This window comes from Maniola jurtina, chromosome 16 (assembly GCF_905333055.1).
Source record: "Maniola jurtina chromosome 16, ilManJurt1.1, whole genome shotgun sequence".
Lineage (NCBI taxonomy): Eukaryota > Metazoa > Arthropoda > Insecta > Lepidoptera > Nymphalidae > Maniola > Maniola jurtina.
The window spans coordinates 2,971,513-4,124,945 of NC_060044.1; the positions used below are offsets into that span (position 1 = coordinate 2,971,513).

General features: G+C 37.0%; 15 protein-coding genes, 5 long non-coding RNA genes and 1 other non-coding gene across 39 annotated transcripts; 11 read left to right on the plus strand and 10 right to left on the minus strand.

The window, feature by feature from the left end:
* The first annotated feature begins 4,724 nt into the window (after positions 1-4,724).
* Positions 4,725-24,959, plus strand: LOC123872921 (indole-3-acetaldehyde oxidase-like). Its single transcript, XM_045917522.1, has 16 exons — positions 4,725-4,780; positions 9,449-9,618; positions 10,247-10,407; positions 11,463-11,845; positions 12,769-12,992; positions 14,336-14,438; positions 17,379-17,506; positions 18,009-18,299; positions 19,057-19,341; positions 19,846-20,336; positions 20,763-20,946; positions 21,318-21,513; positions 21,988-22,757; positions 23,321-23,513; positions 24,314-24,427; positions 24,790-24,959. The coding sequence occupies exons 1-16, from the start codon at positions 4,738-4,740 to the stop codon at positions 24,858-24,860; spliced, it is 3,807 nt and encodes a 1,268-aa protein (XP_045773478.1). The 5' UTR covers positions 4,725-4,737; the 3' UTR covers positions 24,861-24,959.
* Positions 24,960-30,535: 5,576 nt separating this feature from the next.
* On the minus strand, positions 30,536-416,845 carry LOC123873151 (uncharacterized protein CG43867). Of its 9 annotated transcripts, none has more exons than XM_045917862.1 (29): positions 416,440-416,845; positions 319,461-319,836; positions 318,174-318,333; positions 100,899-100,961; positions 57,810-57,905; positions 55,131-55,319; positions 54,783-54,899; positions 53,278-53,457; positions 52,666-52,765; positions 51,797-51,948; positions 51,053-51,178; positions 50,721-50,838; positions 50,144-50,380; positions 48,022-48,187; positions 47,459-47,666; positions 46,809-46,970; positions 46,408-46,536; positions 45,818-45,962; positions 44,649-44,761; positions 43,634-43,807; positions 39,475-39,594; positions 36,676-36,833; positions 35,576-35,753; positions 34,962-35,117; positions 34,295-34,469; positions 33,569-33,740; positions 32,849-32,978; positions 32,558-32,770; positions 30,536-31,895 (listed from the first exon to the last, which is right to left on the minus strand). In XM_045917862.1, exons 2-29 carry the CDS (start codon positions 319,610-319,612, stop codon positions 31,494-31,496), a joined length of 4,491 nt encoding a protein of 1,496 aa, XP_045773818.1. In that variant the 5' UTR covers positions 319,613-319,836; positions 416,440-416,845; the 3' UTR covers positions 30,536-31,493. The 9 variants fall into 9 exon arrangements, with proteins under 9 accessions (XP_045773818.1, XP_045773823.1, XP_045773817.1 ...); XM_045917867.1 differs by having other exon boundaries at positions 43,610-43,807; positions 54,783-54,902; XM_045917861.1 differs by having other exon boundaries at positions 46,399-46,536; positions 416,440-416,844.
* LOC123873159 lies at positions 62,642-65,836 on the plus strand. The gene is made up of 2 exons (XM_045917879.1): positions 62,642-63,016; positions 63,561-65,836. Exon 2 carries the CDS (start codon positions 63,592-63,594, stop codon positions 64,900-64,902), a length of 1,311 nt encoding a protein of 436 aa, XP_045773835.1. The 5' UTR covers positions 62,642-63,016; positions 63,561-63,591; the 3' UTR covers positions 64,903-65,836.
* LOC123873164 lies at positions 205,868-229,066 on the plus strand. Its single transcript, XR_006797619.1, has 3 exons — positions 205,868-206,250; positions 227,662-227,665; positions 229,055-229,066. It is a non-coding gene; the product is annotated as an uncharacterized LOC123873164 (long non-coding RNA).
* LOC123873166 lies at positions 400,299-407,778 on the plus strand. The gene is made up of 3 exons (XR_006797621.1): positions 400,299-400,473; positions 406,117-406,304; positions 407,697-407,778. It is a non-coding gene; the product is annotated as an uncharacterized LOC123873166 (long non-coding RNA).
* Positions 414,007-415,175, minus strand: LOC123873162. The gene has a single exon (XM_045917882.1). The coding sequence runs from the start codon at positions 414,745-414,747 to the stop codon at positions 414,136-414,138; it is 612 nt and encodes a 203-aa protein (XP_045773838.1). The 5' UTR covers positions 414,748-415,175; the 3' UTR covers positions 414,007-414,135.
* A 444-nt stretch (positions 416,846-417,289) lies between the features above and the next one.
* Positions 417,290-417,361, minus strand: Trnah-gug. Its single transcript has one exon. It is a non-coding gene; the product is annotated as a tRNA-His (tRNA).
* A 2,448-nt stretch (positions 417,362-419,809) lies between these two features.
* On the minus strand, positions 419,810-682,681 carry LOC123873157 (serine/threonine-protein kinase minibrain-like). Of its 6 annotated transcripts, XR_006797615.1 has the most exons (13): positions 682,239-682,681; positions 644,369-644,547; positions 641,520-641,621; positions 438,647-438,835; positions 437,388-437,535; positions 435,266-435,439; positions 434,089-434,201; positions 430,840-431,049; positions 429,583-429,668; positions 428,855-428,984; positions 428,623-428,758; positions 425,769-425,854; positions 423,839-423,942 (listed from the first exon to the last, which is right to left on the minus strand). XR_006797615.1 is itself a non-coding variant. In XM_045917874.1 (12 exons), the coding sequence occupies exons 1-12, from the start codon at positions 682,300-682,302 to the stop codon at positions 423,824-423,826; spliced, it is 1,593 nt and encodes a 530-aa protein (XP_045773830.1). In that variant the 5' UTR covers positions 682,303-682,681; the 3' UTR covers positions 419,810-423,823. The 6 variants fall into 6 exon arrangements, 5 of the variants coding, with proteins under 5 accessions (XP_045773830.1, XP_045773827.1, XP_045773831.1 ...); XM_045917874.1 differs by lacking the exon at positions 425,769-425,854 and having other exon boundaries at positions 419,810-423,942; positions 644,426-644,547; XM_045917871.1 differs by lacking the exon at positions 425,769-425,854 and having other exon boundaries at positions 419,810-423,942.
* Positions 550,281-555,253, minus strand: LOC123873154. Its single transcript, XM_045917869.1, has 3 exons — positions 554,178-555,253; positions 553,440-553,643; positions 550,281-552,421 (listed from the first exon to the last, which is right to left on the minus strand). Exons 1-3 carry the CDS (start codon positions 554,295-554,297, stop codon positions 550,403-550,405), a joined length of 2,343 nt encoding a protein of 780 aa, XP_045773825.1. The 5' UTR covers positions 554,298-555,253; the 3' UTR covers positions 550,281-550,402.
* LOC123873167 lies at positions 593,224-610,140 on the plus strand. Its single transcript, XR_006797622.1, has 4 exons — positions 593,224-593,346; positions 594,292-594,297; positions 594,740-594,742; positions 610,129-610,140. It is a non-coding gene; the product is annotated as an uncharacterized LOC123873167 (long non-coding RNA).
* Positions 676,362-677,502, minus strand: LOC123873165. The gene is made up of 2 exons (XR_006797620.1): positions 677,445-677,502; positions 676,362-676,503 (listed from the first exon to the last, which is right to left on the minus strand). It is a non-coding gene; the product is annotated as an uncharacterized LOC123873165 (long non-coding RNA).
* Positions 682,682-686,028: 3,347 nt separating the features above from the next.
* Positions 686,029-694,666, plus strand: LOC123873156 (nuclear RNA export factor 1). The gene is made up of 10 exons (XM_045917870.1): positions 686,029-686,289; positions 686,453-687,052; positions 687,386-687,576; positions 688,339-688,448; positions 689,786-689,822; positions 690,280-690,527; positions 691,546-691,714; positions 692,191-692,355; positions 693,145-693,314; positions 694,005-694,666. The coding sequence occupies exons 1-10, from the start codon at positions 686,238-686,240 to the stop codon at positions 694,102-694,104; spliced, it is 1,842 nt and encodes a 613-aa protein (XP_045773826.1). The 5' UTR covers positions 686,029-686,237; the 3' UTR covers positions 694,105-694,666.
* A 63-nt stretch (positions 694,667-694,729) lies between these two features.
* On the minus strand, positions 694,730-706,759 carry LOC123873163. Its single transcript, XR_006797618.1, has 3 exons — positions 706,749-706,759; positions 706,264-706,266; positions 694,730-696,775 (listed from the first exon to the last, which is right to left on the minus strand). It is a non-coding gene; the product is annotated as an uncharacterized LOC123873163 (long non-coding RNA).
* LOC123873160 lies at positions 701,431-750,372 on the plus strand. 4 transcript variants are annotated; one of them, XR_006797617.1, is made up of 4 exons: positions 701,432-701,677; positions 735,724-736,438; positions 746,845-748,389; positions 748,541-750,372. XR_006797617.1 is itself a non-coding variant. In XM_045917881.1 (3 exons), exons 2-3 carry the CDS (start codon positions 735,728-735,730, stop codon positions 746,860-746,862), a joined length of 729 nt encoding a protein of 242 aa, XP_045773837.1. In that variant the 5' UTR covers positions 701,431-701,677; position 735,727; the 3' UTR covers positions 746,863-750,372. The 4 variants fall into 4 exon arrangements, 2 of the variants coding, with proteins under 2 accessions (XP_045773837.1, XP_045773836.1); XR_006797616.1 differs by having other exon boundaries at positions 746,845-746,964; positions 747,027-750,372; XM_045917881.1 differs by having other exon boundaries at positions 701,431-701,677; positions 735,727-736,438; positions 746,845-750,372.
* A 34,197-nt stretch (positions 750,373-784,569) lies between these two features.
* Positions 784,570-845,391, plus strand: LOC123873158 (inositol-trisphosphate 3-kinase B). 2 transcript variants are annotated; one of them, XM_045917878.1, is made up of 6 exons: positions 784,570-785,141; positions 836,336-836,515; positions 839,992-840,064; positions 840,737-840,864; positions 842,626-842,877; positions 843,954-845,391. In XM_045917878.1, exons 1-6 carry the CDS (start codon positions 784,701-784,703, stop codon positions 844,296-844,298), a joined length of 1,419 nt encoding a protein of 472 aa, XP_045773834.1. In that variant the 5' UTR covers positions 784,570-784,700; the 3' UTR covers positions 844,299-845,391. The 2 variants fall into 2 exon arrangements, with proteins under 2 accessions (XP_045773834.1, XP_045773833.1); XM_045917877.1 differs by lacking the exon at positions 784,570-785,141 and adding an exon at positions 794,435-795,110.
* LOC123873153 lies at positions 845,253-868,975 on the minus strand. The gene is made up of 6 exons (XM_045917868.1): positions 868,127-868,975; positions 849,663-849,842; positions 848,988-849,109; positions 848,559-848,799; positions 847,991-848,253; positions 845,253-847,896 (listed from the first exon to the last, which is right to left on the minus strand). Exons 1-6 carry the CDS (start codon positions 868,269-868,271, stop codon positions 845,809-845,811), a joined length of 3,039 nt encoding a protein of 1,012 aa, XP_045773824.1. The 5' UTR covers positions 868,272-868,975; the 3' UTR covers positions 845,253-845,808.
* Positions 868,976-875,573: 6,598 nt separating this feature from the next.
* On the plus strand, positions 875,574-896,689 carry LOC123872986 (putative ATP-dependent RNA helicase DHX57). 2 transcript variants are annotated; one of them, XM_045917621.1, is made up of 19 exons: positions 875,574-875,755; positions 876,505-876,661; positions 877,272-877,420; positions 877,775-878,744; positions 879,736-879,945; positions 880,563-880,842; positions 881,559-881,660; positions 882,199-882,383; positions 882,796-882,950; positions 883,880-884,062; positions 888,836-889,086; positions 889,414-889,661; positions 889,962-890,036; positions 890,929-890,941; positions 891,408-891,601; positions 894,176-894,250; positions 894,845-895,091; positions 895,607-895,695; positions 896,200-896,689. In XM_045917621.1, exons 1-19 carry the CDS (start codon positions 875,688-875,690, stop codon positions 896,341-896,343), a joined length of 3,795 nt encoding a protein of 1,264 aa, XP_045773577.1. In that variant the 5' UTR covers positions 875,574-875,687; the 3' UTR covers positions 896,344-896,689. The 2 variants fall into 2 exon arrangements, with proteins under 2 accessions (XP_045773577.1, XP_045773576.1); XM_045917620.1 differs by lacking the exon at positions 891,408-891,601 and having other exon boundaries at positions 890,929-891,135.
* Positions 885,087-887,785, plus strand: LOC123872987. Its single transcript, XM_045917622.1, has 2 exons — positions 885,087-885,156; positions 885,369-887,785. Exon 2 carries the CDS (start codon positions 885,380-885,382, stop codon positions 887,645-887,647), a length of 2,268 nt encoding a protein of 755 aa, XP_045773578.1. The 5' UTR covers positions 885,087-885,156; positions 885,369-885,379; the 3' UTR covers positions 887,648-887,785.
* Positions 896,690-1,027,745: 131,056 nt separating the features above from the next.
* LOC123873025 (B-cell lymphoma/leukemia 11B) lies at positions 1,027,746-1,091,884 on the minus strand. Its single transcript, XM_045917678.1, has 5 exons — positions 1,091,062-1,091,884; positions 1,049,779-1,049,955; positions 1,048,677-1,048,880; positions 1,048,029-1,048,214; positions 1,027,746-1,032,482 (listed from the first exon to the last, which is right to left on the minus strand). Exons 1-5 carry the CDS (start codon positions 1,091,096-1,091,098, stop codon positions 1,030,489-1,030,491), a joined length of 2,598 nt encoding a protein of 865 aa, XP_045773634.1. The 5' UTR covers positions 1,091,099-1,091,884; the 3' UTR covers positions 1,027,746-1,030,488.
* Positions 1,091,885-1,115,041: 23,157 nt separating this feature from the next.
* LOC123873026 (protein ALP1-like) lies at positions 1,115,042-1,117,591 on the plus strand. Its single transcript, XM_045917679.1, has 2 exons — positions 1,115,042-1,115,337; positions 1,116,637-1,117,591. Exons 1-2 carry the CDS (start codon positions 1,115,042-1,115,044, stop codon positions 1,117,523-1,117,525), a joined length of 1,185 nt encoding a protein of 394 aa, XP_045773635.1. The 3' UTR covers positions 1,117,526-1,117,591.
* Positions 1,115,334-1,118,003, minus strand: LOC123873027. Its single transcript, XM_045917680.1, has 2 exons — positions 1,117,593-1,118,003; positions 1,115,334-1,116,171 (listed from the first exon to the last, which is right to left on the minus strand). The coding sequence occupies exons 1-2, from the start codon at positions 1,117,774-1,117,776 to the stop codon at positions 1,115,429-1,115,431; spliced, it is 927 nt and encodes a 308-aa protein (XP_045773636.1). The 5' UTR covers positions 1,117,777-1,118,003; the 3' UTR covers positions 1,115,334-1,115,428.
* Between the last annotated feature and the right edge of the window lie 35,430 nt (positions 1,118,004-1,153,433).

Here is a 1,153,433-nt window from a genome sequence, read left to right on the forward strand (position 1 = left end):
GTCACTAAGTATTACAAGTCAATAATAAGTTTGACCAAAAATTGTGGTGTCGTAAATGTTTTATAGATACAAAAATAAGTATGCATCTTATTCAATATCCTTCAACTTAGACTTTATTATCTCAGCCAAAAGTTGAACACGTGCAAAGCAAAATTTCATACCTACTTTTTGTAATAAAGCTAGTCCAATTTACAAGAAATAAAAGATCCTATTGTGTTTGCCTTTGTCAATACAAAGGATCTTAATGGCTTTTGTGTTCTCACTCACTTAGACTAACACTGATATATCGGTGTTAAAATATTTGTTGTAAAACTTACCTTATGCAGTTACTTTTAAAGTATACATCAAATTGTTATTAAGATGAGAGTTACTTCGTTTTGGAATGTCAAATTAGTGTATCTATTTTTCTGACAGATTTTATTGTTTTGAATCGAAATGTAAGAAAATTAATAAAATCTAACTACTGAAATCGTTTGTTCATAGCTTTCATTAGTCCGTGAGAAGTTTTATTGTACGATAATTTGGTCAATTCCAGATCCAATGTCTCAAAATCCTGTCTTAGTACGTTCTACGTTATAGAGAGAATCTATTGCACCTTTTCAAACTTCAAAATCACCACCAGGCTCAGACTCTGCATTGTATTAGTAAGTCGCAGTACTATTTTTGACCGAGCGAAGTAAGGTCTTCAAGCCTACCTACGGGGTAGGCTTGAAGAGGGTAGCTCAAAGCTTCTGAATTAGAGAACATAATTACTACAAATTTAAATTTTTTAAATGTAAATCAATGGCCCGAATCTAAAAATAACAAAAGAGCTGTAAAATATTATGATCTCATTGTTGACTTACGTAAGGTAACCATATTGAATAAACGAAAACGAGGATTATAAACAAAACAGCTTTTTATACAAACGAAATATTTTATAATGTTATCCTGTTATGGCTGCAGGTGCATATAATACCTTTCAGGTGTTTTTGCACCCCTAAAGCTTGTAAAATATTTTTTTACTGTAAATGTTTTGATAATATAGAACAATAGGATTTTACGACCCCGGTCATTAGCGAAATGTAATAAACAGTAACTTGTATGATATCGGTGCTAACTATAGTTTCATTGAATTACTCATTACTTCCAGGACTTGATTTGTACATGATGATTGTGGAAAGAGTTATTGAGATATAAAAATAAGATATAGAATTAAATTTACCTATAAGATGTAAGTAAATATGAATGATGGTATTATTATTATCAACTAGTAACAATTTAAGAAACTTGGACTTGTCCGTACTATATATAATCTTTCATCCTTATGAAGTATCTTTTTCAAGGCCAAGTTTAATGGTCACCACATTAATGGTCAAATCTGGCAGATAGGTTTATATTGAGAACGTTAACGTGAAATAGACCTTAGCAGCCTTGTTTTATAGCTCAAGTTAATCCATTCACGTATAGCCATCCAGACAGAACCAAAAATTAAAATCAGTGTTATTGAATTTGGAACCTTAAATTAAGGTTGTTTAGGTTCATTTTAATCTGATGTTACTGTGTTTAGACGATCTAATTCTACGAAATTTGATAAAATGTTTCACTGCGGTTTTAGCAGGTAGGTAATTATGCTCCGAGTCTCGTTATGTATTGTACAAGTTTTTACAACGTTGATAGAATGGTATTGGACCTAAACAGCCTTATTTTAAAGCTCAATTTCGTCCATACATCTACAGCCAGTGGTGTGAACGGAAACATTGAAATTTCAAATTCATCCGCGTGTATTTAGGTTTTTAAAGATCCCGTGGGAACTGTTTGATTTTCTGAGATAAAAAGTTGCCTATGTCAATTAGAGGAATGCAAGCTACCTCAGTACCAAATTTCACACAAATCGATTTAGCGCATGGGTTTTTAGGAATCCCGTGGGAACTCTTTGATTTTCCGGGATAAAAAGTAGCCTATGTCCGTCCACGGGATATAAGCTAATCCTGTACCAAATTTCATCAGAATCGGTTTGTTCGGCCGTGAAAAGGTAGCAGACAGACAGACAGACATACGTTCGCATTTATAATATTAGTATGGATTAGTATGGAAGTATGGATTTCGGTGCTAAGTAATTTAGGTATAACCGAACCAGAAAGTAAAATCGGTGATATTGAATTTGTGACCTTAAATCAAGGACATTTAAGTCCATTTTAATCTGAAGTAAACCCCTATACACACACATACGTAAAACACGCAGGTTGTAAAAGATACCTGATATCATGATTGTAAAGAGATGAATCTAAACTAAAAACAATAGGCATTAGCTATTTCTTGTTAGGTAAGTGTACAAAGCAATAAAAGTATTTAAACTATTGATAGTAAATAATATTCAAATCATTTTAATCAGTAACTAGGGAACACTGTTCACTGTTTACTATTTAATGCCAAGTGGCATCAGTGTGGATTAAAAAAGTATATAAAACAACATTTTAGTTGTAAAAATAATTTTACGTACATGCAATCTTAACGCGTGTGAACATGAACTTAGCGAAGTCGAATGCAGTCGATTCTGATGTTATATGTAAATACTGCAGTAAAGTACGTAGATAAAAATGCAGAAGCGATGCGATACTGATTAATCTACACTGTGGCGATTCGCAACCGGTTCAGGGGCGTCTAAGAGAGATGCCGATACAATGTGTATCGCCATCTCTAGATTTGAAATTATACCTGGTATACCTAGGGCCCTTAAGATTATACTATAATGTCAAAAATCAAAATATATTGTTTTAGGAAGCCTATGAAGCGATAATTCAAAATAGGAGTAGATAATAAATATAAAAGTAGTCGTGGAATTTGTTACAGGACAACCTCTGTTGGCGTCCACATCGAATAGTTTGTAAGCCGTGACTAAAACAAACGACCACTTTTTGGGGTGTTCTTTCACGGTTTATTGCGATGTTTTAGCTCGGAAAAGAAATATTTCATACACCCTCAAATATTATGATGTTCATAATTATTATATACGAAACCCTAAAAGAGCGACGCCCGAGTCGCACATGACCGGTTTTGTGTTTATTATTTTAAAACAATAATAGGCTTGCTTCTGAAAGAGATAAGACAAATACCTAACTAGATGTACTAGTACACGTGAACTAGAAATAAGAAATAACAGGCGAAGAAAATCTTCATTATTAAACATGCCACTGATGAAGCATTCATAATATTAAAACATAATAATTATTATTTTATTTTATTTTATTTTTTGTAAACATTATTTTAAAAATATGATTGTAATGAGTGTATTGTAGATAAATGAAAGAATCTATAGCTATAAACATGTATGCACCTACTTAAATATATTTTCATAGCTACAATTTATAAATTATATAGTCTGAGACGGACTAAAAGATTAAGGTATTTAGCGTTTCCTGCAATAGGTAGATGTAACTAGTTATGTAATAATTTATATGAGATTCAGCTCTACATCATTCTTTTCAAGGGTAAGGTTTGGTTCATTTACAGTGTTTAACCCTACTTCAGTACTCTTCACTGGCATTGAAACCTCAGCAGGTGAACGGTCAAGGACTAAAAGCGATTGCAGTGTTATAAAATTTACAAGATACGCATAGTTGACGGCACTGTCCTACAGATGACAGTGATTGGAGGCGATAGATGATAGGTATTATATTGTTTAGTAACAGAAAATATTAGTGCATTATGGTACAAGTGTGTAATGTTGGTGATTACCGCTGAGGCGCCAAGATAGCCGAGGACGGTAATCATAAATACACACGTGTATCATTTGACGTTTTTCAACACACTTGTGAAGAAAATAATACTAAAATAAGATATTTACCCTTAGAGTTTTCAGGTAGTGAACTTTCCATAATGTTTTAGGGCTTCACATCTTATATGGTGGTGAGGTAATGAGGTTTTTTTTTTGACTTTTCGCGGACAGCCTTTTAGCCACGTACAAAATGGGGAATTTCAAGTTTTCTTTATTACTTACAGAAAAAACAAAAGTTATATTTGAGTAAAAGTTTTATTTATTAAACACGTATAAGTTGAAATTATCTATTTAAATACGAAAATGCATGAAATGAACAAGCAATAGGTACATTAATTTATTTGTGCTTGAACTTGATCTTTTTTGTATCGAAACTTTTTAAAGAAAAAAGCAACTCAACCAATAAAATAAAATAAAAACTCTATAACTTACTTGTGAATAATAGCAATGAAAAAGTCACAGTTTGATTATACGTGTTATTATGTGCCTGATTGCGGTGAAATTAAAGCCACTTTATGAGCAATTGTGTTGAAAAATATATCATATTTTTTTAACTAATCCGTTGTAAGGCGATTTTAATTAATCAAGTTCATATACTTAGTAAATTTTTAAAAAATGTCTCATATTGAAATTATTAAATAAAATTTGATTATTAAAATTATTTTAAACTGAGGGATGGAATTTATCAACTAAAATCAGCTAAAAATCAGTTTGCATCCTTGACACGAACTGATATTTTTTATCCCGAGAAAACAAAGGGTTAGTGCTAGTTGTAAAAAAATCACGTGCAAAAATTTGCAGCTGTATGTAACAGCTGCAAATTTCTGATACCATCCAGTCACAATTTAGATCATTGCGTCAACAACTTTGAGGCTTTAAAATGGCATACTTACCGTTAGGTAGTATGCATGTTACGAAGTTATAAATAATGATATCTTAAAGAAGCAAGGCTTTAGTTTCGTACTCGAGTGCATATCGTTATGACCTACGTAAAGTTTACTGTGAATGGGAAAAGATGTACAGGTATTTATCGAGATAACTTTCCACCTTTGATTGTTTAGTAATGTACCTAAATTTAAACGACTTTCTGAAGACCATACAATCTGGAGCCACTTTTTTCTTATCGATCAACAAAAATAATTACACGTTTTGTTGTTGTTGTTAGAGCAGTGTTAGAGTAACACATACCTACTGAACGTGTTTCATTTAAAATTTCATGATATTAACATGCTAGTGTCTAAAAAATTACCAAAGTATGTACGAGTATAATCTACATTTTAGATTCTATTTCATATTAATTAATATTAGAACTCTGTAATAATATTATGGGTACGATTTGCCTAAAATAAAGAACAAATGTTCTTATTTCTTTTTAAATAAAAATAATATTATTAAATAGTTATTTTATTTATTATTTATTTAATATCTCTTATTTATTTATTATTTCATTATTACACTATTTTTTAAAAATGTTTACAAAAATAAAATAACAGAAATAACAAAAAATTAAATAATAGAAACAACAAATAATGTACTAAAATTGTTATCGCCGTCGCTTGAATAGTGCATGGATAGAAATACATACATTAGTCGGTAAGTGAACCGTGGCTTAGCGGTAAAGGCGATACCCAGGAGAGACTCAGTTTAATTCTACTGGTTACGAATTTTTTGACGTTTTTAAAATAATTTCTAATCACCTGCTTAAATTCAAGTAGGTACTTTTTTCATCTGAACGTGAGATAATGTAAGTTGAAGAGCATAAAAAAATTATAACAAGAACAACATAAAATATACTTAACAAAAATAAAATATAACAAGATTAATAACAAGAAGATTAATTACAATCATTTTCTCCATTGATCTTGGAACTTGTATCGCGGAAACCTTAATACAAAAAATGTAAAGAAAAATAAAAAATATAGTATAATTTTTGATATGCATTGAATAATTTACTTATTTTGAAAAATTATTTAAAACAAAAAATTTGGAGCAATAATTATTTTTATTTTATTTTTATCTTCGAAATTAAAAAAAATCTGGGGCCACCAAAGTTGTAAGTTTAGAGTTTTAGACCATATTTGTGAAGAGGGCTGTCTCAAAACTAAACGAGTTAGGAATATGAAGTTCCAGTATTTTACCATTTTTAAACAACAAATACTGAAAACAACATTTAGGAAACAGTTTGTAAGCTGTGACCAAAACCAACGAACATTTTTTTTTTTTTTTTCACAGTCGTTGTTGCGATGTTCTAGCTTGGAAAAGAAATATTTCATACACCCCACACATGATGTTTATAATAAAATTATGTACGGAACACTAAAAGAGCGAGGTCCGGTTCGCACTTGACTGGTTTTTTATTCTGTGCCTGGCGTGCAATGTTCTTACCTGTAGAATTTCTGTCTGCCCTTGTTGAAAACGAAATCTTGTCCTCATTTAACGAAATAGATATTAAAGGATATTAGGTAGGTACATTAATATTTTTATTCCAAGGTGGATCTACCAATCCTGCAATCAGTTGTAAAGCTAATTACTGAATGATCGCTTTAATTAAAACGTACAGTGGCTATGGATTAAAAAGTAATAAAAAACCGACTTACAATCTTCAACTACCTAAGTATATTACTAACGTAAGCATAGATGATACTTCTACTAAGTTTTTATTACAACATTATACATTTATCAATACTTAATATGTTACGGGTGATTATCTATTCTATAAATTTCCTATAAAACATCTGCAAACTTTTTTCATAGAAATGCAACCTGCTAACTAATAAATTATTGGAACAAGTGAAGATAATTTCTTATTATTATACAAAGATAGTGTTTTTAAAAGGTTAAAAATAAATACATACTCGTACCGGGACAAAAAATATCTTGTCTGTCTAGACTCTAAACTGTAGGTCACTGTGCTCGTAAAAATCTGGCTTTGATCTTATTCATTAAAAATTCATTAGTCTCCATCTTTATACCTAAATAACGTGCGTTCGTATACAGGTACAGGTAAAATTATTTCATTTTAATGATACATTTTTTAAATGCTTTAATCAAGCAATTTGGATAGGAGTTCCTTTTTGCCTTACCTATAGTTTGCACTCCAACGATCCTTTGTATTATTTTCGTGGAGAAATCCTTCATGGATACCACTGCGCCCGGGTCGGAATGGGGGTCAAGTCGGTCTCTTACCGACTAAAACCCCACGGTACCCCACGTATTGCCTGGTGACGGGGCCACAGAGAAGACTCATGTGGTTGGGCTGCGGGGCCGGACTTCGTTTGCGGAGCCCTGCAACCAAAGACGTTTGCCGAGATAGACCTCCGGCACCAATGAAATCCCCCTAGACAGTAGGTACACACAAACTGAGGCGCCCGAGGAACGCAATGGTGCACCTCCCGACTCGAGGACTATTCTCCTATTGTGCGACATAATCCCCGTATCTGGCACCCGCCTGCACTAACCGCTGAAAAACCTATGAAAGATTAAACCATGCTAAGTAAAATCGTGGTCATTTTTAACCACGATTGACCATAGGGATAGTTACCCAATTAAGTGTTATATAAAAACAAAAGTTTAAAACTTGCTAAGAAGTACGAATAAGATAACCTCACCACAAAACAAAATACGAAATACATTACGTGATTACCTACGTAGTATTTTTTGTCCACTTGAAAATAATAATAATAATAATATGCATACTGGCGTCTTTTGCCGTGATTACCGTAATTTGTCGCGGTAATCATCTTAAGAGTCCGTACACACTGAGATGCAAAATATTTTTTATGGAAAAGGTTTTAAAAACGCCGTTACCAAAATTAATAAAAATTAAAATGCTTAGTTATAATAAATTATTAGTGCCTTATGTTTTCTACCTAAGTATTTTGGTTGGTGAACATGTAATTACTAATTATTACTAATTGGTTTTACGCACGACCAATTTTCCTTTATTTTTATGTAATGCAACTACGCGTTTACTGAGGTATACCTAGATAAATAAATGAGCATCGTAGTCAGTGGTACCTACTCGTAGGTACATATCCATACTATCCATACTAATATTATAATTATGCGAAAGTGTGTCTGTCTGTCTGTCTGCTACCTTCTCACGGCCCAACAGTTTAACCGATTCTGACGAAATTTGGTACAGAGTTAGCTTATATCCCGGGGACGGACATAAGCTACTTTTTATCCCGGAAAATCAAAGAGTTCCCACAGGATTCCTAAAGACCCATTCGCTCAACCGATTTGTATGAAATTTGGTACCGAGGCAGCTTGCGTCCATGTTTTTGACATAGATAACTTTTTATCCCGGAAAACCAAACAATTCCCACGGAATCTTCAAAAACCTAAATCCACGCGGACGAAGTTAGTTTAAGCATCCCGGCTTCGCTCGTTCAGAGTTCCTGAAAATGTCTTTAGTGGGGGTCTAGATTATATAACTACTAGCTGATGCCCGCGATTTCGTTCGCGTGGATGTGAGTTTTTTTTAATTCCCGTGGGAACTCTTTGATTTTCCGGGATAAAAAGTAGCCTATGTGCTAATCCAGGGTAAAATCTATCTCCATTTCAGCCCAATCCGTCCAGTAGTTTTTGCGTAAAGGAATAACAAACATACACACACACACACACACACACACACACACACACACACACACACACACACACACACACACACACACACACATATAAACGTTCTCTTTTAAGTGTGATACAGTATAATTATATACTAGTATAGTCTATATACTACATAGAGGTACCTTTACATATCTACCAACTACCAACCTACTTTGCTTAGGTATCTATATCCAAAATCTCAAGCTCTCAAGCGGTTTTAACATAAAAACTTTAACATAAAAACCAGTCACTTCTTATTTTGTTTAATGATTTTGAGTAGTGCCACACCAGCACAATGCACTTCGTCAATGTCACGTAGAAACCAGTCACTCCATCTTTTTAATTTACATATGTGCAATAATTGTGCATCAGGTAAAAATATCGAAGCTTTTATGTAGGTATAGATAAGATAGGTAGGAGAGCTATAATTAAATATGTAGGTACCTCTCTGGTACAGTGGTGAGCGCTGTGGTCTAAGTGGGAAGTTCCGGGTTCGATTCCCGGCACGGCAATTTGGGAATTTATATTTTCTAAATTGTCTTTGGTCTCATCTGGTGGGAGGCTTCGGCCGTGACTAGGTACCCTACCGGCAAAGTCGTGCCGCCAAGCGATTTAGCATTCCGGTGTGATACCGTGTAGAAACCGATTTAAGGGGTAAGGGTGTAAAAGAATTGCCATAACCCTTCCAACTTAGCCGGCTTCCATCTTAGACTGCATCATCGCTTACCGTTACCATTAGGTGAGATTGCAGTCAAGGGCTAATTTGTATATAAAACAAGTGTAAATTAAAAATTCATAACACCCCCGACAAGTGAAGGTTACAGTAACTAGAAAAGAGCTGATAACTTTCAAACGGCTGAACCGATTTTCTTGGATTTTAGCTAAGAACACTCTCGATCAAGCCACCTTTCAAACAAAAAAAAACTAAATTAAAATCGGTTCATTCGTTTAGGCGCTACGATGCCACAGACAGATGTATAGATACACAGATACACAGATACACACATCAAACTTATAACACCCCTTCTTTTTGGGTTGGGGGTTAATGAAATAAATCTGAATAAAAATTTATCCTTTCAGTGACCTGCGATGTCCATCGGGAGACATCCCTGTACACCTACCTCACATACCACCTGGGCCTCCCGGGAACAAAGGCTATGTGCAGGCAGGGAGTGTGCGGAGCGTGTATTGTGAAGGTGACTGCGCACAGAGAGACCAGTGGCACCGTGGAGACTTTCTCCGTTAATTCTGTAAGTTTCTCTTTCTCTCCCCTGGGTTGTATTTTCCTTCGCTAACCAAGAAACCCCCTACCTTTATTCAGATAGTGATGACGGTTCTCTTGTAGTAATAATATGATAGAATCCCAGATTCTCTTCCACACAACTAATACCTATTAAGAGAGTACATTGAATACCTTGGAATATAACTAAGTAATATAAGAGGCTTTCTCGTGAAAAAAGCTCTAAGTAGATACCTAAGTACTACGAGTATGACTAAAGACATAATAATATGTCGAGTCAAAAGTTAAAACTCGAATTGATAAACTTAAGTCTAGACTGTAATGATAGTTTTAAGTTGTTCAAATATTTTGAAAAAACTTCTATGTTTAATGATTTCTTTAGTACTGGGTCTTCTTCCTACTTTAAGCAAGGCAAAGTAATTATAAGCTTGTTGAACTTAGACTTTTAATCCACGAATAGTTTGTCTCTACCTATGATAGGTACCTACCTATAATTCAACATAATATTTTTTTTGTAATAAGTGCAGTTACAAGAATTTAGAATTTTTGTAATCAAAGAAACAGATCTTGAGAACAAAAAAAAACTTGTTACGAAGGACTAATATCCATCTTAAAGGTTTTCAAATGATTTCCCGCAGTGCCTGGTGCTTGTAGTCTCCTGCAACGGATGGGATATCACCACCGTAGAGGGCGTCGGCAACAGACTGAAGGGCTACAGTGAAGTACAGAAACGCATAGCCGCTTTTAACGGCACCCAGTGCGGATTCTGCACTCCTGGATGGGTGATGCATTTAACTAGGTAAGATTTACTTTCATGCGTCCTTAACTAGACCTTAAAAGCCTCAGATATCAAACTCAGGGACCAAAGTCAATATCGGTGGATGACGAAGAGTTTTTAGTCCAACTTAACTATTAGCTTATATTGTTGTACACCTGGGCAAAGACCTCCCTCTGATTTCTCCACAACTGTCTATTCTGTGACTCTTCGGGCTACGAGTATCTCATCCCGCCATCGACACCTCGACCTGTCATCACAGCATTTGGGAATCCAGAAAGAAGCAGATTTTGCCCCAAAGTCATCTGGCATACGACACACATGGCCTACCCAGTTCTAAATCTAAGTTCCGGAAAAAATCGTACATCTTTTGTGCAGGGTGCGGATGAGGTTGTCTTTGTAAAAAATAGCGGAAAATCGGTTATTTTTAGTGAGATATAAGCTAAATCGTTACTCTGATAAATACTTGACGACCAAGGTTCCTAGAGAACAATAATTTTATAGTTGTACTCACAATAAACTTACGTCAAGGTTAGGGCTGTAGGCTTCGTAATAGCAGCAAGTAAGTAAATATATGTTTGAACAGCTATTCTATTCAACATAAGTACATAATTTCAAAATTTAGTTATTTGCTTTCACGCGGTGACAAATAACTTTTAATGGTGCTACGTCGGAGGATGGTAGAAATTTAAATAAATATACACAATACCTACTTTTCTCGTATTTTGTTTCATGTGATAAAATTTTAAGTTTCGGCTAAATCGAAATGGATAATCAAATATGAATTTCGTCTCCATGATATTTACGAAATTATCTGAAAGGGAAGTTCTACTCCCCAATAATGTACGCGTTAGCTGTTGTGAATTAATAATAGGGAGGATATTATCAAGTATCGACTTTGGTTCTCATTGAATTCTGGGATTCAACTCCTCAATCATCATAATTTTTGGCGTTGGTAGAATCCTTGTATTGATCGAATTTATTTATGTAGTTATGAATAGGTAACTTGAAAATTGATACGGATTTTCTGACTGACCTATTGTCGCTGAAAAGATGTTAATAATGTTTTAAACTTGCAGTCTTTTAAACAAGGGCCTCAATATGGCTGAATTGGAGAACTCGTTTGGCTGCAACACTTGTCGATGTACAGGATATAGGCCAATCCTAGACACTATCAAATCGTTCGCTGTGGATGCCAGTCCTGCGCTATCCAAACAAGTTGAAGACATAGAAGAACTTTCTACCTGCTTCAATGACCAAACCAAGATTTGTGACAGAAAGTGTTCTACATGCAGCGATGGAGATTGGAGCTTAGTAGACGCTTTGAGCGATCGTAAACCAATCATACTAAACTACGGAAAAACTAACTTTATTAAAGTTTATACCGAAGACCAGATATTTACTATACTTAATTCTTATGGAGCGAGAGATTATATGTTTATTGATGGAAATACTGGAAAAGGTATGTCTAGTCTAAATTGATATGCTTTAGTGCTTTTAATGTTATTATCAATGATATAAGTTTCATTATCTACTTGGAAGTTGCTCTAAATAAAAATACTGTGGGTATTAGTGCTGTACAAATTTTAGATTATCACACTATCACACTAATATTATAAAGGAGAAAGTTTGTATGTGTGTGTGTGTGTGTGTGTGTGTGTTTGTTACTCCTTCACGCAAAAACTACTGGACGGATTGGGCTGAAATTTAGAATGGAGATAGATAATATCCTGGATTAGCACATAGGCTACTTTTTATTCCGGAAAATCAAAGAGTTCCCACGGGACTTCGAAAAACCTAAATCCACGCGAGCGAAGTCGCGGGCATCGGCTAGTATGTACATATTTGGCTGAATTAAACAATAAACGAATAGGTATCCCTGCGTAGGAGACTGAGGGGTGTCAGAGCTGATAAGTGTTGTGAAGTAAACACAATAAACGTATACGCGACAGATATCAGCGAATCCAGATCTCAAGACCAGCTGCATAATATAAATATCTGGCTGTCATAGAACTTTCTGGTCCTGCCAGTTCTCTGATACTGAAGTCTGATAGTTTGCGGGGTCTAGTACAAGATGTAAGGAGAAAGTGCCTTTTGAAGTGCTGATCTTACAATTTCTCATGTCAGCATCAGCACCAGAAGCGGCCGTATGATCCGGCAAATTTCTAATAAGTCTTCGGTGTCTAGAACAAACTGTATAAGTAGAGAATTCTTACAATACGTATGCAGCCAGCTAAATAATACCCTCGGGATGATGTTGAAGGCTGTAGGTGTCCTCTGACTCTTAGCCAAATATTCAACCAACCCCCACATTCAAATTTTATATATATATAAATTCATATATATATATATATATATATATATATATTAATCCTGTTTTCACAGCTACAATCGAGGATTTTGAGTATCCAGCTACTCTGATCGACATCAGTGAAGTGACTTCCTTGAAGGTGTACCGCTTCGATCAGAACCTTGTCCTAGGTGCCAACATATCACTTGAGGACACGCTGGCATTATTCAAGAGTACCGCAGTAGCTATGGAGGAATTTGGATATTTAGGAGAGTTCGCGAAGCATTTTGATTTGATAGCTCAGATTCCAGTGCGAAAGGTGAGTGATCATTAAATTCATTTTTTTTCTTCTGGGGAGGAAAACATCCCTTCGGACTTCTGCCGGCTGGCAGGGTGTGTCTGACTCGTATCGTAGGGACTAAAATAACCTCCCCATGTCGTCCAAGGTGAGAATGGAACTGCGTGGCATTACTTCGTGCTGACCTTCTAAATATCGATCTCCTTCTTTCTCTCTCTCTCTTCTCTTCTAATCATTATAGCCCTCAGCATTTGGCTATATCATTGCCAGGCGTCTAAATTAAACTATATTCATACTTATATATTATACATATGTTTGGGCTGCCTGCTAGCTTTAACAGCCCATCCGTTGTAGGTGAATTAATGTAAATATTAATTGTATTATTTGAAGTAAAATTGGCCATTTAGCAAGGGTATAGAATTAATTTCGTATATCAAAACATTATTAGTAGTCTACGTGCGTCATTTGTAGAGTTATGGTTATTGTACAAAAAAGAACTTAGATAATATTAGGTACCATATTACATGTACGTAGGTATCTAAAGTGTAACGATCTGAAACTAGTCTTTTATTGGTTCATATTTTACATTTTTAGAGTACGTAGGTAGATATGAGATACTAGGTAGGCTATACTTATCAGTTATCTCTTCTACTCTTAAATGCGGTTTTATCTTGTCTCTCTCATTACCGAGCACAAATCTCTGAATCTTAATAATGGCCCTTTAGGAAAATCAGTTTGACACCCCTGATATAGGTTCATCTGAACTAACTCAGAAAAGTCAAAGTAAGATAGTATACCTAGATCTCAGCCTAAGTAAAGTGTTTTAGAGTCCAAGAAGAATATTTATTGGGTGTGTATTTATTGTTGGTGAATCTATACATATAATAAAATTGTAGAAAAGTGGTGTCTGTACAATGGAAACATATAAAAAAAAAAGTAGCAGGGGTTGTTATTATATCGATGCCGAACCCGAAATTGTAATTAATTTTTTTTTGTCTGTTTGTCTGTTTGTCTGATTGTCTGTTTGTCTGTGTGTTTGTGCACGCTAATATCAGAAACGGCTTATTCGATTTAGATACGGTTTTCACTAATATATTGTAGTAATGTATTGTAGTAAGTAAGTAGTAATATATTGTAGTATTGTAGTATTGTAGTTGTAGTAAGTAATATGTTGTAGTATATTGTTAAGTGTAACATTTAGTGTTTATTTCATGTCAATCGGTTCATAAATAAAAAAGTTATGTCAATTTAAAGAATCACGGCGAACATTTTTAACGTACATGCTGCCCGAAAAGTCACTATTCCACGCGAACGAAGTCGCGGGCACAGCTAGTCTAAAATAAAAACCATGTTTTCACATTCAGTTGGACTCACTGGCGGGAAACATAATGCTGAAGTACAGAGACCCATTCTATCCATCTGACGTGTTTGTACTGTTTGAAGCAATCGGAGCCACTATCACCATACGTAAGTTTTTTCACTGCCTATCTAATCTACTTCTTCTTCTTCTTCAAGTGCCATCTCCTATCGGAGGTTGGCAATCATTAAGGCTAGCTGGATTCTGTTCACCGCTGCTCTAAACAGTGACCTTGTACTCATGTTAAACCACTGGCGAAGGTTCTTAAGCCAGGATGTTCGTCTACGGCCAGGTCTACGTTTGCCCTTTATTTTGCCTTGTATTATCAGCTGCAGCAGGTCCCAGATATTCGAGCTTTTTCCTTTGCACACATTTGAGTAACTCAGTAGACTTCCCCACATTTATCTCGGTCTCTATCGATCTAATCTACAGTGAACGCAAAAGTAAGAACGCAGACCCGCTAGGTGATTCGCTAACTCAGTGTCTTACACTGAATGATAGGCACCGAGGTTGGTTGGTTCTACATTGCTGCTTCATTGAGTGATATTAAAATATTTGTTCTTAGAAAACCTTCAATTGTTTAAAAATGAGCTCGGTGACTATCATTCACTGTTAGGTAGACACTGAGTTAGCTAATCACCCCGCAGGGCGCGTTTGGAACCCTCGTAGCTTTAGTTTTAAGTTTACGTAATTAATTGTCACTACAGATATTATATTATAAATCAAAAGGAGTACCTACTAAACTTATTTTGAATGATTTGAATTTGAGTTTAATTATGGAACCGGCAGGATTCAAATCTGTTGCATCTCCCTGGTTATCCCGACCGCAGCGCCTTTGACCGCTTGAATACTGAATCCTACATATCTTAAACTTGGGAGTGAGTGAACCGTGGCCTAATAAGGTCATTAGATATTGGTATACATAATCATATGGTATAGAGGGTGTTAAGATACCCAGGTGGACGCAGGTTTGACTTCTGCTGGTTCCATAATTTTTGATATACCCTATTTATTTAATAAAAAACCGGCCAAGTGCGAGTCAGACTCGCGCACTGAGGGTTCCGTACTCGGGTATTTTTCTAACATTTTGCACGATAAATCAAAAACTGTTATGCTTAAAAATAAATAAAAATCTGTTTTAGAATGTACAAGTAAAGCCCTTTCATATGATACCCCACTTGGTATAGTTATCTTACTTTGAAAATTAAAAAACATTTTTTTTTCTGTGATGTAACCACAAATTCACGGTTTTCGGATTTATTCCTTTACTTGTTCTATAAGACCTACCTATCTACCAAATTCATGATTCTAGGTCAACGGGAAGTACCCTATAGGTTTTCTTGACAGACACGACGGACGGACGGACTGACAGACAGACAGACAGACAACAAAGTGATCCTATAAGGGTTCCGCTTTCCTTTTGAGGTACGGAATCCTAAAAATTATTTATCTTGAAGTGTAGGTAGGAAAAGACCACTAGCTATTAAAGTATTATAGAAATTATAAATTCAGCACCTTCGCTGCTACGGTTACGTAGGGGAACTGTGCGCAACCTACAAGCATTAAAATCGTAGGCCTTAAAAACCACCGTAGATTGACTGCTACAGTATGACGATCTTAGAATATTAGACGTAATAAGTAATAACTTTACCTTAGCTAAAACTTATCTTGTAACGTAGTCCTATAAAGTGTAATAAATAATAATATTTCCATATTACTTACTAAGGGCCGATTTTTCAATTAACAATTAATGACTTTTATTTAAAGAATAAAGACGTTTTAACAGATTTCCTATACAAAAAGTGACAAAACCTCAAAATTCAATATTAATTTATTCAATTTATTGAATAACAGTTTTAAAAGATAAAAGTTATTTGACAATTGAAAAATCAGCCCTAAATTAGTAATTTTAATTATTATTCACTCGTTGATGCCTGCGACTTCGTACGCGAAGATTTAGTTTCTGAAATCCCGTAAAATTTTCCGCGATAAAAAATAAACTCCAGGTCTTTAAAGAAATCCATACAAAAATCACGCTGGTCCGTTGCTCCGTTGTGGCATAATTGAAGAACAAACCCCACACTATCACATTTATATTATGGGTAGTGATGTTTATGCACGTCACCATAACTATTTTCTTTTTTAAACCGGTTTGATCAGCTTAGTTACATTTCGATAGAATTTGCAATTACCTAGGTATAGGTAGGTATATCATCGAACCGGAATTCGGTAACGATATCCTCAATCTTTTAAATAAGGACATTGAACTTGTTTTCGCCATCAATTATACATTGAATAGGTAGGTAGGTATACACGTAACCGTAAACTCGTAATTACATTCTTATCTGTCTAAGCACCCATTACTTCACCTCTGTCCTAATTATCGGGGGTCCTAATAAAATGTAATATTATATAGCGAATAGTTAATTTATTTGACTTTCTTTGGCTAATTCTTATTTTATTTTCTCTATCATAGTCTCTATCTATACTTATTGGACGTAATTTCTGAAAAACGTTCCAACCACCCAAAATTGAGATACCTACCAAGAAAAAACTGATTACAGCTGGACTATTACGGTAAAATGATATCTCATTGCAAAAAAAAAATGTCCAGGATATACCTACTTAATCAGGATATGTCTTCGTAATCGCCCAGCTATAGATAAAAATCAGTTTTTTTCAAAATAGGTAAGTATGTCCATTGTCCATCTAGGTTTGTGGGTTGGAATGATTTTCAGGAAACATGCCCAAATTATTATTACCTGTTAGTAGGTGTATGATAGGAGTTTTCTTCAAATTCTGATAGAGAAAGATAAAATGCTCTTCTGTCCACTTCAGTTTTTCCTTCTTTTTAATCGATTTAAAAAAAGGGGGTAGGTATGTGTACGAACTGTTTACCTATGTGTATGTCCGTGATTATTATCTCAAAATCTAATGAACCAATTTTTGTTTTGGTCCGAATAAATCAAATAATGCGTGGGTCCCAGACCTTTCCACTATTTTTCATGTGCATTCTTCTTATATCTCTATCGCATTTATAATTTCAACAGGTGACGCCAATAACGTTAGAACTTCATATTCTATGGAAGATTTTCTACAAACCGACATGCGTGGTAAATTGATCGTGAGTTTCCAATTGCCACCACGCGGTTCCAATCATTTGTTTAGGAGTTATAAGGTGAGTAAGAAATAATAATTGTATTAAAATCTTCTAACATTTCCTCAAAGTGACTTGTGAGCAGCCTAAAATACGAAAAACAAATTTTGAATATGATTATTTGAAGCCAAAGCATTGTCAATCGCAACATTTGCTGCACCAGAGAAATTGCATGCGTTATCAGCTTTTTAGTGTCCGATTTGTTGATCCGCTCCTTGAATAAACCCTCGTTGAAATCTGTTACACCGCAGAAGAAAATCAAGTTCCACAATTTGCATGTGTGTGCAAAAAAAGATCTGACACAATGGGTGGTTGAAGTTACAACCACAGGCACCTAGGTGAAATTGCCTGTAGGTATGTACCCGATAAGGATACGAAACTGCAGATTTTTATTATGTATTCAATAAAATCGGTTCCACTATAAACGTAGTTAACATTGATGAACTTAAATAACCCCTTTTGGGTTAGGACAGCTTTCTCTATGACCATGTAGGTATAAAATTGGAAATTATGTTTGATTCAGATAATGCCGAGAAGTCAAAACGCTTTGGCCATCGTTAACGTGGCATTTAGCGTCAAACTGGACACCAGTTGCAGTTCTATAGACTCGATACGTATCGTGTATGGCAACATTGCACCCGATTTCATACACGCCAGCCGCACGGAGGCATATTTGAAAGGAAAGAATCTATTTAACAGCACTGTGGTGCAAGGAGCTATTGAGGTGTTAAATAAGGAACTGGTGCCAGTGGAGAAGCCTCCGGCACAATCTGCGTGGACAAGGAAGAAGATGGCAATAGGACTATTTTACAAGGTAAGTAATTAATAAAGCCATGTTTGAAAAATAACTCAATATATAAAAAAACTCCCGACACAAAAACCTCTATAAAAAAACTAGAAAAGAACTGATAACTTTCAAACGGCTGAACCGATTTTCTTCAATTATAGCTAAGAACACTCTCGATCAAGCCACCTTTCAAACAAAAAAAAAACTAAATTAAAATCGGTTCATTAGTTTAGGAGCTACGATGCCACAGACAGATACACAGATACGTCATGTCAAACTTATAACACTCCTCTTTGTGGGTCGGGGGTTAAAAAAGAGCAACTAAACTAAACTAAACACTAACAATCCTTACTACTGTAAGTAAATCATTCGACAACATCGGTCAACAAAACAAAATCTTTAATTACTTAGGTGTCTATTTGAGGAAAGAAAGTTAGGGGGCCATCCATAGGGTAGAGAAAAAGTACCCACATTAAAAGATTTTTGAAACTATTTGAAAAATTTGTAATACGGACCGACGATAATTCCAGTCAAAGGATTATTTCATAGCATATCCTAGGGTTAGCTATCTACAATATAGCGCTCGGGGAGAGTGTAGCAATTTATTAATGAACAAGAAATTCCAGTAGCTACGTTTTTTACTTACAAACTACAAAATAACTTATACATTACCAACCTATAAATTGACAAACATTGAACGGAAGGAAAAACAAAAACCAAGCAATAGGTACAGATTTTCCTAATTTAAAAGATTCTCAAATTCATAGTTTACGATTTTTTTCAGTTCGTCCTTAATTTAACTCCAGAGGGAATAGTCTCTCCACGATACCTATCTGGCGGTCAACTAATCGTCCGACCCGTATCCAGCGGCACGCAGGTGTTCCAAACAGACCCCACGCTGTACCCCCTCAATCAGCCCGTCATGAAGCTGGAAGCTATCATACAAAGTTCCGGTGAAGCCCAATACGTAAATGGTATACCACCATTGCCTTATGAAGTTCACGGGGCTTTTGTGTTGTCTACAGTCCACAATGGCGCTGTAGATAACGTTGATGTTGCAAATGCGTTGGTAAGCTTTAACGTTTAAAAAACAAATAAATTATTTCATTTAAAATCGTTTCATTCTAGCTTCAAAGCATTTCATTTCAATCATTGCTAAATTTTTTTATTCGATGACAAGTAGCTCATGACTACGATCTGATTTGGTGTGATCATCAATTTAAGATAGGAGCGGACTAAGCTGAATGGAATTTGGTAGTTTTCAACCAGTCCGTGATGAAACTGAAAGCTATGCTACAAAGTTTGGCGAGGCTCAATATGTAAATGGCATACCACCAGTGACGCCAAAGCGAGTTATCCTGGGTGGAGTATAGATTTCCACGTGCACTTGTACCGAACAGTTTAAAAGTTTGGCGGCATGGTTATGTATTAATGGTGGTAACCACAGACCAAAGATATCTCGAATTGATCCAGCCAGGATTAGTACCGGGGACATCCCAGCTATAAAACTAACTACAAGTACATTGTATTTTTTGATGATGCTGAAAGCATGTAAACTAATTCGTATTTTCAGGATTTAGAAGGCGTCTTGGCTGTGTATACGGCTAAAGATATACCAGGAAAAAATTCTTTCACCTTCCCCGGTATACAACTTCAAACGGAAGACGAGCCAATTCTGGCAGATGAAAGTATAAAATACTACGGACAACCAGTAGCAATAGTGGTAGCAAAAAGTCACCAGTTAGCCATAGACGCAGCTAGAAAAGTCAAAGTTACATACAAGAATCTTGTGAATACGGTTCCAATTTTAACTATTAATCAAGCTAAGAAATTCAGTGATAGTATCCTATCGGGTCCGACAATCGAACCAACAGGTAGAGGACAAGATGTTAAAAAAGTTGTTAAAGGCGTGTTCGACTTGCAAGCTCAGTATCATTATTATTTGGAGCCGTTGGCATGTGTTGCGATCCCGCTTGACAAAGCCATGGAGGTGTATGATACAACACAATGGATGGATTTGACGCAAATTGCAGTAGCACAGTGCTTGCGAATGCAGGAAAGCGAGTGAGTTCATGAGATCATATACAGTCTGTACTGGTGGTATTCTATAGTGAAAGTTTAAAACCCAAACTTCTGTTGATTTTAATTTTACAACTAAAGCACAAAGAAAGAGGTTGCGATCCACGCTCTGAGGCCTACCTGGTCCAAAGGTTGTCCATCGCCATTCAGCGGGGCAATGCTGCCAGCTTGATGGGCACTTTTGGTCCAGGGGCAACCAGGGGTGGTCTTTTTGACGATTCGATACGATAGGAATTCTATTTATAATTATTAATTTTTAATTTTTAATTACTTAAAGCACAAAACACTACGTTATAGTTACCCAAGTTTATTTTCTGAGTATTTTTTTTAATGGTTCATTTTCTTTGTGGATGTCTCAACCAAAAAGTTTGTTGGTAAGGTATCAAGTAACCAAAAACATTTTACTTTCAGTATCCATGTTAAAGTTCGTCGCTTGGGGGGAGGTTTTGGTGGGAAAATCAGCCGTAACGTGCAAGTAGCGTGCGCTAGCGCAATTGTTGCGAAGAGAATGGATCGCCCTTGCAGATTCGTTTTACCATTACCGACCAATATTACTATAGCTGGAAGAAGATTGCCTTGCCAGTGTGAATATGAGGTTTTGTAAACATTTCTTTATTCTTTGATTTTAGTTAGTTCTTAGCTGCGATTTAAGTTTTTAAAGATCTCGTAGGAACTGTTTGATTTTCCGAGATAAAAAGTTGCCATATGTAACATGGACGCAAGCCACTCGTACCTCGATACCTTTCATACAAATCGGTTAAGCGGATGGGTATTTAAGAATCCCATGAGAATTCCTGATTTTCCGGGTTAAAAAGTAGCCCGTAGCGTTCGTCCTCGGGATATAATCTAAATAATTAAGTAACTGCTGGGCCGTGAAAAGGTAGCAGACAGAGAGACAAACGCACTTTCGCATTTATAATATTATTGTAGTACGGATTGGTTTTGATATTTGAAGATTTATTTTAGGTCGGAGTAGATGACAACGGGAAGATTCAGTACTTGAACGCAACAATCACAGAGGATGATGGCTTTACTCACAACGAAAATATTTTGGACTTCGTCATCGGTGGCTTTCCACACTGTTACAATACTGAATACTTTAATTTTAAGACGTACGCTGTCCTTACTGATTTGCCTGGCAACACTTTTGCTAGAGCCCCTGGTGAGTTCAATTTAAAATAAAATCGTAATTTAATAATTTAATAGGAAATTAAAGAAAACCCGGTCAAGTGCGAGGCGGACTCACACACGACGGGTTCCGTACCATCGTACAAGAAATTTCAAACCAGTGGGATAAAAATTTATTCCTCCAACAAGAGTATAGCACTGCACTGCAAGTTAATGACAGACAGCGCCATCTTAATGTGATTTAGTAAACTGATTATTTGGTTATGTCACACTAATTTTAAATATTTTTTTGGAATGTAACCACAAAATCACGATTAGCGGATTTTTTTCTTTACTTGTTTTATGACTTTGCTACCTGCTATATTTTATGATTCTAGGTCAACGGAAACTACCGTATAGGTTTTTGGCAGACAAGACAGACAGACAGAAAGACAACGAAGTGATCTTTTGAGATATGCAACTGTAAAAATGAAACAAAATAATAATCGTTTAAATTTAATATCTATAGGAACACTTGAGGGCATCGTGAGCATGGAAAACATTATGGAACATATAGCCGTTGCTGTAAAAAAAGATCCGACCGATGTTCGTTTAATTAACATGAGAACTGAAGACAACGATTTACCCCAGCTCATAACTAACTTAAAAGCTAAAGCTGACTATGAAAAGAGGCTAAGAGATGTCAAAGAATTTAACAAAAACAATAGGTGGATGAAGAAAGCTATCAAAATCAACGTTATGCTGTTCCCCGTGCTATTTTATGGAAACTACACAGCTATGGTATCCATCTATCGTGGTGATGGTACAGTAACGGTTACAACAGGTGGCATTGAAATGGGTCAAGGTGTTAATACTAAAGCTGCTCAGGTGTGCGCTTATGAATTGGGAATACCACTCAAAACAGTATCAGTCATTCCCCACTACTCTTTCGTAGCAGCGAATAATGTTTTTTCAGGCTCCAGCATTGTAAGCGAATGCGTTTGTTACTCAATAATGAAAGCATGCAACATTCTGAAGGCGCGACTAAATCCTATAAGAAATCAGATGAACAGTCCAACATGGTTAGAGTTGATAACAAAAGCTGGGGCGGATCTAGTAGATTTGACTGCATCGTACACGATGACTGACCAAGAGCCGGATTTGCAGAACTACAGTGCGTTTGCAGTTTCAATTTTGGAGGTACAACTGGATGTACTATCGGGCAAGTTTCAACTGAACAGATGTGACATATTGGAAGATGTTGGGTTGAGTGCCAATCCGAATATTGATGTTGGTCAGGTAAATTATGTTTGCAATATTACAACCGTACGTATATATGTATAATGATTGAGATCATTAATCATAATAATATTATAGTCGGGTTTTCCTTAGTTTTCTTTGAAGATAAACAATTAGCAGAAACCGAAGACGCGTTTCTAACAACGTGATTTGCTTTAGACTTTCTGGAGTTAGGTTTTTCATATGTTTCATGGTCAGTTTGTGGCAACAATGTCGTATGGGACGCATAGTAGTGCGCCTTTTGCATTTCAGGGAGAGGCTACTTCGGTGAAACGTTACTCGTGTTTACCTTTTTAAATACCGATTTCACCAACGTGGAGTAAAGTTTCACCGAGGAATAACAGTTTGGACATAATGACAGTTTCTGTATTGAAAACCTGCCAAAATATCTTTACTCTCGAATAAAACTTATTTTACGTTGGTGAAATCAGCCCTAAGTACCTAAACTAAGGAAACCTAAGGTATAGAATTGTGATATTTGAAAAAGGGCCTAAATGATCTTTTTATTATTTAATTTAAAACCGTCACTTTGTTTTATTTAAGGATAAACCTTTTTTTTTCAGGTTGAAGGTGCTTATGTGCAAGGCTTGAGCTATTTGACATGTGAAAAATTTGTTTACGATAAAAACACAGGCAAGTTGCTGTCGAATGATGCGCTTGAGTACGAAGTGTACCTGGCTAAGGATATTCCAGTTGACTTCAGGGTCTACTTGAGATACAATTCCAGGAATCCTAAAGGCGTTATGGGGTCTAAAGGTAAAAAGATTTATTAGGTAGGTACTTTATAACCCGAGTAGGTGCCTATGCGCCTAAGAGTTTAGTAATGTTTGCCTCATAATTGCCAAAAAATATGTTTTGTCACGATAAGATTTAAATAAGGTTTAAAAATTTATTTGAATTTTTTTGAATATTACTAATTTATTTATTGAAGGTAGTTTAATAAAATCTATATTTGACTCATTCATTGTCATACGATCTGTCGCAAGGAGACCATCTTGGTAGAATTTCTATAAATGCGGGTGTTTTGATGGTCTTTATGACAGTCTGCGTCTGAAAATTAACTATTTAAGCCGACTGGATTATTGAATAGATATATTTACCTTCAGTGTTTAGATCATAAACTGGGCAAATAGATGTTCGCTTCGCCCGTGGCTAGTTACCACCCTACTGGTACGATGCCGTGTAGAAACTAAAGGAGTATGGGCTTAATGAAAACTGCGGGCTAACCAGGAAGGGCTTCCAGGTTAGCCCGCTTCCATCTTAGATTGCATCATAACTTACCACCAGGTGAAATTGCAGTCAAGGGCTAACTTGTATCTAAATACTTTTATATTTTATATTTTACTGTACAACTTATGTTTATGTTAATGCACGCTGTGACTGCCCGTAAGTGGAGTTGCATAAGAGCCATAGAATGTAAGGAACAACATGTATAATTTAAATGTGTAACTCTGTGGGCGGTACTATAGTAAATAAATAAATAAATAAAAAGAAAACATAACACATCCAATATTATGGCAGCAATGTACCTACTTTAGAAATATATTAATTTGCAGCCGTAGGAGAGATGGGGGTGGTGTCGTCGCACGGTGTGATCTATGCGTTGAGACAATGTATCATGGAGTCCCGCAAGGATTCTGGATACGATCCTCATGAATGGATTGATCTTGGTAAGGCTACCTTCAAATTAACGCTGCGCCATACAACCACACCGCGCCGTCCACGTGGCGTGGTGTTACTTCAGAGGCGGTCCCATTTTAGTTTGGTGAAGATCTGATAACCATCTTCGGAGATAGAGAACAGAACTCCTCAACTCCTAATATTGGTACTTTCAATTGTATTTTAAACAAACCTTTGAGCATTTCGGCAATGAAAGTGTATGAATTTGTTAGTGATTCTCTCAAATTGTTGTAGTTTTAGGTTTAACTAGTTTAATTTTAATTTAGTTTGTACCGATGAGGCTGGCATACCTATAGGTCACCTTAAAAATATTAGAATAAAAATTAAAAAATCTTTTTTCTTTGCTTTCCAGAATTACCCCTTACAGCGCAGTCAATTTTGAAAGCGTTGGATGTTAAACTTACCGAGATGGAGTTGGCTTAATTCAGAAGAATTCAAAGGCTTATTAGGGATTTCAGACGTGTCTGGTTGTGTGTTGCTTTTACAATGTTACTTAGGATAATTTATAAATAAGTACGTGCAATCTCAGTGGTTTTTGGTTGTTAAAATTTTTTCGTTATTGTTTTAATGAAATTATTTTTGTTGAAAATTAAAACTTAATGTTAATGTTATCGTTTTAATCGAATAAGGATGCCTTCAACTTGAAGCTGTTTTGTATTGATTTGACACATCGCGCATCACCCAATTCCAATCGTAATTTAAAGGCATCCTTGTAAATAACCTATCCAAAAGTCGATCCATATCATAAATACGAAACTGTGTTTGCTTGCCCCTCAATCGACGTAATTTTTGAATTGATATACCTACCTAGTTAAAGACGGAGTTACCTAGTTAGAGACGGATACACTACTTTTTATTCCGGACAATCAGAGTCCCACGGGATTTTTATGAACCAAAATCCACACAGGTTAAGTCGTGGGCATCAGCTAGTTTAGTAGCTATTTTTTTCCATTCCATTCAATCAGTCTGTATATGCGTCTACTGCTTGACATAGGCCTTTCCAAGACCGCTCCAACAAACACGGTCCTCCGCCTTCCTCATCCACCCGCTCCCCGCTACTTTCTTTAGGTAAGTATATTGGGATTTTAAAAGGTCCATGTTGAATCAAGAATAAAAACAAAACTATTCGCATCGATAATACACGTTTATTGTTGCATCATAAAAAACTCATCCAAATTCCAAATTCAATCAATCATACAAAAAACTTAGGCCCTCACAATATCACATCGAAGTAGGCCTCTAACAAAATAATAGAAAAAAATATAGAAGTACCATAAAACCAATTTCTAATATAATTATTATACAACCAAAATACATTACTAATAAAAATTACATTATAAAAACAAATAAATACCTAAAAATAAATTATATTGATCATACAACCAAATTTCACTTAAAACAATTTCCTACATAATAACAAAAAAAAAGAGAAGTTTCTACATAATATTACAAAAAAGTCCTATAAAAACATACATACATAATAATTAGTTGTAATAATATATTCTAAACACATTAATATCAACAGTTTATTATTTTTTTGTGTTATGCAAAAAGTGCAATCGAAATATTTTATCACCTGCGAGCTTATTATAATAATACTACGTAAAATCTGATTTTATAAAAAATTGTATGTAAATCCTGTATTTTTATGCCTAGTTTCTTGCTGGTTTTTCATTCAGAAAAAACTTTTCTATTTCTAAAAATAAAATTTCATGAAAGCACTATAATTTATAGCAAGATTATATTATTTAAGAATTGAATTGTAGAATTGGCAACTTTTATAAAATCAGATCTTATACGAACTGATAGTGACAAATACGCGATTTTAGACCTTATTTAGTAACACATTAGGATGCCTATCAACACTAATATTGCGAGTTCATTAAATATCCACGTTCTAAAATGGTTTATGGTCCATGTTCTACACAAATAAAATAATATGTTATGCTTAATATTTAAATGAAAAACCTAAGTCATTTCAAAAGATAAGTGAAAGCTTGAAGGATGGAACTGCAAAAAACTAGCCCTTTAATTAACTCGCAATATAAAATATGTAATAGGTTTTGATAGGTTTAGCAGAGTTTCCCAAACTATAATAACCATGCTCTCATTGAGCGCCCATTTCATACCAAAATTATCCATTATCATAATAATTAAGTTCTAATCAAAATTTTATATTTACAACCTTTTACTAATACCCCATTTTACCAACTTTGCGCTCGGGAATGGTATTGCAGTTTGGGAACCACTATCCAAAAATGTTGATAGTACCTAGCATACTGCATTACAATCAATGTAGGTTCAATTTTGACAGTCGATTCCAATCGTCAATTTGGAAATTGTCAGATTCAACTGTCAAAAGCAGTCCTATACCAGAAAACAGTCCTAGGTATAAACAACAGTGGAATTTGCAATTATAGGTACTCAAGATATAAACTGTAAGAAAACAAACTTATATGATTCATGACAAATCTATAAAAAGCCAGATTTGACACGTTTGTTCACTTAAGTTCCACTCAAGAGTCAAAATATTCTATTCTACAATATTTCACATACATCAAGCTACAATCGCATATTAAATACACATTTAGTTCGGCCTATGAAGCGATTTGGTCGAAATGGTTCATGCTTTTCTCTATATGGACAATGTATTCTATAATTTAGAAAACTACATCTAATTAGTCGCCATTTTGTTTCATAGCTCTTTACAATTAGCCCGTTTTGATGCTATTCTAACAATATACCATGTAGAAAGTATAATTTTGCCTTGGATGAGACGTAAATGTCATTTTGGTTAACGAGGGCCCATTTTGTGACGTATAACTTTTCATATTAGATCTATACTTCTAGTGTAACTGTCAAATTATTATGGAAATTGTAACATTAGTCCATATAAAATAACAAAACCTCAAACAAATGTTTGATGACTTAAAATCTTACACTCGGGGCCCAGTCAAGTTACACGGCAAAAAATTAGTTATTAATAATAATATTGCGAGTTTATTGTATTGTCAAAAAATATAATAATAACTTCACCCTAATTAGATATTCATACATATACATACCTACATATTCGATAGTTGAACGCCTCATACAAACTAACCGGTAACTTATAAAGGGCATTTATATAACTTTTACAAAGTCTTTGGTTCAAGTGACACAGAGTAGGTTAGATACAGAGGCGGTCTTTCGACCGCCTCTGTATCAATAGGGTCAACACAGATCATTAAATTGTAATTATGTATTTATAGTCTATACATTTCTTTGAATACCTAACTCAGCCATCGTCATCGCATTGTATTGTGCAAAAGAATTACAGAATTATATTCACATAGTAAGCTGGTAACATGATTATTTATTAATATAAAAAAATCACTTAATTTTTTACAGTAGCTTTATGTAAATTTTTACTCCTATGCATGATGCGTAGTATATTTTTAATTTCTTTGCAAGCTGCTTATAATGGTTTATAAACACTGGTAAATATAAATAAATTAAATCAATATAATTAATTGAATGAAAGTTGTATTATGAAACTAAGCGCAGACTATAAGCGGGATGCTTCGCAACGTAAAACCAATGTTCATTTTTATATGTACATAATTACATGATTCGTCATACAAATAGTATACGCAAATATTAGCGAGTTGTTTGACAGACATTCTATAAATAACACAGACCCTCATCTATACACTTTTTTAAATCTTGCGTTACGTTCCCGTCTAAATAGGCACGAGCCTTAAAATTTACAGTCAGCGTTATAACGTTTGGTATGACAATTTCAAAAACTTACGATTTCCAGTAATATGCAATAAATGTATACAATTCGAGTATAAGAGATTCGTTGCAGATCTTAGGATGTTAATTGCTATCAGTCGATATTAATTGTAATGTTCTTTAAGGCCTAAGTATTCAACTAGATAGTCTATTCCCTATGACTTTCAAATCGCCCGTTAGGCCTGATGTAATATCGATTATTAAGACGATTTTACGATATTTCCAAACAATGATAAAACAAAATTCGTTAGTCAGCCCTTAGTCAATTCAATATATATTCTAATGTGTTATGGATACGATGTTTATAAGACGGGCTATAAAAATACCGTTATGATTTTAAATCCAAAAAAAAGCATGATGCTAATTCGGACACAACCGATCTTACCACAAAAACTTTAGGCGAGGTAAAACACTTTTATCCTTTACCACGCACGTGTTTGAAATTTTCGTGATACGAGTAAGACAGAACTTGTCTTATAAGAAATAAGACAAGTTCTGTCTTTTACCACAAAAACTTTGACCATAGACAAGTTTATCCTTTACCACGCACGTTTTTACACGCACGTATTTAAGATTACGCCTAAATTTTTTGTGATAAGTTTGATGACAGAACGTGTCATCACTCTTACAAAAAAATCTTTGGTCGCAGTTAAAACGGACGGTGAAAACGTGCATGGTAAGGGATGAACGAGTTCAACGTCTGTTTACGGATAAGAAGTGATATTCTTTTCACAAAGTTCTAGATTCTAGAATATTAAAAATAAGTTTTTTGTCTAAGCATTGTGTACGAACGAATTAGCACCAAAGTAAAGTCCATAGGTACACTTTAAAAATCCTAGCTCATTGAATGCTTCCTATATCGTGATGCTAATACTCGGATTACTACTCGATTCTATATCATATACTACTGCTACTCGTCCTCTACATAGCACATATTTATTATACCCTGCACATATGTATATAGAAGATCTATCAGGCCAATATATTCAAATTGGCCATAAAATGTTGATGGTAACGTAAGCACGAGTCAGATTCTGAAAGCGCGTAGTTCAATCGTGTAGTTTAAAATTTATAAAGGCTCAAAGATTTACATACAAAATGCAAAATTGTGCTAAAATAAAGAAGTTATTTGCGTACTTATTTTTCTTTAACTTCGTATTCGTGTTTTTTTGCATACAAAAAAACACGAATACGAACCATTCGGTCCGAAATTCGTGTTAAAAAAAATCAAATTTGTTTTTTTAAACGAACGTATTTTGCTTAAGTATATAAAAACACGAATACGAACCGAATAAGATTGAGTGCACAAACGCCCTAACGTTAAAGAAAAATGAGTACGCAAATAACGTTTTTATGTAAGTTTAATTTGCATTTTGTATGTAAATCTTTGAGCCTTTGTAACTTTGAAACTACATATTTTTACGTAAATCTGGCAAACAATAGACACAGATATCAGTTTTTAGAACGTCGTGCCTACATTCACTACAGAATCAAACTTTCTTTGTATTTAGCTCGTTCCGAAATACATTTTTCTTACGATTTCCTATAATCAAGATATTTACTAACAAATTAATCGTTGAATTCACAAATTAATCCAAGGATTATACATTTCAATCTACGTAATCTTGAAATGTCGGTTAGACAAAAGGAAACACGATTTCTAATTGTTAAATAATGATGTGTTATTATTTGTTTCAACTGGGTATATTACTTTTATGACCAATTTTAATATAATCGCTTGATAATTCATTTTCGTATATATTAGCTACACAATTACCTAAATAGGCTATCGGACTGCGTTAGAAAAACATTCGTTTATAAATATAAGCACTTGAAGCATTAGCAACCGTTTTTACTTGCTAAGAACATTTTTACTTTCCGGTTACCCGTAATGCTTGATGCACGGTTGATGGCGAATCACTATACATATTTTAAGGGGTTCCGTACCTCAAAAGGAAAAACGGAACCCTTATAGGACCACTTTGTTGTCTATCTGTCTGTCTATCGTGTCTGTCAAGTAAACTTATAGGGTACTTCTTGATGACCTAGAATCATGAAATTTGTTAGGTAGGTAGGTCTTATAGCACAAGTAAAGGAAAAAAATCCGAAAACCGTGAATTTGTGGTTACATCACAAACCAAAACTAAAATGTATGAACAAATAATAATTAGTATTTTCAATTTTCGAAGTGAAATAACTATACCAAGTAGGAAAGGGCTCCTGTACATTCTAAAACAGATTTTTATATATTTTTATGTATAATAGTTATTGATTTATCGTGCAAAATGTCGGAAAACATACCCGAGTACGGAACCCTCGGTGTTCGCGTCTGACTCGCACTTGGTCGTTTTTTAGAGTTCCGTACCTCAAAAGGAAAAACGGAACCCTTATATTTTGTTGGTTTATTGGTTTGTAGCAGTTCAATCGCACTCGGTAAAACGGGCGGCTGGCATTACGGGTAACCACATTGTATGAACACTTATACTTGTAAGTATTTAGAAAACAAAGTATAAACTAATAAAAGCCAAATATATAAAAAGGCTGAATCATTAGCTACAAAATATGAGGTATATTCAAAATTATCGTTTTTTACATCGCACAGGAATGGTGATTTTTTTTTTCGATTTTCATAACACTACTGTTTCAAATGTTAATTAATTAATATCATTATTTATTGATAAAAATCATAGTTATTTATACTAAATAAAAAAATTATAAGTATCAAACAAAAGAAAATGTAAAACTCTTGATTAATAGTAATTAAAATGATTCAAATCACCTAAATAATGTCAGTTGTAGACAGAAAAATGCAACTTTTAACCTAGAAATAATCAAAAGCGTCAAAGTTCCTATTCAATCAAAAATAAAATGAACAAATTGAAATTAACTCATAAAACACTTTTATAAGTTTATATATAAAATAAAATGCAATAAATTGGTCTATTTTTGGGGCTAAAGTCACATAAATCCCAATATTCGTCATATTTGGATAATTGTATGTCTATTATTTCTATAGTCCATATTGCATAGTAAAAATAAAACAAACAAATTAATACATAAAATAAATAAACTGATCCAACTTCGTCAGTAATCTCCATAAAAACGCGGCCCTATACCCCTCTTTTTCACATCTTTTGTATTTAAGTTCCACTTTTTTTTTTACACACGAACGCAATAATCAAAAAACTTATTTTAATCAACATTTTAAACAGCCGTGTTACACTCACTAACACTTAAAACATTTAAAGTCACTTCACACGTCGCAACTTAAAACCTGAATCACGCCACCCCACTGTCTTGTGTGTGACTGCGTTTCTTTTCACTCCTATGATGGTCCGGAGTGGATTTTAATATGTCGGGCTGCCCGTGGGAATGTGCCCTCGCTTCTAAATGTTGGTTAAACGTTGAAGTGTGGGAACTTAGAGTTAATGTTGCATTTCTATCAGACCCTAAAGTCATTGTTGTGGCATGTGAGTTTAAAGTGTTGTGATGATGGTGATGTGATGTTGTTAAGGGGTGCGGGAGGGTGGATGGTGTGGAGTGAGGGAGGGTGGAAGGAGGTTTTCTGACGCTCCGATGGCTTCCGTTTCTTGTGAGGGAGTTCATTTGAGGAGTCCCGGTGCCTCCGGTGCGTATAAGCGCGTTTTTATAGTCCGCTATAAGATGGGTTAGCTCTACCATCTGTGGACAAAAGGTTTTATTCATTGAACTAAATGCACAGATACTATATAGAACAAGTCGCTAGATAAGGTGTACCATATAAAGTGACGGTTATTTTTTGTGCCGATTCAAGCGCCCCAATTAAAATTGATATCTGTGCCAAATGCTTTTATGTTGATAGATGTCTCATCACTAACATCCAGTTTCAAATACGCTCAGTGCTGCTATCAACGTCAAAATGAAGATGATCAAGATGCTTGAACAAGTTGGCAATAGCAAGTCTAGCGTATTAGTAGAGATCAGTGCTTAAATGTACGGCTAAAGCACGGGTATAGTGTACGGTTATTTCGAACAAAAATCGCGTTCCACAAAGCTGACCAACCAACATGACATGGCCATTAAATTATTAGAAAAGAGTATAATTAAGAAAACCAAGAATATTATGAATAAAGAAACCTGCATATCAACTAAGAACAATTTTAGGGATATGTCCTGTTGTTTTAGTGAAAGGTGGGAATTTTCTTTATTGCTCTTATTTAGGTGAAAATACATTAAACTGACGCTGCTATCGGACACTTTATATTATGGAGACGTGCACCTTGGTGCTGTTATATTGACACTAGAGACGTGTTCCGATTGGTCAATCGTCGTGCCAGAATGCGTGTTTGTGTGCGTGTACTCACTTTAGGTTTGTTGAGGCTGATCAGCATCTTGTGGACGGGACTTGTGGCATCCTCCGCGTCAATTAGCATCATCAGATCATCCTGAAGACCTCCAAAAAGGCCTATAGAGTTGAGCGCGTATCGACCTATAACGGCCATGGACGCGAGCTCCAAAACAGTCACTCCGTCTTCAGATACTGCTAGCCAGGCCATTGAGAGATCCGGTTGTTTTATCTGGAAGGTAAAGAAAAACTCAATCAGCTGCCTTCAATCAAACTTTATTTATATATTTTTCTTTATTTTATATCTTACCCTAGCTTGGAACAGTGTGGCTCCGAAAAACGGCCATTTCCTGGTGCAATTTAGGTATATCCTAACACAGTCAACCGTGCTTCGTCCTTTCAGCGCTACCCACTTCGACCGGAGCTTCTCCTCAACATCTCTGTAAAGGAGACTTTGTTTAGTAAACTAACAGTTCGAGCCTGCGTAGACAACGCACTATTGTCCGCGGAGGACAAAAATGGATTAAAAAAACTGCACATAACGCAAACGATGGACTGCGAAACGCCGTAGTGAAAGACGAGGGACTTTTGTCATCCACGGATAATAGTCCCTCGTATGCGCATGCCCTTGACAACAAAACTAAATTAGATGTGTGTCAAATATGCGAGTGGTAAAAAGATTTTTTTTAAATGCCGCTTTGATAGAGAAGTCAAAACGTCAAACATTTTTGGCAACCTTGATTTAGTTGTTCTGATATTTTGATCAGTAAGAAAACAATATTAAATTTCAAACTAAGTTACAAAAAGAAATGTTTTAACTTATAAGGGAGCATATTATTTTAACTTATCGTTCCACTGCGCCAATTTGTAATAATGGTACAACAGTGCCACAAATTGTACGATTCGTGTAAAAAAAATGTTGAAAATTAATTGAAATGCGTGTACGTACTTCGTGCGTGAATGAGTGAGCATGCCTGCGTATATGCACATGCGTGTGTGCTTGTTTGGTTGTAGGTTTTTAAGGTCTTACCTAAGTTCTTCGTTGCTGAGGCCGGCTCGGTACCGGTAGGGGTAGAATCTGTGCGCTAACGGTTGGTTGTGTTGCGTGTTGGAGGCCGAATAGTCGCCCATATCTAGCTGCGCCATAAGTGCACCTAACTCCGCCGCCAGTTCCCGCGTTACGGGAAATCTTCCCGCAACCACTGAAAACCATTTTGCTGATTAGAATTTAGGAAAAAAAGTATAAAAAATTTACGAAAACGATAAGACAAAATCAAGTTGTGTTGTAATAAGTCATGTGCAGTTTAAGTAACGAAATATCCCTTTAACGGATTCGTTCTCATTCTGAGAGAAGACCCGTTGCCACTCAGGTTGAAATCTATAGACCGCACTTTGACTTTGCTTAGGCTCAAGTTTCAGTGAAAACGAGACAGATTTATTTATACCAGCGGTATAATAGTGTCTTAAGTCTGAGCAAAGGGCGCTCTGTAGATCTTAGCTTCAGAATGATTAAACAGTGAAATTGAATGTGCCCTTTGCCATTACCTTGGATAATAAGTTACCCCATCTTTAGTCAGCATTTTCACTAACATCATTTTCGTAATAAAATGAACAGAATGAAAAGTACATATTGTACATCCATTTTGATAATTTTTACTGTTTAAAAGTTCATAAATTTATCGCTAACATCACCAAATTCTTGAAAAATAATACGTGAGAGCCTAGCTAGGTGTTTAAAGAAAAATATCTTCCTTACCTTGCTGGTTAACTTGATAGCAAAGTAATAATCTCTCCTTGTCGGTTTCAGTCCGGATGGAATTCTTGAAATACAACCGGTTGCGGAACGTCAACCGTATCACTCGGGAGTTCTCGAACTTCCCTGAACCCTTCTCTCTTAACGCCGTTTCCCATTTTGATATTACGTCACATAACTGAAATGAAGGAAAAATTAAACTTATATACTGAAACCACTTATCACATAAAAATCCTATCCCTAGAGTGGAAGACGAAGTTAGTTCCATGTCTCTTTTATTTATTAGCTTCGTTTAACAGCAGTAGGCTGGTTTGAAGTTTGATGGCTTAGTTCACAATTGCACTAATTATGCAATTGTCGATTTTACAGGCGAGCTTTTTAAAGTTTAGCATCTGTCTACAACATAAAATAAATCCAGATACTAAACTGCATTTAAATGATCTATTTTTGTGCTAGTCATATCTGGACTTTAAACAGCTCTCCTATAGTGCATTAAATACTGATAATTGAACACTTTTGCCAAGTACAATGTAATAATTCTTCTTTTTTATTAACAACTTAATTTTTTTTAGAAAAGTTGTATTATTTTCATTCGTGCCAATTTGACTGCGAGCAATCTTGTTCTATTTTTAAGTGGAAGAAAAATCTATAAATAAGCCTTTGACTTTACCTTTTTGTCTGGTTTGATGTGGTGTTCCAAGTCCTTTTCAATGGGATCGTCACTGAATAACGCGAAGCCCGATGCAGCTGATTCTCTGCAGCCCAGTTCTGTGCTCAGCGTCGATAGAAATTCCTCAACTGTAGTTGATCCGTCAAAGCTTATGACCTGCGAAAGAAATTAACTTTTACTTTTCTATAATATAGATAACGTATAAAAATAATGGAAGATCTTGGAGTTCAAAGTGAGAAACGCATGCTGTGTACAATACATTACGAGGGGAACGATTGATGCACAATAGTGCAAAGCAAGCTTGAGTATCGGAGGCCAAGATTCGAGAAAAATTGGTCAAGCGCGAGGTGGACTCGCACACGAAGGGTTCCGTACCATATTACAAGAAATTACACTTTTAATTTTTTTTTTAATTTTCATGGCGGCCGTTTTGAAAATTTTATTATTTGTTAATAAGGCAATAGAAATACACATTCTATGAATATTTCAACTCGCTACCTATTTCGATTCACGAGATACAGCCCGCTGATAGACAGACGGACGTACAGCGGAGGCTTAGTAATAGTGTCCCTTTAACACCCTTAACCCTAAAAAGTAAGTTAGGAAGTACATACCTGGTAAGTGTTATTGAGCATATGTACGGGAATGGCGTGAGGTAGACAGTGGTGGTAGGGGTTCTTGAGCAGTATAGATAGCACTTCCATTCGAGAAGGCTTGTCGGTTCGGCCGCCGTTGCGTATTGTACGCTCCAATGCGCGCGAGCAGTACGCTGCGTATTTCCCACATTCAGTCCTAAAACGTATAAGGATTTTTAAGGATCTTTATTAAATAGTACTGAGCGCTTCAATCTTATAAGCGGTAGGTTCCGAGTTCGTTTCCTAGCAGGGGCATTTCAGGAATTTATAATTTCTCATTTAACTCTGTTATGGTCTGGTGGAAGGCTTCGCCTTAAATTAGCTACCACCTTAACGGCAAAGTCCTGCCGTGCGTAGAAACCGATAAGGGATATGGGTTTAATAAAAATGCCATATCCCTTCCATGTTAGCCCGCTTCCATCACAGAACTGCATCATTACTTACCACCAGGTGAGATCGCAGGTCAAGTTAATCAAATAAAATCAAAAGTTAATCAAGTTAACTTGTAAGAGAATAAAAAAAGTTTAAAAGTGTTGGTGGCCTGATTGTAGCAAATGCTGCAATGTATCTCAGTCAATTGCATCAGGTACAAGTATATTCTATAACTGTATGGAAATCCAAAAAAATTGCTTTCCGTATTATCTGAACTGCCGAAATTTGTGGATTCGGCCGAAAAGAAAACGATTTGGACGAAAATGTTTGACTTTACAAGTTTATTTAAAATAGGTGTTATCCCTAAATTACTCAGAGAATTCCACAACTTTGATTTTTAAGTTTTTTTTTTTATTACAGCATAAGCATGAATTTGACGATAATCACGGCTTAAAGAAAGCAAAGATGATGTCTAAGTTGGAGCGCGCTTGCCTACAAGATGCTTTTTCACTCTTCCTTTGAATGATCATAAACTATTATGCGTGGCAGAAAACACAACCGCCAGAACGGCGTTCCAAACCGTAGGTAAGCTGTTGTTAGATAAATTGGGCATATTATCTCTGCCTAATCGTGGTATTAATATCAGATAGATTTGAAATATAAGAGGTAAATCAGGAACATTCCTCGCAACTCTTCGTATAACTTACTTAGAATCAGCATGCCTGCTCAGATGCAGTTTGAGATACCACAAGAGCCTGTTATTACGTGGCACAAACAAACTGACAGCCAGCGCTAATAATTGCCAGCCTTGAACGAAACTGTAGGTCGGTGGGTTACTCTTACAGTCCACTGAGAGTAAGGGGGCCTGAAATGTTCCCACACATTATACATTATGCTTATAACATAGGTACAACTCACGTCGAATTAATATTTGTTTCAATTGTCAAATAACTTTTATCTAAGTAATAAATTTGAGGCTTTAACAGTTATTGTATAGGAAATCTGTCGACACATCAAATTAATTCATGAGACTTACAGCGATCCAAAAATCATCTCTTATAACCTGATTTTCAATAAAGATGTGCGACAAATTCGCGGCCAGGGGTGTGTAACTTGTCTATTTGGCTGATCTTTTTATTTCCATAGCTTTTTGGTATTATAATTAATCAGAGATCGCTCCAATTTCAAATGAAACGATCTCTTATAGATATGTTTCACAGCCATCGCTTCGCATTGTCACGCATTTCAGGTAGTAAGACAACTTTAGGGAGTGTTTACACTGATGTGGAGCGGGGCGAATACGTGTTCAATAGGCCAATCAAGTTGTGAGTCAATAATGCATTAGTTGAAAACACACGTCTCCTCTCGCTCTGTTTCAGTGGAAACGCACCCTTAGACTACTATGAATTTTGCTAATGCTTACTCGATAGCGTCTGTGTAAAATAGTATTGCTGGACTCTTTTAAACGAAATCCTATCGAAGAACGAGTTTTAAAGATGACCCAGTGTTATTTTACTAGATACCATCCTTGGCTACCCGGATTTTCAAGTTATGACAATATTATGAAGTCAGTCATTCTAGTCTAAAATAAAGAAAAATCGGTCTTAATCTTGGGTTCTCACCGAAAATTGCCATACGTTACATGATTATCCGATTAAAATCTGATCGATGGCCGTTAGAGGGGCAGTTTCGCCAAACATACTTTATACAGACGCTAACGAGAAAACGTGCAAAAATTCATAACAGTCCTTCAAAAGAAATAGAAAACAAGCTTTTCGAAATAGCACACGTCATTAATATCTGTTGTAAATCTTCTTATCTTCCAGTTGATCTATTGACCTGTAAATTATAAACCGTACACTAGGAACACCTTGTTACGTCAAAATTTTATAATACGGTTATTGTTTTGCCTTTCTCATATGATTTAATGGAAATTCGTGTTTTTACAATATAAAAAGTGAACTATCATTCATTGGCTTCTAAGTTATTTGGAATCTAAAAATCTTAGGAAAAAGTCTATAAAATTCTTAAACATTAGGCGGTAAATAGGGTAGTTTTTATATAAAGTTTTACAATAGTATTATGTTACGGGCACACGTAATACGCCATCCAACCCAGAACATGCTGCGTTTGAGATTTAATTATTTTAGTCATAAAAATATAATGATTGACTCAACAATCGATAGATAGGCCCTCGTAGATAAAACTCTGCTCATACAATCAATTTGATTTACTTTTTTTTAAATAAAAATAGCAACCAAGGCGGGTCACCTGATGTTAAGTGATTACCGCCGCCCATGAACATTTGCAGCACCAAAGGAACCGCCGATGCGTTGCCGACCTCTCAGGAATTTGTTGGTTCGCCCCTTCAATGACCCCATGTTGTATAGATTTATTTGGTCGACAAAGATTTCAAAAGATGGACGTTTATTTGAGCGCAATATTTAAGCGCATTTTGGGTGGAAGCGTTTTTTATTAGCGAACAGGCCTATTTAAATCCATCGATGCTCAATACGCTTGGGGAGGCGTCGGGTTCGATGGCGTTTTATACGTGTGTTTCTGGCATTTGTCAAGGTGTAAGTAAGTATGAAGCAGTGTTAAGGATTTGTGCAACAGAGTGTCTGTGACGCACTTTCCAAGAACACATCTTCCGATTTCTATTTTTGGTCCTCTGTTTACTTATTTGTAGCATTCAGGACTCCCACGCTCCAATAGGATTGAGTAAAGGCAAAGACAGATTCATCCCACGTACGCAAAGCGCGTTTAGTGCCGTACGTATCTACACATTCTATTAGATTCTGATGACGTACTATCTAGAAACACAACAAAATCACACTGGTCATACACGTGGGATATCGTATGAACTTCTCCACTTTTTAACGCCGTACTGGACATCACAGATCAACATCGTATGGAACGGGTTGCATACAATATGTTTTCTATTATGTTTTCATATCAAATGTAGTGTTCAGATGGTACAATAGTTGCATACGTGGGTACAATCTGCCTTTGACTTAACAGTTCGAACTTCGAGGTGTTCCGAACAAGGTCGATTGTTCGCTGACAATGTTTTTAGTTTAGAAGCTACAAATTCGTAAACTAAAGGCATACGTAACGTGTTTTTTCTTCGTGTCGGATTTAACGGGAAGAGATCTTGATATCCTTGCATATAAAAATATAGCGACAAAATATACGGGGCGGTAACTACGTCCCGTCCCGTCCGTTTTCTCGTCACGTATATTTTGTCGTTATACTTTTACATGCAACGATTTCAAGAAATCGTCCCGTTCCGGCCGACACGAAGAAAAACACGTTACGTACGCTATGACCTTTAGAATATAACCAGCATCATATGTCTAAATTAACCTTTTTTTTTCAATTTATTGTTGTAGTATCGGGCAAAGGTGGCCTTTTTGCACACATTATATTAAAGCGATCATCAAACGACCCGACAAAGTGCCTCACGGACACTCGTGACCCGACAGACGGATACGACTGTCGCATACCTGTATCGAGCTTGGCGATCCGGCAGAGTTCTGCGGGAGGTCACTCTTGTTGTCGCCGCCGACTGAGGACGCGCCCGTGTCGCAAGTGAACAACGACTGGGTCGCGCACAGTAGCAGTTGCTGTACAAATGAAATGTTGGTGTCGGATCGTCAGTGGGAGGCTTTATAACTACGAGGGTTGTGATGTTTGCTTCTTTTGTTGTAAGTATATAATGTCTATATTAATAGTATGTAGTAGTTTAGTAGTGTGTATATAGATAGATATGATATTTCGTAGAGAATAACTAGGTTAAAGAGTCTTATGTCAGCAAGTGCAATCTTTTCACGACTTATTCTCTTTTGAATTGAGTTTTGCACAGAGTTAGCATCATATTATTTATAATAGTACCTTTTAGGACCCCGGAAACGGGCATAGGCTAATTTATATCCAGGAAAATAAAACAGTTCCTACGGGCTTTTCAAAAACTTTAATCTACGCGGACCAAGTCGTTTGTTTAATTATAAAAATGTAGCAAAAAGAAGCGAGTGTGATATTTTTAGATATCTTTACAAGGTGATATTAGAACTAAATCCCTTTTTCGCCGTTAGAAGTGTCCCGGAATTACAGCACACCCATGAATTCGAAGACCGTATACCTACTAATTAGTGTTAAGTTGATTCATCATATCGTGATTCGGACTATGTTTTTGTACTATGTACTGATAAGGTTGCATTACTTTACAATTGAAATAAAATACTTTAGTCTTCATTAAGCCCCGATTTTTCAAACACTGAATAATGTTTAGCTGAGGAATAAAGCCATGATAGCCTAGTGGTTAAACGTCTGCCTCTTACTTGGCAGGTCAAAGGTTTGATCCTGAGAAAGAAGTACGCACCCGTTCTCAGTAGTGGGCCGGCGATGGGTTGATTATAATGAAGAATAAAAACGTTCTAGTTTTGTATTGGAAATCAGTTCAAACCATTCAATCATCAGCCAACGTTTATTTGGTGACTGAAAAATCAATCCAAAATATTTTAACACCTCAAAAATAATAAGTTTATGTTGGGCAAAGACACTTTTGCCCAAAAGTATTGAAGCTATGCAAACCCTCAACTTTCTACTAGTGCACACTATAATGTATTATTTATTTACAAAACAATGTATTATATGGATATGTATGAGTTATTGATGTGTGATGTTTTTCTTGATATACTGTATAATAAAATGTGTTGTGTACCCAAACCAATTGTGTTCAGTGACTGTGCTTTTTATAGTCCTAAAAGTGTGCTTTTAAGAGAAAACCCTATGTACAAGAATAGTTATTATTACAGAGTGGAGCAAGTAATTACATTACATTGTAATATGATTCTATATAAATTATAGTACACCTGCATAATGTAGCAATTTTTGTTTACATATAAAAGTACCACAATACATAATTTATTTATTACAAACCAATATAAAATTGCGGGCCAGAACTAGTTTTTAAAAGTTTAAAAATCTTTTTTTTTTAATTCAGCGGAAACTCTTTGATTTACCGCGGTAAAAGTAGTCTTTGTGCATTTCCATGATGCAAGCTATCTCTGCGCTAAAAAATTTCATCAAAATCAATTAAGGGATAGGCCGTGAAAAGACAGACAGACATACTTTTGCATTTATAATATTTGTATGGAAGTATAGATTTCCGTCAAGTTTCAGACATGGAGGACAAAACTCCTGATCAGTAGTTCCCATATTCATTTATGTACTTTCATTTTTTTTTAAAGAATATTTAACTTTTTAGCATGACTCATATTCCCACTTCCCCTCCAACTAAGCTTAAAGCTTGTGATAGAAGTAGATACTACAATAGTGTAACAGGTGAGGTTTGAACCGCCGACTCAGTTCGCTCTTTAACCGTTGAGCTGTTGGGGCTCTATTATTGATTATTCAAAGTTGCAAATAAATGTTTGTAGGTACTTACTTAAAAACATGTCTTCATATTATCTTAATATTTACTAACATTATGCAGTTATACAAATCTTAAACGTAAAGGTCTCCAAAACTTACCATTTCTAAACTAAATCCATACCAGTTTAATGAACTTTCTAGAACAAACTTGCAACGTCAACCTTTTCTGACAAAGGAGATCGTTAAGTGCTAACGGAGCTAGCTATGAGTATATATGAATGATATATAAAATAGATAAAAAACATTCCCTAAAACTATTGGAAAAGAGGGCAAACATTCTTGGATAAAAGGGGTAAAATAAAAAATAAAATAGGGAAAATTTACACCAACATTCCATTTGAAAAATTGCGACAAGAATAACATAACCGCTTTTTTGTCATGGCAACATTTTAATGACAATCACAAAGCTCAAAAAAGATAGAACCCAGAGCTGTGAAGTCAAATAAAAACATTCTGACACATTAAGTTATGTGTCATTTTGCTTTATTTTAATTTTGGTTTGAGTTTAATAAATAATGGTGATAATATCAGATGGTTCATTTTTCGTTCATTCTGCATCTTTCACTTGAAATGAAATGTCTGAACACAAAATGAATCAAAGTGACAAACAAAATAAGACAACCACTGGAGTGAACATTCACTCTGAAATTGAACCATGTGATATTATCATAACCGAATTATTAATATTCAATGTTGCCAGAACTTGGAGATCAAGTTGGAATACGACCTTCTTTCGTGAATTGTTTAAATTTTTTTGAAGTCATAGTAAAATACAAGATGTAACAGTAGTTTTAGAAGCCAATAAAAGATTACAATATACACAAATTCCAAATTGATCAACCACGTAACACGAAGCCTTTAATTTTACAGCGACACACAAAGCTGTACATAATCTATGGTTTGTTAGTGTATATTTAAATTTCGAAAGCAAAATAACTTTTTTTTTCTAAGCAGTTTCGTGTTTATAAAAATGTGCTCAGTACATCGCATTCTTCCTTGTCTATGATTATATGGAGCATAGATATGTATATTAAATGGACTGCGCGATTTGTATCCCGAGCATACGTCAAAACGAATGAGATAGCATTAGATTTAAGCAAAAAAATTAAAAGACCAATATGAAAAATGGCAGTTCTAAAAATAGTCCCATCCTTTTCACAATATTTTCGGTGGAAAAAGAAAGCAACATTTTTTAGTAATTCTTCTAAGAGTTTTCTTTTCTTTTTCTTTTCTTCTTAGAGTTCTTAGTTAAAGCATCACACAATCCATTTTATATTAATTATCTAAGGCAAAAACTACATAGCAGGAAGAGATTTATACACTTAGCCGACACCAAAAACTATAAAATTCTTTAATTCCTTCTATAGTACCACTAAAGTGCTAAAGTATAATATAACAACACCCGTGTACAAATGAGTGGTAAATGAGTATAATATAGACATATGAGAAAAGCATTGCTTTAAGCTTAGCCGGCAAATAGAAGCCAATTCTAAACCGCACATTCGAATGTCAACTTTAAGTTTACATCATTTAGATCTACTTTCGTGTAGCCGCTTTATAGTACCGTGTTCTAGCGAAATCGTCTAGAATTATTATAAATGTACCATCGAAAGCCATGCTACGTGTTTTTTTTTTTACTTGTGTTGTTTTAGCAAGCGGTACCTGAAATTTCATATTTTAATAAAACTCTGCAGCATATCTCCTGATCTTAGCCGTAGTGGGTTTGCAAATACAATTATTAATTCATAAATAATGACTTTCGTTCATATCCTAAAGAATGTGACAAGGCAATTATTACCAGTCGAATTGATATTCTAAAAAAAAGTCGTTGAATGGCGCGTCCGGCGCGGCCTGCTTTTACAGCGCGGACGCTAGCTCATCTTAGATCTCACTACTCATTTCTCTGTCAGTCAGTAGGTTATGAGAGTTGTAAAAGAAAAAAGCAACGAATATACGTAACAGTAACGATTGGGCCGTGACAACAACCATTTGGTATATGTAACAAACAATCACCTCGCGTAACAATAATACTTCGGATTGTGTAACAAAAACCGTAACATTAGACGCGCTTAATAGACTATACAATTCTTTTTTTATATTGAAAAATAGCTAAAAAACGTCTCTGACACTACGTCAGAGGATTTAAAAAAAGACGCGCTTAATACAGCGTGTAATACAGTGTAGCTAGGCAAGCGGGGCACTCACGCGGTGTCGGGAGCGCGCGCGTACCTGCACGCCGTGCTTGGAGGGCGCGTGCGGCGCGGTCTGCTTGCACAGCGCGGACGCCAGCTCGTCCTGCAGCTCGCCCACTTCGAGGCACTGCTGCAGCGCGTTCTGCGCCAGCACCACGTGGTAGTCGATGCCTGCGTGCTCCACCGCCACGGACATGAATAGTTGTACGCACTGGAACATTGCAGCACAATTTTTTTTTATTTTTTTATTTCTCGTTTAAAGAGCTGGGTCACTAGTGTGACCATGTGGCTCTGGTAGGTCCATACTCCATACTATCCTATTTATTACTGTCTATACTCTCCACGGAGAGAAGTTAGTACAGGAGAGGTTAGTACAATGAGACAAAGACAAGAAGAGACAAAGACAAAAGCTCAGTCAGCGTTAAACATTTTGAGTCATCAACCACAGATGAAACTGTGTTTTCAAATTTTTCGAATGTTTTTTAAAAATGTTTTCAAATTGAATTTCGAATGTTTTAATCAACTGCGGTGAAGCCTAAAGGAGGGTTATTTGAAAACATGTTTGCGATTGGTTGGCCACTCAAAATGGTTTTTTTCGCCACTGAGATTTTTGTGTGTCATTTGTATGGGATTACGTAACAGAGAGAGCCCTATACTTCCCCTATCCCTATACTATATAGCTTCTCGTTATAGATGGGGTTTAGATGATGCCGAATCCTGGGCAGTGGCTCGCAGCGGCGGCTCCTAAATTCCTCAGTGCTTGGAGACCGACGTCTTCGAACAGAGTGTTGCTAGCTACAGTTGTGATGGCAATACATGGATCCGAGAAGGATCGCTAATTATGAGTTTCATAAGAAAGCTCAGAGTCACTCAGTGGGTGATGGAGAGAGCTAAGCTTGGAATTCCTCTTCTATATGATCAAAATATTTAAAATGTGGAGATCCGTAGGCGAATCGAGGCCTCAACGAGTTGCTAATATGAGGTGAAAATGGGCAGGATTGAGGGCACATGTCGAATTTTTAGTCTTATTTTTTTTTTATTAGAGTAAATACCTTAAATAACTTTAGAGCTTCGGCTTGTAACGCTTCGGAATTCAATGATGTGAGCGGGGTTGTGATATTTTCCTTCGAATATAGTAAAGTTGGATGCCTCCACAGCACACAATCTGAAAATGAAAAGATTATCCTGTGTAATTTACGACGATAATGTAGATGTAGATGATGTAGATTGTAAGTATAAGCTGTGATAGCCTAGTGGTTAGAACATCCGTCTACTAATCGGAGGTCGGGGGTTCGATCCCGGGCACGCACCACTAACTTTTCAGTTATGTGCGTTTTAAGCAATTAAATCACTTGCTTTAACAGTGAAGGAAAACATCGTGAAGAAACCTGCATGCCTGAGAGTTCTCCATGTTCTCAAAGGTGTGTGAAGTCTGCCAATCCGCATTGGGCCAGCGTGGCAGACTATGGCCTAAACCCTTCTCATTCTGAGAGGAGACCCGTACTCAGTGGTGGGGCGGAAATGGGTTGATCATGATGATAAGTTGTTACGGCTATACTCAACTAACCTATACCTACTTATAATGGAAATCACTCATGATAGTTTAAACGTTAAACTAGTATCGTAAATTTTGAACTTGTTGATCTGCAAGAGGCAAAACGTAGACGCAAAATGGATTGACAAAGCTACTTTGCTGGTCCGTTTACCACCACCACCAAATGCCACTGTGCCACCAAAGGCCACCGTGGGGTGGCCCACGAAATATTATAATGAATCACTATGAAAAGAAAGAATGTTTTTTTTTCTCATAAAAATAAAGCCGTCATCATTAGAATGCTAAACGGAATACAGATTGTCTGTCCAATTTATTGATCCAACTTTTTTTAACCCAAGAGTACCTACTAATTTTTGCTAGTAGATAAGCATATCGAGCGGGATATCTTTTTTTTCTTTTTTATTCAGATACAAGTTAGCCCTTGACTGCAATCTCACCTGATAGTAAGTGATGATGCAGTCTAAGATGGAAACGGGCTAACCTGGCAAGGGTATGGCGTTTGCTCTAAGTAATAATAATAATAATCGCATCGTACCGGAACGCTATATTGCTTGGCAGCACAGCATCTTTTTTAATATACGTTGACTTTTTATAACAAGTGGTAGGTGGATTATTAAGTTTACAATATTATGACTACACAAAACTATAAAGTTAAACAATACTTACTGGGATCTCCATCAGTCTCCATAAGCTTTTGGACGAGTTGCTCGTAGTGCGTGCCCTGGCTGAGCCCGCCTCCGCTCACTACGGTCAAATGGTAAAGCCAGGAGTCTTTGTCGGCTTTGCTTTCGAAGAGGAGGTAAGTTGGACCCTGAGACGAAAAAAATGATTCAAGCCAGGATAGACTTAAGAGCATTGCATACGTAACCTTTGTCAGATATAAGATAGGAAGATTTCTTGAACTACTATTGCATAACTAGAACGTCCCCTCCCGTCAAATAAAACACTCATTCTTATTTTAATCTTCAGAGTCAAGAGCTTTTAGAGAATAATGTACCAAAATAAATAGAAGGAGCTTTACTAACCCCAGTTACCTGGTGTTGCGTGTAAATCGCAACAGGGAAGTTTCTCCCGTCATCATACTCTTCCGAGTCAAGGTCTAAACCTTTAGAGCATAGTGTACCAAAATAAATAGAAGAAACAACACCAGCCCCAGTTACAGTGAAGTTCCTGCCACCGTCATTCTTCTCTTCAGGGTCAGGGTTAGAGCACAATGTACCAAAATAAATAGAAGAAGCTTCACTAACCCCAGTTACCTGGTGCTGCGGATATATCGCAACAGTGAGGTTCCTGCCATCATCGTTCTTCTCTTCGGAGTCAGAGTCTGACACGTGTTCAACGTCCTCGACGCGTGCGTCTCGCATATTGATCTGACCAGTTGGGTTCTGGAAAATTTACGAAAAAAAAAGAGTTTAATTATGACAGAACACACTTTTGTAACGCTTTTGGGTATGTGACCGTATAAAAAATTCTGAAATAATTAATTCAAGTTTAATAATTCAAACTTAGGGACATTATTGTATGGATAAAACTTTTCCAAGTGTTTCCATTTCCTACAGTATCAAAAATACAAACCAAATAATAAACTAACCCCGACAGATTAATCAACCAGTTAGTCAGTTTTTGACGCTTTTTGATTATCCAAAGGTGTACCTACCTGATCTCCAGGCGATTTGAAGTACAGGAACATTTTGCCGAGTAGAACACACCAGCTCTTCTTGGCGTGTCCGTTCTTCACTTTGGTGAGCCAACCCTGGATTGTGGGCTTGTTGTCTTCTTTGCTTAGGAGGAGTTTTGTTGCATTTCGCCTTTGGACGTTCTGAAAACACGGAGCGGAAATTGTCCAAAATCAATGGCTAAAGTAATTTTTTCTCTAAACACGCTCTGAAAAGTTTAGTCCAAAGGCAAAATCGTGAATTATGCGTTTGGACAACAAAAATTTAGCAATGAAGGAACGACCGTCGATCGGTGACAGTATGAACCAAAAAATTATAGGCAAGCACTATAGGCACCACAATCACACCTGATGGAAAGTGATGATGGGGCGCGTTTACCTAGATGATGCCTATTCACTCTTGTTTAAAGATACCCGATTGGTAGGAAGCACAAATCACGAAAGAGTATTCCAAACCTTAGCCATGCGTATGGATGAATGATGACGCAAAAATATGAGCCGATCGATACTTTGTATCTGACCGGGGGGCTGGGCACAACTTTTCCGTTTGGCGAAAGACAGAAAATTGTATGACAAGATGACGGCCAACCTCCAATAGTGGAAAGACACAAAAAGAAGGTTTTCAAACTTACCTGTAATACCCTAATCCAGTCCTCCATAGTGGCAGTGCTGTCAGCGGTGAGGTAATAGGTTCGACTCCCGGTGAAGATCTCGAAGGTAGCGGCACCTTCATTGCGAGATATCTTGCAGGCTTCGCCCAAACCGATCTGACCTTGAGGTTTTCGGTTCACTTCTGATTGGGACTTCCAATATGATAGTGTGCCATTTTTTAGGACAAACCTGTAAAAGAGTTTTTTTTAAATATTATTTTAAACCTCTAACTACAGTTTATTAGGATTGATCCCCAGTTTAAAATGAAGATTTTTATAAAATTTTAAATATCTAATTAGTTTTTATCTGACTGGATTTAAACGCAACTTGACAGACATATAGTTGATACTCTTGATCATATATAGGATAGTTTTTATCCCGAAAAACAATAGGGATCGTTTGGGATAGGGAATGATAGTTTTTGTAGTTAGAACTCCATAAATCTGTTAAATTTTAACCAATATTGACAGTTATTTTTTTTACAATGGCTGTACTGTCATGTAGGTTTAATGTTAGTAAAGAAAAATTAAACTTAACAACTCACCATCTCTTCCTCCAAGTTTTAAGTTTCCCCCCCAATTTGGCAAGATGTCCACTCTTTTCCAACGCGTCATGTCTTCTGGGAGAATCCCTCGCGCCACTGCCCTCACAGGAAACCGCGTCAGGAGGTATCGCGTAGTCATCCGACATGCCCGATTCGAAAGATGTGTCTGCGGCAAGAAATTTTTGGTTCACAGTATGTATTATTTCGTGTTTAGAAACGGTTTTCGAACAAACAGATCCGACAATTAGAGTCTCCTGTACCTGGGATCGTCCGAGTCTGTTAGTATTCCAGTTTCTACCAGAACCATGACAGGGCGAAGATTAGTTTTTTTAAATAGCGAGCAAACGAGCAGGCAATCTACCTGATGTTAAGTGATTACTGCTGCCACCCGTGAACATTTGCAGTACCAACGGAACGGCTAATGCTTTACCGGTCTTTCGGGAATTCGTTGATCCGCCCCTTGAATAAACCTATGTTGAAATTTAGTGGGAACACTACCGCAGGGAGTCGGTTCTACAGTTTGCATGTGCGTGGAGAAACTTCTAGTCTCATCTCTGGATGGACTGCTCGCGCTGAAACTGGTGTCGGATGAACTGCATGCCTTTGCATTGTTCAGTACAAGCGGGAACCTAGCCTAACCTCTAGTCTTGCTCTGTTTGCTGGGGGAGCCGCTGCTGGATCGCTTGGCGGGGCTCAGGCTTGAGCTGGTCTTGACGCTTTTGGATGGACTGCTGGCGCTGAGACTGGTGTCGGACGAGCTGCATGCCTGCATTGTTCAGTACAAGCGGGAACCTAGCCTAACCTCTAGTCTTGCTCTGTTTGCTGGGGGAGCCGCTGCTGGATCGCTTGGCGGGGCTCAGGCTTGAGCTGGTCTTGACGCTTTTGGATGGACTGCTGGCGCTGAGACTGGTGTCGGATGAACTGCATGCCTTTGCATTGTTCAGTACAAGCGGGAACCTAGCCTAACCTCTAGTCTTGCTCTGTTTGCTGGGGGAGCCGCTGCTGAATCGCTTGGCGGGGCTCAGGCTTGAGCTGGTCTTGACGCTTTTGGATGGACTGCTGGCGCTGAGACTGGTGTCGGATGAACTGCATGCCTTTGCATTGTTCAGTACAAGCGGGAACCTAGCCTAACCTCTAGTCTTGCTCTGTTTGCTGGGGGAGCCGCTGCTGGATCGCTTGGCGGGGCTCAGGCTTGAGCTGGTCTTGACGCTTTTGGATGGACTGCTGGCGCTGAGACTGGTGTCGGATGAACTGCATGCCTTTGCATTGTTCAGTACAAGCGGGAACCTAGCCTAACCTCTAGTCTTGCTCTGTTTGCTGGGGGAGCCGCTGCTGGATCGCTTGGCGGGGCTCAGGCTTGAGCTGGTCTTGACGCTTTTGGATGGACTGCTGGCGCTGAGACTGGTGTCGGATGAACTGCATGCCTTTGCATTGTTCAGTACAAGCGGGAACCTAGCCTAACCTCTAGTCTTGCTCTGTTTGCTGGGGGAGCCGCTGCTGGATCGCTTGGCGGGGCTCAGGCTTGAGCTGGTCTTGACGCTTTTGGATGGACTGCTGGCGCTGAGACTGGTGTCGGATGAACTGCATGCCTTTGCATTGTTCAGTACAAGCGGGAACCTAGCCTAACCTCTAGTCTTGCTCTGTTTGCTGGGGGAGCCGCTGCTGGATCGCTTGGCGGGGCTCAGGCTTGAGCTGGTCTTGACGCTTTTGGATGGACTGCTCGCGCTGAGACTGGTGTCGGATGAACTGCATGCCTTTGCATTGTTCAGTACAAGCGGGAACCTAGCCTAACCTCTAGTCTTGCTCTGTTTGCTGGGGGAGCCGCTGCTGGATCGCTTGGCGGGGCTCAGGCTTGAGCTGGTCTTGACGCTTTTGGATGGACTGCTCGCGCTGAGACTGGTGTCGGATGAACTGCATGCCTTTGCATTGTTCAGTACAAGCGGGAACCTAGCCTAACCTCTAGTCTTGCTCTGTTTGCTGGGGGAGCCGCTGCTGGATCGCTTGGCGGGGCTCAGGCTTGAGCTGGTCTTGACGCTTTTGGATGGACTGCTGGCGCTGAGACTGGTGTCGGATGAACTGCATGCCTTTGCATTGTTCAGTACAAGCGGGAACCTAGCCTAACCTCTAGTCTTGCTCTGTTTGCTGGGGGAGCCGCTGCTGGATCGCTTGGCGGGGCTCAGGCTTGAGCTGGTCTTGACGCTTTTGGATGGACTGCTGGCGCTGAGACTGGTGTCGGACGAGCTGCACTGCCCGTTAGCGTTGTTCAGCACAAGTCCGTGCGGCCCGGACGGTTGTTGCATCGAAGCAGGAAGAATACTTGTTAGGTTGATGTTGTTGATTGGCATTTGTGAGGACTGACCTGTAGACGAAAACGAAATTATTTAAAACTAGATGATGCCCGCGTGGATTTAGTTTTTTAAAAATCAGTTTCCGGGTTGAGAGTTTGATCCTGGCTCTTACTTTTCGGAGTTATGTGTATTTTAAGCGATTAAATATCACTTGCTTTAACGGTGAAGGAAAAGATCGTGAAGAAATATGCCTGGCTGAGAGTTCTCCATAATGTTCTCAAAGGTGTGTGAATTCTGCCAATCTGCACTTGGCCAGCGTGGTAAACTATGCCTAAACCCTTCAAATTTCTGAGAGAAGACACGTGTTCAGCAGTGAGCCAGCGATGGGTTGATGACGATGAGTAAACTCACCGTAAACGGGATTGTGATGTGGCGTATTGTGTACAGTGACACCCATAGACTCCTCGCCATCGGATGAATCGTCCGACGAGTCGCCCGTGAAAGGCATCGATCGGATTTGACTAGCGCGCTGCAACAAACATGTACTTTAATAAGATATCTTGCGAATATGGCCTTAAAATCATTAGCGTATGAAATCACTAAACTGTAAAAAATGGAAGTCACCGCCCAAGGAAAAGACGAAAAATGAATATCATTGATTTTTTATACGAAAACATTGAAAAAGTTCCATTGATTTATTGAGTAGTGTTGCATATAATAGAAGACACATAGTAATAACTTACCCCTTTAACGGTAGCATATACAGGCACCGAAATGTCCTGGTAACTAGTGGACTCATGCATTGTCCGCGGACATGGCGGTGGACTTAGCTCCTCCTCTACAGATTGTTGAAGACCATCGTCTGCCACCTAAAATAATAATAATAAATAGGCTTTATTGCTTTCTTATTGCTAGTGAGTAGTGACATAAACATATTGTGTTATAAGTACATTAAATCTATAAAATCTAACTAATCTAAATCTAAAACAAAACCAAAGAGTTGAATCTAGTTAATTTTGAATTTCGAAAGGGGTACTTCCAAGTTAGCCCGCATTATCATTTACCACTAGGAATTATTGCAGTTAAGAACTAACTTGCAATCGAATCAAAAAGAGCATATCTAGTATACCTACAAACAGTTTCACACCAATCACGGCACTTAAGTGTGCTCTGTATTCGGTATACGGGGCGTTAGAGGCTGGAGCGTGCCATTTCAATCAACATTTGCGGGCAGGGCATACGTATGTCGTATACGTTATTATTTTGCAATACTAATACATACAAAACAATTTGCTCTAAAATAGAGATGTTTGAATATCATGATTTTTAAAATAAATATAACTTTACTATGTAGTTGTTAGGCATAGAAAACGGAACTCGGATAATAATCGAACGATATTATGTGGCATAGTTTTAAATCTAGAACACCAAAAAATTAAGTAAACATTTGTATGCAGAAACGATCAGAAGTGTAACCTGTAATTTACCTGGTAAATCTTAGCCTCCCAACTCGGAAATCGATGTAAGGGTGGCGTGGGAGGTCTCGGTTGTTCAGAGGTAGAGCTGTCTCCGGTAGAGGAACCGCCTCGACTGTTTCCTTGGACGACTACGTTGACACCTTGCCACGCCGGCGTCCGTTCTGGTGACAAAATTATCAATTAATGCACCCATCATTTCATTGCTTTGGGCAGTGGTCGGCCACAGGCGGACCGCGGTCGGTATACCATATCCATATGACTAGCTATGCATTAGTCAGTTTTGGTTCGTTTTTGTTTTTGCCTTGTAATGTGTTGTAAGTAAAAAAAAAGTGAAAAGTAAAAAGAGTGAAAGGTATTCACTCTTTTTTTTCTCTTCATTTTTGTACCTACGCGCATTTTTATACCCGATTATTTGGTTTTGTACATGAATTGTGCAATGGGTGTGAACATTTCTTTGGAGACATTTTGCCTATTATTATTTTACTTATGTACACACAGTGTGTCTATATTATATAAGTAAAATAAAAAATATTGTTTTGAATGCTAGAGATGTGAGCTTTCGAGTTATTTCTATTCTAGCAAGCGTCGTCCGCGTAGATTTAGATTTTAAATCCCGTGGGAACTCATTGATTTTCCGGGATAGAAAGTAGCCTATGTCACTCAGATCTTTAACTATGTATCCATGCAAAAAAATCATGCTCCGTTGTGGCACGCCACAACGGAGCATGATTTTTTTTGGCTCAATCACGATTGAGCCAAAAAACAAACACACCTTCACATTTATCATATGGGTAGTGATAGTTAAAATCGCTAACACCTTCGCTGTCCAGGTGATAGAGAACACATCATTTAAGATTCGGCAGTGTATGAAAACTTACCTCTGCTTGGAGTGTAAATTTCAGCATAGTCGTGCGTTGTATCGCCGTCTGTCGATGTATTTGGGGTTGTCGGTATCACCACTAAATTTTCTACTGCAGCCTAGAAATAGAAAAAGATATTGACAATTTTCACATTCATATCAGCAGTTATTTTGGAGTGGCTGTCTCTTGGCAGAGGAGAAAATTTCAAAAAAAAAATATTTCAAAATACCATTTTTATTCAATTAGACTTTTACAAGTAAGTACTTTTGAAACGTCAAATGCATCTACTACTGGTTCGGAATGTTTTTCTACCGAGAAGAACCAGCAAGAAACTCGGCGGTTGCTCTTTTCAAAGATTTGATATACAATATTATGCCATGTAAAAAAGAACTCTAGGCATATGATATCTCTTTTGTCTTTGAAAGGTTGCCTGGTAGAGATTGCTCCAAGCAAAAAGGCCGCCTTTGCACACAATTGTTTTCTTTTTCTGTTTTCTTCTTACTGTGTTGTTATCCTTTACATGTGTTTTTGTGTGCAATAAAGAGTTTCTATCTATCTATCTATCTATCTATCTATCTCTTTAGAACGCGTGGCTTTTGTGGATCGTAAAATTAAAAGCTAGCAACTTACAGCTAAATCATCAGCGAGCAAACTAGCTGTGGTCCTCTCGTCCATGGTTCTATTCATGGTGTTAAGTTGGCTGTTAACGTTGCTCGGAGTGGTTTGGGTGAGGTTGGTGGTGCCAATGGAAAGATTTCTTCTATGCCGCACTGGGGTACTGTAGTGTGGCTCTGATGATACTACTGGTAACTGGAATGAAATTATATTAAGTATAAAGTGTTTCTGATAAAGATAAGTGCAATGTTTAAGCAGTGGAATTCTGTGTAAACTTAAAAATATTTTTTTACTCTTTGAAAAGTATTGGACTATTTGAAAAAGTCAATAAAGGTTTTATAATCTAGCTAATTAATTATTGATTACTTATTAATTATTGTTTTCGAGATTTTATTTTGGTTAAATACGCTAAATTGAAACAATTTCACAGTGCAGAAGTATTGCTTACAATAAGTATGGATTATAACTTATAATGTGCAACCAATGTTTTTTTTTTTAATAAAGAATATTAGCCATGCTAATCATGACTAATACTCCCCTTTCCCCTCCAATTAAGCGTAAAGCTTGTGCCAGGAGTGGGTATGACAATAGTGCAACAGGTGGGGTTTGAACCGCCGACCTTTCAGAATTCAGTCCGCTCCTCAACCGTTGAGCTATTGAGGCTCTGATGTTGATGCACATATATTTTTTTTCTGGCGGAACTTCAAGGAAAACTATTGTTGTAAAGAGCCAGCAAAACAAGCAGTCCAATCTGAAGTTGCAACATGTACGTTTGCGCAGATCAGGTTTTTTTTTTGCATAAACTATAAGGATTAAATATATAACCGGCTGAGATTTCTTTTTGTACAAAGGCAGTCATATGCTTCGTGTTCATACTGGACCACTGGTTTTGAATGCACTATTTCATGCATAATATAATGGAATTCCACAAAAAAAATATGCCGGCCAATTGCAAAATGGAATCTACGTCTATTAATCTGATTTTTAAGTCAGTGTTAGAAGTTGATATTTTACAAACACAAACACTGTTTTCTTTTCGTTGGTTAATAGTGTTTTGTGCTATATTCTACCAGTGTTTCAACTAAAATACTGAAGTAAATTAACAAGAAAAATTATTATAAGTAAAAGATGGTAATATTAAGATACTTGCTGTTTAAAGTTTTGGTCAAGAAAATTGAGCTACTTGTATTAAGAAAATATTCTAAGGTGCAACACTTACAGAATGGAGCTTTTTGATGACAAATAAAACTTAGCTTTATTTACTTTAACATGTGTGATTGGAATTGATATAGAAATATTGAAGAATGCTGCTATGAGTCAGTAATAAAGCTGAGTTTGGGAACTTATCAAAAAAAGACACTACTTCACTCCATCATGTAAACATGTGTTGCGCTTTAAAAGTGCAATATATAAAATTTAAAGTACAGAAATATCTGAAATACAAAAAAGTGTGCTCAAACAAAATAACATCCCATACAATATCTAACATCACATTGACACAATTTCTAACATTAATCTACCTGGGGGCCTTCGAGGCTCTCAGAGCGTCGCCGATTGTTTGCCAAAAGGCTGGAGGAGGCGCGAGGGCCGTCCTCCGACCTCACCTCGAGAGACAGGCTTCCCCGAGAGGGTAGGAACTGCTGATGAAGTAATGGAGATGATAAAAGCTTAATTCTTAGCTGTTTGCATCAGGATTGATGAGCTAAATCATTTCAAGCAAGTAGATTAGATGTCAAATTTCTTGATCACATAAGGATGCCAACATATACAGTTTCTCTTGGTTTTATTGTTTATAAATGTAGTAAGTAATGTATAAAGAGCTCAATACATATAAAAATATAGATTATTTAGTTTTATTCTATACTTACAGCACAGTTTCTGCTCCCCTGCGTAGCAATATGGTTTCTGAGCAGTTCTAGCTGTTGGTTGCAGCGGTCGTTTTGTTCCCGAAGTAACTGGTTCTGCTGTTCTAGCTCCCGCAGTTTATTGGTCACCCACTCCTTGATCCGGGCGGCTTTAGCTTCTACCTGTTTCGCGTCCTGAAGTCGCAGCTGCTTCTGGAAGCAAGGTGAAGGCTATAAATCATCATCATCACTCATCAGCCTGTGGAGGTTCACTATTGGACATAGGCCTTCCCTATAGAGCGTCACCACACCCGGTCCTCAGCCTTCCTATAAATACTTAAATATAATTAGTTTCATTTAATGACTAGCCGATTCACCCAGGTTGCCTGCTAGGCTTTTAGAATGCGGCTTAAATGGTCGGAGTGACAGGACTTCTCACACACAAAACACAGATAGCGTAATAACACATTTAAGTGTGGGAACCAGCTCAGAACCAATAGATGCCAAGACTAAAAAATGATTGTAGCAAATGTAGCACCAAAAGTTATAATTGATCTGCCCTGACTTCACTCAGGTGGAATATCTGATATGTCTTTCCTAAAAAAAACAAATACCTATGCAAGTCAAAAGTGTCTATGTCCAGCTGTTAAGGCTGAAGGTACATCTATACTAATAAATAAAATTGGAGTGTCTGTCTGTAATTTCGAAATAACTACCTCATATTAAGCTCATATGGTTATTTGAACGATACCATAACTGAATCACACGTTTTTAAAATTTTTGTCTGTCTGTCTGTCTGTCTGTCTGTCTGTCTGTCTGTCTGTCTGTCTGTCTGTCTGTCTGTCTGTTTGAAAAGGCTATTCTTTGGAACGGCTGAACCGATTTTGACGGGACTTTCACAGGCAAGTAGAGGATTGACCAGGGCGTAAAATAGGCTACTTTTTTAACCGACTTTTAAAAAGGGAGTTGTGTTTTTCTACCTATGTACACCGAAATCTCCGAGATTTCTGAACCGATTTGCGTCATTTCTTTTTTAATCGATAGAGGAACTTTGCGACATTGTTTCATAAAAAATTTGGAGTCCAACTCCTCAATCCTGATGCTGCAGGGGATCTGACCAATCCACGCGGGCGAAGCTGCGGGCATCAGCTAGTTGATAATAAGACAGTCAATCCTTAATATGCACATAATGTCTACAACAAGACATAGCTATTAGCTTGGTAGGTACAAGTTACAATCACTTCACAAACTACAAACTTTTTAAAAGTTGTGATAATATTAGGTATGTAAAAAAATTAAAATCACTCGTTTCCTCATAGAACTCTCGCCCTGTATCCAGATTACTACTACTTTATTAGTTAAATCAAACTTTATATGCATTTTGATACTTATTGCAGTATAACTAGTACCTTCATTTTACGATGCTACTTTCTGTTCTGAATCAGTATTTTTTACTTGAATTTCACATAAATTATAGAAGGAGAACAGCTTTTATGAAACACTGCGTCATAGTGAACATGAAAATAAAACATTTTCATTCAGGATTTTGAGTAAATTTTAAAAATAATAAAATTCCAATTTGTAAACAATAACAACGCCAACTGCTGCCAAGCTTTTTGTACGTCACATGGTCACAGTGTGACGTATGAAAAAAAGTTTTATTAGCTATGGTCTATGATATCGGATATGACGTCAATAACTTTTTGGATGCGTTCCAAATTGAGTAAAAGTTCGATTTTGCAGCCAACGTGGGTAACATTAGAGCAAAAAAATGCAAAGAACATGAAACCACATACTTAGTAAGATTGAAGCGTAACACTTTTTTAGTTCTACAAACATAGAAATGACATATTAAATAGACATAAATAACATAACCTCACCCACAGCTTTCAGCACAACATATTTTCAACATAATAAGTAGGTACCTAATAATCTTTAAGTTTAAACTAAAATCTTTTTAACTTATTCAATTATACCTATCTACAAAAAGTTGCTCTTTACAACAACAATATAACCTTGGAGCGAGCTTTCAAATATAAGTTAAGTAAATGGTTCCCCAAAGGGCTCTAAAACTGAACGTCCTTAACCTATTAAGGACGTTCAGTTTTATTTGTTGCGTAACTTCAGCTAAATGAGTTGGGTTCCTATTCGAATTAATCTAACTGGTAACTGGTTCGTTATTATTTAAGCCTCAGTAGATTCTCTCTCTAAAAAAAATAAGCATAAAGTCGCTCCGCCGCGTCAGTTTGTCTGCTCGCTAATCTCAAAAATCTATCACAAGGATTTTCGTTCGGATCTCACGAATATTTTTTAGTGTAAATTGGCCGAATTAAGAGTTGGTGAAACTCCATAACTCCAACTACCTGACGTTTAAATAGACGTTGTTTAAGTTTCAAAATAAGCCACAGGAAATTAAACCTGTGATACTTGGTGCAATCTATGCGAAGCCGGAGGGCATCAATCAATTTTGGGTAAAGGTACAGATAAATTGCAATCCGGACAAGAATATACCTAACTTATTATTCTAAAAAAATAACTTTGATTTTTAACGGAATTGAAAAAATCCAAATTCATGCGGACGACGTCGCAACGCGGGTATCATCTAGTAAAATAATCAAAATCAAAGATATATTTTCATTTAAGAAAATAATAACAGTGTCTCTTATGCTGCATCTGTAACTCTACCATCTAATGTTTTAGTACCTGTTCTTCAATTTGGCCCTCGAGCCGCGTAATGGCTTTGGGTGCACCCTCAGCACCCGCCGGCCACTCGCACAGCCGCTGCTCCATGGCGCGGACCTGAAATGAAACAGAAAAGTTTCATCAAAATCGTTTACTATCAAAGTGATGACTGAGGATGCTCCGGTGTCGGGGCGAAACGTGCGTCGAGTGGTGTTGGGATTTGTGTGGTGCTACGTGGTGGTGGTGCGTGTGGCTTGCTTGGTGGCTGGCTTTTCCTGCATGTTTATCAGTGGGAGGGTGGGCGGCGCATGTCGCATGCTGCATGTTGCGCCATACAGATTTCTTTGCTTTGGCGGATTATAGCAAATTAAGCTTTTGGTTCCTTGTATATCATAGACTTCCGCAAAATAACGCCTGCTTCTATACTACATTTAAATACAATTATCATCATCACAATGAGAAGGATTTGGCTATTGTCTATCATGCTGGTCAAGTACGAATTAGCAGACTTCACACTCCTTTGACTCTCAGGCATGTAGGGTTGATTTTCACGATGTTTTTCTTCACCGTTAAAGCAAAAAAAAAAATTCAGGATTGACTCTACCTACTACATCAGAACAGAAACAATCAAAAATAACTATATGACTCAAAATATATTTTGAATTAAAATGTTTTATAACTCCTAGGTATCAATAGAACATGACCATGTTGTGGAAAAATTACCTACTGATAGCTACTAATAGTAGTTGATAGACATGGCGTTCTCTTTCATCTATCCAGTTGATTATGTTAACGTTATTATAAAATTACTTGACATCAAAAAAGCCGCATAAACTGATATGTTTCAGTGTATAATATAACTGTTAATTATAAGATACTGTATGTCAGATGTTGTGGTTCATGATTACATGTACAGTCAACCGCAATCTGACATTGATAAAGAGATCATAGCCTCATTATATCATAATCATTAACGACCATCTTACAGATGCAGCGTTATGTGAATATTAATTATATTTTAACTTTAAGACTCTATTAATCATTACAGGTGCTACAGATATAGAAATAATTAGATACACAGTAAATCGAAATATGAGACAATAAGTAGGTATGACATAAATATAATTTTATTGCCTAAAAAAATTTTTTTGATCCCTAAGAAAGTAAAATACATACAAGGTTACATATTTATGGCAATTGCACCATTTTCGAATGTGTTTTTTTTTCTTTTTAGTTCGTTTTTTGGCAGGGCATTAGTGTTTTTAAATTTTTTTGCTGAGCACAACTTGTATAGGTAATGCGTAATGTCCTACCTAATGCGTAAAATTTGAAATATCATGGCATTCAAAAGTACGGTTTAGTACCTACGGTCAACTGCATCTATTTTTACAGTTGATACATAATATAGAGAAAATATGGCCAGTTCTTTCTCAAAATGTATGCATTATACACAATATGATCCGTATGACCGTCTTGTCATCACATTCGATATACTTACATCTGCCCGCATTGGCGTGTACGAACAACATTTTGACGGCTTCACGCGCCACGTCTCGACGCTGAATCATCGGCACATTTCAGTTTATAATCCACAGTTAATCCATTTTACACATCACTCGTCATAAGTTTATTATACACTACACTTGCACTAGTTGCACCCCTACTTATTTATCATAGTCAGATATCTTCTAAAAATATAAATAGGTATAAGAAAGGATGTTTGAAAATTCAACCCCTAAGGGGGTGAAACAGAGAATTACCTAAATCAATTCGGTGGTTTTGGCTTTTTACTAAAGAGTCAACGTTAAATATTGAAATCGTCGTACATTTAAACTTTACTGTATTCATACATTAAAGTTCAAATTTACTAATCAAATGCTAAGTGCTTAAAGCTCTAGCCATTAAGTAGGTATATATTATGATTTCTTGGTTAGGTGCTATAAAATTTACACTCAAACGTAGGACGGAAATATATCTTTCTTCGTATATTCACATAGTCTGTCAATGACAAGTGACAGTGTAACAATTAAAACATATACTTAGCAATATAGGCAAGGAACAATGAAAGTTAACGATGAAGGAATACCCAGGAATAGATCGCATTAATCACAAACGCCGTAATTTGCCTGACTCACGACACGAGGGGGACCACGCCGTGAATATCCAGAACTTTCTATATCGGGTAACAGTAACACTTACACGGCGAAGTAAAATAAATAGACGCGTCGAGGAAACTCTAAAGTGGACGATAAAATACGCATGAATCAAAAGATGGCTAAACCTGGTGAAGTTATCGCTCTAAAGTAGGTAGTACTAGTACTTAAACTTGAAGAATAGGGCTAAAAAAGATTCGGGCAAAACTGAGAATCATTGGATAGTCTTTATGAAGAGGTTTTTTCATATTTTTTCTTTAAAACACTTGCATTTTTTTAACTGAATCAGTGTCTAATAAAGCTCAGTCACGAGTCAGGTACCTAGGTAGTTTAATTTCTTCGAATAATCCTCAACGAAAACCTGATCAATCTTATATATCTTTTACAGACATGTAATTTATTTCTCGAACAAAATTTTATTAAAAAAAAATTACAACTGAAGATTTTAAGAAAATTAAAGTTAATGAGGATATCAAAACCTCATCATCATCAACACCAGCTGCGTTAGTAGCGTACCTAATTAAATTTGATCCGGAGAAAGCTTTGAAATTTAATCCATTAATTTTAATTTGCGGTCAAGTGTAAACAGCGAGGAAGCACACAACTTGGTTCATTACTAAGCTCTGTCTAATTAAACCGTTGGCAGCAATGAATTGTTCAGTTAGAGGCTTCCTTATTTATTCCATGGGCCGACAGTAGTTAATTTTGTGATGGAAGTAAGTTGTAAAGATGAGCTGTTTGTTATATTTACCTTTACAACCTCTAAACAAAATTTAAGCCGCCGAAAGGAGACAAAACTTATTTTGATTAACTTATAAATTTCGTTCTGGTGCTTAGACAAAACATAATATTATTATAATCTAATGTTTAAAAAAACACTTCTGAAAAATTACAGTAACAATTATTTCATTCTACCGACGACTGCCAAACAAAGTTACCCCAATACGTAAAAAAGTTAGGAGAAAATTACAATAAACTAAAATTGAACGCATCGTAAATTAAACCGGATGTTAAAAAAAATACTTAGTCTCTTGATCGCTCCTGATCGAAATTCGAATTATTCATTTTTAAAACTAATTAAAATTAATAATATTAGAAAGCATTTTTTTTTGTTAGATCAATTTTACTAGTGTTGACTGTTGAGTCATTGTTGAATGCACAGATGAATGTTTTATACTATCTCTATGATTGAATGTATTTGTTAATTCACAAACTCATCTTTACCTACAGCCGTCAATTCTTAGTTCAAATATGTACTTACTTCAAATCTTTATCAAGGAAAAGATAAATTCACTTAGCCCTTCGCAAATTCGATAAGCAATTCAGTATTTGCATGCGTGTTATGTAATGGACAGACAATAGATATAAACATTGTACGTGCGCGCAATACAAATAAAAGTCCAAATAAAGTGATGCGACCCAAAAGTGCCGGATGCGACCATCAGAGGCACAGAGGCATTCCCGATTGCGATTCGTGTTAAACTTTGATCTATTCTTACATGCCAAATGGCTCGTGTCACTTTTAAAGAGATTTGTTGCGTTAACAAACCAATAAACAACAGTTGGATTAAGCAGTGACCACGTATTACGATCGCATCTTCTTCGTCCAGGGATGTTACTCATGTTTGTAATCTGTATGTATATCTGTCTGTCTGTCCGTCTGTGGTGTCCGTCAAGTCACTCAATACCAGTCGAGGGAATCAAAACCTATAGCGTACTTCCCGTTGATCTCATTACATTTGGAAGATAGCAATGTCTTATAGGGCAAGTAAAGGAAAAAATTCGTGAATTTATGGTTACATCACAATAAAAGAGTATTATTACGATAGTACGGAACTCTTCGCGTGAGAGTCCGGCTCGCACTTGACGGGGTTTTTAATTGGCTTCACGGCTCTGGGTTCTAGCACTTCTAGCCTTTATTGACAGCTTTTTTTATCATCGTTGGGAAATGCCTTTACGCATCCCTCCCGAGAGACGGGAAACCAGGTTTAATGAGCAATTGCCTAATCCAATAAACGAATCAGGTCAGGAATATTTTTGTCCGCTGTTGCGTGATTATTATTTATTTATTGACCGTTAATTATTAGACCCAGAACCCAGAATAGAAAAGAAAAATAAAAATTAATCTGTTATGTGATTCGCTATTCTAATCTGCTTTGTCATACATTTGAGTAAGAACCTCTCGATGTATATGGTATAGTATAAAAGAACTGTAATGCAAGTCCACGACTGCTGTATCATTGTAATTATTATGAGTTATATGACGTCATAATGTACTAAATGACTCTGCGTTCATAGTGTACTTACTTAGTGCACTTGGGCTCAAAAGGGCTGGAACTTAGTCGTAAAGCCAAAATACCTACTGCACTTACAGAAGGTTTTATTTAATGTTGACCTCTGGGTATGAAACGCTACTTTTCCCAACAATCTAGTATATATGCGTTGTTCCTTTCCAACGACCTTTAGTCCTTTAGTAGTTTAGAATGTAGTAGGAACATACCTATTACTTGGCTCTCCATTTACCTAACTCACGCCACGCATAAGCGTGCATTTATTTTAAATAAATGCACGCTTTAGCGCTAAATTTTTGCCAGCTTTCTGGTTACAACCGGTATAAAGACCGCTTTATAGGTATCAGCCTATCAATTTTTGTTTGTCATTAAAAACAGCTTTCACAAAGTGTTGGGAGGAGGACAAATTTGCAAGAAGCCAGAGCGGCTGTTTCTTTCTAATTAAAAAAAAAAAAAAAAAAACTGTAACGTATTGTAACCAAGGAACATTTATACTTTTTTTTTGTGTAACTGACATGTAGAATAAAAGACTTGTCGCCAAACCGTTTCTTAATTCTTTTATTGTATAGAATTTTCCAACTTACGTGTTTGTACCTGGTGTAAAACAAATAATCAAAGTAAAAGTTGTAAGAGCCCCAGCTGCTGCAAGGACCTGTGGGCCGAGGACACCCATTCCTGATGGAACAGAGGCCCTTAGAGCCCACCGAATTTGTACATGGCCCTTCAGAACCGGATTGGATGGCTCAATGAACCAGATCGCAGCAGCTCTTGGCAAAATTTAAGTGTAACCTTTGTTTAATTTATTGACAATTTAGTGAATTTTAACGGTTTTGTCGGTTATACATGCAGTTGTAATAGTTTTTTTTTGTCATTGTTTGATATGATTTTACATTAATTTGACTTATTTTACATTAATTTGACTGATTTTATATGTTATTGAATAGTGTTGACATGTATGTATGATTAATGAAATAATTTGATGATAAAGTAATGAAATTAATGAATATTGATGACATAATGATTGTTTTTGATACTAAGAGACATTATTTTATATGAATAATAATGCTATCTCTGTAAATTAATGAATTTGTTGATTTGACTTTAAAGTCTTTCACGGTAGCCTTTTGACTGTAATTTAATATAAGAATTTGACTTTAATTTGTTTAATAGTAACTGTTTGGTGGCACTAGACATTGTTTTGTTGTTAAATTTAACCATTGGACTTGTATAATTGAATTAGAAAAAGGTATAATTTAGATTGTTTCAGGGGCAGACTTACTGCATATTTTGTTAATAGAATTAAAGCGTACTTACTGTATCAATTTCAGGCCTACTCGTGCTTCCCAGAGGAACATTAAAATGAGTGAGAAAACAGAGAAAGAACTAATCAAAACTCGAGCTAGCTTCAAGGGGCGTTTGACAGCGTTCTGTAATCACCTCAAGAGTATAGGAGACTCATTGAACCCGGTGCAGGTAACTGAACTGCAGCTGCGTCTTGGTAAGTTAGATAATTTATATCAACAATTTGACGAGGTGCAGTTGAGGATAGAATGTTTGGTCGATGACATAGATACCGTGTTACCCGAGCGAATTGAATTTGAATCTACCTATTTTAAAGTCCTTGCGAGAGCACAAGATCTTATCGCTCAGAATACTGAGACAGCTAATGAGGGTTTATGTAGTGAAAAGGGCTCGTCAAAGCGTGGCAGCCAATTAGTTAAGTTACCTACCATTGCTTTACCAAAGTTCAGCGGCTCTTTTAATAATTGGTTAGAATTTCGTGACACATTCTCTAGCCTTGTGCACTCGAACGAGGACATCAGTGATATTAATAAATTTCATTATCTCCGGGCATCGCTAGAAGGGACTGCGGCTATTGTCATTCAGTCTATTGAACTAAGTGCGGCCAATTACTCTGTGGCATGGAGTTTACTATGTGAGCGGTTTGATAACAAGCGCCTTCTAATTCAAAACCATGTGAGTGCTCTTTTTAACATTGAATCAGTAAGTCAAGAATCTTCAGAAAACTTAAAGCGTTTAATAGACTCGGTGAATAAGAATATTAGGGCATTGGAATCGTTGGGTGAGCCAACATTACATTGGGATACCCTACTTATTCACATGTTAAGTAAGAAACTTGACTCAAAAACGTTCCGTGAGTGGGAAGAATTTAAAGGTAGGTTACCGAAGGATACTTACATTAAGTTGGATTCATTGTTAGAATTTCTGCGGAACCGTGCAGATTTACTTCAAAATATTGAAACGTCCCGTGTGAAACACAGTCCTAATAAACCTAAGTCCAATTTTACAAAACATAAGAGTTTAGTGTCTAGTGTGGAACCGAAATCTGAAAACAGTGTGCAGTCAAGGTCCTGTCCTAAATGTCAAGGCGATCATTTTCTGCAGAATTGCAGACAATTTCAGGCTCTGAGTGAGCAAGAACGACGGAAGATATTACCACAGTTTAAAATTTGCTTCTGCTGTTTCAGGCCCGGGCACCTGTCAACTCGGTGCTGGGGCCAGCGCTGCAGGAAGTGTGGACGCCGTCATAACATCATGATTTGTACAGCTGGAAGTCAGAGGACTCCGAGTGGCTCACATAGTCAAGATGATAAGAGTCCAACCGGAGCTATGCCTAATGTTGAGGTGCGGAGCAACCCACCATTATGACTACTGTCATCTCATGATGAGAGCATAAAGAAAGACAACTCAAGGCATGATGTATTTTTATCAACGGCACTCGTGAAGATTTATGATATCCGGGGTTGTGATCGGATAGTGCGAGTGCTACTTGACCCTGGGAGTACAACTTCTTATATGACAGAGAAACTGTGCAGCTTACTTAATCTGCCTTTTTTAAGTGTGAATGAGCCTATATTTGGGATAAATAATTCAATGTCTCTGTCATCCAAGTTGTGTCGAGTATCCGTCAAGTCTCTTAATGAGAGTTTTTCTACGGATTTGGTTTGCTATGTTCTGCCTGCTATTACAGATAATGTACCTGGTCGTGAGATAGATATTTCTAGTCTGAGGATTCCAAGTGATATCTTGCTAGCAGATCCCCACTTTTATAAACCTGCGGGTGTGGACCTTTGTATAGGTTCCGATGTTTTTTGGGATTTGTTAGGTTCAAGAAGTTATAGGCAAGGTTATGATAAACCTGTTCTTTGGGAATCCAGATTAGGCTGGTTAGTTGGTGGACGACTTGTAAATAGGCATAACTCAAATAATCGATTTAACAAGGTATGTTGCTTATCTACAGATGTTTCCGGGATGTCAACTTCTCTCAATGATGACATCAATGCAGCTTTGTGTCGGTTTTGGCAACTTGAGGAAGTTAGCTGTCAGTCATCATATTCTGCGGAAGAGAGAGTGGCCGAGGAACACTTTGTGAGGAATATGTCGCGTTTGAAAGATGGTCGGTTTTGCGTCAGAATTCCTTTGAAAAAATCACGTGACATGCTTGGTGACTCTTTCGAACGCGCCAAACGTTCTCTCTTTGCTATAGAGCGAAAGTTTAGAGTTCAACCATTGTTTAAGCAACGTTACATCGATTTCATGTCTGAGTACCTTTCGCTTGGTCACATGACAGAGTGTGACTTTAGCCAGGCTCAGTCGGGGAACTTTATACCCCACCATGGTGTTATGCGTGAAACTAGTTGCACAACTAAGTTAAGGGTTGTTTTCAATGCCAGCAGCCCCACGACGTCCGGCGTGTCCCTGAATGATCTTCAGATGGTAGGACCGACGGTTCAGGATGATCTTTTGTCAATTTTGTTGAGATTTCGAACTCATAAAATTGTATTAGCAGCAGATGTTGAGAAAATGTACCGGCAAATTGTTGTACACCCAGAGGATAGAAACCTGCAATTGATTGTATGGCGGACGAGTCCCTCGGAGCCTATTAAGACGTACCAGTTGAACACAGTCACATATGGAACAGCTAGTGCGCCATTTCTGGCGACTAGGTGTCTCAAGCAAATTGGCCTGGAATGCAATGATGCTGAGGCAAGAGAGATTATTCTCCACGACTTTTATGTAGATGACCTTCTAACTGGTGCGAACTCATTAGAAGAAGTTATGGAAATACGAAAAAAGGTTTCTGAAGCCCTTTCTTTGGCTGGAATGCCTTTACGAAAATGGAAGTCAAATGACGCTCGTGTTGTTTCATCCCAAAATGAAGAACCACCAGTTTGTCTGAACATGGGAGACTCAGAAGTCAGCAAGACGTTAGGTCTCAATTGGCAGGCTAGGTCTGATGATCTTCGTTTCTCAATCGATTCTGCACCGTCGAATGTGCTTACGAAACGGGGATTGCTTTCAGTCATCGCACAGATATTTGATCCATTAGGGCTTTTGTCTCCATGTGTTATTACCATGAAAATGTTGTTGCAAAAACTGTGGTTGCATAAGCTTGCTTGGGATGATCAGTTGCCATTAGATATTGCTAAGACATGGTGTGAGATTCTTGAAACCTTACCAGTGCTAAACACTATAAGGATCCCTCGTCTCATTCTTGGCCATTCATATACGAGCGTAGATCTGCATATATTTTCGGATGCCTCAGAAGGTGCTTATGGTGCTTGCTTATACGTGAGAAGTATCGACGCGGAGAATAATACCTGTGTTCGTTTGTTAGCAGCGAAGAGCAAAGTCGCTCCATTGAAGCCGAAAACCATACCACAACTTGAGCTCTGTGGCGCTTTAGTGGGAGTGCGGCTTTATGAAAAGGTGAAATCGTCTCTGAGAGTTAAGATAAGGCATTCAACATTCTGGACAGATTCTACAATTGTTTTAGGCTGGCTTAAAATGCTGCCCAGCAGACTTACCACCTTTGTTCGCAATCGCGTGGGCGAGATTTTGGAAAGGACTCAAGACTGCTCATGGAGGCATGTTCCGACAGACAAGAATCCAGCAGATCATTTGTCGCGTGGTGTCAAAAATACATCCATTCCCTCGCTTGAGTTATGGTGGTCAGGTCCAAGTTTCTTGAGACAGGATATGTCACAATGGCCTTCACAAATTGTAACAGTCGAATCTTTGCCGGAAGTGCGATCCGAAATATCATTGCTTTCAACTGTAAATGTGAAAGGTGACACGGATTTTATACGTTTCGATCGCTTTTCGAATTTTCTTAGATTGCAACGTTGTATGGTGTACGTGATACGGTTCATTAAGGCTTGTAAAAGGCAAGCAAATAATGATTTTATTTCAGAGGATGAACTCCAAAATGCCTTGAATGTGATGATTAGGATATCTCAAAAGGAATCATTTTCAGAATATGACGTATTGATGCGAAAGCAAAAACTACCTTCTAAGAGTCAGCTTCTGAAGCTTAACGTTTTTATGGACGATCAAAACATAATGCGTGTTGGCGGTCGGTTAGAAAATTCTTCATTTGCTTACGAAAAGAAACATCCTATTTTACTACAGTCCACACATAAATTTACAAAACTTTTGTTTGATTTTGAGCATAAAAAATTAATGCATGCCGGGCCGCAGTTACTTTTAGAGTCTATTCGAGAGAATTATTGGCCAATTGGGGGACGTAATTTAGCTAGGTTGTGCTACCATCAGTGCATACTGTGTAAACGCATGCAAGGCAAAGTGATTGCGCCTCTTATGGGTAACTTACCATCATCGCGGTTGCTTCCTGGGGGTTATCCGTTCGAGTGTACAGGGGTAGATTATGCGGGTCCTATTATGTGCGCTAATCGTCAAGGTAGAGGATGTCGCCTCGTTAAAGTGTACATTGCGATTTTTGTTTGTTTTACAACCAAGGCACTTCACGTGGAGCTGGTAGGTGACTTATCGAGTGCTAATTTTTTGTCCGCGCTGCGCAGATTTATTTCTCGCAGGGGAAAACCAAAGCACATCTACTCTGACAACGGCACCTCGTTTGTTGGCGCCTATAAAGAAATAGGCAAATTTTTAAAGGACAGCTGCATTTCGGTATCCGAATCCGTTGCCAATGAAGGTATTGCATTTCACTTCATACCTCCTTATTCTCCTCATTTTGGCGGTCTTTGGGAAGCAGGAGTAAAGTCTGTTAAGTATCATTTGCGCCGCGTCTTAGGTAATAGTAATTTTACGTATGAACAGTTAAATACAGTGTTAGTGCAAATTGAAGGCTTATTAAATTCGCGTCCTCTTACGCCGCTATCGTCTGATCCCAACGACTTGCAACCCTTGACACCGGCACACTTTCTCATTGGGCGACCACTCACTGCTCTTCCTGTACCCAATTATGAAAATCAACCAGTGAATCGTTTAAATAGATATCAACGTATTGAACAAGTACGCCAGCATTTCTGGACCAGATGGAGTAAAGAATACATTAGTGAGCTGCAACACAGATCGAAATGGCAAGTACCTACCTCTTCACTAAACCTAGGTGATCTTGTTGCTATCAAAGAAGATGGACTTCCGCCATTGAAATGGAAATTAGGAAGAGTTGTAGCTGTGTATCCAGGTTCTGATGGAATAGCTCGAGTGGCGGATATCAGGACAGCCAGTGGAGTGGTCAGCAGATCGTTTAGTAAAATTTGCCCACTTCGAGAAGAATCTTCTGGTTGAAAGACAAGCTTTCAACGCGCGGGGGCATGTTGGGAGGAGGACAAATTTGCAAGAAGCCAGAGCGGCTGTTTCTTTCTAATTAAAAAAAAAAAAAAAAACTGTAACGTATTGTAACCAAGGAACATTTATACTTTTTTTTGTGTAACTGACATGTAGAATAAAAGACTTGTCGCCAAACCGTTTCTTAATTCTTTTATTGTATAGAATTTTCCAACTTACGTGTTTGTACCTGGTGTAAAACAAATAATCAAAGTAAAAGTTGTAAGAGCCCCAGCTGCTGCAAGGACCTGTGGGCCGAGGACACCCATTCCTGATGGAACAGAGGCCCTTAGAGCCCACCGAATTTGTACACAAAGCCAATCGATAGTTTTAAACAGCTATAATTTTTTACGCGCGTTGCGGCGAAACTTTTCTCATTACGAGCCCTGGCGACCGCGGGCCGTGCCACTGTCCGACACTCGTTAAACATAAAAGATTGATTAAATCAAACTGTAATTACAAACAAAGTATTAACGAGTTTCAAACTAGCGGCTTTAACACTTAGACGAGACCGGCTGACTCGCCCCAGCTTCGCTGAGTGAAATTTTTGAAAATCTGACAGAAGTTAGAATTTTCTGAGAAAATCCTGAAACACATATCTCTTCGGTTTTGACTGAAAACCTAAATACCAATTTTTATGAATATATACCTAACTTGAAGCAGGTCATATAAAGGGAGGAAAATCTTCATACAAACTTTCTATCACTTTAAATTTTCCATAATCCTTCCTCTTTTAGTGAGTGAATACTTACGAGTACGTTATAATTGTATAAAAGAGATCTGTTAAAATTTCAAGTATCTAATATCTAACCCTAGCGGTTTAGACTGTGCGTTGCTAAATCAGTCAGTCAGTCAAGAAAAGTTTATATTTTACTAGCTGCGACTTCGTTCGCGTGGATGTAGGTTTTTTAAAATTCCCGTGGGAACTCTTTGATTTTCCGGGATAAAAAGTAGCCTATGTGCTAATCCAGGGTATAATCTATCTCCATTCTAAATTTCAGCCCAATCCGTCCAGTAGTTTTTGCGTGAAGGAGTAACAAACATACACACACACACACACACACACACACACACACATACAAACTTTCTCCTTTATAATATTAGTGTGATTGCGCGGTAGGCTTGCGCTTGATGGCAATCATTATAACATAATAATTCAATGTTAAAATATCACCTTCTTGAAGCCTCTTGCTCATAATTTTGTAACCTGAGCACAAACACAGGTTAACATTAGCACTGATTTATTACCTAAGTAGGTGGTCTTAACTCTTACCGTCTCTGAGGCAAAGTTAATTAGAACTTGAGATCTAATTACCTACCTATCTCCTTACGATAAGATAGTATACCTAATATGTACCTACTTAGTGAACGAGAAAAGTTGAATGTGACTGGGAAATTCAATTAAGTGACATAAGAAGTAAGCTAGGCTCCGTGTACCTACTTTTGTTACCATTCATTCATTTTTTTAGAGGGTTCCATACCCGAAGGATGCCGATTGCCAACGGATGCCATAGGATGCCTATTACTAAGTCTCCGCTGTCCGTCAGTCTGTCTGTCAGCGGGCTGTATCTCGTGAACCGTAACAGGTAGACAGTAAAAAAATTCACAGAACGTGTATTTCTATTGCCACTATAAAAACAAATAATAAAAATTTCAAAATGGCCGCCATGAAAATTAAAAAAAAACACTGTAATTTCTTGCACGATGCTACGAACCCCTCGGTGTACGAGTCTGACTCGAACTTGACCGATTTTTTTTCTATATGCCATAAGTATCATGCGATACCTAAGTCTACCGAGTATGAATAGTAATTGTATGATTTCCCTTATTTTCTAACTAGTTCCCTCTTGAAAAGTTTAATGAGAATGGATCTGGATTAAGGTCTATCCAGGTCTAAAATGTTTTTTTCTATTTAGACAACTCAGTCTGGAACAGTGAGTTGGATTGCCAGCTGTTTGGGGTGGTGCATTATTCACTTGTTTGGCGTTTGTGTACTTTTTCTTTCACGTTTTAATATTATCTAACATTTAAATAAAAACCTTATTTTAATCAACCAAGAATAAATTCGATTTAAAACTATTTCAATTAAATCGGGCCACATTAATTCCGCCATTCCGTCCGCAACTCATTACGTATTCGGAATAATTACGATACGGAACGAAGTTGTTTCCGATAATCGAATACGGTAGGTAGAGGATGTGAATTGTTGAGCTCAAATGGCGCTTAATTTATTAATCCTTGACGTATTAATTGCAACAATTATTATTTATATTATAATAATTCACGTATTAGCATTATCGTATTACGGATTACGTAAGTAAGTTAAGTACCTATTACAATTCAAGTAAATAGATAGGTAGTATTGGTTGCTCAAAACTAGCTCACAAAAATATGACATTTGTTTGGAATACCGTCAATATACCTACCTACTGACATCTGAAGAAGCCATTGTGGCAGATCAAAATGCTAGAATCCGGATGCTATGAAAAGCAGCAGCTACCTACTTATTAAAAAAAAGAAATACCTACTCTTAAATAGTGGATTTTAGATATGCTGGTTTGTGCAAGAAAAATATTTCTGAATCAAGGAATGTGAGAAAAAAAAACAGAAAAAACAGATATTGGCCGATTGGTTCCGTTGGTTCGAAGTAGAAAAAAAATGGTGTTTATTATTGTTTAGGAGCTGAAGTTTAATAAGCATTGAATAAAGTCTGTGCTTAGGAGATGAATTTATGATCTATGAGAAAGCTTTCTTGAAATTAAAGAAAAATATTAAGTTAAGTACCTATGTTATTTAAATAGGTACCTTAAAATTAGTCAACACACAAATTATCGCCTAATTAAGCCTACCTAAATAACTTTCTACTGCCCAATGTTTTGAAGGCTTGAGTAAAAATGGCTTCGGTATCAAATATTGGATGTACAGTTACAGAGGTAAACTAAACACCTAATTAACCAAATTAATTTAAAGTCCAGATGTGTATGTATGTACCTAATATAATCATAATCAAAATCTTATTTATATTTTATAATATGTATTATCTTCAAATGGCTTACGAAGGAATTGTGTAGAAATAATGTGCGCTTTACTTAAAACCACAAACAAGATAAAGTGAGCAATTAAAAAGAAAGAGCCAGGAAAGAGCATAGTTATTAATGTAAAGTCGCGTTCACATTCACTTAAACGAACAAACCCTTTTCACATTCCAAGCAACTTGAACTTGCAATCGCGACTCGCGAGGTTAATTTTAAATTTCGAATATAGTAGGTATGCGTCGTATGCGTCTGCCATGGATTTGGATCGTATAGAATTAATAATCAAGTAGATTATAAAATTGTAAAATAAATTAACAGTATAAATTAATCACATCAAAAATAGCACGTGATAACTTCATTGGCGCTCTTTTTAAAAAACATTTCAAATCACAGACAATAAGACAGCGCACGCTATGATTAAAAAAATATGCACATAAAGTCGAGTTTACACGAACGTTTCCAACCGACTTGAACTTGTAGTCGGGGTTAATTTTAAATTTCGAACACGGCATGCGACGTATGCGCCCGCTGCGGCGCGGAAGTGAACTAACCGAGCAGAGCCAGCGATATCCTACAGGACGTTCCGCCGCGCTACATTTTATGGATCGATATTTACATAGTACTTTTAATATTCTACCGTTGACTTGTTTATTTTTATCTTTATGGCTAAGATTGCTTGAAAGATATGCCTTTTAAGATTGAGTGGCGAGTGCTGTCAAATGGGAATGATGGAGCAGTTTGTTTTATTTCCCAACAGCGGAAGAGTAAAGATCACGGAGTGTTTAATCTTTGAAATAAAATTGACTTTCTCAGATTTAAGTTTTGATAGGTCCGTGGAACTTTCTAACAAAGCGATAATTAAAGTACTGGGTTCGAATCGTCATGAGAAAACGATAAGTAGTTATCCAAAAGGAGATATCCTAAATTGGAAATCTAGATTAAAAAGATTAGGTGTAGGTACGTAGTAGAAAATATGAAGGAAGCTTTATTTTGTGTTTGTAGAAAGAATTGTTATTGAATATTAAATTAGCGAATTATTAAAAAAAAACAAGTTTTTTATAAAAATGATCAACAGATTTGCTATAACTTTTTATTGGATTTATACAATAGAATAAAAAAATCAAATCCAATGACCCGAAAAAGTACAAATCGTAAAAATAAATTGATGCATCTCCTATTTAATATTGTCTATGGAACAATGAACGAATGAATGAATGGAATGATAATAATTAAGTTCCGAAGCTAGTCCTTCGCATAACAATGATAACTTGCGGTCGCTGAAGATGGTAGTGCTATTGGAATTCTAATTATTATCACTGCAATACCCACTGGAATTCCAGATATTATAGTGTATATGATACACGCGGCTTCATCCAAGTGAATTTAGGTTTTTTTAAATACCGTGAGAAAACTTTGATTTTCAAGGATAAAATGTCATTCTTCAGGTTTTTAACTATACTATGAAAGAAATCATGCGGATCCGTAACTCTGTTGTGATGTGATTGAAGTACAAACCTACAAACAAACACACTTTCGCATTTATAATTTAGTATGATATAAGACGCGTTGATTTTTTATTTTGGTTTACTTACAAATTCCTGTAAGAAATCTATTATAATATCTTTTTGGTAGAGAATAATCGTATTAATTTAGTGCTCTAGCCCCAAGCATTGAACTTTGAACGTTTATATATTAAGAGTTATATAGGAATTTCTCTCTCTTGGCTGTTTTCTGGTATAGTATTGAAGCAATACCAGCAAACAACCAAGAGTTCAATGATCACTATAATATCTGAGCTCCATTGAATATCACTGTGATATTTAGAATTCTAACAGCACGATCATCTTCCGTGAGGCATCATTGCTATGCGAGGCAAAGCGTCGAGCTTGATTATTGTCATTCCCTTCCTTCATTGTTTCATGCATAATAGGAGATGCGTCGATTTCTTTTTATTTATTTATACTTTTCTGGGTTTATTTCCTTTATATTATACGAATGTTATAATACTTAATATTCTAGATAACATTAATTAATCCATAGTAACATTAAATGTGAAAGTGTTTCTTCTATCTGCTAGCTTTTCACGGCCCATCCGTTGCATGATTTCTACGAAATTTGGTACAAGGATACTACTTCGTGTTATGTCGGGGATATGCTACTTTAGTCTTGTGAAATCAAAGAGTTCCCACGGGATTTTAAAAAACCTAAATCATTGGGGACAAAGCAACGAGCATCAACTTTCTTGTCTCCGAAATCATAAGCATAAACGATATTTCATTAACTTTTTGTGGTAAGGTTTGACGTAAACACGTACAAATAATAATTTCATAAATATTCATAACAACCAAATGGGAGTGTACAAAACGACATTTTTAGTTACGCATGAGTTGCGCTCATTTTGTATGCAAATTTCTTCAGCTACACCTCTGTGCCAGAAAGGCGCTAGACAAGAGAAATGTTTTTTCGTACTTTCTATTTTTTGTGTCAAATAAAAAACAAATATTTTTGGAAATTATGTAGTGTGTACAGTGCTTTATGCAAATTAATATTTTAGAGTTTTGGTTAGGGGCTACTTTGTCTTAACATGACAATTTGGACCTCAGGGCCGTAAAGCCAGTTAAAAAGATACTAAATGATTTCTCTACCATACTTATTATACGAGTAAAGCCCAGAGAGAAGTTCTGATATTGTCTAGATGAAAAGAAAAAACGTAGCTTTGAGAAAACAGCGAAAGAAGCGCGAGACAGAAATAAACTTGACAATACGGAAAAGAGTCGTAAAATAATGCTAGTAGACTAATTCTCAAGAGATATGCTCTCACAACAGACCCATAAGTCACACGGAGGAATCACAATAAGTTACCTAAAAAAGTGTACAAAAGTGCAGTTTTATTGCGCTGGGTCGCGACGCATTCTGATTTCTGAACGAGGATCATTTTCCAGTTTTTTTTAACCCCCCGACCCAAAGGGGGGGGGGGGGTTATAAATTTGACGTGTGTATCTGGGTATCTGTCTGTGGCATCGTAGTTCCTAAACGAATGAACCGATTTTAATTTAGTTTTTTTTTTGTTTGAAAGGTAGCTTGATCGAGAGTGTTCTAAGCTATAATCGAAGAAAATCGATTCAGCCGTTTGAAAGTTATCAGCTTTTTTCTAGTTTTCTTATAGAGGTTTTTGTTTCGGGGGTTTTTAAATTTTGAGTTTTCCGTCTCCAGCTTGTAGTCCTGAAGCTGTTAGTACCTAAATTATGTAGGATATAAATAAGTTGGTATCACTATCTAGTACATATAGACTAGAAGCTTCTATTGAGATAGTAGGTATATGATTCATCTTTGCGTCAGCTAGGGTCGGGAAGCGTAGGTATGTTAAGGAGCAGGAGCAAGTTCCCAGCATGGTGGACTAGCAAACCTTTCTCATTTTGAAAAGAGACCCGTGCTTAGCAGTGGTCCAGCGCTGGATTGCAATGTTGATGATAAAGAAGTTCCCTGGTCTTGGCCAACGCAAAGGCACGCGTGCTTTTCTACACTCATTTTTTCACTGCTTTACCGGCTCTGAGTTCTAGCCCTTTTGAGTTTCTACACTCATACCCTTGCCGGCTCGATAGCTTAATGTTTAAAGGAGCGGACTGAAAACCGAAAGATCGCCGGTTCAAACCCCACCCGTTACACTATTGTCGTGCTTCTCCTAGCACAAGCTTTAGGTTTAGTTGGAGGGGAAAGGGGAATATTAGTCAGCATAATAAACTTGGCTAATATTCTTTTAAAAAAAAATGAACAATCAAAGACAACATGGCTGACGTTTGCCCCGAGTCTGAACGCACCATTAGATTTTAGATATCAGATGAATTGAACTGAATTGTTGCCAGCTTTCAGTAATAACAATTTTCTTGACTAGAGGTACTAAATAAAAATATTAAGTATGGCAAACCCAAGGTCAATGTTGGCTACAACTGGATCCTGGCCAAATGACATAATCAATATAACCACGACCTATTTAAAAGGTTTCTCGGATCTGATTACATAATATTTGGGGCATAATATCGATCAATTTTATAGTTTTTGAAGAGAGGGCCCATTTTAGGGTTTCCACATTGAAAAAATTAATTCACAATTTAAAACAATATACCTACCTACGTTTATATAGTAATATTATTGACTAGATAATAATTTAAGCTAATTTCAACTAGCTGTTGCCTGCGACTTCATCCGCGTGGATTTAGGTTTTTAAAAATTCCGTGGGGACTCTTCGAATTTTCGGGATAAAAAGTAATAATATGCCACTTTACAGGTCTTCAATTAAAAACACCATTAACATAACAACTTTGCCATGCCAAAAATCACGTCGATTCGTTAGTCCGTTGCGACGCAATTGAAGGACAAATAAACAAACACAATTTCGCATTTTTAATATTTCTAGTTAAGTATATATACAATACATAACTAAGATATTAAAACTAACTAACTAACCTATGTAGAAAACCGTAAAAACCAATTGCAATTAGTAAAATGTTTCGTTAAATTAGTCTAATGAGACGTGAAACTTAACGTGTCAACCCTAATTTGAGACCCCCGAGTCTGCCTCACTGACTTAGTTAGGGGTCGCATTATTGTAACTATTGGTTGCATGCTAATATCAACCCTACGTCACTGAGATACGAGCTAATTAGTCCACGTCATGAATTAATATGAGAGGGCAAACCGGGCAAATATTTGTCCATTAGGATGATGAAAACAGTTTTCCCTCCAACTCGTGGGTACAACACCATCGATGTATAATACGTATAAATAAATAAATAACTATTTTTTCGAAGTAGTAATTTTTTTTATCTCCTCTCCTCTCCTATTTGGGGCGTTCGGGGGGTGATCTCGGGCACCTCTAACTTTTAGGAGACTTTAATAGGGAAGGAAGCAAAGTTCGTGCACGAGATTGAAGTCCGGAAGTCGAAGTTTTAACCATTTAACTATCATAAGCGGTGATGGCTTATCACCGCTTATCACTATCACTACCGATTATAAATGCGAAAGTGCGTTTGTTTGTTGGTTTGTTGATCGATCCGTTGCTCCGTGTCACAATAGAGCAACGAATCGACGTGATTTTTGTATGGGTATAGTTAAAGACCTGGAACGTGACATACTCGTAGGCTACTTTGTATCCCGGAAAATCAAAGATTTCGGGATAATTAAAAACCTAAACCCACGCAGTGAAGTCGTGGGCATCAGCCAGTTATTTTAATAAAGCTTAGAATTCTCTTTGGCATCTTGAGTATACATTCAAACTGTAAAAGGCATTTCCTCGCCCACCTTACGTCTATAACGTCGGTCTTGGCGCCGGCTAGGCGATAGACGAGTCATAAGATACCCAGCTATTGTTGTATAAGCACTAACTTATATTCTAAGTTATGTGATTACTCTCCAAGCGAATGTTTAGTTGGAGCCAAATATCTTTGAAATAAAAAATAATACAAGAAGACACGAGTATGGCAGCCAGCACACTACCAACGCTAACTTATTCGTGGTCTCCACTCTAGAACTTTCCTGCTCTACCGGCTAGCTCCTATGGCAAGGTATGGCCTGCCCATTGCAACTTAAACTCTCTGCTTCAACTTGCTGATAGGAAGAGGGCTCTCTCCGTCACTCGTTTCCACTCCTTTCATACAATCGTAGTTCCAATTTCATTTGAATATTAAGCAACCAAAGTCCATGAAATTTTGCACATAATATATTCTAGAAACTAATATCTATGTCTGTGGTTTTCCAGATTTCTGTTAAAATATTCGGTTTCAAAGTTACGCGGTTTTAAAATTTTCATACAAATCTTTGAGCCCCTGTAATTTTAAAAATACATATTTTTAGAAAAATCTAAAACACCACAGACACAGATATTAGTTTCTAGAATATGTCTGCAAAATTTCATGGACTTTGGTTGCTTAACATTCAAATGAAATTGGAACTACGATTGTATGAAACGAGTGGAAACGAGTGACGGAGAGAGCCCTGTATCAGCTCGCACGTGAGGCGTTTGCGAGCTGAGTCTTTGTGGAAAAACACCCCGGATGAGTTCGAAATTAGTCGAGCTTACGCTAACTAACCACGTGAGTACAACCGGAAGACTCTACAGTACCCGGCAGAAAATATCGAACTTTAGAAAGAGATTTCGGCTTCGTAGATCGTTGTCTCTGTCACTCATACATGTGTGATGTGATTGTATATTTATAACTATTGGGCTCGGTATATTAGTGACCTTCATTCTCCTGCGGACCCTTAGCACCCCTTGTTCCCTGCGGATTTTGAACCTTATCCTGCTAGAAAGACTCATAGCCCCCTACATAGCTAGCTGAGCGGCTTTCTACAACTGACTAGTTTAGTACTAAAATAAAATACTAAAAGTGAAAATAATTGCAATTTAAAGCGAAGTGAGAACGTACCAAATCCTATGGCGCTTTTAAAGAGCTTTAAAGCGGTTATCGCTTCAAAGGAGGCGTCATTGAATGCGAATCGCCGAGCAAATGCTTTTATTCTACGCGAAATAAAATGTTATTTTAAAAGGTAAAATATTTTAAAAGCTATCTTTTATACATTGGCTTTTAGAGACAGAAATTGATGAAACTTTAAAAAATATTATAGAGCTCTTTACCCTTCACTTTACTTTATTTAAAGTTAAACAAAATACCAGTCAAGTGCGAATCGGACTCGCACACGTACCCTCTTGCAAAAAATAACAATTGTTTTTTGTGATGTAAGACGGTTTTCGGATTTTACCCTTGTGATATAATTAATAATACACACACAAGGTCCACAGGATGTACCCTATAGGTTTCTTGATAGACACGACAGACAGCAAAGTGATCACATTATAAGGGCCCCTTTTTCCTTGAACTTTACAAATTCACATGATAGCAATATATCATCGTATTACGAAAATCAACTATGGCGTTACGGCTCTACTGTCGGCGTTTGGCAAATGATTCGAGTTCAGGCTAAGAAAATAATTCAGCTTTCGGCAAATCAAGTGGTCATAATATTCGGGATACGGAATGATATTATTATTTTTATTATAATATAACTTACTCTCACGCCCGGTTACAAAATAGATATACATATATAAAAGCCAAAGGTTATATATAAGATACTTACACACATAAAAATAAATAAACCTATATATTATACGTTACATAAATACATATTTGTACCGGGCGGAGGATTACACCCCGGCAGGGGAGACCAAACGGCCGGGGGTCAGGGCGATAGGTTGAGAAACCGGCGGACTATCCTAGCCGAGTCTAGCAAGACCGCTTTTTGCATCCTGGCTGCGAGCGAACTGCCATGGAACCCCAGTCGCCTCAGATGGCGAGCGAGGCTGACTGGGATCAACCCGTTCGCAGATATTATTATTATATTATTATAATTGAAGAATTGTACTAACGATTTCGATGTGCAAAGGAACTGTGAGCAAAATCGATGTCTCAATCGATCAAGCGATTGTCGTCGTGTCAATTGTCGGGAGCAGCTGCTTGTCGCGCTCTGATTGCGACCGATTGTTCATTTGTCCACGCGATTGGGAACGAGGAATACGAGTGTGTATGAGCTTTGTTAATAATATTGTGTATAGGTATAAATTAATATTAAAAGGTAAAGTTTTAAAGGGAAAGCCATTTTCACTAGATATTATTACTTAAGTAAAATTAAACATCACTCCCTATTCATTAATAAAATCAAACCATGAACGCACGAGGGGGTTTATTATAGAAACGATGAGTTACGCATTAGCATGGCTTGTTTACACGAGTAATCATAAGTAATTAATTGAGTGGAGACTTAATTTATATCGGCATGGTGCACATGAGTTAACGCCGTTGGGTTTTGTACTGCCACGACCATAAGGCTTAGTTAAAAAGTTAGTAAATATATTCGATTCGTCGTAAGGGTCCGGGTGACATAGGCTACATTTTATACGAAAAAAATTGACCTAACGGATATCACATGAGAAAAGTGGGGGTCTCCAAAATTTTTTTTTGCTATTGTATCGAGTAGGGTGTCAAATGATAGAGGGGAAAATTCTGTGTTCATAAATATAAATGTGCTACAACATTAAAATATACCAAGCGACAGAAAAACAATTTTACTATAATATTACAGCGTTTATTAAGACGATCGCAGTCGGGTTTTAGTTTTCAACTATGTAGGTATGTTTAGATTGAAAGTGTGTTTAGATTTTTATGTTTAGATATCTTCTTGATTTAGTAGTGAAATTGTAAATTTTGTTATTACAGAAAACGTTCTATTTCTTCTTTTTCTTCTTAACTTTATTGGTGGCCTTCTATTTCTTATAGAGTTCACTTATGGCAGTGTCAAAGATAGCCTTTTCAATTTCCCACTTGAAGGCGAAAATTGACATTCCACCGCCAATATTTTTATTTTTTTCTTCCCACATGCTTTTGTATTTTTTTTTTTTTTTTTTCTTCGGGGGAGGAAAAAATCCCTACGGACATCTGCCTGCTGGCAGGGTGTGTCCGACTTGCACGGACTAAAATAACCTCCCCATGTCTGCCAAGGTGAGCACGGAACTGCGTGGCATTACATCATGCTGACCTCCTAAATCTCTATCTTCTTCTTTTCTTCTTTTTCTTTCTCCTCCCTTCGCATCATGGTAGCCCTCAGCATTTGGCTATATCTTAGCCAGGCGTCTTCGCTCGACAGCATGCGCGCCATAAGATTTCCGGCATTCACGTCCTCCGCGTCGGTCGATCGAAGCGCTTTTGCCCTTAGGTCGGCACTACCTGGGCATTCGAATATTGCGTGTCTCGGGGTGTCTTCCTCTCCGCAAAAGTAGCAGCCTTCGCTCGGTGCTTTCCCAATTGCGAAGAGGTAGGTGTTAAACACCCCGTGACCGCTGAGCGCTTGTGTCAGCCAGCGGTCTACTTCCCCATGCTTCCTAGTGTGCCATTTTTTCAAGTCGGTGATGAGTTCTCTGGTCCAGCTCCCTTTTCCTGCTCCCGACCATTCGTTTGCCCACTCCTTCAAGGTGTCCTCTCGCACTTCTATAAGTGTTTGCTCCTTGCTATCGAACAGCTTAGCGCGTTCGCTTACCAGTTTCGCTATAGGGATAAGCCCAGCTATCACCAGCACGGCTTCAGTGGAGACTGTTCGATATGCTCCACAAATACCTATAGCCAGTCGTCTTTGGACTCCTTCCAATTTCTTCTTGTACAGTTCCATCTTCATAGCTTCCCTGAATATTGGTGCCCCGTAAAGAATTATGGAGTGGGCCACAGATGCCAACACCCTCCTCTTGCTCGCTCTAGGCCCTCCTTTTGTAGGCATAAGCCTATATAGTGCCTCTGTCAGCTTCTGGGCTTTATTAGCTACCTCTTCTATATGTTTTTTGTAGTTAAGACTCTTATCCAGCCATATTCCCAAATATTTAATGTGCTCTTTTGGTGTCACTCTAGCACCTTGGATCAAAAAATTAATGGGATTTAGCCTTCGCCTTCCACTAAACACTATCGCTTCAGTTTTTTCCGGCGCTAGGGAGAGTTGCTTTCCTTTCATCCAGGTGTTTATTCGGTCAAGTGCTGTGTTTGCCCGTGTCATGAGGGTAGCTTCAGTTTTGGCCACGACTAACAGAGCCAAATCGTCAGCGAACCCCACCAGTTCTGTGCCTTCTTCCTGCGTTATTTGGAAAACGCCATCATATAGAATGTTCCACAGTGTTGGGCCAAGTATGGATCCTTGTGGAACTCCGCTACTAACTTGGATCCTCTCCTCCAAACCCTTACTATCCTTCACTTCAATGTATCGGTTCTCCAGGTAGCTACTAAGCAGGTTTTGAATGTAGCCTGGGAAACCTCTCATCCGTATCTCTAAAAGGATCTCCCTCCACGAAGCTGAATTGAAAGCGTTTCTCACGTCAAGGCAGATCAGTGCACATAGCTTTCTGGTTTTCTTTGTGCCTTGCCTTGCCTTCATGGCGGTTTCCGTTACTCTCCTTACAGCCATGAGCGTGGACCGACCCTGTCTAAAGCCATATTGATGGTCGGAGAGGCCGCCGTGGTCTGGCAGTAGTTTTTCAATCCTGTTGAGAAGCAGTCTTTCCATCAGTTTGCCATAACAGGCGAGCAGGCAGACTGGTCTGTATCCTGTTGGGTCATCTGCTGGTTTTTTGGCCTTCCTAAGTAAGACCAGACTCGCTATCTTCCAGGCTGCCGGAAATGTTCCTGAGGCAAAGGACATTTGCATCACCCTTTTGATTTTCTCGGGTATCATCTGCACCGCTAATTTAACGATCTCTGGACACAAAAGATCAGGTCCTGGGGCCTTTTTTGGCTTAAGCCCTTCTGCTGCCTTTCTTATCTCTTCTTCTGTTAATTCCGCCATTTCGGAGGCATCTGCCATAATCCGGCCGAAGTTTCCGTGAGATGGGAATAAGACTCTGACCACAGATTTAATGAGGTCCATGTCCAAGTGAGGTGGGGTTTGTCACAGTTTTTTCGTGACGATTCTGTACCCTAGTCCCCAGGTATCCTGGTCTACCTCGTCGCAGAGCACTTTCCACTTCTCGGCCTTTGACTTGGTAATGGCAAGTTGGAGAGCTATTTTCGCTGTCTTATACTCGTCTTTCATTTGTTGAATACTTTCTGCGTTAGTCTCATCCTCCTTTGAATCTTCCTTACCCTTTTTCCGTCTTTCACGGGTGTATATTCTGCGGCGTCTTGTGCATTGATCTCTCTTTTGCTTTATCGCTGCATTCCACCAGTAAACAGGTGTTTTCCTAGGTAGCCCCTTTTTTGGCATTGCTCTATCACAAGCTTTCGTGGTTGCCATCACTAGCTCCTCAGGTGTGCTGATCTCCTTTTCCTTCAAGACGCTCTCCAGTATTTTCTGGTCTAACTTATCCAGTCTCCATCCTACCCGCTGCTGCTTTGGCGGTTTCCATTCATCCCGGGATATGTGGAATTTTATGTATCGATGACCACTAAGGCTATCCTCGTCTAGGACCTGCCATTCGGTTATTCTCTGCGCCAGACCTGAACTAGCAAATGTTATGTCTGGCGTGGAATTCTTTGCACCTCGTTGAAATGTCGGGGCAACCCCCACGTTTACCGTTACCATATCTACACTAGCAAGCATTTCCATAATATGGCGTCCTCTAGCATTTTCAGCCTTGCTTGACCAGACTCTTGACGCCGCGTTAAAATCTCCGGCTACTAGAATATCACCACGTTGTGACACAATACTTTCGAAAAGCTCATTTAAATCATGCTCAAATTCCTCCAAGCTTGAATTTGGTGAGAAGTAGCAACTATATAAAGTGAGCCCTGAGAGTTTTACTGCAATGAAACCATCTCCCCGAGCCACTTCCTTTATTTGGGTCTGTTTATTGTACACCACTATAGTTGCATCACCTCTCCGGTCAGTTACCCACTCTCGGGCTTGCGCTATTTTTCTGTTTGGCTCCGCCACGATAGCTACGTCTATGTTATATTCTTTTGCCGTCACTTCGAGCAGGTCATGGGCAGCTCGCGTTCTGTCCAGGTTTATTTGCAGGACCTTTATCTGCGAGCCTATTGCACCATTTCCTGCTCCTAGACCCCGTTTTTTGGCTCTTTGATCTTTCCGCCAGGCACCTTTTCATTCCAAGACGGGCAACTTTTAGAGCCCATTCGATGTCTTGTGTTACTCTGGCCTTTATTCAGACAGATAGCGCATGCTGTTTCCCTCTCACAGTATATGGCCTTATGTCCCTCGTTGCCACAGTTGTAACACTTTTTGCTTCGGTCCTGGCCTGGGCACCCCATTGAAATATGCCCGTATTCAAGACACCTGTAGCATCTTTTCCTTTCTATTGAGAGCCTGATTGGGACCCTCATCCATCCTATCTTTATCTTTTTCTGTTCTGCAAGTTTTTGAGCTTCCTCCTTCGGGAGCTCAACTAGGGCTGTCTTACTACCGTATCGGTTCTCCCAAAAACTCTTAATGTAGAACTCCTTCACCTTTTGTTTTAGTGCCTCTTCCACTTCTTCTTTTTCCACTGTGACATCCAGTCCCCTAATTATAACGTCGGCAGACTCCTTTAACGCTCTAAGCGTTAAATTTGGGCACAGTTCCCCTACTTTCTCTTTGATTTGCAAGGCGCTTCCATCTTGGCCTTTCTCTAGCTCAAGGAGTATATCGCCCTTTCTGGTCTTCCTTACTTTTGAAAATACTACTTCTTCACTTGCTAGTCCCGACTTTACCTCTTTAAGTACGCTGGCATAGTCACGATCTTTTACCTCAACTAGCAGTGCTTCGGGCTTTGCGAACTGTTTTCTACCAGTTGGCTTTTTCCCTAGCTTATTTTTTCCTTTCTTCTTAGCTGTCTGATTTGGGGTCTTTTCCTCTTATGCTTTTGTATAAAATTTATGAAAAATGCCTCCCATCAAATCAATAATATCTGTATGTAACTAGTACGTATATAGTAAAGAGGTAAATAACAATATTTCTATGAAAGAAAGACCGTTTCAAACACTTGCGGTGCTGCCTGTACCTGCTTATTATTTGAGTAAAAATAGCTCCTGTGTCCTAAAACAAGTTCAAAAGGAAAGATATCGCTTTACTTTCAACACTACATTATCGCTGCATCACTATATTATATAATGAAATAGGCACAAACACACTTTAATTTTTTTTTAATGATGAAACTACAAATTCGCGGTTTTCGGATTTATTCCTTAACTTGTGCTATAAGACCTACCAACCTGCCTTCCATAATTCTAGGTCAACGGAAAGTTGCTTCACAGACACTATGGACGGACGGACGGACAGACAGACAGACACACAGACAGACAGACAGACAAAAAAGTGATCCTATAAGGGTTTCATTTTTCCTTTTGAGGTACGGAACCCTAATTTACTTTCTTACTAACCACAAGAAGTACGTTCATTATAGTAGAGGCTGAAGAGACCTAATATTGATCAAATCATTTAAATTACAAAGGCTGTTTTTTTTTACTTACTTTAAGCTCAACTGAAAATCTAATATTGGCTTCAGAATTGTCATATTCCATCAAATCAGTAAACCTGACTCATAAAGTTTCAAACGAGCAATAAAAGTATGACTGCACACGTTTCTAGCAAATTGGAGTGGCACAGGTCGTTAAAAAGACATTGATTTTGTGCTAATACCGATGATCTACCGAGTAAGCTAAAGATAAACCACACTATAGACTTTTTGTACCTATAGCAACATAAGTAAATAGGCATCTTCTAGGAAAACGCATCCCATAGTAGGCCACATCATCACTTTCCATCAGTTGTGATTGTGGTCAAGCGCTTGCCTATATTTTTTTTTTTTAGTTTTGGATTATCATTGGTCATCTGTTCGGAAGGCTTTGAGATTTTTTTGATGATGAACAAGATTAGCTTACGGACGTCAATAAGTGCCCGCGAAAATGACTGGGCGTACCATAGATCGCCTGCGTGAATAGAGGTTTTCAAATGACGTGGGAACTCTTTGATTTTCCGGAATAAAAAGTAACCTATGTATTAATATAAATCGTGTATAAACTATCTCCATTACAAGCAGCCAAATATATCCAGTAGTTTTTACGTGAAAGAGTAACAAACATGCACACAGACACCCACACTATATACTACTAGCTGACGCCCGCGACTTCGTCCGCGTAGATTTAGGTTTTTCGACATCCCGTGGGAACTCTTTGATTTTCCGGGATAAAAAGTAGCCTATGTGCTAATCCAGGATATTATCTATCTCCATTCTGAGTTTCAGCTAAATCCGTCCAGTGGTTTGTGCGTGAAGGAGTAACAAACATACACACACAAACACACACACACACATACAAACTTTCGCCTTTATAATATTAGTGTGATGTGATACAAACTAGAGCCTCGGTAGCTCAACGGTTGAGAAGCGGACTGAATTCCGAAAGGTTGGCGGTTCAAACCCCACCCGTTACACTATTGTCGTATCCACTCCTGGCACAAGCTTTACGCTTAATTGGAGGGGAAAATAGTCAATGGCTAATATTCTTTTGTTTGCTAACTTTTGGTTTTATTGTATAAATAAGTATAGTAAAGTTGTAAGGTACCATAAAAGGCAGCATTTTGTCAAGCGACAGTCGCAAGTGTGATCTTCAGTAACGAGAGTAAAAAGCCCGCCGGAGCCACGGTCTGGCGCGTGTCCAAAAACAGAACATGCTGTATACTGCCACGAACATAACAAATAAATAACACGCTTACATTATGTACGCAGAAATATAGCCTTTGCTGCGTTAGTATAAAGGTTTTATTGCTTTAATGGATTTTCTGTTCTAAGCACATGAAGTGGTACACAAAGCTACATAGGTATACACGTGTATGTAACATCTAATAACTGATTTGATGTGTGTATTGCTTAGGTTATAAAGGTGACACTCTAAAGGTACACATTATACACATCTTATTCTCTTATCTCTCGAGCACGAATTTAGTAGACGTAGGTTCCTTAAAGGTTTATGGAAAAATTATCATATCTTCTTTAATTAGATTACATACATCTAATTAAAGATATGAAAATTTTTCATAAACCTTTAAGGAACCTACGTCTATTATTCGTGCTCGTTTGAAAGCTCAAGTTTCTGTTAGTATTATATTACCTACTTAATTTCTACCAATAGTTCGAAATGTAGATTCTATAGAGAAGCCTGCAATTATTTTTCATCTTATCTACACATTAGCAGGAATACCTTATCATAATTTAAAACGCTCAAACTTTCCTCGATATAAGAAGTGTGTTGTCTCATTCGTATGGTCATGTAGCATGTTTTTGTAACATAGAATGTGGGTATAAATTGCGAAAGAATCCCAAACATTGAAAACAGTATAGAGTTACCTTTAGCTACCTACTGATCAAAATGAATCGTGCAAAATGTTACAGAAGCTTTCCAATCGTTCCTTCCACACTTATTTCACTTTAAAGTGTCCAACATGGACACTACACTTTACACGATCGTGAACTATAATACTTAGTACGAGTGCACATATCGAAAACTTTAATAGATTTCGAGAATCGGGACAATATTGTGATATTAAAGTAAAATGGACCTAAAGTTGTTTTAGGCTGAGTTTGTCTGTACCTACATCTGTACTCTATAGCCAGTGGAAATTTTGAAATTAAATCGGTATAATCGAAAATACAACTTTTACACAAGATACTTTAGATTCATTACACTTTCCATAAAGTCAATAAAGGGGTTAAAAAAAAACTATATACACGCGGACGAAGTTGCGGCCATCATCTAGTAATTTATAAGTGTTTAAATAACTGCTCAAAATGAATGAATGCATATACTTTTGCTGTGCACTACACAATTATTACAGAAAAAACACAAAGCTAAACTAAAATATAGCTACAATTTGGCAAACAAAATGGTGCAAAGGACATAATATCTATAATAGTACCTAGAGGCAGGCTGTGCAAGGCTATGCATTAATAGTTTATAATATTAAAATTTATAAACTACATATTATTATATCATCACACTAATATTATAAAGGAGAAAGTTTGTATGTGTGTGTGTGTGTATGTTTGTTACTCCTTCACGCAAAAACTACTGGACGGATTGGGCTGAAATGAAGATAGATTATACCCTGGATTAGCACATAGGCTACTTTTTATCCCGGAAAATCAAAGAGTTCTCACGGGAATTTTGAAAACCTACATCCACGCGAACGAAGTCGCGGGTATCAGCTAGTAAACTATATATCTATCAACGTTCTTCTCTCTGGGGCTAGTTTCCGCACTTAAATGTTTCCGTCTGTTGTGCGTATCAACGTTATCGAGTTTAATAACACGTACTAAGGGAATTGAAAGCCCGTTGCTTCGCCCCGGTACACTTTGCACTACTTTTTACCACATTTTACGGCCACACCACGACCTCGTTTCTGTGGAAAACTTTTCTCATCACGCGAGAAAATCCAAGCTTCGATTTTATACTGAAAAGTGTAAACGCTTTGTAATCTTCTTAGTAAATAATTTGAATAAATGTTTAAGTATACTTAATAATTTTAAAAATCATTTTTATTCATCACAAAGACCTTGACTTTACATTCTTTATGGAAGGGCCCTGTACTGAGGTACATCCGAAAAAAGGGAACCCTTAGAGGATCCTTAATGTGGTGATACTACATGACTAATAATTATAATAGCTACCTTTTGTCAACCTGCATTTAGAGCAAATAAATAATTGATTGATTAAAATGACATGGTAAATCTCTCAATATCTTGCATACAAACTTACATATTCATCGTATGGAACCCTGGCCTCTCCACGGAAGTTCAACTCGCGCTTGACCTGTTTTTAGGGTTCCGCACCTCAAAAGGAAAAACGGAACCCTTATAGGATCACTTTGTTGTCTGTCCGTCCGTCCATCCGTCCATCCGTCCGTCCGTCCGTCCCTCCGTCCGTCTGTCCGTCCGTCCGTCTGTCCGTCCGTTAGGTAGGGTACTTCCCGATGACCTAGAATAATGAAAGGCAGGCAGGTAGGCCTTATAGGACAAGCAAAATAAATAAAATATTGTACCTATGCAGTTATGGTTCACATAACATTTTATATGTAGTTCATAAATAATTGTGCATATTACATGAAGAAGTATGATGAAGTATGACGCATTGCGCATTTACCAATGATTTACATAGAATCCCGATGCACCCCGTGGCAAATGGGAATCGGACGCAGCTGCGGTGAATAAAACACTAATACAACCGCTTTTGTATTGAATATCGCTTTTATATGTCCATTTTACAAATCCCTAATGTCTTTTGGTGCAAGAATTTCAAGTTGTATTTTCCTTTTTGTGGCTGAAAGTTTTTGCTCTTAGTGAGAAATCGGCAAGTGTAAAGTTTTAAAAGCATTTTCATTTAGAGAATATTGTGTCCGAATCGCACCTTATGTTTTTTGAGGCAGAAAAAGATAAACATAATAATCCAAAGATTTCTTTGGAAGTCGGATTTTATTTATTTGTGTGTTCCAAAAAAGAGAAAGTTTTCATTTCGGTGCGTCCAATCCAACGTGTGGATATGTGCCATATCTATACTAATAAATAAAATTGGAGTGTCTGTCTGTAATTTCGAAATAACTACCTCATATTAAGCTCATATGGTTATTTGAACGATACCAACACTGAATCACACGTTTTTAAAATTTTTGTCTGTCTGTCTGTCTGTCTGTTTGAAAAGGCTAATCTTTGGAACGGCTGAACCGATTTTGACGGGATTTTCACAGACAAGTAGAGGATTGACCAGGGTGTAACATAGGCTACTTTTTTAACCGACTTTCAAAAAGGGAGTTGTGTTTTTCTACCTATGTACACCGAAATCTCCGAGATTTCTGAACCGATTTGCGTCGTTTCTTTTTTAATCGATAGAGGAACTTTGCGACATTGTTTTATAAAAAATTTGGATTCCAACTCCTCAATCCTGATGCTGCAAGGGATCTGACCAATCCACGCGGGCGAAGCTGCGGGCATCAGCTAGTTCTTAATAATCCATACTTCCATACTAGTGAAAGACTAAACTTGTGTTTGTTTCGGGGACGATCTTGGCAAAATTTGACACAGAGACAGCTTAATTACATCCTGAAATCCTGCTTACATCTTGTGCATCTTACATACTTAAGGTCGGACATAGGATAAATAACACAAATGATTCAAAGAGGAGATATCCATGGGATAAAAACACAACAAATTAATCATGGTATATACTTACCTACCCGTTATTTACAATATAAAATATCCATGGGATATTTAACACACTTAATCTAAGCGGTCAAAGTTACCAGCTATAGTCTCTATGCCCTGACGTGGCGTCAGATGTCTTACACTGATAGGTATACATGATGAAAGCGAAAGGAATCGAATTCGGGATCTATGCGCCAGACAGGTCATCACATAAACAAAAAACCGGTTAAGTGTTAGTCGGATTCGCATACAAAAGGTTCCGTATCATCATTCTCGAAATAACACTTCATATTTTTTGTGATGTAACCACAAATTAACAGTTTACTATACGACATACCTACCTGCTATCTGCCTTTCATGATTCTAGGTCTGGAAGTGGTAATGGAAGTTTCACTAAACCCTCTTTGGTTTCTACACGGCATCGTACCGGAACGCTAAATCGCTTTGCGCCATAGCTTTGTCGGTGGTAACTAGCCACGGCCGAAGCCTCCCACCAGACCAAAATTTTTCTTCGAAGTTACAGAACCCTAAAACACAATTCAATCCACGAATACGTCACTTCGTCTAAGAAATTCCAAACAGGAAATCACGTCCAAAATTGTCACAGCTCACAGGAAACGTCGAGTGTCCGCGCAATATCAACAAGTTATCTATATTCGTCTTACGTCGCCGTCCGTCCGTCACGAGCGTAATTACTGGTAAATTTGTCACGAGCATTGAAGACGAGCTCGAGCTGCTTCAGAATAAGTAATTTTAGTTGATTTTTTTCTGTAAACAATGGATAGAGAAGCTTAAAATAATATAAAGTTAAGTAAGGCTTTAATCAGTACCTAGTTGGCCAGCGCGGTAGACTGTGGCCTAAACTCCTCTGAGAGTAGACCCGTAGTAGAACTTGATGATGATGAAGGCTTTAGGAGTATCATAAGTCGTACTTACCTACACAACAATATTATTACGGCCATGACATGCTATGTTACGAGTATGTGCCTATCCATTGGATATGTGATAATGATAAAGTAATTAATTAAGAGTTCTGTGCTTTGCGGGCCATGTTATTTATTTTATTTCTTCAAGATGTGACATAAAACAGAAATAAAATAGATACAGAGTAGCAATGGAGAGAAAGGATACGCGGGATGCAGGAGCGTGCACGACGCGAATCTATACCTACGTGCAGGTGTATTGGTTGTGGATTGTGTGCATGGCGCCGGCCGCCGCGCGGCTGATGTTCCCGCTTCGCAGTCGCTTAGGTCACTTAAGGTTGGATGATGAAAAGATGCTGATGAAGAGAGCACAAAGATTCTGGCAGGGAGTTTCTCTGCCCACTAGAAATCTTGCTATTGTGATGTAAAAAAACAAAATACTACAATCTCAAAGTAAGTACCTAAAGTAGTAAGTTACTGTAGCAAGTATAATAATTGTATTAAAAACCTCCCCCTTTCCAAAGTCCGGTTAAAATTTATTTTTCCATCCTCCTTTTGGGGAAAACACGTTTTCCAGTGCCAGAAAGCAGAAAACGTTGCATTTTTTATTGAAAACATTTTGCTCGTTGGTTTTTTAGTCCATAAAGCTTTTGAGTGGAAAGTAAACAATAGATCCGAAAAACGTGGATATCTAAATCCCCGGCTTTCAATCCCTCCGTCTGTTTATTGCAGCGATTAATCCGTCGACTGATCGGTCTGTCTGTAGACACAGACTATAAAAGCATACTAACTAGTGTAAGGAAACTCTCGGCATGTCCGTTTGTTTGTAAAGAATATTAGCCATGCTAATCATGACTAACAGTCCCCTTTCCCCTCCAATTAAGCGTAAAGCTTGTGCCAGGAGTGGATACGACAATAGTGCAACGGGTGGGGTTTGAATGCTCCTCAACGGTTGAGCTATCGAGGTCCGTTAATTCGACATCTGTTATATTAGGCTAGGGATGACGTATAATCAAAGACCTAGTCGTTTCATAGCCTACTAGCCCCATGATCTAGCCTATAACTATAGAACGCGACATATCGAGATGGCAATCGGTGTATGAGCCGGGGGGCCGGTCCGCACACGAGGACGTCACCCGCACTATCTCGCAGCGGTTTAGCGCTGGTTGTTTCTCCGAAAATTCAATTTACAATTTTTTAATTCAATTTACAATTTAAAAATTCAATTTCAATTTTTTATGCCACATAAAATTGCAGTTCCGCGAATTACTAGAGTTAAGTGCGAGTCAAATCCACGCTTTTTAAACATTTTCATAACATTCGCTAGTTTAATAGTTTTTTTTAAAAACTTGTAAAGGCAAGTCTGAAATTGTCTGTGGAATTTTATTATTAAACATTTCGCGCGTTATTGCGAATAAAGGTGCCTAGAGTCATTTTTATTAAGTTAGTATGCGAGAGCTACGTCCATAATTTTCTCTATTCTGTGTACGTAGTAGATAGTATGATGGTTTAGGGTAGGTTATTGCACTATGACTCACCATAGAGACAACATTGATTCTACGATGTGTGGAAGTAGGACTAATAATAAAGTGGGGAATCTTATGATGAAAGTGAATCGTTTAATAAGAGAAAATGCAAAAACGTATGTACCTACTACTATTTTTGTTGTGTAATATTTTACTTTTTATCCCGGGAAATCAAAATTTTCCGGGATAAAAGTAAAATGTACCTCCATTCTAAATTTCAGTCAAATCCATCCTGTAATTTTGCCTGAAAGAGTGATAAACATACACACATATTACAACACATACATACCTACACAGTGCACACAGACTTTCGCCGTTATTATATTAGTGTGAAGTGTGATTACAATTATTTACAATTATCCCAACTCCTTGCTGGTCCATTACTGAGCACTGTCTCTTCTTAGCATAACAAGGGTTTAGGCCATAATCAGCCAGACTGGCGCTAAAATTGGATTAAAAGCTTAGATTAAAGATTGGTCTCATTGATTGGTCTGGACCGCAGCGGAGACTAAGCCTAAAAGTAATAAGTAATTACATTGTTAGTAGTAAGTGGTGAGATATACCCTGGCCTTGTACAGATAAGACTACATTTTACAATCGGGTCCTAGCCTAGCCAGTCAATCACCTTTGTTCCTCGGCGCGCCATGGCGGGAAAGCTCCGCGCATGCGCACAGGACAACAGCTGGCGACGCCATGTTGGTCATGTGTTACTAAATACTACTAGATACACTACTACCACAGCCTGAATACATACAGTGAACTGTGAGATGATGCTTAGCCCTTGCTTTACGGTCACCTAGTACGATTTGCCTCCTCGATTCTAATTCGGACCGCTAGGATATGCAACGCCTTTCTGGCATCAGATTTCCTCTCCACTTTTAATACCTCCAAGTCAAGAGTGAATATAGGCATCTTAGGCAAGCGCGCTCTATCTTAGGCTGCATCATCACTTGCCAGTAGATCTGATGCAGCTAAGCGCTAGTCTATAAATAAAATAAAAAAGACTGATCCATTATCAAGCAAATTAAATGTTCTAATGACTTCAGTCAGTCGGTACAATCTCTCTTGTTTAACGCTCATGCAACGCTCAGCTCCTCACTGGTAGGTAGTTCGCGGTCTCTCCTCTAGGACTTTTCGGCTCCTGCCGACTGTGCACTGCCACTTTAGCTTGCTCATGGTTTAGGTTAGCAGCACTGACCACTTATACACAGTGGACTTGCTATTGCTGTTTTTGAAGCAATTTGAATTGAAAATGAGACAACTGTCAACATAGGGTCAGCACAAAGACTATTTGGCACAAACGTTCGGGCACGATTGGTCCAATTCTCATTTAGTCCAAGTGACCTTTTCGCAGTTAGTTCGATTCGCGTTTGGACCAAATCGCGATCAAATTGTCCATTTGGATTCCTGGTGCACTCGGTAAGGCGCTTCGAACCAACAAAAAATAACTGTCATTCCGTAACGTAATACTTCTTCCAGTGTATCTACTTGTTCATTTTATGTCAATTTCAGTGGTCAGCACTAATGTTACCAATATCAAAACCACAAGTAAAATCTACCGTTTAACATAAATAATGAATTCATAGCGCAGGTATGAACTATAAACTAACATTATGCCAGTAATAGCTGACATTTATAAATGCCCTTTTGGATTATTCATATTTCCTTAGCACGTCCTACTTTTCCGGCTAACTAGTAGTTTAGCTAGGTCTTCTTATTATTCTAACCTAGCTTTGGCACACACCACAAGATTAATGACGATATAATTTTTAGATTATTGTAAGTATTTTACGGTCGAAGATTGAAAGGTCTCTTTAAAGAAAAGCGTTTTATGTTTTTTTTTTGTCATTTTGCTGTAGGTACCTATGGAGGAAATGGCATCAAGTCTTAATCAAAAAAATTAAAAAACACCGATTACTGCCCGGTAAAAAAACGATCTACTTAATAAGCAAAATTTTTCACATTTGAAAATGGTTCCATACAGGCGCCATACTGAACTTTTTTCAAAAAAATTATAGCCAATCACTCGCGATGATATACAATAAGTATACATACATACATACATGAACACTGAAACAATACACTCCCATTGTTGGGCAGTCGATAGTTAAAATCGGCTGCAAGTAGGTACCTATGTGAGTATGGTTGATGCTTGCTTAATCTTACTAAAAAACACTTAGTCATAGCTAGAGGTGTGGTGGTCCATAAAAAAATAAGAACGTAGATTGCCAACAAATCGGTGATTCTAGAAGAGCGAAGAATCAAAAACAAAATCTTTTAAAATGCTTAAAGTTCATATACACATTAAGTACATGCATCTGTGAAGGAAAACTTCGTGAAAAAACTTAGATACATAATATAAGTCGAAAGATGTTTTAGAACATGCGTAAACTGCATTACCTATTGGTGAAACATGACGGTTTATATACCATTAAACATAATGATAGCGCTGGCTAAAAGGCATATCTGTCTAAACTAGAGCTTAGATGGATGATCTCTGATAATTTTCAGGTTTGCCCTTTACCTAACAAACACCTATGTCAAATGGCATCTAATCGAGTTTACACAGCTTCTTAAATATGGAAAACTGGAGGATGCCCGCGACTTCGTCCGCGTGGATTTCGGTTTTTAAAGATCCCATGGGAACTATTTGATTTTCCGGGATTTAAAGTTGCCTATGTCAATAATTGCAGGGACGCAAGCTACCTCGCTTCCAAGCATGCAAATCATCAAGCGGATGGGTATTTAGGACTCCCGTGGGAACTCTTTGATTTTCTGGGATAAAAGTAGCCAATGTCCATCCCCGGGATATAAGCTAACTCTGTACCAAACGTCAAAATCGGATAAACTGTTGGGCCGTGAAAAGGTAGCAGACATACAGACAGACAGACACACTTTCGCATTTATAATATTACTATTTAAGTATGGATAAAACTAAGCAAACTTTGGTTATTAAAACATTGCTGAACATAATTTGATATCACGGACTGGTACATAATATTAGTGCCGTTTTAAGCACACCCTAACATAACCTAAATCTAGGTTAATGCCCCACATTAAGTATAACCAAAACATGTAAAGACATCTAACAAATAAAATTTTCAATAACACATTGCTAAGGAAAACAATTTAGGTGCAAACTATAATAACTAGAGGTTACTGTTTTACGTTGCCACATTTTCAATATTTATGTTTAGGTAACCCTACATAGTCGTGTATAATATGTATAGAATAGAGTGTATTGATTAGGCTTCTTCCACATGTATAGAGTAAAGAAATGTCACGGAAAGAGACGTAAAACCCAATAAACGTTTGATTACTTAAGTACTCACAGGCGACTGCTATATGCCCGATGGATCAGTTTTCTTCATCTGTTGACTTCTCTTTTCAGCAAACTCCGCACTCAAACGGTGTGCTTTCAATGACTTCGACATTATCAACACTAAAACTGACTGACTATTTAACACTTAGAAGCAAATTAGCAAAAATTCGTTGTACTGTAAAGTCTTAGGCCCTTATTACGTATTTATTATTAACACGGAACCGACGCTAACACAAATAATTAAAGAGAATCCTATCGATCTCTATTATTCTCCTTAAGCGCCCGTGCGATTATAAAGAACTCTTTTCTAAACAGTTTTTCATATAATAAATGAGGTTTTTTTATTTAAGACGGATTGTATGGATGCGTTGTATTTTATTTAAGAGGTAAATTAAAGAATATATACAGTTTAGGCGTGAAGTTATCGCGTATGAAGCTTGGTTTCTTATAACAACGTGAAGTTGGTTTGCGCGCATGCGTTGAAGGGGTGGCTACTCAGCTACTAGGGGTGATTTCTGTTGGCAAAGAGTTTTGATAAAAAACCCATCAAGTGCGAGTCGGACTCACACACGAAGGGTTCCATTCCATCGTACAAAACACTATGTACCATGGCGGCCATTACTAATTTCGCCATCTTGATTTTTTAAAACCACCGCCACCCAAAAAGAGGGGTGTTATAAGTTTGACGTGTGTATCTGTGTATCTGTCTGTGGCATCGTAGCTCCTAAACTAATGAACCGATTTTAATTTAGTTTTTTTTTTTTTTTTGTTTGAAAGGTGACTTGATCGAGAGTGTTCTTAGCTAAAATCTAAGAAAATCGGTTCAGCCGTTTAAAAGTTATCTTATATATATAGCTCTTTTCTAGTTATTACTGTAACCTTCACTTGTCGGGGGTGTTATAAATTTTAATTTACACTTGTTATCATTTGTTGTTATTGTGGCAATAGAAAATGTACGTTGTGAAAATTTCAACTCTCATTCTACAATTGCTGTTTGAGATATAGCCTGGATGGACAGACGAACGGACAGAAAGACGGACAGACGGATGAAGAGACGGACATACAGCGGAGGCTTGGTAATAGAGTCCCGTTGGTACACTTCGGGTACGGAACCCTAAAAAAATCGCCTGTCTATGAAAGGGATTTCGGGATTTATTTGCATATAAATATACGCTAGAGTCGTGTGTAGATATTGGTAGGTTGTTTATTTGTGTCAAGGCGAATGGAGGGTAGATAACTGTAGGGGCATTACATGAATGATCATGTTTCGTAATATCAGATTTTATTTTGATCACATAATGTTGGATGACTTGCAGGTTGTTATTGGCTGACTACAATCTTACAATCTTACTTGCGGTTAAAATAATGATAAGTAAACCTAGAAATGTGCAAGTGTCCTAGAAAAATATCGTTTTTAGGGTCCGTACCTCATAAGGAAAAACGGAACCCTTATAGGATCACTTTGTTGTCTGTCTGTCTGTCCGTCTGCCTGTCTGACCACGACTTCGTGGATTAACGTTTTTTTAGGTTTTTCAAAATCGCGTTTGGACTCTTTGCTTTTCCACGATAGAAAATATGGCCTATGCGGTCTATATGCCACTCATATGCTCCCAAATACTAACTAAGCAATCTTCTAAATTGAATGGACGGAGAAACAAATCTAGGTCCATATTCTAGAAAGAAATTGAGATAGTTTAAGAGCTTAAGAGCTTTAAAGCTCGAAACTAGGTCAAGAGTCAAGACGTTTGAAGAAGAAAATTCTCAGGAGTCAGGTTTTAAGTTTTTACAACTAAATTTAGACTACTGTGGCTTTAGAGTACCTACGCCTGTTGTTCTAGACAAGGTCTAGGTTACAAATCCAAAACAAACACTTTAATTGGGTCAAGTTGTGACGTAGGTGTATCTAACACAAGTTTTGAAAAGAAAATTCAAAGCAAACAAATAACAAAGTTAGAATAAAAGTGAAGGATTTTCAGAGGTATTGTGAATGAATCGTGATAGAATATTTTAATATCAATCAAGTTGGTTGCACTGGTCAAGTAATGGTTGCATTGATCCAAGCCTGTAACTGGATGGTGACCGACTTTGGAGGACGAATTTGGTTTTTCCGTTCCCTCGTTGCGCGTTGAGCCACTGTGCGCTGGTCCCGGTAGTTATCAGTGTATCCGATAAGTAATAATTTTACTGTACGCATATATGTACAAAGAAGTCCATATACAAAGTTAGAATTAGGATTTTTACCAAGAGTAATTCTTAAAGTTATGTAAGTAGTCCATGAAAAGTCCATGAAATTTTGCAGACATATTCTAGAAACTAATATCTGTGTCTGTGGTGTTTTAGATTTTTCTAAAAATATGTAGTTTTAAAATTACAGGGGCTTAAAGATTTGTATGAAAATTTTAAGACCGCGTAACTTTGAAACCGAATATTTTAACAGAAATCTGGAAAACCACAGACATAGATATTAGTTTCTAGAATATATGTGCAAAATTTCATGGACTTTGGTTGCTTAATATTCAAATGAAATTGGAACTACGATTGTATGAAACGAGTGGAAACGAGTGACGGAGAGAGCCCTCTTAAGTGCTTATGTTGGCAACAATATTTTTAAAAGTTTAATCTCTCTAACATAATTTTTGAGTGAGTCATAGTTGTGCAATCGGAAAATCAATAGACGCGATCCCGGAGAGCATCGGCGCTGCTGTGTGCATAGCATAGCTCTCCTGACGTAGCGTTAGCAAATAAAACGGAAAAACAAAAAATGTTAAAATATTGCGTCGAGATAATGAATCGGCGTTCATTTGATTAGATCTGAAAAACCAATGGCAGCTTTAGAGAAAGAAATGAAAATAAAACTAGCTATGCTTCTTTTTAGAGTTCCGTACCTCAACATGAAATAAGGATCTGTGTAATCGTTGTCTGTCGGTCTGCCCGTCTGTCCGTCTGTCATGTCTGTTACGAAAACCTATAGAATACTTCCCGTTTTTTTTTATTTATCGTGCAAAATGTCGGAAAAATACCCGAGTAGGTTCGGAACCCTTGGTGCGCGAGTGTGACTCGCCCTTGGCCGGTTTTTTTTCGATAATTAATTCGATTAATAATTTAGTAGTTAATAGTAGGAATTGTGAATTGACTTATTTTTGACTTTTCTTATTTTGTTGTTTAAAAAATCGTTCAATACCTAGGATCAGGTAATTTTTCGTAAAAGTCATTGAGTTGTCTAGGGACTAATATATTTTATATGATAAAGTATCTAAGTTCCTATTTGTTTATACTACTTAGGTATACTATATTTCTATTTATTCAGCATACCTTAAATTTTTGAAAACCAAATTAAGATTAAGTTTTGTAACATTTTGACCCAACCGTAAATTCATAACGCAAATTAATTTATGCTGCAATTCGTACACCAAAATTGTGACCCCTCTCAAATAATAATCCCCAAACGGACCCCCAGCCGTTGTCGCGAGCGTTAACAACTGCTACCCATGAGGGGTGACCTTTTTGCTAACCAAAGTGCTAACTGTTTCAATAAATATTGTATCAATTTTCTTTAAATGTTGGCTTCGATTTTTTTATTGGAGTCATTTTTTGTAACTCTCTCTAAACTTAAGAGAAACTTGGTTTTACAAGGGTAAATTAAAAATTTATAGCACCCCCGACAAGTGAAGGTTACAGTAATACTAGAAAGGAGCTGATAAGTAACTTTCAAACGGCTGAACCGATTTTCTTGGATTAAAGCTAAGAACACTCTTGATCAAGCCACCTTTCAAACAAAAAAAAAACTAAATTAAAATCGGTTCATTAGTTTAGGAGCTACAATGCCACAGACAGAAACACAGATACACAGATAAACAGATACACAGACACACACGTCAAACTTATAACACCCCTCTTTTTGGGTCGGGGGTTAAAAATACGTTAAGTTGATACACGATACCTAAGTAAGTATAGTAGTTTCTAACTTATCTACTTATATAGTTTTATAGTAAAGAGTGGTTCCGCCATCAATGGTGAGGTATACCTCTTAGCATCAGATATTTATAAACTGAAGTCTAAAAACATTTGTAACTTTAATAAATAATTACGAACTTCCAAACTTTACTACCCGTTAAGAGGACGAATTTTCAAAAATTATCTCTTAGTTTTTATCGTGTATTTGATAAATAGATATTCCTTCATTTTGCAAAGAACATAATATTATACAATAATAAGCATTGAAGTTTTAGAGAAGAGAACAAAAAAGCTCTGGCAGTTCATTGACGAAGGTTCGCAGAACTTTTAGGGTCACGATTAACAGTGTAGATTATAAAGGTTTTGCCGACCCTCCTGACTTGCATCTATTGTAGTTCTGAAGGATTTCTAGAGCCTTTTCATGCCGGGCTTTGTGAAATTGTTGAGATTTACAATAAAAAACTGGCAAGTCCGAGTCGGACTCGCACACGAAAAGTTCCGTACCATCGTACAAGTAATTACACTTTTTTTTCATTTCGGCCATTTTGAAATTTTTATTGCTGTTATAACGGCAATAGAAATACACATTCTGTGAAAATTTCAACTGTCTACCTTTTACGGTTCACGAGGTACAGCCCGCTGACAGATAGACAGATGGACAGGCGGACAGCGAAGGCTTCACGTATCTGATAGGGTCCCGCAGGGACCCTTCGTGTACGGAACCCTATAAAGCATGATGCGTCATTATGATTCTGCTATATATTTTATTAAGTAATGTGTGATGCATGAATTGCGTAACTGCCCTTTTTTTGTTTGGTTTTGATTTATTGCTGTTCGTACAAAGTTTAATTTTATATCTACGTGAAATATAGCTGAAAACGTTCCCATAATAAGTACCCTAAAATGCAGCTTTATATTTTTTGGAACAAAAACACTAAGTTTCAAAACAGAATAGAACTAATTTTATTACCATTCCTCTGAGTCTGGATAATCGACAATTATTCTAAGCTACCTTCAGCGAACGTACCATTTTTTTATTTGAATTATAGTAAGTACCTACTCGTCATGGCGTGTCGTGTTTGGCTGAGCGAAGCGAAAATTGGTATGTCTATGTGTTTGGCAATTGTTTGTGATTAGTGCCAAAATTCTTTGATGTTTGTATGAAAACCTGCAAAACTAAGCAGGCCGGCTAGTACTTACTGGCCACACGCGGCAAATGTAGTCAAGTGGCCCAGTAAGAATAAGTCCGCACTGCGAATTTTCGCCGCGAGCGCATTGGCTAACGTGTATAAGTAGCTACATATTATGTAGAACCTATTCCATCCACGTTGGTAACTATTTTCCGTAACCAGCTACAAAATAAAATCAATATTTCGTGACTTGTAAGTGGTTAATACGAAACGACGTAATTTTAACTTTACTCCGTTACGAATCCGGATAAAATATTCTTGAATAACCTGACGAACAGACGAAGTAAGTATAATTAAGCCTATTAATTTTATTTCGAAGCTGGCTACGCAAAAGTTAGTTACCAACGCGGATGAACCGAATATTAGTAAGAATTTTAGCAACCAATCTTACCTTATCTTCCGCTTCTTCTGCCCGTCCTTCAGCCTCCAGAACCCGTTGCTCGAGCTCTGAGAGCTGAAACAAAGAAAATAATATTTAAAAAATCTTTTTTAATTAGTGCTTAGTTATCTAACATAGTTGAATAATTTAATAATATAAAAGTAGACAGTTATTTATTTTGTATGTACCTAATCCACTGCAGAATGTCGAGAATGCAGATGAAAATTGCATTCTTGGTCAGCTAACCGCAAGAAATGAAAATCTTAGCTCTAGGTTGGCTCTAGGATTCATAAAAGTTCCACTTTACATTCTGTTACGTAGCTTGTGCTGCCATCTATTCGTAATGTAAAGCTGCAACATGAAACAGAGTGCGCTGAAACTGCAACTTCTTCAAAAACCAGGCGGTTGTTTTCAGCGTGCAACGTGGTTCTAGCACCACCCGCTAGATGGCGCTGAAAAGCCCGCGCATATTTTATTGAACCACGTGGTCTGCTGCGTAGCCATATACATTATACATATAACAATGTATAGAAAGTACATCTATTTGTCAGGGAGGCTGTAGGAATAGTATTATTGTTATGTAAGAGAGAGTATTTGTGCGGTTGTAGAGGCATGGGGAGGCGAATCGACGAAAGGGTGGTTGTACCATAGTGATATACGTATGCAAAGCAAGGCATTAGGCTGTGTTTAAAGGTTTTATTTGGCGGGTGAGGATAATATAATATGTAAGGCGAGGATGTACAAGATTTCACTCAATTGAAATAAAGGGGCACCGAAGCTTTTATGACCCTGGTACTTGAATTTATACAAAGTTTTCACATGAAAAAATTTACAATTTCTAAATATAGAAAATCTTTAGATTATTAACCAATCTATTGATTGTATGGAGATTGGTAAAGAATTGGTAAAGGTAGGTTTGTTCAAGAATATGTGGAAAATTTATCATATTTTTTTTAATGATACTTAATTATTATTTGATGCACCAAAAATTATTATTTTCTTTTTTGTGCATCAAGTAAGTATAAAGCTAAATTATAGCAAATTAAACGAAGTTACATAGAATTAGCTTGTACTTGTTGTTTTTTCGAGCGATTTTTTTTTTGTTCCACAGGAATCTTATATTTTCTAGGATTAAAAAATATCTAAGTCCTTACTAGTAAGGATCTACAGAAGTAAAGTCTCCAGTTTCTTTATCCAGTGGTTTGAGCTATAGGTACGTTGATAACACGTCCCATACGTTTCTCCTAAATCAATGGTCAGTCTTCATTCAGTCAGTCAGTTTCTACTTTTATAAAATAGAACAAATTTTATTCAAATGAACTATCAAATATCCAACTTTTATTCAAATTCGAGTAAAAATTTCTCCAAGCATCGAAACACGATATGAAATCAAATAGAAATACAAAAGAAAGTTTCCACGTAAAAATCATAGGAATCCGCCAAACATAACATTCGATCCTGGATTTGCCGAACGTCTGTTCCCTTCCCAGCTAACGAATTCACAAATAAAAATCCAACGTTTCAACTTTCAAATGCATCGTGCGTCAAAGCAAAGTAAAAGTACGAACGAATACGGTAGATAATATAACGTATTTTTGTGGTAAAATGTATAATTTATCTAGGAAACGTAGGTACGAGTATAATGCGTGCGAAATAAGAATAGGAATTTCATCTTGTTGTGCTTAGCTAGAAATACTTGTAGGTATTTTGATTCAATATATTTTCAATGGATTTTGTAGGACTAAGGTTGAGGTATAAAGGGCACTTTTGGAATTTGCTCAGACGTATCTGTCAATTACCACTTTAGAAACAGTTAAAACGTGTGTAGTTCACCATACTTAGCTGTTATGATCATCCCCTCAAAATTTTCTACCGGCACTCAGGCTGTCATTACCGCCCATTGCACTGTCATATACAGCCAATACGCTTCAATAAAGTGACAGTCCGATGTGTCAGGGTCTCGCCTAAATGCCCATGTCCATCCCTGCAATGCAAGCTATCTCTATACCAAAGGCAAAATTGGTTAAACAGATCGGCCGTGAAAAGTTAGCAGACACACTTTCTCGTTTTTTAATAATGTTACGTACATAAATAAGTATGATATTATCGTCAATTAAGAGGAATTACACTATTTACGGCGCAAGAAAGATAGGTTGAGTCAAAGAGTTAACATACAATATTTAGCTCTTGTACTCCCATCAAATTTCCTACCGGCTCTCGGGCTAGAACGAATGTAGGTGGAAATAAACAGATTTGGAATATCATTCCCGCCCATAAGCACTGTCATATACAGCCAATACGCTCCAATAAAGTGACGGCCCGATGTGTCAGGGTCTCGCCTAAATGCCCTTAATGTTTGTTATTGGACTATAAATACGAAAGAACCAGTGTTACTTGAACTCTTGAATTCAGACGATTGCCTTGAACTTTTTATTACCCGTCTATATTTAGTCGACCTTCCTGACGGATTAGTAAAAGCTCAGGTTCAGTTCCCAGCGATTAAAGAATTTAATAATTTCTATGTACGCGATAAAAATACCCTATAATCTGTCTCTAGGATGCAAGCTAGGTATCTCAGTACCAAAAAGATGATGCCCAGCAACTTTTACGTTTTAACGTTTAAGTTTTATAAATCCTGTAGAAACTCCTGTAGAAATAATTTTCCGGTACAAAAAGCAGCCAACGCCCTTTCCCGAATTCAAGCTGTCTCTCTACCATATTGTGTCAAAATCGTTCAAATAGATGAGCCGTGACAAGCTAGAAGACAGACACACTCTCGCATTTATAATGATGTCTGTGATTTTGCCCGCGCAGAATGTTTTTTTTTAAATCTCGTGACTTAAATTGCATCATCACTTACCACCTGGTGAGATCGAAGTCAAAAGCTAAATTAAAAAAAAAAAAACGAAAAACAAAAAGAGTATAAAAAGTATCTTGAACTCAGACCTATTGATCAGGACCCTAAGTGGAAACATGATACCGCTGTTAGATTATCCTGCTATTATGGAGGTGTCAAAAACTTACCCTCCAGCTCCATACCACGGTAATATTCCGTGTCCATACTAAATGAAAAATACGATGAATGAATGAAGTATGTTGATCCGCCAAGTTTGAGAGGAAATCGAGTGCGTAAGCTAGTCTTTTGACTTTCATTAATAGATGTAACTTCAAGTTCGAACACCAGTGTCATTGACGGATCAGAATTTATAGTCATACTGAATCCGCAGTTTCCTCGACCTTACAGCGACCCGTACCAAGTCTAAGAGGGTATCTACCATAACCTAAAACCATACAGGAATTTCGCCTTTAATGCAGTAGTATATAAGAAAAACATTCCTTTGTATCGGAGTGATGTAGTACATACATGTTTTAGTTGTTTAGACGTCATAAACACATGTCGACAGCGGTTCGGGCAGGCTGATGGAATGGCCGGCGATCTGGTAAATTAATGTTTGTAATTAAGCTTTAATTAGTTTAGCCATCGCCCAGCGCGATGACTGGACAAGATTGCATAAACTTTGGGATGAAACCGTCATACCCGTACGTGCCATTAGGTATGGTAGGACCATTCAATGAGATTCAAAGAGGTTTGACTTTTTCTATGGAGGCTCGTAATACGATAATGATACGGATTTTTTTTAAGTCTCACAATGAAATATTTGGATTTGGAATATAATACCATGATCGACCCATCGCCGGCTCAGTACTAAGCACGGGTCTCCTCTCAGAATGGGTACGGCCATAGTCTACCACGCTACCCATGTATGAACTGGCAGACTTCACACACCTTTGAGAACATTATGGAGAACTGTTAGGCATACAGGTTTCCTCACGATGTTTTCCTACACAGTTAAAGCGAGTTATATTTAATTGCTTAAAACGCGCGTAATTACGAAAAGTTAGGGGTGAGTTATCAACTGAATACTAAAATTTATAACAACAAAATTTTGAGAATCGAAGGATAAGCATGCTCTCTCATAAAACTGTAGGATTTTTTGTGAGGCGAGCGTAGAGCCATATTATTCAAATAGCCTGGAAGCCTAAATTATCCTTTTTCACGGTTTTATGTTAATTAAAGCCGTGTTTTTACTGTACTTGTTTCGTTAACGATACTTTTCTTTTTACTACGTCTACGTTTAGGATTAGCCAATTGCTTGTTTACTATTTAGAGTGAAATCACATTGGATCTTTTGTTTTAAAACTTTTTGTGCCATATAACCTATGTACTTTCAACATGGCTTCGTAAAATTCAAAAATAAATTAATGTGAATAAAATCATAACCCTTCCTTTTGGCTTTGCCGTAGTCGGGTAAAAAGAAGATGTCAGGATTCGATACTTAGGTAATTTACCTATCAATATATTCTGAGAAAAGGTGAATCACTGACCATATTTATTATTATAAATGCGAAAGTGTGTTTGTTTGTCCTTCAATTACGCTGTAACGGAGCAACGGATCGAAACGTTACTTTACATGGATTTAGTTCAAGATCTGAAGACTCACATACGCTAATTTTTATCCTGGAAAATCATAGAGTTCTTTCTCATTAGATTTTTCAAGACTTAAATCCACGCGGACGAAATCGCGAATACCAGGTAGTAAGGTATATAAGAAAAACCAGGAATTAAAAACCAAAAACTTAGGTATTTGTTTTTATTCCTAGAACCTAGTGCCCAACGATCTCTTTTAGGTAATTGTCTCGAGAATAATAGCCATTTAAGATGCTATTTTCTTATAGCTCTACAACGAGCTACCATACAACGAGCTATATTATGGTATATAACCATAATATAGCTCGTTGTATGGCTGCATCAAAGTTGCCGAGTAAAGCCAAAGCTGTTCAATTTTCTGCATCGCGGCCACGACCGAAGATTGGAACTATGAATCGTCGTTTTCTACCGGACTTAGGGCTTCGTCTAACTTGGGACTTTTTGTCTCACAATTTTCACGTCTTCTTTGATGAACGTTCGGTGTTAAAGCCTCAGAGAAATATTTACCACATAGCTTACTACGTTTTTATGCCCATCACTTCGCCCGCGTGGATTATACAAATTTCAAACCCCTAGTTTTACTCATATAGGGGTTGAATTTTGTAAAATCCTTTCTTAATGGATGTTTACGTCATAAGAGCAATCGACATAGCAAATACCAACTAGATCCGTCCAGTAGTTTGAGCTGTACGTTGATGGTCAGTCAGTCTATCAGTCAGTCATTTTACGCCATTTTACTCCGCATGCCTGAGAGAGTTCTCCTTAATGTTCTCAAAGGTGAAGTCTGCCAATCCGCACTTGGCAAGCGTGGCAGACTATGGGCAAATCATTTACATTCTGAGATGAGACCCGTGCTGGCTCACTACTGAGTAAGCCGGCGATGCGATGATGATAATGATACATTTAGTCGCGTGACGTGTCTTGTGCTATTACCCTTAGTATTGGTTGTAAATATCAACCTCAGTTACTTTGCCGTCCTTTCGTACGGAAAGTAACTGTGGTTAGTAGAGCAGAATTAAGCTACCTACTACGAAAACAGGGACATTTACAAAATGCGTTTGAGTGAAGAATTGTTTATTTCGCATCGCTGCATTTTGAAAATTACCCGTGCTAGTCGATTGACCGATTTATTCGTTCACATTCTGGCTATTTATAAAAGCATCGATATAATTAATGTGTTCAAATAAATACCCATAATAAGCCAGAATCTAATTAGTTCCTCGAAAAATAGGCTACCGAGTAGGCAGTAGTAATAAATTAATTATACGCCTCTGAGCAATTAGTATACTCGTAGATCAATCATAATACCTCGTCAGGGCGTGTTAGCATTCATCGCAATTACGTGATTGAATGTTTGTTTATTGGTTGTTAAATGTTAGTTTGATTACTCCATAACCGAATGTTATGGAGGTCATGATCATCATCACGCACGGTTCTCGTCTCAGATTATTTCGTATGCAGTACGCATGCATAAGTAACGTTGATTGCCTAGTGGTTAAAATGTTGGATTCCTATTTAGGAGATCTGGGATTCGAACTCGGGCACGCACTTCAGTTATGTGTCTTTAAGCAAATAAATATCACATGCTTTAACGGTGAAGGGAAACATCGTGAAGAAACCTGCATTAATGAGAGTTCTCTATACCTAATAGATGTTCTTATAAGAGGTGTGAACTGTGAAGTCTGCCAATCCACACTTGGCTAGCGTAGAAGCTATGGTCTAAATCCTTCTTATCCTGCCAGGCGACCCGTTTTTAGTAGTGAGCCGGTATGGGTTGATCATGGTGACGATGATGCAGTTGACAGATTAAAATTCCACAAGGGAATAAAAAAAAACTCTACATAGTAGTCTTATCTTTCATAAACAGACATACATTCAACTCATTTGCATTGTACAGAGCTTTTTAATTCACAAAGGATTACGAGACTGAAGAACATTGTACTAGACTAGGGTGGTGACGTCATGACCTAATAATCTTTTTTCCAATGACCTATTTTTACTTAACCTTTCAGCATGGAAAACGGAAGCTTTATACAAGGATGTTATAAATGAATGACCTTATACAGAGTGTACGCGACAGGTTGTGTTGGCAATCGGGGAGGGAACGCCCCGCACACCCGCACAGTCCCCGCGCTAACCCGATGCAGGCGAGCGCGGGTGACGTGCGGGTGTGCGTCCTTGTGACCGCGAACTGACGATCAATTGAATGAATGAATGAAAAAAAAATCATGATACGAGTGAAATCCTAACTCCAGAAGGTCTAAAGCGCCGGGCAAAGGCTGAAATCTATGGCATACTTTGACTTTGCTCAGACTTTACTGAAAGTTAAAACGAGACATAAGTAGGTATTTATGTCTCTAACATTTTTTTAATTTAATTTTATTTTATTCGGATACAAGTTAGCCCTTGACTGCAATCTAACCTGGTGGTAAGTGATGATGCAGTCTAGGGTGGAAGCGGGCTGACCTGGAATGGGTATGGCAGTTTGTATTAAACCTGTAACCCTTTAGTTTCTATATGGCATTGTATCGTACAATGACTTTCTAAGCAAGGACATCGCACTGGCGCGCATAACAAGGGACCAAGTAAGTGTGCTTATACTCGGTGTAAGCACACTTTCTTCATTAGTCGCATGTTGACTGCAAAGCTGTCAAGACGCCTAAATGCGCGATCAAAAAGTGCCAAAATAATACGTTAACGACGCAGAAAAGAGATGGTGTGACTTACCACCGGTAAGTTAATTTTATTTACGTAAGATAACATGCGAAAAAGTGTAAAATATTTAGTAAAACCATTGAAAACACTAGAAATATCTAAAATTATTTACAATGTTCCCATTCCTTTCTCTCACGCACATCGGAAAGAGACAGATGGAAGGGCGCGTCACGAATGTCGGAAAAACAAAACTGTGGAGTAGCTTTTTTTTGTTCAATGTAAAATCTATTGGCCATTATTGTATCACATTTATTTTATTACTAGCTGTGCCCGCGACTTCGTTCGCGTGGAATAGCTCTCAGCGCGCTTTATATAGCCACGGACGCTCAGGCGCGAGGCGTGTATCTGTACGTTAAAAATGTTCGCCGTGATTCTTTAAATTGACATAACTTTTTTATTTATGAACCGATTGACATGAAATAAACACTAAATGTTAAGTGAAGCTTACTACAATATATTAGTGACAACCGTATCTAAATCGAATAAGCCGTTTCTGATTTAGCGTGCACAAACACACAGACAAACAGACAAAAAAAAATTAATTACAATTTCGGGTTCGGCATCGATAAAAAAAAAGTAGCAGGGGTTGTTATTATTAACAACCCCTGCTACTTTTTTATATATTTCCATTGTACAGACACCACTTTTCTACAATTTTATTATATGTATAGATAGATCTTTTGACGACCTCCAGTGCGCAGTGGTAACGCGGTGGAATTGTATGACGAGGGTCCCGGGTTCGATTCCCGGCTGGGCCGATTGAGATTTTCTTAATTGGTTTAGGTCGGCTGGTGGGAGGCCTTTGGCCATCTTGATTCAAGGCCCATCTTGAATCCGCCATTTTGGTTTTATTTTTCAGCTCCCTGTCAATTGGATGAAGTTCTGAGTGACATTTGTTCGAGCACCCCCCACCTATCTTCAATACCCTGGCCGTGCTCCTCACCGAAATCCTCAATCATCAGCTCTATCCATATTTTTCCTCCGAATCATTTTTTGTCCTCTATACGAAACCATCGGTAAAAAAAAACATACAAAATTTTACAGAAGAGGTGATCAAATGAGTCAGTCAGTCAGTCAGTCAGTCAGTCAGTCAGTCAGTGAATCAGCACGAGCAGAATAGTATATAGTATAGATATAGTATAATAGTTTCATATTTACAAAAACGAAAAATCTCTCAAAGAAATAACAAAAATTAATAGTGCTACACTACTCCATTCCATTTTTTGTTCAAGTTTGCTTCTAAAATCACCTTATTCAGCTTCGAGTGCAATAATCGATTTACATTGCGGCTTAATCACTGAGGTTAGTTTACAGGACTTGAATGTTAGCGGGAATGTATAAATGGAGCAGTTGAAGCTACATAGGGTGAATTTAGAAACGTGTGCCATGTTTGGGCTCTTGTGTTGTATGCCACGATGTGTCCATGCTTAGAAAGTCATTGGTATCGTAACGCTCAATCGCTTGGCGGCACGACTTTGCCGGTGTGGTGGTAACTAGCCACGGCCGACTGTGCCAGGGAGGTCGTCGAGATGATGTCAAATTCAAATTCAAATTCAAATTATTTTTATTCAATTAAACTTTTACAAGTGCTTTTGAATCGTCAAAATAATCTACCACTGGTTCGGAATGCTGTTCCTACCGAGAAGAACCAGCAAGAAACTCGGCGGTTGCTCTTTTCAAATGTACAATTTACAATAATATGCCATACTGTATACAAGCAATTGCAGCGCCGTATATTGCTGGAGCGAATCAAATCCAAGCTTTTTTGTCATTTACATAATCTTCGATTGTATAATAAGCTTTTTCCAGGAGCATACTTTTAATAGATTTTTTAAACTTGTGTAAAGGCAAGTCTAAAATTGATTGTGGAATTTTATTATAAAATATTACACTCATTCCCACAAACGATTTTCCCACTTTCCTGAGGCGGAGCGTAGGATATGCGAGCCTATTACGGTTTCTAGTTTGCCGGTCGTGGAAATCACCGATTTTTTTGTAACATAGTTCGATGTCTCTAACATAGTTCGGTCTCGTCGTAACTCTTTGTCTTAGCAAAGTGAAAAAATGCTCTATGAAATGTACTTAGCCCTTTATTTAGGCTACTCATACCTACATGACTTTAGTCATAATATGTAACAAAAAGTCCCTGACGACAAAGACATGCAAAACCTATTCGTTAATGAATATACATTATCTAGAATCCGTTCACTGTGACAAAGTAATTAGTTGTTGTTGATAAGATCTTGATAACATGACAGAAATAATATTATGCAAATTAAAACTGAGTAATTTGTTAATTAGTAAACATGATTAATGTAACTGGGTCGAAATATTCATTTTTAATGTAGAATGAAACCAAATTACACTATTCAATTTACTCAATGCTTATTTTATAAGCATCCTATGTTACAAACTTATTTCAAAATTATGCCTAATACTAATTATTGCTATTAATATTTAGACAGTGTTCCTACTCTAATCTTAGTCTTGTTCTAAAACAATAAATGATTACGGCACTCGTAGACGTATGTCCCTTCTCGGCACTGGGCGATGAATGACCTTTCAGTATGAGAGCGACAAGACTGTTCAAATATTAACAAACTACCCGTCGTCGGCAATAAGCATTTCGTTACAGCCTTTGTTCTCGTATCTGTTTTTGATTTGTGGCTACTATAAAATGTGTATTTCATTTCTAGGTCTTGTTCTAGGTATACTTTTTACGTCTAGAAAAATAATAATAAATTTTGTTTGTGTTGCCACTAAAAGGATTTTTTCTTTTCTTCCTCTCAAAACGAACCCTGATTCTAAGAAAAATATCTGTTTATGTGCTGTTTATTTGGTAACAATGAAGTTCATTTTATGAGGTATTAGATGATGCCCTGACTTCATCTGCTTGGATTTACATTTTAAAAATCCTGCGGGAACTCTTTGATTTCCCGGGATGTAGCCTATGTACGTCCTCGGGATGCGAGGTACCAAATGTCAAACTCGGTCTAACGAATGCCAACGAAAAGTTAGCAAACAGACAGACAAGCACACTTTCGCATTTATAATATTATTTGTATGAATGTATGGATCTAATCCAGAAACTTGAGTTTTACTTGTAGGTTTTCTCTATATCTACCGTAGGTTACAGGAAGGATTTTCCTAGAAACTCCAGCCAAGAGAAGCTAGGACGATATCCCGTCGAAGCATACGTACATCATGTATGAGTACGTAAGTATTTTAATTTGATCTCCTTTGTAACGGTAAATAATATTTGTGACCACATTCTGGGCCGTTGGCAGGGAATTTAATATTCCCCATTCTAGCACATACGCCTTGCAGGCCCAATGATTTAGACCTGCAGTAAAATATCCTTTAATATCAAGAGCCTTGGATCTGCGCCAGGTAGCTCGCTTATTAACGTATGTGCCTCGGAGAACATAATACACCTAACTACCTCACGAATAATACCTGCTCTCAAATTAATGCTGAATGCTTTAAGATCCAATTTCGTTACATCTATCACTACCCATATTTTACCTCCTTAGGGGTTGAATTTTCAAAAAACCTTTCTTAGCATAATGTTCGCGTTTTAATGGCTATACGGATGCCTTTCAACCCGATCCGTCCAGCAGATTGAACAGTGCGTTGATAGATCAATCATACAGTCAGTCAGTTAAACCTTTTATATACGAACGAAAAACGAAGCAACGAATCGACGTGTTTTTTGCATAGATATTCAAAGACGGAGAGTGACTGAGACTACTTTTTACCCCCGAAAATCAAGTAGTTTCCACGGGATTTTTATAAAGAATCAAAACTTCGCAGACAAAGCCGCGGGCATCGTCTACTAGTACTAGTAAAATAAGTTGATGTTTTATTCAACTATTCATACTTAAGCTTCATAAATATTCAAAGATAAATTAAACTAGGTCACAAACCCCGAATGCTACCTTTAGCGTGACATTATTCTAATGAAATGAGCTAAGAGACCATCCAGAATCCAGATAGCATTTTGGATTTTGGCAATACGCCGAGAGTACGGGCTCGGAACAACAACGATGTCGTTATAAGCTGAACGTCCACGGGGTATTAGCATTTTGATATTGTATGCATTGATATCGGATTGCTCCCTTATTTGAAACAATACACCTCGATACCTCAGTTCCTGAGTGTATCTGTTACCGGCAATGTATACATTCAGTCATTCTATATTTTACCTAGTCATTCCATGAAACAACAGTCGCGAGCATCATCTAGCAATTTTTGGGATCCGTACCTCAAAAGGAAAAACGGAACCCTTTCTATAGGATCACTTTGTTGTCTGTCTGTCTGTCCATCCGTCCGTCCGTCCGTCATGTCTGTCAAGAAAACCTATAGGGTTCTTCCCGTTGAGGTAGAATATAGGAACCCTCGGTGTCGCACTTGGCCGACTAGCGCTTGGCTGCAATCAGACTTGCTAGCAAGTGACGATGCAGCCTAAGATGGAGCGCGCTTGCCTAGAAGTTGCATATTCACTCTTGACTTGACGGTACACATATTAAAAGTGAAAAGGAAAACTGATGCCGGATGGGCGTTCCATATTCTAGCGGTTCGGATTAGAAACGAGGAAGCAAATCGCTTCATATGTGTCGGAGGGATTTCACGGATGTAGGCCTTGTTATTTATTTATATTAATTGATTAATTCATAATCCCTTTAAAGTTTAAAATGATAAGCTCAATCTATCAAGGGCTTTTCACTTTGATGATAAATGAACGAGCGATGTGTAATTTTAATTGCTTTTTCGAGACAACGAAAACTTCGCATCAAAATTGGGATACGAAGCAGACATGTTGATGGATTGCCACCACTCTCCTGATTGGCGGTTGGGCTCTAACTTTTTTTATGCACTCGACGCAACGGCTAAGGTTACCCAGCCATTTTTCAACTAGTTTTGTTCTTTTATGTTAAAGCCTTTCTGCCTTCCTTTATTCTAGGTTTATATAACACAAATAGCTTTTGATCTTTTGATTTGATTTAGACTAGATCTAATTTTATAGCTTATATCACTCGGAGATAATGTAGCTAGGAATGTAGATCTTTATATTAATCCTGATAATAATTGACTAGTCCGAAGACAACCCCCAACATACAAAGTCACAAACTAAGTACTTTTTATAATATTATTTATTTATTATTAGTAGTTGGTATAAACTAGCTGACTCGCCCCAGTTTTGCTCGTATTTTTGAAAATCCTTTCTTAGCTGTTACAAAATGTTATAGTGATGTAGAAGGAATCTAAGGTTTAAAATCTACATCATTTTAACAACCTACATACATAATTTACAGTTCATTCATCTTTTTGTAATAATTATGTAAAAAATGATAATATAAAGTAACTATGTATTCATGTAGCTATAACTATCTACTACATAGGTAAAAAATACAACGAATTTTTCAGCTAAAACATTGGTAAAAATATCAGAATTTCAGTATTTTCAGTACTTTTTATGAATACGGGTAGCGGGGCTTTGCAATTTGCAAATTCCCACTATTACAGACTCAATGCAATGCTTTTAAACGATTTAAACGGACTAAAGCTCCAAAGTGGAAATATTACGAGGAATAAAAGGGGATCACGCGTATTACATAAAAGTTTGGCCTGCGTCTTCGTCTGCATAGAATAAGTACAGATCTTGTGCGATGGTACAGAACCTTTCATGTGCGAGTCCAACTCGCACTTGACCGATTTTTATTATTTTAGTGCAGAACCCTAAATAGAGTCCGCAAACGCAAAGGATATGAGGTCGCCCGCAAGAGGGAGTATAAATTTTTGAGGTCGTTTCAAGTAACATTTGTATGCTAAGATGGTACAGATTCAATTATCTACTCTGTAGATTTAAAAGTCGGGAGAGAAATCTTGGAAAAGTAGAGATTTTTCACAATTTATCAAACTTATTATCATGTATTTTTATTTTATTTTTTATACAAATAAAAAATAAAATAAAATTTATACTTTTTAAAATGGTTGAGTGATACACAATTTTTTTTCAGAACTGTACCTACCATCAATTAAATTCGACGAATGCATTTATGCATATTTCAACTAAGAAATTAATAAACAAAGTACTTTGTAATGCGCATTTTTATCGAATTTCCAACTGAGTACCGCCAGCTTTTTTTTAAAATTCAGATACAAGTTAGCCCTCTCCCCCGGTTAGCAATCTCACCCGGTGGTAAGTGATGATGCAGTTTAACGTGGAAGCGAGCTAACCTAGAAGGGGTATCGCATTTTACATTAAATCCATACTCCTTTAGTTTCTACACGGCATCGTACCGGAACGCTAAATCGTCTGACGTGCACGGCTTTGTCGGTAGGGTGGTAACTAGCCACGGCCGAAGCCTCTCAAACCAGACCAGGGCTTTTTGGCAAAAATCATCATGGATTTTCAAAAGTTCCTCTCAAGTGAAGCAAGGAGATCAGCTAGTTTTTATAAAACGTAAGTCGTAAGCTAACTCCATCATACCCCGCAAGCTACAAAGTACCAAAGTACATATCGCAAACCACAGGGCGCAGAATGGGCACAGACTAACAATTCACCTCACATTTTTCGATAACCACTGTCCGTTCCGCCTATATTGTTTTGAATTTTTTGTTGCGGTTACATCTAGGGTTGTCAACATTGTTTTAGCAAGAGATACATAAATGTTTTACTATGAGTAAAACCCGGTCAAGAGCGAGATGGACCCACACTTGAAGGTAACAAAGCGGGATTAATTAATGTATTAATTTTCAAATTGTGCGATTATTCACAGGCCACTTTAAGTTTCTAAGATAGGCTAGGATATAAAAAGGCTTTTCGAGTGATTTTTCATAAATCTTAATGCTACCTGTGAAATGGAGTAGGTGATGTAGAAGTCTTAAGCCGAGTCCACATTACTAAACATTGAGTGTCAAACGTTACTCAAAAGAAATTGTAACTTCTTTACAAAAGTAAATTGGTAACCCTAGTAACAACCAAGATAAACAGCCCATACTATGAATAATGAATCCTATGGAGAGGGAAATAAAGGTCTGGTCTTCACTGGTCTAAGGTTGAGTACAGACAATTTATTTACTGGGACAGATAGGCCACCCTAGCTTTTTTAGCTGGAGGCAGTGCTTAAATAATATTGTCAATTTTCTTTTGTTTTAAGATCATTGCGTGTTTGACTGTCTGGTACCACCTTCTAATCTTTGTGTCAGATTCCTCATTGCTGAGGATCATGATTCTTTCCATTAATCACATAAGATAGTTTCATTATCGGTCTGTTTGTCTGTGAGTCGTGTCTGTCAAGGCTAAAGGAATCTAAGCCTATAGGATACTTCCTGTTGACCTAGAATCATGAAATTTGATTACCCAAGTAAAGGGAAAAACCCAAAAATTGTGAATTTGTGGTAACCTCACAAAAATTAGTGTTTTTTTTTCTGGTACGATGGTACGGAATCCTTCGTATGCAACTTCAACTCGCACTTGACCGGTTTATATTATAGTTCCGTACATCAAAAGGAAAAATGAACCTGTGCAGGATCACTTTGTTGTCTGTCTGTCCGTCTGCCTGTCGTGTCTGACGTCTGTCAAGAAAACCTGTAGGGTAGGTACTTTCCGTTGACCTAGAATCATCAAACTTGGCATTTGGCAAGTAGGTAGGTCTTATAGCACAAGTAAAACAAAAAATCGAAAAACCGGGAATCGGTGGTAACGTCACAAAAAGTTATAATGTGTTCGGGAAAAAAAAAATTACTAAATAACATAAGACGGCGCAGTCCGTGCTTAACTTGCAGTGTTCTACATAAAAGTGTGATGTATACCCTGTACGATGGTACGGAATCCTTCATGTACGGGTCCCACTCGCACTTGACCGGTTTTTTATTTGTTCCAAGCTGGGTAGTGAACTGTGCTACAGCGCTTATCACTGTGCCAGGGATCCGGGAGGTCGTCAGAAGCTGTTTGCCCCTAATATGCGTTTAACGACACTATTTGGTTCAATCACACAGCTGGGCGGACATCTGAGCGTTGCAATTAAGATCCGTTTGATGTTGCTACTAGGCTATTAGTTCTATGATATGGGCTTTATATTGGATTTATCTCTACTATAATAATATGGTATCAGTTCATTTGACTGAATATATAAAAGGGGAAGGTGACTGATTGTCTTACTGACAGATCTATCAACGCACAGCTCAAACTACTGGACGGATCTAGACTGGTCGGACTGGACTAAAGAGATAGTAGGTAGATAGATAAATAGATAGATAGATGAAGAGGTTCAGTTAGGAGCTTAAAGTTTGTATGAAAGTCGTAATTTTTCAAGTTATATCCATGAAAATTGATATTTGGGCTTTCGTTTATAAATGAAAAGTTTTTTGGATAGGTATTCTATCCCTTCACCGATTTTGAAAATTTCCACTCAGCTAGGATCAATAAATATAGAATATGTATGCATTTCCACAAAAACTATCTACTTTCGAATGCTCGAAGCTCCTTTCCTATCATAAATCCTAAAACTTTTTACCTAGCGTGAACAACTAGCTTCAACACGTTCTATAGTTATGGTAGTTCAGAATAACACTGAATACTTACAAGTTTCCTAGATGTGTGAAGTAAGTAATAAGTGTGAAATATGATGGTTGACAATGAATATACTGTTGGTCTGGGTGATTTAATAGTAGGGAATATCAGCCAAACAGCTGAAGCAGAGTGAATAACTTAGAGGAAGGGAACTCTCGGTTTGATTCCGATCCTATGATTGGGTACCAGTAACGATTGGCGTCAGCTTAGCTTCACTGTTATTCTCACACCGAAGAAGATTGTAACTTTCCGAAAATATTCCTTCCCTCCAGGGATATGCAAGGATCCATGATGAAGCTGCGTTGAATGTATGAAACCCCACAAAACCAATTAAAACAGGGCTTACCACTAAAGTTTTAAGGTGCAACGTGATGATCACTTCAGCTGATTGGTTGACATACCGTGCCATTGAATCACCTGGACCAACAGCAGGTAAATTGCAGTTAAGTAGGCACCTTGTGACGAAACTTCAAGGCTTCCACGTCACGGGTAGGCGTCAAATGTTCCTACATTTGACGCTATGTCAATGGCTATTTTTCTTTGATTTCACGTCACCCATAGCGTAATATTTGACATAATATATCGTCATTTAGGATCAAACTGTAAGTTTCGTCACTCTAGCTCACTCTGACAGTATGGCGACATTTTTGCACTGTGTCGATGTAAAAATTTGCAGTGGGCGATGGCCCTAAAACTAAAAAGGCAAATTGCTGTTAGCTGACGGGCATTTTTATGGTTTTCAGTGAGCTAGATTAAATTTTCGCGGTATTCAAATTGAAACTACCCCTGTTTGTGATGTCTGCGCTTTGTCGTCCATTTGAAATGTTTGATTTTTAGCTCACACGTTCGACCAACGAATAACATAGCTTCAACATAATATGTACATATTGAAAATTGTGAAACATGGCTAAGTTTGTGTTTTAGTTCTAAAGGGGTTCTAAATGCAATAAATAATAAATAATAATAGATCTGTGAACAAGTCTGTGAAATAAATAAAAACACTTGAAGTATATAATTATACGCAGTTAATAATGTTAGTAAAGGTTAGGATGGAAAAGTTTGGAGTTATAAATAAGTACGTTCAAATTCCTTTACTTTGTTTCGCCCTTAGACGGGAAACGAGTTATACAAAATAGATATTTTTCTAAAAATATACCCTCCATGCAATGAAATAAATTTTTAACCAACACGATTTCCTTTAGGAGGGTTCAGGGCCCTTTACCTCCTTTGATGTTATGATTAAGTTTATTTTGTATAATGATAACAGAAATATGCATTTTGAGTCCCCAAAGGGCCTAAGAAAATGGAGGGATACGATCAAAGCTTTAAGGTATTTTGTCACTGAATTAAGTCTGTGTCACAGTTATGGAGATTTGATGGTATGGATGCACGAAGTATGAGGGGTGAAAATAAAAACATTTGCTCAATGTTATAAGTTTAAAAAACTGGAGCTTTTATCATGTAAACTTTAAAGTTATACAGTTAATTATCTTAAGCACCTTAAGCTAACCGCCCACCTGTATAGAGAAGCGAAGTCTTTTTTTGATAAACGCAACGTAAGTACCTACTTACTTTGTAAATTTCTTTAACTAAATAACTTATCTATATTAGTGAGACAAAAAATTTAAATTTTGTAATTGTGTCCACAGTAGTACAGAAAACAAAACTAAACCACAAGTAGGTAAGTACTGAAATCTTAAATAATATCCTAAATATTTTAAGTATCTTAAATATTTGTGTTCATTTGATGTGACATTGGGAAAGTGAACTAGAGTGAGAGAACACTCGGTTTGTTTCTGAATCAACGATATGTCAAATATGAGGCTATTAGGCTAATTTTTTTTTAATGCTGTCACTTTTTGGCAGCCATGTTATGGCTTTTGCAAAAAGTGAAAATCAGTTTGACTGTTCCCGTGCAAGTGGGCCTCGACCTTAACAATTAACTGTCATTTTCACAGATTTAATGCAGACTCATAGAACATTATGTACACACTTTACTAGACTAAAGCTGTAGGTTAGTATTATACCAGTAGAGGCACTGTTTACAAATGCTCGTAAATCTTAAAAGAATCTCAGCGGATGCTATGTAAAATTCATCGGCGAATAATCTCGCATTCCGCCCGGGTATCGGCTCTAGCTTTGTTGGCGGTACACAGTTGTATGATTTACTATGAAATGTATAGCAAATAGCGCTTTTACTGCTATGGTATGTGACCTAGTTTCTAAGACTCAATAGCTCAACGTCTCTTAGGTGGATTGAAATTGGAAAGGTCGCAGGTTCAAACCCCGTTTGTAGCAGTATATTAAATTGCCGTACATACCTACCTACTCCAAGAACAAACTAGTTGAATGAAAAACGAAAAAGCTATCTATAATCAGGACCATCAATTTTTTTAATAGGTAGGTAAATTTAATGGGATTAGGAAAGCAACGTGAAAGGAAAATAAAGATATATGATTTATCTTCCAAAGCCCCCATGATCCAAACTTCATAGTTGGTGATCGTGTCTCTCTGTATTAGAGACAATACGTAGAGAAACTTTCAGCTTTTATAAAATAACGAAGGCCTGGCACTCGTTGGCTCTCTCTATAAAGCTTCTATAACCTTCCACCAAGAATAGCCCATCCAAAACTGAGCAGTGAACACGTATGACACATAAATCTGTATGGTTTTCTTACATTTGTTCTCTATGATGTACCTACGGTAGGCGAAACTTACGAAATCTGGAACTAATATCGACCTTATTTCGATAAAAAAAAGAGTTATCTGTGAAGTACCATGTGGTCGACTGTATATTAATGGATTTTTTTGAGGTTTGCTGAGTCTGTGGATAAAATATTTTATTTAACTAACCCTTGGCAAGGGGCATTAGTGCGGTGGCATCTTGAAAGAATTGCCTGCGATTTGGTTTTAAACCTATCGCATTTATATTCTTTAGGTAGGTCTCTATTTCTCCTTGAAAACGGTATGGATTATGTAACACCTTTTCTTTTTGCATTTTCTTTTAAATACCTTATCTTTAAAAGAAAAGAATACGTATTACTTTCGTTAAGGTTGAAAAGGAACGTTTACTCTTTATACAAAATTGAGTTATACCTAACTAGCGACTCAGCCCGGCTTTGTACGGGTGCAACGTAGATACATACTAATATTGTGTCAGTGTGAAGTGATTTCTGTAGTCTTGATTATTGCGACATCATGTTGGACAATTATCGTCATATTTCAACAAATTAACACAATAGTTACGTTCCTGTTGAATCACTTTATATATTTTAAAAGATTTAAGCGTACAGACGGTGGGAAGAGATATTGTTCTTCTACTGTGTAGGTAGAGATGATTTTTAACTATCAATAGTTGTATGAGAACTCTAAAAATGTATTAAGAAACCGAATGCACTAACTTACTTTAGCCCGTGCAAGCCATACAAATTTTTAGGAACTCAAACGATTTAGAAACATGTTATTATGTATCTGTAAAACTGATTTTACCGCTCGTTATGAAAATTGGGTCCTGAAAACTCAAGCATTTGCAACAAGTCTCTAAGAGCTACTTAAAAATACAGCAAAACCTCAATATAATGAAACACGAATAAGTTTGTTGCTTATGATATTTTTTGGACTGAAAATTTATTAGAAAACTTCCAGTGGCAATATTTTTTTACTACTAAAAACCTTCATAAAAAGTATAATACCCGTATTTGAGTTTGCTTTCCTCGGCACGTCATATGAAGAGGTTTACAGGCGGTTTTTACCGTTGGCCGTTTATTATAAACTTTATGGTGGTATAAAGCATAAAATAATGGAGTATTTTTACAACCCGATGCCATAAAACACCTTTTATGATTGTGATAACATCGGTATTGGATATTTGCCGGGTCTGTGGCGTTTTAGGTGCCCGCGGGATTTTTTAATTATTATTATTGTATGTTGTCTAAAAAGTTTTGATGTTTTGATGATATTTATATTTGTAGCCTGACCTAATTGTAAAAGTATTCCCAATCATACTGTAAATTATTCGGTTCTGGTATAGCTTTCTGTGATCTAATAACAAAGAAAAACTGACCAAATGCGTGTTGCATAGTGCCAATTTCTAAAAACATTAGCGATAAATATTTTCTAAAAGATGGTTTGTTTTAAACTGTCTAAGTAATCTAATATTGTTTTCAAAATACGTATTTAACGAGGCATCACTCAAGGGTTCACCTGGTTTTTTTTATATTTTCATAGATTATCTATAAGTTAATTATGTTTGCTTAGCTACATTAGTTTTTAGTTCTGACTCCCAATTACCGCAAGCTCTTATAAGAAATCCATTAACTTCAAATGGAATAGAAATTCAATTTAACAGAAAATGAAAGAAAAACACAATAAACTTTGCTAGATTTCAGACTAATGCAATCAGCTCCGCCACAAATGTATTTGATCGATTCGCTAACTAAAACTAAATCAACTTGCTAGTTTTTAAACAATTTCAGAGACAATGGACCTAAGTGCTTTTACATGGTGTAGACTCACTCTTTTTAGTGATTTTCATAAAGATTTTTATAATCGTTGTAAATTTTGAGTTTTTTCAGTACGTGGGTAATGGGTAAGGATATGTTGGGTGTTTCTCTAAGGGAAAAAATCCGTAACGAGGAAATCCATATGAGAACCAAAGTAACCGACTTAGCTCGACGAATTACCCAGCTGAAGTGGCAGTGGGCAAGCCATGTCTGTCGGAGAACCACTCTTAAGAAGGCCTATGTCCAACAGTGGACGCAAACAGACTGATTGATTAAGTGTTTTGCTGTCATTATTCTGATTTTCACTGTATTTCAATGCAAATTTGGCTAGTTGTTAAAAAATACTTTCCTCGACTCTGTTAGTGTGCGTTGGGTGTAAGGACCATCACTTGACTTGACCAATACTTAATATTGCAGCCGCGGGCATTTCTGATGCGTCCTGCGAGTCAAATCCACGCTCTTGTATCATTTAAATTTATTTAATTTTTACAATTTTAAGTAATACCAGCTTCCCACGGTGCGTGATATTGCGGACCAGTCCGCACCGACGCACCATGGGGGAGTATAGTCCGTGGTAGCGCAGACACGCCGTCGTTGTCGTCCGAGCCATGTGGGCGGTGCGTGGCTGTCCGTAGTCGTCGGCCGTGCGTGATAATCCGCAGAATCAACCGTGGGAAGTAAGCATTATATGCTGTTTTCAAGAGCAAACTTTGAATAGATTTTTTAAACTTATGCAAAGGCTCTCAATTATTGTGTTTCGAAGCTCGAATACTATCGACGTTGGTAAGATGTAAAATCTTGTACTAAGCTTACGGATCTCAAATGACAGGCTGCATAGGAAATTGGAACGGAAATTGACCACGTGACTGGACCGGACGTGACGTCATCGAACGCGATATGAACTAGCCAATCAGCGTGAATTCAATTATAGGACACGACGCGACGTACGAAAACTGCAGCTACGGGTATATTAGATTTTCTCTGATCAAGTCAGTTAGTCGAAACTTTCGTTACAAGTTACTATTTCCTAACGTTAAAATGCGGCCATGGCCTAGTAGTTAGGACTTCGGCATCTTATTCGATGGGCTGGGGTTCGATACCGGGCTCACACCTTTAATATTCGGAGTAATGTCCATTTTAAGCAATAAAATATCACTTGCTTTACCGATAAGGGAAAAAAACGTGAGCAAACTTGCATATCACTTAACATCAGACTCCCTTCCGGCACCTTCCGACATCAGTTTCACTTCTGCTTTTAATAAAGGTACCTTCAAAACAAGAGTGAATAGGCATCTTCTAGGAAAGCGCGTTCCAACTTAGTTTATTATCACTTGCCAGCAGACCTAATTGCAGCCAAGCTCTAGTCTGTAAATGAAAAAAAAAACCTCCAATTTAAATCAGTGAAAATCATTGTCATCAAATTTTCGTCTAATCAAGTCGCCAGGGCATACAGGTTTCCTTTAGAATTTCCCTGTGTCAATTTCACTCGTGGTTGCTTTTCAAACACAGTTAATTTCGCAAAATCGTTCACCAATGTTATTTGTCTTGGGTCTTGAAAGAAAATTTATTTTCACGAAACGGGTGAAATTTTCGAGTCGATCGTGGTGCGGATAGAATTCTCAATCGTCTTCATTGTTTATTGGCTAAGTTTAGTCCTTAGATAGGACCTAGGAGGCTAGGAAACTCACTTTGACTTCCATTGTGAACTTTAACTTAACGATGCGATGTTTTGTTTTGTATTTGATACGTACAATCATTGAGTTAAATTAGCACCTACCAGGAAAAGGGTTGTTTCAAACAAAAGTCGTGTTCTATGCACGGAATTAGGAAGTACCATTGATAAGTACTAGTGGGATTAAAGTAGATTTACTCTAGAGTAAGATCCCACTACCGCCAGACCTTCCTTATTTTCTGAGAAACAAAATGTGTGTTTTGTTTCTCAGAAAATAAGGAAGAGCTGGCGGCAGTGGGATCTTGGACCACTAGTACATTCGTATTCCATCGTTCTATGAAGCTATCAAAATTAGTATGATACCTACTGAATGTCAAATAAAACGTTAACAGGGCTCTATCCGTCACTTACTCCATACAATCGTAGTTCCCATTTCATTTGAATATTAAGCAACCAAAGTCCATGAAATTTTGCAGACATAGTCTAGAAACTAATATCTGTGTCTGTGGTGTTTTAGATTTTTCTAAAAATATGTAGTTTTAAAATTACAGGGGTTCAAAGATTTGTATTTTTCTTTAAAAAAAGGCCCAACTTTGTGCTCGTTTTTCTAGACAACGAAGCAATTTAATGAAATTTGGAAAAACCACAGACCTAGAAAATTTAATGAATATCATGCAGTAAAAAAATTATCGTTATATATTTTATATTGTTATAATTACGTTGGAACTACGAAAACCAGAAATTACACCCAGAAATCTTGAAAATTTCGTGCTGTCTCGATTTCTGCAAGAGGGGTGGTGAGGTGCGGGGGACGACCAACCCCCGACGGTGACGAGGGGCGGAAACTGACAGTCTAAACTGGTCTAAACACACGGGCCACATTTAAACTACACCCGACTCTAAACTTTTCGATAGGTCTAACTAAATACACTGGTACATTTCAACTTGCGTTAGACGTATGCGTTACCTACTCAGACGTTGCCTGTAGATAAAAATATGTCTCATGTTTGCTGGCAATAGCGGATGCATCAAACCCTGCAAGTTGCACCTATTCCTCACGCAATACGCAATTCCTCACGCAATACGCACAGCTTTAATATTATAATTTTTGACAATGTATACTATATGTAATGGTCACAGGTCACTCTCTGATTTATTGCTAACAATTTACTTCCAAATCAATTCCAAATGCAAAGAAATCTAAGTGTGTTCATTCACACTGCCCAATACCAGGACCTTAAATGACATAAATTCATTGATTAATAATCATATTGAAAATAAAGGAGAACCCCGTGTTTCTCGGTATAACGTTAGATGCAAAGCTTCTATGGAACACCCACATATCAACACTTGATGGTAAACTCAACTCTGCTGCTTACACTGTTAGAAAAATTCGACAGGTACTGACATGGAAACTGCAAAAATTGTATATTTTGCCTATATTCACTGTATTATGTCTTACGGACTCTTGCTATGAGATAAAGCGATAGATATTGAGAAAAAAATGTATTACAGAAAAGGACAGGACGTGCAATTTATAATTTAAAACCGCGCGCTGCCATACAATAAAAATATAAGGAAATAGTACCTTATTTATTATCTTATAGTAGCTTTTAAATATATTTACAACTAGCTAATGCCCGCAGCTTCGCTCGCGTGGATTTAGGTTATTAAAAATCCCGATCCTTTCATTTCCCAGAACAAAAGTTGCCTCTCCGTAATAGCCCGTCCCCGGGATGCAACTTGTTTCTGTATCACGTAAGAACATTTAAACGGATGATCCTTTTCAAATCCCGAGGGATCACCAGGATTTAGGAATGCAATTTCTTACAGCATCAGGGTTGAGGTCAACGACAAAGTATTTACTTGGTATAGATACCTTCAATATCAATTAATAATTGACACTTTTTAAATCCCATTAGCTTTAGTAGTCAGGTCCCCTGCAACATCAGGATTGAGGAGTTAGAATCCAAATTTTTTATTGAACTATGTCGCAAACTTTCTTTATCGATTAAAAAAACTAGCCAAAATTACGCAGTTAGGTTACCTGCCAAATTTCATGGTTTTGAGTCAACGGGAAGTACCCTAGAGGTTTTCTTGACACACTCGACAGACAGAGAGATAGACAACAAAGTGATCCTATAAGAGTTCTGTTTTTCGTTTTGAGGTACGAAACCCTAGAAACGTAGGAACGGCATTCCGAACCAGTGGTAAATTTTTCTGACCATTCAAAAACACTTTGAAGTTTACCTAAAAGTTTACAGGAATAAAAATTGATCATTGTATTCCATTCCATTTCATTCTATTCCATTCTGTTCAAAGATAAATAGATTATAAAAATATTTGTCACCGAAACAATAATTTACGATACATCAACCAATATCAATTTTACTGATGACAATCTGACTATTACCAAAGTGAACGACTACTATAATATCTATTATATACGACTAACATAATATGTATTATAAATTGTGTGCCGTTTGCATTCTCACTAGGTTCTCATTAAGTTTGTTTTATTTGGTTAAACTTTCTGGCATTTATATTGTTATGACGTTTAATTGGCAAACAGTCTGTTTATTGGCTGAAACTCAAAAATTCAGCCAATCACAACAAATAAAATATTTTAATAATGATTGATGCAGCTTTCTGTAATTGAAAACAAAATATTTGACATTAACTTGAATGTGACAGTGATTTCCGAGTAGGGTTGCCAGAGGCCCCGTATTTTACTGGTTACTGGTTGGTATTTCAGGATACAGAAACCCGTAATTATGAAAATAAAATATGGAGCAAATAAAACTAAATATTTTTAGGGTTCCGTACCTCAAAAGCAAAAAGGAAATAGGATCAATTCGCTGTCTGTCTGTCTGTCCGTCTGTCTGTCCGTCTGTCTGTCTTTCCGTCTGTCCGTCTGTCTGTCTGTCCATCTGTCCGTCTGTCCGTCTCTTCGTCTGTCATGTGTTCATGAACAAATATTAGTATTTTCAATTTTCAAAGTAACTAAATATTAAATCAAGTGGGTTATTATATGAAAGGACTTTACCAGTACATTCTAAGACAGATTTTTATTTATTTTTATGCATATTTTTTTTAATGCATAACAGTTTTGATTTCTTGTGTAAAATGTCGAAAAAAAATACCCGAATACGGAACCCTCGGTGCGTGAGTCTGACTCGCACTTGGCCGGTTTTTTACAAATTCAGCCGGGCTGGCTTGCGAAACCAAACGCTGACGTTATGTCCAGTAGAAAGAATACATATTTTCCTTGTGCGACAATGCGTAGAATAATACCTGCGTAGCCGAAACCCACTCGATTTTGATCATGGCCGTAGCCAAAGAGGCGGAGGTTGGTTTTAGGATCTAAGCCTTTTTTTATACAAGTTAGCCCTTGACTTTAATCTCTCCTAGTGGTAATAGTGCAGTCTAATTTCTTGGCCGGTAGGGCCATGCTAAACATATAACTAGCCATGACCCAAGCCTCCCACCAGACCAGAAATTTAGAAATGGCCACTGCGTCTGGGAGACCGTCAAAAACCTAAACCTAAAATAATACTTACACTATTTCTTGCATTTGCTTACCAATTTTTTTTTGGAAATATATCAAACATTTCGCGCTCGCTTCACTCGCGTTTTGAATTTGTATTACTTGGTGTATGCCCCGCAATTTCGTCTGCATGAATTTAGGTTTTTAAAAATTCCGTGGGGGATTTTCCGGGATAAAAAGCTTATGTTCGTTTCTGGGGTGCAAGTTACCTCTGAATAGTAAGTATCAAAATTTTGGTAAAGAAGTATCTTGCTATGGCTAAACTCGTTTCCCTTTCACTTATTTTTTTCTGTATTGAACCAAAAACACTTACGCTTACTGCGCTGCGCTTTTTCATTGTTGTATTTTATTCCACTATCAAATTGAAAGGCAAAATTCAACTAACCAGGTAATTAGCCCATAAAGTTGAGCGAACGTATTTTTCCTCATGACAGGATTCAGTTCCGGCCCTGATAAAACCTCTCCCGAAATCAATTCCTGGCTACGGCCATGGTATTGATACTTTGAAGGTGGAATTACAAGTTAAATGTAATTTTAAGTTAACATGCAAAGATTGTATGCATGAAATGTATAACATTTTGTTTTACAAAATGAAGAGTTTTTAAAAGCTATTGAAATAAATAAATAATCTTTTATTTAAAACCACATTGCAAACACAGTTCACCGATCAAAACCCGGCAACATACAGAGAAAAAATACAAAACATACAAATAAACTGAAATATCTAAATAAGCTTTCAGAGAGAACCACCGCCTATTTCTTCAAATACAATAATAAACAATACAATAATACAACAATATATAAGAAACAATGTCTCCCGTAAACAAATCTAAACCCCGTATTTTTGATGGTGGTAGCCTGTAAATCTAAAAGAGGCAGGTGGCAACCCTACACCTACCCTACACATAGACAGAATGAAAAATTTGTTTTCATTACTCGGCAGGCCTACTGCCAAAGTTTGACAGAAAGTGTGGCGGTAGTTGTGACCTCTGATTGGCCGACTCTCTTTCACTATTTGCTAAAATTGATGATTGCAACAACAATTTTTGCTTTTTTGTAATCGAAAATAGAACACGGACGTCAAACAGGTTGACTAATTGCAATCATTTCTGACCGGCTAACATTGTTCCGCTAGTGGCTCAAACTCACTGTCGCAGCAAGAACATGGTAAATTCAGCCAATCACAGCAATTTGAATTGGTTATCACAATCTACACTACTTATCTACACGATCTAGGAACCGAGAATGCACGAACCAGGGCAAATAGAGATAAGAACAATAATATCATACGTAGGAAATCGACGGGGGCTCGTTGACAAGTATCCTCTTAACAGAGCTCTCTCCGTCACTTACTCCATACAATCGTAGTTCCCATTTCATTTGAATATTAAGCAACCAAAGTCCATGAAATTTTGCAGACATAGTCTAGAAACTAATATCTGTGTCTGTGGTGTTTTAGATTTTTCTAAAAATATGTAGTTTTAAAATTACAGGGGCTCAAAGATTTGTATTTTTCTTTAAAAAAAGGCCCAACTTTGTGCTCGTTTTTCTAGACAACGAAGCAATTTAATGAAATTTGGAAAAACCACAGACCTAGAAAATTTAATGAATATTATGTAGTAAAAAAATTATCGTTATATATTTTATATTGTTATAATTATGTGGGAACTACGAAAACCAGAAATTACACCCAGAAATCTTGAAAATTTCGTGCTGTCTCGATTTGTGCAAGAGGGTTGGTGAAGTGCGGGGGACGACACGTGAAACTGACAGAAACTGACAGTCTAAACACACGGGCCACATTTAGACTGCACCCAACTCCAAACTTGTCGATAGGTCTAACTAAATACACTGGTACATTTCAACTTGCGTTAGACGTATGCGTTACCTACCGTTATGCGTAGACGTTGCCTGTAGATAAAAATATGTCTCATGTTTGCTGGCAATAGCGCATGCATCAAACCCTGCAAGTTGCAACTCTCTTGCAACCTATTCCTCACGCAATACGCACAGCTTTAATATTATAATTTTTGACAATGTATACTATATGTAATGCCATATCACAGGTCACTCTCTGATTTATTGCTAACAATTTACTTCCAAATGCAAAGAAATCTAAGTGTGTTGAATTCACACTGCCCAATACCAGGACCTTAAATGACATAAATTCATTGATAAATAATCATATGTTGAAAATAAAGGAGAACCCCGTGTTTCTCGGTATAATGTTAGATGCAAAGCTTCTATGGAACACCCACATATCAACACTTGATGGTAAACTCAGCTCTGCTGCTTACACTGTTAGAAAAATTCGACAGGTACTGACGTGGAAACTGCAAAAATTGTATATTTTGCTTATTTTCACTATATTATGTCTTACGGACTCTTGCTATGAGATAAAGCGGTAGATATTGAGAAAAAAATGTATTACAGAAAAGGACAGGACGTGCAATTTATAATTTAAAACCGCGCGCTGCCATACAATAAAAATATAAGGAAATAAGTACCTTATCTATTATCTTATAGTAGCTTCTAAATATATTTACAACTAGCTAATGCCCACAGCTTCGCTCGCGTGGATTTAGGTTTTTAAAAATCCCGATCCTTTTATTTCCCAGAACAAAAGTTGCCTCTCCGTAATAGCCCGTCCCCGGGATGCAACTTGTTTCTGTATCACGTAAGAATATTTAAACGGATGATCCTTTTCAAATCCCGAGGGATCACCAGGATTTAGGAATGCAATTTCTTACAGCACCAGGGTTGAGGTCAACGACAAAGTGTTTACTTGGTATAGATACCTTCAATATCAATTAATAATCGACACTTTTTAAATCCCATTAGCTTTAGTAGTCAGGTCCCCTGCAACATCAGGGTTGAGGAGTTGGAATCCAAATTTTTTATTGAACAATGTCGCAAACTTTCTTTATCGATTAAAAAAACTACCCAAAATTACGCAGTTAGGTTACCTGCCAAATTTCATGGTTTTGAGTCAACGGGAAGTACCCTAGAGGTTTTCTTGACACACACGACAGACAGAGAGATAGACAACAAAGTGATCCTATAAGAGTTCCGTTTTTCATTTTGAGGTACGAAACCCTAGAAAACGTGGGATCGGCATTCCGAACCAGTGGTAAATTTTTCTGACCATCCAAAAACACTTTGAAGTTTACCTAAAAGTTTACAGGAATAAGAATTTATCATTGTATTCCATTCCATTTCATTCTATTCCATTCTGTTCAAAGATAAATAGATAATAAAAATATTTGTCACCGAAACAATAATTTACGATACATCGACCAATATCAATTTTACTGATGACAATCTGACTATTACCAAAGTGAACGACTACTATAATTATTTTATTTTATACTATACAGGGTGGTCAAAAAGTCGTGGATCAAACGAAATAGGGAGATAGAGGAGGTCATTTCCAGCAAAAAATATTTCTACAGCATGGCCTTATTTAAATTGCCCTAAGAGTTATGAATATTTTTGAGATTTTTAACAAAATACCAGATTCTCTTACAATTAGACTAATTTTAAAAAAATGAGATAAAAGATAATAAAACAAACGATGCTGTGTCATTACTAGATAATGTATCAGCACTACAAACCTTCTATTGAGGCTCTGGGTGCCAAATTACAAGAGCAATTAATTTTTTTCCAAAACTTTTAAAGCGTTACCAAAAATTTAATGTCACTTTAAAAGCGCACTGTGAAAAAAAAATGTACTACGGAAAAGTGACCCTGTATCAGAAAAACTTGCTGATTTAATGCCAATTTAAATGAGGTATAACACATTACTCTTTGTTTCGTAATTCTGGTATTATAATTGTTTTTTCATATCAAGGTGCAAATTTCAGTAGATTAGTTTAATTCAAAATAATTTTGAAGATTATCATGCTGCTAGTTAAACTGCTAGTTTTTTGTATGTTGGAATGCTAGAAACATCACTGTGCTTGTCACACTTAAAATTTGTGAAAAGAATAGAAACTCTTTACTACCACCTCGTGCCAGAACCACCCAGAACTACCCAGAACGCCCGTCTTGCAAGTAGTTCATCTTTTCTAGGAAACAAAAGGATAAAGAAACTATGCCTCTCGTTCACACTAATCATCATTTCTATTTGCATTGTTGGAATAAGGAAGGATGTGAAAGAGAGGCATAGTTTTTTTATCCTTTTGTTTCCTAGAAAAGAGGGCGTTCTGGGTAGTTCTGGCACGTGGTGGTAGTGAACAGTTTCTGTTCTTTTCACAAATTTTAAGTGTGACAAGCACAGTGATGTTTCTAGCATTCCAACGTACAAAAAACTAGCAGTTTAACTAGCAGCATGATAATCTTCAAAATTATTTTGAATTAAACTAATCTACTGAAATTTGCACCTTGATATGAAAAAACAATTATAATACCAGAATTACGAAACAAAGAGTAATGTGTTATACCTCATTTAAATTGGCATTAAATCAGCAAGTTTTTCTGATACAGGGTCACTTTTCCGTAGTACATTTTTTTTTCACAGTGCGCTTTTAAAGTGACATTAAATTTTTGGTAACGCTTTAAAAGTTTTGGAAAAAAATTAATTGCTCTTGTAATTTGGCACCCAGAGCCTCAATAGAAGGTTTGTAGTGCTGATACATTATCTAGTAATGACACAGCATCGTTTGTTTTATTATTTTTTATCTCATTTTTTTTAAATTAGTCTAATTGTAAGAGAATCTGGTATTTTGTTAAAAATCTCAAAAATATTCATAACTCTTAGGGCAATTTAAATAAGGCCATGCTGTAGAAATATTTTTTGCTGGAAATGTTCTCCTCTATCTCCCTATTGCGTTTGATCCACGACTTTTTGACCACCCTGTATATAGCTCGATTACCACTGACTCACTGACTGACTCATTGACATAATTGTTCTCCTAGAAAGAGACGGAAAATGATATAATGATGTAGGGGAATTGTGTTCGGTTTCGGGAACCCTCTGGGGAAAAATTATGACATTTCAGAAAAACAAGATGGCGGCCGAGATGATTTTTGCAGCTCCGTTGTTTTCCAACCGATTTCGTTGAGTTTTGCAATCTTTAAATAAAGTAGTAAACGGTTAATAGAAAATGTAGAAAAAATTGGAAAAACAAGATGGCGGCCGAGCCGCAGCGTTTTGAAAATTTTGATTTTTCGACCCCGAACCGAGGCGCCACAGATCCGAGACGGGGTAATCGAGGATAATATTTTTTTTTGGTTTCGCCGACGATTATCCTCTATTTTGACAAAATGGGAGTAATTTTTAAAAATTCAAGATGGCGGCTGTCGTGGCGGCCATTATGTTAGAGGTACGAAAAAACGCAATTTTAAAAGTTAAATATCTCAAAGTTGGCAACATCGGACCGTTTTGGTTTCCATGAAGCGATTGTACGTATAGGCTCGAGGTATAGATTGGAGGAAAAAAATTACCCCATTTTTAGGGAAATTTCAAGATTTTCGGGAAATTGTAAAAAATCGAAATACGGACTTTTCGCAAAATCCGAGTATGAGCGATTATGTGTTTTGCTCGTGCAAATGACATTTAGGTACTTTTGTTACCAGAGACTGGCAACACTGGAATTTATCAAAGTAAAAGTGATTTTCGACACGGTCTTTTTCACGGTATCCCCTTTCGCGTGGGTGCGAGCGAGAGGCAAGATTGAAACGTCATCGGGAGCGGTATATCCTGTAGTTAATAGGAAAATTATGAAACCGTGTAAAATCTTTCTGTGAAACGAGCTGGCGGCCATTTTGTATTTTTTTTAACTTTTCGAAATTTTGATCAAGTTTTTGAGGCAGTTGGCAACATTTTGGAAAGTCAATATGTATGAATCGATTGTGTATCTCGGCTGGCAGTATAGAGATATGCAACCGGTGTTGCCAGTTTTGGGGAGATTTTCGAGATTTTCAACTAAGAAACTCCTGTAAAATTTTGTATGAAAATTTTTTTTTTCACTGATGGTGTCGTATAGAAAACAAAAAGTTAGTAAGCCAAAATTATGGAGACAGCTGATGATTGAGGATTTCGGAGACGGGTGAAGGGTCCGCTTAAGGTATTGAAGATAGGTGGGGGGTGCTCGAGCAAATGTCATTCTTGACGTCATCCAATTGCCAAAAAGCTGAAAAAAAATTCAAAATGGCGAAAAAAAGATGGCCGCCATACAAATTTCGCCGGCGTCCAGCTCGGAGGGTATAAAAGATAGAGGTGCGGTTTCGTGGCAAAAGAGGATCAGGATCCAAAGGTTTACTCGATGAATAGAAAAAAAATTCAAAATGGCGGAATTTAATTTTCCATACATTTTGTATGGTGAATATTGAATACCTCATTCTCCTAGAAAGAGACAGAAAACGATACATTGATGTATGGGAGATATGTTCGGGTGCGCGATATGAGTAGGGAAAAATTATGACATTTCAGAAAAACAAGATGGCGACCGACGTGATTTTTGCATTTCTTTTGTTTTCCAACCGATTTCGTTGAAACTCGCAATCTTTGAAGAATGTAGTAAACAATTAATAGAAAAAGTGGAAAATTTTGGAAAAACAAGATGGCCGCCGTACAAATTTCGTCGGTGTCTATCTCGGAGGCTATAAAAGATGGAAGAGTGGTTTCTTGGCAAAAGATGATCAGGGTCCGAAGGTCTACTCGGTGGAACAAACTCTGCATGCTCGCGGACCACTTTAGTGGTCCGCGCACCCACGCACCCTACTTTATTAACCTCAACTACCCCGTTTTTACAAAAAATGATATGGATGTCGTTTTCAGAGTTTTCCAGGGTGCTGATTTTGATAACGACATTTATTTTGAAATCCAAGATGGCGGACATGCATTTTTTAAGAAAAAAATCGATGTGGGTGCCGTTTTATGGTGTTTTCGGGGTGAATTTTGTATCTTAATAAATCAATTTAGTTTTATATAATAAAATTAACCTTACCACGTCACGCGAGCTGCTTTAGCAGCTCGCGCACCGAGCAAAACACTAGTTATACTATATATAGCTCGATTACCACTGACTCACTGACTGACTCATTGACATAATTGTTCTCCTAGAAGGAGACGGAAAATGATATAGTGATGTAGGGGAGTTGTGTTCGGATTCGGGAGTCCTCTGGGGAAAAATTATGACATTTCAGAAAAACAAGATGGCGGCCGAGGAGATTTTTGCAGCTCCGTTGTTTTCCAACCGATTTCGTTGAATTTTGCAATCTTTGAAGAAAATAGTAAACGATTAATGGGAAATGTGGAAAAAATTGGAAAAACAAGATGGCGGTTGAGCCGTAGCGTTTTAAAATTTTTGATTTTTCGACCCCGAACCGCGGCGCCACAGATCCGAAACGGGGTAATCGAGGATAATTATTTTTTCTGGTTTCGCCCACGATTATCCTGTATTTTGACAGAACTGGAGTGGTTTTTAAAAATTCAAGATGGCGGCTGTCATGGCGGCCGTTTTGTTCGAGGTACGAAAAAACGCAATTTTAAAATTCGAATATCTCAAAGTTGTCAACATCGGAGCGATTCGGCTTCTATCAAGCGATTGTACGTATAGGCTCGAGGTATAGATTGGAGGAAAAAAATTACCCCATTTTTCGGGAAATTTCGAGATTTTCGGGAAATTGTAAAAAATCGAAATACGCACTTTTCGCAAAATCCCAGTATGAGCGATTACGTGTTTTGCTCGTACAAATGACATTTTGGTATTTTTGTCGCCAGAGACTGGCAACACTGGAATTTATCAAAGAAAAAGTGATTTTCGACATGGTCTTTTTTAGGGGCGATCGGTTCGCCTGGGTGCGAGCGAGATGAGAGATTGAAACGTCATCGGGAGCGGTATATCCTGTAGTTATTGGAAAAGTTGTACAACGATGTAATTTATTTTTGCAAAACGAGTTGGCGGCCATTTTGTAATTTTTTGAATTTTTCGAAATTTTGATCACGTTTTTGAGGCAGTTGGCAACATTTTGGAAAGTCAATATGTGTGAATCGATTGTGTATCTCGGCTGGCAGTATGAAGATATGCAACCGGTGTTGCCACTTTTGGGGAGATTTTCGAGATTTTCAACTAAGAAACTCCTGTAAAATTTTGTATGAAAAATTTTTTTTTCACTGATGGTGTCGTATAGAAAACAAAAAGTTAGTAAGCCAAAATTATGGAGAGAGCTGATGATTGAGGATATCTGAGACGGGTGAAGGGCCCGCTTAAGGTATTGCAGATAGGTGGGGGGTGCTCGAGCAAATGTCATTCATGACGTCATCCAATTGCCAAAAAGCTGAAAAAAATTTCGAAATGGCGAAAAAAAGATGGCCGCCATACAAATTTCGCTGGTGTCAAGCTCGGAGGGTATAAAAGATGGAAGTGAGGTTTCTTGGCAAGAGATGATCAGGATCCGAAGGTCTACTCGATGAATAGAAAAAAAATTCAAAATGGCGGAATTTATTTTTCCATACATTTTGTATGGCGATTATGAATGTCTCATTCTCCTAGAAAGAGACGGAAAACGATACATTGATGTATAGAAGATATGTTCGGATGCGCGATATAAGTAGGGGAAAATTATGACATTTCAGAAAAACAAGATGGCGGCCTATATGATTTTTGCAACTCTATTGTTTTTCGACCGATTTCGTTGAAACTCGCAATCTTGGAAGAAAGTAATAAACGATTAATGGAAATAGTGGAAAAATTTGGAAAAACAAGATGGCCGCCACACAAACTTCGTCGGTGTCTATCTCGGAGGGTATAAAAGATGGAAGAGTGGTTTCTCGGCAAAAGATGATCAGGATCCGAAGGTCTACTCGGTGGAACAAATTCTGCATGCTCGCGGACCACTTTAGTGGTCCGCGCACCCACGCACCCCTACTTTATTAACCTCAACTACCCCGTTTTTACAAAAAATGATATGGATGTCGTTTTCAGAGTTTTCCGGCGTGCTGATTTCGATAACGACAATTATTTTGAAATCCAAGATGGCGGACATGCACTTTTTAAGAAAAAAAATTATATGGGTGTCGTTTTGTGGGTTTTTGTGGAGAATTGTGTATCTCAATAAATAAATTTGGTTAAATATTATAAAGTTAACATAACCACGTCACGCGAGCTGCTTTAGCAGCTCGCGCACCGAGCGAAACACTAGTTATTATACTATATATAGCTCAATTACCACTGACTCACTCACTCATTGACATAATTGTTCTCCTAGAAGGAGACGGAAAATGATATAGTGATGTAGGGGAGATGTGTTCGGATTCGGGAACCCTCTGGGGAAAAATTATGACATTTCGGAAAAACAAGATGGCGGCCGACGTGATTTTTGCAGCTCCGTTGTTTTCCAACCGATTTCGTTGAATTTTGCAATCTTTGAAGAAAGTAGTAAACGGTTAATAGAAAATGCAAAAAAAATTGGAAAAACAAGATGGCGGCCGAGCTGTAGCGTTTTCAAAATTTTGATTTTTTGACCCCGAACCGCGGCGCCACAGATCCGAGACGGGGTAGTCGAGGAAAATTATTTTTTCCTATTTCGCCCACGATTATCCTGTATTTTGACAGAACGGGAGTGGTTTCTCAAAATTCAAGATGGCGGCTGTCATGGCGGTCGTTTTGTTCGAGGTACGATAAAACGCAATTTTAAAATTCGAATATGTCAAAGTTGGCGACATCGGAGCGATTCGGCTTCTATGAAGCGGTTGTACGCATAGACTCGAGGTATAGATTGGTGGGGAAAAATTACCCCATTTTTCGGGAAATTTCAAGGTTTTTGGGAAAATGTAAAAAATCGAAATACGGACTTTTTGCAAAATCCGAGTATGAACGATTACGTGTTTTGCTCGTACAAATGACATTTGAGTGTTTTCGTCACCAAGGACTGGCAACACTGGAAGTTATCGAAGCAAAAGTGATTTTCGACATTGTCTTTTTTCAGGGACGATCATTTCGCGTGGATGCAAGCGAGATGAGAGATTGAACCGTTATCGGGAGCGGTATATCCTGTAGTTAATGGGAAAGTTGTAAAATTATCTAATTTGCTTCTGCAAAAAGAGTTGGTGGCCATTTTGTATTTTCTTTAAATTTTCCGATATTTTGATCATGTTTTTGTGGCAGTTGGCAACATTTTGGAAAGTCGACATGTATCAATCGATTGTGTGACTCAACCAGCAGTATCGAAATATGTAAACAGTGTTGCCACATTTGGGGAAATTTTCGAGATTTTCCCCAAAAACTCCTCCTGTAAAATTTTGTATGAAATTATTTTTTTTCACTGATGGTTTCATATAGAAAACAAAAAAAAAATCGAGGAAAAATTTGGAAATAGCTGATGATCGAGGATGTCGGAGACGGGTGAAGGGTCCGCTCAAGGTATTGAAGATAGGTGGGGGGTGCTCGACCAAATGTCATTCATGACGTCATCCAATTGCCAAAAAGCTGAAAAAAAATTCAAAATGGCGAAGAAAAAATGGCCGCCATACAAATTTCACCGGTGTCCAGCTCGGAGGGTATAAAAGATGGAAGTGTGGTTTCTTGGCAAAAGAGAATCAAGATCCGAAGGTCTACTCGATGAATAGAAAAAAAATTCAAAATGGCGGAATTTATTTTTCCATACATTTTGTATGGCGATTATGAATGTCTCATTCTCCTAGAAAGAGACGGAAAACGATACATTGATGTTTGGGAGATATGTTCGGATGCGCGATATGAGTAGGGGAAAATTATGAAATTTCAGAAAAACAAGATGGCGACCGACGTGATTTTTGCAACACTTTTGTTTTTCAACCGATTTCGCTGAAACTCACTATCTTTGAAGAAAGTACCAAACGATTAATAGAAAAAGTGGAAAATTTTGGAAAAACAAGATGGCCGTCGTACAAATTTCGTCGGTGTCGATCTCGGAAGGTATAAAAGATGGAAGTCTGATTTCTCGGCAAAAGATGATCAGGATCCGAAGGTCTACTCGGTGGAACAAACTCTGCATGCTCGCGGACCACTTTAGTGGTCCGCGCACCCACGCACCCTACTATATTACCCTCAACTACCCCGTTTTTACAAAAAAATGATATGGATGTCGTTTTCAGAGTTTTCCAGGGGCTGATTTTGATAACGACATTTATTTTGAAATCCAAGATGGCGGACATGCCTTTTTAAGAAAAAAATCGATATGGGTGTCTTTTTATGGTGAATTTGTTGAGTTTTGCAAACTTTGTAGAAAGTAGTAAATGATTAAGAAAAAATGTGGAAAAAATTGGAAAAACAAGATGGCGGCCGAGCCGTAGCGTTTTCAAAATTTTCATTTTTCGACCCCGAACCGCGGCGCCACAGATCCGAAACGGGGTAATCGAGGATAATTATTTTTCTTGGTTTCTCCCACGATTATCCTGTATTTTGACAGAACGGGAGTGGTTTTTAAAAATTCAAGATGGCGGCTGTCATGGCGGCCGTTTTGTTAGAGGTACGAAAAAACGCAATTTTAAAAGTCAAATATCTCAAAGTTGGCAACATCGGAGCGATTCGGCTTCTATGAAGCGGTTGTACGTATAGGCTCGAGGTATAGATCGGTGGGAAAAAATTACCCCATTTTTAGGGAAATTTCAAGATTTTCGGGAAATTGTAAAAAATCGAAATACGCACTTTTAGCAAAATCCGAGTATGAGTGATTACGTGTTTTGCTCGTACAAATGACATTTGGGTATTTTTGTCACCGGAGACTGGCAACACTGGAATTTATCAAAGTAAAAGTGATTTTCGACACGGTCTTTTTCACGGTATCCCCTTTCGCGTGGGTGCGAGCGAGAGGAAAGATTGAAACGTCATCGGGCGCGGTATATCCTGTAGTTAATAGGAAAATTATGAAACCGTGTAAAATCTTTCTGTGAAACGAGTTGGCGGCCATTTTGTATTTTTTTTAATTTTTCGAAATTTTGATCACGTTTTTGAGGCAGTTGGCAACATTTTGGAAAGTCGACATGTATGAATCGATTGTGTGACTCAACCGGCAGTATCGAAATATGTAAACAGTGTTGCCACATTTGGGGAGATTTTCGAGATTTTCCCCAAAAACTCCTCCTGTAAAATTTTGTATGAAATTATTTTTTTTCACTGATGGTTTCGTATAGAAAACAAAAAAAAAATCGAGGAAAAATTTGGAAATAGCTGATCATCGAGGATGTCGGAGACGGGTGAAGGGTCCGCTCAAGGTATTGAAGATAGGTAGGGGGTGCTCGACCAAATGTCATTCATGACGTCATCCAATTGCCAAAAAGCTGAAAAAAAATTCAAAATGGCGAAGAAAAGATGGCCGCCATACAAATTTCGCCGGTGTCCAGCTTGGAGGGTATAAAAGATGGAAGTGTGGTTTCTTGGCAAGAGATGATCAGGGTCCGAAGGTCTACTCGATGAATAGAAAAAAAATTCAAAATGGCGGATTTTTTTTCCCCATAGAAAATGTATGGCGAATATTGAATGTCACATTCTCCTAGAAAGAGACGGAAAACGATACATTGATGTATGGGAGATATGTTTAAATGCGTGATATGAGTAGGGGAAAATTATGACATTTCAGAAAAACAAGATGGCGGCCTATATGATTTTTGCAACTCTTTTGTTTTCCAACCGATTTCGTTGAAACTCGCAATCTTTGAAGAATGTAGTAAACGATTAATAGGAAAAGTGGAAAATTTTGAAAAAACAAGATGGCCGCCGTACAAATTTCGTCAGTGTATATCTCGGAGGATATAAAAGTTGGAAGAGTGGTTTCTTGGCAAAAGATGATCAGGGTCCGAAGGTCTACTCGGTGAAACAAACACTGCATGCTCGCGGACCACTTTAGTGGTCCGCGCACCCACGCACCCTACTAAATTATTATCCTAATTTACAAAAAATAATATGGATATCGTTTTCAGGGTTTCCAGGGTGCTGATTTTGATAATGACATTTATTTTCAAATCCAAGATGGCGGACTTACATTTTCTACAAAAAATAGAAATGCCTGTCATTTTATGGGGTTTTTCGGGGTGAATTATCTTAATAAATCAATTTGGTTTTATATAATAAAGTTAACCTTACCACGTCACGTGAGCTGCTTTAGCAGCTCGCGCACCGAGCAAAAACTAGTTATTATATTATACTATATATAGCTCGATTACCACTGACTCACTGACTGACTCATTGACATAATTGTTCTCCTAGAAAGAGACGGAAAATGATATAATGATGTAGGGGAATTGTGTTCGGTTTGGGGAACCCTCTGGGGAAAAATTATGACATTTCAGAAAAACAAGATGGCGGCCGAGGTGATTTTTGCAGCTCCGTTGTTTTCCAACCGATTTTGTTGAGTTTTGCAATCTTTAAAGAAAGTAGTAAACGGTTAATAGAAAATGTAGAAAAAATTGGAAAAACAAGATGGCGGCCGAGCCGCAGCGTTTTGAAAATTTTGATTTTTCGACCCCGAACCGCGGCGCCACAGATCCGAGACGGGGTAATCGAGGATAATATTTTTTTTTTGGTTTCGCCGACGATTATCCTCTATTTTGACAAAATGGGAGTGATTTTTAAAAATTCAAGATGGCGGCTGTCGTGGCGGCCATTATGTTAGAGGTACGAAAAAACGCAATTTTAAAAGTTAAATATCTCAAAGTTGGCAACATCGGAGCGATTCGGCTTCTATGAAGCGATTGTACGTGTAGGCTCGGGGTATAGATCGGTGGGAAAAAATTACCCCATATTTAGGGAAATTTCAAGATTTTCGGGAAATTGTAAAAAATCGAAATACGGACTTTTCGCAAAATACGAGTATGAGCGATTATGTGTTTTGCTCGTACAAATGACATTTGGGTATTTTTGTCGCCGGAGACTGGCAACACTGGAATTTATCAAAGTAAAAGTGATTTTCGACACGGTCTTTTTCACGGTATCCCCTTTCGCGTGGGTGCGAGCGAGAGGAAAGATTGAAACGTCATCGGAAGCGGTATATCCTGTAGTTAATAGGAAAATTATGAAACCGTGTCAAATCTTTCTGTGAAACGAGTTGGCGGCCATTTTGTATTTTTCTTTACTTTTCGAAATTTTGATCACGTTTTTGAGGCAGTTGGCAACATTTTGGAAAGTCAGAATGTATGAATCGATTGTGTATCTCGGCTGGCAGTATGAAGATATGCAACCGGTGTTGCCACTTTTGGGGAGATTTTCGAGATTTTCAACTAAGAAACTCCTGTAAAATTTTGTATGAAAATTTTTTTTTTCACTGATGTTGTCAGATAGAAAACAAAAACTTAGTAAGCCAAAATTATGGAGAGAGCTGATGATTGAGGATATCGGAAACGGGTGAAGGGCCTGCTTAAGGTATTGAAGATAGGTGGGGGGTGCTCGAGCAAATGTCATTCATGACGTCATCCAATTGCCAAAAAGCTGGAAAAAAATTCAAAATGGCGAAGAAAAGATGGCCGCCATACAAATTTCGCCGGTGTCCAGCTTGGAGGGTATAAAAGATGGAAGTATGGTTTCTTGGCAAGAGATGATCAGGGTCCGAAGGTCTACTCGATGAATAGAAAAAAAATTCAAAATGGCGGAATTTATTTTTACATACATTTTGTATGGCGAATATTGAATGTCTCATTCTCCTAGAAAGAGACAGAAAACGATACATTGATGTATGGGAGATATGTTTTGGAGCGCGATATAAGTAGGGAAAAATTATGACATTTCAGAAAAACAAGATGGCGGCCTATATGACTTTTGCAACTCTTTTGTTTTCCAACCGATTTCGTTGAAACTCGCAATCTTTAAAGAATGTAGTAAACGATTAATAGAAAAAGTGGAAAATTTTGGAAAAACAAGATGGCCGCCGTACAAATTTCGTCAGTGTCTATCTCGGAGGCTATAAAAGATGGAAGAGTGGTTTCTTGGCAAAAGATGATCAGGGTCCGAAGGTCTACTCGGTGGAAAACAGTCTGCATGCTCGCGGACCACTTTAGTGGTCCGCGCACCCACGCACCCTACTTTATTAACCTCAACTACCCCGTTTTTACAAAAAATGATATGGATGTCGTTTTCAGGGTTTTCCAGGGTGCTGATTATGATAACGACATTTATTTTGAAATCCAAGATGGCGGACATGCATATTTTAAGAAAAATTTCGATATGGGTGTCCTTTTGTGGGTTTTTGTGGTGAATTTTGTATCTTAATAAATAAATTCGTTTTAATACTTATCAACCTAACCACGTCACGCGAGCTGCTTTAGCAGCTCGCGCACCGAGCAAAACACTAGTTTTATACTATATATAGCTCGATTACCACTCACTGACTGACTCATTGACATAATTGTTCTCCTAGAAAGAGACGGAAAATGATATAATGATGTAGGGGAGATGTGTTTGGATTCGGGAACCCTCTGGGGAAAAATTATGACATTTCAGAAAAACAAGATGGCGGCCGAGGTGATTTTTGCAGCTCCGTTGTTTTCCAACCGATTTTGTTGAGTTTTGCAAACTTTGTAGAAAGTAGTAAATGATTAAGAAAAAATGTGGAAAAAATTGGAAAAACAAGATGGCGGCCGAGCCGTAGCGTTTTCAAAATTTTGATTTTTCGACCCCGAACCGCGGCGCCACAGATCCGAAACGGGAAATTGAAACTAATATTTTTTTTCTGGTTTCGTCTACGATTATCCCGTATTTTGACAGAATGGGAGTGGTTTTTCAAAATTCAAGATGGCGGCTGTCATGGCGGTCGTTTTGTTCGAAGTACGAAAAAACGCAATTTTAAAAGTTAAATATCTCAAAGCTGGCAACATCGGAGCGATTCGGCTTCTATGAAGCGGTTGTACGTATAGACTCGGGGTAAAGATCGAAGGGAAAAAATTACCCCATTTTCAGGGAAATTTTGAGATTTTCGGGAAATTGTAAAAAATCGAAATACGCACTTTTAGCAAAATCCGAGTATGAGCGATTACGTGTTTTGCTCGTAAAAATGACATTTGGGTATTTTTGTCACCGGAGACTGGCAACACTGGAATTTATCAAATTAAAAGTGATTTTCGACACGGTCTTTTTCACGGTATCCTCTTTCGCGTGGGTGCGAGCGAGAGGAAAGATTGAAACGTCATCGGGAGCGGTATATCCTGTAGTTAATAGGAAAATTATGAAACCGTGTAAAATCTTTCTGTGAAACGAGTTGGCGGCCATTTTGTTTTTTTTTAAATTTTTCGAAATTTTGATCACGTTTTTGACGCAGTTGGCAACATTTTGGAAAGTCGATATGTATGAATCGATTGTGTGACTCAACCAGCAGTATCGAAATATGTGAACAGTGTTGCCACATTTGGGGAGATTTTCGAGATTCTCCCCAAAAACTCCTCCTGTAAAATTTAGTATGAAAAATTTTTTTTTCACTGATGGTTTCGTATAGAAAACAAAAAAAAAATCGAGGAAAAATTTGGAAATAGCTGATGATGAAGGATGTTGGAGACGGGTGAAGGGTCCGCTCAAGGTATTGAAGATAGGTGGGGGGTGCTCGACCAAATGTCATTCATGACGTCATCCAATTGCCAAAAAGCTGAAAAAAAATTCAAAATGGCGAAGAAAAGATGGCCGCCATACAAATTTCGCCGGTGTCCAGCTCGGAGGGTATAAAAGATGGAAGTGTGGTTTCTTGGCAAGAGATGATCAGGGTCCGAAGGTCTACTCGATGAATAGAAAAAAAATTCAAAATGGCGGATTTTTTTCCCCATAGAAAATGTATGGCGAATATTGAATGTCACATTCTCCTAGAAAGAGACAGAAAACGATACATTGATGTATGGGAGATATGTTTAAATGCGTGATATGAGTAGGGAAAAATTATGACATTTCAGAAAAACAAGATGGCGGCCTATATGATTTTTGCAACTCTTTTGTTTTCCAACCGATTTCGTTGAAACTCGCAATCTTTGAAGAATGTAGTAAACAATTAATAGAAAAAGTGGAAAATTTTGGAAAAACAAGATGGCCGCCGTACAAATTTCGTCGTTGTCTATCTCGGAGGCTATAAAAGATGGAAGAATGGTTTCTTGGCAAAAGATGATCAGGGTCCGAAGGTCTACTCGGTGGAACAAACTCTGCATGCTCGCGGACCACTTTAGTGGTCCGCGCACCCACGCACCCTACTTTATTAATCTCGACTACCCCGTTTTTACAAAAAATGATATGGATGTCGTTTTCAGAGTTTTCCAGGGTGCTGATTTTGATAACGACATTTATTTTGAAATCCAAGATGGCGGACATGCACTTTTAAAGAAAAAAATGGATATGGGTGTCGATTTCAGGGTTTTCCAGAGCGCTGATTTTGATGACGACGTTCATTTTCAAATCCAAAATGGCGGACTTATACTTTTTATTAAAAATAAACACTCTGCTTGCTCGCGGACCACTTTAGTGGTCCGCGCACCCACGCACCCTACTAAATTATTATCCTCAACTACCCCGTTTTTACAAAAAATGATATGGATGTCGTTTGCAGGGGTTTCCAGGATGTTGATTTTAATACTAACATTCATTTTAAAATCAAAGATGGCGGACTTACGCTTTTCACCAAAAATCGATATGGATATCGTTTTCAGGGTTTCCCAGGGTGCTGATTTTGAAAATGTCATTTATTTTGAAATCCGAGATGGCAGACATACACTTTTTTAGTAAAAAATTGATATGGGTGTCGTTTTATGGTGTTTTCGGGGTGTATTATGTATCTTAATAAATAAATTTGTTTTATTGAGGCTATAAAAGATGGAAGAGTGGTTTCTTGGCAAAAGATGATCAGGGTCCGAAGGTCTACTCAATGGAACAAACTCTGCATGCTCGCGGACCACTTTAGTGGTCCGCGCACCCACGCACCCTACTTTATTAACCTCAACTACCCCGTTTTTACAAAAAATGATATGGATGTCGTTTTCTGGGGTTTCCAGGGTGCTGATTATGATAACGACATTTATTTTGAAATCAAAGATGGCGGACATGCATTTTTTAAGAAAAAAATCGATATGGGTGTCGTTTTATGGTGTTTTCGCGGTGAATTTTGTATCTTAATAAATAAATTTGGTTTAGTATAATAAAGTTAACCCAACCACGTCACGCGAGCTGCTTTAGCAGCTCGCGCACCGAGCAAAACACTAGTTATACTATATATAGCTCGATTACCACTCACTCACTGACTCACTCATTGACATAATTGTTCTCCTAGAAAGAGACGGAAAATGATATAATGATGTAGGGGAGTTGTGTTCGGTTTCGAGAACCCTCTGGGGAAAAATTATGACATTTTAGAAAAACAAGATGGCGGCCGACGTGATTTTTGCAGCTCCGTTGTTTTCCAACCGATTTCATCGAATTTTACAATCTTTAAAGAAAGTAGTAAACGGTTAATAAAAAATGTGAAAAAAATTGGAAAAACAAGATGGCGGCTGAGATGGAGCGTTTTAAAAATTTTCATTTTTCGACCCCGAACCGCGGCGCCACAGATCCGAAACGGGGTAATCGAGGATAATTATTTTTTTTGATTTCGCCCACGACTATCCTGTATTTTAACAGAACGGGAGTGGTTTTTAAAAATTCAAGATGGCGGCTGTCGTGGCGGCCGTTTTGTTCGAGGTACGAAAAAATGCAATTTTAAAAGTTAAATATCTCAAAGTTGGCAACATCGGAGTGATTCGGCTTCTATGAAGCGATTGTACGTGTAGGCTCGGGGTATAGATCGGTGGGAAAAAATTACCCCATTTTTAGGGAAATTTCAAGATTTTCGGGAAATTGTAAAAAATCGAAATACGGACTTTTCGCAAAATACGAGTATGAGCGATTATGTGTTTTGCTTGTACAAATGACATTTGGGTATTTTTGTCGCCGGAGACTGGCAACACTGGAATTTATCAAAGTAAAAGTGATTTTCGACACGGTCTTTTTCACGGTATCCCCTTTCGCGTGGGTGCGAGCGAGAGGAAAGATTGAAACGTCATCGGAAGCGGTATATCCTGTAGTTAATAGGAAAATTATGAAACCGTGTAAAATCTTTCTGTGAAACGAGTTGGCGGCCATTTTGTATTTTTCTTTACTTTTCGAAATTTTGATCACGTTTTTGAGGCAGTTGGCAACATTTTGGAAAGTCAGAATGTATGAATCGATTGTGTATCTCGGCTGGCAGTATGAAGATATGCAACCGGTGTTGCCACTTTTGGGGAGATTTTCGAGATTTTCAACTAAGAAACTCCTGTAAAATTTTGTATGAAAAATTTTTTTTTCACTGATGGTGTCGTATAGAAAACAAAAACTTAGTAAGCCAAAATTATGGAGAGAGCTAATGATTGAGGATATCGGAGACGGGTGAAGGGCCCGCTTAAGGTATTGAAAATAGGTGGGGGGTGCTCGAGCAAATGTCATTCATGACATCATCCAATTGCCAAAAAGCTGAAAAAAATTTCAAAATGGCGAAGAAAAGATGGCCGCCATACAAATTTCGCCGGTGTCCAGCTCGGAGGGTATAAAAGATGGAAGTGTGGTTTCTGGGAAGAAGATGATCAGGATCTGAAGGTCTACTCGATGAATAGAAAAAAAAATCAAAATGGCGGATTTTTTTTTCCCATAGAAAATGTATGGCGAATATTGAATGTCTCATTCTCCTAGAAAGAGCCGGAAAACGATACGATAATGTAGGGGAGATGTGTTCGGGTGGGGAAGGCGAGTAGGGAAAAATTATGACATTTCAGAAAAACAAGATGGCGACCGACGTGATTTTTGCATTTCTTTTGTTTTCCAACCGATTTTGTTGAAACTCGCATTCTTTGAAGAATGTAGTAAACGATTAATAGAAAAAGTGGAAAATTTTGGACAAACAAGATGGCCGCCGTATAAACTTCGTCGATGTCTATCTCGGAGGCTATAAAAGATGGAAGAGTGGTTTCTTGGCAAAAGATGATCAGGGTCCGAAGGTCTACTCGGTGGAACAAACTTTGTATGCTCGCGGACCACTTTAGTGGTCCGCGCACCCACGCACCCTACTTTATTAACCTCAACTACCCCGTTTTTACAAAAAATGATATGGATATCGTTTTCAGAGTTTTCCAGCGTGCTGATTTTGATAATGACATTTATTTTGAAATCCAAGATGGCGGGCGTGCACTTTTTAAGAAAAAAATTGATATAGGTGTCGTTTTATGGGGTTTTCGGGGTAATTTGTGTATCTTAATAAAAAAAATCGGTTTAATACAACTCATAAACCTAACCACGTCACGAGAGCTGCTTTAGCAGCTCGCGCACCGAGCAAAACACTAGTTATACTATATATAGCTCGATTACCACTCACTCACTGACTCATTGACATAATTGTTCTCCTAGAAAGAGAAGGAAAATGATATAGTGATGTAGGGGAAATGTGTTCGAGTGGGGGAGTCGACTGGGGAAAAATTATGACATTTCGGAAAAACAAGATGGCGGCCGACGTGATTTTTGCAGCTCCTTTGTTTTTTAAGGGACTCCGTTCAAACTCGCAACTATTGAAGAATGTAGTAAATGATTATCAGAAAATGTGGAAAAAATTGGAAAAACAAGATGGCGGCCGAGCCGTAGCGTTTTCAAATTTTTGATTTTTCGACCCCGAACCGCGGCGCCACAGATCCAAGACGGGGTAGTCTAGGATAGTTATTTTTTCGTGTTTCGCACACGATTATCCTGTATTTTGACAGAACGGGAGTGGTTTTTAAAAATTCAAGATGGCGGCTGTCATGGCGGCCGTTTTGTTCGAGGTACGAAAAAACGCAATTTTAAAAGTTAAATATCTCAAAGTTGGCAACATCGGAGCGATTCGGCTTCTATGAAGCGGTTGTACGTATAGACTCGAGGTATAGATCGGTGGGAAAAAATTACCCCATTTTTAGGGAAATTTCAAGATTTTCGGGAAATTGTAAAAAATCGAAATATGCACTTTTAGCAAAATCCGAGTATGAGCGATTACGTGTTTTGCTCGTGCAAATGATATTTTGGTACTTTTGTCGCCGGGGACTGGCAACACTAGAATTTATCAAAGTAAAAGTGATTTTCGACATGATCTTTTTTAGGGGCGATCGGTTCGCCTGGGTGCGAGCGAGATGAGAGATTGAAACGTCATCGGGAGCGGTATATCCTGTAATTAATAGGAAAATTATGAAACCGTGTAAAATCTTTCTGTGAAAAGAGTTGGCGGCCATTTTGTATTTTTTTTAATTTTTCGAAATTTTGATCACGTTTTTGAGGCAGTTGGCAACATTTTGGAAAGTCAATATGTATGAATCGATTGTGTATCTCGGCTGGCAGTATGGAGATATGCAACCGGTGTTGCCACTTTTGGGGAGATTTTCGAGATTTTCAACTAAGAAACTCCTGTAAAATTTTGTATGAAAAATTTTTTTTCCACTGATGGTGTCGTATAGAGAACAAAAACTTAGTAAGCCAAAATTATGGAGAGAGCTGATGATTGAGGGTTTTGGAGACGGGTGGAGGGCCCGCTTAAGGTATTGAAGATAGGCGGGGGGTGCTCGAGCAAATGTCATTCATGACGTCATCCAATTGCCAAAAAGCTGAAAAAATATTCAAAATGGCGAAGAAAAGATGGCCGCCATGCAAATTTCGCCGGTGTCCAGCTCGGAGGGTATAAAAGATGGAAGTGAGGCTTCTTGGCAAGAGATGATCAGGATCCGAAGGTCTACTCGATGAATAGAAAAAAAATCCAAAATGGCGGATTTTTTTTCCCATACATTTTGTATGGCGAATATTGAATGCCTCATTCTCCTAGAAAGAGACAGAAAACGATACATTGATGTATGGGAGATATGTTCGGATGCGCGATATGAGTAGGGGAAAATTATGACATTTCAGAAAAACAAGATGGCGGCCTATATGATTTTTGCAACTCTTTTGTTTTCCAACCGATTTCGTTGAAACTCGCAATCTTTGAAGAATATAGTAAACGATTAATATAAAAAGTGGAAAATTTTGGAAAAACAAGATGGCCGCCGTACAAATTTCGTCGGTGTCTATCTCGGAGGCTATAAAAGATGGAAGAGTGGTTTCTTGGCAAAAGATGATCAGGGTCCGAAGGTCTACTCGGTGAAAGAAACTCTGCATGCTCGCGGACCACTTTAGTGGTCCGCGCACCCACGCACCCTACTAAATTATTATCCTAATTTACAAAAAATAATATGGACATCGTTTTCAGGGTTTTCCAGGGTGCTGATTTTGATAATGACATTTATTTTCAAATCCAAGATGGCGGACTTACATTTTCTACAAAAAATAGAAATGCCTGTCATTTTATGGGGTTTTTAGGGGTGAATTATGTATCTTATTAAATCAATTTGGTTTTATATAATAAAGTTTACCTTACCACGTCACGTGAGCTGCTTTAGCAGCTCGCGCACCGAGCAAAAACTAGTTATTATATTATACTATATATAGCTCGATTACCACTCACTCACTCACTCACTCATTGACATAATTGTTCTCCTAGAAAGAGACGGAAAATGATATAATGATGTAGGGGAGATGTGTTCGGTTTCGGGAACCCTCTGGGGAAAAATTATGACATTTCAAAAAAACAAGATGGCGGCCGAGGTGATTTTTGCAGCTCCGTTGTTTTCCAACCGATTTCGTCGAATTTTGGAAACTTTGAACAAAGTAGTAAACGATTAATGGGAAATGTCGAAAAAATTGAAAAAACAAAATGGCGGCTGAGATGGAACGTTTTCAAAATTTTCATTTTTCGACCCCGAACCGCGGCGCCACAGATCCAAGACGGGGTAGTCGAGGATAACTATTTTTGCGTGTTTCGCCCACGATTATCCTGTATTTTGACAGAACGGGAGTGGTTATAAAAAATTCAAGATGGCGGCTGTCATGGCGGCCGTTTTGTTCGAGGTACGAAAAAACGCAATTTTAAAAGTTAAATATCTCAAAGTTGGCAACATCGGAGCGATTCGGCTTCTATGAAGCGGTTGTACGTATAGGCTCGAGGTATAGATCGGTGGGAAAAAATTACCCCATTTTTAGGGAAATTTTAAGATTTTCGGGAAATTGTAAAAAATCGAAATACGCATTTTTAGCAAAATCCGAGTATGAGTGGTTACGTGTTTTGCTCGTACAAATGACATTTGGGTATTTTTGTCACCGGAGACTGGCAACACTGGAATTTATCAAAGTAAAAGTGATTTTCGACACGGTCTTTTTCACGGTATCCCCTTTCGCGTGGGTGCGAGCGAGAGGAAAGATTGAAACGTCATCGGGCGCGGTATATCCTGTAGTTAATAGGAAAATTATGAAACCGTGTAAAATCTTTCTGTGAAACGAGTTGGCGGCCATTTTGTATTTTTTTTAATTTTTCGAAATTTTGATCACGTTTTTGAGGCAGTTGGCAACATTTTGGAAAAACAGTATGTATGAATCGATTGTGTATCTCGGCTGGCAGTATGGAGATATGCAACCGGTGTTGCCAGTTTTGGGGAGATTTTCGAGATTTTCAACTAAGAAACTCCTGTAAAATTTTGTATGAAAAATTTTTTTTTCACTGATGGTGTTATATAGAAAACAAAAACTTAGTAAGCCAAAATTATGGAGAGAGCTGATGATTGAGGATATCGGAGACGGGTGAAGGGCCCGCTTAAGGTATTGAAGATAGGTGGGGGGTGCTCGAGCAAATGTCATTCATGACGTCATCCAATTGCCAAAAAGCTGAAAAAAAATTCAAAATGGCGAAGAAAAGATGGCCGCCATACAAATTTCACCGGTGTCCAGCTCGGAGGGTATAAAAGATGGAAGTGTGGTTTCTTGGCAAAAGAGAATCAAGATCCGAAGGTCTACTCGATGAATAGAAAAAAAATTCAAAATGGCGGAATTTATTTTTCCATACATTTTGTATGGCGATTATGAATGTCTCATTCTCCTAGAAAGAGACGGAAAACGATACATTGATGTTTGGGAGATATGTTCGGATGCGCGATATGAGTAGGGGAAAATTATGAAATTTCAGAAAAACAAGATGGCGACCGACGTGATTTTTGCAACTCTTTTGTTTTCCAACCGATTTCGTTGAAACTCGCAATCTTTGAAGAATGTACTAAACGATTAATAGAAAAAGTGGAAAATTTTGGAAAAACAAAATGGCCGCCGTACAAATTTCGTCGGTGTCTATCTCGGAGGCTATAAAAGATGGAAGAGTGGTTTCTTGGCAAAAGATGATCAGAGTCCGAAGGTCTACTCGGTGGAACAAACGCTGCATGCTCGCGGACCACTTTAGTGGTCCGCGCACCCACGCACCCTACTTTATTAACCTCAACTACCCCGTTTTTACAAAAAATGATATGGATGTCTTTTTCAGAGTTTTCTAGGGTGCTGATTTTGATAACGACATTTATTTTGAAATCCAAGATGGCGAGCGTGCACTTTTTAAGAAAAAAATTGATATAGGTGTCGTTTTATGGGGTTTTCGGGGTAATTTGTGTATCTTAATAAAAAAAATCGGTTTAATACAACTCATAAACCTAACCACGTCACGTGAGCTGCTTTAGCAGCTCGCGCACCGAGCAAAACACTAGTTATTATACTATATATAGCTCGATTACCACTCACTCATTGACATAATTGTTCTCCTAGAAAGAGACGGAAAATGATATAATGATGTAGGGGAGATGTGGTCGGATTCGGGAGTCCTCTGGGGAAAAATTATGACATTTCGGAAAAACAAGATGGCGGCCGAGGTGATTTTTGCAGCTCCGTTCTTTTCCAACCGATTTTTTTGAATTTTGCAAACTTTGTAGAAAGTAGTAAACGGTTACCAGAAAATGTAGAAAAAATTGGAAAAACAAAATGGCGGCCGAGATGGAGCGTTTTCAAAATTTTCATTTTTCGACCCCTAACCGCAGCGCCACAGATCCGAGACGGGGTAATCGAGGATAATTATTTTTTCTGGTTTCGCCCACGATTATCCTGTATTTTGACAGAACGGGAGTGGTTTTTAAAAATTCAAGATGGCGGCTGTCGTGGCAACCATTATGTTACAGGTACGAAAAAACGCAATTTTAAAATTCAAATATCTCAAAGTTGGCAACATCAGAGCGATTCGGCTTCTATGAAGCGATTGTACGTACAGGCTCGAGGTATAGTTTGCAGGAAAAAAATTACCCAATTTTTAGGGAAATTTCAAGATTTTCGGGAAATTGTAAAAAATCGAAATACGCACTTTTAGCAAAATCCGAGTATGAGCGATTATGTGTTTTGCTCGTGCAAATGACATTTAGGTACTTTTGTTACCAGAGACTGGCAACACTGGAATTTATCAAAGTAAAAGTGATTTTCGACACGGTCTTTTTCACGGTATCTCCTTTCGCGTGGGTGCGAGCGAGAGGCAAGATTGAAACGTCATCGGGAGCGGTATATCCTGTAGTTAATAGGAAAATTATGAAACCGTGTAAAATCTTTCTGTGAAACGAGCTGGCGGCCATTTTGTATTTTTTTTAATTTTTCGAAATTTTGATCACGTTTTTGAGGCAGTTGGCAACATTTTGGAAAGTCAATATGTATGAATCGATTGTGTATCTCGGCTGGCAGTATAGAGATATGCAACCGGTGTTGCCAGTTTTGGGGAGATTTTCGAGATTTTCAACTAAGAAACTCCTGTAAAATTTTGTATGAAAATTTTTTTTTTCACTGATGGTGTCGTATAGAAAACAAAAAGTTAGTAAGCCAAAATTATGGAGAGAGCTGATGATTGAGGGTTTCGGAGACGCGTGGAGGGCCCGCTTAAGGTATTGAAGATAGGTGGGGGGTGCTCGAGCAAATGTCATTCATGACGTCATCCAATTGCCAAAAAGCTGAAAAAAAATTCAAAATGGCGAAGAAAAGATGGCCGCCATACAAATTTCGCTGGTGTCCAGCTCGGAGGGTATAAAAGATGGAAGTGAGGTTTCTTGGCAAGAGATGATCAGGATCCGAAGGTCTACTCGATGAATAGAAAAAAAATCCAAAATGGCGGAATTTTTTTTTCCATACATTTTGTATGGCGAATATTGAATGCCTCATTCTCCTAGAAAGAGACAGAAAACGATACATTGATGTATGGGAGATATGTTCGGATGCGCGATATGAGTAGGGGAAAATTATGATATTTCAGAAAAACAAGATGGCGGCCTATATGATTTTTGCAACTCTATTGTTTTTCGACCGATTTCGTTGAAACTCGCAATCTTGGAAGAAAGTAGTAAACGATTAATGGAAATAGTGGAAAAATTTGGAAAAACAAGATGGCCGCCACACAAACTTCGTCGGTGTCTATCTCGGAGGGTATAAAAGATGGAAGACTGGTTTCTCGGCAAAAGATGATCAGGATCCGAAGGTCTACTCGGTGGAACAAACTCTGCATGCTCGCGGACCACTTTAGTGGTCCGCGCACCCACGCACCCTACTTTATTAACCTCAACTACCCCGTTTTTACAAAAAATGATATGGATGTCGTTTTCAGAGTTTTCCGGCGTGCTGATTTTGATAACGACATTTATTTTGAAATCCAAGATGGCGGACATGCACTTTTTAAGAAAAAAATTGATATGGGTGTCGTTTTGTGGGTTTTTGTGGTGAATTGTGTATCTTTAATAAATAAATTTGGTTAAATATAATAAAGTTAACATAACCACGTCACGTGAGCTGCTTTAGCAGCTCGCGCACCGAGCAAAACACTAGTTATTATACTATATATAGCTCAATTACCACTCACTGACTCATTGACATAATTGTTCTCCTAGAAAGAGACGGAAAATGATATAATGATGTAGGGGAAATGTGTTCGGATGCGGGATTCGACTGGGGAAAAATTATGACATTTCGGAAAAACAAGATGGCGGCCGTCGTGATTTTTGCAGCTCCTTTGTTTTTTAAGGGACTCCGTTCAAACTCGCAACTATTAAAGAATGTAGTAAACGGTTAACAAAAAATGTGAAAAAAATTGGAAAATCAAGATGGCGGCCGAGCCGTAGCGTTTTTAAAATTTTGATTTTTCGACCCCGAACCGCGGCGCCACAGATCCGAAACGGGGTAATCGAGGATAATTATTTTTTCTGGTTTCGCCCACGATTATCCTGTATTTTGACAGAACGGGAGTGGTTTTTAAAAATTCAAGATGGTGGCTGTCATGGCGGCCGTTAAGTTAGAGGTACCAAAAATCCCAATTTTAAAATTAAATTTTTTCCCAGTCGACGACGTCGGACCGTTTTGGTTTCTATGAAGCGGTTGTACGTATAGACTCGAGGTATATATCGGTGGGAAAAAATTACCCCATTTTTAGGGAAATTTCAAGATTTTCGGGAAATTGTAAAAAATCGAAATAAGGACTTTGTGCAAAATCCGAGTATGAGCGATTATGTGTTTTGCTGGTACAAATGACATTTGGGTATTTTTGTCGCCGGAGACTGGCAACACTGGAATTCATCAAAGAAAAAGTGATTTTCGACATGGTCTTTTTTCAGGGACGATAGGTTCGCATGGGTGCGAGCGAGATGAGAGATTGAAACGTTATCCGGAGCGGTATATCCTTTAGTTAATGGGAAAGTTGTAAAATAATCTAATTTGCTTCTGCAAAAAGAGTTGGTGGCCATTTTGTATTTTCCTTAAATTTTCCGAAATTTTGATCACGTTTTTGAGGCAGTTGGCAACATTTTGGAAAGTCGACATGTATGAATCGATTGTGTGACTCAACCAGCAGTATCGAAATATTTAAACAGTGTTGCCACATTTAGGGAGATTTTCGAGATTTTCCCCAAAAACTCCTCCTGTAAAATTTTGTATGAAATTTTTTTTTTTCACTGATGGTTTCGTATAGAAAACAAAAAAAAAATCGAGGAAAAATTTGGAAATAGCTGATGATCGAGGATGTCGGAGACGGGTGAAGGGTCCGCTCAAGGTATTGAAGATAGGTGGGGGTTGCTCGACCAAATGTCATTCATGACATCATCCAATTGCCAAAAAGCTGAAAAAAAATTCAAAATGGCGAAGAAAAGATGGCCGCCATACAAATTTCGCCGGCGTCCAGCTCGGAGGGTATAAAAGATGGAGGTGCGGTTTCTTGGCAAAAGAGGATCAGGATCGAAAGGTCTACTCGATGAATAGAAAAAAAATTCAAAATGGCGGAATTTATTTTCCCATACATTTTGTATGGCGAGTATTGAATGTCTCATTCTCCTAGAAAGAGACGGAAAACGATACGATAATGTAGAGGAGATATGTTCGGGTGGGGGAGGCAAGTAGGGAAAAATTATGACATTTCAGAAAAACAAGATGGCGACCGACGTGATTTTTGCAACTCTTTTGTTTTCCAACCGATTTCGTTGAAACTCACAATCTTTGAAGAAAGTAGTAAACGATTAATAGAAAAAGTGGAAAATTTTGGAAAAACAAGATGGCCGCCATACAAACTTTGTCGGTGTCTATCTCGGAAAGTATAAAAGATGGAAGAGTGGTTTCTTGGCAAAAGATGATCAGGGTCCGAAGGTCTACTCGGTGGAACAAACTCTGCATGCTCGCGGACCACTTTAGTGGTCCGCGCACGCACGCACCCTACCTTATTAACCTCAACTACCCCGTTTTTACAAAAAATGATATGGATGTCGTTTTCAGGGTTTTCCAGGGTGCTGATTTTGATAACGACATTTATTTTGAAATCCAAGATGGCGGACATGCACTTTTTAAGAAAAAAATCGATATGGGTGTCGTTTTGTGGATTTTTGTGGTGAATTGCGTATCTTAATAAATAAATTCGTTTTAATACTTGTCAACCTAACCACGTCACGCGAGCTGCTTTAGCAGCTCGCGCACCGAGCAAAACACTAGTTATACTATATATAGCTCAATTACCACTGACTCACTCATTGACATAATTGTTCTCCTAGAAGGAGACGGAAAATGATATAATGATGTAGGGGAGTTGTGTTCGGTTTCGGGAACCTTCTGGGGAAAAATTATGACATTTCGGAAAAACAAGATGGCGGCCGTCGTCATTTTTGCAGCTCCTTTGTTTTTTAAGGGACTCCGTTCAAACTCGCAACTATTAAAGAATGTAGTAAACGGTTACCAGAAAATGTGAAAAAAATTGGAAAAACAAGATGGCGGCCGAGCCGTAGCGTTTTCAAAATTTTCATTTTTCGACCCCGAACCGCGGCGCCACAGATCCGAAACGGGGTAATCGAGGATAATTATTTTTCTTGGTTTCTCCCACGATTATCCTGTATTTTGACAGAACGGGAGTGGTTTTTAAAAATTCAAGATGGCGGCTGTCATGGCGGCCGTTTTGTTAGAGGTACGAAAAAACGCAATTTTAAAAGTCAAATATCTCAAAGTTGGCAACATCGGAGCGATTCGGCTTCTATGAAGCGGTTGTACGTATAGGCTCGAGGTATAGATCGGTGGGAAAAAATTACCCCATTTTTAGGGAAATTTCAAGATTTTCGGGAAATTGTAAAAAATCGAAATACGCACTTTTAGCAAAATCCGAGTATGAGTGATTACGTGTTTTGCTCGTACAAATGACATTTGGGTATTTTTGTCACCGGAGACTGGCAACACTGGAATTTATCAAAGTAAAAGTGATTTTCGACACGGTCTTTTTCACGGTATCCCCTTTCGCGTGGGTGCGAGCGAGAGGAAAGATTGAAACGTCATCGGGCGCGGTATATCCTGTAGTTAATAGGAAAATTATGAAACCGTGTAAAATCTTTCTGTGAAACGAGTTGGCGGCCATTTTGTATTTTTTTTAATTTTTCGAAATTTTGATCACGTTTTTGAGGCAGTTGGCAACATTTTGGAAAGTCGACATGTATGAATCGATTGTGTGACTCAACCGGCAGTATCGAAATATGTAAACAGTGTTGCCACATTTGGGGAGATTTTCGAGATTTTCCCCAAAAACTCCTCCTGTAAAATTTTGTATGAAATTATTTTTTTTCACTGATGGTTTCGTATAGAAAACAAAAAAAAAATCGAGGAAAAATTTGGAAATAGCTGATGATCGAGGATGTCGGAGACGGGTGAAGGGTCCGCTCAAGGTATTGAAGATAGGTAGGGGATGCTCGACCAAATGTCATTCATGACGTCATCCAATTGCCAAAAAGCTGAAAAAAATTCAAAATGGCGAAGAAAAGATGGCCGCCATACAAATTTCGCCGGCGTCCAGCTCGGAGGGTATAAAAGATGGAGGTGCGGTTTTGTGGCAAAAGAGGATCAAGATCCAAAGGTCTACTCGATGAATAGAAAAAAAATTCAAAATGGCGGAATTTATTTTCCCATACATTTTGTATGGCGAATATTGAATGTCTCATTCTCCTAGAAAGAGACGGAAAACGATACGATAATGTAGGGGAGATGTGTTCGGGTGGGAGAGGCGAGTAGGGAAAAATTATGACATTTCAGAAAAACAAGATGGCGACCGACATGATTTTTGCAACTCTTTTGTTTTCCAACCGATTTCGTTGAAACTCGCAATCTTTGAAGAAAGTAGTAAACGATTAACAGAAAAAGTGGAAAATTTTGGAAAAACAAGATGGCCGCCGTACAAATTTCGTCGGTGTCTATCTCGGAGGCTATAAAAGATGGAAGAATGGTTTCTTGGCAAAAGATGATCAGGGTCCGAAGGTCTACTCGGTGGAACAAACTCTGCATGCTCGCGGACCACTTTAGTGGTCCGCGCACCCACGCACCCTACTAACTTATTAACCTAATTTACAAAAAATAATATGGATATCGTTTTCAGGGTTTCCAGGGTGCTGATTTTGATAATGACATTTATTTTCAAATCCAAGATGGCGGACTTACATTTTCTACAAAAAATAGAAATGCCTGTCATTTTATGGGGTTTTTCGGGGTGAATTATCTTAATAAATCAATTTGGTTTTATATAATAAAAGTTAACCTTACCACGTCACGTGAGCTGCTTTAGCAGCTCGCGCACCGAGCAAAAACTAGTTATTATACTATATATAGCTCAATTACCACTCACTCACTCATTGACATAATTGTTCTCCTAGAAAGAGAAGGAAAATGATATAATAATGTAGGGGAGATGTGTTTGGGTGGGGGAGTCGACTGGGGAAAAATTATGACATTTCGGAAAAACAAGATGGCAGCTGCCGTGATTTTTGCGGCTCCTTTATTTTTTAAGGGATTCCGTTCAAACTCGCAACTATTAAAGAATGTAGTAAATGGTTAACAAAAAATGTGGAAAAAATTGTAAAAACAAGATGGCGGCCGAGCCGTAGCGTTTTGAAAATTTTGATTTTTCGACCCCGAACCGCGGCGCCACAGATCCGAAACGGGGTAATCGAGGATAATTTTTTTTTTTGATTTCGCCCACGATTATCCTGTATTTTGACATAACGCGAGTGGTTTCAAAAAATTCAAGATGGCGGCTGTCGTGGCGGCCGTTTTGTTCGAGGTACGAAAAAACGCAATTTTAAAAGTTAAATATCTCAAAGTTGGCAACATCGGATTGATTCGGCTTCTATGAAGCGGTTGTACGTATAGACTCGAGGTATAGATCGGTGGGAAAAAATTACCCCATTTTAAGGGAAATTTCAAGATTTTCGGGAAATTGTAAAAAATCGAAATACGCACTTTTAGCAAAATCCGAGTATGAGTGATTACGTGTTTTGCTCGTACAAATGACATTTGGGTATTTTTGTCACCGGAGACTGGCAACACTGGAATTTATCAAAGTAAAAGTGATTTTCGACACGGTCTTTTTCACGGTATCCCCTTTCGCGTGGGTGCGAGCGAGAGGAAATATTGAAAAGTTATCGGGAGCGGTATATTCTGTAGTTAATAGGAAAATTATGAAACCGTGTAAAATCTTTCTGTGAAACGAGTTGGCGGCCATTTTGTATTTTTTTTAATTTTTCGAAATTTTGATCACGTTTTTGAGGCAGTTGGCAACATTTTGGAAAGTCAATATGTATGAATCGATTGTGTGACTCAGCCGGCAATATCGAAATATAGAAACAGTGTTGCCACTTTTGGGGAGATTTACGAGATTTTCAACTAAGAAACTCCTGTAAAATTTTGTATGAAAAATTTTTTTTTCACTGATGGTGTTATATAGAAAACAAAAACTTAGTAAGCCAAAATTATGGAGAGAGCTGATGATTGAGGATATCGGAGACGGGTGAAGGGCCCGCTTAAGGTATTGAAGATAGGTGGGGGGTGCTCGAGCAAATGTCATTCATGACGTCATCCAATTGCCAAAAAGCTGAAAAAAAATTCAAAATGGCGAAGAAAAGATGGCCGCCATACATATTTCGCCGGTGTCCAGCTCGGAGGGTATAAAAGATGGAAGTGTGGTTTCTTGGCAAAAGAGGATCAGGATCTGAAGGTCTACTCGATGAACAAAAAAAAAAATTCAAAATGGCGGAATTTATTTTTCCATACATTTTGTATGGCGAATATTGAATGTCTCATTCTCCTAGAAAGAGACAGAAAACGATACATTGATGTATGGGAGATAGGTTCGGATGCGCGATATGAGTAGGGGAAAATTATGACATTTCAGAAAAACAAGATGGCGGCCTATATGATTTTTGCAACTCTTTTGTTTTCCAACCGATTTCGTTGAAACTCGCAATCTTTGAAGAATGTAGTAAACGATTAATAAAAAAAGTGGAAAATTTTGGAAAAATAAGATGGCCGCCGTACAAATTTCGTCGGTGTCTATCTCGGAGGCTATAAAAGATGGAAGAGTGGTTTCTTGGCAAAAAATGATCGGGATCTGAAGGTCTAATTGCGAAACAATCTCTGCATGCTCGCGGACCACTTTAGTGGTCCGCGCACCCACGCACCCTACTTTATTAACCTCAACTACCCCGTTTTTACAAAAAATGATATGGATGTCGTTTTCAGAGTTTTCCAGTGTGCTGGTTTTGATAACAATATTCATTTTCAAATCCAAGATGGTGGACATGCACTTTTTAAGAAAAAAATTGATATGGGTGTCGTTTTGTGGGTTTTTTGAGGTGAATCGTGTATCTTAATAAATAAATTTGGTTTAGTATAATAAAGTTAACCCAACCACGTCACGTGAGCTGCTTTAGCAGCTCGCGCACCGAGCAAAACACTAGTTTTATTATACTATATATAGCTCAATTACCACTCACTGACTCATTGACATAATTGTTCTCCTAGAAAGAGACGGAAAATGATATAATGATGTAGGGGAAATGTGTTCGGATGCGGGATTCGACTGGGGAAAAATTATGACATTTCGGAAAAACAAGATGGCGGCCGTCGTGATTTTTGCAGCTCCTTTGTTTTTTAAGGGACTCCGTTCAAACTCGCAACTATTAAAGAATGTAGTAAACGGTTAACAAAAAATGTGAAAAAAATTGGAAAATCAAGATGGCGGCCGAGCCGTAGCGTTTTTAAAATTTTGATTTTTCGACCCCGAACCGCGGCGCCACAGATCCGAAACGGGGTAATCGAGGATAATTATTTTTTCTGGTTTCGCCCACAATTATCCTGTATTTTGACAGAACGGGAGTGGTTTTTAAAAATTCAAGATGGCGGCTGTCATGGCGGCCGTTAAGTTAGAGGTACCAAAAATCCCAATTTTAAAATTAAATTTTTTCCCAGTCGACGACGTCGGACCGTTTTGGTTTCTATGAAGCGGTTGTACGTATAGACTCGAGGTATATATCGGTGGGAAAAAATTACCCCATTTTTAGGGAAATTTCAAGATTTTCGGGAAATTGTAAAAAATCGAAATAAGGACTTTGTGCAAAATCCGAGTATGAGCGATTATGTGTTTTGCTGGTACAAATGACATTTGGGTATTTTTGTCGCCGGAGACTGGCAACACTGGAATTCATCAAAGAAAAAGTGATTTTCGACATGGTCTTTTTTCAGGGACGATAGGTTCGCATGGGTGCGAGCGAGATGAGAGATTGAAACGTTATCCGGAGCGGTATACCCTTTAGTTAATGGGAAAGTTGTAAAATAATCTAATTTGCTTCTGCAAAAAGAGTTGGTGGCCATTTTGTATTTTCCTTAAATTTTCCGAAATTTTGATCACGTTTTTGAGGCAGTTGGCAACATTTTGGAAAGTCGACATGTATGAATCGATTGTGTGACTCAACCAGCAGTATCGAAATATTTAAACAGTGTTGCCACATTTAGGGAGATTTTCGAGATTTTCCCCAAAAACTCCTCCTGTAAAATTTTGTATGAAATTTTTTTTTTTCACTGATGGTTTCGTATAGAAAACAAAAAAAAAATCGAGGAAAAATTTGGAAATAGCTGATGATCGAGGATGTCGGAGACGGGTGAAGGGTCCGCTCAAGGTATTGAAGATAGGTGGGGGTTGCTCGACCAAATGTCATTCATGACATCATCCAATTGCCAAAAAGCTGAAAAAAAATTCAAAATGGCGAAGAAAAGATGGCCGCCATACAAATTTCGCCGGCGTCCAGCTCGGAGGGTATAAAAGATGGAGGTGCGGTTTCGTGGCAAAAGAGGATCAGGATCGAAAGGTCTACTCGATGAATAGAAAAAAAATTCAAAATGGCGGAATTTATTTTCCCATACATTTTGTATGGCGAGTATTGAATGTCTCATTCTCCTAGAAAGAGACGGAAAACGATACGATAATGTAGAGGAGATATGTTCGGGTGGGGGAGGCAAGTAGGGAAAAATTATGACTTTTCGGAAAAACAAGATGGCGGCCGACGTGATTTTTGCAGCTCCGTTGTTTTCGAACCGATTTCGTTGAATTTTGCAATCTTTGAAGAAAATAGTAAACGATTAATGGGAAATGTCGAAAAAATTGAAAAAACAAGATGGCGGCCGAACCGTAGCGTTTTCAAAATTTTGATTTTTCGACCCCGAACCGCGGCGCCACAGATCCGAAACGGGAAATCGATAATAATTATTTTTTTCTGGTTTCGTCTACGATTATCCTGAATTTTGACGGAATGGGAGTGGTTTTTAAAAATTCAAGATGGCGGCTGTCGTGGCGGCCATTATGTTAGAGGTACGAAAAAACGCAATTTTAAAAGTTAAATATCTCAAAGTTGGCAACATCGGAGCGATTCGGCTTCTATGAAGCGATTGTACGTATAGGCACGAGGTATAGATTGGAGGAAAAAAATTACCCCATTTTTTGGGGAAATTTCAAGATTTTCGGGAAATTGAAAAAAATCGAAATACGGACTTTTCGCAAAATCCGAGTATGAGCGATTACGTGTTTTGATCATACAAACGACATTTGGGTATTTTTGTTGCCGGAGACTGGCAACACTGGAATTTATCAAAGAAAAAGTGATTTTCGACCCGGTCTTTTTTACGGTATCCCCTTTCGCGTGGGTGCAAGCGAGAGGAAAGATTGAAACGTCATCGGGAGCGGTACATCCTTTAGTTAATAGGAAAATTATGAAACCGTGTAAAATCTTTCTGTGAAACGAGTTGACGGCCATTTTGTATTTTTTTTAATTTTTCGAAATTTTGACCACGTTTTTGAGGCAGTTGGCAACATTTTGGAAAGTCAATATGTATGAATCGATTGTGTATCTCGGCGGGCAGTATGGAGATATGCAACCGGTGTTGCCACTTTTGGGGAGGTTTTCGAGATTTTCAACTAAGCAACTCCTGTAAAATTTTGTATGAAAAATTTTTTTTTCACTGATGGTATCGTATAGAAAACAAAAACTTAGTAAGCCAAAATTATGGAGAGAGCTGATGATTGAGGATATCGGAAACGGGTGAAAGGCCCGCTTAAGGTATTGAAGATAGGTGGGGGGTGCTCGAGCAAATGTCATTCATGACGTCATCCAATTGCCAAAAAGCTGGAAAAAAATTCAAAATGGCGAAGAAAAGATGGCCGCCATACAAATTTCGCCGGTGTCCAGCTTGGAGGGTATAAAAGATGGAAGTGTGGTTTCGTGGCAAGAGATGATCAGGGTCCAAAGGTCTACTCGATGAATAGAAAAAAAATTCAAAATGGCGGATTTTTTTTTCCCATAGAAAATGTATGGCGAATATTGAATGTCTCATTCTCCTAGAAAGAGTCAGAAGACGATACATTGATGTATGAGAGATATGTTCGGATGCGCGATATAAGTAGGGGAAAATTATGACATTTCAGAAAAACAAGATGGCGGCCTATATGATTTTTGCAACTCTTTTGTTTTCCAACCGATGTCGTTGAAACTCGCAACCCTTGAAGAATGTAGTAAACGCTTAATAGAAAAAGTGGAAAATTTTGGAAAAACAAGATGGCCGCCGTACAAATTTCGTCGGTGTCTATCTCGGAGGCTATAAAAGATGGAAGAGTGGTTTCTTGGAAAAAGATGATCAGGGACCGAAGGTCTACTCGGTGGAACAAACTCTGCATGCTCGCGGACCACTTTAGTGGTCCGCGCACCCACGCACCCTACTTTATTAACCTCAACTACCCCATTTTTACAAAAAACTATTTGGATGTCGTTTTCAGGGTTCTCTAGGGTGCTGATTTTGATAACGACATTTATTTTGAAATCCAAGATGGTGGACATGCACTTTTTAAGAAAAAAATGGTATGGGTGTCGTATCATGGGGTTTTCGGGGTGAATTGTGTGTCTTAATAAATAAATTTGGTTTAATGTAATAAAGTTAACCTAACCACGTCACGCGAGCTGCTTTAGCAGCTCGCGCACCGAGCGAAATACTAGTTTTATACTATATATAGCTCAATTACCACTGACTCACTCATTGACATAATTGTTCTCCTAGAAAGAGACGGAAAATGATATAGTGATGAAGGGGAGTTGTGTTCGGATGGGGGATTCGACTGGGGAAAAATTATGACTTTTCGGAAAAACAAGATGGCGGCCGATGTGATTTTTGCAGCTCCGTTGTTTTTCAACCGATTTCGTTGAATTTTGCAAACTTTGAAGAATGTAGTAAACGGTTAACAGAAAATGTGGAAAAAATTGGAAAAACAAAATGGCGGCCGAGCCGTAGCGTTTTGAAAATTTTGATTTTTCGACCCCGAACCACGGCGCCACAGATCCGAAACGGGGTAGTCGAGGATAACTATTTTTTCGTTTTTCGCCCACGATTATCCTGTATTTTGACAGAACGGGAGTGGTTTTAAAAAATTCAAGATGGCGGCTGTCATGGCGGCCGTTTTGTTCGAGGTACGAAAAAACGCAGTTTTAAAAGTTAAATATCTCAAAGTTGGCAACATCGGAGCGATTCGGCTTCTATGAAGCGGTTGTACGTATAGACTCGAGGTATAGATCGGTGGGAAAAAATTACCCCATTTTTAGGGAAATTTCAAGATTTTCGGGAAATTGTAAAAAATCGAAATACGCACTTTTAGCAAAATCCGAGTATGAGTGATTACGTGTTTTGCTCGTACAAATGACATTTGGGTATTTTTGTCACCGGAGACTGGCAACACTGGAATTTATCAAAGTAAAAGTGATTTTCGACACGGTCTTTTTCACGGTATCCCCTTTCGCGTGGGTGCGAGCGAGAGGAAAGATTGAAACGTCATCGGGCGCGGTATATCCTGTAGTTAATAGGAAAATTATGAAACCGTGTAAAATCTTTCTGTGAAACGAGTTGGCGGCCATTTTGTATTTTTTTTTATTTTTCGAAATTTTGACCACGTTTTTGAGGCAGTTGGCAACATTTTGGAAAGTCGACATATATCAATCGATTGTGTGACTCAACCAGCAGTATCAAAATATGTAAACAGTGTTGCCACATTTGGGGAGATTTTCGAGATTCTCCCCAAAAACTCCTCCTGTAAAATTTTGTATGAAAATTTTTTTTTCCACTGATGGTTTCGTATAGAAAACAAAAAAAAAATCGAGGAAAAATTTGGAAATAGCTGATGATCGAGGATGTCGGAGACGGGTGAAGGGTCCGCTCAAGGTATTGAAGATAGGTGGGGGGTGCTCGACCAAATGTCATTCATGACGTCATCCAATTGCCAAAAAGCTGAAAAAAAATTCAAAATGGCGAAAAAAAGATGGCCGCCATACAAATTTTGCCGGCGTCCAGCTCGGAGAGTATAAAAGATGGAAGTGTTGTTTCTTGGCAAAAGAGGATCAGAATCCAAAGGTCTACTCGATGAATAGAAAAAAAATTCAAAATGGCGGAATTTATTTTCCCATACATTTTGTATGGCGAATATAGAATGTCTCATTCTCCTAGAAAGAGACAGAAAACGATACATTAATGTATGGGAGATATGTTCGGATGCGAAACATGAGTAGGGGAAAATTATGACATTTCAGAAAAACAAGATGGCGGCCTATACGATTTTTGCAACTCTTTTGTTTTCCAACCGATTTCGTTGAAACTCGCAATCTTTGAAGAATGTAGTAAACGATTAATAGAAAAAGTGGAAAATTTTGGAAAAACAAGATGGCCGCCGTACAAATTTCGTCGGTGTCTATCTCGGAGAATATAAAAGATGGAAGTGTGGTTTCTTGGCAAAAGATGATCAGGGTCCGAAGGTCTACTCGGTGGAACAAACTCTGCATGCTCGCGGACCACTTTAGTGGTCCGCGCACCCACGCACCCTACTAAATTATTATCCTAATTTACAAAAAAAATAATATGGATATCGTTTTCAGGGTTTACCAGGGTGCTGATTTTGATGATGACATTTATTTTCAAATCCAAGATGGCGGACTTACATTTTCTACAAAAAATAGAAATGCCTGTCATTTTATGGGGTTGTTCGGGGTGAATTATGTATCTTAATAAATCAATTTGGTTTTATATAATAAAGTTAACCTTACCACGTCACGTGAGCTGCTTTAGCAGCTCGCGCACCGAGCAAAAACTAGTTATACTATATATAGCTCGATTACCACTCACTGACTCACTCACTCATTGACATAATTGTTCTCCTAGAAAGAGACGGAAAATGATATAGTGATGTAAGGGAGATGTGTTCGGATTCGGGAACCCTCTGGGGAAAAATTATGACATTTCGGAAAAACAAGATGGCGGCCGACGTGATTTTTGCAACTCTTTTGTTTTCCAACCGATTTCGTTGAAACTCGCAATCTTTGAAGAATGTAGTAAACGGTTAACAGAAAATGTAGAAAAAATTGGAAAAACAAGATGGCGGCCGAGTCGTAGCGTTTCAAAATTTTTGATTTTTCGACCCCGAACCGCGGCGCCACAGATCCGAAACGGGGTAATCGAGGATAATTATTTTTTCTGGTTTCGCCCACGATTATCCTGTATTTTGACAGAACGGGAGTGGTTTTTAAAAATTCAAGATGGCGGCTGTCGTGGCGGCTGTTATGTTAGAGGTACGAAAAAACGCAGTTTTAAAAGTTAAATATCCCAAAGCTGGCAACATTGGAGCGATTCGGCTTCTATGAAGCGATTGTACGTATAGGCTCGAGGTATAGATTGGAGGAAAAAAATTACCCCATTTTTGGGGAAATTTCAAGATTTTCGGGAAATTGTAAAAAATCGAAATACGGGCTTTTTGAAAAATCTGAGTATGAGTGATTACGTGTTTTGCTCGTACAAATGACATTTGGGTATTTTTGTCGCCGAATACTGGCAACACTGGAATTTATCAAGAAAAAGTGATTTTCGACGTGGTGTTTTTTCAGGGGCGATCGTTTCACGTGGGTGCGAGCGAGAGGAGAGATTGCAACGTCATCGGGAGCGGTATATCCTGTAGTTATTGGAAAAGTTGTACAACGTTGTAATTTATTTTTGCAAAACGAGTTGGCGGCCATTTTGTAATTTTTTGAATTTTTCGAAATTTTGATCACGTTTTTGAGGCAGTTGGCAACATTTTGGAAAGTCAATATGTATGAATCGATTGTATATCTCGGCTGGCAGTATCGAGATGTGCAACCGGTGTTGCCACTTTTGGGGAGATTTTCGAGATTTTCAACTAAGAAACTCCTGTAAAATTTTGTATGAAAAATTTTTTTTTCACTGATGGTGTCGTATAGAAAACAAAAAGTTAGTAAGCCAAAATTATGGAGAGAGCTGATGATTGAGGATATCTGAGACGGGTGAAGGGCCCGCTTAAGGTATTGCAGATAGGTGGGGGGTGCTCGAGCAAATGTCATTCATGACGTCATCCAATTGCCAAAAAGCTGAAAAAAAATTCGAAATGGCGAGGAAAAGATGGCCGCCATACAAATTTTGCCGGTGTCCAGCTCTAAGGGTATAAAAGATGGAAGTGGGGTTTCGTGGAAGAAGATGATCAGGATCCGAAGGTCTACTCGATGAATAGAAAAAAAAATCAAAATGGCGGAATTTATTTTTCCATACATTTTGTATGGCGAATATTGAATGCCTCATTCTCCTAGAAAGAGACAAGAAACGATACGATGATGTTCGGGAGATATGTTCAAGTGCACGACATGAGTAGGGAAAAATTATGACATTTCAGAAAAACAAGATGGCGGCCTATATGATTTTTATAACTCTTTTGTTTTCCAACCGATTTCGTTGAAACTCGCAATCTTTGAAGAATGTAGTAAATGATTAATAGAAAAAGTGGAAAATTTTGGAAAAACAAGATGGCCGCCGTATAAATTTCGTCGATGTCTATCTCGGAGAATATAAAAGATGGAAGAGTGGTTTCTTGGCAAAAGATGATCAGGGTCCGAAGGTCTACTCGGTGGAACAAACTCTGCATGCTCGCGGACCACTTTAGTGGTCCGCGCACCCACGCACCCTACTTTATTAACCTCAACTACCCCGTTTTTACAAAAAATGATATGGATGTAGTTTTCAGAGCTTTCCGGGGTGCTGATTTTGGTAACAACATTTATTTTGAAATTCAAAATGGCGAACATGCACTTTTTAAGAAAAAATTGACATGGGTGTCGTTTCATGGGTTTTTCGGGGTGGATTGTCTATCTCAATAAAAAAATAACATTGCCACGTCACGCGAGCTGCTTTAGCAGCTCGCGCACCGAGCGAAACACTAGTTATACTATATATAGCTCGATTACCACTCACTCACTCATTGACATAATTGTTCTCCTAGAAAGAGACGGAAAATGATATAATGATGTAGGGGAGTTGTGTTTGGTTTCGGGAACCTTCTGGGGAAAAATTATGACATTTCGGAAAAACAAGATGGCGGCCGTCGTCATTTTTGCAGCTCCTTTGTTTTTTAAGGGACTCTGTTCAAACTCGCAATTATTAAAGAATGTAGTAAACGGTTAACAGAAAATGTAGAAAAAATTGGAAAAACAAGATGGCGGCCGAGTCGTAGCGTTTCAAAATTTTTGATTTTTCGACCCCGAACCGCGGCGCCACAGATCCGAAACGGGGTAATCGAGGATAATTATTTTTTTTGGTTTCGCCCACGATTATCCTGTATTTTGACAGAACGGGAGTAGTTTTTAAAAATTCAAGATGGCGGCTGTCGTGGCGGCCATTATGTTAGAGGTACGAAAAATCGCAATTTTCAAAGTTAAATATCTCAAAGTTGGCAACATCGGAGCGATTCGGCTTTTATCAAGCGATTGTACGTACAGGCTCGAGGTGTAGATTGGAGTAAAAAAAATTACCCCATTTCAGGGAAATTTCAAGATTTTCGGGAAATTGTAAAAAATCGAAATACGCACTTTTAGCAAAATCCGAGTATGAGTGATAACGTGTTTTGCTCGTACAAATGACATTTGGGTATTTTTGTCACCGGAGATTGGCAACACTGGAATTTATCAAAGTAAAAGTGATTTTCGACACGGTCTTTTTCACGGTATCCCCTTTCGCGTGGGTGCGAGCGAGAGGAAAGATTGAAACGTCATCGGGAGCGGTATATCCTGTAGTTAATAGGAAAAATATGAAACCGTGTAAAATCTTTCTGTGAAACAAGTTGGCGGCCATTTTGTATTTTTTTTAACTTTTCGAAATTTTGATCACGTTTTTGAGGCAGTTGGCAACATTTTGGAAAGTCAATATGTATGAATCGATTGTGTATCTAGGCTGGCAGTATGGAGATATGCAACCGGTGTTGCCACTTTTGGGGAGATTTTCGAGATTTTCAACTAAGAAACTCCTGTAAAATTTTGTATGAAAAATTTTTTTTTCACTGATTGTGTCGTATAGAAAACAAAAACTTAGTAAGCCAAAATTATGGAGAGAGCTGATGATTGAGGATTTCGGAGACGGGTGGAGGGCCCGCTTAAGGTATTGAAGATAGGCGGGGGGTGCTCGAGCAAATGTCATTCATGACGTCATCCAATTGCCAAAAAGCTGAAAAAAAATTCAAAATGGCGAAGAAAAGATGGCCGCCATACAAATTTCGCTGGTGTCCAGCTCGGAAGGTATAAAAGATGGAAGTGAGGTTTCTTGGCAAGAGATGATCAGAATCCGAAGGTCTACTCGATGAATAGAAAAAAAATCCAAAATGGCGGAACTTTTTTTTTCCATACATTTTATATGGCGAATATTGAATGCCTCATTCTCTTAGAAAGAGACAGAAAACGATACATTGATGTATGGGAGATGTGTTTGGATGGGGGAGGCGAGTAGGGGAAAATTATGACATTTCAGAAAAACAAGATGGCGGCCTATATGATTTTTGCAACTCTTTTGTTTTCCAACCGATTTCGTTGAAACTCGCAATCTTTGAAGAATGTAGTAAACGATTAATAGAAAAAGTGAAAAATTTTGGAAAAACAAGATGGCCGCCGTACAAATTTCGTCGGTGTCTATCTCGGAGGCTATAAAAGATGGAAGTGTGGTTTCGTGGCAAAAGATGATCAGGGTCCGAAGGTCTACTCGGTGGAACAAACTCTGCATGCTCGCGGACCACTTTAGTGGTCCGCGCACCCACGCACCCTACTAAATTATTATCCTAATTTACAATTTACAAAAAAATAATATGGATATCGTTTTCAGGGTTTTTCAGGGTGCTGATTTTGATGATGACATTTATTTTCAAATCCAAGATGGCGGACTTACATTTTCTACAAAAAATAGAAATGCCTGTCATTTTATGGGGTTTTTCGGGGTGAATTATGTATCTTAATAAATCAATTTGGTTTCATATAATAAAGTTAACCTTACCACGTCACGTGAGCTGCTTTAGCAGCTCGCGCACCGAGCAAAAACTAGTTATACTATATATAGCTCGATTACCACTCACTGACTGACTCACTCATTGACATAATTGTTCTCCTAGAAAGAGACGGAAAATGATATAATGATGTAGGGGAGATGTGTTCGGTTTTGGGAACCCTCTGGGGAAAAATTATGACATTTCAGAAAAACAAGATGGCGGCCGAGGTGATTTTTGCAGCTCTTTTGTTTTCCAACCGATTTTGTTTAAACTCGCAACTATTTAGGAAAGTAGTAAACGGTTAATAGAAAAGGTAGAAAAAATTGGTAAAACAAAATGGCGGCCGAGCTGGAGAGTTTTCAAAATTTTGATTTTTCGACCCCGAACCGCGGCGCCACAGATCCGAAACGCGAAATCGAAAATAATAATTTTTTTCTTGTTTTGCTCGCAATGATCCTGAATTTTGACAGAACGGAAAGAATTTTTAAAAATTCAAGATGGCGGCTGTCATGGCGGCCGTTTTGTTCGAGGTACGAAAAAACGCAATTTTAAAAGTTAAATATCTCAAAGTTGGCAACATCGGAGCGATTCGGCTTCTATGAAGCGGTTGTACGTATAGACTCGAGGTATAGATCGGTGGGAAAAAATTACACCATTTTTAGGGAAATTTCAAGATTTTCGGGAAATTGTAAAAAATCGAAATACGCACTTTTAGCAAAATCCGAGTATGAGTAATTACGTGTTTTGCTCGTACAAATGACATTTGGGTATTTTTGTCACCGGAGACTGGCAACACTGGTATTTATCAAAGTAAAAGTGATTTTCGACACGGTCTTTTTCACGGTATCCCCTTTCGCGTGGGTGCGAGCGAGAGGAAAGATTGAAACGTCATCGGGCGCGGTATATCCTGTAGTTAATAGGAAAATTATGAAACCGTGTAAAATCTTTCTGTGAAACGAGTTGGCGGCCATTTTGTATTTTTTTTTATTTTTCGAAATTTTGACCACGTTTTTGAGGCAGTTGGCAACATTTTGGAAAGTCAGTATGTATGAATCGATTGTGTATCTCGGCTGGCAGTATGGAGATATGTAACCGGTGTTGCCACTTTAGGGGAGATTTTCGAGATTTTCAACTAAAAAACTCCTGTAAAATTTTGTATGAAAATATTTTTTTTCACTGATGGTGTCAGATAGAAAACAAAAACTTAGTAAGCCAAAATTATGGAGAGAGCTGATGATTGAGGATATCGGAAACGGGTGAAGGGCCCGCTTAAGGTATTGAAGATAGGTGGGGGGTGCTCGAGCAAATGTCATTCATGACGTCATCCAATTGCCAAAAAGCTGGAAAAAAATTCAAAATGGCGAAGAAAAGATGGCCGCCATACAAATTTCGCCGGTGTCCAGCTCGGAGGGTATAAAAGATGGAAGTGTGGTTTCAAGGCAAGAGATGATCAGGGTCCGAAGGTCTACTCGATGAATAGAAAAAAAATTCAAAATGGCGGATTTTTTTTCCCCATAGAAAATGTATGGCGAATATTGAATGTCTCATTCTCCTAGAAAGAGACGGAAAACGATACGATAATGTAGGGGAGATGTGTTTGAGTGGGGGAGGCGAGTAGGGAAAAATTATGACATTTCAGAAAAACAAGATGGCGACCGACGTGATTTTTGCACCTCTTTTGTTTTCCAACCGATTTCGTTGAAACTCGCAATCTTTGAAGAATGTAGTAAACGATTAATAGAAAAAGTGGAAAATTTTGGAAAAACAAGATGGCCGCCGTACGAATTTCGTCGGTGTCTATCTCGGAGGCTATAAAAGATGGAAGAGCGGTTTCTTGGCAAAAGATGATCAGGGTCCGAAGGTCTACTCGGTGGAACAAACTTTGCATGCTCGCGGACCACCTTAGTGGTCCGCGCACCCACGCACCCTACTTTATTAACCTCAACTACCCCGTTTTTACAAAAAATGATATGGATGTCGTTTTCAGAGTTTTCCAGGGTGCTGATTTTGATAACGACATTTATTTTTAAATCCAAGATGGCGGACATGCACTTTTTAAGAAAAAAATCGATATGGGTGTCGTTTTACGGGGTTTTCGGGGTGAATTGTGTATCTTAATAAATAAATTCAACCTAACCACGTCACGCGAGCTGCTTTAGCAGCTCGCGCACCGAGCAAAACACTAGTATCTATTATATACGACTAACATAATATGTATTATAAATTGTGTGCCGTTTGCATTCTCACTAGGTTCTCATTAAGTTTGTTTTATTTGGTTAAACTTTCTGGCATTTATATTGTTATGACGTTTAATTGGCGAATAGTCTGTTTATTGGCTGAAACTCAAAAATTCAGCCAATCACAACAAAGAAAATATTGTAATAATGATTGATGCAGCTTTCTGTAATTGAAAACAAAATATTTGACATTAACTTGAATGTGACAGTGTTTTCCGAATAGGGTTGTCAGAGGCCCCGTATTTTACTGGTTACCCCGTATTTCAGGATACAGAAACCTGTAATTATGAAAATAAAATACGGGGCAAATAAAACTAAATATTTTTAGGGTTCCGTAACTCAAAAGCAAAAAAGAACTCTTATAGGATCACTTCGTTGTCTGTCAGTCTGTCAGTCTTTCCGTCTGTCCGTCTGTCCATTTGTCCTTCTATCCGTCTGTCATGTGTTCATGAACAAATATTAGTATTTTCAATTTTCAAAGTAAGATAACTACATATATCAAGTGGGTTATCATATGAAAGGGCTTTACCTGTTCATTCTAAAACAGATTTTTATTTATTTTTATGCATATTTTTTTAATGCATAACAGTTTTTGATTTCTCGAGTAAAATGTCGGAAAAAATACCCGAATACGGAACCCTCGGTGCGTGGGTCTGACTCGCACTTGGCCGGTTTTTCACAAATTCAGCAGGAGCTGGCTGGCGAAATCAAACACTGACGTTATGTCCAGTAGAAAGAATATTTTCCTTTTGCGGCAATGCGTAGCCGAAACCCACTCGATATTGATCATGGTCGTAGCCAAGGCGGCGGGGCTTGGTTTGAGGATGTAAGCCTTTTTTTATACAAGTTAGCCTGTGACTTTAATCTTTTCTAGTGGTAAGTGATGATGCAGTCTAATTTCTTGGCCGTTAGGGCCATACTAACCATATAACTAGCCATGACCGAAGCCTCCCACCAGACCAGAAATTTCGAAATGGCGACTGCGCCTGGGAAGCCGTCAAAAACCTAAGCCTAAAATAATACTTACACTATTTCTTGCATTTGCTTACCAATTTTTTTTTGGAAATATATCAAACATTTCGCGCTCACTTCACTCGCGCTTTGAATTTCTATTACTTGGTGTAAACCCCGCAATTTCGTTTGCATGAATTTAGATTTTTAAAAATTCCGTGGGGGATTTTCCGGGCTAAAAAGCCGCCTAAAAAAATGTCTGGGATGCAAGTTACCTCTGAATAGTAAGTACCAAAATTTTGGTAAAGAAGAAGGGCCGTGAAAGGGTAACAAATAGATAGGCAAATAGATATACTGTCGTATTCGTAATATTAGTATGGATAGGAAGCTTTAAAAATAAAATCTTGCTATGGCTACACTCGTTTCCCTTTCATTTTAATTTTTTCTGTATTGAACCAAAAACAATTCACTCACTGCGCTCGCGCTTTTTTATTGTTGTATTTTATCTCACTGTCAAATTGAAAGGCGAAATTCCACTAACCAGGTAATTAGCCCATAAAGTTGAGCGAATGTTTTTTTCCTCATGACAGGATTCAGTTCCGGCCCTAATAAAACCTCTCCCGCAATCGATTCCTGGCTACGGCCATAGTATTGATACTGTGAAGGTGGAATTACAAATTAAATGTAATTTTAAGTTGAAATGAGAAGATTGTATGCATGAAATGTATAACATTTTGCTTTACAACACTAAGAGTTTTTAAAAGCTATTTAAATAAATAAATCTTTTATTTAAAACCACATTGCAAACACAGTTCACCAATCAAGATACGGCAACATACAGAGAAAAAATACAAAACTTATAAATAAACTGAAATATCTAAATAGGCTTTCCATGCATTTCAGAGAGAACCACCGCCTATATATATATTCTTCAAATACTTCAAAATTTCAAATTTCTTCAAATCTAAACCCCGTATTTTTGATGGTGGTAGCCTGTAAATCAAAAAGAGCCAGGTGGCAACCCTACTTCGACCTAGACAGAATGAAAAATTGTTTTCATTACTCGGTATGCCTACTGCCATAGTGTGACAGAAAGTGTGACGGTAGTTGTGACCTCTGATTGGCCGACTCTCTTTCACTATTTGCTAAAATTGATGATTGCAACAACAATTTTTTCTTTTTTGTAATCGAAAACAGAACACGGACGTCAAACAGGTTGACTAATTGCAATCATTTCTGACCGGCTAACATTGTTCCGCTAGTGGCTCAAACTCACTGTCGCAGCAAGAACATGGTAAATTCAGCCAATCACAGCAGTTTGAAATTTGGTTATCACAAATGTACCGATCTAGGAACCGAGAATGCACGAACCAGGGCAGATAGAGATAAGAACAATAATATCATACGTAGGAAATCGACGGGGGATCGTTGGCAAGGATAGCCTTAAGATCAAGAAACTTGCAGTTCTCAGAAGGTTCCGTACCATCGTATCTACAAGAAATCATTTTTTAATTTTTATCGCGGCCATTTTGAGTTTTTTATTATTCCTTTAATAGCGGCAATAGAAATATATCTACGAGTACATATTTTGGGGGAATTTCAACTCTCTACCCATAGCGGTTCCAGAGATAGAGCTCGTTGACAGACAGACGGACGGACGGACGACGAGCGAAGGCAGGGTTCCACTGCTACCCTTTGGGTACGGAATCCTAAAGAACCATCGAATTCAACTAATACTTTCTCTTGCTAGCAGGTATAAGTACATAATGTTCCTACATTTTTCTTTATTTTTTATTTCCTTTGACAAGCCACACGGAAAATTTGGCGCGACCCCGCAAGATATAAAGTAGCTGGAGTCCCAACAAGCTTAGTTACGATGATTGAGTTAAGGCGAATGATTCCGGTTCACTGGCTTTCGAATTTTGAAGAATTAAGCTTTTGGATGTTGATATAAAATAGAAAGAAAATAAATCCTATTTGTTCTGTATGCCAGGATCAGACCTACTTACTTTGAAATCAACGTATCAAAGGTAAAAATTGGCTTTCCTTTGTCCTTTGTGTAAAAGCGCCTTGGTTCAATTCTATGGGGCAAAGTGGTAATCTTTTTTGTCTATGGTTAGGTATACTATTCTTTGTCAACTTACAACATATTTTAAAATTAATATGGAAGCATGGAAGAACGATGATCGCCCAGAGGTCTTAACGTCGGCATCTTATTCGGGTGGTCAGGGGTTAGATCCTGGGCATGCACTTCAACTTTTAAAATTTTAGATTTTTAAAAATTAAAATCCACGCGGACAAAGTCACGGGCATTATCCAGTCTAGTGAGAAATAAAGGCATTCTTCTTTTAAAGCATGTCAATTGTTGCTATAGTTCTTCCCGCAATTGTTGGGAACAGCGCTCATATAACGCAATTAGCGCAATTTTCATAAGCAGTCTGGCTAAAAGCTGTGCTACACTTGGCTAATGTATCGTCTACCCTAAGTGTCCAAGTCTTACAGTGTTTTGATGTTTTAAATACACAAAAGATGGGGCATTATCTAGTCTAGAGACAAATAAAGATCAATTATTATCATAGCCACAACTCTCCCTGCAATACTAGGAAATAAAAAGCATTAAAAGCATTAAAACCCAACAGCTTCTCGCCAGATAACGCAGTTAGCGCAATTTTCACTAGCAGTCTGGTTAAAAGCTGCGCTATATTTGACTAATGTATCGTCTACCCTACGTGTCCAAATCTTACTGTATTTTGATGTTTTAAATACATAAAAGATGGGGTATTATCTAGTCTAGAGACAAATAAAGACTTTCTTTTTTTTAAACATGTCAATTATTATAGCTATAATTCTCCCCGCAATACTTACTTGGAAACAGAAAGCATTAAAAGCATTAAATCCAAACAGCTTCTCGCCAGATAACGCAATTAGCGCAATTTTCACAAGCAGCCTGGCTAAAAGCTGCGCTATACTTGGCTAATGTATCGTACTTCCTTAAGTGGCGTGCTGTGTTTTGATGTTTGGACTTTTAATAGATGAAAGCTGAATGAAACCCCTCAAATCCCCAACAAACACGAATGTATCAGGTATCCACTTGCAATCAGATATCTAGGTATATTTTTAAATATGATCACGTATTTAATATCGATTATTGAACTGTGTGTGGTGTTGCACGGTCGAAGAGACCACATGCAATAACCAGTGACTCGTACACAAATGCAAATCAACCCGTACACGGCCGATAGCTATATAAAATGTTTTCATGGTACAATTTTATCCATAGTAATAATAGGTATGCTCCGTAACCTTTTAGTAGCAATTCAACTGAAGAGTAGGTATTTTCATTAAAAGCTAATAATCGGAAACTTTTTATAATTATTTTTCACATTGATACCTACCACAATTAATATCAGTAAACAAACTGAAATACTTCTATTCTATAGCTGGAAGAGACCTCCATTTTCCATAGTTGATATTATAAATGTGAAAGTGTGTTTGTCTGTCTGCTAGCTTTTCACGGCCCATCCGACGATTTTTTCCGTTTGGTACAAAGATACCTCGCATCCCTGGGACTGATATAGGCTACTTTTTATCCGAGAACTCAACTAGTCATGGTATTTATCACGGGATTTTTTAACATAATTCACGGAGTCGAAGTCACGGATATCATCTAGTTTTTACATAAATAGCGAGCAAACGAGCAGGTAGGTCATTTGATGAAATGGTTGATGAATAGTTTGGTAATTATGAGCGAACATATAAACTGTCACACATACGAAAAACTGTTAATCCTCCTGGAGCCGGATAAAAACGAACAATTACGTAGTACCTATGTCGTAAATCAAAGGAGGAGATTAACCGGGCATACGTTCGACGAGGCGAGAATACATTAGCGAATAACCGGATATCCGTGAACACCCTGATACGATTATCGCCGTTCTTTCGCTTTTGAATTTGAAATTCTGTTTGTTTCTAATCTTAACGGGGGTGCAAGATGTACGTAATGTGAGAACTTTGCAATTTTAAGCTGCTTTTTGCTTTGAGACTATAATAAGCTTACAGAGTTTTTGGTAATTACACCTTTATTGCATCGACGTATTTGCACGTGGTATGCTATAGGAATACAGGCCTTAGGTAATAGTTTTGCTATCGAGTGCGAGTATGTCGGTATGCTAAAGGCGTTAGTCTAAAATCTTTTTTTTATTCAATATAGGCAAGCACTTGACCACCATCGAAATTAATAATAATGTTTATAAAATAAATATCTAGTTTAAATAAATTATTAACCTTTAATAATGCGGACATCTGGTTTTCAGATACGCTTTTTATTGATTTCTAAAAGCCGTATCTTTCTTTTTAGCTGTCGTAAGATTCTAAATAGGTACACGAAAGAAATAATTATTAAAAAAACTGCTTTTCATAAAATGATTTGTTGTTTGTATTTTAAAATTTCATCCATTCAAAAGTCATTTTTTTATTCGATACAAATCATCCCTTGATTGCAATGCAACCATCACCAAGTGATGATGCAGTCTATGATGGCAGTTTGTACTAAACCCATACCTCTTTGATTTCTACACTGCATCGAATCGGAAACGTCAAATCGCTTGCCGCCACGGTCGTGCCGGTAGGGTGGTAACTAGCCATGGCCGAAGCCTCCGACCAGATCAGAGATTTAGAAATTATAAAATTCCAATCCCTGCCCGGAATTGAACCCGGGACTTCCCATTAAGAGGTCCAGAGCGGTTACAACAGTCTCCCTTAGATTTTTTGTGAATTTTGTTGTGAAAATTTTTCAAATTCGAGCAATAGCAGATAAACAGTCAGTGCATTGGGAGTAAATAAAGAATCAATTGGCATCGGAGGTGAAGACGCAATAACAATCGCATCGGGACCGTGTCAGCGCTTCGTAATGCCAGATCCGTGTTTCGACTTCGTAGGTACCTACCTACTTGTCTACTGTGGAGAAAAGATGTTTAGGTATAGTGCTCGGCAAATAGCTTGAACATTAAGCGGCGTTGTAATGGAATATTTACTTAAAAACTTATTTATACTGAAAAAAAAAAACGATGTGTCCGTTCTCAGCGAGGCCTGGGCTAGTAATAGTTCCTAGTTCAATTTGGTAGATACTCCATGTTCGCGCAGTACCTATTAGTGTTTCAAGCTTTATTTATTGAAACAAATAATAATTATTAATTTTAGATTTTTTTCTCTATATATTGCAAATATGTTCTAATGAAGAAAATAATCCACCAAAATGACAGTTTTATATGTCAGTAATTTTGTGAAATTATAACTTTTTTGTTTGGATTTTCATAATGTAAAAAACACCAAATCAAAGACTTTTGTCTTCCATTTTAGTAGTTCAGGACTTTAACTTAGGAAATATATCATTTTTTGTAAATTGAAAGAGTAACTTTTGATGTATTCAGCTTCAAAGATTACACAAAACTCTAAATTCAATAATCGTCTTTGGTATTTTAGGCAATAAGAAATAAATTATCAATAAATTGCAAAATGTTGTCTTCCAATTTAATAAAACAGAAATTTTTCTATAATGTAGCATAAATAAGTTTTTAAGTAAATGCAGGGATTAACAAAATTTAAGGGGTCAAAATTGCTCAAAAATGGCTCAGGGGGTATGAATCCTCTTAATATAAAATACGTCATATCACTAGACATAGTAGGCGGGTTCACAGTCTCTCATAATGGAAGCATTACTAATTCAGAGCATTTGTGCTTTCCGGATGTACCTACCTAGCTATTGATTAATAAATAATTTAAGAGTTTTGAGATAACGGATCTTCTCCATTTTCTGCAAAATGTTTTTATTATTTCTCTTTAATTCGTTTAAAACAACAGCGATGGTTTAGTTAAACCAAGAAGAATGGATTCAATTTAATTTAAGTTAACGTAATTAATATTTATCACCACTACATCATTGTTTATCTATTAGAAAGTGTACAATAGTACAAGTATAGTTAATTACAATCAAGATGAAACAATTTGAATAAATGACTTTATCTTTGACTTTGACTCAATGGTTTGTATAATTTATTACTCTCTCTCTCTCTGTCTATCAGACTATGAAAGCAATTTAAATACTAATTTCATAAATTTTAATTTTATAGACAAAGCAAAAGCGAAGGAGATTAGTCGCACTAGTTGTGTTTGGATTGCTGATAATTTAAGTATCTCGTAAATTACAAAATATATTTACTATGACAAAGTAATACAAATAGGTAGACTAGTGTTGCACAGTTCTAATAATTGTGTTACTGCACTTCTCTCCGCAAATCACTTGCAGGAGCCAATTTACTCTGAGCAAACTTAATAACTTTACCTCGTTTCACTCAATGTGGTTTCTTTTATGGAACCGGTACTAGTAGGTATGTTTTTAATTACTAATGAAGTAATAAATACAATAGATAATTTTTTTGACATTTGAAAATGGGGCCATATAACCACCATATTACATTAGCCAATGACACCCGGGATAGTGTAAAGATTCAAATTATATGCCATACATCTAAATCTATTTAGGAATTCAGAAATTATGGTGGAATAAAGAAATTCAAATACATACCAATGAATCCTGAAAACATTACACTTCTTTTTCATCAGTCGTGTAAAAAAACTTCGTGTTGTTCTTTGATCAAACGGTTTTTTGACTATACAGAGATTAGCGATCCTTTCAACCGGAAATCTGCCAGTGAAATTTAAAGTGAATAATCTATAATCTAATTACCGGCGCAATCTTTATATTCTAAAAGCTGTCGGGAATTTCCAACCGAATTAATAAAGTTCCATGAATGGATCTCAATCAATTTCCGCGTCGACGCCGAAGGCATGATGTGGCTTAAGGGGCTTAAACAATGAAGTTTAAAACGAATCACAGGACAAAGGCAACCGTGATTACCTTATAGATGAGAACATTCGCACTCACCAAAGGCAGCTGTCTGCTCCAGTAAAGGCCCCTAACTTGAGACACGCTGTATCACGAAGCACGCTGTATCATGAAGCACGCCGTATCATAAGGCACATCGTATCATGAAGCACGCTGTATCATAAGGCACATCGTATCATGAAGCACGCCGTATCATAAGGCACATCGTATCATGAAGCACGCTGTATCATAAGGCACATCGTATCATGAAGCACGCCGTATCATAAGGCACATCGTATCATGAAGCATGCCGTATCATAAGGCACACCGTATCATTAGACTTTCAATCATCCATATTTCGAACTGTGTTTATAGATCTCAATCAATTTCAGCGTTGAAGCCATGATGTGGCATAAGGGGCTTAAACAATGAAGTTTACAACGAATCACAGTGCAAAGGGAACCATGATTATTGATTATCTTATAGATGAAAACTTCGCATCCACTAGAGGCAGCCGTGTGATTAAGTAGTGTCTCTACTCAAGATACGCCGTGTCAAGAGGCAGTCACCATTTATTTCGAACTGTGTGTTTAATAAAGACGGAATAACAGATAATATGTATCCAAATCCATTTGAATAGCCTCAGTTTGTTTTATGCTAGCCTAGTTTTGTCGGCGCAGAATTGATCACGCTGGTAAGCAAGTTTGATCCAGGTAGATGGGCTGGGTGATCGACATTCGAAGTCCTACCAAACAATGATGCGGCGAGAGATATATAAAATACTATAGTATACATACATAGTTTGCCTCATATGTAGGCTGGCCCGAGACCTCTTTTTATTATATTTGATACCTCAAAATTTAAAAACCCCTGACACAAAAACCTCTATAAGAAAACTAGAAAAGAGCTGATAACTTTCAAACGGCTGAACCGATTTTCTTCGATTATAGCTAAGAACACTCTCGATCAAGCCATCTTTCAATCAAAAAAAAAAAGTTCGTTTAAGAGCTACGATGCCACAGACAGATACACAGATACACACGTCAAACTTATAACACTTTTTGGGTCGGGGGTTAATAAAAGATGTCATCGTTGGCAGGATAAGTACATCAATAATTTTCATATAAGTAACAGCTATTGATAGAACATATCCAAAGAATTAGAGGAAGCTGTCGCTACAAAGAGTGGCTTTCTTCGTCCTTTCTACAGTCGACATTTTCTTTGAAGTTAGTAAATTGTAGGTGCGCTTGAATGGACGGCAACAAATTCTAAATCGCTGGACTTATTTGCGCTGCAGTTGCGACTGTGAAGAGAGTGTTAATGGATAAAGTAGGTAAGTCTTTGTGGGTTTTGTGCGATCCACTTTTCACGAGTATTAAAAGCTTTAAGGACTGGCCTGGTATTAGGGGTTTCTAAAAGATATAATGCTATAGGCTAGTATAGTGGCTAAGGTTGAAACCTATAGAGCGTACTTCGACTTTGGTTAGACTTAAGTTTCAGTTAAAATGATACAGATTTATGCCAGCGGTATATCGCTGTCTTGTTTTAACAAGCAAAGTCAAAATACGCTCTATAGCCTAAGTCTTCGGTTTCCTATTTAGGGGATTTGGGGTTTTATTCCGGGTATGCTTTTGCATGCATCATTTACTTTATTAACGGTGAACGAAGATATAATACATGCTTGAGAGTTTTCTCATCATAATGTTCTCAAAGAATACATCATCGCTTACCATCTAGCAAAATTTCAGTCACCCGTAAAAACCATAAATAAAGCAAAAATCTTTCGTCCAACAATACAGCCTCCAAGCTATCGTAGATTAATACCAGCACATAAAAACCGAATACCTTCGGCCCTCCAGGCGTTTTATTGCGCGTCCCTTTGATCGCGACAATGGCGCTTGTAATAAAATTTCAAAAAAAAGAAATCGTTACCTTCCATTGTACAAAAGCGCCCTCGAGCGAGAATTACTCGAACTGCGTTTGTTTCCGTGAAAACGTAACGCTATCGCGTCCCTACATAATACCGGTATATACCAGTCAGTAGGTATAACCGGTATATCTAGTAACGGTTACCGATTTGATATCGGATCACGTAAAATGAACAGATATATATGCATTTTATTGTAGCACTTATAGAAAACAAGTTTTGAAATTGACGTGAAATAAATGCATTGAAAATTAGTCCCAATAGAAGAAAGTTTTCGAACAACAAGTGTAAATTAAAAATTTATAACACCCCCGACAAGGGAAGGTTACAGTAACTAGAAAATAGTTGATAACTTTCAAACGGCTGAACCGATTTTCTTTGATTATAGCTAAGAACACTCTCGATCAAGCCATCTTTCAAATAAAAAAAACTAAATTAAAATCGGTTCATTCGTTTAGGCGCTACGATACCACAGACAGATACACAGATACACAGACACACAGATACACACGTCAAACTTATAACACCCCGCTTTTTGGGTCGGGGGTTAAAAATAGTGTTCTATGAAGCTGTCAAAATTTCTAAAAATTGAATTCATTTTCCGTTCTCGAATATCGGATATCAATTCAATACCAGTTGAAAGTCCAATACGTATCGATATAATGGTTTCATAAATCGGTGCGTCTATTAACTTTTTACGGTCTGGCGTAACCTTTTACAGAATCTCGTGTTAAGCCAAAACGGAATTGCGACGATTCGGTGTTTAATAGCTTATTTGTAGCCTTCGGCGCTAGGAGCTATGTGGGTGCTGGGACCATCGAACATCGAGATTCATTTCAAGTATATTAGATACTTCTTGTTTGGTGAGATACATTCATTTGGTAGGAATTCAAACACTATTTTCTAATAATGCAAAATTATTGTTGAATTTCTAGTTTTGATTCCTTTTTAGCCAAAATACGCCTTTGACTTTGCTCAGGCTTAAGTTTTAGTTAAAACGAGACAGAATACCATTACTGACCGCGGAGTTCTTCTCAGAATACAAATAGCTTATGCCATAGTTAACGACGACGCTGGCTTTGCAGGTCGGTAGATTTCACTCATCTTTGAGAACATTACGGACAACTCTCAGGCATGCATGCCTGGCCATGCCATGCCATAGCCTGAGAAAAGTAACTAGATTTCCTAAAGGTGCCTGTGCGTTCAGCAGATCAATCAGATTATAAAAACATAATATGATGAAACTAAAATGTCATTATTTTACAGGAGTTATATGATTTAAAACAAAAACGGTTTAAATTATTAGGGTTGGTCAGTAGGTACTTAATTATTTTGTTGAGGATATACAGCGACTAATTAAAAACAGTTCAAAACAAACCGCAAAAGCAGTAACGGACGGGGTATCATAAACCCTCAAATGGTCGCGTGGAACAGTCCGCGTATATTAATCCTTATCAGGGCCCGTCGGACCGCCGTAAACACGGCTTGGATGCTATCCAAATGATCGATTCAGAAATAAAATTGAATATTCTTTAACCCTTAAAAAGTTTACTATTATATCACAGTGTATTGGTTTTACTTTGGGTGTGTTACGCAGTAGCGAAAGGTTTCAAGTAAACATTTATAAACATTACATGACGCCCGCGACGTGGTACCTACGCGTGAATTTAGGTTTTGAAAACCCCGTGGGAACTAGTTGATTTTTCGCGATTAAACTAACCTATAAAGTAGCATCTCCAAATCTGTAACAATAAGTACCAATGCAAAAAAAAAACACGTCAATATGTTGCGCCGTGATTGAAGGACAAACGAATAAAAAAGCACACTTTCGCATTTAGCGCAATACCTGTGACTTTCTTGTTTCCACCAGAGTTTTAGCCAAGACGCATAGCAGTAGATGACTGTGAAAACAACGGATAGCATTTTTGAAAATTCTTCCCCTGAAAAAAAGAACCTCTAGGTCCATTTTTGAAGTTAGAAATATGGAAATTGATGTTTAGGCTTCTATTTATAAATAAGTAGGTACTATCTAACTCCCTTAGGGGCCGAATTTCTTTGCAAAATTACAATCTCCCTAACTCACCGGTAAGTTATGTTGCCTGGCAGTCAGTATAGAGGGCTCTCTTCGTCACTCGTTTCATACAATCGTAGTTCCAATTTCATTTGAATATTAAGCAACCAAAGTCCATGAAATTTTGCAGACATATTCTAGAAACTAATATCTATGTCTGTGGTTTTCCAGATTTCTGTTAAAATATTCGGTTTCAAAGTTACACGGTCTTAAAAATTTAAATACAAATCTTTGAGCCCCTGTAATTTTAAAACTACATATTTTTAGAAAAATCTAAAACACCACGGACACTGATATTACTTTCTAGAATATGTCTGCAAAATTTCATGGACTTTGGTTGCTTAATATTCAAATGAAATTGGAACTACGATTGTATGAAACGAGTGACGGAGAGAGCCCTGTTAACTTCGTCAATGTAAAATTACGAAACTTCGCCAAGTTCGAACAACGGAATTATTCAGAAATACGAAATCCGTGCCTGAAATTACGTCAATAATAACCGAAACTTGTAAAACTCGGCTGTCGGGTAAGTGGAGCATTTTTCCCCTAACTGCACAGTTGCGTGTGCAAACCACATTAATCGGTATTAACGCCAACTACCCTCTCTGCCGATATATGCGAGCTTTTGAACTGCATTGCAGACAACGAACAATACGCATCGCGGAACAATACTCTGTATTACAATGTTACATGAGCTACAATTGCGTGGATCGACGACAGAAGTATGAATATTCCTATGGGTGAATGCTCTGAACGCGAACGATACGATTTAATTCACTTTGTCGGTTTGAAAGAGACTAATTTAAAATGTCGTTTAGTTAGAAAAAATCATACACAATGTAGTTTATTTTTGTGTAAACACTATAGTAACTAGCGTAGTTCTAAATTAATGACCAAGCTTATTGTTATAAACTAGCTGATACCCGCGACTTCGTTCGCGTGGATGTAGGTTTTTTTACATTCCCGTGAGAACTCTTTGATTTTCCGGGATAAAAAGTAGCCTATGTGCTAATCCAGGGTATAATCTATCTCCATTCTAAATTTCAGCCCAATCCGTTCAGTACTTTTTGCGTGAAGGAGTAACAAACATACACACACACACACACACACACACACACACACATACAAACTTTCTCCTTTATAATATTAGTGTAATGTAAAAGGTGTCTGTCTGACTGTCTGTCTGCTAGCTTTTCACGGTCCATCCATTCAAGATCCGCCTTTAAAATATTTTCCTAAAACAAATAATTTTGAATTTTAAAAACACTTCGGTAAGTTTAAAATAGTAGGAATATCTAAATATGTAAAAAGAAAAGCTGACTGACTGACTGGCTGATATATCAATGCACAGCTCAAACTATTGGATGGATCTGGCTGCAGATATTATGACGAATTCTACTGTAGTTCAACTCCAAAAATTCAACTTCAAAGGGGGTAAATAGGGGTTTCAAATTTGTGTAGTCAATGGGACGAAGTCGTGGGCATGAGCTAGTTGTAAGGATAAAACACGTAATTTAAAAAGGCTTATTTAAAATGCCGTTGCGTTAGAAAATAGGGTTCGGAGATAAGGACGGGCATTAACATACTGTTACAAAGTGGCCACCGCGGACCATGTAAGAACTTTCTTTATGATAGTAACTTACTTTATTTCATGGAGGAAAGAAGGCTGAAATTAAATATTTTTACAAAGTAAAAAACGTAGAATCCATGCGTCTATATCTACAAATATTATGAACGCGAACGTCTGTCTGTCTGTCTATTAGTTTATTATTAATGGACCGTGGTGCATCTGTTTTTTGATGAAATTTGGTACAGAGCTTGCATCTCAAGGACGGACATAGACTACTTTTTGTCCTGGAAAATCAAAAAAAACCTGCGGGAGTCTTGAAACCCTAAAACCACGCCGACGAAGTCCTGAGAATCATCTACTTGGCACAGAGATAGCTTGCATCCTGAAGACAAATAGGTATTGATTATTTTTTATTTTGAAAATCAAAGAGTAAGTATGGATTATAATTATTAGGTCCCGAAAATATTTTTCGATGTTATATTCTTTCGTCTCTATGATGAGGGAGAGGTTAACCAGCTGTTACAAGCAATGTTTGGTATTGGTTGATAAAAAACTAACAGCTGTAAACATCGATCCACATACTTTAATCGTATCATAACCAAATCGAATAAAGGATAACAAAATTTGATTATGACCGCATCATAATGTTGGCCGTCCGCAAAACCGTCGTCAGACGTCCGCAAAACCGTCTGCCGCTACGGTTTAAAATGAATAAATAATCGAGTTTCTGATTTTAGGGCAAATCTTCTTAGCGAGTAGGCCAATAAGTGATGATGTAAGGATTCTTACGATAGCAAACACATCTAACTACGTCCAAATCTGTTCAAACATTTAAAGGTTATAGTGGAATAAAAAAACTCACATAAATATGTAGATGAACATCCTGAAAACACTATGTATTACATGACGAATTAGTTGTGTACAAATTCTGTAAACATCGAGCTACAAAGTAATAATTTAATGGAATCATAACAAAATCGAATAAAGCATAACAAAATTCGATTACGACCGCATCATAACGTCGGCCGTCCGCAAAACCGTCTGCCGCTACGGTTTAAAATGAATAAATAATCGAGTTTCCGAATTTAGGGCAAATCTTCCTAACGAGTTGAAAACAAATAAAGGCCGGGGAAGTTATTATGCCAGGCAATAAATAATAAAGCGAGCGGCCCCGGTGGGGTTCAAGTTTTAATACGAATGCTGTGTTGACGCGGCTAGTGACTCTGCCTACGGGTAAACACCGAACACCTTTGCCGAAAACATGCTTAGTGTATGTTACGGGTGACGTTCGATAAATCAAAATGAAACCCGGCAATCGAGCCAGAATCGCGCACCGAGGGTTCTGTAGCTCGGTTTACAACAAACACCTCTATGTGCTACGCATTAGATGGGTCTTTAAGAACAATTGCGGGCTTTAACTCGTTTTTGCTTATAGCTTTTATCGCCTTAACCCCTTAGGGATTCGATTTTCAAAAATTCTTTCGTAGTGAATGTCTACCTCATAATATAGATATCTGCATGCCAAACAGCCCGATTTGTCCGGTATGTTGATCTGTGCGTAGATTGGTCAGCCAATCAGTCAGTCAGCTTTTTATTTTATTTTACTTATTTCTTATTTAAATGTCCATGCCGTACTAATTTTAACAGCTTTACACGGGACGATTTTTGTTCAAAATGACCTATTACTACACAACGTCTATGTGCGTTGTACAGACGGGCATAGTGCTCCTTTTAACTATTTTAGTACGGAACGCTAAAAAATAAAATAGACGATTTAATTTCAAACGCATTTCAACGGTGTTCGAAATAGTTAAGCTTCATTATAATACAGTAAAATCATTTTCATGAAAATCCGCGGTGACTTTTAATGACCGCCTCCGTAACAAATATGACCATAAATACATGGAAATTATATCGATGCCCATTTACAATCAAACCTCATACATGTTCATTCGACAATAATAATCCATATTGAGTAGGTAATATCGATAATTACGAATCGATGATTTTCCGGTATCGATACCTGACGGCGATAGTCGACGCCCAAATCAACATTGAGTTATGATGAAAATCACCTGATTATAAATTAAAGTTCATTAGCATTCGGTACGCGGTAATATTCATTCGCGTCGGATGATTATAATCGATTCACGCGTCCGAATGACCAATTTGCAATAATTAAAAACAAATTCGGCCGTAGAATAAATTGAATATTTTAATTGCAAAGCGGGAGCTCGTTTAAGCTGAAAATCGATTTTGGTAGATACCAAAGGATTATTCTATGAAACGTATTGTATTAGTAAAAATTGAAAACTGGCACGTACAAAGTGACGTTTTAACTGTGGTTTCGAGGAAATAGATTGGAATTTTTCGGCGGTTTAAATTTTTATATTCATCCAATTGTTTTTCACTTGGTTTGCAAATAATCAAATTCTTTTAAAATTGAAAGTTACAATTTGAAGCTTAATACATGTCTATTTACTGTAGCTATGAATCATGCCCGCGTGGATTGGTGCCGATTTTTGCGCAAGACAGCCAGCCTGATTCTTTGTGCAAAAAATGAGCCAGCTCTTTTGTCATAGATGAGTCAATTACTCACGATGAAATGTCTTGTAATTTTTTTTTTAACAATAAGACTCCATGTATATAATTTTTATAGTAGAATTATTTAATTATAAAATTTGGAAGTAGCTTTAATGCATTTTAACAAGGCCTACGAGTAGTTTTAACAGTTTCAAAAATTAAGTAGATCATAGGGTCATTTAGACTTAAAACACACAAAACGGAAAACTTCTACATTGGTCGATTTAATTAAGATATTAAAAAAATTACAATTATATTACTATAAAACGCGTGTCCAAGCACGATATCGAAACGATATAACAAATTCGACACAAAATAACGCAATTAACATTCAAAGGGTGATCCGAGTCTTCCGCGCGGATATTTACATGAATATTCCCTACCGCTCTCTTCCCCCCATTTCAGGATCCAGTCCCATGGCTACGTTCACACAAAAAGCTACGCGGTCCCCTCAAGGGAAGAAGTTACATGTTCTCCTTTAGCTTTACCAAACTAACGGACCAATGGGTCCAAAAATGTGTACAATATAGATGGGTGCGTGAATTGTTTGCGTTATTTTCTATGTGTTAAGACACATTTTGTCTCGCGTCTTTTACTTTAATGTGATAAAACTTTAACAGAAATTGACGAAAAGAACAGCTGAAGTCTAAATCTAATTCAACACTTTTCAGATACAAATATTTCAGTTTAGCATTTTACAAATGGTTGTATGGATGGGGTGGGGTCCCTTCTAATGACTAAGTTATTATTTTCTATGGCAATAAAGTGGTGTTGTGGTTGCATAAAATCTGTACGGCCACTTTAGAGAAGAAATAGTTTAGACTTTGAAACTCGATTTGACCAGCTAAATCTGGGGCCAAACCTAGTCTAGACGAAGATCTTTCATCGAGGTGGTCGAGCACATAATACATACTCCCGTTTCCAGAAAGCGGACAAGAAGGCAATAAAATAAGAAAAAAAGAAAATGCATTTGTTTGTTCTTGGTGTCACAGATAAAAACAAAGTATACATAAAACTATCAACTACAAAACCGCGAGTATTTTGCGCCGCGAATCTCGAAAAATTTCGCATTCGCAAAGCGTCACTTTCGCACACGGTTGTTTTTAGTTCGGTGTACGTCTACTCCTCGGCGCATTGCTCATCGGACCACGTTCATACGTTAACGCGCACCGCTATTAATTTTTAATTTTGCTTTTACGAGTTTTTTGTACTTTGTTTTTATTTCGCGTTTAAATTGACCAGTTTATTGAGCCCTCTTTTCACCCGTGACTGCCTTTCAGTGGCGTATCAATATATACCACTCGATATTAAAGGCTATTTCGTATTAATTTGTAGAGCTTTCATTTATTCGTACTCTTTGTTGAACAGAGAAAATAAGTTAACACTTTAATTACTTTTTCAAAATGTATAACTAACCTAACCAACCTCGGTAACTTATTTTTAACCCCCGACCCAAAAAGAGGGGTGTTATAAGTTTGACGTGTGTATCTGTGTATCTGTGTGTCTGTGTATCTGTGTATCTGTGTATCTGTGTATCTGTCTGTGGCATCGTAGCGCCTAAACGAATAAACCGATTTTAATTTACTTTTTTTGTTTGAAAGATGGCTTGATCGAGAGTGTTCTTAGCTATAATCCAAAAAAATTGGTTCAGCCGTTTAAAAGTTATCAGCTATTTTCTAGTTTTCTTGTAGAAAAGAAGGTTAGATAACCCTTAGGTTCATAATATTCAAGTGTCAATTGACAATTAATGTCAAGCTGTCAAGATGGACGTTGCCTAGATATACATAATTATTTATTTGAAAATGATTTGTCGGGGGTGTTGAAAATTTTTAATTTACACTTGTTAGACTCATTAGTAAAGAATTAGCTTAAATAATTTTTTTCCTTCCCTTTTTAAATAAGTAGATAAAATATTCGGGTCATTTTGGAGTGGTTCGCTGACCAAAACTTACTAGAGGTAGAAAGAAGTAAGCAAGGACAAGCGGTAAGAATTTTGGTCTAAGAAGCTACGTCGTTTATTAAACCACCATTTTACCACCGAATCGAAAGACGTCAGGCGTGTTTTCATCCTTAGTCGTTGACATTCCATCTACACGCGTGAAACGTTTTGTGTCATCATTCCTCATGCGCATGGGCTAAGGTTTGGAATACTCTTCCGCAATCTGTGTTTCCTACCAATTACAACAAGAGTGAATAGGCACCTTTTAGGTAAACGCGTCCCATCTTAGGCCACATCATCACTTTCCATCAAGTGTGATTGTGGTCTAACGCGTGCCTATATTGAATTTTATAAAAACCAGCTGCTGTTAAAGTCTTACCAGCAGCTTGTTTACTAAAGATATGCCCTTAAGGTGCATACTCATATGCCGCTATGGGTAAGTTCCATTTGAGCCTGCAGATGCCACAATATCGTGTGGTGTAGGTACGTAGGAGAGGAATTTGTTTGTCAATCATAATAGGCAGTGCAGTTTAATTGTATAAAGAAACGCAAAACACCGAAATTCAACAGTTGTGAGCTGCCAAATGTCGCAAACAAAGCCGGCGGCCTGCCTGACTGCCAGGCAGGTGTGGATGACAGATTATGCTGGCTCCACACGTTAACCGACCTCAACAAACTTTGGCTTCAACGAAACCAAACAGCAAACGAGGAAGCCAACAAGACATTTTGGTTTTACGAGAATATTATGTAATATACGAGTATGAGTATGTTTCAGTCTAGATACACGAGTATAAGTATATCTCAAAACTGAAACGGCTCGTGGAGGTACGGGTTGCGGGAGGGTAACGGTTAGCCACAGTTAGCGCACCAGCAGTCTCAATGAAAAGGTATAAATATGTAGTATATAGACATGTACTTGTAGCTTGGACTTGCCGAGCGCAGCGTACAAGTCGCACGCGGCACTGGAAGCGTGTGGCGCTGCCTTTACAAAAAGTTTTCCTTTTCTGCATTTTTCACTTTCCCTAATTAGCAATAATAATACCCGTGAACACAGCCGGTGCATTTAGCTGATGAGCATTCTTTTGTTTTTCCCCCGTTTTGTTATGTTAGTTTAGAACAATAATGGATTACTTTTTTTACATGTACAAGTATTTCTTGAAACAACTTTATAATCATAATAGCATTAATAAGTAAAGAAATACCGACTGTTTGCATAAGTTAATCAAATACAGATAAGAGCGTTTTTATCAAAATTAAGCTAAGCTTGCCTTTCTGAGTTAAACGTTGGAACAAAAAGAATATTCCAGTGGGCGTATAGAAGAATCTACTGTTGCGGTGAAAGCGGTGATAGCCTAGTGGTTAAGTCGTCGGCTTCCCATTTGGAGGATTTGGGGTTCGATCCCAGGCACGCAGGTTTCCTCACGATGTTTTCCTTCACCGTTAAAGCAAGTGGTGTTTAATTGCTTACAACGCAAATAACACTGAAAGTTAGAGATGCGTGCTCGAGACCGAACCCCCGACCTCTTAATTAAGACGTCTTAACCATTACGTCATTACGGCTGACGGCTACATTTGCATCAAAAATACCTAATAAACATAAGTTGACCTAATTGTAGCTAATGCAATTGTTATAACTTCAGCCCATCTGGTAACGTATGGAATTTTAATTATTTCTGTATATTTTTTACCGCACGTCTATTTTATTTTTAATCGTCAGACTTTTCATCAACCTTTTCGCAATTCATATTAATATAAAATACAATCTGTCCGTGCAGACGGTGCGGTGACAGACACAACAAAACTAAAAAACGCACCGGTTTCAAGCAATATCATATTTTTTGCTCGACAATGCGAGGTGCAATTTTAACGATCTTGAGATGTCGCGAAAGATTTAATAAAATGCATCTGCAAGCACTGAACAAACTTGCTGTTCTATATCTAAGAGTAAAAAAAGATATGTAGTTTATGAGTTTTCGCCAACAAGTATGTGATTTAAAAAAGTTTGCTGCGTAGAAACAAAAAATAATTGAAACTAGTAAAACTTGGTTCATATATCAATATTTTTCAGAAACCCCAGTTTTTGAAAATTCCACCACTTTCTGGCATTAATTCAAAAACTATTTTTTGCAGTTGACGGCTTTATAGTTGTGGGACGGCAGCAAATATAAGCTAATACCCTGGTAGTCTGCAAGTGATAGTTTTATATGAACTGTATTTTTAAACAGAAGTTTTTATTTTTCTAAATATCTAAATTATCTCAAGTCCTTTTTTTTATAAAGAATATTAGCCATGCTAATCATGACTAATATTCCCTTTCCCCTCCAACTAAGCGTAAAGCTTGTGCCAGGAGTGGGTACGACAATAGTGCAACGGATGGGGTTTGAACCGCCGACCTTTCAGAATTCAGTCCGCTCCTCAACCGTTGAGCTATCGAGGCTCTGGTCAAATGGTTAGCATCCGCTACGACTAGTTATCTGAATAGCTAGTTTTTATCCCAGAAAATAAAGGAGCGGTACAACATTTTCAGTAAACCTAAATCCAAAATTGCAGAATATTATCTATATCTATACTAATAAATAAAATTGGAGTGTCTGTCTGTAATTTCGAAATAACTACCTCATATTAAGCTCATATGGTTATTTGAACGATACCAACACTGAATAACACGTTTTTAAAATTTTTGTCTGTCTGTCTGTCTGTCTGTCTGTCTGTTTGAAAAGGCTAATCTCCGGAACGGCTGAACCGATTTTGACGGGATTTTCACAGACAAGTTGAGGATTGACCAGGGCGTAACATAGGCTTCTTTTTTAACCGACTTTCAAAAAGGGAGTTGTGTTTTTCTACCTATGTACACCGAAATCTCCGAGATTTCTGAACCGATTTGCGTAATTTTTTTTTTAATCGATAGAGAAACTTTGCGACATTGTTTCATAAAAAATTTGGAGTCCAACTCCTCAATCCTGATGCTGCAGAGGATCTGACCAATCCACGCGGGCGAAGCTGCGGGCATCAGCTAGTAAAAAATAAATTAAAAACATTAAACATGATTAAGTACAATGTTAATTACTTAATATTAAGGTAGTTTACATAAATCACATTTTATTAAACACTTCAGCACCCCCTCATGCACTGAGTGCATTAATTACCCCTTACATCTTACTTAAGAGAGCAGAATATTGTTATATTATGGGGTAATAGTCAAAGAACCAGCGGAATTTTTTGATGAAAACTCGAAGTTTGCTGTAACATACAGGTAGGTATAGCTGTGTAGGCAGAGGGAGGTTTATTAGCATCGAATTCATGAAAGTAAGAAAATTGACAGAATCTTGGCATATTAGTCATTATCATCATCTCAATCAACCCATCACCAGCGCACTACTTAGTGTGGGATTTTATTTCAGAATGACAAGAGTTTAGTCACACACTTGAAAACATTATGGAGAACTCTCAGGCATGTAGGTTTCCTCACGATTACCTAAAGCGAGTAACATAAGAGAATACTTAAATTGACTTGAGTTTAGAAAGTCAATACCACCACCCCTAAGAAAGGGGCTTAAGACATCGCAATGAATTTTCAGAAAAACCTAAATTCGTACGTTTGAAGTCGGGCGAACAGGCTACGGCTTTAATATGAGTATTTACAATTTTACAACCAACTATTTCTTCATCCTAGCATTAATCCCGGCTTATTCCAAAATTCGATCGCAAAACCTGCTGGTGATATTAGTCTTGCATATGGAGACAACCTAAAAATTCATAATAAGGTAGGAGTAGTACAAACATATTTTAAGGATTTTTCAAGAACTTTGAGAAAATTTCCCACCAGTTCTTCAGCTACAACTCGTTCTTCCCGGGGAGCTAAATAAATTATGCGCTCAGCAAGAGATACGTGCTCCTAGCTCAGGCTAGCACCTTTAAACCCTAGGGCACCTAGTTCAGGCTAATTAGCTAAGTGTAAAATAAGTGAAGCTTAGAATTACCTAGCTATTATTATAAACCTTTCTTTTATGACTTGTACAAAAAAATTATAACTTATACTAATGATAGATTAACGAAGCGGTGATAGCCTATTGGTTAAGACATCGCCCTTTTTACGGGCGTTCGGGGATTCGATCCCAGGTACGTACCTCTAACTTTTCGGAGTTAAGTGCGTTTTAAGCAACTAAATATCAGTTGCTTTCATAGTGAAGGAAAATGTCTCCATTCTCAAATGTATGTGGAATTTGCCCATCCGCACTTGGCATCATGGCACCAGCATGGTGGACTATGGCTGAAACCCTTTTCATTCTGAGAGGAGACCCAGGCTCGGTGGTTGACCGGTAATAATGACGACCCGCCCAGCTTCACTCAGGTAGAATTTCAGTTTTTTTTTACTAGTGGGGCATAGCTTTAGAACGTCGACTATTTCAGATAAGTAGGTATAACGAAAAGTACTAACTAAATATCCAAGTTTTTTGTTAATGTGTTAGTCAGTCAGTTTATTCTTGTTAGTATGTAGTAAAATAAAGTGAAATTATTTCGAGTAAAAAAAAAATTATTGACTTTTCGTTAATAAGTTACAGCAGTAATCATTGACGAGAGTACTTTTTTAGCAGAATTTTAAGCCAAAAAAGTTGCTAAGTTGATACGAATAGTTGAACGTACATACCTACTCGTAATTTTCAATTAATAAGAGCTTTAGAGTAGATTTTGACTTTAATCCTTATAACAACAGCTAGTAGGTACTTACCCAAATAATTTTTAAGGTACCAACTCACTAAATCTAGTTTGCATTCTGTGCATTATCTTAAGTAAGCAAGCCTTAAATCTCATTTAAGATTCAGATATTAAGACGCTAGGTGCTAAATAAATTTAACGCTGCTATAGAGTCCAGACCTTTAAGCTCAGGAGTCTGGGCACAGTCCAGGGTAATTAGCCAAATATAAAGTATGTGCTTGTAGTGGAGTGGCCATTATATAGAACGACCCTTTTTAATTTTTATGTTATGCTTGGGTATGGCTGCTTCAATTTAGTTATTAATAAATAATTAATTATGTTATAAAATTTAGTTACGGTAAAATAGTTATTTTTGTTGCTAAAAATGTATCGCAACAAAAATCGACTGGAATATATGTATAATATTCTTAAAAAGGCTCTCGGACGTTTTAATCATAAATATAAGTTAGAATAGAACATAATATTATATTAATTGCATGATGTTGTATTTAATTGATACAAAAACATATTATTTTTGCAGACTTCAAAATAGCGGTAGGCAGGTTTACTAAGTCGGTTTTAAAAACACATATACATTGTAGTATTGTAGATATTACTATGGACAATTTCGTAGCTCAGCTACTACAATTTTATTGTATCTGTAAAGTCGATCGCATACTACCACAAGATATACAGAAGCCGCAAGAAGCGCAAAACCGAACGCAATGCAGTTTTACTAAAAAACATGCAAATGATGGAAAAAAAGTCAGCCGCATAGGTCCACGCTGAAAAATTTGGGTAACTGCAACAATATTTCATATTTTAAATTTTGAGAAATGCATAACGAGCGGCTTTTGCGACTCTAAGGCTGGGATTTGTAGAGCGTACTTTGACTTAAGACAAAGTTAAAACGAGACAGATTTATGTCTCTCACATAAGCCTAATTAAGATCTGAACAAAGTCAAATTCCGCCCTATAAATCTAAGCCTTACACTTCCTGCAGCTCTTGCATTTTTGCGGCTGTTGCGCCTCCTGCAGGTCGTCTCATAGTATGCGGTCAGCTTAAATTTTTAAACACATGTAAATAACATTATGTAGATATGCCCAGCTAATTAATTCGCCGTAGGTGACGCGTCACTTTAGGTCGTTGCTACGAATATGACATATGACAGATGGTAGGTATGGCAGTACGGTTACAAATACATTAATTATTTCCATACATTTATTACACTGCATTTTGTATGTGGATTGTGGATCGTTACGGTGGAAATGATTTATGCATGAAGTGCTCGTAAATCGTTTAGATTAATAGTTTTAGTGCTTTTATTTGTATTTTTGTGTTGTACAGAAAACTATTTTGTTATTATTCGTTTTGTCAGTTCTTTTGTCTATCGATTTGCGTCTGATTTACGTAGATCTAACAGTCTATCTGTTGCTTTTGTTTAGTTCATGATTTCGATTTATTTAGCGGCAAAGCGTAACAAACACTATTTTTTTTACAAAACAAGTACTTAAATTTTTCTATAAATAAAAATATTTTATAGATCTATAACGGTCTAGTTAAGAATAATGGTGCGAGTGTAGCAAGCAAACCATTTTAAAATCATATTGAACTAACTACCTTTGTAGTTATAGATAATTTGGAAGTGAGTAAATACTCTAAATAAATAAAGCATCATCCAGTTCATTCATGAAAGTCTGCACCTGATGCGAAACAGGGAGCGCAGCGAGCGTGTTTTTAAACTTAAAATGGAGTTTTCTTTTTGCTTACCTTCCGCAGCATTTCCTCGAGCGAGTCCATGTCGGCTGCCGCGGGGAAGGCCGCGCCTCCGTTCAGTCCGTTATTGTTATTCGTCATAGGTGAGCCGCGCCCCGCCGCGCCGCAACCTCACACATTGGCACTCCACTTTACACCAACACTTACATCATTCGAACTTGTTTTATTTAAATTGCACAAATTCGACGCATATGAACCGCACTTTTAGTTTATACAGGATTGTTTGGAACCTATCCAAATTGATATTGGTCACTATTGATGTATTTTATTGTATTCATGTAGTTAGGTATAGTCTACTGTAATTTACAAAAATTATAACTTTGGTGTTGTAAATAAAAATTTACATTGAAATTCATGTTTGGTAAAAGAAAGAATAGACATACCCACTCACTTTCTTATAAAACTCATAAATATATGTATCATAATATATTTGACATTTATACCTACAAAACGAGACGTCTTATTTATGCGAGGTATTTTGTAATTGCAAGAACTAATCTAAATCATAAGAAATTTATGAGTACAACTAACTATACAACTAAACATTTATATAGTTAGATTACGTTTATTTAAGTTAACTACTTAGATAAAAGTAAATACTATAGCAATACAATGGCATTTTCAGGGCTACGCAACGGGAGATTTGTAGGTAGGTACCTACATAACGGCAGGTGTCCCATTTGTGCCTCCTATTTCACGTTAATCCTATTCCCAGACAGACACCTGGCACTAATAATGTTAGTTTGTCAAACCTGATCTATTATGCAGAATTCCGGCATATTAATACCTACTAATGGACTAAGAGCCAGCGCGTGTCAGACCTTCGTTATTTTATAAAAGCTGAAAGTTTCTCTGCGTTTTGACCTCAACACAGGGAGGAACGATCAGCGACTAGAACTTTGGATCATGGTGGCTTTGGGAGATAACAGATAATAAAGGTGTAAAAAATGTTACAAAGTATAGTCTAATTTTTTTACATTTTCTTGGGAATAGTATTAGAAATCACGTCATGCGTTGCCAGACAATTAGTGTAGTGTACCTATTCTACTCCTTTTACAGCCTCTCGCACTGGTATGGGTCACTGGTAGAATTCTCTTAAGGAGATAACAGCTTCCCTCTTCACTTTTTCCCTCTTTTTCTCTTTGTTGTTACAACTTTCTGGCACAAATTAAAAAAAAAAAAAATCGTGCACCTGTAGTAGACGACCTATTCATGATGGGTTTCCTTCCTATTAGTAGATCGCCTTCAAATTATTCAACTCCTCAAAATACTTAGATTATCTCCACATAGCAGTTTTCCTCACGGTGCTAACTGAATCGGGCTTTAGCAAGGTAGGTATTTTGTACCCCCATGTCGCGCGATAAGCTTATGCTGAACAAACAAAGATAGTAGAGACGTGACTTTGCATATGTTAAGGGTTAAGCTCTGTTACTGCACCTTCACAAATACAGGTTTTCGGGGGTAAAGGATACCTACTAAATTTAGGGTTCAGTTTACTCACAAAATACATTTGTAGACTTTACCTACATACAGAGTCCATACATGTAATGCAAAGCAGCATAGCAGCTAATTCCATACATGCATGTAGACTGTAGAGACTGCCTAAACTTTAAATTTTGCTTTCCATATAAAACAGTACCGTGACTAAATGACTGACAAGACAGTCCAAACCGGTAGACGTAGAGGAAACATCACTAAACACGGCCCTCTGTCTTTCTCATCCACTCTCTCTTAGCTAACTTCTTCAGGTTCAGGTCATCAGTCCAGCGGAACTAACTCAGTCATGCGGAGCAAACAGCAGAACGGTCAACAGTCTATAGAGTAGAGGTCGTCCTAAACTTCGCTAATCTATACGCGGTCTCCAGTCTCCACCTCAGAACAGCAGGTGATTCTCAGTGTTCAACGATGAATAGCTACCTTGCTCATTTGACATTCATTTTTAATCCATTGAAGGTTTTCTACGAAAAATTATTTTAATAGCAATCAGGGAAGCAGCAATGTAGAACCAACCAATGTCAAATGAGCTCAGTGGCTATCATTCATCGTTGAACAATGAGTTAGCGAATCAGCATGCCGGTCTGACGATGTAACCTGCCCATTGTCACTTGCTAATCCTTTGAGCTATGTTCACTTTTTATGTTCTGTGAGTTTTAATAAGGTAAATAAAAGTACAATATAACACATCATTTAGCTCGCAATAAAGGCAACTATCGTGAAACAGGAGCGAGCTTCACTGCAATGTTATCTCCTCAACGTCTGATAAACATTCAGTAAATACCATTTACCCGTTCGTTAAATGGATCCTAGTTTAGGGTGACCATCATCTACTACAATATGCGGACTGGGACTAATCGATTTTGGAAATCAACTGGCAAATAACCGATCACATTTCATCAAACCATAAAAATATTGTCCAAGCAAAGCGAAAGGCACTCTACCAAGCAAACAAAATTTAAATAATTATATATTTTTCAGAAAAGAAAGCGAAAGAAAGTTATTAGGTGTGTTTCCCAAAAATAGACAATAGTCAGCATTTGTTATCCATCTGTTGATAATGTTAATACCTATGAGAAACTAGTTTCACGTGAAGTATTTTGCAAGTGCACCATACATTGCAAGAACTAAAACCTAATTCAATCAAAGTGCTGGGAGCATAGATACAGCGCTGAAGCCACAATTAAAACTTACTAATTCAGTCTTGACAGGTTCCAAATATTTTTTAATGGTAAATAACTATTAAAATACTTATTAAAAAAAACTTATTTGGCAACTACCCAGGTTGTAAAAGTCATTGTTCTCAGGCCTGTTTAACAGCAATTGCAAGTGGAAAACAATCACAAAACCGAAGGAAAGAGCAAAATTGATTATAATAATCAGGACTTGTCCCACTAAAATTAGTCAGCATGGAGATCCTATCGTACGTGTGCCCCATTGTTCTCGAACTGTACGAGTTTAAAATGAATGTTCGACACAAACTGAAAATTTAAATTAAATTTTCAGCGAGAGATAGTTTGTGAGCGAGCGACGTGGATTGATGAGCTGTATGATGAATTGTCGACGTGATTAGCGACCTACAAAATAGCCTTAGAATTAGTTTTAAATAATATTAGCTACGTTAAAGATCTGCACTATCCAATGACTTTTGAAAGTATGTTTGTCCTTCAATCACGTCGCAATTAAGATCAACTTTTAAAACACGGATATATGTAGTTAAATAGATAGGGGTGTAATGTCGTACCTGTCTAAGCTATCTGCTGACTCAAAATTTTAATTAAAATTTTTATTGAAAGATAGTTTGTGAGCGAGCGACGTGAACATGATTGCTGTATGATGGATTGACGTCGTGGTTAGTGAGCTACAAAATAGCCTTAGAAATTAGTTTAACGGGCTTTGAATTTTCGTTCCGAGCTTTTTAATAGAAAACGAATTATGTCAGCAATATTAGCGTTAAAGCTTGGGTGATAAATTGAATATGATATCAAATTTTTTTAAAAGTGATAAAATCCTATATGAAGACCTCTGAAAAAAGTAACAGCTGAGTTTTTGCTGGCTGGTTTCTGTAGAAACTGCGTCTTGCATCGGTGCTAAAATTTTGACTCAAGGAATATATGAACTTTGTCTTGACTTTACATGTAGGCTACGTGACATTTTTTTTATTTCAATTCTTTAAATTAGATACCTAATACTATAAGAATGAAGCTTTTACCTAATAAATAGATAAGTATATAAAGGTAAAAGCTAACTGACTGATCTATCTAAAATCTAATTCGGAATGCACATAGCTATTATGATGTAGGCATCCGCTAAGAAAGGATTGTTGACAATTCAACCTCCAAGAGGATAAAATAGAGGTTATGTAGAAAACTTGCCAAGAAGTGGTAGGGAGTAAGTATTAATGTTCTTTATTTTCTGAAGTTCGAAATAACTATAATACAACTTGACACCCGCACCCACTTAGCTCTCCTTTCTTTTATCGATGCCAAGACTTACTTGTTGACCCCTTTCCACTATTTTTAACGCCCGAACCAAAAAGTGGGGTGTTATAAGTTTGACGTGTGTATCTGTGTATCTGTCTGCGGCATTGTAGCTCCTAAACGAATGAATCGATTTTAACTTATTTCTTTGTTTGAAAGGTGATTTGATCGAGAGTGTTCTTGGCTATAATCGAAGAAAATCGGTTCAGCCGTTTGAAAGTTATCAGCTCTTTTCTAGTTTTCTTATAGAGGTTTTGTGTCGGGGGTTTTTTAAATTTTGAGTTATTCCGTATAGTAATAATAGTAATGAAATCGTTAAATTGGCAGATAATGGCCTTGTAGTAAAGGCCTCGACGTCCGTATTTGGGGGATCGGCGTTTCGTTCCTGGGTCTTCAACTTTTCAGAGTTTTCAGGTATAACCTAAATACTTACAAGGCAAGAGTGAATAGGCATATCTCTTAGGTAAGCGCGCTCGAATCTAGACCTCACCATTGCTTTTTATTAAGCATGATTGTCGTTAAGCGTAATCCTAACTCTCAATAAAAAAGTGCATGCTAAGCAATCGAATATCACCTGCCGAAAGTTTGCAAGTGGTAAGTACCTATAAAATGTAATGCCCCGCTTTGACACTTGGGTATCTCTCACACTATGACAGCACGAGAAACTTGGTCAAGCTAAGGGTGTTGTACATGGTCAAACTTGGTGCAAATAAAATAATAACATTTTCGTTAAAAACACTTATAAATATTTTGTTTCAGTAGGTAAGCATTACCATAAAAACAGGCGATTAAACTAACAGTATAATAGCGCGAAGTTTTCAGTTTTCACCGATTCAAGAGGCGCTTGACACTGATTGCTTCAAGAGCGTTCGCTTTTGAATTGAGCGAGCGGATGAAATATAAAATGCTGAACATAAGCACTCACTTGAATAAATACGAAATAATGAAGTGCATGAAATAAATCTAAGCTTACTGAACTTGAAATTGTATCTACGATCTTCTTTTTCATCGTCATTGGATTGGATATTATAAACTAGATAATAACCGCGACTTCGTCCGCATGGATTTAGGTTTTATAAGGAACTCTACGATTTTCCAGGAGAAAAAGTAACCTATATCCAGTTTCGAATACAAACTATGATGGGCTATTAATGGTTGGGCTATCTCCTAAGAGACACAATAACAATAAATACACATACCTCTCTGCTTGTTAAAAATACAAGTGATACTTAATAAATAATTTTAATCTGTAGACACTTTGAATAACTGTGCTAAGTAAAAAGTAAGTTTTGTGATGTTAACCACTTTATTCACGATTTTCCTCCTAACCTACCTACCTACCTATCAAATTTCATGTAGATAAACGGAATGTACCCTATAGCTTTTCTTGACAGAGACGATAGACGAACAGACCGATGGACAGACAGACAACGAAGTGACCCTAAAAGGGTTGCTTTTGAGATACGGAACCCTAATTTTTTTTAAATGGTTTAATTTCTGAAATATAAACCTAACATCCAAACAGCAAATAAAAATTAAACTTAGACGTAACTACCTCGCAAATTTTCGCTTATATGTACACAATTCAAACTGAATGTACACAACTGTTCATTTCTCCTCTCGCCATAGTTCTACAGCATTCGTGCCAAGAGTCGACGACCTCTGCAACAATAGCGATACAAACGCACAAACCTACAACTATGCACTGTACTACTATGTATACACAGGCTGTAAATATAACGTCCTTTGTATGAGTTAAAAGGGGTTTACATTGTACGCGCGATTGTTTGCGGTAGGTGCCTATTTTTCCAATTCTACTATCCTAAAGGATTTAAATGACAATAATACATAAAATACTTTTTGAAACAATTTTTTACTAAATGACTTTGCATGACCACTTCTACTAAGCCTTGGTGTAATCAATGCTATACCACCTATTCTTCAAGCATTATTTTGTTTGCTATAAATATATAAAAAATCTTTAATAAGAGACCAATCTTGCTAAATTCAACAAAACATTGATCCAAAATATTAAAAGGACCTAAATTCATGTAAGTGTGACTTGTAGAAACAATGAAACCACTAACGGCCAGAATTAATATCCAATCCTATAGTTAATCTGTTGATAGATTACTTAGCAACGTTCTTGTTTGTCGAAAATTGAATGGTCTTTATTGACAATTAACAACGTGACTAACGGCCAAAATTAAAATCAATCTATCTGTAATCTGTCGATAAGTTACGTAGCAATGTTGTTATTCGTCAGTCTTTTTGTCAAATAACAGCGTTGCTGAGTAACTTATCGACAAGTTAAATATAGATTGAGCATTAATTTTGGCCATAAGTAAGTAACTACTAAATTGGTAACCAGTAAAGTAAGTGAAACTACTAGGCGCCCATAAGTTGAGTAAGAACTCCTATTATGTATCATAGAAAACATTGTTCAATGCCGTGACATCAACCCACGTCCACATTCCAACCTTTTCCAGTGTGAATGTCAAGCGTTAAAGAGGAAACGTGTAACATGACACTGATAGAGATACTGTGAATAACTGTAACCTTTTTGTGCACGACGAACCGCGCTCCGATGCAAGACCGGTGAAATAGCTACAGGAGCGAGCAGAAAGGCGCTCTTGACCAATCAGGAGCGAGCATTCTAAGATTGAAAATTATGTGCACGACGGAGCCGCGTTCCGCTGCAAGACTGGCGAAGTAACTACATGAGCGAGCAGAAAAGCGCTCTCGACCAATCAGGAGCGAGCATTCTAGGGTGAAAATTAGTTTTAACTTATGTTTTTATCTTATAAGAATTTGGCAAATTAATAAAGAATACATTGATTTAAAGTATAAGTATAGGTAGATAACTAAGAAAACTATGTAAAACCAATAATAAATAGAATCTAGGTCTAGTATTTGCGGGAATATAACTCGATATAGTTATTAAGGAAAAATGTAAATAACTTAGAAAGTATTGAATAATTGTAAATGTTTTTTGTTTATACGAATAAAGATTAGCGCGATCCCTAATCTGGGAAAAAACAGTACACCTAGGTTTTAGGCAAAAGGCTAAAACCTAGGGCTTAAGGTTATACAATTTCTTTAATCCATTACCCATAGATTAAATAGGAAACAGGAAAATAATATGTTGTAAACGATTCATTTGATCAAGATCTAGCCTTTTAAAACCAAAGTCTGCAAATATAAGAAGTAAAGACCTAGGAAATCTAGATCCAAACACTAGAATTAATTTATGTAATTATTTAGTAAAGTAACATATGTAGAACATTTATTATAGGTAGTCTAGATAAATCTAGACGTCTAGCATACCAAATTGTACTTGTAACATGCATACTTTCGCTGCAACGGCGTCTCGCGAAATGAATGCGGGGACCTGGCGCGGGTGATATTTATAGCCTCGGTGGTGCGGGGCAGGGTCATATAAATATGCAAAATCCGAAATTCCGCCGTTATAAGGATTGGCTACAGTCGTCCACTGCGCACGCACCCCACTACGCTCCGCAAGAAAACTGAAGACTTTTTTTGAGAAAAAGTTCCAGCAGTTTTCGCCCGTGCGCTCTGTCTGCGCGGAGGAGAAGCCCGAACCCCGGAGATGCCCGATCTCACCAGCCGGTGATCGATTGGGTGGCGTGACGACTGCTCCCACGCGCCGCTAGAGCCGCGCGAGGATGGACAACCGTCCATCCACCTCCAAAGGCCCTTTTCAGGGCCGCCACCAACGACATGCTCGCGATCCGCGATCGCGCGCCGCACCCGCGAGTGCGCTCGACGTCGCAGCCCCGACCGGCTCCGTCACGCGCGACCTCGCGCCGTACGCCGCGCCTCCAGCCGCGCCCGCACCACGCGCCGCACCCGCATCACGCGCCGCACCCGCGAGTGCGCCAGACGTTGTAGCCCCGTATGGCTCCGTCACGCGCGCTCTCGCGCCGTACGCCGCGCCACCGGCCCCGCACGTCTCGCGCGCCGCACCCGCGCCCGCCGCGTTAACCGCCGCGCCGCGCCCGCTGTCGATGCCCTTGCTCGACGACGACAGTGTGGCGGACAGCGAGACAACGGTCCAGCCTACACTTCGGCAGGATGACGCCTACTACGCCGCCATCCTGGCCCTGGAAGGCCCAGATCGCCGTGCGCTCCCCAGCCGGAGGCAGCGCACCGACTCCGAGGAGGACGCGCCCGCTGAGGCGAAACGGGTTGCGAAGACGACCCCTCCCTCCCGCCACGAGATGCCCCGACGCACAGCCGAAGCTTCAGGGACGGACGACACCGGAGCGACCCGAGCTCCGACGCCGGCCCCACGCTCCTACGCCGACCGCGCGAGAGCAACGCCACCGCCGAAGCCCGCCGCCGCCGCCCCTTCCGGCGGCGCGCCACCGAGCGGCCCAGCTCCCAAAACGAAGAAGCTACGCTACCCGCCACTCATCGTGGAAAATCTGCCCAACTGGACGCACCACATCAAGCAGATTAAGCTCCAGTTGGGTAGAAACCCAGCAGCTCGCCCTTACGGAAAGGGCATCCGATTCACGCCTCAGGAGGACCAGGAATTCCGCCTCGTCCAGCGATATCTCACCGCCCTGGAGAAGACGGAGGGCGTGTCCTGGTTCTCCTACTCACTGCCGGCTGAGAGGAGTCTGAAGGTCGCAATCCGCGGCCTTCCTTTCAACACCGAGCCGGCAGAAATAGAAGACGAACTCCGCCAGCTGGGGTTCGAGCCGGAGTACGTGCGCCAGATCAGGGCGAGGAAGGGCAGACCAGGTTGCCTCTTCTTCGCCATGCTCCGCCGCACCCCACACACGATTCCAGCAGTGTACGAAGTCACCGAGCTGCTCTGCATGGGGGGAGTCCGCATAGAGGCATGGAGAGGGAAGAAGGGTCCCGCTCAGTGCCACAGATGCCAGGGTTTCCGCCATGCCTCAACGCACTGCCACAGGCGCCAGGCCTGTGTGATCTGCTCACAGGAGCACAGCGCACGGGACTGCCCTAGACCACGGGAAGACCCAGCGACCTGCGCCAACTGCGGAGGTAGCCACCCCGCAAACCACGTGGGCTGTCCCGTGTTCCGCAAGGAGGCACGGAACAGACGCGCGGGCACCGTCGCGGCCACAGTCCCAAGACCGCCGCCGCGCACCGAGACCACCGGCTCCAGGGTACGGACGCCTGCAAACGACCCGAAGCCACGAGAGGCCACGGAGAGAGCTCCTGCCAGGAAGAGGAGAGGTCGTCGCCGCAGGAAGGCGACATCGCCAACCCGCGCACCCTCGCCGCCGCCTGCGCAGAAACCCAGACCTGCCGAGGGGATCCCGCCCCAGCCCAAAAGGACCGCCGAACCAAGCGTCGCGGCCATCAAAGCCGTGGCGTTTGAGACACTAGAAGACGTTTTCCACGCCATTAAAAATGGCGGGGAAGACCCACTCCTGCGCATCCTGGAGGGACTGCGACGACTCGCCGCCTTTTCCGGTGAGGCCCAGCCTACCAAGGACGCCAGACAGGAGGAAGTAGAGAACCGCGCCACATAGATGCCTCGGAGCGCGTCCTCCGCACACGTCGACCACCCAGCCAGCTGGAAGCCCAGGCTTCCCACAAGCGGGTTCCACCCGGCTAGGTCGGATCACGACGGCGTGAGGACCGCTCTCAACTCTCTCTTCCTCACTGAGGAGGAAAGCCCGTAGGCCCATGGGCCAACCCAAGGACCCTGGCGTAGTCACGCCAGGCGGAAGATCCCGCATGCAGGAGGCCATTGCCTCGGACGTGCCTCTCCCGCGCCCTTGCGGGCGCGCGAGCTCACATACCGGAATCCGCCGTTATTCGGAAAATAGATGTCGCAGAGTAAGCATGCATGATTCTAGGTATTGTAAATAAACTAGACTAAGTATTAGTTAAGGAATCAACATAATATGTAAATAGAAAATGGGAAAAATAAAGTCTTAACCACAGAGGGGGTGAGGCAGCGAATATTCTAGATAATTGGGCAAAAATATATATAAACGCGGGGGTGTCTCGACTGGACATTCCACTGATCACCGAACAAGAGTCAGCGACAAGAAAATCGGAAAACTGGGAAAATCGCTGCCTCACTACGCCTGGCTGGAGACTGCAGAACGACATAGCGCATTTTTATTGCACCTCGGGGTTGGGGGCGAGGTTCGATACCCGGGGAAAGCTACCCCCCACACTTTTGTAGGATCTCATATCAATATAAATGACTAAAATTTCGAAAAATCTAGGCTTATTTCTTTGCTGTTTTGTACAAGTGTAAATTAAAAATTTATAACACCCCCGACAAGTGAAGGTTACAGTATCTAGAAAAGAGCTGATAACTTTCAAACGGCTGAACAGATTTTTTTCGATTATAGCTAAGAACACTCTCGATCAAGCCACCTTTCAAACAAAAACTAAATTAAAATCGGTTCATTAGTTTAGGAGCTATGATGCCACAGACAGATACACAGATACACACGTCAAACTTAAAATACCCCTTTTTGTGGGTCGGGGCTTAAAAAGAACCTCTGTGCAAAATTTCTGTTGTCTAGATCAAAAAGCGACATAATATAGATCTCACAATAGAAAGGTTCATAATCTTTCGACAGTTTACAATATCACGAGAATGATTCTATTAGATTATAATCTAACTGTATTTACAATTTCACGGTGATATCGATTCGTTAAGTGATTTCGATTGTAAAACATACAGCATTGAAGCACGTGTTAAATTACACATTCAAAACGTGTCTAAAAATACATTTGTCTGAACTGGCTCTTTTCAACTAAAAACGTCATACGTGATGCGTAACAATCACTGCTGACCACTGTATGGAAAACTTTTAGACTGTACGACATAATTGCACAGATTACAGAACACAGAACCTTTATTGCAATATTATCAATGCAATACAATCGAATGAATGAATCTATCAATATGATCGCAATGTCTCTTAATAATTATTATCAACCCTTTCTCACCAGTAAGAGTCTTGAACTAGCTAAAAGATCCATTTTCCATAATCAGGAATTGCAGTATAGTCATGATGACTCTATTGCATCACTTCAGCGTTTATGATACGCCTTGTGTAAAATTTCGTATGATTTTGGGCAAGAACTCTTATTCAGAGCCCTAACCAAAATTTTTGTAGGTAATGGTAAATTAATAATCCATACTAATCTTATGAATGTGAAAGTGGGTCTGTATGTCGTCTGCAAGCTTTTCAAGACCTATTCGTTTAACCGATTTTGATGAAAGGTACTAAGTTGCACCGCGGGGACTAATGGGTTTTTGCATCGTTGAGTTAAAAGATCATGATGACGTCTATAATACCTATTGCAGTCGCATCGTTATACAGCCCTCTATTATAAAGAGAAGAAATCAATTTAATTTGAGTGGACACCATGGCCACCAACCAGACAGTTCGTGACTCGTGATGTCGCAACCATCGACTCTCATTATTGACTCAGACTAATCGTAGTCGTATCGTTGAAATCGCGACTAAAGAGATGTGCAATCAGTGTAATGCAAATGTTGGAGTGGACACCAGTGGGCAGTAGACAGGATGTGATGTCGCAACCGTCTCGCATTATTGATTCAACCGCGTGCAGCTCGGCATTGGCCTTGCTTACAATAAAATTGAAGGTCACTGTAGGTTTCCAAAATAACACAGTTATAAACCTTAAACTAAATTAGTACCTATAAAAGAGGGCGGAAAGTGGGATGTGGGAGGTCTCGGGTACGATTCCCGGCAAAAATTTTATAATTTCTAAATTTTTGGTCTTGTTTGATAGGAGGCTTCGGCCGTAGCTAGTAACCACCCTACCGGCTAAGCCGTGCTGCCAGGCGATTTAGCGTTCCAGTACAATGACGTGTAGATACCAAAGGAGTATGAGTTTAATGAAAACTACCATAGCCCTTCCAGGTTAGCCCGCTTCCATCTTAGACTGCTACATCACTTACCACCAAGTGAGATTGCAGTCAGTGGCTAACTTAGTTCTCCACAAGCAATCCGTGCAAAGACGAATCAGGTCGCTTGTGTGAAATAAATGTGTATGATTAGCCTGCTTCTATGAGCACCTACTATGTAGTTTGGCGAAACACACAAAACTAAGTATATCTTATTTATAACGCTTTAGTAGTAAACTTTATCCCTTCACTTCCGATCCATTCACAAATCGCAGCCGACGCGCGTAGGCGTATGAATGGAAGGCGAACGACTCTGACGCATGCTACAGATTTGCATAGTGCGTAGATGGGTTCCTTGACCTACTGGCTTAGTAGGTTCCTGTCTGGCTCAACTATGGAGATTCTATTGCGCACTCGTAGCTTTTAAAGTTCATCTAAATATATAAAATGCCAAGGGTCACTTGTAGAGATCTCTTATAGAGATAAGTGCTTCCCTGTCCACTTTTTCTTTCCTTTTATCAGGGGGCACGGCAGTGCCCCCGCCAAGACGAGCCAAACGGCGGCCGGGGCGCTACGTACCTTTTTCTCGAAGTGTTTCGCCGTATTTTCGACCCGTCATAACTTCGGTCTGGATGACGCTAGAAAGCTGAAATTTTCAGTATAAGGTGTCCTCAGCAAATTTACCAAATATACCAAGTATCAAATATCTAGCTTTTATGGTTACAGATTTATTGATACCTAAAATACGCCGATTTCGTCCCTCACTGATGATCATCAAAACCTCTACTCAAAACCTCTAAGGTACTTCCCGAAGTCCTAGAAGACTGAAATTTGGTATGTAGACTAGAAATTGACTACAAACTACAGGAAAATTAAGAAATTGGAAATGCCCCCCCTCTACGCCTCTTACGGGTGAAGCAAATCTGTAAAATCTGTCGCTAGAAAGCTGATATTTTCAGGATAAGATGTCCTGGGCAGATTTATTAAACGCATTGAGTATCAATTGTCTAGCTTTTATAGTTTCAGATTTATTGACAGTCAAAACTTCTAGTCTGTAATTCTAGGGTACTTCCCGAAGTCCTAGAAGACTGAAATTTGGTGTGTACACTAGAAATTGCATACAAACTACAGGAAAATTAAGAAATTTAAAAATTTCCCCCTCCACTCCCACGTATGGGGGAAGCAAATTATTTGTAAAGTCTATCGCTAGAATGCTGATATTTTCAGGATAATATGTCCTTGACAGACTTATCAAACGTGCCAAGTATCAATTGTCTACCTGTTATGGTTTCAGATTTATTGCCATTCAAAACCCCTCTAGTCAAAAGTTCTAAAATACTTCCCTAAGTCCTAGAAGACTGAAATTTGGTATGTAGGCTAGGGATTTCATTAAAACAACAGGAAAATAAACTTTTCCCAGTCTGTACATTTAAAAAATGTGTTTCCTGAAGTCCTAAAAGACTGAAATTTGATATATCTGCTTTAAAATTGAGTTGCAAGATTCCACCCAAACAAACATAGTTACATACATTGCAAGAATAAAAGCTTTTAAAAAAAGAGGTAACGATAGAGAGCGGGCCATGAAAATGATGTAGGTACCTACAAAAAATAGATCCAAAAAAAAAATCTAGGGCACCTGCCAAAAAGAAATGAAATCCCACCAAAAACATTTCATGTAAAATGTTGCCAAGACTCACAAGTTCATAATGCTTTCACTGTTAAAAAGTGATGAGATCTCTAGTAGAGCCAAGCCCCTAGCTGAGCTTAGAATTGCGCTGCCCATGGGACCTATCCCAAGTCCAAAGTATATAGCTCTTAAATGCTCTTGAGTATATCACATTTATAACAATAAAGAACAAATAACTCTACTTACAAGCTCTGATTTTACAAACCCTAAATCTTGATTAAAAAAGTACGGCTTGGCCGTTTAATGTTCGTGAAAGCATTATATGGCATAACATATTATATTAAGGTCATAAGGAATAGTTTGTTCGACAGTTACTAATTTTTATTATACTTCATGATTGTCGCACAAGCTATTCCGGGCTTAAATGTCATATCAGATAAAAGTACCACGAACATTAAACGGCCAAGCCGTCCTTTTTTAACCAAGATTTAGGGTTTGTAAAATCAGAGCTTGTAAGTAGAGTTATTTGTTCTTTATTGTTATAAATGTGATATACTCAAGAGCATTTAAGAGCTATATACTTTGGACTTGGGATAGGTCCCATGGGCAGCGCAATTCTAAGCTCAGCTAGGGGCTTGGCTCTACTAGAGATCTCATCACTTTTTAACAGTGAAAGCATTATGAACTTGTGAGTCTTGGCAACATTTTACATGAAATGTTTTTGGTGGGATTTAAATTGTTACAACTTTCTGGTACAAATAAAAAATAAAATAAATAAATAAAAGGAAAAGATGACTGATTGAATGACTGATCTATCAATGCACAGCTTAAACTACTGAACGGATTGGGCTGAAATTTGGTATGCAGATAGCTATTATGACGTAGACATCCTTTAAGATAGGGTTGTTGAAAATTCAACGCCTTACGCGGACGAAGTCGCGGGCGTAAGCTGGTGCTGTTTTAAATACTTAGGATTTACTTTTTTTTTGGATTTGCTTGGTTCTTCTTTCCTTCGCGTTTTATAAACTTTCTAGAGACCTTAGATAAAGTTTGTCAAATACTTAGTAGAGTAGGCATTAAAATTCTCCTAACACGAGTACCCATATAACATTAAAGCGAACTGTTAAAACAAACTTAAACATCCAAGTTGCAGCAAATACGCAATAAACTCGGATGCAACTAAAAGTTTGTTGCAACTTGCAATGTTAGTTGCATTGCAATTAATGTTAGCAGGTTGCGAGGGGCGAAGTTTCTAGGCTCTTTCCTTACCTGCTTTTAAAGGGGAAATTAAGATATTCTTACGGCTTGATGCGGTTTCAAAGTTTTCTACTTGTTATTACTTAAGGCTCGTGTACATTACTTGAGCGTCTCAAATTAAATCTTAGTTCTTACCTATGGTTTACCATTATATAGATACAAGCTGATGTCCGCGACTTCATCCGCTGAATATAGGTTATTCAATTTTCCTGGATAAAGATATCCATATATCTTTCTTTATGATAAATTTCGTCAAGATCGGTTCACCGGTTGAACCATGAAAAGGTGACAGACAGCCAGACATAATATTATATACTTTTATAATTTTACATTTGTAATTTTAGTATTGATGTTTAAGTTTAACTACGATACAAACAATTAGAATGGTGAACTTTTTTAACAGGCGAGTGGTCTCCTGAAAAAAACATTACTGAAGCAAACAAAATAGCGACCTAATTGTAGCTTCGAGGTAAATCTAAGTATATGTTATATCTATGTAATGAAAACCTACATTATATTTTGTATGCAGGTCTTTAAGGTTAAACAAGTGTAAATTAAAAATTTATAACACCCCCGACAAGTGAAGGTTACAGTAACTAGAAAAGAGCTGATAACTTTCAAACGGCTGAACCGATTTTCTTGGATTACAGCTAAGAACACTCTCGATCAAGCCACTTTTCAAAAAAAAAACTAAATTAAAAACGGTTCATTAGTTTAGGCGCTACGGTGCCACAGACAGATACACAGATACACAGACACACAGATACACAGCTACACACGTCAAACTTATAACACCCCTCTTTATGGGTCGGGGGTTAATAAAAAAAGTTTTTCAGACTCTCAGACGAAGCTGTCATAACCAAATGTCCATGTGCAAATTGTAATACAAATCTCGAGTGCCCCGTTTTTGAGCGAGTCGAAAACGGACGCGATAATTAAAAGGGGTTCACCAACTTTCCTATAATGTAACTACAAGTACCGCACTAACAGCAAAGTTTTAATAACCACTAATTCTACCGCCCGCGAAACTTTGTATTAATTCATTTGAAGTTCTCATAAAAACTATTATGAAAATTATAGAGTTGTATTTGGTTAGGGATTGACTACATACTCACTGACCACCAGGTGAGATCGCAGTCAAGGGCTTAACTTGCCATCGTTTAGAAAAATACTTAATCGGCTATGCCTCACTTATAAGATTATGAATGCGAAAGTTTGTCTGTCTGTCTGCTAGTTTTCGACGGCACATGTACACACAGCTTGTATCCCGGGGATGGGCATAGGTAGCTTTTTGACCCAGTAAATTTCATGGGATTTTTGAAAGAACTAAATCCTTGCAGGCGAAGCCGCTGGTAACATCTAATCATTTCAAAAATGTAAAAAAAATCATACGAGATGACTAAAATGATACTGGAAAGAAAATGTTTTCAAGCATTGTTTTTTATGTATTAAACATAAGTAAACTTATAAAACTTATTTTCCATTGTATCTACAAATGAAATTAAAAACAAACAAACCGAACAGCTTTAGAATAAGTTTTTAATAAACACAATGCAGTTGTTCAATGGTTCCTTAATTTGAAAAGAAAACCGAAGACGGTCATTCAAAGGAAAAACTCGAAGAAAAACTTGCGAAGAGAAAACAAAACCAAACTAAACCAACCCCTTGTTTATTGATAACTTTCCAAGACCTCTTTCTAAAAGTTTTAAGTAATGAAAAATTATTTAGTTAATTAATATACCTAAGTTTTTTTTCGATGCAAATTAGCCCGTAACTGGAACTTCGCCTGGTGTTAAGTGACAATGCAGTCTAAGATGGAAACGAACATACTTAGAAGGGGTATGACGGTATTTAAATAAACCCATAGTCCCATACCTACCCCTAATCAGTTTCAAAGAGGCACCATACGTCTTTGCCGGTAAGGTGGTATCTACCACAGCCTTTTTTCCAACTTACCTAATATTATAAACGCGACAGTTTGTATGTATGGATGTATGGATGTTTGTTACTCTTTCACGCAAAAACTACAGGATGGATTGCTGAAAATTTGGAATGGAGATAGATTATACCCTGGATTAAAACATAAGCTACTATTTATCCCGGAAAATCAATGAGTTCTCACGGGATTTTTAAAAACTTATATCCACGCGAAGTCGCGGGCTCCAGCTTGTTACAGGTAAGCTGAATATTGAATTTGCAGCTGAACTTTACCCTTTCTACTTGTCATCATCTCAACCCATCGCAGGCCCACTACTGAGTATGGTTCTCGTCTCAGAATGAAAAGGTTTTAGGTCATAGTCCACCAAGCTGATCAATTGCGAATTAGCAGATTCATTCACCACCGAGAATAGTATGGAGAACTCTCACGTTGCATACGTGAGAGGTTTGGTGACGATATTTTCCTTCAAAGTTAAATCGTGTGATATTTGAATTGCTTAAAATGCTCATTACTCCGAAAATTAGAAATACCTATCCGGGATCCGAACTCCAGGCTCTCTGGATAGTAAAAAAAATCTTAACTACTAGGCTATCACAGCTTTCATCCTACTTTATCAAAAATAGAAAAGTACTACGGCAAGTCAAAGAAAGAGCACTAAGCAATCACAGTTGAAAAGTAGAGAAAAGTAAAATACCGCAAACGTACGTACGGACAAAGCCGTCCATTGTGAATAGGCACACAAGCGAAAATCAAACCGTAGACCGAAGGAACTTTCAATTCCAAATTCACTGAATGTAAATGTCTCAATGGGTTCAAAGTCTTTCATTCTTTGAAGGCTGAGCTCCGTTTGGAATAGGCGAAGAGCATGGGAACTCTAAGCTTACTTTGCATGTGAGGCTTTACACTTTCACAAAATAAAACACTAGGTTTTTGGCTGCGACTCCGAGGACAGGTCGTGGATTCAGATTTTTTGATTCTATAGGAGTTTTTTCTTTTCTCGGGAGAAAAGGTATCATAATAATATTATGTATTATTCTACAAAGTATTTGGTTTGGAACTTTTGTACGTGAATTGAGCCTCTACAAGCTCTACAAATTCATACATCAACCTTTCTATCATTTATCGCGGAAAATGAAAGTTTATTGTTTTTTCCGGATAAAAAATACTCGTAATCTATGGCTGTCCCTGATATGCAAGGTATGTTTATACAAATAGTCAAAATCGGTTAAATATGGCAGGCAGACACAGTTCCACATTTATAATATGAAAATATATACTAAGTAAAATTACGTTATAAAATGTGATTGCTTGCATAACATTAGCGGAAAAATCGTCAGCTCTTATTCCATAAGCCTTCAACGAAATTGCAAGTTATTGTGCTGGTGGCTTTTTGTCTTAATATAAGGAGCTTAATATGATTGGGTTGTCTGTTTTGTTGTATTAGCCAGAAACAATTATATCGAGAAGTCCTGTCTTTTACCTTTTTTTTACCAATTATTAACTTTTGCCCACGTCTTCGTCAGCGTGGATTTAGGTTTGTTTCAAAATCTTGCACAAATTCTGTGTTTTCCTGAAATAAACTAGGTCATTCCTTGTATATTCGTTAAACTGCCTGTGAAAATTCTGAATTCATTCTGAATTCTGAATTTCATGATAGAAATAATATAATATATAGAAATAAGAAACAGAAATAGGGAAAAGGAACGGGGGCCTATATGCAACTTTTAAAAGGCAACCTTTTGTGAGAGGACTTGAAGATAGACGTAAAGAAGTGGCAGTTATTTTGAAATCATAGACAGCCAAGATTGCAGTCAAGCTGCAAAGATGTGTAGAAGTCTAGTGATGTGGTTATAGCATATGTGTGAAATGCGAAAGGCGCACACAATACGCGTCTGCAGTTGACGTCTCTCCACTTCATTGTTACGGGAATTACGTGCTGCAAAGTGGCTATTGATTTACTCGTTCACGTACACACTCGTCCGTTGCCTTAGAGCTTAGAAGTTCGCTAGGCAAATTCGCTGAGCGTTTGTCGACGTGGCTGACTTTTGGCCAGTTGCACACCAGGCAGTTAAGGTTACGTTCAACGACCTCTATGCAATACTAACACAGTCAATACGAACAACAAAAATTTGCGAGCTGCAACTCATGTTTACTTACAACTTGATGTCCAGTGTCATACTAATGTACTTATATGTACATATATACTTGCTGTACGAAGATTTGCTAACAACGCCGCTGGAAGGGATGGCATGGCAATCTGTGGTGGCTTCCATAGTGTCTTAGCATAATGTTTATGTCAATAGATTTTGTGAATAAAAATGTCAAATTAGGTCTAATAATTTATAATAATTAGATAAGGTTCACAGCTATTTATTATGAAGGTTGTAGGATATAAGATTATTTTGTAGGACGTAAGTACATCATGTTTTACACTAGCGGATTAGGAACTATCCTGTAATGCTAGAATCTAGAATATGTAAGTGTTAAAAATAAAAATAAAGATTTAAACAGCTTTTTTTTAAAAAGAATATTAGCCATGCTAATCATGACTAATACTCCCCTTTCTCCTCCAATTAAGCGTAAAGCTTATGCCAGGAGTGGGTACGACAATAGTCCAACGGGTAGGGTTTGAACCGCCGACCTTTCGGAAGTCAATCCGCTCCTCAACCGTTGAGCTATCGAGGCTCTTATGGCGCATGATTTTTGTGTGAAGTAGCCCTTCTGTACTAATTAATTATTTATTTATGTGTAGTAGGCAAGGCAGTAATATATTTTTTTTTCAATGTTTCGGTGGCTTAATAGGCTTCCACAAACTACCTACATAAAAAATTAGCCTACTCTTCAGTCAAGAAGAGAAGAAAAAGAAGAGAAAGCTTATCAGTATGCAACATAACCGCACTAATACATCCACAGTGTCAGTTTAAGTGAAAACGGCGATCAAGTAAATGGCCTGGAGTTATGCGCGAAAGCCTTTCGTAGCTTGAAGAAGAGCGGTCATTGAACTTAACGCACAATGGGCCAGCACTTAGCGAGTGCAAAAATACGTCCGCGATGAAAAGGGTAGCGAGTTACCGAAATTAACCAAAACGCAAAAGGTAAGTAAGTTAGGATATAAAAAACTAGCTGTTCCGCCTGGCTTTGCTCGTTAAAAATCAATGAAAGGGTGGAATTTTCAAAAATTCTGAAATATATTCTTCTTTACTTGTGCTTGAAAGCCCAAATACCAATTTTTATAGATATAACTTAAAAAATGACTATTATTATTATTACGAAATATAGTTTCAATAAAATTTTGAAATACTTTGGTTTTGATAAAATGGAAATAATATTTAAATTAAATCAAAACATAAACTTCTACAGTTAAATTAATATGTAATACTTAAAGGTTTTTTTGGAAAATATTTTTACGTTCGGATCGACAGAATTATAATAAGTAATACTTAAAAGTTTTTTTGGAAAATATTTTTACGTTCGGATCGACAGAATTATAATAAGTAATACTTAAAAGTTTTTTTGGAAAATATTTTTACGTTCGGATCGACAGAATTATAATAAGTAATACTTAAAAGTTTTTTTGGAAAATATTTTTACATTCAGAATATTTTTAGATCAGAATTAAAGTATCAAAAACGTTAAAATTTCATTTTTTCGTAAAATAGGTTAGGTATATCAATTCTCTGAAATGTGTCAAATTATTTTAGAACAGCTGTAAAAGTCGGTTCTGTAATTATTTATTTCGGGCAGCATAAAGTAATTAAAGTTTACTGGAAAAGGGTTCCATTAAACTAGTTACTAAAATTCACCAAAACTTTTGCGAACAATGTGGAAGAGCTAAAATGTAATGTAGAATTATTAATTTTGAAAGAATGACTAACTAAAAGAACTTTAGTCAAAAAATCTACATTTGGAATTCATATTTACCTCTTTTTCCATAAATAGTCCCTCATGATTTAGGATGCAAATCATCATGATGAGTAGTTATTTACCGACTTCTAAAATAGGAGAAGGGTTGTGATTCAATGCTAATTTTTTGTTGTGTTAATACATCAGTCTCAGCTTTAATTACGTATTAAATTGAACTGATTTGGTAACCAAAGTGATGACATATTTTGTTAGTTCTTCGTTTGGATGGACAAATTGCTAACTGTTACAATAAAGTGAGTGGGTATATTCGATTATACATCATTAACTTTTCTATTCTATATATCGATGGCTCAAGGCGCATTTTCACTAGGCGACATGTCGCAGATACTTGTCGCTCGACATTCACGTAGTTGTCTCTGTAAAATTTGTGGGACAATGTCCCGCGACATATGACTCGTTCTCATTGGCCAGTCGTGATCAGTATGTCGCCCGAGGAAGGAGTGTTGTTCAGTGCAGTGGAACACAAAGCGACACACGTTCTCACCACTCAAAGCCTGTCCGGCAATTGTCGAGGGACACGAAGGTCGCGCGCGTCGACGCTCGCAGACCATCGACTCGCGACAAGTTGCGCGACACGTAAATGTCCCAAGCGACGTCGGACGACGTCGGGCGACATGGCGCGGGACACGTGAATTTCGTGTCGAGCGACAGAGTCGCGCAACAAATGTCCCCTAATGAAAATGCGGCTTTAGTTCACAATTATTTTACCACTCTGTCGAATCGTAACTAAAGCCATTAACTGCAAAAATATAAAATAAGTTAAAGACAAAAAACGTAGGAATTTCCAAAAACTAGTATGCATGTTTTTAAAAATAATGTTATGTAGAACCAAGGTCTTAAGTTTATTTTTAGTTTGGTCCTACATAGCATTTTTTTAAATCCAACGTTTTTGTCGATAATACTTTTGAAGTTAACGGTTTTTTAACTAAAGAACGGCAGATTTTTCTGCAATAGAGTCTAGAACTGTAGTAATAAAATGATGTGGTATTTTGTATAACGGTAGTTTATGGGGCTAGAATTCATTATCAAAGAGAAGGATTAAACAAAAATCATGGTTTTTATTTGTTTTTAACCCTGTAGATTGGTTTGAAAGTTAAACGACCCGGACAGTATTATAAATGTCCAGAAAAGTAACTATGACAAGTTTGAATTTGGAATAATCTTTCTTCCTGAACATCTTGTATTAATATTCATTTTTTTTTCTTTAACTCATAGTTTGGATTCGGAACTTTGGATTCAGCGCTCATAACACAGCACCGTTATTCGTATCGTTATTTTTACAGCGCTGCGAGCGCTGTAAGCGTCATTCGGAGCAAAAATTTAAAAAGTTCGAATTGACTGTTCGTTTTAAATTTTTTATCAAACAAGTTACCTTCTAGATAAAATGAGTTCAAGTAAGGATAGTATGGAATTTCATCGCACACCTCTAACTAGAGAGCGGAGACCAAATTAGCAAAATGTATAATTCCTAAATAATTTACTTGTTTCATTTTTTTAATATGCCTTGGCTGGTAGTGTTTTCCTTCTCTCACTTCTTTCTAGAGAAAACGCTTACTTTCCGGTCTCGTGCAGTAAAGTACTAGTAAGCAGCATGTTAGTTATGTAAATTAAGATACTTTTCATAAACAGTCTAAGACCCTATTGTGAACCAAGTCATCGACATAGAACATACTCATTTACAAACAAGCCTAAAACTAAATATTTAATTTTAAAGCGTTTAAATATACACACGCAAACTTTTGCAAAAGCGTGTATCAAGTACTAGAATCCACCTCCCAATCAACACAAAACACACATACAAGTTTCCCGGCAAAAATCAAACACACTTTACACACACGTGCGCAAAGCCATCACGGTACCATCTTTAGATTCTCATTAATTAAAATACGGCTTTTCAAAGGGATTATTTGGTAACACTCGGTAACATTTGGTGATGCTTGGTAACACGCGGTTACGGCAACGGTAACGCGTAGCACGGTGTGCACGTCTACGCCAACCGGGCCCGTCGAGCCGACTGAGGTTAGGTTACTATAGCACCCGCCGCTACGCCGTAGCTGGCTGCTACGTATGTGGTGTAAACGCATTACAACCTTTTATGACGGAGCGTTTGTGTAAATAAACAATGTTTTGCAGTCGGCTTCTATTATTTGGTAGCACGTGTGAGGTAACATTATTACATTGCTCTTTACCTAGAAACCTGTTAAGCACCTGTTAAGCTATTGAGTTTGTATGAGACACATCGCGGTGTCATTTCGTAGAAAGTGGAAGCTTTTGTTTCGGTGGGGACTGCTGTGTGATTTTAATACTTTGCGCGTGCTTTTTAATTCTTTCATGAATTTTAATGTAGGAATAGAAATAATTATTATTTAGTAATATTTGTTTGTTATAAAATTCTGAAGTAAAGGGAGTATGCTTAAAAAGATTTCGGGAAAATGATGTTTTTTTACCCATCGCCCAATACTGAGCACGGATCTCGTCTCAGAATGAGAAGGGTTTAGGCCATAGTCCACCAGGCCAGCCCAGTGCGGATTGGCAGACTTTACACACCTTTGAGAACATTATGGGGAGCTCTTAGGCATGCAGGCCTCCACAAGATGTTTTCATTCACCTAGGTATCATCTAGTTATAAATAAATCTAAATAGTATAAATATATAAAACGGAAAACTGACTGACTGATTATCAACGCACATCTCAAACTATTGGAAGAATCGAATTTGGTATGCAGATAGTTATGGCGTAGACATCTGCTACGAAAGGATTGATAAAATTTCAACCCTTAAGGGTGTAAAATAGAGATTTGGAATTTATGTAGTCCACGCGGACAAAATCGCGGGCACAAGCTAGTTATTAATAAATCTAATCACGCAATTTCTCATAAATTAATATAAATCCTTCAGCACAGCCATTTAAGTTGCCTGAGACGGTCTAAGCCTTCACTAACGATTACTAATGACGCCTAATAAAGGTCATCGACCTACCCCGAGGTGGGATTACGTTACCTTAAACCCTCCTTCATTGATCTTGACTCATGACAAATTGCCTCTGAATTGCCTATTGCCTGTAATATCATGTAAGCGATGACTATGATTATAGATTATTATTGAACTAGTGAATAGGCTAATTTAGGACAATTTATACAGTTAATATAGTAGCGGTTATAGCATAGTGGTTAAGACATCGACACCTCCTGTTCGGGAAGTCCGGGGTTCGATGAATGAATGAATGAATAAAGTTTTATTGTACGCCGCAAAATTATCGATAACGGGCATGCATCTCTAACTTTTGGGAGCTATGGGCGTTTTAAGATATTTACCTATCATAACTTGATTTAATGGTGAAGGAAAACATCATGAGGAAACCTGCATGACTGAGAGTTCGCCATAATGTTCTCAAAGTTATGCAAAGTGTACCAGTCCTCACTTGGCGAGCGTAGACTAGGTATAGCCTAAACCCCTTCTTTTTCTGAGCCGAGACCCGTGCTTAGTGGTTGACCAGCGATTAATCCAAAATTGACCCAACTAAGAATCGAACCGAAGACCTTTTCTTGTGGGTGACTGAGCTCAAAGCCGTCACGGGTCATTAACTTTATCTAAGATTTAATTCCACCAAAGAATCTTATCTTAGCTCTCAAACAGAAGTTTGGTAGCTCGCGTCGAGTTATGAAATTTCAACATGAAGTGATAGTACTTTGAGTTGATGGATATTGCTTCAAAGGAGCCCTCATAATATGAGCTCTGCGAGTCTGTGAGAGGAAAATACTAAGCACCAGTTGAATTCTCCACGACTATTGGGCGTTCAGTAATATTAATTCTGTAGATCATTTCGTTTGACTGTTGATTATAATTTGCCAACTATTTATCATTTTAAACTAGTAAGTAGTAGATTCATCGAGAGTATCAATGGACCATACCGAATTAAAAAAGAGCAACTGCTGAGATTCTTGCCGGCTCTTCTCATTAGAAGCTGCTTTCTGAACCGGTGACAGTCTTGAATATTGTACGTAGCACAGGCTGTCCTACACAAAATAATTGAATTCATTTCTTTATAAACATTCCCTTGAAAATTTGAAAAACCACTTGCCATAGATTTTCAAAATTAAATAATTTTCTTTAGTGGGATTTTACCTTACCGCATGGTGAAACTTTCAGTAGGTAAGTATAGCTGCTATTACCTGTAAACAATAAAAACATTTGTTTAAAAATTGCGCATGTAAGCGCACCATTAGCCATAAAGGCGTTGAGTGTTTCACTACCGCGTGCGAATGAGTTGGTATGCTAAAAGCGTAAGATACTACTAAAACTTCGTATAGCTTGTCTATTTTAAAATGACGTGCCCCACTACTGCAATTTACACCTCTAAATCAACAAAAAATATGTAGTTAAGTAGCTGAAATAACGAGCAGTTATTTCAGCTTAATCAAGCTTTACCTATGTTTGAGAACATAAGCACTAGAACATACTAAGACTATATTCACCTTTGAGCCATTGCAGCTTCGTTTCATTAATTAATTATTCTATGAACTTGAGGAATTCTATCGGCATTCCACTTCATACCGGCAGCATAATATTGTAGAGCACTTATGATACGAGAACTCCTACAAGTCAATATCTATACCGCTGGAGATATTGAAATTTCATAACCTGTCTGTTCAAATGAATATATTAGGTCCTTACTCCGTTGTATGATTTACTTCTTTGTCTATAGATTAACATCAACAAAGTGCTCGTGTATTTTCTATACCTACCATCTACAAAAGGTCTTTCTATTGATTAAGTATATGAATGTTGCTTAAGCAATTGAGTACTAATATGGTATACTGTTGCATTGAGACGGTTGGTGAGATAGCCTGTGTGGGCGAGTGACAATTGACGTAAAAATTAAGGGATTCAGCGTCAATGTCACCCCACAGCGAAAAATTGAGGTCTTCTTCTTGTCCTTTATCCCACGCTAAGTGGGGTCGGAAAAACTGTCTTTTTCTTCCACTTACTTCTGTCATACGTCAATACATTTTCCATCCCTCTTACACACGTATCCTCTTTCCACGCAATCCATCCACATTTTCTTTGGGCTTCCTCTCCTCACAGCGAAACATGTAGGTATTTGTCATTAAACTATCTTTAAAAAGAAGTACAGTTCAATATAATTAGCAGAACCTAGTACACAACTATGTAGGCAGACGCTTAATAAACAGTGGTTCGCAACATTAACATTTTTGCACTATTTTATTTTTGCAGCAAATTGCAGCCTAGTCGCAGATGTCGCAACCTCGGCGATACTTTTTCACGCTAATTGCCACAGGCTGCGAAAACCATACATATAGGTTTGGTGGGCGGCCAACCATTGTCCGTATACCAACCTCCATTTGCATTTGTAACAACTCGTATTGCTGTGCAATAAAGGACATATTTGTCTGTCAGAGTTGTAATAAAAATACCAGTTACTCTTTACCGTCAGAATGGTTCATACAGTGATGTAAAATAACGGTATTAATTAAATTAATGGACTGAGTGCTGGGAACCGCAGCATATGCGTTTTCCGCGCCACCATACTTTGGGAATAATTCGATATATGGCGGGACCGCAGAAGCCTGTTTTTAGTATGATTCGTCATGAGTGTAATCCTCATTTATTTGCAACGCAGGATATTTTTTCAACGAAATTGTATTAATTAATATGTGTATTTATTTTTCAGTAATTTTGTAATCCTATTGGCTTATTCCAATGGGACACACCTGTATTATTTGGATTCCACAACCAACCTACATCGATGATTACCTACCTAAAGGGGTGATAATGATACCTACTCTTGTGTACTAAAACTCCTGATTTAAATTTAAAAAAAAAACAGCGAGTAAACAACCGGGCGGGTCACCTGATATTAAGTAATTACTGCCACCCATGAACATTTGCAGTACCAGAGGAACCGCCAATGCGGTGCCCGCCTTTCAGTAATTTGTTGATGCACCCCTTGAATAACCCCCATGTTGAAATCTAGTGGGAGCACCGCCAAAGGGAGTTGGTTCCACAGTTTGCTTATTTGGGAAAAGACGAATGATTAAGGTCTAGCACAGACTGAGCGCGTCACGTGACGGCACCGACGCTTCTCCTCCTGTGGGCGTTGCGCCTAAGGCATGATAAAGGTGAACACACACTTATCCGAGCCGAAAGCATCGGACGAGTCGAACGAATCGAATTTTAGAATTCTGTATATAAAATCTCATGAAACCTCACACACGTCCGCGCGTCGAAGATTCAGACGTTTCCAGTTTCCACGTAGGGAAGTGTGCGAGGTCAAAAATTAGTTTCGTTCTATGTGTTTGGCTTGGATAAGTTAGCAATATAAAATTACCCATATTCACTCTGAAGTAGAATAAGAATACCTATCATAAAGAGTCACACGTTAAGGATTGCGGTCACTATGCGAAATTTACGGACAATTACCTAACTACTGTAGTATCGCCCACGAAGCTATTATTCAATAGAATACCAATTTTAAAATTTAACTGTACTCACCGTGACTACACTCACCAATTTGGACTTTAAATCTTGGAGTTAAAATTCCATTTCAAATGTCCTTAATGTTTTATTAAGACGAATGGTATGTTTGTATCAATTAGACACCTACGGAAACGATAAGTGACGGAGACCTTGAGCAAATCAGATATTTATGTCGGGGCTTTAGTAAGACTACAAAGTAAATATTCTAAAAGAGTAAAACTGTGAAAAGTACGTAAATCTGCCTGCCTGAGAGTTCACCATTCGCAAAGCTGTGTGAAGTTTGCCTTTGGTCCTCTTATAATGTACCTATAGAAGATCAACAAGTGTAAATTACAAAATAACACCCCCGACAATTGAAGGTTACAGTAATAACTAGAAAAGAGCTGATAACTTTCAAACGGCTGAACCGATTTTCTTGGATTATAGCTAAGATTAAGCCACCTTTCAAACAAAAAAATTAAATCAAAAGCGGTTCATTAGTGTAGGAGCTACGATGCCACAGATAGATACATAGATACACAGATGCACACGGCAAACTTACAACACCCCTCTTTTTGGGTCGGGGGTTAAAAAGCGAAGATCTTCTCTCTCTTCTCTGTTTTAGCTTAGTTAATTAATATCCCAAAACAAAAAGTACAATAAAAAAGAAAAGCAATATTGATGAAAAGAAAAGATAACTGACCAATTTATTTTCCGAGTTTAACACAATCGTTCGGCAATATAATAATTTATTTTATAAAATAAAGTTACCAACAACCAGAGAGTTTTCAAATTACTAGAGGCAGTGATACTCATGTTCTGGTGTTTTTAATCTAACTGGTCAAAGTCAAAGTCAAGTCATTTATTCAAATTGCGTGTACTAGGGAATCAGTCGTGTTATATGCCATTCAATAAAATGGCGCTGGACCTGCAATCAATAATATATTGCTACCACTGTCATGTGACGCAACTTCTATGGTAATGCAAAAACATCGTAATAGATTATACCCTTCAAGCTTAAACTTAGAAAGGGTAATTTGGACCATTAGGGTCTTTGAACACGGCGACTTTTCCACGTGCAGTTAGATTCATCTATAGGGGGTTTCAGCGAACACGATACACTATACCTGTTAATCACTATCGACGTGTGTTCGTAAAACGCACTTTGATTACGCGTGAAAATGTCATTTATATATAACTAGCTGATGCCCGAGACTTAAAATCCCGTGGGAACTCATTGATTTTCCGGGATAAAAGTAGCCTATGTATTATCCAGGGTATAATTTATCTCCATTCCGAATTTCAGCCAAATCCGGTCAATGGTTTTTGCGTGAAAGAGTAACAAACATCCATACATCCATACATACAAAGTTTCGAGTTTATAATATTAGTAGGATGGCATTGATATACCTACGTTTGCTCCTCCATGGCCTATTGAACTCGTGCTATGCGCCGCTTATGAGAGACTCCGAAACCCCGTGAAACCTGTCTCCTGGCAACGGCACGCCTCGGGAAAATTTTCTAATTTCACCCTTTTGCCATGGCTTACTGAATAACCAACGTAACAAGACCCCAAATACTGGCGGCGACGGAAAAGACGTTAACGTTAAAATTATCTGCTAATAGGGGGATGCGTTAACAGTCTAATGTGCGTGGTCTTTTTTTTTGTATATGGCTTTCCAATAGCTTTTACATTTGAATGTAGGTAAGGTAGGTAGGTATCTTTTATGTACGTCTGTGACTCTACCACTGGGTTCTCGGAAACTCAGCAGTTGTTTTTTTTATAATCATAAAAGTTTTAAATTCACTATAGGCAAGCGCTTAACCACAATCACACCTGATGGAAAGTGATGATGTGGCCTAAGATGGGACGCGCTTACCTAGAAGATGCCTATTCACTCTTGCACAATTATGTTACAATACACTAACTATACCATCTTGTGGGCAACTAAAAGCTCAGCCGATTGCTTCCATGCATCTTTGTCATGGAGGAATTCATCAATTGTATTGATAGAATTGTTTGTGGCAAATCTAAAAAATCTTAAATATAAAAATGACATGGTTTCGTTATAAAAGCAAGTACTCATAGCTTAGTCGCACGACTCTATCGGCAAAGTAGCATCAAACCACGGCCGACGCCTGCCACTAGACGAAATAGTTGCCTATACAACGATATAGTCGTCTTATTCTAGTAATTTAAAATTCCCACACAAAACCAACGAGTTTTCAGAAAACTAAGGTGCTTACGTAATTTATCAGCGACGAAGGAAAACCTGAACAGATCTATCCCCCGAGACATGTTCAAAGTGGAATAGCAATAGAACTTTACATTTATCTAAAATGCTGTTGAGATTTGATCAACTATTCCTTAGTGTTTGATGTGTACTTACCCTAGGTGGCTCTTTCAAAATCAATGGTACTTACACTAATTTTAACATTAATTAATTTATTTATACATTCATAATAATATTGTAAACAGAAAATGCCGAATGTCTGTCTGCCTGTTATCTTTTTACGGCTCATCCCACTAAAATTGACTTATATAAGTACGCTTATCGTTCCCGGAAAAAAAGCGTTTTTAAAACACCCGGCCTTTATTGGCTTGGCAGACTTCATACAGCTTTCAGAACATTATTTAGAACTCTCAGGCATGCAGATGTTTTCCTAGTTGTCAAAGCAAGTGATATTTTAGTGATAATTAAAAGATTCCGAAAAATTAGAGATGCGTGCCCGGGATCGAACCCCCGACCTCCCGAAAAAAAGGCTGAAGTCTTAACCACTAGGCCATCACCACTTCAATTGTGTATTAGTTAAAATTTAGATTCACAATTCGTTAAGAGTCGTACAGCTCTTTTACCCCTTTACCTACATTTTCTCTGAAAGTTCTACGTATTTTGGTAGAACTTGGTGAGGCGACATACAGCGATTTTAATCCCCAGGTAATACGAATATGAGGCGAAAATATAAGGGCCATGTATTCTTATGCTCTCGCGAATTATCTCACGTGAACATGTGCTAAATGGTCTAAGTTTGAATTTACTACGGCTATATACGAGGAAAGTAATTTCTACAAGAATCTTGGTGAATGCTATTTCTGTATGAAATTCAGGTCTATGGAATTTTGCTTACATGAAAGTAAAATAATTAGGTTCTTGTAATGTCTACACTAGACATTGTTTTTTGATTCCTAAGATATACAACTTTACTTTAGTTTTACTTAATGCACACTATGAAAAAAGTTAGTTTAGTTAGATAAACGCAAAACCTTGAAAATCTTCAGGACTTGATTTTTCGTTTCAATTTTAAACTCGATACTTGATTGCTCAAAACACACATAATTCCGAAAAGTTAGAGATGCGTGACCGGGATCGAACCTCGGACCTTTAGATAGGATGCCGACGTCTTAACCACTAGGCTATCGCCCTTGTGGAGACATGTATCGCCATAATATATCCAAAATGCCAGCGGCCGTCCAATTTCCGGGGTAAAAATAACGGCACCTGTTCTGGCGGGGGTAATGGAGTAATGGAGCGGAGATTTATCCCCTATTACACGAAATTTTAATGTTACCCCCTCGGACTAATGTACAGCGTGTGTGGGTTTTCTTTTTTATTCGGATGCAAATTAGCCCTTGACTGGAATCTCTCTTGGTGGTAAGTGATGATGCAGTCTAAGATGGCAGCGGGCTAACCTGGAAGGGGTAAGGCAGTTTTCATTAAGCCCATGTCCCTTTGGTTTTTACACGCCATCGTACACGACACGGCTTTACCGGTACGGTGTTAACTAGCCACGGCCGAAGCCTCCCACCAAACCAGACTTAGTTTACTTTATTATTTAGTTAGCGAAGAAGTGTTGGAATACTTCATCTTTGCTAAGCTAAACATTGGAATCATCCAATTTAACAAGACCTATTCCATTCGATTTTCCCTCGCAAATGACAGTAGCTATAGAGCTCTTAATATTCTGGTTACATTGGCCAGTGGTTCGGAAACTCGTGATAACGAAACTGAACTGTAGATCATTTTCAGATGACTTTTCTTACTATTAATATTAATTTCTGTGGACGGATGTGAATTTCTAGGGGTTAAGGTTTACGCTCATTAGGGAAATTAGGCAAAAAGCTAACGAAGGCTTAGCAGAGTGGAAAGGACGGTCAGAGAAGTTGAAAGGTTTTAGTCTGTAGATCACCAAGAGTATCGCAGCACCTCCAAACTACATACAATTTGGTAAAATAAATAATTATGAGTTATTTATTTAAAAGTAGCTTAGTCCGTTCCCAAGATACAACCTATATCTGTAGCAAATTTCGTCAAAATCGGTTTAATAGATGGGCCGAGATTAACAGACAGGCACAGCGTTTACATTCTCGTAGTTACTTTCAACGGTTCTGATTTGTAATAAAAGCGCAAGATATCAAGAAATCACGTGAAATAGCGCTGCTTCAGGTCGCGATTACTTATCACAATCTTGACACAGTTCAGTCTGTGTAGTAGGTGAATACCTTTAATGGTTTGTTAATAGATTCTATATTCGCTCAAGCAGTTCTAAGGGTGTTTCGTGCAGCACGCTAAGGCTAAGGTCATTCAGTGCAAGCGATTCTCGCTCTAATGGCTAAACGCAATTGTTTTAAATGCTTATGAGCTTTTTTTAGCTTCGTCTTATCTTGCAGGATATTAGGCTTCTTTGTTACGGCTATTACAAGGAATACTATGCAGAACCCGCAATTTTAATTTAAAACTTAATTGGAATCTGCATTCTTGCTTTAGATTAGAATAAGTAAATATGGGTAAGAAAAGTTTAAAATGCTTCTAGGAGAATAGCGCAAGTTAATTTCCTTTAAAGTAAGCAACCCTGTAGCCTTTTTTCGTCTTTTCTTTTTGCTCTGTGCGTGAAAGAATGCTATTCTATAATTTCTGATATCTATATCAAAAAAGCGGTTGCTACGAAAAGTATAGTTTTTGAGTCATCGGCCAAAAACGTGTGAATTTTCCAAAACTGATGATGCTACGTAGGACCAAACTAGAAACTAACTAAAAACCTTGATCCAAGTTCAATCTAAAATTTTATTAAGTTAATAAATCAATTTTTTTAAGTTTTTGCATGAATTTACCTTACTCTAAAAATAGAGATGTGGGGAAAAGGGGGTTTTGTTTTCTTACTTTTAAAACACGTCGTAATTACAAGATTTTTGGTTACTAGGGATCCATTGATGTCCAAGATCAATACTATAAGACTACATCTTGGACGCCTTAATTTTTTTTTAAATAGATAAACTTTCAAAAGTGTTTTGATTTCTTCATGTCCGGCAAAAAATCTATAGTTGAATATCAAAGAAGAATTTATTGTGAGCTTGAGGCAAGATTATCCTAAGCCTATATATCTATATTTATCTTTATACGTGAGAAATTCCCAAAAAGCCTTCATATCCCGCCCGTTTGTCGGATAACCGGAAAGGCCGAATTTCCATAACTCTCAATTAAAGTCGGATTTAAAACGGCCAGGGCACGTGCTGAAAATAGGAATAAAAGTACACACCTACCTATATATTTTGAATTTTTGACTAACGACAGCTGTTACAGAGGGTTAAAATATTTCTACACAAATTGGTCACGTCCGTGAACCCAATATTTTTTTTACAACAAAAGAAATTACATCTGAAAATTTTCAGTTAGCGCGGTGATTGATCTAGGGTTAAAAAGAAGCTGTTATAAAAGTTTGGTGTGACTTCATTACCATCATCGTCATCAACCCACCAGTCCACTACTGAGCACAAGTCTCTCCTCAGAATGGAAATGGAAACCATAGTCTACCACGATGGCCAAATAGAGATGGCAGACTTCAAACACCTTTTCAATTATGGAAAACTGAGGCAAGCAGAGTTGTTAATTTACTTAAGAGATGTAGATAGAAATGAATAAAGAACTCTAATCATAAGTTAGAATATAGAGAATAAAGGAGAATTATAAACCAACAAACAGACATTCTTTCGGATTTATAATAACAATACGTAGTAGGTACGTAGGGTGTAAAATGATTAAAATATTACAGCGTCGGTCCACTTTGCATAAATGAAATTCAGGCAACTGAGACACTAGGCATTGAATATTGCCATAAATTCAAATTTACGCCTACCGTTCATTAATTAATTAATTTCCTCGTCACAAAGCCTTAATTATCATACTAGTATTAGATAGTATTAGCTTCGACGTATCAGTAAATTGTGTGGTGTTGGTAATAGTTTAGATTAATATCACTAACCAGTGTGCGTCCGTATGGAACTGAGAATTATTCAGGTTGGTTAAGACTGCGATTGTGATTGGAACATGGAACTAATCTGGTAGCACTATGATAATTATAATTCATGGAGTTAGTGCTACACAAATGGATGTATAATAATGTCTCATGACATAACAGTGATCAGATTACGAATAGCTGTGGAAACTAGCTTTTAAATGGACGAACAGACGGACAGCGAAGGCTTTAATTGGGTCCAATTGGGTATTTTCCTACTTTTCAATTTAATAAATATTATTACTTTATTATAAACTAGGATAAAAATAATGACGTACGCTGAAAAAAATATTAAAATCCAACAAAGATTTACAAAGTTACAGGCATTTTAATTTTGGAGTGGGAGGGTCTTCTATCCCTTTCTCGCAAAACGAAAATTTATATGAAACCGCACGAAGCTACTATAGCATTATAGTGATGGAGTGATGTCAAAATGCTATTATCGCTATCTCTGTCTAATCTGAAATATTTAAATGCTTATAACTTTTTTGTTATTTGATCGATTTAATTTAGTTTTTTCAGTTTACGTCATTATTTTTATCGTAGTTTATAATAAAGTAATAAAAAAATTAGAGTAAAATACCCTATTGGCATCATTCGGGTACGGAACCCTGAAAAAAATTTCTAGTTAATAGAAGAACTAATAAAAAAAATTCAAAAGAAAAATAAAACCGACTTTAAAAACCAAAAACACTAAAAAGTAGAAAATAATTTTTGTTTAGCTACACAATGTAATGTACCTAGGTATGAAGTCGAGCGAGCATATTAAAACAAAATTTGAAATCCAAGAGTGAAGCTCGCCCGACTTCATACCTAGGTACATTACATGTGTAGCTAAACAAAAATTATTTTCTACTTTTTAGTGTTTTTGGTTTTTGAAGTCGGTTTTATTTTTCTTTTGAATTTTTTTTATTTCACAATTTTTAGTGGCCCCACTGTACTATAATATGCTATACCCAGTTAAAACCCTACTGTTTACTAAGCTATTACAGTGATCGCGAGCAATTTGCTCTTATCCATTGAGGAGTTCTGTTCTCCATCTCCGAAGATATTCATCAGATCTTCACCAAATTTATATGGGACCACCTGCACAGTATACCCTTTCAAACAAAAAAAAAATTCCAAATCGGTCCAGGGGTCTTTGAGTAATCGGGGAACATACATAAAAAATAAAAAAATAAAAAAAAGATCCCGACGAATTGAGAACCTCCTCCTTTTTTGGAAGTCGGTTAAAAAGTAATTCTACCTTGGCAATTTTTTTCACCCTTTATCCATTTCAGCAAATCAATATGCAGCAACAGCAGTAGTATTGCGAACGCCTGTGTGGCACAATAAACACGGGGCAAGCGCTAAGGGCGGGTTAAGCGAATTAGCATATTGATTGTTTACAGATGCCTGCAGACTTGCCCGGTGCGCCTTGCCTCCAGTCCAGTGCTTGCATCTTGTTGACAACTCAAATAGAAGGAGGGACCTATGCATGTATTGTGTGTATGTGTGTATGTTTGTTACTCTTTCACGCATAAACTATTGAACGGATTATAGACCTATCTCCACACACCTAGTTTCTCCTTTCACCACAGGTTGCCTGGTGGAGATTGCTTTAAGCAATAAGGCCTCCTTTGCATACAATTGTTTTTAATTTTTTTTTGTTTGGTCTTGGTTAATTCATGTTTTGTGTACAAGAAAGTTTTTTCCGATCTATCTGTCTATCTATCTATCTCCAGTAGTGGAGGTTTATCGGTTAGTACCTAATGATAATGATGATGGGAATTCACGAGTAGATATATTCAAAATTTTGTATCGATTGACAATATATGACAGAAATAGTTCACACATCTATTTATCTATTTTACCCTAACAACAAAGATCGCAGGTGCGTATCGGGTCAGATATACATCACACACCCTTTAGGACACCCCGAACTTTTCCCATCCTCTAAATAATCGTGTCACTTCATCAAATTGATGTTTTGAACTATTGTATTTTTATGGGGGTCTTGTTAGAGCAATTGAGAAAGAAATCCTATGACAGTTACATTATTATTAGATATACTTAAATACGAGTGTTTGTATCTGTTACCTTTTCAAGGCCCATTTATTTAACCCATTTTGATGAAGACAGTTTGCATCCCGGAGACGGACATGACTACTTTTTACGAAGTCGCTGGTATCATCTAATTTTAATAAAAATAGTACCTACTCAAACTCAAGAGTTGTACTTAACCAAACTGGACACTGTCACAAAATTTCATTGAGTTTGATTGGTAGTACCTATTCAAATCAGAGCCAAACGTTTTTTAGAAGCACAATACGAATAAACTCTTTTTAAATTATACACGATGGCTTTTTTTTACTGCCTACTATACTTATTTTTACTGCATATTATACTTATGAGATCAAATCTTTCAAAGATTGACAGCAAAAATAATCGGATAACGATATTCGAGACGGTAATATGATACTTCCATTAGAGAAGCGACTTCTAATAGACGGCACTTAAACTGACGCAGGAGCTAATAGCGCCTACACTGGAGCACCTCAAAAATCGCCCCAGTCTGCATTTTGATGGAGCGATGCTATTATTTATGGGGGAAACTTTCTGGATTAGCCTAAAGGGTGGATGATGAAAATTGGTGCTGTGCGCACCTGATGTTGTTGGTCCTTTGTTGTTCAGGATAACTACATTACGATGAGTGATACCTACTCACTCCTCTTCTTCTACTTAAATAGCTTTAGTACAATTATGGCATGATTTATGTTCTCGTTTTGTCACCGCGCACTGAGTAATAAGATCCAGTTGTCATAACAAAATACATAATATTATTATCATTTATAAAGTAAGTACTAATCTGATACTAGAATCTAGTACTTACGAGGTATAAGTACATGAGAGATCTAAATGCCGATCGGGGTACGAGGGGGGGCGGGGGGAAGGAAAGGCACACCCGCACGTCATTAGTCACCTATTAACGCGGAGGCTGTGGAATGCGACGCGTCCCCACCACGATTGCCATGTAGACCTGTCGCGTAGGTACAAGGGAATTTCGGGGATTAAAAGTAGCATGGATGCAAGCAGAGAAATATCTCTGCCTAATTTCGTCAAAATCAGTAAAGAGGAAAGTCCGTGAAAAGGTTACAGAAAGATAGATAAACGGACGAACGGACAGTACAAACGGTTTGCAGCACTCTATCAAAAAACAGGGTAGGAACTTTGAGCTATGAAGAATGCGCCACTCAGTTTAGCGGTAATTACTAAACAGCCATTCCTGCAGAACTATACAGCCGCCGTGGGAACAGGCCCTTATTTCGTACAGAGCGTTATTCCACTTTACTCTACTCTACTATGTCCACAAATAATGTATCCCAGACCTTACTGAACGTACCCCCATGCAAGTCATAATTCGCTCAGTCGCTGAAGTGCAATTAGCTGGCTAGGTGATAACACCCGCCCTTATACGTCACACAATGTCAGACACAATAAATTAAATCTTTGTTAGCACCAGACAAACATGCAATTAAAACAGATTGGTGTATTTGATGGCCAAATCATTGTACTTGCCTTATTAGAGTAGACTCTAGGCATTCCGAACCAGTGGTAAATTATTTTGACAATTCAAAAGCACTTGTAAAAGTTTATTTTGATAATAATCTATTCTATTCTACATATGAGAGATACATATATATGAGATACAGCCCGCTGACAGACAGTTGGACGGACAGCGCAGGCTTAGTAACAGGGTTCCGTTGGCATCTTTCGGGTATGGAAAATAATAATAAATGACCAGTACATCATTAATCAACGTGGAACTTAAAAACTTTCGACCATCCTCTATGGCTAAATCAACGGCTAAAAGCTAACTCACGATACTGCGGCAGGGCCGATTTGCAACAGTCTAACGGCCAAAATTATTAATGCTCAATCTATCTTTAACTTGTCGATAAGTTACTTAGCAACGCAGTTATTAGTCAAAAAGACTTTTGACGAATAACAAAATTGCTAAGTAACTTATCGACAGATTACAGATAGATTGATTATTAATTTCGGCCGTAAGAGAATAGGATACATAGGGAATAGGCTCCTGCCAGCCGATCTAGGACCCGACACGATATGTTTAGGAGGCAGTCTAGGATCCTTCCCACTTTTCACCCTAAATCGGCTCTGCTGCTGAGTCGTGAGTAGAGGGCGTAAGATAATTAATTTAAAAAACTCCCGACACAAAAACCTCTATAAGAAAACTAGAAAAGAGCTGATAACTTTCAAACGGCTGAACCGATTTTCTTCGATTATAGCTAAGAACACTCTCGATCAAGCCACCTTTCAAACAAAAAAACTAAATTAAAATCGGCTCGTTTAGGAGCTACGATGCCACAGGCAGTTACACAGATACACAGATACCTACACACGTCAAACTTATAACACCCCTCTTTTTGGGTCGGGAGTTAATAAACAAATTGCTACCACAGACTAACATTAAAAACGTTGATTACAGTTTAATAATAAAGCGCAAAAAGTGGTCTAGTATCTCGCAGCACCTGCAGTGTTTACATAAACGCCGCTTTTGCGGATCCCTAACGATGCAATATTTTGTGCATTCCAAATTGCGGCCTTATCGCCTGACGCGATCAAATGCGAAAGCTGTGATTTATTCGTTGCCTGTATTTTCTTCACACAGACAGACTTCAACACAACCTTACAGTATAAATATAGATCATCCCGGCTATACTCAAACTCAAATCATTTATTGAAAGTAAGTAGGTACTATTGTAGTCCTTTTGATGGTCAGAATTGTTAGATTTGTAATATGATATAGTGGTGATAATTATTATTATTTACGTAAACTTAAAACTAAAGCTAGGATGGTTCCAAACGCGCCCAGGGTTACTTACGTTATTAGTCGACGTAAGCCCGTCTATTTTAGATTCGAACCCATCTGGGGTTCTTTTTCACAAGGGTTCAGCTCGCGTCACAGCACGGTTCAAAACAACTCAAAAAGGACCCCAGATGGGTTCGAAACTAGTCGGGCTTACGTCGACTAACCACATGAGTATTGCCGAGATCATCTGTAGGTATTTGTAATGGAAATCACTCACGATAGTTTAAACACTAAAACAACCTCACAGTTTAAAATATAGATGCATTTCTTCCTTCCTTCCTTCTATTACCTTCTTCACGCTACTCCTTAGGCTGCATCATCGCCTATTATTTGTTGTGATTGCAGTCACAGAGGTGATTGCAGTCAAGCGCATGTCCACGTCTATTTAGTTAAGAGGGCTCTCTCCGTCACTCGTTTCATACAATCGTAGTTCCAATTTCATTTGAATATTAAGCAACCAAAGTCCATGAAATTTTGCGAACATATTCTAGAAACTAATATCTATGTCTGTGGTTTTCCAGATTTCTGTTAAAATATTCGGTTTCAAAGTTACGTGGTCTTAAAAATTTCCATACAAATCTTTGAGCCCCTGTAATTTTAAAACTACATATTTTAAAAAAATCTATAACACCACAGACATAGATATTAGTTTCTAGAATATGTCTGCAAAATTTCATGGACTTTGGTTGCTTAATATTCAAATGAAATTGGAACTACGATTGTATGAAACAAGTGACGGAGAGAGCCCTGTTAAGATCCTTATTCATGCCTAATAGGAGCTCCATATTATCCGGTTCCTCATAACATTTACAACAAAAAGGCTCTACTATCTTAACAATAGATTTAATAATTAATATCGCTTACATCACGAGCAAATATTGTTCAATACGAATTATTTGTAGCCTACTAATAAAAGGTCTCATGATGCTGAAAGCTTCAATGTTTAATGTACCTTTGTACTAATAAACTTACAGTTTAGTTTGGAATAAGGAGGGGGATTGTAAGCCTACCTTTGTTACACACAATACTGTATTGAGGAAGTACGCACGGGTAGATTTCAATTGATAGTAAGCGCCTATTTATAGTTTGCGGTTTGCTACGGGACTCTATGCTTTATTGATGCTACTAAATAATGGGCAAGACACATAAAAATAAATAAAATTACTTTTTAGCATTTTTTGGTACCTATATCCTGGGTATAAACAATTCTAAGATTTCATTATTCTTGTGACGTCAAGTGGTCAGTGTCATGTGTTATGGTGGTGTCGTTTCTGGGCTATGAAATTATGAATATAGCGCATAGATAATAGTAGCGCTACTATTATCTCCTACTACTTAAACACACACCAATATCAATAACCATTATTTTGCCTTATACTTGTAGTTTTAGTATTGTTCAACCCCGCAATGTATAGCGTACAAAACTCGGGATCGATGCCCCGCCTACGACCCGATACTGACCCCGCGGAACCTATCTACGCAACGTTCGTTGACCTTCAGCGTCTTTTATTTGCAATATATTGAACTTAAAAAAAAAACAGGATTTTTTTATTTCTTTTCCGCGTCTTTTTTTGTCTTATCAGCTAGTATAATCAACATTATCACCTGTCTTCATTTTGCTAGCGTTCTAATTTTTCATGGGTATGAAAAAATCAAAGGTTCCATTTGTTCTTGTGGCGTTAGAAGTAGCGTGTTACACAGTGTGTCCGACCCATAATGTTGACGTTACTTATTGTCGTGTGCGCTTTGTTCGATATTGTTTATGCGGTGAGAGGGAATGAAACACCTGTTATACAATGGTTACGGTTAAATACGGTTGCATTGTCTGCAGCCAGTGTACCAGCGGTTCGTGTTGCATTCTGATTTACGTGCCTTGGTTGCGTTTATCTTCTTAGTACCTGTCTACGGGGACTTTTACTGCTCTTTATTTCGTGTTTTCATTTACGCTACCTTTTGGGAATTTACCACGAATAACATTCCATATCGGTACCGGTAAGATGTAAATTGTACATTTGAAAAGAGCAACCGCCGAGTTTCTTGCTGGTTCTTCTCGGTAGGCATTCCGAACCAGTGGTAGATTGTTTTGACGATTCAAAAAGTAAAAGTTTAATTGAATAAAAATAATTTGAATTTGAAATAATTTGAATTTGAATTTGAAAAGAGTTGCGGGAAAGAAAGAACTGGGACCTTACTGCGGCAGTTGGCAACTACTGTGCAGTGTGACGATCGCAATCACCTCTTATTGACTGATGTGGCTTACTATTGGTTAAATTGCATTGTTGCAGAAAGAATGCCATAAATTCAGCCAATCATAACAGATGAGATTGTGACAATTTCCGTAATCAACCAGCGAGATGAAGGTTTTTTGGAAGTGTCACAGAACACGGTCTTATGCCGATTGTTCTTAGCTAGTAGGTACACGTTTGAGAGCATCCGTCCACCTTGTGGGTGGTCTTCTAACGCTGCGTTTTTCGGATGCAAGGGAACGCTGTTTGGGGACCACCCTTCTATAGTTGACTAATAAAATATGCCCTAATATTAACAGCACAGTACGAGTACATAGTCATCTTAATACTAAGTAAACCAATAGATTAAGGATAATATCAGCAAGCATAGAAAACTTTTACTTGATTGGGTTAGACCACTCAATTTTTTTTTTGTTCTTAAAGTCGACTACAAAGTTAGTGCATGATTAAATTTCAAATCCATCCTTTTTACGTTTCACTTCCACTATGCTATTCTGTTCACTTCAAACTCCATTCAAGCAGACTACATTGTTACAAAACTACCCGTTACCTTGTATAAATACACTTTCATACAAAGGTACGTAAGTAATTCAAAGAGGTGAGTAACAACGTTCTACGACGGTCAACGTATACTGACGGAGTGGAGAAGAGACTTTTTGATAACAACTTACAACAGCTTTATATGCGTATAAATAACTACACTAATTTCAATCATAAGTTAGTTAGTAGTTAAAACAAAACATAGAGGAGCACTTGTAAAAGTCAACTTAAATAAAAATCTTTTCTATTCTAAGTTAAAATTAACACTTTGTTTCAAATGATCGTCATGTTCATAGATGATTCAGCATCATCACTAACATTTAGTTCCTGCTACAGCTATGGCGAAAATCGAGTATCTTCAAAAACACGTAGACAGTCGCCGTTCCAGAGTAGCTGCAGTACATACGCATATGTATATAAATGGTACTATCATATATCAGCGAGCTTTACACAAACGAAAATACATGATCAAATACAAGTCCTTCCCCGTTTTCACGCCGAATTTATATCATTAACATAAAAGAAGTTGAGAAAGGCTTATTCGTATTTTTCCGTCTCATTAAGCGTCGAGACGCGCTGTTAGTCTCGCGAAAGTGCAAGATCCTTTGAAAATGGGAACTTGAGAAATGTTCCTTTGAACATTACTTTCTTGTGTGAATGTATGAAACTTCTCGCTACTTTCTCGCTCTACCTACTGAATAATTTGTACTATTGTAAAAAGCGGTCAATTTCTGAGTGAGTAGGTACGCCAACTCTTTTCTTTTTACACAGGTATACAGAAAATTGAGATTAAACTCCACTTTTTGTTCCTAAATTGGGACCTCCCTTCCACACGGTAACCTGCAGGTTGTGTAATATGTGTAAGCTGAACAAATAGCTCCCGTGCTGCTATAACAATATGTTTGGGGGCAGGTGCGCCACTACTTGTCTTCACTCGAGAGTGGAGACAAAAACAACAAGCATTATACTAGAAAATATTATTACTATAGGTTACACCTTGATCCGTAACTCCAAAATCTGGTATCTAGACTGACGTCCGGGATATTTTCGGTATAGTGTCGGGTCAGTTTGGCTCTAGGATCTCTAGCCAAATCAGAAAATCACACACAGATGGCATCTAACAAGCCTCAGAGGGCCGGGTTGGATTCAGGCAGTGCAAAACCGCAGCATGTGGAAGTCCCTACAAGAGACCTATATCCAGTACGATTATTGAAGATATAAATTTGATAATGATGATGATGTTCAATGAAAATACATAGATAAACATGTTAGGTGATATCCAGGCTCCAGTCTTAATCCAAGAAATTTAATTTTCAAAGCGCGTTCGCGACCCCTATTCGCAATCAATCATATCGGGATCAATAGCGAAGTCCACGTCTAAATAAAGTATTAAAATCCCATTAAGAAGGAAACTTTCATATCACTCCTCAGTTACTGTACCCCCTTCAAAAAGCAACAAGCGCGGCTTCACCTCTTGAGCGTGGGTGTTATACACAAAGTTTTGGTTTGTCAAAGTTGCGGACCACTTGGTCAAAAAAAAAGTAGGTGTGTTTCATGACGTTGCATAGTGGCAGCTGTGATAAAACATTTTTTGTTAGAATATAAGTTGCTATCGATCTCCCGGAAAACCAGAACATTTAAAAATTCTGATCAGGTTTTCGACATACCGTATCGTCGTCTAAATGCGTCAAAATTATGCAAGGAGTGAGTACGACTGTAGTTCAACAAAATGGTGTTTGAACCTATTCATTAATTAATTATCGTTCTAATTTACGTAAGCTTTATACTAGAATTTTTCGTAGGCGTATGACTCGATGACTCCTGCACACGTTCCTGGTCTAAAGCTTAGCGCGTAAGCACACAAAAACCTCTAAGCAGAAGTAACGACTCGAGTTCGTGTATTGAAAATTTATTCTCAGTACGAGGTTTGATGGTTAGTTATTATAGAGTTCTGCTGACATCGCACCACTTTACGTTGATCTTTTACTGCCAAAAACATTCGTAACATTTACTTTGTGATATAAGAGGTGAAAAGGGGAGGTGGCTCAGTATAAAATGGCAATACTTTAGGGACGAGTGCGAAAGAGCATGGAAAAATATGTATTGTACGAGTTATTTTTTCTGTTTTGTAAACAAGAGTTTATTTTTATCCCTTTGTAAAAGATAAACGCATATTTTTTTGTTAAAATACTCACGGATGCTGCATTTTTATGAGCTTGATAAAAAAGTGAACTTTATTTTAGACCTAATATAATTTACAGAGGAATTTTCAGTGACCATACAAACCAATATATGTATAGTAAAAAAATATATAACTTTAAATTGTTGGACAGAATTACAGTTTACGTTCTTCCTATTAAACCTTATATGAATAGTGTCGCTTTTTGATGGATTTCAGTGCGATTTTCACCATGATTCTGAACATGAAAAGACCAATTTTAATAACCTTCTTCGCGGTTGGGTAAAAACTAAATACTAAATCATTTATGATACACAAGCTAGGAATAAGGAAGGAAGGTTCGCCTACCTATTGTATAAAATTACATTCACGTTTAGTCTATACATAGTCTATAGCCCACTCGTGCGAAGTCAGGGTGAATCATCTAGTGCAGTATTTATCTAGGAAGTTTTAAAGCACTAGTACAGTTTACGGTTATGGCAGTTCTGAAGATGGTATGGAATTTGTAACTTTTAAAACCCGGTTGAAGTTTTTTGCTTCGTAAAACTATGTTTTTAAAAGTCAGCGGTTTAAAGTTTTCCAATATTTTAGATTGATAATGGTGCTAGCTAGTGCAAAATGTACACTTTTTTGTACTTCTTTTCCGTTTTGCTTAGTCGAGCATGAATACCTGATAGCAATCGCTATATTTTTTAAAAATTGTATGTTATATAAATTATTTTCTTTTTCCCTTTAAACTTTAACAATTTATCAAAGCTTAAGAGTGCCTTGGTAGGGGGTGGCCACGATACTAAGTGTTTAGCAATGCATGACATGATTCCTTACACTATTCCGAAGAAAACATTAAAAAATTACTCTTTACACTGTGACGAAAGATTTTATACATCTTTGTTACCTGTTATCTGTCAAAGTAACGATGATCCAAACTTCATAGTCGCTGATCATTCCTCCCTGTGTTGGGGGCAATGCGCATCGAAACTTTCAGTTTTTATAAAATGGCCTATCTCTTACAGACTCATTCTTTATTACTTTTTCTTCTAAATACAATATTTGATGTGTAATGTTGTCTGGCCTAAACTTGTAGGCATTTAGGCTGCAGGGACTTCAATGTTCGGAATTATTGGAACTATTGGCCATTTACCTACCAAATATACTTAGTAAGTAAGTTCATTTAAATCACATACTAGTCAGTGGTATTTGATTTGAATAAATAGTCTTTTAATTATATTCTATGGATTTATTTTATAATCTGAAAAAGACTGAAAAAGATCGAAAACTTGAAATTCTGGCCATTCAATTTGAACGCATTCCACTGCCTTTGATTTATGATGAAATTCCGAAGGTCCTCTTTTGACCGGTGACATATTTTTCGCATTACGCGACTTGCTAAAAATACCCGAAAATGTGTGGAAATAATTTTTTGACCGACTCTGAAAAAGGAGATTCTGTGAAAATATATTTCTGTATGTGATTATTTGATTGGTTACGTTTGTAAAGTTTGCCTTAATGGAATTTTAAAATGGGATATTCAGGGCACATAATATTTTGTAGAACCATAGATAGCCGATGGACTCGGCGAATGGAGACCACGTTATATGGCATTGGGAAGAGAAATGTGAGATGTTGGTTCGAGGACATAGTTTTTCTTAAATTTAAGTGCGACATTGAGGCATGCTTCAGGGCTGTATGCTACAATAATTTAGAATGTATGTAGAATCGTCAGTAGACTGTCGTAGCATATTCTACAGCACGATAGTGGCTCGACATAACTGACTACCGCACGCTACTTAAGAGGGCTCTCTCCGTCACTCGTTTCATAAAATCGTAGATCCAATTTCATTTGAATATTAAGCAACCAAAGTCCATGAAATTTTGCAGACATATTCTGGAAACTAATATCTATGTCTGTGGTTTTCCAGATTTCTGTTAAAATATTCGGTTTCAAAGTTACGCGGTCTTAAAAAATTTCATACAAATCTTTGAGCCCTTGTAATTTTAAAACTACATATTTTTAGAAAAATTTAAAACACCACAGACACAGATATTAGTTTCTAGAATAAGTCTGCAAAATTTCATGGACTTTGGTTGCTTAATATTCAAATGAAATTGGAACTACGATTGTATGAAACGAGTGACGGAGAGAGCCCTGTTAAAGCCGCAAAATGAATGTTTGCATTTCTAGCATGCTGGATTGTCGCATGCTGTAGCTTCGGTATACAGCCGAATACCATACATGGGTCGCCCAATCCTGGCACAAAACATGTCAAGTAAAGTTGAAAACGTAGTAAATACACTGATTTTTTCTGGCATAATAAGTTCTGCTAGTAAAAACCTTAACGGCCGATTTACACCAAGCACGTACACGTGACACGTGCGTAGTGCCGCGCGTAAACTCCTAACACACTGGGTTAAGCATACGTCCACGCTTTATGCAAGCGGTGTACCATGTTTCATACAGTTCCATACATTGCAACGCAATGGTACGCGCTACGTCTACGCTTACGCAGCCTGTGTAAACGAGCTATTAATATAAATCCAATATATTTCCTGATAACGGGGGCACAAAATACTTTATTTTGTGACGGGGGTCTTATAATTTCTATGTCAAAGTCAGGCCGGTCCCTCGGAAATGCCTTCTGTCGCGGTAATAATTAAATTTGTGACATTTCGTTAGTTACCCGGGTTGAAATTAGGTAAGCGAAATTGTTATGAAGAATTTTTGCGTTCAAGGAATTTCAATATTGATATTGGACATTTTTAATACAAGTAGAGACTGAACTTAGTGAAGGTTTTATGAAATTTTGCCCTACTTTTAAGAATTTTGATATAAATTTTAATATGAGCTGTAAGCTGGTAGGTACTTAGGCTAAGGTGTAACCAAACCTACATAGTGGACACCAATAAACAAAATCATACCTACAGATCTTCTTTCCTGATCTTTTTTCCTGAGGTCAACATTTTTGAATAAGTTATATCATATAAGCACTGGTATACCGGAAACGCGCGAGTTTTAATAGTATAAAAAGTTATTTTTATTTTGTACTGTATTATTATGCCACAAATGTCTGGATAATTGATCGCTAACGACGACTTTAACAAAAAAATTGATCTGTATTTCGAAGACGTTTCTTTATATAAAAAAAACCTAATAAGTACGTGCTTCCTATTTATATAAAAAGAACACACCAATTATGTAACATCAGGTGTTTGCGTTGAAAATGCGGAGGCGGCGTCCGGAAAATTCCATGAAATAGGAAAACGTTCTTTCACGCATCATTAGGTAATGTTCTTAGTGAACAAACAGAACACGAAAGAAATGGCAATATAAAAGCTAAAAGCTCTTCAAATTCCATTTGATGTAGAGCATAATATAACATCATACTATACTTACGTAACTATAATATCTTAACACCCATTTAACAAGCAAAACTATTTTTTACATGACATATTCCTTTATTAACCCCTGACCACCCCCGACCCAAAAAGAGGGGTGTTATAAGTTTGACGTGTGTATCTGTGTATCTGTGAATCTGTCTGTGGCATCGTAGCTCCTAAACCAATGAACCGATTTTAATTTAGTTTTTTTTGTTTGAAAGGTGGCTTGATCGAGAGTGTTCTTAGCTATAATCCAAGTAAATTGGTTCAGCCGTTTAAAAGTTATCAGCTCTTTTCTAGTTACTGTAACCTTCACTTGTCGGGGGTGTTATAAATTTTTAATTTACATTTGTTTTTATTTTAAAATGCGAAAATGTGTTTTGTTGTTGGTTTATTCTTCAATCACGCCGCAACGGAGCAACGGGTGGACGTGATTTTATTACATAAGAGTAGATAATTATTATATGTAGTTGAAGACCTGGAGATTGAGATATATTTTATCCCTGAAAACTAAAGAGTTCCCACGGGATTTTCGAATAACCTTTATCATCCGATAGAGATATTCTGACCTATCTTTTAAAGGTAACTTTAAAAACTTAAGCTAACTTTAATTTTAACAACTTCCTGGTAAATAAATTTCAATTAGGCTTTGATGGTTGCCAACACTGAATAGGTAAATAAGGTTTTAATTTAATAAGGTTTTATTTACCTGTTCAGTGGTTGCCAACCTCCAATTAAAGCATACAACCTTTTTAAATAATTTTATTCCTCTTTCTATTGGTGGAAACTGTACGAAAAAGCAGACAGTAGTTTCTGAGACTAGGCCTAACAAACACGAACGCAGCGTGGCGGGGGACTTTAATTTATAATATTATGTAGGGATGATGTACAGACGTATACTTCTAAATAAAATAAGATATCGTTTATCGTCGCAGCTAAGCAGAATTATTACTTGCATGCTCCGTAACAGAATATTGAATATTAAAAGTTGGAGTAACTATAGAACTAAGTTGGTATTAAGTAAGTTGGGTAAATAAGTCAACTTATCCTCCAGTCGACTCTCAGACGGTAGCAACGGGAAAAGTAAACGGACAAGTTATAACAAGCAAGTGTTACCGGAGTCAGTTAGGTCCGTTCAAACTTAGTAATGAGTTATCCCCTCAGCCGGATTTGCTGTTTATATAAACATGCCCCAACACTTCTTTTTATTTCCGGTTCAAAGATCTTTCCGTAATTTTTGACAATATTAACTTCTTCTTTTATCGGTGGTGATATTCTAGAGGTTAAAACGTTGGCTTTCAATTCGGGCAGACTGGGATTCAATCCCAGGCAAGATACCTCTAAATTTTCGGAGTTATGTGCGTTTTAAGCAAGTAAATATCACTTGGCTGATATTTACTAATATCACGCTGAAGGTGTAAAGGAAGGTTGAATACATCGTGAGGTAACCAGCATGCCTAAGACTTCTCCATAATGTTGTCAAAGGTATGTGAAGGCTGTCAATTTACACTTAGCCACCGAGGTGGTCTCCTAACCCTTTTTATTTTGACAGGTGATCCGTGCTTAGTAGTGATAATTGTTAGAGATACTTGCATGGTATCGTACCCTCAACCTTCTGGCTGGGAAGCCGAATTATTTAGCAACTAGATTATCACCGCTTTTTGCACATCGGAGTAACTAACCTAACGAAATATACATCAAAAACCTACCCAAAACTCTAGTCCCTTCCTTTTGAAGCGGACTTTCAGGAAGATTATTTTACAGATATTTTAAACAGTTTCAGCTTTGTATTATTCAGGCCCGTCGACGATTGTCGGTTAGAGACAGTCCGGGCCGGGTCCCGGTCGCGTTGAGGAGGGTCCCGCGTGTTGAGATAAAAATAAAGCGCGATAAGATCCGTTCAAAAGACAAAGTTCATTGCAAAAAGAAAAGCATTTTATTTTCTATTAAAAAAGTTTGGCTGAAGGTTTAATTATGCAATCAGTGACTTACCAGCTTGATCATTCTATAAGGGTTTTACATTTACTAACTCCATGGGGGCTAGCACGATAGTTGTGATTATCACTTGCCAAACTAGTATGTCGATATACGAATAAAAGGAACAACAGCTAAAATGAACCGTGCTCTTGCACTGTTCATTTTCTCATCCCGGAAATAATATTGACAGTAAACTTACTTTAACTTTAGTGGAAAATTTTCACCCATTATCATACGGTTCAAAATTTGCCTTGCATAATTTACCCTTCCCGTTAACCATAGGGCCTTGACAAAACAAATATAATAAATATTCATTAGACCCCACATACCTCCTTAACTAATTTTCTTTGAGCATGTTGAGGGCTTGGAAACTTACGAAGCGCATCAGTAGACGGTCGTATCGCAATATTCCAAATCTTCAGCACGTCATTGCCTTGGCATAAAATGGACTGCCGGTACTTAAGGTCACAAAATGAATGAAGCATCGCACATTGGCGCACGCTATGCAAAAAGTCGTTGTACAACGCTGCGCATTCTGTGTGACCAATCCTTAAATGTAAGATGTAAGTAAAGTTCCTTAATGTCTTCAATAGAAACCCTAGTTAGTTGGAGTTCTAACTTAGCCATAATGGTTCCATGAGGAGCAGTTTTAATTTAAGACCGTTCTGAGAAAACTTGACAATGGCCGTTGGTCCCCTTGCTAATGCATCTTGCAGAAATGTCTACTTTATCACGGGGTTCGGAACTCTACAGGGGGTTCCACTTCAGAGAAAAGCAAACAAAAATGCTTCCTAATGAAAGGCTATGTAAAGTTATTATGTTTAGAGAAGGTAGTTTCTGATAATAGTAGCTGTGGTATGATAGTTATTGAAATAGTAAATTGAATATTTGACAAAATGTGGGACCACCTGCACAGTATATATACCCTTTCAAACAAAAAAATAAATCCAAATCGGTCCAGGCGTCTTTGAGTAATCGGGGAGTGCTCCTTTTTTGAAGTCGGTTAAAAAGAGCAACCGCCGAGTCCAACCAAGAACAACCAGTAAAATTGCTAGTTCTTCTCGGTTTTAAGAATATTTTGAACCAGTGGTGGTAGATTCTGTGACAATTCAAATGCTCTTGTAAAACTTTATTTGAATAAAAATCTTTCTCGTAGCTTTAGTTTTAAGTTTGCGTACCTAATTAATTAATGGACGACATCAGGCGAATCGCAGGGAGCTGCTAAATTCAGGCGGCGTAAGACCGTGGCGTGTGGAAGTTAATAAAAGCTACCATATCCCTTCCAGGTTAGCTCGTTTCCACCTTAGCATCATCACTTACCACCAAGTGAGCACTCAACCGCACGTCAGAAGCGGTCACTTACAGCGATTAGCGCGGGGGTTGTGCAGGTGTGCGAGGCGTACCCCGGTTGCCATCTCATCCTGTCGCGCACTATACCTACTATTAATATTAATAACTAGATCGAGATAAACCATCCTTTGACAAGCGAAGTGAAGTAAAGTAGGTTTGACGCCATAAGGAGATAGTAGGTTACACAAAGGAAAACTTTCCTAAGCCGCCTCGGGCTAAACTAAGATAAATCGCTTCTGTTTTCATCTCTCAAGTGTCAAAACAAAACCTTTGCGTACACATCGCGGGATAATGGGCCGACCTCTGGCGAAAGGGTTGCGAAATAATAAAAAACCGGGCAAGTGCGAGTCAGACTAGCGCACCGAGTGTTCCGTACTCGGGTATTTTTTCCGACATTTTGCACGATACCTAAATCAATAATTTTTGTGCATTAAAATAAATAACAATCTGTTTTAGGTAATGTAAAGGTAAAGCCCTTTCATATGATACTACACTTGGTACAGTCATCTTACTCTGAAAATTGAAATCTAATAAATTATTTGTACATGACATTTTAATTTTTTTTTGTGATGTAACTATAAATTCTCGGTTTTCGGATTATTTCTTTTACTTGTGCTATAAGATCTACCTAACTGCCAAATTTCATGATTCTAGGTCAATGGGAAGAATCCTATAGGTTTTCTTGACAGATACGACAGACGGACATGCAGACAACGAAGTGATCCTATAAGGGTTCCTTTTATCCTTTTTAGGTATGGAACCCTAAAAATTCTCAGAACGTTAATAGTTACCTCCTCCTCAGTTAAAAGTTATTTATCGCCCTTCGTCTGTGTTGGTGTTAGCTGGCGTGCGTTCTCTGCTTTTTGGAATGTTTTTTTTTTGTTAAAACTGGCTGGAAAGCGCTCTAAGGAGGTGCCGTGCGTATGTCGGCGAGCGCTGGAACAGTCGGGTTCCATACTTGTATAGTTTAACTAACTTGTTACAAATAACTACAAACTTGACATTGGCTAGTCTTTGTAAAGCCAGACGAGAGAGAAAAAAAAGGTAATTTATCAGCCCTGAATGTAATAAATATTACTTACGCAATCACAGAATTCATATCAAACGCAATAAACACGAAGTGGCGAAAGTATCAACGTAGCGTACATTATGGCCCACATTTACGCTGTGTCCGGTGTTGGAACGAGTTTGTAACACCATTTATCATAGCGAAAATATCAATATCTAACTCGGCGCGGGTCGACAGTAACTAATGATGGCACGGCTTCCGTACGTACGCGGTACAACGCCGTATCTGTGCGTGACCTTTATGAGCTTTGAAAGCTTATGTGAGCCTGGTAGAAAAATATCTGGGTAAGTACCTATCCATCGAGGTGTAACCCCCCGTCCACACACTGCCCGTGTGGCATGGGAAGAAGCGAGGAACGGAGGCAGAGACGTAGTGTGGCCGCGTTACTCACATGTTCCTCGTTCATGCCCACCGCTCCCTATTTTGTCGGTAAGTATGCAATAGCGCGCTCGCTGTCACAGTTTCGACGTCCATCGTGTTGCAAAGGCAAGCGACCTAGTGCGGCGGCGTTGCGATTAATTGCGCGAGTAGAGCAGTGTGTGGACGGGGGGTTACAGTGGGCTGAACACGTGCAGTGTATGGACACAGGCTTGTGCCTCTGTCACACCAACGCTATCGCATATACAGGGTGAAACCAGAACGCTAGCAAAAACGAAGACAAGTTATAGTACCTATTGATAAAACCTTAAATAAAACTACGAAAAAAATGAAAAATCTTGTATTTTTTGAAAATTCACAATATATTTCAAATAAAACATCTGACTGACGCTAAAGGTCAACGAACGTTGCGTAAGTAGGTCACCCGTAGTCAATGCCACGTCGCAGGTGGGGCATTGACCCGAGTTTTGCACGCTATTCAAAGCGGGTTTGAAAAATACTAAATCACTAAAACTACAAGATAAGGCAAATGGTTATTGCCATTGATTGTGCTAAGGTAGTAGGTATAATAATAATGCTAAGTTTTTGCTAGCGTTCTGGTACTTCATCTGCGTGGATATGAAACCTCGACTACGTGGGCTATACTCAAACTTTAGCGGTAGAATTTTCAAAAATTCTTTCTTAGCGCATATCTAAGTTTTAATATCTATCTACATGCCAATTTCCAGCCTGATCCGTCGAATAGTTTGAGATGTGCGTTTATAGATAAGTCAGTTAGTCAGTAAGTCAATCAGTCAGCTTTTCGTTTTTAGTATAAATTTAGATTTGAATTTAAGTAATGAATATTTAAATACTTCGAATTCATGTGGTTTTGACATCAAAGCAAAGTCCAATCCGTAGTTTGTGGAAGTTTCGCCGAATTCACATCCAACTTTGAGCTCAGCTAGGTTCAAAAGCTAACGATATGTTACTATTTTGGCTAGTTCTCACTCGCCGCCGACCGCTACGTAAAACAAACAGCGTTCCAGTAACATTTAACTTTCATAATATTTAGATAGCGCTCGTGGACGTAGTTTAAGTTTAGTGATAATAATTTGGCTGTAGGCAAACACTAGGTCTTTATATATTACTAGCCCATGCCCGCGCCTTCATCCGCGTGGATTACACAAATTGCAACCCCTATTTTACCCCCTCAGGGGATGATTTTTCAAAAATCATGCGCATGCCTCAGCCCGATCTGTCCAGTAGTTTGAGCTGTGCGTTGATAGATCAGTCAGTCAGCTTTTTTTTTCATCAACCCCCGACCCAAAAAGAGGGTTGTTATAAGTTTGACGTGTGTATCAGTGTATCTGTCTGTGGCATCGTAGCTCCTAAACTAATGAACCGATTTTAATTTAGTTTTTTTTTTGTTTCAAAGGTGGCTTAACAGAGTGTTCTTAGCTATAATCCAAGAAAATCGGTTCAGCTGTTTGAAAGTTATTATCAGCTCTTTTCTAGTTACTGTAATCTTCACTTGTCGCGGGTGTTATAAATTTTTAATTTACTCTTGTATGCATACACAAAAAGATGCTCGTAATATTATTATTAGACGGAATTATTTTTCGACTAGGTAATGCTCGCGACTTCGTTCGCATGGGTTTAGGTGTTCAAAAAAAATCCATAAGAATAGCTTAATAGCAAAGAATACTTGCATATTGTTTTACACTCACATAGCAACTTGCATTGAGGCATTTTTTCGGAACTATATAGTAGAAAAAAATGTTTTAGTTAGTTAGTTCGGAATACTTAAGAGGGCTCTCTCCGTCACTCGTTTCATACAAACGTAGTTCCAATTTCATTTGAATATTAAGCAACCAAAGTCCATGAAATTTTGCAGACATATTCTAGAAACTAATATCTGTGTATGAAACGAGTGACAGAGAGAGCCCTGTTAATCTAAGTTTTGAGTTTCGTTAAAACATTTTTTTCTATTTTTGTTAGGTAGGTAGGTATATTGTATTTTCGTGCCTATAATAAAACATTATACAAAGTTGTATCGTATCAAACTATGCGTAAAAACGCCACAAGCATAATTAATAAAGTCCCTAACTATACTCTTGTTTGCTCGTATTACTCATGCTGCAATGGGTTGAAAGTTCGCTCGCACACAAAGGTCTGTCGCAAACATTGTCGCCAACATTGTCAGACTAAATTGTAATTGTGTTATGCGCTAATGATTCTGACTTGCAGACCATTTGCCTATCCTTTATCCGAACATTATAGGTACTTAGTTAACTAAACGGCTTGTTGGTTGGTTCGCTCTTTGAATGTAAGTAGTATCAACTGTGCTACATATTATAGCCGCGACAGCTTGAGATGGCAATCGAGGTATGAGGCGGCGAACGCCTCTCACACGCACGTCCATCCGCGTTCGCCCGTATCGGGTTAGCACGGGGGCTGTGCGGGTGTGCGGTCCCCTTCCCGATTGCCATTTTAACACCTGTGGCGTAGTATAATGTGTGATGTGGATGTGCCTGACTGAGTTCGTGAGTTAGAATGCGGTTTACTGGAGGATGACAGCGACGTTGAGAACCTTGATTTTTACATCAACTGTCACTCCCATACATCACGACCCTACGTGACCTTAACGAGTCGTTTTATTAAAAAGGGAAGTATTTAATTAAAGACTATATTAAAAATTGTTGCTGTGGAACACTCCCGCTACGTAGAACTTGAGATGTAAAAAAAAAGATCCCGACGAATTGAGAACTTCCTCCTTTTTTTGAAGTCGGTTAAAAATAGCAGACAGGCAGACAGACAGCCCGACAAACCAGCAAACACACACGATAAGTTTTGCACGTATAATATACATTATAGATAGTAGGTATGGATTCTGTCAATTCTCTTTCGTTAGTTTCAACTCTCAATTAAATAGATCAACGGCTGAAATCAAAGATAGTTGTTGAACTATTGACCTACGGATCTTCACCTAATACAGTCATTACTCTTATTGTAATCGTAATTCAATACATATCTTAGAAAAATGAGAAAAAAAATATGTTTTATGCTCAGAGAATAGGTAAACAAAATAATAACCATAAAACGATAACGGAACTATTACGTTTATAGTGGGTACTACTAGTACCAGCAATATTATTATGTGCATACAATATTCAACGACCACTGAATACATTTACAGCCGCATACAATTGTAAAATAATCTGCACGTTTTCAAAAATTTGAATTCAAACTGCTCTCGAGGGCACGTTTATGCAATAAAAATAAATAAAAGAGTCCACAATGGACTTCTGGTCATTCTCAACTCTACAGGAATTCTGATAGTTTCATACTTTTAAAAGAAAGCACATTACCGCAAGACCACCAAAGCCGTCAGCAGCGCAAAAGGTGCACTTTTAATAACGTCAAATTGGACTTCGAGTCGTTCTCAACTCTATGGCTATTCTAACAATAGGAATCACACTAAACTTACCTTGGTACTGCTAAACTGTTGTAAAAGAAGATACCTTCTAAACGTGAAATCGGTTTCAAACATAAATGTGAAATGTTGAAATCAAAGTTAAAATTTGAAAATGTTACAATATGGTTACAATAAAATTCTCTTGTATACACTAAAATTTTAGCCTCAATAGCTCAACGGTTATAGGAGCGGACTGAAATCCGAAAGGTCGGCGGTTCAAACCCCACCCGTCGCACTATTGTCGTACCCACTCCTAGCACAAGCTTAACGCTTAGTTGTACGGGAAAGGGGAATGTTAGTCATGATTAAAAATGGCTAATATTCTTTTTTAAAAACAAAAAAACAAAAAAAAAATCTTTTCATTGATGCTACACTGTGAGAATGCAGTCTAAAACGAATATATATTATGAGAATATTTTAAGACCCATACTTACCACCTTTATAGCTGGATTTATTTCTATAAGGCAGTTCCTCGCTGCAGTGGAATTCTTGTAGCTAATACAACAAATATGCAAATGTCACCTAATATAACAAATATATCTATCCTGAGTGATCTAACTGGAAGTTGAACGTATACCTTTCTAAAAAAGGCCCTGAAGTGTTCACTGATCACCCAAAAATAAAATCATCAAAACCTTTTGTACTTATATAATACGTTAAAAAAGAAACAAATTTCAGCTGGTAATAAAAACATATCCAATTATAATTTTAATTAGATTAAATTACGATCATAATCTCATGACCCCGAAAATAAAGTTAGTAAACTGTATTAAAATACAACGTACAAAGAAGTAAATCACGAAACCAGCGTAATTAATTATCCTAATCATATTTAATCCTATACAAGGACGTAAACACGACGAATAAGTCATGTTCGTTTATGTTATGAAGATACTTGCATAGAACATTTTGTTGCTTCGAAACGAAGTAGGTAAATAGCTTAGTGAGTATTTAACGGCTTCAAATTATTATTAAAAGTACAATCAATCTATCTGTAATCTGTAGATGAGTTATTATATTTTGTAACGTTGTTATATTTTGGTATATTTAGTGATTTTGGCATAATTAGGCACAACCTAATTATGCCAAAATCAGTTTAGTGGCTTAGCCTTAGATAGAAGAAATTCAAAGAGTTTAAGAGTAGATACTTAAATCTTAGTATTTTTTAGGGTATGAGTTTAAACTAAGGAACAACAATTTCCGTGTCTATCCTTATTAGATAAGTGCCTACCTAAAACCACTAGTCTTGGATTAATTTACTTAACTAATGAAACATTGTTTGATGTATGTTGTAGCAACAAAGCCACGCTATCATCATTAGGTACAAATGGATTAAGATAAGAGGCATTTTTATCTCGGAGCCGTTCGTGTGCGACTCCGACTCGCACTTGACCGATTTTCAATACCCTTTACGAAACGGGTTACCCACATTAAAAAGTTGTAATTTTGATATTTGCGCATTAGCGTGCCGGTCGCCTCCACAAATAACGTCCTTAACTTTTCTTTGACGAAGTTTTTATAGACGCCTAGATTTTATTCTATCCGTAAACTAAAATTTAATAAGGAGATCGCACACAGCTGCTAAAGGCGCAAAAGACAAACAAAATAAATAGATAAAGAAAACGAATAGATAAAGAATACAGAACATAAAAAGATACAGAAAATGAATAGTGTACATTTAGTGACATATAAAAATAAAACTTGGCAAAGTGCTATGCTCTTTTCGAAAACTCAATCAGCAAAATGTGAATATAATGTAAGTAGGTACATAAATAATTGCAGTCCAGTGAAACTAAAGCAAGTCAAATTCTAGATCAGGCCATCAACAATGGTCTCCAGAGTTAACCCATCCAGGTTAGCCGGCTTCTGTCTCAGACTGCATCGTCAGTTTTCGTGGAGAAATCTTCATGCATACCACCGCGCCTGGGCATGGAAGTTATGTCGGACTCTTGGCGACTAAAACCCCACGGTGTTCCACGCATCACCTGATGGGTGGGCTACGGGGCGAACGTTCAACGGCAGGTTTGCAGGCAAAGGCTAATTTGTCATCGAAAAAAAATACATAAATGTTATACTTTTAGATTTAATCCCATTTCTGACACCATGTTATACTTTTAGATTTAATTAAAAGTTAAAGATAGCAAATAAAACACGTCGTCGTCCATTGGACTGCCATAGAGAAGGGCTTTCTTTTATTTTTAGTTTTACTATAGACTAATATTAGCATAGACAAGTTTACGACACATAATGTTACAATAAATATGTTGCATATAAGCCTTATGCTGCTCTGATGACACGTGTACAGCTTTTGCGTTTAGGGCGGGTCGTCTTGTGGTATGCGATCATCTTTAGTAACAGTTTGCTTCCTGCAGGGTCGCATGCGACACGCTAGTCGAGTTTCAGCGAAATTCTTAGTAAAATGTAAAATGCGACGTAATAATAATGTCACATTAAATATTTGACTCGATATTTCAAGAAAAGGCATTTTGGACCGGAAAGTTTTAGGCTTAATTGGGCAAAAACCAGTCTCGTAACAAGCTTAGGTTAAAACTATGCAAAACATTTGGTACTGTATTAGTGGAGCAGAGTTTTAACCACTATAAATTAGATTTTACCTACTTGACAAAATACAAACAAAACATCATAATTGCGGATCTAAGCGCTGCCACGCTGTGTTCTTAAAAAGTGGGAGGGTTCCGAGGTAGAGGGGTCCAAGCAAGGGGCTTCGAATGTGGCCAGTTACCCTATTATTGCTTTTACCCTATTATACTTTTGTATAAAATCTCAATACTCTTCTTATTTTCTTCACTAGTAGATACAACCAGTGCGAAGCTGAAGGTCACCAGTTTACCAGTAAAGACGAAAACTTTGCTAATTCATAAACGCTAAACGGTCCAAAAACAGTTAACATTTCTCAAAATTGTATCCCAAGTAAAGCACAATACTCCGTGCAAATATTTACACAATTTGCTAAAACAACACCGGGAGAGAAATCCCGGCTTGCACTCGAGTGTACAGGGTGCTCCATTCTTCCGAGACGACAATTATTGGAGCATGATGTATAATAACAGAGACGACGTCGCTTTGTGAACGAAATTAAAGCCAAGACGTCGGAGCGGGATAAGGTTTAGCGACAAGACAAAGGTATACCTAACTTTGTACCTTAGAGGAGTTTATTCGCTCCAAATATTTCCCTCTTTTTTAATAATTATCTGATTCAGTGATGTACTTTTGCAGCACAAGCTATAGGTCCCAAGTTCGATTCCTGATTGATTTAATGCAGTGAGGGGCTCCGATCGTGATATTAACTATCCAACCATTAAAGTATAACGATTGGTCGATTGAACCTTTCTGTATGATATTGCGTAGAAATTATTTAGGGGCATGGGTTTTAAAAAATTCACGTACCTGTAAGTACCTCTTTCTAGCTAGATATAAAATTTCATTACATGATATCGTCCATAAAATATTAGACAGTTGTTAAATTATTCTAAACAAGATATATTATCAACTAAATTGGTTCTGTTCGTTTTCAAAATAAAATGCGCCGAATTCCTTTAGTTACTAAGTCCTAAAGAACTTGAAATACTAAGTGTAAGCAGTTTTGGAACAAACGCTCTTGTAACTTGTTTGTCTAAAACGGTGAAATTTCAACATTCGAGAACTTACCAACAGAAATTCTGGACAATGGGTACATTTTCACATTTTCTTACCTGAAACAAAGGACGGTTTTGTAAAACTTTAAAGTTAACAACATATTTTCTGTAAAATAGAGTTTTTAAGCTCTGTTTTTTATCCCTACCGAAATATTTTATTTTATTTAAACAAAATATACAATAATTGTATAAAAAAACTAAGATTCTGACGTCAAAATTAGTTCATTTACTTGTACTCTAGTACAATACCGGGTTTATATTTTGTACGTTGTAAAATGCGCATTGAATTGAGAAACTTTTAGATTTTTTTAAATAATATAGAATAGAATTTTAATGTAACTAATGCTAGAAATACGATTACAATAATATTATTACAGATACAAGTTAGACCTTGACTGCAATCTCACCTGATGGTAAGTGATGATGCAGTCTAAGTTTAAAGCGGGCTATTCTTGAAGGGGACGGCACTTTTAATAGTTTATTTTAATAACATGTTGTATTAATAAAACCCTTAGCGTATTAGAAGTCAAAAAATTAATCTCTAGGTAGGTTATTTATCGAAAATATGTTGTGAGTAAGTATCTGCTAATTTTTTTTTAATCAAATGGAGAACAAACACAATTTTAAGATTATAGAAGAACTCCCCAATGGTAACCTAAATCCAATCACCGCTCGAGTTATTTACAAAGCCTTCAAAGACAATTTGTCGGCGGCTCCCGAGGACTGCAAACGTGCTTTATCTCCCTATCAAGCACATCTCTACAGAATGGTCTACCACTGCTTTCAATTAGTGGCTGCACGGAAAAATGAATGTAGAAAGAAATACACATACTGCACTCCAAATTGATCTTAAAGAAACGTGTCATAATGCTCAAAACAGCTTGAGATCATTTGAAAGGAGGAAATTGAATGATAGAAAATAGCAAGTACCTAATCATCAGAAGTATACGCTCAATATAATATTTTTGTCAAATATATGTTCAAGTTGAGAAGAGGAACACACAGACAGAAACAGAAAAAGACTATTATTTTTAAGTGGTGTTTGAACATGCTGTTGGTGTACCGTAAAATATTAAATAAATAAACAATGATTTAGTAGCACTTACACTGCCCGTTTAGTACAAAATGACCAATTATTTGATTGATTCAGCTTTTTTATAGTATACAATATAAAAAAATCACCAAATATAACAACCATCATTAGTCTCTTTAATTGGTAATCGCGCAATTGAAAAAAGTTCATTTTGGAAAATTTCGAAGCTCGCGCCGGCTCGCGCCACAGCGTATAGCTATAAAATTCAATAGTGCTAACCACTCTCAAAGAACAACTTTTTAACAAGAATTTTATGGTTTACAGAAATAAAATATAACGCAATTACGTAGTAAACTTTGAAGAATTTCAAAGCGTTGTTGGTTGCTGCAGAAGAAGTTGAGCATTATAAAACAAATTAGTTTACTTGGACGCTTTAACGAATTTTTCTACAGCTTACACAGCGAAACTGGGCAAAGTCATTTTTATGAAAAGTGAAAATTTAGTAAAATGGTCGTAAAATTTAGTTCGGTTCTTGAACTTTTCACATCTTTTGCATATTTTGCCGTTGAAATTTCGGCAAGTTACTCCATTCAGTTTTTATTACCAACCTATCCAAAAATCTACGAATTAGGTTTTCATATCAAATATTTAGCAAGGATTAGCCTTTATAGTCGTCAGAGCAAGAGAAGGATTGATGATGCTGAGAAATTTTATATAAGAAAAATATTTTAATAGCAAAGTAGTCGGGTTTTATCTATTTGTTATTATTATAGCTATTTGTATTGGTTTACTCACTTTTTGAAACAACTTAATCTCTGTAGGGATATGTTTGCTAGGTACAAACAGTGGGTACTCCAAATACGTGTCAAACATAAAACATTACACAGTACCCGTCGCTACCCCTCGTGGATTGTCGCTGGGAATATTTGCAGTGCGCACTACTGTCATTCCTGCCTTAATTTAACTTTGTGCCACGATATAGGCATTTCTAGATGTGCTCTGTTGAGTTGGGAACTGTTATTTGTAGAGTTCAAAGGAGTCAAAAAAGCTCAATGTAGCCAAAGACTCAAATTGAAATTGTTGGACGACAAGGGGGTGGGCAGCCACCCCACACCCTTGTCTTTAAATAGAAAAGCTTTTCGGATGATGATCGCCAAACTTCGTTTCGAAGGCACGCGATGATGATGATTTGTAGAGTTAGAACGGTTACGCACTCATCCAATCCGAGTCCGTAAAAATACGTTCCGAATTAGTCATAGAACTATTAGTATGGTAGCTTTTGCACTACATCCGATTTCTTTCCGTCATCCGTGAGAATATCTCGGATCACGGATGTGACTCGGATTCAAATCGAACATATGACGTAGATATGTCAAAGATGTCAAAGAGATCGGATTAGTGGGTAAGCAATATCCGAGTTCGGTCCGAGTTTTTTATATCCGTATTTTCACGGGTTTGGATCGGATGAGTAAGTACGTAATCGCTCTTTATGTGTGAGCATTTGAATATCGACATCTATGATACAAGTTTTTTTTGTATCCTATGACAATTTATATTTCAAAACTATATTAGATATGTCACTATAGAAATACTTTTTGTGGATATCACACAGCCTCACTTGCAGGAGGTACATAGTCTACTCTGTACTGTACTAGAGTAGACTAAAGGTGGACTCTTTCACAGGTAGCGTATGAAAATCACCTGAAAAGCCTTTTCAGATTACTAGCTTATTAGAAAAGGCTTATGAAAAGGCTTTTCAGATTACTAGCTTATTAGAATAAGCATGTGAAAAATCACGAAGTAAAATTTTACAGTTTGAAAATTACCAGATATATTTCTGGGATAAAAAGTAGCCTATGCCACTCTCCAGGTCTTAACTATAACCATGCAAAAACATCACGTCGATCCGTTGCTCCGTTGCGATGTGATTGAAGGACTAACCAACAATCAAACACATTTTCGCATTTATTATATTAATATGATATTTAATCCTTTATTATTAAAATTTCGCGTGCGGACGGCCATCGAGCTCACTAAGAGCATAGCCGAGTGAAAAACTGCACGTAAAAAACTCTTCCAGTCATCCTAAGCCCCAATATGTTAGCGTGCTTGGGGCATATTTTTCTCGTCGGATGTGCTCGGCGTTTTGACGGATAAAATTGCATGTATTCCTCCTCCCCGGGAATGCAAACACTTGGAGGGTATTTGAGCCCGTCACTGATTACAATGGAGAGGTGGATAATAGAATCTCTTGAGGAATGACTGTGTTTGGTAACTTATGGTTATTACATGTAACAGAGGATTTGAGAGACGAGACACCTAGGTCAACAATACCTACTTGTGCTATAAGTCTTACAACTTTCTTTGTCTCACATTGATTTTTTTTAGGGTCCTGTATTCGATGGATGCTAACGGGGCCCTCTTAATAAGCCTCCGCTCCGTCCGTCCGTCCGTTTGTCTGTCAGCGGACTGTATCTTGTGAACCCGTAATAGGTATTTAAAGCTGAAATACAAAATGTGTATTTCTATTGCTGCTTTCTTTTTCAGTAAGTGTATCTGTTCCTACCTATTTATCAGAAACCGGTTTATTCGCAGGTAGTAAGTGCTTTGGGTATTAATTAACGTCATACTTCATGCCCCGCTAGCAGAGTGTGAACTGTGCCGCTAGGCTGCGCTGTCATAAATGGCAATATGGCGACAGTTCCGGTACATCTGGCGTTTGACGCTTCCGGTGCGCGGTGCTTCCTCTCAAATTATACATATTTCACTACAGCAGATATTAAATTATTAAACATACCTACAAAATATTTATGTGTCAGTTAAGCTTCATTATTTAATACTTGATGATGCCCGCGACTTCGTCCGCGTGGATTTAAGATTTTAAAATCCCGTGGGAACTCTTTGATTTTTCAGGATGAAAGTTGCCTAGGTAAATTTCCGGTATGCAAGCTACCTCTGTATAAATTTCTTATAAATCGGTTAAACGGATGGGGCTTTAAGAATCCCGTGGGAACTCTTTGATTTTCCGGGATAAAAGTAGCCTATGTCCTTCCCCGGGATGTAAGCTAACTCTGTACCAAACATTAAAATCGGTTGAACAGTTAGGCAGTGAAAAGCTAGCACACATATATAGGTAAATAGACAGACAGACTATATTAATTCCATATTAATATGGAAGTATGGATTGGACCTACTTATCTATACATCCTCCGCCTTCTTGAAACGCTCCCTCATTACTGAAAATCGTGGCTCCTTTCTGATAACACTCTCTTGACAATGTTTTTCCAACGAACCCTGTTCTTCAGCGTGAGAAAAGTACAGTACATACTCTAAATATAAAAGGACTGACTGATTGATATAATCTATTATTAATTATTATTATCAACGCACAGTTTAAACTGGATCTAAAACTTGAGGTTTTGATTAGAAACTATCTAAGAAAGGATTTTTCAGAAATTCTAGCTTCAAGTCGAGCTGGTCAGCTAGTCGTTGATAACTCAAAAAAACATACGATTCATTAAAATTATATCATTATTGTTACGGCAAAAGTTACTTTGAGATGCTGTCATAAAAGATTTAAGAAAGATGTATTTTCACATCCGTCTTGTGTTTGCTTAACAAGGCTTCAATTATTCCTTCTACTATGTCTGAGTTACATGCATTGGTTGCGCCTTCAGTTTGTTCAGTTAGCATTGTCAGGATTGCAGTGTGGTGGTTATAGCAATGTAAGTACATTCATAGGCGGAACCGACATAAACGGAGAAAGAATTCAAGCCTTTTACAGAATTTCCATCAAACGATTTTATGATGTAGAAAATTTGTCGTATGTCCGTAGTAATTCAAATAATTAAAACTAACCCCCCATGTTTGAGTTTAATTATTTTAATTCCAACAATGATTAAATAGTCCCATTTAACGAACAAACGTCTATGTAATCCCACGATTCATTAACCCCGCATCATTAAGATGTCAACACATCAGGAGGCACCTCTCGAGAATTTGAATAAAGCCTCCGGGTTTTTCATTATGTAGTGGATGCTTTTGAATATTTATGTGATGTTCCTCATTTCCTCTTTATTTGCCCTCTCGTTCTCGAGTTGGGTGGTTCACGAATGAAAGATATAAATGAACTAAATCATCTTTACAATTTATATCTTTCGTTCACGCTAGCACTAAACGATTTAGCGTCGTCGTGTCATCATTTACTAATCAGAGGTACTGGTTCAGTTCTGACTAACTATTTGTTTTTTGAATTTTTTACAAAGATTACTAACTCTCCTAAGACTAACATTTTCCCTACCTTCCAGTTATATGTATTAAATTGTTTTGGTGGAGGATTCAACTAATCGAACGTATGAGATTTGAATCTTTCGTATAAACACTAAACTGATTTTAGAATGATTTAAGAATTCGTATACACATCCTAAACAATAACATGTTTAGGAAAAATCAGATAGACATGACTGGTAAGCCATTTAATGTAGTAAGATCAGTCTTTTTAGTTTGAAATTTGATTATTTTATCATTCACTCTACTATACGATTGAACTAAAAGAGTGACACAGTTCTTTGATCTAAACGATATGAATCTATTTTCGTTTCAGAGCTATTTTGAAAACTCTAGTTCCATCAAATCCACCTCTCCATCTAATATAAGCCTATGAAAGTCAATTTTCATGAAGTCTTTTGTTTTTAAGGCTCAGTAAGTGACTAGGGACGCGCATAATTTTATGTGCTGTCCCAAAATAGAAAGTAAAATAGGACGGGAGGCGATTTTTCCTCAAGCGTTGAGTTGAGGTGGTGACTTATTAGTTATTTTGTGATGTCGGGCAATATTTCCTAGGCTTAAGGGACCTAGAGTACTTCAAAAAATATCAAAGGTCAAATTGTAAACGTCACGCCGACTGGCTTTTGCAAAATTTAGGTTACGTAAATAGCCTTGGGTAACTCTTTGGAGACACACAAAGGCATGAACGTATGTAAAAGTCATGTTCATGAATATAATACCTAAAACTATTGAGTAAAACTATTTTATCCTAAGCTTATACATTAACCTATCGATGACTAGTTGATGTCTTTAATTTCGTTCGTGTGGATTTAGCTTTTTAAATATCCCGAGGGAACACTTGGACTTTTCGGGATGAAAAGTAGTCTATGTCACTCCAGATCATTAATTATCGTATCCATGCAAAAATCACGTCGACGATGACGACGTGTTACTCTGTTGCGGCGTGATTGAAGGACCAATCAACAAATTAACACATTATCGGATTGATACCTAATATGGGTGTGATATTATAACTAAGTATAAAGAATCATTGACTTAAATATTTTAGTTTCTATCATAAATTATTTCTAATGATCATTATCTCAAGTCCCAACCCATCATTGGTCTTCTACTGAGGATGGGTTTTCACTCAGAATGGTTTAGCACTTTACCCCGTAATCCACCATGCAGGCCAAGTGCAGATGGGTGAACTTAACATAACATTGAAAACATTACGGAAAACTCTGAGGCATGCAGATTTTTTCACGATGATTTTCTACGCCGAAAAGCAAGTGATATTTCATTGCTTAAAACGCACGTAACTCTGAAAATTAAGAGGTGCGTATTTGGGAGGCCCAGGAACAGGCGCCGGGTCTCTAAAACACGAGGCCCATAAAATAAATAAATACGGCGGCGGTTCAAACCTCACCCGTTGGGCTATTGTCATACCCACTCTTAGCGCAAGCTTTCACTTAGTTGGAGGGAAAAGGGGAATATTAATCACTAGCCGATGCCCGCGACTTCGCCCGCGTGGATTTAGGTTTTTCGAAATCCCGTGGGAACTCTTTGATTTTCCGGGATAAAAAGTAGCCTATGTGCTAATCCAGGATATTATCTATCTCCATTCCAAATTTCAGCCAAATCCGTTCAGTAGTTTTTGCGTGAAGGAGTAACAAACATACACACACACACACACACACACACACACACATACAAACTTTCGCCTTTATAATATTAGTGTGATGATTAACATGGCTGATATTATTTTTAAAAACCTCTTCAATGTCCTGAGTACCTATTTACTACGACACTAAACAAAAAGGTAAGAAGGTATAATCCCAGCTGTAGAGAAGTCTAAGAGCTAGAAGTATCAAGTAACGCGAGTCGAGTGCGTTTGAAATGTAAATACGCTGCCGCCGCGCCGAGCGAGTGGTACTAATTGAGTCAACATGGCCCCTAACAGCCTAGCTTTGCCGAGAAACATGCTCAAAGTGCCCATACAGGCACAATAAATAATACGCATAATTACACCCTTGAAATTGTCAACCGACAATGTTTCATGCACATGGTAGCAGTTAAGGGAGCGAACAGAAATCAAATGGCTTCTTCTAGCACAAAGTACTGTTATTGTATTCAAACAGAATTTACATGGAAAATCCTAACGTTCTTGACCCAGTGACTTAAACTGTACGTTGATATTATGTCAGTCAGTTTCTCCGTTTAAGACACTACCCACATTATAAACGCGCAAGTGTTTTGTTTGTTGATTTGCTGGTTTGTCCTTCAATCACCTCACAATGGAACAACAGATTGATGTGAGTTTTTGCATGATTACAGTTAAAGACCTGGAGAGTGGCATCTGCTACTTTTTTATAGCTTTTTTTCAATAGTTGATAAGTATTTAAACATTTTCACCTTTCAAAAGATATATATTACATAGAATCCTCCTACATCAATGGTAAGTATATACTACACAAGTTTATTAAAGCTAACCACACAATAATTTACACAATATTTGCAGTAATTAATAATTCAGATGAACTGTAAACCATTTAAGCATACCAAGCACATTGTAATTACAATTCTAAAACGCACATGCTAACTAAATAATGTTTAACAGTCGTTTGCGGTTGATTTAGACGTAGCTAGCACATGGGGCCTGATTTACATAAACTATTTACACATTGTGAACTAGTTTTATTACATGAATCGAACCATACATGGACTAGTAAAAAAGGGCGGACGGATTGTCGCTGGACCACCATCGAAGCACTCAAAAAAGCCAGCCTCGCGTAAAGGTACAAGAGGTCTGGTGCATATTCATTATTCACATTAAATAAGTCGATCGGCCGCCATTAGTTTTGTTTATTGCACTCACACATACTTGCACCACCGCCACTGCAGTGCTTCATTTCGTAGCAACAAGTAGTCTGCCCTCTTTTATTCGTCCATGGAACCATACGCGTCAACAAACCCTTACACGAAAACTAGGCATCAATTTTAGTTTATAGACAAACGAATGCCTCGCTGTAACTAGACCAGCCGATAAGTGATAATACAGCCTAAGATGGAGCGTGCTTGGATGCCAATTTACTCTTGACTTAAAGGTACCTACCTAAAAATGGTTAAAATGGACGGGACTAGTAGAAGAAGAGGTACAAACTGTAATTTGTAACTCTTAGTTAGTCTTAGATTTGAGTTTATAATCATTTCCATGAAAATGAAAATTTATTGTTAAGATATGAACGCCCACAATAATAGGATTTTTAGTCAGAAGTCTAAAAATAGCTTAACTAAAACTGAAATTCCTGACTTATAATAATTCTAATGACTCTAAACAAAATAATATAGTTAGCTTGGTTCCTCAAAAAAATTTACACAGCATTTTAGTTAAAAAGGCAACACTGACTGACTAACAGACAATGTACAATCTCGACCAGAGTCGGTCTAGACTAGAAGCAATAAATTTCGCGCAGGAGTAAGAAAGATTTTTGAAAATTCAACCATTCATTCAAAATGTCATATACCAGCTCTTTTATGTCGAGGGTTATTAAAATACGATGATAAATGTGGAGTGAAAAGTATAATAGACAGTAAGAAAACCCGACGAAGCAACTATCTCGAAAAATAACAGAACAAAGAACTTCAAGACTTTATCATTCCAACAATGGAGAAAAAAGTCAACGCTCCGTTCTGAATACTGAAAACAAACCTCAAAGGGAGGCAAGTTGGCCCACTTTGAATACGCGAGAAATCACATACCTACCTACTAGTTCAAAACGGGGTTATCTTAAAATACCAGCTATGAGAAATATTGGATCTGTCAGTGATATTAAAGGAAAATCTGGAGCGTTTGCCAAAAAAGTCTAGATAAAATGGAAAAGTAATATTTTCAGATCATTTCAAAAATAACCCAAAAACTTATGATACTTTATGAAATGATATTAAAACAGTTACATGATTTTGTACTTTACCTTGGGATATGATTTGAAATACGCTTATAGCTACGAATTTCGTTTAAGGTATTTTTATGTAATTAGATGTTAGCAGTCAAATATATTTTGTATACCTACTTAAATAAAATGAAAAAAAAAAATCTTTAGGTAAGGGCGACACAAGAATTTTTGTACTTTTTAGAGCCGAGACCAGATATAGATATAGAAATTTGGAATAGCTAAATCTAGATAGACTGAAGCTCCATAAAAACATATTTCTGAACCCAAATCCCTCGTGGAAATTGTGAAATGTTTACAAATATGGAGTCATAAAATTTCACGTTACAAGAATTTGGTACAAAAATTCTGAATTTATCCATAATCCCACAACTTATACTAAATTTTAACCAGCCATAAAGTTTTGTGCAATCTCATCCACGAGTATTGTAATGTAAAACAGAAAAGAGATCGTACAATTCGCTGGCAAACTCGCCAAAATATCTCCTGTACTGAACAGTTGAAATACTTTTAATCCATTATCTAGAATTGTTTACTTTCCCCGTTTCATAGCAAGATTGTTTCGGTCTAGACTGCTGGCAGGGAGTAATGAGTCGATATGTATTCATGCGTCGGATCGCGGCACCCTGTAGATCAAATTTATTGAGGTGTCCGTGAAAATCTTGAATTGCTTTTACTTTCGTTTTCATTCTATAGAATGTTGAATTTTTAGGGCTAGATTTTAGGTGGCCATTAGAAACCCTCGTAATAAGGAGATTGGGGTCCAAAGGTATAAAGCATCTACAGTCTATCCATACTACTATTACAATTTACAATTGCAATCATGTAAACCAATGGGGGTTTTTTAGGTGTGTCAAAAGCAGACTTGCTAAACATTCCCTATTTTGATACATAATTTAAAAAAAAATTGCAAAAGTATTCTATCAGTCCGTTTAATTCGTGAATCAAACTTGACGAAACGAAACTTTTATTATGAAATTCAAAGAGTCGTCTTAGTATTTTAAATTCATAAGCCCACGTGGCGGGCAGATGACATACGAGGTGCAGAGAGAGCCTCTGAATTCCGGCGGCGCAATACCTTGGCTTGTGGAAGTCCCTACAAGGAACCATGTGGGATACCGATGATGATGAAACCCACATTAAACACATGAAATATTTTAGACAAACTATGAAAGTTATGTCCATTTGAGAATCCTGAAATATCAACAATAGAATATTAAAAATCGGCTCCGACAAGTATAAATTTCGCTGTTCAGGTTTAATAAAATAAAGGAAAATATGTTCGCGGGTCAAGATACAAATAAGATTACGATATCTTTATTAACGTTTTTACCAAGTTTTTACGAGTCTACCGCAATAATTGTTCAAAAAGGCTCCATAACAATGGAAATATGGCCGCGGACGTTGCTTATCAACAGCTGAAAATCGTACACGTGCGGACGGTGTACATTAATTCTATGAGTATAGTAAAAACGGCATAATCACCAATTTGAGCACGACCGCACCAAATATACGGGCCGCATTAAACAAGCGCTATATTCCACCGAAACATTTTGTTATTGCGTTGTAGATAAATTGAACGAACGGAATGAATCGGTTTGCGTCTGTAAGATCTATTTGAACCTGAAGTCATAGTGTTGTGTATACTGAACTAAAGTGATAGCATACCACGCGTGACGCGACTTAGAGACAGCGTCTTGATAGCTTACGACAGTAGAGGAACTTCTAACAAAACATCACTGGCTTCGACGTCACTAGCAGGCGTCAAATGTTAGTGTAGGTTTGACGCAGGTAGCCCTAAAGTAGCCCTATTTTCTTTGATTTTACGCCATCATGGCCTAATATTTTACATATCGTCGATTCAGGCTCAAAGCGAGAGTTGCCTCACTCTAGTTCACTCTGCCAATGTTGTGTCGGTACTCTCTCTTCATGGTATACAAACAACGTACACTCAATAGGTTGTTCTAAGCTTATAGTACTGATACATATTATTATTATTTACCAAATGGAATTATTTAAAAAGGAATGTCTCCAACAGCATAGCGTTGTATTCCAAACAATAAAAATGCCGTTTCACCTTAATTAGTGCGAGGCTCTAAAAATGACAAACAGCCTAAAGTCACACTCGTGCGTGTGGGTTCTCCATAAATTCAGTAAAAATTGTCGGCTCTGGGTGTAACGTAAGTTTTACTCGAGTTTTACCGGACTGAATGTTGTCGCTTTCTCATTATCGTCTTTAAATTAAGTTTGCGTGAATTCCAAGCATACGGCTTAATGAAAATTTCACCTCATTTTAAAAACTTTTTGGAAAGTTTCTAAAAACATTCTTAACGTTACATTAATCAGTCGGAACTGCAAAATAGGAGGTCCCGGGTTAAATTCCTGGCAGGGGCAATTTGAGAATTGAATTGTCACTGGTCTGGTGGGAGACTTCGGCTGAGCGATTTAGCGTTCCAGTACGATGGCGCGAAGAAAATGTATCTGTATGAGATCTTTTTGGAACTAAACCGCTAAATCTTGGCGCCAAATTGATCTTGATAATATAAGCGCATACCATTCTCTAGACAAGCAAAAGGTATTTTTGGTGCCTATGATAACAAACCAATTTGAACGTTAAACCATAGCAAAACTTCGGTAAATCTAAGATCTAAAATTTCAATAAATAGTTAGTAGGTAGGTACAACAAAAACCGATGAATGTAAGGTCTAAAAAGCAAAATAATAAAAACTCGTCACTACAATGTGAAAACTTAATTTCTTTCAAAGACAAGTTAAACACTCTTTATGAAACGACTAACTTCGCTCTTTATAGATGTTTCTAGAAATAGTGCCATTCTCTTTTAAAAGCCGGAAGTTTCGAGAGCGCCGTCGAATCTTTGTTCACAATGTAAAGTAGCTTCTATTTACCTTACTTTTCACATTTGACTTTGTGAGAGTACGCTCAAGTTTATATGTACCTTTACTTCAGGTACATTTACTTGCATTTAATTACGAATTTGTATGTTTAAGAATCGAACGATTCTAACTGCAGAGGGACTGGATGAAATTAAGCTAGTGCTTGTAAATTTTAAGTTAATACTGTATAAGTCAAAATATGCTCATAAAACCTCAAAACTGAACAAATTTTTTCGGGCTATACAATAAAATTTTAAAAAAGTGTTAAAAAAACTGCTAGTTCAGAAGGTTACTGTATATGCAAAATTGCTGGCTTTGAGAAACTTAAAAATAGAATTAGGGGACACAATATAAACTGCCATGCTCTTTCTGGGTAAGCCCGCTTCCGTCTTATTAAATTGCATCAACCCTTAACACCAGGTGAGATCACAGTCAATCGCTGACTCTTATCTGATTCTGAATAATCAAAAAAAAAAATTCTAAAATAGATCATTCACTTTTTTCGTACCTTATTTATTTTAGACTTGGTCAAGATTTCCAAACAATCTGAAGAATTTGACAATATAAAAATGAATAACCAAAAATTACACTCCCAGTTCTCTGTACCTACTCAGTTTCAAAACCAACACCTATCCCAATATCCATCCAATAATGGTCTTTATTTCAATAATTACAACATACAAAGCCAGCAATTCCGTAAACTTACGACATCAGAGCAAAACTTGATACAAGTTTCAAATTGATTTACTTCGTGTCAAACACGTACAATCCAATGTCAGATTTAAGTTCAAGGAAGTAGAGTTAAAATTCCTTTGGAAATGAAGACCGAGGTCTAACCGCCCTTTAGCATTATTGAGCAAGATGTTAGAGGTGCGCATAACGACTCACTAAAAAGGAAAGATAGATACATATCTTCTAGAATTCACTTCAATGCTTTTGCAGAAATGATTTGTATCATTTAGTTCTCTACGTATATTATTCTACGAACGACTGATAAAAAGTTCCGTAGGTCTGTGCACCCACTGAACAGCAACCCCCTCGATACTTAACGGTACTAGTGTAAAGGTCATAATTACCACCACGGAATATATCATCACATACTAAGTTCTGCATACAGGAGTTGAATTCCTTTGATCTTGACCAAAAATCAGCTTTAAATAATATAAGTAAAAAAATATTATTTTATTTGGGACCATAGCAAAAACAATACACAGTACAAAACACCGAAACATAGGTACAGAAAAAATAACACAAATACTTAGTCGTAAATACGGCTTTCATATAATAACATGCTACCACTTTGAAATTTTGGCCTTGATCGAAGAGCGAAAAGAACGAACTCGCACTAGTACCATTGTATGATACGGTGAGCCGGTGAGCGAAAGATATACTAACAGAAAGTGATATAGTTCATTTGTCTCCTTCGTTGCAAACTTCTCAAGTTAATAAGACCTTGCTTGTCCCAAGATTTTGTGAAGTACCACGTCTAGTATAACATGATCTCTCATACCTTTGAATCTTGTAAAGAAAGTCGATCATTTTACGACATTTTAAGAGGTCAAACATGAGAAGTGATAATATGTCTACATAGCCTTAGATATCCCAGTGGGACGTTTAACAGGGAATTCGGGTCTTAACGCTTAGCCTCTAGTAATTACAGGGGTTTGTGTTTATACCTACTATGGGTGAAGTAAAATAAAATGTACGAGTGTAGAGTTTATAGGTGCGGTTACATAGCACAGATAAAATAAACTTCCCAGCTCTACTATGTTAATACCCGTAGCTACTGTAAATTAAATTTAATTAAAAACACTTGAAATAGGTTACGTTACATTCTAGATTTAGGTGAGTATATTTTTTCTGTTCTTAAATTTTCGAGTTAGTTCTAGACATTCAGAGCTAGTAGCAGTAGAGGTTCAGATAAGTGAAGGATTCAATCCGAAATAAGGAATCCGCAGTAGAACTAAAGTCACTGAAATTGCCCAAACCATCGTCAAGCTACAGTGCTGCGTTACAATGAGCAGGCCATGCTTGTCAAAGGGGCGATGGCCGTTGGAGCCGAACAGTCTGAAATAGGGACAGCGAACCAATAAGCGTAGCGTGAGGTAACGATGGACTGACGATATAAAGAGAATGGTGGGAAGCGGCTGGATGAGAAAGGTTGAAGGTGTGATGGCGCTCACTAGGAAAGATCTACTATGTGCAACAGTGGATGTCCTCAGGCTGATACGATGAAGCATTAGTCATCGCAAGATGGAAGGTTACCCGTCAGTCATAGAAATGAATACGGCATTACTTAGAGCAACCGCCATACCCTTGCCAGGTTAGCCCGCTTCCATCTTAGTCTGCATCATCACTTGCCACCAGGTGAGATTGCAGTCTAACTTGTATCTGAATAAAAAAAAGAGCAAAACCTACTCATATATCTAATGATCGAATAGGAATTTATTTGAACTCAACAAAATCCCATCGGACGTGTCTCACCGGAATACCTTACATGTAGTTGAATTAAAATACCTAGTGGTCCTTTTTCATTAGGAAGAGATATCTACGCACTGAATATTTATAATATGAGGTTTAGGTAGGAGCAGAAATGAGATCTTATTCTTCCCCGACTAGGTTAAAGCTAAAAGAGAATATGTGTTCGTAATTTTTTTTGCGTCGTTACTCAAAATTAATGAATTTTAATGAGTAGGTAGTGAAATGTAATTTGTTTTTGTCATAGTAAGTACCTATTATAAGTAACTAGCTGATGCCCGTGACTTCGTTCGCGTGGATTTAGGTTTTTTAAAATTCCCGTGGGAACTCTTTGCTTTTCCGGGATAAATAGTAGCCTATGTGCTAATCCAGGGTAGGTATAATCTATCTCCATTCTAAATTTCAGCCCAATCCGGCCAGTAGTTTTTGCGTGAAGGAGTAACAAACATACACATACACACAAACTTTCGCCTTTATAATATTTGTGTGATTTTGGTTGTCTATGTCATCATCATCATTCCATCAGGGTCCCAAGGTACTAGAATTCCAACCACGCAGTGGAAAGCGCTGTCTATGTATGTATCTAAGTCTATTTGTCACCTCGTAACTACTAAACTACGCTTCATATTGAGCTTACTTTGCTTTCTTCAAGTAAGAACAGCAGCTAGCCTCTTAAGACTTGGACCAAATTCTTAAAAGGTAGGACGGCATTTGATTTTTCTTATACATTTTCATGAGGTAACAGTGTACGGGTCTCTGGCTAGAGATTCGGTTGAACGTATTAGCCTCATACAGTCCCAATGAACTGACAATGTTACATACTGATTTTTCCTCGTCTTACTTTCATTGGTTTTTGTTTGGGTACATTCATCGCTGGGTATTTTGAAAAATGAGGGCCTTACCACAAAACCGCATAAGACGCGTGTTTATTTTAAGGCTGATTCACACTCATTGCGTACACGTGACACGTGCGTAGTGACGCGCGTAAACCTCTAACACCCCGGGTTATGCATAGTACGTTCACGCTTTACGCAAGCGGTGTGATATGTTTCATACAGTTCCATACATTATAACGCAATGGTACGCGCTACGTCTACGCTTACGCAACGCTTCCGCAGCCTGAGTAAACAAGCCATTAAACCTGACAGATTTTCTTATTTCTATACAAAAACTGTCAACAATTCATCACTGGCATCAACTGGTATCAATTAAATAAACTCAAGTAAATAAGTAAAAACTCTTTATTTTTATTTCATTTTCTTATTGGTAAGACGGTAAGTTTCAAATAAAGCCGTAGGAGATTACGAATAGAATTGAAGGGTATTAGCTGGGTTTTTATTCTAAGGGTGTCAGGAACTAAGTGGCCGTTTTGAATTTTTTTATTATTTGTCGTTATAGCGGCAACAAAAATATACACTCAGTGAAAATCTTAATTCTCTATCCGATTCATGAGATACAGCCCACTGACAGACAGACGGGCGGACGGACAGCGGGGGCTAAGTAATAGGGTCACGATGGCATCCTTCGGGTACGGAACTCTAAAAATTATTAATCTTTAATCACGACCTGGAAAACATTGATGGGTGAACCAACATCACTAAAGTATCAATAGGAGTCCACCTTTCGTCAAGTTAGTCTGTAATTCGAGTTAGGAGCAAGTTTAGCTTAACTGTTAGGGGGAGCTGTTTGTATCCAATATCGCATGAGGTTTACTCGCCAGTTGCTACTCGCTGCTTGCTTTGTTAACACACAACTTATTACTGAACTTTGTAGGTGATGTTTATTTTCTTTAGTCACCGTAATATTCATACGACTAAAGAAAATCGTCAAAAGTGACCCAGCGAGGGCCAGACATTCATTATTTTACAAAAGCTGAAAGTTTCTTTGCGTATTTGGATGACTTCGGGAGATAAGAGGTAAACAAGGTCTAAAAATCTTACGTCAAAGTACAAAGTGTAATTTTTTTCTTTGGATTAGTATTAGAAATTACGTCATATATAACCAGACGCTTATACGCGCAGACGCCCCTTAAGTTCAAAAGTTTACAACATATCTTCGCCTACTAACATATTTTCGCCTTTTAGAAATAGCTAATACCTATCAAGCGAAGTCTATATTAGGTTAGACTGTCGAATGAAAGCCAACTGCTCCAGATTTTACTCGAATATCGCCGACAGATCTTATATTTCACGTAGCCGATGCTTTAAGATCTCCTCCATTCGAACTAGTGCTTAGACCATGAGCTGGTGAAAGATTTATTGAAAGTACTTAAATTGGATATTCATGAAAATCAACAACCTGGAAAAGCCTCCAAAAACGTGATACAGAATGTGTTAATTAATATTTCAGCAGGCAAGTGATGGAAAACTATTGTTCTTGAGACCGAATTTCTGGCGATTGACCTGTAGTTGATCATTTTTAACGTGATGTCTGCATTCGGATTCGAGTCGCTCGCCGCACACTCTACGTTACATTTTTAACAGGATTCGACGTAACGTAAGTCAAATAATAAGCTCGTTGTGACTTGCGAATGTTACGAGCGACGGTATAATTTTAGGTCATTCGATGCTTAAGACTTTGAAAATCAAAGTCTATAATAGATTGTGATTTTAAAAATGAACTTGATACGATTTTTACGATTATTTCAGACTAGCTGACGCCCGCGACTTCGTCCGCGTGGATTTAGGTTTTTCGAAATCCCGTGGGAACTCTTTGGTTTTCCGGGATAAAAAGTAGCCTATGTGCTAATCCAGGATATTATCTATCTCTATTCCGAATTTCAGCCAAATCCATCCAGTAGTTTTTGCGTGAAGGAGTAACAAACATACACACACACACACACACACACACACACACACACACACACACACACACACACACACACACACAAACTTTCGCCTTTATAATATTAGTGTGATGTTAGGGACAATAACTAGACCAAGAGCTTAACGTGCTTTCCAAAGCAAGGAGAAAAAGGAAAGTTTAAAGGTCTCGAAAGTAGTTTACCCATCCAATTATTACCTATTGTCGCTTATACCTCCATCTATGTCTAGTCCAGCTCTTTGTCTATGCAGGATTTTTCGCACATTCTGAGTGGGCCAACTTTTCTCGCTTGGCTATATTTTAGAGTTCAAACGGGGCGTTGACTTTCTCCTATTGTTAGATAAGAACTTCGGTTTCTTTGTTCTATTTCTTTTAAAATACCTACAGGTTTTTAGGGAAACAAAAAAAGGCCGTGGCCTTTTTTTTGTGTCAGAACTATTGATGCCAAGTTTCATTATTATTTCGCGAGGTAAACAAATCCGAAAAGATTTGTTTGTTTCTTTATTTGTTATTGATAAACTCTGAAACTATTAAACCGATTTTAATCATTCTTTCTTTATACAAAAGTTCCATAGGCTATAAATATATATGTACCGCGGGCGAAGTAGTAGGTACTATTTTTAACCCCCGACCCAAAAAGAGGGGTGTTATAAATTTGACGTGTGTATCTGTGTATCTGTCTGTGGCATCGAAGCTTGTAAACTAATGAACCGATTTTAATCTAGTTTCTTTTTGTTTGAGAAGAAGCTTGATCGAGAGTGCTCTTAGCCATAATCCAAGAAAATCGGTTCAGCCGTTTAAAAGTTATCACCTCTTTCTAGTTACTGTAACCTTCACTTGTCGTGGGTGTTATAAATTTTAAATTTACACTTGTTTATATATTATTGGTAGGTACGTATACAGATTACAAATAAAACCCCATAGGTAGGTTGCGTCTTAAAGTATTCTATCTAGGTCAAATTCAGTTTGAAATCTGAGAGGCGTAATATGAAAAGTTTGATATTAGGACCGGAATTGCGCCCGCTGGAAAACTTCTAGAAAATATTACTTTTCATTTCCTAGATGAAAACTTAAGATGGTTTAAATAAAGTTCGTGATAACTCTTTAAATCCCCGATTTGTTTTTTCAACGTTCAATATTTTATAGTTGACTTTGGCTGTGTTGTTAAATTTAAGTTTTTATAACTCAGGAGTTATAAAAACTTAAATTAAATAAATAGCATTATTTTCCCGCATAAAAGTATCTCTCGTTTTTTCGTAGTGATTTGTGCTTCATTTCTTTGAAATTGGTTAAGTATTTGAGGCTTCGCGAGAAAAATTTAGTATGTGTGTGCGTGTGTGTGTGTGTATGTACAATTATGTACATAGTGTATGTATAATGTATATATACATATATTTATACATACATAGTGTATGTACAATTGTACATACATGTATATACAATGTTGCTGTCCATCACAAGAGAATAGTCTGAACCAATGTTTGCATCGACTCTAAAAGCAATTCGACTATTTATTTAAGGTATTTTAAGGTATTTAGCTCGCAGAATCGTATGGCATGCAAAATCCCTGAACAACGGCACTGACTCAATGAGATTCGTCGCTGCTAATCGGCTTTCCTGCTGGCTTTACACCTATTGTTTAAATTTTTAATCCTAATCCTGCTTTCATTCATTCATTTATTTCAGTCATTTCTCTCTATTTTATTTCCAAATTATTCTTCAAGTGGCAGATTAACGGACAATTAAACGTCAACCTGAAAAGTTGCACTAGAGCCTTTTTTTATTCGGTTATAGGCACACGATTGACACATCTAGTGGAAAGTGATGATTTTTCTAACATGGGATGCATTACCTAGAAGATGCCGGTTCACTCTTAAGAACTTTATTTTAAAGATACCCAGATTACATTTAATAAAAAAAAAAAATTGGTAGGGAACAGAGCTCGCGGTAGAGTCGGTATTTCACACCTTAGCCATGCGTATGATTTATGAAGAACTAGCCAATGCCCGCGGCTTCACCCGCGTGGATTTAGGTTTTTCGAAATCCCGTGGAAACGCTTTGATTTTCCGGGATAAAAAGTAGCCTATGTGCTAATCCAGGATATTATCTATCTCCATTCCAAATTTCAGCCAAATCCGTCCGGTAGTTTTTGCGTGAAGGAGTAACAAACACACACACACACACACACACATACATACAAACTTTCGGCTTTATAATATTAGTGTGATGTGATTACTCAAAACGTTTTGCCTTAGTCCTCAGGTGGTGTAGCTATTTGTTACAATCAGAACTCTCATTCAGTAAAACTACTTGAAAGTATGACATAATCTATGCATATTAAAGGATAAACCCACTGACTGGCATATTCACTGCACGGCTCAAACCGCTGGGTTTTGAGGCTTGAGATTTTGTAAGTTTCTGATCAGCAATAAGGATTTTTAGAAATTGTACCCCAACAATTTGGGGGTGCCAGCTAGTTTAGTTAAGTATAACAAGTTTTGAGCTACTATGTATGATATTTTGGTCCTCACACCTCCAAGGGCTTTAAAAATACGATCCAATTAATAGTTGCCTTAGCAAAAAAAATTGGTCAAAATAAAAATTCTGGATATTCTTAGATTGTTAGTAACAGTATTCAGACTATTTGGGCTAATAAGTTTAACCCAATCCCCAGCCAAGACCCGTATAAGGTTACCTCATGAAAATGTATCAGAAAAAATCAAGTGGCGTCTCTCGTTTAAGAATTTGGTCCAAGTCTAAAGAGCAAAGTTTCTTTGGATTTTTTATTTTTCCGTACATATGAGCACAAGATGTGGTTAAAAATAATTAGCAATTAATTAGTCTCAACCTATACATATATACCAGGATATTAGAATACCTATATGTGAAAGACTTTTTATACATTTTTATCGCATGTTTTTTATTATTAGAACTGACTGAAAGTTGTGTCTTTTTCAGATCTTACTAAAAACAAGCGTTTACTGATGTTGTGACGTAATTAAAGTACCTATCGTAATAAAGGTGGTGAAAACAGGTATTTATATGAATGACGGACGAAAACTAAAGTTCACGTTTAGTGAAAAAACAGCAGAAGACTTTTAAGCTTAGATAATATTGATAGATTGTCCGGTCTGTTTAGGTTACAGAGAGAATTTTAAACTCAATCCGCAGTACCCCTAAAAAATAAAACCGCTCGTATTTAAAGACCTGGACCCAAGTACATAAATATTCAGTGCGGAGCGAAGATCTCTTATTAATGAAAAAGGGTCACAAGGTATTTTAATTCAACTACGTGTTAAGGATTTTGGTAGAAGGCACGTGCGTGAGTTAGGTAAGGGATTTTGTTGCGGTCAAGTAGGTACTCTTAGGAATAGAATACATGAACGAATTTCACGCTCAAACCCCTAGAGGCCAAAAGTGCTGGATAAGCAATAAGTAAAAGCTTTATTGGTCTTAGTCTTACATTATGGTATTTCTTGAGGATATTTGATATAAACTAATCATCACAAACCACGGGTTTGATAGATTTTTTGGATGATTTGGTTTTATTTGAGATGATGATTCATATAAAAATCCTTGCTCAATCACTCGATTAAGACAAAATTAAGACAGAACGAATAAAATGGTATTAAGAAGAATCTATGTTTGCTATACCTGCTACACTCGCATTAAAAGAGCACGTTATGCTACATGTTAGATTAGCGATTAGCATAAGTATTAGAATGGCCACTGAAAAAATAAAACAGCTGTGACAGTAAAACGCCGAAAAAATCCGTTTTAAAATAATTAATTCTAAATATTTTTTATAAGCACATAATTATCAAAAATTTAATTGTTGAAATATTTTGTTTTTCGTAACGTAAAAAACGCAGCTGAAAATTCACTGTTTTAAACCTCACTTAAAAGTATTGTGTAAGTAATGCGCTGAGAAGAGATACACAGATAAAATGGTAGTTGTGGGAATGGCTGCATTTTGGGGAGCAATTTATTTTGAGAATGCTCACGGAAGGCGAATAAAGGTAGCGTTTATGTGGTATGAAAATGCATGCGGAGAGTAGTTTTAGTTTTAGGGGCGGTATTTCGATTTACCTTTGAGGGATTATGAAAACTAAAAAGGCCTTTTGCATTATTATTTCTATAATGCAAAAGATTTTAGTAGTGAATTCTAATTTCTATCTCCTAATTTCTGGAATATCATAGATGCGGATTTTTTGACAAAATTACATTTTTTAAAGATATATTTATTGATATTTTCGACAAAAGTTTGGCACTTCGGTCACTTCGGCTTCACAAACACTCTTAAAACTATTTGTTTTTATCATAGCTTAGAATTAAAAAAAAAACTAAATAATTAATGAAAGTATAAGTACATAAAAGTTGAACTTATTAGCCTTTGATTCCTCAGAATATGGTTGATTTTACATAATAACTTTAGTGGTCAAAATCTTGTGTGGTGTGACTTCAATATGTCATAGATCAGTGAGAGGTACCAGAAATCAAATTAGGCTGGCCTCTGAAGAACTTCACGATATCTTGGGATATTTAAAGCCTTATTCAAATAATGCTAAAGGACTTTAAAACGACCTTTTCTAAACTCAAAGCAATTCTTTCTCTATTCCTTTGTTGTTAAAATTGATATTACATTGTAAGAGTGTAGCACGAACTTAATTCAATTTGGAACTTGTATTGAGTTTATGGCTGACTTCGGGAAGTCCTCAGCATTGTTTGCATATATTTGGTAATAATTGAAACAACTGTTATAATACTTGGAATGGTAAGGAAGTGAATTAGAATAGCTTGGGAAAACAAGAAATTCGACCACTGCTTATGAATAAATTTTGCAAGGATTTATACCGCAAAATAAAACTACAATTTTGGGGCTTCTAATAGAATGATAAAGAGACTCTTATAAACTCGGCAATGCATTGCAAGGTCCTATACTGCCGCAATACATAATTTCATGGGCGGGCACTTTTAAAATCAGGTGATCCGCCTGCTCATTGCTTACTTTATCAATACTCGAGCAACCGCCGAGTTTCTTGCTGGTTCTTTCCAGTAGAAAAGGCATTCCAAACCAGTGGTAGATGAACTTGACGCTTCAAAAGTACTTGTAAAAGTTTAACTGAGTAAAATTATTTTGAATTTTGATTTGTTTTGAACTCAAATTATAAATGTGGAAGTGTATTGGTTTATAGTTTTTTTTTGAATCAAGCTGCAACGGAGCAACGAATCGATGTGATTTTTGCATGGTTTTAGTTAATAAGGACCTGTAGTGACCAGGCTACTTTTTATCCCGGAGAATCAAAGAGTTCCCACGGGATTTTTTAAAACCAAAATCCACGCTAGCCAAGTCGCAGGCATCTGCCAATATATTATAAAACCTTGTTATATGTTACTATGTCAGTATATCGACAGACAAACATTCACTGGTAGTCATAGGTATCTTGCAAAGATTTACACAAACCACGAGTCAGCAGATCTTTGCGATTCCCTCGACTGGATTTCTTACTATACATGGCAATGAATAATTCTAAACGATAGATCTAGGGTACAGTCTACATATAAGTTTGATTATTCAACATGTATCCATGAATGTTTTATTCCCATCCGATGATCATGAAATGTTATTTACCTACCCAAAAAGTTAGCGAGGTTTCTGAGTCCTAATTGAATTAAGTCAGGGTTTGAATAACTGAGTATTGAATGTGTAGAGTGCAGACCTCCATACATTAGGAGATATCGTACACAATAACGATAAACCGCCCGAGGGGACGGCGAGATTTAAGAACATAGAAATACCTGTTAAAGAAGGGGAAATGTGGGGTTTATTTTGAGTGAAGAAAAGGAGTTATCATCATCATTATCATTATGAACCGATAGATAGATGAGGCTGGACAGAGGTCTCTTGTAGAGTCTTTCACAACCTACGGTCTTGCACCGTCTGAATTCAGCGGCTTTCTGCGCCTCGCTTGATGTCGTCAAACAAGGGGAGTCTTCCAACACTGAGATTTCTGTTGCAGGGTAGCCATTGCAGCACCTTGGGACTTCAATATCTATAGGTTTTTTGAACTATGTGTACTTTCCATTGCCGCTTTAGCTTCGCAACCCGCTGAGCTATGACTTTTACTCTAGCGATATTAACTTTTACTATTCAAATTTTATTAAAAAGCAAAGCTAAATTTTCAAAGATTCATACATTTTACTACAAATATTTGAAAAGGATAAAAATCAGATTTACCGTAGCGCCTTTTCGAATATTACTATTAGATAAAGAAAATCATAGACAAAACAAAACGTCAAAAAGCAATATCGGAAATATCTCTAGCATTTCCAGCGTTTCGCTTTTATCGAAACATGAATATTCATGTTGCTCTCAAACTTTATCCTTTACATATTCCTTTTTAACCCCCGACCCAAAAAGAGGGGTGTTATAAGTTTGACGTGTGTATCTGTGTATCTGTGTGTCTGTGTATCTGTGTATCTGTGTATCTGTGTATCTGTGTATCTGTGTATCTGTGTATCTGTCTGTGGCATCGTAGCGCCTAAACGAATGGACCGATTTTAATTTAGTTTTTTTTGTTTGAAAGGTGGCTTGATCGAGAGTGTTCTTAGCTATAATCCAAGAAAATAGGTTCAGCCGTTTAAGAGTTATCAGCTCTTTTCTAGTTTTCTTGTAGAAAAGAAGGTTAGATAACCGTTAGGTTCATAATATTATGTCAATAGACAAATGTCAAGCTGTCAAGATGGACATTGCCTAAATACATAATTATTTATTTGAAAATGATGTTTTGGAAAACTCAAATACTTTGGATCGTCGGGGGTGTTATAAATTTTTAATTTACACTTGTCTAATGAAACAGCCATGTTTTCAATGCAGATCCGATTAAGGCTAACGTCCTATAGGTATTTTGCTTTCGTACGGATACGTATCAGCTACAAAAATTTACCTGTCTTGTAAATGGGCTAAAAAAAATCTTCTTGATGAAAAATCATCATGGCGAAAAGCAAGAAATTAAAAAAAATGCATGATATAGCCAGCTATTCCTTGGCTACACACTTGCGTCTAGAAATTGCCAAGGCTAGAATATAGCTTGTTGTGCGCCTTAAGACCCTTAAACGTTCTATTTCAGCTGCAACCCTGGTAATCCTCTACATCTATTCGAGGGATCACAGTGTCTATTCGTCTTTGTCACTCACGGCTGGTGCAGCGCTGCCTCTATTAATAAAGATTTTCTTAGCGACGGTCCCCATAAGCTTTGAAACCCTGCGATGCCGGCCTTATCTAATACACAGAGAGCCAGTGACAGATTTACATAAAGTATTTACTCATAAAACAAGCATCATATTATCGTGAAAAGCGAAAACCATAATATTACAAGTGTAAATTAATTTACACTTGTTTATAACACCCTTGAAAAGTGAAGTTTACAGTAACTAGAAAAGAGCTGATAACTTTCAAACGGCTGAACCAATTTTTTTGGATTATAGCTAAGAACACTCTCGATCAAGCCACCTTTCAAACAAAAAAAACTAAATTAAAATCGGTTCATTCGTTTAGGCGCTACGATGCCACAGACAGATACACAGATACACAGATACACAGATACACAGACACACAGATACACAGATACACACGTCAAACTTATAACACCCCTCTTTTTCTGTAAAAACGATTTTGATGCCTGGTTGTTTGACACCAGGACAGTAGAACACACTTGGAAAGAATCATTCGCCTACTCCTAGACTATAATGATTGTCGCTGTCATGTTATTTACTATACGGTTTCAGATGGGGAACTACAATGGTCCTTGTTGAAACTGTTATTTATTATACAAAACTCCGAGTTGCGAAGACTTTAAATCTAGTAGATCCTTGAAATAGCTTCGGAAGATCCCGAATATGTTATATAGATGTAATTTGAAGGGGTGACAAATCCGAAATCTTCACAATCTTTGAGCTTTCATAATATTAAGGTGGTATCAAGGGAGACGCTGGGTTCAGGCGACGCTACGTAAGACTGGCGTCTGAAAGTCAATACAAAAGACCTATCTATGTCCAGCGGTGGGCGTTTATTGGGTGACAATGATGATGATGATCAGTCGATTGCGCTGGTTAAGCAACGTTGACCCCAGTTGTTAACTGGATGGTGATCGACTTTGATGGTCTGAATTTGGATTTCATCCATGCCTCGGAAAGCATATAAAGCCATCGGTTTACAATCGCTAACTCTTGATAATAATTATTATAAATAGTCCAAATTTTCATCATGCCCAACCCACTTCTGAGCACGGGTCTGCTCTCAAGATGAGAAGGGTTTGGCCATAGTTCATTATGCTGACCAAGCTCACAGCCTTTGAGAATGCATATTATGGAGAACTCTCAGGCATACAGGTTTCCCATGATGTTTTCCGTCACCGTTGAAGAAAGTGGTATTTAAATGTTTAAAAGGCACACAGTTCCGAAAAGTTAATGGTGTGTGCCCGAGATCGAACCCACGACCTCCCGAATAACGGGCGGACGTCTTAGCTACTAGACTATCACTACCTATGTTCAAATCTTAATTCACTCTTATTCGAGTCGTATGCGGGTGAAAGCCCACCTTTACCATGATATTTAACCATTTTATTAGAGTAATTGGAAGAGGTTACGACTCTTATTAATGAGGATTGCAATGCAAAGAGAATGGAGGTTTTCTTATTTACAAAAGCGGTAATATCATTGTGCTGTCCGTCTATTAAGTTATTAAGGACGTCTGAGAGACGTTATTGTGTGACCTTTGGATATTTTCTTTACGTTTCTCATATTTTATAAATAATGTTGAAGGATATTTGGCTAACACTCGGAGGTCGAACTTTTTCAGTTTAAGAACTAAATACGTACATTATTTATAGCAAGCCTAATTGCTGCAGATATGTTATATAATATAATATATAATAGTTCTAAGAATAATATATAATAAGGGGGGATCATAAGGTTTCCTGGACTTTATCTCGTTTCTGAAAACAGATTACAGAATTTGATCCTAGACCTTTGAGGGGGTCTAACAATAGGTATTTTGAAGTTGTATCAATCTTAGTAAGTATACAAAATGCTAGAAAATAAACTAAAAATGAGCTACGGGCTGGTGACTTATATAAGAGCTAATAAAATCTTTCCTAATAATATATTATAGGGACATAATTCTCATCTATAAATAAGTCATCTATATAAAGCTCGTAAATGTGAAAAAGTAAACAATTTAAATGGTGTATTTCAGCCGCAAATATAATAAAGTGCGCGAACAAAGAAAGAAGTACCTCTTAAGCTTCCCATAAAACTGAGTGTCTTCATACTTTGTATCGGGACATTGAAGAGAAAACTGCTTTTTGAGAAGAATAAGGATTGGAGTATGGAGGTTTTGTATGGACGAAGACAAAAATCTTGTTTCTTTCGGAAGATATCTTTAATATATTTTATTGCTTTAATGCTTTCTTTATGAAGACTTTATTAATATTTTTTTTCTATAACCACAGAAAAACGAAAAAATATAGGTAAGTAGGTAGGAGAGGATATAGTCTGTGCGGAAAAATAACCGTCGCTTCGCATCATTGTGCCCAACTTTTGACGACCGCCCTGGCGCACTGGTGAGCACTGTGGTCTTATAAGTGGGTAGTCGCGGATTCGAGTCTCAGCAAGTGAAATTTGGAAATTTTTAATTTTTGAATTATCTCTGGTCTGATCTGCTAGGAGGTTACGGCCGTGGCTGGTTACCACCTTGCCAGCAAAGCCGCAAATGTGTGAACGAAAGGGCAACCATTACCTCCTATTAAGCTCGCCCGTCAAGCACAACATAATGCTCCCGTACATAGACTTATTAGTCACTAGGTGATGCCCGCGACTTCGTCTGCGTGGATTTAGGTTTTTTTAAATCCCGTAGGAACTGTTTGCGTTTCCGGGATATAAAGTTGCCTATGTTAATTTCCGGGACGCAAACTACCTATGTACCAAATTTCATATAAATTGGATAAACGGATGAGCCTTTACGAATTCCTTGGGAACTGTTTGATTTTGAGGGATAAAAGCCTATGTCCGTCCCTGGGATGTAAGCTAACGCTGTACCAAATTTCATCCAAATTGGCCGTGCAAAGCTACCAGACAGACAGACACACTTTCACATTTATAATATTAAGTGGATAGTGTGGATTTACGTACAACTCTAGGCACCCAAGTAGATATTGATTTACTTTCTGTCCAGAACCTCTAAAATAAATATTAGGCAGCTTAAAGCTGAACTACTTACTTAGACTATGAAGTTTTAAGATAGCAAGTATTATTGAAACTCTAGACAGCAATGTAGGTAGATATCTATAGTAACTCCGCTTAAGCTCTTAACCCATATTTTATGCAGAGAGTCGACCTAGCCTTCTTCCATCCATTATCGAGAACACTCGAAGTCCATTAATGTTAAATTCTAAAGATTCTAATAGTGGAAAAAAACTAAAATCACAAAATGTTTAAATGTTAAGATCTTCAGAGCCATCATCACGATCCTGGTTGGCTGGCTCCTCTTAGAATGAGAAGGGTTAGGCGGTCTACCAGTGCGGATTGGCAGACTTCCACATCCTTGTGAACTTTATGCAGTACTCTCAGGTATGCAGGTTTCCTCACGCTGTTTTATTATATGACTCTGAAAAGTTAGGAGTGCGTGGCCGTCTTCGAACCCCGCACCCTCCGACTAGGACTTACTATCTACTACAAATAGTACTTTTACTTACTATCTTTAAAAATGTACCTTTCTAAATTATTTAGGTATAGTCTCTAAAGCTATTTAGTTAGACAATTTCACTTAACCTAGATAAGACATGTAACAAGAATCACTAGGAACTGCCAGATGAGGGGCGAAATCGAACCCTATTAGCATAATGAAGTCCGACCTTATAAAACTCCAGCTCCTTGAACACAGGCAGTTAAATTATCTAGAAAGGTCTCTCTACACTAATATTATAAGCAGGTAAATATAAGTTTAGATGTAGAGGTACCTAATCTCCGGAACTACTGATCCGATTCTGAAAATTCTTTCACTGATAAATCGCTACACTATTCGCTTTTTTATGTCGTATGTTTGTTTGTTGATTTGTTGGTATATCTTCAGCCACGCCGCTAAAAGGGGCTTTGTATTGATATATCCATGAATGAAAGTGTCATATAGGCTTTTTATCTCGGGAAATAAGTTTGAGAGCGCATTTTGACACTCAGACTTAAGACACTGCGTTATATCGCCAACATAAATCTATTTCGTTTTAATAGAAACTTAAGTCTAAGCGAAATCAAAGTACGCTCTATAGATCTAAGGCAGAATAGCCTTTTACAGGATCATCTAGTATTCTTATAATGAGAGAAATCTTATCGCTTCCAGTGCATAGCGACTTTAGCTTCGTCGTCCAAAGTGTACAGTAAAGTTTGATTGGTAGATGATGGCGGCACTGACAACTTTGATGGCTCTGGAATGGGATTTTTTAATGGCGTCTCGATAACTGCGTCGAGTTTCACTTTATCGAGAAAATCGAGTTTTGGAGGCATGCTATATAACGATATTATAAACTTTGATTTGTGCATATAATTATATAATTTCAGGTGTTTATACTCATTGGTAATTTCGATAGCCTTCCTGGCGCAGTGGTAAGAGTGTAGTCTTATGAGTGAGAGGTTCTGGGATCGATATCCGGCAAGGGTAATTTGGAAATTGATGATAAATCCAACTACACTGGTGCGCTTTCAACTCGCGTTAGACACATATTATGATAATAACCCAGACGTATGCTTGTACGCATACCTTTTGTACTTTTTGTATGTCAGGAATTCCTGACTGGATGTGTTGGCTCAACTCTTGTTTACACCTTGTCATCCCATATTCAAACAAACACTTTTTTTTTCATATCATTTCATGTTCGCTAACAGCGAGACTATTGGTATAAGGATCAAACTCAATTTTCGAGTTTCATGTCGTTACTATCAGATAGCCTCGGATAGCTAGACTTATTTTAAACTTCGATATCCCTCCTAGGACAGAGTGATATCGACTTCTTAGTCCTTTGCCATCGGTACACAATACATCGGTTGGCAATAGGATTGAACTCAACTCTAAGTAAGTTTCATTGTAATAACTTATTCGAGTCTCTATCTGAAAAGTAATAAACATGCTGCATCCTAACGCAGTCGGGTGAAAACACAAAGGGAATATGTTCATAAAAAAACCTCCCCGTCTTAAATATGTGGCCATAAAACGCAGCAGCGGTCGTTACTATCACATAGCCTCGGATAGCTAGACTTATTTTAAACTTCGATATCCCTCCTAGGACAGAGTGATATCGACTTCTTAGTCCTTTGCCATCGGTACACAGTACATCGGTTGGCAATAGGATCGAACTCAACTCTAAGTAAGTTCCATTGTAATAACTTATTCGAGTCTCTATCTGAAAAGTAATAAACATGCTGCATCCTAACGCAGTCGGGTGAAAACACAAAGGGAATATGTTCATAAAAAAACCTCCCCGTCTTAAATATGTGGCCATAAAACGCAGCAGCGGTCGTTAGTAGCAGATAGCTTCGTAGCCGGCGTACAATAGCTAACTGCGGCCAAATATTTAATGCCAGGCGAATATTTCACTTCGCAAATGAAATTATTTTACCATTGAAATAATAGTGCACCGTTGTTATTTAGGTGCTCTTGGTAAAGTTAATTACTTATGAAAAAACTTGTTTGTTGTTGAAGATTTTTTAGTTATAAGACTACTTTTTATCACGAAAAATCAAAGAAGTCTCATGGGATTTTTGAGAACCTAAATCCATGAGATTCAAGTCCATAATGATAATGAATGAGTTTTTTAACAGCTCTGATAGTTCTAATAAGTTAAGTAATTTTTGTGAAGTGGTGATAGTAAAAAGAATATCCGGCTGAGCTTGTTGTGGGCTCTTCTTAGACCTAGGCTCGTTTGGAACCCTCATAGCTTTAGTTTTAAGTTTACGTAATTAGTTATCATCACGATATCGTCTTACAAATCTTACAATTCTGGCCATCAAAAGGTGTTACCTACTTTGAATAAATGATTTTGAGTTGCAGTTAGAGTTTAATAAATCTGTCTGTCTTGTCGATTTTCTTTTCACAGCTTATCTGTTTAGCTAATTTTGATGAAACGCACAGATACAGCTTGCATCCCGGTGGCGGACATTGCTTACTTTTTATTTAGGAAAATCAAAGCGTTCCTACGGGATTTTCTGTTCAGGCATTTAAAAGTTACGGTGGAATAAAGTAAGTTATATATATGAACCCTGAAAACATTATACACGGGTAGTTAAATAATGAATTCTCGTCATTTTTCACTGGCTAAAAAAAGTAAATAGAATTCCACTAAACAAGTTGCATGAGTCGGGAACGTGTAAAATAGGACATGTACATAAGTGAAAATAAAAGGAACAAAATGTAAACAATGAGCCAGTTCCGACGGGTCCCCGGGGCGCTGTCTATTTGTTCTGTATCGCTTCAAATTGACAATGTTTTGTACGAGCACAGCTAGATGCGAAGTGCGACGAGCTATGCAATGCTAAAATCTAGCTAAAACCCAATATTTTTTTCGCTGACGACACTTTTGCAAACGCCTCAAAGTCAAAACAAACAATTAATAGCAAAATATGTCAATAATTCAATTTGTTTGTTATTAGTTCAGTTTTTTGCCTGTCTTGTAAAAAACAGTTAAGAGGGCTCTCTCCGTCACTCGTTTCCACTCGTTTCATACAATCGTAGTTCCAATTTCATTTGAATATTAAGCAACCAAAGTCCATGAAATTTTGCAGACATATTCTAGAAACTAATATCTATGTCTGTGGTTTTCCAGATTTCTGTTAAAATATTCGGTTTCAAAGTTACGCGGTCTTGAAAATTTCATACAAATCTTTGAGCCCCTGTAATTTTAAAACTACATATTTTTAGAAAAATCTAAAACACCACAGACACAGATATTAGTTTCTAGAATATGTCTGCAAAATTTCATGGACTTTGGTTGCTTAATATTCAAATGAAATTGGAACTACGATTGTATGAAACGAGTGACGGAGAGAGTCCTGTTAACAGGACTAGTCTAGTTTTGTTCGCCAGCTCCCCAAATATAAGCGTCGGCGTCGGTCAGAAAAAGCAAGTATTTTCCTAGATAAATCCTTTTTCCACGCTCATGCAAACTGTGGAATCAACTTCTTCAGTGGTGTTCCCATTACATTACAACATGAGGTTATTCAAGGGGCGGACCCACAAATTCCTGAAAGGCCGGCAGCGCATTAGTGGTTCCTTTGACACTACAAATATTCATGGGCGCTGGTAATCACTTAACGTCAGGAGACCCACCTGCTCGTTTGCTCGCTATTTTTATTTAAAAAAAACCTGCTCGCCAAGATATAGAGGAAACGAAAAATTTTAAATACGGACCTTCACGGTCGGTCACCCATCTAATTCCTGACTTGGATCAACATTGCTTAGCATCGCAATAGTGTGAAATACACTGTTACAAATGGATTCAGCTTCACTAAAGTTGTACGAAATTTTATGTGTGTTAATTGGCTTTCTTATGATCGAAAAAAATATTAGGCAAAGAAGTATATACTATCGTAGAGTTAGAGAATGGGTTAATTAATACCGGTACCCTCCATAATTAAGGGTTTCTCATATTATAATAGAAAATAAACACGCCGAATTCATATTCAACGTTTAACATTTACCGATTTGGCTAACCACATCTCATACTAGTAATATTATATGTATATATGGCGTTATTAACAAAGAGCGCTGCCTCCTGGGACTACGCAAACAAGGCCTTTATTGAATGCAAACAAGAGATTTCCTTTTGAAATATACTTTGACGAAATGTTAAATAAATACTCTTTAGATATTCAACTCTGTGTTCATGGACCTATAAATACTCTTTTGTGTAACAATAATAAATATTAAATTGGACGAATTTCAACGAATACCTATAATTCTGTCGTAGCTAAATATTAAAGCTATTTTCTCAGTATAATATTATAATTTGGTCATTGCTTAAATAATAATTTTCCAAGGGTCTATGTATTTGTATATGTACCTAGTTATCTAATATATAAATACATAGACCCTAATACGAAAATCTATTAATGTAAGTAGACATTGAAAATAAATATTTTAATTAAACTAATACATTTAACGTTATTCTAATTTCTTTAATAAAACATTAACCAACGATTTCCTATTGACTAAATTACAAAACCAGCAGAATAATCGTTGGATATTTACAAATTAGGTTGCCATAAGAACAATTTAACTAAATAATTGACAGAATCATCAAATACCTAATGCATAAGAAAATCAAATATTGATCTGATTGATCATACTCGTAGATTGCTAATGCATCGAGTTTGTTGTGGGCTTTTTCTCAGACGGCACGTTCGGAACCCTAAGTTTGCGAAATTAATTATCATCATTATATCATTAGCTTACGAATTCAACAATAGACAGTCAAAAAGTGCACCCATTTTTAATAAATGCTTTGAGGTAGAGTTTCGAGTGATTAAATACAACTGGAATGGTTAACAGTTAATTTAAGTTGCGTATCAAGCTGAATTGGCGGAAAATAAGATACTGGTACGACTAGGATGTGTACTAGTATTATTGTAGGAGAACAAAGACTTGGTTATTTTATGGTTAACAACGGAATAGCTATGGAGGATCGCTTGGAGCAAGATTTGATGTTGTTTGCTTTCAATAAGGGGCGCTTGTTTGCGCAGCGGCGTGGGAAACTGCGCTTTGTTTGCGCCACACTTGCTTGGGATTCAGCGGCCCGTGGAAAAACGTATTATGTATTATAATCTTGTTGATAGAAGCTGGCGTTACTTCGCAAAGTTCCTTGATATAGTAGAGTAGAGACACACTCCTGACACTCCATACAAGTGAACTGACTCTGTCTCTATAAGGTGACCATTGAGCGTTGTCATTAACAAACAACAAGTAAACCGGTCGGTTTCAATAATATAATCAATCTGTAATCTGTCGATATAAAAAACACCCTTCATTCAATCACTAATAGTGTGACCAAGATGAGGAAAAAGTCCGAAGTTCATTTTGTGAAAGAAAATATTTTCCTCCTGCCTCTAAGATACAATGTATTTTCCAAGAAAATATACTCCAAGCAACACTTAATTGTAGTTTTCCCGAACGCATGCCTCAGTGGGTGAAGTACTTAATATAAATCAATGGCATTCCCCTTAAGAGCAACGTTTATAGGCCATTACTTTATTTGCTTTTACTACCGACACAACTGTACCTCACCTTAAGTTTTAAGCGTTTATAAATCGTAAACTCGATTGCGAATTTAAAGGACCTCAAGGGAACTATACAACCCTTGAATAGGGATGCCATATATGAAACTAATATGGGATAATCGGCACAGGTCGCCAATAAAGTTATGGCGATCGTTTTACAAGTTTCTTTAGTTTACCTATAGTGAAGTGTTACAGCAATGAAAATTAAAAAGTAATATAATCTCTAAAGTAAATAAAAAATTCTATAATTTAACTATGATTCAGAAGTCATAGTACAAATTGTAGAGATTTTAAATACATAATAATATAAAATTTACTTTATTTAGATTTCACCGGTTTAATAAGTAGATAATTCTAGTCGTCTATCTAATTCTACTTTATTGTAAAATATGCAAAGGCGTGGATGACGTGGAATCCTGAAAAGTGCGGGTGCTTCATTCGGATGTTGTTAAGTTCATACGGTTGGGTCGGACAAGTACTCTAGAGATCTAAGGACGCATCCCATGAAAATCCGAATAATGGGGTCTTTACTATTAGGCAATTTGGAATTAAACTTTAGCAGAAGCCAATGATTTGAGTTGGCAATATGTTGTTTCGCTTGGCTAAATCCGCGGAAGGGGAAAGTTGCTTTGATTAATTTGATTTTCATGGCGATTCGGAAACTCGATGCTAAATCACATAATGAATCGAATTATATTTTCGTTGAGTTAACTTTCCCTAAACTTTTCTCAAATCTACCATTTGAATGTCAGAATAATTTATTCGGTAAAGGCCGAAATTAATAATATCTGTCTTTACATAAGTTACTTGGCAACGTTATTATTTGTGCAGATTACAAAAAGATTGATAATTATCTCTTGGGCGATAAATTAAATTACTTTTTAATAACGTAATTAATATCAAAGTGCTTAATATTTTTACGGGATATTTCATCGCGGTTGATTGCCTCGTGAGTCACGTCAAATAACGAAGGCATTTTTGTTGTGCAAAGGATCAACCTGGCTGGGTAGCATTGAATTCTAGCTAGTATTTTTTGACACCCCTACCTACTACGTGATCATGTTTTGTACTGCAATTAGAATATACTTAATACTTAGATAGATTAATAAGGTTTTCCATGTTTAAATAAGCTGCAAGAGGTACAAGAAATAATAAACTTTTACTACATAGGTACGCACGGTTAGTTCAAAACTTCTTCGACAGTTACCAACTCATATTAGCATGTTGTAACAAAAAATAAAAGCTAAGTTTTTATTTTTTAATCAAGAGTCTAGCTCTTCTCGAAAGTTCGAAAGTCTCGTGCTGCGAGAGATGCCTAATCAAAATTTCACATCTCATCTACTTAGCTTCGAAGCTTTTACATAGCTTTTGCATCGCAAAGAGCGTAAAATAAGATGATTTTTCTGCACTTCTAAGATTGCAAGTCTTACTTTATAAAGTGTGGATAAGAAGTTATAATATTCTCTCTTATTCCTTAGAAATATATTCTAGTCCAGAGGAAATGTAAATGAAAAGAAAGTACAAACTAAATTATTGTGAAATGGAATATGGAATGCGTTATATGCAACTAATGTTAGTCACAAGTAGGACATATTACATATTATATTTAGTGTTTATCCAAATATCTAATACTGTGTATTTTATTAGTAGTAACATTGAAAAGTTTCAGATCTTAATTTTGAACGTAATGTGAACTGGTGCATACCTATGGCTTAGCGGCAAATTCAATGCAAGCGAGTAAACTTTTTAGATGATGTCATATAACATGCAGGTCAACTATACACTTTTTGGGGCTTTGACTGTACACCCCAAAGTAGCCCTAAAATCCATACTAATATTACATATGCGAAAGTGTGTCTGTCTGTCGGCTCGTATCTATTTGGTGTAAAGATAGCTTGTATCCTGGAGACGAGCTTAGGTTACTTTTAATCTTGAAATCCAGGTGGATGAAGTCGCGGGCATCATCTTGTAGCAAACCCTTAAAACGACTTCTTTTATCATTTTTGTATTTTTCACTTACCTTTGATTAAATTACCTTTGAAAGGACCTTTACAAAAACCAAATATTCATCATCATTGTATCACACTTAACATTATAAAGGCGAAAGTTTGTATGTGTGTGTGTGTATGTTTGTTACTTCTTCACGCAAAAATCACTAGACGGATTTGGCTGAAATTCAGAATGGAGATAGATAATATCCTGGATTAGGACATAGGCTACTTTTTATTCCGGAAAATCAAAGAGTTCCTACGGGATTTCGAAAAACCTAAATCCACGCGGACGAAGTCGCTGGTGTCAGCTAGTAATTCAATAAATTCATTGAGGTTCGTCGCCATTTTATGAGCGCTATTCGACTTATTCACGAGGTACCTACTGTCAGCTATTGCATGCTGTCGCGCACAAAAAGCTTCCTTTGAAGGGCACGTGATTGGGCCTTTATTGCGATTTCAGCACGTAGGTACTCCATACGGAATATGTTCGGATAGAGTCACCATACAATCGAAATATTTAGGACCATTCTGGAATCCAGATTTTCAATTCCTTCAAATAAATGAACTTTTACGAATTTCAGTTCAACAAAACGTAATTAAACGTATCGAACCCCTATGGTTTTTTTGTTTGAAATAAAATTACTATTACCAAATCATCATTAAAATATCGTAATTCAGGTAAAAATCTTCGGACAGGAATATAAAGATTAGATTAAGTAAATAGAAAACATTGTAGAGCAAGCTAAAGTGATAGCCTGGTGCGTAAAGACTAGCCTCCTATTTGGGGGTCCAAGGCTCGATCCCGAGCACACCCTTCAAACTTTTTGGTGATGTGTGCATACTACGCAATTATCACTTGCTTTAACGGTGAAGGAAACTATAGTGAGGAAACTTGTATTCCTCAGAGCTTTCCATTATGTTCTCAAAGTGGTGTAAAGTCTGTCAATCTGCACTTGGCCAGCGTTGTGGACTATGGTCTAACCCTTCTCATTCTGACAGGAAGTCTCCTCTCATTCTCTGTAGTGGGCCGGCAAGGGCTTGAGATGTTGACGATGATGATCCATCATTCTATCAGGTACCGAATATCCAAAGTATTTGTTTTTTTTTTTAAGTTTTAAATTTGAAATTTAAAAGAGATGTCCCAGGAATACCTTGACTCATAGCAACGTCCATACGGTAGACATGTTCGCGGAATAATTTGATGCATTGTACATCTTATACGTAGCGCCATAAGGACCGGAGTGTAAAGATGAGTGGTCCATTGTGCCCTCACTTCCCGGTAAAAGCTGATGGAAAATTGAATTCTTATCCTCAGTAAAGCTGCAGCCTTAAAGCCGGCAGTTGCTATATTAAATTCGGAATCATTTTCAAGGAACAGTTGATCCTTAAACAAGACTGCACAAAGACATATCTTAATCGAGGTACAAGTAGAATTATAACACCGCTCTTTTTGGGTCGGGGGTTAAAAATCAATTAAATGATTAGCATATGCGAGCAACGTGTAAAAGGTATGCATATCAATCGTTACTCTGGTGGGAAGCTTCGGCTATGGATAGTTATCACCCTACCGACAATGCCACTAAGTGATTTAGCGTTCCGGTACGATGCCCTGTAAAACCGATAAAAAGTATTTTTAACCCCCGACCCAAAAAGAGGGGTGTTATAAGTTTGTACGTGTACGTGTGTATCTGTGTATCTGTCTGTGGCATCGTAGCTCCTAAACTAATGAACCGATTTTAATTTAGTTTTTTTTTTTGTTTGAAAGGTGGCTTGACCGAAAGTGTTCTTAGCTATAATCCAAGAAAATCGGTTCAGCCGTTTGAAAGTTATCAGCTTTTCTAGTTACTGTAACCTTCACTTGTCAGGGGTGTTATAAATTTTTAATTTACACTTCTTAAATTAATAACAGCACAAACAGTTATAATTTAAAAAAAAAAAAGTTATAGTTACAAATCTTGATAGGTACGTATGTAAAAGATATTATGTAGATTCGTCATCCCTATAAGCAGTAGGTACTAGGTAGCAAGTATTAGCACTAAGCATTTAACAGCCCTTACCACACTTTACAGGCTTGCTTGCACTGAATCACCACGATGTCACACTAAACATGCGGTGTACGCGTAACTCCACGAAATATAGTGTGGCCTAGGCCCAACCTAAGGTCCGACATTGTGGACACGTGCTATATTACGTTGGACTACATAGAATGACTAGCTAAATAGCCACAATTTCTTAACTTGATCAAGCAATAAAAAAATATTAATATAGAATAACTTTTAACCCTAATAACTTTTCGGAGTTATGGGGGCTTTGATCAGTTAAATATCACTTGTTTTAATGGTGAAGGAAAACCTCGTGAAGAAACTTACATGTCTGAGAGTTCTCCATAATGTTCTCAACGGTAAAGTCTGAAAATCCGCACTTGGCCAGCATAGTAGACGATGGACAAACCCTTTTTATTCTCAGAGGAGACTCGTGCTCCATAATGAGACGACGCGCGATGGGTTTATGATGATGATGATGAAATCACACTTCACACTAATAATATTATAAAGGAGAAAGTTTGTATGTGTGTGTGTGTGTGTATGTTTGTTACTCCTTCACGCAAAAACTACTGGACGGATTGGGCTGAAATTTAGAATGGAGATAGATTATAGCCTAGGTTAGCACATAGGCTACTTTTTGTCCCGGAAAATCAAAGAGTTCCCACGGGAATTTTAAAAACCTACATCCACGCGAATGAAGTCGCGGGTATCAGCTAGTCCGAAATAATTTTTTGTCCATATCTGTAACCGAAACCGATTTATTACACTCATATAACAACCCTACTTTAAACATAAAAATTTCACTGTCAATAAATCTAGTCTCACTCATTTCTTTGTTTCATTTTGCACGTAGATTTCACATCTCCCCAACCACAAAACTATTACGCTGCAAAAAAAAACCGTCCCCTCGGCAATTGGCAATGTCTACTTAGAGGGGGATGCCTCAATGCATTAGTTTATTAGGTGCAAGGGAAAGATCCGTCAAAGTCAATGTATGGGGAGCGTTAGGTCCCATTTTACCGCTATTTGCAGTTGTCCCCACTGGTTGGTACAAGTGAAAATTGAGTAGCGGTCGGCGTTCCTATAGGTATATTCAGTTATCACATTATTTTGTTAAAGATATATTTCAGTAAAATTAAATGCATTTTTGCGTACCTACTGTTAGATCTAGATATTTTTTAAAAGATATATACCCACCTACAAAAATTTTCAGTTCAAAAACAATAAGATTTTATTAACTATGCATTCTTTTTGAACGACCTCCATGACACAATGGTAAGCGTTGTGGACTCATTAGTGGAAGGTCCTGGGTTCTATTCCCGGCAGGTATTTGGAATTTTATAATTTCTAAATCTCTGGTCTGGTCTGGCCTGGTCTTCGGCTTCGGCCGTGGCTAGTTACCGCCCTACCGGCAAAGCCGTGCCGCCACGCGATTGAGCATTCCGGTACGACGCCGGGTAGCCTTCCAGGTTAGCCCGTTTGCATCTTGGACTGCATCATCACTTACCAACAGGTGAGATTACAGTCAAGGGTTAATTTGTATCGAATAAAAAAAAATGTAGGATTAATAACTTATGACGTCCATCGATCGTCAGTCGACACACAAACAGTATCAGGGTCCTATAACTTTTACTTAGAAATTCGATATCCACTATCAGATTCCTCGCTATATTTTTTTCTCTTGTACCACAATGTGAGATGCACTTTCTTAGGGCTACGTAGCATGTCCCCTGAGCACGGTGCCGCAGCTCGGTGCGGTTTGTACGGTGATTTGTTTCCATTCCCCGTAACGATTAAGATATTGTCCTGCGGTAGTCGATAATCTGACGGAGTAGAGGGACATCAGCCCTTATTACGGAACCTGTGATTGATGCATTGCGATTATAAGATCTACTTGATAGGTACCTATTATCTCTTTGCAATCATTGCAATTGTTGCTATTTTTTGAGTTTAAGGTACATTTACTAAAAGTCAGTGTTCCATCACTTCAGCATGGCATTTAGTTTATTGGTAGAGTCAAAAATTTAAATATCCTGAATTAATCTACGCGAGCCGCTCTTGACAGGAAAAAAGCATTTATCACACTATTTAAAAAAATTATGACAAATTTTCTTGAATTTTTTTAAGTCAATAGTGCAATAGTTGTCACCCATTATACAAGCTGGCGTGGATAGTGTTAGCCATATTAAGCAATCCTGTAAGCCAATAGCGATAATTGCGACAATCGCATCAATTGTATCAAAGATTCGTAATAAAGGGACAGGGTGCAAATGAAATGAGTGATTACTATTCATTCCTTAAAGACAAGGGGGACTAACTTGTTTTAAGTTGTTGGATTGAATCAAAAAGTTTAAAGTTACACCGTGAAACGAAATGAAGACATTTTAAAGATAAAATTTGTAAGCTACTATGGAGAACTGTTTTGTTCAGGATCTCTTGTTAATTGTATTGGAAGTTTGTTGACACTTTAGTACAATACTATCTCACTTGATACTGAATGATGATGCAGTCTGAAATAAACACCATAATACACCTACATACATACATTACATAGAATGCTAAAATCATAACTCACCCTTTTGGCTTTGACGTAGTCGGGTAAAGACATGCTCTAAAGTCTATACAAAAAGTCTCTACCCTCCAACTCTTTCAGAGCAATTGCACCGATTGTAGGGTGCCTATTATGAAAATGTACCGCAAACGTTTCTTTATGATAGCCAATAAATCCGAGTCGCTCCCAAATTGCATCTGCCATCAATCTAAACGCGTTACGTAGTTACGCACCCTCTCTTGTCTTTCGAAATGTGGCCCCAGTAAAAGCGGAAATAGCTCGCATTCTTTAGCGAATCTGAATTATCAAGAAAAAAATTTTTCTTAAGAGCTTTACATTCATCAAAGACAGCTTATTAAGGCTTATCTAAAATACTCATAAATATAACAATCACTCATTCGCCAATTACTCTTCCTAAAAAATCTTATGCCTGAAAACGATGGTTAGGAAAAGCTTTATGGAAATTATAAATATCTGTCAGTCATCTGTTAACTTTTCACTGATTTTGTCACTTGGTTCAGATAAAATTATGAATCAAACAAAATCAATAAAAGATCATTCCAGACATGGACATAGGCTACATTTATCCCCAAAAATGGTAGAGTTCGCAAGTGATTTTTAAAAACTAAAAACACGCGGATGAAGTCAGAACTTTGTCTACTTGGTTAAAACGCTATCATTAGGGTCATATCTCGGAAATTCCTCCCCATGCTAAAAACTCCCGATGTTTACGTAGTTATTTCTCTTCGTTAGACAACGATTTGTCATGAATACTTTAGCGATATTGTTTTTAGATTGAGTACAGTCTATGAATCCGCTGTTACAAGGGAGAGGGTGTTAAAGCAATCGGTAAAAAGATTCACCGCGTTTGAGGCTTGAATAACCGTAACTAATGTTTTTCAGTGAGTAACGTGGATGCCATAGAGATTATGTCGTACATGGAAAATTGGGGAAATCTTGCCTATTAGACATAGCCTAGTTGCTTAACTTATCATAAAAAACAAGTTTAAAATTTTTGGCCACATAATATAATACGTGACAGTTCGCGATGGCAATCGGGGTATAAGGTGGGGGGACGCCCCGCACATCCGCACGACATTCGTGCTATCCCGTACCCGATTAGCGAGAGGGCTATGGGGATGTGCGGGGCGTTCCCACCCCGGTCGCCATGTCAACCTGTCGCGAACTATACATACTCCATGTTCAGTCTATAGGTACCTATCGCTTGTATACCCCACAAAGAATACTAACAACCTCATAGAAATATTTATACCTAGACATGCTATAGCTATTGTCAAACGTTTGTTTATCTGAGACAGTTCCTGAAGTAGCTGTGCAGTGACAGAGTGGTGAAAACCGTTACCCATGTTGCACATGTAGCTACATGGAAGGAAAAAACTCAGAAACCATTTCAGTTAATCATAGTTCTCAATAGTTCTCGTTCGAGGTTTATAGAAAGAAGTGTAAATGTACGTAATAATGAAAAGAAAATAAAGAGAAAGCTGCCGAAATAAACTTTTAAGATCAAAACCAAGTTACTGGTTTGCAGAACCAGAAAAATGAATGTAAAATCTCCACGGACCGTAATGTCATCTATTGAAACAAAACTGCTCCCGAGCTTACCTTTAAAATGCCAAGTTGAAGGAAAACGATGACATTTATCTTCTACGTTTCTAAGCCGCCTTGTTTAGGCTACAGCCACATCTGCGCGTCATGAACGCAGGATGAGGAGCGCGATGCGAAAGCGTTCACGATGCGAATCTATACGTGCATGCATACCTACGTGAATACATGCGGATCGCGAACCTTTGTCTGTTGGTATTCTACAGGACATTGCAGAGAGTGTGCTAAAGAACTATTCAAACCAAATCCCCCTTCGTCATTTTACTATTGAACCTTGAGGCATCGCCAAAGTCTGCACCCCTACATGGTTGAAATACCACGGACTCGTACAAAGCAATTTACTTCCTCGTTTCTAATTTGCACTGCTAGAATTGCTGCCCCTCCGGCTTCCGTTTTTCTCCGTAAGCTCCAAAAGCTTCAAAAGAAGAGTGAATAGGCACCTTCTAGGCAGGCTTGCTCCACCATAAGCTGCATCATTTCCTACTGTTTGGTGTGATTGCATTCAAATGCAAACCTACATTGTTTAAAAAAACATATTTATTAGTCCATTGATGCTGATTAGATCACTAGACGCTTGCGTCCCACTCTGCAGACTTGTAGTCACGTACAATACGCGACAGGTCGAGATGGCAATCGGGGTGTGAGATGGAAGGATGCCCCGCATAACCGCACGTCACCAACGCTATCCCGCACTGGGTTAGTGGGAGGGCTGTCCCCATTTCATTGCCATCTCGACATGTCGCGTACTATAGATGTTCACTGTGCACGGCGCCATTATCGTGGGAGATGACCATTGAATTATTACGTACTAAGGCGATCGCCACATGGCTGGCGTTCCCACTTCGAAGTTGCTTTGATCGCGCAGGTTTGGATGATGCTTTAGGCCGCAATAAAAGTGGGCTTGTATTCACAGGCACGTGTCACAAATAAACGCGCAATAAAACTGAAGTGCATTAGTATCGCCCGCGTACGTTTAACACTCTCTTGTGTGTATTAGCGGAAGTTTACATTTTGTTATTTTATCTTTTCAATCAATTGACAATGTGGTTAATTCTGTTCAACTTCCCATAGAATTCCTCATGAAAACTTGAGTTGTTTGAAAATTATAACAGAGTACAGTAAACAAAATCAATCACAAAAACGTCCGAATAAAACAACTAGTGGCTAAATAAAAAATTAAAAAACTATTACCATACATCAAGAGGGGTATTTTGGAATGCAATCGAAAGTACCAGAGGATTTACGCGGTGCCCCGTGACGTATGGGCCCTATTAGCGCCATCCATCTCCTATTGAATTATTTAGTGTTGCTGCACTTAGGTGCACTGGGGTCACATTGTAGTGATCGCGGCTTGGGAGCCATTTTTAACCCCCGACCCAAAAAGAGGGGTGTTATAAGTTTGACGTGTGTATCTGTGTATCTGTGTGTCTGTGTATCTGTGTATCTGTCTGTGGCATCGTAGCGCCTAAACGAATGAACCGATTTTAATTTAGTTTTTTTTGTTTGAAAGGTGGCTTGATCGAGAGTGTTCTTAGCTATAATCTAAAAAAATTGGTTCAGCCGTTTAAGAGTTATCAGCTCTTTTCTAGTTTTCTTGTAGAAAAGAAGGTTAGATAACCGTTAGGTTCATAATATTATTATGTCAATAGAAAAATGTCAAGCTGTCAAGATGGACGTTGCCTAAATACATAATTATTTATTTGAAAATGATGTTTTGGAAAACTCAAATACTTTGGATCGTCGGGGGTGTTATAAATTTTTAATTTACACTTGTTACAACGTGTTAATATTGATTTGGATTTAGCGAGATTAATCGTTGCCATTCTATAATTTTAGGGGGCATTTAAAAAAACTGTGACGTAAAGGTCTTTCAGTCTTTTTCATTGATAGTAGTTAAAAACAGTACTGATAGGTAAGGTTCTACTATCGTACCGCAATGTCCTCGGACACGTACGAAGCGATTTGCTTCCTTGTTTCTAATCCGAACCGGTAGAATATGGGACACACTTTCAGCATCAGTTTTCCCCTCTACTTATAATATGGGTACCATCAAGTCAAAAGCCAGCAAGTCTGATTGCAGTCAAGCGCTAGTCTATAAATTAAAAAATAAACCGTAGTCACACTAATATTATAAAGGGTAAAAATTGTGTGTGTGTGTATGTTTGTTACTCTTTCACGAAAAAACTACTGAACGGATTGGGCTGAAATTAAGAATGGAGATAGATTATCCTCTGGATTAGCACATAGGCTACTTTTTATCCCGGAAAATTAAAGTGTTCCCACGAGATTTTTAAAAAACCTACATCCACGCTAACGAAGTCGCGGGCATCAGCTAGTAAAAAATAAATTGAGTGTAATAAGTTAGTAGTACTAAGCAGTTACTTGGCAGAATGTACCAGGCTGCCAGGTATGTAATAATAAGGTTGAAAGAGTCGGAGTATTACAAAAATGTGCACACTGAAATTCCGAGACGCGCGGAATTCAATAAAGGATTGCGCCTTAGGATAAGTCAAGGAAATACCTTAAAAGGACTTCCTTTATCTTGTAAGAGTTTGAATGTTAATATTGTTTTCCAGTTTCGCCATTCTTTTGTGATTAAATTGTTGTACTTTTCATGTTTTCTTTTATTTCACTGAGCGATAGGTATATATGGATATGGATCCGAGAAATAGTCGATAGCTTTAAGCCTCATAAGAAAGCTCAGAGTAATTCAGCAGTTGATGGAGAGAGTTACTTAAGCTTGGAGTTTTTCTACGTGATCAAATCAGAAGGAGATCCGTAGGAAAACCAGAGTAACAGATATAACTCAACGGGCTGCGAAAGCTGTGTCAATCAAGAGCATGGCATATAGTTCAAAAAGCAGATACTTGGATGTTGCTAAGTAACTTATCGACAGATTACAGATAGATTGATTGTTATTATTCGTTTCGGCTTTCTAGTACCTACGTGGCATCATACCAAACTTTCTATCGCTATAACTTGGTGGCATGACTTTGCCAGCGAGGTAGTACCTGTAGCTATTGTAAAAAAATACCAGATTATACTTACCAGGGGCCATTTAGAAATCATACAAATTGGAATCGAATCCTGACCTTCCACTCATAATATTACAAAGCTCACCTCTGCGCTATTGAGTTAGTCATTCTTTTGTAATTAAATTTTTTGTACTGTTATGTTTACAAAATACGAGGTTACTGGATAAATTAAATTTATTGTTTGTTCTTTTAAACGAAAATATTGGATGTATAAATACAATTGGATTGCAGCTCTTGTATAAAGTAAACGTTGCAGTAGGTACTTCATTTTGTTGAAGAGAAAATCCCGTAATGTTCTCGCAATCCGAATAGCTTTAATTTTTAATGGTTGATGCCGATTGTCGTATCGAAAATTAAACAATTCATATTGAAAATACGCAATACATTATTTACACGATGGACTTAAAGAGGATTGCAATGTTTTCAGGGCTCATTACACTAATATTATAAAGGCGAAAGTTTGTGTGTGTATGTGTGTGTGTGTGTGTGTGTGTGTGTGTGTGTGTGTGTGTGTGTTTGTGTGTGTATGTTTGTTACTCCTTCACGCAAAAACTACTGGACGGATTAGGCAGAAATTTAGAATTCAGATAGATTATACCCTGAATTAGCACATAGGCTACTTTTTATCCCGAAAAATCAAAGAGTACCCACGGGATTTTTAAGAAACCTACATCCACGCGAACGAAGTCGCGGGCATAAGCTAGTATTTTATGTATGCAAGTTTCTTTATTCCACCTAACTTTTAAATGCCTGAACAGATTAATTAGTATTATAGAAGAATGACATAGACTACTTTTATCCCGGAAAATCAGAGCGTTCCCACGGGATTAGTATATAGAAAAAGTATAGGCCTATGAGGTAAGATTCTATGAAGTGAAAGCATTGTCTCTTCACTTCAAAGATTCTTCAACAGAGCAACATCAAAAGAGCACAGTTGCACATTAATAATGTAACTTATGTAAGTACACATAAGGTTTCTAATTCTCTACATACGTTTGTACTATATTAACCGCTAAGCCCAAGACAAGATGAAATCGGTAGCTAATTCATAATCGATCCCTCGCGATCTGTTTTTGTCATGTCAATTAGGGGGGGTTCCGAAGATAATGCCTTTTTAATTGAATTCCATCTATTACACAATAATAATACAAGATTGGAATTGGGTGATTTATTTTGGAGAAATCACGGATTTGGGCTTAATATAATATAATATATATACATGACGAGAAATTGTATATCAACTCTGATGGTATGCTTTATGATAGTTTCATATCACAGTTGTTTACGCCCATTTGTCTTATCTACTGCACCTATAACTTACTCGGTACTAACTTAAGCATAAGTTACAGTAACGACACATCAACACCTATCTGAATCAACTTATCACCCAGGATATGAAGATATGAAGATGTCTTCAACTACAGTCATAGTAACACTTCAACAACTATTTCCATCTAGGATCCATCACGCACAGTCGACTAGCCGCCCAGCGATTCAGTCGACGGCGACCGTTAGAATCTGTAATTTATATGTAAGGGGTTTTGACGACCTTCCTGGCACAGTGGTAAGCTAGTGGCGCTGTGGTCATTAGTGGAAGGTCCCGCATTCGGTTACTATGCACTATACTATACTAGGAATTTTATTATTTCTAAACTGTCTGGTCTAGTGGGAAGCTTTGGCCGTGGCTAGTTAGCACCCAATCGGCAAAGCCGTGCCACCAAGCAATTTAGCATTCCGGTACGATACCGTGTAGAAACCAAATGTTCAATAAAAAATACTGCCATACCTCTTCCAGGTTAGCCCGCTTCGATCTTAGACTGCATCATCATTTGCCACCAGGTGAGATTGCAAGGGTTAACTTGTAACAGTTTAAAAATAAATTAAGTCTCGTCGTGAGCATGCGCATGTAGTCGCCGCGACTCCTTTCGCGTACAAACGACGACTTCCATATAAAATACAGATTCTAACGGACGCCGCCAACTGAGTCGCCGGGCGACTAGTCGACCGTGCGTAATGGCTCTAATGTTATCTCCCAGAACATGTAGATGTCTTAAACTATAGACATGGTAATAACTCCTGAACAATTCAAATAAAACAAGCAGTCGGCATATCATCACGTCTCCCCAGCAATAAACCATTAAATGTGGCATGACCGTGCATTAATGAGGCGGTAATCTCCAGATATTAAACCGTGGAGGGTGCTCAACCGCGCCCCGCCTCGAGGACTCGCTAACCCTTCACAGTTAAAGTTGACATGCAAACAAGGTGCAATATTAAAGCCCTTGGCTTCACGTGGCCTTGTTATCTTTGCTTTACTAACTACTTCATGCCTATACTTCAGTTTTAGCGATCCGTAGTAAAACAAAGAACCTTAAGGTTACTGCCGGATGGTCTTACATACTAGGTATACACTAAAACTATACATTTTTACGGAAATCTGACAAACCACACCACAGGCACAGCCTATATACATTTTGTTTCTAGAGCGTGTCTACAATATTTATTGATAAAAACCAAATTACGTTTGTATGGAATGCGCTGGGGAGCGCCTTCATACTTATTCGTATCATCATCATCATGATCAACCCATCATGAACCCACTACTGAGTACAATATCCTATCAGACCACGCCACGCTGACCAAGTGCGGTTGGTAGGCTGCACACACCTTTGAGAACATTATGGAAACTCTCTGGCTTTCAGGTTTTCTCACCATGTTTTCCTTCACCGTTAAAGCAAGTGACATTCAATTGATTAAATCGCACATACTTAACTCCGAATAGTCAGAAGTGCGTGCCTCCTGCCCCGAACTCTCGACTTTCTTAGCCATTAGACTGTCATGACTTTTTCATACTCGTATATCCATCCATTACCAATCCGACAAGCATCGATAAATAATTTTTGGTTGAGTTTCATACATGCCGTACGTTCCAAAGTTTAGCATACAAAATTGAATTCCAGTCAACGTTCCTCGCGTAAACTATCTACAAGACGGGGCTGAAAGGGTTCGAGGATCGAGTTCCGTATGTCGATGGTAATGAGTGGCGGTCCTTCGTGTTTTAGAAATATGCTCATGCTATCGTTTTATCGATAAAATTTAAAAACGGTTTACATATATTTTATCGATATAGAAGCTTACTTCAACATCCTGTTGTACCTACTCTATCTAGGTGCTGTTTTGACCTAAAACTTAATTCTTCACGCTCTGTTGTCTCAAACTCATGTCCTTTGTAAAGATCCTTGTCTTGGTAACTTCCATGACCTATAATCACATTAGTATCACTTGAAACTTTGTCATTTTATTTAAAGAATATTCAGAAAAATATTAATAGACCATATTAAGTAGGAGATGAAGATAGTGGGATGATGATCGAAGTTTGAACTATGTTTATGCATTATTAGAACTCATTCGCAGCCATCGGGTTGTCAGATCGCAGACATATCCTCGGGCGGTGAGATAACGAACTTGCACACGCCTTCAGTGTCGTGTTTTATACATCTAACTTAGTCTTCGATTTCTCCTAGGTTCCAGTTTTAACAGAGTAGGTATCTTTTTTTAACCCCCGACCCAAAAAAAGGGGTGTCATAAGTTTGACGTGTGTATCTGTGTATCTGTGTATCTGTCTGTGGCATCGTAGCTCCTAAACTATTGAACCGATTTTAATTTAGTTTTTTTGTTTGAAAGGTGGCTTGATCGAGAGTGTTCTTAGCTATAATTCAAGAAAAACGGTTCAGCCGTTTAAATGTTATCAGCTCTTTTCTAGTTACTGTAACCTTCACTTGTCGGGGGTGTTATAAATTTTTAATTTACACTTGTTAAATTAATAAACTACCGCTTGGCTGCAATCAAGACTGTTAGCAGGTGATGATGCAGCGTAAGATGGATGGAGCGCGCTTGCCTAGAAGACGCCTATTCACTCTTAAGTTAAAGTTACCCATATTTAAGTTACTCATATTAAGATTGGTAATATTTAGTTCCTTGGGTTTCAAGATAGGTGATTTTAAATAAAAACTTAATACGATAAAAGTTAGAATAGAACATGCAACTCAGTTTGACTGCAGCTGAGGGCTATAATATTATTCTATGTAGAATATGATATGAATAACGTTTACAAAACTTGAAGAGCTTCAACGCGGTGATCGGATTGTTAAATCGCAGACGTATCCGCGGGCGATGAGATAATGAACTTGCATACACTTCGTATTGAGCGTTGCTACCAAACCTTTTAACTCTAGAACTTAGCATATCTTCATACTGCATCTGTCTATATCTGATAGACTGGTGATACTGCTTATTGAGACCTCAGAGTTCACGACAGTTAGCAAACTTGTAATAAAACTTCAGGACTTCACCTACACTGCCAGGCGTCAAATGTTACCTACCTACCATTAATATACCTAGAAGTATACGCATACCTACACATAACATAAATGTTACCCCTTTTTTTTATATTATATAGACTAGCGCTTGGCTGCAATCAGACCTGCTAGCAAGTGATGATGCAGCCTAAGATGGAGCGCGCTTGCCTCGAAGTTGCCTATTCACTCTTGACTTGAAGGTACCCATATTATAGGTGGAAGGGAAAACTGATGCCGGAAGGGCGTTCCATATCCTAGCGGTTCGAATCAGGAAAGAGGAAGCAAATCGTTTCGTACGTGTTCGAGGAATTTCGATTACGTACGGATGCAGATTACATAGGTAGACTATGAAATAACCATGAAATGACTATAGTGCGCGACAGGTTGAGATGGCAACCGGAGTGGGAACAAACACCCCGCACACCCGCACCGCCCCCGCGTTAACCCAGTGCGGCTGAGGTATGCGGAGCGTCCCCTCGCCTCATACCCTGATTGGCATCTCAATTCTCAACCCGTCGCGTACTAAGTTATCTTTGATTTCACATCACCCCTAGCCTAATATTTGATAGATGTCGATTCAAGAACAAAACCAAGAGTTATCTCACTCTAGTTCACTTTGCTTACGTTGCCTGGAACATCATCTGTGTTGAACAATTGCTAAACAAGGCTTCATTAGCTAGGTATAACATTACCTTTAGAATTCTGTTTTATACACGTTACTCGATTGTGAATTAACCTGACTATTTATATCTGTTTCATGCTTGAAAGCTGTTGTATAATAGTTTGTCACATATCAAAGCAAGGCGTAGTTAAATGTGTTCATACGTCGTCGTCGCCCGCAGTAACATCTGTGTTCAACAACCACTACGGATGGAGGCTTCCGCAGTTACGTTGTAACGTTACCCTTAACGATTCACTGTTGTGATTTAGTGTATCATATACGCGTTACTTGACTGTGATTTAACCTGACTATTAATATTTGCTTCATGTGTCAAAGCTTTTCCTGTACAAATAGTCTGTTACACATCAAAACAAGGCGTAGTTAAATGTGTTCATACGTCGTCGTCGCCCGCAGTAACATCTGTGTTCAACAACCACTACGGATGGTGGCTTCCGTAGTTACGTTGTAACGTTACCCTTAACGATTCGCCGTTGTGATTTAGTGTATCATCTACGCGTTACTTGACTATGATTTAACCTGACTATTAATATTTGCTTCATGTGTGAAAGCTTTTCCTGTACAAATAGTCTGTTACACATCAAAACAAGGCATAGTTAAATGTGTTCATACGTCGTCGTCGCCCACAGTAACATCTGTGTTCAACAACCACTACGAATGAAGGTTTCCGTAGTTACGTTGTAACGTTACCCTTAACGATTCACTGTTGTGATTTGGTGTATCATATACGCGTTACTTGACTGTGATTTAGCCTGACTATTAATGTTTGCTTCATGTGTGAAAGCTTTTCCTGTACAAATAGTCTGTTACACATCAAAACAAGGCGTAGTTAAATGTGTTCATACGTCGTCGTCGCCCGCAGTAGCATCTGTGTCTAACAACCACTACGGATGAAGGCTTCCGTAGTTACGCTGTAACGTTAGCCTTAACGATTCACTATTGTGATTTACGTGTGTTGTATGTACGTTACTTCACTATGTTAACGGTGAAATAAGCGAAGATAACCTAGTGATTAGGACGGTAGCCTTTTAGTCTGGGATTCCGGGGTTTAATACCAAACACGCACCTCTAATTTTCGGATTTTCACTTCTTTTAATGGTGAAGGAAAACATCGTGTGGAAACTTGCATACCTACCTGAGAGTAATTTATAATGTTTCCAAAAGTGTGTGAAGTCTGCCAATTCACACTTGACCAGTGTGGTAAACAATGGTCAAACCCTTCTTGTTCTGAAAGGAGGAGGTTGATCTGGTTTCTAGTTTAATGGTTGATGATCATGATGGTGATAACTTGACTATGAATGTGTATGACATCTCATCTCAAATTGTATATTACGAGGAATTACACTAATTGCAATATATTAAACTAAAGACTAATAAAGAACTCCATTTCTTATATCATCATGAAATTCACACCGGAAATCAGGCAAAAAGGTTGCTTACAACCCTCACAACCCTAGCACGCTCCGTAGAACATTGAAGTGTCATCTTTGTACATTATAGACACAAATAAACCTTGACTCCGAGGGTGAGGGTACATCTCCTGCAGAGAGGACTCGTGTCGGAATTTTTAATTCAATTATGATAGCGATCTTGTTTAATGACCGTCCTCTTGCAGGACGTTTTATGCTACCCCCGCTCGCTTCGTAGCCCCTAAATGTTTATGTGACATGGTTGCCAATTCCTCTTCATAGCTACTTTTTTCAGTATTCGCTACAAAGCTAAATGAGGCCACGAACTTTTAGTAATTAGTAGCACTGATATTTTTATAAACAACCAAGTTTTCCGTAGAATAACTAGTGTACTAATTTCGAAGCTGAAGTGGCAATTGACACACCCTCTACTAGGAGGATAGACGACATTGTCCTGGCTGACTGATTGACTGACTGATCTATCAATGCAATAGATTAGTTAGCCAATCAGTCAGCCAGGACAAGTCTTTAGATTATTAGGTTGATACTAAAACTGAATCCCTTTAATAGATAGGCACCTCAAATGAGCAAACATTCGAATTTTTCAATGCAATAATTAAATAAAAAGACCGTCGTATTTCAAATGTAGGTAACCCGTAACAGAAACTCGAATTTGTGCAAATTGGAAACGGAAAAAACGAAATCCCAATAAACGAAATTAAATTCGGGAGTCAAACTTGCTTTTTACGGTGGATTGGTGAAAAAATTTCATGGCGATAAATTTGTCAGCCGGGGCCGAAAAGTTTCATGTTAATTCAATCAAAAGACCGGCCTGGCTTATGTTTGATGAAGGAAAATCTCTGCCTCTTTCTTTAAATAATTTCACAAGATCCATGTTTTAGAAACACTGTTCCTATTTAGAGTTAAATAACGGGTTAAGAACACGAGGTTTTTAATCGAAACAGAAGGCCTTTTTGAGATATGAAATCTTGATAAAAGTTTCATGTTAATTCAATCTAAAGACCAGCCTAGCTTATATTTGATGAAGGAAAATCTCTGCCCCACTTTTTTTTAAATAATTTCACAAGATCCATGTTTTTATTGCTCCTATTTAGGGTTAAGTAACTCGAAGCTTTTAATGAAAAGGGAAGGCTTTTTAGGAGCATTTCATAACAAAAGGATATTTTGTAATTTTAAAAGATCGCTGCTTTTCATACAAGCATTCTTTGTCATAATTTATATGCCTCATATTTTATCGTAAGAATTGTGTGCGTAGTATACCTACCTACTTGTAAGTAGCCAATGCATCATCAACTCTAGTTTTCATATTATGGAATGAATTTTAAAGCAAAACATGTATTCTGAGACAAAACTTTTATACTTAGGCGCGTTGGGTGATTTTTTATGGTTAAAAACGCTGAGTTTGAAGCTAATATAAAAAAAACTAAACTCTACTCGACTTCATCTGTTTGCGCTGGCCTTTAGAATATGACGAACACATTTGAAAAAGTTCGTGCATAGTAAATTATAATACGAAAGTGCGTCTATCTGTCTGTTTGTTAGCTTTTCCCGGCATATGCATTTAATAGATTTTGACGAAATTTAGTAGTACAGAGACAGCTTGCAATCCGAAAAAGGACATAGACTATATTTTACCCCGGAAAATCAAAAAGTTTTCACATATTATAAACAAAGGAAAGTTTCAAAAATGAAAAAACTCCGATCGTTGCTTATCGTAATCGTAACTGTAACATACTTGTCCTAAAAAATCAATAACAATACAAAAAAAAACATCATCACAAACAATTTTTTTTAATATAACGCAAAATACTTTATGCAGATGACTATGCACCAACTTTACTATAGGTACACTGGCATAGACCAAAATATTTTACCCTGAAGCCGGGGACAAAAAAGGCATTGTTGAATTCCGCCATTTCTGACGGTTAATTTGCACATTAACGGTTAAAAAAAGTTTTGTCCGAATAAATGAGTGTTGTGAACAAAGGCCTCTTTCCTGTGTTTCGAGAGATGAATGTGCCTGTAGTAATGACATTCTTTTAAAGGGGCGTTTTATGTCCCATTTAACTTTTGCTGTTTTTCCGTCTACGACGCTGACCTAAATATAAATAAATAAGGGAAAAATCCGAACATTCGTTGTTTGTTTACAAATGTAAATGAAGATATCGCCTTTCATACTCGTCATCAGAATCTCACAACAACTGAAGAAACTTTTTAGTGTTCAAACTGTAGAACTAGGTACTACTTCAGTTTTAACGTGAAGTCTAAATAAATAAATTCTGCAACCCTACCTAGAAAATTAGTTTTGGAAAAAATACGCATATCACTTTTAAAACAAATTTTCATTCTTTATTCTACTAGATCGACAGTCGTTAGACAAAATATGACTAGGTCACCTAGCTATAGTTGCCAGGCGCTTTATTATTTTCAACAACTGTCATACCTTTGTATCTGTATACCTATCTATTATTTCTTCTTCTGGCTCCATTAGACGATTGGTTTGAACTTAGAAATCATGCCTTTCTTTTAGCTTTTGAGCACATCCACACTTGTATATGCATCTCTCACACGTTTAGGGTAAGCCCACACTACAAATTTTCACCGCACGATCTTATTCGTTATAATATTGAATGTGCTCCATTCGTGCATCCACGAAAAAAATACGCGCGAACGACTTCATACAATCCCCGTGTTATAGAATTCTGCGGAAAAAATCGCGTGGTGAAATTTCGCAGTGCAGACTAACCTACTCTTCATGTTAATTGGGATATAACATTATCTTCCAGTTTAAAGTTAAAATTAGTCTTTATGAATTTTACTCTCAGAATCCAACGGAAGCTGGGAAGTTCTGCTAGTTTAACCCATAAAGAGGTAACGCTTCGGTACGAGACCTATCACCTAATGCAGACGAAATTACCTGTCTGCTACGATATTTTTCCTGGTAAAGTGACATAGCGTTCATAGGACGCTTCAATTTTGACGTGTAATGAATAGAGGATGAGAAGCGAAATATTACGAAAGCAGTCTCGTGTTTGATACGAGAAAAGTTAAAATGACTAAAATAAAACAACTGATACCAAATATCTTTCCAAAGGTTGCCTGGTGGAGATCGCTCTGAGCAATAAGGCCGCCTTTGCATACATTTGTTTTTAGTTTTTAATTTCTTTGTATGGTTTTGTCTTGGTCATTTCATGTTTCGTGTGCAACAAAGTTTTCTGTCTATCTTTTTGCTTAGAAAATAATAAATACCAAAGCTCTTACTATTCGGAGTTATGTGCGTTTAAAGCAGTTAATTGTATCTCTTACTTTATAATGACATCGTGAAATCTTTAGAAAACATCGTGAGTAAACCTGTTCTCAAAGATGTGTGAAGTCTGTCAATCCGCACTAAGCCAACAACGTGGTAGACTATAACCAAATACTTCTTATTATAAGAGGAGACTCGTACTCAGTAGTGACACAGCGATGGGTTGATGACGATGATAATGATGAAGTAAGAAATTTGTACAAATTCATGAGGCTGACATAATCTTGGTCAAAGGCCCCAAATAGAAAAAAAATAAGTCGTCAAAAATATTTTACTATTTTATAAAAATATTTTACTATTTTTACTAAAACACTAAGTAAAAGATGACACCTGTTGTGTTTGGCGATCTTTTTAACCCCCGACCCAAAAAGAGGGGTGTTATAAGTTTGACGTGTGTATCTGTGTGTCTGTGTATCTGTGTATCTGTGTATCTGTGTATCTGTCTGTGGCATCGTAGCGCCTAAACGAATGAACCGATTTTAATTTACTTTTTTTTGTTTGGAAGGTGGCTTGATCGAGAGTGTTCTTAGCTATAATCCAAAAAAATTGGTTCAGCCGTTTAAAAGTTATCAGCTATTTTCTAGTTTTCTTGTAGAAAAGAAGGTTAGATAATCCTTAGGTTCATAATATTCAAGTTGTTTATATACTATCTCTATGTATTCAAGTGTCAATTGACAAATGTCAAGCTGTCAAGATGGACGTTGCCCTAGATATACATAATTATTTATTTGAAAATGATTGGTCGGGGGTGTTGAAAATTTTTAATTTACACTTGTTAAGATAACAAAACGACGACAACTATTTCTGGCTGGAAAAGATCTGAATTAAGTACTCTTAAGTCACCTAAAAAAGTTCTACTTCAAAAGATTTCAAGACAAAGTATCCCTCATAACTATTTCATAACATGGGAGGTCTAGGCACACCTAACCCAGATAAGTAGCTTAGTGCCATCACTTACATGACGTGGAGGCTAATGCAGCCGAGATTGCCTGTCTGCGGGATATTTTACTGGCTCTAATGACACTAACTTGGAGAGGAGCGCTTTTCGTGAAACCTCCATTTTGAAGTTCAATGAATATAGGATGACAAAGTGAAATTTTAAATTTTAAACACGACGTTTGCACAAACATGCGACTTTACCTAAGTTTTCTCTACTATGACATCGTTTTAAATCATAAAACTGAACCTTTGGAATCGAATTCATAGAGTTATATTTCCTTTTCTGTCAAATCTATCCGAGAAAAGAGTTGGAAATTAGTGAGACTTCATCTGTATTTCACTTTTTGATGTTCCTTTATTTAAGAATTAACCGAAAGAATAGCAAGAGGTTGAAATGAAAATTTCCAACCCACAGTTTAGCCAAATAAACATTGAAAATATCATTTCAATTTCATTTAATTCAATCCAAATGCAACTATATAGTATTGTTGAGTTGACATACGTTACCGAAGACGATGGTAAGATCTATTCTATGAGTTTGCTTCAATTTAGCGTACCTAATCTGATACTAGAGAAATCTTTCATCTTTTGATATCTATCATTTAAGTTTGTTCAAGATAACAAAAGATCCGTATGAGATTGGAAGGAAAATTTCCGACTCACTTCTCAACAAAATAAGCGATGAAAATATTATTTCAATTTCATTTACTTCAATTTCAGTTGCAGCCATCGAGTGTTGTTGAGTTGATTTCGCAAATAAATAAAATGCAACAGATTATATATTTCCTCTTTATTCGCGCTGCAGTTTCTGCTCGAACGCTTTCAGCTCTCGATTGCAGGCGAGTATGAAATCACTGCCAATATAGTGAAAGATACTGCAAATGGAATGGAGAGCGTGTCCATCGTTTCATATAACTGCCGAGTATGGGTTTCTGTTGCAGGACTTGGGGCATATCGAGCGTAAAGTTACTGATTATTGCTTTATCTCTTATATAATAATTAGTTATGTTAATAATATCCTGATTTCGATACCTGGCATGTCTCTAACTTTTAGGAGCTAGGTCCGTTTTAATAAATTAAATACCACTTGCTATGGCGCCACGGTGAAGGGAAACATCGTGAAGAAACCAGAATTTTCTGTCATATTCTCAAAGGTGAGAATTCATCGTCATCAGGGACTACATTTCAACAAATAAGAATTAATTTTATTAAAAGATGGAATAATTACATTTTAGTGTCAATATAATTTAATTTTGAATGATTTTTATACCTATAGGTAGTTTAAAGTTGAAAAAATTATGTAACTTTTTTATGTGTTTGTGGCAAACAAATAAAAGGACTTTTTTGTATCTTTATGGCAAACAAATAAAAGGATTTACAGAAAAAATATCAACTAAAAACATGTCAGAACAATTAGTGTATTTATTATAATCACATACTCATCTTTTTAAAAAATATAACATACAACTGATTTTTTTTTTTATATAACAAAAGAATAGAATATTAGGAATTGATTTGGTACTATTATCTATCGCAATGAACAAAACACAGAAGACAAAACTTTACTCGAGAAGTTTCTGTTTGCTTTTGTCATGTTCAGTGCTTTGTTAACTTCTGAACATGTTCAAAGCGAAACTCGGTGTACGCGAAACTTTACGCCATTGGCTCGGACTAGTTTCCGGTGGAATCGTCAGAATCGTTCGAACACGGTAACTGTTACAATAACTGCGTACTATTTATATAGTACCTGGCTAATATTCAATTTCAATGTACCTGCCATACTAATTTCTGTCTACCTACCAGCCAATCCACGACGTTCACTTAAAATAACAAGTACAATTTGACTAGACTAGACTCGTGCGAATGAGGCCTAAAACTCTTTGTCGTGGCTTGCGTGCGGTTTTTGTATCGACAAAAGCGATTCAACGTTGGGCTTGGGCTGTAGTTCTAGAATCTAGAGTCTAGACAGTAATTAATTAACAGGGCTCTCTCCGTCACTCGTTTCATACAATAGTAGTTCCAATTTCATTTGAATATTAAGCAACCAAAGTCCATGAAATTTTGCAGACATATTCTAGAAACTAATATCTGTGTCTGTGGTGTTTTAGATTTTTCTAAAAATATGTAGTTTTAAAATTACAGGGGCTGAAAGATTTGTATGAAAATTTTTAAGACCGCGTAACTTTGAAACCGAATATTTTAACAGAAATCTGGAAAACCACAGACATAGATATTAGTTTCTAGAATATGTCTGCAAAATTTCATGAACTTTGGTTGCTTAATATTCAAATGAAATTGGAACTACTACGATTGTATGAAACGAGTGACGGAGAGAGCCCTCTTAAAGACGATTCGAGTAACTAGTATTATTTTATGACTAACTATCATCGATCTATAAAGTAATGGTCGTACTGTTTTATTCGAGTTTAGATTAAAATATTTGTAGTAGTCGGCAACTATTTAGGGTCGATTGATTTATCGGCACCGAGAACGCCTGTAGCGAAGTGATGTATGGGCCTTTTGAGATTAGCACAGAGTAACTACGTGCAAGAGCAAGCAAAAAAGTTTGCTTGAAAAATAAAAATCAACTCACAACTTTACACTAACTTACGCCCGCGATTTCCCTCTCATGGAGTGGCGCGTATGTGGCGCTACACAAATTTCAAACCCCTATTTTTACCGCTTTTGGGGTTGAATTTTCAAAAATCCTTTGTTAGCGAATGTCTACGTCATAATAATTATTTGCGTGTCATATTTCAGCCCGGTGCGTTCAGTAGTTTAAGGTGTGCGTTGATAGATTACCCAGTCAGTCACCTTATCTTTTTCTATATTATTTAAACTAGCTGATCCGCCCGGTATTGCTCCGGTGGAATTTGATACATTATGTACATAATTACCTACCTATCTCCGTCTTAAATAATGTACCTTACAAATAATGAAAGATTTTACAAATAGGTGCAGTGGTTCCGGAGATTACCCACCACATACACACAAATGCACATATTCTTTATAATATTAGTATACGCATATATCATAAACGCATGTATGACTGACAGACAAACATTATGTTTTTATAATAAGGTTACATCAAAAACGTTAATTTATTTAATTTAGATGCATTGACAAATGAAAAAATAACTAGATTCTATCTTTTATGAACTTCAAGGTTACATTAAGACTAAATATACTAAGTAATCAAGAATTTTAAAATGTAAGAATATAAAATAAACAGCGAAAAATAAAACCACTTGTATGAATTAGGTATTTGACCAAGAAAAATCTCGTTCGCTCGTTGTAAATGTTGCTCAGAACTCCAGCATTGCTCTGTGGAAACGTGCACAGTTCCAAAGGTGCGATTTGTAAAAGCCAAAGCTACACAAATTCGATGCACCCGGAAGCGCCGTACGGACAGACATGAATTTTGACTAATACACCCTGTATATTATGTTATATATTATATTATGTTATGTATATATGTATGCATTTTATGTTAAAAGCTTTGTGGGAAATTGGATTTTAATGGTCTTACACTTGTATGAAGTGAAGCGAAGGATTATGAAAGAATACGAAATAAGGAAAAGTTGGTGCTATGGTTATGAAATTGTAAAATAAGTTATCTCAGCTAATTCATATCGCTTTCTATACTAATATTATAAAAGCAAAAGTGTGTCTGTCTGTCTGCTAATTTTCCACGGCCCATTATTTTAACCGATTTGGCCGAAATATGGTACAGAGATAGCTTGCATAGGCTACTTTTTATCCCGGAAAATCAGAGTTCCCGCGGGATTTTTAAAAACCCACGCGGATGTTATTGTGGGACAGATCTAGTATTGTAATATAATATTTGTTAATCTCATCAAAGGTTCTATTATTTTATGACAGACAAGCTGATGCCCGTGACTTCGTTCGCGTGGATATAGGGTTTTTTTTAAATTCTGTAGAAACTCTTTCACTTTCCGAGCTCAAAAATAGCCTTTGTATTAATCCAGGGTATCTCAATATTAAATTTCAGTCAAATCCGTCCAGTAGTTTTTGCGTAAAAGAGTAACAAACATACACACATACACACAAACTTTGGCCTTTATAATATTAAGTGTGAAGTGTGATAGTGTGATAAATACATAGTTTGTCATGTATTGCGAGAGATGTACGTAAAGCGTAATGGTTTGCGGTCTTATCAGACGTGGTTGATGACTCGACGTGAACTGATTGATGTGTGGAATGATGCATGATTTTATAACAGGTTTGATGATGGATTAGGAGTGATGCACTAGCACCTGCATGATGCTTTTAGCTATTTGGATTCTGGAAAAGGGTCCGTTATACATACTTATATCATTTATCATGATTATGTCATACTAGCTTATGCCCGCGACTTTGTCCACGTGAACGACACAAAATTCAAACCTCTATTTTACTCCTTTAGGGGTTGAATTTTCAAAAATCCTTTCTTAGCGGATGTCTACGTCATAATAGCCGCATGCCAAATTTCAGCTCGATATGTTCAGTAGTTTGAGCTGTGCGTTGATAGATCAGTCAGTCAGTCAGCTTTTTCTTTTATATATTTAGATTGTATAGTGTAGTTACTGTAGATGTCGTGTGGATAATTTGGTTACTACACAATCTCTTTAAAGAAACGATGAAACCTCTCAAATGGAATTTCCCAAAGTGCTTTAGGATGTAACAATAAACGTGGCGGTAAAATAAAATATGCACCCAAAAGATGTATGGCACCTCCGCCCGGCTCGGCGGGATTTCAGCAATGTTTCAGCTTTTGCACGAATATTTCCGTACAAGTGAAGTTTGGAAGTTGCCGGGATGGAAAATGTGTTAGCGTCAACAATTCCGAAGAAGAAATCTGCGAATCTGTGGATAAAATCTTTAGGGTAACATTTTATTTATGGACTGAGTTTGCATACCAATGCCATGATATAGCTGACCCGCCGTGGCATCGGGTAAATATTTCGAAAATCCTCTCTTAGTGGGCAGTTCGCAGTATAGACAGAACCTACGTGTAAAATATTAAGTTTCGGAACCCGTGTGGTTTGAGCTATAAATTGAAATGTCAGTCTGTTTGTCTTTTTACAGAATATTAATACAGAAGATATGATTGTATAGAGCACAAGCATGTATCAGGTTTAGTTTTTCAACCACACTAAGGAAACCTCTACCATTACGTTATTAATGGAAGGGATCACAACCCTTATAATTTTTCATTGATGGGTTTAAAGGGTTGATACAGTTTGCTAATCACTCTGAATATATTGAAATACTATGTAGAAGAAAGTAATTATAACTCAAAATTTAAAAAACCCTCGACACAAAAATCTCTATGAGAAAACTAGAAAAGAGCTGATAATTTTCAAACGGCTGAACCGATTTTCTTCAATTATAGCTTAGAACACCCTCGATCAAGGCACCTTTCAAACAAAAAAAAACTAAATTAAAATCGGTTCATTAGTTTAGGAGCTACGGTGCCACAGAGCACAGACAGATACATAGATACACACGTCAAACTTATAGCACCTCTCTTTTTGGGTCGAGGGTTAAAAATGCTTAATCGAGTTAGTTACTAACTTAGAAATGGCAAAGCAATAACTGACGATTTGACAATTGGAGTCGTCAAGGATCTGGAATATTGGAGCGAAAAAACTTTTAATTAAGCGTTGTGCAACGTAGAAACGTTCGGATCAATTTATAAAGTTTAACGAGTGTTTACAACAACCGTCTATGAGTGGAAAAACCCGGTCAAGTGCGAGTCGTACTCGCACACAGAGTTCCGTACCTTGGTATATAGCTTCTCTAATTTTCAAAGATTCCGCTAAAAGCCGGGCTGGTTGGGTCGGTCAGTTAAAGTAAAGAAATCACCGAAATTTGTTGTCCCTACTTACTTACCTATTTCTATCCCGAAGTAACATTTGACCCTAATATTGATAACTAATGCATTGCGACAGTCATATAAGTCAATAGAGGGATAAAGGAAATCTTTTCCACGCAACTTCAGCTTGATGGCACGGCTCTTCAGATAAAAACTTATGGCCCCCATCCGAAGTAGGTACATCAAACATGGGATCGTGATCCTGTCCTTTATAAATTAATACCACTCCATAAAGCAATCGTTTTATTATATTTACCGATCAGTTTCTTTTGAAATGAATTTAGTCTAGCATCGAGTTTGTAGGTTGTTTGTAGCAATAGCAATGAGCAATAGTATGATGGTGCGAGATTTGGTAATAACAAAAATAAAACCTGACAGTCACTGGCCAGAAGAGTCCAAAAGAGATCCGAATCTAAAGTTGAAAAGACTATGATTTTTAAACTGTAGATGTGTATTATTTTTATTTTGGAGCTTATGAATCTGTGAGTCTTTATCCTAACTTTTTTTGTAGTTTCATAAAATTACTAGAACCCTTCTCATCTAAGACAAAAATTACAATCAAAATAAAGTAAGGTCGGGAAAGGAGTATTCACCGAGTACCGAATAAGATTAGGTAATATTGAAAGGAAAATGTGCTATTTTGCAAACAAAACTCTCAACGTATGCTACATTGGTCGTTCAGGCTACGTCCAAGATTTCAAGCAATAAAGGGTGATTCCAAATATTCCAAGGAAATAAATTGTCTCAAAAAACCGAAATTGTCAAACGTCGATTTAAATTCAGAGTAGCATTGCTAGCCAAGAGCCTGTAGGAAATTTTGAAGAGATATTTGATAACAAATAATATAATTCAAATTATGGTCATTCATCAGAAAACTAGAAATGCCAGCAATTTTTGAATTTTAGAGCAAAAAAAGCTGCTCGAAATACCTGCTTTTGCGAGGACTAGTTTAAGCAGGGTGGCATTTTGCTATGTTTAATGTTTTATCCAGATAAGTATTTTAAACTTTTTCAAGTTGGTGAAGAGATCTGTCATAGCTTATGCTGTGTAACAGACTCTAACTAACTCTTGTCAACCTTCCTCAATGTTGAGGGTCATGATGGTATGTTACGTCTCATCTTCTCCCTCTCACGCTATTTTGGTCTTTCGTTGCATTTCGCAGATGTCAGGTCAGCTATGTAGACTATTACAGTTGATCGAGATTGAGATTTCCTAGTGCTGATTGAATCCAATGGCTACGTTCTCTTGACCTATTTCCTTCCACTCTGCCCGTTACCAACTTCTTCTCAGTTGCCAGGATTTCTGCGAGAAATGTGTCTAAAATATTCCAAAGTTTGTCATAGGCATGTAGTCAATATTTCTAATTTCTTTAGGATGGAGGTGTTGATCCTAAAAACAGTTCAAGTAATTTCAAACGTTTTTTTCCGAGACCCACTTTTGCGGTCTCCAGAGTGAAGTATTTTCAACAAATTCGGTAAATTTCCTACAGTCTCTTAAGCCAAGTGAGCTTTAGCGCCTAAAATCCAGAAGTTATCCGTGCCGCCCGTCATCTGTTCTTTATAGCCCGGGATTTAATTTCGCGTGACATTATTCACGTCGCCGGTAAGTTTTTGCGTTCCGGGATATCGCGGGAAAGAGTTTATGATAGATGTCTGATCCATTTTTCATTACGTCCTGCGGAAATTCTGCTTTTAGTTTCCGCACGAATGGATTCGGATGTGTTTGAACTTTTTGTTAGATATTTGCTGAAACAATGCAACATTGTTTATTTTTACACATGGATGAACACACTCATAAATTCGATATACATTGTGTTTCCAGGAGAGGAAATTCACTTTTGTAGAGCATAAACACCTTAGTTTTTAAAATCGTACAGAAACTGGAAAGGCAGTTTTTTTCTTCATCTCATCTGATAGACGTCCACTGCTGGACATTGGTCTCTTGATTTTTGCCACTTATGCCCACTTTTTGTCCAACGTATCACCTAATCCTACCTTATCTCTCAGCATATCTCGTACCCGCGTGGCCTGATGTCGACTCCTGTGCAGCTCCAGCTGTAGCTCCAAGCACCGTTCCTGCCAATTCACAGACCCAAGGTCTGCTGCAACTAGCTCGTACTCCAAGGGATCCAGGCGGGAGGAGTGTGCGAATGGTCTGGAAAATTCATCATTATTACAGTCTGCTGTAGGTTTTTAGGGTTCCGTACTTCAAAACGGAACCCTTATAGGATCACTTTTTTGTCCGGACAAACGTATATACTTACATACGTTTGTCCGTCTATCGTGTCTGTCAAGAAACCCTATAGAGTACTTCCCGTTGACCTACAATCATGAAATTCGGCAGGTAGGTAGGTCTTAGGAAATCGCAAAACATCACAAAAAAAAATGTGTTCATGAATATACAATTAATATTTTCAATTTTCAAAGTAAGATAACTATTATACCAATTGGGGTATCGTATGAAAGGGCTTTACATGTACATTTTAAAACAGATTTTATTTATTCGGATATTTATCAGGCAATTCAGAACACATCAATAATAATCACAAATCGAGAACCGAACATAGGATATTAGTCTTAAGATGCGGTTCGCTTTGATATCCAGATATGGTATGTTTTCTATACAAAGTAAGAGTTTGCGAAATTATCACGATATCAATTATCTACAGCATGTTGCAATTACGGTTTCAACATATAATATAACTATCTCTAATCATAGCTTGCAATGCAATTTGTGGCGAGGAATCATGATTTTAATTATTGTTGAGATAAAATAGTTACATTTCCAGTAATAATTAAATTTGCTGATTGCATTTTGCTAGTGAATATGAAGCAATTACCTAATAAAATAAATTTAGGTACCTAAAAATAATACGAGATAGGAAGATTTTTTACTAGCACTTTTGAAAAATGTGATTTAGTATTAAAAAAAAGTTTTAGTATTAAAAAAATGAACTAAAAAGTAATTTTTTTTGGTTGTCAGTAAAAGTAGTTTAAGATATAATATCTATAATCTATATACTATAACAATAATTCTATAGGCAAACCTTTGAAGATAGGACTGATACATTTATCTACTTGAATCGAAACCCATCATGAATTTAAAAGTTCGGTAGAGAAGTATCTCTATCTATAGTATTATCCTTGAAACTAGAAAGCTAAAATATTGCACAGAGGTTCCATTTATAATGTAGATAAGGAATAAGGCTGGATGTTGGAAATTCCCACGGGAGTAAGGCCGCAGACGTTTGCGCAGTTAAAATATAAAAGTTAAGAATGTACCTGGGCGGTGGCGGCGGTGGATCCCTCGACCGCCTTGGCATCAAGCGAGGACTGTTTGGAGTGCTCGAAGACTGCCCCGCGCCACTGTGATCCGTGAACCTCGACAACGGGTCGAAGATCTGCGACAACCGCCTCGACCTCTCCTCCGACATCGTAACACAACACTGCACCACACTCAACACTATCACATCACTAGCCAACGTCACTGCCCAATCGCACAGCAGAATCACAGACTATTTCAAACGATCCGAACTATTTAAACTAAGGAAGCGGTTATCGCGAGTTGAAAGATGGCGACCGACGCGACGCGGGATTTGCCGCGCAATCCTTCCCGCCATCTTCATTCCGTCTGATCTTTTTCACGCCGTATTTAGATCTGAAAAAGAAATATGAAGTTAGTGGGTGGCGAGGTGAGAGATTAGGTAAGGTGAGTCAATTAGTCGTGGTTTGGGAGCGCTTGGACGGGCGACAAAATAAAATATCAACGCTGGCGCATTGACAAATGCTGTCATCACATATGAAATATATTTCCGGTCTTGGTGACATTTAAATAATAACGTCGATTTTGTTTTATTTGGGGTTCGTCGGTTTCGTTTTAGAGGAGTGTTGCGTCATGGATTTTACTGTCTTAGAAGTTCTTCGTTGTAACTTTATACCTACCTGGGGATCTCGCAATTAATACCAATCAAAAAGGGTCTGGAAACCCCCGCATCATCTAAGTAAACCCTCACCATTATAGGATCAAAAGAAAAGGTCACCACACACCCTGAGGAGGCTACTTTATTCCAGTCAGAAAGATGCTGCCGTAAGTTTTGACAAGAAACTATAAAGTGGAGGCGATCACAATAGATCGGAGACGGTCGAAGCGATACAGGGTATCCAAGAACCTGCATATCCCCAAGGAATAAGACGAGGAATTCTTTCTTCATCTAATTATTTGGGTATATGCAGGATCACGACTCTTGTTATGAGGAATACTGAGCGAAACATAAAGAAGTTCTAACATTATTTGCTTGACTGGATGTGATGCAACACAGTTTCCTAATTGCCTGTTTAAACTCCAGTTTTCACAGCAAAATAAACTAAAATCGTTAAATGAAATGAAATTAGAAAGATAATAAACTAGAAGCAACATAATGCAACTTAAAGTAGATTTAGACAGTAAAAGTGGTTGAAACCGTGTCAGTTTTTATAGTGGCTAAACTATAAAACTATTTTAGTTTCAAATTCTGTAAACTCTACGACTTTTTGTCAATATCTTGTTATCTACAGCTATTTTTACTCCCAGAATACTTTGATCGTCATCATCTTCATCGACAAACTGAAGCTCGGTCAGCCGGGGAAACCTATTGCGTTCATACGCAATACTCCTCATTCTAGAGCACTTATGTAGTCCACTACCTTACATCATCGAACTACTTTCACCTTTCTCATCCAGGTACCCCTTTACTGGTTAACTTGTCTTCGAGGATCAAGTTTGGAAACTCGTAAAGAGATCCTCGTTGTAGGTGACCGAAAAATGCTACCCTTTTCTGCACCACCAGGTACTCTACCATCAACCAGTTCGGAAAACAGATTCTACTAAGAACTGAGAATATTCACTTAAAAAAAGCCAATATTAATTCAAAATATGAAACGTAGGTGTACATGCGACTAATGCGCGGTGAGACCGTGCGACTGACTTGCTACGAAGACCACAGTGTGTAGAGACTCTAAACTATAAACACAAGCTTCTATGATTAACTGTTCATTATAATCTCCAATCGCCGTTTTAGAGCGGCCATTAAACAAATCTTTTTTCTATCTGAATGTTTTCATGTCTGACTAAAGATGAGCACACACGGCCCTCAGAAGGCGCAAGAGTACTTCATTCATTTTTCAGTAATGAAAATGCAAATAATCTAAGCAGCATTGGGGATACCGTAAATATGTATAACTAGGGGATGCCCGCGGCTTCGCCCGCGTGGATTTCGATTTTTTTAATCCCGTAGGAACTCTATGATTTTCCGGGATGAAAAGTAGCCTATATCCTTTCCCGGGATGTATCTCAAGTCTGTACCGAATTCCATTAAAATCGGTTCAGCGGTTGGGCCGTGAAATCGTAGCAGACAGACAGACAGGCAAACGCACTTTCGCATTTATAATATTAGTATGGATATAAGTAAAGAGTAGAGATTCTGTACTGCTGTTGATAACGAGTACGGATCTCTACTGACACCATCAGGATTTCCTCGATGTGTCTTATGCGCAAAATCTTCTAAATGTGTGACCAAAAATGTTTGCGTTTACGTCTTTCGGCTCCAAACTAAAGGCTGTTGTACGCCAGAGCTACACAGTGTGGAAGTCCCTATAGCCAGTCCAGCCTTGGACGTCTATCGATTCTAATGATGATGATGATTTCTTCAGCCTTTAGGCTCTTACGCCTCATGCCTGCGGATCTTGCGACTCGTCTCGTATAGTATGCGATCACCTTTAGGACGGCATTAAACAAATCTAAATGTTTTTCCGTCTAATTTAAATTAGTTCCTTAGTTTATATGAGTTCAGTTGTAACGATCCGGTAAATGTATTCTGCTACTTTATTATTTTATTTCTTTTTATTTTTGGATTCAACACTTTTTATTATTGTACCTAGTAAAATTTTCCGCGGTATGATTTTGAAATGAAACAACACAAGCTTTGGCTATGGTCCACGTCCATATTTTTGGCAATAACAATCTTAAAATAATATGACATTTGTTTTTTTAAATATCAGATTTAGTTACACGGAAAATAGAAAAAATAACAATGGGTTGCGTTGGAAGCCGTAAACTGGGTAAGTTATGTACTTTATGGACACTCCATTTAAAAATTATAGGGAGGCAAAGTGGAAGCCAACAGTTAGCTGGTCGTCTAGTGAGGACACGCCCTAATGCTTATCACATCACAGCCGGAGTGAAAAATTACTTCACAGGGTGGCAAATTAAAAGGTCACTGACCAGAAAATTGCTCGGACCCCGCTAGATACGAGCTTTGATTAATGTTATCAAGGACGTTATCTAGGAAACTAAATTGGGGTCAACCCTTCGTGTGTTGGCCGACATTTTTATCTGTATCGGAATTTAAGGCTTCAAGATTTTAAGCGCAAGTAAATTGAGTTTTGTAGCCATTCTATTTCTTCATTTCTAAGCATATCCTCGAGTTTCTAGTTTGTTTTTAGGGTTCCCTACCTCAAAATGGAAAACGGAACCCTTATAGGATCGCTTAGTTGTCTATATCTGTCTGTAAGTTTGTCTGTCTGTCGTGTCTGTCAAGAAACCTATGAGGTACTTCCCGTTGACTTAGAATCATGGAATTTGGCAGGTAGGTACTTATGTAGGTCTTATAGTACACTTAAAGGGAAAAATCCGAAAACCGTGAAGGTAAGTGCATATAACAGAAACATTCGAAAAGATGACTTTTTTTAACATATTTGACATTCTACTTACCTACCTATATTATAAATGCTAAAGTTTGTTTGTTAGTTAATCCTTTAATAAAACCACAAGGGAGCAACTGAATGAGATGAATTTTTGCAAAAATATACATAACTACATAACTAAAAACCTGAAAAGCGACAGCTTGCTTTTTATCCCAAAAAATCAATGGTTTTCACGGTATTGTGAAAAATCTCAGTCGCTAGCAACATCTAGACTTCAATAAAAATCCGATGTGAATACCAGATTTCAAGTGTTTTAACAAATAAAAGAAGAATCCAGGCCGTGATCAATAACGGAGGCTGCAAACAAGCTCGTCTTTTAAAAGCTATTCAACAACCGAGGACGCCACCTAATGACTTGGGGTAGCGCACTGTCTCATTAGGCTTTAACTACAGTCACCACACTATCGGAAAACTAAACAACGTCCCATATTTAGGTACATATCAAAAAATACTTTTTAAAGTATGGCTACCATGCTTTATTAACTTCAAAAGGAGATCTAGCAAAATAAATTGTATTTTAAAGGTATTCCACAACAAAATTGCCACAATATCGTTGCAGGGGTTAGTGAACTATCAGAGTAGACTTTAAATACAATCATTACAATCGGAAAATATTGACGTTAGTACGGAAAAACTTTGCTTGGCCTTATTTTTCTCATTTTTAAATATGTTTAACCAAAACAACAACAATGTCTTGTTAGGTAAATATTTCTTTTATATGTATAGATCTGTAATATTCAAGTAGTGAATGGTTGTTTTAAACTCATTGATAGAGTATAATAATAGATTTTAACATCTATGACATTAATTAGCAAGCGATAAAATTATATACATTCTTACGAATGGATTTCGAGATAAGTTATTTATGAAATACTTTTTAAGTTCAATTTAATAGGTTTAAGAAATCTATTAAAAAATCCTGTAAATCAAAACAATAGGCATGTTTACCCTACATTGAACTTTGCCACCTGATGAGTTACGAGTATGTAACACAGCTGTTGAAGTACCTACAGTACAACCAAATTAATAATGCGCATAGAAATCTTCGTCACTGTTCGGCAACGGTCGTATGATACACATGATATTGACTCCTATTTGTTTATAACAAGGTGCAAAATGCAAGTGCATTGTTTAGGGCTCTTACGATTCAATGATTCGGAATACGACAATTAGCGAAGATCTGCATGCGCATTATTAATTTGGTTGTACTGTACATATCGGTCACTGACTTCCACGTGTATATAGTTAGTGAGCTATAATACTACTAAAATGTTTGCAAAACTCACAAAGTAGCCCGTGTAGTAACTAAGGTACCTCGCACACTACGCGGCCACAACCGCGTCTAGTAGCCGGAGCATCCAGGTAAAGTGTCATAATTTTTGCATAACTTGGCTGTAATCCAGTCTGGCTGGTCGTTGCAGTCAAGTGCTGTCGTGCATAAAGTAGTGTAGCCATTTATGGGATGTCTCTGCCAAGTACCAGATTGACGCTCATTGATGACGAAGCGCTGGCAAAATCTAAGCTTCAAAGTTTGGAACATCGGCATAAAGTTACCTTCTATTGGTATTTTAAAGGATATTTTTCGGAGAGTGTGTTCAAGAACTTTTTGACCTGGTTCTTCCTTTATCTTTCTGCTATCGTTAATACCGCGTACGTACCTACGGGTTCTGACCTTGTCAATGCTTTCATCGTCACGGTCTGCGCCTGTACATAATCGAAATTTCACGGGCACGTATGAAGCAATATTGACGAACCGAAGCTACTCGTTTCCAATTAATCCGCTGGGATGTCCTTCCGGCATGAATTTTCCCCTTCATCTTTAAATCAAGAGTGAATAGACAAGGTATCTTCTAGGCAAGCATGCTCCATCGTAAGCGGCATTATCACTTGCCAGCAGGTCAGATGGCAGTCAAGAGCTAGTCTATAATTTTTTTTAATTCACAATGCGTAGTGGGTTTATGATAATTTATACGACGCTACGGCCACGAGTCGTATTGTGGCCGCGTAGTGCGCAAGGTGCCTAAAGTACGTAATATTTTCGGTAAAACTGATCTTTCAAATAAGTAGATAAATTAATTGGTAGTTTGACATGACAAAATCTCTCTTTATAATAAAAATTAAATTAAAAATTTAAAAAACCCCCGACACATAAACCTCTAAAAAGTAAAAAAATAATAGGTAAGTATGTATGGGCCCTTTAAGAATAGTATAAATAGTAAAGTTTTTATCCAAGCGCTCGTTGCGCCAGGGGACCGCTACCTATCGTAAACTATGAAAGTCATCTGTTGTAGAAAGAATAGTCTTTAGCGGTCCCCCGACGCAACGAACGCTTGGATAAAAACTTTACTATTTATACTATTCTTAAAGGGCCCATACATACTTACCTATTATTTTTTTACTTTTTAGAGGTTTATGTGTCGGGGGTTTTTTAAATTTTTAATTTAATTTTTATTTCACGCTTTTTAAACTTTTATTCATAAATTACCGTTTATTTGTGCCATTCTAAAACCCAATTTCTATAATAATATAAATCCAATAAGGCAGCTAATATCTCTTCAAAAGTAACATCAATGTTATGTTAATTATACGTTCCATGAAATATTTTTGACCGAACATCACTAAATCAAGAATTATCTGAATGACTCACATAGTTTAACACGACCAAAACGAAATATCTGTTTCTAACATGTCGTTGCTTTAAAAATGTACCCATTTTACGTAGTCGTATAATAGTTCGCTTTTCAAGATATACCTACGATTAAATTGAAATCGACTTTCATCCGATGAAATAAAGAATAAAGTGGCTTGTATTTCATTTTGTTTGTTATTGCATGTCAAAATTTTATTTGACATAACTTTCAAAAACCGGTCAAGTGCGAGTCTGCCTCACACATGAAGAGTTCCGTACAAGTTTTTTTTTATGTAATGACAATTCAGTTGTCGGATTTTTCACTTTACTTGGGCCACAGGAGTAGAGTGGTTGGGCTATAAGATATTGCTACCTGCCTTTCATGATTCTACGTAAACGGGAAGTACCCAATTTATAAGTTTTGATTCTCTTGAAAGATGACACACAGACAGACAATGAAGTGGTGAAGGAAAACACCGTCAGGAAACCTGCATGCTTAAGAGTTGGCCATAATGCTCCCTCAAAGGTGCGTGAGGTGTGCTAATACGTGCTTGGCCAGTGTGGTAGCTTCTCATTCTGAGAGGAGACTTGTGCTCAGTAGTGAGCCGGCGATGGGTTGATCCTGATGATGATGAATTTTAAACGTATTTTGTCAAAGTAAATAAGCTGAGTTCAAGCAGATAAAATAAAAAGAAGGTGCGCCTAATGCATCATCCAAACCTGCGCGACAAAGCGACTACGATGCGGGAACCTCAGCCGCGCGGAGGGTCATCGCCTCCTACGATATTTAATGGTGCCATGCACACCTACGCGACTACAACAGTCGAGGCTACATCTTTTTTTTTCTACAGATACCTACTGAACCCTAAAAATAGTTTGACTATGGTTTGGGTTTGGGTTGATTGTTCGTGGCCTTTGGTTGACTGTTGGATATTATAATTGAATTGATGTTTTCTCGCTTTAACTGTGATTATAATATTTTATAAATTAGAAACTCCGCGCCTACGATCCAAAGTATCGGAGTTTTCCAAAACATTATTTTCAAATAAATAATTATGTATCTAGGCAACGTCCATCTTGACGGCTTGACATTTGCCAATTGACATAATATTATGAACCTCTGTTACAATAGTGAAAGATCCCAGGGCCACCAGCCGTCACGTATTTTCTGACGAACGAAATGTGGACGATTGAGTAGTGTTAGTATGTACAAAGAACGCATGCCTACGGACCTGCTAGCTTAGACGGCCAATTTTCAGGTATCAGGTAATCTAGGTACATAAAAACATTACTTACCTCACGTAAATTCTCCATTTTTTTTTAATTTTTAGCTGATTTTTTTTTAATATTAATAATTAATTGACATAAGTAAACTATAAAAGAGTGAGAGAGAAGTCAATATATATCCTAATACATGTCTTACTCAGTCTCATGCGCGTAGATAATGATGCCCTCGCGCTCAAACCCACAGAGGCATTAAAATTGAATTTAGGGGATGATTGGCCCTCTGGATCGGTCTGTCTTCTTGTAAAAGGTTTTAAAATAGTTGTCTGGTGGACATATATAAAAATGGAGCATCAGAATTTACGTGCAGTTAAGTAATTACTTATGTTGGGAGCTTTAAAGCGTCTGCAAAGCAATACGGCCGACGCGGGAAGTGTCTGGGAGTATTGGCGACATATTTTTAAGGATGTTGCCTAAAATATACGTAAAAATCAGTTTGGAGAATTTACGTGAGGTAAGTAATGGTTTTATGTACCTTGATTATCAGATACCTGAAAATTGGCCGTCTAAGCAAGCTAGCACGTAGGCTAGGCATGCTTTCTTAGTACTTACTAACACTACTCAATCGTACATATTTCCTGTGTCAGAAAATACGTAACCTCTGGTGGTCCTGGGATAAAAGTAATAAGAAAACCAGAAAAGAGCTGATAACTTCCAAACGGCTAAACCAATTTTTTTGGATTATAGCTAAGAACACTCTCGATCAAGCCACCTTTCAAACAAAAAAAACTAAATTAAAATCGGTTCATTCGTTTAGGCGCTACGAGGCCACAGACAGATACACAGATACACAGATACACAGATACACACGTCAAACTTATAACACCCCTCTTTTTGGGTCGGGGGTTAAAAAACAGATTTTATAGATAAAATTCACCAATTTTCCTAATGGCTGTCGCTTGTATGAAAAAATGTAGAGCTCCAAAAAGGAGGAAATGGTGTAAAAGCGGGAAAAGAGACATTAGTAAATTAAAAGTGTAACAAAGCTTTGTATACTTTCAATGAAAACGTGCTGGTCTTTTTGAAGTTTCCTGTAAAATTTAATTTTTGGTAAGTTTTTTATACAACTTTTTCAAGTTAAAATAATAATTTTAACTTAAAAAAGTTTTACAAAGACCTTTTAATCAATAATAATTAAAGTCAAAGTCAATTTATTTATTCCTTGTGGATACACTGTTTACGTGGAGGATGTATTTATTTACTAAATGTAATGAAGTGGTAGTAGGTGATAGGTGAAATACTTCGAATAAAATACTAAAAGTAAACTGGCCTTGATAATGTCGGATTACTATTAGAAAATTAGAAAGTTACTTTAGAAAATGTATGTATGTATAAAAAACCTTAAAGCAACATAAAATAACGTGTCCAAAGTATCTATCCGATCTATAAAAAAGTCTGTTCGTACCATTACATGGAAACAAAGACCATGCTAACATCCAGACAGACACTAATGAGGGTTCGCAACAAAAACCACAATATGAACGACGAACGGCCATTACGTACGTCTCATCTAACATGTCTGGTATACACTGTTCTCAATTCCAAAAACATTTTGAACCGATTTAATTACATCGTAAAAAAATATTAAATTCTTAAAATGAACAAAATCACACTATACCTAATAGAGACGCTATTTGAGGCAGAAATACCTATTAACATGCCCAAGAACATGAGCTACTTTTTATATTTTGTATAAAATAAAACAAGTGTAAATTAAAAATTTATAACACCCCCCGAAAAGTGAAGGCTACAGTAACTAGAAAAGAGCTGATAACTTTCAAACGGCTGAACCGATTTTCTATAGGATTATAGCTAAGAACACTCTCGATCAAGCCACCTTTCAAACAAATAAACTAAATTAAAATCGGTTCATTAGTTTAGGAGCTACGATGCCACAGACAGATACACAGATACACACGTCAAACTTATAACACCCGTCTTTTGGGTCGGGGGTTAAAAATAGGTTTGTTATATCTGCACCTATACTTATACCTAGAAAAGCTTTAGCTCAGTTTTCATGGTAGTTGGCACTCATGGCAGAGCGGTCTTATTTTTTTTACGTAAACAAACTTCGGTCTATAAAAGCTCAAGAACCCATAAAATCTTCTTTCTGATAACTTGTAACGAACGCTGCTAATACGTGCCCATCTGATAAAAAGAGCTTCGCCTTTCGTCCATTTATTTATAAGGTCAATCACGTTATCGTCAAAGTGCAGGGAAGGTAAACGAGGCACGGGGGCGCTCTCGAAGATACGGCGAATAAATAGGCTTTACGATACTTCGTACCACAAAATTAGGGTAATCGATCTTTAGAGCGGAGTTACAAAATGAGCACCCAATTTTGGGTTGATATTCTTATCACAGCGTGGCTGGTGTTTTTTCCTGCTTTCTCGAACGCTTTTGGTTCATTAGTTGTGAAGAACTTGAAACTTTTATATACTGTAGTGTCTTATGATTCTCTCATCGGTTCGGAAAACATGTTCTACTGAGAATAAATCGGCCAAGTGCGAGTCAGACTCGCGCACTGACATTCCGTACCCGGGTATTTTTTCCAACATTTTGCACGATAAATCAAAATATAATAATATATAAAAATCTGTTTTAGGATGTACAGGTAAAGCCCTTTCATATGATACCCCACTTGGTAAAGTTATCTTATTTTGAAAATTGAAACATATTTTAATTTTTTTTTTAAATGATGTTTATTCCTGTATTTGTGCTATAAGACCTACCTACCTACCAAATTTCATGATTCTAGGTCAACGCGAAGTACCCTATAGGTTTCTTGACAGACATGACGGACAGACAGACAGACAGACAGACAACAAAGTGATCCTATAAGGATTCCGTTTTTCCTTTTGAGGTACGGAACCCTAAAAACCGGTAAGAAGGAAGCCATGAAAACGTAGCTAACATAAAAACAGACAACACATACACACTGTCGCATTTAAATATTAGTTTGGATAAGAATAAGCTATATTTCTATTTCTATGTAGATTTACCACGAGAGACTTTCCTGTCGTCGTACATGTCAACGAGATTCCGAGGGACAGTAGAATACGTATGAACAAGATTGATTACTGGTCCCCAGGGAAGACGACAGCGACTGACGTGTGGTTCCAGCAACCATATATTTGTAGAGATCTTAGGCATAATTTTTTTTAAACTAGCATTTGCCCCCGACGTCCTCCGCGTGGATTTAGGTTCTTTCAGCCAATCCGAATTTGGCAGCGTGGTAGTCTATGGCTAAAACTTTCTTTCTCTCATTCTGAGAGGAGATCCACCTTGAATAGTGAGCCGTCGATGGGTTAATCATGATGATAAATCCTAAGAAATTTTTAATTTCCCGTGGGAACGAATTTCCAGGTCAAAAAGTAGCCCATCCCTGGGATATTTTGAAATTCGATGCACAGGTAGCTTGCAACATGGGAACGGACATAGGCTACTATTTGCCCCGGAAAATCTATGATTGCGTTCGGGATTTTTAAAAAAACCTAAATTAACGCGGGTAAAACCTCCGGCATCACCTAGTTTTTAAATCTTTTTTCTAATGATTATTACCATAGTCAAATTACAAGAAAACAATAAAATTGCTAAAATCATCAAAATATTCCTGCTTACACTTATTATTGATACACAACATAGCAGTATGTGTTATAGAGCGTAAGTAGGTGTGCAGTAAATGTAGAATATGTATATTGTGTTTCTTATTAAATAAATAAATAAACAACAAATGAGTTTTGTTATAACAGATTTTATGTAGTATGTAAGCACAGTTTTGGGCACAATTTAAACTCGGAAAGAAAAAGTTCATACACTTCATCTATTTGTACAGGCACGAGGGATGAGACGCGAAATAGGCATAGGCAACAAAGGCGTAGCACAATGAGTAACGCAGGCCTGCGGCGGCTTTCGTAATTAAAATCTGCCTTTTGGTTCGCTATAGTCTGGCTCACGAAAACGAGCGGGGAAAATAAGAGTATCGATATAAAAGTATTTTTTTATCCTTTTTTTTACTGCTAGAATGCATTAATGTATTTTAGTAAGTACAATTTTGCGCATATTGAAAACTTTGATGGTTTGCGTTTCGATGAAAATTTGCTTCCGGTTTACCAAAGCTTTGCAACGAATCAATTGACACATCGTTCATCAAAATCGGCCCAGTAGTTTAGGCGCTATGGAATCACACACAGAATCTGGGGTGATCTGGGTACATACATACCTACATACGTACATACATACATAGACTGCTAAAATCATTACCCTTTCTTTTAACTTTGCCGCAGTCGGGTAAAAGCATCGTGTCTGCTATAGCTAATAGTATGACCGTCCACAAAAATATTTCAGTAAAGCTAACTAGGAAAGTATCTAGTTTAATTGAGTGTAGGCAAATATTCCCGTAAAGGCTATTCTAAATAAGATCGGGCGGAAGTAGGTCGCAGGTATCGAGTCGGGCGAGTTGCCAAATCGATTGCTCGGCGCTTCTCTCTGAAGCCTAGTGTTCTAGGATTATCACGCTCTCTATTGCAATAGTGTCGTTTAGAAGTGTGCTAGTAGGTAGGCTAAGACCGATTCTGTTAAGAGATCGCATACGGCCCCAAAGTGTTCATAGCCTAGTAGTTACAACATCGGCCCTATTCGGGATGTCAAGGGTTCAATCCCGGCAACACACCGCTAACTTTTCGGAGTTATGTGCATTTTGAGCAATTAATTATATCACTTGCTTCAACGGTGAAGGAAACCTGAGAGTTCTACATAATTTTCTCAAAGCCTGTGAGGTCTGCCAATCTGCACTGGGCTAGCGTGGCAGAATATTGCCTAAACCCTTCTCATTCTGAGAGGAGACTCTTTCTCTTTGGGCTGACGATAGATTGAACATGATGATGGTGGCACGATCATAAGACGATCACCTACCACCAGGTGAGATTGCAATCAAGGGCTAACTTGTATCTGAATAATAATAAAAAAACGCTCCATAAAACAAGGAATCCTTATACTTTCAGCATTGGATAACATACAACTTCATAAATAAGTTTGATATCTTGCAAGCACACCCTCCATCAGCTAAAATACAAGGATAAGGCTCTTGCGACAGGTTTTGTGGTATGCGATCACCGTTATAAGTGTCCTAGCAGATACGCTAAGACCGTGTCTATTAAGATACGAGGTAATGAAGAAGGAATGCTTAAACGCTCAGTTTAATGTCTCGACCACTAGCCAGTAACAAATGTACCTGACCGCGCCAAAACGCTGGGAAATTCTTTACTACCAATCGTTAATACTGCGCTTTGTCTCCTAAAGAAGGGTAACCTAAGGATTTTTCTTAGAGCTAGTTTTTGTAGCATTGTTGAATGCGTATCAATTATTATATTCGTGCAAAGTAAACTTAAATATTTACACTCTTCTTAATTTTAATTTTATTATTTCCCAAGTAGAAAGAAACAAAAATAGATAGGTAAAGAAATTTTAGTGCTATTTAAACAATTTTATATTTTTAAACATTTAGCTCGCGGCTGACACATAAATTCACCAGGTTTGACTGGTTTGACTGTTTAAAACTGTCAAACTGTGTCTGTCCTTTTCAAATCACATTAGTAAAAAAAAAACATTCACATTAGTTAAGTTGTGATCAGATGAACACCATTGTGAAAATTACAGATGGAAATAAAGGCGAAATTACTGTTGGAAATATTATATTATAGCTTCGATACTCGTCTCAAATCACGAACCTAAAGATCATCAGGGTAGAAGTTTATTGGTCATGTTAGAATCATACTTAAGCTTAGGCCTCTCAAAGTCTATAGCCTACTTACTTTCGAGAATTGGCTAAGTATGTATCGAGTTCGGTATCGAGTTATTGGGCAGGCAGCCAAATCGATTGCTGGTACTCCAGAACATAGAGAGCTTAGATTATGTTTCATTTAATTGAGACCGTGTCCTTTGTAAGTGTGTAAGTGTATTGTTTAAAGTGCAGGCTTAGAATTAGACATAGGCTTAGGATAGGCTTGCTCTCGACGCTTTTGCTTTAAAATGAGACACTAATTTATTAATAGTCTAATTACCATAATATGATATTCCTTATGATAGTTCCTTACTACTAACTATACATATATAGGAACTACAATTTAAGGTATACATTATATCTAGCTATATATATAAGCCTCGCAAGAAATGGTTACGAATTGAACAAAAATTAAAAAAAATGTTTCAAGAGAAAACTAAAAATCCCCCGACACAAAAACCTCTATAAGAAAACTAGAAAAGAGCTGATAACTTTCAAACGACTGAACCGATTTTCTTCGATTGTAGCTAAAAACACTCACGATCAATCCACCTTTCAAACAAAAAAAAAAACTAAATTAAAATCGGTTCATTCGTTTAGGAGCTACGATGCCACAGACAGATACACAGATACACACGTCAAACTTATAACACCCCTCTTTTTGGGTCGGGGGTTAAAAATGTTGTGATATTTTTAATATAAATATATAGATTTGTAGCTTTCACACATTATAAACTTTTTTACCATTTTTAAAATATAAATTAGCTAAATCCAACCTATCGATATTTTATGATGGAACATCACTAAATAAAATGCTGATACTCAGTAGCAGCACTAATAATATTAAACACGCGTAAGAAAATTCGATTCGTTCTAGAAGCGACCCCAAACCTTTTAGCAAAGTTATACATTCTAACCCTTGCTAACCTTTACACACAATATTTCATTAGGGACCTTGATAAAATTGGAACCTAACTTTATTTGGGACCTATAACTGAATTTGTTGTGCCAAGTTAGGACTTGTGACTTCATAGGAGTTTGTATAAAATCAATCACGAACAGTGTAATATTTTAGTAAAAAGTCGACTGACCTATGTTCTATTTCGGTAAACAAATGAGCTAAATCATAATATTTCCAAGTTATTATCCTCCTTATCCTCATCATAATATTCCTCATTGCTGAGGGGTGATAATAATAATATGATGGGCTCCAAGATCCTTCTGCATACGATTCGATTTAGAGGACGATTTCGACTCTTAGGTATAATTATAAGATGTTAGTGATAATAATAGCTAGGATTAAGCGGCTTAACGTGGTCTTCGTAGCACGGAGAAAACGAAAAACCCAAAGTCAGACGTCTAAAGTCGGTCGCCTATCCATATTATTGACTTAGGTCGACGTTGCTTACCTAGCGCCATCGATTGATTGCTATCATTCAGATATCACATTTTCCACAATTTTCCTATTGTTCTTCAGTCTTCATTAAAAAAAATTAGATAACGGATAGTAAGAGTAAAGTAGTCCCACAAGTGGGATTAAACTTACCACGTTTGGAAATCAGCACACCCCTTAAACTAAGCTTCAAAATAAAGTATACGGTAAAATAACAACCGGAACTAGAAGCTTAACGCGCTTTCCAAGGAACGTGAGTAGGCAAATTTTATACTAACAGAATTCCATAAATTCGGTTACCAATTCAGGTCAACATTGATTGAAATAGGTCAACGTTGACTGTTGATTGGAAACGCAATCGTTTATTTTATAGGTAGGTAGAGTCTACTTTGATTCAAATAGTTCACACTCCACTTGAATAGGTACTAATGGATAAAATTAATATCATTTTTAATGGAAAAAAGGCAATTTACTTTTATTTTCTTGCATAAATTCGCACACATCGTAAAGTTAATTCAGCAGAATGAAATTAAGCACAGTTTACAATGTCCGCCCGAAGCGCCAATGATTGATGAAGGTGCGAAGGATTGAGTCATTAAACAAGCGAAAACCACAAGCTGTTAAATATGCTCAATCTTTGTAACTAACAGATTTCCAAAGATCTTCTTCGCAAACCTTCCTATGGCTGAAAGCGTTTACAGTATACATCATTCTGAGAGAATTTGAGCAACTTCTTTGACCTCATCTCAGGTCATTCTTAATATCGCAACCATTGTCAAAACCGTACGCCATCTTTTGGGAATGGACTACGCTTGCTCTGTCTTGGTTCCAATCAAGAGCTTATCTCGCTTTTTTGTTGGGCTTTCTTCGCAGAAAGTCAAAGTCAAATCATTTATTGAAATTGAGTACTATTTGTACACTTTTTGATTGTCAGTTGTTGTATTTGTAATATAATGATGCAGTAGTGATAATTAATTAATTAAACTTAGAAATAAAGCTACGAGGGTTCCAAACACGCCCACCTCTGGTCAACGACGACCCTATCTACGACATCTGATTTGCTTGAAATTACTTGAGTATTGACTCACGATTGAAATGACTTCAATCTAAGCATTTGCACTCACGATTGTAAAATATGAGAGCTATTTATACGGATCGTTAAACGAGTTACAGAAATACCATATACCTAATTTAGCAAATAGAGATGGTAAAAATCTTGAGTTGGATATTTTTTGAGCCATTACTCACACGTTTAAGAGTTACTCGGAGCAGCTCAGTTTATGGCCGCACTGGAAATGGCCGATAAACGCTTACGTTAAAGTTTACGACGTCAGCATTTGACAGGTCGGCTGGCAGATGATGCGATTAGTAGCAACGGCTCAGCCTGAAGAAATTTATAAAATTTACCCTCAGTTACGGCAGAACTTCTAGTAAATTAACTAATAATTTAGAAACCTTGCCTTCTTCCTCTGATCTTCCTGTCAAAGTCAGGTGTTAGTTAATCAAAGTTAGGAAAGGGAAGAAAATTATTTCCCTGCTAGAAGCCAGCCAGCTGCAATGACGCAAGGGACTGCCCACAGCTGATAAATTGGTCAGAAGTTAGATCTATGTTGAATAACACTAATTAGAATCGGCGATTATCTCAACCCATGTCCGGCCTCTTACTAAACGTGGCTCTTGTGTCAGAATGAGGGCGGTTTAGGCCGGTGTTCACCACGCTGGCCAAGTGCCGGTTGGCAGGCTTTACACAACTATGAAAACATTATGGAGAACTCTAAAGTATGCAGGATTCCTCACAGTATATTCCTTGACCGTTAAAACAAGTGAAATCGATTTAAACAATAATAAATAATCATATTTCTGTTATTTTTGAACATTTTTTAAAAATAGCGTAAAATATGCAAAATAAATAAATGAGAGACAATAATAAATAATTTTTATTTGTGTTTTACAAACTTATTTATTTCATTTGAACTTATTATTCACAGTAACGAATGGGAACGATAATTCTGCATAAGAATGAACTGTGTTGCAGTGATCATCGCCCTCCAATTGCTAAAATAGCCCTTCTGGCATAACAACTGCCAGACGCCAGTCTGATGGACCGCACCTGAGACCATGTTCATGGTCAATCCTTGGCACTTGCAGTTGTTTGATGATTATATTGTTATAGTAAGTAAAATGAAGTTTATGTTCGTTCGTTTATGATGTAAAGTAGATGGTTCATCTAAGAAACTAAGTTGAATAATGGACTAACATAATAAACTAATAGGAAATAATAGTATCTTGAACACCTGCCGTATCGTTAGATAATTCTTACAAAATACATAGGTCAATAATGCGCATGCAGATCTTCGCTAATTGTCGTATTCCGAATCATTGAATCGTAAGAGCCCTAAACAATGCACTTGCATTTTGCACCTTGTTATAAACAAATAGGAGTCAATATCATGTGTATCATACGACCGTTGCCGAACAGTGACGAAGATTTCTATGCGCATTATTAATTTGGTTGTACTGTAGGTTATCTAAAAACCCGGTAGCCATTAGGCTACCGAGATCCAAAAGTGTATAAAGATAAATGATAATAAACTAAAAGGAACCCCGGCGATGGATAACCACCTATTCACGTTAAAATTAGCGGCGTTGAATAATAGGCAGGAAACGGATCTAGGTCGAGACGGTGAGCTTTTGATGGCGGTCGGTTGCGAAGCCGTATGATTTGTGTCAATTGAGCATTAGCTCGTACTCGTATGTCGACTCGAGACGTATTGATTTCTTCTGAAAACGAAACGAACGGAAGCTGCACTAAATCTGGAACGTCGGATGTGATAGGTATATACCTAATGTCACATTATGTAATCATAAGACTTCATCTTGTTATATTTATTTCAGTGACTAGGTATATAGGGCAGGCTTCCGATCATTGACAGGTATACCTAATATACTTAATGATTAGTTTAGTAGGTATTATAAATATCATTAATACCTATATGATAAATATGTATGCAAATGTGCTTAAAATAATTGTTTCGCGAAGCAATAAACTTTGTTCAAAGGTAAACTTTGGTCAAAAGCTTATGCTCCTTCTACCTATCAGACGGCAGATATATGTAAACCATATTATGGCCAATTACTTTGATTAAATACCTAAATATTTACTTCCTATAACCAACACCCAGCCTGTATCTACCGCCTCTCTGCGACTCATTTGAGGTCGTCTGGGGTCTGCCAACACTACGCTTTCTGGTGTAAAGTTGCACATCTAACACGTTGGGACCCGCTCATTGCCGCTACAGCTTGACAACCCGTTGATCTTTGTCAGTAAGTCTGGTTCTACGAATCTACTAGAGAAAATCCAATCACACTTTGTATTATGTTAAATGGTGCTATATATATTAGACTTTGCATAATAGATACAGCTATTGGACGAATAAATAAAACGAGCACAAACGTTTATGCAAAACCTTTTAATATATTGGGTAGTTAAAAACCACTCACAACATTTCCAAATCTCCGAGGCACTATAAAGCTAAGACGGTCAGTTTGTACCAGGGGAGGCATCGTGAGCAGTTCTTAAGTCATAAACTTTGAATTTTATTTCAATAATAAATTAGACTGGGCACTTAAGAGCATTAGATATTCACAAAGACATGCGAAGACGATTTACAGTTTCTTTTCCCAGTACAGTTTTAGGAATACGTATATTTTTATAACTACACCCAATTTTTTTTTTTATTATTAAAGCTTACCAAGAAATTATTCAACAGACAACGGACAGAGAGATAGACAGACAGACAGACAACAAAGTGATCCTATAAGGGTTCCGTTTTTCCTTTTAAGGTACGGAACCCTAAAAATTAACATAGCCTATTAACAACTCCAACTGATGCCTACGTGGCGTAGTCACTCTCATTGTATTTCGTACAGTAGCAGTTTTCTATTTAAGCATTGCAGTTTTCATACTGTATTCGCTGTCTCATTTGTCAACATTTTATGGTAGAAACAAATGTTTCCCTAGCTGAAAACGTGACTAAATAGAAAGTAACCAAAACGCTCGCAACAATACATAACACGAAAGCTCTAAATAATATTTCAAAAGGACTGAAAGCAAATGAAATATGCCGCCATTAAAATAGCAAACTAGCATATAAAATGGTTACGGATAATGCATTCAATCAGAGAGTTGTCATGGTACCTAGAGCAGCAGTGTCGCAAGAAATTGACTGGGACTTCGTCTGTGTTGGTGTTAGCTGGCAAGCGTGTTCTGCCTTTTTGGAGTGTTTTTGTTTTTGTTAAAACTGACTGGAAAGCGCTGTAAGGGGGTGCGTATGTCAGCGAGCGCCGGCACAGACGGGGTCCATACTTGTATAGTTTAACTAACTTGTTACAAATAACTACAAACTTGTCATTGGCTAATCTTTGTAAAGCCAGACGAGAAAAAAAAAAGAAATTGACTCAACTTGACTAATGTACTGGTATAAGTTAAGCAGTCGTGCTTTGCTCACGATGGAACGGAGACTATAGAGTTTAACGTTAGATGTTGTGTGTATGTGTGTGCGATTTTGCTACATTTTTGTACATATCTCTTTCTAGGCAGACGTGCTTAAGCTATCTAATCACTTACTATTAGATGTGCGGTGATAGTTAAAAAGTCGGTATCCTAATTGGGGGGTCCACGGTTCGGCTCCGGGCAGGTATCTCCAACTTGCTGATCTATGTGCGTGAAAGAAATTGTATGAAGTCTGCCAATCCGTATTCGGCCAGCGTAGTCTGGCTAGACCTTTCTCATTCTGAGAGGAGACCTATACTCAGTAGTGAGTCGGTGATGGGTCGGTGATGATGATTATATGTGATTGCAGATGCTAACCTATTTTTTTTAAAGAAAAACAGCAGTCGGGTCATCTGATGTAAAGTGATTACCGCCGCCCCATAAAGATTTGTAGAGCACCAGAGGATTCGCCGCTGCCTATATAATTATTATTGAAAAAAATAGTTTTTTTGGCGACTTATAATAGGAAGATCTGCTTCTCTATAGTTAAAACTCTAACTCAATGCATTGAATGCAGGCGGTGCGGTGTCGCGTGGAAATTTAAATATTCGCAATACTGCATTGTCTATTATTTCAGGTGATTTATATTCGAAACTGTCCGAATACGCTAACGTTGCTGAATTAGAATCGATTAGTTTTGTAATTAAACGTATGTTCAGTGATGATGAACAAATTTTACCGTTGCATAACAAATTCTCATTCCCAATTAATTCAATTTGAATAGGTATTGGCGTCGATTCTCATGTTTTGCCCTAAACTAAATTTAGAGTATCTGCATCGTATTCTTTTTAATAATGCTAAAAAGGGACGGAACATGAATTTTAAGTTTTTACACTCGTAAATTTTAGTGCACGGTACTTTAAACACTATGCTCGCGACTGGCAGCTGAAGTCACGAGGTTTGACAGATAAATTGCTAAAAAAAAAAGAATAAAATATATCCCATAACCGACCGACCACCAAAATTAATTTGTGAAAGCTCAATCAAGGATTACTTACGCCCTGATGTTCTCAATTACTCCACCCTTAAAAGGTAGCAAAATAAAGTTATCCGTGAGTAATTACAGACTGCAGCCTCTAAAGCCCCACTCAGACGGGATTATCGTGATGTTGTGGAACAACGGAACTGCTTGAGATCTCAAGGGCTAAGTAGAAACAATAATACTGTAGTGCGAAACTAAACTATTACCTAATGTATTCAGTCCATCGATGTTTCAGTCCTTGACACTGATACTGTAATAATGGTACTTTTAAGAGGGCTCTCTCCGTCACTCGTTTCATACAATTGTAGTTCCAATTACATTTGAATATTAAGCAACCAAAGTCCATGAAATTTTGCAGACATATTCTAGAAACTAATATCTATGTCTGTGGTTTTCCAGATTTCTGTTAAAATATTCGGTTTCAAAGTTACGCGATCGTAAAAATTTTCACACAAATCTTTGAGCCCCTGTAATTTTAAGACTACATATTTTTAGAAAAATCTAAAACACCACAGACACAGATATTAGTTTCTAGAATATGTCTGCAAAATTTCATGGACTTTGGTTGCTTAATATTCAAATGAAATTGGAACTACGATTGTATGAAACGAGTGACGGAGAGAGCCCTGTTAACGTTGTCGTAATGAAAAATACTTGCGAAACCTACTTAAGTATATCCGAGTAGAATGTCTGAGTAAAGGCGGAAACAAATTATAAGACTCGAGTAACGGGCACGTTAAAAGGCGACGTGTGGCCTAGTTGTGACAACGCATAGCAATCGATTACGATTGTTAAGCAAAGTTGACCCAAGTCGTTAACTGGATGGGTGACCGACTTTGGGGATCCGTATTTGGCTTTTTTGTTGCCTCCGTACTTCGGAGAGCACGTTAAGCCGTCGGCGTCGGTCGCGGTTATTATCACTAACATCTGATAATAACAGTAAAAAACCTCTGAGAATCGAAATTTATAGTCAGTTGTATGCGGAAGGATCTGGGAAACCACCGCATTACTATCCCAAGAGAACTCCTGCCATTATTTGATTAATGGAAAGGAGTCACGACCCTCAGCAATGAAGGAATACGACTGTAAAGAAACGGGCGCATCCGTCAGTCCCAGCTTATCGGTACCTGGATAATACATAGTACACTGAACTGTGCAAACCGTCGGACGTAAGATGCGGACGTCACCTTGAGCGCTCGGACGTCCGTGGATGTCGGAGAGGTATCTCGCAAGACGACTGTGCACAGTTGTCAATCGCGGTTGAAATCTCGTCGGTTGCCGTTGACGCTTCAGCAACTGCCGTCGACACGCTGGCAACGAAATTAGTTTCAATTGATAATGAAATCAATGTCGTGAAACTAATTTCGTAATGTAAATCCGCTTTATGTAATTTTTCACACACCGAACACGTAATTCGCACATCATTATTGTTATTAAGGTTACCATACAAGTAAATATGACTTTATTGATGTTACTGTTGCAGAAACCGATCAGGTAACAATTTAATAACATGAGATAATTATCGTTATGTGAACCTAAAAATAAAATGGGGTATAGGTAGTAGGTATTGTGACAAATCACATGGATTGGTATGTACATATTAAGAGTCATTGAAAACACGACGAAGATTACCTTGTCTTCCACCGTTTGAAGATGTTACATTTAATTTATCAGAGTGGGAGGAGAGGAGAGACATAAACGGAAGTCGTAAAGAGAGCTCTTAAAGGCGTTTTGCGACTTGGGACGGCGTTATGCTATAAAGCATTGACTGTTTATAGAAATCGAATGTGCTGGTAAAATGTTGAACGAGTGCTGTCATCAGTTTGCATGTTTTTAGTGTTAAGATTTTTATATTAACCTAAAATAGAGATTTTGTATGTAAGTATTGACGATCTATAAAATGAAAAACATTTCGATGAAATGAAATGTATTTCTTTCATGAAGGACAGTTTTGGCACTTTTAATACGTGAAGACGATTCAAAAGGCGATCTACTGAGCAGAACTGGCGAAAGAGGCAGTTACTCGTTTGGAAAAGCAAAATCTTACAATGTATAAGATATACATAATTAATATAACTATTAAACTGTCTGCTGAATTCAAAACTGATTGTTTTCGTACGACGTTCTAAGTCAAGACATTTTAGTACTTAACATCACCCTATTTTGAAATATCTCTCTTGCATCTTTGAAAAAGAACAAAGTCCTCTTATGAAGTCGGTCAAAAATGATTTTCGCCAAGGACTCGATTGTCTAATTTTGCTGTCGTCTTGCGATATAGAATATTTTATCCAAGTTTTTATTGATTCTGTGATAAGTTTTCACGTTATGTTAGATGAGTGGTAACAACAGATCCATCTCGCATGGTTATAGAAACAAACTTTTAAAAGTTACGTAAAATGGTAATACATTGAAAAAACATAAAAATTAATCGTTAAAAATAGAGACAATAGTGACTGACTCGCTATTGCTTAATACCGTTCTAACTAATTAGCGTCATTTTACGGTTAACAAGGTCGGGACCTCGTATTGTTAAGTTTAACCTATAATACGAGTTTATCTATAATAATTTATGTGGGTATTGTAAGTTTCATTTTAAGTTACAAACTAGTAATATTCTATTTATGGATTTGAATGTTGGATAATTTCAATTTGTTTGTAAATTTTTCCTTTACGTATTATTAATTACTGATTGATTGATTGATTGATTTATTTATTTATTTATGCACGGTCTAACATAAACATCCATCCTAAGACAAAAACTAGCACACCCCTAAATCTGTCTCCAATATTCGACTCATATACAAAGTAAACGGTTTCGCTAGACAAGATGAAAAGTTTCCCGCCAAATTACTTTGGAGAGTGATTTTCGTAATTGGACCTTTTCCTTTGAAGTCCAAATCGAACATTTCTCTAACGACAGTTTTAAATTAATTGGCGAGTGAAACGAAATCAGCATTTAAATGAGTTCACTAATTTGTCTCAATTAAGTATTAATTGTTTATTATATCTCCATTCTCCATGAACACGAAATTACATAATATTTTATTTATATTTATTAATCTATATCTCACCCTATATTATGTCAAGACTGGTCGAGAAGCAGAGCAGAAAAAGCAACCGCCGAGTTTCTTGCAGGTTCTTCTCGGTAGGAAAGGCATTCATAACCAGTGGTAGATGTTTTGACGATTCAAAAGTACTTGTAAAAGTTTAATTGAATAATGTTGAATGTTGAATAATGTTTTGAATTTCCAATTTTTAGGGTTCTAATGAGAATAGTTAGCACAAAACTCCGTAGATGCTATTATTTAAAAAAAAATAATTACAATATTATATTTTGACCCTTGACCATCTTACTTCGGTCATAATGACCGTACTTAGTTGTCACCTAATGTTATCACGACTATGTATCCAGATTAAGATGCTTTCGAAAAGAAGATTAACTATCAACCTACTACCTGTCGACTAATAAACCTACAGTTACTCACAATTTAACTACCCACTTAACAAAGGAACTGAAAAACTTAATAGTTACCCTAAGCTTTAGTAACTGTTGCAAACAGTTGGCCGAAATTTATTACCCATCGTCGTACATAATCGCTACTTACTTAAACGAGCTCTTTTTAATCAAAGCAAATAAGGTTCAGCTTTTTTGTGATTGATTCTGTTTGTACAGTTTTACATAGCTCGCCTGATTCGATTAATTGTTTTACAAGTGTAAATTAAAAATTTATAACACCCCCGACAAGTGAAGGTTACAGTAACTAGAAAAGAGCTGATAACTTTCAAACGGCTCAACTGATTTTCTTGGACTATTCCGCGCCTACGATCTAAAGTATCTGAGTTTTCCAAAACATCATTTTCAAATAAATAATTATGTATTTAGGCAACGTCCATCTTGACAGCTTGACATTTGTCAATTGACATAATATTATGAACCTAACGGTTATCTAACCTTCTTTTCTACAAGAAAACTAGAAAAGAGCTGATAACTCTTAAACGGCTGAAACATTTTTTTTGGATTATAGCTAAGAACACTCTCGATCAAGCCACCTTTCAAACAAAAAAAAGTAAATTAAAATCGTTCATTCGTTTAGGCGCTACGATGCCACAGACAGATACACAGATACACACGTCAATCTTATAACACCCCTCTTTTTGGGTCGGGAGTTAAAAACAACATCAACAATAATATCTCTACTAAGTTAGTAAAAAGTCACTAAAATCATTTGTTTTTAGTTTTGTATATTATATCATGTAGTTCTCTTCTCATGTTTCAGATTTTTAACTATTGGAAATGTAATGTGATATAATATAGCATAAAAATATAATGTATTAGATAGGATAGCTTAGATAAATGAATTAAGTATTTTTAATGAACTGAATAAAGACGGGTTGAACTCCTTATTTATACATTTTTATGGGGTAAAGAAAAACGTAATTAAAACTGTTTTAATCACGTTTTTCTTTACCCTACTACTAGTTTAGTTATTAGGTACTAGTTTTATTAAAAAGGTTACCCCTTGTTGTTATAACTGTAGGTGTACAAACCACATACAAAAAGAGGCAGAGGCGTATCGACGGAGCTATTCCGCCTAATGTAGGCATAAATAATCGTGTCGAGATGGTATCAGTGAAAATACGGTAGCGACCTGGATGGAAAATAGTTCCCTGGCCCACCCACTTCCCTCTTAGAGGGAATTTTAATTAGTCTTTCATAGGAATAGAAAAATGCAGCGCGTAGCTAATATAAACAGTAAATGGGTAGGTAGGTACCTACGTGTTTCAGGGAACTCATTAGAAAAAGATCGGATTAGTCTTGAGCTTAGGATATTAGAATAGGTGAGTAGGTAGGTAGTGGTAGGTACTTGTTCCAATAACGTAAGTATTTAAACCTAAGATACCTAGTCAGTAAATAAGATTTAAAAAAAGATACCTAGTCATTTTAAAGTTGAGCAAATAAAATAATGATTATATTTAACGTTATAAATATGAATGGATGTAAAACGTGTAAAAGAGTTGTAATTTTTTTTTAATTGGCTCTATAACTTACTAACAAAAGAGAGACAAAATGTTCTCAAAGTTTTTCAAAAATCCCGTGTAGACTCTTTCCGGGATAAAAATTAGCCTATAAGCTATTCAGCTAAATCGGTTAAGTTATTGTGGCGTGATTGAGTAACAAACATACAAACTCTCAGATTTATAATAGTACTAGGATGTATTATTGAACATACAGATTTTAATAGAACTATAAAAAATATTTCACGAAAAACAATCATTAAATTCCCCAAATGGCTCACATTACAAAATACAATTTGTGGAAAACAGTAAATTATGAAGCAAAAGAAACCGCTGAACAATCAAGAAAATAATACCATGGGCAATCATATTTTTATGGGGCTTATTATGAATGTGCACAGAGTAGGGGTTTCAGAGATATTTTTATGGTAGATTAGATTTTATGGTCCTTTTAAAGTTGTAGATTTAATTCAGTTAAGTGGATTTGTATGCATTACTTTAACCAACGTTGTCAGTACTTCAGCGTATAAAATATCTTACTTGCTAAAATGTAAAACACGAGTTATCAATATTCATAAAATTCACGATACAGAAAGTACTAGGTATAGTACTGCCATTATAATATTATGCATATATTATAATAATATTGTAATAATTTATGACTTTCCTTGATAAAAAAAATTGGTTGTCTGTAAAGTCGGTTTACTGACGATAGTTGAACGTGACAACAAAGGCCGATTGTGCTTCTTTGTTGCTCGTTCCGCGCACTCGCTTGCACTTCAAGCCTTACATGGAACGCCTCAGAGCGAGGTAACGCCGCATGAGTCATGTTTTTTCGTGCGTGCAGCCGGCTCTATCGAATTATAAGACGTTGTCACGTCAATAAAATTCATAAAATAACTTGCGAGTGGTTACAGGTACAGTTATCACTTATTACATTAGGTACTATTTAAATTGTCTATATTCTTTATTTGTGTTGTCTTTATTTTATGTGTTGTTATTTGAGTCGAGTAGTTGTGAACGAGTAAAGGATTAATATTATTTAACTATTGTTTTTTGTCATGTCAGCTACCATATTTAAGTTCCTATAACCAAAGAATTCCCTACAGTGAAATTCGCAGTTTGGAATATCTCTGCCGACTCAGGGTAATTTATTCTGCGGCAAAGGCAAATGCGCTCGGTCTGTCCTACCCCGTGCAAATAAGCGGTTGACGAATGCACCAACATTTGTTTCGGACGTAGCTTGTTAACCCTCGCGCGAAAATTACACCCATTAGGGTGCGATCGAGTTTATTAAATCGGTCGTTCAGACCCAACGACTGGGTTTTTTAGATAAGCCCGAGTGTACGCGATAAGGGGATGCATTAAGTTCATTTACCGAACCGCCATTAGATGGCTTATGACCTCGTTACGAGCTAAACACCGAGAAAATACCAACACAAAATACTTGTAAGGAATTTATTTGTTTAACTAAATGTATATTACAGCAAAGGCTCTTCAATATTATAATAACTTTTTAGTCTAAATTTGAATTTGCATAACAATTAGCACATAATTTTACAATATCTACAGCGTTGTTAACCTAGTGGTTATTTGGGATTCTCTATTTTTTCGGAGTTATGTGCGTTTAAATTAAATATAACTTAACTTAACGGTGAAGCAATTAATCGTGAGGAAACCTGCTTGTCTGAGAGTTCTCCATATTATGCTCAAAGATGTGTGAAGTCTGGCAATCCACCCTTGGCTAAAACCAAAAACCTTTTCATTCTAAGAGACCCGATGATGACGGTGTTAACACGTCATTTTTCCAAGAACCAATGCCACATATTTTGTGCTAATGCTCTGAATTTTATAAAAATATATTAAAATATAAGTATGGCCTTACATTTTAATCCGTATGTTAGCAGAAGCATTTCTTAGTTTCTATTTTCAGACGCGATTACGGATTATCTTATATAAGTAATATAAGAAATAATAAGAAATTTCCTACTCTGCCAGGTAAGCGCGTTTCCATCTACCTCTTTATGTAATCTTATTTATAAAGCTACTCGTAATAATCCCATTACAGCTAATGCGCTATAAAGAAAGCGCTAAATCAATTTAGCTCAAGCCGGAGTTACGGAATTATGAGCGACACGTCGCAGCTGCACCCGAGCGCAGGCAATATTCGAGAAAATACAAGTTTCAACATATATAAGGAATAAACAAGATTAAAGAACCACCTATATATAAATTATAAAATAGATATCTAGATGTAGAGGTAGAACTTCCTTTTTTTGAATGGACAATTTAGTAAAATTACAAGTTTCCAGACCCAGCGATTGACTAAGTACTAGGTATACCCACATTTATTTACTGGGACAGTATCAGAAAACCCAAAACTATAAGATATATAGAGAAACTGTCTTAGAAACCTTTAAGTATTTTTTATGAAAACAATTTTTGCATAGTTAATTATTTTTTCAAGCGTGAGTTGTCCACAAGAATCTTACCTATTGTTACCTTTAGCGGCCCCCTGACGCAACGAGCGCTTGGATAAAAACTATTATAAAACTATTATAAACTTTATATTAAACTTAAAGGGCCAAATACACGCATACTTATTATTTTTTACTTTTTAGAGGTTTTTGTGTCGGACGTTTTTTAATTTTTTTAAAACTTAGGATTTACACCTACTCTCAAGTTTTAAAATCACACGTTTGCGTTTAGAAGTATCATCGTTGCTGAGTATCACGGGCCCTCTGTTGTGAATTTTCAATGAAATGGCGGCGATTCGCACTTTACTCTCGGACCACCGCTCAAAGTGCATTATTAACAAGCTCCCTCTTCCCGTCCTCTAGAGGACAAATGACTTAACTATTAGGATTTTAACAGCCTCTCAGAACCGCTGGTTACTTTGATAGGTACGCGTTGAATGTAATAATCGGATAAACTGCTTACTATTCCTGAATTCTTGATTTTGTTATATTCGTCTGTACTCTTTTATTTTTTGAGTTTGGCACTAGCTGAGTTATGCGAAATATTGACAATCTTCTCGGGTGACTTAGGTCTAAACTTTATTCTAGTTCTCGTACAGTAAACGCTAGGAGCTCTATACTCTAGATATCTGAGGCTCATGTTATTTTTCAAGTACTTAGTGCGTAAATCTGTCGTTTACCTACTACGGATACGAAAACATTTTGATTTGGCATCACCGTCATACATAATATTACAATTTTAAATGAAATTTCAGGGATCTGAAACCATAGTCAAGCAAACCCCTGTCCGTTTTCAGATAAAAACTCATTATTCTCAAACCATTTCATATAATATCACAAACAATCAAAAAGCACAATACAGAATGTAGTAAATCACTGTGCATTTACCGTTACCACCCCATATCTGATGCCTCGTGAATCCCATTAAGAAACAAAGAGAGCATTCAAGCCTTCCGGATTGAAATCTCACACAATACGCGGTTCGGTGGACTAGGATAACCATGTCGAGGGTAGTGCCGAAAATATACACAAATGTTAAACACAAATTTTTGTAGTTACTTTTTAAAAGAACAGACTATAAGACATCTCACAACTCACCATAAAATAAAAAGAAGTTTATATGAATATCAGTAGGATGAGAACTTACACTTAAATAAGTTTGAAACTCGTATTATAGTCATGCAATTATATTATATTCATTGTGACCATGAATTAATAATAATTGAAAAACTCCTCATTTTTACAAAGTCAATTCATGTAAAATATATGAATTGACTGAATTGATTTTCCAGAGGAGGGTTTTTGGGTTTAATTGGTTGTTTTTTGAGGTAAGAAGGTAATTTTAACTACCAGAAAGCTGGCTAATAGGTTTGTTTAATAAAACCGTTTCCTTGTTCGGCTAGTCACAATCAAAGACTGAAGCCAGAATAAAAAGACCTGAGTGTGAAAGATTTTTCAGATCCTAAATTAGTGCAACTAATGGAAGCGAATAGTCGCAAGGTAGTTACTATACAATTTTTTTTCCATTCAAAACCGTATTTCAAATTACTCAATAAATGGTAACACTACAAACTCCTGAAGTGCAATTGAGAGGGTTGGAGATTATTTAAAACGCCACGACTACGGAATAATCGCGTTACTTCGGGTATACGTCTACTATATACAACTCAGACAAGTAATTTGGATACAATGCTTGAAAATCAAAATCAACCAACCTTATGAATTTCTGAATAGAGATATGAAATATTATGAATAAACTGTAATAAGAATGAAACAAAATTGAAAAGAAAATAAATAGAACCTTCTTCAGTCGACAATGATTTTCAAACCACTGGAGTTCACAATTTTTAGTGAATACTAACTACTATTTCAGCATTTTCCAATGTAATTTCAAAGGTTTTGAGAAGTTACCTTAACCAATCTAGAGCAAAAAAAAATATCCATACTTTCCAGAAAATCAAATACTCCTCACAGGATTTTCAAGAGTAATCCATTTAACCGATTTTGATAAAATTTGCTACATAGATAGCTTGCATCCTGGGAAAGGTCATGACCTATTTTTATCCCGGATAATCAAAGCGTTGCCACAGGATCCTTTATAAATCCTAAGCCAAGTGGACAAAGTTGCGGGCTTCATCTACTTACTTGATACAGAGATAGCTTGCATCCTGGACATAGACTACACTAGCGGCACGCTATGATGGCCGGTTTGACACATTACAATAGTGATGTGGAATGTCAATTTATTCTCGAACAAAAAACAATTAAGTTTTGTTTTTGTACCTGATTAAATAGGTTTAATAAAACAAAAATGTATATGTTTATTTAATTTATTTGAACGAACTGAATATTTGAACGAAAATGAATATACATACTTTATATGCACACAAGAAACATATGAATACAAAAGATACCAAAAAAGGTGCCACAAAAGGCCATAATTAATCAGATTCGTCCATACTACTATTTTCACTGTCGTCACTGCTATCATCACATACATTAATAATTATATGTTCGTTTTCTATAATATTATCTATTTTCACATCTCTTTCATAATCTTCCCTTATTAATTTAACAGTTCTATTCACAACCTTTTCCCAGTCTCCTTTAGTCACATGTTCACAAGCTTCTTCTAATAATTTTAGCATTTTTTTTGTGGTAAATGGGGGTTCTGTATTGTGTCTTGCAGCATATCCCTTAATTTGAGCCCACACCAACTCAATCGCATTATACTCACAATGGTAAGGCGGTAACCGTATAACTCTGTGCCCATGTTCTAATGCTATTTCGTCAATGACGTATCGGATCTTGGTTGGTTTGTTTTCTTTTAAAAGACGTACTAATTCCGCTTTTAACATATTCATGTTTGCATCTACGCCATTTTTACGAAGCCATGCGACGATATCAGCTTTCTTTTGGGATTGGGCAGGTGGCTTGTCAATTTGCATCGAGTGGTATGGGGCGTTGTCCATAATTATAATAGATGGTTCAGGGAGGCTACACAACATTGAGGTAAAGCATTCAGTAAACTTTTCTCCATTCATGTCTTCATGATAGTCTCCAGTGGTTTTTGACGCAAAAGCCATGAGAGAACCTTCGACAAACCCGTTGATGGTTCCGGCGTGACAAATTATAAGTCGCGATCCTTTTCCTACAGGAACTTTGGAAGTAGATGCTGCTGTGTCATCGTTCCAAGAACGGCCTACAGTATGGTTAGCATTAAGCCATGTTTCATCCAAGAACACAACATTTTGCCAATTTTTGATTTCTTTCACTTGCTGTAAAAAAGTATACCTTGCCATCGCTATATCAAATCTTTCCATCAATATTTTGCGTTTGTTACATTTTTTGTATCGAAATCCAATGGTCTTCAAAATCTTCGTTAAAGAACTTTCCCCACCGAAGAATAATCCAGCTTCCTTCAGTGAATGCACCAACTTTTTTCTTGTTGGATACTCCTTCTGTAAATAGTAGCCGTAAACATGTCTTCGGATAGCATCGGCATCAAAGCTATCGATGCCTACGACTGGTTTTGCTCGTTTTCTCTTTTTTGGTGTGTGAAGTTTATTTTCTTCTGTGCCAGTCTCGCCATATTTTTTTTTAGTTATCCGTCTAACAGTTCGTTGTCCAATATTAAGCGCATCAGCTACGCGTTCAACCACTGACGTTATAGGTAAAATTGGCCCTCCATTTTGAGCTTCACGATCGAAATAGTTACGAAGGCGTATTACGAACTCACGTGTCTGACTATTTAGAACAGTTCTCTGCGTACGTTCGGTCATATCGACGAAATCCACAACAAAGGGCTTGAACAGAGTCCAAATTAACGAGCAAGGGTCAACAGTAATGCAGTATCAATATTTGAAATCCAAAGCCAGGTCAAAACTATATCACAATCGCATTGCACTGACAGTTTATACTTTTCGAAGCAACGTCAATTCGAAACTGCTTTGTTTTGCATTGAGCATTGACGCGAGTTTGCCGGAGGTAGTAGTTGTGCTAGCCAGCGATCCTATGTGACGATCGTATTAGATTCCATTTTTAAAAATTTATTGATATTTTTTTGCGATTTCAGAGGTTTGTCCACATAGTGAAAATTGTTCATATTCACAAGTACATTCACCCCTTAAATGGTGCAAACTGATTTTTCTACACTTGTATACATTTAAGAAATCAATTTAATAAATAAATTTTGAGTCCTAAACCTAAAACTACATTCGATAAAATTTATGAATCTCTGCACATCACTATCGTCAATAAAGTAATACAATTATTTCCTTCAAAGTCGTTATCAATTAATACGGAACTTCATGAGCGGACAAACGTCAAACCGGCCATCATAGCGTGCCGCTAGTTTAGGTACTTTTTGTCCTGGAAAATCAAAGAGTTCCCACGGGATTTTTCGAAACCTAAATCTCGCGGACAAAAATATCGCGGGCATCATCTAGAAAGATAATTAAATATTAAAGCCAACCAAGCCCACCCTTTTAATGTTCAAATTGAGTTATACACAGTGGGCGTCCGAACGCACTCGCGTGCTATGGTGCGGTTAACAACAACGATTACCGTAATTTGTGGACAAATATCAAGATATGGGACGCCTTATCGGTTATTCGGCCGTTGCCGGGACGAATAATTAAATATTTTTTGACGTGCGTGACCGATAAATTGAATGTAGGTTACTCTCTATTAAGATATCTATAACGATTTGATACTACGTGGCAAGCTTTTATCAGCTTTTAAGGAACAAACATTTTTATAGACTGAATTAAGTACTTAATCAACATTTGAAAAGAGCAACCGCCGAGTTTCTTGCTGGTTCTTCTCGGTAGGAACGGCATTCCGAACCAGTGGTAGATTATTTTGACGATTCATAAGTAAGTACTTGTAAAAAAAAGTGAATAAAAATAATTTGAATTTGAATTTGAATTAAAGCCTTACTATCAACGCCTAAACTTTTGGGTTTAGAAATTTGAAATTTTTACACTAAGTTTCTTTTATGACTAAGACATTTACTAATAAATATTTTTTTGGAAATACTACCCCTAAAGGGATTCAATAAAGGATGAAAGTTTGTATGAAAGTCCATCATTTTAACACGTTTTTTTCAAGTTATATCCATGAATTTTGGTACGACAACTTTTGGTCAAAAATGTGAAAAGTGAGCAGGTAGGTAGATTCGTGTTTCAGGATTTTTGGACACTCCCATACCATTTTCAATAATTCCACTCGAAGAGAGCGGGGCCATCATTTATTTATAATAGTTATTATAATAAATAAATATTTTCCTGGTATAAAGAAATGTATTTTTACGCAAAAAGACGTTCACAGGCCCTTTTGGATCATTAAATACGATAATGATATGAAAATGTCTCAATTTACGAGCGGAATATTCTTGTTTACTTACTTTTCGTCGGCGATATATTTTGATGAAAAGATATCGTTAGCAAACTCAATTAGATTTACAATTAAGGGGAGTCTAAGAAGCCGAGATAAAAAGGTTGCTTTTTAATTTGCATAAGATATTACGCTTTGAAGAGAAAATTAAATATAAGACTGCCAACGTAAAATAATCGAACGTAAAAGTAATATTCTCTTTTTCTATAAAATAAAATAATTTATATTTATAAAAAATGTGCTCTTTGATGAAGCAATGTACTTATATGTTTCAAAGTTAACTCATAATATGTGGGTTTAGTTACAAAACTAGCAAAGCCACTATACTACTACTACTACTACTTCTATACATGTACATGTAATATAATATGTACTATATAACTACACTGCGATCTCCTTTGATGGTCCTTGGGCTTGGATACAGTAAGGTGTATTTACACATTCGCAAAAGAGGGTCCGCAGAGTCGCGAGCTACCGTTCGCACTTTCGTCTCCGGACTTGTCTTGTAACCGTGTTGTGGTGAGATTATGCACGAGATGGATATTAACACCACGTAGGGTTCCGTACCATCGCACAAGAAATAAGTCTTTTTTTTTTAAATTTCGTGGCGGTCATTTTGTTTTTGTTTATAGCGGCAATAGAAATTCACAACTCGCCACCTACTTCATGATAGCCCGCTGACAGACAGACAGACGGACACCGGAGTCTTAGGGTGCCAACGGGACCCTGTTAGGTTTAACAGGGTTCCGTTGGCACCCTTCGGGTAGGTACGGAACCCTAACTAGCAATGTCGTGAGTCTAAAGAGAGAAAAACTTGTGCAAGCCTTAGGATTTTTCAATGAAACTTTAGAGTAGAACTTTAGATCACTTTTTCTAACTGCAAGTATAAGAGTAGGTTTATTATAAAAGTTGCCCTATAACCGGTCTTTGTTGACTTTCCGTTCACATTTCCACGCGGCGACGCGGCTCATACAAGATGCAGGGTACATTCAAAGTTGCCACATAATCGCTACAAGTTTCATCACTAACAATGAAGTCTTGAAGTTTCCTCCCAGTTCTAAGCAAACTCGCTCCGTGTTGAAGTCACGTAGTCCCTGTGATTTATGCATTAGTGCTTCTACACGTATTACGTTTTGCGAATGTTGTTTTCTAAAATAATACCTAGTAGGTACATACTTCTATATTAAATCCTATTTATTTTATTATTATTATACTTAATTTAAATATTGTAGGCGGGTGGTTAAGATATCGGTCTCCTATCCGAGGCGTCGGAGATTCGAATCCGGATACGCACCTTTAACTATCAATTTACCCTAGGTCGATAACACTTTTTTTTTCGTGGAATCTTTTATATAAACCTGCGCTTAATAGTATAGTATTCTTCAATGAATCAATAATGTTATTATTATTAATTAATTAGTTAATTAATTAGCTCCATATTGTTCTCAATGGCGAGTAAAGATCGCCAATCCGCTATTGGCCAGCTTGGTGGACTATGACTTATATTCTCATTGTGAGAGAGTACTCAGTAGTATGCTAGCGATGTAATTTAAAAATCTTTACTTTTATTACTTCCGATTCATTTAATAAATATTCAAACACACCTTAACCGCATCCTGTTTCAAATTAAAATCCTTTTAAACCTGAATTTCCAAGTCGAGTAGGTATAACCATAAAGAGCTTATACAAACCGAACAAAGACAAAGGGTGGGCGGAATCGTTTCTCAGTGAAAAGTTTAATTGTGTTAGCGAAAAGGACGCTACGCTGTGTCCAAATGAGTTTGCTCGAAAAGTGACTCGAAACAATTTACCAAACAATAAAAGATATACCACTAAATGATGCCCGCGACTTTGTCAAAATCAAATTCATCAAAAAATTCACAGTAGAGGTTTTTTACAATATTTAGAAGAATCAAGAACCTCATAATGGTCAACCCATCGCCGGCTCACTACAGAGCACGGGTATCCTCTCAGAAAGAAAAAGTGTTGGACCATAGTCTACCACCCTGATCAAGTGCGGATTGGAAGTCTTCACACACCTTTGAGAACATTCTGGAGAACTCTCAGGTGTGCAGGTTTCCTCTGGATGTTTTCCTTCACCGTTAAAGCAAGTGATATTTAATTACTTAAAACACACATAATGTTAGAGATGCGTGCCTGGGATCGAACCCCTGACATTAGATTAGGAGGCAGATGCCCTATCCACTAGGCTATCACAGCTTTTTCTACTTGAGGTCTTTTGACTTTAATGCTCAAGTATTAGAGGCGCCGAGATAACATAACCCGTAGTCATAACTGGTAATGCGTGGCACAGCTTTAAAAAAATAAACGTTTTTTCTTTTTTTCTTCTCTGCATACAAGTAACCTCAAACTTCAACGCAAATCAAATCTCGACCGGAAAATAGGCGACAATTGACAAAACTTCTACAAGTGGATAATATATTCAGCAAACGCTACTGTAATAAAACGTTTTCACAAGAAAAGAAACTGTAAAAACATTTCGGCAGGCGAGATAAGACAAGATAAACGGGTAAATGAAGGATACACGGAGGCAGCGTGTCTGTGAAGTGACAAATCGGTTTTTATTGCACCACATTGAGATACATCCGGAAAATTTTATGTGTGATGAATTCCGGTTGAGAAACCATCTCTTGTATTAAAATGGTATACTTAGAGACTCGAGTTAAATATTTCCTGGCATTGGTAGAGTTGGTAACTTCTCTTAATTATTAATCTTACTAATTAAGAGAAGTAACTCCAGCACGCCCCTCTAGTGTTTTTCATACAGACGTAGTTTAGGTCTAATTTTCTTATTAAGACGGACTCAAAGATTTGTATCTTTGAATCCATGTAGCTTCAAACTGCACATTTTTACAGAAGTTTAGAAACCTACAGACACAAATATTTATTTCTAGAGGGAAGACAAGATGGTTTAGTGAAAGGTTTTGGCTATGGATAGCTGTTACCATCAAAGACTTATTATGTTCCTAGGAGGCTTAATTTGAGGTCTAAAAAGTGTGCTTGGACTCAATACAAAAAGAAGGGGAAAAAATTAACTTAAAATCAAAATGCGAAATATTACTCACACGAGCTTAAAGCTAGCTAAAACGTTTCGCCGCAGCATCGTACCTACATATAACGCCGGACTTAATGCTAAGTACACTTTAAATAAAGGCTTAAATAGAGTTATTTGTTCTCGTGCATATCAAGAGTTTTCATAATAAGCACTGAAGGCAACCTCGCATACGAAGCGAGTGGGGAAATTACGACCATTCCATATGAATTTTCGCAGTGGAACGATTTGCATACATTTATCTCGATTCCCCGAGTGCATGATGGGTTAAATTAAGATGAATAAACATGCAGACTAGAGCGAATATGAAATGTAAGGAAAATAAGTCTGTACGTTTATTACATAAACACATACTACACAATACACATTTATAATACTTAAATGAAGAGTTTAAACTTACCTTATAACTTAGTACTAAAGAAAAAGAACTTGAAACTGCTCTCGAAAGATAAGAGTAAGACAAGAGACAAGCAGCACAAGAGCCTAAAAATGCAGCACATTAAAAACTGTAAAGTCATAAACCGCACTAAAACTTTCAACCAATTCATAACCCGGTACAAAAGTAACCACAGGAAAGTTTCCACACAACAAAAAATAAGAACAAACAGCAAGTTTTACCCGGCACTAGACGTATGGGAAAAGTTTGGGAACTTGTCGAGAGAATGATAAACAATGGTGCAGGAATCCACAGCAGTGCACATAAATTAGAAAAAATATTTACACATAATATTGTATGGTTCTTTTTTTATATTTTTTCCTTGTCTGGGTCCGGCCCTTGACTGCAACTCAATTAGTGGGAGATCATGCAGTATACAAGATTGAAGTGATGAACCTGAAATAATGAACCTGAAGTGATGAATCACTAGAATCCCGAATTAGAGGCTGTTTTGATTTTTTTAGCGGTGATAGTCTAGTTAGTTGTTATTACGTCAAACTCCTGTTCTACAAAGCTTGTCCGACATAATCGTATGTTGTCACAACGTTGAAATTGATAACCTGATTTTTGGGCTATATTTACAATTTATTGCCCTATTAATCAGATTTTGCAGACTCGCGACTCGTAACAATATGATTATGGTATCATTGGGCGTCTCTAATGATGGGAGTAAGAAGTGGACTTTGGATTTTTGCAAGACAGTCAAATTTGGACTCTTTGTTTCATGAAAACTTTTCATAAAATTCAAAGCTGGACACTGGAATACTCTAATGGCATATGATAGGATAGTCGTGTATGGAATTTAGACTAATGGGATTTGTTTGCATGAGTACGTTTTTTTTAAAAGCTTTTACTTCAAAAAGTTTTTTACTTTTATTTTTTTTATTAATGTACTTTTTATGCTTGAACGAAACCTTTATTTATTTAAAAGCCAAGCAACTACGAAATGGATATTTATTTACTTTAATGATCTTTAATGATCGAAGATTTCAAGATTTTTTGGCGTTTTTTCATAACCGCACTGCGAAAGTTTGAACAAAACAAAAGTAAACAGAAACACCAAGTTGTAACCGGTACTAGACGTATGGGAAAAGTTGGCAAACATGTCGACAGAATGATAAACGAATCCAAAAAGGCGTGTATAAATCAAAAAACTACCTCCCAAAACAAAAGCAAATGTATTAAGTTGAACAAGAAAAGTAATAATTGTTGATATTTCCTCGCCTCTACAGTGAGAAGTCGGTAAATTACCGTTGAATGTTGCAACAGTAAATGTGTTCGTAACGCTTTTGTTTTTAAAAGCGATTTACTTTTAACTATTTAATGAAATGAACGGTCTGTTTGCTTTTTCACAACAGTGAACAGCAAACCGAGTTGGTTTCTTTAACTCGGTAGTTGGTACTGTATTATAAAGCCAGCCAAGTCTTCTATTTATAACTTGAAACTTGATAATAAGTATTATTTCTTGTTAATTTTATGATTATTATTTTACTATGACACTTTACTCATGTTTTTTTATTTATTCATTCGTAATCAAGACCATTCACAAAATTATTTTTATAGTCTTAATCTTGGTTAAACAGAGTAGGTACGACACATGGTACGTGTGTAGAAATAAGAAATTACATATAATATAAATTATAAAATATTTTAACAGAATTGACTTGATTATGATTCTCAAATAATAATAAAAAGGATTACATTTTTCTTTTATTATACATTTTTACAGTAGACAAATCTATGTATCTAACCTATGTCGCTTTCCAGGTCTTTAATTATATTCTTGAAAAAAAATACGCGGCTCCCGTTGCAGCTTGATAGAAGGACTAACCAATAAATCAACAAACAAACACACATTCGCATTAATAATATAGATAGGTAGTAATAGTGGTTGATTTTTTATTAAAATTACGAAAACCAACGCTAACTTTACCTACCCCTAAATAATATTACTTATATAAACATAAGCATAGGTATGTACCTACTAAAATATTGTAACTGACTAATAATATTATAGCATGAGTAATAGTAGAGCAGAAAATATCTTTTAGCCGAATAAACGGCGCTCATCGTAAACATTTATCCAAGAAATAAGTGTTTATGGGTCGCCAGTGATAATATGTTGACATAAATATTTGGCTATTGCTTTGAGCAATTCGGGACGATCATCCATGTTTTATTGCCCATGAAATCGGACAAAATCACGTTTTCATTCCGTACTTATATGTATTGAATTAGGAATTTCTATCCCGGAAAATCAAAAAGCTTCTACAGGATTTTAAAAACTAAATCCACGCGGACGAAGACGCAACCATCGCTAATTTAAGAATCATAAAAGATTTTAATTTTTAAAATGCGCCTTAATTGTAATACGTGTTACGACTTACGACCCTTTACAATAATAAAGGTGTATTAGTATCTACTAATAATTAATATTAACAAAAATGTATACATTTTGGGTTGATTAATGTTCGTTATAACCTTTTTGGAAAATAAATGCCTTCAAGAATAAGTACATACATAAGTACCTACTTATATTAAAGCAAAACATATCTTTGTACAGTTTACAATATCTATTTTATTTTACAGCTGTAGAAGCCCTTAAAATAACAAAGAGCAAATTCAGTTCAAATAAAATATACATAAAATGACCCCTCGTAGGTACATATCTTGGGGACTCAATTACTTCCAGAATTAATTTGTAGGTCCTTAAATTTTACAGCCGCCCTTAGCAATTTCGTTTTATATTAAAATATAGCTAGTACATTGTATATTTTATGACAGCGTTTCAGAATTGCAAATAAAAATTTAAATCGATCTAGGACACTCGGGAAGCAGATTTTATGGTGCTTCAATCACCATAAAATCTGCAAACTTGTTTCGCTTTCGTCACTTTAGATACAACCTAAAGTCCACTATAGGAACAAAATTTCTGAAAGTAAGCGTAAAATAATAAACTGTCATGGAAAGAAAAGGAAATTCACTCCTGTAATTCTGAAGGATGAAGTAATGTGCTTGCTACCGGAGCATTCTTGGCAATCTAAAGTTAGATCTTGGGCCTGATGATAAATCTCTCAGCAGGGAATGGAGAGAGCTCGGACTCTCATTGGAGCAGATCCGCAGGAGAATCAAAGTAACCGGCTTAAAGAGTATCGAAGCTGAAACAGCAAAAATCAGAATAGATAGGTAGTTCGGGTTATTGGTGTTCCAAAGTGCTGAAATGGCGAAACCAGAATAGCAATATTGCAAGACATTACAATAGGTGGAAAGTAATCTCATGCGAGGTGATAACTCACAATTAAAATGAACATGAACCATATATAAGCTTTTTGATATAATCTGCTAAAACAGTCAAACCCGTATGGTGCAACCTTACAATTGACGAATAGATTGAATTGAAAACTGTAGACCTTACAATGCACAATATTCCATCTCCTGAGTATGCTGCGGTGTCGAAGAGAAACGACCGTTGAATGTGTTTTGGGGGATTTGTGTGGTGTTGCGTGGTGGTGGTGCGTATTGCTTGCTTAGTGGCGTGCTTTTCCGCATGTTTAGCAGTGGGAGGATCGGCGAAGCATACATGCTACGTTGCAATATACAGATTTATCCGTTTTTGTGGATTATAGAAAATTAAGCTTTTAGTTTCTTGTATATCATGGGCTTCCGCAAAGTAACGCCTGCTTCAATACAACAAACTAAAATGATTATGATAAACTCATTTTTCATAGTTTAGATAGGTAGGTACTCATCGTTGGGAGCAGCTCAACTCAAGCGGTGCAAGATCGTGATTGTATTGTAATTATCCTCACAAAACAAATAGACTTATATCCAACAGCTAATAATAATAGCTAATAAAACAGCTAACAACTAATAATATCCGTTCATAGGTTGAAACAACGATTACTAAAAACTAAGAAATTCCGTTCAAAGCAGCAAAGTCCTACGGAACGCGAAAGCAACGGGGGAAAAAAGAAAAAGAATTACCATGAATAAGCCATTATCCTAAACAATGTACAAGACAGAGTATTTTAGAGTTGTTTTTATTGAAACAAAAAATTTATAGCAGTCGTATCTTTTTGAAAAGCCCTTTCCATCTGATAGTTAAAACATTTAATTAAAACCGGCTTCCCGATAGCGGGTCCGAGCTTCGAGAGAGGGATGGGTAGGTACGCTATTGTGGAGTTTTGAAAAGCATTTTTGAATTAGCCCGCCATATTTACTTATCATTTTTCCTTATCTGTTTGTAGCTGATAAAATTCGGGTTCATTTTCAATTTAGAAATTATTTTGTCATTTTCTCATTAAAAAGTTTCAGCTACGTCCAATTTTCCAACGTACCCTAACTCAAACAGGAAAAAACCCAATGATCAGTTTCAAAATTTCTAAAACACTAACGTTATCGTTATATATACCTATCGTTGATTTTCTTTGATGAAACATTTACATAAAAACATGTTTTTCGGTTTGTCCTTCAATCACGCTGATTTTTTTTTTGCATGGATACAGTTAAAGACGTAGAAAATTATAGAGTTCCCACGGGATTTATAAAAACCTAAATCCATGCGGATGAAGTCGCAGGCATCAGCTAGACTTAAAAATATAAAAAGAAAAGGTGACTGACTGAGCTATCAACGCACAACTCAAACCACTGGATAGATCGGACTAAAACTTGGCATGCAGTTAGCCATTATAACGTGGAGAAGGGATTTTTGAAAGTTCAATCCCGAAGTTAAATACGAGTTTGGTGTAGTCCACGCGCACGCGGTCAAAATCGCGAGCAAAAGCTAGTATGATATAAGAGAAGAACATAACCTTGCGGTGAAGTAAAACCCTATCAAGAACAGAATTCGGAAGGTAACTTCAACACAGTGTAGCATTAATCACAGAGGGCAGACGATAACCGCAAGGCGCTCTCAAATGGGCGCACTTAAAATAATTTAAGCCCCGACCACAAAACTTAAGCCATAAAGGAGCAGAGACAAAGTCTCGGACATTTTTCATTAGAGCGCGGAAACTCCAGCCATTTCCTCGTAAACAATTATAAGATGTGTCCGGTTGAGCTAATTGCTCAGCGATTTGTTTCAAGTTGCATTGTTTTTGAATTTTGGAAGGATATCGCTTTGGCTATCAAAAATAATGTTTTCTTTGTCGGTTAAAATACAATGATGAAGTCTATATTGAGGTACGCTTGCCTAGAAAAGGCCTATATTCTCTTGCCTTGAAGGTACTTAGGTTAGGTATACCTACTTAGCAGGAAAACAAGGACCCTGGAAGAGTATTCCACGCCTTAGCGGTTCGTATTAGAAATGTTGAACAAAAAAGTTTCGTATGAGTTATTGATTATGCTGCCTTACATTATAGTTATTTATGGCAAGCGTGATCCAATCTAGACCTCATGATTGCTTTTTATTAAGCATGATTGTTGCTAAGCATAAGCTTAATTGGCAATAAAAAAATTCACAAGAAAAATCTACTACCACTCAGCAAAGTAATAGAATAAAGTCTTACTTGGAAAGTAAAATCCAAGACGCAAACTCATTAAAATTTATAAAGAACAGGAAATTAAACCAAATGAAGGGAATAGGTACAAACACAAGCGGAGTTCAGTGAAAAGAGCCAAGCGGAAATTAATCAAGCGCCTTTACATCAAAATCTGTGTAACTGAATCAAGAGGCAGGCAAATTATACAAATGAACACAATTCTCTGCTAAACGTTTCAGGGAACGCAATCTGTTACAATTATTTGTATGTAAATTGAAGGGCTTTATAGTACTGTCAGGCCCTTGACCACAGAGATATATTATGACTGGAGGAGAAGAGTTCGTCGTACAAAAACCATCAATTAAAACATCATATACATGCAAACTGCGGAACCAACTGCATTTCATGATGTTCCCAATAGATTTCAAGGGGCGGACCAACAAATTCCTGAAAAGCCGGCAACGAGGTAACCCGCTTGGTCATTTGTTCGCTATTTATATAAAAATAAATAATAATTATTAATATAAAAATAAATAATAATTATTAATATAAAAATATTAATAATAACAACATAAACTCAACAAAGGCATAAGGTCTAAATTGGACGTATGCTGAAAAAAATACGGAAACTCAAAGCACGTTTCTGTTGTCATCAAGAGAATGCGGAGAGATTCATTCCTACTCTGTGGATGTGCATTGTATAAGCTTGGAATTAAAATCACTTTAAAGTAAATATTTATAATAATTATTCGTTATTTCTTACAAAGAATCTTAATGTGAGGAGATTAAAAAACATGATAGAGACAGCGATAATATTATTGACAGAAAGGGCAAAAGGACTCTGGACCTCCTTTTACTCTTTCGGCAAATTTTAGAGTAACTTAAAGCACGACTGGTGAACTTGTACACCAGTCAGAATGATTATGTAGTGGGGCATTGTTACTCTAGTAATATGGCATCTCTATGCTTTCGTCCATCAAGACATTTGTCACAAGACAATGGGACTTGACTGAAGCGTAGTACTTGAAGTGCTTCAGACTTGGAGATACGAGAAGGAGGAGGGAAAGGACAAGTACAAAAGTAATATTATAGTTTCTCTGAAGGGAATTTCTGAAATTTCAGCTCCACAGGCTTGTAATTTGTACTTGACTTGAAACAATTAAGTTAGAAATGCTAATGAAGTTGTGGGAAAAGTAAAAATATTTAAATATAATAAGAAGTAGAAATGTATACCCACCTACTTACTTAATTGTATACCTAGTTCCATTGCGACTTCCCGTCTTACAGTTCTATGCGTTTTTAAGTATGGGTTACCTGGAAGAGATCACTATAGTGATAAGGTCAGCCTTTGTTTGTAAATCTATCCTGTATTTTATTCTTTGTCATAGTTTTAAGCAATAAAGTTGTTTAAATAAAAAAATAAAAATTAATATATTTTTGACTTCCTAAAAGTCATAAAGTTAAATAATTGATAAAAATTTAAAAAATCATTTCACCTACAATTGTTGCCAGGAAGAAAAGTTTAGTTTAGACATAAAATATTTAATTGAAAAGCCAAAAACGTTAAGAAACTTCGTATTTAGAAATATTAAATTTTTAACGACCTCGTAAAATTTAGGAAAATGAGCAGTGACGTAGATAAAATTTAACAAGTTTATTTCCATCATCTAGAGTAAGTGTTACATTGTATCAAGCAACACGACTAGATGAATACTATCGTTCTAAATAAGTTAATGGAATATACAATTCCAAAAACTTTAACAAATATTTGATCCTTCTGTAAGAAGCTACACAGAGAAAATACAAAACACAACAAATCACGAAAACATTGACGAAATATTAGTTCTACACAGAATAATAAATTATTTAGCATTTTCAATGTTAGCTCAACGGTTAAATAATCATGATTTCGACGTTTGTATAGAGTTACATCTACGGTATTAAACATATAAGTGAGCCAGCACTTCTGCAGAGAAAATCGTATAGTAACCTTCTTCAAAAGATGGAGCTTCTCTTTTTAGATAAAACATCTCGACTGTGTGGAGTACCTATGCTTATGGCAACGCGATACGAGTTTAACCCTCTTGGGGTTTTCACTTTTTCGAAAGAGTTGTATCTTAGGTGCTATGTGTAATATTATTGACCTGGTGGGCCGGTACTTTGGCAAAGCAGATAGTAAAGCATAGTTCCTCCCCCATACAAGTGAAAAACACTTTTTGGGTATATGTATGGTGGCGCAAGACAAGTTTATGCGTGTTGACGACTCTTCAGCGTGCGAAGTGTCATTAGTTAAAATTACTGAACTCGGCTATCACTCCCTTGAAAGCAGTTGAGAAGTTACGCGAATGGGCCTCGATTGTGTGGGAACAGCGGATAGGGGCTGCGGGTGGAAGTTTTTCAGAGGATTTCGATAAGAGCAACACGACACCCGAAAATAAGATTAATTAAGAAGTAAATTAAGAAGTTGTTTCATAATATTAACGTCAATAAAACCAACAAAATACTATGATAAATATTTTATTTTAGTTTAAAACGAAAAAAATAAAAAAAAATCTAAGTACATATTAATTTTAATAAATCTTAGCAATGGTCTCATACTCGTACAAGCTCAAAAATTATCGCTAAAAGATGATACAGCCCGATTCAATAAATTTAGCATGGTTAGAGTTACTCAAAACTGATAACCAACTATCAAAAAAAGTTAAAAATAAAAATTTATATTTCTTCAAAACATGATTGAATGGAACATAATTAATTTTATGTTTTCAAAATCAATGTTATCCATCAACTTTCTAACAAGTAACAAACATTACGTTCAAACTTTTGCAAACTAAACATGAACAAGTAGAATGTTTTTTAATTATTTCCAACAAAGCAAAGTTTTGTTATTACTACGTAAGCACGTACTGAATCTGGTTTTTCAGTACACTACAGCGACTTTACTAGATTTCTAATATTTTTCGAAAACGGTGTTCAATATCAAGCTTCCATGTACGACCGCGAAACGAAAACTGTGGATTAAAAATTGATACAGAACATACGTGTACGACTTCAAAAAATGCAGTTTGCTCTGGTAATATTTCTTATTCTTTGTTTATCATCATCAACCCATCGACGGCTCACTACTGAGCGCGTGTCTCCTCTCAGAAGGGTTTTGACCATAGTCCACCACGCTGGCCAAGTGCGGATTGGTAGACTTCTGCACACACCACTGTCAGGCATGCAGCTTTTCTCACGATGAATTCATTCATCTAAGTACTTAATACTTTTACTAGACAATAGGTAGGGAAATATATCTAACAAGTAGATTTCTCCTATTTTCGTAACGGTTTTCAATAAAATCGTATTTGTAAAGTTTCATTGCGCAGTAAATGGGTATTAGATGGCTTTATATTCGACTCTTTTTTCCTGGAAAACTCTATCAAGACAAACTTTAAGTTACTTTAGTTGTTTTAGTTGATTTTTTTTAACACAACAAGTTTATATCTGCAATCTTAAAATACCCAAGTGGTGGAGGCCTATCTAATCTACCTGAAAACTGGTTGTATGGCACGATTTCTAATGATGATGACCTGATGATGTAGTTTAAGATGAGAGCGGCCAGCGGGAGATCCTCTTTACTTTGAGACATCGTATCGAAATGTTAAATCGCTTGGCGGTACGGGTTTGCCAGTAGAGTGGTAACTAGCCACGGCCGAAGCCCATCAGAACAGACCAAAGATTTCCTAAACTGCACCTGCCAGGAACTGAACCTTCCACTTATAAGACACAGTACTTACCTGAAACTACTAATATTATATTATTTCTCCTTTTACACATTTTAAAGTGTGTCTGGCTGTCTGTTTTTCTGTTACTGTTTCATGGCTCATCCATTTGACTGATTTTGAAAAAATTTAGCAAAGAACTTGGAAGCCTAGATAGCTTGTATCCCGGAGACAGACATAGACAGTCCGTCTATCTTTTATCTCGAAAAATCAAAGAGTTCTCATGGAATTTTCAGAAACCTAAACCCACGCGGACGAAGTCACGGGGCGCGGTCTACACTTTTTTAGTTATTTTTTTATTTATCTATCTCTAGCTAAACGTTTATTTAAGTTTTCAGCAAATAGTGTCTATTAGTAAGTAGGTCCACATAGATACGTGAAGTTGGGGCGAGTAAGGTAAAAGTAAATTGGAAAACCTAAAAGCTCTATTTTGAAACGGTAGGTTATAAAGTTGGGAACCTCTGGCCAAAGGGTCAAAGTATAATGCTTTGAGTCCGCATTCTGTCTTTTACGAGTCCGGACACACTTTAAATTGCATATTAGGCTTTGTTCACGCAACGCCCTATGTAACTCAAGGGTCATGCTATACGCTCAATATCTATAGTGATATTTTTTTATTACAAGAACTGTCAAACCCTTAAACTTATACCTCAGATAAAAGTTATTTGACGATTGGAAAATCGACCCTAAGTTGTTTTTTTAGGCTATATTATGAAATATACAATAATTCATAACATAGGCTATAACATTTTATGAATTGAGAACATCTTTATCATTTAAAAGTAAATTAAAAAGGAATGGTAATTTGTCAAGATAGCTTAAATATTAACGAAGTAAGAAATGGTTTACATGTAGAATTACAGTACATTGCAGTAATGCCAAAGGGACAAGATCGTGTTAGTTCAATATTTTGATAGATAACGATATTCATCTCAGTAATTGGAAGGATCATGATTCAGAGACCGGGATTTACTGATCGATTGAGTAAAAGCTGCATTAATCATTGCTACAATCTTAATTGTTTTGATAGTGAGAGAGTGTCGGCCAATCAGTGGTGATCGCGATCATCACTATGCTGTCAATATACAGCGATAGGCCCCTTGGATCACGTTAAATATTGAACGTGTACCACGCGCCTAAGGGTGAAAGGATCAACAAAAGAGAAGAATTCCAATTGGATCGCAAGAAATTGTCCAAAATTGGTGGCAATTCACCGAATGCGGAATATCACATAACTGCTAGTTTTCCGCATCCCATTTAAATAATATGTCTGCATTATGGGGAAATGCAATTTTACAAATCCCGAATAAATTGGCAACACATTTTGAGAAATTGTCGATGTGGTTGCACGATTTGTTTCAAGTATTTTATACCAGTACAAATATTTTCATGACATTATAATTTTTTCGTTATTATCAACAAAATCAGAATATTATGTTCTATTTAGAAACTAAGCAATTGATTCGTATCCCTTAGTTATAATGTATGTTTGGCATAAATACTAGGTAATAACTTTTAACATTTTTGATATTAGGTATATTGTAAGAAAATTGTTGTATTTGTTTTACTTTATAAATAACTATTAGGAAAAAGTGATAATCGAAACAAATATATAAAATTCAATAAATATATCAAAAGTTGCGGAGTCGGCAGGGATTGAACCTGCATCGCTCTGGCTGTAGCGGCCTTGGAGTACTTTTATTGCATTTAGGGCCGATTTCACCAACGTAAAATAAGTCTTATCTGAGAGTAAATTTGATATTTAGCAAGTTTTCAGTACAAGAATCGTTATTATGCCCAATTTATTCCTCGATTAAACGTCACTCGACGTTGGTGAAATCGGCAATTAGACGACTGCTTGTGACCAAATTGTGAAAAAAATAAGTAAGTATCTTTTCCACATAACCTCTAAAAACATTTCTATTTAGTGTATACGAGAAGAAATTTTCTAGTTATCAATAAATAAAGTGCCGAACTAAAATCACATATTTCTTCGACATCAATCAACGTGTATATTATGACGTCCGTTGGAAAGCACTTCGGGAGGCCGTACGTTTCGCCCTTAAACGCCTTGCGGACACACTAATGCCCTTGAAGTACATTATAGAAACCTTTTGGCGGGAAGTTAATGGCCCTTCGGCGAGGGACAAATGGTTGGTATATATCAAGGGTATTTTCTTGCACCATACTTGAATCGCCACTACTACTTACCTACTTACCTATATTATATGAATACTGTGACAGATATATAAAGCTTTAGAAAATAATTAAAATCATCATCATCCTCATGATCAACCCATCGCTGGACTGAGCACAGGTCTCCTCTCAGATTGAGAAGAGTTTAGGCCGTAGTCCGCCATGCTGGCCAAGTGCGGATCAGCACACGTCACACACATTTGAGGACATTATGGAGAGAAAGCATGCAGGTTTCCTCACGACATTTTCCTTCACCGTTAAAGCAAATGATGTTTAATTGCTTAAAACGAACATAACTCCGGACAGTTAAAGATACGAATCCGGGATCGAACCCCAACCTTCCGAATAAGAGGCGGACGACTATCAAATAAATTTAAATTAGGTCTCTATAAATATTTCAATAATTGCGACCCAATATTGTGGTGAACACAGGTGAACTTACACTTAAAATTAAAATTTATAAGCACACCAATCGTTTTTCGACGCATAAGTAGGTACCATCTGTCTGTCTGTCAGCCTCATTAAGTTTGAAACGTAGGAAAGTATTTAAAACAAAAAAAAAATACTTCCACTGCAAACTAAAATACTACGATTTCCCGGTTAAATAATAATGAAACCTAGAAACCGTTTCGTTGTTCAGGGAACTTTTGTATTTCTATAAAATCGAAATTCAATATCCATTTCCCCGTCTGCTTTGCATTTCCGGCGAAAAAACTGGTTTAAAGCATTTTAAATAACTATTATAAAGCTGGAAGTGTTCAGGAATAAAAAAAATGGTAAATAAAAGATTTGCTAAATAACTTATATCAACACATTACAGATATGATTTAATTTGTAACGTTCAAATGCCATTTTGAATTTAAATTTAATTAATTATTACTGTCATTATTGCTGTTGCTCGCTATTTTTATTTTAAAAACCCCAAATTTTTTAAATTATTAACGATTTTCTCATATTTTGTTACATTGCATAGTGTTTCAAAAACCGAGGGTTTCACATATTAATTTGAATGTTTACGGGTTCTGAAAAATTTAATAATGCTCTAGTTGTACGTGAACGCTGGATTCATACAATATCGTGTAGAAAACGGTAAAAAAAATACATCCTGCAGCGTAAATTGGTTCGTAAAAAAACCGTTTATACTATAAAGATGTGGGGAAAACTCGCGGAGTTACTACGCTTGATGAAAGAAGTGCAAATGAAGAACTGAATCATGTTTAAATAGGCACTGAGCTAAAATATTAATAGAGTAGCGAACGTGCTGCAATATTGGTTCAACCTGACTGTACCCTACTGTACTACTACTGGTTTGTACCCTATAGGTTTCTTGACAGACACGACGGACGGACGGACGGACGGACAGACAGACAGACAACAAAGTGATCCTATAAGGGTTCCATTTTTCCTTTTGAGGTACGGAAACCTAAAAATGTTTATTTCGAGCGTAGTTTCTTAACGCTTGTATGATGTTTGCTCCTCCGTAGTCTAACTCAATGCACATAAATAGGAGACAATTTGCACTAATGCAATATGAGGACTGAAGAGGGACGGTTTGTGCAGCGACGTGAAAAGATCTTGATTAAAGCCATTCATCCGTAACGAGCCACATTTGCAGTCATTTCGTCTACAAAAAAGAGAAAATTATCGTCACCGCGGACGAGATATGAAAATATATTTCTCTCATTATATCCACGCTTTGAGTTTGTTAGATTTATTTAGATAATGAGTTGTTTTTGACATGTTCGTTGAGTCGGGTTGTAACTAGGGATTGCAATCCAGCGGCATTTTCAATCCAGCTGGATTTTTGCTGGATCGAAGCAAATCCAGCTGGATCCAGCGCGGATCCAGCATTTACCGATTTCTCAAAGAAATGCAACATTTTTTTACGTTGTAACTGTTGAAACTTTATTAACTAACTACCTATATTTGTTTGTAGCTATAATATGAGTTCTTTATCTATGAAAAAAGCATTTAGATGAAAAAAACAAAAACTTTTTGAATGAAATTAGGTACGTATTGGATTTAATCAATCGAAGTATATACCATTCATTATTTATCTACACACTTTCGCCATTTTATAGGTAATTTATTGATTCCATTGCTGAAAAAATTGTGGGAGCGAGAATCAATAAAATCTTTCAAGGCAATAAAATCTTTAGACTTAATTGAAATTATATTTTATTCCTTGCAAGACATAGTCTAAATTCCGAAAAAAGTATTTGTTAATGGATCAATGTTCGGGGAGTATAGTGTGTGATTCCAGTCATAGCTCCTTAATTTAGCAATCGTCTGTCGTGGAGTATGAGGTTTAGCGTTATCCTGAAGTCAAGCTTTTTGCTAGCGTGGTTTGCAATTGTTGACAGTAAAGACCTGTCGTAATCATCTGGCCAGATCTAAAAAAGCTGTAGTGTTTGATACCAGCAGCAAGATCCTCTTCCACGATCATCTTTAATTCTTCACTGTCAACTAGGATCTCCGACCATCCACAGGATCAAAAGAATTTCCAGAAGAGTTGGACTCAAAAACGTTCCGTGCTTTCTTTTACAGTAGCTATTCATAAGGGATTTTATAAGGGATTATACACATCATTAATCTGAAATAGCTATTCATTTAGGTACTATTTTACTAACTTTGTAGGGCTCACAGTTTCTCAGTCTCACTAATTTTCGAAATAAAACTGCGTAGCCTATCCCACTTCCCACTTATAAAATCTTAACAGAAGTTGAAGTTATCATATATTTTAGACTTGAGAAGCCAATCAAATAATATGTTACAGTTTTATTTACTTTTCTGAAAGACATTCTGTGGTTTTTGCGCGAAAAGAAAGTAATTTACTTGTTTTAAGCTGATTGCGGATCCGCACCGCTGGATCCAGCGTCAGATGCTGGATCCAGCAAGCACCAAAAACGTGCTGGATCCAGCTGGATTGCTGGATTGCGGATCCAGCATTGCAATCCCTAGTTGTAACAGAGATGAGAGACGTAGTAGGTATCTAATTTAGTATATTTATAAGTTTATTTTACTTTTTGCTGCTCGAAAGTAATCTATTTTTAAAAGGTTTTGAATATAATATAATAATAATTGATATTGATTATGCACCCTCCTGTAAAGCCTTTTTTGGGTCTTAGGTAAACAAAAAAACGAAAGGTATACTACTAGGGTGTACCGCGTCACTGAGTACTTACTAATAGATTAGAGTACCTACTTACTAATAGCAGCGTGATTTTCGAGTAAGGGAACTCTCAGTTTGACACTGAATAGACGACATGTCAAATATTAGGCTATGGTGACGTAATATAAAAAAACCGGCTACCTTAGAGCTACCTGCGTCAAAATGTACTAACATTTGACACCTGCCAGTGACGTCGAAACGACGACGTTTTGTTAGTAGTTCCCTAACTGTCGTGAACTATTGTAACTTAAGTATAAAAGAAACAATAAACCAACACTGTGAATACGTATCATAACAAGAAAACTGTTCACTTCAACGATCTCGAACTACGCACGTTGACTTCGTTTTCACAATCACGTTGCTTCTACAGTTGTTGGCAAATATTATTTTCAATTTTCAATTGCGAAATCACGTTTCTTCAGCGCACGTTTGAACAGACTTTAAAGATGATTTAACCAACCCACCCCTTATGAAAAGTTCGATTTCTTCTGTGTAACCACCAATACGTTTATTATAAGTATTGTTAGTATGTAGTTCACTCTAGTATTGGTTTGGATGTGAAATCTGTAAGCAACGTTAATCAAATCGATAACTAGATGGGTGATCAAATTTGAGAGGTTGAATTTAACTTTTTAGTTTCCTCCGTGTCCTTGGATGTACATTAAGAGATCAGTCCCGATTATCATAACTGAAAAGTAAGAAGTGCGTGCCCGGAATCGAACTCCCGACTTCCGATTAGGAGCCGGATGTTCTAACCATTTGGCTATCACAGGTATATAAACTCGAAATCAAAATAGAAATCAAAAAGTCGAAATCATACTTTTAGTCATACTTAGATATGGGAACCCACCGCTTTATAACCCCTAAGATACGTCAGCCATTATAGTAAGGGGTGATCACACGCCGCATTAGAATTATTGGGATGTAGAGAAAGGGAAGAATTTCCGGTCTTAAAATCATCAGAAGCGAGAAATATGTACTTATAGAACGTAATTTAGATTGAGTTGAAACTTTGTACAGTTTTTGTTGGAACTGGCTTAGTTTTTCCCATAATACAATCGACATATACTTATAAAAAGTGCGCGTGAGTCAGATTGCAAGGCAAAGCAGGCGTTAGCTATTGAGCATCTAAGTACGTAAAGTTTGTTTTGGTTTGGTTAATGTAGGGTTCTTCTCCGGAACTAATGATCGGATTCTGGTAATTCTTTCACTGAGAGATAGCTACATTATCCGGCAGTGCTATGAGATAGATAGATATAGATAAATTATACCACGCGGCCGAAGTCACGAGATGAAGCTAGCTAGTGTTTAATAAAATAGTTGTAAGCTCATAACGAGGTAAAGATACAAGTTCTGGACTCAGTAGTAAGGTAGTAAACAAAATAATAGCCTCCGTTGAAAGCAAACAAGACTCAGTAAATGTAGTGTACTTTGCTGTTTTAATACCCCCTCTACAGTACTTTTATGGCGGAACTCTGAATGTTTGCTTTTGTCAGAGTTGTTGCTATTAGAGCAGCTATGTCCTGCGAAGTGATGAATCTAACCTAACTGATGTTTAAAAGGTTACCAACAGGTATGTTGCAAACTTATCAAATCAGCAACTCCTTATTATTAATCGTCAAAGGCGCGCTTAATATGGGAGCTTGTATGAAATAGTGAAACGTGATGTCATAAACATTTGAGGTGATTTCATAGTTTAATCGATAATTTAAAACGGTTATTAAACAAAGAGTCCAAAGTAGTTGAGTAAAAATCACCAACCAAACCTAACCACCAAACCCAACCACCAAACCAAAACACAAATCAAACCGAAGTGAACCAAAAGAAACACCTTGTGCCAAAACCACACGCCGTATTTTGCTGCTCTGTGGTTTGGGTAACTCAATGGCTTTTGTATGTGAAAGTTTCTAGGCCAGTGCTTCAGTTTTGATTCTCTACTATAACGTGGTTAATTACGTTACGTAATTGCAGTGAAGTTGTAGGTAAGTACTTCTAAGCTCTATTGTCCCGTTGTTTATATTTTAGCATATAGGAAGTAGAGCGAGATTTTTTCTACTTACTCTTGCACTATAACTACCACACTCAAAACTTTCAGATATAGGTATATGTATATAAAGTCTTACGTCTGAGTGCAGAAGTGCAAATACGAGGAGTCGTAGACTGGAGGTATCAGATTCGATTCTTGATTGGTTCATTTTATAAAAGTTCTGTAACAGTAAAACGTACGATACGATCAATTGTTTTTAAAGTCTATAGGCGCAATATACCTACAGTGATATTTTTTTAGCTTTAGTAGCAGTTTTTTTAAACTACAATTCGATTCCAAGGAAGCTGTGGTAAAGGTAGTGAAAGAATCACCCAATAAGCCTTTAGAAGACCCTTTCTTTTATCTATCAAAGGGTTTGATAAACATACATATCATACTCTAGATGTAATAGCTAGGGTATGCTTTCCAGTATCACAGCCTGTCAACTTGACATGCGAATTAAAAGAGCCTTTGGCTTTATCTACACCCACACCCATCGTCCAACAGTGAGTCTTATCTTTCTGTTCTACTAACCTTTACGTAACTATACCTACATATTATGTATGTACTGCTAGAAAACTCATATCTGTCTTAGGTCTAAAGTATCTTCTTTTTAAACTTTTGAAGGACGATTAATTAAAAAGCCATATTCAGCCCAATGTTGCAACATATCCACGTAAATATTAGGTGGTACCTACCTACATATTTGATACATCACATTCGTTAAGTATTTAGGTGATTACGTGAGAGTTTGGGCCACTAAAGTGGTCCGTAGACTCCTAGGGCACCATTATGAAACTAAATTCACTTGCTGTCATATGTTTCTAGTTTTATAGAATGCTGAATTTATTTATAGAAACAAAAGCATAAAGGATAAAAAAGTCTAATGGCACTCTCACCTGGGTATCGCAGAAAATACAATACATAAAAAACAACAATAACTTTTATACAAAATTAATATTTGCGGAAACGCCGTCCATTAACCCGCTGCACTCTAAAAATAACCCGCGCCATAACAAAAAGCGATTTAATAAACAATAAAAAATGGAGCAATTCATCCCTCAACAATCTCACCCATTTGAGTCCGCACTGAGCGTAATTAAGGTCGCTTTTTAAAATTCAAGCCAACAACGCCCCCAAGTAGGCGAGTTAAAGTGAATTTGAACTGGTTTTGAAAAAGGCCCGCTTAATACATTACAGCGAGAAAAGTAAAATAGCCCAGTTATAAGGTGCCTTACCCTTAAAATTTATGGGTTTAAAGCAAAGAAATTCAGTAATGCTTTTGAAAAGGGTGTTTGAAAAGGTTTTTTTTTTAGTTTTTTTTATCCTTGGATAGGTAGATCCTAAATAACTGTAACCCACTTAATCCCTAGTAGAAAGAGTAACTATAAAATACTGCTGCCCGCGACTTCGTCAGTGTAGAGTTCGGTTTTTAACTTTAAGGTATATGCATGCAAAAATTGCGTCAATTCGTTGCTCCGTTGCGGCGTGTTTGGAGAACAAATCAACTGAAAAACACACTTTTACATGTATAATATTGGTAGCGATAAAAAATAGTACAAAAATAGATAAGTAACGTAATATTTTTAGGCACAAAATCCGTTTACCAAGTACAAAACAAAATCATTGTGTAACAAAAACGAACGAATTCAAGAAGCCGAGTAGCTTCTGTTTAATAACAAATTCAATTACAAATTATTTCCAAATTACAAATATGCCAAGTGTGTAAAATTAAGGACTGCAGCAAGGTTCTTGAAAGCTTCCACTAATAACACAGTATCAAAACCGGAATAAACGTGCAACGTACAATCTGAAATACTAGCAGGCAAACCGTTACATCATGTCAATTTACATGTCTACGGTTCAACACGATACTCCGTCCCGCCATAAAGCGCCAGGATAAAGGGGTCCCCGTGAATTAGGCCGTCCAAAAATAGAGACGATAACATATCATTTCTATGGGCCAACGACCAAACTAACACTCGTAAACTCTCCGACATGACTGTAGTGAGCTTGATAACTGTGGAGCGGTAGACTTGCGTTTTAGAAGCTAACACTGCTTTATAATATGTAAGTTTTTGGGACATAGACCCAAAAGATGTTTTTGAAACCTCTACCAAAATAGTTCGTACTAGTCTCTAAAATCCTAATCTTTCTTCCTTTTATTGTGTTTAGGTTCTCTCGATCTCTGTCCTTTATTAACAATTTGACTATATTCTTAAGGCCTCTTTACCAATTGATGTGCTTATATCGATCTTTGTCGGTTGAGAGGCCAATGTATTCTGCTTGTCATTAGGTATCACCGCGGTAATTCCAAAAAAAAACGTTTTAAAGTTTTTTCTTTCACTTTATGTCGTAATACTCTTGGCAAAGCTATCTTGGTTATCGTGGAAAGCACTCATGGTACGGTCCACCCAAATTAGACTTAACTTGTTAGGTCTATTTTTGTCTATCGTTTGGACAACCTTTCTTGCCTTTCTGGTCCTTCACTTTGCTCTCCATGACCAGGCACTCGATGGAGTCACTTTCATGCCAGGAGACATCGACGAGCACTTTATAAGCAGCTAAATGCTCTCTGTGACTCTATCAGTGTGGATTTGGCTTTTTATAAATCCCGTTGGAACTCTTTGATTTTCCGTAATAAAAAGAAGCTTATCTCCATCTCCAGGAGACGATGCAAGCTATCTCTGTACCTGATAAACGGAAAGGCTGTAAAAACGTAACAGACAGACAAACTATCGTATTATTCATAATATTACTAAGGATTTTATATAATTAAAATGTGCAACAGTCTTTAGTTACTTATAGTATACCAAGACGCAAGGTGTCTCAAGTCTGCGAGCTTTTTTTACAACCTTTATCATTACGCATTCTGACAGCCGCCCATCAAACGAGCGGGACCCCTATAAATAAGCTACAGGGCCCAGATTGCCCGGGTTACGGGTATAAATGAAAGGGTGCAGGAAATTAGGATTTTTACTACGGAGCTCGGCCTTCTACGACGGAGCATTCGCTTTAGCTATACTCGTAAACCATTTTTAACGCCGTGAAAATGCTTTATGCTCTGCTCGCTGAGCTATTGATACACGTCTTTGTGGGGAGTTTCTTTTCAAATTATTTCAATACTTGGCTTGGCAATTATTTATTTTCTTGTGCTTGGTAAGGTTTGTTTAAAAAACCAGTAAAGTGCGAGCCGACAACACGAATGGTTCCATACCATCAAAATTCAAAATTCAATTCAAAATTCAAAATGTTTTTATTCAATTAGACTTTTACAAGTTCTTTCGAATCGTCAAAAGCATCTACCACTGGTTCGGAATGCCTTTCCTACCGAGAAGAACCAGCAAGAAACTCGGCGGTTGCTCTTTTCAAAGATTTGATATACAATATTATGCCATGTATAAAAGCAATTGAAGTCCTGCGCATTGCTGGAGCGAATCGAAGTTTAAATCCACGCTTTTTTATCATTTACATAATCTTCGATAGTATAATATGCTTTTCTCAAGAGCATATTTTTAATAGATTTTTTGAACCTGTGTAAAGGCAAGTCCAAAATTGACTGAGGAATTTTGTTATAGAAGATTATACCCATTCCCACAAATGACTTTTGGACCTTCCTGAGACGGAGCGTAGGAGTCGCAAGCCTGTTACGGTGTCTAGTCAGCCTGTTGTGTAGATCGCCAACCTTCTTGTAACTAAGAATATTTTGTCTTACAAAAATTATGTTGTTGTAAATATATTGAGAGGCTACGGTAAGGATACCTATTTCCTTAAATTTTTCTCGAAGTGAATCGCGTGGTTTTAAGTTATAAATTGCGCGTATTGCCCTTTTTTGTAATACAAAAATTCTCCCAATATCTGCCGCTCTACCCCATATTAAGATTCCATAAGACATAATACTATGAAAATAAGCAAAATATACTATCTTTGCGGTCTCCACGTCAGTTAATTGTCGAATCTTTCTAACCGCGTAAGCGGCAGAGCTTAGTTTGCCAGCAAGAGTTGATATATGGGTGCCCCATTGCAGCTTCGCATCTAAGGTTATCCCCAAAAATGTAGTAGTCTCTTCTATTTTCAAAATATCATTATTTATCCTTAAATTAATGTTACTTGTGTTCTTGGTATTGGGCAGTGCGAATTCAATACACTTAGTTTTTTTTGCATTTAAAAGTAGATTATTTACAGTAAACCAGTGAGTTACCTGAGATATGGCACCATTTATATCGTCAAAATTGTCCTTATTTCTATCGACTTTAAAAATCAAAGACGTATCGTCAGCAAATAGTACGATATCGCAAATATTTTGGACTACATATGGTAAATCGTTTATGTATACTAAGAACATGAAAGGACCTAGAATAGAGCCTTGAGGAACACCCATTAGTGAGGCTGATCCGGATGACTTCACATCATTCACACATACTGTTTGAATACGATCACTAAGATAGGACGCAATGAGACCAAGCGCAGTGTCTTTGATTCCATAGTGGCTCAATTTAACTAAAAGAGTCTCGTGCTCAACGCAATCAAATGCCTTGGATAAATCACAGAAAATACCAATGGCATTCTGTGACCCCTCCCACGCATTGAATATATGCTTTAACAGCATTGCGGCCGCGTCGGTTGTTGATCGACCTTTAGTGAAGCCATACTGTTCAGAATGGAGTAGCTTATTAAAATTGAAATGCTGAAGCAGTTGATTGAGCATGATTTTCTCAAATATCTTGCTCAGTGTTGGCAAAATTGAAATTGGCCTGTAATTGTTTGGGTCATCGTACACGATAATAGGTAATAGGTATATTATAATACTAGCTGATGCCCGCGACTTTATCTGCGCGGATTAAGGATTTTAAAATCTTTGATTTTCCGGAATGAAGAGTAACCCATGACACTCTCCAGGTTTTTAACTATATCGATGCAAAAAATCAAGCTGATCCGTTCCTCCGTTGCCGCGTGATTAAAGGACAACTAATAAACCAACAAACCAACACATTTCGCATTTATAATAAGAGTACTGATAGTAAGGGAAGTGGTGTTCTTTTTTTTAATTTGCGTGGCGCCCGGTTTAAAATTAACTATCTTGTTGTTTTTTTTTTGTCGTCGTAGCGGCAATAGAAATACACACTACGTGTTTCTACTCTATACCTATTATGGTTTATGAGATAGATAAAGCCCGATGAAAGATAGACGGACGGACAGTGGGGGCTTAGTACCTAATAGGGTCCCATTGGCACCCTTCGCGTAACCCTGACAAAAACGACGCTTTTTGTTTCCATCTTAAAAGGTAGACTAGGTACCTACATTGAAACTTCTTTGTACATTGTTTTATATTATAAATCTAAAGGTTAAAGTTGCCTTCAAACTACGGAAATATAATATAATATAATATATAATTATAAATATCGCTCACCCTACTTTTAAATGTCACTATTATTACATCTAACAGTGTGAACAGTGACATTTAAAAGTAGGGTGAGCGATATTTATATATTATATTATATTCCGTAGTTTGAAATCAACTTTATACAGCATTTGCTAATAAGTGGATCATAAGAAGCCGGATATAGGTACATATCAAATGATGCTTCGTTGAGTTTGTATTTTATTAGGTTTTAGGCAGTTTGTGAAAAAAAAAACTTTTAAAAAAAAAGTCGTTTAAGAAACAATAACTGCCAATGTGATTAGTAACTAGCAACGGAACCTCGCCTCATGCGAGTTCTGAGCTCTGCCACGCACTTGACCATATTTTTTAAAGGTGAACAAACTGTTACCTACTATTAGACTTTAAAATATCTATAACTAAATAAAGGATAGCTTTCACAACTAAGTCAAGCGTTTACCTAAACGTAAGTTGATCAAAACTCCGAGCACGAAACTAAACCCTCAGGCACACAGCCAAAAATAACTTTGTCGGAAAACGATACCTACATCTAGCTAGATCTAGTGCACACTAAGTTTGAGTTCCGCGATCTGACTCTATTAGGTAGCTATCCGTACTTGCAACGTTGCATTAATTAATTCATTATTAAGCGAGAAGCTCAACCTACGCTAGTGTGAACGGGATTTACATTCACTTAGTTCGCGAGTTAGAGAGAACACACACTAGCTAGACTTTTTTGTTGTACAACTTTTTGTATTCCTGCACTAGTTACATCTTACGACACGATAGGCAGTTTTTTTTCTAAACATCACAGAGAACGAAAAAACGTAAACAAGCATCCACACTTACGAGCTAAGCGGCTCATAAAGCTTGACAATACAAAAGAAAATGTAGTCGTTAAGTTCAGCTCTAGGAAATAAACTAGACACTTTTGGAAAAACTGGCTGGTTTCTTGGCTCAGTTCATCTCTCTCTAAGCTTCTAAGCTTATATACTAACAACTGACTGACAGCACAACGGGAACCCTGATATTCTTTTTCTAGAAAGCAGCTAACTCAAAAAGAGCTATTGCCAAAAACGTGTAAATTCTCAACTGATGTTTTCAAAGATAATGAGTTGGTTTTAATTTTAATCCTACGCAGAAAACTTTTTTAGAAATATCAGTTTTTCTAAATTTTCATGTTTTTGGCAAGAGCTCACAAACTACTTTTTTTGGGTTAGCCACTTTTTTGCGCTACTCGTTATCTCCTTATCGAATAGAATAAAAAGATTTTACTCAAGTTTACTTTTACATTTGCTTTTGAATCGTCAAAAGAATCTACCACTGCATGGTTCGGAATAGAATACGCACCGAGAAGAACCACCAAGAAAATCGGCATCAGTTGCGACTTAAGAGCGATCAAGAAATTTTTCGTCACTTGTAGGTATATGTCGGAAGTGTAAACTTTACTAAGGATCTTACAGTGAAACTGTCTGTCACATGTATATAGTATGTACCTACTAAGTCAGCTCAAACTTTGGGACGTTAAGACTGAGATATCTCATTAGACAGAATTTCATTAAGCTCGGCGGAATTCCGTCATTTACCCGTAAAAACTAATTTTCCACTCGTGGGATGATGTAATTAATGTTAATGTACTGTTTTATATGACTGCTTCCTCATAACATCGTCCTTTGAAGTACATGTAAGAGAATGTGTGGTAATGGCAAGTCGTAATAATACTCGTACGATTATGTATAAGAAGCGACTAATTTAAAAGCCATAGTTCAAAGGTTTAAAGGTGCACTGCGCCAAAATCCGAAAGATCATAGCTTCAAATCCTTGGAACATTATACCTACTCATAGAACAGGCTAGAAGCTTTGTTCAGAAAATTCCTCATTCTAAGAGGAGACCCATTCTCAGTAGTGGGCCGGCAAGTCTGGCAAAATCATCAAAACTGTATGGAAATGTCAAACATAACGTTTCCCCGTCCATACTAAATGACAGATGTACTCCGAATTATCTCAAATTTTACTCTGGAACCTCAGGGTTGTGCGGGTGTGCGGGGCGTCTCCACCCCGATAGCCATCTCGACCTGTCACGAACCATAGGTACACTAGACTTAACAAAACCTCAGGTCACTCAAATATTTTAACTAAATTCTAAAAAAATATTTGTCACCTACACTAACCTGTATATGATTTAAGATTACATAACAACAATCCGACACGTATGATACCCGTTCGGGAGAGGTCTAATAATGAGCTACGGTCCCCCGCCGCGTACCGACCTGGACCCAACCCGTACAAGTTAAATTACCTCGCAGATTGGACCGACGCACGAATGGACAATGCATGTTAATTGCTGGTTTTAATTAGTTTAATGATCATTGCTCCAACTTCCAACATTCAGATTCCCTGGATGAACAACTCCGACGTTTTATCGATATAATATTATTATGTAGCGCGTTTACATTAAATATTTTTGAAAAATAAAAATAGGGTAATAAGACGCCTCATATTCAATTTCGAATATTCTTTACTAGCTTTTGCACGTAACTTCGTCCGCGTGATGGCCAGTCTTGGTGCCGCGTCGCGAGCAGGGGCCCTTAGAAAAAGAACCCCGGATGGATTCAAAACTAGTCGGGCATATTTCGACTACAGTTCAGCCATCGGAGACTTATATTTTAATGTTAAGGCCTCATTTCCAAGAGAGCTTTTTAACGCCCGTTAAAACAACGCTTTTTTACGTGTGAACAGATACTTGCGAATACATTTGTTGTATTTGGACGCTTTTATAAACGACGTTAAAAAAACTCTCGTGTAAATGAGGCCAAAAGAAATCATTTTACAACAAAATAAGACGTCAAGACATTTTATTGGTAAATTCTTCACAAATCACGTCAACAAAAAACCGTTTCCCTTCCTCCACGGGCGGTTGTCATGTCACGAGGCTGATAAGCGCCATTGAAAACTGCGAACGGTATCTGCCTTGTCATCCAGCGGCCTGAGTGAATCATTTCACGGTGTGGTTTGGCAAATGTGTATTTTTTAACGAGATTCATATTTTTAGGGTCCCGTATCTCAAAAGGAAAAACGGAACCCTTATAGGATCACTTTGTGTCTGTTTATCTGTCTGTCCATCTGTCTGTCCGTCCGCCCGTCCGTCTGTCCATCGTGTCTGTCAAGAAAACCTATAGGATACCTCCCGTTGACCTAGAATCATGAAATTTGGTAGATAGGTAGGTCTTATAGCACAAATAAAGGAATAAGTCCGAAAACAGAGAATTTGTGGTTACATCACAAAAAAAATAGGTGTTTACGAAGAAATTAATTTACTTCATCATATAGATACACATAGATCGCGCTGTTTTCATTAACTGGCTGTGTAACACATAAAAATATTAGGTAAAATATCTTGTACGATGTTACGGGACCCTTTGTATGCTTGTCCAACTCGCACTTGACCAGTTTTTTCCATGTTTTGCTCCATTTTATCTTAAAGCCTGAAACAACCACAGCCACCATCCCATCAAACTAACCATCAAAAAGAGTACAATGTTACCTATTTTGAACAAACGATTTGACTTTGACTTTAACCCAGCTTTACTACTTTCGATTGATTGATGATATCCCAATACCTACGGAAACTTAGAGTTTATCTATACAGGTGTCATACTCATACCTATCGTAATAAACTTGGATATTAAACATCCAAATTGTTAGAATCATTGCCGAGAAATATCGAGATATGAGAAGTCAATTTCTTACATATACAAGAATGGCTCGTTTAAAGTAAGATTCAGAGCGCCGCTCGTTCCAAAACGGAACAGTTTTACGAGCAAATACTAAGATAACCCTAAACAAAGTATTCATAAATATGAAACCGTCATCAACACTATATGGTAGACGGTCCAAATGTTAGGTATACTCGTAAATCTAAATGCATTTCTACACGAGTCAAATGCAATAACCATACACCCAATTCCAATACATATCAGAGCCAACGGAGGCGACCCAATCTCTCAATACACGTTATATTATCTGTCAAATCGAGCACAGACAATGGATAACACGAAACGAATTGGACAAGAAGCATGTTACAAATGAAAATTCATCTCAGTTTTGATTCACACTCACACTATGCCTTACGTAGCTTTTACAATAACCGATTAGTTGAAATCCATACTTAAACCCATACTGAGCAAGAGTCTCCTCTTAGAATGAAAAGGATTCAGGCCATTGTCCACCACGCTGGCCAATACAAATTTGCATGCTTTACACACCTTTGTAAACAGTAGAAACTTAGAGTTTTGACAATAGGTTTTTTACGACACTTACTTAGGATTTTTGGATATTCCACCCATTTATTAATCCCAAAGAAGGCTATGAAAATTCTGAAATCAGACAGTGTATTTTGTTTGAGAGCAAGGTCGAGAGGAACGGAAACCTTGAGACATTAGCGCCGGTAATTTACGCTCTGTATTATGTAAATAAGGTGCTGAATATCTGAATGCTTATTATAAACGCTTTGTTCTTATGCTAAGTTGGGAAATTTGATTTTGTTGTTCGGGAAACGACTGCCTTTTACATGATATTTGTTGATTATTATAAAACAGTGATTCAATTATTAACTCTTTGGAGAACTCTTTGCCTTTGTCTCGGTGTTTGTTAAATATCATTTGCTTTAACGGTGAAGGAAAGCATCGTAAGGTTTGTACGCCTGAGAGTTCTCCATAATGTTCTCTAAAGTCTGTGAATTTTACTAATCTGTACTTGGTCAGCGTGGTGGTGGTGGCAAACCCCTCCTTATTCTGAGAGGAGAACATTGCTCAATAGTGGGTAGGCAATGATTTGATCATGATGATGATTATGGCGGATTATTATCTATTTTAACATGTTCCGTTGATTGTTTTTCGTTTATTTTTACCCGACTGCGGCAAAGCCAAAAGGAAGGGTAATGATTTTAGTTTACTATTCTAAAGACCTCATCAAAAAGAAAAACTTCTGAAAACACTGAAATCGGAATCGCAACGTTGTTATAGTTTAGAAAAACTGGAGGTCTGAATAACATCTGACTCTGAGTTATTATTATTAAAACTTCTCTTCTTAAGCTACCTTGGGATAGCTGACTTTATTATTACACCTTTTGCAAAGGATAATATTCACCAAATTTTTGCATAAAATTATTTTAGTTAGTGTTTTGGTACTCGAGATCCAGAATTTAAGTTAACTCAGAAGCCAGAATGTGTAGGTATCTGTAAGGTCCATTAATTTGATGATTTAAAGTACCAACGCACGCTGCGCTGCGCGACGCGGCATAATAGGTATATACCTAATACCTATGTATTTAGTTTATATGGTTTGTTTGTTAGTTAGTTTGTATGGAGCAAGGCGCTGCCGCGTCGTTTAAACATGGTTTAGACTTTTAAATTTGATTTAATTTCATAAAAGTTAATTATATTATAGTTATACATTAGATCAATAAAATATCAGAGTAATAAACAAACATCATAAAAACACTGTAACATCTATAAATAACAAAAAAAGTCGTCACGAAACTTTCCCCATAAATTTCCTTCCATTTATTATTCTCGCCAGACTCAAAGAAATAAGTAGCAGAGAAAGTACTAAACATTGTTCAATTTCCACACTGGGAAGTCTTATTCCAAGTATTACTATCTATCATTCTCATGAAGTTCGCGAAACAGCGACCGCGGGACCATCCATTACAGCCAGTCTGTGCGCTGGAGGGCCAATCGGAAATTCAATTTCCGATATGATACGATCCGCTAAGAGATTGCAGAAATACGCCGGCACCGTTCAACGATACAGACTGAGCTTGAACGCATCTCGATGCTCGCTCGGCTGTGCTAATCTGGCTTTCAAAAAATACGGCTTTATATCTCTACGATTAAAAATTGAAGTAGTCCCTCTATTACTTTTTCCGGATATTACGCAAAAACTACAGGATTCATTGAGACGAAAATTTTGCAATTTCAAAACACGTGATACGAAAGACTGAGATTTAAAATGATTGACTGATTAAAAATCGGTCAAGTGTGAGTCGGACTCGCATACAAAGGGTTCCGTACCATCGCACAAGAAATACACTTTTTGTTAATTTTTAATTTTCGTGGCCTAGAAACATGACATATTGCTCCAAAATTTGCTCCAGCAGTGGGAGACTACGTTATAGGGAAAACCATTACGTTGTGGGTGACCACCGCAGAAAAGATTTTTAGAAATTCCAATAGGATTTTTTAAAAGCTTGTACCTGAACTAATAACTCTATTCCAGTCGAGGTGTTTGCGCTAAATTATAAAGCTTATTAGGTATAGTTCCCCCGTGTGTCGTAACCGACCGCAGTGCAATGCTCAAGGCCCTATACACCCCTCGACTTACGAACTTCTGGCTTAATTATTTACCTTTGAACTATTGATATCTAACTGATATAATTACATACGTATAACTTTTTTTAACCATATAGGCTTGCACAAAGCATAAACATTTTTTCTTTAGCCATAGGTATAGGCTTGCAAGAAGCTTTATATATTATACATACGTCCAAAAACATATTTACATTGCTGTACAGTGTACATATCTATTCGAAGATCTCTGGACATGACAATCCACTACTTTTAAATAACAAATATCCAACTATTCCCCCATAAAAGCATGGGATACGGAACCACGGAACCAAGACTTTTCTTATCCTATTCGTATCCCTTGATTTAAAACCCAATGTACGTTGATTAAGTTTGGTGAGTATAGCCATATGTCAGTTTTGGGGACGGCGAAATAAATAAGGCCTTTTATTTCTTACCCCTTTGGTTTCCAAGAGCATTACCCGCAGTGTGCCGACCTTAAGAACCAACTAATCTCGAAAGCCCAATAAGGCTGTCCACAGCCACCCTGCGCGAGCTATTCCAGTAATGGAATTAGCTGTTTATACCGGCCGTGCTTTGTTTAGTGCCAATATTAGGGATATTTATACACTAGAAGTGAAATATAGCTTTTTTTTTAAATATTTTTATTAAATAAAACTTGCCTACACATAATTTTCATGAAGTCCTTGTCCCTAAACTGGGATAGCCCGTATCCTTAAAGGACCAGTTTAAGAATCAAGTTACAATAGTCTCATTCGTTATACTAAAACGAGAACAATACAGCTATTTATCATCATATACCTTTATTAAGACTAGCCAATCAAAGTTTCTATAAATTAAAAAGTTTTTTGAAACGAGTAGTAATTTTTACTGTAATACTTCTTTATAAGAAACTAGATGATGCCCATGACTTTGTCAGTGTAGTTTTACGGTTTTTAAAAGTCCCGTATCTTTGACTTTCCGGGATAGAAAGTACTTAGTCCATGTCCTTGCCATGGGACACAAATTATCTCTGTACCAAAGCTCAAAATTGGTTGAAGGGATTGGCCGTGAAAAGCTAGCAGACATACCAACAGACACACTTTCGCAATTATAACATTAGTAAGTGGGAATGGGTTAAATCTGATAGGACAGAAAAGGTTATTTTAGAACGGCCACAAGGGCAGCTTGAGCAGTTCATCATCTATGTGAACCTTACACGGGCAGCTTTCTTTCATTCTTTCGTTTTAATTCGTATCGAATATTTGTAACAGCAAAAGAAAAATATTATAAGTAGTGGACTCTATAAGAGATCTTTACTCCCCATTCTTTCTTAAATCAGTAACAAATTGTCACATCCAGTAACTCTACATCAGGAAAACCGAAGTCAGTGGCACCCGTTATAGCGTCAGTAGGATTTATGTGTCGCCTTACTTCTGTATCGGTGGCCCTTTGCTGATAATTTACGACCCCGCACTTCACTCGCCTTCAGTACGCACTACTGTTTATTACAAAGCATTGATGGAAAGTAACCCCAAATTACACTTAGATTTGCCTACTTTTCTTTAACTTTTGTTTGCATTCCTGGAATTAAAAAGAAAAATACGGAATAAATTGAGAAACTCCTTTTTGCGATAGTCAGTCATACCACAAAAACTGTTTGTGTTATCTATGTAAAATGTGGGCAGTTGAAACTAAACTATCCAACAATAAAAACTTTAGGAGTAGTTTAAACAGACGTTATGGATAAACGTACCTATCCATTACCACGCGTGATGTAAGTATTCCAGTGTTTTCCTATGCGTTTAAATTTTAAACTGCATTATTTACTTATATCAAGTTTTGAGAAGTTTAGTTTGCGTAAAATACCGAACAGACAAACAAACAAACAGACAAGGCAGCTCGTTGACATTGAGTTACCATTCAGTTCTATGCTATATCTATAAAATATCAAGGCTTATCGAAGTTACTTTAAAAGCGATTGCAAAAGTACTGAACAGACAAACAAACAAGCAGACAAGAATAACGTTAATATTACTACGTCATCTTGCGATCTAGCTCCTCTAGCTCGCCGGAAGGTTGGTTTAAAACCGATTGCAAAATTTGTACCGAACAGACAAACAGAATAACTATTTGTCAGACCAAAAGCGAGATTATTTATTAGGTTAAACTCATAACAAAAAAGGGATTATCCATTATAGCAGTAAGCTCAGATAGTCTAGAAAATAGACCCTCGTTATTTTAGTCTGAATAGATTCATATATTACTAGAGAGCTGAGTGAACAGCGTGATGTGGCAAAAACGAGCAGACGTTGCAAGATGCTGGGATTCAACAAGTTTCTTTGGAAAAGCTTTAATATTTTACTAAGAAACTGTTGTTACATTGGTAACTGCTGGAAGAGTGTGATTTTTTTACGTGTTTATGTTTTAGAAACTTATAAAATCTAAGTATTCCTATCATTACTCATTATTATAAATGCGAAAGTGTGAAATAAAGACATGAGAGTGACATCTACTCCTTATCCCAGAAAATCAAAGAGTTCTCATAGGATTTTTAATAAATTAAAGGTCGTTGCATATTTAACGTGTTTTTTTGTCGTGTCGTGGAACGGGGCGATTTTTTGATATCGTTGCATATAGAAATATAATGACAAAATCATTGACAAAATATACGGAACGGTACGTCCCGTCCTATCCGTTTTCTTGTCCCGTGTATTTTGTCACTATATTTTTATATGCAATGATGTCAAGAAATCGTCCCATCTCGTCCGGCACACAAAAAAAAACACGTTACGGTACGTATGCTACGACCTTAAATCAACACGAACGAAGTCGCGGCCATCAGCTAGTATAGAAGTAATAAAAACATTATGATACTGAAAACGCAATATAAATGACTTTAAATATTATGAAACAAAAGTAGGTAAATATGCGGAAATTCGTCCAAAGTTTCACTACGCCCGCTGTTTAAGAGGAAAACCTATGCGAATGACATTGACGATTTCCCCTTCAAACTAGCAATTTTGACATGTCATGACCCTCTATTGACAATTAATCAAGCAGACATTTCAATCTGCGAAATTTACGCGGACTTTTAGTATTTTGACGTAGGAGGGTAAAAGATCCAGTACATGAACGAATAAGGACTACCCTGACTTTGACCTAAAATTAAGATATACATGTATGAGAATCGTTCTATATATAATTTTTATATTTTTTTTTATCTGTGTCTATACACAGTAGGTATACACTCTTAAATTATTTAAATATCAAAAACGCAAAAAAATGCGTGGTATTAATTATTATAAATTATTTTATTTAACAAAAGGATAAATTGCCAGTAAATGAACTGGGAATTTCAGTGAATGAACGAACTCTATCTAGTGCATAAACTCTCGATTCCTATTAATAAATTCTTAAGTATATTTTCGCCTTGGAATTTTAAAAAAAATGTCAGATTTTCAGTTTTTGACTTATTGTATATTTTTTTCTACATTTTGCGCGATAAATCAAAAACTATTTTACATAATAATAATAAATAAAACCTGTTTTAGAAGACTGCAAGTTACAATAGAGCCGCTTGGAACAATTTTTTTTGCTGTTTCTTCTGGTAATATTCACAATGCAGAAATAATAATCATCATGGTGTTTAGATGGTTTGCGCCAAATTATAAAATTTTTTTTTAGTAAAAGTAGTTAACTATTCTTATTTGCTCATAAACGCAACGAGGAAATACAGCTTCCACATATAAAAATTTGAGTCCAGGCCTTGCTGTTAGCTGCTAATGGGTTCTCAAAGTAGCCCGAGTATGCTTGTTTTACTGGGCACAAAAGGAAAGAATGAAAGGAGCTTACCCAGTACATCTTAAAAGATCCGTTATAGATACATGCATCCTGCCATGCCTTACCTATGCCAGCCAAACATGGGTCCAGACAAAGAATATAAAAAGAAATAGTGACTTGCTAAAGGGCGATGGCAAGGTGCATAAATTAAGCAAAAAATATTCAAAGTGAGAATTGAAGACATAAGAAAAAAGACAAAGCCTACAGACACCTTGAGACATGCCCTAAAACTGAAATGCAAATGGTCATATTGTATCGATTTTTACAGATGAAAGAAAGACAGGTAGGTAGACCGAAGACGCGTTGGTCTAATGCTATTGTGCAAATCGCGAGAGAAAATTAGCTTGATAGTACCAAAGACAGAGAGAAATGGGGATACCCAAGAGGGATCCATATCCAAGAAAGCAGAATACCAGAATAAATATAAAAAAAATTCAAAAGAAAAATAAAACCGACTTCAAAATCACAAACACTAAAAAGTAAAAAATAATTTAAGTTATTGTGGTTTTTGAAGTCGGTTTTATTTTTATTTTGAAAATTTTTTATTTCAAAATTTTTAGTGGCCCCACTGTACTATAATAATATGCCATGCCCAGCTAAAACCCTACTGTTTACTAAGCAATTACACTGATCGCGAGCAATTTGCTCTTATCCATTGAGGAGTTCTGTTCTCCATCTCAGAAGATATTCATCAGAACTTCATCAAATTTATATGGGACCACCTGCAAAGTATACCTAGCTTTTCAAAAAAAAAAAAAATCCAGATCGGTCCAGGTGTCTTTGAGCAATCGGTGAACATACATTAAAAAAAAAATTGAATTTGCTCTTATCCATTGAGGAGTTCTGTTCTCCATCTTCAAAGATATTCATCAGATCTTTACCAAATTTATATGGGACCACTTGCAAAGTATACCCTATCAAACAAAAAAAAAATCCAAATCGGTCCAGGCGTCTTTGAGTAATCGGGGAACATACATAAAAAAAAAGATACCAACGAATTCAGAACCTCTTCCTTTTTTTAAAGTCGGTTAAAAATATACTAAGATTTACTAACATGGTGTTATACCATAGAGTAGCAAACAGAGGCAAAGCTTCTAAGAAGCGAGCAAAATTTATAACTATTTTGGTAGGGCTGGCACTGGAGGATACAATTTAATTAACAATAGTTATTTGTTCAACAAGATGGTAAAGTTTGTTTTTGTTGTGATTGCCTAGTTTAAATATCGATCTTTAAATATCGATCGATAGATCTAAATATCGATTTTGAACGAAATCAGTCAATTTAGAAAGAATTATAAATGGTGCCAACTTTTTTAAATTTTGGTTACAGGTTCCTATTTTGTGATCCCAGGGAGCTCTAAATATCGATTTTGAACAAAATCGGTCAATTAACAAAGAATTTCAAAATGGCGTCGACTTTTTTAAATTTTGGTAACAGTTTCTTATTTCGTGATCCCAGGGAGCTCTAAATATCGATTTTGAACGAAATCGGTCAATTAACAAAGAATTTCAAAATGGCGTCGACTTTTTTAAATTTTGGTAACAGTTTCTTATTTCGTGATCCCAGGGAGCTCTAAATATCGATTTTGAACGAAATCGGTCAATTAACAAAGAATTTCAAAATGGCGTCGACTTTTTTAAATTTTGGTAACAGTTTCTTATTTCGTAATCCCAGGGAGCTCTAAATATCGATTTTGAACGAAATCGGTCAATTTACAAAGAATTTCAAAATGGCGTCGACTTTTTTAAATTTTGGTAACAGTTTCTTATTTCGTGATCCCAGGGAGCTCTAAATATCGATTTTGAACGAAATCGGTCAATTAACAAAGAATTTCAAAATGGCGTCGACTTTTTTAAATTTTGGTAACAGTTTCTTATTTCGTGATCCCAGGGAGCTCTAAATATCGATTTTGAACGAAATCGGTCAATTTACAAAGAATTTCAAAATGGCGTCGACTTTTTTAAATTTTGGTAACAGTTTCTTATTTTGTGATCCCAGGGAGCTCTAAATATCGATTTTGAACGAAATCGGTCAATTAACAAAGAATTTCAAAATGGCGTCGATTTTTTTAAATTTGGTAACAATATCCTGTTTTGTGATCCTAGGGATCCTCAGATATTGATTTTGAACAAAATCTATGACAGTTCAAGAAAATAGATTTTAAACACTATTTAAATTATTATCATTAACATTAAATTAAATGAAAACACGACGCGCGACGTGTACTGCAGCCCCTGAGCTTGAGCACAGGCCGAGCCGATATAAACCGATTTCTCTCCGTACGCGACGTAGCGCCTGTGCTCACGCACACACGCGCCTCAAGCTTGTAGTAGTGTACCTATCGTAGCGCGCTTGTATGAAGCTTTGACTCTGTTCGCAACACATGTGGTTATACAACGCAATACCACACTAACAAACACTCGTACAAACATACAGACAAGTATATACTCACACACACTCACACACACACATGGACGCACGCACACGCACTTTTGAACGGTTTGAACGGAACACGGTTTTGAAATTGAAATTGAAAAAAGTGTAAGAATTTGTAAGAAAATATTTAAAAAAGGTATATCAGCCGGTTTTTTATTCCAGCTCTTAATACATGTAAAAACGTCCAATCTGTTCATTTACTTGAGCCTTTACCCTAGTACCTAATTATATCGACCGCCCCATATCAAAACAAAGTAAATGTCATTTTTCCGAAAATCGTTTTATGTCATAAGCCTAACTTTCATAGTATGTCCCGTTGTATTGTAAGGACACCCACATTAAAGTAAAATTAAAAGCTAGTAAGTCGCTTTGACCATTTTAAAACATAGTAAGTCTATGAACTGGCTAGGTTTTTTATAGATTAATGCGCCTTACTAAGTTTTTCAAAGGAATTAGATAAAATAAAATAAATATCACCCATTATCTAAATACCATGTCAAAACAGTAAATACTTAATGATGCATTAAAACTTAAAAGTAAGATAGGAAAAGTCAATGACCTCTACATGTCAACTGTTAAATATGGCTTGCAAAGGAAATACTTTGCATACTTACATAATGTTTTTAAGGTTCCATATCTCAAAAGGAAACACGGGACCCTTATAGGATCACTTTGTTGTCTGTCTTTCTGTCCGTCTGTCCGTCTGTCGTGTCTGTCAAGAAAACCGATAGGGTATTTCCCGTTAACCTAGAATTATGGGCAGGTAGATAGGTCTCAACTCTCATAGCCCAAGTAAAGGAATAAATCCGAGAACAAATTTCGTGATTCTAGATCAACGGGAAGTACTGTATAGGTTTTCTTGACGGACGGACGGACAAATGGACAGACAACGAAGTGATCCTTTAAGAGCTCCGTTTTTCATTTTGAGGTACGGAACCCTAAAAAAGAAAGTGATGCACATCTAATGAATAAATGTGTAGGCCAGTCTTCACACTAAAATATTTAAACCCCTTTAATTTAAAAACTGTCATAGCCTAGTGGTTAGAACGTCCGCCTCCTAATCGAAGGTCGGGGGTTCGATCCTGGAATCACGCACTACTAACTTTTCAGTTATGTGCGTTTTAAGCAATTTAATATTGTATATCAAATCTTTGAAAAGAGCAACCGCCGAGTTTCTTGTTGAAGACTACGGCCTAAACTTCTCTTGAATTTAAACCACTTACTAGGTTTTGATCTGAGAAAGAAATTTGACATTAATTGACAAAATTGAGAGACCTAAGCTTGTATAAGAACACAGAAGTGTCATAATTCGTGTTCACTTTGCCTAACGTCTCTCGGAGAGCAGAGAGAGATTTAAACTGTTTCTTATAATCACTGGCCATATTTCAAATGCGAAAGTGTGTTTGTTGGTTTAATATTCAATCACGCTGCAACGGAGCAACCAGTCGACGTGGTTTTTTGCATGGATACATTTAAAGACCTTGAGAGTGACATCTCTCTCCGCATCGTATTCTTTATTGCTGAGGGTTGTGACCTCTTTCCATTATTCCTACATCTAATGGTAGGTTTTCTTGGGATAATAATGCGGTGGGTTCAAAGAGCCTACGGAACTCGACTAGAAAAACGAGATTTTGACTCTTAGTTTTAACGGTTATGAATTAGTTATTATTATCAGTGATAAAATTGATTAGGGCTGCCAGGTAAAATGACATTTATCTCGGAAAATCAAAGAGTTTCCACGAGATTTTTTCCAAGTTTGCGCTACTAAGTACATATATTATGAAGAGGAAAGGTTTGTTTGTTTGTTATCGATAAACTCTGAAACTACTGAACTACTTGCACTAAAGACATAATCATCAACATCAACCGACAGACGTCCACAGTGAACATAGGTCTTTAATAGGGTCTTCCACATGCTACGGGTTTGCGCCGCCTGAATCTTTGCGCTTGCGCTTGACGACAATCATGCTTTAAAGAAAGCAATGATGAGGTCCAAGTTGGAGCACGCTTACCTGGAAGATGCCTATTCACTCTTGGCTTGCAGGTATCTATGGTATATATGGCAGGAAACACGGCCGCCGAAATGGCGTTCCAACCTTTAGGCTCTCCCCATTGCCCGCAGCATGAATCTGAGCTTCCTTATGATGGTTATATTATGTACATATAATATCTCATAAGAAATCTCTAACACACAATCCAGCTAAGTAAGTCCAATTTCGAAAAAAGCTAGCTAGCCGACAAATCTAACTCAGGCAGCCTTCGGGAACCTTCGAGATGTCTCTGTCCAAAATTCCTCAATGCTTGAAGAACAGTCTTTGAATAGTGCATATTGTCAGTGATGAAATATGGATCCGAAATATAGGTCTTTTTTTTGTACACAGGAAATGCCTGACGCATACCCCTCCGTCATGTGGGGCTTGCACCAAACTTGCACTACTACGAAATCCATTTCGGAACACGGCACCCGGAACGAGGCGCGCTATCTCCTAACATAGGTATAATACCTATTTAGAACACTTACTATCTGTCATCATAATCTATGACAACCTCCGAGTATTTACCTGGTAAAACCGTAACTTTAGAATAAAATTTAGTATATAAGCAGGCTTCATTTAGAAATGAAAAAATCCCTATTTTATTTTTCAACGATTATAAACACAACTTTCATTCAAAAATAATAAGCTTATATTCATTTTAAATAATATTTTGCGACGAAATGACGCGCACAGTCCTTCCGCCATGACAGTCCAGTGGACACTGAATTCCATAGAGCGCCTGCAAGAAAATAAATAGCACAGGAAGTTTTTTGGTTAGTTTTAGATTATTTAAGAAACGAAAAACATTTAGTATAAAACTAACAGTTAAAATTGATTGCTAAACCTAAACATATCATTTTCTGGAGGTTGGCTTCAAAGTATCAAGATGTTAAAGAAAACTTTTACAGAACAAGTTGCGAACAGCAATGTTTTCAACTTGGTTTTTTTTTATTATTGGGATAATGTATACTAAATTAAAAAAGGCCCTTATAATCTTCACAAACTGAAGTTTTTAATTGCATGTATTTAATAGCTGTTAATGCTTTAGAAAAATAAACAATTTACTTCAAAGTACAGCATTTTTGCGATTTGTCAAATAGCAATTACCTTAATATGAAAATGTCATTCACTTAATTCGAGTGTAGCGACTACCGCGCCGCGCCGAGAGCCTCTCGCGGTGCCATTGAATGGAGAGGAAATAAATGATACAGACTCTTTCATTTCAGAACTTTTAATTTTTAAACATTAAAGGTCTTGCTTTCTTTTAAAATCTAAATATATAAAATTAAAAGATGACTGACTGACTTACTAACTGCTCTATCAACGCACAGTTCAAACTACTGGACGGATCGGGCTGAAAGGCATGCAGATAGCTATTATAACGTGGACATCCACTAAGAAGGGATTTTTGAATATTCAACCCTTAAGGGACTTCGAAAGGATGTTTGAAATTTGTGTAGTCTACGCGGAAAATGTCTATGGAATGAGGGCTGAAGAACATTAGCGACCGACGACGTAGCTCAAAGAATTAGCAAGCTGAAGTGGCAATGGACAGGTCATGTCTGTCGCAGAACTGACGGCCGATGGGGCACATATTGTGTTCAGAAGTAGAGGCCACATGCCTTTCTCTCCATGAAAAGGTAAAGAGTTTTAGTTAAAAGTCAGAGGCTCATCTAGTTTATTAATAAGCATTCCCCCAAAATTGACACGAAATTAAGATAAAATATAGCCCGCGAAAAGTGCGTAAATCTCGCCCAAAACTGCGTGATCTTACCGTAAAAATGTAAATTAGGTAAAAACATTTCTTCGGGAGAAAAGATTTCAAGGCCTCGCATAATCAGGCGTTTTTTATGAAAATTAGGCTTTAGAATAATTAGCTATTGTTATCTAACATCTAACGCCCAAGGAGTTTGATACTTTATTAATTTCTGGGGAATCTCATCTTCTCTGAACCAGAACTACTAGAAAATATGTAGGTATCAGAATTTGAATTCGTGGTATGTTTATTTATGTATTATGATTGACTAGAGGATGCCTGCGACTTCGTCCGCGTGGATTTAGATTTTATAGATCCCGTGGGAACTGTTTGATTTTCCGGGATAAAAAGTTGCCTATTTCGATTACAGGGACGCAAGTTACTTCGGTACCTTTCATACAAATCAGTTAAGTGTATGGGTCTTTAGTAATCCTGCGCGAACACCTTGATTTTCTGGGATAACAAGTAGCCTATGTCCGTCCCCGGGATATAAGCTAACTCTGTACCTATAAACCTGTTTTCATCAGAATCGGTTACACTGTTGGACCGTGAAAAGGTAGCAGACAGACAGACAGACAGACACACTTTCGCATTTATAATATTAGTATTGATAATATAAAAGGAAAACTGATACTGTCTTATCAAAGCTCAAACTGCTGCTCAAAATTTTCATCAACTATCTCGACAAAAAAGATTTTCAAAGGTTCAAAGGGGTGAATTTGCTAGCCTTAAAAATAATTCCATATCCTAAATATTATACCTACTTCTTTTCATGAATTCAATGTAGAAATAGTGTACAGATCTACTAGATATAGGTGTGTAGAATAGTTGAGATTTTGTAAAGCGAACGAAAGCGCTTTTCATTGTTGAGGAGAATACATTAGGATTCGAGAGATTTCACCATTGAAGGAATAAAATTGGTGAAGCATTGTGTGGATGATTGATTCCGAATTGAAAGGAATATGTGGTGGCTGTGTAAGAATTCTATCTTACATAATATTACACATAAAGGTACTTGTAAATAGGTATTATATTATGAAACTTTCCTTTATGAATTATTTATCAATTTTAAAAATATGATAAAAATTAGTAAAAATACTCAAATAAAAAATAAATAAAAAAAAAAGATTCTATCTCTGTCTCGTAATCTACTATGTACTCTCTAGAGTAGAGACAGAGGGAGAGAGTCTTACACTGTTTCATGTATGGTGCTAGGAATCAGTTTGTTACTAAGCGTTTCATGTGTATTGCTATGATGATTTTGTCGAAGAGCTGACAAAAAAAATTGAAGTACAAGTATACCAATTATTATTTAATGAAGGTAAAGCTCGGACATCAAAGATTCATCCAAATGCAACACAAATAGGTACATATTGAGCTCCATACCTAATAAATAATTCCAAAAGGAAAAAGGCTTTTAAACGTACCTGAAAGCGACGGTCATTCCCTACCAACCTGTGATTACAAGATCACCTCAGCGGAGGGGTAAAACTAAATAATTCTTGAGGGACCGACTTAAAGGGACAGACTAAATGATTTCCAGCACAACCATTTGGAAGGACACCTGAGTCTTTAGAACGACTTGAGAAACTATCGTCGAAGGGACACGGTTAATGGCTTTAGGGTCCAATTTTAGTAACTGTGATGATATGTTGTGTTACACTTCGAGTGTCCAATACACACCAACATGATAATCACACTAATATTATAAAGGAGAAAGTTTGTATGTGTTTGTATGTGTGTGTGTGTGTGTGTGTGTATGTTTGTTACTCCTTCACGCAAAAACTAATGGACGGATTGGGCTGAAATTTAGAATGGAGATAGATTATACCCTGCATTAGCACATAGGCTACTTTTTATCCCGGAAAATTAAAGATTTTCCACGGGAATTTTAAAAACCTACATCCACGCAAACGAAGTCGCGGGCATCAGCTAGTGACATATAAAGCTTACTTTTATAAAGGTTACATAGCTACTTACCAAATCGAAATGGCTGATTCAAATACGTGACATAGCGTACTTCCTGGGAAGCCATAACTATAATCCGTACTTCCATGTTAATATTATTATAAATACGAAAGTAACGCGTGTCTGTCTGTCTGTTACCTTTTTTGACCTCATACGAGAATTTGCGTCCCTGAGGCGAACATAGGCTTACTCTTTATCTTGGAAAATCAAAGTGTTCCCACGGGATTTTTAAAACCCTAAATCACGTGGACGAAGTCGCTGGCATCAGTTATAAGAAGGTATTTATTTAAATAAATAGAAATTTGTTCAAAGCATGGACCTACTTCAAAGCAATATAGTCTGACATTCTAAGAAATTGTGGTAAAATTTATGTAATGTACCTAAATCTTGTTACCTACCTGCTACCTACCTAGGCACAAATAAGTGGGTATTGGCTACATTAAAATGTCTTAATCAGGTAACAACACATAAATTCTACAAATAATGAGTTGATGATAAAAAAGATTTAAGTTTTAGACTCACAAACTTTAAGAAAAATGCAAATGATTGCAATTACTTCATGTACCTAATGTTCATGATTCGTGACCTTGACACACCAATGAGTAGGCAAGCAATTTACGCAACACAAAATTCACAAAACGAACAAACCAGTTTGGTTTAAAGTAGCTAAATTAATTATACTAGGTGTGTGTGTACCTAGATGATGCCCGTTTACCACCAATTGATATCGCAACCTAGGGCTTTCTTATATTTGAAAAAAAAAACATCGTTAACAATATTCGAGTTTTATCCTAGTCCATTATAAAGCATTTTATAAAGTATCCTCGGATAGCCATAACTCATATTACGCAACTACGTAGGACTAAATTAATCTGCCAGAAGATTCCCTGGGGCCGTAGACGTGCTGATCCAATTTGTTTTGAGAAAAAAGAAAAACGAGAACGGCACTTTTAACCGTAACGACAGGTGATTCAGTCTCTGCGTTAGAAAATTAAATTAAATTTTCTGGAGCGTAACTAAGAGGAACAAATATGTAAAAAAACCGGCCAAGTGCGAGTCAGACTTGCGCACCGAGGGTTCCGTACTCGGGTATTTTATCTGACATTTTGCACGAAAAATTAAAAAACTGCTCTCCATACAAATAAATGAAAATCTGTTTTAGAATGTACATTGTACTGGTAAAGCTCTTTCATAATATGATACCCCATTTGGTATAATTATCTTACTTTAAAAATTGAAAATACTAATTATTTGTTCATGAACACATTTTTTTGTGATGTAACCCCAAATTCACGGTTTTCAGATTTTTACTTGTGCTATAATATCTGTGCTATAGCTGCCTTTCATGATTCTAGGCAAACAGGAAGTACCCTATAGGTTTTCGTGATAGACACGACAGACGGACAGACAGACAGAGCACAAAGTGATCCTATAATATTTTATTATATTTATTTGCTCCGTATTTTCCTTTTGAGGTACGGAACCCTAACAAAGTTATTTTAAGTCATACAACTAAAAATTTAAAACAATATTTGCATACGCTAGTCGTAAAGCTAAATAATCTGTAACTGTAAAATCTCACTAATATTATAAATGCAAAAGTTAACACTTTCGCATACGGCATCGCAGTAGGTATAACTGTCTGTTTCCCTTTCACGCCCCAACCATTTAACCGATTTTGTCGAGTTATTGTGCATCCCGGGGACGGACATTGACTACTTTTTATCCCAGAAAATCAAACTCATTCAAATCAAACAATCAAAATCAGACATCATTGAAGAAACCAACAAACAAACACTTTCGCATTTATAATAGGTATGTTTAAAAATATTTACCATATACATAGTCAGTTACTAAGTATCTACCTACTAAAAAAAAAATTACACGGTCTATAGAGTCAGTTAACAAAAAATACATTATGATTATGAACGAGAAATCAAAGGAGTAATCTCCAAATCAACTATAGATAGGTTAAAAGTATATATAATGACAAGTTAGAATTTGTGGTGATAAATTGTTGAAATAATCTCACGACTTTCTTGTACTAAATCAAAATTTATTTATTATAAGCACTTAATAAAATCTCAACGCCAGACTATAAGAAATTAAAGTGGAAACGTGGCCGCGGCGTCTGCTAAACCCCATGAGGTTCCGTTTAATTAAATATCGCCACGATTGAAACCACTAGCCGTGCGAAATCTAATAATTCACCTTTTTGCTCCTCCCTCGACGCGCGCTTCGTGTAAAGAATAGAATATTGTTAGATAGGCGCCGTTGAGTTTCATCAACGGCTGTTTGTATCTATTCAAAAGATTCACACTCACACTTGGTGCACGAAGTTGTGGATTTTAATTACCCTATCGATCTTTTTGATGAAGAGAAATAACTGAGTTCATGACGTTTCAATTTAATTGAAAAGCAATTTATTAATTGCCAATCGTGTAAAGAATTAAATCGCTTCCGATTATTCCGAGCCTGATGCATTGGATACCATGAATCGTCACGCTAGAATACTGACTGGTGACAAAATGCTGGATTCTAAGCTTCAAAGTTAGGAACATCGACGCTAAGTTGCCTGTCTATGGGTACTCTACAGGTTATATTTCAGAGAGTATGCCAAGAACTTTTCACCTGATTCCTCCTTCACCTTTATACAATCGTCACGCACGCGTCGTCAAGGTCTGCGCCCGTACGACAAACGTAAAAGGTTTGCTTCCTCTTTTCTAATTCGAACCGCTAGGATATGTAACGCCCTTCAGCATTAGTTTTCCTATCCAACCCCCTCCACTTTTTTCAAGTCAAGAGTAAATAGGTATCTTTTGGCCAAGCGCGTTCCATTTTAGGCTGCATCATCACTAGTTGTCAGCCTAAAATTTAGATAATTTCTGCCAGCAGGTCTGCTTGCAGGCTGCAGTCAAGCTATAGTCGATAAATGACAAAAAAAAAGTGTCGGTAACGTTATCTACGTTGCGTATCGTACGAGCTAAAAGTTGTAATGAGGAAAGAAGGAGCTTAGATAAAGTATACCTGTCTGGACTATGTTTGTATTCGTTCGCGATCATTCAATCCAACGAACTACGAACGAACGAATCCAACGAACGAACTAGTTAATAACTATATCAATCAATAACACATTCTTTGTTCTCATCAAATCAAGCGAATAACGAAATCATCAACTAGATCACGTTACATGAAGGCCAAGTGTGCAGAAATCTTGCAATAATTTTATTGAAAACACGCATTTCAATCATATCAATACCTGTTTGTTTAATTTATGATAGCGTGCAAGTATTTTAGTTTTCTTTTAAACTGATAAATAGTAATTACTGATTTTATAATCAAATATATTAATTAATAATAATAAATCGATTAAGATAATAATTAATCGTTTTGTACCCGAAAGATGTCAAGATCCTATTACTATAAGCCTCCGCTGCCCGTTCGTCTGTCCGTCTGGCTATCAGATAGCCTGTGTCTCATGAACCGTAAATCGTAATAGCCACAGAGTTGTCACTTGTCACACAGTGTGTATTTCTATTGCTGCTATAACAACGAACAATGAAAAATCAAGATGCGAATATCAAAACGGCCGCCATGCAAATTAAAAAATACATAGTAGTGTAGTACATACAAGTGTTATATCTTGTACGATGATACAGAACCCTTCGTGTGCGTGCCCAACTCGCACTTGACCGGTGTTCTTATATCTCCAAGGTAAACAAACCAACTCTACCAACCACAACCAAGTCCCTATTGTGATTTATCTAAATAAATAAATAACATTTCTCAATTCTATTTTAAAAAGTGGGAAAAACAATCTCAATTTATTCCCAATTCCCCAAATCTGAGTTAATATCGCACTGAAAAGCAGCAACACTAAGCTATTATTAATTTAATGTGGGTACGTAAATAAATACATGTTAGTGCAACTCCAATGTCAAGTGACCTACCGCCATTCCAAATAAGTGTTTCACATAGCGAAGAGCATTTATTTTGCTAATGCCATTGATTAGTGTATTCAAGTGGTGACGAGGCTTGTTTTCAAATCATATGCGTGTATTTTGTGTTGTGCAAGATGTCTATTGGAAAAATATCTGAATTTAAAGTGGAAAGCGATAGCTGGAAACTGTAAGTGAAAGGCTTTGAACAATATATTTTAACCAATAAGATCGAACATGATTTACAAGTGCTGAACGTTACGAAAAGTAAGTTTGTGAACTATGGATAAAACAAACACATAATATTTTAAAGACATAATAGCGATCATGACGAAACCCCTTCAACCCAAGCCGACTAAGCTGGCAGAAAGGTATTTTCGCCATAGGACACAAGGCGAGGCCTATGGACGAAACCGAAAGTATCGCAGGCTATACTTAGGTAGACCTCTTTTTAGGGTTCCGTAGCCAAATGGCAAAAAACGGAACCCTTATCGATTCGTCATGTCTGTCTGTCCGTCTGTCTGTCTGTCTGTCCGTCCGTATGTCACAGCCACTTTTTAATAGAATTGTAGAAAACATGTGCTATATCTACATATGCTCTACCCACAAATGCGAGAGTGTGTTGGGCTATTGGTTCATGGGTTTGTTGCTTTGTCCTGCAATCTCGCAACGGAGCAACGGATGGTCGTGAGTTTTTGCATGGATACCTATGGTTAAAGACATGGAGAATGACTTAGGCTACTTTTTATTCCAGAAAATCGAAGTGTTCCCACAGGACTTTAAAAAACTTAATCCACGCAAACGAAGTCGTGGGCATCAGCAAGTAGAATAATTGACTCACGCGAAACTCCATGAAATATCTACATGAGAAATTAATAATGGCGGCAAGGTCCCTAATTTATTTATAGTAATTCTAATAAGCCATTAGGAAGTCCGTTGGCTTTGAGATCGCAATTAATTTACAATTATTGTACGAAGGGCTGCACAAAGCCTTATTAAATAAAACGTTACAAAGGGCCCGGTTCCTACTAATTTATGGCAATTTCTTTTCTTGTCGAAGAAATTGCTCTGACTTAACAATAAAATTATTACGATGATTATGAATTATACCTATGACCCTTTCGAAAATTGTGCATGTCCTACTTTTATTCAAGGGACAGACAAAGCATTTTTTAGTGTCAGATAGGCTTATGCTTGACAACAATCATGCCTGAGAAACAGAGGAATGATGGGGTATAGGTTGGAGTGCGCTTGCCTAGCAAATGCCTATTTGCCTTGAATATATTCAAGTTACTTAGCAGAAAACGGATTTGTTATCATAAACAATATTTATCTGTGGATTTTGAATTTCCAACCTATTTTGCCTATGCAGCTTCCATCGAACCATCATTCGTTTCGTCTTTGATCACATCGCCACTTTCTATCAAATGAAATTGGGGTCAACCGTTACACCGAAACCAATAAAAAGAAAAGCTTCACAAACACAAGTAGTACAAAATTAAGTACATCAGTCATCATAAATATTTAACAAGCAACATCCAAGTCGTTTTCTAAAGTATAAATATTAACAGGGCTCTCTCCGTCACTCGTTTCCACTCGTTTCATACAATCGTAGTTCCAATTTCATTTGAATATTAAGCAACCTAAGTCCATGAAATTTTGCAGACATATTCTAGAAACTAATATCTGTGTCTGTGGTGTTTTAGATTTTTCTAAAAATATGTAGTTTTAAAATTACAGGGGCTCCAAGATTGGTATGAAAATTTTAAGACCGCGTAACTTTGAAACCGAATATTTTAACAGAAATCTGGAAAACCACAGACATAGATATTAGTTTCTAGAATATGTCTGCAAAATTTCATGGACTTAGGTTGCTTAATATTCAAATGAAATTGGAACTACGATTGTATGAAACGAGTGGAAACGAGTGACGGAGAGAGCCCTCTTAAACACGCTCAACATTTTCAACGGCTGTGAAATGCATTGACGCTGTAAAGTGAACACAAAATGTACGCTCATGATCTCAGAGATCAATTTCACCCTCGTTCACTGAGCCTATTTCATCTGAACATTTGAATTTTTAATAAAGTCTTTCGAGGTAAATACACATCGATCCTTTTTCTCATAACTTAGGCTCTTATCAGTAATCGTTTCCATGGTTTTTGCAGATTTTGCATTCTTTTTTTGCGTTCTAGCATGTAAAAGTCTTCTTACTATTGTTGACCATCTCAGACGAGTAGGCACTAGTCAGGTTGAAAATAAATTGTTTTCATCATCGAGTAAATGATCCATAATCAACTCATCGCCGGTTCACTACTGAGTACGAGAACCACCACCACCACTACTCAGAATGAGAAGGTTTTAGGACATAGTCTCCCACGCTCGCTCCTTGTGAATTGGCAGACCACACACCGTTGAAAATATTGTTGAGAACTTTCACGCATGCAGGTTTCCTCTAGGTGTTTTCCTTCACAGTTAAAGCAAGTGATATTTATTTGCTTAAAACGCACATAGCTCCCATAAATTAGATCTGCGTGTCCGGAATAGAACCTGTGACGTCTCGAATAAAAGGCCGACGTTTTCCACAACGGGCACTATCTAATGCACGCCTTCCCGTTACTAAAAACATGGAAAAGCAAGCAATATGAATCACTATCCACAATGCAAACCACGCAATTTTCCAAGATACATACGTGCTCTTCGCACATCTCTCTTTAGCGGTGGAGTATCTACAGGAGATATTATTAAGAGATATTACTAGGAGATATTGTATAGTAAAGCCATGTAGACTTCGATGATTATGCAAAATAAGCTTGAATATTCCTTGTTTCATGAACTTTTGCAAAGTTTTGACAGTTTCTCTATAATCTTTATCTAACTGCGTTTGACCAAAAATGATTTCTTTATAAAACGGTTAAACAATTAGCAAGGAAACTATCTACAATTAATAAGCCCACGTCGGCACCAGCAGTAAAAGACACCAAAGCCGCACGGACTGGCTTTCGCTCGGTCCACTGTAGCACTTTAATCACCGCTAAATTAAACTCGAGTTGTTTGTACGTGACCACCCCAACCCCCTTTTTACGCTTTGACACTATCTTGAACTGGAGAAATAACTAGTTTTGTTTCTACAGTTTAAACCCCGAAGTTAAGCGGAATTTAAAGTTAAATTTATTTATAGCCAAACTAAAATATTTGAAACTCGAAGTTTTGCGATTCAAATAAAATTTTAAATTTTATCTAGCTATCGCTACCGCTACTATAGATGGAAAGTTGTTAGTTTATAGTTCAATCATGTCACAACGTAGCAACGAATTTACGTGATTTTTGCCTGGATTTAGTTAAAGACCTGGAAATTGACATAGGCTAGTTTTTGTCGCGGAAAATCAGAGAAGTCCTTAGGTTTTTGAAAACCTAAATCTATAAGGACGAAGTCGCGGGCATCAGCTCGTATTTTATTATACTAAGAGTCAAACAGCTTATAATATGTCTAGTACAAGTACAATCAGAGACAAAAAACGAAAAGAAAACATGTGTAAAACATGAATTATCCTAATTATTAAAGTACAAAAGTTACAAATTGAGTACAATAATAAGACTAGTCTAATAATATAAGATAAATAAAAAACTCTGTCATATCTTTGAAAAGGAACGACAAACATTTGAAAAAACTTCTAAACGTACAATTCCGAAAGTTGAAAAGGAAAAATGGAGGGTCTTCGAAACCTAAACAAATAGAGACATTTCGCCAAAACATAACACATAACGTATGAAAGCAGTTGAAGACAGTAATTTTACGCATTATATATCCCGTCCCGAGCGGAACATGGTGGCATTCGTCATCGGAATTCCGGGAGAAACGGGAGACCAGGCTTGTTTTTATTTTCGAGAAATTCGGATTTTAGAAAATTGTGTAGTTTTTAACCCCCGACCAAAAAGAGGGGTGTTATAAGTTTGACGTGTGTACCTGTCTGTACGTATCTGTCTGTGGCACCGTAGCTCCTAAACTAATGTACCGATTTTAATTTGATTTTTTTTGTTTGAAAGGTGGCTTGATCAAGAGTGTTCTTAGCTATAATAATCCAAGAAAATTGGTTCAGTTAAAAAAGTTATCAGCTCTTTTCTAGTTAGTGTAACCTTCAGTGTTATAAATTTTTAATTTACATTTGTTGGAGATTGTTCTTCATAGTGATTCTTTATTTTGCTAAAGTTATGTCTAACAATGGGTGTAAATAAGTAAATACATATACTTAATTATTTATAAATGACTAGCGACTCGCCCCGGCTTCGCACGGCTAGCTCATTACAATTTTCGTAGGGATCTTTAATTTTTTTTAAATAAAATATAGCATAAGTTACTCAGGAATAATGTGGCTTACTACTGGTGAAAGAATTTTCAAAATCGGTTCATTGGTTCCAGAGATTAAACTCACAAACTTTACCTCATTACAATATTAGTATAGATATCAATGTACTTAATTCACAATTTTAGGCAGGCAAATCTCTTGTATTTTAAATACAATGAGTAAGTATAGTAGGTATATAAAATCCTTAAAAACATAAAAGGTTAATATAACATGCGCAAGTAACTGTAGTTAAAAAGTTTTTAAGATCTCGCGCTATCTCAACTTTATTGAAGAACTTTAGCACGTTTATATTGATGAATAAATATGAATTATAAAATCATAAAATAGTATCTTGAAAAACAGTGACAACCACATGGTATAACATAACACGAAAACAAGAAATGACATTAGGTATATCCTTTATATAAATACGAAGAGCTTTACTTATGAAACATGCGGAAAAACACTGCGGATACAACTAAACTTGCAGATATCTAACAACCAAAACATAAAAACTAAAGAAACCTTTGAAAGTTCACCCTAAAACAAACTCCCGGCCCCTTTATCGAAATCAGAAGACCGTGTCAGAGGACAATGATACATATTTATCTGGAGAGAGATATTTATGACCACCCTTAAAACCTGACGCGATTTTCTTGTCTCTTTTCATATTTAAAGTTGCCATGGTTTATGGGATCGATCGGTGGATGGTGCGTGAACGGATAACCATGAATAAAACAACATCTGAGTCGCACCTTTTTATTTATATCACGAAATCGTGGTAGTTTATTTTGAAGTTGAATAAATATTATATTTTAGCAAACTCTTGCCAGTCTCCATGTAATTTAATTCTTAATATTTTCTTCACAAAAATTAATAAAACGACTCCAACATCCATTGATATATTTCAAATAAATATTACAAGATCATTTAGAGGCTTTGGGAACAGATCCGTTCAAGAAAAAATCCTTTCAGTAAATTCGTTCCTCGAAAAGGTCATGTAGTTGTAAGTATAAAAAAAATATCCTTCTATATTGTTGAAGTTACAAGGGTTTGTGCCTTGATCCACTTATGTCCAAACGACAAACAAATTTGTCCTGACGAGATATTATCAGAAAAGCTAGAACCCTCACAGCCTCTTGATCGAGTGACGCGTATATCAAATAATATGAAAAAGGGTATTCCGAGTGAAATTTGTGTTGGCTTCGAAAGGCCGGTTTTCTCAGGATAGTCCGCTGATATAATTTATGTATCATACTCCCGGTTTTCTAAATATATCAAAGGAAAAGCTGACTGACTGACTGACTGATATATCAACGCACAGCTCAAACTACAGGAGCAATTCAGATATACCTAATATAAATACTAAATTGAATATATTTTCTAGAAAGAGCTTACTATACCTACCTTGTTGTAGTTTACTGTGTTACTTAATATTGTTAAAAAAGGCTTTGCAAATATAACAATGATTATTTATTGTTTTTCAGCTATAACCAAAAACTACGTGTAAGCAGCATAATATTGAATGTTTGGATCTCTTGATGCCTTGACGAAGAAAATTGCACCGCTATATAAAATTGTAATACTCGAACTAAAAACAAGCGGTCTTTGATAAAACCAACGTCTGCACTTTGCAGGTACAGAGGAGCGTAATACCTTACTACGTTTAAATAATGTAAGTACCTAATTATAAACTCTTACTTATTTTTTAAGATTACATACATAAAAGTCGAATACTATGACAACAATTCGTAAAAATAAAATTAAGGTACGTTTCATCGCTTCGTCATACATATTTTGTCAAACTAATAGTTAAATTTGAGTTAATTTAATAATTTGCTTACTTCTCATGTACCTACTAATTCTTGTATAAACGAAAACATTACAACACAAATCATACGAAAAAATATTTGCATGTGCAATAAAAGCTTGATACGTATATGACTTACAACGGACCTTGCCGAGAGGTCTTGAAACACATAGTACCTAGTTGTTAGACACATAAAACTGCACATTTGAAACACATGCTTAGTAGTAGCGATCACTAACCCTTAAGAAGCAACAACCTGAGAGGAAGCAGGTGGACTGGGGTCGATGGATTGCCTCGAACAGGGACAGATGTGAGGCGACGCGCCTGACGGCTTTTTAATGGCCGCCCGACTTTTATTCGCGATTACATATATGGGGAAATTATGGAACAGAATTCGAGAAATGTTAACAGTCTGTAAAGTTTACGGAACATTTCATCATCATCATCTTCATCAATCGCCGGCTCACCACAGAGCACGGGTCTCCTTTCAGTATGAGAAGAGTTTTGCCCATAGTCTAGTCAAGTGCGCATTGGCAGACTTCACACACCTTTGAGGTGCGTGTTCGGGATCGAACCCGCGGATCTTCTGATTAGGAGGCGACGTCTTAACCACTAGGCCATCATCCCTTTTTACAGAATAATTATTTACAATTTCGTGTAATAAAATATTTTCAGTACACAAAAATCTGAGAAGCTGGCAAACAAAACGGTGTAATTTACATAAAATTAAATTTACAAGAGGAACAAAAATCTGAATGAAATCTGTTAAAACTTTACTGTAATTGTACCGTTTTCATTGAAATGACGAACTTTGGATTTAATTTTAGATAATTTTAGCACAGTTCTAGGTCGTTTTGCTTGGAAATGAGTTCAAGTTTGTAATCAGTGATCCAAATCACGAACTTTGAACTCAATTTAAGTAAGTATAGTTTTAGGCCACTTTGTTTAGGGATAAGTCAGATTTGTATTCAGTGGACCATGAAACGTCCGGATTGAAAAAAAAAAATTTGATCAGATGTGTTATTACACCGTTTTGTTCATCAGATCCTCATATTATGATCGTTATTGATATTAGTCGTTTTACCATTATCTATCGGTTTTTTTGGCTCTTGTAATACCAGAAAAAGCTTTTCTTGGTGTAGCTTTTCCATTATTGGTTATATCGAAGTCTCTCTTTTACTTCCCTTTAAGTAAGTTAAAACTCTTTATCACACAAATTATATACAAAAAACTTAAAAAATTATACACTATTTACAGATGAGGATGTAAAGGCGGCCTTATCACTTGGTGATCTCCTCCAGACAACCTAAGTTAAGGATAGATTGCATAGAAGGAGGATGGTGTAACTTGCAAATGGTAAGGAGATAAAAGAAGTACATATCTATAATAATTTTTATACTTATAAGTAAGTTCCACAGTATGATTGAGTCCCAATTTTCTGCATATAATATTTTTTGATCTGCAGATAAAATAAATCCACGTAGACTTAACTTAATTTAAGTACTGAACTTCAATCTTAGACTTGTTGCTTGCATGTCAAATTCTATGAATAAAAATATAATAACTGTTTTATATAAAGTTTAATATAATGGTAGGTAAATTCAACGCTAGGCACATTATTAAGTTCTAAATAGTACCAAAATAGGTTTACGTAACCGTACGTAGCGCTGTAGAGATTTTAGTACAGGCAATTACCAAAACGCTTGAAAATATAGAGAGCGGAAAATGTATTAGGTCGATGGCGCTTTGGGAACATTACACGGCCACTCTGATAGCTTCGTTAAACAAAGGCCGTTATGATAATTCAGTAATAGGAATAGCCTATTTGAATTGACAATAAGGAACTTACGTAGAAAACGATATTTATAACACTAGAAGATGGGTAAAAATGGAGGATAATGTTGAGCAAGAAAACAAGAAATTTTGTGATCTTTTAGAGAAAGTTACTCATAATTCGCCAGGGGAACTTTTTCTTCCTGGTTCTTCTTGGTAGGAAAGACATCCGAACCATGCAGTGGTAGATAGATACATTTGTCGATTCAAAAGTAGGTACTTGTAAAAGTTTAATTGAATAAAAAACATTTTGATTTAGATTTATTTATTGATAAACTGACTGACATAGCTCAAAGTGCCGAGTCTATAGACTTGAGAAAGCATGACTGTGAATAGATAGATCGTATAGAACGTAAATAGATCTCCGATAAGAACTCCAATGAATCTTAGAATACCTGAATCCATGTAACTGGAACTAATAACATAAGATTAAAATAAAAGGCATTTTATTAAGTAACCCGGACATATATTATAAATTCTGGAGTGCACGCAATAGCACGGAATTAGATCATAGATGCAATCCCCAAAATCTCATGATCATTAATCCATGAATCATAATCATAATTTAAGTGAATAGGGGCACAAGTGGAAGTGATTTCATCACATCAATAGAAATCAAGTGGACATCAATAGAATTAAGAGCGATATTTCACACACACGTCGCGAGTAAATCAGAGACATAAGACTCTCTGTTGGCGCATATGGGTGCTTCACCATGGACTCCCCACGACACGATTCGGTCACGATACGATACACAAGTCGTTTGAATATTTTTTACGCATGACGATTCCAACAACGATTTCGTAGTCGTAGCTTGTACTCACCGAAAGACATATTGTTCGAAGGTTAACCGCGTGACGTCCCCAAATCAAGAAATTCTCTACTCAAGCTCAATACACTAGACATGTCACATGCACATAGATCACTCTGGCAACTGGGAGTGGTTGTAATAATGCACATACCACTTTTATAGGTGAAATAGATATTTTATATAGCTTTTATATGTTTTATTTTTACATGATTACAGGTCAAATCAGAAATAAAGAGATCCGTAGGAGAACCAGAGTAACCGACACAGCACAGTAGGTGGCGAAGCTGAAGTGGCAATGAGCAGAGCACACTGGAATGGCAACCTCGCACTGGAAGCACAGCGTTGGAAGACCACCCACTAGGTGGATAGACGATATCAGGCAAGTCGCATTGATCCGCTGGATTCAGGCGGCGCAAGACCGTGGCGTGTGGAAGTCCCTACAAGAGACCTATGTCGAGCAATGGATGTGTATCGGTTGTTGATGATGATGAGGTCAAATAAGGTGCTAGGTCTTAACTCGTCGTAGAGAAAACCAGCCATTCCGCCCCATGCTTGTCGAGATAGTGAAAGAGAAGGGATATTAAAAGTGCAGTAAAACTGCAGTAAGTGCAAAAAGTTCATAGATATGATATTGTTTTGTACAGTAACTACAACACTGCATAAAACTAGTAACAATACAGTGGCACCGACGACATAGGCCAAAAGTCGTGTCGTGCTGTGGTCCGTGGAAAAATGCTCCAGGACGACAGTTTGAATCACCATTTCCACCGCGTATTATTATCACCCACAAGCTCTAAATCTAAAGATAACGCGATTTCACGACGTGGGAGGCCATCAAAATCCCTTTCTATGTTTAAAATAAAAATTTAACCCTTAAAGTGGTTCCATTTTATGTTTCTCTTCTTTATAACCACCATAGATGCATTTATCGCTTTATGTAAAAATTATACTTTATACCGCAATCTCGCAGTTTCTTTTCATAGCCGCAGACGAAGATATGTCGTATTGCTAGAGGTGCAAATCTCATACGTCAGACGACGTTAAAAAAGCGCCCTCGCCTTATGATTACAAAAGTCAAATTAAGTAATACGTATAATCTTATATCTATTTTATTACAGAGACTTCAATAAAACCACGGCGTGTTGGCGAAAATGGACTTCCCGGAACGTTCGCTGTATTCAACTAAAAACTGTGGCTGGAGTTGACTTCTAATTGGTAAAGAATAGATTTTTTCTAAAATATAAGAAGAGTGCTTACCCGTAGCCCGCATATAACATCGACGTTATATTTTTACGCTAGCATCTCAATTGTTGCAATAAATAACAAAAATAAAAATAGGATACAAAATAATTTAATTAATTTGTGTCGCTTAGGTACATAGGTAATTTTATGTCGTTTTCTCATGTTACATTTCCGTCATTGGAGTCATATTATAAAGATAGCGATATTTTGTGATTGACCAAAGCACGACTCCTGATGAAGCTGCAGTGTAAGTACACTAAGCAGATTAAGGCTGTATTGCGGCAGGTTATAATTTATACGCACTCTAATAATATGACATCTCTCTGGCTGAAGCTATAAAAGGCGTTACTAAATTTCGAGCCAAATTTTAATATTTTACGAGCTCGTATTTGCGTAACTTGGCCTTTCATTAGCTTTATTTACTTAAGGAATTTACCGAAGACCTTTCTCGTGGAAACTCTTGGATATTGTTATCAGGAGGCTTAGTAAGAGTTTGCATATCTCGACATCGACTAGCGAAACACCGATGAAGATGTATATTATGATCCAATGGAATGGATATTTTAAAATCGAAGGAAATGGGATCTAAACATTTTGTTTTAAGGTTTAGTTCGTTTATATGTATATACAGTCTGCTCAAGCAGCAACTTTGTAAAATAAGAAACGGTAGTAATGAATAAACATTTGAATACATATAACAATCCATTTTAGTGCTGATAGATTTCGAGTAGAAATAATCTATCATTGTCGAGGTATGCTAACTCGCACTAAGTGTACTAGAATAGCTCCCAAGTTAGGGTGGTCATACAACGGCAGCCAACTTAAAGCAGTTAGAACTGACCGTTTTAAACTTGCCACATATTATGAGCAGTCGCGACCGCTCCGAAATCAACTGTATGGCAAAATTCTGACGTGCGGTCAAGCTGTTGCAACTTAAGCTGCAAATTACTTCAATTCTCGAGCTGTCACCAGCTCTGGCGCAGTTTATTTATCCTTTATTTGCATCACCACACGAAAGAAAATAGCAGTAAAAGCGCAGAAAACACTGACAGAAGTAGGCCAGTAGGTAGATACCAAAGCCCATCAAGTTGCTAAGGATTCATTGCTATAGGAAGAGGGCTAGCAGCAGCAGTTAGTCATCTCCTTCAGAGGTTAAAAACGACTGCTCGATTATTCGGCGATGACTGCTTGAGCAGTTGAAAATGATTGCTAGAATTCAAACTGCCTGTATATGGCCGCTCTTACTTCAATATTCCTCCATTGGGAGCACAGTTACAATCTCTGAACGGTTTAGCGCAAAACGAATTTCATGTTAAAAGAAATCTGGAATGAAATCGCAGATGTAAATTAAATCTGGACCGCGGTCAGATTCCCAGGCGGTTCCAAACGTCGGGATTTAAGTTAACACTTTTTGTTCATTTCAATGCGCAGACCGGCCACGGAATAAATTCCATTTTTTGCAACAAAATGCCGTTACTTACATTGTTTGAATTTGTATTAATAGCCACCACATAGTGCGCGTGGATTTTCGAAAACTTAAATCCTCTTTCAATGCCCCAGGTAAAAAGTAGCCTATGTCACTTTCCAGGTCTTTAATTATTATCCATGCAAAAAAATTACTGTTGTCGAAAGTCAAACCAACAAACAAACACACTTTTGTATTTATATCCTCATGGATGGCTACTGGCTAGTGATGTATCTAATGAGTTTTTCACATATCCGAATCTCCAAACCGGCGGCGCTCAAAGGGATAAACATAAATTAGAAACACTTCAGTTGTTCCTCTGATGCTGCCTGGAAATTTTCATGAGCATTATGCCTATTTGGGGATCAAAGCCAGTTGTATCTTTCAATGCCTTAAGTTTAATTCTACCTACTTCTAATATGTGGTATTCATTTATATTGTGTTGATGCGATATCTTCGTTATCACAATATTCGTCATCGTCGTCAACTCATAGACGTCCATTGCTGGACATTGGTCTCTTGTAGGGATTTCCACACGCTGCGGTCTTGCGCCGCTCTCTGTTTCCAGTGCAAGTTCGCCATCTCCATTGAAAACCCAATGACTATCTTCTACTTCACATCTCGTTGACAGTTACTCTGGTATTTCCACAGATTTGATCATGTAGAGAAACTCCGAGCTGAGCTCACTTCATCGCCCGCTGTGTGACACACTCATTTCTGATTTCAATCGAGCTATATTGAAACTCGATAGGTATTTAGTTATTGACTGTCTGAATCTCTTGGCACTAAACACTTTCTTAATCAGCTTAGAATAACAATACTGAAACGAGATACAAACGAATCATCACTCTTAGTTAAGACAAACGGTAAGATTACGAACGCAAATTCAAACAGGAGCTTATTATTATGGAGTCTATAAATCTTGGCGATAAATCACATAACTATTACGCCAATTACGCGGCAGTCAGCGGCCCCTGATCCTCTGCAGGGCCGACTTAGCAGAAAAAGGGCCAAGGATCGACCCAACTTACTCCCGGACCATGACTCTAATTGATTTATGTCCCTGATAACGATGAGCAGGTCAAAACTTTGCACGATCATAGCTGCTGTCATTCAAAAACTTTAGATCTACATTCATAGTAGGTACAGTCTGGCAAATTCTATATAATATGATAACCATGTATTAACCACGATATTAAACTCATTGTTTCTCCTAACTTACCTAGTTTTCTATACGGTATCGTATTGAAACGCTTAATCGCTTGGCGATACGGATTTTCCTGATATTGCTATCGACTGTGTGCTATTTTGTAATAACTTGTCGGTTCTGCGACTACCTATAGGTAAGTTAGAACGCGCACGGCTGCCCCGATTTCCGTGATATTGATCTTTGCCGGACGACCGCTTTGCCAGATGAAAAGAGTGTAACGGACGGGGGCTTGATTATTGTTTGCGTACCCAAAAATTGCTTTGGCCCGCTTGATTTAGATGCTTGGTTTAAATATTTGGACGTGAACTTTATCGGAAACCTTTATGATTTTTGTTTCGATTTGCGATTAACATTTAGTTCAAGTCGTTTGCTTGAGTAATTAACTGATATGGTACTGGTATATTTAAATAATCTAAAATAATATGTAATAGTGTCCTATAAATTATTTAATTACATACTGATTTCAATATTTTTTTTATAGGTAATCATGGAAATGGGTGATGAAATGACAAAATCAAAAACAACTGTGATTGAAGATGTACATATAATCAATTTTAAAAGAAGTAAGTACTTTATTTATAAGTAGTCTGCCAACCCGCATTGGGCCAGCGTGGCAGAATATGGCCTAAACCCTTCTCATTCTGAGAGGAGACCCGTACTCAGTAGTGGGGCGGAAATGGGTTGATCATGATGAAGTACTTTATTTGGCCATCGGACTGAATAATATCCCATGTGTAATTAATCGCCGATATAACAATGGAGAAGGTATAATTTTGCAATATTTTCGTCACATTAAATTTCGCCACCGATGCCGTGCCATCCATCATAGGTAATCGGAAGCTATCAATGCAGAAATGAGTATAATTTGCCTTGATCGTCGCGTTTTCAGTCGCCCCAAATTGCCGTCATTACATGCTACATGACCCACTGCGGTGCACCGTAACGAGGAATCATTCATTTCGATCTATTTCATACAAATGGCGAACATGCAGTTGAAACAACACGATTCTTCTTAAATATTCTTTAATGATATGCAATAATAGATTTAATATTATGTACCATTATTAATATGGCCTAAATGCAAATTTTTAAATATTTCTACAAGGTATAGGATGACTGTAGTTAATTATAATGCTTATAGTTTAATCTTTTTGAAAGGATATCGAGAAACTGATTTTACGTCACGCCTTCGTTTCTTCTGTTCAACGCATCTCATTGAACTTCCGATGTCGATTCTTTCCACTAGCCTATATTGATTTTCATAAAACGGTCTCAAAACTGCGTAGTTGATTCCCAATTCCTTGCCTTTGAGTAAATCTTCTCTCATCGGATTTTCATATAGACGAGTTTTAATGTATCTCATAAGGTGCTCGATTTCATAGTTCGCTAGATTCAGTATAGCGGCGATCGCAACTTTGTCGAAATCTTCACAATCTCTGTGCTCTACTTCGAGATGGATATCGTTCTTGTCGTTCGGGTATATTATTTCCTGGAGCTGAAATCGGTTCGGTCCGGCTCCGACCAACAATGCGCATCTGAAGTTAGTTTGCTTACCGACGACCCCGTTGAGCCAATCAGAATTCCGGTCGAGAGCACCGAGAAAAAAACTCATAAAGTCGCCGATCTCTTTTTGCTTTTTGTAGGAGAGGATGGCTGCTAAAGCCACTTCGGGCAGCGCATCTTTGCCTTTCGCAGCGCTGGTGCTCGGCTCACGTCCAGACTTAATGGGAGGTTTTTTGCCAAACATTTTGTTACCGCACTTTAGCAATCTTAGAACATTGTTTAATAGACTTACAACTGGTTTATTCTGATTACAGGAAATTTTGGAGGCCGAAAGGAGAACTACACAAAATGAAGATGGACTTCAGACAACCTTAATGACTGATGGATGACATTCATTGATGAGTAATGGATGGATGACTTATAAAAATAAGATGCCAGATTTTTTTTCAAATTTTTTTATTTGTCAATTTGACATGTCAATTTAAGGTTTCGTAGGGAAAATAACTCGTTTGGTTGAAAATTTGTTATTCGTTGGTTCTATGTCTAGTATTAGTTAACTAACCTAAAAGCCACTTCGCCCGTTTCCAACAAAATTAACATCAAACGTCCGTAAATTAGAGTTCGCTACGTTTTATAACAAAATTAGCTAAATTTTGGCATTGGTAAAAGCGTTGGTGTAGCATTAGTGAATTGGATAATAAATCAATAACCAGTTTGACAAGGTAGTCTGTAGGTACCAGTAAGAGCTGTGAAATCTATGCTAATAAGAAGGCTTGTAAAATTATTATACACTTGAAATTCTACCAACAAGTCATGTTCTAAAGACAAGAATCAGACTATTTTAAGATAAGATAGCGCAAATTTAATTTATATTTTCAATTAACTTTTATAGAAAACAAATCTTTTTTCTATAGGACGCAATTGGTACATGAATTAAAGAACGGAAATTACGGGAGTTAAAAAATTCGCTACAGGAGGAATAATGAACGTAGTGAAGTAGAAAAAGAGACGCAGAGTTGTTTTCAGCTTTGTTGATATGAAAATCCAAGAGCATATGCATAATAAGGCAAAAGTTCTTAGGTACCTAGCTAAGTTTATAAAACTAAATAATAGTGAATAGGTCCCAATTAAGATTAAGGTAATCATTAGTCGACAAAATAGGTACTTATATGAAAAAGAATTACAACTCATGAGAATTGTCAACCTTGATAAGATATAGGTACCTACATAAATGGTTGAAAAAACAACACAACGACTGCATTACTTACAATAACTTAAGATAAGAACTAGTTTTAATTAAAGCTTAATAGTTGTAGAATGATCGGTAGTAGGGACTAAGTTTAAAAACGAAGATCAGTAATTAAGCAGGTAGGTAGTAACTAGTAAGGTTTACTTATTTGTACTTAAGCAGGTATATACCTACATTTTTGTGTCGATAACAATTACTTACTAAATTAAATAGGAATAATAAGTATAATTTACTAAATGAGAGAAAAGTTGTATAAAGTCCGATAAATAGTACATACCGTTAAAATAAATAAATATTTTTATTAAGTAGGTAGATTAAAATGGGGGTATTTTCAAAATTACCAAAAATGGTTCAAGACGAAGATTTTATATTTTTAACGGTTTTTATATGTCTTTGAGTTTTAAATAAATAGGTAACTAACACTTAACTAAGTTATAGGCTTAGTAATGAATTTACTAAGTTATAGGCATAGTTATAGATACATAACAATATAGCCAATTAGATTCACACTCTCAATTGGCAAAAAATGTGACCGCTAGAAATTGGCCTTTCTGTTGAATAGTCTCATGAACTGTATTGGTATTGGGTATCGAGGTCAGAGGCGCACATCTATGTATGTATAGTTCGAACTGCAGGCGTGAGTGGCAGAGGTTAGGTTAAGCGTTCAAAACAACATTTTTAACTTACCCAAACAAGCATTCTCACAAAAAATCCCGTTACAAGATTCGCTTCAACAATCAACGGCAATGCTGTCACGATGAATACACACGCACACATGCAAAAAACGTAGTAAACGTCATAACCAAAGTTAACAACGTTAATTACACCATTTATCGCGGTTATTCGACACTGCCGACGATATAGGACGCGGGTAACATCTTAATGCATTATATATTAGAAGCACAGGTGTCAAAACGGCCGGGAACCATATATAAAACATAAATTTTTGCCAAACACAGCCTAATCACCACTCCTTTTCTCTCACAGATTTCTATGATAGCGAACGCCGAACAGCTGCGGTGCGTAGTTGTACCAAAACAAATACCAGTACAGCCACCTAGACGAGGCAAGGCTACAATCATTTTAACCAGAAGTTGCAGAATAGCTAACGACTGCGGAGGCTCCGTAGATAACGGAGCGCCGAAGCACGGAGCACATTTTTACAGTGACTCAATATCACATCCATAGATGGCGCAAATAAAGTATTAAAAACAGAAAAAACCAACAATTTTGTATCGAAAAAGTTATACAATACAACATAATCGAAATAGAAAAAACAAAAACATTTTAACATTATTACTTAGTAGGATCTGTAATTAGGTGTAAGTTCCGTTAATTTTTAATAACCCTATCCACCGCATTCAGTATATCAATGGTGACATTCAATATCAATGCTTACATTGATATAGTACTATACGGTGAATAGATTTTATACCGTCTAAGGTATTTTTATAAAGATCTATATTAATTTTAGGTAAATAAAAATAATTAAAACAAATTCAAAAATATAATCTCCGCCGTAACAGTGTTTGACCACTGCCGTGACCAGGATTCGAACCTGGGTTACTACGGCCACAACGTAGGGTCCTAACCACTAGACGATCACGGCTATCGGAGATATATAAGCACTGGTGAAATTATGAGCTGTTACTTACTAGTACTTTGTTTGTAAATACATAAAACGTCATTCTTACTACGTATGTTCAATTTCTGCAATCTCATTGCAAAATTATTGAAAACAAACAACACAGTCATTCGGAAATAGGATCCTAACCCAAACCACAGTATAAAGAGAGACAATAGTCCAACGCCTTTGATCTCGTAGTAATATGACGACCACGATGAACCAACTCAACATAGGAACACGAACTGGCTTACGCTGCGTAGGGGACCCAGCATAGGCCAGTAATTCGGCTCGCTCGTTTGCCCCACACTGACCATACTATTGCTCTATCTAGACGCCTTCATAGAACCTCTGTATGTAATATCCATATCCTCACCTACTCTGCGCCCAAACTATAAATCCGACGCTTAAAGGTGTTCGCACATTACACAGATTGGACACCTACCTAGCTTCTCCACTCCGACCAGTCTCACAGTAAAGCATAGACATGTGAACTTCACAGATAGGTATCTAACATGTTTCTTACGGTACAGTGGAATTTGTAATTAGTGTTTAGATCCTACCTTTAAAAAAGTCAAGTAAGTATTATTACTTTTAGTAGGTAACTATCTATGTATATTGCAGAGCTTAGACCCATGACCTAATAAGAAGACAAGTAACCTCTGCTTGTGTAAAGACTGAGGCCACACGATGCATTTACGGTGCGTTGCGGCGCCGCACCCGCGCTATGGATTCGAGTATTGGGCGCCACACGGGCACTGCGATGCTGCTCCGGCAAAAAGACTGGCGATGTATGGCGTTGCAACGCACCACCCGTTCCCGCCTCGTCTCTTTGGTCCCAAATCCGTTGCGCTTGCGGTGCGGCGCCGCACGACGTCGTAACTCGTAACGCATCGTGTGGCATGGTACGGTGATTTCTATGTAGTATGACACAGTAAAGTCCATTTTGAAGTTTTTATTATTTGTTAGCCGCAACAGAAATTCACGGAAAATTTTAACTCTCTACCTACCTACCTCAGTAGCGTACGGAAGTCCCTACAAGAGACATATGCCCAGCGTGGACGACTAACAGTTGACTGATGATGATGATGAATCATGAATCGAACCAGCGAGCGGGGTGATTCGCTAACTCAATGTCTAACACTAAATGACAGCTACCGAGCTCATTTCTTAATCCATTGAAGGTTTCCTACAAAAAAATATTTTAGTATCACCCAGTGAAGCAGCAATGTAGAACCAACCAAACTCGGTGGCTATCATTCAGTGCTAGATACTGAGTTAGCGAATAGCCTTAACACGAATTTCATTTTTTACTGCAAAGCAACGCTGCATTGGTTACAACCTAAGCTGGTTAGCCTACAGCCTAAGGTAAAGGAATAGTAGGTAGGTATGTCTTGGTAGGTAGGTACATCACGGCGATTATTTCAGATGGGAGTCGAACCCGTGAATTTGTTTTCAACATAAGAATTTGTCGAACTGAAGGTATAAATGTGGTGCCATTCATAGCTAGAAGTGACTGTAATATTAATTACCTAACTATATCGACTACCTATTTTCAAATATTGCAAAATTGCAAATCAGCCACATCGCGCAAAAACCACTGGACCGATTGAGCATGAAATTTCGAAAACGGCATTTGACCACTCTTTGTCACAGACCATAATAATTTTTTAATCCGACAACAGCAGTTCAAACTGCCTAACGATTTCGGGCAGGGAAATCCGTGGAGTGCCAAAATGACCAACATAATTATATCCATTTCTCTCTGTATCTGGTCCATCCTTCACTACCGGAGATCATGGTTCTGGCATTTCCTTCACTGCTGAAGATCGTGATTCTGGCGAGATCCTGTTCTCGAACGTAGTAGGAGGTACCTAATTGTTTCCATCGGCTAATAGGTATAGGAGCACCTCTAATTTTTCAGAGTCACTTGCTTTAACGGCGAAGGAAAAACATCGTGAGGAAACCAGCATGCCACAGAATTATGTTCTCAAAGGTGTGTGAAGTCTGTCAATCCGTACATAACCAGCGTGGACTGTTGATCAAACCCTTCTCATTCTAAGAGAAGATCCGTACTCAGTAGTGAGCCGGTAATGGGTTGATAATTAATATAAATACTTACGACAGTAGAATACAGTATTAAGCAGTAGCATTTGAAGTATTGACCGAAGGCGTGTTCCCAACAAACGTAGGGAGGCAGAGTGGATTAGACTGAGGAAACTCGGTTTTGATCCTTAATCGACATCTGTCAAATATTAGGCTAACAGTGACGTGAATTCAAAGATAGCGAGTCGTTTCAGAGCCTCCCTAGCGTCAAATGAAGGTAACATTTGACGCCTGCCAGTGCAGGTGAATCCTCGACGTTTTGTTACAAGTTTTCTAACTGTGGTGGCGGGAAAAGGGTACATGGTGAAATTAAAAAAAATAACAAGATCATTGCTATCGTTTATTGATTTAAAATACAAAACTTAGTGACATAAAGCTCTATCCTTTTATTGTTACAGTGCCTGCGAACTGACAATTCGATAGGAAATAAACATTTAGCTCTCGCGCAGCGTCAACTCGCGTCAACGATACCATGTCACAGTACAAATACAAATAAATACAGTATTATACATACTCAAGCGAAACATCTAGGGCCATCCTTAGTATCGGTTTACAATTATTCAATAGGTTGGTGTTTCCAGTTCTCTTATCACGTATTTCAGGCTCGATTATGTAAAATAATATTGTATGGCAGGTTCCCGCAAGCGGCAGCGCAAACCAAGCACAAACTGATCTAGTAAGCGCGATCTTCTTCACCCACTGATTTCCAACGTAGTTTACAATTATTACGGGTAGCATCCACTAGGCTCGCCGAGTCGAAGCGAATCGCAAAACTCGTCACCTATTACTTTAAAACTGCGTCGATCAATGGCGCGATTATTGTTCGCAGAGTCGAATCGTTTATCATACTTTCAGTCGACACGTTTCGGCTCGATTCGGCGCGTCTCAGGTGGACGTCAGGCTTTACAAACAGACAGTGAGATAATGCGCCAAGAAGTATCTATAGATATAGATATACCGTTTCACTGAGATGGTACGATACCGCACGAGATCGCGGGAAGGTGACAGTTGATGTAAAAGTCAAGGAATTCGACGTCACTAACACCCTCCCGCAACCCGCTCCCTACCCCATGAGCATCTGTCAAGCGGTACATCTAATAATTTAATATGCACTACGCACGTTTTTTGGTATAGCCCGCTTTTTATCCTGTGCGAATAGCGGCCCGAAACAGTATGGTTTATGTTGCGGTGTTCACGGCCATTCGCGTTGCAATTGCTATGCCAGTAAAGAGCGGGCATATTGCATAATACGACTCTGTCACTCGTTTTTTTGCAATTTCAAAGGCTGATTTGTCAATGCCTGATAATTTTTTTGTCAGATTTTTAGTATAACTGGCAAAACATCAATTATTTAACGAAACCAAAAATTGTCCTAAATCCTAAGTACCGTCTTTCGGATCGATTGTTTAATTTTTTATGACAATTGCTACTGGCTACTCAGTCGCGACTCATCTCCGTATAAAACTCAGTTTTTGACAGAAGCGATCTCTTAATCCTTACTAAGTTCTGTTGAGATGAAATAGTAGATCACCACTCAGTTGCAATAAAAAGTTGTACCTACATTCTTTTTTAACAGGTTTTAACCCTTTTGAGCCTGTAGTTTTATTAAAAGATCTAATTCAATAAACTTGATGTCATGATGGTATACAAAAATCTTCAGTCAAGACTGCTTATGTCAAACTATTTAGAATTCTGTTTGAATTGAATTAGATATTTAATTGTATCAGTGGAGAATTGTTAAGACAAGTGTTTGCATTTTCTCGATCAGTTTTCCGCTTGGTGTGCACTGACCCTAAGGCAGCTGATATTATGCATGTGACTCCAGAATGACTCGTATGTCTATAATATTATCGATGACAAAGGAAGGATTCGTGGCGGCAAACAATTAAAATAACTACTACAAGATTTACTAAAACGCCTGAATCCAAGACAAGTCACTCTGAACAACATAGAGCATAAAGTAATATGTAAATTAAAGTTGAACAATCAGGTTTCATCAAATTTCTAGATTAAATTAATAACAAAGGAAAATGTAACAAAACAAAAATCTAATACAGTCTTCGTCAGATTTAATAGTTGAAGAAAACAAACCATTTATAATAATATCATTGATACAAAAAAAAAAAAAACAAATAAATAGTTTTAAGACTGTTCGGAAACCCGCTGGCATAATTTGTTACTTCCCTAGAATGAAACGAAAACATGTTTCCCATACCTATTTCTTACATCTCTAACAATCCTATAACCTCATGAAGCAAAAAAGTATTAAAATACAGTAAATATGATACAGATATTCGAAAAATTTATATTTCAGACCAGAGAGATTAGAAATAGATTCAAATCTACAATGAAAACAATAAATAGATCGAGAAAACAGTCGCAGCGCTTACCGAGCTAAGGAACGCAAGTTAAGAGAATACTTTCATGCTTCATGTATGAAAATAATCGTACCATACAAACTCGTTTAATTTTAAAATAACTTTTCGGGGGGAGAGGGAGTTATTTTTTCTTATAAAAAATCACGGCAACATTCTGCAGCACAAAAAAATCTGCTTTCAGTTGCAATGTTTCCTCGGAGGCTCCACGGCGGGCGACTCAGTCGTCACGAACTATACACAATCGAAAAAAATATAATTTGCTAAATCGCGGCGCCCGAGTGGAGCCCCCGCGGGGCCGCCGCGCGCCTCGTGCCCGCGCTAGCCCGAGCCACACGGCGGGCACGCGGCGCTCGGCGCGGACCGTCGCGCGCCGCGTGCCCGCGCTAGCCCGAGCCACACGGCGAGCGCGTGGCGCGCGGCGGGGCTCTCGGAGTTCCGGCACAATAAGGCAGTGATTCAGTGTACGCTATACAAAATATCTCCATTACAAAGTTACGACCAGTCTGTTGCAATGAGGTTAGTCTATTGTAGATTCAAATCCAAAAAGGTTGAACAAGTCAGTTTAATTTATTAACTCCTATCTGAAATACCCAAAAATTTTTATATATGATTCAACATTCCCGTAACCTACAAGTACATTTTGTGTTTTTATAGAATTACCTATACACTATTCTTTGTTTTACATATCGTCTGAATATTCCGATGGGTCAAAAATAACCTATATATATTGTGTTACACAGTACGCGTGTATTGATGTACAGATCCTCGAATCTCGCGCATTCGAGACCCGAAATAAAAACATTTACAATATACAACAACTCTGAAATGCGAGGGCAAAGTTTCAAATGATTTCAACGTCAGGAGTATCGAATCCAATCAATCTGTGCACTCAAAAAATACTTCATTTTTTATTATTTTATACTATTTTTTATTCGGTTGTATCGATAAACGAAATTCTGTTTTGGCCCTTTGATTTCTCAGTCATCAGTTGCCGACACTTTAAAAAAATATAAAGCTTGCGATAATAACTGAACGAAAGCTTAACTAGCATAGACGTATCTAAACTATATTACCGGTTGAAGTTGCAGTCTGTATCCATTATTAGTCGGCCTCCTAACATTATGTACAATATTTATTTTCTACCATATTGCGTCCTTGATATGCATTGCGTAACAATAAAAAAACCTAGCTTTCATGCCATGCATCCGGATGCGATCGGCCTCGGGCCGCGGCACTCTAAGTACGTCGAGAAGCGGTACGAACAATAATACATACAATCCTGTTACAGAGTAACTAATCGCCATCATTACTTTTTACAATCAGACTTATCGCATTAAATAAAAATATAGAATTATAAATATGGATTCAGTCCGCAAGTGTTGCCACATATTGTACTAGAGTACTATCCGACGCCGTGGTGTCCCCATTCTCTATGCATTACTCGCTACCGCCGGTAGTCCACGTGGATCTATACCGTCCTCTAAATATAGAGTGATTTAACTTTACTTACACTACACCGACTCTCGCGCACACTCTCCGCCTTACGAATACTAGAGCGAATTAACTCTATCGTCTTTGATTATGGAGCAAGGAATTATACTAAGCCGTTCCGGGCGAGCCGGACGCGTCCGCGCTCGCCGAACGTCCACACGCACACAACCATCATACTCTATCCTTTGAGCACTCGTCACTTGCACGACTCGCGTACGCGCGACGCTCGACGCGACTAGACTCCCGGAGTGACGTGTCAGACACGCACGTACAAAGTAACTTAGTTCACATCGCGGCACGGCACTAGGTCGCGTCATCACTGCACTCGGTGCACGTCACAGTCTGGTCCTCAGTTCCTCGGGTGCTTGCGCCGCCTGTTGCGCGTGCGCTTGGCGCCGGGCGCGACAGGGGCGACGGGTGCGAGCGGCGCCGCGCCGGGCCCGGCTCGGCTCGGGTCGGCGCGCGCGCGGCGCTAGTGGATGGCGACGGGCGAGTGCTGCAGCTGGCAGACAGGCTGCAGCATGTCGTCGTCGCGCCGCACGCCCTCCACCTCCATACGCTCTGCGCCGCCCCACAGCCGGGCGCCGCCCACTGTATACCACAAAATAACACATTTACTTTAACACTTCCTGATCCTATAGCTACTCTTGTTCTAAGCCGAAACAATTTAATAACGACAAGGGTTCTTGGTGCGTAAGAACGCAGTGCTACACGCGCAAAGACTAATAGTATTGAAATCAATGACATTATACTACAGACACGTTACGTTCATAATATGACATGACGTGACATAATCTCAGTGATGAGTAAGACAGAAAAAAGATAGAAAACACACTATTACTCTTGAGCGGTACAGAAAGCTCTCTACAAAATATATGCTCCAAGTGTCGTAGTTTTAAGTCTTCCCGTATATGTATCAATCTAGTTTTTTACATTGACTGGAATACAAACATGTCGGGTTGTTTGTTGCACAAACGTACCTACTGTGTTACATCAAACTAACGTTGCGTTTATCATTTAGCGTACGCTTCGCGACCTTATGCACCAAGGAACCCCGATTATAACGTTTTGTGGCCGTAATCATATTTGCTCCTCATTGACATTTGAGACTTCATTATACTGAAAAAGTCTTACAAAATTTTGAAATAAAAAGAAACTTATATTTTATAAAACTATAACTAACAAAAATAAAGTAATATTGATGATTGATATTATTATTTCGGCTTAAAAACAAACATCTAAATTATTGGGGTTATATTCTAAATCTAAGGGATCTAACTAATTTATGATTTACCTAATCAGAACGCTACTGATAAACCTATTCTTCAAATATTTTGACAGGCTTTTTGTAATACATAGTTCCTATTTACAGGTTTCATTATCACAAAACCAGTACTTATTGCGTGTACTTATTACATAAAATAATAAAATACGATAAGATTGGTACTAATCTGCAACCAACAAATCTAGCATTGATGACCTTTTATCGCTTAGATATTATAATTTTCTCAATGAAAAGAAAATTAATACTTATTATGTTAAGATGTAAGCATAGTTGCAGATGTCCAATCTAACAGTGATAAGCCATGCACTGAATAAAATACGATGGATGATACCATGCCAAAATAAACATAACGGAGATTCCATAATATTGAGAGTAACTAATAACTGTAACAGTATTGTGTTTCTGTAAAGGCTTGGTGACAGTCCATGCCAACAAATATTATAAATCCGAAAGGGTGTCTAGCTAACTTTTCAGTGTCATCTGGTTAACCGATTTTGAGAACCTTGGAACAGAGATAGCTTGCACCCAGAGGACAGAGTTCGCACGAGAATTTTTAAAACCGAAACCCACGAAGTCGCGGGCATCATCTAGTCTAATATAAAGGACGAAATTGGCTGACATTATATTATGTTGACGTTCAGCTCAAACCGCTGGGTCTAAAAACTTGACATTTTACAGGTAGGTTTTCTAGTTATTTATGATGTAGACCTTCAATAAGAAAAACTTCCGTCCAAGCGAAACCGGGGCCGTGCGGCTAGTGTTAAAGATTCAATATAAAACAAATCATCTTCAACTGGGGCATCAGCTATCTGATTGGGCCTCACTTCGATTCGGTTACATTCTGCTGGATCATCCATATGGATGCTTATGCTCAAGTAAGGATGGTCTCAACGTTTTGTTTTGTAAAGCACAAAATACGAGTATGTTCCAATTAGTTTAATCAAGTCAAGCACAGTTAAACAGTCGCTCAGTAAAGTGATAAATATTTAACTTCTCTAAAACTCAATACTGTTGCAGTAGCATGTTACTAATGTCAAATGAAGAATGTGGGCTCAAAGGGGGCAACGGGGGCATAGCATTCCGGGGGTAATTGGCGAGGGGGTAAAGGGGTAACGTAGAGTTGGAGGCAGACCTGGCGTACAATGTTAGGCACTAGGCGGCGTTAGTGTCGCGAGGGGGGGCCGCCCGAGCGCTCTAGTCATCGCGAGTCCGGGCCATCTGCCGCGGGAACATCGCCATTATAAACAAGGGGTTATGGTTCACTATTGTATGAATAGTGTGAAAGGTTTATTTGGACGGGTGTGACCCAAGTTGCTGTTCTATTGTCAACTCAAACTTTACACTATCCACGGAAAGAAATTAGTATAGCGCTCTCTCTGATACGTAATCCGGTACAAATGACAGCTAGATGAAAGTCTTAGTGGGCGTTAACCATTTTGAGTCCCAACCAATCAGAAACGAAACTATGTTTTCGTATGAAAGGAATGTTTTTGGAAAACATTTTAGGATTAAATTTCGAATATTTTTTTGACTTTGTATGGGTTTACGTAACAGAGAGAGCGATACTAACTTCTTTCCGTGGATAGAGTGTAAAAATTTAATACATAAGATTATTTTTTATCAATAACAAAAAAACTGACAAAACTTTCAACTACTCTAAATTGACAGAACAATAAGTCTAGTGCTATCCTTTTCATTATCTTGGCTGTGGAAATGATAAAACCTGATTCAGTCTGTCAATTTAGTATTAGAATTTTGTATACAACCGAGTTAGAATAGTACTCCAACTTGTAAATTTAAATCATATTTTCAGGATTTGATCACATTTGTTGAATCATATTAATAAACTAAAATTATTCAAATCATATCCCAGATCTTAGGAATTATTTTGGGCTAGTTTTATATCTAAGAGCGGATATACGTACACGGACTGCTTAAAGCAGTCAGTTAAGACAGCGACTGCATAGCAAACTAAAATCTTACTTTCATTGTCATACCGAGACTGCTCGAGTCAGTCCGAGGGGTCAACTGCAGTCGACTGCTCAAGCATTCCGTGTACGTTGTTCAACGATCAACGGTTTTGAGAGACAATAGAAAAATAACTTTGGCCATACTCCATTTTGCTATAACAACATTGCAGGATAGTTAAAAATTTAATTATTATTTATCTTTAAAATTGGTTAAGGCTAAAAATCATCGAAAAGGCATTCACATTAGTATTGATCATTATTTTTGAAGGATTTCAAAGATTTTAGTGTCAGTTTCCATGGAACCCAATTAGTAAAAAATGAATTGATGAAAGCGTCATGTGTTAGCGGAGACACGATAAAGCTGAAAATGGATAATGTTAGACATAAAGTAATCTACACAATATCATACATTAAAACACCTTTAGAATAATATTTTGCCATAGACACCAAACATGGCCATACCCAATAGCTAAATGCACCGTAGATCTGACTTCTAGATTTTTTTTTCAATCTAAGTCAACGTTGATAAAATTCGAGCATCAAAACAAAATAAAAGAGACTTAAAGTTACTTGAGTCAAAGTAAAAAATTCAAACAAACAAAAATTGATCTTCTGCATGTTCAGTTATGTTATTTAAAATGAATGGAATATTTGGGTACGCCCATGAACACCAATAAATAAAAAGCTAAGTATAATATTATATTAAAATTATTTATAACCTCCCATTATGCTTTACAATCCATATCAACCGAAAAAAATCATTCACATAATATCTTTAATATACCATCATCTTTAATATACATCATTTAAATATACCATACTCTTATGAATATGAATTTTCTTTTTTGAGGCTGGCTGTTCTAGAATAGTCAGTTAATCATTCCCTTGCACACATAAATCCATATCTGATCAAAAGTAAAAAAAACGTAGGTTTACTTTCAAGTAAAGATTTTTATGTAATCCTGTGAAGATGATACTGCCATTTTCGGAATTAGAATGCCATAAGCCTACTTTGTCGTATTAGTTTACAAATTGCGAAAAACCAAATTAATTTCGAATTTTGCGGGCAGACCCGTCTCATGCACCTTAAGCAATTAATCGCTTGGTTTAACGGTGAAGTAAAACATCGTAAGGAAATCTGCATGCCTGAGAGTTCTATGGCTTAAACCCTTCTCATTCTGAGAGGAGATCCGTGCTCAGTAGTGGGCCGGCGATGAGTTGACGATGAGGATGCAGCACTTCACGCCACACCACTTGATTACCTTTGGATCAAGCTCAAATTAATTTGTGCATGGAGTACTCCAGTCACACCTCTATGATGGCTCCGCTAAATGCCAACTAGCGGCTTTAGAAGACATTGATCGTCGATCTAGGAGACTCATAGGCGACAACTCTCTTTTACTGCCGAAACTTCAAACTTGATTACCGCCATAAGGTTGCCGGCTTATCGGTGTTTTACAAGATATATTTCGGAGAGTGCTCAGGAGCTTTTCGATCTTGACCCCCTTCACCTTTTTACCACCATACCTACAGCAAGATACCAGGCAAGTTTCCATCCAGGTTGTTGAAATATTTTGTTATCATTTCTCATACGCCTGGCTATGGTTTGGAATACTCTTACAGGCATCTAGCATCCTATCATAGGCCACATCATCACTTTCCATCAGGTGTGATTGTGGTCCAGGGTGAGACTAAAAAAAACAAAAGTCTAATGTCCTTTCTCGACAGCAATCCGACGACCGGAGCATTCAGACACAGGACTAACGGCTTTATTGTGCTCTCCGAGGAATCAGTCTGTAACGCTGCCAACTTTTGAACTCCGTGCTGCTACCGAAACTTTGACACAGGAACCCAATAACGGTTTTTTACCTGACCTCGACCTTATGATCTACAGCCAAATCAGGTTGCCACCAGACCATCGAGGCAGAAGTTGTGCTGCAACGCGTAGTACGGAATCACGCACTGCTGCGTCGAGCTGCAACAAGCAGCGTCAGGATATATTGCTGGTGAACTGACCGTGTTGGTGGTGCGACTGCGCCTGCTGCGTGTTGGTGGCCTCATCGGCCGTGCGCTTGAAGAAGTTGTGCTGCAGCGCGTAGTACGGCGTCACGCGCTGTTTGGGGTCGTACTCCAACATGCGCAGAATTAGGTCCTGGAAAATTGAGGATTCTTTTTATTATCCGGGAACAGTTGGACAAAAGTGGCATGATTCCATTGGAGTGTGGTAATCAGGCTAAAAAAAACGTACTTTAAACTTAAGGTAGTCGGAGACTGAATGACCAGGCTCGCCTCGCCGCCGCGCCGCAGGCCCGCCTCCCTCGACTCCGAGGATGTCGTGTAGCCGCCGCGTGCCCGCCGGCCGGTACTTTCTGTATCCGCTGCAACAGGTATACGAGACGAAACGTTTACACAAACAGTCATGAAAAACAGGACAAGAAATCGAAATTAGATGTCAAAAATATCACGTCTACTGTAAATTTTAAGTCAAACAACTCCAAAGCAGAGTGTAGCAGCAAATTCAAAGAGTTGATAGAACTTGGCTGGAGCTCTTAGCTTCTGATGAACCTAAACAGTTTTGGAGAGCGGTTGCGTAAAATTAACGACGAAGCGGGCAGTGTCCACAAGTATAGTTGTCCCACAAAAACCGAACATTTGGGTAAAGAATATGCCATGCAAGACCAGAGAAAAGGATATATTAAAAGTTTATCTTATCCATCAACAGCATTAGCTGTTTAGAGAAGCTGTCCTACTTCAGAATTCAAACTACTCGTAGTATTTGGATTCTGTAGAATGGCACTTTACTGTTCTATTCAAATTCAAATTCAAATTATTTTTATTCAATTAAACTTTTACAAGTGCTTTTGAATCGTCAAAATAATCTACCACTATATTAAAAATAACTACTACTAACTACTAATAACTACCAATCTATTAAAAATAACAATTAAACTACATGTAAACAAAACTTCTACGTACCCGTCTTTGCCGGCAACTTTCTTTAGGACGTAACCACCGCCTTCTGACGCTGGTAATTTGTCGAAGAACTTTCTGGTTTTGTGTGCCTGAAAATAATACAAACAATAACGTTACTACATATTTCATACTAGTTTATCCCGAATGGACTACACAAATTTCAACACTATAATTTACGCTCTAAGGGTAAGAATTTTCAAAAATCCTGTTTTAGCGGATGTCTACGCGGATAGCTATCTGCATGCCAAATTTTAGGCCGATCCGTCCAGTAGCTTGAGCTGTGCGCTGAAAATCAGTTAGTAGTTACCTTTTCTTTCTATACATTTAGATTCCTTTTCCAAGCAATACAATCTTTGAAATTTCAATAATAACTCGATGTCGTAACCACATAAGTGAGTGAAGTTTTTGTCTTGAAAAGGCACAAACAAGATTCAGGCGCAAGGCTACACTTGTAGCACGTTCGTAGATTTCATAACAGATCTTAAGTGTTTGAAAAGTTGTCTTATTTCCAATTAACAATGGAAGTGGGTCGGAGTGTCGCTATGGTTACACAATTAAGCGGCGCGGCGGCTACATATTGTTGAAAGTTAGACAATTATCGCGAGCTAAGAGCCATTATATCTTCATCCAGAACGCGAACGGAGCAATAATTATTTGTTGCAGTTTCCAATGTTTTAGTTTCGTGTGCAAGTCGCACGAAGTTTTGAATGTTTCAGAAATTAATTAATAAGTTATTTGAGAAAAGCAAAAGTTTTGAGCTTAAAGAAAATGCGGTATTGCTTTTATGAAATCGAACTTAGCACCCATTTAGATATCAAAATATCTTTTCAAATGTTCTTAGAGCGTAAAATACGCAATTGGCTCCCTCGCGCCTCGTGTTCATCTCAGCCTGTAGATATAGTAAAATGACCATATGGAATTCGAAACCATTAGAATTTTGTGGCCAATGCAAAGGTACCCTGTCTTTCTTTTCACTGACCTAGTTGAGCAAATGATCTGGTGCCATGACCAACACATCGGCAATGTTACTACAAAGGAATAAGACTAGTTCGTCAAACTGACCTGAACGAGCAGATGGTCCGGCGGCATGCCCAACGATCGACGATCTTTTTCATCTGGTCCAGGTCGTTAGCCCCGTTTAAAAGAGGCCCCGGCTCTCTCATAAAATGTCTTTCATGTACAGTATGCAACCCGGTTACACATAAGTTTAATTAGACATTTTTGGTCACTGCAAAGAGATAAGACTTGCTTGCCACTAACCTGATCTAACAAATGGTCTGGTGGCATGCCCAGCACTTCGACGATCTTGTTCATCTGGTCCAGCTCGTTGGCGCCGCTGAACAGAGGCTCCCCCGTGTGCATCTCGACCAGGATGCAGCCCAGGGACCACATGTCGATCGCCAGATCGTAGGGGATGCCTAGCAGGACCTCCGGTGATCGGTAGAACCTTGACTGGATGTACTGGTATATCTGTTGGAGAGAACATCAGTGTTAAAAAATCCCAAACACTTTTACCATCATTCCACCAGCAAAGCCGTGGCGACAAGCGATTTAGAGTTCTAATACGACGCTGCGTAGACTCCCATTAGGAGCTTGGGTTTAATAAAAACTGTTGCACACCTTCCCGCTTCCATTTGAGATTGCATCATCACTTACCACCAAGTGTAAAAATATACATATTTCAAACTCCCACAACAAGCCCTTTCATTAGACGTGTCGCACTGTAGTTTGTAGATTCGGAGTAAATTCACTAAGACAGACACACAAGTGATCCTATAAGGAGTAAGTTTAAAATACATGTTTGAGTTAAAATTTTGCTTATCCAAAAACGATTGATGACCAAAATGTGACCAAAGCGAATCTACCGACTGCACCGAATGTTTTGAAATATAAGTACATCAAAGGCTCAAGGCATAAGGTCATCTCAATTAGACTAATTAACATGATATGCAGGCCCTTATCTCCATATTGGCGTTCAAGGAAACAAACCATGAAATTATGCCCGTTTGTGTTGTTCATTAAAACCAAAAATATGAGGATAAAGTTAATATTCACTGTTATAGAAAATATTTGTTTGTCTGTACGTTATGTATGTAATTCGAGGGACAGACGTGTTGCCACGTTAAATAACTAAACCAATTAAGAGTATCGACTGGCTATGAAAATTTTTAATTTAACCTCATGCGCATATCTGCTTTTACACTAACGCATGGGGCCCTTACTCCACCCGCCTAATAAAAATTACACTTTTTATACATATTTTTAATATAAATTTGATGTGTGTACGGCATACGCTATGTATATTTCCAGTACATTAGTTAAAAAAAATTGGCCAGCTCTTATGATTTGTCAAGACTACCACCGCATTTCGGAAATTAGATTCTAATAAGAAGAGACAGTAATTGAAAGGACCTAGAAGTAGATATATTTTTATTGGTGTAAAAATATTGTAATTGAGTGATTTAATTACTTGATGAAGACGCGAGCGGTGTCCAACTAAGTATTTATTGCAATTAAAGCTACAAAAGCGGACGGAATCAGGGGGAAAGAGTGTTTATTACTTTAGACGTAGTACCACCTACAGGAGACCGTACGTGCAAAGTCCAATAAATTTTCCTCAATCGCAGCCGGGAACAATAACTCGAGCAATACCGAGTTTAATACATTTACGCGTAATTGAAGATAACCTTTGCCCAATGGAGTACTAAATCGGAAGACCCCGGGGTGATTTATCTCTAACAATTAGCTCATGTGTATAATATAATGGGAGCTTAGGATATCCGACCAGTTTCATTGAAATATAATACTTTTTTCGCATCCCTATTTCACAACTGCTTCAATTCAAAAAACATTTTTTTCGGAAACAATGCAAAACTGATTTCGTAGCCTCAGGCTCTATTGCAGCTGGTCGATTGCGGAAAATTTTTCACCAATAGTTATTAGAATCTTAATTGTTGTTATTGGTTGAATTAAAGCTATTCTTGTTGTAACAATGCGTTGTAGCCAATAGTGAGCGAGTGTCAACCAATCAGAGATGATTGCGATGACAGCTACAGTGTCATGATCGCAATCACCTCTGATTAGTTGATGCTCGCTCAATATTGGCTACAATACATTGTAGAATACCGTGAATTCAGCATATCACAACAACTGCGATTGTAATAATGATTAATGCAAGTTTTCCGGAATCGACCAGCAAGTTTAAATATTTCATTTCATTTGCAATATGCATCATTTGTACATTTTTGTTACTTTTATGTGGTAAAAATATCAACAATTTGAACAAGTCCGATAGAACAAGTTGTGATGCGCACAAAAAATGTCGTAATCACAGATTAAGCATTATAATTTCATTTAAAAAGATATACTTTGTTTCTACCTACTATAACTATTTTAAGACGAAGGTTATCAAGAAATGCTTACGTAATATTTGATATTATGAATGGAGAACTAAAATAATCGCACGCGCATATCAAAGTAGGTATTTGTAGACATTTAATTGAGCCAAGGAACGCGTCGCGGCAACATCATCATCATCATTATCAACTCATCGCATCTCATTCTGAGAAGAGACCGTTCCATGTAGTGATAAGCACGGGTCTCCTCTCAAAATGAGAAGGGTTTGGCCGTAGTCTACCCCGCTAGCCAAGCGCGTATTGGCAGACTTCACACACCTTTGAGAACATTATAGGGAGCTCAGGCATGCAGGTTTCCTCACAAAATTTTCCTTCATCGCTAAAACAAGTGATATTTAATTGCTTACAGCGCTCATAATATAGCGCACATAAAGTGCGAAGCCGGGGCGGGTCACTATAAAAACACAATCAAACAGCTAGATTTGCAGCAGAATAAAAAGCATATAATATGTTGTAAGTAGGTTCTCTAGAAAGATTAAGGAAACATTTCTTTTTTGACAATTTCCAACGGGATTAAAAAACCTACTCCAACGAAGTTGTTTGTGTTTGTTAAAAAGCCGAGCTTTCCCAAGATTTGACAAAAATCGATCACCTATTATTTCACAAATTCCCCATAAACTATATTGCGCCGATTATGCTTAATAATATACGAGCAAACATCCGCGGCTTCGCTCAGCGAAAATATAAATCCTCTTCATTTTCTACTAGCTGATGCCCGCCACTTACGTTTTTCAAAATCCCGTGGGAACTCTTTGATTTTCTGGGATAAAAAGTAGCCTATGTGCTAATCCAGGATATTATTCATCTCTATTTCAAACAGCCAAATCCGTTCGGTAGTTTTTGCGTGAAAGAGTAACAAACAGACACACAAACTTTCGCCTTTATAATATTAGTGTGAAGTGTGATATAGTGGCCTTTCAAAACTCTTTTTGGCTAACTGAAACTATTCAGACCAATTTGTGACAAATGATCATTCGACCCTATGGTCGAACTCTTGATTGGACAAGCACTATTGCTTGTCTATAATGATGTTCAGTTACATTAGTTAGTTATAGTATGATAGATATAACATGGAGATTATTTATCAACATACCCTTTGACCTAGTTGACACGAACTGCCGAAGTCCACAATCTTGATGGCTGACCTCTTGGGGTTGCATAATAGTATATTCTCAGGCTTAAGATCACAGTGAATTATATTTAGTTCTGAAACAAACAAAAACATTCACGTAAACACATTATCATAGTAAACAACTCAAGTTATTGACTGTAAGTAGATTGATGGGAATAAAACTACTGCGTCTTTTTGATCCAAAAACATGTCCCTCAGTATTAACTATAGTACCTATCTCAGTATTGGCTCAGGATTTATGAATCCTTATGTCGATGCCTTACGACTTAGTGCACCCCTGGGCCTGGGTTGACTTTGTTTGTTCTATAAGGTTTTTGATTGTGGAGGACTCTCTGACATGCAGGTTTCCTCGCGAAGTTTTCCTTCCCCGTCAATGAATGTGATTTTAATTTATTACAAGTGTAAATTAAAAATTTATAACACCCCCGACAAGTGAAGGTTACAGTAATAACTAGAAAAGAGCTGATAACTTTCAAACGGCTGAACCGATTTACTTGGATTATAGCTAAGAACACTCTCGATCAAGCCACCTTTCAAACAAAAAAAAAACTAAATTAAAATCGGTTCATTAGTTTAGGAGATACGATGCCACAGACAGATACACAGATACACACGTCAAACTTATAACACCCCTCTTTTTTGGTCGGGGGTTAAAAAGTAAAACGCACATAACTCCAATAAGCTAGAAGTGTCGAGGGCCCACCTCAGTGATTCGCTAACTCAGTGTCTAATACTGAATGATAGCCACCGAGGTTGGTTGGTTCTACATTGCTAGTTCACTGGGTGATATTAAAATACTGTTTCGTAGAAAACATTCAATGGATTAAAAGATGAGCTCGGTGGCTATCATTCATTGTTAGACACTACGTTAGCGAATCACTCCGCAGGAGCCCGATGTCTTAACCACTAGGTTTTCATCGCTAATAGCGCGTAATTATCATCATTATCAACCCATCGCCCGCTCATTGCTCTCAGAATGAGAAGTATTTGGCCATAGTCCACCACGCTGGCCAAGTGCAGATTGGAATACTTCACTATAAGTAACAAGATAAAGTTTAAACAGCACTAAAACCCGACTACTGCCGGTACATAACCCTTCCTTCTGGCTTAGCTATAGTCGGGTAAAAAGTAAACTCACCAGGTTGACTAAGGAACAGTAACGCGGTGCAGAGCTGCTGCGCGAACTTCCGCGTGAGGTTGAGTGAGACGCCCCGGAAGTTGGTGTTCCGCAGCAGGTCATACAGGTTGTACGACAGCAGCTCGAACACTAGGCACAGGTGGTTCCGCCACATAAAGTGACGTTTCAGTTTTACTGCAAACAAAATAAACATTTTTACTGATTTTATTAGGGTTCCGTATCTCAAAGGAAAAATGGAACTCTATAGAATCCTATAGACCCTATAGTACTTCCCGTTGAACTAGAATCATAAAAGGCAGGTAGGAAGGTCTTATAGCACAAGTAAAGGAAAAAAATCCGAAACCCGTGAATTTGTGGTTACATCACAAAAACCGGCCCAACCACAAATTCACGGTTTAGATTTAGCTTGGGTATTCTTGCGACTTCATCCGCGTAGAAAACACAAATTGAAAACCATTATTTTTTATGGATTAATATGGATTATATTTATAAGGGATGAATTTTCAAAAATCCTTTCTTAGCGGATGTTTACAGCATAATAGATAGTCAGTCTACATGCCAATTTCAGCCCGATTTGCCCAGTAGTTTGAGCTGTGCGTTGATAGATCAGTCGGTCAGGTAGTCAGCTTTTCCTTTTATATATCGTAAAATGGAAAACAATCATTTTCAGAATAATATTTTAAATAAACCGTTTAGTGAAGAAATACCAGTTTCGCATTTCTAAATGAGAGGATTCTAAGTAATTTCTAATTTCAAGGTTTTTGTAAAATTCCACTAAAACAAATTAAATTGGGAGCTCAACGGTATTCCAACCGATACGTTCTAGTTTCTCCACTCTTATATTTCCATTTTATTAACCCCCGACCCAAAAAGAGGTGTTATAAGTTTGAAGTGTGTATCTGTGTATCTGTCTGTGGCATCGTAGCTCCTAAACTAATGAACCGATTTTAATTTAGTTTATTTTTGTTTGAAAGGTGGCTTGATCGAGAGTGTTCTTAGCTATAATCCAAAAAAACGGTTCAGCCGTTTGAAAGTTATCAGCTCTTTTCTAGTTAGTGTAACCTTCACTTGTTGGGGGTGTTATAAATTTTTAATTTACACTTGTTGTGTAATAATTTTAAATTGTCTGTAAAGAAAGTCATACTCGATCAAGTTTACTGTCAAGTTTGCAGCGTACTCGAAGCGGGGGCGACTTGACGATATATGGCTATCAGTGTGCATGCCAACATGAACACTCCACCATAAACCATACAACCATGACTTACAAACTTGATCATGTGGAGCTAGCGTAAGAGCCAAAACACACACACCTTACTATTATTATTATAGGCAACTTGCGTTTAGTCGGCTTTTCGGAAACTAGAAGAAGCGATTGAACTTTTTTTAACTCTATTAAAACCAGTCATCAAAACATCGCGCTGTCGCAAAATGCAGATCAGCGATATTAAAAAATATCCCTTTCGGTCTGTTAGGCACAGTTCCCTGAATGTCTAGTCTGACTATTATTATTACATCCATTTTAAGCCCAGTTCTCGGAATGTCCATTCAGAAGTCAAAATAAGCTTTTTTATTCCAGGAAAATTCAGCTATTTCTAAATTAAACGGGATTTATAGCCGGTGTCACGTATAAAGGCGTCTAACCTTGAAGCTTTAATGTGCATGTCTATTAGATCTTCAGGTTAACCTTTCGTTTCGCGGGTTGTAGGTAAGAGCAATTCATACTAATATCTTGGTTGTCTGTCTGTCTACTACGTTTTCACGGCCCATCCGTTTAACCAATTTTCAGAAAATTGAGTAGAGTTACGGATGGACAAAGATTACTTGTTATCAACGAAAATCAAACAATTCCCACGGGATTTATGAACACACCTAACTCTAAATGGACGAAGTCGCAGGCATAATCTACAGAGTTAGCTTACGGAAGCGGACATATGCTACTTTTTATTCCAGAAAGTCAAAGAGATCCCACGGAATTTTCAAAAGACCTATCCATCGCGATCCACGCGAATGTAGTCACGGTACAATCATATACTCAAGCGCAGTTACATCTCTGCCCACTGCCATCCAGAGGCCTTTATATGTGACACCAACTGCCAATTTCCAAGATATGGGACAAACTTACCTATATAATACTTATTTTCGGCATCTGCTCTGTTCATCATTTCTAGTAACTTGACTTCTATTTGTGCCTGATTTAGGAAAGGTTTCTTATTTTTAATAATTTTTATCGCTACTTGACACTGCTCCTCGTGGTCGTACGCTTTCACAACCTGAAATCAATCACATTTAACATGTTTTACAAAAATATAGGAATCACTTTTATCAAATTAAATGTTACATACATACATATTCATACTCGTATTTGCATCTATAACGCTAGCCATTACAGGGTCAAGCTTACCGTCAAGTTTACTGGACGCCGCTTCAAGTCAGCTGCAAACTTGACCGGTAAACTTGATCGTGTACGGCCAGCGTAACTTATAAATTCATGAAAAAAACCGGGAACTGTTACTTTGAGGCGACGGAACGAGTGAATAAATGACAAACATAATAGCACTTAAATAGATTACAAAAGCCTAACCTAGTAGCAATCTCTGTTGCCAAAATAAATTTATCTCTACCTCGTCAATGTTGTAAAAGTTTTATAAGCGAGGTCCCAAAGGTGTTCCTTGGTTATATAGGTTCCATTATCGAAGTAGGAAGTTTTTGGAAACTGACAATCTTATTTGAGCGAAGTGTGTGAAGACACGTGAGTAATTTATAAATAGAGAGATGAACATTGTGTAGATACACAAGTTGATATAAAATCATTAAGTATGTTGTGTTTAGAAAGGTTTAGAATCATAAGGCCGTGGTTAAATATTAGTCTTTGGAGCTTCCTCTCAAATCAAGGTGGTTTTGACTAAAATAGTTTTACACCTTCAATCTCGCTACAATACATTTTATCCAAATATTGCATAGAAGCAGGCGTTTGATTCTTTGTATAAATTTTATTCGAGCTATACAGGTCTACTAAGTAACTTTTACATCACGTAACGTTTTGTAAAATCTAATTGAATAAAGACATGAGTTCTAGATTACCAGGAACATAATATTAGGCCATAGGAGAAAGTAAGTAATGAAGGATGAAAAATAATTGAATACAATAACATAGATGGGCAATTAAAATTGATCTTAGTAAATAGAAACTAAATTAATCAAAGAATAAAGGATCGTGTTCTGAAATGAAGACCGCGTACCGGCATGAGTCCAGATTAAAAAGGAAGCAGGAGATGAATGGATAAGGAAAACCGAGAAGTTTATGTGGCTCTCTTGGGAAAGCCTATGTCTAGTCGATTAAACAGCCTGATTGATGGATTGATTGAAAGAATAGTGTCTCACCTGTCCAAACGAGCCCTTGCCGATCGGCGACGAGATCTCGTACCGGTCGAGGAACTTTTCGCCTTGTTTGATGATGTAGTCGTGATTGTCATCGTCGTACCCATCGTTGTAGAGCTTTCGTTCCTTTTTGTGTGAGCCATCGTCGCCGAGGTACTGTTGCGCTCTCCGTTTTTTCTTCGCGTAGTATACCTATGGACAACAGAAATGGATCACATTAATAAACTTGCTTTTAACATTAAAAATATAGGGCTTAGTGACAATCGACCATCTAAATAACTGCAAATATAGAGGTGCAGTTTCAAAATGTGATCTAAAGAACAATCTTTCGTTAGAAACGAAATAGCTTACACGCTAAACAATTCAGGATGAACAAAATAATATCAAAACGCAAAACTTTCATAACTTTGTTAGTTTCAAACGAACGGGACCGTATAAGGACAGGAAATATTAAGCCGGGAAGCTCTCCCGTATAAGATTGAAAATACATTTTTCAACATATTTTACAAGCACACTCCGCCGATACAACGCTAATCCCTAGGCAAGCCTAGAACGCTCTGTTTTGACATCCTGCATAATATATGTGGACGAGGGATTAGACGTTAATAAAAACGTCTTAGACGAAAAATCGTGAAGGATGGAAGCTTTACGTAATAAGTTTTGCCGTGGAACGTTAAAAATAAGCATTTTTGACGGTATCGTGAAATGTGGACAGAAAATAACGATTGGTATCATGAGAACGGTTATAATTTTATTAGATGTTCTGGTCATGTTCGGGTTTGACTTTTACAGATCTGTGACTTGTTTTTTAATTTCTTTGAGAGAAGACGGTTGGCAAAGACCTGAATCTATCGAATCGAAATTTAAAGAATGCAAGATCGCAAGACAAAAGTAACAAAATTTTAAGCTAGAACCAAACCTTAAGACTTGATTAGTACCTTATTTTTCCGATACACCGATTTATTATTTCCCAGTTTTATATGATGAGTTTCTTTTAAATAATTACAAGAACAAGGCATAGGAATCATTTATGGATATGATAATAATGTAAATAATTTTTGTATTATTATTTATCGTCACTACTTGAGACATTAATGAAGAATGACACTTTCATATTTGTCATAGTATTGGACATTGATGTTTTCATTTCAATCAATAAAAACTCTTTTCTAAAATAAAGTTGTAGGTATGTGATTTGCTTTTGCTTTGTTATAATTTTATTATAGCATTCTTTTTAAGAAATTCATAATAATTAATTATTACTTCACTTTATTCATTGCTAATTATATTAATTTTAACAGGTATTATTGGCAATCAGTCAGGTGAAGATCTCATTTAGTCATAACTATAATTGTCAAAGGAAAATCGTCGATCGTGCAAGTATAATACGTGTATGTATAAAATCTAAATATATAAAACGAAAAAGCTAACTCTTCTTAACTTCTATCAACGCACTGCTGAAACTATTGGAGGTTCGGACTGAAATTTATGACGTAGACATGCGCTGAGAACTGATTGAAAATTCAATCACTAAGGGGGTAAAATAGGGGTTTGTAATTTGTGTAGTCCACGCGGTCGAGTCCAAAGTCGCGGGCATAAGCTAGTAGTGCATCAATTTTGAAGAACTCGCCATATATAGTAAATACGGTGAGTCCTTCCTCAAAATTCTTGCTTTTATATTCGTTAGACGTTAAGTATTATACGAGTATGTAGATATAAAATCTAAACTTCTATACTTAATATTATAAATGCGATGGTGTGTTTGTCTGTCTGTCTGCTACCTTTTCACGGCTCATCCGTTAAACCGATTTTGACGAAAGGCACAGAGGTAGCTTCCATACCAGGGAAGGACATAGGCTACTTTTTATCCCGGAAAACCAAAGAGTTCCCACGGGATTTTTAAAAATCTAAATCCACGCGGACGAAGTCGCAGGCATCATCTAGTTGGATAATAAATTACCAATAGACGGCCTGCGTAGAATCCTCAGTAAAAAGTATCCGCATGCATTATAGGAAATGAAGAGGATAGGGAGCGCGGGAATTTGGCCGGACGTTGACCCAAATATGCGGTTGACATTGATCGACGATGTTCGATACGCTTATATAAAACACTAGTTGTTTCTCGCGACTTCGTTATCGTGGATTTAGGTTTTTTTTTTTAAATTTCAAAGGAACTCTCTACTTTCATACCATAAAAAAGCCTTAACCATCCCTTGAAGTTCTCTAAATGTCACTTCGCTCGCTCCGCTTCGATGCTCAGACAGACAAATATTTAAAAATCGGTATTCAGTTTTGATTTTTGTATGGCAGACCCGCCTCGCGCAAGCTGTAGTAATTTCTGAAAACCTTTTCGCTTTAGGTTTCCTCTCCATGACGTAGACCAGATATCTATTAAGGTTACATTACAAAATCGCAAGTTTTTAGACCCAGAGGTTTGAGCTGCATGCCTACTTAACTAACAATATCAACAATCAGTAAGTTCATCCTTTTATTACTGAAGATATATATGTGATAGACGAGATGTATAGATAACATGTAAATAAGCTTATATAAATAAAAACAGTTACGAGAAATCACAGACAGACACTTCAATTTATTTGTATTGGTAGATTCGTATAGCGCAACGCATGGGATTCGGAACTAGGCAGTTCGTTGATCCTGGGTTTTTTTAATGCGGCACCGTCGGCGTCGCGTCTAGCCGAAGAGATATTATGACTCATTGTGTTCGCGCTATTTGACGCGATGTCTCAGTCGTTAACGAATATATAAAACTGAAAGGTAAGGGTTCGAATATGTCAAACACCAATGTTACATTGATTTGGATTACTTCATAACTTTTTAATTTACCACCTTAGGATTGAGTCTTGTAAATGATATAAAATTCAGTCTTTCCCTTCTATTATTCTTATCTCTGATTAAAAATTCTTTGGAGTGAGTAGAATATAGATTAAAGACATTATTGTCTCTTTGGAGTGCAAGCAATATGTACTCTAATAAGTTCCTATAAGAAACAATACAGGAAAAATAACATATTAAGTGGGAATAGACATAAAGCGTCTTAAAAGGAAATTGTGAAGGTGAAGGGTAAGGTCATGTTGAGGAAATATGGTGTTTTTCGACATAATATATACTTCGCTACTTACTAAGTTAGTTAGACATAGGATTATTATAAAAGTGATAAGCTTTATCTGTAATACATTATAAGAATAACTGTCCAACCTTATTGGATGATGTTTAGAGAGATGAGATGATCTAAGAGATGTTTAGCAAGGAATTTCATAGCCATAACATAACTTAAGGAACAGGAAATGTACACGACAACTCGAAATGACCGATGCATCCGAGATATGTCACGTCATTGAAACCCACAGTATCTGGCACTCTGGCAGTCGCCACTGTTACGTAAGTTGCATAGCGACCAATAATATTATTGGAGACTGCATACCATTCGCAGCGTGGCGGAAGTGTCGCATATCGACGTGGCCAAACGATAACCCAAATTTCTGGCTGCGACCTACATACCTAATACGGAGTATATTTTACAGGCGACCGAGCGCCCTGACAACCGAGCCATCGCTACAACTATACCTATCCCGCCCTAGTATGAACGGTGTGCTCAAGTTAGGTAGGTCCGTGCGATATATGAAAGCGTATCTCCTTGACAATGTTTGATCGAACGTCCGCGTGATCGGTTCGGTATCTAAGGTCAGTGCTGTCGCCGGGGAGCGGTCAGGGTTGCAGGGGCATCATCAATCAGGCCGGTGGCTACGGGAGAGGTTGCGAGCTGCGGCAAAGCGGCGGTGGCGATGGCGAGCAGGCCAGTGACCGCGGCACGTGGCGAGATGAGCGTCGGGCCGGGGAGACGGCGCGCGGCGGCTGTCATTGATTTTCCCCGTCTCCCCCAACCCCGAGGCTGCCTCCCTCCCCGCCGCGTCTCACCCACTTCCAGCGCCCGATAACGAGGTTAACGGGCGACGTGAGCGTCTCCTAAACTTTAATTATACCCGTACACCCGTCGTGCATGTTTAACCCGGCCTCTATTCAGCGTTTTGTTTGCAGCGCACCTGATAGCGGGACGTGATCCACTGTTCGGTGGCCGGGCAACTATCTAATGAAGTCGGAGATGGGAACGCGAACAGCGCCTCTTGCAGCGCGGCGGCAGACCAGGCAGCGGCGGCTTCCAATTGTCAAAACCGAGTTCAATTCAAAATCTGCTAACTACGTCTCGGCGTAGATCGGCGTGCGGCTAGGTAAACTTCGTGAATTCATTATAAGCATTCGCTATTGAGCCCGACGCCCGTACGATCCTCGATGTTTGTAATTTCAGGTAAACTTGATACTAAGCGTCTACAAAGCTAAAAAGATGGAAATTAATCTTACTTTTTAGGGCAATTTGTATGAACCATTCCTATTATTAGGTTCATTACTCCAAAAACCCATTATTTATTAGAAATCCTGGAAGTATAATATCCAACTGGTGTTCTAAGCCTTGCTTTAAAATATAAGGCTGTGGATACACCTGTAAGTTTCATTCACGTACGTAGCTTACACGATTAACTTACGACTTTACTAATGTAAACACTCTAAGTAGCTGGTACATTTACCTTAGTAAAGTTGTCAATTAATTCCGTAAGCTACTTACCTGAGTAAAACTTACAGGTGTGATCGCGGCCTACTATCTACTATCGACTAGGATTTAGAACACCAATTGAAACGAAGTCAGATCACTGGTTAGCAATAATTTCCAAGAATATGACTAATTTCAAATCGATATTTATGATCTGGACATGACGCACGATATCTCAAAACTGGCTCCGATCACCGGCCACCTTGACTCGTATCCTAATGTATGGGCAACTTATCATAATTCTACATTAAATAGCGTAATCTTATGCCAATACATTATTTCCATTTATTAGTTGCGCAAGGTGATTTATTGTCGAACAATCTTTTGAACGCGGTATTTGTACCGGACAAGGCACCCCAAAGTTGAAGTCCAGAAGTCAATGATAACTAAACAACATAACGTAAATTCGAAAATGCCGCCATAGATCGGCAGCTCGAGTATCTGATCGATCGACTGATTGGTGCAAGCAGTCGGAATCAACTGTTTCAGCAGTCGTTGTCAACTGCTCAAGTCATCTCTTATTTGACAGTGAAAGAAAGATTATAGTTAACTTTGCAGTCGCAGTTTCAAGCCTAATCCAGTCGAGGAACTAGAATGCATCGAAACATGGTAAGACATATGGTTGTGCTTATTCTGAAAACGGACACGGACAGGATACTTTTTATCCAGGGAAAAACAAATGTTTTTAATCCACACAGATAAAGTCGCGGGTATCAGCTAGTGATATGTATTTATATTATTTATTAAAGGCAAAGTTCAATATATTATACCTACCTACCTAAGCAATATTTGGCTTTTGAATTATAATCTGATGTGTTACGTTTCCTCGCTGCGTCAACCAAAGCGAAGCTGTGTGACTAAAGAATAGGGCAGATTGTAAATACGAAAAACATTTCCCTGTTAAAAAGGAAAAGTTGTAAACCGTAGTAAAGAACGCAATCCGCACCCAAACAAGTGTATTGGGATCGAATTAGCAGATTGGCCTTATCTCGCTAAACGCCGCGGTCGGAAGTGAGCCGGCGAAAATAATTTGGATGTGCAATAGTGTTCGTTTCATTGGGCGCCTCCCGTAATTGAATAACCAACAACGGAAGAACGCCGCGTGTAGAATCGCGCTGGATGTGACAGTTTATTTACTCCTAACTGAAAAGATGACCACTTTGGCGCAGTGTTAGCGCTATGGTCTTATAAGTGGGAGATCGGTTCCAATCCCGAGAAGGGCAATTTGTGAATTTATATGTCTGGTCTGGTGAGAGACTACGGCCGTGGCTAATTACCACTTTACCGGTAAAGCCGTGCCGCCAAGCGATTTAACGTTTCGGATGTCGCATAAAAACAGACCAGCAGGGCTATTCAGTATCTTTGAAAGTTTTCGTTAGACACTGAGTCCAGTTAGAAATCCATGAAATTTAGGTCACGTGTTTTTCTATTCCGTATCGAATGCGTGGCTAACTAATTACGAGTATCTAACACTTGGCAGTTGGCCAACATTAACATAGTAGCGTATTTTATCGACTTTATATGGCCAAATTAAATATCTCTGCCTGACAGGTAGCGTAGTAGAAATGTAAGACTTTTTAAATTGTACGACTTCGACTAGTTTTTAATTATTATCTATGGACATTTGACATTGACATTACATCAGTTTGAACTTTGACTTGAATTTAAACGGTTTTGTGTTTTGCATAGATTAGTGTTTTGTAGTACCTAACTTTGAATTATGACTATAGAATGACTATAGAATTACAGTATTCTTGAGTGCTTTTATTGTGTACCTACCTAATTATTCCTTCAGCACACAATTTGAACGAAATCATGAAGCATATTTTGTCTATTTAGATGCCTCCAAGAAGAAAAGTCTCTGTGCGCCAATTCGAACTCTTGGTCGAGTTTGCAGAGACCCATCGCGATATTGCGATGGGTCGATACGCTGGAGGGCCTCTAGGAAACCAGGCTGCACGATGTGATGTCCCCATTGGGCGCTGATATGTACCCGTGGCATAAAAATGCAGAGCTGCTAGGATCTGCAATAAATATAAAATCCAATTTTTGTGTTAAATTAATCTCAATATTTTCTTCCTCAATATAAATATCAGAATTTTATTTTTATTTGTTATTTTATTTTGTACCAGAAAGTTGTAACAATTAAGAGACAAAGAAAGTAAAAGTGGACAGGGAAGCACTTATCTCTCTATAAGAGATCTCTACCAGTGACCCTTGGCAGTGCGAGAGGTTGTAAAGGGAGTAGAAAAGGTACAAAGATAGGAAATAGGTACTTTAGTTCGCATAAGTCTCATGTAGGTAACATGAGACTTACATTAAGTTCAATGCGAACAGCTGTCCTTCGTCGAGCGGCTTGGAGGTGAGGCCCGAGTTCCTCTAACACCTGCTGGTAGCCAGCCTTGCTCAAACGAAAGTTCGCAATGAACTCTGTTTCTGGCAGCTCCATTGGGTTATACATATCGCACAGCCTGCGCCTGTGGACCCGTAGCGCCTTTTGTTGGCGCTGCTCTTCAGCATGCCCCATCAATACGGCACGAGCCATATTTTTTTTAAATTATTATCTTGCTTACAAAATAACAATAATTTAACTCCGACGAACCAACCTTACTTTATATTACTTACCTTTTTACAACTAATAGGTAAGTACCTAGGTACTAGGTATCAATTTTTTATTATAATATATTTTTCTGAAAAACCGAGCGGAATTCAGCCGATTTGTAATTAATAAAAATCCTTCGAAATTAAAACATCTCTACATTCGTTGAGATTGCTATAAAATTATTACCTCTATAAAACGGACGGATTATAGTGGCGAGTCGCAAAACACTGGTCCCGACTAGTTGTTAAAACGATCGTAGCCACCTAATAAAGTTTCTAACTACAAACTGTCATTTTTGCTTAGTGAATAGAGTTTTAAAAACTATCGATACGAAAATATACGTGAAAAAGCATTTCCGGTTTCTATTCCATCCCATTAATGGCTATGATCGAGAGTCATTGTCTATGACGTCATCTTGGTTAAAAACTGACGTTAGCGAATAGAAAATTTGAGTTTGACATTTAATTATTAGAAATTTTCACGAAATTAGTGTGCCACTGAGATACAGCATAACCCTGCAGGGGTAGGTATAGGCTGTAATGAAACTGCCATACCCTGCCATACTGCAATCTCACCTGGTGATAAGTGATGATGCAGTTTAAGATGGAAGCGGGCTAACCTGGAAGGGGGATGGCAGTTTTCATTAAACCCATACGCCTTTTGGTTTCTAAACAGCATTGTACCGGAACGCTAAAGCCTCTCTCTCGGCTCTGCCGGTAGAATGGCAGCAAGCCACGGCCAAAGCCTGCTACCAGACAAACAACTAGGTTATCACGGCTCAAGTATGATAAATATAGCACATATTTAAATAAATCAGGCTGACTCATCCAGTAGATAGCTGTACATGTTTGAAGGAGTGATCCCGCTCGCACGTAAGACGTGAGCTTTTCGCGGTGATGCAATGGTACATGCCAGTTATTTGGCAAGCAGCCGCACTGCTGACTGCCGCACTATGGGATTTATTGACCATTCCCATGCTGTATCTATGTTCTATACATAAACATTATTATTTATTACAGATAAGGTTTTGCTTCCGGCTTCTTCATAATAGCTACAGTTGAATTTTTTGGCATTTTTAGCTAGCTGATACCCGCGACTTCATCCGCGTGGATTTAGGTTGCTAAGAATCCCGTGGGAACTCTTTGATTTCCGGGATAAAAAGTATTTTAAGTACGACTCCAGTGCTACATTGCGTCAAGATCGATCGGTTCAGCCATTAAGCCATGAAAAGCTAACAGTTAGACACACAATCGCATTTATAATATGCCTAAATATGGATATTTAATACATAAAATTTTTCTTTCTCTAGATTTCACTAATTCTACCTCATAAACTGGATTATAACTCTAAAACACAATTGGTGAAAGGTCTTTAACTTATCAAAAATCGGTTCTATTACACAAAAACAAGAGCTATTTGGGTAAAAGAGAAATTGCTCCATACTGTAAGTAAACTCCTACAGTACGGAACGGGCGTAGCAAATGCATAGTGGTAGTACTTAGTGGTGATAATAAAAAATACCCGGCTGTAATAAATGATTTGACTTTTGATAATTGACTTTTATCTAAAACTAGTATTGCAACTCTGAAGCTACCTGCTCATTGAAGCGGAGTAGAGCGAAGACGGATTTGCAGACCAGTCAGATAACACAAAAGTGATGCAAAAAAATATCAAGATACTCGTACCTCTCAATAATCTGGTTAGTCTAATGAGCACACCTCCGCTCCGCTCTGATTCTGTGGACAAGCATCATTAGGAGCGCGGCGTTGGACGCGCTTTCGCCGCGCGTTTTGTATGTCCAAACTTTATAACGGACAAACTTGTGGGTAGATGGTCATTTAGCATAAACCATGTTCTCGTTTCATAAAACATGGGCAGTGGGTAGTCATTTAAACGCATTCCGTCATCGTGACATCATCGGACCGTATATTATGACGGAACGATGGTGTCATCGGATTCGATCCTCGGACCCAGGATCCAGTTTAAGGTATTGATTACTCATTATTCAAATGGAGAAGCAATATGTATCAAGAATGCCTACTTTGATAGTGCTTAACTCATAATACGTGTTTATTAAGTTAGAAAAGTTCTGTCCGACAGGATCTATCTGGTAAATTTTGCATGGGAAATTTTATTTGAAATGCATTATATTTTGGAATGGAGAGATATCCGTAACGAAACTGCAGCTCTATGTAATGCATAGAGTCGAAACGGAAGCACATTGAAAGCGGATTACACGTCATTATACGACGTCGTCTCATCATGGGCAGGAATCTGTTTCGAAACAACGAGTCTCGACGCAGGAATCCCCAAAAAGCTAATACGAGTGCACGCTAATTAATTTTTCATGGCCCGTCGTCGGGGTTCGGCCGGCGGGCGGCGGGCGGGCCGCGGCCGACGGCGCGGAGGCTGCGAGATCACGTCGCAGCATCAATTAAAGCGGCGGAACTGCGCAAGTTTACATCATTAACACCATAAAAAGACAGTTATTGCGAGAAAATTTGCGCAATCAATTAGGAGTTTTAAGAGGGGTTGGGGGTGGATGCGTGCAGAGTGCAGCGGCGACGGCGGCGCGGGGGCGCGGGGCGCGGCGGGCGGCGCGCGCATCTGTGTGCATTCGGCATATTTACCCCGATAGTGGGCGGGCGGGTTCACTGACCCGACCCAATGCAAGGCCCGCGTACGTAGGCCGCGACGCACACGCCGTTTCATTAGTGCCACCGCACCGCACACCCATGCAAAAAGCTAACACTGTGCGTCAAGTGGGCACGCACGCTTTTTTAATCATCTGCCGGATACCAACAGCTTAGATTAGCTCGGGGCAGAATTCCATTTCTGATGTGCGAGAGAACGCAGCTCGGCACGACCGGCGACGCGTCTCTGGACGCCGGGCCCATATCGATCCCGTGTTTATTTCTGCTCTTGGTACGCGATTTAAAATTTATAACAACTAAAAACCTGCATCGGCTAGGTATTAGGTGCGCCTCAATGCAAACAATTTGGCGGCTTTTGAAAAGCGCAACTTTCAATCGGCAGGGCGCCACAAATAAAGCGTGTCTGCACAAAAGTACTGCGCTAACCGCACATTTCGAGGGTTGAATGTATGGACATGTAATTACATATCAAGACGTATATGGCAAATGCGCTACGGGAGTCATAATTATACCGCAGCATTCATAAATCCAGTGATTAAGGTAGACAGACACATTCACGGCGGTAAGTATAAACCGAGGTATACTTATGCAAAACCACCCTTGCAGTGGGCGAATGGTCGGATGCAATGCCATAACCTACCCCAAGCTTTCCCCTCGTTGAGGCAGGTCAGGGCAGACGCTTTTGAAGGGCATTTAAATAATAACCAGGCGTATAGTATTTACAAATTGCTATCCATTAATGACACGCATCGTCTGTACATGTATATTATGTTAGTGTGATGTTTATGCGTCGATTTGAAATCGGTACATATTCACGAACCTAGCTAAATTAGATATTTATCAAGCTGTACTACAAAATAAACCAATTTGTAAAGTTCTTACACAAAAGAAACAAATCTCTTGTGGTGGCTAAAGCAAAGCCTCGCAATCAATAGGGCGGTAACACAAGAGCAATATATCAAATCAGAAGAGCATTATTTAAACGTCCATCAGTCCAATAATACTATCTTTCGGGAAGCGGGTACTCACTGAAAGCGACAAACATCGTGACTAATGTCTGAGGCACAAACGATAAATTTAAATCAAAATCTCAAGAGTTGAATAAGGGCGCGTTTCCACTGAAGTAGAGCTGTGCGTAGAGGATAAAAGCGGAGCCGTAAAGAAAAAGGTGGAACTTGAGCGGAGCGGGGTTGAGAGTTTTTAACAAATATCGTGTTCGATGAAGCTATCAAAATAAGAATGACATCAAGATGTAAGCAAAAACTAGATCCAGCGCGTAAAAATATTTGTTCAGAATTACGCGTCTAGTGCGTACTGCGTACAACTACGTAAATGTCGTTAGACTTCACACACCATGTTATTATAACAGCAGCTCGCTGTTTTCAGCTTCGTGCTGGAATTGTTATAAGAAATGTTCTCTTTTGCACTTTGTTCTTCATTAACTCCATTTTCCCTGAAACAAAGTGTAGACGAGATAAGGATTCAAATCTGAGTAGTGTATTCCTACTCATCTTGAGTCCGCTCAGCGCCTCTCTGCTTCAATGGGAACGCACCCTAACGCACTATGCCTCGACAGCCGGTAGTGCTCTTCGATTGAATCTTGAACACAATGCAGGGGAGACCTTTTGCGAAATAATAGCGTCTCTTCCGCGCCTACAGAACACTCGCCCCGGAACTGAACTTAATCGGATTTGTTGCACTGCACTGTGCTGTGTATAAAGTACAAATTGATCAAGGAGACAGAGACATTTGGACTTATGTACCTATTTAAATTTTATAAATCTATACTTACTTAATATTATAAATGTGAAAGTGTGTCTATTTGCTAGCTTATCACGGCTCATCTGTATAACTGATTCTGACGAAATTTGGTACAGAGGTAGCTTGCATCCCATGGGCGGCCATAGGCTACTTTTATCTCGGAAAATTAAAGCGCTCCCAATGGATTTTTAAAAACCTAAATCCACGCGGGTTTCATCTACCTAGTAAGAAAATATGAGTCAAAACTGCAATTACGGGTAATTAATTAATAGGGGTTGTTAATTGTCGGTATAACTTGAAGCTTTTAATTAAATAGTTTCTATGATACGAGTATCTGATAAAAATTCAACTTTGCATTTCGCACGTGCTTTATCAGCACCTGTACGGGAAATAACACATTATTATAAGTACATTATACACGTAACAACCATAACATTGAAGTGTGATTGTATAAATTATGTTTGCATTACAATAATGTTATAAATAATTGTAAATAGAAAATTCCTCGTTAATTACATTATACTAGATGATACCCACGACTACCTTCCTATGCGTGGATTTAGGATTTTTTAAAAATTCCCTTGAACTCCCCTTGAACGTGGGAACTCTTTGATTTTCCGGGATAAAAAGTACCCCATGTTCGTCTCCGCGATGAAGGCTACACAAAATAAACAGATGGGCCGTAAAAAGGCAGACAAATAGACGTAATTTCGCATTTATAATACTAGGTAGTATATGTATCTTAAGATTTGCCTACAAGGTTGCCTACTCGTATACCTCCTGTATTTAATATTATGTGTAACGTTACAAGAACTTCTGAACTTTGATAATGTATTTGTAGTGTAGGGAAACTCCATAACATCATTCCGTGCAAAATCCCTCTTTGCCTAAAGACACAAGTCTTTAAACAACGCATGTTGCTAGTGATACGGTTCCGAAGCATGGTCGCTACTAACTACGGGCCTGATCAAATAAGGAAAGAGGAATAGAGAAACTGGAATGACCACATGGAACCGACAGCGAAGCTGATGTGGCAGGGCACATAATGCTAAAAACCTTCCCAACAGATCCCATGGTGCTAGAATGGCGACCTCAAACCGGAAAGCGCACATTGGAAGTCCCCTCGCACTAGATAGACTGACAACATCAAACGAGTCCCCGGGAGCCGCTGGATTCAAGCGGCGCGGCGGTGCAAGCCAAGTGTGAAAGTCCCTACAAGGGGCCTATATGTACAGTCGTGGACGGTTACCGTTCATAATGATGATAGTTAGGTTTTTTGAAACATCTGAATCAATTTTAATTGCACTATCGTAGGCAGTTGAGGTGCTGGATGAGTGATGTAGGCCACCTTTTAGTCCGGAAAAACAAAGGGTCCTAACGAGATTTTCGAAAACTACAGGCGAAGCCGCGGGCCTATGTTAGTATAAAGGTAAAATTTTCCAAAACCGTGAGCATGAATTAGGTATCTACGCTGGTCCATCATTACTTTATAAACTCGGATCGCAGACGAATCGATACCATTCAATTAGACTGATTAAAAAATCCTGTTTTCTCGTAACCGTGGTCACCTGCCTCGACGCAAAATGTTTTGCGTCGAAAAAATATAGCAACGTACGCATATATCCGATCTACTTAATGTACGGGATACATGCATAGAAGGGATCTTACTCAGAGTCTATTTAGAGTGCAACTCCTGTGAATTAGAAACAGAAGTAAAAAAAAGATTATTTAAATAGGTAAACGTTTACAGATACTTATATATCTATCACTGATTCGGAACGCCCTCCCTACCAAGAAGATCCAACAAGAAACTCGGCGGTGGCTCTCTTCGAAGATTCAATTTACAATAGGCAGCGTTCATACAACTTTGAGAATATTGTGGAGAACTCCTAACTACTCTCAAGCATGCAGGTCTCCTCACAATGTTTTCCTTCACCATTAAAGCTCATTTCAGACTACGGAATATAATATATATTACAGTCCGGTCAAAATAGACATTCAAGGATACAATAATTCGCATAGAGGTAAAAATGGGTACGAATGTTGGGAATACCGATATGTTCATATGAACTGTGAAAAGTCGATCTCACATTTGCAAAAAAATTATATTAAAATAATATATATTAAAATGTATTATAAAATTGGTCTTGTGCTTATTTCCCTAAGAATCACCATTCCTGAGGTTTCGCGATTCTAAAATTTGAAGGAAAACTATTACAATCACGATATCTCAGGAATGGTTATTCTTATAAAAAAAAGCCCAACACAATTTTTGTAGATAATTTTATGATCTTCAATTTTTGTGTTGCCTATTTTATAATAAAACTTACTATTTAGCTGGAAAATGCAAAACTCCCATTTTTGTGAACTTTGACCTTGAATGTATATTTTTTGAAATCTGTGATCAATGGGGATTTTTCACAGTTAATTTATATTGGTATTCCCAACATTCGTACCAATTTTTAATTCTATGCGAATTATTGTATCCTTGAATGTCTATTTTGCACGGACTGAAATATATATTATACTAGCTGATGCCTGCGACTTCGTTCGCGTGGATGTATGTTTTTTAAAATTCCTGTGGGAACTCTTTGATTTTCCGGGATAAAAAGTAGCCTATGTGCTAATCCATATATAATCATGCATATATAATCTATCTCCATTCTAAATTTCAGCCCAATCCGTCCAGTAGTTTTTGCGTGAAGGAGTAACAAACACACACACACACACATACAAACTTTCTCCTTTATAATATTAGTGTGATTCCATAGTCTGAAATGAGCTTTAAGCAAGTGAAAAATTGCTTAAAACACACAGAAAAGTTAGAAGTGTGTTCCCGGGATCGAATCCCGGACTTATAGAGTAAGAGGTCGACGTTTAAACCACTAGGCTATCACCGCTTTTGTTCCGAGTTCTATTGTCGCGATCTTTGGTCGAGCCGACCAAATTCTCGGTAGTCTGCGCAATGTATTAAGCCGACGATTATGCATAATGCATTCCCGGCGTGTACCCCGCACTGTGGTATCTACATCGATATGTAATAAAAACAATGCATAATCCATTAATTCGTGCGACCTACCGCAATACGAGCTATGTTATGACAGAACAGGTCATAGACCGCGGTCTTGGATACCTACAAACTACTGATGGATTTTAACTTTTTCTTTTTGATCAAACGCGAGGTCGTTTGCCGAAGACGTAGGCTGATGAAGATAAGCAATACAATTTGCTATGTTTGACATCTGTGATTGAACATTATTTGTATATTGAAATAGCAAGCAAAGGAGTAGATGGGTCACCTGATGTTAGGTGGTTATCGCTGCCCATGAACTTTGCAGCACCAAAGGTACCTACCGCCAATGCGTTGCCCGCTTTTCAGGAATTTGTTTTTAACCCTATTATATTAAAACCTAGTAGGAATACCGTAGCACTTTAATGAATCATATTAAAATATGTTTTGTAGTAGGAACGTGATAAATTAAATATTATGAATATGATCTATTGTATGAGTAGTTATCTACAACGTTCTATTATCTGGCTCGTATTTATACAGTCGCTAAAGAAAACTCAGAGTCACTAAGCGGACGATAGAGTCGACCTACGCATACACTTCGAGTATCTTTACGTGATCAAATCGGAATTGAGAAGATCCTAGGAAGAACCAGAGCAGCCGTAATAATAATAATTTAACTGGTTGCAAAGCAAAAGTGGCAATGAACGGGACATAACTCATAGTTTGGATAGCACCAGAAATCAAGTTCACCTTAGGCTGCATCATCATTGCCAGCAGGTTTAATTGCAGCCAAGCGCTCTTTAAAAAAAGTAACAATTGTATGGATGAAACCACGGACGAAACCGCGGCATGCAGCAAGCTTTCAATTATTTGCTATACCTTTTCAACTGGAATTGGCCCCGAGTATAATACTAAACCGTTTACACAAATAGCAGTGATTGTTAAGAAAGCCATTAGTCGAGAAACTACAAGAAACGATATCAGTAAGTACGTGAAATGAAAAGCCCAGATAAAATCTTTAGCCCTAAAATTACTTTGATAACAAATTACGAAAACCGAATTCTAGGACTGGAAATTAGATAAGAGAACCATTTAAATTCACAAGATTAGACTTAAGAACTGGGCTTTGTAAACGGTTTTGCTCGAGTGAAATAAGCTATGGGTTAGTGGTGTTAAGTGGACAGATTTTGATAAAGTTTTGAAGTTAGGACAGTATTTTGTGTCGGACTATAAACTTTTCAGTGAAATTTTGTCTTAATGGGTACAGTGGTTTTCCTCAGACGCGCAAACAAATAAAAGAAAACAAACAATTAAGCACAATATTATTCTACTTTTATAAAGTAAAAATGTTTATTTAAACCTAATCAGTAATCACGGCAGAATTTAAGACTTCTCATTTAAAGATTCCTAATTAGTAAGTAAACTAAGTTCCTCGTATTAGTTATAATTTTCTATGCGATTTTTTTCTTCTTGGACTACATTTGCTACCTACTCGTACTTTCACTGTCAAATCTCTCTTAACTCATTATCCTACTTTGATGATGATGACATAATCTTGGATGAAAGGATGGTAGATCCTTTCATTTAATTAATTTAAGTCTCGCCTATACTTTATGTACCTTCTACCTACTCGTATAGTACTTAATATACAAGTGTAAAGTAAAAAATTATAACACCCCCGACAAGTGAAAGTTACGGTAACTAGAAAAGAGCTGATAACTTTCAAACGGCTGAAACGATTTTCTTGGATTATAGCTAAGAACACTCTCGATCAAGCCACCTTTCAAACAAAAAACTAAATTAAAATCGGTTGATTAGTTTAGGAGCTACGATGCCACAGACAGATACACAAATACACACGTCAAACTTATAACACCCCTCTTTTTGGGTCGGGGGTAATAATCGACATGACTCCTTTCTGTAATTATTTTTACCATTAAACTATAATTATGATTTTTAAAAACATAAAATGCTGTGTATATCATGTATAATCACCACCACCTGCCTTTTAAGACCAGATGGCAATAATCTCAATTGGCTACCTTGTACTTAAATCGTCGCAAATTTTTCCTCATGATATATTATTATGAGTAAAATCAAGACAATGTAGGAATTTTAAAAAGTTTGCAAGTCATAGGCGCAAGCGAGTAAATATAACTTTGTATTCATGTTTCGATACTGTAAATATAGCAGTGTAAGTATGTGGGTTTCCTTGCATCTGCTGTACTGGGAGAGTAGAAAGCAATAGGTAAATCAGCGAATGTACAGGGCACGCTTCATCGAGCCCTCGCCATTCGGCCCCGGTCGACCGTCGTACGTTAATAACTCTAGAGCGCCCATTAAAAATCATACGCGTTCAAAAAGCCCGCCCTCACCGTGCGCTGCCACTTCAAAGTTTGACCTCGCAATTACTAAAATTGGTTTGATTTACCATTTTAATTGTAACAAAAAGCTTATTTTTTCCACCGGCGTGGACGAGGGCATCACGCCGCGGCAGTGCAATCTCGACCGAGTGACTTTCGGCCGGAGGGTCCATTAGGGATCGGCGGGACGGAGCGGCGCGCGGGTCACGGGTTGGAATTTTGAGCTGTGGCGTCATGTCGTTAAGGCGTAGTTTCTGTCGGAGGTGTCCGTAGGCGCGAGAGGAGAGCACTCGAGGTCGGATGCTGAGAGCCGCGGCGTGGGGGTGGCGCGGGCGGGGGATGGGACAAAATCGATATCGTCGGGCGGCGCGCGACGTCTTGCACCCTCCCCGCACCCCTCTAATGAATGAGAGCGAACATAGTCATCTCTGCGGATGGCGGCTCCGGCGATACGGCGTGCCGTCGCCGCCTAGACGACGCGCGACGTAACGTTTCCGATCCGATGTATCGTTTTGCGATACGATAACGGATCAAACATCTATCAATCAGTCATAACAACATCGTTACTCTATTACAGTTTTCAATCAATTCTCGCACCTCTGCGTTTTGGTTTTATTATAATTCAAAACATCCGATACATTCTAGGAAACAAACACGTATCATAATAATTAAAGTTAGTCAAATTAATCCTTACATAGTAAAACCATTTACCTTCCCGTGTTATTTCTCATTCGTACATAAAAAGGGGTAAAAGGGATTAAGGAAAAAGCCACACACATTACAGGATTTATGCCACTAGCTATTACCGAGACGCTGTGAACTGTTTTATTTGCAACAAGGTCTTAGCCTTGGAGTCACTTGCAAAAGCCGGAAGTGACATTATGGGTGGAGAAGTTGTGGCTTTAAAATAAACTCGACTGATACGTACTACAAAAATACGAGTATATCAACAGTCTGCTGTTTACTGTTAGCACGCTATGGTAAATTGTCTTGCGGTCCAAGTAAACAACTTTTGGCGACCTCCCTGGCGCAGTGGTGAGCGCTATTGTCTTATTATTCTGAGGTACCAAGTTCGATTCCCGGCAGGGGAAATTTGGAATTTAATAATTTCTGAATTTTCTCTGGTCAGGTCTGGTGGAAGCTTCGGCCGTGGGTAGTTACCACCCTACCGGCAAAAGACGTGCCGCCAAGCGATTTAGCAATTACGATGCCGAGTAGAAACTAAAACGGTATGATTGCGTGATGATGATTGACCAGGTGACATTGTAGTCAAGGGCTAACTTGTATCTGAATAAAAAAACTGATTTAAGATGATGGATTTGACTAAGTTTTTTTAACTCATTCACACAAGCGAAACACTAAAATTGCTTAAATAATTTTAAGGTTAACTCGTATACAAACGTTATTTGAATATGTACAAGCCTAAATAGAAATGAAATTGTCTGGGGATTCAAACATTAAGCGAAACAAGCCACCTCGAGGTACAAAACAGAGCATCATATCTAGACATTAATTAAACAGTGAATGCATTGCTATTACAACGAACATACACTTCGTATAAATAAAGAGAACATTTTATGTGATTTTAGTTTCATAGCTACCTGTAGTGTTACGATTGGAAAATTTAGATGGTAAGTGGAGTGGTTATTTAGAAGTGTTGAACAAGGTTATTTATTTGAGTAACATTCTGTTTTAAACATATTTCCTATAAAATTTGGTACTTAAGAGAAATTCATCTCCTAAAAAAAATATATAATAAGCTTCATACTATCTTTACAAAAAGTTAACTTAAGAAATGTTGACATTAAAAAAATTGAAAGACACATCTCAATTATTTTGGTGATATTTATCATTAACTAGCTTATTTGCATTTTTCAAAACGATATGTTTTTGTAACTTGGAACAAAAATTATAGAATGAAACAGTAATAAAAAGAATTTGTAGCTATGACATCTCGATTGAATGGCTTTTCTTTATAATAATTAATACAGTTTGGGGGGAATGGCTATAGTATCCGCAGTCATATTAATTTACAAGTACCTCATTTCGAGTTCTTTTAAACTGATTTAAGAACTTTTGAATCAGGCTCAAGAAAACGCTCTTCGCTTATAACTTGAAACAAAAGCTATACGGAAGGACGTACTTGGAAACAGTAGGTAATAACAAAGAAAGCAGCTGCATCTTATCGTAGCTCTTACAGCTCGATACCATACATAATTAATACAAATAGAGAAAAAAATCCGCCCTCAAAGACTCCAGTCCAGAGTTCGTGATCCAGTCTGCTCTGTCAAGTGTTACGACGACGAAGAAGAAGAAGAAAAAATTAAGACTATGGTATCGCTGTCATTTGAGTACCTAACATCGAGTTCTTTTACAATTATTTAAGAACTTATTTCGCACGTTGATTTGAGAACTTATTTTGTACGAATGTGAGTTATACTCAAAGAACGCTCCGCTTATAACTTGGAACAAAAGCTATACGAAAGGACGTACTTGGAAACAGTAATAACAAGGAAAGCAGCTGCATCTTGTCGTAGCTCCGACAGCTCGATGCGATGGCTCGTCTTTACATCATTAATACAGCTGGAGGGAAATATGGCTGTGCCCTGGTATTGCAATGTCGTATTTCTAAAGTTCGGGTTGTTGAGATCCTTTTGTGAACCCAGTTCTATTTTTGACATAACATTGTAATATAATGATGCCTTGTTAGATATTAAAGGCATTTTTTTATTCTTTCTTTAGGACGCTTTGGTCTGTTGGGTCCTTTTTGACGTTAAAAACTTTCGCGGTTAGATAAGGTCACCTTTTCACTAAAGATCCACCATCAAATTCGTCATCTTTGGTGATAAGAAAAGTTAACTACAATGGACTCCAATGCAACTTTTCCATGAAGGCTTTGATGAGCTGGATATAAAAGAATGACGCGATACATTTATTAACCCCCGACCCAAAAAGAGGGGTGTTATAAGTTTGACGTGTGTATCTGTGTATCTGTCTGTGGCATCGTAGCTCCTAAACTAATCAACCGATTTTAATTTAGTTTTTTTTTTGTTTGAAATGATCAAGTGTTTTTAGCTATAATCCAAGAAAATCGGTTCAGCCGTTTGAAAGTTATCAGCTCTTTACTAGTTACTGTAACCTTCACTTGACGGGGTTTATAAATTTTTAATTTACACTTGTTAATTTTCAAACACATCTGTTTGAAGAGAGGTTTCCTATTACTATAAAATGTGACATCCTTAATGTGAATCCTTTCGATTGAGGTCGACTATCTTTTACTTTTAAACTGATAATATAAAAAGCTGGAAGAATAGCGACAATCATTTTTTTCTGCCGATTCGGAGCACCCTACCAAGCGTACCGGGGATTAAAATTGACACTTTGTGTCAAATAGTCATCATGTTGACAGATGTCTCATCACCAACATTTAGTTCCGACTATGCTTACATGACTTCGCTGCTGCTGTCAGAGCCAAAATGGCGAAAATCAAGTAGCTTCAAAAACATTTCGGCGGTCTAGAGTACCTACTGGCATTAATGGAGGTCAGCGTGCTTACACAGCAATGGCACATCGCTACTCCAGATTGACAAAACAACTTTTTTCTGCCTCTAAGACCAAAACAGAAATAGAAATTGATCAGAGAAACAATAAAGATGGTTGCGCTACGTATTTATTTTACATTCAGTGCCACAAAGCCACAGTCGGTTTTACCGGGCACTGCGTTAACTTATTTAGTTTTTTTTAAATCTTTTTTAATTAGAAATCTAGTCACTAAGTGACTATGTCGCTTCGTTAGTTACACCAAAAAACCTAGTTATTTAGTTATATATGTATAGTAAAACTATAAAACCCAGCATAGTGATAAATTGGTAAGGTAGGTACATAATACTTAATCTAGTGGGTAGGTAAGAAAAATGCAGGTAAGGCAGTAGGAACTGAAGCAACTCACTGCTTTGCCTGAAAAGCTAAGTGGAGTAAAACAGATCTTGGAGTCGCGACGTAACGAGTTTACAAAAACATCGTTCTCAAGATTATCGTCATTATTGTTATGTATCTATTCTGTATTGTTGTATTGTTGTTACCTTTGTTGAGTAACTAAGTTAATAAGGATGAACGTGAATCCGTTGTCTGGATCCGACAGATAGTGAGAACTAGTCATACTCGTGTGATTTGTATGTGAGCGTAGCGTTCAGGCTTTACAATTATTTCTCAATGCCTGCCTTCCGTTTTAATTTCCAGAAGCCCTTGTGTAACTTATTTAAATAACGTGCTTTGAGAATTGAGGCAGATCTGTCGATATGGACGTAATTGGATAGGTACATAACTGTAGTGTTTAGGTTTTTTAAACTTGAAAACTTATACCATCCAGGTTTGTTAATAAGATTTTAATAAATTATGATCATAGTACCATCATCACACATTCTTGCATATGATTTACATCGCCCGCTCTCCCACTAGAGCTAGACTATACACAGGCAGGAAAAACAAGCAGCCAAGCAAGCGATATGCACAACCACGCAACTTTAAAACGTCTTCATTTTAGCCCGTAGGCATTTATATCGGTGCCCGTAGGTATGTTTACTATCGTCCACGCGCCGTGCGTGCTGTTTTGACGGCTCCGCGATGCGTCCGTGTGATATCGAGAGTGATGCGGTGCACGTGCTTATCATAGCATCTGGTCTCGCCGCGAGATTACACAACGCACAGATTATAATTTATCTCGCTCTAGGTGCCAGTGTACCTACATCTTGTTCTTTTCAAGAACTGATTTTTACTAACGACCAAAGTTAAGATGATTATTCAATATTTTCTAGTGGCATTTTTGGGCCAGAGTATACAAGACGAAGTGCAGTCTGTTTGATAACAAGCTAAACTTAGCTTTATGTATTCTAACATACCGTTGAAATTGGTAGACTTACTGAAAATTAAATACAAAGCATGAGCGCCGCGCTTTAGCCCACCTGGACTTGTTGTGTGCCGCCTTTAAGGGGCATGAGACGGGTCTGCCCGCGAAATTCAGACCCGCCCAATCCACCTTAGTCAAAGTAAAAAAATTAAAATTTAAAATCCCAGACACAAAAATCCTCTAAAAAGTAAAACAATAATATCTCTTTAAGTAGGTAAGTACTTATACTTTAACTAGCTGATGCCCGCAGCTTCGCCCGCGTGGATTGGTCAGATCCCCTGCAGCATCAGGATTGAGGAGTTGGACTCCAAATTTTTTATGAAACAATGTCGCAAAGTTCCTCTATCGATTAAAAAAGAAATGACGCAAATCGGTTCAGAAATCTCGGAGATTTCGGTGTACAAAGGTAGAAAAACACAACTCCCTTTTTGAAAGTCGGTTAAAAAAGTAGCCTATGTTACTCCCTGGTCAATTCTCTACTTGTCTGTGAAAATCCCGTCAAAATCGGTTCAGCCTTTTCAAACAGACAGACAGACAGACAGACAGACAAAAATTTTAAAAACGTGTGATTCAGTGTTGGTATCGTTCAAATAACCATATGAGCTTAATATGAGGTAGTTATTTCGAAATTACAGACAGACACTCCAATTTTATTTATTAGTATAGATACAAGCGTCGTCGATTCGGGAAGAGTTTAACAAGAAAAACGCCGCGCTTCGAGTCTGTGTGCCTTGCTCCTTAGATTCACTGTCACTAGATATTGTAATGGGCGATGAGACAGCAAAATTGATTGTTATATGTACCTATTACAACAAGGTCGAGGAGAAATACTAGGACCTCCCACTTAGGTATAAGGTTGCACCTTTACATTGCATACCGCTGCACCAGAGCAGTTAAATTAATGATGTGTAATTTTAACAACTACAACCTAACTAACTAATTATTATTTAAACTGTTGATGCGATGGAGCAGCTGTGCCGTGGGCAGTAGGTATCTTGTGCGAATGTGCCAGACTATTGTGAAATGTCGTACGAGGCCAGGAGAGATTTTCTCTCTAAAACGAAAGACGATAACCACGGTCGAGAGTCGAGTGATACCCAGGGCCGCTACCTTGTCATAATTACTAGCGAAAAATTTGTAAGTACAAGCAGTGCATGCGACCTAAGCAGATACTTAGGCTGACATTTATTTTTTTACAGGTTTAGTCAAAGATGACTATGGCATCCCCATAAGTCGAACTAATTACATTACACACATAAAAAACATAAAAAGCCACATAAAAACATAGGCTGACATCTATAGACCCAACACAGCACTTTGGCTTCCTAGAGTACTGTTAAAAGTTGTCTGACATGATTATGCAATTGAGATTATAGCACAATGTCATAATCACAACTTTGCGCTAAAGGGGTAGCAATATACTGCAAAGAAGAAAGATTGACGCGGCATTAATCTCTTGGTAGATGTAGGTACATACCTAATACGTATAGTACGTATTAAACAGGCGCAAAGAGCGTCGTCAGTAGAGTAACGTTTGCGTCAAGACGTCTAATACTAATCACTGTCACCGTACTTTACGTCACTCCATTGAATTAACCGGGCGTAGAGAATCCACGGGCATTGTAGTGGACGAAGATGTTCACGTTATTGGCAACAGAGGGGACAAATGTTAGGTAAAGCAAGAGGCTTGACTTTTCGTCTACTATTTAAGTCACAGTAAAGAGGGTACGTATTAAACAGGCGCAAAGAGCTGTAACGTTTGCGTCAAGACGTTTATTACTAATCACTGTCACCGTACTTTACGTCACTCCATTGAATTAACGTAGCGTAGAGAATCCAAGTGGACGAAGATGTACACGTTATTGGCAACAGAGGCGACAAATGTTATAGGTAACCAAGCAAGAGGCTTGACTTTTCGTCTACTACTTAAATCACATTGCAACACACATGGCATTTTTTAGTAAAAAGTGATTGAATGCAGGTGCAATCAGCGCCTTACGACGACACCTGATTTTTCACTTGCTACAGAAAAATGTGTTGTGTTTAGCACGTGCTATGCTATATCATTAAGCTGATCGAACATTATAATACTTGCAACTTTTAATTTACACTTGTAAATAGATTATTTGACATTGACTTTGAATGTACGAACAGCGTGGCAACTAAGACTAAATAAGGTCAATGTATATGTTCCCAATAGCCGTTCTAGCAACTCTTTGAATCTCTTCGGTGTAGCAAACAATGTAGCTCCGCAGGTTTTATCTCCTTCGTATTCGCACGTGACTTATTCCTTCGGACAGTGACTATAAATCTTAAACGGTCGGCTAATGCATCATGAATTTGCTCACGGAACTACGTGTACTACCAAAGATTACTAATAATTAATAAAGTGATATTTTATAAAGATGCCATGTTGACATCATCAGCAACATCTCAAGAGCAACTAACGTGATTGAAAGCCGTCAACACCAACACCGACGCGGGTCTAAAGAAAATTCTCAAGTCTTCTTGTACAAGCTGGCTAGTTTGTAAAAGAAGACTTAGCACTACGACAATAGGCTACCTAGTGTTTTCTTCTAGCTGTTAGATCAGAGTCGGTATTGACGACGGACATTCAATCAGTCACGCTGGGTTACGCTTGAGTTGCCGCCGCACAGTGGGGCAGATCCAGGAATTAGGCGGCCAATATTATTTTCTCCCATATATGTGTTGTAAATAGGTTAAATTATATTTTTTAGTATTTTGGGAACTTATTTTTTAAAACTAACTGATGCCCGCGGCCCCGCTTGCGTATATTTTGGTTTTAAATCCTGTTTGTCGAAATTCTGATTTAAATCATGTGGAAACCATGGATTTTCTGAGATAAAAAGTAACCTATGTGCTAACCCAGGGCATAATCTATATTCATTCGAAATTTCAGCCAAATCGGTTCAGTAGTTTTACCGCGAAGGAGAAACAAACGTTTTTTGACACGAAAAACAAATAATTCCATAAAGTGCCAAAACAGATTTTATTTCTATATAAAACATAGTAAAAAACTAAAAACACTAAAACTATAATAGTAAATTAAAATCGTGATTATGATAAATTAAGAAAATATAAAAACAAAAACGAAGAAAATAAAGATGCAATGGTAAATAAAAAAATACAAAAATAAACATAATGTGATTCAGATCAATCCCAAGTGTCTTCACCAGAGCTAAAGCTCAATTCATCCTTGTCAAGTTGGTCCGGTTCAGATTCCTCATGAGGACATTCTGCTGTGTTGAGTTCAGCGGAAATAAGCATTTCCAACGCTTCTTTGCTATGAGGCACATTTTTTCTTTTAGGTTTTGGCTTTATGCTCGATATTAATGGATCCGAACTTAGCAACAACCTATTAAGGCCGTCATAATTGCATTGCTCCCTTGAGCATTTTCTTGCGAAATACCGATACTGGCGAAAATGTTTGTTTCGTGCCTCTGCTGCTTCTTCGGATAGTAATCCAATAGGCAGAAGTGCATGATCCATTACAGTTGCACAATGTATTAAGATTTTATGCATTGTTGGAGACATAGGGTGCCAGGGATACAACTCAATATAAAGTTTTGTGGTCTGTTTCTATAGTGCTACGCATTTTGAGTGTTTTTCTGCGTTTACTTCTCCCACTTGAATCTTCAAACGACTTTGATGGTCTACCAGAAGAAAGCTATTTAGGTCTCGGTATTTCGTATGTTCCTTTTAACCATTCATCATTCTTTTGAATGAAAGTATGGGCCTTTTTATGTGACTCGATCCATTTTTTCTTAAATTGTGACTTTAGACGTGAGAAATTATGTTTAACTTCCTTCTTTTGTTCATCACAATATTCATCTTGTGATAGAATATATCTCTCAAGATAAATCAATTTTGCATCAAAATCGGGCAAGTCTTGTTATTGCATTTTAGTAAAAAGAAATCCACGTGTTACGGTGCAAGTCCCTAAAGTGCCTTCCTATTCTGGAAGCAAATAAAAACCGGTTTAAACCGAAAAAAAGAAATTTGTGAAATACGGCGATTTTCCGCTATGTACTTCATAGCCTTCAAAATATGGATTCCGCGGGAGACCGCAGCTAATCTCGATGTATTCAATTAGGGATAATAGTCAGTTCTTATTTACAATGAATAAAACCGATGGGACTCGGTGGGAAGTTAAAGTAAAACCTTTTTGAGTATCTAAAAGATGATTTTTCGACCGCAACAGAAGCATTATTTTGCAAGTGCCATAAAATATCTATTTTATCGTTATTCAAACTTTTTTATAAATGTAATATATGGGCGCTTACCTGTTATAATCGAATCCATTAAGATTTTTTTCAAAAATAACTCACTAACATATAAAAATCACTTTTTAAAAAGTTGTTTTAATTGAATCAGTTAACGCAATATGAACACGTAGAGTGACGCTCAGGTTTAGACTGACACAAAATGGTGAACACCCCTAATTAGAGGAATGGAGAGGTGGCATTATGTTCGGTGTCTACTTAATTACCTAAGGTAGTAAGTTTTGTTTGTCAATGGCCATTTTTGAGAAATCGATTTATGGCCAGCTAATTCCCGGAACTGCCCCACCGTGCGCCGGCGAGAACTCTCTCTCCACTAGTTTATCGGCGACGCCCTCTTGGCGGTCAAAACACTCTTGCAGTTTGCGCAGGATTAATTATTTATTTATTAATGTATGACGGGCGACTATTGCCTGTCGCACTCGTACACTAGCTCATAGCCCAGCGACAAAACTATCCCAACTAACTGGCTCCTGTTGCTCACCAACTCATTTCTCACTAACCGGCAGCGGTCAGACAACTGCCTAACTAACAGAATAATTAGGCACCTACTAGCTCGAAGCCTTTGAAGAAAATGTATTGAACTACTCAAATACTTATATACTACTAAATATGTTGTTATTGTGATTGTAGAACGATTCTACACGTGGACATAAAATTAAGCGTTGAACGTCAACTTCTGCTATAATAACAGAAATTATTACCTATTATTCTATTTTAATTATTTTATTGCTCTACAGTTTTCACGCAGTTTTATAAAATAGTACTTAGGTACTAGCAAAGAATAAAAATATCTAGTTAATATCTATATGTATGAAGGGAGAAACAGGATATACTTAATACCTATAGCTATATACAAGGAGAAAAAGACTGATAAGCTCAAAACTAAATCTAGAATCTTGAAATTTTGCATGTAGATTTTCTCAATAATGTAGACCTCTATCTACTAAGTGTTATATTTCTTGATGGTCTACATACCTACATCTGAAAGCACCGTGACAGTTGTTTAGGTGTCTATGGTTTGGTAGCCTCTATGCACTCTCTAGTGACGTTTGACAGTGGCGATGTTTGTAAAATACAGTAAAATAAAAGTATATTAAAATGTTTAATCTGAGTTTATCTCTAACATAAAAAAGAATTTTCAGAAATTCCGTGTAAAACTAAAACATGCAATAAATAGTTTCTTAACTTATAATATTATGTAGAAACATATAAATGTTCTTAATTGCCCCCAGATAGTCTCGAAATCTGAATGAAAGGTGTGAGTCGTTTTGACAGTAACATCAGAGCATACCATTGCGAGGGCGCGGAAGGAACGCCATCGAAGCGTGTCGGCCAGAGTCCTGAAGAGGGCGCCAGTGGACTCCCCCTTGCGCACCATCCCAGCTTCACGCACGGCTGGTGGGTCACTGGACTCCGCCACAACACTTTTTAACCTTATCCAACGCTCCTAACACCAAAGTAAACAACACACGTATCCAACAATTCCCGTAATGTACTAGCAATTATCTACTCAACACTTTCGCGACTCCCCGATTCGCGCGTGCTCAAAGTGAAAATGGAATAAACAAATAGGTAGACGAGATGTACTCTAGTAATGTACTTGTCCGTAATAATCGACTGCGTGGACGCGACTGGCTCGTTATCTCAACTACACCTATAAAATAAAGTCTAACATATCTAATATCTTCGTGAATGGACATTTGGCCTCGATGTTTTGGTCAAGTGACGCGGGACCCAGATGCCTCAGGCGGGGAACGCGTCGCGCGTCAAGTGCTAGCAATCCGCCCGCCCACAAATATCTGGGATGAGTCCACAAAACTAAAAACAAAACATCTGTCGTCGTGTTTTCTTTCATTGGTACTCATCCAGATAATCGCGCTTTTTGCAGAGTAAACTATGTTATCGAGCGCAAATTTACATTTTCTTGAGAAATCGCGCTATTCAAATCATATGTTTACATTCACAAGCAATTACTCATCGTCTCCCACAGAGTAATTTTTCCCCCTAATTAATCTCGTGGGAATGTGGCGTGTGGGACGATGTTCATTTGTAACAGAAATAACTTCTTAATTGGGCGAACATCCTTATGATGTTTGACAATGTTGGCCGGAGAAAAGGTTACAGATTACAATCTAAGCTTGGCAAAAGATATGGTATAGTGACCTATCAAACAGTGTAGGTTACAGACAATGGTGTCTCTCGGCGCGATTAACGCCCGTGCCCGTATATCGTATGCATGTTTATAATTAGCCGGCGCCGGTGGCAGGAGTCCAGCTCGATCACTCGGCTAACGGACCCGCACTATATCGGGCGCGGTCGTTGACAGGGAGATTTTTGCGGAAATCGCAACCGATCCGCATTCCGCGGGTGCCCGTATTAAATTGATGAAAATGAGATAAAATACCGCGAGATGAAAGCGCCGATTGAATGTTTTCATGTAATGAACCATTTGAGATTATTGAGTGTCGCATTTATGAATCATTCGCGTTAATGTGAGAGTAGGTACCTACTTATGTGAGATCGTTATAAACTTTCGTGCAATGATAAGACTGGGTTTTGCCGGTGCTTGTATTAAAAAAGTTTGGAGAACATGGTCTTTTCCTCTTTTCCCGTTGAGAATCAACTCAAAGTAGATACTTACCTAAAACAGTTCAATTAATTTTATTCTTTATTTTAAGTCATGCTCAAGTTTAGCATTAAGTGCCTACGCAGAGATCGATGTACAAATTATGATGAAATCGATCCGGTAGGGGTGGTAACTTGCCACGGCCGAAGCCTCCCACCAGACCGGACCAGAGATTTAGAAATTATAAAATTCCAAATCCCTGCCCGGGAATCGAACCCGGGATCTTCCACTAATAAGACCACGGCGCTTACCATTGCGCCCGGGAAGTCATCAAAACGTTAGAGGAAGTGACTACAAACACAAATATTTCAATATTGTAGCTAATAATTCCGTACAGTATCGTCTTAAGGGAACATTAAAGCTATTACGCCGACACCCCCCGCTTATTTGACAGCAACGCATGCAGCTATTCAGAGAATTTGGAGCTCGGAATCTTTGGTGGAAATAGTTGAGCACCGACGATCTCTCGTTTAGTTGTTATTCAAAGTGTATTTCAAACTAAGAACTTCTTGTATTTTATGATATAGAAATACCTACTAAAAGATAGCTTTTCAGCTTTACGTAAAAGTTATACTATATACTACCCTTATTTAATCGATTGCAAAGAACTGATTGAAACTGTATTTGAACCGGAAAATTTCTCTATTTGAATTCCGCAACTCATAAGATTCTAATCAAGATTAAACTAACATCGTCCGATTTCTTCACTTCTTAAAATCAATTTTCGTATATATATAAATACGAGGTTTGCTTTTAAAATAACAAAAGTAATTCATAGCATAAGTATTTAGGTGTATTCGGGTGTATTTCAACATATACATTTTGTAAGTATTTACTCATTTATTATGGTACTTGGTAGTAAATATCTAAATATATTTAAAAAAAAAAGGCTGACTGACCGACTGACAGACTAATCAACGTACAGCTCAAACCACTGACTGGACGGATCGAACCGTTTGGCATGCAGATAGCTATTAACAGGGCTCTCTCCGTCACTCGTTTCCACTCGTTTCATACAATCGTAGTTCCGATTTCATTTGAATACTAAGCAACCAAAGTCCATGAAATTTTGCAGACATATTCTAGAAACTAATATCTGTGTCTGTGGTGTTTTAGATTTTTCTAAAAATATGTAGTTTTAAAATTACAGGGGCTCAAAGATTTGTATGTAAATTTTAAAGACCGCGTAACTTTGAAACCGAATATTTTAACAGAAATCTGGAAAACCACAGACATAGATATTAGTTTCTAGAATATGTCTGCAAAATTTCATGGACTTTGGTTGCTTAATATTCAAATGAAATCGGAACTACGATTGTATGAAACGAGTGACGGAGAGAGCCCTCTTAAGAAAGGATTTTTCAATATTCAACCCTCAAGGGGGGTAAAATAGAGGTTTGTTTGCGTAAGCCATCCGGACGAAGTCGTGGGCATAAGCTAGTGGGTAAATATTACAAGATGTGTGATTTTGGTCGCGTCTACTATTGTAATAAATTACATGAAACGTTTATTTCTTTAAAGTTGTGCCACACAGCACCATCTAAGGGTTTGGTTATCCCGGCGCGGGCGCCTCTAACACAAAATAAAGATACCATCATAACACGTCAGAACACACGTACACAGTACATTAAGTGCACAGTAACTAACTATGTAAGATGCATAGGAGAAGCAAATAAGGAATGAGGTGTCGCTGCAAGCATTTGAAAGATGCGCCGATAGAGCACGCAGTTGGAGAAAATTACTCGTTCCCTACAGTCAGAGCGTTGACATTGATATAAATACGACGTCAGTAATAGCAGTCACAACATAATAAAAACTCTGTTTTCCGTTAATATACTGAGGCTAAGTTTGTTGTGGGCTCTTCTCAGACTTGGGCGCGTTTGGAACGTTCGTAGCTTTATTTTCAAGTTAACGTAATTAATAATCGCCACTACATCATTGTTTGACAATCAGAAAGTGTACAATAGTACCCAATTTGAATAAATGACTTCGACTTATACTATATCGAACTGCATTTTCATTGTCATTTAATTTGTCGTAGAAGACCAACATGTTGAAAACTCTGTTTCTGATAATATGTCAAACTGCTTTGCATTGCCATATAATTTGCTAAAGAGGAACTTGGCTGACATTTGTAAAGAAACGACCTTACCATTGTGATATTAATAATAATTAAAGAGTATAGGAATACTTTAAAAAAGAAATGACCGTAATTATGAAAACCTTCGAATCAGACGCACAATAATTCCTCACATTTCCATATTAAAGAAAACTGCAAACGCAGTCGAGTACAATAATGTCCAGGGTGCATCGGTGGGTGCACGACAATGGCGAGGGTGCAGCAGGCGTCGCTGCAAGCATTTGAGCGATGCGCCGATAGAGCACGCAGTTGGAGAGAATTTAATTTCAAGCGGCTCAGATTAAACGGAATTCAATTTTCATTGCGAAAGCGATTAGATATCTTACAGTGGTGACTGGTGGCTTGACTAATATTATTTTAATGTGGTTATAAAGAAAGAAAGAATTTTAATATCTCTGTGGAGTAGTTAGCTACTTAATCAGACGAAGACGAGCCAAATTATAATTACCACTATTATAAATACTACATATCATAATTATAGTATTAAATGTAGTAATACAATATTTCTTTTAATTTCCATGATTGTTTTTAATTCGTACACTAAGAATTTTTATGTGGGTAAGTATTAAGTTGAAAAGGTTAGCTACCGAAAGTCAGTGATTGAGAACACTGATTGAGTGAAGCCACACGATGCGTTGTCGGTGCGGTGCGACGCCGCACAGCGCACTGCTGTAGATTTTAGTATTGTATGCTACACGGGCACTGCGTTCCCGCTCCGGCAGAAAATATGGGCTTGTACTGCCCTCCCCTCGTTGTCTGTCAAGTCGCAAGTCTGGCGCATTTGCGGTGCGATGCCGCACGACAGCGTAACGCTTCGTGTGGCATAGCGATTTCTACATACGGCACCGCTCAGGCGCCGCACCGCACCGTCTACGCATTCTGTGGCTTCACCCTTAGGATTTCAGTAATTGACCTAGCCTTCAAGAAAACATTATATTGAGGCATCCCTAATTTTGGACTAGTTTTCACATGCCATCACGGATGATGACTGCAGTTACGGACGCAGTCGCAGCAAATAAAAATCTAGTTAGTAGCTTTATTATTATTATAACATTTATTATGAAACTTCACTTTACTTTTAAAAGGTCACTTAGTAATTCCGAGATCATTATTCTTCGCTAACGTTATCGCATGAAAAATAAGTTGTTGATAAAAAAGAATTAATACTTAAGGCTCTTGGAGCGAGACGGAAGTACCCCTCCTACACCACACGTAGACCACCGTGAACGCAGAAGCAAATCGTAATCTTGACCGCTACAAGCCTAAACAATGGGTTATTCGCACCGATACCAAAGATTAAACAGCCGAGGATAGTACATAGTTAATCTACTGGAATTTTTGAAAACAATAAACGCTAGTAAAGTAATTTATTTATTACTAAAGGATGCCCGCGGCTTCGCCCGCGTGGATTTCGGTTTTTTTTTAAATCCTGTAGGAACTCTTTGATTTTCCGGGATAAAAAGTAGCCTATGTCCTTTCCCGGGATGTACCCCAAGTTTGTATCTTTCATTAAAATCGCTTCAGTGGTTGGGCCGTGAAAACGTAGCAGACAGATAGACAGACAGACAGTGACACTTTCGCATTTATAATATTAGTATGGATTAGATGATACTCGCGAGTTCATCGGCATGGATTTAGGTTTATTAGTCCCGTGAAAACTCTCCAAAAGATATCCGTCTCCTGAATCGTATTTTTATTTTTTTCCTACCACGAAAGGGGCAGTCGCAATAATATTCTAGCACTTAAACTCCGATACTCTCGCATTACTGCAGGTATACGAGTGTCTTAGGTATGTATATCATTGACTCAAAGGCCTAAATCGAGCGGGTGGCCAATCATTACCGAGTCATTTATTCGGCCAATTGCCTCTATCGATAGTCGATCGCAAATGTGTGAGGCGCGCGACGAATATTTTCCATTATTTACAATGCCAGCCGCCCCGTCCGGCGTTCTTCGAGCAATTTTGACGAAGACAACCGCTGCGGCCGGTTCTTATTGAGGGTCAATGCAACTGCAAAAGGCAACAGCATAATAGCAGTTTTGATACGGTATTAGTGCAGTTCAAATGACTGTGAGGGACTGTTGGGGACTGAATACACATATTGTTATTGTTGTTGTAGACGCTTCACCTAACTAATAAGAGTAGACGCAGTGTAATCCGGCAGCTATAAGTCACCAAGAACCGTGCCAACCGAACACGCAGTTCGCGTGTAGTTTACTGCATGCCAGTGTCAGAACGGCACACCGACTCCATAGACCTTAAGCACAGTTAGTATGGGCATGGATCATCGCAGCAGCGCAGCGTGACAAAGACTTTTTAATATTTGCAAATCTTTGAATTCACGTCACCCCTAATATGTACCGTTTCTAAATGTTAAATGTCAAAGAACAACAGTTTTCTGAAATGCACTGCACTGATGCACTGATTTGTGCTTGTGCACTTATGTTGTTATTTTTTAGATAACCGAGGTACAGGGCTGGTTATCCTTAGCACAGATCTAAAAATCTAGCTAGGATAGCCAGTTCTTGATCTGGAAACATTTTTTAAATTTTATATAGTATATTTACGCTAATAAGCATACAAATTGTTCGAGATCAAATACTACCTATGTATATATGTAACGAGGTGATTGAAAATATACGTTTTATTCATTTTAAAAAACAAAAAAAAAATTTGACTGATGTCAATTCAGGATCAAACTGAGAGCTCACTCTCTCTACCTAACTCTGCCCTAAGGCCGAATAATTTTAGAGAAGGCCTAAGACTCGCAATGGATAATAGTAGTAAGTTTAAGGTACGAATAATTTCCATGATTTCCCCTGCCTGCCGCCCGACGTGCCCCGGGCGAAGTTGACAAACAAGCGGATACCATTAAAGTAAACAAACTCGATCGGTTTCACGAGACAATTTTTTACATTGATCGATACCAGAGTTAACTACAGTGAGAGAACTCTTGGTTTGATCCTGAATCGACGATTCTTCAAATATACCTATAGGGGACGTGAAATTAAAGAAAAATAGTTGTTACGTATAAATCCATTTTGTCTAACTCTTGTTGTTTATATAAAACATTTATTTCATACCAAACTTTATCGATTACCACAGTAAAATCACGATTTTTTGGAAAAAAATCGAGATTGACTCCTATCCTGTGTATAAGATTATATTTAAAAATCTTTGTAAGTATTCAGTTATTATTTTCCCGGACATAGACAAGGTATTCCTTCATTCAAGGTTTATTCAAAGATCTTAGACCAAATTCTCAATGTCTAGTCTATCGCCTCTCTGACCGCTTCAAAAGTAACAGCCTGTAGGTATATTTAGGTAAGTCCCATTCATTTTGCTTGTAATAAAGCGGAATGACGCAAACTACATAACGAGCGAAACTAATCTTTCAACTTGGCCCAACGATGAAATAATTTTAGTTAGAGACGAATATTAATCACACTAATATTATAAAGGAGAAAGTTTGTATGTGTGTGTGTGTGTGTGTGTGTGTGTGTGTGTGTGTATGTTTGTTACTCCTTCACGCAAAAACTACTGGACGGATTGGGCTGAAAAGAATGGAGATAGATTATACCCTGGATTAGCACATAGGCTACTTTTTATCCCGGAAAATCAAAGAGTTTCCACGGGAATTTAAAAAAGCTACATCCACGCGAACGAAGTAGCGGGCATCAGCTAGTTGCTTAATATAAGAAGAATATTATGAACCTAAGGGTTATCTAACCTTCTTATCTACAAGAAAACTAGAAAATAGCTGATAACTTTTAAACGGCTAAACCAATTTTTTTGGATTATAGCTAAGAACACTCTCGATCAAGCCACCTTTCAAACAAAAAAAACTAAATTAAAATCGGTTCATTCGTTTAGGCGCTACGATGCCACAGACAGATACACAGATACACAGACACACAGATACACAGATACACACGTCAAACTTATAACACCCCTCTTTTTGGGTCGGGGGTTAATAAAAGAGTTTGTTGTTGTCTAAAATGAGATTACTACTAAGAATAGATATAACACGAAATCGAACCGCGATTCGGCTAGCCGGCGGTCTTTCGGTACACGTGACAGGAGCGAGATACCGATAGCAGCTTTAATAGAGTTCTTCGCTGCACCCAATCACGGCCCCTGCCTGTACCAGCGACGTACCGATAATCGTGATACCACTAAGACGGCACAAGGTATATACGAATTGTTCCCCTTGTTCGCCATTTGTTAGTCCACTTTGCCTCCGTTTTTGATCTATATAGTAAAACTTATTGTATTTCATTTCAAAAGTTACAAATGAAAAGGAAATGATTTTACAATAAAACTGAGTTTTTTTTATATTTTCATTAAGGATTTTTTGTTTAGTGGATTATTAATAAATATAAAGTCAGTGAAAAGTACCTATATAATTTAACGCAATGAGAAAATATATTGTATTTTCCCACCTCGAAAATAATACGAGAGCGATAATAAATAATGTATATAAGTATTATATAAATACTATTATATTATAACTTTACAGAAGCGTAAATCAAATTGTACTAGTAACATATTATTATGTATTTGTGTTCTATGACAAATAATAATAATAAATTGATAACGCAAGCACTGAAGCACATTTAGAGCAGCTAGAGCAAGCAAGAACTTTAAACAAAGAACAAAAAACCCATTATCATCTTGAGAAATCATAATTGATGTCAAGATTCTGAGAATAAATTGAACTTCGACAATGAGAAGTGGCTATCAGGCCATTGGCTTCCAATGATGCAAATGACGGTAACAGTCAATGAATCTATCTAAGAGGAAGCATAAATCAAGTCGTTATCCAGTGCTACGTCAATAGTTGTGACGATTAGAAGACGACAATATGTCTTTGAAATTACAAAATTAAGAATTAGATCATCGAATCAAATCATCACAATCCACGTGTAGCATTTTTACAAAAGATAATAATAACAATATTTCAATAGTTTTTAAGTAGCTTTTAGAACTCCAAATATCTTTGTTTTATTGTAATAACAATTTATATTAGCACAAGTGTAAATTAAAAATTTATAACACCCCCGACAAGTGAAGGTTACATACAGTAATAACTAGAAAAGAGCTGATAACTTTCAAACGGCTGAACAGTTTGAATTATAGCTAAGAACACTCTCGATCAAGCCACCTTTCAAACAAAAAAAAAACTTAATTAAAATCGGTTCATTAGTTTAGGAGCTACGATTCCACAGACAGATACACAGATACACACGTCAAACTTATGACACCCCTCTTTTTGGGTCGGGGCTTAATAAAATAAAACGATGAATCAAATTATTGTATTTATAACATTACATAATTTTAATCATAGATATATAATAGTCATAAAACCTACTATAGATACTATGGATAAATTGCCTACTATAGAGAACATATTGTATTCCTGCGTATGAATAGAAGATGTCACCCTACAGCTTTTCCAAGTAATTAGGGTAAGATGAACAAAAATTGGATATCGTTGTTCAGTTCAATACAAAATCAAGAATTCGTCCTCCCAATTTTGCCCCGTACAACAACAAAATGTCTGAGGAGAGGAGCTTTTCAAGTTTTCACACATAATAGCGGGTGCCTAACGATTTCCTTAGATGTGTCATGAATAAATTCAATGAAATACGTTCGCCATCCAAGACTAACACCTGGTGACAAGAGGAAAATAAATATTCGCAGCACTCGCAGTGAACCGGATTAATGACTTGAGTGTGGCGCTGTTTAGTTGCCATGCTTGCCCTCGCCACTTATGTTTTATAGAGATTTCTATTCCTTATATATTCTGAAGTCTTCTTCTTCCTAGAAGTTCCTACTGTTTAGCCTACACTAAACTAAATTAGTAGGTTCCTATAGTACCTATAGAACGTACCTATATATAATATATCCTATACCTATAGAAGAATAATCCAATTAGGAGATAACATACCATCAAACCGATGCAAAATATTAAAAGAAAATCGAGATGATATCTTGGTCGATTCACAGTAACATAAATAACTCGCGAATAAAATTTCAAATTGGCCATCGAAAATCCCACGAAGAGTTTTGAAGCATTTATTAACATAATCGTAAAATAACTGTATTTTCTTTAGAATTAAGTTCATGGCGTTTTGGTTATCAATATCTTGTAATCTCTTTTCTTATTAGAACTTACAGATGTTAGTTATTGATTTTTATTTATTTTAATGTAAATTGGATTCGTGTAAAACAAGATATTGTTACCCGCCTACATTTGCAATGCTAATTTCATGATAACTCGATTAGCGACTATGATAAGAAGCACATGGTAACAATTTTCCCTGTCACTATAGGAAAACAAACAACCACGCTTAATTCCAAAGTTCATTATATAGACGGGGCATAGAAACACTATCGTATTAATCGTTCCCTCACTTAAAAGAAACCTTAAGAAATAAAAATTTTGGTAGCGATTACTCAAGAAATGTCATGGCCGTTACTAGGTGGGTATATCAGCTAATTCTATTAAGACGTAAGCACGTCCCCGGCGAGTCGGCAACCGACCCAGTAATAAACACAATTCGCGATTCCGCGCCGCCTGATCTGATAAAGGCGTTTCAATGTCAACGCACCGGTCACCTTGAGCGACGCGCCGCGACGCAATCGTGGCGAGTGAAATTTGCAAATCTGATACAATCTTATCCGAGAGGTCGATACTCGAACTGGATCGTAAATAACGCGCTAAGTGGAAACTCCGGGCGGTACATGTGCTCAAAGTTTTAGGGCACTTCTGAGAAATTATAGAATTTTTGTGTCGCTAGGCTTTTAACCTAATGATATAAGAAGAAAAAGTTCTGTCCTATTTTAATGAGGAAGACAATAATCCTTAGAAAAACGAGTATCAGGAACTTAAAAATGTGAAACACCAAAGAAAGATAGTGAAGAAGTGTGTTTTTATTAAAAGGTTATGGCCTAGAGCTTCTAAATTTTCGCAAAAAACTCATTTTTGCATGACAACTCAGATTTTTGTGCAAACACTATTACGAGATCAAACAAAGGAAACGTGTTTGCATCGCTATTATATTGGTCGTGTGATTACGTCACGATTTACGTATTCGTCTGGGTTAGACAGACGTTGACGTAGTTTAATTAATAACATCGCCACGGTAAGTACGAGCATGAGGAAAATTGATATTGACGGGCATTATTCATTATTACCTAAATCCACGCAAATGTAGCCAAGTATATAGCTCGCACAGTTTTGTTATGTATTCATGATTTATTCTAATTAAGCTTGGTTATCCTCAAAGCAACCATCTAGATACATCACATGTTGAAGCCCTTTAGATAGGGATCTTTAGACTAGTTATTATAATCTTCGATTTAAAAAAAATCAATCAGTAATATCGGTTTTGTGTGACGTCATTTTTACTCTCTTGCTCTCTCCCTCCACGTGGCAAGTGGCTTAGTAAAATACGCACGTACGCCATTGCATTGTATCGCGCTGTATCAAAATTCATTGGTTTATTATGGAGCTGCGAATAGTTTCAGCTAGATCAATCTAGCATTCGCTAGCCGCATTTTGGTGCACCGCAGGTGCCAAAGATGCTGCTCCAATTTTCCTCGGATCGATGTCAACGTTCCGAAATAGCAAACGCGGCCGACGAGAATATACCTACCTGCAAGGTCGCCCACATTTATGACCCCCGGACAAAGTCCGACTTCTTAATGTCAAAGGTGGCTTCTGTAGCTTTGGAGGATGGCCTCTTGCCAACTGTCGCTGTCAAGATGGTGCTTTAGGCACGAAATGGACCTTTTAGTTTTAAAACCAGCGTCTTAACTTGGCTCCGTGAACTTGGCACCCGACTTCAAAAATTGTAAATTTTTTTTATGCGTATCGATAGCCTTTCGTATGTAGTTGATTGTAGTGAAACGTTTTTCGTTTGTAGTAATTTCAAAAAAAAATTATAACGAAAAAAAAAATGGTCATCCCCCGAAATTTGAAATTCAAGATTTTTCCAATTGATTCTCATAGATAAACGTTAGTAGTGGATTGTAGTGGAATTCTTTTCTCAAAAAGTTAAATAGAAAAAAAATAAAAAATAAAAAACATTTTTCTGTTTTCTTCTGGGCATAAGTCCCGTTTTAAGGGTTCTACGGTTACTACAAACGAAAGGATAGATAGAGGAAGGTTGCTAGAGGTTTGTAGTGAACAATTTTTGTTTGTAGTTACAAAAAAACCTGTCTTCCATAGGTTTATTTGCAAAATCTGGTTTTTTCGTTCCCTTCTGGGCATAAGTCCCGTTTTAAGGCTTCTATGGTTACTACAAACGAAAGGATAGATAAAAGAAGGTTGCTAGAGGTTTGTAGTGAAAGAATTTTTGTTTGTAGTTACAAAAAAACCTGCTTTCCAGAGGTTTATTAGCAAAATCTGGTTTTTTCAATCTTTTTTGTCCACAATTCCCGTGTTAAGGCTTCTATGGTTACTAGAAACGGAAGGATAGACAGAGCAAGGTTACTAGAGGTTTGTAGTGAACGAATTTTTGTTTGTAGTTACAAAAAAACCTGTCTTCCATAGGTTTATTTGCAAAATCTGGTTTTTTCGTTCCCTTCTGGGCATAAGTCCTGTTTCGAGGGTTCTATGGTTACTACAAACGAATGGATAGACAGAGCAAGGTTGCTAGAGGTTTGTAGTGAACGAATTTTTGTTTGTAGTTACAAAAAACCTGTCTTCCATAGGTTTATTTGCAAAATCTGGTTTTTTCGTTCCCTTCTGGGCATAAGTCCCGTTTTAAGGCTTCTACGGTTACTACAAACGAAAGGATAGATAGAAGAAGGTTGCTAGAGGTTTGTAGTGAACGAATTTTTGTTTGTAGTTACAAAAAAAACCTGCTTTCCAGAGGTTTATTTGCAAAACCTGGTTTTTTCGATCTTTTTTGTCCACAAGTCCCGTGTTAAGGCTTCTATGGTTACTACAAACGAAAGGATACATAGAAGAAGGTTGCTAGAGGTTTGTAGTGAACGAATTTTTGTTTGTAGTTACAAAAAAACCTGTCTTCCAGAGGTTTGTTTACAAAATCTGGTTTTTTCGTTCCCTTCTGGGCATAAGTCCTGTTTCGAGGATTCTATGGTTATTACAAACGAATGGATAGACAGAGCAAGGTTGCTAGAGGTTTGTAGTGAACGAATTCTTGTTTGTAGTTACAAATAAACCTGTCTTCCATAGGTTTATTTGCAAAATCTGGTTTTTTCGTTCCCTTCTGGGCATAAGTCCCGTTTTAAGGCTTCTATGGTTACTACAAACGAAAGGATAGATAGAAGAAGGTTGCTAGAGGTTTGTAGTGAAAGAATTTTTGTTTGTAGTTACAAAAAAACCTGCTTTCCAGAGGTTTATTTGCAAAATCTGGTTTTTTCAATCTTTTTTGTCCACAAGTCCCGTGTTAAGGCTTCTATGGTTACAACAAATGGAAGGATAGACAGAGCAAGGTTACTAGAGGTTTGTAGTGAACGAATTTTTGTTTATAGTTACAAAAAAACCTGTCTTCCAGAGGTTTGTTTACAAAATCTGGTTTTTTCGTTCCCTTCTGGGCATAAGTCCTGTTTCGAGGGTTCTATGGTTACTACAAACGAATGGATAGACAGAGCAAGGTTGCTAGAGGTTTGTAGTGAACGAACTTTTGTTTGTAGTTGCAAAAAAACTGTCTTCCATAGGTTTATTTGCAAAATCTGGTTTTTTCGTTCCCTTCTGGGCATAAGTCCCGTTTTAAGGCTTCTATGGTTACTACAAACGAAAGGATAGATAGAAGAAGGTTGCTAGAGGTTTGTAGTGAAAGAATTTTTGTTTGTAGTTACAAAAAAACCTGCTTTCCAGAGGTTTATTAGCAAAATCTGGTTTTTTCAATCTTTTTTGTCCACAAGTCCCGTGTTAAGGCTTCTATGGTTACTACAAACGGAAGGATAGACAGAGCAAGGTTGCTAGAGGTTTGTAGTGAACGAATTTTTGTTTGTAGTTACAAAAAAACCTGTCTTCCAGAGGTTTGTTTACAAAATCTGGTTTTTTCGATCCCTTCTGGGCATAAGTCCTGTTTCGAGGGTTCTATGGTTACTACAAACGAATGGATAGACAAAGCAAGGTTGCTAGAGGTTTGTAGTGAATGAAATTTTGTTTGGAGTTACAAAAAAACCTGTCTTCCATAGGTTTATTTGCAAAATCTGGTTTTTTCGTTCCCTTCTGGGCATAAGTCCCGTTTTAAGGCTTCTACGGTTACTACAAACGAAAGGATAGATAAAAGAAGGTTGCTAGAGGTTTGTAGTGAACGAATTTTTGTTTGTAGTTACAAAAAAAACCTGCTTTCCAGAGGTTTATTTGCAAAATCTGGTTTTTTCAATCTTTTTTGTCCACAAGTCCCGTGTTAAGGCTTCTATGGTTACTACAAACGAAAGGATACATAGAAGAAGGTTGCTAGAGGTTTGTAGTGAACGAATTTTTGTTTGTAGTTACAAAAAAACCTGTCTTCCAGAGGTTTGTTTACAAAATCTGGTTTTTTCGTTCCCTTCTGGGCATAAGTCCTGTTTCGAGGATTCTATGGTTATTACAAACGAATGGATAGACAGAGCAAGGTTGCTAGAGGTTTGTAGTGAACGAATTCTTGTTTGTAGTTACAAATAAACCTGTCTTCCATAGGTTTATTTGCAAAATCTGGTTTTTTCGTTCCCTTCTGGGCATAAGTCCCGTTTTAAGGCTTCTATGGTTACTACAAACGAAAGGATAGATAGAAGAAGGTTGCTAGAGGTTTGTAGTGAAAGAATTTTTGTTTGTAGTTACAAAAAAACCTGCTTTCCAGAGGTTTATTTGCAAAATCTGGTTTTTTCAATCTTTTTTGTCCACAAGTCCCGTGTTAAGGCTTCTATGGTTACTACAAATGGAAGGATAGACAGAGCAAGGTTACTAGAGGTTTGTAGTGAACGAATTTTTGTTTGTAGTTACAAAAAAACCTGTCTTCCAGAGGTTTGTTTACAAAATCTGGTTTTTTCGATCCCTTCTGGGCATAAGTCCTGTTTCGAGGGTTCTATGGTTACTACAAACGAATGGATAGACAGAGCAAGGTTGCTAGAGGTTTGTAGTGAACGAATTTTTGTTTGTAGTTACAAAAAACCTGTCTTCCAGAGGTTTGTTTACAAAATCTGTTTTTTTCGTTCCCTTCTGGGCATAAGTCCCGTTTTAAGGCTTCTATGGTTACTACAAACGAAAGAATAGATAGAAGAAGGTTGCTAGAGGTTTGTAGTGAAAGAATTTTTGTTTGTAGTTACAAAAAAAACTGCTTTCCAGAGGTTTATTTGCAAAATCTGGTTTTTTCAATCTTTTTTGTCCACAAGTCCCGTGTTAAGGCTTCTATGGTTACTACAAACGGAAGGATAGACAGAGCAAGGTAACTAGAGGTTTGTAGTGAACGAATTTTTGTTTGTAGTTACAAAAAAACCTGTCTTCCAGAGGTTTGTTTACACAATCTGGTTTTTTCGTTCCCTTCTGGGCATAAGTCCTGTTTCGAGGGTTCTATGGTTACTACAAACGAATGGATAGACAGAGCAAGGTTGCTAGAGGTTTGTAGTGAACGAATTTTTGTTTGTAGTTACAAAAAAACCTGTCTTCCATAGGTTTATTTGCAAAATCTGGTTTTTTCGTTCCCTTCTGGGCATTAGTCCCATTTTAAGGCTTCTATGGTTACTACAAACGAAAGGATACATAGAAGAAGGTTGCTAGAGGTTTGTAGTGAACGAATTTTTGTTTGTAGTTACAAAAAAACCTGTCTTCCAGAGGTTTGTTTACAAAATCTGGTTTTTTCGTTCCCTTCTGGGCATAAGTCCTGTTTCGAGGGTTCTATGGTTACTACAAACGAATGGATAGACAGAGCAAGGTTGCTAGAGGTTTGTAGTGAACGAATTTTTGTTTGTAGTTACAAAAAAACCTGTCTTCCATAGGTTTATTTGCAAAATCTAGTTTTTTCGTTCCCTTCTGGGCATAAGTCCCGTTTTAAGGCTTCTATGGTTACTACAAACGAAAGGATAGATAGAAGAAGGTTGCTAGAGGTTTGTAGTGAAAGAATTTTTGTTTGTAGTTACAAAAAAACCTGCTTTCCAGAGGTTTATTTGCAAAATCTGGTTTTTTCAATCTTTTTTGTCCACAAGTCCCGTGTTCAGGCTTCTATGGTTACTACAAACGGAAGGATAGACAGAGCAAGGTTACTAGAGGTTTGTAGTGAACAAATTTTTGTTTGTAGTTACAAAAAAACCTGTCTTCCAGCGGTTTGTTTACAAAATCTGGTTTTTTCATTCCCTTCTGGGCAAAAGTCCCGTTTTAAGGCTTCTATGGTTACTACAAACGAATGGATAGACAGAGCAAGGTTGCTAGAGGTTTGTAGTGAACGAATTCTTGTTTGTAGTTACAAAAAAACCTGTCTTCCAGAGGTTTATTTGCAAAATCTGGTTTTTTCGTTCCCTTCTGGGCATAAGTCCTGTTTTAAGGCTTCTATGGTTACTACAAACGAAAGGATAGATAAAAGAAGGTTGCTAGAGGTTTGTAGTGAAAGAATTTTTGTTTGTAGTTACAAAAAAACCTGCTTTCCAGAGGTTTATTAGCAAAATCTGGTTTTTTCAATCTTTTTTGTCCACAATTCCCGTGTTAAGGCTTCTATGGTTACTACAAACGGAAGGATAGACAGAGCAAGGTTACTAGAGGTTTGTAGTGAACGAATTTTTGTTGGTAGTTACAAAAAAACCTGTCTTCCATAGGTTTATTTGCAAAATCTGGTTTTTCGTTCCCTTCTGGGCATAAGTCCCGTTTTAAGGCTTCTATGTTACTACAAACGAATGGATAGACAGAGCAAGGTTGCTAGAGGTTTGTAGTGAACGAATTCTTGTTTGTAGTTACAAAAAAACCTGTCTTCCAGAGGTTTATTTGCAAAATCTGGTTTTTTCAATCTTTTTTGTCCACAAGTCCCGTGTTAAGGCTTCTATGGTTACTACAAACGAAAGGATAGATAGAAGAAGGTTGCTAGAGGTTTGTAGTGAAAGAATTTTTGTTTGTAGTTACAAAAAAACCTGCTTTCCAGAGGTTTATTTGCAAAATCTGGTTTTTTCAATCTTTTTTGTCCACAAGTCCCGTGTTCAGGCTTCTATGGTTACTACAAACGGAAGGATAGACAGAGCAAGGTTACTAGAGGTTTGTAGTGAACAAATTTTTGTTTGTAGTTACAAAAAAACCTGTCTTCCAGCGGTTTGTTTACAAAATCTGGTTTTTTCATTCCCTTCTGGGCAAAAGTCCCGTTTTAAGGCTTCTATGGTTACTACAAACGAATGGATAGACAGAGCAAGGTTGCTAGAGGTTTGTAGTGAACGAATTCTTGTTTGTAGTTACAAAAAAACCTGTCTTCCAGAGGTTTATTTGCAAAATCTGGTTTTTTCGTTCCCTTCTGGGCATAAGTCCCGTTTTAAGGCTTCTATGGTTACTACAAACGAATGGATAGACAGAGCAAGGTTGCTAGAGGTTTGTAGTGAACGAATTCTTGTTTGTAGTTACAAAAAAACCTGTCTTCCAGAGGTTTATTTGCAAAATCTGGTTTTTTCGTTCCCTTCTGGGCATAAGTCCCGTTTTAAGGCTTCTATGGTTACTACAAACGAAAGGATAGATAAAAGAAGGTTGCTAGAGGTTTGTAGTGAAAGAATTTTTGTTTGTAGTTACAAAAAAACCTGCTTTCCAGAGGTTTATTTGCAAAATCTGGTTTTTTCAATCTTTTTTGTCCACAAGTCCCGTGTTCAGGCTTCTATGGTTACTACAAACGGAAGGATAGACAGAGCAAGGTTACTAGAGGTTTGTAGTGAACAAATTTTTGTTTGTAGTTACAAAAAAACCTGTCTTCCAGCGGTTTGTTTACAAAATCTGGTTTTTTCATTCCCTTCTGGGCAAAAGTCCCGTTTTAAGGCTTCTATGGTTACTACAAACGAATGGATAGACAGAGCAAGGTTGCTAGAGGTTTGTAGTGAACGAATTCTTGTTTGTAGTTACAAAAAAACCTGTCTTCCAGAGGTTTATTTGCAAAATCTGGTTTTTTCGTTCCCTTCTGGGCATAAGTCCCGTTTTAAGGCTTCTATGGTTACTACAAACGAAAGGGTAGATAAAAGAAGGTTGCTAGAGGTTTGTAGTGAAAGAATTTTTGTTTGTAGTTACAAAAAAACCTGCTTTCCAGAGGTTTATTAGCAAAATCTGGTTTTTTCAATCTTTTTTGTCCACAATTCCCGTGTTAAGGCTTCTATGGTTACTACAAACGGAAGGATAGACAGAGCAAGGTTACTAGAGGTTTGTAGTGAACGAATTTTTGTTGGTAGTTACAAAAAAACCTGTCTTCCATAGGTTTATTTGCAAAATCTGGTTTTTCGTTCCCTTCTGGGCATAAGTCCCGTTTTAAGGCTTCTATGGTTACTACAAACGAATGGATAGACAGAGCAAGGTTGCTAGAGGTTTGTAGTGAACGAATTCTTGTTTGTAGTTACAAAAAAACCTGTCTTCCAGAGGTTTATTTGCAAAATCTGGTTTTTTCGTTCCCTTCTGGGCATAAGTCCCGTTTTAAGGCTTCTATGGTTACTACAAACGAAAGGATAGATAAAAGAAGGTTGCTAGAGGTTTGTAGTGAAAGAATTTTTGTTTGTAGTTACAAAAAAACCTGCTTTCCAGAGGTTTATTAGCAAAATCTGGTTTTTTCAATCTTTTTTGTCCACAATTCCCGTGTTAAGGCTTCTATGGTTACTACAAACGGAAGGATAGACAGAGCAAGGTTACTAGAGGTTTGTAGTGAACGAATTTTTGTTGGTAATTACAAAAAAACCTGTCTTCCATAGGTTTATTTGCAAAATCTGGTTTTTCGTTCCCTTCTGGGCATAAGTCCTGTTTCGAGGGTTCTATGGTTACTACAAACGAATGGATAGACAGAGCAAGGTTGCTAGAGAATTGTGGTGAACGAATTCTTGTTTGTAGTTACAAAAAAACCTGTCTTCCATAGGTTTATTTGCAAAATCTGGTTTTTTCGTTCCCTTCTGGGCATAAGTCCCGTTTTAAGGCTTCTATGGTTACTACAAACGAAAGGATAGATAGAAGAAGGTTGCTAGAGGTTTGTAGTGAAAGAATGTTTGTTTGTAGTTACAAAAAAACCTGCTTTCCAGAGGTTTATTTGCAAAATCTGGTTTTTTCAATCTTTTTTGTCCACAAGTCCCGTGTTAAGGCTTCTATGGTTACTACAAACGGAAGGATAGACAGAGCAAGGTTACTAGAGGTTTGTAGTGAACGAATTTTTGTTTGTAGTTACAAAAAAACCTGTCTTCCAGCGGTTTGTTTACAAAATCTGGTTTTTTCATTCCCTTCTGGGCAAAAGTCCCGTTTTAAGGCTTCTATGGTTACTACAAACGAATGGATAGACAGAGCAAGGTTGCTAGAGGTTTGTAGTGAACGAATTCTTGTTTGTAGTTACAAATAAACCTGTCTTCCATAGGTTTATTTGCAAAATCTGGTTTTTTCGTTCCCTTCTGGGCATAAGTCCCGTTTTAAGGCTTCTATGGTTACTACAAACGAAAGGATAGATAGAAGAAGGTTGCTAGAGGTTTGTAGTGAAAGAATTTTTGTTTGTAGTTACAAAAAAACCTGCTTTCCAGAGGTTTATTAGCAAAATCTGGTTTTTTCAATCTTTTTTGTCCACAAGTCCCGTGTTAAGGCTTCTATGGTTACTACAAACGGAAGGATAGACAGAGCAAGGTTACTAGAGGTTTGTAGTGAACGAATTTTTGTTTGTAGTGTAAGGTTATTTTTAAAAATTGATTTGAGTTGTCAAAAATAATATAAAATTATTAATTTATCTAATGCAGGTAGATTGATAAAATCGATATTTGGCTCATTCGATGTCATACAATCTGTTGCTAGGAGGCCAACAAGATTGAACTTGCATAAATACGGGTGTTTTGAAGGTTTTAGTTTAGTCTCCTTCCGAGATTCGGGGCGATATCGCATATTTTCGGTATTTGGATTGTGAACTGGATAATTAGATGTTGTGATAGCAATCACGCTCTAATTAAATTATTTATTTTGGCATTAATTTGTTTAGATTAAAACTCTCGGATAACCTCTACACATTGAACCTGGTGTTTTTTGTGTTGGTTTTGAGAGACATTCCAATAATTCGATAAAAATATTTAAATAATACCTGCTTTTCTGAGTGACGCCAATAATTCAGAAGCGGGACGTGTCTCACGTTGCCTTCATTTCGCTTTGGTATCTTTTTCAAAACAACCCACATTTGATAAATTTTTTTAATGAGTTCGGTGGTTTTGGTGATTAAAATTTTAAGTTTTTTTTTAAAGAATTTAGTCTTTTGTGAAGTGGAAAGTAATTTGCAATAAGTGGTTCAGATTTTGTATACATCGAATGAGAAGTTAGTCGTTTGGATTTATTGTTGACTTGATATTAAAACTGAGAGTTCGGCAGTTCAAGGGTAGGTTTTAATGATTTGACGGAGGGCAGGATAGCCCATGATTTGGATTTGACTTAGGGCAAGGAAGCCCGCGACTGACATGACAAGATTGATTAGAAACACGAGGACGTGTTAAATTCAGGACGGCCGAACTGTAAGGTTATTTTTAAAAATTGATTTGAGTTGTCAAAAATAATATAAAATTATTAATTTATCTAATGCAGGTAGATTGATAAAATCGATATTTGGCTCATTCGATGTCATACAATCTGTTGCTAGGAGGCCAACAAGATTGAACTTGCATAAATACGGGTGTTTTGAAGGTTTTAGTTTAGTCTCCTTCCGAGATTCGGGGCGATATCGCATATTTTCGGTATTTGGATTGTGAACTGGATAATTAGATGTTGTGATAGCAATCACGCTCTAATTAAATTATTTATTTTGGCATTAATTTGTTTAGATTAAAACTCTCGGATAACCTCTACACATTGAACCTGGTGTTTTTTGTGTTGGTTTTGAGAGACATTCCAATAATTCGATAAAAATATTTAAATAATACCTGCTTTTCTGAGTGACGCCAATAGTAGTTACAAAAAAACCTGTCTTCCATAGGTTTATTTGCAAAATCTGGTTTTTTCGTTCCCTTCTGGGCATAAGTCCTGTTTCGAGGGTTCTATGGTTACTACAAACGAATGGATAGACAGAGCAAGGTTGCTAGAGGTTTGTAGTGAACGAATTTTTGTTGTTAGTTACAAAAAACCTGTCTTCCATAGGTTTATTTGCAAAATCTGGTTTTTTCGTTCCCTTCTGGGCATAAGTCCCGTTTTAAGGCTTCTACGGTTACTACAAAAGAAAGGATAGATAAAAGAAGGTTGCTAGAGGTTTGTAGTGAACGAATTTTTGTTTGTAGTTACAAAAAAAACCTGCTTTCCAGAGGTTTATTTGCAAAATCTGGTTTTTTCAATCTTTTTTGTCCACAAGTCCCGTGTTAAGGCTTCTATGGTTACTACAAACGGAAGAATAGACAGAGCAAGGTTACTAGAGGTTTGTAGTGAACGAATTTTTGTTTGTAGTTACAAAAAAACCTGTCTTCCAGAGGTTTGTTTACAAAATCTGGTTTTTTCGTTCCCTTCTGGGCGTAAGTCCTGTTTCGAGGATTCTATGGTTATTACAAACGAATGGATAGACAGAGCAAGGTTGCTAGAGGTTTGTAGTGAACGAATTCTTGTTTGTAGTTACAAATAAACCTGTCTTCCATAGGTTTATTTGCAAAATCTGGTTTTTTCGTTCCCTTCTGGGCATAAGTCCCGTTTTAAGGCTTCTATGGTTACTACAAACGAAAGGATAGATAGAAGAAGGTTGCTAGAGGTTTGTAGTGAACGATTTTTTGTTTGTAGTTACAAAAAAACCTGTCTTCCAGAGGTTTGTTTACAAAATCTGGTTTTTTCGTTCCCTTCTGGGCATAAGTCCTGTTTCGAGGATTCTATGGTTATTACAAACGAATGGATAGACAGAGCAAGGTTGCTAGAGGTTTGTAGTGAACGAATTCTTGTTTGTAGTTACAAATAAACCTGTCTTCCATAGGTTTATTTGCAAAATCTGGTTTTTTCGTTCCCTTCTGGGCATAAGTCCCGTTTTAAGGCTTCTATGGTTACTACAAACGAAAGGATAGATAGAAGAAGGTTGCTAGAGGTTTGTAGTGAACGAATTTTTGTTTGTAGTTACAAAAAAAACCTGCTTTCCAGAGGTTTATTAGCAAAATCTGGTTTTTTCAATCTTTTTTGTCCACAAGTCCCGTGTTAAGGCTTCTATGGTTACTACAAACGGAAGGATAGACAGAGCAAGGTTACTAGAGGTTTGTAGTGAACGAATTTTTGTTTGTAGTTACAAAAAAACCTGTCTTCCATAGGTTTATTTGCAAAATCTGGTTTTTTCGTTCCCTTCTGGGCATAAGTCCTGTTTCGAGGGTTCTATGGTAACTACAAACGAATGGATAGACAGAGCAAGGTTGCTAGAGGTTTGTAGTGAACGAATTTTTGTTGTTAGTTACAAAAAACCTGTCTTCCATAGGTTTATTTGCAAAATCTGGTTTTTTCGTTCCCTTCTGGGCATAAGTCCCGTTTTAAGGCTTCTACGGTTACTACAAACGAAAGGATAGATAAAAGAAGGTTGCTAGAGGTTTGTAGTGAACGAATTTTTGTTTGTAGTTACAAAAAAAACCTGCTTTCCAGAGGTTTATTTGCAAAATCTGGTTTTTTCAATCTTTTTTGTCCACAAGTCCCGTGTTAAGGCTTCTATGGTTACTACAAACGGAAGAATAGAAAGAGCAAGGTTACTAGAGGTTTGTAGTGAACGAATTTTTGTTTGTAGTTACAAAAAAACCTGTCTTCCAGAGGTTTGTTTACAAAATCTGGTTTTTTCGTTCCCTTCTGGGCGTAAGTCCTGTTTCGAGGATTCTATGGTTATTACAAACGAATGGATAGACAGAGCAAGGTTGCTAGAGGTTTGTAGTGAACGAATTCTTGTTTGTAGTTACAAATAAACCTGTCTTCCATAGGTTTATTTGCAAAATCTGGTTTTTTCGTTCCCTTCTGGGCATAAGTCCCGTTTTAAGGCTTCTATGGTTACTACAAACGAAAGGATAGATAGAAGAAGGTTGCTAGAGGTTTGTAGTGAACGAATTTTTGTTTGTAGTTACAAAAAAACCTGTCTTCCAGAGGTTTGTTTACAAAATCTGGTTTTTTCGTTCCCTTCTGGGCATAAGTCCTGTTTCGAGGATTCTATGGTTATTACAAACGAATGGATAGACAGAGCAAGGTTGCTAGAGGTTTGTAGTGAACGAATTCTTGTTTGTAGTTACAAATAAACCTGTCTTCCATAGGTTTATTTGCAAAATCTGGTTTTTTCGTTCCCTTCTGGGCATAAGTCCCGTTTTAAGGCTTCTATGGTTACTACAAACGAAAGGATAGATAGAAGAAGGTTGCTAGAGGTTTGTAGTGAACGAATTTTTGTTTGTAGTTACAAAAAAAACCTGCTTTCCAGAGGTTTATTTGCAAAATCTGGTTTTTTCAATCTTTTTTGTCCACAAGTCCCGTGTTAAGGCTTCTATGGTTACTACAAACGAAAGGATAGACAGAGCAAGGTTACTAGAGGTTTGTAGTGAACGAATTTTTGTTTGTAGTTACAAAAAAACCTGTCTTCCAGAGGTTTGTTTACAAAATCTGGTTTTTTCGTTCCCTTCTGGGCATAAGTCCTGTTTCGAGGGTTCTATTGTTACTACAAACGAATGGATAGACAGAGCAAGGTTGCTAGAGGTTTGTAGTGAACGAATTTTTGTTTGAAGTTACAAAAAAACCTGTCTTCCATAGGTTTATTTACAAAATCTGGTTTTTTCGTTCCCTTCTGGGCATAATTCCCGTTTTAAGGCTTCTATGGTTACTACAAACGAAAGGATAGATAGAAGAAGGTTGCTAGAGGTTTGTAGTGAACGAATTTTTGTTTGTAGTTACAAAAAAACCTGCTTTCCAGAGGTTTATTAGCAAAATCTGGTTTTTTCAATCTTTTTTGTCCACAAGTCCCGTGTTAAGGCTTCTATGGTTACTACAAACGGAAGGATAGACAGAGCAAGGTTACTAGAGGTTTGTAGTGAAAGAATTTTTGTTTGTAGTTATTGAAAGATTGAAAAAACCAGATTTTACAAATAAACCTCTGGAAGACAGGTTTTTTGTAACTACAAACAAAAATTCGTTCACTACAAACCTCTAGCAACCTTCTTCTATGTATCCTTTCGTTTGTAGTAACCATAGAAGCCTTTAAACGGGACTTGTGGACAAAAAGATTGAAAAAACCAGATTTTGCAAATTAACCCTGTGGAAGACAGGTTTTTTTTGTAACTACAAACAAAAGTTCGTTCACTACAAACCTCTAGCAACCTTTTTCTGTCTATCCTTCCGTTTGTAGTAACCATAGAAGCCTTTAAACGGGACTTGTGGACAAAAAGATTGAAAAAACCAGATTTTGCAAATGAACCCTGTGGAAGACAGGTTTTTTTGTAACTACAAACAATAATTCGTGCACTACAAACCTCTAGCAACCTTCTTCTGTCTATCCTTCCGTTTGCAGTAACCGTTGAACCCTCAAAACGGGACTTATGCCCAGAAGTAAACAAAAAAACTAGATTTTGGAAATTAACCACTAGAAGACCGGGTTTTTTATAACTACAAACAAAAATTCGTTCACTACAAACCTCTAGCAACCTTACTCTGTCTATCCATTCGTTTGTAGTAACCATAGAAGCCTTAAAACGGGACTTGTGCCCAGAAGGGAACGAAAAAACCAGATTTTACAAATAAACCTATGGAAGACAGGTTTTTTGTAACTACAAACAAAAATTCGTTCACTACAAACCTCTAGCAACGTTCCTCTGTCTATCATTCCGTTTGTAGTAATCATAGAAGCCTCGAAACGGAACTTATGCCCAAAAGTAAACAAAAAAACCAGATTTTGCAAACAAACCTCTGGAAGATAGGTTTTTTTGTAACTACAAAGAAAAATTCGTTAACTACAAACCTCTAGCAACCTTCCTCTGTCTATCCTTCCGTTTGTCGAGTGCTGGAATCGAAGCTATTTTGAAAAAAATCGAGTTAGACAGCAAAAGCAACCTTAAATACGGACGACTAAATCCTTATCAGTGCTGTGCGTTCGGTTCTCGACTCTTGAATTTAGTCAAACATTTTGTTCTGTGGACTGCTGTTATGGTTCTCGATGATCCGAATAGCTCAACTCTCGTAGAGTTATCGTACAACAATGACGTACTTGTTTCCAGTTCAGCTCGCAGCGAAGAATATTTCTGGGAATTGAAGCATATGATCTTCAAAAAAGACAAATCTATTAGGCTAGACAAGTTTCTCGTAATCCACCTAAGGAACCTGATAGGCACTTATATCTTGTTAAATGCGGACACCAAGAAAAACAAAAAAACACAACCCAAATTGGCACATTCGACGCCTCGAGTGGACCCATGGACCCATCCGGTTAAGGATTCACCATCCACCATCGATCCACCATCCAAATCCACCATCCTGATTGCGGAGACTGTAACTTCAGCCGTCAAAAACGCGTTTCCCAATAAGAACATGAATCTCTCGACGCCAGAACAAAAGTATGACAGTAACCGTATATATTGTGAAGATTTGAAATTCAAGATTTTTCCAATTGATTCTCATAGATAAACGTTAGTAGTGGATTGTAGTGAAATTCTTTTCCCAAAAAGTTAAATAGAAAAAATTAAAAAAAATTAAAAACATTTTTTTGTTTTGTTCTGGGCATAAGTCCCGTTTTAAGGCTTCTATGGTTACTACAAACGAAAGGAGAGATAGAGGAAGGTTGCTAGAGGTTTGTAGTGAACGAATTTTTGTTTGTAGTTACAAAAAAACCTGTCTTCCAGAGGTTTATTTGCAATATCTGGTTTTTTCAACCTTTGTTGTCCACAAGTCCCATTTTAAGGCTTCTATGGTTACTACAAACGAAAGGAGAGATAGAGGAAGGTTGCTAGAGGTTTGTAGTGAACGAATTTTTGTTTGTAGTTACAAAAAAACCTGTCTTCCAGAGGTTTATTTGCAAAATCTGGTTTTTTCAATCTTTTTGTCCACAAGTCCCGTTTTAAGGCTTCTATGGTTACTACAAACGAAAGGACAGATAGAAGAAGGTTTCTAGAGGTTTGTAGTGAAAGAATTTTTGTTTGTAGTTACAAAAAAACCGGTCTTCTAGTGTTACTTTTTAGAGGTTTTTGTGTCGGGGGTATTTAAATTTTTACTTAAATAAATTTTCAAATTAAGAGAACTATACCAAGTGGCGTATCATATGAAAGGGTTTTACCTGTACATTCTTAAACAGAGATTTTTTTATTTTTATGCGTACTAGTTTTTGATTAATTATGCAAAATGTCAAAAAAAAAAAATATCCGAGTATGGAACCCTCGGTGTGCGAGTTTGACTCGCACTCGTTTTATGTTGGTAAATTACTAAATTCTGACGTAGAATAGTAAAGGAATCCGGCGTTGTTTAAGCAGTTCTCGGTTGTTTAATGTCATTACCTTTTTGGATGAGCACAGGTCGTTGTGTTCTTCCCATGTGCCAGAAACTCGTTTTATGCATGCATAATAATGACCACTTACGTTAGGGCCTTCAAAAATTACTGCCGCAACGAGTTGAAACTGCTGATTGCAGTAGGTTAGGTTGGATGGCAACTCTGCGAGAGTGAATTTTTTTCTGCAGTTTGCCAAACCTCGTCGTGTGGCGAGCAACTCGAGCTCAGCAGCCTCTATATTAAGGAAGATGTGGCTGCCACAGGTAAACGTCTTAACAGTCCTAGTTCCTTTGCACGAGAAACATTCGTTTTGAGTTTTTGTAACGTAATGCTCTGTGGACTGACTAAGAGCTTCCTGTAGGCCCCTCATTGCTTCCTTAAAAATCGGGTCTGGATTGAGTTCGAGCACAGGGATGCTGGACGTTTTTTTGTATTGGCATTCACTGCAATGCAAGTTTATTTCGAGGGATGGAGTGTTTGGTAAAAGTTGGGTCTCAATTAAAGTGGCGACATTTGTTTCACAATCTAACACTCCATCCCTCATTTCTTTGGTGTGTTTCAAAATTTCACACCTTTCGTTGTAAATGTTGTTTGTAACGCCAAACTTTGACAAATTTTGTACAAAATCGTGGAAAGCAGTCTTCAATTTTGTGATATAGTCATTGTACAGAGCGTAGTCGTGGTATGCGGCTAGCAAACTCTGTACAATGGAGTCGAAAGCGCACGTGTTGCGCACAGCAACAGTTCGTTTACCAGCCTTTGCAGGACCGAGACAGTTACCGTTTACTAGGAGTGGTAAAGTAAAATTAAATTTGGGCCGCTGGTGTATTATTTCTATATCAGGACACGGTGTCAAGTACTTTCCACGCTTTTTGACAGGTTGACCTTGCATTTTTAAATCACCTTTTTTCGCAAGGCCACGCCAATCTTCTATCTCATCAAGGTAGGCCATTGAAGTAATTGACTTTTCACTATTATCATGACTGTCATCTTCACAATATATACGGTTACTGTCATACTTTTGTTCTGGCGTCGAGAGATTCATGTTCTTATTGGGAAACGCGTTTTTGACGGCTGAAGTTACAGTCTCCGCAATCAGGATGGTGGATTTGGATGGTGGATCGATGGTGGATGGTGAATCCTTAACCGGATGGGTCCATGGGTCCACTCGAGGCGTCGAATGTGCCAATTTGGGTTGTGTTTTTTTGTTTTTCTTGGTGTCCGCATTTAACAAGATATTAGTGCCTATCAGGTTCCTTAGGTGGATTACGAGGAACTTGTCTAGCCTAATCGATTTGTCTTTTTTGAAGACCAGATACTTCAATTCCCGGAAATATTCTTCGCTGCGAGCTGAACTGGAAACAAGTACGTCATTGTTGTCCGATAACTCTACGAAAGTTGAGCTATTCGGATCATCGAGAACCATAACAGCAGTCCACAGAACAAAATGTTTGACTAAATTCAAGAGTCGAGAACCGAACGCACAGCACTGATAAGGATTTAGTCGTCCGTATTTCAGGTTGCTTCTGCTGTCTAACTCGATTTTTTTCAAAATAGCTTCGATTGCAGCACTCGAAGCTAATTCGGTCTCTCCATCACTAAATCGTTCCAACAAACTTTCTTTTTCGCCATGATCATATTTGAGGTTGTCAATATTGTTATCGGGATCGGGAAGACTGAACGATTTTAAGCGCTCTACAACTCGGTTCTGTGCTGCAAAACAATGACTCTGTTTGTCGTCGATATCTTCATGGGTCGCAAAAGCAATCGTCAGTATGTCGGTGCACAAACGAATGAAATCGTTTATTTCCGTACATGTGGTTAGCAAACCCACGCATCGGAGATAGAAGTCCTTCTTTTCGGGACTCTCGTGGTTAAAGCAGCTCCAACGTGCCACCATTTTCACTAAGTGTGAAATATCCAGTCGTATTAAACAACGTGGCGGGTTTATCCGCACAGACGAATCTTTCGTGTCCAGGACAATACATGTTTCAATATATGTTTTGAGGTCGGTGTTGTTAAATGCGAGAGAAGTGGCGTTGAGGAGTGCCAGTGAGTAGTCTGTAACCACTTGTTTTGGACACGATCCACCAGCACGCAACCACTCTCGAATCCAATACGTCAAGGTATTTGTGTCGTGCTTCTCCGATATTAATTGGAACAGTGGCAATATCTTTTGATGATATCCACAAACAGCTTGGTAGAGATAAACAACACGCTTTGATCCATCCGGTTTTGGGACTTGTTTCACCAAGCTGCCTGTTGCGTCGATACTAATACTTCCCACGGAATCTTCTTTCTTAAATTTGTTATACATATGTAACTGCGTGGGAGTCCAGTACATCACGTAGAAACTGTCTAGTCCGATCTCGTAAATGCAGCCACTAAATTCTAAACCATACTTCAAGCTCCACACAGATGCAAGAGCGGATTGTACTTTAAAGAGATTTAACTCCTTGTCTCGAGCTTCCTGTTTGGCTTTGCGTAAGACTTCTTCTGAAGGTAGGTTCGCCGGAATAACATCCTCAAAATCCATTAACCTTTTTGCCTCTTCCCGCCGCCAAGTGTAAGTAGACTTTCCTTGTAGCTCTTTCCCGATTTTCATTCTTCTTTCTCCACTTATTTGACGCTTTTTTTGGTGAGTTATACCGCGAGAATCATAAGTAGACACATGCAATGTCGTTCCTTCATCGGTTGGTTCACTTTGGCAATATATGTGAATTTTTGATCCGCATTCCGAGCAGCTGCCTTTAACCGTCAAAAACGTCTCCCCTGGATTTCGATTAATTTTCGCGTTTTTGAATGAAAAAGGGCAAGGTAATTTCATGTGAGTCCATAAAATATCATAGAGAGCGTCCGTCCAACCAATAACTAGAACCTCATATTCACGATCCTTGTAATCTACGATACGAGACCTGAAAGGGGCCCATTCACTTCTCGATAAATCTATGTTTTTGCGTAAAGCAGGCAAAACGCACTCTTTTTGGCCCATAGACCAATTTGGATCTTGTCGTGAATCCTCAAACGTATCATCTTCATTACTATCATTTTTTATCGACACCGAAGTTTCAATCTCGTGGATTCGTTTAAAAACGCCGTTCCTGTTTTGGGATAAGTAAAGATAAATATAGTTTTTCGACATCTTACCGCTAAATGCATTGGCTGCTTTTTGCCAAACATCATTACTCCACGGCAAAAGTTTGCCTTCATCATCGATGAACCGCAGATCTTTCAAAGTTTCGTAAATAATATGTGGTGGATTCGCCGCTGCTCGAGGCATTTTAAAACATAGCCCAAATAAATATATATATAAATATAAAAATTGAAATTAAAATTGAAGTTCAATAAAATTATTTTTAAACAACAAAAAAAACCGCCTTCAAATATCGCCCTTAAACTAAAAATAAAAAATAATTGGATATAATATTTACATACCAACTCAATCCTTTAAAGTTTATTTTACAGTTTCAGTAGAAATATCAACCAAATGAAACACACAATTATAAAAGAAACACTTTAATTACCATACAATAAACTATTTTAAAACTAATTATAGACAATTTCTTAATTTTTAAGTACACCTTATGAAGTCGATGCCTCCTATTTAAATAAACTACTGATATATTATTAACGACAGACGTTCAGATGTCTAATAAATAAACTAACCTAAACTACTACCAATCGACACCTTAACAAATATATTGAATCGACCAAGCTGAAATAGAATCGAGTATTTGTCACATTAAAAACAACAAAGAACAACAAAGAACAACAAAGAACAACAAAGAACAACAAAGAACAACAAAGACTATCGAACAAGGAAAATCGGATTTTTCAAGACAAACAAAATTCTGCCCTCAACCTTATATTATAGTTTCCGTGACAAAGCACGATGGGGCGATATATTTGATGTGTGGCGCCATCTCTTGAGTAAATAAGAAACTCAAATTATATTTCTACGTATGGGAGGCATCGACTTCATAAGGTGTACTTAAAAATTAAGAAATTGTCTATAATTAGTTAAGTATTAAAATAGTTTATTGTATGGTAATTAAAGTAAGTGTTTCTTTTATAATTGTGTGTTTAATTTGGTTGATATTTCTACTGAAACAAAATAAATTTGTTTAGGTTTGAGTTCCGTATCTCAAAAGGAAAAACGTAGCCCTTATAGGATCACTTTGTTGTTTGTCTGTCGTGTCGTGTCTGTTTGAACGGGCTAATCTTTGGAACGGCTGGACCTATTTGACGGAACTTTCACTGACAAGTAGAGAATTAGTCTGGGAGTAACATAGGCTACATTTTAACCGACTTTCAAAAATGGAGGAGTTGTGTTTTTCTACCTATGTACACCGACATCTCCGAGATTTCTGAACCGATTTGCGTATTTTTTTTTTGAATCGATAAAAGAACTTTGCGAAATTGTTCCCAAAATAATTTGGATTCCAACTCCTCAATCCTGATGCTGCAGGGGACCTGACCACCAAAGCTAATGGGATTTAGAAACTGTCGGTTATAAATTGATATTAAAGGTATCTATACCATGTAAACGCTTTGTCGTTGATTTCGATGACTCAACTTCTCAACCCTGATGCTGTAAGGAATTGCATTACTAAATCCTGGTAATCCCTCGGGATTTTTAAAGGATCATCCGTTTAAATGTTTGTACGTAGTACAGAAACAAGTTGCATCCAAGGGACAAGCTATTACGGAGAGGCTATTTTGTCCTGGGAAATCAAAAGTTCCCACGGAATTTTTAAAAACCTAAATCCACGCGGGCGAAGCTGCGGGCATCAGCATCTCATTAATAAAAATTAAAATGTGTTTCAATTTTCAAAGTAAAAACGAAAAAACCAGATTTTGCAAATAAACCCCTGGAAGACAGTTTTTTTTTGCAACTACAAACAAAATTTGTTCACTACAAACCTCTAGCAACCTTCTTCTGTCTATCCTTTCGTTTGTAAAAACCATAGAACCCTCAAAACGGGACTTATGCCCAGAAGAGAACGAAAAAACCAGATTTTCCAAAAAACCTCTGGAAGACAGGTTTTTTTGTAACTAAAAACAAAAATTCGTTCACTACAAACCTCTAGCAACGTTCCTCTGTCTATCATTCCGTTTGTAGTAATCATAGAACCCTCAAAACGGGACTTATGCCCAGAAGTAAACGAAATGACCAGATTTTGGAAATAAACCACTAGAAGACCGGGTTTTTTATAACTATAAACAATAATTCGTTCACTACAAACCTCTAGTAACCTTGCTCTGTCTATCCTTCCGTTTGTAGTAACCATAGAAGCCTTAACACGGGACTTGTGGACAAAAAAGATTGAAAAAACCAGATTTTGCAAATAAACCTCTGGAAAGCAGGTTTTTTTGTAACTACAAACAAAAATTCGTTCACTACAAACCTCTAGCAACCTTCTTCTATCTATCTTTTCGTTTGTAGTAACCATAGAAGCCTTAAAACGGGACTTATGCCCAGAAGGGAACGAAAAAACCAGATTTTGCAAACAAACCTATGGAAGACAGGTTTTCTTGTAACTACAAACAAGAATTTGTTCACTACAAACCTCTAGCAACCTTGCTCTGTCTATCCATTCGTTTGTAGTAACCATAGAATCCTCGAAACAGGACTTATGCCCAGAAGGGAATGAAAAAACCAGATTTTGTAAACAAACCTCTGGAAGACAGGTTTTTTTGTAACTACAAACAAAAATTCGTTCACTACAAACCTCTAGTAACCTTGCTCTGTCTATCCTTCCGTTTGTAGTAACCATAGAAGCCTTAACACGGGACTTGTGGACAAAAAAGATTGAAAAAAACCAGATTTTGCAAATAAACCTCTGGAAAGCAGGTTTTTTTGTAGCTACAAACAAAAATTCGTTCACTACAAACCTCTAGCAACCTTCTTCTATCTATCTTTTCGTTTGTTGTAACCATAGAAGCCTTAAAACGGGACTAATGCCCAGAAGAGAACGAAAAAACCAGATTTTGCAAACAAACCTATGGAAGACAGGTTTTTTGTAACTACAAACAAGAATTCGTTCACTACAAACCTCTAGCAACTTTGCTCTGTCTATCCATTTGTTTGTAGTAACCATAGAATCCTCGAAACAGGACTTATGCCCAGAAGGGAATGAAAACACCAGATTTTGTAAACAAACCTCTGGAAGTCAGGTTTTTTTGTAACTATAAACAAAAATTCGTTCACTACAAACCTCTAGTAACCTTGCTCTGTCTATCCTTCCGCTTGTAGTAACCATAGAAGCCTTAACACGGGACTTGTGGACAAAAAAGATTGAAAAAACCAGATTTTGCAAATAAACCTCTGGAAAGCAGGTTTTTTTTGTAACTACAAACAAAAATTCTTTCACTACAAACCTCTACCAACCTTCTTCTATTTATCCTTTCGTTTGTAGTAACCGTAGAAGCCTTAAAACGGGACTTATGCCCAGAAGGGAACGAAAAAACCAGATTTTGCAAATAAACCTATGGAAGACAGGTTTTTTTGTAACTCCAAACAAAATTTCATTCACTACAAACCTCTAGCAACCTTGCTTTGTCTATCCATTCGTTTGTAGTAACCATAGAACCCTCGAAACAGGACTTATGCCCAGAAGGGATCGAAAAAACCAGATTTTGTAAACAAACCTCTGGAAGACAGGTTTTTTTGTAACTACAAACAAAAATTCGTTCACTACAAACCTCTAGCAACCTTGCTCTGTCTATCCATTCGTTTGTAGTAACCATAGAACCCTCGAAACAGGACTTATGCCCAGAAGGGAACGAAAAAACCAGATTTTGTAAACAAACCTCTGGAAGATAGGTTTTTTTGTAACTACAAACAAAAATTCTTTCACTACAAACCTCTAGCAACCTTCTTCTATCCATCCTTTCGTTTGTAGTAACCGTAGAAGCCTTAAAACGGGACTTATGCCCAGAAGGGAACGAAAAAACCAGATTTTGCAAATAAACCTATGGAAGACAGGTTTTTTTGTAACTCCAAACAAAATTTCATTCACGACAAACCTCTAGCAACCTTGCTTTGTCTATCCATTCGTTTGTAGTAACCATAGAACCCTCGAAACAGGACTTATGCCCAGAAGGGATCGAAAAAACCAGATTTTGTAAACAAACCTCTGGAAGACAGGTTTTTTTGTAACTACAAACAAAAATACGTTCACTACAAACCTCTAGCAACCTTGCTCTGTCTATCCATTCGTTTGTAGTAACCATAGAACCCTCGAAACAGGACTTATGCCCAGAAGGGAACGAAAAAACCAGATTTTGTAAACAAACCTCTGGAAGATAGGTTTTTTTGTAACTACAAACAAAAATTCGTTCACTACAAACCTCTAGTAACCTTGCTCTGTCTATCCTTCCGTTTGTAGTAACCATAGAAGCCTTAACACGGGACTTGTGGACAAAAAAGATTGAAAAAACCAGATTTTGCTAATAAACCTCTGGAAAGCAGGTTTTTTTGTAACTACAAACAAAAATTCTTTCACTACAAACCTCTAGCAACCTTCTTCTATCTATCCTTTCGTTTGTAGTAACCATAGAAGCCTTAAAACGGGACTTATGCCCAGAAGGGAACGAAAAAACCAGATTTTGCAAATAAACCTATGTAAGACAGGTTTTTTTTGTAACTTCAAACAAAAATTCGTTCACTACAAACCTCTAGCAACCTTGCTCTGTCTATCCATTCGTTTGTAGTAACCATAGAATCCTCGAAACAGGACTTATGCCCAGAAGGGAACGAAAAAACCAGATTTTGTAAACAAACCTCTGGAAGATAGGTTTCTTTGTAACTACAAACAAAAATTCGTTCACTACAAACCTCTAGTAACCTCTCTCTGTCTATCCTTCCGTTTGTAGTAACCATAGAAGCCTTAACACGGGACTTGTGGACAAAAAAGATTGAAAAAACCAGATTTTGCAAATAAACCTCTGGAAAGCAGGTTTTTTTTGTAACTACAAACAAGAATTCGTTCACTACAAACCTCTAGCAACCTTGCTCTGTCTATCCATTCGTTTGTAGTAACCATAGAATCCTCGAAACAGGACTTATGCCCAGAAGGGAATGAAAAAACCAGATTTTGTAAACAAACCTCTGGAAGACAGGTTTTTTTGTAACTACAAACAAAAATTCGTTCACTACAAACCTCTAGTAACCTTGCTGTGTCTATCCTTCCGTTTGTAGTAACCATAGAAGCCTTAACACGGGACTTGTGGACAAAAAAGATTGAAAAAACCAGATTTTGCAAATAAACCTCTGGAAAGCAGGTTTTTTTTGTAACTACTAACAAAAATTCTTTCACTACAAACCTCTAGCAACCTTCTTCTATCTATCCTTTCGTTTGTAGTAACCGTAGAAGCCTTAAAACGGGACTTATGCCCAGAAGGGAACGAAAAAACCAGATTTTGCAAATAAACCTATGTAAGACAGGTTTTTTTGTAACTTCAAACAAAAATTCGTTCACTACAAACCTCTAGCAACCTTGCTCTGTCTATCCATTCGTTTGTAGTAACCATAGAATCCTCGAAACAGGACTTATGCCCAGAAGGGAACGAAAAAACCAGATTTTGTAAACAAACCTCTGGAAGACAGGTTTTTTTGTAACTACAAACAAAAATTCGTTCACTACAAACCTCTAGTAACCTTGCTCTGTCTATCCTTTCGTTTGTAGTAACCATAGAAGCCTTAACACGGGACTTGTGGACAAAAAAGATTGAAAAAACCAGATTTTGCAAATAAACCTCTGGAAAGCAGGTTTTTTTTGTAACTACAAACAAGAATTCGTTCACTACAAACCTCTAGCAACCTTCTTCTATCTATCCTTTCGTTTGTAGTAACCATAGAAGCCTTAAAACGGGACTTATGCCCAGAAGGGAACGAAAAAACCAGATTTTGCAAATAAACCTGTGGAAGACAGGTTTTTTTGTAACTCCAAACAAAATTTCATTCACTACAAACCTCTAGTAACCTTGCTCTGTCTATCCTTCCGTTTGTAGTAACCATAGAAGCCTTAACACGGGACATGTGGACAAAAAAGATTGAAAAAACCAGATTTTGCAAATAAACCTCTGGAAAGCAGGTTTTTTTTGTAACTACAAACAAGAATTCGTTCACTACAAACCTCTAGCAACCTTGCTCTGTCTATCCATTCGTTTGTAGTAACCATAGAATCCTCGAAACAGGACTTATGCCCAGAAGGGAATGAAAAAACCAGATTTTGTAAACAAACCTCTGGAAGACAGGTTTTTTTGTAACTACAAACAAAAATTCGTTCACTACAAACCTCTAGTAACCTTGCTCTGTCTATCCTTCCGTTTGTAGTAACCATAGAAGCCTTAACACGGGACTTGTGGACAAAAAAGATTGAAAAAACCAGATTTTGCAAATAAACCTCTGGAAAGCAGGTTTTTTTTGTAACTCCAAACAAAATTTCGTTCACTACAAACCTCTAGCAACCTTGCTTTGTCTATCCATTCGTTTGTAGTAACCATAGAACCCTCGAAACAGGACTTATGCCCAGAAGGGATCGAAAAAACCAGATTTTGTAAACAAACCTCTGGAAGACAGGTTTTTTTGTAACTACAAACAAAAATTCCTTCACTACAAACCTCTAGCAACCTTGCTCTGTCTATCCATTCGTTTGTAGTAACCATAGAACCCTCGAAACAGGACTTATGCCCAGAAGGGAACGAAAAAACCAGATTTTGTAAACAAACCTCTGGAAGATAGGTTTCTTTGTAACTACAAACAAAAATTCGTTCACTACAAACCTCTAGTAACCTCTCTCTGTCTATCCTTCCGTTTGTAGTAACCATAGAAGCCTTAACACGGGACTTGTGGACAAAAAAGATTGAAAAAACCAGATTTTGCAAATAAACCTCTGGAAAGCAGGTTTTTTTTGTAACTTCAAACAAAAATTCGTTCACTACAAACCTCTAGCAACCTTCTTCTATCTATCCTTTTGTTTGTAGTAACCATAGAAGCCTTAACACGGGACTTGTGGACAAAAAAGATTGAAAAAACCAGATTTTGCAAATCAACCCCTGGAAGACAGGTTTTTTTTGCAACTACAAACAAAATTTGTTCACTACAAACCTCTAGCAACCTTCCTCTGTCTATCATTCCGTTTGTAGTAACCATAGAACCCTCGAAACAGGACTTATGCCCAGAAGGGAACGAAAAAACCAGATTTTGTAAACAAACCTCTGGAAGACAGGTTTTTTTGTAACTACAAACAAAAATTCGTTCACTACAAACCTCTAGTAACCTTGCTCTGTCTATCCTTCCGTTTGTAGTAACCATAGAAGCCTTAACACGGGACTTGTGGACAAAAAAGATTGAAAAAACCAGATTTTGCAAATAAACCTCTGGAAAGCAGGTTTTTTTTGTAACTACAAACAAGAATTCGTTCACTACAAACCTCTAGCAACCTTCTTCTATCTATCCTTTCGTTTGTAGTAACCATAGAAGCCTTAAAACGGGACTTATGCCCAGAAGGGAACGAAAAAACCAGATTTTGCAAATAAACCTGTGGAAGACAGGTTTTTTTGTAACTCCAAACAAAATTTCATTCACTACAAACCTCTAGTAACCTTGCTCTGTCTATCCTTCCGTTTGTAGTAACCATAGAAGCCTTAACACGGGACATGTGGACAAAAAAGATTGAAAAAACCAGATTTTGCAAATAAACCTCTGGAAAGCAGGTTTTTTTTGTAACTACAAACAAGAATTCGTTCACTACAAACCTCTAGCAACCTTGCTCTGTCTATCCATTCGTTTGTAGTAACCATAGAACCCTCGAAACAGGACTTATGCCCAGAAGGGATCGAAAAAACCAGATTTTGTAAACAAACCTCTGGAAGACAGGTTTTTTTGTAACTACAAACAAAAATTCGTTCACTACAAACCTCTAGCAACCTTGCTCTGTCTATCCATTCGTTTGTAGTAACCATAGAACCCTCGAAACAGGACTTATGCCCAGAAGGGATCGAAAAAACCAGATTTTGTAAACAAACCTCTGGAAGACAGGTTTTTTTGTAACTACAAACAAAAATACGTTCACTACAAACCTCTAGCAACCTTCTTCTATCTATCCTTTCGTTTGTAGTAACCATAGAAGCCTTAAAACGGGACTTATGCCCAGAAGGGAACGAAAAAACTAGATTTTGCAAATAAACCTATGGAAGACAGGTTTTTTTGTAACTACAAACAAAAATTCGTTCACTACAAACCTCTAGCAACCTTGCTCTGTCTATCCATTCGTTTGTAGTAACTATAGAACCCTCGAAACAGGACTTATGCCCAGAAGGGAACGAAAAAACCAGATTTTGTAAACAAACCTCTGGAAGACAGGTTTTTTTGTAACTACAAACAAAAATTCGTTCACTACAAACCTCTAGCAACCTTCTTCTATGTATCCTTTTGTTTGTAGTAACCATAGAAGCCTTAAAATGGGACTAATGCCCAGAAGGGAACGAAAAAACCAGATTTTGCAAATAAACCTATGGAAGACAGGTTTTTTTGTAACTACAAACAAAAATTCGTTCACTACAAACCTCTAGCAACCTTGCTCTGTCTATCCATTCGTTTGTAGTAACCATAGAACCCTCGAAACAGGACTTATGCCCAGAAGGGAACGAAAAAACCAGATTGTGTAAACAAACCTCTGGAAGACAGGTTTTTTTGTAACTACAAACAAAAATTCGTTCACTACAAACCTCTAGTTACCTTGCTCTGTCTATCCTTCCGTTTGTAGTAACCATAGAAGCCTTAACACGGGACTTGTGGACAAAAAAGATTGAAAAAACCAGATTTTGCTAATAAACCTCTGGAAAGCAGGTTTTTTTGTAACTACAAACAAAAATTCTTTCACTACAAACCTCTAGCAACCTTCTTCTATCTATCTTTTCGTTTGTAGTAACCATAGAAGCCTTAACACGGGACTTGTGGACAAAAAAGATTGAAAAAACCAGATTTTGCAAATAAACCTCTGGCAAGCAGGTTTTTTTTGTAACTACAAACAAAAATTCTTTCACTACAAACCTCTAGCAACCTTCTTCTATCTATCCTTTCGTTTGTAGTAACCGTAGAAGCCTGAAAACGGGACTTATGCCCAGAAGGGAACGAAAAAACCAGATTTTGCAAATAAACCTATGGAAGACAGGTTTTTTTGTAACTCCAAACAAAATTTCGTTCACTACAAACCTCTAGCAACCTTGCTTTGTCTATCCATTCGTTTGTAGTAACCATAGAACCCTCGAAACAGGACTTATGCCCAGAAGGGATCGAAAAAACCAGATTTTGTAAACAAACCTCTGGAAGACAGGTTTTTTTGTAACTACAAACAAAAATTCGTTCACTACAAACCTCTAGCAACCTTGCTCTGTCTATCCATTCGTTTGTAGTAACCATAGAACCCTCGAAACAGGACTTATGCCCAGAAGGGAACGAAAAAACCAGATTTTGTAAACAAACCTCTGGAAGATAGGTTTCTTTGTAACTACAAACAAAAATTCGTTCACTACAAACCTCTAGTAACCTCTCTCTGTCTATCCTTCCGTTTGTAGTAACCATAGAAGCCTTAACACGGGACTTGTGGACAAAAAAGATTGAAAAAACCAGATTTTGCAAATAAACCTCTGGAAAGCAGGTTTTTTTTGTAACTTCAAACAAAAATTCGTTCACTACAAACCTCTAGCAACCTTCTTCTATCTATCCTTTTGTTTGTAGTAACCATAGAAGCCTTAACACGGGACTTGTGGACAAAAAAGATTGAAAAAACCAGATTTTGCAAATCAACCCCTGGAAGACAGGTTTTTTTTGCAACTACAAACAAAATTTGTTCACTACAAACCTCTAGCAACCTTCCTCTGTCTATCATTCCGTTTGTAGTAACCATAGAACCCTCGAAACAGGACTTATGCCCAGAAGGGAACGAAAAAACCAGATTTTGTAAACAAACCTCTGGAAGACAGGTTTTTTTGTAACTACAAACAAAAATTCGTTCACTACAAACCTCTAGTAACCTTGCTCTGTCTATCCTTCCGTTTGTAGTAACCATAGAAGCCTTAACACGGGACTTGTGGACAAAAAAGATTGAAAAAACCAGATTTTGCAAATAAATCTCTGGAAAGCAGGTTTTTTTGTAACTACAAACAAAAATTCGTTCACTACAAACCTCTAGCAACCTTCTTCTATCTATCTTTTCGTTTGTAGTAACCATAGAAGCCTTAACACGGGACTTGTGGACAAAAAAGATTGAAAAAACCAGATTTTGCAAATAAACCTCTGGCAAGCAGGTTTTTTTTGTAACTACAAACAAAAATTCTTTCACTACAAACCTCTAGCAACCTTCTTCTATCTATCCTTTCGTTTGTAGTAACCGTAGAAGCCTGAAAACGGGACTTATGCCCAGAAGGGAACGAAAAAACCAGATTTTGCAAATAAACCTATGGAAGACAGGTTTTTTTGTAACTCCAAACAAAATTTCGTTCACTACAAACCTCTAGCAACCTTGCTTTGTCTATCCATTCGTTTGTAGTAACCATAGAACCCTCGAAACAGGACTTATGCCCAGAAGGGATCGAAAAAACCAGATTTTGTAAACAAACCTCTGGAAGACAGGTTTTTTTGTAACTACAAACAAAAATTCGTTCACTACAAACCTCTAGCAACCTTGCTCTGTCTATCCATTCGTTTGTAGTAACCATAGAACCCTCGAAACAGGACTTATGCCCAGAAGGGAACGAAAAAACCAGATTTTGTAAACAAACCTCTGGAAGATAGGTTTCTTTGTAACTACAAACAAAAATTCGTTCACTACAAACCTCTAGTAACCTCTCTCTGTCTATCCTTCCGTTTGTAGTAACCATAGAAGCCTTAACACGGGACTTGTGGACAAAAAAGATTGAAAAAACCAGATTTTGCAAATAAACCTCTGGAAAGCAGGTTTTTTTTGTAACTTCAAACAAAAATTCGTTCACTACAAACCTCTAGCAACCTTCTTCTATCTATCCTTTTGTTTGTAGTAACCATAGAAGCCTTAACACGGGACTTGTGGACAAAAAAGATTGAAAAAACCAGATTTTGCAAATCAACCCCTGGAAGACAGGTTTTTTTTGCAACTACAAACAAAATTTGTTCACTACAAACCTCTAGCAACCTTCCTCTGTCTATCATTCCGTTTGTAGTAACCATAGAACCCTCGAAACAGGACTTATGCCCAGAAGGGAACGAAAAAACCAGATTTTGTAAACAAACCTCTGGAAGACAGGTTTTTTTGTAACTACAAACAAAAATTCGTTCACTACAAACCTCTAGTAACCTTGCTCTGTCTATCCTTCCGTTTGTAGTAACCATAGAAGCCTTAACACGGGACTTGTGGACAAAAAAGATTGAAAAAACCAGATTTTGCAAATAAATCTCTGGAAAGCAGGTTTTTTTGTAACTACAAACAAAAATTCGTTCACTACAAACCTCTAGCAACCTTCTTCTATCTATCTTTTCGTTTGTAGTAACCATAGAAGCCTTAACACGGGACTTGTGGACAAAAAAGATTGAAAAAACCAGATTTTGCAAATAAACCTCTGGCAAGCAGGTTTTTTTTGTAACTACAAACAAAAATTCTTTCACTACAAACCTCTAGCAACCTTCTTCTATCTATCCTTTCGTTTGTAGTAACCGTAGAAGCCTGAAAACGGGACTTATGCCCAGAAGGGAACGAAAAAACCAGATTTTGCAAATAAACCTATGGAAGACAGGTTTTTTTGTAACTCCAAACAAAATTTCGTTCACTACAAACCTCTAGCAACCTTGCTTTGTCTATCCATTCGTTTGTAGTAACCATAGAACCCTCGAAACAGGACTTATGCCCAGAAGGGATCGAAAAAACCAGATTTTGTAAACAAACCTCTGGAAGACAGGTTTTTTTGTAACTACAAACAAAAATTCGTTCACTACAAACCTCTAGCAACCTTGCTCTGTCTATCCATTCGTTTGTAGTAACCATAGAACCCTCGAAACAGGACTTATGCCCAGAAGGGAACGAAAAAACCAGATTTTGTAAACAAACCTCTGGAAGATAGGTTTCTTTGTAACTACAAACAAAAATTCGTTCACTACAAACCTCTAGTAACCTCTCTCTGTCTATCCTTCCGTTTGTAGTAACCATAGAAGCCTTAACACGGGACTTGTGGACAAAAAAGATTGAAAAAACCAGATTTTGCAAATAAACCTCTGGAAAGCAGGTTTTTTTTGTAACTTCAAACAAAAATTCGTTCACTACAAACCTCTAGCAACCTTCTTCTATCTATCCTTTTGTTTGTAGTAACCATAGAAGCCTTAACACGGGACTTGTGGACAAAAAAGATTGAAAAAACCAGATTTTGCAAATCAACCCCTGGAAGACAGGTTTTTTTTGCAACTACAAACAAAATTTGTTCACTACAAACCTCTAGCAACCTTCCTCTGTCTATCATTCCGTTTGTAGTAACCATAGAACCCTCGAAACAGGACTTATGCCCAGAAGGGAACGAAAAAACCAGATTTTGTAAACAAACCTCTGGAAGACAGGTTTTTTTGTAACTACAAACAAAAATTCGTTCACTACAAACCTCTAGTAACCTTGCTCTGTCTATCCTTCCGTTTGTAGTAACCATAGAAGCCTTAACACGGGACTTGTGGACAAAAAAGATTGAAAAAACCAGATTTTGCAAATAAATCTCTGGAAAGCAGGTTTTTTTGTAACTACAAACAAAAATTCGTTCACTACAAACCTCTAGCAACCTTCTTCTATCTATCTTTTCGTTTGTAGTAACCATAGAAGCCTTAACACGGGACTTGTGGACAAAAAAGATTGAAAAAACCAGATTTTGCAAATAAACCTCTGGCAAGCAGGTTTTTTTTGTAACTACAAACAAAAATTCTTTCACTACAAACCTCTAGCAACCTTCTTCTATCTATCCTTTCGTTTGTAGTAACCGTAGAAGCCTGAAAACGGGACTTATGCCCAGAAGGGAACGAAAAAACCAGATTTTGCAAATAAACCTATGGAAGACAGGTTTTTTTGTAACTCCAAACAAAATTTCGTTCACTACAAACCTCTAGCAACCTTGCTTTGTCTATCCATTCGTTTGTAGTAACCATAGAACCCTCGAAACAGGACTTATGCCCAGAAGGGATCGAAAAAACCAGATTTTGCAAATAAACCTCTGGAAAGCAGGTTTTTTTTGTAACTTCAAACAAAAATTCGTTCACTACAAACCTCTAGCAACCTTCTTCTATCTATCCTTTTGTTTGTAGTAACCATAGAAGCCTTAACACGGGACTTGTGGACAAAAAAGATTGAAAAAACCAGATTTTGCAAATCAACCCCTGGAAGACAGGTTTTTTTTGCAACTACAAACAAAATTTGTTCACTACAAACCTCTAGCAACCTTCCTCTGTCTATCATTCCGTTTGTAGTAACCATAGAACCCTCGAAACAGGACTTATGCCCAGAAGGGAACGAAAAAACCAGATTTTGTAAACAAACCTCTGGAAGACAGGTTTTTTTGTAACTACAAACAAAAATTCGTTCACTACAAACCTCTAGTAACCTTGCTCTGTCTATCCTTCCGTTTGTAGTAACCATAGAAGCCTTAACACGGGACTTGTGGACAAAAAAGATTGAAAAAACCAGATTTTGCAAATAAACCTCTGGAAAGCAGGTTTTTTTTGTAACTTCAAACAAAAATTCGTTCACTACAAACCTCTAGCAACCTTCTTCTATCTATCCTTTTGTTTGTAGTAACCATAGAAGCCTTAACACGGGACTTGTGGACAAAAAAGATTGAAAAAACCAGATTTTGCAAATCAACCCCTGGAAGACAGGTTTTTTTTGCAACTACAAACAAAATTTGTTCACTACAAACCTCTAGCAACCTTGCTCTGTCTATCCATTCGTTTGTAGTAACCATAGAACCCTCGAAACAGGACTTATGCCCAGAAGGGAACGAAAAAACCAGATTTTGTAAACAAACCTCTGGAAGATAGGTTTCTTTGTAACTACAAACAAAAATTCGTTCACTACAAACCTCTAGTAACCTCTCTCTGTCTATCCTTCCGTTTGTAGTAACCATAGAAGCCTTAACACGGGACTTGTGGACAAAAAAGATTGAAAAAACCAGATTTTGCAAATAAACCTCTGGAAAGCAGGTTTTTTTTGTAACTTCAAACAAAAATTCGTTCACTACAAACCTCTAGCAACCTTCTTCTATCTATCCTTTTGTTTGTAGTAACCATAGAAGCCTTAACACGGGACTTGTGGACAAAAAAGATTGAAAAAACCAGATTTTGCAAATCAACCCCTGGAAGACAGGTTTTTTTTGCAACTACAAACAAAATTTGTTCACTACAAACCTCTAGCAACCTTGCTCTGTCTATCCATTCGTTTGTAGTAACCATAGAACCCTCGAAACAGGACTTATGCCCAGAAGGGAACGAAAAAACCAGATTTTGTAAACAAACCTCTGGAAGATAGGTTTCTTTGTAACTACAAACAAAAATTCGTTCACTACAAACCTCTAGTAACCTCTCTCTGTCTATCCTTCCGTTTGTAGTAACCATAGAAGCCTTAACACGGGACTTGTGGACAAAAAAGATTGAAAAAACCAGATTTTGCAAATAAACCTCTGGAAAGCAGGTTTTTTTTGTAACTTCAAACAAAAATTCGTTCACTACAAACCTCTAGCAACCTTCTTCTATCTATCCTTTTGTTTGTAGTAACCATAGAAGCCTTAACACGGGACTTGTGGACAAAAAAGATTGAAAAAACCAGATTTTGCAAATCAACCCCTGGAAGACAGGTTTTTTTTGCAACTACAAACAAAATTTGTTCACTACAAACCTCTAGCAACCTTCCTCTGTCTATGATTCCGTTTGTAGTAACCATAGAACCCTCGAAACAGGACTTATGCCCAGAAGGGAACGAAAAAACCAGATTTTGTAAACAAACCTCTGGAAGACAGGTTTTTTTGTAACTACAAACAAAAATTCGTTCACTACAAACCTCTAGTAACCTTGCTCTGTCTATCCTTCCGTTTGTAGTAACCATAGAAGCCTTAACACGGGACTTGTGGACAAAAAAGATTGAAAAAACCAGATTTTGCAAATAAACCTCTGGAAAGCAGGTTTTTTTGTAACTACAAACAAAAATTCTTTCACTACAAACCTCTTGCAACCTTCTTCTATCTATCCTTTCGTTTGTAGTAACCATAGAAGCCTTAAAACGGGACTTATGCCCAGAAGGGAACGAAAAAACCAGATTTTGCAAATAAACCTATGGAAGACAGGTTTTTTGTTAACTACATACAAGAATTTCTTCACTACAAACCTCTTGCAACCTTCTTCTATCAATCCTTTCGTTTGTAGTAACCACAGGAGCTTCAAAACGGGACTTGTGGACAAAAAAGTTTGAAAAAACCAGATTTTGCAAATAAACCTCTGGAAGACAGGTTATTTTGTAATTACAAACAAAAATTCGTTCACTACAAACCTCTAGCAACCTTCCTCTATCTATCCTTTCGTTTGTAGTAACCGTACAACCCTTAAAACGGGACTTATGCCCAGAAGAAAACAAAAAAATGTTTTTTATTTTTTAAATTTTTTCTATTTAACTTTTTGAGAAAAGAATTCCACTACATTCCACTACTAACGTTTATCTATGAGAATCAATTGAAAAAATCTTGAATTTCAAATTTCGGGGGATGACCATTTTTTTTTTCGTTATAATTTTTTTTTGAAATTACTACAAACGAAAAACGTTTCACTACAATCAACTACATACGAAAGGCTATCGATACGCATAAAAAAAATTTACAATTTTTGAAGTCGGGTGCCAAGTTCACGGAGCCTCTTAACTTCCCAATTCAAATTTGGCAAAATAAAACACTGATTTTCGGCTGGATTGGAAGACTGCATCAGAATATGTTAAGTTCTTCTGGTCAGAATAGTATAGTACTTATTACATATGTATTAGTATAAATTATATTCTAAGCGCATTTAAGATAGATTCGTTCATCATTTCTACCTTACGCCGGCCCACTATTGAGTATAGGTTTGCTCTCACAATGAGAAGTGCTTAGGTCGTAGTCCACCACGCTGGCCAAATGCGGATTGGCAGACTTCACACACCTTTGAGAACACGATGGAGAACTCTCCAGCTACAGCTACAGTTATCCTCACCATGCAAAATAACGCCTGCTTCTATACTATATCCTCACCATGTTTTCTTTCACCGTCAAAGTAAGCAATTATTTTTGCATTGCAATTTCGACACTTATAAAAATGATCAATTTTCTAGTAACATTCCGAATTCCAGTCCTTAAAACGCTTTTGACATCAATAATATTAAAAACGAACAAAACCACTGGAAAACTCAGGTGAATATAAATGGCGCTAACGTGCCCGTGCCATACTTGGGGCGACGCGACGTAGATACAATTGAAAACGTTTGAGAACTTTCCACTGGTGTTCCACGTTCCACACCGAAAAAGTGCAAAGGGGTCGCAAGTTGGTCGCGACGCGTTAACTGTTCGCAAACTAGACTAACGATTGTGAACTACGGGGTTTGTCGCGCTCAAAGTGCATTCGCGAAACTTTCTTATAAACTAACTGCTATTTTTGAACCCCTTTTACCACTTATTTTTGGAATAAAAATAAAAAAACAGAAAATCCCTTTAAATATTACACACAGAATTCGACGAAAATATAACTGAAACAAGCTGGCATTGTGAGAGTTGTAAAGACAAAAGTTTGTAAAATCTATACAAACAAGTTACGTTTCCTTTCGGCTATTAATAAAGATGAAAGGATACAACGCCACTATGGACAACAGTTCCAACACGATTTCAAAACAAAAATGATTTCGTTTTAAAATTAGAAAATAATCATCCATTATAAAGGGCACGCGGTCAGTGCAAAATAAATTGAGCGGACAAAAGAGATGTGTCAACTGTCAACCAACAACTTTTGTTGGGCTGATCTTTTCGCCGATCACGTATCATCGTATCAACACGCGTTCCTCAAGTTTGGACGCGATGATATATTTGGACTGATCGATCCGATGGCCATAACATATTGAGCCCGTTCATCCGTCGTTCCATTTGAGTCAATGATCAATGTAGCGATCTATATTACCGATGCTACAGTATGTTATCTTCCCAAAAATTTGCGTATCCGATGCAGTGATGATGACGCTTTTATGCTTTTGGATCGTATCAGATCATCGATAATATTATCAGCGTAATACAAGTTGAGCGTCCTAACTAATGACCATATCATGGCGAGGTTACGCGACCATTCTATAAAAAATATGACTAAAACAACGCGAACCAGGCAGATATAATATTTAATTTTAAAGAACCAAACATTGTTAGAGGCTTTTAGAAAACTGTTGCAAAAAGTTTAAAAGTTCAATTTAAGTAAGTTTAGAACACGAGGCGACAGGTCATCAAACCTGCGGAAGTAAACACAGTACACACACCCATAGCGAATCTCTCCAAGCCGACAGCTGTGGTCAGGCTAAAACAACTGGAGCGTTTCGACGCCGAAGGCGCACGCGCACGCTTATTGCCTTACCCCCCTCTTCTACCTCAGCGCTTTTACCCGTAACTTTGTTACAAGACATTTTGAATTTCAAATCACTATGATACAAAAATAAGGAATCATGATCAGTATCGATTGTGATTTTTATGCATTGCCTGTATTTTAGAATTAAACGCATCATTACCTTAGTCACAGACGACTAATCAACTAATCACGGAAATATTTTAAAGAGACCGTATCTTTTTACAATATTTCCGTGATTAGTTGTTTATAGCAGTAAAGTAAAGTACGGTATAACATCAAGGTTTTAGGTGCTATGCTAAAAAGGCTGTAACGTAAAAGAAGCACTGCCCTTACGTTCTACCGTCTGCTACATAATAAAGAAAATAGGAAACCCCTCAAAAGTTCAATTGCACAAAACGCAACCCTCCGAGTCGTACATTGTAATGTTGTCAAAAGCCGCAAATAAATTCGAAAGCCATATGTTTTGTTTGTTTATTATAGCGGCGTATTTGATGAGGGGGTACGATTAGCGACTGTACGTAGTAGGTACTACTTACATACTGCACAGCGAGGATAAAGTTATGGGCACACTAAAAGCGAGAATATAACGGTACCGACTATTAAGAGTGCTCGCTCTTTTAATACTAGGAACTATTTATTGCGAACTTACATCAAAGATACCTCATACAAGAAGATAAAGTGAAATGCTGAACCTTGACTCAATATTTCCGTCCAAATCAAAACTTCACCCTGACAACCCTCTATTAAAAAAAATTACCATTGGAGACAGATAATATAACACATCAAATTTTCATGTATCTCTATGTATATCAGACTCTACACATTGAAGACTATAATTCGATAACAAATTCACCATACATTTAAATTGCCCTCTATTCATATTTTGGTTGGCACTTCGGCCATGTTACTTATATTACACCATAATAGATTATGTAATGATACGAGAAACGCGAAGACAAACCAACATTTAAATCGAATGAGTATTTAAGGAGTTTCGGTCAATTTAAAAACATACAAGTAGACTGCTGTAATATCCCTAACGTAGCCGTGTTAAAAATAGCATAATCGTTGTACGTTTAGTGTGGCACAAGCTTAACGTGGCGTTGCGGCGTCCGGTGTATCAAACAGATCGGGCGCGCGATAGCACGGGGCGAGCCGGGCGCGCGGCCGAGTCTCGCATTACGGTATTGGCCGCCGCCGTCGATTTTATACCTATGATATAGCTCTGCGTTTTTACTGATTGGACACTCTTTGATTTAACTATTAGTATAATGCAATCACTATAATGAGGAATAACTGCATCATGAGATCGTTGCACTGCTTATTTTGGAAATTCTATATAAGAAAAACGTTCCAATATTTGATACTGAAACGAAAATCTAAATTTCTTGGAAATTCTTAAATCTATAAAGTTGAAAACTAAAACCCAACTGCGATCGTCTTAATAAACGCTGAAATATTATTGTAAAATTGTTTTTCTGTCGCTTGGTATATTTTAATGTTGTAGTACATTTAAATTTATGAACTCAGAATTTTTTCCTCTTTCATTTGACATCCCACTAGATACAATAGCAAAAAAAACTTTGGAGACCCCCACTTTTTTCATGTAAAATCCGTTAGGTCATTTTTTTTCGTATAAAGTGTAGCCTATGACACCTGGACCTTTACGACGAATTGATTGACACCTCATTCATTAAAATCGGCCAGTAGTTTAGGCGCTACGGTGGAACACACAGAATCTGGATACAAACATACATATCCACATACATACATACATAGACTGCTAAAATCATAACCCTTCCTTTTGGATTTGCCGAAGTCGGGTAAAAACTACTATGTACCTACTAAGATATTACATCAGTCTACCATTTGATCGTTACTACGCCATAGAGACACGACTAAGACATATGATTATTATTTTATACATAAAAAACAAAATGCATTTTGATATGAAACTGTAGTCGGTACAAGCGGAACAAGTCGACGGACTCAAGTCATTAAAATTAAAATGAAAGTGATCACCGCTGCATGGTCGGTACGTTATATGGAAAATCGCAACGGTACAGATTCTTAGAATTTCGGCAGTCCGCACCGCAAGTGCCCACTTCCGTATTTAAATAACAACTTCTTATCTCCCAATTGCTTTCATAAATCTCCGCTTGTTTTCCTTATTCGAGACTTAAACCGTTTTAATACTTTGAAAAGATTCAATTTGGTCATATCAAGATGTTTATATTGAATTAATCGCGATTCTTGACCGTTGAATCGATAAAAAACCATATATAAACATAAATGCACATAAATATGAAAAGCCTAACCGTTAGGTACGTTGAAAGCATAACTACCACATAAATAAACAACATTTAGCACACGAATGACCAGGAATACTTACTGTTTAGCTTCAAGTAAATATGATGTGTAAATACGAAAAATACACATAGCAAAACACGTAATACAATAATATTTTTTTTTTCTAATCAAACGCCTACAGTGGTCAATCTCAACGGAGACGCATGGAAATATTATAGAAGTGCGCCAACACAGGTGCACTCGCTAGTCCGTAGTCGTAGTTCGATGGTACGGCAATCTGACACAACCGGAGAGACCAGATGCAGGAATAACTTTTAGAATATATTTATTAATGCCCATTTGCTGATACGTGGGTCAGCTCCTCGGGATATTAGGCCATCAATTTCAATTTATGTAACATATTATACAGTCTCTTAGGAAACGATATTACGACAAGGGCTTAGCAAACTGAAATGGTAGTAGGCAAGCCAGGACTTGGACAGTAGCGATTGCTGCTAAGGCAGCCGCCGTGTTTTCGATTGGAGACCGCGAACCGGCAAGCAAAGCGTCGAGCGACCTTATGGAGGTAACAGGGAAGTGGCTGGATGATGAAGACGAGGGTCATGTGTGGCGACGCACGCTCGGAAACGGATATGTCTAACAGTGGACGCAACCAGGGCGCGTTTGGAACCCTCGTTGCTTTAGTTTCAAGATGACCTAAAGAAGTATTATTATGATTACATCACTTGTATTTAATCCTTGAAATCCAATTTATTGATATTAAAAAGGTATACAGTATATCCTCAATAGATAAATAAAAGATTATGGCAATAAACAAAAGCAAGCATGCACGATTAGTTAAAAGTTGAATGAATAAATAGCCGCGCAACTCTACATAATATACCTAGATACAAAATTAAATGTATTACATTAATGCACATTCGTCGATATCCGGGCGAGCTCATCGCGATATTAGGCCATCAATCTCGTGTAATGGTGCCGCGGCGCTGTAACAGTTCCTTGACCGGTGAATTGAAATATTCACCCGCTCGGCCCATTACACCCGCGCAAAGCCACGTGCTCGGCCAAAATACACGGCCAGCCGACACTGAAGCGGCTTATTATTGGGATGTCACTTTTAATTAGTGACCGACTGATGTTTTAGAGCTTTCGTCCGTTCTTTAATTTAATACAATTCATTTCATGCTAATATTATGAATGCGAAAGTGTACTTGCCTGTTTGTCATTTTTACAACTCAGCCGTTAAACCGATTTTGATGGAATTTGATAAGTACAGAGATACCTTGCATAGCGAGGACGGTCATAACCTACTTTTTATCTAAAATAATCAAAGGGTTCTCATAGGATTAAAAAAAACTTAAGATGATACCCGCGGCTATAATATGAATAATTACTGGTCTCTATATTCTAGTAAATAATTCATATTAGTGCACTCTGTGGGGTAACTTTACACAAAATGGTGAAATGTCAACTTTTAATTTCCCGCGCTGCACTGTTGAGAATACAGTAGTACCACACGCGCAGACACATTCCTTCCACTGTCGTCCAGAGCTCATTTTACCAGACAACACTGAGGGGCTTCGTTAGAGGACGATTGAAACGACTTATGTCATAGTCAACCTTCATAAAATGCATAAGAAAGACAGAAAGAAACACATTTATTTCTTAAAAATTGTGCCACACATTACATTTGATAACTATGAGTTGGTTATCTATTTATCTATGGATTAAAGTTATGTATGCCACATGTCATCTGAATTGTCCTGAGTTTTTCCATCCACTTTTACTATGGGTACCTTCAAGTCAAAATTGAATAAGCATCTAGAAAAGCGTGCTCCACCTGTGACCTTAGGCTGCATCATTACTTGCTATAATTATTTATTATTATAGCAGGTCTGATTGCAGCCAAGCGCTAGTCTATAAATTAAAAAAAGCCCTCTAAAGAAGCCCCTTTCTTGACTATGAATTCCGGTTAGCTGTATCAGGGTAAAAAACCAATACCAATACCATACCGCAGACTGATTACATAACGCCTTACCAAATATTTACGTCTCGGTTAGTTCTAAGCGATTACAGACGGACTTTTTGTTTAGAGTTTGGACAGGTAACAAGACTGACATGATTAATTACCATTAGAGCGTTAATGTTAAAGCACGTTTAGCACCGGTAACATCTACATTTACCTATAATAATTTATCATCTGGTTACCGATTATGACTACGGGCGATTATCGTGACGATAATCTATATAACTATGTAATACGAGCTTAACAATAATAATAATAACTCTGTCTTCATAAGGATTCTTTAACGTTAAATTTAGCTAATTCTGTTGTACAATCTCTAAATTAAAATGACATGTCTAAATGTATTGCTATCCCTTTTATATTTCTCCCTGCGGAGAAGGATAGCACTAATTTAGATCAGTCAATTTAGTTAAGTTTAGAGACGGGGTAAAAAAGAAATAACCGCAAAGTCTAAGGTGTCGCCCAAATCGACGCCAAATTCTTATTCAAATCAATAAACCTTATCTATATATTATTATAATATAACATAAAATAAAAAAACGGGTATCTTCATTAAAAAAGAGTTTAAGAAGAATAGATAACGCGAAAAAATAACAACCTCAAAACGGTCGTTTTCAATAATGGCGCCCATACCCATCAAGGTACGCAATGAAACAAAATGCAAATACAAACATTAGACATTAAAAAAATAAACACCAGTACAAAAACGAAATAAACGATTTCAATACAATCCGAGCCACGAAATCTAACGCCACCTTATTAGTGTAAATCTGTTGAGCCATCGGCAAAGGCCTTACCGTAATTCAGCGGAATGTGAAAAGGAGACCTCGTATAACTGTCGAAAGCTCACCTGGAACAAAGAAAGCATTTATTAGTACAACATCAGACTAAAGACTTTCTATCCAGTAATGAGAGGGTAAAGTGTTTATACTCGCAGTTTAGTTTTCCTTAGCTTACTTACTTAAAAAGATAAGCAAATCGCAGAAACCTGCGATTTGCAATGCGTTAGCGACGCGATTCGCTCGGCGCTTTAGATTTTCTAGAGTAAGGTTTTTTATTTGTATCATGATTTCATTGTCATTTTGCGGTACCAAGGTCCTACGGGACGCGTAATAAAGTGGCTTAAGATAATAGATTTAGAATAAGTGGTTCAAAAATTTAGGTTTTTTGAATTAGAATTAGAGTTTTTAAATTCCTTTCTTAATGGAAGTTTAAACTATAGAAAGAATCTATGAACGACACGAAGAGAACAATTTTATTTGCACTGCTGTTATCGAAGGCCAGGCCTAGACTTATCGTCGTCATCTAGCGAGGTGCCTTCACTTCGGCTACAGACATTCCAATAGCTACATTTCCAGCCATGCGTAGCTTTTGATAACAAAGGGGGTAATTATATGGTCTACAAATTTTTGTCGGACAACACGCCCCTAGTGCGATGGTAATAAGCTAAGGCTGCCTTTCCAGTGAGATAGATGTTTTAAGCTGCGTAGCGAGAGATGTGTAGGATATGAAGTAGGATTGTTCGATTTTCATAGCTTTCTCTGGTGAAGAATAAGGGTTTTTCAAAATACTCGTTGATCCGATGGAAGGATGCGAGCAACGAGTAGGAATCTATTTCAAGTACCTACTACTAAATAGACGACGGACGTACTGCGACTGACTGACTTGACTGACTAGCGAATAGTGATGCATCGCTTAGGATCAATATGATGTGTTAAATTTTAGAAATTCGCGCGAATTCACTGCTAGTATAAATCGACCCTTAGTCGTGTCGCGCATACAGCTTCCTCGCGTAGAGAACATCTTCAAGGCGCATCCTACCCGCACCTTTACACCTTACCCACTCCACTTTGCTTTGATAGAAATAGACACACAGTTTCGAGCTGTACACTATCTCGCACATTTTTGGAATGGCAGCCTTGGAGTTGTTTTGGTATCTTGGGTTAGTGGCCTGTGGCTAGGATCGATACGAGATCGCGGGGCGGATCATGCAAGTCATCGGGGTCGTCAACATCGTGTTTTGACGCACCGGATAATGACGTCAATGTGACGTAGCCGATTTTGCTGTGGTTAAGTCTTTTGGGCCCCAGGGTAGAAAGGGAAGACATTTTCATTTTTCCATCATTAATTTTGCCCGAGTGTCTATAGAAGAATAATTTTATTAGAGCGGCGATTCATGGGTTCGCAAATATTATTCGAGAATATTATTTTTGGGAATTTTGTTTAAATTAATATTCATGTAATATTTAATGTGGCTCATACGGTGAAAACGAATAATATTATCATTAATAAATTCAATTAGATACTAATTAATGATGTATCTACTCTAACTACTAAAGCTAAGAATGAAATTCAAGAAATCGTAGGTTCTGACATTAGAAGTGAGATCGAAGTGTGTAGTGTATCTTCCAATTACTAAATAATGTAAATATTAAGTTAAAAACTACATTTAAGTAATCATAGATTCTGAAATCAGAAGTAGAATCGAAGACTGAATTAGTGTATCTAAGAGCATGTTCACGTCAAATTGAGCTTGCGGTGGCGTGCGCGTACGCGGAATACTTAACGTATGACTTCCTATGGGAGAGTTCCATACAAATTCGAGCGCGATTTTAAAATAATAATAAAAATTAGAAAAGTCAAGTCACTAGCATGGTCACTTGCAGCGAGTCAATTTTTGCAAGTTTTACTAGCAGAAATTGACACGACAATGCCATCTGAAGCTACGTACATATTTATGTAACCTCTGACTCATTCCGAGGATATTTTCATTCCTAATTAATCAATAAACTGACGCTGCGAGTTTTATTGCTAATGGGCCCAGCTTTAGTAGATTTACGTCTGGCAGTAGTCATAACTCTTAGAATTTACATAGCAAATTATCAGTTAGCAACTTTGTTCACTAAGCTATTAGCAAATCTGTTAGATGTGCAAGCGGCACCATCTCTACCTACAATGTAATTCCTACAAAACGAGAGAGGTTAAGATGGAAACAAAACAGAAATAGAAAACAATGAGCTAAAGTAGTAATTCTTGCGCGTCGGCAAACATTACAACTCATAAACCACGAGTTACAAACAATTACACACTTCTTAAAGACATTTTACCTCGGTAAGAATGAGTATTACATTTTACGTAACAGGTAAATGCAGGAAAATATTCTATGTCAGATTGTTTGTAGGGGGTTTTATTAGAGGTTCAGCTACTTCGTTTAGCACTTGTATCTACATATCATATAACTCATATCATTAACTAATTAATTCATTAAGTTATAATTAATTAGCTAAGTGCAGTTTTAGGGGCCCATATGTGGGCAATAGAAGCACTTTCTATCTCTCTGTAGGGAATCATTTTGTGCGCCTATGGGATAATTTAAGGCTAACGCCCAGCAAGTTAAAACTGCAATTAACGTGTTGATACTTTTGACTCAAGCCTTGGTCACATACAACGAGGTACGACAACAGCACTTGAGTACCAAACAGCTGCTAGAAGATCTTCTAATATAAAGAACTGCATGTAGTTCCTCATATTACTGATTTTTAAAAGCTACCGCCGAAACCTTTGCTGAAAATACGCTTTTAGTGTGTCGATGTTGTCCTGCCATTCTGCTACCATCACTTGTGTTTACCGGGGCTTTACACGCCGAGTCAAGCAAAAATATAATTAATTAAGTTTATTTTTTATGAAAAAGTGTGAACTTGGTAGTTACTGAAGTCTCCTTTTTCATCGTCGTATCCCCAACTATCTTGGTCGTGTAAATACTATACTATTTTGAATAATAAATAATAAACAACGATAGGAAAATAGGAGGCATAGTCACACCCCTTCATAGCGATGGAGGGCTCTCTCTCATAACAGCTTTGTTAAGACTAATCGTATGAAACGCATGGCTAGTTCAAATCGAACCTCGTGGGGTGCCGTGTATGTATTGCTTTTAATTGGCCAAATATTCCTAAATCCGAGACGATTAATTTCATGATGCAGAACGTAGGTACCTTAAAAGGCTATTTTCTCTACTATTGTAAAAGGTAGTTAGTCTATTTGTTTAGTCGGGAACTCAGTATAAGTAGTGAAAATACAAGTAAAAAAGGAACAAAAACAATCATCAAATTATAAAAAATCAATAAATAATAATAGTAGTTTATGAGTAGTAAGAAATCGAAACGTTAACGTCCTAGCTGCTACGGGGCGTTGGCCTCCACTCTCAGGCGGGTAGGTCTATTGAGCTTATAATCCCAGAGCTAGTGGGAAATTTTGGGAGGGTACTTCATAAAAGCTGAAAGTGTAATGGTTTTTCTAGCATAGGTACTTGACTAATAACTATAAAACTTAATTTCAAAATTTTCAAATTAGCTCCCCAAAAGTGACTTCCGAATTTTAAAAAAATTTTACGTTACACGTTCATGTTTGGGTCACAAAAATTCATATGTGTATCAAACAATTTAATCTGCCCATTTGACATGATTGCCTATGATCATGTCCGAGCAACTTGACTGTGACAGTCGGACAGATACATAGACAGAGGCATGAGTTATCCTACAAGGGATCCGTTTTTTCATCCAGACGTACCTACGGGACCTAAAAACATTATCTGGGTGTTAAAAAAGCTAATGTGAAGTTTAAATTTTTAATACCATTTCTGGCACGTTTTAGAAATTAACTTCTATCTCGATTGCCACTTATATTAGGTGCTGGAGAATCACTAGGTTAACTAACATACTCAGACAAAATAGCGTTAAGAGCTTTTAGCAAGTACCTTCTTCAAAATTCCCACTAGCTCTAGGGCTTTTAGTTCAAACTCGTAGATCCAATGATGGTTAACGGACGAAGGCGAAATTCGCAGAATTTCTTCCGTTATGCGCAAGTATCCTCATAATGTTTTCCTTCACCTCAGAAAACTTAATGAACTGTAAATATTTATTATTTAGCAAATCATAGGAAATGCAGCGATGCTTGTCCAAGTCGCTACCCGTTGGCAAACGCCACTCGACTTTGCAAGGGTTGGTTGTAGATATAATCTTACGCTTAAAATGTTCTAAATGATAGTGAAAACTATGATGAAATCCACTAAGAAAATAACGTACCTATTATATGTGATAGCACAGACAAACGCAGGTTGCGCATAATATGTTTCATATTAATTTAGTCTACTTATTACCCGAGACTATTTACGTAATATAAAAGTTATTATTCGAAATATAAATGCTTTCGTATTGTCAAGTGAGTAATAGACAAAAATAACGTATAGAAATAAACAGACTGACAGACGAACATCACATTCGCATTCACAAATTAGTACGGATGTAAGGATTTAGAGGAAAAACTAGGCAAACAAAACTTAATCTATAACAATTTATTATGATTAAATTATGGCCAACTTGAGGGTTTTCCGTATTGGGTAGTTAGGCTGATTAATTCTCCCTTCCATACTGTCAGGACACGGCCATATTTCACGAGATATACCGGCACCGGTGTGTATTTATCTAGCAAACTGTACCCTAGTACGACTTCGCAATCTCGTCAACGTTCACATAACATCGAAAGACTATAAAGTAAGGAAGTAAAATGAACCGAAAGGTGATTGTTTGATTCGGTACAGGCACACAAACTTAAACACCCAGACATGGCGATATTTGCCATATCATTATTTCACCCGAGCGAAGACAGGCGGATCAGCTAGACAAATATAAACTAAATAAAATCAAAATAAATTCATAATATGCTTCTCATTGAAAAATATCTGAACCGGCACAGCTGTTGCTACTTCAGAGTAGTTTGGCGATAGATTTAACTACCTACTACTGATTTTTGTTTTGCAACTTTTCCGCTTGATGTTCTTACTTGAAGTATGGATGAACTTGCACCTTAAACCAAGGGTATTTAGGAATGTCACGATACTCGATTTTATCAACATTGGTCGAGAAGTGCAAACTTGTACTGAGCGGAGTGTACTATGTATGGAGTGGTCGCGGCGATTCGGCGGAGCCATCAAATTGGAACGAGTGCTTGTCATAGCACGGTAACTGTCGACCGACACGCGCGACCACTGCTTTCGCTGTGCTTTTCTGCTTATTTTGACCTTTTTCTGCGCATACCTTTCAAAATATCGCTTGTGATTTCTAAGTTTTTAGCTTTTGTGTTTGAAGGCAACTTTTTTTTCACACCGCCCTAGAGGATGCTTATTCAGTTACACACTTGAGATTGCTTATAGGCGATATGAAACACGGAGACTGGAAGGAAACAAAGCAATAAACAATCAAGTTGTGAGTATTGTAATATGCATTTATGATTGTTTAGAATAATAAGTAAGTAGTATTTTTGCGCCTTCGTTATAGTAAAATTATATTAAATATCAGCAAACACAAATCAGTGTCGACAACGAATAATTAGCGAGTATTTACACTGCGACCCCGCAGCCAATGTTCCCCAAATTACATTAGTAGTTAGGGGGTGCTGATTGTAAAAATTTGCTTGATAAACGAAGCGGCCGATAGGGCTGTTTGGAAATTAATATCATTAAAATTTATTCCCTCGCATCATAAGAGTGCATTCACAAAAGCGGAGTTTCACCTGTAGTAAAGCTCAGTCTAGAGTTACATGATATATGATACTGAATATATACATGAACAGTTATATGATACTGGACTACCCGACGTCTTTATGGATGTTACCACTCACCTGAAATTGTACTGAATAATCTTGTAATAATAATTTCAGTTGACGATTTAAAAGCACTTGCAAAACTTTATTTGAATAAAAAATCTTTCTGTTTCTTTACATTAGTAGAGTATAAAATGAGAAACCGACTGCTATCAACGTATAACTAAAACAGCTGGGTCTACGAACTTGAAATTTTGCATTGAAGATTGTCTCTACATATAACGTTAGAACCCCAGTAAGGAAAGGATTTTAAAAAATGCCAACGGGATTTTCAGCCAAAAGCTAGCTTCGCACAATTTTTCAACCCTTAGAATATTATATTTTATTATTTGACATTAAGGTTTATCTAACTTTTAAAAGGACAACAAGCTAATTTCATCAATAAAAGTAATCGTGAAGGTAAGCGAGCGAGATATGAATGAACCCGTAAGTTCCACTCTTATTCAATTGTTCAACAATGTCTGCATCAAAATCTGGGCATTTCTTCGAGCCGCGTCACCAGTGTGAACAGACCTTAAGGCCTGCCTCGCCCGCCGAGGGCCGTAGGGCAGACCCCCCACTTCCGGGTCGGAATCGGTTTGTGTACGTAAACACCTTATAAATTATCTTTCGCCTCGCAGATTGCGGGAAAAATATCATACTAATCAGACAACTTAGCGTGACTGCCATCCGACGTTTGTAACCAGTTAATTATAGGGACAAGTAAGTAATATTGGAATAAACCACTATGTTACTAGCTATTACTTACCTATTATTTACTAACCACTGAGAGAGGTCCATTGAGACATATTATCTTAAAAGAGAGGGACCATGTCACGGCAGATGGACAAGGAAAACTACTGGTGCAGTCTTATTCCATAGTGGAATAAAAGGACTCAATCATCATCGTCATATTACCTTACATCAATAACTTGGGCAATCAAGAGATGCTTAACTATCTGTTTTGAAAATCTTTTGCCACTTCTTTGCCAGTTCTCATCTTCCGGCCGATATCTAGGGAGACAAGACGTCATCCTTTTGGTCATCATCTCAAATATTATGTATTTCGTGCTATCTCATTTTTAACCCCCGACCCAAAAAGAGGGGTGTTTTAAGTTTGACGTGTGTATCTGTGTGTCTGTGTATCTGTGTATCTGTCTGCGGCACCGTAGCGCCTAAACTAATGAACCGATTTTAATTTAGTTTTTATTGTTTGAAAGGTGGCTTGATCGAGAGTGTTCTTAGCTATAATTCAAGAAATTCGGTTCAGCCGTTCGAAAGTTATCAGCTCTTTTCTAGTTACTGTAACCTTCACTTGTCGGGGGTGTTATAAATTTTTAATTTACACTTGTGTTCTATCATTTCAAACTCCCCATAACTCATTATTTTGTTCGTATTACTTACTGACACAAAGAAAATATACAACACCAATAGTTATTAAATTATAATATTATTCCTTCGAGGACTTTTAAATATCGGCCCACACCAGGTGGAATGCATCTAGTCTATAAATAAATTGTGCTCTACATTGCGCCCGCGCAACATTTTTACATCGCGTATCAAACCGCCTATCGATGCAATTAAGATTGTTAATCGTGAAATAATATCGATGAGCTCAAGAACGATCGATTGAAGAACATATTTATCAGGTGAAACAAAAATATGAAAAATCTTTGAGCAACACTAAGCCAAAAGATTTTAAGTTGAGAAAGCTATTCTCTTGCTATCTCATAATAAACAAGTGTAAATAAAAAATTTATAACACCCCCGACAAGTGAAGGTTACAGTAACTAGAAAAGACCGAAAAGACCTGATAACTTTCAAACGGCTGAACTGATTTTCTTGGACTATTCCGCGCCTACGATCTAAAGTATCTGAGTTTTCCAAAACATCATTTTCAAATAAATAATTATGTATTTAGGCAACGTCCATCTTGACAGCTTGACATTTGTCAATTGACATAATATTATGAACCTAACGGTTATCTAACCTTCTTTTCTACAAGAAAACTAGAAAAGAGCTGATAACTCTTAAACGGCTGAACCAATTTTTTTGGATTATAGCTAAGAACACTCTCGATCAAGCCACCTTTCAAACAAAAAAAAGTAAATTAAAATCGGTTCATTCGTTTAGGCGCTACGATGCCACAGACAGATACACAGATACACAGACACACAGATACACAGATACACACGTCAAACTTATAACACCCCTCTTTTTGGGTCGGGGGTTAAAAATAGTGTAGTACAAATGCGAGCTTCAAAATATAATAACTATCGATACTTTTTGCGGATCCAATAGAGTATAGACAAAGATCAGAAGTGGGGAAAGATTTCAGACTTATTTTGTGGATAGTGGCATAATAATAATGTTCCATACATTATCGTATAACGTATCTTTTTCTTCACGTCAAAGAAGAAGAACGGGTATGTATTACAAATTACAATAAATAGAACGATTGTTTAACTGGTCCCAACGGCATTGCGGTGCTGCGAGACTTCAAGTTCTTGCAATAGGTATATTAATAGATATCTGTGTCACCTACAAAACAAAACGTAATAAATGAAACCGATTCAAAGATTTGAAGCCGATCCCGATCACCTAATCCCAATAGCATCGTTATGCAGCCCTGCACTGGTAAGTGTCAATTCACACTGACACGATCATGATACGACAATTTAATACTTTACAAAGCATATTGACCTTTACCTGCACAACGTATGTATAATGTGCAAAAAACGATGAAAAATAAAGTTTTTTAACTCGGTTATACACTCATAATTTTGTAAAGATAGAGCTCAATATCCAATTCACTCAATCAACCAGTAAACGTTCACAGCTGGACTCAGGCCTTTTCAAGAGCGCGCCACCAAACACGGTCATCCGCCATCGTCATCCATGCCCGTTCCGCTATCTTTTGGACGAATAGGCACTTTTTTTCAGTTCAAAGGTCCACTGGGCAGGAGCTTGTCTTACTACACTGCGCTTACTGGTACGCGGTCTCCACTCCGGAACACGTCTGCCCCATCGGCAGACATGACCAACCCCACTATTACCTCAGCTTGCTAATCATTTGAGCTTCATAGGTCTCTTTTGTGCTCAATATGCTATGTAAATTTTAGATTGTCGCTACTCGCCTCGACTCCGCGCCAGTATGAATCCACCCCAACTGGTAAGTAGCGAGTAGCGTAGCGGTGAAGCACAAATGAGCCGTGAAGCTCTTCACAAGCAATATTGTGATTTTCTAAGTCATTACCATACGATAACTGGCTGGATATTGGCTGCTACAAAAACAATGGATTACACATTTAGCCCATACGTTTCACTGCACTTTATTGCGATACGAACAATGCTTTCAATGAGATTCTATTCAAAGATAATGGGTTTAATCATTTTAGTACTTGTATTTTAAACAAACTTATTACCATTATTATAATGGTAACAGAAGAAAGCATAAGGCTGGCTTTCCACTATTCTATAACGGAAAGCCAGCCTTATGAAATGAAATGAAATGAAGCCAGCCTTATGCTTTCTCTATAACGACTTTAGGCCTGTATTGACTATAGGGATATGCGTAGATTTTGAGGGACAGGGCCTGTGGCCAAGTTAATCTTCCGTTAGCGTATATCAAGATTAAGTAAGGTTAGTTCAAGTTGCAACTGCATGGGTAACCTATTTTGAAAGTCCAAAATTGGATTAGATTTACGTTCTCTTCGTGCTTCGGAGAGCTCGTGAAGTCTCGCCGATCTCACTTTTATTATCATTAACATCTGATAATAATAAATGTGTGAAGTGGAAGTTTGGTGAAATTGATACAATATGAATAAATAGAGTACGAATACTTAGAATACTAGAGCATTATTATACTTTTGATAGAAAAAAAGTGCTAGTGGAATTTCGGTGCAAGCTCTTCTATTTGTACTTGGGCACTTCGGTCAGTTCGGCAAGTGTTGGCGAATCGAGTACCGCGTCCCAATTCAGGGCAGACGTCGTCGCATTCTGGGCCGATTAGCCAACCGTCTCTGATTCGACACTTGATATTTAACCAATGACGATATATTGAATTTGTTTAACTGTTACTATCTAACATTTAGTTAACTTTTTTTACGGTGATTTCATTACGTGGGTAAATACTATTATTATTATCTACTACTTGTAATAGGTACATTTGAATCTTAGTTCTTACACGGCACCGGGCGCAAAAATGGCTCCTCGGCCTTAAGTACCCTTAGATCTTCCGGCTAGAACTTTCAGTTAGGTCCTTCAGATAAACCGACGTGACATCTAACACCAGAGTTTTGATATCTTCAGTTGTCAAATAACGACATATTATAACAGTATACAGGTTTACCTCAACGCAAACGTGTTAGTCAAATTTTCACTCAGGCGTGAAAAAAGTTACATTTTAAGCTTACTAAAACTTGTTTACATACAATTAAAAACTAGAACTCTGTCACTGGTAAGATATCTCTTATAGTGAGAGATAAGTGCTTCCCTGTCCACTTTTTCTTTCTTTTTCTTTTTATTGTTACAACTTTCTGGTACAAAATAAAAATAAAATGTATGTTCTTATTAATCTTAATGTTTTTACATTAGCAAGATAAGTCAACGCGTGTGTATTAGGTATGAACTCGAAAAGTAGATACTAAACCGAAACCTACTCGGTAAAGCACAATAAAATTTCTACATCACTGCAACGGTGCGGTGCACCGCTAAAAGCACCCGTCTATCGCCGATAAAACGGGAGAAAAAAAAACAAAACGTTTGAAACGCGAACAATGTTACCGAAGATAAAAAGAAATGCAGCCAGAGCCGCGCGGACGAGATCGTGCCTGAGCGAAAGTTGCATCGGCTCAAATCAGTACAGTCTACCCTCAGTACGCGTTTGCAAATCTCGACAACATTGATAGACTTCGAGTACCGAAACACTAAAACGTCACAGTTAAATGCCTTCGAATCTTCTAAAAGCTTTGAGTTTATATACCTGCAGCTTTTTTTAAATAAAAAATAGCGAGTAAACGAACAGGCGGGTCACCTGATGTTAAGTGATTACCGCCGTCCATCAACATTTACAGCACCAAAAATGCCGCCGCGATGCCTTACCGGCCTTTCAGAAATTTGTTGGTCCGCCCCTGGAATAACCCCATATTGTTGTTGCTTAGCGTTTAAAGCGAAATAAAAGCATAAAGCAAGGCTCTTTTAGATCTCTTTAGGTTTTTCTCTCACATTATGTACCTATAATTTTTCGACATTAGAAATCTATAAACGTTCGAAATGTGGAAATCGAAATATGGAAACTAGCGCTAAGGGTACAGATGCTGGAGTGAAATCCCGAGGCACTCGATACGAGTCGATGCGGCGCCGTAACGATCGCGAGCGGGCGACGCGACGATTAGCACTTGTTATAGATGTCACGCGACTGTCGACGTCGCGTTGTCGCGTACCCGTCATTGCCATCATTTGACGTGTGAACGTTTATTTGAATATACATGATCCTTGAATATACATTTCATACAATATTTTTAGGGTTCGGTACCTCAAAGGAAAAACGGAACCCTTATAGGACCACTTTGTTCTCTGTCTGTCCGTCTGTCTGTTAAGAAAACCTATAGGGTACTTCCCGTTGACTTACGAGTAGAATAATGAACGGCAGGTAGGTCTGATAGCACAAATAGAGGAAAAAATCCGAAAACCGTGAATTTGTGGTTACTTCACAAAAAAAAATATGTTCATGAAAAAATAATTGTATTTCAATTTTAAAAGTAAGATAACTATATCAAATGGGGTATCATATGAAAGGGCTTTACCTGTGCATTCTAGAACAGATTTTTAGTTATTTTAATGCATAATAGTTTGTAATTTAATGTGCAAAGTATCTGAAAAAATACGCGGGTACGAACGAAACCCTCAGTGCGCGAGTCTGACTCGCACTTAGCAGTTTTTTTTTATTTCTGACTCCACAACGTAATGCACTCCCTATCGAGAAAAGATTCTATAGAAAGTTATCTTTATAAAGAACAATGCCTAAAGCTAATTTTATACTTGTTTTCTTTGCCAATAATTCAATCGAAAGTGACATCAACGCGGAAAAGACTGAGTCACAATAATAAATTAATAAAATCAACACACGAACCGAAAGCGACGACACAAAGAGCATTAAGCCGGTGATACACACTGGCCCTAGGCTAGTAGGCCAAGTAGATACTGACCTTTTATTATATCAAAATGATATGCATTCCTGTATCAAACAAGGAATGACAAAACGATTCTTGTAGAGCCAGTTAAAGAGCGCAAAAAATGAGGTGTTCCCTTTACTGGGCTAAAAGCTATATTCAGTATGCTACGAAAGTATACAAAAACTAAGCTGGTGTTATAGAATAGGAGACATGGCATATCTTGACGGATAGCTCTTTTATGGGTAAGGCGATAAAATGTGTGTTAGCTGGCCGACCACCGAGTCAAATTAGTGAAAATCCTTTCTTAGTGGGGGCCTATGTTGGGAAAAAACCTATATTATAATGTGAAGTGTCAAGTATTCGGATCCAGCAATTTAAGCTGTACATTGATATGTCTGCCAGTTGGTTTTTTCTTTCATATAAGAATATTTAGATACATATAGTAAATTTATTCTCTTTCTAGTGTAAAATAAAGAATACTATTTCGTAATTCCATGCACTTGTCAGTATCTGTGCAAGATTTAATACAAGCTAGAGGCACGTGTAGCACGGCCTTTACCCTTTCACAGGCGGCTCCACGAGTCAATTGTCGTGCGACTGCACCGGGGCTATTTCTGGCCGCCTCCGTCCCGTTTCGGGGCACCGTCCACCGCAAACGGCATAAATAAATGCATCGGGTGGATGACTGGAAAACAAGCGGACAATGTATGTCTCACCCAAATACGTCGGCAATTTTTCGTGTGGGAACTAATAGCTTCGCTGCGAAACGTTTCAATCCGACTTTTCGACGCGAATAAAATAACCTCGAATTAAACGTTTGTAAATATAGCGCTTAAACTTGCAGAACTGAGAAGTCAATAAACACAACATGGATCGTAGTGAAGAATAAATTAAGTACCTATCTAATCATTATAATTTACAACATAACATTTGAGCTGATTTAGCGTAAAATAAACATTGATGGTTAAGTCATGAATGAACACCTAGTTGAAAGAGATTAGTCATGGTTAACATAAAAAATTAATATTTGTTAAGTTACTGGTCTGTATTATAAGTCATAACCCATATATCATAAGAAAAACAAAAATAATTATTTTAGATTTATAAAATATATGGATGCATTTGCGTATGGTGAGTTTTTGTTTCTTTGACATCTGATATATTATAATACGAATGAAGTCCTTATTAAACTGGAGATTCTTATTTGATGAAAAGATTTTCCCAATGTTATCAAGAGTAAGTAACTGAGAGAAGTAATATCGCGTGAGGCTGCCCACATATCGGTTGAGTCATGTCTAGCTAGTTAGGACGTACACCGGACAATAGTGATTGAAGGGAAATGATTTAACAGTTATATGGGACGGAACTGACGGATCTATTGTGATAAGCTGGCAACCAGGAAATCTTAAATTATTCTATTGCAAAGCAACGGATTACGTTTTAATCTTAATACCTATTGGTCGGAGAGCGACTGGTGGGAATATTTGAAGAAGTACCACCACCGACCATCAGGCTATACACCAGCCGACATGTGTCCAATGTTGGCCAAAAACGTTTTAGGAGCACGCCAGTAATCGCAGTCTATTCTACTGCTTTTTCTTCAATCAAAAAAAATCAAAATTTATTTATTTCATGTCAGACACCTGTAGTACGCGACAGGTCGAGATGGCAATCGGGATGGGGACGCACCGCACACGCACACACACACACACACACACAACCCTCGTGCTAAACCGTTGTAGAATAGCGCGGGTGACGTGCGGGTGGAAGTCGCGTTGGGAACGTCTGGGTTGCCATAAAATTCTACTTAGGAAAACTTCCGGTCATCTCTGTTTGTAGATATCATGTAGTTACACGTGCACGGTTTTCAACAGTTAGGAAAGTTGGAACAAAACGTCGAGGCTTCACCTACTCTGGCAGGCGTCAAATGTAATGTTACATTTGACGCTAGGTAGGCTATGAAACGATTTGAACTTTGATTTCACGACACCCCTAGCCTAATATTTAACAGATGTCGATTCGCGTTTCCTCACTCTAGTTCACACTGCCACGTGCTCCCCGGCTATATGGTTAAGGTCCGAGTCGGATTCTGAGAACGCAGGATGTGCTAATAGCTTGAGAGGTCTGTAGAAAAGTTGTTTCTAGGCAACAAGATTGCATGTTATTCATACATTTTTTCCTTATAGATGCTAATTGCGAGAATGCACCATTAATGTATTTACTCCGGATATGATCGATGATTCATCACGATTGATCTAAGCATGCAATTACTATTATTATTTATGGACGTTAACCGTGTTAAACAACTTTTTAATTATGGTATTTAAATCTTTTTTTTTTATTCGGATAAAAGTTAGCCCGTGACTGCAATCTCACCTGGTGATAAGTGATGATGCAGTCTAAGATGGGCTTCCATCTTACCTGGAAGGGGTATGGCAGTTTTTATCAAATCCATACCCTTTTGGTTTCTACACGGCATCGTACCGGAATGCTAAATTGCATGGCTGCACGGCTTTGCCTGCAGGGTAGTAACTAGCCACGAGCGATGCCTCCTACCAGACCAGAAATTTAGAAAGTATAAAATTCCAAACTCCTGCTGGGAATTGACCTCCGGGATATTAAGGTAAAGAACCAGTAGGTAACTAATTATTTTAATTAACTATAAATTATATAAATTAGTGACTGCAATCACTCTTGCAGGTAAGCGATGAAACAGACAAAGAGTTTATCAAAATTTAACTTGTCGGTAAGTTTAGCCGCTTTGCCCTTTCTGTAACTAATATAATGTTATAATCTTTGTTGGTTTGGCGACCCTGCGAGCGGGCGAGAGGAATGCAAGAGAAGGCATAAACCCGCAGCGGTCACGAATACGTTTATTGCTCGGTTTATTGGAAAATTTGCTTCCGCGTTCTTTGCGCGGTTCACCGTTACACATTAACATTATAATCGCTCGTTACTCGTTACCATGGCGACGGTAAGCCAAGGGCTACACTAGGGGACTTTTTTGTCATACCAACATTGAACTGAACTACATACCTACAGAAGGACTGTTAAAAATAGTGTTCTACGAAGCTGTCAAAATTAGTATGATATGTATGGACATCAAGTTGTAAGCAAAAAGGAGTTGCTACCCCAAGGAGGAGTGTAGTGCGCACGATTCTTTCATGCAGCAAGCGAAGTGGAAGCTCTCTCACACTCAAAAACTAACGCACGGCGGCTAAGATATGCGCTGCGGCAAAACCAAACCAAACCTAACATTTAGAAAACTTTCCACAACATGACTGGAATCGGCACTCCAAGAACAGAGAGTGACTCTATTCGCTACAGATGGCTAAGACTTCAAATAGGTTGATTCAATTAACTGTCACGCGACATGAGGCTAGGCAGCTTCGATTACGGAGAACTTACACTACTCATTATTAAAATTTCAACTGTTGTGATTGGCTACACTAATCGTATTCTTGTTGCAATAATACATTTCAAACAATAACTAAGAGAGTGTCGGCCAGTCAGAGGTGATTGCAATCGTCACATTGTAGCTGTCAAACTACGGCAGTGGGCCCATAGTGTGATCTAGCGCTAATGCCTACTATAATCGCGCGGATTATAAACGCGCGTTACCATGACCGTGAGTTGGTACAGCGGGTATTTTCCGTTTTGCAAAGCGCGCTGATTAAAATTCCGTGGCAATGTGGAATGGACGTTAGGTTAGGTGCGCGTTTAAATTATATTTTTGGTAATTAAATTTGCGTAAAATTACATGTTTTTGAAGTGGCGTAATGTAAATGCCAGTGCGTTGTTTTATGTTGTACAAAAAATTGTTTTCTACCATAATGGGTTTGTGGAAGGATTTTGTTTTTTTTTAGATAGGAATTATAACTTAAGAGTTCTTGTTCATTTTCTAATTTTGTTTTTTAATGCTGATATAGGTATTATGAGTTGAATAGAAAGCTCCTCATTCTGCTTAGTCATCTAAGTGCTATGTCTATAACAGCTGTGTGACACCCCTTAAAAGGTATACATTTACCAGTCCTTCTCTACTACCTAGACTCTAGAGCATCTCGGCTAGTCTACGCACACTGGACTCGTAGCTCGTAGACCTCTATTGCCCTATCGTGGACGAAGACGTGAGATCCGACATAGCTTGCGCGATACAAAGCCGAGCGTGTTTATCGCGGTCATATTACAGCAAGTTTCAGCATAAAGTACGTGCGGGCGATGAATAAATGAGTAATGGCATTCGGGGCGCCCGCTCGCGGCATACCAATGTATCCCCGAGATGGTAATAATGTCACTGGCATTTTTCAACGGCCACCGCGTGCAGCTACTTCTTTATCGGCCGTTGATGACGCCCGAGACTTATAGGAGGTATATTATAATAATATAGTTTTCATAATTATACCTCACTAGCTTTTGTTCAAATAACTAATTTATATGAACTTATGAAGTGGCTGTACATATTTGTCTTTTGCCAGAATACTGAACTTTATCCCGTTATCTTTCAAGGAACGCGTGAGCTAGTTGTTATAGTGTTTTAGTATATCAGTTGATCAGGCTGCCGTAAGGAACGTTGACCCAAGTTGGATGTGCGATCGACTTTAGGGGTCGAAATGTGACCTTTTCGTTTCCTACGTACCTTGGAAAGCATGTCAAGTCGTCACCCATACAATTACCGACGTGGGTCAACGTTGCTTAACAATCTCAATCGATTGGTATGCGTTGTCACAACTGGGCTACACTGTCCTAGTTAGCGACCATATTTATGTCATGACTGACAACGTGCAAGTAGGTACCTATTTCTAATGAGCCGTTAAAAATCGTCAAGTGTGAATCCATAAAAGAGGCTCTTTATAATCCAATAAGCATCTTTGCGGGCGGTCGGCACGCGGCCCTCAGATTCCTATTCCATTAGGTGACGTCGTCGGGGCGCGCAATTTGCAAATGAAAACAACTTATTGAAATTCTTTCCCGAGCGCACTAAGCGAACACCACAGGAGTTCTCTCGATTATTCCAGACGGCATAGAGTGAGCACCCAACTTGCTTAACGTTCAACGTCCATCAGATTTTTTTTTTTGTTTACGTAAGTATTTGTTTGTAGTGCACCAGAGATGGGCGTGACCAGTGAAATGAATCTTGATTAACGTGTCAGACGCTCAGTTTCCCTTTCTGTGTCTTTCTGTCTGCTGGCTTTTCACGACCGTCGTGAACCGTCTTTGACAGAATTAGGTACAGCGATAACTTGCATCACGGGGACGGACATAGGCTACTTTTTGATCCAGGAAATATCCAGGAAAAATGGAAGAGTTCCCTTGGGATTTTCAGAAAACATAAATCCACGCGGACGAAGTCAGCATCATCTAGTTAAATAAATAAATAATACATATAAATACATAGTCATAGATAAATTTGGTTATATTTAAATGCAGTTTATATAATATGTTTAATGTGTAATGTCTTTATACATTGTTCTGCAAAATTTAACTGAAGACTTAAGGTGCCCACGCACTTGAACTGAACTGCAGCTGAACTGCGCGTCGCGTCAGCGCCCCGCACGATATTCTCTCCAGCCGCGACGCGCGTACGTAACTGCCGCGTGGCGCGGCTGGTGAGAACATCGTGCGGGGCACTGACGCGACGCGCAGTTCAGCTGCAGTTCAGTTCGAATGCGTGGGCACCTTTAGATAAGATAGGTTTCGAGAAATCAATTTCGATTTCAGTTTGGCATTTCCTCAGTAATAAACATAATGATATGGTAAGACGTAGGAAAATTACCAACAATTACTTACATAGTTACAGTTCGAAAACGACAAGAAACGTTAAAAAGTAAACACGAAACTACTTAAACTGGTACAAGGACAACATTATTCATCAACTTAAGACATATTACTGTACTAAAAATAGGTGAAAAAATAACCAGTCTAGTGCGAGTCGGAGTCGCACACGAAGGGTTCCGTACTATCGTACAAGATTGTGTACTTTTAATTTATTTTTAATATTAGTTGTTAAAGCGGCACTAGAAATAGAAAATTTCATCTCTATCTATAACGGATCACGAGATACAGCCTGAAAGACAAACGGAAGGACAACGGTAAAGGAGTACGGTTAGCGAGGACGCCCCGTTGACATCCTTCGGGTACGGAACTCTAAAAGCGGCCGACAGTAGTCCAATCATGTGCCGTATTTTGCATAAATTAGGCAGGTAGGCAGGTACGCTGCAGCGATCGAGTTGGATTTCTGAAAAATAAGCGGGCGCAAAATATAAGCCACAGTAACCGAATGCAAATAACACTATTATATGCTAATGCGACGCGCGTAATCCCTGCTGTGTGTTTCCAACTTGTAACGGCCTTTTCGGATACACATACCGAAAATAACTGCCGAAATACTTTCTACCCTTCGATTCCATGTTATTCAAAACACATACGGTTGACTGACCTTTTGCATGTACAGGCAACAGCTGTATTCTGTAGTTACTACCAAAAGACGACTTTAACTCTTTGATTTTCCGGGATAAAAAGTATCTTATGTCTATCCACAGGATGCAAGCTATCTCTATGCTGAATTTCGCCAAAATCGGTTCAGCGCTTGATCTGTTGGTAGGTAGCAAACAGACAGACAAACAGAGTTACTTTCGAATTAAATTCTATTCTTAGATGATATTTTTCAGTTTTACTTAGAAACCTTCTTCTTCTGAACCTACCTACTTGGCAAAACTAGAAGGTTCGATTGGTCCAGGTAATTTTGAACCAACCTTAAACTTTATAGCCTGACTACATAAATTATACATAAAACTTTCTAACTTCTAAACATACAACCTATAGGTATACAACACAAAACAATAGACAGACCGTATTAAAAATTGATACAATTAGAGTATCGGGTAGACGCAGTCCAATCGGATCCCTGGCGTCTAGTTGACGCGACGGCACCGCGGCAAACCACAGCCCCGTCTAATGTTTCTCAATCACTTTGAACTACTGTACTGTCACAGAGTATATTACATACAGAGGTTCGACAAAGTCTAGACAGCAATTGTGCGATAAGTGCGGGACGAAGGCGTGACCCAAACTGGCCTACATAGTTAGGGCCATAATGTGTTGAAGGGTCGTCGTATTCGTCATTTACTACGAGATTAAAGGTAGAAACCTTTACAACTGACTGTGAATCTATGGCTTATTTTATCTGGATAAATTCTGAAGTCGTATTTAAAGGTGTTTGAGTTTGTTTCTCAAAAGTTACGATAACAATTAAACATTAAATTTCGTTAGTTTGTCAGCCTTTAAAACCCTGGGAGTTCCGAGAAAAAATTTGGAATTAGACATTTTTCCACCGAAAAGTATCACAATTTATATTATTAACTTATAATAACGTTTTAATTTGGAGAACTGAGAAGGTAGTTATAGCACTTAGTACCAGAGAAAGTATAAATTTGAGGCCCAACAAAGTAAAATTTAATTTAGGATCTAATAGGTATTATGAGCTCCAAATCTCTACAAAATTAGTGGGAAAGTCAAAGTGGAAATGTTCCTTTGGTTTGTTACAAGTACCCACTCACAGAATTTCCACTAGGGTTGCATGAATTGTTTGGAAGTGCATGGATTGTTGTTTGACGTACCAAAGTAGGTAAGTGTCAAATGTGTCGAAGTGGCGATATTAGCTCGAGTACTTCTATGGTTAGGCGGCTAGGTGCGGCGCGGCGCGGCGGGGCGCAATTAAGTACCGCGAATATAACCCCCCATAAACAGTGAGCGATTACACTGTAGCACGTTCAACACTGAACATTGGGTTAAACTCAAAAACCCCCGCTGGAGAATAAGCTCTTTTACGCACGGGCAAAAGCTAATTTCAAAGATTTAATACAATTTAAATACTCGAATGGTGTGTCCGTGGTTCGATTCCTAGCACGGACGACTAACTTTTCGGAGTCGTTTTGAGCAATTAAATTTTATAAAAATTAAATAAAATATCACTTGTTTTAACAGAGAAGAGCAAGCAACAATGTGAGGACACCTATATGCCTTAGAGTTATCCGTAATGTTTTCAAAAGTATGTGAAATCTGCCAATTCACACTTGACTAACGTGTGACTGCCTAAACACTTCTTATACTCTGAGAGGAGACCCGTGCTCAATAAAGTGGCTCAGCGATAGGTTAAAATAGTGAATTAAATTAGTAATAGGGTGGTCCATTAAAGAACATGACTTACCGAGATAGGTCGGTTAGTCGCGAAGTTGAGTTACGATTGGTAAGATTTTTTTTTTTTCTACTATAATCGCGAAGGTGTTTTATTTAACCGTATTTACCTCCATAGTTAGAAAAGCCGCAACGTGCTTGTGCCGGGGATACTTAGTAGGCAGTCGTAAAGCAGTTATAATAGACGAAGTGCGGAAACACCGCTTTATGGTATCCCTGAAACACGAAACGTGCGCGTAGAATCGATTCGGTACAGTTATTTTGATATTTCCAAATAAATAACATCCAAATAAATAAAATGAAATCCAAAGATTTTAATCTGCAAACTGAAACTTAGACTAGGTTTTCCTAGTTGTTAAAATTCAGGTTCAATTTCAAGTAGATATATGCCTAGAAACGTAAATGTTCAAAAAAAGTGTAGTAGGTAAGTAGTGCAAATAATAAGGGTACATGTCATAATATTAGCCTTCGACAAGTTAAAAACTGCTATAATATGACGTGCACTAGTCTGTCCTGGCCAGGGTTGGCAAAAACAGTTTTTTTTTTTTTTTGTAAAACATGATTAAATCATGTTTAAAAATATTTTTTTTCAAAAGATTATAACAATGCCAACCCTGATCGTGGCGCTCTGGCGAGCTCTGATTTGTGGATCATTACGCCAAATTGCATACAACAAAGTTGTGTGATCGTGCCTTTATAGAAGCATTCAAATCAAGCAAGTGGGCGCGTTCAATTTAGTTTTTGTTTCACTTTCTCAACCGCGGCGGTATGAACGATCGAAATGCTTGGAATTGGACAAAAAACGCAAGCAAATTAATCTGACCGTTATAAAGATGTGGGGCATCGGTCTAAAAAACAACCCGGCAGACGATGACGTTGCATCTTTTGATTTAAACAAGTCTATTGCCGAAGAGATCCAAACAAAGATATCTAAACTTACTTGGCAGATAGAACAAAACATTGAAGCAGTAAACCTAGCAATATTGTTTAATAGATAGAGCAAAAGCTGGTCTAGCTCTAATTTATTGAAAAAAGCATGACTGGTAACTGGCAAGTTCGAACTCTTAAAATAAATATTACTGAATTACTAATTTATGAGATGAAAATATGATATTTTCCTTGTGATATTTAATTGCTCAAAACGCACAATAACTCCGTAAAGTTAAAGGTGCGTGTCCGGGATAGTATCACGGACTCTCCGAATAGAAGGCCGGCCGAAGTCTTAACTTCTAAGCTTTCGCTACTGTATAATTACTTATAGGTAAAACCTTCCTAACAGCCGCTCTAGCTTTACAGATAAACAAATCTCTTAGGGCCATCGAAGTAGACGACCGAAAATTGCAAGCGGGCAATTATTGGTGTGAATGTGACAAAAAACAATCAATTTTGCGTTGGAAGGATCGAATTGTCTGCGGCCGAAGAGAGGCGTGAAACATAAGAAGTTAATTTCCTCTGGGATAAAGTTCATAGCGGGAAATCGCTGTCTATCCTGATAGTTGGAGAGCTGTTTGCAAAAAAGACGAACTTGATAAATGCCTGTATATGGTGCAAAATTTCTTCTACGACTCTACTCTCCCCAGCTGAAGGCGGTAATTTATTTTTAGTAGTTCTTAGAGATTATAAAACCACTTAGTCTGCTAGCTAGTTCATTTTAAATTCATGACGTAACGTTAGATTAGCCCAAAAGGCTTTCAGATCGACTTATTTAGCTGTCATTAGCGTTATAGTAGTATGGTAAATACAAGTCTAAAAATTCTACTTTAATTGAATAGTATCTATCTATTTTGGATGAGTTTAATTGACTGGCATACCCCTACTAAGTTAGCCCGCGGCCATCTTAGACTGTATCATACTTATCACCAGGTGAGATGCCAGTCGAGGTCTAACTTATCTATAAAAGGAGAATCCGACTGACTGACATCTACGTACAACTACTGAAAGTAGAAACTTGATATTTTGTACACAAGTTCTCTCTATAATGTAGCCCCCACTAATAAAGGGTTTTGAAAAATACAATTTCAGCTATTCATGGAATAAAAAAACCGCTTAAAAATTTCCCACCAGCTCTCGGTCCACGTGTGGTGTGCGCCGTCCCCGATGCTAATGACGTCGGTCTCTTTTATTTGTTTATCATTTAATTACATCTCTGCACGGTCAATCTCTGCCGTCGTATTTCAGCAAGGAGTTTCCCCCTAAGGAGATTAAACTAAACAAATGTTTTTACGAAATGTTGAATGAGAAAAATATTTAAAGGCTCTTTTCTTAAATAAATAGGCTTCGTAAGGAAATGAGGACGTAGGATTCGTAAAGAGCTAACTTCAATACTAAAACCTACATACATAGCTGTCTTTGCACACGGCGACATTTTAGTGTGCATTTTTTGCGCACATCTAGACGCAACTAAAACGCAATGCGGTTGCAGTCTATGCAATTTTTCATACAATTGCATTGCACGTCGATCGCAACGTAAAATGCGCGTTGACTGCGCGTAAAAATGTCATGTGTACTGCAGGACATTAAAATCTTAAAGATGTTCAAAATTAAAATGCAGCACCGCCGCGCCGCAGTGACGTGTTTTATACAGTTTCTTGCAATGCGCAGAGTTTCTTGCTGGTTTTTTTTAGCTGGAATGGCACTCCGATGCTTGTGGTATTTTTTTTGACGATTCAAAAGCACTTGTAAAAGTTTATTTAAAACAAAATGTATTTTTTCTATTCTATACAAATCTTGTGCACAAGCGTATAGTCTGGTGTCCTAATCTCCGTTTAAGCCTTTTTTAGTGGGGAATATAGATTGTAGTACGAAAAAGATTAAAATGCCGAGAGACACAAGTTTTACAATCACGGGAACCCTTCACAGTGGAGGCGCGTGTCGGAGGTATGGACGTAGCGATCAGAAGGGTCCGATCGGTCGCGTGTGCTTAAGCTTACCAACTATTTGGTTTTTCTATGGACAATCCGTTAAAGCATGTCTGTTTGTATATTCGATTACTTCGGTCGCATTGCTATTAAAAACGCGAGTAGCATAGAGAAACTCGGGTCACTGACAAAGTCGGAGGAAAGAGACCCCGCGGACGCAGCCCGGGACGTTGGTCCGACTAGATCAGAGAAGCGGTCGACACACCCTTCTGCAATGCCTTCACATCCTTTCGAAGGTAGCCAAGATACCTCGATAGAGGCTCGATTGAGGGACTGACGCGAGAAGTTTGTACTTATATTCTAATTAGGACACCTGTTATATTATCAGGGGGCACGGCAGTGCCCCCGCCAAGACGAGCCAAACGGCGGCCGGGGCGCTACGTAGTACCTTTTTCTCGAAGTGTTTCGCCGTATTTTCGACCCGTCATAACTTCGGTCTGGATGACGCTAGAAAGCTGAAATTTTCAGTATAAGGTGTCCTCAGCAAATTTACCAAATATACTAAGTATCAAATATCTAGCTTTTATGGTTATAGATTTATTGATACCTAAAATACGCCGTTTTCGTCCCTCACTGATGATCATCACAATTCATAGTCTGTAATTCTAGGGTACTTCCAGAAGTCCTAGAAGGCTGAAATTTGGTATGTAGACTAGAAATTGCATACAAACTACAGGAAAATTAAGAAATTGGCAATGCCCCCCCTCTACGCCTCTTATGAGTAAAGCAAATCTGTAAATTCTGTCGCTAGAATGCTGATATTTTCAGGATAAGATGTCCTTGGTAAATTGATAAAACTCATTGAGTATCAATTGTCTAGCTTTTATAGTTTCAGATTTATTGACAGTCAAAACTTCTAGTCTGTAATTCTAGGGTACTTCCCGAAGTCCTAGAAGGCTGAAAGTTGGTATGTAGACTAGAAATTGCATACAAACTACAGGAAAATTAAGAAATTGGCAATGCCCCCCCTCTACGACTCTTATGAGTAAAGCAAATCTGTAAATTCTGTCGCTAGAATGCTGATATTTTCAGGATAAGATGTCCTTGGCAAATTAATTAAACTCATTGAGTATCAATTGTCTAGCTTTTATAGTTTCAGATTTATTGACAGTCAAAACTTCTAGTCTGTAATTCTAGGGTACTTCCCGAAGTCCTAGAAGGCTGAAAGTTGGTATGTAGACTAAAAATTGCATACAAACTACAGGAAAATTAAGAAATTGGCAATGCCCCCCCTCTACGCCTCTTATGAGTAAAGCAAATCTGTAAATTCTGTCGCTAGAATGCTGATATTTTCAGGATAAGATGTCCTTGGCAAATTGATTAAACTCATTGAGTATCAATTGTCTAGCTTTTATAGTTTCAGATTTATTGACAGTCAAAACTTCTAGTCTGTAATTCTAGGGTACTTCCCGAAGTCCTAGAAGGCTGAAATTTGGTATGTAGACTAGAAATTACATACAAACTACAGGAAAATTAAGAAATTTGCAATGCCCCCCCTCTACGACTCTTATGGGAAAAGCAAATCTGTAAATTCTGTCGGTAGAATGCTGATTTTTTCAGGATAAGATGTCCTTGGCAAATTGATTAAACGCATTGAGTATCAATTGTCTAGCTTTTATAGTTTCAGATTTATTGACAGTCAAAACTTCTAGTCTGTAATTCTAGGGTACTTCCCGAAGTCCTAGAAGGCTGAAATTTGGTGTGTAGACTAGAAATTGCATACAAACTACAGGAAAATTAAGAAATTGGCAATGCCCCCCCTCTACGCCTCTTATGAGTAAAGCAAATCTGTAAATTCTGTCGCTAGAAAGCTGATATTTTCAGGAAAAGATGTCTTTGGCAGATTGATTAAACGCATTGAGTATCAATTGTCTAGCTTTTATAGTTTCAGATTTATTGACAGTCAAAACTTCTAGTCTGTAATTCTAGGGTAATTCCCGAAGTCCTAGAAGGCTGAAATTTGGTGTGTAGACTAGAAATTGCATACAAACTACAGAAAAATTGAGAAATTGGAATTTTCTCCCCTCTACGCCTCTTATGAGAAAAGCAAATCTGTAAATTCTGTCGCTAGAATGCTGATATTTTCAGGATAAGATGTCCTTGGCAAATTGATTAAACGCATTGAGTATCAATTGTCTAACTTTTATAGTTTCAGATTTATTGACAGTCAAAACTTCTAGTGTGTAATTCTAGGGTACTTCCCGAAGTCCTAGAAGACTGAAATTTGGCATTAAGTACAAATTTCAAGAATTATGAACAACAGATAAATTAAGAAATCGGGTCCCCCTTCATCCCCTCGTATATGAGATGCATATCTGTAAAATCTGTTGCTCGAATACTAAAGTTTACATGATAAGATGTCCGTGGCAGATTTATCAAACGTACCAAGTATCTGTGTTTCCTGAAGTCCTAAAAGACTGAAATTTGGTATATCTGCTTGAAAATTGAGTTGCAAGATTCACCCGAACAAATATACTTACATACGAGTACATTGCAAGTTGAATAAAAGCTTTTAAAAAAAGAGGTAACGATAGAGAGTGGGCCATGAAAATGATGTACCTACAAGAAATAGATCCAAAAAAAATTTAGGGCACCTGCCAAAAAGAAATGAAATCCCACCAAAAAACATTTCATGTAAAAAGTTAGCCAAGACTCACAAGTTCATAATGTTTTCACTGTTAAAAAGTTATGAGATCTCTAGTAGAGCCAAGCCCCTAGCTGATCTTAGATTTGTGCTGGCCATGGGACCTATCCCAAGTCCAAAGTAATATAGCTCTTAAATGTTCTTGACTATATCACATTTATAACAATAAATAACAAATCACTCTACTTACAAGCTCTGATTCTACAAACCCTATATCTTGGTAAAAAAAGTACGGCTTGGCCGTTTAATGTTCGTAAAACTATTACATGACATAACATATTAAACGTTAAAAGTTATTAAACGGCCAAACCGTACTTTTTTTACCAAGATATAGGGTTTGTAGAATCAGAGCTTGTAAGTAGAGTGATTTGTTATTTATTGTTATAAATTTGATACAGTCAAGAACATTTAAGAGCTATATTACTTTGGACTTGGGATAGGTCCCATGGCCAGCACAAATCTAAGATCAGCTAGGGGCTTGGCTCTACTAGAGATCTCATAACTTTTTAACAGTGAAAACATTATGAACTTGTGAGTCTTGGCTAACTTTTTACATGAAATGTTTTTTGGTGGGATAACAAATTCGCTGAACAAAACGTGACTTAATTTCAAGGACAGAACCATAAAAAGATAGAAAAACTCAACCGAGGTTATGTTAACACCGTAATTCTAATAAACCTTGTAAATAATAACATGCAATCAAAAGAAACCAAGAGTAAAATAATGGGAGGAGTGAAATACTAGTCACACCTTCGAAAAACGTCAACATTTTACTTCCATTGTCCTAAACTTTGAGGTATCCTGATTTTTTTATCACAGTGATCATTATGAAAGGGAGAGCAATATGTTTAAATAAATCATTTTAGTAGAGATTGTGAACAACAGAATTAGTCACATTGTAGGCTAAAAATCGGTCTCAGACAAAATACCATGGTGTGCGTGCGCTCTAAAGGTGTTGTTAGCTATCGAAAAAAGTTGGGAAGAACGGTCACAAGTCAATACTCCCGATATTTTGTTTATTTCCAAGGCAATGGACACCCTGTATGTGCATTTGTGGGGAGCGGGACTGACCGCCTGCACGTCAACGACCCGCCCTAGTCAAGGACGCAGCGGTTTAACGACACCGCACCATATTTATCCGTGTACGACAAAAAACAGCACCACTCATGTATATGTCTACTTTAATTAACAATAAAAACCTTAGCAACAGTTGAAGCCAACGGGGTGTTTTTAATTTCTGTTTGTAAATACAAAAACAACATAGCTTCAGAATAACGGGCTTGGTAAGCATTCACTGGCATAAATGTATGTACATTGTACAATGTACATGCTTTACAAGACTGTACACATTATACAAACGTATAAGTCAGACTGCCACTACTATTTTTTTATTCAGATACAGGTCAGCCCTTGGCTGCAATCTCACCTGGTAGTAAGTGATGATGCAGCAGTCTAAGATGGAAGCGGGCTAACCTGGAAGGGGAATAGCAGTTTTTATTAAACCCACGCCACTTTGGTTTCTACACGGCATCGTACCGGAACGCTAAATCGCTTGGCGGCACGACTTTGCTAGTAGGATGGTAACTAGCCACGGCCCAAGCCTTCCACTAGACCGAAAACTAAAAGCCACAAAGCAAAATAAGAAGACTACGAAAACTTGAACTTCAGAACAATTCTAATAATATAACGAGTCACCATTCACCACCCATGTATGATTAACATTGTCCATTTTAACAATAAAAAATCTAAGTAACAGTTGAAGCCAACAACGAGACGTTTTAAATTTCTGTTTGTAAGTACAAAAACAACATAACTTCAGAATAACGGGTTTGGTAAGCATTCACTAGACTTACAAGCTTTACAAACGTTTATACATACTCGTAGAAACAATTCAGATTGCAAAATAGTGACTAATTAAATAGGGATTTAGACTTGAGAACTTTAGGATAATATCAATTCTAATCAAATACTGAGTCAAAGTTGAACCGGTTATTTGGACTTGTTGGGACGAATAAGAAGTTCAAATTTATGCGAAATAATTTTCAACTTTGAACAAACACGGTAAAATTAGCCAAGATAATTCTTGAATAGACCATCGACCTAATAATACCTAAGTACCTCTTTATTTGTACTTCATAGAAGTCAAGTATTTTAAGAACTTATTATATAAAAAAGAACTTTTGAAACCGCAATTTTTTAAAACATTTACAAAGTCTTTTCGTCTAAACTCTGCCCGTTCGTATTGACTAAATCTACTAAAGCAAGCGAAATATCGTTGCCCTTCCTAATTAAACTTGAAAATTAAAATGTCATATTTCGCTATTCAAACGATAAGTAATATTTCTTTGCCGCTAATTGTACTAAGTAATAAGGAATTTTTTGTAAGTCACGCGAAGGTACCCTTGGCATGACAAGTGAGGGCAATTTGAGTCGAAGACAAGTGTTTACTGTTTACCCAATGGACGCAGACGCCCTTAGCCGCGCCACACTCCGCCCCGAACTTTCTACGATGGATAGCATTTCTTTAGGGTTCCGTACCCGCAAGGCACCAAGTGCCTACGGGACCGTTTTACTAAAGCTCCGCTGTCCGTCTGTCTATTAGCGGGTTGTTTCTCGTGAACCGTTATAAGTAGAAAGTTGAAATTATCACAGAATGTGTATTTCTATTGCCGCTATAACAACAAATAATAAAAATTTCAAAATGGCTGCTATGAAAATGAAAAAAATGTTCTTATACGATGGTACAGACGGACCCCTTCATTTGCGAGTCCGACTCGCGCTTGGCAGATTTTCCTTCACATATTTTTGTACCTGATTTGGAGAGATATAGGTTCATAAGTATTATTGGAAAAGGGTGGAAAAAAGGGTGGAAAAAAGGGTGGAAGGAAGGAAACAGACAAGAGGAAATTTTTTTATATCAAAAGTTCGACAGTAAGACAGTCGAAGGTACCTTACCTTTGGCATAACAAGTGACAGCAATTTGGGACAAGTGTTTACCTAATGAACACATTCTGCCAAAAACTAGCTGTTTTAAATTTTCGATGCTCATTTTGCAAGAGCCACCTCTGGAAATATTTTCATATATTAAATATATTGTATCCCATATGCTCCAGAGTAAGGCTACTAAAATACCCTTGGCATGAAATGGGCAATTTGGATTGGAGACTAGGGTTTATTCAACGGACTTGTACGACCTTTGGTGCGCCCCAATCCGTCCCGATTTTGCACCGTAAAAAGCATTTTTTTCTAATTTAGACCAAGAACAAAAATAGCAGAATTCCGTACGCAAAAAAGCGCACGCAGAATTTCGCTTTTAATTTATTATTTATTATATAGAAATGTTCGCAAAAAGCCACAGGTAGGTATCAGCGCGGACAAAATGACCGAGAAAAATTTGACGCACGTTTTTCCACATTAATTAACCTCGCCTTATTTTCGCAATTACATGATTTGGACTTTACCATAAGAGCAGATCATGTGAAATTATATAATTAAGTAAATATAATGGGAAAACCCTTACCAAAATGTTTCATACTTGAACGGGGCAATTAGGTCATAAATTAAGTTTTCTTCTTCCTTATAAACACTGAAGCAAATCTTGCTTAAATACTTATGAGTCGATGTGATAAATGGGGACATTTTGGATCAAAGGAGAGTGCTCAACCGCCGGACACGAGAATTTCATAAAATACTGATTCATTGTAGTGAAAATTTTGGAGCATAGTAGGGAAAAACACAAACTATGTTTTTTTATAACAAAAACACGAGCAGGCGGGTCAGCTGATGTTAAGTGATTAGCGCCGCTCATGAACACTACTTAGTTGTACCATAATCACACTAATATTATAAAGGAGAAAGTTTGTATGTGTGCGTGTGTGTGTGTGTGTGTATGTTTGTTACTCCTTCACGCAAAAACTGCTGGACGGATTTGGCTGAAATTTGGAATGGAGATAGATAATATCCTGGATTAGCACATAGGCTACTTTTTATCCCGGAAAATCAGAGTTCCCACGGGATTTCGAAAAACCTAAATCCACGCGGGCGAAGTCGCGGGCATCGGCTAGTTACACGATAAAAGGATAAACTGACTGACTGACATCAATGTACTTTTTAAACTGCTGAATATAGTAACTTGATATTTGGCTTGAAAGTTTTCACTATAACTAAGACAGGATTTTCTCAAATTCCGTTACGCTGAACTCGGGGCGGGTCAGCAAGTTCTTGGTAAAAAAATTGAAAGGAGATTGCCCAAGTGACTATGAGACTCAGTATCGTTACCAAATCAATAGTATCCTAATGAAATAGAGCTTGATTTTTAGGATGGTTTTATTACTTTTAATTACACATTAAAAAAAAAATGTAAACCTCCGGGTTCCACAGCAATATGGCGATGAATGACCTCTAAAATTAGAATTTTTCAAACTGTTAATTTGCTGTTAATTTACATTTCACTGAAATATTTCGCTTTATTATTAAATATATATCTAAAGAAATGTATACAATAGAAGCCTCAATAGCTCATCGGTTAAAAGAGCGGAATTAAATCCGAAAGGTCAACGGTTCAAACTCCACCCATTGCACTATTGTCCTACATACTCTATTTTTTTTTTTCGTTGGTAAATGCCTTTACGCATCCCTCCCGAGAGACGGGAAGGGTATGTGGGACTCGCCAGCCGAGAGGCGACCGGAATACCCACTAAAACCTAACGGCGCTACTGCGTGCAACGCTTGGCGACTGGGTCACGGGAACACCGAAGCAATCTACCGCGACCCAGCCAGCCACGTCTGCCGAGGCGGACCCTTCGCCGGGGACCTATTTCTAGGTCACTGCACGTCTGAGGCGAATGCACCTCCCGACCCCTCTAGACGAGCGACATCAAATAGGTCGCCCGAAGCTCCGGCTAAAATGGCAGGCGGCGATCGTGCGCATGTCGCCTGCGCCCCGTCCTTCGGCGACGGATAGGGTCCGCGTTTGCGTCGGCCTGACGCAAACGCGTCTGAGTCAGTCCTACCTACTCCTAGCACAAGCTTGACGCTTCGTTGGATGGAAAAAGGGAAAATTAGTCATGATTAGCATGGCTAATATTCTTATCTAGACACGCCTGACTTAACCCTTAGGCTTTTTTTTTAACGCTGGGAAATGCGTTTACGCATTCCTTCCGGAAACGGGTAGGATATGTGGGACTCGCCGGCTGAGAAGCGGCCGAAAATAAAATACTATATTCTCTCATTTATTTATTTTTCACATTTTACCCTATTTTTAAACAACAAACAATAAAATAACAAAAACAACAGCAAAAATAACAGAAACACAGAAAGAGAAATAAAATAACATAAACAACAAAAAACTAAAGTAACGGAAAAAAAACCATTGAATAAAAATATGATAAAATGGATCCCACTAGCAGCTGGGTGGGTTGGACCCAAGCCGCCAGTGGTCAGGGCTCCAGAGTGAGGAACCTCCTCACAATGCGTGCCGTCTCAAGAACCACTGCCTTCTGTATCTTACCCTTGACCCAACAGTTAAGCGACAGTTTCTTAAGATGTTGGTCGAAACTGTTCGCAATAAGACCGTGGACTGATACAACTATCGGTACAATAATAAGAAAAGCATATTATACTATCGAAGATTATGTAAATGATAAAAAAGCGTGGATTTGACCTGCAATTCGCTCCAGCAATGCGCAGGACTTCAATTGCTTTTATACATGGCATAATATTGTATATCAAATCTTTGAAAAGAGCAACCGCCGAGTTTCTTGCTGGTTCTTCTCGGTAGGAAAGGCATTCCGAACCAGTGGTAGATGCTTTTGACGATTCAAAAGAACTTGTAAAAGTCTAATTGAATGAAAATATTTTGAATTTTTTTTTGAAATATAACCCAAACAAATCTGTATGGTGCAACATTCGCACTATACAGATATTACACATTGCTGACCGATATTTTACTATGTATTTACACCTTTGTGTATCTGTATCTGCAAATAAATGGAATTGAAGTGCATATTGGATTTCGCTTTATTAAAGAATAACGCCAAACTTATTTAGAACTAGTTGATGCCCGCAGTTTCGCCCGCATGGATTTAGGTTTTTAGGTTTTAGGACAAAGTCTTTACTTGGTATCAATACCTTCAATATCAATTCATAACCGTCAGTTTCTAAATCCCATCAGATTTGGTGGTCAGGTCCCCTGCAGCAACAGGATTGAGAAGTTAGAATCCAAATTGTATGGAACAATGTGGCAAAGTTCTATCGATTAAAAAAAAATACGCAAATCGGTTCAGAAATCTCGGAGATATCGGTGTACATAGGTAGAAAAACACAACTCCTCCATTTTTGAAAGTCTGTTAAAAAAGTAGCCTATGTTACTCCATGGCTAATCTTCTACTTGTCTGTGAAAGTTCCGTCAAAATAGGTACAGCCGTTCCGAAGACAAGCCCGTTCAAACAGACAGACAGACAGACAGACAATTTAAAAACGTGTGATTCAGTTATGGTCTCATTCAAACAACCATAATATGAGCTTAATATGAGGTAGTTATTTCGAAATTACAGACAGACACTCCAATTTTATAGATTATAAGTAAAGATTGGTTAATTTCATTTCAAACTGAAAATGAGTTTGTACTTAAATAAAGTTGAATGCATTATTTACTCATTTTCATAGCAGTATTCTTCAAATATATTATCTAAAAATTGGGCAGGTGCATGAATGTCATTATGTCGACCCCAGCTCAGATACCATGTGACGGTCATGATGTGCGCACAACACCCCACTGTGCGATTGCCTACTAGGCAGCTACAACAGTAGCCTGAAATAGCATTAAGCGTATTTGCATTTTCTTCATTCGTGTTCATCAAAAGATATGTGTAGTAAGTTCGGCTGCTCACGTGCCGGGACTTTACTCTACCACGAAGAAGATAATTATTAACACCTAGAACTAATGGCAAATCTTCCTCAATAGATTCATTTATTTCGACGACATACGTGCCATCTTGGCGAATGTGTTCGCCGTAATATGATCTTGCCTGTTTAAGCTGATACGTCCCGAGAGCAAACCTTTTTAATTGCTCTATGGTAAGCCTCGGAAACTGCTCCAAGTGGGGGTGGTCACCATCTATGTTATTGAACATACTTCGCCTTCTATTCAGCTGTTCCCTCTGTACAATATCAGCTAAGTGATTAGGCATATTTAACCTTTGCTTGGCTATTTCCACATACTCATAATATTCCGGTTTATCTTCGATCACAGGATGGAACATGTTTGTTAGAGCACAGCCAATTCGAAAGTCTTCCATAAGATGTTTTGCAGCTTTATTAAAATAATCTTGGCGAAATAATTTGTAATCTCTTTTCATTCGCCCATTTACTACCTCAACTACCCATCTACACATAGTTACACAACGAGACTTGTTTGCCTGTTGTGTAGTTAGTTGATGGTGGCCTTCTAATAAGGATTCAGGCATATGTGTCTGATATCCGTACCCCTGCAGCTGTGCAACCACATCTCTAAAGCCTCTGTCTAGTATGAAGACATCGCCTTCACGGAAGTATGATCGCATGGTCCCTTCTGACCTGCTGAATTCTTTGCTCATTATTGAGGCATCATTAGTTGTAGCTTTATAAGGGCCAAGGCAATCTAAAATGTGGCCATCGCAGCACACAATCATAAATGGCTTAACAAGATTTGCATATTTATGCAAACTATAGGTTTGCTTTTGAAATAAATAATTGCTGCTATTTTGAACATAAACATAGGTAGCGTCACAAATGGTGATAGCTGGTTTGGTTTCTATGGGCATTCTATTGTTTCCATAAAGACCTTCTGGTATTACTGTGTTTCTAGCTGCCACTTCACTTACAGTCATATGACTAATTCCCAAATGTAGAGGCACAAGTTGTTCACTCAAAATATTCCTTGCTTTATTCATATTCCGTTCTAAAGTACTTCTTGGCATGTCAAAAAGTCCAGTCAATCTCTCGTTGCTGTCTCCTGTTCTTAATTTGGTTAAATAAATACTTAATGCAACACTTGCATCTGGTACTTCTTCATACAATCGTGGTATACTGTTCAACAAATTATAGAACTGGGTAGCATTCAAACCTAGCCAGTAGTGACATAGGTTCGGTGGGATGGAATGAATATTAGTAAAGTCGATTTTATGCAATGAAATGTTCTCTAACATATCAAGCATGCTATCCATTTGGGAATTAGTAAAATCTGTATGGCTAGCATGTAGTTGGTCCCAATATTCCCAGTTCAAATGAAGGTTACATACACGAGCACAAGGTGGAATGTAAATTCTGTGGCGGCTTAGAATAGTTTCCTTCATAATTTTTGGAACTAAATAGCGTTCAACGTTTCTACAATCAGGAAATAAACAGTGTCTTGTGGTTGAAGCAACACGTTTATATTTTCTAGAGGTAAAGGTTGGTTCTTGCCTCCTTTGTGGCTGAAATAAGTCATGCTGTGGAAGTGGTGGTGGTTCAGGAGTCTGTACAGCTACTGGTTCGGGAGCCTGTACAGCTACTTGTTCAAGAGCCTGTACAGCTTCTGGTTCCGGAGCCTGTATAACAACACCTCGATTTGCATCCTGTTGTGAATGTCGTTGAACAATTCTTCTAGCTGCCATACGACATGCTCGGCACACTCTTTCTAGATGTGGAACCTGAAAAACACAATTGTTTTACTTTTTAACTATAATTCAAACTAATAATATAAATACTATAATAATTGTATGGTATTACTAATATTATAAATGTTAAAGTGTGTTTGTTTGGTGGTTTGTCCTTCAATCACGTTGCAACGGAGCAATGCATCGACGTGATTTTTTGCATGGGTATAGTTATAGACCTGGAGAATGACATAGACTTCTTTTTATCCAGAAAAAAGAAATCCCCAGAAAGAGTTACCATGGGATTTAAAAAATCAAAATCCACATGGACAAAGTCGCAGGCATCAGCTAGTTGTATAATAATAGTATGGAATAGTATGGAATGCCTAGCCAAAGTATGAAATAAAACATTTAATAATGTGCCTGAATGTTTTAGGTATTTTCAACAGAATGCCTAGGTTTTACACATGACAGTTTATTCTGCTGCTTCTTCTGCGGAATAACCTAACCCGTAGGTATAACGGATAATGTGTGCCATAGCTTTTCAAAAAATAAAAGTCTCTCTTTTCAACACTATACATTATTCTTTCTAACATTATACTGTAGAATAATAGTGAATAAAAATAAAACACAGATAATGGGTTAAAATGGGCTTTGCTAGATGACTCGCTTCTGGCTTCGCGCTTTACAAAAATATTCTAGGGGTATGACAGACAAGACTGCGTGGAGTCAGGGTACTCAGATTTCGTACTGGGCCACATTTAACCCTTATGCATTACTAGATGACAGATAGACAACCATAATCGCATTTGTATAGGGATCTGTATAACTGAAGATATTCTTCATCCCGAATTTCATAGATTTCCTATTGCTGTTTAAGAATTGTATAGAATACCTAGACATGATATAAAATAAAAAATGTTTTACACATTTCCTGAATGTTCAGTTATTTTATTGAATGCCAAGGTATTCTATACAATACCAGATCATACATATTGATGGTAACATATTAAATATGCCATTTTATCTGTATTGTATTAAAATAGATAAGTACTTTCATTATTATACATACCAAGTGTGGAGATACCCAACGCAGAATAACATTTCGTTCCTCAGAATTTGCATGCACTGGTGCTGTGCGTGCACGTAAAGTAGATATACCACATGCAAAACACACACTTCTGTGCCCAAATACAGCAGCAGGTGCAGGCCCAGCTTGAAGAGCATTTTGTAATGCAGTTAAACACTCCATACAAATGACATCTTCGCGTGAAATCTGTCGAACCATATTTACAATATTAACTTCAAAAGCACTTGCGATTAAGCATGTGTTCCATAATCTGCTGCACCCAGCCGGTAATTTCACGGCCAGGCTAAATCATGTCCGAGATGTTTTACCAGAAAGAAGCAGCTTTCATAAAAGCAATTTAGGGAACTTCTAACAAAACGTCAAGTGTTAGTGCTTTTTTACACAAGTAGCTCTAATGTAGCCCTATTCTTCTATGATTTTACGTCACCATAGCCTTATATTTGACATTTATCGTCGATTTAAGATCAAACAGAGTTTCCTCACTCTTGTTAGGCAGCCAAGTAAAACGTAGTTAGAGTTCCTGTCTCACATTTTGCAGTTACTTTGTTAGTAGGTACATAGTTATTTTCTCAGCTTTATGGTGGCGCAACCATATTCGTTACATCTATGAATACACCTTGCGTCTATCTATTACATTCTATTCAAAAGACTGTCACACAAACCTAACGGAACCGAACGACAGTCATAAACCGAATAATTATTTACGTAATTATTACTTACTGGTGTTGGTGAAATCCAAGATACTAAAGTGTTAAAGGTATCTACTTCAACTACACTCAAGGACTGCCAGGGCAAAAATCGTACACGAATGGAGCAATTTATGCACCGTCTATTTTCCATGATTAATCATGGAAAATCACTCACTAGGAGTCTGGAAATTAAATACGATAACTTAACTAATGATACTTAATGGTAATTAAGTAATAAATCGCAAAGCACAGCGATATTCAATGTATTCAATACTTCGATGGAATCAAAGAATAACGGGATCAAGGGATGTGTCACCGCTCATCTTGTTTTTATTCTCTTTGGTTGTCATGTCGATCTGATATCGATTTATCGAAGAATCTAAGGGTAAGATTGGTATAATAGTGCTTTAAAAAGGGGTTTAGAATATGATTTAAGTAGACATATTTTTATTGGGTAATTAAGTATACTCAGATGTTACTAAACAATTTACAGAAGGTTATACTACCACTAATTCCAATGTACTATCGACTCACAACGTGTGCCACGTTTCTAAAGTTACCCGTAGCTACTGTAGCACCCGAGTTGGTAATTCATAGACACCAATATCTTTTTGCCCCGAGCACTTTTTATTGTTCATAAAATCGCCAAAAAATGTTGTCTTATAAAAAATTCGACTAATTGGATCAATCTTATATACCCAGAAGCCGAGATCCAATTTTTTTCTGTGTCGGGAAGAATGTAAAGGAACCTATTTTTTTTAAATTATATCGAAAAAATCAAATATCTCTTTTTACGACATCGATAGGTATTCTATACCTCCATTTTTTTGTAATATCTGTTCTTCAGACTTCGATTCGAATCGAATAATCGAAGCTCAAAGCAAGACGTCATCATAATCGATCTAAGCTTATCGATTCCTTGATTCGCGTCACTATTTGTTTTTCTAATGAATATCAAGAAAATGAACAAAATAATTACTTTTATTTCGGACAGTTTTTAATTCTCCGGGCTCCTTGTTAATTCGTAACATTTGAAAAAAAAGTTTTAATTAAAAAAAGGAATTACTGATTTCATCATTATTCCATACTCTCATACCTACAGCGATACCATTGGTGGGCAGTCTCCTTTCCATAGAGTTTTCTGTGAATGATGCCGTATATATTTATTTTCAAAGAAAGCTTGTAAAATGATCTATATTTACTGAAGGTTTCGTGAATGAAGACATGAATGGTATCAAGTGACAAGTGAATACAATTTAGTCCCAGACGAGTGTTTACCTTACGCCCACGGACGCTTTTCTTGCGTCACATTTTGTCTGAGACTTTCTAAATCTAAGTACTCGTAATTTATATAGGTCTCTCTCTGTAGGTAGTACGACGAAGGTCTATTTGTCAGTATAGGCATAATTTACGAGTACCTGTTTTAATAAATTATTTGCCTTCCTAACCAATCAAGATCAAAACACAAAAGCATTTACAAGAACTTAGAAAGATTTCGCTAACCCTATTTTTTTCTCCGTTTGACATAAAATATCTATTTAGATTCAAGATTGTATATTTCTGGTCTTACAAAAGTATCAGTCTACATTGTGATTATTACATGGCTACAGTAACGATCCCAATCACCTCTGATTGACTAATACCACAGTTCACGCTGTAATACTCGCCCATTATTGGCTGAACTGCAGCAAGAATTTCATAAATTCAGCCAATCACAACAATAGAGATTGTAGCTATGTGATTTAATCGTAAGTTTTGGATAAAAGCAGCAGTAGATACTTAATTTGACTCCGTTATATTTTCTAATACATATTAAAAAAACCGGTCAAGTACGAGTCGGACTCGCACACAAAGGGTTCCGTACCAAAGTACAAGATATTTCATACTTTTAATTTGCATGGCGACCATTTTGAAATTCACCATCATGGATTTAATATTATTTGTAGTTAAAGCGGCAATAGAAATACATACACACTGTGATATGTTCAACATTCTAACTATTACGGTTCATGAGATACAGGCCGCAGACAGACAGACGGACGGAAAGCGGAGACTTTATAATAGGGACCTGATGGCGCCCTTCTACGGAAGCCTGAAAACTACACCCACCGCATCCGAGGTGCGCAATAAAATGAAACCCTCGTGGCTGAAGTTTTGCAGAATGCAGGCCCGAATTATTAATGAATTAGAAAGCGCTTTCCTATGCCATTGTGCAAACTATTCAAAGCACATCACGTTTAATTGAACCCGCTTTGTCCTGCAGGCTCCGCACACTGAAGCCTCAGTGTGGTGCTCGAAACCCGATAGCCTAAGTAGGTAAGGCCCTTCATACATTACGATACTCACAAGAGACGATACCTCAGTCGCATGTATTTTTATTTGAATACATGCTCGCTACTTCAGCTTCGTATATTATGCTTCTAACAAGGGCGAGTCGGACTTGCTCACGAAGGGTAAGAAATTCCACTTTTTATTTACTTAATTTTTAATGGCGGCCATATTGAAATTTTTATTGTTTGTCGTTATAGCGGCAATAGTTATACACATTCTTTCAAAAAATACACATAATTTCAAATCTCTACATATTACGGTTCACGAGGACAGTACAGCTCACTGACAGACAGACGGACAGCGAAGGCTTAGTAATAGGGGCCCATTGGCACTCTTCGGGTAATAAGGGATGTCGGGTAATACAAACTTAATAAAAAACGCAAAATTCTTTTAATTCTTGAACAATATATTTTATTTATTTATTTAGAAAACTTTATTGCACACACAAACATATATACAGAAAACTATTACTGCTGTTCCGTCGCTATTTTATTGAGATTGGTACACGGCTGGTGTATCACGAGTCTAGTAAGTAGCAGAAGCATAAGTGTGCGAATCACCATGCGAAAAATATGTGAGATTCTCCTCCACGACTTATCTTTGAAACTCGCTTAGGGTACTGGTCGTCTGTTAGTATCGTAATGTACGAAGGGCCTAAGGGATGGTACACACTACACACTCGTCGACCGAAATGCGGTGAAATATATAAGTTACTGTATCAACCGTTTGATGACCCTTGTGGTCTTGTGACGTACGGGTACTGGTAGCTTTGCGATCCTTCAAGTAGAATAGGTAAATAGGGGCACTGGTCGGGCTTTAAAATTTCTTCTGTACATCAAACACTTTTCAGAGATCATTTTCAACTTTTTACTCATGCAAATTGAATAACGACAGTAATCCGGTATCTAGACAGTTATCAGATTGTTCTTATTTAATAGGTTGCCCAAAAATTGCACTCAGTTTCCGTTATTTTAACTGACTGACTGACTGAGATATCAACGGACAATTCAAACCAGCTGGGTCTTGAAACCTGAGATCTCTGTAACAAAGGTAGACCCTCCACAAAGGGTGGGATCTAAAGATCGCACTATAACTTTGCTCAACAAGATAGAGTAAAACAAGATGTTTTAACTCGGATTTAATTTTGAGCTAAAGAAGGAACACAAGTCAGACAAAAGCAAAACCAGAGGCGGACTATTAGTAAATATCCGACTTCAAATAGACTCGAATACGATTAGAATCTCCAATACCAACATAAACATAGTAAATTACTGATATTTTACAATGCTCATTATTGCTTATACTATCAAATTTAAATATTATGTCAATATCCAAAACGATATCCAAAATAAATCGCGTCTAGACAAAGTCGTTTTTCTTGAAGAAGTATACATATTACCATTCGTTAATAATATGATGGAGGTATAGAGTACTTTGACCCCCAACCGATTCGCTTATATGCATACTCGAATTGAATATATTTTGCTGTGTGCAATAACGCTATTAACATAAGGAATACAGAGCGGCCAATTACGATTGTCTCCAAGCAATCAAAGCCGGCGGTTCCACGAAGCGGTCGTGTTTTTGATTAAATTATTAGGTCTTTGAGGGCAATGACGTAAATAAAGTCCAAACAGTTGCGGCAGACTGTAGTGCTGATTTGTGTACTTAGTAGCGAGTGCAACAGTTTGATTGGCGATTGTCGTTTTTAACCCCCAACCCAAAAAGAGGGGTGTTATAAGTTTGACGTGTGTATCTGTGTGTCTGTGTATCTGTGTATCTGTCTGTGGCATCGTAGCGCCTAAACGAATGAACCGATTTTAATTTAGTTTTTTTTGTTTGAAAGGTGGCTTGATCGAGAGTGTTCTTAGCTATAATCTAAAAAAATTGGTTCAGCCGTTTAAGAGTTATCAGCTCTTTTCTAGTTTTCTTGTAGAAAAGAAGGTTAGATAACCGTTAGGTTCATAATATTATGTCAATAGACAAATGTCAAGCTGTCAAGATGGACGTTGCCTAAATACATAATTATTTATTTGAAAATGATATTTTGGAAAACTCAAATACTTTGGATCGTCGGGGGTGTTATAAATTTTTAATTTACACTTGTGTATCACTTAATTTCGTCCGTGTGGACTTTTGGGAGGTCTTCCTTAAACCTCAGGTTTAGTGATTTCATACAGCTTAGCTAGAGAAATGTTCTTTTTATTAACCCCCGACCCAAAAAGAGGGGTGTTATAAGTTTGACGTGTGTATCTGTGTATCTGTGTGTCTGTGTGTCTGTGTATCTGTGTATCTGTCTGTGGCACCGTAGCGCCTAAACTAACAAACCGATTTTAATTTAGTTTTTTTGTTTGAAAGGTGGCTTGATCGAGAGTGTTCTTAGCTATAATCCAAGAAAATCGGTTCAGCCGTTTGAAAGTTATCAGCTCTTTTCTGGTTACTGTAACCTTCACTTGTCGGGAGTGTTATAAATTTTTAATTTACACTTGTTGCCTCAGGTTTACGGTTTTCTATTGTTGGGTTTTCGGTCACGGCTTAAGATGAAGCCGTAGGTACTTACTAGCAAATGACACAATATTTGGGAAGTTTCGACAAAACCTTAAAATAACAAAGTACACTCACGGCGTTCATACTCAAATTCACTGGCCATTATTATTTTAATTCATCGTTATATCAACCGCAACAGTCAAATTTATTAATTAGCATAAGCGAATAACATGTTTTATTCGTCACCTCGTTTATTATTAAAACTTACAGTGGGTTAATTTTACAAGCAAAACAATAACTTTCGTGTATGATTGACTAACAAAGTCACGCCATGGTTTGGCGCCGGCCTGGGTATTCCCAACAATAGGTAGTTTGATGTAAATAGGGTTAGCATAATCACATAAACTTTCGGAAATTTGCTTTGCCATATTTCAAAGGATTTCGTGTAAATAATGATTATGAATTTATATCAGTTTATGTATGAAAAGTATATACATAAGTTTGCTAGATTTTAGCACAATAATATACTCTTGCAACTCTTAGTGATGAGAAATAAGTCTAAAAGTCTGAAGACACATTGACAGTAAAAGAAAGTCTTGGTTCAACAACATCAGGGAAGACAAAACCACGATTCACTCAAATACCCAATAGTCTTAGGAAAAGCTTAAAATAGCTGAATGATCCTCTTCACAGAGGCACCTTAGACAAGACAATAAAGGTGTAACCAGAAACTATTCTATGTTAAGATCTATTTCAAATGATGATGCAGTCTAAGATGGAAGCGGGCTGACGGAAGGGATATGGCAGTTTTTGTTTCTACACGGCATTGTACCGGAACGCTAAATCGCTTGGCACCACGGCTTTGTCGGTAGTGTGGTAACTAGCCAAGGCCGAAGCCTCTCACCAGACCAGACCAAAGGTTACCTCTTTATTTATATTATTTACATAGAATATGGCTCACACCGAATTAAGACATCCATACAATATAAAGCATCAGATAGTTCTTCTTGCAAGTCGAATATCAAGTGTTTGTAAAAATGCACTGAATAAATATTCAATCCTCCAGACAAATCCTCCTTGAATTATTGAAAAGATTGTTTAAAACTTGGCGAAAACTTGCTGTGCCAGATGACTAGTGAGGTAACCCTATCCACACGTGCATTTTACGCCTCGCGCAATAAAATATCATTTATTATAGCACTCAGTGCATTGCAAAGACCACCCGACTGACTGACCCGACTTGATTTCATGACCATAGTCGATAGATGGTGATAACACTGATAACTTCATACACAAACGTACGAATTTTTTTTTCACTTTTTAAAATACAATTGTATGAGCTTTGCCTATTTGGAATTTTATACCTAATATCTTTGGTATAGGTTTTCCCAATAACGGAATTCCCTTAGAGCAGTTACGCACTCATCCGATCCGAGTCCGCGAAAATACGGATATAAAAACTCGGATATTGCTTACGCAATAATCCAATCTCTGATCCAACTCCAAGCTATTCAGTGGACATCTTTGACATACGCCATACATCTGATTTGAATCCGAGGCACATCCGAGATATTCTTGGACAGAGAGACCTCGGATGACGGAAGTCGGATCTAGTGCGTAAGCTACCATACAAATAGTTCTATGACTACTTCGGAACGTATTTTTACGAACTTGGATCGGATGAGTGAGTAACCGCCATTAGAAAACGATTTTTAGAAATTCCACCTGATGATGATTCCGCCTGCGTATATAATTATAAGCTAGTAATTTGTAAAGATTCAAATATTTGATTTATATTTCATATATAAAAAATGGTATTTTAGAACTACACCACCTACACGTCATTTCCAGGTTAGATTTGACGATGCGACGTCAGGTTTTACAGGTATATGACCAGCTATTGTGACTCATGCGCTTTTGCTGCACCTCGCCTCAAAACGATTTCGTGTTTGTTACCACTATCAATTCTATGTAACTGAGGCAATTTCTTTCGTTAATGCTGCACTAACCATTTATTATGGGGCTCGATTTATTATGCTTTTGATTTTCTTGTAATAATGGGCTGGGTAGGTTTAATGCCCAAAATTGTGAATTTAACGGAAACTATTAATTAATTTAAGTAGTTTAAAAAAAATGACACTCAAAAAGTACCTACCTATACAGTCCTAGTGTGGACACACTAGACAAGGCACGGGTCTCCTCTAAAAATGAGAAGGCTTAGGCTATAATATTGTAACACGCTGGCAAAGTGTGGATTGGCAGATTTCACACATGTTTGAGAACATAATAGAGAACTCTCAGGTGTGCAGATTTCTTTAAGATGTTTTCCTTTGATATGTACATACTTGCTTAAAACGCACATCACTAAGAAAAATTAAAAGTACATATGACGGCATACTTACTCTTTGTTTAATTAACATGTTAATAATAATTACTAGACGACTGACCTGACTAGGATAAGGTACAACTAAAGTCAGAAGTTCATTTACGATAGAAAAAGTCGCGGGAATCATTTCACTAGAAATACACCGAGCAAGTAGGAAACAGGAAAGAGGATGCATTAAGCTAAGAAAATTGAAAACATATTTTAAGCCGCGGAGAGATATAAAAATCGAGTTTTTAATTGAAAAGTCTCATGTAAATTTATCTCGCTGGTGAAAAGCAATCGAAGAGTAGGTAAACGAAAGCTCCTCTTAGCGCCATTTATATTATAACTAGAAATTTCCGGCAACTTGCGCATTAAAAATTGCCATTTTATGGTTTAGCTTCCCTCTCGGTGCAATATTGGAAATCCGTAAAGTACTTAAGTTATAGTAATTATTTGCGGTGAAAACTACAATACTGTGGATAGTTTACACATGCTGAGAAGAATATATGCTACGAACAAAGATATTAGCTATTGTACGAAGACTCCATATAGACAAATCTCACACATTCGTAGGTATTAGGTATTCGTAGGTAGGATAAAAGCGCGGTGCTTACGCATCTTTGGATAAAGCGCACTCTAAGAGCATTCTTCAATGGCAGGGAGCCCCTTACCAGTACATAGAAATCATTGGCTACGAATTATACACACTATTGTTGCTTAGCCACAAAAGAAATAAAATGATTTATTTTAGAACGTAGGTAGTACATATAAAATTAATTACAAAGTTATTTCTATAAAATTTTGATAAATTATTAACGTATGTCTAGGTAAACGTTTATTTTAAGCTCATGTAAATTAATCCTTATTTAAATAAAATCGTTATATTCTTCAAAGATAAGTGTTTTTTATTTTAATTCAAGACGTGCTTCCGTGATTCTGTCTGCTACTCATTCAATAGTTTACATAAGTAGGTATATATGTGTATAATTATGATTTTACTTGGTACGAAATGTAACGCGTTTTACTTCTAATCTATCATATCAATCCATGTGTAGATAATTTTAACAATCATACAAAATCTTATAATTTTCATAGTTTCGAACGGGGAAGTTTTGTAAGATGTTTTATGACTGATAAAAAAAATTATTTGGCAAGTCTTGATAGTCATGTTTAGTGTATCTAAACAGGAACTACTCGAAGAGTTTATTAAAAATTCTATTGAATTTTGTTGTGACTATGTATGATATGCATCGGAATCATAAAATCACTATTTACTAGTTCACAGTACGTACCTATTATATTATGTACGTAGGTACCTACTTTTTATAAATGTGAAAATTTGTTTGCCTGGCTGCTGTCTGTTACCTTTTCACGGCCCATCTGATTTCGACGCAGAGATAATTTGCATGGGGACGCGGAGGGACATAGGCTACTTTTGTCTCGGAAAAATCAAAGAGTTTCCACGGAACTCTTGAAAAACCTAAACCCACGAGGATGAAGTTATGGGCATCATCTATTTGGTACCGAGTTAGCTTGCATCCTGGACACGGTTGGTACAACTTTTTATTAAAACCACGCGAACACGCTGACATTTTTGAATACCAACTATATAATATATAAAAGAAATTAACTTTATGAAATGAATTTATGTCACATACCGAGGACAGTTTGTGCCACTTATGATATTTCAAGACGTTGCCATCGACTCGGAAAGAAGATTCTACTAAGGGGAGCCGGCACTAAACTCAACAGTTACTCTTTAAAAAAAAAAACAAAATCTCACAATATATGAATACACAATACATAGACAATGTAACTACCTACTAACATTTAGGCTGCTGAATGCAAAGCGGACCGTTTTCATGCAACTTTGTCATCAAGAAATTCGTCAATTCGCGGCTATTAACCGCGACTTAACAAGTGTTGTTTAGCACAGTGTTTAAATTATTGCAACGGCAAATCCGAGAACTCTTACGGAATCATGTTATAAAAGGGTTATACCACAGATTATACTTACTCAACCCTACAAATGATTTCTGTACTTTGCGTTTTGCGTTTAGCGGGCATTACCAATTAACTTAGTAGCCAGGGCGGGTATTGACGGCTATTGAAAAGATAAAACAATATTTTGAAACAAATAGATGGCTCTGTGAGTAATAAAAAACCAGTTTCGGTGTATGAGAAGATCCATCACGTCCATTCACACGGTCGGCGGCGAACCTGTTTCCCTAGACAGGTGTCCCCCCGCGTATGACTGTGGACTGTGGAGGTCTCTTTTTACAATTCCGTAAGCGAATCGATTCGATTCAAGTACGCCATTCTTTTGTTAAACAATGAATTTTTACCCTTTTTAGGGAAAAACGGAACCCTTATAGGATCACTTTGTTGTCTTTCTGTCTGTCCGTACGTCTGTCCGTCCTTGCGTCATGTCAAAAAAATCTATAGGGTATTTCCCGTTGACCTAGACTCATGAAATTTGACAGGTAGGTAGGTTTTATAGCACAATTAAAGGAATCAATCCGAAATTTGTGGTTACATCAAAATTAAAATGAATTTCAATTTTCAAACTTAGATAACTATACCAAGTGGGATATTATATGAAATGATATTATATTACCTGTATATTCTAAAACAGAATTTTATTTATTTTTAATAGTCATTGATTAATCGTGCAAAATGTCGGAAAAATTACCCGAGTACGGAACGAACCCTCAGTGCGCGAGTCTGACTCGCACTTGGCCGGTTTTTACGCAGGTCTCTATTTCATCTAGAGCAGTGTTTGTGACATAAACTTTGGAAACGGACGATGATCATTCGTTTTCCTGTAACAAAGTAATGATCCAAGAGCGCATATCGATAAAAGAAAAACTACAGTACCTACTAAGTGATTGGCACTCGACTTTTTTGACATTGAATACTTAGTAATATGTGTGTCGCCAGATTTATTTACCAATGAAATTAGGCTTGCAAGAACAAATCATAATCGTGCCAGTCAAAGATCATTCGTTTGAGTAGGTAGGTATAAAACACACTCACAATTTTTCATTTCTATCACTGATCAATAAAAAACTTGTCGTTCTACAACAGTGAAAATTTTATCATATTTTCCGATCTCATGAATCAATTACCCGAACAATAAATATAGTCGTAGCTAGATTGAAATTAAACGTCCATTATAACACGACGATGAATATCGGATCTTTTCGCCCGAGTGAAAGAACTTTTATTGTTTGGTAGAGATACGAAATTAATTACATTTATTAGTTGCAGTGGACTGGTAATGCTATTGCTTGGTGGCACGTAATTTCCCCGGGGTGGCGCGGATCGCGAATGGCAAGACGTAATTTAAGAGCGGTAGGCGATTTAAGAAATAGTCTCTTAACATAACTATAATTAATTATATGTGACTGATGTCTGTGTATAATAATATAACCTACCTGTCAAATTATTTTTTTTGTAATCTTTACAGTCTCTACATGTATAAAAGACTTGTCTGATCTTACTTACTGATCAACGCACAGCCTAAGAAGCCTCGGGGATTATAAACTTGAAAGGAGATCATTCTAGCTCCATACATTTTTGGGCCTTTTCTGAAAGTGCCGGCCAACGAAAAAAAATGGTACGGATCGTTAGAACTAGCCATTTGGAGTAATAGTTAATATGGCAGCAAAGTTGTAGGATTGCTCTGAACCAAGTTATACAAGGTCGAAGATTCGTCATTTTCATACATTTTATTGATTTCTAAAAGTGCTGGGAAACATAAAATAACGTTAGATATTGCTAGAACTAATGATTTGAAGCAATTGTCATTATGACCCGAAAGCTGTGGGGCCATTATATGTCGTGTTATACAAGTTATACAAAAAATGAATATACTTTGTATAATTAATTGTACCGATTTTATGATTTTGTTACTGTTCTGATTGTTTTATATGAATTTGAATACACGTACAATTATTTTGACTCCGACGAAGTGCTGGATCAGCTGCAATGTGGACAAAATTCGTTTAAACATACCTGGATTGTAAGCGGCCTTGTAATACTAGGTGATCTCATCCAGCCATCTCCCAAACTTCTGCCACTGGGATATCTCCGGCGAGCTCTGTGATGAATGCACCATTTGGTTATAAATACTGTTCACCATGGTAACTACGGGCTTGCTTCAGTCGATAGCTGCCCAAAGCAACCTGCGTCAATTCTTCTGTGAATCTAGGAAAGTCATTGAACGGAGGATGTTGGCTTCCATAGCCTGGAAATGAGCTCTCCTTCTATTATAATTACATATTGTTTGTGATAACAAGTTCTGCTGAACTGTTTTGCTCATTGACCGTTCATGGATTACGTCAAGAAAATCACGTGCATGCACGTTGTTGTCTATCAGAACATGATAGCCGTTCAGCAATGCTAACAAAATCCTGAAATAATCGATCATGTTACTTAATGTCCGGTTACAAATCATGAATAACCCTGAGTAAACAAAAATCTCTTCCAAAGCGGTCGTTAATTATTTACATTATCCAGCAGCAAATCGTAAAAAGTCTAGATTTATTGGCTTAGTCAGTAGTTAGCTGGGTTTTTACTGATATTTTGTAACTGGCATTTGTGCCACATAACCGCACACCTCAAGAAAGAAAGATTACCTCAAGATTGTTTATGGTATCTCTAAAACCATGGACTAAGATAAAAATCCAGTAAAAATCTTCTATATCATTTAAAATCTGGGCATTGGAAGTTGCTGCAGCGTGTAGCTTATTGTTCCATCGCAACAAATATAAAGGCTTTTAGTGGTTTCGGAACTTGTGGTTAGGGTATGATTTTCACTGAAAAAAGTAATTAGTGCTTTTCTGAAGATATATGTACATGCCTGTATCTATCTGTACATGCCCTTTATAGATAGCCTTTCTTTCTTGAGGCATGCGGTTATGTGACACAAATGCTAGAAACAAAACATTTAAATGAAGCCCAGCTAATTACTGACCAAACCAATTAATCTAAGCTTGTTACCATTTGCCGCTGGATGGTGGAAGTGATGAACAATTGCTTTAAAAGAGATTTTCGTTTGCTCAGGATTGATCAGAGTGACCAGGCATTAAGTAACGTGATCGATTATTTCAGGATCGCGGTAACATCGCTAAACAGATATCATGTTCTGATAGACAATAACGTGTACTACAGACGTGATTTCCTTGACAAAATCCATGAACTGGTCAATGCGCAAAACAGTTTAGCAGAACTTGTTATCACACACAATAATTATAATAGAAGAAGAGCTCATTTCTAGGCTATGGAAGCCGACATCCTCCGTTCAATGACTTTCCTAGATTCACAGAAGAATCGACGCAGGTTGCTTTGGGCAGCTATCGACTGAAGCAAGCCCGTAGCTGAATGGTGAACAGTACTTATAACCAAATGGTGCATTCATCACAGAGCTCGCCGGAGATATCCCAGTGGCAGAAGTTTGGGAGATGGCTGGATGAGATCACCTAGTATTACAAGGCCGCTTACAATCCAGGTATGTTTAAACGAATTTTGTCCACATTGCAGCTGATCCAGCACTTCGTCGGAGTCAAAATAATTGTACGTGTATTCAAATTCATATAAAACAATCAGAACAGTAACAAAATCATAAAATCGGTACAATTAATTATACAAAGTATATTCATTTTTTGTACAACTTGTATAACACGACATATAATGGCCCCACAGCCTTCGGGTCATAATGACAATTGTTTCAAATGATTAGTTCTAGCACTATCTAACATTATTTTATGTTTCCCAGCACTTTTAGAAATCAATAAAATGTATGAAAATGACGAATCTTCGACCTTGTATAACTTGGTTCAGAGCAATCCTACAACTTTGCTGCGATATTAACTATTACTCCAAATGGCTAGTTCTAACGATCCGTACCATTTTTTTTCGTTGGCCGGCACTTTCAGAAAAGGCCCAAAAATAATGATCTCCTTTTGACAGTAGGTTCCCTTCATGACGTAAGGCGCTAAGGATTTTTGGAAATATCAGCCCTAAGGGGATTAATTAATAGTTTATATGAAAGTCCGTAATTTTTTCAATTCACCTATGAAAATTAATATTAGAGCTTTTGGTTAAAAATGAAGAAATCGATACGTGTTTCAGGATTTCTAGAATTCGACCCCCAAGGGTGTTAAATAGGGGTTGTATGACATCTCTCTAAAGCAGACCCCGTAAGGAAAATAAATTCAGGACAGTCAGTTATGTAGTTAAATATTTACGTTCGCTACAAATTTATCACTTAAATCGTATGGCGACATGGGAAATTCGTCTGTTGTGTTTTGTTTGTATTTAGAACATATTATGAGTAGTGAGCGTTCGTGATAGATTGGTTTTGTCCCTGATCGAATCAAGAGCACCATCGAAGATGTAGACTGATCGCAGTTTTAATTTACGTATTGTTCCTAGGATACCGAGTAGTATTATAAATTTGGTTACCTACTTAGAGAAATACTGTTAAAAAAAATGCATATTTATGGAAATAGAAATGGGCTTAAGATTTTAGTAAAATTCTGTAAGTCCCGACCCATTTAGTTGATTTTTGAAATTCAGCCACAATCAATTAACGCCTAACAATGTTAACTTGTTTAACCAAGAGTTTAAATAAGCTTCAGAAATGGCCTAGGTACATAAAAACTTATCAGAATATTTTAAAAAGATGGAATATACCTAAACAGGCAATCGATCGAATAAAAACCGGTCAAGTCCGAGTCGGACTCGCACACAAAGGGTTCCCATCGTACGAAAAATAACACTTTTTATACGACTGCGCAACGCGAAGTGTGTAGTTCAATTTTTTGTGATTTAACCACAAATTTACGGTTTAAGTTCCCTTTACTTTCTGCTTTCCTTGCTATAAGAGAATGCTACCTGCCAAAATGATTAGAAGTCAACGGGATGTACCCTATAGGTTTTGATTCCCTTGACGGGTCTTGACAGACACGACATACAACGAAGTGATCCTATAAGGGTTTCTTTTTTCTCTAGAGATACGGGACCCTGAAAAAACATGTAGCTTTCGTGAGCTTCATTGTTGAGTTATTCAAAAAAATAAAACTCAAACAAGCTAATCTGATGCATAAATCGGACTTAAATACAAGTGCATTGTTATCTTTGTCGATAAATGCAAGAAACAAAGAATGGAAGTCGAAGGAATCGAAAGATGTTATGCATTTAACGTAAGATACAAGGCGATCGGCACAGGTGTTTCGGCAGCTGCTTTCAGATATACCAGCTTTGCTTCTTTTGTTTTTTTTTGATTTAGTGAATTCGAAGAAACATATAGGTACCTCTACAATACAGTATATAAATACTAAGTAGTTACTATCAAAAGGTGCATTCAACTTAGCCGCACGACAGCAGTCATGCTGCAAGGCTATACCTACCTATAACCTACCTACTATGTACTTACTGTTGAGTTAAAAAATCTGACTATTGCGAGTCGCACTCACACACGAAGGGCAGCAGTACCATCGTACAAGAAATAACATTTTTTTTTTTTTTTTTTAATTTTATTGAGGTATTTTGATTTTTTTTAATTATTTATTTGTAATCCTAACCTTTCAAGGAACGTATATTAATGTTTTTAAGTTTTGAAACAAATGTATTGCATTCAGGTAAGTAGAGTCTATTTATTATATTTTTTAAGGGATGAGATTGTATATTCGATTTGGACAGTAGGAATAATTTTGTCGCCGTGCGCAGGCCATGGCTTTCGATATGATACCTACCTACTTATCGTAAGCTCATAGATAAGTAAAATCTGCTGTAGAATACATTTCAATATGAACTACTAGGTGCCCATAACATTTAAGGAGGTAGGGAAAACCGTATGTATCCCATTTCTTGTATTTTCAATTACGTCCGCGCCGTACCGCAGGCTATTGTTATACTGCTTCGATATACTCGTAATAATGAATAGCGAATCGAGATCTCGTCGCCTGGGAAACGGCGGCCTTTGAAGGCGTATTTCATTTAACGAATTTACATATTGATCCGGTGTTATTGTTAATCGTTTCCTCATTCGTATTACAAGCAGATCAACGTCTGTTTTTAATGATATTCATAATATGCCTATCAAACTTTGTTAACAACGAAAACGTTTATTTTGTTCTGTCGAAATTGGAGAGTCAATATTATCATCAAGATAAAACTTACATTTACTGTAGGTAATTATTTTATGATGATTAGGTAAACTTTCGTAACCGATACTTTTCTACACATTCAGTCATAAACTTCCTAAACTTTAGATTCGCAGGAACTTGGCCCGAAAATTTTCTACCCTGATGTTCGTAGCCCATAAAATCACATAGAACGTTACGCAATATGCTGGCAATGCTCACAGCATAGCAAGACGTAAGTTGGACGTGGGTATGCGACCAACATCATCAACTTAAAAGGAAAAATCAGACCTAACTGTAACAGGCGTCGCGTTGCAACCCTCATTATACGATAAACAAAGCATTTTCAGTTTTCATGCCGATAAATATATTTATATGCTGATAAATAATTATTTATTACTTAATATTATATGATGGCCGCTTAGTCCGCTCGGATTAAGTTTTTTGAAAATACCCTGAGTACTTTTAATTGTTCTGGATAAAACTATCATATGTTCTACTCCAGGAAGTTCGTGCCAAATATTGTAGAGATCGGTTACGCGATTGAGATGTGAAAAGTTAACAGTCCAGACAGACAGACACACTTTAGCATAGGTAAATGTATGGATAAGATTAGAATGTTGGTATCAGGAATGGGAAAAAGTTCCCATTATCCGCTCTAATTTCAAACCAAATCTCTATGGGACAAACGGAACTCACTGAACTAGTTTCCATAGTAATTGATAAGGATATGTTCGGCGCCGCATTCCAGCTCGTTATCACTGATAAAGGTGACAACAACTTTTGATAATGATTAATTTTAGAGAAGTCGTCATCGACTTTGGTGATGTGCGTCAGATAATTTGCGGGAAATGATTAAATAATTACATTAACTCGCGGCTTCGCCCGAAAGCAAGGAGATAAAGTTAAATGAGTTTATGGGTAGGAACTTGCAACTCAGTAACCAATCATATTTATTTAACGAATCTAAAAATAGAATTACGCAGATTATGCTGAAAATCGTGTAATTTTTTAAACTTGCTATGAGTTGGTATTTTTGGTGATACGAAATCTCTAAACTAAAATAACAAATCTAAATGTATTGCTATCCTTCATATATAAACCTCCCTTAGTTCCATTATCTCATCTATTTCATAACTAGACGATGACCATATCTTCGCCCGCAAACATTCCATGGGTATTCTTTTAATATCCGGGATAAAAAGTAGCCTATGGCCATCCCCAGGATATAAGCATCATATATATCTCTGTACATAAAATCACTTTTTTTTAACTTATAGACTAACGCTTGGCTGCAATCAGACCTGCTGGAGAGTGATGATGCACTCTTGACTTGAAGGTACCCATATTAAACGATAAAAGAAGCATTAGAGGGGGAAACTGATGCTGGAAGGGCGTTCTTTAAACTTATGGACTTAAACTTGCCACTTAAACGCATGAGCCCTGATAAGACACACTTTCACTATAATCGGTATTAATTAGCATGGTAGAGCTTTCCCGTAACTTGACCTTTAGTACTGTACCTACTTTATACACAACAACAACTGCAAGCTTTTTTTACATTTTGTTACTCTATTAAGGAAAACCGGATGAAACGGATATTTACCATGGGCTACGTAAAAAACGATACGCCAACAACAGGTGTTCACTGTTGAGCTCTTTGGACTCTACATCCGGCGAGCGAAAGATACTTTATTTTCTTTTTCTACGCACTTTTTGATACGCAACAACTTTTACTTTCCTTATTTCTGGCTTTCTGATACATACTTAATCGATATTTACTATATTATAAATGCAAAAGTGTGTCAGCTTTTCACGGCATATCCGTTTAACCAATTTTAACGAATTTGCTACAGAGATAGGGTCACAGATATACAGAGGTTCCTCTTAAATTATATTATTTTTAAAACCCTAAATCAACGTGGACAAAGTCGGGCATCATTTAGTGTACGTAGAATGTATTTTTTCTTAGAGTAAAACTTTTTTAGGCGCGATTTGAGAGAAACTAAGATCTTTTTTCGGATGGACGTAACGGTCGTGTTACTACTTCACACAGTATTTAAATGGATGACCGCCAAATAGAACAGCTGTTTTGATCATCCCATCTTTCGCCATCTTTTATAGAGATATTTTAATACACAACATAGTTTTTTTATTACAAAGGCGCAAAATTAATGTTTTCATTTGTAGCTTGCCACATTGTCACATGTTGCTTCGGCGTAAAAGACCTTTAGGTGCCGATCTATATTTTGTTTACGTATTTTATCAAAATGGTTTTATCATACACCAAACATGGCCATTTTATTTGTACAGCGGAACACACAGGTGCATTATACAAACACAACGCACCCTCGTGACATAAAAAAATCGACCTTATTTATTTATCGATATCCCAGTCAGTCTATGTAGGTTATATGTTTGCAATTGGGTTATTACGAACAAGCTATATGTACTTCATAATAAGTTTGAAAATTCGTAGGACGTTCGGACGGTTTGGTCAAAATAATCTTTCTACCATAGCAGACAGATTGCAAAATAAAAACTTGTAAGTACCTAATTTGCTTTCTGTGAAGAAGGGCATCAAGCACATTAAAAATAAATGCATAATCTAGATAGCAAAGAGTTTCAATTAAGTAGCAATTCGAGCCATTTTAGCAATTAGCTGTTTTTAGCGAATCTATAACATGGGTGGTAACTGGTGATTTAGTTGACGCAATCTCTAAACGAAACTGGTGGGTCTTAAAGTCTATCATCATCATCATCATGATCAATCCACCGCTGGCTCACTACAGAGCACGGATCTCCTGTCAGAATCCTGTTAATCAGGTCACATTCAAGTTTTATTACAAGCTACCACAGTAACTTAGGCACAAAGGAACACATTTTTAATTAGGCATTGTTGAGCGTGCCTACTTTAGGGAAATATTAGGTACTCTCAAATTTTCTAACGTCTCGCGTAACGTAAGACGAATGTCAAATGCCTACAGACTACTCTTAGGAACATACCTAATACAGGTTGGAATGTAAGGACTAATTTAATATATTACACCATAAGCAAAATTGAAATATCGAAAGAAGAATAGAAAGAAATACTCAAGTATTTTTTTTTAATCACAAAGTTACGCATATCAATAGAAACAATTGCATGATTGCGTAAAAAATAAATAATTTGTAACCTTTTGAATCTAGTGGTGGGGGTACATGACGTCATCACAGCGGCGTGCAGGTCATATTAGAGGCACAAAAGCGCTGCTTACCCTGATTCAAATAGTTCAATACTCATTTCTCATCATGACCGCCAGTAAAGAGGGAACTAGCTAACTTGTGCCTACCCTGGCTATAAACCTTGTGCACGCCACTGCGTCATCACCATATTCGGCACTCTTCAGCTTTTCTGTTCCTCATAATTTATTTGGTTAATGATCGGTAAACAACTTGAATAATGCACCGTAGTTGATTTTTAAGTATCCTTGGCGGGCCGAAGGCGTTGTGAGGGGATTTCTATCGCGCGGGAGCACACGATTGGTTAATCAATCAGCTTCTGGCTTCTGCTGCCCAACGATGTCACAACTTTCTCCCACTACGCTGCTTTAGCTCGAGTTATTTTGTTTGCCGGTCACTGTACCTGCCTTAATTTAAAATATGAACTACTGTCTCGTTTTATTTATAAACAATTTGATACTTACTGCTATGACAGAAGATTTATTTTGAACTGTTTGTTATTGATAAAAATCTAATAATAGGCATCAGCGCTATTCGTCGAAATACTGCCAAAATATTGATTTTCAAGTTTTAAGTAGGTACTAGAGATCCAATAACGTTCTAAGTTAATTTCTATATATACAATTTCAATTTCGCTCTAAATACATAATATCACAAATAAAGCCCTAGTTTATTGGACACCCACGTATTTAATTAAAATATACCTTGGTATTATATTAAGATTAAATAATAATACTTAAAAATAAAAACACGTTTACTTAATTTATCTAAAAAATTAAAATAAATTCCTAAAGTAATATTCCCATCAACAATTTTGTTATTATAATTTAATATTGAGGTTACAGAGTTTATTCGAGCTCAAAGGCGAGATCTATTTTTAGATTCATTCAATAGAAATTATTTTTATATAAATGTGAGTACTAGGTAATTATGTAACACATTATATTTTTTTTTTCATAACACATTTTAAAAATAATAAAACTATCGAAAGTAGTGTAGGTTACTTATCGATCGCATGTCAATCGCCAAATAAATTTTTACCCGACTACGGAAAAGCTAAAAGGAAGTGTTATGATTTTATAACAAATGAATTTCAAAACGTGTTTATTTCTCACTCAAACAATTATTTTTAGCCGATTTAAATATCGGTTAGTATCTAAACAAAGCATAATAGTTACACTTTTTACTAGTACATTATTGAACTACACGGGTTAGTCAATATTTTAACTGTGATTATATCGACAAGATATAATATTTTTTGATAAATATTTTGCTAACTTTGGTAACATACAGCCACTAGTTGAGTTGTTTATGATTAACTTTCCGTGTCATGTATTTCCGCAAAGCAACATTTATCAATTTAAACCCTGATATTATTTTGTATGCTGACTAGTGCCGGCCTACACTGTGCCACGTATAAAGCGTTGATTAAAAATATCGTGTACCGATAGTGCACATCACTATTTCCTAGTAAGAGACAGGGTGTGGCGTTTCGATAAGCCGTTATGAGTCACGTCACTACACCGCCGATAAAATCTATATAAATCTATAGTAGGCTGTGTCCACATTGTGTATCAAGATTGTTAGTTAGGCCGAATCAGACGTCCATTAGACGCTAGGCTTATCGGTCAGTTTTGCCACAGTCTCTACTGAATATTGCAACTAGCATGTAGCAATACCGTCTATTGCGATGAGTAATGTTTGCGCGAGGAATTTCAGTATAAAAGAAGAAAATGACTGACTGACATCAACGTACAGCACGAACTGATGGATCTAGAAACTTGAGTGATTAAATGTATGTTTTCGCCATAACTCTAACGTAGACTGGGGGTCTACGCAAGCGTTATAGAAGGGCACACTAAGAGAGGATATTCAGAAATTTCATTCATCAGTTCACGGGGAAGGAAAACATCGTGAATCAAGAAACTTGGATGGCTGAGAGTTCTCTATAATGTGGAATGAAATCTGCCAATGCATACTTGGCCAGCATGGTGGAATATCGCTTACTATTTCTGAGAGGAGACCTGTGGGCCTACTCTTTCTGAGAAGAAACCTGACTCAGTTTATCACTCATGGTTAATTTTGACTGAAGCGAACCTATCGCCTAAGAGACGCCTAATGATCATCATACAGGTCAGGCCTTCGCGACAGAGATAGTGGTAAGCTATAACGATACAAATGTGGACTAAGCCTTAGATAGTCCGGTATTGGCGACGAATTATCCTCAGAAATGTCGCTATATTATTACGCGCCGTGATAAGCTCCTTGGAAAACAATGACAACTATTTATTTTGGAATTTGATATTTAATAAGTAATGACCATTTCTAAATAAAGAGCTGCTTGCGAATGATTTTTACTGAGAATTGCCATCGGCGGTGTTCCCTCTAGATTACAATTTGAGGTTATTCAAGGGGCGGACTAACAAACTCCTGAAAGGCCGGCAACGTATCGGCGGTTCCTCTGGAGCTGCAAATGTTCATGGGCGCCGGTAATCACTTAACATTAGGTGACAAGCCTGCTCGTTTGCTCGCTATTTTTATTTTTATACGTAGGTAACAAAAGTTGACGTCAACCTTGTATTATTACCCAATACATCGATAATAGGATTGACTCTTGCTTTATTACTGATCATGATCAATTGATCACAAATTATGGAGACATGGTCAAACCTCCCGCGTAAAATACAATGCATTTCTCAGAGTTTTGAAATTCACATCTACACACGCTTTTGTGTCTAGCTCGATCCTAGATCAGATATTCAATCAGAAAATACCGGATTCGATTAAGCCAATAGGTGAGTAAGTTAATGATTTGTCTTGAACTTAAATTACTAAACATCTTACGAATATGTCACTCACTCGGTCTTCAGTAGTAGGTAATAGAATCACATGCTCTTACCTGTAAACAAAAACAAAATAATTAGTTTATATATTTATAAGAAATGAAACGAATTTTGACGCGCGCGTTTAAGGTCTGGACCTAGTCTGGACATACAAAGCGCTTCACAGCAGCGACGTGCGACGATAGAAACTCACTGAACGCATGTAAAATTTATACTATGATGTATGAAGGACGCCGCAATGCAGGGCACGACATCAGCAATTCGTTATCAATTTCTAAGAGCCGCGATGGACATTTTCCCGCCACGCGTTGTGTCTGTCCAAACCTTTACTTTTACACATTCTTCTTTAATTTCAATATCGTTTGTGAAATTGTGGTTTACTTTAGTAGGTAGCGAACTAGTGAAACCTGTACAAAACAAACTAAAATTATTATATCCTCGAAACTTTCCGGAATGTGCACAAATTCCGTCTAGATTAGAAGGCTGCGGTGGTTTTATAAAAAGGCATTATTAATGCATCGTCTGAGGTTAACCGTACGCCGAGGCACGGGTATAAGAAGGATATTATTCGTTGCATTTTAGTCCTAAAGACCTGTGCAATAAGAACTAGGCGTAAATTCGACATGGTGCCGAGGTTCGCATAAGCGACCCGCCGAAAGGTCACAAGGCTTTCACATTGTGCATAAATGCTCTCATATTACATAAGTAGGTACATATCCCCCATATCCTTAAAGCTACCTAATTAGGAGGGTTTTTAATAATTCATCAGATACATTCTCGTGTACACAACTCAGTATTTATCGATTTAAAAAAAATCTGCTATTTTGGAAAAAAATCTGCGTATCAAATGCCGCCTCAAAATAGGATAGGAGAGTTGTAGTTTAAAATCAAATCTGATAAAAATCATCAACAAAACCTGCCTAAATAGTTTGATATAAAAAGAAAAACTGATAGGATAGATACTCGTACCTATTTATAAAGCGTGCGGAATTAGGCCCGGCACCCATCTAAGCGGACAGGAGAGAAGATGTGATAGTCGACCAATCAGATTCATAATAGATGACGTGAAAAAATTATCACGTCATAATTTAAAAAATCTGATTGGTTGACTGTACACATCTCCTCTCCGCTCCGCTTAGTTGAATACCCGGGCTTTGATAGGTCCGAAACTATTAAAAACAATTTCGGTAACGTTTAAAATTCCGACAATCATTAATTTAATAAGAGGAATGCGCTGTGAAGTGTAAAAATCAATGGTATGTTTTCACAATGCGCTCTTTACACAATATGTTAAAAACAAAGCCGTGTTATGATAACTGCTATGAATCAGTTCGGGCCGCACACCTCACTCGCCCGCCACATTGCATTAAATTGAACCGAGCGAAAATTATTACGCTTGCAAGTGGCCAGCTTTAAAAAGTCCGTACGTAATTTTATTTCAGCATGTATAAAACCAGGGGAATTATATATAACCATTTATTTTTGACATTAAGCGATGCGCACGAAATGTCATAACGAAAAATACGTATGTATTAAAAAACAAAAGTCCTGACTCATTCACAAGACCCATATACGCCCAAACCCAAACTCTTGTACCTAGAAAGCTAAGATTTCGCATAGCTGAAGTTCCTTTTATAATGTAGGCAAGGAATAAAACGGATTCGGATATTCCGCATTCTCACGGAATAGTGAATAAAAAGGAATTATATATTTGCCGAGCGAAGCTGCGGGCGGTTGTTAGTGTAAGAACAAACCGTCATTTTGACAACGCCATCACTTGCTGGGGATTAGCGAACGAGTAAGGACCAGAGTTGCTAATTAATATCAAGAATCTATAGAATAACCGGCCATGTATATTACATGACCTGAAGGGATGACTCTATAGCTGAATATGACTGTGCTAAGAGGCATTAATGAACAGTTTTGCTTGCTTACTCTTTTAGTACGTTAATACATTCGCAGTTCGCACGCGGTATGCCTTTAGGCCCTAGGTGTTTCAATCGTTTAACTACCGCGTGCGTAGTTGTGCTGAGGAATTTAATTTCTAAAATTCAGATGAAATACTCACTTAAGGGGACGGTATATTCCAGGTATAATTTCAAATCTAGAGATGGCGATACACATTGTATCGGCATCTCTCTTAGACGCCCCTGAACCGGTTGCGCATCGCCACAGTGTAGATTATTATTTTCACATCGCTCCTGCATTTAATCATTACGTCACCCCACTGCAGTGTTTACGATGGAGTAAAAAGTCAAGTTATGTATAAGTTTAAAATTCAAAGTTATAGTGATAAAAAATATTTATTATGAAATAATTAAAAATTTATTTAAAAAAAATAATCTGTAGGTATCATCAGAATCGATTACATTCGACTTCGCTGGGTTACTTTATTGTAATATATAACATTGCGTATCTATAAAAAATATTTGTACAAGTTAAATATTGTTTTATATACTACTAGAGGATCCCTGCGGCTTCGCCTGCGTTGATTTCGGTTTTTTTGAATCCCGTAGGAATTCTTCATTTTTCCGGGATAAAAAGTAGCCTATGTCCTTCTCCGGGATGTATCCCAAGTCTGTACCAAATTTCATTAAAATCGGTTCAGTGGTTGGGCCGTGAAAACGTAGCAGACAGACAGACACACTTTCGCATTTATAATATTAGTATGGATTTTAATGCACACTGTTGCCAAGTTACTATCATTAGTTAGTAAACAGTCACTGATAAAAAAAAAACAATATTATAATGTACTTTTATTTTTTTGTCAACAACGAGAAATAATGAATGAGATCTATTTACAATCATGCTAATAGGTGTCTTTTTCAACCTGTATGCTTATTATAGTAGGAGATTTAACATTTCACCAACTTTCATAGAATGAGATCACACACACACAGTAACATTAAATTAAAATGGGCCTAAATAACCTTGACTTAAGGTCCTAAATTCAATTACACCGATTTTAATTTCTGGTTCTGTCTGACTGGCTATACATGAATGGATTAATTTGAGCTATAAAATAAGGCGGTTAAGGTCTATTTTACGTTAACGTTCTCATTATAAACCCCTATCTGCCAGTTTTGGTCATTACTGTGGTGACCATTACATTTGGCCTTGAAAGAAGATACGTCACATGGATAAAAGATTATAGCATGGACAAGTCCAAGTTTCTGAAATTTTCACTTATTGATAATGATAATACTGTCATTCCTAATTACTTACATTTATAGGTAAATCTTATATTTTCTATATCTTATTGCTATTATAGATGCTGAGATTATAGAAATTACACTCAACTGAAATTCAATGAAAATATAGTTAGCACGGACATTACACAAGTAACTATTTATTGCATTTCACTAATTACCGAGATCGTAAAATCCTATTTTTTCATATTATCAAAACGTTTACAGTAAAAAAATATCACACGCGCTAGGCGTGCAAAAACACCTGAAAGAGATTATATGCACCTGCAGCCATAACAGGATAACATTATAATATATTTCGTGTTGTATAAAAAGCTGTTTTGTTTATAATCCTTGTTTTTGTTTATTCAATATGGTTACAGTCAAACCGGCCCGCTCGGAGCTAATAGCCATAAAAGTTAACTAATTAGGTGAAATATTCCAAAAGAGCATAAGTAGGTATGTACACATTCAATACGCTAACTTAACTGTTTACGTTAAGGTTCAAAGTCAAAGCGCTGGAGAAATGTTTTTATATGATACTGAACAAAGTCAAGACAGAGATTAAAATATTTTATAGCTTTTTTGTTATATTCAGATTCGGGCCATTGATTCAAATTTTAAATTTGTAGTAATTATGTTCTCTAATTCAGAAGCTGAGCTCTTTTTCTGGATGCCTATCATTAGGCATCCAGAAAAAGAGGTCATTACCTTTTCGCTAAAAGACAATTTTACGTTGACTGGCATGAAAGCAAAGTGCCTAGTAAGCCAATAGACAATTCAGCTAGATGACATCAAAGCAGATTACCCAGTCAGCAGAGAGTCAACTTAGCTGTACGCCATAAAAACAAAATGCACAAGTAGCAAAACGTCTGGAATTGTGAATAGTCTGTATGATTAGAACACCTCATTAGCCAGACGTCAAATTTCATAGTTGGATGACATAAACGCTGAATGAGATAGTATCTAAAACGTCTGGAAAAGTAAATAGTCTAAATGGTCTGTTGCTTGCTCCCTTTTTAATTTTTAACCAACTTCCAAAAAGAAGGTGGTTCTCAATTCAGCCTGTTTTTTTACCCCATTGCGCCAAAGCCTAAAGGAAGAGTTATGATTTTAGCAGTCTGTATATGTATGTGTGTGTGTTTGTATCCAGATTCTGTGTGTTCCACCGTAGCGCCGAAACTACTGGGCTGATTTTGATGAATGAGGTGTAAATCGATTTGTCGTAAAGATCCGGGTAACATAGGCTACATTTTATACGAAAAAATTGACCTAACGGATGTAATATGAAAAAAAGTGGGGGTGAAAAAGTACTACCACTAACTAACAATTGTGCCAGGACTGGTCCTGATGGGATTTTGAAGTGATTTTGAAAAGGTGCAGTTGGTTCTCTATATAACGTAGACCCGCACTAAGACAGGATTTTGAGAAATTTGATCTGTAAATTGACCAAATTATCATACAACAATACTACTTCTCACGAACCTATAAAAGCTACGAACAAACGATTTCAGTAGTTACATTTTATTACTGTTCTTACCTTTCGATTCAAAACAAGAAAAATTGATACACTGATTTGGCATTCCAAAACGAAGCAACTCTCGTCCCAATAACAATTTAATGTATACTTTAAGAATAACTGCATAAGGTAAGTTTTACAACGAATATTTTAACATCGATATTTTAATGTTAGTATACGTGAGTGGGAACACAAAAGCCACAAAGATCCTTTGTATTGACAAAGGCAAACACAATAGGATCTTTCATTTCTTGTAAATTGAACTAGTTTTATGAGAAAAAGTATTAAGTACGTATGAAATTTTGTTTTGCACATTTTCAACTTTTAAGCTGTGACAATAAGGTCTAAGTTGAAGGAATATTTAATAGTATGATTATTTTTTTGATCTATAAAACATTTATGACACTGCAATTTTTGATCAAACTTATTATTGACTACTTAGTGACGTATATACATAAAAAAACCAGTCAAGTGCGAGTCAGACTCGCGCACCAAGTTTCCGTATCCGTACTCAGGTATTTTTCCGACATTTTGCAAGATAAATCAAAAACTATTATGCTTAAAAATAAATTAAAATCAGTTTTAGAATGTTCAGGTAAAACCCTTTTATATGATACCCCACTTGGTATAGTTATCTTACTTTGAAAATTAAAACACATTGTTTTTTAATGAACCCATAAATTCATGGTTTTTGCCAAATTTCATGATTCTAGGTCAACGGGAAGTACCCTATAGGTTTTCCTGACAGACACAACACACACGGACAAAACAGACTGACAGGCGGACAGATAGACAGACATACAGTTAGATAGACAGACAAACAGACAGCAAATTGATCTTATAAGCGTTCCGCTTTTCTTTTTGAGGTACGGAACCCTAATAAATGATATCATTGCATAGCAAGTGAAGAAACTAAAAATTATAACACCTTGGATAAACATCTCGGACTTGAAAGTGGATGTCATTTTCATAATAATCATGATCATCATCATCATCATTATGAGCCCGTGGATGTCCACTGTTGGACATGGGCCTTCCCTAAAGAGCGCCAGCCGCTTTATATCATCAGTCCATCGTGCTGGAGGACGTCCTACACTACGCTTGCTTATACGTGGTCTCCTCTCATCCTATTTTCATAATAATTAGTACTTTCCCCTAAAAACCTTTAAATTGATATCAATAAAGTTTTTTTCCATCTTATCTTCTAATACTTATGCATTTTACAAGTTTGGTTTTTGATCTTTGAGCTACCGGGATAGAGCACTCAGATTAATTAATTTTTATTTTCAAATTATAAGTCCTGGTCTATTATGACCTAATATTAGCTTCACTACACTGCAATGTACTGTTTACTGCATTCTTTTTAAAATAATTAATTTTTTAATGTAATAAATGCACAATATAAACTTATCTTAAAATCTAGAAAAATCCTAAATAAAAATACTTTATAACATAGTACTGAATTTACTACTCTATGGCATTCTGTACAATTACAGTATGACAAAATGCTTATGAAACCCGAAACAGGTCCTGCCGCGCTGAGGCGACGGGTATGACTGACAAGATAACGTAATTACGGCCCATAAGACTCAACAATAGGGTCGAAAATTCTTTGTACTCGCTCTGTACGCGATTTGAAGAGAATAAGCGAGGAAGCGTGAAATCAAATAATTTAGAATATAATTTGAAATATAGCACTTACTGTGAAATGATCGGACCGAATTATTTATTTGATTGTTTTACACCTATGGTGAAAGTTACGTCTTTAAGAGCTTTGTCATTAAAGAGAAAAACCCAAAAGCCTAAGGTTTTAGACCAAACTTCTGATTTTTTTTCTATCGAGGAAAGTTTGTCCAATCATGTTTTTATCGGACCAAATCCAAGGGGATATAATGAAAAATATTATATATTAATTTCAAATTTTTCGATCCATGCGTTCCTAACCTATTTCCATTTTAGTAAACTTTAGTATCGACGAAAACGGAGACCGCCGCGTTAATAAGATTGAAAAGAGACGCAATCGTCTATGTGCAAAGTTTGAAGGAAGATTGAAACAAGTGTAAATTAAAAATTTATAACACCCCCGACAAGTGAAGGTTACAGTAACTAGAAAAGACCGAAAAGACCTGTAGACTACAGGCCCATGTTGAAAAATGGATGGGTCATATGAACCACCAGGTGACGTACTCGTATACAGGACGATATAAGAGCATAAAATAATAAGATTCAGCACTATGCCGTCACTTGTAAGCTGTCCAACAGAGTGCTGGTGAGAATTCAAAAGTGCAGGTAGAGTGAGTACATTTTGGTCATATATTTTTGTACGGCATTTTTACCATCGATAGATCCATGAAAAATAATAAGAAAGCGCGCAGTGCCGTAAAAAAATGGTGCGCCACAAAGTCAGTAAATTGTTTGATTTTCTGACCTTTTCCGGGGTAAATTTGGTCATTTAATTCTGTACGGCACTAGTTTCATACTGTTTCAATACAGCCTCTAATCCATTATTCCGCAACGCCGTACAAAAATCATGCGACAAGGGGAAAAAATTGAGGGTAGCAACCCCCTCTCTTTCCGTGGTCCGGGGGGTGATTTGAAAAAGTACGGCTTTGATTCCAAAACATTATCTAGCACTCAAAAGTACTATTAAAAATAATGCCGTCAAAAAATTAGTGTTCATTTGAATGTGTATCAATAATTATCTTAATTTCATGGTATACTTGATTTTTAAAGCTGTAAAATCATTTGACTCTGTACGGCAACTTTTTTTTAACATGATAGTGTAAAATACTATTGTTGTATAGTATTGCCGTTCAAAAAAAACTGTTCTAAAAAAAATTATAGAGAAATACAAAAACTGAAATTTTTCAAATTATTGCAAAAGTTTAAATATTCATAGATTAATAAAACATAGCAATTTTCTACGCTTTTCCCTTGTTTTAAATAGTATTGAGATAAATAAATTAGGAAAAAAATATGCCGTACATTTTAATGCAGACCATATCTTTTAGGCTGATGAAAATGACGCTACCATTTTAAGGGTGTAGTACTTTATGGCCATCTGATACTGTACGGCATTAACATATTTTTGAAGAGAACAATTGATAATATGATAAAATCACTATGCCGTCTAACTGAAGTGAACGGGTGTGTATATAATATCCACATCCCCTACAAACCTTTGGACCAACGAAAATGTACGGCATGTAAAAAATTATTATCTATGCATAAAACACTTTCAAAATAAATTAATTTTATGTTGTTTCAAATCACCCCCCGGACCACGGAAAGAAAGGGGGTTGCTACCCTCAATTTTTTCCCCTTGTCGCATGATTTTTGTACGGCGTTGCGGAATAATGGATTAGAGGCTGTATTGAAACAGTATGAAACTAGTGCCGTACAGAATTAAATGACCAAATTTACCCCGGAAATTGTCAGAAAATCAAAAAAACTGACTTTGTGGCGCACCATTTTTTTACGGCACTGCGCGCTTTCTTATTATTTTTCATGGATCTATCGATGGTAAAAATGCCGTACAAAAATATATGACCAAAATGTACTCACTCTACCTGCACTTTTGAATTCTCACCAGCACTCTGTTGGACAGCTTACAAGTGACGGCATAGTGCTGAATCTTATTATTTTATGCTCTTATATCGTCCTGTATACGTCACCTGGTGGTTCATATGACCCATCCATTTTTGAACATGGGCCTGTAGTCTACTGATAACTTTCAAACGGCTGAACTGATTTTCTTGGACTATTCCGCGCCTACGATCTAAAGTATCTGAGTTTTCCAAAACATCATTTTCAAATAAATAATTATGTATTTAGGCAACGTCCATCTTGACAGCTTGACATTTGTCAATTGACATAATATTATGAACCTAACGGTTATCTAACCTACTTTTCTACAAGAAAACTAGAAAAGAGCTGATAACTCTTAAACGGCTGAACCAATTTTTTTGGATTATAGCTAAGAACACTCTCGATCAAGCCACCTTTCAAACAAAAAAAAAGTAAATTAAAATCGGTTCATTCGTTTAGGCGCTACGATGCCACAGACAGATACACAGATACACAGATACACACGTCAAACTTATAACACACCTCTTTTTGGGTCGGGGGTTAAAAAATTAAACAAATTGCTTTGTCACTTTGAAAATTTCTAATATAGGCAGAGGAACATACAAATATTTCAAGATACTAGTCATTTAAAAAAGTCATACTACCTGTATGCGGGTAAAACGCTTTGAACGCTTTATTCAAACGTCACCTTAAATAAACTACCTATAATAGCAACTGATAACCCGCCGTACATGTAGTAGGCCTATTCTGGGAAATAATATTGTTATTGGCGACGTACTTTATGGAGTTTTCCAGAACGGGCGATCATAATTTTCCTGTAATGGTGGGTGTACCTATATACCTACTTAATCAACCGCAACTGGTTTCCTTCCAGATCCTTCCAGAACTCTGAACGCACGCAGCCATGAGGCAAAAGTCAAGCAAGTGAAAGCAACGCAAAGCCTTTAAGAGCAAAAGACTGAAAATGCGAATAAGTTTCTTGGGAAAACAGTAGTAAGAAATACTAAGAGAAACTGTTAACTTGTCGGTATACAACCCTGTTCTCGGAAAAACTACAATGTCGCACAAACGACTGTGTGGCGGGTATAACATGAAGTTTAACTGAAGTGGGCGACCGCAGAATCTGATTTTCCTGTAACTTTGAGTACCTACTTAATTGCTGTGCGACGTATTCACAAAGTTAAGAAATTATTTTTTGTGGCACATTGATGTTATTCTTATTTAGGTATAATATATAAATATATTATTCTTTAATCTAAATATATGGACAGAAAACTGGTAACTCACTGACTGACTCCTCAACATCCAAAACCTCAGATCTAGAAAGCTGAAATACACTGAAATTCACTTTATATTGTAGACAAGGAATAAGGTCGGATTTTTTTAAATTCCCAAGGGATAGGGAATACAGAAGATTTATTATTATTTTCCCGCTGCTAGTCTCTTTTTTTTATACACAGGAAATGTCTAACGCATACCCTTCCGTCAGGGGAAACGGAGAGGTTATGTGGGGCTTGCACCCAAGATAAACGTAAAAAATGGTGTCATATTAGTCTGAAGGTGTCCTAAATGTTAGTTAATAAATGATTTCATCTCTAGGATAACCTAGTGGTTAGAACGTCCGCCTCCTAATCGGAAGTCGGGGGTTCGATTCCGGACACGCACCTCTCCCGTGCGTTTTAAATAATTATAGGTGCATTATAATCTGCTTTAACGGTAAAGGAAAACATCGTGAGGCAATCCGCATGCCTGAGAGTTCTCCGTAATGTTCTCAAAGGTGTGTGAAGTCTGCCAATCCGCACTTGGCCAGCTTGGTAGTCTATGGCCAAAACCTTTCCCACTTTGAGAGAAGATCCGTGCTCTGTAGTGAGCAGGCGATGGGTTGATTATGATGATGATGATGATGACACCAATGATCGTCGAGCGCTGTGACGCACAGTCGGAAAAGCCTACTTGGTGGTCGGGCAACGGCCCACACACATTTAGAGCTACGTCTGATTAGCGAATTTTTGTCTTGTCTCAGTTACCTAAACAATATCTGCAACGACACCACAGGAGCAAATCAGTAGAAATGTTACCAATTTAGCATTTTTAGGGTTCCGTAGCCATATGGCAAAAAACGGAACCCTTATGGATTCATCATGTCTGTCTGTCTATCTGTCTGTCTGTCTGTCTGTCCGTATGTCAACAGAACGAATTTTTTACATGAGTAGGTACATGACAATCTCTTTTTCACGAAAATTTTGCTAAAACCTCAATCATTGGGATTGGCCGATTGAAACTAATAGTGAAACTATGATTGGCTAATGCTAATCTGAAGTTTTGCGATCGTCACACTAGCTACTAAATAAACTACGGCGATAGTCCTTCCGAAAACACAGTGGCACACATTTTAGAGCACCGTAGACATCGCCCACTGAGACGCTGTTTGATGGATCTAAATACTACGTTTGCTCTAAAGTCTAAATAATACTTTTTGTCGCATACAATATGCCCCTTGTATGACCTAACGCTAAAAAACGTGAGCACGGAAATAGGATTAGGCGACGCTCAATGTCGGTTTAGGTCCCCGGGTTGGCCGGACAATGACCGGCACAAAAAACTGTGTGGAGGGTCTACATTTGAATGACACTGTCTTGGGACAGTGTTTCGTAATAAATAAGGATAACCATTACCACTTCGTTGTTACCGAAAATCTCGAAAAAAAATATCCGCTCCATAAAAAAAAGGCTGTATAGTATTGTATATAATATGTATAATATGTAAGCCCTCTTTTATTAAAACAGTGTAGGTTTAGTGTATGTAATAGTATCTCCGATGGATTAAAAGACGGTTTTCGCCTGATCTGAAAGAATTCTTGCCAATTTTATATATGAATAATTATGCGTTGCTGATGGTTCTTGCCCATTGAAGCTTAAGTCAGGGCCCAAGATTATTAGCGAAATAAAACTTTAGCTAACTTGACTTTCCTGGTCTGGAATCTGGATATATTGTAAGAATGCCGAATGGGAAAAGATCGAGAGCAAAAAGCTTAATATTTGGAGTCGACCGGATTTGCTTTCATCTCATCGTACATAGGTACTTTGCCTGATTCCATTTTAACCATAATGTAATTCTAACATTTCGATCACATGGCTAGGAAAAATCCGACCAGATAGAGAAGTCGGCACACCTTTCCGCAATGCCTTCCGTACGGCTTCCAACAGAGAAAAATGGAATGTAAAGCCACGATACTCACAGCTGAGGAACCAAATCAAGATGAAAAAGAATTTAACGCTAAAATAAATACCATTTGTGTACGGAACTCTAAAAAGAAAAACCTCATTCAAGCAAATCACGCAGTCATAATTTTTTTTGTAATGTTAGCTTTAAGTTTTATTACATTTTCAATAATAAAAGCAAGTTAACAAAAAAAAAAAAGAATCACACGTTATGTCCACGTGAGTGAAGAATTAATATTAGCCAACTCTCAATGACAGATAAGAACCCCGTCCCCATCCACTCACCCGATATACGGCTGTCCCCGCAAACTGTTTATTGGGTCTCTCATTGATTGACAGACTCCCGGGGCCTTGCCTTATTTTGTGATAAGTAAGGATTTCCACCTTATTTTCACCGGAAATCCTCTTGAGCTGTTTTCTTTTTATGAGAAACCGAATAAAACACAAATAAGTAAATTCTATTATTTTCATTCCACGTTCTATTATCTTCTAGATCAACATTCAAGTCTTTATTAGTTCTTGAATCACTACCGGGGAGCGAACATGGAACTTATTATTACCATAATATCCTGCGGTGCGAATTATTATTATCTATCTACCTAGTTACTGTACAAAATCAGTATTCCTAAAATGAATATTTCATGATATTGTTGTAAAAAAAGTCAAAAATCATTATGGATCTAATTTGTTATATATAGCAATATTTCATTGAATACCTATAGTACGCGACAGGTCGAGATGGCAATTGGGATATGAGGCGGGGGGTGCCCCGCACACCTGCACGTCATCCGCTCTCGTCCGCAGCGAATAGCGAGGAGGCTGTGTGGGTATGCGGGGCGTCCCCACCCAGGTTGCCATCTCAACTTGTCGCGCACTATACATCCCGAGTGTACGAAATGTATCAAGTAAGTCCTGTTTACCAGCTATAAATAGAGCCTCTTTTAGAACCGGTAAGCCATGGCACCCACACGACTCATGGTACGCATCTTGAGTTATTTATAAAATTGCTAATAGATTCCAGTCTATTTTCTAACTCAGAATGAGATACGCCCTTGAAGTCTGTGCTGTAATATCGTCAAAGGATCTCATTAATTGTTGGAATGATAACTTCCTAGAGAATACGTAATGCGGTCTTTTTACTGAATGGAAAACTTTTTGATTCAAGGTTTGTTCCTTTTGATATATTACGAAAAAAATTCTGTCTAAATATTTATCTTTCTAATGTTTTCCGGATTGCAATGTGGTTACGACGTTTGTTTAATAAAAACAGCGGTTTACAAAAGGAGACACTGACTGACTGACATATCAACGTAGGTACTATATATCGCAAACTAGTAGGTCTAGTAATTTGATATTGATATACATAATTATCTCTATAACGTAGATGTTCACCACCCCTCAATAAGGATTTTCAGAAATTGCCCTCTAGCGATGCAGGGCGGATCATCATTTTCATGTGGGTATAATAATAACCCTAATAATATAACAAAACACAAAAGATGTCCGTTTTGATTTTGAAACCATCCAACCGATGTGCCCAAACCGGTTTCATTAGAAAGGCAATAATGCGAAAATGCAGGTTTCAGACATTAAAACAATGCATTAGGCACATTATTTTTTAGCTTAGTATCATACACCGGGTATCAGCTAGTAGTAGATAAGTAAGGATATATTTTTTAAGTTTATTGATTTTTTCCAAATCTGTACAGTACCTAAATATACCTAATTGTTTAGTAAAATCTGTTCATTGAAATCTATCAGGTACAAAATCAATCTATAGTAAAATCATAATCATTTTATAATAGGTATACCTACCTTATCTTGTTTGCGTAGGAGGTAGGACTTCGCATAGTAATTAAATATAATAAATCAGGGGGCACGGCAGTGCCCTCGCCAAGACGAGCCGAACGCGGCGGCCGGGGCGCTACGTACCTTTTTCTCGAAGTGTTTCGCCGTATTTTCGACCCGTCATAACTTCGGTCTGTATGACGCTAGAAAGCTGAAATTTTCAGTATAAGGTGTCCTCAGCAAATTTACCAAATATACCAAATATCAAATATCTAGCTTTTATGGTTACAGATTTATTGATACCTAAAATACGCCGATTTCGTCCCTCACTGATGATCATCAAAACCTCTACTCAAAACCTCTAAGGTACTTCCCGAAGTCCTAGAAGATTGAAATTTGGTATGTAGACTAGAAATTGCATACAAACTACAGGAAAATTAAGACTTTGGAAATTCCCCCCCTCTACGCCTCTTATGAGAAAAGCAAATCTAAAATTCTGTCGCTAGAATGCTGATATTTTCAGGATAAGATTTCCTTGGCAGACTTATTAAACGCACTGAGTATCAATTGTCTAGCTTTTATAGTTTCAGATTTATTGACAGTCAAACTTCTAGTCTGTAATTCTAGGGCACTTCCCGAAGTCCTAGAAGACTGAAATTTGGTATGTAGACTAGAAATTGCATACAAACTACAGGAAAATTAAGACTTTGGAAATTCCCCCCCTCTACGCCTCTTATGAGAAAAGCAAATCTGTAAATTCTGTCGCTAGAATGCTGATATTTTCTGGATAAGATGTCCTTGGCAGACTTATTAAACGCACTGAGTATCAATTGTCTAGCTTTTATAGTTTCAGATTTATTGACAATCAAACTTCTAGTCTGTAATTCTAGGGCACTTCCCGAAGTCCTAGAAGACTGAAATTTGGTATGTAGACTATAAATTGCATACAAACTACAGGAAAGTTAAGAAATTGGAAATTTCACCCCTCTGCGCCTCTGTATGGGGGAAGCAAATCTGTAAATTCTATCGCTAGAATGCTGATATTTTCAGGATAAGATGTCCTTGGCAGATTCATTAAACGCACTCAGTATCAATTGTCTAGCTTTTATAGTTTCAGATTTATCGACATTCAAAACCTCTAGTCACAAATTCTAGGGTACTTTCTGAAGTTCTAGAAGACTGAAATTTGGCATTAAGTAGGAATTTCAACAATTATGAACAACAGATAAATTAAGAAATCGGGTCTCCCTTCATCCCCTCGTATATGAGATGCATATCTGTAAAATCTGTTGCTCGAATTCTAAAGTTTTCAGGATAAGATGTCCGTGGCAGATTTATCAAACGTACCAAGTATCTGTGTTTCCTGAAGTCCTAGAAGACTGAAATTTGGTATATCTGCTTCAAAATTGAGTTGCAAGATTCCACCCGAACAAACATATTTACATACGAGTACATTGCAAGTTGAATAAAAAGTTTAAAAAAAGAGGTAACGATAGCCATGAAAATGATGTACCTACAAAAAATAGATCCAAAAAAATCTAGGGCACCTGCCAAAAAGAAATGAAATCCCACCAAAAACATTTCATGTAAAAAGGTAGCCAAGACTCACAAGTTCATAATGTTTTCACTGTTAAAAAGTTATGAGATCTCTAGTAGAGCCAAGCCCCTAGCTGAGCTTAGATTTGTGCTGGCCATGTGACCTATCCCAAGTCCAAAGTAATATAGCTCTTAAATGTTCTTGACTGTATCAAATTTATAACAATAAATAACAAATCACTCTACTTACAAGCTCTGATTCTACAAACCCTATATCTTGGTAAAAAAAAGTACGGCTTGGCCGTTTACAGTTCGTGGATTTTTTATCTGAAATGACATTTAAGCCCGGAATAGCTTCTGCGACCATCACGAAGTACAATACAAATTACTAATTGTCGAACAAACTATTCCTTAAGGCCTTAAAATATGTTATGTCATGTTATAGTTTTACGAACATTAAACGGCCAAGCCGTCCTTTTTTTACCAAGATGTAGGGTTTGTAGAATCAGAGCTTGTAAGTAGAGTGATTTGTTATTTATTGTTATAAATTTGATACAGTCAAGAACATTTAAGAGCTATATTACTTTGGACTTGGGATAGGTCACATGGCCAGCACAAATCTAAGCTCAGCTAGGGGCTTGGCTCTACTAGAGATCTCATAACTTTTTAACAGTGAAAACATTATGAACTTGTGAGTCTTGGCTACCTTTTTACATGAAATGTTTTTGGTGGGATAAGCTTTACCGAAAACTTTTAAAGTTCAAAGACTACCCACGCCTACAAGTATCTTCTCATGTTGTAATTGAATACCTGTGACCTATAGACGTTTTTGTTGTAAGTTCTAGTCGCTTTCTGAAGAAGCCTTAACTATTAAACTGTCTATGAATGGATGCCTGTTAACCATAGAGTAAATAATAAATAAAATTTATCGAGTATAGGAATTGGGTATTTCAATAAAAAATGTATCCTGTAGTGGAGGAACGATATGCAACTAAATGTCAGTACCTATAATGGAAAAACCAATACTTATTAATTAATACTGTACGTCAATGGTACTGTCAGAAAACTACTCTCAAGTGCTTCCAACATTTTAACTCAAGCGCACAAAATTTTAACTCAATCTCGGACTCAACGCCGGACTCGGACTGACAAACATAACTTTTTAACATATTATACTAAAACAGATTATAATAAAATCAGTTATAGATTATAAGATTTCGTATAGATATTAAAATCCCTTACAATACCTCTATTTTGATCTGTACCTGTAAAATAAAATATCCAAAAAAAAAACCAAGTTGATTTTATAAAACCAACCCGGAAACATGTTACAGAATCAAAATACGGTATCAAGATTTTATTTAATTACAAGTTATGTTTACTTTATACATATTCTTTTTCTTGTATTGGAATAACTATGTAATACCTAATGGCTCTATTTATAGTCATTAGCTCCTGAAATAATATTATATGCTACAGATTAAACAATATTAGAAAATTACGTCTCTAATTAGGTAAATTTTCTCATTTGCACTGGGGTTAAAAAAGCTATATTACATACTCGCTAAGCTTGGGTCTTGGCTTTATTTTAATAACATGTAAACAAACCGGAAAATCCAAAGTAATCTTGTTTTAATTTCATTAGCAAGAAAGAAAATAGGCGTTCTAATGAGTATAATAATGAGGCTTGAAATTAAACAGTAAATAGCTAATATTTGTTATTTAAGGCCTAAACCAAATGAAATTGGAGCCGATCCTGTAACAATGCTATAGGAAAATTGACACGAAAAAAACATCCTATCAAAATCAAAATATAATATTATTTGAATTTTACATAAATAAAATCTACTCGCGTGAATTTGGGTTTTTCAAATCCTGAAGGATTACTATACATACTTTATTTACCTCCCAGATTAAACATAGCCTATCTTACCCTTCTTCAAATAGCGTTTATTGTCACGATGAAATGGGTTGAGTACCTAGTTGAGGCATATAGAAGTCAAAGCAAGCAAAAAAAAATAACAGACAGACAGACAAAAGACCCATCCGTTAAACCGATATAATATATGAAATTAGGTACAGGATAGCTCGCGTCTTGAAAATTGACATAGGCAACTTTTTTATACCAGAAAAGCAACAAGTTCCCACGGGATTTTTAAAAACTCAAATCCACGCGGATCAAGTCGCGGGCAACAGCTAGTTTGTAAATATTTCAAGTTTAGGGTGTACGACACCCCCGGGGCATAAGCCGCAGTTGCTCAAAGGCCGGGAGTCTTGACTACGATTTTAATTAAGCGTAATGCGAAGGAAACTTGACGCGGTTGTTACTTAATATGTAAGGGATAATAATATGACGTGTCTTTAGTCGAGAGGGCGTAAGTAACGTATTGTTGAAACAAAAGCAACATCTTTATCATTATTTCTGAAAACACATTACACATTTTTGATGACTCTCACGACACAGACAAGAAAAATACAAGCTGCTTTTGTCATACTTATGACGTCATAGTGAAAATGAAAATAAATGAAAATATTTTTATCTATTAGGCTAGTGATGTTATAAAATAATGACATATTTTCAACTCAAAACTATACATACTATAGTTCATAACTTAAAATTTAAAAAACCCCCGACACAAAAACCTCTGTAAGAAAACTAGAAAAGAGCTGATAACTTTCAAATAGCAGAACCGATTTTCTTCGACTATAGCTAAAACTAAATTAAAATCGGTCCATTCGTTTAGGAGCTACGACGCCACAGACAGATACACAGATACACACGTCAAACTTGTAACACCCCTCTTTTTGGGTCGGGGGTTAAAAACTGAGCAGGCTCCTGCAGCAGTGGAGAGGTGGGGCAGGATGACAGTTATCACAAGTTGACGGATCACTGAGCTCTCGCGTCGCGTCATCACACTCCTCCCACCCGCTCCACTACCGTAGGAACCTACTCTGTTATGTCAACAGTCCATCGTCTGCGCAGCCCCTTAAGCCCATTATAAAGTCGTTTCAGGAAACGATACTGTATGTTACCGACAGAGCGCAGACCACTAATTTAGCGTCCGGCCAGACCCGCCCGACGCCCGCTGTAGGCAAAACTGTAATCGCGTGCATTTTTAATGATACCTCGACCCATTTATAGCTCTTTCATAAACCGGTTAAGGCCGACAGGATTAATATAGAATTTACTACAAAGTATAAGTTATTTATGTAAAAACGTGCTGAACGGCTGTAACCTGTGACTTTCTCTGCAGGAAGCCAAAAATGTATTACTTTACCATATTATATTACTTTACCAAGTGCCAACCTTTCTTTACGTTGCATACAACACCAAAACTACCTGTTACTTATGATAATTCCATACTTGAAGCAGCTTTTATATGCTACAATGAGATTCAATCAGATATATCTACCTTTTTAAAATCGGAAGTTTATGCGAGTGATTCTAAAGATGGTATGTTTTTTGCAGGCTTTTCAAGTTTACTATCGATCATAAATCTTTGAACGAAGAGGCAGGTATATCTGGTCGCAGTATAATAATAATATTTATAGTATGTAATTTTTTTTTAAGCGTTCCACATATATTTGTGATAGGTAGGTACTTATTCTTCTTCTTTTACAACCTCTACCAAGGGTCATTGGTAGAGAACTCTCTTATAGAGATAAGTTCGTCCCAATCCACAGAATTTTTCTTTTTACTAATAAATACAATTTTTTGGTAAAAATACTTTTAAAAAAGACGGCTTTAGGTAATACTAATACCTTTTAGAGAAAAGTCTGTCTAGGTACAATACTATCTTTCTAGCTTTACTAAAGCATAACCTCAACTTTGTCAAATATTTTTAACACCTACTCTACTTTAGAAAAATCTCTTTTTGAAATTATAATCCGTTGGATTGTGTAGGCGTAGGTAGGCACCGCGTTGGAAGTAACAATCGCTCGACCACCCAGGCCGGACTTGAGTACTAACTTATGTAATCGATCTAGGCGTCGTCTGGCGAAATGTCACAATAAGATCTTTACTTATCTGTGGTATTCTAAGAAGGATATCTGAAATCTTCATTATAGCAACGTACTTTTCATATCTAGGTATAGTGCAAATTTTTGACTAAATCGAACGCTTATTTAAAGTCGTTTTTTTTTCTCTCTTTAATTTTCTATTTAGAAATCAACAACTTCTATTTAAATTGACGTTTCTATTTCTTCATAAAAACGTTTAAGAACTCTAATAGAGTTGTGCGACCACCCAGACTGGATGTAGGAACCTAAAGCTTTAAGCTAAGTAGGACTTTATTGATAAGATAAATAAAGGCACCTTTTACATAGTTTTAGTTCGTAAAGTGTATAAAGAGCTTGTAAACTGACTTATGTTTGAGTTTATTTTAACAATTTACTTAACGATAAAAATAAATAATTCACGGCGGTAAACTCAAGTAAACTTCAACGACCGAATAAAAAACTTGTTTTACTTTTCAACTCAACAATTTTATTGCGACAAGATAACAGTTTTTTTACTTAGAGATTATCAAATTTTCCAGTGAATTCCAGTTAAGTCTGGACTCTGCACGTAACGGTGTAAGTAACTACAAGCTTTATCGCCAAGAAGGTCAAAACTCAAGTGATATTCAGAACCCAAGTCACGAATCCCATCTATTATTATGATGTTCATGAAATGATGATTTTTTTACAAACCCTGTTATGAGATAGTCACTTTTTTTTAAGAAATAGGTAAGTATGTTGAAAATTACAGATATTTTCTTCTTCTGTACCTAACTTAGCGTAAAATTTGCTCAAGCTTTGGTTACAATAATAAGTTACTCTAACAAGTTCGACTTTTACAATTTTTCCTGCCCCGCCCCATAACACCATTTAGGTTTACGGAGAATGAAATGTGAAATCAATGGTCAGCAAAAAAAAAAGTAAAATTTGAAAGATACAAACAGTTAAGTATTTAACTGAAAAAAAAAGACAAGAATAAGATAATGACTTCCATGAATCCAACGTCTGATACAGAGACAACTCTACAGGTGGTTTGTAACATGTAGGTCGTCATAAAAAGCGATTCGGAAATTTCGCACATAACTCGCTTTAGTAAAATAACTGTTCCGCCGTGCACTGATAAAGCCTTATAATGAAGTTCGCCGACGATGCCGTTTTAATTACACGAAACGGTAAGAGCAACACCGGCTTCATTTTATAATAATGTTAGAAGAATCCTGAGATCCTGCATTATTCCTGCATTATTTATTCGCGCTGATTTAAGTAACTAGTTATTATTAGTATTATTTTTCTCATATTTACATCTATAGTTTAAATGCGAAAGTGTGGCTGTCCATAACCATTTCACAATTCAACCTTTGAACCGATTTCACCGGCAAGAGCTTGCATCCTGTACAATTAGTTTTCCCGGGATTCAAAAAACTCTGAATCCATGCAAATAGCACTTCCATAATATTTTTTGATGTTCATAAAAAATATAAAAACTTTTAAGTAAAGTTAAGTAAAGTAAGGGTCTATTGAATAGATAAATAAAAGAAAACTCCCTCCTTATAGAGCACACATTTAAAGGAAAATTTAGTTATGAGTAAAGTTACTCCTTGTTACATATTTTGTACATCCTAATCGCACATATACAATTATACATATATTGTATAACAATACATAACATAAAAATACGATGTAACACTAAAAATACAATGCAATGAAACCAAAATCTGGAGACATAGAAACGGGAAATTCCATTTAAACATTTTCTAGTTTGCATAGAAAAGTTAAATAGTTTTGTATGATTATACTATGTAAGACATTCGACATCTTTATCGAAACTTTGATAGCACCACCAAGACCAGTAATTTCGTACGGTATATCAGCAGCAATACAAACGTAAAGCAGATAGTGTGGGCAGTAAAATATGGCTCACCTTCCTCCTGTCGCAGAACAGTAAGGAAGGTACTCAGTATAAAGTAATATAACAGATCATTATTGACCACTTAGGTCAGCGGCAAACATTCTCAACCGGCCATTCGCTCCATTCTTCTCACCCATTGTTAAAGCTAATATAAACTTTATGACGTCTAGAAAAGGGTTTATAATGGGATGACACTTCAGCGATTGTGCCTCCGAGATACTGCCCGAGTAAATTGTGGTTCCTGGAATGCATCGGTCTCCTTTGCGATATTTTTACCATGAACGAATTTGGTTTGCGGTTTTTCCTCTTTGTTTGAAATTATATTTCGAAATATCTTTTAATAAGGCAAGTAAGCCAAGGTGTAGAGCTGTATTTTAGCAACAGTTATTAATCCTCACATCTATGTAGATGATATTGATAAATCATAACAGTTTAGTCGCGATTTTCAATTCTACTGTTAAAATAAACAATTACTAGAAATGCACTAACATTTGACCACCATTTGACGGCTGCCAGTGACGTCGAAGCCTCAACATTTCGTTAGAAGTTCCATCTGTCGTGAACTGTGACAACGTCGTTAATCGTTATTAGTCAAAAAAGACCATCACTTTTGGTCAAAACAACATTTCCAAGTAACTTATCCACGGACTACAGATTGATTATTATTTTCGGACGTTAGCAGTATCTACTCATTTGATTTGGGATGATAAACGTCATTCGCTTGTCACTTTTATCCTGCACTTAGAATAATACGACACAGTAGGCACGAGTACATAAGCACCTGCGCCTGATGATAAAGACTGTATTAGCGCCGGAGAACATAAATATAGATAAGGCACAAACGCAACCGTTATTTCCTACAAGCCGCATGACTCAGCTCTCCGCGATATTACGTAAGCTAATAGATATACTGAAATATTTGCGCGATTTTCTCAAGCCTTTTTTACATTGAAATGCAATATTTTTATTTAATGTGAATTATTTTGATAATTTTTTCAATCTAAAAATGGTCAGTTATGTGCAATAAGTTAAGAAGAATTAAGAATAGAAGAAGCTGGTGTGGACTGGTGGGAGGCAACGGCCGTGGCTAGTTACCACCTTACCGGCAAAACCGTGCCACTAAAAGTAACAAAAAATAGAAGTTATCGAAGCTAAGATAAAGTTTTAAAATAATGTCAAAACAGAGCCTTAGATCGTTTACTCAACGGGCCTCAGGCAACCTTTATCGTGTTCACCTAACTACCAATAATAGGGCATGTCAACAATCAAGCAGACGGCAACCGTCGACACCGACGCGACCGAGTGGAAAGACCTTGTGACTGCTTACTGATACGGGATGCAACAGCTGTGGTAAAATCAACTTGTGCAGGCGAGAAATTATTTTTCTGTTTCGGGGTACCCGTAGCCCGTTACATTTGTGACCCACGACCCAAAAAGAAGGGAATTTTAAGATTGACGTGTGTAATTGTATGTCAGTGGAATCGTAATTTCTAAAGTCTAAACGAATGAAGCGATTTTTTTTATTTAGTTCATTTTTTATGAAGTTATGTGATGTAGTGTAAGAGCAGATTGGACCGGTATGTAGTATGTATCTATAGTACGCGACAGTAGGGTGCGGGATAGCGCGGGTGACGTACGGGAGTGCGGGGCGTCCCCCTACCTCATATCCCGTTTGCCATCTCGACCTGTCGCGCATTAACCAATGTCCGTTTGCGGTTTTCATAACCCATTATATTTTATGTAAAGTTATCTGATGTAGGGTATTGTATGTTAGAGCAGTAGTTGTCATTTTTTTAAACGACTTTAAAAATAAATAAATAAAAAGGGGGTTCTCCATTGGATCTGTGAGTATATATTATATCTTTGTATGCACCGTACTATCTAATTATGTCCGCGGTTTCCTCACTTTTAGCTTGATAGATTTGAATGCGGGGTTTTTTTTATTTCAGGAAGACACCCTATGTAAAGTTATCTGATGTAGGGTATTGTATGTTAGAGCAGTAGTTGTCATTTTTTTAAACGACTTTAAAAATAAATAAATAAAAAGGGGGTTCTCCATTCGATCTGTGAGTATATATTATATCTTTGTATGCACCGTACTATCTAATTATGTCCGCGGTTTCCTCACTTTTAGCTTGATAGATTTGAATGCGGGGTTTTTTTTATTTCAGGTAGACACCCTATGAATAACACGTCGCGCCTCGGCGGCATACCCATCATAGAAAAATTAAATTACTGTAATTACGGAGTTTCTACTGTGTCACAATAATTAGGTTTTTATTTTTTGTACCTATATTTATTTATTTAATTGAGTTTTCAGCTAGATTATACCTAGTACCTATTAATTTATACCTATCTATTTATTTGGACCACATATCACATCAAGTTGTTTGGTTCAAAGTGTTCACAATAACAGCCGGAATTAATATGTACTAGTTTAGAGAAAAACATGAAGATCGTTTTTGGCTGTGAATCCCTTTAAATAATGGCAACATATTTGGTCTCAAGTTTATCGGCGTCATAATGTCAAAATTCGACAAATAAGGTCCGTCCTTTGTCGATATTATTGGCACCCCACCGCGCCATGCGTGTGCAATTTGCCATTCGTAGGGGCGGGCGGGATGAAGTTCCGATTTCAACAAATTCGATGTCATTCGATGTCGTTCATTTTCAATACTAAGCATTTTTTATTTTTATTACCTAAGATAAAGTAGGTACGTACCTATACCACATTTTAAAGAATATCGGAATTTATGCGCTTTAATGTGCAAGCTGAAAAAGATGCAAAGCAAACCGCAGTCAGGGTTTTTTCAAAACTTTTAAAATAAGTACTTATTGCTATGTCACTTGGTCAATTAATAAGGAATGTACTGACGTATGAGTTTAAAATCTTCAAATTCAAATTCAAATTCAAAATGTTTTTATTCAATTAGACTTTTACAAGTTCTTTCGAATCGTCAAAAGCATCTACCACTGGTTCGGAATGCCTTTCCTACCGAGAAGAACCTTGATTATTCATCTTGAATCTTGATATGAATTCATTCTTGATATGAATTCGTAATAGTAGCTCTACCTTTTTCTATCTTGGCTATAAGGCTCGGTATCCACCTAAGCAGACAGGAGAGGAGATGTGTTCAGTCGACCAATCAGAGTCCGTGGAATTTCGTGTGGTCGCCTGGGAGAGAGCGCTTCAAAGCGATAAGACCGCCAAATTGTACTACATTATTTTTGTTATGTAATGTTTTATTTTTATGTTTCTTTATCATATAATGTTAATGTTGTTATGTGATGTTTTATTTTTATGTTTCATCATATAAAGAAAAGTGCGTTATAACGCATATTTAAATTTCACTCATGATATTATAACGTGAAAAAATTGACACCTCTTCTTTTAAAAATCTGACTGTTTGACTGTTCACATCTCTCCGCTCCGCTTAGGTGGATACCGGGCCATACTTCTACTATGTACTAGGTTTGTATAACAAGTGATGCTTGAGCGCAATGATTAAGCAACTGACGCAGTCTTCAGATGGTTACGGTACAGGAGTTAGCTTATCAGTCTAGACATGACGTTAAAAGTCTATTAGCTTTTTGTATCGGTTATGTACAGATTGTGTCATCGCGTTCTCTGGACTAAATAGAACGATTTCGACAGACGTGCATATTGAATAATCATTTTGTTAAATGGCAAGTAAGTAGGTATTTTAAGTTGTTGGTGAAAAATAGTGCTATTAGCCAAAGCAGTATCGCTACAACTAAGAATTACTTTTTTTTTAAACAATACAGTCGATTTGATTTCAATTTCCAAAAAACTTGCTCTTTCGCTCTTTGTACATCCCTATTTGGATGTTATTAGACGGAAACTTCAAGGGTGTCATTGGACCGCATCGAAGGAACTATAATTTATGTTTGCCTTAATTATTATAGCTACTTATTGACATAACTACCAATTAGGAAATCTATTTGAATAATACAAGAACCGTATTTCCCTATATTTGACGCGTTCAAATCTTTTGTTTTTTGGCTCAACAACTAATATAATACAAACATAACAAGACATATTAAATCTGTACGCGGGGCATTTCCGTGTGGTCAGTTTAACCGCTAATTACACAGCAAGGCATAGGCATCGTACGTAGGTATGTCTGCCATGCGTTATGTGTAGGCAAGGGTTTCATTAGATGATAGATTTTGCTGTCAGTTTTGTCAGTCACTTCTCTGACTGATGGATAACCATCGTCTTAGAATATTTGGATAATCTGCTGCATTTGTCATTTATTTATTACTACATATTTACAAGTTGATATCCGTAACTTTGTTCGCATGGGTTTGGGTTTTTAAAAATCCCGTTGGATTCGTGGGGACTACGTTATAGATTAGATAGATATATAGAACTTTAGTGCATAATCTCAAATTTCTAGACACAGCGGTTTGAGCTGTACCTATTTACGTTGATATGTCAGTCTTTAAATAGCGAGCGGGTAACCTGATCTTAAATGATAATTACCGCCGCCCATTAACGTTAGCAGCACCAGAGGAACCACCAATGCGTTACTAGCTTTCTCTCCACAATGTTGATGATCAACGGAATCGGCTGATGCAGGATCTATCGTCTAATGGAGCCCTTAAATGCAGCGGTTGCGGCGCGGGGGAGCGCAATGCGCATCTATTGACGGAACGGTAAGCGCATACCGAGGCACGGCGACACGGATATTTCACTTATTTTGCATACTAACAAGCAACGGTGCGCGGTGTCGAGTCGCGACGTTGCGTCACCGGCCGCCTTGCGTAATCGACTCACGCGCATGCACGCCATTCATCCGGCCCGGCCGCAGCGGCTGGCAACAGTCTAGATTCGCCAGTCGCTACATCTAGCGCCGCTTCCGTCTCGCTGTGTGAGCAGAATATGCTTATTAGACGGTAACAAGGTTAGCTCTAACGTTTGCCTCCAACGAGCTTCCGCCTGCTAATGAACCTAAGGATGGATTTAATTAAAATAATTAACAGAGAAACGTTAAATTGCATATTTAAATATTATTATAATTCCAGTTAACTGTTATCTTGACAAAACTCGTGTAGATTTTCTCGAGAGAAAGTCTCGTCAGTTTGATATGCAAACGTGTAATTGTTATCTGACGAAGCCTGAAAATCGGCCAAGCGCGAGTTGGACTCCCACTTGAAGGGTTCCGTACCATCGCACTAGATATAACACTCATTTTTTTTATATTAATGGCGGCCATTTAAAAAAAAATATTATTTCTTGTTATAGCGGCAATACGGTTTCGGATATACAGCGCGTTGACAGACAGATGGACGAACGGACAGCGGAGGCTTATTAATAGGGTTCCTTTGGGGTATAAAACCTTAAAAAGCGAGATAGTCAATAGTCATAAATGTTTTATAATGAACTATTTGCATCTGAGTAATTCTGCCTTTTTTTAAATTAACACAATACAAACTTTACCGATTCATAGACCTACGTAAATCCATTCTAGGTAATATCTTAAAATGCGAAAGTGTTTAATCTGTTACCTCTTCACAGTCCATCCGTTTAACAGATTTTGATGTAGGTATGGTTTAGAGATTGCTTGAATCCCAGGGCCGAATAGGTATAGGCCACTTTTTGTTTCGCAAAGAGGTCCCACGGAATTTTAAAGAATACCTAGTACCTAAATCTACACGGATGAAGTCGTAGGCGTTATCTAGAACATATTAATTAAAGTGCTAGCAAAACGAGTCTTTACAACTAATTGTGTGTGCATACAGACGTCATATTATGGTTGCAATGTTGCGTAAGCAAGTTGGGAAAAATTCTTGAAACGTCAGCGCTCTTTATGGCGGCTAATCGTTGGTTTCCTCGGAACTTTTACGATAAGCCACCGGATGTTTGGCCGTGTGTGGCATTGTTCACATTGGCCTATTGACTATGTTAGGCAACTCGGTAATAGATAAGAGCTTGTGGAAACTGAATTAAATAAATCCCTATTAATATTATAAATGTCAAAGTGTCTATCTATCTATCTGTTACCTTTTCACGGAAAATTGGTACAAAGATAACTTGCATACCGAAGATGGAGGGTAGGCTTTTGTCCCGGGAAACCAAAGATTTTCAAATAGTCTAAATCTACGCGGACAATATCGCAGGCATTGTTTTAGTAAATAAATAAAATAAAGTACATACCTATTATTATTTAAAGCGTATGATCTGACATGGCAAAGTGAAAAGAAAAATCTATAGTCGTAAAACGTTGGAAATTTTGAGGCAACAAAGAGGTTAGTGGAACATTAAGGCAAACGTAAGTACTAAGAAGCATTAAAGTAATGTTCGTTTTCTATTTTAATATAATTAATGAGGTAATTAAATATTAAGCAAGTATAATTGTTTTTAATGTTAAAAAAACCGCATTTTCTATAGCACTATGGCTTGTGAATTGTGTAATAACTCTTGTTCAAAGTAAAACTTGGAACTCATGGAAGGTATATTTTTTTTCGTGTGAAATGTGGTTGAAAATAAGGTTATAAATTTTGATTGTCACTTGTCAAGTGTCTGTTAAATACAGTGTTGCCACTGTGAAATTCCCATATTGCAATTCCGGCGCGAACAACTCTCAAGAGTAAAATTATTACCAGCAGCTCCTCGTTCATGGCTATGTGAGGTAAGTAGGTAGCTAAGTAGAGTTGGCGGATGTTTATAAACGAAGTTCTTACTCGGAATAAATCTTTTTATTGTTTTCAAGGCTGCTAGGTCATTGTGTTTTTCATTTATGTTTCCGCCCACCTGTTTAATGGCATAGCATTAACACTTTAAAATTTAACAAGCGCGATGTCTAATAAGAGGGAGTGTCTTTGGACTTTCTACCCTGAGTAGTATAATAGACAAAATTATCGGAACACTTCTAAAAATTAATTAAATAGGGTCGTAGAATAGAATCTTTTAACACTTTTCTGTTTTGTCAACGATCCCCCGTCGATTTCCTACGTATGATATTATTGTTCTTATCTCTATCTGCCCTGGTTCGTGCATTCTCGGTTCCTAGATCGGTACATTTGTGATAACCAATTGAAATTGCTGTGATTGGCTGAATTTACCATGTTCTTGCTGCGACAGTGAGTTTGAGCCACTAGCGGAACAATGTTAGCCGGTCAGAAATGATTGCAATTAGTCAACCTGTTTGACGTCCGTGTTCTGTTTTCGATTACAAAAAAGAAAAAATTGTTGTTGCAATCATCAATTTTAGCAAATAGTGAAAGAGAGTCGGCCAATCAGAGGTCACAACTACCGTCACACTTTCTGTCACACTATGGCAGTAGGCATACCGAGTAATGAAAACAATTTTTAAATTCTGTCTAGGAAGTAGTAGGGTTGCCACCTGCCTCTTTTTGATTTACAGGCTACCACCATCAAAAATACGGGGTTTAGATTTGAAGAAATTTGAAAATTTGAAGTATTTAAAGAAATAGGCGGTGGTTCTCTCTGAAATGCATGGAAAGCCTATTTAGATATTTTAGTTTATTTGTAAGTTTTGTATTTTTTCTCCGTATGTTGCCGTGTCTTGATTGGTGAACTGTGTTTGCAATGTGGTTTTAAATAAAAGATTTATTTATTTAAATAGCTTTTAAAAACTCTTAAGTTTTGTAAAGCAAAATGTTATAATACATTTCATGCATACAATCTTTTCATTTTAACTTAAAATTACATTTAATTTGTAATTCCACCTTCACAGTATCAATACTATGGCCGTAGCCAGGAATCGATTGCGGGAGAGGTTTTATCAGGGCCGGAACTGAATCCTGTCATGAGGAAAAAAACATTCGCTCAACTTTATGGGCTAATTACCTGGTTAGTGGAATTTCGCCTTTCAATTTGTCAGTGAGATAAAATACAACAATAAAAAAGCGCGAGCGCAGTGAGCGTAAGTGTTTTTGGTTCAATACAGAAAAAATTAAAGTGAAAGGGAAACGAGTTTAGCCATAGCAAGATTATATTTTTAAAGCTTCCTATCCATACTAATATTACGAATACGACAGTATATCTATTTGCCTATCTACCCTTTCACGGCCCATCTTCTTTACCAAAATTTTGGTACTTACTATTCAGAGGTAACTTGCATCCCAGACATTTTTTTTAGGCGGCTTTTTAGCCCGGAAAATCCCCCACGGAATTTTTTAAAATCTAAATTCATGCAAACGAAATTGCGGAGTTTACACCAAGTAATACAAATTCAAAGCGCGAGTGAAGTGAGCGCGAAATGTTTGATATATTTCCAAAAAAAATTGGTAAGCAAATGCAAGAAATAGTGTAAGTATTATTTTAGGCTTAGGTTTTTGACGGCTTCCCAGGCGCAGTCGCCATTTCAACATTTCTGGTCTGGTGGGAGGCTTCGGTCATGGCTAGTTATATGGTTAGTATGGCCCTAACGGCCAAGAAATTAGACTGCATCATCACTTACCACTAGAAAAGATTAAAGTCACGGGCTAACTTGTATAAAAAAAGGCTTACATCCTCAAACCAAGCCCCGCTGCCTTGGCTACGACCATGATCAATATCGAGTGGGTTTCGGCTACGCATTGCCGCAAAAGGAAAATATTCTTTCTACTGGACATAACGTCAGTGTTTGATTTCGCCAGCCAGGTTTCTGTATCCCGAAATACGGGGTAACCAGTAAAATACGGGGCCTCTGGCAACCCTATTCGGAAAACACTGTCACATTCAAGTTAATGTCAAATATTTTGTTTTCAATTACAGAAAGCTGCATCAATCATTATTACAATATTTTCTTTGTTGTGATTGGCTGAATTTTTGAGTTTCAGCCAATAAACAGACTGTTTGCCAATTAAACGTCATAACAATATAAATGCCAGAAAGTTTAACCAAATAAAACAAACTTAATGAGAACCTAGTGAGAATGCAAACGGCACACAATTTATAATACATATTATGTTAGTCGTATATAATAGATATTATAGTAGTCGTTCACTTTGGTAATAGTCAGATTGTCATCAGTAAAATTGATATTGGTTGATGTATCGTAAATTATTGTTTCGGTGACAAATATTTTTATTATCTATTTATCTTTGAACAGAATGGAATAGAATGAAATGGAATGGAATACAATGATAAATTTTTATTCCTGTAAACTTTTAGGTAAACTTCAAAGTTTTTTGGATGGTCAGACAAATTTACCACTGGTTCGGAATGCCGTTCCTACGTTTTCTAGGGTTTCGTACCTCAAAATGAAAAACGGAACTCTTATAGGATCACTTTGTTGTCTATCTGTCTGTCTGTCGTGTGTGTCAAGAAAACCTCTAGGGTACCCGTTGACTCAAAACCATGAAATTTGGCAGGTAACCTAACTGCGTAATTTTGGGTAGTTTTTTTAATCGATAAAGAAAGTTTGCGACATTGTTCAATAAAAAATTTGGATTCCAACTCCTCAATCCTGATGTTGCAGGGGACCTGACTACTAAAGCTAATGGGATTTAAAAAGTGTCGATTATTAATTGATATTGAAGGTATAGGATGCTGTAAGAAATTGCATTCCTAAATCCTGGTGATCCCTCGGGATTTGAAAAGGATCATCCGTTTAAATATTCTTACGTGATACAGAAACAAGTTGCATCCCGGGGACGGGCTATTACGGAGAGGCAACTTTTGTTCTGGGAAATGAAAGGATCGGGATTTTTAAAAACCTAAATCCACGCGAGCGAAGCTGTGGGCATTAGCTAGTTGTAAATATATTTAAAAGCTACTATAAGATAATAGATAAGGTACTTATTTCCTTATATTTTTATTGTATGGCAGCGCGCGGTTTTAAATTATAAATTGCACGTCCTGTCCTTTTCTGTAATACATTTTTTTTTCAATATCTACCGCTTTATCTCATAGCAAGAGTCCGTAAGACATAATACAGTGAAAATAGGCAAAATATACAATTTTTGCAGTTTCCACGTCAGTACCTGTCGAATTTTTCTAACAGTGTAAGCAGCAGAGCTGAGTTTACCATCAAGTGTTGATATGTGGGTGTTCCATAGAAGCTTTGCATCTAACATTATACCGAGAAACACGGGGTTCTCCTTTATTTTCAACATATGATTATTTATCAATGAACTTATGTCATTTAAGGTCCTGGTATTGGGCAGTGTGAATTCAACACACTTAGATTTCTTTGCATTTGGAAGTAAATTGTTAGCAATAAATCAGAGAGTGACCTGTGATATGGCATTACATATAGTATTGTCAAATTGTCAAAAATTATAATATTAAAGCTGTGCGTATTGCGTGAGGAATAGGTTGCAAGAGAGTTGCAACTTGCAGGGTTTGATGCATGCGCTATTGCCAGCAAACATGAGACATATTTTTATCTACAGGCAACGTCTGAGTAGGTAACGCATACGTCTAACGCAAGTTGAAATGTACCAGTGTATTTAGTTAGACCTATCGACAAGTTTGGAGTTGGGTGCAGTCTAAATGTGGCCCGTGTGTTTAGACTGTCAGTTTCTGTCAGTTTCACGTGTCGTCCCCCGCACTTCACCACCCCGCTTGCACAAATCGAGACAGCACGAAATTTTCAAGATTTCTGGGTGTAATTTCTGGTTTTCGTAGTTCCCACACAATTATAACAATATAAAATATATAACGATAATTTTTTTACTACATAATATTCATTAAATTTTCTAGGTCTGTGGTTTTTCCAAATTTCATTAAATTGCTCCATTGTCTAGAAAAACGAGCACAAAGTTGGGCCTTTTTTTAAAGAAAAATACAAATCTTTGAGCCCCTGTAATTTTAAAACTACATATTATTAGAAAAATCTAAAACACCACAGACACAGATATTAGTTTCTAGACTATGTCTGCAAAATTTCATGGACTTTGGTTGCTTAATATTCAAATGAAATGGGAACTACGATTGTATGGAGTAAGTGACGGAGAGAGTCCTGTTAATAATATCAGCTTATTGTATTTAAATATTATTACAGGTAACAACAGTAAATGTACTTTGCAAAATAGATATCAAATTGGTTAGTTTTTTAAAGGTACCAATTATGTAATATAATAGTCATTTAGGTACAAAATAAAAAAAACTGTAAGATTTAAAACCCTGCTCTAAAAATAAATAATATATCAGTAATGTAATTAGGCAGACAACGACATCAAACGAGTCGCAAGGAGCCGCTGAATCCAGGGGGCGCAAGACCGTGGCGTGTGAATGTGCATGAGACATGCCCAGCAGTGAACGTCTATCAGTTGATGAAGATGTTCCCACTAAAAGTACCAGTAGTACCTAAGTATTCTTCATATTCTCATACAATAACGATTAAAATCGAAATACGGCATCAAAGCCTGTCTGTAGTCCGTATACATACCACACAAGGACGCAACAAACAGGTAATTACTGTTTGTTATAGCAATAGTCATTGTTTCTCACCGATCGGAACACCAACAATGCGCCCTTCGGGTGTAAATGTCGTCGGGTAATTGAGTGAGACAATTGATTTTAGGCAACGCTGCCTAGTGCATATAGTTAGAGAGTTGGTGGCAATATCGGTATATGATTAGTTCATGGTTCAGACCAACGGGCTATGTGGCACGACGCACAAGACGGGCCTTTCCGAATAAAAACAATTGCGGGATGCAATTCGTTTTTGCTTACGACTTGATGTCCAGTGTCTTACTAATTCTGACAGATTTATAGGACTTGATTATGATTTGAAATACTTTTTGTTACGGTAATGGTTCAGAGTTCAGACTGATTATAAATACATAATACAATTTTAAAGTTTCTGAACAGGGTAAGCCAGTTCGAATAGCTGTAAAAAAGCGTGGAAAGATCGTGTGTCGCAGATTTTTCGAAAAAAATGAGTTAGACAATTTAAAAAGCAAATCTATAGGCTATAGGCTATCCTAAATGATTTGCCCATTTCTGACCAAAAAATGAAGAACAACAATATTACTCGATAACGCAGTAACATAATATACTGGTAGTACAACATTGATATGGAAGTCTTGACTAGGAGCATTAGTGTAACAAAGTGCAAGACGCAAGAAAATTATTTAACTTTGGGTTTTCACACAATTCTCTTAATAATAACGAAGCGATAAAATTGTATACCAGTAATTGATTTTAAATGTCATTATTGTAATATTTCTGGCATGGCAAGTTAATGGTTCAATTTTTTCTGCCATTAGCTCCCTATCTAAATGAAACAATTGATTTTAGTTAGACAACGCTGACTACTGCCTACAGGTGCCGGATGAACGTGAATTGCTTTATTACAATAAAGCAATAAATACTACCCAACAAATTATACACAGATAAAGGTTGAGAAGGGACACCGAAAGCACCCGAAAGAGTCATTTTATTTGGCCGATTAAGGTATTTTTCATAAAGGAGACCGCTTTAAGGAAATATTTCCTTACAAAAGTAAAACGAAACTGCTCATGTATGTGATAAACTGTTTTGATATTATTTTAGGCAACAAAAATCTTCATTCGATGCCTATATCAGTCATTTCTATGTCAGTTTAAAATAAAAGTAGGTATGTGACATTTGGGTTTATTTGGTCTACTAAGCCGAAAAGGGTTTGGGAACTAAAAAAAGATGATCATTTTAGTCTCATTTCATTTCAATGGAATCTCCATTTCTAACAAAAATGAAAATTATTCTGAGAAATATGTTTTAATGAAGAAAGACGATTGATTTTAATATTTTAACATTTTTTAATTCTAACAAAAATGAAAATTATTCTGAGAAATATGTTTTAATGAAGAAAGACGATTGATTTTAATATTTTAACATTTTTTAACCACCAGAAAGTCGTTGTTTCTTTTACATAATAGTAATAACACAGATAAGCAATAATAATTATTATACATTGACGTAGCATCATTCATCTCGTATCAGAAAACACGTAGGTATGTGTATTGCGTTGCGTTGAACCAGAGTTAGCGCTATCGGTACTCGTATGAAGGTGCTCCCGGCCTATCGGGACGGATGTTTACATAACAGATAGGCTAACTTTCAGCAGTTTATTAACCCCTTGACTTTGTATCTACTCGGTGTGCGATTAAGGTCGTTTGCCCGCGTTGGGATATCAAACGATGCTAATTTTACGTCATTTTCAAATGAGGACTACGGCAAAGTTCATGACAGTTAGGGAACTTCTTACAAAACATCGAGGCTTCGATATCACTGCGAGGCGTCAAATGTTAGTACATTTGACACAGGTAGCTCTAATGTAGCCATATTTTTCTATAATTTTACGTCACCAATCACCATAGCTTAATATTTGACTTAATATCGTCGATTCAGAAACACCGAGAGTTCCCTCACTCCAGTTCGCTCTGACGTGAGACGACAAAATCCGAGCTAGCCAGCCCATGTTTTTGTCGTTCATTCGTCATCAACCGTTGAACCGTTCACTGTTGGACATAGTTATCTTGTAGGGACTTCCATACGCCACGGTCTTGCACCGCTTGAATAGCTGCGGCTCGTTTGACGTCTGTCCTCCTAATTGGGGGTCTGCAAACGCCGCGTTTTCCATTGCGAGGTCTGTCTGTCGGTGGTTCTGAATCAGGATCAGCCATCTCATACAAAGCTGCCAACAGGTGTCAGCTAGCTAAGTAGGTACTATTGCGGGAGAAATTTTTGAGATGTAGCTTTTGATCGCAAACTTTACTGGAAATTGATGTCATCATTATTTTATTGAAATTAAACTTATTTAGGTACCTACTGAATTATTTAGTAAGTAGACGGCGAAAGTTGATCGTTTTAGGTTGTACGTACCGTACCTATTTATTACTTAATAAATTGCGACAGATTACTTAGTGTAGTTACTTGAGCATTAATACTAAGTTACATTGTAATTTATATATGCGAAAAAGAAATATTTACGAATTCCGCAAAGTTAATTAAGCGTGTGTTCAGTGGAAAGATTTTTTTTAATGAAAACGACCCACAGGCTACGCGTATGGGCGTGACAGTAATGGTTCACTCAAATTAAAAAGAAATAAAGGTTACAGCGTCTATTCCATTAAAATTATTACAACGCATGTTGTCACCAAAACACAATCCTCTGGCGTATTTGTACAGGAATCCCTACGTGTAATGCTGTCAAATATGGGGTATAATTTATGTTTTTTCGCAAAACACGCGTTTAATAAAGAACACGTAAAACAAACAAAGACAAGTACTTAATAGAAATAACATTTTGTGAACTGACTGAGAATATTAGAAATGTATAAAAAAGCAAAAATCAAACAGCTTCTTAGCTTTTTAAAAGTTAGTAAAATCTATTATGCTTTAAAAACTGTAGTTTAAGGCAAATCAACGAACAAACTACACTCTTTGGGGAGCCATCTGTGAAAGACGAAATACTCTTTAGAGTTCCGTACTCGAAGGGTGCCAACGGGATCCTATTACTAAGCCTCCGCTTGTCCATCCGTCCATCTGTCTGTCAGTAGGCTGTACCTCGGAAACCGCTATAACAACAAATAATAAAATTTTCAAAATGGCCGCCATAAAATTTTCTAAAAATATTTAGTAGTGTTATTTATTATACGATGGTGCGGAGCTCCTCGTGTGCGATCCTGACTCGTACTAGATCGATTTTTTATTTATTTAAGAAATATTATAAAAAATTCATGACGCGTTCAACGAATATCAAGTTTTTACTAACCCCCGACCCAAAAAGAGGGGTGTTATAAGTTTGACGTGCGTATCTGTGTAACTGTCTGTGGCATCGTAGCTCCTAAACAAATGAACCGATTTTAATTTAGTTTTTTTTTAATGTTTGATCGAGAGTTTTCTTAGCTATAATCGAAGAAAATCGGTTAAGCCGTTTGAAAGTTATCAGCTCTTTTCTAGTTTTTTTATAGAGGTTTTTGTGTCGGGGGTATTTTAAATTTTGAGTTATGTTCCATTGAAAATGTCATTTTAGCGAATACTCGACATTTTCAGCTTATCAATTTATCAATGGCTGTGGTGTGCGACAATGTAGAGTAGGTAGGTGACACGTGTTCCACGTCATACACTCATACCCACTGAAGTCTGAAAGCCGCAGTTGGCGTCATCAATGGTAATTCCATTCATGAATGTAATGTAATCTATATGATATATTCATAATAGGTAATATACATACCTATAAGTGACAAAGTTAATACAGTACGCGGCAGGAAATATTGCATTTTGGTTTTTTTTTTTGCATTGTAGGATATTGGACGTCATTGTAAGTTTAGTAATAATATGTACAGTACTTGTTGATTCAAAACTAAATAACTGGTCTCAAACGTATGTCAGAACTCGGAAGAACATAGGTAGAGTTTGTACGGTCGACTACAAACTTTGGCAAAAAAAGGAATAATGACTATTTCTTGAAAGTAACTTTCCTAAAACCTAAGAAATCTCACAATAATTCCAAAATGACTAGTTAACAAGTGTAAATTAAAAATTTTCAACACCCCCGACAAGTGAAGGTTACAGTAACTAGAAAAGAGCTGATAACTTTCAAACGGCTGAACCGATTTTCTTGGACTATTCCGCGTCTACGATCCAAAGTATCTGAGTTTTCCAAAACATCATTTTCAAATAAATAATTATTATGTATCTAGGCAACGTCCATCTTGACAGCTTGACATTTGTCAATTGACACTTGAATATTATGAACCTAAGGGTTATCTAAGCTTCTTTTCTACAAGAAAACTAGAAAAGAGCTGATAACTTTTAAACGGCTGAACCAATTTTTTTGGATTATAGCTAAGAACACTCTCGATCAAGCCACCTTTCAAACAAAAAAAAGTAAATTAAAATCGGTTCATTCGTTTAGGCGCTACGATGCCACAGACAGATACACAGACACACAGATACACAGATACACACGTCAAACTTATAACACCCCTCTTTTTGGGTCGGGGGTTAATAAGGTCTCGTTTGGTGATGGGGTAAGCCAATTTTTTTCGACTCACGCTTTTTAGTTCCTGAAAAAAACTGTATCAAAATGAAAATGCAGCCTTCGCGTAGTAGTAGGCACAGCAGGCTTATGAGTATGAGTTAGACACGAATATCGCCTTTATGTCCACGGCATAAAGATATACCGCGTGTCAATGCGTCGATCGAATAAAGGAGTTTAGAGTTCAATCGCAGCTTCCGGTTTCCGAAAAACGATATCACAATGCTAAAACTGCTAAAAGTATCGTGTGTTCAGTTATTACTGTTACAAATGATTATGAGAGCCATCCTTCCTTCCCATATTACGTAGGCACTCGTATGTGAGGTCAGCCGGCCGCCTCGTGGTATGTAATGATAGTTCATACACCCGCGTTGCTAGCGAAAATCCGCAACAAGCTACAATGAGTGACGAAACCAACAGGATAAGCGATATGGATATGTTTCAATGAGCATTTCAACGTCATGCAATGTTCCGTTGACAACTGCAATTCATTTAATGTCAGTTGCGTGTTGCAGTACCGAAAAAGTAGGCGTCGCCAGAGTAAACTAGAGTGAGATAACTCTCAGTTTGATTCTGAATCGACGATATGTCAAAAATTAGGCTATGTGAGACGTGGAAAACAGGCGATTCACAGGTTATCTAGACTCAAATGTAGGAACATTTGACGCCTGCCAGTGACGTCGAAGCCTCGACATTTTGTTACAAGTTCTCTAATTGTCGTGAATTGTCTTGGTACCGAAAAAATGTTGAGAAACGAAATAATGGTTTTATTTACCTTATACGTCTCTAGTCTTACAAATTAGCGCGGCTGTATCACATCGACAGTGTATCACATCTCAGACGGCGAATCATTAGGCATTAGCTAGGATTGTAATTAAAATAAAAACGATGACTTTTGTCAAAAAAATCAGACACACAAAAAGGGCGAAACAAGGAAAGGAAACTGGCTTTAGTCAGTGGGAATTTCTGAAAAACCTTTTGAGAAAACCTTTGCTAGAAACACGTTTCTAGAGTCTAGACTCAACAGTTTGAATTTGACGTCGACAACGTTTAAAAAAACCATATTTAAAGAAGTCTAAACTTTTTGATGCTGTTTTATAACATGACCAAATAAAACTCTAACACCTCTACATTCCGTAGGTGTCATTCTAATGACAAATACTGGTAGAAAAATACGATATTGTTTTTATTAGCACATCACCGCCCATGTCACCTACTGCCCGTATCCTCCTTTCGCACATCTATGAGATCAGCTGTGAGTCAGCCGCCATTGCCACATCGGATGAGTCACAGCCTCGCAGCGGCACCGGCATTGGAGAATGGGAATGGGAAACCTATTGTTCTCATCGTGTCCTTAATTCGGCTCAGCTGTTTTCATAATAACAGACATCACGAACTATTGAGTACACAAATACACAAGTGGATTGAGGAAACGACATTATTACTTAATAATTGCATAGAAGTTGCTTTTGTCAATTGCCTGGTTCCTTTGACAATAAAAATATATAATCCGCATTCATGAGTAGCCGATTTGTCACGGCTTATTATGATGCATTTACTAACATAACAGTAATATATCTTTAACTTGAACTTCCAAGTTGATATTTTCTCATCAATGCCCAAGATAACTTCCCAATTAGATCAAGAAACGTTATTGATTAAACTAGCCCTAATTTGGATGGGATTTTTACAGGAAGCAAAATATAAATACACATAAATCGTTGCTTAAGTTCCAACACCGCTAAGTCATTTTATGGCGGTTTAAACATTATGATGCCGTTTGCCGTTTGTTTGTTAGAAAATCGAGAGGAACGTCGTTTCGGTCAGTCAGAAACAATAAAACTTCAGTAGAAACTCTTAAAGGAATAATAAGTTTTTCAGCACTAGAAAAGAAAGAAAAACGTTTATTTTTGAAAGTTGTGCCTCACATCACTATTAAACTATCCAAACGTCTGTAATCTTGGCACAGCATGTTTTTTTTTCGCTCTCTGTTAAAGTTGGTAATTTTGACTTACGTTGTTATGATTTAGCAGAGGACTTTTAAAACTTGTTATTTTTACGAAAATCTGGAAAACTATAAAACTAAAAACTGTAAAAATAGGATAAAAAACCTCATTTAGAAATACAAAATTTAGAAATACTGAAACAGTTAGTATATAAACTTTACCTTAAGCGGGTATAGAAATATAGAGCAAATCTGTGAAATATCACTTTTTTACGACCTGTTAATGGCCCACAGGCATACTTAAAGTTCTACTAGGCTACTTCTTTCCTACTGTGGGAATTAACTGTTAATACTTATTGGAATTACCACTCCATTTACTTGCTCGAAATGCGATATTCAATTTTATTGTTTCCTCGATCGCCGGAAATATCGCACGTTGTTTATTTTTATTCTTTTTATTATTACGCTTAAGGTAATGGTTGTTTTGTAAACAGTTTTTCCGCTTGGTTAAACCCATTCCGCGCTGGCTTGAACTGATTAAGGTTTTCGTCTATTATTTAGAATTAAACGAATTTCATTGATACCTACTTTGTTTTTCTAATGTAGACTAAAATAACAAATATGTTAGCGGTCCGACGAAACGGTGGATGGACAACGCCAAATCGGTTTTTATGTTTTCTGTCGATAAAATTGGGTCCAGTTTATCCTATTTCACATGAGCACTCTATGAAGACCTGCCGTGTATTATGATTATCATAGTGTTGATATGCAACACCATATCAAGACTATGATTTATGCAATACCGAATAGGCCTTAGGCTAAGGATACAAGGCACGTGTTATTGTGGTTCGCAGCAAATCTCTCTCCACTAAGCAGACGGCAGCTGAGACGACAATTGTATCGGTTATCCGGGTGCTCGTATTACATAACATTACTGGGTAATCTGTCTAATCAGGCTTTACAGGTGAACGGATTAAAGATCGTAGCTCACTTACAAGATAGCTCCCGCACGGTAAATGAATACCTAACGGAATTTACTTCTTCGTTTCTAATCCGAACCGCTAGAATACGGAACGCCCTTCCGGCATCAGTTCTCCCTTACACTTTTAATACGGGTTCCTTGAAGTCAAGAGTGAATAGGCAACTTCTAGGCAAGCGCGCTCCATCATAGGCTGCATCATCACTTACTAGCAGGTCTCATTGCAGCCAAGCGCTAGTCCGTAAATTAAAAAAAAAAATCATATATGGGCTTAAAGTCGTACTCTGTACATACGTTTTGCATTGACAATATACAATTGCAAACAACATACAAGTGAGCTTGCCGCAATCTACTCGATGGTTGACGTCTCGCTTACGGCCCACGCGTCTACGGCGTACGGGCCACTCGAGCAATGCCGTACTGCTAGCTGTCATCGCGTGGACAGCGAGCTGTCTCCTAGTGATTAGTCCACAGATCAGCAGCGACTTTCGCGCAAACTAAAGATTGCCAGTCTGGTAACTCTTTGGTTTCTTCTTGGTGCTTAGTGGTTGGTAATACCAATATGTATAAAACAGAAGTGGTAAAGAGTCTTGCTTTTAGCCACTCGTCAAAGTAATGTTTTTACTCTATATTGTGTCAATAATATCTTTATCATATATTGTGACGTAACTCTAGTTAGAAAAAGATTTCAAAGTAAATAATATGTTTAGTTAAAAATATTTATTAGTTCCGCCTTTGATGTAACAATAGTGCGTATAATAGGTAATTTTGTATACAGTAACCAAGACTACAAGCATAACAATTAATTATTATCAATGGTAAGTATGTGGTGGCTAGCCTAGTTTTATTTTAGAATATACCGCCACAAATACACCTCAACAGCACTCAGTATGAATATTAATTGACGCCAAACCGAAGATTAGGGTAACGATACTGTGCTGGGTTCGTCGAACCGAGCACTACGCGGGTCACCTTCGGGTCACGGGAGTCACCTTGCTTCCGAAACTTGATCAACGACATTTTTATCGCATGCTCAAAACATCGAGTTTCATTCATCAACATTATTTTTCTATTGACACTATAATCTCTACAAATAATAATTATAAATCTACTAGTTTGTTGGTTTGTTTATTTGTGCGCGCAATACGCATATAGTTAACCTAACTTAACGAAGCTAGTGGTTAATGTTTATTTCATAGTTTTATTTAACGGAATTAGATTCTTATTGCTGCTGGGTGGTCCCATCTCAATTAATAGCACGTCTCTTCAATTTCTGCGATTGAGGCCGGAAATACTCAACATGCTAATTACACCTAATCAATATATATAGTAGTTCAGTAAATAGTAATTTTAAGTATAATCAATATAACATACTTAAATTCAGCTCCCAACTTAGCTGTGTACCTAATGGCTATAGCAGTGCAATGGCTAGTGATCTACTTAGGTTTACTTACCTACGCTTACTTTACTCTGCTATTTAAAAACTGACTGTTGTGTTAGTTAACTAGCTTGGTCAATGTTAATTTAACTGTTTTAATTTTACCAAATGGTTTCTCGGTTATAGGATAATTAGCGCTAGTCAAAATTAAAAGCTATTTTTTTTTTTTGGATTATTGATAAACGTGATAAACCTCTAACGGTCAACTATTAAAAATAAGTTACGTCGTAGGGTTAGCCCGAACTATAAAATAAACCCACGATACTTATTGCAAGTATTTAAAATATGGAATACTTAAAAACTAAAAAAAAAACATAGGTACTTCATACTGATGCGCTCCAGCAATACACGGCGCTGCAATTGCTTGTATACAGTATGGCATATTATTGTAAATTGTACATTTGAAAAGAGCAACCGCCGAGTTTCTTGCTGGTTCTTCTCGGTAGGAACAGCATTCCGAACCAGTGGTAGATTATTTTGACGATTCAAAAGCACTTGTAAAAGTTTAATTGAATAAAAATAATTTGAATTTGAATTTGAATACATAGATTATTCATTTTTTTATAATTTGTTTTATTTCGAACCATCTAAATCTACCCTTTGTTGAAGTAGGTACCTACTTATATGAGATCTTCCTAATTGATCGCACATTTTGTTTTATAAGGGAACCCATATCAAAAGAATTCCACAATACCTACCGTCTCGTAAAACAATCGAACGTGAAAAGCGTGAGCAGCGGGGACAGGGAAAAATGCGAGAAATCCCGAAAAAAAAAACAATATAAAAAGTGAAACGATGAAGCGTATTTACAGCCACCGTGGCGGCCGATAGAGGCGGCCGACAACTAATTGCGAAAAACGAGATTACTGCTCACTGTACGAATAGGGTGACCATGTTTTCATTTTTTTTTAAATTCAGATACAAGTTAGCCCTTGATTGCAATCTCACCTGCTGGTAGGTAAATGATGATGCAGTCTAAAATGGAAGAATTTTTTTTGTTAGATCATTAACGATGACCCAGGACGGTAACAAGATGGATGACGGACTTTAAAAGTTCCGCCGTTTTGTTTTCTCCACTGGATTTCTCAGTGCCCAGCATTTTGAGAACGCATTTTGAGCTATTTTTTTTATATATAAAGAGGTAGCTAGTTCGTATAGAAGGTAGCCTCCGGAACCACCCATCCGATTTAAAAATTATTTCACTGATAAATAGCTACATTATTTTTGAGTGAATTATATCACGCGGAACGAAGTCGCAGGTAAAACTAGTTAGGTATATATTATGTTTTTAAAATCTAAGTTGCACTTAGTCTAGAACTAATAATGGAGTCCTATGCGGAAAAATCTGGCATTATTATCGTTCAGTGCAACTAAGTGATGTGCTGAAGGGTAAGATCCGATTGTTGTATCTACTTCAGAATTTAGATGAATACTCTCATAAAGCCTCCACGTATTGGATCTATTCGTAGGTAGCTATGTCTCCATACAAGCTTAAGGTCCAGGCTTTGAGAGTCCCTTCATATTATACTCGTGATTGCAAAACATGGTTAGCGTAGTGTAAGACATTGAACGCGCATGCCTCTGTTTACCACCCCGGTTTCATTCCTTTTACAACACCACTAATAGACTTTTTTTATTAGGGAGGATCGTCGAGATAACACTTATTTCCGCCAACTATGTAATCATCATAAAATAGACGCTATTAAATATCTGCCGGTAATTACGGCGACAAGTTCTATGAGCGACCCATTAAATTAATTAGATCAATGTAGTTTTATGGGAATTTCTCAGAATACTCTACATAAGTGATTGGATTTGGATGGGAAACAATTATTTTCCACCGTAAATAATAAACGGAATTCAATGTTGGTTTTGTCCGTTACAGGCTAATTTAAATTACGTAACAAAATTCTATACGAGTTGCAGAGATACTGAAATACTAGAAAACTACGTGAGTTAACTTTTTAGTCTGGTGTTTTCATCAAAATGACGAAATCATCACCAAATCAATATTAATATTACAAATACTTTTGTTTGTTTGTCTTTCCGAGTTTACGAAGTTTGGTCCAGAGATAGCTTGCATACCAAAATCGACATAGCTCCTCGTGTTCATTAAAAAAAATAAGCGATATTCTAAGTAGAAATACTGGTAGGTACTACTACAAATCTTTCCTCATACTTATTATGAAAAATATAGGGGATATTACCTTTTTAGTTTCGAATATCTTAGCGTGTGTTACAGTTTTCGTTTAATTAAACAAATAATAACTAAGAGTAAAAGGAGAGTAAAATAAACAGTTTTGTAACTGTTAAGATTGCCGGTGTAAGAAAATCACCCCCGTTCAAGTTACAACCGCAACGAGACTCTGAGAAAACTGCTTCTAGCCCGTCTGTTAACACAAGTTACACAAGTAATGATAATTGCATTTTTAACCCCCGACCCAAAAAGAGGGGTGTTATAAGTTTGACGTGTGTATCTGTGTATCTGTGTATCTGTCTGTGGCATCGTAGCGCCTAAACGAATGAACCGATTTTAATTTAGTTTTTTTTTGTTTGAAAGGTGGCTTGATCGAGAGTGTTCTTAGCTATAATCTAAAAAAATTGGTTCAGCCGTTTAAGAGTTATCAGCTCTTTTCTAGTTTTCTTGTAGAAAAGAAGGTTAGATAACCGTTAGGTTCATAATATTATGTCAATAGACAAATGTCAAGCTGTCAAGATGGACGTTGCCTAAATACATAATTATTTATTTGAAAATGATGTTTTGGAAAACTCAAATACTTTGGATCGTCGGGGGTGTTTTATAAATTTTTAATTTACACTTGTATATTTTCTGCCGTGGTAACTAATCGGGATGGTAGTAGGGGATAAGTCAGAAAAGACAGTTTTGAGAAAACGGCGCTTAAAATTTTGTTCTAATATTTTGTGTTTGTGAAAAAACTATGCATTTAAGTTCATGTTGCATTGAAGCATGAAATATAATTAAGAAGATCGTTTCGCTTCACGATGGCTATAGTTGGCTATAGTTTGTGAAACAATTAAAAAATTAAATTAAAGCATATTCAATCGTTGTAACTGAGTTTACTTTTAACAGTGAAAACATCGAAAAATCCGACGTACATAATTATAATATATAAGAGTAAAATTATGAGTTTTTCACTTAATTAATAAGTCACGCAATAGAGGGTTAAGAGGTCTGTTCGTAATACTGACTATATTTTAACAAGCATCCAAAGGTCGTCAGGATAGTTAGTAATTAAGGCACTAATTAATGATTAAGGAACTTAAGACAAACAAAATAGATCGTCTGATTAAAAAATATACCTACTAGGAAAATAATAGAGGAAGAGGCGGGATAGAGGACTCCGCCGTCTAATTGCTCGTAAACGGACACAAACAAGATTACGGACGGAGTGGTCGGACCGAGTGTGTTACGGTAACAGAATGGGACGCACCAACATACGGGACGCGTCATTAGGGTTGACGCAATGCAATTATGGTTAGAAAGGCTGGTTTTAAAATATTATAAACACAGTAAACACACCGTTAAATGTCTTAAAATATTCCTAAATATTTGTTTACTACGCAGGATATGTTTTGAAGCGTGGTTAACTCTAATCAACTAAACAAATCATATTGCAGTACAATATTATAAATGCGAAAGTGTGTTTGTTTGTTGGTTTGTCGACATGATTTTTTGCATGGATATAGATAAAGGACTAGAGAGTGACATAAGCTACTTTTGTCTCGGAAAATCAAAGAGTTCCTACAGGATTTTTAAAAACCTATATCCACACGGACGAAGTTGCGGGTATCATCTAGTAATTAATATCCTCTAATTTTTAAGTTTCTACTTAAGTTCGCAGTTTTCACATTATAAATACTTCCATAAATATTTACTTAATCGCGCATCTTCGATTATAAAGTATTCGTCAGAACAAGTTTTGATATAAAAAAATGTCATTGTGAATTTGTTGACCCAGGAACAATGTGTGTCGGTAGCCAAAAGGAAAAGAATAAGCAACAAAAGCCGAGCAATGGTCGCTTTTCACAACAAATATGCAAATAAGAGTTCTCATTAACTATTGGGAACAAATTAGCCACCACTCGGTGACAAAATAATGCCTGACAAACTTAGAAGTTAATTAAAGCGACGGCAAATTATACTTCGCATTTATATTCCATAACAAAATTCAGGAGGGGAGGTTGTGTTTTAGATATGTTAAATTCTGGGAGCGAGATATAAAAAGATTATAAAAGAGATTAATAAATTATGGTTTTACTATAAAGGATATTTTCGTCTCTCTAATACCGGCATTTGCTCATCAAAAACGGGACCGATAAAGTGGCGACTTTGTGAAACGTAGCATGGACACAGTTATATTATGTTCCTAACACCCTAGTCTATGCATGGGATAAGATTATGTCGACTAGAGTAGACTAGAATAGAGCTATATGGATCGCAGCATCACTACATGAATTAAAAGTAGCAGATCTGAACGAATGGAATTCTTCTATACGTTCCAAAACGCTTCCAAAACGAGAGTAGTCCATGTGCACCTTGCAGCCGCATTATTTAAACGAGATGACTTGTGGGGAAAATCTGCTTCTTTCTGGACTCCTTAGAATCATCAACCCCAGCGTGGCAGGCGAAGTACAGAATATGGAGTTGTGGAAAAATCGGAGGAAGGTATTTGACCAGACGTGGGACAGTAGGTACTATTCATGCTAATTTCAATTAGATTTAGATTATATTGAACAAGTAATATACATAGGGAAATCATATTCTGGTAAATATGCATAACAAAACTGCTTTGTAATGTTTTGTCGTAGCCAGCAACTATGTGCATTGTGCACGTTATAAAAAACTAGTATCAGTCAATGGTGTTTACCGCGGCAATGTGTGTCACGTCCATAACCCGTCTGATAACAAACTGTTCCAAGGAGACGATTACTTAAGTAACCTTTCTCATAGCGACACAGCGACTGCAAGCTGTAGCCGGAGAGCTGATGACACAAATTTATTAATCAACTAAGACTTGACTGCTATATCACCAGATAGTTACTGAACTTACAATGTAGGATAAAAGGGCGCTAACCTTTAGAGCCAGTTGTTTATTATTGCCAATGAATATTGATTATTTCTAGATTCCAATTTGCATGCAGTAAGAGACCATAAAGCGTGTTGCGTTCAAATGGGTATACCTACTGATTTAAAATATTTTATAACACGCTTATTAAAAATCAAATGCCATACGATTAAATAATAATTGTAAGGGAACGCTTAATCGACAGTTCGGCTTAGCCGCAAGTCAGTCGCAGCTAAACTAAAGCCTCCACAGTAAAACCAGATCCGAGTCAGTTAAGAAATCATTTCTAAACTTATCTAGTCAAAAAATTGGACCTTGAACTACACCAGAGATGCAGAGCGCCAGAAAGATCATCGAGTAAATTAAAAAAAATATGAACCTCAATTTAATAAACAACTTCTATCTTGCCTGAGTTAACAACACACATCTGACAGTTAGTACGTGGTGTGATGGTTCAACAGCAAAAAAGTAAGATGTTCTTTCTACAACCGCATTAACCACGGAACAGGTGGCTAATGTACATATTCAGGTAACGTAAAGACTAATAAAGACCGCACAGTACATGTACAAGTATAATACCAGCTTTGTACAAGTATGTGTGCAAAATTTCCCGCCAGCTCTTGAATGATTTATTGATTACCTAGTGTACGTTGAGTAAAATCGGTAAAAAATATTGTCCGATATTTATAATGTGAAATCGCGTGCTTGTTGGTTATTGTATTGATTGCGAATTGATTGAATAAAATATACGTATTGGCATGTTGCAAGAAAATGTCAGCCATAATAATTTACTTACGTACTTGTAAGAAAAAAGTACTTGTACAATGTACATAGTTCTATTAGGTATATTATTTGATAAATTAGTGGTTTGAAGGCGGAGTCAACTTAATATCGAACAACTCTACCAAGAGTACAGTTACTCAAAACTTTTTTTTATACTAAATGTGCGCAGATAGTGAAATAATCAAAATATCACAAATCAATGATGCATCGATGACTATCGGAGATACTACGAGTAGGTAGGTACGTCATGTTATCACAATCGGTCGAGAGCCGATTTACACGTAACAATTCAGTTTACATTGTGAAATCCCTCACACCCACGTGTCGTTGGTGCGTATGTACTGAGTCGGTGTTACGAGTACCTAGTCTAGGAACGCGACCAGATAGAGCGTTTTACACGCGATTCTCTAGTAATGCGTTTCAAATCGCAACTTCGCAAAAAAGAAAATTAATTCATTTATCGATGAGGATAACACGAGGCATATACCCTACAAAGTTCCTACACTACATCTTGTACGTATATTTTGGTTGTTGTACTTGTACTTAGTTTATTATACCTACCTACTTCTAGCATTTTTTGTTTGTTTAAAAAACCTCATAAGCAATGGAGTAAAATAGAAAAACAAGCGTACTGCGTAGTGTGAATCACGCTTAGAAGTTAAAATGCGATTACATTGGGATAAGATTTAAGCTGTCTGTCCTTTCGTCTGCATTAGGTAGGTAAAGTGCTAACTGCGATGTCAGGGCAACCGACAAATAGGACAATATTTTGTCCTGTCATGGTTGGTCGCCTCTTTACATACTAGCCAAAAGTAAATCACAGATTACATATGTTTATTCTTCAAATATATTGGTAAAACATATTGCAGACAAGTGTAAATTAAAAATTCATGTAACCTCCCAGTGTGCCTGGATGCTGCTGGTCCCTTTTGGATGCGTCCGAGGGGAAGAGCAGTGTTCGGGCCGGTACGCCCCGGTAACATGGCTAATAATTTCTCTTCGGAGATATTGTTGGCTATGGCTAATGACCTGGCAGGGGGAGAGGTTTCTCCGCGTGTCCCTCTGACTAGCAGAGGGCACAGTGGATGAAGCGGAGGATGGGACGCGGGCGACGTGCGCGTCCCAAGGTCGGGGGACGCACTTCGTTGGTGCGTCCCGGAGGTGCGTCGATGGGGACCGAGCAGGTCCCCGGTGGAGGGTCTGCCTTGGCAGACGTCGCTGGCTGGGTCGCGGTTGTTTGCTTCGGCCGTTCCCGTGACCCAGTCGCCAGGCGACGCGCAGTAGCGCCGCTGGGGTTTAGTGGGTATTCCGGTCGCCTCTCGGCCGGCGAGTCCCACATACCCTCCCTCCGGGGGGGATGCGTAAATGCATTCCCCAGCGTCAACAAAAAAAAAAAAAAAAAAAAAAAAAAAAACCCCCCACAAGTGAAGGTTACAGTAACTAGAAAAGAGCTGATAACTTCAAACGGCTGAACCGATTTTCTTGGATTATAGCTAAAGAACACTCTCGATCAAGCCACCTTTCAAACAAAAAAAAATTAAAATCGGTTCATTAGTTTAGGAGCTACGATGCCACAGACAGATACACAGATACACACGTCAAACTTATAACACCCCTCTTTTTGGGTCGGGGGTTAATAAATAGCCCAGAGAAATGCTAATACGCTAGCGTCAGTGTGATCTTACTCTAAAGAACATTAAACGTAGCGCCGCCTGTAGGTATATAAATAGCGCAAGGTGAAACTGAAGCCGTACATGAAACGTTTTCTTCTATAACGCAACATGTCCTGCGTAACCGATACCCTATATGAATATTTACCTTTTTATAATTACTTCAAGTAAATACGCTATGTAGTATGTAGATATAATATTATCACAAAGTACCTGTATTTTATACAAAAATAAAAAAATACCTAATACAAAGCTGAAACATAAAGTCAACTTAAATTATGTTTGGGTCATCTCCTATAGGAGCATGGCAACCATTGCGCCTAGTTGGACGTATTCACCACCACTGGCGAAGGTTCTTATAGCCAGGATATTCTTCTCTATTGCTCTTTATTTTCTCTACTATGATGAGTAGGAGCGGTTCATATTTGGGATTCTACATAGTTTGTGTTCGACCTTTTCTTTGTGCACCATTTTGTGCAACTCTATGGATTTTCATTATCATATTTATGAATATGAAGTAAGTCATATTTAAAGTGCTATCAAAAAATACAGTCAGTACAAAGTCGACGTAATTCATAATAAACGATATTTATGTAGTTAATACAACACGCCTACGAATTAGTATTTCATGCGAACGTTTCCCTCAAGACCAATACAACTCTTGAACCGAGTTGGCCGATACTCTCTCGGGGCTAAAATCCGTTGCGAGCCGATTGGTAACGGTCATTATCGAAAACTCGAAAAACAGGGCCGATTCATTAATTAAACAAAGAGCAACAAACGACAGCCGGTGTCCCCATTCCCGCGAAACTTTCAATACTCCGCCATTGGCTTCTGACAAGGTTGTAGAAGAGTGAAGACCACCTGAAAAACGGCGTACGATTTATATATTTAAAACCATTATGTACCGAGCCACGAGTGGCCGCGTCGTGCGCTACATACCGAACACGGGACAGAGTTCTCCGTAAGTCAGTTTGTGAGTGAAGGTTAAGCGATGTCAAGTAAAATTTAACACGCAATTACTAGCAGCGGATACCTTGGCATCAATAGCCTAGCCGGTTCAGGGACTGGCCTCCAGCCTCTGTAAAATTTATATTAAGCGAGAATTAATCGGTATTAACACGGTCGATGTCCATATTACGTAACAGCTGAAACCCTATATTCTCGAGGGGAAACCGTAAATATGTTTTATTGTTGAACGCTTAAACGCACTTTTTGGGTAATACGCCCCTAGCATTTACAGATGTGCCAACAAATCATACTGCCGATACGATCCAGGCTAGTGAATATAAATAACTAGCTGATGCCCACGACGTCGTCCGCGTGGATTTAGGTATTTAAAAATCCTCATGGGAGCTCTTTGATTTTCCGGGATAAAAAGTATCCTATGTCACTCTCCAGGTCTTTAACTACCAACAAACCAATAAATAATCACACTTTCGCACTTATAATATATGGGCAGTAACTATGTTGCAGCTCAGTCTGGATTAACGACAATATGAGACACGAAAACCCATAGGGGATAAAACTAGAAAAACATGTCGAAATTACTTCAAGAGACCTATCCAGTGGACTTCCATAGGCTAATACGACGCGACAGCTGGATTCCCAGACTGAATCGAACTGACTTGACAACCAACAGATAAGGTACGTTGAAGTTGGCTTCCGACACCATTCTACAATTTCGTCTAACGCTCAATAGATCCCACTTGCCAACCAGCCTGCTGTATCAAACGAAAATGTTACTCGCCGTCCCATGTTGGCGTGTCTGTGGATGCTATTTCACAAGAAAGTCGATCATTGTTGGTCTGCACGCAATCCGTCAGTTACGAGACAAGCGCCAACGTAACTTTGTTTCTGCAATGATTCTTTCAATTACGAGGCCTTTTTAACCTCCTTTCATCAAAACAAACATTGGCATTTAGGTAGTGATTATAAAATATCGCGCTATAATCAAATTGATCTTTAACAAGGATAACAGCTTCATTAAAAACATCTACAACAACCTTCTATTCGTATAATTCTGAAACAACAATTAAATTCGTAACCCGTAAAGATCGAGTAAAAAGGCTAAGGTTGCGTAACTAATGCATGGTCGCATGGTATACGTTGGATGCAATGGCTAACGCGCCAATTATTGCACGTTGACGATCGGTAGATATTCAGTTACAAATTTTGCACGTGTGGCGGTAGCGCCAACAATAACTGTTCGAGGTTTCCATTCAATCGGACGAACGATGTGTACCTATAGAACAAACAAAAATATTATTTTTTACCTATAAAAGATAAAATCATAAACATCGTGTAGTTAAAAAAATATTTACTAAAATTTTGTTTGTCATATTTTGCTTACTTTTACATAGAAATACTTAAGTGGATAAGTCGGGTTTCAGAATTTATCTTGTCGGTGAATGACCTTTATTGTCAACGCTGGAAGGGCTTTTAGGCCCAGTCTATGCCCTCAATGTAACGGCGCCGGTCTGGCGGAGTCTAGCTAGCCTAGCAACGAGAAGTTAGATCCTTAATAACGGAATGCCGGGCATTTTGCCCTAGACAGGGAAATATGCGAGTTTAATATATTTTTGATTCATTTCATACGTAATTCTTTTCTTATACCTAATAGCTTCAGCAACTTTGCTTTTGATATTTTTGTTACTTAATTGTACATATATTATTTTATACTTATTATTAACTATGTATTTACTATTTACATTTGGGTACTAATTATGTATTGTATTATGTCCCACTAGTTTCGAACCCGTCCTTTTAACTTTACCTCATCATAATATTAGTATTAGATTAGACGAATATCACTCACGATAGTTTAAACGCTAAACTAAACATTTCTATTTTTACCTAAATACTACCTATGGCGGTAATAAATAATTCTACAGTTACTATATGAACATATATTATGTCTTACTCTCTAACTTCAATCTACCCCCCGTTAACTTATCGAGACTGCCAAAATCGTAGCCTATCTGCATACCCATAGTCAGACAACAATTAGACTTGCACACAGTGGGCGTCTGTACATAATACGGGTGGCAACAGTAAAATCGTGACGTGTCGCCTCACCTTGACTCAGTTTAGTTGGCTCGCCTGTTAGTAGGTAACACCGAGTGTGCAGTGTACTGGTGATTAGTCTTATGAAAAAAATGTACGCACCACATGCATGTGTCGGTCGTTTTTATGTCGCAATTATGCGAACGCCGGCGTTTAGCTATTGCCAAATACATTTTTGTTTGTCAACTGAAACAATCACAGCGCCGATTTTCGCCAGAAACAACGGTCAAGTATGAGTCCGACTCGCATACGAACTTCGTATTACGAAGGGTTCCTCAAGATATCACACTATAAACTTACTTAAAAAAAATTTTTTAGTTTGCATGGCGGCCGTTTTGAGATTCGTCATCTTGGTTTTTTATTTTCTTAGTTCTGTGGCTACACGTGAGAAGCCACGGTGGGTCGCTAGTTTATTATAATAAAGCACCTACCTAGGTCACCTCGATGGAAAGGTAGGTTGTTTGCGTATGCAAGTGTTATGCAATTGGCGCACGTGTGCCGACGCAGTATATCCATGACTTACATATGACTAGGCGAGTTTTTGTAAATACCTTGCTCGGTTTATACATTAAGGTCGTATCAATAAAGCATATACGATAGCCATAATTCACGCCGTTTTCGGATTTATTAAGACGCGCTTGTCACTGTATAAGCACTTAAGTACATTAAGTGTTACGGTTCAAAAAAAAATTATAAAGACGCTATGAATGTAAGATATTGTTGCTAACTATGGGGCCCGAGGGGAGAGTGCTAAGGTGAAAGAATGGCGACTTCGCACTGGAAAGCGCAGCGTTGGTAGACCCTCTAAGTATTGGCGGGACGTCTCAGTCGCATACGATACCCGGGATCCTGGGACGCCTTATTATACCTGACGCGAACTTTACCGCTGGGTTTTGGTGGGTATGCTGTTACATAGCCAGAGAGTCCCACATATCCGCCTTAGTGCGGGATGCGTAATTGCATTTTACCAGCCGAAAAAAAAGACCTTCCACTAGGTGAGCGGATGACATCAAACCATTCGCATAGAGCTGCTGGATTCATGCGGGCGTAAGACCGTGGCATGTGGAAGCCCCTACAAGAGAATTAGAATAAGACGAAAATAAAATAACTTTAGGTTCTAATAAAATATAATCGAGGCAAGAGCTCCCTTGTTGTTCGTTGTTATTGGTAAACAAAACAACGTAGAAACAAAAACTAATATCAAAGTCATTGGAAACTTTATTAATAGGAACTGGGTCTACGTCAATCCTAAAGAGACTTGCGGGACTTTTGAATGGACGAGATCACTTTACGGGTTATCACAGCTTCTAGAAATCATATGGCAGTTCTCTACTGTAGTATAGATATTAAAATATGTATGCTTAAAGATGCTTACAGATTTGCTCAATTTTTAACGAGTGTTATTGTCGGTCTCTCTTACTATTCCTTCCTGTATTGATTCCTGCGTTGATGTATAGATCCCTACTGTATACAATGTTAAAGATCGGTAAATACAAAATCATATCACTTGTTGATTATTATTCGATCGAAAAAAAATTATCAACAGTGGCGATCGATAAAAAATACGATGTCCATCGTTGATTTTGTTAGATCACACGTCATCGAAAATCAAGCAAATCTGTAGGCACCTTAACAAGAGCAGCTGCTTCGATAATATCTTATATCCAGTAGCGGGTGCATTCGTCGATTTCACAATGTTGCGAGCCGGCAAGAGCTCAGCTATGTTTTCTTTTCCAATCATGTCTCGAGATGCGGCAATTACTTTTCACATACAAACGAACAGCTGATGCTCGCATCGCACGACATAGATGCGGCGAAAGCGCAATAACAATGCAGCGTGTACTGTATACCGTCTAGCGCATCGCTGGGAAATTCTGTTACCTAACATCTGATAACGTTACTGTTTTGTGGGAACGCCCGTTTGTGGGAGATCGCAGATTTTTACACACACGATGTAAAAAATGGCAGTGAGAATCCGCGCAACGGAATTTTTAAGCACATTACGACTTTTTCTAAACGCGATTTTCCAACTCTCGTTCAATACGAAACAAAATATTTATCGTATTCGCTATTCTACATCGCCTATTTACTACAGAGATAGCTTGCATTCTGGAGAAATACTTAGACTGCTTTTTATCCGCGAAAATCAAAGATGTCTTGGAATTTTCAAAACCTAAATCCACAGGACAAATTCACCGGCTTCATCTACTCAATTTATTTTGTAACGTGGGTGTGAAAGTTTAAATATATCAAAATTCTAAAATAACTTTCTTAAGATCGCATGGGTCGTAAAAAATGTGTCATTTATTAGGACAATAAATTTCAACGGCCAAACACAATCGGGCGCGCTACAATATCACCGGTCCACGTTGCCCAGTAAATAATGAAATAACTTGTCCGACATACGAGATAAATCTTCTTCGATATCCGTAGAACGGGGTCAGTCAATCACGAGTCAGTAACCGATCTATAAATATTGATTCCTTGACTCGGAATCGCAATAACCGGCCGCTTGCGAAATTCGCCAGTGGCGTTAGTCATTGTCGTCTATTGCATTCAGCCAGCGGCTTGCTTCATGCCACCCAGTGCGCTCAATATGTAGTCTTTATTTGCTCTCGATAGCCTACGTACTTATAGTTTAATCGGTTAAACGGCGAAAGTTGTTCCCGTAGTAACAAACAATACGCTATAAGGAAACATTGATTTTATGATAGTACGATTGTTTATAGCTAAGTACTTCAAACGTGATATTTGTAGAAACACTAAGAATTTTAAGGGTCCTTTTTCATAGAGAAAAGAATCTCGGATGGGTTCGAAATTAGTCGGGCTTACATCGACTAAATACGTGAGTATAGCCGTTACATTCTATACTTAAAATGGAAATCACTCACGATATAAACATACTAAGAATTAATAACGACCATAAAACTTTTATTTAAATACAGGTCAATCAAAAATTAGAGACATGGTTAATACAACTGAAAGTCTCCTGTCTCTTGTTGCTTTGGCTGCGACAATAAGTATTTGAAAGTGTGGGTTAAAACTATAAAAAATATTCAAATTGTACAGACTATAAAAACATTTTATTTCGGTTTCTTAGAAACACACAATCAAATAGTGAAAATGTCGTCATATGAAGTCATTAAAACGTTACATTTACGTAGAAGCATTTATGTAAGGCATAAATAAAGATTACAACTATATAAAAAAAAAATGTAAATTATAGTAGGTATGACGTCTTGCGATTCCTTCTCTTAACTTAAGTAGCTAGGTTCCTGGGATCGTTTTTTCCTCAAAGCGACAGAACATAATATTTATGTTCCATTCCATTTCATCAGCCTGTATGCGTCCACTGATGGACATAAAGCGCGCCACCAAACACCGTCCTCCACCTTTCTCATCCACCCGCTACTCCTCGCCACCTTCTAATAAAATTATTCTGCTAAAAAGCAAGAGCGCAGTGTCAAATAATGATTTAAATAATTCGTATCCTATAAATGGAAAAGTGTGTTTTAATTTTTTTGACTTATTGATTCGTTGGTTAATCCTTCAATCAAGCGCAAGTGAGCAACGGATCGACGTGCTTTTTGCATGGGTGACAGACTACTTTTTATATCGGAAAATTAAAAAGTTTCCACGAGATTTTTATATCTAAACCTCCCGCCGCCTCACGCCGACGAAGTCGCAGGCATCATCTAGTACGTAATAAATAATAATTAAGGAGTTGAAACAAATAAATGTAACATTATTATAAACGATAATAATAATAAACACACATTGGGAATTGTGTTTCACCGTTGCATATCCATTGTCCGTCATCGGAATGTCCTATGTGACGCAATGGGTATCATTCGATACCAACAACTTGGTCGGCCAAACCGCAGCGAAGTATTAATAGAGGATTACCTATCCGCAGATAGAAAGGGAGCACAGGCAACGTAATAAAAGCCTTAGTACTGAAAAGGAGAAAATGGGAAAGTCGGAAGGTTGTTGACCTCCCCGCCGGACAAAGGCCGCGCGCTCTATCTAATGAGGGATGGAGGTAAATCACTATAGCTTGGGTTTGCAGATCAAGTCGTGGGTTAGGATATGTTTATGTTGTGATTATAATACTTAAAAAATATTAACTAGAGAGATATATTGACTGGCAACCGGTACAATCTCAATTTTACCAACTTTACAGGATGAAGGAAAAAACTTGTTTCCTTTAGCTAAATAGTGATTGTATCCGCCTACCAGTGTACTCGGTAGATGAAATGTTTGTAAAATAAGGGAGTTCCCAATGTTTTATTGGGAGACGGATGAGGAAATAAAGGAGGAAAACTGACAAAAACCCAATATTTCTTGGAATTCGTCCTTATCTTGCTTGTTAGCGAAATGTTTAAAATATCCGGCTATTTGACATATTGGAATTTCTTAAATTAAAAAATAAATTACGAAAATTCTTTGTCTCTCCGGACAAATATTATTTTAAAAAAATATTTAGAGTTGGTAGGTTTGATTGGTAACTCAATGAGTAACAAAGAGTACCTAATAAATGCAGAGAGGCAAAGACGTATTGTAGAGATACCCACTAATCTATATTGAAATTGTTCACATAAGACACAGACGAATCAACATACAAGCAATCTGGCAAGTTATTCAACAAAAGACAACCCAAGAATATTTCTGCTCGGTGATTAAGAATCACAATCGGGAATATTATACTCGAGTCGAATGGATTGAAAACGGATTGTTCCTCCTACACGGAGGTAATACTACCGAGGCCAGACTATAATACTCAACCCACACAACAGTTTAATGGGAATTTCAAACTCTAAAGGGCAGTTGGGGCGAATAACTCAAAGCATATGCCTACCTATATCCTAGAAGAGGATTTACTCTACGAAGCGGTTAATATTAAACTCTATATTGATGCTTATTCAGTTGTATACAATCTCTACACGAGGGGCGTGTGGCCTAGTCGTGACAACCGGGATCACTCGATCGGGATTGTTAAGCAACGTTGACATAAGTAGGTAACTGGATGTGTTACTAACTTTTTAGGTCCAAGTTTGACATTTTCGTTTACTTCGTGCCTTGAAGCCATCACTATCATCTGATAATAACTATGAAAAATTTAGGTGTCGGAATCTCTTAGTCGAGTTAAATTCGGAAGAATCTGGGAACCCACCGCATTATTATCCTACTCGTAAAATCCTTTTACCCTTATGTGATCAATGGAAAGGCATCACGACCCTCAGCAAGGAGGAAAACGACGTAGAGGGAGAATGTCTAAACAAACAAAAATGATAGGGCTTATTGTATAATACTCTTTCACAATATTCCTTGCAACAAGTGTAAATTAAAAATTTATAACACCCCCGACAAGTGGAGGTTACAGTAACTAGAAAAGAGCTGATAACTTTCAAACGGCTGAACCGATTTTCTTCAATTATAGCTAAGAACACTCTCGATCAAGCCACCTTTCAAACAAAAAAAAACTAAATTAAAATCGGTTCATTAGTTTAGGAGCTACGATGCCACAGACAGATACACAGATACACCGATACACAGATACACACGTCAAACTTATAACACCCCTTTTTGGGTCGGGGGTTAAAAAGGATTTTTACTACTGTCAGGCCTGTCAAATTAGTTTAGACATTGTATACAACCGAATTAGAATATTTGTTTATTCTATTGTTTTTGCAAAAAACCAAGTTATCGTGAAGTATCTTCAGTCGTTCTTTAAACTTTATAAACTTCTTTCATTTTGAGTTCTCGGAAAACAGCTTTCTAAGTTAAAATTTCGTATCAAAATATATTCTGATTAATCAAGATTTATTAAAAAATAACTACAGAAAAATCATGCTCAAACTTTTTTTTGAAAATTAACAATTAGATAAATCGAATCCCTCTATTTAATAATAACTACTTACTCAATAAATCAGAATAAACGAATAAATCTAACTTGGAACGACTGTTATGTAACAACTAACAAGCAAATAATCAAATCTAATGTTAATACAAAGCGTTATTCGCAACAATGTGGCATCTAGCTACAAGTAAATAAATTAGCTCTTTCTAGACAAGCACTTATTGACCAACAAAAAATTTACGCAATTCAGTTACGAATGTTCTAACAAAAAATACCCGCAAAAATGTTTCTGACAGCTAAAATTAGATGCTATTTGCCGACTTGACAATATAATGACAAGTCAAAGACTTCAAACGTAAATAAAAGTCGGAAAATAAATAGCTATTTTATTTATTAGCTGTGGTAATCTTCAATGCTCGTGTACGACAATTTGTTTTCGTTCTGTGCTTGACATTACAATAACATCTATCAACACGTGGATAGATCGAAAATACATGTTCCAGGTTGTAGATGTTACTTATTATCTTACATGCATACATATTATCACCAAAAAAATGACTGTCAAGAGATAAAATTAACATACAACTGCTTACAATATTCATTTCAATCTTTAAGATTGTTTATTAATGTTTGCAAACCATCGAGCGAAAGATATTATTATGATTTAATTTTCACACCTTTTCACACATGTTTTTTTTATAATTGCCATAAACTTAAGTATTATGTTTACAATTCTCAAACCTAGGCTTGACTCAGTAAGCTTTATCTGCAGTCAGTCGATTAACTCATCCATTACTATAATCATGTCACGAGTGACATAATAGAGTATAGAAACATGATCAAGAGCAATTTGAATACAAATCAAAACAAAAAACATTCCCCACGCGTCACTCCGATACATTCGTATTGTAAAGTGTAACTTGTGAGGTAGGTACGAAACTGGTGTGGCGTCATGTAAACACATCCAAATAGGGCAACGACCACGTTTCCAAATATAAATAGAATATTGACTATTAATACAATGTGTAAAAATAAATGGCGCGCTTTCGAAGGGGAGCCTCCACGTGTCCCAAACGGTAAGATTAATTGCCCGACTGTTGTACAGGAATAGTGCATGTTTGAAGCGTCTTCTCTATAATGAAAGGAGAAACTGACTGACTGACATATCAACGTATAGCTCATATCACTGGACCTATACAATTTATATTTTTCATGTAAGTTCTCCTTATAAGGTAGACCACACTAACAAAGGATAGGTATCCATCGATATGAAGATATAATGGTAGGATTATAATTCTACTCAAGCGAAGTTGGGGCGGCCCATCTAGTGTGGAATATTTGAATCGGCTGGTCTTCTAATATTCAACCAAAGCTTTGAAGTCTTGTTTTCATTTTTGTCTACACTACAAGACTAATAGTTTGATAGGTTATAATTATACCAATACTGTCTGTACATATTGCTACTTTTTAAACTGATGAAGGAAAATAAGTTTACAGATCAGTAATCGTATAGTGTCAGAGCGTGCCATAAGCAGCCAACTAAGCAATAGGCAAGCACGCAAGACGGGCGGTGCTTATTGCATGTAGGTCAATACAGATTTATCTGGTTTAGCCAATTATAATAACTTAGGCTAAAATTTATAGAGCGCGCTTTGACTTTGCTCAGACATAAGACACTGTTAAAACGAGACAGCGTCATATAGCTGGCATAAATCTGACTCGTTTTAACAGTGTCTTAGTCTGAGCAAAGTCAGTGATTTCAATAGATTTGATTTGAATAGATTTCAGCCTTAGAATTCTTCCTTGTAAATTCTTAGTACGTTAAAGTGATTAAACAATAATTGTTTATGGTAATTACAATTTATAACTAGACATATTTTAGTTTGACCCCTGTCTCGCTGAGGATTAATTTTGTGAAGTTCAAATCGTAATTGCTATTAACATCCGACAAATTGCTATTCAAAACAAAACAACAGACATTAACAGTTACAAACGAAATTAATTCAAATTGTATGAAAATACTCTATTGTATTTCTACATCTAAAGTGGCCGAAGTCTATATGGATTTAGGTATCAGAAGCATAATATTATTTCAATAACTTTTTGTTCTGTATCCTTTTTTGTGACTTAGTGTAAAGGATAAATTACGTGTAAGTCCAACTTACCAGTTCACACTATTTTATTGGTGTATGAAAATTTCTTAAACCAAAAAAATAGAATCTACACGTAAGACTTTTCACAGCCTTTCGCTTAACCGATTTGATGAAATTTTGTACAGAGATTTTTCTCCCTGAAAATCAAACAGTTTCCACGGGATACTTAAATCTAAATCCAACTAAACCCACGCGCACGAAGTCGAGGGCATCGCCTAGTAAAGAATAAAATCCAATTAATTATTGTAGACAAAACATTGTAAAAGCGAGGCATCATAAGATGTGCATAGAGTAGAAAGTACCAACATTGTACATATTTTTAGATTAGTTGAAGTAGTCGTAAAAATGCTTTTATTTTACTACTACACCTGAATTTGAAGTGTAGACGCCCTTTTGGCTGTGATTAGGTGTAATAACCTCCAAGACGGGCGCACAATGCCAGACAGGGTCAAATTCCGTCTAACTAACCGCAGACTGTTTTTCTTATTTACAGAAGTCAAATAAACATGGAGCCCTGCAGCCGTCTAGCATCAATGAAGCATACTAATCGTGAACTTTTGGACAGCCCCGATATTAGCAAAGGGAAGAATTCTTAATCTAATGTCGTGCATGCATGGGACCACACATTAGGCGTTCATTGAAGTATTTACGAATCAGGACATATATACCAATTTCTATACCTACTATTCTACTACGAAGACGATTTCGATTAGTTCTGATTGTTTTTTTTTTTTTAAATATAGGTACTTTGCAAAAGCTTCTGTGAAGTCAAAGAAGAAAATTATACAAATCTTTCGGATGAACTTTGAGCTACACCAACTTATTAATGAGGAAAGGATGGTGAGACATTGTAAATCCCAACGTCTGCGTTGGATGTAACCCAACAGAAGTGTTCCATTGAATCAAAATCAGAATCAGGATTAAGATGACGATTGAGATTATTAATTTTCCAATTTTCCACCTTCTGTCTGGTTTTCCGAAAAACACCTGAAGTTTAAAAATAGAACATGACTTTGATAAACGAAACCTATTCCTTTGGTCGTCCTACGCTTTCGTGAAAACGCCCACTGCCAACGAGCTCCGGGCTTTAAATACAAACTGGAATTGTTTTTGTTTTCTATTGCGAAGACATGAATTTGCTACGAAGTTACAATTGCCACTTCCAGTTGCTAATCAGACTATTAGTACCTACTTCTAGTGAGTACAAGAAAGATTTTCAAAAACTACACTTTCCAAAATCGAGTCAGGCACGATCCAGTTTCATCATCATTATCAACCTATCGCCGCCCGGCCCATTGCTGAACGCCGATTTCCTCCCAGAATGAGAAGGGTTTACATACCTTTGACATTATTGCAAACTCTCAGGCATACAGGTTTCCTTACGATCCAGACCACTGATTTGAATTTTGAACCATAAACAAATCGACCATTTACCTACTTTAATAAAGTTTTATATGAGAGGCTACTAAAGAATACTACTTAGCGAATACCATATCATTACAGGCATTCCGAACCAGTGATAGATGAATTTGACGATTCAAAAGTACTTGTAAAAGTTTAATTGAATAAAAAATATTTTTATTTATTTATTATGAAGACCTTATCGATAATACGTCATATGAATATGACGTCATATAATGTGAAGTTTTATATGAGAGGCTACTAAAGAATACTACTTAGCGAATACCATATCATTACAGGCATTCCGAACCAGTGATAGATGAATTTGACGATTCAAAAGTACTTGTAAAAGTTTAATTGAATAAAAAATATTTTTATTTATTTATTATGAAGACCTTATCGATAATACGTCATATGAATATGACGTCATATAATGTGACGTTTTATCAACTTCAAACTACCCACTGAACACAGTATACGAGAGTAATTGGTAATGTAAACTTTTAAATTAGATCCTAGCGGGAGCGGGAAAGCTGTGACGCAGCGAGGCTATCAGTCGCGTCCTACGCTGCAATGAAACGCCCACGTGTATACCTAAAGGTCATCCAGACACGTGTTAGAGCTTTATGAGCCTTTGCTGAAATGGACACTTCATAAAATCCATATATACCGGGAAAGCGATACGCATGTCGTTAGAATGAATAATGCTTACGCACTGGGCTCGCGTAAAAATGAATGGGTATAGGTACTTCATCATCATCATCATGATTAACCCATGGCCGGTTCACTGCAGAGCATGGGTCTCCTCTCAGAAAGAGAAGGATTTTAGCCATAGTCTACCACGCTGGCCAAGTGCGGATTGGCAGACTTCACACACCTTCGAGAACATTATTGAAAAATCTCAGGCATACAGGTTTTTTCACGATGTTTTCCTTCATCGTTCAAGCAAGTGATAATTACTTACAAGTGTAAATTAAAAATTTATAACACCCCCGACGATCCAGAGTATCTGAGTTTTCCAAAACATCATTTTCAAATAAATAATTATGTATTTAGGCAACGTCCATCTTGACAGCTTAACATTTGTCTATTGACATAATATTATGAACCTAACGGTTATCTAACCTTCTTTTCTACAAGAAAACTAGAAAAGAGCTGATAACTCTTAAACGGCTGAACCAATTTTTTTAGATTATAGCTAAGAACACTCTCGATCAAGCCACCTTTCAAACAAAAAAAACTAAATTAAAATCGATTCATTCGTTTAGGCGCTACGATGCCACAGACAGATACACAGATACACAGATACACACGTCAAACTTATAACACCCCTCTTTTTGGGTCGGGGGTTAAAAACGCACATAACTTCGAAAATTTAAAGGTGCGTACCCGGGATCGAACCGTCGACTTCCGATTAAAGGGACGGACTTCTTAACCACTACGCTACAGCTTCTTTGGTACTTACTTTAATTATTTTAGGGCTTAGTTCGTGGTTTAACGATATATTATAATGTAAAATTATAGATTATCGATTTTCGACCAGCCACTTTCAAAACTGATGTTCTAACTAGTAGAACTACTAGAAACTTTAATGTCCATAGGTATAACGTTAGGGTAATTTAAGGGAAGTATTTTATACGGCTCATGTAACTCAAATGTGCCTACCGACTACTTAAAGAAAACACTTAAACAATTCTGCCGCAAAAACAATTTTATTCCTAATAACAATTCTGAAGTAAGAAGTTTTCTTATTTGCATGACTAATTTAAGTTGCCTGGAAGATACTACCCAAGAATTTTGCGTGTTACTACATGGGTTTACTTAGGATTTACCTTATCAATTTTTATCATATAAAGATTTATTTATTTATTTCTTTGTAGCTGTATTTGTTTATTAAAAGTTAAAAAAATCTTATTCAAAATTTTATTAGGTTTAATTGGAAGTAGTATTCAAATGAGAGCTAAACTACGTTTGTTTAGACTATAGAGCGTCTACGAATGAACCCCTCTTAAAAACTACGGAACCCTACCCTATTTTTAACTTTCAGGTGCAGTATTCGTGATTCGGCTCGTGGAAAACTCTGTGACGCAGCTGTTTAGTAGCGTCCTACGTTGCAGCGAAAACTCACGCCCACGTGATCCAAAGGTCAAACCGACACGTGCAGAAAAGTCGTAAACACCCGCCCGCTATATCAACTCCTTGTGCAACTCGTATTATTTCGACTTGACACTGAAAACTCATAGCCAGTGCATCATTTTAGCCTGTATTTTGTTTATAATCTATACTAATACTAATACTATAACGAATTTTGACGAACTTTGATACTGAGTTACCTTACATCCTGGGGAAGGACATAGGCTACTTTTTATTTCGGAAAAAGAGCTCCCACGGGATTTTTAAGAACCCAAATCCATGTGGACGAAATCGCGGGCATTATCTAGTTTCAAATATTAAAAAAAAAATTAAACATAATTTATTAATACACTAGTGATCGCCTGCGGCTTCCCTCGGTGAAAGAGAATTCTTTGTTCTCAATCTTGTCGGAATTCCAAAAATTCCAGCTTTATTCATGTCTGAATTATAAAGGGAACCTCATTGCAAAATATCAGTTTTCTAAGGATTTGGGCTAGGCTTGATGAATCAGACAGTGAGTCAGGACTTTTTTTATTATTAGATTAATAAGTACGTAATATCTGTTTTCCTTTATTAGTCAGAAAAGGAAAGATAGATTATAAAATCACAGAAAAATTCTCGAAATAACCGCGTAAGATGTTTTTCGCCCGGCCAGGAAGTACAAAATACGAATACTTACACGTGCAACCCACTTTACTTTATTGATAGGTATTTAGAAACAGTAATGGTAACCTTACTTTAACCGCCTTATATGCAATTGGCCTTAAGACATTTCATTTAGCTCTTGTGTAGAAAAAAATCTTGATAGAACTTAAAACTCATCAGGAAAGCCAATAGCTTATAATTAAAGCATATTATGACGTACCTATACGTACGAATACTTAACATATTTTAGCATTATTTAATAACATTCATTTTTTTTAATGAAGCTTCGAAACTCCGGAACTCCGGACTTGGAACTCTCAGCATTAAAATCCGACTCCGGAGCTGAAAAATAGTCAAATTTTCATGTCCTAATAGGGAAACTAAGTAGTTATAACTGTAACTTAGAAGGCTCTAATCCAGTCACTTACACCGGAATTCATAGTCAATATAGGAGTTCCTTTCGAGGACGAGTCAAACGACATGTGTCATATATAGAACCTTTATGCAATGCATTAAGGTTGTGTATGACACAATAATATGTCGGCTGAATCGTCCTCTAAAGAAGTCCCTATCTTGACTATGAATTCCGGTGTTAGTTACTCGTAAATTGGGATGTGTCCTAACATTAAACATGTGTGACTATACAATTAGATGAATACATTATACTCCAATAGGACGGTGTTATATCATTGAGTTATGTAAGCAAATAGCCGGAACCGGTTGATTCCAGATTAATTTACTAATCGGACGCTATTCGGAATGATCGATTGATTTGCGATTATGTCCGTACGTATTCAAAATGTTTCATACAGAGAGATACATTTCTATTATTGCCTAATGGTGAAAAGAAAAGTGTAAGCTCTTTGTCCTGTCTTATTCATTGTGACAAAATAGTCTTTGCTTATTTTATCTTTAATTACTAAAAATAACTGATAGAGTTTGGGGTCCCAAGGTGCTCGAATTGTGACCGGAAAGTGTAGCGTTGGAAGACCCTCAACTAGGAGGGCAGACGACCTCAAACGAGTCTCAGGGATCCCCTAGATTCATGTGGCGCAAGACCGTGGCTACAAGAGACCTAAGTAATATGTCCAACAGTAGACGTTATAGTAGGTACTAATATTGATAATAACCATACCCCATACATCCAATTCTGATCAGGCACTTAGATTTTGGAAGCTATGGTGAAACAAAGAAATTCATATATTTTGTACATGAACCCTGAAAATATTACACTCCTTTTTGGAAAGTCGTGTAAAAAATGCATATATTATTTCAAAGTACTATAACTTGTATAAGTACTGTAATAGAATCAAATCTAATCAAATACTGATAATCCAACACAATGGCTGAGATAAACTATGGCTTTTGAACCATAAACAATGAACGAAGTAATTATAGACCATTAATTAGTAAAATGCCATAATCGGAACGTGTTTTTCATTACAACGACCATGAGTGTGTTTATTCATAACAACCTATTTATAAAAATTATTGTGCACGTTCTGTAAAATTGCATAGTAAGTAATGGTAATGCAAAATAATTGTGTGTTTATCTCACGTCCACGTCAACTAGAAAATGCATTCTTATTTGATGACAATGTAGCTAGTTCCGATGAATTGAATAATTTGACAACACATCAAGAAATTTTTAATTTTGTAAGCGCTCTTAAAACGCTGTTTGTGTCCATGACTAATATTTTACTCAGGCGTTAAAAATAAAGCCCTGGTCATACAGGACGCGCGCCGCCAGCGGATCCAAAACTAGTCCTACAAGTTGTGATACCTACAGCAGATTGCAAAGCCACGTGAACATACATGTGTTACCTACAAAACGTCGCAATCTGCAGTGGGATACGTTTGTATTCTTTGTCTTTACAAATCCTACAAGCTACTGTCGACACACTTCGCTGCCGTAAATCGTAATGTCTGACCCTGGTAGGGCTACTATTTTCAAAGAAATGTAATAATGATGTAATTCTAAGGTAATAATGTCCTAATGTGAATATGGTCCTAGAACTGGACACCAACTGGTAAGCTAACGTTAATTCGGAGAAAGATTACTAGGAGTAAGTATTCCTATATTATGTATTCTTATTACTTAAAATTTAATCACTTACCTCGTTTATGTGTTTGTAGGTTTTGATGAGGTCCACACTGAGTTTCCTTAACGGCGCTGTTGAGGGATCCCGAAAATGGTGTGGTATTCGAGCTTGCATGGCCTGGACAACCAACAAAAACTAGTAAGTTATTGATAGTTAAGGCTGAAACAAACAGAACGCGCAACGGAAACGTGTCCAACGCGGCTAGAAGTTTTATAATACAAGGAACTGTGTGAAGGCGCTCACATTCCGAGATCCAAGCGTAGGGTCGCGATTACAATTTACAACTATAAGTTTTACTCAAGTAAGTAGCTTACGTATTTACTTTTTTTACAACAAATTTACTAAGGTAAATGTACTTATAAGAGTGTTTACATTAAGTTAACTTGTCGAGTAAAACTTACAGGTGTATCCGTGGCCTCACACCTGCAGTGTTTGACGTGCTTAATGTAGTTCGTCGTATTACAAATCTTACACTTACACGTGCGTTAAGTGTGACGTTTTACACTTACACGCGCGTTAACTGTGACGTTTTGTCATGTAAGTAGTTTCCGTGGCGCGTTAGTTTTCAGGCTTTAGTTATAATAGGTCCATATCGATTCACTGAGATGACTCGTGAGGCATGGCGCCGGTTGCGGGAGGGTGAACTTGACAGTTGACGTAAAAATGAAGGTTCTTCGTCAACGTCACTGTCACCCACTCGCAACCGGCAGCCTACCTCACGAGCTTTTTCAGTCAAGCGGTACACCTGTACAATGTACATAGTATGTATTTCAAAAACATTTAGCAATTTTAGCAGACAAACAAAAGCTGGCAGTCTAGGCCCGAGGCAATTTAGTCTAAGTGATATTTTATGAGGTATTTTAATAATTTTATCATGCATGCAAAGTGGCTGACTAAACCTCATTCAAAACGATATAGTATTGTAATCGTTTATAAATTATAAACTATAAAATCGAATTGGTGCTTTGAATTTATCAATCAACTAATACTAAGTGCTAAATAACTATCATTCGGTAATTGACCGTTGCTAAATGGTTCTATCATTTATTAGACAACGTTTTAACATTATACTGAATCGTGTTGATTGTCACAAAAAATGTTATCATGTACGTTGAAGAGCAGTTAAAGACGTTAACTTCTGCTAAATAAAAAATAAAATTTAAAGAATCAATTACCGAATTATAACGTCGTACACTAATTTGTTTGACGCTGAATATGTTGAAAACCTTTACAGAAAAAATCAAATCAAGTCACGTATGAACACTTACATAATTATTAGTTATTAGAGCTATTAGGTATAAAAATATTATAATAGTACTTAAATAAATGAAATGCTTGAAAATTGGGCGGTTTTTTATTATCAAATAGGAATAAGCAAGGAGAAACACTAAAACCAAAAAAATAGGCTTTGATTTGAATACGAAAACGTACCTACACGAGACAGTTTGTGTATCCATTATTTTACTTTGTTCTACCAAATCCTTAAACCCATAATTTACCTCTTAAAATGTAGGAAAGTGCCATTTGTAAGACTAAAAATTTTAAAACTAATAGCTAAAAAAAGAAATAAATAATAATAATTTTCTTTTTAATATTAAGTATGTATTAACAATTATAATTATTGTATATCTACCTCACGAATATTTGGTTAATAGTCATCCTTTCCGTTTCATCATCATTCTTAAAATGTAGGTACCTACTAACTAATAAGAATAATGTTAAATTTTTTTGAAAAAAAAAAACCATCTAAAAAAGAAAAGTTACTTTTCGTCAACTAAAAAAGGCACTTAGCTAAGAACTTTGTTAACCACCATTTATCTATCACGGGTATGCGAATATGCCTGAGCATCTACAGTTAAAAAGAAGTAAGCATTATTCATGTTAGAATATCGTAAAGTTCTGAAGCGTGGTATCCCTATTTAACCCTCAAATAACTACAAACAAACCCCTAGTGAAAGTAGCACTATGTTTGATGGATATTTCAATCCACTATCATAGATAAAGTGGATATGTCTGAATCATTTACGATTAAAAAGAAACAGGCATTCTTGTGAGAAGATCGCTAAGTTTTGAAGCGTAGCATCCCTACTTAACCCTCAAATAACTACAAGCAAACCTCTGGTGAAAGAGAACTTGTAGATAATTAGTGGCACTTAGTTTGAAGGATAATTTATTTACCTCGCGTAATGTCTGCCCCGACAGCGTTGTTAATGGTGCTTTTAATAAAACAATGAGGACGATCTTGCTGTGCGTATTTTAAGGGTTTAAGTGGGTGTACGTTACATTTAAATAAAATAGGTTTAAAAGCTTTCTTTCTTTTAGAAGTATTTTCTCATAGGCGTGCGCTTGACACACACTTACTTAAAAGCGATACTAAAAAGAGACAAACTTTTCGTTTCCTTTTCCTGCATGTTTAGCAGGGGGAGGGCGGCCAGTGCATATCGCATGCTGCACCCAACAGATTTGTGATCCAGCGGATCATAGCAAATTAAGCTTTTGGTTCCTTGTATAGTAAAATATCTATCTATGAACATTGACCATTTATTTTCCCAAATTGATAAGAGCAACATAGTACCTACCATAGTTTATTTCTCTACCAATATTATTCGTATAAAAATAACATCTATAAATGCATCTAATGGTAAATTAATTATCTGTAATTTTCAGTCGATTTATTGGAAAAAATCAAATATTGAGCTTTACAGCTGACAGTTTGTAACCTTATGGCCTAGTTATAGCTAAGTATTGTTTGGTTAATGGGGACCCACGCCACCGCCCTAGTTAGCATCCCTAACCGCAAACAGTAGGTAGTTATCATACAACCGGGTTAGGGGTAACCCCAAACTGCCTCGTGCATCATTTACCTGTGCGCGGCTAGGGTAGCAGCAGAAAGCTCTTGGGTTGCGCGCGGGGGCGCTCACCTGAATGTCCGAGGGCGCGCTCATGGAGGCCAGCTGCTCCTCCGCAACCAGCCTGCCATAGAGAGGGACGTGGCGCCTCTCGCCGCCGGCGGCTTCCGGCATGCCGCCGCCGACCACGCCCACTGCAACAAAAATAAAACAATAGTTAGAACATAATTATACTTTACAGTCCTTCTTCTGTCCTCTGTTTTTTATCTACACTTAACTGTACGTGAAACTTTTCAGGTGTTTGCAAGGTTAAATCAACTTTAACGTAGCTAGGTACAAGGTACTTAAAGTGCACACTATTTGTATGTCAATAACTCTTTAACTAGTTTTTAACAAGAGAATTAAAGTAAGGCAATCGTGATAATTATTTACGACTAATAATAATAAAACTACAAGGCTTATATTTTATAACGCAAGGACCAAGGACCTTCTTTTTTAACACATGGCTGGTAAGAGTTAAACAATCACAACAATCCTAAATCGTAAGTAAGTACTATGTGTCTAGAGCCTTAAAGCACCGTTAAAAGTTTGTTCTTGGGTAGGTAAGTAATTGATGAATCGAATCAAAGCATATTTTTTTGTAAAAAACAATAGTAATTAGATAATATGTCAATAAAGTGTCGTTTATTGGGTACAAGGTAATTGAACGCCGGCGGCATTGGTGTGTAGTCTCCTTTATAAACCACACAATTCCCACGTATTCGTAAAATGTATCGAATGTTTAAATTCCATTTCGCCCATCTAGTTAAACCGCCTCGCCCAAATTAACCGAATACAAAATAGCATGAATACAGTTAGGAGATCGATGCGATGTTTAGAGTTTAGAGTAGCTCATGTCAATCAACCCGGTGGCATAGTTCAAATTTCCATAAACGACTCATTCACCTTGCCCGCCCACTCTTACCGGCTTCTAAACATTGCGGTGTGAATCATTTTTTTATGTGAATCGTTTTTATTTCCACGAATAAATTCCTCGCATACTAAGAACCGATTGTTTCAGTAATTATGCTATTTTTATTCTGACAGTATAGTAGCGTCAGAGGTGGTGCGTACAGTATCGCTTTCGAGTTTGAACGAAATTGTTTATTGTATGATCTAGAATCTTTACGCAGGGGTTTGCGACTTCAATGCAATTCAATATGGATAGGAATATTGAACCTCTCCGATTTTAACGAAGTTTAGTAAATAGATTTATTTAGCTTGCATTCCGAGGATGGGCATAGAGTACTTTTAATTCCGGAAAATCCCCACGGGATTTTCAAAACCTAAATCCACATGGATAAAGTCGCGGGTATGATCTACTTATTTGGTATACAAAGATAGCTTGCATCCCGTATACAATATAGGCTACTTTAATCCAGAAAAATCGACGTTCTCTTGGGATTTTTGATCCACGCGGGCGAAGTCGCGGGCATCATCTAGTAAAATAATAAAATAAAGTACAATCACTTTGTATTCAAAACATTGTGTTACTGAATAATCCGAACAACTTTTAACGTAAGTGTTTATAAACATAGCTTCGGACTTGTCAGTTTCCACTTTGTGAGTTCATATCAATCTTAGCGAAGTTGATCGCATGTCGCTCGTTCGACAAGCGAGAGCAAGTCGCTAAAGTAGTAAGTATGTCTCACCGTGGGCTCCCATCGGGATTGTTGTGTCTTGTGGCGGAAAAATGTTGAAAATATCAGGAAAACATAAGAGACAAGTGATAAAGGTTCGAAAAATGTTCAATGAAATTTAATAAGGTACTTAAAACTTTACAAGTATATTAAAGAGCTTTTGATTTCGTTTGCGTTGGTTTATTTTTTTCGGAGATTCTTTCGTCGTTTTTGATTGGATTCATCATTGGGTTTTGCGTCTTCATTCCTCATACGCATGGCTAACAAGCGCTTACCTATAGTGAAAAAAAAAATATGCCGTGTACAGAGAGTGTGATGTCGTGTACAGAGTTCAAAGCCGAAAGTACGTATTAGTTAGATAGTTTTTACCGGCTTGAGTCAATCAAGTAATGAAATATTTTTAAATCCAAGGACTCAACGAATTCAAATAGTTTCGTTGCGAATTGTTGGAATTGCAAAATTAACTCTTACAAATATGTACTAAATTTTAGTAATAAATATCTAAGTAATTAATAATACATAGTTTGTTAATACAGTAAAAAATTTGTAATTACTATTATTAAAGTTTGGTAATTGGTGGTGCATTTTCGTCAGCGTCATTATAAAAAAATTACCGTCTTATTTCAACTGAAAAAAAAAAAATATACTTTTACGTCTCTATCACCACACCACTGCTTCTGATTCAGAATTCCGATGAAATTCTAAACTAATGGCAAACCTACTTATGGCTGCTCATTCTCATGGCTATAGGATTTCCGACACATGCGATTGTTTTTAAAATAAAATTGTTTTCTATAGACTATAAAAACGTGTCATAGAACATTTTTCTTAGATTTTTTCATCATATCGAAATAACGGTAAAGCGAAGTGTAAGCTTGAAAGAAACCGATACCTGCACACACAACCCGCGAAGACAACGCGGTGCAAGGTGCGACTGCAGTGTCCAGTGCAATTGTTGTAAGTACACATTGCAACGCGCGCGTATAATCTTATTTTTTTTTTATTGCGTGATAGGCTGGACGACAATCATGCTTAAAAAAAGCAATGATGAGGTCTAGATCGGAGCGCGCTTGCCTAGGCTCTAGAAGTTACCTGTTCACTCTTGCTTTGAAAGTATTTAGGTTATAAGTGGCAGTAAACAAGGATGCCGGAAGGGCATTCCACACCTTAACGGTTCGTATCAGAAACGTTGAGCAAAAAGTTTCGTACGAGTGAATTAGATGTCGACCGCGTAAGGATGCTAACGTTCACGGTTTCTCACTGTTCTGTGATAGAAAGGTGAAGAAGGAACAAGGTTGTGAAGTTTCTGAGCTCCAAAATATATCCGGATAAAAACCGACATTCTTTATAAAGTTCTTTATATTAAAAATAGTAGACGCGTACGGGCGTTTTTAACCCCCGACCCAAAAAGAGGGGTGTTATAAGTTTGACGTGTGTATCTGTGTGTCTGTGTATCTGTGTATCTGTCTGTGGCATCGTAGCGCCTAAACGAATGAAACGATTTTAATTTACTTTTTTTTGTTTAAAAGGTGGCTTAATCGAGAGTGTTCTTAGCTATAATCCGAAAAAATTGGTTCAGCCGTTTAAAAGTTATCAGCTCTTTTCCAGTTTTCTTGTAGAAAAGAAGGTTAGATAACCGTTAGGTTCATAATATTATGTCAATTGACAAATGTCAAGCTGTCAAGATCGACGTTGCCTAGATACATAATTATTTATTTGAAAATGATGTTTTGGAAAACTCAGATACTTTGGACTAGTTACTGTAACCTTGACTTGTCGGAGGTGTTATAAATTTTTAATTTACACTTGTTAATGTTGTCGTGCAGTTTCTGTTACCCGTTGTGTTTCGGGCTTAAAGGCTGATTCACACCAAGGACGTACACGTGACACGTGCGTGGTGATGCGCGTAAACCCCTAACGCACCGGGTTACGCATACGTCCACGCTTTACGCAAGCGGTGTGCCATGTTTTATACAGTTCCATACATTACAACGCAATGGTACGCGCTACGTCTACGCTTATGCAACGCTTACGCAGCCTGTGTGAACGAGCTATAAAATGTTACGCCTTTAGCACATCGACGCATTCGCATGCGGTAGTGGAACTATTAACGCCTTTATGCACTTGACGTAAAGGCGTCAACGTTTCGCTGCCCTGTGCGAAATGCGCCGGTGTGCTAACAGTGTAAGGCGAGGTGCGTGAGTGCACTCTGCGACGGCAACGGAGGTCGCAGACAAGTTAATTCAGTCTTATTTATGTACCGTCTGGTACAACGTGACGTTTCATAATAAAACACCAGACCGGGCCAGCGTTCGACTCGCCCGTTTATTTCAAGGCGACAGAAAAGTTTGTTCATCGTCTCGTAACTTGGCGTTACTTTGCTTACCTGCTTGTTTTAATTGAGAGTTAATTTGTTGAATATATTATTTCTCCCTTTCATCAACAAAAGGGGACAATGTTTTGATAATACAAAATGATCAGCACTTTGTATTTACGGGTTACAAGACGTGTCCTTCAAGCACGCTTCAAATGAACAAAGTTCGTTTATTATTTGAATACAAGTGTAAATTAAAAATTTATAACACCCCCGACGATCCAAAGTATTTGAGTTTTCCAAAACATCATTTTCAAATAAATAATTATGTATTTAGGCAACGTCCATCTTGACAGCTTGACATTTGTCTATTGACATAATATTATGAACCTAACGGTTATCTAACCTTCTTTTCTACAAGAAAACTAGAAAAGAGCTGATAACTCTTAAACGGCTGAACCAATTTTTTTAAATTATAGTTAAGAACACTCTCGATCAAGCCACCTTTCAAACAAAAAAAAGTAAATTAAAATCGGTTCATTTGTTTAGGCGCTACGATGCCACAGACAGATACACAGATACACAGACACACAGATACACAGATACACACGTCAAACTTATAACACCCCTCTTTTTGGGTCGGGGGTTAAAAAGCAATCCATCCAACTCAATATTTTTTTTAAAACGTTTATTAAATTTCTGTGTTCATGGATTGCCAAATGTATGATTTCAAACTTACTAGGGCTCAAATGAAAACATTGATTTTGATTGCTTAGTATTCAAATAAGAATTTAACTTTGTTGGTATGGGGCGCGCTCAAAGGGCTGTTACTTTATTGTTATTGATGAATCACACTTCTCCACGTATCTTATTTAAATGTTAATTACTGAATTACCAGAGATAATAAATGACTCATTTTTATGCGATCTGACACTCATTCAATAATATTGTGTAACATAGAACATAGTATTGTCATTATGTGTGTGTATGTGTGTCTATGAGTGTGAGTGATGATTGATGCAGTTCATATACCCGACTTTCTAATAAGAAGTAAGAAGAGAGAACAGAAACAATTTTCTACTAGAATAGTTATATAAAAGGATTGTAAAGTTTTAATATTGGAGCAACCATGTCAGATAAAGGTCAGATACTGAAAATCTCTTTTTTTTTTTCAGAAATTCTCCATCAATATTTTGTGCTGTTTTTAATCAGGTAAATAAAAAGATAGAATAATTAACATTTTATTAAAGAAATGGCTAATTTTATTATTTATCATTACTCCTTTTCCCTTTATTCCCTGAACAATAAGCTTGTATTACGGTTACGACGTTATAGGAAAAAAGTTGAAAGGTTGAGCCTACGCAACGACCTTTCAATGTTTGATCAGAGATGAGCTATTTAGGTTTTAGTTTATAGTAGGTAAATATCACCAATAAGATAACAATATGCGTACAAGAAAGTAAAAACTATCCGCAATAAAAACTTTTTGTTTCATAATTTTTATCCCGTGGCCTTCTAAGTTCTAACACAACATTGCCTTGATGGCAAGACAGATTTCAAGATAAGAAAATTAGATAACGATATCAATCAAGTAGGTTAATTTGTTCTGTGTGTCGTCATAGGAATAGTTATTTTGTTGTTCAACCGTTCAACTTGTTGATAAGTTCATGGCAGATTGAGGAATTAGAAAACATCATAATGGCCTTTATTACGTTCTCTTAGCGAAAGATTTATATTAAGTATATTATGTACCTACTTTTGTTAGAGTAAGTAGCCAAAATAAGAAAATATCTGTATCAATTTTACCTCTTAGATAGGTAACGTAAAAATTGTCGTTTACCTGTGTTTACGCCTAACTGATGGACGTTGGGGTCCCAAGATGCTAGAATAGCTCCTCGCACCGGAACGTTAGAAGGACCTTCAACTAGGTAGACGGACGACATCCCTAGGCCCTAAAGTTCCGGCTACACACTCCGTCTTACCTGAGAGAGCTTACCTGCACAAGCCAGTTAATGCAGTTAAGTGCGTGCGTGTGGATGAGCACTACGTATCCCGCGCAATTCCAAAAGCTGCTAAAGATTGAACTGCACAGTTCTCGGTCTTACCTGTGCTGGCAAAACGGAGCGTGTAGTCAGAGCGTAAAAGAGACCTATGTCCAGCAGTGAACTTTTATCGTTTGATAATAATAATGATGATGATGACGCCTACATATACATAGGTATATTTTCCATACTAAAGGGGAATTTAGAAACTTATAGTCGAACTACATCTGATCTTATCTAGTATATACAAGTCGCAGTGCAAAGGAACCTTTCTCTTATCAGAATCTCGCGTCGCACGTGCAATTATCGTTGTTATTGCATCTGATCTCGGTAACTGCGTTGTTACAGAGACGCACTTTTCTTAATAGTAATGTCTTAATGATGTTATGTAAATAACCGGCATTTTATATAAGTGTATTATATTTCCTTTCAGCTTTCATATGTATTTATTTTGTACATGGGCGTGAGAGCAAAAAATATACGGATAATAATTATTATTTATCACCACCACCATTCCATATGACGAAAACCTCGTGAGAGCTTAGACGAAGAATAAAACTCAAGTATCTCGATCTGGCTCACGAGGTTAACGACATGACCTGGCATTGAGGTCCACTGAAACCATCCTAATCGTCATATTTGCGAATAGGTTTATCCCAGTCAGCCTAGCTCACCATTGGGACTGGGGTCCGTGGCAGTTCGCTCACAGCCAGGATGCAAAAAGCGGTATGCTAGGCTCGGCTAGGATAGTCCGCCGATTTCTCATCTTGCCGTGACCCCTGGCCGTTTTTGGTCTCTCCTGCCGGGGTGTAATCCTCCGCCCGGAACAAATACCTATGCATTTATGTAACGTGTATATAAGTTTATATGTTTTATAATGTACGTAAGTGTATTATATTCCTTTTTGGCTTTTATATATGTATTTATTTTTATCGAGCGTGAGAGTAAAGAATATAGGTACGAAAATAGTAATATGTATTACAAAAATAAATATAAATAAAAAATATGAATAATTAATGAAGTTACTTGAAATTTTAATGACACTACAATAACATCATCTCAACTCATCGCCGCTCACTACTGAGAACGGGTCTCCTCTCGGAAAGGTTTTAGGCCATAGTCCACCACGCTGGCCAAGTGCGAATTGGTAGACTTCACATACTTTGGAGAACATCATAGAGAACTCTCAGGCGTTCAGGTATTTTCACGATGTTTTTTTTCCTTTACCATTAAACTATGAATGAACAATATGCAAAGAGGCATTTTTACGCAACAATTTCCGTACTTACCTAGATAAAAATTAAAAATACAATCAAATACATTGTATGATAAATGAAATGTATGAAATATCCATTTGGATAAGAACAGTAAACTTATATCCAATTTGCTCATGGCACGTGTAATGTAACTCGTCAGTTATCATTTCAGTTCAGCATGTTACCTTAGCAACTGCGCAATTCACCATAAGATCATTATTAGGTATATCAAACTTAACTTATCAAAAAGATAAGTTTGATATACCAACCAATCCAGTGATAGCTAATGGTGCACAAGCGTACATTTAATGGTCCGATTTCTGCAGTCTTTGTGCTATAACACAGAAGCCGCGGGTGCATGGTTGCGTCGTAAATATTCGGAGTTTTCCGGCTATGATCTGCGCATGTGCACTTATCCGCATGTTATCGCATGTGATCCAGCTACTGCGTAGTTGTAGAAACTCGTTACGCTCCGCGGCCGTTACGTGACGTTCTTCAGTGCGGTTCTGGATGTTTTTATCATATAATCTACTGCAATTCTTTTTTTAATTCTTATAATACAAGTTAGCCCTTGACTTCCATCTCACCTGGTGGTAAGCGATGATGCAGTCTTAGATGGAAGCGGGCTAATTCACTGTTAATGTTATGCTTTAGATGTCAAAATATATATTTGTGACTAAAGTTAAAAAAAAAAATTGTCTAACAAACACCCGTTTCTCCCACGTAAAAGCGCCAAATTTTGCACAGGTCCTTTTATAATGTAGGTGAGCACTAAGAAAGAATTTTTGAAAATTCATCCCCAGGGAACATTCATGTTTGCACAGAATAGAACCAGAATTCCAAAAACCTACGTAGTATATTGACCTCTATTTCCACGTGGTACCTAAAGCACAAATTTGTAATGGGAAAAAAGCGCGACGCGAATGTGAATCAACTCTTAGCTCTTAAGGTAGTTAAAATAGCCTTAGACTTACGAGATGTCCTAAAATAAAGTGCTTTACCCGACTACGGTAAAGCGAAAAGGAAGGGTTACGATTTTTTCAGGCCATGTAGCGCCTTAATTACTGGGCCGATTTTGATGAATGTTTAACTTTATCCTGTTTGAAAGATATATAAGTTACATACTTACTTATTGTAAGAACTTAGTACAATTTCTATTTTGAATAACATTGTGCCATCAATCTAGTTAGGCAAGAGGTGGTAGGTATACGATCTACTAGAGTCGTAAGTAAGCAGATACCTGGAATGTAGCAGGCAAAAGGGAATTGAATAATATATTAAGCAAATGCATCGAGACTGCAGCATGTTGATTTGCGCAGTTGTTTGATACAACTCTCTGAAGAAGCTCTAAGACACTGTTTCACACTGGCTAAATACCGGATTGGTAATAGGAATGAATGCATCGACAGATAAAGAAGCTCTACAATCTACGCAGACCATTAAAAGAAGCTCGTATGATGACGATAAGACAACACTGGCACAGTTTACGATAGGGAACTTGTAACTAGTGTAAATTTAAAATTTATACTGCAGCGAGTTTAACGTGCGCAGTTTGTCTCAAAGAAGCTCTGAGATGGTGATGTTTTTCTCTGATGGTTTGTGGTAAGCCCCGAATGCAAGGACAAGTGTAGATAGCATTACTTTCAACTTAAATAGCGCTTCTTTGTTAAATCTGGCTAAATCATATCGTGGACAAATCGATCGATATAGAGAATGCAGCGAGTGTAATGTGCGCAGTTTGACTCAAAGAAGCTCTGAGATGTTCTGGGTTTCCCCGATGACTTGCGTTTAGCGTCGAATGCGAGGACGAGTGTAGGAGTGTGTCGATGGCACGGCGCGAGTCGAGAGTAGAGACGAGCGAGTCGCTACGTCACTATTTGCAAGCCGCGCAAAACCAGCCCGTACTGCCGGCCGACAACCTGTGGTAGCTATGCGCGGAATGCGACTAGTCGCCGGTAGATTAGCGTGGGAGGTGCAAACTTGTGTTTACGTATTGCAAATGCGGATCGCTGGTACTAATTCGTAATTTATTCCGATCAAAATTGACGATTAATCATGTTGATAAATAGATACCTACGAATAGGTACGTGTGCCATATATTGTAGGCCAAAGACCTGGTTTAAATACGGAGATGACGCAATGTACGTTGGAATTTAATAAAAATAGTTTAGTTGCTACTCACGACCGCATATTTTAGACGCAATAAATAAAATATTATATGGAAAGGAAACTATAAACTTTTACTTAGATACATTAGGCACCAAATTTTAACTTACAGTCATTTATCCATTTTTAAGTTTAATTTTTTTAACACTGTGAGAAACTATTTTATTGAACGCAGTTCATCAAATGTTAGAAATGCGAACGAATAAATGCGCAGTTAGAAGTTAAAACTTTTATCTTATCTCGAAAAATGAATCACAAGTTACTATTAAGAGAAAGAGTTAACTAGTAAGTACAATTAGTTACTTACAATCGTCACTTTTTTCTTCTTTTAGTATAGACATCCCGCAAATCCAAAGTGCATCCCAATATAAGAAATAAACACAGAACAAAGAATTTATCACTGAGCGTAATCATTTGGTTTGAAAACAAAGAGCCGAGAGCACGTTTTATTAGAACAACAATGAACAGCTAACAGTGCTAACACTTTAATCACTGCGCCACTATTGGAAGTCACGGTACGCGGGTGTCCCATGATTTAGTGTGACAAGTGACATGGAATCGGTGGCGGGTGTCGCCAGCCACCAGTCACCAGTAGAAGCGTGGGAGCGCAGTTCATAATATATTAAACTATCGTTCGGAATTGTTTGGGTCGGCGCGTCCTTGCGCGTCACTGGCGGCCGTGTGTTATTGTTGTGCAACAATGTTTATACACGTGGCGTTGTTGTGAACGCGAAACTTGTCAATATCAGCGGCGACGGGCGCAGGCGATAAGGCGCGGGTATGTGCCGGCGAGCCGCGCGGCCAGCCCGACGATACTAACGCGCGAACTATAATATCGCTAGCTAAGTATCAACCGAGCGGAGGACCACGTGATTCAGGTGACAAGCATGTCGACATGAATTACGTACGCCGTGATTTTATCGACGAAGGATTCACAAGAGACTACGTACGAGGCGGTAGTTTCTTTTAACAGTAACCAATTAACTCAACTCCAATAAAAGTTTGTAAGCAGAAATACCAAACATACCGATCTATACTTATACTGCGTCACTACGTAGGCTCTATGAATAAAAGAGTACGGTTCTTCTAAGAGCCAGACTATACGATTTCCTCTTTATCAACTGCATACAATCACGCATTCTTGGCAAAAACAAACCAATACAATCAGTCTATGTCCTCATCCCGTCCTATACGCTGGTTCGCTTACTCAGTGTCTAACACTAAATGATAAATAACCACAGAGCTAATTTAACATTTATTTTTAATCTATTGAAGGTTTTCTACAAAAAAATATTTTAATATCACTCAATGAAGCAGCAATGTAGAACCAACCAATGTCAAATGAGCTCGGTGGTTATCATTCATTGTTAGACACTGAGTTAGCAAATCACCCTGCTGTACTGTCCCGGATGAACCCGGTCTCTTTTTAGGCTCCCGTATCTCCAGAGAAAAAAGGAAACCTTATAGTATCACTTGGTTGTCTGTCGTGTCTATCAAGATAATCAAAACCTATAGAGTACTTCCCGTTGACTTAGAATCATGTTTGGCAGGTAGGTAGGTATTATAGCACAAGTAAAGGAAAACCGTGAATTTGTGGTTACATCACAAAAATATATTCAAGTGTTATTTCTTGTAAATCGTACGGAATCCTTCATCTGCGAGTCCGACTCGATTTGGCCAGTTTTTTTTCTAGTGTTTCATCCATCCGTTTAACAGCCTTACCTATATATATGCATCCACAGCTGGGCATAAGCCAGGCGCCACCACACGGCAAACACGGTTCTCCGCCCTTCTCATCTACCAACTTCTCGTCACTTTTACAATAATTATTTAGTATGCACAGTAATTGACAAGCCTTGGAAGGTTTGCCTCGTGATCAGAATATAATTTCAGTCCTACGTGGCCTCAAAATGCCCATGATGTGCTCAACATTACTAGAGCACTGGTAACAAATACCACCAGAACATTATTCCTGAGGAGAGCATCTTCTTACTTCTATCCTTTTTACGTATCGACCGCGCAACCATCTTGGCCGATTTTATTAGTCTTCGACTGGTGAATAATTCAGCGCGTTTTCTATTAAGCACTTAGGGAGAATGCATCTTGGTAGATTCTCAAGGCACCGCTGGCGCCAGAGTCGCAGTATAAACATACAGGGCTGAGTCCTCATTTGCATCGCCTTGGCCCGCCCGCATTTTGTCAACAGCATTATTATTCTTTGAACTGCATCGAGCGATTTTGAGAAAGTATTATCTATTACCGTGAAGTTAGGTGTGTTATTGTTTTTAATACAATAGCATGTTCGAGATACTACGTATTTAATATATGTATCTGTTTTGTTGCTTGTCCCGGGGGAATTTCGAAAAATCCGACCTTATTCCTTGTATTATAAAGGGAACCTCTGTGCAAAATTTGAGCTTTCTATGAGTAATCCTTTGGACTGAACCACAGTTCACAAATTACAAAACGTCGAGGCGTCACTGGCAGGTGTCAAATGTAGAAACATTTGACGCAAGGTACCATATGAATCGATTATTTTTCTTTGATTCACGTTACCCATAGCCTAAAATTATTTGACATTATCGTCGATTCAGGATCAAACCGAGAGGTCCCTCACTCTAGTTCACTCTGGCTGAACATTGATGAGTCAGTCAGTCAGTGAGTCAGGACTTTTATATATCCCGTGTGGCAAGCTTCATGCATTATTGAAGTAAGTGATAGTTAATCTTAGAAAAATTGGTCACAAAAGAAAATAACACCTTTAAATAGTACTAACTTTAAAGCCACTAACATATTAACTAATAAGTAGGTATAATATACAAACACGTGTACAATATAATATACAAATACTCCGGTTATTCACTTAATTGTAGGATTAGATAACCGTGTATTTGTTCTATTGTTTCATACAATGTCTGTTGTTGGCATCGCATTAAGATTTTATGGGACTCTGTAGTTAGTTACTATGCTAAACATCTTTAAACGGTATAGTGAAAAATGAATGTAAGCAGATAATAATAAAATATAATAAAATGATAATATTATAAAGGCGAAAGTTTGTATGTGTGTGTGTGTGTGTGTGTGAATGTTTGTTACTCCTTCACGCTAAAACTACTGGACAGATTGGGCTGTTAAGAATGGAGATAGATTACTCTGGATTAGCACATAGGCTACTTTTTATCCCGGAAAATCAAAGAGTTCCCACGGGATTTTTAAAAACGTAGATGTAGTTTTTTAAACATCCCGTTGTTTAAAAATCCAGACGCTATGAAACGTGAAAATATTTTAACTAGTTAGTTATAAATATTTTCACGTTTCATAGCGTCTGGATTTTCACAATTTAAGTAGGTAGTTACTCATACTTAGTCAATAAAGTTCTATAGGTACCGAATACCAATCCAGTAAATCGGTTAACTCCATGTCCTAAAATAGGCATTGCATAATTTTACAACTTCTTCAATTATATTATAAATCACATACTGAAACTACAGAAAGTAATGTATTTTGTAGAATAGCTCTACCACTTTTTCTCGGAAAATAGTAACGTTATAATATAATGTATTGTTTAAATATCTAAAATATTATGATAGTTATTAGTTACCTACCAACAACAAGTGATTCTGAGAATATTAAAATTCAAAGAACACTCATGCACTTAATGTAAGTACAACTAACTTGTTAGATGGCGCATTTACCACTTGCATATTAAGCTACTAGCTGATGCCCGCAGCTTCGCCCGCGTGGATTGGTCAGATCCCCTGCAGCATCAGGATTGAGGAGTTGGACTCCAACTTTTTTATGAAACAATGTCGCAAAGTTCCTCTATCGATTAAAAAAGAAATGACGCAAATCGGTTCAGAAATCTCGGAGATTTCGGTGTACATAGGTAGAAAAACACAACTCCCTTTTTGAAAGTCGGTTAAAAAAGTAGCCTATGTTACACCCTGGTCAATCCTCTACTTGTCTGTGAAAATCCTGTCAAAAATGGTTCAGCCGTTCCAAAGATTAGCCTTTTCAAACAGACAGACAGACAGACAGACAGACAGACAAAAATTTTAAAAACGTGTGATTCAGTGTTGGTATCGTTCAAATAACCATATGAGCTTAATATGAGGTAGTTATTTCGAAATTACAGACAGACACTCCAATTTTATTTATTAGTATAGATGTACATATATACTTAGTACTCAAAGTAATTTAATAATAACAAACAAGTCTACGAATAATATTGGGTTTCATCACATTCATAGAAAGCTATTTGTTTTTGTATTTTTCGGATACAAAATCGAACTTTTGATGCAGTTTAGCCAGAGTGAACTAGAGTGAGGGAACCCTCGGTCTGATCCTGAACGACGACGACATGTCAAATATTATGCTAGGGGTGACTTGAAATCAAAGAAACCGTAGCGCCAAATGTAAGTAACATTTGACTCCTGCCAGTGTAGACCTCGACATTTTGCTACAAGTTCCCTTACAAACGAGTACTGTGGTTTAGGATAGGTAGATCGGATTACTTAATTATTTGCTGGTGATCTTTTTGCCCAGGCATAAAAAATTTAATTAAATAATGTGTACTGTAGGTAGGATACTAAATAGAAAAATATAAAAATTAAAACCACGGAATATACTCAAATAAAATATCTTAAATCGTTTAGTCTAAAAAATAAAATAAATTTCGGCATTTCTAGGTTATTTATTTTGATATCGTTAACAAAGGTCTGTGGAACAAAGACTCCTGAGATTGCTGGACCTTCTAGGAATTGAAGAAAAGACGGCTAACCTCCTTAAGTTTTATTATGAATATATTCGTTGTTGGATACTAGGAATTCTAATGTATGACCTTGTCTGCTTGTGTGATCGCTGCCAGTTAAGATTAAGAATTTTAATTTAAGACTATTTAACCTTTCAAAGTTAAATAGGCAAAAGGGCAGCCTGAATTTTGAAAGGCCTTGAAGTTGTATCTGTCGATAGTTAAGTAAATAATTTGCAAGTTGTGTTTAATAGGTGCAAGCTTTGCTAGTTTCGAATCGAGATCCTAAGTTCCGAAGACTACTTTTATTTCAATTATGAGTAAGTACCACTCATGGTACTTCATAAGTAATTTGTTCAACAATGATTTTAGGCTTACTTCGTGGGTTAACGACATAATTATAATTTAATCTATATGTACCAACTACGATTATTACGAGGATTTTTGATATCGTCGATCGTGGGGCATATTCTATCTGCAAAAACCAGAATTTCAATCTTGAGGATTGCTTGAAGCAAGCTAGTATGTGGAATCCTGTGGTAGAATTAGGCAAACCAGGACAACGTCGTACGACAATCTCGTATATTTTTGTCGAACAGTTCGAACTTCACCTCTCCCAGTACCGCAGTCCCGTCGTGACCACAACTAATGCAACTGTGTCGAAATATCGATAATTCAAAATGATCGTAATAATCGAGGTATATTGATGGATAGGTATTATAATATGTAATTTGTTTGATGTAAGAATTCACAATAAACACATTTTTTTAGATTTTTTTTTCAGGAGAAAAATTACCAAAGAGATAAGAGGAGAAACTTCTTAACCTAAGTAACATGCATAGTAAATTATTCGGCACCACTGCAGACCAACCTATGGTAATTTTAATATTCCAAGGTCTCAAGTAGCTAAAGTACGATCCGAGAAGCTAAGTGAATTGAACCATTAAAACGAACAAAACCTTATAAAATTGAAACTACACATCAGGGATATCTAATATCGATAAATAATACCTAGATGGGAACATAGAAACTATAATCAATAGACGCTATTATATCTTGTTCAAGTATCCAAATAATGCTTGTCTAGCAGTTCAGAACACAAAACAAGCACCTATACCTAATGAAAATCACATATCCCGAAGGATAAAATTATTATGTCTATTCAAAGTTGAAATTTCCAATGCAAAAAGCATATACAAATAAATGATACATGATGGAGATGGGGAGAATTCGTTGTTATGTTGTATGTCGAATTAACTGGTACCGTTTCTTTTCAACTTTACAATTTGACTTATATGTACGTACATATTGTGAAATTTGTGTAGTCTACGCGGACGAAGTCGCCGGTATACCCTAAATTTCTATATAGCCTATTGTCTATAAAGTCTTTTTGGTTTCATGATAGGCGATGTTTTTTTTTAATTTATAGACTAGCGCTTGGCTATAGTCAGACCTGCTAGCAAGTGATATAATATTAATATCGATAAGGCAACGAGGGTAAAACTGGGTTCAAATTAACGGAAAACTTAACGTACAAAAAGACACCTTTTTCCCTGTAACTGCAGATGATGTTTTTAATGTAGACTTGAGCTCGATCGCAATCATGCCTGAAGCAAATTTATAAATAATGCAGTGCACAATCAAACGAAGTAGACTTGAAGATGTCTATTTACTCTTACCTTGAAAGTAAACAAAATTATAAGCCATAGTAACTATGGACTCGGTGAGAGGTTTCCACACCTTAGCAATGTTACACTTGACCACCTCACCATGCTCCATGGAGTAAGTACATATTACATGGGACTATTGAAGCATTAAATTTGTGCAAACTGATGTAAAAACCCCCGCATTTCTAGAAATATCTCATAAAGCACATTGCCTAGAAGCAGAACACAATATGTTTAAGTCAGGTATAGTTTCCGTTCGCACTTTAAAAATTATTTCGTGTTCGGCTCTAAGAGGCCATTAATTATATCCTTGAGTCCACTCACACCGATGATAAATGACGATCAGTCGGATGTGTCTACCGAAGTCTAAACATTAAAGAGCATAATCAAATAATAGTTTTTTTTTCATGCCTATAACAGGTTTGTGCTTCACTACGATTTCACAAATCATAAGTAATGATGCAGTCTATTTATTTACTATATCAAGTTACTACGAACAAAACGCTAATCTAAACTATATGTATAGAACGGTAAAAATGTAGAAAAGCTTAGTTTGAATCCAGTACCTACCCCCATAATCTGGTGAAATCCATACAAATAATAATATTTTAAATGCGTCTGTCTGTCTGTCTACTTTTTTCACTTTTCTCAACCTAGATAGGTTAAGAAAAGTGAAAAATGAAATTGGTTCAGCAATAGGTTGCATTCCGGAGCTGTCTCCGGGATGTCAAACGTATCTCGCTAGGAAAGTTTTCAAAAACCCAGGCGAAGAAAGTCGCGGGCATTATCTAGTATTTGAGTAAATGAAAAAATTAAAAACAAGGCCGCGTAATAGATACTCGTAATTTAAGCTTTTAATAACTCTAGCTTCAACCATCAAGTATCTGTATTCTGTATATATTTTTTATCAAACTTAGGGCTTTTACCTACACTTCAAGGAAATTTCTACATATCACTCAAAGTGACGGTTTTCTTTCAACATGATAGGTATCCTTTTAAAGTACTATAGGACTGATGGACCAAAAGAATGTAGAACAGCCGAACTCTGACGATGTTAAAAGTGCGGCAATATTTATGATTGGCTGCCTCTTTCAGCAACTGGCAAAAATACACAACTCGATGCGAGTGTGACCGACACCACGCTAACTGCAGACCGAGTGAGCTCGGCACCGAGGCCGCGAGCCGGTCCGGGGCAGGTTTAACGTCCGGCCGGCCCGTCTGGCCGTTAACCCGGGGCCCGTGAGGTGTGCGCGAAAACAACGCGCCCGCGCCGTTATCGACGGTAACACGCGATTGTGGCAGATCATTGATGAATATTGTTGTTATAGTGGAGGAGATGGCTGATGTTTTGGCGCGACTTTCGGTTACTGTAGACCTGTTGAGACTCTTAAGTGCCTCGTCCGTTTTAAGAGTCGTCGTCGTATGCTTTAAGTTGGACTGAATTTTGTTTAATACTTTTTATAGGTACATGACTATGTAACTACAAGTTTATTGAATTAGTGAATAAATGGTGGAAGAAATTGCACGACTCCAACTATAGAGCCTCTTTAGTGATATTTTTTTAACTTTCTGTCAAGCTCCTCCATATCGGCTTTATCAAGATGAACCAAATTTCATTTAAGTATATGTCATCTTGCATCGTTTTTTAATAACAATCAACTACTTAAATAACTTATTTTATTAGGCATTTCCAAAATTTTCATTTAAAATAAATAATTCTGAGACAAGAAAACTCACTATTGGATGAGATTTGACTGACGGACTCTCAAATTTTTCGTTTGTACAGAAAAGGAGCGTATGATTTAGCGTTCATCACATCAAGCAATTGTTAATTAAGTACAGGGCGAGTAAAAAACGTCCAAGTGAAGGTTGAAATCATGCACGTGAGGCCAGACCGGGTAGCCAGTGCCAGACAGCATGGTCCAACATCTTCGAGATGGGTGACTGTTGCTCTACATTGCAAAGGACGCAAAAACCGGCGGTCATCGACGCCGAGGCCCGCGGGGATGCGAATTTCGGTATTCTTCCATACAATCATTTTCATATTTTTGTAGAGATTTGAATTTTGAATTAATCGTTTTATTTAAGTTTATGCTAGGAGCAGGGACGACAAGTTTCCAAGGGATGGGATTCGACAGTACGATCTTCAAGATTGTATCGTGCTCACTGAGAAAAATTTCTTTTTGATTTTCTCTTTCCAAAAGTGTTTTCTTCCAAAGGAAGATTGTTTAATTTTTTTTGATGCGAACTCACGGTTACAACTTTCTCTGGCCCATTTCGTAATTGGCTACGACCTGCCAAATTAAATCTTGGAAAAAAATAACTAGTCAAAGAATCAAATCACTCAAGTAACTGTAACAATGTAGTACCTAATCTAAATTTTTCCTCATCGCTGGATTTTCAATTTTATTTATTATGTACACTAAACGACACCTCTCAGCAGGCTGTGGGTGCCGCTCAATTTATCCTCGAACAATTCAATATCAATACGGGTAACAAACATCTAAAGTTCGGCGACCGGCGTCACATTTTTTTGGCAATAAGTCGAATTTGATAAGTCTTTACATAATATCTACAATTTGTAACTTTTGATCGTCCGCAGCTTTACTTGGCGCAAAACTTCTTTATTATCTATCCTTATAGTACGCGACAGTTCAACATGGCAATCGAGGTGTGAGGCGGGGGGACGCACCGCACGTCAGCCGCGAATTTTCAAAATCGCTTCAGTAGTTCCAGAGATAACCCTCTACAAACAGACTCACAAACTTTACCTCTTTATAATATTAGTATAGATTTAAAAAAAAAAGAATATTAGTAATTTTAATCATGACTAACATTCCCCTTCCCCCTCCAACTAAGCGTTAAGCTTGTGCTAGTAGTGGGTACGACAATAGTGCAACGGGTGGGGTTTGAACCGCCGACCTTTCGGATTTCAGTCCGCTCCGTTGAGCTATTGAGGCTTTATAAACAGATGAGTTATTGAGGCTTGATAATTTAGATGGGTGATGTCTCAATCTTCACTGAAACGGATTAAAATGTAGAAAGAAGTTATTTTGTCATGAGGAAATAAGATTTTTGGAAACTCATGCTACACACACATAGTAAGCCTTTTAAAGCCACGTGAACAATTTCAGGCTAGATTACGTATACCTAGTTGTATCGTTAGTCGGTTTCAGTAGATAGTGATAACTCAACGATTAGACTAGTTATTCAAAAAATCTTCCACAAAGGACAGGTCATTGCTATGGCAATCACTCATTCACTAATTAGATGAGTTTGTTGAGAATACAATCTCATTACTCAAATAAAAAACCTGCCCAGTGCGAGTCAGACTCGCGCACTGAGTGTTCCGTATTCGAGTACTTTTTCTGACATTTTGCACGATAAATCAAAAATTGTTACGCATAACTATTATGCATAAAAATAAATAAAAATCCATATTAGAATGCACAGATAGCCCTTTCATATGATACCCCACTTGGTATACTTTATCTTATTTTGAAAATTGAAACACATTTTAATTTCTTTTTGTAATGTAACCAAAAATTCACGGTTTTTTTTTCGGATTTTTTCCTTTCCTTGTGCAATAAGACCTACCTACCTATAAGACAGACAGACGACAGGCAACAAAGTGATCCTATAAGGGTTCCGTTTTTCCTTTTGAGGTACGGAACCCTAAAACATGTAACCTACGTTAATTTATAATGGAACATAAAACCAACGTCCGTACACAATCACTTCCGTCGTAGTTTCGACTTACCATACTCATTCAATTATATATTAAAATAAACCACCGTTCGCCGCGCAAAAACCTTCGCGGCCGGTCGTTGACTCCGAGGGGCACTTTAGGGCTGACTCGTCACACTCCGCGGCAACGCGCCTTATAATATACCTACTTATCCGAGTAGGTATTTATTTTCACTAGCAACAGTAATGGTATCGCTCCACTATCAGCATTCGGCAAATGATTCGTGATATCGCGAATTGTTTGGCACATGTTGTTCCGCACATTCGCGCTAATCCGAACGATTGGCGCGAATAACCAATAGGTCTTTTAAAAATACCGCGGGAACTCATTGTTTTCTTTACTGGCTGACGCCCGCGACTTTTTTTTTTAATTTATTTATTTAAAGTACAAAAAAAACCATATACAATATATCTCGCCAAACTGCGTCGCAGTTTGTTGGCGAGTTAGCGCTAAATACTATTCTAAGGCTAATCTGTAACGTTAAATATTATTAAATAAATATATACTTACTTATTACTATTTTACAATTTCTTAAAATCTACTATAGTCAGAACTTCGTTCCCGTGGATATAGGTTTTTAAAAACCCGTGGGAACTCAATTGATTTTCCGGAATAAAAAGTAGCCTATGTGTTAATCCAGGGTATAATCTATCTCCATTCCTCAGCCAAATCCGTACCGTAGTTTTTGCGTGAAAGAGAAACAAACATTCATACATCCATCCATAAATACAAATTTTCGCGTTTATAATATTAAAATATGTAGGATAGACTATATAGGGAGGACAAATTCGCTGTCACGATTGTCACGTCTGCCGGCCGGCTGATTTGCCAAACTTATTAAAAAAATCGCTAAACATAAAACATTGCCCGTAACCCGTTGATTTTCCAAACGCTGAACTATCGAAGCCCGAACTCGAATCATTTGCCGTATCACTATAGTAGAGCCGTACCATTAGACAGCTCTATACCTAAGTAAAGGTAACAGGTAAAAGGTAACTATTAATGTCTAACCGATGAGCAAAAGCCTCTTGTACAAATTAGGTGATGGCCGCGACTTCGTTCGCGTAAATTAAAGGTTTGTTAGAATTCTCGTGGGAACACAAACACTTTCGAATTTGTAATATTAAGACAATGGATAGCTAAGATCTTCAACATTACTCGAAAGCAATAATAGGTAGCAAAGCATAGCCCTACATTTTTAGTCTTGATATAAAAAGCACTAAGAAAATAATACTAAGTTGTTTGAGCTGTGTTAATTAGGAATAGATCTTTTCTAAGTTTCCTTTAGTCTAATCAAGGGTCTGGAACCGACGGCAAAATTGGAGTTTGAATATAGTTGGCACTAGCTGATGCCCGCAGCTTCACCCGCGTGGATTGGTCAGATCCCCTGCAGCATCAGGATTGAGGAGTTGGACTCCAAATTTTTTATGAAACAATGTCGCAAAGTTCCTCTATCGATTAAAAAAGAAATAACGCAAATCGGTTCAGAAATCTCGGAGATTTCAGTGAACATAGGTAGAAAAACACAACTCCCTTTTTGAAAGTCGGTTAAAAAAGTAGCCTATGTTACTCCCTGGTCAATTCTCTACTTGTCTGTGAAAATCCCGTCAAAATCGGTTCAGCCGTTCCCAAGATTAGCCTTTTCAAACAGACAGACAGACAGACAGACAAAAATTTTAAAATCGTGTGATTCAGTTATAGTATCGTTCAAATAACCATATGACCTTAATATGCGGTAGTTATTTCAAAATTACAGACAGACACTCCAATTTTATTTATTAAAGTATAGATAACTGCAGCTCAACTGCCGACCGTCTGCGCCAGAGCGCGTGCAATTCACATCGTGTTCCCGTGCTAGGACTGCACGTTGGTTACATTCGGACTGTGATGCAGTTGTGTCAACTGCACAATAACCGCATCCAAACTACAATTTTGCAGACGGCTTCCAGTCCCATAGTAGACCATCTATGTTGGCAAGTTACCACCTAGCCTACCATATCTCCGCCGCATGTACCTTGCACTTACCGAACGATTGTTCCATACAGACGGTTGCGTCTAACCTCTGTATGTAATATCATATACTTACTCTGATCAGGTGAGATCGCGGCAAAGTGCTAAATCGTCAACGAATAAAAAAATACTTATTTTCACCAACGACAAAATGACAGCTCTATATTACGTAGTCGTTACACACTTGTATAATAATAATATAATCAATTAAAATCACATCGCTTTTAAAAACATGAAACGCAATAATTAAATTAACTGTTGTTGCGAAATCGGGTGGAATTTTACATTCTCGCGGTATCCACGTCATTATGTGATTACGTTTCCCATATATCTACCAGCTACCTACCATAGTTATTTTTATCTTTGACAGGCTTTGATGGTAATTGATGACGCAGTTTAAGAACGCGCTCACCTCTAAAAGATAATAATGGCATGTTGTGTAGAGAACCATTTACGTAACTAGGGGTAAGGGGAATTAGACAACCAGGCCAAGCAATGCTCAATCAGGAATCGAACCGAGGACCTTCTAGTTCGGTGAGAAATCACGTCATCTATGCCAATGAAGTCCTCCTCTATCATACTTTATACTGAGGCAGCATAATATTACGTAGGTGTACGAGATAGCTTGAGTATGTGAGTCGCCTTCTAGGCAGACATAGTAGCAGGAGAGCATTACGTTACAAAGATAAGATATTACCTACTTTGTACCTTATTAACTCGTAGTATATGTGTTCACACTGACGAACTTTTTGAAGGACACGAGTTACCTACCGCTGCCGTTGTCAAGTGGTTTTATTTTTTATTATTTTAGATTGCGATAAAATTTTAGCAGGTTGTCCGTCCGTCTGTAACGACAAAGCAAGCGTTATAATATGTAAGCGAGACTAAATCCAATTAAAATGCAAATGTTTGTCGGTGCGCAATGAAATCGTGGCTGCAAATAATAATAATGGGTCGAGCCATCGTTGAGTATGAGGCTATGCCAGTGACGAAAGGAAAAATGGAGATGGAGTTCTCGCGAATAAAATGTACTCATTATGGAGCCACTTGGATAAAAATAATTTTATTATTGGGACTTGTCAGATCTAGTAGGTACTAAAAAACGTTTGATTAGATTAACGATAAAATAACTAACTATTCTGTAACATGAGAACTGAAATTTCTATAACAGACTAACATTCAGGTGGTTCTTTAGATGAAATCGTCTCTTTGTCCCAGACTTCAGTAGGTATGAAATTTGGCAGGTAGGTAGGTCTTATAGCACAAGTAAAGGAATAAATCTGAAAACCGTGAATTTGTAGTTATGTTACAGGAAAAAAAATAAAAACGTGTTTCAATTTTCAAAGATAACTATACGAAGTGGGTGATAACTATAATACCATACCACGTGTACATTCTAAAAAAGAATTATATTTATTTTTATGAAAAATAGTTTTTGATTTATCGTGCAAAATGTTGGAAATAATACCCGAGTACGGAACCCTCAGTGCGCGAGTCTGACTCGCACTTGGCCGCTTTTTAGTTATTCGTATACGTGTCATACTCTGGGGTCCCGTTTAACATCTATAATTTTTCCTTGTTTACAGGCGCTGTGGTGGAGAAATCTTGGCCATTTGCATTAGGTACCTGAATACCCACACAGCGAAGGGGCCCACGCCTTGTCCTCGCGCTCTCTACGCTCACCTACCACGAATCGTTATTGAACTTTGTTAATAATACGATTAGCATAATGTAAATCGGCTGTGGGCAACGATTTATATATGTGTGACGAAATATTTAAAATTCTACAATATTAAACACGCACTGACTCCCGACGTGTGCTTAATTTCAAACAATTGATTTGTCAAGCAAACTATACAATTGAACTAGTTATTAGTAAAGAAAATAGTAATTAATACTTGTGAAAGGACATCTATGTACTTAGTTAATGATTACATAATGTTTGAAGCACATTTCAATCTGAATAGATTCCACTTATGATCGTCATGTACTCTTACTTTTAACGTAATACCAAATTACGCTCCAATTTTTTCTATAGGTAAAACTATAATCGCAAACAATTGATGTCACTCAAATTGCAGACCTGGGTTTTAGAAAAGAAAGTTTCCTATCTTTTGGCCTAAAACCGTAAACTTAACCTAACATCTTGGTTATAAAAACAATTCAACAATCACATCATAGTGATTTTTAATAAAAGGTACATTTTTATTAATTAAAAATGCTTAAGGTTCTCTAACGAATAGCTAATGCCAATCAATGAGTGCGTAAGTGTCTGATTCATTGATGCTAACCAACAAAACCAAAGTTTTCCTCATACAAAAGTTTCACTCGGCCAATTGGTGGTAGGGTCTAATAAATCCGTTCCGCATTCCGATGTGAAATGAAATTCATTCACGGGCTGCAGCCGAATCGTCTAGACAGTGTGTCGGAGAAAGGTGACCAATGACCATTCACCAGCGAGAGACGGCTTGACTACATCGCCTCTGAGATATGACCAGTTAAGATACCGTTAACATCCGACTATCCCCACGTGCGATCAGGCAGGCCCGCACTTTGGATGCATTCGCACGTACGAGAATTGTGTGTGATATAAACGCACGGGAGATCCCGATCTTATCTAAACATTTTGGTCGTTTTCTCATCCCGAACATCCTTGTAAAATGCCATTCATTTTGACCCACATAAAAACGCAACAAAAGGCGAGATTTTCTGCCTCTTTGCCTGGAACAATTATGTTTGACGTAGAACCAAACTACCCTACTAATTAATTTAATTTAATTATTATAGATTTTATGCAAGGAATGTCTTAGGTTAAGTTTTACTATTTAGAAGTTTTAGATTAAGCATGTTGAGTTAGCCTGTAAGTGAGTATACATTGATAGTCCTAAGTTTATATAAGTCGTCATAATTACTTTTCTTTGTATACCGTTGGCTTCCTATTAAATAAAATAAAATAAAATAAAATATTTTCGACAAATTTTATGTGCGACAATTATAAAATTCGTACATTCTCAGTTATACTTAACATGTTTTTTTAATGGAGCAAAATAATGGTAAACCTACTTACTTGTTACTTATGTAAAGTCTTACAGAAATTGATCTTTTTACCATACGACATACAGTTGGTACGAGAAAAAGATGTCAGAGAACCGAAAACTTGCAGGATAGCAAATTTTATTGATACATACATATTCGGTAAGTATCGGTATTACTTATAAATGAAGCAAAATCATTAAGGCAAGACGCTTAAAGTAATTAGTAACGTAAATCGTCAAAACCAAAAATCAAGACACCACTCGCCTAAAAAAATATTTTATGAAAAAGATTGTTACATTACTTTTAATTCCATTTTAATTAGTACCAGAGAAGCAGAAATGGATAAAAAAATACTGTAAATAACTAAGTAAGTAGCTGTTAAGTTATACTTATTAACTGAACTGTTACCGTACGTCATAATGAATTGCGTTAAAAAAATTATTATCATTATTTTTTTATGATGTGCGTTCGCGAGCGACAACTGGGTCTGAGAATTTTGATTCAAAGTCAGTTTAAATAATAAAACGCCGCGATTAAAATCCGTTATAGTTAATTTCAAGAGAAAATGTGAGCTGTTTATAGCTATTAATTGTAATTTACATAAAAATACAACGCGAGTAGTTACACGGTAAGTTTAACGGTAGTTTAAGCCTTATCTACGAGATCAATTACTTACTGTCGAATGATATTACAAGTTACAACAGCATAATCTAAGACTGAATACTTGCTGTTGTTACTTAACTGGTTTTAGTTTTTGGTATCGAATTCGTCCGGAGTTTGTTTGGTATAAAAAAATCCCTATGTTGTCTCTGGTGTGAAAAGTAGCCTAGATTTCTCCTTGTTTAATCTTTTATCAGCTCGCGAAAGTTGCATTAAAATAGATCCAGTCTTTGCGAAGATAAGTCCATAGAGACAAAAGCCATACAAATTGATGTTTTGTCGGCTCGATTACGTGTAAAATATTAGAATAAAACTCTCATCTTCATCATCATGATCAACCCGTCGCCGGTCTACTACGGAGTCTCCACTCAAAATGAGAAGGGTTTAAGACATATTCTATCACGCTGGCCCAGTGCGCATTGGCAGATGTCGTATACCTTTGAGAACATTACGGACAACTGCCATACATGCAGGTTTCTTCACGATGTTTGCCTTCAACGTTTACTAGCGATAAAACGTTACCCAGGGCTTAAAAGAAGGCAGTTATTTCACAATCACACACAATGACAAACACCGCAACTTCATTTACTTGTAAGTGTAACTATAGGATTGGCATTTATGTATTTTGATTTACTCAGCCTTAACGAGGCGACAAGCGGGCCAATGGAAATGAGAAAACGTTTAAAGCAAGTAAACTATAGCAGGTTACTTTCGAAACACGATATCATCTACATGACGCCCGTTGCACGAGCGTTTTGGTTTAATAGCGGCGCACCGCGGGGCCGGCGGCATCCGCATAGCAACAACTTTCAGACGCTCAATGAAAGTTGATCGCGGGTACGAGTGGCCGGGGAGCCGCTGTAAAGGCCTGGACGTTCACACAGCGCCTTCACCAGCGACAGCAGCACGGCAAGGCGTTACACGGAATAATATTAACCTATCCCATTAGCAGTCACCAACTTATTCGTTTCCCGAAAGGTTTATTACAATATCTAGTTTCTAATTCACCACCCACCGGATTTAATTCTAAATACCACCGGAGAGACCAATCCACTGCCGTTCGTCGTGAAGCAAATTGCCTAGACGCAATCGAGTCTTAAAAAGGGCCCATTTTGAAAAGAGTTGAAACAAATAATAATGAACAAAGAAAAGAATTCGGCCTGACGATGTCAACAAGACAAGACAACACAAAAAATGAAAATCGAGGAACGGCACTAAGGACATCACACTGCAGAGATGACACGCGCTTTTCCTCCTACGCGATTTTTGTTTGCAGTGTGACCAATTTCATACGGTACATAAAAAGAAAAATCCTGACTCACTCACTGACTGACTGACTCATCAACGCCCAGCCCAAACGCTTGGACCTAGAAAGCTGAAATTTTGCTGAATCATAAAATTTTAAACAAGGAATAAGGGCCGGTTTTCCGAAATTTCCAAGGCAGCAAAGCCGCGGACGGTTGCTAGTTATTTTATGCAGTTAATACATCGTCGCTACATAAAGTTGTAGTACAAGGATTACGTCATGTAGGCACGTTGGACTACGGTGTCATTAATTTATTGATAAATATTTTGGGTATGCTTACAGCGATGCCAAATCGCATACTGAGTCAGAGGTTACATAATTTACCAAATTCATTAAGACATGAATACATCTAGTTGTTAGTGCTGAGCAATTAGATTAGACTACAGAGCAACGTAAGTGCTCGTAAGGTTAGCGGCAATTTCAGCAAAATTTCGCATCGTATCGCGTTGTGTCTGCCCAAGCCTCAATATTTGGCACTCCCATCCCATTTAGGGCACGCGTTTTACGCTTCCAATTTATTGTGCGATACGGAAGAAAATTTCTGAGTCGCCATCAACTTGGGATGCCGTTTCGGAGTTTTGCGGAATGCAATGTACATTAAACTACATTACATTTAGCCTTCTTTACGATCTTTAATAAAATGTTTCTTTGGAAACTTTTGTGATCGGACGGTTTACTTGTAATTGAATTTTTATAATAATTTGGTATTTTTAAGGTTCCGTGCCTCAAAAGGAAAAACGGAACCCTTTGTTGTCTTTGTTGTCTGTCATGAAAAACTAATAGAGTACACTTATCGTTGACCTAGAATCATAAAATTTGGCAGGTCGGTAGGTCTTATAGCACAAGTAAAGGAAAAAATCCGAAACCCGTGAATTTGTGGACAAAAAAATTAAAACGTTTTCATGAAAAATTTAATTCACTAAATCACATACAGATGGCGCAGAGACCATTATTAACTTGCAGAGAGAGTTGCATAAAGGTGTTAGGTATATCTAGTACGAAGGTACAGAACCCTTCGTGTGCGAGTCCGACTCGTACCTGACCAGTTTTTTTCATTTAGGTAGGTAAGTAAAATTGAACCAAGCCTATTACAAATTGGAATTTTCATAAATTCATCCCAACCTGATGTGATTACATTGGCATATCCTAACCAAATTCCAAATTAAATCGGGCTCAGTCCGGAATCTGATGTTCCATAGTTACTCGTACGTACGTGTAAAATATTAAGTTAACTATATTAAGATCTTTACCAAATATGAAATTTTCGCCTGCAGACTGACCACACGGACACGAGGTAAGAAGAGGCGTAGAACTAACTAAAATTATAGAGCGTAGCCAATGGAATAGCACGACATAACTCCGAGACGTGAAGACCTCCCTGAGACGCAGTGGTGAGCGCTGTGGTGTTTTTTATTATTATTCAGATACAATAAAAATATAGGATACGCTTAGAAACAAAAGGCGACTACCACTATACAGTGATCTCTTCTTCTAGGCAACCCGGATATTTATTGATATGGGCTTGCGCTTGACGACAATGCTGATAAAAAGCAATGATGGGGGGTATAGGTTGAAACGCGCTTGCCTAGAAGATGCCTATTCACTCAGGCCTTAAGGTATTTAAATTATACTTGGCAGGAAACACGAACGCCGGAAGGGTTTCCACACCTTAGAGTTCGTATTAGAATGCTGAATGCGTGTAGTGATAAAAATTGTACGGTGGGACGTCACAGCTCACACTGCTCTCTTGACGTCTTCATCGCGCATTCTAATGACTTGCTACATACAGTAGGGTTAGTATAACATTTCTAATCTCACCAACGTTGACAGAAAACAGAAATCAAGCGTCGAAACTCGAAACACTTCAATGGACCTTCCTTATCTAACTTTATCTAATTTTAAAGTTCAAGTTCGTCATTACATTCATCAATCAGTCAGCCCGTTTGCGTCCACTGCTGGACATAGGCCTTCCCAAGAGCGCGCCACCACACACGGTCCTCCGCCTTTCTCCTCCACCCACTTGCCGCTACCTTCTTAAGGTCGTCGGTCCGGCGGTTTCTACATAAATTGCGAAATTAAAATCTGTGGTAACCTACTGAATTTTTGACTTTAAGTGACAGTTCTTTAGGTCCATTTTACTATCACGTTATTGATCAATGCTCGAATTATATCGTCGTTGGTGAGATGTAATATCTCATACTAAGCACACAGTTCCTTATATCACAAATGCCCTGCCGTGCCGTTTTCGTTTCACCCTTCATAATAATAAGAAGCTGTTTATTTATGGCCTGAGCAATTTTATTTTGTATCCTCCCACTTACCCTCTCGTTAGAGGAAATTACACACCGCGTCCTACATACACGCCTCCGCATGACAACGTTAACATGAATGTGAAGAGGCTAAAACCTTGCTAACTATCGCGCGAGAACTTCTAGTACCAAAGCTCAGCCTCCTTAGAAGTTTATTGGTCACTAGCTTATAACTTAGGTTTGAATTTTCAAAAATCCTATCTTAGCGGATGTCTATGTCATAATAGCTCTCTGAATGCCAAACAGCCCGATCCGTTCAGTGATTTGAGCTGTGCGTCAGTATATCTGTCAGTCAGTCACCTTTTCTTTTTATATATGTATTTAGATTCATTACAGTCGTTAGGAGTCGAGACAGAGGGCTGTGCAAAGGCAATTTTTATACCGGGAAAAGAACGCCATTTCTAAGGTTCATGCGAAAAAATCTAAATATTTCATGAAAAATAGGCAAATAGTTCAGTCAGTAGTCAGTCACTAGCTCATTGTCGATGTCGGTTAGTATGTAAGTTAATCTAAACGCAAAATCCGTGTGACTCGTCACGGGTTTCCTAGTAACTGGGTATCGGGAGCAATATCTTTGTTTTATTTAGGTAGATCCGGCATAACGATATCCGATGCAGTGCCAAAAGCGTGGGCGGCGAGAGAATCTGAACTAGTTTATACCACCACATGGAATCTTAGATGAACTTATCACATTATTGGGACATAGTTTATTATGTAAACTGATACGTGTAATGTTCTGTCTCTACGCCGCTCGCCTGTATGCACTGCACCCTAACAGTTCCGTTGACCCAAAATACCCATAATCCGTACGCCATACGCCCGTAATCCATACGCTATACTAATATTATAAATGCGAAAGTGTCTGTCTGTCTGTCAGCTGTCTTTTCACGGCCTAACAGTTTAACCGATTTTGATGAAATTTGGTACAGAGTTAGCTTGCATCCTGGGGACGGACCTAGGCTACTTTTTATCCCGAAAATCAAAGGGTTCCCACGAGATTGTTGAAAGCCCATCCGATTTATATGAAAGGTACAGAGGTAGCTTGCGTCCCGGAAATTGACCCAGGTAACTTTTATCCTGAAAAATCAAAGAGTTCCCACGGGATTATTAAAAGACTTAAATCCATGCGGACGAAGTCGTGGGCATCATCTAGTATAACATAAATCAGAATCCATATATCTCAAGCTATTTATTTCTGTATAGTCCCTAAACGGAATCCACGTGAATCTTCATTCTTGAAGTCTTTCATCCGTATCTCGTGCTACACGAGATTCAATGACGGTTATAAATTTCAGAATACAATATAGCGTTCCCAATCCCGCTCCCTACAGAATACAGTCCCGGATCGTAAATAAACATCAAGAAATGAAGTGATTTACTCAATTTACGGGTATTGTTAGGGTCACCACAAACTACTGACTTTTAAACCGCGGACTGATCGGGCTGTACCTACAATTCGTCGTCGTGGTCATCAACCAACAAAAGTCTACGGCTGCACATACTCGTATTAGGTATTATAGGTCTCTTGTAGGGACGTTCTTGCGCCAACGATGTCTTAGTCATTTTGTGCATCCTCTGTCAACCAATTACTTTATATCACGCTAATATTATAAAGGCAAAAGTTTGTGTGTATGTATGTATGTGTGTATGTGTGTGCTCTTTCACGCAAAAGCTACTGGACAGATTAGGCTGAAATTTGGAATGGAAACAAATAGGGTACTTTTTATGCCTATATCCACGCGAACGAAGTCGCGAACATATAAGAGTATATTGTAGTCATATAAGAAAGCTCACAGTCGTACAAACGTGCGTCGGTCTCTCAGAGTTAGAGCCTGTCCAGAAAGCGCGATTTGCGCGCGTGTCAACTCGCGCGTAAGCACTCGCGCGTTCTCGAGATACTAGAGCTACATACATCCCGTCCAGATGCCCTCGCGCGTTACCTCACACGCGCGTAAAACGCTTGCAATGAGCGGGACTCTCGACTCGCGCGTTTTACGCGCGTGTGCCGCGCATATCGAGATACTTCGGCGCCATTGCTGCGTCCAGTACTACGCGCGTGTCCGTGGCGAGTGGACGTATTCGGTTCAAAATGGAGCGTGATAACTTTGACACAGAACTTTTTATCGACGAAATTGAGAAAAGGGTAGCTATATGGGATATGGAATCATCAGATTATTCTAATAGAATCATTAAACGTAGGAACTGGGAAGAAATAGTAGAAATTTTTTGTGAAGCTGGTGATTCCGAGGAGAAAAAAAAAACTTTAGGTAAGTAAATAATACTTTATTAAATAATATTATTCCTTGCATAGATTTTACAGTAATAAGCTATATCATTTTATCTTGCCAAGGGAGTTTGTCTTCGTTAGCAAAATAATCAGCAAATCTATCTCTTACATTCAATGATCTCGCATTAGGCCTCACTGCCTCAGTGTTCAAATTAATCAGAGATGTTTCGTAGAGAGTGTGATCATACCTGTAGCCATCCCTTAACCTTACGTAGTTATGGAGAACACAACAAGCCTTAATGATGTTTTCTGCAAATTTTATGTCCACATTCAACGGTCTATGAAATATTCTCCATTTATTTACCAAGATGCCAAAGCAACATTCAATGTAGCGCCGGGCCCTGGATAAGCGATAGTTGAAAATTCTTTTTTTGGTTGTTAGAGATTTACCGCAATAAGGGCGCATTATATTTTCAGACAGACTAAACGCCTCATCTCCTACTATGACATGAGGTAAGGGGGTTGTATCTGTTTGCGATATTGGCTTTGGATCTGGGATATCTAAAGTTTTCTCGACAAGTTTTTTATATAAAATAGAGTCTTTAAAAATTGTGGAGTCATTACTTTTTCCATATGCGCCTATGTCCACTGCAATAAAACAATAATTTGCATCGCATACGGCCAACAAAACAGTTGAAAAATAACTCTTATAGTTATAAAAAAGAGATCCAGAATCGTTAGGTTTTATAATACGGATATGCTTGCCGTCAATGGCGCCGATGCAATTTGGAAAATTTGTGTATTTTTGAAATTGTTTCGAAATTTCTTCCCATTCAGCTTTCGTTGGTTCTCTCATTACTATATTTTGCAGTTTGTTCCATATGACGTAACAGGTTTTCTGTACTATTTCGATAACTGTAGACTTTCCTAATCTGTAGGCATAATGCAGGTCCGCAAAATAACATCCTGTAGCCAAATATCTGAAAAAAAAGTTACATAAGAATTATTATTTTATTCCAATCTTTTTATTGTTTACAGGTACTTTATTGCAGAAGAAGTGGAAAGGGTTGCGTGATGGCTTTGTAAGAGAAATGAAGAAGAAGAAAACCACACCGTCTGGATCAGGAGCCTCCAGCAAAGCCAAATATATTTATTTTGAACGTTTGATGTTCCTCGAAAGATCGACACGGAATAAAATAACTGAGAGTAATATCAACACCGCGTCTGTTGCAGTTGAAGAACAGGAGTTTTCGGGCGATGGGGAAGATGTAATGAGACCTCCACGTAGTCAGGCGAAAAAGAAGAAAAAACTAAATGCAGCCGACGAAGAATTTCTTTCCATCATAAAAACAAATTTAGCATCTGGAAATCAGCCACAGACATTAAACCAAACGGAGTCAGATGATGACAAACTATTTTGTTTGTCCTTACACAAAGAGCTTCTTAAAGTACCAGAGGAACACAGACTTCAAACAAAAATTGAATTAATGAAAGTACTTCAAGCTCAACAAGTACTGTGCCTTAAACCTGCAGCTGCTCGTTCCGACTACCAACCTTCGTCACAATATCATTACCAAACAGGAATGACTCAACGTGGACAGAGAGATTATTTTGGAGAAACAGGGTATACCGCAACAGACCCTTCAACATCTTTGTTTCCACCTGCAACCTTTTCGACTTACAATCGAGGTTATTGTACTGCTTCACGACCACCAATGACGTCTAGCTACAAAACCCCATCACCGGCATCTACACAAGATTCCAATGAATCTGAATTAATGGAACTTTACGATAATTAAATTCAATATTAAGTACCTACCTATATAAGAATGATTCCTAATTTTTGTTAATTTTGTTCAAATTCTTTATTTTTGTTAATTAGGTCTTAGTTTATACTTACTAAAGCTATAAAAAATATTACCTCAAAGTAATCACGAGTTTTTCTTCTGCAGAAACAGTATCCCGTACCACATAATTTTAACAAGGAGTCAAATCTTCTTTGATAATTTCTAGTAAATCATCAAACGATGCTACTGACATCCGAAAGTAGTTGAAAAACTTTTCACTATATTCTCTGAGTTTTGGGTATAAAGTTATAAACATACTATGCGTCATTCTGTCGCGTAGAATGGGATGCACGTTAAATCGTCGACTTTCTCTTCGTTTACGACGTCTCCATCGACGGTATGCAAGCCACAACAGAACCGCTTTATCCGAGTCCATGTTTATAACTGGCCTAAAGCCGTCTCATCACATGCGCGCGTGAAACGCGAGTGATTTCGCCGCATCTGGACGCAATACAAATCAAAACGCGCGAGTGGACACGCGCGCAAATCGCGCTTTCTGGACAGGCTCTTAGTCGTTGGCTTTTAAGCCTGACACTTAAAAGTGTGAACGCGCGCTTAGTGTGGTAAGAATAATTGTGTACCAATTTAACACTGTCGGGCTCACATCGGGGCGGCATAGAAGTTATGTTATCTAATAAAAGCATCAATGCAAGCACCCATCTGCGAGGGTTGGACGTAGAATTAGGCTCAATTTACACCGCCGCGGAATGGAATTGAAGTGACTTTTTGCAACGAAATTGTACATGGCATAGTGAACTTTATGTTAATTGTGTAACATACAAACTAAATAGGAAATAGAAATATAAAGTCTTTATTTGCATAAAAAACCGGCCAAGTGCGAGCCAGACTCGCGCACCGAAGGTTCTGTCTGGCGCGTCTTCCGGGGAATCCTCGAGAATTCCCCTAGCTACTGTCGGCGCCTTCTGTGGGATCTGCTGGAAGTGGCGCGAACGGGGAGTCGGTTGGGTCGGTCACAGCAGTGGGGTGCCAAACGTTTACTGGAATGCGCAAGAATACTGAGTTGGTTGTAGGCTCTTCTCAGACTTGGGCGCGTTTGGAACCCTCGTAGCTATAGTTTGAAGTTTACGTAATTAATTATTACCACTATATCATATTTCAAATCTAACAAATCAGACAAATAAAAGGTGTACAATAGTACCTATTTTGAATAAATGATTATGACTTTCACTTTACTCGAGCATTCCAGCGAATTTGCGCGCCTTCTCGCGTCATGAGGCGAAATTGACGCTTCCATTCCATTCCATTCCGCGGCAGTGTAAATTGAGCCTTAGGTTAAAGGTTGGGGAGGTCGATGCCGCGTTAAGCAGGTTTGGGGTCGAGGCTAGATGGAGCGATTAATTTAGCACAAAATAAACTTCCCGTCCTGTTATATATCATAAAATCGTTACTTTTTTTGACACAGTAGGTAGGTACCCTCGATTACAATCGTAGGGGTTTTCTGTAATTTGTATGTAAATCGATCTTTCTTTATTTTGACAAATTTCTCTAGTTGCTCTAGTGCAGTGGTCCAATTATAGATCGCGCACGGTAGAATTTTGGACTGCTAACGATGACGGCCGAATCTTGGACCGCTGAATATTTTTAAGCATATACCTAAATCTATGAATGAATGAAGTACTTTTACACATTTTGCATTATATAAATTATGATAGTACGCATTTTATGTATGCACATGATTATAACTTAGCGCGGGTGGGGCACTAATTTATAATAATATGTAGTGTTGATGAAGGTGGCAACTGTTCAGTTACCTGCAATTAAAGTCGAGTCTAACCGATTCACAACTTAACCCTTATCAAACGCAAGAGCAAAATCAGGTCAAAAGGATACAGGACAGCACCGATAGGTGGGTCAGTGTAGGGCCGTGTGCACTCAACAATGCAAATTTGTGTTACCGCCCAAGTCAGCTGGATGAGCAATGTCGATACTGCCTGGGTATTAACAACTTAGCAGAATCGCTGCTCTCCCTCTTTAATATGGGTACGTATTTTCTTAGCGAGTACTTTAACTTTTCCTATGATATAGTTTTATTTCCTTTTTAAATTCTTCTCTGGGAAGGTTTTGAAAAAAGACACTTTGATTAGCCTAGCTTTGTTGCTATTTTAATAAATAGTATTCATTTAAGCAATCTAGCAAGTTTGATACCTACTGGCTGTTAAACTGGAAGTTAGCATATTCGTAGGCAACCAGTAAGGGATTTTTGTTATTCAAACCGCGGCATTAACTGAAATTATTGTCAAAATGAACTTACACTAAATTCTTGAATTCCCCAATTTTTTTGTATTTTTAAGTGTCATCACATGCTCAAACTTTCCTGCTAGCTTAACAACAATTCAATTAAGTCATTTAAAATCCATAAGCTCTTTGCAAACTAGAAAATGCCCAGTAACTGTAACAATGCACACCCTGTATACTTGGACTGTAACACAAACACAGGAAAATGCCTATGCAGTTGTTCCAAAGGTGATAGGCTGGAAAATTGTATTAGGTACATACTGTAAGCAATAAGGCCACCATTGCATGCATAGTTTCAATTATTTATGTACTCTCTATCTTGTGTGAAATAAAGTATAAAGTGTAAACTCTGTATTTATATATAGCAACAATGGACCAAGTATTTTATTACATTACAAAGTGTTTTCGTTCAATGGAGAGTAAAAGAATAACAATGTAAACCAAACAAGCCTTAAACATTTTTACATTTTAAGGAGATTAACATTTAATAGAAGTTCATTTAAAAAAGTATATTCATTCATTCATGTTTAACAAGAGTGTCATATTATGTACAACTTACTAGTAGATGGGAAAGGAGATGAAAAGAAGGGCGCATTTACAAAGTGTGTGCATGTCATTTTACTGTTAGTTGTTAACAGTAATCACCCCTATACTTATGATTACCCCATATAAATGGGCATAGGGGTGATGTTTTGGTATCAGTCTAGAAACAATGCTAAACATTATCTATGGCTTATTGCAGTGTTATATTTGGAATCATTGTAAATAATAAATAATTTATTTATATATTATCCTAATAGCAGGTAAGACTAAATCATCATAATCTCAACCTATGGCCGGACACTACTGAGCACAGGTCTTGTCTCAGAGTGAGAAGGGTTTAGGGCTTAGGCTATAGTCAAATATGTTGGCCAAGTGCAGACTGACAGACTTCACAAATCTTGGAGAGAATTGAAGAAACAGAACAGAAACACTACAGAGAATTCTTAGGCAAGCAGATTTCTTCATGATGTTCTTCATTACCATTAAAGCAGGTGATGTTTAATTGTTGAAATAGCAAATGAAAAGAGATGAGTGCCCAGGATCGAACCCTGGATCTCCCAGATGGGACACCAAAATCTTAACCACTAAGCTATCACCACTCAAGCCAAGCACTAAGCTCAGCTAAATATATGCATGCTTCTTTTATACTTATCATAAAGGGGAAAGATTTGTTTGTTTGTAATTGATAACCTCCGAAAAACTAATTTTAATAATTATTTCAGTATAGAAAGCTATTTTATCCAGAAGTAGCATATACATAACAGACTATTAATATTATGAATGTATATCATTATGCTTTATGTACCTGTGATTTACCTTGTTATTGTCTCTTATTGCAAATTACCTTGAATGAATATATTTTCATAGAGACAGTTATCTGAAAAATGTGGTACATTATCTTATCATTTAGCTTTCTCAGAAGTGCTAATCATGTTTGTGGTAAAATTTCACATTGGTTAGGCTGAGATCTATAGAGCGTACTTTGACTTTGACTTAAGCTTCAGTTAAAACGAGACGGTTTTATGTTAGCAGTATAGTGCTGTCTCATTTTAACAGTGTCATTAGTCTAAGCAAAGTCAAAGTCAGCTCTATAGATCTCAATCTTAGTATTAAATAAAGGCTTTCACACAATCCTTATTCAATCAGATGCTGACACCACTCTGACTGAACTTAGTAGACGGCCAGAAGTGTAAGGCACAAGTAAGTGTGTGAGCTTTTAAAGTGACTTTGTATAGGTACTTCTTTCAATCAAGTAAATGTTGAAAACTCCACCACAAAGAATACAATATACTTAAAGCACACATATACACACTTTACTATAAGTTCAATCAGTGGAGCTGGCTTCGAGTCTGTATAATGTGCGAAAACCTTAAGTTGGTGTTAGGTTATCACTAAACTAGAAATTTTCTATTACACTAACATTTCTGAAAGGTTTTCAAAATCAAAATCATTTGTTCAAAGTAGGTACTATTGTACAACTTTTGTTTGTCAGATTTGTTACATTTGAAAAATGATTTTATGTTGATAATAATAATAAATTATGTAAGTTTTCTTAAGTAGATTAGATTTTAAACAGTAACCAAGTTTGCTGTGGGCTTTCTCTCGACCAGGGTGTTTAGAACCTTCATAGAAAGCGATGTAAATAAGTTTTATACTGAAGACATTACTTAACTACCTTACATTGACTACATCTTTAGAACTTGCTTAAAATAAATGAATTCAACCGAGTTTTGTATGTTCTTAGCTAACTTTGTTTATGTTTACACTGAAAACTTATGTTGCTATGGTATGTCTGTTATAGATAATGTTGAGTTTTTTGTTTTGCTTCATTTTCTTCTACAGTTTTGCATTGTAAATCTACAAATATGAAGGCAGTTTTATTTACTGCTCTATCACTCAAATACAATGCAGTTGCATGTTGCATACAACTAGAAGAAATGGAACTTTAGTCAGCAATGTGATAACGTACCCACATTTTTATGAACTTAAAGGGTAGTAACATGTGATAAGACGATAACAACATCTGATAGGTAGGTTTTAATTGAATTTATGATTGATAGGTTACTTACATTTGTTTTTGGCATTCTCGTCCATGAGCATATTGAAGTGGTGGTGGCGGTTCCACGCTGCCATTTTGCCTTCGTGCGGAGCCCCGAGAAGCACCAGGGCCGCCCCAGCGGGCCCAACTCCGTCTAGGGGCTCCAGTGTCCTCGAAACACTACAACTTTGTCACACACTCATAACCCAAGAAACATAATATCTAGCACTCTTTCACTGGCTCAAAGCGCCGTCGCATGGGACGGCGTTGTCATCGGCGCCAGCCCGCGCCGCACATGCCTGGCACTTCCGCTCACGCACTTGACGATGCACTCGCGGTAAACAAGCACGATCAACACGGCACCGCGCGGTGATTCACCTCGGCCTCGCCGCGCTCCGCACTGCAGCGGCCCTAGGCGACACCCAAACACTCGGCCGCGACCGCGTCACGTGTGCGGCTCCACCACCAACAACACTGCCTAGTGCCTCGGGACTCGCGCACCACAACAATTATTGCACTCGACCAAAAAATCTATTTCGGTTTATAAAAATGAATGAATGCAACCGAACGGACAGCGACGGGAGGGAGCAAGACGGACGACACGATTTCCCTTCTTCGATCCGATCCTTGCAGGCTCGAATCGAACTCGCGAGCCGCGAACAAAATAATAACAAATGTGCATGAGATGCTTGTTAAATTATGTGCACGTGGGTTGCGTCACAGGATCGAACTTACTTATTAACACTATACCGAATAAATTGTAACCATTTCAAAATCGTGACGGAATCTCTCTGTTCACTGCTGCAATAGCAAGCTTGTGAACAATTTCAAATTTTTATGAAATGCGAACTACACCATTATACACCAGTATCAAAAGCAATTGATTGATTACACGTTTCATTAGCGTTATTACAAAGTCATTAACTACACTATTTGTAAACAAAACACAGCCTGTGAAACATTCAGTAAAATAATAGTTTACAACAGAAATCGCGAACGCGTTGATCAAGCGCGACAAGTAGGACAAAACATGGCAGACTCGATGAAAAGCGCACGAAGTTTGTCTGTGGTCGTTTTTATTTTTAAAACGCTATGGCTGCCAGTACGTTCCATTTTAAAATGCTTTGGTTTTTATGAATTTACAAATGATTTATATAATATTTTGTAGAGCCAATAGTATCAAAATCAATAAATTTGGATTCGTAATTTACATAAATTTTTTAATTCAATTATGTGCAACATAGTATTTCATGTGAAAGAATTGCAAAGAGAAATAATTAGAAAATAAATTGCGTAAAATGAAATGGCCTTAGCGTGCACCATAGACAAAATAAGATATAATCTATAATAATGATACCATGTGTTTAAAAGTTTTCTTTTTTTGGTAGAAAATAGTTTGTAGTTAGTATTTAGTAAATTGTATGCAAGCAGCAAGGTAAAAACTATTAAATTAAAATATATGAAATGTACCTGCTATATTATATGTATTAGAGAAATAGAAAGATTTTCGAGTCAAATGAACTTTTACAAGTACTTTTGTATAGTCAAAATATTATTTACCACTAGTTCGGAATATGTTTCCTAACGAGAGGAGCCAGCAAGAAACTCAGTGGTTGCTCTTTCAAGAGATTTTGTTTATGCTCTGCATTGTAAAAAAGTTATTTCAGTGCCGCGCATTACTGAAGCGAGCTGCGAGTCAAATCCACACTCTTTTACCATTTACTTTACATAATCTTGGATTATGTTATATTGTACTTTTTAAGAGCATAATTTTTATAGATTTATTAAACTTGTGAAGGGCAAGTTTAAAGTTGATTCGTTATAAACGATTACACTTATTGCCACAAACGACTTTAGGCCTTTTAGGGTTCCGCACCTCAAAAGGAAAAACGCAACCCTTATAGCATCACTTTGTTGTCTTTCTGTCTGTCCGTCTGTTCGTCTGTCCTGTCTGTCAAGAAAATTTTGTAGGGTATTTTCTATTGACCCGGTTTCATAGCACAAGTAAAGCAAAAAATCTGAAAACCGTGAATTTGTGGTTAAATCACAAAAAAAAATGACGTGTTCATGAACAAATAATTAGTATTTATTATTTTCAAAACACGATAATTATACCAAGTGGGGTAGGTATCATAAGGGCTTTCCTGTACATTCTAAAACAGATTTTTATTTTCAACATGGAACCAAAAGCTTAATTTGCTATAATCCGCTAAACTAGACAAATCTGTATGGTGCAACATGCAGCACGTAATATGCACCAACCGCCCTCCCACTGCTAAACATACAGGAAAAGCCAGCCACCCAGCAAGCACCACTACCACGTAACACCACATAAATCCCCAAACCATTCGACACACGTTTCGTCCCGATACCGGAGCTTCCTCGGGAGATGTAGACCTTACAATGCCTAATTGTAAATACTTTTCCTTCATGCATTTTCCTGCATTTTTAGCAGTGGGAGGGCGTGACGGTGCATATTACATGCTGTAAGTTGCACCAAACAGATTTGTCTAGTTTAGCAGATTATAGCAAATTAAGCTTTTGGTTCCTTGTATATCATGGACTTCCGCAAAGTAACGCAAGTACAAGATTTGTATTTATTTTTATGCATCATAGTTTTTGATTTATAGTGTGAAATATTGGAAAAAATACCCGAGTAAGGAACCCTTAGTGTGCGAGTTCGATTCGCACTTGGCTGGTTTTTTATTTCTTAGGGTGGAGTACAGGAATCGCCACTCGCAAGCCTTTTTTGGTTTTTAATATATTTATTATGTAGATTACCGATTTTCTTGTAACTAAGACTTTTTTATCTTGCAAATTTTTTTAAAATAAAAAACTTACTTCTGTAACCACAAATACTAAAAATTCAAAAGCAATTTAATTTATTACCGAATATAATATTATGTGTACAAGAGTTGATGTATTTCTATAATAATATTTTTAGGAGCCTTTTTTGTTTTATTTTTTATTTTTCAATAAATTAAAATTATTTTGATCAGAGCCTTTACTTTTTCGCCAAAAAAAGAAATCCGCTCTACAGAATCGAGCAAATTGGTCCAGCGCAATTATTGCTAAACACATAGGTAGACCTCCTTGCAACGCATGGAGTTGGCAAATTAGCTTTTTGGGTAGTAGGAGAACTGTGCGGCCCTACCGCAGCCTGCCAATCTGCTGGGGTCCACTGTGAAATTTGGCAGTAGCACTGCAAACGTGTCCCTGATCTGGCTTTGAGAGGTCGCTCGAGGTCGCACAGTGATGCACTTTTATATTCTTAAGATACAAAGTCATCCGAATATGACCTGGGGCACCCTAAAAAAGTGAAGAATTTTCTTGGATTCCCATTTCTCTTTATGAGTGAGTAAGATAGAGTACAGCTTGGATACTGACGGTAGCGAATTTCCTCAATATTTTTTAAGTAATCATATTCGGGACCAATATGCTTTTGATCATGCTCATTATGCACTTATTTTTGTAAGTACGAAATTCGATTGTGAACACGTACGAAAAGGCATGAATGTTTCCAATTCTGCTAATATTATGAGAGCGTTCGCACTGGATGCGAGTAAATGGTATACGAAAAACTTCATCTATTGTTGTGATCACTCCCACCTAGTATTTGAAAGGTCGGGGCTCAGGATTGCTAGTGCCCTCTCGTGCGAGTTTGCATGACCGAATGTCATACGACAATGTAGTTATTTAAGACAGCACGGCCTTTGACAGACTGAATAAAATTAGCCTTGGAAAATAGTAGTTTTTAAAATATGTATTAGGTAACACTATTACACTCTACCAATCATAGCCAACAATATTGAGAGTGTGACGTCACGACGCCCATCGCCATTACGGAAAAAAAATTAGGAAACCTATTTGTATTTACTATTTTCCAAGTACAAATTGAAAATAATCCACTGTTTTCTGCGTTTAAATGGTTGCAATAATTATTGCAACTGTACAAATACTGGCAAATAACTTTGAGAAGTTTTCATAGTTTTACTGGTTAACTTGTCACTTGTACATTTTAAAAAAAATCATGCCTAAACGTGGAGGAAGATTGAGGAATTGGAAGCCAAATGAGCACTTTGGTAAGTATTTACCACTTTTTTTATCTAAAAGATGTTTAATAAAGAATTTTGAGAGAAATTCGACTAAGAGTGGTAGGGAAAATTCCATTAGGTTGAAGTCCTGTTCCACACTCAACTTTGCATTAAGTTCATAGTTGTTTTGTAATATTGTTTCGATTTACAGAACATGACGACCGTGCACACTCTAACAACACCAGGCGAGTCAGCTTTAAACCTGGTACAAATAAAGGAAAAAGCAAATTCCGTTCGTGGAATGACGCTCACGCATCGCAATTATTGTTGGATGGAGACATTGATATGGGGGCATCTGGAGGTCAAGGACCTAACAGGAAAGGCTTTAGAGCTAGAGGAGGAAGACTAGGATCTCCTGCACCACGGCCGGCTGCCAGAAAGAAGTTCATGCCTGGGTTACTACCATGGTATCAAATAATAATACCATATGGAGCTAAACATGATAAAGAAGTAATTTTAAGAGTACTATTGAGCCACATATCTCCAGATGTGTTTATACCTCATTACTACAAAATAAATGGCAATGCAGCTGTATTCTACGTTGATGATGCAAAAATAGCAGAAAAGCTGTTTAATGCTGATAGAAAGATTGTTATGTCAGATGGGTTTAAACTGGTTGTGATTGTTCGCAACTCTGTGCCAAATGTGACCATTGATGCAGATATGAAAGAGAAGATGAAGCTTGCGATGGCTAAGAGGTACAATGCTGCGACTAAGGCTTTGGATTTGACAAAGTTTCATGCTGATCCAGGTAAAAATATTGCATAATGCATACTGTTTTAGTTGTATTTCAAGCATTCAATAAAAATCTCCATATAATAATGTTAAGTTATAGATTTACCTTTCTGCACAACAAGAACTTTCAATCTTCAAATTGTTTTCAGTCCAGTATCCATCTTAACCTAACTTTAGTATATATTGACTAAAAGAATTAACTGTTTTTAATAAATCTGATTCCGTAGGTTTAGACTTTATTGTTACAGCTGCTTCACCCAAAAAATAGATTTTGTCAGGAGGTATAATAAATCTATTGTTATTACACATTTAAAAAAATTACTATACATTTGCTTATTTTTTGTTACAGATTTATGTGACATATTCTGTGCCCTATTCCGTCCAATGATAATGTTGGCCGCAATAGACATAATTGCTGAGAACATTCCAGACCTTGAAGCTCTAAACCTGAATGACAATAAGCTACATGGCATCGAACATCTGAAGGCCCTTTGCGTCAAGTTAAAAAACCTAAAAATACTGTACTTAGGTGACAATAGGGTAAGGTGGCCTAGTAACATGCCAAATTTTTTCATTATGATCATCATTATCAGCCGATAGACGTCCACATGTGTACATATTTCTTGTAGGGACTTCTACATGACACGGACAAGGGAGGTTGAGGTGGAGTTGCTTTATGTCACCTTTTTGTACATCTAGTGCGGGTCCTCCAATGCCAATGTGGACTAAAATCCACTGTGTATTGATGCACCTTGGAACACTAGTTCCATTTGTTACGAGAATTCCCCCATACTTTTGCGTGGTCCTGTGTGTTGATGTCCTCGGCTATTCACGGAATGGCCATGTCATTCTATATGTTCATGGAACTTTTATTTCCAGCTTCAAGCAATCTATTTTGACAAAAAAGTACCAAATACATACTTCCAGTAAAACCAACAAAAAGTACCAAAAGTAGAAAACTGCCACATCCCTTCCAGGTTAGCCTGCTTCCATTTTAGACTGCATCATCGTCACTTACCACTTAGGTGCGATTGCAGTCAAAGGCTAACTTTTATCTTAAAAAAAAAGTATTATCACATGCAGCAGAGTTAGTAGGCTAAAAAAGCCATGATAGAACTGTCCTGTAGACAAAGCCAGGGATTGCCCTATGAGAAGAGTTTCTTGATGGAGTGACCTTCTCCCAACCCTTAACACACTCATATAATCTGATTATAGTCCACATAAATGACTGATTGCAGATGGCCTGGAAATATTTAAAAAAACAGTAGGTTGTAAAACTTATCAAGTTCAACCTCTTTTCAGATACCATACCTGGGATCAATGGAGCCACTCAAGCCCCTCCCCCTTGTGGAATTGTATCTCAAAGGAAACCCACTGGTGAACAGGTTCAGTGACCATGACATTTACGTGAGGTAATGTTATTTCCGACCACATTTGTGCAGTGATGATGCAAGGGAGAATCCAAGGGTTAGCCCTAAATAGTGGGTACTGACTAATGAGATAGTGGAGTCGATTCTGATGTTCTTCTCTAAACTGAACTGAGAGTATCTGCATTTTTTCTTTTTAATATTGCTAAAAAAGGGCGCAAAAAATTATAAGTTCAAGACTGTCACCTAAAGTCATGAGGTTTTTTTTTTTCTCTCGTCTGGCTTTACACTGATTAGCCAATGTCAAGATTTTTTATTCTGAAGGTGCGATTTCGCCCCCGGTCGGTAATGCTTGGTAAATAATGGGTGTGATTAAGTTACTTTAGGGCCGATTTTTCAATCGTCAAATAACTTATATCTATCCGCGGATTAAATTTGACGTATTGACAAATTTCCTATACAAAAACTGTCAATCCTTTATAATTATTCTTCAGGTAAAAGTTATGTGACGTTTAAAAAATCGGCCCTTAGTCAGTTTTTCTTTTACTGTTGGAAAATAAAAATATATTACGAAGTAGCCAATCCAGGTTTTCACATTGAAACATTTTGATGGTTAATTTGCAGATGCTAATACAAATATTTTTATTATCCGATCCAAAATCTAATAGGATTGCGCTGACACTTGACAGCTACTTTTTTACTCTACTAACACCTGGGGATGCCCTGCACATCCGCGCATCCCCCGCACTCACCCGGTGCGGGATAGCGCGGGTGAGCGGGATGACCCTCTGCCTCGACTCCGATTGCCATCTCGAACTGTCGCGTATACCTAACTGCGCGGAATCTTATTTTTGAATGGCGCGAAAATATCTTAGCTAATATTGCACCATATTGCACCATTTGGTTGTGTCCATGCGCCATATTTTGTAAGCGCGAATTATGGGCGAGATAGCACAAGTCTGTTGTTCTTGTGTTCAAAATCTTAACGTCAAGCGATAAGGTCTGTATTTCATTGGTGGACCACTTTCTCTGCGCTGTACTTTGCGGCTTTGAAGGCGCCCTAATGTTGAATAAAGGGAATGTACACCAGTTACCAATGAAATACAAACTTTATCGCTTGTCGTTAAGATTTTCTGCACAAACTATGTAATTTTGCCGATGAGACAATAATAGTATAGTACCGTAATCACTTATTATGATTACAATATTGGCTACATTAAAAGTTGTGAAGTCAGTAGGATTTAGTAGCTGTCAAAGTTATCGTATTTGATTGGTCTGGTGCAGCTGCGCGCCATAAAACTAAATTGAATTGAATCCTATTGGAATTTGGATGGGATAATACTGTGTGAGTTTCAGAGCTATATCTTCCCATGTTTGTCCAGTGACGTCAGGAAGAAGTTCCCCAAATTGGTGAGACTGGTAAGTAAGAAATATAGAAGAATAAACTGACTGACTGACATAAACCTGTAGCACAAACTGCTGGGCCTAGAAAGAGATATTGCATGTAGGTCATTATAATGAAGACCCTTCGATCAAGTTTTATAATATTATTCAATTAATATTAATATCATCATCATGATCGACCTATCACCGGCTCACTACTGAGCACAGGTCTCCTCAGAATAAGAAGGGGTTGACCATGGTCTACCACACTGCCCAAGTGCAGATTAGCATTTTATATTTCCTTCAGAACATTATAGTACTCTGGCAATATATTGAACATTCACCTGGTAAGTAACTATGGTGGGAAAGGGAAAAAAAAATGGAATACAATTTATTACACAGATGAATTTTATTATTGTCGAACCAAAACCCCAGTACAAAGAGCCACTGAGAAGAGAAGAGGAAGAAAACTGATTTTTGACTCATTGTGTAGGACGGCGTGGACCTTCCCCCGGCGATCGGCTTCGACGTGTCCGACGAAGTCAGCCTGCCTTCCAACAGACAGTGGTTCCTCATAGATCAGGCCGGCCAGACCTTAGTCCGGGACTTCCTCACGCAATACTTCGCGATATATGACTCGGACTCCAGGCAGCCATTGCTTGAGGCGTACGATGAAACTGCTATGTTATCTATGGCGGCATCGTACCTCACTGGCGATTGCAGAAATACTCCTGAAAACAGGTAAGTTTTATTTCATATCCCATAAATCCATGTCCTACACTTCTAGACTTACTAATATTAAGTGCTTCCCTGCCCACTTTTTTTATTTATTACAACTTTCTGGTTCAAATAAAAAAAAAATTATAAAGAAGAAAGATTTTTTTGTTTCCAATTGATGAATTGTGCAACTATTGAGTCGATTTTTATAATTCTTTCATCATGAGGTACTCACAATATTGCTGGTTGTGCTAATTTAATTTATTCGAAATTGCAATTGACAAGAAAGAGTGATTATTATTTTTAGGGTGATATTCAGCCTAGCTGAGTTTAAAACAAAATATTTTCTGTCCTTATCCCTCGCTACGTGGGATCGGCACCACATCAGCCTTCTTCCACTCACTTCTGTCATCTGTCAGCACACTTTTACACTCATATCCTCTTTCATGCTACCCACCCACCTTTTCTTTAGCCTTCCACTCTTTCTCCTTTCACATCTGTACTAATAAATAAAATTGGAGTGTCTGTCTGTAATTTCGAAATAACTACCGCATATTAAGGTCATATGGTTATTTGAACGATACTATAACTGAATCACACGTTTTTAAAATTTTTGCCTGTCTGTCTCTCTGCCTGTCTGTCTGTCTGTCTGTCTGTCTGTCTGTCTGTCTGTTTGAAAAGGCTAATCTTGGGAACGGCTGAACCGATTTTGACGGGATTTTCACAGACAAGTAGAGAATTGACCAGGGAGTAACATAGGCTACTTTTTTATCCGACTTTCAAAAAGGGAGTTGTGTTTTTCTACCTGTGTACACCGAAATCTCCGAGATTTCTGAACCGATTTGCGTCATTTCTTTTTTAATCGATAGAGGAACTTTGCGACATTGTTTCATAAAAAATTTGGAGTCCAACTCCTCAATCCTGATGCTGCAGGGGATCTGACCAATCCACGCGGGCGAAGCTGCGGGCATCAGCTAGTGCTTAATATATAATAAGGATAAGTTCATTATAAAGACTTGAAATGCAGTTTTTTTTATTGCAGACTAAACGCGTACATATCAAAAAGTCGAAACATACTGAGGATTACGGAAAGGGAATCCAGACGACGACACTTGAAGATCGGCAGACTGCAAGTAGTTTCTTTCCTGTCAGATTTGCCGAAAACTAAACATGACCTGTTGGGATTCGCTGTCGATTTACCAGTGTTTACAGTAAGTTGGAAATCTAAATGTATAAAAAGAAAAGCTGCTGACTGAATGACTGACTGATCTGTCAATGCGCAGCTCAAACTACAGGACGGATCGAGCTTAAATTTGGATACAGATAGCTATTAGGATGTAGACATCTGCTAAGAACGGTGTCGTTATTTGAGTTTGAACTGTGCGTTGATGGATCATTCAGTGAGTCTTTTCCTAAAGTCCTTTAAAAGCCTTTATAACTATATCCGTAAGTTAAACTTGCGAGTGTCCCTTGTGATAACTTATAAGTAGTGTTAGGGTCTTCAGTAATTTATCACCATTCCATCCATCATTATGTTCAAATTCAACAATTGCCAATCGAAAATTGTAAAATGGTAACTATTTTGAATAAATGATTTGACTTTGACTATGAAAAGTCTAACTAGATGGCGCTAGTTGTTTTTTAGGTTGCATGAACGTTATATTTACTTGACTTTTTCTGTCCACAGCCTGGTTTGATAGTTGTAACTATGAATGGAGTATACAGAGAGACAAACGTCACCGGTAACCCGACGAGGGCGTTCCACCGAACGTTTGTGATCGTACCTAACAGCAACGGTGGATTTTCCATCACTAATGATATGCTGTTTGTTACCAACACCACCCGAGAACAGGTAAGATTCAGCTAAAATTTTCAAGCAGATTTATTCTAACCTAGCTTTCTTTGTGAGTTATCCTTTTTAACCCCCGACCCAAAAAGAGGGGTGTTATAAGTTTGACGTCTGTATCTGTGTATCTGTGTGTCTGTATATCTGTGTATCTGTCTGTGGCATCGTAGCGCCTAAACGAATGAACCGATTTTAATTTAGTTTTTTTTTGTTTGTAAGGTGGTTTGATCGAGAGTGTTCTTAGCTATAATCCAAAAAAATTGGTTCAGCCATTTAAAAGTTATCAGCTCTTTTCTAGTTTTCTTGTAGAAAAGAAGGTTAACTAACCGTTAGGTTCATAATATTATGTCAATTGACAAATGTCAAGCTGTCGACGTTGCCTAGATACATAATTATTTATTTGAAAATGATGTTTTGGAAAACTCAGATACTTTGGATAGCTATAATCCTAGAAAATCAGTTCAGCCGTTTGAAAGTTATCAGGTCTTTTCTAGTTACTGTAACCTTCGCTTGTCGGGGGTGTTATAAATTTTTAATTTACACTTGTATCTATTTATGTCTCTCAAAATTTCTCTCTTTGCGAAGAAATTCTGGGATAGATAATTCTTTATGCAGCAGAAAACATTACATTACAACAAAACAAAACAAGTAGAAAACTGAAGTATGTAAAGGCGGTATCACTAAAAGTTTCGCTTACACACACACAAACAACAGTTCAATAATAGCCCTTTCCGGCCCTTTTTCAATGCCAAACATGAAGTGAGTTTTCTGTTGATCAATCTTTTTCATCTGCAGGAGGACAAAGCATTCTCATCAGGCACTCCCGACCAACCTGTAGTCCACCAGCCAGCACAAGTAGTCCAAGCGCCAGTGGCCGCAACACCAGCACTACACGACGAAAACCAACGCATGATGTTGAACATGCTTGGACAGCAGACAGGCATGAACGAGCACTGGAGCATCAAGTGAGTAGTTCACTGTCTCTTAGCCTACATCACTCAAGCGCAAGTAGTCCAAGCGCCAGTGGTCGCTTCGTTTCAAGAGTTCAACTAAAGTACTGCTTAAAAGGTTAACCCTTTGGCGTTTGTGTTACCTCCCACTTATAGGATTTGAGTACAAGGCAAGAGTGAACCTTGCCTTGAAGAGTGCACCTTCTAGGTAATTGTGCCATGCCAAGTCATGATTGTCATCGAGATTCAAGAGCAAGCTAAATTTAGTTACTGAGTAGTAATATATACTAAAAATATTTTGTTTGTTTGGTTTTTTTGTAATCTATAAAATCTCAAACTACTGAACCGGTTTTAATAATTCTTTCGCTATTAGAAAGTTACAGTAACAGTCTAAATAATATTATGTTTATATAAAACTTCTTATAGGTATTTCAAATTTCATCTGAGCAAAGTCAGGTGGGCCAGCTCGTTTTATATTAAATGGAATTTTATAATTTTTATTATTCTCTATCTTAGATATTAGTTGGAGAATATGATTAAAAATAACAATTGCAATATTTTAAGCTAATGGTTTAATATAAATAAATAAATAAACGTTTATTTAGCTGCACAAAAACACAATAAGGAATAAGAATTAAAAAAAATACAATTGGTAATTGTAATATCTTATTATTATTTTTACTATCATCCATTTCTCCATTACAGTTGTCTACAAGAAACCGGTTGGGACTACCAACGTGCGTTGTTCATCTTCAACCAACTTCATTCAGAAGGCAAAATACCTCCTGAGGCTTTCGTCAAATGAACCGGTTGCTGCTCCCAGTGGCTGTGCCATTTTTGGGTTCTGCACCTGAAAAGGGAAAACACAATCCTTACTGTGTATATATAGACAGTTCTTTGTTACTCAAAACCAAGAGTGAATGAAGAAAGAACGAAGATAGAAGAATGAACTGTTGTAGTGTGTTATAAAAAAAAATCTGCCAAAAAAATTACTGGCAATGAATTTATAGTTTTTGACTATGTAAATAGTAATTGCACAAAAAAAAAACGTTTTTTTTTATTGTTTAGTGAAAATAATACTAACATTACCTTATGGTTAAAATTAACACTAAAAAAGTTAAATAAAATTAAAACAGGAAATGTTATAAATACGCTAATACTTTTATTACACGTGATAGTGTTTTTATGAAAAGTTTTAATTTAAATAGTTTGTGCCTGATTAAAAAAAAGTTCATTGGATATAATAAAGAAACAAATCGAAAAGAGTGGCGTGAATCATTCGCTCTCACTTACGCATTATTCTTGTGTAGTATGTGTGAATAAGTCGGAATGATTAGCACTGCTTCGTTTTGATTCGTATCTTTACTGGCATGTGTTATAGATTTTTTTATACGAAGTTAAGTAATATTAAAAAAAGTAATATTATGAAAATAAGTAATATTTCTCGTTAAGTTATAGTCGTAAGTCAGAAATTCATTGAATTGCCATGACAAGAAGATAAACAAGAAGATAGTAATTGCAAAACAAGAAGTCCACCTGAAGTTGCAACATAGAGACTTGAACAGATCATAGACTAAGGATTAAATACTGAAGCTCTGAGGCTTAGACTGTTTATGTAAAATTCGCAGTCATAGGCCTCGTTTAAAATTGGACTTCTTGTTTTGCGTGCTCTATACTCTGCACACTATACAAAAACAATGTGATTGCCAAAAAGTGACAGCAAAAAAATAACTAAATCAGTAAATTAAGTGAACCTTACGCAAGTAGACCTTAGAACTGATTTTTCAGTAGCTTAATAATCTTAAACTGCACAACAGAGTTAAACTTTTTTTTAAATGTTTTCAATACAAAAACTCGAAATGTCAAATTTAGTCCTCAGTTGAAGATTATTTGGCTTAGTTTTGAATGGACTTAGTGACTTGATCTGCTAAGATGAAAAATAATTTCATACATTTGTATCCGATTTTTCAATCGCCAAATGAGTGTCGCTTAGACATTTTTTGTACAGTTCTGTAAAATTTATTTTTTTAGTAAAATTCGGTAGTGATTGAAATATCAACCCTTATTTTGACTTGTAAATAATGCTTTAGGAAATAGTTACAAGTGTTGTTGTATGAATGTTTAAAACATAATTTTCGAACTAAAAAAATATTAATTTGTTTTTATAATATTGAAAAATTTGTAATAATTACTCTTTTAGGACACCGACGCATTCGCATGCGGTGTGTTTTTATGCCTTGGTTTTTTATGCACTGCATCCGATCCGAATCCGAGAATTCTCAATCTGAATTACTATTTATATGAGGGGTTGTTGCACACTAGATCCAAAGCAATTAATTTCCAAAGCAGAGAATATCTCCAATAAGGAGCATTGTTAATGGACCGAATGAATTAACCTCAGTGAAACTTGTATGAACGCTTGCCCACTGCGTCCGATCCGAATCAGAGTCAAGAACACGCAAGCAACATCAGTCGGAACAGACGCAGGATTCGAGTTTTCTAGTGGCCAAAATTAATAATCAATCTATCCGTAGTATTTTAAAGAGACCATACATTATTTGACAAATATAAATGTTTGCTGCTAGGAAACTTATCGATATATTACAGATAGGATTCATTATTAATTTCGCTCATAGATCAGAATTTTCTCGGATCGGATATACCCTAAGGCATAAAAGCGTCAGTCTATTCTATATAACGTACTAATTCGTCGGTGCGCTAAAGGAATTGATTGTAATAGGACAGCTTAGATTTTACTAATTTTATCACAAAATTGATTCATACCTTTCATTATTAAGGTAAAGTATATAAACTCGAAATATTGTAAATTATGTATTGTTTTTACACTGAAAATAGCTACCATAACATAGTTATTTTAAGGAAAAAAGATTTAAAAAATGTTTTGGTCGCTGACAGCACTAAAGATATTTTGATTCCTTTTAGTGCTGTCAATATTTAGATTCCATAATATTTCCTTAATAAATAATTGTTTAGTAGTAATAATAGACCATTGCCATATTAATACTTTTATTGGACAATAAAATCTCATCTTTGTTTAAACTTTAGCTGCTTATTTACTGCTAAAAATATCAACAATTTTATTGTCCAGTGAAGGGAGAGCAAATATTTCTTGTATCCTGCTCCAAAAACCTGATTTTATTTTGAATTACTTTTTTAAATAATGTATATTTTGTTTCAGCAATAAATATAGTCTGTTATATATTTTGTAATAACAACAACTGTGTGAAATAATGTAAATAATTGAGTTGAGTAAAAAATAACTAATCTGTAGTAGGATTAGATTAATTAAAATTTCGTTTCAGAAATGTTTTTTTTTAAGTTTAGGGTAAAAAGAGAATCTAGTTTGTTCAATTGTGGGGAAATAAGGGTGGCACATGTTGAGTTTTTTCAGGCTAAAGTTCTCACAACCGGCCGGTTTTATGGTTTCCGTTGACAGGGTTGACACATGGTGTATTCTTATGGTGTTTGCGTGGGCTGGATTGCCTCTCGGAATATTGACGGCGGAACCTCCTGGATACTCCTTGTGGGTTAGTCGTATGGTGTTCTCTCCCATGGTCCCATGTTGTCACGGTACGGTAATTACTTGGCTGTGAGTTGAGGATGCCCTCATCTGTGCCAGTTTTGGGTTGTGCTTAGTGAGAACATAGGTTATTTATTATTTTAGAACTGATTAAGGTTTACGTCAATAAAGTTTTATTTTCGAATAATAAGAGTTTTTATTTGGAACCCTCCGTAATTTAAGTTACAAATCAATTTAGCAATGAGATCGCCCGTTTTTTTTTCTGTACTTTCATTATTTTTAATGTAAGCCGTAATCGTTGAGAGTTCTCCATAATGTTCTCAAAGATGTGTGAAGTGTCTGCCAATCCGCAATTGGCTATCCGGATTCTGGGCTATGCCCAAACCCTTCTCATTCTGAGAAGAGACCCATGTGAGTTGGCGATGGGTTGATGATGGTGATGATGAATACTGTGGTTGGAATAATTGATAATTCTTTCATCGATCAATAACTAGGCCGGCTGGATTTTTCAGAGAATAAAAATAGCGTTCAGGTTCAAATGTTGAATTCCCAAAATGTTGAATTCTCATAATGTTGAATTAGCAAAATGTTGAGTCCTAAAATGTTGACCTAAAAAGAGTTACCGTCAAGGTTGTCAGATTTAGAAAATTTTTGTGACGGGGGATACCTCAAAAACTAAACGAGAGCTAAAAATCCGGGGGGGGGGGGGGGGAGCTTGGGGGTGCCTATCCCCCTCAAATCCCAGGCAAAGATAAATTATTTAGCAGTTGCATTTATCAAATTTTTTTGTGAATATTCAACACAACTCCGAAATTCAACATTTTGCAAATTCAACATTATGAGAATTCAACATTTTGAACCTGAATGAAAAATAGTATTAAATGATTTATATTATAGCTATGTACCTGGTACATAATCATCTTAGATGTATAAACTTCGTCAAGTGTCGCCTTCACAAAGAACCCACGTCATACCAGTGAAGTAGGTATGTTTGAAGATTGATAAAGTACCATGGTTTGTTTATATAGCTGATGTGATTTCGATCGGTCTGACGGGCAAGGTATTAAGAAGTTAGACGCGCTTGTTTCATGGCTGTGAAACAGGCTGTTTTTTAGGGTTCCGTAGTCGCCATGTCCGTCTGTCCGTTCGCCCATCCATCTTAGCTTGAATCAGAGACATTGTTGCATGAGAAAGCTGTTATTTGACTATTGTAATAGAAAGCCTGCAAGTGATTTAGCCTAGGTACTTACCTAGGATAGTTACTGTTACAGATAAGTAGGCTTTATAAGTTATAGAGTACCCAACTAATAATTGTGGAATCAACTACCTACACTTACCATCGGCAGTGTTCCCACTAGATTACAACATGGGGTTGTTCAAGGGGCAAACTAACAAATTCCTGAAAGACACACACGCACCGGATTTTTTAAGTAAATATTAGGTACTTAGCTAGTTTAAAAGTCGCTGGCTAGTATCCGGTTCTAGGGACCAACATGTAACGACTACTCGTCAGTTGGTCTATCTCTTACAATCCTGTGAGGTTTTTATCATTCTCTACAGATAGTTGACTAAGGTTCCAATGACATCTATAGATTAGTAATGGAACGCCATGTTTTCAATCATGCTCCTAGGTGTCGTTTACCTAAAATTGGGTAAACAAAGCGCCAGTAGGTATCTGTATTCTGTATTCATAATAGTGTGTGCCGCTACGCTCATCAATTTGAAAGAATATGACTATGAATTAAAACGAAAAAATTTATAGGATTAATAATAACTAAGTATACCTATTTATATTAATGAACTCAGAATTTTCTCCTCTCCCACTCGACACAATAGCAATTTAAAAAAAAGTAAGACCCTCACTTTTTTGATGTAACATCCGTCAAGCCGATTTTTTTCGTATAAAATATAGCCTATATAACCCGGGCCTTTACAACGAATCGATTGACACCTCATTCATCAAAATCGGCCCAGTAGTTTAGCCGCTACGGTGGAACACACAGAATCTGGATACAAACATACACACATACATGCAATGTTATGATGCAACTTCATATGCGACTTGCAGGTGCAGTAAGGTTTGCTAGGCTAGAAAAGTCCCCGTTGAAAATCTTCCGCGAGAATCGAGATGCGTCTTGTTGACTAATGATAACTGTATTCGGAGTAATATGACACGATAAAGTGTGGAATTTTACACGTCAGTAATTGCGACTTACTCGTAATTACATTGTTTTTATTATTATAGGTATATTTATATTACTAATAGGTAGGTAAGTATAGAAAGTTTCCTTAATTTGGCGAAACAGGTAAGTACCTACTTTTTGCGTAGACTTATAATACAAACAAAAGAATTACGTTTGGCGAGTCATGTAAGTAGATACCTATACACCAAGCTTAGGTAGGTATTCCTAGTTCCATTTGTAGATGACGTGAAGGTACTAATAAAGTAAGTAGATAATCAATAAATAATTAATAAAAAACAAAAATGGCACTAACCAAAAATTGGCAGTTCTAAGTAACAAGTAAATCGGCTGAAATTCAGCAAAAAACACGTCCCTTGTAAAGATCCTTGTCTCAGAAACTTTTGAAACTTCTAAAGATACTTTTCGCTAGATGATGATAGATTATTATCTCATAATCATGGTCATAATATAATATTATTGATAAATCGAGATTTTGTGTGGGACCAGTTTTGTTTTGAACGTGCGAATTTACGATCAATTAAATTAATATTCATTTGAATATTCATCTAGCTTCAGTATAGGTCTTCGACTGGGCACTGGGTTTAATTTTTAAAAAACTTTCCTCTCGAATTAAATGAGTAAAGAAAAGCAAGGTTTTACTTAGCAGTTAGTGGTTTGAAGAGACATTGTCTTTATTTTATTAACCTATATAAAAGCTAATGAGAGTCAATAATAATAATTAGATAAGTAATGGTCTGTATAGTTAAAGAACTTACTGTATGGTAGATTTAGTAAAGTAATAGTTAAGTAGGCAGGTGCACTAGTTTTTAAACGCCCTGCGTAAATGCAAAACGAGATTAAACTATCTATTGAATAAAGTGGATAATATGAATTTCCTGTAAAACTGAAGCTGGGATTTCCTCCGACGGGTGCGTCGTCCCCGGGTCGCCCATGTAAATAAGGTTTCGCAACATACGGTCGTATTGTGTACCCCTATGGTATTCTAATTGAGACTCTATCAATTTGTAATAAAGTTGATTTTGTGATTCGTTGAGCTTGTAAAAAAATATTTCGCGATAAAAAAAAATTGTTTATTTTTTCCTTCTTCATAACCGCAATACTAAATGTAACAAACAGCAATAGCATTTCCTGTTAGTCATTTTGTGATCCTGTTTTTTAGGGTTCCGTACCCAAGGGTGCCAACCATGTGCCAACCTGTCCGTTGGTCTGTCTGTCAGCGGGAACTCATGAACCGACAGAGAGTTGAAATCTTCACAGGATGTCTTTCTATTGCCGCTATAACAACAAATAAATTAAAAATGTAGAAATGGCCGCCATGAAAATTAAAAAAAAGTGAACAGTGTTATTTATTGTACGACGGTACGGAACCTTATTCGTGTGAGTCCGGTTCGTACTTGCCCGATTTTTCGTGGTTTTTTCGTAAGAACTATAGGTACCTACAATACATAAATAAAATATTTGCCTGCCTATATAGTATTTTTCTTCGACCTCGTACGCGTAAATATTGTTTTTTTCTACCTAGATGAAAATTATAGTTAGGATACCAACTACGGAACAGATTTACAGACTGTCTACGTATTTATTAAGGTGTCTGCCTGCACAGTCGGTTAAAAAGTAGTTACCTAATTGTCAACATTTTGTCACGGCTGACGAGCGAGTCATCGACCCGGCTCTCGTCGTGGAGAAAAGATTCCGTGACAATCATTGAGACAATCTTATAGTAGGTAGGTACGTGGTACTGTATAGTGCAGTTCAGTACAAATTACTTATATGCCTAGTGCACACAGCGAAACATAGCGTTTCGCTGTTTTTCGGATTATAATACCCATCCTCCTCTCCTCACAGAATGAAAAGGGCTTCCATAGTCCACTGGCTAGTCAAGTGTGAATCGGCAGACTTGACTTCACACCTATTATTTGAAAATATTGTGGTGAACTTTGAGGCATGCAAGTTTCCTCAGGATCGTTTTCAGCTAAGATCGCAGTAGGTACCTACTACATGAAACCAATCAGGTTATGTGTTCTCAAATTCAAACCATGGCTAACGGATCTGGTAGTTCCGGTGGATGGAACAGGGGCATATGTATATGGTGATGGACGTGGAAGTGGCTCCTTCAAAAGGGGATCATCAGACGTCGGCACAGGCAATGATCATGATGGTGGACGTGGCTACGAGAGATTTAATGAATATTGAAATATTGATTAAGTGAATCCTCAGAAATAAAATAAGTGTATGAATGGTGTTTAGCGAATGTACATAAAATATGCATACTTTGAATATTCCTTATAGGTATGCTAACACACTATACGGGGATTGAACCCAGAACTCGCGAATGTCCTCGATACGAATACGATAGACCGTACAAGATTTAATGAATAAAATCATAACGCTTTCATGTGCGCCCGACTTTACACATACTTTTACCACTCGCATTATCTTGATTCTTGATTCACTTATCGGTAGTGTTGGCTGGAACCAAGCGTGTATGCGTTGTACTTTGTAAGTAGTTGCTGTTCGAAAGTCGCAACCAGTGGTCGTCGGTCGGAAATTGGTGTTCAGAGACTGCAATTGTTATTGTTTGTGCATGTGTAGTGTAACGGTAAAGCACTAGCGGAACGAGTTTGAACTTTGAGGTTAGTATGTCCGTGTGTGTTTGTGTTGCCATTCGCTGACTTTGCATTGTTGGCCGGGTCAGTTTGGTATTTGACACTTTTGTGCAGCGTTTCTTATGAATATGTATTTATGACTATGTTGAGTATACTTTGGTATATATCTATCGTTATTGCTCTGTATAAAATTTTCAGTAGGTCCTTGCCTATTTATTAATTATGTAACTAGGTATTTTCATCAAATGAAAAATATAATTAAGGTGCATAATTACTCTTATTGTACCTACCTAGTTAACAGTGTTAACACTTCTGTTTTATTTATCTATAGTAAGTATCTAATCTTCATGAATTAAATTACGTCTATTAACTTACCAATTAGGCATACGTCTACTTACATGAAAATACCTACTACGTTCATGGTTCCATACTTAACTATGGAAACTATTGAATAGTTACCTACCTATTTTGTTAGTTTACTTCCATTATTTTGGTTCAATTTACATTCACCTCGCCTATCGTTAGTTACTATCGCAAGTAGGTACAACAATAGGTACCTACCTACGTTAAGTAAGTATAAATAAAACATAATTATAACGTTTTACTCAGGTAATAGTTGCCTAATAAATAAAACATATAACATTTTACCTAATAGCAGATATATATAAGGTACCTACCTACCTACTTAACTACAAGGTAGCTAGTTTTAATGGTAATTCTGAATTCAATTTGATGAAACGCCAAAAGAAATCCCATTGAAAAGAATTTTCCTCAAGTTTGTGAGTCAACTAAGCGATTATAATACTTACATAATTAAGTATAATAACGCCGGTTAAATGGGAGCTAGACAAGTGAAGTGAACCTATTGTTTTTGTGATAATTACAGCAGATGATTTTACTTTTTTTAAGACGTTTATTTCTGTTATAAAAGAGATTGATGTGTAGTACACAGATGTACCTATACATACAAGTTTTAACTTTAGAACCATGAAATCCATACTTATAATATAAATGCGTATGTCTGTCTGACTAGTGACTTCTTTAAAAAGAGCAACCGCCGAGTTTCTTGGTGGTTCATCTCGGTAGGTAAAGCATTCCGAACCAGTAGTAGATGCACTTGACGAATTGCATTCATAAGTACCTACTTGTAAAAGCTTAATTGAACAATTTCTTTTAAAAAAGAATATTAGTCATGCTAATCATAACTAATACTCCCCTTTCCCCTCCAATTAAAAATATTTAGAATTTTTTTGAAATTCAAAATTTTGAATGACGGAATTTGGTAATGCTATACCCTAGTTAGCCTAGTACCTATTCTTGGAGATTCAAACAAAAGGATGCCTGCTTACTGATGTACCTAGACCTACCTAATAATGAAAAAGCGTTGGTCGCTTAGTGGTTAAGATGTCGGCCTCCTATCGAGGGTCCAGGGTTCGATCCGGGGCACGCGCTTAAGTACCTATAATCTTTTCGGAGGTAGGTACATGTGTTTAAGCTTATTCTATTTTCCAAGTTCTCTCCATGTTCTCTGTTCTCCTTTCAATGTTGTCAAAGGTGTGTGAAGTTAGACAATCCACACTTGGCCTGTGTGGTGGACAATGATATTAACCCTTCTCATTCTGAAAGGAGATGCATACTCAGTACTCAGTAACCGCCAGTGATGGGTTGAACTTGAAATGATGATGTTGGTGATGATGATAAACGATTTCAGCGTCACAGCGTCGACGGAGACGCGTCAGAAGTCAGAACCACAGTCACATATGGTCACATACCATAGTTCAATTAGATAACTGTTAATAGCAGTTAGCACTCCTACAGGCACAATACACACATAGGGGGACGTCCTCTACAAACAAAATTATATTCAGAAAATCGGCCAAGAGCGAGTCGGACTCGCATTCGAAGGGTTCCTTCGAGTACCCACGGAACACTAAAAATATGATAGACAAGTAATTTTAAGCACGTAAATATTGACGACACAGTTTCGCGAAAATGTGTCGTAAAATGACGCGCTACCCATACCTACTTTAAAACACAGTTACTATTTATAATGTTTTTGTAACAGTTTTTACGTTGGTTTTTCTTGCGATCGTAAATCAATTTCAAAATCCAAATCTACCTATTTGTATACGTAGGTTGAGCAATAAGGGCCAGTTGCACACAAGTTGTTTGTAACAACTATTAGAGTTATAATCTAACTATTAGATATATTCGCGCGAAGTTATCTTGCACCGCACCTATCAAATCACAGATTATTTCCCCGCGCGAAGTTTCGCAAGTGCGGGTGTCACCTTTGTATTACTAGATAATGCACGCGACTTCATCCGCGTAGATTTAGGTTTTTAAAAATCCCGTGGGAACCCTTTCATTTTCCGGGATGAAAAGTAGCCTATATTGATTTTCGGGACGCAAGCAAGCTACCTTTACCTATACCAAATTTCATATAAATCAGTTAAACGGATGGGGTCTTTAAGAATCACGTGGGAACTCTTTAATTTACCGGAATAAATAGTAGCCTATGTCCGTCCCCGGGATGTAAGCTAACTCCGTACCTTTCATCAAAATCGGTTAACTGTGGGGCCGTGAAAAGCTAGCAGACAGACAGACAGACACACTTTCACGTTATAATATTACTAATTATGGATGATTGCAAGTGTTACAGAATTGTAGGTTGTTAAAAATAAGTACAGTGGGTTGCACAAGTCAGTATCCATACATCCATAGGTTACGTTGCGCTACGTTAGTACCTATTAATTTTATACAATGTTAGTTACGGTGTTCGTTAACTTTTGATCAATTTTAATTGACCGTTAATTAAAGTTAAATGTTGTTCAAAAGTTAACCAACACCGACTTGTGCAACCAGCTTTTTGTGATGGTCAAATTTAACTTTAACGGTAAAGTTCCTTTATCCGCGGAATGTTCAACTGGCCCTGCCTAAGTTGCAAAGGCCTCATCTCCGGATCACTCGAGCTTTGAAAATCTAAAGCTTCATAAATCGCACAAGCTTAGGTACATACTTAGGAATGGGTACCGATACGTAAGAAGTAACAGTTCAAGTAGAAGAGTCACCAAAATGTGCTGCGCAGCTAAACTTTTCTGGGACATGTCTAAAATCTGTAGCTACGTACTACATACTACGTCATAAATCGTCTTGCACAAAATAGGTACGAGGTACTTAGGCACCTTTTTGTTTGCTAGATCTTTACGCCTATGAAAAGTACACAGACTTGAATACTGGAAACGCACGTAGGACTTTTTAAACCGGTAAAACAACCTTAAAACCTGATGTAACTGTTATAGTGTGTAAGTTGTTTTATAAATGCAGAATATGTATGTTATAAATGTAAATACTAAATAGGCAAGAATATAAAAATAAAATGAAAATCTAGTTATATGGTTATTAGACAGATTCGTTAGTCATTACTAAGTTTATACAAGGTGTAACCGAAACGCTAGCAAAAATAAAGACAGATACTGATGATTACTGATAAGGTGCCACAGTACAGGAGAAGAAAAAACTCTGTATCTTTAAAAAGTTCAATATTGCAGATAGAACATCTGATTAACTCTAGAAGTCAACGAATGTTACGTAAATAGGCCACTCGAGTCAATACCACATCGTAGGTGGGGCATTGGCCCGAGTTTTGCACGCTATACATTGCGGTTTTGACAAGTACTAAATCACTAAAACTATAAGATAAGGTTATTGACATTGGATTGTAGTTAGGTAGTAACTTAGTAAGTATAATAATAACCTTAAGTATTTGCTAGGGTTCTGGTTACACATTGTATAAAGTGTGTAAAGCCACACGCACATTCACAGTAATTAATCTGTAGACATAGGAACAGGAATCACTTTAAGCTCAATTAACTTGAAACTTTTTAATTATAACATGATTAATCATTAAAATAGCAACCACGACGTTGAAATAAAATTAGAAACTGCAGTCAATTAAAATAGACATTATACTGTTTCCCTAGAAAATGTAAATGATCTATCGGTACGATAACCTTATTCGGTTAGAGGTATTAATTAATTAGGTATAACTTTTCATAAAAACCATCGAGGACTTTTTGCTTTACTGTCGAATGATTTCAAATGTCATTTCCTATGAAAGAATTTTAAGAAATTCCACTGGGATCTTTAAAAATCTAAATATATGCTGACGAAGTTGCAGTATTAAGCTATTACTATTCTAAAATCATGATATCATTTAGTTAGTTAGTCCTACTTATGTGGCATCCTACGTTTTAGAAAATATCACATTTTTAAATTCCCTGGTTTTTTTGGTCATTAATTATTCAAGTACTTAGGCTTCTTTTTGGTGTTTCTGCTTTTTAACAAAAGTACGGCAGTCATAGTTATTACACAGATAAACGAGTAAAATAATCTTTTTCATTTAATATCTTCAAAGGTAGGTGAACAACCAATAGTAAATAGCAGTTAATCATCAGTACAATAGTTAATGTAACTTGGTTATTAATTGCAAAAGCTCGCAAATACTAGACAGTTTTTACCACGCTTTCAACTGTTAATTATTGCAATCGATTAGACCTATTAGACCAGATAGCGGTCGCACACGGAAGCACATCGAGTGTCGTGCATCGAACGTGCTGGAATAGAATCGCATCGTCGCGTGACATCGTACGGAAATGATGTCCAGAATAATACTTCCGAGCGATGATTGAAAGTGAATTTGTGGTTAGATTATTATTAACCGAATTAGCGTTTTGGTTAGTTAGTCATATTAATGTACTAAATAATATCCGCGACTTCGTCTGCGTGGATAGGTATAGGCAATTCCAAATTCCGTCCAGTAGTTTTTGCGTGAAAGAGTAACAAACACACACACACACACACAAACACACACACACACACACACACACACACAAATATATACACACACAAACACACACGCACACACAAACATAAAGTTATTTTGAAAAAATAAATTTTCAGGGTAATCCTGAAAATGAAAAGTGTGCGTCGAAAAAAAAGTTGTTTTCGAAAACAAAAAAAAATTGTCATACATATAAATATTTTAAAATCCATGAGTTTCGTTAGACCGTTAGACAGTTTAAATAAAAACTTTTACCAACTACATGGCTAGTGGCTACAGAGTCCAACTGTATGATTTTTCACATACACATACACATATATTATTTTGACCAGTTGAGTTTTTCTTGATATCACTAGTCGTTCGGAGAGAGTCAGGGCCTCAGGATGTATGTGCCAAGATTTAAGACAAAGTCACGAAAAAGAATAAATCCAACAACGTGCCACTTTACACACGACAGCGATTTCCTCGCGTCATGAACTGTTAGCGTCAAGTGGATCATCATCATCCTGGTCAATTAGTGTCAATTGCTTCACCAGACAAATATAGATCAGATATAATGAAACATATAAAAAGACTTGTTCTGACAGACTGATCAACTAAACTAATAAAGCACAGCTTAAATCACTTATAATCTTGAAATTTTGACAGTAGGTTCCATATATTATAATAACATACCTAGGCGCTCACTAAGAAAGCACTTTTGGAAATTTAACCTCTAAGGGCGGCAATAGGGCATGAAATGTATGAAAGACCGTAATTTTTCAAGTTATATCCATGAAAATATGTATTTGGATATAGGTCATGAATGAATAAAAGTACATATATGTTTTAGGGGTCAAAGGGGGTAAAATAGGGTTTCTGTAATTTGGTAATCCACGCGGACGAAGTCGCGGGCATAAGCTAGTAATGTGTAAAGGTTAAGAGGCAAAACTTAGACCTCCTTCACTTTGTGACATTTCTACCAATACAGACATTCGCATTCTGAACTGAACTGAACTCTGTTATAAATAATTTCAAGTTAACTTATTATCATTGCCACCTCACCTATGTTAATAGTTCACCTTTTTGACTTTCAGACAGTGTACCTACACTGTATATATTTTATTGGTCATATTTTGGAAAATATATGATTTGATTTGATTGAGTGCGTCTTCACCTATTGCTAATAACACTTCTAATCTCAAGCCGTGTTGCACACGTTGTCATAGCCCATCAATCTTGGTTGAAGCCTTTAAAATTATTATTTTATTTCATTGAACCCAATAAAAATTATTAAATCAGCCGGTTATCTGATAAATAATTAATTGGCCGTTTTAAAAGTCGGTGAATTCCATCCTTATGTCGCGTCGCGCTTGCGGCAGAACTTCATTAGTAACACAAAGGTAAGAGAAAAGTTTTCCTGGAGTTTATTTTAAGTTTTAATTTATTTCAGTAATTAAAACATGATCAAAGTTAATTAAAAACGTCTATTGACGCTTAATTGAAATTTGATTAGATACTAATTAGGATGTTAGTAATGATGACGTAGGTACCTACGAGTATGTATCATTAATTTTTAAATTCATAAATTGTTTTATAATGAGACTCCTTATTAAGTATAGTGTTGTGGTTTTGTGGTTTTATAATAATATTTATGATTGCAGTTGTGTCTTAGGTAAAGCAATAGGTATGCCAATTAGGTATTTGCAAAAATCACAATAACTATTCTTTTTAACCCCCGACCCAAAAAAAGAAGGGGTGTTATAAGTTTGACGTGTGTATCTGTCTGTAGCATCGTAGCTCATAAATTAATGAACCGATTTTGATTTGGTTTCTTTTTGTTCGAAAGGTGGCTTGATCGAAAGTATTCTTAGCTATAATCCAAGAGAATCGGTTCAGCCGTTTGAAAGTTATCAGCTCTTTTCTAGTTACTGTAACCTTCACTTGTCGGGGATGCTATAAATTTTTAATTTAAGTACACTTGTACCTTAAGTATACCTATTTACTTAGTATCAGACTTCAGGAGTCTTTGAAAGGTAGTAAAGGAAAATACCTTTAATAATGATTAGTGCTATTATCTAACTTTCTTCTCGATTTTGGTGGTCAAAAATATTTTTACACAATTAATATTCAAATACAAAACGAGGAACCATCATGGTTTCTTTCGGTTCATATTCTTCTGCTATACATCACAGCCATTTTATAGTCTGTTTCTAGGCAGTGGCTGTAGTTCTCTTTAATCAGTTATTACCCTGTGGCACTACAACCCTTTGGGCATCCTCGCCTCCTCCACTGTCTTCTTTTATACATGCATCGTGGCCCTTGATCTGCCTTCTTTATACATAATCTGTTTATTTATTTACCCATTCTCCTCAGATCTTCTTCTGCGATAATGCGAAAGCATTTCATCCAACGCTTTTTTGGGCTGCCTTTTGGTCTTTTCTGCTGAGGCGTCCACCTGTTCACCCGCCCATCTTAGACGTAAGACTTACAGTAGGTACCTGAGTATGATTTCACGGCATATATTTCGAGCGTCAGCTAACTCGTGATTCAGACACTGTCATGGTTTGTAAGGTAAATGCCATTAGATTCTCGCGCTAAGCCAAATATAGTTCAGAGTAGTTTCTTTTCGAACATGACTAGCCTCAGTTTAATCAGTTAAAGACCTCATATAATATATTATATGGTACCTATATGCAGTGACGGATTAAGACTACTTGGTGCCCTAAGCAATCCATGTCTATGGGCCCCCCTATCCGTATGTCAACTAGAATCGGTCTTTAAACCTTTACCGCCTAAAAACATTATTTTTTTGTAAAATAAGATGATGAGATGTAACGTACTTTAGAAGTGGAGTAGTAGGTGCGACAACAATAAAAACCAAAGCATAAGTTATTTATTTATTGAAATACGCCTTGCGGCTTTCGGAGGCATTCGAATTGTCGAATGCACAAGCGGGCAGCGAGTGGGCAAGCGGGAGTGGGGTTATGACTCTAGATCGGACTCTATGTCCGATCTTAAATCTTCGAGAAACTCTTAGAAACTCTTTTTAGTGTGGTTTTTGGTGACGTGAGTGAGACGTGATGCCCTAAGGGCAGATTTTTTTTGTGCTTCTTCTGGTGCCCCCTCAGAAGTGATGCCCAAGGCAATTGCTTAATTTGATTAAGGGTTAATCCGTCACTGCCTATATGTGTGCAATTCCTATATGACGGAGATAATTAGTTTGTTCAGTTAATTTAAATGAATTCGTAAGTACTTTTTCACAATTTAAGGATTTAGATCTGTATTCTGTACAGAATATGGGTTATCTTTGGTTGAGGAGTGTGGATATAATGTCAAAATATTTGATTTGTAAATTATCTACGAATGTTCTATCATTTAAGTAAACTCTTTTATCTACATTGTTCTACGTTGTTTTCTGGAGTTTTATTTGAATTTTATCTTTCGTGAATTAATTTAATAAGTTACTAAATTCTTATTAATTTATTTATAAATCTAATATTTTTACGAACAAAATCAGAGTTCCCCTTCATAAGTCAAACTATGATATTATTATTATGAGTAACCGCCGAGTTTCTAGCTAGTTGTTCTTGGTAGGAAGGGCATTTCAATCCAGTGGTAGATTCTTTTGACGAAACAAAAGCAATTGGAAAAATTTGATCGACTATTTTTTTTAAATATCGTTCAATCGAGGTGTTGGTATTATTGTAAAATGGAAAAATTTGATTGAGAGTTCGTTAAAACATTACTTAGGGATCTTTATAATCTTTTTCCTGCATGTGTTATAAAGTAGGTGTCCACAACTGCACAACATTTAACTTCCCGTCAGCATCAAGACCTAGAAGCAAAAATCTGAAAAAGCTTTTTTGAAAATATCTTAGTGTAGCTCGACCAACAGACAATAACTGAAACAGAGAAAACTTTAATAATTTTATTCATATAGATTTTAATATAGGTATTTTCAAGTCAAGAACGAATAGGCTTCTTCTAGGCAAGCGCGCTCCATCTTAGGCTGCATCGTCAAGCTATTGCCAGTTGCCAGCATCATCGGATTGCAACAAGCGCTAGTCTATAAATTAAAGAAAATATATTTGTTTATGCAAGAGTTATATAAGCAAAGTAATTTTTTATACTTACTCAATACCCATGATAACAACAATGACAAAGGGAAATAAAGTATTCTCTACTCAAACTTATAATTTGAACAATTGCTTAGTGAAAGTACTTCCATGCAAAAATATCATAATACTTAAGCTTCAACTTAATGATGACCATGACAATGGTGAAACTTGCTCATCAAAATGATACAATCAACCTTTCTCAGAATGAGACCACCATCATAAAGAACTGTTATTAATCATGGGAAACATCGTTACATCCGCCCGGGCCAGAACGTGATCATGTTATGCCGAAAACAGCTAAAATGTACCTACTTACTATCAGGAAGTACGAGTATACATATTATAACTGTTACCATTCTGTTACTTTATTATAAAAACCGATCAAGTGCGAGTCGGATCTCGCTGTTTTAGGGTTCCGTACATAATAATGAACATCATATTTTAGGTTTGGGGTAAACATTACTTTTCCTAGGTCAAATATAAAATAAACCGTGAAAGAAAACCCAAAAAAAAAAAAAAAAAAACGTTTATTTTGGCTACAGCTTATAAATACCGGAACACCGGCCGCGCGTCCTCCCGCACGCGCAGCGTGGCGCACTGGCTGCGCAGCCGACCCAGCTTGCCACTGAACACTCCCGGGTACTCACTTATAAACTTATTTTTATCGAATCCGCCACATTTTTCTTTACCGATAGCGAGGACCGATTTAGGCACCGTGATACTCATACGCAACTTTATTAACCACTCCCTGCCTAGCAAAGGCACCGCGCCTTTAAGAATTATGTATAATTTAAGGTTTTCACTGATAAGGCCATACTTAACGGGCACTATGATATAACCGACACATTTAATATCACTTCCGTCATAGCCTTTTAGCTTGTAACTATTATCATGTACCTTGTATTTCGAAAACATCTCCGCATATATTTTGTCACTTATACATGATATAGGCGAACCGGTATCCACATGCATGGCCAGCCGTCTATTCGCCACGGTCACTTCGGCCACTACCGGATCAGATCCCGTCAGTCGTACCATGTACAGCCCGCTGGGGCCTCCGACTCCTTCGTCATCATAATACCCAGCCGAGTTCTCACGTTCGCCGTCACTGTCACCGCTTCGTTCTATCCCTTCCACTCGATGTGCTGTATCTAGCCGGAGGACTTGACCCTCCGCTTTCCGTCCCGCACTAGGGCATACGCGCTGCAGATGTCCAGGCCTCAGGCAGACCCTACAAGTAAAGTTCTGATAGCGGCAGTCCGGCCTAGTGTGGTCTCTGCTTCCACAACACAGACACGCTCCGGTCTTCTGTCGATTATTTAGCCCACTTGCATGACGGCCCCTACTTCCAGAACCTTCGTAACGCCGCCGCGACTCCGCGCGCGCGACGCCGTCGGCACGCGGTGGGCGCGCCCCCTGCGCGTGCACCGCATGCACCGCGCCGTCCGTCGTCGTCCGTTGTTCAACTGCCGCAGCGTCATTTGCGGCTGCTTCCAACGCAACGGCCTTTTTGAAGGCCGACGCGAAGGTCACGCTATCCTCGCAGAATAACCTTTGTCGTGAAGTTTCACTGTATAGGCCACATACAAACTGGTCTTTCAAGTTCTCCTCTAGGTTATCCTTAAAATCGCAATCTCTGGCTAAGTGTTTCAAAGCTGCTGCGAACTGAGCCACCGATTCGCTCTGAGCCTGTACTCGTTTCCGAAAATATCTCTCCGCGAGAATCGATGGCGTTGGCTGAATGTGTTTTTTCACTAGGTGGACCAATTCACTAAATGTCATCTCACCAGGCTTCTTTGGAGAACACAAATCCACCATCAGTTCGTATGTTGCGTCACCTACACACGCGAGCAACGTAGGTACTTGTAGGTTAGGTTTCACGTCGTTGGCAAGAAAATATTGCTCCATTCGATCGATATAGGTACTCCACGTACCCGAACTGAGGTTAAACTCGCCTAATTTGCCGACCGACATCTTGCCCGACATTTAAAACTAAGAAAAACTTATTATTTCGACTGCGCCACTGTAATACTCGTATATCGAAGTAAAACGCCGAGTTGTAACAACGGTTTATTATGGACTGCTTACATCAATTGACAGCTACAATATTATTTCCTAGAATACCCGCATAACATTATAATATACTACACCTTGTTTTCAGTATTTGTTAGTTAAATACAGTAGGTTAACGATTCATAATAATATAACGAAGTTTCATATTTCTAACTAGTGTAGTTTTGAAATAGCCCTTGTCACAAAAATGATCTAAAACAACTTTAACGGCCCCCCGTTTCCTTATTCCAATGAGCTCTAAACAATGATAGGGTACTCCATATTATCCTAGGGTAGGAAAAATTTTTTTTTCTGGATCCTTTTTCATATATGGGAGCCCCCCTGAGAAATAATTTAATTGAATTTATAATTCAATATTTGTTTAAGGTCAACGTTTTAAACCCAATACCAAAATTTCAGGTTTTTAACTCATTTCGTGTACGGCGGACAGACAGACAGCAGAGTGACATTTAATAGGACTCCTTTTTTATCCTTTGACGGAACCCTAAAAATGAAATTGCTTTTGTGACCCGATATTATACTTTTAACTTCAGCGAGAGATAATGATGAATGAATGGTTTTAATTCAGTGATTGTAAATTCCCGTTAGGACCGATCATAGTTGTCGTGACAAACATTCGTTATTAACCGCAGCCTTGGTAAAAATGAGGCGTAGAAACATTTCTATTTTGCATTACGCTATCGCTTGCGCAACCCGCCGATACTGCTCGATAAGAGTTTCATGGTTTTCCACGTAAGTAATAAACCTGCGTGCCTTACATTTATTAGATACTAGAGGGTGCCCGCAACTTCGTCCGCGTGGATTTAGGTTTTTAAAGATCCCGTGGAAACTGTTTGACTTTCCGGGATAAAATGCCTATGTCAATTACAGGGACGCAAGCTACCTCGGTACCACATTTCATACAAATCGGTTAAGCGGATGGGTTTTTACTTTTTAGGAATCCCGTACGAACTCTTTGATTATTCGGGATAAAAAGTAGACTATGTCCGTCCTCGGGATATAAGCTAACCCTGTACCAAATCTCGTCAGAATCTATTGGGCCGTGAAAAGGTAGCAGACAGACATACAGACACACTTTCGCATTTATAATATTAGTAGGATCTTTATATATACAAGGATAAACTGGATAAGTACGTACAGTGCCGCTTGCACTAGGTCTAGGAATGAATAAAGAATTTTGTTTATAGAGTCTATTTATATAGAAAAACACTCGTAAGGCCAATAAGCGTCTAATTATCCACATGACTAAAATTAATAACCGTTTCCAATTAAAAATTCCAATAATAGAGTCACAAAATTTTCTTCGCATAAGTATTATTAACTAAGGAAATTTGCATACAATAAATATGTTTAAATAATTTGTCAACGAAAGGAAATTCCGTTACTGTGGAAATGATGTCACCCCACACGTAGAATATACCTAATAGATTGTTCTGATAGGTCTATTATCTAGATTCTAGATACTGCACATAAGCATTCTTAAAATATTTGCTAGTCCAGTCACGGAATGAATATTCATGAATGAGGTTATTGTTAAAATGTCATCGTGATATGTACAACCCACCACCTCCCAAGGCCTCACCCAACTCTCGAATAAATGAATGAATTAATGATTATTTTAGGTATGTCTCCTCCTTATCCCTTGAGTCTTCTCTCCTTATGGGCTAGACGGTACTAGCATAGGTAGAATCCTCGCTGCTGCTCGTCGAAGGTAGGTACTAAAATATTTGGTCAGTCAGTCAGTATATCTTTTTATTTAAAAATGTTACTATATAATGTCTGACAAGCGTTGCAAGCGATTCGTACGCCACCTTTATTGTACTTTGATAGTATTATGTGACTCCCATCGACGGTGTTCCAACTAGATTACAAGTTACAACGTGGGGTTATTCAAGGGGCCAGGTGAACCAATCCGCATCGGTGGCAATCAGTTAACATCTTGTTCATTCAGTTTGCTTGCTATTTTTTTATTAAAAAAAAGTCAAAAACCTACTTGCAAGTTCCAACTACAACAGTGTACAAAGTTTTAACTGGATTGGATGAACGATCCGCAAACGCGTAGACAGACAGACTTTGAAGATCCTGTTACATTATATTACATGGTAATGTATGGTGTATGTTCTGATTTATTTATAGATTTACATCCATCACACAAGGGACAATAGCGCAATCACTAATAACAGTACAAGCACCAACAGGTTACGTTATGAGATACGTGATATTATGTCAACGTAAGATGCAACCTCTCTAGGTTCTACATAATACCTATTACCTATTTCATAATCAGTAACCGAGTAACGGTATAAGTATGGTGATAAAAGCGGTGATAGCTTGGTGATTAAGACGTTAGCCGCATATTCGAAGGGTCTGAGATTAGATTCCGAGAACTTTTCGGAAATAATATGTGAGTTCAATATCGTAACGTAGAAGGAAAACGTCGTAAGTTAACCTGGATGCCTGAAAGTTATTCATATTGTTTTCAAGGGTGTGTGAAGTTTATTAACCCGTATTTGGCCAGCGTGGTGGACCGTGACATAAGCCCTTCTCATTGTGAGAAAAGACCTTGTGGACCAGCACGGCGAATGATGGGTTGAGGTGATGATCATGATAGGTATACGGTAGTGTCTATTCGTAAGTACAAAAATTAATACAATCTAGATTTTTAAAAACCTGGCCTGACCTTGATTTTTGCGGACCTGTCTACCTATTTTACCTAGATTTCAAATTTAATTGCACTTGTGGTTTTCGAAGTATGGTAAATCCCAGTATTTTTTAGTTTCCGTGGAAACCCAGTCCATGCAAATGTCTATAATAATATTATAATTTATTCTATAGAATTATAAATGCGAAAGTGTGTGTGTCTTTCTGTCTGTTATCTTTTCACGGCAGATCCGTTTAATCGATTTTATGAAATTTTGTAGACCGTGTAACTTTTGTGGAGCTGGCTTGCAAATTGGAGACGGGTATATATAGGCAACTTCGTAAATCAAAAAGTACCTACCCAGGGGATTAAAATCTCACAGACTAACATATTGCCATCATCTAGTCCTATCTATATATGTATTATAAAAACTAGCTATTAGCCTGCAATTTGTGAATTTCCGTTTTCTGAGACTGAGGTATAATTTCCAATAGTAAACGACGTATATATCTACTATTTCTGTCTCCAGGCTGCAAGCAATCGCTGTTCGAAACACGAAGATCAGGTAAGAGGCTGAGCGTGTAGAGGTAACCGACAAACAGACAGTGAGACACTTGCATTTGTACCTTGCTAGGCGGTAGCTAATTCCCGCGATTTCCTTCACCAGGCTTTAGATTCCTTAAAATCCTTTCTGTAAGTCGGGATCTACGTTATAGAGAGAATCTACAATATGCAAAATTTTAATTTTCTACACCCAGGGCGATTAAGATTAATGTTAGTCAGTCAGTTTCTCGAAGATGATGTAAGTATGATGTGACGTGTGTGCTGTGGATTTTGTTTGTGGAAAGATAAAAATGAAAGCAAAATAAGGAACACAGAAAATTGCCTGCCTTGTTTTGATTTCGCCAAAAAACCAATATAATTACAAACGATTAGTGAATAACCGACTTCAAAAAGGAGGAGTTTCTCAAATCTTTTTTTTAAAGGATTCACCGACTCCAGAATACATAATCAGGGAACATATCCCTAATTATGTATTTTGGAGCCGGTGCCAATAAGGTGCCAAGCAATGTGGAGTTACAAACAATATGAAGAGTGAACGGTTCGTGCGGCTAATTGACACCGGCTAAATTAAATTATTTGTTACTTCTTAGTGTTTGTGGTTATTGAAGCCGTTTTTTATTTTATTTTATTTTTGAATTTTTATTTTATTTTATGATTTTTTTATTGCTTGATAGTGTTCGTTGAGAAAAGTGCCGTTTGCTTGACAAGCAGCTTGATCAAGCACAACACAACTATACGTGCTTGACTTCAAGCCGCTTGATCGTCTCGGAAACCCTTTACAGCCAGACAGACGTACAACTTCGCGTTTATGATATAAGCATGGATAAATACTGGGTATCATCCACGTGCCTAACAAGGCATGTTTGCTCGTACTTGTATGACAATAGCAACACATAATTTACAGTACAGTGCTATGTAAATAGAGTTCCGCTATCTTATCATTTTCTCCCTATACGAGTGCGTATAATTATTTCGCACTCATGCGACGATTGTGTATTTAAACGTTAGATTTTTCCGCTTCGTTAAGTACCTAGGTTTATGTAGTAGGTACTAGATGATGCCTACGAATTCGTCCGCGTAGATCTAGATTTTTCAAAAATCGCGTGGGAACTCATTGATTTTTCAGGACCTAAAGTAGCATATGTCCTTCCCCGGGATACGAGCTATCTCTGTACTTTCTTCAAAATAGGTGCAGTGGATGGGCCTTGAAAAGGTGACAGAAACAGATAAATATATACAGATACACTTTTGCATTTACACCTAACGTATGGATTTCGATAGATACGAGATAAGTAGGTATTAACTATGGTATCAACATTGTTTTATTAATTCGACTGCAAATGAACTTTTAAGTGAAATCGACTTTCTTAAGAACGCGGCAGATAAAAATCGTACTTTTTCTACACAATATGAACATTAAAGGAATTAGAAACCGTAACGTACGAGGCGAGATTATCGTCGAGTATAATGCTGAAGAATGCGTACTATTTGCATTTACTTATACGAAGGTTAGGGAAAGTGTTAGCCGAAATTAATGCTTTGTATAAGTTTTTATCCGATATTAGTGTTAATTTTCTTAAATACTCCAGGCTTCACGATAATTTTTTTTTCAGCTTCCTGGGTGAAACTCTATTAATTAAGTATAGTCTTGGGCTAAGAGCCAGCGAGTGCCAGACCTTCGTTATTTTATAAAAGTTGAAAGTTTCTGTGTGTATTGTCCCCAACACAGGGAAGAACGATCAGCAACTATGATAAATGTTACATGAAAGCATAAAGTCCTTTGTTACCTGTCATCTTCCAAAGCCACCATGATCCAAACTTCATTGTTGCTGATCGTAACTCCCTGTGATGGGGACAGTACGCAGAGAAACTTTCAGCTTTTATAAAATAAAGATCTGGCACTCGCTGACTCTCTCTCTATCTCTATATACATTTTAGGATGTATCATCACTTGTCATCAGGTCTGGTTGCATCAAACGCTAGTCTGTAAGTTAACAAAAATCTTAATGGTTCATTACGTTACTAGTTGTAGTAGAACTTTATCGCTTGGTGCCTTGTTGTTACAAATTTTGTCTGTAGCATGGTACCAAAGCTTTCGACTTGAACAGAACTGTAATATTTTAATTCTTAAATTGACCCAACCCCGCCAGAGGTCATCAAAACCAACCTTTATAAAGTTGTTTGTTTATTGGAAACATATTACACAGTTCTGACATTTTGCCGTGTTAGGTAACAGGCGGATCAAGTCTATTTACTTACTGTACTTAGTGGTTTGCCTTAGACCTTAGTCAGTTTGTAAGGCCATGTCGCACATGTATACCTGCATCACCTACGTTTATTTACCAATCACGTTTCATATTTTACTTCGACTTAGGTATATTCTTAAGTGCAAGTAACCGGTATCAATAATTGCTCCATTATTTAGGTTTCTAAGTTCGCAAGTTACAACTGAGAAGGTAAAATCTAAAATATTATCAAATTCATCATTATCATCATTTCACGTTTCACCACTTTTGATGTCATCTGTCCATTTAGTGGAGGATCTGCCAACGGTGCGAGGTCACCTTTCCAGTACCTTGGACACTATCGTCTAAACATCTATAGGTTCTTCGATCCATGCACTCTGCCCATTGCCACTTGTCTTCGCATGTCGGTTACTCTGATTCTATCTTCTCATTTCGGATTTGATCACGTAGAGAAATTCTGAGCTTAGCTGCACTACCCGCTCCATAGTCAGCTGAGTGAACCTAAGCCTTCCTATGAGGCCCATGATAGCAACCATGTTTCAGATCGGTATGTCATTCATCACTGGAAACATGTTCGAAGACTTTGCTTTTGAGGCACTGAGGAATTTTGGACGAGAAGACGTTTTAAGGCTTCTCAAACGCTACCAACAAGAGTTGGATCCGGCGGCTTTCCTTTCTTGAAATTAGTCCGTGAATTGTAGTTGTTCTATGAAAAAAACTCAACAACAACGTCTAAGTTATTAATACATGGTAATCAAATACAGTTACTCTCAGAGCACTGGCCCACTTATCGATGCCGGATTACAATTTCAAAACGCAACATACCAAACAGTAGTGCGTAATGTCTGTGTTCTAGTCAATCGGGAAGAATCTAGACGAACATAGACTAGACTGGAGTACATGGAAATCAAAACAAACATTGTTCTTCTGACCGAATTTCGCCCAGTAGCCAATCTCAGTGGAGACTAGGGAACTACGCAATCGCAGGAGATATTAGGTATACCTAGTGCATACCTAAGTGTGTGTGTAAATTGTAAACACAGATGCATTCTTTTCTCTCATCCTCATCTCATGATTCCGGGATAAAAAGTAGCCAGGGTGTCTATACCAAACTTCATCAAAATCGGTTCAGCGGTTGGGCCGGGAAAACGTAGCAGACAGACAGACAGACACACTTTCGCATTTATAATATTATGTAGTATGGATGGATTTTCCGCATCCCTTTGCTTACGCTTGTACCTTATGTTTTGGTTATATTATGTAAGTTATGTTATTTTCTATTCATTTCTGAATTTAGGTTACTTCTGTCACCTAAATTCAGAAATGAGTAGAAATTGTGTTATTTCGCTTGCGAAATTCATTATAGGCAATTTAAAATCCTAATAGCGAATTAGAGCCATTAACGGTGTACCAATGAAAGAGGTGTTTGGAAACAATATAAAACATTCGAACACTTTATAATTAGCTATTTCGCCATCACCACTCGAAGATATCTTTGAAGATAATCTATGTAGGTACGAAGTTAGTTCCGTTATTATTTGAAGTGTATGTTGGTGTTGTTACTGATTACGTAAGTACAGATCTTATCTGTTTCCGATTTCGTCTGGATATGTCGAAATATTTGATATAATATTTAGTAAGTCGGTACGGAATATTAATAGACTAGCGACCCGCGACGACTTATTACTATATTACAATTTTATTTTCGTGGGGATCTCTAATTTGTTTTTTAAATAAAATATAGCCTATCGACGGTTTAGAGTGAAAACCTCGTAAGTGTAAAAGAAGTAACTTTTCAGGAAAGGAAGAAAAAACTGCGTACTGTAAAATCAGAAGCGAGTATTTACGAGTTTCTCATTTAATGTCATAGATGGCGTTACGAGTATCGAATGAACGAATTAGTCAGATCAGGATGTGCGTTGCGAGGTTTTCTTCCTAGAAACGCAATAAAATAAAGAGCAAAAATGCATTCCCGAGGTTTTCACTCTAAGACGACGCTATGTCACTCAGTTTTCAGTGTAGTAGTTTCTAAATGCGGCTGTGATGTGACACACAGACAGTTCCTCTATTCCGCTTTTTACTTATACGGAAAACTAAAATATGCCTATTTTCGCTCTTGTTTTGTAAATTTGAAGGTCTATTTTAATCCGAGTACTCGGAATTGTCTATAGGTACATCAAAACTGTCACCCGTTATCATCCCAACGTGAATAAAATATTGTTTGCCCGCCGTGTCCCCATTCCGGCGCAGATCGAGTTATCTTTAATTTAACCTTATCTGGCGCTATCTAGGCCGGCAGGTAGTAGAGTCGGTACACACGAGCGATTTTTTCGCTGATTTGTTTTTTATTTTCATTTATTTATTTGCATTCATCTGCAGATTCAGTACATATGATGTAAACTCTATAACACTAGCAGTCGCCCGCGACTTCGTCCGCGTGGATTAGGTTTTTAAACATCCCGTAGGGACACTGATTTTTCGGGATAAAATGTAGCCTATGATACTCTCCAGGTATTTAACTATACCCTGCTAAAAATGACGTCGATCCGTAATTTTTAGCAGGGTATAGTTTGGTATTTTTCGCTTCGTTGTGACGTGAAATTGAATTGAGAATTGAAATATGCTTTATTGTACACCATCATAAAAAGAAACATAGAAATAAAATACTATTGAAGGAAACCAATAAACCAACAAACAAATACACTTTCACATTTCTAATGATATGGGTGATATAATCATGATAAAGAAAATGACTACTCGTACGTACTCGTGTCTCGTAGGTACGTTATTTACCTGATAAAAAGAAGTTAATGTGTACATACTCTAATGGTTAACGGGGCTTTTCACGCGGACGTCCTTGCGTTTTTAATTAAATCCGCTGTTAAAACGTCTCTTGAAGTAGCACCTGAATATGATGTAATATAAATATGTATTAATACTTGGATATTTTTGTACAGTAGCAGTACATGAAACATAAATCTTAATAGGTATATTTAAAGATAAGACAGGTACAGCCGAAAGCGATGGAATAGTTCTATTTTTAACCCCCGACCCAAAAAGAGGGGTGTTATAAGTTTGACGTGTGTATCTGTGTATCTGTGTATCTGTGTATCTGTGTATCTGTCTGTGGCATCGTAGCGCCTAAACGAATGAACCGATTTTAATTTAGTTTTTTTTGTTTGAAAGGTGGCTTGATCGAGAGTGTTCTTAGCTATAATCCAAAAAAATTGGTTCAGCCGTTTAAAAGTTATCAGCTATTTTCTAGTTTTCTTGTAGAAAAGAAGGTTAGATAACCCTTAGGTTCATAATATTTAAGTGTCAATTGACAAATGTCAAGTTGTCAAGATGGACGTTGCCTAGATATCATAGAGATAGTATATAAACAAAGATATACATAATTATTTATATGAAAATGATTTGTCGGGGGTGTTGAAAATTTTTAATTTACACTTGTCTATTAAAATATTCTTTACGACTTCATCCACGTGGATTTAGTTTATTAAAAACTCCTTTCGAGAATAGTCTGATTTTGCGGGATAAAAAGTACCAACCTACTTATTTTATGTTCGTGTCTAGAATCCAAGGTAGCAGTTGAGATGTGAAAAGGTAAACATGCACACAGACAAATAGAGTTGTTGCTTTTTCCTAAGCTTGCTTAAAAGATAAACAAGTCTCAGAAACCTTCTCGGAAAACGCGTAAGCGACGTAATTGGTCCGGCGCTTTAGACCTTCTGGAGTTAGGTTTTTCACTCCTATCATGATTTCATTGTCAGTTTTCAATAACAAGGTCGTATGGACTGCTGCGTGTATAGTGCGCCTCTTTCAGCAAGAAGCTACTCGTTTACCTTTTCTTCAAGATAAGGAAAAACTCACTTTCGCCTTTATAATGTTAGTACCTATAGAGTTGACAGGAACAAACATTTCGCGGCGCTGTTGGAAAATTGTAAACTTATGTCGATATACATTTCTAGAAAATTAAAAAATAAATTACTTAGGTTCAAAAAATGACGCAATAATGAGTTCTTAAAAGACATTTTTAATGCTGTTAGTAATTGCACAGTACACAGAAAAAGGTTAGTTGCAACTTTTGGTGACAGAAAGAATGGCTCATTTTTTGCGCACAAAATCAGCCGGACTTTTCAGCGCGGTAATGCAGCCACATTTCTAGTATTTGGTATATCATACGAGCTTGTTGTCAACATTCATCATCATCACAATTCATCGCCGGTAGACTAACTGAGCACAGGTCTCCTCTCAGAATGCCGTAGTTCACCACGCTGGCCAAGTGCGGATTGGCAGACTTCACCCACCTTTGGGAACATTATGGAGAACTTTCAGGCATGCAGGTTTCCTCTCGATGGTTTCCTGCATTGATTTTAGTTGACGCACGGAACTCCGAAAAGTTAGAACTGCGTGCCCAAGATCAATCCCGATTAAGAGGCCGAAGTCTTTAATAACCACTAGGTTAAGCTAACACTATGTACTACGTATCTACTTAATATAATCACGCAATCAAGAAATCTATTCTTATTCTTGTAGGTAGGACGTATATTTCTACCTAGGTGGTAGGTATTTACCCAGATCGAAATTGAAACAGCCTGACAATACACAAAAAATAAATAAGTTCCTATTTTCAGTAACAATCGTAACATAGCTTATTAAGAGGGCTCTCTCCGTCACTCGTTTCCACTCATTTCATACAATCGTAGTTCCAATTTCATTTGAATATTAAGCAACCAAAGTCCATGAAATTTTGCAGACATATTCTAGAAACTAATATCTATGTCTGTGGTTTTCCAGATTTCTGTTAAAATATTCGGTTTCAAAGTTACGCGGTCTTGAAAATTTCATACAAATCTTTGAGCCCCTGTAATTTTAAAACTACATATTTTTAGAAAAATCTAAAACACCACAGACACAGATATTAGTTTCTAGAATATGTCTGCAAAATTTCATGGACTTTGGATGCTTAATATTCAAATGAAATTGGAACTACGATTGTATGAAACGAGTGACGGAGAGAGCCCTGTTAAGTAATTGTCTAAATTAAGCAGTTTTGGTGCGGTGCCCTTGCGCCCGCGCAAGGCTGCCTTTGACGTCATTGGCTTGAGGACATGCACGTCGATGCCGAGCTACCAAGCGCGTGGAAACACCACCTTCAATATGAAATATGCTTTAATTATATCGCAATACGATCTAATTTACAGTAAATAAGGCCGTATAAAGGATACCGAGCCGTCAATCTAGCACGTGGAAACACCTTCAATCTGAAATAAACTCTAGATATTAAATTATAGAATCTAATTTACAATGAGAAAGATTGTGTAAAGGATGCCGGAGGAAGGCCACAGTGTTCGATGGTGAGGGTCTTCCTGGTCTCCATTATACCCATTTACGTTACGCCGAATGGTTTTAGTGCTTTGTTAACTCAAACTGTCACTGTTAAAAATGATAACGATATGATTTATAGGCCAGATGTGGCCAGATTATAACATTCTTGCATAATTTTAATAATTTTTGGCGAACGTGTAAACGTGGCGTAAATTAGTGAAATGAAATTACTTAGCATCAACTAAAATAATTTAACAGAACCCTTGATTACCCTTTGTATTTTGTGACTATAGAGCACTTGTGAAAGAAATTTTACCAAATTGTAAAATCATCAAAGCGGGGTTTACTTTCCAAGATGGTGATGATTGCTAAAAATCCTGAAAACTTATAATATTTTGAAAAATGGAACCAGGATCCTACATACAGGCACAAAATAACATAAATCGATTTTCATAACTCACTCAATAATTCCGATGATTACCTAGACTAACTAACAGTTTAGGTACACATTTGTTTGGATTTAAAATATACAGATTAATTAATGCAGAATTATTATTGCCTTTTATGGAAGGCTAGATCATTCAGTAATAATACGTACATACATACATACTTAAGAGGGATCTCTCCGTCACTCGCTCCATACAAACGTAGTTCGTCTCTTATTGGAATACTAACCAATCATACTCAATGGAGTTTTGTAGAAACTTTCCGGGAACTAACATCTATGCCTGTTGTTTTCCAGATTTCCGTTAAAATATTCGGTTTCAAAGTTACGCGGTCTTAAAAATTCACATACAAATCTTTGAGCCCCTATTATTTTAAAACTACATTTTTTAAGAAAAATCTAAAACACCACAGGCACAGATATTAGTTTCTAGAATATGTCTGCATTTCATGGACTTTGGTTGCTTAATATTCAAATGAAATTGGGACTACGATTGTATGGAGTAAGTGACGAAGAGAGCCCTGTTAAGCAAAAACGGGAAATAATACGCAGGTAGTCAAGCTTGACGTCTGAACTGTAACCACGTCCAATTTCAAGAAAAAAATAATATTGAAATCGTTTCTTTATGTAAATGTAAAATTATTATTGACTGATAATGATGACGGCCGAGTTTCTTAAAAACACTTTTTAAAAAACATTGTCAATAATTTAATATCTATAAAAATTCGAGCGAATAATATTCTTAATATTGATTTGGACATCAGAATTCAGAATAAGACGTATAGAAGTACCTTCTATGCAATGAAGCGTGAGGTTGTCGCCGCGCAGATGACTAGTGAAGCATCATCATTATTATATTGTACATAGACATATTATACACCGATAGAAACTGGACATAGGTCTCTTGTAAGGACTTCTACCCGCCACAATCTTCGTTTTCAGTACGAGAGACCAAGCTAAAAATCGGTGAAACGCCATCCACCAATCGCGTTGCACTGGTCCGTTTTTAATGAACAGCGAATTCATTTCTATTACATTCAGGATTCTGTGATTTGAAAAGAGTACGTGACGTATATAGTTTGAACTTTTAATAGGGAAAAATATAGTAAATAAATTAATGTTATATAATATATCACACATATACATATTAATTAAAGTGCTCAATGGTCTAGCTCGCCAAGCCGACCTCATTTCTAAAAAATCTGAAATTTCTGAAAAAAAATCTTGGGAGTCTGCGTTACATACAGAAAACGGCGGCGTGCGGATGTGCACTATGCAGGGCGTCCCTCCGCCTCGTACCCCTAATGCCAACTGGACCTGTCGCGTAGTATGCCTACTTCCTATTTATATGTCACCACTTATCAGATTGTAATCTTTGTCGCTGATGTCTTTATTTTACTATACAAGTTGTAACAAATACAAGATATTATCATTTATCTTATCTTTTATTTGTTATGTCTAGTAAAATAAATAGTGAACAATTATATTCAATTCCTCATGTCATCGCAAAAGATATAAGGGATCGTTACGAGTACATCACGATAGTGTCGTAAACTTTTTTTTTTTTTAAGATTCACCATGTGAATAAGTGATTGCTTATAAGTACAGGTATGGTAGATCGTTTTATGAATATAAGAATACCAGAAGTGAACCTCAATAAAAATATAAGAAATAATAAATATAACCCTTATTTACATGATTAAGGCTTGATACTCAACAAAACTAAGTTAGCGCAATAATAACAGATGGATAAAACACGTCTGCACACTAAGATCGACCGAACCAAAGTGAGTCGAACTCCGCAGGCCACTTTCAAGATAGTTTTCCGAGGTGGCGCCACCGTTGCGTTCCTAAAAACATTACCAACAGATGCCACGTGACTTCCGTTCAAAAGCGCGGCAAACATGTGCGATAACACGGCCGTCCTGTGCACGCCTCCGTCCCTGGATGGCGTTTATGTCTGGTGCAGTTGCTGAGAACAAAAACAGCAATAAGAAAATTTTATTTGGCTATTTTCCGAATACCAAGACGTGGCCTCCAATCTACTATCCCATCAACGGCCAGCAACCGGAGGTCCACATGTCCCAAATTCCAATACGTGGCCTCCAGTCTACTATCCTATCAACGGCCAGCAACTGGAGGTCCACATGCTACAAATTCCAATACGTGGCCTCCAATCTACTATCCCATCAACGGCAAGCAACTGGAGGTCCACATGTTCCATATTCCAATACGTGGTCTCCAATCTACTATCCCATCAACGGCCAGCAACTGGAGATCCACATGTCCCGTATTCCAATACGTGGCCTCCAATCTACTATCCCATCAACGGCCAGCAACTGGAGGTCCACATGTTTCAAATTCCAATACGTGGCCTCCAATCTACTATCCCATCAACGGCCAGCAACTGGAGGTCCACATGTTTCAAATTCCAATACGTGGCCTCCAATCTACTGTCCCATCAACGGCCAGCAACTGGAGGTCCACATGCCCCAAATTCCAATACATGGCCTCCAATCTACTATCCCATCAACGGCCAGCAATCGGAGGTCCATCCAACACATGGAATTCGCAAAATTTAAGCAATCAAACAACATGATTTATGAACAACCTTTTTCCCGAATTCCAATGAGTGGCCTCCAATCCACTATCCCATCAACGGCCAGTAATTGGAGGTCCATCCAACAAGAACTTCGAGAAATTTAACCAATTAAACAAAGGGATGTACGAGCTACTTGTATATCTGATACGTAGACTTATTCTGAACTGTTCCATCGGCGGCCAGTTCATCTTACTATAAATCTTAACTTCTATTGTAATTGATTAATTCTACACGATTAAATACCGTCACAACTTTTATCTTCGTACAGATATACAAGTTTGAAGCATAATGACATAAAAGACATTTAAGATAAGGTAAAAATAAGTCTCATACTAGGTACTTTAAAATAATATCAATCAATCCAAAAGCCATAAGATGCATTAAAATGGTATTATTACCTGACAATATCTTAGGCCATCTCTAAACGCTTGACACACAAGTCATCCAGTTTTAACCAGGGGTTCATATTGAATAAACAAAATAAATAAATGCAATCCTTTATATATTTAGATACAACCTTTTTCATTTTAGGGAACCAATATAATAACTAGATTCTTTCCAATGATTTATCCACAGCAAATGACCTATCTCGTCATGATTCACTCTAATCACTTGCCAAATACAAGTCATAGGAACGACCCATCTCCTATCATATTCAGTCCGTCGGTGGGTATATTTTATTTTCTAACAACTCAGTCATTAATTTATTTTATATTTTTTTTTAGCTCGGCTTGTCCTGATCTTAACAATGAAGAGCAAAAGAACATTCGTATTTAATACGATTCTAATAAAAGTACTAACGGAAATCTAAAATTAAAAATGAGACTGACTCGATTGAAATCTTTTTGGCTAAAGTAATTCACACAATATAAGCAATTCCCTTTTATGAAGTAACAGAAGCATTATTAAAAACATAAGTATATCTCACTGGTAACAGGCATTATTGCCTTTCTCAAAGCGTTGAATGTGCCTACGTACCAACACACTGGCTTGCATATCTCACGAGATCAAGTCTAAGTCGGTATGTGAGTAAGAGTCACTTACTGTGCTCGCAACTATTCAAAGAAAGTGCCTCATACTACAAGACATACCGACATCATGAACACAAGTAAAAACAAACTGGAATGGTCTTACCAAACAGCATAAACAAACGCTTAGCAGCACTTATCATATTGCCTCATGAGACAGGCAGCAGATCTCACTGATACGCCACGATGAGGTACCACGTTTTGCAGCAACGTGCGTGGCGTAGCACCACAGCACTATCAAGATGTCACGGCAAGTGACAAGCCTCGCATCCACGTGGAATGCGCAGTATTGCACCGGAAATTTCAAAGAAAAGAAAGGTAAATGTGAGCACAGAGTTCAAATGAAGGAACTCTCGTTCAGTTAAGTACGTCTGTCTCTATTATGACAGGTGTACCTATTCACATAACGATTTAAGACCATATTAAAATTAATTTCAAATGTTATATCGAAAAACTCAATAGGCAACGTCTTAAATATTAGGTTTTTGCATTGGACTGAAAGTAACCATTCGCGTTCTGTTGTTGCCAACACATGTAACGTATACCGTTACCTTCAACGACAGCATAACGCCGGTACTGAATTCTGAGACGCTATGTCTAATTATTATCTATATAACTTACTCTCACGCCCGGTTACAAAATAGATATATATAGAAGCCAAAGAGATTATAATATACTTACATATATAAAAATAAATAAACCTACATACACATTTACATAAATAAATATTTGTACCGGGCGGAGGATTACGCCCCGGCAGGGGAGACCAAACGGCCGGGGGTCAGGGCGACAGGCTGAGAAAGCGGCGGACTATCCTTGCCGAGTCTAGCAAGACCGCTTTTTGCATCCTGGCTGCGAGCGAACTGCCACGGAACCCCAGTCGCCTCAGATGGTGAGCGAGGCTGACTGGGATCAACCCGTTTGCAGATATGACGATTGGGATGATTTCGGTGGACTCCACATGCCACATGTCGGAAACCTCGTGAGCCAGATCAAGATACTTGCGTTTTTTCTCCGTCTCAGCTCTCACGAGGTTCTCGTCATATGGAATGGTGATGTCCACCAAAAACACCCTCGACTGTGCCCGGTCCACCAGCACGATGTCAGGCTTATTCGCTAGAATAGTCCTGTCCGTGATGATGGACCGGTCCCAATAGAGCCGGACTCCGTCGCGCTCGAGTACCGGCACCGGTGTGTACTTGTAATACGGCAACCTCTCATCCAGGAGACCGTACTTCAGAGCAAGCTCTTGGTGAAGGATTTTGGCTGCTTGGTTGTGTCTATGCAGATACTCAGTGTTGGTAAGCGCCGAACATCCCGAAAGCACATGTCTGAGTGACTCGCCGGGATGGCGACAAGCTCGACAGATGTCGTGAGTGCCATCCTTCAGAATGTACTTTCGGTAGTTCCGCGTCTTAACCACCTGATCTTGTATCGCACAGACAAACCCTTCGGTTTCCCCGAAAAGGTCACCAAAGCGCAGCCATTGCACGGACGCTTTTTTATCTACGTGTGGCTCATTAAGAGCTTTAAAAAAGCGTCCGTGCAACTCCTTCTCCTTCCATACGGTCTCCCGGTCAGAGGTGCTAAGTACCACCGGTTTCTGCCACTCGGTTTTGGCTAAGGATAGTGGAGTGAGTCCTTTATCACATTCTATGACCTCTCTATGCATGGGGGACCCCCTCATCGTCTCAAAGTAGGTTCTGAGATTGGATATCTCCCGGTTATGCATGGTCTTGACGCTTAATACGCCTCGACCTCCACACTTCCGAGGGATATACAATCTCATCACAGACGATTTTGGATGGTGCATGCGATAGAGAGTCATAGTCGTGCGGACTTTTCTGTCCAGGGCGTCAAGTTCGGTCTGAGTCCAACTGAGCACGCCAAAGGTGTACATGAGGACGGGCATAACCCAGCCGTTATAAGCTCGGACCTTATTGGCGCCTGACAAATAACTTTTACAGACTTTTGTCAGACGGCCAAAAAAGGCCTCGCAAACAGACTGTTTCATGTCCGCCTCTTTTACACCTAGGGATTGTGACATGCCCAGATACCGGTATGACTCAGCTTCAGAGAGGGTCTTAATGTTGGATGGCTCGAGACTAATCTCGGCCGAATGAGTAACCTGTCCCCTCTCCACATGTATGACCGCACACTTGTCCAGTCCAAGCTCCATCCTGATGGAATTGCTGAACTCAGTGGTGATGTTCAGCAGCTCCCTCAGGCGGGTGGCATTGGGTGCCAGCAGTTTGAGGTCATCCATGTACAGAAGGTGAGGTACTTTTGTCCCTCCTCTCCGAAACTGAAAGCCTGTCCCCGAGCCCTCCAGCAGGGTGCTAAGCGGGTTCAGAGACAGGCAAAACCATAGCGGGCTCAGACAATCACCCTGGAAGATACCCCGTCCTATCCTTATCCGGTCATCGGCAGCCGCCAACCGCTCACCATGGAGACACAGGATCGTGCTCCATTGCCCCATGCATGCCTCAAGGAAGTCTCGAACTGCACTGTCAACTTTGTACAGCTCAAGGACCCTCAAGAGCCATGAATGGGGCACCGAGTCGAATGCCTTTTTGTAGTCGATCCAGGCGGCGGAGAAATTCCGACGGTTGCGTTTGACCAGTTGGCCCGCAACGGAGTCGATGAGAAGGAGCTCCTTAGTACCACGACTACCGCCCCGACATCCGTTCTGAGCCCCAGACATGATGTTATTCTCGTCTATGTGACGGGAGATCTTGAGGCTCAGAACGGATGTCAGTGTCTTATAGATGGTAGTAAGACACGTAATGGGACGATACTTAGCCGGGTCGGTGGCATCGGTGGACTTTGGAGCTAGGTGAGTGATCCCGGTAGTGAAAAGGCTCGGGAGTGCCCTCTGCTCGAGAGCCTCTTGGAATTGTCGAGCCAAGGTCGCATGGCAAGCCGAAAAACCTTTCAGCCAGTAGTGATGCAGTCCGTCGGGTCCCGGGCTTTTCCAGTTCGGAGCCCGTCTCACTGCACCAGCTACATCCTCCGCAGAGATGGCGACCGGGTTCATCGGTTCTATTCTGGCACATGCTTCCTCTACCGCCGCAATCCAAGGGCCCTCCTCATGCTCCACCTCTCTCGACCACACCCCCCGCCAGAAAGCGACTAGGTCGGCCGGGTCCGGTCGCTGAGAGGTAGAGCAGACTGCTGGGCACTCCAGTCTTTTGTAGAACCTTTTCTGATCACTCGAGAAGAGACGATTTTGCTGAAATCGCTCAACTCTTGCCGAGTATCGTCGGATGCGGTTCCCCCATGCAGCGATTTTCTGCTTCAGGTCGTCGATTCGCTCTGTTAGCTTTTGCGCAATATCGGGCTGGTCCAACCTGACCCCACACCCGTTAAACGCAACTCTAACAGATCGCACAATCCTTGGCCTAGTGTTGCCCGACCTGAAGCTTTGCAGTCTGCCAATGAGGACTCTGGCAAGAGTGATACGGTGTTCTATTCTCTTCTTCCAGGCCGGTTCCGCGCTGCGCCTTGTGGCAGCAGCACGCCCCGGTCCCGGAGTCTTGGCACCGATGAATCGGTGCACGGCTAGCGCCGCACCGAAGATAATAGAAGCCGTATCACCCAGGCCAGTGCTGCTCTCCAGATGTTGTGGCAGCATTTTGTTAATAGCCTCAATGACATCCCGCGTCACTACATTGAGCGTAAGTCGGGAGAGCCGCGGACGATTCTCTAGAGGAGCGTTTCGGATTTCAGAGATCGCCTCTTCTAGAATCCTTCTCATCCGCTCTATATCCAGGGAGACTGTTTCCCCAGTGTCTTCCTCCACAGGCAAATCTTGTAAGGTGGTAGTTGCCTCCTCGCGGACAGGCTCCGCCTGGGAGACGATTTGCACTGTGGTTGGTGCTGACACTTCTGGTACAGCCTCACGTCGCAATCGTTCGAGCTCGGCAGCGTTGAAGATGTTAGAACGCTGAATATACCGAGCCCGGTCTGCCAGGTTTTGTTCCGTGACAGTTAGATTCGGCTCGAGCAGCAGGAACTCGCGGTACATTGCCGCTCGGTAGCCAGTCCGTCCGGTTTCCCCTCCTGTCGCCCTGTAGTACGCACGCATGACATTCTCGTTCATGAGAGAAGTCCAGCGCATGCGGCGTACACCACCAGCGGCGGGCGCCGAAGATTGGGCCCTGGTGGACCCTGTCGGAGCCAAGCCATCTGGTGGGGATGATGGATGTGTCGACCGGCTAGGTGGCAGTGCCGGTCGACTGATGGTACTGGCGGCCCGTATGCTGCTACGCCCAGCGCCAGCTCCAGGCGCGCCCTGGCGACCCCCAGGCAGCGGCCCTATTCGCACATTCCTTATATTTCGATCCATCATCATAAAAAAAGGGGGGGGGGGTGAGTGGTGGTTACATCACTCGGGGTCCACTCAGGTCCCCAAGGAGGCTGTTTCTATGGCCAGCGTGCCAAGCTTCGGGGAACTTGGGTGATGATGTTACTCAGTTCCCCGATTCCCTTAGTCGCCTCTTACGACACCCACGGGATGAGATGGGGTGGCAACATTCTCCTCTGCCGGTGCCACACGGCATTAATTATTATTATTATTATTATTTTTCAAAATTTACATTATTGGTACTTCCCAAAAAGTTACATTAGTCATTAATGGATCAAGGTTGACTGATTCTGAACGTTTATCAAAACAGTCAACATAACGTGGCCATATTTTATTTTACCAAACGTAGGTAGGTTTTCACGGAAGGTGACAGTAATCGAAATGACACATTAATTTACCGGCTTCTTTCTTATTTTCTTAATAGATATCGGACAGTGGAAGAACCAAAACTAGTTCACAAAAACCGTAGGATATCACGGTTTGAACGGAAATAATTTTTCAGTTTTACCTACATCGACAAAAAATCTACTGTCACTGTAAATTATTATTTATGGCAGTAGCCTAAACGTGAGGGTATGTGATAACCCTTAGTACTATGACAACTATCAACAAATTTAAACATTCGTTAAGCCACACACTCGTTACCGTGTAATATTTTCCACACCAAACGTTGATATTGAAAATATGCGCGTCAAAGTTACAAATGAAATAATGATTAGACCTTACTTTAATCAACGAAGATGCAGGTAGATGTGCGACTAGCAGTCGATTCGTCGCCACGCACAATGTTGGTACCTGTACCACTCGTTAGCGCGGGTACCGGGCAGCAGCGATTGTCAAGTGTCCACGCAACCTGTAAACGTGGCTCGGACGAACGGTGGAAGGATAACACTTTCTTACTTGAATCACGTTTTCGTTTACCACAATGCTATTGAAACAACACTTACACAGAATATACAAAAAGCAAAACTACTACGAAACTTTAAAAATCAAGTTTAAGTACTTTATTTTGATTAATTGATTCTAATGTCGGTCAGATGAACCAAAAGCGGGTGGGTAATTAGGTTACTATCCCACTTCTGATATAAGAATACCAGAAGTGAACCTCAATAAAAATATAAGAAATAATAAATATAACCCTTATTTACATGATTAAGGCTTGATACTCAACAAAACTAAGTTAGCGCAATAATAACAGATGGATAAAACACGTCTGCACACTAAGATCGACCGAACCAAAGTGAGTCGAACTCCGCAGGCCACTTTCAAGATAGTTTTCCGAGGTGGCGCCACCGTTGCGTTCCTAAAAACATTACCAACAGATGCCACGTGACTTCCGTTCAAAAGCGCGGCAAACATGTGCGATAACATGAATATGATGATTTTAAATTATCAATATGCTTACTAATATTATAAATGCGAAAGTGTGTCTGTCTGTCTGTCTGTCTGCTACGTTTTCACGGCCCAACCACTGAACCGATTTTAATGAAATTTGGTGCAGACTTGGGACACATCCCGAGGAAGGACATAGGCTCCTTTTTATCCCTGAAAATTCAAGAGTTCCTACGGGATTTAAAAAAAACCGAAAACCACGCGGGCGAAGCCGCGGGCATCCTCTAGTTTCGATATATTTATTTATTTCGATTATATTTAATATTTCGCTCGAAAATCGAAATATTGATAAATATATATCTTAGGTAGGTAGGTACCTTACTATTTACTTTATTATATCATAAATGGTGGAAAAATACCATGAAATTGGCACGATAACCTAGTCAAGTCGCGTTCCGAACAAGCCATAAATTGGAACTGCCGAGTGGTTATTTCCACATTTTTTCACCCACAGTGCGTGTGAGATAAAAAGATAATGTCAGGATTAGGGTTGACAATAATTGGCTGCCAACTTAAAACGAATTTGTACATTCGGACATTGGAAACAAAAGTTACCTTATCCATAATTTCGATTTTTTTTTATTCATTATAGGCAAGCGCTTGACCACAATCACACCTGATGGATTCATATTATGGATTCATTTATTTAAACTACTATTCTTTGAATGTCAAAAATTCATCTACTGTGTAGAAGCACCTTTCTATTAGCCACCGTTTAAGCCTGGAAGTGAAGATGTGGTCTAAGATGGGACGCGTTGACCTAGAAGGTGTCTATTCACTCTTGTTTCAATATAGTGTCATCATAGAAGTTCTCAGGACGAGGATCTTTACGCAGGACCTGTATTTTTTCGCAGAACACAACTGATCATGTAGTAATTCAAAACTGCCAATCTTTGGATAGTGTCATTTTTGTTTTAAATGTGCGATATTTGATTAAGAAAGCCTATAAAGTAGGAACTGATATCATAATCAGCGAGAATGATATTATCATGCATTAGGAGCTATTTTGTGTCTACACTGCACTTAAACTTGTTTGCCAGGACTAAAACTTTCGGAATGTCATCGCTCGAGACCTATAGAGCGTACTCGTAACCAGCCCGATGCTTCTTCAATGTTTGCGCTTCTGCTTTGATTAGTAATAGATGTACAAACTATCAAGCGATTTGGAAACCCTAACAAGGCTGATGACGTCGCTGTGTGAAAATACTAGCTATTGTTTCTCATTACAATTGCTTCAATTGTAATGCTGGCCATCGAAGAAGGAAATTATTTATTTACAATGTCTCTTTAATCTCCTCTGTTAGTTATTATACTAAAGTAATAGTTCATCTGTTTTTTTGTTTATGCGTTTCACGAGCAAAACACGAGACCCATAATTAGGCTTACACGTCGTCTTAGCGTTCGATACTACAAACTCACGGTCAAGCCTTTAGCACCGCTTCTCGCAAATCAGATCTTCTAAGGGCTTCGAGGTCTTTACAATATTTGTACGGCATCCAATAGGCCCTTTTCCAGCTGCACGACCAAGTATATACCTACCTACTCATTTTACTGCATGATTTTTTTCCATTATCTTTAGATGTCCAATGCAGCGGTGTTGCGCCGATTTAGTCCCTCCAATTATTATTATTGATTAGCAGTTCTTCAATTTCCAGGTTCTTCCTCTACCTTCAACATCGTATCTGGTTGGTCCCAGAGTCTTTCGGAAAATTTTCCTCACCAACGAGCTTATTCACCTCTTGTTGTGTTAGATGCAACACCATAGCCATACCTTATAATTGGTCTGATTAATTACAGGGTCAATTATTATGCTCCGTAGATCAAAATTTAATTCACTGGATAACTCCTACAGCACCCCTCGAATTTCACGCAAGTGAAGCTAATGGAAAAGCTAGTTTGCCTCATAGACTAACTAACTCGATGACTGGTGTTCAACCAGTTTCTGCTCGTTATACTAAATTACATTGGCTACCAGTTTTTGCACGTAATGATTATGATCTGACCTTTACACTCCGTTCAGGATGAACAAGTAGTAGCACAATTTACAATAGTTTTCCATTTAGACTATTACCACTTAATGACAACCTTGTGTAACTTTCCTTATATTTTCTTAGATTAGGTTTTGTTGATGTACCTGGCGCAGTGGTGAACACTGTAGTTTTCTAAGAGGGGGGTAACTCAGGTTCGATTCTCAGCAGGCACAATTTAGAAGTGTACAATTTCTAAATTCTCTCGTCATCGTGTTATTGTTGTATGGGTTTCATATAGGTAGACAGGCTTAATTCTACTATTCTGAAGCTTAGCAAACAATCCCACATGGAAGTGTTAGTTGACGCCATCCAAGATTGCCAACCTTGCGAAGCGACGTTCAGGGTGCAGTTATCAATGTAAGGTATATATCAGTGATGTAAGATGATAATATTTTCTTTTCTTCTGTTGCAGCAGAATGCCTCGCCTCGAGCAGACACCCCCGGAGGACTTCCGCCGGGTCTTGCGCGAGAAAGCCCTGAGCCACAGTTTGTTTTACCTCAAGCTCGGCGCAGGAGTGCCCCCTGGGCAGGCGCGGGAGGCTTCGGCGAAGCTATCGATATCGCGGCGAGCGAGCGACAGTACTGGCATGCGCGCGCCAACGACCGCGCGCGTCACACGACACGCGCAGCCGCGCGTCTCCGAACTGCTCCGAAAGTTCGAGCCCGGCCCGATGCAGTATTTACGCATCCCTCGCGCGTCCAGCCCTCCAGACGATATCAGTTCATCCGATGACGACGACCGAGCGGCTGTCAGACGACGCAGCCGAGACCTGAGCGACGACTCCGCCGTGGAGCTGGAGCCGAGGAGACGGCACTCGCACCCTCGCGACGTCACCCCGCCGCCGGACGTCATGTCGCCGAGACGAGAGAGGACTCTAATCGAAGCTCATGTGGTGGAGCTGGGCAGACGGGGCAGCGAGGGGTGCGAGACCAGGGGCAGATGTGTGCGGACGCCCAGCGTTGTCGTCAGTGACTATTCCGATGGAATAGCTGTCGGTGCGACGGAGGAAGAGGTGGACTGGCTGAGGTCGAGGTCTCTATCGGCGGATTCAGCGTGTTCCTCGTGCTCGACACTGTCCAGCCGAGATGACGAGGAGTTCGAGGCTCCTCCTACACTACCAAAGAAGGTGAGTTTTTTAGTTTATTAATTATGCAAATACTAAAAAGAAAAAACATTTGCACCTTACAAACGATTTAAAGATTTTTGTCGTTTGTTTTGAAAACATTATGGATGGTCTACTTGTTCCCACCAGCAATGATCTGTCTTTTATATGGTGTCGTTTTGTGTGGTGAAGCAAACTCAGAAGTTTGCTTAGGTTAGGACTTTACAGGAAAGTGGACCTAAATAAAATAAATGTAATAATTTTGCATAAAAGTTTACTTAAGGTATACCTTTTATTTATTCATGGACTCAATTTTTTTACGTACCTACTATGATTATTTTATCAATTTGATAACTTAGGCACTGTAATGATTTTAAACTATTCTAACGGTTTATGGTGGCTTTTAATGAAACTTTATATAATTAACTTTTTCTTTTAAATAAGAAAGTGTATCAATTTGGGTGTTTCCTAAATAGGCAGGGTCCCTAATTTCTTTTAGGAGTATTTATGTACCTAACTACTTTATTTACGAAGCCTTCTTTTCAAGATAAATTAGGTATTTATCATGTATTAAGTATATAATTTGCGTCACACTGTATGAATACACAGGCACCATGCTTGGTTCGCATAAAATTAGCATAATATAGCATATAGGTAACATACCTTCTCCATTACTTGTTATGATAATAACAATCAATTTTACTGCCGATGCTATATATTACCTCACACTTGTGACGTCAATAAAAACAACTGAGTAATAAAAAGGTTGAGGTTGCTTACAAAATACAAATACCTATGTACATAAGTACACAGTCTAGATTGTTCTGAAGAATGCTCATAAGACAAATCTGGCTACTATCTATCACCAAATATAACAGACCTTTCAACCAAGATAAGCAAGACCTTTTAAACAAGACGAAATTCAAGAAACAAAATATAAAATCCATACATCCCTTCTGTACTATTACCGGGTAAGCAGTCTTGCTCATTGATGTTGGAAGAAAGGACCTTACTCTTTCTTCTTGACAATAACGTAATATTAAGAAGCAGATGTGTTATGAAATTATACCTATTCCTTATCGGACAGACCTGAGTGTTCAAAAGAACTTTCTTGAAAATTATGGATAAAACTTTCCGGAAAATTGCATACAGAGTTGGGATATATTGCGTTCCCAGCGACCAATATCACAAAACACTTCATTGACTATTCAAATCTTCTATCTAGAACGAAATTGCAAACAGATAATTGAAATCATAACAAAATAATAATCATACCACCAATCAAGAGAAGAAAAGAAGTTAATATCATGTATACAGCTATCCAAAGTATTGTAGGATCCATAGCGATATTCATCACCCACCGGAATTAGGGGGTAATCTTTCCGGGGACCTACCGCTGCAGTTAGATATGCAATGTGATGATCGCAATCACATAGATTTTCGAGAAGTTTGTTACAGCAAGAAAATCATAAATTCAGCCAATCACAACAGATGGTAGCAATGATTGATGCAGCTTTACCTACGGACCCACTGGTCGATTACGGAAAAGCTGCATCAATCATTCATAAGTCATTGATCAAATTAATCTATGATTAACTTATTGATGACACAAGGAAAGCTCGGTTTTTGTATCCATCTCACAATAATTTAGATTAATTCTCTTGTAAAACCTCTAGACCTTTTGAACCTATAACCTCACTCTGGCCTGTAATAATGACAATATAGGTAACTGATATTACTTAAATTAATAATGACAGTTAAAATATCGACCTGCTATTGTGATTGATGGGAAAATTGATGTAGGTGTCTATTTTGTAATATAGGTGGAAGATAATAGTGTGAAAGGCTGGAAACAACATAATAAGGTACATATTAGATGCCTGCCTATTTAGAATAAAACCAATCTGTAACCCTATTTCTCAATAAGTAAATGATTAATTGATTCCATCAATAAATGAATAGATACGGCAACTGAATAACATAGTTATATTGTTGTAAGAACAAACAAATAATAAGTTAAGGACACGTGGCGAATAAAATGATTTATTTATATCCGCTTGTACATAATTTTCTCCATGCTAATATAGAATGAATGACGCACGTAGTTTAGGTATACAAGCGGATAAATTAGCTTAACCCATATTTAACTAGTATGTACTAGGCTTGTCATTTACAACCGGAATTTGAATTTTAAATATACTAGGTAGTTTTGCATTTCAAATAATTTGAATTTTGCGCACGTTTCTTTGTTTTTGTTATTACCTTCTTATGCAATGTAATCGTACCTTTTATTATTATGTAGTAGGTCAAGCACACGGCGTGTATTATGTACTTTTAACCAAGTTAGGTTTGTTGCAATAAACAAAGTTATCTTAGAGGAAGCGCCGCTATTGGGAATTTTCTCATTCTGATTGATCCTGCTAAGTAATCTTTTAGGAAAAGTCCTGAGGGTTATTTTCTTGAACTTCTGAACTTATGTTACTACTTTCGGTATTAAAAATTTCTTTCAATTATGCATTCACTATCCATGATTAAATAAATAAATAATATAATTAGCCTCGATAGACGAACGGCCTAAAAAGGTAAAGTGTTTTTGCGAAAACTGTTAATTAACAAACCTTTGACTTGATGGCTTTACTCGTCTCCATAGAACACATGATTTGAATTTTGTCAATGTCAGCCCGATAACAGTTTCTTACAAAATGCAAAAAAGACACTTAGGCATTATTTTCACTTTTTACTAAAATACTAAGTACCTAGCTGAAATCCGCAATTTCATTTTCATCTGCATGGATTTAGATAAAAGTCCCGTCGAAATTTCTCAAAAGCCTTTCTTAGAGGGGTTCTGCCGTAGATCCCTTTCTAAGAACAGGCTTAACATCTGCGTTACAGGTTTATAGTGAAAACCCTTGAAAACCTTACTGCAAATTCTGATAATCAAAAAGTGTAGGTGTATAAAACATACTTTCTCACTCTCTCTAGTTGTTCCTTCATTTCTGAAGATCGTGGTCCTCGTGCTCTTGCAACATCGTGCGAATTAAAATAAAATTAAAACCTACTTATTGGTAGATAAATATAGGTGATTTTAAATATTTTTAATACATTTAATTGACCGGTAGCATTCATAATGAATGTTACTGAAGAATGGATAAAGGTAATAAATAAAGTTATTGGTATTGTTTTTAAATAAATAGATAATAATAAATTACATTATACAGACCTTAGTCAATGTATTTGTAAGTGATTATAATCTGAAGTCATTCAATACCTGTAATCAAGTGATTTAATACTTATAATCTGTTTTATCATGTTCGACGCAAATACTAAGGCAATAGCATTACCTACATAATTTTATAATTATCAGCATTAGTACCTCATTACAAGAACATCTTTTCTAACTGCGAGAACAATGAAATTGTGTATTATTACTACTTAGGTATACTTAGTACTAATTACAAAGATCGTCTTGAAAGAATGGGAGATGATTAGACGACAAAAAATGCACGAAATGGGACTCTGGCATATTGTCTAAAATTGGATTATAGTCATCATCGTCATCTTTATCAACTGATAGACGTCCACAGCTGGACATAGGTCACGTCTTGTGCCGCCTGACTAGAGCAGCTCCCTAGTGTGGGGTCTTTGAACCTTTCATAATGGAGGTCTACGTTATAGAGAGATCATTTATGCAAAATCGCAAGTTTTTCGAATCTAAACCCAGCGCTTTGAGTTGTTGGTACGTTGATATGTTAAACAATTAGTTCTCCTTTTATGTACGTAACTCTCCCAAATCTTTTCTTTTTATATATATCTATACTAATATTATAAAGAGGAAACCTTTGTATTTTTGTATATTTGTAAATTGTATGTTTGTATTGAATAGGCTCAAAAACTACTGGATCGATTTCAAAATTTCTTTTACCATTACTTAGAGGGATTCTTCCGAATCCGTATAGGCTGTATTTTATCCCGGAAAATAGAAAAAATAAATGTCCACCCGTGCGAAGCCGGGGCGGGTCGCTAGTAAATAATAATATGATATACCTAATATTATGTCCAGCGCGGAAATGCAGCCAGTATTCTTAGCACCGTTCCATGCGTGCATGATTTGTAGAGTAATTAGATAAGGCTAGCTTTAAAATTTATTGTACCACTAGCGGACGCCCGCGACTTCGTGCGCGTGGATTTAGGTTTTCAAAATTCCGTAGGAACTCTTTGATTTTCCGGGATAAAAAGTAGTTAATCCAGGGTATAGTCTATCTCCATTCCGTATTTCAGCCAAATCCGTTCTGAAGTTTTTTCGTGAAAGAGTAACAAACATACACACATACATACACACAAACTTTCGCCTTTATAATGTTAGTGTGATTTTCAATTGAAAAAAAGAAATGGATTGCAAAATCACGTAATATTATATCTCAAAATTATTCAATTCAATTCAATTCTTAACGAGGATCTGAGTATTCTAACCACTGGACCATCACGGCTGTTATTAACATAATAGAGGATAATACAATAGACGTATCTACTATCTGGGTAGGAACTGCGTGGGAGGTCAGTTAATGTGTAAACATGGCATTGGTACTATTCCATAACATTGTGATACAACGGTTGTTGCACTCGAATTATCAGCGATATCCTAATCCTGTGTTATTTACTTATTTGTATGGATGTGTTTAGTCTGGCAGCGGATGTCCACATCCGTCATTCAATCCCATGTTATCCTTAACTGTGGTTTAACGGAGCGTTGCTAATTCGTTGCTTTGTATAACCTTGTTTATAAGTGGGTGTGTTACATTATCATTCTCACATAAACGAAATATTATGGTTCTGTATATGGGTATTGGGTAGGTAACTACTTATATCTACTATCTTACCTACTCCTAGAGTCCTAACTGCTAGCATATGCTTGAGGGAATTTAAGCTATGTCAAAAGGTCAAATTATTGATTTTTCATCAAATAAGGCAATTATGGAATATCTAAAAACATAAACAATTAATTATGAGATAAAGCGTGGGCGGACTTTAGGATGCAAGGATGCGAAGCTCGAGGGTGTGTATGAAACACCCATTACATTAAGTTATTTAGAACCAACTTCCAAAAAGGTTCTTAATTGAGTGCGTTTTAGGTTTTGTGGAAAAAGATTCAATGATCTTGTAGTGGCCTAGATATCTATATAATAGGTACTTACTGTAGAAGCTCAATATAAAGCCGAATCCGTAATAGTCGCATATTATTATTGGTACCTAAGTACTTAGTGAGTTTGTACACGTTTTAGCAAATTGAGTTGCCATGTTACTGCTGACCGTAAATACTTTGTAAAGTAAATGTCAAACATAGTAACACAAATGTTGGAGCATTCTAATGCAAATTCAGTACAATGTGCTACAAAGTAATATACCAGCAATTGACGTCACTTTTTTTATCAGTGAAGGATGGAAGGTAAAGGCTTGGATCCATAAATAGCTATGTGTGATGGAAACCGCACGGCAGGACACTGTGGCAGTACATTTCACTGGACGCACTAATCACGATGGATAAATCCGTTCAGTAGTTTTCGCGTGATGCGCACACATGCAGACAGACAGACAAAAATTAAAAAAAATTTTTTAGGGTCTATAATGATAATAATGTTTCCTCCAATTTAAAATTTTCAAAATATATTTAATGTACAGAAATCGTCCAGTTATAGTATGGCTTATGGAGGTTTATGGACTTGGTAGCACTTGTCATCAGTTGTCAAGGACCCGACGAGGTAGTGGCCTAGTTATTATGGGAATATTTCATTTTCATAGGTAGACAGATAACGATATTATGCAAAGTTTATTCTTTTTTCAGACAAAGCCAGGATGTGGTCTACTTTTGTTTTAAAATAACGCAGAATGTGTAGTTTTGTTGATGTCCATGCAACCTTTTTATCAGGTCACCCAAAGCAATGGTTAAGTTTTATTTGTCATGTTATACCCAGTGTGGTCCTATATGCTTACCTACTTAAATGAGAAAATCCTGAGGATGTTTAATGTTTGAGAAATTTGATCTTCGGGGATAAATCGCAATGGACGCAACTCCTCAATTGGCATAGGTAATCCTAATCACAAATCAGTTCAGCAGTTTAGTGAATTTAGTTACTCGTATGACGCTAGTGGTCTAAACCCTGGAAGATTGAAAGCTCGATTTGGTCGGTTGCGCTTATTAATTGACTTAGGGTTTATTACAAGGGTAACTTTATTGCATATATATACTTTTTTGATGGGCAAGCATTATCATGATCAACCCATCGCCGGCCCACTACTGAGTACGTGAGAACATAATATGGAGAATTCTCAAGCAGGTTTCTCCACGATGTTATATTATGTCATGTACAAGCGTTATGATTAAAATCTAAATACAATAAATAAATTATAGTGTATTTGAATGCAACAATAGGGTTCTCTAAGCATCCGTATACAACCATCATCCAGTTTCAAACATATCATCATATCTAAACAATGAAAAAGATGCCATCCATTCAATGCTCAATTGTTATGAGTAAAAACGGAGACAATGCCTTGTTATGGCTATATGTTGTGTTGTTCTATAGTAAACTGATAGTTTTATTTTTTACAGCCGTCCCACCCACCATTGACGTCAATCGGCCGGTTTGATGATTGTCGTGTTCATGTGTGTGTGCGTGTGTTTGCGTGTGTGTGTGGTTGCAGGGTCGCAGGGCTTGCATAACCGTTAATCATGGCTTATTATAATAAACAGACCTCACAGACAATGTAAGTTATACAGACGTGGCAACTTACCTATCGCCGGGACAAAATTAGATATTCTTCCATCTCTTGTTTCGGATAGTTTTCTTCCAAAATCGTCTAAGTACGAAATTATGAATGCAAACTCAGGTTTTCTTCTTCTTCGTCAACCAGGTTTCTTCCAAAACCTTGGGGCCATCTACCTTATGTACGTCGTCACCGTCGGCAACCCATTTTTTCGCACGACTACAAGTTCATCCGACTCCTCCTTAACTAAGGTTGAGTGGCCGATAACATTATCAAGTGCCCATTAAAGTGAAAATAAAACGAAGTAGGTAGGTATCTACCTAATTACAAGATTGGTACATAGCTGACTAGTTAGAAAAGTACCTACTTATCGATAGCTGAAATAGTTTGCACATCTACCATCGATTACTGGCTACAGGCCATTCACATATAGGTAAAGTCCATGAAATTTTGCCGACATATTCTAGAAACTAATATCTGTGTCTGTGGTGTTTTAGATTTTTCTAAAAATATGTAGTTTTAAAATTACAGTGGCTCAAAGATTTGTATGAAAATTTTTAAGACCGCGTAACTTTGAAACCGAATATTTTAACAGAAATCTGGAAAACCACAGACATAGATATTAGTTTCTAGAATAAGTCTGCAAAATTTCATGGACTTTGGTTGCTTAATATTCAAATGAAATTGGAACTACGATTGTATGAAACGAGTGACGTAGAGACCCCTCTTAAAACAATGAAGCCCATGCTAAGTATAATTTATTATTATCAGTTAGCATGTTCTCGAGAAGGCCTATGGCCAACGCTGGACGCATTCAGGATGAGGGATTAGATTTGGATAGTTGGCAACAGGCTTGCTTATGATCTGTTGGCACATCTGTAGAGGCTAAGTTTTACACCATTGTAGTGATGAGGTCCTGAGGATAATTAGTGGATGCGCTGAATCGGTTAAATTAACATTAATTGCGGTTTCATCGCTATGGGTAGGTACCTACCTACTTTGTTTTAAACACGGTAAAGAACAGGTTTGGTAGTAGTGCGTGATAGCTGTGCACGTACGTCATTATCAATGCCAATAAACTTGTTTTCCAAAATAATAAATAAATCGGTCAAGTGTGAGTCGGGCCTCGCTCTTTTAGGGCTCCGGGCATAATGTGACCAATTGTTTTGGGTCACTACTCACTACTTACAAATCACAGTATGAATATTTTTTTATTTATACAATATTTGAAATTTAGCAGTCCTAATTTTTTTCTTTTTAAAGATAAAAAGGATACAATATAATATAGTTGTATTCCACTTTATTGCTGTAGACAAATATGCGGACCGACTGATGAACAGATAGACTGACAGACATCAAAATGGCATTAAAAATTCCGTTTTGCCTTTGTGTACGGAACTCTAAAAACTATAAGTAGGTATGTGCCTACTATTACATAAACTTTACGTCATTGGTGAAATATAAAAACTGGAAAAGTTAACATGAACGCGTCACAAAAAAAAAGTTATTACTATGAATGTTTAATTAATTCAATAATATATATTACGTACTATAGCTGACCCGCCCTGACTTCGCTCAGGTGGAATTACTGAAAATTCTTTCTTTGCATTTTCTTACTTAGGTACTTTATAACGTCTCTGTTCACGACAGTTCGAGAATTTCTAACAAAACGTCGAGGCATCGACGTCACTGGTAGGCGTCAAATGGTGCTCAAATGATAGAATATTTTGACCTATTATATAGCCCTATGATTTAAAATCACCAATATCATTGTTGACATATCGTCGATTCAGGATCATACCGAGAGTTCCCTCACTCTAGTTCACCCTGATAACGTTGACTCGTTTACATTACCAGTTCTTTTTTGCTTTTTTCTTCCTCTTTTCTTATCCGAACCGCTAGGATATGGAACGCCCTTCCGGCATCAGTTTTCCCTTCCATCTATAATATAGGGACCTTCAAGTCAAGAGTGAATAGGCAACTTCTAAGCAAGCGCGCTCCCTCTTAGGCCGCACCATCACTTGCTAGCAGGTCTAATTGCAGCCAAGCGCTAGTCTATATAATTAAAAAAAAAAAAAAAAAACTTCTCTATATTACAAGTTACAACCTACCTAATATGCAAGAGCTAAAAATTATACACCCAGCAGTTTGATGTATAGTTTCGTCTTTTTATGTTTCACTATCTGTTTTATGCTTGACGCGGCTTCGCGTGGATTTGCGGTTTCTGGAATTCCGTTAGAATTTCCCAAAATCCTTTCTTACCAGACCTAACTAACTACCTAACTAAATGCGTGTGTCTATCTGTCTTCTAACTTTTCACAACCGTTCCGTTTAACCAATTTCGACGAAAGATGCTGAGATAACTTGCAACCCGGAATGCACACAGGCCCGGAAAATCAATGAGTACCTATCCACGGGACTCTTAAAAAACATGAATCTGCGTGAACGAAGTCTCGAGTACCATCTAGTAGTTTTAGTTTTATGTCTGTCAGTCAGTATCTCCTTTTAGATAATATAGCTAAGGTATGGCCCCAGATTTATGAGTGAGCGTAGGAGTTAGCATTGGTGTATTTGAATTTGTCAGCTAATATTTGAGAAGCGTGTGATATTTTGCATTACATAGTTAAACGAAAAAAAAAACACTTAAAATTCGCAAATATTTCTACTTACCTAAACTGGCTTATACGCCCCTTCTTCACTTGACTGAAAATAATTTTAATAGTAGACCACGTTATAGCTTTATATTTTCGTATGGCTTATATAAACACCTTAGCGGTTTTTTAAAATATATATTATTATTAATTAGGTATCTAAAAGTTAATGCTGGCAGCCCTAGCAAGGATTGAGCAAGTGTCAAATCACTCGGTACAGGCGTGCTGCAGTTAGCTGTAAAACAGGATGGAGTTCAACTACATAGAATTGATTCCAATTTCCAGTTACACCACGCACTCGCTGATGTAATCAATTATATCACTAGCGATCCGCCGCGGCTACCGCACGCGTAGCTTATTACTATTTTTAGAGGGATCCCTAATTCTTTTAAAAGTAAAATATGGTCTATATCACTCAGGAATAATGTAGCTTTCTAACAGTGAAAGAATTTTCAAAATCGGTTCCGTAGTTCCAGAGATTACTTCCTACAAACAAACTTACAAACTCAATCACTTTATAATTTTAGTACAGATAATAATATAGAATTAGTATAGATTAATCAGTCTACATTTCGTAGGAAATGAGATAAATCTATCGTTCAACTTTGGCCAGCTAAGTAGTGTCACAAAAATGGTGGTATTCCGTAGACCCACCTTTGGGACCATTATATTCTAATTGACGATATTTACTAGGTACATATTATATTTTTACTTGACTAATTTTTTTTTCAAATTGATCAAAGTTTTTTATTATATTTTACAGTCTATTAGATTATACCAGCGACTTCGACCGCATGGACCTTGCTCTAAAAATCCCGCGGGAACTCTTTAATTTTCCGCCATAATTGTAACGTGATTGGACGACAAACTAACAAACAAACACACTTTCACATTTATATTTCGATTTTCTTACTGTAAATTGTCTGTGTTTCGAACAGGTCGCTCAGGACTCAATTCCCCTGTTTAGATTAAATTAGTTAAACGGCACGAATTAAAAAGTAAAATTGCTTGTTCCAGATGTTAAACGCTGATTGAGGGCGTTGACTCCTGAGCGATCTGCGGCGGGACTCTGGACTCGACCACTTCTGGGACCCTGGACTCCACTTCTGGGACCCTGGACTCCACTTCTGGGACCCTGGACTCCACTTCTGGGACCCTGGACTCCACTTCTGGGACTCTGGACATCACTTCGGGGCCCCTAGAATCGATGCAGTAGCGGTCTAATCTAGGACGACCTTAACATTCCCTTGTTTTATGAGAAACTTAACTCAATTTTTCATGATTTTTTGTAAAAGTAGAATTAAATTAATGATGATAATTTTTAAATCATACACTTGCGAGCAAGCTAAAGTGAAAGGCTAGGTGTGAGTACTTAGATTAGATTCGCAATTAAATTATTTAGAACCATGTTTTACTAAAACCCATTGATTAAAACCCATGTAATAAAAATGCCCTGTATATTCCATAAGTTTAAAAAATGTGAATAAAATAAATAAATAAATTCGTTTGGTAGCCGATATGAAATAAAGTTTCGGTCGTACTACAAACCTAGAGCTGAGATACGGGACGCGATATTGTATACCTATTATGCAAAAGACGTCAATGTAATCTAAGACTGGCCCGTGCCATGGCCCGTACCTAAATACCTGTGCCGTAAGTACCACCTAATATTGAATAATACTCTCACTTTTGAATGAAAAGACTTCCAAATTAACACGACGTGCCTGGTATAAAAGTTTATCTATGGGACGTGTGCATGTTTCTGCGTCATAAAGCGGGCTACGATTGAAGGAGTTCCGTAAACGATCTTCGTTGGAACAATATGTTGTTACTATGAAACGCCATATCTAGTAGAATATTTTCCTATCGCTGGTATGTGACTGTCCCGTGTCAATTTGAAAACGTCCAAGTTTGTTGATCCAGCTAACTACACAGCTCAGTTTGACCGAAACTTTAAACTCAGGAGTTGAGGACAGATTTCTTAGTTAGCCCGCTAACGCTCCGCAATGATATTGATCTTATTCTTATGAAAAGCTTGCTTACTATGAGTTACCTTTTACGTGTGAAATCTCCTAAATTAAGCGAAACAAGCAGCATGCACGCAACTATATATTCTTATTTATTTTTTATTAAGTATGTATAATGTTATTGTTTACGCTTTACCACACTAAAGCATTTGCACCCGTATGCCTTTACGCCTGTGAATGCGTAAGTTTGCTAAATATATAAGACGCTGCCCTGGAGATCGCACAAACAAGTGATGCGAATAATTGAACAAGATTGTATTCTGCTGGTGGATTACAGCAAAGTTGCATCAATCATTGCGACAATGAATTTTAGCCAATAGCGAGAGAGTGTCAACCAATCAGAGGTGATTACGATAGCTACAGTAACTGTCATTTTACCGTAATTGAGCCCTGATTGCGAGAACACAATATAGAAGTTACTCTAACTAGCTACTTGCTAGCTGTTGATGTGATCAATTCAAAGCAACCGTCTTCGCAAGCTTGTGAGTGTCAAATTAAGACAGCGTCTAAGTATTCATCATCTAAATACTTTTAGGTTGAAATCTACAGAGCGCACTTGACTTTGCTTAGACTTAAGTTTCAATTAAAATGAGACAGATTTATGCCAGCGGTATAACGCTGTCTCGTTTTAACAGTGTCTTAAGTCTGAGCAATGTCAAAGTGCGATCCATAGATCTCTGCCTTAGTGTTCCGTAGGTATTTTAAGTGAAAATCAGCTATTATACCTTTTCTGTTGAAATATTTTAAATCCTATTAAATACGTATATTGAATTTTTAATAGGTTATTAACCGTTTCTAAATGTAAAATATTCTCGCTATGTACTCATATTAATGTGTTTTCAGATTGCATTTATTTTAATTGGCAATTATGATTGTTTATGATTAAAAAGTCTAGTGACGCAAATGCACGTTAATTTAATAAATTAGGTAGGTATGTTGAATAAATAAATTAATGGAATGGTGCCGATCTACAATGTTGAAAATTGGAATAATTATTTAATATTTTTCATTCAAAATTTAAATAACAGACTTGAAAAAAAAAACGTTTTATCAATATTTATATGGTACCTAGATATTATACCCTGTGATTATTTTATTTTGAAAATTTTATATAATTAAATTTATCAATAGATAAGAATCAATAAAACGAAATGGTTTAGCTAGAGTACATAATCAAATTCCAAAATTCAAATTGTTTTATTTATTTTTGACTAGGTTTTCCGTATGTAAAAAAAAAAGAATCGCATCACCTTGGCTCTGTATTATGTCTGTCTTTCACAGGTAATTTTTAGTTGTCTTATCTATGTCTTTAGTTATCTGTAAACACCAATAAATTATTCTCAATTTTTTTTATACGTATGCTTACCTACCTAGCATCTACTAGGAAAATGTATTTCCCAAATATTCCGAGTTAAGTAATTATTGATTAGCTAAGTAATCATATTGTTAAGAATATTCCTTATAAATTATTAATTATTTTTTTCCCCATTTAGAAATAATTTTAACAATCAAGAATAACAGAATAGTAACATATCATTAATTTTGTAGAAAAAAAAATATGTAAACAATAGTTCTCAGATTTTATAAATATTCTTAAACTGATTTGATTCCGAATGTTTCAGATTTTTGAAATATTGCAACATTTGATAATTTTAATTCCAAAAGAATTAAATCTGTCAAATTTATACTGAGATTACAATATTTATTTATTTATTTATGTCCACAGTATTATTTTAAATGTAGCAATAATATACCAAAAGTTTATCTTGCCTTAGTTAATTAAAGTTAAGCTTTATTTACAGTTATCAAATTATATTTATTTATAGGTTTTTAATTTAAAATTAACATAAAGTTATGTTAATTTCCATCTAATCAAGACTTTGTAATCGCTCTAATGAATTTGACGTCATAACGTAACTACGTCGCAGGAGTAGGTATTATTAGCTTTTATGTTATCACATAAAATACTATGTCGGCAGTGTTTCGATTTGATAATGACTTGTTGAGAATTAATTCGAATACGTGGCAGTTGGTTAGTTAGCTTATAAAATTATACATTTTGTGAAATGGATAAAAGTGCAGAAAACCTGAAAAGTTCGTTTCTCGAATCAATATCGAGACAAGCATTTTTAAGCTTATGAACATAATATTATTTTGTATAAATATTGCATGTAAAGTACATAGGGTAGTAAGATATGTTTCAACCCTTAGCCAAGCTAGTATAAATCATAGTAAAATCATCAGCTAATGATGACTTTACAGAGTTGCAAAAAGTTGTGCTTGCTTTCCTTCGAATGTCAATAGTTTCCCCTTTTACGATCAAAACTATGTTTTTTAAAAGAAATAAGTATAATTTAAGTGCCTACTACTTACAACTTATTCTGTTTTTTTTCTCTTAAATATAATATAATATACATGCGATATTATAATTAATCATTCCGGAGTAAGTAGGTAGGTATAAGAAGTGGATATTAAATTAGCATATTGTGCGTAAGATGAATAAATTTTATTAATCGTTGATCTTTTTTTTTACACCTACTTAATCCCTCGTTTGCAGTTTGCACACGTCATATTTTGTAATAAAAAATTATACGTAAATATATATTTTATTTTACTTAGGTACCTACTTATTAAAGAAAATATCAGCCAACATCTGTGAGATTAGTTATTTCGAGAAATTATGCCATTCAGGTTAGAGCTTAGGTATAGTAGGTATGTACAGGACCTACTATGCCTACGCACGTAGAAAAATTTAAATAATGCAAGTCTGCAAAAATTTTTGTAGGAGACATTTCACCGCGGCTTATAGCCTGGTAATAGAAGGGCTAGCTCATTTTTTGCACAAAGGGTCAGCCTGGCTGTCCAGCACGGAACTGCAGCCAATGTTCTTGGCACCATTCCACGCGGGCATAATTTGTACATTAATTAGAATTGTATCATTTTCAATTTAAAAAGTCTGAAGTGAATAAGATACCTAAAAGCAATTTCACATACTGTATGTTTGCGCAATAACTTTTAGCAGGCGTTTATAATACCATACCATAACATAACAATATACTATTAATTACTTAGTTAATTGTTGTTATTTAGCTCTAGACTCTAGTTAATAACATGACTAGCTGATGCCAGCTACTTCGTCAACGTGGATTTGACATTGACTACCTATTCCCGTTGGAATTTCTGAAAAAAATTTCTTGCGTAGGGATTACGGCGATGCATGTTGCCTAGCAAGCATCTTTCATGTAACACCTTTGCATTTATCTGAAAGATAGCTAGCTTTTAGATGTCTGCCTATCCCATTCATCCTTAATTCTTCTTTTCATTACAGCACGCAGCATTTTTACCTACGGCTTACCTACTTGTTTCTGTTCAATAACTACGTACCGTTAAGTATTCCAGCTGTCAATCTGTGTCGAGATATTGGGTATTATTAAATTATTAATACAAGTCACATTGATTGCAGCGCGGGAGGCGATCGAGCTATTTGTCATTGATAAGCATTTATAGAAACCACTGATCCTATCAATTCCATTGGTGGCCTCGTTGATACGAAATACCGAAGATACACAGTTCGCAAGAACTCGTAACTCTTTTGAATAAACTTTAGAGCATAAAAAAATATAAAATTTCAAACTTAGGGACTTTATTTTGTTGTAGGTACCTATGTCCTTTAAAAGTTTGAGCAGTTGGAATATAAATCATTAGCTGCTGTCTTCGCGTAAGTTTCGGTGTTTAAAAATTCCGTGGGAACTCTTTCATTTTCTGAGAGCAAAAGTAGCCGTTTTCCCCGGGATGTAAGCTATTTCTGTACTGAATTTTGACAAATTCAGTTGAACGCTGGGCTGTGACAAGCTAGCAGACAGGCAGACAGACAAATTCATTTATTAATATTAGACATTTATTAATATTAGTACGGAAATGTGTATCCAATCCATATTTACTAATGGTAGGTAATATAGATTAAGGTTTTTATCTTTTCGTCTAGTTTGCACTTTGTATTATATTTTTTGCTTTGTGCGCTACTAAATCATATTATGCTTTATGAATAAAATATATAGGTATATCTGCTAATAATAACACTGGCTCTGTTGATTGTAAGAAATGTCCATAAAATGACCATGAATGACTTTAAAGAGATTTTTGTTTTTTGTTGTTTGCCAGTTCGTTTCTTTAATTAATAAAATAAAGACAACTTTTTTAGCACTTATAACATTTATTCTTACACTTACTAATCCGATGATCGATAAATAAAATCTGTAAATATGTATAATGTCTAATGCAGATCTTTGGTTTTCTATATTGATGGTTTCCCGATTTCAAAAACATGAAAGCCCGCAATAAGTTTAGCCACGTTGACTTTTAATCGGATAATTTAAAATTGATGTTTATAACGAGACCGGTTGACTGTGGGGCTGCGTCTACTGCACCTCACTTCTTATTTATGGCCACGGTTGTGACAGGCACAAATACCTATTTTGCAAAAACCTTATATAGTAATTTTGCGAATATTATTATGGTCACATTAGGGTATTCTACGTGGCATCGTTTTAGAATGCTTTGAAATTCCTAGGTCCATAACCTTGCCCATAAGACGTGAACCGATTTGGAAAAGGAAAGGAATATAAACTCTAGATCCAACCAGAAATGGATATTAGAAATGTAGGATCTCTAGCTAATAAGGTAACAGCGCCCGCTGTGCTAAAGCTCAATTTAATGCGCCTGTTAACTTCGTCAGGAGTCTTAAAGGGCAATGTACTTAACCAGGGACGGGAGGCCTATATTTAATTTACGGCATAAAAGCGGAATTACATATCGTCGCAAAGCCGCAGTTTACGATGATCCTACGAGTAATACGATAAATTACGTCTTTTGAGTATCCATACCTACCTAGTTACAAGTGTAAATTAAAAATTTATAATATTACTTATTTATAATAAGTGAAGGTTACAGTAACTAGAAAAAAGCTGATAACTTTCAAACGGCTGAACCGATTTTCTTGGATGATATCTCGATCAAGTCACCTTTCAAACAAAAAAAAAACTAAATTAAAATCGGTTCGTTCGTTTAGGCGCTACGATGCCACAGACAGATACACAGATACACACGTCAAACTTATAACACCCCTCTTTTTGGGTCGGGGGTTAAAAACTACCCTGAATCTGACTAAAACTTGAATCGGATTAAATATCAAGGCGATTGTTCGGGTAAAAATTGCCACCGTTCCAGCCTGTAGAACTTAGTGGTTAACAAAGTCCATGAAAAGTCATTTAGGATACAGTTGGTTGCAAGTAAAAAGAACTCCGAACGACTGAGGAGAAGTGTCTGTTCATAAGTACCTACTTTACTTTTACATCGCGAGGGAATTGTAAGGTTGTTAGACAAACCAATTGCACGGCAGTATAGACGTAGAGAGTACAGACACCTCCCTCGTCACGCGTCACCAACCATCAAATAGATCCCTAAATCACTGCCCAGGTCTAAAGTTCAGAGCTCTTTTTTTGAGCGTTCGAGTAAAATTGGCATCACGATACCAACTCTATTCGAACGCTGACTGCAAAATGTAATTGCGGCTTAACCCATAAGGCATATAGATTGTAAATACCCTAGAAATACCAATGAAACTGACACCAGCGAACGGAATAAGGTGCTACTGCTGCACACAATATTGGTGAAAGATATATGGCGTGTCATTGCGTGATTTATTTGCGCGCTTCCATGGCAGCTGCGCGTGAGCCGAGGTAAATAAGTATGGAGACAAACTTCATTTAGATAAATAAAACCATGTTAATTTAACGGCAATCCTACTTATATTATACTTAAACGAGAAATAGATGGCTGTATGGATGTTTGTTACTCTTTCACGCAAAAACTACTCGACGGATTTGGCTGAAATTTGGAACGGAGATAGATTATACCCTGGAATAACACATAGGCTACTTTTTATCCCGAAAAATCAATGAGCTACCACGGGATTTTAAAAAAACCTATTTCCACCCGAATGAAGGACGCGAGCATCAGCTAGTCTATACATATAAAAAGACTTGTCTATACATATCCTGACTGACAGAATGATTCACAGTCTAAGCTGCTGAGTTTAGAAATTGAAATTTTGACAATAGGTTTTTAGATTTTAGGAAAATTCACCCCTTAGCGGATGAAATTTTAAATACGAGTTCGTCATTTTTCAAGTTATTATAAATTGAAGTTCTTCGCCACGCTGATTTAGTGTAGGTATGTTCGGGCTATATCTCAGAAACTGCAGTACGGGTTTTCATACGATTTATGGAGATAGAAAGACACAGCCCAAACTATGCGATGGATCGGGCTGAAATTTGGCATGCAGATAGCTATTATGAATAGTAAGAAAATATTTTGAAAATTCAACCCCAAAGGGGGTAAAATAGGAGTATGGTGTAGTCCACGTGGATGAAGTCACGGGCATAAGCTATAGTAGATATCTAGTGTAAGAATGTACACAACGCATTTCCAGAAGCGCTATCCATACAGGCGAGCAATTAAAAGTACGTAAGTACCTAACTATTTCTAGATTTTATAGATCTCTACAATTACAGGCAATTTGGTAGGTACCTAGTAGGTCTCTACTGGTGCCAATGCAATCAATTTAGATGATAAGAACATGGACATCTTTCCGGAACGGGTGTTCTGGTATCTATAAATTCCAATGGAAATATCCATGATGCAACGTTTTAATTTATTTTTATACTTAATTGCTTTTTAAAAATTTTGTCTTGGTACCAACCTACTTAGGAATTTAGTTTTGTGTAAGTAAATGTAGTGTTAAAATTATCTTTTTCACTGTACTTTACATTTTTTAATTATCTTCTATCGGATTACCAATTTTAAATTTACTGAGATGGTTTCATTTCCTTGCCTGCGCGACGATTGGAAAATGAACTGATTTTGTTGATGGCAAAGTTATACAATTATACTGGTAGATAAGAGTAAGAGTAGTGGTAGTGTAAGAGTCGCCTCGCGCTATGATCTTAGGATCTCGATTTCAGCAAGGGCTTCCGAAATTCCTTCGTGCAGAACAATAGAAGGGCAATAAGTCAACTGGAAACATTTCCCATACATTCCTTAACATTTTATGTCCTTTACAAAGAAGTACAGTTTACATCGAATATATATATTTTTTTGTAATGAATATTAGTCATTTTTTTAAAATCATGACTAGCATTCCCCGACTAACATCTAATGATCTCTAACCCTTCATTTTACCGGATTGTCCACGATATTCGTAACTAGAGAATGCCCGCGACTTCGTCCGCGTGGATTTAGATTTTTACAGATCCCGTGGGCACTGTTTGATTTTCCGGGATAAAAAGTTGCCTATTTCGATCACAGGGACGCAAGCTATTTCGGTACCAAATTTCGTCAGAATCGGTTACACTGTTGGGCCGTGAAAAGGAAGCAGACAGACAGACAGACAGACAAACAGACACACTTTCGCATTTATAATATTATATTAGTATGGATAGGTACAGTGGTGAGCGCTATGGTCTATAAGCACACGAGTAGAGTGCGAGGACCAATTCCGAGGAGGTTCGATTTCCAGCAGGAGTAATTTGTAATTTCTAAATTATCTTTGGTTTTGTCTCGTGGGAAGCTTCCAGTACGATATGTTTAATCAAACTGCCATACCTACCTCCCCTAGTTTCACCCGCTTCCACTTTAGATAACATCGCCAACTGGTAGGTATGATCAGAAGTCAAATCAGTGGTGATAGCCTAGTGGTTAAGACGTCAGGCCTAGTCGGCGATCCAGGGTTCGATATCGGGTACGCACCGAGCTCACGTTTTAAGAAATTAAGTAGGTACTTTACCGCTGTAGGAAAACTTCGTGTGTGAAATGTGCAAACCCGGAACTGACCAGCTTGTTAGATTACGGCCTATCTAACCCTTCTCATTCTGAGAGGAGACCTGTGCTCAGTAGTGAGCCAGCGTTGGGTTGATACATATGATGAAGATCTTATAAAAACGTTCTTGGACTGTCAAGTATTTAAAAAAATACCTGTATTAAAAGCTGACTGTACCTTAAAGGGCCTTAAATGGTAATACGAAAAGACCACATTCCTTATGTTTGCAAAACAACAAAGTAAGTACCTACCTACCTACTAACTGGATTGAGTAGTTTATATGAAAAGAAACAAAAAATTGTGACTTATACAATTTCCCGTATACAAGATGCCGTTATGAACTTTAGTATTTAGAATATAATTCGGGCCAAGGTTACGATTATGGTTACAACTTACAATCAGTAACTGAAAAAAGTTAGCATATTCTTATACTCGTATTTACCGAACTGAAAAGTAATTTTACTGCGAAAGCTGACAAAAAAGTTCGTTAGGAAAATTAACTCGATTTTTTGTTTAAACAGGGAGCTTTTTATTAACTAGTCTTTTTAGGGTCCATAATAGCGAGACCCTATTGTGCTATTGCTAAACCTCTACTGTCCGTCTCTGCTATGCGCTTGGGATACAGCGCAAGTCGGTGAAAGACAGGGGTCTTTTATTGATAGTCCCTACAGTATTGTAGCCACGCTCATCACATTAATAGGTACCTACTACCTAAGCTATTATAGAAAAAAAAATATATACCTGCCTACTATAGATATTAAAAAAATGGGTACTCTAGTCTACGCAGCCAATTCTTCGAAGCTTTAAATGTCATTCACCTCTAACAAATCCATTGATTGAAAACATGACAATATTCATGATCATACGCACCTATTTAATTCCTACGTCACACGAAACTTCGGTTCCTTGACCTCTCTGCGATACAATTTGTTCTAATTCGGCTGTCCATAAAACTTATTGAAATTGATAGGATGTTTGAAATCGAATCGATGTCCGAAAATCGTTTTCTTACTTGCAAGTTACAAATTGACGAAAAGAGGAAGTTTTAATTCGGGACGAATTTCACTGTAATTTATAGGTCAATTCTTCTTTGGAACTGAATTACCATCAACATTACGAATATAATACTTACATTATAATATCACAGATTATGGATAATATTTCTCATCTTTGAGCCTTTTTTTGAGCCGTGCCGGTTTCTCTCTCCGGTTGGGGCATTTAATAAAATTAACCCTAATTTTAATAATTTTCATGGGTTATTTCAAGAGGCGGATCAACAAATTCTTGAAAGGCCGGCAACGCATCGTCGGCGGTGCTGCAAATGTTCATGGGCGGCGGTAATCACTTAACATCAAGTGACTCGCCTGCTTGTTTGCTAACTATCTTTATTTTAAGAAACCACTTTAAGGTCAGTTGCATATCGAATGGTTAAAGTACGTTACGGTTACTATTAAACTTTAAATATCAATAAAAGCAATTTGAAAGTTTAGCTCTAACCGGCCGTCAAATTCAGCAATATTTTGATTACGAAGCTTTCGCAACTCTCGTGTTTTGCAACGATTTCTATATACGCACTATAATATTATTTTTAATGATGTTTTGCACCCACACCAAAATCGCCAGAGGTCATAGGTTTGGTATTCGCATCGGGCGCAGACGTATCGGGCAAGTTTGTTTCGTACGAAAACGTGTCGGCCTTAAAATTATGACATATGTAATGTTAGACACGCGAAAAAACTCAATGTCTCGATCCCACGACGGTCTGTGCCATGTTTGAACTTATCTATATTAGATCACATACATTAGCAACAAGTAGTTCGACAAAATATCGCCATACTTACTACTGTTTGCACTTATAACATTATGCTATAAGTAGGTACACTTACTCGTACAATCTATCCTACCTAGCTCAGCTAAATTAGTTAGGTACCTTGTTTTAATAAAATAGCGAGCAAACGATTAGATGGGTCACCTGATGTTTAGTGATTATCACCACCCATGAACATTTGCAGGTCCAGAGTGTGGTGAGGGTGACTTATCTTTGTTGCAGAAAATGCGAAAATGCAAAAGCCCCATCATTCTAACTCGTCACGAAATCTCTGAAACTACAAGAATTACGAGTCTGAAATTTCGTATGGGAGTTGCTTCTACTACGTAATACTTGTTAACGTAGGATTTTTCGAAATTGCACCTCTAAAGTGGTGAAATGGGCCCCTAAAGCTCGCCAGGCCAGCAGATCTATTGGCTTTATCTTCATACAACTATTCTAAAAAAATTATTGATCCATCTACCTCTCAATATCGTCTGAGCCCTGGTTGAGAGGCCTAAGGCGATTGAAAACTTTGTCCTAAAGCTTTCCTACATATTTGATTACAGATCATTAGTCGTAAGTGTGACCCTAATAATATATCGGTTCACAGCCTCAACTAGTCAGCCTGCAGCGACTCAAGACAAGCATCGTAACACCACCGTACTTACTACTTAGTAGTGTAACGCCTGGTGAACTGATTGCACGCATTCGATCTGCGAACTGCGATCACGACACGCTTCAATCGAACTATTCGATTTTTCCAAAATGAAATCGATGTATCGTGACGCGTCATCGATTAAAAAATTAATTACTCGCTATAGTGCTGTAAACTTTTAAGTGATTTTAAGTGAAAATTTTCAAATAGGTATCTAGCATTAAATGGAGAAACAATACGGGTTTGTAGTTATGCGTTTGCACTGAATTCCATCAATACAGAGGCTAACGAGTCGTGTAAGTGTACAGATTCAATCATCACCTCACATGTTTAGTGTTTACAATATAAACATTTTACTTAGACCACTTATCGATTATCGATTCATATTGTACACAATCGATTATATTTGTTGATAGGACATTAACCGTTATAATGCTTCAAAATGCTCTCGATAATTAATCGAATCGTGTCGGATTTCGCGAGTTATTTGGTTTGATGGAAGTAATCAATAAATCGATCTCAAAATTGCCGTGACGCTAATTGCGGTAATAATTTTATCGTTTTACATCTTGATTGCTTATTCAATACAATTACTTTTCATTGCCTCCAAAATATACCTCGTGGATTAGATGTGTTATCTTTTAATTGAATTTTGTTTACTTACTATCATTGTCAAGCGATCATTTATACGAACATATATTATTTTAGATATTGCTTAAAATGTTACTTTTCACCTGTTTGTTACCGCTGTTTTATCATAACTCTTAAACGTGCCATTGAAAACTTCAATTTTTGAAGCCTACTAGAATGATCAATGATCATATTTTGTGATTACTAAGCCTGGGCATACTTAATGTGAAATAGGTAAACAGTTAAGAGCAAGCGTGAGTGGCTTTTCTCCATACAAACGTATTCTCCTGTTTCCTTCGTGGATAATGTCTCTAGAGCAATGATTTTTTTCACAAAAATCTAGGTCTCATTAATGCGTGCCTGTATGTTTTCCTTTTTTCCAAAACATTATCACGAAAATAAATATGACAATCCGAAAACCCGAAAAAATCGCCAGTTTCAACCGTCAGGTTCAGACGACTGTTATACAAATTTGATAAGTTTTTAACAAAAAAGCAAAACATAGGAGCAAAGATATACTTTTCCTCTAAATTTTGGTATAAGAACCATCGAGATCTGTCCAGTTTTGAAGAAGGAAACAGCAAAATACGAAACGTCTTTTGGTCGAGGTTTTTGGTAGGTAAAATCAGCCTGAGCTGCAGTTGTCCCTTTCGCAGTTTACGGGGGCAGGTTGGAGGTGAGGGAGGGTAAAGCTTACACGTACACTAATAGGGAAGTGGCACTTGATCATATTTTTATCGATACTCTAGTGATGTACACCGATGTCGATACTTACACGATACAATGATTATTTTTATTTATTATCGTGTGATTGTAAGTATTATTTTTTATTGTTGAAGCAGGGTTGAGATACTTTATATCGCGATTGCAATCATTTATTTTTAACCGACTTCCAAAAAAGGAGTAGGTTCTCAATTCGTCGGAATCTTGTTTTTTAATGTATGTTCCCCGATTACTCAAAGACCCTTAGACCGATTGGGAAATTTTTTTTTGTTTGAAAGGGTATACTGTGCAGGTGGTCCCATATGAATTTGGTGAAGATCTGATGAATTTCTTCGGAGATGGAGAACAGAACTCCTCAATGGATAAGAGCAAATTGCTCGCGATCAGTGTAATAGCTTAGTAAACAGTAGGCTTTAACTGGGCATAGCATATTATAGTACAGTGGGGCCACTAAAAGTTGTGAAATAAAAAAAAATCAAAAGAAAAATAAAACCGACTTCAAAAATCACACACACTAAGAAGTTAAAAATAATTTTTGTTTAGCTACACGTGTAATGTACCTACTACCTAGGTATGAAGGAGGGCGAGCTTCACTCTTGTATTTCTAATTTTGTTATGCTCGCTCGACTTCATACCTAGGTACATTACACGTGTAGCTAAACAAAAATTATTTTTTACTTTTTAGTGTTTGTGATACTTTTTAATGCAACAAACTGAAGGAGAAGTGTTTTGACCTTGTTCAAAAAAGGAGGAGCTTCTCAATGTGTGTTCCCCGATTAATCAAAAATGCTTGGACCGATTTGAAAAAATCTTTTTTTGTTTAAAGTAGACTTCCCAAGTGATTTCATGATCATCAAGTCATGATCTGATGATGGCAGTCTGGAGAAATCGAAGGAACTCTTCATTTTATACAAAACTTAAAGCGATTTTGGTAGTGTTTGGGCTTCTTGAAATTGTAATAAAAAGTACTTTTTAGGTAGGTATACAACTATTAAAATCCGATAATACTGCTGATGTGGTCCCATGGGCATCATGTCAGGATCTGATGACAGGATCCTAAAGAAATCGCGGGAACACTTCAAAATAGGAAAACATAACATACGATTAGCATTTGCACTAAGAAAGAACCATTTAGTAACGTAGATCTGATGATGAAACCGAAAGACAGGCACCGGAACTTCGTAATAAGACAATGTATCCTAGCCGTGTTTGGAGTTGACTTGAAACTTGGACTACTTGAAATTGTAATGAGATTAACTTTTTAGTTTTACAATTACTATAAAGTTAGAAATAATAAGTTTTTACAAAAAAAAAACTGGCCCAGTATTCAGATTTTTCCCGTTACTTGCCTTTCTACCTGCCTGATTCTAGGTCAACGGGAAGTTTTCTATAGACAGACGGACAAACACACAACGAAGTGAATCTATCAGAGTTTCTTTTTTTTTACAATTCGCTCCAGCAATGCGCGGGACTTCAATTGCTTTTATACATGGCATAATATTGTATATCAAATCTTTGAAAAGAGCAACCACCGAGTTTCTTGCTGGTTCTTATCGGTAGGAAAAGCATTCCAAACCAGTCAGTGGTAGATGCTTTTGACGATTCAAAAGAACTTGTAAAAGTCTAATTGAATAAAAATATTTTAAATTTGAAATTTAATTTTGAAGTACGATTGATTGATGATTTTTAAAAACCTAATTCCACGCGGATGAAGTCGCGGGCATCAGCTATATAGTATACAGGCATATATAGTATACAGTGTGTTTTTTTTTATCTTGGACAGTATGGGGAAATCTGTAACTATAGAAGATACATGGAAAGCATCTTAGCAACCATTTGCTCTTTTTTTATGAAAACAATTTTGGTGGAGTAAATTTTTGGTCAAGCGTGAGTTGTCCATAAAAATCAATGAAATTGACAATTATTTTAATACCGATCGACTCAGTTTCATGTAAGGATCATTTCATTGTTTGGAAAGAAAAAAATCGGGACAGCAGAAGTTGGTCAAATTTTAGTAAATGATTTTTCATACCATTTCTAAGTACCTAACTGTTAGGTAGGTAGGTAAGGTAACCTAATAATACTAGTGGTTCAATAAATGTTCAACTCTCAATGGACAACTCACGCTTGACCAAAAAATTGATTCCACCAAAATTGTTTTCATAAAAAGAGAGCAAATGGTTTCTAAGACGCTTTCTTTGTATCTTCTATGGTTTCAGATTTCCCCATACTGTCCAAGTTAAAAAAACACACTGTATAGTATATAGTATTATAGTATTAGTAGTAAAAGTATAGATAATATCATAAAATAAATGAAATAGTTACTTATAAAATATAAGTAGGTAACAAAATTATACTTGCCTACGATTTTTCTTCAGTCGATGAAACAATTACACAAAATCCGATATTCAAGCCGAGTCAAAACAGTGAAGCAAAGATTCAAGTCCGTTAACAATAGCCAAATCAATAATAAGAGCGGGTAGGTAAGTTTAGGTATTAGAGTAACGCAAGCTGCAGTCGTCGACATCCACATCCGACTAAAAGCAAAGCAAGCGATCGGCGGAGGCGCGGGTTGGGAGGGGCGAGGGTGAGCGTGGGAAGCGGGCGGCCGGCACACAAATACACTACTCGTTCACACATTGATGACTCGTTTGGTACTCATGCGATCGGGCGCAGCGCGACGGCAACAGTTTCTTCCAATACCTACTCGATAAATTTCTTTCGTCTCAGGTATGCTCTTAACACCCAAATATAAAATCATTAGTTTTACAATGTGCTAATAATAATTGTGGGTTTTCATAGGGAAAATATTGTTATAAGCTCGAATGTACCTACCTACTTAATTCTTAATTTGCCAACGGTTCTTAATTATTATTATTCTCACCTAGTAATATAATAAGAAAGATAGGTTATTTATTTGATACCAAACTTGCCAAACTACATAGGTACAATTGTCTCATTTTTTCTTGACGTGTTTTTATTTTTGTCCGCATACCTATTATCTACCTATTAGATTTTTGATAATATAATCTCATATCAATAACGTAGCACGCGGAAAGACAAATTCAGCCAATCTCAATTATTAAGATTTTGTGAGTATTTTGGCAATGATGAGGGAATTGATGAACCAAAGACATACACATAATATAGGTACTTATCTACAATAATTATTTGTAGACTGCTAAACTTATAGTATCTACCTAAGTTAAGTTTAAACTTTAATAGGTAATAGGTAGTATAGGAGGAAATATAATTGGCAATGTGTTCAGAACATCAAACAGTGGACTGCGTCATTAGAGGATTTTTTGCGTCCATAACTCTCTATGTGTACAGGAATTTTGATTGAAAAAATATACAATATTGTGCGCCTGCGCACCACATGTATGGCGCTAGCGAGCGAATGAATGGTCTGTTGGAGAACACGAATAACGCTTACAACTTTACATCTATCCTTAATACATACCTACCTGTATTAATTTTATCATACTTATTAGGGTTTAAACTTTAAATTTTATCTTCGTCGCCAGTTAAATCATCATCATCATCATAATCAACCGATAGACGTTTACGGCTGGACATAGGTCTCTTATAGGGATTTTGCACAGAGGAAATAGGAATTTAAATGTTAGTGTTTGCTGATGATTTACTATATAAATATAATATAAATAAGCATCTACTTATCTAAATATTTTACCCATCTCCGTGCCCATCACCAAAATACATGTAGGTACAGATACTCAACCCTCCCATAAAAAAGTAAGAACTAAGATTTGAATCATCTTCAAAACATCATCTCGCAATTTTTTGAGTTACACTTTATAAGGCGAAGATTTCCAATCTTGACTTTTATTCTGTACATGATCATAATTAATGTGCGAACGTTTTTTATTGGTATTATATTAGGGTTCGGCAAACCTTTCAGTTTTTGCACTGATTTTTCTTGAAATGTTCCTTTTGAAATCATTGTAAGTATCAAAACTTAAAATAAAACAACATATTTTCATTTCAAAAAGTTATTTTCAACAAGCTTAAAGCTACTTTAATATTAATAGCTGTAAAAAGCATTTTGATCTCTTCTTGTGTACCTACCTATATATACATCTATACTAATAAATAAAATTGGAGTGTCTGTCTGTAATTTCGAAATAACGACCGCATATTAAGGTCATATGGTTATTTGAACGATACTATAACTGAATCACACGTTTTTAAAATTTTTGTCTGTCTGTCTGTCTGTCTGTCTGTCTATCTGTCTGTCTGTCTGTCTGTCTGTTTGAAAAGGCTAATCTTGGGAACGGCTGAACCGATTTTGACGGGATTTTCACAGATAAGTAGAGAATTGACCAGGGAGTAAAATAGGCTACTTTTTTAACCAACTTTCAAAAAGGGAGTTGTGTTTTTCTACCTATGTACACCGAAATCTCCGAGATTTCTGAACCGATTTGCGTCATTTCTTTTTTAATCGATAGAGGAACTTTGCGACATTGTTTCATAAAAAATTTGGAGTCCAACTCCTCAATCCTGATGCTGCAGGGGATCTGACCAATCCACGCGGGCGAAGCTGCGGGCATCAGCTAGTTTTAAATATTATTCTTGCTTGTGATAAAAATATACCTATGTTAGATAATAATAATCAGATGTTAAGTAATAATGGTGTTAATTCTGTTGTACACAAATCTATAAACAAATTCGACAGATTAAAAAGTTGGTCTTTTTCGGAATATTTCGAACTATAAAGTTTTATGAGCCCTGTTTTAGCTCAATATAGACAATTTCATGCAGCTGAATTAGCATAAAAAGCTTGTATGCTTCTTAATCTAAACTTTTACGATGAAACAAACTTTAGCATGTTTTTTATTATTATGGTTCTCTTATTATGGGAACCAGACTTACACTTAACCGATTCTTATAAGCTTTTTGCACTTCTTTACATTATCATAACCGTAAATTGCGATGACTCTCCATTCCATTATGGATTGTGGACTGATTTGGCCGATTTGATGTTCATGCGGTCCATTTTTTATCCTGCTGCAAATTGGGAGGTTACTGTTGTCCTATCGACTGTTAACTGGCAACATGTGCTACCTGAAATTTTTGACAATTTCACTGTAAGTAAATAACTTCTGTTTCGTACTGTGCAGTGTCGCAATTCAAGACAGTTCTTTTCAAATTCAAATTCAAACTATTTTTATTCAATTAAACTTTTACAAGTCCTTTTGAATCGTCAAAATAATCTACCACTGGTTCGGAATGCCGTTCCTACCGAGAAGAACCAGCAAGAAACTCGGCGGTTGCTCTTTTCAAGTATTCAATATACAATAATATGCCATACTGTATACAAGCAATTGCAGCGCCGTGTATTGCTGGAGCGAGTTAAATCCAAGCTTTTTTGTCATTTACATAATCTTCGATTGTATAATGAGCTTTTTTCAAGAGCATACTTTTATTACATTTTCTAAACTTGTGTAAAAGTAGGTCTAAAATTGACTGTGGAATTTTAGTATAAAATATTACACTCATTCCCACAAATGACTTTCCCAACTTTAAATCTATAGTTAGGTAAAACATATTGTTTCATAGCTTGAAATAGGAATACAAACTGGTAGAGTTAGTTCATTGTGTACAAAGAATATAAATTTTAAATAGATTCAATCTTATTTCATCTAGATTAAAAAAATTAGCGCAGCTCCACAATAATTAAAAAAATAATATATTTTTACTAGTTATATAAAGACATTTTATAAAGACTTAAAAAAAATCTCGCGCTAAAGTGAGTTGCAATAAAATATTTACGCAACCACATTGCTTTTTATTTTAAAAGGTGAGTCTTAATAAAATTCATAAAATATGATGACTTTCAATAAAATTATTTTCAATAAAGTAACTTAAAAAGTTTGATTTGGCGCAGCGGTAGGTAGGTGGTATTATTTAAAACATAATGCAAAATTGATTACAAATATTGACGCGCTAATTTTTTTTTTTTTTCTTTATTTATTTAAGGGCTTTGATACATTTAAATATATAGACGCGCTAATATTTTCCTCAGAAGTTAGCATGGGCTAGCCGCTAGGAGCTAAGTAGTATGAGTTAGCGGAGCGCATGAGAGAAGACGAGATTTTGAGCTTTCATGCCATCCGTCGTAGGCGAATCGACCGCCGCCTACCTCCTTGAGAGGGCTCTCGGGTGGTAGACACGGCGACGAGGAGTCTATCGTCCGAAATGAAACCAGCCTTCGAGTCGGGAGGCGCACCTTTGTGTCCGTGGTGCGCCTCAGACGGTTTGTAGGGACTATACTGGTCCTCTGAGGAGGGTACCACTTGAGGGTGAGGAGGGCAGGCGTCACTGGCTGGGTTGCGTACCACCAGGCGATGCGTGGAACACCGAGGGTTTTAGTTGGCAAGATTCCGACATAACCTCCGTGCCTCCCCGGCGCGGTGGTATCCATGAGGATTTCCCCATGAAAAGGAGCTATAGTATGAGCATAATATGTATGCATCATTTATTTTATGGTTTTTCATTTTACCGGATTTACATTTATGATGTATGGTCAACTGCATGATAAAAAGGGTAAGTTGTAGCTGCATTTACTCAGGTTTGCAGTTGAGCTTGTGGACGCCTAGCCTTAGTCGGACAATTAAAAAAAAGTAACTTAAGGTGCACTTAGCGTAAAAGCTGTGTCAGAACAATCATACATTCTCTTATCAAATGTACAAGATCTAACAGTGATAAGTGCTCGTTGTGGCGTAAGATCGTAACAGATAGACACACTAATGCTTCACACTTATTGTGTCGACAGTTGTTGTGCTTGAAATGCGTAGCTTGATATTATCTAGATCCTAGAGCAGAAATATGCATTAATTTGTATATGACCCAATTAATTTCAATGTATGCGTTAAATCCTATCTTACGAAGATCGTCATGTGTTTTCTATATACTTACCTAGTTCAATTAGTGTATTAGATTCAATCATATTTTTTTGCATATTTTATTTTGTGAAATTAATTTCAATCATCGTACGTTTTTCAGGTGCTCTATATTTTCTTCTTTTTCTTCTTATTACCTATAGGTTCTATAGAATTACATGTATCGTTATTATTTATAGATCATAGTCCTATATACCAAGTGATAGTTCACCTTCTATGTTTTCAGTAACAATATTAACACGGATAGGGCGGGCTGATAAGATAATAAGTACAAGCAAGATTTTCTATTTCCATTGTCTTGACGATGTAACCATAATAATCTATAGATCCTACTACTAATATTAAAAGGAGGATAGATTTGTTTGTTTGTAATCGATAATCTCTGAAGCCACTGAACCGATTTTTTCACCATTAGAACGTATTTTATCCAGAAGTTAACGTAGGCTATCGGTAGGTTAGTCTAGTGGGCGCATAATATTTGTACAGTGATAATAATGATACACACCCCATCACATTATTTTTACAATTACAAAAATAAAAATAATTTACATACGCCTCCAGTTGTCTGTATGGAAACGAGCGGTTTGAAAAACCTGTGGGCTCGGCTCCTACTACTCTACTACTTACTGACTATTCTATATCAATGGTTGGATCACTTGGATCACTCTCACCAGACGTCAATCAATTTTTCTGACACAAAAACTTAAAAAAAATACGAGCAATCGATCACTCGGGTTAGACGTGATTACCACTGCCCCTTCGCTGCCCATGAACATTTTCAGCACCAGAGGATCGGCCAATGCGTTGGCGGTCTTTCAGGATTTTGTTGGTCCACCCCTTGAAGCATTCTAAAAAATAGCTAATAAAATAAGTGTACTTTAATATTACGTTAAAGCTTGTTTACACCATGTTTTCATTTTCGTATTAAAATAAATAAGCAAGTAAGTCATTATATGTATTTTTCGAAAAATGAGGCAATATTTCTTAGATAGCTTAAAATGGACTGGAAAAAATATAATTGAATGACGGCATACTCTAATTTATCTGTTATGTATAATGTAAGTAAGCGGCTTGCTTGTGATTTATTAATTTGCAGACAAGCCTAAAATTATTTCTTAGAACTCATCCACGTTATATAACGAACTCATCTGCAGATGTCGTTAGCATTTCCGGTAATGGAAAACGCGAACCTTGTGGTTCTCTCGGCTCTTGGGGTAGTATGCGATCACCTTAAGTGACTCATTTGAGATTTATTTTATGTGCATACATTACGTTTTCACGCCGTACGAACTATTCGGTGGATCCGATCCCCCGCGATGTGACAGGAAAAACCAGCTGATTGGTTAAAATAAATACTTGCTCGAAACCACAATTATGTTGCCACATAAGTATGTTAATGGGATGTCATACTGTGAAAATATAAGCCTGCATACCCAATTAGGGTGCCTTCAAGTTAAGTATTTCCTTTGCATGCAAAACGCGCCTGTAATGTGAAGGCAGCCTTAGTAAGCCAACTTCTTTTCTTCAAGAAAAACATTTTAAAAATTGTAAAATAATAAATTTAAATGGAAATTAGCATTTATTTAGTTACAAAGATAAGTTCCAAGTTTCTACAAGGTTTGAACATAGATCAACTAAAATAAAGTTATTACGCAGAATTTTTACAACCTCTCCGTGTATGGCTATGAAATATCAAATATCTCCAAAAAAGGCTGATCAATGTTCCTAAAATGAGCACGACAAATTATACCGATAGCTTATTAGATAATGAATATTTATATGAATTTAAATCAAGTAAGTCTAGCTACATAATATTTTCCATTGGATTGAATCAGTTAGTACGTTCAACATTAAAAACAATAGATCATTAAAAAACTGCAATAAAAATTAATTCTTAGGCCAAATACAGACGACTGCTGTTTGTCAGAGACCAATATTTTTTTATCCGAAAACGTCCTGTAAGACTTTTTGAAAAGCGGTTCATGTCCGATTTTACGCTGAGTCAATGCACAAATAAAATATGTTCATGCCTTCTCTCCGTCAAAATCAAGATCGAGTCTGCGCCATTTGGTTTAGTTAATGTATTTATTTTAGGCAACGAGACCCACAAAAATAGATAAATACACTAATACTTAACACAAAACAATATGAAAATCCAAAAATACTGCAAATAGCCACATTTATCGACATTTCAAAAATCTATTTATTATTTTATTTATTAATTCAATGGGATAAAGGAGGATTTTACTAACTTTGACCCGCGAAGGGTTCAATGGCACTATGTCCCGAGGCATTAAAAAAAATAATCCGCACTCAGGATTTTGTGAGGCCTTTTTTAATGGGAAAAATTGTCCTATATCCTATTTTTGCTGACTTTTGCAGTACCTACTAGACTCGTTTTTGTGATAGGCTTTAAGTTTAGATACTACTAAGAATTACTTATAAAGTAAACAATTTTACAAGCGCAGTAATAAAAATTAAAGCAACTTACAGAACGCTGCCGCCCGCTGAGCATTAGAATTTAGAGTAATTGCGTTAAAATTACTTGATATTTAAACGGCAATAAATTTAATGATCAGAAATTAACCGTGATTTGTAATTTATAACAGTAGAGATATTAGTAATTACAGTTAATTTCTGCCATAATGTTTATTAACAAAATGAGCGAAAATATTCGAAACTTTTCTAAAATTATTTTTATGTGTCCGTCAGTAAACGGCACCGTTTATTTTTTTATATAATATTATTATACATATATTTTATAAGATATGTTCTTTTTGTTACGAGTATAATTTTTAATATACCTATAGGTCTAGGTCTATCTACTAGTTATTGCCCGTCAAGTACTTCCTCCACGATCCGTAGAGACCCCTAATTCCGTGATAAGCGCTATTTCACACTACAAAAATATCTGTAAACAAAAAGGATCTACTTTTCCAATGATTTATTTTGCACTAAATCAATACTTTAAGAAAGAGAAGAAATATTAAAAATGTTAACACGTTTTATTATTAAATTGTACACAAAATGAAGCTTTCTTTCGGCTCGTTAATATAATGTCTCAAAAAAGTTTGTCAGTCGTCTTGAAATTGTCAACGAAAACATTCAATTACTTGGTATAGTAAGCGGCGCATGCGGTTTCGGTTTTTTTCTGCAGAAACGCAACGTTTGTAATAAATAATATTATTTTCTGCTTCTCAACAAGTCAGTGCCGCTATCCGTGACTCGTGTAAAACATAAACGTCCATGTTATTTACATTTTCTACCATTCAAGCCACCGTGTAATGGTTTTAGGGACATATAAGTAAGATTTATCTACCACTTCCCTACGGTACTTTATACTATCGTGTATTCGATGTCAAACATTTTCGCTGCTGGTTTTTCAATTGGAATTTCAAATTTTACCGTCGGAAAATTAAAAGTTCAACAGGTTTTTGTTCTTACGGTGTATTTTAGTTGAAGTAAGTGCAAAATATTACGCAACTGCATCGTTTAGTCAACCGTATATATATTATATGCTATATGCTATTGAATATATTTTAAAAAATATTTTTTCATTTCATTGTCTAACATTATAAAGTAACTAACTAATATTATAAAGGCGAAAGTTTGTGTGTATGTGTGTGTGTGTATGTTTGTTACTCCTTCACGCAAAAACTACTGGACGGATTTGGCTGGGAATGGAGATAGATAATATCTTGGATTAGCACATAGGCTACTGTTTATCCCGGAAAATCAAAGAGTTCCCACGGGATTTCAAAAACCTAAATCCACGCGGGCGAAGTCGCGGGCATCGGCTAGTAATAAATAATCTTTAAATATTTTTACGAGTGTATAGAGTAAACTTAAATTCAAATTAAACTGTAGCTAGAAACTTTCTGGTTTTTATTAGTTTCATTAATTTTCAGGTACGTTTTACTGGTTGTAAACTTTTAATATCAAAAGAGTCTGATTTAACCAAGATAAACAATTCGTTAAAAATCGATTTCATTTTTTTGTAAGTGGTACATTGGAATGTTGATATATTTTTACATAAATGACATTTCGTTATAAAAAATGCTTTAATTAATATTAATTCCGAACGTACTCGAAAAAATTCAGCACAAAAAATATTTTCCCACATACGGCCATGTCTCTTGAATTCTTGAATAAGGATATTTATGACGAGGTCTATTAAATAAAATTAATTGAAGGTTATGTTCAATCAAAGGAGACCAATAAGTAACTGTTATTTTTAATTGATCTGCCGACACTGTATTTCAATTCTAGAGTAGGTAATTAAAGAAAAACTTAGATAAAATTAAGCAAGGACTTGTTACTTAATCATCTGCTAATTAAAAAGTTTTGTAATACTTTAGTCTACAGCTGGTAGTGTTAGTTAGTGATATCATGGTTCTAATTGTAATATAAATTAAAGTCAAACTTTGATATTTAAAATATTCTTCAGCAGCTAGTAACATGTAGATCGCTTGTATTTAGGTGTATACAATACTTCGAATATACTAAACTTTTCTTACTTCTCAGACAGCGCTAACTTCAGTGATCTGAAATTGCAACTTACCTCGTAGTTCGAGAAAGAACGAAATTAATGGATTGTAACCTGCCAAATGTTTGATTGTTATTATGGCTGAAATTATAGATAAGCCATAAGTATGATAATAATTTATAAATAGTGTCTTATAAAAAAGTTTTTGTCATTTATACTTAGTAGCGAAAGGTAGACCTCTCGACTCTTTTATCATTCATCAATATTTTTTATTCATGATATACTCATACACAATTAGTTATTAGTCTAATGATTTATTTGTTCTAAGCGAAAGATTAGTCTGTGTCATATTAAAATTTAAAAATACTTCACTGTATAAATAAAGGTGAGTGCATACCGGAATATAATGATTGAATTATAAATTAAATAATAGGTATAACTTAATTTTTTGTGTGGTTAATAATTTATTATAAGGACATATTGTTTTTTATACATTATTAGCAAATATTTTTTTGACTTCTAATTAGAAAACTTAGGTAGGTATATAAAAAAAACGTACTAGACGTTTAAGGCTAAAAAACTAGGCTTGTTTCAGACAAAATGTGCAATTAATAGGTACACAGTAGGTATTAGTCATATTTTTCGTGAGTTTTTTATGTACACCCATCTTAAAGAGGTATTTGTATCTATATTTTTTTTAGAGAGATTAAAATCTAGAGATTAATGTTGGTTCGGTGAAAATAATTGGTCATATCTCAAAATGAGTTGTTCGAGAACTGTGGATACATTTAGCGCTGTCTAAATACTGAACCGGTTTAGATGCGTAGCTATAAATGTCGTTAAAGAAAGTAGCTTTCTTTGTTTCAAAGTGAGTTAATACTTAAGGTATTTAATAATAAGTGCCTATTCGTAATTATTTATGGACGTATAGTCTTAGATCAGAGATATAAAATAGAAACGTTATTTAATACAAGTAATTTATATTTAGGAAAGCATAAGCGGTATATGACCACGTTTTGTAAAAATTCCTACAAGAAATCTTTGTTCAGACGTCCAATGATTTCTATAGCAGACCTAGGGCCAGTTGCATGACAGTCGGTTAAAATTATGTTCCAAGCTATCTCTGTACCTTTGATCAAAATCAATTAAACAGATGGGCCGTGAAAAGTTAACAAATAGACAGACTAACAGACACACTTTCGCATTTGTAATATTAGTATGAATTCGGGAAACGCGCTTAAGAAAATTTCCGCGTGCATTTTTCAACTTGCCCCTGGACTAAGCGGATATTAAGTAATCAGATTTAATAACGAACTTGATAAAAGTTAAAAATCAAAAGCTATTAAAAAAGCGAACACCTTATGACGATAAGCTCTTAATTGGTCGCCCTTAATCTGTTAAAACAATTTATTTGCGTGATTTTTTAAATGTCAACACATTGTCGTAAAAATTTAAGACCGAGTTGCTTCTCATTGACTTTCTTTTTTAAATTAAGTATACATAATACTTAACTATTTAAATTGTTAAAAACTCAATTCACGGGGATTTCACCGAAGATTAAATCTGATAGTTTACTTTTTAACTCTGTATTTATTTGTAATAAAATTTCATTATCGATCTCGAGCACAAATTATTTGGACAGGTTAAATGCTGTCAACGTTGCGTAAAACTTTGACACACTGTAGATCTACTCATTTCGAAACCGCTACAATTTTCGTATTCATTTTATTCACTTGCATTATTTTTACGAGGAAACAATAATTTTACAAAAGGTAAAGCTCCTACTTACAAAATCTTTAAAGTTAAACTCCTCAATCGTTCTATGGAATGATTCTCTTCAAAAAATTTGGAAGAGAGATCTCAAACAAAAACTTAAGGTTAGGCCGCGGATACGTCTGTAAGTTTTACTTACGTAAGAAGCTTACACGATCAACAAATTTAAACCACTATTATAAGTATAATTACATCAGTTTTGTTGTCAATCAATTACTTAAGCTACCTACGTGAGTAAAACTTAGGTACAAGTGTATTCGTAGCCTTAGAATTGGTCGTCTTATGTATAAATCTTCCTACTGACTTTATTTGTATATTTTTGTATTAAAGCTCGTTTTAACTTGTGAAGACTATTTCCAATTAAAAGTCTTTATTGGAATCAAAGATAGCTATTGCAACAAAGGTATTTGGAAATTTTAATTACTGTGAAAACAGACATATGCAAAATTTATAAATCTCATGCATATCTCATGTAAGTGCAAACTCTTTTATACATATGGAAGTGTCGTGTTGCAATATTAATTTATTATTTACAATTATATAATGTAAAAACGAGCTTGCCAAGTAAAGACGCGTATCTGATAAGAAATTTTGATACGATTTTTAAATAAAATTTATTTTCCTGACCCGTTTTGCTTAGGGGAGAAATAGTGCCATATTAAGCGTTAAAAATTACAATTTTGTACATTAAAGTTTACCATTTAGAGAAGCATAACTGATGAGACAGTAAAGATACGCTGTTTTAGAGTGATTGCGAATAAAAAGTTATACATATATAAAATTATTATACAGTTGATTTCAATCGCTATTTTAAGGTATTTCCTTATTAGGGCTTTTCTTGTTAACTGACTATTAATGGCAAATGTACTTACCTACACTTTCATCAATTTTATAGTTTCATAACTTAGAATAACAATATGTTAAAAATATTTTAGTTTTTCAGTTTCTCGAAATATAGTTTTCGTATGATTCCAAGTAAATAAGGGCTTTGTGTCGGGATTTTTGTGTAGGTACTGGACTTTAGTGAGAAAAAAAGAAACGAAAAGCTTCTTGTAGAAGCTATTGGAAGCTCTGTTTTAGATTTATTTGATTACTAGCTAGGTAGATTCGTCCACTTAGATTTAGGTTATTTATAACAAGTGTATATTAATTTTATACACTATGTTATAAAATTTTATAACACCCCCGACTATTGAAGGTTACAGTAACTAGAAAAGAACTGATAACTTTCAAACGGCTAAACCGATTTTCTTGAATTACAGCTAAGAACACTCTCGATCAAGCCACCTTTCAAACAAAAAAAACTAAATTAAAATCGGTTCATTAGTTTAGGAGCTACGATGCCACAGACAGATACATAGATACACAGTTACACACGTCAAACTTATAACACCCCTATTTTTGGGTCGGGGGTTAAAAATAGTGCTTGTTTGCTTTGATCACCGCCTTCGCATAAGATTGTAAATTGTTGAATACTAGATGATGATTATATTTAAAAAAAAACTTTGAAACTGGATTTTATAATCATTTAAGAAGATTATTGGAGCCTTGTACAATATTTTAGAATATCAAAGAGCGTGACGGGTACGATCACGAATTAATTCGCAAAAAATGATTGATCATCGACAACATGATTTATGGTCAATTTGATGGATTGCATTTCGCTTTAATTTTGGTTAGGCTTTGAGTTATAACTTATAATAAGTTTTGATGGTAATTATTTTATAAGAATTTGGGTATAGATTTACTAACGAAGATATTCTCATTTTCAAAATAACTATAGGTAATATATACGCACGTATAGCTCTTAGTGTTTGTGATTATTGAAGTCGGTTTTTTGTTTTTTTTTATTTCACAATTTTTGGTGGACCCACTGTATAAAAACATGCTGTGCCTGTCCAAAAACCTATATTTTACTATATTTGGCAGAGAAATCGCGTATCAAACATTAAAAAAAATACAGTCGAATTTAAAACATCCTCCTTTTTTGAAGTCGGTTAAAAAAGAATAACATTGCGTAGTGACCAAAATTAAAACAAATGATAGGTTATTATAACCAAAGCGCCGGTAGATACGATCAGGATTTATCGCCCAGACACCGCGAGCTTTTTGCTCCATTTCTGTCGAAGAATTCCACGTCGAGGAATGAAGAAACAGCGAATTGTGCTTGCTTATCTTTGCAGAGGTATTTACGATGCGTTTTCTTGATAAACACCAGTGGAACGCGCGAGATTTCAGGGGTCTGCGATAAAGTTATAAAGCCCAACCGTTCGCAATGCAAGATTTCTATGAAAACTGAGCGCTAACTCGCTAACAAACTGAGCTTATCCTAATCCTAACAATATTATAAATGTGAAAGTTTGGATGTTTGGACGTTTGGATGTTTGATGTTTGTTACTCAATCACGCAAAAACTACGGATTTCGCTGAGGAATGGAGATAGATTACATATACCCTGAAATAACACACTCTTAGGTTTTTAAAATCCCGATTCATTTGATTTTCCGGTATAACATCTAGCGTAGGTATGCCGCTCTCCCATGTCTTTAATATCACCTACAAACAAATACACTTTTGCATTTATAATATGGGTGGTAATAATTAAATTACTGTTGATCAGTGATCACCAACGAAAACTTTCGCAATAATGTAGGAAATTAGAACCACAACATAAACAAGTGTAAATTAAAAATTTATAACACCCCCGACAAGTGAAAGTTACAGTAACTAGAAAAGAGCTGATAACTTTCAAACGGCTGAACCGATTTTCTTGAATTATAGCTAAGAAGACTCTCGATCAAGCCACCTTTCAAACAAAAAAAACTAAATTAAAATCGGTTCATTAGTTTAGGAGCTACGATGCCACAGACAGATACACAGATACACCGATACACAGATACACGGATACACAGATACACACGTCAATCTTATAGCACCCCTCTTTTTGGGTCGGGGGTTAAAAATAAGTAAATTGCTTAGTAAGTATATGAAAGACTTCGTCTGTGTTGGTGTTAGCTGGCGGGCGTGCTCTGCCTTTTTGGAGTGTTTCTTTCTGTTAAAACTGACTGGAAAGCGAGGGGGGTGCCGTGCGTATGTCGGCGAGCACCGGCACAGACGGGGTCCATACTTGTATAGTTTAACCAACTTGTTACAAATAACTACAAACTTGACATTGGCTAATCTTTGTAAAACCAGACGAGAGATTATTATTTTTCTATTAATTAAAGCTTTAAAACAGTTTGGTGTTGAAATCAAAAAGGTGCGGAACAATCGAATGTCGATTAGACTTTAATTTTTATAAAACAAAGTTAATAAGTTTAATTAATTACAGAAGAACCTCGTCGTAACAACAGATAACAATCATTCATTAATGGTTATTCGTCATAAATTGAATAAATAAAAAACGTAAAATAACGCAAGTGCCACTTACATTGTTATTCGGGCTTGATTACCAGTACTTATAATTAAGAACAGCGTTATGTTCATACCTTACAAATTAGGTTTATAAACAGCGATATAAATAATCCACTAGATGTGGCGCTTCATATAGCAACAACGTGTTCCAAAAAACGTAGATGTCCTTACTCCTGTCATTAGATCCGCTTTAGTTGCAGTCCGTTTTACGAACATAGATAAGTTAGAACAGACTATAAGGTATCTACCCTTAGGTTAGGGTTACTATTATATTACCTAAACACAATCCAGTGTAAATAACCATTTGCTTTATTTTGTAGTTTTAGTATTTTACAAACTCGCAATGTACAGCGTGCAAAACTCGGGCTAATGTCCCACCTATGACGTCTAGGCATTGACTCCTAGTGGCCTATTTACGTAACGTTTGTGGACCTCTAGCGTCAGTCAGATGTTTTTTTGCAATATACTGTGAACTTTAAAAAATACAAGATCTTTTTGTTACCTTATTAGTGGTGATCAGTACTATCATCTGTCTTCATTTTTGGTTCTGATTACACCGTAGGTATATGACGTTACCTGTACCAATACAAATAAGATAACGTGAATATATAGTTTTTAAAGTTATCGCGCAAGTTTAATTCTTACAGTCGGACGGAAAGCTGATTACGTTTGATAGGAGTGCTGACACAGGAATGTTCGTTGGAACGTGTTGTTACTATGAAGCGGTGCATCTAGTGGCACATAGTTTATATCGCTGTTTGTAAAGGAATAACAAAAAAATTCACGACCACCTGCCATCTTCACGTATGAAACTTGTTAACAAGCATCTTTATGGATGTTTACGAGCTTTGAGACACGTCGAATTGATAGCGATTGGTATCGCTTATAAATCGTGCGGGCGTTTTTATCATTTTCACAAGACTGCCGAAAAAAGGAGTGTAATATTTTCAGGATTCATGTAGGTATGTGAGTTTCTTATTCCACAGTAACTTCTAAACGTTGTTTGGATGTAAGCGGTGACGTTAGAATCCTTAAAACATCCAGAGAGATACTAGCTTTAATTTTTTTTAATTTACTATGTCGTCGTATCCTACGAATAACGCTACACAAACGGTAATTTCTGGGCAACAAAACCAAATTTTTCAAACTTTTATGCATTTAAAAGATGTGTAATTGGGTGCCGATTCTAAATAAGCAAAAAATAAATAAAACGCCACTCCAGCAGTTGTGACGTTATTCGTAGGATAAGACGATGTTGGATATAAGGCGCCATTTTCAAATGTGTTTTTTTTTAATTTTCCATTTAGTTTTGTTTTCTGGCAGAACAGTATAAATAGGGTTTTTAATTTTTTTTAATAACGACCGTCAAGTAAAACTGGAACATGTTTCAGGTCCCTTGTATTCATTAACATTGCTAAAATTCTTTGGCACTTTGTCTCGACCAAAATTATTCTCAAAATAAATTAATAAGAAAGGAAATCCGTGGCAATTCGACTTTATTTCAAGGCCTAGCTACACAGTCTGATTAAGATACCAAAGGCATTTAATATTATTACTTATAATTAATTCTACATCATTAAAATAGTTCAGGAATTGTCACAACTCATTCAATAATATAAAGTTAGCAGTTTTAGTAGACTACTGTTTCATTCCTTTATTAAGAATACCATGCCTATCAGTAAGCACTAATCATTATTATTCTTGGATGTCAAATCTTTGAAAAGAGCAACCACCGAGTTTCTTGGGTTTTCTCGGTAGGAAAGGCATTGCGAATCGTGGTTCAAAGTGGTCTAACGTTTGACGATTCAAAAGTACTTGTAAATTTATTTATTGACCGACTTCGAAAAAAGGTGGAGGTTCTCAATTCGTCGGAATATTTTTTTTTAACAATTATCACAACAGGTCAAAAGATATGCGGTTTAAAATATATTATGTAGTTAAATATAATTTTCTTTTAGTGCAAAGTTAGTGTTAAATAAAGGTGGGCCAGCTGTAAATAATATTTATAACTATTCAGAATTTCAATTTTATACCATAAGTGGTTAATGATATAAGCCGCTGTGACAGACCAGGATGAAGTATACACCAGGATTCCTTTTTTATCATTTTGGTACAGAACCATTAAAAGGCGACGTGTGGTGACAACATACAGAGGCGGGTAAAAACTAAAGTCGCTTGCACACTGTCGTACCCTTAGTAAAAAACCGGCCTATAGGTACGCATTACCACTCTCGTGTAAATTTAATTAAAATTTTTACAAATTCCTGCACCCGTAAAAAGCTGTTGTTGATGTCACTTCGAAACGCAAGAAATCACTCCGCGTACTGTAGTACAAATCCAAATATTTCGGTTATTTTTGGATTTTCACCATCAAAAAATTAAACAATTATATAGTAACATCTTTTTAAAGTCAAATTTTGTTACATTTCTATGATATTAACATTAAGTAGTAAGTATATGGTTTTTGTCATAGGAATATAAAATTTTCAATTCGAGTCTCGAGCTTATTCAAAAAGAGTTATTCGGCAGAAAAAAGAAAACAGATAACAAATTGTATTTAAGAAATGCGATTCAGATTTTTTCAAAAAAATTATAGCCCATGTCATTTGGGATCATGTAAGGATTCAAACGATACGTAAATCACAAACATACATCATATCATAAAACAAGACATCCAAATCTGTTCATAAAGAAACTCACATACTTATTAGGTACATCCACCCTGAAAACATTACACTCTTTTCTAGGCAGTTGTGTAAAAGAGGTTTATCTGTCAAGAATTCTCTGTATCATCCTGGAGTTGGGAAGTTGGTGGTGTTATAGTGCCTCGCAAAGCATGTCGGAAAAGCCGTCGGTGCTGCGACTGATCTTTCTCCGGTCGTTTTGGATTGCCGTCCCATCACTCTATGAAGTGAGGGAATAGAGAGGTCTGTGTTGTGCTCTGCAATATGGTCTACATTGATACCTAGTCTTCGTTGAGTTTGGCCGGTGTCTAAAATTCCATCGGGAGAAACAAAATGTGTAGGTATGTGCAGTAAAAACAGGATAATTATTATTATCATGAGTTACCAGTGTGTGTAATTATACAAATTGCACGGATACCTAATTACTGTTATTAAAGTTTACTTAATCTTTGTTGTCTCGTTATCTTAAGAGAGGATCTATATTTAGGACCACCTTGCTCTGGTACATAATGCGGTTATAATGCTTGACACTTTGTCCCTAATGATTAGACGTTAACAAACATAATCACTAAGGGTCGGCGCACATCAGCCGAGGCATGACGCAAAGCATTTTTCATTGCTAAACCACTATCGACTTAACACTTTGAAAATAATATCGATTTCTTCCGTTTTTAGGGTTCAAAAAGGAAAAAGAAACCCTTATGGGATCACTGTAACTGTCTGTCTGTAATATCTGTCAAGAAAAAGAAATCAAAACACATAGGTTACTTCTAGTTCTGCAGCGCAAGCACAATCAGTGCGCGAAGTCTTTCGCAAACCGCGAGAACGATGAGTCGCAATAATTATTGTGCTCGGGCTACGGCATAAGACTGAGACCACACGATACGTTTCCGGTGCGTTGCGGCGCCGCACCGCACCGCTGTGGATATTAATATTGGGTGTCACACGGGCATTGCATTGTCGCTCCGGAAAAAAGTATGGTGTTGTATACCATCTCTCCCCTCAACGGACTTACGACCAGAGACTCCAGAGAGACGATTCTCTCTGGTCCCAAGTCTGTTGCGCTTGCGGTGCGGCGCCGCGCGACGTCGTAACGCATCGTGTGGCATGGTATGGTGATTTCTATGTAGGATGACGCAGCAACACCGCTCAGGCGCCGCACCGCCAACGCAACGCATCGTGTGGATTCACTCTTATACGCGCATTTCCAACGCACGGTCTTTCCCGTAATCAACTTTTTGCCATGTAAAATATCTCAGCTTCTTTATATTTGTAAGAAGATGCTGAACCGTGAAGCTCATGCGTATTAAGTAATGATAGTTTAAAACCCTGTGTAATTTAAACCATATAAGGGCAAAATTGGATAATCTTTAAGACATTTTATTACTCTTTATGGTCATGAGTCGTGAATAAAAGTTTATTGGTGTTTATACGGGGGCATAATGTTAGGGAATCTCTACATAACATCTACGCGGCGTCACTTGTACCTGTCCTGGATGAAGATCAGCGCTGTTTGCCCTTTTTTTATTACGAGGCATACCTACAGCATTATGCTGAGCTGGAATTTTCCTTAGGTTGTGTCTCTCACGACAATGACTGTTAACTTGTCGCTTCTATAATTCTGAGCAAATGCTCGAGTACTGGAATGGAAGCGCCGAGGTATAACACAAAAGTATTGTATTGTGTAGCATAACTACAAAATATACATAAATATATTTTTTTTCTTTCTTTTTTACATTTACACTAAGGGGTAACGCAACCTAGCGAGTTGAGTGGAGCAGCGTTTTTATACTATGAAATTAAGTTTAGCTTTATTTAATTAGCAGTAGGTAGGTATATCCTACCTACTGCTAAAATTAGTATAATAAAAACAAAACACAAATGAAACGCCGTCGCTGGCGTTGTGCCAAAACAGTTCGATTTTTCTTGGGAAAATGTTAGTATTTACCGTAGTTCGAGCGATTAGTGTACCTACCTATATCTACCTATCTTCTTTGTTATTGATAATTTTCTTTTGGTTTCATATGCTTTCTTCCTTACGCATTAAAAACGATAAAGAGGAGGAGTTAAAAAATTCTCGGTGGGTGGAGTGAGTAAAAAATAGGTGTGGTTTACCGTGGGAGTATTAGGTAGGTAACTTGGTAAGGTACAGCCCACATAAAAGGTAGGTACTTACCTACTTACATACCTACTTGTTCATTCCTAGTTCAAAGGACTATTGTCATACCCACGTATTAGGTCCAATTTCTACAAGCGCAAGAGGAGATGTGCTCAGTCAAACAATCAGATTTAAAAAAAATGAGTAAGTATACCTATTAAGTATTGAACGATTATGAATTTATAGTGGTTGACTGTCAGAAATTCTATCCAGTAGGAAATAAATCGCTTAATTCGCATTATATCAACGTCATTCGCCATGGGAAAGGAATTATGTAAATCGCTCCATGCGGGCGACATTTATTTTATACATCCACTTTCCAAATCGGTTCATGTAGTCAGAGAACAAGCGCCTAATTCGTTCCTACCGTTTCCAAATTCGTTACTACTAAGGTTGAAATCTATAGAGTGTACTTTGACTTTGCTTAGACTTAAGTTTCAGTTGAAACGAGACAGATTTATGCCAGCTATATAACTCTGTCTCGTTTTTACAGTGTCTTAAGTCTGAGCAAAGTCAAAGTTCACTCTATAGATCTCGGGCGGCGCAAGACGCTGGCGTGTGAAAGTCCCTATAAGAGACATTTGTTTAGCAGTGGACGTCTATTGGTAGAAAATTATGGTGATGCTCTGATAAAATCATTGAAAAAATCGTCGACCAGCTCTTGGTGCAGTACCTACATCATATTTAAATATGTCCAATAAGTGAATCGATTATGCCAATTTAGACTGAACCACTTGTCGATATGATCTGTATTAGCATATCTGGTTTCTCATTGATGTCTCCGCTCTTATGACCTCATAAAGTTAAATGATTTTGATTTTTCAAAATGTCAACAGTTACCTATAAGTAGGTTAATATAATTTATTTTTATTGCACAGGGGTTATTAGGTAAGTAGTTAATAAATAAATAAGTGTTAAAATATTTCAATTAATAGGCAAGGTACCTATCTAACTAGGTATAGGTAGGTATACATATCGTTCTGTTATGTTAGTTGTATCGAATTTCGAGGCACGAAAGGCCTAGCCTAGCGCCAAGGATAGCGCCTAAGAAAACAAGCTGTCTTCGAAGTAACAGACGAGTAAATGATACTAACGTACCTGATACTAACTAAACACAACTTTTTCATAAACGGGGGTTTTGTACATGTTCCCGCATCCGATAATTTTAGTCCCGAGATCTGAAAATTGTAACATTGACAGGGTAGGTATGTCCATCTGGTTTTCAAGGTATATGTAAGTAGGTACTTGCCATTCGTAATAAGTGAATCTATTAATTAAATAAATAGGCATATTAACATTTTATATTTATCAACCTTTTTATTAATGTTTCCGTTTAAGAGTTACTTCATAAAACCATTAAAAGTTACGTTATTTTAATGAAAATCGACGGGTTTATTGTATTTTTATTGCAGAGTTTATTACATTTTAGCTCTCGCTAAAAAAAGCTTGCGTAGAGGTCTTGTCAAAGCCCACCCAGAACTTGAGCGTGGATGCGCATAGAAATTAACTGTTTACCGGAGATTTATTGCTAAGCTGATCACTGCTCGGCTGAATGATAAATTCTGTTTTTTGAACAACACTCAACACAGAATGATAAGCTTTCAATTTCTAAGTATCATCAGCATTCACAGATCAAGAAAATCCCAGCTTGGTAACTTTTTGCTCAAAATTCGGAACCAGAAATTAATGTGTCTACGTACATACCTAATTGGAAAAAGAATATATAAATGTACTTACATTATGAATAGATAAGGCTAGCTTTAAATTATATGATAACATTGTCGATAAAAAAATAGGATGTTATTAATATTCCCATAGATATCGCTATAGATACCTACCTGTAACAGTAGGTACAAACTCACCATACAGTTTAGTATTAGATTAGTTCACTATTTCAGCATTTTCCAAAATTAAATGGGGCCATTTTAAGGGGCTCTAATTGCATTAACTACCATCACCATGGATAGGTACATATACCTACCTAGATAATAGACTCTGGGAGCCCACTGGACACCGTATCAAGAGGTTAAGCTGTGTTAGGTATTTTATTATTCCAACAAAACACTTACGATTACTTACGTGATTAATGGAAGGTGTCACAACCTCCCAGCTTTTACGTATACTACCCAGAGAGATACAATAAGTGCAAGCCCCCATTTCAAATTTTTCCCGTGCGATTTTTTCCGCAAAATTCTGTGACATAATAATTATGGAAATTGTCGTCAAACGCAACGCTATCTTTAAATTTCCACTTTACAGAATCCTGCGGAAAACAGCACGCGGTGAAATTTCGCAGTACGGAATTACTCTTGTCCTATCATTTTCACGTATTTTTCACGTTACGCTCGCAGCTGCGCCCGCGCAAGGCTCGCGAAGGCTATATTTTGTACGTGAAGAGAATAAATAATACACCCAGTAATAACTTGTAAACATACCAGCGTCCAAACTTGATATATGGTTCCATTTCTTGATTCAGGGCTTGGACAAAGTAAAATGTTCTTTAATATATGAATAGTTTGTAGCGTAACATAATTTTTTTTACGAATTTTTGAACCGTATACCTCATAATTTAACGGCCATACTTTATAGAAGTTATTTATTTGAATATACTAGATGTCCGCGACTTCGTCCGCGTGGATTAAGGTTTTAAAATTCCCGTGGGAACTCTTTGATTTTCCGGGAACAGAAGGAGCCTATGTGCTTCCCCGGTTTGCAAACTATCTCTGTCCCAAACGTCAAAATCGATTAAACGCTAATCGCGAAAAGCTAGCAAACTGACAGACAGACACACTTTCGCATTTTAATGGAAGTATGGATATAGGATTTAACGAGCAGGTAGGTAGGTATATATGTTACGCTTGAAAAAGGTGAAATATTTCGACTTTGAAGTTGAATTCAGGCTTATCTACTGGCGCTTATACTTACTGTTTGATTTGATACTAAAATGCTGCTGGAATTCTTCGCAATGTTGAACAATTTAATTGATTTTTAATTGCAATAATTTATTAATTGCAGTTTATTGATTCTCATTATTACGGTCCGTGAACTCTTTAACATAAATTATTTTAACCACAATGCACATAGGTTACCTACTTGTCTTTTTGGACAGTTTAATTGCCATTTAATTGGTTTACAATAATTAAGTACTAATTACACATTTGGTTCGTTGATATGCTCGTAATAATCGTGAACTGTCTTGACCAAATTAATGTTAAAAGCACGTTTGTGTACCTACCTACTTAGCTTTTTTAAAAATTAAGTAGGCAAATAATAACTAATTAATTCATCTTTGTGTGTCTTCATGTAGTCTATTAGGTAATTACTGACTACACAGAATTATGTTAGGTATTCTATCTATCTATGTATAGGTTATCTTAAACCGAATAGTTACTTAGGTATCTGCATTATTTTTATGCACGTCAAATGTATGATAAAGATGTGTATTAGTCCTTAGCAATAAGGGCCTACCTAGATAAGATTTGAAAATGCCTTATATTCATCCAGTTATGAGTTTTTGTTTCTAAAATTAACTTAAAAACGACTCGTTGCCCTCATGTATAGCGGCATAACTCCAAAACTAACAGTGCAGAAAGTTACAACAAAAACAGAATAAACAAATAACAAAAAACATGTGACGCCCAGTGTACGAAACGGAAAAACAAACAGACCCATTGTGCTCAGTGAGGTGTTAAGTGTAATAGCGGAAGCCTAACCAATGCGGGCATCCAAGATGACATCGTCCCATTGTCGGAGCGTGACACCGCCACTCTCGCGGGCGGGGTCGGGCGACCTGGTCCCCTGCCCGATGTCCCCTGACATAGCGCGACGAGCCTTAACCCCAGATCTATCTTTAGACTTCTCTCGCCACCGCCCGCTGTCCCCGGATTTATTAGACCGAACTTTGTCCTTGTCCCCTGACTTCCCGCGTCGTTCCCGGTCCCCTGCACGCCCGCGGTCTCTCATGGAATCTTTGCTTGTGGCCAAAATGGAGGCTCTGAGCACGGGGAAGCTAGTGCGAACGGACTCGATGGACAGTTGCAGCAGTTTTGGATCGATGTCCTCTCTGCCAAGTGATGTTTGTCGGTGTGACGACTGTTTGTTGGGAATTGTGGACTTTTATCTCCCCAATCCGGATGCGAGTAAAGGACTTAGAAAGGTACGTATTTTTTGTTGTTAATTTTATATTTCTTTATTTATATTTATGTTATGTTTCTTTTAATTTTCTATTTTTTTTTGTAATAATTATGTTCTGACCCTGTGTCTGTAAATATTTACATTTTATCCTTTTTTATTTTGTAATAAGCACTATTTTAATTTTTGCACTTTTTACAATCAATGAGAGATGTTCCAATATTTATGTATCTGCCTTTATTGTTTTCCGTACTTGGCGATTTTATGGAAGCTACCTAGATATTGAGCAATAATTCAACCGTGAAATTTTTAAGGGCATTCAAATAAGTAGATATACTTAGTAAAATTATTATCACCCTAGATTTTCACCTTGAAGTAGTCTCTACATAGCTTTTGGTTTATAATAACTTAACGAATAACTACGTTTCTAAAAGCTTACACCTACCTACCTACTGTAAAAAAGCTCAAAAACGTCAAAAGCTTTGTTAACGATCTATGGGCTCAATTATTGAAGTTTTCAAACGAAATATAATTAAGTGTTTTATTATCCATTTGAATATTTCATGTGCAGCCAATTTATACAACTAAGTGTTAAGTACATAGGTAGGTACCTAAGTAGTTTTTTTTAAATTCTGATTTATTTAGGATCTTTTAATCACTATGCGATTATGCCAGATCTATACCTAATACCTAAGTAGCCAATAAAGATAATGGAAACACTTACCTTACTATAGACGTAATCATACTTAGATACCTCTACCTACTACCTAGTACAGTACCTACTCGTACTACTATGAAATAGTTGCCAAGTAGGTATCACATCACAATCACAATCACAATAATATTATAAAGGAGAAAGTTTGTATGTGTGTGTGTGTCTGTGTGTGTATGTCTGTGTGTGTGTGTGTGTGTTTGTTTGTTACTCCTTCACGCAAAAACTACTGGACGGATTGGGCTGAAATTTAGAATGGAGATAGATTATACCCTGGATTAGCACATAGGCTACTTTTTATCCCGGAAAATCAAAGAGTTCCCACGGGAATTTTAAAAAACCTACATCCACGCGAACGAAGTCGCGGGCATCAGCTAGTAAAGTATAAAGGTGTACCTAACTACAATCGATTACATCGAATAGGCAGATAGGTACGTACGTTAGGCCTAAGGTATAGTAAAATTTTATTGAGCTATAAAATTTTAGTACTGTGACGCTGGCAGTGGCAGTGGGCACAGTTGACAGAGGCCCGCTAGCGTCACGGGTTCAATTTCCGGTCGTAAAAATTATTTTCGCCTTCGCCGGAGAGCGGACAGTGTTTAGTCTGGCAGTAAGTTTATTTATCGCGCTAACACGTGGATAAGTAACCTACCGTATAAAGAAAATATATTTTTTTATGCAGTTAAACTTTTACCAGTACCTACCTACTTTTGAATCATCAAATGCATCTATCAGTAGTTCGGAATGCTTTTCCTACTTAGAAGAACCAGCAAGAAACTCGGCGGTTGCTCTTCTCAAAGATTTGATATACCTACCTACAATTATTATGCCATGTATTTAAAAGAAAATTCAGTCCTTCGCATTACTGGAGCGAGCTGCAAGCCAAATGTACGCTTTTTTATCATTTGCATAATCTTCGATTGTATAATAATGCTTTTTTCAGGAGCAAACTTTTAATAGATTTTTCAAACTTGTGTAAAGGCAAATCCACAAAATTGATTGTGGAATTTTGTTATAAGGTATAGGAAAACAATATTTAGGCTGAAATTATTAATTTATCTATCTTTTGATAAATCATTATAAACGGCCGAAATATTAGAAGAATAAGTTTAGATTCTAAACAAACGTAAAACAGGTCATTAACTCTCTGTTATGATAATAGTTATATCTCGCAGGATAAATTTTGATTTAACATCTTACTTAAGTATTTGAATAGCAAAAGTCATGAAAAATATTTCTTTTAAAAGCTGTGTGATAATAGTATTAACATTTTTTTTGTTATTTTCATGTATATAATATCTAGTATCTAGATAAAATTGTAACATAATTGTACGCTAGCGCCATCTCGTGACACCACATAAAAGCTTTAAATAAAGCGCCGCGTGCGCAGGCGCAGAGTAGAGATCATCGATTCCTGCGCTTAATCCACTTTCAAAGTTTAACAGTGATGTTTAAGATGGCGCTGATTTCCTATTTTAAAAGCTCAAATTACAAAAAGCTTGTCTTCAAGAAACAAAGCAGTTTTTATAAACCTTTTAAATTTCGCTTTTCGCGTTTCGTATAATTTTTTTATTAGGTATTTGATATGATTATTCATCATCATCATCATCACAAGCCCCCAACGCCGGCCAAATACTGGGCACAGGCCACTTCTCAGAATGAGAAGGGATTTCATCGGTTGCTTTATGACGGTGAAGGAAAATATCGAGAGGAAACCTGCCTGAGAGGATATCTCGGTAATATTCTCAAACGTGTGTGGAGTCTGCCAATCCGCACTTGGACTGTAGCCTAAGTTTTGTTTCAATCTGAGAGGTGACCCGTGCTTAAAATAGTAGGATGGTAAAGACCTTCTTTCTATACATAGGAGTTTATATAGGAGGCGATGGTTTGTAACTTGTACGGTACAAGGTAAGGTTAGGTACACCTAATGATTATAATGACGATGTTGATGAATCAAGAGGGGGTTGTTACTTTGCTGCCGTAGGTCAAGGTATGTAAGAGGGCTTGCTCGCTCCTCGCCCCGCTGCTTTACTCTCAGCTGGCTCACGGACGACATCGGAGATTTAGTACATAGGGTCCCAGTGGCATCCATCGGCTGCGGTACCATAAAAACGCTCTCCGAGCCGGTCTATCTGAACGGACCTTACCAGGAAGTGCCACCCATTTACTGACAATTCAATGACCAGGCTTATTCAGCAGGCAACTACTATTAACATTTATAATGAAGTAAAAACGATGCGCTCCACTTGCCTGACGTAGGAGCGTAGTTATTCACGCCGTATTTGTATTTTATGTCATTTATATTTAATGCCTGGGATTTTGAACTTTGATGGATTAAAATAGGGTCTTTTTTACTTTGACACATTTTACGTTCGGTCACTGATATACAAAATCCGAGATATCGGTCTGTGCAGGTTTCCCGCTTAATTCAAGATTTTCAGAAGGGTCCTAGATAGGCGTGGCAAATAATTCGAAATATTAATATAATTCGGAATAAAAAAATATTAGTTCGAAAAAAAAATATATCACATGTTTTATGACTTGTGACTATATTAAAAAAAAAAATCATGATCAGCATGGCCTGAGCAGAAGTCACTATGTTTTACTACTGTGTTTCGTCGTATTATTTAGAGTTTAGACCATCTTGTACGTTACTTTATGCGATACAGCTCATGAGTGATCCATTGTTGTCCTCTGTAGACAATGGACCCTCGTCTACGCAGGCCCTTCGGTTGATAAATGAAAAACAATTCAACTTGTATGAGTATCTGTGCGTAAAGTCTCGCAATTTATTATTTCAGAGATTTTATACGTACATAATAATTAATTGACTTGTGCACAGTGATAGAACGTAGATACTCGTGAACCTAATTTTCAGTATTACAAATGGTAGAGTAGAACTATTTTCAATACCTAATTTTCAATTTATATATTTATATTTATTTTTCATGTACCAAAATTGTAGTTACAAAGTTATGATAAATTAATCTATGTACAAAGGAAATGCTTATCTCTAAACAGAGATTTCTCCCAGCTTCCCCGTGCAGGTTGTGAGTAAGGTGCATAAATACGTACCTATTTACCTAGTCTAAAAATAAAGTAGTAATTGTTTCGGGCTAGATAAAAAATATACAGAGAGAGAGAAGAGTTGATATCTGTCTGTGGCACTGTGCAACATCTTTGGTTATTGTATGGCAATGCGTTTACGGCTCATGTAAATTAGTGAGAGCGCCCCTAGTGACGTCACCGGACACGTTTTGAATATTATCCAGACATGCGCGTGCGTCACTAGTTTCTGGCACGTCATCATCGGTCCTTTCTCTCGAACCTTTTGACTTTCGAGGGGTCGTTGGACCGATGAGTTTTTCTTTTTTAATCGACTTCAAAAATATGAGGCTGTAAAAATTGGACTGTTCCGTTAGTAAGGGCATAAGCTTTTTTCTGCGGTAAAAAGTAGTCAATTGAATGATAAATATGTAGATATAAGGATCACAGAACAATGGATAAAATATCATGGATAGTTAATTAGATACCCAATAAACTAATAGAGTTTTAATGATAAAAAGATAAAATAAAAAATTAGTTTCTTACAACTCTTGCTATTTTAAGAAATGACCAATAAGCAAAAATCTTGACAGATATAATATAATGGCATACCAAAGATATAAATTATCATCCACTTAATGTGCATACCGTTTAGCATTTTTATGTTTTTATTTTTATAAAGTGCGTCAAGCGGTTTACCGTCAAGCGAAAATTATTTTCAGATTAAAAGAAAAAGAGTTTGACTACATTATGATAGGCCGGCGACTTCGTCAGCGTGAAACAGGTTTTTGAAAATCCCGCGGGCCGAATTTTATATATTTTGGAAAAAAAATTACTTTATTTTCATGTAAATTATTTAGAATTATTGAGAAATCATGAAATCTAAGAAAATCTAAAATCTTGTTCTGAGCCTTCTCTTTATTCAAGTTACGCAATATAGTGTATCTATTATCAATGATCCACACAAGAAAATACTTAAGTATGATTTTTATAAATCAAAATCATTTTGTGGCTGAAAAGATTTAGGTTTCTACCCTGCCATTTAACGTCAAGTTTTGAACTGATTAATAAAATTACATTTGACCACAAAAACCACAAGGGGCTTTCCATTTACGTGTTTTAGTTTTTAATTTATGTACTTACCTATTATTAATTTCAAGAAAATGCATTTTTGTTCTTAGTGATATTTTAATCAATAGTTTGATCTACGTTTTTAGTGTCATACCTATTATAAGACTCTAGCAAATTAGTCACCATTAAAAATCTTTCTTCAGAAAATTCATATAACTACCTACCTACCTACCTACTTATCTTAAACTGAATATTTAGGAAATGCTTTCCAAACCTGTAATATAGGTTCGATGATAGATTTTTTTTTCAAAAATTTCATCTGAGTGAAAGCGGAATGGGTCAGCTAGTGCAAAATAAGTTGAAGGAAAAACCACTAGCAACATTACATTAATCAAACAAGTCTGTCATCAACTGACAGACAAATTGATATCATAAATGATTACAAAAAATCAGATAAACTATGCCCTGAAAATAAAGACCCTTAAGTATTTAAAATGACGTCAATTTTTAAAAAGGCGACAAAATGCCTATAAAATTACATCTCGAAAGGAAAGCTCAATGCCAACCAATTAAGTTAATAAGCTTTAATGAATTATTTATGGGGCTTTAATTAATGAAGTATTTGAAGCTCCTTTATTTACCTAAAAGGAGAGAAAGGTCTACAAAACTCACTATAATAATATTAATTAATATAACTGTCGTCAATGTTACCGATAAGCGCTCACAGCTGGACATGGTCATGTGCAGTTTGTGCCTAGTGAATCCCAGCAACTCGTTTGAGATCTTCCTTCAACTAATGGGGGTCTTTGAGTGGCTTTTGAGTGTCACCATTTCAGTACCTAGAGAGTAGAGACCCCAAGGCCCAACACCTATCTGTTCTCCGAGCTATAGGTAGGTAGGTATGCAGCGCTCAACGCTACTTTAGCTTCGGGATTCATTGAGCTTAATTATTTAGTTTTTCTAGGGATCACCTCATTTTTTCATATTTTTAACGCACAGATATTTCGAACAAGCAATCAATCTCTCTCCGTAACCTGTTAAATGATTTTGAGATTTCTCACTAGGCCCATAGTTACAATCCATGTTCCATCGCTAAGACAAGAGCATTCAGGCGCAGCTCTAATACTTCTCTAATCTCTATCTAACCCACGCTCTAGCTACTCTAAGGTATCATTGACGTCTATGCACACGCTTCAGCTATCTTAGCAATGCAAGTAGCTTGATCTTCCATTCGTACGCCTGAGCTGCCCCTGGGCGTTTCGTTTGAAGCCTTAGCTCCAACAAATTCGCCGCTTCAGCTGCTGAACAGAAGCGGTCGATAAAGGGGTCAAATATTTTAAGTAGCTATTTACGTCAGCCATAATGTATGATTACATCCAAGAACAGAGCTTAAAGGCTCATTATTTTTTAAATCCCTTAAGGCATCAAGATTCAAGAGGCAATGATTGCGTGATTACGATACAGAATAGTGCATTTGACCATTTCGTCCGGCCGTTCACATAATTTTATAAACTTTTTTGCCATTAACAGGCTCCCTTTTACATTTTATGAGAGAAATATCTCGTGTAGTGGAAAAAGATAAATTTCTTAAGACACTTTAATAGTAGCCATAACACTTGAATAAATACATTTATAAGTTTTAGTTCTAGAGAAAGCTGTAGTAGAATTTTCTATTCGAAGAAAAACTGAAGATACCTAATTTTACTACTTACGATTTGAAATAGAAATTCTACTTCTTTTAACTTGTTTTATTAAATTAGGAATAATTATGAAATTGTAAAGTTTTTTTACCGAATAAAATTAACAAAAACTTGTTAAAAGTAACAGATGATTGCGAAGTTATTTTCACTGTGATTAAGGTTGTGAAATACATGTAGGTATAATAAAGTCCGAACTATAATGAATAATAATGATTCGGACTACGGGAAAAATTTAAGGAATAAAGTGTACCTATAAGTCTATCTGAGATTTATACACTTTCGTGTATGTACCGAGAAACACATTACATTTAGGTAAGTAGGCACAAAAGACTAACCAAACAAAAGATAAAATAAGATTAAAAAAGTATAATATGAAAAACCTTTGCTGCATAATTTTTGGAAAAGTTTTTGGATTTATTAATAGGTAGGGAAAGTGTGCTGAAAATAATAATAAATTGATCTTTCTGAGAGATGATATTTAAATGAAATAGTTTTCAATCAATCTTCTTATCAACTAGTTGATCAAAAACTGATAAAATGCACGTAAAATACTAGTTAAATAAATTTCCCGACCCCGGCTTCCTTCGGATGATTTTTTAAAAATCCTTTCTTAGTGAAGATTTACGTTTTCTAGTTTCTAGATCCGCAACTACCGGTTCGAGCTAGATGTTAGTTAGTCAGTTTCTTTATTAGGCGTAGCTATACAGGGTGTAACCAGAACGGTAGCAAAAACGAAGACAGGTGATAATACTGATAATCACTGATAAGAAAAAAACGCGAAAAAATAAATGAAATTCTGTATTTTTTACAAGTTTACAATATATTGCAAATAAAACATCTGACTGGCGCTAGAGGTTACGAACGATGCGTAAGTAGACCACTCGAAGTCAATGCCGCATCATAAGTCGGGCAATGACTAGAATTTGCACGCTATGCATTGCGGGTTTGAAAAATACTGAATCACTAAAACTACAAAATAAGGCAATTATTTATTTAATTAATTAATTAATTTTTTAATTAATTAATTATTTATATTGGTATTGGGTTGTGTTCAAGTGACGCTAAGTCTTTGCTAGCATTCTGGTTACACCCTATACATCACATTTTTATCTACCTATTGAAGAAGAGGGACGTAAATATACACGCACTTATATCTAGACGAAGTAAAGTTTATAGCACATCAATGTTTTAAGTAGGTATTCAATATTGCACGGTGGACATTAGAAACATGCTGAATTTACCTTATAAGTCGACTTTAATGTCTCAATATAGCACTGTAAAGTCTCCAGCTGTTAATGTCACTTATAAATATTTACTTCTTATATTATGTAATACTTAGATACTTCAACAAAATATTCGTATTTTACATAGGTATATTATGTACCTATACTTACCTAACTATATTAAGCGTACATTAGACGATTGGTTTTAATGCCAGTTTTGCCACAGTCATTGCTGCTGTGCTGTGGAGGATAACATACCATAATAATATATTGCAATGACTGATCTACCTAATACATATGAGAAATACCTGAATAATTCTTTGCTCTACCAATCATTCATCATATTATATTCGGAGCGTTCGGGATTAGATTTCGGGCACTCACTTAACTCTGAAAAGTATGAAAGTGCAATTAAAAAATGGTGGGAGGCTTCGGCCGTGGCTAGTTACCACCCTACCGGCAAAGCCGTGCCGTTTAGCGATTTAGCGTTCCGGTGCGATGCCGTGTAGAAACCAAAGAAGTTAATGAAAACTGCCATACTCCTTCGAGGTTAGTCCGCTTCCATCTTAGACTGAATCATCACTAACCACCAGGTGAGATTGCAGTCAAGATAATTCGCACTTAGCGACCGTGACTATGGCAGCTCAGTGGTGAGCTGACTATGATTGATGATGAATGAATGATTAACAGATTTGTTTGATGTAGAACCTATCATCTAAAGGCCGCCTTATAAATCGGGTCTAAGTAAGTAGGTATAGTATTAGTGTAGTACAATGATTTCTTTGACGCACAGTCGATGCTAATTTAGAAGTCTATGTGTAGAATATTCTTTTGAAAGCTTGTTTGGTTTAGGGGTCCGTACTGTAATACCGTTAAACTGTGTTCCGTAATGGAAAACAGGAGCATTGTCTGTCTGTTTGTCTTCTGTACATCACGGTTATTTCTCGGAAATAGCTTGAAGTAGTTAACAAACTTAAAGGTTGTTTTTATGGCACATTGTATTTTAATAATAATCTAATAGGTATCTATTCTATCTCTATGGTTGTTACACTCTGAATATACCTATTCCTGGTCTATTCACTCTATACGCTGATACTGTGGCTAATTCTTCTGCTGCACATATTGTAGGAGGGATCTTTTATAGGTCTGTCGTTGGTCGTTGCACACAGAAAGGTCTGAATCTTTTGCTATATTTTTGCAAAAGCATTATGAAAAGGATAGCAATACATTTGCACCTGATATTAGTTTAGAGATCTTCACTTTAACTTCTATTGGCCTCCGAAATCCGATGATTTCTCTAGCTTTATTAATAGTTTTTATTATTTATTTACTATATTAATATTAAGAGGTATAATCAAATTAGGTAAAAACGTACTTTATTAAAGGAAAATGTGTAAATAACGCAAACTCTACGTCTGCACATTAACGAAATTCGTACATTCCTCGTTACATTCACGGTTACGCAAACCTTTGCTATCATTTGCGTATCGCGGTTCGAATGTCGAATACAAAATAAATGTTCACAGTTGAATTTTCTGCGTATAACCGAGTCAGCACTCAGCTCCCGCAAACGCGCAGTCCGTGCGCCGCGTGCTCGACCGACGCCCGCGCCCGGCGCCCTCAGCACGCGCGCACTCACTGAAAATGTGCGAATAACCTCATAACTGTGAATCGAAAATGTCGTTGACCCCCTCCCGAATTCCACCGGGAAGCTTGTGAAGTGATACTTAGGCACAATAATGCCGGAGTGCCCCGAATCTTTCCCTTTCACGATACCCATCATACGGTTCACCATGGAGGACGACAGGCCAGCCAATACCGAGAGGCAGCAGACGAAGAAGATGTCCTTACTCACCCCGGTGAAAATAGAAGTCCCGGACACAGGTAGACGGTCGTCTGAACCTACGAGATATTACATTCCACCGCAATGCAATAACAAACTGTCACCAAGAACAGCTAGGAAACACGATACCAGAAGGAAATCTAAATCAAGTTCGCGAGAATCCCCTTGTAAAGAGACTCTTGGTCCTAAACCTTGTAACTGTGAGGAGTGTAGAGCAGCAAGCCCTTTGCCTCCTGGCTATGGGCCGCCTACAATGTCGCCTGGCTACGATCAGATGAAGAGTTCTTTGTTAGAGGTTCCGTGGACCGAGGACTATACGGAAGCGTCGAGCGATGATCTGAGCTCTGAATGGGATTCCGATGCGCCTGAACCCGTCCCTCCCCCGCGCCCCATACAAAAGGTAATTTCCATAATCCACCTAAGTACTTCAATGTTTATGTTGAATAAATTAAGATTATCTACGCTATACAGTTGGCTTTCCGTCGTTGTTTAATTTAAGCATTTTTCACAGGTTTCCAACATATTTATCTAAATCCTAAAGTACATAAGTACCTACTATTAAGTATTTCGCACAAAAGAATTCAAAGTTAACGACGCCAATTAGACTTGCTAATGTTACGAAACGTTCTACAATTTTGAACGTATTTTATAAATACCTTATTATAGTCTGACATTTACATAAGTATACTCGTTTACGCTTTCGGAAACTAAATGAAACATCACTATTAATTTTAAACACGATAAAAATTTAAATGTTGGAAAAGTAGAGGTCTGTCGCTTTCTTAATAATATTTTAAGAAAAGCAAGGCTTGAGCAAGAATATTATCGAGAAGTAATTCATTATTTTAAAGAGATTCGCTTTTGCAAAGACCTACTTAACATTGCAGTCTTTAATAAAAAATTTAGAGGCAAGCTTAATCCGTAGTGATTGGTCGTTGAAAGAAAAAGTGGACTGATAATAATTAAAAACCAGATCGTGTACTAGAGCTGAGTTATTGAATTGGCTTATAGCATTATCGCTGATAAATTATATTGGCGTTTAATACTAATAATATTAGAAACTAGCTTAGCCAGTATTATAGATTGGAATGAGGATCTACTCGTAGTATGTATATTCTATAGATATGTATGTATAAAAGACAAAACTGACTGTCAAACGTCGTTTTATGAACAGCTTAAACCCCTGAGTCTGACCTGTACACAAAGGTAACTTGAGATTTCGTATGGTTCTTTCAATAACGTACATAAAAGTAGAATAATTCCAAAAGGATCTTCGAAAACCTAAATCCATGCGGACGAAATCCCGAGAAAAACTTATCAAATCATAATATCCAATCATTTATTTTATTTGTAGTTCAACTAGTGTATATGTGTATTATGATACGTCTGTGATTAGGTATATTTACCGGTTTGGAAAGCAGATTCGGGAAGCTGCTGATTTGGACGGAAGCAAAATTTGCTAATTCTGTTGCGTTCAAATTCCAAAATAAACTAGTTTCATAGGCTTATAAGTAACATCATTCATTCCATTATCTTCTGCAAAAATGGGTGACTATATTTTAGAATCATCAATTTAATTACTATATCCAGAATTTGTATAATTTGATATTTAGTAACGTAATTTCACACTTATCGTTCCCACGGTTCTAAAATATAACTGTTAATAAATGTATTTGATAACAAAGTACATGATTATCATAATTGTTATGTAGCTACAATTCTACATTTTCTACATTTATTTTGCTCTCAACATTTATCTTATTTAATTTTTCTAATGACTTGTTCGCTACTGTTTAGCATAGTGTTTAGTTTATAAGTTATAACTTTTACTCTACTTAGATAACATTATCCAGTTCGTATATCTATGTGCCTCAAAGACGTTGCTTCTATATCTGTGCTTATTAATGACAGAATATTATTTTAAATTACCTATTAATGAGATACGTTATTAGATTATAATATTATGTTAATGTAAATTTAATAACCCCAAAAAGGTAGGTATGTAGCTCCTTTTCTATTTGTTTAAGAACTGCATGATTTACAATCGTGAAAAATTTGTGTGTGTACGTTCGTTATTTTATACTGGTTTTATATTATTTTCAACAAAATAATATAAGCATAAACATCAATGTCACGTGATTGTTAATGGTAATTGGCTTAGTGGCATCAAATACTAGTTTTTATTAGAATACTGGTTATCCTCCAGAGTCGGCATACTACGCGTGTATTTATCAAGATTCTTTCTAGCAAGTTTGCATACGCTTACATCTGTGTCAATGGTAGTTTCTTAAACAGTTACTTGTTCTTCTCAAGGCCAAGTTTGTTTACTTTAAACTCCTGCCAAATGAGTCACGTGTTATTGTATTACAAATAATAAAACTCAATTATTGCTGCTGTTTTGTTATTAATTATTACTAGCTGATGCCCGCAGCTTCGCCCGCGTGGATTGTCAGATCCCCTGCAGCATCAGGATTGAGGAGTTGGACTCCAAATTTTTTATGAAACAATGTCGCAAAGTTCCTCTATCGATTAAAAAAGAAATGACGCAAATCGGTTCAGAAATTTCGGAGATTTCGGTGTACATATGTAGAAAAACACAACTCCCTTCTTGAAAGTCGGTTAAAAAAGTAGCCTATGTTACACCCTGGTCAATCCTCTACTTGTATGTGAAAATCCCGTTAAAATCGGTTCAGCCGTTCCGAAGATTAGCCTTTTCAAACAGACAGACAGACAGACAGACAGATAACGTTCAAATAACCATATGACTTTAAAATATGTGGTAGTTATTTCGAAATTACAGACAGACACTCCAATTTTATTTATTAGTATAGATGTATCTTTTGTTAATTTATCCTTATTTGAGTTACATTCTTATCAAATAATCAAAGCGCCATTGTGTTTATATACGTATAATAAGTCAATTATTATTTGAGTGTTTATTTTTACACAATAATTGGTTGCAATCTGTATTAATCGCAATTGAACGCAAAACTATTTAGGATATTTGCTATGTAGATAATTGGATTTCTAAACAATTTCAATGAAATATGCTTACAATTAGTTCCAAAAACTGGTAAAGGTTGGGGTCCAAAGTACTGGAATGGGGATCTCACATCGGAGTGACCAAGCCTAAGTGATGGACCTAAACAAATAAAAATCTTTGAAATGCTCGCCATGAGAAAGGATGTTGCCAGTAGATCACATTTGACTTTCACCGCTGTTAGGTATGTAACTATACCTATAGGTAGTTAGAAGCAGACAGCAGTGCGTTCACCGTTAGGTAGTCAACTGTTCCACTAACCTCTTTTTTGCACGCATATCATGCGTTAGTATTGTCTTCTATGTGTTTAATTGTTAAGGTTATTGCTATGATCTAGTACTATCTTTCAAAGTAATACATATAACGTGAAACTGACAAAAACTTGATATTTTGTACGGACAAGACTAGCGCTTGGCTGCAATCAGACCTGTTGGCAAGTGATGATGTCGCGTAAGATGGGGCGCGCTTGCCTAGAAGATGCCTATTCAATCTTGAATCTCTTAATCTTCTCTTAATATTAAAAATGGAAGAAAAAACTGTTTTTCCCTCTCTATCTCTCTCTCTCTATGATAAGAAACCATTTAGAAAATTTCCAACGAGACCTTTGAAAAACGTTTATAAGTTTAAGTTAGGTAAGTCACGCGAATAAAATCCCAGGGCAAAGGTACCGCGTAGCGCGTCACTGCCGCGCGTCGCGGCTGGAGAGAATATCGTGCGGGGCGCTGCCGCGACGCGCAGTTCAGTTGCAGTTCAGTTCAAGTGCGTGGGCATCTTAAAGCTTTTGTAAAGTAACGCTAATCTAATGTATTTTTTTTTTTCAAGTAAGTAGGTAGCTACTTTTGCTGTTTTCGCGTTGGCAATTAAGTATACAGGTTAGTTTCTGAGTAAAAAGCTTCATATGGAGTCTTTTAATGTGTTCTATTTTTACTAGACCGGTTTTTTATTTTTGATATCATCTGACGCACAATTTTTTTTTAACCCCCGACCCAAAAAGAGGGGTGTTATAAGTTTGACGTGTGTATCTGTGTGTCTGTGTATCTGTGTATCTGTGTATCTGTCTGTGGCATCGTAGCGCCTAAACGAATGAACCGATTTAAATTTAGTTTTTTTGTTTGAAAGGTGGCTTGATCGAGAGTGTTCTTAGCTATAATCTAAAAAAATTGGTTCAGCCGTTTAAGAGTTATTAGCTCTTTTCTAGTTTTCTTGTAGAAAAGAAGGTTAGATAACCGTTAGGTTCATAATATTATGTCAATATGAATAGACAAATGTCAAGCTGTCAAGAAGGACGTTGCCTAAATACATAATTATTTATTTGAAAATGATGTTTTGGAAAACTCAAATACTTTGGATCGTCGGGGGTGTTATAAATTTTTAATTTACACTTGTTACATTATTTAATAGTTAGATAGGTATATAAGCTGATTAGCCTATGTGAAATAAAATTATTTAAGTAATGTAACGGTAAAAATTAAACAAAGATTAATTGATCTTGCTACTCGATCGATCTATCGTCGAGATTGGAATTAAACCAGCAGGAGTCGATAAATTCAATTTATCTTTTTGCTCTCGTATTATTGATCAAAGAACTTATTTAATTAACTTTTTACTAGCGTGCGTCAGTGAGAGTGACAAAAAGCCTTCAAATCTCGCCTTATTTACTTTTTTTTAGGGTCCCACTACACTTTAAAAGTCCCTATTTAATACTTGTTTATTTGAAGGCACATAATATTACTCATTAACCTCGTAACATAATACAATTCAAAAAACACATATTTAGAACAAAAAATATGTACATTAATAAACTAATACTAAAAATATACCTATTATTAGAAATTAAAATTACTACTAGTTATACCTAGTCGTCAAAAAGGCTACCCCTGATTGCCCCTGGACCAAAAGTGCCCATCAAGCTGGCAGCATTGCCCCGCTGAATGGCGATGGACAACCTTTGGACCAGGTAGGCCCCAGAGCGTGGATCGCAGCCTCTTTCTCTTAGACGACGGCCAATGTCGCGCACAAAGCCCCGCGCCCTATTTAATGATATTTGAATTTTAACCATACTTAATAATAATTATAATATGAAATACCATGGTCACTATAAGCAAGTTTTAATTAACATAAGTAAATATAAATTATTTATATTTTAATTAATGTAATCATATGAATGAAAATGTTACTTTTAAACTTTATAAAATGTAACCTTATAAAGTTCAAACAGCTTTCACGGTTTTTAGCCATTTAACTTTTTATAACGAAACGAACTTGTCAAGGTTTGTCGGGAGAAAATATTTTTATTTATCGACTTTTCGCACCTCACTTCTAAAAAGTACTTAGTAATATTAGGTACTTTCTTACCTATACTTAGCAAGACTTATTTAGTTTCACCTATAGGGACTGAGTTTTATTACCTTCATAAATATCCTCTTTTTATCTCTTCTTCAATTCTATCCTATCCAATTATACTGAAAATAAAAATTCAAAAGAAATGTTTTTGCAATAAGGCCAACATTATAGGCTCTTAATATAAAGTGGCCACTCTAGTACCATTTTGGAACATTAGAGTTTAGTAGGTAAGTATCTCTGTAAAATCTCTGATTACAATTCACATTCAAAATGCTCGCGTGTTATGCATACAATCGGTTATTACGTGAACCATGTATGAATACGTGTAATTATGTATGTGTAATGTGTATGTATGTTGCACGCAATCAAGCATAATGGTCAGCTTCCGCGGTTTTGACTACCGTTGCATTGTATGGGGATTCTCACGGTGACAAACTAATTAATCTATTATGATATCATTGACGTAGCTGTGTGAATGTTGATATCGTGCATCAGGGCGAAAGGAAACTCGATCACGAAAATCGACTGCATTGATTAAGAGAGATATAAAAGATACGACTTATCAGAGCCTCACAGAATCGCTGGTATTGAGTTAAGAGGGCTCCTCCGTCACTCGTTTCATACAATCGTAGTTCCAATTTCATTTGAATATTAAGCAACCAAAGTCCATGAAATTTTGCAGACATATTCTAGAAACTAATATCTATGTCTGTGGTTTTCCAGATTTTTGTTAAAATATTCGATTTCAAAGTTACGCGGTCTTAAAAATTTTCATACAAATCTTTGAGCCCCTGTAATTCTAAAACTACATATTTTTAGAAAAATCTAAAACACCACAGACACAGATATTAGTTTCTAGAATATGTCTGCAAAATTTCATGGACTTTGGTTGCTTAATATTCAAATGAAATTGGAACTACGATTGTATGAAACGAGTGACGGAGAGAGCCCTGTTAAGCGCAGCCTCTAGCTTACGTCAATGTTCCAAAGAGATATATTATAAAATGGCTGATTGCCAAAACTAAGAGTACCATGTGTGGTCTGGCTCTTACAGTTAACTCTGGCTTTGGTCTAAAGAGGTCTCAGAGGTCTAAGATACCAACCAGCTGGTCAGTTTTTCTAATTTTCAGTTTTAGGCTTAACTTCATTTACCAGAGGTTTTCTGTTTTTAATTCCATAGTAATGTAGAGTCACCCAGGCAACAATAATGAACAAGTGAATCGTACAGATTATACTTATAAAAAAATTCAACAGATTTAATCACGTACTATAATTAAGTATAACGTAAGAAGAAATTAAAACGATAAAATGATTTATGTGCATCATAAAATTAACTATGTGAATAAAATTAGTTGCCTACCATAATACTTTAATCAACAAGCATAAAAATTTTAATATTTTGAACGAGAATTCATTTTATGGTCGGATTAGCGTGGGATCTTGAGTTAACACGCTTTTCGCCCACTGCTTCGCCAAAAACCCGTTTCAATTGTTATTTACCGGATATAATTAGATGATTATTCATGTTAACATTATTAAATTAAATTCATACCTGCTAAGATTCATACTAAGATTTCCAAATAAATAAACTGTAGGTACACCCTTATTTTTTCACGTTTTTATAGCCAACTTAAAAGAAGTAGAAAAAAATGTCAAGAAGTTAGACACATCCTAGTAGGCAAAATATTTGTAAAATGACTCTACTTATTACATTTCTCAGAACACCCATTACTATTATAATACGAATACCTATAACATTTGCGGTTTATGTTCATAATCACATCTCATTATTAGTCGTTATTCATCATTTTGTGTAATGATTTTGAGAACTGTTCGGATTCGATTCGACTGACGCATCTGATTCAATATTTGACGTCATGAGCATATTGCAAATTTTCGCATAGTTTCATTTTTAACCCCCGACCCAAAAAGAGGGGTGTTATAAGTTTGACGTGTGTATCTGTGTATCTGTGTGTCTGTGTATCTGTGTATCTGTGTATCTGTCTGTGGCATCGTAGCGCCTAAACGAATGAACCGATTTTAATTTACTTTTTTTTGTTTGAAAGGTGGCTTGATCGAGAGTGTTCTTAGCTATAATCCAAAAAAATTGGTTCAGCCGTTTAAGAGTTATCAGCTCTTTTCTAGTTTTCTTGTAGAAAAGAAGGTTAGATAACCGTTAGGTTCATAATATTATGTCAATTGACAAATGTCAAGCTGTCAAGATGGACGTTGCCTAGACATACATAATTATTTATTTGAAAATGATTTGTCGGGGGTGTTGAAAATTTTTAATTTACACCTGTTATTATATTGCGCTGTAATTGTACTTATATGGACACATAATATAAAGTATTAGACTAATAGGTAGGTACTACATACGAAATTCGTTTTTCGCATATATAAATATGTATACAAATACAAATTATAAATTACAAACTTTCGCTTTTGAATACACAATTGCTAAGTGCGATAAATAAATTGGCCCACAAAACATAAATTTTGAAAATTTTATTTAATAAATATGTATATATTGTTAGTTGTACCCTTAGAATAACCACCTGGGTTGTAACTTTTTTTTTTATTCACTATAGGTAAGCGCTTGACCACAATCACACCTGATGGAAAGTGATGATGTGGTCTAAGATGGGACGCGTTTACCTAGAAGGTGCCTATAACACCTTACGTACGAACGTACTTACGAATTTGTAACATTACGTATTCCGTGGGACCAGGTGCACAAATGAGTCTATTATTTCACAGTTTGCATTGCATACTGCTCGACTTTCCTCGATATTACAACTAACAAACCCACTCTAGCTTCACTCAAATCCAATTTCTGAAAATCCTTTCTTAGTTGGGGTTCTATGCTATAAATTAATAGGTGTCTACAAGTATATTACAAAGAAAATCTATATCATCTAAGTACATGCAAATTTCCAAGTTTCTATAGACCCAGTCTTGTACCAAACTGTGCTTGTACCAGTGTACCAGTTACTATCAGATCCAGTAGGTATATTGATATCAGTCAGCCAGTTTATTATTTTATGTTATCAACCTCATTAAAGGTACCTACTCTTATATTTTGGCCACATCATGCAGCGTGGGAACGACTGTCTTTTTTAATGCTTCGCACTCAGTTATCCACTGACATGGTGTAGGAAACCTTTTTAATGCGATTTTTACTCTGAATATGTTTAAAGAACGACAGTCTAGAACTCTAGAGTGCTTATTATCACGGAGTGCAATGAGACTGCTCAGTGCTCACGTGTGCTCTAACCAAATGTTGTGTCTTACACGTGCTAACTTTACAATATCACAAAATAGCCACCAAAAAAGCCGGTGGATAAATTAATTCATTCGATGGAACAATCTGATTCACATCATTTTGTTGTGCTTTTTCTGTATTCATTTTGTGGTGTACATTAAAAGTATTTCATTTATTCAAGAATCCCTCGAAGACAGTACGATCTTCAGCAATGAACGGACGACCTGGTTACAAAATACATGTAATAAAAATTACGACTGAGCTATAAAGTTCTACCTCCTTAACACAAATCCATTGCTTTTTTGCGTTACATAAAAACCGATATGCTTTGTTCAAGTATAATGACTCTTTTCAGAACACAGGTGGGCTTACGTGATGCAATAAAAACCGAACCTACTATTAGTTATTATAAAAAATTATAATTATGACGTGTTCTATTTTATATTATTACTTTATACCTAAGTACCTACGTAAGTAGTCTTACTTTGAGATACCTATGATGTTCTAGATTAAATCGGTGCACCTCACACCTAAGACGCACCACACACCTTCGAAGGGGAGTGAAGACAAGGCGTAGCATCATTTTTGTTAACAACTCTAACTTAGGTTTATTTATTTTGGTATAGTGCAGCGATTCAAAAGTCAAAGATAAGCATGGGCCATGTCTGGACTTTTATTATCTTCCATATTATATACCTACCTAGTACTTACCTTAAACCGTCTTCATTACACCAATTTTAACGGTATACCAAAGTAAATAAAGCTTCAAAAAGGTGTAGGTGTTTCTTACTTCTAATCTAACATTAAACGGCCAAGCCGTACTTTTTTTACCAAGATGTAGGGTTTGTAGAATCAGAGCTTGTAAGTAGAGTGATTTGTTATTTATTGTTACAAATGTGATATAGTCAAGAACATATTAAGAGATATATTACTTTGGACTTGGGATAGGTCCCATGGCCAGCACAAATCTAAGCTCAGCTAGGGGCTTGGCTCTACTAGAGATCTCATAACTTTTTAACAGTGAAAACATTATGACCTTGTGACAACATGAACTTGTGAGTCTTGGCTACCTTTTTACATGAAATATTTTTGGTGGTAGCTAGTTTTCCAATCCAAACATTTAAAAAGCAACAGGTGCTATTTTATTTTGAACATTCTCTACCTCTGTGCTTTGAGAAAACCATTTTTTGTACACGCCTTTACTGTTATCCAAGCTATGTAGTAGGACGTAGGTATCTCTAAATTCTAACACCGGTTTGCACTTACTGTGTAGTAATAAGTAACACAGAATTCCTAGATTAAAATCTAGATTTCAGATAAAATCTGTTATGATTACGTCTGTTCCTATATAATAATATCTGTTCATTGGCTGTTCTTGTACCTAAAGAGTTATTACGAACAAACGGTAGAGTTTTCTATTGTTGTTGTTTGCGCTATTCTATTATGTTTACTGATGTATCTGGTTTAGATTTGACAGAAATATGGGCAAAAAATATTTTGCCTTTTTTTGAAGTCGTTTGAAAAATCGCAAGGCACCTTATTTTACAGTACAATTACTTTTCAGATCTTTAAGTGAATCTATTCTATTGATTTGGAATGCTTTTTTCACTGAGAAGGACCAGCAAGAAACTGAAAACATAAATTATAGATATTCAAAATAAAACTATTAAATGTTAAAGTTATTAGACAAATTAAATAACGGTAGAATAAAACAGAAGAAGCCAAGAAAAACAGCCACTACACAGATAATATTATGTATAATATTTCGTTAAAAAATGAAGTTATAAATAAATTGGAATTTTCTATTAGATACGATCTAACGTGGCGTGGTCATGATCGCAATTTTAATAGCGTAGTATCGTAAACATGGCTTGCCTCTAGTAAATAGATAATTTAAGGAAACATTAATGTGTAATATCTTTAAATTGTAAAAGTAGGTAAGTACAACTTTTAGATGACCGTTCCTCATCCAAAAGTTCAGTTTCTAATGAACTTTTCTTCATAAAAAAGTACAGTAATTATTTTATTGACTTCCACGTAAATAGCTGGTTGGCTCGTGGTTGGCTCAGTTTTTTCTGCAGAAGTTCAATTTCATCGCAGCGTCTACAGAGCCCTCTTTTGCACTATCCATCCACCTTTGGTCTTCCTCTCCTCTTCTTCTTCCACATGCGTACATCAATGATATTAATTATATTAATGCTACTAACTTAGATAGATAGATTCCTCCTAAATCTATTGCTAATACCGAAACGTGACTGAGATGAAGGGCATGATCCATGCCAGACCATGTGAATTCGTAATAATCTTACTCGGCCAAGCGTGACTGCTGGTTATTATCTTCTTGGACAGCACTTTTGTTGTTTGGGTCTGTTTGTGTTATAGGTTTATTGTAGATGTTTTATAAACCCACCTCCAACTGTATCTTCACTTTCTCTGTGAGATGAAATTCAAGGTCTAACTTGTCATAGAATAAAGCTTCACCTACAAGGTCATGAACGCGGGGTGCGGGATGCGATGCGGCAATACCATGAGCTAGGAAAATTAAAAATGTAATCAAACTTTGCCGAGCCCTTTTCTTTCGAGAAAAGATTTTGATATGGAACAGATAGTTATCCCATCGGTCACTACACAGTAGACAACTGCGTTTTTTCTTGGAGGTCGAACAGCCCTTGGTACCTACTTAAAGAGTCTAAGAGTTGATAATGATAATTATGAGACGTCACACGACATTGATAACCCGCGACGCCCGTCTGGCGCGTTCATGTTGTCACAACCAAAGCCAGGGAGTTGTAAAATGACGTGTTACTTGGAAGAGCAGACCTCATGCATCAACAGCCCGAGCACAATCATTTATCAGAGTGTCAGACTCTCTCGTTGTGCCGTGCGAAATCGCTACTTTTACATTTTTTAAATATTATACTATTTACTGTACTGTCCTGTGCTACAAATATCCACAAAGCGCTGCTTCCTAATGATTACAAAGATAGATAACTAAACATTACCTTTTAACAAATTGTACCTATTCCAGTAGGTACTCTATACCTACTACCGTTTTATTTGTGTCATATTATTATACCTCATTGCTCTACAGGCTAGACTTCTAGAGTCTATATGCAACATTTTGAGCTCTACGTTGATATGATCGTCAGTCTGTTTCCCTTTGATATATATATACAAGAATTATTGACATATTATAAAGTAAATGCAGGTCCAGTGCCAATTTACTATTTACTAAATGACAAAAAGCACGGCTGGTGAATTGTAAATCAGTCAGGTTGAGTCCAATTTGCGGAACATTGCTGCTCTAGTGATGACAACTCTCTGGTGATTGCATAGTTTGTATTCTATTTATTAATCTATGTGGACCAGACGAAATAATGTAACAGGATGTCCCCGATCGCATCCGACCAAAATTATATTATAATGTCACGAGTATGTTGAAATTAATTCCAATGCCCCAGAGAGAGCTGATAAAGTGACGAGCTGTACGTAACGAAGTACGTAATTATATGAAATTAAATTATTATACTTAGCAGGAGCAGAAAACTGAATGAGCTATTGAAATTTTACTGTAATAGTTGTATTGTATTGAACTTTAGACTCAAAAGCACAGTTTTAGGTTGTTTTGCTTATTTATTTCAGATTTGTATAAGTATTTTGTTGTTCTGTTGCGACTTACGGTGTGATTGAAAGAAAAACCAACATACAAACACATTTTCATATTTGTAATATGCCGATGCCCGCGACTTCGCCCGCGTGGAATTAGGTTTTTCGAAATCCCGTGGGAGCTCTTTGATTTTCCGGGATAAAAAGTAGCCTATGTGCTAATCCAGGATAATCTATCTCCATTCCAAATTTCAGCCAAATCCAAGGAAGGAGTAACAAACATACACACACACACACTCATACACACAAACTTTCGCCTTAATAATATTAGTGTGATATGGGTAGTGAGACGTTGACCGCTAATTCAAGTATCAATTTTGTGTGCAATTTGCAATTGTTTCTTAAGTGGCGCCTGGCACTGTTAACCTTTATTATTTAGCTTATTTTAACAATAAATAAAGCTTTTTGTTTGTTTATACACTTCAGTATTTTGGTATTCCGCTAACGAAGTGCGATTACTCAGTGAGGATGAGTAATGTACTCATAATACAAGCAGTAACAGCGTGGGTGGTGTTCGACTTTTAACAATTTTCCGTTAATTTTTGCTGCGGATGATAATGTTAGTAACGAGTGTGTTAAATATTTTGTTTTTCTCCAAAATGCTGTTATGTAGAGCTATTTTCAGCCAAAATTGGGTGTTCTATGGTTATATCTTATTCTTAATCTTTAAAATTATGCCTTTATGTTTATAAAAAAATCATAGTCTAAGAATACTTTTTGTTCATTTCATGACTACGCAAAAGTGTTTCTAATATTTTAGGGTTAATGTACGTTAGTGACTTTGTGTTATAATGATAATCACAGCCTTAGTGTTTTTGTCTCATAGTATTTGGGCATAGCATATTGCCTCTCCTTGTCAGGTAGGTAGAGTAATTAGATTTCATCCTGGAGTTAAAATCCATACATACCATTTCTTTTTGCAAAATAGTGCAATCAAATAGCTTTTATACCAAACTTTAGATTATATTCTAGGTCACTGCCCTGGTTGAGTTGGGTTGCTTAAGTTTCGTCCATTGTCTAGCATTAGCAGCGTACAGCAGCAGGCGAGATTCATACTTAGTTAGGACTACGAGTAAAAGCACCGTGTCTGGTATGGCCCTAAATGTTCTTACTAAGTTATAAGTATTATATATACTTAGTTTAATACTTACCTACTTTTACATGTACCTAAACTTGCTTATTTGCAATTTGGAGTGCCTTGAACGAAAGATACCTAGGTAGGAGTAGGTAGGATCATTAGGATACCCCTTGTAGGATTATACTATTCTTGAAGACATTCACTAGTGTTGTGATGCTCTCCAGATAGGTATACTCGTCTCGTACCTCACATTAATATAATATTATATGTCTACATCAATGACAACAAATTTAACATATACCTACTTACTATAAACGTTTTGCATTTATAATATCTACTGAAGGTACCTACATAGTAGTATATACTAAAATAACTTTTATAGCCACTTCGTGACAAAACTGCAGTAGATTGACGCAATGACTTTTACTTTGTGTTTCTTTGTAATAAAATACCTAATAAACATTATCTCATAGTTACCGTAAGGCTTTGATATGCCTTTTATGCCAATTACAAGCTAATCTTTCTTATAATTGTATGGTTTTAATATTAATAAGATAAAATTACGCCCCTCACTTTTAACTATTTATCTAAGTAGGTATGTACTTACCTAAATATAAAATTAATAAGTAAAGCTACCTGTTCATTTTATGAATACGACGCGCTATTTTGACTATTTTTTTTTCTCTCGTCTGGCTTTACAAAGACTAGCCAATGTCAAGTTTGTAGTTATTTGTAACACAAGTTTGTTAAACTATACAAGTATGGACCCCGTCTGTGCCGGCGCTCGCCGACATACGCACGGCACCCCCTTAGAGCGCTTTCCAGTCAGTTTTAACAAAAATTTAACCATTTGTCGTTGCCATCTTGTAACCGCAGTAAGCGCAATTTGAATATTTATCAATGTGAATAAACGCTATTTTTTTGGCGTAGATGAAATATTCTTTATATTTATTTAGTGCGCTATAAATCTGCAAGCATTATGCCATTTTTGGTCTCTGAGGGTAGGAGATCGTGAATCCATTGTAGACCACCTACATCGGCGCCCATAGTTGACATCTACTCGCGAACAATACTGAGTGTGATGAAAATAATAAATAAGTAATTAGAGGCGCACAGTTCACATATTTGCGTTTATTTGAATTTCAACTCTATTATTTATAGGTATCATTATTTATTTTGCAACCCCTTTTAGGTTTCTTAATTGCCGTATTATCCTTTATAATATAATATATTTCTAATAGACTCTTTAAAAGGAAGCAGTTTGTTTGCAGTTTGAGGGGTGTTATAAGTTTGACGTGTGTATCTGTGTATCTATGTATCTGTGTATCTGTCTATGGGATCGTAGCTCCTAAACTAATAAACCGATTTTAATTTAGTTTTTTTTTTGTTTAAAAAGTGGCTTGATCGAGAGTGTTCTTAGCTATAATCCAAGAAAATCGGTTCAGCCGTTTGAAAGTTATCAGCTCTTTTCTAGTTACTGTAACCTTCACTTGTCGGGGGTGTTATAAATTTTTAATTTACATTTGTATTTAGTTTTCTTAATAAGCCTTGTGATATTATTTACAGTGACGCCATTATAGCTATGAATAATATTTGCTTTTTTAATAATTAATCAATTTATTTGCTCGAGAGATTCCAATGGTAAGTACAATATCAAACCATATTATTTTATGAACTGATGTAAAATACGTATAAAGACAAAGTGACAAAATAAATGAATGAGAAAAAATGAGTTAAAACATGTATAAAACCCAGATGAACCGATAGCAAAGAAATATGAAGAGAAGTAGGAGGAATGTTTTAAGCGGACGTGATATATACACAATGATACATTTAATTAAAGATTTAGCTATAACTTGACACCTAACCATCAAAGCAAATAAATAAGAATTAAAAAAAAAAGAATGTCAATAAATAAAAGAAACTATTTCCATTACTCATTACGATAAGTTTAACAATTGATACGGTAACGAGCTCAGACGTCATCGCCAACCTTCCTACATCATTGTTATAAATTAGGCAATCAGCAGGCATTAGGCTAATGTTGGCCAGTGATTGTCATTACCAACTTAGGTATTAATAGCAGAAAATAACTATCTAAGTAGGTAATATTAACGAAACAAACGTCAACACATAAAACTCTTCAATTCGACCCGTAATGAGGACGGGCTTCTCTTAGAGTGAAAAAGGTTTAAGTCAAAGACCACCAAACTAATCAAGGGCGGGTTTGGCAGATATTACACACTTTGAGACATCTCTTTATACTGTGTCTTTGATTATGGAGAACTTCCAGGCATGCAGGGTTACTCCCGTTGTTTTCCTTCACCGTTAAAGCAATTGATATATTTTGATTGTATCTAAATGCGAATTTTTAGAGTTGCGTGCCCGGCATCGAACTCAGGGTCCGCCGAATAGGAGGCTGAGGTCTTAACCACTAAAACTCGTTATTGGAATTAAACTATATATGGACTGGTCATTATGATACGTGGTAACGTACTAACAGACGTCATTGCCAACCTTCTACGTCATTGTAATGAAGTAAGCGATCAGCAGGCATTAGGCTAATGGTGGTCAGTGATAGTCATTACTCATTTAACTATTAATTGACATAAGTGTAGATTGTTCGATTACTTTTGAGGTTTTATCTTTACTTACAATTATATCTGTTTAAGAATTAGTTCATCAATAAATTAGTAGTTGGCTCACCATTCCTTCAAAATTCGTTTTCGTAATGCAAGTGCTTCATATTGCTGTAGAAGGAACTGTACTGCCGAGTAAATTTGCATTTTTATACTATTGACTTTTATCAAAGGTCATAGTGATACCACCTCCTACGTAATAATTTTGTCTCTGACTTGTCGGATGTCGATAATAATGTTTTGGGTCATTCGGACTTATTATCTCACTTTTTTTTAGCTCTCATGTTATGTTTGCAGCACTAATGATCGTGTTTTTAGCTAGTACATCTGTTAGTATTATAGAAGCAGGCGTTACTTTGCGGAAGTCCATGATATACAAGGAACCAAAAGCTTAATTTACTATAATCTAATGCAAAATATAATTTGCTAAAATTGCAAAGTGCAATTTTAGCAAAGACTTTGCACTTAGACATTGTAAGGTCTACATCTCCTGAGGATGCTCCGGTGTCGCGTCAAAACGCGCGTCGAGTGGTGTTGGAATTTGTGTGGTGCTGCGTACCAACAGATTTCGTTGGTTTAGCGGATTATAGCAAATTAAGCTTTTGGTTCCCTGTACATCTGTTAGTTGTCGGAGGATGAAAGTGGCTCTCCGTCAGCTAGTGATTGGCAATATTTAATGCCACTGACTTTATTGAGGGAAGAGAAATTATTAAAGAAAATCAAAGTAATTTAAGTCATTAATATAAAATGATTTTATTTGATCTTTTATCACTTATTGATTACATGTCTAATTAAAACAATTAACTCTTAACTATAGTAGCTACCTATATACAGGAATGTTCAAGTTGAAATTGATTTGAAAGGCAGGAATAGCTTGTCAAACAAACGGTATTATTTCTTGAGAGCGATATTAAAGACAGCTTGCTTGCAACAAGTATTTATTTTCCAGCTGGGCGGGAGACCCATGCTGTCTGTCTTGTAGACAGACATCTTGAAGGGACCGGTTTTGCAATTGATGTGGGCGCACCGAATAAAGCTTCATACACAAGTGAATCACTGTTAAGTGTTAAAATTGTGTCGACTTTTGTTTGAGGAGGAGACTCCAACCGTGGCTAGTTACCATCCTACCGACATACAATTTTGTTGACCTAAGATTTGTAGTGTAATTTTGAAACTACACAGATATTTATTTGTTTCGGGAACGTGTCTACAGATAGTTTGATTGGTTAGTGTTCAAAATGAGAATCTCACTAAGATACGGGATACGGGTCACGGGTTTAATGGTTTAAAAAAAGATTCCGACGAATTGAGAACCTCCTCCTTTTTTGAAGTCGGTTAATAAACTTGGCAAATAAACCCGCTGCCATCTTTCCTCCAAGTGAGATCGCAACCAAGGGCTAACTTACTTGTCATTAAATTAAAAAAAAAAACTTGTCCAATTTTCATTTTAAATATAGCAGATTTGTGACATTCTTTATAACGCAGAGTTAATTTTAATCATCAGGATATTATGTGCAACATTTGACTATCACTTCAATATTTCTACTTTATTAGTTATGCGTATGCGCTTTTTTATTGTTTAGAAAATATTACCCTTTGTAAGCTCTTTTGAGTCTTTCAGTAGTATTGATTCTACTATTCTATAACTCATTCGTTTTTTTATAAAACAATTGATATTAGCTCGGAGATAGTATTTATTGATATAAAAGTATGCTCTTGTAAATATCCATGTCTCTCATGTTATTGTTACAGTATTTTTCTATTTTTTTTCCTGCATCAATATTCTGATTTTTCATCATCAATTTCCATTGACTTACATATTATCTTTATTTTGTTGCTGGTATGAACAAGCCTTAGGTATTTTGATAAGTATCTCGCATTTCAGATCGTTGCGGGCCATTTGAGTCAGCTTTGATGTTTAAAGATTAGCTTTATGAGGAAATTATTATTAAACGATACTTTGTATGTGGTATTTAATAAGCTTTACCCAGCTTATAACCACATAAAATTATTAGGGGATTAAGTCAGTATTTGCTTGTCTACTTTTGATTGCTTTGCGGTTTGAACAACTTGTAGATTTAGAGGATATAGACCGTTTAAAGATTACTGACTTTATTTTCACTAGCTGACGCCCGCGACTTCGTCCGCGTGGATTTAGTTTTTTCGATATCCCGTGGAAACTCTTTGATTTTCCGGGATAAAAAGTAGCCTATGTGCTAATCCAGGATATTATCTATCTCCAATCCGAATTTCAGCCAAATCCGTTCAGTGGTTTGTGCGTGAAGGAGTAACAAACATACACACACACACACACACACACACACGCACACACACACACACACACACACACACACACACACACACACACACACACACACACACACACACACCCATACAAACTTTCGCCTTTATAATATTAGTGTGAAGTGTGAAGTGTGATGCAAATTATCTGTTGACATTAAAATAAAAGTTGATTTACATAATGTTGATTTTGATTATTATAGTTGTTGATTTATAGTATAGTAGCCTGACTATTAAAGTTATCACACTAATATTATAAAGGCGAAAGTTTGTATGTGTGTGTGTGTGTTTGTGTGTATGTTTGTTACTCCTTCACGCAAAAACTACTGGACGGATTTGGCTGAAATTTGGAATGGAGATAGATAATATCTTGGATTAGCACATAGGCTACTTTTTATCCCGGAAATCAAAGAGTTCCCACGGGAATTCAAAAAACCTAAATCCACGCGGGCGAAGTCGCGGGCATCGGCTAGTTAATAATAAAAGTTATTAGTAATAATTAAGATTCGTCATCACCCCTTAAATTGTTACAAATTGCGATAAGAAAAATTATGATATTTATACAATAAACATGTATGTATCGTTTCATCATTCAATCATTACAATTTTCAAATCAACTTAGCGAATGAATAAAAATAAGTATCAGTCAATACAATTATAAATTAGTACCTACTTAATATATCTAGTATGCTTGGCAAATAGAGTGTTTACAATCTCGTCGAGTTATCCTTCAAATATGTTCAAATTGATCATTATACAATGGACGAAACGTTTCCATAACAAAACAAACGTGTGATTGTGCATGGAAGATTTCGTTCGGGTCTTATAGTTTTTAAATCGAACGATACGATCAGATAAGTATCTATTTTTTCTAGACATAAGTATAAAATCAAACTCAAAATTATTTATTCAAAGTACTGTACTATTGACAGTGAGAATGGTTGGATTGGATTGGATTGGTTGGATAATAATGACGTACACTTGAAACTAAAGCTACAAGGGTTCCAAACGTAGAAGTGTATATTATTGGATTTGAGAGAGAATATTATATATTTTTTAATTGGTACATTTTCATCAATGTTAATAATTTAACTCTACTTTTACTGTGAATATTAGTTTCTTTTTTTTAACAAATGTATTGTCCACTAAATAAAATTTTAATACATATAAAAGAAGAAACTGACTATTGCGGTGATATCGACGTCCTATACGGGGAGATCGGTGGTTCAACTCGGGCACGCACCTCTTTTTGCAGTTAAAGTGAGAGAGACCGTGCTCAGTAGTGGGTTAGTGGTGGGTTGAAATGATGATGATATTATTTATAGTTTGTACCGATACAAATGATCGGACGGTTGATCGTATCGCCTCCGTGCCGTCGTCGCCGTGTATGGAAATGACTATTGACGTCAGTTCTGGCCTAGATTGCGATGCTATAACGTCTGCGGTAATGTGCAAATAGAGAGACAAATATTTATCCAAAATCTTTGAATAGCTTTAAATAAAGAGATTGTAGGTAGGTACCTACTCTATATTCGTATCCTTAGCACCAATATTATGATTATCGGACTGTGATCACAGTGTTGTTATTGGCTGAAAATTATGAAACTGTATATTTTAGTCAATAATTGCGAAAGAGTGTCAGCCATTGAAATATAATATTATACCTTTGCGGTACGGTAAGGCACATTTAGGATCAAAGATGCTATGGCTCAAAATATATCAAAACAAATCAATAGTAAAATCCATACTTAATATTATAAATGCGAAAATGTGTCTGTCTGTCTGTCTGCTAGCTTTTCACGGCCCAGCAGTTAAGCCAATTTTGATGTTTGGTACAGAATTACCTTACATCCCGGGGAAGGACATATATTGCCTTTTATCCCGGGAAATCAAAGAGATTCCACGGGATTTTCAAAATTTTCAGATTTTTATTTATTTTTATTATGCATAAAAATAAATAAAAATCAGTTTTAGAATGTACAGGTAAAGCCCTTTCATATATACCCCACTTGGTATAGTTATCTTACTTTGAAAATTGAAACATATTTTTTTTTAAATGACCACAAGTTCACGGTTTTGGATTTTTTCTTTTATTTGTGCTATTTAAGACCTACCTACATGCCAAATTTCATGATTCTAGGCTAACGGGAAGTACCCTAAGTATAAGTTTACTTGACAGATACGACAGACGGACAGATTGACAGAGAAACAGACAACAAAGTGAACCTATAAGGGTTCCGTTTTTCCTTTGAGGTATAGAACCCTAAAAAGTAAGAAGATAATTTTCTTAGTTTAATTCAATTAAGTACGAAGTTTTTGTCTGTTTGTTTTGTTATGGATCGATGCACTTGATTTAAGTTCAATAGTTTCGTACGTACGAAAAACGTTTTCCGATTTACGTCAAACGAACTACCTACCTACGAGTACTTACCATTTGAGTAAGTTAGAAGTGTTTGAGTAAACATTTATTTATTTTTTAACGCAATTATTTGCAGATGTTTAAATCACACATCACAATTAATGAATTTGCGTCACAACGATCGCTGATGTTGCTATGGTCAATTTATCATATAATTAGGTAAATAGTAATCACTAGTGGATTCTCGGCGTGTGCTACGCTAAAAAGTGACTAAATGCTTTGTTTTTTTTTTTGCTTCTAAAACCATCTTCGCATTGTTGCCTTTCTAATGAAATTGGTTTGGGTTACAACGGTTGGATAGTCTCTTAGTCTATATACGGACATAATTAGGTAGAGAAAGACAATACTACCTTTGCTAAAATTAAAAAAAAAAACTTAACTAGAATGATTTAATATTTTATGTTTTTAATTTAATTACTTACTAAAACAATTATAATTGTGGTTACCATTTACATTATATATATTTTGACATCGTTCATGCATTGTTTCATTTCTGTATTTATTTTGTTTTCAGGTAATCCATTGAACTCCTGAAAAGCACCATTCAGTTGTAAGTTAAGCACCTATTTTTATCCGAAACATATTTCTAAATAGTAAGTTTATTTTCATAGAAAACAGTCCTAATCTGCGTCTGTGTGTTCAGTGATTTCAATCATACATTCATCATCATTTAAAAGTGATGAACACTTCACGAGGAAAGCAAAAAAAGGAAAGCATTTCACGGCGCGACGGCCGGTGAAAAACTGACATAGGTTAGAAAATATGTGGGATAAATATATATGTTCGAAAAGTATATGGGATTCGGTACGGTCATAGAGCACCTTCTTCTTGTAGTGCTGTCTCCTATCTGAGGTTGGCAGTCATTAGGGTTATCTCTACTTTGGGCGCTGTTGCGAGGAATAAAGATAGGGTACTCTTCCCGAACCACAGGCATAAATTCTTAAGCCACGATCGGCCAGGTGGTCTTGTACTGGTTATTTTCCCCTGGATCCTAGACATTAAAGTACTATGGAGCTCCATGATAGAACATTAATATAGAGGGACATAATTTTATCACTAACGAAGGCATGTGTAACAAATAAATCTCCATATCCAAATTAGTAAGAACTACGAGTACATGTACCGTGTCACTGTCATGCACCAAAAGCTGCTATTGGAAGCTAATTTCATCTGGAATAGGCAAAGTATTTAAATGAAGTAGTTAGCCTAGCGCGAAATGAGGTATTAGTAGGTGCACTGTAGGTTATGATTTTGCCGGGATTGTCTCATTTCGAATGACAGTTTCGTTAATTTCGTTACTACGTTGAAAAATTTAGTAAGTTTTAATGATTTTAGGATCATTTCATGGTTTAACAACATACCAATCTGCCTAATGTAAATAGGGGTACGTAGCTGCCCAATTAATATCCGATTGCAAGGGTTGTGGTCACGGCGGTTGCGAGAGGTGAAGTTGGAGCTGTCCAGGGCAGTGTCTAACTACCAGCTTTCTTGTTGTTGGTTTTATGCTAAGGGCTGAAATAAACAGAAAGCGTGACTGTTGTACGCTATGCTAGAGGTCATGATTGCGATTCTCGTCCACTTAACCGTGCATTAAGTCCCGCCCGCCATTCGGCGCACCAAGAATCTATACCGCCACTAGCTGCGCTGCGATGCGACTCTACTCGGCTTGCCTCGATTCCACTCGTTACTCGTCGCGCTTAGTCTGTACTGGCTGGCCCTTAGCCTTCACCTATTATTTGGCGGTCAAAATAACATAAAACATGGTTTTAACGTAAAAAATAACTTTTTAGGGATCATATTATCATGACATTAAGGTTTCTTTATGACATAAAATTGCACTTGTAAGTTGATCTGACCCGAAATGTCGATACATTTTTCATTATTAATATGTCAAAGACATAACTTTTATATTTTATGAGGTCGCGCAAACCTTTATTGATTGATAAAAATCAGCAAAGATTGATAAATATCCCTTAAGATAAACGGAAAACGGGCATTATTCTTTTTTGACAGTCTGCATTATATTTTGCGCTCATAAAAAAGAGGCTGAGTTTTGTTAAAATTCACTTTTATATTCAATGTTTTATTGTCTAGATTTATCTGTTTATTTCTATATTTACGTAAAAAAGTGGTTGATTATTATTTTCCACTAGCTGATACCCGCGACTTCGTTCGCGTCGATGTAGGTTTTTTTAAAATTCCCGTGGGAACTCTTTGATTTTCCGGGATAAAAAGTAGCCTATGTGCTAATCCAGGGTATAATCTATCTCCATTCTAAATTTCAGCCCAATCCGTCCAGTAGTTTTTGCGTGAAGGAGTAACAAACATACACACACACACACACACACACACACATACAAACTTTCGCCTTTATAATATTATAAGTGTGATTTTATTCACACATATCCTCGATTTGTTTTCAATACCATGGTAACCCTATACTTTAGCATAACCATTACATTGATTGATATTTACGTAAGAAAAGTCGTGCTAATATCAAACTAAAACGTTTAAGAGATCATAAAAGGGAATTTGCTTTGCATAAATACATCGTAAGTTGATACTAAGGTAGATTCATATTTAGACTATTTAATGACTTGGTATTTTACAAAGATTAAAATTCTTTACACTACTTAAATGCTTTTTAACGGTGCTATGGCAGGTTTCAGTTTAGAGGTGGTTGAAGGAGTTTGGTACGAGTAGTTTGGTAATACTTATTGTAACAGCAGGTAACTTTAAGGTCGATTTACATTGGCATATCGAATCGAAGCCAAATTGTTCATGTAGCACTCATAACCTTCCCCATGTACCGAAAGCACCTACCTCCCGAAAAAAAAAATGGAATTTTGTTTCGATACGCTAAATATAATCCGTAGGTATGAATGAATTATCCTAATTCCTAGTCTCATCGGTCCATTGTTCGGCCATTCTCGGGTGAAAGGACGGACTTTCTATAGCACAGGGAAGTTTCTCCTAGTTTGGGGGCCAAGAGAGCCAAGATCTTGTTAGGCAGGGTCATGGTTTACTTCATAATAATTTTCATGCCAAAACCATTCAATTTCATGCACGTTAAATGCAATGTAGGGTAACTTCCACATCGTGCTGGACCGATTACCTGAAAAGGTGGCGGGAAACGGGTGGATGAGCAAGGCGAAGGACCGTGATTGGTGGTGCTCTCTGGATAGGCCTATGTAACAGTAGACTCATAAGGCTGATGGATTGGATTGGATTGAATTGGACTGACCACACATATTTATATTCTAGAATCTAGAGTCTGCACTCAGAGACTCGTGTTAACCTCAGTTGGTGATGTCATACACAATCAGATCAATTGATTTAATAAAGACTCATTGTATTACTTCTACTCATGTTACAACTAGAGGATGCGACGGTGTCAAATATCTTGTTCGATTAAAATCAAATTAATCAGTTAAATTGGTTCGATTGAGTGCAATTTTAGTATACTTACCTACTAGTAAATTAAGATTGACTAGCCGTGTGCCCAAGTGTGTACCTACCAGCAGTAAAATCTCAGAAACCGTGGGCTTTTTTCAGTAGGTGAGCAATGAGCACTATGAGAGGCTATCTAAATATTTGAAAAAGTACGTGTATGCTCTATAGGGGATCAGATAGTTCGTCATTTTTGAAGCTATATATAACTAGTTGATAAAAACTGAACTGAATCTACTACCTAAATTCACAATAATATACCGTATGTGAGATATATCTAGATCACATCTAGATGAAGTAGCTTTCTAATGGTGAAAGTACAATCAAAATCGGATCAGTACTTCCAGAGTTTATTGATTATAAAAAAAACAAAGAAATCGTTCCCCCTTATAGGTAATATTATTAGGTATAGCTATATAAAAATTGGTGTTGAGGCTTTTGTTTATAAATAAGTAAGTTGTATAAGCATTTTAATAATTAATTAAATAACTTCCAAAAATTTGAAGGTGCGTGCCTGGGATAGATATAATCGAACTTCGACTAAAGAGACCGATGCGCAACCTCTTAAACACTATCACCGCTTATTATTGAAGTGTGATTTTTCCTATTGCTCCCGAAATTTGACGTAAATATTAACTTATTTTTTTTTATGGTATGGTATGGTATGGTAATAGAAACTTACTTATTTATGGTATCTAGCAACCAAAGTAGGTATAATTACTCCGACATAAAGTAAAGAGTAGGTATAAATCAACAACGGCTATCATAAGATCTCTTAAAATCAAATCTCGCCATAGAAGTCCTGTGCATTTTCCGTACAAGGCGGCGAGCAGTTATTACACTCGCAATATAAATATAGATTAATTTAGAGTGTGCTTACACGTTAGACAACATATTAAAAAAACAGACACATTAGGTGTAACTTGTATTATTAAAATAACAAAATGGACGCTGTTGTAAACCTAATAAGCAGTAGAATTTGCAAAATATAACATCTATGTTTTTTTATCAAGTAATTTGATTGTAATACCTACGTGATTTTATAAAGTAAACGTTTATTTAAAATCAGGTTTTACTTTTCGCAGTTATACCTCGTTTTGGGCATTAAATATCTTAAAGGCTTTAACGATGAAAGAAAACATCTGAGTTCTCCATACTGTTCTCAAATGTGTGTAGAATCTGCAAATCCGCTCTTGGTCAGCGTGTCGATCTATGACATAAACCCTTTTCATTCTGAGAGGAGACCTGGGCTCAGTAGTGAGCTGGAGATAGGCTGATCATGAGACACATTTGTTGGTGTAAAGACATTCTCTTCGGTTAAGTACACGCGCTATAATACCGAATGCGGTGAAATACCAGATTTATTGCGTCGATAATTGCCATGACGTTTTTGTGGTCGGCTTCGTGGTCTAACGTTTACTGGCGATTAGCCCCGGTGTAGGTGCTAAAACGTACATTGACTTTTCATACAAAAGGCTGGGCGCACATTGGCTACTGTCGCCTTAGCGTCCAGGTATAGATCGTTTCAACGTATAGTTCCTATGGCGTTATGTTGGCTCCCCTGTCTGTCCAATTCATTGGCGCCATATTTGCATAAGAAGACGCAGGACGCAGACAGGGGAGCCAACACAACGCCATAGGAACTATTCGTTGAAACGATAGATTTTCTCAATGCATCGTATACCTCAGTCCCGAGAGTCGTTACCCGTTTTCATCACTACCGTTAAGGGTACTCTTGGGCCAGCAATGTGGAAAAAGTAGCTTTAAAAAGCTCCCTGTTAGAGGGAACGGCGTTCTCAAGCAAGTAGCTGGAGGCCGGCACCATCGGACCAAAACCGTGTTCTGTAGAGATAGTTAAGAGAAGTCTCTCCGTCACTCGCTTCATACAAACGTAGTTCCAATTTCATTTGAATATTAAGCAACCAAAGTCCATGAAATTTTGCAGACATATTCTAGAAACTAATATCTGTGTTTGTGGTTTTCCAGATTTCTGTTAAAATATTCAATTTCAAAGTTACGCGGTCTTAAAAATTTACATACAAATCTTTGAGCTCCTGTAATTTTAAAACTACATATTTTTAGAAAAATCTAAAACACCACAGACACAGATATTAGTTTCTAAAATATGTCTGCAAAATTTCATGGACTTTGGTTGCTTAATATCCAAATGAAATTGGAACTACTATTGTATGAAGCGAGTGACGGAGAGAGCCCTGTTAAAAGGCACCATCGACGAGCCGTGAATGTTTATTAGCTAAGACGATGACGCGACGACTCGACGACGACGCATAATACGGTAGACTCTCAAATCTACGAATCAACTCAAATCAACTACGAATGCAATTCCGACTCTATCAGCCATAGCGTCTCAGATGCTAAAATATTGGCATTTAGCAGTCAGCGGTATTTAAAAAAAATTATAATTTATAAATGAAAACCATTAAACATTAGTTTTTACATCTAACAGCACTGTTAAAATTAGTATGTCGGTGACGCGATCTTTAAGCTTTAACCCATCCCAAAATCACCTGAAGAAGTTTTCACTTCAAAAATATACTTATGTTCGGATATCCATGGCTGGCTTCACATTTCGAGAGTCTTGATAAAGGCCTAATCTATTGAAAAGAAGCGATCGCTCAAGAAATAGAAGCCAATGTGCAACCAGTCTAAAAGTAACCTTCAATCACTACCTACTGTATTTTATCTGAGATAGTATCTTATTTACACTCCCGACCTTGGAATGTCTTGCACACGTTTTGGAATTTGCTGAAATACTTAATTACTTAATTGTTGGCATTGGAAAGGCTTTATGCCTATTCTATCTTTGCCAATCTCCTTGCCAATTTAAACCTTAAATATTATTGAAGATTCTACTGAGATCTGTCTATTTATTTGCTCGTTTTCTCGCTAGCGTCAAGGTTGTCTGGAAGAGATCGCTATTTAGCGATAAGACCGCCTTTTGTACCTACATTTTAATTATTCTTTTTTTGTAACCTGCCGTTTGTGTTTTGTGCTGCAATAAAGTCATCTGCTTTTAAAATAAGAGTTTGTTGTAAGCTTCTATGGCCCCTCTTTCTGAGCTTTGCTGCGATATCAATTTCTTTCGATATCCTCTCATTTCTCTTCCATCATCATTTCGAGAATCATAAATTGATCTAAATTCATATTATGTTTTTTACATAAACCACTCTTTTGGGGTTAGCTGCTTTTTAGCTAAAGCATAGCAGCATTTTGATTCTTGGTGCAATACCATAAAATGTAAGTTTTTTACAATTATGTAGAGGGATACTATAGGCTAGGCTAAGTTTTTTACAATTAGATGGATACTTAAGACTAGTTTAGATGGTATTATTTCTTACTCTGTGCAAAAACCGTGCTATCGTACGCAAAATTCTTTCAAAGCTTTTATCCCAAAACAATAGAAGATAAGTTTTCGTTTCAATGATTGAATTTTATATCTCAGGGTTTTAACACATGATACTTGTGCACAATTGCATCGCTTTTTCAAATCCTGGGTTCAAGAATATAAAAACCTCATTTTGAGACTGTAGTTGCTGGTACCCTCTTGCATTTAATCATAGTATCAAAATAGTTTTCAAAACTAGCATCCAAATTATATCAAACAAACAAACAATCTGTGTAGGTTCAGTAGCTGCGTCGAGCTTTTGAAAAACAAATAAATCGCCGAATGCTAATGCTAAAAGTATAGAATCTGTTATTGTTCTAAGAGGTCAAAATACGACGACAATGACCTTTCATTTTGCAAAGCTATTCAGATTTTGTAAGTTGTTTTGTATTTTAGACGTTTGGATGATTGACAGTTCAAGAACGTCGTGGAATTCATGTGACATGTCGAGGGTCTAAAGGTGGACTTTCATACCAAGCGTCTGTACCGTCAGTCATGCCGCGTAACTCGTATCAAGTAACGCCGCGTTAGAACGTCAGTATGACTAATGCCTATAGTGGCTAACATCTCGGCCTCACGCATTGCCAGCGCAGTGCGCACCCGATGCTCCTAATCATTGATCTAGGAGGCACCTACCTTCATAGCTCTGTGCTCATGTCACTAGCTTTTCCATAAGATGGGCAAAGCCGGAATTAATATACCTATCTTTACTAAACTCTAGAAAAATATAGCACTGAATTGAGATTCTCGTCCCCATTTCTATGCTAACCCGACCCTGTAGATGTATAGAAAGGCCGAGAATAATCTTGAGCTATTATGGTCCCATGGTAAGCCGAGGATCTACTACTTATGACATTGAACTCTAATTTATCTCAAACCATGAATAATCTTTTCGGCTAAGACAGCTCTCCGAAACCAATTTAGGCGAAGGCATTGGACACACACGACGCGTGACGAAAAGTTGTCCAACGTGGCTCCTAGAAGCTGGAACAAGGAAATGTGTAACGTTCACACTGAGGATTGTGTGAAGGAGCCATCTTGCTGCAGTCGTGCGCCGTCACCATCACTCTCTGAACGATCACAATACAAGAAACGATTTATAATACAAGAAGCTGTATGAAGCTCATAAAGTCTCTCATCTTAATGTGACATACCTACTTTACACCTCTTCGCCTGGGTACGAGGCGGGAAAGATTGCTCAGTAATTTTCTTGAAACCAGTATTTTACCGCCTTGCTAGTTTAAGACATCTCAGTTTTCATTCCACACTGTCCGCCTGAAATGCTGTCGAGCCGTTGCCGTCACGCGGTACGTCTATCCAAGTCCTTAAACACCATTTGGTGTCCGCGAGACAATTAAAAGCGATGAGTTCACTCAATAAAGCTAACGACTCGTAACAAGATGATGCTCAAACCCACGCGGTTTCCTAACAAGTGTTATCCATTCTAATTAATGGGGCTCATGTGATTCATTCGTAGCTGGGAGGAATGTTCTAGTAATCTAGAATCTTCAACAATTTAAAGCGGAGGATAGATGCCCGGTATATGGATAATATTAAACTTTGTTGTGTAAACTTAACGCTTAAGAGGACTAGACACGGGCCACGGCAATCCAAAGGGGCTCATACAAGAACCGCTAGGCATAAAACGGTAGCAATGCTTTCTCGGACAATATGTTCTTCAACAAAGCGCTAGATATTCTAGTTGCCATCATTAATTATTGTGCTCGGGGTAAGGTAAGGTTTCGTAGTCATTCTACTAGTTTAATTAGATCTTTACAGTTATTACAGAAACTAAAATCATCTTCCTAGGTGCCTACCTAAATTGTTTGACCTCTTGAAATGACGGGCATTCACGTCATTATGAAGAGGTCAACGTTATCTTACCGGAACGGGGTTCCTGGTTCTTGGGTTAAGGTTCTGTTCCCAGACAGGGAAGCACGCAACAAATAATATTATCAATAGCCAATTAATTATAATGAATGTGTGTTGACATTACCTACTGTAATTTAATTCTGTTATAAGGAATTCAAAACCACAGGTTACAGTTCATGGGAAGGAAATATTACGAAGGTGGTATGCCTACCTAATTCAAAACAAAATACCGCATTCAGGGTTAGGGAATTTACCATTCCGGTTATCAAGTTGCTAGAACTTTTGTATAGTACTTTTTTTTTTTTTCTTTATTTATTTAAGGGCTTTGATACATTTAAAAGTACATGTCAGCCCTATTATAATCTAATTAAATACAACAATACAACAAAATTCTTAACCTAACAAAATAAGTCTTTCTCACTACCCATAATTTGATTTAGAAAGCAGGCATGTGCAGATGTCATTAATTAATTATTGTATAGTACTTATAAGACACGGTTTCAGAAGATCTTGTACTATCAATGGCGTTCAGGCCATGAAGGCATAAACACACTACTTAAGTTGAAATAGGTACTTATATAGTTTATATTTATAAACTACCTACCTTCATTATACTGCCTGCCTTCAAATCCTGTGCATGCCACTACATTCTACATACAAAATTGTATCCTATAATCTAATTATGTCGACCAAGAATCTCTATGTAGTGTGGTAGTACCCTGTGTAGTACATGGCAGGGCATTTCAAAGGAAGGTCATTTTTGAAAGCTGGAATTCGTTTTTCCTTGACTTGATGACGATCATGATGATTGATGGCACATTTGATAGCTTCATAGAACAAGATTTTTGTTGGAATAGCTTTTCTACAAGTAAGTTCTAATATAGTAGGTACCATTTCAATATCGTCAACCTTCCTTCCATTTTCTCTTTTAATACAAAATTCTTTGAACCAGCTTGAACTGTTTGACATGCAGTAGTTTATCAATTATGAATATATCTACCTGGATAGATTATGACTAGCACGGGCTGAAGACCAAAGGAAGGTCAATCGTAAACAATGCATAGGTCGATGCCACTTCAAATCGGATACGACCTTTATCAATTAAAACAACAATAAAGAGCTAAAATTAGTTTTTTGGGGTTTATTTCCGCTACGGTGCCTCACGCCGAGTACAAAAGATTGAAGGCCCCCCTCGCGCAGTGGTGACCGCTGTGGTCTTTTAAGTGGGAGGTCCCAAGTTCGATTCCTGGCGGATCGGTTTTTAATTGATCGTTGACTGGTTGGTTGGTTGGTTGGCGGATCGGATAGATTTTTCAGAATAGAATCGAAATATTATTTATTTAAACAAACTTTTATTAAGTACAAACTATGCATTTGGCGATTCAAAAGTATTTACTTGTTAATAGTTACACTGGTTCGATATGACGCTACGCCTCGCAGAAACTGATTAGGGGTGGGAAGGTACGGGCTAAAAATTGCCATAGGTACCTAAACTTTCCAAGTTAGCCCGTTTCAATCTTACAATGTAACTGATAGTCCACAGTCCAATTCCATACCTCCAAAAAGTCTAAATAAGAATTTTCTTTCCGTACGCAAAACGTCCAATTCTATAATAAGACTGAACTACAGAAAAAAGCAAGTAATTTATATCTCTCTGCTCATGAACGTCGTATTTATGTAAGCTATTTATACATATTAAAGCATGCTAAGTAAATAACGTAAATAATCACAAACAATAATAGTCCTCTGGGAAGGTCTGTTTTGTTAACAGTTGCAGATTCACATACCATTTGCGTCACTAACGTACTTGACTAGGTATGTACCTACTTGACATTACGGATGGTAACAGTACAATGTCGTAGCATTATAGAATATATTTCAATAGCAATAAGGCGTACGTACGCATGTCATATTCATAAAGTTATGTTTAAAGTAGCTGACCCACCTACGCGCACGAAATACTTAACGCACTCGGATCTTAGTCTTCTCATTTATTTGTTTAAAAAAAAACTAAATTAAAATCGGTTCATTCGTTTAGGCGCTACGAGGCCACAGACAGATACACAGATACACAAATACACAGATACACAGATACACAGATACACAGATACACAGATACACAGACACACAGATACACAGATACACACGTCAAACTTATAACACCCCTCTTTTTGGGTCGGGGGTTAAAAACATGGGTGAAAAGGACAAAAGTCAATATCCGTATTGTATAGTTAAACTTATGCGTATTACAAATTGTGCACAAGACGTTTGTGCACTCTTTCATATTCAATTCGTATTCGTATTCTTAAAAATACGAATCAAAGTGGCTGCCATACAAAACGTACGTACGCGTGTGCAATGATTCGTATTTTTACGATTCCTATTTAACGGATTTTTGACGTAAAAATACGGATCGTATTTAATTAAAATAAGCATTAGATAATAGATATGCTTAATAAAACTGCCATATCCCTTCCAGGTTACCTTGCTTCCATCTTAGACTGCATCATCACGTACCAACAGGTGATATTGCAGTCAAGGTCTAACTTGCATCTTAACAAAAAAATAAACTTACTCTTCAACTGTCATTCCTGTATTTAAGTACTTAGCTCCTACCTAAAAAAATTCCAATTATTATTTCTACTCCTAGTAGACTGTATTACTTTTTAGGGGTCCGTACCCAAAGGTTAAAACGGGACCCTATTACTAAGCCTTTGCTGTGCGTCTGTCCGTCTGTCAGCAGGCTGTATCTAATGAACCGTAATAGATACGTAGAGAGTTGAAAGTTACACAGAATGTGTATTTCTATTGCTACTTGATAGCAGCAAATATTACTTCAAAATGGTTGCCATGAAAATTTAAAAAAAAGTGTTAGGTATTTCTTGTACAATACTACGGAACTCTTAGTGGGCGAGTCCGACTCGCATTTAACGATGTTTTTAATACCGAATTATTAATTATACGTTAACTCTCAAAAAACTAGTATAATCGTATGTTTAAGACATTCGAGTTCTTGGAATGTTGGTTCTCGGTTTATAAGGACTGAAAAAATACGGAAAATAAAGCTGCAGACACATTACTGTGTTGTGACTTGTGACTAATTAATTGTGAATGGAGGTGTGCTGTGACGCCACAGAAGCCTATCGGACCCATTTAATATAGTGAAGACGTGCACGTATCGCGTCGCGTTCCTACTAGTTCCCTAAGCCAAATTCCGTTGCGATTTACGACAAACGATACATCACAACGCAGCAATGTGCCTAAAGCCTAATAAAATACTGGCGAGAAATGCATAAGATACTTGCAATAATTATTATTTTATTGCGATAATTTATTTGTTTTTATTTAGTTTAATTGGTCAATCATTCATTTACGTCAATGTGTCTTTTTATGGGCGCCTCATATATTCTCATGTTATTACGCGTATGTACTCGTCTTTTTATTTTTATCGGGTATTTAATGTTAACTACTTACTGACTTCGAGTGCAAATTTCTTTACGAAACTACTTGGCAGGATAATCTACTATAAGTACTTAAACCACACAGGTTTAAGTAAAAGATAGTAAACTAATAAGAATTGTTAAACACAAATTGTATCTAACTGCTATTCTGCGATTCCGAATTTCAGCCAAATCCGTCCAGTGATTTTTGCGTGAAGGAGTTACAAACATACACACACATACACACATATACACATACACACAAACTTTCGCCTTTATAATAGTGTGATAGACTGTCAATTAATGCTTTTTTATATTATTTGGTAGGTCGTAGATCAAAACTTGTTATAGCCATAACCACCTATTGATTGAATTTTGAATAGGGTCTGGGATTGTAGTAATAAGGTGATGAGATGTTTAGTATAGCGGTAGTTTATGGGGCTAGAATTCATTATTGAAGAAACTAATTTAAAAAAAACTCGATTTTTCGAAACTAGGTGGGATAGGTACCTAGTGTACTGAATTTAATTCACAAAATGTCTGTCAAGGATATTTTTATTGCAGGGCAAAAATACTTCGGTCACCGAAACTGGATTTTAATAAGTAGGTATATTTACTTGTATTCGCATTAATAATTGAGTTGTTTACAATGTGAAGAAATCAATAAGACTGGTTGTTACATAAAACAGGGTTATTCGATAGTAAAATATGGTATGACGTTAATACCTACGTGGTTGACACCTTTTTATGGTTCCCGTAGTAAAATAAGAAACCGGTATACTTAGTTTCATCATGTCATTTTACCTATTCAGATTATTCGAAAGCTGTGATCGTAAAGACTGATCGTCAGACGCGCACGGACAGATAGGTATAATACACTAGCCGATGCCCGCGACTTCACCCGCGTGGATTTAGGTCTTTTGAAATCCCGTGGGAACTCTCTGATTTTCCGGGATAAAAAGTAGCCTATGTGCTAATCCAGGATATTATCTATCTCCATTCCAAATTTCAGCCAAATCCGTCCAGTAGTTTTTGCGTGAAGGAGTAACAAACATACACACACACACACACACACACACACACACATACAAACTTTCGCCTTTATAATATTACAAGTTAGTCCCTGACTGCAATCTCACATGTGGGTAAGTAATGCTCCAGTCCAAAATGGAAACCTAGCCGGCTTGGAAGTGTAATGGCAATTTCATTATTGGTTTTTGGTTTCTACGCGACATCGTACCAAAACGCCAAACCGCTTGGCAGCACGGCTTTGCCGGTAGGGTGGTAACTAGCTACGGCTGAGGCCTCCCACTAGAGCAGACCAGAGACAATTTTTGAATAGCAATAAATTTCCAAATTGCCCCTGCTGGGAATTGAACTCGGGACCACTTATAAGACCACAGCGCTCAGCACTGCGCTAGTTGCCTTCGCGCAAGTATAATTGTTGCCAATTCGATATAGATGGCGTTGGATGTTTTTATTTCGTGGTGTATAGTATTGTAAGTGATAATAGGTATTCGTACTTGTAAAGTTGCCCATCACAGTTTCTTCAAATTTTTCTGTTTCTGGATAATTTTTGGAAGGGTACTTGTTCTAGTACTCTGCATTTCTTTAGTGTAGTTAGATATTGAGTATAATTGGCGTTTGACGTTAGAAATTGTGCCATGTGAGTGGGGTTTCTTAAAAACAACTTTCCAACAACATATTTTTTTAAAAGTAAACCTCGTTGATTTTCCGGGATAAAAGTAGCCTATGGTCACTGTCCGGGTCTTTCAATATCTTCCATGGACTACCCATGCAAAGAATCACATCGATCCGTTGCTCCGACAGTTGCAGCTTGATTGAAGGACGAACCAACAAACAAACACTTTCGCATTTATAATTTTTATTAGACGTAATGTTCTCAACCCATCCCAACATTCATCCTTTCGCGATGAGACGTCATAGGATGAATACGATGAATACAGAACAACTCAGTGATTTCAATGGTATCATTCATAAAGATGAGTAACTTCTTATCAAAAAGGGCACCGGTCACTCCGTCGTTGGTCCACTTCGTCGTCGATAGGACGTCGGACAGTGGACAGTTCACTATAGTCACAATATACCTACTTATTACAGTATGTATTTTAATACTTATTTTAGATGTATTATCGCATCAATGAAGCCTTTACCTCGGAAGTCCTCAGAAACAGCTCCCCGATTAGATGATTTAAAAAAATATTATTTAAAAGCACAAACTTTTTAAACCGGGGAAATAATTATTAAGTAGAAAGAAAAAAAACTATAATCTGAGGACTCCATCAGGATTTTGAGTCTGGGCTACTATCTACTAAATGTACGCTGTCATTAAATTATTAAATTATATCAATCAATCAATATAGCAATCATTAAATTATATCACACAAGGCACATAATATTATACCTACGGCATAGTCATAGATCGAAATCATTATACCTACCTATTTAAAAAACTAGACTAGGAAATTCCTTTCATACTCGTAGGTAGGTACTATGACCACACGACTCACGAGTCTACTCTGTTCTATGACGAATCAGCCTGTTTTCGAGGTATTCCTTATATTTTTATCTTTTCTACATTTATTAAACGGCTTAACAGTTATAGCTTACAGTATTCATCTATACCAATATTATAAAGAGGAAACCTTTGTATTTTTGTATTTTTGTATGTTTGTATTGAATAGGCTCAAAAACTACTGGACCGATTTCAAAATTTCTTTTACCATTACTTAGAGGGATTCTTCCGAATCCGTATAGGCTATATTTTATCCCGGAAAATAGATAGGATTTTTCGTGGTAGTGAAAATTGTGGAGTAAGGCGTCGAAAAAACTGCCGTACGTTAACGATTCTCGCGAACGCTGCCTAAATGGTTAGAGATGTATGGTTGACTTCTATAGAAAAGTTGTAGAACTCAATAATGCCTACAAAAAAGTCCGCGATAGTATAAACCAAACATTTATATTTTAGCCATTATAACCACTTTTCCATAGAACACCCGTGCGAAGCCGGGGCGGGTCGCTAGTTAATAATAAAATCACCATAGTCACCATCTCAATTCTCAATCCATCGCCGCACCGCGCCGGCCTACCGCCCAGTCAGTCTCCTTTCAGGAGCAGTTTAGCCCATAGTCCACCATGGTCGCCAAGTGCGGCTTGGCAGACTTTACCCACCTACCTTTGAAAACATTATGGAGAACTCTCAGGCAAGCAGGTTCCATAACGATGTTTTCCTTCACCGTTAATGCAAGTGTATTTTAATTGTTTAAAACGCACATAACTCCGAAAAGTTAGAGATGCGTGCCTAGTTGAAGCCTGGAATCCCTGAATCCGACAGCTATCAACGCGTAATTGTTAAGTAATTAAATAGATTAGATTTTAAAATTCAGTATGGCTTTTGTTGGTTAACCTTTATTCAGTAAGGGGAATTTTACTAGCACCTATTACGTGGGTCGTGGTTAACAGTCATCATGTGAACCAGTCCTTAGTAAGTCCTTGCAGCCACACTTTATGCCGCAGACTATGACGTAGGTTACCAGTCATTCTAGTTTCTCGACTGAGAAATATTTTACTGTAGGAACACAGTCATGTAGTAGGAACGTCAGGTATAGGTGGATCATTCTATGAAGCCAATTATGGAGGCCTAAAGGGAAAAGGCTGACGAAATAGTACCTAGAAAATTAGAAGCGTGCTGTAGCCTGTAACGCACGCGGTCGTACCTACTTAATTTGGATTTAGAATTCGCTAAAAAATGTCAGTGACATCATTAGTAGGTTGTACGCATGTACGCATTTCCGGTTATAATGCGTTGCTGCGGTTTGTCTCATTTGCAGTGGAAGAAAGTCTCCCACAAAACACGTCACTATATTTTGTCAAATACATTCGATATCATTACAATATTACAGTCACTATTCTACGATTTTGTTGCAATCGTCATTCCTCCATCTAGTGGAATTATACAACCGTTTAGGCAATCATCAGCACAAAATTTTACATAGGTCAAGGTACCTAAAATAAGGTACCATAGGTATAAGATGAAAAAAGTGTTAAGTTCTTTCCGATCGATCACGAGTTTTTAGCTTCTAACACATACAGAAATAAATATCAGCTAAAACACAATTTCTGCCAACTTTCTTCTTTCTCAGCCTTTACTTATCTAATTGTTGAACTAACGCCTCCTCGTTTTCCTGGTGTTGGCGAGTTTTCTCTGTCGGTTTACGGTTACCTAGGCTCTTTTGCGAACTGTTGTGTTTAACATACGATATAATATGAGCAATATACCAATCATGGCCTACTGCATTTCTCGTTGTGCTTGCTTACTGTAAGCAGCACAACGAAAGAGTACGACAACGTAACGTAGAGCAGACGATATTTTGCTGTCTCTTTTCAGCATTCAGAACTAGTGGTAGATTCACTTGATGGTTTGAAAGCATTTTAAAGAAGTTTAGTACAATAAAAACCTTTTCTATTCTGTCTGACTGCTTAGGCTGTCTAGTCCGTTTAAAAGAAAATCATTCTAGACCTGGATAGATCTTAATCCAGGTCTATTTTGATGTGATTTTTCTAATGGGAACTAGTCATATTTGCTCTAAGTCGAAAGATATGACTTCTGAATCAGTCATCGAATACCAACAGAGTTCTTAAGTTCATGAAGACATACTTTAAGTCGCAAACGATGATGTCATACTAATTTCTATGAGATTACACATATGGAGGTCTAATGGGAAAAAGGCTGACGAAATTTTATACCGTAATGAAGAGTCCAAAATTTGGTTTTCCTTACTAAAGAATCATGACGGACAGAATTAAAAAAAGAGGTTCATAAGCATGACATGTCTTAAATTAACTACAACATATGAGGCAAACTGCAACATCCTTAAAATAGTTGATTGCAAGCGAAAAATAAAAAGTCTGTAGAATAAGGAGAGTACTACTAATGGAGGTTTAGGTGATTCCGAGGTCCATAGAATAACGACCTCGCACTGGAAGACACAGCGTTGGGAGACCCCTTTTCCAAGTAGATGCTTAGCTGCTTATCATGGGAAATGTGAAGACCGTGCATTGAGGAAGTTCCTTTAAGACCCATCATTGAAAGACAAGACAAATCATTTGGGACGACTTTACCCAATCCCTGTTCAAAATTACTATTCTAAAGCTCTAGGACTAGTATCTTGTATGTCATAACTAGTAAACAAAAGTTGCTGTAGTCTTTCCATGTATTATGTTTTTACTTATAACAGCTACGTCACAGATACGTCATGACTAAGCCATGGACCTTTTATTAGTCACCATTGAATGTGATCAATATATTGTTCCAACATAGATAGATACTAATTTGTACTAAAATATGATGTTCTATCCAAAAATAAGTTGTATTAAAAATAGCACAGTAAACAATGAAATCTAATTTTTCAATAGATGTTAAACAGCCTGATTATATTAGTCAAATTGATAGCAATGAAATTGGCTATTTTTCAGAGTAAATTCAAACTTAATAAATATATAGTGATGGTAGTCCATCCAAAATATATTGATTTAAAAATACCACGGTAAATAACAGGTTTAAAATATCCTAATTAAATTAGAGAAACCAACTGTGAAAACTTTACAGATTTTATAGGCGTAATTCGTACAATGAATGCGAAGGAATAAAACGGGCCAATCCGGAATTCCACCAATCGTGCAATTCTGCTTAGGTCGCACTGCATTGACGTCACACAGTGCGGTTCCACCTAGCTGCCTACTGAGTCAGTATAGATTATACGTTTATACGGTTTATATTGGCGATGAGGCCAATTTGTTGCTCAGTATATCACAGAGGGTTGGACCTTTTGCACAGCTCCGGATCTCCAAAATTTGAATTTCGAACATTGTGTTAACTGTGGTCTACAATCTATACACTTTTATTAGCTTATCTGTGGATGTTTGCCTCCTAATTTGAATTTAGAACTCGTGTTATTATAAGTGAATAAACAGTGGTATAATCAAAAAAAAATTAACTTGTTTATCGATTTGAATAGTGTGGAATGTATTTGAAAATGTATTCCGACGACATTTGCTTCCGCATCAATGATTTTGTGGATGTTGTGTATTGTGTTTACGTCTTGAGATCTAAGAAGGTTTGTTTACCTACGTTTTATAGTTTTTTTACTACTTAGTTTTTTAAGTAATCAATCAATTAATTGGAAAAACGTTTCTATGAACCGTTTTTTCAACAATGTTTTAGGTATTCTACCATCACTTTCACAAAGTTAATAAATCGGGCCAACTTTGAATTTCAAAGCCTATCCTGACAGTGAAAGGAAAGTCATTATTGTTCTTTCTAATAGTAAACTACAATGTTACCTTAATTTTTATTATTTCTTTTAAGTTAGGTATTTGTACAATTTAATCCCCTTCGGGACAGGCAAACTGTACGGCCTGAAAGTCATAGATAGCTTTTCAATAATTTATTTTTATAAAATAGTTTTTAACCGACTTCCAAAAAAGGAGGAGGTTCTCAATTCGTCGGAATCTTTTTTTTTTTTTTTTTTATGTATGTTCCCCGATTACTCAAAGACCCCTGGACCGATTTGGAAATTTTTTTTTTGTTTAAAGAGTATACTGTGCAGTTGGTCCCATATAAATTTGGTGAAGATCTGATGAATATCTTCGGAGATGGAGAACAGAACTCCTCAATAGATAGGAGCAAATTGCTCGCGATCAGTGTAATAGCTTAGTAAACAGTAGGGTTTTAACTAGGCATAGCATATTATAGTACAGTGGGCCACTAAAAATTGTGAAATAAAAAATTTTCAAAAGAAAAATAAAACCGACTTCAAAAACCACAAACACTAAAAGTAAAAAATAACTTTTATTTAGCTACACGTGTAATGTACCTAGGTATGAAGTCGGGCGAGCTTCACTCTTGGATTTCTAATTTTGTTTTAATATGCTCGCTCGACTTCATACCTAGGTACATTACACGTGTAGCTAAATAAAAGTTATTTTTTACTTTTTAGTGTTTGTGGTTTTTGAAGTCGGTTTTATTTTTCTTTTGAAAATTTTTTTTAAGTAATTTAATCTTTAAAGTTTCATTTGAATGGATTTAATTTATTATTTTTTTTAAACAAAAAATTGCTTCTTCCTTTTTTAAGAATTACTAGATTTCGGCAAGCAAACGATAGTGGTTTTTATTGAGGAAATGAAATGATAATTGGATAGTTTTCGAGGTTCTTTTCAAAGTACGTCACTACTCGCTAGACGTACATTAATAACAATTTATATTTATTGCTCGTGGCGACTGCAAATGTTAAGTAATTTTGCTGTTTGCTATTTTTCCGCTTTTTGCCCTCGTGAAAAAGACCTTCATCGTCAAATTCACGGCCAAGAGTTTTCATTGCCATATTAAGTATTATGCGATACGTCAAACAATTTTAGATGTTTTTACTCGATTGCAAATACCTAGCTTTCGGTAGATAGGATTCAAACCTGCACGCCTGAGAGTTCTCCATAATGTTCTCAAAGGTGTGTGCAGTCTGCTAATCCGCACTGGGCCAGCGTGGCAGACTACGGCCTAAACCCTTCTTAGTCTGAAAGGAAACCTGTGCTCAGTAGTGGGTCGGCGATGAGTTGATCAGGAATAGCCTTTCATCTATGTGACTAAACCATTTTAGAAAATATTAGCTTCTTAGTTAACCCAACCAAGAAACGAATCCGGGACCTTTTCCTTTGCGTCAGAGGCTCTAAAACTTATTACGGTTGTATCTAAGTATATGGTTTTATTACGATTGTGGTTTTTTACGCAGGAAACTATTCTAATATTACCAGTTGCCATCAGGCATATCAATTATTCATATCAGGTTCTTGCTAAAAATGATGATTAATTATTATTATCTGACCCGGTGATTGTTACATCAGTTAGAGACGAACTAGTAAAAATAGATAACCATTTAAATATAATATGTACTTCTATGAATATAGCAGCTCAACTCATGTTTTTAGGCGGAGTAGGTATGCCCGATTAGTTTCGGACTCGTCCGGACTTTTCTGTTCACGCAACGCTTTAGTAATATTAGTTACCTAATAACCTAGCTTAGATTTACCACTCTGCACTAAGTACTTATAAAACGTAATTTTACTCGCTCATACTTTACTTAGAGTTATCTTATGTTGAGATCAATAGAACGCGCTTTGAGTTTGCTCGAGTTAAATCGAGATAAAGTTAAGTTATGTCTCTCAAATAAATCCGTTTCATTTTTAACTCTTGAATGTGAGCAAAATCAAAGTAGGCTCAGTATTTGAGTTAAAACAAGACGGTTTTATGAGATGTACCTGCACTGAAAAATTTGGGTGAAAATATTGAAATACCTATTATGAAGCTGCTAATGCGTATTTTCTTTCCAAGTGCGTACGGTTCCATACAATTTCCATATGTCACACATCTGTGGATAAATACTTAGGTACACGCCGTGAAAATTCGCAGTGCGGGTGTCTTTCCATTGTAGGTAAAAAGTTAATAACATTAAGTGAATTTCTGGATTCTGCATCTTATTCTTTGAGGCTACGCTGGTTTTTGAGTACCCTGTATCACTTCAACCGTCTCCGACCCATTGTGATCGTCTCCAAACTTTTGGGTTAGTTAGGATCCAATTTCGCAGGACATTCTTTATACACCATAATAATTGCTAAACTTTTTTCACATTCCAGCAATCAGAAAGATGGAGGAAGCTCCGGAACATAGTGCAATGGACGCCGTTCTTCCAGACCTACAAGAAGCAGCGGTACCCATGGGTCCAGCTCGCCGGACATCAGGGCAACTTCAAGGCCGGGCCGGATCAGGGCACGATACTAAAGAAGTTGAGTCCACAAGAGGAAAGGTGTTTTAAGGTAAGACCTATTTACCGGATTGAAAATGTTGTGCTTTATGTAAGCTGTTGACAGTCTGGCAGAACTATTGTGTGGACATACTGCTTAAAAAGACTTCAATTGCAACAATTGACCTTTGGGGAGCTACCTACCTACCACAATTTTAAATCATTTTTTGTAACTACGAAAAATTTCCGTTTTTTGGCTACGTTGCTATCCATGGTGTTCTATAGTATCCTTGCATACACTATAACAAGTAAAGCCTTTATTGAGATGACTTCGCGACGAAATGAAGCTGTTGATACGGTTATAGATTGGTTAGTTATTTTATTAGGTTCAGTCAAATATTGCGAAGTTTCGTCGGAGAATTTCATCCAAGCCGAGAAACATTCTGCAGTTTACTAGGTACCTACTTATCTGACGTCTGAAGTATTACATAATGGTATTATGTAATAGATCCTGAGTGAGGTTAATATTCATATAAAACCCTTATATGGTTAACCGCGGAAAGAATTGATATGGCCGTTATATTAAACAAGGTTAGAGTTATATCTATATCATATACAAAACAACACATACCTATATCTATATTAGATACAAATATGTATATATTAGTTATATCAATACTATGTCTATGTACAGTAACATCATCATCTTCACGTGCCTTCTTCGAAACGAAGTTAAGCGATCATCATCCGAAAAGCTTCTCTATTTAAAGCGGCCTCTTTTAACTTCGGGTAACTAAGCCCTGTCCATGTACAATGTTACATAAAATATCTACAGAGTTTTATTTTCCTTTTTTTATTTGTTAGTAACTTTGACCGAAGCAAGTTTTGACAATCGTAGCAAGTCTTCTATCTACTGTTCTAGAGAGGTACCTATTAATATAGCTTTTTAGACAAGACATCTTTCAGAAATCTTGAGACAATCTTTTTAGAAGATTCTCTTTTGAATATTGACTTTACCTCTAGGTAAAGTCAATATTCAAAATTTTACAAATTACACATTTTCTCATGGGGTTTGATTCTAATCGAACCCCATGAGAAAATGTGTAACTAATCACAAACTCGGTGACGTATCATTATTCTGGGCATTTCCATCGGCCGAAATCCGAATTCCTTGTATAAAATATTACCTATACAATATCAAAAGTTCCACAATATAACCACAATACTTGGTATTACCACCGCTATTATAAACGTAACCATGTGTAAAGATTTTAATGAAGTACCTAATAAGTAGGTATAATAATATATGACGTATAGTTACATCCATCATGCAGTTATTTCATAGTGGATACCTTAGTATGTATAGATGTGTAGAAAAGATGAGGGGTAATATGGCATGGTATGGGCATACATAATGCGGAGGGAATAAAGTCATATCACTAGAACAATGTTAAATGTGAATGTGGAAGGAAAAAAGAGAAGAGGACGACCAAAAAAAGGTGGATGGATTGCGTGAAAGAGGATCTGTGTATAAAAGTGATGGATGATACGTTGACGTATGACAGAAGGGAGTGGAAGAAGACATGTTATGCCGATCGCATGTACCGTGGGATAAGGTCTGGAAGAAGACCTAAGTAATGTATAGAAACTTTCTAGTGGATAGGAAGTTCCTAGTAAAGCCCTAAGCAAAACTAGATTGATTGAGATAATTTCGGGGCCTGAAACATACAACGGAAGTGTGTCTACTGAAAACTCCTTCAGACTAAGAGAAAAGTGTTAAAAGGTTGAAGGCACAGCCCGCGCTGCAGTGTTATTTGCTCTATATTGTTTTTTGTATTAAAAATCGTACACAAGTAGGCACGCGTTCAGTATTCCTTTTGTCTTACCCCTTAAACTTGTCTTACTTGTCCCACTTCAGTTTGGGCATGTTTCAGCTTTTAACAAAAAGTTTCCAAAGTACTTTCGTCCATTCGGAAAGATAGCGATATCTAGGTACTTATGCATATACATAAGAAGGTAGGTAGGTACTTACTTAACAAATGTTATAGGACGGATTCCCAGAGAAACCTACAGACATATTTTAATACATTTTGTAACTATAATATGACAATGACGCAAATGTAACGGGCCTCTCCGTCGAATCAAATATCTTCGTATCAGCATTTTATGGTAAAACTGTTATATTTCGTAATCATAAAATATTTCTCTCCGATGTCGATTGACGTCAATAAGTGTCATACGAGTACCTATTTTGGGTTGCCTACCGAAATATAATATATCTCACATGCGTCACTATCTATTGTTTTAAAATATGTATTAATAACTTTAATTATTTCATTAGGTTCATCAACCCTATTATACATTATCACTTACTACTAGGGGAGATTGTAGTCAAGGGCTAACTTGTTATGGAATATTTTTTTATGATAAGCGAGTTTGGTTTATTTACAACCATTCGGAGGATTTCAAATCAGTAGATTCATTGCCCGCAAATAGATCTTTGACTATCGATAGGCATATTTACTGTATTTTGTTAAACTTTAAAATAATTAAGTTGGTAGTTAACCAATATTTTGTGATAGGTAATCATTTGGTAGTCATACAAATATAATAATATATTAGTCACAAAAAGCAACTTGTATTGCGTTCTTCAAGCAACGTACACGCACTTTAACGATTTTATCTAACAAGCATTTTAACGATCTAGAATACTGTAACTAGTGCATTAAATCTATTTTACAGTCATTAAACCAGTAAGTAATTGCGTCAATCGTGTGAAATATACAAACAATGATTTTTTTTTAAATATCTGTTGCGATAATTAAATCGATGATGTACGTATTATCTCATACTACAAAGTACATATTATTTTTAACACCCGACCCAAAAAGAGGGGTGTGTGTATCTGTGTATCTGTCTGTGGCATCGTAGCTCCTAAACTAATGAACCGATTTTAATTTTGTTTTTTTTTTATTTGAAAGGTGGCTTGATCGAGAGTGTTATTAGCTATAATCCAAGAAAATCGGTTCAGCCGTTTGAAAGTTATCAGCTCTTTTCTAGTTACTGTAACCATCACTTGTCGGGGGTGTTATAAATTTTTAATTTACACTTGTAGAAGTAATAGGTACCTGTAGTTTTCTTTATCGTTGTCTTTAAGTCGTGCACTCAACCTGAATATACAAGGTTCCATAAATTGGATCTTATATTACTTACTTCCAACAAATTACATGTAGGTACCTAACACTGCTGCTGCTATTTTTGCAGCACACGTTTTTCGGCATTCTACCGCATGCCGCATTGTTGCATGTAGTTACTCCAGAGTAAAAAAGCCTTTATAATTTTATTCTCCTAGTAAATTATACCTACTCGTAAAATAAATACATAAGTAAATCACAAATCTTCATCGAATTCTTCAATCGTCAAATTTGTTATTTAATATTTTAATTTTTAACCGACTTCAAAAAAAGGAGGAGGTTCTCAATTCGTCGGAATCTTTTTTATTTTTATTAATAGAGGTTGCTTTATTAGGTTTTTTTTTTGTTGTTACAGTTGCTGATGAAGGACATACTTCGGCCATTTGTACCTGAATACAAGGGGCAAGTCACGTGTGAAGATGGAGAACGTATCCTTTTTCAAAAGAAAAAAAATACACATAATTTCTCTTAGGCTTACCTAGATTTATAGATCTTATTTCGACTTAAAACAAGACTGAGTTATGGCTCTGACATAAAATCTTATTTTAACTCTAAGTAGAGTTTGCAAAAAGTCATATTCTGTAAATCTCGGCCTTATAGTTACTGCATATAAATAGATGTGACTTATACATACAAAACTACCTTATGCCAAACCGCCTTATGCTCAACTAGTATTCTTATATAGTGACACGCGTAGAATAAGTTTGGCCAAAGGATAAACTAGTTTGGCTGGTTGTCATTTTATTACAGATAGGTACAGAAGATTCTTCCTACTCACAGAAACTATAAAAAATCACTGTCTAGGAACTTGAGATTTTGCACGTAGGCCTCTATAACAAACCCACACTAAGAAAGGATTTCGAGAAATTCTTTCAACGGGATTTTTAAAAACAAAAATCTTTTTGAAGGCAGCTAAGTACTTTTTGCTTACCGGTTAATAATTCAATCTAGAGAAAAGACTATTTCTAAATTTATTCAAGTCTATAAAATTAGGTATTCTAAATCTGCTGAGATCAATCCCACCACCACTAAACAAACTTTATCTAATCTTATCATATTTTTGTCATTATCTTTGATTCCTTAACCACCAATTACCACAGTGTACTTACAACTGCAAGATCTTCTAAGTGATTTCGACTGCCCCTGCGTCATGGACTGCAAGATCGGCGTACGAACATATCTAGAAGAAGAATTAGCGAAGGCAAAAGAGAAGACTAAACTAAGAAAAGTGAGTATTATTATTTCTCTAAGGACTTAGAACGTAACAAAGCAGTATAATCATTAAACGTCTTAGTTGCAAAAGCAATCTCTGGGTCGATTCCAACAATTAATCAACTAACCTGTTTACCAGAACAAAATTTATTTTGAAACACGATTCGACTAAACAAGCGTAATATGAGGCGTATAAAATACATCATAATCCTTCATGAAGCTATTCCGGTAATTAATGATACCACTGACGCTGTAGATGATAACAAATAGAACTGCGACATTCAGGAAAATGCAATAACACTAATACAAGACGCACAATACAAATACGCTGAATTAAGACCGTTTTACGGAAAGCTCAAAGCAACAATGAAAATTGACGCCACAGGTATGCATGCTAATAGGGCCAAGAATCATCAACAAATTGTCATACCGTGATATTCCAATTCTACAGCGCATGTCTCTACATAGCATAGAGTGCCGCATGCTGCTTAAGGCCGAAAATTAATGTTTCCATTTGTAGCATGCCACATTGTTGCAGGTTATTGCTCTGGTGTAAACCAGCCTTTAAGTATAAGTTAAGTCAAAAACATACTCGTAGGTACTTGCTATTTTGTTAATGATATAATATTTCAACCTTAAATAAAATACCAACTCAAGTTTTGTAAATTGCATAATTTAAATATGGAACGCCACCTAAATTAATTATGCTGGAAAATATGTAATTTTAAGTTACAAAAATTAACTTTAATTTTAAAAACACGAAATATTAATAACCATAATATTAGGGTGATAAATTAAATTTTCTTCTTAGAAAGTAGAAATACTACGGTGATATTTATTATTTTCTACATACTTAGTTTAGAAATATACTTGTAAAATAAATAAATATTCTGATGTTGGAAGGGTACTTAGCCCGAATACAAATATATTTTATAACATTAATAATCTATTTGCGGATTTATCTTGAACTGAAATGACCTTTTATATAAATATCTTTAAAGACTCTTTTAATAATAGAAATCCTCATTAAGGTCCAACAAAGTTCTTTATTTATTAATGATAAACTGGTTTCATAACGTCATACAGAGATAAACGATTTTACCTAACTGCAATTTAGTTTGAATCTAAATATAGGTTTGCTCGATAACTTAACAGGGTTCTCTCCGTCACTCGTTTCATACAATCGTAGTTCCAATTTCATTTGAATATTAAGCAACCAAAGTCCATGAAATTTTGCAGTCATATTCTAGAAACTAATATCTGTGTCTGTGGTGTTTTAGATTTTTCTAAAAATATGTAGTTTTAAAATTACAGGGGCTCAAAGATTTGTATGAAAATTACCGCGTAACTTTGAAACCGAATATTTTAACAGAAATCTGGAAAACCACAGACATAGATATTAGTTTCTAGAATATGTCTGCAAAATTTCATGGACTTTGGTTGCTTAATATTCAAATGAAATTGGAACTACGATTGTATGAAACGAGTGACCGAGAGAGCCCTCTTAAGGCTAGACTCCCTCTAAGAAAGGATTTTCGGAAATTACACCCGAGTGCAACTGGGTGGGTGATCTAGTAATAAATGGATGGATAGATAGATGAATACATACTTACATAAAAACTTTATGGATTTAGTTTCAAAGCAGTATCTGGACAAGCACTGACATTTATGCTTATAATTTTACTATTATGTAAACTTATGAATTCGTATTTATTATACCTACCTAATATTTTAATCAATGGTTATTCTAATAAAAATATGTTATCTTGATTTTCAGGATATGTATGAAAAAATGATCCAAATCGATCCTGCAGCGCCGACGGAAGAAGAGCACAGAAGTAAGGGTGTAACAAAGCCTAGATACATGATTTGGAGGGAGACTATTAGTTCCACGTCAACACTTGGCTTCAGGATAGATGGCGTCAAGAAGGCAGATGGCACGAGTTCTAAAGACTTCAAGACTACCAAGACAAGAGACCAAATTGTTGAGGCTTTCAAAGATTTCACTGCGAGCATCCCAACTGCCGTGGTAAGTTTACAATTAAAAAAAATAAAAAACTGGTCAAGTGCGAATCGGCCTCACACACGAAGGGTTCCATACCATTGTACAAGATGCTAACGCTTTTATGTAGAACACTGCAAGTTAATAACGGACTGCGCCATCTATATGTGATTTAGTAAATTAATAATTTTTACATGAGCAAATTCTTTCCCTTATTAAAAATTTTCCTTATTTGTGCTATAAGACTTACCTATCTATCTATGTTTTATATCTCTGCCGTCCTAACGAAGAGAGCAATAACTAGGTTTCGACTACTTTCGAGATATTTGCGGTTATGATTAGCTACTTACAAATCGTAATATTACATATTGCAGGTTTGATCACCAACAGAACCGAAACTACTGAAGATACAAAAAAGACGTCTAAGGCGAAAATATAGAGCTCATTTTCCTGATTACCCTAACGAAGAGAGCAATAACTAGGTTTCGACTACTTTCGAGATATTCGCGGTTATGATTAGCTACTTAAAAATCGTAATATTACATATTGCAGTTTTGATAACCAACAGAACCGAAACTACTGAAGATACAAAAAAGACGTCTAAGGCGAAAATATAGAGCTCATTTTCCTGATTACGGATATGGTCTTAAGTTAATTTGCCCAAAAACTCGACTTATTGCACTCTTTGTTAGGACGGCAGATCTGTTATGCGTTTTATTATAATGTTTCTCTTAAAGCATTATATAACAAACCAGCTAGAACAAGTTAGCACTTATCTAAGTATGATCTGACCCATGCAATCAGTTAAAGACAAAACATTGATAAATTCAAGGCGTCACTATAATCATACAAACTTGTTTATAACGGATCACATTTCTACTATGCTGAGTTGTACGTAATTTTATAATTTTTCCTGTACTTACCCCTACTTCCTAGATGTGCTTATCATGAATCGTGTGCAATTAACACGTGTTTAATATTTGACGTAGGTAGAGTAAAAAAAAATTAGTCTTGGTAATAATAAAAGATTGGGAAAATAATACTTAGCTGCTGATATTTACTAGATACCGAATATTAACCTTTTCATTTCTCTTTTTTTACAGCCAAAGTACCTCGAGAGGCTGAAGAACATACGTGCTACGTTAATAGAATCTAATTTCTTCCGAACACACGAGCTTATTGGCAGTTCCTTACTTTTCGTCCACGATAAGAGAAAAGCATCCATTTGGATGATAGATTTTGCCAAAACAGTTCCTGTACCTGATGGTATAAATATCGATCACAATTCCGCTTGGAAGGTCAGCAACCACGAAGACGGCTATCTCATCGGCATCAACAATTTAATATCTATATTTGAATCCCTTATAAAAGACAATAATGGAAACATCGAGTGCTTTTCTAATTTAACAGTAGATAAAAATGTTAGAATGGACACTTTAGCGACCTGAAATTTTTAAACCGTTCCAATACAGAGAAAGTCTGTAGTGTGAATTTAATCTTTGAATTATATTTTGTACAAAGACGAAGTACCATACACTGGTACTGAAGCTATTGATGATTGTAAATAGTGTTATAAGACCGTGATTGTATTATTGATAAGTTGTTTATAATACTCATCTTAGCGTTAGAGAGGAACGTCATTGGATTTATATTTTGTAAATTTCATTGATGACGTTATTTTGTTTATATTCTAGAACCTGACGATAAATATTGAATAGATCCCTTTTGAAATACCGAATAATATAGTCCAAGAGATAAATATTTGGCACGGCCAATATGTATTGATATGGAATGATAAGGAATAGTGGTATATTTCTACGTACTGATGTACATATTGATTGATCAACTTAGTCTATATTTATTGGTATTTTAATAATAAACGTACCTATTATGGATCCGTACCTATGGAGCATATACATTGTAGGATATTTTTAATAACAGGCAGAATATTAAAATATATTATGATGGATCCGCTCATATTTTATTCAAAATTAATGCTATTTTATTTGATTCCTAACTAATTAAATAGATCAATATTTCTTCAATTCTGGAAAAATATTGATTTATTTAATTAATACCTAAACTGCTAAACAAATTCTGTAATTAATATACCTACGTATGATAAATGCTTCGATCTGTATAATTATAGTATCATCACTTCACTATATATTACTATATTATTGATGTGTTTATTTGGTTATGCACTTCTACTAAATTCTGGCGTATCGAATCGATGTTTGTGAAAAGCACTAATAAGTAAATCAATTTAAGTAATAAATAGTAATTTAAATGAATATTGGAATAAATATTTCAATTAATTTACTAACAATTATTGTCAATCCGAATTTCTCACATTTCTTAGTCAGATGTGGGTTTTAGGATTTTTGAAGAAAAGACAAATAGACACAATCATGATATAAATATTTATTGTTATTGTAACTACACTATATTAGTGTAACGACTAGATAAAATTTAATTCCTAAGTAAGAATACGTAATATAAAATTTATTTGGAGACACTAATTAAAACATATCACATTTTTTTGGTGTTTCGATTTTTCCACCTTGAAATTAAGGCTAATTTAAATTAGGGCAAATCATTTTTGAGGATTAAGCTCCAAAAACATTTGAAATTGGAAAATCTAAAAAAATGCTTGCCCGATACAAAATTATAAATACCTAGGTAATACTTATCTGATTTGCTGAGCTGCAATTAAGTAATAAAACAACTTTTGAGAACCTTACTAAACTTATCAGGAAAATGTTTCAGAAGAAGAAATTCTAAATTAACTTAAATTTAAAGAACAACATTAAAATGGAATGGCGACGATTTGCTTATCAGTAAGGATTAAGGAATAAAAATATTAACAACTGGACGGCTTAATTCAAATACATAGTATTATAAAAATAAATATTTAAATACTTAACTCTACTAATTGCACTGATATGACTGGCACTGTTACGTATTATCTTTTTCTTTATTATTATCTATCACAATATCAGTTAAGCTGTTGCGTCTTGAACCTTCTTCGATGGCAGACGCGCTTTCTTTACGCATTCGTGTGAAAAGTCTAGTCACCGGTGCTGTGCCTGACCGGCTCGATTCCGCCATTACTGGTGCTGGTGAATACCTTCTAGTTCTTGGGGTTTGTACTTCACTGGCGCTCTCTGAATAAGGAGGTGGAGGTTGCATCAACATGGACATTCGATTTTCTCTTTGGGCAGCTGCTGTTATTTGCAGTTCAGCTCCTGCAACAACTGTAGCCAAGGTTGGAGTAAATTGGGGAGCCGCAGCTCGCACCGATACTTTTCTTCTTCTTGGTCCACTCATTTCTGCTATATCACCTCTTGTAGGAATGTTTGGCAAATTGAAATCAGGTCTGATAGACCCTCGCCTTCTTGATGACGATGGGTCCGATGAATCTGATGCATCTGAATTACTTTGCCCATTAACTGTATCTATAACAGCTAAAGCTCGTAGTAAATCTGCTACACTTGTGTTTTCTAATACTTCAACTTGCTCGGATTCCGGTAGATTCGAAATGTTTACGTCGGGATCAAATAAGCTAGGACGTCCATGACGTGTTCTATTCCTATAATTGTCTAATTCACTAGAGAAGAGATTTCCTCTGCCAACTTCGGTAGCTTGCCTAAAGCTACTTGCATCACCAGCAAATAAACTGTTGCGACCCATTTTTGTTTGATTTTGATACTGCTTGATACTGGCCTCAAGATCACTGGTGCCACTTTCTGGTGTACTGATTTTTCTGCTTTTGCCAAAAGACGGAAACAGACTGCTGCGACCGTGACGTGTTTTTTCCTTATAATTAACCAACTCGTCTGAGCTTTCCGGCAACGTCTCATCGTCGCTCTTTTTAGATCTACCAAATGTGGGTAATAGACTAAGCCGTCCTCTTCGAGTACGATTTTGGTATTTTTGTACCTCGTCCTCATCAACAGCATCCTCATCATTACTTGTATGATCACTAAAGTCAAATGTAGGAAAAATACTATGTCTGCCCCGTCTTGTACTTTCTTTGTAACGTTTTGCATCATCATCAGGATCACTAAAATCAAATGTTGGAAATATACTATGTCTACCAGATCTAGTTCTTTCCTTGTATGCTTTAGCTGCAGACGCATCCTCGTCTTCACTAAAATCAAACGTGGGAAATATGCTGTGCCTTTTAGGTTTTTGTTGGTAAGCCCTAGCAGTAGCTCTATCTTCGTCCTCCGAGAAATCGAATGTAGGAAAAATGCTATGCCTGCCACGTTTTGTATTTTCTTTATATGCATCTATATGGCTTTTTTGTGCATCCCCAATACCAAATGTCGGGAAAATACTACCTCGCCGTTCTTTATCTTTATTACTTTCAGATGGTCCCTGAGGACTACTTAGTCTGCCTCTCATTGTGTTTTTGATGTACTCCGCCGGACTTTCGCTTGAGCTCGGTTTTCTAAATAGTCTAGAAAATAGGCTTTTTGATTGAGAACTTGGATCATTTGTATCTACATTTGCTGGTAGTGACAGCTTTCCACTTCGAATGTTAGCCTCTTTTCTATACTTTTCAGCTGTATCACCATTTGTCCATGTAAAATCGTGATCTAATTTAGCGACAGATTCTTTCCTATAATTTGGCACAGCCACACTCAATGCTCTGGTTCGCATACTAACTGGAGTACTAGGTATATATTCTTGACCAATGCTGAAAAGAGGTGGCTTTTCACTTGCTAAAATGTGATCGTCATCAAAAATATTGATACCTCTGTCGCGATTGTGTGCTTCAAATCCACCTAATACATTTACGACTCTAGCCAATAATTCAACTGGTTTTATGATAGCTGATGCTGTAAATGTCTTTTCTTTATCTATTCCAAGAAGATCAGTATCCGACTGAATTCGAAGCATATCCTTAGCAGAGAGTTGAATATTTTCAGAATTTGCTCGTTTTCTCTTAACAACAGGATCTCTTGGTTCTATGTCAAAGGTGAAATTCGGGCAACTTGAGCTTCTATATAAAAAAGGCGTAGCTTTTACGTAGACAGGCTGAAAATGAAATAATACTCTATGGTTTTATTCAATCTATCTAATAATAAGTACTAATGTGATTTGCTATGTTCATTTCCGAATAAATACTTACTTTAACTTTCAATAAATTAGCTTCATTTACAATTTTTCTTATAATAGCGATGTCTCGAGTAAATCCTTGCAGTATTTTGCTTTGTGTAGATTTCAACTGACAGGCAAATTTTTGCTCCAACCTGTGCACTCTCTCAGATCTCATACCACTGGTGATGAAGCCAAGCAACATTACAATATACCCGAGACCAAAGGTGATCCATACGATGAGGAATATTTGATATGCCATGAAATAGCCGTACTTAAAACCATTATTTACAGTTCCTGAAATATAAATAGATAAATCATAATTATTTCAGGTTAACTATAAAAGAAAAAAAATTGGTTGTCTGTAAAGTCGGTTTACTGACGATAGTTGAACATGACAACAAAAGCCGATTGTGCTTCTTTGTCGCTCGTTCCGCGCTCTCGCTTGCACTTCAAGCCTTACATGGAACGCCTCAGAGCGAGGTAACGCCGCATGAGTCATGTTTTTTCGTGCGTGCAGCCGGCTCTATCGAATTATAAGACGTTGTCACGTCAAAAAATCACTTATAAATATATTATAAGTACTAATGATAAATACACACCTGCTACTAAATCACCAAACCCTATAGTAGTTAAAGTAACAAAGGCATAGTATATTCCGGCTACATAATCCCAGCCCTCGAAGACTATAAAAATGCAGGCAGGCAAGAATATGAAGAACAAGAACCCAGGGACTAAGTAGAGAAATATTTGACCAAGCATGCCCAGGTTACTGAAGAAATAGTCCAGCTTATCTGCACGCTTTTCATCTTTCCTTTTGTATTTGCGATACACAGAAATAAGCTGAAAAATAAAAACAAACATTAAAACTTTACTAATTAACTTAAAAAATACTAGCCTAGGTTCAATATTCTTTTAAGGAAGACAAAATGGACCAAATAATGCTCTCTTTAAAGGGATTTTTCATTTCAATTAAATGTTTATCTACACAGTGCTATTATATTACGTTAGGGTACCAAGTCATTTTTTACCTGACGACCGAAGTATTCACCGAGATTTGCAAGGAGTATACCATTGATGGGGATTCCAAATAATCCATAAAATATCATCAAGATTCTGGAGAGATGAGTTGTGGGCGCTAGATTTCCGTAACCTGAAAAGCCAAACGATTATTATATTAATTCCATAGATTATTACAAAATATTCCTATATTTAAAAGGTCCGATGGATTCATAAACATCAATGGTTATTTGTAGATGGAGAATTAAAAAAACGATTTAAAGGAAAAAGAAATTTTGTCGATGAAGAAATATAACGAACAAGTGTAAATTTAAAATTTATAACACCCCCGACAAGTTAAGGTTACAGTAACTAGAAAAGAGCTGATAACTTTCAAACGGCTGAACCGATTTTCTTGGATTATAGCTAAGAACATCTCGATCAAGCCACCTTTCAAACAAAAAACTAAATTAAAATCGATTCATTAGTTTAGGAGCTACGATGCCACAGACAGATACACAGATACACACGTCATACTTATAACACCCCTCTTTTTGGGTCGGGGGTTGAAAATTAGTACAATAAAGCAGGACCTGTAGGTATAAATATAATAAAAGGCTATAGGACTAATCTACACTAGACATGAAATAAGTAGCAATTTTTTTGGATTACACATGTCAGAGTAAAAAGGATATAAAATTACTCACCAATAGTACTAACAACCGTATAAGAGAAGAAGAAAGAGTGATAGAAGTCCCACTTGAAGGGTGGCTCAGCATCTTCGGTGGTGTAGTTGAACATGGACTTGCCACAGTATTCGGAGAGCTTGCGCAGTATGCTGTCTTGCTTTTCAGGATCGTTTGGGATGTAGTTTTCGTAAAGCAGATCTGAAAATGAGAAACAGATTTATAAGTTTTTATCTTTTTTTTTTATTCACTATAGGCAAGCGCTTGACCACAATCACACCTGATGTAAAGTGATGATATGGTCTAAGATGTGATGCGTTTACCTAGAAGGTGCCTATTCTTTATATCTTTATCGAATAGCTAAGAGGTGCAGTGGTATTTCCTACGAATCCAATATCATCACCAGCAACATGATCAATCCGTCGCCGTCCGGTACTGATCACGGGTCTTCTGTCAGAATGAGAAGGATTTTGATCATAGTCTTAAGCCATGCTGGCCTGGCGCGGTTTGCAGACTTCACACACCTTTGAGATCATTATGAAGAACCACGCGACATGGGTTTATGGGGTTTATGGGCGCCAACCCAGAAGATGCAGAAGATTCGATTCCTGCCGGTTTCGCAATTTTTGAAAGAACTCTCAGATATGCAGGTTTCCTCATGATGTTTTTCCAAATGATATTCAATTAATCTTAAAACGCACATAGCTCCGAAAAGTTAGAGATATTACGTGCACGATGTTCTTCTTCACCGTTAAAGCAAGTGAAGATGCGTATCCGGGATCGAACCCCCGACCCTCCGGAATAGAAGGTCCACGTCTTAAACACTAGGCTATGATCGCTATATCAGTACAGTATGTAGGCTGATAAATAAGTGATCATAAAAGAGGACAATTAAACACTTAATATTATTACCGATGCTTTTTATGATATTCATTGTTCAATGTAATAAAATAGAACAATATGTTTGCGGTTACTACAATTTTGATAGTTTGACGTCAACTATTATAATTCATATTACGAGTATAGTATAAACTTGTTTAACCAATTTACTAATTAACCCCCGACCCAAAAAGAGGGGTGTTATAAGTTTGATGTGTGTATCTGTGTATCTGTCTGTGGCATCGTAGCTCCTAAACTAATGAACCGATTTTATTTAGTTTTTTTTTTTGTTTGAAAGGTGGCTTGATCGAGAGTGTTCTTAGCTATAATCCAAAAAAATCGGTTCAGCCGTTTGAAAATTAATCAGCTCTTTTCTAGTTACTGTAACCTTCACTTGTCGGGGGTGTTATAAATTGTTAATTTGCACTTGTAAAATTAATCAATGAATTGTTTTTTGGAAATCACCGGTAAATCAGCTAGCAAACAGAGGTAAGAGGCATCATAGTTAATCACACTACTAATTATTAGGTATAAAGGCGAAAGTATGTGTGTATGTTTGTTACTCTTTCACGCACAAACTACTGGACGGATTTGGCTGAATCCTGGATTAACGCATAGGCAACTTTTTATCCCGGAAAATCTATGAGTTCCCATGGGATTTTTGAAAAACCTATATCCACGCAAGCGAAGTCGCGGGCATCAGCTAGTGTATTATAATTCGTATCGGAAATGATCGACGCTTGTTTAACCAATTTACTAATTTGCTAATATTATTTTAATTTCTAGTGTAAGAACTATTGTTGTGGTGGAGTTTAGTTCGTCTATAAATTGTTGCTAATTCTGTTGTAGTATCTAAATCACAGGGTCTAAAACTAGTGCTATCATTTTCCGAAAAAGAGCATTATAAAAGAAATAGCAATACATTTAGACACATTAGTTTCGAGTTAGCCGCAATACCACATCTTTGACTGATGAAGTAGCTAATCTGTCAGTGCGAATAATGTGGTCATTATGTGGTCAATGTTACCATACAATGTAACAACTTTAACAAGACTATAGATCTAGTTAAACAAAGTATTAAAATAATTGCCAGATCACGACAAAACGGTAATGTACACTGTTAATTAGGTGTTTAAAGTTTTTTTAACAACCACAATTTTATGGTCGGCTCAACACAAATGAGACAAATTGTTGTTTAAGGGAAAAAATAAAAATTAGAACAAAAAGTCGCGAAGTACCGCTATCTTGAGGTGAAATTCTTAGGGGCAACATACACCGGCAGAGTCAAAGCCCGGCGTCTTTCTTACCAACTCAAACTAAGCTTTACCTATTTACTTTGGCATATAACACCGGAAACACGGCAAGCCCTAGTGCTGCGCGCGCTTTTCATGTTTTATTTCACAAGTCTTAAAGATTTTAAGAATAGCAATTTCAACGCTAAAAGTATATTGTAAAAATATACATAAAGCTGAATCGTAATCATTCGATCTGGACCTTAAATACTGTTTTGCGCACATTTCTCAGTTCAGCAATATTCAGTTGCTGAAAAGGAGCGATCGCTTCGGTAATAACAGCCAATGGACGTCGAACCTAATAGAAATAGATGATAATAAAGTGTAATTGTGTGCTCTCTTAAAATGTACATACTCGTATGAGATAATCTTGGATGTCATAACTTTAGCTTTAAAAGGATCTCGTATCCTGTAATCATTTGCAGAAGTCAAGGGCACAGGCAGAGGTCTATAAATAATCGAGCACAAGTAAACTTTAATGAATCCTCAATGAATGAAATATTGTGGGTCCCGTACCAAATGTAATGCGAGTGGGTACCAAATGTAATGTGAGTGGGTACCAAATGTAATGCGAGTGGGTACAGTGTGGTGCACAAGTTTTGTAGCCAGGGTAGGCACTGTTTTAACGTAATTTAGATAAAAATTTATGGCAAAAATTTTAACTAGGGTACTGTATACAAGCAATGTTTGGATTTTCTGCGATCTCTTTTCTATCTCTTTGACCTGCACGCCCCTGGGTGGATGGGACTTTGCCAGTGATAATTGTTAAAAAAAAGTTGCTTAACAGTAGGTTTATTAACTTTGGAATATATTAAAGCCTTAAAACTGACATTTCAAGATGTCTGTAAGTATATGAAAACTGTTTCAAACTCTAGAAAATCTAAACGTAAACTAGGGAAACTATAGGTCAGTATGTATGACTCCGGAAACGTTTACTAGGTTTTTGATACTAAAAATGGTACCTATTTAAATTGTACAACACGAAAGGAGGGAGCGGTGCCGCTATTGTCATCGGATCATCATTACTGGTGTATAGAGCTGATGTAAAGCCGATACACGGCAATGTGCTTGAATTGATCGTTAACAATGCGAAGGACAGGACCACTGTCAAGATCAAGGGAATGGTTGATCACAGTAGCGTTTACATACCTATATAATGTACATAGATACATAGAACGTCGGGTTTGCTCGAGTATTACTATGAATCTACTATTAATATAATATGTACTATCATGTCAAGAGTGAATGGGCATCTTCTAGGCAAGCGCGCTCCATCTTAGGCTGCATCATCACTTGCCAGCAGGTCTAATCGCAGCCAAGCGCTAGTCTACAAATACAAGAAACTGAGATGGATGGAATTTTATAAAACGTGTGTTCTGAGTCCTGAAGCAGAAGAATTACTTTGTTTACTTTTTATTCCGATTCCAAATCCCTTGACTGCAATCCTATCTGATGGTAGTTATGATGCAGTTTAACATGGAAACGGGTTGAAACTAGAAGGGCTTTGGCTGTTAATTAAACTCATAACCTTCTATGCGACATCGTACCGATACGTTATACTGCTTGGCGATACAGCTTTAATTACCGGTCGCCTATTAGGTGCTAACTGTACAGCTACGGCCGAGGCCTCCAGACCAGACCAGAGAGTCCAAGGCCGTTTAGAAATTACCCCCAAACTGTTTCAAATCCTCCTATGGTACAGAAGCTTCCGGAAAAAATCTATGATACGATCTAATAATAATTAATTCTTCTTCTTCTTCTTTCTTAGCCCTTGTTAATCCATTGTTGGACATAGGCCTCCTCACGTTTACCAAGTTGGCGGGAAAAACTTGGAGGAGGCTCGCACAACACCGAGAGGAATGGCGTGCACGTGAGGAGGCCTATGTCCAACAATAATTAATTAATCGGTGCTGAATCCAAAGATATTGTGTGCCATACAAGATAATGATTGGGTATTAGAAATTGATTGATAAAATATACCTAGGTAGATATTATATGGGGTTGAAAAAAATTAATCGCTGGGAGCTGAAGGAAATCATATTTGCTTCAAAAAATAGATCAGTTGATAGAATTGTAAACGTTCTTTGCTTCATAGCCTATGAAAAGTAAGAGAGCACAATGCACATTGGAAACTTAACTGTATATTTTTGTCGTAGTTTATACGACGAAGTGCTTGTTCAATTAGTAAGATCGTGATGCGTTTCGTATTAGCACAAATTACTGGAGGTTAGCGTATTCTGCCAAATTCTTCTTATGTGGAATACTTATTCGAACAAAATGCATAGTTATAAAGATATATTTGCAGAATCGGTTTAATGTCTGGCATTGAATTAGGGTGAGAACTTACTGCCTTGCCATTTTTCGTCAGCAGCTGAAGATGCATACTGACCAGGACCATTTGTTTGTAATGTAGGTAACAGCTCAGATTTGACTTACAATCACACTAATATTATAAAAGTAAAAGTTTGTGTGTATGTTTGTTACTCTTTCACGTAAAAACTACTGGACGGATTTGGCTTAAATTTGGAAAGGTAATAGATTATACCCTGGATAACACACAGGCTACTTTTTATCCTGGAAAATCAACGAGAGTTTTAGAAAACCTATATCCACGCGAACGAAGTCGCGGGCATCAGCTAGTAACTAATATCCTCCGTAATGTACCTAATACAAGGGATGACTCCTTAATTTAATTTTTTATTTAAATTAACTGTATTAAATCCTAGATTATACATTAACAGTACCTACCTATACGGGGTAATTTTAAATTAGTTTTTTCATGATATAAAATAAATGCATTTATTAAATTTAATACAAATGCAGTTGCCACTAAGAATAATATAATAATAATATTTGTTTACTTATTTATTTTATTTAAAGTTGAGGTAATAAATGGACTTTTAAATAATTAATTAATTAAAGATAGATGTCCCTACTTCCAGCCATAATAATTACTTACTTAATTAAAATATATTATCATCTAGGTTTTATTCACAACAGGTAACACACTTGTACCTACCTGTTGCAAACTTGTAGAAGTATGTAATGTGTAATGGTTAATCCATATTAATAAACTCCCATCTTGGGTGACTTTAGATCACTTTAGATGGATTAAGTCGAAAGAAGACATCCGTAGGATTGAGACAAGAGGAGGTAGTACTCATAACAAGTCAAGAAAGTCTTTCTTTCAGTTTTTTTCAAAATTTTCTTCATCTAATTCATATAATGTTAACTAAGGATTCTTGTATTCATCATTTTATAATTCTAGTACCGTAAAACCTATACCACGTATTAATGCGCCTTAAAAAACCTTGAACAAGAAGCTGGAAGAAATGTTGCTGTTTAGAGATAAGCATTTCTAATGTAACTTAATTTATTATTACTTTGTAACTACAAATTTGGTACATGAAAAATAAAAATCAAATAAATAAATAAAGTGTGTTTGGAGAAAAAGAAGATTTTCAGCCAAGGTATGAATTCAGCGCGTGAAACGTGGCATACATTTTTCAAATAATATGATATGTTTATTATTTTTAACCCCCGACCCAAAAAGAGGGGTGTTATAAGTTTGACGTGTGTATCTGTGTATCTGTGTGTCTGTGTATCTGTGTATCTGTGTATCTGTGTATCTGTGTATCTGTCTGTGGCATCGTAGCGCCTAAACGAATGAACCGATTTTAATTTACTTTTTTTTGTTTGAAAGGTGGCTTGACCGAGAGTGTTCTTAGCTATAATCCAAAAAAATTGGATCAGCCGTTTAAGAGTTATCAGCTCTTTTCTAGTTTTCTTGTAGAAAAGAAGGTTAGATAACCGTTAGGTTCATAATATTATGTCAATTGACAAATGTCAAGCTGTCAAGATGGACGTTGCCTAAAATGATGGAAAATGATGTTTTGGTAAACTCAGATACTTTAGATCGTAGGCGCGGAATAGTCCAAGAAAATCAGTTCAGCCGTTTGAAAGTTATCAGGTCTTTTCGGTCTTTTCTAGTTACTGAACCTTCACTTGTCGGGGGTGTTATAAATTTTTAATTCACACTTGTTACACTGATATATTCACGTACGACGACAGGTACTAATCAGAGCCCTAATTTCCCGATCACGAAGCGCCAGAGGCCGAAGGTGTTTGCATGCGTCGTATATCTTTCCACTTTGCGATGATAAATAGGATTTTCAGTTATTACAGTTTGCTATTATCTCTTATTAAATCCTTCCTTATTGTTTACTATAGACACGTTATAGTCGTGGATTTAAGTTTTTAAATCCCGTGGGATCTCTTTGATTTTTAGAGTTCCGTACCTCAAAAGGAAAACAGAAACCCTTATCACTTCGTTGTATGTCTGTCTGTCTATCTGTCTGCCGTGTTTGTCATGAAACCCGTTCCCGTTCCCTACTTCCTTCCCGTTGACATAAGTCCTAGAATCATGAAATTTGGCAGGTAGGTAGGTCTTAGCACACATAGGTAAGGGAGAAAATTCGAAAACCGTGAATCCCGTGGGAAATCTTTGATTTTCTGGGATAAAAAGTAGCATATGTCCGTCCCTGGGAAGTAAGCTAACCCTGTACCACATTTCGTCAGAATCGGTTAAACTGTTGGGCCGTGAAAAGGTAGCAGACAGACAGACAGACACACTTTCGCATTTATAATATTAGTATGGATAGTAAAATCTATTACAAAATAAACTTCCTTCTTTCTAGCGAGCTAAGTAGTCACAGCTGATGTCTCGCAAGCAGACAAATTAAATAAAAAATAATGTCTGTAAAGCTAATTACATGTAGATTGATAATCAAGTATTCTTCCTATAGCTATCGCCTATCTCTATAGATTGTAATTTATGAATCATTGGAGACGATTTTAAAGTTTAAACAATGAGTTGTCCCGTGTGTCGCATAGACATGGTTTCATTAGAGGATTGTGGTCACTGTATTGAATAGATGTCTAGAGCTGCTTGAGACTGGCTGGCTGTCTTAATATACCTACCTACTATTTTTTCATCTTTATCCATTACCGGCCCACTACTGAGTACCAGTCTTCTCTCAGAATGAGAACGGCCATAGTCTACCACCAAGTGTGGGTTGAAGTCACCTTTGAGAATATTATACAGCACTCTTACGGTGGTTTCTTCACCGTTAAAGCAAGTGATGGTGATATTTAATTGCTTAAAACAAACATAACTCCTAAAAGTTAGTAGTGCGTGCTCGAGATCGAAGTCCGGATGACAGCACCCCCGGTAAGAGCATTTCGATCGCAAGAAAATATAATGCTAAAGTCGTTGGCAAGGATCAGTGCTGATCCGACTTTTTCTAACGTCTGTCATCATCAGTCTCTTGGTATGTTTGCATAGGCTTGCAATCTTGAATAAATTCAATGATGAAATCTAGGATGAGAAAGACTTCTTCTTCTTCCAGCCCTTTTCCCATGCTACGTGGGGTCGGCACAACATGTCTTCCTCTTCCACTCTCTTCTGTCATCTATCAACTTATCATCTACCCCTTTTATACGCATATCCTCTTTCACGCAATCCATCCACCTTTTCTTTGGTCGTCCTCTTCTCTTTTCTCCATCCACATGCATATTTAACATTCTTCTAGTGATATGACTCTCTTCCCTCCGCATTACATGCCCATACCATGCCAGTCTATTACTCCTCATTTTTTCTACCACTGGTGCTACTTTTAAACTTCCCCTTATATATTCATTCCTTATCATATCCATTCTTGTCACACCACACATCCATCTCAACATTCGCATTTCGGTCGCATGTACTCGTCTTTCATCCTTCCCTTTTACCGCCCAACATTCTGAACCATACAATGTGACAGGTCTAACGACAGTTTTGTAAATTTTCCCCTTAAGTTTAAGGGGCATTTTCGGGTCGCATATAACACCTGAGACCTGTCGCCATTTCATCCATCCCGCATTCATTCTATTGTTCACGTCTCGATCAATGCTACCGTCACTTTGGAAGAGCGAACCGAGGTACCGGAAATTTTAGCAGACAGGTAGAGTTACGCCATCCAAAGAGATATCAGAGAAATTGGAGGGGCCACCGAAGTCACAGAACAGATGTTCTGTCTTCGTTCGGCTGATCCTCAGGCCAACACTCTCCAATTTCTCTTGCCATCTACGCAGTCTGCTCTGGACGTCGGCCGCATCTTCTCCGACAAGCACAATGTCGTCGGCAAACAGCATGCAGCAGGATGAGAAAGACAAGAAAGAAAGAATAATGTCTTAAATAGAAAATTCCCAAAGGGGTAATGTTGCCAGCATCGTAGGTGCAATGCCTCGCTGCGGTGGTCTTGATGAGGTTTTAGATTTGATTTAATTTCTTTTAGTTTAAATTTAATATTTTTGTAGTTTTAATATAGATTTAAATTCATTTTAAAGATTTGTCAGTTATTATTATGCCTAATTCTGGAATTAAAATATTTCTTTCACACATTGTGCCACACATCACACGTTATAGGGTACCTAAGAGTTGGTAATCACGGCGCTTCCTGCACTTGAAAGAATACCGAATATGCTTATTCAATCTTACCATAAAGTTAACTTTAACCGCCTGTCATGCAACGGGTCCTAAGTGAGGTGTTGTAGATAATCGTTATAGTTAAAAATATAAACTTAGCGGATAATAAACAAATATTCACCATCCATGAAAACTTGTACCGGAAACTTGACGCCATTAACATTCTGCAACCGTGTGACATGAGGAAAACTAAGCCTAAGGACGTGTCGGCAAAGATGTCCTCCCGACTCCAGTGTTCGGTGAATCTCTGATTTGTAGTCGGAAACCAACGGAACTTTTCCTCGTTACTAAACGATAATAATTAGTTTATGTAAATAGATGAGAAAACGCGGAAAGGAAACCTATTGTTTAGTTTACAATTATTATTGTGCAAACTTTCGTTAGTAATAGATATTGTAAACATTGGTATTACAAGTTCAGCTAATTTAAATACTATTTTTATGATTTTTTTTAACATGAAGCAATAAGAAGATCGTCGAAGTGAAGAAATATCTAATTGAACCCGGTATTTTAATAGATTTCTATTGATTACAAAAAAAAATTAGTTTGTACTCTTTATAAACAAATTTGACCGTGTAATATGTATGTAGATCACGTAACGCATTGTGAAAAATATTTTCCATTAATCGTCACTTCCGGAAACTTATTTTTTATTATATTTTTATTTCCCCATTTTTGTTTATACTTACTTATTACATATTTTAAAATAATAACCCAAAAAAGTGCAACTAATAGGTAATCTAATGTTATAATTATTAACATCACCTAACTTGTAGGTCTGTAAGCAAACTCACTCATTAATCTTGGCTGTCGAACACGTATTTTACCGTGACAAGTATAACGTGGTCATGGAACAGTTAGTAAGCCAACCTATTTCTTACTAGCGGATCCACCCTGCTTCGATCGGGTGTTTGATATAAGTTCCTATATCACACTTAATATTATAAAGGCGAAAGTTTGTATGTGTGTGTGTGTGTGTGTGTGTGTGTATGTTTGTTAATCCTTCACGCAAAAACCACTGGACGGATTTGGCTGAAATTCAGAATGGAGATAGATAATATCCTGGATTAGCACATAGGCTACTTTTTATCCCGGAAAATCAAAGAGTTCCCACGGGATTTCAAAAACCTAAATTCACGCGGGCGAAGTCGCGGGCATCGGCTAGTAATATATGAACATAATAATAGTACAATGGTGAAAGGATTATTAAAATCGGTTCAGTTGTTCAGATTTTGTCGATTACAAACATACAAATTTTTCCCTTAATAATATTATAGACTTGCTGGTATCCGTAACTTATTCTACGTGGAAATTGTTTTTAGTACCGAAGAACTAAGATATGTTTACAATTCTGTATCTTCAGAAAAATAAAGGAACCCTTATAGGATGGCACGATGGTACGGAACCTTTCATTTCAAGTGTGAGTCCGATTCGTAATTGACCGGTTTTTTGGAATAAAAAAGTAGACTCAAGGAAACACGGTGCCCCTGATGTCAGATTTAGTAAAATTCAACATTAGATCGAATATTAGATGAAAGGTAACAGACAAACAAGCACAATATTGTATTCATTTATAATATTGGATTATGTACGTATGTAAGAATCCTGCTTAGTATTAAACTGGGTTACATATATTCGTAATCTCTACTGAACCAATAAATAAGGCTAGTTAGTAAGCAGTTAAAGAGATTTAATAGGCAACATGGTTTTAAATTGAACGTTAGCGAAAATGGTTTAAATTAAACAAATGTAAATAATTGCTACAGGTGTCGAGTAATAAACAAGAGCAAAGTTTTTTAGCATAAAGATAGAGTAATTTCCGCGGGAAAATATTTTTTATGTTAAAAATTCGAAAAATATTTGTCGTTTACGCCTTGTGACGTCATTAATCGCTTTCCGTAGAGCGTGACTTTAATAAAATTAATTATGTTAAAATTAAAAAATCATGAAAAAAAGAATAAGTGATAAGTCAGGTCAAAATAGGTTCAGCCGTTCCGAAGATTAGCTCGTTCAAACACACATACAGACAAAATTTTCAAAAACGAGTGATTCAGTTATGGTACTGATCAATTATCAAAAAACCAGTAAGTATGAACTTAATATGAGGTAGTTATTTCGTAATTACAGACAGACATTTCAATTTTATTTATTTAAATAATTATAAGTAGGTATAGATAGTATATAGATGAACATAATATTGCAAATGTGTTTAATATTCAACAGTTTATTAGATAGTTGGTTTAAATCTAATATACCTACAATTAGCATTGACATAGTAGGTAGGTACTTTTAGCGTGTGCGATCAGGAATTTGTTCACATTGAAACAATAGAAATCCTATGATATTATAAGGCAATCAGGTCTATTTCATTAGTCGTTAAACTGTTTGTAAAATAATAAGCTATTAAATTTATCATCTATCTTTTACTGATGTAGCACGCGTATGGAATTCATTTTTTTAAGTAGGATCTAGTAGTAAGTAGTAGTGTTTCTAATGTCACAAAATTTATAATTATTTATTATCTACCTATACTTAGGTTAAGAGTAATGTTTATAGATACACGCCCGCCCGTTTAAATTTTCAATGCTTAGAAATTAAGAGCTTTTGAAAAATCTCAGTGCGATTTCATTTTTCCGCCTGTCAGATTCCTATCTCCTTAGACTGAGCCTCCATTTTATTCACTAGTGACCGCCCGCGGCTTTGCTCCCGGAAAATTACATAGATTCCGGCCTTATTTCTTGTCTACATTAAAAGGAAACCCCTATGTGTGAAAAATTCCAGCTTTCTAAATTCTAGGTCAAAGGATTTGGAACTTTGCCTTTTTTAGAACTTATGGGATGAGTCGATAAAATTTTCCGAGAGTTTCCCTAGCGTGGATTATTTATTTATCACTAAGTAGGTGCATAGGTAAGTAGGTACTTATTCCCAATTTTCGCCTGCCTGTAGGTACACACCTATATTCCTCTTTCAGCACGATTCTGTTTGGGGTTGGGTGGCGATCCATTTTGGGTTAGTTCCAAGTCAACCTCTAATTTAAGTTTTATACGTTTGTAACGATGATAAAGGAATGATTTATCTATATCAATTGGTTAGTGGGATGAACGCCCGTAAGAGGTAAGACAGTGACGTAAGTGAGAGCAGAGGATCCGTGAAGTGTTTGTCTCCTTCAATTATGAGAACATTGATTAGAGTAATTGAGCCATTGATAATAATGTGTAGGTAGGTAAGTACTTGATAACTAGCTACTGTTTGCTTCAACAATCTTTAACAGGGCTCTCTCCGTCACTTACTCCATACAATCGTAGTTCCAATTTCATTTCAATATTAAGCAACCAAAGTCCATGAAATTTTGCAGACATATTCTAGAAACTAATATGCCTGTGGTGTTTTAGATTTTTCTAAAAATATGTAGTTTTAAAATTATAGGGGCTCAAAGATTTGTATGTAAATTTTTAAGACCGCGTAACTTTGAAACCGAATATTTTAACAGAAATCTGGAAAACCACAGACATAGATATTAGTTTCTAGAATATGTCTGCAAAATTTCATGGACTTTAGTTGCTTAATATTCAAATTAATACGTTTATATGGAGCGAGTGATGGAGAGACCCCTCTTAATGTAAGGGACTCTTGAAATACTTTTGATCAAACAGTTTGAGTAAATATTGCTTGGTTGCGCCCCGTTGATCCATTTCAGCAGTACCTACCTAATGTTCGAGTATGTAGTAGATCATAATATAAGATAGGTAATAATAGGTAGTTCCCGGGACAGAAAACGTATTATTGTTACAAGTCCGAAAAAATGTCTCATTTTATATCAATCCTTACATTTACCAGCTAATGTTGATAAAACCTAAGATTTACTTACCTACTAGTAAAACAAAAAATTTGCATAATATATTCGAGCTTTTACAGTATGCCCATCCGTACTAAATACAACATCTTTATTAATGTTTTCTATTATTTTCCCAGTGCGGGGTAGAAATAGAAGCAGAACTACGATATAAGACCTTCTTTGGGAAGTTTGGGTCCAACGAGTATTTATAGGTCAATGGGGTCCAACATGTAAAGACTTGTCACTAAAGCCTAAGCTCATCTAAATGTAATATGATTGTGCCATCTTTGTTTACAGATATAGACGTCCACTGCTGGACAGAGGTCTCTAGAAGGAACTTCCACAACCTCCGGTCTAGTGAGTCCCTGCGATTCAAACGAGTCGGTAGATTACCGATCACCTTTCCCAGACCTTATAAAATGTAGCAAACTGATAGAATCGGATTTTAGCTTTCAATGGACACAAGCTCTGTACGTTAGTCGATATAGACACATAAGCTTTGCTAATCACAATTACTCCAAGAGATTTGCACAAGCCTTTGTTATGGTGAATTTTAATAATTTTAATATTTAAACAAATGTGCTCTCATAAGCGTAACACCTAATCGGTTGGAAGATGGATGTAATTATCCTTAGAAATGCTTTTGTTGTGTGAACCTCATAACATTTGTATAATTATTTCAGTAGTAATTTAAATCTTCTGTTGAAATGCAAACGTCTGAAAATTAAGCTGGGTACCTGTGTGTCTACCTCACGTGATAGATGTCTTGTGTGCAAAATAGTGCATCAATTCTTACGTATTTAAATAATTCATAAATAATAAAGGATAATAGTTAATATTAGTCCATGATTACAAGTACCTAAGTAAAATGAAATGGGCTATAGTTCTACCTAGGCCTATTAACCCTATCCCCGGAAGAATTATATATTGTAACTTATATATATTTAATGTATGAATTATTGTATATTGTATAATTTCAGGCATTTTGCAAATATATTTAAAAGATATAATTGAAAACACATAAGTACCTGCCTACTAATTTGTCAAAATGTATCTAGGTATATAACAATCAAAATAAACAAGCCATTGTGAATCGCCTACAACAATAAAAATTGGAGATGTATCGCTATACAAGTGTCAAAAATGTCCAGTAAAGTGCACTCATAAAAATGTTGATACTAAATTTTAATACCGACGATAAAATAAGGTAACATTTATTAAAATCCCGCTGTTTCAAGGAAACAAAATGACGATAAATCATGAAGAAATAATACAAATCGACAGCTGTGTCACGATTTTAGCATACGTTAAATTATTAAAGTGTTATTAAATTACACAGACGCTCAATAAATGTACAATATTCCGAATATACTACCGAAATCGGGAAAAGAAAAATTCCCAATTTTTAAAAAGCGATAATCAAAGGAACGCCAGGTTTCTGTGCATATTAAGGCGTCTATATTTGGTGCAACCTACTATGAACCTACTTTTATCGATAACAGCTTCTTTTTACCCGACTTTGCCGAAGCCCAAAGGGGGATTATATGTGTTTGAAAGGTATGTTTGAATGTCGGTTCGTAACTGTTCAACGGCTCAACCGATTTTGACAAATAATACCTCATTAAATTCGTCTTGATGGCGCGAGTGTCACTGGGAAGGTAGGTACATTAAAATCTTCTAGGTTCTTAAAAAAATTAAATGGTGTTTTAGTATTGTGTGGTCTGAAAAAGATGTAATTTTTTGAAAACTTTTGAAAGGCAAGCAGGGTTTTTTTAAAAACTTTTGAATTGCTGATTGTTGATATTAATTTTCGTCCCCCATGCAGAGCTTTTGCAGGCTTTTATTATAATAGGTCCGTAACAAAATAAGCTGAGGTTGATCAGGGCCTTCGACCAAGTCATTATAGTCGTTTAGTAGCACTCTACCACATATTTTATTTTAATCTCATAACATTTAAGTTTATTGTTTATATTTTTAACAGATACGTGAGGTAATAAAAATCATCAACTGTGATTGTGTGAGCGAGATAAACTTTAATTATGTGTTAATTCTATTTGTTTTACTGATAACTTTTATAGAAACAAAAATACTACTAGGTACCTACAGAACCTATTCTTTCTAAAACAGATGGCTTTTAAAGCTATTTCTGTTACCTTTAGCAGCCCCCCGACGCGAGGAGCGCTTGGACAAAAACTTTACTAATTAGATTAAACCAACTATTATATTATTATTCTGTGATTAAACTTAAACGGTCAATACATACTTACTTACTTATTTTTTTTTTTACTTTTTAGAGGTTTTTGTGTCGGGGATTTTTTAAATTTTTAATTTAACTTTTTTTTAAATTGCCTGAGGTATTCTATGTACCTACCTATAGAATGCCTAGGTATTCTATGCAATATCAGATTTTACAGGTTGACGGTGACATAATAAATACCTAAGTACGTCAAATGTATAAAGAAAATGTAAAAACGGAAGATTCGTGTGACGTTATATCAATCCGTTTGTGTTGTCAATTAGATTTTTTATCGAGCACCGTGGAAAAATATAACAATCGAGATACATTAATTGAAAGTGAAGGCTTTGTTACACATTGTCGATAGCAAATTATTAAAACAGTATAAATTCCTTATTTGAATAGAAATCTGAATTTCAATCCTCTAACTTTAGAAATTACGAGTAGGTAGGCGCATTTTTTTGGTCTATCATTTTATAGACCGAGGGACGTACTGATCTATATTTATGCACGCATATAATTCAATTGCAATTTTCAAACCACGTTAACCCAATTCGTTAACTGGATGGGTGACCAACTTTGGCATTAACCTGTATACTTGAGAGTTCGCCATAATGTTCTCAAAGGTATGTGGTTTTTGTACGATTTGTGTGGTGCTGCGTGGTGGTGGTTCGTATGGTAGCTCGGTCGGTTGCTTATGGTAGCTAGCTGGCTTTACCTACATTTTTTTTTCTTTCCATATAGCAAATTAAGCTTTTGGTTCCTTGTATGTATGTGAAGTTTGCCAGTCCCACTTGGCCAACGTGGTGGTGGATGCCCTGAACTTTTCTCATTCTAAGTGGAGACCCGTGCTCAGTAGTGGACCGTTGATCCTGGTAGCCTCGATGTGAGAATTGAGAGATAGATCAGATATCTTAGAAAAACCGGTCTAGTGTGAGTCGGATTCGCACACGAAGAGTTCCGTACCATCGTACAAGGTATACCTTACACTTTTATGCAGAACAGAGTGCACCTCAGAATAAATAAAGGCGCTTCCAAAATTAATGGATTGCACCATCTATACCTATGCGATTCAGTAAATTATTTTTTTCGAGAACAAATATTTTTTTGGTGATGCAACCACAAATTCGCGATTTCCGGATTTTTCCATTACTTGTGCTATAAGACCAATCTACCTGCAAAACATGATACTAAGTCAACGTTAAGTTCCCTATAGGTTTCTTAACACACACTAATTGATAGAGACACATAACAATATGATCCTACGAGGGTTCCTTTTGAGGTAAAAAGTACACAAACCTCGTCTTTGCTGGTTCGGTCACAACTAAATGAGTCACAACTTTTAATGCAAGTCGCTGGTTGAACGATAATGATGGATTGCCATCGCACACGCACATGACAACTGCCAAGTGCCAACGGTCTTTGAAGGGAGGATGTAATAGACTGTGCAAAGTGGCAACGACTTTAATCAAAATCGGTTCATTCGTTTAGGAGCTGTGATGCCACAGACAGATACACAAACACACAGACACAGATATACACGTCAAACTTATAACACCCCTCTTTTTGGGTCGAGGGTTAAAAAGTGAGCCCTGACATAAGCGGGAAGCGCTAGGAAGATAAAGAAGGAGCTGTAGTTTTAAGAAACTAATCTTACTACAGTAATAAAAATTGATTGTGACCAAAAGAAAAGCACAGTAGTTACACAATTTTTGTTATTCAAACTGAAACAGAGCGTCGTAAAGCGTAGATCGGTCGAAAACCTATTAATATTGTAATTATGTGAAAGTGTGTCTGTCTGTTTGTCTGTGACTATCACTTTTTACAGCTCCTCCAGTTAATCGAGTTTTATGAAATTGGGTATTCTGTACCCTAGCTAGCTAGCTATACGAATATCTCTACCAAACGTCAAGATTAATCATCCCGAAGACGGACACAGGCTATTTTTTATTTCGGAAAATCAGAGTTTTCACGGAGTTTTTGAAAACCTAAATCTACACGGACAAAGTCACGCATAATATCACGCACATCATGTAGTTCATAGTAGAAGAGTAACTTAGTAGAGTTTTAAGTTGTAATTGTAAAGTCTGGACTAATAATAACTATACCTAACAATCAGATTTGGCTGATTAGCAATAAATTAATTACGTAACTATAGACGAAGATTTTTAACCGACTTTAAAAAAGGAGGAGGTTCTCAATTCATCGGACCTTTTTATTTTTACTTTACTATCAATTATACCTAAGTATAGATTACCCAGTAATTGAAAAATTCCTCATTACAACAGAAATTGCTGTGATGTTTCGAAATGAATACAACCTCAACAGAATCAATACACAATTTCTCAATAAATAAATACTGTAGAACTATAAATGAATATGTAATTGCTTGTTTAGTAAATTATTGCAACATTCTCCATTGTTTATACCTATTTCTGTAGTTACAACACTAATCGACAATCCCTTAAGTGGATCGATAAACGGAGTGGAGTGTCAACTATATTGAAAACTGCATTTATTCACTTATCCGAGCCTGAGTGCAAGGTTGCACATCAACTACTAATGTATTTGATATCTATTAACTTTTACATACGCACTTTATTTAAATTTCTAATGTTTTTAAAAATAGCATAGTTATATCCAATTTTATTATTATCTTTTAAGAGTTGGTGAATCATCTCTTTCTTATTGTTTTTCAGTGCAGGTTTCACCAAAAGGAGATTGGCGAATTCCATAGAGTTTCAGACCCAAACTAACCGTGAGCCTCAAGCCCACGTTCACGAATCAAACTTCTCATGCTTGCTCAGTAAACCAGTCAAAAAAAACTTCATCTAAGTCTATCAAATAAAGTTGGGAGAAAAAAGATATTCACTTGTATTGCCATTTACCGGTTATTTATAATGTGTGCTTGTGAATAATAATTATATTTTTGATCCCCATCTTCTAAAAGTATGAATGAGGCTTACACAGAAAAATACTCTGAAAAATATTATTAAAATTTAATAATTTCTGAATATTCAGATTCAGAAATCATTCAAGTTTTTAAAAATACTGGGTCAAAATTTGCCAACCTCCTTTTGAACATTTTCTGAGGAAGGTCTTTATAGTATGTTTACATTTTAGTCTTACTCTTAACAGGGCTCTCTCCGTCACTCGTTTCATACAATCGTAGTTCCAATTCCATTTGAATATTAAGCAACCAAAGTCCATGAAATTTTGCAGACATATTCTAGAAACTAATATCTGTGTCTGTGGTGTTTTAGATTTTTCTAAAAATATGTAGTTTTAAAATTACAGGGGCTCAAAGATTTGTATGAAATTTTTTAAGACCGCGTAACTTTGAAACCGAATATTTTAACAGAAATCTAGAAAACCACAGACATAGATATTAGTTTCTAGAATATGTCTGCAAAATTTCATGGACTTTGGTTGCTTAATATTCAAATGAAATTGGAACTACGATTGTATGAAACGAGTGACGGAGAGAGCCCTCTTAAAGTCTATTTATGTGATAATCAGGCGTGAGGATCAGCTAGTTAGATATCATAACATTATGCACGATTACTTGTTTTAATTCAATTTCGCAATGCAAACGCTTTATTCCATATAAACATATCTAGTATCGTAAGTGAAAAAGGATATGATACAATTTCTTAAGCAGTTTTAAGGCCATATGTCCTGCATAATGGGTGTTAGCGTTATTGGTAAACTACTCACTTTGGATTTCAAGTCTTTCCAGTTTTTCTTCAGCCCTTTGCGCCAATTCCAGAGGACTTTCTATGTGATAAAATATGCTCGCACCAACCAGCAAGTATACTATGTGCAACGCCAACATGCACGCTAATTGCTTTTTGGACATCATCTTGAATAGTTTTTTTCAAACTTCCGTCCGTGAGAAAACTTTGGAAATTCACATTCAAAAATGCAAATTAAAGTTTGAGGATCACAATATTTTGAATGTCCAAATCGTCTTTTTGAATTGCAAAACTTTCGGCATTTTAAAAACTAGAAAGTCCGTGAAAAAAGTCTAACAGCTGCGCTCATTTTAGTATCAAAAAATCTCCGTAGCACTGGATCCTGTAGCGATCATTAACACAACCACTGAGTGATATCGAACATTTTGAAAAAAGTAGAATTCGATTGGTGAAAATTTATAGTAAAAAAAAATCGATGACACTTTCCGATTGGACGACGTTCGACCGAAGCGCTAGATCGAATGATTTTCCGGCGCGCGCGCCTCCGGTCCGCACGCCGGCCGCGAATACGTCCTTTTTTTATACGATCAGCTCTAAATGTTTGACTGGCAACTTGCATTAGCTCGTCGTAAAGGATAATATGTAAGGTTATTGCCAGCATTATACTAATATATCCACATACACATGTATATGTGCATACTTCAATGATAATATACTAAACGCGTTAAAGCGAAAGATTTCCGTTTACGACAGAAGATTATAAGGATTCTGCAGCTGATAATGGTCGTCTAGGCGCGAGAGCGTTACATCATTTCGGTGATAGCGAATTTCAGCAAGTTTAACAGTTTGACGTAAGAGTGCGGTTATTTTTTTAAGCTTAAGAGGGTCTCTCCATCGCTCGCTCCATACAAACGTAGTTCCAATTTCATTTGAATATTAAGCAACCAAAGTCCATTAAATTTTGCAGACATATTCTAGAAACTAATATCTATGCCTGTGGTTTTCCAGATTTCTGTTAAAATATTCGGTTTCAAAGTTACGCGGTTTTAAAAATTCACATACCAATCTTTGAGTCCCTGTAATTTTAAAACTACATATTTTTAGAAAAATCTAAAACACCCCAGGCACAGATATTAGTTTCTAGAATATGTCTGCAAAATTTCATGGATATTTAAATGAAATTGGAACTACGATTATATGGAGTAAGTGACGGAGAGAGCCCTGTTAAACGGATCTCTACATAGCACATAGTATAAAACAAAGTCGCTTCCCGCCGTCTGTCCGTCTGTACGCTTAGGAACGGATTTTAATGCAGTTTTCATCAATAGAATAGTGTGATTCCAGAGAAAGGTTTATGTGTATACTTAGTTTAATATTGTTTCATGTTAATTTGTTGAAATTGTTCAAGATGTAGCCGACTAGCTAGACTTATAGCTTTCATCGAAAATCTGTCTCATTATTTTGATATATAATAAAATAACCACATTGACACCACATTACTGCTACCACCCGCTGTGGGTGAGCGCAGGTGCCGTGCGGATGTGCGGGGCGTCCTCCCGCCTCATACTCCGATTGCCATCTCAACCTGTCGCGTATTGCAGTTCACATTGAATGTCCGTGCTAGAACTGCACGCCGACTGCAGCGAGACTGCGTTCTCGGACGGTAGTTACGAAGCAGTTGTCTCAACTGCAATAAAATTGTATCCCTGCTACAATAGAGCCTCGATAGCTCAACGGTTGAGGAGTGGACTGACTTCCGAAAGGTCGGCAGTTCGAACCCCACCCGTTGCACTATTTTCGTACCCACTCCTGGCACAAGCTTTACGCTAAATTGGAGGGGAAAAGGGAGTATTAGTTATGATTAGCATGGCTAATATTCTTAATTAAAAAAAAAAAATTGCAATTCGCTTGCAGTCCATATGTTTATCAGACTCTAGACCCTTAAAATCAACGAGTCATACACAAAACATACATAAGCCAGTATCATAATTCATAAAACGCGCTTCGACAACATGCGGGTAAAAGAATTCAAATTATTCACAAGGATAGGTAGTGTTTTTCTACGATCTAAACAAAAGGTGTCAGGGTTCGAACCTAATGTCCGCGTATAAGTAGTACTAGTAGGTAGGTACCTACTAGGGGTAACCTGAGGCATAAATCATTCTGTGTTCGACATTATAACAGTATGTTCCGGTATTACGTCCATATTTTTATCTAGTTTGGTTACTCAAATTCAAGAAATGCTATAGAGAAATTTAATTTTCGATTTTCTGCTTCTTCCCTTTCAAAAGGGAGAACTTTTTGATTTGTTACTTAACGAATCCGGAAATTATGATTTTTCTACCGAAACCGGGAAAGGAAAAATAATTAGGTACCTACTGTACTGACTGACTCCGCAACCGCGTAACTAATGGTCGACTCACGCTTTTCATTTTCTGGAGATACCCTGAAAATATATTTTTTTCTTTAAAATAATGCCATTCTGAGACCCGTTCAGTAGATAAAACCGGTTAAGTGCGAGTCAGACACGCATGCGAAGGGTTCTGTACCATCGTACAAGATATACCTTCTTTATGTAGAACTCTGCAAGTTAATAAGGGTCTGCGCCATCTATATATGCCTACGTGATTTTGTGAACACATTTTTTTTTGTGTGATATAACCACAAATTCACGGTTTTCGGATGTTTTCCTTTACTTGTGCTATAAGACTTACCTAACTGAATCTAGGTCAACGGAAAGTAGGTTAGGATTAGTTAGGTTGGTAGGTTAGGAACCTATAGGTTTTCTTGACAGACACGACAGACGGACAGACAGACAGACAACAAAGTGATCCTATAAGGGTTCCATTTTTCCTTTTGAGGTACGGAACCCTAAAAACGGCGATGGGTTGATGTTGATGATGATGATTTATAATTTCGACCGTTCACAAATGGGTCATCTTGTCTTCCTGTTGCATATAAAAAAAGTCTCACCCTATTAAAGTTTACGAATGTCAAGGTCGTGCCACAATGTCCGTGTACAGTTCACTGATTACAAGTTGCCAATATAATTTATTTAGTGATGCTTTTTCTCATTTGGCCAGAAAAACGGGAAAAACCAACGTCTTAGAGTGAAAGTTGTCCTTTATTGTTGTCTATACTCTATTGACTCGCTAATGCCTTAATAACCAGAACGAGCGAGTCATTTAAGCGATCATCAAATTTTTGTCCACCAAATGTTGCTTCAAAATTGCACGGATTAGCTTATAGAGATAAGTACGCCATAGGTAATACAATAAGTTGTCCTTTATGTTGTCTATACGCAATTGACTCGCTAATGCCTTAATAACCAGAACGAGCGAGTCATTTAAGCGACCATCAAATTTTTATCCACCAAATGGTGCGTCAAAATTGCACGGATTAGCTTATAGAGATAAGTACGCCATAGATAATACTGAATACAAGATGTAACCAGAACGCTAGCAAAAACGAAGACAGGTGATAGTACTGATGATTACTGACAAGATACCATGAAAAAATATATAAAATCCTGTGTTTTTTAAAACTTCATAATATATGGCCAATAAAACATCTGACTGACGCTAGAGGTCAATGAATATTCCGTAAATATGTCACTCGAAGTCAATGCCGCGGGTGCAATAGGGTGTCTCTCTGTAATTTCGAAATAACTACCTCATATTAAGCTCATATGGTTATTTGAACGATATACCATAACTGAATCACACGTTTTTAAAATTTTTGTCTGTCTGTCTATTTGAACGGGCTAATCTTCGGAACGGCTGAACCGATTTTGACGGGATTTCACAGACAAGACACAGGAGAGGATTGACCAGGGAGTAACATAGGCTACTTTTTTAACCGACTTTCAAAAAGGTAGTTGTGTTTTTCTACCTATGTACACTGAAATTCCGAGATTTTTGAACTGATTTGCGTAAATTTTTTTTTAATCGATAGAGGAACTTTGCGACATTGTTTCGTAAGAAATTTGGATTCCAACTCCTCAGTCGTGATGCTGCAGGGGACTTGACCACAAAAACTGATGGGATTTAGAAACTGTCGGTTAAAAATTGATTGATATTGAAGGTAGCCATACCAAGTAAAGACTTTGTCGTTGACCTCGAGGACCCAACTCCTCAACCCTGATGCTGTAAGGAATTGCATTCCTAAATCCTGGTGATCGCTTGGGATTTTAAAGAATCATGTGTTTAAATGTTTTTACATGGTACAGAAACACGTTGCATACCGGGGACGGGCTTTTACGGATAGGCTACTTTTGTCCTGGGAAATCAAAATTTCCCACGGGATTTTTAGAAACCTAAATCCACGCGGGCGAAGTTGCGGGCATCTGCTAGTCTACAATATAAAGTAAAACACGAAACACGAAAACCAAACACACAACACACACACACACACAACACAAAACACGAAATAACAACAAACACTAAATAAGTCTAAAAACACACAAACAGTTAAAACACGAAATAAGTCTAAAATCATGACAGAAATCGTTACAACTTGAGTCGTGCAGTTTGAGTTTTATGTACTCAGTGCTGAAGTTGTAAGGAATATGCGTTGCGGTCGGCAATTCACGTCGCTAGGCAGCTTAAGTTGCGTTGCAATCTTCCCGTGTGAAAGAGGCCTTATGCGTTCGTTCGTCACTTTGGACCACGTGTCACAAATATTTACAAACCTTCCTAATCTCCACTGAAACGAGGCTCAAGATTAAGGAATTAACGTGAAAGCCTTATATTAGACGTCATTCGCATGCCTGGTTAATTCGAAGGTTATACGTGTTTTACTGTTTAACAAACAAAATGTGAATCAACTGCAAAAACTCCTAGCATTACGTAGGTATATTTAAAAAGGTTCATTTTTTTCAGATCATCATGATGTGCACGATTAAGAGGAAGAAACGCGTGACTTAGGATAGATGAAAGTTCACATCCCATAGATGAATAGAATAGAATAGATTTTTATTCAAATAAACTTTTACTTGTGCTTTTGAATCATCAAAATAATTAACCACTGGTTCAATTCTAAACTTAGTCAATGGCTAACTTAAGTATTCGAATAAAATAAAAATAAAAATATTTCCTTTAACACGGTAGGATTACCTATCTGAAATTCAATTTAGGCTTCTAAAGGGGACTATAATTTACTTATTCTGAATCAAATTACTTAAACAGATTTAATTTGTTATTGAAATCGTTAAACTGCCGACGTCCGTGCGTGACCTCTTTATATTCTGTCTTTTCATCAAATAGATACAAATGCTTTAACTTAGCATTACAATGGCTTAAATAGGATGGGCAAAAATTCGCTTTTTTATTGGCTTACTAGGCTAACTAGTCTACAGAGTTGGTACGCCTATTATTGTTGCAATACCAGGTTACAAGTATCTATTATTATTACATATTTTTAGGGTCTCGTACCCAAAGGGTGCCAACGGGACCCTAAAAATGATGTAAACGAATGTATGATGGTAAGGAACCCTTCGTGTGCGAACCCGACTCGCACTTGACCGTTTACTAAGCGGTGATATCATTAAGGTGCTAAGCGACTTACGGCCTTTGACCGTACCTCGAATGGTACCATCTTTAAGTAGGTACCTACTTACTTAACTTATTCTGAATCCTATGGCAGGTAGGAACCGACTGATAATGAAGTATTTTTCCTGCCAAGTTGCCGGGAGAGTCGATAATAATAATTAAGTTCCTTGCAGATCAGAGTTTCTGAATTTTCTGATAGGCAGTTTTTTCACGTAATGCAATTTTCGCGTGATCACGATTTACGAAGATGCATATTGAATCTCAATTCTCAATAAATCTTTTCAAGGTAATTTATGACATACACCTCAATTTAGCTCCAATGGAAGAAATAAGGACATTCATTCGATGCAAATAATAATGTTTTGCTTCCTTAAGACTGTTTCAAAATTTATAATTAGGTCTCAGCCAGCCTCAGATATTATTTTACTAACCTACGATCTAGGAAATCTAATATCTAGGAAACTTAACAAAGTAGGTAGTACCCTTGCATTATCGATAGGTACAATAATTTAGGTTGACGGATAACATGAAGGGACGAAATAAGAAGTCATGGCTACGTAACCTAGTTACGAGAGTGGACTGTAATAAGACCAGCCATGGGCAATGAAATGAAATGAAATGAAATTATTTATTTTCCCAAGGCGTTGCAAGGAGTTGAAAACTGACTAGGTACCTACTGATTTTCGGTAACGGAGAGGCACATGGATAAGACGGCTTACTGTATCTTAGAATACGTTTTATCGAAAACTAGAGGATGCCCGCGGCTTCGCCCGCCTGGATTTCGGTTTTTTAAATCCCGCAGGAACTCTTTGATTTTCCGGGATAAAAAGTAACCTATGTCCTTCCCCGGGATGTAGTCCATGTCTGTACCAAATTTCATCAAAATCGGTTCAGCGGTTGGGCCGTGAAAACGTAGCAGACAGACAGACAGACAGACAGATAGACAGACAGACAGACAGATAGACAGACAGACAGACAGACAGAGACACTTTCGCATTAATAATATTAGTATGGACTAAAGATTAGTAGGTACCTACCATTAGCTTACATAATTATTATTATGTAATGCACATATATACCTACTGTAGATACCTACTTAAAGATCATAAGGATACGGAATTCTAAATGTAGTTTCACCGCGTGTAGCCGGTTTTCAGGATTATGATTAAGGTTTTTCGGCTTATCTAGTCATTTGGGCTTTGGACGAGATTATGCTGTTTATTGCCACGGCCAGTTTTACGACGAAGTGCATTAACTTCCTGCCAAAGTAGGAAGATAGCTGTTCGGCATTTCTATTAAGCACTTACCATCCCAATCGCACTTTGATGCTGATATTCAGTTTTCAAGTAGATAGGTGGGTACCCTAGGTCTGTACTTATTTTTATTTCTTACCTAACCCATTCCTTTCTACTTACTTAAACCTAAACTACTCAGTAGCTCAGTAGGGAGATCATTTTTTAATGAAAGCTACGGAAACAGAGCCTAATATCGTAATAACTACGATGGAAAGCTCCATTTCACAAAAAGCAATTTTTTTATCGCTTCCGCTTCCGGTTTTCTTTTCTAAAGTCGAAAATTGAAACTTCCGATAGAGTTAGGTGTCTATGACCAAATAACTAATAAGTAACAATGCCAATACGGCCAGGGACACATCGTTTCGGGCACGTTTCGGGTTTATTCCGGTTGTGTTATGGCTCGATTCGTACGTCAAAAATCCAATTAAACCTAGGGATCGCAAGTTTTATCAAATTCGTGCTCGCGATTATATGGTTTAATAAACCAATCAACCGTGATATGAGTTTATTGATTAATCAAATGGAATAGTAACCCGACCGGGTAGCAACCGGACATCATGTAGCCCAAGCCTAAACCCGTTAAAGGTCTGTGGAATTGACATTGACAACGATATTTGCGTTTGACTTTGACATTCATTGACATTGACATTCGATGTGCACGTCTTCGGTCTCTCCCGTGCGATTTTTCCCATATTTTTCAATTTTATAAATTTATAACTGGAATTTATAATTTAGCGCCATGGATTACAACAGTAGACAACTGGCCGAAGACACCTTTCTACGAGTACCAGTAGACGCCCGAGTGAGGTAAATTAAAAGACAATATTTTGATTTAGAAATTGCACAATTTTTCTTAGAATCTTGAAAGGTTTCTAAACTATTTTACAAGTTTTAAGGACCTATATTGTGTTCTTTTACATGCATACGTTTAAATAGATTAGATACATATTTGCTATTTCCTAGAGGTAAGTAGGTAACTATGAATCATTAGACATTTCAAGGACATTTTTGCAGTTAGAACTTGCAGTTCACGTAGGTATACAATAAATAATTTATCTGAGAGGCGACATGGACTAGAAGAGCTGATATCCATCAAAATGGCCCCCACACGTTAATTTCGCTATATTTTTCAACCTCCCAGTGCCTTACTGCTCTTGAATTGTTCTTGAATGACAAGACAACCCTCAGTAATGAAAAATATGATGCAGAGAGAGAGGAAATCTATCACATAATGCCCCCACTACTGAGTATCTGAGTATCTCCTCGCAGAATGAGAAGGGTTTAGGCATAGTCTGACACGCTGGCCCAATGCGGATTGGAAGACTTCACACACCTTTGAGTACATGGAGAACTCTCAGGCATGCAGGTTTCCGCACAATGTTTTCCTTCACCGTTAAAGCTAGTGATACTTAATAGCTTAAAACGCACATAACTGAAAAGTTAGTGGTGCGTGCCCGGGAACGAACCCCCGACCGCCGATTAGGAGGCGGACGTTCTAACCAATAGGCTATCACAGCTAGTAACGCTAAGTAAATAGTATGAATTATTCAATATAGGAAACATAAAGATGAGCAAGAAGAAGAGAGTCATCCATCTCTCAAAGTGGAGATGCAAACCATTCGTCTCAATCCCGACTCACAGAAACTTGTATTGGACACGCTTAGATTTATCCACGGCCAAGATTTTAAACTGGAAAGTAGTAGCAGCTACAAGGTATGTTCACTATTTGAAGGAGCTGAGTCTAAACCATAATTTTTCATATTAATATTTTAAATGTTAAATTGTATCTGTCTGTTACTTTTTCATGGCCTATTCGCTTAACCAATTTTGATGAAATGTACACAGATTTCTTGTATCCAAGAAATAGACATTTAAGCTACTTTTTTTTGTTTTTTGGAAAATCATTCGTACAGAGACATTTTAAACACCTAAATACATGCAGATTGTCATGGGCAGCCTCTAGTATTTTATATTATGGTTTGGTTGGTGACTGCTTTTATATCTGTATAAAAAATATTTCTATTTCTTAATAACTAGCTGACCTACCCTGGCTTCACTTGATAATAATTTTAGAAAACTCTCTCTTAGTAGGTGTCTATTTTATACATACTCAAAATTCTAGATTATAGTTTAGTTGACGAAAATAAGCAAGCTATATTGTCATACAAAAATTGTTTTGTCACTAAATATTTTTGGAAATGAAACTTGTGAACCACAACCTATGACCTGTGGTCGCTATTGTCAAAAGCTAAACGTAAAGGTCTTTCGACTTTTACATACATGCAAACATGTAACTATCTATTATTTTTGTGTCTAATTTTAGGACAAAGGTTCAAACCTGGGAAATCGTTTCTGGATGGAAAGAGGCAATCTAGTGGTTAGAGGAGGGTGTGATTACTCACTCACACCCAAACCAGACATAAAATCCTCTGAAACGAGGTTGCGAGAGTTTGCATTGTCAAAATTAGCAAAGTAGGTAACATTTTTTGTATTTGCAAAACATTTTTGATATCTATTAAAAATTGGCCCTTTATGGTTATGACATACCATGTTGTTGAACCTTGATCCTTGTTAATTCCTTCTTCAACTGCAACATCACTAGACTACTGCAATAGGTATGGTGATGATTCAGTGGTTAACTAAACTCAAAGCTCAAATAAACCTCTAAATGTTAATATAACTTGTGTTTTATGATACTCATAGATTTAGTTTTAAGTTTAGTATATTTTATCACCATTATGTCAATTTATTTGTCAAAATGAACAACTGACCGTCAAAAAGTGTACAGTGATACCCATCATCAATTTTACTGTGTTCTTATTTCAGATATTGCTTTCACAAGCCACATTGTGCGGAAGCCTTAGAAAATGCAGCAGAAAATGTTGATAGTGCACTAGAAATCCTATTTATGAAATATTTCAATGTTACTCAACAAGAAAAACCTGAAAATATCCCTTCTAAAACAGAATTACTGGAAATGAGAATGGACGAAAAAGCAGTATTGGAATCGATTTACGAAAACAGTTTTAAAGCGAATGATGCAAATATATGGACTGTGAACCTTGATCTGGATTATTTAACAAATGTTTATAAAAGTACAGATGCCCAGGTTCCAAAGAAAAGAGAAGACAAAAATACGAATTTCAAAACGAAAAAGAAAGAAGCGTGCAAACTCTTTTTACGAGGTTCTTGCAGATTTGGTGCTAAATGCAAATTTTCACACGAAACAGAAGCAGAAAATAAACGGAAAGAAATTGCTTATACAGATAGTGAAAAAGTTTCTTATGAATTAGAAATAATGTTTCCAGAAAACTCTTTATATCCTTACGAACCTCCAGTACTATTTTTTAAACCACAGCATAGTTCCAGTTTGATACCAGAGCTAACATGTTTGCGAATAACCGCTAGATTATATGACGAAGCCAAAATATTAGCCCAAGACGGTGTACCAAGTATTTACACACTAGTAGAATTATTGAACAACGAAGAAGATATATTAAATTTTATAAAGTTTGATACTAGAAAATTCCCAGAACCGTTTGAAGCATTATTCCCTCAGCTAATAGAAAATTCGAATTCAAAGAAGGTAACACACCCTTCTCATTATAAGAAAGGGGAAACCAAAGATAGATCAAATATTAATTTTAATACAATATTGAAAGAAAACAGTGAAATAGTTAGATGGTGGTTAGACAAACGCGATAATAATAAGTATCATAAAATGTTGTCTAGCAGGAAAAAGTTACCAGCATGGAAAAAACGGAAAGAAATTTTAGATGCAATGGATAAATCACAGGTGAGTCTAAGAATTAAGTTATGTCTAAGAATTAAAATGGTTTGTGTAAATGAAGAATACAACAAGGGGAGAGATAGCTACTATCACTGAACATTTGTTGCAATCAATAATATGGTGACAGTATTTTTGTGATGATAAATTAGACTCTCGTATTTTTATTTTTCGTTAAATGACTTTGCTTATGGGTTCTAGTGGGCCATACAACTAAGTGACATAGAGTGCAATAGAGAGAATATTCTCTCGATCTCTCATTTGCCCATATGAGTGAGCGAGACAATGCAAGAGTAGCTTAGCTTCTATCGGGTGTCCTACAACACTTCATATTCAATTCAATTCCAATTAAAATATTTTTATTCAATTAAACTTTCACAAGTGCTTTTGAATCGTCAAAATAATCTACCTCTGGTTCGGAAAGCCGTTCCTACCGAGAAGAACTAGCAAGAAACTCGGCGGTTGCTGTTTTCAAGTGTTCAATTTACAATAATATGCCTTACTGTACTATACAAGCAATTGCAGCCCTGCGTATTGCTGGAACGAGTCAAATCCATGCTTCTATTGTCATTTACATAATGTTCTATTGTATAATATGCTTTTTTCAGGAGCATACTTTTAATAAACTTTTTAAAATTGTGTAAAGGCAAGTCTAAAACTGACTGGAATTGTATTATAAAATATTTCACTCATTCCCACAAATGACTTTCCCACTTTCCTGAGGCGGAGCGTAGGATTTGCGAGCCAATTACGGTTTCTAGTTTGCCTGTCGTGGAAATGACCGATTTTTTTATAACAGAATGTTTTGTCGTTCAAAAATAGTTTTCTTTTTTTTTTCTTTTTTTTAAATAAGAATACTAGCCATGTTAAATGACTAATATTCCCCTTTCCTCTACGACAATAGTGCAACGGGCGGGGTTTGAACCGTCGACCTTTCGGTTTTCAGTCCACTCCTTTACCGGTTGAGCTATTGAGGCTCATAGTTTTGTTTAATTGTCAGGTAATAGTAATAAGCGGGGAGACGGGTTGCGGCAAGAGTACGCAAGTGCCGCAGTACATTCTGGACGACTGGCTCGACAGCTACAGCCACGGAGGGCGCGAGCACGTGGACATAGTGTGTACTCAGCCCAGGAGGATATCCGCTATTGGGGTAGCCGACAGAGTGGCTGAGGAACGGGTTGAGAGGACAGGGCAGATTGTCGGCTATCAGGTAATTTTGTTTTATGTATTTGGAGTGTCACAAGGTTTAAAAGTTGGGTTTCAAATTAATTGGAGAAATTTTCGAGATTTCTCGGATCAGGTAATTTAGTTTCATGAAGTGCAATTCTTTTATTCACGACTTTACAATGTCGCGAAGTTTAAATTACGGCTTTCAAGTGAATTTAAGAAATAGAAATTGATGATTTTCGAAGATTTTCGGGGTGCTGACTACGAAAATCAGGTTCATCTTTAATACTCTTGAATAAAAACGACATATCATTCCCATCCATAAATCCATAGATGTCATTTTCGAAATAGTTCTGATTACGAAAATGACATTTCCATTCCATTTTCAAAAAGGTAATTGGCGTGTCTTTGTTTAGTTTTTGAAAATTCGGTGTCATTTTCGCGGTTTTTTGGGGTATCTACTGATTACGAAGATGACGTCCATTTTCAAGTTCAAGATGGTCTTTTTAACACGTTTTTATTAACTCACTTTCTTGACAGTCTGTTTGTTTGTCTGCTTGATACAGATTTTGCAATTTAAATTAACTTTTTTATTTTTCTGAAGTAAATATTGGTGACATGTCCAGGATGTCTTCAAAGAATTTCTGCTTTAATTTTCAGATCAGATTAGAAAGCAAAGTTTCTTCTAAAACAAGACTAACCTTCTGCACCACCGGCATTTTACTGCGAAGATTAGAATACGATCCACAGTTACAATCTATCACTCATATATTAGTCGACGAAGTTCACGAAAGGTCTGAAGAGAGCGATTTTCTTCTACTCATACTGAAGGACCTTATCAAAGTACGGAAGGACTTAACTATTGTGCTTATGAGTGCGACAATGAACGCCGATTTGTTCTCGGGTTACTTTAACAAGGTTCCAGTTATTGAAATACCAGGTATACTATCACTTTTTGACAATTAATTGTCATTTTTTTAAATAGCGAGCAAACGAACAGGCGGGTCACCTGATGTTAAGTGATAACCGCCGCCCAATAACATTAGCAGCACCAAAGAAACCGTCAACGCGTTGCCGACCTTTAAGGAATTGGTTGATCCGCCCCTTGAGCAACCCCATATTATAATTTAGTGGAAACATTGCCGAAGAGAGTTGATTCCACAGTTTGCATGTGCGTAGAAAAAAGTGGTGACGGTGAAATTGCTTACGGTTTCGCCAGAAATCGTTGTTAAGGTTTCGTATCCATACCTCAAAAGGAAAAAAGGACCCCTTATAGGAACACTTCATTGTCTGTCGTGTCTGTCAATTCAGGAGAATCAAAACCTATAGCGTACTTCCCATTGATCTAGAATCATGAAATTTGGCAGGAAGCAATGTCTATAGCACAAGAAAAGGAATCCAAAAACTGTGAATTTGTGGAAGGTTACATTTACACCACAAAAAAAATTGTGTTCTCAACCAAATAATTAGTTTACTAAATCACATCATGATGGCGCTGTCCGTCATTAACTTGCAGTGTTGTACTGCTGTTGGAGAAAAAAAAGTTATTACACTGGTTTGAGATTTCTTGTATGATGGCTCCCTTCGTGTTTGAATCCTACTCGTACTTGACCGATTTTCTTTGGAAAGGTAAACTAAACTATAAAACTTTTTTAGGTCGAACTTTTCCAGTGGAACAACTGTTTTTGGATGACGTTATGGACATTACAAATTATGTTTTAGAAGAAAATGGTCCATACGCGCGAAAAGTTAAGAAAGGTAAAGTCTGTTTAATAAGAAAAAGTTGACCAAAATCCTGATTAAGTAACCTTTTCAATGTTTGTACTTTATAATGTTAATTGTGATAGTACTTATTTATTCTCCTTCCTTATGAAAATTCAAAAGAAAACACTGGATTTTCTTAAATAACCTAATTACACAAATTTTGTATTCTTTTTAAGTAGGGTTAGTACAGGGTATGCACAACTCGACAACGTTGATTGATTTCGAGCATCAAAAAAGAACGACGTCAGAATTAAATGGATCTACATCCTTTGGCATTTGATTTAAAGTATCAATTTTTTACTGGCATAGTTTTTATTTCGTAACGTTTTCGCTAGAGGCGCTTGTTGTAAATGAATAAGGCAATCTGGGCCCATTTTACTTTATTTTTTTCGATGCTGAAATCCATCAACGCTGTTGAGAGAAAACTAGTTAGTACTAATCCTACAGTTAGTATATTTGTTATGTACAGTAATTTTTTTTTTTTTATTTCATTTTGTTTGGGTATCATATATCTTTCTTGTTTGTATCTCAGGTGATAGAGAGAAGAGGATAGACTTCGAAACTGAGTTCGAAACATGTGACGTCAAATCGGAAGCAACGGAACCGCCTAAGGCGTCGATACGTGACGAAAACCTCTCAATATCGCAAATGGTCGCACGGTATCCAAACTGTAGCAAATTAGCGTGCAAGAATTTGTATCTCATGGACACTGAAAAGGTAAAAAATGAGTATTTAGAATGTTTAAAAAACCGTTTTTTTTGCATTCTTTCAATATGTGTGTGTGTTTGTTACTCTTTAACGCAAAAATTGGATTTGACTGAAATTTGAAATGGAGGTAGATACCCTGGATTAACAACATAGGCTACTTTTATCCCGGAAAATCAAAGATTTCCCACGGGACTAAAAACCTATATCCACGCGAACGGAGTCGCGGGCATCAACTAGTATAGAATAATTTAAGACTTGACCAATTATGCACCTTCCTGTAATGTACAAGTTGAACAACTGGTGTGCAAATAATATCTGATATGGCTAAAGAATCCCAACCCCCATACTGAAACAAAATGAAAAAGAAATACGCTTGCTTTTTTTTACTATTTGGTTTTGTTTGACTGAAAATGATTTTCAGATAAATCTAGACCTCGTAGAACATGTTCTAACGTACATAGTGGAAGGCGATCACTCGTGGCCGCGAGAGGGCGCCATTTTGATTTTCCTGCCCGGCATCGGAGAGATTATGTCCTTGCACGACCAACTGGCTGAAAGTCACACGTTTAGTCCAAAGTAAGTCTTATACCAATAACACATTATTATACCCTTTTAGTATAGGGCTCTCTCTGTTACGCAATCCCATAAAAATGACAAAGACAGAAACTCAGTGGGTGTTAACAATTTTGAGAGTCGTCAATCGATCAATCAATTACAAAGGAACCTATGTTTTCTGTACTCTATTGGAGAACCTGTGTTATCAAAAATAGTCGAAATTTAATTCGAGAACATAGTTTCGTTTGTGATTAGTTATTATTTATTTGAGTTTGAGACAGATTGCAAAGCTCTAAACACTAATCCTAATTCCTAATCTTACTTCCTAATATATAACTAATCTGAAAGTGTGGATGTTTGGATGTTTGTTACTCAATCACGCAAAAACTATTGGACAGATTTGGCTGAAATTTAGAATGGAGATAGATTATACTTTGGTTTAACTTCTTATTCCGAAAAATCAAAGAATTCCCGCAGGATTTCGAAAAGCGTAACTCCACGCGGACGAAGTCGCGGGCATCAGCTAGAAATTTAATAGAAAATAACAATTTTATATATTAAAAGTAAAACTAATAAGAGGCCCTAAATAATAATTTACTTCAAACTATCCAAAAAAATCTTTCCTTGGCTTTGGATTGCGATACATTTGGGTTCGAGGTGTACTCATTCAATTTAGAAGTTTATAATCGGATCCCCCATCGACATCAAAATTAAATTTTAAAAGAAAAATGAAGAGCTGGCTTGTCGAGGAGTCTTTCTATAGTTACAATGAATTTCTACATGGGAAGATCCTAGACTAAATTGTATATTAATTATTTAATTTATTGTATATTTTTAAGAAAATTTATTATGACATGTTATTATTTAAAAAAAAATAATGTGATTTGTGATTGACGTATAATGTATAATTATGAATATGAATATGGAGAGCCAAATTGCTTATATTTCAGTACAGGTAAATACGTATTAGTGCCGCTCCACTCAACACTGTCAAGCGAAGAACAGGCGCGGGTGTTTAAGAAACCTCGGCCCGGGGCGAGGAAGATTGTGCTTTCAACCAACATAGCGGAGACTTCGGTTACTATAGACGACTGCGTTTTTGTTGTTGACTGCGGACGGATGAAGGAGAAAAGGTTAGTAAATCGCGATATTAAAATTTTGACATGACATGATCAACCCATTGCCGGCCTACTACTGAGCACGGGTATCTTCCCAGAGTGAGAAGGGTTTAGTCCGCCACGCTGGCCCAATGCGGATTGGCAGAATTCATACACCTTTGAGTACATGGAAACTCTCAGGCATGCAGGTTTCCTCACGACGACGTTTTCCTTCACCGTACCTTTTGTTGGTTTACCACTACCCATTACACTGGAATTAAAGTGTATTAACTCCAAAATCACGACCGCGAGACCTCGGTATCAGCAAGCGCAGTGTGGGACGACCTCCAACCCATTGGACTGACGACCTTAAGAAGAAAGTGGGAAGGGGGTGGATGAGGAAGACAGAGGATATTGTGTAGCGGCGGGATCTTGGGAAGGCAGCACTGCCCCCGATAATTAAAAAGACGTATCTAACATTTTTTCCAGATTTGAGTTATATACATTGCCAGAATCAGAAAAAAAAGGCGCATCTGCATGTATTTTTAATATTTTTCTAACTTCCTCCAGTGCGGTTTTAGCAATACAAAATAAGGCGTTTCTGTTCATTTTTTTACACCCGATTGAAGATGAAAAGACGTATTTACGTGAAACTTAATTAAAAAGTCGCATTTATGTAGATAATGTCCTCATACTTTATAGTTTTTTTTTTAAGTTCAGTAATATAAAGGGCGCATATTTGTCCCTATTTCTAAGTGGAAGTTAATAAGACGCAAATGAGCATTTGCGTCTAACGCGCTAATAAAAATCTGGTTTCACATTAACAAATAAAGGCCACATCTGACCACTTGCGCCCTATTTTCTTCGTAAAATTATTTTAGCATAGGCGCATTTGCCTTTTGCGTCTCAATACTTTACTTTGAATAAAAAAATACAATATAATACTTAATGGAAAAGGCGCAAGTGTGCAGAAACGTCCTTTTTTCCTAGAATTGTGAATCAAGCGGGGGGTCGGGCGGGGAATGTTTAGTACGGCACCTGACTAGTTTCTGTCAGTTGCGCCCGATTAGGTTGTTGGAGTATGACGTGTCGCAGTCGCAATTTTTCGCAGCGTGATTCGTCGTAACAAAGTAAGTATATTTTATTTGAAAAGTGTGTTGTTTATGTGTGCAAAAAAGCTTTTATTGAGTTAATCTTATTGAATTGTGTGTGTTTTTTGTGATCATATTTAATTTTCGTTTAATAAAAGTAAAGTTTCGTGTACGTTATATCGCTTGCAAACACTTAACGTGCTTTATAACGCTTTTTTAGTGCATTCTCACACTATTAACTGTTGTTACAGGTAAAACTAAAATGAAAAAAGGTCGATGCTTTGAGTTACTTACTAAAGCTTTAGCTTCCACAAGTACGGAAAGCACAAATAGTACTGCTGTAGAAAATACAGAGCTAATTTCACGGTATCCCTTAATTATCGACCAACACCCTTACCAAATAAGCCATGAAGAGAAGAGAGGTGAAGAAATTAACCACGTCTCTACATCTGACAGTGTTCTTCCGGATAAAGTCTGCGATAATACCACCACTGCAGCTACTATCAGCAGCAGCTGCAGCAGTTCAACAGCAAGTGACTTTGACTCTGATGATTCAGTTTTCGATAAAGATTACATTCCACCACAAACAAAAAACAAAATTAGTGTTATCGACTCTGATTCAGATATTGATTTCATAGAGAACTCACAACAAAACAACATTCGCGTATCCGAATCACCTGAACGAGAAGATTTTGAGCCCGAAAATCAGACTGACCAGGCTTCTGAAAATGTAATCCAACTTACCAAGAAAGGAAGTGTACGTAAACGCAAACATTACGATACTTCATTGCGAGAGCGTACTAGAGCTAAGAAAGAGTTAAAGACTAATACCAAGTATTGCGTTAAACCAGGTTGTGGCGAAGAATGTAAAAAAAAGTGTTCTTCAAATATATCTGAAATCCAGCGAGGTATTATAAATAAGCAGTTTCGTAATTTCACCTGGAGAGAACAGTACATATACATAATTAACAACACATCTCAAACTATACCGGCCAGGCGAACAAAAAAAAATCCTAACTCAAAAGTAATTAACCGAGGAAAAACTATTACATATTTTATGTTGAATGAAAATAATGAGAAAGTAACGGTGTGCAAGATTTTTTTTTTGACGACCCTTGGATTTGAGAAAAAAAACGACAAGGTTCTGCGAAACGCTTTAAAACAAGCGCAAGTACAAGAAATAACGGATATGCGAGGCTGTAATCCCAACCCTAAAAAGATCGATAACAAGCCCATCATTGATCACATTAATTCTTTTCATCCTGCTGTATCACACTACAGAAGAGTACATGCACCCAATCGAAAATATTTACCATCAGAACTAAATATTCGTGATATGTACAAAGACTTTTGTGATAAAATGGGTATAACTGAGCAGTCCGCTCCCGAAGATTGTGTATCTTACGATCACTACCGACGAGTTATTAAAGAACTTAATATCTCTTTCGCAAAACTAGGCAACGAGGAGTGCGAAATATGCGAAAAATATAAACTACATAACCCTGATTTTAAGGAGATCCGACATCGAAATTGCACCGGATGTAAGGAATACGAATTGCATCACAGAAGATACATTGTAGCACGACAGAAATACGATGAAGATAAATCTCGTCAAATGAGTATGCAAGACCAAACCAGTGACACTATGTATTACTCAGTAGACCTAGAAAAGGTTATAATGTGCCCTCGTCTAGATGAATTCAAGGTTGCTATATTTTGCCCAAGATTGATATTGTTTAATGAGAGTTTCGTACCTCTTGGAGACAAGAAATTTCGAGGCGCGAGGGACACATTTGCTTGTATCTGGCATGAAGCTATTGCTGGCAGGAAAAAAGACGACATCATAAGCTGTTTCCGAGCTTTTTTTTTGCAATATCGTGACGTCAAGCACATAACATTGTGGCTTGACAACTGTGCCGCTCAAAACAAAAACTGGGGTCTTTTTTCCTATTTATTGTATCTGATTAACTCGAGTGATGTAAATTTGGAAACTATCACTCTGAAATATTTGGAAGTAGGACACACATACATGTCAGCGGATGAATTCCATCATCAGGTAGAGTTGTCACTCAAAAAGAAGAAAAGAATATATGACTTTGAAGACTTCCATCACGCGGTTTCAGATACTCATCGTAAAATTACTGTAAAGAAAATGGTCGTGAGCGACTTTTGTAAATTTGAAGATTGCTCTTCTTCATACAAACTTCAAAATATGACACCAAGAGTATATCTGAGTAACATGTGCGAAGTAACTTTTCGAAGGGAAATTAATACAATAGCATTCAGAACTGATTTTGATGGCATTGAAAGAGAACTGGACTTCTTGAGAGTGAAAAATATTAAAATTGGCATTCCAAGACCAGCAATAAAAACTCAATTCAGAGGAGTTAATAAAAAGCGAAAATCTGATATAATCGATCAGTTACTTTCTCTTATGCCAGAGAACCGAAGGGCGTTTTGGCGAAATTTACCAGTGAATGATAACTCTGTCGATTTGATTAACGAATATGAGGAAGATGTTGACAAATAGGTACACAAAGCAACGACAGCTCTTTTTCTTTACTACTTACTTGCTATCTGTTAAGATTTTTTAGGTAAGACAATATTTTTCCAAAAAAGTTATTTTTGTACTTATTTTTAAGATTTGTCCAAGGATTGATAATTGTCTGTGATCTTACATTTTAAGAGAATCTAGAGGCAGTTAAGACTGATGTTTGTTTTTAATTTTTTGATATTGATTATATAAATGTTTTTCACTTTGATATTTTAGTCACATAATTAACATAATATCGTTTGTTAATTACTTTTGAAAACGACTTACTTATTATATGATTATTAGCCAAAGAATGTTACTTTTTTAAGACGGTTTGTTATAATAAAGATATAAGAGATAATTATAACAGATCTATATCTATATAATAAGACTGATTAAGCAAAACTTTGCTCAGGTTAATAATTACATAGTTCTGATTTTAATTATAATTTACTGTGCCATGGATAGTATTTTTGTTTATGTGGGTCAAAAGATTTTAAAATAAATACTTGACTTTAACAAATAGTGTTTTATTTACAAATAATAATAATTTATTAAAGTCATATCCTAATGGCTATGGCTTATAAAGTAACCTACTGTACTATTTCAGATATACTTACTACGTTAAATAAAAGGATTATTAAATAATTTTAAAACATTTTATCTAAGCCAACGGTTATCTATATACTTTCTAATTCTTAAGAAAAAAGGCGGATATACCTATATGCGCCCATTTCTGTTACAACCATATACTAGATAGATAAACTAAGTACTTAGAAGAAAAGTACAGCCAAAAGCGTTTGAAATTTAAAGGACGCATCTAACCATTTACGTCTATTCAATTAAGTATGTAATATTTTTCTTCATTTTTTATGCTAAGATGAATCTGTTTTTTCATTATTTTTATTATAATAATTTAATAAACTCATATTATTACTAAACCAAGTTAAAGCCTATTATTAGTGGGCATTATTTTCAACTTCCAGTATGTAAATATTTTAATTCACTCGAAGACATCAAACGATTTCCCGTTCCATTCGTTAAAACATTTATTTCTCCGTTTTTACTTTTTGTTAGATACGTCTTTTTAATTATCGGGGGCAGACTGCAGTCCAGCAGTTGTTGTTTGCGTCCAGCAGTGGACGCAAACAGGCTGATTGATTGAATTCCAAAATATCATTTCAGGTTCGATTCCAACCGCAACATGGAATCCTTAGACCTAGTGTGGGTGTCGCGAGCCAACGCGAAGCAACGTAGAGGCCGCGCCGGTAGGGTCATGCCCGGGGTCTGCATACATCTGTTCACATCCCATCGATACACCCATCACTTTGCGGAACAACCCGTACCGGAGATACATAGAGTGCCATTGGAACAACTGTTATTGAAGCTGAAGATTCTGCCGCTATTTCAGAACATGAACGTACATGAAGTATTAGGTAAGAATACGTCATCTTTATCGATAGTCACACTATCACACTTCACACTAATAATATTATAAAGGCGAAAGTTTGTGTGTATGTGTGTGTGTGTGTATGTTTGTTACTCTTTCACGCAAAAACTACTGGACGGATTTAGCTGAAATTTGGAATGGAGATAGATAATATCCAGGATTAGCACATAGGCTACTTTTTATCCCGGAAAATCAGAGAGTTCCCACGGGATTTCGACAAACCTAAATCCACGCGGACGAAGTCACGAGCATCATCTAGTTAAAATATAAACTTTAAATGTATTATATGTTTATAATCCACCCATCTTTACAGGTAAAACGATAGAACCTCCCCTCAAATCCAACATAGACGGTGCATTAACCCGCTTGCAAGACGTGGGTGCTTTAGACAAATCTTTTGTCCTCACTGCGCTCGGGAAGCACTTGGCGGCGCTACCAGTGGACGTGAGGATAGGGAAGCTGATGCTATTCGGCGCTATATTCTGCTGTGTGGACTCGGCTTTAACTATGGCGGCTTTTTTGAGCCACAAAAGCCCTTTTGTCGCGCCTTTTGGGAAAAAGGTAAGTTACTTCGTGCAACCCATTTTTTTTACAAATTACCTTTACTAAAATAGTTTTTTTTTTGCCAAATACCTGTTTCTGAAATATTCCGTTTAAAATCCTTTTACCTTCACTTTACAGTTTATCCTATAAAGTGAGTCACGTCACATAATTTCAATATAGCGGATTTTTTTCGGTTTATATTTTCTTTTACACGATTTACTGATATAAGGTCATTGTGTTTTAATGTTGACAAAATATTTTTTTCTCATAATTTCATTTTCTGCTTGATTTTTTGCAAAAGAATTTGTTATTTCACAGACAGAGGCTGACGCAAAAAGGAGAGAATTCGCTTGTTCGAATAGTGATCAGTTGACTACGTTAAGAGCTTATAGGGTAAGTTAGAAGGATAATAAAATTAAAAAATAGAGAAAGTTATGGTCGTGATTCAGCAACCACAACTTTGTCTTTCAAGTAAACATTCCACTAATCCCATCTATCCCACTAATTCTGGAGTCCGCGATCAATTCTTTGACCAAATATACCAGACACAAAAATAAACTTTGACATCCCATACATACTCATTACTCGTACCAAAAAAAGAATATAGGTATTTCATAAATGAAAACTCACTATATTGGCTCTATAGCTCAGATCTATAGACTTTGACTTTGCTCTGTTAAAACGAGATTCGAAATACCTATTTGTAATGAAAGTATAAAATTGCAAAACATTGCCGACTTCACTATTTCATACAAGCTGCTATTAGTAGATACTAAACGTGCGTTTAGACATTAGTTTGTAATTAGTCAATAACAGTCCTGTTACAGGCCGATTACTATAAATAATAACTTGTCCCCTGCCGTATGATTTTATGATTTGCAATGGTGCCAATATAACGTCAGGGGGACAGGTTATACAAGTATAGTGAAGGATCTGTAGTTGATAGATTTAACACTGACATTTAATTTGTCGTAGATCCGAACTCACAGAGCGCGACATCTTAGTTCATGACGAATCACACTATATACTAATATTATAAAGCTGAAAGTTTGTGTGCATGTGTGTGTGTGTATGTTTGTTACTCTTTTACGCAAAAACTACTGGACGGATTGGGCTGAAATTTATAATGGAGATAGATTATACCCGGATTAGCACCTAGGCTACTTTTTATCCCGGAAAATCAAAGAGTTCCCATGGGATTTTTAAAAAACCTACATCCATGCGAACGAAGTCGCGGGCATCAGCTAGTCATTAATAATGTTCTATTTTAAATGCTTTCTTCCAGAGATGGCAGCAAGCGCTAAAGTCAAGCACACACGCGGCGCTAGTGTTCTCCAACGAGCACTTCCTTTCGCACAAGACGCTCATGATGCTCGCCGATATCAAGCACCAGCTGCTCGGCTTGCTGGCTTCCATCGGCTTCGTACCCGACATGCCCGCTCTGAGGAGGAAGATGAGGAAGGATTCCGTTGCTTCATTGACTGGGGATGAAGTAAGTTCTTACTTCCTTACGTACTAGAGGACTTCGAGGTGTCATTCAAGTTGCGGTGCGAGGGACGAATCAAGCGCACCGATACCAAACTCAGAGAGTAAGTTTAAATGTCGTCAGATTCGTCTAAAGAGTGGTTATGGGGCCGAAGCAAGCGCAAACTAATCTTGGGTATGTACCATGTAGCACCATTTGCTAAATACTATGATTGTTTAAGTACTAACACTGCACTAAACACAAAAGTACTAACACTACACTAAACACTACACTAAAAACACTAAAGTCAAGCACGCACGCGGCGCTAGTGTTCTCCAACGAGCACTTCCTCTCACACAATACGCTCATGATGCTCGCCGATATCAAGCACCAGCTGCTCGGCTTGCTGGCTTCCATCGGCTTCGTACCCGACATGCCCGCTCTGAGGAGGAAGATGAGGAAGGATTCCGTTGCTTCATTGACTGGGGATGAAGTAAGTTCTTACTTCCTTACGTACTAGAGGCCTCAGAGGTGTCATTCGAGTTGCGGTGCGAGGAACGAATCAAGCGCACCGATACCAAGCTCAGAGAGTAAGTTTAAAGGTCGTCAGATTCGTCTAAAGAGTGGTTATGGGGCCGAAGCAAGCGCAAACTAAACTTGGATATGTACCATGTAGCACCATTTGCCAATACTATGATTGTTTAAGTACTACACTACACTAAACACTAAAGTACTAACACTACACTAAACACTTCAGTACTAACACTACACTAAACACTAAATTCAAGCACGCACGTGGCGCTAGTGTTCGCCAACGAGCATTTCCTCTCACACAAGACGCTTATGATGCTCGCCGATATCAAGCATCAGCTGCTCGGCTTGCAGGCTTCCATCGGCTTCGTGCCCGACATGCCCGCTCTGAGGAGGAAGATGAGGAAGGATTCCGTTGCTTCATTGACTGGGGATGAAGTAAGTTCTTACTTCCTTACGTACTAGAGGCCTCAGAGGTGTCATTCGAGTTGCGGTGCGAGGGACGAATCAAGCGCACCGATACCAAGCTCAGAGAGTAAGTTTAAAGGTCGTCAGATTCGTCTAAAGAGTGGTTATGGGGCCGAAGCAAGCGCAAACTAAACTTGGATATGTACCATGTAGCATTATTGCCAATACTATGATTGTTTAAGTACTACACTACACTAAACACTAAAGTACTAACACTACACTAAACACTTCAGTACTAACACTACACTAAACACTAAATTCAAGCACGCACGTGGCGCTAGTGTTCGCCAACGAGCATTTCCTCTCACACAAGACGCTTATGATGCTCGCCGATATCAAGCATCAGCTGCTCGGCTTGCTGGCTTCCATCGGCTTCGTGCCCGACATGCCCGCTCTGAGGAGGAAGATGAGGAAGGATTCCGTTGCTTCATTGACTGGGGATGAAGTAAGTTCTTACTTCCTTACGTACTAGAGGCCTCAGAGGTGTCATTCGAGTTGCGGTGCGAGGGACGAATCAAGCGCACCGATACCAAGCTCAGAGAGTAAGTTTAAAGGTCGTCAGATTCGTCTAAAGAGTGGTTATGGGGCCGAAGCAAGCGCAAACTAAACTTGGATATGTACCATGTAGCACCATTTGCCAATACTATGATTGTTTAAGTACTACACTACACTAAACACTAAAGTACTAACACTACACTAAACACTTCAGTACTAACACTACACTAAACACTAAATTCAAGCACGCACGTGGCGCTAGTGTTCGCCAACGAGCATTTCCTCTCACACAAGACGCTTATGATGCTCGCCGATATCAAGCATCAGCTGCTCGGCTTGCTGGCTTCCATCGGCTTCGTGCCCGACATGCCCGCTCTGAGGAGGAAGATGAGGAAGGATTCCGTTGCTTCTTTGACTGGGGATGAAGTAAGTTCTTACTTCCTTACGTACTAGAGGCCTCAGAGGTGTCATTCGAGTTGCGGTGCGAGGGACGAATCAAGCGCACCGATACCAAGCTCAGAGAGTAAGTTTAAAGGTCGTCAGATTCGTCTAAAGAGTGGTTATGGGGCCGAAGCAAGCGCAAACTAAACTTGGATATGTACCATGTAGCACCATTTGCCAATACTATGATTGTTTAAGTACTACACTACACTAAACACTAAAGTACTAACACTACACTAAACACTTCAGTACTAACACTACACTAAACACTAAATTCAAGCACGCACGTGGCGCTAGTGTTCGCCAACGAGCATTTCCTCTCACACAAGACGCTTATGATGCTCGCCGATATCAAGCATCAGCTGCTCGGCTTGCTGGCTTCCATCGGCTTCGTGCCCGACATGCCCGCTCTGAGGAGGAAGATGAGGAAGGATTCCGTTGCTTCATTGACTGGGGATGAAGTAAGTTCTTACTTCCTTACGCACTAGAGGCCTCAGAGGTGTCATTCGAGTTGCGGTGCGAGGGACGAATCAAGCGCACCGATACCAAGCTCAGAGAGTAAGTTTAAAGGTCGTCAGATTCGTCTAAAGAGTGGTTATGGGGCCGAAGCAAGCGCAAACTAAACTTGGATATGTACCATGTAGCACCATTTGCCAATACTATGATTGTTTAAGTACTACACTACACTAAACACAAAAGTACTAACACTATACTAAACATTAAAGTACTAACACTACACTAAACACTAAAGTACTAACACTACACTAAATATTTTAGTACTAACACTACACTAAAACACTAAATTCAAACACGCACGTGGCGCTAGTGTTCTCCAACGAGCATTTCCTCTCACACAAGACGCTTATGATGCTCGCCGATATCAAGCTCCAGCTGCCCGGCTTGCTGGCTTCCTTCGGTTTCTGGTCTGACATGCCCGCTCTGAAGAGGAAGATGAGGAAGGATTCCGTTGCTTCTTTGATTGGGGACGAAGTAAGTGTTTGCGTAGAAGTCTCATTTCTGTCGGACGTCCCCCGATGCCTGATTTCACGCAGTTTTTATTTTATAATTTTATATAGTTAAATAAATATTATGTTAGTAGTTTAATTTTATGTATTATAAATTCTTGTTACAGTTGAACTGCAATGGAAATAATGACAAATTGTTGGCTGCGATTCTGTGCGCTGCGTTATATCCTAATGTCGTGAAGGTAAATATCAAAAATTCAACACTTCTTTACAACTTGTCGCTACTACAATTGGGATTATGGCTACTAGTCAAATCAGGGACTTTCTATCAAACGTCAAATCGCTCGCTTAATAACATGGAATCTTGTATGAAATACATACATGTGACGTCATAAACATTCGACGCGCAATTCTCCGTACTACTTTAAGGTGGAAGCGACGGGTCTGCCCGCGAAATTCTATTAGAAGTTACTTAGTTCTAGTATCGACTAACTCGCAAACTAGTCGATACTAGAACTGACTTCTTAAGCTGGACCCTTTCAAGTAAAGATTTTTATATAAACCTGTGAGGATGATACTGCCTTTTTCGGAATTAAAGTGCCACAAGCCTACGTTGTCGCATTAGTTTACAAATTGCGAAAAACCAAGTAAAATTTGAATTTCGCGGGCAGACCCGTCGCTTGCCCCTTAAAGCAAGCTTGAAACTAACAGTGAACGTTGATTATACGAATTTTGGAAAACCCTGCATTTGATAATTACTAAAGTATCTGTGTATGTAATTTATTTTCAACATAGGCATCATTCTAAATTATTATTGAACTAAAAATATTTTTTAGGTGCTAACCCCAGAAAAAGCGTTTCACATGCAAGCAAGTGGCGCCATACCTCGCCAGCCGACACCAGACGAGCTGAAGTTCAAGACCAAATCGGACGGCTACGTAGCCCTCCACCCCTCCTCTGTTAACTCCACCATAGGATACTTCGCGAGCCCATATCTAGTGTACCAAGAGAAGGTGAAAACGTCGAGGGTTTTTATACGGGAGTGCTCTATGGTGCCTCAGTTGCCGTTGGTTTTGTTTTCTGGTGAGTTTGTCCATGGTTTTGTTTAGATTTTGAATGGAAAACACCATGGGGTGAAATAGTGAACCCTTTCTTTTACATTAGTTTTTATTTATTTTTATTTATTTGTACCAGATAGTTGTAACAGTAAAGAAAAAATAAAGAAAAAGTGGTCAGGGACGCACTTGTCTCTTTAAAGAGATCTCTACCAGTAACCCTTGGTAGTGTGAGAGGTTTTTATTTTATTTCAATACATAAGACAGGTTTTTACACTATACCGGACTCTAAAAAAAAAAAAAGATTCCGACGAATTGAGAACCTCGTCGTTTTTTGGAAGTCGGTTAAAAAGGAGGTTACGCACTCAATCCGCATGTATGTAATATGTATGTTCGAGAATATTATCTCAAAAGACCAATGAAAAAGATTTTATACTATATTTTGTCTAAGTGAAATTGATAACACCAGACCCATCTAGTATATCTAGTGTATTACAGTGATATTATCTAGACCCAAAATATTTAAAACACGAATCTTTCCAGGTTGTACGTTAGCTGTGGAGCTTCATAATGGCACATTTATCGTTTCCTTGGAAGACGGATGGATTATGTTCCAAGTTGAAAAGCATGAAGTGAGTTTAATAGATTCTACAGCATGAAATAGTCGTTGTTGTCATACGGGAATACGGGATACGCTACGGCGTATCTGTACAGTTTCAACTCTCTACTCTCTAGCCCATTCATTCATGGTTCATGAGAAACAGCCCGCTGACAGACAGACGGACGGATAGCGGAGGCATATACTCTATCCACGGAAAGAAATTAGTATAGTGCTCTCTCTGTTACGTAATCCCATACAAATGACATAGACAAAAATGTTTTTTTGTTTTGAATGTTTTTGAAAATATGTTTGTGTTTGGTTGGTGACGCAAACTCGTCTTAACGCCCACGCCAAGTAATTTAGCGTTTCGGTTCGATACTGTGTAGAAACCGACGAATAAAAAACCGTCTCATCCCTTCCAAGTTAGCCATTTACCATCTTAGACTGCATCATCACTTACCGCTAGGTGAGATCGCAGTCAAGGGCTAACCTGTAATGGAATAAGAAACTTACATTTAGTTTATGTTCATTTCAGGTTGCCGAAATGCTAAAGACGATTCGTGTGGAACTCATCAATCTTCTAGAAGAGAAGATTAAAGATCCCTCGTTGGACCTGCTGCATTATGAGAAAGGAAACAAAATCATCAAGACAATCGTCCAAATTATATCTAAAGATTAATCTTTAGTGACATAGAATAATCCTGTATGAATAATAATTTATTGTACTACTATATTATTATTATAAACGATTACTATGGTGATTTTGAGTTATCGATATTTCGACCCATAAGACGTGATCTTATATCCGTTATTGACATGTTAACAACATAAGCTTAAGATCATTACTTTATTAATTTACAAAAAAAAATACGTTATTACGTACTATTGTACAATTGTACGATTGTATTGTATAATTATACAATTGTGTTGTGTGAACACCAAACGTTGATTCACATTGTTCACACAACACGAATCTCGGTCTGGTACGTCCCGCCCTTGAAACGGAATTCACATTACATTTTTTAACCCCCAACCCAAAAAGAGGGGTGTTATAAGTTTGACGTGTGTATCTGTGTATCTGTGTGTCTGTGTATCTGTGTATCTGTCTGTGGCATCGTAGCGCCTAAACGAATGAACCGATTTTAATTTAGTTTTTTTTGTTTGAAAGGTGGCTTGATCGAGAGTGTTCTTAGCTATAATCTAAAAAAATTGGTTCAGCCGTTTAAGAGTTATCAGCTCTTTTCTAGTTTTCTTGTAGAAAAGAAGGTTAGATAACCGTTAGTTTCATAATATTATGTCAATAGACAAATGTCAAGCTATATTGGATAGAATCAGGCGTTACTTTGCGGAAGTTCATGTTTAGCAAGAAACAGTTAAAAATTATTTTGCTATAATCCGCCAACAGGATAAATCTGTATGGTCAAACATGCAGTTACAAGCTAAGCACCGCTTACCTCCCCAACCAAGCAATAAAGCCAAGTTCCCAAGCAAGCACTGCCACCACCATTCACATGCAACACCACACAAGACTTTTCCACTACTCTCGACGCACGTTTCGCCCCGACACCGGAGCATCCTCAGGAGATTTCGACTTTACAATGCTTGACAATACAGCATTGTAAAGTCGAAATCTCCTGAGGATGCTCCGGTGTCGGGGCATGTGAATGGTGGTGGCAGTGCTTGCTTGGGAACTTGGCTTTATTGCTTGGTTGGGGAGGTAAGCGGTGCTTAGCTTGTAACTGCATGTTTGACCATACAGATTTATCCTGTTGGCGGATTATAGCAAAATAATTTTTAACTGTTTCTTGCTAAATGTCAAGCTGTCAAGATGGACGTTGCCTAAATACATAATTATGTATTTGAAAATGATGTTTTGGAAAACTCAAATACTTTGGATCGTCGGGGGTGTTATAAATTTTTAATTTACACTTGTTACTGTATATATTTAAATAATAATAATAATACTAACTGTTGCCTGCGACTTCTTTCCCGTGGATAAAACTTTTTAAAAATGCCGTAGAAACTCATTGATATTCCGGGATAAAAAGTAGCTTATTACAAGTGCAATTGATAATGAAACTAATTTCGTTCCACTAGCTTCGTAATGTAAATTCCGCTTATAATTTGATTATGATTTATCTCGCGTTCCCTGAACTAACGATTGAGAAGCTTTTTTATGGGTTACTACGATGATCTCGCAATCATAACAGTTTTATTATTTTAGTAAATTAAATTAAAAAAAATAGAATAATAATTCTGTATTGTAATTTGTAAACACTATTAATTTAAAATTAATTGGTAAGGAATGATTCAATTAATTATTTCATTTAAAAAAAATATTAATTGTGTTATGAGTTCTTTAATTATATTAACTCATAATGACCTAATAAATGTGATAATATGAAAATAAATATAATATTTTTGTTTAATTGCATTTGTTTTATTTCTTACTAGATGAAAATTAAGGTTTTTTTTAAATCCCTGATATTGTGTCCTAAATGAATTCTGCTTTTTAGGTATCAAAATCAACCCATTGCCGGCCCACTACTGAGCACGGGTCTCATCTCAGAGTGAAAGGTTTAGGCCATAGTCTGCCACGCTGGCCCAATGCGGATTGGCAGACTTCACACACCTTTGAGTACATGGAGAACTCTCAGGCATGCAGGTTTCCTCACGATGTTTTCCTTCACCGTTAAAGCAAGTGATATTTAATTGCTTAAAACGCACATAACTGGAAAGTTAGTGGTGCATGCTCGGGATTGAACCCCCGACTTCCGATTAGGAACCGGATGTTCTAACCACTAGGATATCACAGATTTTTAGGTATAAAATAAAGTAGCCTATCACAGCTGGCTGGTGACAGCCATGTCGAATTCTTTCCCCCGATCTGCGTTCTACCTCACGAGCTGTCTCATTCAAATGGTATATACCTATAATTATCTCTACTACGCGTCAAAATCGATTAGTGGATTAGGCTGTGAAAGTTAAATGCTTGGTAGAATCGCTTTCCTAAACGAGGCCAGGGTAAATACAATCTTTACCTACCTGCCAATAAAAAAAATGTTTCTTTATCATAAACTGGCTGAGTAGCCGGTTCGTCTAGTAGTTTAAGCCGTGCGTTGATAGATCAGTCACCTTTTCCTTGAATATGGGTATTTAGATTAAATTACCTTGCCGCCTATTGAATCTTTACAAATCTGTTTTTATACAAGAAATCCCTACAATTTCAACCAAAATGGTTTTCCGTAAAAAATATATCGCGGGAAATTGACAAGGTGAAAATTGGCGTGACGTATGTTCTCCATCCATCAAACAGCAGAACATTATCGGACAAAACGCCCGAGCTCTAACAAATACACGTCTAACGGGCGTCGGCCACACGCTACCAAGGGTTACCATGAAACACAGAAAATAAAATAAGTTTTATTTGCTTAGATAGGTACTGGCTAAGTATCACCTAGGTAGGTAGGGGCCTTATAAGAAAGCTCAATCATTCAGTGGGCGATGGAGGGAGTTATGCTTGGCTAAGCTAAGCTACGTGATCAGTTGATCGCAACAGAAATGAGGAGATCCGTAGGAGGACCAGTGTAAACGACTTAGCTCAATGGGTTGCGAAACTGAAGTGGCGATGGGAAGGACACGTAGTTCGAAAAACCGATAGATGTTGGGACTTGGGGTCCCAAGGTGTTGGCATGGCGACCTGGCACCGGTTGAACGACCCCCACATTAGGTGGCCAGACGACATCAATGTACGAGGCGCAGAGAGCCGCTGGATTCAGGCGGTGCAAAACCGTGGCATGTGGAAATCCCTACAAGAGACCAATGCCCAGTGACGGATTAACCCAGGCAATTGCCGTCTGAGGGGGCACCAGAAGGAGCACAAAAGAATCCGTCCTTAGGCTATCACGTCTCACTCTCACGTCACCAAAAACCACACCAAAAAAAGTTTCTAGGACTAATTTGAAAATTCGCGCGTTTTAGGTTGACATAGAGATTAGAGTCCGACCTAGAGTCATAACCCCACTCCCGCTAGCCCACTCGCTGCCCGCTTATGCATTCGACAATTCGAATGCCCCCAAAAGCCGCAAGGCGCATTTCATAAAATAAATAAATTATGCTTTGGTTTTTATTGTTGTCGCACCTACTCCACTTCTAAAGTACGTTACATCTCAGCTTCTTATTTTACAAAAAACTAATGTTTTTAGGCGGTAAAGGTTTATAGACCGATTCTAGTTGACATACGGATAGGGGGCCCGCAGGCGTGGATTGCTTAGGGCATAAAGTAGTCTTAATCCGTCACTGCCTATGCCCAGACGTGATAATGTAGGTATCTTGGTAGGTATCCATGATATGATAGTGTGCCTAATTATATTGTAGTAGGTAAGTACCTAGTTAGGTACACTATCCCTAAACTAAACTAAGATGCCAGCTCTAAATGCATTGCTATCACTTTCCTAATGTTCCCTGTGGAAAAGGAAGCACTAGACCTGAGTAAATCAAATTAGTCACACATAGGCCTGACTAATTCTGCTGTACCTACACAATAAAATATAAGTAGCTAAATTAATAGGTTTGACACTTTAAGATCTTAAAGAAAATATGCGTAAAATAGAACTCGGTGAAAACCGTATGGTGTCCCTACCAGTCGATATTTCAATGTGGGTAAAAAATGGAAGGCCTCCATTCTCGACTGATCCAATAGTGTACGGTCGTAAAACGCACGTGTTCCAGCGGGATACATGTGTATAGGCGAACTTTTGGGTTAGTGCCGTCCGAGTTAGCGGTGGAGACTAGTGGATACGAAACTGGAAAACCTACTGCAAAATCACCTAGTATGAATTTGTACAAAAAAAAATGGGTCATGTGCGAGTCGGACTCACATACGAAGGGTATCATCGTAGGTACAAGATTATGTACTTTTTTATGTTTTTTTATTTTGAATTTTTTTAGTATATTTTGTTGTTATAACTGCAATAGACACACTCTGTGATAATTTCAACTCTCTACCTTCGGCTCTACCCACGGTTGATGAGATAGGCAGGTACAGCCCGCTGACAGATAGGACGGACGGACAGCGGAGGTTTAGTAATAGGGTGCCATTAGCACCCTTCGGGTACGAAATCCTAACAACTAGCGGAAAATTCCCTTTCAAAAGTAGGTAGGTACCTATCTAGGATCGAATTGAGAACCTAATCTTTTTCACGTCTAGTAATAAGTTGTAATGAAAATAAGATCTACTATTAATATCAATTAATATAGAGTATGGAGTATTATCGCACAGTCTACTCGTGCGCATCGTCTGGTTTCGCTTAATTCTTTTTTTTGTGAATGAAAAATTACAATAAGAAAACTTCTTAGTGTAATTTTTCATTATTTTTTCAGATCAGTAATCAGTATGTCGAATTTAAATAAAGCTATGAATTATTATGCCGTCTATGATCGAATAGCAGAACTTCCATAACATCCCCAATATAATCAAACTACCGCCAATAGATGGCAGTCATTCAAATTCAAACTGGAATTTAGAGGCCACTAAAATGTAACATTTAAAATGCGGGAACGTTTTTATTTTATTTTAGGGTTTTATAAGTTAAATCAATGTGTGTATTAATTAATGATGATTTATTGAATGATTTTTTTGTCTTCATGTTAGTAGTTCTAGAAATTTCAAGAAAAATATCGTTAAAGAAAAGTCCGTTAATTATTTATTATTATTTAAACAGGCCATCTCTTCGCATTACATCTTATTGCTAGGGGTTGTGACTAATAAATTAATTATCTAATTAAGTACATAGCGAGGGATTTTTTGAGATAGGTAATAATAGGGGTTCTAGATCCTTCCATTTGATAAGTTCTACAGCTTTTATCTCCTTATCCACACTACACCAACTTTCCCGCTGTCCCGCTCGGCCATTTTGAATCACATCACGTCCGGGCCGTGCGTAATTGGCGCCATTTACCGTCCGCCCGACGCTTGCTACACGCTGCGTCCTACGTCCAAACAGATATTGGCTCCATATCGCTATTCGTAAAGATAAGCTCTGACAAGACGTAACTACTGCTGAAATAAAAAACGGTCAAGTGCGAGTCGCGTTCGGAAACGAAGGGCTCTGCACCATCGTACAAGAAATCCCGAACCAGTATTTAGCAAGTTAATGCTGGAAAGCGCCATCTTGATGTAATTTAGTATTTCGGGAACACAAATTTAATCTTTAATTTTTTTTGTGATGGAATCACAATTCACGGTTTTCGGATTTTTTCCTTTAGGTACGTGGGCTATAAGACATTGCTTCCTGCCTAGGTCAACGGAAAGTACCCTATAAGTTTCTTGTCGGACACGACAGATAGACAGACAGACAACGAAGTGATCCTATTAAGGATTAAGGGATTTTTCCTTTTGAGGTATGGAATCCTAAAAAGTATAAAACGCTATAATGAGCGAATCTTGAAGCCTAGGTATATTGTCTAATAGAAATAGAAAAATTTCCAAGTGCTTTTGTATCGTCAAAAGAATCTACCACTGGTTTGGAATGCCTTTCCTACTGAGAAGAACCAGCAAGAAACTCGGCGGTTGCACTTTTAAATAAATAGCTAATCTTAATACTATTTTTTAACCAAACAGCAGCCCACTTAATTACTAAACGGTTAGTGTGGCCAATTCTGTTATGTATCTACTACCTACCTATCTCTAAACTAAACTGACAAGTCTAAATGTATTGCTAAATTCTTAATATTATAATGCTGCCTACGGAAATGGATAGCAATTTTAAACCTGTCAATTGAGTTTAATTTAGGAATAAGCTACTTTTTATTCCAGAAAATCCAAAAGATTCCACGGGATTTAAAAAAAAAACTTAATCCACGCGGAAGAAGTCACGGACACCATACTTGTAAAATTACCTAATAGCTATAAATCATAAAATAGTATGAATCAATGCTATAAGAAAATTTATAAATCTTTAAATACTGATGAAAAAAAGTTGAAAGTATCTGTTCCGTATAAAATACTTAGTAAAATTGAGCAATCCCGGATATCAACAAAATCTCCGCACATTATCGCCCGGCGCGATTTCATTCAGTAAGGCCGAATAAATCAACGGGAAAGCCGAAAGCCGACAATAAATTTCGTCCCAATCCTGGTCATCGCGACCCAAAAGGCGTTTTAGCTAACCCAGGGACGGACCTTTCCGCTAAATAAATCCCTTATCTGCATACGGCAAACCTTTCTAGGGTCCAGCTTAATAAATTCAGGTTGGGTCTTGGGAAGTTTCTTGGAAAACTGTACGGAGTGGTTATTATGATTTTAAGGATTTTAATTTTTTTACATTACGTCTTATTTATTAGTCTTCTATACAACCTTAATATGTACGGGATTCAAACATCTGTTGCAATTTACGGTAAAGTTGTAACATACCTAGACTGTGTGGTTTAACAAAATCCTACAGGTAAACCACACAGGTTGTTGTTTTGAGTTTTTGTTAAAACTCTCTCATAGATCTAAGTAATTATACGCACTGAGATTAAACGCCTAAATACGTACGCCCAAATGCATAAAGAGGATGAAAAGTAGGTAAGAAAATTACCTACTGATTTTTGGTTTGGAAACAATAAATCTTTATTACTGGCTTCAAAGAATGGTTAAAAACTCATAAGGTACGTTCATCATGATTAACTCATCGCCACTCACTAAAGAGTGTGGGTTGGCAGACTTCATACGCCTTTGAGAACAATAAGGAGAACTCACGATGTTTTCCTTTACCGTCAAAGCAAGTGATATCCTTTACCGATGAAGCTTAAAACGCACATAACTCTGAAAAGTTAGGGGTGCGTGCCCGAGATCGAACCGGAGATCCTTTGAAAAGGAGGCCGGTGTCTTAATCACTAGGCTATAACCCCTTAAGGTACATTACCGAATTGTTATTTACAATAACCATAAGACATTACCAAAATAAGCAAGAAATCATCCATACCTAATAGAAAATATTGTCTTTGTTATTGTTGTAATAACAACTCTTTATAAGTTCCAACGGTCTGCTCATTTGAAAGGCGGCCAAGCGGGTACGCGCCCAAATCAATAGTAATTCTGTGGTAATCCTTCGATCCCTTAAAAAATGCTAACTATGTTAAAGTTGTATAAAGCATGGTAAAGCTTAGCCATTTATTTATTTATTTATTTTATTTTACATCTAATTGAACGGCAGTGCCACTTACACGAACTAGATGATTATTATACAAATACAAAAAGAGAAAATAAAATAAAAGGTAAAGCTAGAACAAAGTATGTTACAAAGTATGTTGTAAAGTATGTATGCCATAGTGAAATAAACAGACTATAATCCGGTGTTTGATAGCTAGTCAAATCAGTATCTTTTTATCGAACGTCAAAACACGCGCTTAGTATGCGAGCTACTATGAAATACGGGAATGTGACGACACAATGATTTTTTAGTTTAATCGATAATTTAAAATGGTTACACTCAAAGAACGTGGATTTTACGTATTTTGGAAGAGCCTCTATTTAATAATTCCTTAGAAATAATTTATTTTAGACATAGGCAAATACCGTATTACTTATTAAATACATTGATTAGTACAGGTTGGAATAAAACGAAATTATTTATGTTATAATAATCTAATAAAGTAAAATTACTTACATATTTAAAATTCGAAATGGACACTACACATTTACACATAAATACCTAAGTACTAAACAAGTAAAGAATTATTATTTACCTATAAAAAATACTGTTTGAAATAGCTGTTTTTTTAAAGTAACAGAAATGAAGAAAATGCAAAAATCGTATCTACTCTACTGCACCTACATAATTTTATCAAAAAACTTTTTGTTAAAAAGTTAAGTTTTAGCGGTCGTATATCTGTCACTCTCACACACCTAAACACCAATATATTCGTTTCGTTCACACAAGTGACCGCTTGACCATTGGTAGAAAAGCGTATCCATTCGCACACATGCAATAGCGTTATTTATCAGCACGTTATCAGATTTGGTTGTGTGTGTATTGAGGTGTTGTTTGTATGGGCGGAGTGTAGTATAGGTAGATTTTATTTCAATAACTATACCTATAGATCGTTTAGTAATAGTACCTATGGCGTTATGTTGGCTCCCCTGTCTGTTGGGTCATTGGCACCATGTTGGCATGAGAAGACGCAGATTTTGTTTATTTTCATTTGATTTTCATTTCATTCATTCAGGAAAATCAAATGAAAATAAACAAAATCTGCGTCTTCTTATGCAAATATGGTGCCAATAACTTGAACAGGCAGGGGAGCCAACATAACGTTATAGGTCCTATATTCGTTGAAACGCACTATACCTATTATAGTAGAGTTGATCAATGAATGGTTTTGATCAATGACTTCTATAGGTACATAGATATAATTGCTTTTCATAGGTGCAGTACCTGTAAGCATAAAGTAAGGATGGTATATAAGTAAATCTATTTAATTAGGGTTCCGTAGCTCAAAAGTAAAAACGGAACCCTTATAGGATTTTGTGAATATTGTGGTCGGTCTTATAAGTGGGAGGTCTACTTACTTAATACTTACCTACATAATATATCTTCATATGGGTTTCTATTCTAACCCTTTGTGTAAATTGATTCTATAGGGTCCATAGGCTTCCCTTGTAGGTAGAAACCTACAAGAATCCTGTTTAGGTTAGGTGAAACTTTCGAGCTCAGGGACCGAAGTGATTTGATACAGGGTTAAGGTTGGTCCTTTGTGAGATGGGAACACGTCTTCATATAACTGATATTTTAGACGAAATAATATTAGGCAGAGTCGATTACAGATTGTTTTTCATTTGCCCAGGGCTTCTCGACGGGACATACAAGGCGGATTTGATGACCTTAGCTGCCCTATGCTTTTTGCGGGGTGCTACGGGCGCATTTTAAAAATTTTAAACGTTGCCGTGTGGGTTCATAGAGGGCGCGACTATTAAAAAAAACTCAAAATTTTGCCGCCCTAGGCCCGGGCCTACTCGGCCTACAGGGGAATCTGCCCCTGGTAAAAGAAGTAGCCAAATACTTCTTAGTTCTACCTATCTCCTTCTGAAGATTTTTATAAAGCGATGATAGATCTTAATGGTTAAGTTGTTGGCGTGAACTGTGCTTCAGTGGTTTGGGCTGTGGATTGATAGATTATTCAGGCAGTCACTCAGCCAGTATCTTTTTACCTATAGATATGTAGATATCTACTATAAAAATTTTCCTCTCAAGCAGATCTTAAAAAGTTCCCAGTGCTTCTAAGCTCATACTTACCTATTAGCTAAAATATATAACTAAAAAATGTTACTGAAAATCTGTAGCTACCCGTGCAAAGCCAGGATGCGACGCTAGTTCCATACAAACTCAGTAGGTATCTAAGTTACTCGTAGTAATGAAATAGCGTATGCATTAGGCTACTTCGTAAAGGAAACGTCGGGCCTTAAGATCAGCCTGCTAAATGTGCGGACGACAATGTTTGTGGAACAGAAAGTGGAAAGGAGCTGTCTTTAATATTGAACTTTTATAGTTACTTAAAAATAACATGTTTAACAATTACATTCATCATTATCAACAACAATCTATGGCTGGTTGATTAGGGCATTGGTCTTCTCAAAATGAGAAGGGTTCGGCCATAGTCTACCACGTTGAGCAAGTACAGAGTAGCAGACTTCACACACACTTTATTATAATGCACCTTAATAACGGATAGATATATAGATACCTATTATCACGATTAATATAATGTAGGTACACTAACAAGTACGTGAAATCCAGTAGTTGAATTATGCAAACCAGCACAGCGTCGTACGACCACATCTACCTACTCATGTGGTACGATATCCAAAGTAAATACAGTGTCGTGGTGAATCAGTCAGTCAGTCATAGGCATTGTACTGGACAGCTCGTGAAGTTCCAGCGAAAATAACAAGAAAGCAGGAAGTTCGGTACTGCCCATGACAGTTCGAACTACATCTCTCGCAACACTGCTCAGTCCTACAGCTGCAGTCCCGTCGTGCAACTAAGTCCAAATACCTATTATCGATAATTCAAAATTATCACACTAATTTACCACTAAATATCCACGTAGTAAGTCGGGCTGTCAGCATTATCTTATAGGTATCCGAGGACCGTCTTTCAGCGGTACGCAAGTTTAATTTTGGCCAGGCTATCACACTTCACATCACACTTCACACTATCATACTAATATTATAAAGGCGAAAGTTTGTGTGTATGTGTGTGTGTGTGTGTGTGTGTGTGTGTGTGTGTGTGTGTAAGTTTGTTACTCCTTCACGCAAAAACTACTGGACGATTGGGCTAAAATTTAGAACGGAGATAGATTATACCCTGGATTAGCACATAGGCTACTTTTTATTCCGGAAAATCAAAGAGTTCCCACGGGATTTTTATAAAACCTACATCCACGCGAACGAAGTCGCGGGCATCAGCTAGTTATCAATAATTATCACACTAATTTACCACTAAATTTCCACGTAAGTAAGTCGGGCTGTCAGCATTATCTTATAGGTATCCGAGGACCGTCTTTCAGCGGTACGCAAGTTTAATTTTGGCCAGGCTATCACACTTCACATCACACTTCACACTATCATACTAATATTATGAAGGCGAAAGTTTGTGTGTATGTGTGTGTGTGTGTTACTCCTACACGCAAAAACTACTGGACGGATTGGGCTGAAATTAAGATGGAGATAGATTATACCCTGGATTAGCACATAGGCTACTTTTTATCCCGGAAAATCAAAGAGTTCCCACGGGATTTTTAAAAAACCTACATCCACGCGAACGAAGTCGCAGGCATCAGCTAGTATATAATATTATTAAGGCGTTTATAACTACGTAGGGCTGGCAGTTCAAATATAAACAATTTTCAGTTAACTCGGCTCCATGCACGTCCCTGTTTGTCCCATATCCGAGGTCCGGGCGTTCGGCGGTGGGCGGGTGTTTGGTCAGCGCCTGAGATATACATATGGCGTGTTTAACTGTAACATGCTTATCCGTAGGGTTGCCAAAAGGCTTTCAATGTTCCGAAAATCTCGGATACATACTCTTCAGGAACTTTTCGCTATGAGCGATGTGGCAGTAGCTTACTGCGGCAAAAACAAATCATCTATGAATGATGCACTACGTTTTCATGGACAGCTCAGTACCTATGTACCTAGTTGTAATTCCCTTGCGGCTCGCACCACCCATTAATTTTGTCGTGTACAGTAAAAGTATATTCATTCATTCACCCAATTCACCGCCCAAGCCGCCGCTCCGCTCGTCACACCGCTGAATTCGTGGGTGGGTCGTTAGATTTCTAATAGGCTCTGTATAATTTCAATATGATTCACTAAATTGATTTTGATGTGTGCATTCGTTTTTATATGACAACAGGGTAGGTAAGCTGAAAGTTTCAAGAATGATTTAGAAGTCGATTTCCGAAATACTTAACTAAGTTATTATTAAGAATAAGAATAAGAAGTGTTTATTTGCTAGAATATGGTATAATATACATTGGTCTTAAATATAAGGTAAAATCGCATATTCTGCCAAGCATGTTAGCAAGCTATTCAATTAGCAAGCTATTAATCAATTAAGTATTTACTATTTACCTTATTGAAAAAATATTTATCTGACAAATTGTTTACTAATTGTTGATATTTTCAGAATCTATAAAGAATTAAATTATGCTATTCTTATGCTAAGATCATAAACACGTTGTAAAGTAGGGATCTCATAACCTGTTTTTATTATGGCTCACTTCTGAGCGTGTTTTGAATACGAGATCAAAACTGTAACGGTGATGCTGAGAATAGGTCAACAGGTTAAACAGATCTCTATATATACAGTTTGGGGTAAACTTGAAATTGGGGTAACTAATAACAGGTAGGGTCAAAGGTTTTAATCGGATGCTGACCGATGTACATGAATATTTAAGATCAAAACTGTAACAGGGGATGTCAGGGATCAATCTGTTTATTATTTGGGGTAAACCAAACAGGTAGGTCACAGGTCAGTCAGAATAATGGTATTGACCAAGTTTTTTTATAATAATAGATAAAAAAGTGTAACAGGGGATGCTGTGAAAGGATCAAAAGAATGTAAGTAGGTTTTGTATATTAATTTCGGGATATACTTAAATGCGTTAGTGACGGCGTAGTGTTTTTTTGAATGTTTTCAAGAATTTTTGATGGTATGACTTTAATATTAAGGATTTGGCGGTCTACGGTCGAAATGAATAAATAGTTCAATCTTCTGTAATGTTCTTATTAGTCTGAAAACACCACACAATTTTTGAGAAATTACATTGCTGTCGATAGATTAAACTACTTAGACTACTTACTATGCCCGTCCCCAGGATGTAAGCTAGCTCTGCAAACTGAGCAGACAGACAGACACACAGACAGACATATTTTCGCATTTATGATATTAGTATGGATTAGTGGTAGGTAGGAGGCAATATGAGAGGCAACCCTAACCCTCGCAAGGCAAGATAAGTAACGGGTACTCGGGAGCTGTGATGTAACACATTTGTAACGTGTAGATGTAAACAGAGATAGGACTCAACACTATAGCAATCTACAGGAGGATGTGCGAGGAATTGCGAGGAAGTTAGAGGATATGGGACGCTTAATCCAAGAAGTCCATAGAGTAGCTACCCACGTAATACTTAGCTATTTGGCTTTGTTTGGAGCTTATCTATATAATAGCGTTTCTGCTCGCTGCTTTAGTCTGGACCAATGACCTGAAGAAGGTGGCGGGGAGCGGGTGGATAAGAAAGGCGGAGGACCGTGTTTGGTGGTACGCTCGTAGAAAGGCCTATGTCCAGCAGTGGACGCATACGGGCTGATGAAATGGAATGAATGGAAAAATTGTCTCTGGTCTGGTCTGGTGGGAGGTTTCGGCTGTGGCTATTTGCCATCTTACAAGCGATAACTAACGTTCCGGTACGATGCCACGTAGAAACCGATAAGGGGTACTGGGTTTAATAAAACTGCCATAACTATACCTCCCAGCCATATACCTCCCATCAAGTATCCCGTTTCCATCTTAGACTGCATCATCACTTACCACAAGATGAGATCGCAGTCAAGAACTAAACTTGTAACTTTTTAAACGACTTCGCGTGGACCTCATCATCATCTTGATCAACCCATGACCCGGCTCACTACTGAGAACGAGTCTCCTCTCAGAATGAGCTAGTTTGATCATAGTCTACCACGCTGGCTAAGCGCAGATTGGCAGACTCCACGCACATAGGAAAACATCATGGTGGACTCTCAAGCATTTGTATTAATTAAGTAATTGCTTAAAATATACTTAACTCCGAAAAGGTAGAGCATGGGACCGAGCCCTTGACCCCCGGAAGTATCAACCATTAGGCTATCACCACTTTTTTGGTTCTTCTGGTGTGTACCTATAAGGCTAACAGGTCTAAATTATTATAATTTGCTTATGTTTTATTCTCATCAAGGACTTACAGACACATCGTAGGTAAGTACTGAGGTACAGTCAGCCGCAAAGCTAAATAGCTGTCCATAGTCGCTTGTACTGGCGGGTGCAAACCTAGCTTGGCTGCTGACTGTACTATAGTTACGTAGGTACTATACCCTAAAGTTTTCGGTCGGTCCCAAACCTTACCCGGGTTTCTAAAGGATATTAGAATGCTCATACAATTTAAGTCAATACAAGCTTACTGCAATATCTACTAACAATCTAACAAAGCTATAATATTACGATATACCTATTACCTACATACCTAGTAAAGATTAGGATTGGACACAGGTCGCGGTAGCGCGGGTTACGTGCGGGTGTCCGGGTATAGCCCCGTCTCACAATCCGATTGCCATGTCGACCTGTCGCGAACTATACAATAATAATTCATCATCATCAGTAGGCATCAACAGCATATCCACTTAGATGGAAAGTGGAAATCCAGCCTTATAGGGTGGAGAAAAGGTAAAATATCGCGTGGATTTAAGTTTCTTAAATTCCTGTGGAAAAATAGCGTCAATCTGTTACTCCATTGCTTGCGGAGTGATTGAAAGACAAACTAACCAACTAGGGTAGTAGGTAGGGACTTCCCCAATCGACTCTACCTGGAATCGAACTTGAAGATCATTTGCTTGAGACGAATATTTCTGCGCACTGCTGCACCTAACATATCAGAATAACAAACAATATCAAGTTTTCGTACCTAAGTACACATTTTTCTGTGATTCGGTTTTCTCTACCAGGAGAGCGTAACCAAATCCTATAACAATGGCATCGCAGTAAGTCCCGTGAATCCATTCATGGGCTGAATATTTAATATCACCGGCGATACGAGCGCTAAAGCCCTGCTTTCCAATAATCCTACTCCGCTGGAGTTCTACATCCCCTTTTGTGAAGAACGGACGTCGGACCATTATTATCTATGTACAGAATTATCTAGGCCTCTAGAGAAGCATAAAGTTTCAAGACAAATGAGTGTGAATAAAATGAAATATATATATTTGGTGACAGTTTTTGATATCGACTACCTGGACCCACCCCAGATCCATTTAAGTAAAATTTCCGAAAATTTGGTCTTAGTGGAACTCTACTTTACTACTTTATAGGTAGGTACTTACCTAGCTATTTCATTATAATAGCTTATGTTGCTTGTTGCTATAGGTACCCAATAGTGAGAGTAGTAGGTATGTTAGTGTTTTCTGTAGTAGGCTTTAGTGAAAATATAATCAAGTAAAAATAACTTCAAATTAACCTACTTGCTATGTGTGATGATACCATTCAAACACGCAAGCTTCGGACCAAAAAGTAGCATCTACTTATAGTACGCGACAGGTCGAGATGGCAATCGGAGTGGGGATCCCCGCACATACAGCCCCTGCGCTATACCGTAAAAAATCAAAGAATTCGTTCTCACGAATTCTTTGATTTTTACGGTAACAGCGTGACAACCGAAAACGGACGCAAGCTACTTTTTACCTCATAGCCCGATTGCTATCTCGACCTGTCGCGAATTACTTGGTGGTCTGCGTGTTTGAATGAGGTCCCGATTATCATCACACATAGTAAGTACTTAGGCTAATTCTAAAACAATTAATTCCACTTATAATTGGACTTTCAACACAATAAATAACTCGTAAACAAGGGCTGTAACAAAATTAGAAGCGACGCCGTATGGCATACGTCATTTAATATTAAAATTATATAACCGTGGCGACCCTCAGCAAGCCCCTTCCTGGGCGCCAAATGGGCGATTTTTTACATTCAATTATTTTCTGTCCCTCGTTTATGCTTTATATAAATTGGTCTGTCTCTACTCTCTCCCTTATAAATGGTATCTCGATAGCAACATGGTGTGGGCGGTGGTGACTGATGACGTAGCTGCCACTGAGTATACGATCTACTCATGTGGTATAGGTAGGTAAATACGTAGGCATTGGTGATTTTTCGATTGCTTGTTTATGGCTTCCTGTAAAATTGATTCCTTTCTGAATTTTGGATTGAACTTTGAACAATTCAGCAAAAAAAATTATATCCAGGAGTGTGTAAAGCGCGCTCCGTTTAAAGGAAAGATTCTTACTTGAATTGAACTAAAAGGTGATTTTACCTAAACAATTTTCTCTACAAATTAATATCTGTGACTGTCGCATGTAACAGATTACTATAAAAACATGTAGATTCAAAGTTACACGGGTTCAAAGATATGTATGCAAATCTTGTCTATCAATCTAAGCTTGCTTTACTCTTAAAATGCTATAAATGATGTAAAAACTGCACTGAAATCGACAAAGAAGTTAGAAGGTTTAGCGATAAGTACCTATACAGACAAAGAGTTGCGCATGAGTTGCGACTTTTGTTTTGTGAAACATAAGCAGGTAGGTACGTAGGTAGGACTATTGTTCTGTTAGTAAAACGTAATTATATACTAAGTATTTATTTTAGTGTACCTAAGTAGGTTTTAAGAGGTAGGTATAATATAGATTTAAATAGATAACATAATAAAATATGCTATATGAGATTCACCCACTCGGCCAGTTGCCTTGGCAAAGATCTCATAACCTTTGAACTGTGAATTGGATTGGATGGCTTTATGCAATGTGAACTCGGTAGATTAGCAGGTAGGTACATAATTATTATTTACTATATAAAGACTGCGGATGCGTAGTGCATACTAAGTAATTAGTTATTGACCTTTGACCTATGTGACCTTACCTATAATCTCATCTTGATAGTCAAAAATAAAATAATATTCAAAAATTGATATATCCAACTTCTTGAAAATAAAACAATGGACGAACGGTTCATACTCATTTCAAATATAAATTAAACATTTTCTGAATGAGGTAAGTAGGTAAGTATATTAGCATCTATTCGTTATAAACACCATATTGAATTTGTCCTGACGTCATAATATTATAGACTATGATATTCGGATCGCTAATACAAAGCCAAGAATACTTACCTCATTTATTGAAATCTAATGAGGAGTTTGGCAATTGTTCGGCAATTTGGGAACCGTCGCGTCGCGTTGAACCGACTGACATTGCATATATGATAAGTAGGTCTGGTAAAAAGTACATTTCAAAGTATCAATATTATTTTGTAGTTAGAATTTGCAATACGTATGAAAGTCGTCCAGAGTCCCTCTCTCGGACAAGCCGAGTCAGGTCGGTTTATATCTCTGAAAATCCCATATCCCCTACAAAAATCACACGGTCGCCCGCACCGACCGTACGTACATTACAGAATTAAGATTTACTGAAAGAGACCTTTGGCGTTTAATACTTAGTTTTTTAATAATAATCATAATCATAACATGGATTCACACGTGGATAAAATAACAGATAGTAGTACGCTGGAGCCGAACACAACTTTGTTGATATTTGATCTAAAGTAACACTTATACAAGTGTAAATTAAAAATTTATAACACCCCCGACAAGTGAAGGTTACAGTAACTAGAAAAGAGCTGATAACTTTCAAACGGCTGAACCGATTTTCTTGGATTATAGCTGAGAACACTCTCGATTAAGCCACCTTTCAAACAAAAAAAACTAAACTAAAATCGTTTCATTAGTTTAGGAGCTACGATGCCACAGATAGATACACAGATACACACGTCAAACTTATATCACCCCTCTTTTTGGCTCGGGGGTTAAAAATATGCTGAAGCTTTTGAAAATTAAATATCACTCCAAGCTAAAATCTTCAAGAATTCAAATTAGCGAAGCGTAGTGATATCAGAAAAACACGAGAAATAAATTGACGTGAGAAACGATAGGCATTTGATTTTTACGAGTCCTACCTTCCTCTTTGAGTTCTACCTACCTTTTTTTATTATTCAAAATAACAAAAAAAAAAATTAAGTACACGTTACAATGGTTGACTCCAGTTTAAACCACGTAGGTTTATTTGCTGGAGTCCTATCCGGAACCGTACATAGAGTGAACCTAAAAATAAGTTCTAATTTGTAACTGCTTTTTAACTAGCGTAAATTTTCGAACAGACGCATTTTTAACCCCCGACCCAAAAAGAGGGGTGTTATAAGTTTGACGTGTGTATCTGTGTATCTGTCTGTGTCATCGTAGCGCCTAAACGAATGAACCGATTTTAATTTAGTTTTTTTTTGGTTTGAAAAGTGGCTTGATCGAGAGTGTTATCTTAGCTATCATCCAAGAAAATCGGTTCAGCCGTTTGAAAGTTATCAGCTTTTTTCTAGTTACTGTAACCTTCACTCGTCGGGGGTGTTATAAATTTTTAATTTACACTTGTAGAATAATAAAAAAAGGATTTCACTATTGACGTACTATAAGTTAATATTATGTATTATTTAGTAGGATAGCTATGCCACATCTAGTTAAACTACCAACTAAACATTTTTCCCTGTGCTTGTTTTTTATATATTTTCTGATACATTTCTTTCCCAATGCATCTTGAGGGGAGATATTATTTGTGTGATAGTATCGCTGAGGCGTTATGAATATAGAGTGCGCTTTAATAAAGTAGTTTCTTGTATGTCTTTGAGATTCCGATTGCATTTTTTAGTAGATTTGATTCCTATCCTCTATCGTTGCGGCCTAAGAGGATTTTTTGGAATAGTTTGAGCCTGCTACTATTTTTTGAGATCGCAAATATACTTAAGTTTTGTTCGAGAAAATCCACTTCTATGTCAACCTAATCCTAATGCCAATTGGATCACGAATCTGCCTTTCTGTTACGATTGACCGGCAGTGACTGTGGCAACATAGCAAAGCCTATCGTTTATTAATTAGGCCCCTAGTATAAGAATGGTAGAGCCGTGATAGCCTAGCGGCTAACAAGACCGCCTCCTACTTGGAAGTTCGGGGGTTCGATCCCGGGCACGCACTTCTAACTTTTCGGAGTTATCATGTGCGTTTTACGCAGTTAAATATCACTTACTTTAACAGCGAAGGAAAACATCGTGAGGAAACCTGCATGCCTGAGACATCTCCATAAGTTTTTAAAGGTGTGTAAAGTCTGCCAATTTGCAATGGGCCGGAGCGTGGCGGACTATGGCATACTAAACCCTTCTCATTCTGAGAGGAAACCTGTGCTCGGTAGTGGGCTGGCGATGGGTTGATCTGATGATGATGATGATGATAAGAAGATAGGCATCCTGCTGAAAAAAATTGGTTGTCTGTAAAGTCGGTTTACTGACGATAGTTGAACGTGACAATAAAGGCCGATTGTGCTTCTTTGTCGCTCGTTCCACGCTCTCGCTTGCACTTCAAGCCTTACATGGATCGCCTCAGAGCGAGGTAACGCCGCATGAGTCAAGTTTTTTCGTGCGTGCAGCCGGCTCTATTGAATTATAAGACGTTGTCACGTCAAAACTCTGTGGTAGGCATTACCACAAGTGCCTACTACAACTTGAGCAACAATATCAGTAAAGACTAAACTAAAGACCATTTGTATTGTATGCTTGTACCCTTACAGTATGGGTCACGTAACATTTGAAGTACGAAGCAGATCGAATACTACACGCATTGAGCGCAAACGATCTTATATCGGCTCGTAAAGAATACGGCTTTTAGCTGTATACGTAGCACGTGACCTGGCGATCAAACTGCTCTGTGATCGCTTTGTTTCTCTGTATGATCACTTTGGTTCCCCATACGCTATCAATGGCAATATTTAGATACGTAATGCCCGTGAAAATGTTTGTATTGCAACATCTGTTTTAGTAGTAGATTTATTAGTGAGAGATAGTTGGTATTCAAGACTAAATAAATATTTCAATTGATGGCTGTTAGACGACGGGTGCTTTAATGAGATATCGGCTCGTTATCTTTGTGAACACGACTTTGTGACCACGAAACCATTTTACGAGCTTAGAGAAATGTACGATATTAATAAACATTCGTCGATACGGCATACGTACTATATACGACAAGAGAAGAACAAACATAAAACAAACGTAAGCTGACAGTAGGTACGGTTACCTCGTAAACTCGCTCCAATAATCCGCCGTCAGCGGAAAAAATAGCCATACTAAAAAAACTCCTATCCGTACCTAATAACCCGCGAATATTATCAAAGAGTCGTTGGGTCATAACCCGAAATTGGTTTCGGGGTCCGTAAGACCCCAGTTTTATATGTCGCATTATGAAGGCCGTCAAAGGAGTTCACGTAGAAAATCGAATCTATATACGGTGATATTGCCGTCGCCGGTCCTGGCTGGCTTCAGATAATAAAATAATATACCTCTTTTTACGCCATCTTCTTTATACGTTCTGTTATAGGCTGCGGTGCTCTGTGCGGAAAACTCGCTCACACCACCTTACACGTGCTCGTTCATTTGTGTCCGATTGTCTTTGTATTGTGTGCGGCTTGCTTTATCATGCGGTCTTGATTAGGGTAACGGTGTTGATGGGCTCACTTTTGAATAACTTTACTTATGACTTTTGCCTGTTCCTCAAAAGCCTTCCCAAACATAGGAATCTACAATTGATTTTATTTTATTACAACTTATAGCTCTTGATTGGGCCCTCACCTGATATAAGAAGTCAATCGGTACCTATTTACTTAGTTTCCTTTTGATTTATGAATTTTATAATTGTAAACCCCTAGTTTTTGTTGCTTATTAACTTATTTTAATACTTAGGACTTTTTCCACTTTGATTAAATTATAAAATAGGTAAAGTTTAAAACTTTTAGGGTTTTTAGGGTTCCGTACCTCAAAAGGAAAAACGGAACCCTTATAGGATCACTTTGTTGTCTGTCTGTCTGTCTGTCCGTCGTGTCTGTCAAGAAACCTATAGGGTACTTCCCGTTAACCATGTAATTTAGGTAGGTCTTATAGCACAAGTACAGGAATAAATCTGAAAACCGCGAATTTGTGGTTACATCATTAAAAAAAATTAAAATGTGTTTCAATTTTTTTAAATAAGATAACTATATTAAGTGAAACTATATCACTATGAAAGGGCTTTACCTGTACATCCTAAAACAGATTTTTATTTATTTTTATGTATAACAGTTTTTGATTTATCGTGCAAAATGTTGGAAATATAATATAATAATATCAAATAAAACTACAAATGCTACTTATATAAAAAAAATACAAAATAAAATAATACCTCCATAATTTATCGAACTAAAATATTTCTATAAAGAGCGTTTCAAAAATATCCTAAACTTAAGAACAAAACGTAATAAAGTGCCATAAAGGCTCTCCTCTTTGTGCGGCAAAAATCTCTAGGATGGGAGTAATCGGGCATTTTACATAAGAAAATAATATATTATTCAAAATCTACCCGCGAACACACCGCCCCATATACTTATCGGTAATAATGCCCGCTCTCCATTCCTGCTGACGGCAAAGTGGTATAAGTCAAATTTTATACATTTTTATGTTTATAAAACACTTTACTACAAATACCTACCTACTTAGGCAAATTTTATGCCTACGTCATAGTAGTTATAGCGTTAAGATATTCATGGAACAGGCTACTAGGAAAAATAACAGTTTGTGAATACAACGCATTAATAACAGAAGCACCTATGTAGTTGCAAATTCGATCGCTTGATAGTAATTTTTACAATATAATTAAATATTTACTATAGAAGCGAAAATTTTTGCCACGTCACAAAGTTAGCTTGTATACTGCGTCCCTACATAATTACTATATTATCTTTGTCGTTTAAGTATGTACGGGAACACGAATCCTTTCTAAGTATTTCGAGTTTAGATACTATTATAATCCGGGGGTTGATTGCGGTAAAATGACAGCTACAATGTGATATCACAATAACCAATGATTGGCCGACACTCTCTCATTATTGGCTGAAATCCATTGTTGCAGCAGAAATACCAGAAATTTAGCCAATCCCAATAATAACTAAGATTGTAGTGATGATTGATGCAGCTTTCCAGCACAATCAATTAGATATATTTGTACCTAATAGGGAGTATCATATTAGGGTGTATTTATGTATAACTAGAAGATGCCCGCGACTTCATCCGCATGGGTGTAGGTTTTTGAAGATCCCGTGGGAACTGTTTGGTTTTCCGGGATAAAAAGTTGCCTATGTCAATAACAGGGACGTAAACTACCTCGGTATCAAATTTCATACAAATCGAGGAGGAAGGTGTATGATTGAAACTCAGAAGTCTGGCTAAGCAACATTTTTTAATTTTTGTTAATTTTGCACTTAACCACTTTACCTCATGCTCGCTCACCTCCTGGTCTCAAGTCTGCAAATAAAAATAGAGGCAGCGAGACGCGAGCAGCAAATCCACCGCTCAGCGCCTCCCTATTATGATATTTCTTGATTCAGAACCCTCGGCGATAAATGATGGTCTTCGGAATACATTTTAGAGATTTCCTCATCTCTAACAGTTAGGTAACTTTTAGTTACCTTCTTTTTCCGCTGGGGAAAATGCAATTACGCTTCCCATAAAAAAGCAGGTAAGTAGTATGTGGTACTCACTGGCTCTACCAGGATACTTACTAAAAACCCAGCGGCACAGTCTACTTAGGATCCTGGGTTTCCGATGCAACTGAGATGTCCTAACGTTGAGCCCATTTACGCATATTTTATATGGCTTGGGTTTGATTTCCGGCAGGGGCAATACGAAAATTTTTAGTTAGTTTTTGCTTTGGTAGGGATCACACTAATAATTTTGTAACTTAAAATACTTTTTGCAGTTAACGGCATATTAGATACTAGCTGATACCCGCGACTTCGTTCGCGTGGATGTAGGTTTTTTAAAATTCCCGTGGGAACTCTTTGATTTTCCGGGATAAAAAGTAGCCTATGTGCTAATCCAGGGTATAATCTATCTCCATTCTAAATTTCAGCCCAATCCGTCGAGTAGTTTTTGCGTGAAGGAGTAACAAACATACACACACACACACACACACACACACACATACAAACTTTCTCCTTTATAATATTATATATAGTGTGATCAAGAAATCAATCAGGCAGTTTGCATCTACTACTGGACATAGGTTTTCTGGAAGCGCAACACCACCACTCACCACACACCACTACTCACTCTTTACTTTCCTTTTTAAGGTTGTCAGTCCTGGTTAGGTCAAAAGGTCAGCCAACACTGACCTTGCTGGTACGCAGTCTCTACTCCAGAATATCTAGGTAGGTCTGCCCCAGCGGCCATTGGTTTTGCGATAGACATAGATATAGGACGGCAGTACCTATTATTTAACAACCATAAACAAAAACTTCTATCTGACCAATGCTTAGGTTCCTCATTATAGGCCACACATTCATCCCGCATCTGATCCGCCGGGTGAATACGGCTCAATGGAGTTTTTTTATTCAAAATAAGTCCTCAAAAAACCCACCCCAGAAGCCAAATGGCCCAGAATTTGTTTAAATTGTCACGTACAGACACCGCGCGGTTATACAATCCCCTGACACCGGTTCTCAACTTTTTATTGTTAATGAGCCTTTATTTTTTCGTATTGATTTTACGTAGTACAAAATATTTTTGTCTGAAGAATAAATTTTTATCTGAAAGATAGAGTTAGGTTAGTTAAGGTTAATGTTAGAAATAGGAGATTTTTGACTTTATGGGATTTGAAAATAGTTATTTAAATTTAAATTCAACATCTGTCAATAAATCTAAAATCTTAGTTGCCTTTTTTTTAGCTATACTACTTGCATTTACCAATTTTTCACTGAAATGATTTAGATCAATTTAGAAACTTATACGGGCTAAAATAATAGTTTTTAGCTTCATAATAATAAGTTAAAGTATTCCTCCTGAACTTGACAGATCCAACTGCAAATCCTATCATTACTTTTATAAATGTGAAAGTGTATCTGTTGTTTGGTATGTTCTTGAATCACGCCGCAACGGAACAATTGCCATAATTACCATAATAAAATGCCATAATTTCTTTTTAAATTTTTGTATGGATATAGTTAAAGACCTGGAAAATAAACATGACTGACTTTTTATCTCGAAAATCAAGTAAATAAGTTAGTAGTAGTTTAAAATATATAAATTGCTAAATATTTAACTTTTTTATTTCACACATATATAAAAAAGTAAAATGTTTAGCTATTTTTCTATTAAAGGTTTGGATGCATTAAAATATTTGAGGACCACTGAATTTAGACATACGGTGAAGGGTTAAAAATGCATCGTAGCGTCATAAAAAAAGTTCACTACAGATATCGGATTTTAAATTTTAAAATGTGCATTGTATTGAGCTGCAGGGTTCGGAAATCGATTGGTGCCATCGACAAAGGGTTAACCATTAATAAAAAAAAGTTCATTGATTTTAGATGCGGCAGCTTGCGACTGGATCGGTTAATTTTGTCTGTTAACTAGCTGACCTACTTATTGAACTTCGCATGGTTGTTATATCGAAGTTTTTCTTAAATATTTTTAAAAATTAAGGCAACAGAGCCCTATTATACGTTTTCAAGTTAATGTTAACTGTGCATAAATATGTCATTTAGTAGTTATCCACGGGAACGGCCTTTTCTGTCCATACTAACAACTAATAACAGATTTAGTATACTTAAGGGCATCTTGAAAGTAACTTAAAAACTAGGTAACCTACTAATTATAGTACGAACAGGTAGTAGGTACAGTAAGTACCTTGTACGATGGCGGAACCCTTCGTGCGCGAGTCCGTCTCTCGTTTGACGGATTTTTTAAGTATTGAAATAGGTAAAAAACCGGCCAAGTGCGAGTCCGACTCGCGCACTGAGGGTTCCGTACTCGGGTATTTTTTCCAACATTTTGCACGATAAATCAAAAACTATTATACATAAAAATAAATAAAAATCCGTTTAAGAATGTACAGGTAAAGTAAAGCCTTTTCATATGATAATTGGTATAGTTATTTTATTTTGAAAATTGAAACACATTTTAATTTTTTTTAATGATGTGACCACAAATTCGCGGTTTGTAGATTTATTCCTGTACTTGTGCTATAAGACCTACCTACCTGCCAAATTTCATGATTCTAGGTCACCGGGAAGTACCTACCCTATAGGTTTCTTGACAGACTCGACGGACAGACAACAAAGTGATCCTATAAGGGTTCCGTTTTTCCTTTTGAGGTACGGAACCCTGAAAATGAAATTCAGTAGGTACAAATATTCTGCGTGTTTTGTAGTAAAGAGGGAATAGGTAACGAGTAATCTCGTTATATCGGCGGGATGTGACATGAAGGTGGAAGTATTTCATGGACGAGCGCTCAAAGCTGCTCATCGGGACGTTATTGATACGCTTTTAATCCTTCACTCCATGTTTGCGAGGAAAATTGATGAAACAACAACATATTTTTGTATGGTAATATTTGTTTATCGAGTTGACGGGGCTACTTCCTGAGACATCAATAATGTGATGACATGTATGGGTAGTGTCCGACCGAACCTTCGTTTTCGTGATTATTATCAATATTCCAAACCAAAAAGAGCTAAAAAACCAAAGTTTTCAAAATTTTTTAGAGCAATAGGCATACCTACCTATAGATTAGGTATGTAATGATTTATCTGATGTGTAAAATTTCAATTAAAATATTTAAATCAATATCTTAATCGCTATCTATATTATTTTGAGTTTCGACCAAGATCAAATATATAATAATAAAGTTAGTAAATAACCCACCCTGCTGCCAGTGGGATCCATTTTATCATATTTTTATTCAATGTTTTTTTTCCGTTACTTTTGTTTTTTTGTCGTTTATGTTATTTTATTTCTCTTTTGTTTCTGTTATTTATTGATTTTGTTGTTGATGTTATTTTATTTTTTGTTGTTTCTGTTATTTTTTCTGTGTTTCTGTTATTTTTTCTATGTTTCTGTTATTTTTTCTGTGTTTCTGTTATTTTTTCTGTTGTTTCTGTTATTTTTTCTGTGTTTCTGTTATTTTTTCTGTTGTTTCTGTTATTTTTTCTGTGTTTCTGTTATTTTTTCTGTTGTTTTTGTTATTTTATTATGTGTTGTTTAAAAATAGGATAAAATGGGAAAAATAAATAAATGAGAGTAATAATAAAAAAAAAGTTAGTATAATGACACACATTAAAACTAATGTTAGTAATCTTAAAACTATTTACCTAATCCTATAGGTAGACATACTCAATACAGATATGTATTAACAAAATCATAACTCTTCCTTTTGGCTTTGCCATAGTCGGGTAAAAACTACGTAACTCTTTCCAATTTTCTTATAATATAAAAAAGTAACAAATCCACGCGACCTGCTTGCCCGTAAACTACGACGCCGTCATTTTTCACCGGATGATAAACAGCCCCGGTACAATACAAGTTGGCATAATCGAATTACCGATACATAATCGATACATCGAATATTCGAATCGAGTGCTTGGACGTATCTGTATAATGTTATATTGATGATTCTAGCACAGACTGATTAATGGATCTGCGTTCTTACATACAATGAATACCGAGCCGTGCGCGTTTTAGGGTTAAACTCTTACTGTTACAACAAATGACTTAGGATTCATTGCTGGTTTTCCTTCTTCTGAAATTCGAACCATTTGTAAAAAAGCAGCAATGTATGAAATTAAATCGACGCATACGTGTGTTTTTGGTTAGTAATACAGTGGTGAAATGTAGGGTTGTCGCCGCAAACGTGACTTGTGATTTTCAATGTATTATTAGGCAAGAAAAAATTCACGATAGGCTTGAACTAAGCTTATGCGTATATTTTATTGCTAAGATATAAAAACTGTTCTCTTCAGGAATATTTGTCAAAAACTCTGGGGCTCTATAATGAGCCAGAGAATGAGTTCTGTTCCCACTAGGATCAGTTAAGACAAAAAAAAAAAAATAGACTACAAAATTTTGTTCTGAGTTATACACTATTATAACTCAGAACAAAAATACATGCTATAAAAAAAAAACTATTTTTGTTTTCCCATAGTTTTATCCAGTCTTCATGTTGTAGCAACCGTTATCTCTGAAACAAAGTAGGCAAGTAATATGAAAAGTGTGATTACAAATATGAATCAAACTCTTTTATAGGTAGCTATCGCCAACGATTCTATGGCAAATGCAGATCGATAAAAATTAAATTCAATTAAATAATGGCGGTGTTTTATTTACCCTTTACCGACTGCAATTTAATGCAATCTCAGCTGGAGATCATCAATACCCTGTGGTGAATTAAAATTATTACTCACTGGGTGGTTAGCGCTTTTAATTGATGAACTATAGGGGTACCTAGTAGTAGTGCTTAGGTACCATACCAATGAGAGATTTAGAGTAGGTACTCTTACGTATGTATATAGATAAATAACGTTAGATATATATACACACATAAGATAGATATGACTGAGAGAAAATTACGATGTGTCTATAGGTACCTACCTACTTAAGTACCTATACTGTTGAAGGGGAAAGCAAAGGGGATGATGAAACTCAAATTCAATTTATTTCACACAATTTGGGCGCCACCAATTACTTGTCCACTCGTTTACCGCCACCTTCTTCAGGTCATCGGTCCAGCGAGCTGGAGGTAATCTAGTCCTGCATTATACTTTATGTGCTTCACTTCACACAGTCTTTACACCCTGACTAGTTCTTAACCGCACTCATTTACTCCAAACAAAAACTTAACCCTAAATACTAAAAGCACAAAACAAATACAGTTGCGTAAACTTAACCCTTAAGATGTCAATTTCGCTATCAGCTCGTGGGAACGCGGAAGACGCTACCCACCTGGCAACACCGTAACATAACTGTTCGCTCAAACAAAAGGCAAACCCTTTCGTATCCGCTACGGGTCGCTAAGACCCGAACATCAGTTTTAGATAGGGTTCCCATATTGCGTTTTGATTTTCCCGGATAAGTCCTACTTTAAAAAATATCAATCCATATTTCCTAACTCGTGCAGGTCAGATAGAGTCTTTAGTTTAATTTTTTTATTGTTTTGAAATGAGTCACTGTTGTTTCAACTTTCTAACATCATTTTTATAGTTATAATAACTCATAAGTTACCAATGATGTACTTGTTTATATAATTGATTTTTTAATTTATAGACTAGTGTTGGACATCAATTATTAAACTTGCTGTCAAGTAATGATGCATGCTTGACGTGAAGATGCCTATTCAGTCTTGATTTGAAGGTGTCGTGGAAAGTGGAGGGGCAAACTGATACCAGAATCTAGCGTTCCATATTAAAAGTAGAAGGGAAGACAAAATAACTACCCTGAAATACTACTGTGTAATGTAAGCTTCTCAAATCCCAATGTACCAAAATCCTAGCCCCAGTCTTCAGAACTCTCTAGATTTTTCACAGCTGTTTGTGTCCTACGTTTGTAAGCGATCATGGCAACCCTAGTTACATCTAATCAAAGGCTAATATGACAGGTGGCGGCAGATGCGTCTTGATTCGCGTGAAATTATTTTTCTTTAAAACTTTTTTACGACGGCCATCTTTACGATCGGATCTCACGTCGTCTGATGAGGTGTGAAAATTAATAGCTCCTTTTCGATATTGTTAAAGATCGCTTCCATAAATTATCGAATTAAATTCATATCAGTAGGGTTAAGTTAACGTTTCGTTCTCTATGGGTAATTGAAAATTTTCATAACTTCTTTTGACAGCTTTGGTTATTAGTATATCGTGGTAAATACGTGAAAAAAAATGCTAGAAAGTGCATGCAGCATGAAAATTACTTGTTGAATGCACTGTTGAAACCAAACTGCCGAATGTTAATAGAAAAAATAATGTAAATTGTAAACTATCTACGTCATAAAATTACAGTTTACTGTCTATATTGTAAACTATCTATATACCTAGTTTACAATATTTAGTCTATTAAGTTACTACTTTTTTGAAGTCAAATAAAAGTTTTGTAATTACATACATATTGCCATAAAAAATATATTTCTAGACAACTTCATGCAAAATATACCCATCATGTTTTATTTGCGGGTTGATGGAGGCATACCTACTTAATCAGTTCTTTCAGTATTTCTTACAGGATTATTTCTAAAAATTTCGGTATTTTTTTGGCCATAAGTACTCGTAGGTAACACGCGTTGAAGACCTCATGCATAATTATAATTACCAACGTCTCATACCAAAGTATTTCCTACCGTAGAGTGCTTAGTGGAAATGTAGATTGACAGTATAAAAACATTCCCCAAGAGGCAAGAACAGTATGCCTATACAGCCTTTATACAACCGCCTACGATTCATGTCAAACCACTCCAATACTAAATCCCACTTCAAATAATTAATCCTCATTGAACTTCGGGTAGCCCTCGAAATGTCAAAAGACGCCGGATATAAACTAACCGCCTTTTCTTTACGCTTTAAAAAGAAAAAAAAACTACAAACGCACCGTTATAAAGGGTTACTGGCAAAAAAAAAAGTACCTTAGTAATGTTACGCCAATTTTGCTTTCAAGGAAATTAGATATCCTCTTACAATAAAGACGCCTTTAACCCTTTGTGGACGTGTGGGAAAAATTGCGAACGTATCTCTCGTGGTTAGCGGGGTATCGCTTTTTAGTCCCTTTGACTAACAACTTGACATCTGCCATCCAGAATAGGTATAGCACAGATATACAATATGCAACCAGAATGCTAGCAAAAGCTTAAGGTTATTATGATACTACCTAAACACAAACCAATGCCATTTGCCTTATTTTGTAGTTTTAGTGATTTCATCATTATCATCATCATCATCATCAGCCTGCTGACGTCCACTGCTGGACATAGGCCTTCCCTAAAGAGCGCCACCACACCCGGTCCTCAGCCTTCCTCATCCAGCCACTTCCCGCCAGCCGCTTAATATCATCGGTCCATCGTGCTGGAGGGCGTCCCACACTACGTTTGCTTAAACGCGGTCTCCACTCAAGGACTTTCCGGCTCCAACGGCCATCGCCTCTGCGACAAGCATGGCCTGCCCACTGCCACTTCAGCTTGCTAATAGTTGCTATGTCTGTAATGGTTCTCCTGCGGATCTCCTCTTTAGGATCTTAACCCTCAAGGAAACTCCTAACATAGCCCTCTCCATAGCTCGCTGAACAACTTTGAATTTGTGGACAAGGCCGTTTGTCAGTGTCCACGTTTCAGCACCATAGGTGAGGACGGGAAGGACACACTGGTTAAAGATTTTAGTGATTTGGTATTTCTCAAATCCTCAATGTATAGCTTCCAAAACCGGGTCAATGCCCCCTTCCTACATAAAGTTGGATATCATACTATTACACTAATATTATAAATGCGGTGTGTATGTGTGTGTGTGTATGTATGTTTGTTATTCCTTCGCGCAAAAACCACTGGACGCATTTGGCTGAAATTCGGAATGGAGATAGATAATATCCTGGATTAGCACATAGGCTACTTTTGATCCCGGAATATCAGTTAGTAGTAAGTCAGCTAGTATTAAATATAGCCGAAACAGACAAGATTTGATATTTTTGGCAACACAATTCGTACGTATTAGTAGATAAGTAAGTAAAAATATGTGTTTTATTTAATTTTTAGATTTAGAAATTAATATTGCAGCTAAATAATAAAATAGCGACGTGTGTTCAACGTAACATGAAGGCAGCTCGCGTGGTCTTTTCGACCTGTAAGTAATTTCCCATAGGATACCATTCAGTCATGGACTTCAATGGTATGTTTTCCACGCGGTAACACTCGTGTCTTTTTGTTGAGGATTTAATATATAGGCAGTTATCAACTTAATTAAAGTTTCCAAACAAACTTATGCCCTTGATTTGTTTGTGAAACCGTTATTGAATAAATAAGTTTATTTCTTTCTTCTAATTATTTCATAATAACATCATGATTCATTGAAAATAGATATTAAATAAGTACCTTTTAAGCTATTAATTAAGTTAATTTTTCCAATTTCCGATGAGAAAATCATCCTTTTTTATTTTGTAAATTAGATTTAAAAAGAAATTGTTCATAATTTTTATTATACACAATTCCACAATTTTTGATGGGTATTTAAAATTATTTACAAATTATTTAATTCTTAAAGCTAACCATAATAAACGGAATGTTACAGAAAGGTAGCGCGCGGTCTGTTTAACCCGTAATTTCCCACAGGATACCTTTCAGCGGGTATGGTATGAGTAATGCGCCGGACGCTGGCATGTTTTTCACGTGAAGCCCGCGCCATTTCGCTCGCGTCTTTTTGTTGAGAATTTATTATGTAATTTGCGATTTGCAAATGAGCATACCAGTTTCGGGTTATGTTATGGTTATGTTGGATTTTTCAACGGGTTTTACTCTAGCATAATAACCACTGGCATGACTAATATTATAAACGTGAAAGTGAATAATATTTTTTGGTTTATCCTTCAATCACGCTGCAACGAAGCAACGAATCAAAGTGATTTTTTGCATGGTTCAAGCAACCCTGGTAACGGGCTGCCATTTTTTAAAGGACGTTCAAAGTTGTCAAAAGGTGCGTAAACCCACGGCAATATATAAATACTCGTATGTAGTCTATGTTACTACGAGTAACGTGTCAACACACAAGTGTCCCAAATTGTCTTCACGTTTTAAAATATACAAGTGTAAATTAAAAATTTATAACACCCCCGACAAGTGAAGGTTACAGTAACTAGAAAAGAGCTGATAACTTTCAAACGGCTGAACCGATTTTCTTGGATTATAGCTAAGAACACTCTCGATCAAGCCACCTTTCTAACAAAAAAAACTAAATTGAAATCGGTTCATTAGTTTAGGCGCTACGGTGCCACAGACAGATACACAGACACACAGATACACAGATACACACGTCAAACTTATAACAACCCTCTTTTTGGGTCGGGGGTTAAAAATTTTATGAGTTAGGTCTATCTGGAGTTTATAATAGTTAAGGTAGTGGGCGGTCTGTTCAACCCGTAATTTCCCACTGGATACCTTTCAGCGGGTATGGTATGACGTATGAGTAATGCCCGCCGGACGCTGGCATGTTTTTCAAGTGAAACCCGCACCATTTTGCTTGCGTATTTTTGTTGAGAGTTTATTATGTAATTTGCGATTTGTAAATGAGCATTCCAGTTTAGGGCTATGTTGGATTTTTCAACAATAGGTGTGATTTTACATTACTTTTCTCTTACATACTTGATGGTCACTATATGGATGCCCACATTTATAATTTGAGTAGGTCTAATACAAATCCCAAAGTTAGTATGTTGGTTTGTTGGTCAACCACGCAGCAACGGAGCAACGGATCGACGTGATCTTTTGCATGGATATATATCTAAGTAGTTATGAGTATAGAGTTAGAGAGTAACTTTGCCCATTGGTTTGCCTTATGAAACTAATTCTTTGCCCAAGGTATTATTTTTGTATGTAAAGTATTTGGAATTTAGTTATATTGTGAGCTGTATACAGCATATTGGTAACTGTGGTTCAAATTGAAATCATCAACTTATTATCCCAAGAAAATCGTCGATATCTTTATCTAAATAGAGGTCGACTTTTAACTCGATTACCTATATGCTACTTTTTATCCCGAAAAATCAAAGAGTTTCTACTGGATTTTTGAGAACTTAGGTTCTTAAAAATCGCGGACGCAGACAAAATCGCGTAAGAAAAAATAAATAATTAATCTATATTGATTTTTCAACGTTTAAAAAGAAATTCGTATAAGCTTCTTTGAATAATATTTAGTTAACTTTCTGGTATGCTTATGCTAGACCTAATAAATTACGACTCTAATAAAATTAATAGAATTACATGAAAAATATTATTTAATTAATTTTGTCTTAATATAAAGAAGATAAAATTCACGTTCCATTTCTAAAAGTCACCCAAAGATTAAACAGTGACGTAGAATGTGGATGCGACATTTCAATAACATGTGTTTGGAGCTATTAACCTATCCGTTAGAGACGTCGCCACCAGATATACATTTTCCGTTCAGCAAACAAGCATTTAGGTTTATTTGGGTAACGTTGGAAGCAAGGCAACGTGACACCGTCAGTGGTCCACGGATTCGTACGGTAAATAGCATTTGTACGTTCGCAAACAACTTGACTTGGCTATTGAATTACTGGCTCCTAATATACTTCTCTTGGAAAAATTGTTCTTTCTATGTTAATTCAAACAAAGAGTAGGTTTTGACGACCTCCCTGGCGCAATGATAAGCACTGTGTTCTTATAAGTGGGAGGGTTCGGGTTCGATTCCCGAAAAGGTTATAAAATTTTATAGTTTCTAAATCTCTAAGTGGCGAATGCTCGTGAGGCGTATAACATCGGCCCCCAAAAACGTTACTTCGTGATGACCACGACCGCTCTGCCAAGAGTGTTACGACGAAGAACAAGAAATCTCTGGTCTCGTCTAATTAAAAGAAATTTAAACTCACGTGGATGAAGTCGTGGACATCATCTAGTATTAGGTATTAGCAAAACTAGAACTGAAAAGAAGGTAGGTATTTGTATGTGTAGCTATAGAAGTCATCGATGTATATGGATTAGCCTTTCCCATACAATTCCGTCCGCAAAAATACGCTTGAATCTTACGTCATCGTCATTGACAAAGTCAAGAGACTTTTGCAAATTCTCTTGACTTTTTGAGCGCGTTTTTTATCTTCGAAGGGCCCATCCACTGTGCGCCACAACCCTTTCTCTCTCGCAGCTTATACCAACGCTTTGACCTTTGTCAATGAAAAAGCTGTGACAAAGCTACGACTAAAAGTCGCAATGATTGTGCTTGGACTACAGGTATATGTTTCAGGCTGTAGCGTGCGGCGTCGAGGGCCGCAGTCCTCTTGGAGTGCTCGAGGGCGCCGAGAGGGCCACTCCCTCCGCGCTCAACACATAACAACATTGTTTGACTTACTTTGATGTTTTCTTGCTGCCTCTCAAGACTAACTATAAGCAAATTGTTCTTGTCGATTGCTAATTAATTTTTTTTTACTTGGGTACTAGATTTTCACTGACCAGATGGATCAAATCTCATCCATCTATTATATTTCTTCACTTTTGACTACTTGTCTTGCAGTTTTCAGTGTAAGTAAGTATCTAATCTTTGCTATTTTAGGGTTCTATTTACAGTAATTTTAGTGACGTTTTTGAAAAGTTTATAATAGTAGAAATAGTAGATCATTAGCATACAATTTGTTTATTGCCTGAAATATACAAATAGAGGTACTGTTTTTAACCCCCGGCCCAAAAAGAGGGGTGTTGTAAGTTTGACGTATGTATCTGTGTATCTGTCTGTGGCACCGTAGCTCCTAAGTAGTTTTTTTTTGTTTCAAAGGTGGCTTGATCAAAAATGTTCTTACTATAATTCAAAAAAATCGGTTCAGCCGTTTGAAAGTTATCAGCTCTTTTCTAGTTACTGTAACCTTCACTTGTCGGGGGTGTTATAAATTTTTAATTTACACTTGTTTAAATTTTAAAAAACCTTTTTACGATACTTCTTTTGAACATTTGATTAAAACAATAGGTACCAATCCTGGTTTGAAGTTTGAACCAAGAAAGGTACTGTATCCATTCAAACACCGTTGGTATATATGTGATGATAAAGGAATATAAACCGCGGTCGTAAAACGCCAATCTATCGCGTACAGCACAAATAGAGAAACTACAAACCCCCGCGAACTATACGCATAGGAAGCCATATTTCCCAGCGATATCCACCCCGGCGTGCTTACGTCCGAAAAAAATAGATAATCTAACTTTTCTAACGCCCCCTGGTCTTATTACCCGACCACGATATCTTGACCTGTTACATGCGACCAAGAAAATGCTACCGAAGGTTAATAGAAGCTCCTCATACAAAGTAAGTTCTTTAAACAGTTGTCGATTAGCCTCAATACGCATTGCAATAAGGACGATTTGTCCACATCAGTTAATAGGATGTCAAAGTTTAATTTATTGTTCATAATTATTATTTAGTCCTGGCAATCTAAACGAATTCTTCGTATCGTTTCTGCATCGCGCCGCTATCATAATTGATTACCTTGCAACATAGAAAAGTTTTAAAACTAATTTGATTTGATTTGGTTACAAAATAATCCATATTATACTTACTAATATTATAAATGCGAAAGTGGAAAGTCTGTCTCTCTATTATCTTTCAAGATCATTCTCCAAACGAAAGGTACAGAGATAGCTTGCATCCTAAAGGACATAGGAAAATGAAAGGATTCCCACGGGATTTAAAAAAAATCTTAATCCAATCCATGCGGGCAATGTGGGGGGCATAGTCTAGTATAAGTGCCTATTATATAGTGATTGATAAATTCGGTTTATTTAATACTTATTTCAAGTAATCTATTAAAGAATATATAATAATATTTGTATTTATTTGTGCCAATTAAATACAAAAATCAGAAGAAGCAAGATTTAATGGTCGGTCGATCTCACAGGTCAAAGTAAGTTGGTCGTGTTATTTACGAGGGAGGATGGGGAGAATCGGCAGCAAATCATTACTGACAGTTGACCAAACGGGGTGTGCGCCCCCTAAAATATGTATGAGGCTAGAAAAGGCCTGTTATGGTGTCCGAATGTTGATAAGCCAAGTATTGGGGCTGTAAGATTGGATGCCAATAGGGGAGGTCGGGGCGGAATGGTATTAGACTTGTCGCAATCCTGTGCCGAATTGAGTTGATTCTTTGAAGTTAACTTTTGCTACTACATTTTTTATGCTGACGATAAATTTTATATTGAGCAGTTATGTAACTTAATAAAAGATTATCTGTTAAATTGGTACGTATTTACGTAGATTAATAATAACTATCTACTTGTTTTTGACAGAGATATAAGATCTTAGTAAGTAATATAAAAATAGTTTGCTTGTAAAGTTGTTCTTGTTGAAGATTTTTTCACATTCGTACGCAGGTAACTTTTGATTCGAAGGAAAGATAACTAGCCAAAATAAAATAGTTACAATGTACAAAACACGTAGGTGGCAAAATATTATGAATTATGACAATATTACATATAACACATAATAAGTACATATTTTCAACAATAAAAATGAAACACTTCTGAGTTGAACGAAATTCCTAGAGTAGTAGATATATAGTAGTTTCAAAGTATTGTACCTACAACTTTTATCAAATACAAACAAATTGTGGGAAAACTGCAAACCTCGCACTACTAAATCAAAACAAATAACAATCTCCACAAACGTCATTGTTGCCACAACAAAGTGTCTAAATCCCTTTAAATCCGAGAAATAGGATTTTCGAAAAAAAATCTGTAAAAAAATGCACTCGTTGACTCCCGCAAAAAGTTACAATAGTCCGGGTGACATAAAAAATGGCCGACTTGGTATAAGCGGTGTAAGCTACCGAAATACTAAATGCAATCGATTGTGCAATTTTTTTGCCAATTTTGAAGAGTTGTAATTCTGTTCTATAGCAAATAGGTACTCAAAGGTTTTTTATGACTTCTGGTGTAACTGTGTGAAAAGTTACATTTCTGATTGCATCTGTCTTGGAAAGTTTTCTTTCAAATAGACTGAGTTTGCAAAGGCAATCTATAAAACAAGAGTGAATAGGAACCTTCTAGGTAAACGCGTCCCATCTTAGACCACATCATCACTTTCCATCAGGTGTGATTGTGGTCAAGCGCTTACCTATAGTGAATAAAAAAAAAAGGCAATCCTATGTTTATCCTAGTGAAAAATGTGAATGAATGACCTACTGCCTAAAAGCGATTACATCCTCATCATTATTAACCAATTTACGTCAACTGCTGGACATAGGGACTTCTACCCGCCACGGACTGCGCCGTGCCGCCTGAATCCAGCGGCTCTCTGCTACTCGTCTGAAGTCAAAACCGATATAGGTATCCATAGAAATTACTAAATTAAGTTTACGTAAAAATTCCTTAGTGACAAAATTGCGTGGAAGCAACCGTCTGAGCTTTCAGTTGCCCACAAGATGGTGAAGTAGTATTGTTACATTTTGTAACTTTTTGTAATTTAAAAAGAGCAACTGCTGAGTTTCTTGCCGGCTCGTTTCAGTAGAATCTGCATTCCGAACCGGTAGCAGAGTCATAGACATAGCATAAGAAACACTAGTTGTTCTACGTGATAATTTTTTTTTGCAGACCAATTACCAGATACATAGTGCAAATAAATTAACCCTATCACTTACCAAAAGATTAAAAATGTATGAATGACCCCCTCTTTTTCCGAAAACCTATACAAACATAATTAGTGTTGTGCCAAACAATATATCAATTTTTTTGCCAAAACATGTCGTTTTAACCCCGTTTCCCCATTTGGCACTTTTTGCCTCAATTGGCGGAATCACAATGTTTTATGGTGTCAAGAGGCGATCAGTGTGAAATTTTCGAAAATATTGGATAGTTCTCATGACCCTATGCAACATTTTTTTTTGTCGTTTGTGACATTGAAGTGTTATTTGTGTGATTTTACTTGAAAGTTTTGAAAAATATAATAAAAATTGTCAATTATTAAACCCTCGCAAAGCTATATTTGTCCACGTGGATTTAGGTTTTCAAAACCCTTGGGAAACTTGTTGATTTTCCGGAATAAAAAGTAGCCTATATCACTCTCCAGGTCTTTAACCTTATCCATGCCAACAAACAAACTAATAAACCAACAAACAAACACGCTTTCGCATTTAACTATAAAATGGGTATAGAGCTGATATTGAATATTTCGGCTTGTGAAGAGTCAAGAAAAAAAATAGTGAATTTCGGTACCTAGTCTTTCAGTCAAGTTTATCCAAAATTTGCTGTAATTTAATAATAGGAAATCACCTCTAAATAACCTATGCATAACGAACTAGAAATCCGTACGATATCGAACAAAAGCGATCTAACCCTTGCGATGCACACGAACTAGTTTTATTATTTTATTAATTTGAATGTTGCAATTTTTGCGTACCTGATCTATGACAATGGGATACCGAGCGCCAAATCCATTCATTTTTGCATAAGGGGTTCTTTCAATGCTTAGTATTTAAAAAGAACGTGAGGCAGATGCGTTCTATAAGTATGTACGTGGATATTTAGTTTACATAAGCATATTAGTAGGGTCGTAGGTAAATTTAAAATGGCAGCAACGTCAAAAATAGCTCACTACGTTGGCAACAGGTAATATAATTATTAACTTAGCGTAAGTGTAACTTACCAAGCTTTACAAAATAACCTGCGATATCTAGGTAAGTACAAGTTTCTTAAAATTTGAACAACGTTAACTACGTTGTTCAAATTTTAAGATTTAATGATTATTTAATTCCAATAATACATAGAATTGAAGTTATATTTTGCACATTGCATGATATTTAAAAAGGTCATTTCCTACCTATAACCAGCCCTGTTTAATAATAATTTGAGAACCTCTTCACGTATCTAAAAATCTACAATTAGCATACAATGCAAGTAAATTGGGCGAGTGATTTGTAAGTGGGCACTAGCGCAGGGTACAAGTCAAAGTTGTATCTTATCAGATCTTGAATCTGATCAGTTCGAGTACTTTTTCTGAATGTAGGGAGGCATAAAGGCAACGGAATCAAGTGTTATTCAAATCAATTATAGACGTATTATGCAAATTGGTCGGTATGAGAATAGAAAAGTTTGCTTTTTGTTTTGTTTGAATGTTTAGTTTATTGATTTTTTTATCGTCTTATAGAACCGATAAAATACGAAGAACGTCGAGGGTATAAAATTTAATAGACGATATAAAAATATTAAAGTTATCCTAATCCTGATAATATAAAAAACGTGATGTTTGTTACTCCTTCACGCCACCATTACTAAACCAATTTGGCTTAAATTTGAAGCAAATATAGCTTTTACCCTGAATTGTTACGTAAGCTAAGTAGGTACTTACCTACTTACTTTTTATCTCAGAAAATCAAAAAAATTCCCGCGGAATTTTAAAAAAACCTAAATCTAGGAGGATGATGTCGTAGACATCATATAGTTTTTGTTATAAATGAATGTATTTCCAAATATTAATCAATCACGCTTCACTTAAAACACAAAAAACGTATCATTGCAACGGTTTGTTATTTCCAAACTGATTTATGATTAGAGACAAAGTTAAAAATCGAACGCAGTTAGCGTTTTTTTTTTTTTTCAAATATTTGTGTTCGGAACGGGTGTTTTATTTGTGTCAAAAAATTTCGCAAGGGTCGTTCAGACAACGGCACCGCGATAAAGGGTTTTGATTATTACTATTACTAGAATATAAGTTAGTGTTACCATTGTTATGTAATGAATTATTGGGTTGGGACGTTTCAGGTACATTAAATGGCATTGAAGGGTTACGTGCAAAAATGACAGTCGAGAATTTCACACGCGAATGTGTAGTCAGGTAGAGATACTCTGTTGAGATTTTTTTAGGGTTTTAAACTGTGTTGTTAGTTTAGTGTTAACTTAGTGTGTAGTTGGAACTACCTAGTGTGCATAACATGTGACGACGTCCCTATTATAGGTCGATTGCTGGACATAGGACTTCTTCTAAGGACATCAAAACGCCGCGATTTTAAGCTGTCTAAACTAGTGGCTGCCTGCGACACTGTGTTCAGTACCTAGGTACATACTTAGCTGGTCCATGTTATTTATATTTAGATTAGGTTTGGTTAGCAAGACAGGTTGCTATTAAGACCAAAAATCTTTGAAAAGTAAAGGTAAGTGCGTTAATATAACCTGTTTAAACAATTTACGAATCAATATTTTTTATAATTTTTATGATAGTGTTTTTACTTACACTTCAAGGAATATTCTAAACTAGCCGATGCCCGCGACTTCGCCCGCGTGGATTTAGGTTTTTTGAAATCCCGTGGGAACTCTTTGATTTTCCGGGATAAAAAGTAGCCTATGTGCTAATCCAGGATATTATCTATCTCCATTCCAAATTTCAGCCAAATCCGTCCAGTAGTTTTTGCGTGAAGGAGTAACAAACATACACACACACACACACACACACACACATACAAACTTTCGCCTTTATAATATTAGTGTGATATTATTTAATTACATATCAAAAATTGCGGAACCGGCAGGATTCGAACCTGCGTCTTCTTCTCTTAGTACTCAAATCTCAAATTAAGTAAATCAAATTAATAAAATTTCAAAGAACGAGGTGTACAACCTCGTACCTCGTAACCTGAACCTGGTCTCAAGCTGCTCCTTAACCCTAATAATACCTTTGTCAGTTAACCCTTTAACGCGCGCCTAATTCTTAGAGCGCTACCTGACCCCGCGGGGTCGTTTCCTTTCCTTATCCCATTCCTTTATCGAACCGGCTCCGGAGTGCGTGTGCGCAGATTCGGATATCGAAAATCGATTTTGTCGAGTCACAAATAGATTGAGAAATGTGAAGTGCGTAGAATTCTATCGATTTTAAAAATCGATTGTTTAGATTTTATTGATTTTCACTAGAATGTTTTCGAGATCCAGTAAATTCTTTAGGAATGTGCTGTAATTGTGTTAGTGAAACTATTATGGCCGGTGAGTAGATTTTAATTATTTTCTCGAAAGGTTGAATATTCTAATTTATGTATTTGTTTTGGTCGTCCCCGCGCGTCAATTGAATCTTAATTATTTTAATTATCTGAACCCTTTTTCTATGCGTAATAAATTAATTATATTAAAATATCTAATTAAATGTCGCTGACCCAGAAACGCCTTATCCCAAGGATCTAGAAAGCTGTCATTTTGCACTGTGTAGGTTCCTATAGAACGTAGATAAGGAATAAAACCGAATTTTGCGAAATTCCCACGGTATAGGGAATAAAGAGGATTCACATTGTGTTGGCTGTCACTAGTTAGGTACTAAATAAAATAATCCCTAGCCCTACGTAGAGGGAAAGCCATCAACTATAGTACAAGTGATCTTATTGTTTGTTTACTAGATAGGTCCTCAGATATTTTCGGTTATTTGTACGTTTTGAAGCTAAACTATCCCAACGTAAAAGTTTAATTGAATAAATAATTTGAATTTGAATTCAACTAAAACAAATATTAGTTAAAAATTAATCAGTATACCTAGAACAACAACTCATAACAATAAAGAAAGCTACATAAATTCTGGATAACAAAATAAAACATTTACACGCGTCAGCAGTCCCTCAAAGACAATAAAAGACCGGACGCGTCAAAACAGAAGTGTCCCCGGTATCCATGGAAAAGATGATACGCTGTTATTTCCAGCATATTCCAATATATTATTTTTTATTGCCCTCCTCCCCTCCTTCCCTCCTCGGGTGGTGGGCGGGAGTCGCGTCATGCGTGATATTTGATATAAAGTCGGAACTCAACTTCGTTATGTGATATTCCTTTTTTTTCAAACGATGATGTAGGAATACAGAAGATACAGATACATACCTACCTACAATTTTGGAGAATAATATGATATTATGAACCAAAAATCCTAAAGATTTAAAATCCATACTAAATTATACCTACATGCGAAAGGGTGTTTGTCTGTCTGACTGTATTCTGTTACCCACTTATCTGTTTAATCGATTTACTTATAAAGAAAATTGTACAGAGATAGCTTACAACGCGGAGAAGGACATAGGCTAATTTTTATCTCGGAAAATAATACCTACCTAAAGTTCCCTCAGGATAAAAAATAAAACATATTTACCTTCTCGGAGAAAACGAATAAATATTATAATATTACACTATTTCGTGAAAACATAACTTTGAGATTTTTCATTATTTTTTATTGCTAAAAAATTTTCATCATTATTTAAAAAAAATTACTACACTATTTTTTTATGCACACAATAGGTAGGCTGAGTTTATTTCTAATAAAAAAGAATCAGCCTATAGGTACTTCTTATTGAATTTCATCTTAATCATAAAAATAAGTAGGTATGACTTTTTACGCGTGTCTGTTATTCTTAGGTTCTGTATATCAACGTGCGATATTCTTTTTTCAAAGGACAATGGCTTCGCATCGACGTAACATATTCGTTCAAAGATAGTGGATATTTTTCTTGAGTCAGTCGGATGGGTCCAATTATTTTTAACATGCCAATGTTTTCTGTGTGTCCTTGTTTTGTATGACGGCTCGTTAGTTTTAGTTGTTAGCTTTTCCGAGTAGGTAGATGTTCACGAAAATACAATATAAAATGCCTTGTGGTCGTGAAATACCGACCGCTATGGCAATTTTTCTGTCTGTCTGGACTCTAAGAGAGATCACTTTTTGGCAATATATAGGTACCTATCTAATATAACCCTGTGTATAAATATATCTATTTATGGTATGAATTTGTACTTATTACCTATAGATTTCACCTTTGATAAATACAAACCGCGGGATTTAATAACTCAAAATTTAAAAACCCCCCGACACAAAAACCTCTATAAAAAAACTAGTTAAGAGCTAATAACTTTCAAACGGCTGAACCGATTTTCTTCAATTACCTATAGCTAAGAAAAATCTCGATCAAGCCTTTCAAACAAAAAAACTAAATTAAAATCGGTTCATTCGTTTAGGAGCTACGTTACACACACACACAGACAGATACACAGATACACACGTCAAACTAATAACACCCCCCTTTTTGGGTCGGGGGTTAAAAAAACTTAAATTCCGCGAAAAAAGTCACGGATCATCATCAGTTACTTAGTTCGAAATAAAACAAATTACAATTTAATATAATTATATTTATACGGTGGTACTTTAATTTCGAATAAAGTTTACAATAATTTAAATTTCACTGTCGTAATAAGTACCTAATAATAATGGCAGTTTCGCACGCTACAAATGCCCAACTGCCCCAACCCCCCACCGCGGCCCGGGGTCTATCGGACCGGGTGGCGAGGGGCGGGTCTCGGCCACTGACCACCACCCTCACCCCTTATTTACCGAGGATTTATTTGCACATTTGCGATATGGCCGACCGCCAAGCGAAGTTTCACGATATAGTGCTGCAAAGTTATATGGAACCAATAAATTAAACATAGTAGGTATTCATTCGTAGATTTAATTTTTATAACAATTTTAATGCATAAGCTAGCCTAATTTGAAAATGTAAATTAGGCACGGAAGAACTAAGAAACTTAGGTACATCCTCAACTTAGTTATTAATTTTAATGCAAATCTAATGCAAAAACAAACTTGAAAATTAGTTAATTAAGTAGGTATGAAAAAACTATAACCAAAGTTTGTAAAACTGTAACTAAAGTTTGAAGTGGAAAGTTTTACTAGGTGTGCTAAACGCTAAAGTTAACAGCCCTTTTTTTTCAAATGAACTTAAGTGAATCTTTATTTTGTTAAACTACTAATACTAATTTTTTTAAGAAAAGTTGATGGGGGCAAAGAACAATTGGCATCAGTAGTTAATTTAATTTAAAAAAAAACTGATGTAGGTAATTACTATCGGGCTATGAAATTGTTTAGGTATGATAATTACCTATTATTTTAATCAATCTACTTTTGAAGTGAAATGTGGTTGCCATGAAATAAAAACATTTTACGCTAGCAAAGCCTTTTAAACTATCTAAGTTCTAATCTAATCTAAAATTAAAACTAAGTAGTTGACCTGAGCTGACTTCGCTCGGATGTTTTCGTAAATCCTTCCTAAGTGGGCTGTGGGAGCCTACGTCACAGAAATTGCCAGCAAGAAAAATTTCAAGTTTCTAAAGCAAACAATTTGTCAATATTTGTTTTTATTATAGTAGGCAAGTATGTATTCTATAGTCCATGTACAAAAAGCCACAAATAAAAATCCAGCGCACACTCATTCGACATCAAATCAATACGTTATTCGGTGGAAACTTCGCAATTTGCAGTCAATAAAGCTCGGTAATAGTGTGCAAAACTTCCCCGTGGGGGGACAGACAGGCAACAAATGTCGCGGTCAATCCGGCCCCCTCCCACCCACCCGGCGGCGACCGTATCGCACGATGTACAGAATAGGTGGCCGTGTTTGTATTAACTTGTCTTGAGTGACTTTAAAATTCAGTAAACACTATAACTTATTTGTACTTAACTGATAAAAAATTTCGCGAATTTTATTATGGTAATTTGCAATTTAAAACCACCATTTTAAAGTATTAATACCTATGTAGATATTGTAAAACGGTGGAATCAATTAGAGCGGACATAATTCCGAACTGGCCGAATAGCCAATAAACGCAAATGGCTCGAACGCGTTCCATCTCCTTCTCCGTATCAAATATAGCCTGACCTGCCATCGGTCATACAAACCCTTTAGGATTAATATTGATGGGGAGACCTGGTGAATTTGGTGGCTATATACAGGGATGGGACTTTGAGAGGGGTCAGTGAGTTGAAAACCGAAACTGAAGAACGAGTTAGACTAGACAATCTCGATTAACGTCGTGAATGAATGTGCGTGATTGGATATTACAGGCTAACCTGGGTATGGCAGTTTTTATAAAACCCATACCCCTTTGGTTTCCACCGGCAACGTACGACATCACGGTGGCACGTCTTTTGCCAGAAGGGCGATAACTAGCCACGGCCGAAGTCTCCCACCAGACCAGACCAGAGAAAGTTTAGAAATGATAAAGTTCCAAATTTCCGCAACCGGGAACCGAATCCGAGACCTCCCGCTAATAAGACTACAGCGCTGATCACAGCGCCAAGGAGGACGTCTAATATTTGACAGATGTTGATTCAAAACCGAAAGTTCCCTCACTCCATAGTCACTCAGGTTCTGCTATCTCTAGTAATATTCACCTCACTGCCCTTTCAAAATCAAATTAAAAAAATCAAAATCATTTATTCAAAGTAGGTACTATTGTACGCCCTTTGATCGTCTGAATTGTTAGATAGTAAATTACGTAAACTTAAAACTAAAGCTACGAGGGCTCCAAACACGCCCGGGTCTGAGAAGAGCCCGCAACAAACTCAGGCGGGTGTTCTTTTTACTATCGCCAAAACATCAGCCTGTATAGTCGGCTATATAGTTTACGGCGCCATTAGCTTGTTTGCTGTTCAGTCGGGCATTTTTGCTAACATCGCATTTGGCCGCTTCCCTTATTACGACTTTCCCTCATGTTATTAGGCAAAGGGTTGTTGTATTTTATATTATTTCTGGAACTTCTTTGTGTGTAGGTATGTATCATTTATGTGTATCGTTGTAACTAACGTAAATAAGTATACTTATACTATGATATAGGAGGTATACAGGTGTGTTTTTCGCAGCCGATTAGCGTATTATATAGATAAATAGAAATAAGTGTTTAATTTCTTGACTACCAACCCATACTTAAAAACTCCAATATCAGTTTGCTGGGACAAATCACAAGCCGACCAATAGGGCTACATCCAGGCTAAATCAATAATACCTACTGCCGATAACTCGAAATTTAAAAACCCCCGACACAAAAGAAGAAAACTAGAAAAGAGCTGATAACTTTCAAACGGCTGAACCGATTTTCTTCGGTTTAGCCAAGAACACTCTCGATCAAGCCACGAAAAAAAAAACTAAATTAAAATCGGTTCATCAGTTTAGGAGCTACGATGCCACAGACAGATACACAGATACACACGTCAAACTTATAAAACCCCTCATTTTGGGTCGGGGGTTAAAAATGACTGAATTGACAAAATAGTCACAAAACTAAATTTTAATGACAAATAAATGTATTTAGATTTATAACAAAAGTTTAGTATTTGTTAGTAAACGTTTTATAATTTCAATAATTCAATTGTAACCAAAATAAAACGGTTTGTAATCGGTTTGCAATTATTATTAAAGGGCATTTATTGTCCTCACTCGGATTCACAGATATTTTTGTACTTAATAATTAGATTTTTATTACCTTTTCGCTCCGTGTACGAATATTTTCGCCAAGATTCGGTCACCATCACAACGATATCCTGGCAACGCGGTCTAAGCCTTGATATAAGACATGATTTCCCCTGACAAATGGCTAAAATATACTGCAAATAGTAAATAGCCCGGGCGGATAATATTATCTTGAGATGTCCTTGTATTTTGTCGGGATAACTCTTTTTTATTCTTTATTACTTTTATATGGACTTACTATTTATTTACGCCGTGATGGTCTAGTGGTTAGGACATCGACCTTTCTAGTCGAGGGGTCCGGGATTCTAACCTCCACTAACTTGTCGGAATTATGTACGTTTAAGCAATTAAGTATCACTTGCTTTAACGGTAAAGTAAAACTTCGTGAGGAAATCTGCGCACCTGAGAGTTGAGAAAGGTGTGTGAAATCTGGCAATCGACACTTGCCAGCGTGGTGGATTATGGTTAAACCCTTCTCATTCTGAGAGAAGAATCGTGCTCAGTAGTGAGCCAGTGACGTGATAATGAGGAGGAGAAGGACTAGTTGTTTCCCGTGATTTTATCCGCGTGAAGTCAGACAGACAGGCACACTTTTGTAGCAAGACACACTTCAGTGTGCCCGCCAAGTTCATTCTAATATTTATAAGACAATAATTCTAACAAGAATGGCGATGGGCTGACAGTGTGTATTTTTAACCCCCGACCCAAAAAGAGGGGTGTTATAAGTTTGACGTGTGTATCTGTGTATCTGTGTGTCTGTGTATCTGTGTATCTGTGTATCTGTCTGTGGCATCGTAGCGCCTAAACGAATGAACCGATTTTAATTTAGTTTTTTTTGTTTGAAAGGTGGCTTGATCGAGAGTGTTCTTAGCTATAATCCAAAAAAATTGGTGCAGCCGTTTAAGAGTTATCAGCTCTTTTCTAGTTTTCTTGTAGAAAAGAAGGTTACATAACCGTTAGGTTCATAATATTATGTTAATTGACAAATGTCAAGCTGTCAAGATGGACGTTGCCTTGATACATAATTATTTATTTATTTGAAACTTGATTTGAAAATGATGTTTTGGAAAACTCTGATACTTTGGATCGTAGGCGCGGAATAGTCCAAGAAAATCGGTTCAGCCGTTTGAAAGTTATCAGGTCTTTTCGGTCTTTTCTAGTTACTGTAACTTCACTTGTCGGGGGTGTTATAAATTTTTAATTTACACTTGTTTTAAACATTACTAGACTGTACCACAGGTTTTCCTCGGCTTTGTGAGAATTTAAGTCATTGTCAAGTTCAAGCTATAGATATCCTGGGACCTAATTTCTATAGTAGAGCGAGCCCGATCAAATTGGACCAGCATCTCTAAATTAGTTAGCTGTACTAAAATATTCCAAAACAAAATATTCCAAAAAAAATCCACTCACACGCAGATATATCGTGTCAATTCGAGCAAAATATTTTACTCATGAGAGAATTCGGTTAAGGGCCTGATAAAATCCCATCCAAAATTATTTCTGGAAACAGCCTTGTAGGTACTTAGGTATATACCTACTACATTTCGCTATAGAGGTAATAATATAGACAGGCATTTTCATGAAAATACCATACGGTAATATTTTATTTTTCATTATAATATCATATAGGTGTACTACTACCCTGCTTTGATCTTCCAGATTTAATAGTAATATAAACCATAGATACCAATGTGATGGTTTTTTTTTATTATTACGAAAATCTGTTATTATTTATACACTAACATTAACAAATTAACCAATCAAATCAAATTCCTCTACGCGTCACAAACGCCGAATCGAATCAAGTCGGGCAGTTAATATATTTTGAAGTAATAGGTACAGTTACAAAAAGGGTTCCACTACCTTTGTACGGGTTGCCCTTTAGTGGGATCTAATAAAACCTTGTTACGGCCAAAGGGATACCAATTCCAATATTGAAAGTGTTCTTTTACATGATACGGGAATTTAGGGACTTCTTTTGATATTAAATCGGGGAAAATCTCGTTTCCCTAACGCTGTACCTACGAGGTAGCGTTGTAGTGGTTTGGTACGTGATCTTTGTGGAATTATTTTATTATTATACTTATTAGCATGCTAGCTTATGCTCGCGACTTCGTCCGTATGGACTACATTTTATCCCCTTAGGGGTTGAATTGTCAAAAATCCTTTCTTAGCGGATGTCTAGGTACCTACGCACGTAAGTAGATCTGCATGCCTTTCAGCCCAATCTGTCCAGTAGTTTGAGCTGTGCGTTGATAGATCAGTCAGTCAGTCAGCTTTTCCTTTTATATATTTAGATAAAATATATAAACAAAAAAAAACAACACAAAGAAAAACAAAAAAAAACGGCATTTTGTTACATTCAGTATCATAAAAATCCGGTAAATATGACTGTGTTTTTTGTGGCACTGAATGTAACAAAAATATCCTGTATAGTGTATCAGTTTAATGAATATAAATAAAAAAATAAGATACTAGATGATACCCGCTATTTCATCCACGTGGATTTAGGTTTTCAAAAATCTCGAAGGAACTTTTTGATTTTCCAGGCTAAAAAGTAGCCTATGTCCTTGCCTGGGATGCAAGCTATCTCTGGCCAAACAGATTTTGTATCTACCTTCGATTTAAATTTAAATTATTTTTAATTAGGTTTTTAAAAACTTGGGAACACTTTGATTTTTCTAGACCAAAAGTAGCCCATGTCCTTTACTGGAATTCAAGGTATCTCTTACCATTCAGATGATGTAACTTCAATTTTACCCACGCGGATTTAGGTTTTAAAAACTTGGAAACTTTGATTTTTCAAGACCTTAAGTAAGTAGCCTGTCCTTCCTCGCGATGCAAAGTATCTCTTTGTCTAACGTCAAAATCAACTAAACGGATGAGACGTGAAAAGGTAGTAGACAGACAGACAGACACACTTTTGAATTTATAATATTAGTGTGAAAAATGTCTGTCTGTACATATTTTATGTACGTTACAAGGTTGATGTGCAACAATGTATCAAGTAACGGGGCCGGCGCATGCGTCGCCGTGGCCGAGACTACCTGACCGCAGTGGACACTGATCAATATTAACCGAGGGAGATGCCGGCCAAGGGGGATGTCTGTTTGTCTGTACTGCCTACATAGAGCTGCTATTACCTTCCTAGGCCCGGTTTTTCACTTGTGAAACGAGACCGTCTGGTTGAATTATTAAACTTGAACAGATTGCAAGTTGGTGTCTTTAATAGCTTATTAGCTAATCCAAAATCTGACGGAGCTTGCAATCTGTTTAGATGGTTACAGGGTACCTAAGTAACTTGTGGAATTTGTATGACAGGCTAGGTTTGTAGGATAAGATGGAATTGTATATATAGATAGAATTGTAGGATAAGATAGGGTACAATTAGGCTGACATGCATAAATGTAAAAGTCTATAAATAAAGGAATTAAAAAAAAAAAAAACTTTTATCTTAGAAATTTTGAGGGTTTCACAGTTCTTCTATAGGAAATCTGTCCATCGTCAAATGTATTCATTTACTTATTTGTACGAGAAAGTTGTAACAATAAAGACAAAAGGAAAGAAAAAGTGGACAGGGAAGCACTTATCTTTATAAGAGATCTCTACCTGCCCAGATTTATTTCTTAAGCCGGCTCTATCTACACTAGCACGTGAAATCGCACCGTTATTTCACGTCGTGAATGTATGCCGCGATCCACGCGTGAACTGAGTCCCTCCACACTCGCAAATCTTCACAGTCTTATTCGTGACGTTGACGATGTGTTCACGTTCGCGCGCCGCAAACCCTTTGTCGCGGACCAAAAACCGACACTGATCAGGGAAAGGCGTCAAGCGCGAACGCGAAGGCGTGAACAACATCTACACTCGTGATTTGCAGTTGTCGCGGGCTTTCGCGGCCGTTCGCGTCGCGAGTGTAGAGCCCACTAAGATAAAAGTTATTTGACGATTGAAAAATCGGTCGGCAACTATCTTGTGAGACAAAGCCTTCGTCGTAATCGTTTCAACCAATGGAATCCACCCTCGACAGCTCATTATAGGTATCTTGAAGCGGTTGTGAGTGGCCTATGTTTAACTAGACACTAGTTAGCCTGCCCCAGCTTTGTTTGGATAGAATTGTAAAAAATATTTTCTCAGTGGGGATCTTTATTATAGAGAAAACTATGCACCTAAGTATGTCAAAACTACAAATACAAAGTTTTTAAACCCAGCAGTTTAAGCTGTTTATATGCCGATCCGTTTCGTTTAACAGATAGAAAAATTATATCTCAGAAATCGATTTAGGAAAACCAGAAAATTGAGAAGTTGAGAAGAGAAGACAAGATTGTACCTAGAGTTGATAATATTCGGCGTTAGCTTACTGTACAGCAGATTTTGCGGTTCGTGAACCAACCAACTAAAGTTACAAGGTAACCATAGTTTTAAGTAGATAAATAGTTTTCCTACAAGTAATTTTAAATTTACCTGAAACCTTAATCGCCACTATTCCTTTTTATTAGTGACTACGTGGATTTATGTCCATCACACTTCACACTAATTTTATAAAGGCAAAAGTTTGTGTGTATGTGTGTGTGTGTGTGTGTGTGTATGTTTGTTACTCCTTCTCGCAAAAACTACTGGACGGATTAGGCTGAAATTTGAAATGCAGATAGATAATATTTTGGATTAGCACATAGGCTACTTTTTATCCCGGAAAATCAAAAAGTTCCCACGGGATTTCAAAAAACCTAAATCCACGCGGGCGAAGTTGCGGGCATCGGCTGGTACTTACATTATATTTTGCAGTCTTTTTAACAAATGATGGTTATAACAGCTCTATACCAATCTATCTTAACTCACCTTTCTGCGGACACTACGGGGAGGGTCCAAGAGAAATGACGACCCTTAACTAAAACACACACATACAACACGCACGGCGATCGTACTCACACACGCGCACTTCAGAGTGCCATTTGTATGTATTAGTAAGCATCAGAGGTTTGAGGGACAGCGCAGACACCAGACAGCATTGTCTTGGGGTCAGAAAAGTAATAACATATTTTGAACTAGCCGATGCCCGCGACTTCGCCCGCGTGGATTTAGGTTTTTCGAAATCCCGTGGGAACTCTTTGATTTTCCGGGATAAAAAGTAGCATATGTGCTAATCCAAGATATTATCTATCTCCATTCCAAATTTCAGCCAAATCCGTCCAGTAGTTTTTGCGTGAAGGAGTAACAAACATACACACACACACACACACACACACACACACACATACAAACTTTCGCCTTTATAATATTAGTGTGATTAGTGTGATAAGGAAATTAGGCAAGATAAGAAAAGATAAGTAAGGATGAGGAAATGATTGCACAAAATACTCAATGAATTTCTGCAAAAATGATTTATTGTTATTTCTATTAGACTTCATAATTATTATTTTAATACTAAAATAACTTATCTAAATTCATTTATCTACGCGCTGCGTAATACATTTTTCAGCACTGAAAATTGGGCAAAGAAATACGAATCATAGATACGAGTATATGCAGTTAATAATATGATCTAATGACATACAAGAGACTACTGTATCTCAGTTTCTACTGAACAGATTTCAATTAAAGTTGACTGACTAAAATAAGTTCTATATGTTTTGCGTTTTGTGGGTGCAAGAAAAATAGTTACTAAAATAATCGACTGTGACAGACGGATGGACAGACAGACGGAGAAAGCACCATAAGGGTTCAATTTTTACCATTTTGATACGGAACCCTAAAAGTAGAGATAGGTAATACTTATAAGAACCGAAATGAAATCTTATTGTGGTGAGAGAAAATTTTAAAAAGTACCAAATTTTTTTTCTTTAAGGCGAGCAAACGAGCAGGCGGATCACTTGATGTAAAGTAATTACCGCCACTCATGAACATTTGCAGAACCAGAGGAACCGCCGATGCCTTGCCGGTCATAATAGGAATATAGTGTAAATTGGTCAAATAGTATGAGAAGAATTATGCCTACGGACTTTTATTGTCTAATATCTGCGCTTGTGTGTTTGCATGTGTGCGTGTCCAGTTTCCGCGCGCTTGGGTTTTGTTAATTTAATTAGAGGCACAAAAAGATTAAGGCCTGGAACACGGGCATTAGAGACCGCTTTTGTTGATGTTGCTCGTTATACCGGTATATAGATAGATCTACTAGGTATATACCGTATACCGTTTTGTAGAATTGAACGTAGATTTGTACCTATTTGTAACTTTAAACTGTGATTGACGGCAGTTTTAAGGATATATTAATTTTAAAGATTTTAGAGTAAGATTAAAATCTAGAACCCGGGCATTAGGACTGCTTTTGTTGATGTTGCTCGTTGTACCGGTATATAGATAGATCAATTATACCGTTATGTATAATCTAACGTGGATTTGTATGTTACTTTATCGACTTTAGATCTGTGTTTGACTGTAGTTTTCAGGATTTGTTAGTTAATTTTAGAGAAATAACATTAAGGTCTGGAACACGGGCATTAGAACGCTTTTGTTGATGTTGCTCACTATACCGGTAGGTATATACCTAGATAGATCTACTAGGCATATACCGTATACCGTTTTGTATAATTGAACGTAGATTTGTACCTATGTAACTTTAAATTGTAATTGGCGGTAGTTTTAAGGATTTACAGTTTTCATTGATATTCCTTTTTATAAACTTTAGGTTAGCATTCATTAAGATAAGTCAATAAAGAATACTGTCAACTTTTTAACCCCCGATCCAAAGTAGTAAAAAAGAGGGGTGTTATAAGTTTGACGTGTGTATCTGTGTATCTGTCTGTGGCATCGTAGCGCCTGAATGAATGAACCGATTTTAATCTAGTTTTTTTTGTTTGAAAGGTGGCTTGATCGAGAGTGTTCTTAGCTCTCATCCAAGAAAATCGGTTCAGCCGTTTGAAAGTTATCAGTTTTTTTTCTAGTTACTGTAACCTACACTTGGGGGGTGTTATAAATTTTTAATTTACACTAATTGTTGAATGGAGTTATTCAAATCATATTCCCGTTGCTTAGTGAAATCCTTTTTTCGAGGGCCTGTATTTATCTTCCCTCCATAAAGAATATCGATGGCTAGAAGCGGTGTATTTTTTTCGAAAAGCATCATATCCTACACTATACATAAAGCGTGTTTGTCTTCAAAACAGTGGCCCATTCCGACACCGCGATTCCTTGGAATATAAAAAGTAAGTCGATAGCTTACCGACCGAATTTATACATTTGGATATTCGAAATATGTTCGCATAACCATCTTAACTTAACCTCCCCTGCTGTTCTTTTCTCTTACGAAAATAGGTGGGAGAGGGGAAATTGTTCGTGATATGAGAGGTCGTTTCAAGCTGGTTAGTTCAACGGTGAATATATCGTATAAATTCAGCCCACGGATGAAAATAACCGTAGTAGTCTCTGGGTTGTTTTCACATAATAGAACCATTTTCTTTTGTTTTTGTTGCGTACGTCGTTATTGGTAGGCATACAATGAAAACAAAAGACGGTGTCTTATTTCAGCTCAGCCGCTCGCTATGATAACATTTTCGTCGGTATTCGTGCGTATGGGGGCGAGCGATCTAAAGCCTCCAAAGCTACAGAGAAAAATAATTTTTTTAATGATATTTTTTTAAGGCGGCTTAGAAAAAAGAAGTTATATCTAATCTATACTACTAATAAATAAAATTGGAGTATCTGTCTGTAATTTCGAAATAACTACCGCATATTAAGTTCATATGGTCATTTGAACGATACTATAACTGAATCACACGTTTTTAAAATTTTTGTCTGTCTGTCTGTCTGTCTGTTTGAAAAGGCTAATCTTGGGAACGGCTGAACCGATTTTGACGGGATTTTCACAGACAAGTAGAGAATTGACCAGGGAGTAACATAGGCTACTTTTTTAACCGACTTTCAAAAAGGGAGTGTGTTTTTCTACCTATGTACACTGAAATCTCCGAGATTTCTGAACCGATATGCGTAATTTTTTTTTAATCCCACGGGAAAGTTCCCACGGGATTTCAGACCCTAAATCCACGCGGGCGAAGCTGCGGGCATCAGCTAGTTAAATTATAAGAAGAAACTAACTGACTACCGTAATAGGTATCATATCAACGTAAAGGTAGGTACCTAAGTGAGGTATTGATCAAACCGCCGCGCTGAGCGGGGTCTAGTTTAATGTAGGATTTCTTTATAGTTAACAACATAGTTCTCAAAATGTATATTTAATATTTATACATTACTTTTACACGATGTACCTAACTCCTTTGCGTCTAAGTTGGTGCAGTTCAAACTGCAGTCCAGCCTGTGGAGCGGTATCGAGTCTCGGCCGCTCGGAACCGTTGGAATTTAGTTCCGTTCACTTGCCATTTCCTCTCTAGCCTTTGGCAGCTGCTTTGAGTAGGGTGACCAGTTATACTCCCTAAACACTAGAATCTGTCTTTACCCTACTTACTTCTTTCCGTGGATAGGGATCCACGGAAAGAAGTTAGTATAGTGTTACGTGATACTCTCTCTGTTACGTGCAGATCCCATACAAATGGGAACCTATGTTCTCGAATTGAATTTGAAATGTTTTTTGAAAACATACAATTGTGATTGGTTTGTGAGTCAAAATAACGCTTCATTTTTGCCTCTATCATTTGTATGGGATTACGTGACAGAGAGTGCACTATTATACTAACTTTTTCCGCAGAAAGGGTAAAGTGAAAGCTGAGAGAGATGCATAGGTAGGTACTTAGGCCCAGTTAAATTTTGTAATACTGTCAATTTTTGGGCAAGAGCAATACCCCATAATACCCAATAAGACCCCATAATGCGGTCACCAAAAAGTGACAGTACTAATTTTTTTTAACTAAATCCGTCAGTGTCTATGTGAAAGTAGGCCTAAGTTTTTAAAATAATTAACTGCATTAAATATTCCAGTTTTAAAAAGCATTTTATGTGCGCCGCAATAATATTGCATGAAAATGGCTGTCCTAACAAATTTTACAATAGGAACCAAATTTTATTTGAAGGAATGAAAGTTAAAAATTAAGGAAATGAAATATTAGAACTTGCTTCCAGGCTAATTTACAACGGAGCGAATATGCGTGCTAAATTTGAAAAAATGTCCTAGTTTTTACATTACTCCTGGTCAATCTAGCTATCGAGAACTTAGTAAAATACAGCACAACTAGTTACCGGTAGGTTTCACTACAAATTCGGAATATTACAATTTCTAGCGTCATGCTTTCGGAAATTTCGTTGAATTCCAACTTGAATTAGAATTTCGAGTTATTAGAATGAAGAATTTGATATCTTGTTGCAGATGTTCTTATTCGTTTTTAAACGAAATGCATTCTTATATTTACTTTTTAAATAAGTAGAGTTGTCCTGATATTTTACATGGATATACCTATAGTTGAAGACCTGGACAGTACCTAACTACGGCTACTTTTTATCCCGGAAAATCAAAGAGTTCCCATAGGATTTTTGAAAACCTTAATCCAGGCTAGTAGGTAAAATAATATTTTGGAGTAAGTATAAACTAAAAGTGACCCTCTTCAAATAGATATCCGGTAACTGTGACAACGGTGTGGCCGATCCGGATGTCATTTTCCACTTGTCACAGAAGGTAGATATTATTTACATTTTTATGAGGAAAATGTTACAATGTTCTAGATTTTACCCACGACTTTGTTCGCGTGAACCTTCAATTTTTTGAATCAATAGTTCTGAAAAATCTTACTTAGACCTATCTATCTATACAATATAGGTACATCCATGATGCAAACAATGTCTGTGCCAATTTTAAACGTTCGAATGACAAAAATATAAAAAAGTAACAGGCAGGCACACTTTTCCTTGGTTAGTTTTAATTTTTATACACATCATTAATTTATTTTTGGGTAACCTCGGTAACCTATTATGTATGTTTTAATTTTTCTTTTTGCCGAGTGTCCACTATAGCAATAAAACTTGCAAAAGAGCTCTGGCAAGTAACTTGCACTGCAAGTTTTACAACTTTTTAAGTAAGTAAGTAAGTAGGTACTTTAAAATACTTATATCGATAGGTATACTAGCACTAATGACTAGGAAACCTTCTACTGACTTCGTAAAACAAGTTTTTAATTACTAAACCACCTAAAAGAAATGTGCAAACCAAATAACTTACAAAAATAAACATAAAAACGAAATAAAAATAAAAAAGCAACAGTAAAAATTTCTTATTTCTTACCTATGCACAAACCCAGCACGCGCTCACGCAAAAAAATGCAACAAAAAACTCGGGGAGTTGGGTGGTTCGACCGCCCCCTACCTCCCTACCCCATATCTCTACACTCGCCAACGCTAATCTCCAAATTTTACGAACGTAATTTGTACTATCCAATCAATTAATGAATTTAAACCTTAGATTTATCAGCATAAGGTCGAATTTTTGCTACGGGTCGGTGCCAAATGTGTTCAGACAAGTTTTCCGAAAGAGTAGACAGGGGGAGTGAGGTCTACCTAAAAACGTGGAAACACTGATGAATGTTCACCCATTAGATGTTATTTATTTAGAATGTGGCCGAAAAGGGACTCGTCGCTTAAGTTGGCCTGAAGTTTACTTAGGACTGTATTGGGTTAGACTGAAGACGTTTTCGGCGCGGGAGATAAATTACTGATAGTTACACGGGTCCAGTTTTTTCGGGTGTTTATGATGGCGTTTTGTCATGATGATGGGGTGTTAGGCTTTTGGAAAAATACGCGCTGTTTAGCTTCAGTTAGGAGGTTGTGTACGTATTTTGTGAGTTTATTTTAAGGTTTTTTAGGGTTCCATACCTCAAAAGGAAAAACGGAACTCTAATAAGATCACTTTGTTGTCTGTCTGTCCGTCCGTTCGTCCGTTCGTATCTACTGTCTATCAAGAATACCTATAGGGTACCTACTTCTCTTTGACCTAGAATCATGAAAGGCAGGTAGGTAGGTCTTATAGTCAAGTACAGGAATAAATCCGAAAACCGTAAATTTGTGGCTATGTCATTAAAAATTAAATTAAAATGTGTTGAAATTTTCAAAGTAAGATAACAATACCAAGTGGGGTATCATAATATGAAAGGGCTTTATTTGTAGGTACATTCTGAAACAGAGTTTCATTTATTTTTATGCATAATAGTTTTTGATTTATCGAGCAAAATGTCAAAGTACGGAACCCTCGGTGCGCGAGTCCGACTCGCATTTGGCCGGTTTTATTGTTTATTAGTTACTGTTTTTGAAGTGAAGCTTCTTAGCGGATGTTCGGGATGCGGACCTCACTTGCATTTAGAATGAACGAATAAACGAACGCGGCGATGAAAAGCACTTTGACAGCGGGTAGGTAGCTATACCTAATAAGGATCTGTCTATTTTCTGGTGATATGAGTGTTTTCACCCGCCAGCCAAAATACCTGAGATGAGTGAATTCTCATCCCTTGTGAGATCCCATGTAGGTACCTAATTCAAATTTAGACTAAACTACCTAAGACCTAAGTAGATTTAAAAGAGCATTAGGTAGGTAGGTATGCCAACCAAATCTGAAAAAACCTTAATAATACCTACCTACATTAATCTTTTGGACGGGCCTCCTACTAGTGGTTCTCAGTTCTCTAATCATTTTCGGCATTATTTACAGATAGGTACTTACAAAGGTATACCTAATCTAGGTTTGCATCCGCCCATAGTCGATTGTACTGGCGGGTGCAAACCTAGCTTTGTTGCTGACTCTACCTTAACTCTATCTTACTTAAGTAGTTAAAAAAGTGTATGATAGAGTCATGTACCTAATTCTGGATATTCCAATTGATGACTAGCTGACTCACTGAATTCTGAAAATCTTTTCTTATGAAGAGTACCTACCTACGCGCTCTCCAAGCTTTTGTATACAAACATAGACTTACTTTACTTAGTTCACTAAATATCAATCAAACTCAATGATCTAGACACGTTTCGTTTTCGACAAGTTTTGTTAGTGAATAGGCATTATCTCTCAAGTGTGGCCATGCATGTGGCATGTCTCCATCTTAGGCTGGATCATTACTTGCCAGCAGATCTGATTAAGTAAAGCGAAGCACTAGTCTGTAATTTTTTTTAAATAGATTGCCGTAGTAGGGGTAACTCAAGGCAGTAGTCAGTGGTCGGTCTGTCGGTGTGTCAATGCGTTAACAAATGGTTCGCGGCGCCTCCCTCCCGATGAATGGATAAAACGTAGGTACAACGAGTCTGGAGATAGATTGCCGTAGTAGGGAGCTAGCCTAGTATGTAAAGCTGTGATAGCCTAGTGGTTAGGACGTTCGCCTCCAAATCGGAAGTCAGGGGTTCGATCCCAGGCACGCACTCCCAACTTTTCGAAGCTACGAGTATGTTCGTTTTAAAACAATTTTAGACCGACACCAAAAAAAAACAATACAAAAATATCACACTAATATTATAAAAGCGAAAGTTTGTATGTGTGTGTGTGTGTGTGTGTGTGTGTGTGTGTGTGTGTGTGTGTGTGTGTGTGTGCGTGTATGTTTGTTACTCCTTCACGCTAAAATCACTGGACGGATTTGGCTGAAATTCGGAATGGAGATAGATAGTATCTTGGATTAGCACATAGGCTACTTTTTATCCCGGAGAATCAAAGAGTTCCCACGGGATTTCGAAAAACCTAAATTCACGCGGGCGAAGTCGCGGGCATCGGCTAGTATTTTATATTAGTCGAATAAATTTTTCACAACGTAATCATCACTGTAAAATTTGTAAACGCCAGTAGAGTGCATTGTTGCTTTTAACATTATTACAATAGGATTTTTACAATGTTCATTATTAAAACATCAGAAAATATGTGATGTGTAATCCCGAGCGATACACTTTGTGCGGATCACGCGTAGGTATAGGTTTGTACGTATAATAATATGTCATGTTCGCGTCTAATGTATACTATTTTTAATACATCTACCTATCAACTCGCATTATGGACGAGCGAACCAGGTACTGTTGACAAAAAGTATTTATTTAGAAAAAATAATGATAAGCGGTATGTCTGCGCAAAACTCTTTTCTCTTATCCCATTGTAATGGGTATAGGGCGCCACGATTTGATAAAAAAACATTTTAAACTAGCTGATGCTTGCGACTTCATCCGCGTGGATTTAGATTTTTCAAAATCCCGTGGGAAATCTTTGATTTTCTGGCATAAAAAGTAGCCTATGTGCTAATCCAAGATATTATCTATCTCTATTCCTTTCAGCCAAATCCATCTTGAAGTTTTTGCGTTAACGACTAACAAACACACACACACACACAAACAAAAACTTTCGCCTATAGTGCGCTGTGCGATGTGTTCTGAAGATGTAATTATTCAGAAAATCTTATTAAAAGTTTATTTTAATCAGATAGTAATTAGAATGATTGAATATGAGGTATTAAGAAATATTTATGTATCTACTGAAATATACTGGACTATTTCATAACTATTTAATTTTACAACGGCACATACTTAGATAACGAAGACCATGAAATTGCTTTAACAGCTGGTTGGATATCGCTAGTACAATGCACATAATAAAATCATGCTCTGCTTTCGAGCCAAAAATATAGGTCATTATCATTTAGGTTTAAATATATAGCTAAAAGGTGACTGACTGATTTATCAACACACAGCTCAAACTACTGCGATCGGACCGTAATTTGGCATACCTACAGATAGCTATAATAACGTCGAAAACCGCTAAGAATAGATTTTTGAAAATTCAAACCCTAAGTAAGGGAGTAGGTATAATAGGGCTTTGAAATTTGTGTAGTCCACGTGGACAAAGTTGCGGGCATAAGCTAGTACATTACAAAAGTCTAAGCCTTAGTAAAATCTTGATTGAGTGGAGGTTGTTGTCAAAATTTTTAAGCAATTTTCTACTTAAAAATTGTACTTAGATAAGTTTTGTATAGTCGCTATACCTAGCATCAAGGCTTAGTAATTTTTATAGGGTTTAGACAAAGTTAAACCTATTACTAATATTTTAACACACAAAAAATATTACCGAAGTATTCAATTTTTATTGTCATTTTTTTGTCTGACGGTACAGGACTCTCGGTCCCTAGCAAATGTTGTGGTGAATTTCATATTTTTGTAAGTATCTACCTTCATCATCTGTTTATTCTACATGTGTTTTGGTTCACATGAATTTTTTTGATTTTTTCATGCTTTCATAGGCTTATGTAGGCGCGGCGGGGGTTTGGAGAGCCCTCCTTTACATATGGAATATTACGTTAGAGCACTCCGAGAATCATTCACTTTATAAGTAACATTTTTAATTCAATATGGCTTTGCAACTAATGATAAAATGCGCGAAGCCTATAAGTTATTTTGAAAAATGACCCGCAAACACCCGGGGTTTAGTATTATCCCAAATGTCATTTCACCCCTTCTTAAACGAAACCTGGCTCTGAAACGAACGGATTGCCGCGTACATTGTCTAACAATTCTTAAGTGATCAATTTTATGCCAAAAACGTCGTAAGAATACGCGATACGCAAACAAATATAAACTCTATTGTAATCATACTTAAAATTTATACTCGGTAAACATTGTTTGGAGCTTTTCTTTTAAAATTTCATATTTCGAATTCGAAAAGATTTGAAAAGACTTGCGTTTGCTAAACTAATTACGACGTTGTCACAAATGATATACAGATCAAAACTGTTTGTTTTGAACTACTTTAAAATGTCCCACAGAGCAAAATTTTCTTTGTAATTCTGAAGAGTTCCAGCCGCTTTTCTGCAAGGTGGTAAACTCGACTTTATAATCTCTGAATTACAGTTGAAATTGCTTTGTCTGAAACAAGTGTTCTTGCTTCATTTGTTCAGTACAATCGACAGTTGTCGGTCCATAACAAAACACATAAATTAAGTGCTCAATAATAAATGGAAATGTCCCTTGCAGAGGACAGGGCATTAGGGCGGGATTATGAGGACCGGTGGCCCTCTGCACTCTCATCTATGGAAGACAGAATGTCTATTAGCTTCAAATGAGTGCACAGTATTGACGCGAGTAGGGATCGAACCCCTGACCTCCCGGATAGGAGGTTCTTAACCACTAGTTAGATAGGAGGAGGATTTTAATTACTAGCTCATTAAATTACCTGCAGATACTGACATCGTGTCTACTGTTCAATACTGATGTCTGTTCGTAGAGATCTCAGATTTAAAAACAAATAGCCTAAGTAGGTATGTCACTCAGGAATAATGTACTTAGTTTTCTACTGGTTTCTAATTTTGAAAATCAATTCAGTAGATCCAGAGATTACCCCCTACAAATGAACTTACAAAATTTACCTCTTAATAATATTGGTTAGGTACCTATATAAAGATAATTACGGACTACAGACTTCCACCGATTTCAATCTATTCGCAAAATGTGAGTTCTTAAGTAGTCATAAAAGATCAAATGGATCAGGGGGCACGGCAGTGCCCCCGCCAAGACGAGCCAAACGGCGGCCGGGGCGCTACGTACCTTTTTCTCGAAGTGTTTCGCCGTATTTTCGACCCGTCATAACTTCGGTCTGGATGACGCTAGAAAGCTGAAATTCTCAGTATAAGGTGTCCTCAGCAAATTTACCAAATATACCAAATATCAAATATTATTTGATATTTGGTTTTATGGTTACAGATTTATTGATACCTAAAATACGCCGTTTTCGTCCCTCACTGATGATCATCACAATTCATAGTCTGTAATTCTAGGGTACTTCCCGAAGTCCTAGAAGGCTGAAATTTGGTATGTAGACTAAAAATTGCATACAAACTACCGGAAAATTGAGAAATTGGAATTTCCCCCCCTCTACGCCTCTTATGAGAAAAGCAAATCTGTAAATTCTGTCGCTAGAATGCTGATATTTTCAGGATAAGATGTCCTTGGCAGATTTATTAAACGCATTGAGTATCAATTGTCTAGCTTTTATAGTTTCAGATTTATTGACAGTCAAAACTTCTAGTCTGTTAAATGTGATGCAGTCAAGAACATTTAAGAGCTATATTACTTTGGACTTCGGATAAGTCCCATGGCCAGTACAAATCTAAGCTCAGCTAGGGGCTTGGCTCTATTAGAGATCTCATAACTTTTTAACAGTGAAAACATTATGAACTTGTGAGTCTTGGCTACCTTTTTACATGAATGTTTTTGGTGGGATACCGTACTTACATAAACCTACCTACGCTGTAATATGCTTAAAATATATAAAATTTACATATATTAAAAATTAAAATGAAACGATAAAAAGAAAATGTAGTGATATCATACAATTTTGCCTCGATTGGATGACACTCAAACACTCGTCCCCACAGTGCTATGTGTAATTAATTTCGAATATGTAATTTTTACTCCAATCCTGAATTTTGTAGCGTTGTCGTTACATTTAAAAAATAATTTTACTAGGTACCTACAATATGAACGGTAAGTATATATTTTTTTTAAATTTACATTTTCGTTACCGAAATGACATAATTTTTACAGAAAGTAGGTTTGCACTTGACGACAATATTGACTGTTTCCTCTATATTATTGCCATAAGGAAAGAAGTGTTTGAGAATACTTACCTAAGAAATCCCTATTCATTCTGCCTTGAAAGTACCTAAGTACTTACTCAACATACGACAATCTGGGTGGGAACACCCAGCACACTCGCACAGTCCCCATGCTAACCTGGTGCGGAATAACGCGGGTGACTTGCACGTATGCGGGTGTCCCTCCGCCTCATACCCCGAATGCCGTCTCGACCTGTCGCGTACTATAGGTAGATATATTGCTATTTTGTTGGGAACTTAAAGGGAAGGCCACTGGACAGATGTTCAACCCAGCTGACCAAGTTAAGGAAGATCACTTTCGACGACGGCTGACTTATCTCTTTTCTACGAACGCAGTCCGTATGGCTAATGGCTAATAAGTAGTTAATAAAAGGACTAATAAGTAATTATTATACACTTAAGCTTGCATATCGTATTGGTGAACGATCTAGAATCACAATCCTCAGTCAAGGCAAGAGACCGATTGAAGAAGATTATTTTTCTATCAGTTTAACTGTTTCCAAATGGATTATTTAACCGAGATAAACGCCATCCCATTACTCATAAACCACTTTCATATTGTACCTACCTCCCATCAATGGAGCACGCGACAAAAAAGTTTAACACCGAATAACCAAACAAGTATCATTTAGGGAGATAAAATCTATTCAAACATCCCCAGTCAAGTTGTGGCCACTAAGTGGTCAAATATACGGCCCGTGTCAAACTTCCTTTGTAAACCAAGTACCTGTCTTAAATTTATGAAAAGTATCTGTTTATTCGGGTAAAGACCAACATCCGAGGTCCATCGTCAATTTATATGGTATGAACACGTTTCAAACCTGTATTACGAAGTTGCGCGTGGATTTGGGGTGGTTGGAATAAAGGGTGAAGCACGCGTCGTGTCGGGGGTAAAACCGGTCGGACATTGGTCAGTCTTCACCCCACCGGTCAACGGCTATCCAAAGCTCGCGATTGGTCAACAATTTTATTTGCCAGGTGCAAATTCGACGTTTGAATTTGAAAGTGTAAATCGAAATATTGTTATAGATGGAACTAGGTATCAGTTTAGTCTACTAGAGATAATATAATTAAGTATGTATTTTATTTATGAGTTTATAGAATCAAAATCTACAATTTTTTTGTATCATCAATCGTTTACTTTATTATGAAGTATTATCAAGTAAAGGTTATCTTAGTCTATTCTTAGACAGTTTCTAAATCAAAGGTACCTAAGTAGTTTAGGAGCTACGATGCCACAGACAGATACACAGATACACACGTCAAGCTTATAACACCCCTCTTTTTGGGTCGGGGGTTAAAAAGTAAGTCATGTAGAGGTAATTGAGAGAGCCGAAGGGCGTGGAGCGTGCGTGATGCGTATGAAATTCGTAAGAAATTTAATATTCTCATACGTCGTCAACTGAATGCGCTCAATATGCATGGGTGCATTCAGTCAGGGGAATGATGGACTATTTTCTTGCATTTGCAGACGGACGCTTATTAAGTCTGCAATATATGAGATATTGAATTTCATAAAAATACATCTAAAATCCTACCAGAGTTTAGATGAAGTTGATAGTTGTAACGGTCATTTTAGAACTGCGTGTCAATTTAGTTCATACGAGGTTAGTTATGTGCAAAAATATGAAAGTTCTGATCAAACTAGCAAGCTTGACCTAAGTAAATCTACGTACCTATCAGAACTAAAGATAGACAACCATAGTTTGTATTGGGCATTCCTAAGTAGAGAGTTGAACTCAAGTTTTCAGACGAGTTTTTCAAGTCTAAGGGCGCAGGACGACCGACTAAATAACATTATTCCTATGGCTGTGTATAACAAATCCCGTTAACATCCTGAAAATCCATATAAGTACCTACCTACCCATACAAAAACGCAAACATAAAAATAAACAACTGCATTCGACGGACAATTTTTTAACAAAAACACATCACTAAATTACAATTTGAAGGGTCGTTTTGGGAAAACAAAAAACATTTATATCAATGGCGGGCCGAGTTCTAAATTTACTAGTCATTGACAGGCCGTAAAGAGGCGGGAGGTCCCCGGAGCCTCGTTGCCCTGTACATAGTATATGTTAAGGGTAGATAAGATACGCTGGTTACAACTTACAAGTAAGTTGCTTGAGAGATACATTATTTTATCCTAATACTACAACTTGAAAGTTGTGTAGCGTTTCAGAGCTTTAAAAAAGTTCCCCTAGGAACATTGAACCCACTGACCTCTACAACTACAACAATTATACAAGTAGTAGGTACGTTGGACTTGTATTGACAATCTGTTTTTGATTTTAGCCACTTTGGTGCCATTGGCAGCAGTGAGAGTCATATTGTAAGCGTACAACACACTCGTAGTGTCACACAGACACACTTTCATATTTTTATAATATTAGTATGGATTACAAAAATATTACATTCTACCTAATAGATCTTTCATTAATTTTTAATATTTAACATTACTAGAATACATTTTTTTTAACTCCCGACCCAAGAAGAGAGGTGTTATAAGTTTGACGTGTGTATCTGTGTATCTGTGTGTCTGTGTATCTGTGTATCTGTCTGTGGCATCGTAGCGCCTTAACGAATGAACCGATTTTAATTTAGTTTTTTTTGTTTGAAAGGAGGATTGATCGAGAGTGTTCTTAGCTATAATCGAAGAAAATCGGTTCAGCCGTTTGAAAGTTATCAGCTCTTTTCTAGTTACTGTAACCTTCACTTGTCGGGGCCGGGTGTTATAAATTTTTAATTTACACTTGTATCCTAAGTTAAGTAACTTGAAAGTTGTGTAACGTTTCAGAGCTTTAAAAAGTTCCCCTAGGAGCATTGAACCCACTGACCTCTACAACTACAACAATTATACAGGTAGTACCTAGGTACGTTGGACTTGCATTGCCGATCTGTTTGTGATTTTTGCCACTTTGGTGCCGTTGGCAGCAGTGAGCGTCATGTGAGCGTACTACAACATAGTGTCAGATAGACACATTTTCGTATTTTTATAATATTAGTATGGATTACAAAAATATAACATTCTACCTAATATACCTTCCATTAATTTTTAACATTTAACATTACTAGAATACATTTTTTTTACTATTAGCCATGCTAATCATCACTAACACTCCCCTTTCCCCTCCAATTAAGCGTAAAGCTTGTTCCAGAAGTGGGTACGACAATATTTATAGTGCAACGGGTGGTGTTTGAACTGCCGACCTTTCGGAATTCAGTCCGATCCTCAACTTTTGTGCTATCGAGGCTCTTAGCATCTAGATATCAGCATTATTATTTAACTAAGTATAAGATACAAGAAAACTTGAACATACGTTCATTATTCGGAATATATATTTATTGCATCTAGGGTCAGGGGTAAAGTTTTCGGACGGCGCGGTTGCCCCGGGGGAACGGTGCTCGAGCTCGGGATAAAACTGCGGGTAATTTACACGTTCCTACCAAATATGTTAGTCGAATAAAATTGTGTTTGTTTGATTCAATACAATTTTTTTTTTACTTGGGGTTTAGATATTTAAATAAACAAATTGACAGAATGATACAGTCATTTATATACCACTGCCACTAGGAACTGTTTGTTTTTCCGGGATAAAAAGTAGTCTATGTCCTTCCCCGGAAAATAACCTAAGTCGGTACCAAATTTCATTCAAATCGGTTCAGCGGTTGAGCCGTGAAATCTTGGCAGACAGACAGACAGACACACTTTTGCATTTATAATATTAAGTATATGTATTAGTATGGATCAAAAGTTCAATATTCGGAACGTAGATAGAATAGAATATATTTTTATTCAAATAAACTATAACAAGTGCTTTTGAATTGCTTGCTTGTACCAAGAAGAACTCGGCGGTTGCTCTTTATTATCTGATATATTTATAGCGTGCAGTCAGGGGTAATGTTTTCGGACGGCGCTTTTTGGTTACGGCGGGGTACGAGCTCGGGATAAAACTGCGGGTAATTTTAACGTTCCTAAATTCCTACCAAATATTATTTTAGTCGAGTAAACTGTGTTTGTTTGATTCAATACAAATTTTATATAAATAAATTACCTATCGTTTATTTGCCAGAATGTTTCTTTAAAATGGTGGAAGTAAACAATAGACAGTCATTTAGAGGCCATAAAGTTCGACATAATTATAAATATTTTACAGATCGTGATCAACACATCACCAGTCTACTAATGGATCTCCTCTCAGAATGAAAAGGGCTTAGGCCATAGTCCACCATGCTGATCAAGTGCGGATTCACATACTTCACACGCCTTTGAGAATATTATGGAGAACTTTCAGACATACAGGTTTCCTCATGCTTTCCTTCACTGTTAAAGTATCAGCCTCAGATCTGAAATACGTGTTGACGTAGGCACATGAGTAGATAGGTCTACTCAGTGACGTAAGTACCTATAGGTATTCGTATGAAATAGAAGTATTGTAGGACGTAGAATAGTAAAGGATTTTTCCCAATTCCGCTTAAATTTTCCTACTCTATAAACAACCTGAAGATTGTAGAGCGGTTACTTAAAACTAGATAGTGAGGGCAAAGTAAGCAGAGTCGTCAAATATTTATATTGGCTTAGGTTAACCCAGCGAGGTCCGTCCATCAGACGTCTCGTGAGACCGGCCAGGTAGGCCGCAACTTAGGAATGACAAAGAAGTGGCACTGGAAAAATTTATAAAATACTAGCTGATGCCTGCGACTTTGTTCCCGTGGATATAGGTTTTTAAAAATCCCGTGGGTACTCATTGACCACAGAAATCCAAATAATACATATCTATGTCATTGACTTTCCGGGATATTATTGTCTGTTTTGATATTCACAACTACTTATTAGTTTTCTTAATGAAAATATGTAGATGCGTGGAAGCCATCGATTTGCTTTCAGATGCTAGCAAGTACGTACTTACAATGATTTTGAGTGTCCAACCGAAACTTTGAGCTTCGCCCACGCATTCGGCCAAAAAGCGAGCTTCGGCAAAACTTTTAGCTTCAGCTAAACTTTTGGCCAAAGACGAAGGTTTCTAGCAAAGAAGGTTTCTTTATTATTATTTTTTTTAAGTTACTGAGTACTTTATTATAATTGTCATTATTTCACGGTATTATTGCTAGTGACAAGTTCAACAAGACAACAGTTAAACTTAGAAAAAAAAAAGCATTAGATAGATATTTTATTCCCTTTTAGCTTACCTTGAATTCAATTTCTTAGCGTTATTGAACCTTCGGTTTCGGCTAGAAATCGACTTTTAGTCGAACACTGAATCTTGATGAAACTTGAGCATCATCATGATCAACCCATTGTCTGCCCACTACTGAGCACGGGTATCTTCTCAGAGTGAGAAGGGTTTAGGCCATAGTCTGCCACGCTGGCACAATGCGGATGAGCAGACTTCACACACCTTTCAGTACATGGAGAACTCTCAGGCATGCAGGCTTCCTCACGATGTTTTCTTTCACCGTTAAAGCAAGTGATATTTAATTGCTTAAAATTGAGCAATACCCATTAGCAAATAGGCATGTCTTAGCTTTTCAAGTCTACGTAATCCAAGGGTCATTCCAGTAACCCGCAATAAAATATGCGCACGGACGGGGTCGGGATGTAAAAATGTTGTTTTTTGAACCCCCTATAATGTATCCTTAGGAAGAGTTAAGTGCTCTACCTGTGTTTTATAGAGGTACATACAATTTTATATGTATTTTTAGGTTATCCCACTTACATCAATGTCAAAAGTGCTTTTAAAAGTTATTTAAAGTCTATTGATCCGCAAATTAGTTTTTAAAATTAACATAAAATAAAAAGTCTAGCCTTTGTCACTCTCTAGATCTTTAAGCCAGGCACTTGGGTTCTACTTATTGAGTAATATTATCTTAATATTATCAGGTGTTTTACTTGTCACTAAACTACGCTCAGTATTCTATGATATCACTAGATTTGTTTAGTGTATAGTGGTTTAATTGAATTGTTTTAACATCTCGCGGGAGTTAGCCATATCCCTGCCCGGCTAGCATGGGCAGTAGATAAAAATTATATCCCCCGATTATACCCACTGATGTCATAGAAATCAGTGGATATAATCGGGGATATAATTTATATCTACTGCCCGCGCTAGCCGGGCTGGGGGATATTTCGCTGCGACATATAAACTTCAGCGCGTAGTGACAGTTACCTATAGGTAAGTACCTACTTACCTATTAGTATAAAGATAGATGTACTCACCTTTGGGTAAAACGACACCTAAAAGCCATACATCCTTATTTTCAAAATATGGCGACCCGTTATCAGTCTATTCAAGTAGTTGGTTAGAATATAAAATACAATTAAGCTAAATTAAAATCTATGTGGGTAGGTAGATTGTTAAGGGTCTAAACTTTGAGAGCAATTAATACTTGAGTAGGGCAATGTATAGACAGCATCCCGCCTGACCCGTGGGATGACCCTTGCCTAACGAACTCTCAATACCGCTCCCAAGGAAATTCTACAGCTTATAAATTTAAATTGATTTTGGAAAGATTATTTTCGTAAAGTTAATTATTATAGTAAGTGAAAAGACAGACTATGAACCGGAGCCAAATTCACTACTTAGGTACATCAATCTAACAAAATATTATTACGAGTCATCTTCCAACATTCATTCTTGTCGTTGTTTCGAGTATCAACCAATGGGCGTCCATTGCTAGACATGGAATTTATTTTTAAAGGAATTCCCACTTTCCACAATCTTGAGCCGCGTGTCCAGCCACTAGCGGTTCACTGCAACCCGTTTCATGTCGTCTGACTAGATAGTCAGATGACCTTACTACATAGTAAGGGGTTCTGCTAGCACTGGTCGCCATTCTAGCCCCATGGAACCCAAAGTTCGTCGGTGGCTTGAGCTAGTATGTAGTTTGTCAAAAGCTGGGAAAGTACATCGAACAAACATCTCCAAACTCAAAAACTAAACACACAAATCAAATAATTTCGTCGCTTGTTCGATGCCTCCACTGTCCAACCTTACTAATTTGGTAAACCAGAGTGGTTTTACCAATTACCAGCGCGCCTTTTTATCTATGAGGGCCTATCTGTACACATTGATGGCCTAAAGCCCATCGGAATTCCCGGAATTTCGCGAAAATAGTGTCCTAAACCCGAAACTATCGGCAATCCGCTATCAATAAACTACGAGCGATTGGGCAAAGGGCGGTGATCGATGGTAGTTCTAATTTATACGAAAGCCCTAAGGGCGTATCGATTACACTAACTTCGCTAGGACTGCTTTTTGTGGGCCCTCTCTAGAGGACTGGCTTTATTCGGTTGATTGTTTATAATTGGCCGTTAAAGTGATTTTTTTGAAGTTCCCACGACAGTAAGATTACTAAGGTGCTGGAATCGCGACTTTGCAACGGAAAGCGCAGCATTAATTGGATACGCGATCGAGTCACAGGGAGCCGCTGAATTTAGGCGGCGCAGGACCGTGGCGCGTGGAAGTTCCTACTAGAGACCTATGCCCAGCTGTGGACGTCTCTCGGTTGACGATGATGATAATGACTATGTACCTAAGTAGGCACGAGGTGAGGCATAGGTATTATAAATCTGACTGAATAGGCTGAGTGTAAATTATAAATAAAATATTAATAATTAAGTAGGTAGGTACCTACTTATTTTATTATTTACAGTTTTTTGATAAGGCTCAAATACTTATTATCAGTCATTTAATAGTTTTGATTCAAGCTTAACTAAAAACCTACCCTAAGTTCTACCCTAAGTTCAGCCATCAAATCACTACCCATAATCATTTTATATTCCCGTAACGAAGCAATGGAGTGATATAGGCTACTTACCATCCCGGCAAATCAAAGAGTTCACACGGAATTTTTAAAAAACTGAATCCACGTAAGCAAAGTCCCAAGAAAAGAACCAGCAAGTAAGGGTATAGGTAATTCAGTTCGCCCCTTATACTTTTGGTAGGTGTATACTTAGATGTAGCTCAACGTGATAAAATCCCGACGTTTGCTGTATAATCCGTGACGTAAACATCGTTTGAGCCCTAACCGAATTAGCTGGGGTCATCCTGCGGGGCAGAACTCCGGAGAGTGAAGCGATACAGGATTAATTAGGGAATACGGGGAAGTAGTGGTCGGTGGCGTTGCGACGGGTACAGTCAAACTGAACACTCATAAGTAGATTTAAGGCCGATTCCTACCAAGCTCGTACACGTGACACGTGCGTAGTGATGCGCGTAAACCCCTAACACACCGGGTTACGCATACGTTCACGCTTTACGCAAGCGGTGTACCATGTTACACACAGTTCCATATATTACAACGCAATAGTACGCGCTACATCTAGGTACGCTTACGCAACGCTTACGCAGCCTCTGTGAACGAGCTATTAAGGTGACGCTGTACGCTCGAACAAAATTGCCGGCGCATGTGGGTAATCTGTTTGCTATTTCACCTAACATTGTGTGACAAAGATACCCCCGCTGTAGAGAAGTTCCGGCTGGTCCTTCCGTCCACCATCCGCGCGGAGTCCAACGTTTTGGGTGAGAGGCACAATGATTTTCACAGAAATCAAGCGCGCGAAAGGGGTAGGACAGTCGTTTGGGAAAAGTATTTTTGAGAAAAAACTACTAAAATGGTTGCAATGTAAAGTTATTTCAACTAATGAATAAATAAACTATGTCTAAAGTTAAATTGTTTTAGTATTTTCATACTCCTAGTCTTATCTATTTATTCACAAAGTTGTCATTTTAGTGTTAAAAGTAGAAATCTTTCGAGGCTCTTCAAACTTCGAGGAACTTCAAAAACAATATTTATTTCAATGATTTATATTATATCAATAAACCTAGGTAAGGACGAGACAAATCGATATATTACTTAGTTTTCAGCGTATACCTAATATCAAATAATATATCGACGTTTTATAAAAATTAAATCCAAGCGGTTTAAGTCGCGGGCATCATCTAGGTAGGTTAGGTATAGTAAAATATAAATTTTAAGAAAGTTATAGGCTAGTTTTAGATTCCTGCTTGGGATTCTAACTTGCAACCATTCAGTAAAAAATTAAATATCACACAGATTTCGTTTAACTATGTAAGTCTTTAATAACGCTTTCGTGCTTGTCAGTACATTAGCCTAGGTATTCGTCCAGCGGTTGTGTAAGTGAATTACCTATCATTTTGATTGAACGTTTTGGAGCCTCTGGAGGACCTATTAAATCGGATCTCTATTTACCATACGATACTAACATACCGAAATATATGTACAACGTTAGGTATCAACTATGTTGGTAGGTAAAAGCTCTACCCATCTAGTTTTATTAACCAACTTCATAAAAAGGAGGAGGTTCTCAATTCGTCGGAATCTTTGTACTTACTGTATATGATTCTGTCTGAAACGATCTGTCTACTGTATATGATATTCCCGATTCTAAATTAGATTTTCTTAATATTTTATACGCATTTAATTATAATAAGGATTTAAGTGTTGCTTATTATTGGGTACTCATATATAATGGATTCAAATTTGGACCAATGGGTTTACATTTTTAACTTTATACACTTGTATTAGTATTATTGTATTTACAACTTTTAAAATTTACGGGTCTAACTTATACATAATACTCTGTTAACACCCACGATTTATTTGTTTATTTCATAAATCGTGTTCATATCATTGGTTATATTGGATTTCTTACTAGCTAAATTATCGAATATATGTACCTACGTACTTTTTTATGGAAACTTTGGCATCGACAGCACATCTTGCAATTTAATGATCGAAGGGTTAATCTATCGAAAGTTGAAATAACCTGAATAGGTAGGTAGGTAAGTATACAGGGTGTTTGGTAATTAGTATATAAGGACGACACGTACCCATGCTACTTTGATCTGATAAATACAATGCTGAAGTATACTGACGAAATAAAGTTATAAAAATTTCCATACGGAATTTTAAAAAAAAATGATGTCTATATTCATCAATTCTATTCTATTTATGCCTCGGCCTATCTAAAGATGGCTAACGATCTCAGTGAGTTAGGGCACGTTAGGGCCATGAAAACTTGGACTTAAAAAAAAATTAAAATTTTGTATGGAAATTTTTATAATTTTATTTCGTCATTTTACTTCAGCATTGTATTTATCAGATCAATGTAGCATGGGTACGTGTCGTCATTATATATACTAATTACCAAACACCCTGTATAAGAAAATCAAGGTAGAGTCGTTCGCCTTGTAAGTATAAAACTAATAAGGAACGGTAAATAAAATAGGTATACTTTATCCTTGTTTTACTTATATTGAATTCGCAAGTAAACACAGAACTACAATATTATGTAGGTAAACGTATAGTAAAATACGACTTCTGGGCACAATACACGTCTTAAACAAATATAAGAAGGCTGTGGCTAGTGACCTTTGTCCCTTTTGTGTCTGTGTGCGTAAGGGACAGGCCGTGAATACGCACTAACACTATGGAAACGGTTGTATTTGCAAATGTGACTTGCTAGACCTATGAATGATTTAGACATGGCAAACTACTTACATTTATAATATTATGCACTCTGCATTTAGATGTTTAGAATTACTATAGGTAATAATAATAGAAAGATTTTTATACAAATAAACTTTTATATTTCTTTTACAAGTGCTTTTAAATCATCAAATGAATCTAGTGCTACGTTTTTTTTTTCCAGATTTCGAAAATACGCCACCGCATATCGCAAAGCAGAACAACGTCAACTAAGAAGCAATTTCGAAAAGAATTCCGAACTGAACCGAAGCACTGACCGAAGCCAAAAGAAGCTAATAGATACCTTTTGATGTTAGCTACTATTACGACTAGCTGTAAAATTCATCCAAGGTAATTTTCTTACTAAGGTAAAAGGTTTCTGTGTACTGTGATTTGGTAATTTGACATAACTGTGAGTTTGTAGTGCACTGAAACTCAACTACAACGCATGTTTTAAATTTAAATTACACCTACCTATAAGGGTAATTATAAGCTTTGTTGATATTTTATTGACAACTTTCAATTCCACACAAGGGGTAAAGGACTGTGAAAATCCATTTAAGAGACTCATGGCCAGTAATGAACGTCTAAATCTTATCATTACGTTGTGAAGTCTGTTACGTCAACTGACATGCTAAATTTAATTAGCTCTTAATAATAAGCAATCATTATTTAACACAAAATTTTAGAGTTAAATTTTTAATGAAAGTGTCATAAGTTTTTACTTTTGTTGGTAGTTTCCACGGACTGCTATTTTTTTCTGCTGCCATGTTTAGTAGCTTCTGCAGGCAATGTTGGGCGTTGAAAGTTAGCCACTATCACAAACACGAGGTCCCTAATACATTTTTTTTGTTCACTATCACTTCTAGTAGCTGCTTCTACAGGGAATGTCGTGTAAGCCCATTAAGACCGGGCCGCCACCTTCCGATACAATAACAGCCATTCCGAACCCTTTCTTTGTCCAGGGTAGCCCGGCTCACGCGATACATTGCGGTATTCGCGGACTCAGAAAGTTAACCACTATCACTCCTTTATTTATAAGATAGTCGATACCTTACTTTCAGTCGTATTTAACACGAGGTAATGCTATTTTTTTGTCACTATCACTTCTAGTATTTTTCCTTTTTTTTTCTTTTTTTCCTTAGTATTAAGTATATGCATATTTTTCCTTCAAATTATTAAGTATAAATAACTGATTTTTTTTAAATAATTAAAAAAAAAAATCACTTCTAGTAGCTTCTGCAGGCAACGTCTTGTAAGCCCGTTAAGACGGGGCCACCTTCCGATACAATAACAGCATCCATTCCGAACCCTTTCTTGGTCCGGGGTCGCCGGGCCGCTTATAAATTGCGGTGTCCGCGGCCACACCGCGGCCCAGGGCGATTGTTTGTTTATCTTAAATATTGTATTTTGGACCTTTGCAAACACATAAAAATATATTACAGACGTTTGGTATCAGGTATTTCCTCCTACCTGGGAAGTTGGAGTATTGTTTTCAGATCATTATCAACATCATCTCAACCTTCTTGTTGGCTCTTCTCGGTAGGAAAGGCATTCTAAACCAGAGTGGTAGCATTTGACGATAAAAAAGTACCTTTCAGTTGTATTATTTTCATCAATAACTCAACATTCTTGCTGGTCCTTCGCCCTAGGAAAAGCATTCCGAACCAGAGTGTAGTAGGCATTTGACGATTCAAAACTTGTAAAAGTTTAGGTATTTGAATAAAAATCTTTCTATTCTATTCTAACCCATTTACACTCAGAATAAGAATTTGCCCATAGTCCACCACGCTGGGCAAGAGCGAACTGGCAGACTTCACACACTTTTGAGTTTTTTTTATATCTACAGATTAAAAAAATGGAGTTTAAGGAGTTTTTCTTTTGCGAACATGTCTCTCCGATGGAGAACTCTCAGGCATGCAGGTTTCCCCACATGGTTTCTTTCACCGTTAGGTAAACCAAGTGATATTTGCTTAGAACGCACATAACTCCAGATTTATTTAAAGTCGCATCCCCAAGATCGAACCCTGGACTTCCTGAATAGGATGCCAACGTTTTAACCATCGTGCATCGTATATATAGAAGACATTGTTTTATAGAGTCCTGATTTCATATCTGTATTCATACGAAGCATCTGATTCCAATAAAACTATAGGTGCATGCAGGCTACGTCCGAAATGTTTTAATAAAAACAACATGTTTTGTGAGGAAATGAAAAAGGTCCCCGGTCGTTGGAACTTGGAAGTAAATAACGGCAAGGTGGTCGGAGCAAGACGTCCTGGTTTTTTATTGCAATTTGAAGGGCAAGGGACGCGTAATATCTAGCAATATTTGTTTCCCAGAGCCGGTGTCGCGGACGAATGAAATTAAACATTGTTCTTGTAGTTTACACAATCCATACTAACATTATAAACACACTACATAATAATATTATAGAGCTTGATAGCGTAGTGGTTAAGATACTACTCTTATTCGGGAAATCGGGGGTTCGAACCCAGGCACGCACCATTAACTTTAAACGGTTTTCAATGGTGAAGGAAAACGTCATGAGGGAATTTGCATGCCTGAGAGTTCTCCATTAGGTATATTTTAAAAGGTGTGTCAATCTACACTTGGCCAACGTGGCGTAATGTGACCTAAACCTTTCTCGTTCTGAGAGGAGACCCGTCCTCAGGCGAATGTGTGTTTGTCTGTCTGTCTGCTAACAAATTTCATCGAAATTCGCTAAACGGATGAGCTTTGAAAAGCTAGCAGGCAAACAGATATACAAACAGACTCACTTTCGCAATTATAATGGCTTATCAAACCAGTAATTATCTCCCATCATCTTTATAAAATGTTTAAGACAATGTAAGCTGAATCTTTTACAGTGAGTTTTCAGATTAACTATTATTTTACTTTACCTACATTTGAGTTAACAAGACTTAGTCCTTTTAGAAAGTATGTCTAAGTACTAAAAGCAATTAATTATTACTATTATAATTGGGCTAGAAACAGTAAAATAAGGAATAAACTGGCAAAATAGAACGTCGCAAATAAGTTACTAATTTAATCCTACCAAAAAGGTTGGCGATATCTGCTTCTAATATATGCACAACGGGTGGACCCTCCGTGCTTCGTGCGAATTTGCGTGTCAACTTGACCGACTGCTCGACTCTTTCTATTTTCTTAATGAAATCCGTAATGGACATGCAATATTTTTGTTTTTATTTTTATTTTAGTGTCACCCAGTACAGTGTTGTGGCCTGTCGTATCTGTTTTATCGATGTCCAAAAAAATGTTTTTAAGCTTAATAAAGTTCAAATAATATGTACCTATACCTATTTACATAGAGTAAAACATGTGCTTGATATATTTTGTAACAAAAAGTAATTTCTAAAATATAGCGAAACTAAGAACTAGAAACTAGGAACAATTAGGTACTAGTGCTGTACGTACAAGTAAACTTCGTTGGATGATGCCAGGTTGATTTATGACAATGAGATATCATGAAATATTATGGCCAGTAGGTATAAAGTTTTAACTACCTAATAAATTAAGTACCTATACTCATAATTAATGTGAAATTTTAAATGACCTTATTTATGATACCTAAGCGTATGAAAAAACACTGCATAAGAAAACAAGTTCAAAGAGTATACCTACTGTCAAATTCTAATAAAGTTTTGTTTTTATTGTATAGCTATAATAAGTTAACGCAGTGCGCAGTAAAACCGACTGAGGTTTTTGTAGCACTGAATGTAAAAAAACTGTATATTCTAGTTAAATAAATCTAAATAAATAAACAAGTCTACTTACCAACAGTTTATTCCAAACTTTTCAAGTAGACTAAACGAGGCACAATCGGACCCTTTGCGGACTGTCCACCCTCGCTGTGGGCAGTACACCCCTAAACAACCTCGGGCAACAAAAAACATACTAACTGCCTCCCAACCACACACAAAATCGTACTCTAAATTTTACATATAGGGTTGAATTTAGGTTCAAAGGCTTTTCTTGTGGGCAGTAGTATGGGGATGGTCGCAGGCTCGACCCCAGATTGTAGTGCGATTGTATAGTTTTGATTTCAATTCTGTTGTAATATTTGTACGGAATGTTTGGAAGGACCTGGTTGGCTTTAATACATTTTGCTTTTATTAGCCTGTAGTTTTTATTTGTGTAGATTTGTGTAGAAACTTCTACTGAGTAGTTTCTAGCAAGCCTTTGTTTCGACTAACTGCAATACAATACAAAAATACCTAATAGGTACACATACAAAAAATAATACGGAGTGATAGGTCCAAGTAGCAGTATTAGGTATAATTACTTAATCAAGGATGAAATAAATAACAATTCTATACATATAAAAGGCTAAAATCTGACTGAATAACATATCAACTAGACTAGAAGATTACCTATAGTTTCCTAGCACGCTCCCCAGCGCTCTCCACACAAACGTAGTTTGGTTGTCATTACTCAGTCTAAAATCTAACTGAAACTACGCAATGCTACGAAAAAGCTCCTCTTGAACTATGCTGGGTCTACGAACTTGAGATTTTGTGTGTAGACGTATGACGTTTTTCTACGACGTAGACCCCGACTAAGAAAGATCATAGCATAATTATAGGTATAGGCATATTAGGTATATTATCACACTTCACACTAATATTATAAAGGAGAAAGTTTGTATGTGTGTGTGTGTGTGTGTGTGTGTATGTTTGTTACTCCTTCACGCAAAAACTACTGGACGGATTGGGCTGTTTAGAATGGAGATAGAATATTATACCCTGGATTAGCACATAGGCTACTTTTTATCCCGGAAAATCAAAGAGTTCCCACGGGAATTTTAAAAACCTACATCCACGTAAACGAAGTCGCGGGCATCAGCTAGTTATAGATAACGGGTACATACCTCGATTAATTTTGCTGACTTTGTATGTCGGTATTTCGACCCAGTTGCATGGGTTGTGGTCACGACGGTACCTACTGTCGTTGCACCATGAAAGCTTAATATCATTAGTATATTATATAGGTAAGTATAAGATAACCTTCCTAGGTCTTAGATCCTATAACTACAATGCAAAGTAAACTAATTCAAAATATAATAAATAAAATAGATGTAGGTATATATTACGTAATAAATGACCCCAAGAAAATGTTAACATGCCTGCTGTAACAATTTCTACTCAACAAATATTCGGACGGTCGGCAAATTACTTCGTACAACGTTTTTGCCAACATGACAGACTGTTTACACACGTAGTCGACGCGAGTTAAAGAAATACCCTATGAGTGGAAACTTTGCCACATTTTCCGCGCCCCAAGTTATAAGCTTATAGCATCAAATGATAGGTACTATCTTTCTCTCTCTCTCGTCTGGCTTTACAAAGATTAGCCAATGCCAAGTTTGTATAGTTATATGTAACAAGTTAGTTAAACTGTACAAGTATGGACCCCGTCTGTGCCGGCGTTCGCCGACATACGCACGGCACCCTCTTAGTAACCAGTCAGTTTTAACAAAAAAAAAAAAAACACTCCAAAAAGGCAGAACACGCCCGCCAGCTAACACCAACACAGACGAACTCCGATAGGTACACTGTGAGTGGAAACTTTGCCACATTTTCCGCGCCCTAAGCTATGAGCTTTCTGTGGCTTATAGCGTCACTACTGCAGGTATAACCACAAAATATAAACCACAAACCACGGTTTAACGGTCGGATAATTGCTATGTATAAAGTTTTTGCTAATATGGCGGCCTGTTCGTACATAGCCGACGCGAGTTAAAGAAATACGAGTTAAAGAGTGGAAATTTTGTCAAGTAGGTGTATTTTCCATATCCCAAGTTATGAGGTTATGCATCACTACAGTATTATAACAGTCATATAATTGCTTATTTTATAATATTTATACCACCATGGCACAAATTTTGACACTGCTTATTACCCTAAATAGAGTACATAGAACTGCTTATCTGAGCCATATGAAACTACTTACATTTCATCTTTGCTCCGATGGGCAAGCGAAAACGTTTCACACAAATTGAGAAAAAAAAATCTACTTTGCTTATATCTTGGACACCACCCTCAATTATTATCAAAACTTGAATCCATCGATCAAGTACCTACCTAGCAATTTTTGATATTTTCTCTCGCTTAAAGCATATGCCTTGAACCCTCCCATCCTCCAGGGCATGCGTGAACCATGACAGTGTGACACGGGTCCGGCCGCGGCGTCCGAAATAGATATAACGTGTACCTATTTCACCAACTGTCATGATATTTGTGGCGTTTTCAAAGTTGGCATTACTTTCTCATGGGGCAAAGATGGCTATAAATCATTGGTTTATTTCTTGAGTAGGGTCTTTTAGGGAAACCGCGCTTTACGATATAGCTGTATATTATCTACTAGCGACCCACCCTGGTTTCGCACGGGTTATTACAATTTTCATAAGGATCTCCATTTTTTTTTTGAAAATAAAACATGTTACTGAGGAATAATGTAGCTTTCTATTGGTGAAAGAATTTTCAAAATCGGTTCGGTAGTTCCAGAGATTACTCCCTACAAACAAACTTATAAACTTTACCTCTTTATGATATTAGTATAGAATGCGATAAAATAATACATTTAGTTACGTACCGCTCAAACCACTTGCATTGATCTAAAACTTGAGATTTTGGATGTAGGGGTTTTTATAACGTAACCCTACAAAGGAAGGGCTTTGAGTAATTTTTACGAGATCTTTAAAAACTTTTCTCATAGCTTTATTTATTTTTTATGGCTTTTGGTAGTAATAGGTTCGTGGATAAAATGCTGTCCTTTCATACCTTATTACATAGATTAGTCTAATTAACACTGTGAGTATTCAACCTAACGCAATGTCAAAATCCCTAGCCACATCATACGATTTCTTAAAATTAAAAACCTTATATAAATGGTTACCTATTAGTTGAGAGAAATATGGAAATATTACAAGTAGGTAATTATGTAACATAAACATTTAAAGTCCTACAGGAGAAAATCAAATATGTAAGTAAGTATATTTCGGGTATATTCACAAACAAAATCTTATAAGAAAAAATATTTAATACATCATTTCTCACAATCCTACTAGAATTTTGTTACAGCGCCATCTCTTAGCGAGTAGCAAGCAACTATACAACACAGTATTGCTATAGAGGGCGGTAGTAGCTCTTACTTTAAAATGAAGTATAAATAAAAAATATAATTAAAATGTTAAAATGTAGATTTTACTTTTATGAAACTTGTAAAATATTAATTGATAGAAAATTTACTTCAAAGTATAAAGTTAAAAAATAATAGAAAATAGTTTTAAAAGTTTTTTATCAGTGTAATAAATAGCTCACTCACAGTGTGATTTTGACAAAATAAGTATTTTGTGAAAATCTTAACTCTCTTCCTATTACCGTTCACGAGATACAGTTCGCTGACAGACATACTGACGGACGGACGGATAGCGGAGGCTTAGTAAGTAATAGGCTTAGGATACATTCGATTTAGTAGACGATGGGCAGATTTTTCAATCGTCAAATAAAATTCATCTGAGGAATTTTGAGGATTTGACATTTTTTCTATAGAAAATCTGACAGTTTTTGTATAGCAAATCTGTCAAATTTATTCCTCAAATAAAACTTATATTGACTATTGAAAAATCAGCCCTAAGAGAATGTTTCTCTTACTTTAAAGCCATAGTTAGGTTGGTATTACCTACCTACTATAAGAAATAAAAACTATCCAAGTAAGTAACTATCTAGCGAAAGTTAGTTTAATAGTAAAGTTATGAGTTTACTTTAAAGTTGGCAAGTGAAAGTCGGGCGGGCGGTGAAAAATGCGAACTTGGGCGAAAACGAGAGTGCCCGTCGTTGAGTTTAACGCGCGCCGTGATTTGCATACGGGGGTAAGAAAAATCTAGGTTTAAAGGGCAACTTACTTGAGATGCTGCGAAGAAAAATATTCGACCTAAGAGAAATTAGTAATTCTTGACTATTTACAGGGTTTTCTTTTTCTTAAACAGGGATTCAAGTACTTAATGTAGGTTACACACATTCTTATTTAAAAATAAAAGTTTGAAAAAAAAAAAAAAAAAAAACCTTCACTCAGATTATTATACGTCAAGACTGTTTTGTTATCATTGTTTATTTTATGTTGTTGTGAGAAAAATTAAAACTAAATTTTACGAAGGAACTCGTGTCGTTTAATTACTTTATCACCAACGCACCGAGGATTCCTTTACTGGTGACCTCTATATACGAACATGAGTAAGGACGTACGAAGCACGTCGGCAGTATCGCCGCCCGGCGATAGTAAGGGGAACGAGTCGACAAATCCCAACGATGTTTTTAAAGTTGGAGTACGAGTCCCTAGCTCGCTCATCAGCGACCTCACTAAGGGAATAGCTGAGCTACGGAAGCAGGTTCAAGAAATGGCGACGCAGAGGAACAGCAGATCACGTTCTCGCACACCCCAAGGCACGCGTAATTCCTCAAGGGAACGAACACAATCCAACTACAGGAAGTTTCCGCTGTGTTGGTATCATAGCAAGTATGGAGATAAAGCCCGCACATGCGTTCGCCCCTGTGACTTCAAGTCGGAAAACTCGATGGGCGGTCGGTAACGGCGACAAACGATCGTCCTTCAACAACTACTGGTCGCCTGTTCGTCACTGATCGATCGTCGAAGACGCAATTTCTGATCGACACCGGTAGCGATCTGTGTGTTTTCCCCCGATCAGCGCTACGTGATCGTCGTACTCGGACTGAATATACTTTGAGTGCAGCTAACGGTTCTGTGATAGCTACTTACGGTTTTGTGAATTTAGCTTTAGATTTCGGACTTCGTAGGACTTTTGTGTGGCGTTTCGTTATAGCAGATGTTACAAAACCAATAATAGGCGTAGATTTTCTAAATTATTACAACCTTGTAGTAGATTGTCGCAACAAGCGTTTAATAGATAATCTCACTTCTATAGCAACTACGGCTACATTGGCTAACTGTAAGAATATATCTACTTCTGATATGCTTGTAACAAGTGTGAAGGTTAAAACCGGCGGCCACAGCAGATATCACAACATTTTATCTGAATTCCCGGATATCACTCGCCCCGCCGGTACACCAGGTATAGTGAAACACACCACACAACACCATATCCGCACCACACCAGGACCCCCAGTGTCGTGTTCACCCCGAAGGCTGGCTCCAGATAAACTGAAAATCGCGAGACAGGAGTTTGACGCGATGCTGGCTAATGGCACCGCTCGTCCTTCCGACAGTCCGTGGTCATCACCTCTCCACCTTGCGACCAAAAAAGATAATGGCTGGCGTCCTTGTGGTGATTACAGGTTACTCAACGCAAGGACGATACCAGACAAATACCCAATACGTCACATACATGACTTTTCCCACAGCTTAACTGGTTGTAAGTACTTTTCAGTTATAGATTTGGTCAAGGCTTACAACCAAATCCCGGTTGCTGAGGAAGACATTCCGAAGACTGCCATTACAACTCCCTTCGGATTATACGAATTTCCTTTTATGACGTTCGGATTGCGGAACGCAGGGCAGACTTTTCAGAGATTCGTGGATGAGCTGACACGTGGATTTGACTTTTGCTACACATACCTCGATGACTTTTTGGTATTTTCCAGGACTCAGGAACAGCACGAAGAACATTTGCGCCAACTCTTCACACGTATGCAAGAATACGGCGTACTTGTGAACACGGCCAAATGCGTCTTTGGCGCACCTGAAGTAACATTCCTGGGTTACCAAATTTCTGAACAAGGTACGAAACCCTTAGATAGCAAAGTCAAGGCTATCGCGGATATCCCTGCTCCCAAAACCGTCAGAGAGCTGAGGCGATTCTTGGGCATGATAAATTTTTACAGACGATTTTTGCCCAACGCTGCCCAAATCCAGGCCCCTCTGAACGCTCTGCTAACCGGATCTGTAAAAGCTTCCCATCCGGTCGTCATAGAAGGAAGATCACTGCAAGCTTTCGAGGACTGCAAGAAAAGTCTGTGCAATGCAGCCCTACTGGCGCATCCTCATCCCGATGGTAAACTAGGTCTCGTCACGGACGCTTCAGACAAAGCCATCGCAGCAGCTCTACAACAATACGTGGATGGAGCTTGGCAGCCCCTAGCATTCTTCTCGCGTAAGTTGAGCCCATCGCAGGTTAAATACTCGCCATACGATCGTGAGCTCCTTGCAATATACGAAGGAATTAAATACTTTCGCCACATGCTAGAGGCCAACCACTTCACTGTCTATACTGACCACAAACCGCTATGTTACGCTTTCCATGAGCGGAAAAGTAACTGTTCGCCACGGCAGTATAGACACTTGGATTTCATCTCACAGTTCACGACGGACATCCAACATATCGCGGGCAAAGACAATGTCGTGGCCGACACTCTTTCCCGCATATACGAACTACAGATGCCAGTCGATCTAGAAGTCCTTGCTAAGTCTCAAACCACAGACTCTGAGCTTGCAAACTACCTTAAAGGTGAAACATCTCTTCGCCTCACCAAAATGACAATCCCTGGCAGTCGTACCGAATTGTACTGCGACGTCAGTACCCCGACTCCCAGACCTTTCGTCCCTGAGAGCTGTCGTAGGCAAATCTTCAACTGCCTCCACTCCCTTAGCCATCCTGGTCCTAACGCTACAGCTAAGCTCGTTGCACAACGTTTTGTTTGGCCTCTCATGCGCAAAAACTGCCGTGAATGGGCCAAGGCATGTTTGGACTGTCAGCGCACTAAGGTAAGCCGACACGTGTCGTCACCTATGGGTACGCTTCCTTTACCTTCAGCGCGATTCAAACATGTCCACATAGACCTGGTCGGCCCACTACCATATTCGCACGGTTTTCGGTATTGCTTGACAGCCGTCGATCGCTTCACGCGATGGCCGGAAGCTGTCCCAATCACCGACATAACCGCCGAGACGGTTGCCAAAGCCTTTGTTTCCTGTTGGGTGTCGCGCTACGGAAGTCCAGTGGATGTCATAACGGATCGGGGAATGCAGTTTCAATCGGCACTTTTCCAGCAGTTGGCCAAATCCATTGGATTTCAGCACCGCAGCACAACCGCTTACCACCCACAGTGCAACGGTTTAGTCGAGCGCTTTCATCGACAGCTGAAAGCAGCTATAACTTGTCACGCCGACGAGAATTGGACCGAGTCACTACCACTTGTACTTCTTGGCATAAGAAGCGCAATCAAAGAGGACCTTAATGCCTCATCAGCCGAGCTGGTGTACGGCGAGCCACTGCGCTTACCTGGCGAATTTTTTGGCCAAAATATCGCAAGCTACACCACTGACATCACCGACTTCTCAGCTCGCTTGAGATCCTTTGCCGAAAAGCTACAACCAGTACCAACTCAGCACCACTCTAAACCTAAAACCTTCGTATTTAAAGAGCTGAGCACCTGCAGCCACGTATTCCTTAGGGAAGACACGCTACATGGTGCCTTGCAGCCAGCTTATACAGGGCCATACGAAGTTTTAAAGAGAGGCGCTAAAACCTTTAGATTAAAAGTTAAGGGCCGAGACGTGACTGTATCAATCGACCGACTAAAGCCAGCCTACATATTGTCCGACGATACTCTCTTTCCCAAACCACCTAATCCTCCCCAACACAAACCTCCAGATGTTCCCCAGCAACAAGCTGGAGACAATATCGGATTGCGAACCACGCGTTCCGGTAGACGAGTACGGTTTCCGGATTATTATCGTCCGTAGACACGGCCTCTGGAGGGGAGTGATGTAGGTTACACACATTCTTATTTAAAAATAAAAGTTTGAAAAAAAAAAGAAAAAAAACCTTCACTCAGATTATTATACGTCAAGACTGTTTTGTTATCATTGTTTATTTTATGTTGTTGTGAGAAAAATTAAAACTAAATTTTACGAAGGAACTCGTGTCGTTTAATTACTTTATCACCAACGCACCGAGGATTCCTTTACTTAATATCATTAGAAATCTCAATGTCTTACACTTTAGTTCATTCACCTCTTGGAGAACGTATTTTATTTCAGTAACTAAGTATCTACCTACATCCCACCTCCTACATCCTACATCTCCACCAGCCTTACTATTAAGGTCTATATCTCCTGAGGATGCTCCAATGTCAGGGCGAAACGTGCGTCGAGTGGTTTTGGGATTTGTGCGGTGCTGCGTGGTGGTGGTGCGTATTACTTGCTTGGTGGCTGGCTTTTACTGTATGTTTAGCAGTGGAAGGAAGTGCTGCATGCTGCACCATACAGATTTGTCTGGTATTGTCTGGTAGATTTTAGCAAATTATACTTTTGGTTCCTTGTATATCATGGACTTCCGCAAAGTAATGCCTGCTTTTATACAAAAAAAATTGGTTGTCTGTAAAGTCGGTTTACTGACGATAGTTGAACGTGACAACAAAGGCCGATCGCGGCGTTAAACCTCGAGTAGTAACGCCGCATGAATCATGTTTTTTCGTGCGTGCAGCCGGCTGTATCGAATTATAAGACGTTGTCACGTCAAAAAAAAAACTAATAAGTAATAGGTATACCTACTTAATAAAAAATTGCATCTTAAAATGATTTTGTAAACTTATTAAATACTTACTTACCTAATTGTTTTGTCGAGAACACAAATCTTTAATTTTTTTGTGATGTAACCCCAAATTCACGGTTTTCGGATTGTTTCGGGAAGTACTTATCTATCCTATAGGTTTTGTTTCCCCCGAACTGACAGACACGACAGACAGAAAGACAGACAGACAACGAAGTGATCCTATAAGGGTTCCTTTTTTGAGGTACAGAACATTAAAAAATGCCTCAAAGTTATTCAAAGCAAAATAGAAACATAGTAAAATAAATAATTGCGTTATACGGAACAAGAGGCCCGCCTACTCTATCGCGTTTTCCGCTGAACGGATGTAAGGGGCAGTAAAACGTAACCAGATTACTGAAGGGGGCTGCCTGCTATCTTGTACGCTTTAACTATGTTTGCTATACTATGCTGTGATAGCTAATTTGCGTTAATAAAATTAGAAAGAAAGAAAGAAAAATTGAAAATTCTATTTGGCGGCCACCCTTACCTACTATTTTTTTAACCCCCGACCCAAAAAGAGGGGTGTTATAAGTTTGACGTGTGTATCTGTGTATCTGTCTGTGGCGTCGTAGCTCCAAAACGAATGGACCGATTTTAATTTAGTTTTTTTTTTGCTTGAAAGGTGGCTTGATCGAGAGTGTTCTTAGCTATAAATATAGGTAATTGAAGATTGAAGAAACTCGGTTCAGTCATTTGAAAGTTATCAGCTCTTTTTTAGTTTTCTTATAGAGGTTTTTGTGTCGGGGTTTTTTAAATTTTAAGTTATTATATTATAAATGCGAAAGTGTGTCTGTCTGTCTGTCTGTGTCCTACCTTTTCACGGCCCAACAGTTCAACCGATTCTGACGAAATTTGGTACAGAGTTTATATAGGTACTTATATTCCAGGGACGGGCTTAGGCTACTTTTTAAGTATCCCGTAAAACCAAAAAACTCCCACGGGATCTATAAAAACCTAAATCCAAGCAGGCGAAGTCGCGGGCATCCTCTAGTCTAAATATATAAAAGGAAAGCTGTCTGACTGATCTATCAACGCACAGCTATTATGACGTAGATATTTGGTAAGAAAGGATCTTTGAACCCCTAAGGGGGTAAAATAGGGGTCTGAAATTTGTGTACCTAATCCACGCGGACGAAGTCGCAAGAATAAAGATAGAAATAGAAAAAGACAGAATCGTTTTAAATAAAGATAGAAATTATTCGTATAAGTACGTCACACTTCGGCGAGGACTTGTGCGTGGAGCAACGGAAACATGCCCTATGTGATTACTAGGTACTTGCTAGGTATCATTATAGTGTAGTAAGTACCTATAGTAAACTCTACAGTGTGATGTGCTTCATATAGTTTTCTCGAGGTAGGTATTTTATCTGCTTACCTTAACTGACATTCGCTTCATTAATACCGCTCGAATTACAATTTTCCATTACCACGATTCTCCGAAGTACCTACCTACCTAAAACAGTGAGAGACTATTCAGAGTCTGAATCGATTTACGCATATTAAAACCACAGATGTGGCACACATTACCGACAGCCGGTCTCATCGGATCAATCAACGGTTGATCAATCAGCGAGCCAATCGCTCGTCGGATATGGCCTCGCCGCTCTACGACGCCCATTTTAACGCGCCCTAAATGAGTTTTTGCTTGGAAATTGGTCTGGTTTCAAAGGGCGACTACGGACGAGACCAGAGCTTGTGAATATGTCTACCTATTTTTATTAAAATCTATTTTTGCTTAGCTGACTTAAAATTTAAACAACTTCTCCCACAAATGCGTATATAGGTAAGTGACCAGTAATGAGTGTTATAGACGTATCGGCTATCGCTAGGTAATTAACAATGAAACCGTGAAGTGAGATATCAAACTTTTGCGTCTTTCAAATATCGGTCAAAGGCCAAAGCGTGTTGTTCAAGTTTTCCTTCGAAAGGCTAAGGAAGGAAGGCAGCTAAGGAAAATAAATTAGACCTATCCAGATAGATTTTTAATGCACGTACGAGAAATTCATAGAAATACAAGGAAGGACAAGGATGGCGCATCCTACAATAAGTATCAAGTTTTCAATAGGACCGCGCAAGCAAGGCTTTCCTTTTCAGCTAATTGTTTATTATAAAAGTAGTAAGAAATAGGTTCCAAAAAGTTTAATAAGATAGGAAAAATAAATAAGTAGGCACCTAGCATAGTCATTTTAACTAAGAACATTATAAATAGAAGTACTTACGTTTATCTATACCTAATACTCTACTACTATATCTACTACTAGCTGATGCCCGCGACTTCGTTCGCGTGGATTTAGGTTTTTTGAAATCCCGTGGGAACTCTTTGGTTTTCCAGGATAAAAAGTAGCCTATGTGCTAATCCAGGATATTACCTATCTCCATTCCGAATTTCAGCCAAATCCGTCCAGTAGTTTTTGCGTGAAGGAGTAACAAACATACACACACACACATACAAACCTTATTATATAAGCCTTTATAATATTAGTGTGAAGTGTGATACTCTATAGGTGAATATAACACACTAAATAATATGTGTGTTTATATGGATAGTCATATATTGTTCTTAAAAATATGGCCGTAGACAATAGCCCCTTTGTCCGAGGGGTGAGTGGGTGAGTGCGGGTGGGTAAGGAACAATGGGTGGGAATGAAACGTCATGGGTGGACATTAAAATGGCGTATGCGTAACGACCTTATTAAAGTTTCAACGATTTTGCTCCTATGAATTTGTGAGCGCGAATACCGAATGTAAAGAGTTGAAAGTCGAAAGCTGGAAGTTTGAATTATGCTGGACTAAAAATATGTGGAAACTATCAATTGTATTACTTATTTTATAAATAGATATATTCACCATTTTCGGTAGGTATGTATTTTTTAGGTAGGTATGTACTATGCACCTAAGTAAGTAATTATAAGACTAAAACATATAAAACCCCCATGAAATCAATTTCGAACTACCTACTAGTTTTGAATATATATACCTACCTAAACTCTGAAACTGATATACTTAGGTACCCAAATCAAACACTTAGATACCTAAATAAATTATATTTCATTTATTCTTTTATAATTATTATTGTAATAGTATAAAATATTGCATGCCGTGAGGCTAAAGGCTGCAGGTACTTATTATAAGTTTAGAATAAGACCAGTGTATATACCTAGCCCTAATTTAGCAATAAGTAATTTGATAGATTGATTGATTGATGAAATTACTAACTATGAAGTTTTTATAAAATCAATTACCAGATAAAGTGTAAAAAAAAGCAAGTTTCAAACTAGGTACTTGTACATGATACAGAATACAAATAAGAGCTACAGATAAATCTATACCAATCAGCATCCCAACCTCTGTAATATCTCGTCTATTCCCTTTGAGGCAAAGTAGTTGCCTTCTCATTATTCCTGTGCTTTCATGTGCAAGATTTACTTTTAAAAGTCTTTTGTGCAACGTTCTATGTAGCCGGTCAAGATGCTGCATGACTGTGTTGTTTGAAAAAGTAGGGTATCAGCAGCTGTAGGTAGATATTTTTTATTGTGAGTTAGGCCTCATTCGCACGAGAGCTTTTTAACGTCCGTTAAAAAGCGTTCAAATAGAACAAATGCATTTCCAAGTATCTATTCACAAGTCAACACTTTTTAATGCGCACTTTGTATTATCATATCAGCACAACGCCGGGTTTTAACGCAACGCTTTTTTAACGCTCGTGCGAATTAGGGCTTAAGGCTTGTGCTTGAGAAACAGAGCAATGATGAGTTATAAGTTGGAGTGCGTTTGCCTAAAAGATACCTACCTATTCACTCTTGCCTCTTCATTTTAAGAAAATTGGATGTATGACAGGCGGTTAAATTTACGGCTAGCGTTAAACTTTGACCACTAATAAAAGCTAAAGTGGGTTACACAAGTTTCATACCTTTTTGGTCCAAAATTGACAAATCCGGACTTGTGCCACACATTTCTCTTTTATTGATAGTCGGTGTGTAAACATGACCGAAACGTAACTTAAACTGTCGTGCAACTGAACCTTAATAATGTTTAACTGATGAATTTTAAAGTTTCAATAGTTTTTGCATACTTTGTATTGGAAAATTCGTTAATATTAGGTATCTACTTATGCCAATGACTTCGTCAATTGCGTTTATTTGACGATTGAAAAATCTGCTCAATTTGTAAAGTTAGAACAGTCTTTTGTGCTTTTATTCCACTGTACCCTAAGTACCAAGACAGGAATTAAAAAAAAAAACTAGTTGTAACTCTTACTACTTACCTCTACTACTATACCTACTAACCTCTCTGAATTTCGGATTGGAATATTAATTGTTACCTAGTACCATTTTTCGAGCTAGATTATTGTTACATTAAATTCGAATTTCGAATTCGAACTTGAATTTTTAATTCAAATCATTCAAAAGAAGTTATATAGGCACCTATCTACTTATACGAATCCTAAAAGATATTAAAATATTAAAATAAAAATGTACCTAATTTATGAATGTTTTTTAATGTTTATTAAATGTACCTACCTACCTATCAGTTCAAAATAATAATTCGGGTTTTGCTATACCTACTAATCTATTTTGTGATTGATATGGTAATTAGAATTTGCTATAGGTATACCTACCTAATAATGATTTCCGATGGGTTTAGTCGGAACTTAAAAAGTGACTCCCAGTTAATTTAATTATAATATCTCAACCCATTGCTGGCCCACTAATGAGCACAGGTCTCCTGTCATAGTGAGAAGGATTTCATAGTCTATACCACGCTGGCCAATTCATGTGGAAAGGCAGACTTCACATATTTTTGAGAGTGGAGAAAACAGGCAAAACCACAGCGTAAAGCTACTGCTTGTAATATAATAATCTGCCAAGTATATAACATAATGACCAAGCGCGAACCTTTTTGTTCATATTATGATGGATGGTGCGGCGGAGCGTGATTGAGGAGCCGTGCGGATACCTAATGTTATTAAGACGAGGCTGTTCAAATTATACATCTTATTATTATTATACATCTTATACATCTTATATGTATCAACAAGTATATTATTATTATGGAACGCGTGCTATAAAATTAATTTTATTTTGAAGAACATTCTGAAATTTGAGTTATAAATTATATCTAAACTTACTAATAATGATCAAAAAACGATGCGACTACTTATTACTATACTAACTTATTATTTTAACTAAAAAAAGCAGAAAAATATTATAGATATTTAAAAGAAAGCCCTCAAGTTTAAGGATAAAGGAGGATCTCATTGAAAGCAAAAATAAGTTTGCAAAGACGAAAATTAAATAAAATAATTTTGGGAAGAGCCAGTGAGCGATAACTCACTGATCAAACGAAGTGACACGGTAGTTAGAATAATAATGATTTTTGTAACTATTTTTGCAAAAATTAATAGCTTTAATCGTACATAAATGATTATGCTATACTTAATAATACTTACATAGATTTTTTTTAAAAGAAACCCACTTAAAAAGTAAAGTGTGAATTTTCACCCTATGCGGCAATTCCCGGTGATTAACGAGCGCGGAATCCGGTCTGTGTAATAGATGACTAGAGAAGAATAAGGGAAGAGAAGAGTAGAGAAGAGTAAGAGTAGAGAAGAGTAGAGAAAGAGAGTAGAAGTGCATTGGCTATGTAGATATAAATTAGTGGCGATAACTCACTGGCCCATTTTTTTGTATTTTTTTAAAATAGATACAAATTAATGATTATGAGTTACTTACGAAGAAACTCAAATATTCATATTATATTATTGAATAGGTATTTATAAAACCTACTAAGTAAAGTGTAAACCTTCAAACTATAGATTAATTAACAAAAAGCGGTGTATGTAAGGAGTTGTGATTGCGGCAGTTCCTCCCAATGATTAACGAGCGCGGAATCCGGCCTGTACATGATTAATATGTGCCCCGGCTATGTGGATATTAGTAAGGGGATATAGATGTTTGTGTAGTCTGAGCTTTTTGTATACCTACTTCATAACTTTATAAAATAAATATCTCTTTAACACTACTTTTAAAATTCTGGTACCCATAGTATATTCTAGATACTTAGGTATAATACGTGTAAATTAAAAAATTATGACACCAAGTGAAGGACAGTAACTAGAAAAGAGCTGATAGCTTTCAAACGGCTGAACCGATTTTCTTGGATTATAGCTAAGAACACTCTCGATCAAGCCACCTTTCAAATAAAAAAAATTAAATTAAAATCGGTTCATTAGTTTGGGAGCTACGATGCCACAGACAAATACACAGATACACACGTCAAATACCCTCTTTTTGGGTCGGGGGTTAAAAATTATGATACAAGTACTCGTATTTATTACAAATCACACACCACCACATCACCAGTCTACTAAGTATTATATGGACAAGCCGTAAAATATAAAAATCTTATAAAAAAATAGTTAGTGCAACTTATATAATATTATCAAAATATATTGTATCGTGTTTTCCTAAAAATTATGTTAATGTGATAAAATAAAAATAGGTATGCCTACATACAGCGGACATCCTTAGGAAAACTATTTAAATGAAATCCTAAACTTAAACCCTCTTTGCTGTGAAATTTCCTCCAAGCACCTACCAGGGTAGCATAACAATAAAAGCATGCGTACAATATGTCTAAGGAATTCGCTACAAAAACAATTACAGGAGCACTTCCCAACTGTCGCTCCAGAAAATTATGACTCCGGGAATGACCATGCGGAATGTGAACCGCCAAAATTCTCTCAGACGGGGAGACCTCCCCCCCTAGTGTGGCGCTACCCCCACCCGTGAGGTATGTGAACAAATTACAGACTCTAGATTTCAGAAGTATGCACGAGTGAAGAATTTTATTTTAGCCATAGGCATTTAGGTTTTTTTGCAAAGGGGATGTAGATTGTAGTCACTGAGGTGGGCTTGTCGGCGTTTTGCGAACTTTTAACGTAGACGATACTCACATCCATACATTTTGTTTGTATGTAGGTGTAGGCATGAGGACATTCTAAGTATATTATATTTAGGCTGTAGGTTCAATACCTGGATTTAAGAAGTAGGTATGTAGTAATACGAGTAGTGGAAAAATAATTTTATTTTATCCATAGGCATTTACGTATTTTTCGTAGGGGGAAAGGTGATGTAGATTTAAATATCACCAGTGCCTTGCAGCGTTCTTTGAACTATTGACGTAGGCTCATACCTACCTATATTTCATACGTCATTTTAGCGTCCTAGAAATGCTTTTTGGATGTCATTTTTAACCCCCGACCCAAAAAGAGGGGTGTTATAAGTTTGACGTGTGTATCTGTGTATCTGTCTGTGGCATCGTAGCGCCTAAACGAATGAACCGATTTTAATTTAGTTTTTTTTGTTTGAAAGGTGGCTTGATCGAGAGTGTTCTTTGCTATCATCCAAGAAAATCGGTTCAGCCGTTTGAAAGTTATCAGCTTTTTTCTAGTTACTGGAACCTTCACTTGTCGGGGGTGTTATAAATTTTTAATTTACACTTGTTCACGTAACTACAGCACAGACAAATTTCAAAAATTGTCTTTCACTTACTTACTTTCATATACATACCTACCTATTACGCACTTACATAGTAAAAAACTGTTCTACATATTGTTAGACATAACAAACATTATTTATTTGTATAGGTAGATGAAGATGCGAGACATAGGTTAATGTAATGTAAACAAGTTTTTCTGTGACGCCGAACAAGATGCGAGGGCAGTCTAGGTGGAAGCCGACAAAGTTTGGCGACAGGCGACTACGATATTATACAACCAATATCCATACGCTTACATGACGCTTACAATAAACATGTTTTGTCTACATTTACATGTAGCTACAAAATCGTTTATATCCTATAGGATTTTAATAACTGTAGGTAGGACCTACTTACTATACTAGGTAGGTATATAAAATGCAAAACCCTGAAAAAAATAAATGTGGTTTTTATTCAAGAGGCGATTTAACTACAGAATCTAGATGTGGATAGTTTAAACTATGTGCTGTGGTGATCACTAAAATATATTAAGTATGCAGGTAACTTCAGTTTGTAAGCCCAATTTTTTCCAAAATAAATATACGTCTAAGCTAGTTCAGACCTGAGTAATTAGATAAAATCCGTAGGAACTCTCCGAAATCTGGCCAAGTGCGAGTCAAGACTCGCGCATGGAGAGTTCCGTACTCGGGTATTATTTCCGGCATTTTGCTCGATAAATCAAAAATTTATTATGCATAAAAATAAATAGAAATCTGTTTTAGAATAAACCTACCTACCGGTAAAACCCTTTGATGTTATGATACTCCACTTGGTACAGTTATCTTTCTTTGAAAATTACTTTTTTTATTGTGATGTTGACAAATTGGCAGTGTTTTCAGATTTAGATTTTCTTGACAGACACGACAGATGGACAGGGACAGACGGACAGACGGACAGACGGACAGACGGACGGACGCGATAGACGGACGGACAGACAGACAGACAGAAAACAAAGTGATCCTATAAGGGTTCCGTTTTTCCTTTTGAGGCACGGTACCATAAAAATAGACATAATAATTGTTATATGCATTTTATAAATATCTAGGTAGGTGAGTCCTTAACTAGGTAGGTACATGTTGTATTGTACGAATTGTATCTAAAGAAGTTACCAAACTCTTCGCATAAGATTCAAATAGTTTCTAAATTTTCCTTCAGTGGAATTAAAACACATTTGTCATAAATTTCAGAAGAGGTCGCATCCGCAAACAAAATGGCGGACCGACCTTACTAATTCCGCAAAATCCAGGACCCATTGCAAACCGCAGTTGTAAATCACCTATGTACCAACCTCATCCGCATGGTGTCCGTACGAATGTATAAATATCACTAAATATACCCAAATATAACCTAGCCTTAATAACCGCTTACAACAAGTTCATTAACGCTTCCATTTGAAATTAAACTTTATTATCTTTAACTTACGGTTGGTTATCATTTATTTAGTATTGCGAGTAATGTCATTTTGATCCGTTAAAGGGCAGTGCTCACAATCCTTTCTGTTAAACTATTCTCTTTGAATAATTGCCGCGTGGACCTGAAGGGTTAGAGCGCATATTCATGCTATGTCCTCGCCATTGTGGTTAGGGAAGGGTTATGTAGTATAGTGTGTTATGTAGACCGTCTGGGATATGCAGTGGACAGTGTTATGGGGTTCTGAGTTCAGACAAATTAAAACGTGCTTGAAATGCGTACGATTAATGGTGTTTGGTTTTTTTTTAACCCTGTATTTTTCTCTGAATGTATAATTAGTATTGTACGTGATATGTTTGGGTTGTGGTGCTAATTTAAATTTTAAACTAAATTGACAGATCACGTACAAAATCTGATAGAACAAGTGTAAATTATTTTATAACACCCCCGACAAGTAAAGGTTACATTAACTAGAAAAGAGATGATAACTTTCAAACGGTTGAACTGATTTTCTTGAATTGTATATTATATAGCTAAGAACACTCTCGATCAAGCCACCTTTCAAACAAAAAAAATTAAATTAAAATATGTAGGTTCATTAGTTTTGGAGCTACGATGCCGCAGACAGATACACAGATACACACGTCAAGCTTATAACACCCCTCTTTTTGGGTCGGGGGTTAAAAATTCTAGAAAGACGAAGAGGTCTATAGAACGTTAAATGCAATGTTATGTGTTTTATTAAAGTGGGTCTGTTCCTAAAATCACGTCCGAGATAAAAGACGGAACGGTTCGAAACTAGAAGCAATAATAGTAACAAATGTATTCAAGTTTGTACTTACCCTACTATGAGCGCGTGCCCGCGGCACCACTTTGAAACTCTCACATGTTATTTGGAAGATTAATTTATTGGATCTTTGTGATTTTAGAATTAACATTTTTTCCACCATTGTATCAAGTCAACCAAGGGACGTGTGACCTAGTTGTGACAACGCATATTAATCGATTGTCATTGTTAAGCAACGTTGACCCAAGTCGGTAACTCCATGGATGACCGACTGTGGAGGTCCGTAGCCTTTTCGTTTCCTCCGTGCCTCAGAAAGCACGTTAAGATGACGTTAAGCTGTTGGTTCTGGTTATTATTATTAACATCTGATAACCTAAATATACCTAAGAATCGAAATTTCGTTCTCTTATAAGTAAGTACTTAGTGAGTTGTATGCCGAAGGATCTGGGGTCCCACCGCATTATTATCTCAAGAGAACTCCTACCATTATGTGATTAATGGAAAGGAGTCACTACCCTCAGCAATGATGGAATACGACTAAACAAATATTATACTAATTATTGTAACAATACAAGCTAGCAAAAATTGTGGTAGGTAATCTTACCTTTCTTTCAACAACTTATAGACGTTGGGGTCGCAAGATGCTAGAATGACGACCTTGTACCAGAAAACGCAGCCTTGGAAGACCCAAGATGGTCCCAAAAAAAGATTGATTAGGTACTAATTCTACAACATAATGTTTACCAGTTATTGTAATACAAACCCTCAATTTATTGACCCTACTTGTTAGGCAGGTCAAAAGATTACATCTCATAAAGGGAACAATATCACAGATCACCTTCCCACTACACAGCATCCCGTTTACCATTTGATCGAACATTTCACCTACGCGACCTTTCACCTGAGATGACCGTCCGTGGGCCGGTTTCATGTAAACTTAATGTCTATTTGAATAGATAATTTTGTAGGGAGATCAAAACTTAAAAGGGTTATACTTAATATTAAAATGATCTTCATTTTACTAACGATTCACCTTTATGGACTAAAAGCCAGCGCATGCCAGTCTTCGTTACGACTATGAAGTTTGGATCTTGGTAGCTTTGGGTCTTAGGAGATATACCTAAAGGTGTAAAAAATCTACAGTGTAATTTTTTCTTCGGAATAGTATCAGAAATCATGTCATGCATTGCCAGACTGGCCACCCCTTGCCAGACACCCTTAACGGAGAGATGCCACGTGGCCACGACACTAAGCGTCCGGCAATGCATGACGTAGGTAATTTCTGATACCATTCCCAAGAAAATATACAAAAATTAGACTTACTTTGACCTAAGATTAATTTAAAGAATTAAATAGCAATTAGCTACATTACGGCCACAAGAGCTTCTCGCTATAGGTACTTATACTTACTCTAAGTAAAAAATAAATGTCCAAAGGTTTTTAACGGTGATCACGACGGAGGGAAAAATAGAGGGAGAATAAGGCGCTCTTTACCTCCACAATTCCGAGGCACTAATAGCAAAAAGAAAAGATCGCCTAACAGGTCATAAGTACGGGATAAAAATGTCCGGATATTTTTCAAAGAGTAGCGGCGAGTGAGACCACTCGCTCGGAGGACAGGGCCGAAGTTGGGAACTATATATTTTTTGAGACAGAATATAAATTTTTCGAAAAATGTTTTTTTTTCGAATTTCGAATTTGGAAAACCAAGCCGCACATGTACAACACTCAAATGGACATAATACTTAATTAAAACAAGTTATCAGGAAAAGGTGTGCCATACGCAAGTGTAAATTAAAAATTTATAACACCCCTGACAAGTGAAGGTTACAATAACAAGAAAAGAGCTGATAACTTTCAAACGGCTGAACAGATTTTCTTGGATTATAGCTAAGAACACTTTCGATCAAACCACCTTTGAAACAAAAAAAAACTTAATTAAAATCGATTCATTTGTTTAGGAGCTACGATGCCACAGACAGATACACAGATACACACGTCAAACTTATAACACCCCTCGTTTTAGGTCGGGGGTTAAAAATGATTTTTTTTTCGAATTTCGAATTTGGAAAACCAAGACGCACATGTACAACACTGAAATGGACATAATAATCCAAGTTATCAGGAAAAGGTGTGCCATACAAAATGACATATTTTTTGTGTCGATTCGAAGTGCCCCATCAAGCGTACCTACCTTCCGGGAATTCGAATTGTCACTTGGTATCAAAATAATATATATAAATATAAAAATAATCATTATTGTGATGTTAAGTCAAAGGAATTCTTGTTATCCCACTCCTGAATCAAGCTACTTGACACTGGCGAAGTGCATTGTGCTGGGTTGGCACTACAAAAAGGCACCAAACAAGAGAAGAAGAAGAGCATATTATTTTGTACAATAAAGACATGCTAAAGACAAATCGCTATCTAATTGTTCCTTGGTACAGATCACAAATTCTCGAACCGAATATCTTCAGAAACAGCGATCAATTTTACCACCTTAAAATAAACAACCAATTCATTATATCAGAAACTTGCGAACAATAAACTTGGGCAAACTTACCAATTCAAAGTTCGGCCCTGCGCATTGGCCAACCCTATCACCCCCCTCCCTTCTCCCCCAGTTCCGAATTAATTGCAATCAAAAGGAAGGACACGAGTAGTCCACCCCTAACTTTCAGTGTTGGAGTTTTGTGTACGTGTGTGTTATGAGTATGAGAGTGTATGAGTATGTGTAATGGCGTACGTCCATAGAACGTAATTCTTAGTTCGTGATTACTCGTCCAATTTCATATGTGAGACGAGGAATGTTTATGGCTATTGTCTTTGCGTGGAATGTTCTTGGAATTGTTGGAATTGTTGTGATTTATATTTCGGTGTCTTAGGTAATTCTCTTTTTGTATTGATTTTTCTTAGTAGACTGTATATCGTAGTTTCATTAAACTACCACTAGTACACTCCATCTACTATAACTCAGGGTTGGCATTATTATTTTAAAAGGTCTAAGAGCCAGTGCGTGCCAGACCTTCGATATTTTATAAAAGATGAAATTTTCTCTATGTTTTGACCCCAACACGGGGAGTAACGATCAGCGACTATTAGTTTGGATCATGGTCACTTGGGGAAATAACTGGTAATAAAACTGTAAAAAATCTTACGTCAAAGTACTATAAAGTCTAATTTTTTTATGTTTTCTTCGGAATAGTACTAGAAATCGCGGCATGCATTGCCAGACACTTAGTATCGCGGCGATGCCCCGCCAGACACCCTTAAAATTTAAAAGTTTAAAGGGTATCTGGCACAGGGTGGTCATTGTACAAGAAATAACACTTCTAATTTTTTTATTTCTTCGGCGGCCATTTTTAAATTTAAATCATTTGTTGTTATAACAGTAATAGAAATAGATACAATATTCTGTGAAAATTTCAACTACCTATAATAGTTCACGAGATACAGCCCGCTGACAGACGGACGGGTGGACGGACAAAATATGGACGGACGGACAGTGCAGCGGCGGCTTAGTAATAGGGACCCTTTGGATACGGAATCTGCAAAACGTATCCTGTCCACACCATTATTCTCCAATCAAACTGTAATAAAAGCCATGTAGGTAGTATGAACATTTCTGTATTATCAAAAAGCAGTGTCTAATACCAAACTTAAAGATAAGGGCCTTCCCCAAAGTAATCTTTGCACCCCCAGAGCGAACCTTCGCAACTCAAAGTTGGAATAACTTTAGAAGACCATGGGCTGTTTAGAAAGGACCCGTTAGGGCCTGAAATATTAATGTAGTTTCTCTGAATTGTATATGAGAGTTTGGTATTTGATGCTAAGAAAATCGACGAGGTAGAGAAAATAAATAGACTTTATATAAAACCAAATTCAAGATAGGTACCTACGAATCGGAATCGTACACAAAGGGTTCCGTATCATCCTACAGATTTATGTACCTACAATCCTACATACCTATTATTTTTTATTTTTACGTTGGCCATTTTGGAAATTTGTTATTATGGCGGCAATAAACATACACATTCTGTGAAAATTTAACTCTCCACTTATTACGGTTCACGAGATACAGCCCATTGACAGACGGGTCGACGGATGGACAGACGGACGGACAGCGGAGGCTTAGTATTAGGGTCCCGTTGACACCCATCGGTTGCGGAACCCTAGAAACTCATAGATTAAGTTATGTTTAATCTATTATTACTACTATTTTGCTCTAATATATCGATGGTAGGTAGGTACCTACTCTACATACTTTAAATAAGATTCTTACCTATCCAGACTAAATACTTAATTATTTATCTGTCTACTTGTCAGTGCAATAAAATACGTCGTTTTATTTGTAAGTGCCTACTTAAGTACTTACCTTTGACTATACTGGCCCACTCTCCCTTCAAAATACAACATATTGTAAACTATGAACAATAATCCCTCTTAATCAAGGCATAAATAATAACAATCTCGTGGAATTATTAGTAACTATGTCGATATTATCTTTCTACTCCATGGGCACCGGCGAACCCTTGAAACGGCTCTTAGATCCTAACATCTGGTAGGGTGACACGGAAATCGGATAGCCAGGGATAAATGCTTATTTTTACTTAAATGGCAATGTATTTTTCAGTACTTATCTATCTTGATCTTACTATAAGTGATTATAGTAAGATCAAGTTAAGAAACATCACACCTAAGTTAGTTAATCTGCCCTCAAGGCATAGCATGGCCTGTATGCACCATTTAGGCTCAATACTCGACATGACACTGAAAAATTACAGTAGGGCTTCAGTTTAAAGTGTTGTACCTCCACAGTTTGAATAGGTATACCTACATAATGATGAAATGGAAAATTACCTAAATAAAAAAAGTTGCTGTTATAAAGTTATTAGTTGTTGATGAAATATTTCTTTATTTATTTCTATACATCCTATGCTTCTAATTGCGATAACTTTAATAATAATAGTTAAAGTTATCGCAACATATTATATCAAAATATAAGTATAAAATATATGTATAAAGTTTATTGCAATTTGCAACACAGCTCCAGTCATCAATTATACTGTTTCTGTTAATTATTTAACTAGATTTTTTATTGTTACAGATACATATAAGCAGAACTTGATTCATCCATTGAATTAAGAGATTTTTACGTAAGAAGAAACTTTAAAGTCAATATTTTCATCAGTGGAACCCTACCTAACAAAACTTCTAAAAGTATTGTAATCGTAAGTGTCGTAAGTATTATATATGTATATTGTATGTATAAATTATTGAGATGTTATATGTATAAATTGATTTTTGTCGATTGCTAATAAACCATTAACAAGGTATCTTTTTCAGGACAATCATGGCAAATCGTGCACACCCTACCTCTTACGTATACATAGCAGAGTGGAGAAGGCAACGAGATTTTGACCAATTTACGGCGTGCCAAGTGGAAAGATAAGCTAATACGGCTTAGCAAGGGGACTGTATCGGAAAACTAATTCTGCATAAATACACGTAGTTACAGGGATTCAGTGCATTTACACGTGTTCTAATAATGTGTGAGATACCTATATTAACGGGCAGATAATTCATAAAAGAGTTTTGTCGAAATTTTGTAAGTCTGTTAGCTTTTTACGGCCCATCTGTTAAATTGATTTTGACGTTTAGTACAAAGATAGCTTTCATCCCGGAGAACGACATAGGCTGATTTTTGTCCCAGAAAATCACAAAGTTCCACAGGGATTTAAAAAAATCTTAACCCACGTGGACGTAGTCGCGGGCATCAGGCTCTTTATAAACATTACCCCAGCTTCAGTATTAGGCATTCTCTTCGATCCTTTCAATATCGTTGCGAGTATCACCATTAAAATTGAACATAACCTTTCGGCATACCTTAGTACAGTCACTAATGACTTTAAGGCACGCGTCGGTCGAGGGGTGTCCAGCGAGGGACGAAAATTTCCTAAAGGGTTACCCTAAAACTGGGGATGAAAACGATAATTAATGTCTTAAACGACTGTATAGACAATTTTCCAGACGACATTTTGAGTTTTATTTCAATACAAATAGAGTTGATTATCAAAAGGTGATTTAAATACGTTTGGTCCAATTTTATAGTCGAGGGTGGCAAATAATAAGAGGTTTAGGTACATACAAAGTTGGGAGCAAGTTGTTGATGAATGACACTCGGAGGACCCATTGCCCTTCGGAGGTTTTAAGTGGGTTGGATAAGAAATGTCGGATATCTGTGAAATATTCGTCGGCGAGGATATTGTGTTTGCGTATGCCAATTAATATGGAAAGTGGTAGGTATAGTTTGTTTGTTTATGCTGATTTTGGGTGGTGGTATGCGCTTTGATCTTGCATTTGGCCCGAGTGCTACGATTCAGTGCTCCCATTCATGTATCAACCTACCTTTCTATCTAATTCTACCTTTTAAATATGTAGGTACAACTTTTAAAAACAAAATACTGAAAAAAAATTCCGTTTACGAAATAATGATCGTCAAAGTCATCTGTCGTGACCACTAAACCTTACCTTATGCGTATTCTTATAGTGCTTGACCAGTTTTTAGGTCTCCGTACCTCAAAAGGAAAAAAGGACCCTTTATAGGATCACTTTGTTGTCTGCCTGTCCGTCTGTCTAGGGTAGGTACCTGCTTTCCGTTGACCTAGAATCATGAAATTTGGTAGGTAGATAGGTCTTCCGAAAATCCGAAAACCGTGAATTTGTGGTTACATTACAAAAAAAAATTAAAATGTGTTCACGAAAATAATAATAATTTACTAATTCACATAAATAAATAGCGTAGTGTGTAGGTACTTATATTATCTTGTACGATGGTATGGAACCCTCCGTGTACGAGATCAACTCGCACTTGACTGGTGTTTTATATCAATGATATATGTTTGGTAGGTAACTGTTGTTTCTAAAGTGACTTTACACTATTATTGTTTCCGAATCTTCTACAACGATGAAGATATAAAACATGCAAGCTGATGTCATCTATCATAAGCGTTAGTAAAGAAGACATTACATAGGCTCTGATGACTTGCATCATCACCATGTGCGGAGGCAGATTAGACTCGCTAATTATACTCGGGAACTGCCCCGTATATTACATTTACATTACTGTAGTTTGGTCACTGACCTTAACTAATACATTGTACGCTGGACGTGCTATTGTCGAACTGTTTTTGGAGTAGCTCGATTATCACCATTTTGGCGCTGACAGTACTCTACAGTCTACACTACTGTTGCAATCTTCCTTTTATAACAATAATGATGTAAAACGTGATATCATCTATCATAAGCGTTAGTAAAGAAGACGTTACATAGGCTCTGATGACTTGCATCATCACCATGTGCGGGGGCAGATTAGACTCGCTAATTATACTCGGGAACTGCCCCGTATGTTACATTTACATTACTGTAGTTTTATCCACTGACCTTTACTAATACAAGTACGCTGGACTTTATATTGCTGATCTATTTTGAGGCTTGTTTATCGCCATTTTGGTTCTGATAGCATCAGTGAGCGTACTCGGAACTAACTATTAGTGATGAGAAATCTGTCAATATAGTGTCAGCACGAGGCCTATTTGACACAAAGTGTCAATTCTAATTTCCGCTAAGCTCAGTGGGGCGTGTTTGAATTGGCACAAAAAAATAAAATCATTTTGTAAATCAAGTAAAAGCCAATTCACACCAATTGCGTATGCAGCATTTACACGTGACACGTGCGTAGCGACGCGCGTGAATCCGTCGATATAACTGCACGCATTATGTCTACGCGAACGTTTACGACACGCAAACGGTACGTATGCCATATTTCATACAGTTCCATACATTACAACGCAATGGTACGCGCTACGTCTTCGCTTACGCCACGCTTACGCAGCCTGTGTGAACGAGCTGTTAGGCATTTTGTATGGAACACCTTATCTAGCGTACTTTTATATGTCCATATCTGTATGTTTGATCGTAACGTGAGACGGGCGATAAGAGGGTTAGGCCTAATGTTAAGCATTACAAATAAACGCTAATATTTTTACTACTTACTTTAAATATACCTACCTACAGTATTTATCATAATCAAAATACATGACCCATCGCCGGCTCACTACTAAGCACGACTCTTCTCTCAGAATAAGAAGTAGGTACAAAGTCCACCACGCTGGCCAAGTGTGGAATGGCAGACTTCAGACACCTTTGAGAAGATTATAGAAAACTCAGGCATGCAGGTTTCCTCACGATTCCTTCACCGTTAAAGCAAGTGATATTTAATTGCTTGAAATGCACATAGGTAAATAGCGCAAATAAACGCTTATTAAACGCTTAATATAGCGTAGTGGTTGAAACGTTGGCTTCCTATTTGGGGGAGTCCGGGGTTTGTTTTCTAACTCATCGGAGTTAGGATTGCTAAAGATAAAACAGCAAAGATTTGCTTGATGCTATAGTACGCTTCTAATAAATCACCAGGATATAGCCCATTGGCTCATTAATTACCAAATAACCTAAAGTTATGCCCCAACAAAAGTTCTAAGCATAATTTACAAACACAAACACCACCCAGAGGCATCGTAACACATCCGAATTTTAACTTTCTCAGCAGTTTCTGCGAATTAACTAATCCCAATCACGGGAGAGATTTCAGAATTCGCACAACTTTGCCGCCCAAAAGAGCGAGAGAGATTCAATATTTGTATAGGAATGAAAGGGACGGTCGCAGTTAGGGTTGCGACTACATGGGTCTGACATAATGATATATTAATTTCTGTCGCGAGCGCCATTGTTTTTGGTATTTAACGATGTGACGCATGGTCATTACGGATTCATAGTTTCATAAAGCCCTGATTTCAATGGCGTCTGCCGTTTTGAGTTTAATGATCGGGTGAATGCGTGAATTGGGCGAGGAGATTTTTGTAATGTGCTGAAATGGGCTTTGTATTGTCTACTCGTATGTGAGTTGGCTATTATCATTCGAATACAATACGAAGTCCTTATATATGACAATACGGATTCAAACTGAAATCTTCCCTTAGTCAGACAGGAAAATTGTTTCACACTTTTCAATTGATACCATCATCGTTAACTGGTCCACTACTGAGTACAGGCCTACTTTCAGAATGAGAAGGATCCATCAGTTTAGGCAGTGCATTGTCTGTCAGTTAGTCACAATACAATTTTATAATATACTTAGGTATAGACAGATAGAAAGAATGGCAATCAATATCTACTACGAATACTTATGTGTGAAAAAATTATTAGCATGTTTGCAGACCATTTATAATTTTGATTCTAGAGAAGAAAATTTTTCTGACAAATTATTTTTCTAGGTCCATGCTGAAACTCTTGATAAAACGTACTAAAAGGATATTAAGGAAAATTATCAGAGATCACGGTGAAAAACTATAAGAAAGAAAAGTTGTTTTCATGATCAGCTTTTCATAAGAAGTTCCATTAAAATGTTTTCTTACGAGCGACCATCAATTAAGGAAGTACTTAGTTAAAATTTCGGCCTTAGGTAGGTATGGCTACTTGTCTACTACTACATAAGGAAAATAAGGTTTCAAAACATGTTTTTCAAAATAATATTTTTACCACGTTATATTTTGCTGTAATTTACCTATGATATATGTGACACAAGTTGTCTTCATGAAATAAAGACATTTTATTTCAGTATTGTATAACATATTTAATTGTAATTTAAAAAAAATTCATTCTGAAAGTAGGCCTGTACTCATTAGTGGACCGGTTGTAAAAGTTCACAGTCTAACGCAAAGTTACAACCATGATGCTGCACGATAAAATAGCTATAATAGAAAGATTTTTATTTCTGCAGAATTAAGAGGAATCTTTACCTATTGCTCCACTAGCTGATGCCCACAACTTCGTCCACGTGGATTTAGGTTTTTCAAAATCCCGTGGGAAATCTTTGATTTTCCGGGATAAACAGTAAGTAGCCTACGTGCTAATCCAGGATATTATCTATCTCCATTTCACAGCCAAATCCATTCAGTAGCTTTTGCGTGAAAGAGTTATACATACACACACACATACACACAAACTTTCGCCTTTATAATATTAGTGTGATTATGGAGGACTTTTCTTAAAAAAAAACTAACCCGGATATGGAAAAAGTGCAAACAATTTTTTGTTACAGTAAGTACTTTCGAATCGTGATGCTGCACGACAAATAGCTATAGTAGAAAGATTTTCTAATTTCTGCAGAAGTCAGCAGCCTCTATTGGCGATGCGCTCGATTATGGAGTGGGAAACAAAAAGCCTCGACGGAGTAATTTGTTAATGCTAGCGAAAGGAGGGCACCGCGTATATCTCTTTGCGCCACATCACCGGCTAATTTGGCCGCACAAAGGGATCTGCGGGAAAATGCGCTAATTAAAAAGCGCCATCACAACTCATAGTTGGCGGAGTCGTTTGTGTTATTGATACGACTTTTAATTTGGACCCTGACATGTCTGTGCTTTTCATGACGCCGCGCTTTGATGGCGTTTTGAGCTTTGCTTGAGCGATCTATTGTTAGTTGTATAAAAAAACCTAGGTGGATAGGTAGTAGTACCTACATGTCAAAGATAAATTGTTTAAGTCAAACTAGGCCATAACGCAGCGTAAAACAATTAAAAAGAAAATCAGGACATGACACCGCTGTTTGTTTCAAGAGGTTTGCAAGCTTTGACGATTTGAGATTTGCTTGAGCGATCTATTGTTTCAAAACTTTTATTGTCGTGATTAGAGGAAATATCTGTAAGTACATCATCATCATCATCATCATCAGCCTGTGGACGTCCACTGCTGGACATAGGCCTTCCCTAAAGAGCGCCACCACACCCGGTCCTCAGCCTTCCTCATCCAGCCACTTCCCGCCAGCCGCTTAATATCATCGGTCCATCGTGCTGGAGGGCGTCCCACACTAAGTTTGCTTAAACGCGGTCTCCACTCAAGGACTTTCCGGCTCCAACGGCAATCGCCTCTACGACAAGCATGGCCTGCCCACTGCCACTTCAGCTTGCTAACAGTTTGGGCTATGTCAGTGACCTTGGTTCTCCTGCGGATCTCCTCATTTCGGATCTTATCCCTCAAGGAAACTCCTAACATAGCCCTCTCCATAGCTCGCTGAGCAACTTTGAATTTGTGGACAAGGCCGTTTGTCAGTGTCCACGTTTCAGCTTCACTGTAAGTACATGGTAGAGATAATTTTTTTTAGTAGATTCAAACCACGATTCACAGTTGGCGGTGTCGTTTGTGTTATTGATACGACTTTTAATTTGGACCCTGACATGTCTGTGCTTTTCATGACGCCGCGCTTTGATGGCGTTTTGAGCTTTGCTTGAGCGATCTATTGTTGCGAACCGTTAATTGTATGAAAAATCTCAGTAGATACTTATACCTATAATATGTCAAAGATAAATTACCTCAGTAGAATTATACCACGGCAGGAAACAATCAAGTAAACCAGGACATGAAATATCTGTGCTTTTATGGCGACGTGCTTTGATGACGTTTTCAACTTTGCTTGACGCTATGAAAAGTTGGTTGTCGTGGTTGTAGGAATTTAAAATAACAATTATAAGACAGTTAAAAGATTTCATTTGGAATCTAACATGGTTGTGATTTTCATGAAGGCGACATGCTTGTGATTTTGCGTTTTGGGCTTTGCTTGAGTGATCTCTATGGTTATGAAACGTGGTTGTATACCTATGTAATATCCACATTACATTGTCTTAGCAGTAGATAGGGATAAGGCACTTTATACAAATTATTAAGATCTTTATAAAAATAGTTACTTACCGTTAAGTGAAAATACCTACTAGAATGATCCAGTATTAATAAAGCACAGCTACGTAATGAGTAGGGGTTGTTTTAACAAGAATATCGATATCAAAAGGTTTCCGCTTCAGTGCCCGATTAAGTAATAGGTACCTACCATGATTTACTTATTACCACATGAGGATTATATGTACATGAGTATATTATAGGTACCATTAACGCTTGAGCCTCGATAGCTCAGCGGTTCAGGAGCGGACTGAATTCCGAAAGGTCGGCGGTTCAAACCCCACCCGTTGCACTATTGTTGTACCTACTCCTAGCACAAGCTTTAGGGGGTCAAGCTTTAGTCATGATTAGCATGGCTAATATTCTTTAAAAAAAATGTAAATGTGGTAGTTGTAGTGCGTTGGCCTGGTGGCCGGCTTTTAGCTGCGAAACATGAGTTCCCAGGTTCGAATCCCGGGTTGGACCAAAAAAATTAATGGCGAGGGAATAATTAGTTGTGTTTGCTCACACGCATGTTATCCTTTTCATCATAAACACAACACACAGACGTCACACGCCTTTGTTAATAGGTATTATGAAGAACTCTCAGGCATGCAGGTTTTCTGACGATGTTTTCCTTCACCGTTAATCTAAGTGATATTTAATTGCTCAAGACGTACATAGTTCCGAAAAGTTAGATGGGATTGAGTCCCGACCCCCCGATTAAGAAGCGGACGTCTTAACCACTAAGCTATCACGGCTCTCTAAATTCAATGGGGAGTCTCATATTTAGCGGGTACTTAAATAAATACAAACTAAACGCAAGAAAAAGATATAAAAAAATTAAACAAAAAGATTTCAAAGCCGACATCATTTCCGACGTTTGTGAAAGATTTGCGGACGTTTCAATGGTGTTTTTTTCTTTCGTCGACGTTTTTCCAATTAGCGTGTCTGTATGGTCGAGAATTAGCCCCTGTGCGGATTCTTCAAAACGCCGCCATCCAGTTTTCTCTCAGTCTCAACTTTAGGGTCATCAGATGAGAAAAGAAAATTTATTGGATTTAAACCACGTTTATTGTGCAGCAATTCCTTTTGCATTTTTTTTTATTTATATTTATCAAACTTACCTATAGAATGTAGAAGGGCATTTATTAAAACATTAGTGCGATAAAAACCACAGTCAGTTTTTAACCCCCGACCCAAAAAGAGGGGTGTTATAAGTTTGAAGTGTGTATCTGTGTATCTGTCTGTGGCATCGTAGCTAGTAAAATAATGAACCGATTTTAATTTAGTTTTTTTTTGTTTGAAAGGTGGCTTGATCGACAGTGTTCTTAGCTATAATCCAAGAAAATTGGTTCAGTCGTTTGAAAGTTATCAGCTCTTTTCTAGTTACTGTAACCTTCACTTGTTGGGGGGGTTATAAATTTTTAATTTACACTTGTACCGACTTTGGTTACTTACCTACTTAGAAAAGAAAAAAAATTCAATGCAACTTTCACTGAGGAATAAAAGGTTTTTCGACCTTCGTCAGGTCATCGGTCCAGCGGGCTGGAGGTCGTCCCACACTCCGCTTACCGGTACGCGGTCTCCACTTCAGAACACATCTGCCCCATCGGCCGTCGGTTCTGCGACAGACATGACCTGCCCATTGCCACTTCAGCTTGCTAATCCTTTGAGCTATGTCGGTCGCTTTTGTTCTTCTGCGAATTTCCTCGTTTCGGGTTTTATCCCTGAGAGTAAGTAGTACCCAACATTGCTCGTTCTAGTGGGGTGTAAGTAAAATAAAATTTCCCAACAAAATCCTATTATTTTACTGGAAAATATAAATAAATGGTAACCCTGCGCCTCGACTTTAGAGGCCGGAACTCGGAGAGCAATGAAACTTTGTTCTACAAAAACTCTTTAGATTATTGTCATGCTTTATGAACATTAGACGAGATTTTAAAATAGCTTAATGCTAATGCTGTGGCATTTGTTTCAGCTCTATTATTAAAATATATTATTTCGTTGATAGACGATGTTAGACAAATAGTTACTTAGCCTCATGCCTATGTATTGGATAAGGGTAGATTTCTATAGAGAAATATCCATTTATTCAAGCTTAAGTTTTATGTAGGTACCTACTTATTATGGAATAAAATAATTTCATAAATAATAACTAGTTTATACTTTGTATGTATCTAAGATGTCTTAGAAGATAGCTTTTTGTCGGTTTCCTTTTTTTTTTAGGAAAATAATCCGCAAAAAATCCGCAAATGATGTGCAAAGCTACACGCAAGATGCGGTATGCTCTCGCTGCTTAGATAGGTGCCAATCCAATCTAATCCATCGTCTAATATCTACACGTCCACTGCTGAATATAGGCCTTTCTAGAGCGCCAAATATGGTCAAATTACTTTCTAGGGCCACTCTATTACCAGAGAAAATACAGAATTCCTGTTTTTGTAAATTATAGCAAATTGAACTTGAACTTCCTACCAGTTCCTTGTGAATAATAAAATTAACGACATGCTTAAAAATGCAGATTGATAATAATGATAAGTTCATAACGTAAACAGACCCTAACTACTTACTTAAACAGAAAAATTTCGCAAGGGATATACTTAGGTACTTGAAACTTACAGTCTCCTCTCTCACTCACTCATAATATGGCCAAAATAATGCATTGGCCAGCCAATGAGTACATAAGCCAATGAGTAGGTACATAAGTACATTTAATTTTTACGAGAGTTCCTTACAAACATATCCGTCCATTAAGAAGTTTCACTTCAAAAGACAAGCAAGCATATTAATAAAAAGTTATTTGCAACATACACATGCAATAACAAAGAATACAACAATGCCCAATTACGTTGTAACAGAAACAAAAAAAAAACGCAAGTTCTATTACAAAAAGCTCTTAATTATGACAAAAAGCAGCGATCACAACAATGATATTTCCTATTGCCAGGCTACATTAGAGCCTAGAATATTCCTCTTTGTGTGCCGCCATAATGCTGCTTTTGTTGCCAAGGTACAGTGGTACGTAGTATGATGCACTCGAACCAGCTCATTATGGTGTTTCCCGCGTCATTTCCTTCAGACATAGCGTGAGAGCTGGAAGGCAAATTGCACAAAGGGTTAAAGTCGGTATTAAAAACCTATAGTATCACAAGTGTAAATTAAAAATTTATAACATCCCCGACAAGTTAGATTAGTTAGAAGGTTACAGTAACTAGAAAAGAGCTGATAACTTTCAAACGGCTGAACCGATTTTCTTGGATTATAGCTAAGAACACTCTCGATCAAGCCACCTTTCAAACAAAAAAAAACTAAATTAAAATCGGTTTATTAGTTTAGGAGCTACGATGCCACCGACAGATACACAGATACACACGTCAAACTTATAACACCCCTCTTTTTGGGTCAAGGGTTAAAAATAAAGTGGTATAGTGCACGGTATATTTTGACGTCACTCTGTGTCAATTTTCACGTCAAAAGTAAGGTTGACCGGGTTGACCTTTATATTAAGAACTGAAATCGTACTTTTGACATGATACACAAAGTTAAAATGGCAAGTGACTTCTCAAAATGTATCCATTAACTGCAAGTCTACTTTCAAAATTGTTATAATTGTAAAAAGAAGGCTCCGACCTCTGTTACTGTTAACTTAAGTTATTTGAAACTAGCTGATGCCCGCAGCTTCGCCCGCGTGGATTGGTCAGATCCTCTGCAGCATCAGGATTGAGGAGTTGGAATCCAAATTTTTTATGAAATAATGTCGCAAAGTTCTTCTATCGATTAAAAAAGAAATGACGCAAATCGGTTCAGAAATCTCGAGATTTCGGTGTACATAGGTAGAAAAACACAACTCCCTTTTCGGTTAAAAAAGTAGCCTATGTTATACCCTGGTCAATTTTCTACTTGTTTGTGAAAATCCCGTCAAAATCGGTTCAGGCGTTCCAAAGATTAGCCTTTTCAAACAGACAGACAGACAGACAGACAGACAAAAATTTTGAAAACGTGTGATTCAGTTATGGTATCGTTCAAATTACCATATGACCTTAATATGCGGTAGTTATTTCGAAATTACAGACAGACACTCCAATTTTATTTATTAGTATAGATTAGTATAGATAAGTACATAAATGATTTCAAATTTTTTAATTTGTTATTTCTAATAGAATTACAGTCATCCAAATTGTGACCATTTTGGCTGGATTTATCTTCTTTATCGGCTTTTACTCATCCATTGTTGGACATAGGCCTCTTTATGTGCGTGCCATTTTTCCCGGCGTCCCGCTCGGCTAGATTTATGGTAGGTACCTGCCATTTCTAGACTTCTTGAAGAATTCTTATTATTTTATTTTTGTGCTATATCCCTTTAATTTGTTTGTCGATATGTAATTTGTTCGTACATTTTTTATTATATTAAAATCTGTACTAGTATTTACATTTGGCACAAATGTTACTCTAGCTCTCGGCTCATTTTGTTTGAATACACATTTGATGGAAGCTTGTTAGCAATATTCTCGTATTATGACATCTTAAGATATACGGGAAAGATACGCGTAACGTAACTATTAAAATATAGGTATACTTATTATGAGGAAACAAAGAATTTTTAAAGAATTTTCTTAGCGAGAAAACAACAATAATATACAAGATAAACATTCTGTTCTAAAAAAAATCTGCCGCTCTCTTTTTCTATCTTTGCTGACAATCATTTACTATACTTACCTACCTACTTGCCATCCACATCCATTATTTACAATAAAATTAACTACTTATTATCTTGACTAGTCTTTCTTACTAATATTATATAATTGTTTTGTAAGTATCTAGTTATAAATGTTATGGTAAGATCCAAACATGTTTGTTACTCCTTCATGCCAAAATTACTGAACCGATTTAGCTGAAATTTGGAATGAAGCTAGTTTATACCCCGAACTAGCATTTACCCCACGTTTTGTTCATTAAAATTAAAGAGTTCTTACGGGATTTTGAGAAACCTAAACCCACGCGGGCGAAGCCGCGGATCTAGATAATTGTTTTAATTACTTGCATAAGTAATATTGAAAGAAATAACATAAAATATAACTTTATATTTTTTTTCAGGTCCATGTATCGAGTCTGTGAATAGAGAAAGCATCAAGAATTAAAAGCCTTTTAATGACGGTCTGCGTCGTGCCTTCGACTTTCGGAGGGTTTTAAGCGAGAAGGAAACTACGACAATGAAGGAATATTATTTATTTTTAGCATTTATCTGAACATTAAAATGAAGAACTAAAATAATTTATACAATGTCAAATTAGCCCCACTTTAATCAAGTCTTTTAACAATTACCTATCTTATTAATTTTGTTCTTTGTTTTGTTACCATATCTTTATTTATCTTCCCAAATTAAGACTTAAGATATATGATTATTTCTTTTCTGTAGATACTGTCAGCCAATCAGGCTGTTAGAGAAACCTTTAAAAGATCAAGAAATTAGACACTCGTAACAATTTTTTTTAAAGGTAGGTAATCCTTAACTTTTTTTCGTACTTTGATGTTATCTGCAGATTTGAATGTCATATTACGTCCACAGATTTTGTATGAAATGATAACTAATATTTGAAAAAGCAGCTAAAATTAGGATACAATTTTGAGTTTTACTCCGTTTAATACGTTACATCAAAACCACCATTAGAAGAGGAAGGTGCAATAACTCTCGTTCAATAGTGCTAGTTTTCAAGTAAACTAAATTGACCGCGTTGCCGTCGATCTGTCATTTAAGTAGTATGGTGGAGCGGCAAAATAATGTCATCATTTGATACTCTATTATGGCAGATTTACGTAACTTTGCAGTCATATTTTTTAACCCCCGACCCAAAAAGAGGGGTGTTATAAGTTTGACGTGTGTATCTGTGTGTCTGTGTATCTGTGTATCTGTGTATCTGTCTGTGGCATCGTAGCGCCTAAACGAATGAACCGATTTTAATTTAATTTTTTTTGTTTGAAAGGTGGCTTGATCGAGAGTGTTCTTAGCTATAATTCAAAAAAATTGGTTCAGCCGTTTAAAAGTTATCAGCTATTTTCTAGTTTTCTTGTAGAAAAGAAGGTTGGATAACCCTTAGGTTCATAATATTCAAGTGTCAATTGACAAATGTCAAGCTGTCAAGATGGACGTTGCCTAGATATACATAATTATTTATTTGAAAATGATTTGTCGGGGGTGTTGAAAATTTTTAATTTACACTTGTTAACTGACAAAGTTACAGTGAAGCTTCAGAAAAAATGCAGACCTTAAATACAGCAATTAAACTTCTATTTAATTTAGCACAAAGTGCTAGGCATTGCACGGCGTTACATAACCCCGTCCCACTGAGTGCTGTTCTCTTAAAACCATAGATGGTTTATCCGAGCGAGCAATATAAAACACCCGTGCACAATCGATGGCGATGATTGTTACATAAATATACCTTTTATGTGACCTCGCATTCTCTGCGGTGATGCCTTTTGTTCCGCGAAAAGGGCTAACGTTTAGCTACCCACGTTATAACTTCATTTTACATACATTACAGCATTTAAAAATGTTTTTTTTTGCATGGAGCTCGGTTTTTCTTTGGCTAGTACCTACTATTCCGAGCGCAACTTTTAAGAGTATTCCCATCTTTTTCTTATCAATACAATTACTTAGGAAAAGACAGACAAACATAATTTAATTTAGAACTCTCAAACCTCGTTACTACAAGTGTAAATTAAAAATTTATAACACCCCCGACAATTGAAGGTTACAGTAACTAGAAAAGAGCTGATAACTTTCAAACGGATGAACGGTTCATTAGTTTACGATGCCACAGATACACAGATACACACGTCAAATTTATGGGTCCCTCTTTTTGGGTCGGGGGTTAAAAATAGGAGTTTTTAATTAATTTAAAATTCATTTTACGTCCTTCTTTAACAATATTATAAGAAAAGATGCAGATATCCTACTCTAAGTTTAGTTTAATTAAAACATCAGAATCGACGCCAATATCTCTAGTCATTAAAAGTATCACAAAACAAAACAAGTTTTTATCTTTGATATTTTAGTCATTTGCAACCTAGGTTTCCTCGTGGCTTGTAAATCCTAAACAATTAAACAAATTGCTACAGTTTGTTTGAAAATTATTTCGGATCCCATCCGTATCTACACACTGTCGCAAAGTATCAACTAATTAGGAGCCAAGGAACTTCAAAAGAGGTACAAGCATCAACTTTAATTGGCACATCGGCGCCCCACGTGACGATGCTTGCGCCGGTACAATCGCGAGGAGTGGCGGAGTGGCACAATCAGGGAAAGAGTCGGTGGTACAATCGAGGAAAAAAGTGGCAATTCCCGACCACTCTGTTGCATTGCGCTAATTAAGGTGCTACAATCGGGACGCGATAGTTTGCTTTTGGGTTCCGCAAACTGACAATTGTAAAATTATATTTTAACTAACTAAAAATATAGTACCTTCAACCATTTGTAGGTAAAGATCGAAATAGACTAACACCCGTATTCACAAACGTTACTATGAGGTCTCATAGTGCGCTCGAACGCACAGTATAGGTTCCACCAATCAGATGACTAACACCCGTATTCACAAACGTTACTATAAGGTCTCATAGTGCGCTCGAACGCACAGTGTCCGTTCCACCAATCAGATGACTGTATGACGTCAATTTACAATGATCTGATTGGTGGAACCTCCACTATGCGTTCGAGGTTACTGTGAGACCTCATAGTAACGTTTGTGAATACGGCCGTGTGTCACGTCAATTTACAATGATCTGATTGGTGGTTTCCTACACTGTGCGTTCGAGCGCACTGTGAGTATTAAGACCTCATACTTAGTAACGTTTGTGAATACGGGAGTAAGTATAAGAAATTTAAAAATGCTTACAAAGATCTCTGGTAGGTACCAAGTCTATCCTTACTTGTATTCTTTTTACTGTTTTTCACTAACACATGCCTCTTTCATCGAGAGTTACATATTTATTCAGTTTGCCGTAGAGGTTTTGGGACCATGGAGTTTTAGTGCTAAAAATTCTTATGATACAGTCTGAATTACAGGTAATAGGGTTAGTACGAGATCTTACTTCTTGCCAACGATTAGAAAATTCGATCGTCAAAAAACTTGAATGAAAAAGTATAATGGGCTTTGCCTTGTCTTAACTGATTTGATTTACAGCTCAAATTCCTCCATACATGTACAATTAGCACTCCAAGCCACAAAAATTTTGCGAAATAAAAATCGGTAGGTACCTACTGCATGTTTTTAAATCAAAGACCTTTAAGTCCATTTTTCTTAAATTTTGTGCTAACCCTACAGAACCAATCATTACACCTCCAAAATCACCCTTGAAACTATTTTTTCGCTGGCACACCACCGACTGAAAAGAGTTCTAATTGGAAATTTACACTGCAGCCGCAAAGTGCGCCATTGATGTTTGTTGTTTACAGTGATTTCCACACTGCGATCGGTGAGGCGGCGGCGTTTCAAAATACTCCAGGTTTTAAAAATATTTATTTGCATAGAAAAAAGGCGTTGGTAGGTTATTGACACCTGGCAATAATAGGGATTGTGGCTGACGAGTGATATAACACTTGAACTGATTGGTGTCTCATGTCTGTTTCATAAATTAGGGCTTTGATTGCACTTGTCTAGGTGCGTGATTGTACTTGTCTAAGAGTATGATTGTGTTTGTCTAGTCACTGATAAAATGGTTGACTGTGCAGCATTATTCAAGGCCTATGTTATCTTAAGAAACATATTTTGTGACTGCCATCTATGAGCAAAGTCTGCTCTTTATATTTTGACAGTGCTTGTATATCATGGACTTCCGCAAAATAACGCCTGCTTCTGTAGGTAATACATTTTGACAGTGGACAAATTCGGCATCATCTAGGTATTTAGTACTTAGATAATTTGCAGCTTGGACATGAATATAGGCTACATTTTGTAACGATAAATCGAAGAGTTTCCTCGGAATTGAAAAAAAATCCACGCGGACGAAGTCGCTGGCATCATCTAGTATTAAAAAACGCCTGAATAATTTAAAAAAATACTATCAAAATAAATTTTTGTTTTTCTCCTGATTTCCGTTTATTTTCAGGAAAGTTTCCACTCAAAACACCTTCAATTCATAACTCCCGCAGTAGCAGCGGCTAATCTCCATCGTAGAATAGGATTAGCATTAGCATGCTAACGGTCGCAGCCAGACTATCGGACGACAAGTGGAATTTAGGAGATGCTGTTTGTCTAATCTCCGTTTGTTCACACATTGTCGCGGAGAATTAGGAAGTTGACTAATCTGATAATTACTTAATAGTCCTGCTATCTTCTCTAAACTATACCTAATGATAAAAAGGCCGTGATAACCTAGTGGTTAAAACGTCGGCCTCCCAGTCGTCAGGACTTGGATCCGACTTCTAACTTTTCGGAGTTACCTTAATATGCCTTTCAGCAATTAAGTAAGTACCTAGCTATAATTTGCTTTACTTAAAGGTGAAGGGAAAAATCGTATTGCCTGCTGCCTTAGAATTCTCCATAATGTTTTCAAAGGTGTTTGAAGTCTGCCAATTCGCACTAGGTCAGCGTGGTGGTCGTCGGCATAAACCCTTTTCAGTCTGAGAGAAGACCCGTGCTCAGTAGTGGGCTGGTTATAGGTTGATCATGATGATGATAATGTTATAAGTAGGTCAGTAGGTAGGTAGGTACCTCCACTTGTTAGTTATATTATAATTACGTTCTATCATGGCTATTAGAGACCTATAAGAAAAATATCTGCTTTGTCATTTTAGAATCCAATCAATGTGGACAGTGAAGGGAACAAATACCTAATTCTCAATAGGTACAGTCAAAGCGTCGGGACAAAGGGAGTAGCAGGTGGACCAAACAAGGCGGCCAAGCTTAACGGATCGAAGGGTCTGTGTCTTACTTAAATGTCTTTTACAAGACAGGGATGGGATGATTAAATGTTGGCATTCATAATATAGGAACCTACTTATAGACAATCTACAGTTACTAACATTAGCCATAATATTTACTTTGGGAGACTGATAAGTAGACCCATTATCAGACCTCAAAGTTGATAGAAAAATGTTTCAGAATATTTGGAGTATGAAACAAATTAATATTCTATTTTTATCATCAGCGTGTTAATTATGGGCGTTGATAATAATAATAACCAGCAGTTGATGCGATTTTTGGTAACCCATACCTAAGTTGAAAACTGGAAAGACAATGGCAGTTCAATAGTTATTGTGATTTATAATAACTTATGTAAACTATTAACTTACCTACTTTCCTAAGTAAATATATAAACTGTTGTTAGACCCATATCAGACGTGATAGAAAAATGATTAAGAATATTTGGGGCATGTGATAAAATATTCTAGCAGGGCAGTCTTAAGCTGATTGCATGGTTCTTCAATGGAACATGGATTAACTGCACACAGTATATTTAATAATTAGAAAGGAAAATAATTTTGTGGTTCTAACCATAACGTTCATACGGCTGTAGGTTTATACACATAACACACCTAGCCCGACAGAACAACATAGACCTCAGCTCATCAAACCCATAACAATTATAATATCGAAGCAATGACAAATATTTATTTAATGAAAATAAACATAGGCCGCACATGATCGATGGTATCTAAAACATCAACGCGTATTATTTCTTTCGATAATTTGTCAAACAACCCTTCACTGCTGCGGCGACGCGCCTCCTGTTGACAAAACTCTATTACCGAAAACTGGACAATATTGTACCAAATCGCGCTTTTTTGTTAACCCGCCGCGCACCGGGTCTATTCACGAAAATGATCTAGTTTTGACCCCATAATATTAATTCGTGGGACAATAGAAACAGGAAATTCTGGTTTTTGGTATTAGTCTTTAAATTGTAATTTTTGGTTGTTAAATATAAACTTGAACATACTCGATGACGGCTCCGAAATAAATGATTAAGTTGGTAACTACAGTGATTTTATTTATTACCTACCTACTTTCGTTTGCTGAATTTTATTTGCAACAAATAATCCTGGTAACAGAAGCGCGCCTGGTGATGCGCGCTGAAAGTTATCAAAAGGTACGTAAACCTCGTGCCAATATTTTTTTTTTTTAAATATTAGCCATTTTTAATCATTACTAACATTCCCCTTTCCCCTCCAACTAACCGTTAAGCTTGTGCTAGGAGTGGGTACGACAATAGTGCAACGGGTGGGGTTTGAACCGCCGACCGACCTTTCGGATTTCAGTCCGCTCCTATAACCGTTGAGCTAATGAGGCACTAAATAATAATATCGATAAAGTCTATGTTCTATGCGTATATTGTGTCATACAAACACATAAAAAAATTGTAATTATATTATTATAATCATACCAGTTTTATAGAGAATAGAACATATATTTTATAATGCTTTTGAAATAAACTGTGCAAAAGCTTTTTCCATTATAATATGGTTTATCAATTCAGTATGCCCCATTATTTTATGTAGACAGTACAATATTGTATGAATTCTAACATTTCCTATACACATTGAGAGGTTAGGAAGCAAAACTCTAAAAGAAATTATACCTCTCGTTTTCATTTACTCGAACCACCACATGCACGAAAGAGAGAGAGAACACGACCATCGACATACGAAATGGAACGTTATTAAAAATTCAAAATTAGAAAACGGTAAAACAATGGCCAACATTCGTTCACTTTGCAGACACAGTCCGTCTAGCGTTTTCCACGAACAATGGTGACCTATTGTTCATGCGTCCATTTTAAATGAACAAAATGGCAGCGTTCCAAATTCAAACGAACAAACTGAGATTTGAAACAATGCTCTAATCCTTGTAAAGGGTTAAATGCATGCTATTGGTCAGCGTGAACCCCTCGGGCGATTTTAATGGATGTATGTGTGAGTGTGAGTTGACGTGTTGGATGGGTAAGTATTTATTTAGTGATGTAGGAATGTCTGTGTACGAGAATAATTTAGATTAAAATAAGTTTGAAATTAATACAAAAGGACTGTTAATTTTTTAGACAAGTATCTACCTACTTACCTAAGTATAATATTCTTCTACGTGTTATTGATTGTGCAGCCAGCGATACAAAACAATAAAGAAACGTAAAAGTAAATTCTTAAAGAAGTTCAAAAGTTCTTCATCAGCCCATCGACGGCTCCATAATGAGGATGGGTCTCTTCTCAGAATTAAAAGAGTTTAGACCATAGTCTACCACGTTGACTAAGTGCACATTGGCAGAATTCACCCATCTTTGAGAACGTTATGGAGAACTCTTAGGAAGTTATAGGTATTAAAAAGTTGCGAAAAGTTAAAGGTGCGTTCTCGGGACTGAACCGGACCTACCGAATAAAAAGACCGAAGTTGAACTACTAGACCTAGACTAGAACCTTCTTATTCTTCTTTTTCTAGTGCCATCTCCTATCGGAGGTTGGCAATCATTAAGGCTAACTGAATTTTGTTCACCGCTGCTCTATTACCTAAACCTGGCGAAGGTCAAGCCAGGATGTTCGTCTACGGCCAGGTCTACGTTTGCCTTTTATTTTGCCTTGTATTATAGCTGTAGCAGGTCGTATTTTGAGGCTATAATCGCTTTAGGCTAAATTCGCTTTAGGTATTTAGCCTAAAGTGTTAAATAGCGTTAATAAAGAGTTAAATAACTTATTAAACATTACCTACGTAAACGTGAGGAGCCTACCAACCTCCATCAAACTAAAACTTGTTTCAAAATGTGACTGCTCCGAATAAAGGTGTTGTTTTAATTACATTATCAGACGAACACACGCGGGGAGGCTGGGCGGACCCTTCTCACGGGCTGAAAGACATTCAAATAATAGTCTTTGGAGAAAAGTGGATATGTACACTGTACCCCAACCTACTCCCAAACACAACAATTGTACAAGACTAAATCACCTTTGTGCTCTGAAATATAGAATTCAAAATTGTGTGCATAGTTTAGTTCTGTCGAATTATTTTGGTTAGTAGAGTGACCAGGGATTTTTGGGTCTAAGCGAGACACTAATTAAGGAATCTTTTGAAATGTGCCAGTTGTATTTGTACATAACATATATGTACTTTAATAAGCCGCGTTGGCCCACGGATATTAGAATTAGGTAAGGTCATGATAATTTATTTTTTATTTTTATTAATTATTTTTTATGGCAACAAACAGACATTATAACCAATGCATTATAAAGAGCATGTTGGACCTTTGCACTATGTGATGGGTAGTTTTGTTATAACCGCAACTCCATCTGTTTGCAGGCCAACCATCGTCCTGAAGCAAAAAATATTTACTAGTATCTTCCAAGTAAAGAATGACCATTCCGTAAAGATATTTAAATACATAAATGACTACTCTTTCAACGACGTGGTTAACTGCGATTCAAAATTGATACATTCTTTCGCGTAACACTTATCTCTCTCTCTCTTTGTCCCCTCTCTGTCTTTGTTTCTCTCTCTATTTGTCTCTCTCTCTCTCTGTCAGTGTCACGCGAGTGCCCTCGAAGGAGCGCGCCGTAGATATATTTGTCAGATCAAGTAACCAAGTAAACCCGGCCTGCCTGAAGTGCGACCGATAGTCGCCATTTTCCTTTACTATCCTATCATGGAGATTTTTATGTAGAAATTCGCTTTACCTAAAGCTGGACTATTCCAGTAAATTTGAGAATTATGGTCACTTTAGTAAAGGCAAGTTCTGATTATGTTCAACTGTCACGCTCGATGCTCGCGATGAACGAAGTTTGTCCCATTGTTTTTGCATGTAGGTTTTAGGGGCAGTGTGTAATTTTTGCTAATGGATTCGATCTGTTTGGAACGCTTTTTTTGAATTACTGGAGGTCGTAAAAGGGTGAAAGAAGAGTGAAAGTAAGCTGCTATCATTGTTTGATAAAACTTCAAACAATGATAAAAATATAGAGAAAGGTACAGAGATAGTTTGTATCCCAGGGATGCATATAGGCTACTTTTGTCCCGGAAAATCAAAGAGTTCTTACAGGATTTTTGAAAAATTGAAATCCACGTTGATGAAGTCACAGGCATCATTTAGATATTTGGTAAAGAGGTAGCTTGCATCCCAGGGACGGGCATAGCCTGGAAAAATAAAAAGTTTCCACTGGATTTTATAGAACCTAAATCCACGCGGACGCATTCGCGGGCATCATACTCACTACCCATATCACTACCCATAACATAAGTGTTAAAGCGTGTTTGTTTATTGGTTTGTGGTTTGTCCTTCAATCACGTTGTAAGGGAGCAACGGATTTTTTGCATGAGTACCTACCTCTTAGTTAAAGACCTGAAGATTTACATAGGCTTCTTTCTAGTTCTTTTTATCCCGGAAGATCGAAGAGTTCCCTTAGGATTTTGTAGAACCTAAATCCACGCAGACGAAGCCGCGGGCATCATCTAGTAGGTTACAACGATAATTACCCCACAAACCCTGCAATGTCTCGCGAAATTCGAAAGTAACCGGGCCTCCCGAAATTTTCGGGTAACATTATATCCTTACATTAGGGCTAAGTGATAGCGTCACATTTGTTGGATTAATTCATCATCCGAATTGCCGTGGCCAGACTGATGGCTCGGAACCCCACGGGGAGGGGTTGAAGGGGGTAGCAACCCCCCTCGCCACGCTCTGATTTACGTATGGAGTTTTTAAATTGCGATTGTAAATTCTTCCGACTTTCGCGTTTGGGAATTATAATATGAGTAAGTATAAAGGCGTTTAAAAATTATGACTGGGTAGGTATTTTATTATGCTACCTATTCCCTAATTGATTGATATTACAGATTGTAAGGCAGATTTTATTTCAAAGTAGATGCGGTAGGTAGGTAGGTACTTCAACACACCAAGGTGAATGCAGACTGGTAGGATTCATGGACGTGTCATCCGTAGGTACCTTCCTAGGTACATAATAATTGTATGCAATCCTCCGTAGATGTCCTTCCTATAGACCATAATAATAAAAAATTGTACGTACTTTTTTGCACAAATAACTGTATACAGATTTTTTTTTGGAATTTTACGTTGACCATAATGAAATGTTATGTAGGTACGTGTGAATGAATGAATAAACCTTTTACATCACAGAACAAAATAGTTACTTACTCTAAGAGATAATTCTGTTTTTATTATTATTTTTGTAATTATTGTTTTTATTAATCAATAATTACAAACAATACAATAACTATGACAGTAAAAAAGATGCGCAACTTATTTTGATAAATAATATAGTATTGTATATAGGTACCTATATAATATATAGATTTTGATAATAAATAAGCATGTAAAACAACAGCAAACTGATTGTTTTACTATCTCTACGCAGCATGCACATTTCCAAGTAAATTAAGGAAACTAAAAGTTGAAAAGCAATTAAAAAGTAGCGCTCCTGAACTCATTCCAACAAGGAAATACTCTAACCTTGAGTTGAACGCGTGCACATATTCACATATTAATATTTGTTTGTTCCAAAAACTTCCGAACCCAAAGTAAAGCATAAAACTTAGTCAAAGAGCAAATCGCTACAAGCGGTAAGTTGCGCGAGCGCCCATTGCCCTTTGCACCCCGAATTAACCCCCCTAGCCTCCCCCCACCCTAACTCCCACCCCATAGGACAGTGTAAGGATAAATGGGAGGGCTGGCTCTTCTGGTTAAGTGTAGATTTTCCGAATGCGGTGTTGATGATGGTTGAGTAGTGTTTGACTTTATTTTATCGATATGCTCGATATATTTTTAAAGAATATTACCCATGCTAATCATGACTAATACTCCCCTTTCCCCTCAAATTAAGCGTAAAGCTTGTGCCAGGAGTGGGTACGACAATAGTACAACAAGTGGGGTTTGAACCGCCGACCTTTCGGAATTCAGTCCGCTCCTCAAACGTTGAGCTATCGAGGCTCAAAACTTTTTGCTTTTTAAACAAGTTATCAAACTTGTGATGAAAATGATATGATGAGGAATATTACTAACACTATCTATATTACAAATATACGTACGTAATTAATTTTTTCTTGCCTTGAATAGTTTTACAAAATTAATTACTGAACTTTAATTAATTTTGTAAAACTATTCATGTCATAAAAACTTAGTTGCAAAATAATCTTACTTAAGATTGCAATTTTAATAACAGTTATTAAAAATATGGACATAATTATTTTATTTATAGATAAGAAGCCACAGTGACTCTTTTTGAAAATCGCCACTAACTTCAACTTTTATTCTATATACAGGGCACGACTTTTTACAATCGTTATCACCCTCACTTCACTATGATATTACCACTCGTAAAATTGTTTAATAATTCACTATTGAATTCTAATACATAAACCTATTTGATATCATTTATATAATCCTTGCTATCTCTTGTGAGAAAAATAGACCTTGGAATACATCATTATTAGGCTCTCATATTATTCTAATCTTATTTTACTAATTTTACTTACTTTCATCGGTATGAAAACCGACACACATTACTCATCCCCTGTAAGACAAAATACCTTTGGTTACTAATGCATCAAAATCTAAATTTATCGATATTTTTACTTTATCGATAATAATATAAAAACGAATGTGTTTCGCGTCCCTATTGCCACAATTTCTCGAGACCGTTGGACAGCAGGGTTGTAAATACTCGTGTAAAATTGTCCACGCTCCCTCGCTGAAAGGCTTTTGTTACATACTTCTTTGTTATTTACCTCGCACTCTACGTCTGCGTGACTACCTGCGATTCTGGAATATCTGGATGAATGGTGTTTAATTAAACGTAGAAATCTTACCTATGTAAACATTAAGTAACAATTTGGATGCAATTACTACGTTGGTTTGGTTTTCGATTCACACCATTTTTAATGTATTTTTTTTTTCAGAAAATTGTAGTGAAATTCAAATGAAAATATAGGTAAGTTAGACAATTAAGTCATTTCGTTACATAAGTTGTGAATCCATTCTAATATTATAAACGCGAAATTGTGTCTTTCTGTCTGTTTGTCTGTCTGCTAGCGTATCATGGAACACCTATTTAACTGTTCTTGATGGGTATAGAGATAGCTTTCATTGTAGGGAAGAATATAGGCTATTTTTGTCCCAAAAAATCACAGAGGGATTTTTAAAAACCTAAATCCACGCGGATGAAGTGGCGGGCATCATAGTGCTATGTTATAAAAATGTGTTTTATTTTAGTGTTTCTTAGAGAACTCCTTGTTTTTTTTCTAAGATAGTTTATTTTCGTAGAGTTGCGTGTTCTAATCACGAAGTGCTACGAGTTAATTGTGAGCGCAAATGAGACGCGCTACACTGGTTACTCGCCACCTGGGAGAAAGAACAACGTACAAGAAGACGTAAAAACTCGGCGTTTTATCACACGAACTGTAAACTGCTATACTCTTTACTATAATTACATACTGTTATTTCCTTTATTACTTTAGTATAGCTCAAAGTCTTAAAGTATGGTTATCTGTTAAGCATTTTCAGTCTAAATTTTTTGAAACATAAAGCAATTTATTGAATTGTCTTGACAAAAGACATTTTTCTTTGTAGTTTTGTTTGTCGTAATTTTAATCTGTATGCCATCTAATTTTATCCATTTAGCAACGGCCCTGTTTTATATTCATTCTGAATTAAGGTAGAAGGTTTATTTATTTTCTGAAAAAAAGCCCTGGTTATTGAGGGTTAGTTAAGCTTGTGGTTATTCCAATGATCTTGTAAATTTTTATGATGACAAATTATTATGATGATATGATTTACTGTTTATTGGTACCTACTAACAAATAAAAAGAGATTATGAATTCGATTTGGCAACTATTTCGACTACAAAATGTTATTGTCCAAACTTTTTAAGGGCTCACTGTACCTCGCACTTTATGCCTAAATGTCTCCCTTTCACCTTCTACTTTTGCTTGGATAATCTTATTTTTGTTAGGTACAAACAATTTCTATCTTAATTCTGATCTTAATAAAGTTTAAAATTGTCCAACATTCGCCCGGGGAGTTAAAATGTATTACCTTTTATTGTGATCCTCAACACGGATTAAGAGAGAGCGCGGTTTTGAATTTTGATTCGGATTGTAGTACAACTTAACCATTCAAATTAGACCTCTCGTGGATTATTTGTTGCGTCTTTCTTAATCTGATTTTACAAGACGTCGAGGGCGTAGGGGGTCGCGTTATGATGGTCGGTGTAATAACTATGCACACCTATTTCGGTTAATGTTTTGATTATGTAGCAAGGAATGCCCTTTAATGAAGATTTGAACGTCACGGAAATAGTGTTTGGCATAATTTCTGGCACAGTCCTGAAACACGAGTTCCTATAGGTTCGATTCTGTGTTTACTTAAAGGCGACGAGGCATAAGACTTTATGTTGCTTTGTTCTGATTATGATTCTATCGTAGGGAGTTGGTCAGTTCGAATGCCAGTTCAACTTCTCTGGCAAAACGAGGTTAAGTCGCTTCGCAGTATGATAACAAAAAAATATTAAAAAGAGTAGGATTATTCCAGCTTTTTCTTGATTGATTTGGAGCAATCCAGTGACACTGGAATCTGGATCGATATTTAACCAATGTAAACATTTCTCAATCCAGTGTAGCATCCAATAGATATCCAATGCTGGATTAGAATAGAGCAACCGCTATTGTTTCAATCCAGTGACCGCTCCCGCACCACGCCTCCTGCCGTGTCAATGTCGCTGGATCCGTTTAAAGTTTAAAGGCATCGATCCAGTAAGTAGGTAAGTATATTAAACCCAAGGAATCATATAGAACTGAAGTAAATACTTATGCGACTACGGCATATGGTCACCCATCCAGAAACCGGTCGGTAAAGCTAACATTAGGTACGCCCGTGTCCAGTTATTAGGGCGTTTCAACCCTTCAATGCGGGCCCGAATAAGATGACCTCTCCGACCCAATTCCCCATTTTTCTGTTAAAACTGTAACCCTACGCGTGCAGACTGTGGGGTAAAATGTACTTTTTGGTCATAAAATTTTATTATCTATTATGAAACGTCTGTCGTTACAATATGTTTTCATTGTTGGTGTCCCGATGAGTTATTTGTATTGAATGGTTTTGGAAATATGTGTTTATTGGTCGAATAAAAGTTTTATTATTTTGTAGTTGGTAGTTAGGTACTTACTATAACTATTGTAAATTGTCTCTTAATGTTTTAGTTATTTTACTAATAATTTTTTATATTATTTTAATTTTTTTATTACCGATATTCTAAACTCAATGTCTCTGTAGGTACCTAATCAAATGGTGAAGCTATTTTGAATCTTTCATAAATCTTTATGTTTTAATAAGACTGCACCTGCATCTATTACGATTTTTTTAAACCCTCAGTTGAAAATCCCAGGATGAAAGTAGCCCCCGGACTGCACGCTACCTAGTGGGTATGTCTGTGCTAGGTATATTTTGTCAAAATCTGGCTGTGAAAAAATAATAGACGGGCAGACTCAGTTACGCATTCAAAATAATTCTTTATATAGATTTTATTTAAGTGTTTTCAATAATTTTAACTTAAACTTCGCCAAAAAATATGCAATAGCAGCTGCTACTTACTACCCAACAGTCCTACAGTTCTATCAAAAAAAATCGCAATTATTACTGAAAACCAGTTCCGGTGTTTTTATAAAGATGGCACCCTTTTGCATTTTGCAAATGGCAATGTGCAGAAAAAATGCATTGTCCAAATAGCAGATGGTGAAAGTTGTAACGGACGTTGTAAAAATAATTTTGCAACATTTTTAATTAATACTGACCATAAGTTGCATCATGCAGTTTGGCTTAGCAAAATATTTATCTACCTACCTAATGTAGGTTCCTGCCCTAAATAAAAACATTAAATAAAATAAAAAAATTAAGCTAAAATTAAGTTTATTTATCTGACTTGTATTGTATTTTATTTATTTATCAGTTTTAAGCAATTTATATTAAATATATTTATATATTTGCTATAGGCCTACTGTACTCTAACTCTGTCCTACTTATCTCGATCCTACCTAACTCCTCCAATTTAAAATAATAAAAATGTCTTAAGTTATAACTTACCGTAGTATTAGCTCTAGGTATAATATTGTACTTACCTAATTTAAGAAACAATATTATAATATTAGATATTTTTACCAAACTAATACTTATTGCAAAATTAAACTCCTTAGCACAACATAATTAAATTGATTCAGCACCTTTTCAACACAGCAAACAAAATAATTTAGACCAAACTACAGATCAGTATTAAAAGTTCCAACCCCAAACTGCCCGCTGTCCGATAGGGGTGGGGCCTAAAATACCCATTGGTCATCATAGGAGGGTCGCCACTGGGCCATTCCAATTGAGGGACCAATTCATTCCAATAAGATTTTTATAAGGCAACTCATATGTTTACAAACCTTTATGGCTCTTACGCTTAAACAAATAAAGAAGAAAATCCAACGGTAGAGAGTGATAGAACGGATTTCTACGATATTTAGTTCAGTAAGTTGGATTAATATGATTATCAATAACTCGCAAAAGTTAATACTGATAAAAAATGGAGTATTTTTAAGAGAGACTGGTATTATAATATTCTTTGTTATTTTCGAATGTACATTTTTTGATAGTAGGTAATCACCTAGGTGTATAGTGCGTTCTGTCAGATGTTTTATATTACTAGATATGTACTTACCTATCTATTACAGATTACAGAATTTCATTCCGATACCTATGCTTTGTTATTTGCAGTAAGTAGATAAAATAAAGTTAACCGTGGATTCCTAATGATAACTACCAGGCAATTCATACCTATTTAAAAAACCTTTTAAAAATATCTAACTGACATGCTGGTTTTAAGATTGTAGACATACCTAATAGGTAGGTATAACTCTCTATTACACTCATTTATGGAAATACAGGTACAGTAGGTACTTAGATAGGTAGGCACACAACAAATAAAGAATTAGTCAAAACATTTTTCAAATACTTAACTTTATTTCATGTAGAGCAGGTTGTGTCACGAGATTATAATAAAAGTTATGATTATACAATTAGTGTCAATATTAAGATTATAACTCGTTATACTTAGAATTCCTACCTACTTTTGAGGTTGACTCTACCAAACAGTCGGACTAGAATTACTGTAAACTAGAAGTACCTGATACTTATGCGACCAGATAAAAGTAAGGAGTTAGCTACACAAATATTGAGAGTAAAATTGAAGGGTTTAAGTAAACTTAAAGTCCTCATGAAACGAAAATAAACAAATAAGAATAACGTAATAAAATTCCCGTAGAATTTAAAAACATTCACCACAAGATAGGTAGGGGTACATTGTACCACGGACGACTGCAATGCGACTTCATAATTAAACAATGAAAGGGTTAATTCTTGTTTGTACTTTATTAATATTTCCGTGGTCAGCCGCGAGGGAGCCGGGCGGTTCAAAAATGAATCTTTAAATATTACGGAAGTTATACAAGACGTTACGGAACGTTACGGACTTGAATTTACGTAATTAGTTGAACCGAATGAGTCTCGGAAGGATCGTTCATCATACGGAAGTTCCAAGTTTTGTGTTACGCAATTTTGGTAATAAGTATTCCATTCACAAGCACAGTAAACGTTTCGATTCTCGGTTGGGTTAAAATAAAACATGCATTTATTAAAAAAATAGGCTTGGTTACTTAATGGGCTGATGGCTTAGTAGTGAAGATGTCGGTCTGTTATTCAAGAAGGTATGGGTTCGATTTCGGGCACGCTATTCCATATAATGTTCCCAAAGATGGTGTCTGCCAATCCGCACATGGCCAGTATGCCGAACTAAGTATGGCCTTCTCCTTATTCTGAGAGGAGACCCGTGCTCAGTAGTGGGCCGGCGATGGGTTGACCACGACGATGATAGTACCTAATGGGAGGCTTCAGCTACAGGTGATTTAGGTACCAATTTACTTAAGTAGGTACTTTTTTACTAGGATGGTACTAAGTAGTATCACATAAGCAGTGAATCTGCTATACTTAGTTATTATCAAAGTTTCAGGTTCGAACTTCGATTGTTAGTTTTTTGCTTTATCTGGATTATTCTGTATTGCTTGGGTTAATAAATTTTAGTTTATCGGTGGCAGCGACATCTAACAGCAATTAGAAACTTAAGAGGGCTGCCATCTTGTGTCATTTTGTAGTACTAGCTTAGAAATCAATAAATTCCAACTAGATTGTTTTATTTAATAGAATAGATGAAAAGTTAAAACTTAGTTCTGAATTCTGCTAGGAAAAATGTACAGTACACCCAACAAGTTTTGCAAACATGAAAGTACTATAAAATAATATTGCTCTAATAACTCAAAATATGATACATTGTATTAGTACTTACTTAATGACTTTAAGATATTATTATAAAGGAATTATTTTAAATAAGTGTAATTTTTCTGTCAAACTAATTAGAACCAAAACTTTGAAAGTAACTAAGTTGGTAAGTTTTAAAAGCAGAGATATTCTAAAGTTATTGTAAAAATCACTTTTTATTGTTATATTATTTTTCTAAATATTATAACTAATTTATGTAATAAAAACATCGTCATTAAATCTTAAAATAACATTATTTTTGCTTACATTTTTTCGTGTTGTAGCTACTCGTTAACAGATGGCGCTAGTAATACGAAAGCTTAAAGCTTCAGTTTGCAGAAGAATGGTTTGTGAGTAGATTATAAAGTTGTAAAATCTTCAAAATCCTTGTATAGTAATAATAACAGGTATTCTGTGTATTTAATTGTTTTTGTGCTAATAGGATTACCTAATATTTTTTAACGCTCATAAATGAGTCGCAGCCTTTTCTTCTCAATTATAATATTTTTATTAGACTTAATTGAAAAATAATTTCTATTTTTTATCTGAAATTTAAATCTACTTTGCGAGCTAAGTAGGTTAGGTCGTAGATATTAATTTATAAAATAGTTGTATCGAAAGCTTAGCGTTATAATTTTCATATATTAAATAGGTAGGTACTAGCTTATGCCCGTGATTTCGTCCGCGTGGACTACACTAATTTCAAACCCCAGTTTCACTCCTTTAGCTACTGAATTTTCAAAAATTAGAGACCATGATAATACGTTCCGAAGTAGTCATCATAGAACTATTTGTATGGTAGCTTACGCACTAGATCAGACTTCCGTCATCCGAATTCTGTCCGTCATCCGTGAGAACATCTCGGCTGTGCCTCGGATTCAAATCGGACATAAATTCAAATTCAAATTCAAAAAAAATTCGATGGATGAGAGATCGGATTAGTGCGTAAGCAGTATCCGAATTCGGATTGAGTTTTTTATATCCGTATTTTCACGGGTTCGAATCGGATGAGTGCGTAACCGCTCTTATACCTATTCCATAAGCATACAGCCTCACGATGGTTTCCTTTATTGTTAAAACAAGTGATTTTTTATTGCTTAAAACACACATACCTACTCCGAAAGGTTAGAGATGCGTGCCCGGAATCGAACCTCAGACGCGCTGAATAGGTACGGTGCCCAGAGCTGTTACTGCTTTTTACAATATCACTTGTTTTAACGGTGGAAACAAAAACATCTTGAGGAAAAATGCATGCATGTTGCATGCATGATGTTCTCAAAGATATGGGAAGCTTGGTGGAATATGGCCTAAAACCTTCTTCTAGTTTTGACGGGAGATCTATGTTATGTATGTCAGTAGTGGGCCAAGGATGAGTCGATAATAATCATGATGATTGCATCTGTTGTAAGATGTTTTGTATTGCAAAGTCATAGACACCATGATCAAAGACTTTTTGAAAGCATCTCTATCGACGAAGTCCTACAAATCCTATACGGGTGATTTCTGGCCCCAATTATCTATGGTTTTTCTTCTATTTCATTACATAGACTTTGATTTGCTTTCCCTCGTGATTTTGAATCAATGGATAACTCAAAATTTCAAACCAATCTTTGAGTGCCCCAACTTCCAAATTGCTTAGTTCCATGCTAGCAAAATTGTACCTAAGTATCTACTTAAATAAGTCAATCAGCTTCCAGCATTTTGATTAATAGGACCGCTGCAGGGTACCTTACAGGTCTTTGTCTTTTAAACCTTAGCGCATTCCATCTTATAAACCATCATTAAGTATATTAACTACCTACCTACAAGCTGAAATTTTAATGGTTGTCTTCCATCGACAGAACCATTTGCCCTCAGTAACTAGTATCGAAACAGAGATTTTAATAAATAGAAATGTTTTTTTAATAATTAAAAAAAAGATCTTCAACTCGAACGCCTGAGAAATGTTCTCGATTGTAAATTAGCCATTTTTTATTCTTATGAATCATGAGTAAGTTGGAAGCGGGCTAACCTGGGGTATTGCAACGCCTTTGGTTTCTACACGGTATCGTACCGGAACGCAAAAACGCTTGGCAGCATGGCTTTGCCAGTAGGGTGGTAACTAGCCACGGCCGAAGCCTCTCACCAGACCAGACCAAACCCCTGCCGGGAATCGAACCCGGGACCTCCCATTAATAAGATCCCAGTGCGAGGGAGGTCGTCAAATTAAGCGTTTCTCCGAGTAAGTTTCTGCGATTTGCTTACCTTTTAAGTCAGTTAAGGAAAACCAAAGTATTATTTTGAAATTATAATAATTAATCGAGCCTATGAGCAAATAGAATCAAACGTTTAGTCATTTCATCATTGCTTGCTACTTCCAGATAGAGCGAATAGCATCTTAGATTTTTATGAGGGTTTAAATCAAACACAATATTTTTAATTAACAAATCGTGGATATTTATTGAAATAAAAATAATAAAAATGAAAAATAATAAAAACAGTTCTTCTTTCACGTAGGCAATAATTACACAATAAAATTTGTCTTAGTAATTTATTTTGTTTTACTATTACCATACCCATTTTGTCGACCCAAGTCATAATCCTTATCAGAACTTCACCTCGTCTACGATGTAAGTACAATTTTAAAGTTACAACTGCGAGTTAATATTTATAAAAACAGGATTTTCAATTATTTTTAAAGTATTTGTACTAGTATAACTACTACTACCGTATCGTAGGGAGGTAAAGATCGAATAAAATCACAAATCGTTAAAAGAAATTAGGTATCAAAAATCCTATAAGTAACAGACGATCATTAAACTTAAATCGTACTTATTAGAAAAAAAAACTGAACGGTTTACCACGACACCACGTAATTCAACGTGAACAAGAATCATACAGTTTCTAACTGGAAATAGTATGATTCCTGCTGATTCTTGAAATTAATCTTGTAAAATGTGAAACGAAATAGCATGATTCTTGTAGTAGTAGTGCGGGATAAAATGATTCTTGCGCTTATTTTCATGCAGTTTACTTCAGCGGGTTTTGCGTCGTGGCAAATCGTTCAAATTTTGAGTCAGACTATAGTTTGATAGACGAATTAAAAAGATGAAATAAAAAACCTCACAAAAAGCATAACAAAATAACTGCAGTAGCTATTTTAGCGTGGAATATGTCAATACAATATCAAAAAAACTACTAACTAGGTCCTGTCTAGATTTTGAATCTATTTGCAAAGATACAACTTCTGAAGAGGTCCTAGTCCTAAAAGAAAACTGGAAACGGATGAAGGAGATCGATTCAGGAGACAAAATGGAGTTATTTCTATTATAATTTACTTATAATTATCTAATATAAATTCTATCATAATTTACATTAAGTACGTATACTGAAAGAGTTCACACTTGGACTAAAGGTACGAGTGATAGGTCTTCCACGAATCACAAGAAAACATTTCATCAATAAAAACAAAACTGGAATATTTTTCAGTCTTAATAAAATAACATGCTTCCATTCTCGAGAAACAAAAGCTTGGAAATGAAGATCAAAATGCCTCACAAGATATTTTTATTTTATTTAATAAATTTAAACACTAGTTAAATATAAAGGTCCTCACTAATAATAATCTACTTAATTGCTACTTATAAATGGCTTATTCACATTTCAGTCGTAAAATCAAAGGCCCTTATTAAAAGAAAACACACTGCTTATGCGTGTCTTATACAAATCTAATGTATAATAACATAAATGTATATATATAAGTCATATATAAATAGTGTGTTTGCCTAAGTAAGGGCCAAAGTACATTTAATAAGCCATGTATAAGAAATGTGTAAATTTTTATTAGTAAGGACCAAAGTACCTTGATGGTAATAACATCTACCATTAAAAACGATTCCAATTTTGATTTCTACAATGCTAAATTATCGATTACAGGAAACTCACCGTTCTTGCCGAAAAGTAATTTATAATTTGCGAATTATTGTTGTCTATAATTAATATGAACATCAAAAGGTAGGTACTCGATTTACATAATACACTTACAGCGATTGTATTTACATGTTTTAACTAGAATAGGAAACATTTGATTTATATTGTACATAATATCCTAGAATTACGAAACAACTTACAAAGTTACAACCCAAATACACGTAATGCTATGAAGATCTTAGAAATACTGAAAAAACCGGTTTAATTGACACTATACAGCTTAACAACTAAACGTTCTACTGGGTAAATCAACGTAGCTAACTTTGGCATTGGTTTCCTTTATACAATCAATAAAACATGACAAAACAAGTTAGATAATACGTAACGTAAAGATCATAGTACAGCCTCCAAAGAAAATAACCAAAAACTCTCACGAACTAACACCAACAACGCAACGGGTATGCTCAACACTGGCTCACACGAAAGATATGTCACTAGGTATCTATCATTTAAATTAATGCCCTTGAATGCTAGGATTTTTGGGCTCATATTGCAATGGGTATATTAAATATTAATTTCGCCACAATTTATTCCTTAAGACTAGAAATTGAACAAATGCCGACCCCTAAACGCGATCGATATGCGTTAAGAGGAGTGTCCTTCGAGCACACCTCGTACTAAAGATTTGACTATTTTAGCAATCAAACTCAAAACTCTACAAATTAAGAACAGTGTCTGTGGCTTGTCAGATTTCCGTATAAAATTTTAGTTTCAAAGTCATACAGGTCGAAAGATTTGTATGAAAATTTTGGAGCCGCAAAGTATTCACATATTTTATGGAAATTTGATAAACCACAGAACTTGTCTACAAAATCTTATTGGGTTTGTTGCTCAGTATTCAAATAAGAATCAAACTTCGTTTGTATGAGGCGCGCTCTAAGGACATGCCTCATCTGAATCTTAGACGGACACAAAGCACGACGACACCGACGCAAAAGACTGTAGAATGTCACATTAAGCACGCGCGTACACGTGTATGATTTACAATAAAAGGAACGCCTGCGAACAGTTTCTTATATTTTGGAACTACTTCTAGGAGACGCGTTAGATACGCAATGGTCGTGCGTTGTGTATATCTAAGTTTACTTACTTTAAGAGGTACTGGCGATGAAACATTTTATCAAGTTTAGACCTAGAAGATCTGGCTGGGTGGCGGGGGCGGTGGCAGGCGAAGGCCACCCCACGGGTAGAGTCACGAGGCCTCATCACGACACGCGTTAGAGTCATCGGATAAAGCAAGTGCAGCACCATTACTTTGATTCACAACACACTTACGCATATGCTTCTCGAGCGTTGATGGTACTGAGAAAGGCATCTCACAGAACCTGCAGCGGTACACGTCTTTGCCCAGTCTACCGTGAGTTTTCATATGCCTTGTCAGTTTGGAGCTCTGAGCACATGCGTAGGAACATAGTTCACATTTGTACGGTTTCTCGCCAGTATGAGATCGGCGATGAACCGTGAGGTTTGAGCAGTTCTTGAATACTTTCCCACAAAATTCACACGTGTCGTTGCGACGCCCCTCTTTAGATTTTAGGAGAGGGTTCTGAAGCAAACCATTGCCACTGTTCTTCAACCCATCAAATATATTGTCAGGTGGTCGTTGTGCATGTAAAGTCGGTAACCACCATCCTTCATTCCTTTCCATATCCAATTTCATTCGTTTAGAAGCTTCGAATGGATTTTCAAAGGGGTTGAATAAAGGATGCGGCTGAGGAGGCATCTTAGCGAATTCCTCCTTTAATCGTAAAGCAGGAGGCATACCATTAGGTTTTTCAGGAAGTGGGCCATTGTTGTTATCCCGATCTTTTGCTAATTGCCATTTGAGCGAATTTCCCGATTCTTGAAGTGCTTGTTTAAACGCTTCACTATATTGAGCAATGTTAGATAAACCGAATTTGTCCATTAGTTCTCCAACAACTGATGCGGAGGGAGGATGTGCTGGTATTGCTGATGCTTGTTTTCGAGGCTGAGCAGAAGGAGCACTGCTATTTGAAACTGTTAAATCCTCAGCTTCTTCAACATCCTCTCCATCTTCGTTATCTTCTTCTTCTTCACCGTCCATTTCCTCATCGTCTAACTCATCTTCGGTATCGTCGTCTCCAGTCTCACCAGCAGATTCATTCTCTTCAGTGTTAGCGTCAGCTCCTCGGTGGATTTTCAAATGTTTTTTTAACTTTGAATTCTTATCAAAAGCTTCATCACATTGATTGCATTTAAAAGGTTTCTCACCAGTATGGGTGCGCCGATGAACCATTAGACTATTTTCAAATCGGTATTTCTTCCCACAGAATTCGCAAGTATGAATGGCTTCATTATTGTTTCTTTTGGCAGGTGGTGTCGATGACGGTCGTTCGGGAGGCGGTGCATCTGCAGTCTGTGGTTCAATACGTCGCTCGGGTGATATCGAACTGTGAGGTTTAATGGCTTCTCGAGGGGTGTCCACCGTTCCGGGTCCGGCGCCCGCCGGTGGAGTCTGGCCGACTCGGGAGGGCGACGGGGAAGCGAACGGAGGCGAATGCTTCCTGGGGCTAGGAGAGCTCGAATTGCCTGTGGCCGCCCCTGGACTGGTCGTACCGGCCAGTTGCCGCAAGCGCTGCGAGTAAAAATCCAGCTGGGGTTCTAGTGAAAGGGGTTGTGATACGGGAGGCTGTCTGTCCCGACCCGTGAGAGAGGTTGGAACTACGGGTGGCCTGTCCGCTGGAGAGGGAAAGGCTTGATGTGGAGGGAGAGAATTGGCCGCAACAGCGGCGGCTGCTGCGGCTAAGTTCAGTCCATGGTGTCGAAATTGTTCTGAAACTAGTTGTTCCATTCGAAATCTGTGATCGTGATGGTTTGGTCGTGCAAAGAGGGGAGTCGGGGGCACCGATGGATGAGCTAGTGGTGGTAAACTGCCTGGTAAAGGCATCCGTAGTAGGCCTCCTACTCCGAACGGCGAATGCATGTCTGGTGGCGGTAACAGGGGGTGATGACGCAATGAAGGTGGTGGGAGAGGCGCACCAGTGGACGAGCAACCTGAGCTCGACGAGGAAGTGCTCGATGATGAATGGTTTTGTTTGCTCGGCAGCTGCTGCGGCATGCTCTCCACGTAAATCTTTACGCCGTGGACGTGTTGCACGTGCTGAACCAATCGCCAGGCAGAGTGCACGCGCGCCTTGCACGTAGAGCAGACGTAATTACTCGGTTCTGTAACAAGGAGAAAAACATGTTAAAAAACTTATAAGATACGAGTAGGTACGAAGATGGAAACGCTTTCCGATGGAAGATATAGAGGAATATTAACGCGGGCAAAGTGTCTAGTAATAGCTCTCACATATCGTAGTGTAGGCCTAGGGAGCGCTCGTGGCACGCATGCTAAGCAGGAGGTTCACGGGCCCGGTGCGTCGGCAGCCGTGACTGATAGCCGCTCCGTGTCCCGGGTGATTCATGCACCTCTAAAATCTTATGAAATATACGCGTGCTGGAATCACGTACACACGCCCGGGTTAAGAATGTTGATATTGAAATCTATATGTAACACTATCGCCCGGGAGAAAAATGAAAGCCTGTTGATAAACGACGTGTCGCTTCTAGTATTTACTATTGTTTTAGATCGTGTTGAGTTTTATTAACTAAGGTTAAAAAAATACTATGTTCAGATCTTTTAAAATGATCTGTAAAACGAGCAATTCAAATAAATATGTTTGCCATTGATACCCAAAATTATAGAACAGGAGTCTAGTCGAAACAGAAAAAAGATTATTACTCAGATCAATCGTCGATTCAGGATCAAACGGAGAGTTCCCTCACTCTAGTTCACCCTGACAGTAGTATCGGTGGTCAAGACGCGTAGCGGCGCTGCGCCTCCTGAGTTTTGACAGTAATTTGATTGCTCATTGTGAGACCGAGACAAATTATATTATGGACACATTGTATTGTGCCTCAACGAGCTTAAATAGGGATGGGAGCTTAAATTAATCAGATCAAATAAATCGTACGAGTATCAATTATTGTGGGACTAGCTAATGCCCGCAACTTCGTCTGAGTGGATTTAGGATTTTAAAAAACCCGTGGGAACTCTTTGATTTTCCGGGATAAAAGTAGCCAATATCACTCTCCAGGTTTTTAACTGTACTGATGCAAACAATCACGTCGATCCGTTGCTCCGTTGCGACGTGATTGAAAGACAAACTAACAAACAAACACACTTTTTTTTTGTTTTCTAGGGGCTCTACCAACGCTGCGCTGTCGGAGGTCGCGATTCTAGCCCTTGAGACCCCAACGTTTATCGCAATTTCGAACTATGTGCCCTACCATTGCCTCTTCAGCTTCGCAATCCTTTTAGCTATTTCGGTTACTCTGGTTCTCCTACGGATCTCCTCATTTTTGATTTGATCACGTAGAGAAACTCCAAGCGTCTTAGTATAAAGAATATTAAATCGATATGCTGATTGGAGTACAAGCGTAGAGGTTTAATATTTTAAAACCCAAACAGTTATCGATAGAGGGATCATCACTAGCAATGGTGGGCGCGGCACGATAAGCGATCTCGAATGTTAAGACGATTATTGAAATGTAACGGTCAGATTGTGCTGTGACCGACCGGAAAGATCGCGGATACAGCGTGCTCCGAGTGTTTGACAGTAGGTCTTTACTACTACTCTAGCAAAAATTTGGTATCTACTTTAGCAAAAATTTGGTAACTAAGTATTGTACTTTTTTATAGCTCGTTTACACAGGCTGCGTAAGCGTTGCGTAAGCGTAGACGTAGCGCGTACCATTGCGTTGTAATGTATGGAACTGTATGAAACATGGCACACACAAAGCGTGGACGTATGCGTAACCCGGTGTGTTAGGGGTTTACGCGCGTCACTACGCACATGTCACGTGGAAATTAATTATATAATTTTTAACTGTTTCTTGCTAAACATGAACTTCCGCAAAGTAACGCCTGATTCTATCCAATATATAATTTTTAAATTGTCTGGTCTAGTCTAGTGGGATGGATAGCATTCCGTCGATACGATTCTGTGTAGAAACCGATAAGTGGTATGGGTGTCTACCCAGTCCTTCCAAGTTAGCCCGCTATTTTATAATAATTAGAATTATTTGAATATAATTTATTTACGCACTCCATAAAACTTTGATCGATTTTTAATTTAGGGATCATGCTGTATAAGATAAATGCGTATCACGATATCAATATATTTTGACCTTTTTGTCCAGGCATTGTTCATTGTATTCGTCTTGGTCATAAGCAGAAAATATATATTTTTATATTCCAACTGATACACGATATAGTGTATGAGTAACATTATGTTGTACATACAATATTTAACGAGAAAAAATAAATATTGCTAGAAAAATATTGAAAATATTTTTAGCTACCGTTCTTGTACCCTATATGGTCAATTGGTCACTGATATAGCTAGTTGAAGAAGCAGGGGGCAGGCCATGCTTATCATAAGAACGATGGTTGATGGACCCGGAAAATTCTACTAGAGAGGGATCGCGAACAAGGTGAGCATGGTATGGGATTCAGTAAGATGGACCGATGATGTATAAACAGGCGAGAAGTGGCTAGATGAGGAAGGCTGAGGAGCAATGGTGATGGCACTCTTTAGAAAAGGTTCAGAAGTGAAAGTTCGCAGGCTGATGGTGATTATGAGTTAGTCCTACTTCATATTAGAAACACGAAAGATTGTATATATGGATGTATGGATGTTTGTTACTCTTTCACTCAAAATCTACTGGACGGATTTGACTGGGAGATAGATGATAGCCTAGTTTAACAGATAGGTACTTTTTGTCCCGGAAAATCAATAAGTTTCCACATGATTTTTAAAAACCTCAAACGAAGTTGCGGGCATCAGCTAGTATAAAAATAAAAATAAAAGTAGTATTCATAAAAAATAATAATAAAAATTGTTAGGTACGTAAATGTAATTGTATTACATTACATTACAGTAAGATAATCCTGATTATAGGTTCGGCTACGCATGATTAAAAATCGATCGAACCGTTAACTTATTTGCTTACAGTACGTAATTCGTCACTGTCATACATACAATAATCTGTCATTATAGACTCGAAAGAGAATTCGGTAGCCAAACAGTATGTATATACCGTCAGCAACAATAGAACGAGGAACATAATATACCTATTATGCCATTTATCATTAAAAAAATTGTATAACATGAAGTAGGTGTATTGATGTAAAATATTACAGTTCCGAGTAAATTTTTTTATTTACTAATGGCTGATTTTTCAATCTTAGATAAAAGTTATTTGACGATTGAAAAATTAGCCTTTTGAGACTTTATCTATTCGATATACATACATCTGCAGAAATAAATACTCTACAGAAACAAAAGAAATAATTTAAATTCTCTCTCAAGTTGTTATTTTTTTATATCTGACGGCGAAGGAAAATACTGTGAAGAAACCTGCATGCCTGAGAGTTTTTTATTTTGAGAGACGACCAGCTGTAGGTAGGTAGGACTCACAGTGGACCAGCAACTGGTTTATAATGATAATAATAGGAAGGTACTTTTAATTAATAAAATAATTATTTCTAATTAATTATATATATTTATTTTCACAAAAATATTTATTTATTTGTTAAGTAAATGATTTAAATGTTGATTAGGTGCGTATCTTCTCTACATATCATATCAAGATTTAAATATCGATAATTTTTGTTTTTCTAACCGTACAAAAGCTTCGTGGTTACATAGCGCGTAATTTCATTAGGTACACGATAAGATCTAGTCCCGTGCGATAATGGCGATAATTAAACAATAACGTGTGGGTGATCCGATTGACTCGCTCCGTGGCTTCGTTGTGGTTTCACGTGTGGTTAAGCTTAGCATAATGTTACAAGATTCTCTCTGCCCAGTACTTAACATTGCTAAGGGGGAGCCCCTTCTGTTACTTACAAAATATGCTCTCACTCTTCAATTTTCCGGGAAAGTAGTCTATGTCCGTCTCCAGTATATGTAAGCTATCTTTGTACTAAATTTCGTCGAAATTGGTTGAGCAGATGGGCCGTGAAAAGCTAGCAGACAGACAGACAGACATATTTTCGCATTTATAATATTAAGTATGGAAGTATGGACTATGGCAATTTATTTAAAAAACTGGAACAAAAACTATTTTTCCTGTTTATTGTGTAGTCGCCTAGAAAATATATTCGGTTACTTATAGGATAAAAAAAGGTGAATAATATAAAAGATTTTTATATATGACAATAAACTGTTAGGAGTACCTACCTACCTACGATTCTAATTGAAAACCCAGCTTCCTTTCGGGGTAAAAAATTCGCACGAGCAAAACGAAATACAACAGTTAACGTACTGTCCCGGGTTAACCTCCCCCGAACGAGGGGGTGGTCCAGACGGGTGGCGTTTAAAAATTTCACCCCCCACTGATTCGCCCACAATGCCCACAATCAGCGATTGCCTTTTGAAATCGAAACGGTTGTTAAACTTCTGGCTGCCTCCATCTTTAACCGGTTCCGCTTTTGGGAAGCTGCTGGATCTTTTCCGGCGTTTGGCGATTATTACGATAGGTAAAGTAATTTTCGTTCGGTTACAATGGTTTTGTAATGACCATAAAATTTGTACAAATACTAAGCTTTAAATACCTACGTTTGTTACTAAAGACTCAGTCAGTTGCCAGTCAGTGGCGTGCACAGAATTAGACTCCACGGCAAGCATTAGTGAGGTAGATACCACCTATTCACTGGCAGATTATAATAAATAGGCATTCAAATTGCCGTTTGGTGTTAGACGATTTAACCACAATTCAATTGGCATTAGACGTTAACCGTTCAAGTGTGGACACTCATTTTAACACGTTGATTAATTATTATTATCGGCCGCATCATCGCGATAATTATGGCGTTGTTGGGCATTGACGTTAACCTTATTGTCGCTTGAGCATAAGAAACTGTATGCAGTATTTTAAAACAATCCCAAGCAATTCCGAAGTGGCACACAATCGTAGCCGGTGGTGGCTATACATAGTTGCGGCGGTGTCCGCGAGAGGCGCTGGGGTAACAACTGTCGCAGGAAGCAGCGCCGGCGACTTCCGCCCGAATGTTTCATACCAAGTGTATTCGTATTTTTCAAGAACTTGCTTTCAATTTCACGACTTTATTTTCACATAGAAACATACTATTCTTTAACAGATTTTACTTCTTAGTCAGTTTAATATTTCAATTAAAAAAATTAAGCTCATATTCACAAACCAAACACATACAGCATTGTACAAGGGATAGGTATCATTTTTTTGTTAGTTTTATATAGAACTAGCTGACGCCCGCTCCTATTTACAAATACAAGAGAGAAAACATTGACAGGGTAAGTACAAGTTTGAAAAACAAAGGTGACATTTTTTACAAGTTTTATTTAACAGATTTTGTCGAAATCAACTAATATGAGACCGCGTTTGTTAGTGTAAACTAGGGATACCTATTAGACACAGTTACAATCCATATCCACCATATCCTACTAATATTATAAAGGCGAAAGTGTGAGTGTATGTCTGTTACCATTTCAAGGTCCATTTGTTTAACCGATTTGGATGAAATTTGGTACATGCATTCTGGAAATCGACATAGGCTACTTTTTATCTTTGAAACCAAAGAGTCTCCACGGAATTTTTCTATATTGGGTAGTCAAACTGAGAATCAAATAAAAAAATAGCGAAGCAAAGGCGTAAACACGTTCAGCCTAATTTGGATGTCAATTTTAAAAAGGCCGCCCTATTTTCCAGTCGCGATATTTATAAGCGTGAGGCTAGATCGAGTTGTTATGCGGCGGATGTCCGTCGCGCCGCTGCGCTGAATGACCGCCTTCCCTTTCCGCCCCCCACCCCCACTCGTTACTAGGGCTACCATACTTTAACACTACAACCCGGACACTTGGAAAAATCTCGTGAAAAACATCGCCGTCTGGTTTCTGAGACCCTACTTAGTACAACTTTTCAATCTGTCTTTTAGTGGGTAGGGTATGTCATGGTTTGACATTTCTAGTTAAGTTCTAGTGCTAACAAGGTAAAACAATAAAAAATTTCAAAATTTTTTCGTCTCAGGTTGGAGCGTTCCGCGAAATACGTGTATTGACAGTGATGCCACGAAATTTCAACCTTGTGTAACTACGTAATTTCGTACCTACTCATATCTCTGACTCAGTACTAGAGTGCACATGAAGTATCTTGTTATACTTGACACATTTTGATAGATTACTTCTACTACCTACCTACAAAGCGGTGATAGCCTAGTGGTTAAGACGTCTGTCTCCTATTAACAGGGTCAGGGCTTCAATCCTGGGTACGTAATTCTAACTTTTCGGAGCTATTTGCGTTTTATGCAATTATCACTTGCTTTAACGGTGAAGGAAAATGTCGTGAGGAAACCGCATGCCTCAGAGTTCTTCATAGTGTTCTCAAAGGTGTGTCACGTCTGATGCTAATCCGCTCTTGGTCAGTATGGTAGACTAAAGCCTAACCTTTCTCATTCTGATAGGAGACGTTCTCAGTAGTTAGCTCCCGATGGGTTTATATTTATAGTGATTTACTCAAAATCTATACTTACTCTATCCCCGGAAAGAAGTTTTTTTTTCTCTCTCTGGCTTTACACTGATTAGCCAATGTCAAGTTTGTAGTCATTTACAAGTTAGGGAAACTATATGTATTAAGTATGGACTTCGTCTGTGCCGGCGCCCGCCGACATACACGCGGCGCCCCTAGAGCGCTTCCCAGTCAGTTCAACCACCAATAAACGCCAACAGAACACAAAAACCGGTCACTTCTAACAAGAAATCACTCCAAAAAGGCACAACACGCGCGCCAGCAAACGCCACCACAGACGAAGTCCAGGAAAGAAGTTAGTACTTAGGTATATTAGCGCTCTCTTTGTTACGTAATCCAATACAAATGATAGACACTAAAATCTCAAAGGGCGTTAAACATATTGAGTCACTAACCAATCACAAACATGTTTTCAAAAACATTCGAAATTCAATTAAAAAACATAGTTTCATTTGTGATTGTTTGGTGTCTCAAAATTGTTAGCACCCAATAAAATTTTTGTCTCGATCATTTGCATGGGATAACGTAACAGAGAGAGCGCTATACCAATTCATATTCGTGGATAAGTAGGTATAGTATGTTAAACCCGAGGCATTTCATGTGCGTAACTTTGTAGCATGCCCCACAGTATGTCAGTGGCCACAAAATCCGGATGTTCCAGATGAAAGCCGGACGTATGACGACACCCCTCTCATAACCCGAATGGTGCAAATTGTGACCCATAACTGGGGACATGTTGCGGTATGAAAAATAAAAATTCGTGAAACGGAACGCAATTTTCGTGAACCGTTCGCTTTATTTATGTGCGATATATTTTTTAGTGTCTTGATGGAATTATATTATGCCACTAGCATATGGACGCGATTCGTTCGCAAAATTAAAAATGCTGGGCTACAATTTGGTACTTCGCAATTTCATTTAGGTACCTACTTATCTACGTTGCCATATTATTCTTATGCAAATCCATAATTCTATACTAATATTATAAATGCGAAAGTGTGTCTGTCTGTCTGTCTGTCTGTCTTCTGCTAGCTTATTACGGCTCACAGTTCAACTGATATTGAGGAAATTCTGTAGACGTCTATCGATTGATGATGGTGATAAAATGTTTAACTTTTGAGTTACAAACAACTACTGAATATGTTTTGCAGTTAGTTGCCTTCACATAAACGACCATACTGAAAATTATCTCACTAAGCAGCTACGTATAAGGTATGTATAACGAATTGATATGTCTACATTGTCGCGATGTTTTTACGCGACAATAAACCACTATTTTTATCAGCAATAAAGACTATAGTGGCTAAAATAAAGAGATACTTAAATGACGCATATTTAAATGAATGTCCTCCAGGTCATAATGAACAGCTAAAATAATAAGATGACCGATTCGACCGAGCGTATCTTGAGTACACAAGTGTTTCGCCGTGTATTTTATATAGGTACGTAACGTCCCATAACGTAATGTCCCATGCAAATGGCCAAAAGTGTACAAAAGCATGTGCTTTTTTTAATTATTTAAATAATATTAAGAAATTATTTTCCATTCTAAGGAGATATTTTGGATACCACAGAAATACACATCAGTGTAAATTAGATAATCACAATAAAATTGCCGTAATTTGCATTGATGGTATTTTTGCTAAGTACCTATAACCTCAAGAGTGAATAGCGCTTGGCTATAATTAGATCTGCTGGCAAGTGATGATACAGCCTAAAATGGAGCACGCTTGAATAGAAGATGTCTTAGTAACTCTTGACTTGAAGGTACGTAAGTATATTAAAAGTGGAGGCGAAAACTGATGCTGGAAGGGCGTTCCATATTCTAGCAGTTCCAGTTGGAAACGAGGAGGCTTGCTTCGTACGTGCCCGTGTAATTTCGACTACGTGCGGGTGCAGACCTTGACGATACCTTGCGGTACGATAGTGGAATTTGGAAGTGTGAAGGAGGAATCAGGTCAAAAATGTTGGTGCTAGGGGTGGGTGCTGGTATAAGCCTGTGCCTGTCGTTACGAGATTAAAAAAAAATAGCGAGCAAACGAGCAGGCGGTCACGTGATGTTAAGTGATTACTGCCGCTCATGGACATTTGCATCACCAGAGGAACCGCCCATTATGTTGCCGGCCTTTAAGGAATTTTTTTGGTCCGCGCCTTGAATAAAGGTTGCCTTTAAGAGATTGCTATAGCAATAAGGTCGTCTTTGCACTATCTAGTATAGTTTCTTCTGATGTTTTCTGTATATATTATGTTTGTGTGTGCACTAGAATTTTCCAAATCAAAAAAAAATAACCCCATGTTATTGAACACGCAAAGAGAGCTTACGTCTCTGCGGTGATCCAGGCTTTCCTACGAGCTGGTTAAGTACCTATTTGCTTAGTTTGGGATCGTCCACAAGTCGAACGAGCCGCTTTTGGCTCCGATCAAATTGGTATATTTGTTTAAGGCTAAAATCGCCATGATTTGCAATCAATTAGGTTATGAAGGTACAGTATGACGGCATGTCGGCGATCACCGCACCCAGTGTCGACAGTCGACACTATAAAAACCCCTGATTTCTGTAAACTATCACGTTACCTCGCAAATTGCTTCCGCCCCCGCTCGAATCAGTTCCGCCTTTAGTCGGGCGTTTTATTAATATCGGTTTGTATTGAAATTTTACATAATATCTAACGAACTGCACTTTCGAAAATAGGAGATAAAAAGTTAGTAACAATTTCAAAAGATCTAAAATAGTTACTTTACAATATTACTTAAAAAAAATTCAAAATCACAAAATTAACTATCAAAGTAAGTAGTAGCGCAGTACCATATAATTAAAAAAACCAGCCAAGTGCGAGTCGGACTCGCGCACCGAGGGTTCCGTACTACAGAAAAAGTGAAAAAGTAAGAGTCACTCTTGTTAACTAATCGCAAAACAAACTTTGTTTTTAGAGGTTTTCATTATTAGATATAAAAAAAAAAAAACTGCGATAGTTAGACCGTTGGTTTTATTTTTCCAATACAGAAATCTCTATTGACCATAATTATTTTAGGTTTTTCGATTGCTAAACTTCAGATAGGTATACTTAAGTGGGAAGGAACGGAATTTTTTTCGACATTTTGCACGATAAATTATTAGGTAGGTACCTAGGCATAGAAATAAATAAAATTTGGATTTTTCCTTTGGACTTACCTAGCTGCCTGCTAAATTTCATGATTGTAAATCAACGGGAAGTAGGTACCCTCTAGGTTTCTTGACAGACAGACAGATAGACAGACAGACAATGAAGTGGCCCTATAAAGAAAAAAGGAACCCTCCTTTTTTCCTTTTGAGGTACGGAACCCTAAAAACAATATAAGTATTATACTCAAATACATATAAAATCATAGAAGCACACAACCAAAATTTTTCTTATGACACACTAAAATGTGATCTCCAAAATTGGTCCGCGAGCGTCTTTGCCCAGATGTGAGGGCTATTTTAAACTCGTAATAACCGTTGTCGACACGTGTGGAGCGACCATTACCACATATTACAAAAAATGGAGGAAAAACAATAAAATGCTGAGGGGGAGTGCGAGGGACATCAAAGTGGACGCGGTTTAAAATTGATTTCGTCTTTAGTTCCTAGTTTAAAAATATTAGTTAAAATCATCATCGTCAACTCATCCCTGGCCCACTACTGAGCACAGATCTCCTCTCAGAATGAGAAGGGCCATACTCTTTATGCTGACCCAGTATTGGCAGACTTTCCACACCGCTGAGTACATGTAGGTTTCCTCAAGATGATTCTTCTTCATTGTTAAATAAGTTCTACAAGTAAGTAATGTTTAATTGCTTAGAACGCACATAGTTAACTTCGAAAATTTAGAGGTGCATACCCCCGACCTCCCTAGTAAAAGGCCGACGTCTTAGTCACTAGGCTACCATCGCTATATTAGTAACTAGTCATACAGAAATATTTTTAATGTAGTTATGTACCAGGACTCACAACAACTAATTATCTTTATGAATTAGATCAATGTAGGTACATATATTATGTGACCCCATGTCCAAAACACACAAACAATGAATATTATGCTAGTTAGGTATTCGATTCACCAATGCTACACGTTCAACAGATCAACAGAATCCTTGAAAGATTCCAAACCTAGATCTAGGTATATCTACTCACAACGATATTTCCAACTTAAAAACCATAGATGTATATCTGCAGAGCTAACCAACCCTTACGTGGCTGAAAAGCCATCTATCATAGAGTAAATCTATGATATATTTACACACAGTGAATGCATTATCACTATTCCTAAATCAGCTATCAACGGACTCTTTTCACTAAAAGGGTGAGCTCCACTATAGAAAAGGTTGACCCTTCATAAAGACTTATCACCTCATATACAAAATAAGGTTGTACTAATCCCAAAAATCCCGAGCGAGATAGAGTTTTATGACCACCTACGTTGGGACCAAATTTCAACAGCCCAAATTCGGGAGATGGGATCTAGTTGAAGTTAGCGGTAGTTTTTTTCTCAACAATCTCCTCTCGGACTTAACTTACGTTATCTCGCCCACGAATGTCACAAGGAATAGAAACCCGCACATACATAATAAGGACGATATTTCTAAAGAAATTTAAATTTGCCCGCAAAGGTCCCGAGATAGGATTAAAGATTGGGCGTCGAGATGGCCCTTTGTGGCCGACCCTTAAGAAAACATGTCTTGATATGGAAATATCTTGGACGGGACTTAGCGAGAAATCATTTACGGGGGCGATCATGGAAACGGTCTATGAATGCGTGATTAGTGTACAAATACAAGAGATTTATCTGAAACGAGGACCCGTTGTATGGCTTTTGTGGTAACGTTTATTTTGCATGAGTAGATAAGTAAAAAGCTCTGTTGTTTAGTCTCCACTGACCGACCGTTTTACGACTCGGTCAACCGTGTTAATTCAAGTTTAAAAGGATAATTTTTATCAGCGAACTTTGTAAGAGGGGAAGAGTGAAATCGATACGGACAGGACTACTTCACAATTATTACGTATGCTAATGGGCTTGGAATACTAAACATTGAAACGTTGGGTCACTACCAGAAATCCATTCCTGACTAATATTTAAGAAGTGAGAGTCCACAACATTTGAATATGAAATACCTAGCATAACAATCCGTCATTAATTTGTAACCCAAACAAAAACTCCGGACTCAATTTACACCTGGTCCAATATTTATTTTGATACAAATAAGTGACGACCACCGGTTCTTGTACGTATGTATTTTTTATGGTAATGAGTGCAAAGATGTCTTGTGGACACATCATTGTACATTCGTAGAGGACAAGCTATTGTTGAGACTTTAACAATATCTAGAACAAATATAGAAATAAGAGACAAAAGAACAAGCTGTACGAGAGCTGATACGGTGATGTCATCCGAACGTGCGTTTTGGTAAAGTTTTTCTAAATATAACCATTGAACGCTAAGTCAAAGGACACGCGATAGGCACGAGACAATCTTCCCCTCACCTTTCACATAGAAAAGCAACACGTCACATCTAAAATTAAAACCCACTTATTTAAAGCCCGCCACTTAGCTACCTTCCCGTCGGTACAAAAACTAAAAATATCCTCGACCATTGTGTTAGAGTCAAAGAAGTTCCGTAGGTCACGGCAAACGCATGAGCGTGTACGTGTCAGGAGCACGCCAAACATTTTTTATCTTTGAAAAAATTATAAAAAGCCTTTGACAATGGAGCCTCGGTAGCATCTTTGACAATTATAATATCACGGTCCATCTTCTACGGAAGGCCGTTAATACCAGTGATCTGTTCATCAACACTGAACTCTAAATATTTAGACCACACCGTTGAATATTCAACTGCTAGTACACAAGACCTGGGACCTTTTGTACCTCGTATTTACGGTTAACATAAGGGTCATCACAAAAGGCACTAGATAACAATGCGCGCACGTCAATCGTGCGTTCATGCAAATAATTTTTTTCTTCAAAAGCATCCCCTTTATCTGTCCATAAAGCGATGGGGTTAATTAATATGTACAAAATAATACCATTTAAATTAAGATCCCTTTTTACGTTGGCACGAGGTCAGGATTTAACTGTCACCAATAGAATTATGTTCTTATTGTCACAATAATTTAAAGTTTAGTAGATTTATAGGTGCGATTGTTTTGTTTTTAGTTATCATTTCAATATGGTGTAATATTTTACTATAACGGGACCCTCATGCTTTATTGAATATGGCTGGTTTGACAGCTCACTCGAAGGGGTTAATATGAACGTTTAGGATAAACTCAATAAGCCCAAACAACTGGTGTTGAAGCAAAGCCTGCAATTGACATTTAGATGATAGCGCAATTGGCATCGATATTCTGGCAGCGATTTTCGTCAGCCACTTTAATCTTTATGCAACCTTAATCCTTTTTCTTTCCATTGTTATTGTTATTATGATATGGTTAAATTAAAAGGCCTCTTTCTGAATCATCTTTCTCATTGCTGAAGGTAGAGACCCATTGTATAATCACAGAATGGTAAGGCTATATTATAATAATCGTGCCGTAGGTTTCCAGATCCTTCCACATATAAAGTTGAGTTAGTAAACTTACAAGGAAGGTACCTACTATGTATTTTCTTCTGAGGTTGCAATAAAAATGCTTGAAAGTATTTTCCATAGGGCTGCACAAACAATTCCTCTAAATTAACAGTTAACGCTTAAAGTTTTAGTGGCTCACAAAGCAGTTGACAAAATGCGGGTCGAAAATTTTGAACGGTGTACAATTTTCGGGCTTAAGAAAGCTTTTGTTGTGCAACGGTTTAATACAAAAGTGTCAAATGACGGCACATCTGCTTGCACAAAGGGTTATGCTCTCGGATAGATTATTTTTCGAACCATCCCCGCAAGATTGTTCGCTATACAGATGTTTAAAGTTTCTGCTTCCTTTTGTGTTTCACTTTTCTAGTAAAGTTTAAAAGGATTTAAGCAATGATCTTAACAAAGTGATCGATTATAAATACGATCTTCACCTGGTATTTATTTTGATATGCCTCTATGGCTCTGAGGCTTGGGCATTCTAATGGCCGAGAGGAAAAGATTGACGCTTTCATTTTTGGAAAAGGATTTTTCGAATACCACGCTAAGAGAAGAAACAAATCTATTCTGGAGCAACTTCGTATCAGCAATAAACTTTCACGAAACGAAGATTGGGGTAGGCACTTTTGTCTAGTAATCTGATTAAACTTTTAGTCGTTTGTAAGAGGCAAAAGACCAAGTGGTCGATCCCCTAGCCGCTGGTCTGAGCAGGTCAAGTCACTTACTGGCAATTAAAATCGCTATAAGAAAATCTCGGCTTTTCTTGGTCATACAGAGTGGAGAGCTAAAGTCACCAGCGCAACGAAGACACTTGATTGCAGACACGACCTTTTGCTATGGAGAATCCGACAAAGAAGAAATTTATTTTGATACTAGCTGATGCCCGCGACTTCGTTCGCGTGGATGTAGGTTTTTTAAGAATCCCGTGGGAACTCTTTGATTTTCCGGGATAAAAAGTAGCCTATGTGCTAATCCAGGATGTAATCTATCTACATTCTAAATTTCAGCCCAATCCGTCCAGTAGTTTTTGCGTGAAGGAGTAACAAACATACACACACACACACACACATACACACACACACACACACACACACACACACACACACACCCATACAAACTTTCACCTTTATAATATTAGTGGGATTTTTAGTGGATATCTTAATTATCATACTCTAATTCTTTGTGAAATAAATTTTATTTTTGGGTAATTAAAAGATCTTATTTAGAAAAATAAGAAAACACCCTTTTACGAATGTACGAGTGATGTGACAGTATTAGCTCCAATCCAAAATGTATGATCGGGAGATGACGTCAGCAAAACTATAAATGGCTTTTCTTGGTCATACAGAGTGGAGAGCTAAAGTCACCAGCGCAACGAAGACACTTGATTGCAGACACGACCTTTTGCTATGGAGAATCCGACAAAGAAGAAATTTATTTTGATACTAGCTGATGCCCGCGACTTCGTTCGCGTGGATGTAGGTTTTTTAAGAATCCCGTGGGAACTCTTTGATTTTCCGGGATAAAAAGTAGCCTATGTGCTAATCCAGGATGTAATCTATCTACATTCTAAATTTCAGCCCAATCCGTCCAGTAGTTTTTGCGTGAAGGAGTAACAAACATACACACACACACACACACATACACACACACACACACACACACACACACACACACCCATACAAACTTTCACCTTTATAACATTAGTGGGATTTTTAGTGGATATCTTAATTATCATACTCTAATTCTTTGTGAAATAAATTTTATTTTTGGGTAATTAAAAGATCTTATTTAGAAAAATAAGAAAACACCCTTTTACGAATGTACGAGTGATGTGACAGTATTAGCTCCAATCCAAAATGTATGATCGGGAGATGACGTCAGCAAAACTATAAATGGCCGCCTGTATTGTTGTTGTGCAACGTCTTGCACAATAAAGGACAAAAGCTGAGCGTTACGATAAAATTGTCTCCAAAATCCTTTGAAGCTGACGTGGACAGCAATCATTAATAAAATCCTAAATACCGGACAAAGAAAACACCATGACATCAACATTTCAAACAAAACGTGATCTAAGATGTGAAGATTGAGGCTGGGTAACTATACCGTTGTATCGAATTACGCACAATTTTTTTTAGAATACTTACTATCCTTTTATTAAAGTTTTCAAACCACATACACGACCTAAACGTTTTAGAAATATTTCAGTCAGTCAATAGGTCTTATTCCGTAGTTCGGGTATTAATCGTCTATAATGGACTAAAAGCCCGCGAGGGCCAGACCTTCGTTATTTTATAAAAGCTGAAAGTTTCTCTGCGTATTTCTCTAACACAGGGAAGAACAATCCGCGACTATGAAGTTTGGATCGTGGTGGCTTTGGCAGATAACAGATAAAATAGGTTAAAAAACCTTACGTCAAAGTATAAAGTGTAATTTTTTTTATATTTTCTTCAGAATAGTGTTAGAAATCACGTCATGATACTATTTAAATGATATAGCGAAAACTCGGATCTCTAAATATTTATCTTTTGGTTTTATCAACGTAATTAATTCCTGTAATGGCAAACAATTACTCACCACTATGCATTGTGTTAGATTCAGCGTCAGCTACTTCAGTTCTGGATTTCTTATGATCTTCAGGAGAACCCGTGGTATCCATGTGTTCTTGTTTGATCTTCGGTTTGATATCTTCGTCAGGGGAACTTGAAGGCATTGGTGATGTTGATGCTCTTCTTTTAGGCGTTGAAACCCCAGGGTCGGCTTCTGATAACAAAAGAGAAGACAAATCAGTACATTCTAAAGACTGTACACTATTTAAATTTACCATCTGTTGCACCTAGTTCGGAAAACTAATGACATTATTATAATTTAAACAGTAAGGTAAAATGGAGCTAAAATATTAGAAAAGTAAATCTTGGTTCAAAAATGGGGAAAGTTAGAAATAACGAGAATAAGAGAAATCCAGAATGTCTCTTATTTCTATGATTATGCTAAAATGGCTTAAGTAATAAAACCAGAGATCTGCAACCAGAGAGAGCAAAAACAATTAAGACTTTTTTGAATGATTTAAAGCTCTTAAGCTTCATAAGACTCTATAAAAGCTAGACATCTAATGTGCTCAGGAAGCAGATCTATGTCTTATCATCACTGAACAAGTATAATTAAGGTAACCAGTTAAACAATAATTATTATTAAAAACAATTGAACTGTTAAGCTAAGATTTACCATCTAATAGCCGTTTAGGTGTACTCGAAGCACCGCCATCTTCCAGCAGATCAGGCGGAGCTATCGAGGGGCTGGCCAGCGGTGGAGTGTGTACTCTACTGCTTGGAGGCCTTCTGGCTGTAAGCAGCGAGGGTCTTCGCCCACTAGAGTTACCAGTTGCCACTTGTCCTGGTCTTGATCCATCTTCTTGATCTGAATTTGGACCTGTGTAAAATTGTATGGTTCTAAATGATTTAGGAAGTAATGCAAGTACATATAAATGTAGAACAACAGTTATTATTGAACTTAATGCACGGGAGATGTTAAGTGGGATTTTAAAATTATGGACGAGTTCTAAACATTTTTACAAACATTAAACAAACGGTTAACATTCTGGTGTTGTCTCTAGAATGTTAACCAAATTAAATCAAATTGAGGTTAGATTTAGGCAGGGCCCCAGAAGTTTTATTTTAATTTTAGGTAGCTTAGGCTACCGCTAAAAAAAGGTTTGGATCATTTTGTGACCAAAATAATAGTAATCATCATCATGATCAATACGTTGCCGGCTATCTAAGGATCACGGGTCTCCTCTCAGAATGAGAAGGGTTAGGCCATAGTCCACCACGGTGGCCACTTGACCACATTATGAAGACTTCTCAGGCATGCAGGTTTCCACACGATGATTTCCTGCACCGTTAAAGCTGGTGTTTTTTTTTTAAACGCACATAATGTCTATCTCCCTGAGGGATAAGATTTGAAATGAGGAGATCCACTGGAGAATCAATTTTGATGTAGATCAAACTACACATTAGCAAGCTGAAGTGACAGTGGACAGGCCATGCCTGTCGTAGAGACGATGGCCGTTGGAGCCGGAAAGTCCGTGAGTGAAGACCGCGTATAAGCAAGCGTAAGTAGTGTGGGACGCTTTCCAGCACGACGGACGGACGATATAAAGAGGCTGGCGGGAAATGGCTGGATGAGGAAGGCTGGTGACTGGGTGTGGTGGCGCTCTTTAGGGAAAGCCTATGTCCAGCAATGGATGCCCACAGGCTGATGATGATGATCTCCGAAAAGTTAGAGGTGAAGTGGACCCATGAACAGCTAGTTATGAATAGGTACTCACCGGCGCTATAGCAGTGGTAGGACGATAGGTCCTTATCACAGGAGGAGACTTTGTGCTGGATGAACCGCACGATATCTGCCAGGGCGAATGCTCTGCGGCACGCCCCACAGGTGAGCGTGTCCGCAGGGACGCCGGGTGTGGGCGACCCCCCGCCTTCTGCCGCGCTGTCCGCATCCGCTGCAACGAAAAAATATCATTAAAAAAGAAGCATCTGATCTTCACTGGTTATACAACTTTGGCCGCTCATAAACTAAGTGTTCAGCCAGATTTAAATTGGGTGGCGCGTCCGCGTGGACTAGCATAAAAAACACCTATTTTCCCTTCTTAGTTATATTTCCAAAAATCCTTTATAAGCGGATGTCTATGTTAGGTATTATACGAGTAGCTATGTGTCTTATACCTTTCTTTGTCAAATTTCAGCCCAATCCGTCCCTTAGTTTGAGTTGTGTCAGTCAGTCAGCCCTTTTTAATTTAAGTTAAATAGGTGAATTAATATATAATAGGCGAGGGATACTGATGAATTTAACGCCTTCTTAATACTAGTAAAGGTTTTATTCAAATATACTTTTACATGTACTTTTGAATCGTGAAAAGGTTCGTTCGTTCGAAATCGTGGAAATCCACCATTGGTTCAGAATGCCTTTACTACTGCGAAGGGCAGCAAGAAACTCGGCAGTTGCTCATTTTAAAGATTCAATTCACAATATTATGCCATAAAAGTAAATGCAGTTGAAGATAAGAGAAAAAGATAAAACTCTACACGATAAGTAAAGGATATTAATAATTTTATTAATATAAATTATTATTATGTAATGACAATGGACGAACAAGTAGGTTAGCGAAACAATACATGCAATTAATAAATAATAATTTTTGCAAATAGGTAAGGTTTTTGCATCGGACCGTACGTATTTAAAATTTTTACAAGGAACATTTAAGCCAAAATATTTGAACATCTGATCAATTATATGTATTTAACAAATACAAAAATGGAAAACAGGTTACCACTCACGCTTACCAGATGAAAAGGCATTCAATTGAAGGCCAATTACTTGAGTCCAAATTCGAGCGACATATGGCCAATGACACTTTCATGCTTTCAACCCTTCGAGTGCTAAATTACATTTAATTATATCTTGTCTCAGTCACGGTCGTCAGACGTAAGGTGTCAGTTGTGGTGACCACCTCACAATGGTATAATGACCGTCTCACTTGCGGTTTGTATTGAGAGGGTTATTTTTGGGTTCCGTACCTCAAAAGGAACAAGGAACCCTTAGACTCATTACGCACTAGCAACTCAGTCAGGCGATTGTGTATAATGGGTCTTACAAAATCACTTCGTTGTATGTCTGCCTGTCTGTCGTGTCTGTCAATTTGGGGCAATTAAAACCTTAGAGGGTAGGTACTTTCCGTTGACTAACTAACGGCCGAAAATAATAACTTATGTATCTGTAATCTCTGTCAATAAGTTTCTTAACAACATTGTTACTTGTCAAATAAGACTATTCAATTTTTGACAAATAACAACGTTGCTGAGCAACTTATCAGCACATTACAGGTGGATTGGTTTTTAATTTCAGCCGCTAGTCCTAGAATCATGAAATTTGGCAAGTATGTCTTATAGCACAAGTAAAGCAAAAAATCCGAAAATCAAGAATTGTCATAACATTTATACACATCACAAAAACATTTAAAATTTGTGTTCCCGACCAAATAATTAGTTTACTAAAACACATCAAGATAGTGCTACCCGTCATTATCTTGCATTAACTTTTACTATACTGGTTTGAGATTTCTTATACGATGGTGTGGACTGCGGAACCCTTTGTGTGCGAAGCCAAGTCGCACATGACCGGTTTTTATTTTCTTTGTTGAGACAGGTATAAGATAATCAGTACAACAGATGCGTCCGACTTATCGGATGTTTTGACTCGGTTATGATTATTATAATAATTAAATGGTTGAATAGAGAGAGCATTCTGATGGACGTGTTGTATTGCCGCCTGGTTTCTGGATACCTGTGATTATTATGTTATTATTTAGCCAAAGAATTTTTGGAAGAATTTTGTATTGTCAAGTAAGATTTATTCAAAAATACACCGATGAAGTTGGTACGTACTTAAATAAAAAATATAAGTTTAGTGTTTAAGTAGGTAACTTGATTTAGAGTTTTTTAATTTAATTTTTTTTAAGTTAAGGAACCTAGGCGTAAGTCTAGTCTACATTACTATATAAGAACTGGATAGATTAAACAAAAGTAAATCTATTCCGTTATGAAAATATTGCGACAAAAGGGGGTTTTTATTCAGTCGTGGGCTAGATTATTATACGCTGGGTATTATAAGGAGATAGAACCATGTTTAACTGAAAAATTGCCAATAATTCTGTTAGAATAATTAAATTTTAAGCGAATAAAATTTAACTACTTTAAAACCTGAACTTAACCTAATAAATCAGCTTAGTGCTTACATTGCTACTCGTAAATAACCTTGCCTTATAAAATCCCCTTAAAAATGTTATAATAAAAAAAAGCTTGCCACCTCCGTCAAAACTTTTACTCTGCGTAACTTGTCGCCATACTTTTGCAGCACTCTGGTGTTCAAACGCATGCCCTATGTACAAAGCCCACCAATTACATGCCCTATATACATTATACGTACGTTTAATTGCCTAATAAATAAGTCGACACCGGCATCGGCGCCCGTGAAATTATAAAGGCACTTTCATATTCAAGACTTATACAATTGGTCGGCACATCAAAGCAACGCGAGGTAGAGCTAATTTTACATAAGTACTATGCGGACTCCCTTACATTCCGTACGCTTTTATTATTATATTTTTCCTTCAATCTCTTTGTGATGAAAGTAGGACGTACTTTCTTATAATGCGTTATACAGGGGACGATTGTAACCGGAGTACTAAATTAATACAGCGCAAAAAACTACGTGATTCGACCGCTTTGTTTACATGTCGTACCTGAGTTTGTTTAGGGGGTTTATTATGTAAATGTGTCGTATTGATGTAAGTTTTTTTTACAGGAATTTATTTGGGCAATGCCATGGCTCGTGGCAAATGGTTTTGTTTTTTGATCGCTTCCTTTCGGGCCGCTGTCTTTCCTTCCGTTCTTTGTATCAGTGGTAAAACAATTAATTTTTAATAAGGACTTTTAATTGTAAACCTAATACCATTCGGGTAGTATCCACAGCTTATATAAACTAAATAAAATACCGGTCAAAATATGCGAGTCGGACTCGCACACGAAGGGTCCTGAAGGTAGTTATCACGTATTAGTATGTAATATTATGTACTTTTTAGTTTTTTTAATTTACCATATTATGGATATTTTTATTATTTGTTGCTATAGCGGCAAGAAGTACACATTCTGTGAACATTTCAACTCTCTACCTAATATAGTTCACGAGATAGAGCATGCTGACAGACGGACGGACGGATGGATGGATATGCAGACGCTTAGCAATAGAATCCGGTTGGCAACTTTCTGGTACAGTAACTAAAAATTGTATTCTATGAAGCTGTAATTTTTTTAAAGAATAAGCCAAGTTCATCGCGATGACTATAATAATCCCATTTCTCCTCCAACTAAGCGTAAAGCTTGTGCTAGCAGTACGACAATAGTGCAACGGGTGGGGTTTGAACCGGCAACCTTTCAGATTTCAGTCCGCTCCTTTAACCGTTGAACTATTGAGGTTAATTAGTATATAATATGACACGAACATCTAATTATGAGTAAAAAAGAGTTGCAACCCGATTTTTTTTGTTCGAAATGACCCGTCTAGTGCGTAATACTATACCTCCTATAAGTAGGTAGATGTCGCTGCCCACAAGATACTTCGTAATCAAAAAAAGAACTCAAAATTATTTATTTATTCAAAGCAGGTGATGGTCAGAATCTTACCTATGTTTTAAATTTTGAAACACATAATACCTACCATAGATATGTCTATTTACAATCGGGTAGTGGTCCGATCGCCTATCAAATCGAACCCTATCGGTTTACCGCGTTAAAGTAGATTTGTCGACAAAATTTACGTGGCCCCACCCCCGCACGCGACTGGACACTGGTCATCACATGCGCCATAGGATACACACACCCACACACAATATTATTTGGTGTGAAACAGTGATTTATTGGTTTTACAGCTCGTTCACACAGGCTACGTAAGCGTGGCGTAAGCGTAGACGTAGCGCGTACTTATCTACCATTGCGTTGTAGTATGGAACTGTATGAAACATGTAATACCGCTTGCGTGGCGCGAACGTTCACGTAGACGTAATGCGTGCAGCTACGTCTATAGGTTCACGCGATTCACTACGCACGTGTCACGTGTAGGTACGTGCTGCATACGCAATTGGTGTGAATCGGCCTTTACCGATGATATTATAGGAACTATTGTCTACTCTGGTCTCTGTGGTAACTAGTATCTTATAAATATACAGAGTGTAACCAGAACGCTAGCTAGCTTGGTGGTGGTTCCTAACAAGGAATAAAATCCAAGTGCTCAAAGTAAGAGCTTTTATGGTCTACTCGGTAGCTATCATATTAATTGAAATATTTTTAAGCAGGTATATTCCAGAAGTCACACTAATATTATAAAGGCGAAAGTTTGTGTGTATGTGTGTGTGTATGTTTGTTACTCCTTCACGCAAAAACTACTAGACGTATTTGGCTGAAATTTGGAATGGAGATTGATAATATCTTGGATTAGCACATAGGCTACTTTTTATCCCGGAAAATCCAAGAGTTTGCACGGGATTTCGAAAAACCTAAATCCACGCGGACGAAGTCGCGGGCATCGGCAAGTTGATCATAAGGTAAGTGCAATATATTTAGATACACGTAGCTTATTGAAAACTCGTGTCTAGCCCCGAACGCCTCAGGTGACGATGTCGGGGGTGCTGATGCTCCCCCTTTAAGAGACAACCGAAAAGTTTAAATTAGCTCGTTACTACATCGAGGCATGACAGTTAAATCTGCTTTGTTTTTTCGTGAGCGAAAAGGTCACGTCTTTCAGCAACTCGCCAAGAGGGCGACATAATCTTGTCCGATATTAAAGTTCAAATTCTCTTTCGTATTCACGCACACTTCTTATTTAATTTTTGAGAATTTATTTTGGAATTTCTTCAAAAACAAAACAGTTTAGTAAAATTATCAAAAACTTCTTAGTTCTTACTCAGTTCATTATTATTAATGAGTGTACTTAATTTATGTGGAGATGTTAACTTCTTCATATAGCAGTCGCAGTAGTTATAGTCTTGGCGTTGAGGCTCGTTTGCGAATTATCTTGATTCGCCGTCTATTTGAAGGTTGTTATCCTCATACAGTCATCAATGGAGACTTAGATATCAGCATTCACATACATGGCTTATAATATAATGCATACTCGCTGATTTAAAGGCAAAATACAAAATCATGTGAGAGTAGAAGAAAGAGATAGCGCTCTACAAATGCGACTCAAACGCGGTAGTTTCAATTTTGCGTATGTAACTTATATCTACTTCTTTACATCGATTGGAGGTGTATATTTTGTTGGATACAGTGGTCTAGTACTTTGTCAGAGAGATAAATAATATCATGTAGCGTCTCCCCCGCTAATGGTGGACTCGCGGTAGGTACTTTTTGGTCACGAGTAACTTGTGTGTTAGAAGTTTTCGACCGTCGCCGCATAAATTATTAATTACATTTTGTGCCGGCGACTGTCGGAATGTTAACATTGTACGTGGCGTTGTTAAAACAACTGTTACATCGCGATTCTCTGTAATTTTTGTAAACTTGCGGGCAAAGAATACGAGTCAGTTTTCCTCGCTCATTGATAAGTAGGTATTAAAAGTTTTTGTAGGCGACCAAACTTCGTAGCGATTCTATGCGATGCCCCTAATTGGCTCAGGTCTCGTAATCCTGAAGATCTAAGGTTTGGGCACATCACTTTTACTGCCTAAAGATTTACTTCTTCAGCTTTTGCCTTTTAAGTGAGTAAGCTTTCCAGGAAGATGTTCATTGTTCAGCCTTGTCGAAATATAAATTAAGGTTCAAATTTCAATTTAGACTGTAATATAAGAGAGATAAGTAGTAAGTACATATTATATTCAACATTGTTCAAAGAATAACAGGAGAAAATTCCTAAGAAAATTTTGATGGAAAAATATTAAAAAAATAGCATAGTGAATTCTCTGTTAACAGACAAAAGAAATAATTCATATTACATCAAACCATCAAAAATATAGGTTACATACACACTATAATAGAATAGATTGATCGGCCTATCCATAACGCTACAAAGAACAAAAAATATGCCCAACTTTGACACAACGTGACCGCCGTGTCCAATCTTAATTGGCAGGGGATCACGAGAACCCCATTGTCCATAGAAATCAAACGTTTTTCACCACAATAACTCCAAATAAAAATAATACACCCGAATACTGCGGGGGTGGTGATTGTTAGCCAATAGGGTGGCCAAATGTCCGGTATTTTGTGAGACATGGCCTATAATATCGGTAAAAGCTAACCTAATGCTTGAATCTGTGTGCCTAGTGGGAGATTTTTAACCTATTCGATCGCGTAAAAGTTAACTGCGTTTTGTATGGAATTGAAACAGCGCCATCTTCTTGTCACTAGATGGCGCTGTTTCAATTCCATACAAAACGCAGTTAACTTTTACGCGATCGAATAGGTTAAAAATCTCCCACTAGGCACACTGACGTTGAGTTGATCGCGCATACTGACACTTGACTTGACTACATCGATATTGTGTGTGTGGGTGTGTCTATTCTGTGACACTGGCAATATTGACAGCACTTCAATTAGATATAAATAAAACTCGCGACCGATTTACGCGATCGATCAACGCTTTTTGCTGAAAACGATTTAGTATTTACACTTTTAGTGTAGGTATTTATTACCGTTTTTATTTGCCACAAGTTATTAAAAAGCAAACACAACCACAAAACCAACGCAAGTGTCTCATATTATTTTCTGTTATTATTTTGATAAAGAGTAAAAAATGTAAAGTTAAATTAATCTTACAATTTTATTATTATGTAAACTTCATCTCTATTTTCAGTATTGTCAATTAATTGGTTATGTATTTTGTGTGTACAACAAAGAGCTATATTTTATACTATATTCATAGGACTTATCCTACAACAGTTAAAATCTTGGTTTCCCTATTATTACAAGTTTCGATCGGTAGCATTAGTTTCAATATACTTACTGTATTTCTATTATAATAGTCGATGGAGTCCTATTCAAATGTTATTGTAACTACTTGGCCTGAGCAATTTGCGTGCTTCCAGAATAAGTTCGTAATGAAATCTAGTTCTATAGTTTTAGTACCTACTCACTATATCTGAAACTAGACCTACCTAAGTTTAATATCTACCTAATACATACCTCTATCTAAAAATAGAACTGATAATAATTATTACCTAATTTGCAGTTTAAACATATTTTTAGGCTAATTTTTTTACCGAAAAAACTTCTACCGATAAAATGCACTAATAAAATAAGGATAGATTTTTGGTACCTATTAAAAACCTCCTAACAAACTACAAAAAAAAACTTGCACATAGAAACACCATTTATGGTCAAAATATGTTTAATACAATTTGCTTTATGTAATTTTAACATTATTATATAACCTAAAGCTGCGTCCAGATCAATAAAATTTTGCACTGTACTTATATCGTTTTAAAAGTAAATAATAATAATAAGCAATATTTTTTCTCGGCGTGGCCGTTGTACACGGAAGAAAATGCGGCGATTTACACCAGATGTAGCGTTCAACCTGTGGTTCAACACTCGACGCAAATTTTTATTCGTGTGGACGTGGCTTTAAAATTACCAACAAAATCTCATGCTAATAACTATTTCAGTACATTCAACCCCTATTAATAATTTAGCGTTTATTTATAATTCACAGCCATAAAATTTTGACATCGGTCTTTGACAACTCTTTATTCAGAGACCAAGTTGTCGGAAATGGACATTCAGTTCAAAGGATCATACAAATAAAGCCTTGTCGGCAAATTCCGACTCATTCAGTTTGTTTTACTTTTATTAAATTGTTTAAGAAAATTTGTTTTGGTTCCTCCGTGCCTTTTGGAATGTTTACATGCCGATTTTGGCTTACTTAGGTTTTGTATGGAGATCGGCTGATCAGGAATTTTATTATGACCATTATTTTGAAACTTAAATTTGATATTTCCTGAAAATAAGACAAAACCTTGGGAATAATTAAGTTTTCTTTATACACGGGAATATTTTGGATACCTATAAGTAAAAAATTGTTTTTATGGACGTTTGACCACATAGATTTTTTCCACACATATTTTTATGGAACGCCCTTATGGCATCAGTTTTTCCCCCTCTTTTAGGTTCGTAGTAGGTGCATGTTAAGAGTAAATAGGCATCTTACTATGATAGCGCGTTCCATCTTAGGCTGCATCATCACGTCTTGCCAGCAGGTCTGGTTGCAGCTAAGGTTAGTCTATAAATCTAGAAAATATTTTTGTTTTTTTTTAGGAAGGTTTCTTCCTGTCCAGTGTTTACGAAGAATCAGTGTCAATACTGGGTCTAACTTTTTAGATGCACTTTTACTATATTTTAGTCTGTGGTATGAGTACCTAGGTATGAGCCTTCGTTTACTAACATAGTAAGGTTACAGGTAATTACCTACTGACATATCATTGATTTTGCCCAGGGAAGCCAGGATCGATGGATTAAAAAAAAGTAAGATATTATGATACCTAGGTGGATTGTAAAGAATACCCCGTCTGAATTTCTTGAGACGCCTTTGGAAATCTCGTACCTACTTAGCCTTAGTTTTAAGTTGACGTAGGTACCTACCCACCTCACCTTATTGACTTTCAAGAACTGTATCTACATTATAGTTTTTACACCAATTTGAAAAACAAAAAATTTGAAAATTCGAATTTTACATTATATTAAGTTCTACAAGTTAACTGAATAACATCGCTGATAAAACTTAATAGGTACCCAGGTACCAAAATAATTCTACGTTTTCCCCCTTCAGCTCTTACGCGAAAACATACCAGTAAGTACCAGTATTCAGTACTATTCTTAGCGCAATTATAATTATAAGTAAGGAATAAGCAAGGGCCTGCAAGCCAAGAGCCAGTAAACACCACGCCCAGCCCATTCAGGCGGAAGGCGGGCTATGTCAACAGCGACTAATGACGTCATCGTTTGCCTACCTATAATTATTATTACGCCGACATTTTGGTATGTGTGTCAAAGTGTGGGTAAATGAATTTGGGGAAGTAAATAAGGCGTTAGGCAACGTTAAATGTGGGACATGAAAGGCTAGTAAACAGACAGCGAGACACACACTTTCGCATTTATAATATTATAAGTATATTATTTAGTATGGATTGTTACAAAAGAACATAAGAAAATAAGTTAGTAAGATAATTTTATCCAAACAGTAGTAGCGAACGCGATACCAATCGATATGAAAAAAACAAATAAAACACAAACGAATCCAGAAGGTGCCATAAAAACAGCTAAAGACTATCAAATTAAAGAGGCGTACCTATAAAATAGGATTACCTCTTAAGGGTCCGCTTCGCGCCCACCGATAGCTAATCAAATTATCCAACGTAATTCTGAGCGACAAAAACGCCTGATTATCTTCATCTTGTTTTTTTTGGCCCAAGGGAGCTAAAGGGATCGGCGGACAGTGTCAAAAATATGTTACGTAAGTATAACATTTTATTGTAAACAGTTTCTTATTATAAAACTAGCTTTTGCCCGCGACTTCGTCCGTATGAACTACACAAACTTCAAACTCCTATTTTACACCCTTGGGGCTTGAATTTTCAAAAATCCTTTCTTAGCGCATGTCTACATCATAAAACTTATCTGCATGCTATGCCCGATCCATCCATTATGTACCTACCTAAGTAGTTTGAGCTGTGCGTTGCATAGATTTTATACTTCGAATAATTTATATATAAATATTAAGTTGTAATTTTTATTCTTAGGTAGGTAGGTATGCGCTCTTTGTCGTCAATATTGTCTGTGGATTTACTTCACAACTGTATAAACAAATTATCACTCTACCACGTTTCCATAAACAGGTAAAGACGAAAAGACAGAAAAAATGGCGACCACAATTGATCGAATTAAGGCCGGGTCAGTAATCGTGTTACTGATATCCAATACTTGCCGAATATTGGGAATAACCGGAGGAAAACAGAGCTCTCCTGTGTATTGGCCTCTTCGTTAGAGGGTTTTGAATTTTTTTCTTATTTCCACTTTTTGCCCGTAACCTGATACTCCGCCTGGGGATGGACAGCCCTTAATAGAAAAATATTGGACGTAAAAATTGAAAATTTATTTTTAGTGGTATCGGTTGGACTTGAAAATAAGGTAACATCATCTCAGATGGAGAAGTAATAATCCTTGAAACTGTAGCAGACAAAAAATAAACCGTGGATTAATGAAAAACTATTTATTATTAATTTTGTTTGTTATGACTACGATGATAAGTTTTTAAAATTTTTGAATAAGTACTACATCGGCCTTGTCATAATCAATCCATTGCCGCCTCACTACTGAGCACGGGTCGCCTCTAAGAATGAGAAGAGTATAGTTAGGTCATAGTCTGCCACGCTGGCCCGGTGCGGATTGGCTGACTTTACACACCTTTGTGATCATTATGAAAAACTCTCAGGCATGCACGTTTCCCCATTATGTTTTCCTTCAGCGTTAAAGCAAGTGATATTTAATTGCTTAAAACCACGTTAAAACGCTCATAACTCCGAAAAGTTACAGATGCGTGCGAGCATGATCGAACCCAAATATCTACTACATTATATTACGTAATAAGTAGGCAAGTAGAAGGTAAATTCCATTAAGTATTAATTTAAATTGTGATGCAAAATGTAAGAAAAATTTTCGCAGATTTTTCCTAAATCTTGAAAAGCCAATTTTTTAAGTCCGGAAATCGTATTTCCTAGTCCAAAGATAAACTGAATAATGGATCCCTATAGTCAATATTATCACAGTTCTACACTATAGGTAGGTACATGAAATCGAAGCCTTATAATTTTATTGCTATAAGAATATAGGAAGGCACTCGAAGTAATAGATACAGTTGGCAGCAATAATTAGAGGCGGGCAGTTAACGGCAGAACAGAATTAAGATTTTTGCCATAAATGCCCGGGAGAGACTAAACTGCCGCGCCAAGGATTAGGGGTTAAGTGTCCGCTTAACGGATGTTCTTTAGTGATGTACCTATAAAATATCGATACGAACGTCCTTCTAACGTTTGTTTTATGCCTCGTTTAACTTAAGGAGGTACCTAAATTCAAAGCGTGAAGGCATTTACTAGGCAAATAGGTTCCAACCTATGGTTTTCTATCGGTCAGTACCTACTGTAGTAGTAGTTAGTGTATGAACTATGTGGAATCCTATCTTATTCTCCATAAGAATATACATTTTATGCCAATATCGATATTTGATGCACATTAAAAAAGCAAAAAATATATTTTAAAAATTCACAACTTTAATTTTTGATAAGGTACGACTCTTCAAGAGTTGTAATCACAAATTAAATTCTTCAATTACTCCTTTAAGGATTTATCTTGTAAACACCGCTTGTACAACAATTTCTAAAATATTCTACATAATAAGAACCTATTATAACAGTAGAATTGATACGTTTTAATACCAAAAACAAGTCGTGATTACCTACTTTACTTTGTACACAAAATTTATAGAATACTTGCAAAAATTTACCAAACTCAACTAGCTATCTGCAGTTAACACAAACATAGACATATGAGGTCTCATAGTAAGCTCGAACGCATAGTGGAGGTTCCACCAATCAGATCATTGTAAATTGACGTCATACAGTCATCTGATTGGTGGAACGGACACTGTGCGTTCGAGCGCACTATGAGACCTCATATGTCTATGTTTGTGAATATGGGTGTTAGTAACCTGAAAATTTAGAATTCTAAAACCTAAATGCCTTGTAGAGGAGAGCAAAAAAAAGATGATTCTTTTCGATAAAAATCTACGATACGATACGAATCACAATTTTATTTACAACACTATGCCTATCGTGGTATAGCGTTGTTGTATAGGTAGCAAGCAGCTAAGGAGTCCGGTGTGGCGTTTTTATTGACTCTCGTGTCGTGACAAATAACCAAAAACTTAACAGTGCTCTCTCCGTCACTTACTCCATACAATCGTAGTTCCAATTTCATATATACATATTAGGTACATATTCTAGAAACTTATATCTATGCCCGTGGTGTTTTAGATATTTCTGAAAATATGAAGTTTTAAAATTGCAGGGGCTCAAATATTTATATGTGAATTTTTAAGATCTTGTAACTTCGAAACCGAATATTTTAACAGAAATCTGGAAAACCACGGGCATAGATATTAGTTACTGGAATATGTCTGCAAAATTTCATGGACTTTGGTTGCTTAATATTCAAATGAAATTGGAACCACGTTTGTATGGAGCGAGTGACGGAGAGACCCCTCTTAACACGTTACTTTCTACGTGCAATATATCTATTATTATTATACGCAATAGGAAGGTAACATAGTTAGTAGGCAATAGGTATAGTCCATACAAAAGTGTAAATTAAAAATTTATAACACACCCGACAAGTGAAGGTTACAGTAGCTAGAAAAGAGCTGATAACTTTCAAACGGCTGAACAGATTTTCTTGGATTATAGCTAAGAACACTCTCGATCAAGCCACCTTTCAAACAAAAACAAACTAAATTAAAATCGGTTCATTAGTTTAGGAGCTACGATGCCACAGACAGGTACACAGATACACAGGTCAAACTTATAACACCCCTCTTTTTGGGTCGGGGGTTAAAAATGACTTCTCACGCGCCATTTTAACCCTACGAGTCAACTGCCATGGTCTAAAGTAGGTACGGTTCACAAAATAAGGACTAGAATCGTACTTTTGACATGAAATTTGACAGATAAAGTTGAAATGGCGCGTGAGAAGTAATTTTTTATACATTAGGTATAATAGTGTTAACGGTAGTCTCTCCCTCATACAAACGTAGTTTAGTTCTCGTTTGATAACCAATCAAACTAGATGTAATTTTTTAAACACGTTCTGAAATCTTATGTCTATGGCTTTCCATATTATCTATGGTTTGCCAGATTTCCATAAAAATGACTAATTTAAAGAAAAATTTAAAAAAAAATTGCCTAATATACCCTTTCCTACACTAATTAGCATATTTGTTTCTTCGTGTAAGCCGTCCTCTCCAATGCTGTAAATCAATGTCTGCCTGGCAAACAGGCGGTGAATGATTTGGTTACTTAAATTGATTTAACCATCAAATATTCGTATAAGTCCCAAATAGAGTTCAAAAATCTATACATAACAAGATAAATTGAAAACTTGGATTTTCTCCTCTTTCATTTGACACCTCACTCGATACAATAGCAAAAAAAAAAATTTTTGGAGACACCCACTTATTTCATGTAACATCCGTTAGGTCAATTTTTTTCAAATAAAATGTAGCCTATGCCACCCGGACCTCTACGACGAATCGATTGACACCTCATTCATCAGAATTGGCCCAGTAGTTTGTTTAGGCGCTACGGTGGAACACACAGAATCTGGATACAAACATACATACCCACATACTTACATACATACATAGGACTGCTAAAATCATAACCCTTCCTTTTGGCTTTGCCTCAGTCGTGTAAAAATGTAATTTCAGACAAAATAATCCCCTATAAGTTACTCTATCGACAATTTTATTATTATTCTACAGTTTAAGCTTTCTCTTTCACAGAAATATACATGTCATCGGAATAGCCTTAAAAATGCTTTAAAACAGAACAGCTTGCCAAGTCCGAGCAACTACTATTTTATTCGCACTGGTTTTCGTGCAAAATTTTCTTCATGCGGTCGGTGTAACCTCTAAGGCTTACTGTATAAGGTCGATAATGGTATGACAAGGTGGGGTATTATTGACCACTATGCTCGGTGTAAGGGTTGGCAGTCTTTGGCAGTCCTCCCGACCGGACGTCGCTATATAACCCCACTTTTATTGCTTTCGGAAAAACTGTATCTCTTGTTTCCATGCTCTTGGGAAATTGTGACCGTAACGAAAAATATAAATAACTAGTAGGTGTTTTATAACGTAGGTTTTTAAAAATCCCGTGAGTATTAAGGTTTATCTACTCTGTCTACTCTTTGATTTTTCGAGATAACAAGTGTACCTAAATTAAAAATTTATAACACCTCCGACAAGTGAAGGTTATACCTAGTAACTAGAAAAGAGCTGATAACTTTCAAACGGCTGAACCGATTTTTTTGGATTATAGCTAAGAACACTCTCGATCAAGCCACCTTTCAAACAAAAAAAAAATAAAAATCGGTACATTAGTTTAGGAGCTACGATGCCACAGACAGATACACAGATACACAGGTATACAGATACACTGATACACAGATACACACGTCAAACTTAAAACACCCCTCTTTTTGGGTCGGGGGTTAAAAAGTATCTTAGTAGGGTATTATCACTCTCTTAAAAAGTAGCTTAATTTGTAACGATAACCAGGCAAAAAATTATATCGTGGCGTGACTAAATGGCAAACCAACAAACAAACACGCTTTCGCATTTCATTTTATTATATATCTACCTATGATATACTTACAAGTACCTACCGAAGTTTTATAGACTGTTTTTGATTTCTATCAGCTAAGCAAACCTATTTCTGGGATAAAGTGGTATAATTAAGAGCTTCAGTGTTTTCCTCGTTTTAAATAAAACTCGTTCAGGATTTGAACATTTTTTTGGAAAATTAAATCCTGTTTTCTGACAAAATACTTGATAAACTTGTATGAAAAAGTGTACAATGGTAGATAGGTACCTACTTTGAATAAATGGCCTAGACTTTGATGATGATATAATCTAAATTATTTGGATTTTGTACATACTCTACAAAATCGCTAAAAAATACAATTCTTGTATAATCTGACATGTTAATTCAAACTTAGATAAAGAATAAGTGAAATTGTTATATGTTTTATAATGATAAAAACTTATTATAAAGTTGGCACTTCGTAATTTTTGCGCCCACCAGCTCTTAGCCTATCTGCCTATTCCATGGCGGACATTATTTTGACATATGACCTCCGCTAGAAATTTGCGGTCAATGCAGCGGAGGAAGGCATATCTAAAACACCAAAGAGATTTATCTAAAATATAGACCGGCTGTTATGGAAGTATCGTAGGCTAACGCCAGAGGCGTATCCGCAGAACCCTTATTTTTCAGGATGCCAAAAACTATTAGTTTTTCATATCTCCTGAAAAGCATAGCATTAAAAAAGAAAAATTCCCATTTTTGTTTATTACACCCGTTATACCCCTATGGTTTGAAGCTTGATATTAAATTGACCCAAGTAAATGGAGGTTCTTTGTATTTGTTTTATTGTGTCCTAGATTTATGTACACTTTACGGGTCGGTAATGTAGGCTACTGAACTAACTTTTAAGATTAGTTAATTTAACTGAAATTATGTTTGTTCTAGTATGAATACCTAATAGGTGTTAGGTACATACTAGAACTGCACCTTATATTATACAAGAAGAATTTATTTTTAATAAAGATTTAATTGTTAATTGTAATATTTAGTCAAAGGTAGCTAATGGGCTTCTTTTTCTTAACTTGTGTCTTGGGCATTTTGTCCCATCTGTAGTTTATTTAAAACTTTATATATCTTCCTAAAATAATTTTTTACATATAGCTTATAAAATGTTGATATTGTAGTGTTAAGGTTTCTTGGCAAGTTTAACTATTGCTGCATTTTAGTTAGTAGTTACTTTCTTATTATTTTATTACATTTACTACATTTATTACTTATACCTACTATCGATGAAGCACAGCCAGAAATTCAGCTAAATAATGACCGGCATGAATTTTGTTTAAACAACTCACTAGCCACCTTTCGTATGTTGATGGCACTGTCTCAGAAATCCTCACGCAAGTGTCAACAAAACCTGTGCAAAGTTTCAACTCTAGAACGATGCACCAACGCATGGGAAATGTTACTATCATATTATGTATCACCTATTCTATTTCTTACCATTATTTTAAAGAAACAATTTTTCGCACTCTATACAAAATGTATTATTATTACTATAAATTATTTTTACGAACCGCCGACCTAAAAAGCGGGGTGTTATAAGTTTGATGTGTGTGTCTGTGGCATCGTAGTTTCTAAACTAATGAACCGATTTTAATTTAATTTTTTTTGTTTGAAAGATGGCTTGATCGAGAGTGTTCTTAGCTATAATCCAAGAAAATCAGTTCAGCCGTTTGAAAGTTATCAGCTCTTTTCTAGTTACTGTTACCTTCACTTGTCGGGGGTGTTATAAATTTTTAATTTACACTTGTTACGCCACTGATCACTAATAAAATAATTAATTACTCATTTTGTCAGTAAGTTATAATATTTCTTAACTAAACTAGCTGTGCTTATTAGAGCATATAGCTACCTACCTATCCGTATCCATACACTGTCGCTAAAAATTAATAGTCCATTCCATAAAAAATTTACGACAAAAACACTAAAGTTCGATCAAGGAATAAATAAGCTACAGGGAACAGTCCACTTACTTACTCATTTATATGTTAATGTAAATGGGATCAGTTTCGTTCTGATTCCACATAGAGATATGTTCCGGGCCAGATATCATTTTCACTGCCTTATTACTTTCCAATTTGTCTTCTGCATTGGTTATTGCCTCATTTATAGCTACCCCTCCATCTGTATTAGCTTCTATTCATTGAGTTATACATGTAAATAGACACTCCCGATACATTCGCGACGTAGGACAGATTCTTGTAGAAATAGTTCTAGTTATTCTACTACTATTGATATTCTGATTATGTGAGTTTATGGCAAAGAATAATAAGTGATACATTAGAATATACTGAAAGAATCATAAAAAAAATGTACTGACGAGAAAATTCTTTAAAGTTTAAGATTTTACGTAGCCCGGAAAATAAAAATTGAAGAAGTAGAATCTTTTTTAATAAAAAAAAATTAATGAAAAGTCTTATCAATGGAGGTTTTAAAGCAAAAATATTTGAAAAATATAACAATAAGTCACAAAAATGAGAGTACCTTTACGTCTTACGAAGATGCCAGAGTCGGAAAATCTTGACTTACTACGTATCGACAAATCCATCTTCTTCTTCAATCTTCAGTTCACTCAAAAAGTTTATAGTCCAAAGTGAAGAAGTTCGCGAGACACTGAAGTCAAAATCTTACAAGTCCAAGAGACCACTGGGCACTCACTTCAAGTCTCCTTGACGTCATAAAGCATGTGATCATCTTCGCAGATGAACACAGACTGACTGGCTAGCACCATAAAATTTGAGACCCAAAAATGTTATTAAAAAAAGACCCCAGTCTGCCAGGTAAAAAAACCCCGTATCAAAACCGCCGTTTCCTAGTGACCCCGATCGCTCTTCCATCCCTTTGTGGAGCTCCTTTTATTTATAATAGTACATTTTTTTCACACACGCCACCCCTAATAACGTGTGAGCGAAAATATGCGTAATCGCCTATGGTATGGGTACCAGAGACACTCCGGCGAAAGTCTCATACAGAAAAAGTACAACTGTCCCCCATTTGAATGGCAAAAAGTGCATGTCACTGCGAAAATGGTATTAGTGAATGAATATGATTTTGGATCTAAATGGATGGATGACTTATAATTGTGTCGCGTTATATTTAGCATGAATTATTGGTTGGACGTGGTTTTTGTGATGGTACTGACCTGGCTTTACTCGGGACATTATGCGGGGTTCGTTGCTTGAACTAAAATGTGCGTGAATTGCAGTAACTATTACTATGAGTATGAGTAGTAGAGTAATATGACTGCTTTTTAAACCTATCAATCGTGAGCTTTGAGTAGATGCCTCAATAAACTAAATGTTTCGGAGAACCATAGACTGGATTCAGTCTATACTAATATTATAAAGAGGTAAATTTTACAAGTTTGGTTGTAGGGGGGGGTAATCTCTGGAACTACTGAACCGATTTTGAAAATTGTTGCACCAGTAGAAAGCTACATTATTTTTGAGTAACATAGGCATTTTGGAGTCTTAGTGCAAAGAAATTTTTACGAGACATTTCACCGCGTTTAATAGCCTCATCGGGTGACAGAAGGGCTGGCTCATTTTTTGCGCAACGGCTCAGCCTGGCTGTCCAACGCGGAAATGCAGCCAGTATTCTTGGCACCACTCCACGCGGGCATGATTTGTATGGTAATTAGATAAAGCTAGCTTTAAGTTTTATTGTAATATTTTCAATAAAAAAAAACATAGGCTATACTTTAATTTCAAAAAAATTAGAGATCTCTACGAAAATTGTAATAAGCTACCAGTGCGAAGCAGGGGCGGGTCGCTAGCATCGTCCGTGCGTTGTTTCGTTGCCTACTTTTTGATTTTAGAAGCTCTAAGATTATGTAGGTATGTACCTACACAAACAAACGCTGATTGTGATTTTAAATATCAGCTAAGTATCATTATCAGCATGGTATTAATTATAGAGTGGAGATAGAGCTTAGTGGTTTAGATGCTACCTTCTATTCGGTGGTATGGGAGTTCGATTCCGGACACACACCTCTAACTTTTCGGAGTTACGTGCGTTCTAAACAATTAAATATAACTTACTTTAAAGGTAAAGGAAAACATCGTAAGGAAACCTAAAAGTTCTCCATAGCGTTCTCAAAAGTGTGTGAAGTCTGCCAATTTGCACTTGGCCTGCGTTGCAGAATAAAGCTTAAACCCTTCTTTCTCATTTCGAAAGGAGATCCGTGTTCAGTAGTGGGCTGGCCATGGGTTGATTATGATGATGATATTAGGTAAGTGATTTGACCTTTCGTTTTTACAATCTATTATTTTTATCGAGATTTCCCCGAGATTCCTTGCCAATGGTCGTAACGAAGTTATGATAATCTAATATTCGGGCAAAGCGTACAAAATGACCCCACGGCAGAATGTTTGCTGTTTCTAGGTAAACAAACATGGAAGATTGACACTGAGTGTACATCTGGTAGGCACAAATAATAGGGGATGTGATAAACAATACAATAATTCGATTTTCCTATGGTCGGGCGACAAATTGCGTGTGATGTTGGCTTGTACAACGCCAACGGTGGAATAATTTGAGGTTATTTGCGAACAGCAAATAGAGTCAAATAATCCGTCACAATTTTATTTGAATCTATTGGGAATAATATGCTGTAGTCTTTTTTGTTGAAGTGACATGGTCAGCTGCTTTAATGATGGGACTAAAATGTAGGATAGTATTGCGTAAGTTCATGATGCACAAGGAATCAATTTTGCACTATAAGTAGATTGTAATTGTGCAATGTTAGAGTTGCGTTGTTTTTTGAGCTCTACGCACTTAAGTTAAACGCCTGTAAGTAGGAAAGCCTCGAAGTCCGGGGTTCGATGCCGAACACGCACCTCTAACTTTTCGGAGCTGAGTGCGTTTTAAGCTTATCACTATATGGTTTAAAGGTATGCTTTAAGGTTGAAGGAATCGTCAGGAATCCTGCATACCTAAGAATTCTCCATACCTAATGGTCTCAAAGTGTGAAGTCGGCCAATCTGCAATTGGCCAGTGTGGTAGACTATGACCTAAACCCTTCTCATTCTGAGAGGAGGGTCTCCTCTCAGAATGCGAAGCTCAGCATTGAGCCAGTATTGGTTTGACTGTTTCTTTACAACGATCAGATACATAACTGTCCATAACAATACGAAAATTAAAAAAAAGAATCAAGTTAAAAATCTGTTTCATTATTGAGTGGAAGAACAAAAAAACGGTACAGTTATGACCCGTTGTCCGAGCTGTGATGTTTTTGGATTAGGTACCTGGTCGTGTGAAACCGTAACAGGTGGTTGCGGTGGCTCTTCCGCCCGACACAATTCAAATAGGATTCGAATATAGAATTTAAGAAAAAACCGGTCAAGTGCGAGCAAGACTCGTATGCAAAGGGTTCCGTATCATTGTACAAGATACCTATTACATTTTTAATATTTTTTTTGTGATTTAACAGTATCTTTCCCTTTACTTGTGCTATAAGACATTGTTATCTGCCTTTCATGATTCTAGGTCAACGGGAAGTACCCTATAGGCTTTGATTCCCTTGACGGGTCTTAACAGACACACAAGATTAAAATCTTGCTTGTCGGTATGTCTGTCGTGTCGTAACGGTTCCTTTTTTCCTCTAGAGATACGGAACCCTAAAAATTGTGCAAGTGATTTTTACGCGCGGTTGAAGTAAAATAAGCGTGCGGGATTACATTTTTTGAGAACGAGTCGGCAAAAGTTTTTTTTAATCATATCATGCAGTAAGTAATCTATGGCACTTTCTACTTGATTCCACGTCAGTAAAAGATGGTGGCCTCAAAAGAGGTGATGGCCATTTTCTGCGGAAGTGACGTATGCACGTTACTTCCATCCGATAAAGGATCTCTACTCAAGAAAAGGTAGGTAGGTATAACAAATTTATCGGTATTTTGTTTTTTGATTTTGAATATTTTTCTAACTTTTGTACCTACCTACTAATGAATTTATTTCAGCTGATCGAGAATACTCAAAAGTTCCTACGCATGAGTTGAGGATGTGCGGTTTTATTTATAAGTACTTAAGTACGTCTTTTTATTTTGTAGGTTTTGCGATTTGTAAAACTATTTTTGAAATGCGGATTAATTGTTGTTACAAATTATGTGTTAAAGTGGTAAAATTTAAAGTGGTGGAAATAATAGATAATATGCACCTATAAATTGGCTTTTTTATGTTTTAGATAATATTATATCGAAATCTAGAAATTTGTCATTTCGTTATAGTGAAAAACTATAACGTACCTACCTTTATAGTGTGTAAAGGATTTTGAGAAATCCCAACGGGATCTTTAAAAACCAGAATTCGCTGGGCAAAGTCGCGAGAAAAGCTAGTAAAACTATAATTTAAAATTCAAAAAAATTCTTTTTTTCACGCTTTAATTCCCAGACCCACCTAATGACCGGTAAAGCGGAAGGGCCATGTCATAATCGGTACCATAACTTCGCAAAAAATTCCACATGCTCGAATTCTGGTCAAGGAATCCATTATGGATACCATTGTAAAGGTAGTGTGTATAAAGGGTTGGATGTCATCTAATGGAACAAAAAAATTGGAGACAGCGTGAGAGAAAACTAAAAGGACACTCGGCAAACTTTTTTTTTTTGATGAATTATTGGAAAGTCACATTGCAATGGATTGGGTTTGCGGTTACTGTACTGAACCATTTCAGCTGAAAATTGACCGAATAGAAAGTGATTTAGCTAAGCCGTAATTGACTATGAACTTATCTAAGTTTTAGGTATAGAATCATCATCATCATCATCAGCCTGTGGATGTCCATTGTCCACTGTTGGACATAGGCCTTCCCTGTAAAGCGCCACCACACCCGGTCCTCAGCCTTCCTCATCCAGCCACTTCCCGCCAGCCGCTTTGTATCGTCGGTCCATCGCGTGCTGGAGGGCGTCCCACACTACGCTTGCTTAAACGCGGTCCCCACTCAAGGACTTTCCGGCTCCAACGGCCATCGCCTCTACGACAGGCATGGCATAGAATTTAGATTTAGGTATAGAATAGCGTTACAAAAATAGATAATGGTGCTAATTTGGTTGTACCTACTCAAACTCAAAGTCAAATTAATTTTACAGGCCTAATAATGTAGTGGTCTAAGTATGAAACGGTAAAGTCTAGTGGTTAAAACTTCCGCCGACTATTCAGGCGGTTCGGGGTTCGATTCTGCGCACGAACCTCTAATTAATATTATAAAACCAAGATGTGTGTCATCTCATCATCTGTTTACATGATTTTCATGGCTCAAACGCTGAACCGACGGTGATAAAAGCACAAAGGTGGCATAGATCCTTTTTAGAGATAGACATAACATATTTTTAACTCCGGGCAAACACAGGGGATATTTTATAAAACTAAATCGACGCAGATAATATTTACGGGCAAAAGCTGCTTTCCTATAAGTTTCGTATTAGAACTGGATTACGTACATTACCTACTGAAAAACGCTCTGAGAATCGAATCAGTACGTTTTATAAAATAACCATAAATCATAATACCTAACCATATGGATAGAGATAGGTAAATTCAAAGTAAAATGTTGTAATAGAAATGTGTTACGAATTAACCCCAAAAGTGGTCGTGCAGCGGGATGGTAAAGTTAGTCCCGCGTATAATCTTGTAAGTGCCTTGGAAATCTACATTGAATTAGCAATGCACACGGAAACGTAATTCTCAATCCAGTTTAATCATTTCAACTGTCGTTTTGACCGCTGCAGACAGAGAGGTGCAACGTCACTAGAGTAACAATGCTTCACAAAATTTATTCAATCTGAATAATTTCAGTGATTTACATTCTTTTACTTTGTCTATCTTTATAATGTAAAAAAGAGATAGATCTTCAACTACTTAAAAATAATTATAACCTTACTACATGATGCTCACGACTTTGTCCATGTGGAATTAGGCTTTTAGGGTTCTGTACCCGAAGGATGCCAACGGGACCCTATTACAAAGACTCTGCTGCCCGTCCGTCCGTTCGTCTGTCTGCCAGCAGGCTGTATCTCATGAACCATAGTAGGTAGCAATCTGAAAATATTGAATGTGTATTTCTATTGCTATAAAAGCACATACAATTTTTTTTTTTTGAAATATCGTGCTCTCACTCACTCTCTGCAAAATAATACATCGATCCCTTGCGGCGTAATTGAATGAAAAACCAAAAAACAAGCACACTTTCGCATTTATACCTAATACTAGCATGATTTAAACTTATCCTGGGAATTAATTGATTTATTTATTAGAAATCAGTAGGATTGAGGGCTTTTATTGATGCTTGATGTACTGTTGGCCTCACAATTCAAGTAATAACTCCGCGAAACTATTGCACAAAAGCCTGCCGCAATTATGACCTTTTTATATGAACGCGCCGCACACACTTAACGCATATGCATAACCATGGCACGCGAATATGATCATTAAGGTGCTAAACGACTTACGGCCGTTGACTGTACCTGTGTATGAGTTTAGCTCCTCTATGGTCTAACTCAGTGTCTGCAGACAATGGGACGAGGCGCACAGGTCACTCGGCGGTTATCTGATGATAGGAAGAAACTGATCTTTGTGGCCGCCGGGAAATTTATCGCGATTTCTATGGACCATCACTTCACCACAGACCATGTGAATGTATGTGAGTTTCATTTCAGACTATAAAGGTTTTTGTGCTGTGGTCAGAGTGGTCTACTTCAAGTGCGTATTGTATGTTATAGATACCTATCTGTGTTCAATTTGTAGGTATAGATTTTCTGAAGTTACTTTCACCAATACAATTCGAGGAAGATAAGTATTTTTATTTATTTTGAAGTCCATGATTTTTAAGGTTTTGTTTTAATAATCAGAAATAATATATCGGTAAGTAGGTGCGACGTACAGGCGAGTGAATAGAATAGAAGAAATAGAAAAAAAAGCTTCTTCTTTTAAAACCCTTAAGAATAAGAGAGTAGCTAGGTGCGTATTAAAAATTTAGAAATAAACGCTATGATTGTAATTTGGAACACGACTCTAATCATTTTTAAAGTTATTTGTTATGAAATAAATATAATAAATAGAAATTGAAATGGAATCTTCAATAACAATAGTATCATTTACTTACATATTTAGCTATTTTTTCAAATAAAAATACACTAATTTCTATACATTTTTAGGATATTGTATCATTATACAGTACAGTATCCTAAAAATGTATAGAAATTAGTGTATTTTTACTTACATGTATTATTTAGCTAATTTTTTTTTCCAAATAAAAATACACTAGTTTCTATACATTTTTAAGTTACGCACGATGCCGATGCTAGAATTCGAAAGAAATGTTGATTTTACAACTAAGCTGGAAGCTGCGAGAAAAAGTAAAAGAATGTAACTATACATAAGCTCTCTAGCCTTCAACATGCATTATGGAGGGTTATCGTATTATTTATTTATTTATTATTCATTTAGCTATTTTTTAAATTAAAAACCATACATTTCTATCAACACCAAGTTCCGAAAGAAATCTTAATTTTTCGACTAAATTGGATAGTTACAGACGCAAGAAAAAGTAAAAGAATGTAACTATCATATTAAGTGGCAATTAATAAGCTCTCTACGCTTCAACATTTACGGAGGATTGCAAAAAATCACGCTTTGTTTACGGTAAGCGTGCACAGTTCACATGACCTCAATTAAACAGTCATCATTCAAACGGATGTAAGTGCATAATCTCGAGGCAGGTCATCTTTAACAAGGCGAGCGGTCACGAAGTGCCCGGTATGGGAAAGCTCCCAGCGTTGTATGCAGATACGACCTTATACTTCGGAAACGTGAGTCCGGAAATGCAGCGGTGACACCTAGTCTAGTGACTAGTCTGCGTCGGCGGGTCTGTGAGATGCATAGATCTATTGTTCTATTTGTAATTGCTTATTAGTGATGAGCATAAACACTACGATTACATAACATTTAGAATCTTTTATGTATTTTCATATTTTTACTCTAATTTATTGCGAAGATCTCCATTTTCTATCTCGTTTTTGTAAATATACAATTTTTTGTTGTTGGTTATGTTTATACCTAATTCTTTTTGTGCTTTATAAATATTTTCAAAATATGTCAAATTTATACCTAACGATATTTTAAAAAAGTTCAAAAAAATGCTTCACATATATCTATAAAAACATTAAGAAGTATACCTAATTAAAGAGATATTTTTTCTAATTTCACAAAACCCGTGATTTTTATTCGTAAGAGAAAGAATCATAAACATCGTAAATTACTTAATAAATAATACTGGCAAAAACATTTTATCCCCCATCGATCTTTATTATAAATCTGCTTGGCTATGCATGACCAATATTAAGCTTATTGAATCCCACTAAATATCGTGTTTAGCTGAAGCAAAAGGGCGAGCTATTATAAATCTAGCCGAACGCCTACAAACAGACACAATGCAACGAACGTAACACAATATTAATCATAAACGAAACGTGTATCTTATGATTTTTAACACCCACTCCATCTCTTTATAGGAAACAATGAGCCGATCGAAGGCAGTAGGTACTGTAACTTCTTTGGCATAATATTTTCCTTATAAATCTTTTACATAAATATCTATTTATACTTGTTAATTATACCATAACGATATTCAAACCATTTGTGGATTGTGGTATAGTTAAAAAATCAATAAGTACCAAAAGAAAGTACTTAGAATGTTATGTAGTTAATATGACGATACCTAAGGAATGAATTTAGCGATGCATGAATATGCCTACTTTTATTGTACACCAAAATCAGTACTGATAGTAAATAACATATTAAAACGTATAGACAGGTAAATTTGAATTTAAAAAAAAACGTTTTAAGAAATGCATTTTAAGAATTTAAAAAAAATCGAACATATTTTTACAATGCCAATACAGCTAATTTTGCAAATAAATAGCTATTATTATTTGTACAGTAAAATCTTTTAATAGTATTTTTTTAATGAGGAGGCAAAATAATAGAAACAAAATGAAAAAAAAAATCACATAAAAATTACAAACAATGTTTGCAACATCATTGCACAAATTACAAACTACAGTTTTGAAGCTTTTTGAAGCTAAAAGATTTAAAAAAAAAAATTAGATTAAAAATCCAAATTATTTTAATCTCATTAAACCATGCTAGACATTTAAAAACAAAAAAGTTACGATCTCCCCTAATAGCGAACAGGATTAATATTGGCGAAAAAAAAAACCACGTAACTGGTCGTAATTCAATACAACACTGGTCTCTGTTAAAGGCCGCGTTTGTCCATTTGTCCGATCTGACGTGTAGAAAAAAATCGGTCAAGTGCAAGTCGGATGCCCACATGAAGGGTTCCGTCTCACCGTACACGAAATAACACTATATTTTCATGGCGGCCATTTTAAAATTTTTATTATTTGTTATTTTAGCAGCCATACAATATACAACAAAATAAGTACTATAAAAAATTCAACTCTCTACCTATTAGGTGCGGTTCACGAGATTCAGCCCGCTGACAGACAGACGGACGGACAGCGGAGGCTTAGTACCTAATAGGGTCCCGTTGGCCCCGAAGAGTGCCACGTGTCAGAGTGGTACGGAACTCTAAAATTCGAAGTTCAGTCAAATCAAAGCAGAATTTGGACAATGGTCACGGGAACTCGGCATACAGGTTGGAAGAATGGTGGATGTGGATATAAAAGGTTCAGGTAGAATTTGATACACTACAATCTTCGTGTCAATCAAGATTTTTTTTGTTAAGAAAAGAGGAATTTTATGGAAAATTCTGTATTTAAGTCAACATTCTAAAGGATATGTTTTGCAGTTGTTTACCAGAAACATTTATTTTCTAGTTTGTGTTATTGTAAAGAAAAAAGAGCTAATATAATGTGTGGACATTTTTTTAACCAAAGAACGTCCACTGCTGGACCTAAGTTTCTTGAACAGGTTTCCATACTCCACGGCCGTGCTGCTCGATGAATTTGAACTGGAGTTACTTGAGGTTCCAAGGTTCTTGAATTGAAACCTTGTAAGAGTTTAGTTTTCCTTAGTTTGCTTAAAAGATACTTAAATAAATTGAAGAATCTTTTCAGAGAATCGCACGTGGTATAGTTCGCCTCTTACGCATTCTACCGATTTTACCTTTTAAGTAAACTGGGGAAAACTAAAGTGGGTAGGTATAATAGAATAACTAATATGGTTTTGTAATAGGAAGGTTATTAATTTCTCGAAATGAAAACTCATTCAAATTATATTTTTTAATAGCAACGTTCACTATTATGCTCTGTGATCAATAAAAGATGTGTTCGGTAGAACTTTTCTATTTATTATAAATACAAATACAATCAACAATAAAAGAAAGTGACACTCGTAAACCCTTTTCAGTATGGATTCGATGAAAGGATTCCTTATAAACGATCGACAATAGTTATTTTGCCTAACACTATGGAATCGTACCCCATTCGCCCATTGTGGATATTATCGATATTGGTCCATGTGGGTGCGAAGTCTGTTTTGTTGAGAAAAAATCTTTTTGACCAAAGATCTTTTTTTTTGTTTGTCAAAGGCTGTGGCATGATTTTTTGTCGAGGTGTTTATCGAAGGTTGACCATGGGAAAATATCGGAGCCTCAGGTGGCTCTGTCGGGTCCGGGAGACCATTGTCAACCTGTTGTACGCGATCTATTCGATAAAATCTTTGCAGCTTTTGTTCGGTCGCCGTTTTTATGTTATTTTGAGTATTCATCATATTATTTTTGACTAGCTGACACGAACCGGCTTCGCTCGGATAGTATTTCTGGAAATCCTTTCTTACATATTATTAATAGGTAGGTATAGAGAAAACCTGCATCCTCCTTTGTTTTCCTCCAGTCTCTGAATCACTATGCGATGATCAAGTTAGCGAATTGGTCAATTAATCGTGGATCAGCTACAAATTAGGTTTACCAAAGGGAATAACAACTTAATTTCGAAGTGAACATTTGTATCAAAGCTGTACGGTAATATTCTGATTGTTTTCTCAGCAAAATGTCAACTAGCAATACAACTTTCTGCGTTTCTTGCACTGTGTAAATACTCGAAGCAAGTCAATCTACTAGTTTTATTGTTTATATACTATCTCTATGAGTTTTAGCAACAAAAAAATTTACACTGATATTATGACAATGACAGCCAACTTTTGCAAGTTTTATTGCTAGTGAAAAATTAGTAGAAATATAATTTTCTAAATTCCCTCGGGATAAGGAATAAAAAGTATTTAAGTATATTTTGGCCGAGCGAAGTTGCGGGCGGTCACTAGTTAAACTATAATCGATATCCTTATTAGTACTTGATACTATAAGCCGTAAGATACCTCACCTACCAAACTTTAAATCGGCCCGCGTTGAACCGCCGACACTAACAAATTGGTATCAAAGCCTGACAAAGATGGACTCTTGAGAAACTGTCCACCCACTCGCCGTCTATTGATCGCGGCTTACAATAAATTAATTCTTGTTATGAACATTTTTTATCCCCATTGTGTTTTAGCGGTGTATTTATTTTACTAGCCTGTAATATGGACCGAGAGCTGGCGCCTTATTTGTAATGGCTTTTAGATCTTTCTAATCTTTCTACTGGTAGACCAGCTATCCAACGTCACGCAACACGTTAGTCGTCGCACTATAAAATGATATCGAAGCCTATGCGCATCGCGGCTGCTTATCTCAAATCAAATGCGCCGCATACATTTCTACATAAAGCAGTGTGCAAGTGTTATTTCCCAAGTGGTACGTAGTTCAATCCACCTTTACCCTACTCGCAATTTGTGATATCGTATTTGACAGTTATTACAAGGAGAGTTGAGTATTAAGCGTACTTAGTTGACGTTTCGTATGAAAACAGAACTTTAATTTGATAGTAGCAATTTACCTTCTTCCGTGCCTCGGAGAGTATGTACGTTAGGCAGCTGAACCCAGCTATTATCACCTGATAATAATCGTAAAACGTAAGAGTTGAAATAGTTATGTTATTCGATTTGAATGAATGAAATTTGCTTCATTACTCACCAGCACAAAAATAAAACAATACACTAATTGTATTGTTTTGTAAGTATGCGGTAGGACCAAGAACAAACTCATGTTAAAAAAAAACTCCTCCCTGATGTAATTAATTAAAGATAGAATCACGACTCTCAGCAATGAAGAATACGACACACAAAGAGAGAGAGAACGAGAGAGAGTGCGAGTCTAACTTCTCATCTCACTCAGCATGGACAAACAACTTCCTCAAAAATTCCACCATCTCTCCGGCTAATAGTGCCTAATGGGCGGTCATTGGTCAAAGGGAATTTGGTTCACAATGAAGATTGAATTGAATTTCTTTGTAAGCAGATTCTTCTTTAGAGTTCCTTGTTTTATTTTACTTCTTATTACTAGAGGGTCTTTGAATAATGAAGTAAGTAATGTGGCATAAAAAGCTAAGTCCGATGTATAACGGACTTCTTAGGAAGGGATTTTGGAATTCAGTCGTGTTTCAATTTCTAGCCGTTGAAATATACATGTTACGTTCATAATACAATGGCGTATACCTATTATAATTCGTACTCGGTGATAAATGAGACAGAAGATAAAACGCATGAGAGTATAAAAGATAGCACTCTACAAAATGTGAACCAAGTGTCCAAGTTATAAGTCGTCACTTCATAGATAGGTATATCTGTAAGTCTGTAATGTTATAATATCTACTTATTTTTTAAATGATATACTAGCCGATGCCCGCGACTTCGCCCGCGTGGATTTCCCGGAAATTCCGTGGGAACTCCTTGATTTTCCGGGATAAAAAGTAGCCTATGTGCTAATCCAGGATATTATCTATCTCCATTGCAAATTTCAGCCAAATCCGTCCCGTAGTTTTTACGTGAAGGAGTAACAAAGATACACACACACACACACACACACACATACAAACTTTCGCCTTTATAATATTAGTGTGATAGTGTGATTATTATCATCGATTATACTAACGAGTTTATTCATATCGAGGCCACATAATATACTATTCTTTAAATGCCAAAATGTAATCCTATTTACACTTGAAAAGCTTCAACATAAATAGTTATTGACAATAAAGATTACAGATTACTGTTACTTGATAAACTTACGTATTTGAAACGTAAATTATCGGTCCATCTCTCTTTTAAAGATTATGTTTACCTCAACACCTTGAGCATAAAAAAAAACAATGTTTGGCTACTGTTTCCATTGTTTGTAATACGACTTGTATTGTTGGAAAGAATAATCCTTTTGTCCGACCTTCCTTACAGAAAGGATTGTTTGCTTGCATCTTCAAAAAGAAAGCCCGGTGTTGTCCATGATACAATTGTAACGTCCCGTACTAATTTTGAAACCGTACTGTCTTTTACCTTATTTTTCAGTACTTTCACATTTCAATCAGTAGTTTTCTTTGCTTCGAACATTTTGAAAAAGTTGGTGTGGCATAAATGATACGGATATTACAATCGAAATCGAAATAGGTACCTAAGTATGTACATTTATGTGGACAATCTTACTTTAGTATTATTTTCTCAATAGAATTTGCATTCCGAACTGGTGATGTCAGAGACGTAACATAAGGGACTCTAGCTGTTGTGCTACATTTTTTTGATTTTAATTTTTTAAATTCTAGTAAAATTATAAAATGTTATAAAAACACTGTTTTAAATCAATTTAAATTGGATGGTTTAAAAGCAATACTTACAGACTATAACAATTATAGTCTATTAATTTTATTTAACAAATTAATAATTGCTAATATGTGACTTCTATTAAAACGTAACCTACTTCTAATTGTCCTAAAAATCTGGAGAAAGCTAAGGATCAGTCATGGATGAAATTATATACATACATAACTAGAGTATGATTTTATTGATTTTAATTTCATAATTTCTGTAATACCTAAGTTAGTATTCAACTAGAAAGTAGTAATAAAGGACAAACTAACTCCTGAAACTTTCCAATGTGTAGGTACATTTTATGAATGATCCTTTACTCTTAATACCGCCAACGTTGCATCCTTTAATAGGGGGGACTAATAAATCCAATTTAAATATGGTCCTGGACCTCCTTTGATATAACATATGTAAATCCATACGTTATCTTAAGAATCGCAAAAACGAGAGATCGGATGCGGACATCTAAAAAGGCAAAAAGTTCACTCCAGTCCAGTTTACATCTCCACTAATATCATGTCGACGTAAAGGCTGTGAATTTGTCTGTTGGTTGGTTGGGAATAATCTCTAGAACTAATGATCTGATTAAAAAATCCTCAACTTATACAGCCAACCATCCTAGACCTAAGTATAAATACCTACTAGATACTTTCTGAACAGGCGAACTTTTTGGGTTCTATTAAAATCTTGAAATGGTTTAGATTATACCTTTCTAGCTAACGTCGTCTCATTTCTGTTCAATCTAAAAATGAACCTAACATGACCTTAATTAGGTACCTATAGACAATGATAATGTGATAATGGTGAATATAAGTAGATTAATAAGTTACCTACCTACGTCCAAAAACTGTATAAGTTAGGGACTAAGTACCCATAGCTAATGTTCAGTTGTCAGGCATGCCTTGCAATGTGACCCATGCGCCTCCCCACGTGTCCTGCACCTATTGTACGTTGATGGTACTAAATACTCAACAGAAACTCCCAAGTCTTATCATCAAGTCCCAAGAACAAGTATACAAAGCTTCAACTCAATCGGTCTCAAATCGGTCAGTAATCTCAATCAATTTTTTATAGGTTATAGATTTTTAAAGTCCCTTGAGAACTCATTGATTTTTCACGATAAAAGTATGTTATGCGACTTTCTAGCCAGTCGATCCGTTGCTCCATTGCACGTGATTAAAGGACAAACCAACAAATCAACTAACAAACACACTTTCGCATCACACTAATCACACTTCACACTAATCACATCACACTATAATATTATAAAGGCGAAAGTTTGTGTGTATGTGTGTAGGTGTGTTTGTGTGTGTGTGTGTGTATGTTTGTTACTCCTTCACGCAAAAACTACTAGACGGATTTGGCTGAAATTTGGAATGGAGATAGATAATATCCTGGATTAGCACATAGGCTACTTTTTATCCCGGAAAATCAAAGAGTTCCCACGGGATTTCGAAAAACAAAATCCACGCGGGCGAAGTCGTCGCGGGCATCGGCTAATTTATAATATAGGTAAGTATATCAGGTGATGAGGGAACAAATAAACAAGCAAACCGAAATACACTACTAAAACATAACCCTCCTTTTGTTTTTCTTGGCCGCAGTCGGTTAAAAAGGCAAAAAGGCCCGGTCCAGTAGGAAATAATTCAGGACGCCCGGACGGGTGGCCGTCCGCAGTCTCATTATTCTAAATGCTAAATTAACTTGTTTCCCATAATTTAAATATACTTGTAGGTACTTGAATCATCTGGTCTCCGATACATCATTAGGTAGGTACTTTCGATGTTTTTATCCATGTGCCTTTAATCTATACGTCTACCTACGTATAACCTACCCTACTAAGTAGGTACATGAATGCGAAAGTGTTTGTGGAAAATGAGAAAAAAATTGAATTTTGTTGGTTGACCAGGTCTCCTTCCTAGAGCAGGATTTTTTGACAAGTAGGTTATTTTAACCTATTAGATATTAGCTGATGCAGCCGGGTTCGCTCGATTAGAATGTTTTCAAATTATTTCTAGTTCCTAGATTCGGTGATTCAAGTTTGGACTAAAGTGTAAGCTGTTACTGTAGCCTACATTGTTATGTCAATCAGTCAGCTTATCAATTAAATTTATTAATTATTTTATTTAAATACTATATAGGCGAAACTGTTAAATTATTGTGTACTTCTATCAAGACAGTGTTTGTTTTTTTTTTCATTTGCTTTTTTTTTAATTTTTATTGCACACAAATACCAAAAGAATTTACAGAAACATTAATGTATAGGACTATACAGCAAGTGCTATAAAATTGTGTAAATTCACAATTTAATAGCACTTAATCATCGCAATACCCCTTGACCAACCTTTTCCAATTGTCATTATCAACCAATAATTACCTACTCGGGTGTCGGCAAAACAGAATTATCACGAATAAGCGTTATTTACTGGTGGCAAAACATTAATTTTCTTTATAATTATAATGTCCATTCGATCGCACGCCCTAAATTATAAGCAACCGTGAGAAAGACACAGCCTCCGAGTGAATGCAAGCCAAAATCGATTGAATTCTTCATTTGTTCAAAATCGGTTCGATTAGGTAAATTGGTTTCTTCAAATGCTAATAAATTCTTGCTATGTCCCGTTTGTTTTATTATGTAAATATAATCCTTTGTACCTATAGGTAATTCCCAGTTTTCAAAAAGTTAAAAACAAAATTGGAAATGTACAAGAATATTTAAAAACTTGACCGAAATCTTATCATATTCCTACTAGTAGTTAGGTACTCTTAAGCAATCAATTTAACGTTCCTATACCTACGATACCGTATTAATAGGTATGCAACAAGACGTTAATCTAAGTAAGTATAGAAATACAGTTGTACCTATAGGTATATTTCTATGGTAACTTACTAACTTCAAATAACAATATTCGAACTAACAAAGTTGTAAGCCTATGGGAAACTGAGCTGAAATTAGCTCTAAGTATCAAGAGCATTGTCGCAGCTATAATTCCCGCACAAGGATCAAGATTGAGTGTTCCGCTTGTGAATACGATGCTTCGATATTCGCTTAATGAAGACATATTGAATCGCTAAGCGAAAGACAAGATATAGGCAATGTTTTAAATTGACATGCGGCCCTTTTATGCACCATCCGCTCATTTCCGAACGAAAAATAAACAAATGTAACGAATGTAAAACAACTGATGGAAACAAATGAATTAGAAATAGGATGAATGAAGCGGTTCAACAATCAAAACGTTCGGAAACAGGTAATGAGAGAAAAATGATTGTAATACAATTTACTGTATAAATTAGATAAGATTGTAATTAATTTAATATGTACTATATTACATTTGAATATCATCTAATTTATGTAATTATCTAATTACACAAATTTAAAACAACTAATGAAAATAAACCAGTTAGGAATGGGATGAATGAAGAATGAGGTAGATATTAGTTACTTCGTTGTCTCGGTAGTGCAATCAATTTTTTTGTATACCTATACTTAGAATCTTTTGCTTTACCTATTTTATCTAATGACAAATTAAAAAGTAGCTGATATTATGGCCTAAATTTTAACCTACGTTTTATTTCCGGTTTCTAAACATCCAGATCAGACCCTAAGTATATACTTAATTTTTTTTTAAATGTAGATTAACTTAACCAGTGACGGAATTTCAGAACACTTACATGTTCATACTTATATAGAAGTATGAAACCTCACATATAAATTAAAAAAATAATATTAATTATTTCAGTTGACACAAAATCACAAAAGCAGGTAACTTTTGTATCAATTAGGTAAAAATTTGCAAAGTCCTAACAAAACCCGTGTCAATTAAACACAAATAGGGTCGACATGAGAAGCTACATCTAAACTTGTATAACAAAAAACAAATCGGTGCACGAGCTAATATTTTATTAAGGGCGCGAGTGGAAAACGGTGGAAAAGTTAACTTGGATTTTTAAAACTTTTCAAAACTTCCCCCGGCCGTCTGGCCTCGCACCTGATAAAGTAATTTGACGATTCCCCAATTCACACTTTTGAGGAGGGTTTTAAAACCAAAAAGGTTCCGCTCTGGACAGTTTCTGTTCAGTAATTGAGACCGCGTTCAGAACTTTTTTGTGAGCTTTAATTTTTAATCTGCGAGCGTTGTTACCTTCTCTCTACCTACTCATGGTTATTTTGTTAAAATATATCATCATTTATAACCTTGTTTACTGCTTTATGGTAAAAACTTACATCTTGACTATGAGATCGTTAATTCTACTTAATTTATGAAAACGAGCTTTTTTCAAATCTGAATATTTTTCATTTTGGAAATTGTATCCAACATCATTTGGACTTTTTATAAATAGGTGTTTAATAAAGTAATTTGACGATTCCCTAATTTACACTTTTGAGGAGGGTTTTAAAACCAAAAAGGTTCCGCTCTGGACAGTTTCTGTTCAGTAATTGAGACCGCGTACAGAAGTTTTTTGTGAGCTTTAATTTTTAATCTGCGAGCGATGTTACCTTCTCTCTACTCCTGATTATTTTATTACACATCACCATTATCTACCAACATTAATGGTGCAGACTTGCTCGTACGAGGTCTTAGATTTTATTCTCAATCATGAAAATGAGTTTTTCCTAAATATGTTTCACTTTGGAAATGGTACCTATACTAAGCTATGCTGGACCCTAGTTCCATGTAAGATAATTTTGATTTTTTAGAAGTGATTGATAATTCGCCAATTCATGAGGGTTTAAAACCAGAAAGGTTCTGCTCACCTAATCATTGTTACCACGTTCAGGACTCTTTCAGCTTTAATTTTTAATCTGCGATCATTGTTACCTTCTCTCTACTTGTGTTAGTGTTGTTACTTTTTCAATTTTAATTTTGAATCTGTTATCGTTGTTACAAGGTTGTTAAATACATTTTTTCTATTTGTTTATATTGTCTCCCGCCTCACACATATTTTGTCGACTTGATTCATGGGTGCAAACACTCGACTCATAAAAAAAGGTTCCCTGACTCAATTCTTGATAGGAACAATTAGAGAATGATCTGCTCTAAATTGGCTCATGTCTTGTTTTGATATGTTTTGACTGCGATTCTGTATTCTATCATTTAATAATCACAAGCAAATAAAGAGCAGATAAAGAAGCCTAATAAGGTGATTTTGAATTCTCAAAACAACAACTCAAATAATTCTCAAGTATAAAATACGAAGTTCTTAATAATGTCGTCGTACCGAAGTTCGAACACACACACACAATTTTTTGCACCGAGGGGCTACTATTGTTATGAATAACAAAAAACCAAGTACCTCAGACCTCTTACGTTCAAAATAAGAACAAACGTGTCATCGATGAAATGACGCGTGTCGACCAATCGGGCGCGAAGGCAGCAGCCGTCGATGACGTCACGTCGCCACCGACCAATCAGACCAAACTGTCGCCTCCGGTCAACTTGAGCTAATTGCCTATGTGTGCGATAACACTGGGCATAAGGAGAATCGGTGCGTTGAAGTGCGCACACGCATGTTTTTTAATGATTGCCTACTTCCATACAATTTTAACGGCGGAACTTCTACAGTTCTTCGCATGCTTTCAGTAAACTTTTAAAAAGGAAGCTTGTTTTATTTTGGCTAAATATGCTAGCTTTTTTTAAGTCAAGGTGAGTTTATTTTTTCGGTCAAATTATATTTTATCACTTAGCTCATTAACTAGAGAAAATAATTGAATACAAAGTAGTAGTAATTCACTTTTGTCTTTGTATTCTTTTATAGCTTCTTAATTCATGGTGAATTTTGTAATCTAATAATTTCGAATAAAAAAAATAAAAAAGCTGTGATAGCCTAGTGGTTAGAAAGTCCAGCTCCTAATCAGAAGTTTGGGGTTTGATCCTTGGCACGCACCTCTAACTTTTCAGTTATGTGCGTTATAAGCAATTAAATATCACTTGCTTTAACGGTGAAGGAAAACATCAAAAAGAAACCTGCATGCCTGAGAGTTCTCCATGCACTCAAAGGTGTGTGTGAAGTCTGCCAATCCGTATTGAGCCAGCGTGGCAGACTATGGCCTAAACCACACACTCTACACACTCTAAACACTCTGAGAAGAGAGTGAATCATGATGATCATGATTAGTAATTTCGATCACCTAGACTACCTACCTATCAAAGGAAATAACTTTTTTTGTATTTCAACGATATTTCTATTGTTTCCACCACCATCCATTGACTTAGATTTTAGAACCTTTCACGTTCACATTCTGTAACACATTTTTACGATAAATATTATTAGATTAGTCCATAGAATATTATGAACCCACCTATGCGAAGTTGGGACGAGACAGTTAACCTGAGATAAAAACGAAAATGAAAAAAAAAATGGTTACACAGATGAAACGGCATGTCTGTCTGTCCATTGTTAGATAGTTCCCACTGGTCAAGTGCTACTTTAATTTAATTACGTATTTTAAGAAATTCTAATGCCCGTCCGAACTTTCCCATGCTTTACTTTAGCTAGTTACAAGTGAGCGGCCAGACGACAAAGGTACCTACCTACCATTTGTGAATTTATCATGGCTGTAGGTCAGAGTCATGGAAATTTTATTAAAGGTAATTATTTAGTAGACTTAACAGTTGATATCAAGTAAAACAAAACTTATGATTTGTCCAAACTTGATGAACTATTTTCCCTGTGGAACTTAGGGTACAGCAGTTGTTGACATGGTTCCATGAAAGTCCCAATCTTTTAACTCTGCCGCAATGGACCTATTCCAGGTTTGGGTCGACCAGCCGGGCGATTCAGAACACTCGATTCGGTAAGTTACCGTTCGATAAGACGTACTTTCCATTGAAAAATACATCTTATCGAACGATAACTTACCGAATCGAGTGTTCTGAATCGCCCAGCAGGTCTCCTTAGACCGAACGAACCATTAAAACGCCACTTGAGCAGCATTTCCCTACTCTCTTCGCAAAATATGCCCGACTTATCGCCATCGCCTCAGAGGTATTTCTTGAGCTATATTTTGGAGTGGTCCATAATATAATTAATTTAAATTAAGTGCTGTAAAGTGATTTTGTTTCTTCTTCTCAGTCGATTCGCAGTCATGATCATCACTTGAGTCTTCTGGCATGCTTAATAATTATACATCTTCATTCTTTCCTCACAGCTGCCTTCCTCGTACACTCGTGTAAGGGAACATTAGACGAAGTTTAAACTGTCCAATGGACCTTCCTCTTCTTGTAGTGCCGTCTTCTATTGGAGGTTGACAACCTTTAGGGTTATCTGCTCCTTGGGCACTGCTTGTAATAAGAATCAGGTGCTCGCGTACCATTGACGTTAATCTTCGCCAGAGATGAACTTCTATGGCCAGGTGGTCTTTTGCTGGTTATTTTCTCCTGAATTTTGAGGGAGGTGGTATTTATTATTCCTTACAATATACCAAAGTACCTACAGAAAAATCCGTACTGTTATAGTTTTCCGGGTTTCAGAATCTTTGCAGCTTACAGTAGTATTTACCTGTCGTATTCTTCACACGCTATAGGTTCAACGAAACTCTCAACATTCTTATATAGATATTTATTCGCATTTCTAAAGCCTTTCTCTTTCTCTCGCAGGATTTCCGTAAGAGTTTAGGTTTCCACCTCGTATAAAAAACTGGTCCAGCCCATTGCGCATTAGTCAGAATTCATAAAGTATGCCCACAAAAAGGTATCTGACTATCTATTCTTAGTTAGGTAGATAAGTACTATGAAGATGCCTAGAAGATAAAGATAATAATATTCTGTGTGCACTTTATGATGTTTAAGTAATAAACTATTTGATTACACAAGGAAGGTATATTTTACTTTGTTGATGTTAATAATAATTATGGTAAGGAGATTCTAATATCAAGGTGTAATAAAATAATTATATCTATTATTATTTAACTACGAGTAAACCTGCCTGACACAATTTTAATTACCTATTATTTAGTTAGCTCTTATCTATAGCCATAGGCACCTATAATAATAAATATACTGTCTTTATAGTCGTATTTCTCATTGCTGAGAGTCGTGAGTCGTAATCCCTTTCCATTAATAACGTATTGATACGGTTTTCTTAGGATAATAATGCATTTCAATATATAATAATTCAAATAATATTCCAGAAGTCCAATTAAAGCGACCATGGTTCAAAGAAGGCAACTGCTAAAGAAATACATAGTTGTATTGATGTATCCTGAAAAACTGTGATTTGTTTTATTATTTAATACGTTTGTGAATAATAATGTTAATTTGAAGTATACCTTGTAAACTGGTTTTATTTTATCTCTCAAAGTTTAATTAATTTTAAACTGTGAAGTGTCCAATCAAAGCAACCTTTACCTACCTATGCAAATGATTTTACCAAAATAGGTAATTATTTCTTTACACCGTAGAATTATTTTAAAAGTAAATAAAAGTAGAATATACAGTAGGTATGGTCCAAAAGTCGTGACTAGTATTAAATGGACATTAAAATACTTGACGTCAATGATACTATACTTACCTAGTTATCATGCATGATTGTAGGTGCTTTTATATTTTAATAACTTTTATATGGTGGTAATTTTTTTTTTTTTAATTTAAATAATAAAACAAAATGCCTATTAAGTACAAAATAATAAAGTTATAATACAAGCAAACCGACATAACAAAAGAAAAAAAATTACAAATCATCGAATAAAATATTAGAATAAATGTAGAGCAGGATATTTCTATAAGTATCACATTGTTTTTTAAGTTTTTTAAGCGATATCATATAAAAAATATTGTAGTGTTTCTGCTTTTACTTTGTGCCTAAGTAATTGTTAAAAAATAATTATACTAATGTACAAATAAATAAAATAGGTTTGTCTTAATCGTAACAATAAAAATTTGTCCTAAAAGGTAACAAAAATTCATGGTTTTAAAAATCACATAGGTACCTACTAGGTAGATACGAGTAGATTAACTTATACACACATTTCTAAATGGTAACAGTAGTAATTGTAGATATACATTCTAAATGTATGTCTAAAACAGGTCTTTAAAAATCCCTTTTCTTTTCGGACCATGGATGACCAGCCTAGAGTAAATATTGACACACGGACGCAATGTTACAGCTAGGGCTACCAGCTTTTTTTTTAAAAGAATATTACCCATGTTAATCATGACTAATACTCCCCCTTCCCCTCCTATTAAGCGTAAAGCTTGTGCCAGGAGTGGCTACGACAATAGTGCAACGGGTGGGGTTTGAACCGCCGGCCTTTCGGAATTCAGTCCGCTTCTCAACCGTTGAGCTATCGAGGTGTTGGTATTTTTCAAACTATTCTAATTTAACTTAGCTTTAGCGTAATGCTATAAGTAAATGAATGAACGGTCATTCAGCGCAATAATAAAATAAAGAAGTGGACAGGCAAGAATTTATCTTTATAAGTGATCTCTACCAGCTTAGCGGTAATTATGACCTGGTGTTTATGAGTCCGCTTCTATTCGAAGTGTCGGTGGTTCAATTCCGGGCACACACCTCTTTTCGTAGTTAAAAATGTGTGTTTAAACAATTAGGTAAGATCACTTGCTTTAACGGTGAAGGAAAATATCGCGAAGAATCCTGATGCCTGAGAGTTCTCAATATTGTTCTCAAAGGTGTGTGGTATGGCTATACCCCTTTCATTCTGAGAAGAGACCCGTTCTCAGTAGTGAGCCGGCGATGGGTTGTTGATGATGATCTAACTTTTATACAAATGCACAACACCCGTGCAAAGTAGGTACCTATCAACTCTATCGGATGGACAATATACGAATACATAATATAACGAAATGACAGAATGTCAGACGGACAAAATTTTAACTAGCTTTTCCCGCGGCTTCATCCGCGTGGACTACGCAAATTTCAAACCCCTATTTTACACCCTTAGGGGTTGAATTTTAAAAAATCCCTTCTTGGCGGAGTTTAAGCCCGATTCGTCCAGTAGTTTGAGCTGTGCGTTGATAGGTCAGTCACTCAGCCAGTTATTCCTTTTATAGAAGAATAAAGATTCCTGCAGTAGCTGGTTATTATTACTGTTTTGGAAAAAGGTATGGTAACCCTAGGCTTGGCTATTAAGTAGCTCGTCGCTTTGAATAGCGTCTCGCAGATGGGGGTGTGGGTGCATGTTTGTAATGATGATGTATTTTCCGTGGAAATCGCTAAATTTTCCGCAACTTTCCGCAAAACAAATACATTTCACGGATCCATTTCGATTATACTATACCTTTTTTGTAACAAATAGTGTGGCAAATCAAAGTGTTCGGATGACTTTGTAAAACAATTATTGTAGAGTTTCCAAAAGTGGAAGTCGCTAAATTTTCCGCAAAACAAATACTTTTTACGGATTCATTTTGATTATAAGTTATAACTATCTTTGTATCAAATAGTGTGGCAAATTAAAATGTTCGGATGACTTTGTAAAATAATTGTAGAGTTTGCAAATTTAGTGAAAAATATTTTTTGTAAAAAAAAGTTTTGTATAATCGAATTAAATTGTTGTTACAAATTATATTGCATGCGTTTTTATAATAATACCTAATATTTTTTTGAAAATCATAGTAAATTATTATATTTAACATTTTTTAATTTATTGCAGTTTGCGAATTTAACGTTATTTTCGTAACTTGTTACAAATATGACATACGTGGGAATGTTACAATATTGTTTCGTTCTTTTGCTTATTTGTCTACTATTGCATTCTTCAATTTATCACAGAGTTAACGAATTCAATGACGCGATTATTTAGGTATTTATTTTATTTATATTTATTAAACTTATAGAATGTACAAAGCATTTTTGTTACATTCAGTGCCACAAAAACCACAGTCGGTTTTACCGGGCACTGTAATTATTGTGAGGATATTACAAATTTTCTGTTCTTACCTTGCGCGATGCGTACAGCTGGCATCTTGATTCTCATCTTGATTTGGTCACCTATTTTTAGATCTTCAACAACTTCGCTATCCTCAGAAAAATCTTTATCTCGATATCTCGTTATCAGCGTGTTAGCACTTCACATGTGCCGCCGTCGGCCCGGCGACTTATCGTCCCACTCTCAAAACGTTTTTGATAATAAAGGTCGAGGTGTCATACTAATCCTCAACTAAAGTCCGACGGATACAACATAAACTGATAATAGTCATCTCCTCAATTTCTTCATACCGACTTTCCACTTCTACTTTTTTCTTTTCATGGTGCGACGAATCAGTTCACAATTTCCAAAAAATTTCCTCCAGTTTTGACCGGTCATCAGTCTTATCAACACTCGTATTAACGTCCCAGTGTACTATAATCTTTCCGCACTGTTTGAGGAATTAATTTTAAGTTTTAACACTTGTATTCTATAATAGTTTGATTTTCACGTGTGTCAATATTTTCACCACTTTGTCTCTATAATGAAAATTTTCCAAAACTCGTCCCGAAGATCGTCCAAATAATTTTCTGAACTGTGATAAAATTTGCAATACTAAAACAAAACGATATAATTTTATTTGAAATAGACTATTGTTGTTTGTGATTATCGTAGCGTAGTACGTCGCGTGCGGAGCGGTGCGAGGCAGGTGCGCGGCCGGCCGCCCGCTCTCGCCCGATGTCCGAGAACGTCTGTCCTGTGTCCCTTTGCGCGAGGGCTCGACGGCCTCGTGTCCACGACTCGCGCCGTCTCTCTCGACCGGCCGACGACGGCGCGTGCGAGTCCGTACCAAGTAGCCAGGGGTTACTCGCGGTCGCCACCGCCTCGGCTGCTTGAGCGAGACGCCACCGCGCGCCCCTCGACCGCAAAGCGTGGGAGTGAAAGGGATAGTCATAAATCACAAGTGCCGTGCGTCGGTGTGCGTGCGCGGGTGGGGCGAAGATGCAGCGCGTACAAAAGAAAAGGGATAATATTTGCTTGCATATTTCATGACTCGATTAGGAGATGGAATTTTTAATTGAATGGACCGTGTCGCACGGTCAGTCTGCGCTTGTGAACGCTTTTATATGAAGCATAAGTTTTAAAACAACTGTGACAACTTTCTCGTGAATTGAACTCTACAATAACTGGACTCTACAATACTTCGACTAAGAAATATTTCACGTTCTAATATTAAAATATTTTTAAGGTCTAAAATTTATTAACGGAGAAAACAGTAGTTTAACAACATAATTATTACAGAGAGCATACAATACAAACTGAAATCTGAACAGTTCGAACTAACCTTCGTGCGTGAGGTGACTTGACCACATTTTTTCTCAAACTTTTCGCGCGTAGCATGGTGCTACGGGCGCTACGGAAAGTGTAGAGATTCTTCCATTTCGTTTTTAATCAATAAACAAACTTGATAACGATTTTTTTTGCATATTGTGTATGCACTTATACCAAGTTTTTCAAATATTGATTCTTGTTTTGTGTAAAATTATTATAAAATACTTATGTAGGTATGTAGGTAGGTACCTATTGATAAAAAAATATATAGTATTTATAATCTTTACCTAAATTTTGTGTTCTATCATCGTAAAAATATAAAAAGAAAAGTCCTCTTTCAGTCACTGCCTTATCATTGCCCAGCCAAAAACTCTTAGATTTAGAGTCTAGACAGTTAAAATTTTCCACAGAGATTTCTTAACGAATGAACTCAGATTTGTCGAAATTCGCACAGGATAGCCAATAAAGAGGATTTATATTATTATTTTCACTGAACAAAGCCATGGGCTGTCGCTAATATTCAAAACTTTCGTAAAATAAAATAATCGTCATAACGGGCTGCCATTTTTGAAGGACACTCGTAGGTGCCAAAAAGTGCGTGTCTATGCCTGCGCCAATATTTATGTAGTTTGTGTCTGTGTAGGTATGTGACACACACACATGCATACGAATTTGTCTTCACTTATTAAACGAGCTTTGCCCATCTAAAGTTTTCCATAGCTTTGTAAAACACAGACAATGAATCAACAAGCAAAACCTACCTCATGAAAAGTCCAAACGTAAACTTTTAGCAGAAATACAAGAGCATAAATAGTTCGCTAAAAGCAACACGTAGTTAAGATTCACTCTCACTCAACTTCCCGGCGCATTTTTTACCGCGTTATTTTACTTAAGACGGGAAACTTATCTCGGTCCTTGACTTTAATAAGTTTTATGACAGTCTGGCGCGAACTGCGGACGAAAAAGAACTTTTTCATAATTGTTTCCGAACTCACTTCGTCGGTTTAAAACGTTCGATTATTGAAATTTAAAAAGTTTTCATGTCGAGCTCTTGTTTTTAATTGTCGATTGATTTTAGAATTGTTTTGTTTTGTTACAGGAGGTATTTCTCAACTTTCTTTGTCTTAATTTTATTTAAGTGTTAAGGATAAATTATTTATGATTAGGTAGATAGGTATATTGGTAGATGCTCAAGTACCTACCTATGCTTTTTTATAAGATAAGTACTATAAATTATTACCACATTCTTGTAGGTAGACATTTTTGGTTTATTCGTAATTTAATTAAATGTTTTCTTAAACCTGACCTTCATATCTGCCTTTATCTTTATTTAAAACAAAGTAAATTGCTATTAATTTCCAATTTAATAGCTTGATTTTTTTTGTTGTTTCATCGTCTTAGATACTTATGTTAAGTATGTAGATATCTATTAAGTACCTCAGTATTTAGATAAACTTGTTTTACTGTACAATTATTTATTAATTAATTAAAAGATTTACAAAGTGAAATGATGTGTAAGTATTATTTATGTACTTAGTGTGAACTTTGGATAAAGTCCTGTAACGTAAGTTAAAATATGGCACCTGCAAAAAAAATCAAACAATTTACAAAAAATTTAGTTTTGAAGTTTGGACACAGTATTTTCGAGTAGGCTGGACAAAAATAACTGGACAATACAACCACATTCGGACATCGAGTGAAATCATTCCATCCTTGTCTAAAGGTTCCGCGGTTTGAGTGAAAATAGAGATGGATAGGGGTGTCCGTTTTCTCTAGTGGAAAACTTGGGATAATGAGTTATATATGTTCATCTCGTTCATATGTAGGAATGTGTGGAGGATGCGAGAGGGATGGTTTGTGATGTGTGAATTTTCACGTGTGATTCGGGATGCTACTCGGCACTAGACGGCGCGAAAAGCGGGGGCGAGAAACGAACCATCCCTGAGGTTCTTTACTGAGATGGCTACTTACTTTGAGAGGCTGTTGATTTGTATATAAATAAGTATAGGAACACAAGATTAATATTGCCAAAATTAAGTAAAATATTTATAAAAACAAGGGGTGTTTTGATATTTTAAATTTTCCGAGTTTTTCGAATTTCGAAAAATTAACTTTAAAAGAATTTATGTTAGGTACATAAATTCTTTTAAAGTTAATTTTTCGAAATTGGGTATGCATCAAGAAATATTCGCTATTTTCACGATTTTCCTTTAATCACTAAAGCACTTGTCTCGTCTCAGATTGAGAAGGGTTTAAGTATTGGTCCAGCACGCTGACCAAGTGCGGATTGGCAGACTCCACATACTTACCTACCTTTAAGGACATCATGGAGAATTGTACCTAATGCATGCCGATTGCCTCACGATGTTTTACTTCATTGAAAGCAAACGTATAAGTATTAAATAAATTGTTTAAACGCACGTTCCTTTAATAAAGAAATTAATGTTAATTGCTTAAAACGCACATATTATACTTAGGTAACTCGGAAGAGTTAATTCCTCGGATTGGTGGCAAGGCCTTGACCACTAAGCAATCGATAAATTAATAAATATATTAGCTAAGTTGGCAGGTAGGTATCTACTTACCTATTTCTTTTTTATTATTCAATGATTTCGTTTAATGATTGTTATAGTTTTAAGTAATAAACCGTTTATCCTTCAACAGAGTTTCAATTTTTGTTTAAGTTTTCAAACATGTCACACAGGACATAATTGTAGATCTTGGTCGGATATGTCGTATTTTTTGTTACGCAACAGATGTGGGACAGGATATCGAAAATTGCTCGATTTGATACATGAAACGTTGTCGCTGAGAAAGTATCGGGTTTGGTTTGGGATTGTAACGTGATTTCTAGCGTTTTTGTTTCGTAGGAAACAAAATTTTGATAAATTGTAAGTCCGTTAACTTAGCTACCCAGAGTACAGATCTAATAGCATATAGGTAGATACAATCTACTGTAATCTATTACCTACTTAGTATTTTATAAATTACCTACAATAATTAATGCGCAAATGCATTTGTTTATTGGTTGAATCACGGTGCAACAAAGCATCGGCTTCGTTATAGTCAAAAACTTACAAGAGTAATGTGCCGATTTGAAAAGAATAAGTAATTATAATTAAAAGTTAATATTTATTTCAAAGTATTGTTAAAATTTAGTTGATTCTTCAGTAATCTAGCAAGAAGAAACTTTGACTATTGTTTTTAGTGTATAGGTTACCTAGCTATAACTAGATGGGTAGGTACTCACTCGTAGGTACTTACCTAGGTACTTTTTTTAATTTGACCGTTAGAAACAAGTCAACAGTTAACAATAAGGATTCCTTAAACTGAATTTAAGTTATGAAGTTTTTCGTGTCACTTCTTTAATGATGATAGAAATAAGTAGCGTCCCAACATTAGAAAAAAAAACAACAGTGGTTTAGACAGCGATCACATTCCCGAAATAGACCTAACTTACGCAAGTCCCTTTTCAAGGGCACATGTGGTAGACACAAACTAATGTCACACAGTTTCTATGTAACAAAATTATCTACATATTTCTCTAGTCAAAAGTAATAGGTACTTTAAAACTATTATCAATTAGATTGAGTTTCGTTTGTGTGTCAGTTTTGCAGCTGAAAATGTAAGTTGGTATAAGGATTTCAAAAATAAACACACCCCTTGATGATTTCGTTTTAGTCCTTGGATTTGGGCGCTTAGTAAGACAGGTAAAATATTATGGTTAGATTAATAACTGGTTTATTATTGTATTGTTTTAGTATCATACATGCTTCGCTGGTTTAATTACGAACAGAGGATTTTTGCCTCCGACACTTTGGGCTACAACTAGGGACGTAGGTATATTTCGACGCTATCAAGCACACCCACTTAGCACACGGGTCCACAGTTTTATGATCTACGGGTCTCCTCTCAAAAACAGAATCTTTAGGCCTTAGTCCCAGTGCTGATTGGCAGACATTTCCATGGATAGTTACCTATACTTAATTAATAACGTGCAGAGTTTATTTTTTATCTCGGGAAATCAAAGACATCGGGATTTTTAAAAACCCAAGCGAACGAAGATGCCGGCACCATCTATCATCTAGTAGTAATTCCTACCTACTTTTACACCTAGCAATAACTGACCCACAAGTTATAAATAGCACTCATCTACCATTTTTCTTTTGTACGTAGGTATACTACTTTGTATGAAGGCCGATATGAAAGCAAAAGTGTAAATGGTTGCATAATTTCGCTAACATAATGGAGGTCGGCTTGAGTTGTGAGAGACGTACCTACATGGTAATTATGATCATCAGCTCACTACTGAGTACGACTCACATTTCAGCATGAGAAGGGGTTATGCCTTAGTATTTGGATTTTTGTGGGTTGGCCATATCCACTACGCTGGCCAAGTGCAGATTGGCAGACTTTACACACCTTTGAGAATGTTATAGAGAACTCTCAAGCATGTTGGTTACCTCACGATGTAATTGTCTAAAACGCTCATAACTCCGAAAAGTTAGAAGTGCATGCCAGGAATCGAACCCCGAAGAGGAGGGGGGCGTCTTAACCACTAGGTTATCATGGCTCTACTATATATAGAGGCTTTTATAAAAGCAAAAGTGTAAATGGTTGCATAATTTCGCTAGCATAATGGAGGTTGGTTTGTAAGTTGTGAGAGACGTGCGGTGGTAATTAGGATGGATCTGGTGAATCAACGGCGCCTACGAGCCCCGGCCTAATCAAGCGCGGCCAAATAAGTCAGACTGCTTAGGGCTAATGCAGACTAGCCTAGTGTGGGATCTTCAGCCTTATTTGCAGCTTAACGTTAATTATTGCTATTGCAAAAATATTGCTAGATACCTAGTAGGTACTTAGGTAATAAATAGTAAAATTTCAGAACTGTAACTATTTAGCCAGTAAAAAATGATTTATTTATTTATTTATTTATTGTCAACCAAAACAGATTACAATAACTACTTCAACTTAATTCTTAAATTGATACATATTTTGACCTTATTGTAATCCTATATGGTCGCACAACATGACTATGGTTTTTTAGGCACGCTTAATTATTATCTAATATTAATAAATTAAATTTAATATAAACACTTAATAAGTACACTTATACTACAATAAATAATAACCTAAGAATTCGACGAAATAACAATGTTATTCTATTATTTTACTTAATTATTATAACTACTTTTCTAGCAAATATATTATATCTATGATCAAAAATATCTAAGTCTATATCTGTTATATTATTATAGGAGCGGCACATTCTTATAACAGGATTATAAAATGAGGTGTTATTTTTTGCGTCACTCGATAAAAATACTTAGTAGGAGGTAAGTTATATTGATCTCTCATATGAAAGGGAGTAAAGCATTATTATTACCGATTTTACTATGTACCTAATCAAAAAAAGGCATAATTACTATACTCAACTAGTAGGGACTGGGACGTTGAAAAATATAAATTGAGCCTTAGGTGAATGGACCCACTAAAATCAAAAACCTGTTAAGTGCGAGTTTGACTCGCATGCGAAAGGATATCGAACAAAAAATAAGACTTTTTAATGTCATGGCAGCCATTTAAAAAAAATCTAGATATTTGTTGTTATAGTGGCAATAGAAATGCATATATTTTGTGAAAATTTCAACTCTGCCTATTATGGTTCATCCGCTGATATACAGACGAATACGGATGGACGGACAACAAAGACTTAATATCTAATAGGCTCCCGTTGGCACCCTTTGGGTATGAAACCCTAAAACGTCAGCATGACAGGCTGAGGTGACGATAGTGCCCCGAAAAAGTATAGAGTTAGGAGTTGTAGAGAAATTGGTCTTGGCCCAGTGGTCAACATCTGTGTAGGTATTCTTAAAAATGGTTTATTCAAAAGAAGAAACTGAAGTTGCTGGTCTAAGCCTAACCTGAGTTTAAACCGAACACGGTAGCTAATGCACTGCCCGCCAACGTGGACATAAATTGAGATGAGATCCAGCATTCATTCCCAAACAACCAACTATAAACATAGACAATTAGCGTGAAAGGGAACAATAAGTGAAACAAAATAATATAAATACAAACATAATATTCAATAGTCTTACGTTTTGTCTATTAAGTAATTAGGTATTGAAACTAAAAATAATTTAGGTACTTAATTATATTTTTCTCCTCTCCTCCAACTAAATAATTATTACCCCTTATATTAACCGAGGAGGTAATAAGATAAGTAGAAAGAGGCTAGCATCTTCTCAGCATCTATCTTCTCAGTAGAATCTGCATTCCGAAGTGGTAGAGTCTTGACTTATAGTGGCACACGATGTCCTATATGAAATAAATTCATTTCATTTCTATTTAGATTGGATGCAAAAGACTGGAATAGGAAATAGTGGGTACTCAAAAGAAGTAAATATATGTCCTGTGTTACACTGGGTTGTTGACGATAGGCCATTTTTGACCTATCGTCAACAACCAGTCAACCTAGTAAGTAGGTCAACGTTGCCCTACTTACTAGGCTCTATTTCCTTGACAATGAAACTTAACTGTACATTTTACATGTAAGTATGCGAGTCATGAGTCTCGTTTTCAGGTTGGACTACTTGTGTCGTGCGCACTATAATACGCAACAAAAAATAATCTTGTCCCGCCTATTAAAAAAGCGTGTGATTATGACCCCATCGATCTATGACATATAAATGCCAAATTATCATATTATTAAATCACTTGCAACGCAATGCATCCTATGCCACCCACGCTTTTCTCAGGCTGACTCATCATTGCGAAATATTTGCTTAGCTCCGACGAGCCTATAAATCTGTTGGTGGCTAGATGCTCATTGTTATAGTGATTGTTTATTATCAAGTTTTCGAGATAATTAACTCGAATAAAGCTCTTATGCGTGGATTAAATCCACAGAAAGGTGATTAAATCTAAATGTCACGGAATTATGAATAAAATACCCCATTCGTACTTCACTATTGTAAATCTTAACGTGTGTCTGTTTGTTTGTTACTTCATTAATCCTCAACTTTTTGTCTTTTGAAAATCAGGGGAAGAACGAGGTCACGGGAAAAATATTGTGGCATCCACACTAATATTATAAATATAAATGCCAACGTAGGTATATCTTTATTTGTTCTGACTTAAGCTACTTATTATCACGGAAAATCAAAGACTTTTCACGGGATTTATAATAAGCTTATCGTAAAAAGTGCTTTTTTTTTTTGTAAATTAGTAATTTTTCTATTGGTAGACAATAAAAATTTTGATTTTAATAGGTAACAACTTACTACATACTTAGCACTAATAAATAATAATTATAGCCAAATAAAGGTAAAATAAAATAAAGGTATAACACCAAAAAGTTATTTGTCTATGAATGCATTATGCATTTTACATAATGTGCACATACAATAATATATTATAAGTGTGTATTTTAGTAATAAATAAGAGTATAGCTTCCATAAATTAAAAGGATGAGTTAAAAAAGATTAATTATGTAGGAACCTAATTCCCTCATTTATTTGAATCTCATTTTAAATCACCCCCTTACATTTTGCAACCCTAACCAGTGCATGGTACAGGTAGACACGAGTTATATTGACCGGGTAAAGTTAAAGGTCAATTTTCTCAGAGTTCCTTTTGTTTTAAGCAATAGAAGACTTAACAATAAATAAAGTAAAAAAGCCCAATAATAGAGATTAATTAGATTATTCCGGCCAAGGATTGCGGTGTTATCTAAACTGACTTTTCTTAAAACTGTGATTTCTGAAAATTAATAATGAACACATTTTTCCATTTTGTTATATAAAAGGAAACTTCGTGACAAGCTTGAATAATTATCATGGGAATAACCTGGGATGTGTAATTACTTTTTTTATTTTTAAAAAAGAATATTAGCCATGTTATTCATGACTAATACTCCCCTTTCCCCTCCAATTAAGCGTAAAGCTTGAGCCAGGAGTAGGTACGACAATAGTGCAACGGGTAGGGGTTTGAACCGGCGACCTTTCGGAATTCAGTCCGCTCCTCAACCGTTGAGCTATCGAGGCTCAAAATCTTAGTAGGTAAGTACTTAATAAATCCATAACATCATTTGAGTAGATAGGTAGGTACTAAGTACTTACAGCACTGGGTTCTATAATTCTATACGATCTATAGGTACCCATCCCTTTCGCTAAAGAAAGAGGATGTTCCTTTTGTTTTGTTGCATTTTTAGGGTTAACTGATGTAAAATATGACCATCGTTACACCGGTGTTTCCATAGTGATATTAAAACTTCCACCCCAAATAAAAAGTCTGATATTTTGGTAGGTGATACCGCGTGGTACCGTGTATTGACCGCCACGGTATCGTCCATTCGAAGGTGGAAAGGTCACTTATTAAGGACGTAATGCTTAATCACGATTTCGAAAAAGTTCTCTATGAAGACAGCGGGAAATGTGTGGACGAGGAAAGCAGAGAATCGTGAGTGGTAGCTCTCGGGAAGGTCTATGTCCAGCTGTGGACGCAAACAGGCTGATTGATTGGAAAAATATTAGGAAAAAAGAATACGGCAGTAATTTATAACTTCAGCTCAAACCGCTAGGTCTATAATGGTTTTGGGTCTGAGTTTATCTAGTCTTGCCTGTAGATAAGTTTTCTCCATAATAATTTATCTTACCTACACTAGAAAAAGGATTTTCAGACATACCAACAGGCAGCAAATTGAAGTGGCAATGGGCCAGCCTTGCTTTTCGTAGAGGCGATGGCCGTTACAGCTGAAAAGTCCTTGAGTGGAGACCGCAACTTAGGTACTATTTTGTAGCGTAAAGCGACTTCCGTTACGCTGGATAAGTAGGTAAGTATATAAAGACGGAGGCGGGAAGCGGCTGGATGAGGAATGCTGAGGGCAGGGTGTTAGCGCTAACCATGGAAAGCATATGTTCATCAGTGGATATCCGCATTTTAATATTATGGAGCCATATACTCTCGGTTTCATAATCATATTTACCTACTTAATATTTTCAATGCGAAAGTGTGTTTGTTTTGTTGGTTTGTCCTTCCATCACGCCATATCGGAGCAACACTCGGCGTTAATTTTTATATGGATATAGTTAAGGACCTGAGGAGGGACATAGGCTACTTTTTATCCCAGAAAATTAAAGAGTTTCATCACGGGATTTTAAAAAAGTAAATCCAGGTGACGAAGTCGCGTGCATCAGCAAGTCGTAAAATAAACCCGGTCTGGGATAAATCTTAGTGTTTAAAAATACAGAGAAGCTATTTAATAAAGCTTCCAATAGGTTTTATTAAAACACTCGATTCTTTCACCATCCATTTCGAGTTCGACAAATAAATAAAATTATCGCAGCCTTGTTCAGTTAATTGTCGAGAGCTCGTCAACCGGCAATTAGCGGCGCTATCGACTTAATACAGCAAATTGTCCATTATACTTGATTATACTTTTAAAAATTATTCTAAAGACCTTGCGCGTTGTTTCAAAAACGTTTGAAGTTATCTTTGAATTGTAATACCTATTAGGCAAAGGGCGTCTATAGCGTAATGGTGTGTCCTGTTTTTGTTTATTAGGGTTTTAAAACTGATTTCGTTTGATTAGGCACCTACCTACCTAGAAACGATGGGAGAGGATCATGCTATAAGAAAAGCATATTGGACATCCGGTAGAGAACGCCCTGTCTAGTAAGTTTTTTAAACATACACCCTTCCAGCGCCGCTAGCATGGGCAGTAGATAAAAATTATATCCCCGATTATATCCACTGATTTGTATGACATCAGTGGGTATAATTGGGAGATTTAATTTTTATCTACTGCCCATGCTAGCCGGGCAGGTAAATTAGTTTACCAGCTGAAAATTGAGGTGTAGAGAAAGACTTAATTTAAACCGCATTATTGATTGATGTTCCCAAAAACTCAACGGCTCATACAAAATCGACACGAATGGATGGTAGGATAGATCATAACAGTGTTCAATTTGATCTTTGGTGAAAAAAATCAAGTCAAAACCTTTTGGAGTAAGTAGGTAACTTTATTAAAATCACGACGAATCTAAATATTAGGTGTCTAATGTTAAAAATAAAAATAATAAATCATAAATATTGTTATTCGTAGAAAATTACCAAGAATAACAGCTATAGTGACAAGCAAAGGCTTCAAACAAAGCATCATCTCCACGCTGTCAATCATTCTAGACCTCGCGACTCCGTGGTCAAGTTCGATTCCTAATTCATTCCTGATGACTCCGGGCAAGGTCAGCGAAGCCTAGAATTTACATACAAACAGACGACTTAACTTCAAAAAATTAACCTTCGAAATGGAGAAGCTTTACGCATTGGTCGTCTCTGTCATAATAGCGGACCATCAGGTCTCATAATATGGAGGTGTAAACAACGAGGCGTGCCAAGTGTGCATAAACTTATTTTATCTGGTTGATTTATACTTTTTAATGTGTGTGTAAATTGCGTTTTTAAAAAGGGCTAGGTACATTATGGTTAGCTATGGATGCATTCAGACCAATGCTATGATGGACGTGTTTAAATATAGGAAAACGAAGTCATCCTCCAATCATGATAAAAATGGCAAGAGGTAATATTCTTAGTAGGTACAATGTTAGTTTAGGGAGAGAGCATGTCTCTTGATTGCGAGATCCACTTCGGATTAAAAATTACGATCCATGCATAGACTTTTTGTAGCGAGCGGTCTCATGTCTTCACTTAGGCGTATTGTTTGATGATGGATTAATGACTGTCCATTCAACGAGGGGTCGCACTTTTTGTCGTCTCTACAGATTATTATAAGTCTATGTTATTCAAATTATTTTGCGCTTAAACCAATACAAATAGAACCTTACATAGAAGCAACATAGTTGATTTTAATGTAATATTCGTTTTAGTGAACGCGTATATTAATTGGTTATTTTACTTTTGTTTCCTTATTTATGGATACTGAACACTGGTATTTAAGTGGTAGCAATACCTACTTAGCTATTTTATTATGTCTAAACATTTACCTAACCTAAAGTAGGTAAGTATTTAATAAAGTACTATGACCGTTATCACAGTTCACTCTGCCGTTATAGAAACTAATGAATATACCTAACTACTAAATAAAAAGTAAAGTAGGTACCTATGATTGAAACATGCACTAAGCTTAGTTACTAATAAAAGAAAATTTTAAATTCTATGTCTCTAATAAACCTAGGGCCATTTTCACAAAGCAAAAAGTTAGCGGTACTTAAAGGAAAACATCGTAAGGAAACTTGTCATAATTTTCTCAAATGTTTATGAAGTCTGCCATTCCACATTGAGGTCCTATCGGGCTATGAGAGTGAGGGAATAGAGAGTAGGTAAGTACACTTATGTTTGCGCAGATGGCAGAATCTGTGCGGATTCGGTTGATAGAAATTATCTTACTTTTGTCAAAGATGCGTACCTAATAATTTAACTAGTTTGTTACTAATTACGAAACTGGGTCATATTCAACTTCTCGATATTCTCACGATATCCTTCATAATACCGTCTCAAATTATAACGAACGAACACTTCAAGAATAAGCAACTCGATACATCGATCTTATCACTCGATAAGGACCAATCGTTCGCAAATCTCGGATGTCAAAGCATCGATGTCGTGAATCGATATAATGACATGACAATTACCGTCCCGTCTCTGAATGACAATAATAGCATTATTAGTTAAAGTATCCCATTGTACGAATGTGAGGCAAAGTAAATATTTTGACAAAAAGTCCTTTAGACGTATTGAGTTACGTAGCTTACGTAAGGGACAATGGTGGATGAATGGAGACAGTAACAGCCTACTAAAAAGCATTGATGTTAAGAATTTACGATAGACAATTGGCCGGGCTTTTGTTAGGCATGACGTTTTTTGCCTCTTGTAGCTTGAGCTTAAACTGTGGCAGGCGCCCTTGGCTATGACTAGGTACTTTAGTTTATTTTTCTTCTTGAAAATGCTCGTGTTTCTGTCCCGTTGTAAGTTGTGTAAAACCACTGAATTAAAATGACACTTTAATGTTAGTATTTCAGCTGTTCTTCTTTAAAGTAGGTTGTATTATGGATCCTTCTCGAATAAAGTACAACACAAGGTTTGAAGAATTCTATCCTACTTTCATTACTAACAAGTAGATACCTATCTATATTGAACCAGTAGGTACGTACCTACTGTTCCAAAGTTAAAGGAACTTATGCATTAAAGCATTTTTTTTGGGTTTTAATTCTATACGAGTACCGCTATATCAGGCCATGGAATATTGACAGTGTAAAATGAAAGTTGTGACACCAAAAAGCCATTTTTAGCATTTGATCATCAGCCAAAATCGATATTTACGACTTTGAGTTGCACGACCAAGAAACCACTGACCATACCAAATAAACAGTAACTATATGTATGACTATAGATGATGCCCGCGACTTTGTCCGCGTGGATTTAGGTTTTTAAAAATCCTGTGGGAACACTGATTTTCTGGAATAAAAGTTTCCTATGTCAATTATCAGGACGCAAGGCTACCTCTGTACCTACCGAATTTTATCCTCCGTGGGAACTCTTTGGTTTGGGTTAAAGCGTAGCCTATAAAAACTAAAACCTGAATTTTTTACTTTCTTATTATTTTCTATTTTCTATGCTGGTGAACCAAATCGCCGAAATACGCGGCCTCGTCCATCAATAGGTATCAGATCCATCTGTACCTAGTATGTCTGTAGAACGAAGAACCTTTTACCAGCCAGTATGACGAACCCTCAAGCTGTCGAAACATCGGTGATTCCAAATTCAAATAAAAGTCAAACAATGGCTACGCGGCCCGAATCCAAATGACTGGCGGCGTGGGCCGATATCCATGTGGGTTGGAGGTCACTGCTGTGCGTTCAAAGGTGAATTCGATTTTTAAATTCAGGACCGCTGTTTAATTAAAAAGTGCAAGTAACGCGTTCGGAAACTTTTTTCAATAAACCCCCATTATACGTGTTCATTTTTAAGCATGTTTGTTTTTATAATAAATAAATATGCGTCTACATTCTTTTTTTTTTAATTGCAACTTTAATAAAATTTAAGTCCAGTCCAGCATACCGGTAAGCTCTCCATAATGTTTTCAAAGCTGTGTGAATCTGCCAATCTGCACGTGGTGATGAATTATGACATCATTCTGCGAGGAAACCTGTGATTAGTAGTGTGCTGGTGATTTTTATGAAGTCGACCGAATATTCAAGGTCGATGGACCTGAAATTGATAACCAGAGAATTGAGAATTGAGTTGGGGGAAATCGTTAAACTTTTGTGGAAGCTTTCCATAGGCGAATCCATAATATTTTTTTAAAGTAATTTTAATCATGACTAACATTCCCCTTTCCCCTCCAACTAAGCGTAAAGCTTGTGCTAAGAGTGGGTACGAATATAGTGCAACGGGTGAGGTTGAGCCGCCGAACTTTCGGATTTCTGTCCGCTCCTAAGTATAAGTTGATTAATATTGAAAATTTTCAAATAATTTAATGCATGACCATGTAAGGAAATAAAATATATTTTTCACAGTAAGAAAGTATCGAAAATGAGTTCATCCAGTAAGTAATGACATGTTGCTTCGTGTGCCAAACAATGGTGCTACGAGTAACAATCCCACTTTCGCGGTGAAGCCAAATGTTGCCTCAAAATGAGGAAAAGGATAATAAGTAAATGGAGTCGCTATCCTTATTACAAAGAAAGTGTGTTAGTTTGTCCTTCAACCACGCTAAAGCGCAGGATTGAGACGAACTCTTGCACGGAATACGGATAGATACTTCCACGGACAGATAGATATATTGTTAAACCTAGACATAGACCACTTTTTATCCTGGTAAATCAAACAGTTTCTAGGGAGTCAAGTCAAGAGTGAATAGGTAGGTATCTTCTATAGACAAGCACACTTCATCTTAGACTCTATCATCATTTGCCAGTAGGTCTGATTGCAGCCAATCACAAGCCTATTTAAAAAAAGCCAACTCGGTACACTTATATCGCTAGGTAGGTATGTCAGAGATCTTCACGCAAGTGCCAACAACAACTGTACGCAACACAGTCGGCTGAACGATGCATGAACGCATAGGTAACGATCACACATTATATTTCATATATTATGTAGGTATTTGATAAGATAGAGTATCTTACTCGTAGATAGATTAAACCTTAGACAATAATTAGGTAAGTATGCATAATGATAACGCATTTAAGGAAAACCAAAAAAATCTGATGGCTAAATATTATTTTTGTAAACAAGAATTCGCTACTTACCTACTCTTTAGTATTTGCTGTCCCAAGTTTAAAGCGAATTATCCTCGGTCAGAATGTATGTTTTGCATTGTCAATAGAGTGATTACCACACAGACATTATCCTTGACAGCCGGCCGGCAAATTGAGTTGGTACGACTTGGGTATGACATCAATTATTGTGAGACTTGAAGCTATCTGTCTTTATTTGACCTCACATAAATCATAATACATACTCCAAGAAAACGTGTGAAAATATACTTAATACTTATTAAAAAACTTAATAAAAACTTCCATACCCCTGCCAAGTTAGCTCGCTTCCATCTTAGACTGGCGTTTCATGATTCTAGAATCTAGATCAACAGGAAGTACCCTATAGGTTTTCCTGACAGATACAACAGACAAAAAGATAGACGGACAGACGGACAGACAGACAGTTAGACAGACAGACAAACAACAAAGTGATCCTTTAGAAACCTTAAAAAGTACCTATAGGTAAGATTAGGATTTAGGACCTTCCGGATTTAAGTGCGTCTTACCTACTTATTAAGCCATTAAGGTTTATATTGTGCCTATTCATATCATTAGCCACATGCACATTGTGGTCAACCGTCCGTTTAGCCTGAACGAGAATTGATAAGCATTGCGGTTAGAATGTTAACATGTGCCTGGATTAAGTATTTATTTAGGGTGGTCAGCTTTCACCTGTTGGCTGGCGACAGTTGGCATCTGAACGTCATTGTGTCTTAGAAATTAGCATAATGCATGTCTGGGGAATTTCGGAACTACTAACCATAGGTTAGGTATGGCGTTCTTTTGTTGTTTTCTTTCGAGACTTGTACCTCCTTGGCTCTGTGGTGAGCGTTGTATTTTTTTTAATTAGACATCCCTGGTTAGATTTCCGGAAGATTGGATCTGGGAATTGATATTTTTTTTAAAACAGAGATAACCTAAGTACCTACTGGTTAAGACTTTTCGGGCCGTCCGAGGTATCACTTGCTTTAACGACAAGGGAATCATAGGAACCCCTGCTTGCTTGGGAGTTCTCCATAATGTTCTCAAAGGTGTGAAGTCCGGCAATCCCACTTGGCCAGTGTGGTAGACTATGGGCAACCCTCTCTCATTTAGAGAAAAGATCAGTGCTCATAGGCCGCGATAGGTTGAGATAATGATGATGATGACGAAACCGGCAAAGCCGTGCCACCAAGCGATATAGCGTTCCGGTACGGTGACGTACAGAACCGACCAAGGTTTCCAGGTTAGCCCGCATCCTCTTAGACTGCATCATCACTTACCACCAGGTGAGATTGCAATTAAAATTGTATCAGAAAAAAGATTATATCAGCTGGTCTGGAGTAATCACTTGCAAGTACCTAAAACAATGAGATCTTTTCAATAGCGTGTTTGTTATCCTTTTTTTATTTTTTATTTGACCCGCGTTGGAGTATAAGGAGTTTAATTAAAGACAATACCCGAGTCTCTCTTAACACGATACCTACGCATTACTACGCACAGTGGGCTGAGTGTCGAGTGGCTGATAGTGAGGTAACATCCCATCACGGAGTCCATTAATTACGCCCATTATAAATAGACTAAAGCAATTATATCTTTCCCAACACTATTGTGGTGAATGTGATTTATTCCGGTGTTTTTGTTTTCTATCTTATTAACGGTTATTAACAGTTCTGTGTGAATGATGATTTACTTGTGCTGTTGAAGATTTTATTGGTTACCTATCTTTAGATATCATTTGCTATTGCTTAATAATATTATATTTTCCACAATCTACTAGTTAACTATTTAGGTAACTACAGATAATACGCGCGACGTCGTCCATGTAGATTTAGGTTTTTAAAAATCCTGTGGTACCTAAATCAATGACGTTCTGGGGTAAAGTGACATAGGCTAAGTCACTCTCCAGGTCTTTAACTATACTATCACGTTGATCCGTTGTCTATTCCATTTATAATATTGATAAATGATAATGAAATAGTAGGCACTAGTGTGATCTATTTAAAGAAACTGCCTGATAAATTGCTGGGTCTCGAAACATGAGATTTTGCATGTAGGTTTTTGCCTTTGGAAAAGGACTTCGGGATTGTTTACGGAAAAGCTGCAATATGATTTACAATCTCAACTCAATTAAGTAATTATTGTGATTGACGGAATTTATGATTTCTTGCTACGACAATGCATTTTAGCCAATAGCGGGACACTCTCTCGCTTTTGGCCAATTAGAGGTGATTGCTGTAATGCTGTCGTCACACCGTAGCGTAGCTGTCATTCTATGGCTACAGATCTTGGCTGAGATCTGGCTGAGATCATAGCCAAGCGTTGAATTGTCATCGAATTAAAAAGTTAGGATTTAAAAATAAAATTCGTATGAATAATGATTGATGACCCATTGAACGTGTTTTGAACACATCGTCATCACACAAAGGGTGTGGCAACAGAAATGTACAGTCATCAACATAACAAAGTTCAGTTTGACATTTCGTATTGTCGTTATTAGCATACTGGCCAGCGGTGGACGCGCGCTTCGAAATTTAAATTTTAAACAGCCTTTCACAATTTGTTATCTGTTGTTCATTCTTATGTTAAGAGGTTTCATATCGTATCACATTTAAAATGCAGATTAAATATTGCATTAACAATATACAAATTGTATTTTTTCTTTGATATTAGTGACTAGCCGATGCTCGCGACTCCATTCGCATGGATTTAATTTAGGTTTTTAAGAACACCTTGGGAACACTGATTTTCTGGGATAAAAATTAGCATAGTCACTTTCCAGGTCTATAACTGCTAAAAATCACGTCGTTTGGTATTTCCGCTGTGCTCGAAGGACAAATTAACAAATAGACATGGGTAGATAGCATTAAGTAATAACTTTACCAAGTTTTTTTTAATTCTTAATTTATTACTTAACTAGATGATGCCCGCAGCTTTACCCGCGTGGATTGGTCAGATCCCCTGCAGCGTCAGGATTGAGGAGTTAGAATCCAAATTTTTTATGGAACAATGTCGCAAAATTCCCTTCACGATTAAAAAAATTACATTCGTTACATTTTTGCATTGAGTATTTGCTATTTATTTTTTAGATTTCTAGCGACTGCAAAATTATAAAGCGTCTAAGAGTAATGAAAACAGTACTAAATACCTACTACATTGTTAATACAAATCGATTAACGTAACCGATGATAAAGCGATTACCTATCAAATTTGTTCAGACAATAAGACAAAACGTCTACCCACTCGTGCGTTTAAATTGTAATAAAAAATTGACCAAGTATTGTATGAATGAAACAGCGGTGTAAGCTTTAAGGTGTGATCACGAACATAAGCATGATATCATAAAAACCATTTTAATATACATTGCCTTTTACACAAGCTCAGTTAAGTTTTTTATCAGTACTCTGTCATCAATGCATGAGTTGATTTTATATCTCACAGTTGTGGTTTAAATTTGTTGTGATGATGGTACAGATAATGATTAGAATGAACTTGCGCGTGGGCAGGAGGCTTGTCATCGCAAGGGTCATTGTGTGAATGATAAAAGAGTACGGTAGATTTAGAGCAGATATTTTTATGTGAATTAATAAAAATCTATGAACTAAAATAATATTAGCACTATAAGAATTAAACACGTCGGGTTAAGATTTTTAGAAATAGTACCTTAAAAGGAAAAACATAACCCTTATAGGATCACTTTATTGTCTGTCTGTCTGTCTGTCCTTCCGTCCGTCCGTCGTGTCTGTCAAGAAACCTATAGGGTACTTCCCGTTGACCTAGGATCATGAAATTTGGCAGGTAGGTAGGTGGGTGGCACAAGTACAGGAATAAATCTGAAAACCCCGAATTTGTGATTTACATCATTAAAGAAAAATTAAAATGTGTTTCAATTTTCAAAGCAAGATAACTATACCGAGTGGGGTATCATATGAAAGGGCTTTACCTGTACATTCTAAAACAGATTTTTATTTTTATGCATAATGGTTTTTGATTTATTGAGCAAAATATCGAAAAAATACTCGGTACGGAACCCTCGGTGCGCGAATCCGACCCGCACTTGGCCGTTTTTTTTGGTTCGAAACTAGCCGGGCATACTCCGGCAAACAAGCGAGTTTGCCCGGACCTACCTAGTAGTAGGGTATTAAGAAAGCATTTTCTAAATATGTACAATCAAACGTTGGGCTTTTAATACCTAACTTTAGTAGCTACCTTCATAATGGTTTAGGCTCTCGTACAATCGTTCTTCAACTGTCCTGTCTAACGAATTGGTAGTTCGTTGTGGGAATTAGCATTGAATGAGCTCGACTGGACACGAGCATCGGCGGGCTGTCATTAGCGGACGAGCTCTCTAATTATTCTATTTATTGTGTACAAGCTCGCTTGCGCCGTTGCCCATCACCTTATTCTGTGGCCGACTGTATTTTTTACCCAACTGCGGTAAAGCCAAAAGGAAGGGTTATGATTTTAGCAGACTATGTAATTATGTACCTACTCGTATGTTTGTATAAAGATTCTGTGTGTTCCACCGTAGTGCCTAAACTACTGGGCCGATTTTGATGAATGAGGTGTCCATTGATTCGTTGTAAAGGTCAGGGTGACATAGGCATAAGTATTTTATACGAAAAAAATTGACCTAACGGATGTTACGTCAAAAAAAGTGGAGATCTCCAAAAAAATTTTTGGCTATTGTATCGAGTGGGATGTCAAATGAAAGAGGAAAAAAATCTGAGTTCATGAATATAAAATATGTACCTACAACAACATTGAAATGTACCAAGCGTCAGAGAAACAATTTTACTTTAATATTTCAGCGCTTATTAAGTAAGTTAAGCGCCGATCGCAGTCGGGGTTTAATTTTAAACTTTATCTTGTTGTTTGCTTACTATTAATTAAATTTTACACAAATACCTAATAGTATTATGAATGTAGGTAAATGCCTACCTACATTCATAATTTTTTAAGTTCTCTACGATCGTTTTTCAACTGTCCTGTCTAACAAATTGGTGGTTCGTTGTGGGAATTAGCATTGAATGAGCTCGGCTGGACACGAGCATCGGCGGGCTGTCATTAGCGGACGAGGTCTCTAATTATTGTGTACAAGCTCGCTCGCTCCGTCACATTATTCTATGGCCGACTGTATTTTTTGTTTGCATAAAATTAACCATCGCGCGTCAATAGAATAAGTAGGTATTCTTTGATTTTTTTTTATAAAAGTAGCCTATGTACATCAGTAGGATGCATCATGCAAGGTATCCCTGTACCTTTGGTTAAAATTAGTAAAACGAATAGACCTTTAAAAATCCAGTGGAAACTTTTTTAAGTACTTTCCTGTTTAAAGTAGTCTGTGTCCGTTTGTGTTGGGATACTAGCTTAGGTAAACTTAACAATACGTTTTCTCATACTATTTACGAAACATTAAAACTAACTAAACTAACGGCTTGAGATATTAATATTTAAGACCCTATAATATGAGAATTATTGGTGTACCTACCCGAAATTTATTTGTGTATCTATTTGAATTTCTTTTTATTGAATAGTATTTTGAGTACCTACTCTCTAAAATTATTTAATAACTTATTTTCATTTAATTATGTAACATCATAGGCTATTTGCGTATTTGTATTAAAGGTTTTAAAAAGTGTCTGGGTAGAGATGGTAGGCATAATTGTTTTGCAAAAACCTTCGGTATATGCGGGCAGGCTCTACCCTGGTTCTACTAAGCCAGTGTCGATCGAATGAAAAAGTATATCGACGGTCAGAAAAAGTTCGTATTAAAACCTTCTTTGTGTACCGGCCTTTGTCCATAGATTTTTTACCTCCCACCCTCATTTATGCTTTTTTGCAACAAAAAAAGGTGTTTCTATAAAAATTTGAAAGGAAAAGATGCGAATAATTCCATCGTTTCATGTTTCTTAGCCTTTTGTGAAGACTAATGAAACATTATAGACGGTAAACAGAGCACCAGAATTTGAAGCCAGGGCATCAACAAAAGAAGCTGATCGCATGGTACCTATAACTGCCTCTTGTAATTATTAAACCAATTACCGTTTTACACATACAACACCAAATTTTTATTGGTTTCTCTTTGACTCGTTGGGAATGATTGGGAATCATATATTGGGACTTAAAAGCTAGCTGAAACAGTGTGGCACAAAAAAGTCACAACAAGTGTAAGTCTGGATACCTACGGCATAGATAAAAGAAAATTTCCTGCAATGTGAAAACTTTTAGCCTGTCAAATACCTTGAAAATAATAAGAAGACTCTGATTAAAATACAACGATATTTTCTAGATACAAAGTGGTCCAAACATAATGGACAAGTGTTTTCTCGAGGACTATATCTATCATTTCGCGTTAGTCTATGATTTTTTTATGGGAAACTATCCCGTACGCCCCCATGTGTGGGTCTCTATCGATCTGATCTCTTTTTGATAGACCTCCTTTAGAGATGGACCCGGGATCCATTGTCCACTGTTTTTCAACTTTTTATCGCCATTGTTAGGAATATAATTAGAAAAGAGTTGATGGATGGTTGTATAGAAAAACTTGTGTTAAATTGAATTTTATTTATTAGTTACTGCAGATGATAAGATAGAGTTGCATTCTTATCAAAAGTTATAAGTATATGAAAAACGGCAATCCAATCCAATCCAGCAGAATCCAACCCGCGTCCACCGCTACCAAACACGGTACTCCGCCTTCCTCATTCATCCGCTCCCCACCACCTTCTTCAGGTCATCGGTCCAGCGGGCTAGAGGTCGTCCCACACTGCACCTTACAGGTACGTGAGCGTGGTCTTCACTCCAGAACACGGCTGCCCCATCGGTCGTCGGTTCTGCAACAGACATGACCTGCCCATTGCCACTTCAGCTTGCTAATCTTTTGAGCTATATCGGTCGCTTTTGTTTTTCTTTCCTGTTCCGAATTTTATCCCTGAGAGAGATACCCAACATAGTTCGCTCCATAGAGCGCTGAGCGAATTTAAGTTGTGGATGAGGTCAACTATCAGTGTCCACGTTTCCGCTCCATACGTCATTTTATGTAGGACACACTGATGTAAACAGGTATGAAAAATAGGTAAAACTAGGTATAAAAAACAGGTATGTAAAACGGCAGTTATGTAATATTAAATTGAAGCTATTGGGACTTTGGAGAGAATCATACAGAAATGGCGAGTAGGTGCAACAAGGTGGCTATGTCATTATCACTATTTAACAAAATCTAATCAAAATCGTTAAAACTTAGTCGCTTCGTGTGGGCGAGTATCTGGGAGCTCACTACATTACGATATTCTTCTGAAATACGATATTCTTTCCTCATTTCTATGAGGAATACGAAGCAGGGAGCGATTTCTTGACGTGACAATAAGTATCTAACAACAAAACGACATTTTGTAGACACAACTCAATAAACATTAATAAAATAGACATATTTCAATCCATAATAAGAAGCGGCTTTATTACTCGCAATAAAACAAATGCAAAGCACATCTCACAGATAAAAAATTAAAAGGGGCCAATCCTACTCCACAAGCCACCACTTCACATGATTTATGCAAGATGTGGCCATAACGGTATTTCTGTTAGAAGAAATCTGGCAAAAAACGTATACGCCTCATGTGGGACTGATAAAAAGAGCCATGCTGGTCGATTTTGATTTTGGAACTTAAAGTTTTACTTACCAGTAAATTAGTGCTCTAATTTGCATGGGTAGGTATAGGTATTTAGATAAATTAGGTAAATACCTGTTGAGCTGCAGAGTGACAGACTGTTTAAATTTTTTAAACAATAATTTACTTAGGTATTTGTTTTTCAAACAATGTTTGTTACGATTTACGATTATAGAGTAAACTTATTTGAGTTTTTCGGAAAATCAAAGAAATTTAACGAGATTTTTAAACCAAATCTAGTAATATTATTATGTACACCATGTGCCAAACAATTAGGTAGCACTAAGATAAAGGCAAAAATAAGACAATAGGTTCCTGGGCAATAGTTAAAGTGATGTTTGGTATAGCAGTAGTTTATGGGGCTAGAATTCATAATTAAAGAAAATTACCAAAAAAAATTTGATTTTCGAAATTATTAACATATAATGTATGTAACCGGTATATTAACATCACAATGATTTGTTATAAATCAATGCTACTATTGTATTTTTAAATTAAAAATCTGTTCTAGCTCTTACCTTCTATCCCCCAAACAAACCGCTAAAACAAGATTTCAATCTACAAGCTTTTTTGCTAAGCTTTTTTCTTTGATTTCGGCAAATCTCACCGTAGCCAGGGTCAGTTCCGAGTGTTTTGAAGCATAAGGCTAAGTTCATATGGCCGCGCGGCACCGCGCGCCGCCGCGCGATGTTAGAGTTCACATGACAGGGTATATACGAGCGCCAGTCTGGCATTAACATTGATATACAATGGACGTGGAGGAGGCAATTTGCTTGTGGATTTTATATAGAAGACTGAGACGTCGCAGAAGACGACAAAGGCGATACTGGGTGCATCCAATATTAAGTGACAGACTTTCTTCAAGCCTGTTTGTCACCTTATACCCTGAGTTGAGGTTACATGAAGAAAAATTTTTTAATTATTTCCGTATGTCAGTTGCAACCTTTGATTTTTTATACGATTTCATTGAAAATGATTTAAAATCCAGTGAAAATGCTGTAAGATATTGCATATCACCAAAAGAAAAACTCATTGTAACATTGCGGTAAGTTAACTGTTTATTAATCATAATCACAGTAAAAATTATAAAAAATAAGAAATTATGAGCGAGGCTTCTTGGCAAATTAACTTTTAGTTTAATTGAACAGATCTAATTCTTGAGAATCTTCGTATGACGGGTCACAAGTAACATCACCCGGGGGTGATGTTACTTGCGATGAACTTGTGGGAGGTGAAGTGTATGAACTAGTTGTATAGCCATATTGTGTTGATTCTCTATCAGAGTACTGCATTGGGTTGCTATATTGAGAACTTTGAAATGAAGCATGATAGTTTCTGGGTGGTCGTTGTGAGCTATATGAAGTAGACGGGTAGTTAAAATCTTCAAGTGGCTGTGCTCGTGTAGCTTGGTATCGTTCTAATAAATTATAAATTTCAATTTTCAGTTTTAAACGCCGGTTTTCAGGAACTTTTTTTATTTCCCTAACCAATGAAAGACAAAATAATTTATCTTCATCGTCATCTTTCTTTTCTGCTGCATTATTATTTCGAGTATTTATGCTTTGTTGTAAAAGATTTGCAAAATGTTCATCGGCAGGGTGAAGTTTGAATTTTTTCCGGAGCACATTTTCTGTTGAAGCTTGAACGCCGCTGCTGTTAACTGCACTATCCAAATCAGGATTCTCTGTAACTTCCGCAACATCAAGGCTGTTGTCAGTTTTTCGTTTCTGGACAACTTGTTTAAGAAATGACAATCTTTGGAAATACGCAAATGAAGATGGTGTTGATGCTGAGGAACCGGACTTCAAATGTTTTGTTTTCTTAAGTTCTTTTACATAGGCATCTCGTAAATTTTTCCATTTTTTTTGCAAAATCGATCCTAGAAAGTAAATAATTAATTATTAGTTTTCATTGCAAAACTATTGAAAAATGTTGTACGATACGGGTGCATAAAGAGTCCTTATGACCTACTTTATGCAAATTGTACTTTGTGCACTTTATGCTCACGTGCCACACTGTAAACACTCGCTATGAATGTGTTTTCTTTGTAGCACTTATTCAGTAAAGATTTACTTAAAAGAAATAGACATAGACATAGAATTAGGAATAGGAATAGGAGTAGGCATAGGAGTAAGTAGGGGTAGGAATAGGTATGGGAATAGGAATTTGACGAGGAATAGGAGTAGGAATAGAAATGGAATATTTATCGTGGCACGTGAGCATATGCACTTTATGCTCGCGTGCCACACTGTAAACACTCGCTATGCTTGTGTTTTCACTGTAGCACTTATTCGGTAAAGATCTACTTTATGCACGTGTATCTTAAATAACTATTATGTTACAGGTACCTAGCAACTGGTTCTTCATTTGCAGAGTTACAATATGGTTATAAAATTGGCAAGTCTACGATATCGGGTATAATTAAGCAAGTGTGCCAAGTTTTATGGAGAAATTTAAAAACTTTGGTCATGAGTCCACCAACAAAAGAAATCTGGACACAAATATCTATACAATTTGAAAATAAAGCATATTTTCCAAATTGTGTTGGAGCGTTGGACGGCAAACACGTTCGTTTAATACAGCCACCAGAATCAGGATCAATGTATTACAATTACAAACACTTTTTCTCATTAGTTTTAATGGCTTTATGTGATGCTAACTATTGCTTCATATGGATAGACGTTGGAGCTTACGGAAAAGACAGTGATTCGGGTGTTTTCAAGGAAACGTCATTATTCAAAAAACTCTCAGAAAATTCGTTGAACTTACCAGAGCCTAGATCTATCACAAATAATGAGAGCGATGCATTTAAACTACCATACGTAATTGTAGCTGACGAGGCTTTCGCTATGACTAAAAATTTGATGAGACCCTATGGTGGTAAAATGTTGTCAAAAGAAAAAAATATATTTAACTACCGCCTTTCTTTAGCACGAAGGTATGTCGAATGTACATTTGGCATAATGTGTAACAAGTGGCGTATCTTACACCGGCCAATAGACGTGAAGATAGATTTTGCTGTTGATATCGTCAAAGCTATTTGTGTTTTACATAACTTGGTAAGGATGAGAGATGGTATAAATCAGGATGATATGATCAATCCAGCGCCATTACCTAATGTGAATCCAACTAACAGTGGACGAGCAATCCATGAAGTAGATAATATTCGAACTAAATTCACAAATTATTTTGTTACTGAAGGTAAATTAGATTGGCAAGATAAAATGGTGTAATAGGTACCTACCTATGATTTTATAAAACTTATTTTAAATAAATAAAACTAATTAAAAAAAAACTTACCCAAATTTTTCTTTTTTTCTTCGGAATCATCATTTTTGCAAAAAATTAAAACTAGTTCTTCCCAAGACCTTCTTTTTAATATTTTATTTGAATAATCCTTAGAGTTAAGATTCCAAATCGCATCTCTTTTTTCGATTTCGTCGATAAGCAAATCGATAGGCACAATGTCATCTTCGGTACTCATTGCATCGATCTATGTGTCTTTCCGTCTCAAGGCGCGCGGATCAACTGAACAGGTCGATACAGGTTTGAAATACTTGTGCCGCGCGGCAGCGCGCGGTTCTAGATCTTGCGCGCGGGTCAGAGCGCGCCGCGCGTTGGCGTGCGGTACCGCGCGGTAATGTAGACGATAATTATCGTTTATATTGATCTTGTGCCGCGCGGTTCGTAGTTCCGCGCGGTACCGCGCGGCCATATGAACTTAGCCTTATGAGACCCACGTACGAAAGAGATTTATGTTTTTAAGGTCTGTGGTTTTCAGAGTCCGTCGTATATTCTGAACGTGACACGTTACCTTGTTCTTGAAGGTAGACAGGTTGGCGGTGAAGCTTATCCTAAAGGTCTATGTTCTATCATCATAATTTTTATGACCTCCCTGGCACAGTGGGGAGCGCTATGGTCTTATAATTATGAGGTCCCAGGATCGATTCCCGGCAGAGGTTTAGAATTTTATAATTTCTAAATTTCTGGTCTGGTCTGGTGCGCGGCTTCAGCCGTTGCTAGTTACCACCCTAACGGCAAAGTCGTACCGCCAAGCGATTTAGCGTTCCAGTACGATCCCGTGTAAAAAAACCAAAGCAGTATGAGTGTAATGAAAACTGCCTTACCCCTTCCAGGTTAGCCCGCTCCCATTTTAGATTGCATCATCACTTACCACCAGGTGAGATTGCGTTCAAGGGCTAACTTGTATCTGAATAAAAATTAAAACGCTACACTGCGCCAGGTAAGCCGTCAATCTTACATATTCTTTCCGAATCGCCACTTACATAGTAGGTAGCTGGTGGTACTAGGTAGGTATATTGCTAGAATTTTGCATATCTTTAAAACTGTAGGTACAAGTTACAACTCATTGATAAGCTCAATCATTCTCTAAGCTTTACTAAATGACGACCGAATTTCGAAGACAGAAACATCACATAACGATCACTAAACTAATAAGTAACGGTGCGTAACTTTCTTGTCTTAGTAGTAAGACGCGATCACACGTGAGCCGCAGCCGGGGGCGAGGGGAAGGGGGTGCTCCACACATGGTCGCCAGACACGAGGGTCCAGACTGGCCGCATGTGCTGGACACTCACATAATATTTCTTCACTTATAATATTATGCTAACGTACATAAATATTATAGGTAGATGCCTACTTATTTAAATGCGCAGTTCAGTCGTTGGCGTTGTCGATGTATTTTGTATAGCAAGAAACCACTTCTTAGGAAAACTATAAAGTAGTGATCTCGTCCAAAATATTATTATTTTCGGGGGAATGGAAGGAAGGACATCTAATAACGCACTATACTTATCTGAAATAAAAATAAATAATTAAGTTTTTATTTTAGGTATCACACCAATCACACTAATATTACAAAGGCGAAAGTTTGGTGTGTACATGAGTGTGTGTGTGTGTTTGTGTGTGTGTGTGTGTTTGTGTGTGTAATGTGTTTGTTTGTTATTCTTTCACTCAAAAAGTAGGTACGTGACTGAATTGGCTGAAATTTGCAATGAAGATAGATAATATCCTGGATTAGCATAGACTACTTTTTATGCCGGAAAATCATTTTGGATGGATCCGCGTGGATTTTGAAAAACCTAAATCCACGCGGATGAAGTCGCGAGCATCAGCTAGTATTTTTATCTAACATGTTTAGGTATTTATTTATTAAAATAACTTAACTGCAGGCACTAAACCAATTAACCAACACCCGATGGAGCCTAGTGCCGATGTGTGCACCATTCCAACACCTCCAGAAAGACCTGGGGTCTTTCTGGAGGTGTGCTGGAATTAGAGGTAAACAACTTATTTTAAAATTTATAAAGATTCCGAGAATAAAATTTTGATTCACGCACACGGGATACAAAATAGGAAAGTCAAGACAAAAAATCGTGGTGAAATACCGCTAGCCGAGGCGACGCGACGCGACGCATCTGGAAGCAGTTGCGCTCTCACCGTTAGCTCTGACCCGGCGCAAAAAACGTGTAGTGCGGTGTGGGTGTGCTCTTTGTTGTGGTGAAATTATATCGCGAACTATAATTACGATTGCGTGCAACTTCTTGACGGAAAAATGGTGTAAAATTGTTTGGGAATAAAGAATATGTGCCGCCTTTTTTGCTGCGGGCATATATACGTTGTGCTCGAGAAATGGTTATTGTTACAGATTTTGTATTGTTATAAAAATGTTAAAGTACCAACTTTAATTAGCAGGCGATTTGTTGTTTTTACGTTATAATTTGAAGAAAGATAAGACGAACCCAGTCGCCTGAAGCTGAAACTCTATTATATTTACTTATTTCAAATTTGTACGAACTATGAAGGATCAAGCAATCAAATATCTCTTGCTTTAATGGTGAAGGAAAACATTAGCCTATGACACCAGGGCCTTTACAACGAATCAATTGACACCTCATTCATCAAAATCGGCTCAGTAGTTTAGGCGCTACGGTGGAACACACAGAATCTGGATACAAAGATACATACACACATACATACATAGACTGCTAAAATCATTACCCTTGCTTTTGGCTTTGCCACAGTCGGGTAAAAATATTAACTGTCGCATATATCTAACTAGCTGATGCACGCGACTTTGTCCACATGGATTAAGATTCTTAAAATTCCGTGGGAACTGTTTAAAAACTGTTTAACTGTTTTTGGGATAAAAAGTAGCTTATATCGCTCTCCACTTTAACTATATCGATGGAAAAAATCGCTGACAATCCGTTGCTCAGTTGCTGACGTGATTGAAGGACAAACCTGCAAACAAACGCTTTCGCGTGATATGTGTGGTGAGGTAGTGATAAGGTTGAGTAACTTGTGCATTATTATGAAATATAAAATGTAATAACTACAAAACTAATATTTTTGGTGAACACCATGTATCTAATCCCACAGGATAAGCCAAAGATAAAACAAATATCCGCTGGTTATAAGGGTCAAAACCCATATTGCGTAAAGTTGGCCCACATGAGACGCGAAGTTTATGTTGTTTTTTGTCCACCTCTGAGACTATTTTTAACCAGTGTTTGGCCTCAAGCTTCGAGCGTTGCTTATAATATGGCAGAGATGGGTCAGAAAATTTTCTAGTTTTAAGTATTTTAACGAGTAATGGCTCAGTGGTTATGTTAAAAATTATGCAATGGGCTTTATGGAGCTTTTAACTAACCGTTTAGGTACACAGACAAGAGGGCAAAAATCATTTATTACAATAGTCTAGTATAACTTAACCTTTAATTTATCTTTTACCTATTCACACACATTCATAGTATGCAAAAATACCGTACTATTTAATTATGAAAAAGTTCGGTTTTATTTAGAAATCAAGTAAAGAAAATCAAGATACCTAACTGCTTTAAAAGGAAGGACGTTTTATTAAGGATATTATAGTTAGTCAGGATATTATGACGTATAATTAATTAAAAAATAATATCCATTAACTAATAATGTACTAATGTACTAATAATAAGGTAGGTACGCTTTAAAATTAACGTGCCCCTCAAAATTGTTCTCATACTAATACCAAATATAAAAAAAAAACCTCAAACACAGCTTTGCATCGAAAACAACGCTTCCTATTATCACCGTAGCGCCAAAGTGACAAGTATCGTAGGTACCGTTTGTTTTAAATCCAAAAAGGTCCGTTAGACTTGCACCTTGCGCCTGCAAATAACCTGCGACCTATTTGTCCGGGGATGAAAAAACACCTTTTTCTACCCACCAAAAAAAACTAACGATTTTGAACCTTTTGTCTAGAGAAATAAGAAATAGCACCACTGTGTGAAACAAGTGAGGTAACCATATGTGGGAAAGATTTCGGCTAGTTTTTGTAGGTCCCATGTTTAGTTTTAGACGGTTATTTAATCTTGTGGTTAGTAATTAAATTGTGGTATTTTCCTATTAGCGCAGTAGATTACTAAACATGTGCTAAGTTGATGTGTGAGTTATTTCGTGTCATTAGAAATACCTATCACAAAACCAACAAGTATAAATTAAAAATTTATAACACCCCCGACAAGTGAAGGTTACAGTAACTAGAAAAGAAGTGATGACTTTCAAACGGCTGAACCGATTTTCTAGGATTAAGTACAGCTTAGAACACTCTCGATCAAGCCACCTTTCAAACAAAAAAAAAAACTAAATTAAAGTCGGTTCATTAGTTTAGGAGCTACGATGCCACAGACAGATACACAGATACACACGTCAAACTTATAACATCCCTCTTTTTGGGTGGGGGGGTTAACAATAATTGGTATACTGAATGAACATCAACTGACAGCCGCGCCGCGCAAATAAATTAATAGGAAGAAAGAGACAGTTAATATCGATTCAATACTATTTTCTCTTTAGGAAAGTAAATCTGTTCCTTGCCTTACCTTTGCTTTCCCTTTTTTACTTTAGTATATTTTGTTCTTTACTTTTACCGAAGACGCATATAGTGGCAGGTATTTAATATTTAACAGACTTCATGATCTGACCTGGAGATTTCAGAAGGAAATCCTCAACTAACGCTTTCTTTCAGGGCCCTAGTGAATCTTCATCCACAGTTAGTGTCATCCTCCTCGTCATGATTAACTCAACCCTTATCTACTACCTACTGAGCACAGGTTTCTCAGAATAAGAAGAGCTTAGGTTAAGTGCGCCACGCTGGCCAAGTGAGGATTGGTAAACTTCACACACCGTTGATAACATTATGCAAAACTCTCAGGAATTCAGGTTTCCTCATGACGTTTTTCTTTACAGTTAAAGAAAGAGATATTTGAGCGCTTAAAACGTAGGTACATAACTCCGGAAAAGTAGAGAGGCGTGCCCAGGATCGAACCTCCGACCTACTGAACGTCTTAACCACTAGGCTATCAAGTACTTTACGTGTATACTCTTACGTAAATCTAAATCACTACCTATATTATAAATGCGAGTGTTTGTTTGATGGTTTGGTGGTTCATTGGTTTCTTTTTGTCCTTCAATCACATCGCAACGGAGCCACGGATTGACGTGATATGGTATAGTTAAAAACCTGAAAAGTGACATAGGCTACTTTTATGCCGGAAAATCAAATAATTATTCCCAAGAGATTTTTTAAAAACCTAAATCCACGTGTACAAAGTCACAGGCATCAGACAGTAAATAAATATAATCATGGGACATATTACATTGCGCTCTGACTAAAAAGGTGTTACTGGAGTTACACTGTGTCACCCAGGTGTTCCATTATTGCGTTGGTCACGTCTTACCAAGAGACATCTCATAAAGAACTGTACATTTTATGGGCTGACTTTACTGAAAATCGTGGTATTGCGTATGGCCTAAATCGCATACAGGTCAAATGTATTGTAATAAAAAGTTTCTTGGTTTTTTTCTGTTACTAGCTTACTTGTCCCGATGAAAATCCTTTGTAAGCCCTAATTCGCACGAGCGTTAAAAAAGCGTTGCGTTAAAACCCGGCGTTGCGCTGAAAATACAAAGTGCGCGTTAAAAAAGCGTTGACGTGTGAACAGATACTTGGGAATGCATTTGTTCTATTTGAACGCTTTTATAACGGACGGGGAAGCGGTAGAAAGTCGCTCGCGTCCGTAGGTGATAACCCTTTGTAGCCCTACACGTGCTCCCCGGGTGGTGCTAAAGAGCGACAACGTCGAATATCAGGCGACGGTTAAACACCTGACTGCCCTGGTGCCAAGATCTTAGCCAGTGGAGGCTGCCACAAGCCTGGAGAGTATCTCCAAAAGAGTGAATTCACCAATCCGCACTAGCCAGCGTGGTGTCTCAAAGGCTATTAATCCCTCATGAAAGCACAATACAAAAGAAGGCCCCTAGTTCCCAGCAGTTCTGCTTGGCCTGGCCACGGCAGCAGCCAGAATACCAACAGAACAAGGGGTGCTAAGAATCCCTGGGTTCGATCCGGCTGCCAACCAACGATATACACGGCTACGTTTAATGTAAATACGTTACGAACAGACGACAGATTATTAGACCTAGAAAATAGTGTCTTAAATCGCATAAAATGGACTGTAATGGGACTTTCGGAGACGAGGAGACAAGGGGAAGATCTTCTGAGATTACAGTCCGGACACTTATTATTCTATAAGGGAAATGATACAAAATCAGAAGGAGGAGTAGGTATGATGGTGCATAGAGACTTCGCCGATAAACTTCAAAGTTTAAGAGGAATCTCACCAAGAGTAATATTTGGCATATTTAACATCAACAAGCTGACCAAAATAAAAATTGTGCAAGCTTATGCACCTACCAGCGCAAGTAGCTCCGAGGACATTGAAATGTTCTACGATGATGTTGAAAGGGCACTGCAAGAGACTCCATGCTTGTATACTGTTATAATGGGTGACCTTAATGCAAAGTTGGGCCAAAAAACATCTGTATTAGAACCGAACGTAGGAAAATTTGGGCTGGGAAAGAGGAACGAGAGAGGGCAAATGTTGGCTGATTTCTTGGCAAAACATGACTTGTATGCAATGAACACCTTTTTTCCAAAAAGACCGTGCCGGAGATGGACCTGGCTGAGTCCGGATGGGCGTACAAAAAATCAAATCGACTATGTCATCACCAACAAGAGGCACATATGTAAAGATGTCAATGTATTGAACTGCGTGAATATCGGCAGCGATCATAGGATAGTCAGAGCAGAAATCTCCTTTAATTTAAAGGCTGAACGTAGAAAACTTGCTACCAAAAAAGCGAAAAGATTGGATTACACGGTAATAGATTTAAATAAGGAAGAGTATCAAAATTGTGTTACCGAGCTCCTGAAAGAACATAAAACAAATGATGATGTAGACGAACTTAATAACCGACTGTCAACTTCAATCCAGGAAGCAGGAGAAAAATTTATGACCAACACTCGCGTGCGGGAGTCAATTCTAACGAAAGAAACTAAACGGCTCATTGACAAACGTAAAGAACTTCTCTCCAACCCCCAATCTACAGAAATTGGTATCATTAATAAGCAAGTAAAGACAGCGATAAGACGAGATCTGCGAAACCATACCCACAAAACAATAGTTGACACTATACAGAAATACCGGGGCCCAAAGGTGTTTAGAAGAAAGTTACGTAGCAGCGTGGCTCAAATATATAAACTAAAGATCGATGGTGGAAGAGAAACGACAGACCTGAAAGAGGTAATGAAGGAAGTAGAGAACTTCTACTCTAATTTATATACTTCAAAGTGCGAAGAACCTAAGAGCCCACGTTCCGATCCTAGAGCAAAATTGACACGCCACTTTACGGAAGATCTGCCAGAAATAAGCTTATACGAAATAAAAGAAGCCTTACGACAAATGAAAAACCAAAAAGCACCTGGTGAAGACAATATACCAGTAGAACTCTTAAAAGCGGGTGGGACACCTGTATTAAAAGAGCTGCAACTTTTATTCAACACCGTACTCTTTGAAGGCATCACGCCCAAAAAGTGGAAGAATGCGATAGTGACACTAATATTTAAAAAAGGAGATAAAACTAATTTAGCAAATTATAGACCTATATCCATTCTACTGCACATATACAAAACATTTACGAAGGTGTTGACTAACAGACTTACTAATAAGCTCGATCATGCACAGCCAGTGGAACAGGCTGGATTCCGAAGCAAATTTTCTACTATAGACCACATATTTGCAGTAAGACAGTTAATAGAAAAGAGTGTGGAATATAATCAAGATCTGTGCTTAGCGTTTGTGGACTTTGAAAAAGCATTTGACTCCGTTGAGCACTGGGCAATATTTCACTCACTAAAAAGATGTTTGATTGACAACAGATATGTGGAAGTGCTAAGGGAAATATACAGGGGTGCCACAATTCAAGTGAGGCTTCATGAACTCTCTGAGCTAATCAGCATTCAACGAGGAATTCGACAGGGTGACACTATATCCCCAAAATTGTTTACTGCCGCTTTAGAAGACGTTTTTAAATTAATTGACTGGTCTGAAAACGGAGTGAACATTAATGGAAAAATGCTATCACATCTTCGTTTCGCTGATGACATCGTACTCTTCGCCAAACAACCGGAAGAACTGCGCACAATGCTCGAACAGCTACAAAATGCTTCTGCTGCTATTGGACTAAGAATGAATATAGGAAAAACAAAATTCATGTGTCGGAACACAGATATAGACCATATATCTATCCAGGGTCAGCAGATTGACAAGGTAAACGAGTACGTCTACTTGGGTCAGGTACTGACCCTGGATAAGCAAAGCCAAATGAGAGAGGTGGAACGCCGAATCCAACTCGGGTGGGCTGCCTTCAGCAAACTATCCGACGTCCTAAAGAATAAGAAGATCCCCATCTATCTCAAGCGGCGTATGTTCGAGCAATGTGTGCTGCCAGTCATGACCTACGGTTCGGAAACGTGGACACTTACAAAACAAATAACATCCAAACTGCAAGTGGCACAGCGAGCAATGGAGCGGGCCATGCTGGGTATATCGCTCATTGACCGTGTGCCAAACGCCACAATCAGGAAAAGAACGAGACTAACTGATATTGTTTTGAAAGTGTCCAGGTTGAAATGGAGATGGGCAGGGCATGTCTGTAGGACTACAGACGAGCGATGGACTCGTTTGCTGCTGGAATGGAGGCCACGCACCGGAAGGAGGAACGTTGGAAGACAGCCCTCCCGTTGGTCAGACGACATTACCAAGCTGGCGGGAAAGACTTGGAGGAGGCTCGCACAACACCGAGAGGAATGGCGTGCACGTGAGGAGGCCTATGTCCAACAATGGATTAACAAAGGCTAAGAAAGAAGAAGAAGATAACGGACGTTAAAAAAGCTCTCGTGCGAATGAGTCCTTTGTCTTCGGGACGTCAGGTACTCGATCCGGGCATGCATCTCGAACTTTTCGGATGTAGGTATGTGTGTTTTAATGACGTCAACCTTAATGCGGCTACATTAAGGTTGACGTCAATGCCGAACAACGCCATAATTATTGCGATAATCACCGCGCCGCGGTCCGTGAGGTTACGAGTGCACGGTGAGCTAGGTATGGGAAAAACTGGTACGATGGTACGGAGCCCTTCGCATGCGAGTCCGATTCGCACCTGACCGGATTTTCTCAAATCCAGAATACAAAGTTGCTTATGCGTTATGCCAGGGTGTAAGCTATCTCCATTGTCAGTCAGAAGGAATAACAAACAAACTTACAAACATCTCAATCACGGAGAGAGAGCTTTATGATATATCGCTGTGATTTCAGCAGCGGGGTCTTCTCCATCTGACCTATGTCAAGACGGGGGTACGGGCCTCGAGGCGTGGCCTCCTTGCCCGGGTGTGGCGCGGGGAAGAACACTTCCCCGGTAACGTCCTTTAAGCCGTTATCGGCTAAGGCCTGCCTTCTTGGCTTTGGGCCTCGAGGTCTCGGATGTGTGTTGGATCCAGGGCCCCCGTACTGTGGGCGATGGACTCGCCATCGCGCACGGGGCTATTGTCAGGTCCAGTTATGCTTGCGTCGTCCTCGTCGTCATCATCTTCACCAGCAAGTTGCGCTGGTGCGGGTGACTGCAGAAGCTCACGAGGTAGAGGACGCCCATTGGGTGGTCTGTGTTGTAGCGGTGCTATCCCACGGAGGTGTATGTACGGTCCATGGTCCGCGCGGGCAAACATGCGCCGCGCAAGTGCGTGGACGTACTCCTCCACGGTGGGCGTCTTGGTATCACGATGGATGACGTCATTTCTGACGTACCTCGGAGCTCCTACAATCAGGCGCAGGCACTTGTTCTGTTGAACCTGTAGCCGGCGCTTCTGGTAAGCCGAACAAAGAGCGTACCACGCAGGGGCCGCGTACGTCAGGCGCGAACGGACATAGGCTCCGTAAATTCGAAGTTTGGTCTTCGGTGATAGTCTTGAGGTGAGGACTTGGTACAGCATCGACGTGGCCGCCTTTGCGTGGTTCACGGCGTGGTCCACCGTGGGAACCATGTTTAGGTTACAGTCGATGCGGCACCCCAAGTAGCACACCGAAGTCTGCCACTCTGTGATTTATATACAAAGTATATAACTTTTCATACTCAAACCAGATGGCGCCACTGGTACTGTACATCGTGTTAACGTATTGGCAATTTTTTTAAGTATAAAGGTCATGTCAATTACTCATTTGACATTTCACATTGTCTAATTCCATAAATAAATGAGTGATGCCCTTCCATTTGCACTGCGGTTGGGCTCACTTAGTATATTAAAATTATTGCTCCTCTAACCTGGAGAATAAATTTTTGTAATCACTGTAAGAAGTTGGGAGACTAGGTGACATTATTAACACATCGCCGGCTCACTACTGAGTAGTGAGCATAGTTCTCTTCTCCGACTGAGCCCAAGTTTTTAGGGTTCCGTACCTCAAAAGGAGAAAAAGAACCCTTATAACTTCGTTGTCTGTCTCTCGTGTCTGTCAAGAAAACCTATAAGGTACTTCTCGATGACCTAGAATCATGAAAGGCAGGTAGGTAAGTAGGTCTTATAACACTAGTAAAGGAAAAAAATCCGAAAACCGTGAATTTGTGTTACAACCAAAACACAAAAAAATATGTTCATGAACAAATAATAATAATCAGGAGGTAAGATAAATATACTAAGTGGGGTATCATATGAAAGGGCTTTGACTTGACCTGTGCATTCTAAAACAGATTTTTATTTATTTTTATTTTTGATTTATCGTGCAAATTAATGTCGGAAAAAATACCCGAGTACGGAACCCTCAGTGCGCGAGTCTGCCTCGCACTTGGTCGGTTTTTTTGAAGAATATTAGTGATTAATATTCCACTTTTTCCTCAAACTAAATGTAAAGCTTGTACTAGGTGTGGGTAGGACAGTTATAATGCAACGGATGGGGTTTGAAGTTTGGTCCGCCGAGCTCTCGGGTTCTAGTCCGCTCCTTAACTAGCTCTTTAAGCTATTATTGGTGTTTATCTTTGATAGCAACCCGCCCTGGCTTCGCACAGGAGAGGAACTATTCCACTATAGGTAAGTACTAAGTACATTATTTTCGTGTAACTTTTACTGTTTTTAATTACAGTATAATATTAATGTCTAAAGAGCCTTGATAGCTTATGGTTAAGACCTTTTATTCGGAAGGTCAGAGGTTCGATCCCGGTCACGCACCGTTTCGGAGTTATCTGAAAGAAAACATCGTGAGGAAAGTTTTGGAAAAGTAAAAATCATCGGTAGGTAGTTGCTTGTAGGTAAACTTAAATTGAACCTATCGTCTAGTCTATGAATTGAATTAAAGTAACTTTCATATTAACGTAAAGACACTGCCTACCCCTAAGAACGTGTCAAAGTACAGGTTATACATACCTACTTACCTACGTTAATACAAGCAATGGTGAATATAAGTAAGTACCCAATAATTGGGTTGATGCCTATGTCAAAAAAAAAACTTAGGAATTTTTAAGTAGGTAGTAGGTAGGTAAGGTCTTCCAAAATTCGTAAAATCCAACTCCTCTGTTAATTTTATGTTTGCTAACTATTTTGAACTATCGATTTAACTAAAAATGTACGTCAAATCCCTCAATCGTTTCTGAAGTCATATGTGTATTTCATACAAGTTTCCTTATTAAACAAACGTTTTGACAAAAATACGCTGATTTGAACAGTAGGCACACCCGTACATCAGTAGTCCCAGGCGCTGGGACCGGGCCGCTAGTGGCTGGAGCGGAGCTCTGGCTGGCGACCCTGGAAGGACGACCGCTTGCTGTGGCGCAAGCTGTCGTGCCTACCTGCAAAGTGCACGAGGCCAGGGGAGTGCATCTTTCACGATGAGCCCACTAGGCGTCGCGCAAGAGAGGCACCGGCGCACGTTCGTAAGAGTTCCCGGAGCCTCTTAACAGGGCTCTCTCCGTCACTCGTTTCATACAATCGTAGTTCCAATTTCATTTGAATATTAAGCAACCAAAGTCCATGAAATTTTGCAGACATATTCTAGAAACTAATATCTGTGTCTGTGGTGTTTTAAATTTTTCTTAAAATATGTAGTTTTAAAATTACAGGGGCTCAAAGATTTGTATGAAATTTTTTAAGACCGCGTAACTTTGAAACCGAATATTTTAACAGAAATCTGGAAAACCACAGACATAGATATTAGTTTCTAGAATATGTCTGCAAAATTTCATGGACTTTGGTTGCTTAATATTCAAATGAAATTGGAACTACGATTGTATGAAACGAGTGACGGAGAGAGCCCTCTCATGCGTTGAGGATGGCCATCGAGGGCGTTTTAGTGGGTAGAAATCCCACATAACCCGATCTCTCCTCAAAGAGGTCGGGTATATTGTGAAGATTTCCCCCCCGTCAACAAAAAAAAAGGCACACACGTACTTACCTCCAGAAATGAAGAAAGTCTTGTATTTATGACAGACATAAGGTTCAACATTGATATGGTCGTCACGTAAGCAGGTCCAGCAGACAGCCACGTATAAAGGCGTGTGTACACTGCGCGCGATCAATCTCCATCACCGACGACGCTTTATCAGTATCCTCCTACGACATAGCGTAATGCACGCGTAGATATGTCATCACTTTTGTGACGATGGTTTACAAATTAGAAAAAATCTTGAGATAAAAATAAAAATGCATTAGTAGATTATCTTCTTTAATACTAAAACTGGCTTAAGTCATTTTTTAAACCACTTATGATAGCATTTTTGACTGGATGTGTAACTAGTAGTTGAAGATCATCTTTTTTTTTTTAATTGTTTAAAATCTTTTTAAACGATTAAAAAAAGAGAGAAAAGCCTGAGAGTTCTCCATAAAGTTTAATCCTCCATAGTATTTAAGTTATCCACACTTGCCAAGTGTTTTTCTTAATCAGATACAAAGTAGCCCTTGACAGCAATCTCACATGTTGGTAAGTGATGATGCAGTCTAAGATGAAAGCGGGCTAACCGGGGCGTGGTTGACTATGTCGTAAACCCTTCTTATTCTGAGAGGAGACACGTGCTCAATAATGGGCTGAAGATGATGGGTTGTGATCACGATTATGGGAACAACTTATCTATACGTTAGCCCGCGTCCATCTTAGATTGCATCATCACTTGCTCACCATCTGGTAAGATTTCAATAATTATTTACTGACGTAAGGTTAACTTATCAACGAATAATATCAAATTAATTGTAAAAAAAAAACCTTTGCAAACATTCAGAAATCTAGGACAAATCGATGTATATTCATTCGGAAATAACATATTATGTGCATGACGAATTGAGACCCTCTATCTTCTCGGAAGTTAGTTTAAAATAAATAAGGAATATAAGTGTGTAATGAAAGCCAAATATTATCATTTCGAAATGCCACTTCTAGACGTTCCAAAAGCAACGCAAGTACAAAGTTTAACATAATCGTCCATCAAGCGCTTATCAAGCGTAACCTTATCTCGCGGAAGAAAAGTGTGGAAAATACATACAGAATTATTGTTTTCGGTAGCCAAACGTGAGCGGCAAACCTTGCAACACGGCTCCTCACACGAGAACCTCACCTTAACATACAGGGTGTTTGGTAATTAGTATATAAAGACGACACGTACCCATGCTACTTTGATCTGGTAAATACAATGCTGAAGAATAATGACGAAATAAAATTATAAAAATTTCCATACATTTAAAAAAAAATTATGTCAAAGTTTTCATGTCCCTAACGTGCCCTAACTCACTGAGATCGTTGGTCATCTTTAGATAGGCCAAGGCCAACGATCTCAGTGAGTTAGGGCACGTTAGGGCCGTGAAAACTTGGACATAAAAAGAAATTAAAATTTTGTATGGAAATTTTTATATATATTTTTTTCGTCATTTTACTTCAGCATTGTATTTATCAGATCAAAGTAGCATGGGTACGTGTCGTCATTATATACTAATTACCAAACACCCTGTATAAAAGGAAAAGGTGGATGATGGACTGATCTAACAATTTACCTACAGCTCAAACTATAACTGGACGGATTGGACGGAAAGTAATGTAGCTATTACTTATGATGTAAACATCTGCTATGAAAGAATTTTTTAATTCAATCCTTAGGGGGGTAAAATAGGGGGTGCAATCCACGCTGATGAAGTCGTGGACATAAAATTTAAAAAAAACCCGAAAATATGTAATATAAAAGATAAATATAAGAAAAATAAAAAATAAAACTGAAAATATGAAAATAAAAACTATTAAGTATGGCAAATGTTTGACAAAAATACTACCTAAAATTTAGTATTTTAAAATTAGTATTTTTGTTACACATTTGCCATAGTTAATAGTTTTTATTTTCATATTTTTCAGTCAATTCATTAATATTTATTGTATAATTAAACTATGTATAATACAAGGTCTAACGAGAGAAATTATGTTATACTGAAAGGCTCTTTCAGTTTTCTAATTTCTAGATGTTTAAGCAAAATTTAAAAGTAGCCCATATTAAACTCATTAATATAGAACCTAAAAAACCAAATCAGAACTATAGATTCAATATAAAGGTTTAATAATTTTAGGATCTTGAAGAAAATCAAACTGGAATGTTAACTTGAACTTTACAACCGATACTCATATAGTCGTAATCTATAGGTATAAGGAGAACGGTCAAAGTGTGTGGCATACTATTGGCATATAAAATATCCTTTTGGCTTCCATTACTCAGCGTGAGCGTGACGACTCTTGAGTTTAACGGCTCTATTAACAGTTGATATCGCATGTAATGACCCGTTCTCACAATCGTTCATTTTATAGAACATACGTCCGAAGTGGGGTAACTCAAGAAATAATGATTCTTAAGCCAATATACAGGCTTGTATATTTAATATGCATATTTATCCGTAAACTAGGTATTACGAAGAATGGTCAGTGTTACTGGTATCATATTATACTTAAGAATAAATTATGCTTTTAGCTTCCATTACTCAGTGTGACAATTCTTGAATCTTACGGCCCTATTAGGTAACAGTTGATATCGATTGTAATGACCCGTTCTCACAATCGTTTATTTTATAGAACAAATATCAGAAGTGGGATAACCCAAGAAATAGCGATTATCAAGCAAGGTTTATAGCCTCCTATACAGGTTTGTTGTATATTATCTTTACCTTGTAAAACTAAGCGAAGCATTGGAAGCATGGGCAGATGACATCAAACGTGTTGCAGGGAGCCGCTGAATTCAGGCGGCGCAAGATCTATATCCAGACCTATATCCAGCAGTGGACGTTTATCGGCTGATAACGATGACGATGTAGAAAAGACAAGTGAAGTCAAAGAAGTCAAAAAGACAAGTAAGAGACAAAAGATCTGCAAACCTTCGTAAGAACCGATTGACCTGAAGTCGCACAGCATATTATCTACCTACATAATATAATGTAGCTTCTGGTGTCCGAGCCCAAGATCGTTATATTGGGACCATTGGGCTAGCGAAGTTATTAAGTAAACTGAGTTAATTTCTGCAATGAAAGACTAAGAAATTTTAATGAATAACTTAAATATTTCTTTAAAATGTTACTTAAACCATTTTATTCATGTCCTGAAGCTTAAAGCTCTTATATTAGTCCGGATTCGCCATTCATCCTCTGACAACTATATACGGCAATAATTCTTTTTAATGTCCCTCTTGATTAGAGACGTACTGTCGAAACGCGACAAAAGATGCATCCACGAAGGCTATTTAGTAGAAGGGTAACCATGATTCTATAATTACGGAGAGTTTTTAGAAAACGAACTACACTACGCGGCATGAAATATTGCTCATCGAACTTTAGAAAGAGATTTCGGTTTTGTAGAGCGTCCTCTCTGTCATACCTGTGTGACGTTTTGTCGGTATCTACGACAGAGACAACGCTCTACGAAACCGTTATCTCATCGTATTAATAGCTCGATGTGCAATATTTTCCGGGTAATGTAACTACTCAGTAACCTATTGGTCTAACTACACTGATGCGTTTTCAACTTGCGTATAAACTTACGTAGTTGCGTATGCGTCTTGTAATCTGTCAAAGCAATGCATGCAATGGTGTGTCCACGCATGCGCTGACGTGTGCACTAAGGGAGGAGATGCAAGAGTAAGCGTGATATTCGTTTTGGTATTTAAGTTATTTAATAAATAAATTAATTACATAACTAGACAAAGTAACTAAATAAAGTCAACTGTTAAACAAATTACATTTTTTTTCTAAATTGTCTTAAAATACGCGTTGTGCTCATGGTACGTCTATTCACAAGGTTGTTTAGCTATGATTTATCATTTGTTTAATTCAAATTTCGTGTCCAAAGAACTAACTATGCCACTAACATCTATCATAAGTTACAAGTAGGTAGTGGTACAGATTACGTAATGCGCGAATATAAACACAGGAAAAATTGAAAGAGGACAACTTTCTAATTTTGTAACTCCTTTTAATGAAGCGAAGACCTACCTATTCACATTTTATTCAGAGTAACTTGACCTAGAAAAACTTCTTTCTACTTAAGTAATTACGAGTAGGTAGAGCTTTTAAGCCTATTTTTAATGACATTTTCACTTGAGGGTAAAGAGAAGATGCCATAACTAACGCTAGTCCAGGGAAATACCTAAACTGGATTTTGAAATGAATCATAAGTCAATCACACTAATATTATAAAAATGAAAGTTTGTGTGTATGTGCGTATGTGTATGTTTGTTACTCCTTCACGCAAAAACTACTGAACGGATTGGGCTGAAAAGAATGGAGATAGATTATACCCTGGATTAGCACATAGGCTACTTTTTATCTCGGAAAGTCAAAGAGTTCCCACGGGATTTTTAAAAAAACTACATCCACGCGAACGAAGTCGCGGGCATCAGCTAGTCAACAATAAGTTCATTACAGCTTTCCTTGGATTGGCGCTTGAAAAGGGAATTAAAACAATATTAATTTACTACATTACGCTCGTGACTACATCCACGTGAATTATGGAAACTTTGATTTTTTGTTTAAAAAAGGTCATCTATGAACCAAATTTCGTCAAAATCGTTTAACCCGTGAAAAGTTAACAGACAGACAGACATTCTCTCGCATTTATAATACTACTAGCTGTTGCCTGCGACTTCGTCTGCGTAGAATTGCTGATTTCCCGTGAGATTGAGGTTTTCCGTTCGGCCAATGCCTTGCTTCAGTAGTTAACAACCTAATTGCTGATTTTCGTGTCTCTAAATTAAAAAACATAGGACTTTCGTACAAACTTCAAACCCCTATTGTACCCCTTCAGGGTTGATTTGGGTAAAAAAAATTCTAACCAGATACTCACACCCTAAAATAATTTCGACACCTCCCACGTAAGTTGTTGTAAGCCACAAAATTGCGATTTTGCGTTTTTTACATAACAATGTCTATTTTTATCTATTTTATATGTTCAATTAAAAAAAATCCTAAAAATGTTGTTTTTTAAAGTACTTATGAGGCGTATAATGTTGTATTTTTCAAACGAGGACGACGTAAAATATCATATCGACCTTTACAACGTTTTATGTGGGGTGAAGTCGCACGTTTGCGCCTCGTATGTAACAGATACAACAGATCACGCCGGACTTCAAATGAAATGTTTGTAACTCAAGACACTGATATGTCACGGTTGTGTTTGCATTTTTTTTATTTCATTATCGTATTTTAGTAATTTAATAGTGATGCCAAGCTAAACTATTGTATAGGTTACATACAACAATTTACGTCGTTGAGGACACACAAAAACAGTATTGTATGATGACATACAACCGTTTACGTTGCAGAATCATAATAAATTTTGTGTTAAGTGATACATACAACATTTTACTTCGGCATCCATTTCTCAAAATTTTGTTGTATGATTACATGCTATATTTTACGTTGCTATGACATTGTTTTTTTTCTTACATACGACTTTGTATACAATAAAACTATGTTAAAATTTAGTTTGATGGCGACGTAAACTTATGATAGTCAATGAAATAACTAATCGGCTCATCATACCACTAGGTTACCGTATAATTAACAAAAAAATCACTACTACAATATATTATTTCAGAGCCTACCTTTCCAATAAATAGGTTGGTATAACCTGCCAGGTGGTGGAGTCCAATTTCTTTACGGCCTATCGTCCAAAAATAACAAATATTTTTTTTTTTGATTTTAAAGCTCATGGCCAGAAAAAGGCCAGAAATGATACTGTAGTCTTCAGCAGATGCACCCACCTACTGGCAGATCATTGTACAAACGCGTAACTTATGGATCTTTAATTTCGTTTTAAAGATACCATAGAGCGGAACAGGAGCTCAAAAGTATTCACGAAAGATCTGTCAACTAAACAGGGCCTGCTGATACGACAAAAACTGACAACACCTCATTTCAGCTAAACTTGAGCTCTTGAAATAAGTGGAGAAGTTCTATGGACAGTTATACACCACAATACAAAGACTTGTTGAAGATTTGGCTAAAGATCCCAGAGCTAAATTGATGGGATACTATACCCAAGATATCCCAGATGCCAGTTTATACGAGATAAGTATGGCTCTCAAACAACTCAAGGATAAAAATTCGCTCGGTGATATCAGAATCACAGTAGAATTCCTGAAAGCGGGTGGCAAACCAGTACTTAAGGTCTTTCAGCGATTTTCCAATCGCCATGACGGGATTTTCAATCCCGTCATGGCGATAATGCCGTAATAAATAATAAGTAATGGTTTATTCGTTGCAATGTGGGCACAAAAGATTAGTGAATCTTATATTCAAATTAATCTAGTTCATTGCATAACGAAATTACAAAGTTACAAACATTACTCAAGAAGAGTCATAGACTCATCTCGCTGCTAAGCCATGTCTATAAGCTGTTGTTATCGTAAGTCATTATGAATAGTCACAATAATAAGTTCGATGACTTTTAGCATCCCTAACAAGCTTGATTCTGAAAAAGCTTAAGCACTATAGGTCACATTCATAAGCTGCGACATGTTATGCATAATATAACTGAAGGCTATTATAATAATCTGCCTCTTTGCTAAGCGTTTGTAAACTATGAGAAAGTTTTTGATTTGGTGGAAACTGGGGCTGTATTAAGGTCGCTATTGAGATGCTGAAACAACTGCCTGTTCATATAAATGCTGAAATAGAATCCTATACGAAAACACCATGTCAGTCGACATATAGGACCAGACTAGGATAGTGCAATTGCAGTGACAGAGTGCACATTGAGACGTAATTCTCTGAAACTTTTTACCGCTGCTTTGGAAGACGTCCTTATCTTTAAGCTTGGATTGGAATGAACTTGACATTAACATCAAAAGAAATTCACCTTCGATTTGTCGATGACATAGTCACTATCGGAGAAACTTTGGGAAACCTCATTAGGTATCCCAGAGTTTCTACATTTACAGCTCAATGACCTTTGCAAAGTTTCACAACAGATGGGCCTGAAAATGAACATGAGTAAGACGAAAATTATGTCTAATTCTTATGTCTCGGTCCACCCAGTAATCGTTGAGGGCTCTGCACTTGAAATTATAGAAAAGTGTGTAAGCCTGGAACAGGTACCTGGACCAGGTAGGTAAGTGCAATTTCAAGAAACAGGTCAGCCAACGAATCCGACTCGGCGGCAGCGTACGGAAACTAAATTAGTCTTCGAACAGTGCGTGTTACCAGTGATGACATATTATGGATCCGAGATAATATGGTTACATGTTATAATGTGACTGCCCGTAAGTGGAGTTGCATAAGAGCCCTAGAATTTAAGGAACAACATGTATTTAATCTAAATGTGTAACTCTGTGGGCGGTACATAAATAAATAAATAAATAAATAATGGAATTCATAAGAAAGTTCAGAGTCACTAAGCGGGCAATTAGAGCTATATTTGAAGATTCTCTACGTGATTGAATCTGGAATGTGGATATCGGTAGGAAAATCAGAGTAACCGGCATAAATGGGTTGCGAAGCTGAAGTGTAAATGGCCGGGGCACAAAATTCGAAGGACCCATAGACGTTGAGGTCCCAAGGTGCTGGAACCTCGCACTGTAAGGCGCAGCGTTGACAGACTCCCACTAGGTGCACAGACGACATCAAACGAGTCACAAGGAGCCACTGGATTCAGGTGGTGCAAGACCGTGGCATATAGAAGTCCCTACAAGAGACCTATGTCCAGTAGTGGACATCCATTGGTTGGAAATGATGAATCGGACTACACATACTACATTTTTTTTAAATTTTAAACGACGTACACAGTTGTATGTAACACATACGATGACACTCAACCCGTTTTTCCCAGCGTAATTTGTTGTAAGTATCTTATACAACATTTTACAAAGATGAAACACGCCGTAAAATGTTGTATGAACAAAATCTCAGAAATGTGAAGTATTTCTATAAATTATCTTTCAGAATATGTGAAAGTACTGTAAACTATAACTAAATACCGAATTTCACAAAAATAAATTAAAAAATGGAGCTTTAATTTCAATTTATATCTTCAAAACGCTCTACTGAAAAGTTGTAGTTTTGGGGATACAACAACTTACGTGGGAGGTGTCGATTTATGATATATACTATTAGCACATTACTATGGATTATTTATATTATGTACCTACCTATAGTAAACTTAAAGTACTTACCTACGTCCCGTAGGGTTGGTACCTATACCTACAGAAAATGCCTTGTGAAAAACTTACACTTTTTGATGCAAACTGTACATCCTCATAACCCCAAAACATTTAGTAAGCGAACGGAGTTTGGAGTCCTTCTTTATCACCAGAACAGTTATATTTTCTTAGAATGACCGCTCACAGATCGTAACATAGATAGGACAGGACAAAAATTACACAGATGCAGACACAAAAAATGCTTTGACAGGGGTAGTTATGATTTGCGACTCCTAAAAAGACCTTAAAATTCTGTTTTTTTTTTTGCATCCTACAATTTTTTTAATTGAAAATATATTACAATAAAACTTAAAGCTAGTCTTATCCAATTACTATACAAATCATACCCGCGTGGAATGGTGCTAAGAATACTGGCTGCATTTCCACGTTGTGATTGATTGGAACCTCAAAATGGTCAACATCTACTGAGATACTTGTCTCTGTCATTTGTACGGGATAAAGTAACAGAGAGAGCGCTTTACCAACTCCTTTCCGTGAGTACAGTATAATAAGTATATCTGTATCAGTATAAAATCTAGATATACCTACCCGCTGCTGTAATCATGTGATCGACAGACGGCCATGACGTGGCGCAATCTTAGACCTGATGACCACCTGTCACTACGCCATAAATCCTGTTATATTAAAAATCATCTAAACTTCCATTAATTTGAAGAAATTTATACGAGTAGGGACAAATCGCTATTTCTGGAAGGATGTTAGAATAAAGTACCGTCGGCAAAAATATTTCTTAGACTAATTAATTTATGTCAATAAAAATTGTAGTCTACGCGAACGTTCACGCCACGCACACGCATGGTATAAGTACCATGTCTCATATAGTTCCATACATCACAACGCAATGGTACGCTCTACATCTACGCAACGCTTATGCAGCCTGTGTGAACGAGCTGTTAGGTGACTCTTATAGTGACTGTTAACTTACAATAGTTTTTATTTGCCATCGCTACCCATACACAACTTGGGCACGCACCGTTTTTTGCCGCTAAACGCCGCGGCCATCTGGTAAGGATTTTTTTATACACAAAAAACATTTCTGACCCTTTCTTACCTTTTGTGCTAGCCCTCGTTTTTTTACACAACTGAGACCCCTCACAATATGTTGAATTAGCGTATTAGTAAAATTTTTGTATAGCCGATGAAGTTTTTGATTGAACCTAACGGATTGTGCCTTAACGGTGTTGTGTTTATTTTTTGTATTTCCTATTATAGATTCAATAACTTGGACAATTACTGTTTTTTATTTAGATATGCTATTAACGATTACAATAATATGCTTGTTTACTGTCCAATATTATAATTGTGCACCTGCATTTCGATTTCTAATCTTAAATATAATTGTACCTAATTATTTTTCAATTTTTTTTAAGTCTTTTGTATCCACTTTTGGTTTGTCGTCTTCATAATGAATTAAAGATAACCATTTTTGGCGGCAATTGTAACTTGGTACGTATCTTACCTACCTACTACTCTACTCTCAACTTAAACCGCTTTTACGATTTTCTATTTCTGTAAATGATGTCCCACTTAGTTTAATTTTTATTAGAGTTTCATTTCTGATTGTCTGCACAAACTTTGTGAACTGATTTTGAATATCCCAGCATTTTATTGCATGCTTCTCTGAGTACAGAAAACCGCATTGATTTACCTATTGCATCATTAGTCATACAGAACAAATAAAGAATTCGCAAAAAATTAAGAACACCGTTCTCAAATAATAAAGACCCTGTAATCTGTCATCTTAATCACAGCGACATGCATTTCGTAATTTTCAAGTTTCAAGTTCAAAAGCTCGCCGACTGCAGAGCCAATCGAAGTCCTTGAAATTAAAAAAAATAAAGCGTCCCGGTTCACGACCGGGAGTGAATGAATGAGTGAATGAGCGATCGAATGCTTGAGTTTAAATATCGGTCCGCGGATCTTTCTGTTTATTGTATTACTAAATGGTTTTTACAATGGGCAATATCAGAGTGCGGGGGCTTCTATGGTTCGACGGAATGCGGTGTATAGAAATTGTGCAACGGAATTCGCGAGGGGAGTAACATTTTAATCAATAGCCTATTTGGGTATTGAATTGGTATATGATAATATTGATTTTGGATTTGATCGACCTATTTTTGTAAAGAATATCACTTAAATCAACATTTAGTAGAACGGCCACAGGCTAAATTGAAAGATCACTTAGCTATATGGATCTATGATCGACATGGCGAAAATAAAATGTATCGGTAAAAATAAGAGACATATAGGTACATTGGCCACCTGGTGTACTGGTTAGTAGGCCCTCCACTCCACTTTAATAGGGATACCTTTAACTCAAGAGTGAATAGGCATCTTCTAGGCAAGCGCGCCAGCCTTCGGTCTGATTGCAGCCAAGTACTAGTCTATCAATTAAAAAAAATATGCTGGCTCGCAGGTTTGCACGTTGTTCTAGCAAAGTGAAGATCGCACGTTGTTTAGAGCGTACTGTACAACTTTCTACACGTGCAACCGGTGGGCTAAGTACACTCAAAAATCTTACAACGCTCTCCGTGTTCAATATAACAATACCTTCAGGGTTACCTACCACAAGGGTGCTGATGGGGCTGCCCCGGTTTTGTAGCACATCAGGGATGTTCAAAAATGCGCGAGTTGACTGCTTTTACGCCACTATTCGGAAAAGATGCGGATCCTTGGTGCGCAGATTGCGGAGCAGTTCTAACGGCATCCTGAGGATGATTGCGAGCAGGTTAGACTGCAGGTATGTGAGTCATTGCTGTGCTGTTTCTTACGGAATAATGCAGCGATGACGCATATCTTAAAAAGTTAATTTAACTTAGGTTAGATTAGAATAAGATTTGAACTACTAACAATATTGAGTCCTTGTTTCTCTAAATAAAAAAGTTTTATTATTATTATTAGTAACTTCTGTAGATTTTTATAAAACGTTTTACGTTTGACCGAAACTTGTCAAACTACCTAGTTGGGTCATTGTGTTCTGGAGCTTAACAGGGCTCTCTCCGTCACTCGCTTCATACAATCGTAGTTCCAGTTTCATTTGAATACTAAGCAACCAAAGTCCATGAAATGCAGACATATTCTAGAAACTAATATCTGTGTCTGTGGTTTTCCAGATTTCTGTTAAAATATTCGGTTTCAAAGTTACGCGGTCTTAAAAATTTACATACAAATCTTTGAGCCCCTGTAATTCTAAAACTACATATTTTTAGGAAAATCTAAAACACCACAGACACAGATATTAGTTTGTTATAGAATGTTTGCAAAATTTCATGGACTTTGGTTGCTTAGTATTCAAATGAAACTGGAACTATGATTGTATGAAGCGAGTGACGGAGAGACTCCTCTTAAAGAAGTTCAAGCGTATTTGTAAGTCTAAATGCTGCGGTAGTCTCATACATTCGGACAAGATATAAGGTTGCATGACAAACATCCCCTATTAGGCTTCGTGACTGCCGGAGCCATTTCGCTGTCGTATTTATCGAATCGTTCCGTGCGACACGCCGCAGACACTGGTGTACTGCGTTCCACTAATAATGGTGCACTAACGGTAGAATATTGGTCCACTTTAACCTAACTGCAGTCATTTATTTGATATAATTTTTTTTCCATGCACCAAAATTGTTTTTACAAAGTTATAATAAACTAGATGATGCCCGCGACTTCATCCGCGTGGATTTACTGAACTCTTAGATTTTCCGGGATAAAAAGTAGCCTACGTGCTAATCCTGGATATTATCTATCTCCATTCCAAATTTCAGCCAAATCCATCCAGTAGTTTTTGCGTGAAGGAGTAACAAACATACACACACACACACACACACACACACACACACACACACACACACACACACACACACACACACACACACACACACACACACATACAAACTTTCGCTTAGTAAGACAACTTTCAAGTCTTACAATTTCAAATTCTTAAGAAAATAATATTCTATTTTGACTGCAGAGTATTTCTTCTTTCCTGAGTTTGTTTTTTTAAATGATGTACGCTCAGTGCATAGATACCTAAAGGTACTCTTTGGCCAGCATGATTTTACGCAAATAATGTTTACATGCTAATGCTGTTTTAGTAACGACGCTTCCAGCAACGCAGTCTCTAGTCACTACCTCTTGAGGATGCTCCGGCGTCGGAGTGAAACGTATGTTCTGGAAGATTCGTGTGGTGTTGCGGATTGATTTTGTGTATTTTTCATGCTTCTTCGATGGGTGTCTCGGACTCGATGGTCTGTCGGTGCTTGTTTCTAAATAACTAGTTGTAAATAAATATAAAGTATCAAAGAAAATAATATGAAATATTGCACTATTGACTAGTCAGTATGTGCAGAGGTAGGCAGAGGCCACGGGTCATACGTCACAGCACGGACATCGCCACCCGCCCTCGGACTCAATAGCATGTCGTTGCTCGTTTCTAGTTAAGTAGTCGTAGCAAATAAATATCAAAGAAAATAATATGAAACGTTGCACCGTTATCTAGTGAACGTTAACAGAGGTGGGCAGAGGCCACGGGTCACACGTCATGGCACGGACATCGCCGCCCCGCCCTCGGACTCGATGGCCTGTCGGTGCTCGCTTCTAGCGACGTAGTGGTAGCAAATAAATGTTTTTTTTTAATTTATAGACTAGCGCTAGGCTGCAATCAGACCTGCTAGCAAGTGGTGATGCAGCCTAAGATGGAGCGCGCTTGCCTAGAAGATGCGTATTTACTCTTGACTTGATGAGAAATGATTCAAAAATTCAAAATTCAAAATATTTTTATTCAATTACACTTTTACAAGTTCTTTTGAATCGTCAAAAGCATCTACCACTGGTTCGGAATGCCTTTCCTACCGAGAAGAACCAGCAAGAAACTCGGCGATTGCTCTTTTCAAAGATTTGATATACAATATTATGCCATGTATAAAAGCAATTGAAGTCCTGCGCATTGCTGGAGCGAATTGCAGGTCAAATCCACGCTTTTTTATCATTTACATAATCTTCGATAGTATAATATGCTTTTCTCAGTAGCATATTTTTAATAGATTTTTTGAACCTGTGTAAAGGCAAACCCAAAATTGGCTGAGGAATTTTGATAATGAATGATAATGATTGAAATGTTTAATAATAATTAAATCTTTTAAATGAAATGTATCATCTATCAAATTAACTATCTGTTGATAGGAATTTTAGATACATAGGATACTTATTCAATTGATACCTAGATCAAGACTTTTGATATTATGATCATCAACTCTGATTTCGAGATTTTTTGAATTTTTATTAATTTCTTTGTACATACTTCGCTTGCTTTTTCACCATAAGAGAATCTTTTCCTACACTGCTAAAAAGCCTGAATTGCAACCTTTTGCGCCAATCGATTCGTCTGAAAGCTTCATCGCTCCAGGATACGTATGATCTCCCCCAAGGATTTTCTTATTGAAGGTTCTACGCACCTATAAGTGTAGCCTAAGTATAGCTCGGATGGTACGATCCTCTCTTATCAAAGTTAAAGTGTCCAAGTTAAGTAAAATTTCTTTTGGGACAACTTACACTTGCTAAGTACATATATGCTATACTATGTAGCGGTAATAGCTCAGTGGTTAAGATGTCGGTGAATTCAGAAAGTCCGAGGTTCAATCGCGATAGTGTAATAGGTACCGTAAACTATATTCTGCCCCATGCCATAGGACCCAAGAAACAAACAGTGAAAGAAAAAATCTATTTTTATACTTATAATTGATGGCAATGAAGAAAATTTTGTCTGTGGTTAGTACAAGGCAAAGGGTACTTAATCCTATTTTTTCACAGAAGGTGGTACAAGGCGGAGACGGCACGGGCGCGCGTGGCCCTTGGCTATCCGCCCGCCCCGGCCAGCCAACCTTGCGCCGAAAGAAGCCCATTTATACTGACTAAACAACTACATAATAGCTTTTGGAAGGTACCTAATATAATATTACCGGTAGTAATTTAAATTATTATTTACGAGAGGATGCCCGCGACTTTGTCCGCGTGGATTTAGGTTTTTAAAGATCCCGTGGCAACTGTTTGATTTTCCGGGATGAAAAGTTGCCTATGTCAATCACAGGGATGCAAGCTACCTCGGTACCAAATTTCATACGAATCAATCAAGCGGATGAGTACTTAGGAATCCCGCGGGAACTGTTTGTTTTTCCGGGATAAAAAGTAGCCTATGTCCTTCCCCGGAATGTATCCTAAGTTTGTACAAAATTTCATCAAAATCGGTTCAGCGGTTGAGCCGTGAAAGCGTAGCAGACAGACAGACAGACAGACAGACAGATAGACAGACAGACAGACACACTTTCGCATTTATAATATTAGTATGGATGTCTTCTTGTTCGTCCTTGCAAGGCCAAGACTTTTGATTATGATGCTAAAATGATTTTAAAGGACTACAAGGTTCAGCTCAAAGTGCCTAGGTCTAGGAACTTGAGAATCTACGCTTCTCTAGTACCTGCGTCTGAATCTATAATTTAGCTTCTGTATAACTTTATAAATATATATTCTTGCTCAACAATCTCCCCGATCTATAATTTTTCGTACCAATTAAGTAAAAAAAAGTATCTGATATTTACACTCCTTGGTCATCCTTGGAATTATTATAACGTTGTTCATTATGGATCAGTTTCTGCTGTTTCTTAATTTCCCCCCTAATTTTGTTTCTATTATTTGCCAGATTTAGGTAGTTAAAAACCCCGTGGGAATTCTTTGATTTTCCAGGATAAACAGTGGCCAGTTATGTAATCTATTACTGATCAACTTTCATCACAATTGCCTAAGCGGATATGGGTCTTCAACCTGTGCTTCAACTCCCTTCACTTAAAATCCCGTGGAAACTCTTTGATCCGGGGATGAAGCCAGGTATGGCTGTCTCTGGAATGCAAGCTATCTCTGTGGCTTTCGTTAAAATTGGTTTACCCGATGGGCTGTGAAAAGCATCAGCTGTTCGCATTATTTATAATTTTAGTATCGATTTATTTGGTTTGCCAATGCCTATACAGATTAATGGAATAGGTAGGTAAGTCAAATACATATCCAAGCATACCAAAGTCTCTATACTTTCTACTCTATGTTTTACTCGAGTAACTGACGTTTAATAAGAACATCAGAAGGGGCAATGCGATGCCCTCACGATTTTCCCGAACAAAATCAAATTAACGGAGGAGTAAAACCTCCGTGCTAATTTGTTGTAATTAGTTATTTTATTTACCAAGGTATGTACATCAATGGGTAGGTAATTACATCTAAGGTGTCTTTAACACAATGCTTATACATAGCTTTTTACAATATGTTGGGTGTTTGACTGTGTTTTTTTTTATTCACTATAGGTAAGCGCTTGACCACAATCACACCTGATGGAAAGTGATGATGTGGTCTAAGATGGGACGCGTTTACCTAGAAGGTGCCTATTCACTCTTGTTTTAAAGATACCCGGATTGTAATTGGTAGGAAACACAGATCGCGGAAGAGTATTCCAAACCTTAGGCATGCGTATGAGGAATGAAGACGCAAAACGTTTCGTGCGTGTAGATGGAATGTTAAGGACATAAGGATGGAAACTCTTGCGACATCTTAGGTGTACCTAAGCTATACTTACAAGGTAAAAAGCCGATTCACACGCGGGCACGTACACGTGACACTTGCTTGTGACGCGCGTGAATACGTAGACATAACTGCACGCATTACGTCTACGCGAACGTTCACGCCACGCAAACGGTATGCCATGTCTCATACAGTTCCATACATATTACAACGCAATGGTACGTGCTACGTCTACGCTTACGCGACGCATACGCGGCCTGTGTGGCCGGCGCTTAAGATGATGTTCGTAACATGCAACCCAGCAAGCTAAGGACTGATGAAAATCTGGATGTACCTACCAACAAAACCGGCCAAGTGCGAGTCAGACTCGCGTACCGAGGTTTCCATATCGAGTATTAGTTTAAAAAAATTATTAACTTAACTTAAATAAGTTCCAAATGCAAAGATTTCTACTTGAATAGACCACATGGTCAACTTACCTACCTGAATCATAACAAAGATTAAAAATCGTTTGTGTTACAGTAACATATGGGCGGCTTAACTCTTTAACCTACTGACCGATTTCTTAATTTCCTTACTTCCTCCCATATTGTTTATGTTATAGAAAAAAGTACATAAAAACCCTATCACGTGCCTTTTTCTTAACGGTCCATTATTCAACCATCTGCTAAGAAACAATTATTTTAACAAAAACTGAATGTACCTTAATTTAAAAACAGTTTTCAGAATTTAAACCAACGTAAGTAATAAGTTTGTATTCATAATTATACCTACTCCTAAAGTTACCTACTTAAACTTAGGTACATTTCGATTTCAGGCCAACAGATTTTAACCAAGTCTCCAAAATCTTCATATCCAATTAGGTAGCTTTTATTTTGATGGTCAATATTACAGTGGTCAAAAATTAAGTACCTAGTCCAATCTGAATTAGCAACACAGCGGTCTGCGCAAGTACAATCAAGGATACAAGCCCCGCCGAGATCTATTTTTAGGGTTCCGTACCCAAAAGGTAAAAACGGAGCCCTATTAATTATTACTCTGCTGTATGTCTGTCCGTTTTTTTTATTCACTATAGGCAAACGCTTGACCACAATCACACCTGATGGAAAGTGGTGATGTGGTCTAAGATGGGACGCGTTTACCTAGAAGGTGCCTATTCACTCTTGTTTTAAAGATACCTGGATCCGTCTGTCTGTCCGGCCTGATAAGCAACTGACTCCAACTTTTAAATCTTTATTCGCATTTAGATAACTCTGTTTTTTTTCTAACATAAGATCATTAGTTGCGCTTCTGCCAGTAAGAACGAAGGTTACCCTATAAACGTAGCCATGAACAATGATCTTCCATACTCGCTCGCTGGACAAACTAATATTCCATACCGTTCTGCGATTTTCTAATCTTTCAATTCAGTATTCTATGTTCCGTGCCTTGAATTCGGGCGCATAAAATGTTGCATTCAGACTACTGATAGAGTGAACTAGAGTGATTGAAATCTAGGTTTGATTCTAATTCGACATCTGTGAAACATTAGGTATTTGAGCATTATAGGGGTAACGTGAAATGAAAGTTTTAAAAGTATGTAATATTTAAAACTCTTTGTCAAACTACCTAGTCGTTCTATAGGCAGAACGACTAGGTAGTTTGTTTAGGTACATATTTTAACGCCAACTAGTGTCGGTGAAGCCTCAAAGTTTTGTTCCAATTTTTTTAAATGTCGTGAATTGTGTCATTGCTGTAAAACATATGAATGACTACTAAACTAGATAACTAGGCTTATAAGTGGGAAGTCCTGAGTTCTAGTCTTGTCTTGAGGTTTTTATTAGTTACTTACTTCTGATAATAACTGTGAAACCTAAGTTTCGGAATCTCATTCTTATTAGTCGAGTTGCATATGGAAGGATGTAGAAACCCACCGCTTTATTATCCCAAGAGAACTCTTGCCATTATGCCATTATCTTGTCACGACCCTCAAAGATGAGTAATACGACTTTAAAGAGTAGGTACGTAGAGTTTTGTGCGTGTTCTGGAGTGGAGACCGCCTACCAGCAAGTGCAGTGTGGGACGACCTCCAACCTGCTGGACTGAGACTTTAGAAAATGTAAGGTTATTTTTAAAAAGTTGATTTGAGTTGTCAAAAATAATATAAAATTATTAATTTAGCTGATGAAGGTAGTTTGGTAAAATCGATATTTGGCTCATTCGATGTCATACAATCTGTTACTAGGAGGCCAACAAGATTGAACTTGCATAAATACGGGTGTTTTGAAGGTTTTAGTTCAGTCTCCTTCTGAGATTCGGAGCGATATCGCATATTTTCGGTATTTGGATTGTGAACTGAATAATTAGATGTTGTGATAGCAATCACGCTCTAATTAAATTATTTATTTTGGCATTAGTCTGTTTAGATTAAAACTCTCGGATAACCTTACACATTAAACTTGTGTTTTTTTGTGTTGGTTTTGGAGAGGACATTCCAATAATTCGATAAAAATATTTAAATAATACCTGTTTTTCTGAGTGACGCCAATAATAAGTAGTGGTTAAGAAAGGCGGAGGACCGTGTGTGGTGGCGCGCCCTTCGAAAGGCCTATGTCCAGCAGTGGATGCAAACAGGCTAATTGACTTTAAAGAAGAAGAACAAAAATATCATGCGGCATTTTATCAAGCACCGTTGACCAAATACAAGCTCACCGTCACGGCTGGTGACCGGCGCGTGCGCACGCGGCGGTCACATAGGAAGTCGTTTGTCGTCTCACTTCGCCTATTGTCTCACCGTTGTTCTGATTTGACAGTTTTGACACATGTCGTATATTAAACCTTAATGGGTGGGTTTGGTGGTTCCTACAGCTGTAATGTGTGTTTTTCTGGTGACCTCATTAGTACAGTAATGTTTGATTTCCCAAATCAAATTGTCAAGTCGGCATTAACACACTTTAAAAATGTAGGGTAGATATTCTTATTTTTACACAATTACTCAAAACCAGGAGTGTAATGTTTTCAAGGTCATATACATTATATTATTATGTGAGTTTATTTATTCCACCAAACTTTAAAATGACTGACCAGTTTTGGATGCATGTATGGGGTATTGTTAGAATTCTTATATCAAAAACATCGTGAGAAAATCTGCATGTCTGAGAGTTCGCCATACTTTATGTTCTTAAAGTTGTGTGAAGTCTGACAGTGTGGTAGATTATGACTTAAATCCTTCTCATTCTGAGAAGAGTTACTGAGATTGAGAATGTTTTTATTCAGATAAAAGTTAGCCCTTGACTGCAATCTCACCTGGTGGTAAGTGATGATGCTAAGATGGAGTTGAAATTATCAAAGCCATAAGACATTATTATGAAACTCCCGTTAAAAAATAGATAAAGAAACTAACTGTAGTCCATACATAAAAAGCACTTAACAGGGCTCTCTCCGTCAGTTACTCCATACAATCGTAGTCCCAATTTCATTTGAATATTTAGCAACCAAAGTCCATATTCTAGAAACTATAATATCTGTGCCTGCGGTGTTTTAGATTTTTCTAAAAATATCTAGTTTTAAAATTACAGGGGCTCAAAGATTTGTATGTGAATTTTTAAGACCGCGTAACTTTGAAACCAAATATTTTAACTTAAATCTGGAAAACGACAGGCATAGATATAAGTTCTCGGAACGTTTCTACAAAATTCCATTGAGTATGATTGGTAAAGGTGCCCACGCACTCAAACTGAACTGCAACTGAACTGCAGCTGAACTGCGCGTCGCGGCAGCGCGCTGCACGATATTCTCTCCAGCAGTTGCAGTTCAGTTCCAGTGCGTGGGCACCTTAAGTATTCCAATGAGAGACGAACTACGTTTGTATGGAGCGAGTGACGGGGAGTTCGCCCATAGGCCATAATTATGACACATGGTTATCTGAAGTCTGAACGCGGAAGTGTCGGACACATTGCGGTTGTCATGTGCCAAGGAGCAGGGGGCAATGGTCTGGAGGCAATCTACGCTCAGCAAAGCGTTAAGATCGTTACCATGATGCCCGTCATTTGGACGAGGCTGGTGCGGAACGTCATCTGCCTGTGATAGAATCTTGCCCGCTCCAAAACTGTTCATTTCTGTGACAGTTTGCACCGTGAAATCTTACTAACAGAAACTTTTACAGAATCTTGTCGATTTTTAGTCGACTCCAAAAAAGGTTTTTTTATTATTATAAGATACAAGTTAGCCATTGACTGCAATCTCTCCTGGTGGTAAGTGATGATACAGATACTCATCTATGTTTTTTAATAAATAAAATTGAAGTGTCTGTCTGTAATTCCGAAATAACTGCCTCATGATGAGCTCATAATATGGTTATTTGAACGGTAGGTACCATAACTGAATCAAGCGTTTTTAAAATTTTTGTCTGTCTGTCTATCTGTTTGAACGGGCTAATCTTCGGAACGGCTGAAACTCTTTTAAAAGGACTTTCACAGACAAGACGGGGATTAAATAAGGAGTAACATAGGCTACTTTTCAACCGACTTTCAAAAAAGAGGAGTTGTGTTTTCTACCTATACAAACCAAAATCTCCGAGATTAATTCTGAACCGATTTGAGTATTTTTTTTAATCGATAGAGGAACTTTGCAACACTGTCCCAACTAATATTTTGGATTCCAACTCCTCAATTCTGATGCTGCAGGGGAACTGATTTACAAACCGGCGGTTGTAAAATAACTTGCATTCCGGGAACGAGCTACTGGGGATAGACTATTTTTGTCCTGGAAAATCAAAACTTGCCTCGGGATTTTGTTCGCCCAGCCGCAGGTGTCATTTAGTAGGTATTAGGGTTCCGTAGCCAATTGGTAAAAAAACGGAACCCTTTTATATACCTAAGTAAGATCTTTCAATTCAAACACAATAATAAACCCGCATCATAATCCTATGTCATTTGGCAGCAAGGACATCTGAAGACGAATCACTAATTCCTCAGCAAACCTGAATATTTGCTGACCTGGCTGATAACGACATAACAATCGCTTGTTTTATTCTAAGATAAAGGGTTGATAAGACCTCTCTATTAGGCCCCGTTTACATTTAGGTGATAAATAAAATACCCTATTTAAGTTATATGGGACGGTGATAAATCCTCCTTGTTGAACCTTAAAAATCTAAAAAAAACTACTTATATTTTGAAATAACAGTCAACTTATCACCTATCTAAAAAAATAAGCCGTAAGAAATACTTAAAAATAATACTTAATTGCGTAAATATTCAATCAGAAGGCTTTCAGAAGGCTCCAATGTTTTAGCACTTAGTAGTTTGTTATTGAAAAATAATCAGCAATAATTTTTTTTTTTGTGAAGGCTTACGCTTGCCTAGAAAATGCCTATTCACTCCTGTTTTGAAGATATTTAGGTTATACGTGGGAGGAAATACGGACACCGGTAGGGCATTTTTTAGCAGCTTGTCACATCTTAGCGGTTCGGTTATCAGAAACGTTCAGCAAAAACGTTTCATGCAAGTGGATTGGTTGTCACTTGTCGACCATATAAGAATGCCAAGGTTCACAGTTTCTCGCTGTTCTCTGGTAGAATGGTAAATTTGAGATAGGTACCTACAACCGAAATCCTAGTGGCTTTTTAACGTCACACATTTAAACCACCTAATGTAAACGAACCTTTATCGCGGCCAAAGGAAACGCCGGTGTTTGCCCGCTATGTTTAATTTATCCCGTATCCTGCAGTTTTTGTAGGTTTTAATTAGATTATTTAGGTTATTTAATTGCTTACGCGCTTTGATGGTTTTGTTCCCACGAGGAGATCGTCAAGGTATTTATGAGATAAGTATACCTACCTAATGGATAGGGAATGGGTATAAGGTCATTCTGAATATAATAAATAAAGAACCACGGCAAGGCATCCCTAGGGTTTCATCCAGTCCGACCATTGTCCATCTGTATAGTAAAAAAAAAATAATACGGTCATTTTATTCGAGTTTATATTAAAGGGCCTTAGTTTTTCTTTCTAAGGATAGCGAGCCGTAACATAACGGCCGCTACACCTTGTTACATGACGTCACTGAAACGTTATCCATTCAAACAAGACGGCGTAATTGCCTCGATAGGGTTTTTATCCAAAATGCTCCCTCTAGCGGAGATGTCGCATAGAGAATCCCATAGCGACTGCTGCAGTAGGTACCTTACTCCTCGGAAAACAGTGAGGTTAGCATGGAAGTTATGATTATGACAATGCGTCAATCGAAATTGTTGTGATTGGCTGAATTAATGCTATTCATGCTCCAGCAGTGCATTGTAACCAATAGCGGGAGAGTCTCAGCCAATCAGAGGTACCTAATTACAATCGTCATATTAAACCTGTCTTACTTTAGCAATAGGAGATCAGAGCTTTAGTATTCGTATTAAGCTACGAGGTAATTAATTAGAGTTCTGTAGAGGTAACTGAAAAATCCTGCTCTAGTCGGGTGCTTTGGAATTGGAATATAGCGTTATTTTCCTCAGTTTATATTACGAATACTTATCAAGACAGCAAACAATGATTTTATGATTAAGTATAATTACACGAACCACGTTGTCCATTTTACATCTCTATGATAACACGTGTCTTATTTGATCTGGTACGATTTGTGTTAGATAACACTATAATTTATAGACGCTATATGTTAGCCTTTAGGTTTATGACTACCTAGGCCATAAAAATACCTTGTAGTAAGTGCGCGGTTGGGATTGTTTATAAAGTCAGAATATAGACGTTTCAGTATCTACTAAGTACCTAGCCTAATAATACCTAAGCCGCGATTACACCTGTAAGTTTTAATCACGTAAGTACTTAGCAGAGGGTCTCTTTCTCATTTTAGGGTTCCGTACCTCAAATAGAAAAAATGAACACTTGTAGGATAACTTCGTTGTCTGTCTGCCTGTCTGTCTATCTGTGACTCTGTCGCAAATCCTATAGGGTACTTCCCGTTGACCTAGAATCATGAAAGGCAGGTAGGTAGGTATTATAGCACAAGTACAGGAATAAATCTGAAAACCGCGAATTTGTGAAAAAAAATTAAAATGTGTTTTAATTTTCAAAGTAAGAAAGCTATACCAAGTGGGGTATCATATGAAACGGCTTTACCTGTACATTCTAAAACAGATTTTTATTTATTTTTATGTATAATAATTTTTGATTTATCGTGCAAAATGTCGGAAAAAATACCCGAGTACGGAACCTTCAATACGCGAGCCTGATTCGCACTTGGTCGGTTTTTTGCAATAGGTACGCGATTAGTCCTATATTTTTTTCTTTATACCTAAGAGCTATTATAATCTTTTGCCATTTTCCTTATAACAAATTGCGCTTCACCTCCTAAAGGTGAGGACTTACGGTCAAAAGGACACACAGACATGTTGCGCAACATCACAACCGCAAATGTGGTACGTACCTAATACCTACCGTCACTATTGCAAAATAATTAATAGCTAGGAAAACATTCTGAAAAAAAAAAA

Excerpts from the sequence above, each read along its gene's own strand:
- LOC123872921 (XM_045917522.1), top strand. The coding sequence starts at position 4,738 with ATGACCTACGTAAAGTTTACTGTGAATGGGAAAAGATGTACAG. Across the intron at positions 22,758-23,320 it reads CGAATATTGATGTTGGTCAG|GTTGAAGGTGCTTATGTGCA; the intron begins GTAAATTATGTT and ends TTTTTTTTTCAG. Across the intron at positions 24,428-24,789 it reads TCATGAATGGATTGATCTTG|AATTACCCCTTACAGCGCAG; the intron begins GTAAGGCTACCT and ends TTTGCTTTCCAG.
- LOC123873159 (XM_045917879.1), top strand. The coding sequence starts at position 63,592 with ATGAGTGAGAAAACAGAGAAAGAACTAATCAAAACTCGAGCTAGCTTC.
- LOC123873151 (XM_045917859.1), bottom strand. The coding sequence starts at position 319,612 with ATGTCGGAGGAGAGGTCGAGGCGGTTGTCGCAGATCTTCGACCCGTTG. Across the intron at positions 50,381-50,720 it reads ACATCACAATCCCGTTTACG|GTCAGTCCTCACAAATGCCA; the intron begins GTGAGTTTACTC and ends TTTCGTCTACAG. Across the intron at positions 32,771-32,848 it reads CCACACTGTTCCAAGCTAGG|ATAAAACAACCGGATCTCTC; the intron begins GTAAGATATAAA and ends TTTACCTTCCAG.
- LOC123873162 (XM_045917882.1), bottom strand. The coding sequence starts at position 414,747 with ATGTTTGGCAAAAAACCTCCCATTAAGTCTGGACGTGAGCCGAGCACC.
- LOC123873154 (XM_045917869.1), bottom strand. The coding sequence starts at position 554,297 with ATGGAAAATAGACGGTGCATAAATTGCTCCATTCGTGTACGATTTTTG. Across the intron at positions 553,644-554,177 it reads CTTGGATTTCACCAACACCA|ATTTCACGCGAAGATGTCAT; the intron begins GTAAGTAATAAT and ends ATGGTTCGACAG. Across the intron at positions 552,422-553,439 it reads GTTGGGTATCTCCACACTTG|GTTCCACATCTAGAAAGAGT; the intron begins GTATGTATAATA and ends TGTGTTTTTCAG.
- LOC123873157 (XM_045917871.1), bottom strand. The coding sequence starts at position 682,302 with ATGGCAGCGTGGAACCGCCACCACCACTTCAATATGCTCATGGACGAG. Across the intron at positions 438,836-641,519 it reads CCTACAAACACATAAACGAG|GTATACTACGCGAAGAAAAA; the intron begins GTAAGTGATTAA and ends TGTTGTCCATAG. Across the intron at positions 428,985-429,582 it reads AAAGTTGCCGGCAAAGACGG|CGGATACAGAAAGTACCGGC; the intron begins GTACGTAGAAGT and ends TACCTGTTGCAG.
- LOC123873156 (XM_045917870.1), top strand. The coding sequence starts at position 686,238 with ATGCCTAAACGTGGAGGAAGATTGAGGAATTGGAAGCCAAATGAGCAC. Across the intron at positions 687,577-688,338 it reads TGTACTTAGGTGACAATAGG|ATACCATACCTGGGATCAAT; the intron begins GTAAGGTGGCCT and ends ACCTCTTTTCAG. Across the intron at positions 691,715-692,190 it reads TCGATTTACCAGTGTTTACA|CCTGGTTTGATAGTTGTAAC; the intron begins GTAAGTTGGAAA and ends TTCTGTCCACAG.
- LOC123873160 (XM_045917881.1), top strand. The coding sequence starts at position 735,728 with ATGCCTCGCCTCGAGCAGACACCCCCGGAGGACTTCCGCCGGGTCTTG.
- LOC123873158 (XM_045917877.1), top strand. The coding sequence starts at position 794,607 with ATGCCGGAGTGCCCCGAATCTTTCCCTTTCACGATACCCATCATACGG. Across the intron at positions 840,065-840,736 it reads CACGTGTGAAGATGGAGAAC|TGTACTTACAACTGCAAGAT; the intron begins GTATCCTTTTTC and ends CAATTACCACAG. Across the intron at positions 840,865-842,625 it reads AGAAGACTAAACTAAGAAAA|GATATGTATGAAAAAATGAT; the intron begins GTGAGTATTATT and ends CTTGATTTTCAG.
- LOC123873153 (XM_045917868.1), bottom strand. The coding sequence starts at position 868,271 with ATGATGTCCAAAAAGCAATTAGCGTGCATGTTGGCGTTGCACATAGTA. Across the intron at positions 849,110-849,662 it reads TACGGTTGTTAGTACTATTG|GTTACGGAAATCTAGCGCCC; the intron begins GTGAGTAATTTT and ends TTGGCTTTTCAG. Across the intron at positions 848,254-848,558 it reads GTTTGGTGATTTAGTAGCAG|GAACTGTAAATAATGGTTTT; the intron begins GTGTGTATTTAT and ends TTTATATTTCAG.
- LOC123872986 (XM_045917620.1), top strand. The coding sequence starts at position 875,688 with ATGGATTACAACAGTAGACAACTGGCCGAAGACACCTTTCTACGAGTA. Across the intron at positions 884,063-888,835 it reads GGACGGATGAAGGAGAAAAG|GTTCGATTCCAACCGCAACA; the intron begins GTTAGTAAATCG and ends ATATCATTTCAG. Across the intron at positions 895,092-895,606 it reads GCCGTTGGTTTTGTTTTCTG|GTTGTACGTTAGCTGTGGAG; the intron begins GTGAGTTTGTCC and ends GAATCTTTCCAG.
- LOC123872987 (XM_045917622.1), top strand. The coding sequence starts at position 885,380 with ATGAAAAAAGGTCGATGCTTTGAGTTACTTACTAAAGCTTTAGCTTCC.
- LOC123873025 (XM_045917678.1), bottom strand. The coding sequence starts at position 1,091,098 with ATGAGAATCAAGATGCCAGCTGTACGCATCGCGCAAG. Across the intron at positions 1,049,956-1,091,061 it reads AGCTGTACGCATCGCGCAAG|CGGATGCGGACAGCGCGGCA; the intron begins GTAAGAACAGAA and ends TTTTCGTTGCAG. Across the intron at positions 1,032,483-1,048,028 it reads ATCTAACACAATGCATAGTG|AACCGAGTAATTACGTCTGC; the intron begins GTGAGTAATTGT and ends TCCTTGTTACAG.
- LOC123873026 (XM_045917679.1), top strand. The coding sequence starts at position 1,115,042 with ATGGACGTGGAGGAGGCAATTTGCTTGTGGATTTTATATAGAAGACTG. Across the intron at positions 1,115,338-1,116,636 it reads AAACTCATTGTAACATTGCG|GTACCTAGCAACTGGTTCTT; the intron begins GTAAGTTAACTG and ends ATTATGTTACAG.
- LOC123873027 (XM_045917680.1), bottom strand. The coding sequence starts at position 1,117,776 with ATGAGTACCGAAGATGACATTGTGCCTATCGATTTGCTTATCGACGAA. Across the intron at positions 1,116,172-1,117,592 it reads AGAAAAAAAGAAAAATTTGG|GATCGATTTTGCAAAAAAAA; the intron begins GTAAGTTTTTTT and ends TTTACTTTCTAG.